At 43.0% G+C, this 1,117,572-nt stretch overlaps 6 protein-coding genes, 2 long non-coding RNA genes and 1 other non-coding gene across 23 annotated transcripts; 4 read left to right on the plus strand and 5 right to left on the minus strand.

Annotated features, from left to right (window-relative positions):
* Positions 1–105,772: 105,772 nt before the first annotated feature.
* On the minus strand, positions 105,773–111,074 carry Llph (LLP homolog, long-term synaptic facilitation factor). Of its 2 annotated transcripts, none has more exons than XM_006973347.4 (3): positions 110,937–111,074; positions 109,529–109,743; positions 105,773–106,125 (listed from the first exon to the last, which is right to left on the minus strand). In XM_006973347.4, the coding sequence occupies exons 2-3, from the start codon at positions 109,734–109,736 to the stop codon at positions 105,956–105,958; spliced, it is 378 nt and encodes a 125-aa protein (XP_006973409.1). In that variant the 5' UTR covers positions 109,737–109,743; positions 110,937–111,074; the 3' UTR covers positions 105,773–105,955. The 2 variants fall into 2 exon arrangements, with proteins under 2 accessions (XP_006973409.1, XP_015847724.1); XM_015992238.3 differs by lacking the exon at positions 110,937–111,074 and adding an exon at positions 110,398–110,552.
* Positions 111,075–114,479: 3,405 nt separating this feature from the next.
* Tmbim4 (transmembrane BAX inhibitor motif containing 4) lies at positions 114,480–132,713 on the minus strand. The gene is made up of 7 exons (XM_006973348.3): positions 132,519–132,713; positions 125,612–125,720; positions 123,024–123,129; positions 119,087–119,120; positions 117,266–117,383; positions 115,697–115,742; positions 114,480–114,764 (listed from the first exon to the last, which is right to left on the minus strand). The coding sequence occupies exons 1-7, from the start codon at positions 132,613–132,615 to the stop codon at positions 114,558–114,560; spliced, it is 717 nt and encodes a 238-aa protein (XP_006973410.1). The 5' UTR covers positions 132,616–132,713; the 3' UTR covers positions 114,480–114,557.
* A 7,461-nt stretch (positions 132,714–140,174) lies between these two features.
* On the plus strand, positions 140,175–204,232 carry Irak3 (interleukin 1 receptor associated kinase 3). Its single transcript, XM_006973349.4, has 12 exons — positions 140,175–140,461; positions 162,503–162,685; positions 167,655–167,758; positions 168,561–168,615; positions 170,030–170,181; positions 174,791–174,855; positions 180,295–180,409; positions 181,524–181,642; positions 199,510–199,708; positions 200,202–200,264; positions 200,350–200,514; positions 202,776–204,232. Exons 1-12 carry the CDS (start codon positions 140,329–140,331, stop codon positions 203,250–203,252), a joined length of 1,830 nt encoding a protein of 609 aa, XP_006973411.1. The 5' UTR covers positions 140,175–140,328; the 3' UTR covers positions 203,253–204,232.
* A 20,439-nt stretch (positions 204,233–224,671) lies between these two features.
* Positions 224,672–237,621, minus strand: LOC143269199 (uncharacterized). The gene is made up of 3 exons (XR_013045614.1): positions 237,517–237,621; positions 229,285–229,386; positions 224,672–226,089 (listed from the first exon to the last, which is right to left on the minus strand). It is a non-coding gene; the product is annotated as an uncharacterized LOC143269199 (long non-coding RNA).
* Positions 237,622–237,912: 291 nt separating this feature from the next.
* Positions 237,913–269,254, plus strand: Helb (DNA helicase B). The gene is made up of 13 exons (XM_015992249.3): positions 237,913–238,165; positions 239,473–239,862; positions 241,541–241,710; positions 243,554–244,432; positions 247,181–247,352; positions 248,929–249,070; positions 251,547–251,701; positions 255,557–255,638; positions 256,271–256,330; positions 257,391–257,604; positions 258,321–258,464; positions 263,332–263,832; positions 267,791–269,254. The coding sequence occupies exons 1-13, from the start codon at positions 237,988–237,990 to the stop codon at positions 267,959–267,961; spliced, it is 3,258 nt and encodes a 1,085-aa protein (XP_015847735.1). The 5' UTR covers positions 237,913–237,987; the 3' UTR covers positions 267,962–269,254.
* Grip1 (glutamate receptor interacting protein 1) lies at positions 265,380–933,328 on the minus strand. 13 transcript variants are annotated; one of them, XM_076554181.1, is made up of 26 exons: positions 517,900–517,943; positions 516,686–516,985; positions 471,060–471,140; positions 433,974–434,109; positions 432,269–432,414; positions 425,693–425,776; positions 420,881–420,956; positions 418,665–418,810; positions 385,002–385,149; positions 383,017–383,186; positions 376,758–376,913; positions 375,882–376,034; positions 366,680–366,866; positions 365,946–366,091; positions 354,827–354,907; positions 345,007–345,076; positions 342,552–342,697; positions 326,867–327,011; positions 324,121–324,260; positions 323,756–323,950; positions 306,070–306,226; positions 304,694–304,805; positions 299,888–300,121; positions 281,580–281,726; positions 277,989–278,175; positions 265,380–265,690 (listed from the first exon to the last, which is right to left on the minus strand). In XM_076554181.1, exons 2-26 carry the CDS (start codon positions 516,966–516,968, stop codon positions 265,650–265,652), a joined length of 3,567 nt encoding a protein of 1,188 aa, XP_076410296.1. In that variant the 5' UTR covers positions 516,969–516,985; positions 517,900–517,943; the 3' UTR covers positions 265,380–265,649. The 13 variants fall into 13 exon arrangements, with proteins under 13 accessions (XP_076410296.1, XP_042119345.1, XP_076410303.1 ...); XM_042263411.2 differs by having other exon boundaries at positions 277,986–278,175; XM_076554188.1 differs by lacking the exons at positions 516,686–516,985; positions 517,900–517,943 and adding an exon at positions 933,004–933,328 and having other exon boundaries at positions 277,986–278,175.
* Positions 568,580–568,685, minus strand: LOC121823849 (U6 spliceosomal RNA). Its single transcript, XR_006065491.1, has one exon. It is a non-coding gene; the product is annotated as a U6 spliceosomal RNA (small nuclear RNA).
* Positions 768,006–774,950, plus strand: LOC121823734 (uncharacterized). Of its 2 annotated transcripts, none has more exons than XR_006065285.2 (2): positions 768,006–768,489; positions 768,860–774,950. It is a non-coding gene; the product is annotated as an uncharacterized LOC121823734 (long non-coding RNA). The 2 variants fall into 2 exon arrangements; XR_013045615.1 differs by having other exon boundaries at positions 773,500–774,950.
* Positions 933,329–939,270: 5,942 nt separating the features above from the next.
* Positions 939,271–940,042, plus strand: LOC102917206 (large ribosomal subunit protein uL16-like). Its single transcript, XM_015992250.3, has one exon. It carries the CDS (start codon positions 939,318–939,320, stop codon positions 939,960–939,962), a length of 645 nt encoding a protein of 214 aa, XP_015847736.1. The 5' UTR covers positions 939,271–939,317; the 3' UTR covers positions 939,963–940,042.
* The last annotated feature ends 177,530 nt before the right edge of the window (positions 940,043–1,117,572 follow it).

Consider the following 1,117,572-nt stretch of genomic DNA (forward strand, 5'->3'; position numbering starts at 1 on the left):
GAAGACAAAGATGGTGTTTACACATGTCTTCGCTGTACACTGTCTTCCTCCAATTCTTCTCATTTGAGCAACTAGGCTTTCTAAAGTTCCACCCGCATTTGAAGAAGTCTCCCCTACCACCTCACTGTTCTACCTGCCAATCATCTATGAACAACACACATACACACACACACACACACACACACACACACACACACCCCACATACACGTGCATTTCACCAGTTCTGGCCAACCCTCAGTCCGATCAAGTTGACAACCTGGGCCAACCATCACAGAAAGAACTTGAATCACTGATAATATTGTTGAATCCACCAAACTGACTCTACAGAATGCCTCACTCTGGACTTTTTTCACGTTTTAAGTTGGAAAAAGGATGGCATCTTTACTTCTGTTCTACTGCTGTGAAGACGCCATGACCAAGGCAACTGTTATAAAAGGAAGCATTTAATAGCAGAGGAGCAGGTTGCTTATAGTCTCAGAAGGTTCGTACGTGGTCATCATGGCAGGAAGCAGGACAGGCATGGCGCTGGAGCCATACTTGAGACTTTGATCCACAGGCAGCAGACAGGGAGAAAGATGAGGCATGGCATGGCCCTTTGAAGCTTTCAAGCCCACTGGCAGGGACACACCTACTCCAGCAAGGTCACATCTAATCCTTTCCAAGCAGTTCTACCAACTAGAGATGGGGCATTCAAATATGCGAGCCTATAGGGCCCATTCTCATTCAAACCACAAATGATTTTTTTAACAGTTTTTAAGACAAATAGGTACAGTCCATTTTAAGAGGATACCTAAACTTGAAAGTGATACTTACAGAAGATGAAGCAGTTGTTATATGGGATGTGAAATCATGTTAATGAATTTGACGCTAGAAAAATGTACACTAACTTTTACAAATATTTAAATACCATGCTCTATAACATTTCAATAGTCAAAAGCCTTATATCACTACCCACTATCTATCTACTTTAGATGGATAGTCAGAATCAGTAAAGTACCAAGCTCAGAAATATTTTCAATAAGATCAGTGTTTTCTTGAAAAGCAACATTTTTTAGCATCAAATACTACCACTTTTTTCCATTGAAGCAACAATCTTAGTTTTTCTTTGAGATTGTATTTTAAATTAATTCCTCCTTATAAACCCTCTCATGTACACCCCTTGCTCTCCTTCAATTCATAGCCCTCTTTTTCATCAGTTGTTATTGCATTAATACATGTATAGGCATATACCTATATATAATGCATATATAGGTATATACATATATATTCCCAAATATAACCTGTTGAGTCTATACAATGTTAACAGTATGTATGTTTTCAATGCTCAGTGCTTGGTACCAGATGACCAATTAGTGTGATCCCTAGGAAGGATCATGGATTTTGTCTACCAGTAATGAATATTCTTCTTGTGATTTGGATAGTGACATGAAAGCTTTTGATTGTATAGTGTGATACTACAGAACATACTATTTAGATATATGTAGAAGTTAGTGTATACTTTCCAAGTCTCAAGTTCATTAATCTGACTTCATAGTCCATATAACAACTGCTTTATCTTTTGGGTACACTCCTAAAATGAAATGTACCTATTTATTTGTCAGTTGTCTGTAGTTCTTTGTACTTTTGAATGCCTCACACATTAAGTTCATTGACCATTAGAATTAATATGTGATGGGGTGATCTGTTATTTCCATGTTAAATACTTTGAATCAAATATAAATTCTTGAAGTCAAGAACAAGAAATACTAAGCTCAAAAAAGATGGACAAACATCACAAATTGGTGTAGACCTAGAATCCCAGCTATTCAGGAAGCGGAGACAGAGGGATAAAAAGTTTCAGACCCACCTGGACAAATTAGTCCCCGTGGAAACACAAGGAGCGTGCTGGATGCAAGGTGGTAAAACACTCACAAACCAGGAAGAAGGAGGGAGAGAGGAAGAACGAAAGATCTTAAACCATCGTCAATATGGACCTTACCAGACTTTCAAAGGACAGACAACGCCTATTGTATAGTATAAGTGTTTACAGTTCTGGAGGTTAGAAGAATAAAAAACTCCCTAACGATTTGTATGAAGCTGGTAAGACCATGATATTAAAGCTGACCAGTGGGCTGTGAGGTGGAGCAATGGCTCATTGGCTAAGAGCACTGGCTTCTCTGGCAGCGGACTCAAATTCAGTTCCCAGCACCCACTGGGTGGCTCACAAACATCTGTAACTCCAGTTCCAGGGGTTCTGACCCCCTCTTTTGACCTCTGCAGACACCAGGCATGTGGTATGCATACATCTATGTGGGCAAAACACTCAGGCGCACAAAACTAATAAATCTTTTTTTTAAAAATTTTTTTAAAGATCCTCACATTAAGCCGGGCGTTGGTGGCGCACGCCTTTAATCCCAGCACTCGGGAGGCAGAGCCAGGCGGATCTCTGTGAGTTCGAGGCCAGCCTGGGCTACCAAGTGAGCTCCAGGAAAAGGCGCAAAGCTACACAGAGAAACCCTATCTCGAAAAACCAAAAAAAAAAAAAAAAAAAAAAAAAAAAAAAAAAAAAAAAGATCCTCACATTAAATTATAAGAGATACCCAAACCAACAGATGTACAAATCATAACACAGAAATGCAAGCAATGTGAAAAGGCAAGGCAACGCAATTCCTTCAAGAGAGCATAGTTCCTCAGCTACTGAATTCAAAGGTACTGAAATAAATAAATACAACAGGAAGACATAAAAGTTTCACTTGTATAAATGATCGATTATCTGCAGGATGTTACAAATTAATCAGATGAAGCCAACCCATGATGTGGAGAGGGGCATCAGGGAAAACTTAGCAAGAGAAGGGAGATTTTTGAGAAGACAACAGTTAGAAATGTCAGAAGTTAAAAACTCCAAGGCTGGCCCCTGATGTTTCTTCCTGGCCTTATCACTTCAAGGCTCCCCAGCCCGCTAATCAACTCCAGCAGCAAATGTTCAACACACAGGTCTGTAGGGGACATTGCGAGGACATCAGGAGGACAACAGTTAATAATGTTGCCAAATCAATGAAAGATGCTTTCATGGCCTAAATTCTTTGGCCTCTCTAAAACTGTACATTGATACCCTAAAATCATACATTGAAACCCTCATCGGTACCTCAGACTATGACTTTATTTGGCTCGGAAGTCTGTTGAACACATGATGAGGTCGAAATGAGATATGCGAATGACCTTAATCAAACCAAACTGCTGTCTTCATTAAGAAAGAGAAATTTGACTGGAGGGGCATGCGCTTTTGATCTCTAAGATTCCTGGAAAATAGATTTGTGTTGTTTCAACTACATAGACGGTGATATTTTGTTATAATAGCCCATGTGATGGAAGGAGAGGAACAATGCTCAAAAGTTACACACACACACACACACACACACACACACACACACACACACACAAATAAATAAATATATAAATAAATAAAAATAAAAAATAAAACTTAGCAAACTAACCATAAATGGGATCATCTACCATTTGGTAAAAGGTGGCTGTGAAGAACTTGTAGCTGATACCATACTTATAAATGAGAAGCTGGCTGCCCGTGATGACGCACACCTTAAATCCCAGCACTCAAGAGACAGAGGCAGGCGGATCTGTGAGTTCGGGGACAGCCTGAGCTACACAGAGAATCCCTGTCTGGAAAACACAAAAAAGAGACATATGGGAGGAGGGGATTAGTTGTTTTCCCCCTAATACTGTGAAAAGGACAAGTGTGTGTGTGTGTGTGTGTGTGTGTGTGTGTATTATGCCATGTGGGTATACATGCATGTGTGAACGTGTATGCACATGTGCGTGGAGACCAGAAGTCAACATCAGGCATCCTCTTCAGTCACCTTAGTTTTTGACGCAGGATCTCTCGATAAACCTGAAATTGGATGAGTAGGCCAGATTAGCTGGTCAGCCAGGCCCAGGGACCCATCTGTCTTCGCCTCCCCTCTCCTTACAGGTCCATGCCACCACACCGGCTTTTGACATGAGTGTTAGGGACCAGGTTCAGGCCATTGTGTTTTCACAGCCGGCACTTTAGCAACAGAACCTCTCTCTATCCTCTCTCCAACATTTAGTACTCCTGTTAAACACCGTCCTGGAAGTTCTCGCCAATCCGACAGAGCATGAAAAACCAGCAAATCACTATCATTGGTAAGGAAGAACTGAACCATCAGGAACTATGTAAGGGGTCTGCCATTTCACGCTGCTGTAGTTGAAGGTTTTCTCCAGTCCTGCCCGGTCCTGTGGAATGTCTTTCTGTACGCTGTGAACATGTGTTGCTCTGATTGGATGATAAATAAAGCTGCACTGGCCTATGCCAGGGCAGGATGGAGCCAGGCGGGAAAATCCAAGAGAGGTCGTGAGAGGAGAAAGGAGAGTCAGGGGAGATGCCAGCTGCCACCTTGGAAGGAGCAGCAAGATGCCAGCAGACTGGTAAGCCACAGCCACGTGGCAACTTACAGATCAATAGAAATGGGTGAAGTTGTAAGAGCTAGCTAGCAAGAAGCCTGAGCCATTAGGCCATACAGTTTGTAAGTAATATAAGCCTCTGTGTGTTTACTTGTCCAAGCAGCTGCGGGATGGGCAGGACACAGGAAAACTTTCAGCTACACTCTGCTTGCAAAGTAATAAGGTGACTGCCTTCTTCCCATGGGTGATCGGCAGAGGAAGTAGAGTCCTTTGATTAGAGAAAGATATTTAATTTCTCAGAGCAATGCCAGTTCCCAGAGCACCTGCCTTCACTTTCAGCGTGCGGCATGAAAAGGATCCCAAGACAACTGTACAAGGTTAAAAGCACCCAAATAGATTATAGCCGTTATCCCTGACAGCCTGAAGCTGGAGATGAAGGGAGAATTTGACTACAAAGAGACAGCGTGATTTGAGGGGCGTGATAGGACTATTTTATATTTTGAGTGAGGTGGTAGTTACAGGAAGAATATGGGCTGGAGCGATAGCTCAGTAGTGAGGGTGATTGCCAGGTTGGCACTTGGAGCATAGATTTGACTCAACTCCTAAAATCTTTATACTTCAGAAGGTAAATTTCACCGCATCTAAATTAGGCCTTCATATTTTAACAAATGAATTATGGAGGATGCAGGAGACCAGCTGGGAGACTGGCTCCCACACTTTACCCCAGGGTACTCTTGAGGAGTGAGGGATAACAGACTTTAGATAGAAGGGGAGAGGGGAGAGAAACAGATAGAAACAGGACAGCCTCAGGAGGGCCTGGGTCCTTATCCACCAGCCCCTTCTGTCTCTTCTAAAGGGATATTTATAGGAATGCCAAGGGGCGGAGCAAAAGACCTCCCCCTAGCACAGCCACGTGCAGACGCTTCCAATCACCTGGTGACTATGCTCATGGTCCAGCCATCCTCTAATGCAGCCCTGCTTGGTAAAGCAAGCTCAGATCTCACTAGGAAACCTTTGTGGGCCTCCACAGGAGAAAAACAGACAAATGTACCATCTAGACAAAAACCAGGGTGACAGTTACCATATTTTACCTTTGCTTCGGTTCTACTTTGCAGCCTCATCTCTCTCTGTCTCTGTCTCCCCCCCCCCTTTGGTTTTTCAAGACAAGGTTTCTCTGTGTAGCCCTGACTATCCTGGAACGCACTTTGTAGACTAGGCTGGCCTTGAACTCAGGGATCTGTCTGCCTCTGCCTCCTGAGTGCTGGAATTAAGGATGAGTGCCACCATTGCCCGGCCACTTCTAGTTTTCCATTTGGTATTTATAATTATTTATTTTTATGTATGTGTGTACTATCTACTTATAGGTAGAAATTCACTGATTTTACTCTTATAGTCCCCTAAATTCATGAGCATTTCTCAGTTAATGTCTTTAAAAACAACGCTAAGCTATCCCATAACTCCATGACAAGGAGAGCCAAAGACAAGCACAAGGCACAGAGAATGGGCAACTATTGCATCATGTTAAAATGACCCCTTCAGGTCAGTGCAGCTGTGAGGCAGGAGTCTCAAGTCTTCTTATCCACTTCAGTATGGTGATTGGACTCACTGGGTCTGGCTACTGTTCGAGTTCAAAGATCCCCAACCTTCCAGGCTAATGGAGAAATCAAGGGGCTGGAGAGATGGCTCATCGGTTGAAAGCTCTGGCTACTCTTCCAGAGGACCCGGGTTCCATTCCCAGCACCCACATGGCAGCTCACAACTGTCTGTAACTCCAGTTCCAGGGGATCTCATTCTTCATACCAATGCACATAAAATAAAGTTAAATTATTTAAAAGATGAATTGGAGTATGATTACCAAGTCACACTTACAATCAATGAAGACTTGAGATAAAGAGTCGACAGGAAGGAGAGATGATGGCCAAGAGCTTAGCAAGTCTGGAGCAGGCTATCAAGTCCAGAGGGTGACAAGGGAAGTCCAGAGGAAATTCAACCCTCCAGGCTTTCTGCTGAGAAAGGATGGGGTCAGGGAGGCCAATTTGGAGAAGAGGGAGCCTGGAGCTGAGAATCTGCCTTAACATGGGGTACCTTATACTCTTTTTTTTGATCCAGGTGCACAGATAACTTGTTTGCATTCAGTTCATTCACCTTGCTTCCCTGCAATGCCCAAAACTGGTCAGCAAAATTACTTTGTAAAATAAAAATTAAAAAAATGTCAGCCATATATCAGACATTTTGGTGTTCTTTGGATCGGTCTTGTCTAGTGTTTCAAACCATTGTTTTATATTTGAAAGAAACACGTAGTGAGCGAGAATAAAGAAGTGGGCAAGTATGTGCCACAGTGTGCATGCGGTGGTCATGGAAGTCAGAGGACAACCGAGGAGTCACGTATCTTCTCCTTCAACATTTACGTGTGTCCTGGGAGCCCAACGCAGGCTCTCTGGGTTGTGTAGCCTGCTGAGCCATAGTGCGGGGCCCACAGACTTTGATTTTTAATTTAACCATCTTTATAAGAACACTATTACTCTTAATTGGTGTTTCTGGATGAAATACAGTGTGAGCTAATCTAAGATGCTGAAGTCTGACTTTCTATATGAAATTAAAGATTTGGTTTGTTTGGTTTTTTTTTTCCTTTCCAAACAAAATCCCTCCTTATGACTGACTGAGCCCTGGAGACATCTGTTTGCTAGCTCAGGAGAACTTCAGAAGCCTATGTTATCAGAAAGGAGGCATGTAAACAGTCTTGTACCCTTTGCCTTAGGACTTGCAAAATGTCGAATGCTAGAGCGTTCTTCTAATCCTACCTATTGATTGGCTTGTATGTTGTTGTTCATGGGAAACCACGCCGACAAGCAACTATTAATGTGGAGGTCAACCGATGGATGCCAAGGTCTGTGGAGGGGCGCTCGCACAGCTGGGATGCTGACGCTAGCATCTCGGGCCTCCTCTCCCTCACACTGTCAGAAGGAGACGCTTGTTTGCAGTCACAGATCCTGTAGTTGCCCTGGGCATGGCAGCAGCTAGAAACACATCTGTGAACTGTTTGCCAGCATGTCAAGAGTAGCAAGACTCTCTTGAAGCCATTTCAAATGTCATACCAATCCGTGCGCATCACATCTTTAAGGAGATTGCTGCTTTAGCGATCTCAATATTTAAAAAAAAGAAAGAAAGAAAAGAAAAGAAATGCAATACATCTAGCCACTTAAAAGTAGTATTCTTTTTCACTGGGCGAAGTTGAACTTTCTGAAGCTTCTTTTTTTTTTTCTTTTTTTTTAACCAAACAAGTCTCTTTTTGGTGGTGAGGAAATAAATTAGCATGGGGGTCCTAAGTGCTCTTTAAAAAATCATGTTGCTATAGACCTGTCCACTGTTTATAATTCTTAAATAAAGCTGAAAGTCAAAAAGCCTTTCTTGGAAGGTTTATGAGCATTTTTCCATGAAGCAGAAGTCAAACAGAAGATCAAAGAGATTCAACAAAATCCTCCAAACGTGGAGTGGGCTGGCCTGAAGGGCCATGTAAAGAAACCAACCTCTCCAGATAGTTTGGGAGATATGTCTTGCTATTTCAAAATAAAACAAAACCAAAGTACGATGGTCTGAATGTCTCAACCTGACATCTCCTCATGCCGTGGCTGGAAGTGCGGGTCTTTGATATTCTACCCAGAGCATCCTAGACGTTTTAAAAGGTTAGGTAACCACTTTACCAAGTGGGAAATATGAACAGGATGGGGTGGATTTCCCATCTCTCCCCTCTCCTCCTCCTCGCTGAGTCTTCCCAGGGAGGATTTTTTTCAGCCTCTGGGGGACTAAGATACACTTTTGAACTGACTCAAGAGGCAGAGTGCCTTCCAAAATTTTGAATACTGGTTAATTGGTGCCTTACCATTACTGACTTAAGTATCTACTCATCATCTAGTTTAAATAGAAAAATGGAAGATAAAATGATTATCTTTGCTAAAAAGGCATGAGTCTATCCAGCCATGATTAAACCCTTAATAAGTCTGTTTCTAATCACCCATTGGTATTTATGTATATAGTAAGTACTCTGGTAAATTTAATTCTTTCTCTTTAATGACAGTTATCCTGCATTTAATGACAGTGATTTTAAATATATACCCACAGATTATTAACAATATTTTAACAGGATTTTAAACTGTGCAATGTGAGGTATGAATCTATCAAATGTCAATAAATCAATTAGTAGTTTAATGCAGAATGCCTGAACTGCTAACATGTACCCAGGCGAGAACAAAATAACTTGAAAGCATTTCAGTAAAAATTAATTTGCCAGGGGAAGCAAATCCATCTGTCAACTGAGAGTATTATTTCTGAATAAAATTAAGGACTGATGTTAAAGTGTGCATGAGGGGGGAGCACACTAAAACTATTTTGCTTGGGAGTTTATTCTCTCTGGGATCCATAGCGACATCATAAGTCAAGTGGCTTTATTTTATCTTTTCTAATTAAATATGTGCTAAGATGGTCACATCCTATTTTATTGATAGAATTCACAAGCAGGTTTTTGCAGAATATTACTTTATATCCAATGTGAGAAAGCATCCCTCTTTCCAAGCTGTGGTACCCAGCAAGTTGTCATCCACTAATGGAAATAAAGTCCTTAATTCAAATACAATTCTGCTTCCAGCTATTGGCACATTTGCTTCCTACCTGATGAGCTCCTGTTGCCTAATTGGTGGGTTTGAATGGTCCACACCACCCCATGTGCCCTCTTCCATATCACTGAGTCATTTATTGGACCAGAAGTATAGAATAGAAAGTTCTGGTGATACACGAGCCCAACCCATAAAGTACATCAGTAGACACTTCGAAGCATGTGCCGTTTATTATGTTTCCCATTAAAAGTATTATGTTTCCATACTTTACAACCATAAAAGAGTAAATAATTTCAAAGGATTGCTTGATAGGAGACTTCTGTTTTAAATGGAACTTCGAACTATCTGGGAAAATCACTGGAATGAATGTAACTTAAGGGACCCGAGGTTGTGAAGTTCTTTTTTAACTGTTTTCTTAAGCACATAAAAAGAGACACCATTTCCTCCAACATTTTTGGAAACAGATTTGGGTTGGGGTTTTATTTTTCCTCTGTTGACATTTGGTTCAAATATTTCTTACAAGGCCTTCATTGTCCTTCCTGCCATCCCTCTTTGCCCATCCTCTTCTTTCTCTCCCCTTCCTCCCATTCTAGGGTGGACAGTTTTTAGCATCCATAGTCTCTGCTTTACTGCTCTACACACAGGCTACCTTAGGACCTGAGTATGGACAACAGCATGACCTGCCATTGAAGAAAGCCTGCTGCACCGCCAGATAAGTTGGAAGACATATGCGAAACACCCTACGGGGAGATTTTCTTCTTAAAGGGAAGCAAATTCCACCCATGGAACAAAGCAAATATCCCATCAATCTGTGCCGTCCAGGAAGGCTATATAGACAGCATTCTTTGCATGGAAAAGATTAGATCATGTCAGTTTCCAAAATGAAATTATTTCTTTAAAAAAATACAACTGACATCGACATTTGAAGAAAAGGTAAATGGCCCATAAAATATTCACATTTATAAACTGGTTGAAACTGTCGGCATTTGCTGTTTCTATGATCTTCATTGTCTGGGAAATAAAGGGAACTCCTCTTTGATCTTGTCTGTGTAGACATTCCGTTGGATGGTGTCCTCTTTTAGAGTTATATTTTAGGGCACCAGGCAAAGCCCATTGGCAACATCAGCCATCACACGCAAGCTGTTGCGTGGGTAACATCTGGGTTAAAATTGGGTTGACTGTCTCACAGCACAAATGAGAAGTCTTGAGAAGGTGAAGATTAGCTTTTCTAAACTAAAAAGAAAAACAAACAAACAAATAAACAAACAAAACCCAGAGCTTTCAGCAAAAACATCTGGAGGCAAGAAGACCAAGCTCAGAGCGGTAGCAGTCACAGACAGTTTCATTGGCTTGGTGAGGAAGGAAGGCAAGCAGAAACGACACCAGAAAATATCAGGCTATGCCGGGTGGTGGTGGTGCACACCTTTAGTCCCAGCACTCGGGAGGCAGAGCCAGGCAGATCTCTGTGAGTTCGAGGCCAGCCTGGGCTACAGAGTGAGTTCCAGGAAAGGCGCAAAGCTACACAGAGAAACCCTGTCTGGGAAAAAAAAAAAAAAAAAAAAAAAAAAAGACAAGGAAATGGAAGTTCAGGGAGAGGTGGTACAACTCATCCAGGTCATCGTGATCTTAACCCACAACTGTTTCATCCACATGGCAGTGGGGTTTGAAGCCACATCTGGCTGAGTCTAAAACACAGTCCCTCGCCTGCTATTCATGCTAGCTACCTGGCCTGCTTCAGAATTAGCCAAGGCCAGAGGGCAGAGTCCTGAGTCAAAGGCAGAAGGTCACCAAGAAGGAAGGAGGTTCTCAGGGCCAAGAGCCGCCCTCCCCCTCCCCCTCCCCCTCCCCCCACCCCCACCCCCACTCTGGCATAGGAGGTCTGGTTAGCTGTGAAGAAAAGCGGAAGGCACATTGGCGCCCTCTTGGATCTGGAAAAGGCATCTTTCCCAACAACACAAACTGAAGAGATGAGTAACAGCTAGCTACCTGTGTAGCCCTCACCTGCCAGGGCCTGTCATTTTAATGTGTATACATACATACATACATATATATGTACACACATACATATGTGTGCTCACATATATAAGTGAGCAGGATTTAAGCATCTGGGTTGTATGAACTGGCAGCTTCACCCAGCAGAAGGAGGTAGGTCAGAGGAACGAGGGCCGGGCATGACACTGAAGGGTGCGTTCTGAGAGTTATGGCCTTGGGGGCCATAGACATCACACAGCATCACCTCAGAAGGGTGATGGCTGGGACAGAGAATGGAGTGGGGATCCAGGGCAATCAATCACTTCACCTGCCTAGGAGGCTCAGTGCAGAAACCAAAGGAGAAGAGAGGGCTGGCTTCCACAGAACACTCCATCTCCTGGAAGGAACAGCGTAAAGAGAGTCGGATTTGCCAACGATGGTTCTTACATGTTTAAACGAGCCAGTAACACCACCACACAGGTGGGGGAAGTAATGCTAATAGGTACTAATGACCTGCGCCATGGCCACTCAAGGAGCCGGAGACAGAGCAGACAGAAGCCTCCAATCTCTGGATTCCCAGATGGACCTATAAACCAGACACACACACACACACACACACACATACATATATATGTACACACACACACACACATACACATATATATGTACACACACACACACACACACACACACACACACACCTTCTAGCCTGATCTCCACTTAGACCTTTGTCCACTGCGTGGTACCCTGCCAGCCTCCAACACCACACTACAGACAGCAATTTGTTTCTCCTCACACTGTCTGTGGGTCTCTCGGTTAGCCACAGGACCAGCTTCCGTGACTGTTCCTCCATCTGTTCACGTGACAGGGATTTCTTGAGTTTTCAATACTTGTTCGGTCTCGGTGTAGATGTCGGGAGCACAGAGTCTGTTCTTCAGGAGCGAGGCCTGTAGAAGGGCAGGCAGATGGAAAAGTCAAGAAGCCTACCAATGTTGTTATAGAGGAAATCAAAGAGGGTAAGAGCGCTGGAGGTCTGGGGTTGATCACATGACTAGAAAATGCAATGTCCTGGGCTCTGTTTCCAGCAAAATAATTTGTGTGTGTGTGTGTGTGTGTGTGTGTGTGTGTGTGTGTGTGTGTGTGTGTACATATATATGTATGTATGTATACACATTAAAGTGACAGGTAAGAAACAATATCATTAAACTGAGTCATAAGGATGGACTCAGAGATTTTTGGAGCCAAACACATGAAGACATAGGAAGGAGAGACTGCAGCCAGATCATAACCGCTGGGCTTCCCTATCAAGCTGTCTTTACCCCGGCCCTTATCCACCCCAGAGAATTTACGAGATTACAAGTGAGTAAGAGTGCCATCCCATGGAATGGACCCCAATCACATTTCTGAACTGAGAAGTCCGTTAGTGAGCTTTGATAGTTTGCCACTCGGGATAATAAGGCACAACTCCCTACTTGGTTCATAGTAAAAGACCTAACAGTCACATCAGGTCAGAGAGATTCGAATCGGAAGCATTGAGAACCCCACAGCAAAGCTCAGCGGCATGACTAGAGGATATCTGAACTCATTTGCATGGTAGATCTTGTCCACTCTGGCCTGCCACCATCCCCTCTCTCCTAGCTGGCTAGCAACCACGGCAGTCCTTTGAAAAAGGACTCAGGCCAGGCGGTGATAGCACACACCTTTCATCCCAGCACTCGGGAGGCAGAGGCAGGCGGATTCTGAATTTGAGGCCAGCCTAGTCTTCAGAGTGAGTAGACACCCCCACCCACCCACCCAGGACAGCCAGGGCTATGCAGAGAACCCCTGTCTCAAAACAAACAAACAAGTTGGAAAAAGACACTCAGGTATCCGGTCTCCGCTGCTCATCTCCCTGTGAATTATAACCGCTCCCAGTAGTAAATTGTTCCAGGCTGAACTGCACCACTCCAATGCCTACATTGACGTCCTAACCCCCAACATAACCATATTGCAGATTAAGTAGTCCTTTAAAGAGAAATGGGAAACTAAAGCTAGGCCCTAATTCAGCAAGACTGGTGTCAACATGTCAAAAAGAGACACCAAGGCAGAGTGTGCTTTGTCCTGAATGGGACAGACGTGAAGGCAGCCTCACCCAAAGCCCGCCCACAGAGACAGCCCAGTCCCTAGAACTCTGGGAAAAGGAAGCCGGTTTTGAAGCTCCGACGCCTGCAGGATTCTCCTAGCAGCCTGAGCAGGTGAGTCGGGAGCTGCTGATCCTCTGCCTACCTCACCTGTCTGGCCAACTCATCTCCTACTATGCTCACCTCTCCCTTTGTTCCAACCACACTGGTGTTCTTACAGTTCTTACACATTGCGCCTACCCCGAATGTACAACATGTACACGTGGTCTACCCCCCTCTCCTGTAGGGATTTGCTCAGACGCTCCTGCACACTGAGACCTTCTCTGACCTCTGCTTAAAATGACAGAGAAAAAAAAAGTCCACATCTCAACCCATTTCCCTGCTTTATTTCTGCTCAGAGTGGTTACGTGCTTACTAGCCAATATGGCGGGCAGACATTTTTTCCCCGGGGGGCAATGTCTAAAATCCTTGTACTATTAAGCAAACTCCTCCTCAAAGGCAGGGACCTTTGGCTCCTTTGTATCTCTGACATATCAGCCATCAACTGAGGGACCAGGCAGGTGTGGAATGGATGAGAAAGAAAGACAGGCAGAAAGAAAAAGAAAGGTCAAACTTGGTCAGGGTCAGCTCTATCAAGTCATCTGACCAAGTTACTTAGATATGTCAAATTATAAACTCTCATAAGATAAAATGTTTCTAAGAATTTAAAATGCACTGTGGAGGGCCAGCACAAGTTCAGCAATTACTGTGTGAGGCAAGCAATAAGTCACTGTGCCCATCACTGTTACCTACATAACCCAGTGCCCCCTAACGACTCTCATCTGGTTATCAATTTCTGGTCCTCGTTTGCCTGGCTCTGCCCTGAGTGTTCATAATTGGTTCACTCACCAAAGGCACCCTAATTTTGTCTGGGGATAAGCAAACTCAGAAACTCTTATGGAGTGGAATGGGAAAACGTTTCCCCAAAATTCAGTACTAGCCCTGTGTGTGCAGTAACACTGGCATTTCACGAGCCGTATAAAACTAGCCGAGGCCGTCTACTAAGACTTCGTTCTGAAACTTTAAGTTTTTATGTGAGCTATTTTTTTAACGCAATAGCGAAGCTTGAAGAGTTAAAAGGGGCCGAGAAGGAGTCTTGTGTAAAACAGAAATCCTATCTGCCAATGATCACCTCAGTTAATCAGAGTTGTTTGTGTTTATTGGCGTGCGTGTACACATGTGATTTTCTCAAAAGTAGAGAGTTTAGTTGGAATCAGCTGTGCCGTAGACACGGTGGTCGGTTTTTCAGGTAATTGCTTGTCTGCTGGCTGGCCCCAGAAGGGGCTTATACTTTCCATCACACCTACCTCCAAGGCACGCCACTGCCAGCCTCTGGTGTGTTCATCAAATGTCTCCACCGAAGAGCAGCATGTATCAGTGACCTAAGTCAAGGCAAGTAAAACTTCGATAGATGGGTGGTTAAAACCATTAACTGAGCATGCCACACTCTGAAATTTTCCTTTCGATTCCTATAAACTTGGGATTAGCCATTGAGCTGGACAGACGAACCACACCGTTACATGGCTCTCTGGAAATAGGAGAAGTGTTTCTTTGTAAATCAGTAACCTTTACATCACTATGTTAATACAGTAAGCATAACTCTTCTCACTTTGAGAGACTGAATGCTTTGATCTGAATGCTTTTCCTGCTTTTGCTTTATTGTTTTGTTGTTGTTGTTGTTGTTTCGAGACACAGTTTCTGTGTAGTCCTGGCTGTCCAGGACCTGCTTTGTAGGCCCAGCTGGCCTTGAACTCACAGAGATCCACCTGCCTCTGCCTCTGCCTCCCAAGTGCTGGGATGAAAGGTGTGCGTCTTGTCAACTTGATGATTATTTGAATAGCTATTAGTCCAAAACACATTTATGTAATGCTGTTAGTATTAATATAACTATTAGAATATGAGAAGAAATATCAGATAAGTGTATAGATGGGATTTTGGCATTCATTTTAAGTGATAGGAAAAGGTGACTTCTGTATGCAGAATGCAAGAAAATAAAGGGGGAAAGTAGTTAACTGTGTGTTGCAAATATATTAAGGCAGCCAAAGCCTTTACATCCCATCCCATGGAAGTTGCAGGAGTTAAAAAGTTGGTGTTTTTGAAGACTAACCAGCACGCCATGTGAATAGAGAGACATCTTTTGTATCTGCCCTAGAGTTAATGCAAGATTTTTTTTTTACAACCTTTGTATGGTAAGTTAGGAAGAGATCAAATTCGAAACCAAGTAAATAATGTGATCATTTATAAACAGAGGTTATACAACAATATAAAGAAATTACCCAAAATTGAAATCCAAAGAAAGAAAGGACGTTCTATATATGGTGGGATTGTATGACTTTCCTACCTCTATTTCTGCAAATAGCTCTCTAAATATTCATAAATCTAAGTAACTCCCCAGTCAGACACCTTCCAAACAAAGTGTAGCTGAACACAGCAACCTGAAATACATAAAACAGACTTTGTATCTACTTTGGCCCTCTGGAATTTATTAGAAAGCAGCAATGCCACCAAACTGGAAATTGCACACAGGAGGGAAAATATCCTAGCGTTCTTATATTCAGATGGGTTGGAAGTGATGTAATAAACACACCATACACTTATAAACAGAGCTGTGTAGACTGCTCAGCTAGGGAGTAACAAACGCAGATTCCAGTGGGGGCAGGGGAACAGCGTGTATCGAGGAAATCTGACCTGCTGCCAACACCCATTATCCTTTTCACGGTCTTGAAATATACAGATGCTCAATAAAGCTTGTCGTTTCGTTCTATTCTTCAAAACAATGCACTCTAGTTTACAAAGTTAGGGGAGAATATAAGACCATACCTTATCCAGCACACAGTACACACACACACACACACACACACACACACACACACACACACACACACACACACGGAGTACAACAACCTTGAGAACATTTCATTCTTAAAAACAGAGACATCGATAAATCAGCGGTCATGCACCTCAAGGATGATGGTTTAAGACTGACCATAGTCTTGAGACTTAATGTGATTGTGATCCCCATTCATCTTGCCCTGGTCAGCAACCCACATCACAGAAAACCACTGTATGTGATATGTCTCCAACAGCCAGCTCCCTAACAAGGACAGACTTCAAATAAGACAGTATTGAATTGTTTCAGATGTGGAGACATGAGAGAAACCTTCTGTAGAATGCTTTGGATGTCACACTAAAAGAAAACATTTCTGTAGTTGTCCAGAAAACCTTGAAGTCCTTAGCTGCGATCACCTCTGTGCTGGAGCGTATTGTGTGTGAACATTGACAAATGATAAGCCTTCCCCTGGTGTCACTCTCCCTGAATCTCACTTAGCACTCTTCAAATTCATAACCCGATAGTTTTCACACAAAGATATTTCCTCCTCAGGATTGCTATAGCCCCACATCTGACACACTTCTCAATAAAGCACAATATGTTCTGTATTACCACTTCTCAAATGAATAACCAACATTTCCTACCTTGAAACATTATTTCAATAAAGTCTAGATCAAAAGATTCCAGTTTATGTGGACATGAAGTGAATAAGTTTTACAAATAATAATTTTACATTTATTCAAGTAATGGTGTAATTCTATTATTTTCTTTCTCACTACAAGCTCAATAAATATTTTAAATGGGGCATGTGTTTGTGTGTGACATATTAGACAGGAAGTTATATCAGAATTTCTTATTTATAGGAAAATATAAACAGCCAAAATAATGCTGACTGGTATGAACAATCAGGGAAATGCAAAATAAAGTTGCAACAAAGTATCAACCTCATCCCTACAGAGTGGGTGTTATCAAAATGACAATACATACCAAATGCTGGTAAAGAGTGTGGAGAACAGATACCTTTTATAACTGCTAGCAGGAATGTAGATTAAATACAGGCATTATGGAAGACAGCATGGATTAAAAAAATGAAGACACTAAAAAAATCAAATTACTCTATGGTTCAGCGATTCCAGTTCTGAGTATTTACCCCAAGGAACTGAAGTGGGTATGATGAAGTGACTTCTGCCATCTCATGTGTGTGTCACAGTACTAGTCACAGTGAAGGCAGGACTGGCCTAAGTTTCCATCAGCAGATGAATGGATAAGGAAAATATGATATACATACACAAATATACAATGCCACACGATTCAGTCTTACAAAAAAATTTTTTTCTACGACTTGTGAAGTGGACGAACCGGTAGGGGCAATGTGCTAAGAGAAGTAGTTCAGGCAGAGAACAAGCAGCACACGGCCTCACTTACCTGTGGAATTTTTAAAAAAGCAATAGCAGAGTGGAATCCTGGTGACAGAGGCTGGAGGTAGAGATGGCAATGGAAAGTTGGTAGTCAAAAGGGCGTACAAAGTTCCGCTACACCGGCGGAGTGTGTTGTCCAGATCAGCTGCACAGCATGGTAACTACAGTCAATCTACGATACAAAGTTACTAAGAAGTAAATTTTAAGTGTTTCCACTAAAAAGAAAGAGATCTGTATAAAGCAAAGACTAAATGAGTGTCAGAATACAAAACCTGTCCTGACTCTTAGAGCAAATACTGGACCTGCAGAGAATTCAAGGAGGTCGAGGCCACACTCAGTCTCCCAGACTGACTCAATCCATAGATAGTATTCTCTTGTATGTCTGCGCTGTCCAGGAGGTAAAAACAAAGCCCCCGCAAACCAACCTGATGGTGCTGGTGAAGCGTCCATGGGTGAAAAGCACTATGTTTCCAATCGAGCAGCTAATCCCAGTAAGCCTGTGAAGAGATGGGAGACAGAGACAAAGTAACTTGGAAGCTTGCCAGCAAGTACAGTAGGAGAGATAAGAGAGATCCTGCCTCAAAATAAATAAATAAATAAAACCCATTGGGCAAAAGTTGACCTTTGACCTCCACTTGCACATACCGGTTTACCCAACAGAGAAAACGCACATCGTGAAGATGAAGATGATAATGATGATGATAAATTAATTAAAAACCACTGTCATGGACCAGATAACTCAGGACTAGCCCTTCTTCTCTTGATTAGCGGCTACTTCTGTATCTAACACTGAAGCATCCAGGACCACCACTGTGGGAGCAGTTCTTAGAAAGCAGCCACTGGGGGAAGAGGTAGACTGTATGGGAATGGGAGAGGAAATGGAAGAGAAAGACTCAGAGCAAGCCAAAAGATGGCGAATCGTGTCTTGGGGTCAACACCACATCCAATTAAGAGCCAGAGAATGATTGTCATCTGGCAGTCTCCTCTCACAGGCCACAGCTCCTCCCCACCCCCACCCCAAGATTTATATATGAATATTGACAGAGAGAGAGAGACACACACACACACACACACACACACACACACACACACACACGCACGCACGCACGGAGGGAGGGAAGGGAGGGAGGGAGGGAGGGGAGAGGTTGGAAGAAAAAGAAGGGAGGTCCAGGGAGGGAGGAAGGAAGAAAGAAAGAAAGAAGGAAGGAAGGAAGGAAGGAAGGAAGGAAGGAAGGAAGGAAGAAGGAAAGAAAGAAAGAAGGAAAGAAAGAAAGAAGGAGAGAAAGAAAGAAGGGAAGAAAGAAAGAAAGAAAGAAAGAAAGAAAGAAAGAAAGAAAGAAAGAAGGAAAGAAAGAAGGAAAGAAAGAAAGAAAGAAAGAAAGAAAGAAGGAAAGAAAGAAAGAAAGAAAGAAAGAAAGAAAGAAAGAAAGAAAGAAAGAAAGAAAGAAAGAAAGAAAGAAGGAAAGAAAGAAAGAAGGAAAGAAAGAAAGAAGGAAAGAAGGAAGGAAGGAAGGAAGGAAGGAAGGAAAGAAAGAAGGAAAGAAAGAAAGAAAGAAAGAAAGAAAGAAAGAAAGAAAGAAAGAAAGAAAGAAAGAAAGAAGGAAAGAAGGAAGGAAGGAAGGAAGGAAGGAAGGAAGGAAGGAAGGAAGGAAGGAAGGAAGGAGGGTTCCTGCCATCTGGAAACCCTAGAACAGTCCAATTAGGGAAGATAGTCATTTAAATTCAGCCACTTTTAAGTGACTTTGCTATCTTGAAGTCTCCAAAGTCACAGACCAAGCCTTTATGTACCCAGCCCCTGTATGCCACCTACAGAGGTCCCTATCCAAACCTGACACTCTGTCCCTGCCTCTAATCTAGACATCAGAGAGCCAGCTCCTTTCCTTAATTGCCTCAAAGCCAATTCATGTCCGTCCTCTGCCATGCTCGTTGTATTTTTAAAGCAACATATTCAAGCACACTACTGTCATGCTCACTCACCAGAATTTACTTACTCGGTTAATTTCTACAGATTCCAGGCTTCTGGACTTTTGAGTTCACGTGCTTTGATAGCTGAGTAATTCTTAAAATCTTATTACTAGAATGCCACATTTATCTCAAATCAAATCTAGCAGGGGCATGAGGGGGATGTGATGGTCATAAACGACCATTGAAACAGAATCGTAAAGTTGGATGTCAAACAATAGGGTATTGTAAATGATACCCTCCCCAGAAGGTTCCCTCTGATAGCCACAGCGAAGGGAAACATATGATAACAATAAATATGGCTTCCACGAGGCCACAGCCTTTCACCACTTGCTGGGGGGTGGGGAGGGTAAGCAGCAGCTTTGCTCAGTGCTTTTTGTTTAAAAAAAAAAAAAAAAAAAAAGAGGGGAGAAAGAAAGAAAAAAGAGAGAGAAAGAAAAAGAGAAAGAAGGAAGGAAGAAAAGAAAGAAGAGAAAGAAGGAGAGAAAGAAAGATGAGAGAGGAAAGACAGAGAGGGAGAGAAGGAGAAAGTTTTCCTGGCAAATAACAAATTAATAGTGAGGGAATTTCTTTGTGACTCAAGCTTCCATTTCGTTTTTTTTTTTTTTTTTTTTTTTTTGGTTTTTTCGAGACAGGGTTTCTCTGTGTAGCTTTGTGCCTTTCCTGGAGCTCACTTGGTAGCCCAGGCTGGCCTCGAACTCACAGAGATCCGCCTGGCTCTGCCTCCCGAGTGCTGGGATTAAAGGTGTGCGCCACCAACGCCCGGCTCAAGCTTCCATTTCTTTAAGCAACTTCTTTTTAGGGGTAGGAAGTCTATGGGGCTCCCTCCATGTGGCAAGTTTGTTAGGGGAGCTTGGAACCCATGGGCTGTGGTAAACGCCTTCCGGTTTAAGAGAAAAACAGGCAGTTCACATTAGAAACTTCCCAGCTCTCTGTGATATTCCTGGTTGAATATTCATGTATGCTACTTCCGTCAACACTGGATTTGGGCAATGGCCCACATTAATTCATTATATTTGGATAAAGATCAGTGGGAGGGGATAATGTGGCATGCATGCATATGTATATCATGTCAGTCATCTGTGTATGTTTCAGAACAGTGTATCTTTATTTACATTTTCGAGGTGGTTTTATTCTTAAAACTATCTCAGTGGTAAAATAAATGCAGTCTTCCAGTTTTTTAGTACAAACACAGGAACCATATAACAAAGACAGTCCTTGTATAGTGTTTATCTTATTTAAGCAAACTCTTAAGTGGTTTTTTGAAGAATCAACACAGGCCTGGTAATTGGATATTTGTTTGAAACAATAAGATCACATCGATGTATAAGGGAACCAAGAATTGACCTTGCTGTTGTCTATATTTCAACAGCAGATAGATAGACATATTGCTCAGCTGACCCACACCTGAGGTCCTAGCAGCTGAGGCTGAAACAGGAGGATCACAAGTTCAAGGCCAGTCTGGGCTATAAAGCAAGACCCCATCTCAAATAAACAAAAAAAGGTAGTGGCTCTGGACCGAAATGATCTAAACTATGCATTTTCCTGTCTGTCAGAGCCTTTCTCTTGAAAGAAAGCCACAAGGTAAAGTCAAGCACAAAGTGGGAGTCAGTTCCGAGAGACCTTTAACATCATTCAGCAAATGATTTATTTTTGTCTGTTAAAACAAATAGTAAACACCAGACAGACTTGGCATGATTTAAAGAAGATTTTTATGTTCTTGGGTCCTAAAAACATTTGTTGTTGTTGTTGTTGTTGTTGTTGTTGTTGTTATATTTTACAAAAACATGACTGACTTGGAAACTTTTTAAGTGTCCTTTGCCCACACAGTTTGAAAACCAGTCGCCTCTGCTCTGACCAGGACACTCAGACAACTGGGCTATGGAGGAAATACAGGCTTACACCGCGCACGCGCACGCACACGCACACGCACATGCGCACACACGCACACACACACACACACACACACACACACACACACACACACGCGCGCGCACACACACACACACACGTGCGCGCACACACATACACACACGCGTGCACACACGCATACACGCATACACCCATACACACGAGCGCAGGCTTGCACGCACACACATCACACTGCTTACCTATGTAACACAACAGCCAGCTCAACACAAACGAAGCCCAAAGCTCAGTGAACTCTTTCCTCAGTCTCTCCAGATGTGTGACAACCGAGGAGGTCGTTCAGAGATGAGTGGGTCTGACCGAGCGGCAGAAGTAAACGGACGTGTTGGAAAGACGCCTCTTCGCTTCCCTCCCATCCATCCTCCCTGCCTTCCTCCCTTGTTTCTACCTCTTCTACGTAAAGGCCACAGCCCCTGTTCCCCTCTCTCTGAAGAGTTAAACCAAGAGGCAGCACCACACTCATCAGTAAAATATAGCCGAGGTAGAGGACAGAGGACGAGATGTCAGAGACACATGGAGAAAGGAAACTGTCGAGCCCCACGACACACTCGGTCTGGAGACCAGTGCCCACAACAAACAAAAGAAATCTTCACTCATGAATTGCCTGCAGTTCATTCTTCCTGAAAGCTTTGACTAGTATATTTTAATCATCCAGAAAAGGGATTTCTTTTACATTGGAATTTTTTTTTGAAGACCTCTTCTTGGTTATTTACCCACGGAAATCCAAAGGCGTATCCTCTCAAAGCCCTTCATGACCGCTCCTGTAACCACTTTTGGCAAGAGGATTGGTGGGGCCATTTCCTTACAATCTCCACCCCCCCCACCCAGATGAACAAGGGTAGATTACAGGACTTCTGTGGGACCCCAGTCAGTTTCCCCTGGACTATGAAATATGGAAGGTTAAAAACAGGACCCCCCCAACTGACCATATTTCCTCCCCCCACACTGCTCCCCACATGCACTCTTGACAATGCGGGTTTGTTCCGCCTCACCTGTGTCTAATGTCAGACACATGGCCTGGGAATTCCTGACAACTTTGTGTTTCATTTCATAATGGAGGAAATGTACAGCCCCAGCTCACAAGAAAACGGAGAAGTGAATCTGGAGCCCTCAAGTCTTGTGGTTCATTTTTCTACTTTGCCTGGTGGTCTGAAAACCGAATTCCCTCCCCCACTGAAGTTTTATACTATGATCTTGCCTTCCATACTGTCCTCTGCTCCCCTCTACCATCTGCACCACTACGTGTCTCCCCCCACCCCCCTCCCTTATGGCTTTAGCTCTGAATCAAACACTACACCCACCCTCATGGCTTTAGCTCCGAATCAAAACAGCTTTTTCAAGGGACTAGAACCAAGTCCAAACCTCCTGTGCTTCCCAGAGATTTTCCTTCTTTTCCCAGATTTCTCCAGGCTTCCCCCCAGGTGGGGTTCTGACCACAGGAGCTGAGCCCTGCCCCTACCCCAACTGGAGAAGTTTATGTGAAGCATGTTGCCCTTCACCTGCTTCCCAAGGCGCCATAGTCTCACAAATGTCACCTCCCTCCCCTGACTGTAAATCAAGGGACAGCTGCCATTGGAATAAATTCCGAATGGTTGGTCTGGAAATGAACTTCGCAATGGGTCCCTCCTCCATTCTGGCTGATGTTTCTCCATTAATTTCTCTTCTGCTTTCATCCATTCATTGTTGGATGAGTCAATAAATACAGCTCATCTGCTTTTACTTTGCTTTTAAAGAATAAACTGATACCAAACACACTGCCTTAATTACATCTGCAGGCAAAGCATAACAAAATGTTGTCACAAGACAGTTTTTTTAACTTGACATTGTTAATTAGGCCAGCTGTGATAAAACTGGGGAACAAAAAATCTTAATTCGGATGTATACACGAGTAATTCACAGAGAAAGGACTTTTTTTTTTTAAACATTAATAGATGAGAATATCCAGAAACCCACTACTCAGAGGAAGGGGCTGTCCAGGAAGCTGGTAGGTGGCATTGCGGAGGAGCAAAGAAGCGTGCCCCCCCCATCCCTCCCAGCCATGACACCTCTGGAACCTCTGAGCAAGTTAGTTCCTCCAAATTCAAATCAGACTCAGAACGCTGTCCCTGCTCCGACCTTGAGTGTCCTCGTTATGAGGTGGCTGCTGACTCACAAGGGTCTGAATCATAGGAGTACAGAAGGAAGACTCTGACTCACTCCCAGAAAGCCTTATTCTGGGAAAGCTCTACCTTCGGGATGCAGATTAGGCATAAAGCAAAGGACAAGTTGTCAATCATATCTTGCTGCTACAAAATTACTTCCTCAAAAATCTTTGGTTGAGATAATAGGGTTCCTAGATTTCACCTAACAGAAGCCCAATGAAGTATGAACATTCTATAACTTTATAAGAAATTTTTATTTGCTTGAATTATCTTTGCACAAAACAGTCATTCACACCACACACACACACACACACACACACACACACACACACACACACGCTCGCACGCACACATGCACACACATATTAAGCAGCTGTTTGTATTCACAAAAGACTTCAAACAGTGCAAATTTAAATCATTATTACATATGTTAAATGACTAACCTTCACTCATACTGCAGTATACTCTGCAGCCATGGCAAAGAATGCAGCCGGTCTATGAATCACTAACGGAGGACCATGAGATGCATTGTTCCTAAAAAATAAAAAAATAAAAAAATTAAAGGTAATGGGACATGATGCCCTACACCTTTAATCCCAACATGGGTAAAGCAGGGGATGTCCGTGAGTTTCAGACCTGTCTGGTCTGCATAATAAGACCCTGCCTCACAAACAAAAACAAAATGAAATGAACACTGCAGAAGAAGAAGACACATTGCTAAAAATGCACTCTTGGGAAGAAAAAAAGAAAGAAACCTGGGAAAATGGACATCTATTTTTGAATAAGAAATAAAAGTCAGCAGAAAACTCCCAAGACAGGAAACTGTTAAAGTGTTCTAATTATCACATGCAAAGAGCCGCCAGAGAGCAGCAGTTAATACACTTTGAGTCGTGTGTGAAAACTGGTAGACACATCAGAAAGATTTTAAGGGAGCCAAAGAAGTAAGACTTACAGATGGTCCAACAACCTGACTCTGGAAGGGAAATCCAGGAGGAGCGACCACCAGATGTTTCACAACATCCCTGAGCACCATTGGACTGTAGAAAAGTTAATTTGGGCAAAAATACAAGAAATGGTAGCCACGCGTCGTGTTTACTGATGGCAGCCGAGGAGAGCTTGCTCTGTGAAGGGACCATTCCCTTTCCTTGACAGAAAAGAGGAAAGTCAACATGCATGCTGAGGGAGTTCAAATTCAGAGAACCCCTGGCCAGCACAAATGTGGGGGTGGGTGTTTCCATACATTTTTAGCCTTTGAAAGGGTCAGAAATGGATGAAACTCAGAGAACTACACAGAGTCCGCAGTTGTCAGGTGCACTCGACTTTCACAGATGTGTAGCTTACCTGGCAAACCACCGTTTTGTACATCAGCCGATGGGCAAACATTTTGAGGGATCACCGGGCGGCATCTCACCAGCGGACACTTTGGCAGGAATGCTGTTAGAGAGACAGTTCTATGAGTTTGCAAAACCATTTGGTTTCTCCTCTGGACACATGGGAAAATTACACCCAACAATCCTCTTGCTTCTAGACGGGCATCTTGTGACAACGGACAGCCAGTAGACACACTTAGATGCAAATACGTCCACCCCTTACCCTTAAAGTGACAATGACATCCTCCCTGTTCTTTTCTCTTTGCTCCAAAGCTATAAGTAGAACAGATCCGGCATAGTTCTGCAGAGAAGTCCCAGAGCAATGGTGGATCTCAACCATCAGGGTCCCATATCAGATATCCTGCATATCAGATATTTACATTACAGTTCACAACGGTAGCAAAATTACAGTTATGAAGTAGGAATGAAATAATTTTATGGCTGGTGGTTGTCACAACATGTGAGGAACTGTATTAAAGGGTCGCAGCGTTAGGAAGGTTGAGAACCACTGCCACAGAGGATTGATTGCAGAGCCATTGAGAGAGAGTGTCAGGCCCTCCGGAATCCATCCTAAAGAAGTAGTCCAGGGGACTGTGGAGATCGCTCAGCAGGTAAAGATGTCTGCCACCAAGGCTGACAGTCTGAGTTTGATGTCCAGTTCTCACATGGCAGAAAGAAACAACAGATTTCCTCTGGCTCCCATGTGTGCACTGTTGCAAGCACCTGCCCCAGATAAACAGACACAGACACACATGCACACAAAGTAAATAAGAAATGCACAATGAAAAAGAAATTTCAAACAGAATCATTCCCATTGGTCTCTAAATAAGCAAGACAGTTAAACCAAACCATTATTGGTGTTTAGATATTATTTATGACAATGCTAATAATTAACAATAAATAATCACCCCCAACAAACAGATTCTGTGAAATAGAAAATTAAATATTTTGACGTAAGTGGTAAAGTGTATCATGAACTTAATACATTTGAGAAAAGGACAAGAATTATGGATCAGGTTAAAAGTGATCAATTCTTTACCATCTCTCAGGCCCCCACTTAAATAGGCTGCCTCTTTGTTCACATGCAAAAGAAAATAATATTATATGTGAGAACTTAAATTTTGAATCATTCAAATAAAATGCCTATAAAACAAAATCTACATAACAACAGGCTCTCTGGTCCTTCCCTGCCTTGTATGTTAAACCTATCATTTCACTTGCTACCTAAGGATCAACTTGCCAGAACGCTTTTAGGATCAAAAGTGCCTGTTTACTTATGTTTAAATCAGTAGCAATTTCCCCCAAAGTCATGTCAATAAATGATAGAAGTCAGATCCAAGATCTGCCTTGCCTAAAGTCTCATTTTATCACACCTCATGGCCTCTTATCTCTGTAAAAATGTAGATCTCTGCCTAACGTCGAAGAAGGAAACATAGAAAATGATCCCACAGCGCCCCCCTTTGAGCACCGTGATGGCAAGATCCACAGCTTCGAATTTTGTGACGGCAGGAGTCCCTGAAAACTGGTCCTTGGATACCTAGCGTGGACAAGTGTGCAAGGATACAGCTTTGATCAGTGATGCCAGGGTGCCTCTACCGAACAGGGCTATTCCTATGAAGCGTCTCCCTTCGTTTAACATGGGAAATAAAGTTACAGCCACATTCAAGAGCACACTGCAGTTCCGTGCTCTACACTAGTGGCTGAGAACTTGGCCCCTGTCCCAGAATTCTGCCCCAACTGGTGTGTTTCGGGAGAAAATTCTCACCATCTCTGTACAGCAGCTCGTTTTGCTTAACCCAGGCCCCCACCGAAGGGTGGCAGGGAACACAAAAGGCTTCCAAAGAGAAGGGACAAACCGCCTGCAGATGCTCTTGAAAAGAAGAAAATACTGAAATTGTTTATTAACATCATAATGGCCTATAGACCAACATAAAGACACTGTGGACACTGGTGTATCAACGCCAACATGTATCAAACACTTCAGTCAGAAACATTGTTTTTCATCAGCTCTCCAACAACATCGACCTTAGGTGATGCTTTTGGCAGTTCACATTTACAATTCAGTCCCACAGTGCTTGGGCCTCAGTAACATCTTTCCCAAGTGGCTAGACTGTGCTTGTGGATGGTAGCAATGTAAAAATAAGCCTTAGGGGCTGGAGAGAGAGCTCAGCAGTTAAGAGCACTTGCTCCTCTTTCAAAGGACCTAAGTTTGGTTCCCAGCACCCATATTAGGCAGCTCACCTGTAACTCCATTTCCAAGGCATCCAGCGGCCTCCCCAGTCACCAGGCATGTGTATGGTATACATATATATGATGGAGAGGGATGTCTTTTGTACTTTTGTATGCTGTGAAAACATGTTGCTCTGATTGGTTGATAAATAAAGCTGTTTGGCCAATGGTGAGGCAGAGTAGGGTTAGGCGGGACATTCTAACTAGAGATGAGGAAGGAAAAAGGCAGAACAGAGAAGACACTGCTGCAGCTGCCTCCATGAGAAGCAAGATGTAAAGATATTGGTAAGCCACAAGCCACATGGCAAAGTATGGGTTTATAGAAATGGATTAATTTAAGGTGTGAGATCTAGCTAGCAAGAAGCCTGAGCCAGTAGGCCATACAGTTTCTAATTAATATAAGCCTCTGTGTGTTTATTTGGGTCTGAGTGGCTGTGGGAACACAAAGCTGTGGGAGCCGGGTGGGCACAGGAAAACTTTCAGTTACATACATGCAGGCAAGCAAATACCTATATCCATAAAATAAAAAATAAATATCTGTAAAAGCTTTAAGGAAGTTCTACCCATGTACCTCCGTACTCAGAATTATACCTATGGCTATAGATCAGCCAAGATCTGTGTATGATGAAGGTCTATGAGGAGCGCCCTGTTGCGTCACCCTTAACACTGCCTGATGGCCTGCCTGGACAGGGACAGGGGCAGGGACAACCGCTTGTTTGAGAAATGGCCAGGTGACTCCCCAGATGCATTTAAAGTTGGGACCATGTATCATTCCGGACAACAGTGTCACAAGGCAAGTCCTGTGGCTCACTCGTTTCTCTGCAAACATTCAACCTTTTCTGTTCGTGTCCTTAGGCTGTACTTAGAAGTGGGAAACTGGGGGAGGGGGAGAGAGACAGCCCAATGAGTTAGCGCTTGCTGTGCGGGCACCAAGACCCGAGTTCTGACCCCCAGCACCCCAGTAAAAAAGTTGTGTGTGGTTGTATGAGCCTCTAAGCCCACCACCAGGGAGGCAGAAATAAGGGGATTCCTAAGGTCTGCTTAAGCCAACCAGAGTAGCAGATGAAGGCATTTCGAGTCCAGTGTAAGACCCTGTCTTATGTATGGCCATACCGCCCTGAGGACACCCAATCCTGTCTGATCTCAGACTAAGCACTTGGATGGAAGTGACCCTGTCCCAAAAAATGAGATAGAACTCTTCCTTTCTGCACTCTCTCCTTCCGTTCTCTTCCCTCTGCATGGTCTCTCTGTCTCTCTGTTGTTTCTCTGTCTCTCTGTCTGTCTCTGTCTCTCTCTCTCCGTCTCTCCCAATAAAGCTCTAGAAAGGTTAAAAAAATGAGATACAGTGCCACTAAGGAAGACACTTGACCTCAGCCTCTGGCTTTCATAGGCACATGTATACACATGCTCATACATGAACATGCATACACGCACACGCACAAAGTAGAAAATGATGAGATGATGAACTCATGGTACGGAGCAGGAAAGGGATCTCAGGATAACTATGCACATCAACATTATGGAATGCTACAAGCAAAACCTAATTGCTTTGATCACTCCTAAGAGAAAGCTGGGCAGCCTGGGAAAATGGGTTGGGCATTCCAGAGGATAGAATATGGAAGTGTGCATCCAACAGGATTGTAATCAAGTGTTACAACTCTGTGGGGGTGGAGGGGAGGGGAAGATGTCCTGACTGCCTGGGAAGTCAGGCTATACCTTGAGCTTCTAGGACAGCTCTGGCATCTGGAGCTGCAACAGCACAGCTCAGCTCTGGAGGGAAAGGTATCCTGACTGTTTGGGAGTCAGGCTATACCTGGAGTTGGGGTGTGGTGGATATATATATGTAGCAATCCTGCTTCTCCTAGAGAGCTGCTACAGCTGAGCTTTGTTCAGCCTCCTCCTTAAGGGGGCTTCCCAGCAGAGCTCTGCTTCTTCTCCAACCCAAGATGCTGCTTCTTTTGCTTCACTCTGCTAAAGCAGAAACGGCTGCAGAAATGTAGCCATCTCCTCTGGCTCCGTGGAAAAGTCGTTACTTTTTCTGCTCTACCTTGCCCAGTCCTCCAAGGGACATCTCAGAAAGGTTCTTCTGTTCAGCCTCCCCCTTGCTCAGTCCCTGTAAAAGAACGTCTCTGCAAGGTTTTTTTCTGCTCAGTCCCCTAAGGGACGTCTTAGCAAGGTTCTTCTTCTTGGCACTAGCAAATGAAGATCTTCATACCCAAGACTCTTTTGAGAAAGATTTATTCAGAAAGGAGGAGTCCAGGAGGGTAGCTACCTCTACCAGGGTGGAGAGAACAACCAACAACTGACCAGGCAGGGTGGTTTATATAGGGTTTCTTAGGGGCGGAGTTTCTCCAGGGAAAAGGTTTTCTGTCCAGGGATTGGTTAGTTTTTCCTGCTCAGGAATTGGTTAGTTTCGTTGGTCCTGGTCCGGGAAGAGATGGCTGTGACTTCAGAACCAAACTGTTTCTTTCACTGGCCTTTCTTAGCTTTTTGGCTCTAATTCTAAGGCCAGGGCATATTTCTTTCACTGGTTCTGATTCCTGGCACAAAGTGTGTTTCTTTGGCACTGGTTTCTGAGTCAGGGCATGTTTCTTTGGTTCTGGGTTCAGGGATAAAGTATCTCTTTCACTGGCTCGGGTCCCGGATCTAGGCTATGCTTCTTTCACTGGTTCTGGGCTCCAGGGTCAGGGTAGGGTTCTTTAGCTGGCTCCTTTTCCCTACATGGATGATACAGTGTAGACGGGGCTTACCAAATCATATGTGCACAGGGACCAGGCTAGCGGGTGGGTTCTGCTTTAGCAGTCTAGGTTAAGGTGTGAGAGGCTGCCTGTCTAATAACACTTGAGGTGGTGAGATTTTGAAGACCACAGGTGGAACATGATGAGAACATGGGAGCTGTGAACACAGGCTTTCATGTTCTTATGCACGCAATAAAGACTGAATACTACCATGCTGGATTAGTGTGTGGATTCCTTGTCATCATGCCATTTACCTGGCACTTCATACGGACTCCATACAGTGACAACCATCACTAGTCTATGTTTATTGTTTTGATGATGCTTCTTGTCAACTCGGCTGTTTAATGTAAGATGAAGGTGTGAAGAAGGATGGAGTGGAACATGTCAGGGCAGAGACAGGTGGAGAAGAGAGCAGAGGAAAGCAGAGCTGGGAAGAATAAAAAGAGAGCTTCTGTCAACCCTTTCATCCAGACTCAGGGAGAAGCCTGCCCAGTGACAGACACCTCTCCGCGAAATTACATTAGGAGAGGTATTTCCTGGAGGGGATGAGGGACATACTTGGTGGTTTCCCTTTTAACTCTAAAAGAGAAGGCAATGGAGTCAGTCCGTGGCTACCAAAATGCCACACAGCTTTAAGCCCCAGACTTTGATTCCCACAGATCACCACCACTGGCAACTGAGTAAAAGCAAAGTAAAAATACTTTGACACTCAGAGTATTCTGCAAAACTTCACATTTCTTTCCTGAATGCTTGGAGCCGCAGAGAAAATGACTCTCACTTGACATATTAAAAATACCATCCAGTTTTAATCGGCATTTAGTGTTTTCAGGATGCCAGGCTGTATACCAGTCATTTGGAATACAAAAGGTCAAATAGAATTCCTGTCTGTCATCAGTATGAATATCAGAAAGAATACGTGGGTCAGGATAAAAATTGGAGGTTCAGAGAGATGGTTCAGTGGTTAAAGGTGCTTGCTACCAAATTTGACAAGGTAAGTTTGATACCCAGGATCTTCATGATGAAATGAGAATCCTGAAAGTTGTCCTCTGACCTACACACACACACACACAATATATATATATATAATTTAATTATTGGAATACATTTTAATGTACAATGGATAATCACAGAGCATGATGGAAGAGCAGGCGAAGAATGCTTTCAATACTACTTGCTTCCTGCGTCTCAAGGGCTCAATGTAGCCCACAGATGTGGCATGTGTTGTTATTGCTTGGTTTCTTTGAAGCAGCTGCCAACCTTAAAAGTTGTGTTCAGTCTCACCCAGAGGCAAACAACTGAAGTTGAGTGATAGATGCTCCTTTTAAATAAGACATACCTGGGTCCGGGGAGATGGCTCAATAGTTAAGGACACATGGCTGCTCCTGCAGGGGACCAGAGTTAGATTCCCAGCATCCATGTCAGGTGGCTCGCAACTGCCTGTAACTCCAGCTCAAGGGGGAGCTGATGTCCTCTACGGTCCCCAAGGGCACCTGCACACCCATGGCATTCATTTTCATACACACACACATGCACGCACATACACACACAAAAAAAATAGATAGATGATAGATAGATAGATAGATAGATAGATAGATAGATAGATAGATAGATAGATAGATAGATAGATGAGAGAGAGAGAGAGAGAGAGAGGATAATTGTAGCTAGAGTTTTCCTGCCTTGCCCACAGTCAGGACAAATCTCTGTCACCCGCCAGTCCCACAGCCGCTCAGACCCAACCAAGTAAACACAGAGACTTATATTGCTTACAAACTGTATGGCCGTGGCAGGCTTCTTGATAACTGTTCTTATAGCTTAAATTAATCCATTTCCATAAATCTATACCTTGCCACGTGGCTGGTGGCTTACCGGCGTCTTCACATGCGGCTGGTCATGGTGGCAGCTGGCAGTGTCTCTCCGCCTCAGCCTTCTGCTTCCCACAATTCTCCTCTCTCCTTGTCCCACCTACTTCCTGCCTGGCCACTGGCCAATCAGTGTTTTATTTATTGACCAATCAGAGCAATTTGACATACAGACCGTCCCACAGCACTTCCCCTTTCTTTTTTTTAAAAGGAAGGTTTTAACTTTTACACATCTCCAAAGTCAGCTTGGTATATTCGGGAATTTGGGCGTAGCTTCTCTTACTACTTCCTGCTGGAGGGGGGCGCTGTATCTTATGGTGGCACAAAGAAAATTTTAGGATCATGGAGTAGTCCATGACTTGAAACGATTCTGGATGTTGGATCATCTGGGCCATGGTGTCATCGGAGACCTTTCAGGTGGTCTTGGCTGGTCAAACCTGATGTATCTTAATCTGGAACAAATCCATACCCTCTGGCTTTCTGTGGAAACAAAAGCAGAGCCTCTTTTCCAAAGCAACATATCCTTACATCCACATTTTGAAGTCAAGGTACCTTTAAAATATACATTTTGGCATAACTCAACAGCTTTTGTAATCAAATGTTTTTCTTCAGTTACAAATATCAAAGAAAACATAATCCAGATTCTCTGTGTGGTAGCCATCTTTATGTGGCTTTTTTTTTTTTATATTACCTTGAGCCTATTGCTTTAAACTGCAGCCTTTTAAGCCTGAAACGGTGCTATGGCTGCTGACTCCACCCACTTCAGCTTCCCAACATGGCGGTGGTACGTTTTCCGCCAGCTCTGGGAGCCATCGTGGGTCTATGCTTTTTAACAAAGCAGCATGTAGCCCAGAAACCTCTTTTTGTTTTGTACTAGCAAAGGCTAAATCCACCACGCAGCTTAATGTGCCACTTGCAGAGGCCTCATTCCCGCCATACTGCAGATCGAGCTTGCATGCTAGAAACCCGCCAGTAGCTCAAACCGGCAGGCTGCCACTCATTTGAGAGAGACAATTAGGAAGCTGTTTTTAGCTCCATTTTAGAATCTTTTCTCAGGTTTTAGGTGGAAATTCTTGCCAACACGTTGTTGGATACATCTACATCTGGCGCCCACGTTGGGCGCCAGATGTAGATGTATCCAACCGTCTTATTAAATAAGAAACACAGAAACAATGTAAAAGAGAAAGTCGAGAAGTCAGAGCTCAGAGCTAAAATCTCACCCTTCCTCCTGCTGTCCCAGCTTCGCAAAAAGAGACCTACTTCCTGTCGGTTCGTTTTTTTAAAGTATGTTGTTCTGCCTTCTCATTGGTTGTAAACCCAAACACATGACTGCCTCGTCACTGTCTGAATGTACAGCCCCCTAGGTCTTAAAGGCATATGTCTCCAATGCTGGCTGTATCCCTGAACACACAGAGATCTTATGGGATTAAAGGCGTGTGCCACCACCGCCACACTCTTGCTATGGCTCTAATAGCTCTGACCCTGAACACACAGATATCTATGGGATTAAAGGCGTGTGCCACCACCGCCACACTCTTGCTATGGCTCTAATAGCTCTGACTCCCAGACAACTTTATTTATTAACATACAATCAAAATAATAATTCAGTACAATTAGATTATCACCACAGATAATTGATCAAAATAAGGTCCATCTTTCCCGTTTTACTGCCATTGCAGATTTTTCTATGTGCAAGCAAAGGCCCCCTTCATTTACCATACGGCCCTGAGTCTATTTAAGGAGCTGTGTGTTTTCCATCCCGGATTAAGAGGTAATGAAGAAACATAGAATTTCCTCTTATCAAATGGCTAAGTGGGGAAAAGACTGAAAAGCAAAGGTTACACAGAATGGTTCATGTTCATTCACATATGTAGCATTTGGGGAGCTCTTCATGTCTTTTCTGTAGATCCAAATTCCTATCTTTCCTTGAAGGTGCTTTTTGTAACATTTCTCACAAGGACATGCTCTTAATTCTTGTTGAACTGAAAGGCTGAATTGACCTTCGTATTTGAAGGATATTTTTACTGGGTATTCAAGTCTAGTTAGGAAGCTGGATTGGTTTAGGCGCTTTGGAGATGTCCTTCTACTGTCCCTGGAGCGGCACAGTTTGTGGTTAGACATCTGCAGTAATTCCTTTTCTTCTTCTATACATCAAATATCTTTTTTCTGTTGGTTGCTATTTACACTTTTCTTTTCGGCATTAGTTTCCAAAGTCCCATGCCAGTGCGTTTTTGAGTGGTTTTCTTCGTACTACTTCTGTCTGGAGTTTGCTGTGCTTCTTGGTCTGTGGGTGTACATTTCTCAGATATCACGTCTTCAAAAAGAGTGTCTGCTCTTCCATGCCACATGTTTTGGTTTCTAACTGCATGTACATTGCACAGCTTAAAATCACCTCGGTATCCATGAGATGGGGTGAATATGACAGGAGGAGGCGTTTTGATTTTTAACCTTTTTTTTTTTCTGGTTTTTTTTTTTTTTTTTTTTTGAGACAGAATTTCTCTGTGTAGTTTTGGTGCCTGTCCTGGATCTCACTCTGTAGACCAGACTGGCCTCAACTCACAGAGATCCACCTGCCTCTGCCTCCTGAGTGCTGGGATTAAAGGTGTGCGCCACTGCCACCTGGCCGATTTTTAGCCTTTTATAAAAAGTATGTGCATTGTCTTGGATACTTTGCGTGCTATGTCTTCTGTGTATGGTGATCTTGTACATCACAGAATGTGACGGCAAGCCTACCCGTCCTGTTCTTCATCTCACATTACCCCCTCTCTAAGTTCTACTTGTGCTTTTTAAAAAAAGTTTTATTCTTCATCAGGTTCATGTTCTCATCTACAACCCCAAGCACAATGATAAAACCTGGGAAAGTTGTCTTCTATCAATCCCATTATCTCACTGCTCAGCCTGTTTCTACTAATTTTTCTCATTATAATTCACATTTTTATATTTCTTAGCAGGCTAATACTTTCTAAATTGTATCTGTGGGCTTATTATTTTAGGTGATAGCTTTTGTTGTCTTCTTTCTAAAAACTTTGGGCCTCATCACAGCTCTGTCTGATCCATGACAGCCAGATGAGTCTGATCCGAGACAGGCTTGCTTTTCAGGGTAGTACAATGTTGACAGAACAGCTTTTACCCCAGCACCAATTTAACCACGGTACAGAGCCATGGCCCTATGGAAATTCCACCTACTGTCTTTCATAGTTTAAAGTTCTTCACTCAAGCTAGCAGAGTGTCTAGGAGCTCCAAGGGCCTTGTTCAGACTAATGATTTCTGGTGGCCTTCTTCCAAGTCTTGGTTGTTTCTTTTCATCTTGTACAAATCAATAACACTTCACCAAAAAACACGGGACAAGCCCTCTCCAGATCTCCAGAGTTCCGTTTCCATGGAGTTCCCCATTCTATTAACGTGCCCTGCAAATTCCAGCCTCTTCCATCTGCCTAGAATTCAATTCAGCCTGCTGGGCTCTCCTTGACTTGTCCCATGCTGGTGAGGATCCTACAAACCTTCCTTCGAGTGTAAGTGTGGCAATCACGGGCCCCGCTTCACTTTCTTTTCCGATTCGCATGGATGAAAACGTTATTTCCCAGTGTCTGGCACTTTGTGTTGATGCTCATCATCCACAGTGGGAGGGCAAATGCTGTCTCACACTTAATCATTCGTAGGCAGCAACGGCAGGGACAGAGCGGATGCTGGAAACATAGGGTAAATAGCACATTTTGGAGAGTGATCGCCTGACCATAGAAGCCAATGCCAGTAAGTGAGGGACAGCAAGAGAATCAAGAAATAACAATTTAGTGTCAGCGTATCATAAAATAAACCGTGGAAAGAGTCAGGGAACTGAAATCAGGTGCGAGGCAAGAGCTGATACCCTGGACCAGAAGGTGGCCATTCAGGGACTCTGTGCTTACCTTTCCCATTTGTACAACTAGAGCCCCTCCACCAGCTCTCATTTTATGTGAGTTCAGTAGATGTGGTGATGTTGTGTTCCCCAAAATATTGTGCACCCGAATAAACTTATCTGGGGTCAGAGAACAGAACAGCCACTAGATACAGAGGCCAGAAAATGGTGTGGCACACATGCCTTTAATCCTATCACTTGGGAGGCAGAGATCCATCCGGATCTCTGTGGGTTTAAAGCCACGCTGGAAATAGGCAGGTATGATGACTCACACCTTTAATCCCACAAAGTGAGCCTTTAATCCCAGGAAGTGATGGCAGAAAGCAGAAAGGTATATAAGGTGTGAAAACCAGGAACTAGGCTGTTGATGTAACCAACCGTCTAATTAAATAAGAAACACAGAGACAATGTAAAAGAGAAAGCCAAGAGGTCAGAGCTCAGAGCTAAAATCTCACCCTTCCTCCTGCTGTGTCCCAGCTTCCCAAAAGAGAGCTATTTCCTTGTGAGTCAGTCGGTTCAAAGTCATTCTGCCTTCTCATTGGTTGTAAACCCAAACAGGTGACTGCCTCGTCACTGTCTGTATGTACAGCCCCCCAAGTCTTAAAGGCATATGTCTCCAATGCTGGCTGTATCCCTGAACACACAGAGATCTATGGGATTAAAGGCATGTGCCACCACCGCCATGCTCTTTCTATGGCTCTAATAGCTCTGACCCCCGGGCAACTTTATTTATTAACATACAATCAAAATCACATTTCAGTACAATTAGAATACTACCACACTAGGCTGGTTAAGTTTTTAGGCTTTCAAGAAGCAGTTCAGCTGAGATCCATTTGGATGAGGACTCAAAGGCTTCCAGCCTGAGGAAACAGGATCAGCTGAGGAATTGGCAAGGTGAGGTGGTTGTGGCTAGTTCTGCTTCTCTGATCTTCCAGTATTCACCCCAATACCTGGCTCCAGGTTTGTTTTATTAACAAGACCTTCTAACAATTCGTGCTACAGTAGACGTACAGGATGTTTCCAATTAGACTCTTCAGAGAAAATGTTATTAATGTCAAGTATTTACCAGGTACCTACTCTCTCTGTAAAGACTTGTGCACAGAATGTGTGCGTACACCTGTGCACATGCACTTGCATGCATGCATATACACATATGATGTTTAGTCCTTGCAACAATTCATGTCTCAAAGATCAGAGAACAGGCAGGCAGGTGAGCAGCTTCTCCAAAGTCAAGTGGCTAAGAACGGTGGGACAGGATCTGAAGAGCCTGGGTCTGGTGACTCCTCACTCCAGGTATTGCTGTATCCATAGAGCCTCCTGGATGGCATAAAGTTGACCCTGTTGAAATTACTTAAATAATTAATTAATAAAAGATACCTGCGTGGTTTTAAAGGGCACCTAAGGTCAAGTCACTAATTAGAAAGGCAGGTCTGGGGCAACCTCCTTAGTAATGACAAACAGCAATTCTAATAATGCTTCCATGTTGCCTTGTCTGGAAGGGGATGTAAGCTGTAGATGACCTCTTTACCAACCATATCAGCTCAGTGGCTAGGTGGTTGCTTGCATGGTCTAACTTTTCACAACAGTACAGGTCTACTGGAACTATATTAATGATATATCAATTAATAAATTATCAATATTAATAATTATTAATGTCAGAGCAAATTGACCTCCCCCTCCCCTTCTGCATGCATTTTATACAGTTCAACTTGAAGAGCGCATTGATATCACAACAAGATTTTCCTGTAATCACTGCCAACAATCAAGACGGTAGTCAGGCCCAGAGACTGTGCCAACACTGGTATTATCTCAGTTAGTCCCCATGACAACCTCAGGAAGCAGGTACCCTTATTGTTTTGCAGATAGCCTTGACCTGACCTTATACTGCAAGAATTCAGAAGTGAGCTCAAAACTCTGCTCTCCAGCTACAAGCCCTCCACCCTTTACTGAACCCTTGAGGCTAGTGGAAGGAAGAATATGTTCTTTTTCTTCAGCAGGTGTAAATATTGAAACAGTGACAGCTCAAAGACTAAAGCATCGTCCTTTTAAAAAAGTAATCCAGAACATTCTCTTAATTTTCCAAGATGCAAACTCTTACATCTTTTTGGGGTTTTGCAGGTAAAACATCATTTCAGGTGCACAGGTCATTGCTCGAGAGCAATGTACACCTTTATCTTTTTTTATCTGTGTGTGGTCTTAGTAATGCTCATGTGTGATGGCATGTACCACAAGTCCGATCCTCCCTCTGCTGGTAACAGTTTTACTACACAGGCCAGACTGCATTAACAAGAAAAGCCTAGAGCAAAGAGAAATATTGGTCAGCAGCTAAATGAGCTACATGATGTGTCATTCATAGACAAGAAAAACAGTTTTGATGCATTTTCTTCTGTGTGGGACTCACTAACATCCAAATCGAAGAGGACTACTTAAAAGATCCAGGGAGGTGAGAAGCCCCTGATGGTATCCTGGATGCTTCCCTTCAGAGTCCCTTGACTTTCTTCCATCCAGCATTAACCAAATGGGCACACTTGTACATAAGTCTTTGATATAAGACAAAATATTTTATAGAAAACAATTTTACTTTAGACAGTTCCTGATTACCTGTCAGATTTTGGTGAATATCTCCAAGAGACAAATAGATGTTTTTCCATCAACTATGTATACTGAACTATCACATTTCTAAGAAGAAAAAAAAAAGTCAGGGACAATATGGCTTGCTCCACAGTAAACCTTTACAGTAGTCTTCAGTGACAGTTTTTCCCCCTTTAGATAGATTGCCAATGCCAACAACACACATAGGAAAAATGAATGGACTAGTCGTTTTATTTGGGTGAATATGTTGAACTTTGTTCAAACAAAAATATATCTAAGTTTACTACATACCCTGAAAATGAATATAAATATCATTGTATGCATGCCCACAGCTCCACAGTGAAGGAGCTATTGAAAACAGGAGGGGGAAAAGGAGGCAGATCCAACATAATAATAAATAGGGTATTATCCCAAAATTTACAGGGGATCGGACTTCCTTTTTTAGAGTTTTCCTTTTGAAAAGCTTTTAACCCTGTAAAACACTGTTTGTTCTACTGCCAGGTAACTGATCCAGTGCTGGCCAGGGCTTTGATCCCAATCTTACTGTGGAAGGAATTTCCCCACTGGGGAAGACTTGATTCTAGATGTGGAGTCCATGTTGAATGTGTGGATAGACAGATCCAATCCAAAGACAAAAGAGAGCCTGCACCCAACTGTGTGGCCAGTGAAACACTGTTGCTGAATGTTCTGAAGTTGAAACACTCTCACTCACCAGACTGTTGTAGCAAACATTCACTCTGTGGGGTGTGGGTGAGGAATGGGGTCTAAATCCTCTTGGATGCTGCACAGCGGTTTCTTGATGTTCTCTGTGGCCCGCCAGGAAGGCCAAGTTCTTGAACTCATCTGTATAATGTGGGCTCAATTGGCTGTGAGATTAATAAACGTTCTATATATTCAGCTAATCCGCTCTGTTGCAAAAAAGCACAAAGAACACAACACAAGTGATGTCTTGCTGTCCCTGAGTGGTTCACCTCTTAAACACATCCCTCTCCAATTAAATGAAGCTTTGCTCATCAACCCTCCACAGCCTGCAGGGTTTTGCATGTAATATACGGAGAATCTCAGAGTATCTTGCCGGCAACCCACAGGTGAAAAATGTCTAAGATGTCTAGTTTATAGAGTCAGAGGGGAAGGATGTCAACCAGCTGCAAAGCAACATGGTGCCTTGGCCCCAGAGAAGATGCCAAAGTGCCTGCCTGCATGCATAATTTTAATAGCTGGACTCCCATGGAGCTGTTTTGTTGTTGTGGTTATTGTTATTATTGTTGTTGTTGTTGTTGTTTTTCCATCCTACTGTAACATTGGAGAGGAGCTGATCTCAGTGAAGCTCGCCAACAGAACTGGACTGACTCAGTTTCCCACAATGAAACTCAAAACTCTCCAAACACCATGATGTAAACATTTTTTTTTGTCCTAAAGTTAAAAAAAAAAAAGAATCTTTATTAAACTAGGCTGGGAAACAGTTGCTTAGTAGGTAAACCACTTGTTTTGCAAACCTGAGTTCAAGAAACCATATTTAAAGAAAAAAAAAAAAAAAAAAAGCTTGGAATCCACTGGCAATCCAAGCACTGAAGAGGCATTCTGGGAACTCCCTGGCCAGCCAGCCTAGTCTAATGATCAAGTTCTAATGAGATACCTGCTGTGGAATAATCCTTCTGTACACTGTGAAGATGCTTTGCTTTCATTATTATTAAAAGCTGATTGGCCAATAGCTAGGCAGGATTTTCTGGGCAAGAGGACACTGGGAAGAAGAAGGGCAGAGTCTCGGGAGTTGCCAGCCAGATGCGTAAGAAACAACATGGGAAGGTCATAGATGAGGTAAATGGGCCTCGAGACAGCACATAGATCAATAGAAATAGGTTAATTTAAGTTATAAGAGCTAGCTAAAAACAAGCCTGGGCTACTGGTGGAGCATTTACAATTAATATTAAGTCTCTATGTGATTATTTGGGAGCAGCTGGTGGGACAGAACTGATCTCAGTTTTAGACTGAAAACTTCCCCTATAGACAACCTCTGTCTTAGTTAGGTTTTCTTTTGCCGTGATAAAAATATCATGACCAAAAGCAACTTGGAGAAGGGGGTATTTCATCTTAAAATACTCAGGTCACATTCTGTGATGAAGAGAAGTCTGGGCAGGAACTCAAGGCAGAAAGCTGGAGGCAGGAACAGGAGCAGAGACCACAGAGAAGGGCTCTCTCAGTTTGCTTTCTTATCTACTCCAGGACCACCTGCCCAGGGATGGCAAACTCACAGTGGACCCTTCCACATCCGTCTTCAGTTAAGGAAATGCCCCCACAGGCTTGCCTACAAGCCATGATGGGGGCATTTTCTCACCTGAGGTTCTCTCTTCTCAAGGGGAGTCTAGCTTGTGTCAAGTTGACAAACAGGACATATCTCAAAAATAAAAATGTTTTAAAGGGAGGATTATGCCTGAGAAATGACACCCAAGTTTTTCCTACATATATATGCACAGGCACTCCCATATATAAGTGTGTGCACACACACACACACACACAACGCAACCTAGTAACTTCCTAATGCAGGGCTGTGATTGGATCCGTCAGTCTGGCTCCAGACTCCGAGGCTCTTAACAACTACATTCTCTTCTACCTCTAGAGGCCCTGTTTTGTCCTTAGCCTCCTAGAATTATTGTGTTGGTTAAATGAGATAATTCGTGTGTACTTAACAGACGAAGGAGGGCCTGGGACACTGGCAATAAAAAAGCCGGCCATTGTTTTTGTTTTGGGGTGTGTGTGTGTGTGTTTGTTTGTTTTGGCTTGGTTTTTTGCTTTGCTTTTCAGCTTTATAATAACCCCAAAAGATGGAACCAGCGGGGAAGATTTGAAGAAATCATATTTGTGTTTTTTTTTCTTCCCCACCCAAGTCTTGTGTTCATCTGCTTCTTTATTACTACTGATCATAATGATGATAATAATGAGGTCATTGAGTGACAAGAATATGCTGGATACTATACAAAACCTGCCCTCTTATAAAGCCCGCGTGTTTCCCAAGCCTGCTCAGGTCACCAGCAATACATCCCCAGGGCATCGTCTCAGAGACGTCCTCTCCTAAAGAACACTGGGCTCTTCTACTCCAACTGCAAGGTGGTTGGAGTGTCAGGCTGAAACTGCACCATCAGGGGCTTGCGATCTTTACGTACCTGATACTCACAAGCGTCGGCACATAGCTTAATTGAATCCCATCCTTTACTTACGCAGCACAGAAGGAGGTTGAGTCGCGTTTCTTGGACTTCCTGCCCCCATTCCAGACTTACGATGGCGCTCTCGCCAGCCAGTAAGTTCAACAGGACAGTCTCATGGGGGGCTCTTTTCCTGGGCAACAAATAGGAACCACGCCTTCTTCTCTCCTGCCGCCCATTCAGCAGAAAATGGGATCCACGTTTAGGAGGAGGCCAAAGCTAACTCAGCGTGGGTGTATTGGTCCCTGTTCTCTTTGCTGTCATCTAACACCTGACATGAAGGAGGAAGTGTTCCCTTCCCACCGTGGTCTGAGGACCGTGGTGAGGAAGGCCTGGCTCTTTGGTAGCAGGAGCATGCAGCAGCTGCTCGCTCTCAGCATCCCTGTGGACCAGGACACAGACAGGGCTAAACTAGGACCCGGTTACAAACCTGGCCACCAGAGCCACCACCCCTGCCCTAAAGACCCACACCCTCGAGTTAGGCTACACCTCCCAAAGAGCGCCACCAGCTGGGGACCTAGTGTTCTTACCCATGATCCTGTGGGAGCCATTTCACGCTGAAACCATGAGCCCAAATGAAAGACTACTGGAGCCTGGCAGTGGTGGCGCACGCCTTTAATCCCAGCACTCGGGAGGCAGAGGCAGGCGGATCTCTGTGAGTTCGAGGCCAGCCTGGTCTCCAAAGTGAGTTCCAGGAAAGGTGCAAAGCTACACAGAGAAACCCTGTCTCGAACCGCCCCCCCCCCCCCCAAAAAAAGCCTACTGGAGCACCCTGAAGGGTAGATTCTATCTGCACCAGCCCTTATTTTCTTAGGAAGCCAGAGGCTGAAGTACCTGGTGAGAAAACAATGTGCTGAGGCTGAGCACCGTTCCTCAAGCTCACCTGTCACATGACTTAAGGCAAACCTGTTAGCTTTTCTGGGACTCGGTTGTCCACCCATAGATTGATATTTTCTGGCATCTTCACCACAAGAGTGTAAAGCATTTCCCCATATGTTCCCTCTTTACTCCTGAATCCTCTAAGAGTTGGGAATACAGGTTTAGGACCGTAGAGGAATCAGAGGAGAAAAAAAGAAGTTATGACCTCACAGTTGTCATGTAGGTATGATGAGAATGCATATCGTACCTCGTGTAAAATACTCTTGTTTTCTGGAAACATCAATGTTGAAAAATGGAGTTATTAATGTAGAGACAGAGAGTCTTGCTTGCAAGCCACTTGGTCTGGGCATTTAAATGAACTGAGGGGATTTGAAAGCCCAATGTAATCAAAAGTGTTCACACTCGGATAGGAAGAACCCTGATCCAGTGGAGGCTCACAGTGCGCAACCGTCCCGTGTTGGGGGCCTACCACCTTGGAGTGATGCCTACTTCAGTCTTTACGTTTGCCTTGTGAAACACATTATCAGCTGTTATTAGCTCCATTTCACAGCTGGGGGAACTAAGGAAGCTCATTCAAATGGCTTCTCGGGGGGCCTCAGAGGAAGTCAGTACACCACGCGGGAGAAATTCCTGTGTTTGGGCTCTTTCTTCCTCACACAAATAGAGAAAGCAGGCTTCTCTGGCAAACTTCTCACAGCTGAAGTCATTTCTGCAACCAAGAGCAAGGCTGACATGATGTTAGCTCTGGGGTAGCGGTCACAACCATAGCCTTTCTGAAAGCGTAAGAGCCGTGGATGTAAGAATCATAGCAGGGAAATACTCTCGAGGTCGTATAATTGTAGCCAATGGGCTGCCAGAAAATTCAGAAGACTCCAAATCTCTTCGATTACTGAGTCCCCATGCATGAATTTAACCATATTCCAATGGCATTCAATTAAAACCTGACATTTTGTCATGAGCACCTTGGCCAAAAATAGGTCATGACTCCCAGTGGCCCCTGAAGATGTGGAGTATGTGTGTGGTGACGGGTGTGATGTGTGGTATGTGGTATCGTTTAGTCACTTACTGCCTATTAGCTATATACTAATCATTGTGTCTCTTGTTGGGGAACAGAAGTAAAAAAACAGAAGTCTTTTCCCCTAAAAGACTTTAGGATTTAGATAAACAACACCCACATATTCACCAGCCCTAATAGAACCTAGAGTTAAATAGATACTATTTTTAATTTTCTTAACCACATGTTTCTTTAAATCTTTAAACTAATTTTTTTTACAAATCACTTTCTAATATCACTATAATATGTTTGTTCCTGGCCTGAAAAGATGTTAAAGGCATTTGCTGTCCTTTGGTTTTCAATAATGTTAGGTGGTTTATAACTGCCTGTAAGTCCAGCTCCAGGAAAGCAGATATCCACTTCAGGGCTCTTTAGGCATGCATGTGGCATACATTCAAACACACACCCCAAAATAATAATAATAATAATAATAATAATAATAATAATAAATAATAATAATATAGGTTCTTTCCATATGAAAATTATTTAGTCTTTCAGCCAATACTGAGATTTAGAACTTCCCAAATGGACATTGTGCTTGCTTTCTCACAAAATAACTGTTATCTGCAGGGCGCGGTGGCCCACACCTTTAAAGCCCGCACTTAGAAGGCAAAAGCTGACAGATCTGTGTGAGTCTGAGGTCAGCCTGGGTGTGTATACAGTGAGTTCCAAGCCAGGCAGCCACCACTACACAGTGAGACCCTGTTAGAGGAAGCCAACCAACAAAATCCCTGTAGCCAGGGCTTGGGGATCAAGGCAGAAGAGCAGACAGAAAGACTGTAAGAGCCAGAGGAAGATGAAGTTTTCTGTGGGACTGTGTCTCCTAGAAATGTCACCATGGCTGCCCAAACAAGGATGACAGCATTAGATGTGCTAACATGTGTGGCGATAGAGTGTGCACCCCAATATATTGTGTACCCCAATAAACTTAAACTGGAAGATCAGAGGACAGAGCCAGCCACTAGATTAGACATAGAGGTCAGGCAGTGGTGGCGTACACCCTTAATCCTATCACAAGGGAGACAGAGATCTGTCTGGATCTCTGTGAGTTCAAGGCCACATTGGGAACAGAGCCAGGCAGTGGTGGCACACACCTTTAATCCCAGCACTTGAGATCTCATGCCTTTGCTTGGGAAGCACACACACCTTTAATCCCAGCAAGTGACATGGCTGGATGGAGAACAGTATTTAAGGTGTGAGGAGACAGGAACTAAGAGCAGCTCAGCTAAGACCCTCTTGGGTGAGGACTCAGAGGCTTTCAGTCTGAGGAAAGAAGATCAGTTGAGAAGTCCGCAAGGTGAGGTGGCTGTGGCTTGTGCTGTTTCTCTGATCTTTCAGCTTTCACCCCGATATCTGGCCCTGTTTTTTTCTTTTTAGCAATTCATGTTACAAACACGGAAGGGGGAAGCTCCAACTTCAACCCTGGACAAAGAACTACAGACAACAGAGAATACCCGGAAAGGGAAAGATATCGTCCCCCCAGAGAAGAGCCCCCCAGTTAGCTATTCAATACCAGTTGGTCAACCCTGAGATCATATATGTACAGACAACATTGTATGGACTGAGCAGGTTGTATTTATGTATTTAAGAATATATATGTACATACAGTACATATTCAACAATATATCTAACGACAATTAAAGCAAAAGAGGCCATGAATTTGAGAGAGAGAAAACTGGGTACATGGGAGGGGTTGGAGACAGGAAAGGGAAGGGTGGTAATGTATATATTATAATCTCAACATTAAAAATTATTATTTAAAAAGCAAAACAAAAAATAAACAACAAACCAAAAAAATTTTTTTTAAATCTACATCATTTAAGGTGCCAGTAAAGACTGACTAAGGTACCCTACCCATCTTTTTGGTATGTGTTAAAATTTCTTTTCCATCTTTGAAGTTTTAAGCACATTAAAAAAAAATCAAACACAAACCCTGCCTCTGTCCCAGAAGAGAGATGTGTAAACCCAAACTTGCAATACAGGGAGGTAAATGCGGGTTGACAAATTCACAATATATGATCTTCTCTAGAGACCGCCCCATGGGGTGCACGGGGGTGCTGTGCGTGCAGGGGAGCTTTATGGAGGAAGTGAGATTTGAATGCTTCTGAAACAGCAGGTCCCCAAGGTGATAGGAGGATGAGGACTTTTCCAGGCAAACGAAGAAGCATGTGCGAAGGCTGAACGTATGATTTGGGAGTCTCCTGGGAGTCTATCCAACCAGAGGAAAACTCCTAAGAAGGATGAAAAGTGGGGTAGTGTCTATAAGAGTTGTCTTCCTGCAGGCCGAGTCAGACACCAGACAACCTCGGCTCGGACTGTCTGCCCCCGAGTGTTTTGCAGTGACCTGTGGTCATATATTGTGACCATGGAGACTTCTCTGTTTCTCCATCTTCCTCGTCATTAAATGACAGTGCCTGCTCCTGTCTGTCTCAAACACACAACAAAGACCTCACGCTCAAGTCACTGAGTAAGAGCAGACAGGCTGAAGTACCTCATCCACCATGGTGCTGTCTCTGAGAGTCTTAGAAGGAAACTCTGCATACAATAGATTATAGTTAGAATTCCAGGGCATAACTCTACCTCCAATGCCTCTTCTCCACTTCTAATCATTCAGCTATTGACTGTCAGCATGGACGCAAACAATGGATTCCTATAGACTCTTCTTTCAGCCACCGTGACTTCTTGTAAAAGCTGCAAGAGAGAGAGTACAGGAAGACTTTGGGACAATTTGTAGGCTTCCTTTTTATAGGCCAACCCATCTATTTCACAGATAATTGAGGTTAGTTTTAGTTTGTAGAAGTTAACAATACTTTCAAAAGATCCTTTTGTAATGTTTATTGATGAATAACTTTTCTACACATTCTCCCTCAATTGTTGGAGGGTTGCTGTCCTGGTAGGTTTCTTGATTATGAAGTAATCTGGTAAATAACGGCTCTGGGCCTCTCCCCCGTCGTCAGTGCTGGGAACTGAACCCAGGACCTCCGCAAGAGCACTCAGTGCTCTTAACCACTGAGCTATTTTTCCTCCCGCTCTTCTTGGTAGTCTTTTTTGCTCTTCTCTCTTCAGCCCAGATGTCTCCTATTGATTCTCTCCGCCTGCCAGACACACCCATCCTTTCTCTGCCTAGCTATTGGCTGTTCAGCTCTTAACCCATCAGGTGCTTAGGCAGGCAGAGCCAAACAGATGCAGCAATCCTTACGTAATTAAACACACATCCTCGCATCATTAAGCAAATGCAGTATCAACAAAGGTAACATGCTTTTACACAGTTAAAAGTAACATTCTACAGCATAAACAAATGGAAATACATCTTTGCCTAGTTAAAATAATATTCTACAACAGTCATTTTGTGATGTGATTTGCAAATATACATGCAGGGACACATAAAATATGATTGGAAACTATCTGCTAAAAGGAAAAGCTATAGAATGAACATGTTTGTCTCCATGTTGTAACATCAATTCACAGTCTAGATATGTTTACATATTTTATAACTCATGATCTCTGACAGTCCTTCAGGTAAGCGTTACCGATTTCTCCATGTTGGAGCTGAGTAAACAGAAATGTCATGAAACACAAGAATTTGCCTCTGTCAGCCGGGCGGTGGTGGCGCACGCCTTTAATCCCAGCACTCGGGAGGCAGAGCCAGGCGGATCTCTGTGAGTTCGAGGCCAGCCTGGGCTACCAAGTGAGTTCCAGGAAAGGCGCAAAGCTACACAGAGAAACCCTGTCTCGAAAAACCAAAAAAAAAAAAAAAAAAAAAAAAAAAAAAGAATTTGCCTCTGTCAACAAAACTGGGCTGAGTGAAGACTAGATGTCAGGTTCCCCAACTCCAAAATGTTGGCTATTTTGATTCCACCTCTTCCTATTCCAAAGAGGTGGAGAGAAAGGTTTGCCCTGAGCATGCATCGTGCACAGACCCACCACAGATAAAGAGGCATTTTTCTGTATCTCTTTGTGCCCATGAAATGATAATTCGAGTCAAGATAATTTAAATTTTTAAGTAAAAATGTATTTGCAATGAAAACTGTTAGCAAACCCAATAACTGATGAAGGCCAAAAGGATCCTCCTCTTCATACATTTTCAAAGAATATTGTGGTTTTATATGTTATATTTTTTTTCTTAGTTTGGCCATTTAATAGTTTTTCAAAAGCTCAAAACTTTTTAGAAATATGATGATTTTAAATCATTTTTACTACAGGGGGTGGAGTAGCAGCATCTTCTCAATTTAACTTAAAAAGGGGGAGAATGAATCTAGTTTTTAAATGATTAAAAATCCAAACCAGGTCCCCTTGTCTGGGTTCCTGTGACTCACTCCTCTGGGCAGATGTGATGAAGCCGAGGTATTGGGGTACAACATCTGGCAGGTACTCATGAATTACAATTCTCCTTTACAACTAGAAACTACATCCTGGTCAGATCTCAGTGGGGTTCAGTGCTCTGTCAGAACACACAGGCTTTGTTTTGATCTGTTCTGGAGTTACCCACATAGCTTTCATTCACACTAATAACATCCCTGTGTCTGGTCTACACCAATCCAGAGGCCACTAATTAAAGGCTGGAATTAACCAAACGCAGTTTCGCTACAAAACACATGAAAGCTGTTAAAAAATTTAAAAGTTAACTGCCGGTTCTCACTGCAGGCAAGACTGAGGAACATGAGCCCCTTATAACATTACTTTTACAGCAAAAACATTTTAAAGTATATTCGAGACACTTCACATCGGCTTGCTTAGTATGCAGTATTAGCATAGTAGAAAAAAAAAAACAAGCTAACCTTTTAAGACTACCACTCACCAAGGGATGAAAGGGGGTAACAGGGAAATATTCAGAGTCCCTCAGCATGGTGACTTCCACTCTGAGATTCTGACCTGCTCAACATTCGTATATGCACGTCTTAAAAAATCACCTGGCCATTTTCTGACCAGAGCTGCGTTGGTTTAAAAATGGAAGACAAGGGGTCTGGAGAGACCACTCAGCAGTTAAGAGCACTGACTGCTCTTCCAGAGGACCTGGGTTCAATTCCCAGCACCCACATGGCAGTTCACAGCTGTCTGTAACTCCTGTTCCAGAGGATCTGATGCCCTCATACAGGCGTGCATGAAGGCAAAACACCAATGTACATAAAATAAATAATTTTAAAAAATGAGTCAGGTGGTGGTGGCGCAGGCCTTTAATCCCAGCACTCGGGAGGCAGAGGCAGGCGGATCTCTGTGAGTTCGAGGCCAGCCTGGGCTACCAAGTGAGTCCCAGGAAAGGCGCAAAGCTACACAGAGAAACCCTGTCTCGAAAAACCAAAAAAAGAAAGAAAGGAAGGAAGGAAGGAAGGAAGGAGGGAGGGAGGGAGGGAGGGAAGAAAGAAGGAAAGAAAGAAAGAAGGAAGGAAGGAAGGAAGGAAGGAAGGAAGGAAGGAAGGAAAGAAAGAAAGAGAAAGAAAGAAAGAAAGAAAGAAAGAAAGAAAGAAAGAAAGGAAAGAAAGAAAGAAAGAAAGAAAGAAAGAAAGAAAGAAAGAAAGAAAGAAAGAAAGAAAGAAAGAAAGAGCGAGCTAGGGCTGGCCAAAGAAGGTGGCTGTGGGTTGAGTAGCTAAGTTGTACAATTCAGTCAAAGACTACAGCTCCTGTTTCATGCTTAATTTTGTTTATCTAACATCAGCATATTGTGTAAACAGTCTGAATTTATCCATGAATACCTGGACCAAGAAACTGAACACTGTCAGTGCACACATAATATCTTTTTTTTTTTTTTTCCGGTATCTGTTAACCCAATATAATCGAATTCAAGATGAAATGGTGAGCAACGGCTATGAGTCAAAGAACTGATGAACTTCATCCCTTCTCTCAGTGGTCCACAATCTAAGAACTTCAAAACACACCCTCTCACTTCCGTCCTACAGGATGTTTTCAAATGTGGATGTGTGTAAACACCTTCTGAATTTTGTGCCAGTGCCCTGTACCAAGCAATCATTCTCTTCATGGAGTTGGAGGAAGGCCCAGGATCCTGCATGTAATTAGCAGTGAGGTGATTTCTGCAGAGGTAATCTTCAGGCTATTCATTTCAAAGCACAGACCCTCCCCTCCGAGCCTCAGGACCCAGGAGACCAAAAGAGCGTCCACTGAAGCAAGGGGCCCACCACGAGTTCAATTCACTACACTAAGTGGATGGTTTCCACAGAAGACACTTTCCAAACAAGACATTTCTCATGGAAGAAAAAAAGCCTCCGAACAGTGGATCGCTGGCCTTCATTTCAGAGAGATCACCAGCATGTTACTCACCAGCCTCAGCATAATTGATATTCGAGTCAAATCAATGCGATGATAAGACTCATGAAAGCAAAGTACAATTGCTGCTGATGTAAAAACATAAAAATGTTAACATTGTGGTTTCCTATTTAGACCATATTTCTTACCATCTGATACTAGTTTTTACCATTTTCATTTCCTCTTTTTTATTTTTCTTAACAAATTAATTCCTCAGCACACTAGCCAGGGATATTTTTTATAAAAAATTTGTTTTCACATATATATGTAGTGACATGTGTAGTATACGTATACACACACATGCACACTCACACATCTGCACACATGAGCAAATATAGATAGATAGATAGATAGATAGATAGATAGATAGATAGATAGTAGATAGATAGATGATAGATAGATAGATAGATAGATAGATAGATGATAGATAGATAATAGGTAGATGATGATAGATAGATAGATAGATAGATAGATAGATAGATAGATAGATAGATGAATAGATAGATAGATATAGGTAGATGATAGGTAGACGATAGATGGATAGATAGATGGATAGATAGATAGATAGATAGATAGATAGATAGATAGATAGATAGATAGATAGATAGACGGACAGATAGATGATAGATAGCTGCATAATCGTTTACTGAATAAGTAGTTCCTGCCCTTCACATTTTCCTGCTCTCCCCCTTTCCATGGCCATCACCATCCTACCCTCATTCAGTGCACACCTAATCACACCCACATTTGTTTAAAAAATATGTTAGCCAAGTTTCATTATTTTTCATGAAACAATTGAATATTTTTCAATACAACTGCAGGCAAGAGTTTGCATTTAGAGGACCATGTTAGTCTCGTGGTGGTTTGGGCTTTTGCTGAGCCTGATGGACTACAGCGGTGTCCCCAACATTTGGGGCGTGGGGTGTGTGCAGGTTAGGAGGAAGATTGCTGGTGTCAAGCTAACCTGGGCTACGTGGCAAGATTGAAGCTAGCCTGGGCTACGTAGCAAGCAAGTCTCCACAGTAAATCAACTGAGCAGAACAGTTATTTATGTAAGATCCCCCGAGTCCATGATTCTATTAGGCTGAGCTAATTATTTATACAATGAACAAGGGAAGTAAAATGGCACTGTGTAAGACATGAACGCTGGCGTGAAGACAGGGCAGTGTCTCCGTCACTAAGAAACTGGGCACAGGTGACAGGAGATGCAGACACACAGACCACTGCCCCCACACCCTTGAGGTTGCCTTATGGAACAAATGTACCCTTCCTAGGAGACATTCCTGTAAATCCTTGCCCAGAGCGCACTGGAGATTCGGGGGGACTTCCCTCTTACTCAGAACTAGTCTGCCAAAGGCTGACACATGGCCTGGCATTGTCAAAACTTTTGTAGGACGGCCTATTCCATGCATTCTAAGAGGATGCCTCCAAAAATAAAGACTTGGGGGGCAGGGATGGTTGGAAACAGACCAATATCAGAGCTTGCTTGACAAATACAGTGATGGAACGCAATTTAAAAAAAAATTCTCTCTAAAGGTGCAATAATTAAAAATGTAACTTTTGTGATTGAAAAATGGGCAATGGTGTATCGTAAAATAGGCTGCCTTGTTACTGAAAAATGCAGTCTAGCTTCACTGTAATTGATGCTATTATCAAATATTCTTGCTCATGTTTAAACTCAAATGCATATTAATTTTAACTATGTCGACACTTTGAAAAAGGATCCTCGATAGAGAGTCCACAATCTCCTTTTTTACTGGCTGTTAAACTTTCAGGCATGAATTAAAGGTGGTTTTGCTTCCCACCCCCACCTCCCCGCCCCATTTCTAAAATAAACACAAATATGTTTTATAACAAGAAACATACATGTTATTATTTAGGAGGGAGAAGATTTTTAGATTCACTAAAACCCACAGATATTTTACCCTAATTCATGTCTAGTCTTGGAGAATTTATTAGCAGTTTTCACAATGTTGGAGAATTTCTTGAAACAACACTCATGGAATTCCATTGTTTGCGTGATTTTATAATTAAGAATCTGGCAACTATTCCTGATTTTTCAGTCTATTTTATGCTGGGTTAAGTGGAATCCAAGAAACAATACAAGTAACAAAATTCAGTCTCAGGTGGGTCTGGCTTCTGATTGAGCAAGCATAAGATTTACAATGTAGGACAAGCAAAAATGTCTCATTACCTAGGATTATCATAATCCTGGAAATGACAAATTTTAAAATTTGTAGATTCATTTTAAGACCACAGAGCAGGCTGTGAGAAGGCGAATGTATTTATTGTGACCAGGTGTTCCTGGACCACTGTCTTTAATAGGTGAGACCACATTGCTTTATCCCCAGAGCTCTGTTCAGGAAGGCATAAAAGGCATGGATGTTTAAGAGGGCCTGGTAAAATCTTCACCTTTACTTCTCAAAGAGTACCTCATTCTAGGGGCAGAATTTAGCAGCTTCCACGTTAGGGTGAGAAGTGCTGAGATTTCTAAAAACAGATGTTGAAGTCAGTAAATTCAGTCTGTGTCTCATACGTCATCCTTTTGGACCCAACAGGACTTTAAGACATTGAACTCATTAAAACAAACCCGAAAAGTAAAAAAAAAAAAAAAAAAAAAAAGACCCCAAAAAAGCAGACACATGACAAAACTGGATAATTCTCAACTCACCTATCATGAAGCAGTTGTAGAATTTTTTGTTTCCATTGAAAACACAGTGTACGACATAAAAGAATTCCAATACACTGTGAGACGGACATTAGCCTCTCTAAATTACAGGATCCATTTGGAGGGCTAAACGATGTGACATTTTATATACATTAAAGAACAATTGTCTTCTCCAAGAAGAAAGCTGTCTCTTTTTAAAGCACTTATTTATTATTTTGAGCACACATGTGTCTGTGTGCAATTATGTGCACTACATGGGTGCAGAAGCCCTGAGAGGCCAGAAGAATGCTTTGCATTCCCTGGAATTGGAGCTGCAGGCAGTTGTGAATCTCCTTGTAAGCACTGAGAACAATTTCCTAGGTCCTTTGTAAGAACAGTAAGGGTTCTTAACCACTGACCCATAGCCCCCAAAGAAAGCTTTCTTAATATTTTACCCTATCACAGAGAAACCCTGTCTCAAAAAAAAAAAAAAAAAAAAAAAAAAAAAAAAAAAAATTTTACCCTATCACAATTTTTTTCCCAAAAAGACTGAAGCAATCCTTAAAGAGATATTATTTTAATGCCACATGTGTTGGCTCACAACTTTCATCCTGATCCTCAGGAGGCCGAGGCAAGGAAACCGCCATGTGTTCAAGGCCAACCTGAACTAGACAGAGAGTTCCAGGCTACAGCCTGAGATCTCACTTCAAAGCAGTGACTAATGTAAGCAGCAAAAAGGTACACAGCAGAGACCCAGAAACACAGCAGCTCTGCCAGGCTCTCTAACAACCCACATTGGCTTTCCGAAGGAGCTCCAACCCTCCCCAGGCTCTAAAGCATCATGGGTAATCGATGACATTACTCGAGGGCCAGACCCACTACTTCCCAGCTTGTGGGCTTGGATGACTCATTTTGGTTCTTTTGTGTGTTGAGGAAGATGTTCATGATGAGGATGGATTGTAAGTTACTCCACCTTCAAGCAAAAGCTAACAGCTACCCAACTTTCTGTGCACTGTATTCATAAATACAATCAACATAAAGGATACAGACGAGAACAATCAAGTCAGAAGAAAGAACAATGGCCAAGTAGTACAGAGGAAACCGCCTCAGCTAAAAATAACAATGCTATGGGACTTGAAATTCTTTTCTCCTCCATCTAGGTGAAAAAAAAAATCTCAGAACGAACTGAGTGGACTCTCGTAGAGTAGCTTCCAAACTTTTCCAAGAACAAGGACAGTGACATGAGCCTACCTCCAGGCTGAGGTGGGATTGTTAAAGACACCGCAGACAGCCTACCCAGGTCCCAGCAGGAACGCTCATTTGGGCTTAGGGCCCTCTGGGCTAAGAAGTGAGCCTCTTGGAAATGAAACCTCCATTGCCTGCCTGTATCCAAGATCCTTTCGATTGCAGACCACCAGTGGGAAATGACAGAGAGGAATGAAGAAGCTATCTCACCAACGTGAAGTCCAATGGTAAGAGTCTAATCCCACAGATCTCCAGGGGCCTTTGCATCAGCCATCATAGCCGTCGGAAGACGGGAAGGTAACGGCGGATTATTGCCTTTCACCCGACGCTTCCCCTTCTGCCAAGAATTGTTCAAACGTCACAGGCATATAATTTACGGGCTCCACCGATTGTGAACAGTTTTTCTATAAACTTCCAGCCGTGTGTCCAGCAGCATTAAAGCTCAACACAATCTGAGGGCAAGAGCAAATGGCCCGGGAACCATCTACCCCACCACTCCAACACCCCGGGGTAGAAGAGGACTCCGTGGTTCCGGCCAGAAGAGGCAGAAAAGTGAATGGTGCCCAGGGTGGGGCGCTGTGGACGCACGGTGGCGCCATCAAAACATTGGAGCTCTAGCAAGCGCCCTGACAAATCCCCGGCGATGAGCATTTTATCAACTTGGCTGACGGTAGCCAGGAAAACACACTCTCAGCCACTGCGGCGCATGCCATTCACAAGCCCTAAATTCATCCTGGGCCAGGATTGTGCCGCCACCTCTTGAAAAATAGTATTTTGTTTTAATTACGTGCCTGCGCGTGCATGTTTGTGGGTATGTGTACATGAATGCCGGTGCCAGAGAAGGCCAGAAGATATTGGATTCCTTGAGGCTGGAGTTACCGGCAGTTAGTTGTGAGCCATCTGACTTGGGTGCTGGAAACCAAACGAGGGTCCTCTACAGGAGCAATGTGAATTGTTAATTGCTGAGCCAGGGTTCAACACAGACAAAACATGACACACAACGGTGGCTCACCTTACCAGCTCACCTCACCATGTGTCAGACACTATGTCCAAAGCTTTGCTGCAGGTGTTAGCTTATCTAATCCTCAGAACTCTATGCTACACTGAAGGAAACCGAGGCATTTGCAGAGGGTCGAGTGTTTTTTACCAATGTCAACGCTGGCATTTGTGACGTTACATAATCAGTATCAATGTTTTTATTTGAGTAAGCGAATGCCATTCAGGTTAGGAGTCTGGTTCCCCAACACACCAACTCAGCAGGCATTCATTTCTTAGAGGGATCAGATAAAAGGGCTAAGTATTTTTTTAAAATGACTAGGAGGGCCTAACATTATTCAGCTGCGATCACCACACATCTTCCTCTTCCTGTTACCTTTCTGTTGTTGAATATCCTATGACAGTGTTTAGGGCTTTCAAATGTCTCGGATCCCTATCCTCATGATTGCTGTTTTGTTTGGAGGTGGTACTTCGTTGGTTCCCAAAATAGAGTAGCAACTCTTTCCTAGAGCAACAGGCCTTTAGAATGGTCTGTGTGCGGAAGCTACCACTTCACACGTAGGTTCACGAGGCAACTAAATACAGGATGAGAGGCTGAAGTCCATCTTCCTCTTATGCCCACCTTTTTTATTGCTTTTTAAAAGGTGTGTAAGTGTGTGTGTGTGTGTGTGTGTGTGTGTGTGTGTGTGTGTGTGTAAGCACCCACAGAGGGCAAAGGGCTCATCCTATCTACCCTGTCTCCTGGATCTGGAGTTACAGGCTGCCTGGAGTACACTGCCCGACATGGATGCTGAGAGCCAAGCTGGTGCTCTCTTCAAGAGCGATGTGTACTCTTAACCACTGAGCCATCTCTCTCCTCCGATTGTTACGGGAATTCTGCCACTGGTCCGCTAACCAGCTGAGAGGAGCGTTTTTGTCCAAGAGTCGGGGCTTTCATTGGGGATGGACGTGACCGAGAGAAGAGGCGAGTGAGCAACAGAGGGTGTCAGCCATGGCCTGCGATGCGGCTCGAGGTTCCCCTCTGGTTCTTCAGTATTTGCTCACGGAGTCTGCTTGTTAGCAAATGATAAAGACGTCTTTTATCGTCTGATGTCTGCTCTGTGGTGAACCACCTGCTTATGTCTGCACAGAGGCCTGTTAGTCATGTTAGTAGTTTGAATGAGAAGTGTCCCGCAGAGGCTTGGGTACTGGGACACTTGTTCCCTATTTTGGAGCACTATTTGGGAGCACTATTTGGGAGCACTATTTGGGAGCACTATTTGGGAGACAGAGTCTGGCCAGGGGAAGCTACATCACTCAGTGTGGGCTATGAGTGCTAATACTCTTGCCACACATCCTATTCTCTCTCTCTCTCTCTCTCTCTCTCTCTCTCTCTCTCTCTCTCTCTCTCCCTCCCTCTCTCTCCCTCTCTCTCTGCTTCACGCTCCCATTTGAAAATGTGAATTCCTGCTGGTTGCTGCCATGCTTCCCCGCCATGATGAACTCTCATCCCTTGGGACAGAAGTACCAAATAGACTCTTTCTTCTGTAAGACTATTTATTGGATCACAGCAACAGAAAAGCAGCCGATCTAATCGCTCAAGGAGAGTTCAAGTCTAACATATCCCCCATCAAGGCTGAAGGTGTCAACATTAGACATTGCCTGAAACCTCTGGTCACCGTGGATTTCAGCAAAAGCAGAGCCCTGAAGGACCCCCCTTCCCCACCCCAACCCCCTTGGAAGGCAACTATTCATAACGGTGAGACTGCCCTGGAACAAAAAGACCATTGCCCCCTGAGAGCCCTCCAAACAACAGCAACAGCAAGGACTCTGCCATCTTGCAGAAGCAGACAAGGGACAATGATGAACCAGGCCACACCTTGACCAAGAACACTTCATTATGCACACCTCTTCCCACCCACACTCATTTTTCCCTCCTAAACATAAAGCTCATGTCAGTGGCCTGAATCCAGGCCAAGGGTTGCTGGATCCCTTTATTTCCTCCCCTTTTCAATGTGGCTGTAATGAATGTCTCCTCTCTCTACCTTTCTCTTTAATTGGTGTATTAGCAGCAGGTGCCTGAGAGTAGCATTGTGCAGCACCTAGAGCCCAGGCTTTTGCCAAAAGACAAAAACAAAAATAAAAACCTCGGGTTGGAGAGATGGCTCAGAGGGTAAGAGCACCAACTGCTCTTCCAGAGGTCCTGAGTTCAATTCCCAGCACCCACATGGTGGCTCACAACCACCTGTAATGAGATCTGGTGCCCTCTTCTGTATAGATAATAAATACATAAATAAATAAATCTTTAAAAAATAATAAACTTTTAAAAAAATAAAAAAATAAAATAAAAACCTCATGTTATAACTTCGATAGCTAAGCCAGGAGAGAAAACAGACCTTTTGGGTGTTGCCCACTCCAATCAACTAGATCCTAAATAGAGAAAGAGTGATTGGTTCCACACAGCCGCTGGAATTACTTTATTCTCATGACTTTTTATGTCTTCCCGCTTTGGCCATTGTATGTAGCCTTTGGCTACTGGTACTTAGGAACTCAGGAAGGTTCCTCTTTGAGTTATTAGCTCCATTCTTTAAAAAAGAAAAAAGAAAGAAAAGAAAATTAGAGAGATTAAGGATGGGGAGAATTCAGAGATGCATTTGAGAGGAAACTTAAGGACAATTTCTATTAGAGTTTGAAAGAAAAACAGCAGAATGGATAGCTCTAAACATTGGCAACTTTTAGGGAGGGGAGAGGAGGAGAGAGGGAGAGAGAAAGGGAAGGAGGGAGGGGGTGATAGGGAGGAAGAAGAGGAAGTGAGGAAACCATGCTTTTTGAGTCAGGGTCCCGGGAAACCGACGTGGTTCGGCAGTGGGGGTTGGCAGGCAGCTGCAGGGTAGAAGATGAGAACTCCAGCACCCGAGGAGCAATTGAGGATGCCCGGAGGGTCAAGGCAGCACGGCCAGGCCTCGGCCAGTAACGGAGAGAAAAAGAAATAGGAAGGTGGAAAAAGGAGTTATTTTTTCTGAGTTAGGACCCAGAACAGTGACCACACTTCACTTTGGTTCATGGCAGAAACTCTACAAGAGGCTGTTTGGGGCCGGGTTTCTGAGGAGGACAAGTATATTATCTCATTAAGGGAACTATTATTCCATCTGTCTCCTTAGCGTGGGTTTTGGTGAGTCAGCCTTCCTTGAAGAATGGACAGATGATTGACAGATGTAATTGAATTCACTCTTTTTTTTTTTAATCTCTAGAAAAAAACATTTATTCGGGGCTGGAGAGATAGCTCAGCGGTTAAGAGCACTGGCTGTTCTTCCAAAGGTCCTGAGTTCAATTCCCAGCAACCACAACCATCTCACAACCATCTCTAATGAGATCTGATGCCCTCTTCTGGCCTGCAGGCAAAACATGCAGGCAGAACACTATATACATAATTAATAAATAAATAAATCTTTAAAAAAAACATTTATTCAGTTTTATATCATGAGTGTCTTCCCTGCATGTATGACTGCGCACCACAGTGTGCCCGGTGTCCAGAATGGTTAAAAGAGTTAAAAGAGAGCATTGGAGCCCAGAAAAGGGCACTGGGCCCCCTCAGACTATAGTTACAGATAGTTATGAACTGCCACTGGGTGCTGGGAATCAAACCCAGGTCCTCTAGAAGGCTGCCCACCCTCTTAACCACCAGAGCTGTCTCTCCGGCCCCAGACAGGATTAGCTCTTAAGGGATGAAACGATACTATTCAGTATGTTAATCTTTGGCAGAGAACAGAATGTCAAGTCTCCATCCAGGGATGCCCAAGCAGTGGTAAAATGTTCCCAGTCTGGTGTTACCATGGAAACAGGAAGTGGGGCTCCTACAGCCTCAACAGCCTCTAAGACTATTATAACATTTCCTCCTTAAGAGCCGAGCTCTTAAGATCACTGAGAAAGTGGGCTGAAATTGGAGAACAGCTAATTACCCATTTCCACCATGAAAACCCAGAATCCAGCTCCAAAGCTGTCCACCAGAGGGATCAGTGTCTGGACTGGAGTTTCAGTCCTATTGTCCTGGATCACTTCCAGGCAGGGTGCTCATTGAAGGAAAGTGAGATAAGAAGCCAGAGCTCCCATCTGGCATCCCTGGCCTCTGGCCAGGACAGAACCAAGGACATCTTCAGCTCCTGGCCACAGACAAGAATGGAAGTGTCACTTTCTGGGGGGGGGGGGGCGGAGGACCAGGGGCAGGGCAGGGGGGGGAGGGAGGGCTCAGTGTCCCGGCTCTGAACCACCTGACCAGTTTCTACCTCCTGTCCTCCTCACTGCAAGTCAATGAGGTTTCTATCCTGTACCTGCTTATCTTGTACGTTCAATCGAAGAGTCAACGCTTTTAGCAAAAGCGACCCAAGTGACGGCTTTGCCAGTAGCGGCCAGCTAGCCAGAATCCGCTCTTCTGTCCATTCTTCTGCTTGACAAATATCCATGGAGACGCGGTAGTGGAAAAGTCAGCCTCGATTGCAGGCTCTCACTCCACAGCAAGAAAGGTTGGCAGTGAACTCACGATGCCCCTCACATCAGTACATTATAATCGATACACGGGCCGCCGTCGGGAAACATGGCGTCAGGATGTTGAATGTGAGCATGGCATCAGCCCAGCCTGGACCAGCCAAGGAAATCTTTACTAATGGGAGATTTCAACCAAGACAATGGACTTTAGCTGAGTGGAAAGTTTCAGGCGGAGGGGGAACTGCATGTGCAAAGACCCTGGGGGCAGGAAGGAGCTTGATAGAAGAAGGGTGTTAATTTTAATTATTAAACGCAGCCGTTCCTCCTTGTTTGACTACAATGCAGCATCTTCAAGACACTGCTAAGTACACTGAGCACTAGAAAACAAGAGGCCAGCCCATGCATGACGGCTCACCTGGTAACAGAGCTGGCCACCAAGCCTGACTACCTGAGTTCAGTCCCCAAGACCCGCATGGTAGAGAGAACTAACTTCTGCACCTTGTCCTCTGACTTCCACGTGCACACCGCGTGTGCCCACACAAACACATACACAGGGGCACGTGATGGCGTGTGAAGAGAGGCCCACAGAGGAATTTGGATCCCAAATGACCACGCGGTTGGTCGTGCTACAGGCAAGACAGAATTACTGGTTTCCAGAAGGATCTCTGAATGTCCTCTAGCACACTATGAGGATCCTGCAGCCTCTCTCAGGGGGGGCCCAACCTTCGCCATTGTTACCATATAGAACCTATCACAGGATGTTGGGCCCCAGCGGAAGGGCTGGTGAGGGAAAGAATCGTGCAGTCCCTGGCGTTAAAGAAAATCTCCTCCAGAACGATCATGTGATAACAACAGCCTGGACTAATTTTCCCCCAAACACTTCCCTCAATGCCTACATTCAACTTTTACTTCAACTTATATATTTCCCAAAGTAAACAGTGGGGGGGGGAGACAAAAAGAAAAATAGGAAGGAAAGGAGGGAAGGAGGGAGGGAAAGAGGAAAGAAAAGGACGGAGGAGGGAGAAAGAGGAAAATAAATCCCCCTCGAGACCTTCCTTCACTTTGCGATTCACAGGGGTTCTGAGTGCCAGCCCAACTCCTGTAGCTTTTCAAGGCTCAGAGAACAACATCACCCAGCTTAAGTAGCCCAACACCACCTCCACCCCTTACTGATTGCCTTCGAGGTGTGTGGTCCAGAAAACCAATCCATTTAGAGGACAAAGCCCGCACGTCTTCTCCCCCAAGTCCCCTCAGTGCCCGCTCTTACTGTTTTCTCCAGGTAAAAGCTGCAACCTAAGTAGGAAGCGGACCCGGCAAGGTCCAGGAGACCTAAGAGAAAGAGGGGAGGCAGAGAAGGGGCATCAGACGGTGTGGGGAAGCCACCGTTGCCTCGGGGTGTTAGGAAACCACTCATCCCACGGCTCCGATGGACTTACAGGGCGTGGATCACGTGGTGCAGGCACGCACAAGTAGCATTGCGCTTAGAAATTGTTGTAAGATGGAATCCCAGGTCACACGGTGTTTTCTTCATTCCAGATCCCTCGAGACAAGCCTGAGGCAACAGTCGTCAAAGCTAGACCTGGGAATCGGGCAAAGTCACACACACACACACACACACACACACACACACACACACACACACGGGCTTTCAACGTCCCAGGCATTTTCACAGGGCCAGGAGGAGACGTAATCTCACCTGTTGCTCCGCACAGAGTGGCTCTCCTTTCCCGGCTGGGTTTTGGAGGTGAACTCAGAAGAAACTGAACTGTTTGGGCTTATTCCTCCCTTGCAAGTTTTGAAGCAACCTCGTTGTTCTAACTGTACCCCCAAAAGTCTCCTTCAGCAAATCCTACCGGTGTGCGCCACCACAACCGCCTGAGTGTAGCTTGGGCCTGAGCTGGGGCTCACAAGGCCATAGGCAAACAGCTTTTTCATGAATTCGTAACACGAACGTTGGGCGCCAGATATAGAAGGAACCTTAAAAGTTCTTATTAATAAAGCACAACACACATACACACACACACACACACACACACACGCACGCACGCACGCACGCACGCACGCCACAGCTCAAAATCTCTAAACTTTCTGTCAACAGTCCATATAGCAGGAAGAGTCCCATCTCCAGGGGCGTGTTCTTATTTACATCTGGTCCTCTTGTTCTCTTTCAGCAAAACCACTGTGTTGCCCAACAGCCATCCCTACTTTTTATGGCAAGGTGGATCAAGATTAGCAGTTGTGGAATATTCTAGAATGTCACCTTCGGGTTCACTGGCTTCTATAGCTACACAGTCCTTCTCTCAGTTACCACCCCTTCAAAGTAATTCCTCCTGTCCCAAGTGCTTTGTGCCATCTAGGGCCATACCACCCTGAAGGCACCCAGTCTCCTCCAACGTGTGTCCAAAGGAGGACAAAGAAAGGAGGGACCAGGTGAGAAATTGATGAGAAAAACATTCAGCCACCCTCTGAACCACCACTGCCCCCGAGGAAAGCTAACTTCTTCCATCTTCCATGGAAGTGTATTTTCCGCTGTGTGTCATTTCCAGGCAGCCTCCCTGTGGACAGATTCACACAGCCTTCACAAGGAACTCCAAGAGTTCAGTGTACAATGGAGACCTGGAGCTTCTTGCCTCTCCTTAGCATGCTGTCAGGTCACGGGCACCAAGCTCTGCTTCCTCGGGAGGAGCACCTGCCGGCGGGCGCGGCTTTTGCTAGTGAAGTCTATCGACACAAGGCAATTTGAACAGACAAGGAATTCAAACTGGGCAGGATTAGGAGGTGCCTGGAAACGAATGGCCTCGATTTTGAATGTTCTCTTCTCAGGGTCTACACTGGGGAGTATCAGGCTTCCAGGACACTCAATATGCAGGACCAGGGTCACTACCGCACAAAGACTGTTCCCTAGATAGGGAATAAGGTGAAACCTAGTTTCCCTGGACATGAATGCAAACATATATTTCAAAATGGTATTTCATGGGGGATACAGGAAGAACTTTTTTATTATTATTATTCAAAGAAAACTTTCTTTGGCACCACAAAATTAAAAGATTTTGAAACCTAGTCTTTCCCCCCTCATCTTTCCCAAAGGAGGAAATTGTAAAGGCTGACCCTTGAAAAATAATATAGTAAAATCTAGCTTTATTCCCCTAATCTCTTACTGACACTACAGCTGGCCATGATCTATTTAGCATAACATAAAAATAACGCGTTCGCACCATACAGATTCGAAACGCACTACAATAGTGAAAGCTATTTACTTGATTGATTAAGTTAAAGTGTTTACATGAAAGTGTCATATTTTGACATCAGTCACACAACACCACATCTGGTACTTCTAATTAAATTGGGGGGGCGGGAGAAGGCCTACATTTTTTATTCAGTCACAACAAGACGGCTAATGGGAAGTACAAACGTATTCATCATGCCCAGAGCCTGGGATCTGCAGTTGTGATACATGGTTGCTAAAACCTCCAGATTTGGATTCTGCAGTTTTCATGGCCTGCAACACGTGTTTTGTCTGAACAAAGACTACTGGAGGGATGGAGGGGCGGGGTGGGGGGGGGGGGAGTGCACCTCTGTGAGTCAACCATTATTATTTTTCTTATTTTGATTTAAACCTCTCCAAGCACTGTGAGGAAGAGGCACAAAGTAATGAGGGTTAGAATAAACTTGTCTTAAGAAATTGGTGTTCGGGGCCCTGGTAAGGCGTTTTGTTTTGCTAGGCTTTGATTTTGCAGATTAGGAAATCAACTGCAGAAACTTTAATGGGGAGTGTGGGAGTGAGGTTCTATTATTCACTCAGAACAGGAACTCATTTGTATCTCCGTGGAAGCGAGGAGTTCATACCTAGCTTACAAACCGGCCTGGAGCTGGAGCACTTGATTTAAACCACTGACCCCCACCCCCCACCCCCACCCCCACCCCTTTTCAAAATTAAGATGAAATATTTTACTCACGGAGAAATAAAGGAGCAAATGACTTGGCCTGCTGAGGCAAACCTACTTCACTTTTAATATAGACAAATAATCCTTCAAAATTCTCTTTATTTTTTTTTAAGTTAAATTATGTCCACCCCATGTGCAGATTCAATTTACCCTCTAAGTACGCAGCTCGGCTCCCCTCTCGGGGAACCATCCATTTGCCTAAGAAGGTGAAAGAGACACTGTTGTATTTTCTTAAAGAGATTCCTAGCATTCTTCCCCTCCTCCCTTTCGCCTTAAAGACTACTCTGAGAAATGCTGCCCAGCAGTAAAAGGAAAATGGGTTCAAGCTTCAAAACCAGGAAATTTAGGTAGTAAAACATAAGTTATAAAGTCGATATTGAGGGCGAAATAAATGGGGCTCTTTTAACTGGATTAAGTGTCAGCCAGGAGAAGCAACGACTTCCTGTAGAGTCAGCCATACCCCCCCCACCCCCACCCCCACCTCCTCCCCTGGCAAATGCTGTCTGCAAAAGGTTCTCAAGCAGTTGAGGGCTACACTGGTCCACGATGGCTCCACGTCTGAGCATGCGTGTGGGTTGCACACTTACTTCCCATGTCCCATGTTCAATTTAAAGAAACTGAACGTGAAGGCAGCCACCATGAAGAAGAGAGAGAGCATGGTTTTCGGTAATTGCAAGGAGACTTAGGTAATGCTGTATGCAGTGTTTGATTTAAAATGTTAAAATATTAACAGAAGTTTTCTATAGCAGAGCGTTCCTATCACAGTGAAATGACTCATAAGAACGCTAAATTCAAACCAGATGGGCACAAACATTAACCGAAAAAAAAAATCATATATTTAGGGGTCAACGTGGGTCTTCATAAAAAATGAAGGCCTTGTCTGAGTTAGTGAAGGCTGAACTTGCAGAAGTAAAAAAGGAAAACGAGCGAAAATATGAGCGACTTTCTTTTAATTAGACAGGCCACCGTCAATCGGAAGAGCGAACCTTTACAAAACTTTAGATTTGCCTTTTTAATTCATAAAACATGGCTGTGACAATCCGGGGGCTTCAGATGCCCTGGCACCGGTGGCTGTAGAGACAGAGACAGACTACCCTAACAGTCAGGGAAAAAAAAAAATCTTCCTGCTTCCCACCAAGAAGTAACCCTCATTGAAGATTTGTGTGGTATAGAGACTTCCAGCCCACACTCCATGGCAGGATGCCAGCTTTGACTCCTCTTTCAAAAGACCACAGAGGAAAATTCCCATTGCTGGGTCAGACACCCTACGAAACTCTGCTCTCTTGTTTAAAAAAAAAAAAAAGTGTATATATATATATATATATATATATATATATATATATATATATATATATATTTCCTCCCATTTCTCCTTTTTTGTTTGCTCCTCTGAGCTTTTTACCATTAGCAGACTGTCTGCAGCATGTGCTGTGTTTAAATGTGTACATACCCTACAAGAAGAAAAATATGTGGTCTCAGAATTAATATTGTTTTTGACTTATGGAGAAATTCCAGTTGTGTTTAACTTGGACTGTGGGATCCAGGAGCTTTACGGAGAGGAGAAACGAATGTGTTTTGAACAGAAATGTGAATCGGGAGTTCCCTACTGTTTTGTTGCTGGAATCCCGGACAACACAAGGAAAAAATGGCAGGGTCATAATTTAGTCTGGCAACCATAGCACTCAGCCTGTGAGCCTGTCAGTTCTGACTAGGGATGAGAGACCTCCCAGGGACAAGAAGGTACTTCAGGAAATGGTATTTCTGATTCAGTAGGTGGCCTCTCCTCTCTGGATCCCTGTGAATAGATGCCCGCGTGGTGTTAGGGGCACCGCCCTGCCCTGTCCTGTTTACCTTTCCGAAGAAACCCAAAACCACAGACCTAACTATTTGTGGTCACCAGAGATCTTACGGCAGACTTTCTAAGGGCAGTTGTGTTAACTCCAGAATCCTGGCCCGAGTCCAACTAAAGTAATTACATTCTGCTCCCCTCAAACTCCCCCTGCAGTTTCCACTGAATCTGATAGTCTGGACCCTCCATCTAGCAGCCTGGCCGGCATGGTGGTGGTTAGCATTCCACAGAGAGGCAGCCTGTAAGCCCACGCTGGAAGAAATGAATGCTTCCATCCTCACCGAGCTGTGGCAAGTTGGCGGGCGCGGCGGGGGGAGGGGGGGGAGGGACCCTGCTTTTGGGTGTGCTCACAGTGAAAGCTATGGGGAAGGCTGCCGCTTCGTTTGCCCTAGGGAGCCACCTCTGCATATGGCGGATGCTTTAACTCAAACAAGTATAAATCCTGGGAGCAGCCCTCTGACTGGGAAGACCCTATCTGGGGGCAGGGACAGTCGGGGAGGTGAAGTGAAAAGAGGAAAGCTCAGAGACCAGAGGACGGGAAAGGATCTGGAAATGATGTCATCTGAGGGGTGGGTAAAGGAACTCGGGGGGGGGGGGGGATGTTTAATCTAAAAAGGAAGAAAGAGGAAGGGAAGGCAGGAGGGAAAGAAGGCCAAGTGGAGATTTAGAGCGCAGACATACAGGGCCAGGGGGTAAGAAACCGCGAAGAGGCCGAGGCGAGCCTCCCCTCCAGGCTTCGGCCTGCAGTGTCCTTTCCCACAACCTCAGTGTGTCAAGGCAACTCTCAGCCACGTGCCAGGACTCAGCTCAAGTCTGCCACCAGACGAAATCCATCCCGCCACGAGCTCACGCCCGACTTGCTGTCTACGGCGGTACTAATGATACCCGTGTCCCTGGCTGCCGATGGGTGATACCCTGTTGGTGCTGGGCGTCAGATCTCATCAGCGGGTCTCTAGTATTACCCAGAGCAGAAACCGTGATGCTTCTCCATGTGTTTGATCGCGCTGAGCAAAGCGGACTGAACTCTTGCCCCGGGTCCTTTTCAACAGCCCTTTATTAAGAGCCTCCGGTACAACCGGGCAGTGGCGGGGCCGCGCATCTTTAATCCCAGCACTTGGGAGGCAGAGGCAGGTGGAGCTCCGAGTTTGGGGCTAGCCTGGTCTACCAGGAGAAGCCCTATCTTGAAAACAAAAGGAAACAAACAAGCTGAGCCTCAGATCCACGTGCTGGGTATACATGATGAATGAAACAGCAGGAGGTGGTGGCGCACACCTTTAACCCCAGCACTTGGGAGGCAGAGGCGGTAGGATCTCTATGAGTTCGAAGCTAGCCTGGTCTATATCAAGTCCCAGGCCAGCCAAAAGGCTACATATTAAAACTCTGTCCCAAAATGGCCCCCCAAAAGAATGAGACCTCCAGGGGCTGGAGAAGTGGTTGCTCTTGCAGAAGTCTTGAGTTCAATTCCCAGCAACCACGTGTTGGCTCACAACCATCTGTAATGGGATCTGATTCCCTCTTCTGGTATGGATGAAAACAAAGTACTCATATATAATAAAAAAGATGACTTCTAAATACACTCCATAAAGTGTGTCTTAGGGTTTCTTATTGCTGTGAAGAGACACCATGACAATTTCAGAGGTTTAGTCCATTATCATCACGGTGGGAAGCATGGCAGCATGCAGGCAGACATGGTGCTGGAGAAGGAGCTGAGAGTTCTACCTCTTGATCCGCAGTGACACACTTCCTCCACCAAGGCCACACCTACACCAACAAGACCACATCGCCTAATAGTGCCACTCCCTATGGGCCAAGCATTCAAACACATGAGTCTATGGGGGCCATACCTATTCAAACCACCACAAAGTGTAAGTCAGTTTCTTTTGATGATTTATTTATTTATTTATTTTATTTTATGGGTACCAGTGTTTTGCCTGAATGTATCTATGTGGACCACGTGTATGTGGTACCCATGGAGACCAGTAGAGGGCATTGGCTCTCCCTGGAGCTGCAGTCACAGATAGCTGTGAGCTGCCTGCCATGTGGGCAGCGGGAATTGAAGACCCAGCCTCTGTAAGAGCAGCAAGTGTTCTTAACTTGTTGAACCATCCCTTCAGCCCAAAATACAGGTTTTTTTTTTTTATTCCAAATGTTTGGGACCAGAAGAGCATCAGTTTCATAACTTTCTTTTCAGACTTTGAAACATCGGTATGCATCTGAGATATGTTGGGGATGGGTCCCACGTCTAAATACAACATTCCTGTGTTTCATATGTACCCTGTATGCATAGCTTGAGGGTAATTATGTGTAATATTCTAGTATTTTTGTGCACAACAAAGTTTATGTACATTGAACCATCAGATGGAGGGTAATTCAGCGATCAAAAAGTTTCAGCTTGAAAGAAACCCATTTAAAATACAGATTAAGAAACAACACAAGACATCAATCTTTCGGTCTTCCTAATGAAAAGAAAACAGTTCCATGTGTGTGTTGTTTTGGGGGGAAGGGTAGCAGCAACGAGCAATTTGAAGAGACTAACGTCTTTCCCTATGAGGAGCATCCCGTTTACAATGACATGAGGTTTTGAGAAGGGTAAAAGAGGAATTATACATCCATGATTAGATTTCCTGGCTGTTGAATCAAGCTTTATTGGCACAGTGGAATTCAAAGCTTTCTAGAAGGAACAACAGCCAGTCGTGAGACACGAAGAAGAAGCCGTCGTCGTGGGTGGCTGGCTTACCAATTAGTAACTAAATGTAAGGACTCCAAAAAGAGGTGCGCAAAATCAAGATATTTTAGCTCATGGTTGATAGTCTTAGAGATATATGGCATCACCTGCAATATTCTGGACAACACAAAGAGGGTGTCCTAGAGATGGGTAAGAAGAAAATGGCTTTATCAACCCTACCAGAGCATGAAGACAGTTCACCCTAGCTCCTTGGCTGTACAGCTCTGTAAGATCTCAAAATTCTTCTTCATAATCATGTGCACATCTGAGCATCTATCTAGCTGTGTGGCCTGTTTGTCCTATCCCAAGCCCAAGTCAAAACACAAAATAATGGAAAGGACTTGATATCTGTCATATCACAGAAGCCAAATATTTCTTTTATCATAGACAGTGTTTTTAAAGCAGTTCATAAACATGAGCACTTTGTACAAGGGAAATTACACTTCACAAAAAAAAAATGGGTTTTCAAGTGGCTTTCTTTCGGGCTGCTTTTCATTAAGATGTACATCAGCTTGAATTTGTCTACTACTAATTAAAATGATTGTTGAGGTTTTGGTTTTTTTTTAAGTTTCAGCTTTTGGAGCATTTCAGATTTCAGATGTTCTGATTACGGATGTTCAACCTGTGCTTGAACAAAAGAAAGTAACCCACTACATCAGAAGGCTTGAGAGAGATTTTAATGAAGCTGGATGCAATTTGGGGATTCTATAGATAAAAGTGCTTGCCATCAAGCCTAAAGAATTCAGTTCCAGGGGTTAGGAGCACTGGCTGCTCTTCCAGAGGTCCTGAGTTCAATTCCCAGCAGCTGCACGGTGGCTCACAGCCATCTATATTGAGATCCGGTGCCCTCTTCTGGTGCGCAGGCATATATGTGGGCAGAACACTGTATACATAATAATAATAATAATAATAATAATAATAATAATAATAATAACAACAACAACAATTCAGTTCCATAGTCAGAAGCCACATGGTAAAAAAAGAGCCCTGACTTCCACGATTCCACGAGACGTCCTCTGACCTCCAAATGCATGCAGTGGTAAGAACGCCAGCCTCACCACCACACTAAACAGACAAAGAAATGAGTAAGCACACTTTTCATAGGTCACGGTGGCTGAGGGGGTGATTCTAAAAAAGAGGAACAAATCCCGAGAATAAAGACCTGAGACATAGGAAACCTGGAGGGCTTTCCCAGAAGTAAGGACGGATAGGTCTTCAGCTACAGGATATAGTTTGGAGGCAACCAGGAGGCAATAGGAAAGCCCCACTGGAGGGCTCTGAGAAGTCACTGCTGAATTCAGCCCGTCACGGTTGGCCGTTCAGTTTTATGGTTGAGCTTCAGCGTGCTGATCCAGCAGGGCTGTGCTGCACTGGATTGTGGCACTGAAGGCTGGAGTCTTCCAGGTCAGGACAACTGTGACTTGACACAATAGTATGCTGAGAGGCAAAGATAGGGGGACCTTATCTCGACATTGTAGCTGACGTCAGATGCCGCCATCCTGATTTTCTGTGAGTGCTGTGGCTCATTCTCACTAACAGTGTGGTACAGCTGTGAGGAGGGAGGTGTAAGGATAAGTCACAGAGAGGTAGAGGAAAGCGCTTCCTCCCAGCTTTGGCCCACAGTATCCTTTCTGTAGAATGCTGTGGTGTATCAATGCGACGCCTGCCCACTTACCAAGACTCAGCTCAAATCTATCACCGGGTGAAATTTATTCCATCATGAACCCCACCAAGCCTCGAAAACTGCAGCCCCTTTATCTCGCTGCCCCTAAAACCCTGAGCAGAAAACTCAGACTGATAGCTGAGGGGCTACAGCCAAGTTGAAGTGGGGTGTGTCCTGAGGGAAGGGGCTGGGTCTTAGTTCATTTGTTAGGGCAGCTACAAAGTGGTGGGAATGTTCGTATATTCTTTCTTCAACGGGAGACCCCAGGACCATTTCCCTAAGGGAATGTGATAAGAAAGGAATATAATTCACAGGCTCTTCGAGACTACCATAGCCTAAGAATAGAGTGATTACCACGTGGTGAGAAATGCCAGTATCTCTAGTTAATGCTTCTCTTGGGCCTTGAAACGTTCCCGTTGCAAAGAGTGTAGTTTATGTGTCCAGAAGGATGTGAATTCCTCTTTAGTGAAATGAGAGAAATACCGCCTTAGCTACGGACATTTTACAAGTCTTCTGGCTTTGACGCTTCACTGCCAATCCTGACGAAGAAAAAAATTTGAACAGAATATTTAAAAAAAAAAATCAATGAATGAAATGAAAAGGTTTTTCTACCTTTGAGGAGTAGAGGTCACAAACTACGATGTGATGCCACAGTTTGGCAAATTGCCATCTCTAAGTCCTAGGGATATAGGGATATCATCGGAAGCAACAACCTCTTTTGGTCAGACTGTAGACAGTCCAGAGACACACTCTCAACCTTCCTAATGCCGCAACCCTTCAATACAGTCCCTCATGCTGTGGTGACCGCCCCCGCAACCATAAAATCAGCTGCTTCCTACTTTGTAACTGTAATTCACTACTGCTATGAATCATAATGTAAATACCTGATATGCAAGATATCTGATTTGTGACCCCTGTGGAAGGGTCGCTTGACTCCCAAAGAGGTTGCGGTCCACAGATTGAGGACCATTCCCCTAGACATTTTATCAAGAGGGTGTGGTGGCTCAGAGATAGAACGTTTTCTGGACAGGATAGAACCAGGAATGAAAATAACCCAGAGTTAGGGTGTGTCTCTCAAATGTGCCCGAAATCAGCCCCCTTATTGAGAACTGGCAGGCACTTAGAAGGTTCTCTTATTCGAACACCTTTACTTGACAACAGAGAAAGAGGAAAGGTCATTTTTTCCTGAGCTTGGTTGTGTGAAACAAATCTGTAGGGCACGATGTTTTGAATATCAAGTGTCTCCCATGGGCCTATGCTTCAATGCCTGGTCCCCAGCTTTTGAAGTCTTTAAGAAGTAGCACCCGGCTGGTGTAAGTGGGTCACTGGGGGACCCAGTCTTTTAAAGGCTGTATCTGGTGATGGCCCTGTTCGAGCAGCATGCTACAGGGACATGGTTGATCCTCCAAGGATGGACTTCCCTCTGCCATAATGGACTGAGAAGATCTTCCTGAAGCCCTAACCCAAATAAAGCTTTCATCCCTTCAATTGTTTCTGTTAGGTGCCCTGGTCACCGTGAGACAAAAGTAACTGAGGCAGGAAATTGGTAGCAGAGACAAGGGATGGCTGCCTCAGGAAACCAGGACGTGTGGCTCTGAAGCCGTTAGCAGTGATCTGTGGGAGAAATGTGGGAGAGATTAAAAACGTGGGCTAGGAGAACCCTAAAATGCTGTAAGCTTGCTTCATGGTCAGTTTTTGCTAACAGTGAGGAAGAGCAGAATGCTGATTTTAAAACGCCCACAATGATGACTGTGCCCACGAGATTACAAATGGAACAACTCTATAGGAAACTGGGAGAGGTTCTTATGCTACATACTGCCAAAGACTATGCATACATGTTATCCTTGCCTTAAAAACTCAGGTGACGCTGAATTCTAAAGTAATGAACCAATTTCTTTGCCAGAGGACACATGCACTCAGGCTGTGGCATGGTTACTGGTAGCTGCTTTTAACCAGGTTTCCAGTGAGGACTGGGAGCAACTGGTTGAGTGTGGAGATCAGAGAAATCTGCAGGTTAGTGAGAAGATTACCACAAATGTGATTCAGGTTGCAGACCAAAAAAAAAAAAAAAAAAAAAAAAAAAGGTTCTGATAAAGTGAAGCTGGACATCCAGCCCTAGAGCAACAGGAAAATCCCTTTGAGTGTGAAACTCTTCCCATTGAAAGCACCAGTGTATAAATACCCAGTCACTTAAAGGACTTTCATAGAAAAAGAAATGCCCAAAAAGAAAGAGATAATAGGTGTGTTCTATTTGACAGGGCCACTTAAAGACATGCTCTCCTGTATTTACCTGGGCAGATACCCAGGGACCACTATAGTTTGGCAAAAAAGACTGGCTGCTTTTCAAGCTGACTCAATACCTTATTGTCCACACAGAGTTGGTTTTATGTACGGGTGTCAGAATACAAAAGGTATTGGGGGGGGGAGGCTTACACTAAGATTTATTTGTTTTTCAGAAAAGCTAGGTCAGACAGTGTGTAGCTGGGTCAAATCCCTCGTAATGAGCTCATGTTGGCTAGTTTTATGTCAAATTGACACAAGATCATGTCATTTTGGAAGCAGGAACCTCGCTTGAGAAAAGGCATGCCCCCACCAGGCTGAACTATAGGCAAGCCTGTGGTGCGTTTTTTTGATTGATGATTGATGATTGACGTCTGTGGGCAGTGCCACCCCTGGGCTGGTGGGCCTGGGTGCTGTTAAGAAAGCAGACTAAATGAGCCAGGGGAAGTACAAGCCAGTAAGCAGTACCCTTGAATAGCCTCTGCATCAGCTCCTTCCTCCAGGTCCCTGCCCTGCTTGAGTTCCTGTCCGGATTTCCCTCCGTGGTGGACGGTTACCAGGAAGAGTCAGCAGAAACAAACTTTTCCTTTCCATGTTGCTTTTGGTCATGGTGTTTTATCACCTCAGAAGAACATCTAAGATGGAACTGCTGAGTAGGCTGGCTACCCGTGAAGTTTTGAGGGTAAAGCCCACGGGATATTGGATGGGATGTTTGTGAAAGAAAGTTCCAGGCAGCTGGCTCAGGGGAGAGATGTATGCTGCAGGGGGATGACTATAGGGATGGGGCTGTCGAACTTACTGGGGTTCCCATGATGACACCACATGCCCCACATGCTGAGCATCGATGTTACTGGGCTCAATATTCGCTTTGGGATTTCAGACTTGCTTTGGTCTAATCTTTTGCTATCTCTTAACAGCTCCTGTGGGAATGGAATGTTTACTCTGCCTTGTGTGTTGGCAGTACATAACTTGTTTTTGTGTTTTATAGGGGCTCACAGTTGAGAAACTGCCTCGGAGTCTCAGCAGAGGCTTTGGTCCTTAGCACAATGTTGCTACTGTCTAGAACATGGGGAACTCCTGAAGTTGGCTTTCATGCATTTGGCATTATGAGATGGCCATGAGCTTTTAGCGGTCTGGGGCAGAGTTTTATGGTTTGAATCAGAGATGCTACCTCAGGCTTACTTCTGAATGCTTGGTTTCAGCTTGCAAGGCTGCTTTGAAGGTCTTGGAGCTTTTAGGAGGTAGTGCCCGAGTTAGAGACATGAGTCACTAGGAGCCAGTATTTAAAGACTGAACTCACCCCTGGTTCTGGTACTGCAGTGTGGCCATCACAGCCCAAGCGCCACATTCTCCCACCACCTTAGTGTTGTTTCCCCATACATCAAACCTTTGAAACCGTGAGCCAAAATAAACCATTCCCCTCACCTGTTTCTTTCATGGACTTAGGCCACGAATGCAACAGTTAACTAATTCATGGGGACACGTTAGTATCAAGTCCGTAGTCTTGAAGGCTGTTTCCCTGAGCACATGTTGTGCTCATTTGCTAACAATAAATTCTAATGCAAAAGGGATCACTGTACAAAAATTCATTCCTTTCTTGTGCCCCGAACCAACAAAAGGACTACATAAAGAGGCGAATGTTAGCCCCTAGGGACAGTTGTTTGCCTTATTCCAGCCTGTGGGCATCCTCACGAGCGGTCACCTTCGTAAACCGTGAAGGTGGCTTCTAACTTGTTTTATTCAGCCCCGGTGTTCATGGGTGTGTTGATTTTTTTTTCATGGATTTTTAATTTACCTGGGTAAGAGCTCACAGCCTGAACTATGGTCTCCGTCTTTACAGGGATTATCATCAGCTAGTCATTGCTGTGAAGCTCCTTCCTGTCTTCCTGTCTCAGCATTACTAACCCATTCTTCACCAGTCGTCCCCAGGGCTAAGGAGAGGGTAGACGGGAGGAAGCGATCCAAGCTCATGCTCTCCTGTGAGTGCCAAGCTTCTCCCTTCACTTCTTCGGCCACGCCCATAATCCATTCTCCAGCGCAAGGTGGAGGCACCACCATATCCCACCATGAAAACAGCTAGTGTACCCTGCAGTAGTTTTTAAAATGAAACTCTGTACAGAGAAGCTTTGTCGAGACTTGGGGGTCCTTTTTGAATTGCATACCCAGGAACAAGGGCAAGAAATGGGAGAGTCGTTCCTGGCATCTTCAAGGCAGTAGAAATGACGGCTAGTGAAAAGACACAGCCATTCACTGTGTATCAACACACCCTGTCTCCCCTGAGACATACTTAGGATGGATTAGACACTATCCAACTTGCAATTTAGCCACATAATTGACACCTGAAATAAACAAAGGTTTCGGAATGCTTACCACATTAACCGGAAATACAATCCTATCATTAAGGTAATTTCTATAAAAAGGCACAGGGTGTGGGAAGGGGAGGGTGGCTGTGGTAAATTTTATTATGAAGCTCCATGTATTGATGCCAGCTGCAAGTGAGAGTAATACGAAAGCTCGGGTGAGCCGGGTGGTGGTGGTGGTGGCGGCGGCGGCGGCGGCGGCACACGCCTTTGATCCCAGCACTCGGGAGGCAGAGGCAGGCAGAACTCTGTGAGTTCGAGGCCAGCCTGGTCTACAGAACCAGTTCCAGGACAGCCAGGACTGTTGTGCATAAAAACTCTGTCTCAAAAAAAACAAAACAACAACAAAAAGCTCACATGAAGTTGAAACAAAGCTAACGTTTTCCTTGCTTCCACACAAATAAATCTGTGAACACAAACATGATGTCTGCCTGCCTTCATAGACCTGGTATTCATGGCATAAAAGAAAAAAAAAGTTAGTTCAATCCCTTACTGCGCCCAGCTAATATACAGTAAATGGGACAGTTTCCAGCGTATTAAATTGAAAATTCAATCATTTATCCCTAAATGGTATACTTGGCCATTTTTGGTTTCAGTGAGAGACCCTGTCTCAAAGGAATAAGTTGGATAGTGACAGAGTCAGACCCCTGATGCCCTCCTCTGGTCTTTACATGTGTGCATGGGTGTGCATACCAGCACACACTCAAATGTACATAGACCACACATTTGCTCATAACGCATTTGCTCAAGCGCACACACACACACACACACACACACACACACACACACACACACACACACAGAGGCACGTCCCCAATAACATACTTTCTTTAAACTGCCTTCCAGTTCCCATCGGCTCTCAAAGATGCTATCCAATTATGACTACACTGGAGCCCTCAGGACTCAATTGCTTGATGCTGAGGAGGAACAGCGCCCTCTGAGCACAGACAGCGTTGCCATTTAAATCAGAGCAGCTGTGACGAGCTACACGCTCAGACTGTTGACATTCGCTTGTAGAAGACCTTGGTATGGGAGATGCTCAAACCTTCACTCAGCATCCCCGCCACTCCAAGGCAGCTAGCTGTATGTGATTCTCTCACAAGTGCATGGGAGGTGACAGAGTCCATACAGTGTGGAGGGTCAACTGAAGCAGGGACTCTGTTTATAGCTACAGAGACATTGTCATTTGTGCAGGGATGAGATTTTTAGCGGCGCAAATGCTTTGGGATCACCCCAGCTTCTAAAAGCAACCCATCACCCTGCTATACCCGCACGTGCCCGTAAATGCATGGGTTCACCAAACTAGACTGAGGTGGGAAATGTCACTTTGATCTGTCACTAGGGTCCTGTTTGGGAAGAGTCCACATTCATTGGTGCCTCCTCGGGAACAGTTCACTCAACACTGGCCACAGGCCCCTCCCCCCTCAGCTGGCAAGTTTTTGCACAGGAGCCTTCAGGGAACCTTTCAAGTTCAAACCATAACAACAATTCCCTATCTTCATGAGGGGAAAAGGAAATGAATCAAAAAGCCTTAAAAACTGTGGTCTTGGGAGCTGGAGGGATGGCTGAGCGAGCATGCATACAGCTCTTGCAGAGGACAGGAGCTCTGTTCCTAGTACCTAGGCCAGGACACTTACAGTCCCCTGTAATTCCAGTCCCTGGGGGACCAATGCTGCCGGCCTCCTTGGGACCCTTCAATCCCCCCCCGACACACACACACACACACACACACACACACACACACACACACACAGAAAGAGACAGACAGACAAGCACACATAGACATAATCAAAGTAAATTTAAAATTTTTTTAAATGTGCCTATGAAATAAGTTTGGGCAGTTATAGCAACAGGAAGGAGCGAATACCCTATACTCCAGCTGAGACAACTATCAATACATTTTAGGTTTAAACAGAAAGTCGTATACTGGGCTGGAAGTATAAATAGCTCAAGCAAGCATGTTGGCCTAGCCTGGGGTACGGTCCTATTACTGTGTGTCAAAACTTTGCCTGGGGAGATGTTATACACATGTCTTCTCACTCCATCAAGGGAGCCCGCGGCAGACCAAAGTATAGCTGCCACCAAAGTCCAAGTTGAAGAACTAATGAGTTTGATTGGGGATATTTATAAAAGTATGGTTGAGGGGGTCACTTACAGGAGCAGGATTGACACAAAGACTGCTTTACTGAAACCCACCCCAGCATGGGTGACAGCTCACAGAAGCTGGGAAACCTGGAGCACCCTGCACAGCCTGCAGGCAGCTCAAGAAGTTGGAAAGTATCCCTTCCAAGTGACTCTGGTCTGAGCCTCTCCCAGGCAGCTCCGCTGGTTTCTGGCAGGGAGGGGCCTAGTGAACCCGGTCAGTTTTAGGAACTTCCTGAAGCTGCTTTGGACGTGTTCACCTTTCAGCTTCCCCAGCTTCCAGCCGGATGGACTGTTTCAGTCTTGGAGGGAACTGTTACACAACACCTGGAACTGATTGAAGAATCAGTACCCCCAAACAAAATGGCTGAGTGCTTTAAACTTCTTCTGAAATATTTGAGCGGTTGCTGCTTTGCCGCCTGTACCGTTAACAGAATGACAATGACGTTATCTCTCTCAGCACCTCTCCCCTGACAGAATTCATAGGACAGATGGATAAAATAAACTGAAGTTTTACGTCTTCAGGGGAGGCTGTAACCGAATGCAGTACGGCCGATGAGAAAGAATTCTTCAATGTAAAGAGAGACCCGGGACGCCTGCCTAGGTGACTTCATGCGCGCTGTGAGTCCTCTTACATCTCTGCCTTTGTAATATGTGCGTCCCTGCTGTACTTGGATGAGCACGTGTTCAACAAGTCTGCTGCTCTTGGGCTGTCTGAACCAAGTCCCGTGGCCCCCGGGCATTTCAGGAGGATGAATCATATCAGTGGCTCTTGGCATAACCATTTCATTCACATGCAGTGCAGGTTTAAAATGAATCAGAACTTCTAACACTCTTGTAAAAGTAGGTTTCGAGGGACCTCCACGAAGGAATTCCAGAAGCCTTCTCTGTAAAACCATGTTAAGAAAGGTCTCGGGTCATTGACTTCCCGTTGATTGGTTGACACTGTCCTGAGTGGAAATCTGAGTCTCCCAGACACTTTGGCTCTTTCATCTTTGACGGCCTCCATGGCACACTGAGTCTCCCAGACACTTTGGCTCTTTCATCTTTGACTGCCTCCATGGCACACTGACCTCCAAACAACTTTTTATCAATTAAGCCAAACTTCGCCCATGCGTGTTTTAAAATCATATTCATCTTCACCGAAAGAACACTGTTTCCCCCAAACTCAGTAAGGTTGGCGATTGGAATTCAAGATTTTCCTAACCTAAGATACTTGAGAAGGATAAAGTGCCTCATTGATCATTGTGAAGCCTGTGACCGAGTTGTTCAGCCTGAGAAGCATCCTATCCCTTGGAGGTCAGTACTTTGAGAAAAGCATTGTTAAGTAAGTCTCTTAGGTCCCTTGCTTCACACAGGTAATAATCATCGATCTGAAATAAATAGCATTTCATTCTCTCCTTTGAGAGAATGAATCCAGCATGTCGGGGCTGAGAAGTTTCAACACTTAAATCAGTTGCCACATCAGCAAGAGAACTGGGGTTCGGATCCCCAGGACCCATGTCAATGTGGAATGGGCTGTCCCCCATCAATCCAGTCTTAGAAGAGAGCGACAGGGAATCCTCGGAACTTCTAAAGCTGAGTACATTTTAGTGTGTGTGTGTGTGTGTGTGTGTGTGTGTGTGTGTGTGTGTGTGTAGTGTTCCTGTATGTGTGCTTAGGTGCCCATACATGACAATGTCACGAGATGGCTCTTTCAGCCACTCTCCACCCTGTTTATTTTTTTTTAAGACCTAGTATCTTCCTGAACCTGGGGATCATGAGCTAGGCTGGCTGCTGGCCAGTAAACTCTAGGAGTCGGCCAATCTCTGCCTCCCCTCTAGCTCAGCACTAGACTTACAGGCATGTAACACTGTACCTAGCTTTTTATGTGGTCCTGGGATCCGAACTCAGGTCCTCACACTTACATGGTAAACACTTGGGTGACTGAACCATTTTCCCAGCCCATTATCTTTACTATTGATGACCGGACAAGAATTATGTGTATCTTGTGGGGCATGATGTGACACTTTTCTGATTTATGATTTTCTGATTAAAGTGAGCATAAGTAACACTCCCATCTTATCGTTTCTCTGTGTTTGAAGCCCTTCCTATAATTCTTCATAAAACACCATGTGGATAATTATGAGCCTTAACTACCCCTGTGTGGTGCAAAATGGCAGCATTTAATCTTTCTATTTTTATTTGGGGACCCATTATCCATCCTTCCTGCTACCACGCCTCCCAAGGTCATCCCAACCTCACTGTTTCACATTCTAATCAAGCAGGCAATATCTGATCCTGTTTTCTGATGCCAACTGCAGAGACACCTCCCTGGAACATGCCAGTCTTCCTAGCTAGAGACTCCCATCCCTGCTCATGTAGAGCCTTGACCATGGGTGCTGGTGAGCAGATCTCTCTGCAGTTCCAGGGTGTCACCCTCTCCCATTCCACTTCCAGAGACATTTTCCCAAACCAGCTTGCAATTCAAATGGTTAAAATCTCTCCATGCACTCAACACCAGCTCACCTACTCTGGATATTCCCAGGATTCTTCTTCCTCTCCTTGGGTATTGATTCGACTCAAAGAATGTTTATTTTATTCATTTTTCTGCTAGGTCAGTACCAACCATTAAATATACTGAGAATGAATGAGTCAATGCCAATACTTGTGATTAACAAGAGACTACTAGTTCTGTGGGATGCCTCATACCAAGAGAGTAGATAGGAGCCTCTCGGTGGGCAAAGAGGCATCTTTGAAGACTTGAAAGACAGGTCTTCCATCTTCAACAGAATTATCAACAAGCAGGGTTCTTGCTGGGAAACCGACCCTCGTCTCACTCCTGGGTGTTAGTGACCATCCGGGTGCAGCCTGACTCAAGTCTCGAAAGTTTCCCGTCTCCCTCCCTCCGTATCCCGCCGGAACACTGGTGTGACTCGTTAGCGTCTTCCTAACCACCAGGATGTCATTTTCTTCCTGTCTCAAATATGGTTTGGCCATTTGACCTGGGTCTCCGAGTCTCGTCTGTCCATCCATTTTTGATTGTCCTCTGCCATGTCCTGTATGTTTACCTGATTAAGAGAATGTCCACAAAGAGAGAAGGCTTGTGCTCAAACTTCCCACCCAGGCAGTGGCTTTGTAATTCAAGGGAAGCTTCCTCCAGAGACTGTATCTACCAAGCTAACAGTCATTTTCTAGTCTAAAACGTTTAGCATTGAGGTTGGAATGGAGTCTGAGACGGACTATATTCTTATGCTGAACACTATATATTTTCTAATCTTCAATAAATGCTGTACTTTTTGTTCATACTTCTGCTTAGAGATGAAGTTTTCAAATTCAAAACATGCCTGGTTTGGTGGCACATGCCTATAGTCCCAGCACTTCATAAGACCAGAGGCAGGCAGATCACTGCAGATTTGAGATGAGCCTGCTCTGCACAGCAAGCTGCTGACTAGCCAAGACTACGCATTCTCAAGAAAACAAAACAAAAAAAAAAAATTGCACTGTCTTTTTAAAAACGCACACACAGTATACCCCACAATGCTTACACTCCACACTGCATGCCTGTGCTTGCCTCAGAGCAATGTGGAGATTAGGGAAACTGCTCTCCTGGGTTTTACTTAACAACGATATGACTAAATCGTACATGAAGAAGAAAACGTTAGCTTCAATGAGAAATTGAAAATTCTGCCTGCACATAATCCTGTAAAAGTTTACAGTCCGTCCTAACCATCAAGGATATTTTCCATAACTTTAGGGTCTGATAGTAAAAATACGTCTACACACATCTGTGTGTTTCTAATCACAAAGCACTGAAGTAAAATAAACATGCTTGTCCAAATACGGTTGCGTTTCGGTCAATGTTTTGCTTAATATTTTGAGAGGAGCTTTGTGAAGAGAAAGTCTCACAGCCTTGGGTTTCATACAGATGATCATGGTGCCATCTATCGGTCATTTGTGAAATGACTCTTGACGGAGAGACCTGGCATAGAAAATGGTGTTTGGGGGCCGGTCCAGAAGCGGCCCAGTATGGAAAGAACTTCCTTGCAATGAGCCGATTTCTTTTCTACGAAGCTGCATCCAGACTACTGTCTCCGCTGACCAACCATCTTCGAGCAGATATGGTTCCCATGCCGCAACGGTGCACTGGGAACAACAGAAGCGCATTTACCTTCATTTGGACGACTTCTGCTGTCTGAATGAGGGGCCGGGGAAGCTGGGTGGGACCTGGCTAACCGCGACTTTGTGAACATCTCATCTAAAGATTAGCGTGTTCACGGCAGAGTGTCAGGTGCTGACGTCAAAATAGCACCTCTCTACAGAGACTGCAAAGAAGAGGATTCTCTCCCCTCCGTGAATCACAGGGTTACTGGGCGGCAGCAGGAGATGTGCATCATCACAGAGGCTAGCAAGCTCTTCCTTGAGGACCACTCCCAGACATCAGATCCAAAGTCTTCCTCCTTCATCTTCTTCCCACTCGGCGTATGCTCTTTTCACAACATCGTTTTAAACATGCGTTTGCTTTCTCACGGGCCAAACTTGCCCTTTCCGCGTGTTGTTTAACGTTTTCCGTGTCTCAGACGCAAAAGGCCCCGTGGATGTTTTCCCAGGCACCTCTAACAAACCCATTTGTCATCCTGCCCCGCCCCTGGTGGAGCGCCTCTGGGTTCAGCACTCCCGGGGGCCTGCACACTTTGCAGTGTAAGAATGTAAACCCTGTTGGCCGCAGAGGGCTAGTTTCCGAGATGCTCCAGCTGTTGTTTAAGCCAGGATGCAGCAACCGTGGTCTTTTCACATACGGGGGATGTCCACAAATCAGGAAGTGTACCGGAGGTCTCTGAGTGGAGACCACCTGATTGTGCTTCGGAAATCTCTTTATTATAGAACAAAGAGGAGGAGGAGGAGGAGGAGAAGGAGGAGGAGGAGGAGGAGGAGGAAGAGGAGGAGAAGGAGGAGAAAACTCTATGGAGAAACTATTTTCCCAGAATTATATTAAATTCCAAAGCTGGTGTGTATGTTGAAGTTAAAATCCAAAGTTCTGAAGGAGGAGAGGGTCTCTCTTGAACCAAATATTAGCTTAGTCCCTTGTAAATACTATGGTTATCTGAGGTCTCTAAAGTGAAGATTATTATGTCAAGACATTGGGAGCGATTGGGTATCAAAGTTGATTCATACACTGTTTACATCAAATCCAGAACTATTTGCATGTCCTTAAAATATTCCTAGGACTTGTGAGTGCAATAAGGTTTCAACAGTAAGTTTCTTTTTAGAAGTGAGGATGCCCACATGGGAAGGACTCAGGTGTTTTCAAGAGCACATGGTAGAAAGTCCTGGGCCATGACAGCAATCTTAAGCAACAGGTCCTAGGGCCTGCAAGACCTAGAGACCTCTTGCAAGTGCTAGAGGCACATGGTATGCAAATCCAATGACCCAGGTCTGACTCCCAGAACCCACACAAAAATGGAAGGAGAGAACTGACTCTGTGAGGTTGCCCTCTGACCTCTACACCCACCCTGTACCCCCTCATCCTACTCTTGTACGTATGTGGGGGGGGGGAGCTGGAGGGGAGGGTAATAAAACACCATGAACAAAAGCAGCTCAGGGAGGAAGGGGTTTATTTAGCTCATGCATCCACATCACTGTTCATTATCAAGGGAGGTCAGGGCAGGAACTCAAAACAGGGCAGGCACTTAAGTCCGGAGCGGATGCAGAAGCCGTGGAGGGGGGCTGCTTCCTGGCTTGCTCAGCCTGCTTTCCTAGAGAACCCAGGACCACCAGCCCAGGGATGGCCGCACCCACAAGGGGCTGGGCCCTCCCCGATCATTAACTAAGAAAGTGGCCATAGACGCCTCTTAGATGATGTTAGCTTGTGGCAAGTTGACATAAAACTATCCAGGACAGTGCATTATATGAAATTCTCAAAGAATTAATAAAATATGACATTCTTAAAAGGTGAAAACTTTAAAATAAAAGGAGTAGTAATTAATTCAAACCATAAAAATAATAAATGTTTTATAAGCATCGATTTATTTTAAAAGTAAAACACTTCCAATGGTCCAGAGGTGAGCTAAGAAAAAAAAAAATGGTTTTGTCCTGGGAGACAGTGCAATACTAAAGACTGTCCCAATCCGTCTCAAGCCCGTGTGAGTCAGCAGGAAGATGGAGAAACCACTACTCAGAGGAAAACAGTTTGTTTTTCTACCTAAGATACCTGAGCTATAAAGGTAGCCTGTCAGAAAAGGTTACGCCCTCAATGTCTAACCCCAGGCAAAGGGAAACGAGGCAGAATTTGTGAATCACTAGTCACGGAGAAGAGAATACAAGATAAAATGTCACCATCTACAGCTTTGCCCTGCCAGGACCCCAATCTAGCCGGTGTGCTTTGTGTCTTTCGAAGCTGATATGTCAACAGAACAGAGTGATGGCTGAGCTTGGCGTCTTTTGAAGACCCTCACCACGTTTCCCGTGTTCTCAATAAACCAAGCTACTGTTAAGTGCTGCTTTTACAGGATTATGGAGCCTAGATTACTCCACTAGAGCACTAGAAAGGAGTTGGCCCAAGAGGATGCTTCTCTTGAGCGGGGATCTCAATCGTGTTTGTGGTAGCAGGCCACCATCCCCCCACGCAGCCAAGAGAGATCAAGATAATGGACCACCAGGCACCATCTCTCTCTCCCCCGAGTGTTCATTGCTGGTGTTGAAGGAAATGCACGAGGTTCTCTCACTTTCCTTTGGCTACCCCTCCTGTTATATCCCAGGGCTCTGGATCTCGACAGGGAGACATTTTGAACTCACTGAAGAAGTAAAGAGGCAGGAAACACCAGAGAGCTAAGAATGTCCAGAGAAAGGAGATTTCAGAGAGAGAGAGAGAGAGGGAGGTAGAGAACATGAAGGAAAAGGACCAAAGGAGCAGAGAAAAAGAAATTAAAGGGAGGAGGGAGGGAAGGAGAGACGGGAACAGGAGGAAGGAAAAGAAAAAAAAAAGAAGCAAGAGAGAAAGCCTAGGAAATGGAACAGGGCAGACAGACAAGGGAAGGGAAATGGGAGGTGGGGTTATGGGAGAGAAGACTCCTGGAGAGGTTGAGGATTGGAAATAATAAAATCATTATCCAGCTATTGAGAAACTCCGTGCGTCCGAGCTGAAGGAAAAAGCATAGGACATCTCATCTAAGCTTCCGGAGGGCAGATTCGAGCACGGAGGGAAACCGCATCCCCGGGTGCAGATTCCAACCCAGGAAAAGTGAGGACTAAACAGAAGTCTCGTCGTAGCTCGATACTGCGGTGGGACGAAGGTGCATAGAAACAAGACGAGCGGACACGTAAGGGTGGCCTTTGGAGACAAAATGTTTGGCCAGCAAGCCTGTGCCTTAGACCTCGGTCCTGCATTGGTCTCTGTGCTTGGAGTGGACGCAGAGTGTGTCAGGAAGCGGTCTGTGTCTAGGAAGAATTCGGAAGCAATTGCTGTTCAGCATCCTCTGATGTCATGACTTGGCTCCAAGTGAATTCCCAGTGCAACTGACAGCTTCATAATCAAATACAAGTATCAAAAACAAAAGAGCAGAATAACAAAAACCTAATCCCTCTGGTATTTAGAGGAGAATAAGAGCTTGAACTCAGGGTCAGGCTGCCTGGGGTGGGGTTTGGTGGGGGGACCTCTGAACCTCTGCCTGTGTGACCCAGCAGAAGCATTTCTTCACTCCAGTTTCCTGGTCGGTCTGTCAGTTGAAGTGATGAGTATTTCACACCCAACTGTGTGAAATCATCTGGGTAGTGTGTTGAGTACAGCGCCCGGCACCTGAACATCGATAGTTTGCATGGTCCTTGCTGGAGTATGGGAACATTAATGCTACCCTAGCCTGTTTGAATGGTGAGGTGCTCTTGGCATGAGTGACTGAGAAGAGACAGTGGGAGGCCACCTGGCATCGGGCGACTTCAAGCTTCCCTCTGAGACAGTCACTTAGCGGAGTTTTCCCAGCATTGTTGACCCCTTTTTTTTTTGAAACCTAGATATTCGGTTACCAGTCTCAGGATAAACTTATGAGCAGCTGGACTCGCCTGCAGTCTCACTAAGTGCTGTTTCTTTCTAAATGAAAATAGAACATTTAGGGGCTGGAGAGACAGCTCAGCGGTTAAGAGCACTGGCTGCTCTTCCCGGGGACCGGGGTTCAATTCTCAGCGCCCACATGGCAGCTCATACTGCTGCCTGTGACTCCAGTTTCAGGGGATCTGATACCTTCACACAGACATGCAGGCAGGCAAAACACAAAATGCACATGAAGTAAAAATAAATTTTTAAAAAAGAGAGAGAGAGAGAGAGAAAGCAAATAGAACATATAAATGAAAGCGGGCTTCTTAACTTACTCATGGGAGGATTGAGTCGGTGCTTTTCCGATTAAAGCAGCCTTCTGTCCATCTGAGGGAGGTACTGCTCCCTCTGTGACCACTCTGGTGGCTTTCGCTTCACTTCAGAGTGCTCTTTTAGTACAGGAAGTGAAGTAAATCAGTGGGGGGGGGGGGACTGATTAGACTCTCTGCTAGAGCCAAGTGGATAGAAATCAGATTAGAGAATGTGAGTGCGTCTTTAGATCACTGCCCTTGACTGAACCAATTACACATAAGTATACTTCCTCTTCCAATTCACAGTGGAGAGCAGAGAGCCAGAAAAAGAGGCTCGCACAAGGAGAGTGGTGAGCAGTCAGAACTGGCTTTCTGCACACAGGCTCACAGACACACACACACACACACACACACACACACACACACACACACACACACAGGTTCTCTTTCTCTCTTACACACACACACACACACACACACACACGCTCAGGCACACATACAGGTTCTCCCTCCTTCCCTCCCTCCCCTTTCCCTGCCCGGCCCCACAAACACTGGCACACAATTGCATGCATGATTTCTCCCCTCCCCAGGAAATGTGGCATTTTGCATTCATAAGATTCTCCCAATGTTCTCAGGTTTGATTTGCAGTATGCTATTTGTGGTGAGTTTTCTGAATGCCAGGCACCTGGCTGGCAGCTTTGCGTAAGTGATTTCATTTAATTTTCACAAGTGTGTGATGTGGATACCGTTGCTTTTTTTTTTTTTTTTTTTTTTTTTTTTTTTTAAGATGATAAAACTGAGGGTCAGGGAATAATCACGTCAGTCATGATCCTTACATTTTGGATACTTCCACATGCTACGTGGTTTTACACAATGCTACTTCATTTGATCTTTGCAATAGTTTAGGGGCGGGGGCAGGGATGTTTGTCCTCATTTCAGAGGCAAGAAGAATATGACTCATAATTATGACTGGTTTGCAATAGCTACCACTTCTTGTCTACTAATCATGCGTCGGGCACCGTGCCATGGCTTCTTAATTTGGCACATTGTCTTTGGTAATTATTGCAACCTCATGGGTTAAATCTTATCCTCTACACTTTCCAAGTAAGAAAAGGAGGACAGAACAAGGCAGACAACCTGGCTAATGTCACTCAAATAGGAAAAGACAGCCAAGATTTTACCCAAGAATTCCATGATCACTCTAGCCTGAGCACCGTGTCGGCTTCAGACTCTGTACCTACCTTCATTCCTTTTTCTATTCTTGCTTTTTTAAAACAGTAGTATAAATGATATAATGACCCAAACCCCAAATCTACAAGACATTGATTAAAAACCAATTTGAAAGGGGCTCCCAGCTGTTCAAATATAGTCAGTGTGGCTACCCAAAGAAATAATAAGAGTTCCAGGTTATAACCCATTGGATAAATAGCAATTCATGAGTCCACGCAGATGTGGATGAATGAGAAGAAAAAAGCTGCTCCTAAAAGTGAAAAGCTGGTCAATAAATACAGAAAGAATAACACTATTAGAAAGCCACCATTTGGCAATCTCTAGAGCAATAATTAACTCCAAGAAGTAACCTCAGTGGAAGCCAAAACCAATGGGAGGAATTGGAGAAAGATTTTTATAGACTCAACGTACCTACAAAACATTTATTAATAACAAGAGGGGAAAGAATTTTATAGCGGAGACCAGGCAAGCACCCCAGTCTTAATTCAAGAGGTTAAAGCCAACCCTCTAACAGGACAGACAGACAGACACCACAGGCCTGCTAATAAGATGGGGTGTAAAGAATGCAGCATCCACGATACTTCATCCAAACAAGCGTGCTGGACTCTGAACACACACTAGAGAATGCAGTGGAAAAGTTAAAAACTGAGGGACATTCTACAAAATTGCACGTGGAAAAATGTTCACAATGCCAAGTCGATGAAAAGAGTGAGGACCTGATCCAAAAGAAAGAATCTGGAGACTGAGTTGAGTATGAGATGGGCCTGGAACTGGGTTTACTGCTGGGGAATTGGGTATGTGTGAATGGGTATCTGGATCGCCCCTTTGTACCATCTAACAAGCTCCTGTTAAGTTTGACATTTGTCAAAGAGGAGTGTATCTTTGAAAAACCCATTCACTTTCTTTGTGTCCTTGCTGGAAGAAATTGAATGTCCCTGTGTTTGTTGTGTTCGGTTCTTTGAAAGGGAACTATTTCAACGGTTTTGTTTGGAGGATAAATGAGATCGTGAAACACCTGGTGTCCATTAGGCAATCAATCAACAGGAATTTCCTTTTTCTTTTCAACCTGCTTATCTATGACTCGGCTTTTGTTTCTCAAGATGAAGAAGTAACAGTGTTAGAAAGATTCCAGAAGCTTCCATCATGGTGAGTTTTTTCTTGGGGTGGGGAGGGGAGTAGCTTTGTAAGATGCTCAGGAATGCTCACCATATTCTTCAAGGCAGGGCTCTCAGACGTCAGGATCTGAAGATGAGTTCCGTGGAATTCTATGTGGTGATTTTTGTGTATTTTCATTTAAACTGCAGTCTGTAGACATTCAGAGCATTTACCTTGCAATTGTACCGTGACCTCCCTCTGTGGGTGGAGATGCTTTTCACTGGGCATGGACATCTCACCTGCCTTAGCGGAGTTGAAAAGACCTGTACGGGGAGCTTTGGTTTCCGCATGCCTGGCATCTTCCCTGGAAAGTACATGTTCTCGCAGTCTCTGTTTTCAGAAGAATTAAAGGCTCGTGGACACATCTGAAGCCAGCCTGTAGCTCACCATATCTGCCTCATTGAAACACGGGCCCATCAGCCCAAGGACAGGAGACTGCTCATCGCTTGCTCTGCATCGTTGGTGTAGACGGAGTCTGGGCTTGCGGTTTGGTTCCTAAAAGTCAACGGACCTATCACACAACACAGTAACCACAGTAACAAAAATGTCCCCAGGATCATTCATAAGCTGTAGCTGAAAGGTTTCCTGTCCTTCCCCGTGGGCCCTGCAGTTTGGGATGAATTTCTCTCACCCTCAAGTCCCATGGCTGCTCAGACTCAAATGAGCACACAGAGGCTTAATTTATTTAAAACTGCTTGCCATTAGCTCAGGCCTACCGCTGACTAGCTCTTACACTTAAACCCAGCCCATTTCTGTTAATCTATATGTCACCACATGTTCCATGGCTTTACCTGTGTGCCATTACATGCTGCTCCCTGGACAGCGTGGGCTGACCTCCCCTGACTCAGCTTTCCTATTCCCAGAATTCTCCTTGTCTGCTTATCCCGCCTATACTTCCTGCCTGGCTACTGGCCAATCAGCATTTTATTTATCAACCAGTCAGAGCAACATACATTCACAGCCTACTACAGAGCGATATCCTCAGCAATCACCCCTAAGAGAAGGGCAGCTTCCCTACAATTTGGATAAATGATAACACATTTCTTGCACTGTTATCATGTGACAATTCATTCCAGTTTGTGTGTGTGTGTGTGTGTGTGTGTGTGTGTGTGTGTGTGTGTGTGTGTACAGTTTGCTGGATTAGAGCAGAATTTCCCTTTCTATCTATGGAAGTTATAGAATCCTTTTTCTGTTAATCTTTTCCTTTATCTTCTAAAATGTTTTCCTAGTCCCACTGAATTCTTGCTGGCCCTTCTCACTACTTGAAGTTGGACTGAGGTGTGGACAAGGCCACAGGCTGCTTCATTGTGCACTAGTAACTTCTGTTGAACATCCTCAGATCCTGGTATCTGTCATTGCTGACCTTTGGGTTTAGTGTGCGAGTGTGAGTGTGAGTGTGCGTGTGCGTGTGCGTGTGCGCGCGTGTGTGTGTGTGTGTGTGTGTGTGTGTGTGTGTGTGTGTAGATAAATACTGGAAGTGACAGTGGACAGTGACTATTTTTTTATTATTAAGATATTTTCCACTCATTTTACATACCAACCACAGATTCCCTTCTGTGACTTTTTTTTTAATGTGTCTGATAATTAAGTCTCTCTGGGAGGTCATATGTTGATCAAGGTGTGAAGCATTTGTTTATAAAGAAGTTTTTGAAAGCCGGTTACACTTAGAGATAATCTCTGTAAGGTTTCTCTCGCTCAGCTAAGTTGAAGTTAAACCATTTGATTTCAGTTAAATAAAATCATGGTGTGTTCCACAGAAAGTATTCCCAGCTCTGGAGCTATTGCAGCAGTTTGTTCGGTTCATGAACCATTATGAAAGGGCCAGAGAGATGGCTCAGGGGTTAAGTGCACTGGCTGCTCTTCCAGAGGACCCGGGTTCAATTCCCAACACCCATGTGGTGGCTCATAACCGTCTCTAATTCCAGATCTGGGGATTCTGACGCCCTCCTCTGGCTTCTGCAGGTACTGCATGCACATGGAGCACAAAGATGCAGGCAAAATACCCACACCCCTAAAATAAACAACTCTTAAAACAATAAAAAGAAATATGATCAGCCCACGTCCATACGAAAGAAAAGAATGTGTATGTACGTACATGTTTATAAAAGTACAAAATATTTCCGAAAGAACGCACTGGAGGCTGTAATTGATTACATGTGAGAAAGTGGCCAGGGTTCCAGTATGGAAGGAGAGAAACCTATTTGTGTATCTGAGTTTATTATGCATACCTCTTGCATACGAAGTAGGAAGAAAATGCCACAGTAGGGAAAGGGACAGGATCAGAAGCATGGGACCTGAGATCTGATAACCAGAACCCACATAGAAAACCTGTAGGGTGATGTCTGCCAGTAATCCCAGCACTGGGGTCAGGGGCTCCTTGAGGCTCACTGGTCAGCCAGCCTAGGCAAACTGAGATGTCGGGTTCAGATGACAGACCCCGCCTCAAAACCTAAAGGTGAGTTGGCTTCATGAGTGAAGGTGCTTGCTGCCAATCGTGACCATCTGGGCTTAATCCCTGGGATCCGTGGGGGTAAAAGTAGACAGCTCTGCGAGTTGTCTTTGAACTCTTCTGACCCCCACACATGCGCTGTGTGGCACATGCACACATAAAATAAATAGATATACATTTTTTTTTATTCATCTGGAGAGCAATACAGGAAAGCCATTACATGTCTACCTCTGGTCTCCATACACTAGTACACACATGTGCACACATAGCTACACCCACACATCTACACTAACAAGAACATATACCACACAAATGACACACATACGCTGGAAAAATTAAAGAAGAAAAGAAAGGTTGGGTGTCAGGGGGTGCGTGGGGGGGGGGAGAATGCTCCTCCAGTCCCATTTTTAGAAGTGATCATCCTTCACTGACATGAAGTTGATCCATTGGGCCATGTGGTGTAAGATTCCAACCCGTGAGCTGACTAGCCATTTCCTTCAGGTCAATGAACCCCCCTGACCAGTCATCTGCTCTGTAAGGTGGGGACCACTAGTCCAGTCAATGGTATTAATAAGGCTGACCTGGGCTGGGCGGTGGTGGTACACGCCTTTAATCCCAGCACTCGGGAGACAGAACCAGACGGATCTCTGTGAGTTCGAGCCCAGCCTGTTCTACAGAACGAGACCCAGGATAGGCACCAAAACTACACAGAGAAACCCTGTCTGGAAAAAAAAACCAAATAAATAAATAAGGCTGACCTGGCCTTAAGAACTATGAAAACGTGAACGGCCAACAACCTGTTCTTTGCCCTCTCCATCACACTCACAGGCTCTGGACAGCCTAGCATACATGATGTAGATGTCCTGGTCAAACAGGTCTTAGGAGCAGATCACAAAAAAAGCTCCCAGCTGGGGCATTGCCTGGGGACAGGGAACGGGAAAGGCGAGGAAGAGAAAGAAAGCCAACTCCGTCTTACTGCTTGAAAGTTTGGCTCCCAGTTTCACTCTTTCATGCCTTGTTTGGCTAGGAAATCCCTGGCAGTCTTCACGTGGGTGATATTCCAATCTCATCTGCTAACACTCTGTAGGGAATTAGTTTAAGCAATTAAAAATCTTCCCCTCCCCCCCCCGAAACACCACCCATAAAATAGAGAGGGCTGTGAAAAAGAGGAGGCCCAAACTAGTCTCTTCTGGTCGGAATGGTAACTTGATGCAATTTTTAGAAGTAATTGCTTCCTCGAGACTCTCGACTGCCACCTGTAGGGCATTGGCCGCCATTGCCACACAGACTCTGCCGACAGGAAGACAATAGAGAACAGAGCGGGGATCCCGTGGCCTTCAGGACTGTGAGTCAGGCCTCCGAACGAGTTTCTGAGTTCTTCCCAAGGGCTGGCGCTGCTCCTGCTATCTGCACATCACTGATAAAGCGCTGTGCCTTTCAGGTGTGGGTTTCCGCTGCCACAGCCTTCCTTGTTTTAACTCCTGCTGCATCCGAGGTCCATTTGCTGCCTTGTGCCCGCAATCTAGAGATCGGAAATATTCGGAGGTCCCTGCAGACTATGACAAAGATCCTTTCGGAAAGTGCACGACCTCCCTAGGGGGGAGAAGCGGTTTTTAGGGGGGTGTGAATTCATCTTTCCATCACTTCTGGAGGCAGGGCCATAAATTCCGACAGTCGTGGGGGAGGGCTGGTGGAATGCAGTATCTCAGACAAGCTCCAGCAATGGGAAACAGATCCGAGGAGGTGCCATCAAAACAAGGCAACTGGTCATGGGAGACTTGAGGGCTGAGGTGCTGGGGTTCAGGGAGAGGAGAGGGACAAGAAGGAATCCTGTGGGGCTCAGGCAGCTGGGCAGTCCCTCGTCACAGAGACAGAACTGAGGTTTGGCCTCACTGTCGGCAGCCCACTGATTGCTTTATTTCGAATTCTCCTAACTACTTAGCATGGTAAATTAAGTTGAAACCCCCAAAAGTTTGAGAAGGATGTCATCTAATCTGATTAAAAGGAATATTCCCCGTCACAGGCTAGGGAGGAAATGGAAATTACTCGGAGCGCTCTGCTATTAACTAATTTGCATAGACTTGCATATGCTACGCATCAGAAGAGCATATGCTCTTCAGATTTAATGAGATAATTTTCCCTCTCTAAAGACCGTTAGAGTCCCTGTCCTTTCCTATCTACATGTCTCCCTTCCCATCTGTCTCTTTTTGAATGTTAAAAATTATTTCATGGGGAGGGGGTACATAGAATATGCTAATAATCTCCCTGCTGGCAGGGCTGGGAGGTCCTGAAACTCCTTCGCCATGTCCCCCTTTTCAATCTCACATAATGAAAGGCTCCCTTTACAGCCCTTAAAAGGTTCGGCTTGATTCATTCGAGGCTTCCATTGATGGGGGCAGGCGGTTTAAAAACCAATCCTTTGGCTCGACTTGCCAAATAACGTCTTCCTGACCCCCAAGGAATAGCGTCTAAATCAAAATGAAAATGAAAGGGGGAGAAACAAAGATCTCCATCAGGTTCGCGTCACCCCCCCCTCACATCAGTGGAGTCTGTGACATTGCCATTGGGGTTACACACGGACCCTAACCATGTCTGAAAGTCTTTTGTGCCTCCTCTGCTCTTCAAGGTTCAAAACCTTGGACAAACATTGGCTGCCGGTGAAGGTCGCTCTCATTTTATCAATGGAGACATGAAAGCCCAGATAGGTGAAACCATGGGTTAGTGGCCAGAGTCTGGGGGGGGAATAGGAAGGTTGAAATCTATCTATGTTTTGTATTCTCTGTGGATATTCACTCACTTTTGGTAATATTTTAGCAGATCTCATGTTTAGTTGTAATGTAGCCAACAGAGGAATTCTAGTGAATTCCCCAACAAAATTACATTAGGATCAAATGTGATCGTTATAAACACTATCCAGATGTTGGGGATGGACTGGATATAACTCTTTAAGCCCCAAATTACAGTATAATAAATGCAAGCATGGGGATCTGCCAATACATCTGAACTTCGTGTCGGAAACCAGGCCTGACCTTAATTTAACTCTATGAGGAACTATGAGTTTCCTCACTTGAAGAGTTAGGCCACATCCAAAGATCCCCCAGTGCTATATTGTCACAGGCTCTATCACTTACTTGAAGAGAGATCATATCAGATTCTGGAGCCTGGCCAATTCTAACGCAAGCGTTTTATTAACACTTTTAGGAAGGAAACGGAAGTGCAACGAGAAATAACGTTATAAAACAAACCTGTGAGGTGAAGTCCAGCATTAAGATTATATTTGCGCTTTGTAAATCTCGGGGAATTAAGATCCCACAGTAAGCACATGTGAAACTATTTTGCGCTGTTTTAAACCAAGGATGCCAACTAGCCAAGGCACACAGAGAGAGAATATTTAGAGAGAATAAAACTTCCTACTCTGCCCCTGGAGAGCTTTTTTAAAAATCAACAGTTGATATAAATTGATACATATGTGTTATAGCTTATATCAGCAGTGAGTATGCATAATTACGATATCAGTGGTCATCAGGGAGATCCTATTTCAAATAGTCTAGGATCAAATGTATTTTTAAAATAGCAGGCAGGTTGCAAAGCTGGAATTGATAGACTAACCAATTTGTTAGGCACTAAACGAAAGCCTGGCTATGATCATATTCTGTTAGAAGATGCTGGAAGAAGCAGAAAGTAAAGGGAACTGTCTTAAGGACTGCCAAATATGCCTTGAGTTCTTTAAGACATGTGCATTCTTTATCTGATTTTAATGTAAGATATACGGAACCGTAGAGCGGCATCCTGCCAGAGGAAACTGAAACTCTGGTGCCAAAGAGATGAAAGAGGCCACCTTTCCAAACCCAGGAGTTAAATCATCACATCGCAAAAGGAGGTCAGCATGACAAGAAAGGGTACCGAGGACCTTCGTGCATCTGACACCACCAACCTTCCGAATGAGACACATGGACGCAGCAGCTGAAATCAGCTACCTAAATGCAAAGTCTATGGCGTTGCAATCATTTACCGAGAATATTTTTTTTAAAGCACCAAAAAAAAAAAAAAAAAGACCTGCCCTGCCCCCAGAGTGTCTGTGGAAGCCCCTTTGTTTCTCAACCCATGCCTGTCCAGTCCATCGTTTCTCATCACTGGGCAAAGGACTTTGAGGCAGACAAGGACTTGACATGAGAGAGTTTCCGGATGGAAAGGTTGTCTCAGAATGGGGACCTTAGATGAGCTGACACTGGGCTTCTCAGGAGATGCTTAGGGGAAGAATCCAAGCATCCGCCAACTGATGAAGGGACAAACAGAGTGTGGTATACCCGCACAGTGGAGTATATACCTGTGTGTAGGTGTATATGTGTGTGTATGTATCATGTACATCATGTGTATATATATATGTATGTATATATATATGTATGTATGTGTACCAGGCTTTTTCTTTTTGGCCACCAACCAGCTCCCAAATCATGACACAGAGACTTCTTATTAGTGTCAAATGCTCAGCCTAGCTTAGGCACGTTTCTGGCTAGCTCCTTCAACCTAAATTAACCTGTTTGTCTTTATCTGCCTTTTGCCGTGGGCTTTTTACCTTTTCTTACTTTCTTGCTGTCTCCATGTCTGGTTGGCTGATGGCTGCCCGGCTTCTGGCCCCTGGCATGTTTCTCCTTCTCTCCTCCTTCATCTCTCATTCCTCCCATTCCTCTAGCCCAGATTTCTCCTCCTATTTCTTCTCTCTGCCCGCCAGCCCTGCCCATCCTTTCTCTTGCCTAGCTATTGGCCATTCAGCTCTTTATTAGACCATCAGAGTGCTCTAGGCAGGCAAGGTGAAACAAATGCAACACATCTCTACATAGTTAAGCACACATGCTTACATTGTTAAACAAATGTAACACACCTTTGCCTAGTTAAAATAATATTCCACAACATATATGTATATGTATATATGTGTTTGTTTGTATGTATATATATGTGTATAGTATATATATATTATATGTGTGTGTATGTGTACATATGTGTGTACAATGTATGTGTATGTCTATATGTGTGTATATATGTGTATATGTATTTGTATGTATATGAGTGTGTGTGTGTTTTCAGGGAGAAAAGATGGAGTAGCCCCTGCTCTAAAGTGCTAGCTCTGGAGTATGAAGAAAAGGGAGTTGACGTAGCATGGATAGAGCACATTTACCTGTAACAGAAGACTATTCATGACAGGAAAAAAAGGGAGTGAATGAGGCAGGATAGAAACAGGCACTTAAGCCTCGGCCACGCCTTGTCAAAGGAACAGCCCAGTGACCCCGTGACCTCCCTTGGAAGGAAAATGTCTGTTCCTTCTCAGTAGGGCAAGACCCAGCCTTCCGTGGCTAACTTGTGGTGAGGAATACCCTGGTGATAAGCAAGGTGAGCTCTGGACACAGGCACAGTGAGGCGTAGTGTGTCCTTGACGTGACTTGTGGGGGAAGCTCCAATCTTCTCAAATGTACACAACCCGGAGTACACAGACATTTAACATCAAACGCTACAAAACTCTCGGAGTTCAGTAAGACCCAAGGCCCATGTCTCAGATGTAAATAAAGTCGACTTCATCCTGAGCCACCGCCACCCGCAGCCTTTCCCTTCTCCACAGGCGCAGGCCAGGCAAGAGGCTGAGGAGGAAGGCCCTGTTCCAGAAGGATTCTGCCCTGTAAGACATGTGCTATTTCCGCTCATATTACACTTGTCAAAGGCAGTTACAGGGCCACAGGCAAACGCACAGGGTGGGGATGTAAAATTCAAGCAAGGACATAAAAGGAGGAATCAGAAATATTCGGTGGACAGCCCTAATAATTACCACACACACTACCCTCAAGAGGAGCCTCCATCACGGTACCACCCCCCACGCGGTACTCGGAAGATTAAAAGCATTTCTTACATTTCTCCTGAGAGCCTCGTACATCAAGGACTGTTTTACTAGTTCCACTTTAAAGCTGGAGAAGCAGGCTCCAAGAAGTTGACTTATTCACCCAAGGTCACATCCTAGTAGTGTCAGGGCTGGGATTTGAACCCCTGTTTCCTGACACTTGATCCCATCAAGGGCTATTTCTTTGAAGCCTCCAGGCGGGCAGATGGGGGCAGATGCGGGCAGATGCCAGATTACAGCAGTTAGGATATCAATTGGAAATAGGGAAAAAAAGAAGAAGAAGAAGGAGGAGGAGGAGGAGGAGGAGGAGGAGGAGGAGGAGGAGGAGGAGGATAGGAAGCAAATAGGTTATGAAGCTTGGGTCTGCTTCTGCAGCCCTGGGAAGTTAACTATCAAGACTGCACGGTGAGGAAAGGAATGTCTTAAAAGCCTTGACTGACAGCACTTCAAGGACGCCCGCCCGCCCGGCTTGCCCGCCCCGCTTGCCCGCCCGGATAGCACTCACATTCCTGGAGGGATTTTGGCTTCAGCCTTTCAGGAAACCAGTTTGGCAAAACAGATGAGAAGTAAGTGCCCTTCCCGAGCTCTTCCAGGAGAACATAAATAAGGATTAGACCTCTACAGCGGGTTATCCCTGTTACAGAGAAGCATTTTAACAGAAAAAAAAAAAAAAAATCAAAGACGACGACGACTTTAGGAGAAAACTTTCGCGTTCAAAGGGAGACAAATAAAACGTACAGTCCCTGCTCAAGACAAAATATGATGCAATTTTTCAAAGAATTTGTGTGAGTGTGTGTGTGTGTGTGTGTGTGTGTGTGTGTGTGTGTGTGTGTGTTGGGGGTGCATGCATGTGTGTGTGCATGTGTGCTTGTGTGTGTGTGTGTTGGAGGTGCATGCATATGTGTGTGTGCATGTGTGCTTGTGTGTGTGTGTTGGGGGTGCTTGCATATATGTGTGTGCTTGTGTGTGTGTTGGGGTGAATGCATATGTGTGTGTGCATGTGTGCTTGTATGTGTGCATGTGTGCTTGTGTGTGTGTGTTGGGGGTGCATGCATGTGTGTGCAAATGTATGTGAAGGCCTGAGGAAAACCTCAAGTATTGTTCCACAAGCACCGCCACCTTTCTTTCTTTTCTTCCTCCTTTTCCTTCTTCTCTCTTCTTGAGACAGGGTTCCTCACTTGCCTGGAGCTATCAAATGGGCCAGTCTGGCTGGCTGCTTGAGTCTCACACCATCTCCCCACACACCCCAGCACTAAGTTTACAGACTTGTACGAAGATGCCCACGGGCTCTGGGGATCGAACCCGTGTCCTCATGTTCTCAAGGCAACACTTTACAGAATGGAGTTACCTCCTCAGCCCTCAGACAAGACTTCCAGAGAATTCCCTGTGGCATGGGGGGAGGGGGGGATCCCCAGGCTGCATGGTTAAGAAAGGAGGGTAGAAATGGATGCAGTCTTAAAACAGCTATGAAAAGACACAGCTACAACCCTGTGAGTGGCTGGATTACAAATGATTACATTTCCTTTTAGACTTCTCTGCATTTTTAAGTGTTCTACAACATACATGTGTTACATTTTATGAGAAAAATACCAAAAGTTATAAAAGAAACAGACAAGCAAGAAAGATAAATTATAAGTAAAGAAAAACATGTTTAGCCTTTTATCTGGAGGCGTAAGGAGAAAAGAGAGAGAGAGAGAGAGAGAGAGAGAGAGAGAGAGAGAGAGAGAGAGAGAGAGAGAGAGAGTTTCTTATTGTTGCTTAGCTTATTTTAATTTTGTTCAAATCAAAATGTATTGTGCTGTCTGTGAGGCAAAGAGGTCAAGTCACTTATGGGAAAAGGTTTCTCTGTTAATTGCAGGAGAGACAGGTCTGCAAAAAGGATCCCTTAGTTACACACGGCAGTTCCACTCACTGGCGGCTCTTGTCATGGAAAAGAACACAATTAATTTCGACACTAGTGAGAGTGTTCTTGTTGGCATGACTAGTGGTCACGGATTTATGGTTTAGAAAATGATTGGCCTGAAACTACAGAGACCAGGGTCCCTGGACTTTCCCATGAACGGCTAGTATCTTGGGAAAATCAGCTCCCATTTCCTCCTCCGTTGAAAAGCACAGGGTTAAAATAGGTGATCTCAGAAGCATTTCAAGTCCTTCGAGCTTGACTACTTTTGTCCATATTAATTTCATGTTAATGAAAGCAGCCTGCAAGTGAATTTGGGGAAACTATTTTCAGCAAGACCACCCACCGCATCAGCTGTGCTGGAATGCTGTTACCCGCAACAGCATTCTAGGTGCCGTATTGAATTAAAACAGAGCCCTTCATCTGGCATTGAACATTTTCAAAACTGGTTTGTAAACCGGCAGGAAAATTAGCTGTGGGATTTGCGAAAAGCTTAACTGCAAAACCCCTTGGTTGTTTGTTTGTTTAATTCAAAGGCCGAATGAAGTCTGCTCGGAGATGGTAGGTGGGAACACATCTAAACACAAACACACCACAAATGACAGCGTTCAGTGCCACCTCCCATTGGGTGAGCTTTGTTATCTTCTTCTCTTTAGGATGTAAACGCCTCGAAGTAGGGAAGCTGGGCATCTGGGAAGGGGCAGGAATACAAACGAGAAAAACGAAAGATTGGACACATAACACATTTCCCAATAAGGAATAAGATTTTCGTTTAATAAACACAGAAACTATTCTAAAGCAAGAGCCAGCAAACTTTTTTTTTTTTAAGGGACAGGTTATAAGGTAAGCTTCGGAGGCCATAGAAACATCTCTATTCCAGGCATTCAACTGTCTTCATAGCACCAAAATAGCCATAGCTACCACACGAACAAATGGGGAGTAGCTACATGCCAATAAAACTTTATTGACAAATGATAGACAGTCTATATGCCTACGTTTGTTGGAATGTACACTTTCTATTCCTATTGCACCTTGTTAATGTTAGGAGATGAGAGTGAACAGGAAAGGGAGGAAATAAATAGTAACTAGTGGAGATGGAGGTGGAAAGGGAAGAGGGGGTGGGGAGACAGGGGTGGTGGTGGTGTGACAAGGGCAGTGATTCGAACCCAGGGAGGAATGAAAGCATTACAGAGTCCAGTCCAGAAGGGAAGACAGCAAGGAGAGCCCAGGGGAACACAGAGAAAGACAGCAAGGAGGCGAGGCAACACAGGAACAGGAAACCTACTTCCATCATGGCCGCCAGGCCCCGGGAAACGCGCTTAGGGGGCAATTTATAAAGATGCTGATAACTAAGTCTGGTGGCTTAAAAAAGTGTTTGACTTGCAGCTTTACATCTATAGTCTTAAAGACAAGAAAAGCAACGTAAGGGAAACAGACTGAAGTGGGGGGGGGGGGGTTTAAAGAGATATTTAACACGAGGTGAAAACAGAGGAACAAATGAGGGTAGGAACGGGCTAACAACCCAGAGTCAAAAAACATAAACTAAACCGAAGTGATAAATGAAAAGTAGAGCCCAGCCTCGAGACCCTCAGTCTTGCTGGGGACTTTGACACCAGCTAAGATACAACCTTCAGGGATGCAGAAGGTGTTCCCATCCCCCAGCAGGCCGCTCACTCCAGGCAATCAACCAAGTCTAAGCGCTGTGGCACCGTTTGCGCTTTTCTGTTGAGTGACGGTGGTGGGCACCTAACCGCAGGGCAGTGTCTTTGCCTCTTGGTCGCACCTCCGTGCTTCCTTCCAACGAAGACTCAGAAAGGACCTCCAGACCTGCGGTTCTCAGGACAAAGGACAAAGCAAAGGCCTTGCTTCCTTCCGACTTCTTGAACCCTCATAACCTGAGATGTGGGTGTGAGGAAGGAGAATAAGACTCAGTCCTTGGGTAGAATTCTAGGTGAGCCATCCTCATTAAACGAGGGCCGCGTTCCCCCTACCCTCCCTCTATTTCTTACTCCCGTGTTCTAGCATTCCTTCAGAGGTAATCCAGCCGCCTCTTTTCAGTACATACCTGGCTTTTTCGTAACACTCACATCCAGAAAGTTCTTCTTTATATTTCACCCAAATCCTTTCTGCTACAGTCAGAAACCTGTCTCCTCAGTGGAGATCCGGAACAGCTGGTTCCCATTCTCTTCATGACAACTCTTCTTAAAGATTCATAGCCTTATAAAGAACATTCACACCAAACTCACCTAAGTCCCACAGCTCCCTTTTTAGGTTTTTCCCCCAATAACATTCTCTTTACAGATGTCAATAACCAACTGCCCAGTACATAGACATCTGACACACTTGGAGGACACGTCTACACTCCGGCAAGACAACTGGCCCTACATAATAACCCCCAGGGAAGAGGGCACGAGGGGGTGTGCTTTGTACTTGAATTATTGAGTATCTGCTTTGTCTGAAGACACTGCTCATTTGAAGTTTGAGGTGGAACAAAGGATGAGGCAGTGCGTGTGTCTGAATAGGAAGTTACGGGAATGGCCAATCTCTGGCCAACTGCCTACGGTTCTGCTCCCGATCAGCAGCTCTTTGCGAGAGCCAAGAGAGGCATCTTAGATTCCTAACAAATCGCACCCCGTGTCGGACTCTTGATGAAATTTGTAACTGTCTTCTCCCCATCACACATCTCAAACTCTTTCTTCTTGAAGGATTTTTTTTTTTTTATTTTTTTAAATCTGGAACAATACAAAAGCTCTTCAGCTGACTTTTAGGAGAAAACAACATGTGTTCATGAACATCTGTGCCTTTCCTGAGCTATTTTTTTTTCTCATTATTGTCAAGAGAAAAGAAGTTTAGTGGAATGTTTCTCCATAGGGGCACAAGGCTATAATACTCCCTGTTGATTACATATAAAAGACACAAAATATTAGTTTATTAAAAGCAGCTTCCACCGCTGCCTTACAAAGCAATCCTCCGATGGAACGGATTTATGAAGTAACGGCTGAAAGGTATGCAGATCACAGGATCCATGACAAATGTACTTTATTACACGGATCAGAGATTCCATATGGACTTGCAGTTACTGTACAATGATACACAACACCCGACTAAGACCACTTACAGGTTTTGCTGATATTGAAAACTATAAAGACACACCATGAGGGTGAGAAAGTGTTTCATAAGATAGCATGATGCCAAGTCAATCCATTGCTTTAGGAAAAGCTAATACGTGTGCGCAGAATATATTAGAAAGCTATGCCGTTCTTTAAATGAAAATTCGAAAGTCTTCACCCCACCCATTGTTTAAAGCAGATGTTTATAGTGCTTTTCCATACTTTAATTGGGAGCTTAGTTGAATGAGTACCAGATTTAACATTAACGAAATTATGGAGATTTCAGATTTTGTTGTTTTTCACTATAAAGATACTGAAGTCTATAATCGTGGAGGGCCAAAAGACTGAAGAGAGCAAAATAAGTATAAAATATGTTAAGCGCAACTTTCTACATGGTGTTTCTAGGCTTGAAGCTTTCAACCTGGAAGTCCAATGTTTTAATCCTTCAGCTACATTCCAACCAAGCAGCCACCCAGCCTCAGCTGGCCATTTTATCCCCTGGCATCCTAGATACAGGCTCCTCTGTAGATGGGATCAGCCTGTCTCCACAATTTTTCATTCTAGATATTCATTCTCTACTGAGGACAGCATTGCCCTTGAATCCGCGCTTGCATGACTTTGAACGTTTCCTCTCCAAACCACTCACTTGAATGAGGGACAGAAGTAGGAACTTCTCAGCATTGTTTTACAGATTCACTAATCAATGTGAGGTATTTAGTAGAATAAGCATTCTTTGAACATTTTGCTTTTACTATGACCCTATTAACTGAGTCTTTTTTGATATCACATTATATTTCCCCTCTGCTTTAAAGTAAATGAAAAATAAAACTTTTTGAGAATCGGCTGTGTACAGCGCAATGCACATGTGTGTGCGTCTGTGTGCTGTGCCCATTGGGGCACATGCCTGTGGGCATGAGCCGAGTCTAGTGGAGGACACTGGGAATCTTGTTCTGTCATCCTCTGCCTCTTTCCCTTGGGATGGGTCTGTCACTGAACATAGAGCTAGGCTGGCAGCAGCAAGCTCCAGCAGCCAACCCATCTCTGGACCTGCCTCCCATAGCACCGAGATTATTAGCAGGAAACCATGCGTGGCTTTTTATGCAGGTGCTAAGGATTTGAACTCAGGTCTTCAGGCTTCACAGCAAATGTTCTTACCTGACGAGCCATCCCGAGCAATGTAAATTTTATGGTTCCTTTTATCAACGGAACTGGACCTGAACTGACCTCTGTGAGCCCCTCCGGGTCCTGGGGATGCAGGGTGGCTTTTGACATGGTGTAAGTACTTGCAAGTCCCCTGCCATCTGCAAAGATATGCTTATAAAAGTGGTTTGTGTCTGCTGTGGTGAAGATTTTATATGCTAGAAAAACACGGGAAAAAATATGTGTGGCTAGCATGAGTTTGAATCACTCTGGCAATTTTCCTTCCCTAGAAAGATCAGTCAACAGCTTAGTATTTGCATTACAGCTGGGCACTGCCTCCGTCTGGCAATCCCTTGAGGTCTTTGGATGCCTGGCTGTTCTTTTCCAGTTTCTCTACCCTAAGCCTCTCATCCTCCTTTGCTTTCCCCTCCAGGACATTTCCAATAGTTGAATCTAATCATTTATAGCTCGTTAATTTCTCTTCTCCAACTCCTAACACTCATATCGTCCATACATGGATATAAATTCTGAAGACATTCAGTTTTTACTTCTTATTGTCTTTGTTTTGTTTTTCGAGACAGGGTTTCTCTGTGTAGTTTTGGTGCCTGTCCTGGATCTCACTCTGTAGACCAGGCTGGCCTTGAACTCACAGAAATCCTGAGTGCTGGGATTAAAGGTGTGCACCACCACTGCCCGGCTGACATTCAGTTTCTTTACAGTCACTGTGTACTTTAAGTAATCTGTGCACTAATGAGGAAAATGTGTATCTGCACTCATGTGACAGCAACCCAACAAAATGTGGCCAACCTTCCGCCATGGTGGTCTACACCTATAATCCCAGGACTCGGGAGACAGAGGCTTTATTGCAAGTTGAGGCCAGCTAGATCTATGAGTACCAGACTAGCCAGGGCTACATCACAAGACCTTGTCTCAAAAACAAACAAAAACCCTACTGGATGATCCACAAGAGCTTCCGCTGCCAGCCACACTGTTTCTACTTAGCTGTCTGGTCACTAATAAACTTTGCCTGCGCCTGCGTTTGGACCACTTGGCACATTTCTAATGAAGTGTTCCGTAAAGAAATCCAGTCTGGCTTCCACTCAGAGTTTGAGAAGGAAGGACTCTATAAATCATTCTGTTACTAAAGCGTGTTCTTTATCTAACCTGAGCCTGCTTCAACCTGATCCCATCATGGATTGAACCAAGTTACAAGTACTCTACCCACAGATCACCGTTTCTCTCTGAGAAGTTTTCTTGGGCTCTTGAAAGGCAGAATCACTGTTAGAATGCATTTTTTGGAACGGTTGTCCTCATGCCTCAGTTTCCTCGAGAATAGATAACATTAGCAGCATAATCATAGGTTTCTGAATTAGATGACTTAATAATTTTAAATGTTTGTTTTTATTAGCCCTGTGTATATTTAATCTCTTTAAGAGCGCAAACATAGTTCCATTGTGTTTCTAACAAAGTCTCAGTCTAATCCAAGAGGTCTGTTGCTTGGCTTGAGCGCCCCCTGGTGGTTTTACAGCAACTCTCCCGAACGCACCAAAGACAAATTTGTAAAGAAAAGTTATTTACATAAAAGATTTAAAGGGCTACACTGTGCTTCTCCAAGTATTTGCCTTTAGAAGTAAAGCGACAAAGAGCTGATCACACCCCTGAACTGATTTTGGAATTCTATTCTAGACTTCCTGCCAAAATCTGAGATAGACGCGTCCTGCGGCTACACGATCCAGAACTCAAGGTTGTGATCCACTCCCAAGGGTAGAAGGTACTAATTTCTCCGCAGCAGCTGCTTTTTCCAGAAGCCATGAGGCCATGACATACTAGAACATGACTCCCAAGCATTTTGGGTAGTGATTTTGGTAAACTGAGGCTGGTGGGAGAGGATGGTCTCAACTGGCATTTTCTTCAACTGCTCTTTCATATCACTTTTTTTTTGTTTTATTTTTTTTTTGTTTTTTGTTTTTTTTTTTTTTTGAGACAGCGTTTCTCTGTATAGCTTTGCGCCTTTCCTGGAACTCACTTGGTAGCCCAGGCTGGCCTCGAACTCACAGAGATCCGCCTGCCTCTGCCTCCCAAGTGCTGGGATCAAAGGCATGCGCCACAGCCTGGCCATATCACTTTTAAAGATGAGGTAACCTGAGCCTATTCATTTGCATAGACTGGTTGGCCCCAGGTGACATGCCTTCTGATGAGTGGCCTGGTCACTGACCTTGGCCTACATGTTGGAACCCTCTTATCTCTCCCTAGTTCCGGGGCACATGCTCTTGGGCCTGGCTTTCTATGTGGGTGCTGGGAATCAAAACTGGGGTTCTTAATGCTTTTAGTAAACCTTGGCCAACGGAGCCATCCCCCAGTCTCTAACTTGTAAGTTATAACTGGATTGACCAAGTGTCACAACCCACTGTAGGTGAACATCATGGAGAGGCCCTGGATGGGAGCTCTCCTCAAATGTGAGGTTGCGAGCTACAGGAAAAATATGTATAGGTTCCTGGAAGTGATGTCTTCAACTCCAGCAAGCCAAGGGCGCTGCTGAAACTAAATGAAAACCAAGGGAGTAACATGGACATGGACAATGCCCACGATGAAAGAGGGCAGATAACTCAGTGTCAGTGGCTTAACGTCTGCGGCATTTTATCTCATGCACTTATGTATCTATTCCCCCCCACACACACACACCCCCCACCACAACTACAGCAACAAGGGACGCCTGAGCGCTCTCCACCTTCCAACCCCTTCTTTCCACCTGTCAAAACCAGGATCACACCCTTTGCACACGCTGGAGATGAGTGTTCAATTACTGAGCCACATCCCCAGGCTTTTCGTGCCACCTTCAGAAAAGTGTATTTTATTTTGAAACGATTCACTAACTTTCTGATGAACTATTAAGTTGAGGAGGACCTATTATTACACTAATTTTAAACATTGGCGGGTGGTGGTGGCGCACACCTTTGATCCCAGCACTCGGGAGGCAGAGCCAGGCGGATCTCTGTGAGTTCGAGGCCAGCCTGGGCTACAAAGTGAGATCCAGGAAAGGCGCAAAGCTACACAGAGAAACCCTGTCTCGGAAAAAAAAAAAAAAAAAAAAAATTCTTTTTTATCATCCAGCATTATTTTGTAGCTTACTTCCTTAGCACTTGGTGAATTCTATGCCCAGTGGTATACTCGGCAGTTTCAGGGCCAAGTAATCTTATTCTAATACACTCTTCTTTTTTTCCCCACGTGAAGTTAATTTTTTTCTGAGCAGGTGCACAGCTCTCAGCATTCCTAATGTTTGCCAAGTTCCTGGTTTTATGCAACACACCGTGGTAAATCTGACTCGAATGAAATTTCAGATGGAATGCTAAATTTAAATGATTGAAATTAACAAAGTATGCTGAGACAGATTCAACTAAAACTCATCTTATTGGCACATAAGGAGTCAAGAGTAGTCATGCCAATGCCAGCTCTCTTCATAAAACAATACTAACACTAAGCTAGTTAATACCTGTGTTTATATACGGACCATTTCCCAAATGGATGGATGAATATATATCATACACCCAGAAATATTGAGTCTGAGTAACATACTCTGAGAAATGCTGCACTTCATTGTTTTAAGCTACATGATATAAAACTGAACTACACTGCCTGGTGGTAGTGTTACACGCCTTTAATCCCAGCACTTGGGAAGCAGAGGCAGGTAGATCCCTGAGTTCAAGGCCAGCCTGGTCTAGACATAGTTCTAGGCCAGCCCAGGCTACACAGAGAAACCCTGTCTCATAAAACCAAAACAAGAAAAAAACAAAACCTGAAGAACATTTGTTTTCAGAAAAAAAACCCACGACGTTTTAATTACCTAAAAAGCACAGTAATCTGTACATGTTATAGTCCACCTAAATTAAAAACGTCTGTGCTTCTCAGTAACTAGAAACCTTAAATATACATAAAGGAAAATGTCAAACTGTAAGTGCTACACACAAACTACCTTTTATTATGAATTACAAAAATAGAAACTCCAAGTAAGTACTACTTGTAAGATCCACTGACATCCTTTTCTTCAAGACTTCTTTTTTAGTTATTATTGTGTGGGGGAGCTTGTGGACATGAGTGCAGGTGCCAGTGGGGGCCAGGAGAGGGTGGACCCCCTGGAGCTGGTTGAGCCTCTCAACCGGAAGCAGGAGTCCTCTGCAAGGGCAGTATGTGGTCCTAACTGCTGAGCCATTTCTTCAGCCCGTTGATACCCTATTTTAAAACATGTCACTATACTAGCTTTCTGTCCACATTTTGTTTGTGGAAGCATGTTTAATGTGAGGCATTGATTATAATTGCCATTTTGCAAAACCAAGTAATTATAACCACAGTAATGCTCACAAGATTGTGGCGTCTGATAATACTCAAACATCAGGCAGCATCCAATTTTCTTCATCACGGAAGGTAGTTTATTCAAGTTCCCAAAACAAATCAATTATTCTGGATTTGAATTACAGATCTAAGACAAAACTAAAATATGAAAACAAATAGCTTCCATTCAGTGGGAGCTGAAATCAGTGAAGACATTCCTAACAACTGAACTTCTTTCCCATGAACACTTTCCAGTTTTTCTTTCTTTCTTTTTTTTTTTTTTTGGTTTTTCGAGACAGGGTTTCTCTGTGTAGCTTTGCGCCTTTCCTGGAGCTCACTTGGTAGCCCAGGCTGGCCTCGAACTCACAGCGATCCGCCTAGCTCTGCCTCCCGAGTGCTGGGATTAAAGGCGTGCGCCACCACCGCCCGGCACTTTCTTTTTTTTTTTTTTGGTGTGTGATTTTTCGAGACAAGGTTTCTCTGTGTAACAGTCCAGGCTGTCCTGGCACCTGCTTTGCAGACCAGGCTGTGCTCGAACTCACGGAGCTCTGCCTGTTTGCCTCCCGCGGGCTGGGATTAAAGGCACGTGCACCACCACTTTCCAGTTCTCGAGGGTCTACCAGGCCAGGCCCTTCGCTGCCTTGGCTCTGCTTTTCCCCCGTTTTTTCTCTCTCTTCGCCCTCAGTCTTTTCCTCTGCCTCTGGTTCATCCACACTGGGTACTGTCCATGCTGGTCTAGAAGGGTCTTCTTGTTTCTCTTCAGCTCAGTCTCCATTTTTGTGTCATCTAAATGAAAAACAATAATAAAATGAAAAGCTGTTAACATTCATACATGAAAATCAACCCCGTGAAAGCACATGAATGAAGCAGGAACATCAGAACTACAGGTAGTCTGATGTCAAAAAAGGGAAAACATTCTTTTATAGCATCCCTTGACTCCTCCCAGCAAAGTAAACACAATCACCCCCGATGCTGCACATTCCTGAGTCCACTTATGCGTGCATGTCTGTACAGTGGCCCATGGAGGAAAGCAGTGTGGGCGGTCAGGGCCCCTGGAGCTGAAGTCACAGTCAGTTGTGAACCTCTGACACAGGAGCTGGGGACTGAACTCCGCAAGAGCTCCAAGCACTGAGCTATCTCTTCAGCCCTGAAAGTTACATTTTAAGCAAGCAAGCGAGAGAACCTGACTTGCATTTTAAAGATCAAGATGTTGACAGAGAAGACAGGAGGAAGAGCAGAGGGGGAAGTCAAAAGCTAGTACCAAGGAATGGGCAGGAACTGCTGACCACGCAGTGTGGGCATAACGAGTAATGCTGTGGATAATCCTTTGGACCACTGTAAAGATTTGTCACTTGAATTGGTTTAATAAGCACTGATTGGCCAGTAGGAAGGCAGGAAGTATAGGCAGGTGATCAAACTAAGGATGATGGGAAGGAGAAGGGCGGAGTCAGGAGTTGCCAGCTAGACACAGATGGAACATGAAATGAAAGTGCCATGCTAATAAAGGTACTGCCATGTGCAGCGTGTAAATAAGGAATATGGGCTAACTTAAAATGCAAGAGCTAGTCTGTAATACGCCTGAGCTATCAGCTGATCATTTATAATTCATATCAGCCTCTGTGTGTTTATTTGGGACTGAGCAGTCGGGATAGGAAACATCTGATTACAAAGTGATGCCTTGGTTTAGACATGGGATAAAAGAATGAGAGAGGATGACTGCATTTCTTGGTCTAAGAAACTGGGTAGGCAGCTGCAAGAGGGACATGAAGAGAAGCATGGACTTGAGCGTAGATGAGTCAAGCTTTACTGACAGGTATATAATTAAATAGGAAGACTCCCCTCACCTCCACTGCTATTCCCACTTCTGAAATATTATAAAAATGAGTGCATCAACACATTTTTCAGGCAGAAAATGAGAGAATTCTTCTCTACAATCTCAATGGTTCCTTCACCACCTGGGCTTCTAACCATTTCAGTGCCTCACTTAAATATCAACAACTCACCAAGCATTTGCGAAAACTGTTAGAGGGGCATGGAAGGAAACATGGATGACAGCAAGGGGGTGAGAACTTAAAAAAAATAAACAATGCACAAACTGCTCTTCAAATTTCAGAAGCAAACAATACCCCCAATGAGATAAAAATAAAGCCCCAATAAGAACAGGAAGCTATAAGAAAAGAAATAGTCAAAGTTAAAAATAAAGCATTTTGGAAGCAGAAAAATATAATAGCATACTAAGATCCTCCACGAGGAAAATGAGGAAGTAGAGAGAACACACAAAAGAGAAGAGTAAAGGATCACTCAAGACTCAGGAGTGTATGGGCACCTGATGCCCAAATTCATAAAGACTGCTTAGACCCCATACAGACAAAATGTAAAAACACACAAGACTTAAATTGTGATGAAATATTTCATACATATGGTGACAATAATAAGATCCTGGAAAATAAGTCCATACATGGCTAGGAGGAATATAAAATGGTTTGGCTGGTGTAGAAAATAAGAATTACCATGACCCAGCATTCTGTTTGTAACTTCATACTCCAAAGCACTGAAAACAGGTATTTAAAAAAACTTGGACACTAAGGTTTACTAGATCATAGAAGCATAAAAATGACCCAGATGCCAACTAACAACAGAGACATAAAATGTGGTATATACAACAAACTAGTATTCAGTCTTTAAAAGGAAGTACTAATATATGCTAAAACATGAAATTTAAAAAATGTGATATTACGTTAGAAAAGATCACACATTTTATGACTCTATTTACATGCCACAGCTCAAAGAGGAAATCTATACAGACAGAAGATCCTTGTCAGTCTTAGGGCTGGAAGAAGAGAAAGAAACCACTAACTGGGTGCAGTGCCTCCTTTTAGAGGGATGAGAATGTTTTGGAACCAGAGGTGTGGTAGTCAAACATCACGAATGTACTCACATGCCACTACCACACACAGAATCGGTCACCGTCCTGTCAAGTTACAACAGTGAAAGGAGCTGATGGGCAGAGATGCCTGTGACCAAAGGACACTGATCGCCAGACCACGCGCTTCCATCTCCCAAGGGCAGCCGAAACAAAGGGACTGACAGAGACAGAGAGCAAAGAGGCTTTCCTGGGAGAGTGGGTGCTGATATCTAGGGTAAGAAGCATTAAGAACACTGTTCTCCTTGGCCTTGAGACATACACACAGTTCTGTCTTTAAGAGTGGCCATTGTGAGTGCTTCCTTTGGCCTTTTCTTTGCTGAAACCGGCATGATATGTAGCCTCCAAATTTAAACCATGACTAATACACAGAGGTCTCTAAAATATGTCGACAAAAAGTAGGATTCTGTGATTTTCCAGGGTACTAATACAAGTTCGTAGGATTCTCAGAATGAGAATGGGGTCTTTCGGGGAATCAAGTAAGAGCTTCTTCCTCACCTGAACAGATCCCGACTGACCTTCCATTCGCTAAGCTTGTTCCTGCAGTACTATCAGTTCCTGGGGCATTCAAGCTGCTACGTCATTGCTGAGGATCCATTAAATAACCCAGATGCTTATTCCCAAACACTGACTTTAAAACAGTTTAGCACAGGATCTCCAATAGAAATATAAGCTTTCAAAGAACAAAGATGTGAAGTGAACTTAACAGGTATGTTAGATGTATAAAGTGAGGGCATGACCACTCCAAGGTATAGTTGAAAAGAAATTTTTTATTGTAGATATGAGGCGGAGTACAGCCAGAGGCATCTGGAAAAATCCAGAGCAGAGAAAGACAGTAGGAGATTAAACATGGCCAGTAGACTGAACCAGGCCATGCAAGGAGAGGGGTGGGGGTGGGGGGTGTAGAGTGAGAGAGGAATAGAAGAGAGGGGGAACAGGTGGAGAAAGAGAGAGAGGGGGGGGGTGGGGAAGGCTGAAATGGCAGGGTTATACAGGAATGAGAAGCTGGGGATAGGGAAACCCTGGAGGTGAAGTTTAAGAGAGAGGGAGGGATGAGGAGAGCTGAGAGGAGCCAGGATGCCAGCAAACACTTTGTTACCTAATAGGCACCACAGTCAGCCATTTGTCCCCAGTTTCTTTTGGATCTGACAGATATTAGGGACAAGTAGAGATGGAAAGAAGACAGCTATTAAAAAAAAAACAAAAAAGGTCATAAGAGAAAGCGGATTCATCTTCTCATTATGTAAATAAAGCACGTGCGCTCACCCTTTTCGTCGTTGTCCACCTCACACTGCATTTTCTCCTGGCACTGTTTGGGGACCACCACAGTTGCTATGTCTTCGACATCTTTCATCAGAGCATCACCGTCAACTCTGAGAATACTTTTAAGTCTGCTGAGCTCCCGTGGGGCGTTCTTCTTTCTCTTCTCTGCCCGCATCTTCCGTTTCCACTTACTCCGTAAGCTTTTAGCCATGCTCTACCTGGCGGCCAATGAAAACAAACAAGAAAGCTTACTATTCACACCCTTGAATATCGTGGGAACGGCCGGGCAGGGCAGCGATCTCTTCGGTATCGGGACAAATGGAGGATAACCTACGATGTCTTCTATAAGTGAGGATCAACACAGAGCATACGGCGATTAAATAAATACATGACTGCCAAGCCCCGACAGGCCAGTGACAAATTATAAATCAATCCATTCTCAAAGCTGCTTAGTAGATACAAAAGTTAATAAACGGCCTTAAAACTACCTACTGCTCTTCTGCCTTGCTCCAGCTCCCGGTCTTATTAAATCCTTCACAACGTATTTTGTGCGAACTTTTTAAAGTTTGAGCATAGCTTTCTGCCTTTTAAAGGATTCTTCTTTGTTGTTTTTCGAGACAGGGTTTCTCTTGCTAGGTCCTCGAACTCACAGAGATCCGCCTGCCTCGGCCTCCCGAGTGCTGGGATTAAGGATATGGGCCGCCGCCGTCGCCGCCACCACCACCGCCCGGCTTTTTAAAAATCCTTTAATGACATGGAGTATTCAGGCATCAGAGTTCACCCCGCTACTCCCGAGCCTCCTTCCACTCTGACCTCACCCTCCCTCTCCAGAGAAGCCTTCATCCAGCCCCACACCACGCCCACGTTCGTACCCCGGCATTCACGGTGCTGCGCGTCTGGAAACCGCTCTCCTCCAGGCTCGCTCTTCTCAGCACCTCAGACTCTTGGGCCACCCCTCCCTCCCTCAATGCAGTTTCCACCCGAGGCCAGCAGCGTCACCTTGGGCGGACTGCAGGGTCGAGCGGCCCTTACTCGCCGCTGGATCCCCCCCCACCCCCGGGGGACCGCGGCGCTGCAGACAGCGCGGGCTGCGGGCGCCGGGGGATGGCTCGGTGAAGCAGCCTCCGATCGCCAGCAATCGCCGGCTGCCTAAGGAGCCCCGCACGTGGGGAGGGTGGCGGACAACCCACCGGGCGATCCCAAGCCGGGCAGCCACAACCCCGGGGTGGCGGGGTGGCGGGGTGGCGGGGTGTGGGGGGGGAGAGAGCTGGCGCCGCCGTGACCATCCCGAGGCTCGCCCTCCCGAGCCCCGCACCGCCGGGCCGAGGCCAGGGGCCGCAGCGGAGGCAGGGTCCGAGGCCAGTCCTCCGCCGCCGGCCGCGGAACTGCGCCCGAGGCCCACGAGACTCACCGGAGAAACACGACGAACCGGCACGCCGCGCGGAGGACGCCGACCGGAAGCCCCAGGCACTTCCGCCTTCCGGCCAGGGCCGGCGCACGCGCGCGCGGCCTGCCGGGAATCCTGGGAGGCGTGGTCTTGGGCAGCACGGCGTCGCCCGGGAAGCGATCGGTGATGATGGTCGGTCCTGCAAGAGGGGAGAGGCTGGGTTTGCAGGACGCGGAAGGGGTTTCCTGTCGGGAGAGAGGAGTTATACATCAAGCCATTCCCAAAGCCGCGGACGGGCCAAGCCCGGCGGATACGGGATACCCAAGGGAACTGCTCAGCGTCCACCATCCTAGACTGGCCCTTGATGAGGTTTTAAAAATAGTTGCAGCCCTAGAAAAGTTCCCATTCCGCCGAGGATCGCAGGATGTGCGCCTATGTGGGAGTATACCACCGTGTACGACTTAAATATGTCAGATTTACTGCGTGCCCATGTTATTTCAAAGGTGTCACCCGACGCAGAAAATAATCCTCCCCTATCCCGAAGAACTTAAAGGGTAAAACGATCTATCTCTTTGTCCAGTGTTGACCTGTCCAAACCATTACATTCCTGAGAGAAAGCTAAAATAGGATGACTGACAAATGTATGGTTTTTCATATGCTTCTAATTGCACGGGCTATGGGGATACACAGGTCTCCTAACATTTGTGGAAGATAGGGGTGGATAGTGTCCTAGGGCCTAGACAGTACCTCATTCATGGATCTTCAGTAGGTGATTAGGCAACACACGTCAACTACCCCGTACTATCTGTAACCAGCGTTTTATACGGATTACAGCACACAGCAAAACCACAGAACTGTCTTTAAGGATTATATTTTAAGGGGGGGGGTATGAGTGTTTTGTCTGATATAAATATGTGTCTTAGTTAGGGTTTCCTATTTGCTGTGAAGAGACACCATGACCGTGGCAACTCTTATAAAGAAAACATATCACTGTGGTGGATCACTTATAGTTTCAGAGGTTCTGTCTGTCACCACCATGGTAGGGAGCATGGCCGCATGCAGGCAGACATGGTGCTGGAGCTGAGAGTGCTATCATCTTGCAGGCAACAGGAAGTTGACTGTCACACTGAGGGAAGCTTGAGAAAAAGACCTCAGAGTCCACCCCCACAGTGACACACTTCCTCCAATAAGACCACATCTACAACAAGGCCACACCTCCTAATAGTGCCGTTCCCCTTGGGGGCCATTTTCTTTCAAACCACCACAGTGTGTATGTGCACCACATGTGTGCCAAGTGTCAGGGGAGGCCAGGACATCTCATCCCCTAGAACTGGAGTGACAGTTGGCGGTGAGTCACCGTGTGGGTGCTGGGAACCAAACCTAGGTCTTCTGGAAGAGTAGCAGGTGCTCTTAACCATGGAACCATGTCACTGGCCCCCCCAAAGTTACCTTGAATAATGGCCTATGAAATTCCTCTTTGGTTGCTAGTAGAGTTGTGTCTTCTTATAGAAACCATGTCCAGTATAGCAATTTTTTTTTTTTTTTACCACAGGCAAAACACATATGACATTAAAAACAGAAGGAAGTAAGTGCACACAGGATTTTAAAAAGCGTCCTTAAAGATATTCTAAATTGAGGGCTTCTTGATTCATGTACCAAAAGGCTGTGACTTTTGAACAGAAACGTGGCAAAAGAAAACAACCTATTGTGGTATTGATACATTCCACAGTTCAGCACTGCATTACAACGCTCTTTTAAACACTGAGTTGGGAACGAAATAATTGAAAGCAAGCAGTTCTAGGGGTTAAATGGCATGGAGTTTTGTTGTTGTTGTTGTTTTGTCTTGTTTTAATATTATTAATTCCCTCCTTTATTCAAACATTCAAGTGTGAACTCTAGAATGGGTTCTTTCTGAAAGGTAGAAGAATCGGGCTTGAGAGAGGTCAGTCGATCCTTAGAACCCACATTAAAAAAAAAAAAAAAAAAGGGCCAGCACTAGGCAGACAGGCACTGGGATCCCTTGGGCTCCACAGCTTCCTCTTTGACACCCGAGGAAGGACAGCTGCATGCGCAGGCACCTGTATACGAGCATGCACACAGACACACGAAAATCGAAAGAGCTGGGGCAGCCTTTTGGAACTACATGCATAGTTAGTGTTGCTGAATACTCGGCAGGAAAACAACTGATGTCTCACCTAAAAGGCTCATGATACAACTGGCCCTTGGCAGTGAGTGGGGCTCCCACAGCCAGGTCTTTGTGTGGGATTCCTGAGTCCCAGGAACAGAAAGCGTTCTGCACTTGAGAGGGTGACTTCCAGTTCCCACAAGTGTATTACAGGGATAAAGGTTAAAGGCCTGGATCTGACTGCCAACGCCACAGAAACTCAATCAAACAGATTAAAACCAGGTCTGAGTTCTGCAGAGAACTGGCGGCTGATAACACGGTCCACTGCATCTCTGTTTTTTGTTGTTTGTTATTCTGAGACGGGGTTTCTCTGTGTAACAGTTCTGGCTGTCCTGGATCTTGATCTGTAGACCAGGTTGGCCTCGAATTCAGAGATCTGACTGCCTCTGCCTCCCGAGTGCTGAGATTAAAGGCATGAGCCACTGCCGCCTCGGCTCCACCACACCTCTTTGTCCACGGGATATTCAGCAATCAAAAGCTTTCTGATGCTCCCGTTTTCTCCGCTCCCTCCTACTTCTGCCCTATGCACCGTGAGTTGCCTGTTTCTCTATGTCCTACTAATTCTATTTTCTTGGTTATTGAGCACACAGGTTCACCTGTATGTAATATAAAAGAAAATTAAATTTTCACGTTCCTATACTCATCAATTCTTTTGTGGGTATATTCTCTGTCTGGCAAACCGTTATTGCTGGGCATAGAAGGACACATACAGTGATGTGAATACTACTGCAACAGTAAAAAAAAAAAACAAAACAAAAATAAAAAGGACTAACCATATAAAATTTGTTGCTATTAAGTATAAACACCATTCACTTGTGGAGCAGATTTTACACCAGTGATTTTCCATTTATAAACTAGGCATTTTAAGAGCTGAGTATCGGAGCTGGAGAAATGGCTCCAGGATTATGAAGAGCATGTGCTACTCTTTTAGAGAACTCTAGTGCACTTTCCATGTCACGATCACCTGAAAGTCCAGCTCCACGTGATACAACACCTCCCTCTGGCCTCTGTTGACACCAGACATGCACAAAGTATACATATGTGCATGCAAAACACCTATTTCCAAAAAGGCTAAATCTACTCATTCTATTATTTTGAATTACAGGTGAACAACTAGTTATAACTAATTTAGGTCTAAAAAATGAATAAATAAGCCAGGGGTGGTGGTATATGCCTGTATTCCCAGAATGCAGAAAGCCGGCATAGCAAGACCATGAGTTAAAAGCCATATCGGACTATGCAGTGAGACCTTGCCTCAATTTACAAAACAATATAAAACAAGTTTAATATCTCTTGTCTGAGATTCTAAGTCAAGGATGTGGAAATGAAATAACACAGAGAATAGTAAGATTCTAAAGCGGAGAAGAATACAGAATGCCAAGAAAGATCACAAATGATTTTAATACTCAGGTGTAGTTCAAACGTTTTACATAATAAAACGGTCTCTGTAGACTGTTCAGCTACTTTTTATTAACTGCCTCCAGGAACCTCAGCAGGTGCAGGAACAGATTGATGATGTCCAAGTAGAGACTGATGGCAGCTAGTACATACTCTTCAGGAGACAGTCTGTGCATCAGCGAGTGGGTGTCATAGATGATGAATCCACAGAAAAGAAGGGCGCCCAGAGAAGACAAGAGCAGCTCCAAGGTTTCACTATAGAAAAAAACCTACAAGCAAGGAAGTAAAGAAGCATGTTCACACTTAGGGTCGCGGTGGACCTACTTCAGTTCCTTTTCATAGCATCTACCGCTACCTGCTTCTGTGACCATGGCACACACACTGAGGTATGGATGTTACAGGCAGAAAGACGGAAGACAGACCTCAGGTCACATTTGTTTCACAGACCTATGTTTGGATAAGCAGATAGCTTTCTTTCAATTAAGTTAACTACCTGACTTTGAATAGCAGCATTCTAAACATAAACTGTTATTTATTCATTCATTCATTTATTTATTTGTAGTTTTGATACCTGTCCTGTTATTTATTTATTTATTTATTTGTTTGTTTGCTTGTTTATGTGTAGTTTTGATGCCTGTCCTGGATTTCGCTCTGTAGACCAGGCTGGCCTCGAACTCACAGAGATCTGCCTGCCTCTGCCTCCTGAGTGCTGGGATTAAAGGTGTGTGCCATCACCCCCTGCTAAAATGTTACTTTTTACGAACTAAGATTTCTATGACATTTACTTATTTATTGAGACTGTGCTCACCACACCACAGCAAGCATACAAGAATGTGGAGGTCAGAGGGTAACTTGCCAGGGTCGGTCCCCCTTCCACGCTGTGGGTGTCGGGATTGAATTCAGGCCATCAGGCCTATCTGCCCTTTAATCTCATCAGGTCCCCCCTCTCAGAATTAAATGTGCTGCTGAGAGGGTGGCAGCTATAATTAGGGCCGTTTTGGGTGCAATTTCACTACTGTACAATCATCTTTTCCTCAATCCGTAATAATGATTAATAGAAGACCATGATTTTGACTGAAATTATCCTATAAATCCTATAATGTAGAAAGTGTCCTCTATAAACGACTCTCCAGGAATTTTAGTTGACTTATGTTGATGTAGGCAGAATTATATTCAAGTTAACTGTTCTAAAACTACTCACCTTCAAGAATCCTGCCAAGCACAAAATCCACAAAACAGCAAACAGCCTAGAAAAAAAAAAATCAAAATTTTAAGTTTACAATACTGTTCCCTACAAAAATACTTTTTTTTGTAAAGTTTTTTATTTTTTTTTATTTTATGTGTATGAGTGTTTTGCCTGTATGTATGTATGTGTACCAGCTGCCTGCTTGATACTTGAAGAGGTCAGAAGAGGGCATCAGGGCCTCTGGAACTGAAATTAGGGATTGTGGTAGTTAGAATTGATCCCCATAAACTCATAGGGAGTGGCACTGTTAGCAGGTGTGGCTTTGTTGGAGTGGGCATGACCTTGTTGAAGGAAGTATGTCACTGTAGGGGTGGGCTTTGAGGTCTCATATATGCCCAAGCCATGCCTAGTGCCTCAGACCACTTCCTGTTGCCTACAAGATGTAGAACTCTCAGTTACTTCTCCGGCATCTGCCTGCATGCCACATGTCCCACCACAATGAAAATGGACTACAACCCTGAACTGTAAGTGAGCCACCCCGATTAAATGTTTTCCTTTATAAGAGTTGCCGTGGTCATGGTGTCTCTTCACAGCAATAGAAACTAAGACAGAAGTTGGTTCCAGGGACTAGGGTATTACTGTGACAGGCCTGACCATGTTTTTGTTTGAAGGAATATGGGACCTTGGTTGGGACTACAGATTAGAAAAGCAGTTGAACGCTTTAATTCTACTCATGGGCCATCCTAGTAGAAGCATGGAAGACAGTGGTGCTGACTGTGATTTCATGAACTCTGAGTTTGAGGCCAGCCTGGTCTATAGAGCAAGTTCAAGGACAGCCACACTTAGGCAGTACTAGTAACAACCAAAAACAGAAAGCTGGTGAAGATGTAATTGAACAAGGGAGCCATGTTCCAACCCCAGCAAGCAGCAGAACTTGGCAGTTTTGGCCACGTGGTTCTGACTTTAGAGTTACGGATGGAAGAAAGGGTTATGGAATTTGCATCCACATCTAAGGAAAGCCTCTGAGGCCAGGCATGTGTCTCGGGTGTCCCTGAATGGAGGCCTAGAGAGGCCATTGTGTGAAGCTTTGAAGTTGAAACCTGGATTGCCTTGGAGACCCCACGATGTTAAAGATACCAGCCTTGTGGGATACCTGCTGAGGAGAGCTGCTAACAGGGAGTGGAACCAGCCCAACAGAAGGAAGTGTCCTGCAGTCAACAAAGCTGAATGGAGTTAGAGAGCTGAAGCATGTTTTGACATCAGACATGGAGCTGCAGAGGTTGGAGTTTGCCCAGCTGGTTTTCAGTCTTGCTTTGGTCCAGCATTTCCTCACTCTGCTCCCTTCCCTACATTTTGGAATGGTAATATATATCCTGTGCCATTATATGTTGGAAGTATGTGGTCTATTTGTTATTTTGATTTTACAGGCAATTATAGTTAAGAGATTGCATGAATCTCAGAAGAGACTGTGAACTTTAGACTTTTAAACATTGTCGAGACTGTGATAGACTTTGTGGTACCGTGTATCAGACAGTTGAGAAAATCAAACTTGAGGAAGCAGAGAAGACAAGACTTACTACTTACCCTGCTCCAAACTTGCTGAAATCTCTCTTTGACTGTAGAGTATAGGCAGTCAAGCCAAGGAAGACTGCAGTAGTCAGTATGAAAGCTTGCAGAACCAGGTACACATTATAGAAAGTAACTGCAGAAATAAAGCTGATTAAAACATGCACAGACAGCCAATACTAAACAGCCTTGCCTAGACTGACAAAAGTGTTCTTACACTTTAGTTTTTTAAAATGTTTTCATTGCATATATTGATTTTATATAAACATAATAATGGGTTTCATTGCAGCATTTTCATAGATGTTCACAATGGATTTAATCATATCCACTCCACTACTCTCTTGTCCCCACCTCCTCACACTTTCTTCTGTTTCATTCACTAATTAAATTAGTTCATTGATACAGGAAACTATACTCATAATAAAATGAAAATGTTCCAAAGTAGCTATTTATACAAATAAAGTGGGTCACATGATCGTATAATTAACCAAACTATAAAGATATTCTATAGATAACCAGGAGTGGCCACAGCTGTCCCTGTGGTTGTGAATGACGGTGACCTGGGTCTTCTGGCTAGCTATGCATTCCTGCCTAGTAGTAGCAATGCTAGCAAGCACCCGCACAGCTGAATCAATTGAGCAGCCCAATCCAAGGCTACTGTGCAAGAAAAAACACATCTGAGATGGCCTGCCATTCACCCACTCTGCAGAGCACAGAAACCAATCCCTGCCTGCACCATAGCTAAGTCTGTATGTCTCGGAGCACACTGCTGTGGAGTTTACCAAACTCCCTTCAGCAACAGAATAATGCTCCTGAGCGGTGACGGCGACTGTAGTATATAACTGTTACTGTTTTAGCAGAAAGGCAACTTAAGCTTCTTTCAAGGGGATTAAGGGTTTTGAACCCCAAGCACTTAAGGAAAATAATCTTCTCAGACTACTTCATCTATGTATTTTAATCATATTAATTCAATTTAATCATATCCATTTTCACGCTCCTTACATGAATGGTATGGTGGCACTGGGGAGGGCCACGTGGTCATGACAACAGGAAGAAATATTAGTAGCTAAGACTACAGATAAACTAACGACACTTCCTTTCTATGATGAAAAGCTTCCAATCCACTTAGTTTGCTATTTCTTAGTATTTATCTGTATTCTGAATCTTCTAAAAGGAGTGATAGATTACAAAAACACAGATTCAACAAAACTGGCACTGGATGGTTAAAAGTAGCAATGACAAAATGGGAAGAGATAATTGTATCTCAGAAAGATGAACGAATTACTGGGACTGAGACAGTCAATGCTGATCCTTGTGACCCACAGTAAACCACCTGCAAACACTCAGAATTTCTATTGTGATTCACTGAATCTTTTATTTGAGATATTATTAGGGCCCATCAAGTAATTATAACAGCACTTGGCCAGGGACCACACACAGGAAGTCAGGAATGGAAATGACTGTGTGTCCTGTGGTGCCATCGGGGGAATCCGAGGGTGAAGCAGTCACAGCTTGATGGGAACAGTTCTTAGGGAGTGAGCTGTGACAGAAGAGCCCTGGGAGTAGGGGAGATCAACTCTAGCATCTTGGTTTAGTCAACAGGGAAATCACAAATGAAAAACTATTCTCAATTCCTCCTGTTTCCCTTCGACTTTTCCATTTCCTCTCAGCTCGGCTGAACTATGTAAAGTATAAATATTTGTCTTTTGCTATCGTCAATCTTCACTCTGTGCCATGTTTTTAATATGACATCCCATGATGTTAAACTTTAACCCCAAATAACCTCGCTATCTAAAAGATTTTGGTTGCAGGAAAGTGGTAACATATAAAGGAACTTACCAGCAACTGCCACAGTCAGAGCTTCCAACAGTGTCTAAGAAAGGAAACTGTAATTAATGAATGCATGAGAAATGGACAGTATCCCACGCACACACTCTCACTTCTAGCAGTCCAGCACCGTTCCATGTGAACGGCCTCATGTTAGCCTCAGAGAAGCCTTGTGACATAAGGAGGGCAGGACCATACAATCCCACTGGGAGGGAAAGGAGGCCTCAGTGCACTGTGAAGCCTTTCATTCTCACTGTGGCTTTGTAAGCTTTAACCAGATTTTTTTTTTTAATCTGTAATAGGAAGATCATACAGAATTAACATAGAAAATTGTATTTTCTCGTGCTGGATAATATCAATAAAACCATACTGCAAAATCATGTGTATGTCTTGAAAAACTTCAACACCTCACACAAAGAAACATAAGAGACATAAAATATCTTGTTATGTACTTTGCTGAGGCAGCTTAAAACAGCCTTTAAATAAAAATCTCTTTCTTCCCCAGCCACAGAATTTGTACCTGAACATCTGGCTGTTCAGACAAAATGGTACATTTGCAGCCTCCCTTGCAGCTAGGTCTTACCACGTGACTATATTCTTTTTTATTATTTATTATGTATACAATGTTCTGTCTGCACACACCTCTGCAGGCCAGAAGACGGCACCAGATCTCACTACAGATGGTTGTGAGCCACCATGTGGTTGCTGGGAATTGAACTCAGGACCTTTGGAAGAACAAGCAGTGCTCTTAACCTCTGAACCATCTCTCCAGCCCACCACGTGACTGTATTCTAAGCCAAATTAGCTGAGTGGTGCACAGCCACTGGACTGAGCTCTAAGAGCACACGGCCTGGCCCCCACCTCACTTTGTTCTCCTTTATCTACTGGATGTTATTCAGATAGGGCAGCATGGCCATCATCTTACACTATGCAATACTTTAGGAGTGCCTGAACCACACGGGTGGCTGAGCTCAGGATAATTCTCCTATAGATCATTTTGTATTAAGTCGTGTCACAAGTAGCTGAACTCTTGCCAAAACAAAAGATTTATATTCTAGCCTCTCTTTCTCCTTGACTATATATATCATCTCTAACTAGAGTTTATCAACTGTTTGATACTCAAAGGCAAAGCCAGAAATAACAGCAATGGCTGTGTAATTACATTGTTAGGAAGCATTCGCTGTACTCCATCCTACCTAGAACCATAGTCCTCAGAACCAGAGGAAACACAGTACTGGAACTTGTACAGGGATGTGGAGGCAGTGAAACAAGTACCATGCCTCAGTGATTGGTAATCCCAGGGAACCAACAATGGATCATAGAAACGGACTCCACTGTTGATGTGTGTGTGGCATGACAAGAAACCTCACCCCGCATTGAAGCACCTGAAGGAAGCAGGAGACTGTAAACAGTCATGTAGATGAGAACACAATGTCACACTTAAACCATTGCACCACCCTGAAATAGTGCTTTTTGAAAAAAATAAGTACGCACATGTATGCACACACACACACACACCCTGACAGAGCTGGTAAAATTCCCTTCCTTTCTTACTCTGCTGCAGAAGGACAAAAGAAAAAACAAAAATCAACAACAGCAGCAGCAGCAACGCCAGCACCAGAGGTTCACTGAGCAGTGAGAAGGAAGTGTGTTTTACAGACTTCCTTATTTGCTAGACCACTTTAGCTAAGCACATGATGAACAGGTCACATAACAACAGTGCCATCTGGCTCATGAAACCTTCAGCTCATGTTTTTCTAGTCAGGGCTCTCTCTGCTGGGCAAAAGGAGGGTCTACCCTGTCCTACAAGGAAATCAGTCTTTCTGAAAGGAGGTGGCAACAGATTTGAAGATCAACATTTTTTTTTAAATATTTATTTTTATCTTATTGTGTAACTGCTTGCCTATATGTATTTATGTTTGCATGTGTCCCGTGTGCACTTGGAGACCAGAAGAGGATGCCGGATCCCCTAGACCTGAACTAGAGTTTAAAAAGTTGTAGTCACCATGTGGGTGCTGGGAGCTGGACGCTGATCCTCTACAAGAGCAGCCGGTGCTCTCAACCACTGCGGCATCACTCCAGAGTTGGTTGTTTCTAAGTCAATTCTTATTATGTGTGTACGTGATATGTGCATGGGACTGGTGTTCCTGCCACAGCAAACCAGTGGAGGCCAGAGGACAACTCTGTGGAGGTGGTTCAGTCCTCCTTTTACATGGGTTCTAGGGGCTGAGCTCAGACCATCAGATTTGGACAGTAAACATCTGTACTGACGGAGGCATCTTGCTGGCTTTGTTTGTTTGTTTGTTTGCCTCCTCCTCCCTGTCTCCTGTTGCACAGATGAGGCAGTATTAGAATCTGACTCAAGGACTGGACACGGTACGTCAGTCAGCATCTACCCTGTGATACCCACCGGTCAGGTACCTTCTAACGGGAATCCGAAGAGAATGAAGCCATGGCAGTGGGAGCTGAAGCAAAAGGAAAAGGAACTACGTGGGACCAATGACAGGCCACCAAATTAAACTGGGAAGAGGTGGAAAGAGTTCTCACTCCTACTCCGTCATCTGCAGCATCACCTCTAGAACCTTCCCCTTCTCTCTCCCAAGAGTTTTTCTAGGCTTCTCACCTCCCCCCCACCCCATTGTTAACTGGGAGATGTGAGCTGCTGAGCTCTAAGCTCTTGCACCATGAAAATAAACTCCCTGTTGGAGGCAGCTTGGGCTGGAGCTAATACACTCACAGGGATTGAGATTTAAATGAATAAACTCTCCAATTTTAAAGTCACGAGCATCATTTTAATATAAACGCATTTCCAGAAGTTTTATTTCACAAGCTGTCTTCATTTGAAGCATTTTACTCACATCAGGACCTCTTTACTCTTATTTAGCAACATACACTGTGTTTGGAATGTCTTGGAGGAAACTGTCAGGTCAGAATCCAAAGTCATGAGAAGAGACAAAATAATGTAAAAATGCACACAGCCTTGCCAATCTTATTCAAGTTAAGATGAAGTTTTTGTAGATGTCAACTGGGATTTTAACTTTTACAACTGTCTCAACAAGTAAATCAAACTTAATGTTAGGTTCTCCCATCTATAAATTTCAAACAAGTTAGAGAAGTGTATCATTTGAGCAAAATGGCCCTTTAAGAGATCTGAGTGAAGACATGAAAATAACACAGAAGAATGAATACAAGCTCACATTCTCTAAGTTCAAGGCACAATATGGCTACCACCCCCCCATTCCAGGAAATTAGAGGCAGAAAGTGCCACATGGATGACATATCTTATAATGTTCATTCTATGTGTGAGAAAAATTAGGTACCAAAAAGCTAACTGCTTTGCCAAAGTCACATAAGCAATGGGTTGTGAAGCCAGGTCATGTGACTCCAGTACTTGCCACTAAATTCTAATAACAGAAGACAATAGTTAAAAGTTCTAGAAGAGCATATATCTATAATTTCCTAATATATTCTAATTGAAAATTCAGGGCTGGGAAGATGGCTCTGTGGGTACTCGCTGTGCCAGCGTGAGGACCTGAGTTCTGATCCCCGGTGCCCAGATACGAAGTCTGGTATGTTTGTGACCTGAGTGCTAGAGGGCAGAGACTGGTGGACTCCTGCAGCTTACCACTCAGCAAGGTGAGCTGAAATGGCATATTCAAATTCGCTGAGACCCCGTCTCAAAACAAAGGTGGGGGATGGAAGAGGAAGATACCCAATGCCAACCTCTGACCCCCAACATGCCCATGCACAGGCAAACACCTGTGCACACAGCTTGATTTTCTCTCTCTCTCTCTCTCTCTCTCTCTCTCTCTCTCTCTCTCTCTCTCTCTCTCTCTCTCTCTCTCTCTCTCACACACACACACACACACACACACACACAATTAAACAAGCACTTTGGAGGCTCAGGCTAAATGCTAATGGCATAGAAAATATGAAAGTAAGTACTCACAAATGCAAATAGCAGGTAGAGGTTCAGTGGATGTGTGTGTCTGTGCAACGTTAACGCAAAAATCAAGCCCAGAGATCCGAGAGCAAACACCAAAATTAAAGCAGGGCTGAAAGACACAACATTAAAAAGCATTTCAAGCTTAAAAAAAGCAGGGATAATGGTATACAATTTAATAAAATTGATGTATTTTCTATGTCCATAAAAGTTCAAGAAAAAAAATCTGGATCCATACAAACAGAATAACTTATTTCTAAAAGTTGAAGGGTGTAAGATGGGAATGGAGTAAGAGAGTGGGCGGGGCTGTAAGGAGTGGGAGGGGCTTAAAGAGTGGGAGGAGCTGTAAGAGAATGGGAGGAGCTGTAAGGAGGGGAGGGGCTCTAAGAGAGTGGGCGGGGCTGTAAGAGAGTAGGCGGGGCTGTAAGAGAGTGGGCGGGGCTGTAAGAGTGGGAGGGGCTGTAAGAGTGGGAGGGGCTGTAAGAGTGGGAGGGGCTGTAAGAGAATGGGAGGAGCTGTAAGGAGTGGAGGGGCTGTAAGAGAGTGGGCGGGGCTGTAAGAGTGGGCGGGGCTGTAAGAGTGGGCGGGGCTGTAAGAGTGGGAGGGGCTGTCTATCCATCTCTTCTTTACTAATGTCCTTCACAACGGACTAATGTTTGTAATTAAAATATTATTTTGTCAACTAAAATACAACAAACCAGAGATATTAAATTAGAAATGAATTTTACACGTGACTACTCTTTTAGGGGATTTACCACAGGGCTATAATTTAAATAATTATATCCCAGAGTAGTCAATTAATAGTTTAAGACTCTCCTTTGGTGAGAGGAGGGGGGGGGGGACAAACTACTTCTTAGAAAATAGTCATGAAATTTGTAGGCAAATGGATGGAACTCAGACCCAGAAAGACAAACACGGTATGTACTCATTCTTAAATGGATACTAGACACAAAGCAAAGGATAACCAGGCTATAATCCACAATCCCAGAGAAGCTAGGTAAAAAGAAGGACCCTAAGAGGGGCACACATGGAGGGCCCCAGGAAGGGAAAATAGAGGAAGGGATGGAGAAGGGAGAGCAAGAAAGAGATATCTTGGTAGAGGGAACATTAGGGGGTTAGGGAGAAACCTGGTGCTAGGGAAATCCCCAGCAATCCACAAGGGTGACAGCTAAGACTCCTAGCAATAGTGGAGAGGATGCCTGAACTTTCCTTCCCCTATAATCAGATCGGTGACTACCCTAATTGTCATCATAGGACCCACATCCAGTAACTGATGGAAGCAGATGCAGTGATCCACAACCAAGCACTGGGCTGAGCTCCTAGGCTTCAGCTGAAGAGAGAGAGGAGGGATCACAGGAGCCAGTGAGGTCAAGATCATGATGGGGAAAACCACAGAGACAGCTGACCCAAGCTGGGAACTCATGGACTCTGGCCTGTCAGCTGGGGAACATGCATGGGACCGAACTAGGCCCTCTGAATGTGGGTGACAGTTATGTGGCTAGATTTGTTTGGGGAGCCCCTGGCAGGGGGACCAGAACTTATCCCTGGTGCATGAAATGGCTTTTTGGAACACATTCCCTGGGGTAGGGGAGGGGGAAAATACCTTGTTCAGCCTTGACGCTGGAAGGGGAGGGTTGGTCCTGCCTCAACTTAGTATGCCAGACTTCTTTGTTGACTCCCCAAGGGAGGCCTTACCCTCTCTGACGAGTAGGTAGGGGTGGGATGGGGGAAGGGGGGGCAGGAGAAGGGGAAGCAGAGGGAACTGGGATTAGAATGTAAAATTAAAAAAAAAAACAAAACTTTTTTTAAAATAAAAAAAGAAAAAGAAAATAGTCGTTCTTTATTTTTTTTCTTTCAAATAAAGAAACCATATTATTTTTAGCCACTTAAAGACTTAAGCCAAGAGGAAAATCTTTAGTAAGTGATCGATCAGGTACAGCTCCTCTAGCTAGGTCTAGAGACCTCTCAGTAAAATTATTCTAGCAACAAAACAAGATTAACACAGCCACACATTCTTCATGTAACTTTATTTTGCAAGTATAGACTTAGGCTTTGAGAACAAGACGGGTAATAAAATTAAATACAATAAACGAAATTTTCTTTTTTCAATTTTTATTTATTTTGTTTGTGTGTTGTAGGCAGGAGTATTTGAGTGCACAGTGTACAGGTGTGGAGGTTTGAGGGCAACTTACCGCGTCAATTTTCTCTTTTTACCTGTGGGTCCTGCAGCTCATGAGGCTTGGCATGGTTTTCCAGGCTGAGCCATCCCAGCAGCCCACAGTACTAACTCTTAACCCAGGAAACGATGGCTTAACCCCAGAAAACCATAAGCTAAAATGAGGGAAAACAGTGTACTGTGAACTATTGTCCATCAAAAATGAATCAGGCTCCTAGGAGTTAGATGATGGACTTTTTTCATTTTTCCCCCCCAGAGCTGAGGATCGAACCCAGGGCCTTGCTCTTGCTAGGCAAGCGCTCTACCACTGAGCTAAATCTCCAACCCCTGTCTTTTTTAATTTTTAAAGTTAACAGGAAAAAATACATTCATCAGATGAAATATCTGGAAACGGCTCAGAATTGTCTCCTCCTCTTACCTTTCATGGACAAATGTCCGCACAGACTCGAAATACAGGAACAGGGCGGAGGTCACTGTAGTTAGGAGAACTTGTAGAGAGAGGATGCTGTAGACTTTTCTGAGGAAGGCTAGGAGAGAGGGAAATAGAACACATGACCATTTTCCAAACTATCTGTCCCTCCATCAGGACCAAATTTCTCAGAAAAAAAAAAATAGAATTTTTTTGTTTTTGTTTTGTTTTCGTTTGGTAGGTGAGTGGGGCAGGCACCACGGCTGGCCTGTAGAGCTAAGAGGAGAACGTGCCAGGGCCAGGCCCCCTCCCACCACGTGAGTTCTAAGGATCTGCCTCTGACTGCGGGCTGGTAGCAGGTCCTTTTATCCCGTGAGCTATTCCACGGCCTGAAACACGTTTTCATGGCCATTTTTTTCTCTAACCTTAATCTAAATAATAAAGCCTGTCTCTAGACCTAGAGGGAGAGAGATAATTTACAGAATTAGGAGTATCCTAGTCCTCCAAAGGCCATAAGCTTAAAAAAAATCAAATTTGTGTTTCAGACAGTAAATATTTTCATCATAATAAAAAGAAAGTGCCTATCTGTACGCAGAGAATTCAACAAAGAAAGAGAAAAACACAGTATTTTTTACAAAATGGTTCTACTTTGGATATGGAAATAAAATACAGCTAGACATAATTTTTGAAAATCTTAATTTCCACACCTGTGAAAATGCTTCAATATGAAACTCCTTATTTCTTTTGTCCCATCTCTCTGTTTCGTTCCTCTATATATTTTAGCATACTTCTTTAGGGTCTGTATTGCCTGCTTTCCCATCCAAATGACAACTCTTGATTGCTGAGGATTGACATGCCATCTGTATACTGCTATGTACAAACATCGAGTATACAGCCAGCCTCTGAATGAAGGAATATGTTCACTCACACTGCTAAAGAAATGCAAATCAAAACAAGATCAGGTTCTCTCTCATTTCCTTTTTAGACAAAGTCTCATTATACTGCAGGCTGGCCGCTAACTCATGATCCTCCTGCCTCAGCTTCCAAAGCGCTGGGATTATAGGTGTGTAGGCCACATCCAGTATGCTTTGTGAGTAGGGCTTTGTTGGGACTCAGTCACACTCAACTGTTGTGGATATCGTTCTGTATAAATAAAACAATTATTGGCAGTGGCCAGGCAGGAAGAATAGGCAGGACAAGGAGAGAGGAGAATTCTGGGAAGTGGGAGGTGGAGGAAGGAGACACTGCCGGCCGCTGCCATGACAAACAACATGTAAAGATGCCGGTAAACCACGAGCCACGTGGCAAGGTATAGATTTATAAAAATGGGTTAATTTAAGAAAAAGAACAGTTAGCAAGAAGCCCGCCATGGCTATACAGTTTGTAAGTAATATGAACGGCTGTGTATTTATTTTATAAGTGGGCTGTCACACTGCCAGGGCTTGGCAGGACCCGGAAAGAAAACTCCAGCCACACTCACCCTTGGATGTAGCCTCTACAACTGCTTTTGACAGTGGGACAAACTGTATGTCTCAAGAAGCTGGCAATATTATTACTTGGCCACTCCCTGATTGACTACGTTGCCAGGTCAAAAAGCTTTGTATGTACATTGCAGTGGACTGATTGTATGGATTACTCAGTACTATAAAAGTACTTAAGGTAGACGCTTAACTTTCGGGTTCATTGCTTTCCAGCAGTGAGCCTTGATTAGAAGTACAGTATTCCAAAAGTATCTTTTAGAAAATGTATACACTATAAATAGCTACTTTGTTTATTTTTTTTATTTTTTTATTTTTTTATTTTTTTGGTTTTTCAAGACAGGGTTTCTCTGTGTAGCTTTGCGCCTTTCCTGGAACTCACTTGGTAGCCCGGGCTGGCCTCGAACTCACAGAGATCCGCCTGGCTCTGCCTCCCGAGTGCTGGGACTAAAGGCGTGCGCCACCACCGCCCGGCTAACTTTGTTTATTTTTAAGGGAGTGTTTTATTTAGCTTTTTAATTACTGAAGGAATAGCTGAAAAATCTAATAAACACAGATGTGATCAGTTATAAGCCCAGTTTCCAGCGCTCCTAAGATGTTCCTGCATATTTAGCTATTCACACACAAAATCAGTACTGTTATAGTCATGTGCACCACACAGAAATAAGTTAAGGATAAAACTATTTTAAAATACAAAACAGGTTACTTAAACAGAGATGGTATGGTTCTTCTAGGGATTGTGAAACCTGGTTTTTAGTCTCATGCCAAAATACCAGAATTAGTGCTTCTAGCCCAAATTAGAGACGTTTCAATGTTGAAATAATTGTCTGGCCCTTAAAATATCCTGTTATATTGCAGCAATTATGTTTAAAGATAAGAGATGTCACGAGGCTTGACTCTACATACTACCAACCAGACAGTATTTAATTTTCAACCCCTTCAGTCAAGGTTCTTTCTGTAACACTACACTATGCTCTAACACCACTTTAAACGGGCACATTTCCCACTGTGACATTTGGTGAGCATTGAGTAGCTCATTGAAAATTTCCTCTCTCCCCACGAGCTCCCCTCACATACAAAGCATAGGCACCAAGGGAATCCCACTTCCTCTTGAAACTTCCCTAGGTCATTTCCATTTTCAGACTGTTGATTCCTCTCAAAAGCCCCTCCAAGCTTGGCATCTGGCACTTTAGAATTTAGTTAAGCTGCCACAGAAAAGGTGCCGGCCAAGCCAATGTTTGAAGAACGGCGATGTCACCTGTAAAGCTTCTACTTATCTATCTAGCACAGAGTTGCTGAAGACAAATCAGATGCATTTATTAAACAGATCTGCTGTGGGATGGTCTGTATGTCAAACTGCTCTGATTGGTCAATAAATAAAACACTGGCTGGCCAGTGGCCAGGCAGGAAGTATAGGTGGGACTAACAGAGAGGAGAACAGAGAAAACAAGAAGGCGGGGAAGTCACTGCCAGCCGCCACCATGACAAGCAGCACGTGAAGATGCTGGCAAGTCACGAGCCATGTGGCAAGGTATAGACTTATGGAAATGGATTAATTTAAGCTGTAAGAACAGTTAGCAAGAAGCCTGCCACTGCCATACAGTTTGTAAGCAATATAAGTCTCTGTGTTTACTTGGTTGGGTCTGAGCGGCTGTGGGACTGGCGGGTGACAAAGATGTGTCCTGACTGTGGGCAAGGCAGGAAAACTCTAGCTACACAGATCTTAATGATTTAAATTATTCCTTAAGCTACTACTTTGCCCTGCCAAGGCCTCTCTAAAAGATCTGCCATTGACACCCCTCAGTACCACCTCCATAGAAATTTACTTTACTGCAATATCTGTCATCTTCTGTCCCTGTCTTTCCCTGAAGTGATCCACTGTCTCACGGCATCATTTCTGGGACCATCAGGAGACTTTCTGTCCTGGCTACTCCCAGTACTTGCTACACAGACCAGCTCTCTTCTTACTCCAAACACTTCTGTAAAGGCAGCATTGTCCTGAGCCAAGTTAATGCTACAACAAACTACGGAATTCCTGGTGAACATGAAACAATATCCCTGAACAACAACGAAGACTGGCAGAGGGAGATTCAATGCTATATGAAATGGTTCGCACGTGACTACGTGGGATTTACTCCTGGAATGGCAGGATGGTCCCATACATGAGCATCAACCAAATGTTATAAACCACATTCACAGAATGATAGACATGGGAGGGAATGCAGTCATTATCAACTGATGCAGAAGAACCATCTGACAAAATTCTACAAGGATTTGGGACTTTAAAAAAACTTAACTAGGCATCAAAAGGGGCTAACTCACCATGATAAAGGACATATATGAAAATGCTTGTCACCCTCCAAGTGCTGAGAACATGTGAATGTTGAGGGCAAGTATTCTCTCTCCTCTCCCCATCCCTCGCCCTTTCTCCCCTAAAAGGGATATCTATTTCAATTCCCCTACCCCCTGCCGAGGCTCAGGAACATGAAAGGAGAGATGGAAAGAGTGTAAGAGCTAGGAAGATGGGGGAGGAGCCCTATGAGACATCTTCTCCAAGGCACGGCAAACCGCGGCACTCATGAACTTGCAGTGTCTATGGTTCCCTGCACGAGACTTGCACAAGATCAAGCCAGTCGAAATGCAGTGTGGGAGGGGCTTGCGATGCCCACTCCTAGCTAAGGAGCAAAGAGCTGTTGATGGCTGCCGGCGGGGGGGGGGGGGTGGGGTGTCATTTTTCTTCCTTCTTGGCTGCTGGATGGCCCCGTTCTCATGCAAATCTGGTCAGCACTGGCTGGATTCAGTAGATTAAAAAACACACAGAAGCACATGAAGGTGAGAAAGGGGTGTTGAGGGTAGTGGGACTGGATAGGATATGTTATAGACATGTACGGAACTGTCAAAGAATAAATTGAAAATGTGGACTAAAAATGAAATACTACAATTCAAAAGCAATGACTGAAATGGTTTATCATAGAAGCTATTGACATTTGATGGCAACGGGGGGGGGGGGGTAGTTTGAATAAGAATGGCCCCGCTAGGTTCATATATTTGAATGCTTAGTAACCCAGGAATGGTACTATTTGAAGGGATTAGAAGGATCAGAAGGTGTGTCTGTGTTGAAGGAAGTGTGTCACTGGGGGTGGACTCTGAGGTTTCAAAGCCCATGCCAGGCCCAGGGTCTCTCTGACTGTGGATCAGGACGCAGCTCTCAGCTACCGCTCCAGCTCCTGCTTGCATGCCGCCATGCTCCCCGCTATGATGATGATGGACTGAGTCTCTGAAACTGTAAGCCAGCCCCAATTAAATGCTTTCTCTTGTAAGAGTCGCCTTAGTCATGGTGTCTCCTCACAGCAATAGAACACGGACTAAGACGGAGTGAGAGCCAGTTCTCTTCAGGGATGTGGCTACCCATGCCCCAGTTCAAATCCTACTCCCATACAAGCAGCACTACCTGGATTCAGTGAGTTTTTTGTTTGTTTGTTTGTTTGTTTGTTTGTTTTAAAGGAACATTTGAAGTTGAGAGGAAAAAGCAGGGCAAGGCTAAGCAGGAACTGGCAGGGTTGGAAACTGGGGGTAGATTTGATCAGAACACATTATATGCAGGTATGAAATGCACATACAATAAAAGTATTCTTAAAATGGGCAACATCAAGAGAATGAAAGGACAAGCTACAGACTGAGAGAAAATATTTGCAAAAGATATACCCAGCAAGCAAAACAAGCAATGAAAATCTATTAAAGTAGCCCAAATCCAAAATACTGACAAAACCAAATTCTGGCAAGGATGAGGAAGAACGTTCATTGTTTGTTGTTAGCAATGCAGGGTCACAGTTTGGCAGTTTCTCGCAGTACAGAACACGTTCTTGTGTATGACCCAGCTATCATGGGCCTTGGTATTTATCCAGATTAACTGAAACTATGTACACACAAAAACCCGCACATGGGTGTTTTCAAAACAGTTTTATCTATAACGGCCCAAATGTACAAGCAGCCAAGAGCGCAACGACCTTCAGCTGATATGATAAGAATGCACACTGGCACTTGCGGAGAGTGGAAGATTCTCCAGGAGCAAAAGCATATGAGCTATCAGGCCACAGAAGACAGGGGGCGGAGAATCTTAAATACACACTGCAGGACCAAATGAATGATGCAAATGAGAAGTGGCGGGGAGGGGGGGAGCCACCCAATGTATCATATGATCTTAACTGCGTGGCATTCTGGAGCAGGCAGGAGAGAAAGGAAGAATGAAAGTCAGACAGACATATGCTATGACACGGATGCGCCTTGAAGACATTATTCTAACAGAAACATGCCAGTTACAAAGACTAAACTGTGTGATTGCCCTTTAGTGAGGAATGTCTAATACTTTTATACAGACCGGAAATAGAATGGTGGTTGTCAAGGGCAGAGGAGGTAGGCAACGCCAAGCTATGTAATGGGTACAGTTTCGCTTTTGCTTTGAAAGCTGAGAAAGTTCCGGATAGGAAACACAACAGCGTGCCAAAACAATACTATATAGCACTGTACCTCAAAAGAGGCTAGCGTGGCAAATTTTCTCCCACGAGTACTTTGTCATAAGTAATACAGTTTAAAAGCTGAGCTCACTTGTCAAAATAATTTCAAAATCCATTCTAGGAATATCGTGCTGGGTAGGCACCAAGATTCTTGATGCGTCAGAACCAATGTCAAAATTCCTTTTTTTTTTTTTCCAGAACCGGTTTCAGCTTGCCCAAGCGGGTTGAATCCGGGGCAGGCTTTTGTAAACAGACGGCCTGTCGTGGACAGTGAATTCTGCTTCCTTACGGGACACGGAAGAGCTTCAGTTAAAAACAATCACTCTGCGCAGGATAGCACATTAACCACTCGGTGCTGCCAGGACCTTAGAGTTAGGCAGGCATCGATCTGGGGAAACTTCTAAGTCACTATGCAAACGCAGGCTGGGTTCTAAGACCGCAGGGAGAGGAAGGAATGGCCGAGATGGTCAAGTCGTCGGTTTGCCACCAGCTCTCAGCACAGGGGAAGAAGCTAAAGGAGGGCATAAGCCAGAGGTTCTCAACCTGTGGGGCTCGACCCCCTTGGGGGTGTCGAACGACCTTTTCACAGGGGTTGCATATCGGATATCCCTGCATATCAGATATTTACATTACGATTCATAACAACAGTAGCAGCAAAAATAATGTGGTGGTGGTGGTGGGGATCTGCACAGCATGAGGCACTGTATGTATTCAAGGGTCAAGGTCTCAGGGGGGCAGGTTCTCACCCCGTGTGGGTCGCGACCCCCGCACCCCCGCCCTTCCACCAGGGAAAGGTTGAGTGACAACCGCTGGCGCAGGCGATCGCTCGATCGGACCCTGACAGCCCGCACGCACCCCGGGGTCCCTCTGAGACTCCTTCTCGCCCGGTCCCCTGGCCCAGCCCCCTGGCCACCCGCCACCTACCCATGCGGATGTGCACGCTGGCCGACGCCACGCAGCTGCCGTAGTTGAAGTCATCCTCGATGGAGGAGCGGGGATAGCGCGGGTCCGAGTCGGCCATGGCGCCAGCAGCCCCCGCGCAGCCGGCCCCGGGCGAGGAGGGAGCGGGCAGGCACTGACCACAACCGCCTTCGCCCACTTCCGGGATGGCCGCCAGACAGAACTAGCCGAACCGCCTCGCTGCGCCGAGCGCCGAGCCAGTCGATCACCGCCCCTGGGAGGGGGAAAAAGAAAAAGAAAATCCCCAGGTAGGAGGAGATCGGCTGCTCCTTCCCGCCGCGCGCGCTCGGGAGGGAAACTTTTCTAGGCTTTTCCGCAAAATGTTTTCTCTAGGCCTTTCCCAGAACAAGTGCTCAACGTGATAGGATTCATGGGTGAATTCAGCAACCCCTCGCATTGATCCACTTCTTCAGTAATCACGCCAGGAATGCACTTCTGATGCAATTATGTTTAAGCAATAATTAGACCTACGCTTACTGAGCGCTTCTTTTAAAACAGATATATATATATTTTTTAATGTCTTGAAAGACAAGTAGGAATCCACCAGCGGGGTGTGGTGATGCAGGGCCTCAAGGAACCAACGTTTGCAAACTAAGGGGACAAAGTTCGCGCGGTGTAAGAATGAGCACAGATAATCAAAGGCCAGACCGCTGTATGCCAAATGTGGAATACATGGCCGGGAGAAGAATGATGAATTAACCTCCGACAGACAAAGCGCACGACAAACATGAGGTGTACACTCGCCAAAGCAATATTCCAGGACGCCTGTAATTTTGTTTATTTTATTTATTTATTTGTTTGTTTGTTTGTTTTCAAGAGTCTCAAGAGGTAGCCAGCTGACCTGAAACTCATTGCGTAGACCAGGCTGATCTTGAACTCAGAAAGCTCCACCTGCCTCTGCCTCCTGAGTGCTGGGATTAAAGGCGTGAGCCACCACAACTAATCCACTTATAATTTTTTGTATGGATTTACTTTGATTCACCCATATTCTCCAACTTTTGTTTTAACCAAAGCCCTCCCCCAGAGTAGGCAAGTGAGGTTCAAAATAGTTGAAGAATGGTCTAAGATTAAATACTTATTCTTTTCAGGAATCTTTCCTCAAAAATGTTCCATACTGACAAGAATGAGAAATGCTTACCTTTTATTATGTTTTAAACATTTTATAGACATGTTCTTCAGTTCAATAAAGCCATTAAGAATAGTATGTATTATAGAGAACAAGCTGGAGATGAGCTGGGAACCTACCTTTGTATTATTCAAAGTATCACCAGTATATCATTCGAAAAGAATTAATGCTAGCTAGATTGTGCCCCTAAACGTAAAAGACAAAACAATAAAACTTAAAGTCATGTAAAAAAATCTCTTTATAATTTGAAGAAAAACATTTCTGAAAACATAAAATATTATCTAATCTAAGAAGACTGGCAAATTATATAAACACTGAGAGCACCGAGTAATTAAAATGTATCATGAATGAGTGAAGAACAAACCACAGAATAGGAAATATTTTAATATAATATTATATAAAGCTCCCATTTCATACCATAAAAAACAATGATCACAAATCCAGACTCACCCCTAAAGCTAGCAGCCAATAGAAAAATGGGTCAGAGACTGGATCTGGTAACACATGCGCATAGAATGAAGCCAAACAGTAATCAACACATGGAAAGATGCTTACTCTCCTTAGTGGTCAGGAAAAGTGTAGCTAAATATCAAAAGGAAATAACACTAAGCACTCAGTAAGTGGTCAAAGCTCAGAGACTGACAGTGTCAAGTGTTGGCAAGACTGAGGAACAATTGTGAGCTGTAACCAGAATGAGCTGCAAACACATTGCCTAGGACACCTCAAGATGCTGCACGGGCTACTGCGGAGACCACGCACTCGGAAGGACCACGCACTCAGAAGGACCCCGCTGCACAGGCTACTGCGGAGACCACGCACTCGGAAGGACCCCGTGCTTCCTTTAATTCTCTGTTGCTGCCATTCTAGAATTCTTACCAGAGTTGCCTCGAGCTTCCATTTAAAAGTGAACCCTGAAAGGACAATGGAGTGTGAGGAGGACGGGAACTCACAACCATGGTGTCCACCTGTCAACACTTGTGTTCCAGCGTTCAGGATGCCCGACAAGCAGAGAATTCGGTTGTGCCTATAATATAGGGGAGTTAAGCTAGACTCAAACGGCATCTGTTACTGAGTCCAAGGAAAAGAAGGGAGGACAGTGGTAGCCCTGGAGGCCAAGTCTCCTTGCCAGACAGAACTTGTTCTGAATGTAGAAAGCAAGATACAGTGTTCTAAAATACGTGAACCACCAACAAATCCTATTGCATCTTTTTCCCGCCCCCCACTGGTGATCTTCTGGTGTTAGTACTCACACAGAAAGGGGGACAAGGAAGGGAAGGGAAAGATAGACAACTATGTCACCTCTTCCTTCCAGTCCACCGAATCAATCGAGAGTGGAGAGGATTTACTAATAGATCTGCTTAGGCAATAACCCTGATTTACAACCCTCTATCCAAGAGGGTGCCTTTAACAGGCACCACAAGAGGGCAGGGCAGAGCCACAGCCAAAGTTAAGTCCTGGCCTACCGCAAAGCCCTTAGTTCTCTTCTTGAGAAAAGCTTAATTCTGCCAAGTGAGAAAGATGACTCTGGGTAGCAGTATCTCAAAGAGAAGAGCACTGATGCACTTAAAATAATTGTACAATATGCAAAATCTTCACTCTGTGCATCCATCTGTCTTAGTGGCCAGACTTGTACTCTCCAGTTTCTGTTTAAATTGTCCAAGGCATAACCTAGGGCCACGACCTGAAAGAGATTTGAAAATGACAGCATATGTGGAATGCATAAACCTAAGGTGTGTATGCATCAGCAAAATTTTCTATTCTAGCCAGCTTCTGCTTGGGCTTTAGGCCGAGTTGGACATACGCTATATTAAAGAGCTTTTTCTTTTATCAATCTTTAATCGTACAGAGCAATTTCTCAGTGGAAAGGAAGATTAATTCTAGAACAACACAACTAGAAAACACATACAAGTGTGACATCTGCATTCAACACTACAAGCAGAAAAGATTTAAGATGCAACTATTTTTACATTTTTTATTTTTTACTTTTTCTTTCTCTTCCCTTTTTCCTCCTCCTCCTCCTATTCTCATTCTTATTCCTATTTTCTTATTCTTCTTTCATGGGATCTCACTGTGTATTTTTCTCTGCCGGCCTGGAACTCACTATGTAAACCATGCTGGCTTCAAGCTCATAGATTCCTGCCTGCCATTGCCCACCAAGTGCTGGGTTAAAGGCACCTGTTATCATATCCAGCTTATACCCTTATTTATTTATTTATTTATTTATTTATTTATTTATTTATTTATTTATTTTTTGTTTTTCGAGACAGGGTTTCTCTGTGTAGTTTTGCGCCTTTCCTGGAACTGACTTGGTAGCCCAGGCTGGCCTCGAACTCACAGATCTCCGCCTGGCTCTGCCTCCCAAGTGCTGGGACTAAAGGCGTGCACCACCACCACCTAGCTTTTAAATGTACAGAATTTTGTCAACAATTTGGCTTTAATGGGTACAATAGTGAAACTTTGTAAGACTAGTGGATTACTGTAAAATCATCCACTTTTACTTTTACAGTCTCAAAGTAAATTCTCTAGGCATGAATTTCCTTTAGTATTTAATAAACACTAGCATACTCACACGCTGGAGTTGCCAGAGTAGTCAATGTCACACCATGTGAAAACACACTGATGCTCAGCAAAGGTCACTTTCCCGCTTCACTGAATGTCACAGGAGAGGTAGGATTTGGTAGCTCTTGAGGAACTGGGGAGATTGTGGGGGGGGGGAAAAGGGGTGAAAGAGAGAAACGCATCAATACAACCATCATAAAGTAGACTCCTAAGGACTTTGAACAGCAGGACTCTCTGTTCAGTAATGCAGAGCTCCCGATGACCTTAACCTGGGTACATTTGGGGAGAAGAACAGGGAGAAAAGTGTGCTGGAAAAGCCCCATAGTTTTGTGGGAGCGTAGGCTTCAATTCTTGTCTATAAAAACCAGGTAGCGTTGATGCTTATGTCCAGGAGTCCTCCTGTGGCTGTGGGTGTATGGTATAATAAATAATGTATTTTCCCCCTTTCCTGGGATTTTTGGAATGATGGGATTGTCTTTTTCTGTTTATAATGAGCTTTTCTATTACATTCGAATCCGATGCCAGAGGTGATCTCTGGTGAGTCCTTAGGCAGTTTGAAGAAACATGACAGTCATGCCTGAATGATTAAGAACATGACCAACACACTGAAACTCTCAACCACACCCTCCTGATATTTTGTCACATGTTCAATAGCTGAATCTTAGAACTAATTTCGGGCAAAAAATATTGAGGCGTGAACCTCTCCTGAGTCTTGTGAATCATTCTAATGAATCAGAAGATTTGGAGGGTGCAATGGCTAACTGTCAAGTTGATATTATCTCCTGGGAATAGAATCCTGAACTGTACGAGTGGAGAAATCCAGAAGAGCACTGACTGATATGTACGCATTAATTCACTGCTCTCTGCTCTTTCTTTTTAAAAATAATTGTATGGTTATGAGTGTTTTGCCTACATATATGTCTATGTACCATGTACATGCCTGGTGCCTGGAGAGGCCAAAGAAGGTCTTCTTTGGAACTGGAGTCATGGATGGTTGTGAGCTGCCATGTGATTGCTAGGAATCAAGCCTGGGTCCCCTGGAAGAGCAGTCAGTGCTCTTAACTGCTGAGCCATTTCTGCGGCCCTGTTCTCTACAGTTCCTGCCCCCTATACTATCTCGAAATGATGGACTGTGGCCTGGAATGGTGGGCTAAAATAAACCCTTTCTACCCTAAATTGCTTTGAGGTGGGGGAGGGGTACATTATCCCAGAAACAGTTAACAAAATGAATACAGAGGGAGTCAGACATGCACCCAAGCATATAATTGATGTCTTAGTTTTCTTTGTGTTTCCAGCTGGACTAGTCTGTAACAACAGAGGCTTATCTAGCTCACAGTTTTGAAATCTGAAGATCTAACATCAGGTAGCCACACCTGGCCAGCCTCGGAAAGAGCTTGCTGGTTGTGTCATAACATGACTAATAGCATCCTGATGTGAGAAGTTACGTGGGAGCGTCAAGCAGCTTGCATGGAAGGGATCATAACGAAAGGCAAGGAGGTAAGGAACAGACGGAGGGAGCCCAGCTCTTTGTATTACACTCTGCTCTCTTTTGAAGAATTAAATTCTACCAGCTCATTGTGACATCCTTCTTCGGCCTTTGTTTTTTCGATTGACACCCAACAAGGAGGATAAGGGTGTAAACTGTCCGCAGGAGGGTAGTGCCGATGCTGTGGACGTGGGTGGCCTCGAAGAGGACTCTTTGTGTGGGAGAAAGTGGCTCTGTTGAGAGGGGGGGTGGGGGGGTGGGGGGTGGGGGGTGAGAGAAAGGCTGGAGGTGGTGAGAATTTTCAACTCCACCAGGAAGCAACACTGCAGAGTCAAAGCCATGCTGGGTTTGATAGGGTTCAGAGTGCCCGTAAGAGATGAGATTTAGGCACCAGTGTAGACGGTTCACCTCTAGAGATGGGAGAAGTGTGTACTGTGTCTTGGACAGGAAGCACTAAAACGTTCAAGTGGTGAACTCGTGGTTCCCAGCTGCGGCAGGGTTGAGAGATCGGTGGCTCATAAGGGCACTAACTTCCTGGGTGGATTATGTCATTGGGGGCGGGGCTTTGAAGGGTATATCTTGTCCCCATCTCTTTCTCCTTGACTCATGGTAAACTAAACGATCTGATGATGCAAGTATTTCTGAGCGCTCCTATTATTGTTATGGTGAAGATTTTGAATGTCTTCTGAGGGCCCGTATACTAAAAGCTTGATTGGCAGCCTAAGAAATCAAGTCCCTTGAAGAGAATTTCCCCCAGCCCCTTATACCTCACACCCCCCCCAAAAACAGAATCTTCTGTGCTTGTAGCACAGAATCTTAAAAGTTCTTATTAATAAAAACCAAGCCTGGGAGCCAGGTATTGGGATGAACACTGGAAGATCAGAGAGACAGAACAAGCCACAGCTTCCTCACCTTGCCATCAGCTGATCCTGTTTCCTCAGACTGGAAGCCTCTGCGTCCTCATCCAAATGAATCTCAGCTGAACTGTTTCTCGAAAGCCTGAATGCTTAACCAGCTCTATCTAGTTCCTGGTCCTCACGCCTTATATACCTTTCTGTTTTCTGCCATCACGTCCTGGGATTAAAGGCGTGAGTCACCATGCTTGGCTGTTTCCAGTGTGGCTTTGAACTCACAGAGATCCGGATGGATCTCTGCCTCCCAAGTGATAGGATTAAAGGCGTGTGTGCCACCATTTTCTGGCCTCTATATCTAGCGGCTGTTCTGTTCTCTGACCCCAGAGAAACGAATCAATATTGGTCTGTTGGGCCTGTTGTCAACAAGTACACATGTGGATTTCCTGTGCAGGGGTTTGTCTTAGCTTGCTTTCTCTGCCCTAGAAAGCAAAAGGAACCCAGTACAGTACTCCCTAATCTCTTCCCTCTGTCGCTCGACATAGTGGCACAGAGGCCCTTTTAAGTGCGTAGTCTGGTATAAAACAGAAACCCAAACCGTAGTCGTTAGAATGAAGAGACTTCAGAAATTTCGCGCCAGCGGTTTTAGCTTCGCCAGTTCTCACGTGTGTTTTTACAGAAGACTTCTTACTTTGGGAATTCACGCAGGGTGGGGTGATGCACGCCCCTGCACCACCTCGGCTGCACTCCAGGGGGCGCTGTGCCCAAAGAGTAAAAGCTGAGCGGTTTGGACCGTGAGCAGCTTGTTTGCCAGGGGACAGCCTTACTGGGTCCCATCACTGTCCCGCTTCCGAGTTGACATTTTCCCACCCTCCTTTTGAAGACCTCTTCTGTCAGTAGCATCCGTAATGGTCCAGCCTGCCGTGGGCCATTCCAGTCGAAACGGTAGACGCTTTCAAAACCGCAGCCACGGTTCCTTAAACACCATGTTGCAAGCTCGGTGAAGCACTTTTGAGGAAGGAAAAGGAGAATGTAGTAAAAAAAAAAAAAAAAAAAAAAAAAAAAAAAAAAAAAAAAAAAAAAAAAAAAAGGCGGCCCGGTGGCAGGGGCTGCCTTCTGCCGCGGGGATGAGCAGTTTTGCCCGGGTTTGGCCTGTTTGTTGCGGTTTCCTTCTACATCCCATCCGCGCCCCGCCCCATCCCCACCCGGTACCCCAGTCCTCCTCCAGCGTGCATACGTTTTCTTCCGTTTACATTTATTTGATTAAAACGGGAGAGGAAAACGTGCTTCTCAGCGAGTACGTATTTCTTCCCGGACGGGACAAAGAGAAACTTTAAAAGAAGTAAGAAAGACCCTCCGGGGCCCCGACATCCACCCTGGCCAGGACGCCCGCCCATCCCAGGGCAGCAGAGGGGTGGTGGCTTTCCCGGATTCCTGCCTCCGTCTCCCGCCCTCACTTTCTTGGCTGGTCTCCTCGGTCGGTCGGGTCACGTCCCAAGCCGAGGACGGACAGGGGGCGGGGCACAGGCCGGGGTGGCACGGGGGACAGGGGCGGCCCCGGGTCTTGCAAAGGGCATCCCCGGGGAGCGGCTCCCCGCGTCACGTGGGACCCGCCCTGCCAGGGCCGGGGCGCGGCGTGTTGCAAGCTCCCGGCAGGGCAGCCGTCGTGGAGCTGGATTTCCGCGCTTGTGTAAGGAGGTGGCAGCCGCGGCGACATCCCTGGCTCGCCGCGGGGGGGTCCGGGGCTCGGCGATGGCCGGCCTGTGCGGGACCCGGGGCTCGCTGTCGGCGCACACGCTGCTCTTCGACCTGCCGCCGGCGCTGCTGGGCGAGCTGTGCGCGATCCTGGACAGCTGTGACGGTCCGCTGGGCTGGCGGGGCCTCGGTGAGTGCGACCCAGACCTGCCCGTCCTCCCCACTAACCCAGAGACCCCGCCACTCGCTCCCTTTCCCTCTCTGACACTTTGGGCACTGCTGGATCAAGGTTGGGGCATTGGGAAAGTCAGATATGGAGAAGGCATCCTGTTACACTCGGTTTGCCATGGGCGAGTAAATATGCAAATGGTAATCATATGCGAGTGATGTCTACTGGCTCTCCAAAATCTCCCCAATTCTTTTAATAGTCAAACCTTTTTAGAGAGTTAGAGATGTGACTCAATTGCTAGAGTCTAGATCATCTATGCATCTATGAAGCTGTAGGTTTGATTCCCTAGACTGGTGATGCCAGCCATGGAGAGGTGAAGTAGGAGTCAGGTGTTCAAGGCCATCCTCACCTATGTGGAGAGTTCCTGTCTGGCTTAGGCCATATGAGAGTCTGTCTCAAAAACAAACAAAAAGCAAACTATTTGTACTTTTTTTTTTAAGTTTAAGATATCTGCTCTTTGGTGTTTTTCTTAAATTTATCTTTATTTTATGTTCATTGGTGTTTTGACTGTGTGTATGTCTGTGTGAGGATGTCAGAAGCCCTGGAACTGGAGTTACAGACAGGTGAGAGCTGCTGGGAATTGAACCTGGGTCCTCTGGAAGAGCAGCCAGTGCTCTTAACTGCTGAGCCATCTCTCCCAGCCCCCTTTGGTGTTTTCGTGTGTGTGTGTGTGTGTGTGTGTGTGTGTGTGTGTGTGTGTGTGTGTGTCTGTGTGTGTGTGTGTGTGTGTGTGTGTCTGTCTGTCTGTCTGTCTGTGTGACGGCACTCAGACTTGCATAGCCACTTGGGTGTTTTCAATGAATCTTCAATAATCTTCAAGGGAAACACCATTGTTTGCAGTGAATATGACTCCTAGTTTTCTTAATTAAATACATCTTGTTTATTCACCAAATCTAGTGTAATGAAATTGTAAAGAAAGCCTCTTTATATTAGTCTAGAAAGTTATCTTCCAAAATCCGTTTTCTGCAGATTTGGTGAACTGAGCAACTGTGTGTTGGAAGCGGTGATGTCGTGACAAAGGCCTCTGCGTACTTAAGGGCAAGCGTTCTCCTAGGGGTTAAATTTAATACCGCAGGCCGCCACAGTTAATTGGAAATAAACGTGAGTGTTTTTGAACAGCTCTATCTGAAATAGCGATTTTTCTCCCCAAGAATAGCAGCCCTCTGAACAAAACACTTCCCTGTGGTTGTAAACAATATGCTCATACTTTTGGAAACTCTAGCAGTTGTGTAAACCTGTTTTGGGAGTGGGCTGAGAAAGTTGTTCAGAAGTAGAATGTGTTCTTAGCATGAGGAAGGTCTTGGTTCTGTGCCCAGTATCTAAACAACTTATTCAGTGATTTTTAAACCATCATTTTTGTTTGTTTTGTTTTGTTTATTTGTTTGTTTGTTTTTCTTTTCAAGACAGGGTTTCTCTGTGTAGCTTTGCGCCTTTCCTGGAACTCACTCTGTAGCCCAGACTGGCCTCGAACTCACAGAGATCCGCCTGGCTCTGCCTCCCGAGGGCTGGGACTAAAGGCGTGCACCACCACCGCCCGGCTTAAACTATAATTTTAATAGATGACCCTTCAGCAAACATCTCAGAAGAGGATGCTTGGCTCCGACTTCTGGAAAACAAAGCCATTTCCAGCCTGCATGTGAGAGATAAGATCCGTCCCCTACCGGATTATTTCCCAGTGTGAGCTAGATCGTGACATCGGGTAGTATTTGTGTCTGTGGATTTCCTAGGATGACTCCATTTTTGGAAACAAGATATTTTTGGTCCAGTGCACAGGCGCACATGGAGCCAGACCCTGTCACAGATGAATGAAGCCAGATGGTGGAGGCTGTGAAAACGGAAGAACATGAGTCCTATGTAAAGGGAGCAGTCAGCACTCAGGCCCTGCTCCCCGCTGCTTTCCAGGAAGTCCAGCTCCATTAACGGGCTTCTTTTCTCTCTCCTTCTCCCCATCTTTCTCTGTAGCATTAAACTCCAACGAGTCATGCCTCATAACCCCCTCCTCTCCCTTGAGGGTCAGGTGCTGTAGTCATTGCGAGTGTTTCTACAGATAAGGATGCTAGGTTACAAGTTGTGAGGTAACTCGCCCATGTTCATACAGTCGGAAGTGGTAGAGTCAGGATTTGAACGAGGGCAGTTCATGCTCTTAGCCACAAGCCACACTGCATACCTCCCCCTACTGCTGTACTCTTTCCTCATGCATCTCACAGGCCCCTAAAAACATAGCACTTCTGACTTGAACAACAAACCAACAATTCAGTGTGCTGTTTATATACACGGCTCTCTTTTGCCCTTGTGGTAATAAATGAAGATGACTGACCCAAGAACGAGCCGGGGATGTCTAGACAGACGAAGGAGCACTCTGAAGCTATGTACATTTGGCCAAGACTTAAGCTGGGGAGATTTTAAATTGGAGGTTAAAAAGGAAGGCCTTTTAAAGATCTGATGGCCTGGGGAAGGTATCCGACAGAGTAACTAGATTTGAGGCATCCCATGTGATTGGTTAGAGGTACATCACTTGTCTTTCTCCAGTTGATGGAGCATATTTTAGGGGTATTGGCTAATCATCAAGTTTTGGCAGTATAGGGCCGATGACCAGAGACTTGATGGATTCACTACCATGGGTAGTTTTGGAATGCTTAATGGAGATACTAGGTTGGTTTATTGGGCTTGGACTGATTCGTGCCATGGATCAAAATCCTGTCTCTATATGGAGTATGGATGGTATGACTTTGCATATTGATGCTCATGGGGAAGGATCTAAAAATGTGGCTCCTTGATGTAGGTGTAGCTGGCCCTGTAGAGAGTGGTACTCTGGCCACTAACATGCCTTGTTTCCCCTACTGGTACAGGGAGGACAGAAAAGGGGTGGAGGGGAGTCCTAAGAGGGAAAACCAGATCTTTGAGACCAGGAGAGCGATAAGGGACAGAACCATGAAGCCGTGCTAAGCTCTGAAGGAGTAGCTGAGTAAATGCTTGGCATATGGGAGAGCCTGAGTTTGATCCCCTAGTTCATGTGCATGCACACACAGACACAGACACAGACACAGACAGACAGACAGACAGACAGACAGACATAACACACACACACACACACACACACACACACACATACACACACACACGTGTGCGCGTGCGCACACGCACACATGAGTGGGCTGTCCTCTTAAGCACAAAGCAAGTGAGAATCTGAAGATAGAGAAGGCCCCCAACTGCAAATGGAAAAGAATCGTAGTAGTGATAGGAGAACCTGTCCGAGGCCAATCATAATCCCTGAGGATGGTGACCATTGAGCTCCATTACCAAAGACAGTTCAGACACAGGCAGATCACATAGCCCTCTCTATGATGGGTAAATAAGTGCATGTGGGATCCGCTAGCCTGGTTGCTTGTGGGAGCCCGTTCTGGGGTTCCTCGTGGCTTTACCCAGCAGGTCCGAATAGAGGATGATCAGGACCACGGGCCTGAGTGCAGGTGTCTGAGATGGCCTGCACTTGGCTGTGCTGGGGGAGGAGGTCTTTTGCTCCACCCCTTGGCGTCTCTATAAAAACCCTGGACCAGAGACAGTCGGGGCCCGTTGGAATAGGTTCCAGGCCCTCTCGAGGCTATCCTTTATTTTCTATCTGTTTATCTCCACAAGACTCTCCGCTATAAATCCTTCTATCTAATATTTCCTGCTGCTCGCACTCAAGAAAACTCTGGGAAGCTGTGGGGGTGGTGGGTAAACGCCCCACAGAATGGCGCCGTGAACAGGGACTAAAGAAAAAAAGGGACTAAAGAAAGGGGAAAAAAGGGACTAAAGAAAAAAAGGGACAAAAAAAAGGGGGGACTAAAGACAAATGAACAGGGACTTAAGACAAAGTAATAGGGACTAAAGATAAAGGAAAATAATAGTTTTATTACAGAGTTTTTGGTGAAAGTGCTGAGTTAGCCCTGCCAGTGGAAAGGCATGCCGGTGTTATGGAATATATATATATTTTTATATATATTTTTTGGGAAGGCAGGCGTTTTATCCTCGAGAGAAAAGGAAAGCGGACTGGAAGGATGTCCGATGCTGCAGCGAAATTCTCTTCTGTCAAAATTTTCTATCTTCTATCCCTTTCTCAATTTCTATCTGTGATAAGTAAGATATAGGGTAGTAATATAGTTTAGGAAAAACTTAGAAATGTAAGATTGTGTAGGAAAAAATAAGTAAGGCAACTAGACAGAAAAACTCTTCAATTTTCTAACTTTGGGGGCTTTGAAAGCAAACTGGGGAAAAAATCTTTCTTTGGGCTTTACGGGTAGTAAAAAAGCTCTTCTCTGAGCTTATGGGGAAGAAAAAGTTTCCTATGGAAGCTTTTGACCTGGGGACAGCTGAAATGCTAAGTCCAAGTGGCAGGAGAAAGTAATTTCTCCCTGAGGCAAAAATGGGGGTGTAAGAAGTCAAAGTTTAAAGTTGGGAAGTTTTGGGAAAAGTTGGTCTCTCTCCTGGGGAAAAAAAACCTTTCTCTTAAGCTATAAAGCTTTTCTTGGAAAATTTGGGGGAAAAAAATCTCTCTAAAAAGCACTCTTAAACTTAAAAACTAAATTTGTCCTTCTGAGAGAGGACAAAAATTAGAATCACCTGAAGATATTAGTATGGGGACCACCTGTGATTAGCTCTAAGTGAAAACAACAACTTTAAGACAGCAAAACCTAAGTTCTTTCAAGCTTTCACAATCCTCCCTGCAATGCAGGAGGCAGGAACAAGTTTCTAAAAACCTCTTCTATGCTCTGTCTCCTCAAGCTAGTAAAAGACAGTGGCTCAGAGTACCCTGAGGGAAACGCTTGGGAGAGTGTGGGTGAAGAGCTACAGAGAGCCCAAAAGGGCAGGAAACTTGACCTGAGAAAGGCAAAAAGCCAAGCTTCACAGTTACAGCCGAGCTGAGGCATCAAGGGTTTTGTCTGAGTGTCTCAGAATGAAAAGGTGCTCCTCCTCATTGTCCTAATAATGCAAAGATCCCCTGAAGCAATGCGGGCTATTAGCATTGTATCCTCACTTCTGATCAAAAACCCAGAGGTGACTGGCCAGCATCTCTGAGTTGGAGTGCATTTCGGGGATACTAGGGTTCCTGCAGTTGTAAACTTCCTGGAGTACAGAGCTGAGGCAGGAAGGTGCAGCACCCAGGGGAAGATTGCTAATGAACAAAGCTAAAGCCGGTGGGAATGGCACAATTGCACACTTTCCTACAAGTCCCGGGTTGATAGGTCCACAGCTGCAAAAAGAAATCTGAGAAAGCTTTCCTATCAGAGAAAGGACTTTTCTGGGAAAAGAGTAAAGCTGAACTGTGTCTGAAGCAGTTGTGCTGCCGAGTCAGAACGCTGTCTGGGGAAAGAGCCCAGCCAGGGCAGAACAGAACTGTCCAGGAGTAAAGCTTGCTTTTCTGTCAGAGAAAGCACCTCTTTGAGAAAGCTTTGTTTCAACTGACTCCCTGAGATGAGGGAGTGTAGCCCTGAGGGGTGATTGCCTCTGACATAAGCTCTGTCCTGAGCACCCAGACAAGCAAACACAACCCATTGGGGGACTGGGACAGGTGAAGGCCTGAAGAGGCAAAACACCTGTCCAATGGGAGTTTCGAAATGGCAAAACCTCCCTTGTTAGATTTTCAGTCTGTACGCAAACAACACAGACCCCGAAAACAAACAAACTAAAGCCCCTACCTTCAGTAGCAGGGAAAGCCGCCACTGTAGTGTCGGAAACTGTTTCTGGGGTAGAGGGGATAAACTGAGACCAAACTGGGAACTGTCTTGGAGAAAGACTCTGAAGAAACAGAGAAGGGACATAATCCTCCCCAGAAAATATGTGACCTGAAAAAGCTGCTAGAATTTGAGGCAGATTTGGGGGGAGAAAAAGAAGCCCCTACCTCCAAAGGCAGCTAGCAGAGGTACAGAGCCGCAGACAGATAGCTGAAGCTCTGCATCTGGGGGGGGGGGGAGGAACAAGCAAAATGAGAATAAGATCAGTGGGAGAAAATCTCTCTGAAGGAGCTATGGAAAAGCTGTTGTAAATGTTACGATCTTGATTTTCACTGACTGGCTAAGGCAAGCACAAGCCCCGAGGAAAGTTGCTATCAGAAATGCCAGCCTCAATGCCGGCTAACGAGGCAGGTGTGGTTCTGATCCGGGGCCAGTGTCTGATGAAGTTGAAACACCTGTTAAAGCCAGGTGAGGAGAATAGAAACCTCCCAATGTGCCATAGCTGAAAATGTAAAATGCTTGTTCAAATCTCCCGTTGCAAAAGCAAAAAACTTTGTTCAAACCTCCCGGGCAAGAATTTGTAAGCAAGTCTGGTAAAAGAACCAGTTGACTCTCAAACCCGATAAGAAATATGGGAAATGATATAAGGGACTGATATGGGACTGATATTATTATGGACTGATATAAGGGAAATGCATTCTGGGAAAGGTAGTTTTTCTGCTAAAGATGGCGACATTGCCCTGAAACACTTTTGTCAGCTCAAAAATACGTTCATGGTAAACTTAAAATACAGCTTTTAAAAGAATAAGGAGGAAAATCGTCTAAGAGTTTAAGTGTCAGTTCCGAAGAAAAATTGAAAGGATACGGAACTAGGTGCTTCGTGGTTTGGGGCGCCGTTGGTAAAATGCCTTATTTACCCTAATAGCTGTGCAAAGTTTTTACGGCAGTTGGATGACAAAAAGCTACCTATAAGAGCAAACAAGTCACTTTAAAATCCTTAAAATACCACAAAATAGCTGTGCAGTTTTTGGTGAAGAGCTTTACAGCAGCTAAATATGGTAATTTCACCCTCTGTGTGAAGTGAAGTTTTTCAGTAGAGCAAACCAAAAGTACTGCTGTGATAGAAACGTTTGTTTGAATTGAAGCACTTAGGGTAGCTACTATGAATTTGGGTGAAGGGACAGCCTCTAGTTAAAAACTGTCTACCGCTGCATCTCTGCCGGTCGGGAACGGCTGAGAGAACTCGCAACTTTGGGGTGTGGCTTTGTCCTGAGAATGTTACAATCCCCTAGCAACAAGTATCACAACTCTATAATGACAACACTCACTAAATCCCAGTGCTTTATAACAAAGCTGACTATAAACTCTAAACTTGAGAAATGATGTACGTACTTCCTGTCTAGTTAAGAGAATTTTTCTGATAGAGATGGTGATAATAATTGATAATAATTAAGAGTAGGAAGTAGAGAGACGAATATAAGATATGTGAGTTTGTAAAATTCTGTCTTGTTAGATCTGTGTTAAGAAATCTCTAGGTGTTTGCTAAGTTAGATATATGCTAATGGTAGCCTATATAAGTTTGTAAAATAGATCAATAGAGTTCCTTTAAGAATATAAGCTTGCAAGAAGTATCTAAGGTAGTCTTAAGACATGTAGTAATAAGCTTGTAAGATGCTAGTTGTAAATGTAAGTTTAAATAAGAAATAAGATAAGTATATAAGAATTAATAGGAAATATATTTGCTAAAGTAGTTCTATAAAGTATAAATAAGTAGATGTTAATATGTTGTATGTGAGTTTGTAAAAACGTGTAAATGTTGAATATGAGTCTAAATGCTTTGCAAGGCAAAAAATGTTATATGTGAGTTTGTGAAAAAGTGTAAATGTTAAGTGTGAGTCTATTAATGTAAATGGTGAAAACACCTGAGACATAGGAGATAGTGTCCTAGTAGACTGCAAAGTAGGCGGTCTGAATGGTTTCAAAAGCTCCAGAAGCCGCTAAGAAGCTAAGAATGGCGGACGCCAGAACCAGCACAAGGCATCCGCAGCTGAGATCCGTGGAATATCAACGCAGCACAGAAAAACCTGAGCTAACAGCAAAAACGGTGCGGTTTAAAAATCTTACTATAACTAAAAAGGTCTGTCTGTTAGAACAAAAGTTGCAGAGACGCTTGTTTGGACAAAAATTATTAACTGCAAAAAGTTTTGGTTAAAAAAGTCTCTTCATATTTGGAAGTAAAAGCCTGATACCAGAATTTATTTCTTATTTAAACTTTTTGAACTTAAAATGAGATAAAATTACAAAAACATTTTGGTTATGGATTTCTTCAAATTTGGAAGACTAGTACCAATATTTATCATTTGAATTTTGGTACTTAAATGAAATGAACAATAGAGATTTCATTGCAATGGGACAATTTTGAGCTTACTTATAGTAATGACCTAGGAATGGTTTTCTGGAATTGGGTTAAAAATGGAACTGTTTAAATGAAGAAATGTATTTCTACTTAGAATCAAGATGCAATTTTGTGTATGCATATATGCTTTATTAACTGGAGATTTATGAATTGTTTTGTGGAACTGTTTATGTAAAAATGGAATTACGTACAGAACTGGTTTTGTGTTACTAATGGAACTATTTAAACAGAAAAGTTTGGGTTTTCTAAGTACGCTTGAGATTTTGCTTAAAAATTATAAAGAAAAGGAGGAGCTATGAGATTGAATTATGTTCGCAGAAACCTATTGATATTAATGCACCCTGGCTTTGTGGAGTTGAGGAAATGTTTAAGTTGATGTGAATACATCGAAGTTTTTCCTATGTTCTGTTAACAAGAAAATTCAAATGACTGAGTTAAAGTTGTAAGAGAAAATTGTTAACTATATATAGCACCATATATGCTAATTCTAATGGTTCTGTTAAGAGTTTGCTTTGAGTTGTAAGATTGAGAGAATTGTGACTATGTATAGCAATATTTGTTAACCTGTTAATGGTAATGATGAAGCTAAGGGATTCTTTAAGTTTGTAGTCGCCTTAAGAGTTTTGGTTTAGAAAGGGCTTGAGGCAGCTAAGACTGCTGTGGTCACCTTGGACCTAATTCAAAAGAGAAATGCCATCTATATCATCCTCTACTCCCATACTGGGAGGTGTAACAGCTATGGAGATTGCTGTAAGCCATTAATAGTTATTTTTTTATATATTAAGAAGGGGGGACCTGTGGGAGCCCGTTCTGGGGTTCCTCGTGGCTTTACCCAGCAGGTCCGAATAGAGGATGATCAGGACCACGGGCCTGAGTGCAGGTGTCTGAGATGGCCTGCACTTGGCTGTGCTGGGGGAGGAGGTCTTTTGCTCCACCCCTTGGCGTCTCTATAAAAACCCTGGACCAGAGACAGTCGGGGCCCGTTGGAATAGGTTCCAGGCCCTCTCGAGGCTATCCTTTATTTTCTATCTGTTTATCTCCACAAGACTCTCCGCTATAAATCCTTCTATCTAATATTTCCTGCTGCTCGCACTCAAGAAAACTCTGGGAAGCTGTGGGGGTGGTGGGTAAACGCCCCACAGTTGCTCACATGCTAGAATCACCCATGCAAGACTTTGAACATACAAATGCTTGGATCTCTCTCCTGGAGCGGCTGATGCCTTAAGTGTGGGTAGAAAGCTTAATACCATCTGGAAGTACCAGCTGCTTTCAGAACCACTACGTAGACCAAATTCTTCAAACCACTTTTGTTAAGCATTGCTAGTAACATTAGTATAATTTCGAGGTTCTGTCTGGTTGTTAGTGTTTGCTTTGCAGATATAATGACATCACAACAGACATACAGAACCTCTGAGGAACATTCATTTATCACATTCCCATAGATTGCTATTTAAAGTAACTGGTTTGGGACAATTCACACCAAGCACATCTCTCAATGTTGTGAGGTATACTGAGAAAACTCATGTTGTCATTTTATAAATTCTATGAGACAGATGCTATTCAACTTTCTTCCTCTTACAAAAGGAAATAAGGGACTGGAGAGATGTCTCAGTGGTTGAGAGTGTGTACTCTTCCTCCAGAAGTCCTGGGTTCTGTTCCTAGTACCCATGCCTGGCCGCTCACAACCATCTGTAATGATCTGAAGTCCCTTGCCTGTGTTCTCCCTGAACACCCACACTCACATGTACATACCCTCCTCAACATGCACACAAAATTAAAAAATTATAAAAGTGAAAATCTTTTAAAAGTAAATAAATTATGCCAATGAATAGTCATTTTTAAAACAAATAAATCTAGTAGCACAGTAATCTTGCATTTAAATATCTAATAAATGTATGCAATAAGAACAATGATACTAACAGCTGCCATTTTTGAAGTATCTCCTGTTGCCTGGCCCCACCTTAAGTACTTTACAAAGACTGTCTCCTGTACCCACTATAAAAGTGTAGACCCTGTTCCCATTTCCATTTTATTGACAGGAAAAGGGATTGCTAGAGAGTTCAAGTGACTTGCCTCAAGTCAATTTAACGAGTGACAGACTAAGACTCCAATGAGATAATCAGACTCCTGAGTGCATCTTTTTCTTTTATTAAAAAAAAAAATGGAATGGTTTTACCTTTTAAAACAGCTTTATGTGTGTGCAGGAGATGATAAAGAGTTCTCAGGTACACTCTGCATATAAGTTTTACCCATAAAGTCTGGACCCAGTATTTCCTATTATTAACACTTCACATCAGCGTGATCCATGGGTCACAAGACTGACATGTGATTATTTGCCTAAAGTTCATATTTTATTCACACCTTTCACTTTTTACCTAGCTTTCCTTATCTCTTCTAGGATCCCATCCAAGTTTTGTATTTAGTTCCGTGTGCTCCATCTCCTCTGGACGGTGACATCTCAGGCTTGTTTTTTGACGGCCTTGACAGTTTTGAGGGGGGGGGTTATTGCTCCTCACTTGGAATTTATCCAATGCCTTCCTCATTGTTAGACTGAGGTTGGTTCTGGGGAAGATCACAGTGGTAAAGAACCGTGTTCACCACAGCATAACAAGGGTCCACACTTGGGGTGTAAATTATCTCTGTCCGCCTTCATCACGGGCTATGGTAGTATCTGTTGGGTACCCAGATTACAACGTTTCTCTGTCTCTTCTTTCCTCGTTGTCCTCTTCGGAAGGAGGCACTCCATGGTTCCTCTACTTCAGGAGCAGCCATAGGCTTTCCCTCCTGTCTTCAGGATCACAAATGTCAAGAATGCATCTTGACTTTGGCCACTGGACCATCTCTCCCATCTTACAAGGCTTTCATTAGATCTTCCTTCGACTCTAAGCTACCAGTCCACTTATCCCTTCTCCCTCAAAAGGGCTATTTCTAGTGCATTGCTGGATCCCTTCTTGAACCTTCTTCATTGGGGCTTTCGCCCACCACTGGTCCTGTTGATATTCCTCCCATGGCTAAATGCACTGGTCGTTTCCCAGGGCTCCTCTTATTTGGCACAATGGATCGCCCTTTCTTCATGAAGCACTTCATATTTCTAGAACTGCATGCTGACCTTGTGTCTTCCTTTTGTGACAGATGGCTCTTTATTTCTTATGGTGCCTCTGGGCTTAATCCATGATCCACAGTACCCACTACCTAGGAAATTTTAGTCAGATGTCACCAATTCCCAACTTTCTAGCCTGGGTCTCTAATAAGCGTCAGCTTTACCCTTCTGTTTACCTCCTTGACAGATGTCTTCAATGTAACATCTCCCAAATGTCTCTCCTCCACTCCCTGAAGTTTCCCGATTTTTACTGATAGCAACCTTATCTTTCATTTATTTAGGCCAAAAGATTAATATTTTGTAACTTCTCAGCTCCCCCTCCTGACCCCCTCTTCACCTTCCCCCCAACCCCGTCACAAACCACATCCTGTCTCTAGGCAACTGATATTTTGGACTTTGCCTTTTGGGTCTATGCAATCATATATAACCACTTGCCCCAGCCTCCACAGCCATCTTCAATGGAACCAACATCCGAGTTTTGCCTGGATTGTGTAGCTGTCTTCTAAGTGAGATTCCCTCACCCCTCCCAAACCCCTTTCCAAAAGAGTGGAGTGGACCTTTTACACAGGTCAACATTGCTACTTCATTTGTGACCCTGCGGTAGCTTCCCATCTCACGTCGAGTCAGCGTGGAAGACCCCCATATCTGTTCTCCCTCCCCTCTCTTCTGTGTTGACTCTTTTTTTTCTTGGGCTTACAGGACAGTCGTCCTGCAGACAGACAGCCTTGAGACTTCCCTCTTCACCTGCTCTGTTTCAGCATACCTTGAATGCTCCTATAAAATCGACACCCCCAGCCAGGCAGTGGTGGCTCTGGCCTTATAATCCCAGCACTGAGGCAGAGGTGGGCGGGGGATGTCTGAGTTCAGGGCTAGCCTGGTCTACAGAGCGAGTTCCGGGACGGCCAGGGCTACACAGAGAAACCCCGTAAATTGACACCCCTCCTGATGCCCCCTGTTCTCTCCCGTTTGACGTTCCCCTGCGCCACTTCCCCTTTGCACCTTTCACGTTTGTCTATTGCCCATCTAGAAATACCCTTCCTCCTGACGGGGACTCTTGACTGTCAACTTGGTCAATTGGGAAGGTGCCTAGGAGATGGGTAGAGCATGCTCTGGGAGTGCCTGGGAGTGTGTTTCCGGAGAGGGTTAACCATGAGAGGGAGACTGCACCGAGAGCAGGCGGTGCCATCCGGTAGCCTGGACCAGGATGGGATAAAAAGGTGGGCAGCTCTGGTGCAGACTTTCCCTCTCACTCTGCTTGGCAGTCCTGAGCTGAGCTGCGGGGCTCCTCCACACCCTCCCACGGTGCTTCTCAACCCTCCTGCCGCCGCGACCCTGTAACAAAGTTCCTCATGCTGTGCTGACCCCCAACCGTAACATTGTTTTGTTGCTACTTCACGACTATAGTTTTGCTACTGTTGTGAATCATAATGTAAATATCTGGGTTTTGCGGTGGGTTTAGGCAACACCTGTGAAAAGTTCATTCACCCACAAAGGGGTTGCCACCCGTAGGGTGAGAACCACTGCCTTGCCATGATGGACTGAACCTCCTGAGCCTGTGAGCTGAAATGTTTTCTTTCCTTAGGTTGCTTCACTCAGTACTTTGTCATAACATTACAAATCCTAGCCATAAAGGCAATTGTTCTGGTTTTATATTTGTTTGTTCATGTTTTTAATTTGTCTATTTCACACTTACTCCCTTAACATCTAAAACTGTAGCTGGAACAGAGCAGGCATTTATGTTCTGAATCAAATAACAAGTAGTCAACAGAGTTGTTTAAAAAAAAAAAAAAAAAAAAAAAAAAAAAAAAAAAAAAAAAAAAAAAAAACACCCAGCATCTTACTAGGTAGAATGTCCAACAAAGACCACACTAGAAAGGATCACAGTAACTGTTTGTGAAGATTTTCCAATTTTGTATGGAGCAAACTTACATAAATACCATAAGAAGACTGGAGTGGGAGGGAGATGTGGGCATGGAGTATTGGTCATTATCAATAAAAAATGTTACATGGATTTAGTTGTTTTTGAGACAAGGTCTCGTTATGTAGTTCTGGCTTCACTGGGACTTGCTAAGAAGACCAGGCTAGCCTCAAACTCAAACGGATCCACCTGCTTCTGCCTGCCAAGAGCTAAGATTAAAGGCGTGTGCCACCTGGCCTGGCTGAAGCTGCAGGGACTCAAAATAGCGGGGTGAAGTGCTGGTGTTGAGTGACCTGTTCTCATGCTGGCACCTGAGAGCTGTTAGCCTCAACCTCTCATCTGGGTCTAGGAAAAGACATAGATGGGGGGACATTTGAGATGTCATGACAGTGTTCTCCACCTTTCCTCTCCTTATGGAACAGAAATCAAGTATGATGCCGGGCAGTGGTGGTGGTGCACGCCTTTAATCCCAGCACTCGGGAGGCAGAGGCAGGTGGATCTCTGTGAGTTTGAGGCCAGCCTGGTCTCCAGAGTGAGTTCCAGGAAAGGCGCAGAGCAACACAGAGAAACCTTGTCTCGAAAAACAAAAAACAAAACAACAAAACAAAACAAAACAAAAAAGAAATCAAGTATGAAATAAAAAGTACACAAGTGCATAAGTGTAGATAATTATAATTTCTTACAAAATCGATACACTTGTGCTGTTACCACTGTCTGGTATGAGGAATGTGTAGATGACTTACACATTTTAATTTTGTTTTCTTCTTTTGGAATTTTAAAACGTCCCTCATCGTGAAGGGCTTGTTACTGTTGCTGCTTGCTGAAACCAAACATCTCTCCTTGTGTGTTTTGTAGAAAACTAGAGACAAAGAAGCAGCATCCATACTTTCCCAGTATGTTACCCAAAAATAAACAGCAAGAATGCTGTCTTAACTTCCTAGGGTTTTGGCCTGTGGTCATATGCAAATACAGAGATTGCAGACTGGGGTGTGTTGCGTTATTCTAAAAATCCCCCTCCAGGGACGTATTTGCATATGGAGACAAGATTTCTGTAACTGAATTCCCCGGTGGTTAGCACTATCTAGACAATTCTACCAGCTTCACACAGTCTGCAGAGGCTTCTGGGCATCTAGTAATATTATCATAATAACTGTTGCCTTCAGGTAAAAAAAGAAGGTAAATTTCTCAACTTCTCAGGTCACCTTTTTTATTTCTATTTGTGACAAGGCATCTTTCAGTAAGATTTGCCTTCCAAAACAATGTTTTTCTACAACTACAGTTGATTTTTTTTTTACTTTATCTTTTTAATTTAGAATGCTCTTTAACAATGCAATTAATCATTGGGAATTTTCCTCCTTGATTTATGAAGAAATAAAGTCCTATATTCTGGAAGAGAGAAGTAAGGAAGGTATTGGAGGAAGCTAAGACTATGGACTGTAGCCAAGAATTTGCATTCACGTTGCACCAAATCCGAGTTATTGTTTTATAGAATTTGATTTAAATGAATTATACATTTTTATGGTGGCAGATAATTAGTCTTCCTTTAGTGGTGTTTCTGTTCAAAATGCATTATCCTCAGGGAAAAGCTATTAAGGCTGGACCATGAATCACCGGAAAGAGAAAGAGAAAACATATTCAATTTCTAGTCCTGGAAACCATCCATGCATACAGGCAGTACTGATTCTAAGTCCGTATTGGCCAGTCTCTTACGAAGAAGTTCTGCAGAAAAACCCTCTTGACTAATCTGGCTTTCCTTGTACTCTTTTGCGCAGGTCAGTGTTAGGTAGCTCACAGAGGCAGCTCACTGATGCCTGTCCACTCACGCCCCAGCTGAAACTCAGAAATGTTGTTGAGGGGGAACTTCTGGGCTGCAGCAGTCTCTCTCGGGCACATGGCAGGAGCAGAGAGCACAGGGTTATGGCCTGGTGCACTTTTAAAAGGGAAATCCAGCAGTTGGAAAAAAAAAAAAGAGGAATGAAAAAGAGGAATGGAATGTGGGAAAGCTGATGTCTCGGGGCTTTGGAAAGTTAACTGGTTTCCTTAGTCATTGTAAGTGGTTCCTTGGCTACTGTGAGGACTACGGGCAATAAAATAATGCTTGGTCTCCTTGTGTAAACTATTGCCCCCAGAGGGATCCTCAGTAAAGCTGAAGCTACTTTATGCTACTTTTAGAAGTCGGTCTCACTGCTGGTGGAATGAGCTCTCCAGTTACTGTTGCGGTCCTCAGGGCCTCTGTCTGCAGTCGACAAATGTGAACCCAGCATCAGGGCTAGGTGTGTGACGTACAAAGACAACAGGAACTTTCCTTGGCGGCTTCTTTTGAACATGAACCTACTTTTTGTTTGTTTGTTTTTGTTTTTCAAGATAGGGTTTCTCTGTGTAGCCCTGGCCGTCCTGGAACTCACTCTGTAGACCAGGCTGGTCTCGAACTCACAGAGATCCACCTGCCTCTGCCTCCTGAGTGCTGGGATTGAAGGCGTGCGCCGCCACTGTCTGGCTGAAACTATGTTTTAATGGTTCCCTTCTCTTTACTTCTGGATATGCTCCTTGTTTGTGAAATGAGTTTCAGTCCCACAGACCTTTCCTTCTCCCTTCATTCCAAGTAAACCTTGCTTCGGCTGCCCCTGTCTCTAGGCTGGCTAAAGTCTGGCCTGCCTCCCCCCCTTCCTTCCCTGACTTCAGTGGCTCAGGAGAGTGTCTTCCCTCTCTGCTCCCATGAATCATGTGTGTATGCCTTATCCCAAAGATCCAAAGTACGAGAAATCAGCCTTATTTATTTAACAAATGCCAAACCTGTCATGTGTTATAGAAATAATATTATCATTTTGTGTGGTGAATTACACCCAATGCTCTGAAAATAGTAATGATTAGAAGATTTACTTCTAATAGAAGGAAGCTAAGCTTCCCTCACTGAAGAAAAAAGCCCTGTGACACTTTGGAGTACTATTCTTGACAGTAGAAAGTTTCCTAAAGACTAGAGGTAGTTGGCTTTGGAGTTTTTGTCTTTTCTTTTTCAGTGTTAGGGATATCCCAGGGTCTTGGGTATGACACGCAAATGCTCTACCACTGACCTACAGCTTTAACTTAGAAAGACTAAGGGGATTTCGAAGTCAGTGTTCATTATAATTTTAAAAACAGACCAAGAAAGTACAATCAAATTTTGTAAACATTTTCGGTAGACAGCCTGAAAGGACATTTGACACACAAGCAGTTGGAAATTATTCATAAACTTCATGACTCACTTGAAGTTGCCCCAGAGGCTAATGGCAGAGTCACCCCTGAACACTCACGGTCCTGGGTGACCCAAGGGCACACAGCCATACTCCATTTTGCTTGGAGACTTTTCTCCCTGGAAGGAGGAACAGTCTGTAGAACTCACAGTTGACGGGTCGTGCTTTCAAACGGAAACTCCCCACGACAGGAAACCCTAGCCAATACCTATTTAAGAATTAGCCCCCATTTAGAAATATTAATTGCTTTAACCTTGACTTAGGGGTCCCGAAACTCCCTGTGTAGAGATCCATCCTTGGGGTCCCCATCTTTATTTAGGGACCTGTCTCTATGCTCTGCTCCTCCTTGGTACCCGCAGTTACTATAATAAGTTGCACAATGAAGACATCAACAAGTATTTGAATGACAGCAGTTTGCTCTTAAGAGCTGGTCGAAGTAGCCAAATAAAGTGTTTAGGAAAAATATGTGTTAACCAAGAAGACAGATAAGTTTGAGAAAGAGATAAGTCACCTATCGATTTTTTTATGTAAGATAATATTGTATTTGTGTGTAAAGTACACAAGTCCTCCCATATACTTTACACCCGTTTTTAGATTATTAGTAATGTATAAGTCAACATAAATAAGTAGATGGTCACATGGTATCATTTAGGGAAAGTAATAAGAACAATTGTGCATGTTTTAATATTGAATTCTTGGTGTAGGATTAGGGATCAAACCCAGGGTTTTTGCAAAGTAGGCAAATACTACCACTGGCTTATGTCCCCAACTCCTGATATAATTAATATTTTTATATGAGAATTTCATAATGCAAATTATGTGTTTTTACCAAATCGCTCACAATTTCCTCTTTTCTAATCTCACTGCTATTCTGCTACCCCAATTTCCTCCCAACTTCACATGATCTTATTATTTTTTAACCCAATGAGTTCACTTATTGCTGCCATTGTGTGAGTGGGTGAAGAGCCATCTACTGGTGGCTTCCCAGGGTCTGCATTTCTCCTGGTGCCCATCATCAGTTTCCCATAATTCCTCAACGGTTTGTGGGACTTTGTGTGCTCCTCCGCTATCCACGCTGGGATTTTGGCTGGCTTGATTACACAAGCCTTGTGCATGCAGTCACAGCGGCTCTGAATTCTTAAGTTCAACTGCCTTGCTGTGCCTGGAAAATTCTCTCTAGGGATTCACTGTGTCCGACTCTTACAGTCTTTCCACCCCCCTCTTCTGTGAAGATCCCTGAGCCTTGGGAAGAGGGGGCTCACGTGACATAAATGTCTCATTCAAGGCTGAACAATTGCATAGTCACTTATTCTCGGTATGTTGACTAGTTGTGGGTTTCTGTGTTGATCAGCATCTAGTGCAAGAAGAAGTTTCTCTGGTGGAGGCTGAGAGATGTCATCATGTCAGGCTATCCAGATAAGAACTTATGAGGAAGTTCATCATAGTGTTCATTTAGCAGAATAATAGCATTAGGTTTCCCCCTAGCATCTCTGGCCTGCCCAGCCACGGGGTTCTTGGTCTGGTTAATAGTACCAGGCATTGTTGGGGACAGCCCCAGCCTGTCGAAGGGTTCTTGAATGGAGGAGTGATGAATTGAGAAATAATAGTAAGAAATATAGATTTAGACAAAGAAAAAGACAGAGACGCAGTGTAGCTTCGTGAGGGCCCTGGGTCAATAATCAGTCACCGAGTTTATTCATGATGGGCTTTTTATACATCAGCAAGGGGAGGGGCAAAAGACCTGGCCCTTTTAAGGTCAAGGTATAAAGTATCAACAAATGTAGACCCTTCAAAACACCTGATAACCATGCCTTTGGCCAATTATCCCATTATGCAGCCCTGCTGGGTAAGGCAAGCTCTGACTTTCTGACCTTGAGTAAGGTCTTCCTAGGGAGCCTCTGTGGGCCCCCACAAGGCATGAATTTTGTCTTGTGGAGTGAATGTTAAATCCAATCAGAAACTGGTTATTTACTCCCCAGTCTTGTCAGTCCTGACCCAGTGGGTATATTCTGTCACACTTGCTACTGTAGGTCACAGAGTGCCCAGCTGGGTAAGACTGCTGGTGACTAGCCAGGTAGCATGCACAGCACCTTCCAGACCTGTGAAAGCTAGCTAGTAGCAACGAAGCCTCCAGATAAGCACCAGCTTTATTTCTTCAATGTTCTGTGATCCTAGTATTTAATGTATCAGCAATAGAGTCTTACCAATGAAGTTCTTGACATAATTTTTAAATTTTTTTTTTTTTATATTTACTTAGCTGAATTCCTGGGTATGGAGCTCACTGATAAGAAGAGCCAACTGTATCTTAAAAATAGTATCACTACCTCTTGCCAAGAGTTTTGCCTTAAAGGCTTCTTTGGTTTTTGTAAAGGTCATATATTCAAAACATGTATTTGGTATCTGTGTAGTTCCGTTCTTTTTGTAAGACACTATCCCTTAAAAGACATGAGGAATGCAAACATTTTTTTAAAATGAGACCTGAGAGAAGAAAGACGAAGACATGTCAACTCAGTGACATCACCTATCGGTTTGTGTGTGTGTGTGTGTGTGTGTGTGTGTGTGTGTGTGTGTGTGTATTCAAGTTGAACGTCTCAATTACCTGCTCACTTAATATGTGATCACAAAAGCTGCCACTGCCTTTTACTCCATTTTGAAACAAGATGTCACTTAAATGACAGACGATTCAAGGTACAAGTTTGTGTGTATTAGTCAGGATAGACTAAGTTATGCTGCAGTAATAAGCACTACACAAACTTCAATGGTTTAGTGCATCGTAACTGCTTTTTCTGACTGAGAAGAGCACTGAGGGCCCATGAGGGTGACCCAGCATGCCAAGCTGTGTCGATCCCGAGTCACCCCATGTTGACATGTGCTTGTACCGGACCATGACTGGGATAAAATCCTGGTGAATTGTACCCTGGATCTTCAGTCTTGGTAGAAATGACATTTGGACATCCATAATCTTACAAGGCAGTGGAATTTAACCTTCAACAATGGAGTAGAGAATTGGGAATGTTGATGAGTAACGTTGATACCTGTGAAGTCAGTTTTGGCTCAAAGAACAGGGAGGCACTGTGGTTTTGTATTATCTCTTTCAACTTTATGGTTTTGCTGAGAATAATAACAAGGCTATAAAGTTGAAGTCAACTATGTATTGTGGCCAAGTCTTACAGAACTGGAAATGTGGGGGCAGAGGATGCCATATTAAAGCAGAAACACCTGCCTTTTTAATATGATTTCAAACACTATAAATGAAAAAGCAACTCCCTAAGAATTTAACAGACCTGAGATTCTGAAACCAATTTTAAACAGAAGGAAGATCCATCAGGGTTACTGCTCTTATCAGAGCTGAGTCCCTGTTAGCCTTTTGAAGAATGCCATCAGCGGGCAGCAGAATCTTTCAGTGGTGTTACCGTGGTTACTGCTGGAGGGTTAATTCCCCATTTGAGTGTGGCAGAAGGAAAATGTGCTGAGTTCCAATAACCAGTCATGCTATTGTATCCGGAGTGCTAATTTGCTTTCATCCACAGACATATATATATATATATCCCTAACTTTCATAGTCTTTCTTGGAGGAAAAGGCATGGCGAGATGATACCATGACCATCCATGATCCCCACTGCTTATGTTAGAGCTCAATAGGACTGAGCTAACCTGGGGTATTACCACAGGACCAAGTAAAATTTCTGCTCTGTCATTTGCCTTCTCTTTTCTTTCTTTTGCATTACAGTGCATGTTAACATTTTGGAGTTGCTCAGTGAGACGGCACAAATTTTCATCTGATAAACCCTGCTAACTCAGGCACCGTACAATCTTATATGACTTTGGTACCACTTTTAGGGGATTTCTACAAGACCCTAAACAAGTCATATGTACTGCTTCGTGCAACGAAAGCCTAGCATCCCCCTGATACAGTGCCCTGGTCCTGTCCAAATTAGCTTTTAGTTACTCAAAAATGTTCAACACCCAAGACATTGCAGAACAAATATTTAAACAACCATTGCCTAAGAATAAGTATAATGCACTACAAATGAGGAATAGCCACAAAGAAGAGGCGAGGAGGAAAAGAATTAACCTAAGTGGTTGGTAAACAATGCCTTAACTGGATGCTCTTAGGCCCAGGGCAGCAAGAGCTATCGCACTTCAATTTAGTTCGTGTGTTTCTCGAAAAGGTGGCTCAGCAATTCTGCAAGTACTTGATGCTTACAAGAGGACTAAACAGATAGAAATATTGTCAGCAACCAGAGCATGGTTTCTCACTGTTTAAGAATACAAAAGAGGGGGGCTGGAGAGATGGCTCAGTGGTTAAGAGCATTGACAGTTCTTCTAGAGGTCCTGAGTTCAAGAGCCAGCAACCACATGGTGGCTCACACCACCTATAATGGGATCTGATGCCCTCTTCTGGCACTCAGGTGTACATGCAGATAGAGCACCATATACATAAAATAAATAAGTATTAATAAATTATTTTTTTAAAAAGAATACAAAAGAGGAACAGTATGTAACCTGCAACATTGGATTCAAACCAGGCGTACTGGAATAGACACTCTGTTTGTAATGTGCACCACACAGGTTGAGAAATACAGACATTGGATCAGTGCACACAAAAGCATTTGTCAGATATGCTTGCTTTGGGGGTCTGCCAGTGACGGAGCCCGAGTCCTATCTAGCAACTAAGTCTTAGCTTTGGAACACTGTTTCTGGTAGAGAAACTACAACTTTTTGAGTAAGTGATTACTGCAATCTTGCAGAAGAGGGAAAATACATATGAGCTGGGAGCACTGTGTAGAGCCAGAAAGAAATTTATATATATATATATATATATATATATATATATATATATATATATATATATCTTGCCAGAAGATAAAAGCCCACCTAGATGAACACAGCAAAACAACTTTAGCAACAAAATGATATCATTAGATTTTACCCTTTGGAATAAAATATCCTTAAGTCCATACTGATATACACTAAAAGCTGAGTGAATAAATACTCTTCACTACAGAAAAAAATACTGTTAATGAGTACAGAAGGAAAACATCGTTATTAAGCAAATATACTGTAGTAGTAACTGTGGCAAACAAGATCCACTGAGCGGTACAAAATGAATCCGAGCAGAAGCAGGGTGGTTCCAGAATCTCCTAGTGTCTTCTCCATCATAGTTAAAGGGCTGACCTGTAGAGAGCTCTCACGGACAACACTGTAACAAAGCCCTGCAGAGAAGCATAAATGGTGATCAGACATTCGTCCCAATACCCTGGACACTGGACACTGAGGACATGCTGTCGTCCGCTGACCGGAAAGATGAGGAGGGAGAGGGCAGAGCAGACTCAGAGGTGAACAAATGTAGTGCAGAAACTCTAGAATAGGAGAGGAGTCAGGTCCAGTGAGGCAGCTGGTGGAGCTGGAGTAAGGCCGAGGTTCTATTGTGACTCACTTGGACAAGTTTGTCCTGGTTAGCAATGTGAAGAAGGGCGGACGGGCAGGGGTAGGTGATGAATTAGCTCAAAAATAATTATGATGCAAATGACGTTCAATATACAAGGTGATAAGCCAGGTCCCAGGGACTTGAACAGAGATAGCTAGCTATTCTCGCCTTCTTTCTATCGTGCTTTCCACAGCGGAGCGGCTTTCCAACAGCTGGCTGGATGTTCGCCATATTGAGAAATACGTAGACCAAGGCAAGAGCGGAACGAGGGAGTTGCTGTGGTCCTGGGCACAGAAAAACAAGACCATCGGCGACCTTCTACAGACTCTCCAGGAGATGGGGCATCAACGAGCTATCCATTTAATCACCAACTATGGTGAGTGTGTCCTCATACTGAGGCTCTCGGTTCTTCCTATGGGACTTGCCGTTTCTGAATAGAGACACTGCGTTTTACCCAGACACTGGCCCACCTTGCTGTCAGTGACCTGTTGCTGGTGAAGGTGAGACTTTCTTCCCTCATTGCTTAACAATACCGTACACTCCTTTCTACTTTTTTTTTGGTTTTGTTTTTGAGACAGAGACTCACTATATAACCTTGACAGACCCAGATCTTGCTTTGTAGACCAGGCTGACATTGAACTCACAGGGATCAGCCTGTTTCTCCCTCCTGAAGGCTGGGATTAAAGGCATGTCCCATCCTCCTGGTGACTACAGGATTCTAGCATTTCATTTAGTGACTAATAGCATCAGCTTTTCCTCTAAAGCTCAGAATAAGAATCAAAATATCTAAATCAAAATATATAATGTTATTTTTCATGTCACTATGTTATTAAAAGTTAGCAAGTTAACATTGGGTATCCCAGTTACAGACAGTTGTATAATTAGGTCCTCTCTGAATGGAAATGATAGCTCCAGAATACAGTTGTGATTCTCCATCTCAGGCCACGGGCTCTAACGATGCCTTACTTGTGTCCTTCACTCGAGTTTGCCTTGTCTGTTTCTTCTTATTCAGGCCGTATTCTCACGGCAACCCCAGGGTGGCAATCAGAGGATGACTTTCAGGAGCTGGTTCCGTTGTTTCTGCTGCGGTCCATATTCCGGGCAGGCTAGGATGTGAGCTTACAGGAGGCTCATTCTCCTATCGTCACCTCCTAGCTCCCCGAGAAGTGCTGGGACTACAGTCACACTACAGCATCCAGCTTTTTCCAGTGTGGGCTCTGGGGAGTCAAATGTCCATGAGCAGGTGTGTCCTGTGGAAGCTAGCCACTGACTTAGGAGGCAGCGCTCTTACTGAAGTCTCTGCCCGCTGCTTATCATGGCCAGGCTGTGCAGTTAAACGGATAATCTCTCTTTGCTTACCTTTAAAAACGTCTGCTCTTTTTGGTGGGATACTGTTAACTTTAGAGGTATATTCTACCTTTCATGTTTGAACTCCAGGCATCACTTAGATTTGAATTGGCTTTAGAGTCTCACCGAGAAAGACCTGGTACTCCTTCCCAGGGACTATTCTGCAAGTCAGGATTCTGCCACTAGGTGGCTTCAATACCACCATAAAGCGATTCCCTCTGAGATTGCCACATAACCAGCCTGTCCAACGAACCTAGTGTTTATAATCCTATTTCCAGCATGCAGATATGTACACACCGTATTTTGCATTTATATTTTAACGACCAGTAGGGTTTTTTTTTCTAGTTTTGCTTTATGTATGTGTAGGTGTGGATGCATGCCTGCATGTGTGTGTGGAGATCAGCGGGCAACCTTGGGTGTCAATCATCAGGAATCATTCATTTTGTTTTTCAAGACCATGATCTCGTTGGTCTGGCGCTCACCTAACAGACAAGGCTGAATGGTGAGTGAGCTCCTAGAATCTGCCTGTCTACGTCCACCGTCCTGGGGTTTACAAGCGTGCCTGTGCCTGGCTGTTTGGTTTTCTTGTTTGTTTTGGTGTTATTTTCTTCACATGGGCTCCGGGGATTGAACTCAGATCCTCACACTTGTGAAGAAAGCACTTCTCCAGCTGAGATGTATCCCCAAATCAGTGTTTTCTTTCTGAAGTAGCTTTGACACACAATATACAGCTTTCTACTGGCTTCGTGGAGGAACTATTTCAAAGCTGACATTTCCTGACAATGCAATATTATCTTTGTTTTCTTTAATAACAAAAGGATGATGAATTTTAACATGTTTATAGCTCCCAGACTTGAAATGTTGTATGTGGCAATACCTGATTCAGGGTGTATGTTAGCTCTTTGCCTTGTCTGCCTCCTCTGGCTAGAACTATTGATGTAATAATGAGTAGAAGCAGCCAGACCAAGCAGTCCTGCCTTGTTCTTGACCTTAAGGGGAAAACAGACTGTCTTTTACCATTAGATATGATATTAACTGTGTTTTTTCATAGATATCTTATATCAGATTGAGGAAATTCCCGTCTGTTTCTAGGGTTTTTAAAAAAATATTTATTTATTTTATGTATATGAGTGACCTGTCTTCATGCACTCCAGAAGAGGGCACCAGATCTCATTACAGAGACAGTTGTGAACCACCATGTGGTTGCTGGGAATTGAACTCAGGACCTCTGGAAGAGCAGCCAGGGCTCTTAACTGCTGAGCCACCTCTCCAGACCCGTTTCTCGTTTTTTTTTTAAAGATTTATTTATTTATTTATTTATTTATTTATTTATTTATTTATTTATTTATTTATTTATTTTGTATATAGTGTTCTGTCTGCACTTATCCCTGAAGGCCAGAAGAGGGCACCAGATCTCATTACAGATGGTTGTGAGCCACCATGTGGTTGCTGGGAATGAACTCAGGATCTCTGGAAGAACAGCCAGTGTTCTTAACCTCTGAGCCACCTCTCCAGCCCCTGTTTCTCCGGTTTTAAATTTTGTTTTATTGTGGCAAGGTATCAGATTTTTGTCGATTTATTTGTCACAATCTTGAGGTGAACATACACTTTTGTAACCTTGGTTCTATTGTGTCATGTTATAGTAGTTGGCTTTCAATTGTAAGCAAATCTTGGATTTCTAGGGCAAATCCTGCTCAGTTGTAGCATGTGATACATTGTATATTTGTAGATTTGGTTTGCTGGTGTTTTGCTGAGGATTTTTGCATCTATATTCATAAGAGTTAGTGGTATGCACTTTGCTGTGTTGGTTTGGCATTGGTATCAAAATAACGCTGGCCCCATTGAATGACCTGGGAGGTGTTACGTCCTCGGGTTTGAAGAATCTGTACAGGGCTTATGCTAAACCATAGAACTCACCAGTGCCCAACGCTTTCTCTGTCGGAGGTTAGAAAACACTAATTCAATCACCTTTTACCTTATTGCAGGTCTATTTAGAATATCCTTTGAATTGATCTTAGTAGATAGAATGCTAGAAATCTGTTCATATCATCTAATCTCTTGTGTATTCTATTTTTTTGATATCATAACATCCCTTATAACACAGATGACTCAGTAACATCATTAAACAAGTAGTGATTGCTCTTCTTTTGTTCTTAGTTTTAGTAATTTGAGTTGCTTTTCTTCCCTCCCTCCCTCCCTCCCTTCCTCCCTCCCTCTCTCCCTCCCATTCCAGTTCTTTCTAAACTACTGTCAGTTTTGATGATCTTTTCAAAGAGCCATCCTTGCTTCCTAGGAATTTCTCTTTTTGAAAATTCTCTACTTCCACTCTGACCTAAATTCCTTCCATTTGCTTTTGTTTACTTTGCCATTTTTAAATAATTTCTTACAGTGAAAATATGCCACTGGTTTGAGATATTTCTTTTTTTTTTTTTTTTTTTTTTTTTTTTTTTTTTTTGGTTTTTCGAGACAGGGTTTCTCTGTGTAGCTTTGCGCCTTTCCTGGAGCTCACTTGGTAGACCAGGCTGGCCTCGAACTCATAGAGATCCGCCTGGCTCTGCCTCCCAAGTGCTGGGATTAAAGGCGTGCGCCACCACCGCCCGGCGATATTTCTCCTTTTTAAGATAGAAGTTTACAGTTACAGATTTTCCTCTAAACCCTCTTTGTGTTACCTACCTTAAGATTTGTTTATTTTTTTTAATTTTTGATTCATCTCAAAGTATTTTCCAATTTACTTTATGCCATTGCCTTTGACTCCTCAGTCACGACTTTTTAATGTTCCTGTTTCTGTGAGTTTTTCAAGTTTCTCTCAATAGCTGATTTCTACTTTCATTTCCCACGAGTCAGAAAATGTGCTTTGTATGATTCAAACCTCTAAACTTATGGAGGCTCGTTTTATTGCCCAACATTTTGGAGGATGTTCAGTGTCTTCTGGAGGAGGATGTGTGAGTTCTGTGTTTGAAAAGAAAGTTCTAGAGATATCGAATAGGTTCAGTTGGTTAGTAATATTGTTCAGTGGGGATTTTGAAAAATTAACTGATGGTGTTTTTTTTACTGGTTTTGTAAACAAAATAGTTGAATAAACACTATAAAATAAGAGTAACTAGGCCATACAAATAAAAAAATTCTAAAGGTTGAATCAAAATGTTAGAAAAGACAATAAAAGCGAAGGATGTTTTAATCTTTTATGGGAAACTTCATAGAACACCTCAGTCGTGGTAAAATTCTAAAAAGTAAAATTATAGCTTATATTTGGGAAGGGGTGTGAGTATTGGTGATAGATATATGTATATGTATATGCACACACATGATCTGAGACTTTATTGTAAAAAGAGCAAAAACAATAAACCAACCCAGGGAGTATAATCTCCCAACCTCAACATTTCACATATATCTGCAGAACCTAGAAACAGCATTACATTTGCCTTTAAGCTTTCTGTTTCTTACTTTACTGTTTTTAATGATAACTAAGAATACTTGAAAAAAAAAAATGCCGGGTGGTGGTGGTGGTGGTGCACGCCTTTGATCCCAGCACTCGGGAGGCAGAGGTAGGCGGATCTCTGTGAGTTCGAGGTCAGCCTGGGCTACCAAGTGAGTTCCAGGAAAAGGCACAAAGCTACACAGAGAAACCCTGTCTCGAAAAACCAAAAAAAAAAAAAAAAAAAAAAAAAAGAATACTTGGGCCTGGCAATGGTGGCGCACACCTTTAATCCCAGCACTTGGGAGGCAGAGCCAGGCAGATCTCTGTGAGTTCGAGGCCAGCCTGGTCTACAGAGTGAGATCCAGGACAGGCACTAAAACTACATGGAGAAACCCTGTCTTGAAATGCTTAACCATTAGAAAACATTTCACAGGCATGAATTTATAGCCATTTCAGTTGAAGGAAGTTAAACTTTAGAAATGGACGTCACTAGTGAAATATTTATTTTCATGATCTATGGGCAAATGAACATTCGAGACACAAACATTTCTACACCCAGCTCCCTTTACTTCTCTTTCAGGAGCAAGTTCAAATCCTCCAGTGCATCGTCATCAGGAGCTCCGATTTCCCAACCTAATGCCCAACATCAAGCATGTGCGCAGAGAAAATGACCCTGGACCTCTGGTGCAAATGTTTTCATAAAGATTGAAATTCTCTGGTGGGAAGATGCTGAATGCTCAGGCAGTGTTTGAAAACTAGAAATGCTTTGCCTCTCCCATTGTCTGTATTTAGTTGAGGTTTGTAAATATGTGAAGAGTAAGCATTATCTCCTCCCAGGATCTACCTGAGCTGAGACTTAGGACTACTAAGATGCGGTGAATCACTCACTCATCTTAACTCAGCTTAAAAAAAGAAAAACAAAATTACTTATTTTAGGTCTATGAGTTCTCTTACCTACATGTACACCTTTATACCAGAAGAGGGCATCAGATCCTACCAGAGATGGTTGTGAGCCACCATGTGGATGCTGGGAATTGAATTCAGGACCTCTGGAAGAGCGGCCAGTGCTCTTAACCTCTGAACCATCTCTCCAGCCTTTTAACTCAGCTTTTAATTTCCCTTTTCTGGTTGATGTTTTATGGAATTGCTAGTTGGTTTTTTTTTTTGTTGTTGTTGTTTGTTTGTTTTTTAATCACAACAAATCATTAGTGGTTTTTTAAAAACCATAACAAGCCATTTAAAACTGGCTCTAACTGACTCTGGCACTGGTACTTCGCTGTCCCCAGTGGAGATGGAAGCCATGTCTGTAAGGAAATGAACACTATTGAGTAAGGTGAGCTGACTTCGCTTTACCCCAGGTTTCTTCTGAATCAGACTCCACTCTGTGGCAGTGTATAGTCTCACAGGGAGCTATTGATTTCTATCGGGGCTCTGCTTTTCCTAGACTTATAAAATGGAATGACTTAATATATATTTCTTCTTTCAGGAACCAACCAATGTCATACCAGATAATGTTCTTGTTCCTGAACATAATGAAAAAGGTAAAAAAAAAAAAAAAAAGACAGGAAACAACTACATCACAATTTAATTAAATCACACTCTCATATAAGAGAGTTCACAGGGGGAAATAATAAATAACCACACTGTTTATATTCCAATTTAATATGACATTTTCATAGATATTAATTATTTTAAAATTTTGATAGACACTTATAGTCATAGTGGGTGACATATTGCTAGATAAGGATCCATTGGCTGAGGTTGTCTTTATAAAACACAACACTAGTGTATCAATTAAAGGAAAATAAGAAAAGAGTTTGCCACAGGGATCCTCTGAAACAGAAAAAAATGAAGAGGGAGAGCATCATCACCACCATAATCATCATCATTTTCTTCTTCACTATCATCATCATCTGTTGGCCAATGAAGAACATAGAGGGACTTTGTTAGCAGAATTGACTGGCTTTGTACACCATAAGAAGACATTTAGAAACCTATGTTGCGTTTTACATAGCTTCAGACGTTTTCGTAGATGCACAGACCTTTTGAGATGATTATTGGGTAATGCTGAAGGTCACTATGGAAATCCATTGGTATTTCATATTAGCATCCATACTTTATTTGTAGAGAAAATGATTTAGTTCCCCCCTAGAGGCATTCTGATAAAATTTAAAGATTACTTAAGGCCAATTGGCTAATCATTTCTATCAAGTTTAAAGACTCTCTGGTTAAGTGAGAGTTAGGAAAGGCAGACCAGGTTTGGAGTCTTTAGCACTGAAATCTAAATTAAACTGTTAATGTCCTTTGGAGGGTGTTTGTAGAAACACAGTTAAAATTAAGCTCTGCTTTAGCAATGCTTTTTATTTTTTGTTTTTATCCTTTGTTGTTCTGGGGAATTGAACTTGTGGAGTGCTCAGGCACCTCTCTGCAGCCGAGTCACATCTCTAGGCCCTCTCGTCTTTTCAAATCTGCATTTGGTTATCTTTAGAGCTGGGTGCTCTTTTCAAAGGTAACCATGAAGTGTCTTCATTGACTCCGAGGAAATCAGCTCTGGCTGTTAGAGGCTGCTGCTCCTGAAAAGCTCCTGTATTAGCAAAGCTTGGGGGACTGTTCAGTCATCCCAAGAGTCCGCTAGGTCAAAGGCGAGGTGTTGACCTGGGGACAAACTGATTTCTAGAATCATAGCCTCAGCTACGCTTCCTTGGTTAACCTCTTTGAAGATAAAAATCTTGCTGCCGTTCAGACATCTAAACAGCCCTATGCTGTGTTGAGGCATGAGAGCCAGACCCCAGCAGACACACAGAGAACACACGTGGGCTTCACTGAGGGCTCCTGGGGTTGCTCTCAGGCCTTCTGCTCCAATGATGTGCTTTCAGAATGTCTGCCATGCTTGTAACAGTGACGTTGATTTCTAGAAGAGATGGCTTATTGTCTCCCCTCTTTTTCCCTCCTAAGGAACACTGCATAAACCCTCTATCAGCTTCCAAAATATCATAGAAGGGACCAAACATTTCCACAAAGACTTCCTAATTGGAGAAGGGGAAATATTTGAAGTATACAAAGTGGAGATTCAAAACCAAACATACGCGGTTAAATTATTTAAACAGGTATGGAACAAATTACTGTCATGGACATCAATTCCACTTATTGGCTCCTATTTATTTGTATTAAATTGTATTATTTGTATTAGAATGTGTCATTTTTTTTTCATTAACACTGAAAGGACGTATACTTGAAGATAAAATTTCACCAATGGAAATGAGATATATGATGCTGGGGTGGGGGTGGGGCTGAGAAATGACTAAGATGTGAATGCCTGTCTTAAAGGGATGTGGTGTGGAAGCAAAATCTCTCCCACCCCTAGAGGTGGTTCCCCCCCCCCCCCCCCCCCCCCGAGACAGGGTTTCTCTGTGTAGCTTTGGAGCCTGTTCTGGAACTCACTCTGTAGACCAGGCTGGCCTCAAACTCACAGAGATCCACCTGCCTCTGCCTCCCAAGTGCTGGGATTAAAGGCATGCACCACCACTGCCCATGGAGAAACACTTTAAGAAAAGCCATTCATGGCCCCAGGAACTTTAATGAAGATCAGATTGGCTCGGCATTATGCCCTTAAGCTCCACACTAGGGAGGCAGAGGCAGGCAGATCCCTGTGAGTTCAAAGCCAGCCTGGTCTACAAAGAAATATGTCTAGGCAAGCTAAGGTTACACAGTGTGACCTTTACTAAAAAAGAGGAGGAGGAGGCGGGAGAGGGGAAGGAGGGGGGAGGAAGAAACAGGGGGGAGGAGGGGGAGGAGGAGGAAGGGGAGGAGGAGAGGGAGGAGGAGGAAGAGGAGGAAGAAGAGGAGGAGGAGGAGATCATTGTTCACACCTGCTTAGTCCCAGTAGTGTCCTCTCCTCACAGCCTCAGAGCTATGCTGCAGGTGAGCATTTTTATAGATGAGCTTTTATTGGAGCTCAGGACGGTGAGGAAGAAGATGCTTCAGTAGGATAAGTCAGTTTGCAATCACCGTGACAGACAGACACCTGCGAGAGTTCTCTTGAAGCAGGAAATGCTTTTTTTTGGCTACTGTTGGAGGGGTTTCAGTCCTTGTTCAGTTGGTGCCATGGTGTTCTGGCCGGTGGTGAGACAGAACGCCGTAGGAGAACTTGGAAGAGGACAGCTGCTCGGCTCATGATGGCCAAGAAAGGGCGTGGGGAGGGCAAGGCCAGGGCATAGCCTAGAACACAGCCCCAGTGATTTAGCAAGGCCCCATAGCCTACTCTATCTATCTGTCTGTCCATCCATCCATCCATCCATCCATCTATCTGTACATATATAGTACCTATCTATCTATCTATCTATCTATCTATCTATCTATCTATCTATCTATCTATCTATCTATCTATACATATATAGTATATAAGGATATAGTATATACATGTACACATACTATGTATACACTATATACATATGTACACATGTATATATATGCACATGTGTGTGTGTGTATGTGCGCATGCGCGCGCGTGTGAACATCTGCCTGAGGAGACCAGAGGCATTGGATCCTCCTGAGCTGGAGCCTTATGCAGTTGTAAGGCGCCCAACACTGGGAACTGAATTCTGGTCCTCTGCAAGAGCAGGTATGTGCTCCTAACTGCTCAATGTTTCCTGAGCCTCGAGTACAGTAATAGTTTTGTAGATGTATCCATTGGAACTGGGCTTTGCATTTTGACTGATTGTGTTTTTCTGTAATGGTCTCCATCTGTTTGGGAAGAGAAGTTTCCTTAATGAGGGGTAAGAGCTATACTTAACTGTGGCTATAAGGACAAATATTTAGAATGTAGCCACGGGTTATACTGATTTGGTAAAGAGGTGGTTTAGGTTCTTCTCCAAAATCCATGACTTTGCTAGCTCTGGGTAGTTGGCTAGGTTTCCAGTACCAACCATAGTTTTCTTCTTGTTGAGTAGGTCTTAAGTCCAATTAGAGCGCTGTTGGTTATCACCAAAGTATGCATCTGCACCCTTAGGGTTTGCGTGACATGGTAGTTATTGTTGAGACACAAAATATTTTTGTAAAAGTTTCCAACTATTACTTGAGCTAAGGCAAAAATCACTGGGGAAGGTAAAAAGCAATAAAATGAAACAGACCAAACCTGTTTACTGCTGGACAGGACTGGGAAGTACTGAAAGTGATTCCTGCTTGTAGCTTGTGCTTCAGACGCTTTTATGTCATTATTAAGTGAGTTCTCCCATGTCCTTCAGTTGCATTTTTATCAGTAATCTCATACAGACACATTGAGATTCCTGAGATCGACTATCTACTAAAGAAAATTGAATTGTAAAACTATTCAAGACCTTAGAATATTGGCCCTTGGGACCCAGTTGAAGCCAGTTTTTTTTTTTTTTTTAACTGTCAAGGAGTCACTGGCCTTATTGGCATACTCTGTCATGGTTGAAACCTAAGGCCACCTCCCCCAAGGGTCTCTCCAGTCTTCTCTCTACAGCTGCTACCAGATGTGCACTCCTTTTTTTTGGAATTTTCACTCGGTTGACTTTGGGATGGCATGCCCTTGCCTCTAGGTCTCCGTTTTCTCCTTTCTTGACTGCATCTTACGTCCAGCATGGCTTCGGTGACCTGACTCGGTTACAGCATCGTTGCCTTTCTCCCTTGTAATAAAGTGGTCCACTGCATTTCCAACTGCAGTCACAGACTTTCTCCTGAGAATTCTCCTCTCTTTGTTCAGCCCAGAGCCTTACTACAGGGCTATCTTTAGTACTTGCTCCATGGGTGTTTGTTGAATGGTTTAAAGGAAGGCCATACAGGCCATTTTCAAGAATTTAGCTGTACCTGCTTGTCCTACAGTATAACTCCCTCTTAGGACGGTAAGTGGAAGTACAGGGCTTCTCCCCATTTTTTCCCCACCCCTTATTTTACCCAACACACACAAGGAAATGGAAGACATAATCATGCCAAGGCCCCTTATTGAATTAACTACATACTTTTCTAAAAGAATGCACTTTGAAAAGTTGGGACGATGCCTTTAAGGACTTTTCTCAACGGACCAGAAGTGGAGAATTTCATCAGATTGTCAGATCTGTGCCTCTCGACTCTGTCGTCCTGCCAGTCACCTGGACATCATCTTCAGTGGCTGATTTGGATTTGGCAGGTCTGGGCAGCAGCTCAGCAGGAGGGCTAGTGTTCCTCAGTGGGGCCCAGCCCATATGAAGACTTGTGTTCATAAACCACATTCAAGCGTTAGGTTTGCAGAGACACAACTGTGAGTCTCTTTGTCTGCCAGATTAAAAAACAACAAACAAACAAACAAACAAAAAAACCTGTGACTGAGAAACAGCAAGTGCAAGGGAGAGACCTCATCTTCCTGGATAGATACTTAGAAAATGCAGGCTGCCATGAAGTAGTCCTTGGAAATAATTAGTGAGCCAGGTTTTTTTTTTTCCTTTTCTTTTTTGAGATTTATTTGTTTATTATGTATACAGTGTTCTGCCTGTGTGTATGCTTGCACACCAGAAGAGGGTACCAGATCTCATTACAGATGGTTGTGAGCCACCATGTGGTTGCTGGGAATTGAACTCAGGACGTCTGGAAAAGCAGACAATGCTCTTAGCCTCTGAGCCATCTCTCTAGCCCCAGGTTTATTGTTTTTAATTCAACCTGGACACTGGTAACCAGAATTCCCTGGTGGATTTTGATGACAATAGAGCTCAAAACACTTCATTTTCTAGCAAGTTGCAAATGAGGACCTTATAGCTAGGACCTAGGAGCATCTTAATGTAATGTTTTAATGGTAGAAGAAAGGAACTTGAGATCCAGGGATGTACAGTGATACAGCATTGAAGACACCAAGGGTGTGCCATCTACTACCCAAGTGTTCAGGACAACATCGTTGAAGTCATTAATTTATTCAATACCTGTATGCCTGGATCTTGGCTAGATGGTGATGATGATGATGATAATGATGATGATGGTGGTGGTGATGATCATGGTGGTGATGATGATAATTATGGGGATGATGCTGATGGGGGTGATGCTGATGGGGATGCTGATGGGGGTGATGATGGGGATGATGATGGTGATGATGGTGATTGGGCAGGGTCTTACTGGGTAGACCCAGGCTGGCCTCAGTCTCACAGAGATGCACCTGCCTTCTGAACGGTGAGAATAAGGCCCCCGCACCACTTGTCTTAGATTTGAAACTTCGTAGTGAGAAGTTACAATTTCCTTTGCACAGTAGGCACATCTTTTCAAAATTAATGCAAAAATGAATTTGAATGGACATATGCAAATCAGCCAACTCATAAAATGCTAAAACAGTGGAAGTTTGCAAAGAACACAGCTATCATACATTTGTGTGTGTGTGTGTGTGTGATATCAGTGAGGAGTTTCTATCACTGTGGAATTTTCCATGAATACATAATATTTTAGAATTTATGTAAATGTCTGAAACTGGTGAGTTTCAATATGAGATCTGCAACATGGCAGATTGCAGGAAAACTTTCAATTCAAGAGTAATGGTTGTAAGTCTTGCTTGGGAGTTAAAACGTTTTTGGAAATCTGATGAATGCTAAGGATTCTCTCCCTGGGGGAGGTTTGCGGGGTGTGGGGGGGGTGGGGCTCCACTCTATCAAAAAGGGAAAGTCTCCCTAGACAAAGACTCTCAGAAGTAGAGAGCTAGCTCTTAAATCTTTTTCTTTTTCTTTCTTGTATGACATTCAGGAGAAAAAAATGCAGTTTAAGAAGCATTGGAAGAGATTTTTATCAGAACTGGAAGTTTTACTCCTGTGAGTGTATTTCGTTCATCTCAGATCTTACAGCGTTTGGCGTGGCTGGCATTTAATTAGTGTGGGTTGGATGTTCGAACACTGGGTACACTTTTGACATCTGCTTTTGGTGTGTTCCTTAAAATAAATTTTAAGAGAGAGCACTTCCATGATTCATTTGGACGCATTGAAACCAGACACTGTCACAAGGAAGTGGGCTAAATTGCGTGTGACTAACACGGCTGAATGGTAATTCTTAGCGTCACACACACACATACACACACACACACACACACACACACACACACACACACACACACACACACACACACACGTCCCTTTCCCTTCCTTGGAGATGTTGCAGTTGAGAGACTATCTCGTCAGAGTGGCTCTCTTCAGAAAGAGAGTTTTAGACAAAGGAATCAAGGACTTTTGATGGACATGTGATTTCCCAGGGAATTCGTTCACGGATCTGGGAGTCCCGGGATGACAAATGTAATGCCTTGATTTTTTATATAACTTCATAAATACAGCTGTGCAGTCATTCTCACTGGAGGCAGAGCTCTAACACTGGGGGACTCATCACCCCTCACAAATAAAAGATGCTTTTCCCTGGTGGTTTGGGAGCGGACATGTGCTATGGGGTGGAGGGGAAAGTGGAGAGAGAAGTATTATGCTGCATCCTGTCCCCCCCTTTTTTTCCTGTTTTTTTTTTTTTTTTTTTTTTTTTTTTTTGAGACAGGGTTTCTCTGTGTTGTTTTTGGTGCCTGTCCTGGATCTCGCTCAATAGACCAGGCTGGCCTCGAACTCACAGAGATCTGCCTGGCTCTATCTCCTGAGTGCTGGGATGAAAGGCATCTGCCACAGCCACCCGGCTGCTTCCTGTCCCTTTTATAGCCAGGGTCAGAGATAGAATATTAATGGCCAATAAAGTACATTCAGTCCAGATGTTGTAATAGTAGATTTTTACAGTTTCACTTGTTTGTTTACAGAGGTAAGGGTCAGACATTTTGAAATCTGAGAAACACAAAAGGGTAAATTTAGAAAGTGTCCTCTCCCACTACCCGGCTGAGTTTTCAAAGGCAACCTCATTACTAGCTTTTTGTAGATATTCCTGGAGGTCTGTTACACATGCACAAACACATTTTGGTTTCTTATTTTCATCCTTCCACACAAAAGGTAATGTAGCACATGGCTTGCTCTGTTCCTCGTTGTCACGTTCTGTTCTAGCCACGCCATACCTTCCTTCTGTTGAGAGAGTCAAATGTCTAATCTTTTTAAACTCAAGAATGCACACAATCTCAAAAACAAAAAATAGAAAATAACATTGCCAATGCCAGTGTTAAAGGAATTTTGTTTTAGGGCCTGTATGTTGTCAGATCTCTTGTTTAAGTTTCTTATATTTTTGGTTGTGAGCCTAGCCTTTAACGGCTGAGCCATCTCTCCAGCCCTTGTTTAAGTTTCTGATGCATCGACCAAATCAGTTTTTACATGTCGCTCTTTTTCATTTTCCATGCCTCTTTTTCTGGTACCATTCATTGAAGGAGTGTTGCTTCGCCCTTTGTGTATTTTTCACCTCCTAGTCAGGGTTTTAGTCAATGGTGGACATATGGATTGGGGTTTTTTGGGGGAGCCTCTGTTCTGTGCCACTGATCGGTGGGACGCTAGTTCTCTGCCGCTGCAGACTGGTTTGATTACTAACGCATTGGGAGGCTCCTTAAAATCGGAGCTCCGCTTCCTCACATTACTTTGACTGTTTGGAGTCTTTCATGGTCTCATATGAGTTTTAGGATTTCTCTTGTCGGGGGAAAAAATGTTGTTGCAATTTTGGTCGGCCTAACGTCGAATCTGTGGCCTGCTTTGGGCAGCTTGGACGGTTTGGCAGGGTTAATTCTTGCAGTGCATGATGCCAGCCAGCTGTGTGTTCCCATTTCCATGCATCTCTAGTTCTTTTATCAATGGAGTTTTATAAATGCAGATCATTTATCTCTGTGGTTAAGTTCATTCCTTGGCATTTTATTCTTCCTGATATCTTAGTAACAGATAGTTTTCCTCATTCTTTATTCAGGTAGCTCATTGTGAATGTAAAGGAATAACATTGATTTTTATATGTTGATTTTGTATTGGAAGAAGTTAGTGAATTCGTCAGTTCTTGCCATTTTTTTCTGGTAGAGTCTTCCAGGTTTTCTACATATAAGATCATGTAATAAGCAAACTGGGACAATTTACCTGTCTCCTTTCTAGCTCAGAGTCCTTTTTTCTTTTTCTTGCCTACTTGCCCTAGCTAGGATTTGCTGTGCTGTGCTGCATAGATGTGAGTATGGACCCCCATACCTCATTCCCACTCCTTAAGGAAAATACACTTGTCGTGATGGGTTCTGTCATTAGTTAGGAGTTTATCATATATAGCATTTATTGTATTGAGGTGCATTCTCTGCATAATTCATTGAGAGTTCCATCTTGAAGGGCTTTGAGTTTTGATAAATGCTTTTCCTGCATCTGTTGTGATAGTCACATGATTTTTTTTTTTTTACCTTCAGTAGGATGATGTTGTATATTACTGGTCATTTTGTGCATGTTGTGCCATTCTTGAATCCCAAGGATATAATTCTACTATATCAGAGGATATGGTCTTATAAAAATAATAATTTAAGTCTTTGAGAGTTTATGCACTGTCTTTTGATCATGTTAATTGCTGTTTCTCTCCTCACAGGTCCATCCTCTCTACCTTTACCTCCCTTTGAGCTTATTTTAAAAAATCAGTTAGAACTCTTTTGTTTGGTTGGTTGGTTGATTTTGGTTTTGGAGATAGGGTTTCTCTATATAGCCTTGGCTATCCTGGAACTTCCTCTCTAGACCAGGGGATGGAACTCAGAGGTCTGCCTGCCTCTGCCTTCTGAGTGCTGGGATTAAAGGCGTGGGCCACCAGGCCTGGCCAGAGACAGGTGTCTTCATTCCTGAATATAGCTCTAGACACCTCCTCAGCGAGTTGAAACCACTTGACTACATTTGCACAGCTGTTATAAAGACAGGGATGCAAGCCCGAGTTTGTGTGTCCTTCACATCTGTCCCCTGTCTCTCACCATGGAGACCTGTCTTGTTTTGCCCACAGTGGCCAGTTAGAAATACTTTCTGAATTGATTTCAGTTGGTATTGGATTTGCTGATCTTGATCTGTGTAACTTTAAATTCTATGGCCTTAAAAATTGCTAGGGAAATTTAAATGGCATGAGTTTATAGGCTCAAAAGGAGCAATCCCACCCCGACTGTCTTTCCATGATCATTCTTCACTAACATCTGAACCACCCAGTGTTTTTTTTTTTTCCCCTGCTAGATCAGTAATGTTTAAAAATAGGCAAATTATGGAGCTGGAGAGATGGCTCAGCTGTTAAGAGCACTGGGTGCTCTTGCAGAGGACCCGGGTTTGATTCTCAGCACCCACATGTCGGCTCACAACCATCTCTGATGACTCCAGTTCAAAGGGCTCCGATTCCCTCTTCTGGTCTCTACAGGCATCAAACACATAAGTGGGGGACAGACAGACTTGCAGGCAAAGCACACCTGCATAAAAGAAAATAAAAATAAGCAAAGTGTCCTTTCTGCTGTGCCCACAGGAGAACTGAGAATGGGGGACTGCCATGTCTCTATAATACCTCCTCTCTACCGCTTTCCAAAAGACACTTCTCTCTGAATTAGCCTAGGTTGCAGGAGAACCAGCCTGCTAGTGGTACGGACGATCTGTTTAAGCAGCTCCCCATACCTCCTCAATGTATTACTAGTCCACTGTTTTCCACTGTACAATCTGAATCATAATAAAGTGTAGGGATCTTGTTTTTGACGTATTTTAAAAGAAAGCCTTTCTGTGTATTTGTGTATGTGTTTATGAATACAGATGCACACACACAGACACTGGCATATTTGAGGCAAGAGAGATAAAGTGATCAGCATGCCCCATATACCAGATAAATATATATAAATTGTAAATCTATACATGTGTATATAAGAGAGTATATTTGTGTTTGTAGGAAATTCGCTACAAACTAGGAGCAAATTAGAGACCTTTATAAGTAGAGCATTTTTTAAACAGCTTCATTTATTTTAATGACCCCAAACATGCCCCAAACATAGTAGGTATTCAGTATAATAAACTGAGCTCACAGCCTTGGCATATTTCACAGTTTGCAGTTACCTGGTGCGTTAGTACTTTAGCTGCTGCTATGGCAAGGCACGTGACCAAAAAGACAAAGAAGGGAAAGTTTGTTCAGGCTCAGGGTCTTAGAGGAGAATCCATCACGGCAGGAAGTCACAGTGGTAGGATTCCGAGGGAACTGGCCTCTTGACCAGCTAACTGTGACCTTGAATCTATAGTCTGGAAGCATAGAGAGATGAGTCACTGTGTTCTGCCTGCCTGGCTCTTTTCATACATTCCTGGACCCCTAGTCCACGAGAAGCTGCTGCCCACATGCAGTGCTCTCCCCTGGCGATTCTAATCTACTCAAGTTGACAGTGAAGGTCAGCTCCCATACCTGGAGTGCATTGATCTTCATAAAGCAACGGCATCCAAGGATTAGAGTTTAGTTTACTTAACTGGTTAATAAATGCTTAGGATAGGAGCCTCAGAAATATACTAATATACAAATGTAGAATATAATATAATAATATTATAATATAATATACTAATGTAGAAATCTGTAATTTAAAATCAATGTCATTTTTTTATACTTCAAGCTACTCTTGTGAGGATTTTAGATAACAACGCAAGCTTCGTGAAGACATGACTATCCCTTTCCTGCTTGTAACTGGGGTTTAACCCAGCACCTCATGAAGCAATGCTCTGTTAATGGATGAGTGAAGACAGTCTTCTCTAATCCTGTGTTTTTGTGATTTACTTGCTTTGGACACTTCATCAGATAGGTCTCAGTTGCTTCATTATTTGCTTAACAAAATTAAAGATGCGACACTTTTTTTAAAAAAGATTTATTTTTTTATTACACATACAATGTTCTGTCTACATGCCAGAAGAGGGCACCAGATCTGATTATAGATGGTTGTGAGCCACCATGTGGTTGCTGAGGATTGAACTCGGGACCTTGGAAGAACAGCCAGTGCTCTTAACCTCTGAGTCACCTCTCCAGCCCAAGATGCGACACTTTTTATCAGTGAAAATAAGTGAATATGGAATCATGTTTTCCTTTTGTATGACGTTCTCAGTATCCCAAACCTTAAGAAATCAGTACTTCTTTAAATTTCCTGCCTTCTGTTTTAATATATTATTTTTATTTACATCTCAACAGTCCATTAAAAGGGGTAGGGCTAGCACTTGTTGGAACTCCCAATGAAACTACTTGCCTCTTGGCCTGACTTAGTCCCATGTTAGAACTGTTTGCCAACGTTCCTAATCAGTCTCGTCCACCTTCTATGTGAGTGACGGACTCGACAGTTTCAAACTTTCTGGTTCAAGGTTCCGTCATCCTCACATACTAGAGTTGACTGCATATTTCACCGAGATGGAGAAGCTTTGCCTGGTTCATCCATATATGAGCAACGGGACGCTTTTCGACAGACTACAGTGTGCAGTAAGTTGCAGACTATCATTCTCTCAGGTCCTTTGGCCCGCTAAAGCTGGGGGAGGGGGGGCGTAGAAGGGAGCCGTTGACACTGGAGGGAGCTGAGAGGTGAGGTAGGAGCACACACATCAGGGGGGTATTCGGGAATGGTTCCCCAGGGGAGCAGAGGACCTCTCAGGTAAACACATGTGTTACCAGGTTCTGTGTAACATTGGCAAATATATATATACACACGTGTGTGTGTGTGTGTGTGTGTGTGTGTGTGTGTGTGTGTGTGTGTGTGTTTATAACAAGTCTCAACTTCTCTTAGCATGTGGTATTTAGGTGGGCACAGGGCTGGACCAGCCAAACCCAGGGTCTTATGCATGCTAAGCAAGGATTCTCAGCCCACTGACTACAGTTTGACTAAATTAATGTTAAAAATTGTTGGGTATCTCCCAAGACTAGTGGTTCTCCACCTTTCTAATGCTGTGACCCTTTAATACAGTTCCTCATGCTGTGCTGACCCCCAACCATAAAATTATTTTGTTGCAACTTCATAACTGTAATTTTGTTACTGTTATGAATCATAATATCTGTAAATATCTGATAGGCAGGATATCTGATATGTGAACCCTGTGGGGGTCACAACCCACAGGTTGAGAACTACTGCCCTAGAACCATAGAGGAAAGCTCATTTGGAATTTAAATAGGTTGTAGCAAACTGAAATACTGATTCACCTCTCACTCCACCTTGCCATTGCTGCTGTGGGAGCATGTACCCACATAGTGGATATGCAGGTAATTTGCACTAAGAAAATACAACTAAACCTCTCCCTCTCCCTCTCCCCCTCCCCTCCCCCTCCCCCTCCCCCCCCTCTCTCTGTGTCTGTCTCTCTGTCTGTCTGCTGTCTCTCTGTGTGTCTCTGTCTCTGTCTCTCTCTCTTTCCCCTCTCCCTCTCTCTCTCTTCCCCCTCTGTGTGTGTGTGTCTGTCTGTCTCTGTCTCTCTGTCTGCTGTCTCTCTTTGTGTCTCTGTCTCTCCCCCCCCCTCTCTGTGTCTGTCTGTCTGTCTGTATCTGTCACTCTGTCTCTCTGTGTGTCTCTGTCTCTGTCTCTCTCTCCTCTCCCTCTCCCTCTCTCTAGGATAACACAGCCCCACTTCCCTGGCACGTTCGAATCAGTGTATTAATAGGAATAGCCAAAGCCATCCGATACTTGCACAACACTCAGCCATGCTCAGTCATCTGTGGCAATATTTCCAGGTAAGTGATCTGGGGACCTCAGGTTCCGCCTGTGCCCCTTCCGGCACCTCAGGTGAGTGACTCAAACATCCTGTCCTCTTCGGTCAGCACTCTTCCTGGACCGTACACGAGTGCAATGAGAACTCAAATCTAAGTATTACAATTCTGACTTTTTTTTTCTCATTGAAAATGTGTTTGCCAGATTTCTAAAAACCGCATTGGTATCGCCAAGGGGAGATGTTATATTTATTACCTTTGTGAAATACTGTTGAATGACTTTGTGTGTTTTACGGATTGTGCTGGATAGCCAGATGTGAAGTTGAACCTCTATTATTCTCCCCACCCCCACCCCTTAACTGAAGTTTAACGAAAGGATACACGGCTTACACAGGGATTCCCAGGAGGACAGCGGGAGTGAAGCAAACTGAGTTTGGGGTTCTGGAGTCACGAGTGTCTTATTCATTACAGTGAGCCTCTCCTCACAACCCAGGCCTCTCCTTGTCATTCTGTGATGAGCCAACATGATTGTTGCCTTTGAGACACAAGAGAACTAGAAGCAGTGTTTATTTTCTATCTTCTGTCTCTAGTTACACACACACACACACACACACACACACACACACACACAAATATACCACCCCCTCACACAAACTTATACACAGACACACATACATATTCACACACAGACACATACACACACCCATACATTCACAAACACATCCATAAACACACACAAACACACACCCATACACATATATACACACACACACACAAATAAAAATAAACCAAAACAAAAAAAAAACATTCAGAATGGTCACCAGCAGCAAAATCCCCAGATGATTTTCTCCTGGTGCCCCATGTTGAACTCATCCTGAAGGTGCTGGCCACACCTTTGCTGAACGCCAGGGTCAGCTGTATTTGAAGGCTGCGGCTGCCTCCTCCGGACCATTTTCTAGTATCTTGAAGGGTCTTAGTGCACTTTTAACGCAAGCAGAATAGGAGTGGGCAGCTCATTGTTCTGGAGAAATGAACATGAAACAGCTCTAAATTTCTCCTTGGTCCTGGGAGTCTGGGAGAACTGCCAAGAGATGCCTGCTCCTTCCATGACGTGGAACTACTTTAGCTGCCCGCAGCTTCTCAGAGTCTGAGCAAAACCAACGGACCCTTGCAGGCCCCGGATACGGGGGACAGTGATAGTCCAGGGGTCAGTGGAATCACTGGTGTGGTCCATTCCACATGGCTGAGAAGTCATCCCAACCTAAAATCATCTCTCGCCCACCCAGATTATAACCACTAATTAATACAGGGGATGCTCAAATAGTGTATTACTGAGTGAGAACAGTGTTTAGACTCCTGCTGTATACCTTCTTCCTCTGGTTTAAAGTAAACACTAGCTTATTTTAAACCTCACATGGTAAAACATCAATGATTGGTGGTGTTGGTTGTTTTTGCTCTTTACTCTTTTGGGGGGCCCTTTTGGGGGACCCACCACCCAGTTCCCAAATAAATCACACATGGAGGCTTATTTTTACTTATAAATGCCTGGCCTTAGCTTGGCTTGTTTCTTGCCAGCTTTTCTTAACTTTAAATTATCCCAGCTACCTTTTGCCTCTGGGCTTTTTCCTTTTCTTACTTCTTTATATCTTACTTTCACTCTTACTCTGTGGCTGGCTGCGTGGCTGGTTCCTAGCATCTTCCTCTCCTTGTTCTCTTGCTCTTCTTTTCCTCCCAGATTTCTCCTCCTATTTATTCTCTCTGTCTGCCAGCCCCACCTATCCTTTCTCCTGCCTTGCTATTGGACGTTCAGCTCTTTATTAGACCAATCAGGTGTCTTAGGCAGGCAAAGTCACACAGCTTCACAGAGTTAAACAAATGCAGCATAAAAGAATGCAACTCATCTTTGCATCATTAAACAAATGTCCCACAGCATAAACAAGTGCAACACATCTTAAAAATAATATCCTATAACAATTGGTTCCCTTTGCGTGGTTCAACTCATCAGTCCCTGCCCTGAAAGCAGGGTTTGAAGAACAGACAGGAAAGTTCTTGACAGGAGACAGGAACACGGGCAGCCATAAACTGGGGCGAAGGTGGCATCAGTGTGGGGAGGGCAACAGATGCAGGCTCCCCCACTTTCCGAGGCTTCTTTCACGTAACGCTAGGTGAGGTGACTAGGGTGTGCCTCTCCAGTGCCTCCCTACACTGTGGGACAGTCTGCACAATTTCATAAGACTCTGTGTCTGGATAATAGAGCTATAGCTTAGGCATAGAGTACCTGCCCGGCATGTGAGGGGCTGTGGGCTCAATCTCTAGGACTCCAAAAAAAAAGAAAAGAAGAAAAGGAACCAAATCTATGGGTAGAGAAAAGGAGAGGGGCAGAATTTAGCAGGTGGAGAGGTCGTCAGAGTATCGTTGCTGTTGCAACCCCAACCGACGTCATGGAAAAGCTGCCGACGCTGTGATGGTTTTTCAAAGCTGCCAGAACATCAGGCGGGGCATGCTGGTGCCTGCACTGTGGCCTGTCCTGGAGCAGGGCTATCACGCAAGTGCAGCATCTCCCTTCTACCGTGCCCAGTTCCAGGGGGGGACTCGGTTGTGCTGTTGCGAGCCAGCATCAGCTAGCCCTCCACACCAGGGAGCAAGAGCATGCCTGGGAGCTGGACAGTAATGATGGGCGCACAGAGCACAGCTACAGAGGAACAGTCGGCCTGAGAGAGCTCTAAAAAAGAGAACCAGGATTTTTTTTTTTTTTTTTTTTTTTACCATGCTCCTCTGTCCTCTCACCTCCTAGCTCAGGCTTCCCGATGTTTAAATCAGGAAGACCATAGCAACCAGAACTTCCTCTTAAACTGTGACTTCCAGGGGGAACTGCCTACCTTCTCTAAGGTAGCCTCAGTTTTTCTCTCTGAAAAAGGCTAATAATAGATGAATAGCTTTGCCTCTTAGGGCTAAATGATGTCAGGTATCTGGGTGCTGAGGAGAGCACACGCTCATCAAATGCTGACTCCCTTGGTACCTGGTCCAGCAGTGGCAGAGGCTGGGTGATGTGATGGACAGTCAATATTCTTGCTCATCACTCTCCTACACACTTCCATGGTCAATTCATTGTTTGAAAAGCAGACCTGCAAACAAGTTCTGCTTCTGGAAGAATCACTCATGTCTTACTACGTGTTGGTTGAACACCTTGGGAGTCAATTTTGTTTTTGTTTTTTTTGGGGGGGGGTCCATGTCTGTTGTGTGTAAAGCATAATGGAGACCACAGTGGGAAGCCATCTTTTCCTATAAAGTTCAGCTGATTAGAGAGATAGCTGAAACACACACACACACACACACACACACACACACACACACACACACACACACGTCACATTAATAGATACCCAGTGTGTGGCTGGCTGAATTAGAGTTGGAGTTAAAGAATGCCAAGCCAAGTCCTAGAGGGAGTGTTTTTTTTTTTTTTTTTTTTTTAACAGACTGATTGAAAGCATTGAGGGAAAATACTCCTGGTGGAGGCAGTAAATTTGTTCAAGGGATAAAAGCAAAGAACTGCCACCACATGTATAACAAAAGAAAAGGAAGGGAAGAAAGGAAGGAAGAGGGGAGGGAGGGAGGCAGAAAGGAAGGGAGGGAAGGAGGAAAGGAATGGAGGGAGGGAGGGAGGAGGGAGGAGACTGGAGAAGGACAGATGAAGTTTGAAAATAAAATAAAATGAGATGACAAGAAAAGAGAATGTGATGGCCAAGGGATTGACGGGGCTTGAGGGTAGGTAACTAGATTGGAGACCTAGGTTTGATAAGGTAAACTCAATGGAGAGACGGAGGCTTGTCTTGAGGACACAAGGGAGTAGAAAGATCCTGGAGTCTCTTCCATGGTCTCAGAACATAACAGGAAGCTGGTGCTTCCAAGGCAATAGCCCAGGTACTTGCCTAGCTGTGCAGAACTATAAAGTCACTTAATAGCCCAGCTAGACAGAATCCTTGGGAGGTAATAGACAGACGGTGATAAGAGAGCAAAGTGTCGAGGATGAGGTGATACTTGAGCTGGAAATACAGCCAATCACATATTTACTTTTTAGTTGGGGAAGGGGCTGATGGCTGTTCCCTCTCTGGCTATTATGGTTTGGATTTTAAGTGTAGGTGAAAGAGCCTATCAGCGTGGTGACTCATCCTAGCACTCGGGAAGTCAAGTCAGGAAGATCGCTGTGGGTTTGGAGCTAACATGAGCTGCAGAGTGAGATCCTCCTCAACACCTACCCCAGCCAGGCATTGATGGTGCACGCCTTTAATCCCAGCATTCTGGAGGCAGAGGCAGGCAGGCGGATCTCTGTGAGTCTGAGGACAGCCTGGTCTACAAACCGAGGACAGCCAGGACTGTTACACAGAGAAACCCTGTCTCACAAAAGCAAACAAAACAAAACTGCTTCCCTCAAAAGAAACATCTCTCAAAGGTGTGGTCCCTACAGTGGCCCGATGAGTAGATGTTGGGACATTTAGGAAGTGGACTCTGGTACAGGAAGTTAGGTCCTTGTGAGCATCTCCTGGAAGGGGATATTAGGTCCCTGGTCCTTTCTTTCAGTCTTTGCTTCTCAGCCACCATGGGGAGAGCAGATCATTTCCACTGCACTTTCATACAATGATGTATTTTCCTGCCACGGGCCCAAAGTCATGGGACCGACCAACCGTGGACTGAAACCGTGAGTCAGAGTAAATCTTTCACTCTTTTCAAATGGTTTCTCTCGGGTATTTTGTGAGCGAGACAAAACTGACTGCCGTGACTGGTTTTTCGGAGTCTGAGGATTCAAATGTAGCCCATCCATAGACGGCACCTGCAAGGGTTTCTGCCACCACCACGGCCAGCACAGTGATGACCCATTGGAGGTAGTTTGGTTCAACATGACTAAGTAGTTGGTATTGGTTCAAGCTGCAGGAGTCTGACCCGGAGTAGTTTATTTTAGGCATATTTAAGTACAGAGCAATTTGGTAAAAACTGTCCTGGTGATAATTAACTCGATCCTGGGTGCACAATAAAGCATACATAAATCTCCCCGAGGAACTCGAGGAACAAAGAAAGCTGAATCAAGATCAGACGTAACTACCTTGAAACACTTTGTAAAGTATACGTCATGTCTTCCATTAAGATGGGTTTTATAGATGGACTAAGAGAGCAAGCTCATGGCCGGGCGGTGGTGGCGCACGCCTTTAATCCCAGCACTCGGGAGGCAGAGCCAGGCGGATCTCTGTGAGTTCGAGGCCAGCCTGGGCTACCAAGTGAGCTCCAGGAAAGGTGCAAAGCTACACAGAGAAACCCTGTCTCGAAAAAACCAAAAAAAAAAAAAAAAAAAAAAAAAGAGAGCAAGCTCATGATAAAGGTCTGGGCAAGGATCTGGTACAGTCTCCTGCCACACAGACAGTGCAAAAGTCACCAGGTTATTAACCACATCTGCTCCAAAGCCTTCTGGGAGGATAACAGGTTATGTATCCCTTCCTTTGAAGGAATGACCACGTGTGTTTAACATTCCAGGTTCCCCTAGTGCTGATCTGTGTGCACAAGGCCCTCCAGGTCTCCTATGTGCGCGCACACACACAAGCATGTGTCCAAAAGTAAAATTCCAAGGCTGTGGACATGCATTTGGGGAATCATGCTTTCACATGGTTTCATCACTGTCCCTGCCTGTTCCAGCACAAACCAAGCCCCTACAATAGCCACCGACTCACAGCCTTTCTGCTGAGCTGCCAGCATAGATATCAGTTAGTGCCAACATCAGTCATAGGCATCTCCCTCTTACTTAGTGGTGTGCACACCCGCTATCTAGGAATTGGAACAAGGCCAGTTCGGTCCATTGAGGCCACCCAACGCCTGTCAGATGGTAACAGCATCTGTGGAAGGAGTCTCAGCCAAATGTGAGTTGGCTGACCTCGGTCACCTTCCTGCACCTCTGAAGGGGACCCTTCCCTTCACTCGGGATGTAGACCTTCCTGATTCTTAGCCCATTGCTCTTTGGAGGGTCCAAAGTCACTATGTCTCCTGTCCTTGCCATTCAGTTTGAGCAGTCATAATTAGGAAAGACAGCTTCGAGCAGGGGAGCCCTGTGTGTTCCTGACAGTTGGCTCAAAGATCTGTGTCGAGCGGTATCATTTTCCACAAGGAAATCAAGACTGCATTTTTGCCAGAGGAGTGAAAAATGGGCAGTCTCCGTTTTGTGTATTGAACTTCAGACTGGTGGGTCACAGACTTTACTGGAGACTCTCAACATTAATTAACATTAGTAGCATGAAGCAACCTGGCAGGTTGTGTATGAAGTGAGATTGGATAGAAAAAACCAAACCAAATTATTATGGAGCACACAGTTATAGCACTGTAGAAATGTAAATTATTATTTTTTTAAATATTGGAAGTAGAACACACCAAAATATCAACTAAGATTTATCACTATGGCTTATTTTTGTAATGGCTATGATTTTCTTCCATTTTATCTTTAAAAAAAAACATACTTAAGCTAAGACTAAGAAAGACATTTGGTTTTTGCCCAAGCTTTATATGACTATTAAGATAGACATTAGAAAGTACCTGTCTGGCATAAAGTGACCTTCTGGGTGTTCCATAACCATTCTTGAAGGCCTGTAATGTGGATAGAAGGAATAAAAGGGAAAAATATTTTGCCCTTTAAGGTCACTTAAGTCTCAAGGGTCTGTGGATCATCTCTCAAAATGTCCTGTATCCTTGCTGAATCACTTGTCCTCTTATTCAGGTAGGCCATGGAGACCCCGCTTATAGACTTTCACTGGTGTCCGTGTTACAGAGAGGAGGGTCAACACAGAGGACATTTCCTTAAGGCTTCCCAACAAGCCACTGCAAGCAAAGCCTTTGACTGGCTCCCACCTAGATGTAACAACTGGTATCCAGATCACCAGAAGAGCCAGAGGTTGTTCACAAGCCTCACTAATTCCTGTGGACCAATTCTTAACTCACCTTGACAGAAAAAAAGGATAATTCTGGCCGTCTGAATGGTCTTAAACACCCAATTAGGAGAGTATAGTCAAAGATAAAATGATTGATTTTTTTTCTTTAACTGTCTAGGAAATTACAGTCCCCAGACATTAGGCTTAAGGCTGTAGGGCATGTTCCTTAGACAGCTATTCCTCATTGATGATATCTTTCTTGATAAGAAAAATGCTGCTCAGATGGATGATATCACAACCATGGCTCAACTCAACACTCAGCATCTGCCTGAAGGGAAGATAGACAGATCCACTGTTGTTTTAACTTAAAACTCAAACGATGCTTAAATTTCTTCTCTCTGTCTCCCTCTCTAGAGGCCATCTGCAAGGGACCTCATGCTATGATTTTTAAAATTCTTGAGAATGAAGATTTTGAGGGTCAGGGTCATGGTTCAGCACTAGAACTTTCATCTAGGATTCCCAACACCCAACACCCCAAAAAATGAAGATCATGAAGTCATTGTTCAGCAGCCGTGTGTCCACTCCTTTGGTTTAAATAAAATAGAGTGATGTCTACTTGGTCCTTCAGAAGAAAGCAAGGATGGTGGTATAGGCAGGACCCAGGACATCCTTGTTCAAACTCAGGGTCTGCCTCAGACTACCTGGTCATTTTCCCCACTTCCACATCTAGTCCCAGCCAAGCTGACTTTTTACTTTCTATTTCTTTCCATTTTAAAACTGTCCACCTTTGTTCTATGCTCTGCTCACAAACCTAGAGATTATGAAAGAAGAACAGCGTGACTCCATCTTCTTCTAAATCCTGGCTTGGTTTTGTCCTCCGTTTCTGCACCATGGGGACTTCAGACAGGTTGAGAGTGGCACCTCTATCCTTCTGCCTACCCTGGAGCCACCCTCAAGAACAGCTCTGAAATGCCCTTGTTCTACAAACTCTCTCCCCATGCTTTTCTATGTTCATCCCCTTTTCGCAGCCACTCAGTGATCTCATTGTTCCTGCCTCTTGTCCCTGGTCCAGAGTGTGGCTGTTCAGACCACCTATCTCTTCCCCCTCTTTCTAGTAGTGTGACTTTGGGATAGTTTCTTAGTTCACTGATGCTTTGTCTCCTTGCTCTCTGGAACTGGGCAAGATACCAGTCCACTGCCTTGAAGGGTTCTGAGGATGAGATGAGTTACTAAGTGGAAAGGGCATCCCAGAGCCTGGCAGAAGCTGGCATTATATTCTACCCATGGGAGACTCATGTCTTCAATGTCCTAAGTGCTCCCATCTGACTCACCTTGGACTCTGGCTTTCCAGGAGGATCCTGAACTCCCTGAGAGGGGCTCAGTTATCAGAAACTCTTGTACATTGACTTAAAACCTTGTGACTGAGCCTTTAGGTTCACACGCATGTGCACACGCATGCACACACACACACACACACACACACACACACACACACACACACACAGAGAGAGAGAGAGAGAGAGAGAGAGAGAGAAGGAACAGTTAATTTTTTTCTCTTTATCATCAACAGATTTTAATTTTATGTTCATATAGCTGAATGAAAGATTTTTTTTTTCACTTAAGTGTTGTAAACCAAAGCAGCATCCAGCATGGAAATGAGAGGTCTAAGTTTTAGTCCTGGTTCTACTATTTAGCTGTTTTGCAAATAATAAGTCAAAGAAATAGTGTGCTACAGCAACCATGACAAATAAGTTTTATTTCATATTCTATCTTTGATTGATTAGCAATGGTTAACCAAGTACAGGGTAAAAAGAGCACTCTTAGCTGAGTGTTTTTGGAACTCATTAATGGTGTCTGTCAGTAATATGAGAGGATGTGGGACAGTATTTGGGTCATACATTTGCCTTTCCCATGCTCAGTAATCTAAAACTATTTGAGGTTTTCAAACTCCATTGAGGAAATTATTATATAAATAAATGCTTGGTGTCTTCTATAAGCTCAGAATTATGATTATGCAAACAACACCAGGTGGGCTCCATTAAGTACCAAATGCTATATTATAGGCATCCAGTAGGAACTTAGAAGCAGGAGGCACACTGGGCTTCAGAGATATACAGTAAGAACATCATGGCAGAGATGATTTCAGTGGCCCACAGAGGATCTGGATGAAAATAGGAGCAGGCCTTCTGAGGGGAGAGGCACAAAGGTCACCCTGAGACAGTTATATGCAGTTTGTTTGTTTTTGACTCTTTGTTCTTTTCTCTTCAGGGACCCACTACCCAGCTCCCAAATAAATACACAGAGGTTTATTCTTACTTCTGAATGCCCGGCCCTAGCTTGGCTTGTTTCTAGCCAGCTTTTCTTAACTAAATTATCCCATCTTCCTTTTACCTCTGGGCTTTTACCTTTTTCTATTCTATATGACCGTTCTTTCCTTCTTGCTCTGTGACTGGCTGTGTGGCTGGCCCCTGGCATCCTCCTCTCCTCCTTTTCTCACTCCTTCCTTTTCTTGTTCTCATCTCCATTTATTCTCCCTGACTGGCAGTCATGCCTATATCTTCTCCTCTCTAGCTATTGGCTGTTCAGCTCTTCATTAGACCAACCAGGTGTTTTAGGCAGGCAAAGCAACACAGCTTCACAGAGTTAAACAAACACAACATGAAAGAATGCAACACATCTTTGCATCATTAAACAAATGTTCCACAGCATAGAAGAATGTAACACATCTTCAACTGATATTCCACAACAAGCTTCTCCAATGGCGTTGGTAAATACTTACCCATGAAGGGTAGTGGATAGGATGCAGGAGGATTATGGAGTTCAGTCAAAGCCAAGGACTAGGTCTCATATACACTCCCATGGAAACACTTGTTAACCCTCCAGGATCCTAAGGGTGGGGTGTGATCATTGTCATGTCTGGCTGACAAGAGAAAAACAGAGACTCAGAAAGGTCTGTCACTTGCCTGTCACATGGCTACAGATGAAAGGGGAGGTGCCCTTCCATGTCTGTGTATTCCCAATAACCATGCTCTTATTAGGGAATTCAAAGGCCTGGGATTGCCAGGGGCCAGTTGGCTTCATCAGCAGATACAGGCATTGAGAAACGTTGACGTCAGAGTCTTGAGGAGATAGCAGTAGGCAGCTTGCTTTGGGGGAGAGATTAGGTCTGGACAGCTACCCTGTCAATCTGGCTTGCTCCAGCAGAGAGAGTAAGTGTCTTTCTAAGAAGGACGCTGTCTAGCGCACAGCTGAGCAACACCCACAGAAGGAAGCAAAGCCCACATTTCAAAGGTATTTTCAGCTAGTCTGGTGGTTCATTTAGCCCAAAAATATCTTAGTAATTTGAACTCTTTAAGAGAATGTTATAAAAACAAAACTCACTACCAGATGGTGGGAGTTGAGAAGGAAAGGTTCTAAAGAAAGAATCCGGAGTGTGGTCTGCAGCCTTGGCAGAAGACTCTCGTTCTCCTTTGGGAGATGAGGATGTTTTTTAATTACAGCATCTCATAAAAAACATTTGAAAGTGACAACCTTGATATTTCCATCCATCCCTTAGCAGCCTTCATAGTTTTTCACGTATATAGACAAGTTTAAGTTCAAATGCATTTCACCGGCAGCATTTTTTCATCCCAGACAGATATTCAAACCTGCTATTGGCTCCAAATCAAGGACATAAACTTAGTGAGTGTTTCTAAGGAGTCCTAGGCTGGTATTGCATCTGAAAAACAGGCTTCTGTCTTGGAGGAAGGAAGAAGTTTAGACACCAATGTTTGAAAAAAATGGAAACTGGTCAGAGACACACGATTGAGTGAGTGAGTGAATGAGCGAGGGAGTGAGAGCGTACATGGCATTTCTCATGGGAAGGTCTGTAGTGTGGACGGGGTCTGGCTGGGTGGATAGACAGCCATACATTGGTCTGTCAGCCATCAGGATACCCTTGCTTGAGGATTCAGTCTCTTTGCCTCTATCTCAATCTTCCTGGCCAAGTCAGCTGATGGCTGCAGACTTGTCCAGGCTGGAATTCGGCTTAGTGTTTAGTAGGACATCTAGGTCTGTGGGAAATGGAGGATCTGCTTGATGGATTGATTCTTCAGCCCTCTTACTCCTCCCCTTCATCCTTTCCAAATAACTACCTTAATCTTTCAGAAACATCTTAGATAAAAGTGATTTTCCTCAGACTTTCGTCATGTCTTCCTTTCCTCCTTCATGATCTCCAGATATGTTCATTATTTTCCTAAAGGGTGCCAGAAATAGATATTGCATACATCAGAATTTCTCTTAACAATTCTTGTTGCCAATATTGTCTTTAGGTACCGTGGTGGTTTGAAGGAGAAATGTTCCCATAGTCTTGGGTGTGGATCACTGGGTTCCCAGTTAGTGATGCAGATATTTTTGCTGGAGGAAGTGTGTCACTGGGGGTGGGTTTTGAGACTATATCGCTTCACCCTACTTCCGGTTTTGTCTCTCTGCTTTGTGTTTGTGATGGAGATGCGGACTCTCAACTTCCTGCTTCTGCCTCTAAGCCTGCTCCTTGCTGCCTCTCCAATGACAGCCTCTTATCACTCTGGAATCTTAGGCCAAAACCAACTCTTCCTTTCATAAGTAGCTTATTACGGTCAAGGTGTTTTGTCAAAGCAACATGAAAGTAACCAATACAGGCACCAGCACTCATTAATTTATTTGTATACATGTGTACATTCAGGTACAAGAAATAACAGGAAAAATTTCCTCCCTCATTGTCTTCAATCACCTAGAAATATTATTTTAGTTAAATGTGTCAAGGACTTCTCTGAAAGTAATCTAGAACTCAACTGATTCCTGGGAAATTAATTAACCTCTGTGGGTGTTAGGTTTCCAGCACCACTCTGCAATCCTCTGTTTCACTGTTACTCAAGGAGGGTCCTTGACTACTTCCTGAGACACTCCCGCTGCACATCTTGGGATGTGAGGTATGGTAATGGATAGAATGGACAATGGCCAGCCTATATCATTCAAGGTGCATTTTGAGGTCTTCTCTATCTCTAAGTCAGCTGGCATCTTCTTACCCAGCAAACACCATCAGATCTATGTGGAAACTGAGGCCCCCGGGGTAGTTCAGTTCAAGCCCTCAAGTTGTGCATTTAAAGGCGCAGCACTGGGCCTTGGTGCAGGAGGCCGAGACTCACACACCCGTAAAGCACAAGCAAACTTTCATTTATTTTTCTAAGACCTCCACAATGCAATGTCTGATGCAGCCATGTCTGATGGGAAGGGCAAAGGTCCTAAAGCCAGCACAGCTGCTTGACAAAGATCCAGCCAAACTGAGCTGCATGATGGCCTCCATGCCACTTTTGGTTTTCATCTCCACCTGTTGCATACTTGGGGGGGCTTTTAATATTTGTACAATTTGGGGATATTGGATTGGTGGAAATTTTCTTATGAATCATTTATGACTTCTCTGAGGAGTACTGCTTCTAAGCTTCCCCGGGGAAGTCCTGAACATACTACCCCTCTCGCTTTTAGGGAGATGTCCTTGTCTACTTGAAGCTCTACCTTACACCTTGGAGGTTGTGACACACATATAGAAGAAGCCAGAGGTCTCTTTCTGAGGCTGTGAGACATTCTTGAAACATCTGTCCCTGTACTTACTCAGGAACGAGATAATTAAAACAAAGTAAACTTTAAAGGTCTCCAAGATTCGGTGGCCAAGAGGAGTTGGGCACAGATCAGATTACAAGCCTCTTCCTACTGTACACTCAAGTCGATTACATGACCTATACAGCAATAAAGTTAGATTAGCTGAAGTTGCCTCTGCCCTACACAGAGACTTATATTGATGAGCACAGAGTGGTGTGGAAAGATGATAAAAGGATGAGGTGTCAGGACCTCCCTTCTTAGAAAAGTTGGCTTGTGCAGAACCACGGTTCTGTCATGTGACCAAGGAGCAAAAGAAGGCCAGGATTAGACATAAACAAATTCTATAAAGATATAAATTATAAACATTGAATTGTGCCAGAAACTGAATAATAATTGCAGTGGCTTTGGCTTAAAGATTTTTCTTGGGCACTCTGACCATTAAGAGTTAATAATACACTGCTCTGCACATGGCAGTCTGCCCAGGTTGGCTTGGAGGTTTTCTTTCTGTCTAGCATCCTCGAAGCCACAAAAAGCTGGCAGCCTGAGAATGAGCTATCAAATGCCTCTAGATTCTTAAAAGTTGGGGTTACAGGGTTGATGAGTAAAAATGATTATAAAAGATAACTGTTTATCAATGATGACTAAACTTGAGGGAAAATGTTTGTAAAAGATAACTCTGTTCTGTCATGGTTTATCAATGATGATTAAACTTAGGACCCCAGATGGAAAAGAGAAAGAGTTAAACAGATGTCTGGAAACAAAAATGGCATGATCTGTGTTTTGGAACACCATGCTTCCTGAATTCTGTCTAAACAATGAAGTATTCTAGCTGCTGGTCAGTCAGGATATAAGACTGATGCCACCATCTTGGCCTGGCTCACTGCTTCCCTCGCCTACTTATTGCCTCTGATAGGGAACCTGTCAATCAAGGGGGCCCACCCCGAGCAGGGAAACACAGTTTGGGACTTGTACCATCCTTAGGTTGGAACCCATAGGTGCTCTTGTGCCAAGTCTTGTGAGAGTCTACAACTCTCCCAGAAACCGGTGAGTCTGGGAAAACTGGATTTTGCCACATCTGAGGGCAGGCAGGCCATCTGGGGAGGGGGGTCTTGGGGTCATAATTACCATGACATGGACAGTACATGTCATTTGTGAAAGGGTTTTGTGGTGAAAAAGTTATCTTTGCAAGTGGGGTCAAGGAATGCCACAAAAATTATACTACAAAACAGACCTCACACAGAGATTTATTGAGGAGGTGGGGGTGTGTGGAAAATGGTTGCCTTTGAGTGGAGATAAAAAAAAAAAGAGAGAGAGAGAACGACTAGGCCACGGTGAAGGACTTTATAGGGGTACGGAGCATGCACAATGGTGAAGACGTTGAGGGACTATAGGCACTGAGTCATTGAAGGCAGGGAGGAACCTGTTTCTAGAATGTGGGCGGTTCTTAGTTGACTAAAACTGTGGCCTTAGGATGCCTTCCAGAAGCTCTTGGATCTTCATGTCTGGGTGGAATCCCCACCTTTCCTAAGGGTGGCCAGGCATTCGACTGAGGCTAAAATAAGCCCCTTTAAATATATGCAACGTCTTTAAAGATCTGTGTTCATTCACTGTTGGAATTCTTGGCCCACTCGCCCAGCTACATGACTGCGCCTGCATTGTTCAGATGCTTAGCCATTCCAGGGTTTTATGTCCTACATAATGGGTGTGCTGCATGGCCGCGCAATCTATGTGCATGCAGGGCCATGGCGCAGCTCCGTAAGTCCATGTGCGCGTGTGCAGGGGAATGCATTAAAAAGCAGATTGCAGACTCCTCCCCCCCCTCCCCCTCCCTCTCCCTGCACATGTCTTCCACAGGCCTGGTCACGTTCTCTTCTGTCCCTCCCTTCTCCTAATAAAACTCCGAGAGTGGGTTTTGCCGTGCCTCGTGGCTCTCCTCGCAAGGTAACAGCGCCGCTTAATGAGGAACGTTGCGCTGCCACATAAAACCAACACACACAACCCCCGTGCTTAAATTCAAACCCAGTATTTTAATCTGTAGACATCATCTTTGTGTTTAAGGCCTAACACTTTCAACTAAACTAGGAAACTTACTGATGAGCCAGGAAGGCTGGTTCTTGCTATAAAATATTCTTTGGGGGATCCGGTCCCTCAAAAAAAAAAAAAAAAAAAAGAAAGCATCATGGAAACTTTTCTTAGTACAGATATGAAATCAGTACCCCTGAGTTGTTACCAATTCATGGTACAGAATTGCCCCATGCCCTCAGTCAGAGATCCTTCTATTTTAAGAATGATTTGAGGGCTGGAGAGATGGCTGAGAAGTTAAGAGCACTGGCTGCTCTTCCAGAGGCCTTGAGTTCAATTCCCAGCAACCACATGGTGGCTCACAACCATCCACAATGAGATCTGGTGCCCTCTTCTGGCCTGCAAACATGCATGTAGGCAGAACACTGTATACATAATAAATAAGTAAATCAGAAGAAGAAGAAGAAGAAGAAGAAGAAGAAGAAGAAGAAGAAGAAGAAGAAGAAGAAGAAGAAGAAGGATTTGAAGTCACCCTGGCCTCTCGGTTATAGCAAATACCCTTAGGGTAAAGAGAAGGCAAAAGGTGGCAGAAACGAGATAGGGCGCGTGGACCAGACCTGCTTCCCTGTCTGCCTCTTTTGCGGCCATCATTACCAGCAAGCTGCCCTTTTGCATTGTATTGCTATGATTTTTCGTGTAGTTTTCATTTTGTCCGTCCGCTCTCACCCCGCAGAATAAACTTACTCTGTTGACCCATGTGGGTGGCTGAAGGCACTTTGTGTTTGAAGGTTCCATTTAAGGCTGGAGCAGGGGGAAGGAATTAGAGGAGAAAATGATTGTCGAAGGGCCTTTTGCAATTCCCACTCTCTCCCAAAACTGAGCCTTCCGCTCCCTCAGCTCCCGTTAACCTTTATTTAGAACCAAATAAATCACTCGTTTCAAAATTTATGCTCCGCGCCGAGGTCTGCTGGTGAGAACTTGCCTTTCCACTAGATGCCATTATTCAATGTGTGAGTGCAGGGTCCTCAGATCATCCTGTCTGACTGGTGACCTCTCGCTGACCCCATGTCCTCAGTGGGTTTATTGGGTAACAGGGTTTGTGGTCGCCCAGCTCACCTCTGCCTACCTCTCGAAGTCACGTGACTCACCAGTCGCTGTCAGCTTCTACTTGTTTTACAGCAGATTGAGTAAATGGCTGAGATTATGGGTTTCTTTATTATTCTCCCTGTTGTCACCCCTCCCCTGTCCCCTACCACTTTTTCTATGTGTAAAACAAACAAACAAACAAAAACTGTAGGGATTCGTTCCTATGTGCTGTTTAGATTCAGCTTAAGCTTGGGCATTCGAGAGGCCCTAACATAGCAATCAGGATATCATGCTTTCTGGAGAACTGGGTTGGAGGAAGACATTGAAGATGGGGCGTTCAGGGTTTTTCAGACTCCCTCTGTGCAAGCAGGGTAGTAGAAACGGGAAGGGCAGTGACTCATAATGACAGTGGATATTAGAGTTTGCTGCGCACTTCTGGAAGGGCTCCACTGCCTTATGTTTTAGAACATGGAAGTGGACAGGGACACGTGGATAGCCTCGTAGACAGTGTATGAGAAAAAGACATACTTCCAAGAGAAGAGGCAAGCTGGGGCAGGAAAAAAGGTCAGTAGCTCCAACGATTTGCCATGCAGAGTTGGGGCTTTTATGTCACGGGGATTGGGCTCTTTAGCTTTTTTGCATACAGTGGGCTTTCTTGGGCATGGTCTGCTACATGGAATTCTACACACAGCTTCATGCATCACATGTCCCCTCAGCATCTTACATCTTCACCTAGGAGTGTGCATTTTAGTATTATAATGAGCCGTAGGACACCTTCAGACACATGGGAGTGTCTCTGTGTCTGGGACTGTGCCAGGGACTTACTTGGCATTGGGTAGGGGATTTCTACCCTTCCTCTTCTTGGTTGGTTTCTTTCATATTCGAATTTTGCCCAAGGCCTTCCAGATCTCACTCTCTGCCCTTTCTGCCTTATGTGAATGCTATGGGGAGAGTTTGAGACTGGTTTTGCCCCCTTTCATCTCCTGCCCAGCTGGCAAACTCCTGCTTTCCTATTCCCCCAAATTGTAAAAGCATCAGGGCAGGCCCAGAAACCTCAGATTTGAGCAAGTGATGTGCCTCTACAGGGGATTTCACCATGTTTTCCTGCCTAGTGCCTAAGAGAAGGTAGGACCTGACTTGTCTGTTATGCATCCTCAGAGGATGCTCAATGCTGTTCTGGGTGAGAAAATGAAAGAGTGGGTGAGGAATGGCATAGAGTTGGGCCATGTGAAACACAGGAAAGCTCTGGCAGCCGCTGGATACTTGAGGAAAGACAGGCGGGGAGACTGTGGTCATTGACACAAATCTTGGGGACACAGCCCCTGGCTTGTTCCCCCATGGATGAAAAGATCACACCAAACAGACGGGGCATAAGGTTGGCTCTTTGCTCTTTACAAACTGTGGAGGGTAAAGTCAAAGTTTAAAACATGTTTTTATCCTTAAAGGAACCTGGGATGTCAACTTGTTCCTAGACGAAGTCTGGATTGAGATCTTAGTTACGAAGATGGAACCAATGCGCTCAAATACTTGACATAGAAATGAATCTCCACATAGCCTCTGAACTGTCTCTTTTGCTGGAGGATCTCCATTCAGAACTGGCCCTGCCTGTTTGTGTACTCATTCTGGGACAGCAGAAACCTTAGGGACATTTGTACGATGCAGTGTTTGTTCAGGCTTAAGAACGCAGTGGCTGCTACCACATTTAATAACAGTGCGCACAATCTCTATCCCTTGACATTTCTACTTAGCTGCTTAAAACCAAGCCCATGGTCTCACTAAGAAGAGCAGAGGCAAGCTGCTGTACTTAACTTTACTTCATCCTGTTGACACAGCATCCATGTGTGTCTCAAATTCTGAAATAGCCACTATGCATGCGTCAGATTTTTATTTTAGGCTTCATAAAATTTGTTTATACGTTAATATTTTTTATTTTATTTTACGTGCACTAGTGTTTTGCCTGCATGTATATCTGTGTGAGGGTGTTAGGTCACCTAGAACTGGAGTTACAGACAGTTATGAGCTGCCATGTGGGTGCTGGAAATTGAACCTGGGTCCTCTGAAAGAGCAGTCAGTGCTCTTAACTGCTGAGCCATGTCTCCAGCCCATGTGTGTACTTTAAGAAAAACTTTAGAATGCCCACTCACTTGTTCATGGATGTTTACGCTTGGCTTCATCTTATCAGTGTTCTGGATTAATCAGCCACGTTGTATTTCACCAAATGCCTTTGTGATATCTTGTCCTGTCTGTCTTTGATCACACTTTTAGTGCAAACATACTTCTGGATGATCAGTTCCAACCAAGACTAACTGATTTTGCCATGGCACACTTCCGACCCCACCTAGACCATCAGAATTCTACCATGAATATGACAGGCAGCGGCAGGAAACATCTGTGGTACATGCCAGAAGAGTACATCAGACAGGGAAGACTTTCCGTCAAAACTGATGTCTACAGCTTTGGAATTGTGAGTGCCATCTATTGGTTAGCTAAGGAAGAGAATTCACTGCCAAGATGGCGCCCAATCCTTGGGGGTTCCCAACCTGTGGGTCGTGACCCCTCTGGAGTCAAAGGACCCTTTCATAGGGGTCGCATATCAGATATCCTCCATATGAGATATTTACATAATGATCCATAACAGTGAGAAAATTACAGTTATGAAGTAGCAACAAAATAATATGGTTGGGGGTCAGCACAGCATGAGGAACTGTATTAAAGGGTCACAGCATTAGGCAGGTTGAGACCCACTGGCTCAGAGGAAACATCTTAAGAGTTTTAACTTTTATACCTATTGATTTTCTGTTACTCATTATCCGATACATTAATTTTTCATAAATCTATGAAGTAATAAAATACAAGGGCATTAGTTAGAATTAAATCCATTACCATGATAAGCAGTTTAAACTAATGTTGTACGTGTTTTCAACCTCTGTAGCTGACTTTGTGTATGTTCCTTGCAGGTGATCATGGAGGCTTTGACAGGCTGTAAAGTGGTGCTGGATGATCCTAAACATGTTCAGCTGGTGAGAACTGCCCACATGCCGGCACTCGCTTGCCAATTAGTTGTCTGGTGGTGTTCCAAGAAATAAGTTTATCTTCTCTTCCTAGCGGGATCTCCTCATGGAACTGATGGAGAAGAGAGGTCTTGACGCGTGCCTCTCGTTTCTAGACAGGAAAATACACCCCTGTCCTCGGAACTTCTCTGCCAGGCTCTTCTCTCTGGCTGGCCAGTGTGTGGCAACTCGGGCCAAGTTAAGACCAACAATGGATGAAGTAAGATATACCTGGTTTTATTTATAAATTTAATTATAATAATTTATGAGTCGTGGAAAATCCAAGTCGGATCAACTGTGCATCTAAGTGAATTTTTAATTAGACAAATTCAGCCCCCCACGGAGAATTCTAGCCTAATAGATAAACTTTCTGGCTTAAAATGAACACCTTACACTACTGCTACTACCCCTGTGGAAGGCATTACTAGGTAGAACCAGATTATTCTAAAAAAAAAAATATTGATGCCTTTAATCCCAGCACTCAGGAGGCAGAGGCAGGTGGATCTCAGTGAGTTCGAGGCCAGCATCATCTACAAAGCAGATTCCAGGACAGCCAGAAATGTTACACAGAGAAACTCTGTCTCAAAAAACCAATATATATATATACACACACACACACATATGAAAAATGTGGCCAGCAAAGTAGCTTAGTAGGTAAAAAATGTGTCTGCCCTGCAAGCCTGGCAACCTGAGTTTGATCCCTGGAACTCACAGAAAGAACAAGGTGTCTCCTACCTTCACATGCTCTCCTCAGTACACGCCCACCACCATCACCAATAATACATTTAAAAAAATTAAATCTAGGCTGGAGAGATGGCTCAGAGGTTAAGAGCACTGACTGCTCTTCCAGAGGTCCTGAGTTCAATTCCCAGCAACCACATGGTGGCTCACAACCACCTGTAATGAGATCTGGTGCCCTCTTCTGGCCTGCAGTCATATATGCTGTATACATAATAAATAAATAAATCTTTAAAAAAAAAAAATTAAATCTAATGAAACGTAGTTTGAAGGGGAAATTTTATTCAACACTCTTTATGCTGTCCGACCCATTAAAAAGCACACACTGGTTTCCATTGTTTTAAAATGCACTCATTTGTCACAGCTATAATCCATTCATTTGTAAGCCAGTACTAACTCAATGGCCATTTCGGATGTGTATTTTGGGGGATGCACAGCAGTCAAGACTTGGTGGCTGTCCTCAAGCTGGATGTGCTCAGAAGTCCGATCAATAGACACGGTACTTCGACCCTGTAGACAGATGTGGTGAGAGTCAGAATCCTGGGATGACCGGGAAGGGCAGAGTCAGATTAGAGTGAGGTCGCCAGCCTATGCCAACCAGGAGGTCCTTGCTGAAGGTCACCGCTTAGCTGTGATCTGGAGAACGGGTTAGGTGTAGGCATCAGTACGGATGGAGGGACATCCTCAGAAGAGGCCATCTGCATGCCTGACTCAGAGGACATCACCCTTAGCTGTAAGACTTTGGGCAGTCCCGCATCATGGAGATGAGGGGAGGTGAAGGAGAGCTGGTGTGGTTAATACTACAGAAGCTTCCCTATCCTTGGAGGTGGGTTTTATGCCGAGTCTACTGGAGAGCTGTGGGAGATCTGAACGAGGACTTGGTCTGATCATAGTGTGAGAACCCTGGCCTGGGATCCAGGGAAACATAGAGGAGGCCTTATGTGACTCTCAGCATAGAATCCTGTCCCAGCAAGGATCCATCAGTGGTGTTGTAGGACAAAGTTAAGATCCAGGAGGTTGAGGGAACAGCACCAAAGCTTCGTCTTTTTAGATAGTTGTATGGGTTTTCTCTTGATCCTCAGCTTTACCTATAAAAACCAGGATAATGCCATTTATGAAGATGAAATACATTAAAAAAAACACTTCATAAATGCTCGAGCTATCTGTATTTTTAGAGAGGGAGAATGAGAATGGATGTATTAAGTCAGTGGTTTTCAAATCTGGCTGCATATCCAAATCTTGTGTGAAGCTGTTTAAATACCTTGGGTCTCCATTAATGACATGCTCTTGGTTGGGGACAAGAAAGCTATATTTTTAGAAAGCTCCCCTTTTTGATCCTGGCATTTGAGAACTAGAGGTCCCAGTGCCCTTGATATATACTCCATGAGAATCCTCTACTTTCTGTGGTTGAAAACGCACGAAGACTCATCTGACAGCTCAGAGTGAGATGGTGGCCAGTTCATGCCTTAGGTCAGGTTTCTTAATAGTCTATAGTTTCTTTTATACCTTCCTTCAAGTTGCTTGATGTCGCCCTTGAAATAATGGGCCTTCTCTGATATCTAATATCTTTTCTAATTCAAAATTAGAAAATTTGGGTTGGCACTTACTTTATTTTTTTTTTTGTTTTACTTATTTAATTTCCTAGTTATGGAAATGAGAGGCTATTCATTACTAGGTAGAGAGGCAAATGTAAAAAGGAATGTCACTCAAGCTTCTCTCCATGTTTTTTTACTTGCTAATCAGGTCCTGAACGCTCTAGAGAGCACGCAGCCTAGCTTGTATTTTGCAGAAGACCCTCCCACGTCCCTGAAGTCCTTCAGATGCCCCTCTCCTCTGTTCATGGATAATGTTCCGAGTATTCCAGTAGAAGATGATGAAAACCAGAACAACCACCCAGCGCCTCCAGACAAAGCTTTGAGGATGGATAGAGTGACTCAGAAAATCCCTTTTGAGTGCAGCCAGTCTGAGGTCACCTTTCTGGGCTTGGACAGACACCCAGGAGGCAAGAGAAGTGAAGCTGCTTGCAGTGTGCCCAGTTCTTCTTGTGAAGAATGTTGTCCATCAGAACTTGCAGCAGCATCCCAGGACTTAAGGCCTACTGAGATCACTTTGGGCTCCTCTTGGGAAGTGCCAGGCCAGTCTTGTGGGAGCAAGACAATGGAGAAGAGGTGCCCCTCTGGACTCTTCTGCAGTGAGTATGAACAGTCCAAAAAGCAGTGAATTCACCAGAAGATAAAGAAAAAAGAAAAGCAAATGTCACTGAAGGCACCTGAGTGAAGAATGTCACCATGAAAGGATCTGAGCTCCCAGAGTAAGGCCAAGGGAATCACTGATGGCGAATTTGAGTTGTGCATATAAGCAGCCAGGCAGTTCTGTCCCTTCCTTTCCAATCCTCCAAACAGAATGACTTAAAGAAATGTGTTATCAGGGTGATGTAGGTGGACTTTTCTGTCATAGTAGCCACTCCCAAATAATCACACAGAGACTTAATATTAATTATAAATGCTTGGTCGATAGCTCAGGCTTGTTACTAGCTAACTCTTACATTTTAAATTAACCTATAATATGTGCTCTCTGTCACATGACTATACCTTCTTTCAACACAGCACATTCATCTTGCTTCTCTCTGCATCTGCTCAAGACTCCTGAGACTCAACCCTTTTTCTTCCCAGCATCCTTTGTCCTGCTTATACCAACTGCCTAGCTACCGGCCAGTCAGCTTTTTTTTTTAATTAAACCAATCAGAAGGAGCCTTGGCAAACACACATCTTCACAGCATACAAAAAGATGATTCCATAACAGGAGGACTGCTTCTCAGTCAAACCCAAGCTAAATTAGAGCCATTTGGAGTTATTCAGGATCCTGGGTTCCGACAATCAAATGCTAGCAAAGAGTGGCAGGATCCCAGTGAGTCCTCCGTGTTGGTAAACCGGGAACCATCCACATTCCAGAACCAAGTGCATCCCTCACACCACCTTCAGCAACTCAGTGCTCCCAGCCATGTCATTACCAGCCCCAAATACAACAACACATTTCCACTGTCACCTAGGGTCCCATGTTCTCTCTGTGCACATGAGCCATATCCTTCATAAAGCCCTAACCTTCATGACCTACCTCCTTCTTTTCCACCCTCACTCAGAGGAGGCCTTTTATATTGTCCCCACTACCCTGCCCCTGCCTCCAATAAATCTCTTCCATGAGGTCTGTTGCATGGTGTGACTTTGTGGCATCCCTTGGTCCTCTGATCACTGCAGAAAACAACAACAACAAAACTTATACACTCAGTGTCCATCTTTCTACCAGGGTCAGTCCATTGGATTCCATTGGCTTCCCTTGGTCATAGGAATTGCTGGACATGTTGTAGGCAATGTCCAATTTGTAAATATTAATGGATGCCTTTTCAAAGAATTGTGTTTTTACCGTGATTGGCAGTTACCACTCTTTTGTTCATCGCTGGTTAACCCATCTATCTGGAAGGGAGTCGAGGTCACTCTTGCTCGGGCATGTTCTGTGTAGGGAACGGATTCTGGTCATAAGCCTGCATCTCCGTATTTAAATTCATAGAAGAGTTTCCCACATTAATCCAATTGTTATAAAAATTGCATTTAAAAGTTATAGTATTTTGTTGTTGTTTTACTAACCCCGAGACCTACTACATCCTCAGCAGAATGTGTAAAATTTTAATCAAGTTATTTTGGGTCCTGGGAAAAGAACTGATCACAAGAGTCTGGATCGCCTCTTCTTTGGCCCTGTTCTGTGCCTTCCAGGGTAACCTTTCTTCCTGTTGCTCCCGGAAGCCTCCTTTGATCCTGGCTCAGGTGTGGGCTCCACAAAGCAGCCCCCCTCCCCCTCCTCCTGTCCCCCTCGCAGGAAGCTTCTCTAACCTCCCAGCCAGAAGGACTGGCTACATAAATATCCCCTCAGCAGTTGCTCCTCTCTCTGAATGACGGTAGAGTGGCTGTGTCACCCTGTCTTACTGGATTGTGGGATCCTCACTACTGGTGGAATTTATTAAGGCAACTCCATGTAGTTAAAAAGGAGGTTTATTTTGGGAGGTAATTTACAGCTAGTTAAGGGGTTGGTTACAGGATCCGGGAGAGGTGAGGTGCAGTCCATCTGGGTTCTCTGGAGAACTCTGCTCGGTCTGCCATCCAACATCCAGGATCAACCAGGAACCAAGAGAGCCGGCACATCCAGATCTCCGGTCTTAAGGGCTCCCCTCTCGGCCCTGCCTCAGGGGTGGGCCATAGGTAGGTGTGACAGTTACCGGAAACCTCACTGGGGGTAGTACTTCCAGGTCTAAGCTGGAACAGCTACCCACTACACCTCACATTTATTCCCAGTTGTTGCTGTTACAAAGGAGCCCTAAGCTAGCGCCTGAGCACATTATTTCAGGACTCCTGAGGTTAGAAGGCTTATGTGTTCCTCAGGGAGGCTCCAGGGAAGAATCTTCGCCTTGTCTCTTCCCATTGGAAGCCACCTACACCCATGCACTGCTCAGTCTGTGGTCCCTTCCTCCACCATCAGTCACCAGGGTACATCTTCAGGCCGCAGACTCTCCTCTCTCCTCCTCTTCCCTCTCTATCTCCTCCCTACCTCTTTCCCAAGGGCTTTCGCTTACCCAGGACCCCCTGCTTCTCCCTATAAAGAGCCTAGTGATTGCATTGGGCCCATTTAAATGCTGATGAAAATTTCTTTTTCACAGGATCCTTAAATTATCACCCCCTCGAACCCCCAATTCTCATGAGATGTTAGATCGTCTCAGGCTTCTGGCCTTTGGGACATAGACTTCTTTGGAAGCTGTTACTCCATCACACTACCTGTTCAGGATTGAGCATGATAGCCTCCAGAAAGCTGCTGTGTCCTTCCAAATTAAGTTTAATTCAGCTGTATCTACAGATCCACATCATAAAAAAATCCAACCGTAGTAAATATTGCCTAGTAAATTAGCAAAGTGTGCATAATGACTGTTTCATGGCAATGGACAGAAACACTGAAGAAACTATTTCCGGAGGATGTACAGAGTCTGTCCATCAGAGGATTAGACCATGCTTTTTTTTCCACCTTGGGATGGTCACTACGGTTGGGTTCATCAGAGTCACTTTGGAGTCGAGGTTCAAGAAGGAAGTCATCAGAAATCAGAAGCAGGGCAGGTGAACAGAGAAGGTAAAACACTCGGAGCTCCCATCCTCTGAAAAGGCGGGGGGTGGGGGGGTGTGGTTAAGACATACAAGAAACTTCAGTCTAATTGACAAGCCTCGGGAAAGAAGCTGGAGGAGGTGTCCTCGCTCCCAGGCTGGTGCGAACACACCTGGCTGCCCAGAGGACCCACAGCTGTCTTCCCAATGGGCTTCCAAGCTGCATGTGCATGAGGACTAGGAACTTTAACCCTTATGCCTTGTCCTGGTTTAGCATTCCACCTGCTGAAGTAGCGAAGATTGAACCCTGAGCCTGCACATGCTAGGCAAGCTCTCTGACCACTGAGCTACATCCTCAGTTCAAGCATATATATACATGCATATATGTGCATATATACACACATATATAATTACATATATACACATACATATATAATTACATATATATATAATACACACACACACACACACACACACACACACACACATACACACACACACATGTAAAAGCACCACTGGACCTGGTGTCACAAGTCAGAGCCGTTCAGGAGACTGAGCAGCAGGACCACAACGTTCAAGGACAGCCCAGGCTACAGAGGAAAAAGAAAGCTGGGGATATAGCTCAGTGGCAGAGCATTTGCCCAGCATGTGTAGGTCCCTGTGTTCAATCCCCGTTACTACCCACTTGCCCACTAAAAGCGTCAGAAGTCTTCAGCATGTGGCTTGTCTATTACAAACCAGTCTGAGATTGATGCAGCTTCCCTCAGAGAAGTAATGTGAAGGCAGACTAGCTGAACAGACACAAGAATCATGCAACTGTGTGAACCTGACACAACCCACAATAGACCATTAAGAAGTGACTCTGTTGCTAAAATGACTCCAGAGGACTTGCCCACAGATTAGTGCATCTCTCAACCCTACCCAGAGAAAGAAGCTTCATCTGGCAGTAGGCAGCAGGCAACACAGAGATCTACAACTGGTCAACCCGCAGAGAGCAGGAGGTTGCAGCGTGCTCAGTCCTAGATGGGACATTTGTATCAGAACCTTACCCCCTTCTCCACCCCGGGGCTCAGGGATCATTGTAGAAGAGGTGATGGAGAGGCAGGGAATAACGGGGTACAAGGAAACCGTGGTTTCTGCACACGACAAGGCAGTTACACACAGCAGTTGTGACTGCGTGCACAAGACGTGTGAGTGCAAGCTCAAGCCAGACAACAATCCTAGCATGGAGCGGGTGGTGGCAGCGGCATGAAGTCCCATCCCTAACTGAAGAAATATTGCTAATAGACAGTTTCCAGGAGAAGAAGAATCCGTTTTCTTTAAGGATATGTGGCCTCTTATAGGTCAGCCAAGCCCCAGGGCAGTCCTCACACTCACGAGGATCTGGGCATCACAAATTGGACTCTGCAGATTGAGAAAGGGGTGCTGGAGGGGGAGGAAGTTGGGTGGAAAATGAGGGTGGATCTAAGAGGAGTTGGAGCAAGGGGTCAATATGATCAAAACACATTGTGTGAAATTTTCAAAAATGAATAAAACTATTCTTTTTTTTTTTTTTTGGTTTTCAAGACAGGGTTTCTCTGTGTAGCTTTGCGCCTTTCCTGGATCTTGCTCTGTAGACCAGGCTGGCCTTGAACTCACAGAGATCTGCCTGCCTCTGCTTCCCGAGTGCTGGGATTAAAAGCATACGCCACCACTGCCCAGCCTGATTTGTATTTATATGTTTGTATTTCTTGAGGGTAAAAAGAGAAAAAACTACACAGAGAAACCCTGTCTCGAAAAACCAAAAAGAAAAAAAAAAAAAAAGATTTGACTATATCAAGCTGCTTTTGACTCCCCTAGCAATAGAGCTACTGAAAGATTCATCAGTTGTCTCCTGAATGAGTTCAGAAAGGATGTGTGAAAGCCATCCAAGAGGCAAAACCCAGCAACTTGAAATTTGGGAGAGTGGGCAGCAGATAACAGGGCACACTGGGGATTTTTGTGCCTACGCGGTAGTTGACTTTAACAGAAACCATTTAGAGACATCATTAAGAGTTATGCTTGCAGACCCACACTCCAAAGGGTTTCTCACAGCCAAGTGAAAAGATCTTTGGGGAGGTAACATTTTCCAACATAGAGTATTCATTCCTCAGACTTGTTCTCCACTATCCATTCTCAGCTGACATAAAATTTTTAACTCGCTGGATTTGGTAGACTCTGGGGCTGAAGTTAGCAATCGGAAATAAAGCTTACAACAGTGTGGAAAAGCTGTGAGGTCGTACCGTGCTTCTGGGCTGCAGGCAGTGATGGGTTGTGAACAGTGCCAATGGTGGAGCCACGGTGGGACATTAATTATGAAGGGAAAAGGCAAGCTCAGCTCCAGAGGAAAACAACCAGTGCTAAGGAGTCCTGTCTGGAGGGACCATTGTGTGGACATACGTTACACAGTGTGTGGATATGATCAGAACACTTCCTAGCTAACAGATAAGTGGCTTCTAGTTTTAAAGAGTATATAACACAGCTGCAAATTACACTTTTTTTTTAATTAAATTTTTTCATTTGTTTTAAAATTATGCTGTTTCAATACCAAATTAACGGTACCAGTGCTGCTTTGTAACACTGTAACTTTGTAAGAGCATAATTTGGAAGGGAAATACCCATGATACCAACTGCACCATCAAGGTAAAGATGTCCTCTACAGAGGAATTAGGGGAACGCAATTCATAAATGCCATCTAAGTGGAACCAGTTCCAAATAGCATGCTGAAGCAGGGAATCAATAGTCTCTGGTTATCCCGCTACTGATGATAATTTCATGTCATTCTGAAAGTGGACAGCTAATTATAGTGGGACTGCCAGGCTATCGGACACCGAATCATGTCATATTTCTCTTTTATGAGTTTGACTTAAGACTTTTAAAAAAGAGCGGCGGCACTAACTTCAGCCTAGAGTAAATATTAATCTCTGACCTTTTACGGTTTCTATTTTACATACCCTTCAGAAAAATGTAAGATCGCAACGGGGAATGAGTATGAAGCCAATGTGCCTGTTTATATTAATTTCCTCAGCTGACGGTGCCAAGGCTGAGACAGGAGGCAGAGTAATCGCTGACATTTCCATTATGTGTTTGTCTAGCACTTTGAAGACAGGAGAATAATTTATGTGTTTACTCATAGTCTATATTGGCTATTAAAATGCATTTCCCTAATAAAAAGTAATCACTGTATTTTAGGAGACCTCGCTGGCACTACCCCATCTTTCTCCTTGCCTCACATCCTAGCGTGATCATTCGGGTATCCACAATCATTTGAATGAACTAAATATCATCATCCATTGTTCATGGTTAAAAGGTCTCATTGAGGACCCACCATACCTTCCCTCTCCCTCCTCTTCTAAATTTTCCTTTGCCCGAGTTGAGGTTTGCATTTGTCTGTATTAGTGGCTGGCCTTTGAAGGAAATAGAATACCTACTTGGTATTTCCAACAGGAAATCTGAATTTGCCTGGGGATTAAGGACTCCAGGAGCCATTTTCACCTTTAGGCATGAAAGGAAAAATGTAGAACTCAGAGCTGGGGACTGCTGTGTTGCTGCGAACCTGCTGCTTCTGCGGCTGCGGATGCCTCCAAATATTTCTTCTGAGGAGGAAGCACGAGTTGACCCGTTTATTTCATTTTATAATTTAATTTAATTTAACATATCCGCCACGGATTCCTCCACACTAGACTACTGGCAATGGTCGAGAGACAGCCCGAATTGACCCATTTTTTATGCTGATACTGTCACCGTTAGGGCTCATTTGAAGCAGAAAAAGAGGAAGCATCTCCTTCCCCTCCACTTTCTTTAAGTGAAGTTGGCTGAGAGGTCCATGGAGGAAATAGAATTCTTTCCTAAACTAGAAAAGAAAATAGTGCCGGGCGGTGGTGGCGCACGCCTTTAATCCCAGCACTCGGGAGGCAGAGCTAGGCGGATCTCTGTGAGTTCGAGGCCAGCCTGGGCTACCAAGTGAGCTCCAGGAAAGGCGCAAAGCTACGCAGAGAAACCCTGTCTCTAAAAACCAAAAAAAAAAAAAAAAAAAAAAAAAAAAAAAAAAAAAAAAGAAAATAGTAACACAGGAAGGATTGGAGTGGTGGTGTCATGCCCTGACCCCGGGACAAGGCCATAGACTGATTCAATTATAATTAAAGGATGTATTGATTGATGTCATGCTAGCAGGATGACAGCCTTAAAGCCGTTTCTCAGGCATGTTGTAAAGGAGGGGTATGGGGAAGGGGTTTTTAAGGGCAAAAACCACAAGAAGACCTTCAACATCTATGCAAGCAAGCAAAAACTGTTCTGTCCTGCCAAAAGTGGTCAAGGTGACCCAAAATAATACTTGGGTATCTGCATTAAAAGAGCAATTAGTCATATCATAACAAGTAGATGGTCACAGCTGTACATGTCTGGGTGGAGGTCACTGAGTCAGGTTACTGGGAACTTGTCTTCCAGGCCTGGAGTCAGAGACAAATGGCTGGCGGGTACCAAGATGGACGCCTAGCATAAAATGGAGTTTTTTAGCCACCACACTCCCCACGGGTTCTAGATCATAGGAATCAAGCCACGGATTCACGGATATGCGTATAGGCTGGAATCTGGAAGTAGACGCTAATGTGGCGAGTGATGGATGAACTGGCCAGTAAGAGTGAGGGCAAGTGAGCAAGGGTGAAGTGCTTCCTTTCTTCCACGTCCTTTGTATGGGACTAGATTTAAGGGGAGGGGGACTTCCCACCTTAAGCTATCCAGATTTAGGGTGGGTGGGTCTTCCCACCTGGAATGACCTGGTCAAGAAAATCCCTTACACGTACACCCAAAAGCTTGGGGTTTGGTAAATTCCAGCTGTAGCGAAGTTGACAAAGAACACGGGTCAACAGACAAACCCACTCTTCAACTATTAAGCGTTCATTCTTGCTCATCTGCCATCTATTCAAAATTCCAGGAACGGTAACAGTATGAAGCCAACACACACCTTGAATGAGGAAGAGGCCGCCATTCTCTTATAAAAAGTGACCTGGGGCCAGTGACGGTTCAGGAGGTAGACCCTTTGCTAGCCTGAAGACTGGAGTTCTGATCCCAGAATGCATAAAAATGCCCCAAACACCAGGCTGGCATGCTGGCTTCCCTGTCATCCTACTGGGAGGCAAAGACAGGAGAATCCTGGGCAAGCTGGCGAGCTGCATTAGCAAATCAAATCAGGGACATCTGGGCTCAGCGACAGAACTGCGTTAGCTCATTAAGGGAGACATTTAGAACATCAAGGGAGATACTCCATGTATCTCCATGTGTATGTGCAATCATGTATGTACACCCATGTGTGGGGACACACATACATGCACACATACCACACACATACATACAACAAATAAAAGAGACATAAATTAGGTCATAACTTCCATCTCTAGATGGCATTCATTTTTCTTTCATTTTTAGTTACATCATCTTTAAATTTCCCAAGAATAAAGATCATCGCCTGCTACGTTTCTTATATATGGAAGAGGAAGAGGAAAAAGAAGTTCCCGATTAATTGATGCAAATGAGTACAAGGAAAATCAAAAGGAAGTATGTGCGCCTGGCTGCTGTAGAACATCTGTATGTTGTCACAGGCTGAAACTGATGTTTCCAGGTTGTTCCTTTCATCATCCGTCCCTGCTGCTTTCTGTCCTCAGCCGGCAAATCAATATCGTCTTAGTCTGCATTCCCCGGAGGAGCAGAACCGATGGACAATCTGTAGATAAATAAGAGGAGACTTTCAGGGATAGGCTTCCGTGAATAGGAAAGCCAAGAAGCCCCATCATTTGCCATCTGTAAAGTGAGAAGCAGGAAAGCCAGTGGAGTAATTCAGTCTGGGATCTGGGAAAGGGGTCTGAAGTTTCAGGAAGTAGAAATGCTCTGTCTGAAGGAAGGAGAGATGGCTGGTTGTCCCCTGAGGAGAGACAACGACTTGCTCCTCTTCTTTACTTCTGTTCTATCCTCTGTTCTATCCAGTGCTCAACTTGATGGTCATCTGTATTGGCGTGGGGTGGGGGCTGGGGGTGTCTCAGTGTCCTCATTCAGCTCTAGAAACTTCCTCACAGGCCCGGCTGGAGGTGCTTGCCAGGCATCACTGTCCAGCCCACACAAGAGGAACCTTCAGAGTTGTTTCATCTTATACCCCTGCTGAGCTCTCCTTCTAGAAGGTCTACACCTTAGCTACAAGTTTTTTAAAATTAATTTTTGTCTTAGTCAGGGTTTCTATTACTGTCACAAAACACCATGACCAAAAGCAAGCTGGGGAGGAAAGGGTTTATTTGGCTTACATTGCACATTTCTCTTTGTCACCGAAGGAAGTCAAGGACAGGAACTCAAGCAGGACAGGAACCTGGAGGAGGGAGCTGATGCAGAGGCCATGGAGTGGAGCTGCTTACTGACTTGCTTCCCTTGACTTGCTCAGCCTGCTTGCTTATAGAACCCAGGACCACCAGCCCAGGGATGGCATCACCCACCATAGGCTAGGCCTTCTCCTGTTGACTACTAATTGAGAAAATGCCTTACGGCTGGCTCATGGAGGCATTCCCTCAGCTGAGGCTCCTTCTTCTGATGACTCCAGCTTGTGTCAAGTTGACACACAAAACCGGCCAGTACAGATTATGTCTTAGTTACTTTTCTGTTGCTGTGATTAAACACCATGATGAAGGCAATTTATAAGAATTTAACTGGGCTTACAGTTTTGGAGGCATAGAGTCCATGATGGTAGATTGAAGACATGGTAGCAGGAAGAGCTGAGAGCTCACATCTCAGACAACAACTAGGAGGCAGAGAGCACACCAGGAGCGGTTCACGGGTTTTGAAACCTCTAGCCCCACCCCCTCACCCCCACCCCCTCACCCCCACCCCATGACATACTTTCTCCAAGAAGCCACGCCTCCTAATCCTTCCCAAAGAGTTTCAACCAACTGGAGACCAAGTATGCAAATCTATGAGCCCATGGGGGCCATTCTGATTCAAACCACCGCAATGCGCATGACTGTATATGGAGCTATAGTTGGTACTCCAAATGCCCTACGGATTCCAAACTCCAGCTTCCTCGGGCTTCATCGTGTTCACCGATCTGACATCTGGGCTTGGTAACTGGTTTCAATACACAGACCTGTGCAGTAACCTCTTTTCATCTCAGCTCAGTCCACAACAACAGTTTGTGAAAGTATCAATTTGTGTAGAGTCATCTCTCACTTGAGACCTTAAATTAGCAGACGTCACAGTTGAGGAAGAAATGGAAAAAAAAAAAAATCCTATCAAGTAAGTGTACTTAAAAGTAAGGAGAACACCGTTCCCAATTCACCCTTCGATGGTCACAACTGTGTATTTTGACCATGAGAGAAACAGCTCGGTGCAGTGGTCTTTGATTTAAAGCCTCTTCTCTCTAATGCCTGTGTTGACTCTTAGCTGTAGCATAACCGAGCTCTCCGCAGGCCATTTCAAAGATGCACGGAGATGGCCAATTGGGTTAATGGAAAACCAGCACCGGTAGACGCATGGAGTTCTCTGGGTAATTCCCCCAGTTGCCTCAGCTTTATTGTAAAATGAGTTCTCTGTCAGATCTTTGTTTTATGTGATACTATAAACCCACCATCCAGGGTCTTGGACATTGATTTTGGTGAGGACAAATCATTGTTCCCACCCTACTTTGGATGGTCCAAAGTAATCAATCTCTCACCAGTAGCCAGCTGAAGGACTCTCCTTACAATAATGCCAAGTAATGAGCTCAGAACTGAGTTGTACTCTGGACAGTTTAGGCGCTTGGCCACAGGGGGATCCTCATCAGCTTCGATGCGGAGAAGCCCACGCATTGCCTCTAGCCTATTGCCATGGCTACCGTGTACCATGCAGGCCAGAACTGCTCAGTCTGGCACCGAATCATGAGTTGTTTCAAGGCAATGCTTTGTATGCCTTTGTATACCCTGGTGTTGTGAACATGGGGCCTTAACGAAACATCCCATGCTGACCTAATGATTTAAGGAAAGGCAAGGTCAGTTCCAAGTGGGCTTTGCAGAGCTGGGCAATGCAGAAACCAAGGAGGTCTTGACTTGATGGTTGAGATTTCTCAGTGAAGGATGCTTGAGACTTTTTGTGTATGGGAGAAACAGCTTGCCCAGGGAGAAGGTGATGTTTGAGGTTGCCTAGTCAAGACTGCCTTTGCCAGGATGGGATGTAGGATCACCTTCAGCCTGGCTGTTGTGATTCCTTTCCTATACGGTTGTGGTCAACCAATGTCCCGTTAGCCAAAACTAATCCAAGGAAAGGTCACTAAACACTTTGTGACTGCATTATATTTATATTTAAGCCCTATTGTTCTCATTTATCTGTTCATGGATGTCCTATGGCTATCTCTTGTTCACAATTATTATACATAGATTTCACAACTTCAACTCCAAAGTCCAGTATGGTTCCACTTTATTGTTCAAACTTCTTTAATGACAAGAGATGGAAAGGGGCTGAGTGGCTAGTCAATCTCTCCCTCCTGCTCCTCTTCCTCTTCTTCCTTTTTGTGTAAGTGTGTGCACATGTATGTGCACAAGGTATACTTCCCTGTGCCAAAGTGTGTAAGAGGCCAGAGGTTGTCCTCAAGAGGCCTTCCTTGCTTTTGAAATAGGGTCTCTCATGAGCCCAGAGCTTGCCATTTGGGCGAGGCTTCTTGGGCAGTGAGCTCTTCAGATCCACCTGTCCCCATCCCCAGCACTGGAGTGACAGATGCTTGCTTTCGTGCCCGGCGTTTGTGTGGGGGTGGAGAGCTCAGGTCCTCATACCCCTGCCATGCTCTTCATCCATGGCACCATTTCCCCAGCCAACATCTCCTAACTTCATGCTTGCCAAGTTGGAAATACCCAATAATCATTCAAGCAGACTGGTTTTCAGCCCATTTTTATCTACCAATGAGTGTTTTCCCCCAAAGGATTAAAAGCATGCACACATCTGAACATACTACTGACATTTCTGTGAATTGATTCCATGGAAATCATTAGGAAAGTATAATAATGGCTTGAAAGATAATCATGGCTGCATTGTTTATAATAGTAAATAGTTTAAAAGAACTTACATCTTTTGGCAACAAAAAATTTGTTAAATATGTTAGAGTTAAATATAGCCATTAATATACTTACTGTACGAGATTGCTTACCCCTCATTGTTAAATGCTAAAATGGAGACTACTTTGTGTAAAGTTGGCATCTACTTTTGCAAAAAAGAAAATACATGGATACATAACATTAGAAAAAGACTAGATGAAAATATAAGTGTCTAAAAGAAAGCGGGTTTAGTGATGTTCTCTTTTTGCTTATCTGTACTTTCGACATTCTATATCATTCACATGCATCACTTCCACTTTAAATGAATGTCAGTGTAAATTTAATTTACACTGTAGAACAGTGTAAAATTAATTCTGATGGTATTATTTGAAGGGATCTGATGAGGCACTCAGAACCATATTCGAAAGCATCTGAGCATATTTCACTATGTAGCTTTCCATATAAGAAAGCCGGTTTTGTCTCTCTATTTAGCATATTATTAATTTCCATAGTGATGGTCCACGGCTGTAGCTCCTTACATTTATTAATTGCTGGTATTTCTAGCCATAGAACTGCAGACAAGGCTTTTTTGTTGTTGTTCTCTGGGGGAGATTATTATAAGATGTGGAAGATAATGACCCCCAAGCAAGTATTCAAGAAATTAGGCCTAATTTGCTACAGCATTTTCTCGTGACATGATAACCATTACGCCTGGTTCAGTGTGGGGGATCAGGTTGTGCTTTCGTGGTACTGGATATACCTTGCCTAGTCAACCGGCCACAACCACAGCGAACCCACCACAAGCACACTCTGCCAGCCATACACAGTGCATTGATTAGAAGAGGGGCCGGGAGAGAATGGAGAAGTATCCGCGTGGATGGAAGGAACACAGTGAGCCCACCACAAACACACTCTGTTTACATATTTGCTCCTCTGTTCCGTGCATTCCTTCTCTTCTCTCCGGCTTTATAATTCATTGGTGACCTGGACATTTCCATTCTCCTAGTAGAATGTTCATGCAAAGACAGTCTTTATTATGAGCTTGCACCCTGGCCACGATAATAGCAAAATGGGGCCCTCACCTAGGGACATTTACTTAGCTTCTCTTTAAAGTCCGTCCAGGGTAAAGTTACACTCTCCCATATACTGACCATTAGAGGTTTGGGGAGAGGCTACCAACCCCTCCGCTCCCGTATCATTGATCTCCCACCCAGCTAGGGTACAGCTCCATGCCACCACACCCGGCTCCTATATGGGTGCTGGAGATCTGAACTTGGGTCCCCACGCTTTCAAAACTAACACTGGTCCCACTGAGCCATCTCCCCAACCCCAGCTTTTTCTTAAATGGATTCTGGGGGATCCACTCAGTCTCCTTCCTGAACAGGCTGCCCTCCCAGCCCCGCCCTCTGCTTCCTCACTTCTCCCTCTGCCCTCCGGTCCCGCAGAGACTCACACTCTCCAGGCGTTCGCCTCCGGCTCAGTCCTCTCCCTGAGCACTCCTCTCTGTCTTCCTTTGCGGATTTCCTTCTCTCCTGTGACTCTAACCACCCCGTTTTCAGATGACTCCTCCAGTACAGCGCTTCTGCCCCATGGAGTCAGGGAGCGATGTGGCTTCAGCCACTCAGATAGCGCCCATTAAATGGACGTGGGCAATTCAGCCTCTGGCGATTTACTCGTACTGAAAATACATACGGGCTGGCTTAGGTTTAGCTAGCTTCCCTGACCAGGGTTCTGTCATCAATAGCCTTCCTAATAGCTAAAAAAAGTCTGTTTTTGTTGTTGTTGTTTTTAAGAATTATTCTATTCGGGGCTGGAGAGATGGCTCAGTGGTTAAGAGCACGGACCCCTCTTCCAGAGGTCCCGAGTTCAATTCCCAGCAACTATATGGTGGCTCCCAACCACTTGTAATGAGATCTGGTGCCCTCTTCTGGCCTGCAGGGACACATACAGGCAGAATACTGTATGTTTTTAAAAAGAATTATTTTATTCATTTTTTGAGACTTTCATCGAAGTATTGTATTTACATCATTTCCCCCGGCCCTTTCCTCCTTCCAATTCTCCTGTGCCCCATGACTTCTCAAACGTATGACCTCTTATTATTTAATTATCAATGCTACTTATATGTGCCTATTCACTTATGCTAACAATCTGCAGAGTTCAAAAAGCCTGTTCTGTAAGGTGCCGGTATGTAAGGAAGTCACGCTCACGGGCAATCTAGATGAGATGTTGTGCAGTACCTGTGCGTGCGAACTCACTAATATCCAAGTTCACATTTTGAAGGGCCTTGTTCTATGGGCTAAAAGCCAAACCAAAGGGCCCACAGGCCGGGGCCAGCCCGTTCCTGTCTGCTTCCTGAGCCTTCTCCACGGCTGTGGGTCCCTCACCGAATGAAACTGCGGGCCATGTCAGACACTTGCCTTTAGGCTCTGCTGTCCAGCCACTCCCTCTTCCTTAGCCCCTCGTCAAATCATTTCCTTCCATCCTGCCCATCTCCGCCGCCGCACCTCTGGCGAACTTCCTACCAATGCTTTGCAAACACCGGGAGCCTCTCTCTCTATTCCATGGTATCTTTGTCCCCAGAGCCCAGGGCAAGCGCGGGGCAAGCTGCGGATGGATTGACTTGGAGAAACGCTTCGTCAGAATTCCACTAGGGGGCGCCTTGTCTACGGTTTCGGAAGAGGGCGCTGGCTCTTGGTGGATCCACCGCATGAAACATTCAGCCACGCGTTTAAAATTTAAAGTCATTTGTTGTTTATTTAATGGAAACTGAAGTTCTGCCATGTCGTACAAGCCTGGAAGCGCTTGTCTGATCGTCAGCGCTGTCTGATTTTATGGATAACGCCAATCCTCAGGCTTGTGGAGAAGACAAGATGAAACCCAATGTGGCATTTTAGTTTTGAGCATTTTAAGAATTCAGATCACTGCCCACATTGGAAATGTTCCTCCTTATTTTTAGATGACTTTCCTTAGATAAGTTAATATGTGATTAGTTTATCTCAGACATGTTTGTAGATGATCTCAGAGACCTGTTATTTCAAACTGTTATCTTCAGCACGGCCTCTTACCCCCAGCGGCAAAAGTCACGCTGTGTTGGGACCACTCATATAGCTCCGTTTAATACCTCGGAGATCCTAATAAGAGGAGCGGAACAGTGAGGAATTGATTTTAATAGCAATTAATAGCCACTTTACGGCAGCACAGGCATAATCCTTAAATATTTTGGTTATCGCTTCAGATGCAATATTCTTGCCTGGTTTCCAAAGTAGCCATGGCACCAAGATTCTGCTTTTTAAGAGAAACTACAGTTCTTTGTGACATCATTCTTGGAAAGGCACAACCCTGAGGTTCTCATAGCCAGCTTTTTAGGAACAGAAACCCCAGCCAGCGATTAAATATGTAAGATGAGAACAAGAGGAGCAACTACTTAAGGGATGCATGACAGAATGAATGAGGACGAGTGTTTCCCAGGGCTTGAGGATGATGAGGACAAGTGTCACCCCTTCTCAGGAGCTTCCCTCGCAATGGACTATCTGATGTTTATCCAGTTTCTCCAGAGTGTGTCATGGAAATGATGCTATTAAATAAAGGTTGTCTTGTGTGAGAGCGCTTTGCACAGGGATTTTTATTTAGGGATGTTCTCATCACTTTCAGAAAACCTCTTAGATTTTAGTGCCTGCGTCTGAGTCATCAGTTGGGGGAAGAATTGTTGGAGCAATGGCGGACTATATACATTCCACTAAGACATGGATTTTCTCACCATTTGTGTGCCCTCTGCCTGGACTACCCAGCTGCTGGGCACGATGGAGCCAACTTCCTCTTCCTTTGGACATAAAGAGAAAGGGAAGTGCATGTTTGGGGTCTATTTTTCCTCGAGGAGCGCCTTCCCATGCCTCTTGGATTAGGGTGAACTTATTGCAAGTGTTCCTTCAGATCTGAACACTTTTAACTTTTATTCTTCTCTCATACATTACATCCTGACCTCAGTTTCCCCTCCCTCCACTCCTCCAAGTCCCTTACCCCACCTCTCCTCTCCCTCAGATCAACATACTCCTCCTCTATTTCCCTTAAAAAAATAAATAAAAAGCAGGCCTCCTAGGGATATCCGTTGAACATAACAAGGTATAATAAGACTGGGCCCAAATACAGTAAGTTGGGCACAAACCCTCTTATCAAGGCTGGACGTGGCAACTCAGTAGGAGGAAAAGGGTCCCGAGTACAGGCAAAGAAGTCAGAGACCCCCCATTCCCTTTGTTGGGAGTCCCACGAGGACACCAAGAGTGACAACCATTAGGCATAAGCAGAGGACCTCACTCAGACCCATACAGGGTCCGTGATTGTCAGTTCAGTCTCTGTGAGCCCCAACAAGTCCTGCTTCCTTGGTTCTATGGGGCCGTGTTCTCCTGGTGTCCTCGACCTCTCTGGTTCCTACAATCCTTCCTCCCTCTCTTCTGTGGGGCAGATCTGAACACTTCCATCTCTCCTCATTCAGTTAGCTTTCCTGGTAACTACTGGGCTGACGACGGGTCTTCAGACCCAAGGAAAACCCCCCAGAGAGTTCAGGGTGTCTTGAATCCTCCAGGAGTGCCCTGGGCACCACTGCTCACCTTTGGCCAGTGGAGCACCTGGCATGAGACAGGCATTTAGTGAATATTGCTGAATGACATAAATGTATGTAGGAATGCCCCAAAGAATGAATAAAAAAATGTTTACGTTTCAACACCACTGAGCTGTTATGCAAAAGGAGATAATAAATGTGCATTGGCCTTTCACAGCAGGCCACTGAGAGATGTGGGCAGAGGTCTCTGACTTAGAACTCCGCTTAGGGAAAAGCTGACTTCTCAAGATTCCTGACCATTCTTTCGGAGCGGCGCTTCCTGCTCTAGAAGACAGGTTTTGTTTCTGCTCTCCTCTTCCTTCTAGACCTCTTTCTGAGGCAGGGTCTCACACAGGCTAGGTTGGTCCAAACCTACTATGTCTCTGAAATTGATTGTGAGCCTCTGATCTTCCCACCTCCACCTCCCGAGTGCTAGGATTGTAGGTGTGCACCACCAGGATCGAAGCAAGGATGTGTGCGCGTTAGGCAAGCGTGCTAGCAACTGAATCACCTCCAGCATGAGCTCAAGGTTCTTTTTGTTTTGTTTTGTTTTTTTGTTTTTTCGAGACAGGGTTTCTCTGTGTAGCTTTGCGCCTTTCCTGGAGCTCACTTGGTAGCCCAGGCTGGCCTCAAACTCACAGAGATCTGCCTGGCTCTGCCTCCTGAGTGCTGGGATTAAAGGTGTGCGCCGCCGCCACCCAGCTCAAGGTTCTTCTTCTTCTTCTTTTTTTTTTTTAAAGATTTATTTATTTATTATGTATACAGCATGTATGACTGCAGGCCAGAAGAGGGCACCAGATCTCGTTTGGATGGTTGTGAGCCACCATGTGGTTGCTGGGAATTGAACTCAGGACCTCTGGAAGTGCAGTCAGTGCTCTTAACCTCTGAGCCATCTCTCCATCCCCCAAGGTTCTTTTTTTAAATATAGATTCTCTTTCTCTCTCTCTCTCTCTCTCTCTCTCTCTCTCTCTCTCTCTCTCTCTCTCTCTCTCTCTCTCTCTCTCCCTCCCTCTCCCTCCCCCCCTCTCTCTGTGTCTCTCTGTCTCTCTCTCTCTGTAGCCCAATGACTGAGGTCAGGATGCCCCCTCCTTCCCCCGGGGACCTCCCCTTTTCTGGGATAGGGTCACTCACTGAACCTGGAGCTTGGCACTTCAGCTGGGCAGCCAGCCTTCAGGATCAGCCCACCTCCACTCCAGCGCCGAGGTTACAGGGTTGTGTTGCCATGTCTGTCCTTGACAAGGGTGCTGAGGATCCAAACTCAGGTCCTCTTGCTGATACAGCACATGCTTTACCCATGAGCTGTTTCCCCGGCTCCAGAGACACCTTCAAAGTGTTTCTGTTGCAAAACAAAACCCATAGAAAGCTCCATAAATCATTCCAATGAAACCCCATCCATGGAACTATCTATTATACCTACGAGTGCCACATGGTTAACAACCTGATCGGTCCCAAAGTCCTTCTCCATCCTGACCCCAAAGGAAAGGTCTACGACTGTAGAGTTACTGTAACTGATTGCTAATTTTAGCAGCTTTATTGAGATACAATTTAGACACCAGACATTCATCTGCTGACAGTTCATAGTTGAGGTTTTCGAATATAGATTTGTGCAACCATCACCAGGGGTCACTGTAGAATAATTCTTCTCTTAGTCAGTGTCCTATTGCTGTGAACAGACACCACGACCCCAGCAACTCTTATAAAGGAAAACATTTAATTGGGGGCTGGCTCACAGTTCAGAGGCTTAGTCCATTATCATCATGGTGGGAAGCATGGGGCACACAGGCAGGCAGGTATGGTGCTGGAGATGTAGCTGAGAGTTCTACATCTGGACTGGCCGGCAGCAGGAAGATAGAGTGCCATGGGGCCTGGCTTGAGCATTTGCAACCTTAAAGTCCATCCCCAGTGACACACTTCCTCCAACAAGGCCACACCTACTCCAAAAGGCCACACCTCCTAGTAGTGCCACTCCCTAATAACCAAGCATTCAAAAATATATGAGCCTATGTAGGCCATTCCTGTTCAAGCCACTACACTTCTAACAGAAGAAGCTTTGTATATACTAACAATCACTCTCCATTGCCTCTAAACCACACCCAAGCCTAGGGAGTGAATTCCCGACTTTATTCCCACATAAGTGTGTTCATTCTGAGTATTTCACTCCGTGGAATCATGTGATCCTCTGCAGTGTGTTCTTTCACTTCTCATATCTCTTGGTCCGTCTACGCTGTAGCATGAATGGGCACTGTATTTCTTCTTATTGCCAAGTAATGCTTCCTTTCACAGATGTACCACGATCTAGTCATCAGTTGATGAACGCTTGGGTTGTTTCAGCCTTTTGAGTATTATGGGCAATGTTATGATGAACAATTTGTGTACAGGTTTTTGTGTGGATGTGTTTTCCATTCTCTTGGGTGTATACTTAGGGATACAATTGCTGAGTTAGCGTCCCTCTGTGTTTATCATTTTGAGGAACTGTCAAGCTGTCTCCACACCGATGGATTGTATCATTTTCAAGCCCACCACCCATGTTGGAGGGCTCCAGCTTTTTTTGGTAGTTATGTTGTGTCTTTTCAAACTGGAGGCTTTATTAGGCATGAAATGGCATTTTGTTGTTGTTTTGAGACAGAGTTTCTCTGTGTAGCTTTGCGCCTTTCCTGGAACTCACTTTGTAGACTAGGCTGACCTCGAACTCACAGAGATCCACCTGGCTCTGCCTCCCGAGTGTTGGGATTAAAGGCATGTACCACCACTGCCCAGCATGAAATGGCATTTGATTGTAGTTTTGACTGATACTTTCCTGACAAATGATGTGGACATTTGAAGTGCTTACTGGCTGCTTGTATGTCTTTAGAGAAAGTCTACTTGAATCATCTGTCCGTTCTTAAATTAGGTTATGATTTTTCTATTTTTGAGTTACAAATCTTTTAGATTATTTGGAATACTAGTTCCTTATTGATGGCATGTGAAAGTTCATTTCCCATCTGTGTTTTTTTTTTCTGTTTTCTTGATGATACCTATTGACACCCAAAAGGAAATGTTAACGAAGTTCCATTTTTGTCTTCCTTTGTTGCGTGTGCGTGTGCGTGCGCACGTGTGTGTGTGTGTGTGTGTGTGTGTGTGTGTGTGCGCGTGTGTGTGTCTCGTATCCAAGAAACAAATGTATCGTCCAAAGTCATCAAGCTTTACTTCTGTCTTCCTTCTATGAGTTTTTATAATCTCTCATTTTCTGGGTCCGGCCTTTGCATAGTCAAGGGGTTTCCAGAAGGGATGGCTCATTAAGATTTCAAACAGCATTTTCCTTCCTGCTATCAATGCCCTAGTCTGATGAGAAAACAGGAAGCCCTCTGAACCTAGTGACCACACAGCTGCATAGCTTGTTGGTGACAGATTTTAGAAGAACAATTTCCTCCTACGATGTCCAGTCCAATATACTTTAGGCCCCTGTCCTCAGCACTGTTGAAATGACGCTCCACAGATGTTTGCAAAACGAGCATGCTTCACCAGCATCTTTCAGAATTATTACAGGGCCAAGAAATCAGGCCTTTTCCCTGGAGCGCCAGTGACCAACTATGACCAGGAGAGGGCAGCAAAGCACAAAAGCACTCGGCTGGGTCTAGTTTAAGTAGCCAGGCCAAGTCAAAGCCCAAACCCCTGTAGAATAAAAAGTGCTGGGCTTTCAGAGACAGCAAATGAAAAATCAGGTAAACCTAGGACAGAGTTTGCTGGAAAAAAAATCATTGTTGTGATGGGCAGTGGTGGTGCACACCTTTAATCCCAGCACTTGGGAGGCAGAAGCAGGAGGATCTCTGTGAGTTCGAGGCCAGCCTGGGCTAGAGTGAGTTCCAGGAAAGGCACAAAGCTACACAGAGAAACCCTGTCTTGGGGTGGGGTGGGGGTTGGAGGAGAAGGAGGTGGGGAGATGGCTCAGCAGTTAAGAGCAGTGAGTCCTCTTCCAGAGGCCCCGGGGTTCAATTCCCAGCACCCAAATGGTGGTTCACACCTGTCTGGAACTCCAGTTCTAGAGGATTCAACACCCTCACAGAGACATATATTCAGACAAAACACCAATGCTCGTAAAATAAAAATAAATATTTTTTTTTAAAAAAGAGGAAAACGAACAAAAAAATCATTGTTGTGTTAAATTCAAAGCACCCACATCTGAATTTGAACCCATGTCTTTGCACGGGAACCCCATGCACAGTCAGTGACAGAGACCCACCAGGATAACCCAAGAAGGACTTTGAAGTGGGTGAGCTGGATTTTGTTGTTGTTTGTTTGTTTTTAAATAAGCTTCCAGAAAGCAAATCTGAATGCCTCCTACACAAGAGGTTGGCTAACTCAAAGTCAGCTGATTCCAAAGCATGCTTCCAAGAAAAGACCACACCAGAAGCCTGAGTTATCAGGGCGACATCTTCCTGTGACCTTCTATGTGAGGCTCACTCCCCATTCACGTGACACAACAAACAGTGACCTGTGGAAGAACACGCGTTTGCGATGATGACTGGGACACCGTTCATCCACACGCCGGCAGCCATAATGCCATCGGCTCTTCTTCCTTGATCTTGGTGGGCCTACAACTTGTGTAACAAACAGTTCATGTCCTTTATTCCAGAATCCTTCGCCAGGCGGTGGTGGTGGTGGCGGCGGCGGCGGCGGCGGCGGCGGCGGCGGCGGCGGCGGCGCACACCTTTAATCCCAGCACTCAGGAGGCAGAGCCAGGAGGATCTCTGTGAGTTCAAGGCCAGTCTGGGCTACAGAGTGAGTCCAGGAAAGGCACAAAGCTACACAGATAAACCCTGTCTCCAAAATAAATAAATAAATGAATAAATAAATAAATAAAATAGGATCTTTCATTTTTCACATAATTTTTTTCTACACTATTTCCCTCGCTTTCTCAGAGACATCCTGCAATTACAGTTTTTAAAATACACCCTCCTCATCTCATTATGTGGACACATGCATTCTTATTCCAGTTGATAAGCACAAACAGGAAATGGTTTGACACATACATTCATTTTGGTGCACAATTCCTGAATATTTACGGTATAGAAGAAAGCTTTTACCATAAGAGACAGCTACTGCTGTTAATAAAACGAGGCGTTAGAAACCAGATCAAGGGCTGGGTGCGAGGGTGCACGCCTTTAATCCCAGCACAGGAGAGGCAGATGGTAGTGGATCTCTCTGAGGTCAGGGCCAGCCTGGTCTACACAGAGAGTTCCAGGCCAGTCAAAGCTGCACAATGAGACCCTGCCTTTGAAACAAAAAGAAAGAAAGATGAACAAAAGAAAGCAGAGTAGGGATCTCTGGTCTAAGAAAAACACATTGTGGTGATCTGAAAGAAAATGGCCCCTGAAGGGAGTGGCACTATTAAGGAGGTGTGGCCTTGCTGGAAGAAGTGTGTCACTGTGGGGGTGGGCTTTGAGATTTTTTTCTCAAGCTTCATTTAGTATGACAGTGAGTCGACTTCCTGTTGCCTGCAAGACGTAGGGCACTGGGCTTTCTCCAGCACCATGTCTGCCTGCATGACGCCATGCTTCCCACCAAGATGGTCTGAACCTCTGAACTGTAACCGAGCAATCGCAATTAATTAAGAGTCGCCATGATCATGGTGTCTCTTCACAGCAATTACAGTAAATCCTAACTAAGACACACAAGAACCCAAGTGGCCAGTTCCTTCAGGGATTATTGTTCTCATACATAGCCCTAAGACTTTCTCTTTGGAAACAACCTCATCAACAATGTCATGAGTGTGTAACAATCCACATTTGAGACAGGAAAGTTTAGCAAGGGGTAGCCATATTTACCTTCAATTCTAGTGCCCGAGAGGCAGAGGCAGGTGAATCTCTGTGAGTTTGAAGATAGCCTGACCTACATAGGGAGTTGCAGGCTAGCTAGAGCTACACAATGAGACCCTATCTGGAAAAAAAAAAAAAAGGAAGAAAGAAAAAGGAAGTAGGAAAAGTCATCATCACCAGGGCCTTTTGAGGAATCCTTTCCCTCCTAGAGTAAGTTGTATGATTCCTATGGAAAGGAAGACAGACCTGGCGATTGCCTGGCTTTGATACCATTCAGTATGAAGATGCTACAGAGGCAACACACACACACACACACACACACACACACACACACCTTTGTGTAGCTATAATAAGGCAGGGGATGACAAAATGTCACCATTTAGGGCTTTGTGGATCTTTGATGCGGCTCCTTCAATTGTGAGTTTGGCACCTGGAGACTGGCATTGCATCCAGATCCTCGATGAGCTCGTGCTCGGACTGGGAGGAGAACACGGGATGAGACAGGATTAAGATTAGTTCCTGATGGGCTAAACACGAGCCTGGATGTGCTGTGCTGGTCATCACTTTCTCACGTGGAAGCAGTTTGCCTCTTGGTGTGTGTTTCCTCTGTGAGTTCTCTTCCTCCCTCTCTCTTCCTCTCCTCCTTCCCAGTCACCTGGTTCATTTCTTCCGCTGTCCTTAAGGAGGAGTGTTCCTTAGCACTCGCTCTCATCTTCGGCCTCTGTGGGCTAGCCTACAACCACGTTGCCACCTGCCTCCCGAATCGTTATCTTTAATTCTTCATCGGCTTTCCGTAGGATCCGCAGGCTCACCTGTTATCTGTGTGTTTCTTTCCAGATGGTCCATAGACCCACCCAGCTGTCCGCAACTAAGTTGGTATGTTTCTCACAAACTCTTTTCTCTTCCTGTATGCCCTGTAACATAGTTCTTCCTCATTTGAGCAGTCAACAATCCACCTCGAGTGTTTCTCCCTAACCTTCCCTGAAGCCATCACCTCCCCTCTACACACTCTATCTTGGTGAAGGCCAGGACTCAGATCCGAATGCCTACAGGAGGTAAACAAGCGAGAGAGGACAGAATGGTAAGGTTGGGGCCCACTAGAGCGGGCAGACTGCATTTAATGGAGGCACAGGGTACTTAGAATAACCAAACTCTTGCCATAAGGGAGTACTAGCCCCACATTGCCAGGTGTTCTAGATGAAAGAGAAGCCTAGATGTCAAGTGTAAAATCTTCTGATTTTTAAGCATGACATGTAAGTCGACTTAACAACAGTGGTGAGTGTTGAATGGGAGACAAGCAGGCCTTGCTTCCAGCCCTACCCCCACCAGGGAGCAAGCATCATGCCCAGGATCTATCTATTCATGTGCTTCCAGTTTACAATGTCTGCACAGACTCTGCTAATTTCTCGCTGGGAATATTGCAGATGGCTCTTCATCATGTCACCTCCACTGTCAGAGGGATCATGAGCATGTCTAGTGACACAGCGATGTCTGTGGTCATTATGACTTGGAGCACTCACTACATGCCAGCTACCATGACGCCCCGAGCCTCACCTAAACCATTCCAATGGCCCCATGTGGCGCCATCATGGTCACTGTGTGGAATGTTGGGAAAACAGGCGACATGTCCCCGAGGTTCCAGCTCTCAGGCTGGTGCTTTGTGACCGTCCCTACTGTCTTCTTTCCCTTTGCCCTGCCATGTCCCAATCCAGTGCTTTTAACTTTTTTTGTGGCACGTTACCCCTTCCTCACACAGAGAAACCCAGGAAGTTCTATGTATGACTGGTTCTTATCACGTAACTCTTGGAAGGACTTTCCTCAAGTCTCCCAAGTCCCCCTCTGAGATATGGGGCCATCTGAAACTGGCGGTGCCATCTGGATGGAGTGACTCAAACAAGGACTTGTGTGGGCCCCTGTTTCCATCCTCTGATGTGTCCTCTGACCCTCTGTTCCCCGCGTGGGCTGACCAGATGCTTGGAGAAGTTCCAGGAGTCACACCCATCTGGATTCCTCTCTGTCTGCGCAGCAGGTTCCGGATCTGAGAGGAGGAAACTTTCAAACTAGTCTCCCACGGGCAAACACAGTATGTTTTAAATTTAGAGTCCTACCAGTTGGGTTTTACTGGGTGGCATTTACATATGGCCTCGGAAAGCTTTCCATCATTAAATACAGAGGTCCCATAACAACCGAGTTTACACGGAGGCCTTACACACCTGTGAAAGACTAGGACAGTGACGTCATAACTGTGATGGCTGTGTTTGGTTGTCGACTTGACAAGATCTTCAATTAACTAAAACCCAAGTGGCTGGGTACACCTGTGAGAGATTTTTTTTTTTCTTAACTATTATTTGAAGTGGGAAGATGCACTTTAAATCCACATCTTTTGAGATGGGAATATCCACCTCAAATCTGGGTCACACCTTCTGGGGGCAGCCTATATAAAGGACATGAAAGAAGGAAGCTTTTGTTCTTCGCCTGCTTGCCCTCACACTCACTGGCTAGTCCATTCCTTCACTGGCATTAGAGCCTACTTCTTTGGGATTCCAGCACACACTGAAGACCAGCTGAGACATCCAGCCTGATGGACAGAATAACTCCTGGATTCTAGGACTAGAAAGCCACTGTTGGACTGACTGGACCACAGCCTGTATAACATTCTAATAAATCCCACATACATTCATTCCATTATGTCTGTTCCTCTAGAGCAGTAGTTTTCAACTTTCCTAATGCTACTATCATTGAATGCAGTTCCTCCAGTCGTGATGACCCCCAACTGTAAAATTATTTTCATTCCTACTTCATAACTAATTTTGGTACTGTCATGAACTGTAATGCCAATATTTTTGGAGATAGAGGTTTGCCAGTTTGAGACAGCACCTGGCAGCAGCCCGAATGTCAGCGAGAAAGCAGTGCAGAGCCAGCCCCAAGCCGCGGTGAGGCGGGGTACCCTAGGTAAGTGTGGAAGCAGAGCTGGGGGCCCAACCTTTGGCATGGGACTCCAGCTCTACACTTCCGGTTTGCCACTGTGCCATTCGCTGGTGTGGTTGGGAGTGCTGCCTCCTCCCAGCTCGCTCCCAAGCCCTGCAGGCTGCCCTAGAGCCAGCCAATCAGAAAAGGGCAGATCCTGCAACACCCCTCCCCCCGCCCCCCTCTGATACATCCTTGGGCATGCCAACACATCCAAAGACGCCACAGCCAAGCGAGTTTAAACTGATGTAACTGTTGCTTGCTTAGCCAATCATGTGTGCTGGAGATGACCTAACTGTCCCTGAAATTCCCCCAGCTGGGCTTAAAAGCAGCTTCAGAGCTTCTCTTGGGGAGTCGTCACCGTTTTGTTGTGTGGCTGACCCCTGCATGCAGGCATTTTCTCTCCAGAAATAAACGCTCTTGCTTTGGCTTACATGAGTGGTGGTCTTTTTTTGTGGGGGTGATTCACCGACCCTAACACCAAGGGGTCACAACCCACAGGTTGAGAACCACTGCTCTAGGAAAATTGTGACTAATACAACAGCAAAAAGTCCGTTGAAAGGGAAATCTCAGGGGAAGAAGAGTAGCTGTGACTGAAGGTTGAGTTAGATGTGTTAACTCCTGCACGTCATCTTCTTAGATGAATTCCTTGGCTACAGAAGCAATCCCTAACACGGCAGCCCAGCTGACAAGGTTACCACTTACCGAGGAGAAGAGCAGTGGAGACGCCGAAAGGAATTATTCTTGCTTGAAGTAGGAAGTCCTGGTCAAGCATCACAGGAAAGGGGTCAGTCAACAATAATATGTCTTAAACAGAGCCAAAATGGAAAAGGGGAGAAAAAAAAAAAAAACCTAATCATTTCTTCTACATGCATTGATCTGCAAAGCCCGAGTGGAGACTACTTACAACTTGATCCAATAATTGTAAGAAAGTAAGCAGCTGCATCACAATGGGAACTATCACTTATTGATAGCATGATATTGTGGCGTCTTCATAATTGATTTAAGTCTACCCAAAGGTCCCAGGGAAACACACATGTTTGGTGAATCTCAAACGAGCAACAATGAAGCGATGTATTAGGAATAATTTATATTGTACTGCAGTACGGACCTCCTTGCAACCCCAAGTGTGCCTGGGGGGCATGTACAAGCAGGTAAATATAGAGCAGAAAGCCAGTGCTCAGCAGCCAGCCTGCTGGATTTGATTCCTGGCTCTGCTGCTTCCAACTCTACACTCATTACTTATTTACTTATTAGCTGATTCCTCATAAATACGGTGGACTCTTTGATTTATTTATTTATTTATTTATTTATTTATTTATTTCCGTTTTGGTTTTTCGACGTGGTTTCTCTGTGTAGCTTTGCGCCTTTCCTGGAACTCACTTGGTAACCCAGACTGGCCTCAAACTCACAGAGATCCACCTGCCTCTGCCTCCCAAGTGCTGAGATTAAAGGCGTGCGCCACCACCGCCTGGCTCAATGGACACTTTTTTTTTGTTTGTTTGTTTGTTTTTCGAGACAGGGTTTCTCTGTGTAGCTTTGTGCCTTTCCTAGAACTCACTTGGTAGCCCAGGCTGGCCTTGAACTCACAGAGATCCGCCTGCCTCTGCCTCCCGAGTGCTGGGATTAAAGGCGTGCGCCACCACCGCCCGGCCTCAATGGACACTTTTTAATGAGTATGTTTATGATGTATGCATGCATGTGCAGGCATGGGTATGGGGGATTGCACCTGTCAGCATGGGCTCACGTGGAGACCATAGGCTCCATCTTTGCTAATTCTTTCCAGAGTCTGCTGCTTTTTATGAGGTATATGAGATGAGAGAAATAATTTCCACCCAGCTCCTACAAAACCCAACATGTCCATCTAAAGACTGATGCCTAGCACTATCTCTATATGGAAGCTGGGCCAACTATACCAATAATAGCATATTCGGTTATAAAGGAGATTCTAGACAGGATGTTTAAGGAAGAAGTGATTTGCAGTCACCACACTGTCTTATATGTTATAAACTTTCAATGAAACAGAAATGTAACGATATGGACCAAGCCCATCAAAGACTTTAGCATGAAGAAACATGTGATTAAAGTAAGCTGAATGGGATTGTAACTGAGGTGAATGAGGCCATTGCTTCGGTTGTAACATTTAGAGACAAAGGTTTAATATAGCATGAACCCTAATTGGTCTTAACAAAAACCCAGAGCCAGATATCAGGGTCAATGCTGAAAGATCAGAGAGACAAAGGAGCAAAGGAGGCACCTCTCACCTCACCAACTCCTCAGCCAAAAGGGGGCTGAGCGCCTGTCTCCTCCCGCCTTATATTCCTCTCTCTGCCCAGCCATATCACTTCCTGTTTCCACCTCCCTAGTGCTGGGATTAAAGGTGTGAGATCCCACTGCCTGGCTCTGTTTCTCTTTCAGACTGGATCAATCTTGTGTAGCCCAGGCTGGCCTTGAACTCACAGAGATCTGCTTCTGCCTCCCGAGTGCTGGGATTAAAGGCATGTGCCGCCACCGCCTGGCCTCCGTGGCTAACTAGTGGCTGAGCTCTGCACTCCGATCTTCAGGCAAGCTTTATTTGTTAAATCACAAACAAAATATCACCACAGCTTAACACTAGTATCAGTTAATGAGTTGCTTTTGATTTTGTGTTATTTTCCCCTTTTCTAGTGTATCTCCAGTTATAGGCAAGTCTTGATCCTAAGGAACAAATTAGAGACATAGATATTAGCTCTTTGGGTGTGTGTGTGTGTGTGTGTGTGTGTGTGTGTGTGTGTGTGTGTGTTTGTGTGTATATATATATGTGTGTGTGTGTGTGTGTGTGTATATGTGTGTGTGTGTGTGTCTCATCTGCTTGTGCTCCTTTGGTAATGTCTTGGTAGTTTGGCATCCCCAGCTCCTCAGGCCAGGGCACTAACACAGTTTTCCACACCTACTTTGTTCTACTAATTGCCAGTATACACATCTTAATTAAGTCACAGGAAATTTTTGGCAAGATCTTTCTCTCTCTCTCTCTCCCCCTCTCTCGCTGTATTCACCAAAAATTAATCTTTACGCTAAGGCCCACTATTACATCAGGAAAGACAGGCTAGGTTCAGATGGAATGAGAAACGGCTCCACTATCTGAGTACGTTAATGTTTCAAGGTTACCCTCGCACGGCCTATCATACGATGCCACAGTATCTCGCCTCATAGTGTCGCAATCACCAGGCAAAGGACCATCAGGGGTGGAGAGTGCAGCCTCCGCAGTTTGATGCTTCTATTCTGAAAGGACTTCTCCCACAGGCCAAAGTAAGTCAACTGGACATAAGATGAAGTACAGTTCTCCAGGTACCCAGAAATGGCGAGGGAGCCCAATAGCCGCCCGGTAGCAGTGGTCAGTAAAACTACAAGACAGGAGTACATATTTGTTGACTGAGATCTACGATGTTTCTATTTTGACTTCTACTCTGCATAACTGTCCATCTGTATGGCGATGCTATGGTTGACTTATTTCCTGCCTTAACGCTACCATTCCCCTTTGGACCCCAGTTTCACAATCAAAACAGACGGAACACTATTTTAAACATTTGTCAAGATAAATGAATTCGAATTGCTTTCAGCATAGCCACGAAGCCACCATTATCCTGGCTACATCTTAATTGCATCCTTACCTCATCGCGTTCATTAAACAGGTCACTCAACTTTATTCCTTCCTCACTCAACACAGTAAAATGTTTAAGGTTCTAGCCATACCTTGACCGTGTTATCTAAGTTGATGCCATTCAGATATACTGCAGCAAACTTAACATGTCACCACAAAAGACATTATCTAACACACACACACATACACACACACAAAATCTAAGTAAGAAAAAAAAGAAAAAAAATCTAAGTAAGAATTGGTGTGTATTAAATGATTAGAGATTTTGTTTCCTGATTCAGAAGAATTGGTTGATTTAATTAGCATTTCCTGGGATAGATTTTAAGGGGACAATGACATCAGGGCATGATTTATAGATTAGTCACCACATTTTCCGAAGAGAATGGTTAAGATTTAAAAAAGAACAAATGTTTATTTAGTAGCTACTTACTGATCTCACAGCCTCCAACCAGCAAATTCTGGATCCAGCCCACTTCTCTTGACTCTCATCTCCGTGGACTGCCCACGGGTGATCTGGGAATCACTCTTTTTTTAATTTTATGTATACATAATGTATGAGTCCCCGAAGGCCAGAAGAGGGCGCCAGATCTCATTACAGATGGTTGTGAGCCACCATGTGGTTGCTGGGAATTGAACTCAGGACCTCTGGAAGAGCAGTCAGTGCTCTTAACTGCTGAGCCATCTCTCCAGCCCCTGGGAATCACTCTTGTTCTCTCACTACCTGCTTCTGCATGATGCTGACTTCCCAGAAAATCTGAGTCATTTTTTAAAAAAGAGATTGTTCCATTTTCTAGATTAGGGATTGGCAAAATATAGCTTGATTTTATACAGCCTCTGGGTGAAGAATAGTTTTTATATTTTCAGGAGGGTATTCAAAAATGAAGTGGAAGAAGAAATGAAGGGCAGAGGAAGATGATAAGAACGGGAATTGGCAAATGCAGTCCAGATGTGGCCTGCAATACCCAACGTATTTATTCTCTGGACCTCTGCGAAGCACATTTTCAAAGCTCTGTTCTAGACTCCTGTATCCTTTAGGTATCTTTTGGTTAGTATCTCTGCACGTTGGATCTGGGGCAAACTGGAAATTATGTTTATGATGTACTGCCCAACGCAGCATTTCCAAGACACTTGACATGAAAGTGGCTCAAATCGAGGTGTGTCGTGAGAGTATTGCACAGAATGATTTCCAAGTCCGAGGACGAAGGGAAGGCCATTGCCACTTTTTTTTTTTTTTTCAAGACAGTTTCTCTGTATAGCTTTGGTGTCTGTCCTGGATCTCACTCTGCAGACCAGGCTGGCCTCAAACTCACAGAGATCTGCTGGGCTCTGCCTCCCGAGTGCTGGGATTAAAAGTGTGTGCCACCATCGCCTGGCACCACTTTTTTTTTTCCAATTAAAATAATTTAAGTTTATCTCATGTGCATTAGTGTGAAAGTGTCAGATCCCCTGGAATTTGAGTTACAGACAGTTATGAGGTGCCATGTGGTTGCTGGGAACTGAACTTGGGTCCTCTGGAAGAGCAGCCAGTGCTTCTAACCTCTGAGCCATCTCTTCAGCCTGAGATCATCGATTCTTTAAAAGACTTTTCAAGTAACAGTGTTGCATCCCTTGGTAAGCCTTGCTTGAATCAGTTGTTACATCAGGAATTGCAAAGGTATGTTTCCTACCTTCAGAACCTTCTCTTTCTCAACCTTCCTTTCTGCTACCATGAAGCTTAGGATGTGGTGGTTACCGGGGCATCCCCAGCCAAGACAGCAATGCCCTAGCAAAGGTCAGTAAAGCTCGTGGAGGTGACCCACTCCAGAGACGGTTTCGGGGAACAGCATCTGCTCTGTTGCTCGTAAGCAACCACTTCTTTTTTTTTTTTTCTGGAGCTGAGGACGGAACCCAGGGCCTTGTGCTTGCTAGGCAAGCACTCTACCACTGAGCTAAATCCCCAACCGGAGCAACCACGTCTATAGTGGAAGCCAATCAATTATGATTGGTTAGCACATTACCTTGGATTGGATAGTTGAGCACTCATACCACCAGGGTCTCCATGTGGAAAAAAGGGAGGTGGAGACATTAAAGAAGACGTAGAGAGTGTCAACTTTTTCCACAGGCCAGTGACTGGCTACTCAGGCTGCTTCAGAATTCAGTGCTCGGACTTCTGGAGCACGGTACACCAAGCTTCTTATCAAGATGCACAGTATGCCAAGTATTTTTCCTACATTAGGGCATTTTCTCCTCCAGTAGGGAACATCTCTGAAGAGCCGGGAGAAAGAATGTAAGAGCCAGGTGAGGGTGAGGAGGAGTCCTACAAAATGCAAACTTCTGGACTTGACTGTTGTGTGACAAGATTTGCTTGGGGAGACACAACACACAATTTTCCTCACCCCAGACAGCAGTCCAAAGTACAGATACCACCAAAGTCCAACTTAGTGAACCAATGAGGTGTTGTTTTATTTTTGTGGGGGTGGGGTGGGGTGGGAGTGGGTGGGAGGGGGATGGGGGAGAGGTTATTTACAGGAGTATGGGTGAAGGGTTAATTAGGAGCAGAAATGACTCAAAGCCAGCTGCATCACCAGCATGGGTGACAGCTCACAAAATCTGGGAACCTGGAGCACGCTGCATACCAGGCTTGTAGGCAGCTCACCAGGCTGGAGAGTGCCCCTTCCAAGTGACTCAGTTGGTCTAAACCTCTTCCAGGCAGCTTAGTTCTTTCAGGCAGCTGTCTGGTCTGGTCTGGTCTCAGAGTCGTCTTTACAGCCTGGTTTGCCAGAGAGTGACTCTAGCCTGCTCAGAGTATTTACTCTTGTGAAGAAAGGGCCTAATGAATATTTCAGTTCCAGGGACTTCCTGAAGCTATTTTGAACTGTTTACCTGTTGCATGAATCCTCTTTGGTCTTAATAAAAACCTGGAGCCAGGTATCGGGGTGAAAGCTGAGAGAACAGAGGAGCAGAGCAAGCCACAGCCACCTCACCTCTTCCCTCACCGACTCCTCAGCCTGAAAGAGCATGAGTTCCTGTCTCCTCCCACCTTATATTCTTTTCTCTACCCAGCAATATCACTTCCTGTCTCCATCTTCCTAGTGCTGGGAGTAAAGGTGTGTGATCCCAAGTGCTGGAATTTAAGGCGTGTGCCACCACTGCCTGGCGGTTTCTCTTTTAGACTGGATTAATCTTGTGTAGCCCTGCGTGGCCTTGAACTCACAGAGACCCAGTCTCTGCCTCTGGACTGCTGGGACTAAAGGTGTGTGCCACCACTGGCTGGCCTCTATGTTTAATCTAGCGGCTTGTTCTGTCCTCTGATCTTCAGGCAAATTTTATTTGTTCAGAATATCACCACATTTACCTTATGTCTTAAGGCTCACCCGTGCGAGGTGGACTATTACAGTCTCGGAAGAAACCGCTACAAAATATAGACACGGTTGCGGAACTGGTGAACTCACAACCTTTGTGTTTGCTTGCACAAGATGAATCCGGCCACATGTGGGCACAGATGGGGAGGGGCTCCCCAAGCCCCATCTCTTGCTGAGGCGTTAACAGAACAGAGGTCACAAGCATGTAGGTGATGGGTATCTGAGGAGTGAATTTCAGAGTGAAAATGTGGGGCGTCCACCAATAAAGAGGAGGCCAGCAGAGAAGACTAAGGATGAGAATGTAAATGGCCAGGCAGGCGGGAGGGAACCTTGAGAAGGTGGGTGGCCGAGCTCAGGCACCCAAACAAGACAGGACAGTCATCAGTGCTGAGGGTTCAGGTAAAACACAGGCTAAAAGGTATCCCGTGGACTTCCTCTGCTGAAGCCCGGTTCTACAAAGGGTGGAAACAGTAACCACCTGTGAAGGATGGGGATGAAAAAAAAAAAAATGAAATAAAAGGAGGCGAGCGGGACTACTCCTAAAGTATAGAGAAGATTTTTTGTGTAGATAAAGGGAAGAAAGCAGAGTCCAGGCTGAACAGGGACAGCCGATTAAACCAGACCATGAGAGGAGAGAGAGGAAGGGAGAGGAAAAAGAGGAGCTGCCGAATAAGGCGGCCAGGCCAAATGGCAAAGAGAGCAAGTGGTAGACGAAAAGGCCGGATTATGTAGGGAAGGGCAGCCCAGCCCTGGGCTGGAGAAGTTCAGGGTAGCAGTCTGGGTACACCCGCTATACCCTGTAACAGGTAGGGACTGAGGGATGCTGGGAGAACCCGGCCGCGCGGCTTTGATACACTAAATAGGCACCTTAGTTAGCCTTTTGTTCCGGTTTGAGACCTAACAGGAAGGAATTCAAGCTGCAGCGGAACCCTAGAAACTCTGGGCTTCTGTTCCTCCTCGAGGAAGTTTTCCTGCTGGGAACATTTACCAATTTATACCCCAGAGGGAGATCAAGTTTAGTTGTTCTCCAATGGCTCTTGGTTCCCTAGTCACAGAGTCCCTCTGCATCTATGGGGCATTGGCTCTTGGCCCCCTCTAGGGCACGCACAAGTCTCTCTATAAGCAGAACTCTCTGCCTACAGTTTACTGTATCCCCCCATTAAAACATCTTTATAGGATTTATACTTAATACAAGGTAAATGCTGTATAAATAGTTTTCTGCATTGCTTAGAGAATGGCAAGGAAAATGTCTGGGGGCTGGAGAGATGGCTCAGCAGTTAAGAACACTGGCTGCTCTTCCAGAGGACCCAGGTTTGATTCCCAGCACCCACAGGGCAGCTAACTACTGTCTGTAACTCCAATTCCAGGGCACTTTTGCACTGGGCATGCAAATGGTGCACAGACATACATGTAAGCAAAAAAGCAGTCACACACATTAAAAATAATAAAGAAATGAAACGTAAAAGGAAGGAAGATGCCTGTACATATTCACCACAGATGGAATTTTTCTTTCTTTCTTTTTTTTTTTTTTTTTTTTTTTTTGGTTTTTCGAGACAGGGTTTCTCTGTGTAGTTTTGGTGCCTGTCCTGAATCTCGCTCGGCGGCCTCGAACTCACAGAGATCCGCCTGGCTCTGCCTCCCAAGTGCGTAGTCTATGTTTTTAAATCTCTCTTCTCTTTCTTTACTTCCTGTCTCAAGTCTGCATATGCTCCGGGCTGCCAGTCTCCACCCATTGCTTTACTGAAAACAGGAACTAGCTAAGCTTTAAAAAGTCGGGGGAAACAGCATTTACACCGTAAAGGTTGAAAGGGCTTCTCTAAAAGCCACCAAAGCCAACGGTTTCCAAGTCCCGCCGGGTATAAAAATGGACAACCCAGACCATGCCTTAAAATAAGAATCTGCATCACCGCCTTAACTCCCAAAGAAGAAACAGTGGAAAGGGACCTAGATGCCTACCTGCATAAGTGCCCTAGGTGATGTAAATCAACTTCCCTGCGGCCCTTATGGGTAAGGAGACGAAGCACCATGCCGTCACCACCAGGCTGTCTGCCCCAAAGGCCTCTGCTATGCTATTTTTAGGAGGGGGAGTGGCAGACGCCCTGCTTTCCCGGGGTTCCCTGCTTTCCCGGGGTTCATCGCGGTTCCCTCTCCGCCAGAAACGCCCTGCCCTTCTGGAAAGCGCCCTTCTGCAAAAGTCAGCAGCCGATCCCTAGTTGCACCTCCAGGAGCGCACACCCACCCAGGGGGCGGGTCTCTCCTCTCCCGGGGGCGGAGCATTTCCAGGCCACGCCCCCACGCCGCCCGCTGCCCAGGCGTTCCCGGAAGCTGATGAGCTCGCCCTGGTGGAGCTGATTGGCTGGCTGCAGCGGGCTGCATCGCGCGGGGTTTTGCGGAGTTGGGTTTGGGCTGAGTTTGCATCCTGAGAGCATGGCTGGGCCGTGCGTGCACCTGCGGGAGCTGCGGGGCCCCCTGCACCCCGACAAGGACGACACCGAGGAGGAGTGCGTGCAGGAGGAGGACGGGGACCGGGACTCGGAGTTCGTGGACGCCGAGGAGCTCTGCAGCGGCGGCATCCAGGCGGGCAGCCTGCCGGGGCGCGCCCGAGGTGAGCGAGCGCCGCCGGGCGGGTATGCCGGGTGCACGGACTGACTTTCGGTTCTGACAGGCGGCGGGGGCAGGGACAGACGTGGGACAGACTAGAGGACAGGTGTGGGGGGGAACGACAGGTGGAGGAACAGGTGGGCAGGCGGACCTGTGTCCTGGCGCAGCGGCCTCACGGTATTTACCATGAAGTAGTGAGAGCGGTAGCCGCAGGGACTCCCATACCTGTGAGTCAGGCTTCCTCTTTACAATGTTTACAGTTGATGGAGGTAGTTTGACAGACGGGAAGTAGATGTGGTGCCTGGATTCCCACCCAGAAACTTTTATTACGCTGCCCTGCCTGAATCAAAGAAGGGGTTGTTCTTTAGTAACTTTGAGAACACGCACACACACACACACACACACACACACACACACACACCTACACCCACTCTCATGCATACACACACATACACACACATTTACAAATACATATACATACACAATACACACACACCCACATACATACATGCATGCCCATATATTCACTCATACACATACATACACACATGCACACACATTCACACGTACACATGCATACACACGCATACTCACACACATTACGCTTGCATGGTCTGGTACAATAACAGCCGCTGACCACGTGTGGCCACAGACATTGCCAATGAAACACAGCCAGTGCCAGCGAGGAGCTGCTGCATTTTAAGTATGACTGAATTTGAACTCCAAACGCACAGGATGAAGTGTTGGCGGAAGTGCAGCTGGCTCTCCTGGCCGAGCATTTGGCCCTGGGACACCCCAGGGAGAGAAGGTGATGACGTCACCATCCCGGTGGAAATACCCCTCATGACTTAGGCCGCTGTTCTCTGATCACAGGAGCAGGCACATATGGAGGAGATTCATGTATGTGGTTCATGCTGGAGAAGAGATCTGAGCTCTGTGTAAACGTAGGGACCGGCCAGGAGAGGCGAGCGCGGCCGAGAGAGCCGAACACCTTCATGCCAAGGGAGACACTCGGGCAACTTTAAAGCCCCACACAGAGGCCAGTGTTGGCCAAGGCGATGGTAGCAGGCAGACTGGATTTCAATGAGCAAATCCACGCGTGCACCGTGCCTGCCTCCAGAACGTGCAGATGGAGCTGTGTCCTGTTGTAGACGGCATGGCGGAGAAACAGGCAGGCAGAGCAAAGTATTGGAGGTAGCAGGTAGAGATGGCTGTGTGGATGGGTGAGGGGAGAAGAGAGAGGTAAATATTGGCGGAGACGTTTGAAAATTTCCTCTTCTCTTTATCTCCATCTTCCTCCCTCTTCTCCAGTTTCTATTCCCGACGAACTCACTAAAGAGCAGTGCCCCGTGAGAGGACGGTTCCCCCTCCTGGGCCCTTGGTGGCGCGTGAAGGTTAGGGTTGTGAAGCCTGTGCGGTCCAAGATCTACCAAGCTCAAGGGTTTCCATCCTACTTTTTACAGTCCGACATGTCGCCACCCCATCAAAAAAATATCTGTTCGCTTTTCCTTAAAGAGTGTGGGTACGAGCGCAGAGATGAGTTTTTAAAATGGGTAGAGAGAGTGTCAAGCTATGAAAAGCTAAACTTTGAAAATCTGCCGGACACATTAAGACGTTTCGACCGAGAGCCTGGGGAGAAAAATAAAGGAACACCTACTGAGAACGAGCAGGATGTGAGGAGATTGCCTGTGGAGGAATCATGTAAGTATGATTTTTTATTGGTGAGTTTTTGTGTCGTTGAGACGCTGAGTGACTGGAAGTGTTATAACTGTTAATTCCTGCCGTGTCTTGCATAGGACAAACTGAGCCTCTCTGATCAGAAAATCTGAAGTGCTCCATAATGTAAAACTTTCTGAGCATGGGCATGATACTATGGGTGACATTTTCTCATTCATACGCATCATCCACAAAAGTATTAAAATATTTTTACAGTGTTATTTTCAGCCTGTGTGTTTTAAGGTGCATATGAAAAATGAACAGGTTGTATATTTAGGCTTGGATCCCATCACCGAGCCTTCTTATAGGCAAATCGTCTAGATTATGAAAGAAAAAAAAGTCTCTGAATATTTCTCCTGAGCATTTCAGATCAAGGACACACACAAAAAAAATCTGCCCATAGCTTGCAGGTCACATGTGGCCAGGGATAGTTATGAATGTGGCCCAAGGTGAAGTCACCATACTAAAGACGTGAGATTTATTTATTTATTCGTGGCTCAGTTTGGTTTTCAGTGGTGAACTTCTTAGGTGACAGTGTGTTGCAGTGTCAACAGTTTGAGCATGCCTGGGTCCTCTTTGAAGTCAGTTTGATGAAAATGTTACATTGCATTTGGTGTTCCTCCCCTGCAGCATGCAAGGATTCTAGTCAGTGATCTACTTGATCCTGGAGGGTCCACCTTGAAACTGTGATTCTGTCCCTTGACTTTTGAGTTCATGGAGGTTACCCTGAGTCATTAAGAGAAAACTCAGTTGTTTTTTTTTTTTTTTTTTTTTTAAGAAGACTGAAGCTGGGCGGTGGTGGCACATGCCTTTAATCCCAGCACTCTGGAGGCAGAGCCAGGCGGATCTCTGTGAGTTCGAGGCCAGCCTTGTCTACAGAGTGAGATCGAGGACAGGCACCAAAGCTACACAGAGAAACCCTGTCTCAAAAAACAAAAACAAAAACAAAAAACAAAAACAAAAAACAAAAAAACTGAAGAGAAAGGAAAGCTGTGGAATAATCTACTTTAGAAATATTTCAATTCTGAATGAGTTAAAATAGCATTAAAATGTGGTTTTCTATCTGGACATCCATATGCAGAAGACATTTTCTTTCTTAGTGAAATCAAATGAATTTTGTATCACACCAAAATGACCTCGAAGGCAAAAGAATCAGAGTTACAATTGGGAAAATAATTGTAAAGGTTAATGCATAAATTATTTATTTTTGTGCTTAGGTTTTTTTTTTCCCCCCAGAACTGAGGACCGAACCCAGGGCCTTGTGCTTGCTAGGCAAGTGCTCTACCACTGAGCTAAATCCCCAACCCCTTGTGCTTAGTTTTAAATTTACCCTTATAGGATGCATTAGAGGTTTTTTTTTTTATGATTATATTGCAAGCAAAACAAAAGACTATGAAGCATTAAGTATATAATAAAGGACAGAAAGTTTGGTGATCGTAACAAAGAAACCATCTTGGTAGAAATAATTCTATTAACTTTCATTTCTACCAAGGTGGTTTCTACCAAGTTAATAATTCTATTAACGTTCTTAGCGCTTCAGGTAAATGGCGTAATCTTTCTGACTTAGGTGTCTTCAGCTGGTTGTGTTAAGAGAAAGGTCTCCCAGTCCGTCTGTCTGGGCTCACTGGTGTGTCTTGCTTTGTTCTTTCTTGACCTCCCGCAGTCCCATTTGTGTGTGTGATGACAGCTTTGAAGTTCCCCAAAGTCATGGAATTCCTTCCAACTCTTTTTCCTCGGCACTTTCGAAGGCTCATCGGCTCAAGTTCTGAAGAGGTGTTGCAACGGATAGAAGAAGCCTTGGGGACACATCCGTGGAAGCTGGGGTTCCGTAGGGTAAGTCAGACATTTATTGTTCAGCATTCAGTAATCTTGGATAAGGCAGACTTCTTCAAATGTGGCCACGTTTGAATTTCTTTCTGCTGAGAATATATGTGGATTTAGGGTTGGATTTTTTTCCCTGAGGGTCATAGGTCAACATAAATGTCTTAGGTCTATAATTCTGACACGACTGTAAAATCAATACATAATGAAGTCAACTGATTAATAAACAGAAACCAGCACAGCAAGATGTATGCTGTTCAGATTATCACTATTAATTTTATCATGTAATGCATTATGATGTGACATGCTTTTCTGTCACTCACTTGTCATTGCGTCAGTCTCGTGGAAGACAAAAGTTCTTTGGGATTTATTGAGTCTGTTTGCTCCGCAGTACAGTCTCTCATATCCCTGTATAACTACTGAAGACTTAAATATCCCCAGGGCACATCAAGCTGCTATCTGCTTGTTACCTGGCACAATGACACCATTTATGAGTAAGGCCGTACTTGTCCTTATTGCCAGAGATGAAGAGTTGAAAATGGCACTTGTAGACCTGAGTGGCGTTAGAGTCAAATGTGGTCCTTAAATCTTGGTAGCTGTAATGTGGCTTTCCAAATGAAAACACAACTGATTAAGTTTAACCATCTCCAGTATGAGAAGTAAGTGATTACTGACTTCCAGCCCAGCATGGAAGTAGAGATGTTTCTTAATGGAACATCTTCTCCAGAAAGGACCTGACTTAGGGGCAGCAGAGGAAGGTAAGGGAGGAGTTACCTGTGATATGATTCATCATTCATCAGAGCTCAGGTCTTTCCTCACCTCCATAAGTCTTATTTGTATCCGGTCTCTCCTGGGGAATGTAAGCGTAGCTTACTTATTTCTGAGTGCTAAGTTTTCCTTCATCGAAGGGCACCCATCTTAGGAGTTTAAAGCCCATTCTAATGGTATCATTAGTGTGGTCTTGTTTGACATTTGTGACATCTTTGAAGGGTACTGCTTGCAAAGGTCATCCCATTCCGAGCCGATGGGGACTTCAGTGTTTGACTTTTGAGGGGACTCGAGGCAGTGGGCCTCAGGAAGGGCATCTCCATGAGAATGATGGAGCTGAAAGGTAATGTAGTGAAGGGCCTCCTTTGTAGTATTTAGGAAGAATTACTGATAGACACATGGACATCCCAGCAAGCCAAAAAAGGGAGGCAGCTGCTTACTTCCCAGTGCCTGCAAAGACCCCTCCCTATAAAAGTGTCGTCCATACAGGAAGGCTCTCTGCTGTGAGTCTTACTTACACATTACATGATTCACACTGACTTAATTGGACTGGTTGATTGAATGTCTCTTTCCTCAGACAAGAACCCCGAGTCGAGATGATGGCACACGCTCTTATAAAGCCTTTCCGTAGTAGAGACTTAATAATTGTTGTCTTAAGGGGTTTTTAGAAAGTCAAGGAAAAGGGTCAGTGATACCTGCCTTCCAAAGTCAATTCTGGAAGAAGAAACTGTTAGTGATGTTGTCTTTAGGAGACCTGGGGAAGAATAAATAAATCAGGGAATTCCTGTGTGTGTGTGTGTGTGTGTGTGTGTGTGTGTGTGTGTGTGTGTGTGTGTGTGTGAAGCCAAGTAGCATTGTTTGACAATGTTTGAAAATGGTGATTTGGAATTTACGTAAGTGCCTAATATAAATATAAGGCAGTTAAAAACATTAATGATATACCACACGACCTTTTCTCCAAATTTTGTGCAAATACCTATTTTCCAGAGCTTGAGAATGCTTAAGCTGACACAATTTCAACTGTAGTCATCCTATCGGTCACGATGTATACTTTGTATGTGGCCTTCTGATCGCTCTTCTCCTAAAGGTAACCTACCGACAGATGAAGCTCCTGAGCTGTGAGGCCAGCTGGACAGCCTTCAGTCAGTGCCCCTCCCTCCTCCAGCTGATGACTCCCCTGCAGAAGAACGCGTTGGTCGTCTATGCTAAGCTGAGGCAGACGTGTCGAGAAGACGGGCACACGTGTGTCGAAGTAGAAGCCTTAACTTCGGCGGTGGCACAGAACATGTCTTTCCAGGAAGCATGCGAATCTCTGGAGTTTATGAAGGACCTTGACGTGGTAACCTACGAGAAGGACTGCGTCTTCCTCTCTGAACTGTACCAGGCCGAGCAAGGCATTGCCTCCTCCATATGTGACCTGATCAACAGACCCCCCTGGCATTTGCAAGTGGACGTGAAGAAAGTTCTGGCGTCCATTAGCAGCGGGAAGCCCGAAGATTCACGAAGGGCCGAGGCAGCGGAAGGAAGTGAGCCGGATGGAATGGGGTTAGCACAGGGCGAGAGTGTTGCAGACCCACAGGACGGCGGGGACCACGTTCGGATTGATGGGGATCACGAAATGAGTGCAGACATCTGTGATGTCCCACTGGATCAAGATCAGGTGGTCGCGCTGGAAATGATTTGCGCCAAGGCTGTGACCGTCCTCAGCGGGAAGGGTGGCTGTGGGAAGACTACCATCGTTAGCCATCTTTTTAAGCATGTGGAGCAGCTGGAAGAGAAAGAAGTACAGCAGGCTTGCAAAGATTTTGAGCTAGACGGGGATGCCTCCGAAGAATGGCTTGCCTTTCCTAAGCAGAGCCCGGCAGCGGTGGACAAGGCTATAGACGTTTTGCTCACAGCGCCTACCGGGAAAGCGGCTAGTCTACTGAGGCAGAAGACTGATCTTCCGGCTTACACGCTGTATCAGGTAAAAACCTTTGACGTTTCTGCGTGTAGACAGATAAAACACTCCCCTAAAGACATCTTTGCCTCTTATTCGGAAGTAACCAGCTTGTAAGTTTTTCCTTCTTTTTATTTTCACGCTGGAGATGAAACCCAAGGTCTTGTGCAATGCCAGGCAGGCGCTTGCCTGCTGACTTACGTTCCCAGACTCCACAGTTTATAAGCCCCTCTCCCAATGGGGGTTTTACATTTTTATTGGTTGGTACAGTATCTGCCTGCCTCATGCTACGCCCTCACATCCCTTCCCTGCACCATGGGAGGCCTTTGCTGCCTGGGTCCTCTGGACTTGTGCTATAACTGAGCAAAAAGGTTTCCCTCCACGGCTTGGGACTGTTGCTCAAGCTGAGATTCATATCGGTTTTTCAAGACAGGGTTTCTCTGTGTAGCTTTGTGCCTTTCCTGGGACTCACTTGGTAGCCCAGGCTGGCCTCAAACTCACAGAGATCCACCTGGCTCTGCCTCCCGAGTGCTGGGATTAAAGGTGTGCGCCACCACCACCCGGCGAGATTCATATCACTTAATTGCAGCTGGGATAGAGTCCAACCTCTTTCCCACTGTCCCCTGAGCTTCCCCCAGCTCAGGTTTGATGAGCACAGGGCCCAGATGTTTAAACACCGTGTTGGATACATCCGGCCAGGCCAGTTCCTCCTTCACGATATCTTCTCTAAGCTGTGTCTCGAGGATGTGGACCGACTCAGCCCTTCTGTGGGTGATGCTGGCACACTCCGCTTCTCTCTGCAGCCTTGCTTGGATGAGCTCTGCCGTGATCGGGGTGAAATCCAACTGGGAAGGAGGTGCCTGGTGGCTTCAAGCTCTGGAAGGCACAAAAGTCATCCTTTCTGGCTGTTCTGCCCTCTGTTAACACCTAGACATCAGTTCAGTTAAACCACACACTATTGTGAACGGTGTTAACTCAATCTCACCATATTTCATCCAGTTGCGCTGGGGATGTTCACTTTTTTTTTTACAAGATACCGATGCTTCCCCGTCTGTCACTTGATGGCCGTCTCTGTCATCAGATCAGCTTTTGAAGTATCCCAGTACTCACCGACAGGGTTCGATACTTGCCACCGCCGAGCTTATCTCCCGTGGCTAACAGAGCTTACTGTTCTTGTTAAATGTCTCTTGGGTCCTTATTCTGTAGTAGCTGATCATTTAGATCAGTCCTACCCAGGACAGCCAGTCTGTAACTTCCCCAGTTTGTGATGAGAATGGACCACTCTAAAAGTAAACTGGGAGACTCTGTCCTTCATTGGGATATTGCTGTCATGAAGAAATGTCAGTGGCATTGAAGTATATGCCTAATGATGTAGTTTAATTCCTGTACCATATTTCTTTGTCTTCTTTTTCTTTCTTTCTTTTTTTTTTTTTTGGTGTCAGGGGAACTTTTTTTCTAGACAGGGTTTCCTTGTGTAGCTTTGGTGCCTTTCCTGGAACTCACTCTGTAGCCCAGGCTGGCCTTGAACTCACATAGATCCGCCTGGCTCTGCATCCAGAGTGCTGGTATTAAAGGCATGTGCCATCACCGCCCGGCTCATATTTATTTTTTATGAGGACTGGTTTCAAGCATGTCCCCATTCCCTGGAGTGCTGAGATGGGGGAAAAAATTCTCTCTTGTAGAATGAAAGCTTTGTTCTCTGCTGTTTCTTTATCTCTTCCGTCTGGCCAGTCGTCACCTATCAACGATTGGAAATGATTTAATATGGTTGCAAGAATGAATACTTTACTTGATGATAGTGTAAAGAGTTGGAGGGCAGAGTCCCGAAAATGCGTGTTATGCATGTTATAAAGGATTCTAAAGCACTTTGGAGGCTCAGGGGAGGAAAAGAACATTTTCTTTAGGGGAAAAGCTTTCCAGATGCACCGGGGAGAATGTCCATAGTGTGTAGAGGGCTCGGGATGACTTTGATTGGAATGAAGTCTGTGCATTGTAGACGAATAGAAAGGAACCTAAAGGATGGGAGTTAGAGCTTTAACGGTGGATTTTGCCATTACCTCACTAAATCATCTATATTTTAAAAATAATCATTATAAATACTGTTGGTAGCTGAATTGTTCTTTTTTTTAAAGATTTATTTATTTATTACATATACAGTGTTCTGTCTGCACATATCCCCGCAGGCCAGAAGAGGGCACTAGATCTCATTACAGATGGTTGTGAGCCACCATGTGGTTGCTGGGAATTGAACTCAGGACCTTTGGAAGAGCAAGCAGTGATCTTAACCTCTGAGCCATCTCTCCAGCCCCTGAATTGTTCTTAGCAGTGGTTTTGTTGTGGTTTTCCAGTGTGGCGGTCAGAGGTTTGGAATACTTGAAACTTAGTAAGCAGAAAAAGCACTGGAGTATCTTAGAAAGCCAAGAGGTTTATTGAGTGAAAAGAAACACAGAAATTTCTCCATCGAGAACAATGGGAGAAGTGTTTTGTTTTTTTGTTTTTGCAAAGGAAACTGTGGTATTGTAACTTATTTATTAAGTTAAACCCAAAGCTCACTGGGAAACCATTTTTCTTTTTAACTATTTGAGCCTTTTACAGATTTTTTTAAACTCATCTCTTTTGTTCATTCATCCCTCTGTATGGTATGTTCTTTCTGTTTTTCGCCTGTTCCTTATGTTTTCATACTCCCCTCACCTGTCACAAAGCTTTACTTTTAAAACCATGTGCTTGTTAATTCCTAACATGATTTTTTTTTTTTTATGTATACTTTACTTATAGGTCAGTTATAGCTTCTATTTTTGGAAGAAACATGTAGTAGACAAGCCCTGGAAATTCTCTACAGTTCGAGTTCTGGTCGTGGACGAAGGGAGTTTGGTATCTGTCGGAATCTTCAATTCGGTTTTAAAGTTGCTGTGTGACCATGCCAAGCTTTCGAAGCTTATAATCCTTGGTAAGTTAAAAATACCGAGAGAATCTGCACGTGCTGCAGATTCAAAGCACGGCGGGTGCTGTGTTGGGGATGCTCCTCCAGGCTCCGGCTTGTTGGAGGCAGGAAGCGATTCTCACGGCCCATTCCAAAGCCTGCCTGTTACCCTCGCCAGCCTGGGTGGGTCTTCTGGTCGGTGTGTCAGCCGGCTAGGATGATCGGGAAAGGGGGCCATAAGTTACGGCTTATTGCTTAAGTAATGGCTATTAAAATAGTAAGAATGTCAGAGTCAGAATAAATCAGGATATAGATCATTTGGAAATAATAAAAAGTCTGAATTATAGACCACTTTACAGTAATTTTATGATTCTAAGCTAATAATTCAAATTAGGCCTCGCCAGCCTCCTAATCTGATGAGGTTTGGTCAGATTCTGTAGGGTTTTAGTGATCAGTCGGTTCTGGGTTTTAATTGTAATGGGATCGTATATAAATAGCATTTATTTTAGGTGTTTGGGGATATTTGATTAGCAGATGATTCTGTTAAAGTCTTAGCAGTCTCCCAATTCTCACCCTGTATATAGTTTTTTTTTTTTCCTCTGGAGTTTGATTTTTGCGTTGTACTAAGATTATCGGTTGTCTAAGGAGCTGTCATTTGGCATCTAGACCTGGTCTGTTTTCACCTCGATTCAGCTCATCCGTTTTATGTGCCCTAGGCTTGTTTTATGCAGTTGAACCATGGCTTCCCCACGTCCCGTATCACAATGAAGCAGAGTGGATGAGTGAGCGCTTGCAACATGTCTGAGTTCTGATTTTTTTTTTTTTTTTTTTTTGGTTTTTCGAGACAGGGTTTCTCTGTGTAGCTTTGCGCCTTTCCTGGAGCTCACTTGGTAGCCCAGGCTGGCCTCGAACTCACAGAGATCCGCCTGGCTCTGCCTCCCAAGTGCTGGGATTAAAGGCGTGCGCCACCAACGCCCGGCCATGAGTTCTGATTTTTAAACATAGTCTGATGTATATGTTCCTAGCTGTTTTCCAGGGTCACAGTTATGAAGGAGATCAGTTAAAAATTTGCCTCTTGTATTTTCACATACATTTTTATGTCATATGCAACTTAATTTGGCTTAAAAAACATTTAGTATTTATGTGCATGTAATGTTTGTATTGAGAATTTGTTTTTATTGAGAATTTTATACATTGTATTTTGATCACATCCACCCTCCATTCCTTCTCCTAACTCCTCCCAAGATATTTAATATTCTTAAATAATTTTAGATAATGACGTCAGAGGCTTTTTTTCTTTTTCTTTCTTTCTTTTTTTTTGGGGGGGGGGTTTCGAGACAGGATTTCTCTGTGTAGTTTTGGTTCCTATCCTGGTTCTCGCTCTGTAGACCAGGCTGACCTCAGACTCACAGATATTCGTCTGGCTCCTCCTCCCAAGTGATGAGATTAAGGGCATGCGCCACCGCCACCTGGCCGAGAGGCTTTTTTTCTTAGTCACAAGAAGTCTATAATTATTCTCTCTCTAAATTGGCAGGACAAAAATAATCCCCAAGTTTTAGAATCCTCGGTAAATAAAATCTTCTTCATGCCCTCATTCCCTTAGGTGATATTAGACAGTTACCCAGTATTGAACCTGGCAACATGCTGCAGGATGTTTTTGAGACTCTTAAGGCAAGAGGGTGTGCCATTGAACTGAAGACAAACCACAGGTCAGAGTCCCAGCTGATTGTGGACAATGCCACAAGGTATGCTATAATGAAGTCCCTGCATTTTGTCTCTGTTGTATTAGGAATAAAAGGTTTGTTTGTATGACTCAGAGTGATTTAGTACAATGCATTTACTGTGTCCTTTTAGTAAACCTATTCTGTCCCCTTAGAGAACCAAAGTTAATATCTTTCACGACTGGTCCAGCATAGACTATTGTTCACATTTAGGCATGGAGGTATTTCTTGACTTTAAAAGTATGTCCGTCTGGTTCTTTGTAACTGTGGGTTCCATATCTATGTGTACAGCTAACCAGAGGTTAAAATATTTGAAAAAATTGCATGTGCACTGAATGTGTACAGATTCTTTGCTGTGTTATCTTCTAAGTGCTGCCCTGGAATGATCTTTTACGTGGCATTAGGTATACATCATCTAGAGATGATCTGGAATAAACCAGAAGTTGCATGTAGGCTGTATGAAACTACCGCACCATTTTAAACAGGGGCTTGGGCATCCACTAATCATAGGAAGATTTTGAAAGGTAATACACAGGGATAGCTGTGTGGAAATTAAAGTTATGCTAAGCTTAGAGTCTGGACTATGCCCAAGGCAACAGAGACTTGGAAATGAGTCTTATATTCAAAGGAGAATTGGAAAAGAAATTTCTGATAATTTCTGTGGGAGGAAAAGCCCTAAGCAAAAAAAGTAAATGTAGGATTTGACTCTTGAGATGAGTCCTGGTGGCCCCAAGGCTTCTGCTCCTCAGCGGAAGAGAGTTCTCTTCCCCAGTGTTTTTATGTAAGCCTTTGGGGTTCCTCTCAGGGCTCAGGTGTTTGGTTTTTCCATATTCAGTGTGTTGGAGAGTCAGGATTATTACTGTTCTGTGACTTTTAAGAAGATATTAAAATCTGCAGGTGTAATGGGATCATAGAATACCGAGAGATGGTTTCGTCCACTGGATCATATTTTATCTTTACTTTTTACTCTTTTATGAATTCTGTTTTTGCTATTTGTACATTTGCTTGGTTGTATGTCACCAGAACCTTGAACATATCAAAGCTGTATGCCCCGTCCACCCCAGATAGAATGGTGGGAACAGGAGGAATTGGGAAGGATGGGCTAGTTGATGTGGATTTCTGTCAAAACCCCAAGAATAATTGATTTGGATAATAGTATTCTTTTCCTATAACTTTTTTGCTTCTACCCCAAGGCTATCTCAGTTTTGATAGATCCTTTCAAAGTCTGTCAAACCTGGAGGAAACTAAATTCAATTAGAATTTGACTTTATCTAAAACTCGGGTGCTCTCCTTAGCAACACGTTCAGTGATATTTTATTCAAGCTATTGCTCCGTCATCATCTGTAGTTCATCACTGTCCTCCAGCATTACTGGCTGAAGGATCTCCATGACATACCAGGGGACGTGTGTTCCATGTCCCGCAGCACAAGCCAAACAGAAAATCCACGCTGACTGCTGGACACTTCCCAAATCAACCTGAGATGTGGCCAGCAAGAGCAGCCCATTCCTTCTCCATCATTTCCTCTCTGTGCTTACTGGGGCATGGCTGAAGGTGGCCCAGAAGGGTGCTCTCACCTCGACACCTCTGTTAAGCCTCTTAGACTCAGTCAGGGAACCCATGAGAGGCTCTGTTATCACGAGGCACCCGAACTTTGCCATATTTTCTCATATGGCTGGAAAATCCATGATAGAAAGATCAAGAGACAGAACAGGCAGGCAGAGCTGGGTGCCTCGCTCTGCTGGGAAAATGGGAGCACACACACACAGAGTACACAGAACACCAAACAGAGGACAAGCATGTGGTTTAACATGGAAAGGACTTCGTTTAGTGCAGAGTCACTTGCGTAGGAGGAGATCTGGGAGCGACTGGGTGCAGACGTGCCTCTCAGGCCCCTGAGTCCTGCATCTGTGGCCCTGGGAACCCAGTAAATGTGACTCCATCTCCAGTTACTCACCTGGGAAGTGAGGCTGAGACCTGCTTCTTTTTTTTTTTTGGTTTTTCGAGACAGGGTTTCTCTGTGTAGCTTTGCGCCTTTCCTGGAACTCACTTGGTAGACCAGGCTGGCCTCGAACTCACAGAGATCCGCCTGGCTCTGCCCTCCGAGTGCTGGGATTAAAGGCGTGCGCCACCACCGCCCGGCGAGACCTGCTTCTTATGCAGTGTGGTGGTCTGGTTCTCAGCATGGTGCATGGTCCGTTGTATGGTCATTTCTTTTCTGATTCTTTTAGTTGGCTTGTAGTGGGGGCAATGATTGCTAAATTTAATGCTGAAATCTCAACAGTGTTTGTAGTCTATTGTAAAATGAATTGGCTGCTGGATATACCTGCAAGGCCCTCTCTTGCTCATCCACTAACAGGTATGAATTATTATAAAGGCAATAGGCTGCTTCATACACAAAGACACATTTGTGGGTGGTAATGCTCATATATATATATATATATATATATATATATATATATATTACATGGCATATATATAACATATATATCTTTATTTAAGAATCTCTAGGCGCCAGTTTCCAGAATTTGATGCAGAACTAAATATCTCTGCTAGTCCCACGCTACCCATCTCCATTCAAGATAAGACATTTATTTTTGTCAGACTTCCTGAAGAGAATGGCAGTTCTCAGTCACCTAAAGATGAACACCGAGCTAGTAAGTGTTGATGTGGGCTTGCATTATAAGTATTTCAGTTTTGTAATGTTGTTATTAAATGACCAGCCATATATTATTGGACACTAAAAGTAGGTATTGCGAAAAATGGAGTACTAGAAATAAAGTGACTTAAGAATTGTCAAAAGCGCCGGGCGGTGGCAGTGTACGCCTTTAATCCCAGCACTCGGGAGGCAGAGCCAGGCGGATCTCAGTGAGTTCGAGGCCAGCCTGGTCTACAGAGTGAGATCCAGGACAGGCACCAAAACTACACAGAGAAACCCTGTCTTGAAAAAAAAAAGAATTGTCAAAGCAGGTGACTTTAGGGCAGGGGTTTTCAGCCTTCCTAACGCTGCGACCTTTTGATGCAGTTCCTCATGCTGTGGTGACCCCCAACCATAACATTATTTTCATTGCTACTTCATAACTGTAATTTTGCTACTGTTATGAATCGTCATGTAAACATCTGTGTTCCCCGATGGTCTTAAGTGAAAGACCTCATTGAGACCCCAAGGGGGTTGTGACCCACGGGTTGGAAACCACTGCTCTGGAAGTTTGTGAGGGGAGTTCTTGACACAGGGTAAGGATTCTCGTTAAATACTTGAAGAGTACTAAGTGGCTGGAGATGATTTTGTTTCCAGAGTCTTGGCAGTCCAGGTCTCTTCAGGAGAAAGTAAATTTTATTTAGTGAAAATTTCCTTTTATTTTCATTGAGTGCCTTTGTGAAACTACGGTTACCGTTAAAGAGATAAACACCACATGTAATTTTGGGTATTAAAGTGTCAGCTTGTCAAGGTGGAGAAGGAGCATGGGTTTTGGAGTCTTCTCTCTCAAGCCCATGACCCAAGTCACTTAACAAGTATGAAATGACAATCAGGATTTCGGTGCCTGTGGAGCGACAGGGGTGCCTGTACTAAGAATCACTACATAAGTGCTAATAAATATTAAATTGGTTATGGCAAACTGTTTTGAGTATAGTTGTCTTGGTTGGTTTTGTTAACTTGACAATTCTAAATCTTAGGATCTCTGAGAAGGGAATTTTGACTGAGAGATTGCTCAGATCACTTGGCCTGTGGGCCTGTCTGTGGGGGTTTGTCTTGATGTGGGAGGGCCCAGTCCACTGTGTCCACTGTGGGTGGCACAATCCCTATGTTGGTAGCCCTGGGCTATATAAGAAAACGAGCTAAGCAAGAGCCAAGTGAGCCAGCAAGCAGGATTCCTCCGTGGTGTCTGCTTCAAGATCCTGCTTGGCTTCCTGCTCTGAATCCCTTCAGTGATGGAACATGCCCTATAAGCCATTCATTCCTTCTTCCTCTAAATTGCTTCTGGTGTCTTCTCACAGCAGCAGAGATGAAAACAGAACAGTGCTGAGGTTCTTTGGGTCTTGATTTAGGTTAAAAACAGACCGAGCCAACTAAGACTAGCGTAAGGGTTTACTCAGGGCTGGATGAGAAACGATGTCCGTGATTCTTCTGAGAACCTAACTGTAGCTGGCACAGTTCTCACAGACACCCTCTGCACTCCGCCACCTCCTCGGGCGTGGGAACTGGAGTTGACGGGCGGCTTCAAAAACGTCCAGGTCTGTCCTCCGTTGTGTGCATATCCAACCTCATCATTCATGTTAGTTTTATATTAATTGGATCATGATGTGCATATTTTGTGAGCTGGTTTTAATTAAATGTGATAGCTAATGTCTGGTCTCCAACAGCTTAGTTAATGTGGGTCCTACTGCAATTGAGAAAAGCAGGTGCGGGATCTTCATAGCTTGCTTTCTTTGTGACTCTGCATAGTATATCTCAAGCATCTATCTATCTATCTATCTATCTATCTATCTATCTATCTATCTATCTATCTATCTATCATCTATCTATCTATCTATCTATCTATCTATCTATCTATCTATCTAATCACTGTTTTTCGAGACAGGGTTTCTCTGTGTAGTTTTGGTGCCTGTCCTAGGTCTCGCTCTGTAGACCAGGCTGGCCTCGAACTCACAGAGATCCGCCTGGCTCTGTCTCCCGAGTGCTGGGATTAAAGGTGTGTGACATCACCGCCCGGCCTCAAGCATTTTTTAAAATCTTGGTACCTGTTCTGTGCATTAACGGGAATGCACTTTTGTTTGAGTGCCCCGGGGTCTTCTGTAGTCCAGTGTGATTTTGAACTCCAAATCCTCCTGTCTCCACCCACACAGTCCTGGGATTGCAGGCCTGTGCTGTCATGCCCAGCTCGGAAGAATGTTGTTTTAAAAGAAAAAGAAGTTGTCCATTTCAGAGTGTTAGCAGAGCTTAGCCGATTGGCCGTTTTAATTAAAAACTTTGTCTGGAAAATTAGTCTCTTCCTTCAGAAAATTGGGTAAATATTCCTTGGAGAGGCAAATGGCGCTTTCTCATTAATAAGTTATTGAGTAAATTGTACCCATTGTTACAAAGTGCAGAGACCCAAGACGGGATCCATAACTGGGCTAGAATTTCAGAGAGGCTAAAATCTGTATTTTAAAATCAGTAAAATGCACAGTGCATATGGATCCGAGAGACAGAGGAAAACAAGGTGTGGAATAGGAGGCCTTTGGAAGTTTCTGATCTAGCAAGCCCAGGATGACTGGGGGCAATGTGAGGTCGGCTGTTTTCTGGAGAGTATCATTTCTTCATTGAAGAAATGAAGGACTCTGTGAGCAGCTGACTTTTTCTTTCTAGAGCAGAGCACCACGCGTCATCTGCTACTAGATGATACACAAAATCTTGCAGTGTTCCTTTCTGCCTGCCCCCTGTCTTTTTTTTCCCCTTGAGGCAGGGTCTCATTGTAGCCTAGGCAGCGTTGAATGTGCTGAGGAGCTGAGGCTGACTTTGAACTCCTTATCTCCGCGCCTCCCTCCCAACGTTAGCATAACAGGCGTGTGCCACAGTGCCCAGCTCGCTGCCCCAGGTTTGGTTTCGTTTTTCAGTTGTTGTTGTTCTATAGATAGGGTCTCATACGGACCAGGCTAGTCCCAAACTCAATATGTATCCTTGAACTTCCGGCCTTTTGCTGGGGATCAGGTGTGGACCAGCCACCGTGCCCAGTTCCCGTGGTAAGAAGGCTTGACGCCAGTGCCGGAGCATGCTGGGCAGACACTCCTGCACTACTCCAATTTGTACTGCCGTGTGAGACATGTTAGTGCTTTTTGTACAGTTGCCGAGGGGCTGGAGGAGACCTGCTCCTCAGTGGGACAGTGGGAAAGAGTCGTAAGCGGATGACGTCATAGTCCGTCCTCCGAGCGATGAAGGAGCTGGCCAGCCACCTGCCGCATTTGGGGAATGACTCCCACGAGCCTCATTTTCACACTCATAGATGAGTGTAGTCAGTGACCACACTGCTTCATTCACAGCTGGCGAGGCCCGAGCACTGGGATGATCCTCCTGCTGCGGGGCTGAGGTTTGAGTGGCTGGATTGTGGGAGGGCCGGGCCGGGCAGGGGAGGAAAGAGAAAGTGGAGGTAAACGTGGGGCAGATGTCGTGTTAAGCCAGTGGCCACTCTTGAACCAGTGAAGGAAGATCTGAGTATATAAGGTGGTAGACACCAGCGAAGACTCAGCTCTGAGTGCGGCAATACGTTATGATTATATGAGGTACCATTTAAGCTTATAGATATCACATGCCAACCGACTACCACCAGTACCCCGGGGCTTACGCCTCCCTCACGTTCTTTCCACTGCCATGGCCCATCTCGAGGAGGACGTAGATGTTCCCATGGTGACCTTGTATTTCACGTGGTGAGATGTTTTATGTGGACTGATTAGTAGGAGCCGTCAGCTAATTTTCCCATAGACGTAGCATTACAGTTTGGCAATTTTTCCATGTTAACCTTTTTTCTCTTTGCCAGATTTATATTCTGCAGTTAAAACGTTGCTTCAAGGAAAGGACTTTCAAAGTGCAAAAACCTCACAATTTATTGCATTTAGAAGGTAAAACATTTATACTGTGTTAATATACTTTATCCAACTTCTAAACTTCACAACTTTTTAATGCACATTGTATTTAGAGGGAGAAACTTGTAATTTCTCATTATTAATTCCCATTGTGAAGTATCTTTTCATTAGACACGTCAGAAGGCATTCTAAACAGGGTGGTTTTCTATCCTGCGCATTTATACTCTCACAGGAAGTGTGAGTGGAACAAAACTTTATGTGAAGCCAAAAATTATAAAACACCTTTTTCCAGCTGGGTGTGGTGGTACGGGCCTTTAATCTCAGCACTGGGGAGGCTGAGGCAGGTGGATCTCTGAGTTCAAGGCCAGCCTGGTCTACAGAACGAGTTTCAGGATGGCCAGGACTATACAGAGAAACCTTTTCTCAATAAAACAAAAAAGAAGCTAATAAAAACAAAATACCTTTTCCTAGAGAAAGTCCTAGAAACATCTTACGGGATCTACTGTAGCAGCAGGGGGTGTGAGTGCTAGCTAGCACAGAACCCTCAGTTCAATTCCCAAACAATAATTTAAAAAATCCAGTGGCCCTGTATATAATTGTTGATAAACATAAGGCAGTGAGTATGTACCTCGAGCTCCTGAAGTGACTCTGACTCTTGTGTGTTTCAGGCAAGACTGTGACCTCATCAATGACTGCTGCTCTAAGCACTACGTAGGCCATCTCATCAAGTGAGTACCCTCCTGACTGACGCTTAGGGGACAGCCCTGCCTTGATGTGCTGTTCTTGCGTTTGTATGGATATATTTGTCACGTAGGGCCTCATACTCAGAAGTCATACACTTTCCTCCCATTAGACAGATTCTATGTCATGAGGAACTGACTTGGACTGTGAGTAGAATAAGATGAAAAATAAGGAACGATCGTTTCTCTGTGGTGTCCAGGTGGGCAGCCTCCAACGTCTTCAAGATCACCTGGAGAATTTCTAATGCGATGTGGTAGTTCCGGGAGCCTGATCCACAGGCGGTGTGCAGAGAACACTTTTGTGAAGGACCAGAGGAACAGGAGTGTAGCTGAGCCACCGTGCTTGCCCATAAGAAAAGTTAATTCACACTTCTTGTGTTTGCCAGCACAGGCACGTCACTGGGGGTGTGTAAAATATAGGAACTCCTGTTACAAAAACAAAAGCTGTGTTGGGTAGCCCAACAGAGGATTCAAAACGCACTTGGTTGGACCCGTTCATTGTGGTCCTAGTAACTATGCTCTTGTCAGGTAATTTTGTCTATCCGTTCCAAACGAAACAATGGCTTACGCAGAAGTCCCTAAAGGGCTGAGTCAGAGCAGAATGAAAAAGTGCTTTTGCAGTGACTGGCCCAAGCCACCGTTCACTGCTAGTGGTTTCACCAGGACAGTGTCGTGATTATTAAAAATGGAAGTATGAGAACGCTCTCCCAAGACCTGAAATTGCAGATTGTGGAGAGAGGGTGAATTTGCCTGAAAAGAATAAGGAAGGTTTTCGGTTTAGAAAATGGATGGGCCAGAGCGGTCACACCAGCATTTGTAACTCGAGAGAGTTGAACTGGGCCATGTCACAAGGGTTCGAGGTGGCAAGAGGGTGAGCATATTGTAAACAGGTGACAGGACAGCGTGACGTCTTGACCTTTGGAGCATGAGAGTGATGCAGAGACGTATGTGCATTATTTCCCGTCAGCTCCGAGTGATGCGCATCGCTAAATAAAACAAAGCGGGCAGTTTCCAGGTTTTGATGACATGTGATCATTTCCCAATACAGAGACCATGACAAGAAACTCATCTTTGCAGTTAATGATAAGATCTGTTGTACCCGGAATGCATACCTCGCGGATTTACTCCCTAATGATGACCGGGAAGCCAACGGGAAAGGCTTTGATATTGTCTCTGATGCTGCCCCTTCTGATTTCAAAACCAAGCAGGATTTTGAAAGTAGCATTCGACTGTGCAATGGGGAAATATTTTTCATAACAGGGGTAAGTTTCATAATAGGAAATAATGTTTGCCAGTTAGAGATTTTTTTTTTAAGCCCTAGAGTTCATCACATTAGAGATGATATTCTTGTTCAGTGTTTCTTCATTAGAAATTTTTATATATCCTTTGCGATGAATATTGGTTTGTAGGTTGTTGGTTTTTTTTTTTTTTTTTTAGCAATGTCTTGTCTGGATTAATATCAGAATGCAGTGGAATAATTGGGAATAGTTGAGCATTACTTTTTCTTCTTTATGAAAGATACAGAAAGGAAACTTCTTGGTAGTAAGTTGGAAGTTTAAATAACAAAAGACAAGGCAAGACACAGCCATCCTTAGTTTTAGCTTCAGCGTCGAAACTTCATTAATTGTTCCTGTTCTTGTCTAGACCTCCTCCCAGCCTGAAAATATTCTGAAAGGGCTGTGAGGGAAAGTGTATTAAGTTCCAAGGACTGGAACTTTCTATTTCTGTTCATTGGAATACTGAAATGTGAAGGCAGTGGATGAAGTATGGATTTTTAAACCTTTTCAAGTTCTTTGCTGTTATTGTTGCTTCATTCTGGAAATGGAACCCAGAGCCTCACACATACTGTCCACATGCTCTGCAACTACAATTTCAGCCCCCAAGCAAAATTCTTAAATTTGATATATAATGCTTGTGTCTTACGTTGCACCCCAAGACAGACCATCGTTCTCACATGCATGCTTTGTCTTGGTCCCAGGATGTGACTGATGTCACTTTCAAAAGAAAAAGACTTCTGACCATCAATAACGAGGCTGGCTTGGAAGTGACCGTGGACTTCAGCAAACTAATGACGCACTGTCAGATAAAACATGCCTGGGCGAGGACCATTCATACTTTCCAGGTAGGAGCGGGTGTTTACAAAGTCATTTGGATACCTGGCTGTATTCGTAAGTTTATCGTCGGGGTGGCAGAATGCTTGGCCAACAAAGGTTGCAGGGAGAGTTTCTTGGGGCTTACGGTTTGTGGGTATGGGCCCTCATGGCGGGGTGGACGGGTACGGAGGCAGGAGCATGAGGCAGTTGGTCACATTGCATCCATAGTCAGGAAGCAGAGAAAGATGAATCCTGGCTACTCGGCTCTCTTGCCTCCTTTTTTATTCAATCTGGGACTCCAGTGCAACGAATGAATGCCGCCATATTCAGATAGGGTCTTCTCACTTCAATGAAGGCAGTCTAGAAACGCCCTCACAGAAACGTCCAGATACGTCCTCTCGGTGACTCCTGATCTCATCAGGTTAACAGGTCAGGGTTGACTCCAGCACTGGCCACAGCATGATGCACCTCACATTGTTTTCTTTTTAATCTCTTTTGCTGTTATTAATTTTAGTTTTTTCCAGTTGTCAGTATTCTATACAACAATAGCATATTTGCCAAGATCAGAACATTCCCATTACTGTATCATTGCTAGAACATTACTGATGTTGTACTGTACTCAGAGTTCATGATCGATCTTCCATTTTTATTTTTTTCCTCTCCTGTTCTGGGACCTAACCATGTCACCACGTCCCCTTGGTATGACTTACCTTTTTGCTTTAATTTTCTCTAATCTCCTAAGCTGTCAGCCTTGTTATTTCCTCCACTGTTTTGAGTTACCTTCTCTGTATCTAAGAAGAAAAAGCTTCAGCCACTGGATCACCTCTTAAGTATGATTGGAACAGCTTGAGAGTGTGACTCTTCTGTTCCGTCTGCGAAACTTAACACATCTCAAATGACAGTTAATGCTTCTGACGAGGATTTACTATTCAGATTGATTTGTGCTTAGAGAGACGATAATCAAAGGATCTCAAAGGCTTAGATTAAAAGGAGAATGTCGGGGCTGGAGCCGTGACTTCATAGTTGAGGTTAAGAACGCACTGCTCTTGCAGAAGTTGGGGTTGATTCCCAGCACCCACACCTAGCAACTCACAACTGTCCCCATCTCCAAACCCAGGGAAACCGCACGCCTGTGTCCTCCGTGGGTGCCTGCACTCATGTGACACATCCCCCACCCCACCCCCGGCACACACACATGAAAAAGAAATCTTTTAAAAGAGAACACGTTTTTTTTAAAAAAAAGAGTAGATTTCATAGAACGTTTTTTGTTGACTACATGTAAACATGATTAACATTTTGAGTATGTTATATAAAACCTAATAGGCTATTGAAAGTTTCCTTTTTTAACGTGACTGTCAGGACAATTTCAATTGCACACGTGACTTGTTTTGTCTGTCTTTTGGACAGCGTATTATAGACCACCGTAAGGACTTTGGTTCTTGTTCTTTGGGAAATGGGGAACCAAAGGCTTTTGGCCACTCACATAAGTAGTCAACCTGTGGAATAATCAAGAGAATGGAAGTCTACAGCATTAAGTAGATAGTGCTTAAGAATTGTGACGGTTCAAATGACTCAGAAATACTTCAGGAAGCAGGTGACTGGGTTGAGATAGACAGTTGTGCCTTGCTCCCTGAGGTAGGTAGGTGCCATCTCAGGGTACAGAACCGCGGCCAGCCGGTGCTCGGCTGACCAGCATGAGACACGTTTGTCATCGTCAGTCATGTAGTAAAGCACCCGAGATGAAAGAAGTGGGGCCTGCTGGGTGGGATCCGCCTTCCCGGAGTGGACCAGCCCGTGGTAGGACACAGAAGGGAGAGCAGCGAGGTGGAGACCACAGAGCCAGTGCTTGTGGGGACAATAAAGGAAAAGACAGATGGGGAGGGAGAGGGCTCAGGGCGTGGCTGGCCCTTGAAGGACCTCGGGGGCCCTTGGAGGCTCAGGAGCCATGGGAGGGGTTGCAAGTGGAGTCCGGTGTGATTCAGCCCGCACCACTTTGGATACCCGCACCGCACGGATACCACTTTGGCTGCTGTGCGGAGGATGCTCGGGGTCAGGTGGGCACGGGACACCGATAGGACTTTCTTTTTCCCTCGATGTGATTGGTGTTGGAGAATCAGGTAAGAGGAGGGAGGCGCTTACATGTGTAGGGATGCCTGACGGACGCAAGGTCGAAGGGGAAGAGGTGGAGTCCATCGAAGATGCAGGTAGTGTTTCCATAACCGAGGACCGTTGAAGTTCGTTTCTCTCAGAGGCCGAGGAGACGGGTGAGCTGCTGTGAAGACTTTGCACTGGGCTCTCTTCTTTACGGCCCCGTTTGTCAGCTGTCTCCTCATAGCTCACCTTGGGGCAGGACAGGTGTGGAGAGCGGTTCACACGCTCCGTCATCTGTCGGTTAGTGTGTGCGCCCATCAAAACGGCCGGACTGAACGTGGCCCCACACCTGAAATTGCTTTCTGGTGCTTACACAGAGACACTGGGAGTTTTCCTTCCCGTGTCCTTCGTGGTTTGCTAAACTTTTTTTTTTTTTTTTCAATTTGTTGCTTATCTCTTTTTTTTTTTTTTGTGATATATATTTTTTATTTTACAATACCATTCAGTTCTACATATCAGCCATGGGTTCCCCTATTCTCCCAGCTCCCATACCCTCCCCTTACCCCCAGCCCACCCTCCATTCCCACCTCCTCCAGGACAAGTCCTCCCCCGAGGACTGTGATCAACTTGGTAGACTCAGTCCAGGGAGGTCCAGTCCCTTCCTCCCAGACTAAGCCAAGTGTCCCTGCATAAGTTCCTGGTTTCAAACAGCCAACTCATGGAATGAGCACAGGACTTGGTCACACTGCCTAGATGCCTCCCAAACTGATCAAGCCAATCAACTGTCTCACCTATTCAGATATATTATTATATATTCTATATATAATATATAGAATAATATATATATTATATATTATTCTAGATATAAAATGATCAATCAGACCACAACCCATAGAACCGTAGAGGCTATATATATAGCATGGAGGTCCCTAGGACGACTGTGGCATATAATAAATTTCAGTTTTACTCAATTATTGAAAAAAAAATAGCCAAATGAATGGAAACACATGAACTATGAACCAAAGGCTGAGGGACTCCCAGCTCGATCAGGCCCTCTGAATAGGTGGTTTGCTAAACTTAAAAACCCAGGGTCGTTGCTCTCTTTTCCTTATGTTGATGAAATAAGTGATGTAACACTGACACAATACAGGAGTAAAAGAAAATCTGCAGGGCAGCCTTTTAGAGACAGGCTAAATAACATTTCAATACTTTCCAGAAGTATGTGTGTGTATGTTTATGTATGTGTGTGTTTGTACAAGTGCACATGTGCATGTGTGCACGTGGAGGTCAGAGGACAACCTCATGCGTGGTTCCTCAAGGGCTTTTTTCAGCTTTTGTTGAAACAGGGTCTCTCATTGGTCTGGTTTTGCCATAAAGTTAGGATGGCTTCACCAGGCTTCAGAGACCTGCCTGTGTCCGCCTCCCATCTCACCATGACTGGAATTACCAGGACACACCACTGAGTCTTCCTTTTTAATCACGGTTTCTGGAAATGGAACTCACGTCTCCGTGTGTGAGAAAGGCACTCTACCTGGGAGCTGTCTCCCAAGCCTTTATGCTATGTAGTCCGTTACATACTTAGGTTGTCTTTATGTGGGGCGATCAGGGTTCTTGTTTTAATATAATTCAGATCATATATAATTATATATGGTATCCATTTAGAAATGCTTATATTATTTGTGCATGCACGTACCTATGTGTGAGTATGTGTCTGTGTGCTCGTGTGTATGTCAGATGCACTCATGCATGTGTGAGCACATGTGTGTGGAAGCCCAAGGTTAGTGTCATGTACCCTCACTAGCTCCTCACCTGTTCTTTGAGACTCCAATTAAACCTGGAGCTTGCCAATCTGGACAGCAAGCCCTGGAGAACCTCTTGTCTCCGCCTCACGAGCACTGGGGTTCCAGCTGTGGACTACTTGGATTTATTTATTTATTTATTTATTTATTTATTTGCTTATTGTGTGTTTATCTATTTACTTATTATTTTTCCATATGGGTTCTAGGGATCCAGACCAGATTCTTAAGCTTGTGACCAGCACTCTACTGAGAGAGCCATTTTTCCAGCCAATCTCTCTCTCTCCTCTCTTCTCTCTCTCTCTCTCTCTCTCTCTCTCTCTCTCTCTCTCTCTCTCTCTCTCTCTCTGTTTAATGTACCCTTGATGCCAGCATATGTGGTGTCTGTACATATTTACATATCCTCCTGTTATTGGCTATTTTGTGTATCCTTTTTTCTTTGCCGTTATTAGTGACTTTAGTGTGACACATACCTAACCCACGTTGGTTTGTACAGTCATTTCAAAGTCTGTGGTTAGGGAACTTGTAGCACTCTGTGTAGTCGTTAGAGTTTGTTTTAGAGTTTGTCACACCGGAAGCCAGCTGTGACCCCGTGGAACCTAATGTTGGTAACGTATCTCGTAAAGGTGAGTTCTGAGGTAATGAATAGTATGGATTCTGTGGGACGGGTGGATGGATGCAGACCTGTCGGCCAGGTGGGAAGGACATGAGAGTACCACGCGGACTTCTCTCCTCTCTTAGTCTTGTGTGTGTGTCTGCTGGTGTGTGTGTGCCTATTTGTGTGCATGAGTGCAGATGTGCCTGTGTGGAGGTCAGAGCAGCCTTGAGCCCTTGTTCTCCATTGGGTTGAGATGAGGTCTCCTTGTCTTTCCTCTTGTGTCTGCCAGGCTTAGCTAGTGAGGCTTGAGCCGTACTCCAGGCTTTCATGAGGGGGGGGGTCTGGTTATTCAAGCACTTTCCCCCAGGGAGCCATCTTGTACTGAGTCCCCCCACTGTTTTCACCTCGCAGGGGTCCGAGGAGAACACAGTGGCCTATGTGGTGGGGAAGGCGGGCCGCCAGCACTGGCAGCACGTCTACACTGCAGTGACCCGGGGTCGCTCCAGAGTGTACGTCATCGCGCAAGAGTCCGAGCTCAGGAGCGCCATCAGGAAGCGCAGCTTCCCCAGGAAGACGCGCCTGAAGCACTTCCTGCAGAAGCAGCTCTCCAGTGCCCGTGCGTCCCCAGCAGACTTTCCCTCCCAGCCCTCAAGCCCTGGACTTGGAGGAACGCCCAGCACACAGCCTCCAGCATCACCGCTCTATAGGACCCCAGACAGCAGAGCTGCCGCGGACAGCTCCGGGGGTGAGGCGTCTCCAGCCCCCAAGGAGAGGTTCACCTTTGATGACGGATGGCTGTCGGCTTCTTCGAATGATATGGATACTGATGAGGAGTCAGCGAAGCCTAGAGGGTCCAAAAGAATGGGCGCTGGCTTCCCGTGGGATGACGAAAGCCCCAGTAAATTCCGAATGGTAGGAGCGAAGTTCCCCTGTGTTCATGGGTCCTTTAGATCTTGCCATCTGCAGTGGGCCTGGACAGGACTGTCTATTTCCGCCGGGGTATCCCTGTGCCGTCAGGACCTCAAGACAGCTGGTGTCTCGCCTCTTCCCAAGTTGCACTTGGTGCTTGCTCTTTCCTCATCCATCACTGGGGGATGAACTGGTTGGTTATTCCCATTGCCTGCTCACCGTCCTTCTCATATACTCTGCTCTCTGGGGTGCTCACTCGTTCCTTTGGGTAAAGGCCCACTGTGCCGTAAGTGGGCTCTTGAGGCTTCTCGGTCTAGACTAGCTCTCCCAGCACCATGGGATTTCTCACTGTCAACTTTTGGCTTGAGTCAATCTACTTATTCACCAATCTAGTTATTCACCAATTCACTAAGGGAATCAATTTTTTTTTTCTTTTCTCATCTCTTCCTTTTGACTTTTGTATTTTGGAGATGTAGCCGTCAACAGGGTGACTAGGTGGGAGAAGGCAGAAGGGGATAATCCCGAATGATTCCCTGCCTTCTGGCTGAAACAGTTTGGGCAAGAGCAGAGCCATTTCCTGAGAGGGAAGAGACACAAGATGACCTTGTTTGAGGAAATCACACGTCTTCCCCCAGCAGGCAGTAATAGTTGCTCCGCTTAGAGATGAGGGATTTTAACTTACTTCTACATACGGTTTCAGGAGTAGCTTACCGGTTGATGGATTAATGTACCGGCTACAGGTTTGCTAGGTGGGGTTCAGTTGAGACGAGTTCAGAGGAGCAAGTGCTGATGAACCTGCCCAGGTTCTAAAGGGTGTTACTCATGACCACTGCCTGAAGAAGGTACGGGGCATGTAACAGGGTCTCTAAGAGTCTGCCTGTCAAAGTGTTCAACTGTGAGGCCATGGCCGATGATTGGGAGAGCTCGGTATTCAGTGGACAGGTAGAGCTGCAGACACAGGGCAGTCAGGACGGGTGGACCGAGAGTCTTCTGAAGAGACTGTCCATTCTGATTGGAGTGGAGCTCCCGAGGAACATTTTGAGTGCTTGTGAATTGAAATTCAAGGAGGTGCCCTTGACCTTGATGTAATGGATGGTGATTAGGGGAGAAACTCTAAGTTCCTAGCATAAAGAAACCCTGGGTACAGTGATTGGTCTAGAAGTCAGGTGCTTACAACAGGGAAGGAGGAGAGAGGCCAAGGGCCGAGCTGATGGGTCCTGAAGATGAGCGAGGTATGGCTGGGGTTGAGTCAGGAATGGCGCACACGTGTTTGGCCTGGGCATAGCGTGGAGCCAGGTGTCATTAATCAGAATTAGTACTAGCGACATGTCTGGTGGGGAAGCAGACTGTCCTTTTTCTTCCATGGCAATAGAAGCACCCGTGGTGATTCTAAGCCTCATTCTACACCCCGGTGGGTGCAGATATGACATTTGATATGGCATTTCCATCTTAGTGTATGACACCTTTCCCCCCGTGAAAGTAACCTTGCAGAGGCCCCGAAGCAAGGCTTTTGACCAGAGCAGTAAAGGGACAAATCTAAAGAAAGAGCCTTCAAAGAAAAATTTCTTGAGTTATATTTTTCTTCTCACCAACATTGGGTGAGGGCTATGATTTCGTGTGTTGGTACAGAAGAGAAAATGGCAGTGTTACCCAGCCCCCAGTCCCAAGTCTGCTGGAGCCTTCCTACTTTGACCAAGGCCAGTATTGCAGATCTGTGAACGTAAGAGTGAAATTGGGGACTGCCGTGTGCTGCTGGCTCACGTCCTCGCCTGATGACATCAGCCCAAAGTTTGTTCGTGGAAGGGGGATGATGTTTTTTCTCACAGGCTTTGCCAAAAGTATATAGCATCTACGGGAATCCCTGTAACCAAGGAAACAGAATTCAGAACGTTAGGGCTGGTAAATGAGAGACTTCTATATTCCCATAACTCTAGATGAATATATCATTTTTGAGAGAAAAATCCAATGACAAGGGCTGTCCATATGACCTTCCTTCAAATTCACATTTCTACCTAAAAGCCATACCAGCATTTAAATTCTACCCACGAAGACATACATGGCAGAACTACAAGGATAAGTTTTGAGAAATGCCTCCTTAGGCATGTTCCATTGTTGTGTCAATGTCCTCCGTGTATGCTCACACTAGCGTAGATGGCTGTGGTTCGCGTGGCCTCTTAGTGCACAGCAGTAAGCCTGAGTTGTGTGAGGGCGCCTCACATGCTCTTTGATGGGGTGAAAAAAAATGTAAGTGGATCATACTCTACATCAGTGGTTCTCAGTCTTCCTAACACTTTTGTCGTGACCCCCCCCACCACCACCACAAAATTATATTCATTGCTACTTCATTAACTGTGTTTTTGCTATTATGAATCGTAATGTAAATATCTGTACTTTCTGATGGTCTTAGGCGACCTCTGTGAAAGTCAGTCAACCCACAAAGGGGTCATAACCCACAGGTTGAGAACCATCGCTCTAAATTAAAAAAAATAATAAAGGCACCACCTAGAAGTTTAGTCATTGTCTAGTGTTATATACTTTCCATATCAGCAGGCTTACATCACCAGCTCCACAAATCTGTGGCTACCGCATTGCACTAGTCAGTAGGAAAATTTTAGCTCTATTTTGATCTTAGGGGACTACTATTATATTATATACGGTTCCTGATTGACCCAGATGTCATTATGGTCTGAGTGACACTACGAATGTCTGAACCCCTCCTTGCTTTCATGCTTCCTAGTACATCAACAGCTTTGGGGTTTAAAAAAAAAATTCCTGAAGGGACATGTTGACCTGATGTCTTGCCTGCTTCGAAAGTAGAAAATGGAAAGCACAGTTGTATTTTTTGATACAGATATCTGAGCGAACACTGCTAAATTTATCAGATAAAACAACTATTTCCAGAAAATAGGTCTCTATAAAATGTACATTGTAATATAAAAAGCAAGGTAGCTAAGACAGTCATAATAATGGCCGAGGGAAGGTCAGCCCCTGTGTTAGTCCAGGTTCCCAGGGAGACAGTCATAGGCATGATCTGTCTGTCGATCTGAGTGGCTGTCCAAGTGGACATCATTGGAAGGAACCTGCTCAAGTGACTGCGGAGACCCGCAAGTGGGAGATTTGTAGACTTAAATGTAGATGATGCTGTAGTATGAGTCTTGAAAGTGGGCAGGTACTGACCTTCCTGGGGAACAAGGGTCTTTTTCCTGGTAAGGCTTTCAGATGACTGGATGATGAGGCCCACCCACCTCGCAGAGCTTAATCCACATATCAGAGTTCACCGGCTTAACTATCGCACTAAATCATGCCTTTGTAGGGATGCCTAGAATAAATCCAGGTTTCAGAAGTTCAGGCAAGTTCGTAGAAGTGATTGATGAGCCACGCCCAATCTCTAAAAATGTACAGATAACAGCATCGAGGAATGAGTTCTATTTCTTTTCCCTTTTCCTACGATGGTAAAAACTGAGGGCCACACTGGTCTTGTGGCTGCTGCTTGGGCATCACGAGAAGCAGGAAGAGTGTGATCCTGGCACTGCCGTGCTTCATGTACCACACCAGCGCTGTCTTCATGGATGTGCCGTTGTACGGGACTGTGTACTTAGGGCCTCCTTTCCGTCTTGAAGTTCTTAATGTTTGCACAGGGATCCTTCGTTGTAACTCTGTGCCTTGCTCCCAAATTACATAGTAAGCCCTACCCCTTGCTTTTAGAAGTTAGATGCCTTTATTTAGGCAACACACATGTACTTCTCCATGTCAGGCCCTTAGGTACATGGGATGCTACAGGGGGCAGTAGCAGATATGATCTTCCAAGGAGCAGATAGCCCATTGGTGGGTTGCTCAAGCCTTCAAGGATTGTGAGGCATGCATTATTTCTTCTCCAGCAGCAGTCAGGGGGGAATGGGATTGCCCATGGTAGGCAAGGTCTATTTTTATAAAATTAACTTTAATTTTTCTTTTCAAACAGGTTGAACAACCATCTCCACAAGTATCTTCTATATTTCAGAATTTGAGGTTGAATAAACTAGCTCCTAGACAACTTTTCGAACCCACTGACAATCAACAAAGGATTAACTTGGGTGTGGCGGGTCACACCAGTAATCCCAGCAGTCAGGAAGCTGACAAAGGAGACTCTTGAGTCCCAGGCCAGCCTGGGTAACATCACGTGACCGACCGAGACCGATGGTGTTTGGGCCACATCTCGAGACCAAGGGGGTTCAGGCAACGTCACCAATGAATACCGCTAAATAGAAAGAATTTTACTTCATATCGTTCAAAATAATTATTTTTCCTTTCCAGACAAAGTGAATATTTTAGCTTCAATGTTATAAGCTATGAGATGATGACTAAACTGGGATTTTAATTTTGGGCATTTGCCCCCAAAATAAATTTTTTTATTTTTATTTTTAAAGCTAAATTTAAAAGAAGGTATTTTAAATTCACCTGATCAAAGCAAACCATGATGCTCTCATCCCCTGTCGTCATGAGAACAGTTGACACTGGACGGAGATCATGGGCAAAGACTCTCCCGTTTTAGGGATGTTGTACGTTTTGTGGTAATGCCGTGGGATGACGGTGGATCACGTTGGCCGGCACACCAAAGCTGTAGCAAACGAGGACTGATTGTACCTGCTGGTATCCACACATTCAAGGGTGCTGTGTTTACCTCAGATGGGTCGTTTACAAGGCCCTCACTCACTCCATCCCTGCTCCTGGGACTTGGCATACTTGGGACTTTCCTTGATTATGCCTTTTCTAGTTGGGAGTAAGTTTTAAAATATATCCCATCGTAGGGAACCTTTCTCTTAAAGCAGATTGGTTTTTTAAAAATATTTATTGCCAAGTGGTACTGTGGATTGAATGTGTCTCCCCAAACACATCTGTGGTAGTAGATGCCTAATGGAAGTCACTTTTTGCTGTGTTGACCTCTCTTGTTTATTTTATTTTATTTTGCCACGGGATGACAGGTCCTCACCAGATGTGTACACCCGGCTCCGGGCTCACCTTGTCTTGCTTTTTGCTATATTGCAGTTCTCGGAGCATATGTTATTCATATATTGTTCTTCTTCAACAGTTCAGGCTATAGAAACTTCAGTCAACAAAGTCTTGTAGTTCATGTGTGTACCTCACTTTACTTTTACACACACTGCAGTTTTCCTGTGAGCTTGCCACCAGTATAGTACAGAGACATTTTTCTTTCTTTTCCTCTTTTGGTAGGGGGGCTGGGGCTTCATCTCAGGACTCATGCCTTCGAAGCAAGAATTACATCTCTCGCCCTAAACATAACTCGTAAAGGTACTGGGAGACAAACAATAATAATCATGTAACTCTTCTGATGGTCATGTTCATTTATTGCTATGCTGAGGGTCTAATCTTCAGTGTCTCCAAGAGACGCCTTTGTGAACAATAAAGTCACTATTCTATTTACTAAGTTGCCCAGTCTGTGGTTTTTGTTTATAATAACACAAGGAACTAAGACCAATGGTAAAATAAAAAGTTAAGTACTCATGGGGAAGAATTCTCTGCCATTTACCCACGTAACGAATACAATTCAGTAGCTTTTAGGATAGTGGAAGAATTGTGAAACTCACTACAATCAATGTCAGGGCATTTTCATAACCCTCCAAGCCTGCACCCCACTAGGCATCGTCTACTCACTTACTCAAGCTGATTGTTTTGTCTCTGTAGATTTGCCTATAATGCATAGTTCTTTAAGTGAAGTTATACAATATGAGGTCCTATTGAACTTATTTCCTGAACAGTGCTATTTAGATTTCACCCACAGTGTATCAGTCATACATTGGTAATTCAGCTCACTCGTTACTAATACTCTCTTGTGTGGCTGTATTGCATGTTGAATTTATCCGTTCATTAGTGGATTGACGGTGGTTTCTACTCTGGCTGTTACAACTAATCCCACTCCGAACGCTTGTGGTAAACATTTTTGTGTGTAGATACATATTTTCATTTCTTTGGGTTACATCACTCGGTAGAATTGCTGGGTTATATAATAAGTCCATCTTTAGATTCTTTTGTTTGTTTTTTGTTTTTTTCGAGACAGGGTTTCTCTGTGTAGCTTTGCTCCTTTCCTGGGACTCACTTGGTAGTCCAGGCTGGCCTCGAACTCACAGAGATCCGCCTGGCTCTGCCTCCCGAGTGCTGGGATTAAAGGCGTGCGCCACCACCGCCCGGCTTCATCTTTAGATTCTTAAGCATTTAGTTAGCATTTGACATTGTTACCAGTAGTTATGAGAATTCTGGTTTCCCCAATATTTGTGTGAGTGTGTGTGTGTGCGCACACAGTCACACGTACATGAGTGTATGGTGTATGTATACAGTATATGTGTACCTGTTTGTGTTTGGGGGAGGGTGCATGTATCTCTGAACAGGAAGGAGGATGTTGAGTGTTCTGCTCCGTCACGGCTTTAATCCCTTTAGGCAGGATCTGTCAGCTGACCAGGAACTAGGTTAGCAGCCGGAACTTTGGCGATCCTTCCGTCTCCTCAGCATCAGGGTTACAGGTATGCATGACCACATCTGGCTTTTTACATGGGTCCTGGGATTTGAACTCAGGTCTTGAGGCTTGTGCAGCAAGTGATCTTACTCTACGCCATCTCCCCAGCCCCCTGACATTTTTGTTTTCTGTATGGTCATCATAGGAGAAGGACATGGTATTTCATTCTGATTTTGATTGGTGTTTTTCTTACAGCTAAAGACGAGGAACAACTTTCATGTATTCACTGGTCTTTTATATGTCTTTGGAGAAAGATCTATTCCTGTCTTTTGACTTTTACATTAGGTTAGTATCAAAATCTGAGAGTTCTTATGTAGTCTACATATAAGTCCTTTATATATATATACATATATATATGTATATATGTATATCTGCATTTTTTCTCTGATTCTGGACATATTTTTAATTCCAGTCATGTCCACTGTAGGATATGGCTTGTGGCTCTTTGGTGTTACAGCCAGCAAACCATGGCCTGTCCAAAGCCATGAAGTTGTATTTCTAGGTTTTTCTTCTAAGCATCTAATAGTTTTTGGCCTCATGTTTAGATGTTAGGTTCGCTTTCAGTTGGCCTCTGCATGCGGCGTGAGAAAGCGGTCCTGGTTCATTCTTTTGCATGTGGCTATCCAATTGTTTGCGCTCCATTTCTTGGAGAGGTCTTTCCCCCCATTGAATTGTCTCTGTAGCCGTGGTGAAACTCAGTAGTTGCCTGTGTGAGAGTGTGTTTATGACTTCTCAGTCGTATCCCACAAACCTTTGTGTTGGCTTGTGTGCCAGGACCGACCATGCTGACTTCATTACTGCAGACTGGAGTACTGTGAGATCTGAAATCCAGCACAAGCCCTCTAACTTGGCTGTACTTTTTCAAGATTGTGTTAGTTGTTCTGGGTCCCTTTGGGTTTTTTTTTTTTTGTTTGTTTGTTTTTTTAAGACACGGCCTCACAAGTGGCCCTGGTTGGCCTGGAACTTGTGCTGTAGACCAGGCTGGCCTCTTAAGTCAGAGAGATCCTCCTGCCTCTGCCTGTAGAGTGCTGGGATTAAAGGTGTTAGCCATCGTGACCTGGATCCCCTGCATTTCCATATGAATTTTAATGTTCAGTTTTTGTGAAGAAGCCAGCTGGAAATCCGGGGATTGGGCTTTAGAAACATTTTTAGGGCTGTGGATTGACCTCATTTTAACATCGACTCTTAGGATCTTCAAGGATATTTTTCCATTTCTGTCGAGCTCTCTTTGTAGGTTTAGAGCATTACATTTCTAAATTTGTGTAGTTAGGTTTACTTTTAAAATTACACTCTTTTTTGTCATTATTAAATTGAAATTGTTTCCTTGTGTTTGTGTACAGGTGCTGGTGCGCATATGCACGTGGGGAGGCCAGAGGTCAGCCTCAGGTGTGCCTCAGGTGGTCCTCAGGTGTCCCTCAGGTGTGCCTCAGGTGTCCCTCAGGTGTGCCTCAGGTGGTCCTCAGGTGTCCCTCAGGTGTACCTCAGGTGGTCCTCAGGTGTCCCTCAGGTGTACCTCAGGTGTACCTCAGGTGTCCCTCAGGTGTCCTCAGGTGTACCTCAGGTGTCCCTCAGGTGTACCTCAGGTGGTCCTCAGGTGTACCTCAGGTGGTCCTCAGGTGTACCTCAGGTGTGCCTCAGGTGTCCCTCAGGTGTGCCTCAGGTGTCCCTCAGGTGTCCCTCAGGTGTACCTCAGGTGGTCCTCAGGTGTCCCTCAGGTGTACCTCAGGTGTACCTCAGGTGTCCCTCAGGTGTCCTCAGGTGTACCTCAGGTGTACCTCAGGTGGTCCTCAGGTGTACCTCAGGTGGTCCTCAGGTGTACCTCAGGTGTGCCTCAGGTGTCCCTCAGGTGTGCCTCAGGTGTCCCTCAGGTGTGCCTCAGGTGTCCCTCAGGTGGTCCTCAGGTGTCCCTCAGGTGTGCCTCAGGTGTACCTCAGGTGCCATCCACCTTATTTTTGTTTGTTTGTTTTTGAGAAAGGATTTTTGTTACCTGAGACATCACTGTCCAGTGAGCCCCAAGATTGGCTTGTTTCCATCTCCCCAGCAGTGGGATCACAAGCACATGTTTCTCCCTGGGCTTTAAAACAAAACCTCAGAGGTGTCGTGCTTGCCTGACAAACATTTCACTGTTTTCTCCTCAGCCCTTGCCTTAATTTTCAGTTGGTGTCTTATTATTCTGCAGAAGCAAATGGTTTTTGCCTACTGGTCTTGCTGAACTAGTTAGTGTTGGTAGGTTTTTGGTGGATTCCTCTGGGTTTTCTGTATAAGACCATCTCATCTACAAGTGGATGTGGTTTTAATTCTTTCTTTCCAATCTGGATGCATTTCATGTTTTTCTCTTGTCTTAACATCCTGGCTAGACGCTCTGAGCAGACTGTCGTAGAGAAGCGGCAAGAATGTGCGTCCTTGCCCTGTTCCTGACATGGAGGCATATTCCTTGGCCGTCACTGTAATAAGTCACAAGTAATTACTTTATGAAGACAAAGTTCGTTTGGATTCCCAGTTCTGAAGTCTCTAACTCCAGTGATGGCGACTGGAGTCCATCGTGGTAGGAGTGTGTAGAAATACAAACTCCTCACCTTGTGAACCAGGAACCAAGGTGAGCAGCTAGGCAGGACTGAGCCCCACATCCTCTTCAAGAGCAACGTTGGTCACTGAAAGACATCTCCCAAGGCCTGCCATCCTAAAAGTCCACAGCACTTACCCTGGAGACCAAGCCTTAAACACACAGCCTTGGGCGAGGGAGAGAGTGTTCAGTGTCCAAATAGCATTGGAGGAAGAATTATGTCTTTTACCATTGTTCTTAGCAATGGGCTCGTGTGTGTGTGTGTGTGTGTGTGTGTGTGTGTGTGTGTGTGTGTGTACGTGTTCTTTAAGGCCAGGATTTCTCTTCATTGCTAGTTTATTGTATGTTTTTTTTTTTTTTTTTAACCACGAAGGGTATTTTGTCAATTGTTTTTTCTGTTTCTTTTGTGGTGTCGATATAATTTTAGCCTTTGTTATATGGCTGTGGTATAATGTGCTGATTTTGCTATTTTTGGATGTTAAAACAAAGAGATTATCTCCAGGATGCAAGAAAAGAGAAAACCTACTGTTAGTTCAATTTGCACTGATTCAGAATGCAGTATCTATATCATACTTTTTATATCTATAATCAGGATATAATCATAGGATTTTGTATCTGTAATCAGAGGAGGTGTGAGTCTGTAGTTTCCTTTTTCTGGTTTTGACATCGGGGTATACGGCCATGCAGACCAAGGTGAGAAGCATTCCACACTCTTCTAGTTTGTGCAGAATTGGTGTGTACTCTTCCTGAAATGTTTGGGGGGAATTCATAAGTGAAGCCATCTGGATTTGGGTTTTCCTTGGTGGACGGCTTCACAACTCCTGATTCCACCTCCTTGTAACTGTAGGCCTAGACTCTCTGTTCTAGACGTTCTGTGTCATAGCCAGGTCTCTGTGTGTTTCAGGGGCTCAGTTTTGAGAGTCCGCATCTTGGGGAGTCCGTCTAAGACATTTGCTGCTTAACCGGAGGCGATCAAGATAGCCCTCTACAGCCTGCTGTTCCTGTAAGGCGTGGGTCAGGGCTCACCTTTCACTCCTGACTTCAGTGACCCAAGGGCCCCTTCTCCCTATAGTCAGTCCTAATAGTTTAGGAAATTTGTCGAGATTTTAAAGATTTATTTATTTATTTATTTATTTATTTATTTATTTATTTATTTATTTATTTATTTATTTATATATATGGTCAGTCCTAATAGTTTAGGAAATTTGTTGAGATTTTAAAGATTTATTTATTTATTTATTTATTATTTATTTTTTAGTTTTTCAAGACAGGGTTTCCCTGTGTAGCTTTGTGCCTTTCTTGGAACTCACTCTGTAGACCAGGCTGGCCTTGAACTCACAGAGATCCACCTGCCTCTGCCTCCCGAGTGCTGGGATTAAAGGTGTGTGCCACCACCACCCGGCCAAGATTTATTTTTATTATATTTAATTGTGTGCGTGCATGCGTGTCTATGTGTGGGAATATGCATGTGAGTGCAGATGCCTGAGGAGACCCAGAGACAGTGAATCCTTTATGATACTTGTCAGCTGCCTGAGCTGGAAGCTGGGAACCTTTGCAAGGGCTGAACAGTCTCTCCAGCTCTCTTATCGATATTTTGAACGGTTCATGGACCGCTCTCTGCGGCTCTTATCATGGAGAATTTATTAACTTTCCAGTCTTATTCTTCTTTATCCTAGGAAGGGCCATTAAGGAGGGCTGTAGTCTAGCTGACATGAGGGTTAGTCCGAGTTCAGAGTTCTTGGGAAAGAGAGTTTGATAGTCTCTCAGATTGCCTGGTGGGTGACTGTTCAGCTCATCACATAGGAACAATTTAGGACTAAATACTTGGCATGGGGGGTGTGAGTGGCGGAGCCTGTGCCTTACTATCAAGTTATGTGGAAAGGATGGTTCCCCACGATGGACATTTCCTGTAGCATGGAGGCTGGTGGCCACAGAAGAGGGAATGGTAACTAGTAGATATAAAGCTTCTTCAACTCTGTCTTCTGGCAATAGGACTCAGCTTTTATGTCATCAAGACGATACTTACATTAGTCTGTTTTGCTTAGGACATACTGACACAAATTATATGTAACTGGGTCTCAACCTAGCCCCTGGCTGACCTAGAAGTCACTCTGTGGATCACAGAGGTCTGCCTGTCTTGTGCTGGGCTGCACCTGGCCAGGAAGTAGCTTTTTGTACCATGATTGTACTTTGGGGTCACAATACAAATAATTAACCTAATGCAATAGTCTGCAAGCTGTCGTTGGAAGAGAGCATGTCCAGAAACCCAAGGTGGGGATGTGAAGCGAATGCTGTTTCCTCGCAGTGTGTGCTCAGACTGAAGGGGGTCTCTTAACGTGGCTGAGCACCTGCCTGGATGCCACCAGTGGCCAGGGCTGCACACGCTTCCCACGCTGTCCTCCCTGGTTGGCTGTAATCATATACGACACCGAAACCGGTCACTCTGTTTGAACACTACTACCCCGAGATTTCTGGAGCCCATTTTCTTTCTGTTTCTAATAGCCATTTTCTATTGATGTATTTGAATTTGGGATCTACCTACTCTCGGTCTTTCCTATGAGATCATGTCTCATGTGTTTTAATTGACAGGACTGGCTCTGACCACACTTCCTTTCCTTGATTTTCACCTCAGCTGCCGTACAGACCTTACGCTGTGCTGTCAACAGTACGATCAAAAATATGAACAGTTGTTTGGGTTCTTAAAAAAAAAAAATGGAGCTTCAGTGGGGGTCATCTGACTGCCACGTGTTTATAATGTGACCCTGTGCTCACTGGATGTAACTCTATAAATATGAATATGAATTTACAGAGCCTTGTTGAGAGTACTGATGTGGTTTTTTTTTTTTTTTTGGTTTTGTTGAGATGGTTTCTCTGTGTAGCTTTGCACCTTTCCTGGGACTCACTTGGTAGCCCAGGCTGGCCTCGAACTCACAGATATCCGCCTGGCTCTGCCTCCCGAGTGCTGGGATTAAAAGCGTGCACCACCACCGCCCAGCCTGATGTGGTTTTTTAAGAGATAGTTGTTATAGTTAAAGGTTACATTTTAGTTATTAATGTAAATCTGCCTCGGAGAATGCATGCGGTGTTTCCTAAGGGCGGATGTTGCGCTCATGAGTTAGGAACTGTCATGGTCCCTGAAGTGAAGGAGGCATTGGTTTTGAAGGTGTCGCGGTGTGCAGGCAGGTGTTCTTGGCCCTTTCTGGTGTGTTTAAAAGCGTATTCTGTAGGTCGTGACCTTCGGTCTCACAGGTGGGAGAGCCAGCTGCCGGGAGGTAAGTTGCACACCACTTTATGAGTACTCACTTGGCATCCAAACCCAGATCTGACTTCACACTCCTTCATCCATAGTGACTTTCAAGTGGATGGGGACACGTCCCTCCCTTGGGAAACTGCAGAAATGAACACTGTGGAGGCCTCAGGCTGGGACTCTGAATCACAGTCAATGCACCAGACATGCAGCTCAGTTTCTTTTCTTTTCTTTCTTTTTTTTTTTTATTTTGGCTTTTTAAAATCACTTGTTTATTCCATTTGGTAGAGGGTTTTTTTTTCCATACAAATATTTGCAACAATTTTGAATTCCCCAAAACCATACATAGACGATAAATACCATGCTATTAAAGTATTAAATTTGTACAAAAATACTTTACAGTTTAATACTTGTTTGTTACAAACAAAAATACATATTTAAGTGACTCATGATCATTTTATTATTATTTTTTTTCCTTAATAGGATTCTGTTCTATACTTTCTTGCCCTGGCAGTTCTGAAATGTGTTTGAAATCATATATTTCTTTGCACAGAAAAAGATGAATCATTTATTTCCCTTAAACAAAGGACACAGTGTTTGAATGGTTTGCCTGTGCAGGTGTACTAGTGACCAAAATGAACAGGTTTGGAAAATAATAGTTTTGACATTCTACCATCAATATACAGCTCTATATTTTTGTTTTTTTTTTTTAGTATTTACCAAATAACAGTTATTAGTGTAGCTATTCAAAATATCTGAACAAATGAAAACAGTTGCCCACAAACTTTAAAGCAACCGTCTGTCACAGGTGTCTTATTGCTTTGGGGGGTGGTGACTGGCAATGAGTTTTGTGAAAAATGTATTTACAAGTTCACAACCGAAGGGAGCCGTGTGTCATTCCGTACATGTGCCGTGTGCCCCTCCGGGGACCTATCTGCAGACAGCTGAGCGAGAGGAGTTTCTATTTGCCTACCCATAAAGTGAATCTCATGTCATTAAACTCTTCATTCTTAAATTCTTTAGTCTTGGATTTTAAAAAATAGGATCATATCACTAATTCTCAGTGTTACTACACACTCTAATTCATTATCAGAGATGTTCAGCTATTTAAAAAAAAAAAATGTGTCCTTAAGGGGGAAAGAAAAAAAAAAAAACAGGTCACAAGACATATCCTGTTTGATCATCTGTTGCATAGGGAATAGCATACATCTTAGTTAAAATCATTCCTATATTTGGGCAAAACGTTTACCCCCACCTATTATGATCTCCTACGTGCATTGTTGCTGAAACCGTTTAAGAACATCTAATGCTATACCTGTGCCCCTCCCCCTCCAGCAGGCCTGGCAGTTCACCCATCCCAGCTTCCCGAGCAGGGCCGGCTTTATGGAAATCCAGGTTGCTTCTGTTCTTACGTTAATGACTTCATAGTGAGGAACTTATTTCATTAAGGAAATTATCATAGAGAATATTGTCCAGCGGATGTTTCTCTTTGTAAAAAGTAAGGTGAATGGTAAAGAGTTTCCTCTGATCTTAGTTGTGGGAAGGGGTGGGCTGCTTTCTACCATTGGGCCTGGCAGAGAATGACCTGCCACTTAAGGGTAGCGGTCATTGTCAAAGAAACCTCTTCAGGTTGGGAAGGGGTGTGAACATGAGCCGTGAGGGAGGAGATTTAAAAGACCTCTGTGCTTGCGGTTAATGCCACGTGATTCTCTGTGCTTTGGCCGTCACAGAAATCTTAAAGGGATTTTTTTTAGCACCATGTAGATATTGTCTTTTTGTCCCGCTTTATAAAAAGTGCTGCTATAATGTGTTAGTGGGTTCTCGTGTCTCTAGATTACCACCGTGGCTGGGCTGTTGGAAGAAAGCGCTGTTCTGTTCGCTCCAGTCTCCTGGAAGAGCCTGCTGCTCCATTGACTTCTGGGAGGCCAGTGGGTTTCTGCTAATGACCAGGTCCAGCTTGTTGCCAGATTCGGCTATGAGCGGCACTACCAGACAGCAGTCAAAATCCCTGGTCCGGACGTGGTTAACCTGCCAGGCCAAGAAGAGTCACTTTCAATGACTGTCTCAGCCACCGCTCCCAAACCCAGAGGCCAACTGCTTAATCCCAAAGGCGGACCGTGCGGTTTGGCTACACGGTGACACCGGGTGTTCGGGTCACTATCCATCCTCTGCATCTGCCTGTTGGGAGCTGAAGAGTAAGACACCATCCCCCTGTCCCCACACTAAGATCACCCCCCCCCAAAGTCTCCTGTGGCTGAAGGTTACCCCAGTTTACAGCTGAAGAAAACAAAGCTTAGAGCAGCGAATTGCTTTTGCTTTAGACTAGCAGTGGGAAAGGGATATAGTTCCAGGCAGTCTGGCTGCCATGATGTTTAGCTCCCCTGATTAAGAATGAACCCCGGCCTGGAGACATGGCTCAGCGGTTAAAAGCACTGACTGCTCTTCCAGAGGTCCTGAGTTCAATTCCCAGTAACCGCATGGTGTCTTACAACCACCTGTAACAAGATCTAGTGCCCTCTTCTGGTCTGCAAGGACACATGCAGGCAGAATACTATATACATAATAAATGAATATAAAAAAAAAAAGAAAAAGAACGAACCCACCCCCACCTCAACTTACACATGCTCTATGCATTCCTTTGTAATTCTCTTTCAATACCTTTTTTTGGGGGAGTGGGGTGGGTCTGGGGATTGAACTCTGGGTGTCACATGTGCCAGACAAACACTACAATGGAGTTATGTTCCCCATCCAACAACAGTACTTGTTAAGATCACCTGCATTCAATTCCCAGTCCTGGCTTCCCACTTTTTGAGGACAAGTACTGGGCACTTAAATGAACCCCATCTTAAACTCTGGGAACTGCAGTCCTCAGCCTCCGTGGCCGTTATCAGTTTACTCCTCTGGACACCTGCCTGTCCCTTAGCTCTCCTCTGAGGAGACGCGTGATGGTGAAGGTTGCTGCCTGGGTCTGAGACCACCACGCCCATGCCTCAAGCTGCTGGCTAGAGATAAACACGGAGGGGCATCTTTGCCTCTCCTCTGGCTGCTTCCGGCCCGCACTGCTCCTTCAGTGGACCACTCAGACGCTGGGCCTCAACCTGCTAGTTACCACTTCCTCTCTCCACTCTCCGTTCTTGTCTGTGTGATCTGGGGACGGAGGACTGCCCTGCTCGCTTAGGGTGCTTTCCCTGTCCAGGATCCAGCATGGAGCAACACTGAGCTGTTCCAGAAGTGCATTGTATTTGTACTCTCTGAAGACCCAGGCACTGCCCCCGGGCCTGGCTTCCTCCCAAGGATGTAAGGGAACGGAGGCGTGGACTCTGAGAGCCGGGACCATAGCGTAAACTGGATGTAGGTTGGACAAGAGCCACCAAGGCCTCTTCTGTAAATATGTGTTCCACATAAGGGCCCCCAGTTATTGAGACAACTCGGATAATTTGCCTGTGGTGATATATTGTGTATCCTAATAAACTTGCCTGAGGATCAGAGGACAAAGCCAGCCACTAGATGAGAGACAGAGGTCAGGCAGTGGGGGCACACACCCTTAATCCTATCACTTGGGAGGCAGAGATCCACCTGGATCTCTGTGAGTTCAAGACCACACTGGAAACAGCCAGGCAGTGGTGGCACACACCTTTAATCCTAGTACTGCGAAGCACACAAGTCTTTAATCCCAGGAAGCGATGTCTGGGCAGAGAAAGGTATATAAGGCATGAGGAGACAGGAACTCATTCTTTTTAGGCTGGGGATTTTGTAGAAGTAAGAACTGGTGGCAGGCTGCTCAGCTTCTCTGATCTTTCAGCTCTCACCCTGATTTCTTTCTTTCTTTCTTTCTTTCTTTCTTTCTTTCTTTCTCTTTCTTTCTTTCTTTCTTTCTTTCTTTCTTTCTTTCTTTCTTTCTTTCTTTCTTTCTTTCTTTCTTTCTTTCTTTTTCTTTCTCTCTTTCTCTTTCTCTTTCTCCTTCTCCTTCTCCTTCTCCTTCTCCTTCTCTTTCTCTCTTTCTCTCTTTCTTTCTCTTTCTTCTTTTTCTTTCTTTCTTTCTTTCTTTCTTTCTTTCTTTCTTTCTTTCTTTCTTTCTTTCTTTCTTTCTTTTTTTCTTTCTTTTATAGGGTTTCTCTGTGTAGCTTTGCGCCTTTTCCTGGGACTCACTCTGTAGCCCAGGCTGCCCTTGAACTCACAGAGATCCACCTGCCTCTGCCTCCCGAGTGCTGGGATTAAAGACGTGCGCCACCACCGCCCGGCTCACCCTGATTTCTGGCTCTGGGCTTTTTATTAAAAGATCATCTAAGACTCGAACAACATTTGTCTTTGAACCATTCCCCATGTCAAAGACCCAAATCCCTGTCACTGCCCCCGAAGCCAGGCTTGCTGGCTACTCTAGTACTCAAAGCCCAAGTCAAGTGGGGCCATTGTTTCTCATGACATGCCCTGCTTCACTCTGCTTTGAGCCTCTAATATTTTCCTGTTTCCTGATGCTGCCAGAATTCCTCCACGGTTCTCTTCCCCTTCTGGCCAGATGCTCACCACGGGTAACTTGATCTAACCCCGTCCTTCCAGATACCTTTGGCCCTGGCTGGAACATCATTTCTAAGCAACAGATCAAAGTTACGAACTTAGGTCCCATAGGGATGTGCTGAACTTATGAAAGACTGGATAGGTCTCCCTGGTCCCCTTGTGAACACCTGCTTCCCCACCATGTCCCATTCATCTATAATAATATTATATCACTTTTCTCTGTGTTGTAGGCACATGTTTATGTGTGTGTGTGTGCATGTGTCTTGTAGGCACATGTTCATGTGAATGTGTGTTTTTTTTGCAGGCAGGTACATGTGCATGCATGTGAGCATGGGTGTGGAGGTCAGTGACAAGATATCAGGTGTCCTCCTCCATCGCTCTCCACCTTTTTATTGAGACAGGGTCTCTTATTGACCCTGGGGCTCAGTGGTTTGGTTTGGCCGGCTGGTCAATGAGCTCGAGGCCATATCTAGGCTGAGGTTTGAAGAATGAACATTTAGACGGGAAAGGACAGCCCAGGTCAGAAACTGCAGGAAGCTGAAGTAGAATTCTCTTTCTTTTTCTTTTTTTCTCTTCTTTTCTTTTCTTTTCTTTTTTTTTTTTTGGTTTTTCCGAGACAGGGTTTCTTTGTCCAGTTTTGGTGCCTGTCCTGAATCTTGCTCTGTAGACCAGGCTGGCCTCGAACTCACAGAGATCTGCCTACCTCTGCCTCCCAAGTGCTGGGATTAAAGGCATGAGCCACCACCACCCAGCTGAAGTTGAATTTTTTATCCAACCATTCACTGCTGCGAGTGTCACAGTTGAATTACAAGAACAGAAGGGGAAACAAAGGGTCCAGGGATGAAGGAGAATGTGGAAGATGCTGCTGCTGCCTGTAGGTCAGGGGCAAGGGTTCAGGACTCCCTCTGAGGCCTTACCTGTAAGAGCCTGTCATAGGGCTTCAAGCCGCCGAGATCCCCTGGCCCGGCTGGGCGGATATTTTTGACATACACTCCTTTCTCCAGCAGGCCGTCTGCCACACTGAACCCGAAGTCCTCCATGCCGGAGTCCTTGTATAAGGTCACCTGGAAAGTGTGGACACGTGAGAGCTGTCAGAGGAGGAGAAATGAGTCGTATCTTTCTTTTTTATTGTTATTGTACCTCATCCTTTGGGGGGGAAAAAGTGTGTGCGTGTATATTTGTGTGTGTATATATGTGTGTGCATGTGTATTGCGTGTCTCTCTGTGCATGTGTGGTTTGCACGCATGTGTGCAGGCCAGACGACAAGGTCAGGTACCTGGATACTCTGATCCGTCATCCCCTGCTGCATCCTCCCGAGACAGGCTCTCTCACTGGACCCGGGGCTTGCTGTGTTTCAGCAAGGCTGACTAACCATGCAGGCCTGTCACTTCCCCTGTCTCCAAGTCAGCCCCTTATCCCTTCCTGTCCCCCAACCGGTACTGGGGTTACCAACATGCACTGCCACACCTGGCTTTTACTTGGGTGCTGGGGATCCGAACTCCGGCCCTCATGCTTCCATGGCAAACACTGCTGTAACCCATCCACCCACGGATCCAACTCCTCAGACTCAGCACCGCCTCCTCCTTTCAAGTTGCAGTCATCAGGTCCAGGACCCAGAGGGCAGGCTGACGTCTAATGTCTCCCTGGCGTAGCCCCCAGGTTGGGGAGAAGCCGGGGATGAGTGATGTTGAAAAATAAACCTTTTCTGCTTCCCACCAGCCTGGCGCTCTGCTAAGTGCTGTATTCCACACCCCCTTTGAACCAGGGCTAAAACTTGCACTATTTTATTTGCGGAGATACCCCACAGAGCCTCATCAACAAAGAGCTTTCTAAAACACCTCCAGGCATTCCTATAACAAGCGTTCCTTGGGGACACAGCTTGACCATTTCTCTTAACTTGCCCAGGGTTTTTTTGAGCAGCTCAGGGTGTCTACCCTCCATGCTATAAATGATACCCAGGTACCACACCCGAGGGCAGCTCCTGACAGCTTCCCCCCAGCCTCACTTCTCCCTCTGGTCACCTGCAAGAGGCAGTCTGAGGTGGAAAGAGCAAACCATGTGTACATCAACCAAAGGAGTGAACGACAGAAGCGGGATCCAAACGCACACGCAGTCTCTTCAGTCAGCACTCTATGTCCATGCGGGCTAGGAGGTGGCCACTGCTGTTTTTATTAAGGTTTATTGGGTGTCATCCAAAATCTGACCACATTTCAACAAGGATTTGGGCTTACTTCACAAACTAATCGTCACACACACACACACACACACACACACACACACACACACACACACACACACGCACGGATTCCTGTCAAATAGTAGAAACAAACAAACCCCTCAGAGCTATACAAGGCAAACATGACAGCTAGACCTTGTATAACAGGTTTAGATTTTTATATCCAATTATTCGACTGAGGAGAGTTATGGACTACTGAAAGGAAATACAAAAGTGGTCAGTTTGGGGATTTTATTTCACTCGATAGAAAGCTTAAAAAAAAAAAATCAAGCTTTCTGGGTCAATACTATTTACCAGCCAGCTCTGTGGTTATGGTCATTTTACAGGTGATGGAATTCGATTTTATAGAGGGTAAGTAATCTTCCCAAGACCACGAAGGCAATGAATGGTGGGGTCAGGTCTGTCAGAATCCAGACACCCAGAGCTTAACCAGCATACGCCACCAGCGGCCAGAATGCTTACTCTGCTGCTTCAGTGAAGGCATTCGTACTTGTTTACATTTTTAAATGTCTCAAATTGGACAGTGTTTTGTAATTGATGGCATCTGGGTCCTGGAATTATGGTAAGTATATAAATATCCCATCCTTCCTGGTCTCTTTCCCCCAGGCATATCCTAAAGGAAGGCTTGGAACTGAATAAGGTGTGTGTGTGTGTGTGTGTGTGTGTGTGTGTGTGTGTGTGTGTGTGTGTGTGTGTAGCAGGACATTTAGACAGGAACTCAGAGAGGGATGGAAACTTATCCAAGATCAAAGAGAAAGCAAACAACAGAAAACTACTTCAAAATAAGGGTTCTGACTGCAAAGCTCTGTTCTTTTGACCACATACTGCCTTATTAATGCATTTCTTTTAAATGCTTTTTTTCTACGATGACAGTTACTGATGGAAGCAGAGGCCGAGATCCAGAGCCAACCACCAGGCAGAGCTCCGGGGGTCCAGTCGCAGAGAGGGAAGAGGGATTGTATCAGCAAGGGGTGTCAAGATCATGATGGGGAAATCTACAGAGACAACTGAACCAAGCTCGTAGGAACTCAGGGACTTTAGACTGACAGCTGTGGAACCTGACTAGGACCGGACTAGGCCCTCTGCATATGGGAGACAGTTGTGTAGCTGGGTCTGTTGGAGGGGCCCCTGGCAGGGGGATCAGGATCTATCCCTTGTGCATGGGCTGGCATTCTGGAACCCATTGGCTATGGTGGGATGCCTTGCTCAGCCTTGATGCAGTGAGGAGGGGCTTGGTCCTGCCTCAACTGAATGTACCAGGCTTAGCTGTCCCCCCATGGGAGGCCTTACCCTTTTGTAGGAGGAGATGGGGAGTGGATTAGAGGGGGAGAGGTCAGGAGGGAGCAGGAGGAGGGATGAGAGGGGGATCTGTGGTTGGTACATAAAATGAATTTAAAAAATTTTAAATAAAAAATAGAAAATAATAAGGGGATGATAATAAATTTCTTGAACATCAAGAAAAAAATGCTTTATTCATTGGGTGGTATAGCTCAATGTGAGACTACTTAGGATGTCTAAGGCCCAAGGGTCCATCCCAACACTGCCAACCCTAACAACCTTTCCCTCAAATCCAAACAAACAAAGACAACACAAAAAATAGTTAAGACCTTCTGTAATTATGTTTTTGTCTCAGGCCATAAGATGGGCGATATCTGCATTTTTTACTGGAGGAAGTTAAACTTTTAAAGTTTCATTTTATTTTATGTATAGGAGTATTTTGCATGCATGCATGCATGCATGCATGTGTCCCATATAGGAGCATTTTGCATGCATGCATGTGTCCCGTATAGGAGCATTTTGCATGCATGCATGCATGTATGTGTCCCATGTGGGGGCCTGGTGCCCGCAGAAGCATAAAAAGGGTGTCAGATTCCCAGAAACTGGAGTTACAGGTGGTCATGTGGGTGCTGGGGATCAAATCTGGGTCTTCTGCAAGAGCTGCAAGTCTTCCTAATTCCTGAGCCACCTCTTAAGCCCCGGGAAAACACTTTTTTTTTTTTTAATAATAAAGTATCAGCTCCTGTGTAGGCAGTCACATTGGTGAGACTTTACATACATGACAAAGTGGGCTTGGAAAAGCCCATGAGGACTCAGTTCTACACAAAGAACCACAAGCAACTGAGAAAAGCTGGAGAGGGTGGGGTGGCCTTCCCCAGGGAAGAGTGTGACAACTGGTAATCTGTGCCAAACGGTCAGCGCTGAAAACATACATACAGGTAACAGTATATGGACTGCGTAGGTTACATTGAAGAATATGTACGTATACATATATGCATATATACATGAAGTAATAATTAATGAGAGAAGAGGCCTTGGATTTGAAGGAGAGTGGGGAGGGGTGTATGGGAGGGTTTGGAGGGAGGAAAGAGAAGGGAGAAATGTTCTTATAATAAAAAATAAGAAAAAATCAACTTCAAGTATCTTTTAAAATAAAGATGCCAGAGCGCCAGGACTCCCTCCGCCCATCACCCAGTGGCAGCAACTGTCATGAAGTGCATTGACTTCAGTCACGTTCATCTTTATTTCCTTGGGAGAGTATTTTTGGAGGAATGTCAGACTGTAGTATGTGTCTCCCAGGAGCTGCTCACTTTCTTCTGAATTGACAGCTCTCAAATAAAGAAACGGCTAATGAGCATCAGGAAGAATGCACAACATGACCCATTACCAGAGATGCAAATTAAAACCAGGATGAGAAGTACCCTCAGTTAGAAGGGTCATTCTAAAAAGACATAGAAAAGAGATGCTGTCAAGATTTGAGGGAAGAGGAGCCTATCATACACACTGCTGGGGGTAATGTAAATCAGTTCAGCCGTTGTATAGATCATTAGGGAAGTTTCTCAAAAACTGAAAGTAGAATTCCATGAGACTCGACGATCCCAATGCTGGAATTTCCAAAGTACATGGATTTATTATATCACAAATATGCATAGTCCCTTGTTTATTCTAGTACTGGACACAACAGCTGAGATGTGAGACCAACCAATCAGCTGCCAACCCATGAGTGAATAAAGAGAGTGTGGAAGATTATTCAGCTGTCGGAACTACATCCTATCCCTTTTGGTTATATTGATGGAACTGGAAAACATCACCTTGAATATGTAAATCAGGCACAAACCAGACCAGTGTCTCATGGGAGCACTCACTGGTGCGAGCTGAAATGCTGATCTGAGTGAAGAAGAGTGGCCACAAGAACAGGGAAGGGGCCTGGGAAGGGTCAGGTAGTAGGTGTCCAGCCATGACGAGACAGGACCAGTGACTTCCAGTGTTCTGTGGAGTAAGGAAAGAGTCTACAACAACGTATCGTGTACTTCAAAATAATCGGAAACGTCTGAAGGTTCTTATCACATAGAAATAATGTGTGAGGAGAGAGTGATGCTAATTATCTTGATTTGATCATCACACACTGAATACATGTATCAAACTATTGTAACAGTATCTTCCCCCCAAAACATGTAAATAGCATGTGTCAGTTACTAAGTATATCATAAAAACTACGCCTGTTATAGAAAATTAGACAAAGCACACACAGGGTGTAGCTATATAGAACATAAACATATGATAGATTTTATATAGATCCCAGATGTTATTAATTCACTGACACAAATTGGACTTAATTATTGGCTATTCTCCAGTACCTAGGCCATCATTTCCCAAATCATCTCAAAAAGTATGTGTGGATGTGTGCACATGTACCTGTACATGTTTCTACGTGTGAATATGGATGTGATTGTGCCACTGTGCCTGGGTACAGGTCAGAGAACCACACTGGTTGTTGAGTCTCATCTTCTACTTTGTTTCTGAGATGGAGTTGCTCTGTTTTCTCCTGTGTTTACCAGGATGTCTGACCCACCGTTTCCAAGGATTCTCCTTCTGCTACCCCCCCCCCCCACCGTAGGAGCAGTGGGCTCACCACACCTGGCTTTATGCGGGTCTGTGGATTTGAACTCAGGTCCTCACAATTGCATGGCAAGTACTTTACCCACTGAACCATCTTCCCCAGAGCCCCACACAAGTTTATTAAATCATCAGGATCCCAACAAGGGCCACTCATTGCCTTTGTGCTAGGCTCCATATTTCCTCTTGTGCAAGGCACATTCCTGTCCACTTTCCCTAGTGCTACTGACTTACAGTAGACCCTAATCCAAGAGGGATTCCATTCCAAGACTGTGGATGTCTGAAACCATAGAGAGAGCACCGAATACTATCTACAAGAACATGGATACCTTCACAGTTAACCCGATAAGATGGTATTCGGGGTTTCTTTTCTGTTGCTGTGACTAAAAGTAACTTGGAGGAGTCTATTTGGATTACAAGTTATAGACCATCATGGAGGGAAGCCAAGACAGGAACTCAAAGCAGGAGCCTGGGGCGTGGCACCAAGGCAGAGACCATGGCGGAGCACTGCTACTGTCTTACTCCTAGGCTCCTGTTCAGCTACCTTTCTTATATAGCTCAGGCCCACCTTCCAGGCACGGCACCATCCACAGTGGGTGCCATCCACATCAATTATCATGAGAAAATGTACTGTAGACGTGTCCCCAGGCCAATCTGATGGAGGTAATTCCTCAACTAAGGTTCCCTTTTCCTGGGTGTATCAAGTTAATGACCAAGATTAGCCACCAGAGACAACGACTTAGTCACTAACGGGCAAGATGCATTTGGGGTATGACTATGCTGGGAAAAGGGAGGAGTCACATCTTCAGTGGGAGGGTGTGAGATTTCATCATGCTACTGAGTATGGTGTAAACTTCACAATCTGACGAATGTTTTATTTCTGGAGTTTTCCACTTGATAGCTTCAGATCACAGTTGGCCACAGACAATTGAAACCACGAAACGTGAGAACATGGGATGGGGGAAGCAGCTAACTGCATCACTGCAGCCATGTCCTCTACCTGTAGAATGTTCTTCGACTCCACACATCACATTAAACAGAAATTAGCTCTGGTGATTGACGCAGCCAGGATATGTGGGGAGCACAAACAGATCATAGGGGTACAGTGGCTTCCCATGATATCACACCGCCTTATTGATCCATGTCCAGTCTCATAGTTCACCAACAGACACCTGTGTCTGAATCAACAATTTCATTGGGGTTGCAAGGAATTACTTTTCTAGTACTGCCAGTTTTCTATGCTGTCTTAGGGTTTCTATTGCTGTGAAGAGGCACCATGACCACAGCAACTCTTATAAAGGAAACATTTCATTGGGGCTGGCCTACAGTTCAGAGCTTCAGTCCATTGTCATCGTGGTGGGAGATGGCAGCAGGCAGACCTGGTGCTGGAGAAGGAGCTACCTCTTGCAGGCAACAGGAAGTGGTCTGGCTCACTGGGCGTGGCTTGAGCACATAAGAGACCTCAAAGGCCGCCTCCACAGTGACACACTTCCTCCAACAAGACCACAACCACTCCAACAAGGCCACACCTCCTAGTAGTGCCACTCCCTTTGGGGGCCGTTTTCTTTCAAGCCATCACATATATGTAGTAGCTAGAATTACTCTGTAAAAACAGAATTCTCCCTTCAGTTAGTCTTGTCTGATTACTTGGATATACAGTCAGTACATGAAAAGCAGAATAAATGTGAATTCAATTTTAGAACATAAAAGTAATGTGCTAAGTACTTCCAGTAATGTCTCAATGAGACTATTTGAGGGCGGGTACTTTTGTTGTAAAGGATCAGTTGAACCTATGCAGCTTTTCATATTTGTTGCGTTCAACTGTATCAGTGTTCATTTGGATGCTCAAATGCATTTGCGTTTGGAAAAAATAGAGTGTCCTTCATGTTGACTGTCCTTCATGCTGACCCATGATCCTTTTCCCAGGACCCGTTGTTCTGACAGGATCTGTGTTTTCTAGCACAAGTTGTCACAGACGCATCTTGAATACTTCCTGTCCCTCGTCTGGAATCAGCTACCACACCCAATCCTTGGTTAGAAGGGGGGCTTCTACGTCTTATTCCCAAGGGGAGAAAAAGCAGGCGGTGGGAAAGGGGAGAGGGCAAAGAGCCAATAGAATGTTGATGGACCGACCCGTTTACTGGTAGGTGAAATCTCTATTCTCGAGGCCCCTGCCGATGCGCTGTTCCTTGGCTCAGTGGGCATTTTATTTCTTAGTCATTTTCTTCTTTATTCTAGCCATGTTCTCCATGTGCTAAGCAGCATTCCTGTGGAGGGACTATTCCTCCCACTCCTAAGCACCAGTGTGTTCTGTTGAGCGCCATGTTACTTGAAACTTGCTACATTGTGCATCCCCGTGGCTTCCCTATGATTGGCCGAGGAAGAAGTAAGAAAATCAGCATCCATCTGCCCTGAGGTACCCTGAAAGAGACAAGCTGAAGCTCATGATGGAAATTAGAAAGCCCACTTTAGTCTTCCAGCTGAGGCATGTTTTCCAACACCATCATCCAGAACCCTTGCATTTGGAGAATGGACCTGGAGTTGCAATAGTCTTCATTGCTCAACTGGCTTTTGGTTCTTAGGTATCTACAGGCCAGAACCTGGGAGGGGCTTGTGGTGGTTTGAATGAGAATGGCCCCCATAGGCTCGTAGATTAGAATACTTGTTCACCAGGGAGTAACACTATTTGAAAGGATCAGGAGGTGTGGCCTGTTGGAGGAAGTGCATCATTGGGCATGGGCTTTGAGGTTTCAAAAAGCCTATCCGAGCACTTAGGAGGCAGAGGTAGGTAGATTTCTGAGTTCAGGCCAGCCTGGTCTACAGAGTTCCAGGACACCCAAGGCTACACAGAGACACCCTGTCTTTTGAGCAAACAAAATAACAATAAACAACAACAACAAAACAAACAAACAAAAAAACAAAATACAAAAAGCTCATTCCTAGGTGAGAGTCTCTCTCTTCCTACTGCCTGTGGATCCAGATGTAGGACTCTCAGCTACTTCTCCAGCACCATGCCTGCCTGTGTACTGCCACGTTCTCCACCATGATGGCCATGGACTAAACCTCTGAACTGTAAGTCAGGCACATCAAATGCTGTATAAGAGTTGCCACGGCCATGGCATCTCTTCACAGCCACCGGACACTAAGACAGTGCTCAACAGAGAGTGACATCCAAACTGCCAACATCAACATGTTAACTGGAACACTGAGGGGGAATGTCAGCATGGTGGGCTGGTAGGTGAGCTTGTGAGGTTCTGAGACCCGGTTGCTGGCTAAGACCCTTTACTTTCCTGACCCTCACACAGGGTGCATCTCGATGGCCAACTGTTGAGGATGAGGGGCTACTAACTGTTCTAAAACAGAAACCAAGGTTTCTGTGGGAAGATGTCTCGTGGCTAGAAGATACTGAATTTTAATGGCCAGCTCTATCCTTCCCTTGGAGATTGCTCAGGAATAGTAAATTAACACAAATTAAGTTAATTATTTTAGAATCACATAAAAGACCCCAGAAATTAATAATATGCTGGTGGGAAACACAGGCTGGCTGCTCTCAAAATAGCCACAATAACTCATACCATGCAGCTCTGCTTGCCTGGAGATCGCTAGTGGTGACTTGATTTATTTCTGGGCACCCCTACATTTCTAAGGATTCTGAGGTTTTATCCATATCTCCTCTACCCACAGTCGAAGCCTTATCCAGGCACTTTCTTGCTATGATTCCTTTTGAACTTCTGATAACTCTGTGCAAGAAAATCATCCTTTCTTCTAATGAGGTCACTGAGCCTTGGAGACGATGGAGTGACTCCTTTGATCTAATGCAAACAGGCTAGGATCCAATACTGGAATATCTGACCTCATTTGCTGGGTGTCTTCTACCCAATCAGGATTTCTGTTTGGATATAGAATCTTCTCGCTGGCTAGGCAGCCTTTATTCATTTTCAACTGCCCAACAAACAAAAGACAATCATGCATCACGTTCCCCATAGTTCTTCTCACGTGTGCCCTCTTGTGGCTTCCCAGGAACATCACACATAATTCTGATCTCCAAAGATGGCCACCTAGAAGCCGGCAGGTTTTGCCTTCTATTCTAGCCCACTCCAGCACAGTTTATCTTGTAGAATCCCTATTCAGGGGAGGCCTCTGGGGAAACTGAGGCATTAACACAGTCAAAATGTTTTTCTGTTCTAAAAGAGCCAACCTACCACTTAAACAAAACTGAGTAAGGGAACTTGTGTTCAATGGACTTGGGTCCAATTCTGTGACTTCATTCTTGATGCGGTTGCTTCAGAGTCTAATGCCTGAGCAGGAGCTATCCCAGGGGCGGGGGGACTACCGAGATTCAAGTTGGGCCTCATCTTACGTTTTTAAGCAAGTCAACCTGCTTGTCTGAACCATGTCCTCAGGTAGAGATCGGAAAGCCCATGCCTGATGCTTTACCCGCAGCCAATTCATCCCCGTTCAAGGGCAAACTGAGTGTAGCCTCTCGAGCAAGTCACAGTAAGTGACAGCCACCCTGGAATCAGTTCCTCGGGCCCGACAGCCTTCTTCTAGCTCAGTCTTTTGCGACAATCAAAGCAACACCTAGTTCTTGAAGATGGCGCTGATTTCCTTGGAAGCCAGGAGGCACTTGGGATTACTCCCGGCAGCCAGTACTGGGCATCCATGTGTCCTTTAAGCAAGACATGTTTCAAGCAATGCCAGGTCTGAGGATGGGCCTACCTTACCTGCAGATCTTGGAGAAAAATAAAATAAAACGTAAGACTCCATCGTCGTAAACTACTCCCCAGTCCAAGAGGAAGCGGATCTTGTTTAGGTCACTAGAAAGTGCCTGGTTTCCAAACAAATTGGGTCAGAAAGGCACCTGCTGCTTCCATCAGGGGAGCACCCTTGGCAGAGGACAGAAAAGGCCAGCTGCTTCTGATATCACTCCTGCTTCTGACATTACCTCCTGCTGTTCTTTGGCATCCTGTGGCATCGAGGGCTGGGCTGTGAGATCAGGATCCAGGATTCCGGCTCTATGTGTTGGCAATGGGGCTGACTTGGTTCTGGAGAATTTAGTCCCAACTGAGAGAGGGTGACCCTTTAGAAGGACTGTGGTTTATTAACAATTGCCTTTCTGGTTCACCACAGAGCACCTTCATAAGGCATTCAGTACACACACACACACACACACACACACACACACACACACACACACACACACACACAAAACAAAAAACAAAAAAAACCAACCAAATCAAAACAAAAATCAGAGCATTCAACCCAGCCACAGGAGCTGATGATCTCCTAGCAATGGCCTGCTACGCCTCTGGGTTGACTACTCGGCCAGCTGCTTCTGAGTTGGCTGGCTGTGTGCATGGGCACCAGTTCCCTGTGTCTCTTCTCAGAACCGTCTGATGCTTGCTCATGGCATCAACACTCTGCATTCAACCTCTGCTCCCTAGACCTGTGGTCACTCTAGCCTGGCTTCTCCAGCTCTTAGGCCTTCCTAATTCCCCACCCCCCCACGTTACAGATGTGTAATTCCCTATAGAACTACATGGGGCCTCCGTGATTCAGGAACCAATTGTCAGCTCTTGTCAGAGTCATACCATCCACTGATACTGAGCCTGAGGGAATCAGAGCCCAAGGTTACTGTCATTGGGGTTGGGGGGCAGGGTGTGACAAGTTGGAACTGACCAGGCTCCCACTGAGCAGACTACCAATTGTCTTGATTTTATTTCCTCATTGTAGATGGATTCCTGCAGACGGACACCACAAAGGCCTTCAGACAAGGGAGGTTTACTAAATCCCATCTCAAAGAGAGAAAAACTCAAGCCCTTAGCTACATTGTTACGCCTTCAAGGACTGTAATACTGCTGGACAAGTGATATGGTAAAGCAATATGGTAGGCACGGAGGGAGGGCTCTTCCTCCAGAACATGGACACCAGTGTAGCAGAATGACCTTCAGGGAACCCACTGTTTTAAACGAGCATGCCATAGATGATATAAAATCCTACAACCTATAAATCCATGGTAACAGAGACACACAGGGACATCAGGGAGACGGATCCATGACAGAAGCCATAAGGAGCATCGGAAATAGCAACAAGCTACACTGTCTAGCAAGCCTGTCTCCAAGGACCGCTGAAGGTCATCTGAGATGCGGGGACATCAGCTCCATTTTGCTCACCTTCCTTGGACAGTGGAGGTGGACAACTCACAAAACACGATACCATACCAAGGGAGCCCTGCCTGGCAGAGTGCAGATGACTTCCGCATCACGCTTTGGAAAGGACAGTGTGCCAAGGACAGTCCCCGAGCAGAGCGATGCTGCCAGAGAACTCTTGCTCCACGGACTGATAAAGACATCTCTTGATCGCCTTGGAAACAAGCTTTGTCATCTGCTGTCATTGTTACTGAAGTAAATACACAAGCACTTTGTTTTAAGGTTTAAAAGAACAGCCTCACAACCATGGGAAAACAGTGGAAAGCATACATTTTGAAGATTGCCACGGACACTATTTAATGGAAACATGCAACCCAAACTCTGGTCCTGGTTGTCCTAGTCAGGTTTCTTCAAGTGTGTTTCCACTATTGTCTACCCTTGTCACAACAGGGGAGTATCGTGTCCTAGGTGGATACAGGGACAGACAAGGAGCCACTGGACTCCATTCTCTGAGTAAACAGTCTCCTGGCTTTGTTGTCTGTCCTTGGTGGTTCCAGGTCTTATGGCACTTGCTCAAGTTTGGGCAGCAGACTACACCAGGGAGAATGGACTTTGTAAGGTCTCTGTCCCCTGTAACAAGTGGCCCTGCTAACAAGTGGCCCAGCTCCCTGTTTGCGGAAGTGAGGAAACCCAGATCCACACACTCTCTACTTCTGCAGAAAGAGGAGCCCAGCAAAGCAGTTACAGATAACAAGTCCATCCATCCACTGCGTTGCTTTTAGCTTCCATGGACGTCTACAGCAGGTGGTCCTACACCAGCAGTTTGGAGGTCTGTGCCTGGCATGAAGACTCCTGTGATCTGCTGTGAGGGCTTCAAATATTTAGCAAAGAAAGAGGTATGTGCAAGAAAGAGTTATGTATTTCATGTGCAAGAATTATATATATATATATATATATATATTTCATGTGCAAGAATGAGATATGTATTTCCCTTCTATTTTTCCTGCTAGTGCTGAGCCTGGAGCCTGTTTCTAACTTGGGGAGAAGGCTACAAAATAAACCAGTGTTAACCACAGCACTCTGTCCAAGGAGGAAGACAGCGTCACCCCACCAGCCCCTCTAAGCAGACTCAGACTGCAAATGCACGATGAACCTGGCTGAGGGGAAATCTGAGGGTACACAGCTTCCTAGGACTGACTCAAATGTTCTAGTGCTGCGCCATCCGCAGCCTTAAATAGAAGACTCTGGTACATTATTTTAGAGCCCTTCTACAAAAAGGCAAATACAAATAGCTGCATACAATTCAGTGGTATACCTCTATTGAAGATCATGCATGGTGGCGGCAGAGGCAGGGACAAGTGAGTGTCAATATGAATTATTTTTAAAAGTTCAGCGGGGCTGGATGTGGGGAACCCTGCCATCCTGCAAAAGAGCAGGTTTTTGCCTCCAGGTGCGCAAGGAGGTGTAGCTGTGAATCATCTCAGAAACAGATCAAGTGGCCACCAAAGGATGCTTAAGATTCCAAAGGGAAAGGAGGAGGGTTATCAAGGAGCTGTAGCTAAGATCACACGTTCCTTATCTGCAAAGAGAAAGAGTGTGATAAGCTGCAGCGCCAAGCAGAATTCATTTGAAAGATAAAACGCAGAACCTCTGGGGCCTGAAGCAGAACAGCCCTTTCCTCTTCGTCTGCCACCCTGTTGTCTGGGATTTCATTAAAACAGACTAACCACCTATCTAGAGCTAGCAAAACTTTCCTGCATGATTCTTAATCTTTAGTCCTCAAGAGAATCCACTGACAGTGTTGCTAAAATGTAAGTGTCCCTGAAAACACAGACTCTGTGTTTTAACAAGCACCCCATAGGGACGGTCATCTCCCCTCTAAATCAACTGTCCTTTACTTTTCAAACTGTTGCCGGGGATCTATTAGCACCTCTTGGAATGAGTTCAATAGCTGAAGGACAGGGGGAGAAAAAGAATGTAGGGAAGGAAGGCATGGGTAGAAAATGAGGAGGAAAGGATGGAGTGAGAGCAAGCTGAGACACTCCATTTTCCTGTGACAGAGCCTATGGATGTAGTCTTTGGGGCTGCGTTGATTCTGAATCTGCACTGAGGCAGGACACACCAGGGTTGTCAGAGCCCAGGTATGGAGCATCCATGGTGGGACAAAAGGCTAGAGATGGAACATGCATGAAGCCCTCAGCCCCATCCCTAGCATCACATAAAACCAGGAATGGTGACACATACCTGTGATCCCGACATCTGTAGGGTAGAAGCAGGAGGACCAGATATTTAAGGTTACACAATGAGTTTGAGGCCATCTGGGCTATATGAGAACACGTCTTGACAGAAAAAGAAATGTTATGGCCAGACGTGTCCTTCAAAGACTCATCTGATTTCTCTAACTAGGCTTCCCCTTCCACGGTTGTACCACCTCCCCATAACTTATTCAAATTTTGAATCTTGAATGGATTATGCCATCAGTTAATTCAGAGCCCTCATTATCTGATTGTTTATGGAAATGCCTTAGGACACCCAAAGGTGTGTTTATGAAGATCCTAGGTGTCTCCCTGTTCCATCCAGTTGTAAACTGTAGTTGGTTGTTTTACTCTTTACTCTTTTGGCTCTTTGGGGGGGGCCACCACCCAGCTCCCAAATAAATCACACGAAAACTTACTCTTTCTTATAAATGCCTGGCCTTAGCTTGGCTTGTTGCTAGCCAGCTTTTCTTAAGTTATCCTGTCTACCTTTTGCCTCTGGACTTTTATTTTTCTCTATTCTATATACCTTTCTTTACTTCTTACTTTGTGGCTGGCTGTGTAGCTGGGTGGCTGGCTCCCTGCATTCTTCTTTTGTTGCCCCTTGATCCCCTCTTCCAAGATTTCTCCTTGTATTTATTCTCTCTGCCTGCCAGGCCCACCTAGCCTTTCTCTCTACCCAGCTGCTGGTCGTTCAGCTCTTTATTAGACCCATCGGGTGTTCTAGGCAGGCATAGTAACACAGCTTCACAGAGTTCAACAAATGCAACATGAAAGAATGCAACACACCTTTGCATCACTAAACAAATATCCAACCGCATACAAGAATGTAACACGTCTTTCACTAATATTCCACAACTGTAAACCACCACAGTCAAGAAACTAGCCAACAAGCTAACACTTCTGTATGAAGGCCATGTTAGTGACCCACCCCCTACATGATGGGCTTGAGCTTTTCACTTCCCTTGCCTTTCTTACAGTGGTATGGATGTGTCTATTCACTCATCCTGTCTTGATCCAACTTGGACACAAATGGATCCAAACTTCAGGCAAGTGACAATTACCAGAAACACTGAAACAGTAGTGACACTAAGCCTGCTTAGGTCCATTGGTGTCACCTACCCTGGTAACTCCGATTGTGTAGCCTCTGGGAAATTCCTCTATGATAACCTTTCAGGGACTGAAAACCAGTGTTTGTTCAGACTCTAGGTAACTTCTAGCTAGCTAGTTATCTTCAGCCTAGGGAGGCAGGGGAGTTTCCTAGTTCTGTGGCTCCTTCTCCATGCTGCCCCTAAGTTCTGACAAAGGTTTGTGACAAGCAGGCAGGATCAGAGGGAAGATAACTCTCTCAATGTTATGGTTTGAATGTATAATGGTCCCCATGACATCACTATCCGAATGATTGATCCCAGATGCTAGCAATGTTTTGGGAGGCTGTGGAAACTTTAGGACATGGTGCCTCAGTGGAGGGAGTAGGTTGCTGGTGGTGGGTCTGTAGGAACATTTTATCACGGACTGTTTCCTGCATTGTTCTCTCATTTCTGGTCCATGATGTAAAGACAGCATCTCAAGACATGCCACACCTCTTGGGATGGACCACATCCTCTGAAACCACGAACCAAACTGAATCTTTCCTTCCACAATCAGTTTCCATTAGATCCTCCATCACTGCCATAAACATTGACTAAAACAATTCACGTGTTAGTGTGCTTTCCCACGACATCAGGTACTCAAAGATGCTCACATGTAAGACACAGACACAATCAAGAAGAGTCTTTACTCTGAGGTCAGTCTCTTTGGTTCATGACCATTTCCTTCCCAACCACTGGAGGTGTGCTAAGCAGCAAGTGCATTAGATGGTTTTTCAAGGTAACCAAATTCACTTGAAGATACCCGAGATGTTCTCAGAAGCTACCCCAAGAACTCCACAGCACCAGCCCACAGGCCCCATCTTAAATGGACACTTTGGGGGGGCTCTAATCACAGAGCACCGCTTAGTCTCTGAGAGCCTCATTTTGTTGGGGATAAGTCTGGAAGAAAGTCAAGCTCCAGGAGAAGTGCACATAACCATTTTTTAGGAGAAATGACAAACTGAGGGGACAAAGCAGTGTGACATTCATCAGGGCCACATTTGTACCCATGATTTCACGCTCACCCACACGCCCACCCCACCCCATTCACACACCGGTGCACAAATTTGCCAACTGATCCACCGCCAACTGTTAGATGAATAAGCGAGCGATACAGTTTTTCTTTTTAATAAGATTTGTATTTCGAGTCGAGTCCCCACTAAAAACTCTCAGTTACAACAATTTCCACATCCAGTTTACTGTCACGATTTCTGCTGAATGCTGTCAGTGGAGGGATGATAGGGAGACAAGATGCTTATGTTCCCGGGCCATAAAGTAGCTGTCTTTGAGGAGATAGCTGAGAGAGAGAGAGAGAGAGAGAGAGAGAGAGAGAGAGAGAGAGAGAGAGAGAGAGAAAGAGAGAGGAGAGAGAGAGAGAGAGAGAGAGAGAGAGAGAGAGAGAGAGAGAGAGAGAGAGAAGGAGAGAGAAAGAGAGAGGAGAGAAAGGGAGAAGAGAGAGAGAGAGAGAGAGAGAGAGAGAGAGAGAGAGAGAGAGAAGGAGAGAGAGAAAGAGAGAGAGAGGAGAGAGGGAGAGAGAAGGAGAGAGAAAGAGAGAGGAGAGAAAGGGAGAGAAGAGAGAGAGAGAGAGAGAGAGAGAGAAAGAGAGAGAGAAGGAGAGGGAGAAAGAGAGAGAGAGAGAGAGAGAAGAGAAAGAGAGAGAGAGAGAGGAGAGAGAGAGAAAGAGAGAGAAGGAGAGAGGGAGAGAGAAAGAGAGAGAGAAGGAAAGAGAGAGAAAGAGAGAGAGAAGGAGAGAGAGAGAGAGAGAGAGAGAGAGAGAGAGAGAGAGAGAATTTCATGCTGCAACTTTCCTTATCGTGTAAATGAGACTAATACATGCCAACTCAAAATGTCTATTGGGAGAGCTAAAAATATGCAGCGGATAGACAGAATTCAATAGGTACTCGGTGCGTGTTGGTATCATTTCTTTGAGGCTAAAGAAGAAGAGGTAAACAGGCATGATTTTCTCAACCTGGGTGGAAGCTGAGAGAAGAGGGGAAAGGCAGTGTTCACCCCTCCACTCCCCAAGGGAACTAGGAGGGTTGAGTTTTCTCTTGGCAGAGCAGAATTAACAATGAACATGGAGCCTTTGCAATTTCGTGGCCATGGGATTTCCTATGGCATGATGGTCTACGTCGATCTGCGAGTGAGTTACCAAGCAGATGTATTTAGGACAACCAGACAGATAAGATAAACTGTGCAAGGGGGCTCAATCTGGACCCTAATTGGAAAACGCCAGAGGTATCTTTGCTTTTCTGAAATTCTCCTAATGCAAAGAACCCTGGTTCTATGAGACCATTTTCACGCCTGAAATACACTATGCTCTTTGCTATTCTTTTGCATATGCTAATTTCTGTGCTTGGAATGTCTTCCCACCCTCCACCTCCACTGCACAGTCAATACCTATGTCTAGGAAGTCTTTTCTGTTTCCTTCACAGTAGGGGGAGTGCCACCTCCTGCACTCCGAGGCTTGCTACTGTCCTTGTGCTGACTCTCCCCCCCCAACTTCCCACTGTTTCCTAGATGGTTGCACTCCCCAAGGATGACAGTACATCCTTTGAGGGCATGTGTATATACAGGCTACACAGTCTATATGTCAAATGAATGGACAAAGTGTGCTAAAAAGATCCAGAACCAGAGCATAACTCATTACATTAACTCATTACATTATTTCCCCGTCCCCCCCCCCCCGCCCCCATCATACTCTGTCAGCTACAGAACAAATAGCTATGTTTTGTAGGGTACTTAGGGAAATTGAAGTCTTTATAGGAAAAGGGAGTGGTGGCCTGTTCATTCCTTTGGACCTGACACTTATGTGTTCTGTTGAGTAAAATGAATTATGTTAGGAGATTATTAACAACAGGGAGCATCTTGGCTCTCATCAAAAGTGGGGTTGAGGTTGTTACTTTTTGTACGTCATCACATATTAAAAAGGAATAAAGTACCATTGCTAGCTACAGAAGCCAGAGACACCTCCCTGCCACTCACTGCTCTTGTTGGCCTGGGACCCACCAGTGCCGTCACACCTGCGCCACTTAAACTCTGAAGGCAGCTCTTGGGTGTGGCTAAGTGTGACAGGGAGTTTTCTCCGGGAAGTGAAAAACATTATAGTCCAACATGCCCTGGCCCAGGACATCTAAAGTTGTGTTGAGAGTTTCGTGTCTACTGTAGGCATGTAACTGAGGGGTAAGCCTGCTTACAGTGAACTTTAGGTTTCTTATCAGTGAGGTGACGGACAAAAGATGTGTAAATTTCCATCCACTTTCCAAGGAGCACAGACTAATTCATCAGAGCTCCACATAGGGATCTCACATTTTTGCAAGATTGTGACCAACGTTTGATAAACACGTCACCTGAAACATCAGTCTTCCCCACTTTCCAGGCTAATCCTCCCAGGGGACATGTGTTAAGAGGCAAGTCTCTGGGGCTATGTCCTTCAACTCCGAATTCTCTCTTGGCCTGAGCCCACAGGAGAAGTCATGGCCAAGCTGGCACCAAAGCAACAGCGTCACGCAGAATGGCCGGTACATTCGACATCAGGGAAGGAGGAGGAAGTCTACTGACCTTGTGAAGCTCCACGGGAGTTGGGGACATGATCTCCTTTATTTCTTGCTTCATTTTCCTCAGGGTTACCGACTTCCTGCCCACGTCTGAGGGCAGGGTGTTACTGCGAGTTGTTTGGCTGTAGTGTGGCCGTGAACTGCTCCGCTCCTGGAAGCTGGCCTGCCGCCCCAGCTGACTGCGGGCCGTTGGAGCCTCATGATTCAAACTCATGGTGCTCCCCGACATGATTGTGGCCTGTGGCATTGACAATTTTCAGAGACAATTAAACCATTGCGAAGGGTAGGGCTTGCTTGCTCAACATTAAGCACAATTCTCCTTCTGCCCAGTCAAAATATGGTGTCTTCAGGGCATAACCAAAGGCTGGAGAATGGACGCACTAGCTGAACTACGAAAGTCTGGAACTTGCTTTGCAATTACATTTATAATGCACATCTCAAATCGAATGGAAGTACTTAAGCCCTTGAGTTTATTTAATCAAATACCACCCCTAGCAATGTTGAGGCAAATTGAAAAGCTCCAACATTAGTTTACTGCAAACTGCATTTTAAGCACCAACTTCCCACCAAGTTGGCTCTGAGAGCTGGAATTCATGGAGGCACCTTCAGTGTGTCTTAGAGAAGAGCTTCATGGTGGAGGCCAGGCTGCCACTGACTGTAATGTTGCCTCTGGCCTCAACAGAAGCAGTCTTTCTTTAGACTGGAATGGGGTGACTGATACAGAGGCAAAGGGGTCTCCTAACACTTCCAGCCTGGAACTGTCAAGACCATCTTCTTTCTGGTCCCATGATCTGCCCCGGAAGCTTGTAGATGCATCTTTTAATATTCATTGGCATTTGGCTTCTGTATCTCATGGCCCAGAGTATTGCTTAGAAGTGGTCTTTGTGTGATATTCTCAGGGAGGTTTAAAAAAATTACCCTTTTATATTGGATTCAACCATTTGCTCAATTTAATCATCGCTCAACTGCGAGGCTTGGATTGGGTTTTTACCAATGAAAGGGAAGTTTGCTCAGCTTCAAATATATTCCCTGAATAATACATAAGCAATGGCAAGACTACATCCCTGGATCGCAGAACTGGAACAAAAAAAGGATTTGAAAGCAGTATCATGATGGGAATGGACATTTCTCTTGTTAGAGGGTGCCAGGATTCTTGAAACAGGACTGTGGCCCTCTCTGTATTCCTTATATGATGCTTATATACAAAAGTGTGCACTGGTAAATGTGCCTGAAACTACAGAAACAGAAATTATGTCCACACCCAGGAGAATAAACAAAATGTGGCTTGATTACATTAATGAAAAAAGCTATAAGCAACAAAGCTTGATTTGTTGAACTCTTTTGAACGTATTCATTAACTTAAGCCGTGTAAGTCTGGAAGGTAGGCACTTCACTCATCCCAGTTTATAGGAGACCGAAGTGCAAGGCATTTTTCTTGCCCAGGATCATACAGGCAGTAACAGAACCAAGGGCACTCCCGGTACCCATTGAAGGGAACACTGCCAAGTGAACAGCATCTTTATTTGTTGTCTGATGTAAGATTTTGCATCTCTCCATTGATGCTCAGTGTATACGTGTGCCACTAAGAAAGCACAACAGCCAAGTATTGGCCCAGATATACATAGATCTGACAACTGCATGAGAAAGAGACAAGACCGACAAACCGGTTCTGACTAGACCACGTACGTCACTGATGCTTTTGAGAATGGAAATTCTAGCTGCAGACAAATCCCCGCCCATGACCCAGCACTGCACATAGTGTGTGTCACTTAATATTCAGTAACAGCATAGGTAGACTTTAGAGATTATGCGTCTTATTCCTTCACAATGGGAGGAAGACGAGGGACACCTGGGTAGGTTCTGTAACTGGTCATGAGTCTGGTATGGGAGCCCAGCAGTCCGGGTGCAGTCTTGTTCCTTGACCAACAGGCTCTCAGGCTTCTCCAGCCACATCAACTTCCCTTTTGCAGGTAAAAAGTCTCCAATATTTCTAATATTTAACCAAATGTAGGCATCTATAGTATCATGTAGTTCCGATAAATAACCTTTTTCTTTTGAGGCTTATTAACAGCTCTCTGTGGCCAGCTGTGTTGGTGACATGGGCATCTTTCATTTGATGGCACTTACATCCATGGCGTCTGTGTTTAATCTGTGGCAACTGAAGGCACCCTGTGATCATTTTTTTTCCTGCAGTGGTGACGGTCCATCCATTGTTCTTACCTACTTAGACTATTTATCTGCTTTATTTATATGTATTTTCTCTTTCTCTCTCTTTTTTTGTGAGATCCACAGGAAGCATGTGGGAAATAACACACTCCGTCACTGAGTCTGAGGGCTGACAGTCTGGCTTTGACAAGTCTGAGCTGCCAGAGGAGACAGTGTCAGTGGGTTTTACGAGAGCCCAGTGGCCAAGAGGAAAGGTAAGAAGAGCTCCTCCTTCAAGTTTTCAAACCCTGACTGGATTGCTCACTTACACTAAACGTCAAGGGAATGAACAGTGTCTAAAAAGGATTATAAAAGCTTTAAAGTAGAAATATCATTTAGGTTCAGGTATCTGGTTAAAGTTAAAAAAGTTAAAGTAGCATTAGTTAGGAAACAGCAGACTCAGTACTTGATTATTCTTGTATTCATTGAACATCAGGTTCTCTATCTTTCTGGTAAATATTAGATCACTATAATGTCTGGTTTTTAAAGCATTTTATTTTGATTTTTTAAGACAGGGTTTCTTTGTGTAGCCCTGGCTGTCCTGGAACTCACTCTGTAGACCAGGCTTGTCCTGAACTCATAGAGATCCGCCTGCCTCTGCCTCCTCCCAAGTGCCCGGATTAAAGGTGTGTGCCACCACTTGGCAATTCCTATGTTTTATACACACAAAAGCTGGTGAGGGAGGTTAAAAATTGCTCGAAGTCTTAGTTTGAATTTTTAGCCTCAGGGAAGGCTTTATATTTTCTTCAGTGCTAAAGCTGAACCTAAATTATTGCTGGCAATAATGGAAATGAGTAGTAAATTCTCATTTTAATCACAATTAATTAATTAATCATTTCAGCTAATCTGTGTTTATAAACCCCACAATTTGCTTTAACTTCTGATGTTGAAGGTAAATTTCATCCACAGAATTCCAAGCTTCGATACAAATGTAGCAGCTTTCCCAATCAAGAGAACACCTTCACTTAAACAATGTTTCAAGGTTTTGTGATAATAGTGTAAGTATGACTGGTGAGCATTCCTCCTCACTGAAGATTTAACTTCTCTCTGGCTTAGAGCTCAGTCCCTTTCCTTCCTTCCTTGGTAATTTCCTGGACCACACTACACAGAGCTGCTATGGAGGTACCTGTGGGCTGCTGGAACATACTTCCATGGTGGTGGTTTTCATGAGCTAACTCAACTTCCAGGTAATGGCCCAGGCTCATCCAGTTACTTTTTATAGGACCATCAATATACACAATGTAAACGAAGCTCTAAGAAGAAGGAGTGCCACAAGAGAAATGTATCAAAACAGGGAGGCATGGGAGCCAAAGTCAGTTAGGCAGGTGCATTTGCTCAAGAATTATGAATCCATGTTCCTGATTCAGCCTGCACTACTCATGACTCTACATACAGGGGGTGGTAAAAGTTTAAATAAACCAGCCGGCACTTAAGAAGTGTGCTCTTTTTGGAAACTGTATAAAACAGAAATCAATAGCTCATATCTTAATTTAAATTTTATAAGTCTATCCATACCCAGGTCCTTTAACTGTGCTCTGAAGCCAAGATTCATGCCACGTAATACTATGGTGTCTATAAATTCAAACTGCTGTTTTCCTTTAGAATTCTCTTTGCAGGTTCACAAACATTAGAATCACGTAAAGTCTCCACACATGCAATTGAGAAGCAAAATAATGTAAGGATGAGTAACCCGTTTAGAGGCTCGCGAGTTCCGCCCGGTAGTGCCATTCACATTCCTTAGAGTGACTTGGGGACCTCATATGGCATCAAAACAAAAATGAGGATTTCACCACTTTTCTTTTTACAGCTTAGGAACTTTAAAAGAACATAAAAGGAAACATTCCAGGCCTTCCCAGACTAAGTCTGAATACTGTCAGCAGATTCACGTGAGGCTTTGTTTAAGCAACCGATGCCCAGAGTCCAGCTGTTACAATCTAGCTTAATTCCTCCTCCGATTCGGGTGGCGTTAATACAGAATTAAGATTTCCAATGAACAGCAAAGCAGGAAGGAGTGGTATTCTGCCTGCTTATCAAACAGACTGGCCTTCTTAAAAACGGCCACGTGATTGTCAACTTAAGGGCAAAACCAAAACACAATCGTGTTTCCTCTTATGTTCCTCTTTAACGATCAAATTAATTTCTATACCAGGTACAAATGAAAACATGCCAAAGAAACCTTTCTAAAGCAGCTAAGAGAAATGAAATGCACCACGGTTGGGAGACTGGGCTGGCTCCTTAGCGATTTGGTGGGAAACAGGTACAGTCAGGATTAGCAGGGGAGCGATGGCGGAAGCCACAAGTCAGTCAGAACTGCATTGTGTAAAATCAAACTGCTGTCTGGAAGGCAAGGGCGGGGCGGGGGGAAGGCAGCTGCACAAGCAAAAGTATAAACGGAAAGGGTAGCTACCAAGAGAGTCATGTTTCTCAATGACACACGCCTGTCAGCTTTCTCCTGTGGAAAGGGGTTAAAGCTTTTAAATGAACGGCTGTGATTAATGCGAATGTAAAAAGGACCAAAAAAATAAATAAATAAATAAATAAACAAATACTTAAGTGAAAATAAAAATGAATGTAGAAACAAGATAAGCATCATGACTGAGGCTACCTCAAGCTCTCTCAGGATCCCCGACTGGCCGCAGGTCTCCAGGTCCTCCAGTGCTTGAGACCAGAAGTTTTCCTCTTGTTCAGCCTCTGCACTGTCAGAGGCCCCTGCGAAGCTGCCCGCAAGAAACACATTCTGGGTTAAGGAAGATGCGTGCGTGCATGCACGTGTGTGCACACACACATAGTGCACACATGCGCACAAACTTGTACACACGTGTGCATACGCTTCTGTACACTGAATATTTCTCCTCAATTTACACACACACACACACACACACACACACACACACACACACACACGGGGAAAAGAGATCCACTTTCACCAAGGTTTCTTTGGACTGTGGCCTCCAAGTAAAGGCATCTCTGATATGTTAGGAATGCTAAGTGGCCTGCAGAATTAAACGGCCTTTGTCACTACTACCTGGCTTTCAGAATATTCATGGCTATTGCTGGCTGGCTGCATTGATGTGGCTGTGCTGTGGCAGGCGGCACCATGGGAATATATTTTCTCTGCTACATCTATGGGGGAGGACACATCGCCTCTAAGAATTTATAACATCGTTATAAACAAATTAATACTTCCACTTTTCAATTTTCTTAAAAATGTTTTGATAAGGAACCAACTCTAAGATATCTTTCTTCACTAAAGAAGTATGGAACGTGGGCTGAGCGAATGGCTCATTCAGTAAAATGCTCGCCCTGTAAGCATGAGCACCTAAGTCCGATATCCAGAACCTATGTGGGAAAGCAGGGTGTGAGAATACACACTAGCCATCCCAGTACTGGGAATGTAGAGACAGATGGATCCTGGGGCCTGTGGGCCAGCCAATCCAGCCTCATTAGCGAGCTCCGAGTAGATGGTTTCCTGTGGTTGCACACACACACACACACACACACACACACACACACACACACACACGCCCCTCTATGGTTCTCTTGTCTGGGACTGGTGGCAGCCACCTGTAATCCCAACACCTAGGAGTCTGTGGCAAAGGGGACTTTCAGGTAAGCCTGGGGCTCCATACGGGAGACTCTGCCTCCAAGCAAAGGAACTCTGGATGTAGCCTACATGGGACTTAGTGTGAAACTGCTTGTAAAAGAAGGGAAAGGAGCCGATTGCCACAGAAAGGACATGCTTCCTAGAAGCTGACTTCCCCGCAATGCTGCTCTGAGAAACAGCACCATTGCTTGGCGCTATCTGGCCCTCACTGGGCAGTCACATGATTTGGGAACCTTCGATGTGGCTGATGTGGGTGGTTAACATGATGACTTCACAAGGTCAATGTTAACAGAAGCTGCCACTGGGTATGGAGAGGTGCAATGCGTCCCTCTGAGACCCGGAAGTCACCAGCATCGGGGGAGGGGCAAACACCCTACCCGCTGGCTGTGGACCGATCCCAGTCTTCATTACTCAGCCCCACGTCTGGATAAGTCTGGCTTCGAGGCTTGGGGACCGGGGACAGGCTGCCTCTTTGTTTCGGACTCCTCCAGTCATAGGTGTTGAAATTGTATCCTGAAGTCTGAAAAGTGGAGCCTGAAACAGAAGCAAGGCATGAGGATTATCTCATCTACCGAGATACGACGTCGTTGGCCAGATGAGGGGCAGATGGCAAAGTAGGAGCGGGAACAAGAGCGAGCACATAGTGGTACTCATCCTGACTCCCTGCTCTGAGGGCTTTCTTCACAGCCAGCTGTGTTACTATAATTAATTGCAATTAAAAGACAACATTAAGCCGGGCGGTGGTGGCGCACGCCTTTAATCCCAGCACTCAGGAGGCAGAGGCAGGCGGATCTCTGTGAGTTCGAGGCCAGCCTGGGCTACCAAGTGAGTTCCAGGAAAGGCGCAAAGCTACACAAGAGAAACCCTGTCTTGGAAAACCAAAAAAAAGACAACATTAAAGGCTTTGAATTTGATTTCTAGCACCTAAGCCTTCGGGGGTCCCAGAAGTCACAGTTTCAGGAGGGCCAGTTTTCAGGTCCACATGCACACCTCCATCTTCCCCATACTGCCTTGGCTGACACAGTTCAGGGCTCTGGACCAGACAAGGGTCTCACCCTTACCTTCTCTTTCACAACTGTTCCCACCATGTTTCAAAGACAAGACTCATTTCTCATTCATGTTAAACCCTTGAGGGTGCTCGGCCTGGAGTACAAGGAGTATAAGTAAGAGCTACCAAATTCAGGGATTGGTTGGAAAAGCCTTGCTCCTGAAAGAAGGGCACCCCGAGGCTGGGTCATGGTTCGACCAGGCAAACTCGGGGTACGGCATTTGAAACTATGAAACACTGTCTCTGAAAGTCAGAAGTAAGGAAGATGTCAAGGTGAGGAAGCTTGAGCATTACGATGTTTATCTGACTTGCAAAACAAAGAATGTGTTTTTTGATGGGTTTGGGGGGGCGGTATGTTAAGTCTGATTAGCCTGATAGGAAAGACATTGGGGGATTAGGGAACAATTAGGCTATGTACTATGTATCACCTTTGAATTTCAGCTAAGCCTCTAACACCAGGATTTTGACAGTAATAGATTTAAAGGATATGTATAACAAGGTAGGCATCAAATCCTTTGTAGGTATTTTGAAGAAAGCATTTAGAAGGCAACTTCAAATATATGGTGGAGTATGTATTTTTTCAGTATACCTTTTGGGAGTTCAATTGAGAAATCAAGGGCGTATGCATAGGGCTGACTCCATAGCCTATATCATAATCTATCATAATCATCACACATTTCTTTCTTTCTTTCTCTCCTTTCTCTTCTCTTTCTTTTTCTTTCTTTCTTTCTTTCTTTCTTTCTTTCTTTCTTTCTTTCTTTCTTTCTTTCTTTCTTTCTTTCTTTCTTTCTTTCTTTCTTTCTTTCTTTCTTTCCTTCCTTCCTTCCTTCCTTCCTTCCTTCTTTCTTTCTTTCTTTCTCTCTCTCTCTTTCTTTTTTTTAAAGATTTATTTATTATGTATACAGTATTCTGCCTACATACCAGAAGAGGGCGCCAGATCTCATTACAGATGGTTGTGAGCCACCATGTGGTTGCTGGGAATTGAACTCAGGTCCTCGGGAGGAACAGCCAGTGCTCTTAACCTCTGAGCCATCTTAATCATTTCCTCAGGTTGTATAAACATACACATATGGCTTAATAGCAGATGTGTGTCTTACTGTATTTAAGGAATTCAACATAACAAACACTAACAAAAATTTTCACTATTTGGGGGCTAGAACCTGGGTCCTTGGCCAATGAAAGCTTGAGGTTAGCATGCCAGTATTTCCTAGGTCTAAGGGCTGGGAAGACAGGGTTGACCACGCTGGAAAGAGTAATGGCCAAGACATAGTCATAATAAATAAAGGCTACTCTCTACCCACAAGTCCATGAGCATTCTCTTCACTCCCAAGAAGATACTCTGGTCTCTCCTACTACCTACATGTGTTCCTCCCTGCAGGAGGAAGGTAGTCACCTGATTAGCTAGGTTGGATCTATTGCTGTCTCTGCCCATCCTCTCCCACTGCTGCGGGGCTATGTGGTAAGTTAGGAATAATCTGTGAGACATCCTGTGAGACATCCTGTCCATTCCCATGGCCAGGAAACTTCTCGGAAGAATCCTTATAACTCTTGTTCCAGATGTTGGAAATGCCAGCCAACCAGCGGGAGCACTGGTAACTGTTTGGATCGAGAAATGACCCCCAAGGATAAAAGTGCTAAATTTTTAGGAGCATAGATTCCCAAAACATTGCAGAGTTCTGTATCAGTGTTGATATGCCTACATCTTGAAAATTGAAATCATGCCACTGTTAGGGCTTAGAGGAAAAGTTCCCTGATTCTGGCTACAGGATAGACCTTCTTCAGTGTGTGCACTTATCTGTACAGGAGCATGCCTGTGTGCACACACACACACCCATACACTGTCCCCCTACACACACTTTATACCTGGAGCATGCCTGTGTGCACACACACACCCATACACTATCCCCCTATACATACTTTATAGCTAACTCCAACTTTTACTTCTCAACATATTTTGGATTGATAAAGAACAGGGTGGATTAACATATGCAAACACTATTTGTTTTCAGGGTATTTATTATACTAGGGACTGAAATTTGCTTAGAGAGTAATGAAGAATCTGGGATAGAATGGAATAAAGCGCACCCTAGAGAGGCCCAGTTACAAAGTGTTCTGTGCTGGAAACTCAAGGCCTTTGGCTTTAACTTGTAATATCAGAGAAGCAGCAAGAGAGTCTTTGAGTTTTTTATATTTATTTTTCAAGAGAGTCTATGACTATGGCTCTATTTGTTTGTTTGTTTTTTTTTTTTTCTAAGTAACATTGACAGGACTGTGTAACTAGATAACTCAAAGAAAGAGTTAAGTGAGAGTGTAGGCGTGATGCTCCAGACTTGATGGAGGCTGTGTAACAAGGGCAGCAGTGATGGAGAGACATCGGAGATGCTAAGGGGTAGAAGCAGTAAGACGCGTGGGCCCTGATGCCACCAAGGCACTGCCTGCCTCCACCAGGCCCTGGATGACGGTGTGAGACAATACATCTGCACTGTGGTTAAATGCAATCATGTTGGTTTTCCTTTATAAGTAGCCGAATGCAATCCCTAACTGATGCAGGTGGATGTCAATACTATGACTTAAAGGGGAGGAAATTAGGCGGGTGTAAAAGCAAGCTGTTTTTTCAGAGGTGGGAAGATAACAAATGCTGAGGAATAATCCTTTACCCTGGGATCAAACTGAAATTGTTGCAAACAAAAAATAAACTGCAAAACTCTAATTTGGTTTTTATTGGATGGCAGTGCAAGTACTTGAAATTAAAATGTGTTTATGATATTTGAAACTACATTCATATGAGTGTGTGTGTGTGTGTGTGTGTGTGTGTGTGTGTGTGTGTGTGTGAATGCACATGTATGTTCATGTCTGTGTATGCCAGAAATTTATATTTGGTATCTTCCTCAAATGCTCTCCACCTATTTTTTGAGGCAGGATCTCTCACCAAATCTGGAGCTTGTTGACTGGCATCTGGTTGGACTGGAAGCCCTAGGAATCCTCCCTTCTCTTTCTCTTCAGGGCTGGGAAGCCCTTGACTGTTTTGTTTGTTGTAATGTAGATGGAGAGCCCAACTCAGCTCCATATGCTTGTGTGGAAGACACTTTACCAACGGAGGCATCGCCCCGGCTTCTGTAAACTGCATTTTAAGTGAAACTTTGATCAAAGAAATTGTAAAAATATATGTTGTAAGTAATCACTGCCTTGATTCAGAAGTGGAAACTTTTATCCCTCTCTCTTCTTTATTTCTTCTGCATCTTGGTTTTAATATCGAGGTTTATATTTTGCGTCGTAATGAGGGTTTAAAATTCAGTCTTGGTTCTTTCTGCTGAGCACCATGTTTCATTTTATTTATTTGCAGAATGGAAGATAAAGCTTCACAAATGTAGGTGCTTCCAAATAGCCTTGGCACGGTGGTTTTCATGTTTTGGGATAATAAATCGGAGACATTCGTCAAGTCCCGACACCCCCCAACTCAGTCACATTTGCTTTTTTGTGTGTATTTTCCATTCATACCCTTTAACTCCCAACCAGTCTTCCTGCGGAAAAGGAAGCCAAACAGTATTGGCTCCTACATAGAAAGTTTGAAAATGCTTTTGGGGAATTTACTCCTTGAGCCTAGAATTTGGGGGCTGTAAGTCTTGTTGTTCCTTGTAGTTTTGAAAACCAATTTTAGCATAAGAAGGCAAGCCAGACAATCTTGGCCAGATTTCTCTTTACAAAGACCCAGTTTTGTTAAGAACAAGAAAATCGGTGCCTGGGTCCAGCCAGGACCCCATCCCTGGCCACCAGCCACTCCTGAGAAGCCTGCCCAACTTGGCACCAGGTTCTGGCCACCGGGCAGCTCCCCTTCTAGCCCCACCGGGAGGGATCCCCATTTCCAAGCCCCAGGCAGCCCCTGCAGTCTCCGCGCCCTGCCCCCACGCCCATCTGCCCAAGACCCCACCCACTTCCTGAGACTTAGAGACCGGCTCCCAGCTCCCAGCCTGCCCCCGACAACTTCCCTTCTGGACCAGAGGTGAGTGCCTGGGTCCAGCCCGGACCTCATCCCTGGCCACCAGCCACCCCGGGAGGACCTGCCCAGCTTGGCGCCGGGTTCTGGCCACCGGGCAGCTCCCCTTCTAGCCCCACCGGGAGGGATCCCCATTTCCAAGCCCCCGGCAGCCCCTGCTGTCTCCGCGCCCTGCCCCCACGCCCATCTGCCCAAGACCCCACCCACTTCCTGAGACTTAGAGACCGGCCCCCAGCTCCCAGCCTGCCCCCGACGACTTCCCTTCTGGACCAGAGGTGAGTGCCTGGGTCCAGCCAGGACCCCATCCCTGGCCACCAGCCACTCCTGAGAGGCCTGCCCAACTTGGCACCAGGTTCTGGCCACCGGGCAGCTCCCCTTCTAGCCCCACCGGGAGGGATCCCCATTTCCAAGCCCCCGGCAGCCCCTGCTGTCTCCGCGCCCTGCCCCCACGCCCATCTGCCCAAGACCCCACCCACTTCCTGAGACTTAGAGACCGGCCCCCAGCTCCCAGCCTGCCCCCGACGACTTCCCTTCTGGACCAGAGGTGAGTGCCCGGGTCCAACCTGGACCCCATCCCTGGCCACCAGCCACCCCGGGAGGACCTGCCCAGCTTGGCGCCGGGTTCTGGCCACCGGGCAGCTCCCCTCCTAGCCCCACCGGGAGGGATCCCCATTTCCAAGCCCCCGGCAGCCCCTGCAGTCTCCGCGCCCTGCCCCCACGCCCATCTGCCCAAGACCCCACCCACTTCCTGAGACTTAGAGACCCGCCCCCAGCTCCCAGCCTGCCACCGACAACTTCCCTTCTGGACCAGAGGTGAGTGCCTGGGTCCAGCCCGGACCCCATCCCTGGCCACCAGCCACCCCGGGAGGACCTGCCCAGCTTGGCGCCGGGTTCTGGCCACCAGGCAGCTCCCCTTCTAGCCCCACCGGGAGGGATACCCATTTCCAAGCCCCCGGCAAGCCCCTGCAGTCTCCGCGCCCTGCCCCCACGCTCATCTGCCCAAGACCCCACCCACTTCCTGAGACTTAGAGACCGGCCCCCAGCTCCCAGCCTGTCCCCGACTGCCATTCTGGACCAGAGCTTGCCCCTGACTTCCCTTCTGGACCAAAGAGTTGGAAAAGAGAACTCCCTTTTGGACAAGAGAGAGAGTCCTCCTGAGTCTGTCAGATCTTTGTGAAACAAGTCCACTGATAAGACCAAGAAGGAATCACAAGGAGATGGGCAGACGTCAAAGCAGAAGTACATACAGCAAAATGAAGAGCAATACAGCATCACCAGAACCTAGCTCGCCTCCAACATCTAGACCTGAACACCAAAAATTGGAAGAAGCAGAAGAAAGTAGCCTTATGAGTAACTTCATGAAGAAGGTAGAGGCGTGTGTAGAGGAAAAGACAAGAAAATTGGAAGAACGCTGTAAACAACTAGAGGAAAGGGCAAACAAATTAGAAGAAAACAATAAAGCCCTCCAAGAAAACAATAAAGTCCTGGAAGAAAACATTAAAATCCTGGAAGAAAACAATAAAGCACTGAAAGAAAATCATGAAAAAGCAATGAAACAAACAAAGGAAACAGTCCAAGATCTGAAAAGGGAAATTGAAAAAATGAAAAAGACACAAACAGAGGGAATGCTGGAAATAGAAAACCTGAGTAAAAGATCAGGAACTTCGGATGCAAGTATAACCAACAGAATGCAAGAGATGGAAGAGAGGATTTCTGGCATTGAAGATACAGTAGAAGAAATAGTTCCATCAGTCGAAGGAAACACTAAAGCCAACAAAGTCATGAACCAAAATGTCCAAGAAATCTGGGACACCATAAAAAGACCAAACTTACGAATTATAGGGATAGAAGAAGGTGAAGAATACCAACTCAAAGGCACAGAAAATATATTCAACAAAATTATAGAAGAAAACTTTCCCAACTTAAAGAAGGAAATGCCTATGAAGATACAAGAAGCCTATAGAACACCAAACAGACTAGACCCCCAAAAAAAGTCCCCTCGACACATAATAATTAAACAACTAAATGTACAGAATAAAGAAAGAATATTAAGAGCAGCCAAGGAAAAAGGCCAAGTGACCTATAAAGGTAAACCCATCAGAATAACACCCGATTTCTCAATGGAGACTTTGAAAGCCAGAAGGACCTGGACAGATGTAATCCAGACACTAAGAGACCATGGATGTCAGCCCAGACTAATATACCCAGCAAAACTTTCAATCATCATAGACGGAAGGAACAAGACATTCGAAGACAAAACCAGATTTAAACAATACCTATCCACAAACCCAGCCCTACAGAAAGCACTAGAAGGAAAATTCCAACCGAGGGAAGTCAGATACACACTTGAAAACACAGGCAATAGATAAAGCCACAACAGTAAACCCCAAAGAAGAGAAGTACACACACACTACCACCAAAAATAACAGAGATGAAGAATCACTGGTCATTAATATCCCTTAATATCAACGGACTTAATTCACCTATAAAAAGACATAGACTTACAGAATGGATACGAAAGCAGGACCCATCCTTCTGCTGCATACAAGAAACACATCTCAAATTCAAAGATAGACACTACCTAAGAATAAAAGGCTGGGAAAAGACTTTTCAATCAAATGGTCTTAAGAAACAAGCAGGGGTAGCCATCCTGATATCCAACAAAATAGACTTCAAACTAAAATCAATCAAAAGAGATCAAGAAGGACATTACATCCTCGTCACAGGAAAGATCGACCAAGATGAAGTTTCAATTCTGAACATATATGCCCCAAACATAAGAGCACCCACATATGTAAAAGAAACATTACTAAAGCTTAAACCACATATAAAACCCCACACATTAATAGTGGGAGATCTCAACACCCCACTTTCACCACTGGACAGATCTCCCAAATCGAAACTTAACAGAGAAATAAAGGACTTAACTGATGTCATGACCCAATTGGACCTAATAGATATCTACAGAACATTCCATCCTAACAAGAAAGAATATACTTTCTTCTCAGCACCCCATGGAACTTTCTCTAAAATCGACCACATACTTGGCCACAAAGCAAATCTCAACAGATACAAAACAATCATAATAACCTCCTGTGTTCTATCAGATCACCATGGTTTAAAGCTAGATTTCAACAACAACAAAAACTACAGAAAACCTACAACCTCATGGAAACTGAATAATGCTCAACTGAATCACCAATGGGTTAAGGAAGAAATAAAGAAAGAAATTAAAGACTTCCTAGAGATCAATGAAAATGAAGACACCACATACCCAAACTTATGGGACACTATGAAAGCAGTGCTAAGAGGGAAATTCATAGCACTAAATGCCCACATAAAGAAGTTGGAGAAATCGCACACTAGTGAATTAACAGCACATCTGAAAGCTCTAGAACAAGAAGAAGCAAAGTCTCCCAGGAAGAATAGACGCCAGGAAATTATCAAAGTGAGAGGTGAAATTAATAAATTAGAAACTAAGAGAATAATACAAAAAATTAATGAAACAAAGAGTTGGTTCTTTGAGAAAATCAACAAGATAGACAAGCCCTTATCCAAACTAACCAAAAGACAGAGAGAGAGAATCCAAATCAACAAAATCAGAAATGAAAAGGGGGACATAACAACAGACATTGAGGAAATCCAGAGAATTATAAGGTCATATTTCAAAAACCTCTACTCCACAAAACTGGAAAACCTAAAAGAAATGGACATTTTTCTGGATAGATACCACATACCTAAGTTTAATCAAGACCAGATAAACTATTTAAATAGTCCAATAACCCCTAAGGAAATAGAAACAGTCATTAAAGGTCTCCCAACCAAAAAAAGCCCAGGACCAGATGGTTTCAGCGCAGAATTCTACCAGATCTTCAAAGAAGAGTTAATACCAATACTCTCTAAATTGTTCCACATAATAGAAACAGAAGGAACATTACCAAACTCCTTCTATGAGGCTACAATTACCCTGATTCCTAAACCAAACAAGGATGCAACAAAGAAAGAGAACTACAGACCGATCTCCCTCATGAACATTGATGCAAAAATACTCAATAAAATACTGGCAAACAGACTCCAAGAACACATCAGAACAATTATCCACCATGATCAAGTAGGCTTCATCCCAGGGATGCAAGGGTGGTTCAACATACGAAAGTCCATTAATGTAATACACCATATAAACAAACTCAAAGAAAAAAACCACATGATCATCTCACTAGATGCAGAAAAGGCATTTGACAAAATCCAACACCCCTTCATGATAAAAGTCTTGGAGCGATCAGGAATACAGGGAACATACCTAAACATAATAAAGGCAATATATAGCAAACCAACAGCCAACATCAAATTAAATGGAGAGAAACTCAAAGCAATTCCACTAAAATCAGGAACGAGACAAGGCTGTCCACTCTCCCCATACTTATTCAATATAGTACTTGAAGTTCTAGCCAGAGCAATAAGACAACATAAGGAGATTAAGGGGATTCAAATTGGAAAGGAAGAAGTCAAGCTTTCCCTATTTGCAGACGACATGATAGTATACTTGAGTGACCCCAAAGATTCCACCCAGGAATTGATAAAGCTTATAAACACCTTCAGCAACATAGCAGGATACAAAATCAACTCAAAAAAATCAGTAGCCCTCCTATATACAATGGACAAAGAAGCTGAGAAGGCAATTAGAGATACATCACCCTTCACAATAGCCAAAAATGACATAAAATACCTTGGGGTAACACTAACCAAGCAAGTGAAGGACCTATATGACAAGAACTTTAAGTCCCTGAAAAAAGAAATTGAAGAAGATCTCAGAAAATGGAAAGATCTTCCATGCTCATGGATAGGCAGGGTTAACATAGTAAAAATGGCAATCTTACCAAAAGCAATTTACAGATTCAATGCAATCCCCATCAAAATACCAACACAATTCTTCACAGATCTGGAAAGAACAATACTCAACTTCATATGGAAAAACAAAAAACCCAGGATAGCTAAAAGAAACCTGTACAATAAAACAACTTCTGGAGGCATCACAATCCCCGACTTCAAGCTCTACTATAGAGCTACAGTAATAAAAACAGCCTGGTATTGGCATAAAAACCGACATGTGGACCAATGGAATCGAATTGAAGACCCTGACATTAACCCACACACCTATGGACATATAATTTTTGACAAAGAAGCCAAAAGTGTACAATGGAAAAAAGAAAGCATCTTCAACAAATGGTGCTGGCATAACTGGATATCAGCGTGTAGAAGGCTGCAAATAGATCCATATCTGTCACCGTGCACAAAACTTAAGTCCAAGTGGATCAAAGACCTCAACATAAATCCAGCTACTCTGAACCTGCTAGAAGAAAAAGTAGGAAATAGTCTTGAACGCCTTGGCATAGGAGATCACTTCCTAAATATAACACCAGTAGCGCAGACACTGAGACAAACAATCAATCAATGGGACCTCTTGAAACTGAGAAGCTTTTGTAGAGCAAAGGATACGGTCAACAAGGCAAAGCGACAGCCTACAGAATGGGAAAAGATCTTCACCAACCCCACATCTGACAGAGGACTGATATCCAGAATATATAAGGAACTCAAGAAATTAGACATCAAAAGGACCAACAGTCCAATTGAGAAATGGGCTTTAGAACTAAACAGAGAATTCTCAACAGAGGAATCCCAAATGGCTGAAAGACATTTAAGGAATTGCTCAACTTCCCTAATCATCAGGGAAATGCAAATCAAGACAACTCTGAGATACCACCTTACGCCTGTCAGAGTGGCTAAGATCAAAAACACTGAAGACACTTTATGCTGGAGAGGATGTGGAACTAGGGGAACTCTCCTCCACTGCTGGTGGGAATGCAAGCTTGTACAACCACTTTGGAAATCAATATGGCGCTTTCTTAGAAAATTGGGAATCAATCTCCCCCAAGATCCAGCTATACCACTCCTGGGCATATACCCAAGAAATGCTCAATCATACCACAAGAGCACTTGCTCAGCTATGTTCATATCAGCATTGTTTGTAATAGCCAAAACCTGGAAACAACCTAGATGCCCTTCAACTGAAGAATGGATAAATAAATTGTGGCACATATACACAATGGAATACTACTCAGCAGAGAAAAACAATGACATCACACGGTTTGCAGGCAAATGGATGGATCTAGAAAAAATCATCCTGAGTGAGGTAACCCAGACTCAGAAAGACAAATATGGTATGTACTCACTCATAGGAAGATGCTAGATGTGGAACAAGGATGACTAGACTGCTACTCACATCACCAGTGAGGCTACCTGGAAAACGGGACCCCAAAAAAGACACGGAGAAATGGACAAGATCTACATGAATAGCCTGGTCATGAGTGGGAACAATGAAGGGCGACAGTCGAGGGAAAGAGTGGGAGATCCTAGCTGGATCAAGAAAAGAGAGGGAGAACAAGGAATAGGAGACCATGGTAAATGAAGACCACATGGGAAGGTGAGAAGGGGAGGAAGCAGAGAGCTAGGGAGGCCCACGGAGATCCACAAAGATACCCCCTCAAAAGACTGCTGGCAATGGTCGCGAGACGGCAGGAACTGACCTACTCTGGTGATGGAATGGCCAGACACCCAAATAGTGATGCCATAAACCCCATCCAAGGACTGAGGAATCTGAAGGCAGACATCCACGGCTGGGCCCCTGGTGGAGCACTGGGAGTCTAATTAGTGAGTATGAAGAGGATTTATATGAGCGAGAATTGTTGAAGCCAAGGTTGGATAAAGCTCCGGGATAAATAACCAAATGAATGGAAGCACAGGATCTATGAACCAAAGGTTGAGGGACCCCCAACTGGATCAGGCCCCCTGAATGGGTGAGACAGTCATTTGGCTTGATCTGTTTGGGAGGCAGCTGTGCATTGGTGCCAGGTCCTGGGCTCGTTGCATGAGTTGGCTGTTTGAATCCTGGGACTTATGCAGGGACACTTGGCTCGGTCTGGGAGGGGGGAATGGACCTGCCTGGACTGAGTCTACCAGGTCAACCCCGGTCCTCGGGGGAGACCTTGATCTGGAGGAGGTGGGAATGGGGGGTGGGCTGGGGGGAGGGGTGGGCGAGTGGGGGAGAACAGGGGATTCTGTGGCTATTATGTTGAACTGAATGGTGTTGTAAAATAATAATAATAATAATAATAAAAAAACCAAAAAAAAAAAAAAAAAAAAAAAAAAAAAAAAAAAAAAAAAAAAAAAAAAAAGAACAAGAAAATCAAATTATATGCTCTAGCGGCTATTTGTAATTGTTCCTGCCAATAAAGGTTTCACGGGTCTGGATGAACACTGCTTGAAAAATGGCAGAGGGAGGAAAAAGTTCTTCCCGCTTTCAGATGTCACCCCTGGAAGTGGACGACACACAGCAGAATCCCACCCTGTCTTCACTGCACCTGTAATTGGTCCATAACTCCAAAGAACATGAGGAAAATTGGCAAATTGAGTGAAGGTAACGTGAGAAGCTGGTGTTGTTGTTGTTGTTGTTGGTGGTGGTGGTGGTGGTGGTGGGATGGGACTGAGAGAAGAGACTTGCAGAGACTCGCAGAGCCCCATTTAGCCAAAACTGAGGCCATGGCAGAGACAGAGCAGCAATAGTTTGCTTAGAACGTGAGGACGCACTGAACCAGCTGGTGGCAGCAAATACCGGGGACCCTGTCTATCACCAGGGGAACGACAGGTGGACAGGCATAAACAGAGGGGTGCTGTTTTTCCGGTGAGCATGGCAGCCTCTGCTCCCTGCCAGCTGGGGAAGGCCTTATCTTTGTCACCGCTGTGAAGTGGCTAGGGGGTGGCTAGCCTAGAGCTCAATGGGAACTTGCAGCTTGCTCAGAGTCTGGAGCAAACTTCCAGTTCAGGGTAGATTCCCTCAATGGGGTGGTGAGTGCTAATTTTTAAAGGGTGGGTGCAAGCTGTATGCAAAGTTTATTTTAAAATAATAGGGGGGCAGGCGGTGGTGGCGCACGCCTTTAATCCCAGCATTTGGGAGGCAGAGGCAGGTGGATCACAGTGAGTTCCAGGACAGCCAGGACTGCTAACACAGAAAAAACATGTCTCAAAACAACAACAACAACAATAACAACAACAACAACAACAAAAAAAAAACGGGAAGGAAGAAGTAGGAAGGGAGGGAGGAAGAGAGGGAGGGAGAGAGAAAGGGGGAGGAGGGAAGGAGGAGGGAGGGAGGAAGGGAAACACAGTATAACAGGAAAAGCCTGTCATGGAGCAAAGGCTGAAGGTGACCAAATAGAATATCAATTTATTTTATAAAAATATACATCAAAGCCATCTTCTATAAAACTAGAGACCACAGTAGAAACACCAGAACTCAGTGGAAACTGGGTGAGCTGATGGAAATGATACATGAGCATGTAGAGACCTGAGGCTAAGTAGGAGGAAGTCGGGAATGCCACCATAGGGGATGGGTGAGGTGTGCCCTCAGTGTAGCAGGAAGTCGGGAATGCCACCATAGGGGATGGGTGAGGTGTGCCCTCAGTGTAGCAGGAAGTCAGGAATGCCACCATGGGGGGTGGGGTTGGGTGAGGTGTGCCCTCAGTGTAGGAAGTCGGGAATGCCACCACGGGGGGATGGGTGAGGTGTGCCTTCAGTGTGGCAGGAAGTCGGGAATGCCACCACGGGGGGATGGGTGAGGTGTACCTTCAGTGTGGCAGGAAGTCGGGAATGCCACCACGGGGGGATGGGTGAGGTGTGCCTTCAGTGTGGCAGGAAGTCGGGAATGCCACCACAGGGGGATAGGTGAGCCTATGCGCTCAGTGTAGGAAATCAGGAATGCCACCACAGGGGGATGGGTGAGGTGTGCGCTCAGTGTGGCAGTTTGCATTCCTTAACTACCTCTTCAGAAAGCTGGGCTATGACTGGGCACAGGGGCCTCTGGTACCAACTTTTGCCACCCTTACAAACACTACAAGGAAACGTGGAAATACATGGATGATGCCATCTAATTCAAACCAGGAAAGGAACAAAATCCAAGAGATTGAAGGAAAGAGTTAAACCGAAGGCAAAATGTGATGTCAAAGACCCAGAGTGGAAATAATAAGTAAACACAACTGACAATTTCTGAGGGAAAAAAATAAGAGCAAACCACTAATAATCTAATCATGGAAACATTAGTAACACAAATATATCAAGGAATGTGTATTAGGGATGTGTTTAGAAACTGAGAAAATAGAAGAATTAATCAAGAGATTACTTAATTATATGCAAATGTATTTAAACTTGGATTAAAAAGATTTTTTTTTCTAGGGAATATACAAATGGTAAAAGTGAATTCAAATAATCAGACAGAAACATAGCTGAGTTGAGAGTTGAGGGTTACAGAGACCACACAAGAGCATCAATCTCCCTGAGGATGAGAATTCAAGAGATGATGATCTCCTCCTCTTATATCGACTTTTGCGATATCCCAGAAACCATCAGGGTTTCCTCAGTTAGAAGAAGCAATAATTAAGACCCAAGGGCCCAATGATCCAGATCTGGATAAAGGAGACTGGCTTGGGGCACTGGGGAACGGGAGAGGGAGAAGTCACCCCAGAGACAACTAGGCGAAGCTCGTACCCTCACTCAAATCAAGGTTGCCCGCCGTAGCCCCTTATTATACAACCCTGCTTCTCCCGCATCGTTCTTGGTCATTCCAGCCTATTTCCTTTTCCATTAAGAAATGTTCATCATTGTTGGCAGTTGTTTGCTGACTTGGGAACTGTTGGGCCCTTCTATGAGAACGGAGAGCTCATCCTGTTGAATGATGCTAGCTAGACCTTAAACATCTGTTGAATGAGTAAGTGGGGCATTTGGGTGAAGTAGTGGCGGACAGTAAAGAACATTTTGCATTGTGAGGGTTCAGCAAATCTGGGGCAGCTACAGGCTTAAAGGAGAGAGAGTGTACGAGGTCTGTCTGGGTCAGAGAGGCTGGGGCAGTGGTTTTCAACCTTCCTCCCTCCCTCCCTCCCTCCCTCCCTCCCTCCCTCCCTCCCTCCCTCCCTCCCTCCCTCCCTCCCTCCCTCCCTCCCTCCCTTTCTCTCTCTCTCTCTTTTTTAAAGATTTATTTATTTATTATGTATACAGTGTTCTGCCTGCATGTGTCCCTACAGGCCAGAAGAGGGCGCCAGATCTCATTACAGATGGTTGTGAGCCACCGTGTGGTTGCTGGGAATTGAACTCAGGACCTCTGGAAGAGCCACCGCTGCTCTTAACCACTGAGCCATCTCTCCAGCCTGGTTTTCAATCGTCCTAACCCTACAAAATCAGTGGCTCTCAACTTTCCTGATGCTGCGACCCTTTAATACAGTTCCAGATGTCATGGTGACCCCCAACCATAAAATTATTGTATTGCTACCTTATTAGTGTAATTTCGTGACTGTTATGAATCATAACATAAATGACATGCAAGATATCTGATATGAGACCCCCCCACAAAGGGGTCATGACCCACAGGTTGAGAACTGCTGGGCTAGAGGGACAAATTGGAAAGACTAGCTATATGCCAAGACTTGATAATTAATAAGAGGAAAATAAGTATATTTTATACTTTGCTTATGAAAAGTCAATATAAATAGTTACAAGCTAGCCGGGGTTGGGGATAGATAGGAGTGGTGTGGGGGTGGGTGGGGGTGGGTAGGGGTGCGGTAGGGGTGGGTAGGGGTGGGGTGGGGGGTGTTGAGGGTAGTGGCACATGCTTTCAATCCCAGCACTTGGGAGGCAGAGACAGGTGGATCTCTGTGAGTTCACAGCCAGCCTGGTCTACAAAAGCAAGTTCTAGGACAGCCAGGGCCATTACACAGAGAAACCCTGTCTTGAAAAATTAAAAACAAACAAAAAACCAAACCAAACCAAAACAAAAAACCAGTCAAAAGCTAACTCCACCTGGTTTTCACGCAATGCCTTAAGAAACCCAGACTCAGAGATCTTGATGAACAGCAAGCTCAAAATGAGTGATGATTATTATGTGCAGTCCAAACCCACACGCTGCAGTGGGTGACCCTGGCGGGATCTGTTGTCTTCATGAGAACAGGGCAGGCTTGCTGAGCTGAGTACTGGTTTCTGAGTGCTATACTTGAATAAGCACAGAGTTAAACTTGGGCATATTGAGAAGAGAGAGCCACAGGCCAATAAAGAGGCTCAAAAATAGGTTAGGTGGGGGTGCAGTTAAAGGAACTGGGCTATTTTGCTTGAAGAAGGAAAACTTAAAAGAGAAGCGATAACATCATCCAGCCGCCAAAAGGGCTGCCATGTGGAAGCAGGGCTGGAGCCGCTTCTGAATCACCTTGAGGGTGTAACTAAGAATAATTGACAGAAACCAAGGGCTGGGCTGATTTCAGCTCTACACAGTGAGGACTTCTGAGCTGTCAGAACTGCTGGAGAGAGAGGGAAGGCAGAGAGAGCCTGTCAGCTCAGGGATCAAGGACACACAATACGCTCACACTCAGCAGCGCTGGACACAGCCCCAAGGACCACACCAGATGTCAGACTAACTGGCTTCTGCATCTTCCCCTCACACGGGAACCCATGACCAACAGTGACCTTCGACTTGTCATTTCCTTCATGAGACTCGTCATGTGAACATGTTTAGTCAACTCAAGCATTCGACCGATGTAAGGCATTGTTACATTTTTAAATTATCTCAACTCTGCTCCATTATCATAATCTCTTAGTTTCTTCAGCCTTATAAAGATTTTAATGTGTCAGTGTTAAATTTATATTATTATGACTATTATTCAATTTTTGAAATGCTTCATAAAGTAGTTTTTCATCTTTTACTAAGGAAAAGATATATTTCATATGCCAATCATGGTCCTGGCCTTAGGGTGCAAAAGGCTGGAATAGTTGAGTTTACATGTATCACCTCATAGGGCAGAACTCACTGATATCAATAGTTTCCTTTTGAGAAAATGTGTGTAAAAATGTTTCTGCATTAGTAAAGAATAAATCAACACATCCACTAATAAAGAAACTCCACTTACTGTGATAAAACTTGACTAGGGTCCTTTAACTGGCATCTTCTTACGTCCCAATCATTTTCAGGCAATGAAAATGTGACATTGGGTAGCATGTCACAAGATATCATGACTCGGAAGAATTGCCGGATAAATGAAGGGTTGAGTTTTATTTGTGGTGGGGGCTGGAGAAGATGGCTCAGCAGAGGCCTTGAGTTTGGTTGCCAGTGCTCACATCCGGTGGCTCACGACTCCTTGTCACTCTAGCTCTAGGGAGATGGGACATCTCTGGTCTCCTGCACTTCTGTGCTTGTACTCAGCACACCATTACACACACACACACACACACACACACCCCATAATCGATCTTGAACTTTTCCTGAGATGTCCGACATATCTTCTCCACCAAATTCCAATATCATATCTATGTAATGGCTCGGGGAAATTGATATAACATGTCCTTTCAATTTTCCCCCACCTATCTAGGACTTGGCAGAGAGGGACACAACCAAGGTGGCTGATGAAAAAGAAATAGGAACCGAGATGAGAGGTAGCTGGATATACACTCAAACCTGTTCTCCAGGCTGTTTGTGTTATGGATGGCAGCAGGATGTCTGTAGAGACATGTCTACGACACACCTTCACATATCACAACTACATCACCCTAACAATGAGTACCAAGGAAAACTGTGGTTTTCATTCAAGCCAGGCATGCCCAGGAATCAATGGGGTCACTGGTCATTGGCAACTCCCTTGTTTACAGGCTCAGATCCCCCTTCCCATCTTTGTGGAATGCTTGCTAAAACCATAACACAATGGAACCTGTCTCCATTAACCCTGCCGAACGGTCTGCTTCATATCCACCTAAGCTTTCTATATGGAACACTTGGCCATCAGGGGCCTATCAATGTATGATAAATGCCCATGACTTACAAGAAGGATAGAATTCTAGGCCAACAGGCGAAAGTGCTCAGGTTGTCCAAGGTGGACATAAGATATAGGTTACCAAAAGACATTCTGCACATGGAACAGAGGTAAATCTTCCATACCTTGACTCCCATAGCTGGCATCAATTCCAGACCCATCCCAGGAGTCCACAGCACTGTCCACACTGGGCACCGTGGAGGGGTACACATCGGAGAGCTTGCCAGGCTTCTGTATTGGGGAGGAGTCCTCTTCACCATCTCCCAGGTCACTCGAGTGGCTGGGGATGGGGAACTTCTTGGGACTTGATGCTGATTGGGCTTTACAGACAGGGAAAGAGGGTATGCATCAGTGTAAATTCAAATAAAAAGATTCTTGAATATTCTAGCTGGAGAGCCATTTCCCTAGAAACACACACAGATACTAAGCGCATTCTTTTAGGGAAGGAAACACACTGGAAATTCTTAATTGGGACTCTTGTCCCACTCACCATCTGTCTGTTTCTTAATTTTCAGGGTTACAGTCTCTCCTGCCATCTGTAGCAAGTGGATGGCTTCACTCAGAGGCTTTCCCTTCAAGCTGCTGCTATTGATGGCTAGAATTCGATCTCCGATGTGGATCGCTCCAGTCCTGGAACACCAGACAGGGGTAGAGAAGGGAGATAAATTCCCAATATGCCTGCACATTAATTATAATAAAGACTTGGTGAGGTCTCTAAAATTCACTTCTAGCTTGCTCTTGGGAAATGCCGCAAATGCATCTGTTGTGAATTGCTTTTTAGTAGTTTCCAATAAAATTAGAAAGAGTGTCTTAATTAGTTGTGAGAATGGTCTTGGGTATTTTTTAAACTCCAAGAAAGCTGAGTCATTTGGTAAGCTCCTTACAGGTCCCCAGGAAATGAACTCAGAGGGACAACAGTTGTAGCAGTGTGTAGCAGGCAACATTCTTGATTCCCACAATTTAAAATGTTTAATGCAAAGCGGTGCTCACTTTAAGACAAGTTCAAGAGATTGGGGCAGACAATCAGACCAGACAAGAGTTGCAGCAGCCTTTGCCTCATTCTGAGGGTTGAAAAGGATTATTTAGGGCTAAGTTTAAGTCTGTCTCTGTCACCCACCAGGTCAGCTGTGTGATGACATGGGTCACCTTATTTTAACCTCTCTGGGTATTAATTTCTCACCACTAGAATGGGGGTGATCATCTCAAAGGGAAGCCCCGAGGATGAGATGGAAAATGTGTATAAGAGCTTGGTTTGAAATGTGGATAAAGAAAACATTCAACCCCTCAACTGATTAATCATTTTTTTGGGTGTGTAGTATATGTATATGTTTGTGTGCATATACATGTGTATGTGTGGGCATGTCAATGTCAGAAGTCAACACTGGGTCTCAATCACCCTCTACCTCATTTATCTCTCTCTCTCTCTCTCTCTCTCTCTATATATATATATATATATATATATATATAATCTATCATCTATCTATCTATCTATCTATCTATCTATCTATCTATCTATCTATCTATCTATCTATCTATCGTCCATCTATCCATCCATCCATCCATCTATCTATCTCTATTGATTTATTGATTTATTATTGTTTAAGTCATAGCCTTTCACTGAATCTGGAGCTCATCAATTTGCCTAGGGTGGTTGACCCTGAGCTCTAATGGTCCTTCTCTCGTAGTGCTCCGGTGCTGTGGGGATAGGTGCACACTTCTGCCCCCGACTTTCACATGGTACCTGGGATACAAACTCTGTCTGCATGCCTGTGCAGCACATGCTTTGCTAAGGCATCCATCTCCCAGCCCCAGAAGAGACATCGATTTGCTGATTAATACACTGAATAGCTGTATCTTTTAACCTTTCTCGTTATACCCTCATCCAATCTGAAAGAGTACAATGGAATGTACAATTCTGATGTTTATGTGTCATTGTGAGGAAGCAGAGAAAGGGATAGGAGAAGACCATAGATGACTGAATCTTTACCCTGAGATAAAGAGTCAAGCCTAAGTACAAATGTCAGACCTTGGCTGCACTGGGTCTCTTTATAAGTTCAGATAACGAAGGAATTAACCCTGTTTACAGGGTTGCTGGGGACTGGGTGCCTTGAACACAGCTTGTTGTAGGACTATAACTTGGAGGACAGATATGGTACAGCGTGGACTGGTCAGGAGGGGCTGCTTAACCATTGTAGTTTGAGTTATGGAATTTTTCTCTGAAAGAAAAAAAAAACAACTCTTTTCTCATAGAGAGTATTGGTTCAAGAAAGATGTAGGTTGTGAGATCTAGGTGCAAAGAAACATTTTTGCTGAATCTCTCATTGTCCAACAGTAATTAACTAGGAAGGGGGGGGGGAATACCTGAAGAGCATACACCCTCTCCCAGGTGTCTCCGCTAAAATCAGAATATTAAATCCCAGTCGAGTAGCCCTGGCTCGCCACCTCAGCCCCCTCATCCGACAGACAGAGCTGTCAAGTGAGCTGACTTCTAAATACGGGCCCTTGTAGTTCTGAAATTCTGCAGCGCTACATTCGTATCTTGCAAACGACTGCCATCAAATGTCAGCCTGAATGATGTGCCTGAGCATTCTCGAGCTAAGTCACTGGAAAATAGATAACTTAGGGAGTCTGTTGTGTGCCCAGCAACATGCCTCAGGGGGAAAAAAAAGCGCAGTTCAGTGGAGGGAGGGCAGAGAGCAGGTGGGCCCGGTGTATCCCTGTCAAAGAACAAATGGACGGTGCTCAACAAGCCACTGTTGAGAGGGTGACTACACTCTGTCAGCTGTAGGCTTTGAGGACCAAGTCTTCATTATCGTCCCCGCAATACAGAGAAGCTTAGTACAATACCTGCCAAGCAACAGAAAGCTCAGCAAATGTTTGCAGAATTGATTTGGACAAGCCTTTTAACCTCCCTCAACTTTAGTCTCCTCTTCTCAAAATGGACATAGTATCAATGTACCGGCAGCCGACTGTGGTCTCCCAACACATTTTTTTTTTTTTTTAAAGAGAGTAATACCCATGCTAAGCCTATGGCATCCTTCACCGCCTGTTAAGATGCCCTTCAACGTCAAGTCAAAGCTCTGCCGGAGAGTTCCCAAGCTTGAAAATCAATCCTCTGTGCAGATTTAAAAGTCAACAGATAAACAGCCAGGAGAAGCGAGCATGTTTTCACACAGCTGTGAGGGAGCAAGCTCCTCTCGGCCACAGGTAATTATAACAGTTCCTTCAAATTTTACCTTTCAGCTAATCCCCCTTTAGTGAGGCTTGAGATGATTATAGGATCAAACGGCTCTTCAGTTCCTGAAATTGTGATGCCAAGGGGCCCCCCATAGCGCTTCAGCTCCACCGTATAAATAATCGCTCCGGAACTTTCTTGCTCATCTGCAGTAAATGCCAAGGAATCGTAATTGGTTTCGTTGGAAAAAGAAAAATAATGCATATATTCCTCCGTAGAGCAGGAAATCTGAGACTTCACTGCTGAAACACTATGGCTCAGAAAACAATTATTTCAGGAAGTAGCATTTCTATAATAGGATTTCACATTCTAATTCAGGGATGAAGTTGTCGTGAGCACTAGGGATGGGGAATTGCTTGTATTTAACCAGTGGGTGGCCCACCTAATGATGGCCACAGAACCTCCATGCTATGTCTCTGCCAGGCACAGTGCTTGGCCAGCCTTCCACTAAGTATGTGATCAATGCCCATGGAATAAACACACAGCTGAGTAGACAATACAGAATGAGAATGCCGCTCAGTAACTCAGAAAAATGTCCATTTCCAGGATTTACAAACATACCATTTCTCAACCTAAGAAAATCAGTTTTGCACAGGGTTGGGTCAAATGATAATACTTGTTTGCACTGGACTCAGAGAGGTTATCTTAAAGACAATACCAGGATTTTAGAAATTTTTTTTCCATATAATTCCATTGACAGTGTCTTAGTCCCATTGATCATCCCAGGGGCACTGGAACATAGGTTTGAATAATGCTGTCTCTGCTACAGAGTAAGAGCTGATGCTAACTGTTCATACATTGCAGGAACCTCTACCAGGCCGCCATATAGTCATGTGTTCTGTAGGCCAGTTAATAGTGGTAAGAAAGGAGACATTTCTGTTCTTCCCCAAACATTGGTCAGAAAGATGTCCTAAGACACTTTCAACACACGGTGGGTGCCATGACTTCGTTCGGGTTCCACGATAAAGTCTCAGGATCAAAGGATTTTTATTTGCTTATGTTTAGAATTCCTGCCATTTGTTTTATCCATTGGTCTGAGAGCTGTGAATGGTTAAGGAGCCGTTTCATTTCTGTACCTCGGGATGCAATGAAATGGTCCAGTAACTACTTGAAGAAAACAGTCAGTTTTTACAGTCAGAGTGTACAGAGTAAGGTATTCACGGAGCCACATTTTTTTGCAGTAAGCAGCTATTCATTTACGATATGAAATGCTCAAATAAAGAGGCAAAGAAAAGCTTGAGTTAACAATTCAATTATCTGTGTGTGCAGTGAAGAACTAGGGGGAACATAAAAGGCAAGGTCAGGGGAGTAATGTGGGCAGGGACATGCCCTCTCTTATCAGCATTTACTTTATTCTTGGCCACAGCCCGGGAGTTCTGGAATGCAGCCACTGCCACTGCCACTTCCCATGGGCTCTGCTCCTCACCAGCTCCTCATGCTGGGAATCAAAGGCCACCCACCATAAGATGCAGTGCTAGGATCAACGCCTTAGGTTATAAAAGTACTCAGTATCTGGCTCACGCGGGATCAGCAGCTTCGGCTCCTCCACATCACGCTGAAGAGCTCTGGGAGATGGCCCCCAAGTTTCTTCCAGGCTGCAGCTTACGTTGTGGTGAACAGGCTGGTCAACATGAACTACTCAGGGCTCCAGAGAGAAGCATCAGGAGATGGTTTAGTGAATTCAAGCTCAGAAGCCCACATTTTCTGATAGTATAATGTTGTGTTACCTGCCAGAGCTGTCTTTGATCTAAACAAATTAGGGATCTAGTGAGTAGATTATATTTCTGTTGCAAGCTGCGTCAATAATTATATTCTGGGTAGAATCAGGAATGATTCATTTGATTAGCGACCCTGACATTATTAAATAATAGCTAATATCATTTCTTTCTGCTGGTTTTCCACTGGCTGCTCTGTTAGGAGGGTGTGCTCTTCGGCAAACCATGACCTTTCGGTGTGCTCCATGTAATCTGCATGTGAGAACAAGCACCAGGCATCATCCAGATTGAGGCATTAGCTTTCTATGAGAATTGGGAAAATGCAGTTAAAAGCCACAGGAGACCCAGGGATTTTTGGAAAAGTTTTAGGTGAGGCTTCAGCCTAGATTAAAATACTGGCCGAGAGGAAGGTGAACTCGGAGGCAGACCCACTTGCTGAGAGGAGTAGAGAGACCTTGTCCAGTTAGTTTGTCCTTACATCACAAAAGGACAAATAACACAGAGGATGACAGAGTAGGTGGATTTAGGATAGCCATTTCAGGCCAGCTTACATGGGGACGTTTTATATTAGCACCTGGGTAGTTGGTAAAGAAGACAACTGCTGAGCACTCAGTGTGTGACACAGATACAAAACAAGAAAACGGCAACATTATACTAAAAACACATTCTTCAAATGGTAATGGCGAGGCAAAAAGTAGATCTATGAGGATTCTAATATAAACAAACCAATTGTTTAAAAAATAGATTTCAGGGCCGGGCGTTGGTGGCGCACGCCTTTAATCCCAGCACTCGGGAGGCAGAGCCAGGCGGATCTCTGTGAGTTCGAGGCCAGCCTGGGCTACCAAGTGAGCTCCAGGAAAGGCGCAAAGCTACACAGAGAAACCCTGTCTCAAAAAACCAAAAAAAAAAAAAAAAAAAATAGATTTCAAAGCTGGGCGGTGGTGGCGCACGCCTTTAATCCCAGCACTCGGGAGGCAGAGCCAGGTGAATCTCTATGAGTTCAAGGCCAGCCTGGTCTACAGAGAGGCACCAAAACTACACAGAGAAACCCTGTCTCAGAAAAAATAAAAAAGACATCTCAATTATCTCTGTCTCTCTTATTCTTTGTTCACTTTCTTGTTCTCTCTCTCTCTCTCTCTCTCTCTCTCTCTATATATATATATATATATATATATATATATATATATATATATGAAAATGAGTACCATGCTGCTGGAAATCAGGAACACTGCTGAGATACATGATGATATTAAGATCGCCGCTAATACTTTTAACTGGGTTACATTTCCAGGGACCTTCCTTTAGGGATATTGTTAATGTTTACAGGACGGGACGCCTGGGACTACTTCCAGATAATTCAGAGGGAGGAGAAACTAGACAGAGAATTAGCAAACCATGGCTGCTGCTGGGAGACGCAAAGATGGTCCACGGCACTGTTTCTGTTTTCTGTACGGACTTGAAATTTCATAATTTAAAAACTGTCTCTGTGCACAATTTTACTAACAAGGTAAAAACAAACAAACAAACAAAAAACCCATGACACTCCTAGAAATGTCTACACAGATGCCTCAAGTTACTAGGTGTTTGATTAGCCCGCTCAAGTAAATAGGTGTTTGATTATCCTGATCAAGTAAATAGGTGTTGGATTAGCCTGCCCCTTCTTCCCATTGGTGGCAGGGGCTGCCCTTACATGGTCCTATCTAAACCACATGGCCCATCTGGCTATGAGGCAAGGTGCCCAGGTCTCCCTCTGTGACTTGCCCTTGAGGAGGCCCCAGCCTGGCTCTGCCTAGCTTTTTTTTTACAAGTAAGGTTTTCTTCTGAATGGTTTTCCTGTTTGGGACCCGGCCTTCATCCTCCTTCCGCATCCAATTTCACTAGTGCCGCCCACTCACGAGGCTTGGTCTTTCTTCCTGGAGCCTCTTCAAACCACCAATCTGAATAGAGTGCGATTTTAGGTGAAGCCTCCTCATGAGTTCCCCAACTCCTTAATAGATTACAACCAAGCCTTTGCAAGAGCGGAGTTCCAGAGGGCCTCGCTGCCCTCTTCTGTCTCAACCCAAACCCCAGAGTCTCCTGATAGACTCACAAGTCCTTGCCTGGCCCTTTGAGGATGAGTGAAGTCTTCAGACTTTACCCCCTATGTACCCATCTCTTCCTTCCCCCTTGTGCTCCTGGGGAATTTCTCCTTCTACCTCAAGACTTGACCTGCGTGTGCCTTATTTTCCGAGGAAGTTTCTAGTTTCTGTGTGGGCCTTATTTTCCGAGGAAGTTGGGTTTGGGTGTGCTTGCCTGGGGGACATCTCATAGCTTCTGTCTATCATGTTAGTGTTTCTCACCTTTAGCTCCCCCTTTAACTAAGAAGAAAAAAAATAGTTTACGTTTTCTTGAATGAAAGTGATTAAAGGCTAAAATAAGATTCAGCCAGGTAGAGCTGACCTTTGAAGTCCACATGGTACTGCCACACAGTGCCTCAGTCTTTCATCCCAAGGACCAATTTTTGACAAGATCCATCTTCTGGTGTATACTTTCAATCACACACACACACACACACACACACACTTGATGTATATGGGTGTTTTGCCTTCACATATACATGTCTATGTACCCCCTGCATGCCTGGTACCCAAGAAGGCTGGAAGAGGATTGTAGAAGCCCCTGGCACTGGAGTTGCAGATGGCTGTGAGCCGCCAGGTAGGTGCTGGGAACTAAACATTGGTCCCTCTGGAAGAGGAGCCAGTGCTTTAACCACGGAACCATCTCTCCAGGCCCTATCCTCTGTTTTAAATGATTTCTCTCATTAGACTAAAATCACCTAAACGCATGGCTTTATCTTCGTATCCTCACATCCTAGAACCCTGTCTGGGGTCGGGGAGAATTCAGGAAATGCTGAAAAAGAGCAACAGGACGGATGATTGTTAGCATGCCGCCGGATTCCCAGGAAGAGCGCTCTGACTCATGTGTTAGCCAGCCACGTTAGGCCAAGTCTATGTTCCGTCTTCAAGACAGGTGACACAAAGACAGCGCACCTCCATCCAGAGTGTGAAGCTAAGACCTTGGTGGTCACTACGGGGGATCAGCCGACCCTGAACTTCCTCCCTACAAGGTTCCTAGAGTGTCAGTCAGTTCAACTTCAGGCTGAACTCCGGAATCCATCTGCCTTTTTGAGTTTTAGCCCAGCTGGCATCTGAAAGCCCGCATCGCCCAGGAGGAGGGCACTAACCGCTATGTGGAAAGCTATGTCCAGACCATTTTGGAGGTGGAAGCTCGCCAAGCCGCTCTGTCCTTGAGGCTGCTCTAACTCTCGAAGCTTAGGTAGGAGCAGCTAGAATCTTCAACCACGGGAGAGACTGACTGTGAAGGCAGGGTGTAGCGTCACCAGCACGTTTCAGCGCGAGCCTAAACAGATGTTAATGATATTATAAGCAGCGTTTGTATTACAACAGCAGGTTTACAGCTAATAGTGAAAGGCAGGAAAGGGGCCAGCCTGCTCCTATGTTCAGTCTAGCTCTAGTTAAGGAAATTAATGGGACCGCAGAACAGATGCAGAATTGCTGCATTACTTATCTGTGATGTTATTTTCAGCTTACTTGACTGCTGCCTGTTTAACAAAATGAACACTATCTGGCTTGCATCCATAATGGCAAGCTGCTGCCGTGGCCAAATAGGAGGTTCGGATTCAGGAGCGAGGCTTTGGAAGGGATACATGTGCAGGTCAATCAAAGTTCACGCCCACAAAAAAAATAAAATAAAATAAAAAAAAATAAAAAGATGGGATTAGTTTTGGAGTATGGTTGAGTTTCTTGTAGTTGGACTAGCCCGGGGGGAACGAACCACTCAGACGCCCCTCCATTTTGCCTGGTTGCATCGAGGCAGCGCCACTGAGGGGTTCGCAGGAGCTACGGAAGGTTTATGAGCGGAATTAAACGTCTTTATGAAAGTGATCCTTTCTGAGTCTCAACACGTCATTCGGGGGACCAGCAAGACTTCAGCATCATCTGGGACCTGGTTAGAAATGTAAATTTTCTGTGCCTTCCCAGACCTGGAGCAACCACAGACTCCAGAGGAGGGGTTCCAGTTGGCCGTGTGAAGAGCCCTGGTGATTATCAGGTTTGGGTGCCTCAAGTTTGGGTGCCTTTACTACGAGAGATCAAACATGCGACCGCTAGATTCTCCCAGGGCTCAACGCACAGCCAAGACTCATGGGACCGCATCTCCTCTCCAATCTAGGTTTTAGGGGAATAGCTACTTCAAATAACTTAGCTTGACCTCACACTGATAAACTGAAAACAGAACACAAAAGGAAGCCCAGATAGAATAAATAAATGCAACTAGAAGTAAACACTAAATTTGTGTAATACTGTTTTATACAGTAAACAAAGACAATTTCTTATGGATAGGACAAGCCTGGACATATTTTTTTTTTCCCCATACCTATGAGAACCTATGAAGAAGGCCAAGAATTGACAATTCTACAAACAAGTTCTACAGCTGAAGGAAGATGATTGAAATCAAGAGCCAACACAGCAGCTGCCTCTTTCAGGGGCAAAAATACAGGGTCACGGATACACTTGTATCAATTTGCGCAGTCTCTGCCCACCTGCCTCCTCCTTAGGACCTAGCGGTATCTATAATGTCTCTTGATGGCATGGCTCTGTACAAGACACGGTCAAGGTAAAATGATAGACTTCATTTCAAGAGAGTTCTGTACATCTTTATGGACCTGGACAAGAGCCTTCTCCTTTGCCCTGCTCAGCTACATTCCTACGATAACACACAAGAGCCTCTGAAGGCAAAATGTCATTGAATCTAGAGGGAGAAAAATACTCAAAACTCCAAGTGTTCCTCAAGCCTTTAAGCCATCACAAAATAAAGCTAAAATTAATTTCCTCTAATTGTGGCTGTTAATAGCACTCACTGGGTTCTACTAGGTATAAACCTTTTGCTAAGATATAGTAATGACTTCCTTTGATCCTTAAGACAGCCATAGACTGTAGATATTAAACGATACGGATCTTTGTAGATGAGGGAACTGATGTTCGGGGAAGCTATCTGTAAAGTAATTTCCCAGCTGTGAAGCCAGTCTGCTTGGTGTTCCCAGTCTTTTCATCCAACAGGAGTAAAACCAGTGGTGTCTAACCAATGACTTTGGACTCATTCCCCATGTAAGATCCCATAGCAGCTCTTCCCATGGGCTTTGGGGTCAACCTTAAACTTCCCACAGTTTACAAGGCCCACGGTGATGTCCTAGCATGCCTTTCCATCTCATCTCCTACCACATCCTTCACATATTTTACACTTCTGCATATTAGCCTGCTTGGCTGTGTGACATTCTCTCTTCCTGTCCCTTCCTCATAAACTCTTTCCAGTTCAAGGCAATTGAGTCTCCTGGGTGAAAACTCAATGCTTCTGTATTCTCTTGCCATCTTGCAGTGTATTAGTCACGGTGAGAAAATGCCTGTGAGAACAACGTAAAGGAAGTACTTATTTTGGCTCATCGTTTCCGAGGGTCCAGCCCCAGGTACTCAGGCAGAGAATAGCATGGTAATAGTGGTACATGGTGGAGGAGGGTGTTTGCCTCCTAGTATAATCTTCAAAGGCATTCACCTAGTGACCTACTTCCTCCGACTAGGAGGAAGTGCCCTACTTCTGAAAGTTCCAAGAACATTTAAAAATAGTGCTGCCATGTACAAGTACATCCACATAGCCACTTATCACACTTGTAGGTGTAGATGTGTGTCTGTGTTCATGTATGTTCATGTATGTGGAAGCCAAAGATGGATGCCCAGTGTCTTCCTCAATCACCCTCCACCTTCTCTTTTGAGATAGGATTTCTCAAGGAACCTAGGGCTGGACAATCTGGCTTGCTAGCCAGCAAGACCTAGGAATCCTCCTGCCTCTGCCTCCCCAGTTGGTATTACTGGTACACACTGCTTTTTACACAGGCATTGAGAATTGAACTCGGTCCTAATACTTGCATGTCGAGCATTTTACCCACTGAACTATCTCCTTAGCTCCCTCATCATATTTTTTTAATTACTATTTTTTAAATTGTTTCTCTCATTTGGTGTTGGCTGACCCAAGTATAGAGATTGTAACCTCATTATTTAAGAACTGGCAGTCCTGCAAACAGACCCCTGGTACCTCTCGGACCCTAAAATGCTGATAGCATGATTGAAAACCACAGGTGACAACATTTGAGAATGACTCTACAGGGCTGGCAGGCAGAGAGACTATATAGAAAGAGAAATCTAGAAACAAGAAAGTTGCCAGAGAAGGAGGAGGACCTAGGGGGCCAGCCACCCAGCTACATGGCAAGCCACTGAGTAAGAAGAAAGAAAAGCATATAGGAATAGAAAAGGAAAAGCCCAGAGGCAAAAGGTAGACAAGCTAACTGACATTAAGGAAAGCTGGCTAGAAACAAGCCAAGCTAAGGCCGGGCATTTAAAATTAAGAATAAGCCTCTGTGTGTGATTTATTTGGGAGCTGGGGGTGGGCCCCCAAAAGAGCAACAACAACAACAACAACAACAACAACAACAACAACAACAACAACACAGGAACAGGTAGTTTAAGGAAGAAATGGAAAACATCCAGAGAATGGGAAGCCCAGGATTGGTCTGAGTAAGATTTCAGGGCTATGTAGAAAGTAATCCTGAATATTATGATTCAAAAACATTGAGATGAACGGTCACTATTCAGTGACAGTTCAATTCCTCTGTATGGCTTCAGATTAAACACAACATCAAACTTCAAAAATCAGTGACTGATCTAATGATCAACGCTCCCTTTCTGCTAAGTCATTCATGTCTTGATTGAGGAACAGAATGGAGGGAAAAGGATTTTAGGAGGTAATTAATAAATTAATAATAAATTAATAAATTAGTAATAAAATAGACCCTGGTTCATCACACATTGACTCTGCCAGCTAATAAACCACCAAGTAACACAGTCTTTGTAAGGTAGGTACAAAACCCTACATGCACATGCAAATGAAGTCAAATCTCACACAGTTTTTAATAACTTGTCAAAACTTATACAGTTGAAAGGTGGTAGACTTGCACTTTAAACTCAAGTATGATTTTAAATGTGTGTGTCATGGCTCTAAATGGAATGTCTCCATCAAATCTCTCCCCTCAGAGCTCAGGTAACCCCATGGAAGAGGAGGCAGAAAGAGCTATATTAAGAGTCAGAGGGGCCAAGACTTCAGCAACTGTTCCCTGAGACAGAGCCTGCCAGCACTTGACTGGACTAAGAGTTTATCAATCTTGTTGGTATTTCAAATAAAACAGCTTTTCATTAAAAAAAACAAAAAACAAATAAAATTATAATTCTAACTAAAAAAAAAAAAAAAAAAAAAAAAAACAGTCAGAGGGGATGGAGGACACCAGAACAGGTCCTCTGAATGAACTGAGCAAAGTTCATATGAACTCACAGATGCTGGAGCAACAAGCACAGGGCCTACAATGGTCTGGACGAAGTCCTTTGTATATATATTACAGCTTTCAGCTTAGTATTTTTTATCCCCCCCCCCCCCCCGTATGTGAATGAGTGTGTCTGGTTCTTGTGCCTTCTTTGGGGGCTCTTTTCCTTCTGTTGGATTGCTTTGTCCAACTTCAGGTTTTTGTTTTGTCTTATTATATATTTTGTTGTTTTATTGTTAGAAGACTGTTTCTTTTCTTTTTTTTTTTTTTTTTTTTTTTTTTTTTTTTTTTTTTTTTTTTGGTTTTTCGAGACAGGGTTTCTCTGTGTAGCTTTGCGCCTTTCCTGGAGCTCACTTGGTAGCCCAGGCTGGCCTCGAACTCACAGAGATCCGCCTGCCTCCGCCTCCCGAGTGCTGGGATTAAAGGCGTGCGCCACCAACGCCCGGCGACTGTTTCTTTTCTAATGAGAGACAGAAAGGGAGTAGATCTGGACGCAAGGGGAGGAACTGGGAGGAATAGAAGGAGGGGAAACTGTAATCAAGATATATTGTATGAGGAAACAATCTATTTTTAAATAAAAGGGGTATTACAATAAGATATGTGCTCTTTATGATCACACAGGCTCTTAAGAACCAATTTTTAACCAAGTGTTACACTTGAAATGAGAAAGGTTTCCCTATCTGGCTTTGCTCTTCATACAAAAGAATTCACTTATTCGCTCTTCATACAAAAGAATTCACTTATTCGAGCTGTATTTTCTTTTCCTGTTTTTCATGAGTTTGTGTGTATAGTATGCATATGTGAATACATGCATGTTCTCTATATGTGTGTGGGCATACATGTGGATGCCTGTCACATGGATGTGGAGGGCCAAGGCGGATGCCAGGAAACACCTTCAATTGGTCTTCCATGTTATTCAATGAGGCAGAGTCGCTCAGTCAAACCCAGGGCCCCTGATATGGTTAGTCTTGAACACCAGCTTGGCCTGGGGCTGCTCTGTCTCCATCTTCTGAGGTTGGGATTACCAGTGGGCCACTTACACCCACTTGACACTTACGTGGGTTTCCAGAGAGCCTGAGCCATCTCCCTAGGCCTTAGGCCACACTTTCAATGTTAGGAGGGAAGAGAGGAGTAGGACAATGTCAGTTCTTCCAAGGTGATGACCAGATGATAATTTATGGGTACCTGTGGGTTCAATCATATCTGCACGAGTGTATGTTTTGATATGCCAATTTGAGATACCATGGTTTGAGTAAGTGGACCCCTCACGGTAACATTTATAGTCATATTTTGGGTATCTATGTGATGTTTTCCAGGGAAACGATTTAGGATTTAAAGGAATTAAAAATGTGCTTAATAAGCAGGATGATTACCATTAAAATTAGGCATAGGGATTATTGGAGAAAGATAGAAAGGAGTTGGGGGTAAGCCAAAGGAAATTAGCTGAGAACGTGATGGAGCTCTCCAAGTTCTGAGCCGCTGGAAGCCCTGCCAACATGTCTGCACAGCTGGCTTTGAAACTGGACACGTTGCCAGCTGTGCATACCACGCATATTCATCCCTGGGTTGACTTTCTCCCTCTGCAAGGAAGGTAGCTGAGATCTGCTGAGCTGGGCAAATCAGGCTAAGTCAGTTTTTCCACAGGGCTTTGCCTCTTCGTTAGGACGGAACCCAGTCGATGCTGGAGGCTTTAGCCTTTTCGTGAAATAAATTCCCCAAAGCCAGTGCAGGGGAAGCACACTTAAAAAGTGGGGGATGCAAACTAGGCACAGAAAATCAGCGCTTGAGGAAAAAAATGAGCACAAGCTTGTACACATTTTAAAATGATGATTGCAAAATATCTTTGGCTATAATCATCATTCCCAACTCTACCAATGGATGTAACTACTGGTTTTTTTCTTTCACTGTGAATAGAAGAAACCTTAAATAAATGGCTTGACATGCCTGTGACATCTAGACCTATTATGATTTAGTTATGAGAAGATTCTAGAACATGGACTTTTTTTTTTGTTGGTTCGTGTTATGATTTTAATCTTGTGTTCCTGAAGTCACCCATGTTACAGGCTACTAGTCATAACTGGTTACTAGTCTGTGTCACCACTAGGAAAAGGTGGGACCCTTAGGAGGTGGGGCCAAAGGGAGGAAGTTAGGTCATTAGAGGTATTGTCCTTGAAGGGGATCCTGGGACTGGAACTGCTGGCCTCCTCTTTACTTCCGAGTACCAGGCAAAACTGTCCAATGCAGTTGGGATGAAATTATATATTCATATAAATGTCAATGAATTAACACATGACACACACACACATACTGTGTTTAAAATCTGTCTTTACTTCACCAATTTACTGGATTACTTTGTCGCTCTGTCTTCTCTTGTAGAACATACAAATCAATGTCGTGGAATGATCTCAAATAATAGATCTCTCTCTCTCTCTTTTTAATTCCCCTATTTCCTATTCTGGTTTCAGTCATAAAACAAAAAAAAATTAGAAAAAATAGTTTATTTCTGTTGAGGTCTGAAAATAAAATATCCTCCACTGGCTCATGTGGCTTGGTGCTGATGTTTTGTGAGGTTCTGGGAAGTTGAGGAGACAGGACCTGGCTGGAGGAGGTAGTTCAATGGGGCGTGTTGTGGGAAGCTGTATCCTCCACGGCCCTTTCTATCATTCTTGCTCCCTCCTGCCCTCTCCCACCCCCACCCTGTCCACGAGGTTAGTAGCTTGGACCACATACTCCCACCTTCATGATGTAAGTTCCTTTTCTTCACTACGTCCCCCTGACAGGATGGACAAAAACTTCCCACACCATGAATCAAAACGAATGATTCCTCCCATTCAGTTTTTTATTCAAGGAGTTTTGTCACAGTGGTGAGAGAAGTGATTCTGATATTAAAACAATTCTCAAGCCTGTTTATGTCAGTTACACGTGTTACTGTAACTGTAATTTAATTAAGATTACTTATAAAGTGTCTCTGTAGTTTTTATATGAAAACAGAATTAGATGTATTTGATAAAAAAAAATCTGATGAATTTAATTACAGGGAGGAAAAATTCTAAATCATTGTTGGAAATCAAAAGTTAGGTAAAGTGGGGGGAGGGAGAGAGAGGGAGAGGGAGAGGGAGAGGAAGAGGGAGAGGGAGAGGGAGAGGGAGAGAGACAGAGAGAGCACTCTGCTATTCAGAGCACACATTGCTCTTCCTGAGGACCTGGGTTTGGTTCCAAGCACCCATGTCAGGCAGTTCACAACTCCTTGTAAGTTTAGCACCAGGGGATCTGACATCTTCTTCTCCCATTTGGGTACTTGCACGTGTATACACACACACACACACACACACACACACACACACACACACACACACCCATACCACACACACCTGAAAATTAAAATACACCATTAAAAGTTTTTTATAATAAAGAAATGATTCATGTTTGAGGAAGTAGATACCTTTAACTTGATTAAATAACTTATAATCATTTTTTTATTGTAAAAACTTGCAAAAATCCTTTCTTCTACCTCTGAAAATGCTGCTGTCATTTAAGGGGTGACATTACATTGCAATGGGGATTTATTTTTACTGGTGTAAAAATCTAAAGAATTTACAACAATCTTATTGTTTACTGGAATGAATTCATCAGAGCATTAATCCATCGATGATGTTGCTGCCCTCAGGATCCAATCATCTCTCAGTAGTATACCAGGTTGGTGGGCAGAGCCTTCAGTGTCTAAGACTGTCAAGGGAGATGCTTAATATCCAAACTATAACACTTCCCAGTTGTGTTTGATTTTGTTTCCTCTTTAACATAAACATATGTAACTGATGCAGAACATGAATTGTCCGTGTTAATGATGGTACTGAATCAGCATTTAGGCAGTCGAGTCTGGTTGGGAAAACCATTTCGCTAGGAGAATGCCTTTGAGGGGAATAGCTTTGTCTTTCTATTTTTGTCTGTCTGTCTCCTTTTTGCCGTCAGGTGAGCGGTGTGGTTCCATCATGGCTCTTGGCTGTGATTATCTCACCATGGCCCAGAGCAGCAGAACCAGCTGACCATTGACTGAAAGCATGAGTGAGAGATCAATGCTTCCTCCTTCATGTAGGTCTTAGCGGATATTCCGTCATAGCGGCACAAGATGAACTAACATGAGATGTGGATGCTTAGAAGTAAAGTAGTGGCTGTGACTCCCTCACTGTGCAATGTCTAAGTCTTTGGAAATGATTTGTGGGAGGAACTTGGGAAAAAAAATGGAGAAAAGACTCCAAAAGTACTTAAAATTCTGTGAGGAGAGAACACTAGTAGGGTGATTCCATGGAGAACTCTAAAGACCAGACTGCTGACAGGATCATTAACGATTGCTCATGAGGTTCAGATGGACATGAGGACACTCTTGGAGGAGAGAATGATTATCACATTCTGAGAAAGAACATGTCTATACTTCCCCCCGTGTCCTGAATCTTTGTGAGATGCCAAATTTAAAGGTCATGGACCAATCTGATGGAAGAAGTTTTAGTGTTTAGACTGGCATGGATACTGTTCATTGTTTCCATACAGATTTACAGTGAGAATCAGGAGGAAAAGGCAGAGCAGAAGGGTTTGACCAACTTGGAGTTTAGGTTTAAAAAAAAGAGGAGCTCTTTAAGGCTGAAAATAAAATGAGTTTGCTGAGTAGACTAGTGCCATAAAAACTAGCCAAGTACTTTGCATTGGGACAACAAGAAAGATGCTTTGGTAGCATCTCAGCAACTAGCCAGTTCCCATCCATCAGTGGCTCAAGGGTATAAAGATAGCAAGCCTTTGAAAGACTTTGATTGGAGAAGATCACCCCAGGGAACCTTTCATGCACAGGTTGCCAAGGAAAGTGTTTCTCTGAGCTCAGCTAACAAAAACTTAGAAACTGCTCTAGCTGTGGTCTATGCGGGTCTAGTCACTGCTCAAGTTGGCCACAGACCTTGATGCTGATTTTGCTGCCTTGAGTCTCAGAAGAGAATGAACTTGGACTTTTATGCAATGCTAGCTAGAGGCTCTGGGAATTCCTGGAGATAGACTGAATACGTTTTGCATCTTGAGTTGGGTATGAGTCCTCTGGAAGTCAGAAGTGGAATGTTTAGTTGAAATATGAAATGCACCTTTGCCCTGCTACCTCCAGGTTTGTGTGTTGAAGGCTTGGACCTCAGCTAGGGATTATTGAGAGGTAATCAAGTCATGACAATGGGTTAATCCTTTGTTAGTTTACAATGCATGAACCAGTAGGAAGTAGAGCTGAGTGTAAGAAACAGAACACTGGGCATTACTGTGGAGGGTATAACTTGTCCCCAGCTCCTACTTGTTTTCATTCCTGTTTCTTGGCTGCCATAAGGTGGGCAACTTAATTTCTCTACACCCCTTTGCCATGATGCTCCATGATACACGCTGGAGTCAGCTGACCATGGATCGAGACCTCTGGAACCACCAGCTCAAATATATCCTCCCTTGAATTGTTTTCATTAGGTCTGTTGTCTCAGAAATGGAAAACTAATGCAGAAGTAGCAAACTGCATATTATAGGTATAGTTTAGAGAAACAAAGACTTGAAACTCTAATCCATAGAACCACACTCATATGACGGCCTTAAGTTTATTGGTAAGATTGTCAACCTTTCAGATTAAGTCTTTATGATACAGATTTGAATCAATTTCTAGGATTTCCATATTAGTGAGTTATTTTAATAAATGGACTTTTCAATTAGTTCCAGCTTATTATCATAAGCAGATAAAGGGCTTTTACTGTAGAGCTGTTAAAGCCATGTTCTTTGTATTACTGCTAGCACTGCCTTGAAATTTGTTAAAAAAGAATCCTGGACTCCACCTGGAGATAATGTCTGGGATGTGTTTCCAAAACTCTCCAGGAGACTGTGAGACATAATGGGGTCTGAGAAACATTGCTCACATATTACTGTTCACACATTACTGATGCTCCTAGAATAGATATGACTCACCCCCCCAAAAAACCATGGGTCAGAATGTGCAAGGGATCCCAGTGTTTTCTTTTCATTCTCATTCTGTAATCCTGGTTTTAGAGAGGTTTTCTAAGGAAATAATTCAAAGTAAGATGGAAATCTGAATAAAACTTTCTCTGCATGAAACATGGTACCACTCTCTTTGATACCGAAATCACTGAAACCACAAAGAAAAACATAAGAGTTTGTAAACTAGTTAAATATTTACAAAGTTAAAAATGCAACATTCACCATGGTTATATGCTACAAATATTAACAAACTCTCAGAACGACCAGTTCCATTACCTTAGAGCAGTATTTGATGGTAATGTAGTTTTCATACTTAAAACTATCTTACTATAGCTGTAATTTTTATAAAAAAAATACTTAGTTATACAAATTGAAAGCATCATTTAAAACCCACTCAACACTCAATGTACAACCCAAAGACTCTTACAACCATGCAAAGCACTCCTATAACACCACTAGCCAGCTGCTGCATGAAAAGCACCCAGATGTACTGTCCTTTCCACAGATGGGCAGCTGGAAAAGTCAGTCTTAGGTAAGGATGCTGTCAGTACCTGAGTTATCTTCATCCTTGCGGATTTTGAGCTTCACCAGGTCTTCACACTGCTGGAGGATCTGGACTGCGTCTTCCATGGAACAGTTGTCCAGCCGGATGTTATCTATCGCGAGCAACTTATCCCCAAGTTCCAGCGTTCCAGTTCTGTGAACAAGGGCACAGTACTGCGTGAGTTATGATGAGTACTCACGCAGGCCATTTTAAGAGGCGTTGAGCACAATGCAGTGTTCGGGTGACCCTTAGAGTGAAAGGTTTTCAACTGTTTTGAAATTGTACTTCATTGACAAGCATCCATTTTTCCCAGTCTTATTTGGGGGTGGTAGCTATGGTGTTAAATTGCATATTATTAAAACATCTTCCTTATGCTTTCTTCAACTTAACCTAGTCATCCACTCAGGAAGTCTAGAGCTCCTTAGGGGGGTATCAGGTACAAGAGACCCCAAATGTCCTTGTGTTCCTCTCAACCTTGATGCACACTCTTGATGCATGGTCGTCAGCTCCTAGGAGAGAGATAAGGGAGTCAGGGAAGTCCAGGTGGGTCAGAGCCAGTGAGAACTGGGTCTCGGACCTTGGCTGTTTCTTCATGTACCTGGAAAGTCACTGAGGCTGGAGAAAGGGACAAACATATAGATGAATCTGACGGAGCTATTTGGAAAATGGCCTCAGAGAGTCCAATACTGGTTCTGGATTACTTGCTGGTCTGTCGGAAGTCTTAAAAGTTCATAAATCAATGACAAGAGGAACGAGAACGTCATATATATGTGTTCTTTAAGGAGCTCTCCTTCACATTTTATGTCTGTGTTAGAGTCTACTAATTATTTCCCAATATTCATTTTCTTTTCTTCTGCAGCAACCCCAGTCCCTTCCCACTTATGGACAGGAAATAGGAATAGCAAGTAGGTGTCATGGCTTCCCAGCTCTGGACTCCCTGCCCACTTTCCACCTGTTACATGAGAAACAATTATTTTTATCCTTCTTTGATATACAGGATACTAATAATTTACTTTTCAACACAGCTGTGCCTATACTATATATCTCAACTCTAACGATGTCCTCCATGGTCCTTGTTTGATACACGATACTAATAATTTACTTTTCAATATGGCTGTGCTGATACCATATTTCTGAACAATGTCCCCCATACTTTTTTTTTTTTTTTTTTGAGACAGGGTTTCTCTGTGTAGCTTTGCGCCTTTCCTGGAACTCATTTGGTAGCCCAGGCTGGCCTCGAACTCACAAAGATCCACCTAGCTCTGCCTCCCGAGTGCTGGGATTAAAGGCATGTGCCACCACTGCCTGGCTGTCCCCCACACTTTTTGGTGATAACCCTATTTCTTTAACAATACAATTATGATGAAAGGTTGGGTTGTTAAATGTCTTCATTTAAAAAAAAAATAAGAGGAAAGTTAATATTACATTGGTATGCTCGATTACTTAAAATGTACTTTTACCTGTGAAATGGAAAGCACGAGACCATCATATTTAGATGTATAGAGACCAGGGAGGAGACCGTTCTAGTTTAGCTTTAATTGACATTTTGATACAGCCTAGAGTCATCTGAGAAAGGAGTGACAATCAAGAGACTGCCCAGATCACCCTGGCCTGCGGATATGTCTGTGATGGATTCTCTTGGTGGTTAAGTGGATTAGGCGGATCCAGCCGACTAGGAGGAACACCATCCCCTAGGCAGGTGGTTTTGGACTGAATAAAAACCTAGCTAATCATGAGCCCATGAGTAAGCCAGCAAGCAGTACTCCTCCACAGTTTCTGCTGTGCCTCCTTAACTGTGAATTCTCTGGTCAGAAGTAAAGCTGCATGTAAGGTAGGAGGTACACTTTCAAGTTCTCACTTGAGACCCGACTCCTCTCCATAAGGTACTGTGATCTCGAACTATAACCAATCAAATCCTTTCCTCTCCGAAGTCGCTCTTAGTCAGCTGTTTTTTTTTAAAGATTTATTTATTTATTATATATACATTTTTCTGTTTGTACATATCCCCACATGCCAGAAGAGGGCACCAGATCTCATTACAGATGGTTGTGAGCCACCATGTGGTTGCTGGGAATTGAACTCAGGACCTTTGGAAGAGCGAGCAGTGCTCTTAACCTCTGAGCCATCTCTCCAGCCTGTTTTTTTTTTTTTTTAAATGACATCAACAGAAGGGGAATTAGAACAATTATAAACATTAATGGAGAATCAAAAGTCTTACTTGCCCCAAGGGGACATGACAGCACCTAGCAAAGCCATCCCTTAAGCTATAATTTCTAGGTGAGGTACTTCCCAGAACTGAAATAACTTTGGGGGCTTCACTAGAAAATGAAACATGGAAGATGAACCTGAAGAAAATGCTCATGCTAAACTCATAAAAGACCCTAAAAATCACTTTCAGCTCTAGAGTACAGAAATACACTCACAGGAGGAAACAGGCAAGTGAGAAAACGCACGCTCCTTACCTGTGTGCCACACTGCCCTTCTTGATATCTGAAATGACAAGAGGGTCCCCAGGTTTTCTACTGGATGGTGCTGTAACAATGAAGACAGAACGAGATATCACATCTTTATAACCAGGACTCATCCAAGACTGTATGTTCCCTCCAGCCTGATAGTAACTTTCAACAGAGTTTATATGTAAATAAAAGGCAACCAACAAATGATTGGAAAGCATGCATATTACATCTACAAAAACATTCATGTAAAAGTATTTATCTGCTGACAAGCAAGATGGTCATTTCAATTTGTAATGGGAGAAAGCAGTTGAAGAGCTGATCATCAGGGTTAGGTCAGTGACCTGAAAGGCTGGCTCCTCAACAGGAGAAGAATGGAATCAATTTAGAATAGCTCACTTTGGTGATACTGAGTGCGAGCCTGTCTCCTACCCCTTCCTCCACCCCTCTCTAGAGAGGAGGCGCCGCTCTGTCGACGGGTGCTCACCATGTTACTCAAGGGCACTGGGAGGAACATAGAGCAGTAATCACTGCTTTAATAGTCATGTCGTCTAGAAGGAAATTTTCTGGTGGGTCGACTACACAAATCTTTATGTTCTGCCCACACATTCTTACCTAGAAAGCTCTAGAGTGCTTTGGGATGTGACTGCTTATTTTGTTACAATAGCAAATATTTTATTAGTCAACTAAATACATACATGTGTATATATATTCTAAGCATACATATAGCCCTTATTAAACTGCACATAAAATTATTATCAATCTGAGTGGTCAAATATTTGGAGCCTTTAAACTTAGTTGGGGTAGGACTTCCATTTGATAAGAATAAAAAAAAAAAAAACATTTGGAAAGGGACTTCCTTGGAATTAACTCTGGATATGAGTTATAGCCCAGAGAAGCACAAAGAAACCATCTTTTTAAAGTTTAGATTTCATTTAGGATATCAACATTTGGGAAAACAAAAACAACAACAACAACAACAACAACAACAAAAAACCAAGTGGCCTCTGAGAGAACATGCTTTGCCAACCTGAAGCCTGTGATGGTTTCCTTTTAGAGAATATTAAGAGGCCCCCAAAGTAAGATTTCATTATAAACAGGCTGATCATCCCATAATAATCACAGAACCATATCATATCCCATAATCCCTTCTGAATCCCAGAAAAATGTTTGTGCATAAGAACAGATGGTTTAACAGCTCAACATCATATTTAAAGGAAAACCAACATTCCCAAAACCTCACCCTCTATTGCAATTAGTCCTGAGTAAATGTTAATGAGATTTCACTAATCACTAACCTTAGCTGCCAGCAAAGTGTGCAGAACGGTATACTCACTACAATTGACTCATTATTTAAATCTTCACTCAATGATTTGGTATGGCTTGCCCATAGACACAAACACCTCCCAATTTTACTCATGTCATATTCTAAAATAGAAACAATTCTGGGCATTGGGCATGCACACAAATGCACAAATACATAAACCTTTATTACACGCAAGCATTATTTTTTTGTCTGTCAATGAATTTGCATAGTATCTCACCAACCTATAATAACCATCATATAACATGCGAGTGTTTCTTTTAAATTAAAAAAGGCCCACATTCTACTGAAATGGAAAACCAGGAATAGTAAGAACAAGAAGATATGTCAAACTCACCCTTCTTTGAAAGAGAGGAAAATAGTATTATGATGTAGAGGACAATCCTATACAATTTTATGCTCTACACACCTACATGCACATGGTGGCCATCCTCATCTTTCTAGATTCTCCCTTTTCTCTTTTAACTACTTCCATATTTGAGACATCAAACATTCTTGGTGGATGTCTACTAGGGTGAAGATATTGAACACAGAAGTGTGTGCAGACCTATATGTGCTCTATCTCTGTCACTACCAGGCACACAGATGTTGCAATGAATCCTTGAACGATTAGTAGCTGTTGTTAACACCCTACCACAATGCTAAATTCTTCTCTGCCTAGAAAATAACAAATTAAGCATATGTTGCTAGGTGCATAGTGCTCTAAACTTACCAAGCAGGTCACTATTATTAAATGTGAATAGATTTTATATAGATATGTAGCTTTGGTCATGGAAAAGCAGGCCAGTGTAGTGTAGTGATTAATAAATGGCATTTGGTGGTCATAATGGTTGGGGCTGAAGTCCTAGCTCTGTTACTTCTGGTCTGATTACTTGAGGACAAAGTCCATAGATGACTCAGGTCCTCATCTGTGCAGCATATGATGAATATTCACTGTCTTTACCCGAGAGTTTCTGTTGAGAGGATGATGTGAGTCATGAAAGGCAGAGTGATTAGACAAGTGCACACAAGATGCGCTCCGTCTGCATTGTTTACTGTTTACTATTATTACTATCCAGCCCCATTGAACTCATTTCCCCACTCCAATCTATAAGTGGATCCCTCAGTCTTTCATTTATCACTGTTTTTAATCCATCTGCTCTTGCTCAGACTTGTGATCCTTCAAGGAGTAACACACACCCACTCAACGCTTTGGATTTGGTTGGAATTTTCCATAAAACCAGGCACTAGTAAGTTACATAGTAAGTTAGCACATATTTCCAGAGCACCAAGCATGAGGTAGGCATCTCTGCACAGGGCTCTGGCTGTGAAATCCCAGAGAAATTGGTTTAAAAAGGAGAGGCGGTCCATGTTAGATCTCATGAAGTCACGAGAAATGAAATCGTTTTCTCTATTATGAGATGTTACTTCCACTGGAGAAGCCATACCCGTGTTCCGGAGGACGGGCGGAGGTGGTGGTCTACCATAAATGGGTCAAGAGAGTGACTCACAAAGGAAGAACAAGCAAAGATTATGGTGTGAAAGCCAAAGACAAACAACTGGGATTCCTTGAAGTCTCAGCGTCATTGGCCAATTAAACAGAACTGAACGGGGGACAAGGGGCCAACACTGTGAACTTGTGGGCGTCCACAGTGAAGGTTAAACGTAGTAGGGCCTTTTTCCAACTTACACTTAATGAAATGACTTTAATTCCAACTCCACTTGTCTCTAATGTCACTGTTAATGCACCCAAGCAGTGACACATGAGTCATCCACAAGCTTGCTCAGAACTCATCATCAGAATCATCTATTTATGTTGCATTACAAAGTTGATATTTTTCACATTGCTCATAGGTCCGTGTTCTTAAACCTCAAAGAGAAACTTCTTATAATGCTTTTCAGAATGTACGTATACAGTTTTTCAGTGTGTGTGTGTGTGTGTTGTACTTGTATGTGCCTGTGTCTATGTGAAGGCCAGAGAACAAACTCAGGTATCACCATGAGTTATGCCATGCACCTGCTTTGAAACAGGGTTTCATTCTGACATGGTGCTAACCAATTAAAATAGACTTGTAGTGGATAGCGGTTCTGTCTATGACCTTGAAGCACCAACCCTAGAGATGTAGCAGGTAACCCTCCTATCTACCTATGACCTTGATGTATCTGCCCCTGGGGCATGGCTCAGGGCTACCCTTAAGACCTAAGATGCATGTACGCCACTCTCTTCTCTCCTTCATGGGCTTCGATGCTGAGACGGACCAGGCAGAAGAACAGCGTGGGACTGTATTTCAGCCTTCCAGGACCCTACGATAAATCTCCTGTGCTGTAATGACTTTTCCTTCTTAATAAATTCCTTCACCCTTTAAGCAGACTTATGGATTTCTCATAATATAGACTGGCTAGCCAACAAACTCCAGGGACCTCTCCATCTCCATCTCTCCAGTGCTGGGATATAAGTGCATGCTACCACACCTAGCATCTCTACACAGATTCAGAGTATGCAGCTCAGGTCCTCATGCTTGAAATAAACTAAACTGTTAAAGCATTTACCAACTAAGCCATCTTGACAGCTCCTACTTTTTATTTGTGTCAAAAATACAAGCCCACACGATTTAGTTGGAAATCGTGCAAAGCAAGTTTTCAACTTCCAGTTTCCCTAGATGCAAATGCAGATGATTCCTGCCTTTAAGGTGATTCATTTATGATTTTGAGATTTGATGGGATGAGAGCAATTTCTTTCAGGAGACGCCATATCCTTGAATTTTGATGTGAGAGGCCAGCAACACGAGGCATAGAGGTCTCTTTTGATACTGTTCAAGGGCAGCAAGCCATTGCTTCCCATTGGCCATGAGTTCACAAATAAACAACCCAATTACTGTGTACTGTATTGCTATGTTACATGTAATGGTTTATAACCCATTTATTGGGGACATATCTCCACATTAGTTTGAGAAGACATACTTTCAGCTTCTTTGGTTGATTCCACTTGTGACATGGCATATAATGTTACTAGTTTAATTTTCAATCTTTAAAAAAATTATTTATTAATTTTTTTCATTTTACATACCAACCAGTTTCCCCTTCCATTCCTCTTCCTTCTCCCTGCTTTTCCCTCTCATCCACTCCTCCAAAAGGGTAAGGCCTCCCATGGGGAGTCAACAAAGCCTGGTACAATCAGTTGAGGCAGGACCAAGCCCCTTCCCCCTGCATCAAGGGTGAGCAAGGTGTCCCACCATAGGGAATGGGCTCCCAAAAAGCTGGCTGATGCACCAGGGATAGATCCTGGTTTCCACTGCCAGGGGCCCCACAAACAGACCCAGCTACACAACTGTCTTCCATATGCAGAGGGTCTAGTCCGGTCCCATGCAGGTTCCAAAGCTGTCAGTGTAGAGTTCGTGAGTTCCTATGAGCTTGGAAATCTCTGTAGATTTCCCCATTATGATGTCGACCACCCTTGCTCAGAGAATCCCTCTTCCCTCTCTTCAACTGGACTCCCGGAGCTCGGTCTGGCGGTTGGCTGTGGATCTCTGTGTCTGTTTCCATCAGTTACTGGATAAAGGCTCTATGATGACAGGGTAGTCACCAATCTGAATCCAGGGGAAGGCCAGTTCAGGCACCCTCTCCACTGTTGCTATAGTCTTCTTAGTCATTCTCTGTGTTATGAAGCACACGGGTTTGCTCCCTTCTTTCTCAGATCATCACCACGTTCATGGCTCTTTCTTGCCCCTTCATTCTTCCAACATGGTTTATTACAAATCATCTTTGCATGGTCAGGATTTACTACTCACTTTAGCATGGACCGTGTCAACAGCGTCCAGAATCAAGTCACAGAGCATCCCGTTTCTTTCCTCTTCTGCAGAATTTAGTTGCATTCCTCTATTCTATGGAGGTCTCTAGTTCATGCTTTTGAAGATATAAATCCCAAAGCTTCTGGGAGAGACACTTGGTTACACCTAGTGGGAGAAGCTATCCCAGAGACTAACGTATTGATTCTTAGCGTTCAACTAATCCTACTGGCTGGGCTATACCATTATTCCTACACACCCCAAGTTCTGAATGCCACCAATTCTTGGTCCTTTTGGGAATATAAAATGCACCGAGGTTCCCTGTCTGAGTCCATTGCTATCATTCATTTTCCTTTTCTTGATCTTCATAGATGATTTTGCCACTGGAAAAATCTCCCATTTTTCTCATGTCAAGGTAGCATGTGCTCGCCCACCATTGTTTAATCTTAGAAGTGTTACAATCATTGATCACCCTCGCTGGGAGACACTTATTTTTATAGAAAAGATGAAAATTTGTTGTACCTGTCATACAGCCCCCGCTTTGTGATTTTTATAAAAAGGAAAAAGAAAACTAAGCCTTTGTTTCTGTAATGAATCCAGTCACGTACAGAAAGAAGGCCAAGAAATTAACCACACGCATAGAATGCTGCCTTTTGCTTTTCCGATTTAGGCTCTAGGAAGGCTCATCAATCAGACGGTGACGGGCTGAGCGGTACGGGGACAGGAAAGCCAGCACTCAGGCTGACGGAATATGCTGGGAATCCTTGTTTTGCCTTTTATTAACTTTGGGTCTTTGGACAGCTTTGCAGTTGAACTATATCATTCCTCTCTGTAGAATGGGGCCATCCCCGGGCTGCTATGAGGAATAAGTAAGAAAACACTCACAATGTCTAGCCCAGTGGGGGACAAATCCCTATTGCAAAAGCTCAAAAGAAAATACCAATGTCAAGAAGGCTTCAAGGACAAAGGCTCACAGGACAGAGACAGCCAAAGTTCTCCTACTTGACAGGTAGGTGGTGGCTTTGTTGGAAGGTAGGAGCCAGGATTCTGGACTGGCTGGGTGAGAGGGCACTCGGGTATGGCTGTGTTCCAAAACACTGTCCTTTTTGTTAGTTTACCCCACTTCATCTACTATAATCAATCATTCCATCGTATCGCAACATTAATGAAAGTAATGCCTGGTCTAATGTACCGTCAATGTTTCATCAAGAACTTAAGAGAATGGGCCTAAAACTGTTCACCACATCCAATCAGAGGAGGCCATTTCTCAATGAGGTCTGGAGTGAGGCTGCCCAAGTGAAGGCATGCAAGCCTCCTACAATGGAGCAGTGGTTCTCAACCGATGCTGTGACTCTTTAACACAGTTCCTCATGGTGTGGTGACCCCCCAACCACAAGATTATTTTCGTTGCTACTTCATAACTGTAATTTTGCTCTGGTTATGGATGTAACATAGATATTTGATATTTCTGATAGTCGTAAAGGGGTCATGAACCACAGGTTGAGAACCATGGTGATGGAGGCTAACTGGACACATGGAAAACATGTATGCTTCTCATGATGGATGTCTACTTCTGAACACAGAGATTTCATGAGGTGAAAAAGGCAGAAAGGGGATTTTGTACAAAGATGGTGGAGAAAAAAAATCAAAAGCCATGGCAAGCCCTCAGCTTCACTCAGAAGAGCTTGCGTGTGTTTGAGGAGAAGGTGCCTGGATTTCCTGCCTATATAACACCATTGTAGTGAATACTGGATTTTTAAAAAATATACTTTTAGCATTTATTATTTGTTACTTTGGTGTGAACATTAGATTTTTGTTATCTAGAGATTTGCTTAAAATATTTCACAAGGCTTTGTGTAAAGTAGTGAATTATCACCATCTTGCTAACGTGCTGAGGTTCACAACGTGTTTTGGTTATATATGTATATATGTATTTGTGTGTGTGTGTGTGTACACGCATTTAATACGTGCATCCTTCTACAGAGAGTGGCAGTTTGGCCTTTCAATTCTTGCTCTTGACCATTCTACACATCTTTAATCCATGCAATGGTCTGCTCAGCACTTTGTATTCACTGTCTTCTTCAAAGGCTCCTTTCCTGGAGGGCATAGTGCTTAGTAGAACATTGCTGATAAAGACGTCTTATCCATCCATGCAACAGATACAGGCATTGAATGAAGACCTCGCGTGTGCTGGGAATGTAGAGAGGCCTTGGGGAGTTTCCTCTCTCACTGCAATGAATACAAATCCTGGTTGTCCTTTTTGTCTTTGTTTTTCTTTCATAGTAAATTATGTTTCCTTGGCTTGTCAATTACTCATATTTTCTAGGAAGAAACACACTCAGTATAGTGATGACTACTTGTGCAAGTGCAATCAGAGCTCCGAGGAGCTGACAAGTGAGTGTGCGAGAAACTTGTGCATCCCTCCTCCATCTGGAACAGCGAAACACTCACAGCTTCACAAACAACAGTTGCACATGATGGGAGGAGATTCAGGACATTCCTGAAGCAGTTTGCGGGTGTTTACACTGTACATTTCTTAAGTTTTGATGTACCCTGCTCATGAGTGGATATCTTCTAGACACCCCCTCAGGAGTTTCCATTGCCATGACCAACACTGCTTTAATCTCAAATTTTACTTAAGAAAATGTTTCCCCCCCCTTTGGTTATTTGATGAAAATAGATATTCTTAAAATTTATTAAATAAAAAATTTGATTTATTCAGTATCCGTAAAAATTGAGGGCTGAGGAAATATTCAGTAAAGTGCTTGCCACAAAAGTATGAGGACATGGATTTGATCCCAGAACCCACATAGAAAATGCAGGTATGGCATCAGGCATTTGTAATGCCTGCCCTGTGCAAGTGGAGACAGGCAGCACTGGGGTTCATTGGCCAGCGCGTACAGCCTGATGAGCAAATTCCAGGCCACTGTGAGACCCTGTTTTAAAAACAAAGGTGGGGAGCTACAGAGGAATGACACCCCAGTTGGCTTCTGCTTTTCATACTCACCACACACACACACACACACACACACACACACACACACACACACACACACACCTTGAGATGTCATTCATTCACTATAACATATTTGTTTTATTCACATGTCGAATCATTTTAAGTTATACTGCAGGACGGTGTTTTACATGCTCTAAGTGTTACTTCATTGTGTCTTTTAACTTCCCTCGCAGAAGGCTCCTCGGGGTGGGTGGGTAAGTGGACAGTGTTAGACACCTGGCATCTTATTCCTGTACAGGCTGTGCAATGCAGTGGTTCTTATTTTAGTAGCACGGCGGATGTGTGTGGTTCGCCATTATAAATAAAAGTGCAGTTTTAGTGTTAAATTTATACCATTAAAGTTGAACTGGACAGCCTTATTTCATACTACTCAATTGAGAACTCTTTTTATTTATTTTTGCCATAAGCACTGACATAAACTCTGTCCAGCAGTGTGTTGAGGCATTTTTATTTCATCTCATTATTCTTTCTTGAAGGGGACAACCTTGTGGTCATAGTCCCTGCCTCTGTGTCTCCTTGGTCCTTAAGCACTGACCATTGGTTTCACATGCTTGGGGGCATTTATTGATAAACTCAGTCTGTGGATAGTAAGAGTACAAAACAATCTCAATTTCTATCCTGTTCTATAAAGGTCCACTGGGACTGAAATTTTCAAAGTGGATTTATCAAAGCAGTTATAAAACTAGATCCCTAGGGAGGAAGAGAATTAAGCACATTTGTATATTATGCTTTTCATTTTGATTTGGTTATCCATACCAGGTACCATGAGTGATTCAGGAATTCATGAAAAGGCATTGATTGAGTCTCATGGAATGGATTACAGAGACAGGGCAGACTCATAGAAAGTCTTGAGAATACATAAAAGTACTTTTTGAGTTAGATTACCCTTTCTTGTATTCATTAGAGAACAGCACAGAACATAAATGTGTAGAGAACCCATATGTATATTTCTGCTCATCTAATTATTCATCTAATCATTTATATATTGGCATGTGAGAAATACTGAGTACTATGACTTGCTGGACAGCATACAAAGTATACAGATGTTATAAAGACTTAGCCCTATACTTCATGGAAGTCTTGCTTTTATTTATATTCTGTTCTCTCTCTCTCTCTCTCTCTCTCTCTCTCTCTCTCTCTCTCTCTCTCTTTCTCTCTCTCTCTCTGTGTGTGTGTGTGTGTGTGTGTGTGTGTGTGTGTGCACAAGTTTGTATACATGCATGTGAAATCCAGAGGTTGGGCTCTGATGTCCTCCTCAATCATTTTCCACTTTCTTTTTTGAGACAGGATCTCTCACTGACGTTGGAGCTCACCGATTTGGCGAGACTTTCTGGCCAGCGAGTCTAAGTGAGCCTGCTACCTCCAGCTCTTCAGTTCTGGGACTACAGATGTGTGCTGCTGTGCCCGACTATTTACATGGATGCTTGGGCTCTTTTAGATCTTAATGCTTACATGGCACACTCTTCACCAACTGAGCTCTCTTCTGAGCCTTCATGTCCATCTTATAGAGAAAGAAATGCAACTGCAGAGAGAACTTGAAGTTGCTGATCGCCCTCCCATGGCCATCAGGTGCTGGCTTGTGCCGTTGGCTCCAGAGTTTCATAGGGCGACACTGAAACTGGGGGCGAAAACTGAAAATACTCGCCATACCTGTAAACCCTTTGGCAATGGAGTTCTACAGCATCTTTACGTCCTAATATTCTACGAGAAGCCCATTCTACTTACAACTGATGGTTATCCCGAGCTCCACGCTGTGCTTCTTAGGCAGTTTTACGTGAAATGTTCCACTACTTGGGATGACAGACTCTGTAATTTCAAAACAGGAAAACAGTGTTTACAGGACACGGAGGACACTGGGTATTGGGTAGGAACAGCCTTCCAAATTCAAACGTTTCCATCCTGGAGAGCTGCTCATTAAGACTCTGGAAGTTCTAACATGAAACATTCCATGAGAGGAGGAGGGCTCCTTTAGATTTGGTGGTAAACAACTCACAAGTCTCAGGAAGTCCCTGAAGCTTATAAGAAGGTCAAGGTCACTTGATTACTAAAGTTATATAAACAGTAAGAACTTTTGGGGAGAGAGGGGACTAGTCAGACCCATTGCTTTGTGTGACTGTTGTATAGTGAGGACTAAAGTTACAACTTTCGTGAGCTGTTACCATGCTGGGGTATGCTTTTCCAGCGCTCAGCTGTTTAGGAGCTGTCTATGCTCCAACTATGATATAACTAACCACTCACCCCTACTCCTGCAGGCAATCCCAATAAATTCGTCAGTTTTCCAACTTGGACTTGGGTAGATCTGTCATTGACGCTCTGTCTGGGATCTGTAACTGTTACTGAGATCATCAGGATCTCTACTTTATCTCTCTGGTGATTGCGATGTAGGTATCCCCCGCCTCACCTCTGCAGCAGTTCCTTTCTTCCCAATACCCTCAGCATCTCTTCTACTTTACTCCCAGGCAGCTGCAGCTTTCACATCCCCACCTCAGATCTCTAGCTGGCAGTCAGTCAGTAGCTCCTCTCTCCATCTGTCATCTCACTATTCTGTCCCAGTAGGTGTTCTCTGCGGGACACACAATTCTTTATCAATTCCCCTGGAATGAATTCAGTGATACCCCTAGACAAGCACCCCTCATCCAAAACCTTTGTAACAGTGTTGCTAGCAAAGGAAAGTGCAGAAGAGGAGGATCATGGGATGACCAGACTAGCCTACTCTTATTGCTTCATCCCTTCACTAAAGCTTGGCTCACCCTCCACTAGGCAAAGATCTAACTACAAAGGCTGGGATGCAGGTAGAACTATTGGGCCTCCAGATACCTAGCCCAGTTTGTTCACTGCATGTGTAACATATTTTTGCACAGCATAGGCAAAAGTTAGGACTGGGCTCATGGAAAAAAGTTAAGAGTCCTCCTTTTTTCATTCTGTCTTAAATTGTTCTTGGCCTTTTGTCCTTTCCCTTGAGAAGTTTAGCAGTAAACTTTTTACAAGCCCAGAATCTGATCTTCCAATTTGGAAGGTTCACCACAGAGCATTAAAGGAGAGAACACAATAAAAATTTGATTTCCCTCAGCCCCTCCGGGCTGCTAGGAAGTCACCTGTAAAAAAGACCCCCAAATTGCCCATCCGTTGCAGTGGTGAGGCATGGTCTTTTGTCCCAGCGTCCCTTTTCTGCTCTGTTCTTACTTCAGAGGGGTGAGTGAATCTGCTGACACACATAGTTCCTCTCAGGCTCTTAAAATCTCTCTGGGACCAGGTCAGTGTCACAGACTGACTCGGCACCTTCGCCTTCTGTACTCAAGGAACACGCTGATGTTCCAGGAAGTGGACCTGCATCCATTTAGTCATTTATTCATTAAGAATTTGCACATTTCCCACTTCCTAATGTTATAGTAAAGAACGGAACCCATCTCTAGTTAGAGACAAGCCTTAGGCACCACCTGCTTATGAGTTAATTCAGTCTGGCAGTTCAAGGACCTGGCTGGCTATGGGGGTCACCCCTTAGGAAGGTGAGTTCACTTTAAGATAATGTGCTTTCCCTTCCCAGAATTCTTGCCCCTTAGCGCAGTCTTTGTGAGGCATCCTGGAGTTCAGATGGGTCTGCCTATATTCCCGTGCTAATAGAAAGGCCTAACTATTCCTTTCTCTCCTCTTCTTAGATGTGAGCCAGAGCCTAAGTATGCTTTCTTACCCCCTAATGCTCTAGGCTTCCTTACCACTCTTCTAAAAGTCTCTCTTACCATGTGACTACCTGTCACCATGCAGCTAGTGTCCACGTCAACTTACCTCCTCCATTCTCCTCCCAGTATAGGAACTGCAGGGTTTATAGCTTGTGTGCTCTGGGGTTCTTATTTCAGACTCTAATAAACCGTATCCACCTTCTACTTTACTCCTGTGTTTTTCATTATTGAGATGGAGAACCCTAAGAGGGGACCCTTATTTTCCCAGGATCATATGCTAGCTCTCACAAGACTCCCTGAGATTGCCGGTAACATTTCCTTCCTACCTTTGAATTCTTCAATCAGCCAAGAATATGAACCATTCCTGCCCTCCTAGACAGCACCATGAAGGAGGCTTGAGGCAGGCATAATTATTCAGTCAAGCAATAGACTTAAAAAAGACCAGCTAATTTTGATACACTGGGGCAGAAGGAGAAATGAAATTAATAATTACGTTTTACTTTCTGATATCAGATCTGTCTGGGCATATCATAATTATGTTTCAAGTATTTCTCCTTTTCTTGCCTTTCCTTCCTTCCTTCCTTCCTTCCTTCCTTCCTTCCTTCCTTCCTTCCTTCCTTCCTTCCTTCCTTCCTCCCTCCCTCCCTCCCTCCCTCCCTCCCTCCCTCCCTCCCTTCCTTCCTAAGTCTTGATCATTTAATATTGTAACAACAGAAGAAACTGTCTTTCCATTTCCCAAGAGAGCATTGAAGAACTTGGAGTTAACAGGAAAAACGGAAGTGTTGGGTTTTGAAGGGGCTGCATTTTACCCACTTGCACCAAAGGCTGGTCTGCAGAAAAAAGCAAGAAATAAACGTGTGTGCACAAGGAGCAAACAGGATCTTGGAGAGTGCTACGCTTAGGCACATCTGATCGGAGCCCCTCAGGACCGTGAAAGCGTATGCTTCCAGAAAACCTCCCCTTTTGCCTAAACCAGCTGGATGCATTTCTGATGCAGCAACAGAAAGATGAAAACCCTGATGCAAGAGAGACGACGGCATGGGAGCAAGCCGAAGTCTGCCATCCAACTGCTCACAGGCACAGCCAGAATACTCGATTTAATTGCTTAGAGAAAGCCAGCCAGCAGTCCTTAAGAGTGCATGGAGTTACATTATTTAGGATCCATCTCAGATATGGGAGGCTGTTTTCATTTCTCTATTTTAAGACAAGAAAAAAAAGGTTCTCAGAAAATGGAGAGGTACACATATGTTTTTATTTCTGCCTCTGTGTATGTGTCTAACTCCCACAAGTGGAGACTTGGAGTCACAGAGTCCAGGGAACACTGACCAAGAATAGTTGCTACTGCAACTCTTGGTTTCATAACATTTAAAACTTTTTTTGTATGGTGTTCCTCTCTCCTCCCTCTCTCCCTCTCTTCTTCCTCCTCTTCTCTCCCTCTCCCTCTCCCTCCCCCCCCCCATCTCTGTGGTACATATGTAGAAGTCAGAGGGTAACCTTTGGGAGTTGGTTCTCTCCTATCATGTAGGCTCTGGATCTTGAACTCAGGCTTGGTAGCAAGCACCTCTATCCACTAAATCATCTGGCTTGTTTGCTTTTATAAAATTTTAGTGCAGGGAATGATGACCATGAGTAACACCATTCATGACATGAGAGGACGTATTGTGACTTCCTGGAACACAGTAATGGATCACTTTTGACTATATGTGATTTGAAAAATTCACCATGGCAAATGAGCATCAACTAATGGATCTCTTTGATCAAGCTGTGGCTTCATTTTAATCTTTCCATGCCAGTGTGATTTATTTTATAGTTGGTATTTTCCCCATATAATTATTTGGTTGTTAAAGCAAAGGCATATTTAATTTGCGGTTCATAAACAAATGCTGTTAATGAGAAGGTTCCATTGTTTGGACAAACAACAACAGGTTTAGTGTTGGTGGATATAATTTTGAAAACAAATGATGTTTATTTTGTAAGACCCTTGTGATTATTTTGCACTTCCCTGGTTTTGCTTCATCTTTGTTAAAACCATAATTAAAAACACATTTGGGGAAAAAGGGTTCCTTCTTTCCCATTGGTCTGATTTTCTGCCTGAAGCATTCATTCTCGGCACAGTAAGATAACTGCCAGGACCTAATTTATCAGCCTGGGCACCCTGTGAAGAGTGTAAATGTTGAACGCTCCCCTACTTCGATGAACACACCGGGGCTCTGGTTGGTGGCCAACAGCACTTCGTAGGCTCTGCACCGAGACGTCTCAGAACAAATGCCTTCAGAGCTGAAGTGGGAACTTGGAGACCTTGTGGTATTGGCCATATAGATTGTCATTTAAAAGAATGGAAATCAGCAAACTGGAAGAAGATGAGGTTCTAGCTTCATAAAATTTTACGTATGGTAAAGGATTCCAGTAGAAGAACTGGAATGGTGATGGTGTCATCTTCAACTTCAGATACCTCACTATTCACCTCGCTAAGGTGTTTGCACAGCATCGTGTGTTGAGAGAGGAAGACTTAGGCAAGAGTGTGTTCACTTTTAACCACCTCTCTGTCATTTAAAATATTTATTAAGTAAAGATAGCCGAGCACTGAAAGTTCAGGGCTGGAACATTCATCTTGATGTGTAAAATATTTGGAGGCAGAACACTGGAAATGCATGGCTTGCATCCAGGCAATTAGGCATGACTCCAGAAGGACAGGGCAGTCTGGACAGGGCCTGCATCTGCACGCTCCCTATCCGGGCCCAAGTTCTTAGATGACTAAAAAGGATTTGCCTGTTTCTAAAAGTTCCCAGTGATGATTCCAGTAGATCAGGGATGATTACCTGTAGTGCCTTCCTGAGGGTTTTAAGGCTGCATCTGCATCCATCAAAAGAACAGTGTTATCAATTAGTGATGTCTGCCATGAGCAAAGACAGAGGGGTAACACATCGCCCCCCCCCCTCAGCCTGTAGATGACCTGGAATATCTATTTTGTGACCTTTATTAAACAAGCTGGGTACTGAAAAAAAAAAAGTAGGCTTAATCGATAGAGTTCCTATTTTTCCGGAGCTTAAAGTTATTAAAGTATTAAATCAACAAACATTAAAAATATATATATGCACATACATTAAGGATGCATGAGACACCAAACAAAATTCCAGGATATACAAAATAAAATACACTCATAACACAAGCAAATAGATACTGTGATAATCTTTACAAAGACGGCCAAATTGTGCTGGCCATCACACTGCTGACGTTTAGCGTGAAGTTGCTGCCAAGGGCTCTGTGGTGGTCAGTACAGCCTTCTCCCTGCATTCCAGGTTTGGGAAGTCTGCCCTAATGGTTTCATGGTGGCAACCGCTAACATCTCCTGTCCTAATTTTATTTAGCAAATTTTTTAACCAAAGAGGCAGTAAAGCAATTGAGGGGAAGTAGGCTGCTAACCAATGGTGAGTCCACTGTTCTCTTTAAGACCCGGCGTTTCCCCCACCAGAAACTCAATTTCCCTCTCCATGCCTAAAATGAAGATGGTATAGGATTATAATAACTCTTTTATCACTAATTTTCTGTCACTGTTGAGTAGACTCTGGGCCATTGGACAGCCTTCTTGCTTGATAACCAAACCTTCTCCGCCACCTGACAGGTTCTTACAAGGTCTTTCTGCCCAAGTCCTGCTGGGTCACAGGAATTAGAAGGCACACGCTTTAGCAAGGATGGACCAGCATATTACATGAGAAAGGAAGAGTGTGGAAAAAAGCAGTCCCCAGAGGCCAGGAGCCCCAGACAAAGTGGACTCAAACCCAGCTCTGACACAAGCAGAAGCTCATAACGGAAGTCTCCTCACAGAACCGAATGTATTTCATAATTCCCTCCTGACCGAGACCTATCTGAATTCTAAGCTCCATTTAGGTACTAGAAGTGCGTTTGTAAACTGAAACCACAAAATCCCTGATGTGACAGATTTTTCTACTGGAAAAAGAGGGAAAAGAGAATAAACAAGCAAGAATGTCAGAGTTCCGGACTAGGAAGAGCCATAAATGCAGGTGCGAGGAGCGTGAAGGCTTTTATGGCCAAAGACCTATGTGAGTTAAGCAAAAACCCAGGCTTATAAGGGTAGCAGGGATGGCCGCTATACAGATACGCTGTGGGATTGTGATTGGCATTCAGGGTACCACATCGCTCGCATCCTAAAAACTCAGTGAACTGAGCTGATGGTGATTTCTTGTATGGCTTTCCCGTTCCCAGATCGCCCCATCTGAATTTCGTCCCCCACTCCAAATAACTTCAGCAACTTCCTCACCTGGAGTTTGCTTGCCTAGTTCTGAAACTCTAAATTCCAACACATCACTCGGACGTGGCCTCACCAGTGCTTTTTCTGACTCTACCCACTTTTCTTCGCCAGGACTCCTACTTCCTGTAAATCCTTTCCCTCTCATTTCATCCGGCCAATCCTGTGCTGATTCCCACCGTACATCAACTTAGAGGTTTATGAACACAGGCTGCCGTAGTTAAGAGCACGGCCTGGAGAATCAGCCCGCCCTAGCCCTAAGGCTGTGCCTCAATATCCTCTTGACATAACACTGATGAAATGATCGAAGGCACACGGCACTTGGCCGTGTCACAAGCCAGAGGGCAGGCACTCTGACATCACGATCCTCATGTGCTACCATGACAGCTCACCTAGTCTCCTAGCAACAACCTGAGACCCTCCTGCACAGAAGGGTCTGCTCAGCTTTCTCTGGAAGTTTCAAACCGTGGCTCAGCAGGACAGTCCCTTTCTCTGCTCTTAATTCTCTGGTAGCTGAGAAGACTTCCTCAAAACAAAGGAAACCAGGGCTAGGGATTTGGCTCAGTGGTGAGGGCACTTGTTATTCTTGCAAAGGACCCAGGCTCAACTCCTGGCACCCATAATAAGGAGGTTTACCATCTCCTCAGGCACCAGGCACGCATGTGATACACAGACATACACCCAGCCAAAACACTCACACACTCAAAGTAATAAAATATATTTAAAAAAATATTTTTAAAAAAACCCACACCAAACAAAATCAAAACCCACCCACCAACCAGGCAACAGAACCCCGATTTCTCCACAAGGGTTGAGCGCTGCTCACACAGATACTGTGGTCTGTTTGGTGACTCTGCCGACCTTGGAAGTTCTGTGCCACGTGTCTGGCTGGCTGGTTTTTACTGATGTTCCCCACCTGTCCTTCTAAACCATCTTTGTTCTTTTCAGAGCCCCGAGCTGTTGGCTTTTCCATGTTTACCAGCAGCTCTCAGATGAAGCACTGGGGCCAAGTGGGAGCGTCTGTTCTCACACCGTCATTGGAATCCACAGGGAGGGACTTTCAACCTCCGGCCCCAGACAAGTGACTTATGACATTCTGGATTCTTCCCCTGCTCTTTCTTCGAGGACCTGATTTGAAGGATTACGTTTCTCTCTCTCATAACTGTCAGGCCTCACCCTGCTCAGGTCTCTGCTGCATCAACAAGACACAGAATAACATCCCACCTGGACCGTAAGTCTCCTCCACTAGCTTCCCAGTGTCCGTCTCCAGAGCTAAACCCGGCCCTTCCAAACATTCCAAGTCAAATAACCTTCTGGAGAAACTATTGAATAAGGTCATGTGAACGGTGGAGTAGGATTTACCTAACTAAACGCAGCCAAAGTTTAGTGTCTGGGCCCAACGGCAGTTTCCTGTGCCGTCTATATATTCGTGGAGTGTTTCCTGCCAGGTCCTGGGCAGTCAGTGAGCACACACTCCTCACCCTTCGTACAGTTTTCTCACAGAGATCGAATTTTGGTTCCTCAGGTCCCACCCCATCCAGTCATCAAACTCGGACACTTCCTGCTGACGGGACTTGAATTTCCTGCAGCATCTTTATGCCGTCGAGACTCTGGACTTGGGACTGTTTGTCTTCCTAAGTCACACCTTGGTGGGTTCTGTTTCTGTTGCTGTACTTTCTTATATATTTAGTGTGTGTGTGTAGGTATGTGTCTGTTTGTATGTGTGTATATGTGTCTATGTATGTATGTTTGTGCGTGCGTGCGTGCATGTGTGTGTGTGTGTGTGTGTGTGTGTGTGTGTGTAGAGCAGAAGACAGTTTATAGGCGGTTCTCTCCTATCTTGTGGCTCTTGGAGACTGAGCTGAGGTCATCAGGCCTGTCATTATCAATCACCTCTGCCTGCTGAGTCAACTCTCGGCCCCTGAACTATCCCTATCCCTGTTGCTGACATCAATTCACTCTTTGTCTCAGGATCCCCTAGGCTCCCAATACCCTCCCACTCACCAAGTGCTTTTCTTGTGCCTGCTTTTCCCCTCGGGGTCACTCTTCATCACAATGGTTTTGGCAACATGGACACCCTGGCCATTTCTTGGTCCTGCTCTATTCTCAGATACACGCCCCGACGCCCCCCATCCTGGGCTCCAAGAGGCACCGCGGACACCTTCCCAGATACTTTCCCACATCCTAAACTGTACAATCCCACAAGTCCTCCCTCTTCCAGACACTGTTTCTCTTCTCTGATTGGCTGTGAGGTCCTCCAGAAAACACGCTGGTCCTTCCTATTTCCTCTTCCAATAACATGAACACAGCAGCATCCAGTTCAATAATTGCGCCCGGTGATGAATTATTTAGGCTTCATACATTCCGTGTGCCCCTTCTGGATGAAGACATGAGTAGGCTGGTATTGACTCTGATGCTCTTGGTGGACATGTCACCACACATCTAAAACAGAACTCACGTTACTGTCCCCAGACGACCCTGTTCTTGTGTTCTTCTCCTAATTGTCTTTCCTGGCCTCTCACATATTCATCCTCACACCCCAGGAGTCATTACCTGACACCGCCTTTGCAAGTCACTGTGTCACATCTCCGGAAAGCCACCACCGTTTCCCAATTGCCCAGCTGCCAATGTCTCCCATTGTTTCAGTGTCTGCCCTGCACATTTCAGAAAGCTTTCCCAAACACAGCTCAGATTCTCTCACTCTGCTGCCGAAATTCTCCCTGGGTTGGGGACACTTGGGGGCACAACTGTAATTCTCTACCAGGATCCTGCACATCTGCTGGACTCTGATCTCCCCGAGCCCTGCTCTAGAGCCAAACTCAATCTTTGCTCGGATTCCGTCTCTACCACTCCAGCCACCATCTGCACCGCAGGCCGATTCCTCTGGCTCCAGCTTTCATGTCACTGTCTCCTCTGCCTGCAGGGCTGTCCTCCCAGCCCCTTGGCTGGCTTCTACCTTCTGCCCACATTAATCTCTGCTTGAATGTCACTTCCTGAGAGACGCATCCTACAAAAACAGCTCCCCTCCAGCCACCCTGTGAGTTTCTACTCTGCTCTATTTTCCTCAGAGAATGTACAGTCAAAACCTCATACTGATAGCTTTTTAAATTACATTTCTGTTTCTCTTAAAAGTTGTATGAAGATAGGGACCTTTTACTATCCTGTCTGCTATTGCAGGAGAGTCACTGGCCCATGACAAATATTTGTCGGCATGTGATCCTTGTGTCTAAAGGTATGCCTTTACCTTTTGGTAAAAGTTACTGGGATATGTGGGGTCCATGCTTTGCTATATGAAGACAACCAGACTACCAACCTATCTTCCCTCCCTCCCTCCCTCCCTTCCTCCCTCCCTCCCTCCCTCCCTCCCTCCCTTTCTCCCTCCCTCCCTCCCTTCTTCCCCCCATCCTTCCTTCTGTCCTTCCTCAGTAGTGCTGGGTATCAAATCCCGGGCCATTGTGCACCCTGGGCCAGCTTTGTACTACTGAGCCCCCTTCCCAGCTGACAACGATCTTAAATGGGAACTTGCATCAAATTCTCAAGTCTGTTAGCTACTCTCCAAGAATCTCTCCAAGACCAAAATTCCACTAGGCTTCTCCTTTGAGACTAAGGCATGTCCTTAGCTTAGGATCCCAGTTTTACTAAGAATCTTCCTGGAAGGTGGGGTACAAGAGAGAGTTAATGGTGGAGGTGGGGAGAAAGAAAAATAAATACCCCATGTTCTTTGTCATATATATATAACCTAGATTAATTATTTCTGTCTATCTATCTATCTATCTATCTATCTATCTATCTATCTATCTATCTATCATCTATCTATCTATCTATCTATCTATCTATCTATCTATCTATCTACCTACCTATCTATCATCTATCTATCTATCTATCTATCTATCTATCTATCTATCTATCTATCTATCTATCTATCTATCATCTATCTACCATCTATGAATGATGTGGAAACAGTAGGGGATTATTTGAGAGGGGAGTGAGAGGGAGATGACATGAAATAGGAAAGACAGTAGGGGATGAATATGAGCAAAGTACATGTAGGAAAATGAAAACACAATTATTTTGTATATCAACTAAAAAAAAAGAGCAAAGATAAAAAAGAGAATATCAAGAATACCTCAGAGTCAGTTTAGCAAACCTCTGTACGCCCTTCCCTGCCTCTGACATCTAAGGTTTCTCTTAGTATTTCTTTTACCCACTGGTTCTCCTCACACTCACCCTGCCCATTGGCCATCTGTCCATGTCTACCCTCCCTGTCTGTATTTAGAGATGGTTTCTATCATCTGTTAGAATCCTCTTGACCCTGGTGAAACACTCTTGAATGGAGTCTTCCTCGTCGTTCCTCACGAGTGTCAAGTGCAATTGCTCTTTACTAGTAAAGGTCAAGTATTTGCCTACTGGACTTGTATCCATTCACCCCATGGGTTTTCCCTGCTCCCTACCTAACTGCCGTGTGTTCTCAGACAAGGTGTTCTTGTTTCTGGGTCTAAGGAATCTGCTTTCTCCAGCACAAAGGTGCAAAGTTAGAAAGAGTCAAGGTGACACAACTTTTCAAAAGCACATCCACATCCATGGTGGACATCACTTGTGTGATTTGTCATATTGATTTTCAGTTCTTGGGTGGACATTTTAATGAATAAAACAAACAGTTCAAAATGACACAATAAGCCTCTTAAACAAAAACATGTTGGATACATGTGTATATATGTGTGTGTGTGTGTGTGTGTGTGTACATATATACATATATATGTATATATATGTATATATGTGTGTGTATGTGGATACACACACACACACACACACACACACGTCCCCTTTCTCCCACATAGCTGATGTAAGTCACACACAGCCCTCTCCTGACTCTATCACTGATCTGAAGTTCAGATTTTACCTGCAACATCAAACTCAATTTCCAGTGTGACTTTGCTTGTGATGGAAGAGTCTCGCAGGAGCTGATTGGCTTCCTCGAAGGTACTGTCTTCCGTCGGAATTCCGTTAATGGCCATGACTCTGTCTCCAATCTGCAGCACCCCACATCTAGTTCAGAACCACACGAGAGAGGCTGTAGTTAAACAATCATGGAGTTGAGCTGGCCACTCCACCTCATCAAATCTTTACAAAATAGCCTAACCGTTTGATCTTGTTAAGCCAAGGCTACTGGCAAGCATGTCTGGCCAATCGCAATGCCCTGCACTCTCAAGTCCCATGGTAACAAGTGTGGGCAAGGAGGTTCTTAAGGATCCAGCATATTAATAATTCATCACTATGATAGCACTATCACCTGACCAGAAGGAACAGACAGTGAAGATGAACAGACATTCCTGCAATGCAGAGTAATAACTTCAGTTGAACTTTACCATTTTTTTTGTATAGATTTTTCTCCCTTATAATTAATACAGCCTCTAGTTTTCCAATGGACAAAATCTGCTAAATAATATCACTGGTGCTCATAATGCTTCTCAAACCGATCAGGAACATAAAATTTTATCATCAGAACGGAGAGTTAACTACATTTTGCTTTTCCCGCACTGCGCACTGTTACATTATTTATTAGTTATTTACAGATTGCTGGGGTTAGACATGCAGGACACAGAGGCTTCTGGGAAGGTGGGGGGAACAACCCACCTCTCTGCTGGGCTGTCAGCTTCAATATAGGAAATCAGAGGCGGCGAGGAGAGCGTCTCTGTGGCAAACACGCTGCCCTGCAGTTGGATTCCAAAGCCCGTGACAGGATCGGCCGTCAGCACAACCTCTGTGGTTTCCGTGTGAACCACCTGTCCAGCCAATCCCACAGTGCTAGAGGCTAAAGACACTAAAGGGACAAACAGGAAGAAGGTGACAGGAGGTTCATACAAGAACAGCATTTCCAAAATAGAGTATGCCAGCACAGAAGCTCATGGGCAGGGCAACAGAGGGAGTTTAAATATGGGTCTTAGAGCAGAACGTTGGGTTCCAGATGAACAGTTAAATACATCTCCCAATTTGTCACATTGGAGTCATGACCAGTGTAGCCACTCTGCCCCAGTCCCAGGAACTGGAAAGAGACTGAGAACAGGACAACCTTGAGTTTAGAGCATGTCATCTAGTCCTGGGCTGAACAAACAAGCATCAGCTGAAGAAGACCTTGGGGCAGGTCATTCCATCCCCGCATGCCTGCATCCTTTTCTCTGGAAAGGAGAGCTGAGAGGGTGTGTCAAAGTTTTCCCATTTCAGCCGTACGTGATTATGAACACGCCAACCTTTTGTTTTGAGGCCACCATTTCTATGTCGTCCCAGGAATGGTGCGGCTGTGCTGGTCCCCAGTCTATCTCCAGGACTGGGCGGGCACAGTGGTAAATCAATGAAGCTTCATACATTCCGCTCGCCCCAAATTCGGGCCCTCTGTGTTTTGTTCTTTTTTTTTTTTTTTTTGCTTAGCCTCAAAGTCACGCATTGTCTCGAATTCTCTGGTACCCCTGTGAGCCTCCAGCCAGCCAGACATCTGTCTTACTTTTATCCCCAGCTTTGACCATGAAAGGAGTACTTTACGTCTAGATACCTTTCTCTACAAGCTCTGGCCTCCTGTGCTTGAGCATGGCTTGCGCAATGGTCCTCGGCTGAAATGTCACTTTCTCCAAAGGGGGTCTTCTAGCCCCCTACTTTAAAGACACTTCCAGCCCTGCTCCAACTGAAACCCATACCCCCTCTTTTACATGGGACAAAGAGAAGAGTTTTTTTGGATACTCTGCTCATTCAGGATGCTTTCCCTTCTCAAACTGCTGTCTAAAATTCCATACTCCACACATATTTCCGCTGCCTAACCTTTTAGGTTAGTTTTTGACTTTTTCTAATTTCCCCATTTTCTTGCTGCCGACTCTCCCATGTGCTAACTTAAACCTTTTGCTTTCTCTGTCCTTATTGTGGTGACAACCTTCTAACACACTCGCTTTGTGGCACTTCAGCTCCCTCAATGCCCCTTTTTGAGGAAAGTCATCCTTCTTCAGCTCTCGTCAACACAGCCCATGGCTGCACCCCGCCTCCCTTTAAGAGATCCCCAAGACCTTAACACTTGAATCCGCCTTTTAAACCACATCCTGTGTTAGCGACTTTCCCGGCTCCTACAATCTAAGTTTCTTCTCTAATTTGTAGTAATATTTCCTGTTCCTTGTCTCCAGGCCTATGGCGGTTCAAATGGTGTTACGTGCAACAGAGTGTTCCTCTTTAAATGAAAGCATTCACACACACACACACACACACACACACACACACACACACACACACACACACACACACCTTTACATTTTAAATATAAACAGAACACTAGCTGCAGCAGGGATGGAAGACTCCCAAGTTCTTCCCACAGAGTCACATGAGACCCTGGGGCCTGTAGTTGTGAAGCCCTCATCTGTCTCTCTGTTGCCTTTCATTTCTATCCTTTCTCTCCACACTGTACTTGGAAGCCTGGGGACCACTCCAGAGAAGCATCTGTAATGATCAGAGATTCTTAAACACTGCATGATTTGCTAATATGCTTTGTGTTCTTTGGTTATGTCTAGTCAACTCCCCGTCTGGTACTGAACTGTTGAAACCTGTCAGGAAAAAAAACCCAAAAAACTCTAAATTCTTATTACGGTCTACTGGGCCCTAGAATCCTTTGTTGGCATATATGCTCCCCTAATTTAATTCCTTAAGGATCTACTTCAAATGCCTACATCCTTATAATGGGTCACATGTCACTTCCTAAGAGAAGGACAAGGTTCACCCATTTAACAAGTGTTTCATAGATAACCATTCACGCCCACCTCTTGGGTCTCTGCTCTCCCAACTGCTCTCTTCCATCTCCTCTTTCAAGGGTAACTCTTGCCTATACAGCTTCTTTTCTGCTCTTGAACCACCATCTCAGGGAGTCCAGGTTGGTCACAGGCTTGCTGCCCATGAAGCTGAAGAGAATCTTGAACTTTGGACCTTCCCAAGAGTTCCCACCACTCATGGGATAGGATTCCAGGCATGGACTACCACAACCCTTCTTGGTGACTTCTCTTTTTTTTTTTTTTTTTTCTCCACATTCTAGCCCTCCTGGGAGTCTATATCATGGACAATGTCACTTTTCTAAACTGTCCCACTCACCCACTCACTCTCCTAGCTTTTCTGACCTTGCTCTGCCGATTTGTGCTGACTCCGACTCTGCTGCAAATTTGTCTCCTTTTACTCTCTGCCAAAGCTGCTCTCACTGATGACTCTGATTGCGAAGAAAAAAATCAATGGCCCCATTCACTCTAACTGCTACTCAATGATGGGCTCCAGGAATATTCCCTTCCCTGTAAATTGCTCTTTAGGTGCCGGTGAAGATTTGATATCAGTTTCTCACTGTATCAGCCCCTGGCTGTACCTTCTCCATCCTCTGGTCCATGAAACAGATTCTCAACCTTGGTTCTGTGCTCAGCTCGCTCATTCCGGTCCTCACCAGCCTATGATCTTTGCAGCATCTTCTCTCCTCTCTCCCCCTCTGGTATCAGTGATGAATTTTTTTTTTTCACTGCAGAGAATTTCATCATCTACAGACACATCTCCAAGGACTTCAAATTGTTTTCTAAATTAGGGAAGTAATCCTGATTTTCTCATTTCCTCTCTGAGGTCTACGACAAGATGATCATGTTCTGGTCTTCTGGTCTGGAAATCTCAAAGTAGCCTTTGACTCCACGACTCCCCATCATCTCAAATTGCCCACCTCTCAGAGTTGTATAACCTTCTCCACTTTCATTTTCAATGCCCTATTTGGGGCTTTTATTTCAGCCATTCTAATATACATATATCTGGGTTCTGTAGTGCTCAGGGATTTCTCCATTCTATTATCAAATGATCCTTTCTTTAATGAACTATTTTATAATGTCATCCATATTTCCTTTTGGAAATTATATTTCACTTGCTGCTGAGTCACTGTGAAGAACCAGCAGTTACTCCTCACCCCATTTTTTCTATCATGAAGATCCCTGGAACGGCTGGTATAAGGGAGGGAGAGGTGGGTCAGTTGATTAAGAGAGGTAATAAATACTTAGAAACAAAACAAAACAAAAACAAAGCCTTTTCCCTGACAGGCCTACCATCATTCTTTCCCATCTGTGTTATGGGTAACATAACTTTCACTGTATGTGGGAGGGTAGCAGTCCTCACATCTATACATTGCACAGGTGGTGGATGGCTTAAAATTGCAACGTGTGACTTGGGGCTGATATGTTTTCTAGTCTGACTTTTTTCATGTGTGCATTTTGTTTTCTAGACCACTCTTTTTGCTATCAATGACACAAAGCCACTAGAAGATACCCTTTCCTATTGGTAAGTGAAAGGTCTCGGACATTGGATTCAGGGGGACATTGAGAGATTGTTGGGGGAGGGTAAGAAGCTTGCAAGAAGAGTTATTTTATTAATACCACAGACAGACAGACAACAGCATGACAAGGACTCTGAGGAGAGTTCTGATGCTAGGTGGGGCACTGAAGACTGGGTTCCCTTTTTACAGCTCCCTGAGGAAGAGGGAAGACTTCATAGTGGGATCCTACAGCCAGGTTCTCCGATTTCCCAGCCGTGGGCAGGGAAGAGGGTGGGGACCAGGACGTGTGGACACTTGTACTAAAATCCTTAGAAAGCATTACATTTGAAAAAAGATCAATTGTAGACTTCAAGATCGAGAGCCAGAAGAACACAAGAAGCAACTGTATAAGTTGGCAGAGACTAGCCTGCTTCATCAGCGTGCTTGGCCACCAAGAGAAGAAAGGTGTTTTCTGGAGTTGGATGTCTGTGTGGCACATTCCCTAGCGTGCATTCCAGAGTCTGTCTACTCTTCCCCATTTCCATCCACACAGCTAGATCCGCTCACAGCTCTCTAGGTTTGCGGGGAACAAATTCTTCAGCTCTATTAGTCTTTCCAAATACCAGGGAAGGTCAGGAAACCAAAGGTAGTGAGTGGTTTGTAAACTTTTGGCGTTTGAACGTTTATTTTTAATGGGTTAATTATAGAGGCTATGAACTTTATTTCTCAGATTAGAAAAAAAAACATTTAAAAAGTTTAGGGAGAAAAAAGAGCCCCAGGGTTTTGATAGGATAATGTATTTTTGTTGTTTGATCCCGCTATTTGAGACTTCTGCCTCACTAAAGCTCCGGAGTTGAGGGTGGCCTGCTGTGGACCCAACACACTGTGAATCACATGATCCAGTCTGGGGGTGGGGTGAGAGGGTTGGACAGTTCCTTCTCTACATAGAGCTGACAGGGTGTCGGGCAACATCTAAGCTGTCTGCTTTCCGACTCCAGGCATGGTCACTCATGCAAGCTTACCGGTCACTCTTGCAAGCTTACCGTGAGCTGCCTTTATCTTCTGTCCTTTCCTTAGGGGTCGACGGAAAGGATGGTGGAGACTGTAAGGTTTCTTCATCTCCTGCCTTTCAGTGCTTCCCAGTCTCACCCTCTCTAGTAGCCAGTAATAATGACCAAAGAAAGAAAGGACATTCTGGGAATGTCTTCCCGCCTTCCGCTGTGTGCTGTAATCCAGGTCAACTGGGAAGAGGCGGGGTCACCCCACGGGCTCTGTCGGCAGGAGCAGGAAGGGCTAAGCACTGGGCAGTCATGTCGCTAGGACAGTGGGTGACGGGGTCTGGGAGCAGCCTTCGCCTTGCTGGCTGAAAAGGGAGTAGCCCTGGTAGTGGGGAGGGGCACAGAAGATTCCAGACGTGGGACTGAGTTTCCTCTGTGACATAGCTTGGAGCTGTTCCTGGGCTCTGTGACTCCACTCAAAGCCTGGCGCTCACAGAACTCATCTCTCCGCCTCGGAAACAAGCACTAACTACACCTTCTCGCTGTAGATAACCTATTGTTATAGACTTCTCTGTACCTTCTTCTTTGGATGATGAGGGTTTCGATATTTATGTGAGAACTTGTCATTGTTTCCTGGCAATGTCCTTACTTTATCCTGCGGATATATGTAAGAATTTCTTGTTCTGTTTTGTAAACTATGGCCTCATCAACAATATAGCAAAGAGACTTTTTATTATCTTTGTGGCTTTCACTGTGACTCATCATCCATGAATGGCCTGGTTGCTATAGAAACATAACTATTAGAAACTAGGCTGCAAATGGCAGCCCAGAATGAAGACATAAATAAAACAGGGGAAGAAACCAAGGCATATAGTGAGGATGGTAATACAGTTTTTATTTTCAGTTACTTGGGGTCTTTACATCTAAAATGGCCATATTAAGCAATAAAACAAAGAAAAGGAATTCTCAACTTTCCCCCCCAAAATTGGAAGACTCTCATTTTTCATGTATTTTAAGTAGAAATAAAAGTTCATACCATTTGGGCTTGACTGAGTCATTAAGATATAAAGTGTATGCTCTCTTGAGATACTTTTATAAACATCCTGTAATATACATTGTCATTGGGGCCCCAGTGGCTCCCACCTGCAGCAAACATGACCTGGATATTATCAACCCAGGTTTCTGTCTATCTTCTTGCTATAGTTGAATGACTGTGTACTGATTCAAGAGAGAATTTATGAGTCGGTGAGGGGAAAGTCAGGCCTCAGCTTTCTTTCTTGTTGCGAATTTCAAGATGTGCAAATATCAGTGTGAGACGGACAGATGTATTAACAGTCATTCATATTCACTAATGACCTTAATCAACACAGCAGGCTCTACCTAACACACACAAGTGGCTAGGCTTCAAAGCAGAAATACAAACATTAATGACTTGATTCTGATGGCTCTGTCCTGCTGAGGGATATAGCCTCTTTCTGTTAGTAATGAGCACTGCACATGAAGATACCATAAAAAAATATGGCTATATAGACATACCCACTTCAAATCCTGGAGACATTGTATGCAAAACTCAAGATCTGTGGATTTTGGCAAAGTGTAATTGTTAAATCATGAGCCTGCCCCTTTAAAGATGGTGCTCACTACAGGTGGCAAAAATTTCACGGCCCTAACAAATAAAGCCTTTCAGTAGCTCTCTCTCCAATTGGTTGTCCACTGCCAAAAGGTCAGTACTATAATTATCCCCGTTTTCAGCAAGAGCATAAAAAGCTTAAGACACTTGCTCAGGGCCCTACAGTTAGAATATAATGTTGGGGTGACGGGCCCCCAGTATGTAGAGTCAGGCTCATAATTGGTTTGCCGAGTAGCGGCAACTAGTCTCTGCCAAGGCCAAATAATTTTCCCTAGCCTTAGTTAGGAAACAAACAGAAATCTAGATGTGTTTTGTTCACTTTGACTAAGGTCATTCTTTCATTTTCTTAACTTAAAATGTCATTGTTAATTCCAGTTACTAAAGGTGACAAACCTTATATTTGAACACACAATTTATTTTTAATGTGCGTGTGTCCATTTTTCTATCCATGTCTGCCCATTTCCTATCTATATAGGTGAATGCAGGTGCCCATAGAGGCCAGACGATGGCATAAGGTCCCCTGGAACTGGAGTTACCAATGGCTTTGAGACACCTGATGTGGGTACTGGGGATAGAACCTGGGTCCTTTTGCAAAAGCAGAACACCATCCTTAGCCACTGACCTATCTCTACATCCCCCACGATTTCCACTAGAAAGGATCCACAAGTCAAAAACGATGATGTGTACACCACCAGGAAATGAAAGATGCTGGCCACGTCTTCATAATGGAGGCTTCAGGTTCCTACCACTCGAAGAAACCACTTCCTAGAGTGGGTGGTAGCTGCTGTCCCCAGTATTAGTGGTACTGACGAGCTCACGAGAGATCTCCTAGGGCTAAGAACTCTCTGGCACACACACTAAAGAGCCGACAGACCCTTCTGTCAGCACCACCCTTGAGATTGCTGGGTTCGACATTATTGAAGTAACTGAGAAATGTGCCTCCGCTTCATTCCCATGGTAAACATAGAAGTAGACCCCATCATCTTTAGGTTTCTTTATAGGAATCACAATCACAGCCACCAAAAAAGATACAGGGCATGACATACACTAAACTATGATTTTAGATCTGGCTGGAAATATGGGCATTTTCTCCCCTTAGATATGATTGAGATTAAAGATACCCAGATTCTTTAACAGAAAAGAAAAAATTAGGGGTAACCCGTGTTCATTCCCTATAGAAGGATCCAGCCATTTGTTCTTTCTATATAAATCACGCTATCTCAGAGCAAATGGCCAGCCATATTTCCCTAGCCTTTATTCGTCTCTATAAGCTTGGCTATATATCCCAGAAAATATTTTCAAGAATGAGAATTGAAGTTCTTAGACTTTAGAATACTTTTGTGAATTTTAGCATCCTTGTAGCTTTCTTAATTCTATAGTTCTTAAATGGACACAGTACCAAACTGCCTTCTAAATGCACATCACTACAGCATAGTCTAGTGTGGCCCTCATCAGAGAAGCATCGTTGTGTGGTAGGTGGCAGCTAATATAGAGACTCATAACTGCTTAACACGCAGAGGATAACTGTCCATTCATCTATATCCCCCACTCCCCGACACACACACATGCACACTCACACATCAAGGTTCAGGGAACATCAAGGAAGGTGGTTAAGATTAATTCTAGGAGCTAGAGGTAGTGAGCACCTGCCTTGAAACAGTATTTTCCCAACATGGCAGATTAGCACTCACATGAACTCACAGCAGCTGTGACTTCAGGCACTAGATCTATACAAGATCAAGCCACATTCCAGGGATGCTGTGGATATTGCTCTGTATAAATAAAACACTGATTGGCTAGTAGCCAGGCAGGAAGTATAGGCGGGACTAGCAGAGAGGAGAATTGAGAGGACAGGAAGGCAGAGAGGAGGAGACGCCAGCCTGCCGTCCAGGGAGCATCATGTAGAGGCAACAGGTAAAGCCACGGAACACGTGGCAACATATAGATTAACAGAAATGGGCTGAGTATAAGAGTAAGAGCTAGACAATGGTAGGCCTGAGCTAATGGCTGAACAGTTTAAATAATATAAGCGTCTGTCTGTATGTTTATTTTATAAGTGGACTATGGCACTGCCAGGACTTGGTGTGCCTCAGAGAGAAAAAGTCTAGCTACACAGGGAGGGACACATGCACCTCCACTCCAAGCTGAGGAGCTATTGACAGTTGATGGCTGTTTGAAGGGAGGACAGTCACTGTTCTTCAAGGTTGCAGGCCCTGGTAGGCCAACCATTTTCCAGTGGATACCCTGTGCCTATATGGGCAGCATTACATGAAGCTGGGAGAAGAATGTGGAAGAATCCCAAAGTAGATGGAGAGGGGGTGAGGGCATTTATATGGCTGAAATGCATTGTATGAATGTATAAAGAATAAATAAAAATACTATATTAAACCCAAGAAATACATGCCACAGAGGTGAGTCTCCGTGTCCAGTCATTAGACAAAGGTAAAGAAAACTGGGGAATGAGAATTTGAAAAGGAGTGCTCAAACTTACTGTTTTTGAAAGAAGGTTAAGAAACAGAATATGAAACCGATTGTGTTAAACAAATGTACACGTCTCCTACTTAACAAATGAGGGGCAAAGTCTGGACATGACAGCTTTAGAAGGGATACGACATGAACAACAGATGTTTATGCCTGAAGCTACCCAGAGTAGAAAGGCATCTCAAATGGCATTAAAAGAGAGAGGAAACAAAATTGTTATAGGCAAAGTCATTGTAGGAAAAGGTAGGACAAGCTAAATCAGTCTGAAGTTATATTCAGTGTATGCATTACCCTACAGATGACAGGTTTCTGTCATGGTCCTTAGCCCAGAGTTACCGGCTACACAGCATCTCCCTAATGACCTTACCTTGTAGAGGATGCGCACATTTTTCTGGGGGCCAAAATGGATCCCCTAGTTAGCATTTCACTTACGTGAGCTTTTGAAGTCTTTCTTTTTCAGCCTCCTCCTCATCATGGTTCCTCTTGGGCTGGTGGAGTAGAGGCTTCGAGGTAAGGTCCCCATGTTCAGGGAACTCAGGCTGTATGCGCTCATGGAGGTAGGAGAAGACGAGGACACCATCGCCGCTGGAAGAGAGTGGAGACTTGGCATGGAGCATTCAGAGGTGGGGCCTGAGCCTGCCACCCTTGCCAACCAGCAACAACCCAAAGGGACATATGACACACAGCCACAGTTAGTCAGTATCCCACATCCGGACAGAGACCAGGCCCTGGAGCCAGCGCTGGAGAATCTTAGAGCCACACGAGTTTGTAAGTTTTGAGGAACAGGGTCCTCCATAGCACGTGGGTACGCACACACAGACTATGAACTTTACTTTAGACAAAAACAAAGATTAAAATGAATTTCTCCATTTATAACTTAAGACATCAGTGTATACAATGTCATTTTGGAGGTATTTTCTGACATGGATGTCTTAAGTGATTCACATACATGGAGATCTGAGACCACCACACTCCAACGTTCTGAGTTGTCTCCTGAGCTGCTTATAAAGCCTTCTGAACATTTATACATTTTCTCTCCGTATTGTTTTTGTGGTGCCGGGGATTGAACTCGGGGCCTCACACATGCAAGGCAAGCCACCTCGCCATCCCCTGGCGTCCTTTCATAATGACAGTAGAAAAGAAGAAGCCGGAGGCCAGAAAGGACACGTTGTTAGTACAGAGAAAGAAACAGCGACAATGGGAAGCAGGCAACACCCACACAGCCGGAGATGTCGTCAGTTAGGGGAAGGAGGCATGAGGAGAAGATAACCAAATGAAGGACCGGGAGGAGAAAGCGTGGAACATTACGAGGACTGTTTGGAGGAGGCGCTTTCGGGAAAGTCAGGGCCGGCACTCTGCAATGGTCTGGGTGGTACGGATTATGGTGATGGTTGGTGTGCAGGCTGCTCTGGTTGCTGGCCCAGGAATCCCAGGGAAGTTGTCTGCTGCTCCTTTGAATTTTCACTGCCCATATGAGGTGATGATGAGGAACGAGGAAAACAAAGAACCAAAAACGAAATAAAAAAAAAAAAAGGAAAAAAAAAAGAGGAAAAAGTAACTGAATTGCACAAATTAAAAAAAAGAAAAGGAAAAATTGTTAACAGAAACGAAAGCTGCTTGCAAAGGAAAAAAAAAAAAAAGAAATCTACTTGGTTTTACCCTTTTCTAAATGGTCAGCAAAAGAGATGATTAACACCAGCCATGGAGACTTTTCATCTTCCGGAGAATAATGCGTGCCTTTTCCCCAGCCCATCTTTTCTCCCTTTAAAATGACTACTGAATCAATTTCTAATCTCCCCCTGTGCTTCACTGCAGAGATTAAAAAACTTTTTTTTTAACTTAAAAGTCATCCCCATGAAGATCTATGGCACATGATTAGTAATTAAAGCTTTGCAAATCCTGGTCAGTTAGGAGCATTTCTTTGAAGAAAAGGAGGAGAAGGAACAGTTAATCATACTGGCTTGTGATGCCCGAGCTGGACAAGTCACAGGGCCCAATTTACGACCCTGACGTTTTAATTACACCGTTATCCATCCCGGGCGACTTGATTTTCCTCAACAATGAACCATCACAATCATCTGCGCCTATGAGAATCTTTCCTCTTTCCTAATAAGGAGAAAAGTCTCAATATAGTTTATGATTTTTTTAAAAGGTTTATTTGTATGATAAACATTTGGTTTAATGTTATTATATTTCATTCACACAGCATCAAAATTGTTATGAGGTTAACTTCAAAGTTTGGGTGTCCCTTTCATTTTTGTAAAAAAAAAAAAGTTTAGCATGTTTCCATTCTTAATTTGCTGTTATTAAGACTTGAATTTTGTGGGTGCGGATTGGTGGGATTGGTAGAGTGCTCCTTTTGCTTACAAGAACCCTGGTTTGGTACTCGGCGTGCATAAACCAGGCATGGTGGCACATGTTTATCACCCCAGCATTCAAGAGGCAGAGGCAGGAGAATCAAAAGTTTAAGGCCATCACAAGCTACACAGCAAATATGAGGTCAGCCTGAGCTATATTTTGTAATTCTTAATTTTAAACTTTATTATTTAAATGTTGCAGAAAATATGTTCACACCCTGAAATTAACCAGATCAAAGACTTTGCCTTCAAAACAAGGAAACATTAAATTTCTATCTGGCATTCTGGAAAATGAATAGTATTAGAACTGTGTCCCTGTGTCTGATAGAGACTTTTTCACTGGACGATCTCGAAGAGTTGAAAACAGCCGTGAACTTTGATGTGCTTTTATGATTCTATGGCTAAGAATCTGAATGAGTTGCAGTAGTGACTTCACACAAAGCAGCTGAACGCTTGGCATGCATGCAAATGTCTGTTCCTGAGGTAAGAGCCTAGGAGGGCATCCCTCGCCCTTCTCACCCTCTCTGGTGGGAGTCACAGCAAAAGCTCCCGCATGGACAGGTCTCCTGGAGTGAGGCTGCCCTGGGCTTCACGGACTTACCTTTATCCCTCACCTTCTCTTTGACCTTGCCAGCTACTCGGCCTCAGTGTTCTCATAGTCACTGGCTCATGGAAGCTTCTCTTCCTGCTGTGGGAATTATGCACCTACGGTGTGTCCAGCCTGGTGCTGACCCACAGAACACAAGCAAGTGAGCTGTGGGTAACAGCACCGATGCCCCCCCACTGTTCCAGCTACTTGCCAATGACGACAGAATGTCCTTAAAGGCAATATGCGGTCTTTGTCAACAAGTTCCACTCCCTTGACACTTCGATTTTAGAAGATTTGTCCCAAGTCTTTAAAGGCAACCCTTTTCACAGACACTGGAATTGTGTGGTCTGGAACTGGACCTTTCCTTCTGCAGGAATAGCTGGTTTGGGGTCCCTGTGTCTATGGATTCTCTCAGTCTCAGTCACTGTCTCCTTCTAGACCACCACAGTACCATCACACTTGGCCCTCTGATCCACATCCTGCATCTGCTTTCCTGAATCCATAACACATGTAGGGGAACTTTAGAATGTATGCGTTCAATCACATCACTCCTGTGTCCATGGCTTATGCTGCAAGGAGAACCAGACAGTCTACTTTCTCATTTTTTTTTTTCTGGATCATTTACTATCCATATCTTTCAGCCACACTTGTCTTGTCCTTCTGTGAACAAGCTGGCTGGCCACCTTCCTTGTTTCATTGTGGCTTTTGTGCCTCCTTGGCTCCCTCCCGTTGTCTGGACAGCTAGCTCCTTCTCATCATCCAGGCCTTAGCTCTGGGGCTATCTTTACCGAAGAACTAACGCTGACCTGCCTGGCGGAGGCAGCTGCCATCTCCATGTTAGCTCACTAACTGTTTTGTATCCTGCGCATCCCTTATTACCTCCTGAAATGGCCTTGGGATACAATACGCATTAACAGTCTCTTTATACCAGAATGCACATCCTGTAAGAAGAGAGCTCTACTTGTCTTGCTTCCTAGAGACTAGAATGGTACCCAGGACATAAGGATTGACATCTGCATGGCAACAGCTTTTCCCTTGAGATAAAGGAGTATTTTAGGCAAGACATTAGTGTTTGCTTGTTTGTTCCCCCACCCATCTTTGTTTTACTTTGTGGCACACAAGACACCTTGTCGGCAAGGTGCTGTTAGTGCTGGGTCTGGCTAATCAGCCATCACAGCCACTCTATTGTCCTCTTCACAAGGTGTTGTCTGTATTTTTAATGAAGCCCGGCTAGAGTGAAGAGACTTCAGCATTTTACCCCCACCTCAGCTCTTTACTGAGTACTCTGAAAACTACTGAACATTTATTAGAATCGTCAAGCCAAAGCAGTGGATCCACAAGGAAGGTATTGCTGATCACCTACTGTGTGCCTATCCCAGTGCTAGTTGTTGTAGGCAGAAGAGAACGAGGCCATAAACTTCACCGTGACCCTTAACTATTACCAGGGACTAAGTCTTTATATATGCACAATGATGATGAGGTAACATGATATAAATGATGCAAGAAGTTGGACTCATGATATATGAAGGGCGCTTGCAAAAGGTATTTTAAGACTAACATGGATAGAGAGTACATTTAATGCCCATTTGGAATATATAGCCCAAATCATTTATATTTTAAAGTCATATGTCTGATGCTCATATATTAAATAAGTATCTTAGGAGATTAATGGTAAGTTAATGTTACATTTTGGGCATGTTCTTGCATTTTGCAGAGGGAACTCACAAGGACTCTTTTGCTTAACTGTGCCATAATAGTTCATCAAACTCTTCCTGCATCCCTGATGTTGCATTACCCACCTTTTCACGGAGTCTTGGGCGATGCTGCTTATGGTATTCTGATGAGGTGAGCATGACTATCACCCACACTTTCTAGATGAAGAACTCGAGGTACAGAAAAAGTTGGGTAGCTTTCTTAAGGTCCCCAGAGGTGTCTCTAGAGCCCGGTCCACAGCCGCCATGCCGCACTGCCTTTTAGAGTCTTCTAAAGCCCTTGCTCCAGCTGAGACAACAAACTGAAACCACGATGCTTCCCATGCCAGCGTATGTCCTCAGATACTTAGGACATACAAAGCACCGTCTTTTGTTTTCCTAATTGTGTTCTCTTGCCCTGTCACCCTAGAATGGGTGACAGCTAGTCTGGTGGTTGGCCCTGGAGATCACAGGATGAAGTATTTTTCTGCTTTGAACAAATGAAGCCTAGTGGCCACACTGACTTTTCTAGAGCCCCCTTTCCTTCGGTCAAGTTTATGTCTCCCAAAAACGTGCAGTGGGAAAACTTCAACTTCAATGAAAACTAATGTTTTCCCTTTTAACTGTGTTGCTGGGGAGGGAACTCAAGGTCGCGGGGAACACGCTTAGGCAAGCATGCTCCCCCTGAGCGGTAGAGCTAGCCCTGAAAAGGCCACCATTGCCAGTGTTGTGACTGGTGCTGTTTACCAGGGACAGTTGGCTCGTCCTTTTCCACAGTGCTCTAGAATCCCTGTGATGAATGCTTTGTTGCTAATCAAATTTGGAAAAATGTTGGATCTTCACATTTTCATGAGATGAGGGAAACGGTGCCCAGGCACCGCAGACTGGAGAAAGCAATTGGAACAGATATTTTTGGAAGAATGATGAAAATATGTCAGACCTTACTAATACAAAAATTAGAAGCTGGAGAATTGCAAAGCCACCCCACATTCTCTTTCAACCATTTTCTCTCAGGACTAAGAAATGATGGTGTTTAAAATGCCACTACTTATTTTAGAGAGTCTGCTTTTGATGTAAAACATAGGGGTGACACTAATACGCCTAATAAGGAGGACAGCCAGCTCTAGACTGTTAGCCTCCTGCCGGACAAATACCAATGACGTCAGCACTTCCAGGAAAAGAAAAACAGTGTGTTCTTGCTGCATACAGTTAGTTCGGCATATAAATTCTTCATCTTTTCAAATTATCTTGGCAGGTAAAAATATTTAATATTTCATGAGTTGGGAACTATTTGAACTATTTAAAATTTGTATCAGGGCAGAAAAAAGTAAAATAATGAGGTTGCTAAAAAAACAAAAAACAAACAAACAAAAAAACTAACATTTTGAAAGGGTTTGCTTACATTTCTGACTTACTGATTCCAGACATGAAGGCACATCTTCCCCAAAAAGCACAGCATGTAGTCTTAAACCGTCTGTGCTCAAAGTCCGATGTTGACTTCATATATACTGAGAAGACACACAGTTTTAGCCATCCCACACCTCAAGGGCTTGGGGTGAAACCTTGGGCGTGTTCCCACATCCATAGCCTCAGCATCCTCTCACTCCTTGGAGCCTCAATTCAACCGTGCTGATTTCCAATCCTAACCTGCCTATGCTGCATCATTTCCCCACTCCAATGTGTCAAATTAAAATCTGATAAGGGCAACACGCTGTACTAGAGATTATCATTAGCTTCAGGGCTGTCTAAGCTCCGTTTAATTAAAAAAGGTTGCATCCAGCTGACTCATTCAGTATGAAAATTATTTCGTCCCTTTCTTTTTTTTTTTTTTTTAAGTCCCCCTGTAGAGAAGTGCAGTGCCTTTTTAGAAGGTGAGAAACACAATGCAAATGACCTTCCCACAAGCAAAAATTCCAACGCTAGAAAACCCGGCTGCTGCTAATTGCCGAAAAGCACATACTCCTCTTTCAGTCAAAATGGCCAACAGTAGGGAGGCCTCCTGCTTCCAGGACTGAGAAAGGGGTGGTGGAGTGTGCTTTAATAGCTGGGCAAAGGAACTGGAACCAAGACTCCACCAGACACACTGACTTCCTGGATTCATGGCTCATGGTCTTGTGTTTGTTCCATATTTTGTTTAAGATGCCCAAGAGGATGGTTTTATACATCAAGAAAACTTATCTGGACACCGCATGACAGTGAGAACACAGATTCCCTCAGCTGACTCTGTTTACTGACAAGGAATCTATCATTCTCACTCTCCTTGGCAGAAAGTGTGTTTGTTCTCTATCCTAGGGTATTAATATTCCAGCAAACAGACAAAAACACAGAAATCAACCCTTCATCCCACAGTCTCTCCCTGATGAGTATTGAATGGATCTGCTATTAATATGAATTTGTTATATGTTATTTTAGAATAGTAAAAACATCTCATTCAGAGACTTGATGATGTGGGAAAGGGCTATAAAGGTTAATGCTATGTGATGTCCTTGGCAAGGCAGCTCTTCCTGGCCGCCTTGCTGCTCAGTGTGATTTTGGTTTGTTGGTTGGTTGGTTTGTTTTGTGACTTGCTTTCATTGTCTTTTACAGATAGTCAAAATTCACTGTGGACCATCAGGAAGCCAAATCATTTTCCTCCTCATAGTACTCAATTTACAGCAATGTTTAAGCAAACACACACACAAACACACACAAAAATCAGCAAACACACAAACAGTTCTAGCCTGAAATTTCAATTTCAGTATTTCTCTCTTCTGTTTTGGGGTTTCCGGTAACTATACATGCTTGTAAAAAGGGGACTCTGAAGATGCAGAAGGGTGAATGAAGATAAGCCGGTAATAGAATCAAGGGAGACATACTGGTCCTCCTAACTCTCTGTAAGAAGAAAACTGGGAGAGTGAGATAAAGAAAAGGGTCTGGAAGTCTCCCCTCACCGTGGTCAGGTCCCTTCAGGGCCAGGCGGGTCTGATGGTGCGGGAGGATCTCCAGCTTGACCTGGTCGGTGGTGTTGGCCAGGAACTGGGTCGCTTCTGCGAGCGTACAGTACTCCATGCTCGTGCCATCAATGGAGAGGATATGGTCGCCCACATGTAGCGCCCCACATCTACAGGGAGGAGAAAGGATAGCATGAAAAAAAAAATCTTCCTCTTCAGAAGGACACTTCCATGTTCTCCATAGCTAGAGTCTTATGCAATTATCATTTATTTTTAAAAATTCAATGTTAGTAGAAAATATTACCTATTATATTTTAGGCATGTTGGGTCTGACTTGGAATGTGAAAATCATGTGGAAAATGCAGAAAAAAATGATTTTCTTATTCTCCTGCCTTTGAAAATATTTTGTCCTTGAACATTTTGGGGTGGGGATGGAGATGCTATACACTAAGGGGAAGAGGGGTGTGGAGAAGGGAATTTATTTTTCTCCCCTGATTTTGTTCCTCTGACATTTCTTTCTCTTAGGTTCTTCTGTTCACAATTATGGGCTGTCGGTCACTCAGCATCTTCAGATGTGGTGTGCTGAACTGGCCTAGGGTCTCACATATGAGGATGATGGAGAGATTCAGGGACTGTTTCCTTGGAATCTCTTTTCACAGAGGCTTCCCATTGACCAGTTCTTTATTATGGCCCTCTGTTTTGTTAATCTGGAGTCCAGCGTTCTTTAGCACAGAATAGCCATTACGCAGGACTTAAGAGCAGTGAAACCAGACTCACATGGGGAGTTGAGGGGAGAGGTAGGGGTAGGGGCCTAGCAGCTACACTTTGCTGAACAAGACACTGACTGGCTACTGGGTGAACTGAGGACAGTAACACAGCAGTTAGCACCCAATAGACCAGTCAAGCGGACACACTTAAGCTGGTTACACACTGTGGACTGGGAAAAAAAAAAAAAAAACCCAAAACAGAGGCAGACAGCTAAAGCACCAGGGAGCTGGAGAGCATCCTGGCACCAGTGGCTGCCACTGTGAATGCCTGCATGGGGTGCAGTGAACAATGGAGCTGTAGGCCACCCTCACCCCGGGTTGCTGTGGGTCCCAGTGCCTCAGGAGAGAGGCAGCCCAGGGTACAAAGGGAGAAGGAGGCTGGAGACGCACATAGTGGAAGAGCAGAGGTCTCTCTAAGGATTTCCCATGGTGGGAATCTGCTTATCAGGGCAAGGCCATTTCAAGGCACCCCTTCCGTCTGGAAATAGTATTCTGTTCTACGGTGATTTACTTAGGGTGCTTTGGGTATGGAAAGTGGGGTTTCCAACCAGGAGGTGTAAAGACAATTTTATTATGTGGAAAAGCAATCTTTTTGCCTCTTCCGCCTTTACTTTACAAATGTAAAATAGGAATTGGGAAAATGAATTTTGTTCTTATCATAACACTGTAACGGCATTTAAGAGACCCCTGACTGAAGGTTGTGAAGCCATTAAGATTAACAAACTATGACAGTATCAGGCTTGTCTTTAAAAAAATCACATCGTTTTGAGAATATTGTATTACCTACTTTTCCAAAAAGGAGTAATATTTTCTGATAGCAGGATTTAATTATGCAGAAAAACCCATGACCTCTCTGAACGGGGCTTAATAAAGATCAGTTCTCTTATCCTATATCAAAAACAGGAATTCGTTTTTCCATGGGACACAGTAAGTAAATGTGTGTGCTTGTTTTTTCCTATTGATAAAGGGCACAGCAGGTGTCTGGATGAAGTGACCTTTCGTAATGAAGTGGCTGATCAGGTAGTTATGATTTTTAAGGCTCACAACAATAAATTGTCTTCTTGTGTGAAATTTGTAGAAATTGGCAACAGGACTCCTTTTTTTTTTTTAAACTGTATGTGTGTAAAGTATGTAAGTGTGCATGTTATATAAGCGTGGGTATGACATTTTAAAGTACTTCCACAGTGCTGATTAGCAGACATCTGCTGAGACACTCACCTGTCTGCAATACTTGCAGATTTGATTTTGTCTATGACGATGACCTGTTTGTTACAGCACACTGAGGTAGTCAGGGCAACCCCAAGGCTGGCGCCAGGAGTTTTGGCAACTTCAACTAGTAGTGGCCCGGATGCTGTTGCCACAGAATCTGTCAAAGAATACATTTCGGGAAACAAAACAAGATAAACCAAGTCAACAAACAAAGAAGATAAAGAATGTTTAATCTGGCGCAGGTTGATAATTTTATCACTAAATTCAGGCAACTTCCTGTTGTATCCACAGAACATGAGGACACCCTCTCCATCCAGCTGCCAGTCCCTGGAATTGGATCTCAGTCTTTATTTCAGTTAGGATAACATCTCATGAATCATTTTGCTCTCAACACTGCTCTGAACAGTGCCTGGAACATCCTAGATTTTCTTTAAAGTCAATGCATTCAGTACATAACCAGCACTTACCATGCATGGACATATGCATGTGTATTGATTCATGGAGGACAGATGGTGTAGATGGAGAAAGGATAGATGAAAAAAAGTAAAGAAGGAAAGAATGGGAGAGAGAGGAGAGCGAGAGACAGAGAGTGAGAAAGAGAGAGACAGAGACAGAGAGACAGAGAGTAGATAGATGATATCTCTAAGTTGCCAAATAGCAAGCAATAGCTTAACCCTATGGGCCCCCAGCTACTGCAAGATGATGTGGGGGAAACTGTTTGCTGGGCAGCTAGTTTTGCAGAGCTGGGAGCCCCTTTTCCTTAGGCTTTCTTCTTTGAAATGAATTTGGACTTTTCATACGATGGAGCCATCGATGGGCCAGCATGTGCCTTCAGGATCAGCTTTCATATTGTCTCAGGGGAGCAAAGGAGATTGACCTTCAGTGGTATTGAACACTTTCAACAGTTAAAGCTGCTTTCTCAGCACCAACCTGAATGCTTTCCTGTCTTGAGACTTCCTCCTCCATCAGACAAATTAGTCCATTATCTTTCAGTGCAACCTGGCACAGGTTCTCAATGCATGGGCAAAGTGAAGCCAGGTTTGTGGCCAAAATATTAGACCAAATGGACCCTAGTCCAGTTCCTGATAGATTCCTGTTCCTTCGTGAAACCACACAAACTGGGCCTCTATTGTATGCGTGTCTCCCAGCATCCTTGCCTCCCACACTCCCAGGAGAGTGTTCTATTAAGCTCTGCTTACCACACTCAAGGGCTTTCTAACCCCAAGCTCCAAACTCCTTATATTCTTTCTGAAAACCTGTTCCAAATGCCTAAGAACTACATGATGAAATTTATTTCAGCAATTGCCCCCTATTTCTCAGACTTAACTATCGAGAAAGAAGCATGAGGTAGCGTGTTCTTCTCATGGGGGTGATCTGGGAAGTGGCTAGTTTTGAGTGGGGCCTAGACTAGGAAACAATTCTTCAATAGGTCCTGGCCACTGTGCAGGCTGCTTTGCCTCTTAGGCTGTGTGATCCAGCAGAGCCATGGGACTCACAGTGACAGTGGAAGATGGGGATACTGTCTGAAGCCCTTGTCAGGCCTCCATAGGTGGACCACAGCAGAGGCCATTGGGATTTAAGAGCAAGGCCTGAATGCCACATGCAGACAGGCCATTATGCTCCCTTTCAGAGACATCTTCCGGCCTGCTATCGGTCATTAATGGAACTGAACAACATTTGACAATGAGCTACAAAGTTGTTATGAGTTCTGAGTTGTTTATCTTGAGCTAGTATTTTCTCTGACTCATCAAGCTATAAAGTTTGGTGTATGTAACAGCAACCCTTCATCGACTGGAATGATTTGATGATGGTATACATGATCTGGTCAGAGCAAGTCTTGAAGGCACAAGCAAGTCACATGAAGAAGTAGCCCAAATGGCCATGGTTTCTCTACCTGTTGCAATGTCATCTGTCCCCATGTATGCACATGTAGCCTTATAAATTGTGCCCTATGATTGTTGTACTGAAGAAGAGAAGACCAGGGCCTGGTTTACAGATGGTTCTGCATGCTATCTCTACAAGAATCACCCAGACATGGACAGCTACAGCATTAAAGCCCCCTTTTGGGGACTACCCCAAAGGACACCGGTAAAGGGAAGTCTTCACAATAGGCAGAACTTCATGTAGTACACAAAGTTGTACATTGTGCTTGGTAGGAGAAATGGTCAGGTGTGTGATTATACTGACCCATGAGCTGCATCCAATGGTTTGGGACCTGAAAGGAAAATGAGTGGGAAGCAGATGAGGAAGAAGTATGTGGATAGATTTCTCTAAATGAGAAAATGATAACCCCGTTAGGTTGCTGAGGTGCTTGCAAATGTAGAGGAAATATAGACTAGGTAGTAGAGGAAGGTTGTTATAAATATTATCTAAAGCTACATGACAAGTTATAGAAATGATGGTTGCAATCACCACAAGAAGTCCTGTCCTATTTTGTTACGAATATGTTTGTGCATACATACACATGTCTTAAGCAAATATTTGGTTTCCCTCCTCTATTTTTCTACTATCTAATGTAACTTTTATTGAAACAACATCAAGGGCTAGCTGCCAGAAATCTATATTATCATATTTAAGCTATGGGACACTAAGAGAAGAAGCATTACTCGAAGGTTTGTGCCACCTCTTCCGGGGGAGAGAAAGCAATGTTTGTGTTTCTATGTCCGTGGTTATACCACGTGTCCTGGTTATTTGTTTTCTAACTTGATGTAAGCTAGTACTATCTGGAAAGAAGAGGCCTCCGTCAGATTGCCTGTAGGCAACTCTACAGAGCATTTTCTTGATTGATGACTGGTGGGGGAGGGTCTAGCTCACTGGTGGCAATGCCACCCATGGGCAGGCCCTAGAAAGCAAGTTGAGGCATCCCATGGGGAGCAAGCCAGTACACAGCATTCTTTCAAGGCCCCTTCCTTAGTTCCTGCCTGAGTGGCTGCTTTGAGCTCCTGTCCTGATTTCCCTTCATGATGAACTCTACCCTGTCAGCTGAAATAAACCCTTTCCCGGCCCAAGCTGGTTTTGGCCATGGTGTTTGTTCATAGTAACATAAACCTAACTAAACTATCATGAGAGGTGGAATTATATTGTTATTACTTTCATTTGAAAATTAAGCATAATATAAGAAAATGTGACTGAGTGGCAAGTTATAAGGCGTGGGCTCCTGGTGGTTACTCTTCATTGTCAACGTGACTCATCTGGAGTCAACGAAGGAATAAACTGCTGGGGCCACCTGTGAGAGAGTCTCTGGATCAGATTATTTGAAAGAGGAAAGCCCATGCGAAAAGTGGACAGGTTTGTTGTTGGGTTTTTGTAGCTAAAATTTTCCTGCCTGGCCCACAGTCAGGACAAATCTCTGTCACCCACCAGTCCCACAGCCACTCAGACCCAACCAAGTAAACACAGAGACTTACTGTATGGCCATGGCAGGCTTCTTGGTAACTGTTCGTATAGCTTAAATTAATCCATTTCCATAAATCTATACCTTACCATGTGGCTTGTGGCTTACCGGCTTCTTCACATGCTACTTGTCATGGTGGCATCTGGCAGTCTCTCCTTCCTCCTTCCTGTTCTCTCAATTCTCCTCTCTGTTAGTCCCGCCTATACTTCCTGCCTGGCCACTGGCCAATCAGTGTTTTATTTATTGACCAATCAGAGCACATACAGACCATCCCACAGCAGGTTTTTTTTTTTTTTTTTTTTTGGTTTTTTCGAGACAGGGTTTCTCGGTGTAGCTTTGCGCCTTTCCTGGGACTCACTTGGTAGCCCAGGCTGGCCTCGAACTCACAAAGATCCGCCTGCCTCTGCCTCCCGAGTGCTGGGATTAAAGGCGTGCGCCACCACCGCCCGGCTTTAGGTTTTTTTTTTATTATTATTACTATTATTATTTGTTTTTTCAAGACCGGGTTTCTCTGTGTAATAGTCCTGACTGTCCTAGAACTTTCCTGTAGACCAGGCTGGCCTCGAACTCACAGAGACCTGCTCTTCTCAGTCTCCCAAGTGCTGGGAAGGGTGGCGGCAGCCCAGATGAAAGCAAGTCCGAAGGGAAAGCCACACTTTCTGCTTCTGCACTTCCGGCCGGTGAGTTCACCTACCCTGTGTGTGAGGTCACCTACCTTGTGGATGCTGCCGCTGTATTCTATTTTTCTTTCCACTGTTATCAGATTCCAGCTTTGTCAGACTTGCAAACTGGACCAAGGGAAAACCAGTGACTCTCCAGGAATTCTTACAGTGCCTAGCTGGTCCTGCTGAGCCACCCAGCCTTGGGAACAGAGCAGCTTTCGGGTTCTCAGCCTCTCCGGTGTGGGGACAGTCATTGTCGGACTACCCAGACTGTATCATGTAAGCGAATCTACTAAATTCCTTTTAGATTATATATTCATGCCATTGGCTCTGTCCCTTTAGAGAACCCTGAATAATACATAAGAATTCTTGTATGTATGACTTTCCTAAATGCCTAGCAACAACTCAGTACCGAGAAGATGGAGATTTCTCTTCTTTGGGGTTTATTTCTATTCCTACCATTTCAGAATTTGATCTCATTAGTAACAGCCGAGAGAGCCAGTGGCCTTACTCTATCAAAACAGCTTTTGGTTCTGAGGTGTCATGACTACCTACCCAGAGCCTACTGCTACTTTGCTCCTGAGCCCCACTCTATGGTGGCTGATACCTCGGGCTAATTTCTCTGGTCTCCTGACATCATGTCGAGCCAGGCTTTTTTTTTTTTTTCTCCCAAATCATTATCTTTATAACAATTTTGAATGATCAGTAATTTTTTTACCAAACCACTTCCTTAACTCTGAGTGGGTTTGAAAAGAAAATGGGTCTGTGGGACGGTGATCACTCACGCTCTTCCTCACAGCCTTGCTATACCTGATTATAAATTTATTTTGCTTTAAAAAAAATGAAAGCAATGAGGCTTTCATGTTATTTATTACTTAATCTGTTAATTTTTCTGCTTGGTGCTACCGTGGAAAAATTTAACAACATGAAATGTTTTATGAACAAATTTATTAAAAATATTGCAGAAAATTGCTTTAAACTGTGTGCATAACATATAGATGAAGCATAAGTGAATTTTATGCTTATGCTTGTGTCCGATCTCTCATCAACTTTACTACATATATGCAAATGCTTTAAAAATCAGAAAAATATTCAGACTGAACACATTCTTCATCTTGCTCCAACTATTTTAGATAATGGACATTCTCAGATACAGCCTCTATCAAGATTAAGTATCAGTTTTAAAAGAGCCTACCAGTAGATAAAAATTCTTTATAATCACTTTAATTAGAATTTTTTCCTAGCCTACAGATATGTCAAAGTATTGGCATTCACATCCTTGCATGGTTCTAATGTTTTAATTATAATAAAGACTAAGTATTAGATTTTTTTTTTTTTTTTTGGTTTTTCAAGACAGGGTTTCTCTGTGCAGCTTTGCGCTTTTCCTGGAACTCGCTCTGTAGCCCAGGCTGACCTCGAACTCACAAAGATCCGCCTGCCTCTGCCTCTGCCTCCCGAGTGCTGGGATTAAAGGGGTGAGCCACCACCACCCGGCAAGTATTAGTTTTTTTATATAGAAAGAAATGGTAGGAACAGGGATATCACATAGTTGAGGCAGAAGATACTAGGACCTTTGCTACCATTAATTTAAAGGGGAAGAAAGCCACATCACAGCTACTCTGGCATACTTAGGCAACTAGAAACTGGAATAAATGTCACCCTTCAAGGAGTATTGTTGTTAAGGATTTAGGAGAATAGCATATGCAGTATTTGCACTTGAGGGACATAAATGTGAAAGTGATGGGTCTCTTTAAAAGTGGAATGCTTCCAAATTCTGAGCCAAGAAATGGAAAGTTATGGTAGAGGGAAGAGGCATTGTGGTTCAGGGCTGGTGGCCAAGAGAGTTGTCCTTGCTGAACTCACCATGTGGCTGCAGTTATTGCCTGCAGAAGACCCTATCTTCTTCATTCCTAATTTTAGAAGCTATCTATAAAAGCAACAAATTTACAGAGCAATAATGATGCCACATAAGGCAGAGACTACTGGTCAGCCAGAGAAAGAAAATCAAGGAAGGCTTGGAACTTACATTATAAAACACATAATATCTAGAATCAAAACAGTAAACTTCTACTAATGAGAAGAGATGAACTGCTGAATGTAAACGGGATTCTAGACAACTGATGTTTTCAAAGATGGAAATAAACAGCTCACGATTAATGTTTTCTTATGAACACAGAAACATTAACTAACAATTTGAGGGATGGTGCCCAATCTTCAGACATACATCACACAACATTTTAATTGGAAGTTTCTGTCCCACCAACAACTCCCAAATACCCAGCAGCTGTTTCCCAAATTACCACACAGAGGCTTATATTAATTATAAATGCTTGGTTGGTAGCTCAGGCTTATTACCAACTAGCTCTTATACTTAAATTAATGCAAAGTTCTGATCTATGTTTAGCCACATGGCTTGGTACCTTTTCTCAGTATGGCATTCTCATCTTGTTTCCTCTGTGTCTGACTGGTGACTCCCAACTCTGCCCTTTCTCTTCCCATCATTTTTAGTTTGGTTGCCCCACCTATACTTTCTGTCTGGCTACTGGCCAATCAGTGTTTTATTAAACCAATTCAAGTGACAAATCTTTACAGTGTACAAGAGGATTATTCCACAGCACAACATAAAGTTTTCACACTAAGTATTTTTTGGATCAGAACAGTAACTAAGAGATCTTATCAGGATGAAATTTTTACCTGTGTAGAAAAAGAACAGCAAGGAAAAGAAGATTGAGATCCTACAAAAAGATGACTGGGAACTAGTGACCATAGCTTGCTGAGTAAAAGTCCATTCTCCATGGTGGCCTATACTTTCACATGCTGTGGTCACGACCAGATTGAACTGTCCAACACACATCTCCACCAAGTTCTTCTGCCATGTAGAGTGATTCTTTCCCATGTCATAAGCAGGCCATACACATGTCCCAACCGAAAGGGAGAGTTCATCTGCTCCACCACGTTTCCTGACTTGCTTTTCCCCATAATGTCTCACACTCTTCTACATCGTACAAACTTGAACCCAGGAGTCACTTCCCAACTCTAGATTCTCTGTGGTCCTCACTAATTCATCCTGAGTCTACTTTTGAAATAACGCTCAACTCTGTTTTTTTCTTGCTATAACCACAGTCACCTTTTTAGTTCAAGGTGCCACCATCTCATATCCCAGCATCCTCTCATGAGTTATACCTTCCCAACTTTGAGTGATCCCTCAAAGATGAAATCTTATCTTAGCCCCAGTGCTTAAAGCCTTCCCACATGGAACAAGATCTCGGTGCACACGAGGACCTGCGATCTGGATGCTCCTTGTTGCCTCAGTTTTATTTCCCACCAGCCCGTTCTTGTTCTCTGTCCTCTGGGTCCTGTCTGCTCTTTTAGTTCTCCAAAGCGATCATGCTCCCTTCTGCCTCATAATCTGTCATATACATTGTTCACTGTACCTAGGATATCCGAACTCTCACCTGATCCATCTTCCCCCACTTCTTTTCCTGGCTCTCCTCTAATGCCACATCTACAGGGATTCCTGCCTGAACCTCCAAACCACGCCAATGGGCCTGCTACACACTTACATAGAGTCATATGTTTTCTTTCACAATGTTTTTAGTGTATGCTCTTCAACAATTGTCCTCCAGGTAGAACGCCATAAAGTCTATGCCTCTGGCAATTCCTAATTTTGGTTCATGAGAGTGACTAGTTGGTGCCTCCAAGGCAAGCTTAGACATGATAGGTATCCACTACTATTTATCAATGAAATGAGCTAAAGGATGATTGTCTATTCCTTACTTTAGGTGGGAGGCCAATGATGCTGTTGATACAGAAGTTGTATTTGGGATCATGATGGCTGTTCTTGTGATGGAATGAGTACCCCTGCATGAAGGACACCATAAGGAAGTGTTTTGTGTTTTTAATTTAACTTCAAAACCTGCGTTCCAAGAATTCCAAGCAACACCTCACAATATAAAACTGCGAAATACCCAAATTAATCCAATAGCTGCAGAATTAATGTATGATCCCTTGGAGGAAAGGTAGTTCCATTTTCTTCTGGATGAGACTTGAATGTATTTGGATACTCAAGCAGCTGGGAAAAGTTACACTGAAATGCCACCTGCAGGGTCACAAACCTTTAACAGATACAAGCATCACACAGAGGTCCGGAAAAGAATGCAGAGACCTGAAGGCACAGAGAGGGGCATCGAACCTCGGAGAATTCCCCAAACCAGCCTGTCTCCAAATACCTGAACAAGAATGGGTATGGTTGGCTTGAGGCAAACAAATGAACTAGAATCCAATCTCAATGTTTCTCAGTTGGTTTGATTGGAATAGGCACTAGGAAAACAACGGAACTATTTCAACAGGTACCACTTCCCAGAATTACCCATGTGGAAAGTTGCTTCCTATGTCACAGAAGGGGACTGGCAACTGTTAACGTTGAAGTCAGTCACTAGCCTTTTCTGGAGATCAGTTTCCACAATAAACGTTTCCCCACCACATCATTAAGATGTTCACACAACCTAGTGGCAGTAGGCTTATTTCCCTCCCTGCCACCCTATTCCATTCTCACAGGCCCTTCTGAAAAGTAGGGGCTCCAGAGCGCTGGCTGCATGCCAAGATCTCTAACAAGATGCATGGGGGAAGTCAGAACAAGTGGACAAGGTGGAAGAATGTGGTACTATTATGTAAAAAAAAATACAAGAGGAAAAATGGAGTGTGTTCACACGAGAAAAAGAAACAGAAGAAAACCTGGGAAGAAAAACATCGAGAACCCAGCCACAGACAAATGATTAGTTTATCTTGCTGTAGAGAAGCACAGTTGGGGGAAAAAAATGGATCATGTAGATATGAATTATTCATGGTTAAAGACGTCTCAGTCATTAAGATATTTGCATCAGGATTGAAGCTTTTGCACGCTGTGTTGATTTATGGGCTACATAATTACATGAGCTATGCTGAGGACTGTTTATATGGGAAACACTCTGGATTTTTTTTTTTTATTTTGTTAATCAGTTTTCCCACTTCTGAGCTCTGCATTTCAATGAGTGCAGGTCCTGACTACAACTTCCCAACCAGGATAGAAAGTCTGTACATGCCAAATTAGCTTTGCCTGCCCTATGTTCTTCTAGGCAGAAATACCTTCAGTTTACCTATTGATGATATGCCATGAAAGTAATACCTCTAATAATTCCATAGTGGAAATCCAATAAAATATTAAGTTGTCAGTCTCTGTGTATGTAAGTCTGAGTGTGTGCTTGCTTATGTGTGAGTGCTGGTGTGGCACCATAGATCAGTGTTAGATAGATGTCCTCTATTGCTCTCCGCCATATTTTTTGAGACCATCTCTTATTGACCGTGGAGTTTGCTAATTTGGCTACACTGGCCAGCCAACAAGCCCCAGGTGCTACCTGACTCATTCATCCCTCCTCTCCTGCCCTGTGTCCAGGTTACAGATTTGTGTTATTGCCACACACAAAATCGAGTGGCTTCTGGGAAAGACTGAAGACTGCAACCACATGAAGCAACTAGAATTCTCACTGCCTGTGTGGAAGGAGAATTCATACAGCTCTCTTTGGAGGCTGTCTTAACGACTTCTCTATTGCGGCATTAAGACACCGTGGCCAAGGCAACTTATCAAAGAGAGTATTTAATTTAGGCTTACGGCTTCAGAGGGTTAGAGTCTGTGAAGACAGAACAAAGGCATGGTAGCAGGAACAGCTGAGAACTCGCATTTTGATCCACAGGTAGAAGAGAGGGAGAGAAAGGATGGAGAGGGGGGAGTGAGAGAGGGAGAAAGGGGGAGAGAGAAGGAGGAGGAGGACGGAGAGGAGGAGGAGAGGAGAGGGGGAATGGCGTGCCTTCTCAAACCCCAAAGCCCACCCCCAGTAACACATCTGCTCCAATGAGGCCACACCTCCTAATTCTTCCCAAACAATTTCAACAACTAGAGACCAAGCATTCAGAGAGATGAGCCCAAGGGGGGGGGGTCATTCTCACTTAAACCCTCACAGAAGCCCTTTGGCATCATCTGTGGAAAGTAAGTACAGGTCTATCCCATGGCAACTCTATTTCAGGTCCCCATAGAAACTTATATAAAAGCAAGAAAAATGGAAAATACCTGAGCGGCAAAATAAACTGTGGGCATTTGCCTTGGGAAATACTACGCAACAAAAAGAATAAGTAATCAAACCAAACCCCAGCCACATGAATCTCACATATGCAATATTGAGCATAAGAAGTTAAGCTTCAGTTTATTTTTAAGTACAAAACTAAGCAAAGCTAGCTTTTTCTGTTAGAAGGCAGACTAATAGCTACCCTTGACATGGGGGAGTGACTTAAGTGGATAGTAGTGTATTTTTGATGCTGATAATGTTCCAAATCTGGGTGTGATTACTTAGATGTGTTTATGAAAATTTATCAAGTAGAAACCCAGGGTTTGCATATTCCGTATGCTGCTGCACTTCAGTTAAAAGATTTAAAAATACCGTAAGCCATATATTAAAAAATTCAGCCGTATTAAAATAGGAAGTCTGGTTATTGCACATTCGATGAGATTATCATGATAAGCCTGTCATGGGGGCTAAGATCAGTCACCAAGCATGCTTTATCCAAACAAACGTTAGCCTCAGGTATGTTATAAATTTTACTCTATTTGGATTCTTCTTCCAGTTCAATAAATGTTGTGAGTGTATACTTTAACTTTCCAGAAAAACTAGGATTTACGGTGAAGTGTACCTGAACATGGAAAGCACATTCTGATGTAGTTTTCAAGCACTATATTTCTAATAGACAACATGCAAGAAATTAGCAATAAATAAAGCTTTAAGATGGGAGCTGGGAAACTGGTTCAGTGAGTCAAGTGTTTTCTGTGCAGGCATGAGGACCTGAGTTTGGATCCTCAGCTCCAACATAAAAGCCACAAAGTTAGCACATGGTGGTATTATGTTGTATACCGATATGCGTATGCTTGATGACTAAAGTCATTGACTAACTTTCCATACACATATTGGCCATTTGATTCTTAACGCCCCCTGTTCAAGTGCTCTCTGCTTCCTTTTATTTTCTTTTACATTATCTGACTTCCTATAAAACACCTACGGCAGGACAAGGGAGTTGGGTCAGTGGTTAAGAGCACTGCTCCTTTTCCAGAGGACCCAGGTTCAGTTCCGAGCACCCACATGGCAGTTTATAACCATCCTTAAGTCCAGCTCCAGGAGCTCCAACACCCACGTCATGGACACCAGGCACACACGTGGTGCACAGACATACGCACACAAGTAAGCAAAACACTCGTACATATAAAATAAATCCAAAAAATTTTAAACTTATTATAGTATAAATCACTGATAGATACATGACTTGTGAATGAACTTAGTCATCCTGTGGCTCATTATTTCTTACAGTTACTGGTATGTTTCATCTATATATCATCTATCTTCTATCTATCTATCTATCTATCTATCTATCTATCTATCTATCTATCTATCTATCTATCTATCTATCATCTATCTAGCTATCAATCTGTCAATCAATCACCTATTTATCTATCTTCATCATCATCTGCCTGTCCATCTACATATTTATCTTTAATTTATTATCTATCATCTATCTATAATCTGTTAATCATCTACCTATCTATCATCTATCAATCATCTATCTTTAACCTATCTATCTTCTATTATCTATCTACTATCTATTAATCATCTATCTATTATCTATCAATCATCTATCTATAATCATCTATCTCCTATCTTCTATCTATCATCTATCTATCTATCTATCTATCTATCTATCTATCTATCTATCTATCTATCTATCTATCCTCCCTCCCTCCCTCCCTCCCTCCCTCCCTCCCTCCCTCCCTCCCTCCCTCCCTCCCTCCCTCCCTCTCTCTCTCTCTCTCTCTCTCTCTCTCTCTCTCTCTCTCTCTCTCTCTCTCTCTCTGTGTTTGTGTGTGTACTAAGGCATGTAGAGTCAGAGGACAGCTTGTAAGGGTTGGTTTTCCTTCCACCTTGCAGAGGCAGGGTCCTGCTATGCCAAGTACTTCAGACAAGTTGGTTTGGGAGCATTCTCCAGTCTACACCTCCCATCTTGCCATAGGACTGCTGGGATCACAGATACACTGCATGTGGCTCTTTAACTATTTGGGTACCAAATTCAAGTGATTGGGTTAACATAGCAAATGCTTCTACCTATTGATCCAGCTCCCTGGACTGCTGCTGTCATTAGGAGACACAGTTCTCAGACAGCCCAAGTTGGCTTTGAACTTATGTAGCCAGGGATGACCCTGAAACTCTCATCTACCTGCCTCTGCCTCCTAAATGTTAAATGCTGGGATTGTAAGTATGGGTTTAGGAGATTTTAGCTACTCAATTTTTATGTTACATGACTTTGTTTTTAAAAAGAAGTCTTTGTTTCTATAACATCATGATGATGTTCTCCCATATTTTTTCCTACAGTTTTTGATTTAATTTCACATTTACGTAGCCCATCTGGAGCTCATTTCAATTTAATAGAGAAGTACTTTTTTCTCTTGTTGCATTATAATACCACCCAAGTCACATGTCTGATTACTAGTGACTACATATGGGTATTTGCATATTAGTGGTTCTGGGTACTAGCTCCTCTGTTTACTAGTCCTTTCCTATGTCAGGATGACATTGTAGGGACTGAGTGCTGTCTTAAGTGGATGTGGATTATTCGACTTGTGTGCAGCCGTGTCAAGGGTGTTAAATGCCTCACACCCATGGGGATGGCCAAGCTTTTCCAGGTGAGGCTCACAGAGATGGTTGAGCCTCTCTCCGGTCCAAGTGTGAGTGTCGACAATATGTTCAGTAACCGCCCCCCAAGGTCTTCTGCCCATGCTCCATGTGTTGTGGCCTGAAGACTGTGCTCCTACAAATATTTCTACTGAGATTATTTACACCAGCTGTATACCATGATATCAACCTCCTTGTTCAGCTGGTCGGATAATCCCACCTCCCTGCTCCACTGTATAGGAAGATGCTGAGAGCCCAGACCACTAGATCCCGACTTGTGTCCGTCCGTCCATCCGTCCGTCCGTCCGTCCGTCTGTCTGTCTGTCGTGTTTTCGCTCCACCACTGCCCTACTTAGATAGATCCCTAAAGCTGTGTAAGAACACAGCACCACGGTACCTTAATTGATTTAGCTTTTTCATCGATCTTGATAGCTGACATTATGAATTCTGTAGTTTTGTTGCTGCGAAGGCCCCCGCTTTTCTTGACCCTCTGTAGAGTCACGAGCGTTACTGCAAATTTAGTTCAGGGGAAATTAGAGCTCAGAAACTGACAGCGAGCTGAAGCCCCTGCCGAGGAATAGGACACAGGAAGTAGAAGTAACCATATTGGGGTTTATATGACAGGTTTCAGAATGAATTTGACAGGCTGGCACAGTTTTTATAGACATCTACACATGCCTTTTGGGAAAGTAACAACAGGGCTCCTCACGTGAGTTTGGAGGGCATCCATACACCTACCTGAACGACAAAGAAAACTTTACCTTTACAATAAAAGAAAGATAAGAAAAAGCAGCCCACAACATTTTCTAAAGAGTCCTCTGAGCTCAGGCCTGGGGACCTGCCACACTGCCAGGTACCACTGTGTCCTTCTTGCAGGAGTTCTAGAAGGTTCATTCCCACCATTGCTGCTAGTGTCAAGACTTCAGGAGAAACTCTCCAGTGAAGTCAAGGTTAGCCTCCACTTGCTTCAGAGAGTGGGAACAGTCAAACTGTTATTTAAAGGGCCAAGCATAGAGAAAATGGAAACATTTCCTCCAAGGTTAAAGAAAAAAGTCCTTGCCCCAACTGCTAGAAGGATTTGGCATATTACTCATGGCCACTGCCCAATCATCACATTCTACCACCATCCTATAGACATTTTGATTCTTTCTCAGGTTTAAAAGAGACACTGCCGGGGTTTCCAGCGTTGGATGAGTGATCCATACAGAAAACGGATCAGACTCCACCAGGTTCTGCTGAGGCAGAGAAACCGCTTATGTAAGACAGTCTGCCGGCCTAAAAATAGTTCTTCTGACTTAGGAAGCTCAGCACCCTAGGACCGTCAAGGAAGGTCAGGTCCTCCAGGAAGAATTAATGGCTCCATAGCACATTGAGGACTCTCTCTAGCACGCTAAGCTACACTCGGCTGTATGTTTACAGCCAGAAATCAGCACCTAGTCATTCTCAAGAGTCAGATCTAAAATAAAACAAATGAGTAATAACCACTTAACTAGCCCCAAAGACAATTTCCTTGGGAACTGTCAGATGTGTGTGTTGTATGTTGTGTTGTGTGTATGTGTGTGTTTCGTGTTGTGTGTGTTTTTTGTGTGTGGTATGTGTATGTTGTGTGTGGGTTTGTGTGTGTGTGTTGTGTGTGTGTGTGGTTTGTGTATGTTATGTGTGTGCTTTGTGTGTATGTGGTGTGTGTGTGACAGCATATGTGTACAGGTCAGAGGACAACTTGTGGGAGTTGGTTCTTTCCTTCTATCACGTGGGTTCCAGTGGTTGAACTCAGTTCCCCAGCTCTCATCTGCTGGGCCATTTTGCTGGCCCCACATTATCTCTTGAGAGAGGGTCTCTCACTGGGACCTTGGGCTAGCTAACTAAGCTAGACTGGCTTGCCAGTGAATTCCAGGGATCGGCCAGTCTCTGTTCCTTCAGACTTGGATTAAAAGCATGTGCACACTAGGATGTGAGTTCTGGGCCCTGGTCGTAGGTCCTAATGTTTGCCTGGCAAAGGTTGCCAACTGAGCAATTTTCCAACTCCCTGAAATACATTTTAAAATATTTACCACATATTTACTTAAAAAAAATCACCTCTTTGGGTATATCTAAGAGGGAGACATAAAATCAAACAGCAAACATACTTTGGACAAATGTAAATGTTATGGATGACTAATTGATAAATAAAACACTGACTGGCCAGTAGCCAGGCAGGAAGTATAGGCAGGACTAACAGAGAGGAGAAATGAGAGAACAGGAAGGCAGAGGGAGACACTGCCAGCCGCCGCTGGGACAAGAAAGATGTAAGGTACCGGTAAGCCACGGGCCACGTGGCAAAATATAGATGAACAGAAATGGGTTAATTTAAGACAGAAGTAGTAGATAACAAGAAGCCTGCCACGGCCATACAGTTTGTAAGCAATACAAGTCTCTGTGTGTTTACTTGGTTGGGTCTGAGCTGCTGCGGGACTGGCCGGGTGAGAGAGATTTGTCCTAACTGTGGGCTAGGCAGGACCAGAAAAACTCTAACTACATGTAGAGGTTTAAATGAATGGCTAGATCTAATAAGAGAGCAACATGGTTATTTGTAGTAAGGCAACCAGTGCTCTATCAGTGAGAAAACAAAGAAGGCCTTGAGCAAAGGCACACGAGGAGTCCTTAGCTGGACAGAAGCAGAAAGCCCACACTCCGGTGTCCTGAGTCCTCACTTACTGGAGCCTCTGTACATACTTATTTGCTAATTATAAAGTAAGTAGAACTTCCAATTACATGAAAATTGCCCTACACTTGGCAAGGATAGAAAAAAGGTTGGATGTCAAAATCAAGTAAATTAAGATAGGGTGGGATGAAGAATGAATATTAAAAACCATTATTTACTCTTCCTTATATTTTAATGGTCAGCTATAATTTGTAAAACACCTTCACATGTCTAATTTCATTCTCTTGCTCAACAAACCCCTCTGAGATAGCGCTGTTATCTGTGTCAAGGTCAACTTACACAGGTCTGCCCCAGGACCCACCTCCTGGATGATTCTGGATTGCATCAAGTTGGCAACTAGCACTAACCATTACACTTCCCTACCATACTTCCTATCCATCTACTTGCTTTTACTTCTTTTGTATGGTACTAGGGGACAAACCCTGAGCTTCACAGGTGTGAGGCAAGTATTCTACCACAGAGCCACCTCCCTCCTCTTCATGGTCATGCTTAAAGAACTCATCTGTAGATGGATCTATTGTGTGGTGAGGGGTAGGAAGGACATGTCACCTTAAGCTATGGGCTTGGTTTGAAGGGAGTTGTTTGTTACCAGATATGTTTGAAAAGAGTTGGCGAAGGAGGACCGCTGACATTGGATGTGATATGGCCATGTGGTCTCTAAGAATTTTCATATCGCCATCGCCATAGAGCCTTCAATGCCTTGGAAGTTGGTTATGAACGTGTTTCCATCTGTCTGGTGAGACAGATCTTCTCTAGGCATCTGGTCCCCAACCAGGTTTAGGTATGAAGGGTATTCCAAAGGTATAAAATATCTTATTGCATATAAAATATACGACATTATGAGGCATACTACCACAATCTGAAGTTGAGGCAATTATGAAATAATTCTCAAAACTAGAGAGGGAAATTTCCCAAAGTTGGTATTCATAGAAAAATGAAAAGCCCACTACTTTGGGAAGTTACATCTGCTATGGTTTGGATGTTTATCTTCCCAATGGTTCGTACAGTGAAAGCTTGGGAGTCAATAAGATGACGTCAAAGGGGATGAGATCTTGATAAAGTGGAGCCTAGTGGGAGGTCACTAAGCCACTGAAACTGCCACCCTCAGAAAGGGACGCTAGTCATCAGTGTGTTCTCATAAGAGTGAGTATTATGGGTTGGAGAAGTGGCTCCGTGGTAGAGCTCTCGTCTAATATATATGTATGAAGCTCTGCGTTTGCTCCCTGACAACACAGAAAAGTCCAACCAGAAAGCGTGATCATTAGTGTTAATGATCAACTTGAGAGAATGGAGAATCACTGGGTGACGGGCCCCGGGGTATGTCTGAGGTAGGAAGACTGGCCTACTGTGGATGGCACCATTCCCTGCCTGGGGTTCTGGTCTGTAGCATACAGAAAGGGAGCTGAGCATCAGCCGGCACTCATTGCTCTCTGCTCCTGGTTGTGGGTGCAATGTGACCAGATGCTTCCAGCTCCAGCAGCTTTCACCTTCTGATGAACCGTACCCTTGAGCTGTGAGTGCAAATATCAGAGTAACTGGGAAAAACGAAGACAGAAAGACAAACAGACAAAGTGAGTGAGCCCGGCACTCGGGCGGCTTTGGGTGTCCTGTCTACCTATGTGATCAGCTGATCCCAGCTATATTCCTGCCATGATGTGATCATTCAGTAGGCCCTCACCACAAGCCATGCTAACATGGCTGGCTGGACTTAAATGATTCTTTTTAAAGCATCCCACCCCAGGTATTTCATAATAGTAACAAATGGTCAAATATAACTACACTGTATATTTTGTCCATGCCCGTAGACATAGGGAGGACCACAGTCTTCACCAAAATGCAAGAGCTAACCTACTGTTTCATTTCAAAATCTTTACCCAAACTGTGGGTTCATGACATCCTGAGAACTCTTACATAAACACAGACTCCTTTCCTGTCCTGCTTGCTCCCTTCCGAAGCAAGTTGAAGTCTATATTTCTGGGCTCTGATAGTGATCTGGGATGCAGGGCACTGCCTGGAAATCTGTAAAGATGTCTCTAGGTCTCCTGAAGACACTGTGAGAGTAGAGAAAAGAGGCAGGAGGATTCCAGGAAAGTCATTCTCCACTCCTTTGGACTGAGTGGATTTACCATAATTTAAATCAATAAAAATGCCACAATGATTAAGCACCAGCAGACAATAATGAATTTATTGTCTCACTCTCTTCCCTCTAACTCAGAACTTTCTGAGGCATTCAACGTGAAATATTTGGTGTTTTTTTTAATAGCAAGAGAGTATGGGCATTCAAAAAAAATGCACTTAGTCCTAAAACTATATTTTAAATGGTTAAAAAATCCACTTTTATTTGTAAATATCTCTGTAAAATTTTTAATTTTGAAAGAACAATAAGTGAATGTCAGTAAAAATTGAAAATTTAAGTTTAGAAAATATAGAGACACATCTTTTTTCTTTCCTTTTTCTTTTTTTTAATTTTATAATTAATTTAATCTTACATATCAGCCACGGATTCCCTGTCCTCCCTCCTCCCGCTAGAGACACATCTTAATACTTGTTTGCTTGGGGGATATCTTTCTGTACACTGTGAATATGTGTTGTATGATTGGTAAATAAAGAAGCTGCTCAGGCCTTTGGCGAGTCAGGTCACAGCCAGGCAGGAAATTCAAAGAGTAAGTAAGACAGGAAGAAGAAAGGCAGAGGGAGAGAGATGCCAGCTACCACCCAAAGAGCAGCAAGATGCCAGCGAACCAGTAATGCCACGGCCATGGCAAAACACAGATTAATAAAAATGGGTTGATTTAAGATGAAAGAGCTAGCTAGTAAGAAGCCTGCCATAGGCCATACAGTTTGTAAATAATATTAAGCCTCTGAATGATTATTTTATAAGCGGCTGCAGGACCGCGGGGCCAAGCGGAACAGAGAAACTTACCACTACACTTGTTCTGTCGCCTTCAAGACTTTCATCTGAAGTCATTTATTAGGTGTATGCACCTGCTATCATTTCTACTGATCTGCTGTGGCTACAATACTGTGAAGTCTACCTGGGTTGAATCCGCAGTTCGACACTGTATGATTTGTGCAGCCTTGGAAGAGCAGCTGCATCCGTAGAAAGGAAAGGCGTGTGTGTCGCAGGCGACTGCAGCTATCACAGTTGCTGACACAACACATCCCTTGCACAAATTCACACCCATTCTCTCCTCTTCTTCTTCTGGGAACACTCACCAGCAGCTACGGTACTTACTGGGTAATGTGAAGACTCAGCACTGTCTCTGCTTGGCCAAGAGAAAGAAAGGACAGAAGCTACTAAGCCAGGGCCGCAAAAGACGGATTTACGTCCTTCAGAACTTCCGATTAGTTTGCATCTATGTAAGGTGGGGTGAGGTTGTCCCCCAGCAACATTGTAGCAAAGAGCAGAGAAGGGGAAGGTGGCCTTCCCTGATCTTGCTGGTTACATTTCCACATGTAGTTCCACTTACTTAGTTTGGGAATGATTTCAATATTACCTTTCCTGTGATTCTAGATTATCTACAGTGCTCTGGATCTGGGCTTATAATCTATAAGTAAAAAGCCTATATGCATCTATTCGTGGAATATCTGAACCATGCAAATTATGAAAATTCAACTAATTTTTAGTTTTTTTTTCCACAGATAGAATATTTAACATTTCCAAAAAATTTCCTCACCTTGCCTGGCCAGCCTCAAGCATTTCTTAGGCCCCCGTGTTCCTTCCTCAGTGTGGGAATTCTGTTGGAAGGGCTGCCTATATTTCCTGAGATTTTAATTGGACAGTATGACCTTTGGACTAATTCCACGATGCACAAAATGGCCTTTTTCTGGGTGTGACAGCACACACCTTTAACCCCAGCACTGAGATGCAGAGGCAGGAGGATCTCTGTGAGTTCAAGGCTCTATAATGGTTGCCAGGGCTACATCATGAGACTGTGTCTTTCAAAACATAATTAATCCCCCCTCCCCCCCCCCCCAAAAAAAAAACCCAAAGCAAAAACAAAACAAAACCCAAACCAAACTGAACCGACTTTTAAGGAATGCATCAGAAGGGTCATGTTAGGGAATCACCTCTGAGAAACAAGAGGTCTGAGAACGAGCCAAACAGGTGCCCACAGTGGGTGACATGTCTCAAGTGCTCCGCAGGGAAGTTTCAGCATCTGAAGCAGGTACGCAGCAGCAAAGAACACACACAGGACAAAGCCCACGGGGCTTTACAGGAGGCCAAGCCACACTACTGCTTTCGAGCGAAGACTCACTTTTGTGAATGAAAGAGTAAGTACTTCTCCTTCCCACGGTCTGACTCCGTGAGCGGTTGGTTTAGTCACTTTCCTTTATACTCTCTCTCGAGTCACAACATTCAGTGCTACGAGGAGTGTTTCCAGTGAGCTAAAAATGTAGTCACACACTCTGCTTGTTCAAAGGTCTGGCGCCTCCCTGAAGTCATGGCTGCATGTGTCTAAGGGAGCGTTGACCGGCGCACACAGGGTTGAGGCTCTGGGGAAGGGAAGCTGTGTATTATGGCAGAGGGTAAAAATTGAGTAGGAATGAGATAGGAGATCTCTATTCCCCAATGCAGCCAGCGCTGTATAAAGGGAGCCAGGATCCCTCAAAGATCTTGTGGTTCACTTAGTTAGCTTCAATGGGTCAACACAGCACAGCAGGTGTCCTCTTGAAGCTCCATCGCTAGGGGCTTCTATCTCAAGGGCTCCTCTTTGCTGCCTTGCTGAACAAAGCTCTTCTAAACAAGGATGCTGGTCTTGGCCTAAGGCTCTCCGCTATAGCTGAGGAAATGTTTCTTTAAGAGGAAAAGGGAGATGGAAAGGGAAAGGAGAGAAATGGGGAGTGGGGGAGGATAGGACAGGGCCGAGGGGGTGGGGAATAGAAGACAGAAGACAGAAGAAGGAGTAACAGCCAATAGGAACACAAACTGCTTGCTTAAGCCTCTCCCGAGTTTCTTCCTACTACCTCTGGAGGGCTCTAGGGAAGAATAAATGTCTACTCTCCATTTAGATGAAACACAGGGGACACACTGCTTTTAAGCTGTCTGCATTTAATTCATTTGTCAAATTTAACACAGGCGGTCTTTGTGTGTGGCAGGCACATGTTCTACATGCCATTGTGTATGTGTGTGGTTATACAATATATAAATATAATATATGTAATTCTCACCGTCTCTGACTTCCTGGGGTTTTTAGTTGAGTGAAGGAGAGCAGTGGATTCTCTCGCCAACACATGAGCATTATAATTGTGATAATGACCTTGAAGGGAAGGGCTGGGCTCCCCGAGGGAGGAAGAGGGGACACCCAGTTTAGATGCTCATGGAGGAAAGAAGTTTCTCAAGTGATGTATAGGCGGAGCACTTAGAGGGTATGGGGGAGGGAAGAATATGTATTCCTACGTACATAGGAGTTAGAGAATAATTTCACAGGAGGAGAATATTTGGTGTTATGAAGACTTAAAGAAAGTTCTGACAGTCAAAGGAATAGAGTAATTTGAAGACTGGAGGGGGGGAGATGGGATGTCAGTTCCAGGGACAGTCTCTTCTTGGACTTGTAGGCAAGGCATGGGGTTAGGGACGGCCCTGGAGGGGGAGACAGGGTTTATGCTCCGTAGAGTTATTCAGGAACGAGCATTTGAGTGGACGTGGCTTGAGGGATGGAGTAGACACAAGGTAGAGAGGATGGCACTTCTGATGGAGACGGAGTCTGGGAGTGAGCGGGTGTGGATGAAGCAAAAACCGTGACCAGACAGGAGTGAGGACCCGTGGAAAGCTCCGAGTGAGTGAGAAAAAGGAAGCTTAGTGTGCCCGGGCTTTTCATCTGGAGACTGCTCCATGGAGGCACTTCTGAGGACCGGGGAAAGATGAAAGGAGAATAGATTCCAGGGAAGAGCGCTGTTCTAAACACCGAGATCTTCAGAATCATCTCACAAACGTGGCAGGCACTGAAATGGCTCCGGCTGATTAAACTGCTTTGTGAGAGAAAGTTCTGGACACAGGTGCAGGAACGTTTGGATTCTGAATTTCTTGCCTTCTTCTTGGCCAAGTGTCTCAAATGGGGACACTCGGGCTCATCTCTTTAAGTAAAAATGCAATGAGATAGTTTTTATAAAGTAACCCGAGCATTAGAGATCGTCTGTAAATGGAAGCTATAGTCTTGCAATCTGCTAACAGCAACATTGTACCAGAGAAAGAGCCGGGTTCTGACTTTAGCACCTGTAAACCGTGTCACCTGGGCCAAGAGTTCCTAGCATCTCTCTTTTTAAAACTAGCTTAACCACTCCTTTCTCATTTCACTCAGTTCATAAGAACAGCAACTCTAGCCTCAACATCCTTGTTTATCTCAGCTAACAACCCCGACGGATGTGGATGAGAAGTTGGGGATGACAGGGAAGAGATGACTCAGAGGGTTTCCAGTCTACGCCCACAAGAGCTCCGTGAAAAACAGGTGTGTAAACATGTATAATTCTACACACATGTTTATTTTAAAATGGTGGCCTTAAGGGGCTGTGGAGCATGTACTGCTCTTGGAGATGGAGTTCGGTTCCCAACACCTGTGTCAGGTAGCTTACAACTGCTTATGACTCCAGCTCCAGGGGATCCGAAGCCCACTTCTGGCCTCCGAGGGCATCTTCTGCACTCAAGTGCCCATACCCACACATGGATGCACTGGCACACACATAATTAACAATAAAATCTTAAAAATATTGGCATTAAAAAAAAGAAAATACAGCATTAGGGAATGTTTAAGGGGAATATTCATGAGATGTTCACTGAGAAAGAGCAAAACGTTCCCAAAGATTGTTTAAGGTTCTTACACCGTCTTCTAGATCTGCACGTTTTAGCATTGGACATCAAATGTCTGGTGACCCTGAAGCCTATAAAGTCTTTTATGCTTGTGTAGAAATAAGTGTTCGTTCATTTTTGCAAATGGACTCACTAGCCTTGTGTGAACCCCCCTGTTCCTGTAGAAAGCACATGGACTCCCCCATTAATCAGAATGTGCCAGACTCTGGTGGTCAATAAGGTGCTCTTAGCCATTCACAATAAAGAAGGAGTATCTGATACCTTACCAGGCTATTACAAGGGTAAAGCAGAATAAAACTTGTAAAAGTGCAGGGGATACTAGGACTATATGGGAAACTATTTTGAAAATTATTGAGTGTGAGGAAAAATATAGGCTCAATATGAATCATTCTCATTTATTGATTTAACCAACCAAAAACCAGAATATCTGTGTATGGGAGGGCCCCCCAGAGGACAGTATGGGCATGGATCCACCCCTGTCCTAGGGGTTCATAATCCCGTAGGAGGAGAGCACTGTACACAATTGTAAGACTACTATGCCCCAAAGGGTGAAGAGTATAGAATGTATATATTTAAAACACATTAGAGGAGTTATAGGGATAGATGGACTACTTCCAATTAGGTTTACAAAGTCTACCTCCAAGAAATAAGAATACACTGGAAATACAATGGTAGCAAAGTGAGGAAGCTTACCTAACACTGGCACTCACAAAAACATTAAAAAATGGGTTTCTTTTTTTTGTTTTGTTTTGATGTCTCCCCTTTATTGTTTAAGTGGCTGAGTTATATAAATCCAGCTTGTTAACTCCATGAATGTCAACACGCATCATCTGCAGTAACATGGTGACGGCTCCATACTGTGGGTGAAGCAATACTTAGAACAAACTAATCATATTTGGTCTTTATGTAAATAATGCTTTAAATTGCCTAAATATACCATTCTGAGCCAAAAATGGGTTTCTTCTATGTCTATGAGTGCTGGGTATTTTTAGTGTATTAAACAAATTTAGTAACCACAGCAACCATGACAAAGTTCCTTGCAAGGTTGAGAGAAAATGAGACTTAGGGAGGTCACACATGAGTATGCTGCAGAGTTAAGAGTCAAGTGTGACTCCATTGGATGACTATATTATAGTGACCCCAGGTCAGAGGAGAGCCCTAAGACAGCACACAAGCTAAAACCTGGGCCAGGAATCAGGAAGTGTCTCAGGCAACAGAAGCCTGACAGAGAGAAGCCTGGAGAGGAGCCAGGTTGGGCCAGTGTCTGCATTTGGTTTTTATTTTACAGCAAATGGACAGATGTTTAGGGCAAGAGGATTGTGGGAATTATGGGGATTGCTATCAAGGTGGTGAGGTAGACGGACGATTTTGAAGTGTTCTTTTTGGTATCACCCTTGTTTTCAAATAAAGCAGTTCTGTAGGAGAGGTGGTCTACAAGCAGCCAGTCCTATTCAATGCTCCTTGGAGATGACTTTCCTGATGTCACAGTGGTCAAGCAGGGACTTCTCGAGACATAGATCTCCATAGAGATCAGACAAAAGTCTTCTTCTACCTTTTCCCTTCTCCTACTTTACACTCACCAACATCTTTAGGTAATAAGAATAGATGCTGAAAGAGGCAGAAAGAGGATGATAAATATTGGTGTTTCTCCCATGTTTATACTAAAAGCATGACTTCCACCTGCTTCTGAGAATTCACAGCTGAGAACAGTCCTCATGTCGCTGGAAAGTATCTGAGGAAGTCCTCACCAAAAGTATTCTGACCATCTCCCAACCTCAAACAAGTTTCAGAGCCTGTTGTGGGGAGTGGGTGAAGTCCTGAGAGATGTGCGCTGTTGACATCAGTATGGTCATGCCACGAACCAATGCCTCGGACCCACAGGAGAGGCAAAGCCTCCCCTGGGTGAGGCTCCGAGGGATGACAGAGCTTTCCCTCCTAGCCCAAGTGTGAATGTTGACAGTGTGTGTGGACAGTGAAAATGGCCACTGTAGCTTTCTGCCCCTGGCTCTTTATGGCCTCTGATGACTGTTCCCACACGGAGACTGCTTCTAGCAAGATTAGCTAAGCCTGTCTCCTTGATTCAGCTGTATACCATAAACCCCACCTCCTTCTTTATGTGTGTGTAATAACCCTGCCGCCTTGTTCAGCTGGAGGCAATAACCCCACCTGCCTGTATATAATTAACATGCTGATTTTTTGGGATGCCGTGGTTTCTCCAGTCACAGCCCAGAAAACCTGATCCCACTTTTCTGTGACCATGTGTCTAGTATTTCTCCATGCCCTCACTGCCCCTAGTCAAGGTGGCAGGACCCAAGACACACAAGCATGCAGATTCACGTGTTTCTGCTTCTGTCCATTATCCCTGTGGTGACAAAGCCTGGTTACATGTAAGACCAGGATGCAGTAGAATACTTCTGTGGGCAGCCCGGGAGTTTATTTCCTTGGTGGTAAGGTTGACAGTGTTAACGGGATATTTGAACAGCCACTAGCATGGAAGAATGAATAAGAATAGAATCCTTTTTACTTGTGGTAGACACTGAGGTAAATATTTGTTTGCCAAAGAGAGACAGTGTATTTGGAAAAGACATGGAAGAGGTTCATGCCTGACAGGACTCTTGGCTCCTTGAAGGTGACAGCTCATCATTGTGGGAAATAGTGTTTGAAGAAAGCATAGAGACCAATATTTTTGCCCCAGTGAAAGATGTTTTGGAGTTGGTTTTACAAAAAAAGATAATACAATTAGTTTATCACCACGAAGGGAATAATCTTGATTGATACTTTGAAGGCAGACTGCAAAATACAGGCCCAGACTGACCTTATGATTAATAACCAAGCTTGTCTGAATCTCATTTTTGAAAAGGAAAAGCCAGTCTGGACTAGCTAATACATACACATGGCCTCAGAGAAACTTATCACTCAAAGGGAGATTGCCCCTGACAGAGCTGGCGGCTTTTCATCTTTCTAAACTATGCTAAAATTAAAGGGCTAATTTGGCCCCGAGAGGGCATATTTAATGTTAGAAGCATCGTGTACAATCTGGAAATGAAAGAATTTTGACCAAGTTTTGATTAATTTATTAAATGACTCAGAATGCCAAGATCAAAATTCTTTCAGGCAGTGACAGTATGCTGACTCCGGGGACAAGGGATGCCAAGAGGCATTCTGGGAAATCTGTAACTGTCGGTGGCACTGCTGGGTTTGAGCTAAGGAACAATCAGTGGCCAGTTTTCTTATAGATAGTGAGGTTATTGGTGACCACTTTACATCAGATTAAGCTAATAGGAAAAGGTATTTTCAAATATTTTCCATGTAGCCATTTTAGTTGGGGTTTGCGGTTTCTTTCAATAAAGGAAGGAGTGGTAACAGGTTTTTGGATATCTAAATTCCAAAATGTTGTTCAGTCCAGCTGGAAGGACCTCTGAAAAGGCACGGTGTAGTCTCCTCCAATGTAACTGTGGAGCAGTGTTTAAAATATGTAGAGATCTTTGTGATCCTATCACAAAGAACATCGCCTAGAAGATAAGCCCCTGTGCCTTAAGGGAAAATTCAGATGCTGAATTATTAATCTTCGGTACATTTATTCCGATACTCCTGTTTATCCCTTTAATACTTATTATAGTCAGCTTCTAGAAGAAACTAGTGAATGACTCTCTAGTGTTTCATCACCTTCTGTTAGCATTACCCAGATATTTAATACTATTTATGTATACCTTTTACAATAGAGTTGGACGAACCAAATTACTTTAGAGTTCCAGAAGCCAACAACTCATGCATTATGGATGAGGCTTTGAGAAACACATTTCTCTGCAAGCCCAAGGAAATGTGACCCGCATGAGGCAGCAGTGGTACCTGGCTGGGAACAGGATGGGGAGCCAATAGGGGGCTCACCTACAGGACTGGGAGAATGTACCACACTAGTGCTTGGGAGCTCTGCTGAGCATCCCGGTTCTCATTTCTGCCACTCTGCCCCAAATGCTCACATTCCCATGAAGCCCTCACCTACCTGCTTTTGGAAACATAAGGAGAATGTCCACTCTTTGGAAAAGCTACTTGCAGTGGTGGCCTTCTTTTCTGAAAGACTCCACAGACTGACTGGGAGCTGGGAATCCCAATCGTGGTGGCTGAGGGAACAGGTATGATGGGACTCACCGCAAGGTTCAGATATGAGGGGATTGAAGATGCCATGGAAAACACCTTCCATGCAAAAAGGAAGTGTGCGATTCAATTCAAGCTGGTGTTTGTGCAGAGGAAGGCTAGCCCAGCAACTAAATATTAAGACCAGCCAGATATTCAGGTTGACTTCAAAGCAAAAGCCTTTGTTTCCCAGTGCCATCAAATGATCCCAACTTTTCAAGAGCACCGTGAAGACCACAGAATGCATCCAGGCTGCATACCTATGCTTTAGAATAGTGTATTGTCTCATTAAGAGGAGTAAAAAAAAAAAATATGTGGATCATCCTGTTGCATGCAGTGCAGAAAGAACAGTGAAACACCCAGTGGTTCGCAACCCATGGGTCGTGACCCCTTTGGAAAACCTCCATCTCCAAAAATATTTACTATATAATTCATAACAGTAGCAAAATTACAGTTATGAAGTAGCAATGAAAATAAATTTAAGGTTGGGGGTCACCACAATGCGAGGAACTGTATTAAACGGTCACAGCATTAGGAAGGTTGAGATCCACTGAGACACAGCAACAAGATGATAAAGTGTTTCAATTTTCAGAATTTATCCCGCAGGGGGGCTCTAAAGTGAGTCACCTATGGCCCAGGGACCAGTCTTTTGTCTACTAGCAGGAGCATTGCTTGAATCTCTAAACGACTATGATGGACAGAATGTTGGTTGTCGACTGGATTGGATTAAGAAATGTCTGGAGCATTAATGAAGCATCCCAACAGGAATGCTTGTGATGAGAATCTAGAGAAGACTGACTGAGGGGTTAGGACTAACCCTAAATGTAGGTGGCACCGTTCCTTGGGCTGGGATCTAGGACAAATCAAGGAGACAAGCATTCCCTTTCCTCTGCTTCCGGATCCACAGAACTGTGATCAGTTGTTTCCAGCTGTTTCAGGAAGGAGCGAGTCCTGCCCCCTTGCTTTCCTAGCCATGATGGACTTCTACACCCAGCCCCCTGTTAGCCAAAATAAACACTTCCTTTCTATAGTTGCTTTTTGCTGGGTGTTTTGTCACAGAAACAAGACAAGTAGCCAATACAGTGGATGCGGGATGGTAACCGACATCGTGGTTATCCCTGTACCTAGAACACTCACATAGACAACTGAAGAGCTCACCGTGCTCTTGTCCAGTGTTCTTGGTTCAAACCTCAAAGTCAGCCTCCACACAGTGCTTCAGAGGATCACCTTCCATCAATCAGATATGACATAGAAATAAAAGAATATTGATGGTCCCTATTCTAGACAAATCTCATACATTATGTATGTAGTTTCAAGGTACTATATTGGTTTGCTTAAAATTATGTACAGAAACGTGATATAATATGCAATAACAGCAAGCTATGAAGGTGAAAGGAAACTTCCAGAGTCACAGACTCATTTATTTGTTCAATAAATGTGGCAGAGAGCTTACTTCATGCCAGGTGCTTTGCTGGGCACTGGAGTTAGTCTGGCCTCTCGCTGCTCACCTCTCTTTGGTTGTTTTATTGTTGGTATTTCTTCTCTAGTTTGTTCTTAATCATCTTAACTGTGGCGGGCAGTCTTTGCAGCCAAAGTCTATGAACTCATATACCAAGTATTTCCACAACCAGTTCTGAGATCTAGTGAATGTGCTATGTCTCTCCCATGATTTCATTATGCCACATGTCACAGATGACCTTGGGGGGGGGCAGGATTATCTTGGAGGTCTAATGGAATAAAGTGAGTCCTTAGAAGTGGAAAAGCTCTATGTAGTTGTAGAAGAAGGAGGCAGTGGAAGAAATCAGTGCAGAGGGCTGCACATAGGATTCCTGTCTTGTTTGAACACATCATAGGGGATGAGGTAGTGAGAATAATAGAATTTTATAAAAGTTTATTTTAAGATGGGCATAGTGGCATATGCCTTTAATCCTAGCATTGGGGAGGCAGAGGCAGGTGAATCTCTGTGAGTTTGAGGCCAGACTAGTCTACAAAGTGAGTTCTGGGACAGCAGGGCAGTTACATGGAGAAACCCTGTACTCCGTCGCCAAAGAACTCAAGTCTAGATGAAAATTGTATAAGACCATGTAACTATCATTTCATAGTAATAACATTCTAAAGAAAAGACTGTTGGCATTTAAAAATTATGTGTGATTGTTATGAAGGATTGTTACTCTTGGCTCCTGTTTATGGTATTTTCTAAGAAAATAGAAAAGCATGTCAGGGACAGGCTCACCAAGGGGCATGCTGCAACTACTGAAGGAAGCCTTGCAGTTCTCAGTTTTCAGTTAACTGAGGACACACCAGGGAGGCATCAGCGGAGATACATGAAGAGTGCTTGGTAATTCACACTTAGGACTTGCAGCTGAGGATTCATAGGTGCAGGTTTTATATCCCGATTCTGATATTTCAAAAAAGGAAATACAATGCCAATAAACCTATGTTTTGTGAAGACAAATCCACCATTTTTTTAAAAAAAGATTTATATCATCTAAATTCATCTCTATTTAAACAGTTGCTCATAAATTGCTCTTTTCACTTGTTCAGGATTGAATGCATGTAGGTAAGGACTATCCACATAACTGCACAAAGATGTAATGTCCTGGGGTATTTGGAATGAAACCCTAATTTATTTCCTCATTATCCTTAGTTTTGCATGCTACCATCGTCTAATGGAACACAAGACAAGTTTGAAGATGAGCATATAAAATGTTATCTAATGGGAGAATTAAAGATTGACAGGATTCAGAAAAACACCATGAGTAATTTAAGAAGTACTGAGGTTGAAAGTTTGAGGATGTTACACCTCAGTGTAAGACAAAATCATAAATCACAAAATTACTTCATTTTGAACATGTAGCATAAATATTGATGTTTTGGTACATTCTACAAACACCCACTTAATAATGATTGGTCATAAGGACAGCTAATCTATAAGCAAATGTATTGTGCAATCTACAGTTATCATCAAGAGCCTTCTATGTATACCTGATGACTCCCGGGGAGGTGTGATGGGAGTAAACAAAGTTATCCTTAGTGCTTCCTCTGGTCTGTGGAACCCAGTGTCACAACAGACACACAAATAGATAGCGGAGGCAAATGTCAATGTGAACACTCCTGTGACGTATCCAGAAGGAGACAGAGTGTCTTCCCTTCTCATTCAAAGGGGGAGGGGGGATAAAATGAGAAAGAGATTGAGTCATCTAAATGCATCGGACCAATGAGAAGGTGGGCTTGACCTGAGTCTTGGTGGTAAACACTGGGCACAGCCATGGGAAGGGTCCAAACAACTGGGAAGAACACTGTGGTTAACTCTTTCCGTCTTTATTATCAACTACAATAATTTGTTGGTTGTATGTGAAATCAACCAGATCGCTGCAGACATTAACTACAGTGTAGGAAGAAAGCATTTAAATCATACACATACGTTTTTTTTTTTTGTTTTGTTTTGTTTTTTTTGCCAGCTAAATAGAGTTCCATGTTTACTGATGACCATCTACGGTCCCTCCTAAGTTGTAAAGTAAGGAACTATTAGAGAATCATGAAGTGTTTAAAAATAGCTTAGGCAAGTTCCAAATCAGAATAGATTTGGTGACTTTTTTTTGTAGTTTAAGTGGATGTTTATCTAGCAAAGCAAATATACTCCAGGAAAAACTGGAGCGGGTTGACAAGGAGGTGAAAAGCAGTTCACTGGGTTCTGGGTTTTGATTTTTTTTTTTTTTTTTGATTTGGTGACATCTTGATGCCCTTTGACTGTAAAACTAACCTAATGATTGATGTTTAGAACAATATTCTTGTTTTAAAAATATTTCTTTTTATTTTTTGTGTATGACTGTCTTGTCTGCCATGCATGTAAGTATACTGTTGGAACTCACTAGGTTTCCTAGTGGCTGTACCCAGCCGGAGTGCATGAGAGGTTGATTGGACCATGGGCCTGGGTATCAGGTGACTGTAACTAGCAAGGGGGAGGTCTTTTGCTCCACCCCTTGGCATTGTTATAAATAGCCCTTTGGAATAAAGTTCTGGGCTGGTGGATAAGGACCCAGGCCCACCTGAGTTCATCCTGGGTTTTCTCTCCTCTCTATTTCTAACTAAGTCTCTTATCCCTCAATCCTCAAGAGTTCCTGGGGTAAGTAAGTGTGGGGGCTGGTCCACCACAGTATACTATATGTGTACAGTGCCCCCAGAGGTCAGAATAGGGTACTGTATCTCTGGAACTGGAGCCACAGATGACGGGGGGATACAACATGGGAACAGAACTGAGGTTCTCATATTTGAGAACCTTCATGTTTCTCTCAATGTTTGAGTCACCTCTCCAGTCCCAGCACCATATCTAGAAGATGACTGTGTGTTACTCTACCAAAGATTCTAATGTCAAAGTTAATTTGTATTCTCAGAAATATATTTTGAAAACATTGTGAGCAAAATCATATGAAAATAAGCACTTGTATGAACTTTTAAAAAATAAAACAATCCAGACTGTATAATTTTCCACATACTCCCTTGAGAAAGGATGACATATTTTCCACAAACTAAAGTAAAAGCTGTATTTTAATTCAGGGCAACAGGAGACCTGGGATTCATTTTTGAGACGTGGAGCATGGAAATAATCAACTTTCATTTCCTCATAGTTAATAAGCTTGGTTATGGTGAGCACTTTGGTTATAATAACTTTGGATATTACATTCACCAGCATGTGGGAGAACTATTGTTCTCTTGCTGTCCCTTTTTCAGACATGACTTTCTAGACCAGCTAGCCTGGAGAGGTGAAATCATTTGTCCAAAGTCAACAGAGGCCAGAATTAAAACCAAGTTCATGCAAAGGCTCTGTGTTCTGTTAGTGTTAGGGCCCTTTTTAAAGAAAAATTTCTCCTTCTCCTTCAGTCTCATGCTTTCCTTGTTATGATATTACTTTTCTAAGAGTAGGACCCCTAGGCTTCTCCTAATCTTTTGAAAATGCATTTCAACAACATCAAAATGGAGGGATTTTTTTCCTTGTAAATATTTAAAATAATACGCATTTGCATTTATTAATAAGTACATTGATATGTTAAGCACCACATAGCATGGACTCTTTTGTCCATTTTAGCAGCTTGCAAGTGCATTAGTGTGAGTCTTTTCATTTTATATAGGCTGTGGTGGTTTGAAAGAAAATGGCCTCCAAAGGCCCATAGGAAGTGGCACTATTAGAAGGTGTGGCCTTGTTGGAGGAAGTGTGTCACTAGGGGGTGGGCTTTGAGGTCTCAGATGCTCAAGCCAGGCCTAGTGTGGCTCACTCCCCCCCGCCCCCACCTGCTGCCTGCTGATTTAGATGCAGAACTCTCAGCTCCTTCTCCAGCACCATGTCTGCCTGCATGCTGCCATGTCCCACCATGATGATGATGGACTGAACCTCTGAAACTGTAAGCCACCCCAACTAGATGTTTTCCTTTATAAGAGTTTCCATGGTCATGGCGTCTCTTCAAGGCAATAGAAACCCTAACTAAGACACAGAAGTGTTACCTCCACGACTCTAAGCTGCCTTGGTTCGCTGTGTCCATCACTGATGGCCTCTCTCAACTTCCTGTAGTCTCTTTACTCTGCTGATGGTCAGCTACTGGCTGACCTGAGAACTGCCTTCGGAACTCCTGTAATTTTGTCCAAGATCATTTTTCTCACATTTCCCTCAGCCTCCTGGGTTTAAGGAAGATGCTGGAGTTTCATCTCTTACTCTGACCTATGTGTTCAGCTTTGGGGTAAAAGTGGTTCACTCATAGCTCTTCTCGGATAATAATAAATATCTCTGATTTAACGTTCAAAACAGAATCCTTACTTTTCCTGAGAGTCATTCCTTCAACCCTGCTGATTTCATTAAAATGTCAACACGGTCTGAATAAACCCCAGCTAAGAAAAATGTATATCTTCAAAGCTTTTATTTTTAAAAGCAGGTCACTGAAACTGCCAAAACTTTTCATCTAAGTCATTAGCAATGTATCGATTCTAAGATGAGATATCGGTACCAAAATTGTACATGAGCATACATACTTCCTAAGAAATGGGTACGGGAAAAGTAGTTAACAGTCATCTTCCAGTGGCCAGGGAAAAGGTGCTTCATAATTATCCATCCGGGAAGTGTGTATTAAATGTACAGTGAGACCCCAGGGTGCAAACTCTGGAATGAATGGGATGAGCTAGACAGGTATACTGGGTGCTGGGTGAAGAAGGAATTCTCATATGCTTTAGGAAAGAAAATGTCTTACATCTAATTCTATCACAGATGAGCGCCTTTTGTTTTCTTTGTCTGCTAAATATAATCTACTTGGAGAAATAGAAAACTTATTGGTTTATATTCACCATGCATCTAGTGATGGGTTTATAAAGACACTGCCATTCAAGTATCTGTCATGAGCTTTGACTATAATCAGCCCATAGTCCCTCACAGGCCTCCCCTGGCCCATCTCTTCCTTTCCCTAGGTAGAACTGCTTCCACTTAAATACACACACACACACACACACACACACACACACACACACACACGCGCGCGCGCGCGCGCAGAGACAGAGACTGAGAGAGAGATAGAGAGAGAGAGGGAGACAGAGTTTTATCCAGCCATAAAGAAGATTAAAATTGTGTTGTTTGTAAGAAAATGGGTGTGTGTGTACATCAGGATAAGAAGAGCTGTACAGGAGACATGTTCTCTCTTTGTCTCATTCAGGCATTTTTGTCTCCTCTACAAGCGTAGAGAGTGGACCTTATTCCTACACACAGAGATTCATGGAGTTACCAGCATTTGCTCTGAGTTAAAATCATTAGGAATTTTTGAGGAGAAACTCGTCTGGCTTCTTTTTGCCATTTTACTCTCCAGACTTCTGGCTGCTAGGGCTATCTTGCAGTGACATGAAAAAATCAGAAAGCCAGAACTTCCAAGTTATGTGATTCTGGGAGGTAAAAATAGTTTACTTCTATTTTTTTTAAAAAAAATATATATATACAGAAGAGTATAATTTGTGTGGAAGAGCTGATTGCTAGGTCAAACACTGAGAGACTGAGACGTTAAACGGTGGACAAGAACTCTGCACAGCTGAAAAGCAGAAGTCACCTCTTCCTGAACGCGGAGTAAACGTGGACCCATGAAATCCTAGCTACTAGGAGAGGGCAGACCGTCACAGCTGACCCTAGGTGGCTTTTTAGGAATGGACAGCTGGCACGAAGTAGAGCTCAAGAGGTCACACCCTTGGGGCTTCACACATACCCATCACGGAGACATCGTATTCTATCAGGAGCGTCGCCTCTTGTCCACACTGCTTAAGAATGCTCATGGCCTCAGCATGGGTGGTTCCAAGAAGCCGAATTCCGTCCACACTGAGCAACCTGTCTCCAGGTTTGATGGTGCCCTCTCTAGGGAGAGAGTAAAGGAACAGTCTTGATTAATTGAGCATAATGGGGCTCCGTTTTAATAGCCACTTAGCCAGATTCATGCTTTCACGTGCATTCTGCCATCCAGCCCATTTGCATTCTTTTCAGGCATCGAGAATGACAGGGAGAGCGAAAAGAGGTAAGCCCGGACAGAAAATTGCTGTAATACGAAAAACCAGTAATGAGAAAATAACCACCTATTAGCAAATAACCTGGTCACCCACAGTTAACTCTCGGAGAACGAAAGTAAGAAAGGCACGTTTTCCCTCTTGCAGGCTTTCACTTGAAGTCGAAAATTGATTTACGGGAGCCCAGGAAATAGCATTCACCCATTTTCCCCCAAAGTCAAGTTGAACAGAGAAGCCTTCTAATTTCATCCCATTTATTAGCCGTGAACCCAAGTGGGACAGGGCGTGCTGGTGGGAATTCTCCTAGTCGGTAAATGTCCCTATTGAGTTAGGAAGCCATTTGGCAATCATTATGCCAATCCAGCCTCACCTGCCTGGGACGAGGCAGGCAAAGAACACTCTCCCTGCTGTGAACTCAGAGTTTTAAGGCACCTGGAGAGGATGAGAGGACATTAGTGGCACCATGGGTACAGAGTCAAAGTAGCCCCCTGATGGCTGTCTCTTCTTGGGGGAAGGGCGCGAGACGAGAAAGACAAAAAAGCAGCCTGACGAATGTGGGAGGCTATAAGTGATCTCTAACACAAACATCTTTCAGTTAGATGATTCTAAGCATATGACTAAAGTTTAGTACTTAGTGCCATGTTTCTTTGCATTCTAACTTTACTTGACGATAATTTGTAATTTGCTCCTGACATTCCTGTTAACCCTAACTGTTAAGATGGATGAGAAATGTGTATACATCTATTTTCTTTGGAAAGAGCAGTCCCCAAAGGAAGCATGGGAAAGGGAAAAGGTGAAATTCCCTGAGGCTTGTAGTTAGTGTGGTCCCCTGCAAAGGCAAACAGATGCTAGATGCTGGCACAGTGGAGAATCCAGTATCTCCACATTTCCTTATTTTATAGGAAATAGCATCTTCCTTAGAAGTGAGCTCACAGCATGAGTTCCGGAGGAAAACACACCTGAACATGTACCCTAGTCCGTTTTAATGTCTGTCTTAACTATCCTAAGTCTTTGTTTGGTCAGCTGTGAGAAAATGAAAAAAAAAATGCCTCATTTACAGGGTGATTGTAAGACTAAAATAATACAATATTCACCAAACAGGCAGCATACTTTCTGGAATATAGAAAGTGCTTCATAAATAGTATTTATGATAATGACTTCCTCCCCAAAAGGTTTAACAATCCATGTTGATTCTAAATGGAGAGACAGAAGCAATTAGTGTATCTGTTTCCCATCCTTTAACAGTATCTGTGGAAGGAGTTGTGTTCATCTGTTATTCTAGAGTTTGCTTTTGCCATCAGAAAACAACACAGACAGAGGCATCCCCAGAGACACCTAGATTGTGAGTTTACCTGGGACCCAGCGAGGCTTATGAGCAAACATCTAAGAACACTTTCTCTTCACATACTCAAATTCTCAAGGAAGGGAAATCGTTAGATTGACAAAATTTCTTCCGTCTGACTAAATGTCGTTCCCCTGTGATGTACAGGGTCATCACCACGAGGTGACGCTATGGTACGGGGATGCTGTTGATCCTAAGAGTCACGGCACTGATCCATCTTCCCAGATGGGAACACGGCAGTGCAGAAGGATGCAGGCCAACTCTGTGCCTTGGAGTGCTTCTAGTGAGTCAGGCCACCCAAAACACCTTTTGCTAAGCAAACAAACCTGAAAGGCTGCCAGTGTTGTCTACGTCTATGAGGGAGGGAGCTGAGCTCAGAACCAAGTACTGGCCAGAGAGAATGCACAGGAAAGGAAGAGTCTGGAGGCAAAACCTTACTTCCTCATAGCTCCAACTCTTGGCGCTTTCACATTCCCACACACATACTCGACATCGAGCTGTTGCAATTAATCATGTTCCCCTTCAGAGTCCCCGGCTGTCTTCAATCTAGTTTGGATAATGATAGAGAAAGATGGAGTTTACCTGTCAGCAGGCCCTCCGGGACGGACACAGGTTATCACAACCGGACGAGACTTATTTCTGTCATCGTGTGCTCCCCCTGGGAGAAAATATAAAAAATAATAAAAAAGAGGAAGACAACTTTAAAACGCTCTCATTATTGCCTTAAAAAAGAAAAAGGAAAAGGAAAAGAAAAATTCCTTACAAAGTGCCAGTGGAGATGTAGCAGTATATTTGTGGATATACGGAGGAGAAGGTGCAACTTGCCTTCCGGCATGTAAAACCTTTAAAGCGCTTATTCATTTTAGGCAGAATGTTTTGAAGTCGCTACCTCTCCACCTTTTAATAAATACAAGCAGTAATCAGAATGATAGAAGATACCTGACGACTGGAATGGCCTGGGGATTATTAATTAAAACTCCTGGTCCGATGAGAGCATCTCCCAGTCATAAGCAATGCACAGGTGTGCACACCTCATGCTGAGCAACATGGTCTATAGCACAGATGAGGAAGAAGGCCTTCAACCATATACTGAAGAAAAAACTCAAGAAAAGGGCCAAGTGGTTAAAGAAAGAAGGAAAAGTGTGGTGGCACACACTTATGATTCTAGCACTTGGGAAGCTGAGGCACGAGGAATCCTCATGAGTATGAAGTCAGCCTGGTCAATGGGCTGTGTAGTATGTTCTGGGATTGCCTGGGTTATAGACTATGATCCTGCCTAGAATACAACAAAGTGGCTTAAATGGCCCCTATCAAAAGTATAGTGTTTAAACTACCGGGGAAGACTTGCAATGGGAATTCAAATTTTGCACAAGAGAAATTTCTCTAGAGGCGTTTGTAGTTTACTAGAATGTAAAGCTTCAGATGGAAGATAATCCCTGGGAAGTTTTCTTTTTGACCCAGAACTAATTTGTACAATTTCCTTCATCTGTGCTCCCCAGCATGTGCTTGGGGCCACCAGTGATGGACCACTCACTAGGTCTGAGGCAGCTCACCCCACATCTGGACAGGAGAGAGTATACAACATTTTTTCCTAATGGTCAGCTGACATCTTTCATTTAATAGTCAGCTGACATCTTTCCAGTCATACATTGGCTGGAGTATTCTCTCTCTCTTTCTCTCTCTCTCTCTCTCTCTCTCTCTCTCTCTCTCTCTCTCTCTCTCTCTCTCTCTCTCTCTCTCTCTCCTGCAAACAAGTTTTCCCAAAGCTGAAAATGGTAGTTCTCCCCCTACTAGACTCCTCTATTTAATGCTTAGCATTTCCTACTTTTTATTCTTTCTGCGACCTGAGTTCCTTTCCTGTTGTCATCCTGGGAAATCACAGGAGCAGTCTCCAGTTTGCCAGTATCTGATAAATATGAAGGCCATCACCGGCTCTTCTGCAATGAGTGTGTCATGTAACAGACTGTTGTTTCCCAAGCTTTGCACAAGGGGAGGCAAATGAAAGGAATCCAGCTCAAGAGAAAGGTTAAGAAGCATCTGCTTTTGTAAGGTATTCCTAAGAGGTACATTTGCTCTTCTATGAGGGAACTGATTTGGAAAAGGGTGCATGCTGAAGCCAGCAAGAAACCTTCCCATAATTTTCTCAGATCCAAATTTAAATCCAAAACACGGAAGGCATGCTAATTGAGTTCTAAAATTCTCGATAGTTGACATTTTATCATTAATGAAATAATGCACTAAATAAGGCATTATTTAGGTTCTAGGAAGTTTGGACTTGTAACGCAAAACAGGCACCTCAGATGAGTGATGTTCACTGGTTATAATGAACACACATCAGCATCATCAGAGATGCTTTTAAAAAATGTTAGTGCCTGGGCTGGAATTGGAGCTCACGGCAGAGGAGCTGAGCATGCATGAGACCCCAGGTTCAATATTTAGCTCCAGAAAACAAAGCCAATGCCAGTACCACCATAGAGACCAAATGTGAATATCGTGCATGTGTATTAGACTGAGCAGGACTCTGTCCAGCTTTAACCATGGGAATGGCTAAATGTCCTTGGCCAGTGTACTGTGCCAGCTTGGCAACCCGGTGCTCTTTAAAAATAAATTTTGTTCTTTCAGTTGTTTCTAACATTTTAAATTATTTTAGTTTGTAGATGTATGTGGAGGTCAGAGGATAACTTGCAGGAGTCATTTCTTTCTTTCTACATGTGGGCTCCCAGGATCCAACTGAGGTCAGCAGGCTGGTTGGCAAGCATCTTTACCAGGTGAGCCATCTTGCTGACTCAGAGAATGTCCTTTGGTCCCAAGGATGAATTCTCTAAAGTTCACATGGAGGCATCACCCTTTGTTCTACAGGAAGACTATTCTCAGGAACCAAGGTTTTTTTTTTTCTTGTTAGAAACGAATTTCATCCCTCTGCTAACAAAGTTCACATTTTCATCAGAAGAGGTGAAGAATAAATTCTCTAGCATTGAATGGCAATGTTCTGTCTGCAGTGCCCACCTCCATCCTGACTTATCTACTTTATCTATTTATCTGACCCAAATTTAGCTAAAATTGCAGCTGTCAAAAATATTAGATGTGCTAATATTGTACCCATCACACTGTCTCATTCTGATTAGCCAATGACCCTTAGTGGGTGGGTTGTGGCTACCTATTGATCAGATAAGCTCTCTAGAGATGGGCTTCAAGATGATTTTTAAAATGTAAAATTATGTAAAACTGCAAATTTTTTTTTTAAAGATTTATTTATTTATTAATGTATACAGTGTTCTGCCTGCCTGCTGTAAGTCTGCAGGCCAGAAGAGGGTACCAGATCTCATTACGGATGGTTGTGAGCCATCATGTGGTTGCTGGGAATTGAACTCAGGACCTCTGGAAGAGCAGTCAGTGCTCTTAACCTCTGAGCCATCTCTCCAGCCCCCAAAAGGAAGGGTTTTTTTTTTTTGTTTTGTTTTTGTTGGGTTTTTTTTTTGTTTTGTTTTGTTTGTTTTTCGAGACAGGGTTTCTCTGTGTAGCTTTGCGCCTTTCCTGGAACTCACTTTGGAGACCAGGCTGGCCTCGAACTCACAGAGATCCACCTGGCTCTGCCTCCGGAGTGCTGGGATTAAAGGCGTGTGCCACCACCGCCCGGCGAACTGCAAATTTTTATGTTTAACCAGTGTATCAAGAAAAATTCTAAAGTCTGTACAAATGTGGCAGTCATCGGCTAAACCCGGTTCATTACTACAAAGACTTTAAAATCAGAAGAGCCCCTATAATCACACAAATTCAAGAAAAGAACACTGACTTCATGGGCCACTCATCCTTTCCTGTATGAAGTGCTACCCATATATCAGCTAGCATTTTAGCCTCTGGTCTATCTCCTGTGCAAGTACACACATAAACTTTTGAAATTCCCGAAAACTGTTTGAAGGATATTTTGGTAATATTACATGTGGAATTCAGTTGCATCTATCCATTTTATTTTGTAATGATAAATTGTTGTTGGCGCAGGTCTTTCATTAGCTATTTGACTTGTTATTTGTTAATCTTACAGTAACTAGGGATGAATGTGTATAGCAAAAGGAATCTTTGTTGCACTTATTCAATAATTAGGAATTTTTGCCCGTGTTTCAAAAGCATTTCCCTTATGGCTTTAAGGGAAGAAGATTTGCATACACCATCCTTCAGCCTAAATACCTTATTGGGAGAGTTTCTACTATATCTTGTCTATTTTTATAAAAAATTTAAGAATGGTTCTGATTAGTAACCAGGCCTTGGAACCTATCATAACTCTTAAGAAGAGGGTTTGGCCAGAAAAGTTTTATAACCAGAAAACCATCATAACCAGCAAGATAAGCCATATAATAAACTCCTAGTTTATCTTCTGTTTTACTCACTTAGTGGAAGTTGTCAGCTTGTGTCTTCAATTCATTGACATTAATGCCTTGAGGTAGGGTCATTGTCTTACGATGCCACAGCACTTATTGCTATGCTGACATGAAGGTATGTACTTAGTAAATGTTTCATTGAGGGATTGGTTTGCTCAATGGCTGGCCCAGAGTAGAATTAAACATCCAGAGCTCCACTTAAAGAAAAGCTTGTCCAAGTCAACATCACTGTTTTAGTGTTTAATGCATATAGATATGCTAAGATGCTTGTTAATATTAATTAATACTTTATCAATCATTTGGACAGAAGTCTTAGAAAGTACATTGTTATAGGAAACAACAGCAGGGAAAATCCCCCCACCCCCCAAATTGGTAGTGTTAAAATTTCCTGATGCATACGTAATTATTGAATCTCATTATCACACTATGGATTAAGAGCTGCTAATGTTGCAATAGTCTTTCAGGGGTGAAACCACTAATAAGAAAAACAAAGTCATAAAAACACGAGTCATAGTTCAGAATTAATGGAGTCACTTGAACTCTTCAGTATCAATGCCATCCCATAATGAGATAGGTTGAATTGATACACATGGGTACCCCAAGGATTAGATTATCTTTGGTCCATTTTTAGAAAGCTGCAATAATAAAATGTATTCCAAAAGAAAGTAATTTAAACCAAGTTGCCTTATCCTTAGGTATTAAATTAAGCCACACCTATCAATATTTTTGATTCAGTAATACAGACCAGATACAAGAACAAAGGAACACTGGAAAGCGCTACGTCAGTAGGATCAGAGGGAACTGGCCAGGTCTACGAAAAGTAGCTACTTGTTCTGTATTACTGGGCTAAAACCAAAGTTGATCATTTGGAATCTGTTGATTCTTTGTCACAGTCTTATTTGCTTAGTGGTATATTTTTAACTCATGGAAAGGTCAGCTTTTCAAGGTGCCTTCTAGTATCTCACCAAGAAGTTCTCTAGGAGTCTCGGAAGGCCCGTCGTTGGTAACCACCACCTACCTCGTATGACAAAACCGAAGGTGTTGCCTTCCTTGTGCAAAGTGACCTCCACTGTTCGGAACATAACACTCGGCCCTTGTACAGCTGCGTATGGGAACGAGATGGTAAAGCGTAAGTTTAAGGTTGTAATAACATTTCTATGATAACCTTTTCAATGTGACGTAATAGGCTTGCAAGTTCTGTGGCAAATAATTTATTTTGAATAAAAAAGTCATAGTACCAACAAAGTCTGAGAAAAAAGAATTGTAATGCCATACAGAGACTGTGAGTAGTTATCCATATAAATGACCCATGTTGTTCCATATAGAAACAAGGTCAGAGTTAGTTCCTTCCTTCTGTAGAGACAAATCCTAGACAGGGGGTGAGATTTATGTTGCTTAAACTCTCCATAGCAAGCAAGGCAATCTTCAATAAATAGAAACGTTTCCCTTTGTGAAAAACAAAAGCAATATGACTATTGCAAAGCTTAGGAAATAATTTCTGCAATCATTTTTCGTCTTGAAGCTGGAATATGAAGAAAACTCATTCCTCTTGGATTACAATCAATAGATTGTTGATGCAAATAGATGTTCTAACACGTGGACAGCTGTTTGAAGAAGATGCCAGCGGCCCAAATGAAACATGGAGAGCTAAAAAAAAAAATCCTAAGGACATTCAAACTGTGACGACAGAGATGTGCTTAAATTTGCCTGTTCTCACTGTGTTCTGTTCTTTGCCTCTTATTGCTTTCATTTCACCAAATGAAATTGCACCGCCAAGTTGCGGTCTCTAATTACATTATATCACACATGCGAGCATCCGTCATGTAAAGGCATAAGTCACTAAAATATTCTGTGAAACTGCCTTAGGAAAATAGTGGGTGATTCTGATTGTATAATATACTATTGCTACATGAAAAAAAAATTCCACAAATTAGTATTTTAACATGACGAGGGCAGGGATGATTTTGTTGGCGAACCAAGAAGAATTTGTGTACTGTGCAGAAGTAGTTGGCTTCTGATCCTTTATAACGTTGTACATGGGAAGCTGGGAATGGTGGAGCATGCTTGTAATCACAGCACTGGGGAGGTTGAGGCAGGAGAATTGCAAGTTCAAGGCTAGCCTGGGCTACAGAGTGATTTAAAGGACAGTCTGGGCTACATAGTGAGAACCTATGTCAAAAAACATATAATGACGTCTATAGCCATAGTTATTACCAATAACACATTTTATACTGTTACTAGATCTTAGTATGTTTCTTACATAAAGCTACTAATACTAAACCTATGACTTATGATGCTTGAGTTACAACATGTTGGCTTTACTGTGGTGTGAAATGCACTCACAGTATAACTTTATTCTCACTCTCTGTGCAGTATTCAACAAACAACATGAGCTATTTGGCACTTAATTATAAAATCAGCCTGCGCTAATGCTTTTACTGAAAACTAGGCACATTTAAGTGGCATGAGCACATTTCATGTGGGTCAGGCTGAGATGTTCGGTCAGTTAGGCTTGCTAAAAGTATTGTTACTTCACAATGGTTTCAACTCTAGATGGGTTTCTCAAGACATAACTCCATCCAAAGTCAAGGAGCATCTGCACATAGTTTTAAAGAACCACTAAAAATCAACCTCATCTCACCATTTGTACAACTAGCTAGTGGTTTCAATTAAGCATTAATTGTAGTTATTTTTAACAATCGGAAGCACTAAACCCTCAAAGGGATCCTGTAGGAACAGTAATAAAAAGGTATGCATTTAAACTCATAGAATCAGGCTGGTACAGCTGATCTGCCAACTACCAGGCTGGGCATAAAGTAGGGGGGAAACCTGGATATGCTGACAAGCAGCACAAATGCAAAGCTAAACAAAGGTTTTGCTATATGGCTGATTTAAGTGAATGCCATCTCCTTGCTATCAGGAGAATTTCAGTTTATTCTAATCAACTAGCAACAGTACATACAAACAGATGAAAAAATTGAGGAGTAGTTTTAATTAAATGAGGAACAAAATTGGACTTGAACTAAAGGACTTCTTATCTCTATGACCCAACAAGCCACTTGAAGATACTAGTTTTGAACACGATATTTTCATTTTATGGGTGTGAGGAAGGCAAAGACGTGGTGAGAAATACCTGATGAGCATCTACTGTGTGCCCAGAACTCAGCAAAAAATGGTTTTGCAAATATTATTTCATTTAATCATTAAATCATCTCTCAATTATGCACAACCAAATCCCAGCTCTGGGCCACCTGTGCTTGCTGGCTGGATGTCTGTTCTGGGAATGTGAAGTACTGGAATTTTCATTTTGTTTTTGCTTTCTGTAGCTGACCACAAAATCCTTATAGTCGAATTCAGTCTGTATGAAGACTTTGGGATCACTCACAGCTTCAGATCATTCACACCCCACTTTACACCATTTACAATGATGGAAATGATGTTATCGTTGGCAACGTTTTAATATAATTAACAAAACATATTGGAGCTTTATAGTTTTTATTCACACTGCTGGCCCTTGTCGATTTAATTTTCACACCCAGTATCAGTTTCCTTGTGTTGACCATGTAACTGTTACTCATTATTCTGCAGAGATGGTAATGAAGAGGCTTAGCCAAAGGGTTAAAGGGCTAGGTAAAAGGTCTCCTCAGTATTTTAGTTGTACTGTGGCTCCATGTTTCTATTTGTGAATATGCATGAGTTTCCGGAAAGCTGTTTAACTAAGGTTGATGAGATTTCTCCAAGTGAAACACCCCATTCCTCCTCCATCCTCACCACCTTGACAGAAGAACATTGTGTTGCCTTGTGCATGTGTCTTGCTTTGCCCCTGTGAGGCTATGGGATACTAGCAGAGGCTAGAAATGTGCCCAAATGGGCTGGCCTGTCTTCTTTTCCTGGGCCACAGGGAGAGCTCTATAGAGCAGTGCTCCTATAGACTCAACTCCAGAGTGAACTACGTGGAGGGAATCTTTCAATATCCTTCCGTCTTCGCTACTCCCACCGTGATGAGCACAGGGTCAGAACAGAGATGGCCACACAGTGATATCATTCACATATCTATTGGAGTGGAGAAAGGATTCCTTCTGTTAGACAGCTGGTCTCACTCAGCTGGTGATTTAACAGGAGCTAAAAAGACCTGGCAGATTTCTCTTTTTAATTATTAAGCAGGGAAACTCTGTCGCTCCAAGGTTTAAATGGAAACACTATTTAAGTAAATAGAATGTCCCCAAATCACATTCTTTCTCATTATTTAAGCTGATGATAAAATGTTAAGTGTCAACTGAAAATGGCTGAGAATTACTTAGCATTTCAAAATTCCATTGGGGTTATGTGAACCGAGAGCGGGGAAGGCACTTTTTGGATCAATGTTTCATGCATAAATACCTAGGATACACTTTGCTCATATTCTCCCCAAGTAGTTCTGAAAGCAGTACATAATTTTCAAGTTAAAATGAAGTATGGAACACAGAGAGGCCAAGTACTTCCTTTCCATAGAGAAACTGAATCTTGGGAAAGATAAATGGATTGCCCAAGGTCAGACTTTATTATTACCTTTTTTAATCTCTCAGATCACAGACAGACATACCCAGCTTTCTCTGAGCCCTTGAGTTGGTGGAGGCTCAGAGCACTGTGAACTGGGTGTGTGGTTCTCGGTGTGGGGGGACAGAGAGACCCTAGCTTGGGTGGGCTTCGGGTAGATGCAATGGCCTGTTTAGTTTTAGTGTTCCGAGCTAAGGACAGGAGAGGCTTGTTAATGCCTTCAACCTTGCTGAACTCCTAGGCATTATTAATTTCCCAAACATAAGAAAAATAGATAGAGATTATCCTTGGAGGATAGGCCTCTTCCATCTGAATTCTATCAAGAAAAAGACTTTGGCATTTAAAAGTATATTTTTCTCTCTTCCTGTCAGCTTTATTGCATGGGGAAGACAAACCTATTTAAGTACCAAGCCTCAGCAGATTTAACTCCTAAACATGTTGGATACCAATTTTCTCCTCTTTAACTCTGTAGATGCTGTATAGCTCAAGGGTATCTTCTCTCTTGGAAAACAGTAAGAGCACCCAGCGAATAGGTCTGAGGATCTATTTGGATCTATTTTCCGTTTAGTTTCTCAAATGCTACTGGAAACACACCAGTCTGACAATATAGTTTTAAAAGCCCTTGAGGATCTGTTGACACCCACATCTTCCGTGGAACCTCATCATTTGATTCCCGTTGCCTCACTGGCTGCCTTCCTATCCTGGAATCTTTGCCTTTCCTTTGTGATCTGACAGTCCCATCCTGTCCAGCCTGAGCAGCCCACTGTATCTTCTTATTCCCTTGCTGGACCCTCTGCTCAGAGTGGTCCTCTTCCCATTCAGTCTGTACCATCCCTTCCCATTCTCCCCAAGTCCATAGCTCTGAATCATCCATGATACTAGACAAATCCCCGCTCTGGGTCTGACCCTCTAAACTATACGGAATTCCTTTAGGAATAGAATGTGTTGTACTGATACACACACCCAGTGGAAGGCAAGTGTATAAATGAGAGCCACGTCTCTATAGAGCTGGTTTTCTTAACTCCTGGAAATGCTTTGAGATAATGATTTAAAGGTAAATTGACTTTCAGAAAGTTAAAGAAACCATGGTGCCCTTATAATGGTCACAGTCATAATGGCTAATATTTGCCAAGAATGTAACAATGGCCTAAGTATGTGATCACACTGCTGAATCCCTACAGAGCACACCCAGCAGTGACTGTAGCCATTGACAAGTGGCCATCCCATGGCTCAGAGAACTTAACATAGCCTGAGAGCTTTAATCGGGTCCCTGAATCCCAAATACCCTCTGTATCACCCTCAATCTCAATTTACATTGAAATCGCTTGCCCACATTGCTGGCTTTTTCCTTGGTATTTCTGCGTGTACATGACAAACGCACACCTCAAATGTAGCATTCAGCCTCCCTGCAATCATGTCCAGCCCCATTAATGGTGACTGTATCATTCCAGTTGCTCAGGCTCAAAACCTTGGCGTGACCCCGACTCTATTTTTTCATAGCCTGCCTCACATCCATTAGGAAACCCCATTGGCTCCTCATTCAAACCATACAGAATCTGACTGTTCCCCACCTTCACTGATCCCACTTCTCATGTCGATCACTGCAGTATTCTCCCAATGTGTCTCCCTACCTTTATCTCCTGCCATGGCTTCTGACTACAGCCCAGCCACCAGAAAGCCTCTGGAACTGTGAGATCGTGTTTTGCCTCTGTCTGAGGCCAGGCTTCCCGAATCATTCAGAGCATAGTGAAAGATCATCCCAAGGGCCCACGAGATCACACCACCTCACATTTCTGATCTTATCTCTCAATTCTCTTCCTGTTCATTCCACTCTTGCCACACTGGCCTCAATGCTTCTAGAACAATACACAGGTATTGTCTTGTCTTCTGCTCTTATCGCTGACTGTCTCTTTCCCCTTGGAGCTTTTTCTTTAGAAATTCATACAGCTGTTTCCCTCACTGCCTTCAAGTTCTGGACCTGTGTCACCTCGACTTCTGTTCCCAACACCCCTTATTTAACTCTGTGGTCCAGTCCCCATCCTACCAGTTACTTCTGATTTATTTCCCTCATATTTGCCCTGGCCCTTAGAATGGAACATGGTGATCATGGCTTTTGCTAAATACTGCCTTACCCTCGTAGAATGCAATCTCCATGGCTGTCCCCCACATTCCCAGAATATGTAGTCGCGGCTGGAGCACAGTAAAGACTCATCCGCTCATGGCTGAATATGGATTATCATCAACTATTCATAATAATCTAAGTCCTCACGGGTAAGAAAGAGCAAAGAGCTGTCCAGGGTCACATCCCTGGTGACAGCTCCTCAGAGGAGATGAGACACCAGAAGAACATAGCTTCAGCACAGGCAGCCATAACACACAGCAGAAGCCATGCCTCATGAACATGAGCAAGAGGCCTCTGGAGGCAGACAGTCTGGGTTCAAATACTCACTTGAGTATTTGACACCTTATCTGACACCTTCAAAGGATGGAAAGAAGGATGACACATGCCTGTCTTTTAGTTTCAACTGGTTGATCCATTATTTATTAAAAACTTGTAGAGTGCCAGGCAATGTTCTAAGTGCTTTACAAATGCTAACTCAAGTCACTTGATCTCCATTTTGCAGATGGGGAAACTGAGGCATAAAGCTTAAGCAACCTTCTCAAAGACATGTAGCAAGTAAAAGTGAAGCCAGATTTCATAAGCTCTCGAAATCTGTCTGCTGCACTTATTACCATTATCACTACTTAAAAATAATTAGATATGATATCATCTTTTATGGGTTTTTTTTTTTTGTGTGTGTGTGTGAGCTTATCCACTGAAGAGTCAATATAAAGCATGTAAACATGCTTTTCCTAAATCTAAGCATAGTATTTGGATGGATTTTAAAAATATTACGTTAACTGTTTATTAAAATAGCTTAAGTGGTATCCACGTCCATAGATCACTTTAATGGATGGCCAAGAGAAAAAGAGGAGGCAGCCGGGGTGGGAAGCCATGGCAGGCAGCCGTCCGGGGGCGGGGTAGGGTGGGGTGGGGTGGGGTGTTGTTTTTACTTACAGACTGGTGGGAGCTCATACTCCACCTCCAGGACCACTCTTTCCCCGACATTTTTCAGCAAGCTGATGATCTCGTCGTGGCGGAATTTGGCCAGGTTGATTCCGTTCACGGCTTTGATGTAGTCGCCCACATCCAGCTGGTCACTTCTGCAAAAGCAATGTCACTGTGGTGGGCACATCCTTCCCACAGGCCACTCTCTAACTTTTTTGACTTTCCCTCATCTAACTTAACAGGTCAACATAATAAACACCCCGCTCCCTAGGCCGTGACTGGACCCTAAAAGAAGGAGCTTGGCTGAGAATGGGTGGGATGTGGGGGGGCTACCCTACTCGCCCCATTGGGACTTCCGCCTTGGGTGTGTCTCTGATCGTTCCTCAAACCTTTTACCTCTTTTATTTCTAAAACATCAGAAAACAAAACCTTAAAAACATTAGTTGCCCAAACAGTTCGAACCAGGGACCCTGATTTGGGGGATGTGGGGCTATGGGGTGGCTTGGGAGGGAGGGCTAGGAGATGGGAGGAGGGAGGAGGGAGGATCTGTGGGTGGTATGTAGAGTGAGCAGAAAATTTCTTAATAAAGAAAAAAACATCAGTGACTTGTCCCCTAGCACTGCTTCTCTAGGGATGGACCCTGACTCTAGATACTGCAAATCTTTCCTTCTTCTTCCCTCTTAATATTGTTGCCTGCCTTTTGGACATTTCAGGGCTTTTAATGTCTTATTGGGAGTGGGACCAGAGTCAGAGCCAAGGAAATAGTCAGCATATTTTGTTTCTTATTGCTTGCTTTAAAAAACAAAACAAAACAAAACAAAACAAAAAAACCTGTTGTCTATTCCTAATCAGCACTGGTTAAAAAAATATTGAGCCGGGCGTTGGTGGCGCACGCCTTTAATCCCAGCACTCGGGAGCCAGGCAGATCTCTGTGAGTTCGAGGCCAGCCTGGGCTACCAAGTGAGCTCCAGGAAAGGCACAAAGCTAAACAGAGAAACCCTGTCTCAGAAAAACCAAAAAAAAAAAAAAAAAAAAAAATATTGAGGAAGAAGAAATGACAGAGAAAGACTTGAATTGCAGCATCAATCCCACCTTCCCTCACGGCCACAGAACCCCTGCTGCTCTGGGCTTTATCTACCAGACAGATTTTGAAACTAAGAACAGGCAGCGAGACCAATGGCGGGAGCCAATGTGTATGTCACTGGACACACGGACAAAGCAAGCTTCCTGTTCTGTTTCCTCTAGGAAACCTCTTATGTCCTGGTGAGAAAGAAAAGCCTCCTTGGTGGAAAAGTAAACACTTTCCCCGGAGACCTGGAGTTCGGCCTGAGTCTCTTCCTCTCTAGACATTTCACATCTTACGGGTCATCGGCTCCACATTTAGTAGATCCGAGTGTCACTTTCCTGCTGCAAACCATTTGCCATCCAGAGGCACAGTCAGACCTTAAGCAGTCCTGTCAAAATAAACCTGCAGGAGCTGGGCTGCTCCTAAGGAGTCACCAAAGTCCCCAGTGGCTTCAGCGCAGCCCAGCCAAGCCGCTGGCAGAGCCGGGGAGTGGATTCTGAAGCATGCCCGCTGTGCTTCTGCGGGGAGGCGCTGCCTGGCAGACAGCAGCTGTCATTTATCTATCAGTGACCTTTTCTGATAAACTCTAATTTTTTGAATTAATTATACCCTTGTTCCTTTTTCCCCGTGACGCCGTGAGGCAGTTACCTGGCAGCAATTCCTCCCTGCCGCAGGTTGGACACTCTTGGCCTGCCATCCTTGTCGATTCCTCCTGATACCGTCAACCCGAGCGTGGTGCCCTCCTTCTTCATCAGCTCCACCACAGTGGAGCCCTTGAACTCTTCTGTAAAAGACAAGCGTTCAGCCTGTTAAAGGAGAAGAGAACCAGGGATGCCATGCCGGCTGCACGGTTCAGTGGCCCGACCCCTGCATTTCCCCTTTTTCATGGTAACTGCAGTGTCACAAGATGTTGGGGGCACAGATGGCACTGAGAAAGGCATTTCAGGAGAAGTGGTTGACCCGGCACCAGTGGGCTGGTCCACTCTGGTTCCACAATAAGTAATATCAATCCTCTTAGGTACCAATGAAAGTGTTCTCCCCACACTTTCTCCATTCACTAGAGACTTTGTTTTCTATTGTTATAATTCAAACTACAACACAAGTTTATCAGGCTAGAATTTTAAATCATCATACAAATGCATTAAACATGGCGGCCAACTCGCTGCTTATCAGACATCTCAGATTAGAAAGCCAACTACCTGAAGAGTGTTCTCTACAGGTTGGAGAAATATTATCAACACTATTTCGTCTTTAAAAATCAAGGTACCATGGTTCAAGTGGCAGTGTCTATCATTTCATGAAGATTATGTTAATGTTGCTCCTCAGGATTTGGGGATAACTGCCATAAAACTTCCACTATTGAGGGAATGCAATTTCTAAAGCTCACAGATTTTGTGGGAATAACATCTACACGCTGATCAGGAAATCAAATCTTTTGATTTTAGCCAAGGTAGAAGGTAAGATAACTTTAAGAATATACTTCTTTTCAGTTGAGATGTAATGCATGAGTGAAGAATCTATTTTCAAACAGAGAGAGAGAGAGAGAGAGAGAGAGAGAGAGAGAGAGAGAGAGAGAGAGAGAGAGAGAGAGGTCAACATTTACTATATGGAGGCTAACTATGATAAACTCTGAGTCAGAGGTTCCCACCATGTTATTTTCTTCTGTTACACGGGTACTTTCTGGATGTGGATGGGGAACTATATGGTTTCCTAATTTGTGTTCAATCAGGTTAGAAATTTTAGGGGTCACGCACATCTAGAACACCAAACATACATTAAAATGTAAGAACAGCCTTTTTTAAAAAAGATTATTTGTATTCTTTCCCCCTTAATTATGCATAATAATTATAATTTCAAAAATCTCTGACTGTTTATCATACAAGTATCTAAACTCTTGCTGGTATATTATTCCACCAATATATGAAAAAAAATGTTAAGGGAAGAAATAGTATCTCATGAGGTCTAGTGTACAGACAGACTCCTGATGAAAGAATACAAGAGGTACAAGGGTGCTGATTTCCTCTGTGACATAGAGAATTTCATCCCAGTCATTGCTTGGCCCTATGACTGTAATGCCCCAGCATGTCACTCGGGAAGTCATCTTTTCTATGGCAGCCTCAGGAGGCTGTGTTGTACATTGTTCTTTAAAGCAGAGTCCAGGGGAGAAGCTGTGAGTCTATACTGATGTTGACGTCATCCATAACATTCCATGTGAAAGATCAGCTAAAGACCAAAATGTGGGCTCCGTGGGCCCTGGCGGCCCCCCCCCCCCCCCCCCCCCCCCGACTGTGAGTGACTGCTGCCTTGCTTGCTGACCTTGACCAGATGTCCTCCCTATTCAGATTCCCTGCTGGTCTCCTTATCACCTAAGGATCACCGGAGAGCTTACCGGAGGTCCTTTGTTCCTGTATCCTGTATTTTGGTGTAAACAACTTAGATGCAAGAATGTAGAACATTGGGTCTTGAATGTAGACCATTGGTAGCCAACTTCTGCCCTCCGGGGATCCTCCATTTGTGTTGTAAGCCTGTATTTAAGGTTTCTTCCCTCTTTCAATAAATGGCATTCGGCATTTGGCATTCGACATTTCTTTTCTCAAATAACCCACCAAGTTCACTTTGTGCTGCCCAGATACTCAAGGGTCGGGTCATCCCCTGGACCATAGTTAACCAGCCATGGGACACACCCTTAAGGAAAACTGACTCATCTTCTCAAGCCGCCATCAACTGTCCATAGCACCTCGGTTTGGGGTAGGGAGATCGTGGCCCTTTCCCTTTCTCATGCTAGAATGTTGACTGGCTTGGTCTTGTGTAGGTCTTACACAGGCACCTGAAGCTGTTGGGAGTTCATGAGTAGCAGTCTTGTGCAGCATGAATCTTAAAAGGTCTTATTCATAAAAACAAACCTGGAGCCAGGTATTGGGGTGAATACTGGAAGATCAGAGAAGCAGAACAAGCCACAGCTTCCTCACCTCGCCAGTTCCTCAGCTGATCCTGTTTCCTCAGGCTGGAAGCCTCAGAGTCCTCATCCAAATGGATCTCAGCTGAACTGCTGCTCAAAAGCCTAAAAGCTTAACCAGCTCTAGTTCCTGGGCCTCATGCTTTATATACCTTTCTGCTTCCTGCCATCACTTCCTGGGATTAAAGGCTCTTGTTACCACGCCTGGCTGTTTCCAGTGTGGCTTTGAACTCACAGAGATCCAAACGGATCTCTGCCTTTGGAATGCTAAGATTAAAGGTGTGTGTGCCACCATTTTCTGGCCTCTGTATCTAGTGGCTGCTCTGTTCTCTGATCCCAGATAAGTTTACTAGGGTGCACAATATTTTGGGGAACACAATATCACTACAGTCTTGTGATGTCTAGAAGACACTGTTTCACTCTAGTCCTCCATAATTTGTGGCTCTTTCACTTTTTTCTGCTCTTTCTGCTGCAATAGTCTCTGAGGTGTGTGTGTGTGTGTGTGTGTGTGTGTGTGTGTGTGTGTGTGTGAGATATCAATGTCCAATTTGTGGCCAATTATTTCACAGTCACTTTGACTGGTTGTCAGTTTCTGCTGCATAAAGAGACTTCTCTGATCAGGTCTGGGAGCTGCGTGGATCTATGGGTATAGAGGTATAAATTTAGAGAGTGGTTGGGTACTATGTCCACCTGACAGAATAACAGTAGTAGGTTGACCCCTTGGGCCTGTGAGCCCCCCAGCTGTGGGTTCTTGGCCAGATCTTCAGGATTAAGCATGTATTTCCTCCTGGGGAGCAGGCCTTCACCCCAATCAGAAAGTGCTTGGTTATCCCATACAATTCCTGACATGACTACACCCAGGGGCATATATTGCTGTAGACGAATTTCTAAAGGGTCTTATTAAATAAAAAAACACGGCCAGTTATAGGGGTGAAAGCCTTAGAGATCAGGGAAATCGTGAGAGCCACCACCTCCATAGTCCTATTGTCACTGTTTGAAAATTGGCCCCAGCCACAGCTTCTCCTCAGCAAGCCTCCTAGGCTGGCCTCAAACTCGGGATCCTCCTGCCTCTGCCTCCTTTAGTAAATCCTACCAGAGTGCACCACTACAACTAGGTAGTGAGGGTAGCTCCGGTGACTATCCAGGCAGCTGGCTGTTTCTGTCAACTCACATTTTTTTGGAAGCCACATCACTTCTTCGTCACTGCCTGTTTACACAGACCTCCAGCTCTCTATGGTTGGTACTGGGGTTAAAGTTGTGTGTCACCACACTTGGCTGCATCCTTGACCACACAGAGACTCTGCCTGCCATGTGTGATCGGATTAAGGGCATGGGCTACCATTGCCTTACTTCTGTTTATGGCTCGCTTTGTGACTTCGTTATGTGACCTCTGATCACCAGGCAAACTTTGTTTATTAACATACAAATAAAATCACATTTCAGCACAAATAAAATATCACTCCATATTGCCATGCTGGTCATTATTGTAGTTCACAGGGTTCACAAATGGGTAAAACATTTGGTGGATCCTTTCTCCCAACAGCCCTGCATAGCACCTACCAGGACTAGGAAAGCTAGTCAGAGAGACGAGGCTTCCTGGTCAACAGGAACTTAATTTGTATGTTCTGCGACAAAAGGACACATGGAGTTTTTAAGTGGTCATGTCTGCCTGTCATGTGAGAAGTTTCAATTCACTGAAGTTTATTCCTGCTTGGGTCTCCAAGGATGCACACACCGTACGAGAAGGATTCCGATGACGTGGTGGTCATGGGTGCAGACATGTAGGTTTGTCTCTACAAGGAAACTAGGTGCCAGGTCCTTCCCAGGTTTCGTGGCAGATCTCACAAATCATGAAAAACTCAATCATTATCACTGATTTTTTTTTCTTCAGAATTTAAATCCATTTATCTGGGAACTTTAAAAGCTGGTAATAGTCAATTAGCCCCTCATTTAAAAATATTTTGCTTTTTCCTAAGAGCTAGTTTTAATACCAAGAAAGAAAGCATTTATGTCCCAGTTAATTAAGTAATTTGTACAGTCATTAATTCAGTAAGTCATTGAATGCTCACAACGAGCCAAACAACACAATTGGAAAGATGGAAAATGTTGAGGCCATTATCCTCAAGAGGCCCAGACTAGGCACAGAGGCAGAGCAGCAGTGTGGGGTGTGGCCAGGCAGACAGAGGAAATCATTCCGGAAACAAGGTAAAGGAAAGGTGTGTGAATTTCCAAATGCAAGGACTGTTTCCGAGCTTTGCCTCCCGAACCAATCTGCTCGATTTATTGATTAGGATTAGCTGAGCAGCAGCCCAGACTAAAGAAGGAATATAAATTAGGCAACCAGAAGCAAAGGTAGGATATTCTTGGAAGAAAACGTGCTGAATCACAAGGATATTAACTGCCAATAAGTACCTTTAGTATCAAAGGAACTGATTCCGTCTGTGATGGGTGTTTCCAAAGGGAGTGGGAGAGAAGGGGAGGTCTGGGAGAGGGCGGGACCTGCTTCTGGAATTTGCTTCCTGCTAACCTACAAGCTCTACTCAGACCATCTATCACTTCACGTCCTTTTTGGTGTTTAATGTTTGCATAATGATGCAATGGCAGAGAGGAATGCAGACAGATGCCTTCATTTGCATGAGTTCCCTTATATATCAAAGCTTACCGAACACACACTGCTGTAAAACAGGGGGACTTGGGCAAGTCAATATGTACCAGCAATTTCTTTCCTTTGTGATTTAAATTGCAAATACCCTTCCACAAAAGGAAGAAGACCTCGCAGCAAATACATTGCGTTCAAATTATCAGCAGCCCAGGAAACAGATGACGCCTAGCTGGCAAGGAAGAGAAGGTTCCAGATTTGAGGTTTTCCTAATCACCATATTTAATTATCATTCCAAAAGAGAAAGGAAAAAAAAAAAAGAAAAGAAATGACAGGTTTACATCTGTGCCCCTGCTTCTTCAACACACCCAACATGAGTCTCACTGGCGCCCTGTCATCTAGCTGTTCGCTATTTTTCTTTGGGTTTATAATTCAATCTTTAAGATATAAAAGATTTGGAGAAAAGGAACAGCCATGATGGAGGCGAGCAGAATGATGCTGAAAAAATTCTCATGAACAATATGAAAATCTAGTAACATATATTTTTACAAAAGTAACACGTGTGACAATGCACATATAGCTTGTGTGTGTGTGTGTGTGCGCGCGCGCGTGAGTGTGCACATGTGTGTTTATGCATGTGATGGCCAGAGGCTGACATTGACTGTTTTCTTCAATTGCTCTCTCCCTTATGTCTTATTCAGCACTGAAAACAAAACAAACCTACACAAAGCAGGTAAAAGCCCTACTGTGCACCTGCTAACAATCCAACAGAGAGCACACACTGCCACAAACATGTTTCACTTTTCCTAAAACTAGGAAGTTGACAGCATCCATAAAAGCTCCACTGTGATGTTTGGGGAACGAGACGGAGTTTGTATGGGTACAGAAACAGAACATGTGACCTTGTGGAGGTTCCTAGGGAACTTCCCTAAGGATCTACCATGTTCTTCAGTGTTTCTGAGGAAAAGGAGGAAAAGCCCACCCATCATGCCTCCCCGACAGAGGTCATGGAACTGTGGCTGGATGTCATATGACCAAAGACCGCTCTCAGAAAGAGGGACCTGGGGTCAGGGCCTGACTCCCCAAATTGGCCCATATTTAGATGTGCTTTGATATATGAAACAAATAAAAAAATGAATGGTAACAGAACAACACAACACAACACAAATGAATAATGGACATAGTGCTTCTGAACCCATAGCTGACCATCTACTGCCTTATGGTGTCTTCATACTGCTTTGCATAAAGATGTGCCTTGACAATGTTTTGTTCTGTGCAAGCCTAGATTTCTAGGCACTCTGACCTCATGGTTTATTCAAAATTAATTATTAGGCTTAGACTAGTAAAAGTGAGTTAGTCTTGGTTTTCTAGAAGGTTACTGAATTCTGAGCTAAATAAAAAAGATTTACCAATGTATTTTGTTTGTTTGTTTGTTTGTTTGTTTGTTTTTGTTTTTTGTTTTAATTTTGGTGCCTGTCCTGGATCTCGCTCTGTAGACCAGGCTGGCCTTGAACTCACAGAGACCGTCCTGGCTCTGCCTCCCGAGTGTTGGGATTAAAGGCGGGTGGTGATGGCAAGATTGACCAATGTTATGAGCATTGCTGGAACTGGGGAGGTGGTGCACGTGATGATGACTCTAGGGTGGCACCTGCCATGGCTAGTAAACAGAGCCCACAGTGCTGAAGCCTGTGAGGGTCCTGCTCAGTGTGGGAAAGTGGGTGCTCTAGATGGTCCCTGAGAACCTAAGTCTTGAAGGCAGCCTGCTGTGGAATATCTTTCTGTATGCTGTGAATACATGTTGTTCCCATTGGTTAGTAAATAAGCTGTTTTGGCCTATGGAAGGCAGCTTAGAGGCAGACAGGAAACCCAAGGAGAGAGATAGGAAAGAGGAAGGCGGAGTCTAGAGAGATGCAAGCCAGCTGTTGAAGGAGCAACATGTAATGGGACGCAGGTAAAGCCACAAAACCCGTGGCCATACATAGACTAATAGTTATGGGTTGAGTTAAGATATAAGAGCTAGCTAGCTAGAAGCCTGCCATAGGCCATGCAGTTTGTAAATAATTTTAAGCCTCTGAATGACTATTTTATAAGCGGCTTGTGGGACTGTGGGGCTGGGTGGGACACAGGAAAACTTTGGGCTACAGCAGCCCAGGTAGAGGGCTGGAGGTAGGGGAGGGGTTACAGCCCAAGGCTTCTGGCACGTGCTAGTCCTTGTAGTTTCTCAGTCCAACTATCATCTACGGTATCTGGGAAACGTTGGAGTTACTAATCCCTGGGCTTCACCACGAAGAACTGAACCAGGACTCCTGCTGACAGGATTGCTGCATATTATATTTGTTTTCATAGTTAATAAAAACATTAATCAAAAAAATTACACAGAAAAACCAGAGGTCCACATCATGACTTGATAATTCTTCAGGGATTTACGGTGTGTCTGTATCACGCTTTCAATTATACTTTGAGATAGTTGTAGATTCACATGTATAAGGAGTAGTTAGGAAGGCACTGTACCCTTTATCTACTCCTAACATCTTGTGATGCTGTATGACATCGGACCCAGGAGAGTAGCATCAGTGAAATCAAGGCACACAAAATTTCTGTTAGCATAAGGAATAAGCACACTGCTCTTCTATAGACACACCCATTTCGCTCCTACACACTCCCTTCCTTAACCTCCGGCCACCTATAATTTCTGTTTTTGTAACTGTGGTGTTTCAAGAATATTAAATAAGTGGAATCATGCACTGTGAAATAAACCTTTCAGGTTTGACCTCCTCCTCCTCTTCCTCCTTCTCCTCCTCCCTCTTCTTCTGACGTTTAGCATCATTCTCTACTGTTCCATCCATGCTCTTTTTTATTTTTTACTGTTTTTCCAGCAGTAGTCTGTGAGAACTATTCACAGTACAAGTTATACTACGGCTGGTGTAACTGTTACCTGTTGAAAGACATCTTGGTTGTTTCAGATTTCGGTTATTATTTATGAGGTCACTCTAAACACCCATGTACAGGTTTTTACATGAGCATACATATTCATTTCTCCCCAATAAATACCCAGGAGTATAATCTGTAAGTCACAGAGTAGCTAATATTTAGTTTTCATACCAACTGTTTATCCACTTTCCAGAGTTCTTACTCCATGTTAGGTCTCTACTTGTAGCATAGGAATCATTCAATTTCTCTGTGTCCCACCACATAAAGGAGACTGTCACCACTCCTTACTTTAGCCCTTGGAGAAGCGTGTGTGTATTTCTGACTATACTTAGAGACTGACTGTTTTCTTCTCCCTGTTGAGCTATGGAAGCCACTTATGTGCTATAGACAGGAGTTGTCTGCTGAATAGGCTGCCTGCAGATACTTTCTCACAGGACACAGACTTTCTTTACAGCTTCTTGACAAGATTTTCTGTGGAGCTAAACATTCTTCATAATATGTATTTATATAAAATATATAAAATGTGTATATATAAATATATATATAATATAATATAATATAAATAGAGTCTGGCTGGTCCACATTTAATGGCATCTGCATTTGTCAACAGTTTCGCTCCTGTTTGACCCTCCAGTTTCTAGAAGTCTGCTACATTGCTTAGGTTATGATTTACAATTAAATCTTTGACCTAATTGGAGTTAATTTTCATACAGGATTTTTCATTGTTTTTTTTCCGCAAGATGTCTAATGACTCCAGCGACATTTTCTAGACAGGCATATTTATTAAGCTGCCTTTGCATCCTGTCAAAAACAAGTCAGGCACAGTAACATGGTCCATTCTTTGGCCTCCCGTTTGTTCCTGTGGCTGTGTGTGTCCATTTCTCAATTTCTGTCCCCTGGTATTATTGCAACTTTATACTCTATTGAAATTGAGTCAACAGAATGATTCCTCTCAATTTGTTCATAGTTTTTAAAACGGACCTTTTGCTTTTCTATATCGATTTGAAAATAACATTGTCTACAGTTATAAAAATGTTCCTGAGATTTCAGTGGGATCTGTGGCAATCTTATTCAAAGATCTGGAAGAACTTAAACTCTTTGTTGCCCAGAGTTTTCCATTTGGAAAAAGATAACAAATCTGTCCAGTTTTTACTTTGATTTATTTCTTTGCTTTTATTCATAAACATTTTCCCAGTTTTGAACATGTAAGTTCTATATTGTGTTTTGCTAGCTTTACATCTAAGCACTTTCGCCAGTTACCATAAATAGTATTCTATTACTGAGTTTAATATACATTGTTCCTTTCTAGGTGATGTATATGTATATGTATATGTATATGTATATGTATATGTATATGTATATGTATATGTATATGTATAATATCCTCTGATTTGCAGGAGTCATTTGTTTTGGGTGAGTTTCCTTTAAAAATAAAATTTACCTAGGGCATTATGATGTCTGCCTCATACAGGAAATGATTTTATACACAAACAGGGCCCTATGTTATCTTTTTTCCATGACCCTATTTTCCTTTCTTGCCTTAAGTTTTTGAGGACTTCCAACTAAATATCTCGGGGGAAAGGCATTTGGAGTTTCATTAGCTACAAGCTTTTTCTATATATGCTTAAATTAAATTGACCAAGTTAATCATTGTTTCTAACTCTCAAAGAGAGTTTTAAAGCTGTATGTTATATTTCTTCAATTGTTTTGCACTATCAATATGATCTTGTAATCTTTAGTCTGATAATATATTGAACTACGGTAAGAGATTTTTCCAGTATTGAGTAAACCTTGCATTTCTAAAATGAACACTACTTAATCTATTTTATAGTTTTAAAAACAAGCTGTTGAAATCTATTGCTAATATTTATATATAATATAATATTATTATAATATAATATAACATTTTTATATAATATAATAATAATATTAATAATTCCTCTATTCACATTCAGTAGTAATATATATGACCTATTCATTTTTTGTGTGTGTTGTCTTATATTTCAACATCAAAATGATATTAGCTTCCTTCTCTTCTCCTCTCCTCTCCTCTCCTCTCCTCTCCTCTCCTCTCCTCTCCTCTCCTCTCCTCTCCTCTCCTCTCCTCTCCTCTCCTCTCCTCTCCTCTCCTCTCCTCCCCTCCCCTCCCCTCCCCTCCCCTCCTCTCCCCTCCCCTCCCCTCCCCTACTCCCCTCCCCTCCTCTCCCTTCTCTGTCTCTCTGTCTCTCTCTGTCTCTGTCTGTCTCTGTCTCTCTTTCTCCATCTCTGTCTCTCTCTCTCTCTTCCAAGATATGGTTTCTCTGTGTAACAGCTCTCTGGCTGTCCTGAAACTCACTCTGCAGACCAGGCTGGCCTCGAAGATATGCCTGCCTCTGCCTCCTGAATGCTGGGATCAAAGGTGAACATCAACACCACCCAGAGGTATTAACTTTCTAAAATGAATCATGAAATACATTTCTAGTGTTATCTAGAAGATATTGGGTCGGATTAATTATTTTGTAATATTTGGTAGCATTTTCCAGTGAAGCCATCTAGACTGGCAGATTTCTTTTTTGAAAGTTTAAAACCCACAAGTTCAATTTCCTTAATAGTGTTAAGATTACTCAAGTTAAGATTACTCTTGTGTCTTTCAAGAATGGATCCATATCAAGTCATATGAGAACTGGGCATTTTTTGAAAGCTGAGATACTCTGACGGCTAATCAAACCTGTACTGTATTATTACAGGGCTTGGTTCATAAGGAAAGACTGCAGGGGAAGAGACTGGGAAGCAAACCCATTATGGACTATGAGATACCATGAGGAAAAGCATTTTTCCCTCTGGGTCACAAAACAACTATTAAGGAAGTTGGTGACGAGGTATAATGCATTAGCTATGCCGGCCTCTGTTGTACCAACAATAACCATTACGAGGCCAGTAGCTCAAATACAATAAGGCTCATTCTTCTCTCCGTTCTAAGGTGGGTACTCCTCAGCAGCAGCCAGCATTTTTTCCCTAGAATTGCAGGGCTGTGCTCTGTCTTCTGTCCACTTTACCAAGGCCCTAAGGCTCTGGTTGACAAACTGTGTATGGAGGCCCCCCAAGTTTCATGGTGGGTCACGGCGCCATCACGAGAGATTTGACTTTTTGAGGGAAACACAGCCATACTTAGTATCTGTTAGAAGCAGCAGCATCTACTATTTAAACAACTGATCATACTACATTGCTTTTGTTGATAGTTTATTATTCTGAAGTAGAGGGCCTGTGTGTGTGTGTGTGTGTGTGTGTGTGTGTGTGTGTGTGTGTGTGTGCTATGATCGGTGTGAAAATCAGGAAATGGACCAGGAAATAAGTTTGCAGGTATTGATTTGGTTTGAGGGTCTGGGAAGACATACAATGTATAGGAAGCACACAAACTTTTACTAAGTAGTAGAGCTACTTGAATGTGAAATAAACTTGGCTGTTTCATGTTTTTCAAATAGTTACTAAGTGGTTGGGAGAAAATATTCGCTATATTTTATCTGGGCCTAACTATAGAATAACTTTTGGAACTTCCTTTGGACCATGTGAAATCACCAAGGATTTTATAAACAGAGAAAGTTTGGAAACTTCTGGCATTACTTATCCTGACCGCATCCAGCAAAATGGAATAAGAAAAAGAGATTTCCTGAAAGCCATCCTATTTCAAGGACAGCAGCTCATTTTCCATTCATCCCTATCTTCAAAGGAGGCCGAGGATTAGAGTGTAGACAAATACCCAGGCAGCACAGTCAGATGAGTCTGGTTCCAGGCGGCTGACTATGCCCCACATAGGCAATGTGAGAAACAGAGATGTTGCAATGTTTGTGCAGAAGGCACAGACTCCAGATATATCAATGAAGACGAATTCCCGGGTCAGAGATGGGTTGTTCAGATGTGTGAGGAAGAGGAGGCCAAAGAAGACTTCAGCATTTTTGATTTGTTTACCTGGTAGATATTGGTGTCTGGACCTAAGAAATGGAATCTAGAGAATGGGAAGTTTGAGCTGCCGAGTCACCGAAGTATACACAAGTATACAGAGTCACATACAAGAGGAACTTAGGAGGTTGATGTTATGAGGAAGTTTTATCTTTTTTTCTTTAAAGGTTTATTTATTTATTATGTATACAGTGTTCTGCCTGAATGCCAGATCTCATTACAGATGGTTGTGGGCCACCATGTGGTTGCTGGGAATTGAACTCAAGACCTCTGGAAGAGCAGCCAGTGCTCTTAACTGCTGAGCCATCTCTCCGGCCCAGGAAGTTTTATCTTACGTAGTCTTAATTTTTAAAAATTTTATGTGCATGGGTGATTTGTCTGCATGCATATCTGTGCACCACCTGCATGTGGATGCCTGAGGGGAAAGTTTGAAGATGGCATCCATTCCCCTGGGACTGGAGTTATAGACAGTGTGAGCTGCCAGGTGGGTTCTGGGAATTAAACCTGGATCCTCTGGACAACCAGCCAGTGTTCTTAACCACTGAGCCATCTGGTCATCTCTCTAACACTGGCTTGGGTTGTTCTGTTACATCCCAAAGTGGTCTCTAAGACCCCCATTCTAGCATTAAAAGAGAAGGCATATTAATAAAAACTACAGGAAGCATGCTCAGCCACAGAGGTGCTGGTGAAGTGCTTTGCTTTGTCAAGTTTCACCAACTGCATAGCTTAAAAACAACACAACACGACAACACAACAAAATCTTGAACAGAGAAAGGAAACTCCCATTGATGAAAACTCCCGATAGTAAGTCACACATTTGGAAATGCCGGGGTCAGAGATTGTCTTCGGTTCCTTCGGTGTCCTTAGTGTGGGTAATGGTGGCTGGTACAATAGCAGATATGGCCTGGTCCCTACTAAGTGAATGAACGAGTCAATAGTAAGCCCTGGCTCGTGGCGTACAGCTGACTAGTACAGGAGCAACATGATGAAGGAACAGCAGGCAGTTATTTCCTTAAGCTGATCGGCCTGATTATTATTATTATCAACAAATGCCTTGGTAATGGGAATTGGGGTTCACATCAGAGCACCACAGGTATAGCTGTGTATGACTTTAGCAAAGACTATTAATGCGCATGCTACGGTTTTTTCTGTATATCACTCTTAGCGAAGTCACTAGGAAGTTTCTCCCTCTCTGGAAATAAGCAGGTGCCTTTTCCAATACTCATTTCAGGCTCTCCCTAACATCGTTAGGTTCAGCAAAACTGCAGGAATCAAAGCTGAGCTGCTGTGACACACAGCAGTATTTCCAGTCTTAGATCTTACCCCAGCCTCGCAGTAGAAAGCCTGTTGGCACTTCCCACGCTGGGTAGTGACATGAAGAATTATACCAGAAACTCTGCCATCCTCTGGGAGTCAGAGTATAAATTAGATTCGTGGATGTGCAGCATACAAATAGCCGGTGTGAGCATCCGGGTGAACTTAAATTATGCTCAGGATTGATCTCAGCAGTGATGGGGACAGCCAGATTATACCTGTGTGTTTTTATTTTTAGAGTATTTCAAAAAATAGTGTGTGTGTGTGTGTGTGTGTGTGTGTGTGTGTGTGTGTGTGTGTTGATAAGTGTGGGTGTGTAAGTACTTTCCTCATTTCAAAAACAGGGCTAACAACAATATGTGTCTTATAGGGTGTTTTGAATATTCAGTGGTGGAGTTCTTATGACTATTTACAGCAGTACCTGTCTTATAGTGTTTACTAAATGTTAGCCATGCATTATTAAAATTATCATTATTCGGAAGATTGTAAGAAGGCACACTGCCAGATGTTTGTGCATTTTGATTGTTATAAGCAGAAGGCAGTATACTATCCGTGATGTTTAATCTTATGTGGAGTCACAGACTACTTGGAGAAGATAATGAAAACTGTGGACATTCAATCCAAAAGTATTTTGAAGTCATTTCGGAGGAATTCATTCTTAAGTAGGGACTCTTCTGTAGTCTATCCCAAACCCACTTAAAAAATTAGGATCTCAAGAGCAGCAGTTCTCAACCTGTGGGTCGCCACCCTTTGGGGGAGGGGTCATATATCAGATATCCTGCATATCAGATCTTTACATTACCATTCCTAACAGTAGCAAAATTACAGTTATGAAGTAGCAACGAAATAATTTTATGGTTGGGGGTCACTACAACATAAGAGACTGAATTAATGGGTCACACCATTAGGAAGGTTGAGAACCACTGCTCTAGGGGTTTGAGCAATGTGTCAACCGAAGAGTGTACCAGTCGATAACATGTATGCATGTGAGCTACAAGTTATAGGTCAGTATCAAGTGCCCAAACCTGTCAATGATATATTCCTACTCAGCTACATGAAAATTTAAATGAAAATACATCAGAAGGTATCAGGGACAGGATGAGACCCACCGACCTCAAACCTGTTCTCTTACAGAGCTCTATGGCCGCTGGCTGGACATGTAGACGTAAGAGTTCATAAGGAACAATGGAAATAAAAAAGCATCAAGAAGGAGGCCCAGTAATTGTACTGGCTGCAAGAGCTCCAAGCAATTTCCCTTTGAGAAAACTCAGCATCCATTTCTTTCACTTGGAAGTGGTTAATACTCTCGGTGAAAGTTGCTGACATGATCGAAGAGCGGGTATTTCCAGTTAAACTCCAGCAATCGGCCAGGCTAGCTTGGAAATTACTCTTGCTCTTCAATGTTCCCCTAAGGAAGTTAACTACATTCTTACAGCTACTTGTGGGCTGTTTCAGACCAGAAAATATTATTTCTTGGGCATCTGTAACTGCCAGCCTCTGTGCCAGCAGCCAACCCAGTGGAAACTGAGAGTCGCCACCTTTACCTTTCTGCAGTTCACATTCTAAGTGTCTGAGACAATTGTCCCTACCAAGGACCTCAGTGATGTGCGCTCAGTGAACAGCATGGCCTGGGAGCCTGAAAGGGAGTAACAGTCCAACCCTTGGTGCTGGGGAAGTGCCTTGTAAGTTACAGAAGTGTTATTAGAACTTAAGGCTCCACCCAGTGCTTAAAGCTGTGGATATCTGCATCTGCTTCCACCAGTTACTGGATGAAGGCTCTCTGATGACAATTAGGGTAGTCATCGATCTGATTACAGGAGAAGGCCAGTTCAAGCACCCTCTCCACTATGGCTAGGAGTCTCTAGCCTGGGGTCATCCTCGTGGGTTCCTGGGAATTTCCCTAGCACCAGGTTTCTCCCAAACTCCATAATGGCTCCCTCTATCAAGATATCTCTTTCCTTACTCCCCTTCTGCCCCTCCCCCAACCCGACCATCCCGTTCCCTCATGTTCTCTTATCACCTCGCCTGGGTGCTCCTGAAGTCCAGTCGAAGAGAGGGCGGAGGGATGATATGACCAAAGGGGTGGAGATCATGATGGGGAAACTCAGAGACAGCCGACCCAAGCTATTGGGAGCTCACAGACTCGGGACTGACAGCTGGGGAGCCTGCAATGAACTAGGCCCCCTGAATGTGGGTGACAGTTGTGTGGCTTGGGCAGTTTGTGGGGCCCCGGAAGTGGGACCAGGATTTATCCCTAGTGCATGAACTGGCTTTTTGGAGCCCATTCCCTATGGTGGGATACCTTGCTCAGCCTTGATACCGTGGGGTGGGGCTTGGTACTGCCTCAACTTGATATGCCAGACTTTGTTGACTCCCCATGGGAGAACTTACCCTCTCTGAGGAGTGGATGGTGGGTGGGATGGAGAGAAGGTGGGAGTGAGTGGGAGGAGGGGAGGGAGGGGGAAACTGTGGTTGGTATGTAAAATGGAAGAAAAAAAACTTTTGAATAAAAATAAAAGAGCTTGAGGCTCCTTAGATGGAAACAAGAAATCTACCTGTATTCTTACTCTCATTTCTATTTAACAGGAAAATGAAGTGACCAGAACTTGTTGAGCTAATTCATGAAGTGTCATTAGAGGAAATCATTTGTTCTACCCGTAAGTTTGGATAGCCACTCGTGATCAATATCTTGTGTCCAATGAACAGATTCTCTGCTCTGAAAGTCCAGCCGAACAATAAGAGACTGAAGATTTGTCTCATCTAGAAGGATAGGTGAGAAGAAAGGAACACTCAGGAGGGTGAACCCAAGATACAGACATGATCAGATCTGCAGCACACTCCTGAAAGCCATCCTCAGGGATCCAGGCAGATAAACCATCGCTACCTGAAGAGGTGGCTGGATACAGATATGATCAGATCTGCAGCATACTCCTGAAAGCCATCCTCAGGGATACAGGCAGATGAACCATCGCTACCTGAAGAGGTGGCTAGATACAGACATGATCAGATCTGCAGCATACTCCTGAAAGCCATCCTCAGGGATCCAGGTAGATGAACCCCTACCTGAAGAGGTGGCTGACTATGCACTGGGGTCATTGCTTTGGGTTCCCTGTGACGACAGAGTGGAAGACTCCCCCTTCAACAATCTGGCAAAAGAACTTAATGACAGATACATTGGTTTGGCCTTCTCCTACAGGCACCTAAGAACTCATATGTTTGGATCCCTTGATTGAAACGGTAAATTTAAAAATAACCTGCATACTTTGGAAGACTATCTAGTATTTTCAAGTATTTTATGCTCTTCGGGATGTTTCCATGCCTACTACCTAACTTAATTTTCAGAACAATCCCAGGAGAAGATCACAGTCCATTTCTGAGTCCCAAAAGGAAACTTAAATATCAGGTTCTGTCGTTTAGCAGAATTTGTATCCATTACACACACACACACACACACACACACACAGAGAGAGAGAGAGAGAGAGAGAGAGAGAGAGAGAGAGAGAGAGAGAGAGAGAGTTGAATCTTGACAAAATGGAATGCCAGACATTTTCAGAGCCATGACACAGCAGACACTAGAATGTACAACTACTGGAAAAGGACTGAAAACCAAGGCATGCTCTGGCTGACTTCGACCCACCAGGCTAACAGTAAATCAGTCACTCTAATCTTGCTACAGATGCCATATGCCAGGGTCGTGTATTTGACATTCCTTTGTTTTATGAGACTTGATCCATTTCAAATAAAGGGACAGATGGAAACTAATAGAGCAGTCACTGCAGATAACCAAGAGGCGAGGCACCAAGGGGGCTCTGGGAGCTCTCCATGGAGAAGCCTGGAGGCCACTGCAGTCAGTCTGCATTTTATTACAACCCTGCCTAAGACCCACTGGGATTCTGGACTGGAGAAGTTGGAGCTGGTCAAAGCAAGGACAACTCTCATGTCCTACTTTGGGCTTCTCCTTTACTAACAAGGAGGACAGCATTGTCTCCTGACCCCCAGCATGGTCCAGCTCTTTTCTTCTGATCCACATGTTAAAGCACAAAACAAAGATAGAGTCTACATTGTTGCTCATCATTAGGGTCAGCAGGCTAGGAATTAACAGCTAAAGATATCATCGACACAGCTACCTCTTTGGAGTCATTCTTTGCTTAGCATCTCAACTGTGTATTACTTCACCCAACTCTAATGATCTCCTAGCCTCACTGTACATGTGAAATGTTTCAGCTATCTCAATCCATCCATCTTATACCGTTCCATCTATCCATCCATTCATCCATCTTCTCTTTGAGTATCTATTGGTCATTTTCTACATGCTAAATACTTTACTATCAAGCCAAAAAAGGCAAAATCCTGGCTCTTAAGAAATGTTTGTTCAAGTTAGAAATATCTTAGGGCATTAAAAATCGTAATAATACAATCAATGGTGATTAGCAAATCAAAGGCGTAGTCTGGGGCAAACCCAGAGAGAGAAACTTGAAAAGGGTTCACCAATGGTTTATTGTGTCCCAGGTAAACCATCCACATTGCCTTGGGAATGTCACTAAAAGTTCTTACTGTGCCTTAACCTCTGACTAAAAAAAAAAATTAGAAACTTCAATGCATGGTTTAAATTCTCATCTTAGCTCACTCACTTCAAAATGCCACCATGTCTAAAGCACATGCTTTATTTAGCAGCAAGAAAGACGATGCTGTCAATTAAATTATAATATAATGCCTTCTTATTGCTAAAGATTTTGTACTTACTGAAGAACTCAAAGTGCCTACATGGGCAGGGGAAGCACGTGAAATCAATGAGCCATGGCATTTCCTGCAAGCTCTTCTGTAGTTAACCTCCAAACCAGTGTCAGTCATCATGTTTTCTTCACAGTACTGTTCTCTGGGCATCAGAACCTGGTGAGGGAGCATTGCCCAGGCATCAGAACCTGGTGAGGGAGCATTGCCCAGGCCATGGGGCATCAGGAACCTGGTGAGGGAGCATTGCCCAGGCTATGGGGCAACAAGAACCTGGATGTAGCATTGCCCAGGCTATAGGGCACCGAGAACATGGATGCAGCATTGCCCAGGCTATGGGGCATCAGAACCTCGATGTAGCATTGCCCAGGTTATACCCAGTTTTTGTTTCTTGAATTTTCTTTCAAGTTGATGATACTCACTCACAGGCTTTGATTCTTATTGTTATGGTGAAATGCCCTCAGAAGTTTACATTTTGAGTGTTTTGTCTCCAGTTTGGTGTGCTTTATTTTAAAATAAAAATGGACTTTTTTTTTTTTTTTTTTTTTTTTTTGAGACAGGATCTTACTATGCAGGTAGGGCTGGCCTGGAAGCTTTGTAGACCAGGCTAGCCTTGAGCTCACTGAGACCTGCCTGCCTCTGCCTCCCCAGTGCTGAGATTGGCTGATTTTGATAATGTTATACATGAATATACTGTATTTACATCATTTCCACCCCTCTCTTTTCTTCCCTTCAAATCTTCCCTTCCCCTATTCCTTTCTTGCTTCTTGGATTCATCTCCTCTTCTTTTATTATTATTATTATATACCTCTCTCTCTCTCTTACACAAACACACACATACAACATGCATGCACACAGGCATACATGCACAAGTACATGCACAGGAACAATGTCGGTGCTTCAGGCTGAGCATTTGGGATTGGATGTCCCATCATGGGCTTCGTTTCTTGCAGTAGCCACTGCCTGTCTGTTGTTCTTCAACCAGAGATGGGATCTTGTGAAATTTATACCATCCTCCTTCGCATGTTCACTGGCCTAATTATCACCAAGTTGTTAACTTGTTAGGCAACCACATTATTGAGATTTCACGGATATAACATATCTTGTCATTTCAAGAAAACACAATCTTAGCAGCAGGCATCCTGATCCTCTCAAACTTCCTGGCTCCCCTTCCTCAATATTCCTAGAGCTGTAGGTTGTGGTGTAGATCTATTTGCTGGAATTGGGCTCCCTATGGTCACTTAGCCTCTAGGTCAGTGGTTCTTGAACTGTGGGCTACAACTCCTTTGGGCATCGAATGACCCTTTCACAGGGGTCGCATATCAGATATCCTGCATATCAGATATTTACACTATGATTCCTAAGAGTAGTAAAATTACAGTTGTGAAGTAGCAATGAAAATAATGTTATGGTTGGGGGTCAGCACACCATGAGGAACTGTGTTAAAGGGTCGCAGCGTTAGGAGGGTTGAGACGCACTGTTCTAGGAGCTGCTGAGATGGTTCAATGGGTAATAGGTAGTTCCTGAAAGCCTATGACCCAAGTGTAATTACGTCATCAAGAATTTCATCACCATGAGTCTGAACCAAGCCATCCATGGACAACACCGATGGAATTCCAAATGCTGCAGGCTTAAGAACAACTATAAAAAATGCCTCTTGTTTTCACAGATGCTGAAAGTATAGGACAGCAACTAGGTGGTCCATAGGATAGCTGGAATACAGTATGCTTTCTCAAATCCCATTTTAAAGTGAAATTTTCAGAGCACCCAGGAAGAAGGAGACCAAATAGGTGTCACCCCAATTCTCCGGTCCCAACTTCCTCTGTCCTCGCCTGTGTTCTCCGCTGTTAGATGCTGTTGGATGTTTCTAAAGCTATAACCTATGTGTGTATCCTTGTCCACTGGCAGGCACGGTCATCCCCAGCTCTGGCATTCTATAGTCTGTGGTAACAATGCGCAGGGGAAGCCATTGCCACACTTCTGAGAGTCTCTCTGGCACAGGCATCTTCCAAAGTCCTGGGAAGGATCCCAGTGATGTGTTCCTGTCTTTGTAAGGTTTTGTGGAATTGGAGAAGTCTATTTTCGTGTTCTCGATTTGTGTGGATTTCAGATGCCACAAAGCCTACATCTTCCTTTAGTACTGGTTCTCAACCTTCCCAATGCTGCGACCCTTTAATATAGTTCCTCCTGGTGTACTGACCCCCAACTATAAAATCATTGCTACCTCATCACTGTAATTTTGCTACTGCTCTGAATTGTAATGTAAATATCTGATATGCAGGATATCAGATATACAAGCCCTGTGAAAGGGTCATTGGCCCCAAGGGGTCATGACCCACAGGTTGAGAACCACTGTTCCAATTATTTCGCATCTGTATAGCACTTAGCCTGGCCTGTGCAGACACACATTTGATTCCTATCAAAACACCAAAGATGAAACGCACGAAGATTTCCAAGGACAGATGACTTGCCTACAGGCCCCCATCAGGAAAACCTGTTAGAACTTACAAACATTGGCTGCGATTTAAAATTCAACCCTCTTTCCACGGTGACATTGTTTAACAAGGACTGGCCCAGCTGCTGATGTTATGTCTTATCAAAAGAAAGCTCAGGACTCTAGCTAAAAATGTTCTAAGACTATTTTTCTTTTGCTTCTTGAATGTAGACACGAAACATTAAAACAAATTGCCTTTCCAGTGCGGAGGGTGAAAGTGACTTTCACACAACGGAATAAAGAATATTTTGTGATTTGAATTGAGTTAGCAACTTGTCAAACTCTTGCTCGGAAGTCCACACCAGTTCCAGAGAATAACATTTTATTTTAAAATTCTGGAAAAATACCTCTAAAGAAAGGGGTTACCTCTTTTCTGTTTTAATCTCAGTGACCTATGTATATACTGAAGAATATTTTCTCTTATCTGAAATCTGGGTATATATTTCCTGAAAATACACTACTTCTGTTTTCATCTTTTTTTTCATTTGTACATTCCCCTCTAACAGTTTCATTGTGTGGTTTGAATCTGCTGTCCACTCCTGTTTTCAAATGTGAACAGAACAGAGGACAGTTCCCCTTTAAAAGCACAATGCCTTTAAAATCCATTAAAGGGTATCTCAGCAAGCCCACAAGAGCATTACAATAATTGCTTCTCTTACCTAGGAGGAAAAGGACATATCTGTCAACCAAAGAAGTGCAAAAGCAATTAACACCTCTGTACTCTGCTGGGAAATTGCCTAAATTAAAGAAATAACAGGGTGATATCACAGTTATTACATGTTTAATATTTAGTAATTAGCATAGATGTAGAGGTCCCCAGACACCCCCATGTGGCCTTCCCAGGCTACCAGAGCCTGGGTAAATATAAACAAGAGAAAGAGCACAATTGTTTATATATATGTCACATGTGAGTCTTGGGTGACATTTTTTCAAAGTCTTAATACAGACACAGAAATAGACTATGCACTAATAAACTTAATATGCAGGCCATGTAAGTTTCCAATAAACAACTTCTCATGAATAGGAAACACATATCTGGATTCTGTGCTACCCTCCACAGATGAGCTTTATCAGCCTTCTTCCAGGGCTGGGGTGCTGTGCAGAAAGTTTACATGTACCAGGTCTTATACACACAGAGTGGAGGTCCACGAATGAGTTGGGGAGAGAATCAGATGGGTGTGAACGCAGCTGATCTAGATAGCACAGAGGTCAATCTTTCACTGTTCCTTTTCCAGAAGATAGCACGTCATCCCTTAATGTGCAACATCACACACAAATCTAGCTAGGGATTTTGAGAGACAGAAATAAACAGAGCATAGGCAGGCCTTTTTCCTGAGGAGATAAACCTGTATGTCACAGGAGAGAAAAAAAGGACTTCTATTTCTTGAGGTGTGAAGGTAACCCTTGGCATTCTCAGAGGAAACCACACATAATGCTCCAGTTTCCTCTTTGGCAGAGGCTGGCCACGGAAGGACGAAACTGCAGAGCATACGACAGGAAAAGTGCCAGTGCATGCGGGAAGATGCTTCAAGAGGCTGGAGGGAGGAGGCTGCTCATTCCCTTTGCTCAGCAGCAGAACAAAAGTCTCAGGTGACCTTCAGGGCCTGCTGATTCACAGCCACCTACCCTTGTTTTCCTTCCTGTGTGCCTATAATCACCACCCATATCCTGTCTGAACAGCTCGCACACTCCCATGTGAGACGCTAATTCAGACGTCAGCTCCAGTGACTAACTGCCAGGTATGAAGCACTTTATCTGACTGATTTTGTAAGCAGCAGCAGACACACTCTTCTGATCCTCCAGGGTCCCCAAATCCTTAGGTCCAACTCCCTGATGCTGTCCCCACATTTGTGGTTTAAATCTGGAATGTCTCCCAATGGGTCTGATTTAGGATGCTCAGTTCCCAGTCAGTGGTGCTATTTGAAAGGAAGCGGGGCTTAGTTAGCACTGGTAGGGTACCAGGAATGGGCTTTAGAAAGGACCACATTAACACTGAAATCCCTTTTAAACTATAAGCCCATACAAGTCTTTTCTTCCCTTGACATGGGCCTGGTGAGTACTTTGGTTACAGCGACGCTAAAGCCCCATCTTGTGGAGATGGGTGTGGCCTGTGACTTGTACCTAACCAGGAGGATTTGCAAAGGTTCCAAATGTGTGTGATCACATTTATATGTGGAATTCAGTGCCCAGCCTGCCGGTGACTTCCCCCCTTTGTGGCCTATGAAATAGTAGACAGTAGTGGGGGGCTGAAGGTGACCTCTGGAAGACAAGGAACTGAAGCTCTCTGGACTTAAGTCTGCCAACAGACCGAATGAGCTTGGGAACAGATCCCTCCTTCATCCAACCTCGGATAACACGCTTGCTTTGTAAGACCCTGGGGAGGGCAGATAAGCCACGTTCAGTATCCTAATATACAGAAACGGCGAGATAATACGTGTGTATGGTTTTAAGCCGCTGGATTTGTGGTGATGTTGCTAAGCAGGAGGAGATAATTAATATAGATGCTTCATGTGTATTAACTTTGATAATCCTCATTGTAGTCTCATTTTGCACAATGGGAATGCCGAAGCATGGGACTTAAACAACCCGCTTATTTCCACAGAGCAGCAGGTAGCCAGGCTGCTGACACTGGAATAAGGCAGAGTCGCTCCAGGGCCTGCTTCTAACCAAGAAAGCGCATGGCCCTAAGTTGCTTCCATATCAAATTTCCCATAATGTATCCCAATAGCATGAGTCAAACATCCAAATAACATGATAGCCACATAAGCTGAACAAAGGAGCTGTGTGTAGCCTGATCAGTCAGCTGGGAACATGAAATGCAGGGAAGAGCAACAAGTCTTGCCTCAAAATATTTTCTGACAAAACAAAACACATCTATGGCTGTCCTGTACCAGGGGGAGTAACAGGGATCGCTAACTGCTTGCATGTGAGTTCTATTTCTGCCTTTAAGAATATACCACCCCTATGTTCTTATGACATGAAGTATTTAAAAAGATCGATGACTTTTGGTTCAAATGGTGTGTGTGTGTGTGTGTGTGTGTGTGTGTGTGTGTGTGTGTGTGTGTGTGTGTGTTCATTGGTTCAGTGTGGCATCAACTACAGAAATACCTCTCCACCTCTTCTTGTTTCTCCTCTGGGAGACTGCGTGTGATATGCCCTTCAGGACAAGGTATTGTCAAGGCAGTGCCAATTCACTGACATTACTTCTTGTCATGGTGGCTGCAGCGATTCATCCTTTGTAAAGATCTCTCCCTTAACAACCTGTAAGCTGCAAGTTTTAAGTTCTGAGGCTCACTGAGACTGAAATTCGAAGCCTTCAAATCAGTGTTCTTGGGAAAGAATCGAGGACTTGGGGAGGGATGAGATGCTCTGCTATCAGCAGAGTGACGCTTGCCATTCTTAACATCTGTTAAATGCTCATCAAATTTGTAACGAATTCTCTGCTAAGCAGAGCAGTATATGTACACCATAATCATCTACTTCCCAGCTAGAGCCTGACTGAAATAATTTCTGAGTCTGTTCTCAGCTAAAAGATGAGAGAAGGCAATTGAAACCACACACACACACACACACACACACACACACACACACACACACACACACACACACAGTTATTGAATATAATTTGGGCAAGGTACTTCAGCCTCTGTGAGCCTTCATTTTATTCATCCATGAAACAGAGTTAATTCTTATCTTTTTGAAAAAAAAATGAGACTAGATGATTTTTTGGCATCTGATGGATTCCTAGGAAGTGTCGGAGCTCTTTTTTCCTCTTTTCAAACCTAGATAAATATCATGGACATAAATATTTGGGACAATTGGACAAAAGATGTAGATGGCCTAGTATTATAAGGAGTATTACTGAAGTATGAAAAACTAGCCTCAAGAAGCCATGAGATCAAGATCTGTAAGTTTTAGCTGACAGAAAGTTCAATACAAATATTACTTCACTTAAAAGTACTGTCTTAGCCGGGCGGTGGTGGCGCACGCCTTTAATCCCAGCACTCGGGAGGCAGAGTCAGGAGGATCTCTGTGAGTTCAAGGCCAGCCTGGGCTACCAAGTGAGTCCCAGGAAAGGCGCAAAGCTACACAGAGAAACCCTGTCTCGAAAAACCAAAAAAAAAAAAAAAAAAAAAGTACTGTCTTAACCTACATCACCCAGACAAGGGAAAGCAGTAAGTTTCTTGTACCTTGTTCTCTTCACACCATGATCAAGGGAAGGTACTCAGTTGGGTCAACTTGGATGCTTAAGAGCATCGGCAAACTGAGAAAGACTAGCTGAGAATGGAAATCATGTCACACATAACAAAGGACTTAGGAAGGAATGTGTTTTGCTTGGTTTGAAAGCAACAACAGCAGGAAGAAATGATAAATGCTTTCACGCATGCTCATGGCTGGTTTGAAGGGAGGGTAGGATAATTAGAACCACCAAGGAGTAAAGGCTTGAGGTGGGAAAATCCAGTCCATTGGCACAATAAATACTCAACAGGCAGAGATAGGAAAAAATGGGGCTACTTTGCAATACAGACAGTTCTATGTATTTAAACATATTGAAGTCAGACAAATTGAATATAGGAATTTTTATATTGGAAGTAGAATGCCTAGAAAGGGAGTGTGTGTGTGTGTGTGTGTGTGTGTGTGTGTGTGTGTGTGTGTGACATAGGTATTAAAATAGTCTGTTGTGGAATATTCCTTTACATTGTGTGAAGATATGTCACTGTGATTGGTTAATGGAAAGCTAAGTAGCCAATGGCTAGGCAGGATGTTTGCAGCAGAGAGAATGCTAGGAAGAAGAAGGGTGGAGAAGCCAGCCAGACACGAAACAAGTTGGACACACAAAATGAGATAGAGTTAAAAGCCACATGAGGGAACACAGATTAATAAAAAATATGAGTTAATTTAAGTTATAAGAGCTAGTTAGAAACAAGCCTAAGCTATCAGCTGAGCTTTCATAATTAAAAAGAGGTCTCCATGTGGTTATTTGGGAGCTGGCTGGTGAGACAGATAAAGACTTGTTGCAAATCCACCTAGAGTAGTCTGAATCCTATTTCTACCTCACCCCTTTCTAAGAGGTGATTCATAAAACAATGAGATCCTAATGCAGATAAAATAAACCTAGACCACACCCATTTGAGAATCCTGCTGGGAAAAACCTCAAAGTATTTGAATGATTGGTTTTGGAGGAGCTTTTAATAGAGGAACATTTCTTTGAGTTGAAAGAACAATAACCTTGAACTAGAGATGACTCACCAGCAGAAACAGTTGCAGAACAACTCGAAACAGAGTATACTAAACTACTATGGTGGTTTAAACGAGAATGGCTCCCATAGACTCATATATAAATGCTTGGCCCTCACTTGGCAGCACTGTTTGAAAAGGATTAGGAGGTGTGGCCATGTTGGAGGAGGTGTGTCACTGGGGGTGGGCTTTGAGGCTTTAAAAGTCTACACCATTCCCAGTGAACTCTCTGCCTTCTGCTTGTGGATCGGACGTAAGCTCTCAATAACTACTCCAGCAACATGCTGGCCTGCCTGTGGCCATGCTCTCCACCATGATGGCCATGGACTCCACCCCCTCTGAAACTGTAAGCCCTGAAAAATTCTCCTATAAGTTGCCTTGGTCATGGTATCTTAGCACAGCAAAAGAAAAGTGACTAATACAACTACCAGAAGGTCTCAAAAGTTTCTTATAAAACATCCTGGAAGCTCATATGCAGAAATGATTGTGGCAAAGACAAACGGGGAGGAAGGATAGTGGAACCAGCGAATAATAGGTGGGGACGGCGTGGAAGCCAACATCAAAAGAGCAAGCCTACTTCATCCCCCTTTGGACTGGAGGAGCCAGGTTTTATGAAAGAGAAGGGTTATGCACTCTATACTCTGTAGTGATTCCCTAACATGGCCCAGGAAATCCACTCACTCAGTCTTGGAAATGACATCTCTTCTTTTTGAAAGCTTTAGCATGCCCTCCCCCTCACAATCCACAAAGGGCTTTGCCTCTCCTTTTTCACATATCACTTCTCGTCAGGAGCTCTGTTATCCACCAGCCTCCTCATGGTCTTTTTTCTCAGGGCACTCTGACTGGGTTGGGTACTCAACCTCTTCATAGACTGTGGTTTGCTTTGATCTCTACTGGCAACAACCTCACACTGAACAGGTGAACCTGGTGGGCACACAAGCTTTCTATCCCCTTTCATGTTTACATCTCTATAGATCTGCGCTGCTATGGGCTCAGTATTTTACACTCTTCACAGTAGAATATGGCTTTTCCTGGGCACACAGGGCACCACACATTCTTGACCTTCTACATACTTCGCTGCCTCTCTTTTTTAACATGCCTTCTGTTGTGTTGTCTCTTATTGCTGACCTCTGAGAACTGCCACGTCCCAGGCTCAGACTCTGGACCTTGTCTCAATCTACCTGAACTACCTAGATGATTTCTGTTACTCCCAAAGCACAGACTCCACCTCCACACTGACAGACCCAGAATGTGAACGTATAACCTTGATCTCCTTCTCTGAGTTTTCAGGGTTCATCTTACCCCATGCTTCCTACATGGGTCTCCATTTCTGTAAATGGCATCAGTATTCTACCCAAAGGGGGAAGAGTAAAAGCTAAGGAATCACTCCAGAGTTCTTCCATCTGTCATCCCATGTCTAATTTGTGAGCAGTGTTTTGGGGGGTGCTTTATCAATTGAATCATTTTTTAGTACTGCTACCTCAACCCCCATCTCTATTCCTCTCTCCTTCCATCTTAAAAATCTGATCATCTTTCGCTCCTTCTCCACTGGTCTAGGATGTCACCATTGCATGCCTCAAAATACTACAATGGCCTTCTAATAAGCCTTCCTGCTTCCACTCCTGTCTCCCATGAGCAGCTAGAGAGGTTAAAATGAAGAGCAAGTCCCATCCATGTTTCAGCTTCTCCCAGCCTGCAATAGCTTCCTTCATATTCAGAATTACATACATGGTCCGATCATGACCTGTAAACTCTACTGGACCTGTGTCCTTTCTTTTCCAACCTCATCCCTTGCCACTCTAGCTTTCTGGACACGGCAGACTTTATTCCATTGCCCCAGCAGGCCAAGTCTGTTCTGAACTCAGGGTACTTGCTGTTTGCTTTACTAAGTACTCCCTCCTTCAGATCACTAGGTAATGCCTCCTTCATTTGCAGGCACTAAATGCTACTGCCTATTAGAGGGCATCTTTGTGTTTCTTTTTAAATCTATGGCCGCCGTCTTTCCTTCCTTCCCTATCACTTTCTAGTTCTATCAATTCTCTTCACTGTGCTCACACCGTAGCCTGACATCACGTTAGACATCTGTTGTGTGTCTGAATCTATTGCCCCCAGTGGCCAACCATAGAAGCACAGAAGTATCTAGTCCTATATCCATATAGTGTGATATAGTATCCTTCACACCTATATCCATAGCATATGTCCATAGCATCAGGAACGTGCGAGGTGCCGGGTAGTTACATGTCAAATGACAATGAGGACCTCTCAGAATCAAAACTGAGAGGCGATCATCTTAGTGATTATGGACTTATGGAACAAGTAAAGGGTTGGCTGGGGAAGAGAGCAATCAGTGAGGTATGCATTGGTGGAGGAAATGGGATCAAGATGCAGTGGTTTATATTCCAAGCAGAGAGGGGGTAGCACCAGGGGCCATCCAGTTCCCGAAGGGAATAAAGAGACTGGCTGATGGCTGCAAAGTATTTGCACATAAATATAGAACAGGAAATCTTCGTTATAGATGTTTAAATCTTTATCAGCAATAGGTTTAGAAAGGCTTTTAAAGAATTTAAATATCTAAGTTATAGATAATATATTAGTGAATGAATTTGATCTTTATTCACTGACTCTGATCATGGGAAATAAATATGAACTGATTCTATACATCTTTTTACAAGGCTAATATCTCTTCATGGGACACGGTGATTAATTTCATAAACTCAGTGGAATCTAAAGGCTTTTCATTACTGCACAGTTTTAAAAAGATTAAAAAGTGCATAGTTACAGTGTCACCAGGTTTAGAAGGCATATTTAAAAGTCCATTGTGGCCTGTCGTATACCCACACTCAGTGCCTCTCTCAGTCCTCATCAGAGAAGTTGCTTCTTGCAGAGCGAATGGGAACTAAACAGAGACCCATAACTGGGCAGTGAGCAGAGAGTGAGAGACTCCGGAGCACTCAGTCCTAAATGGGACGTCTTCATCAGAGCCCTCCCCTCAAGGCTCAGGGGTCTACATGGAAGAGGAGACAGAAAGACTGCAAGACACAGAGGTGGTGGATGATTCCAGAGAAACAGTGTCTTCCAGAGACTGTGGCAACATGCACAGATAAAGTCCCAACATTAAGAATGGGAGTGAACATGGAATCCCGCCCCTAACCAAAAGGCCATTTGCCATGGAAACCTGCTGGTAAAGGGAAAACAAGTTTTCTCCAACAGAGTGTCACTGAACATATCAACACTCAGAGCAGCTGGCCAACAGAAAATGAACTCCATTTTTGTGCATGGGGTCGGGGGAAGGTCTTTTGTTTTCTTTTGTTTCATTTTTTTTGTCCTATTGTTTTTTTTGTTTTGTTTTATTGAGTGAAATGGGGAGGGGCGAAATCAGGAAGTTGGGTGGGCAGGGATGTGGGGAGGATCTGGGAGGAGTTGGTAGAGGAGACACATGATCAAAATATACTGCATGAGAAAAAATTCTATAGAAAAATGTCTATGTAGCCAATTTTAATTATTTTCCTTGATCTGGAAGCTCTGAAAATCACAAATACATGGAAGAATACTATTTAATAGTACAGTACTATATAACACAAAGTATACTATATTTAGTATATAATGTATATATGCTATAAAGCCTATAATTTATATAGTATATATGTAGTATATATTCATATATAGCATATAATTTATATACAATATATAATCTATATAGCATATATACTATATATCCCTAAATGTACAGGGATGCGTAGCTATATATATATCCAATATATTATATATATTTATCCCTATATATTATTTATTTATATATAAATTTTATATATAATATATGTATTATGTATAGTATATCCCTATATGTTATATTTGCTTCTTTAGTTCTTTTAGGCACTCAGTCACTCAGAGAAAGAATTACATGAGCCCCAGGATCCCAAGCTACTGCATATTATCCTATCTCTAGTAACAGCACCGATCACTGAGGACTGAGATGGACATGTGGCCTGGACAGACAGGACAAACCTTCATAGCCTCTCAGCACTTCAGAGAAGAGGTTTGGTTGGTCTCCAGAAGACAAAGTTTTTACATCTCATTATCAGCAAGGATTCTCTCCACCTTTATCAACCGCTCACCACGACTCTGGACAAAACTTACATTAATCTAGAGTTTATTCAAGCTTCCTACTTTCTAGACTTGTGAACATTGACAAGCAACTTTAGCTCCTAGAACATCAGTTTGGCCATCTCTGTAGAGGGCACTAAAAGTTACTCTGAGATATTGCATGGAAGAAGTGAAGTGAAGTGGGAAGAAATGAAGTGAGGTGGGAACACAGCATGTGATGAGTAGCAAGTACTTCTCTACTATGTATCTACCGCTTCCTGCCACCTATGTTCTCTGTCTCTGGATCAGGTTGGACTGTGGTCATTTCATCCCTTTATTCTCTATGCTTGGGGTTCACATTGTGCGGTGTCCTCTTTCTCGTTCAGAGTTTCTTTTCATCTTTAAGTGGAAGCCCCACAGGCATTCCATGTCCACGCAAATGACCTTTTCTGCACCATAAATCAGCTACCCACTTAGATACCCATAAAGTGCCGAGTATTAGGATACTCAAGGTCACTCTCAAGACTTGCATTCCAAGTCAGCGTCTCCCAAAATATGTGGTATAAAAACATTGGTGGATGCCACATGCTTTAGGGGGATGCATAAACCTTCATTTTAAACTGTTGGGTGGAAACTTATTTATAGTATAAAAATAAAATTGGCATCTCAAACTCAGATATTGAAGTGCAAGAGAAGATGAAGAAAAGAGTCAGTTCAAATGTCCTTGAAAAATTAGAGTAATTATAATAGAAGCAGAACCTGGCTACATAGCAAAGCTTGCCAATTGAGTACCTGAGATCCAGGAAGCTGGTCTGCCATATAAGGCTGATAGATAAATGTGGAGTAACTATGAGCCTCAGGGCTCAAATCTATAGTAAATTACGTAAACTGACTCTTCGCTCTCGTCACATGCTGGTCAAAAAAGACAGCTTTCACCTCTCCCGATTTTCTAAAGTCACTTCATTTTCAAGCCTGAACTGGAGGTCCCTCTAACTTGATGAAGGGGGATATTGATTTTCCTTCGCTCCAAGAGCTTTGGAGGGGAAAGAATTCCCTGTAGTTCTTAGACACACATCCCCGAGCTTTCTTGGACAGTGTTTCTCCGACACGGCGGGCTGTACTAGTGGTGGTCAGTGCCAATCCTTCTGACCCCTGAACATACCTAGAGCATGGCATTGCCAAACGCCATCACCCCTACAGCACAGGAGTCTCAGGACACGTTGTGGCAAAACAGGAAGTCACTACAAATAATCTTCCCTTGAATTGCATGCAGGGGGAAGAATCACTGGGAAATCACTTGCTGCATATGTACCACTTTGCTGTAGTTTAGCCCTGTTTATTTACTAGTAGGCATGAGAGACGTTCAAACACAAGAGGCTGGCATTTCTGAATTGCTAATGAAGGCTGCCAGCATTGGGCCCACAAATCAAACTGCTCATTTCACTCAGCAATACTTGAGATCTCAGTTTGTATCCCAGTCACACACAGCAAACTGGATCAGCTCTCCGGGAGAAATCTTGCCATTTGCCGGCCATAATAAGTCATGATTCTAGCCCGCAAGATTCTATTTATAAACTCGCGAATGTTTTTCCACACATTAGCCGTTTCTATACAGTAACAATGAAATGACTCATCTCCACCTTGTCAATTTTACACTGTTTCTCCAGGTGAGGGAGGGCTGCACAGATCTCTTCTGCTCAACAGAAACCAATGAGTCCAGGGAGAAAGCTCTGACCTTTAGAAATCTTTGGTTACAAAAAAAAAAAAAAAAAAGCCGGGCGGTGGTGGCGCACGCCTTTAATCCCAGCACTCGGGAGGCAGAGCCAGGCGGATCTCTGTGAGTTCGAGGCCAGCCTGGGCTACCAAGTGAGTTCCAGGAAAGGCGCAAAGCTACACAGAGAAACCCTGTCTCGAAAAACCAAAAAAAAAAAAAAAAAAAAAAAAAAAAAAAAAAAAAAAAAAAAAAAGAAATCTTTGGTTACTAGTTGATCTATATTTCATTCATTAAATCTGGGAGGTGATCTCCTTAGAAATGTCATATTTGGTGCACACTCAAGAGCAGTGTGGATATTTGCTGCAGACTAAAGGAATCAGCAGGCTAGGACAATAGAGGCTGTTGTACACTTTGGTAGGTGGTCAACTGTCATAGGACTCAGCCTTTGCAGAGTCAGCTGCCTAAGAGTCTTTGCTCATTTAATCATGTTATAAACACCAACTGAATACCCACTGCCTATACAGCCCTGTCCTGTTCACTAGAGATACCAAACAAAACAAATACACTACCTATCTTAGGTCACTTACATTTCCTTGAGGGACGGAGAGAGAAAATAGTAATAATACCTTTATCAATTAATTTCAGACAGTGCTAAGTACAATGGGGAAAGAAAATGAAAATCTGCAAGGGTAGAGTTGAGGATGGCTTTGCTGTCCACACTCTTGACCATCATCTTGATGCTTATTTAAGAATAAAGGAGCCATTTTTTAGCTAGCTTTGTAAACAGTCAGGGATGAAAGGCAGCACCTGCAGGACCAGCCCCTGTACGACATTTCCTACTTGGAGGGTTCAGCAGACTTCCATCTTCTATCTGGCAAGACTCCCTCTTCTCTTGGAGAGTTTCATCGATAGAACTAAAGAGCTGGAGTAGACCCAGGCTCTAAAATCCGAGCAAATAGCCTCTGCATGCCTGAGCACTGATACAGCTATAAAATCCTAGTGCCAATGTCACACTGGATATCTGCTGCAATAATGAAAATGTGGATCGATGAAGCATCAGAGGGTGTGAACAACAATGGCAGGAAAATGATAATAGAGACATAAAGACCTTCAACATTTTAAATTGTCCTCTCTCCATAACTCAACGTTGCCAGTTCTCCATGATGTTGAGGGCATGGCAATCTTTTCCCCTCAGATCTGTGACTTTTGAGTACACGTGGAGCCTTCCTGGGTGTATTCTAACAGCTCTCCTCGGTGCCTCTTGGGCAATGGGACACATTTTAGACTCTCAGCCTCATATTTAAATGTCCAGCTCAAATATCTGCATGTGACAACTAAGACAGACTGAAACTTGGTCACCGATGAACAAATCAATATCTTTTGTAATACTCTACAAAGGGAAAAAACACCTGCCACAACTTTTTGTGACCGAAATCTGGATGCAGATTTAAGACAATTTTTCTGGGTGCCCTGAAGTTTTCGGAAAGATAACAGAGGTGATATCTCATAGCTTGCCACATCTGTCCGTAGTACAGGGTTCCTTATAAAGACTATTACGACCAAGGAAAGATACCCTCTGTGAAAAGGGAGACAAGCCAAATCAACAGGACACCAACTCTAGGACTTGGAGTCTAGTACACTGTCCTATCTCTTCCCTTTACACACAATAGACAGATACGATTAAAAATATTTTCTTCAAGTAGGGAATACCACAAGCTATTTCCAAAGCTGTCAAAGCTAAAGTATGGACAGATTGTCACTGATGTGTATGACCCTTTAATCAGCCTAATTCCCCTTCACCAGTAATGTTCCAATTAAAGAGGTCTCAGATCTAAAGCCTTTTCATAAAGCTAGACATGTTGTATCTGATAGCTCAGAATACCTTTGAACTTGGAACTAATTTTATCTTTGAAATAAGATTAAAACCTTACTTCATCATCATCATCATCATCATCATCATTATTATTATTATTATTATTATTATTATTTTGCTTTTTCAAGACAGGCCTTCTCTTTGTAGCTCTGGCTGTCCTGGAACTCACTCTGTAGACCAGTCTGGTGTAGCTTGAGTTTTCCTGCCTGGCCCACAGTCAGGACAAATCCCTGTCACCACAAATCTCTGTCACCCGCCAGTCCCACAGCCACTCAGACCCAACCAAGTAAACACAGAGACTTATATTGGTTACAAACTATATGGGTGTTGCAGGCTTCTTGTTAACTGTTCTTATAGCTTAAATTAATCCATTTCCATAAATCTATACCTTGCCATGTGGCTCATGGCTTACCAGCATCTTCACATGCTGCTTGTCATGGCAGCGGCTGGCAGTGTCTCTCCTTCCTACGCCTTCCACTTCCCAGAATTCTCCTCTCTCCTTGTCTCACCTATACTTCCTGCTTGGCCACTGGCTAATCAGTGTTTTATTTATACAGAATGATATCCACAGCATCGGGCCTCGAACTCAGAGTTCAGACTGCCTCTGTTTCCCTGAGTGCTGGGATTAAAGATGTGCACCACACCCAGCTTATTATTTTTTTTAATAGAAGGTTATCCTTAAATTTATCCTCTAATGTCACAGGGCCAGTCATCATTTACTACCATCGCTAAAAATTAACAAAAGCTTGTGAAAATCAAAAAAAACTTTTTTGTTTTTAAATTTTATGCCACAATAGACATGATTAAAATGAGGAGTACCCAAATAATATTAATAATGCATTTTCTTTTATCCAAAGCAAATGCACTTTATTCCTAAGAGATTTTTAATACATTGCCTTTTTTTTTTTTGTGGGAGGGGAAGGAGGGGGATGAAAGGATTCAACGAAAGATACATATTTGACTTGTGATTATAAAGTAATTGCTATACTAATTTTGAGTTTATGTGGAGATACTGGGTTTTGAAGTAAATGAAAAGCAAATTACATTTCTGTTCAAACATTCAAAGTTACCCCTTTGGTACAGAGCTGCTAAGAGGTACTATCTGCTAGGTCATGAAAACAGTGCAGCCCCATTACAGAAACTTATATGGACTAGATCTGTATTTGTATAAAAACTTTCAAAGGCTTCAATTGTCATAAAACTTTTACAGACAATCTTAAGATGTCCTCCCCTACCTCATTCTCTCCTTCTGCCCATCAAAGAAAAGGCCAATAGGAATAGTTATCTTCAATCATCATTATGGAAGGCCGAGTGTACACCTTTGCAGGCAGACATGGAGCATTCTTGCTCTCTGAAGGGTTCTGCCTCCTTATGTTGTCTCACTCCACAGGAGCTGGTGAGGTTAGATAGCTCCGGGACAGCACCTGCCTGGGAGGTCTCTCTGCACCCAAAGATCAGAAGCTGTTTGATGAGCCAAGACTGTATTCTCATTGAGACACTGTTCTCTAAATATAGTTGCTCTGCTCTGAGGGTGGTAATCATACCTCCGGGGAAGTGAGATTGGAAGGTGAGCACAGGAGAGAGAGAGAGAGATAGAAAAGCTGCAAAATTGAATCCAGCTTAGTCCATAGACCACTCTGGGGTTTTCAGCAAATCGTGAACATGTGTTTGCCAGGCATCTTGCCATGTCTATTTTCCGCCCTGGACTGTGCAAAAGAAAAGACGGAGATGCATCATCAGGGGAACTGTCAAGATTTCTTGATGCTGGTTTTTACCTCTGAGGGACTTCTGGCTAAGGTTCTGGGGGCTGTACCCTTCATTTTTCCAAACAAGGGTTTACAGGTACTGGAAAGCGAGAGAGTAGAGCAGTCCCAGAATTCCAAGAGTGCTTAGTTAGTGGGGGAGGATTTTGGGAGAAGCTTGTTTTTTGTGGAAGCTAGCAGTAAGGAACCATCCACCATTTAGAGTCTCAGCCCTCTGGCTGCTGTATCTTTTTCTCTTGGATTGGTTTAAAGATAGAGAAGATTTTGAAGGCCCAATCCCTCTGGGCTCTGCTCTATGAAGGATGAGCAAAGAGAAGTTTCTTTGTGGCCAAATTCCATGAGAATAACACATGAAGCCTACCAAAAAAAACTTAATTCCAGTGACCTTGAATCACCCACAGTGGGAAGAACAAAAATTCTGCAATGAAGAATCACTTGTGGGTGTAAAAAAATAGTTATGATTTACCAATCTAACCCAATGGGTAATGTGACTCTAAGAAAATGTCTGTCCCCTCAAGTGAGTTACAATTTAGTATGAAAAATTAGAAAAATTCTTGGAAGGAAGTCATGGATCCTAGCCTATGGCACGTCGTCACTGTGACCACATGCCTAAGATAATGCCATGAGAGAGAGGAGGGCTATATTTTGACTTATAGCTTCCTTCAGAGGCCTTGGTCTGTGGTCATTTGGTTCCATTTGTAAGGTTGGTTCCCAAGGCACGGAAAATCAAGTATCTTACATTCTTATCAAATATGGAGCTATAGTGTCCTTCCCAGTGGGCAAGGGCAGTGGGATGTCTCTTACCTCTTTCTGGCCAAGAAATGCCAGGTACCAGCAAAGGTAAAGAAGTCAAGGAGGGGAATGATATAGAGCTGGCATTATTGACCTTCAAACACTGGCTGGGCACTTACTTATAGCCGTGAACACAGTTTAGAGATGGCTCCAATAGTTCTTCTAAATGTGACCAGCACTAAGAATGATGCTTTACAGAATGGAACAGAAATGTTCCAATGGCACTGGGTGTTGCCGACCAATTCTGTAATTTAAACTACTTCAGAATTTTCAAAGCAGCAGCATAAGGAGGTACAGCAGATGCATGTCTCTTTGTAAGCTATGGATTTTTCCTGATAACTCTAAAGCTTTAAATGAGGCTTAAATACAACCAAAGGCAACTCTGAAAACACCAAACAGAAACCATGAGCCAAGTTTCCCACAACTAGACGCATCTTGTTCTTATTCAAACGCAGCATTCCCCCATTCATCAAGCAATTGGCCAATCTATTCAACTTAATGTAGGAAACGCTGCTCCGTAACTCCATAACTGCCCAAATTACTCTCGTCTAAAGTCCTATAGTTTAGCTTTAGCTGTGCTTAATGAAATATATAAACACTTTAAATGGATCTTTAAATCCTATTAATGCTTCTAACCCAGCTCTTATGCACAGGTGCTCTCACAAATGGTTTTTTTAATTATCAAGTGGAGACAGTGTTTTGCATTTCCTTCCTTTTTTAATTTGACAATGTACATGCTTTTATGCCATCCTCAAAACCAAAGCTTCAAAGTACTGGTTTTGAGGCAGAACATTTTAATATATTTCTCACAAATGTTTTGTGTGAAAAATGTCACTCATTGTATTGCAAGAAACCGAACCATCTTCCTAAGGACTCAAAGCCCCTGAGTTTTACAAGAGTCCATACAACTGAAGCAAAACTAAATAGAAAGAGATGAGAAGAAAGGAGTTGTTTTGGGTCCACACACACCATCGACATATAGTTCTGCTCTGCCAGGCACTTCAGGGAAGAAACGGATGCTGTCATGAAATCTATTTTGCTGAAACCAGAGAGAAGACTAGCAAAGGACAGAGTTGTTATCAGTTCAAGACATTTTACAAAGGGTTTTGTGGTGTCAGGCTACAAGATGAATCCTCGGAGGTCAGCAAGGTTTCCTGACCCAGTTTCTGTCATTGTTTGTATGAGTTGTGTGGAATGCCATCCACGCTCTATGAGCAACATGGGTACCAGGTTGGAATTATTTAGGACCACCAAATAACAGGGTTCAATAATAAGTAAAACAGCTGAAATATCCATCAGTCTGGTCTAACCTGGGATGCTCTGTCTCCTCACAGCCAATGCTCCGTCAGGCGGCTTTGTCTGGCTGGCAGATTTAGTGTAGGGACTCTCATCTGCAACGGCATAATGAAGGGTTTGGTTAATTCCCATCCAGTTCCCAGCACAGTGAAGATCTGTCACGGATTGCAATCCTTCTTCCAGAGAGAGGTAGTGAGGGGTAGGAAGGAAGTGATGGTGACCTGAGCCCTACATTCGGGTGAGTTTTAGGATGAGTGGATGTTCTAAACGTCAGTTTCTTGAGAAAGAGAAACACAATTCTCAGGTAAAGATCGAAAGCTAAAATGTACATGGAGACATTTTTAAAATGATAAGAAGTGCGCTAATAGGCATGTCAATCCTTTGCCCATTGTCTACACCCACCAATAAGCAATGAGTAGGTGGAGCAGGAAGATAAAGATGAACCAAATGGCTCAGTGGACACAGAATAATCAGGTAGAAGAATGCAGGACAGGAGTGGAAATGCAGAATTGCAGATAAGCGGATGAAAGAACGTTAGTACCGCCAGAGAATAAGGACAGCAGTTAGTAGGCTCTTCTTGGGAACATGAACCAGCATTCAGGGTAAAGCAGAGGAGGGGGGTCATTCCAGAGGTCAGATTGGAGAGGCTGAGAAATGGAGACAGCTTGGCAAAAGAAGACAAGGATCGCAAAGAGCTGTTAAGTTCTTTCGAAGAATGAGTTAAAAAACAACCTGCCGTGCACTACAAAGAGCCACCGAGAAGACAGGGGGTCCGAAGCGCTGTACATTAGTGAGCATTAGGGAAGAGGCTGAGCAGTGGAAACAGGAGGTGCCAAGATCACGGAGGAGATGGAGCCACCAAATTATAAGTGAAGAGATTGGCTTAGGACGTCTTCTGAGTCGGAAACATGAGTGAGTGGTGACATGGGGAGGCTCACGTTAGTGTTAGCGTAGGAAGGAACGATGCTTCCAAGTTTGCACCAAAGCATCGGTGTGGTTAGTAAAGGAGATGGAAGGAGGAAGAAAACCTTAAGCATCTCAGGAACATGATTGATATGGCTTGAGAAAAAAAAAATCCTGTAAAATAATGACCCAGCACACTCAGTCAAGCTGCATGACACAGTGACACCTCATCCCACACTGGAACGTGTTTGTTAGAGCAGTCATTGTTGTAACTGGAAATCATTAAAGGATTAAAAGGCATCATATTGCACATGGCAAACTATTAAATGTAACAAGCATTTAATTCAGCAGCAAGGTTTATCATCTGAGGGCTGGGCCCATTAATTCTCGCAACTCGGTGGTGTGTGTTTCCACAGCAAAATGCTCATTTCTTCCCTAGGATGTATGTTTCCTGGAAACGATTCACGAATTCTCCATAAAACGAGCCGTGTCTTTATAAGCAACGACAAAAGGAAAGATTAACACTGCTGTAATGGCAATTAACTTGAAAAACGGCAGGCATGTCGTTTCATGTTCATATACCATTTATCACACAATTCTGTTCATTTTTCCCCCCAACCATAACAAAGCCATTGGCTTTAGGTACCGAAACAATCGACATCATTCACGTTTGTTCTGAGGTAGCATCTTACTTAGGTCTTAGATTCATCTCATTGCAAACACCGTGTTGAGGACAATTAAATATCATAAAACAAATCAAAGCATTCCATCATGAGAGGGACCATTTGTCCCACTACCCATTTTCACCCAGAGAGGCCAGCGAGGTGCCCACCTTGTTAGTTTAATAACCAGCCTTCGCTTCATGCAACCGTCATCCAAACCTGAAGAGGCGAGTCAGTTTCCCACATTGTTAATTTAATAACCAGACAGTCGCTTCCTACAACCTGGTTGTAGCTGGTTCTGTGCAAAAGTCTGAGCCTCACAAGACTGTTTCGATATTGTATTTCCTTTCCTTGGGCCACAACTTGGCAACTGCTCATTTATAAAGATGGAGCCCTGAGCCAAGTGATGTCCATTACACACCCAGGTTCAGGAACGGCAACCTAACTAAGGCTTCTTCAGTTATCAACTGGACAGCAATGGCCCTGGGCTGAATGCAGTGTCCGGGTTTTGTGAAGAGCACCAGAGCTTTTCCCAGGGGGACTCTTGGGTGACTTTCCTTTCATGCTCTGTTTGAAGGAGGAGACCATTTTTGACAAAAGAAATTCACTTAGTTTGTACTGTAGTCAACCTTGTTGACCTGTTTTCTCATTTATATTTGAAAGCTACTTCCTCGATTGAGGGCTAAGATCCTCCAGCAAAAAGGTTGAGACTGAACTATAGATGGCCACCTGACCAGCATCTACATTACCATTTGCTACCTACACCCATCCTCCCTCCCTCCCTCCCTCCCTCCCTCCCTCCCTCCCTCCCTCCCTCCCTCCCTCCCTCCCTCCCTCCCTCCTTCCCTCCCTCCATCAAGCATGTCCTTTCCAGGCATACCGGAAAGGAAATGAGTATCCGGAAGCCAAAAGCTGTGTTGGCCAAATAATCGTATGGGAAAAGTTCACTATCAGCGAAGAATAGCTTGCTAAAGACATCAGGGTGATGGCTGCAATGTCTGATGGGAATGAGGCTGGCAACACTTTGTCACGAGCCCTCTGGAGGGCTGAGCGGCAGAGAGGCCTGGTACAACTCAATGCCATTACTAAGAGACTTCACGAGAAGCTGGCTCTTCATGTTCGGTGCACCAGAGGTACCACAGGTCCTCAGCTACCCAACCCAGAATGGACCCCGGCTCTCTTGAGGGGATTTAGTACAACTCAGCTCTTGACTCAAACTTTGTCTGCAAATGGAAATTGACAAAAGGCACAGGACCATCAGTAGTCAATACTCCACCGTAAGACACCAAAGAGCAAGAAAGACAGGGTATATTTTGTCTTAATCTATTTTACTTTTTAATAAAAAGAGTAAAATATTTAATATATTATTTTTATGTGTCTAGTTGTTTTTCTTGCATGTATAGTTGCACATCATGTGTGTGCCTGTCTAGTGCCTGAGGAGGCCTGAGGAGGGCATCGGAGCCCCTGGGATTGGAGTCGCAGATAGTTGTGAACTGCCATGTGAGTGCTGGGAACTGAACCTGGGTTTTCTGGAAGAGCAACAAGCATTCTTAACTGCTGATCCAACTCTCCAGCCCCTTATTTTAATTTTAACTATGCGTGTGTGTGTGTGTGTGTGTGTGTGTGTGTGTGTGTGTGTGTGTGTGTGTGTGTGGTGTCTGTGTGTATTTGTGCACAAGTGCAGTTCCCCACACAAACCAAAAGAGGTTTGAATCTCCTGGAACTGGAATTACAGACAGACATGAGTCACCTGATGTGGGTGCTGGAAACTGAGCCCCAGCTTCTCTACAAAAGCTTTGTGTTCTTGCCAAGTGGTGGTGGTAGCGGTGGTGGCAGCGGCGCCACGCCTTTAATCCCAGTACTCGGGAGGCAGAGGCAGGCAGATCTTTGTGAGTTTGAGGCCAGCCTGGGCTACAGAGTGAGTTCCAGGAAAGGCACCAAAGCTACACAGAGAAACCCTGTCTTGGGGGAAAAAAAAAAAAAAAGCTGCTCTCCTAACTGCTGAGCTATCTCTCCAGCTTGTAAATTTTAAATCCTTTACGCGAAAGCATGGGAACCAACAGAGGTTTCTGTTACACTTTCTCCCTTGTGTCTTTTAAGCTGATTTGTATATTTAGCCATAGAACTTCATACTTATATAGCAATGTAGACTGCTTTTTAAATGTTATGGTTAATACTGAAGCCCAGAGGGATTTGTAAACGGAAACACCCTGAAAGTGAGCCTAGACTGAACTTCTTAATTTTCTTATTTCCAGACTTGAAAGATCTTAGTTCCTCTTGGATAGACAAAATTTTACAGGCCCATAACGAGCCTGCATGCTGTTGTGGCAGGCAAGGATGTGATGTGTCTTGGCACACAAAGCCAACAGATACTGTGTGGTGTGGGTACCTCCCATGGGAAAGCCTGGGAAGTGTGTCATCCTTTCCTCCTGTGAAAACATGAACACGTTATTCTCTCTTCTCATCTGATTGTATAAAGTGATGAAGAATAAAATGATATGATAGAACTAAATCATAGGCTCAGCTTTACATTTAAAATGTGTGTATATGTGTATGTGTGTGTATGCACACACACGTACCATGTACGTGTGGGTGCCCATAGAGGCCACAAGAGGGCACCAGATCTCCTAGAGGTAGAATTACAAGTGGTGTGAGCTCCCTGACATGGGAGCTGGGAACCAAACTCTGTTCCATTGCAGGAGGAATAGGTTCTCTTTGCTGCTGACCCATTTCTTGAGCCCCCCAGCTTTACCTTTGGATCATAAAAATCTAAAAGGGATGCCAATATAATTCCTTGCTCCCCAGTATGGTCCTAAAAGAGCCTTTGGATTTCTTTTAAGAAAAACATTAATATTTTCACTTTGTTTCATTATGGAGTCAACTTTCATATGTAGAAAAGAATTAAACATAGATCAAATAATAAAATATCTGAGTGCATAACATTTCTAGAACAGTACAGCATATGCAATAGGCATTCAGTAATATTTTGCTGATAGACTACAGTATTATGAACAAGTATATAAGCATATTCCCACCCACCTTTTTTTTTCTTTCTCCTAGTTTTTATTTTGGTGGGAGGCTCTAGGTTTATAGACTATCCCTGTTAAAGTTACATTATAACCTAACAACTATTAACTGACAACCTAATGACAGTCTAAACTATTGTTTCATTTTGTGGTTGGTACCATGGCATGTTAGAAATATGTAACTATTTATAAAACTGGTATTAAATATATATTTTCTTTCACATTTATTCATATTTTGGGGGACAATTTGTCAAACAATATTTATTTGTTAACTGATGTACTTATTGAAACAAGGTCTCTTGTAGCCCACATTGCTTTTGCATTTGCTAGGTAATTAAGATGGCTTTGAACTCTTGGTCTTTCTGCTCTACCATCTGAGTCCTGGGGTTACAGATATGTGTGGTGATATTTTAATTGTGCTGAAATGTGATTTTATTTGTATGTTAATAAGTAAAAGTTTGCCTGGAGATCAGAGGTCACATAGTGAGGTCATATAGTGAGCCATAAGCAGAGTTAGGCGGTGGTAGCCCACACCTTTAATCCAATCCCATGGCATACAGTTTATACGCAATATAAGTCTCTGTGTGTTTATTTGGGTCTGAGCAGCTGCGGGCCCAAGAGGGACTGGAGAAAACTCCAACTACAGATGTGCTGCACCACACCCAGATAACAATCTTTAAAATCACTCCTTTGAATAAGAGTTCTGACTTTCAAGTCACACTCAACTTTGTCATCGATAGTAGATCTCATTAACAAGGGACCCACTCAAAAGTCACCTCGGAGGCCAGACATGCCACTGCTGGTGAGCCACTCTCTGCTCATTGTAACAGAAGCTAAAAGTGACAATAAATATGATCTAGGGTGTCAGAACAGCCAGCCTTCTCTAATGGCATCTCTGTAGCTAATCCCTGTTACGCACAATGGTCTCTCACACTGTCATAGGGATTTGAATATTGGTGATAACCAAGAACAACAAGGTCATTTGAGAGTCAGGGAGGCTGGGGATATGCCCTCTGTTGACACAGAGGATAAACATGTTGACAGCAGTTCAGAAGGGGCTTAGTTAAGTATACACTTACGAGGACACAAAGCAGGGTCGGGAAACCATCTGTGCCCCATGTAGTAGCCACAGTTACTATTGCTGTGATCAAACACCACGACAAAAACAATTTGGGGAGGAAAAGGTTTATCTAGCTTATGCTTCCATATCGCTGTTCATCATCGAAAGAAGTCAGGACAGGAACTCAAAACAGAGCAGGAACCTGGAGGCAGGAGCTGATGCAGAGGCCATGGAGGGAGGTTGCTGACTGGCTTGCTCCCCGTGGCATGTTCAGCCTGCTTTCTTATAGAACCCAGGACCACCAGTCCAGGGGTGGCACCGCCCACAATGGACTGGGCCCTCCCACACTGGTCACTAAATAAGACAATGCCTGCTTACCATCTGATCATATGGAGGTATTTTCTTAAGTAATGTCCCCCTCTCTGAGATGTCCTCACCTGTGTCAAGTTGACAGGACACTAGCCAGCACACCTCACCTGCCCCTATTTGGCCAGAGTATTCACATACAAAGCACAGGAAGCAGGAACCAGTTCATCTGGTTGAATCGCTTCTTCCAAGTGAAGCTGTGGTCCATCAACTTGAAAAGTAAGTAGGAGTCCTCTAAGGAGGAAGGCCCCACTGTGCATCACAAAGCCTACACTGGAGCTGGGAGGAGCCCACGGTGGGGAGGAAACTCAGATCCCTCACATTGTCATATCCTTCAAGGATTGCCTGGCATCCAACGAAAACCATTCCTAGGATCCGGGCTCCTCAGAACTGGATATGACCATGGTTCAGGACGGCTCTGGCTGTCTTCAGGGTTTTGCTGAAGAAAATAAAATTTAATTGCCTTTGGCTGCGTCTAATCAGCCCATGCTAAACAATTCCTCGCAACTAATTATGCACAATCGAGGCACCTGCTAAGCCAGCAGATCCCCGAACTTCTTGATTAGGGGGGAAAAAAAAGATATTTGGTGCACTTAAACATTATGACCATTTCCCAGCAGTGGGAGACAGGCATCTCATGAGACAAGGCTCATGCATGCCATTACTGACGCAGAAGAAAACATTGCTTTCCACAGAGGCACACAATGAAACCCACTGCGAAGGAAGTAATCTGTCCCCTGAATCCAATTAACGCCAGTGAATTTTAGTGCCTACTACGTGCAAACTAAGAATGGAAGAGAATAAAAGATAATGGAAGTATAGGAAGAGTGGCATTTGCAGAGTTCTTTTCACTTCGTAGGTTCCACTCCCCAAGTGGAACACGGTGCTTGATTCTCCTTAGGGGGAAGCTAAGCCTGTGCTTAGGGGAACTGGTAGAGATGGGACATGGGAAGAAAGGGAGATCCACCATAATGGCCTGAAAAAGAACCTTGCCATTGGGGGTGGGGGTTAAGCTTTTGCCTACATGTAATGTTTTCAGAGCTCTGGTTCTGCAGATCTCACCCTTGCTCCGCAAGACCATATTCATGGTTGTTTCTTTCTTGCCTCCATCTTTCAATTCAGTGGACTGCAATGGTGGTTTGATGAGATCCTCGGACTTTTAAGCGAGATTTCCTGGAAAATAACTTTGAAAAGGTCTTGGTGGCAGAATTATCTTATGCCTTTCTCTTCTCGTTAAGGCAATGTGTATGGTGAACCCATAGAAGTTCAAGCTCAAAGAGGCAACCACATACTTCTCTTCAATTCTCAGTCATTCAGCATTCCCAGTTAAAGGAATCCTGTTTTGAGTAGGAGAGCAAGGAAAGAGATAAATGAGACACCATGGAAATAGGGAGAAGCAGAGTGCTAGGGAGGTTCCCAGGAATCCACAAGGATGACCCCACCATAGACTACTAGCAATTGTTGAGAGGGTGCCTGAGCTGACCTACTCTGGTGATCGGATGACTGAACACCCTAACTATCACCATAGGACTCTCATCCAGTGACTGAAGGAAGCAGATGCAGAAATCCACAGCAGGGTCCCAGGCAGAGCTCCAGGAGTCCAATCAATGAAAGAGAGGAGGGATTCTATGAGCAAGAGATATTGAGACCATGATTGGAAAAAGTACAGAGACAACTAGCCAAACTAGTGGAAACATGAACTGTGGACCAATAGCTGAGGAGCCCCCATGGTACTGGACTAGACCCTCTGGATAAGTGAGACAGTTGTTTAGCTTGAACTGTTTAGGGGGCCCCCAGGCAGTGGCATGGGGACCTGTCCCTAGTGCATGAGCCAACTTTTTGGAGCCTAGTGCCTATAGTAGGACACTTTGCACAGCCTTGGTGCAGGGAAGAGGGGCTTGGATCTGCCTCAACTGAATGTACCAGACTCTGTTGACTCCCCATGGGAGACCTTGCCTTGGAGGAGGTGGGTTGGGGTGGGGGAGGCTTGGGGGGTGAGAGGAGGGAGGACAGGGGAATCTATGGTTGGTATGTAAAATGAATAGAAAAATCTCTTAATTAAAAAGAAAAGAATTCTGTTTTGCTTGGGATAAGTCAAAGCTACACCATACATCTTCCCATGGGTAGAACACTCTGCAGCTTCCTTAGTTTACACAGGTTTCAGCAATCTTGCTTAGGCATGTGGAGACTACAGCCAAGGATACCTACTGGCAATATACCACTAAAAAATGAGTTAATTGCATCTCCTTCACTAACTTGATTAAGCCGACCACACAGCTAGTTTGAAAGCAGAAGGGAACAGTGATGAGATGAATTTGGTGGTATGAGGTGAGGTAGAATTCTGCTCCATCATGGTCTCTCTCCTATTAAAAAAAGATTTTCTTGCTCCATCCACCGCCTCTCTCATTATTTATTTCACATCTGCATGACATTAACGTCCATCCTGATCCTGCAGGTTTCATTAGAGTTTTGTAATTCAGAGACAGATGTGCTTTATGGTCTTATGGGACTAAGGTTGATACTTTTAGACATAAAAGTCTCCAAACAGCACAGCTTCATCTTAAAAACAAAGGTACCACAGGACAGGGAAAAGCCAATGAGGCCTCAATACTACACAAAGAATTACAGGCAAATGAATAAACCTAGAAGCAGGAGAGGACGATCCTTCCCAGGGAAGAGCACACCAATTGGGTGTCCTGTGCCAAATGCTACCTGAAAATATACAGATAGCATTATATGGACTCAACAGGTTATGTTTAGGATCATATGCAGATACATCACACACACACACACACACACAAGCATGCATGATATAACATTCAGTGAAAAAAGAGGCCATGAATTTGAAGGAGAACAGAAAAGAGTATGAGTGAGGGCTTAGAGGGAGAAAGGAAAGGGAGAAATGGTATAATTTAATAATAATCTCAAGATTAAAAAATATTCAAAACAAAAAAGTGGTGTGATAAATTCTTCACAATGATAGGATGTCATACAGGTTATGTTACTCTTAACCACATAGCCACTTGTATGGTTTAATGTGACATATGTCCCACCTGCTCACACACTGGGGAATTGATTGTTAGTTTCCTGGCTATTGGGAAATGACTGGATCCTGAGAACTCTGACCTAATCATTAGAGTAATCCTTTGCTAAGTTCTTATGATGGCAGCATGATTGTAAAGAGATGAAAAACAGAAAGTGTGGCCTAATTAGAAGAAGGTGGTTACTGGGAGCATGGTATCTTTTCCTGTTCCATCTCTTGCTTCCTGACAGCCATAAAGTGAGCTGCTTTGCTCCACCTTTGTGCTCCACCACAAAGCTATTGTGGTGTTCTGCCCAAGCACATAGGACCACATACAATATACTAAAATCATGAACCCAAATCAGCATTTCCTCCATTGAAATGGTTTCTCCCAAGTATTTGTTACGCCAAAGCTAACACTACTTCAGCAATTAAGTTTTGCAACTAAAAACAATGTCAACTACGCATGTCCTATTGCTATAGGTCTACCTTTCAAGACCAATATTCTCCTTTCCTGTTCTGTTTTCTAACTCTTTACATCTTAAAATGAGGCTCATAGGCAACCTTCATGAGCAAACTACTAGAAGACTGTCCAAAGGGGAGAACTCCAGACTCCATCAACCTATGAAATCAGAGTGTGTAACCAGAGCTCCAGGTGATAGGTTTGCTAACGTCTGGAAAGCTCTGCTCTACTGGTATGCCCAACATCAACTAACTGTACAGGTAGCAAGGAGTCACCTAATGATGTCCATAAAAACCTACAAAGGAGTTAGTAAACTGGTATTGGTAACCTGCAGAAGCCTTTCTAGGCCTCAAGGATGGTGACTATCAGATTGGTTATAGAACTAAGTCTACAAATGAAGGCGAGACCTCCTAACATTCTAGATTTGAGTGGATTCTGCTATCACTTGATCTACTTTAAACCTTTCCAAAGTCCTAGAGTGGTTGAATTATAGGAGTGGGAATTGCCAGGGGGATTATAATAATAATGAATAATAATAAATATTTCTGTGGTGAGAGTAGTAGCATTGAGTTACTATTCCCTATCTAATAAAGGAACAATGAACATGGAAATTCAGTCCTGTTTATGATAGGGACACATGGCAAAAAGCTTCCACCACACTGACTCCTTCATCTCTTGTCCTTTCCTGCATAGTCACATCACTATTATCTTAGATATGGGAAGGTCTCCAACATACATCCTAATCTCAGAATGGCATACATGGACAGAGAAGACCCTTGTGGTTCTGGACATCTGGTAGACCTCGTGGACCTGGTCTGTGGTAATTCTGCTCCTTGATGTTTGCAGGCCTTTTGGTAGAGGAGCCTCTCTAGCCAGGTTAATTTGTAAATCCTCTCTAAAATTAATGAGCATGAAATTGCATATTTTCTGCCTCTGGCATTCTCACTACTAATGTGTTTGAGCCACAACCGAGAACTCCCTGCTTCTTAACTCTCCAGTAAGGAGAGAAGAACCGCAGTTGTCCCTTTGCAGACCTGTCTCTTCAAAGAATCAACATTTCTAGAGGGCTGGACTCTTTCCCATGAGACCCATTTTCTTTAATATATCAGTTCTTTCTTTAATATCTTAAATTCAGTACATAGTCCCTGTCCTTTGCATGTAGGAAGGACTATATACTTTAAACCTTGGACTTATGTGTTAGATGATTCCAGATGACATGCTCATGATTTCCCACAGTTAAATGAATACTCATGGAGTCAATAGACTTACATTAGAATGGTAAGTGGATGGAAAATATGAATTGCCTCAGGGTAGCTAGTGTGGGCTAGTTAAAACTGCATTTTAAATCTATGTTTAAGAAGTACACCCCTCTTTAGGAAAAGATTCATTTATATTAGGATTCATTTATATTGATACAAACAGGCTTGGCCCAGCTGGTGAATGACTCAGTAGGTAAAGGTCTTACTGCCAAGCCTGACAACCTAAGTTTGATGTCTGGAACCCCACATGCACATATGGCAGGTGCCCTTCCCCAAAAAATAAGTAAATAAATTTAATTAAAAAAAATATAAAAACACCAAGCACTCACTGTATGCCAGCACAAATCTAAGACCTTTGTGTGAAATTGGATTTTTTTTTTTTTTGGTCTCGAGAACTCAATTCAGTTTCAAATTGCAAAATACATAAATTCCTTTTTTACCAAAGAAACGCTAGGCATAAGGGATAACTTGCCATCATTTATCCTAAACTGTGTATTCCTTAGTGACTTTGACAGGAAGCTACTCTTACAGCAATCCTGGGGAAGTGTGGGTATATTCAATGCCCGATCCTGCCAGCACTCAGTATTTTTATCAATGCTCACAACAATGGGTTACTACTGGCACAGCTGCAGTGCTGGACGTGTGATGACATGGACGGAGGTTACACAGATGACATGTTCTGCCCAAATTCACAGTGAGGCAAAGAGCGGAAACAAGGCTTTTTACATTCATGGCTTGTGGATCCCGCTTTTAAACATGATGATATGCTGTTTCACATACGTTCACATACTTTTTTGGGGGCGGGGAGTTCTTCCCGTGTGAATGAAGAGATGCACACCTTCACATGGCAGCAACCGCTGTGAGTACTGTGTGACACTAAGTGTCACAGGCATGGGCACCCGGAACAGTGTTTGATGATCTCCTGAAATCTCGATTTTAGGGGGAAAAAAAAGTCACCTCGCTAAATTTTTGGATCTCACATCTTTGTCATAAAGTCCTGATTTAATTTAAAAAGAGTCAAGGATCTTTCCAGGACCATAAAGAAATCTCTTGAAAGAATACCTTTCAGCCGAGAGGATAAAGGAGTTGTAGGAGAGGAAACCTGTCTGGATTTATACCCCCTGCCCTGCGTCAGCTGTTATCTACTGACTGAGCATTTATGAACTCTTCCCCACAAATGGTTTATCATCTTGAAGTGAATAAACATGGGGGCACCCTCTTTCCTCCTCTATTATTCTAGATGTTGCCTGTAGCCTATTGACTACAGTATTTCAAACCTCTCACAAGGGCTCCTGAAGCCAGAGGTGTGAATGAATCTCAGGCCAGGTGACATCTACCAATGGCATGAATAGTGCGGTCACAGGGAGATTTGGTCTGCCCACTCTCTCCTTTGGCTCTCCAAGCTAATCTCAAGAGCTGGGACCAGAGCAGGAGGACTGTAGCTGAGCCTAAGATTCAGGAGCTGTGCATGCAGCTGAGCCACTGAGCAGACTACCCTGCTCGTCACTGGACAACAATGTCACAGAGATCTTTAACACTGAAGGTGGTTCACACCATGGTCATTTTACCCCAAATTGTCATCTCTCTCAGGTTTGGAAAATTTCAGGACCCATTTCTGAATTTACTTTTATTTTTAAAGATTTTTTTAAAAAATAATTTTATGATATGGAGCTAGAGAGATGAATCTGCTACTCTTACAGAGGACCAGAGTTCATTGTCAGCATCCACATGGTGGATTACAACTGTCCATAACTCCAGTTCCAGGGGATCTGACACCCTCTTCGGGTTCCTTGGGCACCAGGCACACACATGATGCCTTTACAGACATGTAGGCAAAATACTCATGCACATAAAATAAGTCAATCTTAAAAAAAATCCAAAAATGTGATCCTAGTTTCTCAGTGACGGTCTGAGTCACTGTATAGTACTTCAGAACAAGCATCTGCTTGCCCAGAACCAGGGACTAGGGCAGAAATCACAGTAAATGCCCTGAGCATGATGCGGCTCACACACTGAATGGAGTTGTCACATATTTTCTTTGCTAATTCATCTCCAGGTCAAGCCAGAGCAGATGACTGCTTATCAAACAGATGACATGTGCTTTTAATGCATGATTAAGGCAGGATTTACTCATCTGTCAGAATCAAGGCAGCCTGGTTTCTGTTATTTAAAGCCATACTTTGGATACCCTTTAGTTTTATAGCAAGAGACAGTGATTATACAGATAAAACCTGACAAGGGTGTGAAATACATTTTTTTTTAAATGGGAGAGTCGAAAGTCATTTTTAACTTACTAGCATTTCACGGTAGCGCGATAGTGTGTGTTGCTCCATGTGTGGTCTTGCCTGAGTTTCTAATTCCTCCTCATCAGGCGCCTGCCTCACTGAGTAAACGCTGACCTCACAGGCTTCCTATGAGAACTGATTGTATTAGTATTAATAGTGTGCCCGGATTGAACCACCCACTGCTGAAAGGGTAAAAGCTCCTCTCTCTAGTGGGAAAAGAACTGGAGTGACTGGCGGGGCCAGTGGCATTCTCTTACAGCAACAGATATCTTTTCTGAATGCTACCCTGCAATATGAACCCTGAGCGTGGATTTAATTTTATAGTCATAACTATTATTTTACAGTCATAACTATTGTAGCGAGCTCCAGTTATTGAACATGAGAAAATTTAACCTAAGGATAAATTAAAAATCTACCTGAGGCCAAACAGCTAAGAATCAGAGACCGGATTTGAATTCAGTTCTGCCTAACTAACTACAAAGACTCTTCTTTTCTCGGTGCTGCTACGGTGGCTCATTGCGAAGAATTCACAAAACAAACAAGGACTGCAGAAGAGAAGAGAACAGTGGAACCTTACAATGGAAGACTAATCTTCATGCTGCCCAATCCGGTACCCCCACTTTCCATCATGAAAATGAAGATATATGACATATATTTTTAATGCTATGAGCAAACTGCTTGCTGAGTTTTTAGCTGGAAAATTCATTTGATATTAAACGGTCTATTGTAACTCAATTTGTCAGTAGCAAAGTAAAAAAATTAAAATCCAGGTACCTGGATTTAATAGTCCAAAAAATTTCACATTATCTTCATTTGCTTCCGAGACAAATTATGCAGATACACAATTTCCCCCACGCGTTACTTGCTTGTCTGACTCTCCTTGGGTTAAGCCCTGCCTCATCAGCTTCACTATTTCTTTCCATAAATCTCACCCGAACAAAGATTTAGCTTTTCCACTTAATTAGGATGAACAGGGAAAGTACATTTCAATGCCACAGAGTGGGGAATGTTTAATTCAGAACCCGATTCTGTGGCATTATATTCCGTAGTACGTACCCTTCCGGTTTTCCAATTAACAAACTAGCAATAATTACCAGCACGCCAAATAAAGGAGCCTTTGCATCCATCATTCCTTGTCAGTTCCGTTATTGGGCTCGGAATCTGCTTTGGGACACTTCAATTATGAAAGTAATCATGTACGACTGTATCGAATTCTATTAGCAGGAATACCTTAGAGGAGGTCCATTTATGAGAACTGAAACTTCCTTGACTCAATCTCGTACGCCCTGTCACCTGCCTTTAGGCACTTCAAAATTACAAAGTCAAAGCTTCACGAGAGTGCTCCTATGCATGTAATTTTCAATCACATTATATATGGATTCAAGAAGGTTTTCTTTTTTAAAAAAAATAGCAGACAATATAGACAGGCAAATCAGCCAGTGCCTTTGGCATAAACATTGTTTACATTTCTCAATAAGTCGTGTATTAGTGTCACATGAGAACTGCAGGAAGGAAGGAATATATTATATATGTGTGCATATTGCACATGAAACAGGTATAAATCACACCTAAATAGACCTATGTATAGGTGGTGACATATTGTGTACCCTAATAAACTTTGGCTGAAGATCAGAGAACAGGACAAGCCACTAGATTAAACACAGATGACAGGCAGTGGTGGCACACACCTTTAATCCTAGCACTTGGGAGGCAGAGATCTGCTTGGATCTCTGTGAGTTCAAAGCTACCTTGGATTACATGAGATTGACTCAGTCTAGGAGAGAAACAGTCAGACAATGGTGGCACATGCCTTTAATCCCAGCACTGGAGATCTCATGTCTTTGCTTGGGAAGCACACACGCCTTTAATCCCAGGAAATGATGGCTGGGCGGAGAAAGGTATGTAAGGCATGAGGAGACAGGAACTAGAGGCTTTTCAGGCTGAGGTATCCCAGAGGTAAGAGATGGCTTGTTCCTTTGTCTCTCTGATCTTTCAGCATTTACACCAATATCTGGTATCGGGTTTTTTATTAAAAGACCATTTTAAGATTTGAGTTAGACATATACACACATATCTATCTATTTGTAAGCAGTACTAAGAAAAGTAGAGAGGAGCAGAGGATCAAGAAGACCTTTGAACTTCAGTATATTCCCATTATCCCATTCTACAGGACCAGACAAAATGGGCGGAAGTTGCAAACCACGAGCCTCATCCTGATGGCGTCTGTGGGAGCCCTGCAGATGGAGTTTAAAGCAAACAGCAAGGGCGAAGACAGTGGCGACCTTCCATGGTATTCTAGGAACGATAAACTTACACTTCAACTTACGTAAAGCAAAGCCACTGGCATCCTACGTTTAATATTTCCACGTGATATCCAGAGATGCCTCAAGAAAAAAAGAAATTCCACTTAAGGTTTGGGAGAGAGCCCTCAGAGATGAAAAACAGGCACCTGTAGTTCTGTAGCATGGACCAGTTACATGAGGAATCAGTTTGAGTAATTGAAGCTCAGCACAGCAGGTGTTGTAGAGAGGTGGGCATGAATACCATTTCACATGTATGGACCACACATCCACTACACAGGAGCTGCTAGAAAGGGTTTGCATTTGTGTGTAGCCCTATTGAGCAATTTGGGTACTGAGTTTAAGCATCACCCTGCCTTCATTTCTCTCCAAAGTAAAGCTGCAGCCTTTATTGGCTCCTATTTTGCTTACGACAAGCTTAGGAAAACGTTCAGTATTTATTGCTGTAGAAAGAGTAAACACCATATAATGGCTAATGTGGGCACAGTCACGCTCAGATATTGGCTTCTTTGACAATTAGAGATGTATTGCTCGAAATAAGCAAAGTGTTTGTGCATTATCTGAAAACTGTCACATTTATGTAAATAGAGGTCATAAAGCTGACGTATGTAAGGACCACTGATGCTGCCCTACCAATGCCTTCCCTGGAGGATGTGGTTTCTAGGCATATCTTTTCTTTTAATTTAATTTAATTTTGTTTTTACTGTGACTAGCAGAAATTTTAGCTAAAAACAGTTAGGTTAAAAAAAAGTTATTTAAAAAACTGAGTAGGAAGCTTTGCCATCTTGGTTAAATATTTGCAAACAGAATAGAAATAAAGGATGTTAAACATGACAGAGAAATATGAGAAAGCCTGCAGCAACTTGCAAAATTAAACCATCTTTTCCCATTCCTTTAGTTTTAAATTTTGACCCTAGAACTTCCTTCTTGACTCACATGCATCCCTAGCTGAGATGGGGGTCAGGTGAAAGCTGAATGCCCATTCTAGAGGGGTCCACGGCATCACTAGCTGTCCTGTGAATAACTCGGGGATCGGATGCACATTTGCAATGGGCTCTCTCTACATGTAGACTGGAAGTCATGTGCAGCTATCACAGATGTCAAACAAAGAGGCTGCATGATCACCCCATGTACCTTTTTCTGTCACCAGTGAAGGTAAGCTAATCGAAGATACGCCAGGGAAGTAGTTCTTTATTCCACACATATGGGATCTGATGGCGTTGCACCAACCGAGTACAAGTGTGTGTTGTATAGCATGAGTATGCAATGCTTAATGAACCTCAGCTATCTCAGTCTAGACCCACTGAAGTTTGAAATAAGAATACAATCTCTTTCAGAGAGAGCCGGACCCCAAATAGGGGAAGGTGCCTGGGCCTCAAGTTCATAACTTTTCCGAAACTACTGTCTCTCCTATCACTTTGCTACCAACGTTGCTAAACCTCAATTTTTCCAACTTTCCAATGGGATAATAATACCTATTTTTAAACTTGTGGGAATTAACCAGGACAATATGTGCAAAGTCCGTGGCATACACTATTGACTACTAAATGCTAATGTGTCCATGACACCTTTGCCATTTAACAGCTGAAATGACTATATTCAGTAGAAACCCAACCTATGCAGATGGAGTTTTTTTTTCAGCCTAGAATTTTCTTTTGCTTAAGTTTTTATCGTTTTTATAATGGAAGTATAGAACCCTCATGACAGAAGGAAATAATTTGTCACACATAATAACTAGAATGAATTAGTATTGAGAGACTAGAAATTTGAAATGCTCCTTCTAAGGACAGTTAAATAACCCCACCCAATACACAAGAAAACTATTAAGCATAAAACATATCTTTAGCACAGGATGTGATCAATCCACCCACAGGAGTAACTTAATCCCCGAAACCAGGCACATCAGGTGGGCAAATGCCAATTCTTTCGTGGTACTAGGGGATCATTTATTAAATTACCAAATTACTCTGGTGGTCCTAGAACTAATGTCCCTTGCAGAAGTTTAAGTTAGAATGAGGGAAAATTTTGTCCACCTGATCTTTGATGCAGAATTATCACTAATTTTTACACAAATTCAATTCATCTCTGTTTCATTAAACACTTCCAAAGATGTTGTTCTGTGTAAAGCCCGCCTCTGACATGCACAATGGCCTCACAGATTCTCTGTGTGCTCCAAGGTAGCTCAGCATTCGAATTAGGCAGAACCAGGAGCAGCTGAATCACAGGAACTTACAATCTTCACGCAATGACAGTACATCACTTTCCTTGCTTTCCAGGATGAGTGAGGACAAAGGACAGGCTGCTGTCATTACCCAGTTTGGAAACGACTGCTTCTTTTTAAAAGCAGTTCCTAATTCGTTTCTATAAATTTTTATTTTAAAAAATGAAATACGGCTAAAGGCAAGTTCTCCTGGGTGCTATCAATCATCTCCCAGCTAGCTTGAGAATCTCCTGGAAGGCTGCCCACGGCACACCAATTTGTTCTCTTCCCCCCCACTCCCCGAAACACTGTTAAGGTGCAATTACTTTTTTATTGAAGTATGTTTATTTTATACAAGTATAAAATAAAATGCCACTGCACCCTGGAGTTGGAAAGCGTAAAAGCAGAAGGTGCCTGAGACACCTTCTGAGGCAGCGCCCACATCGAGCCACAAGGTTCTCTAGAAAACGCGTCCAGGTACACACCATCTTTAAAGTCATTTGAAAATTTACACTGATCTTCACTTTCAACGTTTCAGCACTGGGGGAAAGCTCAGTTGGTGAAGGGCCTGCTTTGCAAGATTAAAGTGACAAAGGCCTGTAACCACAAGGCTGGGGGGGGGGCAGAGAGTGATGTATCCCTTGGATTCACCTGGACAGCCAGCCTAGCCCACTTGATGAGTTCAAGACAATGAGAGACACTGTCTCAAAATAAGAGGATGATGATGATGATGGCAGTGGAGCCTGAGGCCAGAGGAACAATAACCCAAATTGTTTTCTGGCCTCTACACACATGCTCACACACTTGCATGTACCTCCCTACCCCATCCCTCGACACAAACCTACACATATATGCTTGTGTGCATGCACACCGCCCCCGCCCCCATTCTTGACTTGACAAGAGATCTCAATGTCAACTTCATTGCACTAGTTTCGAAGGCATGTAAAATGCCGGGATTATAGACACATGAACCTGGGCAATTTATGACAGAGTAGGAGGAGTCCCTTCAGGGAGTCCCCGAGAAAGCAATTCTATAAGTATAAGGGTGATGATGCCTAAGCTACCATGGAGACCACAGGAAGGTGAAATTAGTAACATGGAAAGAGCTACAGCCAGTGCAGGAGAGAGACTGGGACTGAAATGAGAAAATGGGTAGAGTGTGGCTCAAACTCTTTCCAGCTCGTTTGAAGTCACCAAACGACAGGCAGGAAAAGTTTGAAATGCCGGATTGTTTATAAAGATGTCTCCTCCTGACCTGACCCAGTGGCTCTTTTTGTGTCACCCACAGACCTGGGCATTTGGCTTCCTTTGCTTCCTCCCTCCTTCCTTCTTCAAGAAAGTGGGGTGGGGACAGGATGATGAGGCGGCGGAGCTCTTGGGTACTGAAAGCCAACTGAAGCCAACTGAAGCCAAATATGCCAACATTGAGTTTAGGGCTTTAAAACCAACCAACCAGCCAACCAAAACAACAGCAAACCTCGAAAAACCAACAACGTGATTATCTTCCCTCTTGGTTCATCCCCCACCCCCTTCACCTCTCTCGAGTAGTGCTTGAGGGTCACAGCATCCTAAAACGGTACAAGGGCAACCCGGGCTGGTCAAATCATCACACATGCACATGTCAGGCACGGGCAGAAGCCAAATGAAATCATGTGTGTGCTAGAGCAAATCTGACCGCTTCCCAAAGTTCTCAGGTGTGTGTTCCAAAAGATCTGTCTTTCCCTAGGAGTCAGAAGGAGAAAAAGCAGAACAAAAGGAAAATATCTCTTTCCCTCAAATGTTAGGTAGCAGCTGGATGAGGAGTGTGTGTGTGTGTGTGTGTGTGTGTGTGTGTGTGTGTGTGCGTGCGCGCGCAGGGGTGGCGGTGGAGAAGAGGTGGATAGATTATGGCTCCTTTCAACTTTAGTAAATCATCTCCAGAGCTGGACTATGAAATAACAGCTTTAATTATCCAAAGAGAGCCCATTTCAGGTCTGGCTGCTTCCACCACACCGCCAAAGAGACAAAGGGCTGCCTGCTAATTGCGGCAACTGTGGCCATGGTCATCTTTCTCAGACGCTACCTATCTAATAAGCTTTAGTTCTTAATTATCTTTACAAGAATGATGTTTAATCAAAGCTAATGATATCAAGGCACTTGAAGCTCTACAAGAATTAATTCAGCAATAGAAATGCTTCGTCACATTCTCTCTTCACTTTTTCCAATATTAAATAGAATCATTTCCCCAAGAAATTAGAATTCCCAGGGCTGAGCAGGACGGTCCATGCTTCTTCCTACAGCACACAAGCTCCACAGTCTAGTCAACCACAGAGACACTGGCTTTGCTTAAAGATTAGTTATTAGGGATTCCTTTAAATTAGGGACATTTGTAAGCCCAATAAATAGGCTTATGGTATGAATATAAAAATCACAGAATGGGATATAAGATGCTTTTTCTAAGACAAAGTCTCATTACGTAGTCCAAGCTGACCTTGAAGTTCAAAGTCTTCTTTCAAGTGCTAGGATTATAGGTGTTCAGCCTCAGGGCCAGCTACAGATGATCCTTAAAACTAAGGAAAACTGTTTACCCCCATATAAAAGGAGTTCAAACTAAGGATTCAAGAAGTCTTTCCCCGCCCCCCCCCAAATTAACAAAAGCAAGTTGGCTGACACATGTTTTTGAAGCTGTGGTGAACCATCCTCTCAGACAAAGCAGAGCCAGAATCACCTTTAAAGGGGGCAATTTGTCAACAGTTATCAATGTCACCAATGTACATGCCCCTTGGACCAGAGTTGCACTACCCTATCTCCTAAATATGCTTATGAATGTTGTGATGGTAAATACTGATTATCAACACGATGTGGATTATTAGATCAGGTTAATTGAAGTAAGTCGACCCACCCTAACTGTGGGCAGCATCACTCGATGGGCTGGATAAAGATTGAATGAAAAGGAGAAGACAGTCTGAGGAAGGGCATTCATTTCTGTTTCCTGCCGTCACAGGACCAACTGTCCCCTGCTATGATGACGCCCCTGTCATAAATGATTATACTCTGAACTGTGACCCAAAGTAAATCCTCCCTTCTTTAAGTAGCTTTTCATAGATATTTCTTTCATAGAAAAAAAAAACCCTAATCCACACATATATGACAATGCATGTAATTTCCTAATAGCAAAATATTGGAAATAATTCTAGTTTATTAATGATGATTGGTGATGACTCAAATATTCACAAAATGAGAGATTGTTTAATAAGTATGAGTGTACCAAAACAAATCACATAGTGTAGATATAAATAATGTTGGATCATTTGTTTGGTCAATCTGGAAATCTCTCTAAGGCATTTTCCAGGGGAAAAAAAGCAATGAGTAGAACAGTTGCATAATGGTGTACTTCATTAGAAAAACTTATGAATATGAATTTTTACTTCTTTACGCTTACTTAACAGCTGGAAGAATTCTCAGAAACTAGTGGAATTGGTATTCATCTCACATATGAAGTGGAGAGAGGATGGGTAGAGGCTGGTTAGAGGCTGGGGAAGGAAGGGAATCTTAGAATGTGCTTCTCCTGAAGCTGTCAATATATATATACATATATACATATATATGTATATATACACACACATATATTTAGTATAATATATATATATATATATTCCTGAACTTACTGTCTACATATTACTGAATACACTTACATTTTTTTTCTGCAGTAACTTTTTTGGCCAGAGAAGTCTCACATTTGTGGAAGACAAATACTGAGAAGCAGTTCACGAAAGCACACGCACACTGGGACCCTGACAGAGATCTACTACCACACACAGAGAATTAGGTTTCCTGAAAATTAACATTGATTAACTGTCATACTTGCAAAACAACTAGGAACTAGAGCTCATTGGATGGAGTCAGCTGGCTGAGAAGAGACGATCTCCTTTACCATCTCTAGTGACAGACAAAATCTGGGGTGTTCAAGACCTGGCGCAGAATATCTCAGGAGGAAAATAAAGTTTGATAGTCTATAATACCCAGAAATTCAAATCATCGTGCATCCATTGCCAGCAAAAATGATATTCAGACAGAAGAGAGCCAGGGTATCTAAAATACTCTGCTATAAATAGAAGATCTGAGCTAGGAGATAGCCCAGTCAGTACAGTTCCATACACAAGCATGGACACCTGCGTTAGCAACTGTAGAACTAATTAAAAAAATGCGGGTGCAAGCCTGCAATCCTAGTTCCGGGAAGACAGACACAGGAGGATCCTTTGTCCTCACTGTCCAGGAAGTCTTGCAATATAGGTGAGCTTCAGGTCCAGTGTGAGACCCTCATGTTCCAAACATAAACAAACAAACAGATGCATAGCACAGTGGGGGGGGGCAGTTGAGAAAGACACATTACTCTGTTACATACAGTATAAGATTTGCTATGGATATTTTGTTATTACTGTTGCAGAACCCATTATTCAGGCTCTTCCTTAGGTAATAACAATGCAAAATGAAAAAAAAATGCCCAAGGAGTTAAGATCAAAAGACAAAACAAAAGAAAATGGACGTGTACCCATTTATTGCAAATAGGGAAACGCTTGAGAAGCCACATGTAGACAAGCAGTACTTGAACTAAGAGGTGGATTGCTCTTTCAAAGGGGGAGTAGAGCCTGTACAATGCATTGTGAGATAGCACCATGTTCACGGTTCAAAGGTTAGAAACTATACACTGAAAACTAGATACTCCATTGTAAGGCTTGGGCTATCTTAGAATCAAAATGGGAAGAGAGAGAGAGAGAGAGAGAGAGAGAGAGAGAGAGAGAGAGAGAGAGAGAGAGAGAGAGAGAGAGAGAGAGAGAGAGAGAGAGAGCGCTCAGAATTCAACTGGGGATTCTTGATTTCATTTTGGTGACATCTTTGCAAAATTATCAGCACAATATGTATGGTCTCAGTCCACTTCAAAGAGATTGTGGTTGCAGGCTTCCTGTGTTCCTTATGAGTCAGGAGAAAAGAGGTGCTGTGTCATGAATGACCACTGAAGGGGTCAACAGAAACCACAGAATGACTGATTTACTAGCCACTTTCAGTTTATTATTCAGGTAAGAAAACCAAAGCAGGGAAAGGAAAGAAGGACAAGGGCCAGTATGGAGTGATGCCATCTAAAAATGGTTGCCAAAGAAGGTGACTATATCCTGTTCATCCAGTGTGATCCCCCAGTGACCCAGCAACTTCCAAAGAGAACCGCGTATGTATAGAGAACTCTGTGTGTGTGTGTGTGTGTGTGTGTGTGTGTGTGTGTGTGTGTGTGTGTGTGTGTTGAAGAATGAGATTTTAGAAAATGGCCTTCCTGTTAGATGACCTTGACTGCTGGAGGAGGGACAAGGTCATTGATTGGAGGTTGAACATCTGTCTTTTACACATCTCTAAGAGAAACTCTGATATAGAAGCACTTTAGAGGGTTGGGAGAAACACACATCTATAATTTCATTTGCAGAGCTGAGATCACCCCCAAACTACCCTTTCATGACTTTCATTTGCAGTCCCCTAATAACTCCTGACTGCCATTTCCTATGCATCTGCCATTTTTGTATTCCACCAAAGAAACACCTATGCAAATCCCCATTTTTTTTAAAGTGGGTTGTAATTGTGCGGATGGAAGAGTTCCTTATACACTGGAAGTTGGTTTTGGGGCGGGGGCAGGTACATGATTTAATTACAGATATTTTCTTTAAGCCTTTGGTGGCCTTTTCATTCACAGCAGTGTTCTTTCATGTTTTTCCTTAGTTTTAGAAAGCAAAGTCTCATTGTATAGGCCAGGATAGACCTGAACTCAAAAACCCTCTTGCCTCAGCCACCAAAGTGTTATGATTGCCAGTATCCCAGCACTCTGACTGACTCCCTGTAAGTTTTTCATCAAGGCTAGGGGTGTAGCTCAGTGGTAGAGTGCTCGCCTGAGGTCCAGCATGCACGAGGTCTAGAGTTAGCATGGAAAATAATGAAATTTCCAGAAAGGTTTTAAATTGATGATATCCAGTTCCATTTCTTACTTACAATGCCTCTGGTTTGAGTGTCATGGTTAGGAAACCATTGTAATAATTTCCTTCTGACTAAACTTGGATACCCCCTTCTACACAGAATTCTTGAGTTACTCTACAAACCACGCTGACTCCAAAGAAACTCCAAACAAACACAACGTGCGTCCCTGTAGTGCCAGCCTGAACTGGTATCATAATGCTGGCGCCCTTCAGAGAAAACCCACAGGACGGGGTTTCCTTTACCATGGGGACCTCCTGACTTTCTTGGCCTCCTCCCTTGTCCGCTATCTCCTTGAGTCTAGTTCTCTGAAGTATCCTACACAGGCCCATTTCTCTGCCTCTCTCAGGTGTATCCTTCCAATCTCGCATCAGTATTCCCCTCTCGCAGGAAATCTCCCACGATTTGTCCTCTTCATACCCAACATCCAGCCAGAGAAGGCTGAGGTGCTAGCTCTGGGCTCCAAGGCACCCAAGCATTGTATTGCACCGTGATATGCTACACAGAATTGTTCTATAGTCTAATTTAGTTGGCTCTCCCTCTAGATCTTAAATTCTATGAGGACAACATCTATGTCTATATTTTAATCACTGTATCCTAGGTGTCTGGGACTATTCCTGAGGAAATAGTAGCTGCTAAGTAAATACCACTCAGGGAATGGATGAATGGGATTGAAAACATTCCAGTACAGCCTTCTGAGTATTGTACCTTGTAGCAGTTACAGGTAATGTTTTCTGGGAGGAGGCATTACATTTAGCAATCTGACCTAGACTTCCCCTGTTTCCTCAATACTTGGCCTGTGAAGTTTCCATAACAAGTCTTTAATTAAAGAGGTATCCTAAGCACTTCACAAGTCATGGACTGATGGAACATGTTAATCTCAGCAGCAAGAAAATAAGATGGAAGCAGCGACTCGCAGTGACCATGGAAACCCCGCACTGCTATCGCATGAGCTGGGCCTGGACCCGTCTTTGCTTGGAGTGCCCCAACTAAATGTGAACCGTGTACCTGATTGTTATTGAATTATAAGCATGGTAAAGTTCATGGGACTTGTGACTTCTGTGGTGGCATTAGGGACTGGACCCAAGTCCTTGTGATTGTTTGGCAAGCTCTCTACCACTGAGCTATGTGCCCTGTGCCAAATTTATTTTCTAAACTTGGCACACACACCCTCAGATTTATCGTCTCCTTCCCCACTAGGGGCCCAGGTTTACTAACTGCTGCTCACATACCCTTTATCTCCTCTCATAAGTTCCTCAGAACCTTATCTCAGCTCCCCATTCCTTTTGAAAGCTCCACTCTAAGGAGCCCTGTGTATTCCTGTGAACACAGACCATTTCCTTCTCTCTCTCTCCGATGACTGTCTGCCTTCAGGTTTGTATTAAAAAGATCACCTACCTTCAGGTTTGTATTCAAAAGATCACCTAAAGTGACCCTTCGGTCTTTTCTCAATCTTAACTGGCAGCAGCTCAGCTTATCACTCTGAGGCAGATTTGAACTTTTCCTTTAAAATTTTATTATTTTTGGGGAATCAGAATGAATCTTTGCCACATTAGTACGATTGCAGAAGCAAGCATTTGTTTCGACAAAGCTTCGTTTTCCCTGCGCCCTGCTCAGAGTGCTTCCTTCCTTCCTTGCTTCTTCCTAATTAATCAATTAATGCAAACATGTATTCAGTAATGTCAAGGTGCAAACGACGACGAGATGATCAGTAACAATGCAGTTTTACCCCACAGCACTCAATGTTTTACCCCACAGCACTCAATGTTTTACCCCACAGCACTCAATGCCATTCCGTCTAAACCCTCCTGTCATGGAAACACAACACTACTTTGATTTTGGATAGAAGAAATATTTTTATAAGAGAAAAGTATCTCACTAGTTCCTCTTCCCCCATACTTATATTTACCCTCTCAAAGATCTAGATTACATTGCACAGGGGGTCAGTGGCATCACTTTGACTTGAATAATGAAACAAAAACGCCTTATTTCAGAAAGTACAAAGACATGTAGTACGGCGATTTACAATTTTCAGTCAAAACTGCGTAATAGGTTGCTATAGTTACGTGCTAATCCCCAAAGACAGGGCAAAATTGCAGCCAAGTAATATTCTAGAGCAAAATGGATATATGAGAAATTTACCATTGCATAGATTATAAAATGTTTCTTGCCTCTGCATAATAAATATAATTTATTGATTCTCTCTGAATATATTAGAGAAATAATGCATGTAAAATAATCATTTATGCTAAGGATATACAGCAAAGAATCAAAATCACTCTCTTTAGCAAGCGCCGGGCTGACAGCTAATAGCACACACATTCATTTCCATACTCTTGCTCTTTTTCATATATCCCCGAGGAAAGACATCATTTGGTTTTGTTCCCCCACGCAAAATTTCTCATACAATAGAGCAAACGTTTAAAAGTTACGTGGAAAGTACATTTTTCTTCGGAGATTCTCATTTGTAGTGAAGCACGCTCGTGGGCATATTTCATTTAGTACAGACAACATTCGCAAGTTGACTCGTTCCAGAGAACCTAACATTTACAGCTAATTTCTGACATAACATTTAGAGATAGCTCAGAGTGAAAACCTATTATTGGTTTTTGCTGTCTTTATGAGCCAAATTCAAATGGGAGTCAAGGCAAAGCTGCATTTTACTTGTAGAGCATGTACTTTAGTCCCTTTGCAGAGATGGAAGTTTGGTGTAGGTGGTGGGTCTGTAGTGCCATTATTGGTTTGAAACAAAATGCACAAAAGGCTCAAGAAGGCAGGTCCAGGTGTTAATATCTGCCATGATCCTACACTCACTGGTATTTTGGAGACAGGTTTTCAAATGACCGGGTGGGTTGCGCTCTCTCTCTCTCTCTCTCTCTCTCTATACATATATATATATATATATATATATATATATATATATATATATTAGATATATATAGATATATATCTATTATAGTAGCTTCATTTTCTATTGTCTAGTTAGGTATGATTTGTATGGAAAATGTCCCCTACAGGTTTATGGGTGTGAACACCTGGTACCCAAATGTTCGCACTGTTCTTGGAGTTGTGGGACCTTCAGGATGTGGGGTACAGTGGGAGGAAGAGGGTCATTTGGGGAAAGGCCTTGAAGCTTATTGCTGGGCTCTGGTTCCTGCCTAGTCTCTCTGTTTACCTGACCCACTGAGATGTGAGGAGTTCCAGCCACACACACCTGCCATATGCCTTCAGTGCTATGATGGACTGTGGCCTCTCAAAGTACAAGCCAAAGTCCTATCTCCCATAGGTTGTTCCTTGTCATGACTAGCCACAAAGATGAGAATGATATGTCAGTAAAGCTTCAATCATGTCTTTGACATGTGTTATGTTTTCACTATGCTCTCCCTAAACTGTGCTCATCCCTGATTTGGGTCTGTACTTTAGTAATGGGCAGAGTCAGTCTCTCTCTCTCTCTCTCTCTCTCTCTCTCTCTCTCTCTCTCTCTCTCTCTCTCTCTCTCTCTCCCCTCCCCCTCCCCCTCTCTCTCATATTTGTTTAATGATGCAAAGATGTGTTGAATTCTTTTATGTTGCATTTGTTTTACTCTGTGAAGCTGTGTTACTGTGCCTGTCTAAAACACCTGATTGATTTAATAAAGATGTGAATGGCCAATAGTGAGGCAGGAGAAAGAATAGATGGGGCTGGCAGGTAGAGAGAATAAATAGAAGGAGAAAAAGAGAGAAAAGTGGGACCAAGGAGGAAGAAAAGAAGGGGCCAGCCACCCAGCCAAACAGCCAACCATGGAGTAAGAGTGAAAGTAAGATTACAGAGGTAAGAAAAACAAAAAGCCCACAGGCAAAAGGTAGATGGGATCATTTAAGTTAAGGAAACCTGGCTAGAAACAAGCCAAGCTAAGGCTGGGCATTTATACGTAATAATAAGATTCCATGTGTGATTTATTTGGGAGCTGGGTGGTGGCCCCCCAAAGAGTAAAAGAGCTAAGAGTAAAAACAACCAACAACAGTAATGTGACTATTATTAATATACCTGTCTGTGTGTTCTGAATATGAAAACTAAGCAGGGGGTACATGGATAAACAGAATTTCTTTAGAGAAACCTGCAGTTTCTTTCTTTTTTTTTTTTTTTTTTTTTTTTTTTTTTTTTTTTTGGTTTTTCGAGACAGGGTTTCTCTGTGTAGTTTTGCGCCTTTCCTGGAACTCACTTGGTAGCCCAGGCTGGCCTCGAACTCACAGAGATCCGCCTGCCTCTGCCTCCCGAGTGCTGGGATTAAAGGCGTGCGCCACCACCGCCCGGCTAAGAGAAACCTGCAGTTTCTTAAGTTTTGAATATAAACCAGTAAGAGTCAAGAATATCTGTACAACCGAGACCCTAAAGAAACCTTATAACTCCTCCTGATACATCTGCCATGTCCTTCCTTTTCCTGGGCCTTCCCTCCTGCCTGTGTGTTATATTTTATTTCTTCCCTGAGGGAGCTGGAGGAGGCAAGAAGAGCTTTACTGTTTTGGTTCCTAAGAGGTGCAGAGCATGTTACAACCCCACATTCCACATTCTGGAAGTGAGCCCAGGCTGCCCTCTCCTCTACAGAGGTGACTCCGCAGATGTCAGGAAGAAAGGGCATTGAGTTGGCAAATGGAGGAACATGGCATTGAGGTGATTCTGCCAGGATCCAAGCCCCGGCTCTCTGCCTGGCTGGGCTGGCTCGTTTGCATGGTCATTAAGCGACAAATGGTACCACACTCCATGCTTTTCCCTCTCCTGACCACAGGTGCTTATGGATCAGGCTCTCTCTGAACCCACCCCTGGCAGCTGCCCCACGGAGCATCAGAAGGAAGAGCCCAGAGTTCACTCTCATCACTCACGACAGCTCGCCCCATCTTAGAAAGACTACTGTTTCTTTGGGAGGGGATTTCCTGCGGCAGACTGGGCTGTTGGGCTTCATTGATATCATGCTTCTGTAGCACAAGGGAGAGTGTTCATCCTGAACTTGAATACCACAGCCAAATTTACCAGACCTTTGGCTGGTACCAAAAGACTCCTGGCTGGCTTTCCTAACCCTCCTTCATTTCACCAGAGCTCAGTCTCTAAAACAAAGTGAGGCCAACTGTACATTTGTTCCTTCATTCATGATTTTAGCAGCTGCCCATGGTATTTACTGAATGTCTTCTGTGTGTCAAGCATGTATCTGACAATGGTGAGAGCCTCACACTGTAGTTGGGGACGGTTAAATAAAGTCAGTGCTGGTGGGAGACAGCCATGGCCTTGCCTAACTAGCAGTTGTTTTTTCTTTTTTTCTTTTCTTTTCCTTTCCTTTCTCCTTTCCTTTCCTTTCCTTTCCTTTCCTTTCCTTTCCTTTCCTTTCCTTTCCTTTCCTTTCCTTTCCTTTCCTTTCCTTTCCTTTCCTTTCCTTTCCTTTCTTTTCTTCTCTTTCTATTAACAGTGTCTGGATTACCTGGGGAACATTTCTGCTACATCCTGAACCTATGCCATCTGAGTGGGTTAATTCTATCTATGTGTTTGGAGAGGGCCTTGCTGAGACCTAATTCTGGCCCATCAGATTCCTATGTCCTTGTAGGCACAGTGATTGGTTCTGGGATCTCAGACACAGTGCCAGCCCACAAAGGGTCTTTTGTTGGGAATGGAAGGAAGGACGAAAATTCATTTCCTGCATCTGCAAGAAGGCTTAATTGGTAAAAGGAATCTGTTGCTCAAATCTGGTGACCTGAGGTCAATCCTCAGAATGTATTTAAGAAGTGAACTGGCTCTACAATCTCCTGATCCCTACATGTGCACCTTGGCACATGTGTTCATGTATGCACATCTTAAACACCACACACACACACACACACACACACACACACACACACACACACACACGCAAATGCTCTTCCTGCTAGATGTGATGCTAAAGGGGTGTAAGGATTCTACGAGAAGTGTGCCTGCTTAAGAGTAAAGCTGGGAGGAAGACAATGCCAGACAGGGGACAATGAGGGACAGGGGACAATGAGGGACATGGGACAATGAGGGACAGAAGACAGACTGTAGGAAGAGGGCCAGCAGGGAGAGGAAGAGAGAAACATGGTGTCAATTCCAGTACTGAGATGGTCAGTGCCGACTGTGGACCAAGCTCGACGCTGACGCCAGAAGCCCAGAGAAGTCACAGAACGAGTGATAATGGGGAACGTGATGGACTCTGCCTGGAGATGCTGGGGAAAGTGATCTCCCCAACTGACACCAGCCTTCCTGAGGCTGCCTCCCCACCCCCAGGAGAATGCCCCATTAGATTTATCCTCTTTAAAAACACTGAACCCAGAGATGCGGAGAATATGAACACAATAACAAAGAACCATGCCTGTATGCCTGAATATGCATTATGACGTCAACAAAATAGCCTGAGTGCCTCCGTGTATCCATCTGCACAGGAGACATGAGATTTTCCACAGGGTGGCAGGGATGCTCTGCCCTTGAGGGGATCCCACACGTAATACAGAGAGCCCACAGAAAGAAACCTAAGACAGCTCATTCCTTTCCTCAATCCCCTTCTCTCCCTGTTCCCAGTCTATCATCAGACCTTAACACAGGTGTCACCATGCTTCCTATGAAATCGCTTTGTCAACTTAGGCTTGACTTCCTTGTCCTGTGCTCTAAGAATGCCTGTGGCTTTGTTTTTTTTTTGGGGGGGGGCACCTGCCAATAGCTGGATATTTTTGATTATCACAATTGGGTGGGAGGTTGCTGTCTGCATCTTGTGGGTAGAGGCCAGACATGCCGATTAATAGCGTACAATGTACAGAAAGCTCCATACATTGAAGACTCATCTGGTTTCAGTGTCAATGGGGGCTAATCCAAAAGATAAATGAACTCTAATAATTTAGAACTAGACGTCTGGTTTGGTCATTTGAAAATATTTTTAATACCTTTATTCATTTAGTGTGTGCATGTGTGTATGCATGTGCATATATGTGTTGGCTTTCTCCTTCTCCTATGTGTATTCTAGAAATCCAAGTCAGAGCCACAGTTTGGCAGCAGATACCTTGACCTGCTGAGCCATCTCATCAGGCCCCATTCTCTTATATCCCATAAGTCCTCAATGACCAGGGACTGAGCCAGCTTTATACTGTTAGCTTCCCAGAAACACCCAGCAGGGACTTTGTGCTCATTTGCTGAATGTCATCATTGAGAAAACGTTATAGCAAATACAGAAGATGGTATTTGAGTCCCTGCTCCTCCTTTATTCTATGCATACTCATCAGCAGACAAAATTTAACTCTATAGACATTCATCCTATTCGACAAGCAAATGTTCTGGGTTACATGGTAGTATTTTGGCCTGTATACACGAGGCAGCCCATTCCATATGGAAATATTGGCCTTAGGATTTCGTGAGAAGGGGACACACATTCTTAAGAAGTCCCATTGAAGTCCTTCATTTACACTCGGAGCACGCAGTACTGATGAGCCTGACTGACGCAAACGGTGTGACACTGAGGCCATGTGTGCTCGTGGAGTGACTCAGAGTGGCACCACTCAGATCCGCCTGGAGCCACACATGACAGAGGCTCCTACCCAGCAGGCTGGCTTCCCTGCTCACAAAGAGTTTGGATTCCGCTAAGCTGTATCTTTAGTGACTGGAACTTCTTAATTACAATCTTCAGTCATAATATTTGTTCTAAAGCTTTTTAATTCAAGTGAACCTTCAACTAGAATTCTTTTACATGGGAGGCAATTTCTGGAAAAGAGCTACAATGTTAAAAAAAAAAAAGCACTGGGTAAAGGCCCCAGTTAATTATTAATCCAAATCTAAAACAATGTACTAAAACATATTTCTTATAAACAATAAAAAGTCACTTGACCTATAGGCTGAAAGCACATCCTTAAAAGCTAGTTACTAACCCACGCTGGACCCATTTTCATCTAGAGATGCTGACCCTCTTGCATGAGGCAGTGGATGCTTTAAAATATACATGGAGCTTTCACTTGAAAGCTTGCAAAATTCATTCATCTTTTATATTCCTGCATTGAAATTCCGTGTGGACAATGCCTTAAGATTATGGCTGCATACAGTACAGTTTGGTTTTAATTTAGAATTTCCTCCAAAGTCCTTCGGTCTCTGACTGTCACTCTATCAAAACATAGGCAGGGCCTGTAGAGCTTTAGACTTCTTTTCTTTTTTAATTTGGTAACTATGCCTATTGTCTAGGTACTGAAGGGGATATAAACACTTCAGCATCCAGCCTCCCCAACCCAGCCTTTCTGGGATTTTCCTTCTAGTCTCTTGCTTCAAAGACCCGAAACCCTTGTGATATAGGAAAATGCAGACTTCGGATCTTAAACCAAATAAAATATGTGTGAGCTAGTGAACGAATTCCATGTGATGTATGAAGGGTGAGTCTCCAGGAAGCCAGTTGGAAGCATTATGACAGACGTCTTCCTGAATTCCCTGGGAGTATGCACCCTAAATATAGCTGGGTACAAGTCTGGCACAGCATAAGCCATGAGAGTATGCAGGAGAGAGGCATGGAATGGTCTGGTGACTTTAAAAGCATACACCAAAACTGCTTCAGCTCTCATTGCTCTCTTAGTGTGGTTAATGGATGTTCTCAGAGAGGAGAAAGAAATGTCTACTCCTGAGAGTTTACAGGGATTATTCTAGAGAAGAAAGTGCCTAAAACGCATCTCCGAAGTAACACCCCCGCCCCCCGTACATGTGGGAGATGTTTGTCGGGCTAATTCTAGGAACCATCGTGAGGGTAAAAGCAAAAGCTTCTACTACTGGAAGGAAGTAGCTGAAATTTCCTTGGGCATTGAATTAATTGAGAAATCACTCGATCCGGGGTTACTTCTTGTTCATCTCTCTCCCATCAAGCATCTTGCATGACAGAGGTGCTTAACTAGTATTTTCTCATTGATTCTGCCCACCGTCCCGATAAAAGAGATATTAGAGGCGGTCTTCAGGTAGGACCTGAAAACTCATTGACAAAGGGGAGAAAATATCACTTCTCTATCTAGCTTTTGTAGTGACTCTAATAGTCAGATCAAAGGCATCGATGGAGTATAATTGCTTTTGTTGTTACAATTGCTTCCTCCATTAAGTAAGTCCTAGAAGAGAAGACATTTCTCTCTATTGTTAATACGATGCTCAGCTACAAAGGGCATTTGATTTTTCAATGTCACAAAGGGAAAGGGGCATGTAATAATATCATTACTATGGAAGAATGGCCCCACCGTGTGAACCAGCTGACTCTGAGCTTTCTATCTATGCAGAGGATTGCCAAAAGGCGAGTGCTTGATGAAATAACACCAAAGCCAAGCATATTAACCCTGATGATATGCAAATGTCTGCAAAGTATGTTCCATGTCTTGTTTTATTTCATCTTATGCAACCTTATGTTGTAGGTTTGAAAAGAAAATAGATGGGCAGTTCTGTGAGAGCCTCTCAGGAGTCTGTCTCCTGCCAGGACTTCCAAAATGGCTTTTGGTACCCTGGTGATGTTTAAGCACGGCTCTCATTCTGGTCCCCTGCTTGGCAGGGGTAGGAACTTGTGTTGTCAGCACATCGGGAGCGTTCCCATTAAGAAGAGGCGAGAAATGACATCAGGGAACCGAGAAAACCAGTGTCCAAGGACGCTGATGCAGGAACAGCCTTGTTGTTACAGGTCCAAGAATAATTGCTGTAAGTACAACTGCATGCGAGACAAGACACACTCAGCAAGTTCATGGGTAAACAGCAAATGAATGCAGTGAGGACTTTAGGGACGGTAATGCCACTGGAGTTGGACACTTGGAGCCCATATAGACGAGTCTTTGGTGGCTCTGTGTCATGGATAGGCTCACTCTTGCCTTTGTAGCTCTTCAAGATTTCTAGCTAAGATGCCCGCTTCCTCCTTGGGAGGGGTCTACATCTTTATCTGTGCCCCTGCTTCCTTGACTCCTTCTGGGGAGAACCAACCCCATTCTGATAAACACTATCCACATTAAAACATTTGGTCAGCTGTTAGTCAAGTTACAAACTGCTTACAGAAAGTCCTAGAAGATAAGACTCCACAGAGACAAGCATGTACTCAAACACAGACATGTTTCAAACACAGATATGTGGAGTTTGAAGGGATTTTAAGATTCCAGGAAATGCACACTCAAATCCAAGGTCTCAAACTTGGGCGGAACTGCATATCCCTGCTCTCATCTGCTAACATATGGATAAAGTTTAATGCACATATGAGAGGACCTATGTTCCTTATGAACTGACACCAATTCATTTTATACTTACACTAAAAGACAACGCATGGAATCTATAAGTCTCTATAGCCGAAACAAAGCTATCTTAATTTTTAAGATCACTTTTAAGAATGAAAATTATAGCTTAATACATAATAAAGTTAATACTATGTGGATGAAATTACTATTACCCTCATTTTATGAAAGAGTAAAAATTCTTTAAAAATGTACTTATTTATTTATTATTTGGGAATTTCGTATGCATGTTCCAAGCATTTTGATTATACTACCCCCAATTCTCTATCCTTCAGTTCACACCCCCAGATCCCTCAATCAACCTCGTGTCCTAGAGAACTTGCTGACATTTCTAAAGCTGCCATGGTGGAATTAGGAAACTAAGTCACTGGCTACATCCTTACCTGCTCTTTAGTGTGGCCTCTGACCACAGTTTACACAATCTCTGGCTTCATCCATCTCGGTTAGCAAAATTATCCCCAAATGACGCTCTAAGCACTTTATTTGAAGTGCTTGAACTTACGCTCAAGAATGTCAAAGTCCAGGGCCACCCTTGGAGGGATGAAAGGTGCAAGATTCATATGCTTTCATTCAGAATTTCAGGAAGATGTGAAGTGGTTTATGTTTGACTTAAAAAATGGACCTTCTTTGCATTTCCCCTCCGAGTCCTGCTACATCCCATTAAGTAGGAAAGGCTTCTTCCTTTCCTCTTCTGGTAATAGGGAGTGATTAATCACAATCACCTGCCACACTTAATTTAGGATTCATCCCATGAAAAGATTTTTCCACATGCTCCAAGGCAGAAATTTACATTTTAATATCCATAGATAAAGGGCTATAGCAGTATGTATTACATTTTTCCCCACTACGAAAACCGTTTTCAGGAATTTAGACTGTTAAATAATCATTCCTTTTATGAGACTAGTGTTAAAGATACATATAAATTCTGAAATCTATAGTATTACTTAGCAATTTTAGTGCTTTGCTTTTTGTCGCCAGCCATGGAAGACTTGCTTTTACAGCCTTCTCTGCCGAGCCGTCTTAATTATAGGGAAATCCCTTTACAAATGGCTTTCCATTTACAAGGGCTGCAGCTGGAATCTGAAGTTGGTTTTATTTGAAATGATGAAAGATGACTCTTTCCGGGACATAGACTTAAGAATCAGGATTGGAAGTGAATTATGCTCCTTTATCTTTGGGAAAATTTAAGTGTATCATATTCTTTTATTTTGAGCAGTTTTTCTCGAGAGATTTAATATAGTAAAAACCTTTCAGATGCTCAGAATCATGGGATATTTTCAAGATGAAGGGTGCATACAGGCTACCTTATTTATCCCACATACTCAACTGACAGGTACAATGATCCTCACTCAATTTTCAGAACTTCTGGTAGATTTAGGATGGGAACTCCTGTCTGTGGGTCTTTGTGCTTCCTTCTCACACTTTGCTGACAATGGTGTATCATCTTTTACTTCTGACATAACCCCTGTAGGGGCAAGACTTCTCAATCCCCAACAACAGCACTTTTTCTTTCTCCCCCACACTAACTCATTGTCTATAGTCAAGCAAACACCATAATATTTATTCTTTTGGTTATTTGACTTTCTCCTCCATAGACTGTATGCTCCAGGAAGACAAGAAGTATGAGGCATCTAACAGTATTAGGCACATAGTATAACCCCAAAAATCCGTGTTAAATAAAGTTCCAAACTAAACATTAAACACTCTCATGGTCTTTGAATCTTATTTACTAGTGCCCATGTTTGCTTTAACTGGAGATGAAAAACATATCTTAGGGGCAGGAGAGATGGCTCAGTGGTGAAGAACACTGACTGTTATTCCAGAGGACAACAGTTAAGGAAGATAACAGAAGTTAACCACAAACATATAGGTCCCATACAATTTAAAGCAGGATTTTAATGAGATTTCAATAGTGTTCATATGATAATTATTTATAGCAGCCAAATCCTATGGAAAATCTCATGTCTATAATCTCATCTAGAGAGGAAGATATTGACAATTCCCTGGAGTTCACTAATTAGCCAGCCTAGCCAAGTTGAGCTCCAAGTTCAGTGAGAGACTGTCTCAAGAAATAAGATAGAGATTGAGAAAGAGACCAGACACCAACCTCTGACCTCGACACATCTCTGCTCATATGTGTGCACGCACACTCACATGCAGAGGTGACTGAACCCATATACACGCGTGCACATGTATAAATAAAGAGCAAAGGGATGGCAATCACACACTGTTGATTAGAGCACACAGAAGCAATCTGCCATGGTATATATAAGCAAGGCCACAGAAATCACATCCACACAGCAAGGCCACTGTGTGGTATGTACCCCGGAGAAACAGAAGAGTAAAGATCTAAGGCACAGGAGATAAATGATGAATTTTAGAACATAGTGAAAAAAGTTGGGGACTTAAAAGTGGATGAAATCCTTGAGAAGTATAGCATGGCTTCACCTGCTCATCAATAGTATAGATTTAGAGCTGGGTGTAGGCTCACTAATATCCTATGATTCTTTAAAGTACATATAACCATCTGTATCTAATGTTTATATGTTAACAATCAAAAATTAACAGTAATATCTGAAGCATATAATTCAATTGTCTTATTCATCACAGTCCAGCACTTTTCGCCAACAATTTCAAATCTTCTTGTGTTCTTATGCTCTTTTTTTTTTTTTTTTTTTTTTTTTTTTTTTTTTTTTTTTTTTTTTTTGGTTTTTTTTTGAGACAGGGTTTCTCTGAGTAGCTTTGCGCCTTTCCTGGGACTCACTTGGTAGCCCAGGCTGGCCTCGAACTCACAGAGATCCACCTGGCTCTGCCTCCCCAGTGCTGGGATTAAAGGCGTGCGCCACCACCGCCCGGCTTATGCTCTTTTTTTTTAATTTACAAAAGGTGGGAGAGTTAAGTGAAGCATTTTTTAGTTTAATGATACTTGGCTTTTATTTTTTCTATTAAAAGCTGAGTCCCCAGGGATCCAGTTTTCTAGCAGGACCTCAGAATCCTCTCTGGATCTCCTGAGCTACCCCCACCCCGCGCCCATGGTCCTATTAGGTGCTTCATACAATCTCCCAATGTAAATAAACATCTACGAAATGCTAATGCAAGAGAGAGGAATTTAAAGCAGTAAATAAATAGAGTTTGAAATTTCAAGTTTCAGACATAACTGGGATAGATAATTAAGCCAAATTCAGACATAATTACTTAAACTGACTAAAAGATTAGATACATAAATCATAACTTCACCAGAAGTGTGACAAGTTCCATGCCAGTATAAATGCACTGTAAACAGTGAAAGAGCAACTAATACTCTTCATCACATAGGTTAGGTCTCAGGGCCACGTAGACACATGTTGCAAGCTGATATGGAAAGTTGCAAGAACGGTATCTGCATCCCCAGCACTTGGGATGAGAAATTGTCCTCATGAAAACATAGTCACATTTGTTATAGACTTGAGGGAGAGCAAAGAGTTAAAGTCAAAGTCACTAAGAAGTGCCATATTTTACATTTTATTCCACCAAGGTGAACAGATAATTCTGGGAACTGTGATGATGTCACATGTAACTGTTTTGGGTACGTTCACATAGATCATTTAATTTTCTTTGTAACGTATCATCCTTGGCAATTATTACTTTCCCTGTTCCATAGGAGAAGAGAGAGACTAAGCCAGCTGGCTGGAGTTACAAGGCAGCTAGAGTTGAGAATGAACTCAGGTTAATTCTCACTCAAAGTCCAGTGCCCTGGGAACTGCCCTGTACCTGCCGTTCCTCCTTAACTACCTTCAAAGGGATTTCAGTGATCATGGTCCCAAAACTTGCCAGGGCCAGAGCCAGGCTCCTTGCTGTTCCCCTCAGTTTAATGGCTTGTCGTACCTTTTTGGCTCAGTTCCTGCTCTTTAATTATGTTTTATTAAGATTCAACCAAGGGTTAAAACGTGGATTTGAATCTGTCCATTTGTGACCATCTTTGAAACTCCTGTAACCACGTCCATAACGAGTCTCAGGGCATTTTCCCTTTGTCTAGTGTCGGCCAGAGTAGGCACAGAGTGGCCGGAGTCAAATTTAGGGGATGATCATGCAGCCGAGTGCTCCTCAGCATCTTACATCTTGCCTCTCTGCAGAGTTTCTTTGTAAACTTAGGGGGTACCACCTCAGTTTGGTTATGAGAACACAATGGCAAAGCATGGACATAATACACAGTAGTTCCTGGCACACGATGGAAGCGAGGCATAGTGATTAGTGTCATGTGTACAGACGTGAGTATCTGTGATACTTTATAATATGCAGAGAATTGGCATTAGGCAGCTGTACTGGCCAGATTTATTTCAATTTGACATAAGCTATAGAGGAGGAAACCTCAACTGAGAAAATGCCTCCGGAAGACGGGGCTAGAAGCAGACGAGACTGTTGGCTGATGTTTTCCTAATTAATACAAATTACATTTTCTTAACTAGTGATTGATAGGGAAGGGTCCAGCCCATTGCGGGTAGGGACACCCCTGGGATGGTAATTTGGGGTTCTATAAGAAAGCAGGCTCAGCAGGCAGTATGCAGCACCCCTCCATGGTCTCTGCATCGGCTTCCTGCCTTGCTTGAGTTCAGGTCCTGACCTCCTTCATTGATGAACCAAAATACCCTTTTCCTCCCTGAGTTGTTTTTGGTCATAGTGTTTCATTACAGCAATAGCAACCTTACTAAGGCAGGACTGAGGTCATCACGGCTATTAGAGGGCACTACCACAAGGATACTTGGGTAGCATGGTGCGGTGGTAAGCATGGAAGCAGGAAAGAAACAGGAAGTTATCTCAAGAGGCTGAGCTTGGCATTTGTGAAGGTCATGTGTAATCTGGGTAGGCGGGTGTACATACTACAGGGAAGAATTCCAGAAAGTGGGCACAGAGTTTGTGAGGGCACAGCATGTGAGAGCAGGGGCCTGCAGCACAGATGGTGTGGCTGGAGGATGGTGACACGGGCCTCTGGGAGCTCCTTCAGAGCGGTGGAGACCCAGATGACGAGGACCAGGCAGGCCTGGGTGGAAAGGTGAAAGTGACTTCTCCCATTAGCTAGGCCATGGACAGCTTCAGTGAGGACTCTGGGAGTCAGAAGGAGCCATAGTAAAAGAGAGGTAAATAATCCAGCTCAAACTGCCCACTTGAACTATCCTCAAATTCTTATTTTTTTTAACACTTACTTTTTCTAATATGAGAGCCCAAGGTCTCAGAGATCAATAAGAAACATCTGCTGACAATGCCTTCTGACTATTTTTTTTTTCGACTAAAAACACATGAAGACAAGCAAAACCATGCAAGAAGTTGGATGAATATAGAGTAAATAGAGTAATATAGGCAGAATTAAAATAGAAGTTGAAACTACCTCTCAGGAGGCAGGAATAAGCACCCTCTGCTTTCTGTCCATCTTCTGGCATCAGTATTCTGGTGTGTGTGTGTGTGTGTGTGTGTGTGTGTGTGTGTGTGTGTGTGTGTGTGCTGGCTTCTCCCTGTCATGTATCTCCTCAGGAATGCTCACCTCCACTATCTTTTAGCCTGCTGTCTTCTACTTGGCCTTCAAATTTTAGCAGGAGTCTCATATCCATAGGGAGCTTCCCACCCTCCACCCTGGTGTTCGTCTCTTGCTCCAGGAACCTCTCCTATATGTTTCCCTGACGGCATTTGCTACACCGGGGTATGACGGTTGCTGCCATGCTTACTTGAATTCCGTTAAACCATGAGGTTTCCAAAGACAGGGATTATGGCTACTCATAACAAAGACCACGCTTGACCCTTAAGTCCAAGCCCGTTACTTAGTATTCCTTAGGTGCTACCTACAGGCTGCTTGCCACTTCAACCTCAAGAGAGCATAGATTGGAAGGTAAATGTACCATCTTTAGAATAAAGAGACTTTTGAACAGACTCTATTTCTAAACCTCCAAACTTCAGATAGGTTATAACAGATGGCCCCAGAGCTAAGAAAAGTAGCATGAAAGGCTCAAACAGCCTCACAGCTGGTTTTAAGAATGTAAAAACGTTTTTTTCCATACGTCCTTTGACACTCCACTTTGGCCTGCATACCAGTATACATTCAAATCAATAGTTATTATTATTTTTTTTATCATTGTGGAACAAGAACAACCCTCTCATCCACAAAATAGGCTGCTCCAGGACTGCAGATCGTTTTCTCCATGCAAGAACATAAAGGCTGAAGGCGGAGTATTCAAAGGATTAATGTTTCAAGCAAAAGCTCTTCACAGTTTTACCATAATCTTCCAAGAGACTCTTCCCTCTAGAGCTCTCAAAGCACAGTTTCCCAGCAAAGGAAAAATCATTTCACTTTTAAGGAAAACAGACAAAAATATTGCCCAGAAAAAGTTTGCAAACCCCTTGATGGTGTAGGGAGAAAGTTCCTCAGATAAGAACAGAACATGACAATGCATTACAACGATAAAACTTCAAGGTAAGTGTGCCTGATTTCTTGCTCGCAGAACCTCCAAATTTCTGTGCAATGCCTGTGCTATGCCACGAAAAGCTGGTCACTAGGTGCTCACAGTAGACACAGTAATAAATGTCCATGTTTTAGACAAATGCAGCTTTATCGGACACATCAAGGGACTAATCCTTCAGAGTCATCTGCCAGTTTAGTTCTGCTTACTTAGTTCCACCAGCTTAGTGGAAGTATTAATAACTGAGACACTGGTGGTGACTCATGGAAAGACAAAGTAAAAAAGACATAGCGATTAAATGTGGGAAGCAGGAAGATCTGTGATCACGGAGCACCGGTAGGTAAGCCAGAACTAGTGGGGGGATCTTTAGAGATGGGCTGAAAGAGTTGTCACAGTTACTTTTCCATTGCCACCATAAGACACCTCAGCAAGACACCATGACCAGGGCAACTTGTAAAAGAAAACATGCATCCCGGTGGTGGTGGCGGTGCATGCCTTTAATCCCAGCACTTGGGAGGCAGAGGCAGAGGCAGAGGCAGAGGCAGAGGCAGAGGCAGAGGCAGAGGCAGAGGCAGAGGCAGAGGCAGAGGCAGAGGCAGAGGCAGAGGCAGAGGCAGAGGCAGAGGCAGGTGGATCTCTGTAAGTTGGAGGCCAGCCTGGTCTGCAGAGTAAGTTCCAGGATAGCCAGGGCTATATAACACAGTAACCCCCCCCCCCAAAAAAAAAGAAAGAAAACAAAACATTTATTGGGAATCACAGTTCCAGGGGATTACAGTCCATGATCATGGAAGGGAGCATGGCAGCAGGCAGGCAGGCAAGGCATTGGAGCAGTAGCAGAGAGTTTACAGCCTGCTCCATAGGCACAAGCCAGAGAAAGATAACTGGAAATTATCTTTCTGATTTATCTTTCTGATTTTCTTCATGCAAGAGCATAAAGGCTGAAGGTGGAGTATTCAAAGAATTAATGTTTCAAGCAAAAGCTCTTCACAGTTTTGAAACCTGGCCCTTTGAAACCTCAACGCCATCAGTGAATGGACACACCTCCTAATCCTTCCCAAACATTTCCACCATCTGGGGACCAAGTATTCAAACACAGCAGCCTATGGGAGCCAGTCTCATTCACCCTACCACAGACGTCAGATCAAGGGAAGAAGAGTTGGGCATGGACTTATGAGAAGCTGATTCAAGGAAATCCTAAGTGAAGAATTTCAGGAGGAACTGAGGGTGTTCCCATTCTCCCTCATCAGTCTCACTTAGGGCATGCCTGAGAATGTCCTCAGCGTCAGCACTCGACACTGAGCAGACCATGTTCACCCAGAGGAGAAGTATGTAAGTAAGTTCAGAATAAGTAAATCAAAATATACCAACAATTTAAACAGTGTAGAGGAAAGCCATAGTTCTTTTTAAAAAAATAATGTTTTTATTTAGTCTTTGAAATTGTCATACATGAATACAATGATCCTATGTACCTCCACTATCTCCTTCCTGTTCCCCACTGGGTCCCATCAAACCATCTCCGTCATGACTGTGTATCCCCTTTTATGACTATTATTATTGTTTATAGGCCCCCAGTGGAGTGCAATAGTTCTTACAGTAGTAAAACTTTGGTAGAATGGGAGTCCTAATTGAGGGGAAGGGGAAACAAATAAATTTGTGAGGTTGTAGACATAGCAACATGGCCATGGGAACATCGCTTCATTCTCCACCTGGAACTGACTGTGCTACCCCAGTCCTGAGAAGCCGTTCCAAGTAAACAAGACCCAGAAGCTTAGATGGCCTCATCACTCCACTGAGGGAGAAGGGAGACAAGCCAGTGACCAGGCCCTTATAATTCAGTGTTAAATGCCATTCTAGGAGGTGTTATAGGCACTGAGGGAAGGCGTGGGCATAACAGGAGCAATAAACTAGACATTGCAGGGAGGAGCGAGGCGTCGGGAAAGGTGACATTTAAGTTGAGGTGAGAGAGGACCGCCAGAAAACAGGGAGGATGCGGAAGGGCACTCCAGTCAAGACGAACAACATCGGACGGACAGACAGACAGACGGACAGACAGACAGACAGACAGACAGACAGATGGGCACTTGGTGTTTGGCATATCCCATTGGATAGATGCAGCTTAGGATGGAATGGAGTTTCTTGGTGTGTGTGTGTGTGTGTGTGTGTGTGTGTGTGTGTGTGTGTGTGTTTGTTTCTGTAACCAAGACAAAACGAAGTGGACTGTTAAGTAGGAGCTAAACCAGAGTCTCACAGGGAGGATGACGGGGTTATCACATATAGAAAGGCTGCAGATTTAGGTTTTAGGGAGTTCCCTCCAGCTGAAGGGGAAAGGATGGGGTTGGAGGAGATCAAGACAAGGGCCCATGGGATCTAACAGAAGGAACTCAAAAACCAGTATTTGAAAGTTGTGAAGAATGACTGTGAAGTCCATTTGCAAGAATTAGTGAATACGTAAGACTCCTAAACCTTCCAGTCCAGTAACCAACCCAGATATCTAATAGTTACTGTAATCAAAACAATGAAAATAGTGCAGAAATGATACATATAGATCATGGGATAAAAATCCAAGCTCTGGGGCTGAGGGTCGCAGTGGAGCTTTAGATTTTGATAACAGTGATCACCGCAATGATTTTGCAAAGCAGTTAAGTAGCCTCCATATCTACTGACAGCACAAATTCTGGATGAAGTAAGGGTTTAAGGGCACAAACGTCAAGTAAGACTAACACTACACAAGGACAAAAGAGAAAAAACCAGATGCTAAATAAACATAGTGACAAAATGTACTCAGTGAGCTGTCAGGAATTAAAGGGGCTCCTGATGTCCATGGAGGTGGGTCTGGGGAATTAAAGTCTCTTTTATTCCTGGTCAGAACAAATAAAATAGGTTTGCTTGTCCTTTCTGGGAGACAATTTGACAATACAAATCTAATCTTTGAAATGTGCAGTCTTTTTGCTTTGGAAACTTCTTAGAAGTTTACCTTAAGAAAATGCCTTGACAGCTTCATGGGCACGAAAGACAACAGCAATGTGTTGAAACGACCAAAGTCTCTGTGACAAGAGGAGACAGCTCAGCAGTTAAGAACACCAGCTGCTCTTCCCGAAGACCACGGTTCAATTCCTAGCACCTACGTGGCTACAACTGTTTAATAACTTGAGTCCCAGGGGAGGCAACACCGTCTCTGGCCTCCACAGGTATTGCATACACATGGTGCACAGATAGACAGTCAGGCAAAACACTCATACACGTAAAAATTGAAATAAATCAAATCTCCTGTCAGAGATAATGTAATACAATACAACTACCTTAATGATCTGAATCATAATCACAAAAATGGATTTGTAGGGAAATGCAATAGTAAGGTGATTCTATTACATATTTGAATGCCAAAGGGAGAAAATTGCAGAGAACTATTTGACGGTAGTTCTCTCTAGTGATGGAATTATATTCATTTCTGTTTGGAGAAATTTTCTTGTAATGAATATACTTTCCGCTTTCTCAGAAAAGACAGGAAGCAGGGATTGCATTTTTCTTCATAATGAAGTGTAAAAGCAATGAAGCCCGTGGAGCTAATAGCCCAGGAGCACCCAGAGAAGACACACCTGCCTGGAAGAAGCCCCAAGCAGGCGCCAGCTCCCCAACCTCTTCTCGCCATTCAAGGAGAAAAACTGACGCAGAACGCTCTCTCTACCAGAAACTTCGAGGGAAAAAAAAAAGGAAATCCTTGGCAAGAAAAGCAGCAGTACTGCTGAATAAATTACAATATATTTTGCACTTCAGTTGCATTGATAATATAGACACTTAACCGCACTTTCACACCCGATCCCCATGTCATTTCTCTCCATCTATCAGACCATGTCAAATACTATAATCAGACAGTTAGCACAAAGAAATGCAGTTTTCTGTCCTGTAGGACCATGTCTCACTTGTATGCATCCTTACTCAGCTCTGTGCTGTTTTCACCTGAAAAAAAAAAAACCATAAAAAAACTGCTTCATCTATTCTAACTCTGCATACCAAAGCTCAGGGTGCAGTAAATGGCAAATCTTTTCTTCATGGTCTAAAAGAGGTGACAATAAATGCCACCTCATATTGGTAAGGCATAATGTTCTGTCATTCTTTTGTGTACAGTGCCACACAGTCTTCAAAATACTGAGTCGAAAAAACACGTTTTTTTCTTATTAGTAGCATTATTATTATTTCTATTCATAAAGATAAGAGAAGTGAAAACCTAAGACTTTTATGTCCCTAGTTCCTTCAAAGTCAATCCCACAATTAGATTCACACTTGGTTTTGGTGTCATGATGGTATCTTTGTCACCTTCCAATGACTCTCTTAAATGAGAAATGTTGCTATCCTGGGGTGGGCCAATGTTATTTTTCTGCCATCTACATGATAGAGCTTCAAAATTATGGCGCTCATAAAGTTCAATGTACTCATCTTCCTGACAAGAAAGCTAGCAGGAGGGAGTGAAAGCTGGGCTTCTTGTAGCTAGTTGTCATCAGCAGAGTGGAAACCAAACCTTGAGGTCACCTGACCTCTACAATACTTTCCACTTTTCAGCCTCTCCCAGAAAAAATTATCAAGGTCCTTCTACTTTCAATAATTTATAGTGTTTGACCATTCCTTTAGTTCCCACTATAATCAGGGGAAGTATTAATTATACTTAGAATTAGTCACATGTTACAAAGGAGACAATTTACACAACTAACATTTTAGTTATAGGGCCCAAGGATTCAGGCTCCAGGGGAAGAGCTTTCCCTGCCTGCAATTAACACTGCTGTGGAGCATTGTCCTTCGAGCATGATATAGACCATCAGCAGCTACGATTACCTCAAGGAGTCTGTACAATATTGGGTCCATTAACTTTCTCATAGTCATAGAGGAGTGGAGGACTTATAAGGCCACACTCCCCACCTCAAGAGTCACAAGAAATTAACCCTGCTAGTGGGGGAGGAGTCCATTAGGTCACACCCCTTTCTAAGGATCTATGGGCAAGTCACAGTTGCTGAATGGGGGGGGAGAGAGCTTTTCCTGTTCAGTGGTATAGCTGCTCTAAGATGCTTGTGCTCCAACTAATCCTGGACCAGGCTCCTGCAAGTTGCCCCCATGGAACTCAATGTTCGCCAAGCCAGACTGGAGTGGCATCATTTCTTTGGTCTGTCATCGGGTCACTCTCTTGCAGTGAGGTGTGTGTTCACTTCCCCAGGAGAAGTTCGTCTAGGAAAAGCATTGATTTGTTTTCTGTAGTAACTCTCGAATCAAAAGAACCCAAAGCTAGAGAAGCTTTGACATCGTAAGATTTTTCTGACAACTTTACAAAAAGACTGACAAATTGCAAGCAGGGGAGAGAGGACCTTTCAGAGACTATATCCACATGAAGCATCGGTTTTCTATAAGAATGTAAAACTGAACTCTGAGAATAAAGAACGCTTACCACTGTTGGGCTTAGCCTGTAATTCAAGAGGGCTCTGATCCACATTAACCTCTGTGGCATTAAGGTCAGGAGGCTCACAGCTTAAGTAAAAATCATCAATGTAAGCATCTAGAGCTTCAGAGGCAGAGAAATATGGCTTTTCTTTATACTGGATGGAACCGTCAGCATTAAAGGAGATGCTGTTCATGATCAAAGGTGCCGGAGAACAAGGCGCAGGAGGGGTAAACAGATGCTTCTCAACAGACTTTGCCACGGCTTCCCTAAAATGAGCAGCAATGTCCATTCATCTTTCAAAAAGCTCTAAAGACAAAGACAGGCACACAAGATTTCAGTTAAATGGGAGTAGGTGGCAATACTCAGGGATCCTTGCTCATTTCTCATTATGCATAGTTAGTTTTTATAAGTGAAATCACTCTTTGTCCCTCTTTAGATGGTCTATATCCTGAGCTTTCAAGCAGTGTTGGTCAACTGAACAGTTTCTATGGCATAGCTATGGATTAAGCTGTATTTAGAAAACCATTATGGGCTTCTAAATATGAGCCTTGCTGAGTAAGTCATAGAGATGCTGCCTGCCTTTGTTTTTCGTCCTGAGACGTTTTTACTTGCTATATTAAAACAAAGAAAGTCTCCTGAATCTTATCTTTTACCCCCAATACCTGCTCTCACTCCATTGGTGGGATAGGGAGAATATTATATAAGACAAGAAATTAATAATAAGAGCAAGGTCCCTGAGATAGCAGTGATGGCAGAAATCAGGGAGCAGGAAGTGAACAGTGGAAAAGTTCAGGGGAAGTACACGGGCCCTCTAACAGGTCTAAGAGCTGAGTACCTGTGGGACTTCTCCACCACCTTTAAGTTACTCTTCACATATCCCTGTCCCCAGATGAGAACATTGTGGGGCATGGAGATGGGACCTATCCAATGCAACAGGATAAGTAAGCAATGGCCAAGGTTGAACCTTGGACATAGGTCATGGACTTGACCTTAACCACTACACTAGGCACGGGCATCTGGGTGCTTACCCATGATCTGTGGCTTCTAAAGGTTCGTTTGCCACAGCCAACAAACCAACCACATTATCTAAAGCTGGCTGTCTAACTTCCATGGGTCTCTAGTTTGCTTTAAATGCTTAGAGTGTTCACTGCTACAGGGAAAGAAGCATGCCACTCATTGGATAATGATACATATCTAAGTGTTAAACAGCAAATACTCACTATTTAAGTCTTGTGAGATTCAGGTGGGTAAGCTATGTTTTCAGAATGTTGCATTTTATGACATCATAATATACCTGAAATTTGCCTCTCTAGAATATCTTTAGTTTCCTTTAATAAAATGGAACTATACAGAAGTTTTGGAAAATTAGGAAAAAGCTTTGATTTCCTTTCCTACACACATGCACCTGGGCAGATACATGGTGGATTCTATGATTCCTGAAATACAGTTGTCCCTGGGCATCTAAATCCTAGACCAAGAACTTCTATCTTGAACAAATATATTTTTGAAGGTGTGTAAAAAAGGTAGGGACAATAAGCTAAGTAGGAAAAAGCAGTAAGGTCTTTATTAGGCATTAAACTAACTTCACGTATTCATGCAATCATAAAAGAGCTTTTGACGTGTGTGTGTGTATGTGTGTGTGTGTGTGTGTGTGTGTGTGTGTGTGTGTGTGTGGTGTAGTGAAACCTGGGTCCCTACAAATACTAGGCAAACCACATACCCAAGTCATTTTATGTTAAAGAACCAACTCCTCATCCACTTTCCCTCGATTGATTAGTAAGAATTAGTCATTGTCACTCAAGAGACAATGGGTTTAGATGGAGGGAGACTTAGGTTAAACTGGGTTCAAGGTTTTGTAGCTCAGTACCTCAGTCTCCCCTAGTATGTGACATCTTCATTTTAAATGCTGCTCGAAGATGCACAGCTCAAGAGATGCTATGCTCGATCCCTGGCTGCTTTGTAGAAGGAAGACTCTACCAGGGGAGCAATACTAAAAAGTACTTTTCAAGCTGCTGCAAAAAGCTATTGCCCTTCACCTGCTCTCCACTCCTCCACCAATGCCATGTTGCTGCCCAAAAGGTTTGCCTCTCCCAAAAGAGCCCTCAGAACTGTTCATGATCCAGCCACTGTCTGGCTCTTCAGAAGCCCTCCCAGGCTATAGCCAAGGTCAGTTTCCTCCAGTGTCAGGCCCTTCCGCTTAGTAAATATCTTGACTATCATCCCTGATAACACATGGTCTGCAGTAAGTAATGAGTCCTCCCTTTCTTTGGCTTTCCATATTCTGCACCATTCTGAGTATCTGTCACAAGTTAACCTAACATGGTCCTTGACTACATGTCTTTTTCCCTCTCTAAGCTTAAAACAAAAAACAAAAAAACATACACACAAATAAACACACAAAAACAAAAACAAAACAAGGAATAGATGAATGAATATCTTCACTGTCCATCCTGTGGCAATTGCTGTATAAATGTTTGCCAAGCTGGATTCTGCTAAAATGTTCCATTTTCATTACAAAGCATCCCAGTGTGATTACTGCAGCCATGGAAGCATTCTAAAAGACTGAATTCTTTGGGTTTCTTAGTGGCTCTTGAGAAGGAACAGAAGAACTGAATTCAGTAACACATTCAAGTCAAGGGCTCAATCAGAGAATGAATATGCCTAACAAAAAGTGGGTGAAAGTCAGAGAGACCTTCACCCACACTCGTAATATTTTGAGGGTTCATTTACAGCCAACCTTTGGCACCAGACCATACAATGTGTAGCCACATTTCATAGATTTGAATATGCTTTGGCAACTACCTAGTGACACTTAAAAAAAAAACGCAATATAAAGGAGACTTGATAATTAAAGATTTATAAAACAATCTAGGGAATCAACATGAAAAGCATATCAGTGGTTCTGAAAATATTGAACACTATATATAAAGGTAAGTGAATTTTGTGATTTTTATTGTATCATACTCACAGTAAAATGCAAATGGTTTTTCACGATGGAGGCTCACAGAGGGCTAAGCAAAGAGAACAAACTCTCCTCTGGTTTACAAAGCAAGAAGATCATATTTAATAACTATGAAAAAAAAAGAATCAATACGTGTCTTAAGTGTAAATCAAACTGTGGGCTATTTGGATATTTCCCCTTGCAATTTCATGTTTGAAGTTGGTATGGCTTGATTCTCTTTGATAGTGTTTTTAAAAATGTATTAAATCTATAAATTCCTCAGGGTATACCATCCATTAGGCGGCAACTTGATTCATGAAAAATACAGAATTCACCAATAGGGGGGCCAGAGAAATCCATCAGCTCTCTGTCTCTCTTATCATATTAGGCTATGCCAGACTCAGCCACTAGAGTCCCCCAAGGTGGATAGAGAGAAAATTCCAGAGATTTATACAAAGTCCAGTCTCTCTCTCTGACTCAGTTCAACTAACCACAGAACTGGTAGTTCCCATTGTGTGAGAAACCACAATAAGTACCATACTGGGAAACCAGGTAGTCATCTTTTGGCTCACCAGGAGCCTGGAGCACAGTAGGAAAGATCGAAGGAACACAGGAAGGACACAACCCAGGGAGGACATGGTCCATGGTCTTGACAGCTTCCCAGAGTGTTCAGAACATGAAGAGAAGTTACCGTGGTGGTTGGACCCAGAAAAGTTTCATCTTAGGCATTTGGACTAGATCCTGACAGAAGGGATTTGGGCATGCAGAAATGGAGGAAATAGTTGTGCCAGGAAGAAGGGACATAAGGCATTAAAGAACAACACTGCACACATAACTCTGTGGAGACATATCAGATTTCCTTGAGTCAACATCTGAGAGATGATGCAGGAAGCACTTCGCTGTACAACAGAATGGCGATTTTTTAGAACTATGTGCTTGTTCTGTCTTACAAAAAGGAGAAGAGGGCTGCGGAAAGGTACTGATGAGATCTAGAAGGAGAAGGTATCCAGTGAGTGACAGAGCGGACTTGTTCTTCCCACCACACCTCTGCATCTCCCCTCTGCCCATCATTCTCCGATGAAGCAAGTTATCCTGGCTTCCTCCTTCCTGGTAGGAAACTCCAGACCAAAGTCAGGGTATCTACTCCACCTGTGCAGCCCTCCAAGATCTGCAAGTCATCTGAAACCACTACCAGAATGATTCTCTTGAAGATCCACTAGAGACATCTGGCCAATGGGATTCCTTACTGGTCCAAATCCATCCTTACCAGTATGAGCCAGATTTCAGATACTACTTACTAACATCTGAGATAATCAATCAGAGAAGGAAAGATTCACTTTATTTCACAGGTTGAGATGTTTCAATCCACCGTTTTCAGGCTCTCCATTGAAGTAGAAAGTCATGGTGGGGAACAGCTGACTGAGCCAAATAGTTCAGCTCATTGACACCAGGAATTAAGAGAGAAGAAGGGCCAATGTCTTAATATCTCCTTTAAGAAGACATTCTAATGGCCTAACATCCTCCCCTTAGGCTATATCTCTAAAGAAAGGTCTCCTCAACTCTCAACAGCACCAGGAGCTAGGTCCCAGTCCTCAATATAATCTTTGGAAGATATTCACTACCCATACTGTCGCAACCAGCTCTGTTGTAGCATGCTTCAGGGAAAGAAGCAAGGCCAGAGTACACATGTTATCTCCTAGGATTGTCCAAGGAACTTATTCATCAAATAAAGCTTATCACTAAAGAGATATTATCTCGACTCTGTCAAACTATGGGAAAGTGATGAGCTCTCAGAAACTAAACTACAAACAAACATGGTGAGCTATGGAGTTTGGATTTTAGTACAATATTATCAGTGAGAGGCAACTTAAATATTCCCAGTAGAAAGAGCCTAATGGACATACTTCAGGCATTATCTCTATTACTAGATACTGTGACAAGAAACACCTTCATTGACAAATTGCTTACAGAGACTGATCACAATTATTATTAGCATCCAAGTTAAGCTCACAGGCTAATTATAATAAAAAAAGAATACAGAGAAGTGCTTGGCATGGTGGTACACACTTGCACTGCAGAGGCAGAGTAATCTGTACAGCAAGTTGGAGAGTGTGAGGCCAGCTTCGGGTACAAAAGGCCCTCTAAAATAAGCACACAAAAAAATCCTTACAAATGGGAAGAGGACCAGCAAGAAGTTTCAGCAGGTACGGGTGCTTGCTGTACATGTTTGGCAATTTGAGTTTGAGCCCTTGAAACTCACACTGGATGGAACGTCGTCCTCCATCACACATGCCTACACTCATACATGCATGTACAGCAATAATAATTTTGAAAGAATAAAGGGATGGAAGACAATGTTTGAACCTATAGAACATTATAGGTCCAGAGTGCTCTCGAGATTTTTAGGAACGGTATGGTATGGAACAAATAGGGGTGAGCCCGTAGGTCGTAGTTTGGGTGTGTTGAGTTTCAGATTAACTATTGCAGTTTGGACAACACTCTGTTTTAGACTGAACTGGCCACATGTACACCTGAGAATTAAATTCTCCCTTTTGAATACTCATCTATTCAATGAATCCTTTCTGCAATACTCATCTCAGGTTAGGAGCCTGGCTCTACTGACCAGGTTTAAATCTAACGGGAAAGCCATTGACCTCTCTATCCCTAAATTTCCCCATCTCTACAGTGGTCTTGCTAATAACACCCAACTCATGGGAGTATTTTAAGGATTAAAGAGGCTAATATGTGTAAAATGCTTTGAACAATGCCTAATATGTAAGAAAAGAACCCAGCAGTTAGTAGTTATATGTTAATGTCCCTTCTTTCCCAACACCCTGCTAGAACATTTGTATTTCATCAGTTCTAGGGGATTTTATCCTGCCAAGTTAAAAAATGGTATTTCCTCTTGGGAATATTAAGCATCCCCCCCCAAAAAAAATCTAGAATTTTATTCATTGTCTCCACTAATCTCCTTACATTCACATTCCAGAGATGAAAGGATTATTCTAAAGCAGGATCAATACTTGGTTCATTTCACATCCCAGAAGTTTCTTTAGAGCCCAGGAAAGCCTGAGGCTGCAGAAGGAGCATCAGCAAAATGAAAATTATTGTGTAAGCCTTAAGCTTCAAGAGTTATTGTGTTCTCCTGTAGGGATTGCGTTTCTTCCTGTGTCATTCAGCATTTTCCTCGACATTCTCAATTTCTCTTTATTTCCAAGTCAGAAAGCTCACAATCGCTGTTCTTCTAATGTGGAAACAAGCATTTCAGCAAAAATAGCTGCCGCAAGATGTTAAACGATTTCACTCACTTTAATACACTGTGACTAATTGGGGAAAACAGCAAACAGCACGTTAGGATTATGTGTGTGTGACTGTAACCACTCACTGGCATTGTGGCAGCACACGTTAAAGAGAATTTTAAAATACTGGGTAATGAGGGGAGAAAGTTCCTTTGCTTGGTGGAAATCTCTATGGACACAGTTTATGGAAGAAGCAGAGGCGGTTTCATTTATTATTTCTAAATGACATGATATCAGCCATTTCTGAATCTACTTTTTCATTAAGGAAAACTATTAGCGTTAGTAAGGAACACATAGATTTCCCAAACCCATTTCCTTCTGCTTATAAGACATGCGATATTTTAAGAGCTTTCTTTACAAAGGTGGTAGCATCTGGAAATTATTGTGATAAAAGTTTAAATACAAGGACATGACAAACGTCCTGTATTGTATGTCTACATTCTTTACGGTGCTGAAAATTGAACCTAAAATTCTGTGCATATTGAGAAAGTACTCTTACATTCCCATTCATTGGTTCTCAGTGACAGATCACTATGTAGTTTGGGTTGGCCTTGAACTTGTGATCCTTCCTGCTTCTCATTCTAGAGTGCTGGGATTACAGGCATTCAACACCAGGCCCGGCTTAATATGTTTCATTTCACCGATGGAAAGTGTCCATCTCTGGGAAAGGTGGATGGGCTTTAAGAAATATCAGATGCCATGAAATTGGTCCCTTCTTTATGCCAAGTCCCACAATGAAAACTTCAGGGGCAAACACAGAGGTTTACTGTGAACATATTGCTTCTAGGGAGATTGTAATACGTGGAGGGACAGAAAACCATGCCTGGAAGGCTAACTGTGAGCAGTGGGTAGGTAACGCTGGGCTGTTAGCAAACAGAGCCAGCAGCAAGTCGACAAGGGGCAGTTAGTGTGCGGAGGCTTTGCGTGGCCTGTGTATCTGCCCCCTCACTTCAGGACCCCCACTTCTAGATGATCAAAGCTGATTCGAAAGCCAAGAAGTCTAGTGTTTTCTTCTTAAAATCTGACAGCATGGTTCCCCAGCCCCACAGACTCCTGTCTGAGGCTTTCATCAGGGCTGCTGCATACCATGAATGGGATGGAAAGGCCTAGAGGAGAAGTATAATGGGACAGGGGGTAGGCCTCCATCTCTAGACTGTCTGAGCCCGCTAGGAGGAATGTCAACGGCCTTACTTGAAAGACAACAGAAGTACAGAAGACAACAGTTATTCTGGGATGAACTCTTCTACTTATGACCAGGTTGAACTAAAACAAAACAAAACTGATGAAAAGTCTGTGCTGGCTTTGCCATTCTCAGTAAATGCTAAACCTGTGGAATCCTTACTGCCATCTTTGGGACCTCAGACTCTTCTTTCTACATATAATCTCTGTGGATATCGCTCTGTATGCTGTGAATGTGTTGCTCTGATTGGTTAATAAATAAAATGTTGATTGACCAGTAGCCAGGCAGGGAGCCAAGCAGGACCAGGAAAACTTCAGCTACATATAATTTTCACCAAAATCTAAACTTAAGAGGAAAATTTAAAACTATTTCCCACAATTGTTAATATACAAGCAACACATTAACTACTTAATTAGAACTCTCTATATATTTGTATTTGGGGAAAGCAACAAGTGAAACTAAAACTAGACTCTTTATAAACTCCAGGTACCCTTCAAAGCCCAGTTGCTCACATATTAGCAGAATATCAGGAGGGGTTGTATTACAACCCCCCTCAGTGAAAGCATCGCATGGATTGAGTACTAATTTGGGAAATGTAAACAATATATCTAAAATCACTTGACTAGAAAATCCTTTATTGGCCTGATTTAGTAGATTTCATCCTAAAATTGCCCTTCCTTCAGGTTCTCACAATACCAATATGTGGCAAGACAGGATTTCTGTCTCTGTGAGAAGATATAGAAGCCGGTGATGTCCACGAGCTCAGGAAATACTCACTGTAGGTAGGTGTAGGTTCTGCCATGGGCCCATCCAGAGAGAATGCCTTGCTTGAGCAATGGAATCCAGCAGTCCCACTTTTGAAGGTTGTGGCTTGAGTATACACTGTATACATTGCACCCAGGCTGGTCATGTTAAGCACAGAACAGCAAAAACTTGTAGGGCCATCATGGAAACAAAGAGACACTTAAGTACAGGACAAACATCTTTGGGGACAAAGTTCAGAGGTCAAGTCCGTGGCATTGGACAGAGACAGGGCAGATGAAACCACTGTGCTCACCACTGGAGAGATCCTGAGGCTACTGAGCACGTACAGCCCTAGAAAGAGCCAACTGTAAAAGCCCTTCATATGCAGACACCTCTGGGTAAAGGGCAGTGTCGGGACTAGTCTGTAGGAATAATGAAGATAATCTACTGCAGTCATCTTTTTGAACTCTAATTTGTGCTATTTTTTTTATTCTTCTCTCATACATTACCTCTGGACTACAGCCTTCCTTCCCCTCCTTCTGCTCCTCCCAGTGCTCCTATGACCTCTCACCTCCCCCAGACCCACCCCTCCTCCATTTGCCTTCAGAAGAAAAGAGCAGGTCTCTTAGGAATATCAACAGAACGTGGCATAACAAGTTACAATTAAGGCTAGACACAAACCCTCATATCAAAGCTGAATAAGGCAGCCCAGTAGGAGGAAAAGGGTCTCAAGAGCAGACAAAAGAGTCACAGACGCCGGGCGGTGGTGGCGCACGCCTTTAATCCCAGCACTCGGGAGGCAGAGGCAGGCGGATCTTTGTGAGTTCGAGGCCAGCCTGGGCTACCAAGTGAGTTCCAGGAAAGGCGCAAATCTACACAGAGAAACCCTGTCTCGAAAAACCAAAAAAAAAAAAAAAAAAAAAAGAGTCACAGACATCCCCACTCGCACTGTTAGGAGTCCCCCCAAAACACTAAGCTACACAACCATAAAGTATATGCAGAAGACCTAGCTCAGACCCATGCAGGGTCCGTGATTGTCAGTTCTGTCCCTATGAGCCTTTATGAGCCCTGCTTAGTTGATTCTGTGGGCTTAGTTGATTCTGATGTTCTTGTGGTGTCCTTGACCCCTCTCGCTCCTATACTCCTTCCTTCCCCACTCTGCCGTGTTCCATTGGCTATGCCTAGTGTTTGGTGTTCACTATTTTAAACCCTGTGAATAGGAACATGGAGAAAGCATGAGAAATCTAAGCGTTCATTACCGAGACATCAAAAATACATGTTGTCAAGACTATATCAGAGTCTTTTTCAAGAAAAAATGTTGCAGATATGCATCTAGATTAACTTTCATCTCATACTCATCCCTCTTCTATCTGGGGTCAAGCAGGACTTAAAACTACTTATGTTAACTTTAAGTAGTATAAGTTTTTGTTATTTTCCCCACTTTGGGCTCTAGTCACAGCATATGGTACTGTTTTGTGTGCTCTGAAATCATGTAACTCATTTTGCATATTTGTTTAATTTTTTTAAAAAATTTGACTTTATTATATATATTATAAAGTCAATAATATATATATATATATATATATATATATATATATATATATATATATATATACATTTGATCTGCATGTACATCTATGGACCATGTGTGTGCCTGATACCCAAGGAGACCAGCAGAAGGTGTTGAATCCCCTAAGAACAGACCTACAAATGGTTGTGAGCTGCCATGTGGATGCTGGGGCCAAATCCCAGTCCTCTGGAAGAGCAGTCAGTGCCCTTAACCACTGAGCCGTCTCTCCTTCATTATAAACTTTTATTTACAACAGTTTTAAGTTCACAATAAAATGAAGAGCAAAGAAGAGGGATTCCCTTTCTACCCCTTTCCCCTAACCTTGCAAAGCCTCCTCCATGATGAACATCCTTCTCTAGAGAGGTGCATTTCTTATAAACTGATGACCTGCAGTGACATATGCCCATACCCGAGAGACAGATAGGTGACAGTCTGGAATTGTGGGTACTGGTTTCAAGCCTTTAAACAAAGGGAGAAATTGGCTGAATTAAAACCTCATTCCTTCTGTAGACACACCACCCAGAGTGGAAAACTAACTTGAAGAAGCAACAGGAAATGTCTGAACTCTAAGCACATTTTGTTAAGCAAGGGAGGTGTATTCTCTTATTTTTATTTTAAAATTCAGACAATTCTTATTCAACATAGGATTCCTGGGTCTTATTAGAGGGAAATCCGAGTCCCTGACCACACCTGGCTTGTCTTCCAGCCTGGGAAGGGCTGAGGGAGGCATCTGTAGCCTCCTCCAGAGAGGGCACACGTTAGCAGCCTGTCACCCCTCTTCCCACTGCAGCAGTGGCACCAGGAGCCACTGTCACTGTGAACTCTTGTCACCCAGTTGTTACACAGTAGGCTGGACATCCAAGTCTCTAAGACGGAGGGGAGAAAATATAAAGGCTGACTTGGAAGGACCAGTGAGTGTTTCCACACAAAACTGCAGAGAATATATTGATTTGGAAACTGGATGGCTGTCTGCTTAAGGGTTTAAGATGCAGTTTTCATGTTTAGGACTCTCTAGATGCAGAGACAGCACCTATCTATCTATTAAATAAGCAAGGGAAGTCTAATTCTGTGAACAGTTCTGTTTGCAAGCAAACCCCTTCTAAAATACTTTCACAATTGCAGTATTCACCAACTTTCAAGATGGGAACTCTATTCAGCTTTTTGGCATTCGCCCATCCCTGTGGAAAAACCCTCTCTAGACACCTGGGGACCTTCCTAGTCTCCATTTTGTCAGACAACTCAAAAGGACCAGTGCCAACTCTGGCAGAACTTATTATCCACACACATAATGTTCCTAGAAGTTGACGTTAGTTTGCCTTTGATTTAAATAAGAGAGAATAGGTAGGGTTCATTTTAACTCTAATGCTAGCACTTCTATAGAGAATTAAAGATCAGATCTGCTTCACTAAACAGTTCCTAGTAAGGATACGAGTCAGCTTTCTGCATGATTATTTCCCAGTCAAAGATTCCTAATCAGCAGGGGTCCTACAAGGAGGACAATTCTAAGGTGCACCTGTCCTTCTAGGCTGTGGTCCTCAGGCCCAGGCACTCCTAGGCTTTAGGAAGACACCCAAGTGTGGTTGAACAGCTTCCATCTTTGGGAAGGAAGGTTGATGCTTTAGTTTTCAGTCAGATGCAATGTTCTGGACTCTCACAGTCAGATGCAATGTTCTCTACCCTCACAGTCAAATGCAATGTTCTCCACCCTCACAGTCAGATGCAATGTTCTGGACTCCCACAGTCAGATGCAATGTTCTGGACTCTCACAGTCAGATGCAATGTTCTCCACCTTCACAGTCAGATGCAATGTTCTTGATGCTCACAGTCAGATGCAATGTTCTCCACCCTCACAGTCAGATGCAATGTTCTTGATGCTCACAGTCAGATGCAATGTTCTCCACCCCCACAGTCAGATGCAATGTTCTCCACCCTCACAGTCAGATGCAATGTTCTCCACCCTCACACTCAGATGCAATGTTCTCCATCCTCACGGTCAGATGCAATAACAATTAAGAAAATTTGGCAGGCGTGTCCTTGTCTACAAAACATGACTTATAGTCAAGCTTGGCTCCACTATTCTGCTCAGATACCACAGACCCTCTTTGATCTTTTATGTTAGTAAGTTACCTTCATTGAGGAAAATGGTGAATAGAACATGTCAATTAGACTTAAAAAAGTGAAGAAATTACTGCTACTGGGAATAGAATCCTATGTCCTATGTTTATGTGAGTTTGGGTAGCAGATTTTAACCTACAAAAGGCTCTGTCTCACCAGACTTTCCTCTATATCCAGCATGTGTCAGACTCACATGAAAACAAGAATATGAAAAAGCGTTGCCCTCATGGCAACAATAGGAAAACTGCAAAAACTACTCTGAAATTTCTAGAGATTTCATGTAAATGTTGCCTCTTCCAGAAACATGAGAGACACAATAAACAGTTTCCATTCTCTAACTCTGAGGAGGTATCTCCTTCCTGATAAACCTCCTGAGAGGAAAGTTACCCAAGCTTAAGAGGATTAGACACCGTTGTTTCAGTGGTTAGTAAACAATATATGTAATGAAGAATGGTTACGCAGTTACACGTTAATGTAGAGAAAAGTACAAAGAGATCGATGAGATCAACACAAACCATGTACGAGATGCTCAACAGCATTGCCCCTACCAACTGTGGCCTAGGATGAGGGCTCTCTGCAGGTAGGAAAGTTCTGTGTACATGTGAGGTGTGTGAATGTCTCATAAGGAAGGAAAAGTATCAGGTGAATTTGTAGCCTTAGGTTCCCCACCTTTGAGGAATGTTGCCGGAATGATTACACCTGTGCATAGAAACAACCAACTTCAAATCTCCCTGGGAGAAACAGCCCCTGGATGCCTAGCATCTCATGCCACTCTAGCAACACCAACCCTGGACAGTCTTTCCAGGCCATGCTTGTTTGCATGCTTTTGCGCATGCTCTCTGTACAGAACACCCTTCCCTTAAGACACTTGGGTGTCTTTCAAATAGGATCACATCAGAGGTTGCCCCTAACTACTCCATCTCAACCCCACCATTCCTTTCATGTCCCTGCCTAACACCAAGAGAATGGGTTTTCTTTAATATTGTTTGCCTTGCTTGTCTATTGGAAATGAACTTACACAGATGTAGGTAGAGTGCCTGGTCTGTCTGCCTCTGTATAATTCTCTGCAGTCCAGAGCGTTACTTCTTTTTCTTTTCTTTTTTCTGTGTAGCCCTGGCTGTCCTGGAACTCACAGAGATCCACCTGCCTCTGCCTCCCAACAGAGCTTTATTTCACTCACAGTATCAGGAGCTCAATAAATAGGTGTAAATGAATAAATGAAGCTGTCATTATGTATTCTTTTTTTTAAAATGACTTGGTACTACTTCCTACAAACTAGAGTATTTAACAGCTACATCTCCACCTGAATATGGCACACGGAGACATATCTTAAGGGTGTATCATATTCACTTTATCTTAGAAGCTATGTAAAGAGAACACACGTACCAGTCTCCACACAGAGTTTAATTTAACATCAAGTACGAATACACTGCAATATTAGAGAACAGCATTTCCCTTTCAACTAGTTTTTCCATCCTGACAGCACATCCTGTGCATTTTTGCAACATGGATATTGAAAAGATATATTCTTTGAAACACCAGCATTATACCACATGTTACAAGAGGCTCAATAACTGTTAACTCCTGGTGAATTGTCTTGCAATTCTCCTGTAAACCTTTCTAGTGGAAAAGAAAAAGAAGTCCCACCTTGCTTTTAAACCAGAAAAAAAAATGATCTTTTACATTGTAAATTCCACAGATAGATCTCAGGCTAACATACAGGTTGTACATACAAAATAAGCAAAGGATTGTTTTTCTATTAAAATGGTTCTGTTTGCTCTACCAAGGCAGCAATCAAAACAAATCAATGCTGGAACGTCTCTGGAGAGAAAAATGGAACCATTTGTCCTTCTCTGTGATTCTCATGGTGATGTCTAAACTGCATGAGATGCAACTATCTCAACATAAATATTCTCTAGGAAACTGTTACCCACGTGTGAAGCTAGAGAATCAATCCAGCATTAGTGTTAGAATTTTCATGATCTATATTTAAATCTTTATTTGGCTGTTCAGATAACAAATCTATACCACCACAATAGCTAAATATTAAATATGATAATCAATAACACAATATAACATACTTCTTATAATAATGATGGGTCTTTATATTCAAATGAATGACAGTATCCCAATACTTAAAAAAAAATCTATCAACTTGTTCACATTGTGTTACATCCGCTCATTCAATGCTGCCTAATATAAGGAAAATTATTTTGGCCTATAATTAATACATTAAACTAAGAATGTATCCCTCAGCTAGTGAGTTCCTATCATTAGCTTTATTAATCTAGGGTCTAGTATTAAAACAATAGATTGTTTTATGATTATAGTACTCTAAAAACAATAGATTGTTTATGATTATAGTATTTCAACTGCCATGTTTGTTTACAAAGCAATCTCATATCAACATTACCCATAAACCATCACTGCATCACTGCCTCACATGGTGACAACCTGCTGACATGCTTCTGGTTTCTGAAGTGACATGCAAGCATACAACTAAGTGGCTAGTTTGATTATCCATTCAGTCCCTTTAGGTAGCTATATATTTAGTGATGGTCCGCTACATAACAGGTGTTGAAAATATGAGCCACAAGCATCAGAGTAGTGGCTACTTGAGTATGGACAAATTTAATATTTCTGTAGAGCATCTAATAAACTTCTGAGCATATGTGTACATGTTCATACACGTACACATAGGGAACATCCAACATATAAATTCTCATTCTCTCTCTCTCTCTCTCTCTCTCTCTCTCTCTCTCTCTCTCTCTCTCTCTCTCTCACACACACACACACACACACACACCTTGTATAAATACAACTGAATATGGTACATTGCTATAAACATGTGAGCTCACTAACATACAAGTCACATGTTATATGCTAAGCATTTGTAAATATTCAAGTTGGCATAGGCAGTTTTATCATCAATTTTTAGGAAAATGAATACTTAATGTAGCGATAGGCAGTGGCATTCCTAGAGACATTAAAAATACATCCAACTCTACAGCTAATATATGTAGAAATTGAATAATGTTTCAGCAAATTACGCCTACGTGGTAATGTGGAAGCAACAACCTTCCTAAATAAACTGAGAAATTTCAGGATCAGGTCCTTCTGCTGACTACCAGATGTTTAGCTGTCCTGTCCCAGAGGTCTGAGATGTGATGAAGAGGTTTTTCTCAAGTCAAATTCCTAATGAAAAGGCCAAGTCTTTGGAGAAGTAAAATTACTAAAGTTTGTTATTCAAAGAAGAGGCACTTCCATTTTAAAAGAGGAAGGAACGTAAGAAGGAAGGGAGGGAGGGAGGGAAGGAGGGAGGGAGGGAAAGACTGGGATCTGAAAACAAGGTTCTGTGGCAATGAGACTGGATCCAATTCTGTGGTAACCAGAAAGCAACCAGAAGTAAAAGAGACCATGCTTTTATACTGATATTTCCAGTTTCACCAGAGGAAGTCTTACTGGGAAAATTCAGTAGACTCTCTCTCTAACTCTCAGAGGACCTTCATTTGAACATGTATTTTGTACTGGGGATTTCTCTAGAATGACAAGACAACCAGATGATTTATATATTTTCTTTTTCTCCCAAACTACCATGTTTCGGAATCTCCCATGAGCTTCCCACAGGGCATGGCTGAAGGACCATCTCAGACTTTCACAATGCCCTCTGCTCTTTTCACAGCTACCCCTTCCTTCTAAGCATGTAGAAGCATGCCAACCATTCTTGGAAGAATTAAGAAAATAATAAGTTGAAACACTTTTTGCACCCCATAGTTCAAAGGTGCTTAGGTTGATAAGGGGCGGGGCTTATTCCATTCAGTCTGTCAGTTTAGAGAGGTTGTTCCCTCTAGCCAGGGCTGGCGAGTGTCTGCCTTCTTGTTGCTTTGAGCTTATGGTCTGTAGCTGTGAAGCATCCTGCCCAACACCTGTACAGTATGGAACATGTCACTTATGACCATTCAGCTTCAAGGCATTCCACAGGATCACATGCCTTTGTGGGGAGCAAGAATTCTACTAAATTTATGCAAGTAACTTTTAGCTCATGTATGAAGAGGTAACCCACTGCTAGACCTTCTCTGGGAGGAAGTAAAGAAACATGCATTTTCCCAGATGATTTGGTCAATGATCTCATGTTATGTTTCCTATACTTGGTGAATTTTCAGGCTTGCTCTCCCTGGAATCTGTAAGATAAAAACCTTAAAAAATTCTCTTACTGTGTGTGTGTACATGTGTTGAATCTGCTTTCTTTGTTATTATTTATCTAGTTTATTTGCTTTTTTTTGTATGCCTGTTTGTTTTATATGGAGAAGAGGGGGAAAGAAGGCGTGGAGTTGGGTGGATGAGGAGGAGAGTCAGGGAGGAGCTGGGGGAGAGGATACCATGATCAGAATATAGTGAACCAAAAAAAAAAAAAAAAAAAAAAAAACAACTTATTTGCAATAGCGACGGCAACAACAAAAATCCTCTTACTGGGTCCAGAGGCTTGGTTTGAAAGGAAAAGTATTAGCCACACAAGTCAGGCTACCTGAGTTTGACTCTCCAGAACTTCTCAAAGGTAGGAGAGAACTAAGGGGACACAAAGTTGTCCCTGACTGCCACATACATGCTGTGGCAGGTAGACCCCTGCACATATATCTAACACACACACACACACACACACACACACACACCATATACCCTCACAGACACACACACACACACACACACACACACCACATACCCTCACAGACACACACACACACACACACACACACACACACACACACACACACACACACACACACCACATACCCTCACAGACACACACACACACACACACACGCACAAACACATAAATATTTTTAAAACTCTCTTTAGTACTGAAGAAAGAGCTTCTAAAAATTCCTTTTTGTGCCAGAGTAATGGCGATGCTAAGCCCCCTTTCTTCATCAAAACAGAATGGTCAGCCTGCGTCACTCAATCTAATAACTTGCATTAACGAACCTCTGTTGATTACTGTTCTCCCATTCATCACAAATGGGAAGGTTAGACATATTGTTGTGTTCATTGATTATGTCTTGCCTTTGATTCTACAAACAGAAACTCTCTGTGAGTCAAACTGTATGATCTCGGACTGAAGTCTGGGCTATTAATGCTTCTTCAAAGGGTGTGTCTTAATTCTGCCGTCAGAGGCAGGAAGGAGAAGAATGTTTGTCTGACAGACCAGGTTCTGATTCTGAAGGGTGGGGTCCCCTCTTGCTCACCTTCATGAAGACAATAGGCCAGTCCTTTGAAATCATTTAGAATAAGGCCCCCAGGCTGCACCAAACTGAAAGACGACTGTCACCAATGCCACAGTTTCACTCTCAGAATGTATTAATCAATGTTCCTAAAGAACTCAGCAGAAGACCAACTATACAAATATTTATGTTGGACGAATGTTCTGTGATATATAAATGAAACACCGAGCTTTCCCTGGGAGTCTCCTCACTCAGCTGGGTGTGGGAACCATGCAAAGAACTTCATTAGCCAGGCTCTTCAGGGAGCAGTTGATTTCAGAGGTAGATGCCAGCCAAGGGTCATCTCCATCTTTCATAATTTCAGTGGTTAGGTGTGATAGCCGCCCTTTAAATGCTACAAAGTCAAATCACCTCTATGGTGATTTATGGGAAAGAACTGAATGGGAACAAGTTTGAAATGACTGGATGGGTTCAAAATGCAGAGCGCCTGCACTTGGGAGGCATATGTTGTGGGCAGGGAGTGTAATTCATGTGTAGGTACAGCTGCAGTTCGTTCTCTTGTGGATGTTTGTGAGGAGACTCTGTCTAAGGAACAAATTTGTCAGACTTCTACACTTTTTTGTAACAGTACACACTCTGCCTTTTACACATCTTGATTCTAAAGCACATGAGCCCAAATGTATAAACAATACCAGAGAAGGTGGGCACGAGAGGTGATTCACAAAACTGAATTGTGAATTTTCCATCATCCAGGTCTTGTGTATATTTGAAAAGTTTGGTGTATAGAATTTACTGGGGCAGGATCTGATCATGACTGGTACATTTATTTTTCCAGAAGTTCTGACATGTATGGAGGTAAACTAATGATGCTTAAAACCTGGCTTCTGTTCATGGTATTGAGGGTTATTTGGAAAATAGTCCAGCGACCAAATAAAATAGAAACATACTGGGTCAAATAAAATTAATTAGCTTTATTTCCTATTTAACTTCTATGAATCTTTAATATAAAACCTTGCATTGGTACAACCCAGTGTATAATTTGTTATATATCCCAAGATCAGTTGACAAGTTTATTTTCTGATGGAGGAACGAGCAACATTTAGCAGAATTAGGTTTAGAAAGAGCAGTGAATAGATGCTGAGGCAGATCTCTGGAAATCAATACACCCAGGCTCTGCCATCTGCATTTCCTGCAGAGATCACTTCCTTGCATCATATCCTCGTGCCTTTAGCTTTGACAGTGGGACAAGAGGAAGCACTTGTACATTAGCTTTATCATGGTCTGGGGATGTCATAATTACAGCACCTTGCACACACTGCGGCAGTATTAACAGTCAGCACCCCTTTTAGAATTGATTGCTGGGCAATGCTGATGCTCTCTCCCAGTTTCTAAATGGGGAATGAGACCAAAAACATAATGAGGAGGCCAGAGTGTCATCTCCACAGGTAAAGGTGCTGGCCACCCAGCTTGACAGCCCGAATGTTATCCCTGGGTAGAAGGAGAGAACCAGCCCTGGCAAGCTGTTCTCTGACCTCCACTCACGTTTAGTGCACACACACACACACACACACACACACACACACACACACACGCACAGAAACACACACACACAATTAATAAAGTGCAATAAGCTTATTAAACAAACGTCATGAGAACACCCCTTCCTGATGTACCCTGGCTGCTGGTGAACTCAAATGCAAACTTTGCTTAAGACCATGAGAAACACCTTCTGGCTCACTGAAAACTTTTTCCTGAATAATGTTTTATCCTCTTTATTATAATTGGGAGTCGTGATGCTTAACTCCCTTATCATTAGGACTGGGTTAATAAGCACCTTCTTAATAGACGTGGAGGATAATATGAGGTGTGAAGATTTAATTGAGATAAGTAAGACAGAATATTCAATTTGGCACCTCAACGGCGGCAGGCATGGAAGAAGCAGTGACTATTGTTAGTGGCAGAAATAGAGCTTCTTACCACATCTGTCTTTTTCTTTTGAATGGTAATGGCACAGAGGGGTAAGAGATGAACGTTCCCTCTTATTTCTTCCTCCATCATTTCTATCCCTCAATGCGAAAATTCTTTACTGTGTCAGTTTCAAACTTTTGAGAGGTTTTAAAACGAATCTTATCATTTATTTATCCACTTTAAATTGTGTTTGTCCAGTGTCTCTGACGGAGGAAAATGTTTCATTTACATTAAACTCTCCATTCTGGTAGGTATAAGATCTGTTAGCTGTGTTTATAAAATTGAAATAATAACCCAAAGTCTTATTTAATAATTCTGTTTTGTTCTTGCTCAGGCTGACAGTAAAAATCCCTCTGTAGCTTCGGCTGGTCTTGAACCCATTCCCTCTGCCTCCATTCCCAAATGCTACAATTACAGGTGAGCACCGGCCATGTCATGTGTGGCTTCCCAAGGAAGCCATCTTTATTTAACCTTTGACTTAAAAAATGCCCTTTGCTTTAAACATAGTACACATATGCAAAAGCACCCAGACCAAGAGTGAGCCAGTGAAGGAGCTTTCAGAAAGTGAATCCATTCTGTGTGGGGCTCACAGATCAGATGCAGACTAGGATCCACATCCCTCAAATCTCCCTCTTCTCTCCTCTCTAGAGTCAGTAACTATCCCGACTTGCATCCTTACAAATTAGGATGGATGTCTTTGAACATTTAAAGAAAGTAAATCATAAGCACTTCTGTGTCTAGCTTCCTTGACTCAATATTATATTTCAGAGTCCATCCCTTTGACTGCATGTAGCAGTTAGGGTGTCTTTGTAATTCTATATAGCATGCCATTAAATATCATGATGCACTTGTTCACTCTTACAAACAAGAGGAGAAAACCGATAAATTCACACATAAAAACAACAGCAAGACAAAAGAATCAGTTCATATCATGAAAGTTGTGAGCAGAGGTTACACTGCCTGGGTTTCTTACTTTACCTTTCTTAGAAAAGACAACCAGAGTCAGGTTTTACTGGAAGGTCTCGGGCAGCCCACAGGTAGCAATGTAAGCAGGTTGCACAGTTTCCTGCCAGAACAAATGTTTGCCAGAAGGTTTTGCTGTGGGGGTCATCATCACTGAAGATCCATGGATTTTGTAGATTGTTCTTCCAGGTTTGATTATGGAATATAATGGAAGGTGATGAAGGGAGGCATTTCACTTCCCAATCTGCTCTTCCTTAAAAACAAACCCAGCCCTCTGTCTTCTTCCTCTGTCTTTGTTCCTCTATCTCTCTTCACAGCTTGCCTATGGCTCCTCTGCTAATTCATACTCCCCAGGTCATTTTTCTTATGCTCACTTTGGGTTGTAATTTTGGCTTTGGTTTACCAGTTTTCTACCTTCTAGAACCTTCTGAAAGTCTCCGTATCCTCTTTTCCTTGCAGTTTTAGAACCAACCTTTTCCATTCCCCATTGTCTGGGAGGTAATCCAAGCAAATGTTTGTGGTCAGTGTACCTTTGGCTGTTAACTCATGTGCAGATTTTAAAACTGGGGAGGTGGGTATTTAAATCACACAAGCAGCGCCCTATAAAATACACATCAGGATATCAGGAATTAATCACTCTTGGAAACTGCCTTGATTCTGATAACTTTTAATGGAATCTTCGCAGTTAATGAGCTAAATTCACCCACCAACCATTTAGAAAGCAAAGGCATTTGATGGGGTTGACTTTTGATCTGTACAAGTCACCTTGCTTGGTAGAAGAGAGACGACTCAATTCAATCTGAAACTCAGTGGGGTCCTAAATATTCCTCAGATTGAATTCAATTGGGAATTTTGTCATGCAGAATTTAACAATAGTTTGTCCTTCAGCCTCCAGCTCCCTGGTGTTGCTGGCCTCCTGCCAGAACCTTCCTCCAGACAGCTTGAGCAGACTTTGAGAGGAGGAGGGGAGAAGGAGGGTAAGAAACGCCCTGCTAGTTAAGAGACAAATTAGCAGGTGTAGGGAGATGCGGGTGATCATGTGATCCTGGGGAGTTTACTTTCTCCAGTGGTAAGAAAACCCGAAAGGTTAAAAAAAAAAATCATAAAGTTCAGGGGTATAGCACCAACCTAGAATGCTAGTTAGTTGGGAGGCAAATTTTGGGGACGTTGATTTCTTTTCTATAAGTAGAAACATATCAGAGTTGGGAGAAGAAATGTAATAGGAGGGAGGATGGAAGGGTGAGAAAAATAAGGGTTCTCCACACAAGCAAACAGAGGTGTTTGCAGCCTTGTCTTTCAGCTAGTTATTCTCATTCTCTCTAACCCTGTTTCTCTCTCCCTCCCTCCTTCTCTCCCTCCCTCCCTCCCTCCTCCCTCTCCTTCTCCTCCCCTTTTCACCCCCCCCCCATTTTGTAAAAAGACCTCCTGTAGCCCAGTCTTGCCTTAAACTAGTGAGTTGACAAGGTGGGCTTTGAACTCCTCAACTTCCTGTCTCTACCTGAAGAGTGCTTGGGTTATAGTTAGGCACCAATACACCTGCCTTTAGCTACCATTTCTCTTTCAAGAAACTTCCTGGGTAAGGAAACAGGAAGCATCAGTTTACCCTAAATAGTAAAAGCAGAAACATCACATGACAGTCAGACATTCCTTTCCCCAGCCTTTTAGACAGCTGTTCTGGTTTATGCGGATATTGACTGCCAGGTGTTGAAGACTTCGCCAGCGGACCACGAAACTAGGGAAGTCTAGGAACCACTAAGGCAGCCATGCCCTTACTACACAGAACCTGTGGATCCTTCTGTTGATGTTAAGCTATGGTTCACGATGTGTTCCCAGACATATGATTCAGGAGTGGACATCGGTGTGTGTCAATTACTATTTTAAAACTAGATCTTACAAACTCATACTGCAATGCCTATATGTAAATGTGTGATGACACATAGCACACTTCTCCACAATGTGTACATGCAAACGTGTCATAACACACTGCAGCTGCATACTTCTCTGCAAGGTCTACATGCAAAAGTGTAATATATTGTATACTTTTTTGTGTGCATGTATATTATAAATGTGTATCAGTGAAAGATTCCCCCATTCCCTCCCCTCCAGTTTTCCCACCCAATTTCACGGGCTCATTCTGAAAAAACAGAAACAAAAACTCACTGTGCTGTCAGTATGTGTATGAGTGTAGGACCATCTCCAGAAACACTGTGACCTCTCAGAGGCTGTATCCTGGAAGAAAAAGGACTCTCTCTCCCTCAGCAGCCATCAATTACAATAGTGTCTCTGCTAGAGATGGGATCTCACAAGCCCCTCAGCTGTCCATGCTGGGATTTTGTCTGACTTGATCTTGTGCAGCTCATGTTAAAAAGGCCCTGGTGTGTCTGGGAATATCCCTCTTCAGAGATGATCCTTGAGCCTTGGGTGGGGGGAGGGTATGATATAGCTGTCCTATTTAAAGTTGATCTTCCATAGTCTCTTATTCTCCGTCTAAATCCAGTGCAAATGGAAGCTTCTCTGATGAGGGTTGGGAGATGTACTAATCTGTGGTTATGATGATATGTACTTAGGGGTGGAGTTTTATATTATGCCAATTCAACAGAATAATAGTAGTAGGTTCTCCCCTAGTGCCTGTGACCTATTTGGCCATGAGTACTTGGTCCAGTTAAAGGTGGCAGACAAGAGTTCCATCCTACAGAGTAGGTCTTAAATCAAATTGGTTGGTTACTCGCATAACATTTGTGCCAGGGCAGTCATCTGAAGATTTCAGAGTTCACACCTGGGAAAGATTATCACTTTTCTGCTCTGTTAGTGTGCAGAGTATCTTCCAGCTCTGTGGAAGTTAGCCAGTGGGAATGAAGCTTCTAGGTTGGTACCAGCTTGATTTCTCCATCTGCTGTGACTCAAGTATGTAGTGTGCCCAGCAATAGGTTCTTCCTATCAAATACATCAAGAGCAGTACCAATAGCATGAAATGTGTGGTGGAGGGATTTAAGGGGACTGTCTAATTAACAGATCAAAAAGAGGTAATCTATACCTGGCACTGGGATTTTTATTCGATAGCCTTTGGTATCGGGTAGAAGCATCGTCCTCACCTTCTACCCACCATTATAGGATAACTCCATTTAAACCCATTTTAGCTGGGCAGACTGGTACGTGCTTTTAATCCCAACACCTGGGCGAGAGAAGCAGGAGGATCTCTGAGTTTGAGGTCAGCCTGGTCTATATAGTGAGTTCCAAGACAGACAGAAGCTCATAGTTAAATCCTGTCTCAAAGAAGCAACACATATACATACCACTTTGTATACCTGTATGTATGTATGTATATATATATATATATATATATATATATGTATGTATTTTAGGAAACCTCTACAGTAGTGGGTTTCCATATGGCTCTTTCAAAGGTCTTCCATGTTAGATGTCCCTCCCACACTTCCTCCTCTCTCTTGCTCTCCCACCCTCCACCTCACTTAACCGTTACTGCTTCACGCTGAGGCCTTAGTGACGTCACTCATAGGTGGTACTGCTGTATTTTGGCTCCATTTAAATTTGGGCTCCTCCCTCAAAAATCCCAGGCAGCTCCAGTGGCTGTGTGTGTCCTGCTTCTTCCTCCTAGCAGTAAAGTTTCCGAGCTTCTGCCTGAAGTAAACACAATGCCAAAGAGTAAGTCTGCACGAAGCTGCCTAAACAGTTAGGTCTTCAAGGCTCCCAAACTCCACACAATAACATCACCGAAGGGATTCTGTTAACATTCTAAAGTATAGTCTACCACCCAGCCTATCAAATCATAATCTCCAGGCATCCCTTTTTTTTTTTTTAAGATCTTGGGGGATTTCAATACAGAGGAATATTTAGAAACCCTTGTATTAAGGGTTTATAAAAATACAAAATTTGGGACTCTCAGAATTTACTAATAAAGTCCAGTTAGTTAATATCCTTCATGTGTACATGAAGTAGTCCCATGCTTCCTGCACTGTGTCAGGAAGGCACATCCCTGGCCTTTCTTGCCTCTGCCTGCATCCTGGTCCTGCCCTTCACCCTCACCTGGCTTACCTTGTCTTAGGACTCATCACTCCTCAGTCGGCACCTTTTAATTTGCCCTTATTCTACCCCTTTCCCCCAAACAAAACAACAAACAAACAGAGCACGGCCCAATCCTTCCTACCCCAGAACAACGTTCACTGTTCTCTGTGACTTCATCATCTGCCTGCTCACCGCCGCCGGTCCAGGTGTTGACTCTCAGCCTTGCTACGATGACGCAATGGCCTCCCATGCTTAGAGTGCACCTAAGATTCTCACCATTTGTCCTGGGCAGGGTTTGCCTGCTGAAGCTGCTCTCTCACAGGTCAGTGGTGACCTACTTATAAACACCACCTCTCCTTTAGTCTCTTCCTTTGTCTTTGGACATTCCAGCTTCCAAACACCATTCCTATCACGAAGCTTTATTTACAACCTTTGTTACTTAAAAAAAGCGGTGGACAAATGTGTCGGTGGGTGACATTTCCTATCATTCCTTAGAAAATAGGTATCAGGAAACATGAAATCGAGAACACATAAATGTACCTCTGTGTAACACAAAGGGATGGTTTAGGGATACTGTACACCATATCCCCTATTAGTGTGAAAAGGTGGAAATGACCAGAGATGTGCATCATAGTGTAACGTATCATAATATAACAGTGCACACCAAAGTAATCAAAGTGCATGTCATGTATCATAATGGAACAGTGCACTGCAGAGTTAATCAAAGTGCATGTTGACATGCACCAGATGAAGTAAGAGTATGGAAATACTGAGGTAAAAATATACTCAAGTGTTTAGCATAATTTTAACTCTTCCTAAAAATCATATGGATTTTTTTCACATTCCTACACACGAGGCACAGGGAATCAATTGTAAATCTCTTTGCTTCACTCCATTCATTACCATTTTAACATTTTAACCCCAACTTCACTGGCATCAGACATCTCCCTTTTCTTTTTCTTTTTCTTTCTTTTCTTTTTTTTTTGTTTTGTTTTTTCTGAGACACGGTTTTTCTGTGTAGCTTTGCGCCTTTCCTGGATCTCACTCTGTAGCCCAGGCTGGCCTTGAACTCACAAAGATCCACTTGCCTCTGCCTCCCGAGTGCTGGGATTAAAGGGATGTGCCACCACCACCCGGCCTGATATCTCCCTTTTCTTCCAAGTCATATTTTGAAAATGAGATCAAAGTTTACAAAAACATATTAATTGCATTCTTAATACATTCAGTTATTAATCTGGTTTGAGTTATTAATCAGAATTCTCCCATTTTCTAATAGCCCAAGAAACTTTGCTGAAAGTCCTATTGATTCAGGGATCTTGGACCAGGTTATTGTTGCTTATTATAAAGCTAACATCCAAGTTTCTCTCTGCATTAGAGAACTGAACTAGCATTCTCTAAGATGCTACGTGGAACTAATATCTGAGGGGATGTTTTCTTTGGGTTAAATATGATACCAAAACTATAGTAGCACAGCACAAAAATATCTTGACAAACTGGTTTCTTCTGTCTATAGGATAAAGTACAGAATATTAATTTTACATTTAACATCTAATCTCCTGTATATGGAGAAATATTGTTTACAGATTAAAGGAGAAGATGGAATCCAAATATGGACACTCTCCTTTTAATACTAAAAAAATTCAGAATTCAAGTTTTTTTTTCTTAGAAAAAAAGCATGCATTTTTCCCTCAAAAATTCAAATAGTATGAAATTACCAAACATGTATTTCTCCCAGAAAGAAGTGAGTTTTACTAAGATAAATGTTTAAAATGAATGAACTATAATATGGATACAGTTAATATGAACCTGAGGTCATACAGAACAGTTTTCTTGTGTGTGTGTGTGTGTGTGTGTGTGTGTGTGTGTGTGTGTGTGTGTGTTTGTGTGTGTACACATGTGTGCATGTATGTGAGTTTGCTTGTTTTGGAACAAAGTCTTACTACACAGTTCCAGGCTGGCCTGCAACCCTTCCCCTCCATGCAAAAGACAATAGCAGAATAGAATGTGGGTTCTTAACTCCACATCTCCTACATGCCTTGCAGTCTTAGAGACATCCTTCATCCCCTCTGACTGCTGCTTTTCCTGGTGCCTGATGGAGAAATAACAGCATGGCTGTGAGTGATAGCTGTGCTGGTTTGCAGGAGGCGTCTAGAGCAGTAGCTGGCAGACAGTAGGTATGCAGCGGAATGAGCTCAGACGACTTTTATTCTTCCTCTTAATCGTTTCTCTACAGGACATCAGGAAGTAGAAATACCCATGTTAAGGGAGCCTTCCCTGTTTCAGCAATGACCATGTTTGCCATCCCCATCAGCTACAATCCTCCTAGAAGGAACCGAAATCCTTTGTTCATTTGCAGATAATTTCATAGCCCACATAGCTGAACACTCCACCTGATAGATGGGTGCTGCGTCTACGGAAGGAGGAAAGCATTTCCAGTGTGCAATTCCTATCCAGAAGACGGAGGCAAAACCGGCCACACTGCTACGCTAAGCCTTCACCTGCTTTATAAGAGAAAAATCTCCGAGCACTGGGGAATGAAGTCCTCTAAGCCCTTGTTCAATCTAAACATCTCAGAGACTAGTCGGAAAGCTCAGCAAGAAACCTATCTCACCCAGACAACTCCATCTCAACACATATGTGAGGACAGCAACCCTCTGACCAGATTCCTATTTCAGATTTCTCCTGTTCAAGTGAGGTCTCTCTATTTGTGTGCCCCGTGCCCTGGCAAGAGATCGAACATTAACTGAATAACAAATCTTATTTTGTGAAGTATTTGAAAGTGAGTACATTTTCTTTTTAAAGTTTGCAAGACAGAATGAAAAACAAGTTAAATAAATTCCCTTTAAAGATGGTGTGTTCAGGTACGTGTGTTCAGTGTTCCTGCTTGGGGCTGAGAATGCACATGTGTGTGCATGCCTCAAGGTCTGGGGTGTGTGGTGATATTTCATTTGTGCTGAAATGTGAGGATACTTTATTTGTATGTTAATAAATAAAGTTTTCCTGGAGATCAGAGGAAATAACAAGCCATTTTACGTAAACATAGAAGCCAGGCAGTGGTAGCACACGCCCTCAATCTGATCACTTAGCAGGCAGGGTCTCTGTGTGTTTGAGGCCACACTAGAGAACAGAGCCAAGTGTGGTGACACACACCTTTAATCCCAGTACCAACCATAGAGACCTGGAGGTCTGTCCAGACAGGCAGTGACAAGGAAGTGAGGTAGATGGGCTAAGAGCCAATGAGAGGGCAGAAAAGCAAGGCATATAAAGGCGTGGGTAGACAGGAAGTAGCACGCATTTGGAAGCTGCAGAGTTGGTGAGGTAAGGTTAGCTGTGGCCTTCCCTATTTCCCTGATCTCTCTCAGGCTTTAACCTATATTTGGCTCTATGTTTTTTATTTAATAAGACAATTTAGAAATTTGTCTACATGGGCAGATGGCAGATGTCTTCCTTGATTACCCTCCATGTTATCCAAAAAAGGATCTCTCCTTGAATCTGGAGCTCACTAGATTAGACTAGGTGAGAGTAGGTTAGACTAGATTAGACTAGACTAGATTAGACTAGCTGGCCAGTAAGCTCTAGGCATCCTCCCACCTCTCCTTAAAACCGGAGTTTTAAAAACAGACTCGGCTCTCAATGTGGATGCTGGGGATCTGAACTCAGGTCCTCACGCTTATGTGTCAAGCACTTTACCAAGGGAACCGTCTCCCATCCTGTAAACCACTTTTGATAGCCAAGGGCAGAGGTAAAGGAGAAAGGGCATGCTATCAGGTGAGATTTGAAAAGGGCTGGGGAAGTTAATGAGGTGGAGAGAGCCAGTCAAGCGGCTCCCAATGGCAGGGTCTGACAGACAGGCCAGGAAGGGTGAGGAGAAGGGACAGGCCTGGGCAGACAGGAGAAATGAGATCCAGCAGAGAGCGAGCATTCTCCACCCAGATGATAATCAATTCGGAATCTTATCACAGAGCAGAAGAGAGACCATTACAGGAGAATGCTGAAGGAGTCAGGAGACCAGACGCAGACAGATGGAGAAGTGCACAGGGACCAGCACGGAAAATGTGAGCCTATCACGAAAGAAGCAATCCCACTGAGAACAATGACATTGCTCTCAGTGACTGATTCAGCCTTGTTTGGAATAAGAGGCTCCACAGTGAAGAAGCGATAAAAAATGTTTTCTTTCATTAAGACAAAAAGTTAAAATGAATTATTATCTTTGATTGAGGCTAGACACAGAAAATTAATTTCTCAGTAAGAATTTTTTAAACACTGGATCAGGGTCACAGAATCTCAGTCTCTAAAGAGACTCGGAGGTCGCTTGAATAATACTTGAAAAGATAACCAGGCACGCCTCTGTGAGACTGTCCTTGCAGGAGAGAATTAAGAACAAGATTGCTGGCTATCTGAGACAGTGGAGTTTCAGGTCTCCCTGGAGACAGGGCCTAGATTAATGTCTGACCTTACATTTTGAGCACAACCATCCCACGCCTAGGGCAGCTGTAGGGAGCAAAAGTGAGAAAGAAGAGAACCCAAGTGTGGCCATGACACTCCATCTCTATATATTGTTCAGGGCCAGTGGTCCAGGCAATAGGAAGGAAGAGAACCTGAGTGTGGCCACGACACTCCGTCTCTACATACATCAGAGCTAGTGGTCCAGGCAATGGGAAAGAAGGATTTTGAGAAGAAAGACAGTGAGGGAGAAAGGAAGCAGGATACATAGTAGGGGCATCAGTTGGGCATCAGCCACAAACATCTCACTCGGATGCCCTATTGGTTAACAGAGCTTCCTGGGGTCAGTTAATGGGACAGAGTCTGAGACTGCTCATTCTATTCCAGATCATATGTGTATATGGGAAGTGAGAGGAAGTAAATTCAAACTGAAAATGAAGTACCACTTAGGCCAGATGAAATAAAAAAAAAAAAAAAAAAAACCACATTGGAACCTGGGTGTGAAGGCAGGTTTTGGACATGACTTTGGGGCTACAAAGAATGTAAAGATACACAATGGATGGCCACAATAACAAAGAGGTAACTCAAAGGTGACCACAGCCATGCTTCCTGTGGCATGCCAATAAGTATTCAATAGCGGATGCTCAACTTGGTTGAGTGAAACTTGGGACTGGGAAATGCCATGGTCGGCAGGGCATGAAAGTTCAGGACTTAGCGTCCTACTAGTCACACAGCAGAACTGCCTGCACACAGGGCCAGAGTCTGTCACGGGAGAATGAAAACATAACCACAATAAGAAGACAGGAACTCATCCGATTTGGAGGCACTGCACCCCTTAACTTCAAAAGCAGCGCTCCCCCATAAGCCGCTGAGCAGGTAGATGCCCCCACCCACCCTGTCGTCTCCATCCTTGGTCATAGGATGCTGGGGAGCTGAGAAAAAATGTTATTTTGGGGATTTGGCTCCAAGGCTAGGGATTCAGCAGGCGTGGCTCACTGCAAAAGGGGGAGATGGAGAAGATAGCACGCCTCTTCTGGATTTCAATGTTAGGTGCCCAAGGACACAGTGGCTGGTCCTGGAGTGAGCCGGTGTTCCTACCACCATGCACCGGCAGGCTTTGGGGCCAGAGGTTATTTTATTTGCTGATGTGGGCAGGAAAAGGCAACTACACCCATTTATAGCAGTTGTTTGAAGACTTAATTTTTTAAAAAAGATTCAATTTACAAATCCGAGACATGCTAAGGTCACTTGAAATATGTACCCCACTAAGATTGTGGGGTCCTGTGCCTATGCAGGTGACTCAAAGATCTAAAAGATACATATGAATAAGTATATATTATAACACCAACGAAGGGAAATTAGTTGTTACTCAATAATATGTTGACTAGAAGTACTTGATACACCTATAAAATGCCACAGTCCAGCTTCTACCCACAAAAACACCAGTTCTAGAAAAGTTACGGTTTCTGAATTTCTGAGATTTGCTAATTGTCCAACAGACAGAAAAAGAATATACAGGTGAAGCCAAGCACTAAGAATGTGGTATCTATATGGAAACTTTTCATTTAATTACATCCCTTCTCCTTAAGAGAATTAAGAAAACATATAGGTGCCATACTGCTTTTTGTCTGAGTGGGTTAGCCACACATAGGAAGGTAGTTTTAGAGACACAGAAAGCAAGTCTCCCTGCCCCAAGAATCTAGGCAAGGCTGGAGACACATGAGCGCTAATAAAGTTCTTGAAGCAATACCTAAGAACATCCAGAAAATTCAATGCTCTGCTTCTTTTAACCAGCTACATCTAATTCTTTTTAACAGACAGTTTCTAAATGTCTCCCATAGACAGGGCACTGGGCTAAGCATCTGGAAAGAGAGGATTGGGTACAGTCCTCAATGGGAGCAAAGACATGCACGTGTTTGGGTATTGAGTGTGAGCTATGTGGATAGAGAGAATGGGCAGGAAAGCAGCCTCATTCAAATATATGTCTACCTGTACCCCACAATATCCAAAAAGGAGAATTTAAGGTTATAGTTCTATGTGTTTCTTTGTTTTATTATTATAGCCCAAGAAAACAGCACATGGCTAGAGGTGGGTTGTGGAACTCACTGAATCATTTTGGAGCAACAGGTAGCATTGTTAGACTTGAACTTTGACAAGGCCACACATGATTGGGAAGGTAAGGAGTCATAGTACTCAGGAGTTGTCTTCTTCTTCTTCTTCTTCTTCTTCTTCTTCTTCTTCTTCTTCTTCTTCTTCTTCTTCTTCTTCTTCTTCTTCTTCTCAAATATTTGAATAACCAGCCAAACACAGACAATAGCCTCATGATAGCAAGGTGATACTTGCCATATGATGCCAATTCATGATGAACTGGAAGTTGTACATTAAATCCCAAGTAGAGTGTATACAAAGATTTTTGAGGAAATGTGAGGTAGTACCTAGGAAAAAGGAGGATCCATATACCCCCTAATTGTCTTGGTATTTAGCCAACTATCTTAGAAAACAAGTTAAATCTCTTTTCAATGCAACAGATGAATGCTTCCATAGACTCAGAAAAAAAATGGGAAAAATTTTTTAAATGTAAGAACTAAAAATTATCTGGATTCACTGCCTTCCTTGAATGTAGAACCTATAAGAGAATTTCTTATTCGCATGACTAGAAATACTGCTTCAGTATTTTAAGAGCATTTATCCTCTCAACACCAAGATAAGTAAGTGCCCACATAGGCAGAGAACTTTTAAGAATGAGAGACCTGTCTTTAAGACTCTTAGCCAAGCTTCTCACATAAAGGATAGCCTTCTAACTCTGACTTATAAACAAGAATTGTACCCATTGGAAAGAATAAAATCAAACATAATGTACAAACTTATACTCACAGCCTAATTTGAAAGCAATGGCCTGCCTGCTCCTAAGGAGCATTCTGCTATCCACACAATTTTCAACTGCGCCCAGGAAGTTAGCAGACGGTATTTATTCTCTTTCCTGTTACTGATGTCTGCTCTATTTGTCAGTATTTGCTCTGTGCTCATTCTTCTGCCAAATAAAATATTAATTGCATTTTTAGCTGCCCTGCTGGTGATCAAAGAACTCTGATATGTCAGGCTAAACTGATAGAAATAGCATCCATTAACATATTTATAGGTTCAGGGCTTCTAGAACATAATTACACCCATTAATTACTTGGCGGTACTCGATTACAGGCTGAAAATGAAAGGCATCTCCAGCCGCCTCTTTCTACACAGACCAAAGTTTCTTCTTCAGTAATATGCTTTCTCTAAAGATTTATCCAAGGGAAGCAAGGCAAGAGAAACTTGTCCTTCTCCATGTTTAGAAGGCCAGATCACTAAAAGGAACCATTCACGAACTTTGAGATAGAATGTCTACAAGATAAACCAGATCAAGGCCGATTTCAAAGAAAAGCGCACTTGAAGTGTTACACAGATTTCATTCATATTTGAGAGTTCTAAGAGAGACAATTTCAAGCTGATAAATCTCGATGTTAAGGTATGAAGCCATGACTGTATTTTTACTTTCAAATAAACTTCAAATATCACATAGGACCAAATAATTTTGAATCTTCTACAAATTTGCACATGTACTTCTAACACATATACACACATACATGCAGAGGATGGGGGAGGAAGAGGAGAGGGAGAGAGGAAGGGGAGAGGAGAGAGAGAGAGAGAGAGAGAGAGAGAGAGAGAGAGAGAGAGAGAGAGAGAGAGAAAGAGAGAGAGAATGAATGAGAATTAAAACTGTCCTGGGAAAAAGCTCATGAGATTTGAGAAATTAATAAACAATTATTGTGTGGACTGAGCAGCTGTGCAGGTCCCAAAGCTGCCAGGTGCATTTTGTGTGTGTGTGCCACAGAAAGGACAGTCATTCAGGCTTGACTCCTCTTGACCAGTTAATCAGCATGCAAAATGACGGTTTCCCGTAATAACTTCAGCCCCAGCCCCAGACACATTGGCTTTTCAGCCAGGAATGAAGTCATTTAAAAAAAAAAAAAAATCACACTAGCTTCTCCCCGCCACACACACACAATTTCAGCAGGAACCCAGGCAGGAAAGACCCGCAGGAAGCCCAGACCTGGGAGTCTACCTGTACAGAGAGATCTGCACAGATTTCTCTGAGTTCTTTGTTGCCCGGCAATAAACTGTAAAAGGCAGTCATATTTGAAAGTAGCAAAACCGTTTCAGCTGTGGTTCTGGGATGCGCAAGCAGACCCACGGAGTGAATAGGAAGGAGAGCAGCCTACCTTTGGTAAGTCGCCTTAGAATCTGACAGCGGCATTTAAAGGAGACAGCTATCATTCTTGCGCCCTGCTTCTCAGGCAAAGTGTACTCGGGGCTCTGCTCTGGTGGCTGCAGCGGCGAGCAGCAGCATATGAATTCCTTGCGCACATACCAGGAGAAAGGTAGTCCCAGTGGGGAGAGACAAAGCTTAATTCCTCTTGGCTGATGCAGAGGTCCGCCACATGTCATCTGGCAAAGCTGTGTCATTCACTACTACTACCACCACCACCACCACCGCTGCCCGTCACAGCCTCCTCCCCCTTGCTCCATCACAATGGCTTAGAAAGTAAAGCTGTTTCGATAGCAACAAAGCACCAGATAGGAGAAGAGCGGGGACCAGGCTGGGAGAGGAGCCATTCCATAAATCTAACACTAAGCACTGTGCAATGCATTCTGTTTCGGGGCGAAGGCTGTGCATTCCAGAGAGTGCAGGTGCCCCCAACCCCTTGCATCTCAGCAGCCAGTCAGTATCCCTTAGCCATCTCATGTGATGGGAAAGGCGAGGGATGCTTGCACTCTTACTTTACGAAGAAGTGTGTGTGTGTGTGTGTGTGTGTGTGTGTGTGTGTGTGTGTGTGTGTGTGTGTGATATACTATATTCTTCCAGCCGTGGTGCATAAGGGAGGCAAAGGAACAGGGCAGCTTATGCGAGAGATTCAGGAGAGCATCATAGTTTTGCCTATAGCTGAGAGGCAGACCTTTGATGTGCCTGGAAAGGTCTATGTGGCACTTTTCAAAGCTCTGAGGGTCAAGGCAGTACTGGTTTATGGATATGGAATGCAAGAAAGGCTGAGGGAAGGAGTTGTTCAAGGCGATGGTGTCCCAAGCCCTTTCATGCCTCTTTCCAAAAAATGCCTTGGCTGGAGAGCAACAGAGTGAAGGCTGTTTGTAAAGATACCAGGAATAAAAGCAAACAGGGCCAACCATTCCCATTGTTCATGTACCTTATTATCTTATTTCCCAAACAGCCGCCCCCCCCCCCCCCCCCCCGTTGCCGCCAGCCACTGTTTTCAATATGCAAATCAGACAGTCTTGCAATGCAGCAGGTATGGGTGAGGATCTGCTCCAGTGGGGGGGAATGAACAAGCCCTTCACAGCCCATTCACAAAGTGACAAGAGGTGGAGCCCATTTCTTCATCCGCCAGCACCAGCCCACTCACGACTCTGTCGCCACAAACCGACATCTGCTGTGGGATTTCCATTGAAACCCAGACATCTCTCCCAGGAGTTAACACGGACATGGGGGAAAAATCAGACTGCCGGTCAGAAACTTCGACAACAGAAGTCCGTCAGCCACTCCGAAGAAAAGACATCGGTGTTTAAACTGTTTCATTACTATTACCTGGATATGAACTGTCCATCTAATTTTATTCTCCATGCTTTCAGTGCTATCCCCGCACCCCCAAATAAATCTTTTAAGGGCCAGTGAGATGGTGAGTAAAGGTGCTTCCTGCATGGGCCTGGCAACCTGGGCTGCATCCAGAGGGTCTACATGGTGAAAAGAAAAAAAAAAAAACCTACCCCTGAGGGCTGTTTTCTGACCCCCACACTCACGTGCATGCACACACACATTTTAAAAATGTGAAAGTCTTTAGAGCTAGATTCTAAAATAACTTCTACTATTTCAAACCCAGTGATTGCGTCTTCTCTTCATTCATCAATTCCACGTCATCCTAAGCAATTTCCCTTCATCAATAGGGAATGCCAAGACTTGCCCTTTGGAGCCCAACGGAAAAATAACCTATGTATGAGAAACAGCTGACCCTTATGAGCGTCTACATGAAAGGATTTGAAAGGGACAGAATTCCCTTATCAAAGATGGTCTACCTAAAGCCATCAGCCACCATTAGCCAACAGGAACGGCAATATTAAATGGATTGTGGGTCTCCTGCATTTTAAATAGCTCAAATACCATAATTTTTTAAAAGAATGATACCCTCGATCATTTTTGTTCCTTTTAGGCCATCTCCAGAAATATTTTAGTCGCCTGGTATTTTTTTTTTTTTTGTTCTGAATAGGAATAAACCTAGCTGCCAGAGGCTCGGATTATTAGTTAATGTGAGGTGAATATTTATAGCTCTCTCCTTTCAAGATCCTTCCCCGAATCTAACACCTTTCCTGAAATCCAGGCCCTCGGAATATGCACCTGTCAAACAGCATTAACATAATCTTACTTGGGAAATGTTACTACTCTGCTTCCTTTTATTAATGTCTCTTCAGATAAATCTCAGAATCTTTCAGGAACCTCTTGCCCCTCTGCTACCACACAGCTTCAAACCAAATTTGCTTCTTCTTTAAGGCTAAGATGGTCCAATATTTCCCACTTTTACTAGGACATTCAGCCCCCCCCCCCACTTCTTTAGTCCCAAGAAAGATCTTCAGGTCAATTAAAACATCCCATTTTTTTTTTTCTGGCAGGAGAAACAGTTCATCCTGGAGCACTCTGGAAGGCTCCTGAGGGTCTGCCCTAAGGGCTCCCTTTGCTCTTTGGATTTTGTGAAGCTAATCCTAGAAGCCAGCTCAGGTTCTACACCAGACATGAGCCCTGGAGAAAGCCCTTTCCTGGACAAGAGGGCATCTCCTGTGTGGTCCTATCTCTTTCTTATTCCGGGCCCTCCAGTAGCCAGAAGTTTCCCTGGCAATAGTTCCTAGGTCAGTCCATCTACCTCAGTTAGACACTCTCTGTCCTTTCTGCCTGATGCAAACTGAGCCTTGGATATGGAACTCCAACATCAGCAGAACCTCCCAGAGATGCACTTTTTCTGTCTTACAACTTACTGACCTGCGGGCCAAAGGTCTCAAGTGCCCAAGGAATTCTGGGGGCACTCATCCACAGCCTCCTCTCAGGAACCCTCTGGACAGAATGGCACACATTTCTTGCATACAAGTTTAATATAACCATGAATCTTTGGGCCACATAAGCACTCCCTGTCACCTAGAAGTGGCTCAACCTTACAGGGAGCTTGGATTTCACACCATGCTCCCCAAAGGGCACCAAGTAGTGGCTAAAAAAATGATAAAGCATCAAAATGTTATCAAATGCTATGTCTGATGAAGCTGTAGAATAATCTGGAGGGGAGTTTAAGTGTCAGTTCAGGAGTATTGGCTTCTTTTAAGACAATAGCAAACCAAGCAATGAACAAATAAAACCCTTTAGCCTCAATATATAAAAACACGGGCTTGCTGGATTTGGAGCAGATCAATCCCTGAGAATGATAACTTGTTTCAGGGCTTCTATAAATGTTGGTTTCCTGAAGGCATAATGCAAGGATATTACATCTACACAGAATTTAACGTATCAATGGGATGGCTCCGTTCAGATTTTTGTTTCAGGTACAGACTGGTTCTCAGGCAGATGACTCAGCTGGTGCACATTTAAGAGCAAGAAGAAACAAAACTCCTCACCCCTGCCTGCGTACATAGCTCCGCACAGATGGAACCTGGAGTTGGCATAGGATAGGCAAGCAGTCTTTTCTCAGGCTCCATCCCCAGCCCTGGGTAGTCTTTCTATTTATAGCTTTCTTACAATTTCCTCTCCTCTGAGAGAAATGTGATGACCCTTTAAGTACTGGCATACATTACAGCCGGCAGGGGGTGCCAAGAGACTGTCTTTCTCAGCCCTTCTGGTGCCCAACCCTGCCCACACCCAAGTCATCTGCAGCAAGGCTAATTAATGTGTGTGTGGAAACACTGTGACTGCAGCCACAACCAGGTGGTTGCTAAGGTAGACACACTTTGGTAGGAGATCATTGTGAGCAAAGGGTTTACAACTTCTGTCCCTTCAGATTGGCTGATATCTTTGGTCATGATTTTGGGGGGGGAGGGGGTTGAGACAGGGTTTTTCTGTGTAGTTTTGGAGCCTGTCCTGGATCTTGCTCTGTAGACCAGGCTGGCCTTGAACTCATAGAGCTCTGGGTCTGCCTCCTGAGTGCTAGGATTAAAGGCATGTGCCATGGCCGCCCTGCTAGTCATGATATTTTAATAGCATTGATTTCATAAGATGAGGTTGGGAGGGATAGGTAAAAATCAAAACAAAGCAATACCTTCAAGCTTGCTCAAGGGCTCTCATGTTATTAAAGTGACCATAACACATCAGGATGTGGACACAGAGACTGTATTTGTCTTGTTCGATTAATTTTTCACATGTTTGTTTTTCTATATCAAAATAATTGTGTTCATGGAGTGTTTTGGTAATCAACAAGAAAAGGTCTTTGCAAACCTCAAGTTCCTTTCCATATACATATACCTGGGAAATTAATAATTAAATGAAAAATGGGATCAGCTATAAATACCTCATTTTTTGATATCGTTAGAATCAAGGTAGTTGAAAAACTACAATTTGATTGCAATATTCTCTCCTTCGAGTGATTTCATAAATCTGTTAGGAAACACAATCGGTAGATCTCACTTGTTAACTTATTATTTTAACAATTGTCTTTTGTATTCCTTGAAGGCAATTGCCTCAAAATGCTCAAAACATTTAGGTTATTTTTTTAAACAACATAGGACATTCTCAACTGGCTCATATTGAGTACACCGATTTTTTCCCCCCTCACAGCTAATAATGGTTGGCCCACAATGATGCCCTTTAGGAAGTGTTATTCAGACAGGTTATGTTTTAAAATAAAAGCCCCAATAGCCAGTTTTTCTGGTATTTGCTTACCTATCCAAACACATATGCCCTTCACTGTACCAAAGGAAGAACGCTGACCACGCTTAACATGGGGAGGTCCAGAAGCCCAGAGTTAGAACTAGAAAATCTTGTCTGCTAAGAGCCTGTGGTGGGACATGTTCAGCAATGGGACATGTGACAATTAGAGAAGCCAATAGACGAGGAGATATGTTGGAAGTCAACCACGCCTTTGATGGTCCAGGTTCAGTGTCACCATTTATGGAGGCACCGTGTAAAGAAGAGATGGGGTACCAGTTGGCCATATGCCCTCCGGGAGTTACTTCTTCCTGCTGTGTGTTTGGAAGGGGTCATGTGAAGGGCTATTCCAATGACCGACTTCACTTGTGTCCTTAGGTCCAGAGAACAGTCTCAGGCTTTATAACCACCACACACTCTGTAGAAACAGAATGACACAGCCCAGCATTTGGTCACAGAACATTCATTCTTCCCAGTGGCCCTGTGTGATGAGGTGGATTATTTCGTCAGAAGACCACAGGGAAGTGGGAGCGAGAGCTAACAAGGCTGACCCCTTCCTTCTCTTCTGCCTCCGGCCCTTTAATGGTAGAATTCTCTCAGGCTGTGTCCTAACGTTGTAGGGAATTAACATTGTTTTAGTTCTTCAACAATTCATCTGTTCCCAGGTTCTGGGAATGACTCTTCTATTTTTACTTTCAAATATTGCTTATCAGCTCAAATTTGCTTTCCTATTGTGAAACTATCTTCCTGGATTCTTGACTCCAGCATCTGTAGACACCCATCAGACATCTCAACTTAGATTGAGTCACAGCTAGCTTCCTATTTGTTCCTTAACAGGAAGTCTGCTTTCCTATATGACACCATCACCAACTTCCTCAATAGGCTGACTCATGGTTATGAAAACCCCTCTGTCCCATTCAGGGTGACTATTGATGGGTGATGTCACTCTGTATGCTGTGAATGTGTTGCTCTGATTGGTTGATAAATAAAATACTAGTTGGCCAATAGCCAGGCAGGAAGTATAGGTGGGATAAGCAGACAAGGAGAATTCTAGGAACAGGAAGGCTGAGTCAGGAGTCACCATCCAGATACAGAGCAAACAAGATGTGAAGGCAGAACTGAGAAAAGGTACTAAGCCACGTGGCTAAACATAAATAAGAATTATGGGTTAATTTAAGTGTAAGAGCTAGTCAGTAATAAGCTTGAGGTAATGGCCATACAGTTCATAAATAATATAAGTCTCTGTGTGTTTACTTGGGTCCGAGCAGCTGTGGGACTGGCTGGTGAAAGAGACTTGTCCTGACTGAGGACCAACCTGGAGATAGGAAAACTTCAGCTACAGACTATTGTGATGAAACACCATGTCCAAGAAGCAAGTTGGGGAGGAAAGGATTTATTTTGCTTACATTTCCAGGTATCAGTCCATCACTGAGGGAAGTCAGGGCAGGAACTCAAACAGGGCAGGAATCTGGAGGCAGGAGGTGATGCAAAGGCCATGGAGGGGAGCTGCTTATTGTGTTGCTCTTCATGGCTTGTTCAGTCTGCTTTCTCATAGAACCCAGGACCACCAGCCCAGGGATAGCACCATCCACCATGGGGTGGGCCCTCCCCCATCAACCACTAATTTAGAAAATACCCTACAGGCCTGCTACAGCCCCATCTTATGGAGGCATTTTCTCAGCTGAGGCTTCTTCCTCTCCAGTGACTCCACTTGTGATAAGTTGACAGAAAACTAGCCTGCAAATCCTCTGAGCACATTCCATTTTGACCACCAAAATCCTAGGCCAGACCTATACATGTACGGTATAGCCAGGGTTTATTTTTCTTAAAAAGAAAGAAAGAATTGCTTGCTTTATTCAGCAATTGCATTATTCTAGCCCCCAGTGTACCTGGCCTGAGTGGGGGATAGCCCTCCTATCTCAGGGTATAATCTGGGGCCCACACTCATTGCCATTTGTATGAGTGTCTAAGCTGCTATTTGAGTGAAGCATAACTCTTTGAGTCTTGTACTAATACTAAAAATTCATTCTCTTTGTTCCTTATGGGCTACATTAGAAGATGCTTCCATAAGTAATCTCACTTAGTTTTGGACAACACCCCAGCCTGAGCTGTGTTCCATACTGAGACCAACAATGTGCAGCTCACTTGGCAAAGAAGTACATTATTGAGGAATAAAGAAAAGTGGATGATCCGATAGGAAAAACGATCTATAGTTCTTAAAATCCTCATAGGCAAAATAAAACAATTGTAAACGCATAGACAAAAGCTGGTTCATGCATTTTATGCAAACCCAGAGTGTGATGGTGGCCTTGTGTCCTAGGAAGAGGGCAGGAAACACGTCTGTTTACACCACCTAGCCAAAGGAGAGACACTGTGTGCCGGGAAACCAGGCCAGGTCAGGTGGGACCTCTGCAGAAGAATTCGGTGTGGTGCTGCCTTGGAGTTCTGTTTTTGCACTTGGCCGACAGACCGTCGTTCCCTGCTTATTCTCTCCACATCACTAAACACCATCCACCACACTACTTAAATAATTGATCTGCTTACAGCTCCTCCCCACTCCCAATAGGGTTTTATGTTTTAATGAGGGAAAGACTTTTTTTTTTCTTTTCTTTTTTGGTCTGTTTTGTTCATTGCACAGCTTAGCTCCTAGCATATAGCTCATTCTCAATGAATTTACATTCAATAAAGTTAGTGGGGAGCTTCCCTTAGAATGGCCTGTCTTTATAGGCACTGTGTCTAAAGCTTGCATATAAAAGATAAAGTTAAAAAATTGCTTTAAATGCCAAAGCAGAACCCTTCCACTTTGAGAGGGAAGTCCCCCCACATAACAACAGGCGTCTTGCCCGTTGCCTGTCTGTGGAGGGAAAGGGGAGAGGGATGCACCTTGAGTGCCCCTAAGATTTACATCTGGTGCTTCCGATGAGATGATTCATAATGACGCTGCTGTTTCCCACTAGGAGGAAACACGCAAGCCAGCTGGTTTTCCACTCCTCTGAGGCAGCAAGAGCAACCAAGAGACAGGCCTCGTATGGAACAGATGTTAAAATCCAAAGAATTCTCTTTGGCTTGGCTCTGAGTGAAGGAAGACATAAATACATTTGTCCCCAGTGCAGGCTCTGGCCTAGCATGTGTACTTATGGCCTGCGGAGGGGATTAGGCAACGGCACAGTAATGGACTGCTTAAAAACTTTCTATGGTTGGTAGCACATGCATACACACCACTTAGTGTCCCATCCGCAATAAAGCATCTAACCCAACCATCTCCAAACTGGCCTTCTTGCGGTTTTTGTAGCTACTGTGATGATTCGGGTCCTGCCCGCTAGGAGTTAAGCCACCTATAGTCAGAACGCGTGCGCTGAGAATAAATGGTAAGAGAGCCCGCCCATTTCACTCAGGATACATTAATATTGCCTATCGATATGCCAGAATCTAAAACTTTAAATAAAGGAGGGAACGGTAAGTCTTGGTAGAGTTAGTGTTTCTGAGCCAGTGAAGTGCACACACTCCACCATTCCTTAGAGCAGGGTAAATCATGGGTCATTACGACACATGCAATTAGGAGGCAAATGCTTAATCACAAGCGATGGCAATGACGGGAGAGATCAAACACCGGGAAAGTCAAATGTGGGAAGAAGAGGCCAAAGTGAAAAGGTATCACCGAGACTCAGCAGTCTCGGTCAAGTTCCTAATGCCTCCTTTGCGTTGGCCATCAGAATGTGCCCCAAGGTACAGTCACAAAGCACACGGATGAGGGTGAAATTTTAACTCAGAACATGAAATATGGACTCCTGAATTCTAACTAATAAACTATAGACCCACTCTGGCCAAACTGTCATTTAATGCACATGAACTGTGTAAGCTGTGTATCACTGAGCTCCCATCTCCTCTTCAAAGAGAAACAGTGCCTTGGTTTACTTTGGGGACCTACTCTGTCCTCATGGTAGAGAGACGGGCTCCCTCCCACCTCTCCACCACCAGGCCTGACCAAGGAGCATATCAGCCTCCTAGGCACAGGAATAAGCAGTCCTACAAGCCAGGCTGATGAGCTGCAACCTCAGAACTTCTGTTAGAAGTCCCCAAAAGAAGACACGCTCATGTCACTGGGGTTAGGTTTTCATTGCTGTGAAGAGACACCATGACCATGGCAACTCTTATAAAGGAAAACATTTCATTGTGTCTGGCTTACAGGTTTAGTTCATTATTGTCATTGTGGGAAGCATGGCAGCATGCAGGCAGGCATGGTGCTGGAGGTGGCTGAACATTCTACATCTTGATCTACAGGCAGCAAAAGAGACTGCCATATGAGGCCTAGCTTGAGCATGTAAGACCTCAAAGCCCACCTCCGCAGTGACACACTTCCTCCAACAAGGCCACACCTCCTAATAATGCCACTCTCTATGGGCATATGAGGGCCATTTTTATTCAAACCACCACACTGGAAATGTTAGGCTATGAGCTTGGAGCTGCCATATTTTCTCCATTTGGAACATGGATTCTTACCAGGACGGAGGAAAACAGAATCACAAACAGAAGGCATGTCCTCAGCTGGCCAGTGGGCATTGCTGCTGAGGGATGATTGAATAATGAAGGTCCCGAACACCCAATGAATGAATCTATCTGTTGACAGGTTCATACTTTGATGGCATAATTGGGAGATGGTAGACACTGGGAAGTGGAGCCTCATGGAAGATGTAGGTCTGAGGGAGTGCCCTTGAAGAGTAGGCCCTCTCTCCTCAATCTCTCCCTGCTTGCTAGCCATTGTGTGGTGAGCAGCAATGCTCTACTACACCCTCCAATAGGTCATGTTTCCCATGATGCTCTGCCTAATCACAGGCCCTGAGCAATGGAGGCAAGCATGGGCTAAAATGACTGAAAGTGTGATCCAAAATAAATCCTCATTCCCTTGTGTTTTTTTTTTAATTTCTATTTTTAGTTGTTTTTTTCATAGCAAGGAGCCAATGACTAACACAGTATTGTATTAGCGTGCATGTGTGTATTGGTGTATATGTGCTAAAAGGCTCCAGCGTTGGCTGTGTAAGATGCACAGATCCATAAACAAGGAGAGGGAATGGCTTACTTCTGCGTCTCTCTCAGGAGAAATCTACATTTTTATCAAGTTGCAAAGGATTCTGTGAACCATTTCTTGTGTTTCTGAGTTCATTATCACTACTTGAAGGTCGCCTCTCCCTCACTTCAAACACCAGTGCCCATATATTTCACTTTGCTTTCCATAAAAATAACATGAACTGCTCCTCGGAGACGTTCTGCAAACACTTTCAATCACCGATCACTGCCTGAGAAAACAAAAAAAGTAGATGGATTGCAGGCCTCTTCTAACAAAGCCTTTAGAAAAGAGGAAAAAAACTGAGACGTTCATAAAAATGAAAGAGTTGAGGAAATTAGAGAAAAGAGAAAAGCAGTCAAATGATGAAGACGACCTAAATTGAGATTGCCCCTGTCCTCAGACATCTTAGCAACTAACTGTGTGAGCCCCCAAAGCCAGCCGGCACAGGCCATCTTGTGTATTGGGTCCTCGTCAGGCTGGGCAGCTGCTTGAGGGCAGCTGAGGATCAGGAGTCCAGGACTCAGGCATCCTGGCTGGGATCTCACTTAATGACCAAATGCAGCCAGACACCTGGCGATGGTCTAATCAAGCTTCTCATCATAGAGGATTAACCTTCAGGAGTTATATACACCACCAGAGTGTTTATATAGCTATGACAAAGCCTATGTCCACAAGAATTCAATAGAGAATCCAAGCAATAGGACCAGAGACAGGAAATAGTCAAATCCACAGGTGAAGGAGGAGGTGAAGAGCGGTCAATGTTAAAAAGATTAAGATAAAGAAGCTGGTGAGATGGGAGGAGCTTGGATTCTGGTAAGAATTCAGGGAACCTGCTAGGCCATGGTGCTTGTTGTTACCCTTACCCTGTGTTTATTGCTGACACTGCCATTACCTCGTGGCTTGCACTCATATGAGGTCCTGAGTGTTGAGCATGGGCTAAGGAAATTCACATTTTCTCCTTGAATTCTCACAAAAGGGCCCTCCTTCTAGGTTTGCTCAGGTGAAAATGGTAAGCAAGATAAATGTACACATTTGAAATGAACAGCACAATGAGTTGTTCACACGTGTGTTGTGAAATGATTGGCAGGATGAATGAACACACCTTCTGTTGCCCCTGGTTACCGTGTGTGCTGACGACACTTAGAATCCGCCCTCCCCACAATACAGTGTTTTCCGCAGTCATCACATTAGCTGGTACACATCCCTGGATCTTAGTCCTCCTGGGTTTTACTCTTGAACCAACATCCCATTTATCTCCCCAACCCTGGAACCCATGGGTCCGCTTTCTTCTTCCATGAGCTTGACTTTTTAGACTCCACAGAAGAGCAGGGACATGGAGTACTTATCTTTCTAAATTTTCCTTGTCATACTTCCTGTAAAAGTTTAACATTGGATGGACCACAAAAGTCCAAGTGTTCAAGGCCTGGTCCCCAGGACAGCAATACTAAAGATGGAACTTCCATAAGGTAGGGCCTTGTGGGAGATGCTCAGGGTGTATGTATGCCCCCATGTGGAACTGGATGACACCAGCCTCTTCTCTCTTTTCCATGCCTCATGGTTAAAGTGCTTTCCCCCAACCATACACTTGCAATCCTCCCTCCCTCTCTCTCTCTTTTCCCCTCTTACTTGTTTGGATTATTTGCGAACAAATCAAGGGTCTTCTATATGCTAGGCAAGTGCTCAACCACTAAGCTGCATCTCTTTCACACATCCCTCCACGGTGGGCTACATAATGGCAGTCCAGGACAGTGGGAACAAGTGATCATGTGCGAGCATATCCAGAGCTACTACAGCGAACCTTTTCTTCTTGTAAGTTGATTCTACCAGGTATGTCATTACAGTCGCAGAAAGTCTGGCATAATGTCCTTCAGGGTCATCCATGCTGCAGTAAGCGGCAGGACTCTCTGTTCTGTAGAGGATATGATTCCTGTGTACACAGTGCATCTCCCTCATCAGTTCACCTATCAATGGACACTTAGGCCGATGCTATCTCCTGCCTCTTGTCAACAACACTTCAGTGAACAGGACAATGAAGAGTTTATCATGGTGCTGTCCTTTGCCTATGGAGTTAGATGTGGGGTGCCCGGATTGTATGGTAGTTTAGGAATGTCGACACTATTTTGAATGATCATATCATTTTCCATTCCCACCCACGTTGTCAAGGGTTCTCTTTTCCTCCACATCCTTCTCTTCCTCTGAACTAGTTTTTCAAAGGACATTCAGGAGCTTGCTTGATCCAAAGGGAGTCCCAGAAGGATGAAGCATTGGGCCCAAGCACAGGCTAATGAAACAAAACAAAAACAAAAACACAGCCTCTAAGACACTGTTACAGGAAGAAACACAAAATTGTTGAGTTGTGAACAGTGCAAACCTGCAAAGTAATGGCCCAATTTACCTTTGAAGTACAATAAAATATCTTCTAAGTAGGATATTAGAGACCTTCTTGACATAATTCACAGCCCAGGACAGCGTTGGAGGAAATTTACACCCTGTCCTTCCCCACACTCTCTCCTCTGGTGTTCTATTATCAATCTCTCAGCAGGGTTTGGATTTCAGCATTGGCACTCACAGACAGAATTGGAAATAACTGGCATTCTGCAAATCCCTGCATGTTTCTCTGTCACCGGCTCCTTCTCCCACACCAGACACAGATTTCTCAGTACTGCTGCAGATTAAAGTTAATCCTCTGTCATTACTGGTGTAATTTATCACCTTCTCCATGTGTTTCTCCGGAGCAAACCTTTAGGAAGCCTTGAGGAAGTTCAGACCCTGAGTGGAGAATTGAGCGGTGGCCTTTTTTTCCCAGCAATACTTCTAGGAGCTTCCTAGGAAACAGCCCCTTTGACTGCTGTGATAACAGCCAGGGTCAAGCTTGTCAGGAGACAAAAGACAAGGCCATCTATCACCATTATTTGAAAATCTCATTTAGTGAAGGATTTATGATCTGCTGGGTTCGGAGGAGATTAAAAAAAATAAAACAGAGATTGAATAAAGCGTGCCGGCTGGTGCATAAAGATGAGACGGGGGTTTTATAGAGGACCCCAGGCAGATGGCATCCAGTCAGAAGTGCCACACAACCACGTCAGTGTGGATGGGGCATGTTGGGTTCTGCTAAGTGCCACCACTGGGAGTCAGGGGTGAAGCACAGCCCACCTCCTGAACATCTGATTTAGACAAGAGGGAAGGGCAGGCATCTAGAGCTGCAGAACTAGATTCTTATGGTCAACAATCTAGGTTATAAGCTAGACACAATGGCAGCCTTGTGCCTCAGTTTCCTAAGTGTTTCCTAGGGCAACTGTTAGGATCTTAAATCAAGATGTAAACCCAGAGTCCCCTGCTTAGAAGGTAGAGAACATTCAGTAAATGCCAGGTTAGTGCCCAAAATGTCACAAATGACCTACCCTCATTGAACTGGTAAGGAGACTAAAGAAGTTACCAAGAATATTTACAATGGTCCTCAATACAGAGGATGCTAGAGTGTGACACATCACCACATGTGTCGCCATGGCAACAATAACATCTCTTTAGTAGTAGTAGCTATTACAGAGAGCCAGGTCTTGAACATGACAGGTGAAGCCTGGTGTCTTAACTGGTTATCAGACTGGTGGCTTAAGGGACACTCGTGACCTACAAATGCACTGATTTCGCCTGAGTGGATTTTATAAATGACTTGACTTAGCTGCACAGTTCAAAAGTACCCTGCACTTCTTTCAACCCACCCACTTGTGACTTCTCATACAGAATTCCAAGCTGACCTCACCTAGGGCCTACAGTTTTGTAATGGTAATTCTCACGGGGACTGAGCAGGACTTGCTCTTCCCCCGCCCCGCCATTTCCAAATGTGGCTCATATATGCCCCAGATCGTCCCAGTCCTTAGCAAGCTTCTCACACATACTGTAACTTGTCTGGATCTTAAAGGGACTCAAGCTGCTTGTCTTCTTCACACGAATTTCTTATCGGCTCCCTCGGTTGATGCATTGACTGATACCCCCCGCCCCCCGTGACACACACACAATGTAATTTGTTGATATCCACTCTCCCATCTCCTCCCAGAACTACCCCCATCCAACGTTGCCCCTTTTTTTAAAAAAAAAAAATCCATCAAATACAATATGTGCTGCCCACATACTCATAGATAAGTGGCCTCCACTGGGGGGTACACCCTTAAAGAAAACTGATGTGCTCTCTTTCAGTAGTTATCAATTGCCAATAGCTCCTTAGACAGGGTGGGAGTTCATGCCCTCTTCTCTCCATTCTGAAATTTTGTCTGGCTTGAGCTTGGGCAGATCTTGTGCATGGATGTCTCAACTGCTGTGAATCCACACTGCCCCCACTGTGTCCAGAAAGTGGTGTTCTTGTAGCCACCCCCATCCTCTGGCCCCCTCTTCCAATCTTCTGGTCCGCTTTTAGTGCATCTGTCAACCCTCACCAGCGATGCTTCCTTTTGTGGTGGAGAGTGACCAATGCAGAGACCCACAACTGGCCAAGGTTCAGAGAAGAAGGCACTGGAGAGTGCTTGGCCCTGAAGGAAACATCTGTATTACAAACCCTCCCCCCAGGGCTCAGAGGTCATCACGGAAGAAGAGCTGGAAAGAATGCAGGAGTCAAATGCACTTTTTAAAAGCTCCAAACTAATCCAAGGATTTGGCAAATGACAGAGGTGTTCTTTCTGGTATCATGCACACACGTTCATTGCTGTGTGCAAAAATCCCAGGGGAACCAGAGATTCACTAAAAATCTTACACAAAAAACTTCTCACTTATGGGTTTAATCAGGGAGGGGAAGTCCCTCCTCACTATTCCTCAGAATGCATCTCTCATTGTCAGGGAAGTTCCATGATTTATAAATAGGTTGCTCGGGTGCAGAAAATGAAGGACTATGATTAGGAGAATGATTTGAACTGGTGACAAGTGTGGGTGATTCGGCTGTCACCAAATTCCCTTCTTTAAAAACATTATAAGCACCTGCTATCTAATATCACTTCCTAAACCATCATCTTTCCTCCACATTTCTTGCTGATATGAAGGCCTCTTTTAGTTCTGGTGGCACCACTGTGAGCCTTAGAGAAGAACAGCCCTTGTGAAGACATTTTACTGCCATCTGCTGGGAGAAACGTGCCATGCTCACTATGTACCTTCATCCTAGGCTCTATTCTCTCTGAGCAATGCTTGGCCGCTCCCAACACCCTGCGAGCTCTGAGCTCTGCCAGGGGAAGCAACAGGAAGCAGTTTTGATGAGCTTTGTTGTTTTGAAGAAAGAAAGGAAAAATAATTTAAGAATTACTTTTAGACTCAAAGTAGAACAGAGTTTCTGAAAATTAATTATCTCTTCCCCAAGGCGCTTTCGCTCTGTGGTTGTGAGAAGCAAGGTTTGAACTCTATTCTGACATGATTGCGCTAGGTGGGCTATAGGGCTGCTCTGTAGCAAATGTTCGACATGGCTATGATTTTTACTGTTATGAGTATCTGCAAGAACCTGCTTCTTCCCCTGAAAATGAAGATAATAGGCAATACCTAGTGGCCATGTCTTGTACTAATTACCGGGTGAGTGTTTGGTACCACCGAATCAACAGCAATATTAGCTGCTGTTGACTCCGGAGGTGATATTAATTATGGATGCTGTTTCTGTGATCTCCTGTTCTTCCCAATCCACAGAAAGATTCTTATTCTAGCTTTCTATGTATAAGTCTTATAATCACCAGTTTTGAGATGTTTCTATGTCACAGAGGTACACCAGCTTCCAGATCACATAGGCACCCCAGTGAACAGGTATCCTGTGGCTGAGGGCAGAGCCAGTTCCAGGCTGAGGCATGGCTTAAACTGGTCAGGAGGTTCTCACTTTCTTATCAGAACTCAGCCTGACGTGACTCTGGAAGTCTTGGGGATGGCCGTTGGTGCTACTGTAGGAATGTCATAAAGAAAACGGAAATCTTAGACTAAGGATGAATAGAATGGCTTCTTACTCCTCCGTCCAGATCACTGTCCTATTGACGTCCTGCATGATTTCAACAGGAGCATTGAGCAGCTAAGAGAATCAGCTCCTGGAATGGGCTGGGTTGTCTGAATGGAGAAGGGCACGGGGCATGCGCACAGGAGAGCCTTGCACCCTGGAGAAGACTCTGCTCAAAGCGCTTCGCACAGTGCTGACACAGCACGCCACTTACGCTTTTTCTGTCCAGCATCTGCTTACACAAATTCTGTCCAGGTGGCAAACCCTTCCCCTCTGCTCTCCAGCAACAGGGATACAGGACAGAGAACACCTGTTCCAAAAACGCACTGATTAGCTGGAAGTTGGCAGGTGTAACATGGGCTCAGGGCCACACGTGAGGAGATCCTGCTGCCTTGTCAGCCACTGGCTGTACTTCTGGTCTTGGCTCCAGTCCATGTCCATGGCTAATGGGATTGGTCCATGGGCATAAATCTGAACGCTCTGCTCGGCAAGTGAGAGGTTATCGTACTCAAGGCCACTTCCGTGTGTTGCTGCTTACCTAAAAGCAAATGCTTCCAAATGGAGGAGGGTACGGGAGGCGTAGGCATGGGTGTGATGCTCTTCACCCTCAAGCAGCTTCCAGGAAAGTGGGGGCCACTAAGAGGAGTGTGCAAGTACCAGTCAGTGAATGCATTTTGCGCAATGCAGTTTGTATATGCAGGGTTGCTTGGGGGAAGGTAACAATAACCAAATTGGCATGTGCTGCTTGGATGAACAGAAGCAAAAATCCAGGAGAAACTTAGGGGAGCCAATGGATATGAGTGGGCCATGAGCGAAGTGTGGGAGACCATCCTGGATGAGGGAAAACCGCAGGTGGATCTTGGTGGTTGAACAGGAGTCTGTCTAGGATAGAGGAGGCAGAATCCTATGATCATAGACAGCATGCAGTGTGGGGCACGGGAGATCAAGTCTGAAGGAAAAGGACAGAACACAGTAAAGAAGGGAAGGAAGAATCAAGTCATCATGTGTAGCTAATCAATGTGGGAAGACCTGATGAGATGCTGATTTATCAATGAAAAGCCCCAGCGAGACAACACATCATGGCTCTCATGGTCTGGAGACTCTTTGGAGTGTCTCAGCCATGGTCCCTCAACTCGACAGATGTTGGCACACATGCTGGCCAGCACACTTAGCTTTCTCACTATAGAAAACTCTCACCCAGAACGCTGTCATATTAATTAATATGTTTTCTCAGTAAGCTGCTAGCCTAAACTAAAACACCAATCTAAACATCATTCAGAACAGTTACAAAAAAGAGATTCTGTATGCTTTTTGTTTCTTATAGTTATAAAAGTTAGAGGCCAGCATGAACATAAGTTAGAAGTGGAGAGAATATAGTCAACATGGTGAAAAAAATTTAGAAAATAAGTATAGAATGTTAGAGCCCAGGAATGGATGCTGGGAAACTTGGAACTCATAGAATTCTGTGTGTGCTCAACAACTGCTTGTAGATGTAACCAACCATCTTATTAAATAAGAAACACAGAACCAATGCAAAGAAGAAAGCCAAGAGGTCAGAGCTAAGAGCCTTACCGCCTGCAGCAGCTAGCCTCTTAAGCCAAGAGACCTCTCCGAAAGAGACCTACTTCCTGTGTGTTTGTTTTTATATAGTCTTTCTGTTCTGCCTTCTCATTGGTTGTAAACCCAAACACATGACTGCCTCATCACTGCCTGTTTGTACAGCCCTCCAGGTCTTCTATGGTATTGAGATTAAAGGTGTGTGTCTCCAATGTTGGCTGTATCCTTGACCACACAGAGATCTACCTAGCTCTTCTACCAAGTGCTGGGATTAAAGGTGTGCACCACCAATGCCCAGCTCTGCTATGGCTAGTTATTAGCTCTGACCCCCGGGGAACTTTATTTATTAACATACAATTAAAATCACATTTCAGTACAAATAAAATACCACCATAACTGCTCACTGAATGAAGGTATCGATGAATGTTCTAATTTCAATGGCTCATGAACTACACTTCCTGGAGGTTGCTCTGGGTTTTGTACAGTAACTTCTGCTCTGAAGTGGAGTCAACCTGCTGTGAATGTGAGTGCAAATGCAATAGGGGATGAACGCAGGAAGGGGTAATGTATCAATGAGAAGAATAATGTAATGACTTGAACTTTCATAATCATGAGCCGAAGACCTGCAGCATAAAGACATATTTATGTTTGTTTTATGTGCACAGACATTTAGTCTGCAGGTGTGTATGTGCAGCATGTGTATCCAGTGCCTACAGAGACCAGAAAAAGAAAGCAGATCCCTTGGAACTGGAGTGATAGAGAGTTACGAGCTGTCATGTGGGTTCTGGGAACCAAATTTGATCCTCTACAAGAGTAGCAAGTATTCTTAACTGTTAGGCCATCTCTCCAGGATCCAGAACTGAATTTTCAAGGGAAAAAAAGACAAAAAGCTAACTTTCTTCTGACCTCTCTATATCTTATTTTCCTTACACCAAGAGAAGCATAAAAATGTCAGTGACCTTTTGCTGAGTTCCAAGGGTTGTAAAAAAGGATAAACATGTCCAGGTGTGTTGAGCTTCTGGATTTCCTTGGGGAGAAATATGGGCTTTAATTTCATGATTATAAGCTACCTGTAAAGCTATTTCACCTCTAAACAAAGTATCTTCAAACAGAAGAAGGGGCAGGTCATGTGCCTATCAGCAAACTTCTGTCAATTCCCCTGGCCCTTAGCCTGGTGCCCACTGGGGCTCAGTGTTGACAAATACTGAATCTGAGTTTGTCTGGGCTGTGTGGTAGGAGCTGGAGGTATGTCTTCCTGCAGAGAATTGAACAGGGGCACAGATGTCACCGACATCATCTTTCTCTGTCCACTCAAAGCCCTCTGACTCTGTACTAGACACCAAGAGAGATGGCGGAAGGTACAGGGAAAACAGTGGATGTGAAGCCTCTTCAAGTTTGTTACGCTTTTTGTAGGAAGTTCTGATGTTTTTAACACCAAACTCCTCATGTTGTCATGGCAAACATAATTAGAAAACTCAAGTCAAGACCCCTACCTCAATAAAGGAAAGTGGAATAAGAATAGGAACTATTGACTGACTCTCTTAATATTGACGCAGACAATCTAGATTTGCCTGGATTCTAGACATATAAAAAGTCATCTGTATATACAGTTAAATACGGAAAATGATATCCAAGCCATGTTTACTGCAATATGTCAAATGACTAGGCACTGAAAAAAAAAACCATGATACTAAATGGGATGATGCAGACTCATGATATCTGTCACGATTTTTTTAAATCATTACACAGCCAATGTACACCTAGATTTGAGTATACAGTGGGAAGAACACATCAGAAATATGACAGCTATGAGCAAAGAAACTAAAACCATAATGTCACATAAATTTAGAAGCCAGATCGTACCTACGAACAATAGCATTTTTATTATATGACGATACCATGCACTTTTAAAATACTACTTATTGAATAAGAGAAGCTGCATTTGTACTGAATCACAGTCTTGTGCAGGGGCCATGCCAATCTTCTCTGTATCATTCTAATTTTAGCACAAGCCATATTCTTATTTGCATGCAGGACACCAACACTTGGAAGTCCCATTATCTCTGATTCTGCATGGCTTAATTACTTATTCTCAGGATGGTTCTTTCTTCGATTGTCTTCACGTTGTCAACTTTAGCCACCCAACTGCTAGTCTCCTAGGCTAAAATCTAGGAAACGATCCTTCCTTCTCTTGTTCTCATCTTCTGGACCAGACCACGTCCTCACTAGAACTGGGGAAAGAAAATGTATTAGTTGCTTCTCTCTCTGCTGTGACAAAAAGCAACATAAAGGCAGTGAGGTCACCTTGGCTCGAGGTTGGAAGGGATACAGTCCGTCATGATAAAGAAGGCATGGAAGCAGGTGGCTGCATGGTGGCAGGAGTGGACCTGGAAACAGACAGCCTGGAGGGATGGCTCTTGGCTGACTTTCTCCTTTTCCCCTTTTGACAGCCTGGGACCCCAGCCCATGGGATGGGTGCACTCAGATTCAGGGCTGATCTTTCTATCTCACTTAATCCTCTTTGGAAAAGCACCCCTACACACACACACACACACACACACACACACACACACACACACACACACAAAGGTGTGCCCCATTACTACCTTAGGTATCCAAGTTGACAATCAAACTTCATCATCACAGGAAACACTGTAAGACTGCCTGGGGTAAAACCCCAGAACGAGTATTTCTGCTGTGTGACCACAGACACATGCAGGTTTTCAGAAGCGGGTAAAATTGTAACACCCAACTTTGAGTTGTTGAGGGCAGCTCTGAGATTGTTCTGCAAATGGTGGCTGTTACATAATGATTATCCCTTCGGCCTCTGTGCTCATCGTAGTGAGATGAATATGATCAAAATGCATTGTATGAGATTCCCAAAGAATTAACAATGCTATTTTTGAAAAAGAAACTCTTTTTGCTCTTAAGAACATAAGTCCAGTGTCTATGATCAACGTATAGATAATTACAATGTAAAAGTGGAATAAAGTAGTACTGGTGAGCACTGGGTGGTCTGATGGCATTTCTTTCTCCTTGTCTAAGACTAGGGACAACAGAAAGGGGTGATAGAAAGGCAGGTAGGAGCATAATGCTTACTGTCTATTATGACATGCTGGTGACAGCCGTGGGTCAGACAGACGTACACTGTCAGTGTTACACACTTTCCTCAACAACTGCAGCCCTCTGTGGGAAGCTGGTGCCTCCATACAGGGTATGGAGTCAAAAGAGGAGGGGAGAGAGCTGAATGAGCCTTGTGAGATAACCAAGAAGACCTATCAGTCCACCTCCTGAGAAAGGGCAAGTCAGCAAGGAGGGTGGGGAAGTAGCTCCCTTCTTGCCCAAAGACGTTAGCACAGAGTGCTGATGAGCAAGGGAAGTGGATACACAGTCCAGGCTATGGGCAGAGTGTGAAGCCAGAGAAGGACTCCCCGAGGAGCTTCACAGGACAGACAAGAGAAAGATGGAGAGAAAAATGAAGGATGCTGTAAGCAGAGAGAAGAGCACTGGTCAAGACCAATGTAACCTGGGACCAAAGGTGCTTTGATGTGACCAGAGTTTTAAGTTTGATGAATTCGATGTGGAAGTTGCAACGCTCCAATTCTGGGAGGTCGGCAGGAAAGGAGTGGGCACCCTGTATCCACTGTAGCTTTGACAATTTGAAACATTAACAGCTTTTAATCAGTGTTTTCAATTGAGAAAGAGAGGCCAAGGGAGATAATTGAGGCAGATATGCTGATACTTCAGCTATAGACAGCAGGAGCTCGAGTCAGGATTCTCTCATGTCAAAGGCTAACAGAAGCGGATGGACCTGAGATGTATTTTGGAAGTCTGACAGCCGAACTCAGGAAATGCTTTGCTGCTAACTGGGGCTTCCTGCCTCTGTGTGAGCCACACTGAACCGCCCTGTTCTGCCTAAGGTCTCACCGTGTGCTAGGTACCATGCCCTGTGCTTGATCTACACGCTCATTCCAAGAGCCTGCCCATGAGGCAGGCAGCTAAACTGAGGTTCCAAGAGTGAGCCTAAGAAGGTCCGGTGAGAAGATGAAAACAGCTAGAATTCATGTCTAGAGACCCTGACTCCAGAATCCTTGCAGCTAAGATGGCCTCACCTCTCTGCAGGTCCCCCAGTGGTCCTGTGCTATGACTCCCCAGTACCAACCCATGGTTAACACTGATGCTCTAAAAGCATCCATCTGTCTGTATCCTTCCTTCTTTCTCCATCACTTTCTCTCCACAGCTGCTCACTCCGGGGCTTTTCTTTCACATAGATCCCAAGTAGCACACCTTAATAACACATTTTTATTTTCTTTTACTTTTTGTCAAGACATGGACAAGAAATCCAAACAATCTAAATGGAAAGACAGTACAAGGTAGACTTTTCTGGGATCATTTCTCCATGGGCAACTACTGTTATATTATGAGACCTTGGGCAAATGAGATACAAGACCAAGGAGCTACATACTATTTAGGTGGCCAACAGAAAGAATTCTAACCTTCACTCCTCTCCAGTTCTCCTTTTACCCATAATGCAGGGGTCCACAATTGATCACATAATTAATTCAATTTTTTTCACAAGTGTTGGCTTGTATCCCTGGGTGCAATGGGTTTCCCGAGTTCATCAAAGTACTAGACACATAGTAGGTGTTCAATAAGTACTTGCTGACTAATTAAACTTTGAATTAATTCATATTAGCTTAACTGGCATGGTCCATGCAAACCTTGAATAGCGCCCTTAAGCATCTACTTAATTGGTTATCAGTCTCCTTCTAGAACTTTGTAAAAGCAGCTGAAAAAGATACTGAAATAGATGCTGACATTCTAGTAACAGTTACTAAAAAATCTCATGCTCAAGATATTCAAGTCTCATTGCGCTGGTCATGCAGTGCAAATTTGAGGAGTCTGGGCATAAATGACGGGAACAGACAGTGCAGATTTCTTCTGCATGGCCCTAACAAGACTGTTATTTCTGCCATTTCCACCTATTTATGTAAAACTATATACTTGTTTGAGCTAAATCTTAAATATTGGCTTTATTCTATTCATAATATTTCATCAAAATGTAACCACCTGACACTTCTAACTTGCTCTTCAAGTGAATGAATCCTAAGCCATCTCTCAGGGAAGAACCAAAATGCATTTTCACACCACACCACAATGATGTTTCCATTTAATAATGCCGTAGAGTTACATTTTCTTCTGATTTGGCATCTCTTACGCTGAATGTATTTCTTTTGTTCTCCTGCAAGTTTCCAGCCATGATTTCAATGCCTAGAGTTCTGGTTTCAGGACAGGGATTTTTGATCTTTATTTTTAATGGCAGCAAAAGATCTGTGAAAGAGTTCATGTATGCTTCGTGCATTTTACAAGCTCAGGAAAACTGGCATTTCAGAGACAGTACCTCTCCAATTACTAGGAAATGGGTTACAATAAAGTGGCCTGTGTAGAGATAGTACAGTAAAGACAAGCTCAATTAACAGTCACCACAACAACGTAGCAAAAAGGAGACAGTGTGAGGCACACTAACAGCCTATTCAAAAGTAAAGGACAGAGCAGGTGGCAGCAAAGAGCATCTCTTCCCTACACAAGCCACTGAATCGCTCTGTTTTAACAAGTGGACTAGGAGAGGTGATGGGTCTCAGCTGAGTTCAATAAAAAAGTAGGTTCGAAATGAAGGAAGAGGGTTCACAGTAACACTGTGAACATTTATTTTAGAAAATTCTTGTTCCCTTCCATCCTTTTTAAGGAAACACCAGGAGACAACGGAAGTGTCCTTGAGCATATCTGCTGAACGGCGTCCTGTGCGGGCTGTGAGAGACATCGTCTCGTCACAGACATTTTAGAGAGTAGATTGTTTAATTATGTGGCAGCACCATGGCTTCCAAGGGCAGTAGTTGACAGTGTAGGAAGGGAGCAGGGTGCCCCTCACCTGAGGCAGCAGGGAAGAGAGAGAGGGAAGTGGGTCAGGAGACATTTCTAGGCACACGCAAAGATGGAGCACCTTGACCAGGATTGACGACAACCGTCAATGGGAATGTAAGCAAGTGTCATGGAACATCAGCTTGCTGGCTGTGTGTCCATGTGCGTATCTGCACAAACCTGTGTCAATGTGTATGTGTGTGTGCAGAGGGGAGAGACCGACTGATGTAAAAGAAGAGCTGGGGGCCTGGAAGGCCTGCTCCAGAATCTGGACTTTATCCCAAAGGTCACAAGCTTCAGGAAGCCTTTAAGGCAGAGAAGTGGCATGGGAAAACTTCTGAGGCCAGAATGAAGGATGAACGGGAATAGAACAGGGAAGCGAGCAACCAGGCAATGATTTCTGTGACCAGTGAACAGGGCGGAGGCAGAGGTAAGTAGGAGAGTAGAGACTACAGGACTCAGAGCAGCAGAGGACAGCAGGACAAGGGACGGACAGACATGAGAGAGGAAGGTTGGAGAATCTGGGATGATAGTGTGACGGCTAACTTGATTGGATGTAGATCCGCCTAGGGAGAGATGTCTCTGGGCATGTCTGTGAGCACAGTGACAGATTGGTCTGAGTGCTGAAGGAAAACACACCCAGGAAGTAGACAGAATGACTCCTTGGACTGTTATCTTTGATCGATGATAAAGGAGGAAAGCCCCAGTGAACCAGCCAGATTCATCGCTCTCTATCTCTTGACTAGGGTTGCCTTATGAGTCTAAAACCACAGCCAAGATCTCTCCACCTCATGTTCCTTCCACAATGGATGGTAGCCTCAAATTCTGAACCCAAACAAAATAGACCCCACCTTCCTTAAGTTGCTTTGGTGAGATATACTTCAATGAGAAAAGAAGTAATACTAAGGCCATGCTTGGGTGAATGGTGAGTGATAGAGCCATGCCACCCAGCATATCAGATAATGCAGAAGAAGTATTTAAAACAATGCCACAGTTACTCAATACAAAGAAATATCTGAGGTGATGGACATGCCAATCAATGCCACAGTTTCTCAATACAAAGAAATATCTGAGGTGATGGGCATGCCAATTACTCTGGTTCAATCATTGCTCATTTTGGACATGTATTAAATGTATCATGTTGGGCCCCATAAAGATGCATACTTAGTATGTGCCAATTAAAAAGTAAAAACCACATCGAAACTAAAATAAAAGAATACTACACATACTTACAACTACAGGTATAAACTTTACAGGAAAGATGGCAATTGGGTGGTAGTGTTTGCATCAGACATTAAAGTGTAACACCAGGGCACTGTGATTTAAATCCCTTTGAGACTTGGGGTGATTTCTTGATAGATACAGGGTTTCAGTTTGGAATGATATCAAGTTTGGGCATGCATAGTATTGATGGTTCTACAATGCTGTAAACATACATGGTGTTACTGAATTGTACATTTAGAAAGAAAGAAAAAGATACAAACCACTTGCCAAAGGTATAAGGAGGTAAAGATGTATGAGCAAAACGGGACAGAGTGAAAGAAGGCACCGGTAAATAGAAGAATATAGTATGTGACAAAGGAAATATATACCAGAGAGGAAGATCAGCTAAACTCTCCCCAATAAGGCAATCTAGATATGTCACACGGACATCCAAATACACTCAATTTGGATAGTATTATATGTAAAGACGTAGAACACAAAACTTAAAAGATCTAGGAAACCATCTGGGTGAATATATCATTTTCCAATGGAACATCTTCGAAGCATAAAAACAATGGCAGGGAAATAAAGGGATTCTTTCTTTCTTTCTCTCTTTCTTTCTCTCTTTCTTTCTTTCTTTCTTTCTTTCTTTCTTTCTTTCTTTCTTTCTTTCTTTCTTTCTTTCTTTCTTTCTTTCTTTCTTTCTTTCTTTCTTTCTTTCTTTCTTTCTTTCTTTCTTTCTTTCTTTCTTTCTTTCAAGATTTTTTATGTATGAGTGCTTTATCTGCATGTACAACTTTATGCCAGAAGAGGGCGCCAGATCTCATTACAGATGGTTGTGAGCCACCATGTGGTTTCTGAGAGTTGAACTCAGGACCTCCAGAAGAGCAGGCAGTGCTCTTAACCACTGAGCCATCTCTCCAGCCCAAGGGATTTCTATACTTAAAAAAAAAATCTTAATGCTAAAAGAGAAAAAAAATATAATCAGGATTATAAAAAATTGAAACAAATATGGAAAAGACCCGTATTATTCTATAGAGAATATAACAAAGTCAATAAGATGTAAAGATAGAAATGGATAAACGGTGGGAAAGACACAAGCGTTAGGAATCAGCACGAGGCTCGGGAGATGGCTTAGTTGGTGAAGAGCTTGCCTTATAAGCATGAGGACCTGAGTTCAAGTCCCAGCACCGGAGTCAAAGGCCAGGTGTGGTGGCATATGCCTGTTTCCCAGAACTGGGCGGGGAGGGGGGTGGCGGTGGGAAAGGGCATAGACAGGAAGATCCCAGGCACTTTCTAACCAGTCAGCCTAGCAGAATTAATGAGAGACCCTGTCTCCAAAAATACAGTGATGGAGCATGTTTGAGGAAGACAGCGAAAATCAATCTCTGGCTTGCACACACACACACACACACACACACACACACACACACACACACCTCACCTATGCAAACACACAAACATGTATACACATATATCAAGAACCAATACAAATAATAAATAAATGCATGAAATATTCAGCATCAAACCCACCACAGAACTGTAAACCATGAAGAATGAGAAGAGGTTGCATCTACTTACTGGCCCATGTTCCCACCCCAGCACTCTGGACAATGCAGTTGCCTGTACACAACTGAGTTCCATTCCTCACAGGACTCCCTGATGATTTGCATCATGAGCCTTGCACACAATTCTGTCCCGAAATACAGTAATTGTCAGGGAGAAATCAATCCCGAAGAAATTTTCAGAAAGGCACCCAAAAGTTTTGCGCGTCATCAGAGCCTACTTCAAGATGCGCTGACTGCAGGACCAGCTAACTCTCTCCCATTACTACTCCATATAACCCCCCTTTTCCTTCAGGCCTCAGCCTGTCTCTGGGCTCCAGCCACGTGGCCATTCCCTGTGACACACTGCCACCTCATCTTACCTTCTCTCAGAGAAGGTTCATGATGCTGACGTCATCTGCGTTGTCCAGATACCTTGTCTAACTAGTCATCATCACTAGGAAGAAGGTCTTTGTGTTAAGGTCTCTAAGTGATGGTCTATGACAAAGTACTTATTGAATAAATGCACAGATGAGTGAATAAATGAATGACTGCCGAGAAAAATATTGCCACTTTTTGTCTCTTTTTTCTCCTTTGTATCCTAAGATTCCAGAATGATTTTATTGGACATTTTCATACAGGATGACTATAACAAAAATGCAATTAAAAAGTAGTTTCATTTTATGCAGTTCATCTACCGAGTTAAAAAAATCAATGCTTCAAACTGTGAAATGCTTACGCTGTAGGATTTAAAACTAATAAACCACAACCTTTTAAGGTTTGTTTTAAAGTTTTTATTATGGTAAAATAAGCTGAAGCAACTGGTAGATCATGAGCTGGCTCTTTGTGTATCCGTTGCCCAAATATGTTCCACTCTGCCCTCAAAGTCCGTATGTTCTTGGAGTCTTCCAAAAGCAAGGCTTTTGAACCCCCAGTCATGATTTCTAATGGCAGCTGTTGCTATCAGAGTTGTCTAATTCTCCCTTAAATGGTGACTATGTAGTAATAAGTAATAACTACATAATTATTATATAGTATAAACAAACAGCATATAATAATTAATACTATTATATTACTGTTGATTTGCATACTTATTTTGATAGGTAAAAAAAATGCCATGGAAAGCGTGGGAGCTAGGCATGGTGCTCATGCCTGTAAGCCCAGAACTTGGGACACTGAGGGAAGTGGATCATTGCCAGTTTAAGGCTAGTGTAGGCTATATAATGAGTTACAGACCATTCTGGGTTATAGCATGAGATCCTGTTTCAAAATCAAAAGAAAAAGAAAACATAGGAAAACTAAAGTCTAACAGATAAAGGCAGGCTGTGATGTCCCCCAACACTAGGCCAGAGGATGTGAAAAGTTCAGGGACCCTCACATCTGCTACCACCGGACAAACTTTCAGCTCACTACTGGCTCCATCCAGTGGTTTTCTTGCTGAAAGAGTGATCCTTTTTACGACTGCAGTCTAAGCTACCAGAGCCGTGGGGTCTTCTGCCGCAACATTTTCCTCTGCCAAGAACATTTTCCCTGTCTCCTTCCCTGTCTTCCTTTCCGAAGACGCCCTTATGTGTGTTCTTCCAGGGAACAAACGGGTCCCATATTTCCAAGCCAGCTTTGCTACCTGCCTGTTCCTGTCTAAATTCCTGAAAACAGGGGGTGTAATCACACCTTGCGGGTTGGCTTTAAATTCTGTGCCCTCGGAGCACCCATCTCAGCCTGTGTGAAATGTGTCACCCCAGTTTCAACTCGGATCATTCAAATTCATCTCTTCCGTTGTACCTGCCTTCATCTCGAGAGGGAAATCTTGCTTGTTCCCAGTCTCACTTAAGAACAGAAACATGAAGACATGCAATTTCTCTGCCTGAGCCAGTCACTGCCTGAAAAGTGAAAGGTTTGAAAAACTGACTCTAGCCTTTTTAGAGGCTGATGATGCTGTGAACCATTCTGATACTTCAGGAAGTCTCTGAGTTGGGCAAATGGAGGAAGAAATGTAGACAGCCTACTCCCTCTGCCCACTTCCTGCCTTGTTCTCACTTAAAAAATTGAAACTTGGCAAATGGCCCTATAATTCAATCATTCCTAAAATTCTTTTCCATGCCCTCTAATACTGTGCATTGAAAATCTAAATGTTTTTTTCTAAGATCAAGCATCTATTAATATTATGATGTTACACTTTACTGTTAGACTTCAGAATAAAAAATGAATTACTACTGCTATCACAAGTCCATCAGAAATCGTGTACTACTTCAGATGACAACAGATAAAGAAGGCTGGCCTGTTGTAATTACTTGAAATCCTGAATGTTAGGTGAGGGGCTAGCTTGTGTGGGAGAGGTTACTGGCAGGTAATGTTTAAAACGAAATAGAAGAGAGGAGCACACAACACATACTCTAACAATTGAGCTCGCTGTCGAAAGGGTATCTTCAGAGGACCCTCTGCTTGCCCTAGGAGTATTAAAGGTAAGCTGTATTAGACAAGCTCTGTGGTTCCCAGCGGAAACGGCGTGTCTGGGACACAGGGCACACACAGTGTTTGCACAGTAGGGCACCGAGCCAAGGCAACTCAATGCTTTTTCACATCAATGTTTGATAAACAGAATAGTGTGCAGCACCCCAAAGACCACCTAGGTGGCCAGTTAAAAGTAATAAAACAGTTTAAAAGAAAGAAAAAATCTGGGTCCTACTTAAAAAGTCACTGTTTATATTTTTGGCGTCTAAGGGAAGGAGTGTAATTTCCCAGCTATTAATTCACGGTAGAGCTAAGGGTTTATAGTGCGTGGGTGTTATTGGGTTATTTGTAAGGGAAAGTTTAGTCTGCAATGCTTACTCTTCTATGTCAGGCCTCACTAAATCAAGGCTAATACAGTACATCTCACTGCTGGTCAAATACACTATTTAGAAAATAAAACCAACTCCTCAATTATGCAAACGTCTGTTTCTCTTCATCCTCGCAAACCTCACCAGACGGTAGCATCCACCATCACTACAGCTCATCAGCCTATGGTTGGGGTAGGTACTATTACACAAAAGGACAGAGGTGAAGAGGGTGGGTATACGGCTGTAGAAATTAAAACAGTATGTCAAGCAGGTGGCACAGGAGTAGGATTTTACCGTGCATCTGCCTGTTGGGGTGGGTGAACTTTTGACCTGGAACCAAGGATGTGTCTCTGGACCTCCTGGATCACCGGGTTTGCTAATGAAACTGCTCGTCTGTATCAGTGCTGAAAAATCAAATAGACTAACCTTAAGGAGGACCAGAGGCAGGGAGAGAATGCCAGCGAAGTTCCTGGCTGATCCCTAAGTGGTCAGGCTCCCCTCCAGCAGGCGGACCAGGCCTCTTAAGATTTACCAAGATTTTTCATCTTAAGATTTCATAATAGTTTAAATATTTCTTGGACGATGACGTTATAGGTTTAAAAATTAAAATTTAATATAATTATAGTTTAGGGTTCCAATATTTTTACTTCTGTAGAAAATTAAAGGACATTTGTTTTACTTATGCCTTTTAAACATGTTTCTGTTCGATTGATGTCCCTGGGAGGAGGTCTGTTCTTTTATGTATTTATAATTTTTGAAGGCAAATGGGGAAGAGGGGAGGTGTGAGGGGTGGAGACCAGAAGAGGTGGAGTGAGGGGAAACTGTGGTCGGGATGTAACATATGTAAAGAATAAAATAAAATAAAATAAAATAATAAGCATGTTTCAAGTTCATTTATGTTTATATCCTGTCACATTTCATATGAAAAGGAAATTAAAACAGCTTATTGGTAGGTGAATACAGGAGTACAGATTATTATTATATGTCTATGCAACTAAAAAAAAAGGTGTGGTCTCTCCACAGAAAGCATGTGTGGTTAGGTCATACTGAGGTTTACATTATGTACATGTATTTAAAAATTGTATGTGTATGCATTTTGAATCCACAAAATAAAATCTATATTCACTTTTGCTTTAAATATCTGTCCTAACTACATTTAGTTGTAGTTGACTCCCTCTACTGGATAAAAATGATATTTAAAAAAAATGAAAAAAAATCTACATTTTTTTCCTTCAAGATTTTGACACATGAAGCAAAGATAATTTTTAAAATTTCTGACACAATATTACCAACAACAGAGGGGGAAAGTTAGAAGAAAAGATAATATGCCATTATGAATCAGAATGGGTGGAAATAGGTAAAACACTTCCTGAGTATCATCCAACACTAAAAAAGGTAATATTCAAAACAAGGCATTTTGAAATTAATTTTAATATTTATACAAGTGTTCAGTAATTGTCAACTTCCAGAATAAACACAACTTTTAAATGAAGGAAAAACAAAACATTACAGAATGTGGTTCAAGGCCTAGGAGCCAGTGACTTGAAGATTTCTGAAGTATATTTATAAGGATAAAATGCCGATAGTAAATGGCTTATGATTCCAAATGGCCTTAATATGATGGTATGATGGCAATGGACTGGCTAATGTACATCTCTTACCAATAGTTCCTTACAACTATTTTGATGGCCAAACCTGACCAGAGCTGAAGATGAGACCTCTAAATACATATCTTACAGGGTATGGATATTCATAAACTCTACAGCATTGATTAATTAATTGTGTGATTATAGGCACAATGATTAATCATGAGCGTCTACGGAGCTGTTTCTGGATGCTTCTGGGCGTAGGGGTTGCATCTTTAAATTGCAGGATTACGAAGAGGGGTGTTATTTTGTAAAGGCCGAGAGCCCAGGATTCTGTTTTGCATTAGGGACTTCTAGTAAGCGGTGGTGAACAACACCATTTTAAAAGGAAGCAAATGTCAGTGTGCAGCTGCGTCCAAAGATTGGATAGCTCAATCTAGTAAGAGACTGGGCTTAGTGAAATATTTACATTAGTCTATAATGATCTGTATTAGTTTTAGAAAACCTGTTTTTCCCAGTCCTTATCTGGTCATTTAATACAAGTTGTATTGGATCTTTACAGTAATGTGTAAAACAAAAAGACTACTGTCATTTTATACACGAGAAAACCGAGACTCAGTGTGACTTATGACTATTGTGAGGCACAACCAGGACTTGGGCTTGAGTCTTGATCTTCCAGAAGGAACTTCACTGCTGTCCCAAACGGTGGGACAGAAACTGAGTCACCTTAGCAGTTATCAGAACGACAGGAAGGTGTTGGTAGACAACAGGTTTTGCTGAGATGAGGGTCAGCTTGTGACTTGATGTGTAACAGCTGACTGATAATAGTGACATCTGGATGAATTCAGATTTAGTTCCTTCCATGTAAGGAGGCCAGCCTTGCTTAATTTTCAGAGACTGTAAGCTTCACATAGATGGGGTCACTGGTTTGCACTGTTCACTAGTACAATCCACGTGGTAGACTACACCCAATGATACTGTGAAGTCATTACTAAAATGGATGTTGAATTAATGAATGGGCCGAGGAGGAGAGAAGGGTGGTGAGCCCCATTACCTTGGCTACTTCTTAGATGCTCTGCGAAGCCCTGTGTTTTCTCCTCTACAGCTAGTGGAGCTCTCTCAACCAGAGCTGCCTCATCATTTTATCCCAGCACCCGCTTCCATCAATAGCACAGAACAGATGTTTGCAAATGGCTGCAGATGACTAGCAAATAAATCTTAAGGGTTCTTCAACCTCACTGTGGATTTTACGTCTGGTCTAGAGACATAAATCGAGAGATCCAGGGCGGCTCAGACAAAACAACCTCAGACCGAACACTACCCAAGAATGGTGGCGAGGGTGTTATGCAGTGTACTAATTCCGAACAGCTAGAATGAGGTATGTGTCTAACGTTGAGGGAAAGCCCAATAAATCTAACCCAAATAGGATTCTTCTAAGCACATAGTGGTTATAAATGTGTTTCATGTGCACAATTTAAAAACTGTATAAAATGTTTATTTTAGAATAGTTTTTAATAAAACATGATGAATAATACCAGTAGTTCCAATACACTCCACATCTAGTCTTCCCTTTTACTACTACCTAATAACCAAATGGCAGATTTATCAGAAGAATGAATGGATTTTGGTGCATTATTAACTAAACTCCACGCTCCTTAGCTTTCACATATAGTTTTTTGTCCAAGGGTTTCTTCCAGGAGACACACTGCACACCATCACCATGTCTCCAGGTCCTCCCTATGGCAATTTATCAACCATGCCTTGATCTCACAATCTTGAGAGTATTGGACTGTACACCTCAAGCAGAATTTATGTGATGTTCAGCCATGAATAAATGGGGATTATAAGTTGTAGCTAAAGTTTTCCTGGTCCTGCCTGACCCACAGTCAGGACAAATCTCTCTCACCTGCTAGTCCCGCAGCCACTCGGACCCAATCAAACACACATTTCTATTAACCTATACCTTGCCACGTGGCTCATGGCTTACCGGTATCTTACATCATGTTTCTCATGGCAGTGGCTGGCAGCATCTCCTCACTCAGCCTTCCTGTTCCTCCTCTCTCTTTGTTCCACCTATACTTCCTGCCTGGCTAATGGCCAATCAGCACTTTATTTATTAACCAATCAGAGCAGCACATTCACAGCACAGAGAACACTGCACAGCAATAAGTTGCCAGAAGGAAGAGCAGAGAGAAGGGTCATTCCCATCCTACTCTATCCAGCATGCAGATGCAACCTCAGCTAATGAACATCTGGATGCGGAGGTGTCCGCCAGATTTCTCTGTTGCTGTTTCCTCCCAACTTTTGCTTTTTGCTCTGTGCCTTTTGGAAGGAGGTCAGGGTCTGTAATTCTCTCTGAAGGACTAGAGGTTTATATCTCTCTATAATGTTCTTTAAAACACCAGAGAACCCAATTATGTCATAAGTGAGAAAATAAACAGTGTGATGAGAAAATGCACCCTTTCCTTAATACTAGCTCTGGGAACTGTGAAAAAGGAGGAGGAGGAGGAGGAGGAGGAGGAGGAGGAGGAGAAGGAGATGTTGAGCATCATTGTCCAAGACATTTTCATCAGCTACATATCCTGGAGTTTTGCTTTTCACTAAAGACAAGTGGGTCAGTCTTCTTCTCTTTCCCTCACAAATATGTCTTGTTCTTGAGGTAAGTTAATATTTATTTGTTTTGAGTGTGCCATTTATAAGTCCAATGGATTTATTTCCTATCTATATATTAACCTTATATCTAATATATTGACCTCATATCTATAGGCAATGTGCAGAAAACCCTATGTGCCTTCCCTGGGAATTTACTGCTGCCTTGGTCCCTGAGTTAATGACATTAAATACAAAGGAGAAATTCAGCCCACCCCTCTGTCATGCACTCTGCAAGGCCTTTATGATTAAGGACAATCTTAGCATAAATAATGCACGATCAATAATGTAGCATACCAAATTGCATTTAAAATATTCATGTGGGTTCTTCTTTAAAAATAAAACTACAAGTTGCAATTCAGACTCAGGCTTCTGAAGGTAAAGGGGTACAATATATGAATGAGCCTGACTATTTCGCTCCCCTTCCTGAGATGAATTTATACAGGCATCTTCCACAGGCTTCCCTGGCCTTTCTGGATTACCACAGCACCGTTTACTATAGTAGTACAAAACATGATGCTTCTGAAAACACTAGCTAATATACTGCGCTTGGCTCTTGTAGGGCAGATTTGTATTTGTGTGATCTGTTGTGATTTTATAGAAGATAACTTCTCTTTCATTCTTCAGCTATAGTGAGATAATTTACGAATGGAGTAAAGTGGCTTCTAATATTGATCTAGAACTCGGATAACTTGATATAGAACTCGCTTGCACAGATCCCCGCTTTAAGGAAAAGAATGATCAAAAACATTTGGTTAAAAATAAAATGAACAAAGCAATGAGGCCAAAGGATTTTAATGAAGGGTATTTTCAAGAGTTTCCTAAGAGGGAGAAGTCAAACCTGTTAAAACGGATTCAGAATTGATGCATCTCAGCTGCCATTAGCTCGTAAATATAATTTCACATGTCCATGCACAAATTAGAAATACCAAAGAATTTATGAACATAATTAAATCATCAAGAAAGTTTTCTGAGCATAGAAACCTTAGCTCACCATAGATCAACAGAAGGTTTTATATCAAGAAAATTAAATTTTCTTAGGTCTTGTCATATATCAATAAAACAAAATTCACTCTGGTCCTACACATTAAAAATCCTAAAATGCAGTAGATATAATATTAATGTTCAACATTTTTTCTTAGTAAAAGCTTTGAGTGTACAATGATCCAAACACTGGGAAATTTATATACCTTATAAATTAAACAACTATAATCCAAGGGCTCAATGTATAAATCATAGGTCAACTAAGAATCTACCTACCAATGATGCTCCTTTGGAGTTCAAAGTAGGCCTGTTTAGTTCTTCTGTACTAAACTCTGTATGACAAAGCATGGCTAGAATACCTCAACAGTTGTTTTCCAAGTTGCATGAACACTCTGACTCACAGATCCTGAACAGATAACACAAATCTGGATCGATATTTGACCAGGACGAATCTCAGATGGTTAGGAATTGTGTCATTTTTTTTTTTCCTCAAGTAAACAGGAAAACTACCATATTGGTGAAAATCAACTGAGTTTATTTATCCATGAACTGAACTTTGCTTATTTGTGCAAGTGACAAAGATATCAAAAAGTCACAGGCCATATTTGTTTTGTATTTGGGTACTTTCAATCTTAACATACTACATATTTTTTGCTCAATATTCAGGGACATAAAATGGACCAAGAAATCTGATTCTGGCTCCTACTTTACATGTCCATGTTTTACATTAATACTTGGTACTACAGAAGTAGAAAGGTATTTTATCTTAGAAATCATTAAACATAACTAGATTTCAGTCAAAGGAAATGTAGTATGGCAAGAAATCCAGCCTTTGAAACAGTAATTCTATATTCTGGCAGTCAAATTTCAGTATCATACTTCGGACTATGTAACCCGGATAAATCAGGTTCATCATAAACCAGTTTCATCCATGAAATCTTCACCTTTTAAAGCTGTTTGATGGGACAGCAGGGAAAAGCTTGGGTTGGTGCTCATTCCTGCTCTGAAGTCCTCATGTGATCCCCACATGGAGCAACAAGCTTTGCTTGGTCAACGTTAATGCTAGTGTGAGCTCACAGAGGACAGGGGAGGGCCCTTGAAATCTATGGATCCACAGGACAGTATCAGCAGACTGAGTTCAGAACAAATGATATCTAAAGATTGATGCATGAATACTAGATTTACACAAAGGTCAAAATATTTTCATAGACCACTTCTTAGCTATATCATAAGCCTTTGAACCAGAAAAGGAGAAAATAGTCCAACAGACTTCTTTTCCATCTTCTAAAATAAACATCCATCCATCAATTTTTTCTTCACTAACTTCTCTTTCAACAGTCATTTTTTTTTTCTATTTTTTCAAATTAGGTGCGGGGCATTTACCCACCAACCCCACAGTTTCCCAGAGTTTTCTTGAGTGCGAGCAGCAGGAAATATTAAATAGAAGGATTTAGATTGTGGAGATAAACAGATAGAAAATAAAGGATAGCCTCGAGAGGGCCTGGAACCTATTCCAACAGGCCCTGACTCTCTCTGCCCTAAGACATTTATAGAAATGCCAAGGGGTGGAGCAAAAGACTCCCCCCGCCCCAGCACAGCCAAGTGCAGACCATCTCAGATACCTGCACTCAGGTCCATGGTCCAATCATCCTCTCTATGTGGACCTGCTGGATAAAGCAATGAGGAACCTGAAAACGGGCTCCCACAATTAGGACAGGGTAGCAATGAATATATCTATGCAAATCCAAATCAGAACCTGCCTAAGAAATGGGATAGTGATGACCTACACATGGTTACCAGTGACTTTGCTCCTCAATGTGCATTTATTGGTTGTTTACTTTGAGTTCATGCAGTATGCATGTTACGGAAGACAGAGATAATGAAATCAGTCTCTAGTCACAGGGTTTAAAATTGGGGAGCCACTGCTGTACACTGAGGTCTGTCTGAGCCCTCTGGGGATCTTGGCTTTCCCAACAGAGAATCCCCAGAAAAGGGACAGAAGTTGACAAGTTGGTCTCCTGAAAGTCATAATTTTAGTAGTGTTGCCTACCCTGGGCTGCTATGTCCATGGCCCATGTTACCACAAGGGGTCATAGGAAGCAGGCATGTTGAAGACCTAGAGCCTTGCTGAGCTGGTCCCACCCTTCACTGGCCTGGGATAGCTGGCCCTGCTCCTGGCTGGATACTGCAGCAGGAGAGCTGGCCATGCCCCTCAGGGAAGAGCTGCCACCCACCCCACCCTGCACACACTATCACGCATAGGCTATCACATTCCTTGCTCATCCTTCACAATCCTTCGGGGCTTCCTCTTCTGGTAACTTCCCAGGCCTTTTCTTTCCTCTCCAAGAATTAATTCTTTCCTTCTATTATTCTATTTACCATGGGCATATCTCTTATCATTGTCAAATGTACCATATTATGTAATTTACATGTCTGCTTTCCTTATTAGACTTCATCTCACTGACATAAATGATGTATATGGGGTGGGGATAAAGATTTATTTTAATTCAGAAGTTGTGGTCTCTAGTCCTTGGGTCTATGGATTCTGGACTTGTGTGAGGCAGAACCTCACTGTGGCATACACATGTGATATAGAGCAAGAGAATGTGGAAGGGACTAGGGAGAGGAACAGTTCACATGACATGTTTCTAGTGATCTACTTCCTCGAAGAAGGTACCATACCTCCTAATGTTCCTAGAAACACTAACACATTATACATCTATTAAGGGATATTAAATAGACCATAGCCTTCCGAATCCAATCACTTTCCCCAAAGCCGCTGTTTGACAACTACGATCCCAGGACATGTGCCTCTGGTGCCAGGACATATGCCTCTGTGGTACATTTCATTTTCACACCACAATTCTAATAGAAGGGCTCTGTCAACAGTTCCGTACACTTCTGCATTCTTCTGCCTGTATGGTCAGGCATCATTCATTAAAGTTAAAAGTTAAAATATAATAGCATACTGTCAGAAATGGCTGGGAATCGCCTTAGACAAAGATGATCAATTAAAACGATCATTTCACTCTACTGCTCTCATGCCCTCAGGGCTGGCTCACCCGCGCTCCCTCCAACAGGGTCAGCTCTAGTGTGCTGCCCAGGTGAGGTACACATCGGTGGTGAGGGGTGGGGCCATCTTTCCTGATTGCGGGAGTGGGAGGGAGCAGCTGCCCCCTTAGGGGCGGGGCCAGCTCTTCTGCTGCAGTATCCAGGCAGGGGTCAATGAAGGGAGGAGCCAGCTCCACACAGCCCTTGCACTTCAACACGAATGGCTCCTATGACCCCTTGTGGTAACATGGGTCATGGACATCCACACAGACCTCAGCTGCAGCAGGACCAAGGACCTAGACATGGCCCACGGCAGCATTCCAGTCCCTGAGGTCACCATGGCCCCAGTGGTAGCACAGGCCATACTCAGGTCAGTATGGCCCCAGCAGTGGCTTGGCTCTTGGACACCAACATGGTCTCAGCTGTCTGACTAGATCCCAGGCACCCACATGGCCTTTGTTGGTAACAGGAGCCACGGACATCAATTCAGACCCTGGCTACTGTAGGGCCATGAACTCCGACATGGCCCTTGGCAGCAGCCTGGATGACACCATGGCCCCCAGGGAACAGTGTGGGCCACTCAGATCAGCATGACCCTGGTGGTGGCACAGCCATGGGACACTCACATGACCACAGGTTGCAGCCTAGACCCTGGGCATCCCTGTGGCCTTTGGTGACAACATGGTCCACTGACATCATGACAGACCCTGGCTATAGCAGGGACCACAAACCCAGACATAGTTCCAGGCAGCAGCCAGACCCCTGACATTGGCATGGCCTCCCATGGTATCTGGAGAGACAGACATCAACATAGACCTTGGCTGTTGTAAGGGCATGGACTCAGACATGACCCTTGGCATCAGTCCTGGCCTGGATGACACCCTGGCCCCAGGTGACAGTGCCAGCCACTTAAATCGGCATGGCCCCAGAAGCGGTACATCCCTTGGACAACCAGCATGGGGTCTCAGGTTGCAGCCTACATCCTGGGCATCTGTGTGGTCTTTGGTGGCAGCATGGGCCACTGGAAATCAACACAGACCCCAGCTGTGATAGGATGGTGGACCAAGACATGGTCCTTGGCAGCAGCCTGGGCCCAGATGTTACCACAGTCCCAGATGGCAGTGCAGGCTGTTCAGAACAGCGTGGCCCTCATGGCGCTCGCACACCTACTTGGCCCCAGGTGGTGGCCCAGACTACAGGCCTCTGCATAGCCCTCAGTGGTGACAGGAGCCACAGACATCAACACAGGCCCCCTTGGCTGCTTTGGGGCCTTGGACCAAGACTTGCTCCTTGGCAATAGCCCAGGCCGGCACATCACCTTGGACTCAGATGACAAGCGGGCCATTCACATTGGCCTGTTCCTCACCACCCTCACCTCTTTAGATCCACCTCTCTCCCCAGCCCATAAACCGCTCTACCTCTCTCTTCCATTTCCCCACCCTGTACTGGCTCACCATAAGGGTGCCCAACCACCCGGCACCCGAGGGTGTGAGAGCAGCAGAGCTGACCACACCCACCCCTGTCTGCCATGTGATGGCATGGGTGAGGGGAAGATGCCCCTTCCCACCTCCTGCCCCTTGGTACCTGTGGCAGGTGAGAGAGCTGGACCCAGAATCACCAGAGATGGAGAACTAGCCCTGTCCCTCACCAGCTGCAGTACACAGGAGAGCAGGTCCTGCACCCTGCCTGGGCAACACACTAGACTTGACACGGTTGTGGGGGATGCAGGTGAGCCAGCCCTGAGGGCAGGAGAGCTGACCCCACCCCTCCCTTGGAGGCCCCCTACAGCAACTGGGAGAGAGGGACCAGCTCCTTGCCTGGGCAAAACAGTAGAGATGGCCCTGGTGTTTTGAGTGTGAGGGAGCCAGACCCAATGGCCTGAGAACAGGAGAACTGGCCCCTGCTCCTTATGGCAGGCTGCACTGGCTGAGCTAGCCTAGGCAGTACTGGAGAGCTCTCCCTGGTAGTGACTAAGAGGGAAAGCTGGCAGGCTGACCAACCTAGCTACCATCCAGGCCCAGAACCAGGGCTGTGAGCTGGCCCACCCCAACACCCACCTCATCTATGAACGGTTGGATATGTAAAGGGGACGAATCTATAGATACAAAACTGCAGGATCTCCATGACACGGGACAACAACAGATTATCCCAGAGAAGCCCCGGTGAGAGTCCTTTATTGATAATATAACAGAAGCCAGAGGCCTAGAACCAGACCAGTGACTCAAAGCAACGAACACTTGCACGTAAAGATGAATGGACTAAAGAGAAAACGGTGTGACTCAGTGGGCCACACTGTAGCTTCCAAAATGAGATTCCCCACCACCCCCTTTCCTTGCTTATTTAGTTTGAGTTTTTCTTTTAAATTTTCTTTGGTTTTGTGGGGGGGTTGCAAGAGCAGAGGGTAGAAGCTGGGGGATGGGGAGATGAGTGGGATTGGGATGCACAATGCTAAATCCTCAAAGAATGAATAAAAGTTAAGTAAGTAAGCAAGCAAGCAAACAAAAAATATCATCTAAATTCACTCTATCAATCCATTGACCCATGACAGTTCAATCCTACACACTATAGGGCTGTTTTCAGAAGACATAGAATTTTACTATATTAAAATTTATCTGCTGTCTTCAGCTGTAATTTTTAAGTCCAATAGTTGGTATTCTAACCCCATTTGAAAAACTACATTTGCTTTACTTTTTAAATCTAATTATTACTTCAGTTTGGTCTGATTTGAGTCTAATGAACACTTTAAAAAATCAAATAAAAATTAGGATCCAATTTACAATTTAAGAGTTTGATGTACTCCGAGTGTAAAATACTCGAAGGAAAAAAAATCTTCTATTCACAGTGTATTTTACTAAAATTGGTAATTTAACTCTGAAATTCTTAGCAGTATTCAAGAGATCAGAACTAGGGCCTATACAGAGCACGATAGATCAGTAAATAGATCACAAAATCTTAACCTCTCTGTAATTGTCAAATTATCTCTTCAAATAAGACTGGCAGCCGGGCGGTGGTGGCGCACGCCTTTAATCCCAGCACTCGGGAGGCAGAGCCAGGTGGATCTCTGTGAGTTCGAGGCCAGCCTGGGCTACCAAGTGAGCTCCAGGAAAGGCGCAAAGCTACACAGAGAAACCCTGTCTCGAAAAACCAAAAAAAAAAAAAAAATAAGACTGGCAGAAAAAGCTGGGCGGTGGTGGTGCATGCCTTTAATCCCAGCACTCGCGAGGCAGAGCCAGATGTATCTCTGTGAGTTTGAGGCCAGCCTGGGCTACCAAGCAAGTTCCAGGAAAGGTGCAGAGCTACACAGAGAAACCCTGTCTCAAAAAACCAAAAAAAAAAAAAAAAAAAAAAAAAGACTGGCAGAAAAAGAAGTTTACTTCTTTGCAGCTTTTGAAATATTAAAAAATGATTATTAAATAAACACTGCCAGAAAATCTATGCCATCAAGTGTACTTGCTAAGCACTGTTAGGCAAACTTCTATTAAAAATGTTATACATCGTGAACACTGTAAACAGTGTTCCCTATCTTTCAGGTGGTCAGTCCCTGATAAAGGTAACTTACCTTTGATTGTTCCCTCACCATCTACCTATTCACCCATTGGTCAAATCAAGGTCCAACAGATCATAGCCACTAAAAGTCTCTGGACACTCCCTCCTCTTTCCTGTTCCAACTCACTGCTCTGACACAAGCCTTTAGTTTGCCTCTCTGATCCCTCCCTCAAATGAAGCCAGAGAGTGGTATAAAGTCCCATATAATATGCTCTTAGTTACAGTTTTATTGCTGTGAAGAGACACCATGACCACAGCAACTCTTATAAGGAAAATGTAATTGGGGTGGCTGGCTTACAGTTTCAGAGGTTCAGTCCATTGTCATCATGGAGGGGAGCATGGCAGCATGCAGGCAGATATGGTGGTGGAGGAGTAGCTGAGAGTCCTATATCTTGCAGGCAACAGGAAGTCAACTGAGACACCGGGAGTATCCTGAGCATAGGAAATCTTAAAGCCTGCCCCGACAGTGACACACTTCCTCCAAGGCCACCCCCACTCCAAAAAAGCCACACCTCCTAGTAGTGCCACTCCCTTTGAGATTATGAGGGCCAAATACATTCAGATTGCCACGGTTCTCTACTATTTTCTATTGCTAAGGTTATAAAAATACAGTCTTCACCAACTATCAAAATACAGTACATGGGGTTTTTCACGATCATCTTCACAGGCAGACTTCATATTTGGCTCTGACCCATCAAATAGTACTTGCTATATTTCTTGTGCTTTCTAGAACTCATTGTGTGGGATTGCTTTTCCTCAGACAGCCTTCTCCCTGCCCTGGTCCCCAGGACCGGCTCCTCACACAGGGGTGCTACATTCCTATTTCATCCATCAGACCTTACCCTCAGTATATTTCAACAGCTCTAGAATGGCTGTTTGATTTTTATAAGTGTATTTCTGTCAGTCCATCTGTCTCCCTTCTAGATAAAACACTGTGGGTAGGAATGGTTCTTTTCATCTTTGTTACCCTGTGTCAAAAGTTTTACCTGGAGTAAGGCCGACAGCCACACCTTATAAGTGGAACAAATGAACGCTTGCTCGACTGGATTTTAGGACAGTGACAGGACACTGGGCAGACATGTAACAAGTGGGCACACAGCCGCAGTGACAAAGAACTAGATCAGTGGTTGTCAACCTGGGAGTTGCGACCCCATTGGGGGAATGAACACAGGGGTCCCCCAAGACCATCGGAAGACACACATGTTTACATTATGATTCAAAACAGTAGCAAACTTACAGTTATTAAGTAGTAACAAAAATAATTTTATAGCTGGAGGTCACCACAGCATGAGGAACTGCATTCAAGGGTCACAGCGTTGGGAAGGCTGAGAGCCACTGGTCTAGATTAAGACATGGGATTGTTGCAGCCTCCCTCAGCCTCTTCTCTCTTTTACACTGTCTTTACCAACTCTGCAGTGGGAACTTTGATGAAGATACTTCGGCTCTAGAAGTTTAGGAGGTTGCATCTACTTGGAATAATTGAAGAGTGTGTTCCTCAGGAGGTACATTCACTCAGGCTAGCCAGTCTCTGGGTAGTCCTTGGGCCGAAAGGAACAGTGTTTACCCAGTATAAATATTTCACCTGGCCATCTATATGTCATCTCATAGATGGTGTTTTCTAGAGTTATTTATACCCACTTCTGTGAAGTAAGATTTTCTCTGGTTGATATATGTAGGCTCACAGTAATTTCCTTTGAGAAATGAAATACCCTTATTTTTCTGGTGTCAGTTCCTTTATCTAACACAATTATAACCCCCCTCACCTTTCTGCGTTAAACAGATCAGTGAAAAACTACTTTGAAGTGTAAAAACAAAAGCATAAAAAGCCAAGAACTTTTCTTATATTTATCCCAGGCCTACGTGAATACATTTAATTTGCATTTTTCCTTTGTCAAGTGTAAGCAGTTTGAAGACACAGGTTTTAATCAGGAGAGAAGATGCTCTGATGTTTGGGTGATTGATTTCCCTATCTGATTACTTTTTAGAGTCTCCTGGGAACTGACAGACATCCAGGCCCACTGGATGTTGGGAGATGGAGGTCCCAGGAGGCAACTCTGGGAATCTGTATGGGAAACATTCAAGAAGGAAGCTGGATATAAAGCAAACTGAACACCACCATTTTAGGTCTAGCAGCCTCTCAAAAATAGTCTTCCAAGTAAGCATGTGGGTTAGAAGCACATGCACTCAGGTCTTAGAAGGACCGAGTTAAAGGCCTCTGTCCCTCCACGATTCTGAAAACAAGACCCTGTCCAGGAGCACTGCCACAGGAGGAAGACATTTAGAATGAAAGTTCTGGATTTCACCTCTTGACACACTTTTGATAGCATCATGCATCCCCCGCCACAAACTCTAAAGACAGGAAGGAATCCCAACTTGGGTTCCTTACTGGTCTCCCTTCTGCTTCCTTCCCACAAGCTAACACACACACTCTGGCAGGAATTTGATCAGACTATGAAGAAGTGATATGATCAGATTATAAAACTGTGATTAATATTGATATAATTCTGTTTTTATGACAGAATAAGGTCTAAATTCTCAAAACCCTAGTCCCAAGTGATCTTTCGATGTGTTAACTTATTTTGGGATTGAAAATGGTCTCTATTACCCCTAGAAAGAAAAATCCAGTAAGTTACAGATCATAAATGCCCACAACAACCTCGTCTCATTCCTAGACAATTCATGGAAGAAAATGATATGTCTTGAATTTTGTAGACAGAGGGCAGTATGTACAAGCCAACAGGAGAAGCAAAAGCGTGTGTGCTAATTTTACAGGAAAGACTTCATGTGAGACATCTGTGTGTAATGTGACTTTTAAGCATCAAAGCTTCATGTAGACATTTATAGAGGCCTGGTATTTTCGGTCATTGTAAAAGAAAATCACTATGTGGCTTAGGGAAGTGTTTATTGCTTGATTTCAGAAAATGTATGCATGTGATGTCAGCATGGCTTTGGAAAGGGTGAACACACAGATGTGAGGGCAAGCAGAGTGCCAGAAATCTCAGTAGTTAAAAATGATAACCCATCTTGTCATGCTCTGTCATTATGCAAATGCAAGAAACTTGTTGCCAAAGTGATTTCTATTAGTGTGTTGAGAGAGAATTGAAAAATATAATCTTCAGCAGATCATCCTAAAAACCACCCATGCCTGAAAAATGGTGATGTGCTTTCAAAAGTAGCTATGTTAGTCTTTTCTTTAAATGTTCATGGTACTGCACTGAAATCCAACATGCAAACATGGACAAATAAAACTAGTTTAGTGGAGCTTAAGAGATACACTGACTTTAAATATCTTCGGGTGTTTAGGAAGAAGCACGTTACCCATTTTTGTGTCTTGGTTTAGAAAATAATTCATTAGTAGTTTCTGTGTAGGGGATAATAGTTGAATGGTACACCCTGTTTCCTGCAACCATGTTTACAGGCATAGCAACACTGATCAAATCAGTGGTACCCAGGGTCATCATAGTACAGTTTCAATGGAGATGTCTCTCTGACACCAGAATTCAGCAGCTGCCCTGCAATCTCCTTTAAACCCATAACTAGTTTCCAGTTGTAGATTCTTCCCAGTGTTCAGAAAGGGGCTAGTGTTCCGCCTGGACTAGAGCCATATAATCAATCAACGCTGAAGGATTCTCACCACCTCAGACAGCCACTGATTCTGAGTCAGCAGGAGCTACCCTCACAGGAGAAATAAGACATGAGACGAGGAAGCATCTAGTAAGAAAATTAAAGAGATTTTATTTTTATTTTTTTCAATTTGTTTAGCTTAAGAATCTACTCTAAGTCTACCATTTATAGGCAGAGAACGCCAAAGTAGTCAATGTTCATGCTTTTCTTTCTAACGAAAGGATGGTAATAATTAAGACTCAAGGCTCCCAAGCTATTTTTCTAAAATTGAATTCCTTACTGTGCGCCTCAATAATTGGTGTCTCGATGAGCTCGGGAAGGAGGTAGATAAACACAGTGAGGCATGATCCCCCCTGTGCAAATTCTCACTACATTCTTTATATCTACACAGGAAGGAAGATGTGTGTATAAATTTTTGATTTTTTTCTTATAGAGCACTCTGAAGATCTATAAATCTTCAGGAAAAAACTTTCTACACCCTATAATAGTGACAAAGGATGGCTATATAATTTATTGTCCAATTAGGAAAATTTTCAGAACGAAAGGAGTTGCCACTAATACCAATTACTAGAAAAGAGGCATGCTGGGACTCTCTGGGATGATATTATTGTTTCAGTATCGAGGCATAAAACAAAACAAAACACTTTGAGAGCTAAAGATAATAGAAAGATAGTCATAACACTGATTTCCACACTTGAAGATTATAACACATAAAGACGATGGATATTATCTTGTGCTTCTCTAGAAGGTTATAATGATAACAAGAGGGAATTGCATTAAAGAGACTTTTTTCCACTATGAAAACAAACCTTACGGCAATCAAATACATTCAAAATCTCTATTGTTTCATTTGTAAGACTTGGGCTTTTCCCTCCATCCCCATAGGCAGATGCTAACCTGTGGCAAATGCCACATGAAGTAGAAGCAAGTGACTTCTTGGGACCAGCTAGCACTCTGGTTCCACGATGTAACTAACAGGAACTTAAAAGCACAGAGTCCCTGATGCAGTTGAGGCCAAGAAGCATAACTCTTCCAAGCAGACATCAAACGCCTGCTCATTTAACTGTTTCTATTTACTACTTATCGCGTGTTCTACCACCACACAAGACCAAACTTGACTGAGTTTCACATATATTAAACCCCACTGAATAACACAATTCCATAGGGCCTTTGTCTCTGAAGATGCTCTGACACCTGTGAAAAATGTAGTGTTCAGAAGCAGTGATGTGAGAACAGAACAGAAGACCGAGGTAGACTGAGAGACAATGAAAGGGTAAAGCATGGACAGGATCTTGTAGGTCATTCACACTCAGTCTGCTTGCTCATTTCAGAAAGGCCATGGGCCTCTGAATTTAAAATCTCTTCTGTAATAGCACTCTATAAGTTAGGCACAAAGTTGAAATCACAGCCTCAGTATGAGTCTGAGTAAGAAATGCATAGAAAACAAGATTATTTCACTAATTCTCACATATGAAAAACAATTTAAATTGATTGGAAATGCTGGGTTATTTAATTTTAGATAGATAGATGATAGATAGATAGATAGATAGATAGATAGATAGATAGATAGATAGATAGATAGATAGATAGATATACAGAGCTCTCACTCTCTCTTTCTCTCCCTGTCTCTGTCTCCTTCTCTCTCTCCCTCTCTCCCTCCCCCCCCCCACATGTAGGCCTTGGAATAAATTCCAACTCTTCCATTATTTGACAAGGCAATTTACTATCACGATGTGATAATATTGATGATAATCACTAAGAGTGAATTTTTTTTTCTTTTACAAGGATGTTACATAGTGATTCAGCATCCAAGTATGTCACTGCTCAGGTGAGGTGAGATCGGAGATGACCCGATCAAGACCAAATAGAGACAGTCAGGAGAACAGCAATTCCAACCCCCACCATGAGGCTTGCAAACAAGGACAATAGCACCTCCATTGTGCCTGCCCGTCTCCTATAAAGGGTTTTCTTTGGCCAAAGGTATTTCAGAACATTGAAACACTTTCTTAGAAGAAAACAAGAATGACAACGCAGTGGGAAAAAAGTCCTCCAGAAAATCCTGCTTGTCCTTTACTCACTCTTCACTAAACTACTGGATCAACACACACACACACACACACACACACACACACACACACACACACACACCACACACCACACACACCACACACACCACACAAGCACATACACAGCTTCCCCGTGGAGTTTTCTGAGATACTATACAACAACAACACAATAACAAATTTTCTGTGTTTAAACCATCTCAGATACAAGGACAAGTAAAAGAAACACAAGATCAAAAACCGAGAAATTTTTAGTACCAAGAACGTACGGGGATGATTTCATACAATCAGCAGCCACTGATTTTGAGAGTCCTTTCACAAGCACACAGGGGATGAACAAAACCCATGACTGGATGAGGTGGACATCTCTGTCATCAGGCTGGTCAATAACAGGTCAAGTTGCAAAACGGCAGGATATGGGTTAGGAAATAAAAACACAATAAACCGCACAAAGGGTGTTTTGCCAAAATGACGGGGAGGCACCGTGCCGCTCTGCCGAAACACCTTAACATTCCTCCAGTCCACAGTAACGGTTTGGGAGTTCAACTGATCAATCATTCTAATCAAGAAACTCTGGCGATTCACAAGTGGGACAGAGTGAGTGGGTTTCACTGTGGTTCAGCTAAGTTGGAAATCATTTCTGGAAAGTCGGTTCTTCCCCACCCCCAGAGAAGATTCTGACAACTCAGAAAGATGCTGAAAGCCATTTCATGACACATACCAACACAGGTTTTAGCAGAGACTATCTGTCACGTTTTCATGGAAGGGTAACAAATGGGCATGCTACCAATCCCTTGCAGGAACCCAGTGGGAGACGGTGTGACCTTTTAAGGTTACATTCAAGGCAGGCCCCAGAGGTGAAGGCACCCAGCCAGTGAATTTAGAGGTGTTTCCCCATAGCTGTCTTTTCCTCCTACTGTCCTGATCTGGAAGCCACACATGGTAGAGACAACTGGTTATATTGCAAGGTGGAAGCCATCTGGGTCATGGTGAGCCTCAAGTATCCTTCCACTTGGGATTTATAAACAGCCTTCACTGGCAAAAGAAAGAATGAGGCTGACCTGGGATTATGTCCACATTCTTTCCAGTGTGTCCAGCAGATAATGGAAGCACTGAATGCCATAAAGTCACGCCATCTATCCACTCCACGCAGTGATAATTTCACATAATGACAGTGCTGAGCCTTCGAGGTATCCTAACTAGTGGCTGCAGTGATTTGACCTTTATTTGCTTAAAGAAACTGATGGAAACTCTGCTGAAGAAAACTGTAAAACTGAGGGAATAGAGACAGATCATAGGCAAGCTATTGTATTATTTTCTGCCATAGGAAATGCTCAGCATTTTCTCTAGATCCAGTAATTGTCGATCTTTAGCAGGGAAAGTGCATGGAGCTGATAGGCAGACCACATCAGTACATGTCTCTCCCACAGAGAAGGATGCCAGGATTATTAGAAACTGTCTAACTTTGCTGACTGGTATAAAACTGTACCATGACTTGGGTTTCTGCTCTACAAAATGGGTCTGAAGGTATAACCAATAATATTATGAGAAGCTTATCATCTATTTATAATTGATCCCACCTCTAATGGCCACCAACGTGAACTGTCATCAGGCTATATATAGTATTTTATGTTCACAGAAGCCCTACAGTATATTGCAATCACATAGAGAAACTACACTCAGTTGCACAGGTTATTTTTAGCTCAGATCTCAAAGCATCACTGAGCTGGAAGAATCCAAGGCGGTAAAGCAAACTACTCTCTTCTCTTTGTCCATTAAGTTGGGTCAGCTGGAGCCTAAGAGGGACCCCAGTTAGGAGGAGCAGCTGCAGCTCTCCTGCCCTGCCCTACTTGGCCCTTCGGGGTATCGATCAATAACTAGCACTCAGGCATTTAAAACTAGTTAATCACGTACGGCACATAGGTTAGTGAAGTAACCAAACCCTTTATACAATGGCAGTATAAAACAGAAAAATCTCTTTTTCTACACCATAAACACCAAGGATTTCTTCTAACACAGACCTCTTAATGTACGTATACTCCTGCATTTGAAAGTCAAGGTTAAACAACTCTGCATCGTGTGTCTGCCAGACTGCAAGCACATGGGTGCGATGGACATCAATAGGAAACACGTCAACTGCTAAGGAAGGCAGAAGGACTCCCAGGGCCTGGCGTAGGATGTCCGTGATCTTGCACTGTCTCTGGGTGGAACCGGTCGAGTAGACACCCTGTATTGCTAGTCAGGGTTCTCTAGAGTCACAGAACTTATGGAATGAATCTCTCTCTCTCTCTCTCTCTCTCTCTCTCTCTCTCTCTCTCTCTCTCTCTCTCTCTCACACACACACACACACACACACACACACATTGGAATGACGTACAGGCTGCAGTCCAACAATGGTGAGTTGTGAATGGAAAGTTCAAGAATCTAGTAGCTGCTCAGCCCCATGAGGCCGAGTGTCTCAGCTGGTCTGCTGGGATCCCGAAGAAGGAATGGACATACTGATGAGGCAGGGGCAAGCAGGTCAAAACTAAACCCTTCCTTCTTCCATTGCCCTTACATAGGATTCCAGCAGAATGTGTGGCCCAGATTAAAGGTGTACCTTCCAGCCTCAAGGTCTGGATTAAAAGCCTGTGTCATCCAGCTTCAAGATCCAGATCAAAGGCATGTTGTCTTCCAGCCTCAAGATCTGGCTCACAAGTGTGCCTTCCATATCTGGATTATAGTTCATCCCAGGTATAGTCAAGTTGACAACCAAGAAGAACCATCACACACCCCATCTCTCTGACATTCTTTGGGGGACCCTGACCCCCTCACAGGAGGACAGAGAATGAGAACCTAAGCAGCAGCACATACTTCTGCTCAACCTTCTTCTGCCATGTGCTAATGAAGGAACATGGACTGAACAGCTGCCGCTGAAGAATGAGAGAGAGTAGACCCAGAGCCAACCGGCACCTGAAACTAAGCTGGTCCAGAACACCTGCAGGCCCTGGGTATGCAGAATAAGTGGAACTGAACTGAGATGCTGGGGTTATCGGTTATGTTGTGTTAATGGAGCAAAATGGGCAAAGAAGAAACAGGATGCTCGCATTTTATTTCCCCAACCACTGCCAACTCTCCATGTTTTAAATACATGGCATCCAGACAAAAAGATGGAAAAGGAACAGAAATACTATCAAAATGGGGGTGGGGTGGGAGACAAGTATCTACAGATAAGATGAAATAGATGAAATAAATTCGTCAATTGTCAGTTCGCCATGGCTACCCACTACAGTCAATCTGTACATAAATTCTGGGGAGCTCGTGATATTCCCAAAGAAGTCTGGAAAATTCTATAAAGAGAAGAGGTAAGCTTCCCTAGCAACACAGAGAAGAAGAAAGGTTTGTTTTTGTTTTTGTTTTTTTCTGTGCTGTCCTTGATGATGCTAAATCTGAGCTGCAGAAAATTCCTGAATTCAGGAAGGTTAATTGATGTTTGTAGGTGTTAATATGATTTTGTAGATGAGATCTCAGACTCTGGGGGGGGGGGCGGGGGAACACTACAACACACATACTGCAAAGACAAAAGACCCATGTTGAAGGCTCTTGTGTTACTAAAGAAAAAATAGTTTAGATTTTTGATATATGAGACACCCAGCATTAACCCTGTATCTCCAAGTGTATGTGCACATACACACAAGTGGACCCACACACAAGTGAACATGCACATACACACATGCACACCATACAAACATGAGCAAAGGAAAATACAGATTTTTAAAAGTTCTCAAGCTACTTTTATTTAACTTTTAGGACTAGGTGCTTTCTACACCATGTGAGTTCTCTCTGACTAAGGAGTTGAGAAGCGATAAACGCATAGCTAGGATGGTTTCTCACAACACAGATGAGGGCCTTCCTGTCTAGTTGGCCCACAATTCGAAGCACATGGTTCTTTGCCCTCCTTATATTCTAGAGTGCTTGTCTGATACCAACCTATGAATTTCATGTTATAGAAGCAGTAGAGAGAAAAAGACAAGGGAAACAACTTGCAAGGGCACTTTCTAGACAGTCTATGTGATGTTGTAGTCTGTATCATTACAGTCAGAACGTGGATGCATGTGTAACTTTGAGGTTATGCATCCATGTTAAAAAAAAAAAAAAAAAGAGAGCCGGGTTGAGATACTAAAGATAGAAAAGACAGGTGGGAAAACAAATTGATACTTGCTACTTGTCTGGCACCATGCTATGGATTTGACATCAGTAGCTTTAGCTTCTTATTAAAAAAAATAAAATAAAATCTAGTACAGTGATTCTCAACATGTGGGTTGTGACCCCTGGGGTTGAATGGCCCTTTCACAGGGATTACCTAATATGACCACTGGAAAACACAGATATTTACATTACGATTCATAACAGTAGCAAAAATTACAGTTTTGAAGTAGCAATGAAAATTTTATGGTTGGGGGTCACCACAACACGAGGAACTGTATTAAAGGGTCATACATTAGGAAGGTTGAAAATTGCTGGTCTAGAAGAAAGACAAGGGTATTTTCTAATTTACGGAATGGAGATGTGAAGTAGGTAATTAATTTGAGTACAGGATGGTCACAGAGACCAGAAACTCAAGTTTCTGATGTTATGACTCAAGATTGACCATAGCTGGCTTTGTTTGCAGCACATATCTTTTTTTTTGTTTGTTTGTTTGTTTGTCTTGTTTTTTGTTTTTCGAGACAGGGTTTCTCTGTTTAGTTTTGCGCCTTTCCTGGAACTCACTTGGTAGCCCAGGCTGGCCTCGAACTCACAGAGATCCACCTGCCTCTGCCTCCCAAGTGCTGGGATTAAAGGCGTGCGCCACCACCGGGAAAAGAGAGAGACATTTTCTTTATGCTCATACATATCCATGTTGTGATTTTCTATCTAAATAAATAAAACTAACTAAATAAAGAAAACTCTGCCTCTAATCATAATAACAGTAGTATGGCACACAGATATATATATATATATATATATATATATATATATATATATATATAATGTGTATAATATATATAATGACTGTAGGATAAATGAAGTATGAATTTAGTACAGTTATTAGTAATTCTATTTTAATCCATTTCTTAACACACTTGTAGCACAATAATGATTTTTCTTTTGCTAGTACACATACAGTATTTCTCAGCACCCTATACAATTTCATCACTCTGAATTCTTATTACAAGATCTCATCTATCACTAATGGCTAGGAGTGGTTTGTAAAATACTTAAAATTATTTCATAAATAGCTATGATTGTAAATAAGAGAACTGTGTAATGCAACTTACTGGAACATTCCAAGAGCAGAGACAACGATTGGGAAATACATTATTTATTGTTTAAGATCAAATTTACAATTTGTTCTTAACCTAAAGGTCAATAGTAATCTCCTAGTTTACAAAAGTTAGAATTATCTGTCCCCAAAGGCTCAAATTTCAAAATTATATAACGATCATGCATCCTTTGAAAAGTATGCCAGTCAAATGAGATACAAGTAGTTTATTCTTAACCTAGAGTCTGATTGAACACTAGTCTAAGAATAGGACATGAAGAGAGTCATCTACAAAGAAGACAATGATCTCAGATGTGGTATTTTCTATGTCGTTTTGTATGGATCAAGGAGCCAGAGCATAGCACTGAGGTGGAATGCAGGAAATGGACTACTTATTTCAAATTTTCCTATATATGCATGTGATAGCTCAGCTTGGTAGTCAACCTGACCTACATAGGAAAAGGGGACCTCAGTTGAGGAAATACTGCCATCAGATTGGTATGTGGGCGTGTCTGTGGGTCATCTGTTGACTGCTCATTGATGCAGGAGGGACAAACCCACAGTAGACAGTGCCATTCAGGAAGAAGAGGTCTGGGTTATAGGAGAAAAACAGCCGAGCAAGCAAGGGAAACAAGCAAGTAGGTGGTGTTCCTCCTTGGTCTCTGCTTCAGTGCCTATCTTAGTTTCTCTCAATTGGCTGTAACCTAGAAACCAAATAAACCCCTTTTTCCTGAATTACTTTTGGTCATGGTGCTTCCCATAGTGACAGAAAGCAAGTCCGATCACTGCATATGTTAATAATCTCCTTACCCTCCTGCCTTTGCTCCCACTCTCTGTCGCTGAAAATTTAACTGGATCGTGTCTGCATGGGATATGTAGTCCTATTGGAAAGAAAAGCCAATATCGAGAGCATGCTTATGAACACTAAAGTTAAAGGAATTTTGACCCTTGTTGGCGGTGGTGGGCTTTTGAGTTCTCATATGCTCAAGCTACGCCCAGTATAGCACACAGTCTCCTTCTGCTGCTTTTGGGTCAAGGTGTAGAGTTCTCAGCTCCTTTTCCAGCACCACATCTGCCTGCACGCTGCCATGTCCCTCCATGACAATAATGGACTAAACCTTTGAAACAGTCAGCCAGCCCCAATTACATGTTTTCCTTTATAAGAGTTGCCATGGTCATGGTGTCTCTTGACAGCAATAGAGACCCTAACTAAAACATTGACTAAGTGACAAAGTGGGCGCTGAGCCTCTTGTTCTAGCCAAATCAGTGACGAGTCCAGCAGGGCTCCTAGACTCATGTTTATTCTCAGAGAGACATCAACAGATGATTTTCTCTGCTGATGGAATTCCTTATTTTAGGGAAAACCACTGAATTGCCAAATTAGGAATGAGTAGGTCTCATGAAATAAGATGGAAAGAAACAGAGTATAAAAACATAAAAGATATAACTACCTTGAAAAGATTAAAAATGAGAAACACGGTAGAAATATCATTATTAAGGAATATTGGACCCCAAAGGGCTAGTTCATATCATAAAAATTATGTTCACCCTTTGGCATTTTATATGTAGTAAATTTAGTGTTAAGGACCATGTGATGGAAATACTCTATGTAAGCTCACTCATACACTGTGTGTAGTGGAGTAAAAAATTCATATAGGAAATTGTCCGGAACTCCATTGATAAAATATTTGCCTCAAATTTAATCATTTGAATCACATTTAAAATGTTGAGAAAACAACTGCGTGATACCTGAAAATCCTTTGACATGAGCAAGTACATGACTGACCAATACAGTGACAGTTTGAATGTGAATGGCCCCCATCAGCCCACATATTTGAATGCACAATCACCAGTTGGTGGATCTGATTAGGAAGGACTGGGATTTGTGGTATTGTTGGAAGAGGCGTGTCACTGGGGGTGTGTTTTGAGATGTCAAAAGCCCACACCAGGCCCAATGACTCTCTCTGTCTTTGGATGAAGATGCAATGCTCTCAGTGACTGCGCTGGCACACACCTGCTTCCTTCCATGATGATCATGGTCTAATCCTCTGAAACGGTTAAGCAAGCCCCCTGTTAAATGTATTCCTTTATAAGGGTGCCTTGGTTGTAGTGTCTCTTCACAGCACAGCGACTAAGTGACTAACAGCGACTAAGACAGAAGGTCAAGAAACTAGTAGGAGACTCTAGGGAGGAGCATTTCAAGAAGGGGAGATAGAGGACAGGTGATATGAAGGGCAGAAGGGAAATAAGAGAGCTGTAAAGATGCAGCGGAGTAGGGGACAAAGGAGAGGCCCTTGAAGATGCTTTATTGGTACCTACTACTGTAGGAGCCTCCTGAAACACACATGTACATATATATGTATATGCATATACATATACAAGAAGATTTTAAACGGAGTTAATAAGAGAGGGCAATGCCTGCCTGCTGCCACACTCCCTTTCATAATGTTTATGGACTAACTCTTTAAAACTATAAGCAAGCTCCCAATTAAATGGTTTATTTTATAGCCTTGGTCATGATGTCTCCTCACAGTACTAGAATGGTAACAGAGACAAATACTTAGGGTCAAAATCTGTGGTAGACAAGAGAAAATTGGGTCATAATAGTGAAATTTAAAGGTGGTGGAAAGGTAGTGAAACTCTGAGGTTACTTAGGTAACTTATAAAGGCATATTAAAAATTGTTAACATGGTAAATTTCACAATGCATATGTTCTACCACAACATATGTAAAAAATCTTGAAAGAATTTTTATGCAAAATAGACCCACTAGGTGAGTCAACTTGTATTAGCACATGCAATATATTGAGGACCTAAAAATAATGTAAAAATCATGCCTGCATCATATTTAAGATTTATAAGATATTTGCTTATATTTAAGAAATTGACAAATGCAGTATCTGATGAGAAATTATCCTTTTGTAGCTGATATCCAAATAGTCTATCCAAATGTGTCTATATCAAATAATTTAAAGCATTAAAGTCACATGAAAATAATACTTAAAAAATAGATTATTTGGTGAGCCATAAAATAGGTACTGGGCCTATCTTTTCTCATGATTTGGGGCAATTTTGCTATCAGTAAGAAAAAATTGGAACCTTCTGATGATTATATGCTGGTTGGTTGAGAAGTCCTTTCTCTGAATCCCTTGAAGAAACTAAACTTTTTGGATGCCTCACGTCCCCTGTGTAGAATGGCACAATGGTTGCATATAACCTACGTATATCCCTCCACATATTTTAAGACACCTCTAGCTCACAACTTTTTATACCATGGGTCACACACCCATATGCAATTGCATAACTGAACGTGCTCCAGGGCAGGATAGCACAAAATTTTATAACAAAAGGTTTTCTGGTCCTGGCCTACCAAAAATGAATAAAAATTCAAATGCATAATGAATCTGGGAGTTTCTAGCAGTGCCCATCCATGTTGTACTGCATGACTTCACCAAGGCCTTGGATTCTGAACACAGCCTTGCTTTGTCCTGAGCTATGTGTCACACCACAGAACACTAACCAACCAGCTCACATTCCGGACTATTAAGAATTGTAGTGTTTCTACCACACATAGAAAGTTGTGTGCTCTTAGAGAAAGCTAATAGTTTAATTACAGAATATGAAGACTTTTAGTATTTTCCTACCATCACTGCTTCGCATGAATGCATCAAATTACTATATATTTGGGCTGTATTGTACTAGAATGCTTGATTTTTGAAATTGAAGTTTGAGTTGCTGACTTGAGCCTCATAAAAACCGTTATGCTAATTGGTTTGGAATTAAAACAGGATCTCCAACAATCTCTAAAATGACCCTAAATACACTTCTGACATTTTGCTCCACATACGTATGTAAAGTGACAACCTCAACATCGATATTTATAAAAATCAAAATATCAATTAACTCTCAAAATATTGACAATGCTTTACATCCTTCCATATATTATTCAGCCAATTTTTAATACTTTGTGTAAAAATAAACAAGGACATCTCCCTCATTAATTTGGGCATCTTCTTCTTCTTTCATTAAGTGGTAAAACTATACAAAAGAATTGTTTTAAAATAAAATTCTTTAGAATTTATTGTCAGTGTTTGATTTGTATTCCTATTTCTATACCTACATACCCCGGGTCACGTATACTTCTCAGACAAGAGAGAGTCACACATGGAAAAGTGTAAGAGGCTCTGCATTGCCTTGGCTGCTGTAAATAATTAAGGATAAACATAGTGCAAACACTTGTTACATTTTATTGTTTGAAGAATAACCACAAGGCAACTCAGTCTGTATACATCAGTACGGACGCAGGGAGTTTTGATCCTGAATATTTTTAGTTCATGTTCGGTTGACTTCAATGGCAAGGGACTCAACCAATAAGAAGGGACAGCTTCATTTATGGTGGAAAAATAGTATAATTCCAAGAAAGTCTAAACTTGTTCCTACATCTCACAATAGGATATGCCATCAGATACAGCAAAGACAGCTAATTGTTTAAGCCGACATCTCTCGTCCCCTTCCTTGAGATAGATGTTTCAGACAATGAGAGTACACTGGGTTTATCAAGCATCATTTTACACACATCGAAGTTGAGGCCAAGGACTTGTGCATGCATGCTTTGTGGTTGGAAATCTACAGACAGATTCTTCAAACAGAGGGATGATGATGGGATGGGAGTCTTCCTCTCTGGGACTTGGATGTCTGCTGGTTAGTCAACTCTATCAGGGCCCCAGGCAACAACTATGTGTTAAAGATGTCTGGTAGCAAAAGCCTGAGGCTGATGGGCCCCATTGGAGACCAGCAACTCCATATGTGGGCCACAAACTCAAGTCTCATCATAGGAGAGAAAGAAAGCATCATGTAATCTGTCAAAGCCACCATCTCTGGTCTTTTTAATCCCAGTTGCATTCAGTGTCTAACCTATCCATCAGGTAAAGGAGGGTGGGGGTGAGTATGACATCCCCTGAAATGAGAGAGTCCTCTTCAAACTTTAATCAGTGAGCCTGGTCGGATTTTAACCTCATTGTGCAACACATGAAAGTTTTATTCTGAGGGAAATCAAAGGAGAAAGAGGAGCTCCTTCCTGACATTTCTGAAGTAAGACTGCAGAAAGCCAAAGCATCATCGCTGCGGGGCATCGTTCGAAACCCAGATGCTTATTGCTTTATGCCAGGAGAGAGGTGTTTTTGTACATAAGCTACCACTAGGAGAGGCACAAAGGAAGTGTACAGCCCACACAGCAAAAGCAGCAGGCATCAAAGTTGCTTGCTTTGTAAATCCTGGGATGTGAATGGTGCACGGGCTGGCCTCTCAGAGGTCTAGCATAATAAAATCCCTATTTTAATTACAGCAGCATACTTAAAATGCTATCATTAAGGTTGTGTCAGCAATTACTTTTTTACAACCTTATTTTCCAGAGAATAATAAAAATGTGTTTGGGACTGATACCTTGGGCTGAAAGTTGGCACTTGGCTCCCAATCCACAGGCTTTTCTTTGCTTCTGGCAAACTGGGAGAGTCAGGACCGTGCTTCCTCAAAATCACGGAAGGAGAAAATTCTAGACGAACAGGCCTCCAAATTGCTTTGCCTCTGATTGTCTGAGATTCAGGTCTGTGAACTGTCAGGAGCCATCACGGCTGCCACAATTCAGATGAGAAATTCGGTTTCTATAGTAACAACAGCTACCATGATTAGTGTTTAAAAATTAAAATCACCTCCCTGAACTGTACTTTAAAAGTACGAGTCGGAAGCCAGATGTTAAAGTATGTGTGTGTGAGGAACGAAGCGAGGAAGAGATCTAAAGACAGGATGGACTGCGTTCAGAGTTCGAAGAAGGTGGTTCTAGAAGCAGGATTCTCTATTGAGGAATGGGAATAAACACCAAAGTTTTATAAATGGTAGACATCAGGGGCTAAGAGGACAACTTAGCTCGCAAAAACATCTGCTGCACAATCACCTGGACCTGGGTTCCATTCTCTGCATCCATGTATAAATCCAGCATGGTGGGACACACTTGTGACTCTGGTGCTATGAAGGTAGACACAGAAGGACCCTGGGATTGGTGGGCCTGGGAGCCTTGCTGATCCATGAGCTACAGATTCAGTGAGAGACCCTGTCTCAAAAACACAGTATAATGTGATAGAGGAAGACATTTTGTACTGACCTCCGGCCCCCTATGCACACACACACACACTCATCAATGGACAACTCACACTGACCTCCAGCCCCCCATGCACACACACTCATCAATGGACAACTCACACTGACCTCCAGCCCCCCATGCACACACATACTCATCAATGGACAACTCATACTGACCTCCAGCCCCGCCATGCACACACACACTCATCAATAGACAACTCACACTGACCTCCAGCCCCCCCATGCACACACATACTCATCAATGGACAACTCATACTGACCTCCAGCCCCCCATGCATACACACATCAGTAGACAACTCAAATTAATTTCCAGCCCCCCCAAAGCACACACACACACATCAATAGACAACTCATACTAGCTTCCAGGCCCTCCCCACACTAAATAGCGTTAAAAAGAAGCAATGAACAGACATAATCAGGAAGAAGTACCAGAAAAATCAAAGCTTAAAAATGAGCTGTTGTATGTCAGAGACTGATCACATGTTGAAGGCTATTAATTATATTATTTCAATAATAATAATAATAATAATAAAATAATAACTGAGCTTCAGCTGTGGACAGCCATTTTATTTTTACATGGACCAACTCACTTGACGCTAGTGTCAATCTGATGAGGTAGGCAGTTTGCATTTCATTTCTCAGGAGTGAGGACTAGGGTAGAGAGTGTCCAGATGTCTCCAGGACGGTGCTGGGTAGCAATGAAACCTCCTTTCTTCATACATGTACTAACTACTTAAAGGAGCAAGATGAGCGAGCGAGTATGTGCAAACCCACTGAACAGTGATGCCCACTCTGACAGGCTTGAGTTTACAGAAAGACAACCAACAGGTTTTAAGACACACAAACAGAAAGTAAAAATAATATTTACTATGTAGAAGCAAAGGATAGAAAGGATTTTCTGAGGCATGGGGGAAAAAACTAAGGAGAAAGGCATTTTGGAGAAAAGCAGTGATAGGTATGAAGTCCCTAAACAGGAGTGTGATGTCAATAATAAGCAGTCTCAGAAGCCCGGTGGTAGTGATGGCAGGAGGTTCTGGAAGGATAACAAGCCCGCACTCCAGACATAAAATTTCACCTTGTTCCTTATTGCCCAGAGTCATCCTAAGACTCTCCTATGACAAAAGAGAAAACCTGATCAAACTTGGTAGGAAAATGAAAAGTTTAAGTGGCAGCAGGAGAGGAAAAGAAGAAGGGAAGAGAAGAAAGCAGAGAACTTGAGAGTAAGGGCACCAGGAAGTGGGGAGGCGGGGAGGTGTCAGGAGGAAGAAGCCATCAAAGAGCTGTCTTGAAAAAAAAAAAAAACAGGGCAAATAAGGAGGGCAATGGATCATAGGTGGCAGGCTTCCAGATACCAAAGCTGCCATTACCATGACAGATCTCCCCATAATCCTGCCTGCTGGTCCTTTCTAGCAAGACACTGTCCCACAGGGAAGATGGCATTGCCATCAGACCAGGGGTTCTCTCCTCATCGGTGAGCAGAAATGGTGCTGGGAATCTCTCATAGTGTAGGAGGGGAAGGATGCAAGGGTGAAGGTGTGAGAGGCTAGAGCTTCCCAGAAAGAGAATTTAGAAGACAAACATCTACACTGAGCAGCAGAACTGGTACTGCTGTGATGCTAAAAGTCCTTGAAAACATTGTCGTGGACATTTCAGAGACAGTGGGAAAGGGGTCTGCTAAGTAGACAAATTGGTGTCATAAAGATACGTTGGCATCTGACAAGATCCATTATGGCACTTCCTGGAAAAGGAGGTAGGTCTTCAAACTGAACACACATCAGCGCTTGATTTGGCATGCAGCTATTTTATAGCATGGTTTTTGAGACAGGGTTCTCTCTGTAGTTTTGGTGCCTTTCCTGGATCTTGCTCTGTAGACCAGGCTGGCCTCGAACTCACAAAGATCCTCCTGCCTCTGCCTCCCGAGTGCTGGGATCAAAGGTTCCCTTCCCTTTGGTAGAGGAATGTTACTGTGTCTGAGCCCAATACTGCACAAGGTGCTGTTTGCTTGGTTTGCGGTTCATGGTGGCTTTTTTTCTTTCTTTCTAGCTTCTACAAAGTGACCGTGGTTTCACCTTCAGTGAGTCCCAAGGTACTTTCTCTCTCCTTTATACCCTCACCTCATAAAATCATTTCATTACTCCTTATCTCTCTAGCTTCCCAGCACCACCCTTTATCTGCTTCCTCTCCCTCAATCCAATATTTGAGGTTTTGTTTTGTTTTTTAAATAAAGTGAGCAATTTTGTTGCATGTTTTTGCTCTGTCTTGAACTTATCCCCTTCTTCTTTTCTTATGCCCATTTTTTTCCACACAGATGTATTTAAGGAAAAGAGAGTGGAGAGAGAGAGAGAGAGAGAGAGAGAGAGAGAGAGAGAGAGAGAGAGAGAGAGAGAGAGAGAGAATATGAATGAGAATGTGTGATGTGAGTGTTCCTGTGTATGCATGCATGTGTGGCAGGCAGAGAGCAACATTAGTTATCTTCTTCTATTACTCTCCATCCACATCACCTTTTTGAGACAGGATCTCTCACTGAACCTAGAACTTGCTGTTTTAGGTGAACTCTGAGATTCAGGGACCTGCATGTCTCCTCTCTTTGCCACTCACTCACCTCTCTCACACACACACCCCAGCTCTAGAGCTCCAGGTTTGCACCTCCACACCAGGCTATTAAAAAAAAAAAAAAAAAAAAAAAAAAAAAAAAAAAAAAAAACCTTGGGTGGTGGCGATCTTAACTCAGATCCTAATGGTTATTATATATGAAGCTATCTCCCCAGCCTCTCTTTCCATAAATGCTTAATCATGGCACACCACATAACAGTTGCCATGATATGCCTTCTGGATCCCACAAGAACCAAAGTGCACTGATTTTATGGTCTTGGTGATGAGAAGCCAATTACTAGACTGGTGACCTGGTGACTAACTCAGAGAGGGGGCATTAGAGAAGACTAGCAAAGAGATGGCCGATATCAATCGGTACTAACCAGATAAAACAAGTCAAGTAGGACTTTGAGTACCATGAAAGCAGGGGAAGGGGTTGCAGAGAATTCATTGTTGATGTCTAATGCATCTTGCTGGAAGGCCTCAAGGTTGAGCACGCATAAGGGATTGAGGATTGAAAAGAAGCAGAGAGAGTGGCCATAAGGGAACAGCGCAGAGAGCTGGTTAGGATCTGCAGGGTCACAATGGGGACGGCTGGGAAGTGAGCTGAACATTTCAGCCTTTGACCCCAAGAGCAGAGTGAAAGCACTGAATGACGGACGGAGCGGGAGAGGGAGCTGAAGTGCATTGTGTGTGGCAACAAAGCACATTTCTATGACCAGATAAGGACGAACCTGCAGGCGCAAGCAAGAGACTAGCTAGGGAGCCACCATGGAATAGAAGTAGATGGTGGCAGGTTCCCTCCACGTGCCAGCAGTAAGAATGGAAAGACACCGATGGGAATAGGGGGCAGCAGGTGTGACGAGGAAAGGGGACTCATACACACACACACACACACCCTTGCTGTTTTCTCCTCGTGCAAAATCCTAAAGGTGCAAATATGCCACCCACATGGATGGTTGCTTTGTCACTCTGCCTCTGCTAGTGTGCTAGGAACTCTCCTGCCTACCCACCCCTCTGCTCCCCTCCCAAGCTTTTACAGTACTATGAGATGCATCCTGTGCTTCACTAATAGCTTCCTTAGGAATTCTGCTTCTTGCTAATAGATTGTCATGATTTGAAAATTTGTCCCTTTTCTCAATAATGTCTGTAAACACTGGGTCTCCAATTTTCTTTGGTCATAATAAAGTTTTGAGCCAAAAGGATTATACTACTAAGTCAGCAGACAAGTACAAGGTCCACTAAGAGAGTGGACAGTGGTCCTTCCTCAAGTTCACTGAGCATGTACAGGTGGGCCAGCTTGTGTAGACTGATGATCTCCTTTCCATTTCATAGCACGCCCAAGAGGTAGGTCCCTGTCATTTATACCCGTCTTCCATTTGTAGGAACCGAAGCTTAGGCCTGCAGAGTGAGTTACACAAGGGTACACAGTGGCATGCTCCAGGCTGCCGTATGCCTCCGCAGTTGACTTGTTTATAGGCTAAGGTAAGACACACCTCACAGGAAGATCCTTTATCTCCCACAGAGGAACCACCAGCTTTGAGCCCTAGGCATCTGTGATGGTACTGTTTGTTGGCCGCTTTCTCACAGTCTCTCAGGGTAGCTGTACATGCTAAACTGAGCATTGGTACTACCACAACTTGACTGCTTCTGTCCTCTTCTTCCTCTAGCAAGGGAGAGAAACATGGACTGGTCTCTATTCAAGTTGCAAATCTAGCCTCCCTTTATGTGTTCAACGCAGGCAGGAGAAGGTGAAGGAACAGCGATGTGCCAACACAATTCTGTAAGGGGAAGCAGAAAACTAATTTTGCTGAATGCATACCAGGGCTCAGTTATCAAAACAAGCCTGGATCCATTGCTGGCCCTGTCTCTTACCCATAAATTCCATAAACCAACCAGGAAGCTGAGACTCTCCCCACGACAGCCACCCAAGTTTTCCTCAGATGTGAGCCGGCTTCTGCCAGCTCCAGGTGCAGTTTCGTGTCCTGTCACTTCCATCCAAGCTCTGCTGATGCACGCACCTGATAGGGACCCAGGCTGAAAAGCCCAGAAGCCAGGAGTATTCTGGCATTCAGATATCCTTGTCATTATGACGTATAGGTTAGATCTCTGATGATGAATGTATGTCACCACAGTGCCAAAATCCAAATCTATGTTCCATCTCGAGTCCCCAGCCCCACCTGGATTCCATCATGACCCAATGTGGCTCATCTGCTGACTCAGCCACGTGAGATGAATGGGGCTCCTCGGCCTGTCTGTGACCGTGAAGCATGGTTGACACATCTGTCGGTTTTAGCACTGACGTGAGGCTGGGCACTTCAGTGAGGGGATGCTATGACGGCTCACTCGCGTTTCTTTCCAAGAAGCCAGTGGTACTAGCTGGCTCCTCGCCCATGGCCTAGATTACTTGATATTTGAGCTCCAATGCCAAGAGTGCTTTTAATCCATTAAAAATGTTAGAAAAATCACTCGGCCTGCTGCCGGTTCATCCCATTAGAACAATAAAGGCTTGAACTATGGGAAGGTGAGTGAAAGCTGTTTTCGGAATCAAAGGTACATCTGTAAAACCAGTTAATGTTTACTGAAATTAATGTGCCAGGAAGCGTGCTGAGCGCCTCAGACAAGTACCTCATTTTATCTTCACAGGAATCCCCTGAGTATTCGTTTCAGTCCCTAAATGTTACATTTGAAAAAATTAGACTGGGGGACCTTACCAAGGTCCAAGAGTTAGGGCCAGCCCAAACTCTCTCTGCCTTGGATAGATGGGTTCTCATCTTCTCTCAGAATAGAATAGTCAGATATATACATGGTATGGGCACATATGTGTTGAAGGTAAGTGAAGTTAGAAAGGTAACAACAACAACAAAATAAACAACAACAAAACCCAACTCAATTCAATCAGGCCTTCTTAGGTGAAAAGGGTGTTCAAAGTTTTAAGAATTATTCAAAGCTCTCTTTTTCCAAGAAGATACGACATCAATTCTACCAATAGGAGCAAGAGTGTTACTCAGAGTCAATAAATTCTAGGTACTTCTTTATGGAGTATGTTTATCAATACGGGAACATTGATGGTTCTCTCTTTAAAATTACTAAGGGGTTGACGAGACAGCTCAGTAGTCCCAGACCCTTGCTGCTCCTCCATAGGACCTGAGTTCTCAGCACCCAAGTTGGAAAGCTCACCACTGCCTGTAACTGCAACTTCAGGAGATACAGCAAGCACCCTCTTCTGGCCTCCATGGGCAACAAACCCATGAACACACATGACGATGGACTGTTCTCATCCCCCACTCTCACTAAAGGATGAGTGGCACCATTTGGGCAGGCTAATGGCATGTGGTGAGTAGAGGTCAGAATGTTACTAAAGCCCACATGCACAGGATCACTACCACAACAAATTTGTCTGACTCAAGATGTCAGTGGGTACTACAAACGGGAAGGGGAGGGGGAAGGGAGGAAGGGGGGAGGGAGGGAGGGAGGGAGAAATAATAGATAATAAATAAATAATGTGAAAAATCCTTTATTCCCAATGAATGTCTCTTGGGCCTGTCCTTAAAAAAATAATACCCTAATTATGCTGTGCATTTGGTTTATTTACTTAAAAATACAAATTTCAAAATAGATAAAGGGAGTATTTAACTAAAATTACTCATGAAAAATGTGGGGACAAAATAAACTCAGCATACAAATGAGCTAACTTGTGTGAGGATGAAAGGATCGGCCAGCACTGCCTAGCTAAAGCAGAATGGGAGCTTGATATGTAGTCAGAATTTGTCTGGGGTCTAAGAGATGGCTCATGGGTTATAAATGCTCCTGTTCTTTCAGAATTCTTAGCACCTATTTGGGGCAGTTCACAACCACCTTTAACTCCAGATCCAGGGAATCTGATACTGTCTCCTGAGTTTCCTGGACACTAGTTGACACTGGCATGTACACACATGCATGTGCACATGCACACACACACACACACACATGCGCACACACACAAACACACAGACAAAAACAATAATAAAAAATTTTAAAACATAAATATTTCTGTAGTCACATTTTAGACATTAAAAAAATTAAGTCAAATGAATCAAATTCCATAACATAATTAATTCAACCGAATACACCAAAGCTTCCTTTTGACCATGAAATTAACCTAGAAGCTAGTAAAATGTTCTGTTTCTGGACATGCCACGACTTGGACTCTGGTATGTATCTGCACTTAACACATCTCAGTTTGACCCACCCACCTTTCAACTATTCCACAGCCACATGCTGAGTTGCTACTTCTTAGAGGTATGTAAAAAGTCTTCACATTTCTAGAACATCTTGGCTTCATATATTCAGAAAATAGCTAGCTCTTCTCTCGTCCTTGTCTTTGCCTGGGTCATTTCTGTTCTGGGAAACCATCTTCTCTACTTGTCTCTACTTGACTCATATTAGAGAAAATGGGTTTTTTATTGATAAGTTGGAAAGCTGAAGTGTAAAATGATACATCATGATACTTTCTCTCCCCTGCTTTGTACTGTATGGATTATGTTTCTGCTCCTGCATTGTTTTCATGTCACACTGCAGTCTTGATTTATAAGGGCTGCCAGGGTTCCCAAGCTTTACTACTAAAACCTCATAAAGAGTTTCTTCCTTGAAAAGCCTGATCCCTGTGAAGTTAACCGTCCAGCTCTATTTGCATTTTTACTGGAAGCTTCTTCATTTCAGCTTTCCATGCATAGAAGTTGGTTTTTTTGTTTCTTTTACCTTTTAGCGGTGGTACAGATTGAACTTCTGGTCTCAAATATAATAGACAATTGCTCTATTTCTGAGCCATATTTCCAGACTAATATGGGCTATTTGGTGTGATAGTTGGGATCCGAAATGTCTCCCACAGGCTCATGTTAGAACACTTGGTTCTCAGGTGGGGTGTGGCAAGCTGGGTTGGGTGATGGGGGCAGGCGACAAGCCTATACTTGCTTCTGGTTCTAGGCTTACATTTCTTCATCCTTGTCTGTGCCACGTAAGAAACTCCACCTTGTTCTCCTGCCAGGGTTGCTCTGCCTCCCCACAAAGCTACATCATACAGATGAATTAGTCTCCTTATGGGAGGAAGGAAGGAAAAGGGGAGGGGGAGAGCCAAAGACAGAGAGAAACACAAGACAGAAGGTAAAAGACAGTGAAGGAAAACCGAGGACCAAGTGCTCCTAAGAAACTGACCTTGGACCTGTGATTATGGAGGAATTGGTGTGCAGTTGCCAGAAGCAGCTACACTGCCCAGTGTATATACCAGAATCTCATCAACACCTCTAAAAGCAGAATATATAATCATAGGAAGGTGCTTAGAAAGCCATAGAGGAGCAACGATAGCATATCTAAGTTCATCTTGAAGAAAGGTTAATTGGAAATTAGCTGATGTATCGATTTTCGTTATTTGGATGAGACGGGTCTGTAACCACATCTGGTGTGTCACGCTGCACTCATTTTCTTCGGGAAACCACCACGATCGCCTCGTAAAGTTGTTACAAGTGAGGCTGAATGGGAGACAGAGAACAATAACATTTGAAGAAAGGGCTGTTATGTCCCCAGATGGTAATATGAAATTGTAAGACGAGAGAAGAAAAGGGCAAATGAAACACGATGAGGCAATAAAAAAAAAATAAAGAGAAAATGTCAGTCAAGTTTATTATCTATATTTTAACAAGTAAAAATAGAAGTTAACTCAAGGCAGTTAATGGCTAGCAAAAGAGGCAAAAACATGGGAGAGTGGAATTCATACTGAAAAAAAGAGCGGTGCATCACTCTCTTAACAGAATAGTTGATAATTTTGTAATGCCTTTATGATAAAGAACTTTTCAATCCACCACAAGGCCACAGTCTTTCCTAATTGGGTTTTGTGGATGCACAGCCCAATAATGATGCTTCTGGAAGCCAAATAAGGACGCCCCTCCAAAGCCTGCTGTAAGGACAGCATGCTGTATGGATGAGAGCTGTTCTAACGATCATGTCCTGACTTTGCTCATGTAATATCCATTGTAAGTCTTGGGAGAGTATCTGGCATATAGAAAGGACTGAAATATTTGCTAGAAAATCTTTTAGGGATGGAGTTACAGCTTCAGGCTATAGGGGCGTATAATTCTATCCTGAAATGCTGGGGCAGAAAAAGACTACTGAGACCCACTTGGCTAATAACAACTTCCTCCATAACAGAAGGCTTACAATGGGCAGCAGCAGGAACATCTGCTCTTGTCTGGATTGGTGGAGTGACCAAGGCTTCTTCTTTATGAATCCTAGTCAGAGTCAGAATAATGAAAAGAAAGGCATTTGAAAGTGTTTTGTTTTGTTTTTAAGTGATCATATTTTCTATGGGCAGGTTGAGTAATACACATACAAGTTACATAGACTTTTTGGGTCTGTAACTTGACCCTTTTCCAGAATCCTTTCCCCAGAGTATCTATGATGTGGTGTGGGTTCAAAAGTAGGGAATAAGAAACAGAATGAAATTTAGCCGTATGCAGCACACAGAGACAAAGCTAATGAAGGCAAAATTAGTGTACCAATAAACGAATCACTCTTCTGTTGAACTCTTTTGCCTTAGTGGGCTACCACAGGGCCATGCACGCTGAAATCTGAAAATGACTCTTTTCTAGTCTACGTTGAGGTGGAAAGTGGCAAATTCTCATTGACAGTATTTCCCTACATGCAACTGATAGTGGCAAAGGCTGTGCCCATACGGCTATGCAGAGCCTATGATAAAAGGCATTTCTTTACTGGGTTCTTTCTTTGCCTATCCATAACTTCCTGTGACACAATTAAACTATAATCTTCATTTCATATGTCTGCCATCTCAGATGTACCTACTGCCCATTCTCCCAGGTGTTGGCAATGGAAACTTAACAGGGAAAATAGTATTATGAAAAAAAATATGTAAAATAAAACAGTACTGTCCAAATCTACCATCATTTATGCCCATCTCTCCCCTTATTCCTCATAAATACCCTTATCAAGATAATCCTTTATACCAAAAAGCTAAATGCATTTGGTGGAATTTCTCTAAACATCATCAAATATTTGTTTATTTTTTGGTCTGTAGCATGTTGGGACAGATGCCTATAAAATTGGAAAACAAACAAACAAGCAAAGGTTCTGAACACCCTGGGCTGGGTTACTGCCGTCCAATGTGTCTGAGTCTAGATCCTACTATACATTCTGAACTTCAAGATTCTTAAAGAGCTCCCCCAGTTGTAAAGCACTCAAACTCCTTGTTAAGCAGGGCCCCTGGAGGCCTGGACCACCGCCATCCACGCCTCCAGTTTTACACTTCAGTCAGCCCCTACTTATTTCAGTCTCGGTACCTATGAATGAAATCCAGCACTTTGTGGTCTCTGACACTATATTCAGTCACTCTCTTTTGCTGCTGGAACATAAGTCAGTTTCAGACATAGCGAACTTATCCAATTATATTATAAACAGTTTCGTTAGCACTGCCAAATGCAGAGTATTATGTGACTGTTAGTACATAACCAGCAGGAGATTACTGAGCTGGGTGAAGCATCTGAGTAGCCACACTGGTCCTATAAAAGGCAAAAGGGACAAAGGGGAGCATTACATTGCAGGAGCCACTTGAAAGTCAGGGACAAAACATTTCACGCATCACCCCACAGGTATCACAGAAAAGATCCCTCCATCACACGAGGTCTAAATACAGCAAGCAATGGACATAGCTTCTATGGTTCCCAGATGGCAAATCTGTCAAATTATTTCTACATCCTGACTGCAACATTTATAGAGTGGTCAGTAACAAGACTTCTGTCCTACAGAGTCAGCATTCAGGAGCAATGAGAAAACCTGCATAAAATAATACAAGTGGATTACAGATCATTCAAACAGACATACCACCAAAGAGCTCATTGGTTTTGTCAAGACTATTGACAAGTCAAAGCAGAAGAAAGAGAAGTTACAAGGGATACATCTGAATTAGAAATCACAGAGTGTTGTACCAGGGAGCAAATCCCTTGGAGGTAACCAACTGCTCTGTGATTGGATCAGAGGACCACTCCACAGGAATTACTATACATGTGTTAACTACTATATGGTTGAGTAGGTCATGGGCTGAATAGGGAAGCATCCTGCTCTACCCTAAATGGACATGTTGTCAAATTTCCCTCTAAATATCTATGTTTATACTTATAGACTGGTGCTGCTCTGAGCCTGGGACAGAGATGCTCCTTTCTAAAGGGTGACAATAATGCAGACACTTAGATCTGGTCTCAGTGCTGGGGATAAGTGACTCTGAGTTCATCATCCTAAACAGGATATCTACGTCACCTTCCAAGCCCTCGTGAACACTGTGGAAGAAGAGGAAGAAAGAATATAAAAGCTAGAGGCAGGAGTGGCATAGAATGTTGTGACCCAAATATGACAGGGCTGTGGCCATCACAAACACAGCAGAAATGGATACCTGTACAAGACCAGGGACCTTCGGCACTACATCATCAATAAAGAAGGTGTCTATGGGGCTCCAACCTTCCCGATGAGCTGTTGGCTTAATGGTAGCTACAAAAGGGAGTGTTATTTCCTTGAATGGCATACCCACAGAAGACTAGTTGGGGAAGAAGGGATCCACAGGAAAGGAATGACAGATAGGAACAGGGAATGAATATAATCACAACACGTTGTACATTTATATATGTATGTAAAATTGTCGAAAGCAGAAATAAAACAAATCACAGAGAAAAAATAAGGAAACCCAAGATGATCAATAAATGTCGTCATTCATTCAACATTTATTTTTATGAAATACACTCCAAATATTAAACTAGTAGTTCTAGACATAAAAATTTACAAGGAAATGTTTTTGTCCTTTGGCAGCTTATAATCCAGTGGATAAGAAAAAAAATACATAAATAAAAGATGTCATTACATGGTTGGGTGCCAAGTTAAATGATCTAAAGCCCTTGACAGAGGAGGGACAGGACCATCGTGAGCAAGTGGAAGGCGCTTTTCCATAATGCAAAAAGGAATCAGACTGTAATGCAGAGGAAAGGAAAGGGGGGAAAAGGGGGGAGGGGGTGATGGATGGAATGAGAGAGAAAGGGGAGACATAGATAATCAAGTACCATACACTGGAAAGGGCCACTGAGGAACAGGATATGGGCATCCCAGCAATGAAGAGATGCTCGATGAACAGGGTGCTCCACATACTGGCAGGATGAGGGGGAGAAGGACATTATCTTCAACTTAGGTCTTAAATAAATGAGTTTATAATATTTCTCAAAATAGACATCCCACGAAGGACCAGCTCAGCCACAAGAAAAAAATCTGCCTTGGCAACATTTGCCAGCAATGGCATCAAACAAAAACAGGATAGAGAGAGAGAGAGAGAGAGAGAGAGAGAGAGAGAGAGAGAGAGAGAGAGAGAGAGAGAGAGAGAGAGAGAAACAGTTGAGAAGAGAAAGTAAATTCAGTGGAGATACAACTTCTGCAAGAAGACAGGAAAGGAGTGGGTGTCTGCGGATGCCTTTGCTGGATCAGTGAAAGAAAGGAGCCTCGTAGCTGTAAATAAGCAGTCCTCTGATGAGAGATTTCACCCGTTAAGGCACCAAAAGGGTTGCTAAGTGTATCAAGGTGAAGAAGGAGAGGATGCTGGGATTAATATGTTGCTGGCATCTTATGCACCTTTTACCTTCTTCCTTTCTCGCAAGGAACTCAATCTACAAGAGGTGACAAAAATACCACAGAAGAGGGACAGGGGACAGGGTGTAGCACAGGCTCCTGAGCAGGACTTTGCTCCAACTTCCCTCTGTGAGGAGCTCCACCATTGCTGAGTCCTTCCATTTGTGGAGAAGGAAGAAAGGACAGAGGGAGGGAAAGAGGTGGGGCTGTTAAAATAGAAACTGGGCCTGGAGCAGCATCCAGCAGATCAGTCTCAGGCCACACTGCTATTTTCTACCTTGATACTCAATGTGGGATTCTCGGGACAGCAGAAATGGCATCCCCTGGAAACTTTTCAGAAACCTTGGGCTGGACCCCAGATCTGCTAAGTCTAATTCTTCAATTCATTATGGTCCCTATGGAAATCATGACCGTGGTGATTTGAGAAGCACTGCTTAGCAGAACAGAGGAAATATTGCTACAGAGAAAGGCAGGCAGTCCTCACTGAGGCACCAAGAAATCCTGCTGGTATACCAGATGTCCCCTGGATATCTCAGCTTACCTACGTTATATATGCGCCTGCCTTACAGACTGAGTTCAATGTGGTACTAGGAGCAAAAGGATTATAATTATTTCACGAATGTAATATTTCATGCATTAAAGTATGAAAGGCTTATTGAACTCACCCAACCCCACATGAATTGACATTTTAAAGGAAATTGTTGATTCAAATGGACTTGTGATTGGTATTTTATAGGAAAGAGTCCCTTTCAACTGAGAAAGCTTCCAAGTATATTTAGTCCCTGACCACTGCTAGCAGTTGCTAGCAGAACAATGGAAGATTCTAATGCATTCATGGACCAATAGTGTTGTTATTTGGTGTTAAATAATAGTTATCTGAATTTAGATAACAATGATGATGAAATGTTAAGTTGACTACCTGTCATTATATTATGCTTAAAATCCACATGGATGAAGTAGAATCCGATTTAGGATCAGGAAAGCTAAAGGAGCAAACTGAGAAACAAATGAATAAATCATACACTTTATACTAAAAGTAAACCTCAAGATGGTATCCGCCAAGAATACCAGCGGTGAAATTAGTAAAGAAAGTGGTGCCCCGGGGGTTTGACCGTATCTATGTGTAGAAATGGAAAGCCAGTGCTGAGAGATGGCTGGACATTTCAGAGGACTTGTTGCTCTAGCAGAGGGCCTCACCTCAGATTCTAGCACCCATGTCCAGTGGCTCACATCTGTCTGGAACTCCAGCCCCAGGGATCCAGCACTCTCTTCCGGCCTCAGTGGGCACCAGCACTCATACGCAATTATCCCTCTCCCTCTCACACATAATTAAAAACAAATTTTTTTAAATTACAGATTTCTAAGTTGAATACTAACTGTAGTATCTATAGCATTTCTGCCCATGTAATCTCAGGGGACAGTTGTGTATGAGAAAGAATATGCTCTAAGACCAAAGAAGCTTTTCTTCTTCATGTTCTAAAACCAAAGGAGTTTTTTTCTTCTTCATGGGCTCTCAATGGTAAATTATCCCCAATGAACATGAAGTAAAAGAAGCATTGTTGTCTAGGCACTGTTGGTGGGCCGATGAACATACAGAGGTGAGTTTTAAGGGAAAAAAAATGAAACAGTTTCAAAGAAAGAATTTTTTCTTCCCAAAGTCTCTATTTTGGGTTGAACTTTTCATATGATCTCCCCCCACCCCATATAAATGTTCCTGGATTTTTTTTCACAGTATGCATTAACTTGTTTGCTATTTTTAAATACTAAGACTATATATATTCTATAAAAATATTTGCTCTAAAAAGAAAAATGTCCATCCCCACACATTCCTAAAGACCTGTGGTAGTATTGGGTGAAGGCGTGAAGACCAGGAACTAGAAGCGTTTGGCTGGTTAAGTTTTTAGGTTTTGAGCAGCACAGTTCAGCTGAGAGCCATTCAGATATGAGGACACAGAGGCTTCCAGTCAGAGGATACAAGATCAGCTGAGAAGTTAGCCAGGTGAGGTTAGCTGTGGCTTTTTCTGCTTCTCTGATCTTCCAGCGTTCACCCCAATACCTGGCTTGGGTTTGTTTTTATTAATAAGACTAAGATTCATGCTTCAAAGATCTCATGTATGAGCCCCCAGTTTTTCACTACACAGATATATCGAAGATACATAGATTGACAGGTGATAGATGATAGATAGATAGATAGATAGATTGATTGATAGACAGATGATGGATGATAGATTCTACACCCTAAACAGAGATACACCTGTCAGTCATTTTGTGAACACTGAGTAAATTATTTAATATATCAATTCTATTAGAGACTATAAACACTCCTTCAGTACATCTGACCTTCAAATTCTACCCCTTTTATAGAACTCTTCATATTATCTGTGTTTCTTATGTTTTTGAATTGAATATTTTCTCCCTTATTAAAATACAAGTTTCTAAAAAAAAGTCTTATTCAATACCATTTGCATTATTTTTGACATAATATCTGTCATTGAGAAGGCAAAGGGGAGTAAATGTTAAAAAGATGTGACCATTTATTGATCTACCTGTTTTCCATGTTGTTTACACAGTGCAATTTATGAAAAAAAAAAAAAAAAACGTCAGGTCTCAGTAGCTCACACCTTCCTATTCACCCTGGACTACTTTCCTTCCTTCAGTGGTGTCTAAGGCAAAGACACATCAAGAGCAAACTGATAAAGTTATTTCTGTTCTGTAAATAAGGCTCTTGCAGGTACTCTATATATATTTTTTTCTGCTGCGCATTGCTGATTCTTGCTAAATGCTGATTTAGTAAAACCGTAATCCTTTTTAGTAACCAGTATCTAGCTGCCAGACTTCCTGTGGAGGTAATTTGGCAGTTTTACTGCCTGGGGATAAAGTGGAGATGACTTCATTTCCCAGCCACCCCTGCAATAACTGGATGTGAACAGAATGATGCGAACAAATTCGGAAGCGTCTGTTCTCCCTCTGCCTTCCTGCTGGCTGAAGTGCAGCTATCCTGGTGATGAGGCATTTTGGATAAAGAAAATACCTTGGAGATGGCAAAGCAACAGGACTAAAAGAGCCTGGGACCCTGTCATGACAGACTACTCATGCGCATATTGGTACATGAGAAATACATTTGTACCTTATTCCATGAATTAATGAATTTGGAGGCAGGTCATTTTACCTTGTCACCCTTCTCATGCTTCTCTTCATTTCTGGCCTGAAAGCCAACTACCTGCAGAAGCATTCCAGTACCACCATAATGTCAACCCCCTCAACTAGAGACAACACAGAATCATCAAAATACCACCATAACGTCAACCCCCTCAACTAGACACAACACAGAATCATCAAAATACTGCCATAATGTCAACCCCCTCAACTAGACAAAACACAGAAGCATCCCAATACTATCATAACGTCAACTCCCTCAACTAGAGTCAATACAGAAGCATCCAAATACCACCATAATGTCAACCCCTTCAATTAGAGACAATACAGAAACATCCCAATACTGTCATAACATCAACCCCCTCAACTAGAGACAATGCATGCCTATAGAAACAAATCTGGCATTTGCCATAGCCTGCCTGCCCACCTTTTATAATCTCCTAACAGGCAGTGATTACACTGAATTCCTTCCTTGCCCAATACTGCTTACTTAGTGTATTCCTCTAACCAAACACCTTGGCTTGGGGAGCATTCTACAACATCCCTTGACAGCTTGAGAATTGGCCTTATTAGGAAAAATTACATAAGCCAATACTACCCCCTGAATCTTCCCATCACTTTCCAGAGAAGCTCTAGAGAGCTCTGGGGCAGGTGCAGCTGCTGTCACAGTCCAGGGAGGTAGACAGAAGATCCCACACTCCTGTGAGGCTCTCTACTACTGGCAATATGGGAAGCAGCTTTGAGCGTCCATTTCCAGGCTTCTTCAATGAATGGCTGCTGTTTATGCCAACTCCTAGAGACAGCCAGAACTGAACAGCGTTGTCTACATGAAGGAAGCTACTGTCCTGAAGAAAACTGAACTAGAGTGTAACCTCTACAAGAGGAGGTAACCCAGTCCATTCCATGGCTGCATAGTCCAATCAACCTCACGCCAGCCGAGCCAACCTGATACTCGGAACCATTGAAAGGACATACAGTGCTCTTACTTAACAACTTTAAATGCACACATTAAATCAGAGATGAATGCCCAAATACTTAAGGACCACAAAGAAAATCCACAACGAAATTCAGTCTAAGCGGTAAGTTCTAACAGCATTGAGTTTCTCACGTGAGCTTCCTGGTGAGCTAGGGGTTAAGTACCCAAAACTAAGGGTATCAAAGAGAATTTAAAATCAATCCTTGACACAGGATTAAGACAGAATAGGTAATGAGCCGTAATTCATCTCCTAAAGTAACAGGAGGAAAGATTTAAACCAATAAAGACGGAAATATTCTAAGATTGTTATTCTCTTTCATCTTCATATATTTATTATGGCCATCTGCTTCTGGGAAGACAGCGTTGATTTTAAAAAAAATGTTTTAAGTTAAAGTAAAAATATAGTCCAAAGGAGAAAATTATATAGTTTACGGAACCCTTTAGAATTCTAATTAATCAGTCCTAAGTCAAGGATATTGGAGAAGGGGCTCCCATTCTTGGGTCCCGATTACTGAACAAGTCTATCCTAACAGCTCAGAATGTAATGGGGAAGAAAGAGAGAGCAGAATAAAGAAAATGAGGAAAACTGAGACGAACAGAGGAGGGAGACATGCATGGAAACGAAGAGGGTGTGAGTGCCAGCACGACAGAAGACTGGTGTGAAGGAAGCAGCCAGTGGAATGAGAAAACCTTCTTCCTCTTTTCAAGCTTCTAGCCCAGGGCCCACCCTCCAGGCAGGAAAGATAAAAGAGTGTTCAGAGTTACTCTTTTAGGAAAACAAAGTGGAGTCTAGGGAGTTTTTCAGAATATCTGGTTCACTGTGTTTCAGTGCTGACCTGACTCCAAACCAGGGACTCCTCCCTGGAGGCCTTCTTTCCCCACTATTGGGAGCACCTTAGGGGTGGTGGAATTAGGTCATCTTCTTAGTATTCATGACCAGGTACTGGCAGATACTCCATGTGTGAACACTGAATTAAATATTCTTATAGATTTACAGCGGTGTCTTCATTGACCCTAATGAGAAGCATTCCATGGTTTGCTTAACTAAAATAAAGAGATTCACGTTTTGTATCAATTCACTTCATGTATAAACTTGACAGAGTTGCTTTTTCAGTTTTCACACATAATGTGAAAAGGCAGACAGGATGTGTCACGGGCTTCATGTGACATTATAATCCAGTGATAGGCACTGAGATCTGAAATGGCTCCTGTAAGCCTGCTTGTAATTTCAAACTAAGGCAAAGGCAGAGCCACACTAAGTAATTATCATCAGGGGAAGCAAGGCACAAACCCAGCAGACCCCGCGACAGACAAAGGGAGGGGGCACTAGACTGCCATCTTTACCTACAGATCCTCAGTTTAGCCTCTAACAAATCACCAATGAAAATGAAAACAGAGATGATATGTTTGCCCATACTAAACCACAACAAACAGTTTGTTACATTTACAAGTGACCATTTAAGCTACAATTGAGGCTAAGGACCAGAGAGCAGAATAAATGAAATGTATTGGCTGGGTATCAAGCATTCTCATTAAAGACCTACAAACTGTCCAATCTGAGAATTCAACTAGTTTAGCTTTCGGGGAGACTTAATGTCCATGCATATTTAAAACATTCTTAGCTTGAAGCATAAAATGGCATTTAGTTTTCTAACGAATTAAAGCAAATATATTCTGATACAGACATGAACAGAATGTGCCCTGAAATGTCACATTTTTTCTAGGACAGCCATCTATTTTGTTTATTTGAGAATTGAAATACAAGAAAACATGTTATAGGGACTGCAGAAATGGCTTAGCAATGAAGAACACTTACTGTTCTTCCAGAAGACCCAGGTTTGGTTCCCAGGATCTATGTTGGGCAGCTCACAATAGCCAGTAACTCCAGCTCAGAGGAACCGATACCCAATAGCCAGTAACTCCAGCTCAGAGGAACTGATACCCAACTCTGGTCCCTATGGGCACCCACACACACATGGTATAACCACATACACCTTGCCCCCATATAAATAAGAATAAATTAAAATAACTCTCATCCTCACTCTAGTGTACAACTCAAAATCTTGTGCATATGCATATATATATATATATATATATATATATATATATATATATACTATGTATGCATATATATATATATAATTTATTATGAAACACAATACTGTAACACAGACTGTAGTGGGTAGCTGTTCCAGCTTTGACCTGGAAGTATTACCTCCATTGAGATTTCAGTAACTGTCACGCCTAAAGACTCAAGATCTGGATGGGCCAGCTTTCTTAGTTCCTGGATCCTGGATGCTGAAGGTAGACTGAGTAGAATTCTCCAGAGAACACCACTGGACTATCTTCACCTTTTCCAGACCCTGTAACCTATCCCTTCACTTGTAAGTTACGCCACAAAATAAACCTCCCTTTTAACTACATGGAGTTGCCTAAACATTTAAACCAATAACAGATTATTCGCCAGTTAGTATGAACTGAATTATTGAGAAATGGCACCTTAGGTTAGGGGCATTGCTCTCTTCTCCCTATTTAAAAGCCATTTCTGTGCTGATTTGCTATTAGCCATTAATTAAATGCCCCGTACATTTGTACTTCAATGTTTAAAGAAAATATAAGGAAGTATATAATGTGTAAAACTGATTTAATCTTCAAGGAAAACTATAATCTTACTGAAAAAACAAAAATCTCAATTAAATAAAAAATCCCTATATCTCAAAACCCCACACTTCAGATCTGAATAAAATGTCTACCTCAAAAACAAATTTCAGCCATGGAAATCAACTAGTATTTACTTATGATATTAAGAAAATGGAAAACTAGAGCACTGATGCCAGTGGAAACTTTTCAGTGTTGCATTTAAGATGTTTAATAATCTATCCCATGAACAAGGTTTCTAGTGATTGTTCTCATTGACCCCCCTCGCCTGGTGGGTCACGGGTGCCAAAATGTAACCATCCATTCTTCACCAAACTCTCCCCTGGTTTTCCCTTCAGTCCATCTGTCAGCTGACCCAACTTTTCCACGTGAACTAATGTCACCAGAGCAAGGTAACTATAAAGAACTAACCTCTGTTCTTCTCATCTACCTTACCACTTGACTTAAAACACGTTTTCCTATCTCACAGTTAGATGCAGCCATGTGCTTGGGGCCCAGGGCACAGAGCATAAGTTACAGTGATGGGAGCTGTACTTCATGGTCTTGCCTATACAACTTCTGTCCTCATATTGCTTATTCCAAGAATCTAGAAAAAGCAAACTAGCATAAACGGGGGGGGGGGGGGGCGTATTAGTTACTTTTCTGTTGCTGGGATAGAATACTGTGACAAAAGTGTCTGAACAGAAAAGGTTTATTTTGGCTTATAGTTCTAGAGGGATAGTGTCCATCATGGCAGAAAGGCATGTCAACAGGAAGGGGCAATGAGAAACAGGCAGCAAGACAAGGAAGCAGGAGTAGGAAGCTGCCTAACCACACTTTCAGCTACGTACGGGAAGCAGAGAGGAAGGACAGGAAGTGGGGTCAAGCCATAAACTGCCAAAGCCCGTCCCCATCAACTTCCTTCCTTCAGCAATCTCCACCTCCTCAATGGTCCACAGACTCCTCCAACACTGCCAACAGGCAGGGATCGAGCGTACAAGCATGTAAGTCTATCGTGTCGGGTGAATTGCTAAACGGTCTTACTAATAAAAATATTCAGAGCCAGATATTGGGGTGAAAACTGAAAGATCAGAGAAGCAGAAAGAAGCCAGCCACACTCTTACTGCTAGGAAATCCTCCGCTAAAAAGAGAGCTACTTCCCGTTAACCCACGCCTATATGCCTTTCTGTGCCCTTCCATCTTACTTCCTCTCCCCGCCCAGCTACATCACTTCCTCTTTCTGCCCAGCTCTATCACTTCCTGCCTATCTGTACAGACCTCCGGACCTCTGTGGTTAACTAGTGTTGGGATTAAAGCCATGTGCCACCACACCTGGCTCTGTTCCCAGTGTGGCCTTGAACTCAGAGATCCAGATGAATCTCTGCCTCCCAAATGCTAGAATTAAAGGCATGTGCTACTGCTGCCTGATCTCTATGTTTAATATAGTGGCTGGCTTTTTCCTCTGATCCCCAGATAAGATTTATTGGGGTGCATAAATAAAGTATCACCACACTATCAAACATTTCTCATTCAAACGACCACAGCAAAGAAGTCAGGGTCCCCAACTCACTCTGTCACAGTTACCTTCCACCATTGCTAACCTGGTTGGGTTATTGGCTTGTGACATGACTGCAAAATAAATCAGTCATGTTCTTCTGAGATTTTGGAGTTTGTTGAAGTGGTGGTTTGAAAGAAAATGGCCCCTAAAGGGAGTAGCACTATTAGGAGGTGTTGGCTTGTTGGAGTAGGTGTGGTCTTGTCGGAGGAAGTGTGTCACTATGGGGGCGGGTTGTGAGGTCTTTCTCTCAAACTTCAGTGTGACAGCTGGTCGACTTCCTGCTGCCTTCTGGTCAAGACACAGCCAGCACCACACTGTCTGCCCTCATGCTGCCATGCTCTCTGCCTTGATGATAACGGGCTGAACCTCTGAAACTGTAAGCCACCACCCACCATTAAATGTTTTCTTTGCAAGAATTGCCATGGTCATGGTGTCTCTTCACAGCAATAAAAACCCAAACTGTGACAGTTGGTTACAGCAGCTAACATTACTTACCACAACTAATAAGTCCACTTATCCCTTCTTCATAGATCAAAGTTTCCTTCTCTGTAAATTATTTTCTACCCCTTCAGGCAGAATTAATCACCCTTTTCATTGTGTTGCCAGAGCAATTATTACGTATATTTGTTATTTATGGCTGTTAGAATCATTTGTGAGCTCTCTGAGATTACACGTTTTTCATCTATGATCTTAAGTATTCGGCTCCACAGTAGGGACCCAATGAATGTACACTGAAAATCTTTGAATGACTGGCAGGATTTGAGAAAATTGTATTGATGGCACAGAAAGAGCTTATGCATGAATTTTTCTTTTTAATGGTTAGTACTGCATAAAATAACACACTCAACCTTCACTTGAATGCAATAATTAAGCAGTATTTCCTTGGATAAACAGTTTGTTTTAAATCCCCCTTTCTGGTGTTTAGCAACGTGCATCATCAACGTAACAACCATGAACATTTCTCCTCGTAGACTCTTAACAGCCCCTTTGTACTTAAGTAACAAAACTCCTGGTAAATAATTGTGATCCACAGTGACTTTTCAAAATAGTTTTTATTTTTTCCTTGGGACAAAAGAAAATGAACGGATGGAAGTGTGCATCTGGTATCTTTTCAGTAATAATGTATCCATAAATAATTTAAAAACAAACAAACAAACAAAAACGAGGTTGCCCTAGTTAGCTTTAACTGTCAACCTGGCACAGCCAAGAGTCATCTGGAAAGCGAGTTCTAATGGAGGGGTTGCTCAGATTGGAATGCGGGCATGCCTATAAAGGGATTCCCTTGATTGTTGACTGATGTAGGAGGATCCTCTCCCCCCACTGTGTGAGGTACTATTCCCGCAGCATGTGGCTCTATGCTTTGTGAAAAAGCTCTCTAACAGAGCACAAGCCTGAGCAAGTCAGCAACAGTGATCCCCATTATTTTCCATTGTATGTTCACAAGATCCTGCTTGAGTTCCTGCCCTGACTTTCCACAATGGTGAACTTAACCTCTAAGATGAACTAAACCATTTCCTTCCTAAGTGGCGTTGGGCCAGAGTGTTCTCTCACAGCCACAGAAAGCAAGCTACAACATGGGAATCTGCAAGAGAGATGTGTGCATAAAACTGAAAATGTACCAGCATCCAAATGTCTATCATGTCAAAAAGTGGAAACAAAACCATGTTCTCCCATAGAGTTAATAAGCATTATATGCCTACTTGTCTCTCAAGCAGCATTGGCACACTGCTGGGTTCCCTGGACTTACAACTGGAAGGGAGCAGCCTCACGTGCACACGCTCACACATGCATACACAGAGTAAGCGGGAATGGGACTAAGCCCCCGTTCAGAAAGCACAGGGTGTTGTATCTCTGTGAAGTGTCTATACAGGTGAGCAAGGTGAGACAGGTGTTCCTACACCGTCTATTCAAGGTTGGGGCTTGTATTATCTGACCACGATTTTTACCTAAATTATTATTCCAGAGGAAGTAGAACTAACTAACATGGGAGTCTCTTGGCTCTCAAAAACCAGGCTCAAACATGCCTCCTTTTCCGATGGAGAAATGGGAAGCACAGCAGAGGAGGTAGCAGTCGGCAGGAAGCTCAGATCTCCAGGAGTAACTCTACATTCCTGGGTTTGCCGGTGCCCACTTCTCCTGCAGCAGCCTACCTCATTCTGATGACCTTTCATGTAAGAGGCTGTCATCTGCATTTGGTCAGAAGGCGCAATCAAAACTTCATTTCTCTACATGTAAAATTAGACAGCTATGTTTGAAGAGGCAAACAAGTCTAAATTTTACACTTTCTAAAATACTGTTCTATCCCACCCCCAGGAATCATTGATCTGATTTCCCAAACAGATTAACAATTCTATTCAAAGAAATAAAACAGTTGGACAAAAGACTAAGTGAATCTATAATCTTTCCTACAACTTCAGAGAGGGAGGGGGTGGAGGGAGAGGGAGAGGAAGGAAGGGGGGAGGGAGGATGGGGGGAGGGAGGGAGAGAATAATAATAATAATAATAATAAGAAGAAGAATAATAAGAAATCTACATTGTTACAGTGATCCTTGCTAATATTTGGAAATGTGAAAAGTCCATGAAAAATGAGCCTTTAGTATTTTGCTAAAAATATGAAATCTCAGGCCAGTGAGATGGCTCAGCAAACAAAAGGCACCTGCTGTCTAGACTGATAACCTAAGCTCCATCTCAGGGACCCTTACAATGGAAGGAGAAAACCAACTCCTGCAAGTTGTCCTCTGACACACACACACACACACACACACACGCATAAAAATATTTAAAAATGAAATCTTTTAACACTTGGTCACTCACTGATCGCATTGGGAATAAATAGCTTAAACTCACCATTTTCTCCTTCCAAGGCAAAGAATAAGGTGAAAAACCTTAAATCATGGTCTGTTCCTACCCTATCAATTACGCAGTACTTGTGGGATACTCTCTAACAAGGCGCTCCTTATGTTGTTATAAAGGAAAGGCTGAGTATGATAGCAGGGATGGCTTCACTAGCACCAGGAGGAACAGTGGCATTTAACGAATATTAACTTTATATGCAATCTTATTCCGGGGGCCATGCTAATTCCAGGGGCACTAAGTTCCCAGCAGGAAAGGCACCTTCTCTGGGAGTGCCTGCTGACTCTTCCCACGCATCTGCTGCTGGTCAGGGGGACCTATCGGTTACCCTGGGGTTCCTGGATCCGCGCCTTCCACTCATAGATGTGTGATCTGGCATCCTATGTAACAGCTGGAGACGCCCGGTGCAACTTGGAGAGGAATTTGATCCAGATGGGCAAATTCTGATCTGAGAAACTGGGGTGGAGTTAAGTTCCAGCTCATGCTCTAGAAACTGTTCTGAAGCACGGTATTTCCTCCAACTGGCCTGGAGAAGCTCCACGTGTCCAGTGGATGCCAGCTGCCCAGCAGCTGGCTGTGCCCTTTGGTGATGTGGCTGAAACTGCCTCGTCCAGAGCCATCCCTTTGCACCGTGTTTCCTCGTCCCCATGTTTTCTAACTGTGGTAAAATACACACAGAACATGTCTTACCATCTCAACCGTAATTAAATTCAGAGCCCAATGGTGTGATGTGGATTTCTATTGCCATGCATCGGATCTCTAGAGCATTTTCATCTTGCAAAATTGAAACCGCATGCCCATCAAACACAACTCCCCATTCCCTCCACTCAAATCCTTGGCAACCATTGATCCTTGCTGTTTGCAAGATCTTGACTCTGTAGGTAGATCACAGGTACCCTAAGTGGAGTAATGCATTTCCTATCTTTCTGTGGCTGCTTGTTTTCCTAACCTCATGAACCTGGGTTTGTAGATCCCAAATAAATGATTGGCACTTCAATTCTTCCTTCCACTAGTCTCTAGAACACTCTGGCTGGCACCTGGTATTTTGGAGAACTTGGATATTATGGCTGCTTAATTGTGTCATAGCATTAAGACTTCCCTTTCCACTTATGCATCATTTCTATCTCGCAGTTCTTGCAGACAGTCAACCGGCCATAAGAGCCTCCATAATGTCATTCAGTAATGGTGCTGGCGGTGACACTGATGTGAGCTGTAGCCATGTGACAGTAGCATCGGTAGTGAACTAACTCTCCTTGGCCTTTCTGAGCCAGACACTAAACATTCTTTCCCTTAGCACTGATTGCCATTAGTTAAGTCTCTGTTGCTATCCATCTATCTATTCACATACACATCAGTATACCCCTACATACAAATATATATCCACATCACCAGGCAACCAGCCATATTTTCAAGGCTAATGAAGGACTTGACGGAATCTGCTTAGGCTCAGACCTGTGCCTTTGCCCTCAGCCTGCCTGCTAGCTAGTTGTGCTATAAATCACCTCCACCACAGACAAATAAGCGTGAGTCTTCCTGTGGGCCAGGAACTTTTCTAATTGCTTTACGCGCATCCTCAAGTTATTGCTAAACCCATAAAACAATGCTATAAAATGGAAAAGACTGACTCATGCATTAAAAATATCTATGATTTTCCCCTAAATATAGCAAGAACACAAAAATTGCTCATATAGTTTATTAAATGAATAGCCCCCAAAATTTATGAAATCTATGAAAGTATAATCCATATTTACAAAATGAATTTAGTTTGGGAATATAAAGTAAGAAATACTCTTAATATCTGAGGGGCATTGTGGCATTTATTTGGGGTTAAAATAATATACAGTATCAGTTCTTCAGAGCACTTCTCCAAGGTGCCAGGTGCCAGAATTATTGCCCTCCTGCACGAAATGTGCCATCTGCTTTTCTTTGCTTCTCTTCCTGTTAGAACTGGGCATCTTCTTTGATACCAGATGAGGTCTCCCTCCCATGTCAAATGCTGCCTGAGGGCAGGTGTATTACAGTACCTTCTACAGTCTGAATTACCCATATATCTGAGTTTGACCTGTAACTGGTTTGCGTGTGTGTTAAGCCCTCTCAGGGAGCATCTCTGTTTGCACCTTAAGTAGCCTGTGTGTCTTTTGGACTTACACAGGCTCAAAAGACTGTAACTTAACGGAAGCACTGAACTCCCAAGAACTGAATCAGCCTTCAGTAGAGAATGCCACAGCATGCCTCTTCAGTTTCTTCAGACTCATTGATGCATGCCCCTCAACTGACATGTTGAGATGTCTTAGTTTGATTGTGTTTGTGCTTCATGAGCCCAATCAGCCCCTTATGCTCAGCAGCTGCTGTCTCCACCTCATGCCCTTCCACTTGACGACTCTGTAACAGAGCCACACTTACACTATGTCTATCCTCAGCCTAAGTAAGATGACAGACAATGGTTGCCTAAGCAGAAGTCATTTGCCTACTCAAAGATTTGCATGGATTCTCTGTCTTCTCAATAAGCATTATGCATCCTCACCTTCCCTCTAAATCCATGTCTGCCAGGGGCTCCTTCATAGGCTCTTTGCTCTGTCTTCTTTCCCCATCTGTGTTGATCTTTTCTTGTGGCTAAAATGAAGCTCCCACTGACTCACCCCTGAGGCTTACCAATTTTTCAGAACTCTTTCCCAAAGCTCCAGGTTCCACTGTGACCTTTACTTTCTTTGATTCCTTCCCTACTGGGATTGGGCTTCTTCTCCATATTGAACTAGACCTGCACACACTCACTACCTTATACATTAGCAAAGGCTCTCTCAAAAAGTGTGACATAGTTACCTCTTCCTTTTATCTGGAGTATTACAAATAGCAGGTTTCATTAATTGTGCTTTTAAATGTATATAGAGGCTGCAAGAGAGCCATCTCAAGGTCTTGTGATATGTACAAGCTGCATTTTGAAGGAATCCTACAGCTACAAATCTAGCCTCATCTAGAAGGACCTGCTTGGATCATAGATCAAATCCTGGCTCTTGAGTAGCCGGGTTATAAAATATCCTTCTATGCAACTTGCTTACTTTATATCTCTCAGATGCAGGTCTTCATTTATAAAATGGAGATGACACTGTCTCCCCTGCAGGGTTGTTAGGGAACATGAAGGGTATATACATGTCTAGCCCCTAATTCATTTCCTGGCACACGATGAACAAAAATAGTAAAAGTATGTCTCCTCCATGTTCTGGTTCTGGTTCTTTCGGGGTCACTGCAGATGCAGGTTGCTTTCCTGCTGACATGTAATAGTTAAGTATGTGCATTATTTAAATGTTACAGCCTAATGATCAACAAGGAGATTCTCGGATGTAGGCATCGGCAAGGACTGGAAGCAGCTTCCTGTTTTGGCTGCATTAGTGTTTTAATTTCCCTCTGATCAGAGGAGGCTCAGAACAGGAGCCTCAGGTCTCAATCTGAAGAGCTGACTGTGAAAACCAGTGGGGCTGGAGTCCACTACATTCTTCAGTTTCCTAATACCTACTTCTGGATCTCCTCTCCTTTTCCCGTACTGTTAATTTCACAATGCATGCTGTACAACTTGTGACTAAACGTCCATTTAAATCCTTTAAAAAATAGATGTGACCTTTGGTTGAATTGGATTCTCCAAACACCAGTAGCATCATGCTCACCATCCTGGGATAGGGAAGAGAAAGGAGCTGGTCTCCCCTTCTCCTCCCTCCAGAAACAAATTTATTTGGAGGAGTCAGGCATGAAGACACACAGCTGCACAGCCATGTGTCAGATGCCTCAACAGGAACATAGATACAGTGGTTACATTGATTGATTCTGCCCTGGGGACTGGATTTATTAAAACATCTCACAAATTAATAAACAATACCGGTCGATTTCAGTTTATCATTTCCCGTCTTTAATGTGTTTTGTACATGAGGCTGTTACCAGAGCCTGCGGAATTGAGCCTAGGAGACACCGATCATCATACCCTTGATCTGTTTGTTAAAGCCCGGACCACACACAGTTTGTTCTGCTATAACAAAATGCAAACAAATGGGATGCGGGATTCTTTTTTTCTCTTCTGTTGTAGTTTTCAAATGGCTCGATTCGATCCCCCCGAGTCAATTCCTGCTGTCCTCAGAGCAGACCCTGGGAATCCTGTTTCCGTTTGTCCCTCCTCCCATCGGGCTCAAAACATGACCTTTAAACTAGGAATGCCTCTGACTACAACTTCATATACTGGCACTCCTCCAGCTTAGCCCAGCAATTCACTTCTCTTTTTTTTTTTTTTCAGGCTTCCTTCCAAATCAGCTAGTCATTTGCAAGCTTGAATTGATGCTCCATCTAGCCTACCTCTGTGCAAGCTATCTGGTCTTTAGAAACAAGCTCCATCTCAGCAATGTTTTCTGTTGTCAAATGACAAGCAGCCATCACTCTTGACCACAGTCGATAATTCCCCAGGACTCAGCTTGACAAGCAGAGAGAATGAAGTGAAAGAAAAGGAGATGCTTGCCAGCATGACTGTTAAATGCCAGCTATTTGGGAGTTTATCCCCACATGAGATATTTCTTTTATACTGGAGGACGACCACTGAGAGGCAAAATACACACACACACACACACACACACACACACACACACACACACACACACACACACGACAGCATAATAAAGCCACAGAAGACAGCCCTATCATTACTGCTGCAGGAACTAAATCACCGATTAATGTCACCAAAGCACACGTCAGGAGGGATAATGATGATGTATACAAATGAATTTTCGCATCCTGGACAAAGAACTTAAGTACCACCTAAAACTGAGTAATAATTATATACAAATCACCAATGACAATGCTGCCTGCTAAGCTTGTATTATGCGCTCACATTTTCAAAGGGTTTGTTTTATATTTTTCTCTGAAATTTTCCTTCGAGCCGTCCCACTTGGATTCCGGTGACACAAATCACAAAGAAGGGCGGCAGGCGCCCGCATTGCCTAACGAGGCAAGCTAGGCCTGCCAAGGACAGATACGGGATACCAGACTCCCCCAACTATTACCCGGTGTGCCAAGAGAACTGTGCAGCTGCAAGAAGAAACACAACATGGTGTGGTCCATGCAGAGGGGCCACGCGGCTGTCTCAATCCACACTGACTACAGACAACATCCGAGAAAACAGGCTCCATTTGTGGCTTTGGCCACAAGGAAACTGGGCAGAGTGAGAAATAAACAAGTAAGACCTCAGAGGCCAGTCACTGGCCAATAAAGCAGATAAACTCTGTTTGCGACACAGAAGATAGAGGAATCTGGAATGCCATTATGTTGGCTCTAGGCTGCAGCCATCATATGATTAATTAGCGCTCTCAATGCCGCTTGACTGTAACCCTGTCACATGTGAATTGGCTGACTGTGATCTCAAGGTAACCCTAGGAAAACGTAATAAATGGCAGACACACATTCCTAATGGTTATTGCTTCCTTTGTGATAACTCATTGACCAAAATTTAGCTGCCATTTTTCAGTAACGCTCTTTAGTCTATAGCCAAAAATTCACCTAGAGTTCAGAGTACATTGACAGGTGACAATTATGAATGCCCTACCTATAATATTCTAGTCATGGATAAATTCTAGGAAACTATGATGAAAGCCTAGTAAATTTAAGAGCTATTGAATGAAGAGTGAAAAAAAAAAGGGGGTTAAATTTTCTTTCTTTTCTTGATCTCTTTTTCTGATGCAATGAAGTGGAACCAGACACAAATGCTATCATCAGACTGCTCAATGCCTGCACTCTCCTGCCTCATCTACAAAAAGCACTGGAAGCCAAGAGAATAAAAACTAGCTTATGTAGTATAAAAACTATACCAATAGCAATATTCCTGATAGCAACAAAGGCTTATTCTATGTCTCCTGTGCGCCAGACATGTTTGAAGGGGTTTATGTGACCTGATGTCCATAACCCTTATAACACCTTATGAAGTAGTCTTTATTACACTTATTTGGTAGATAAAGAAATGAAAGGAAATTGAACCCTTTCTCATAAATGTTACTGTCTTGAAATTTCAGTCACTGAAGTCCTAGAAAGGAAACTACTCCTTCATCTCACTAATACGTCATCTTCAGTGAAAGTGCCTTTATTTGACCCTTCCTTACTGATCAGACAGGCCCTTGGTAAAAGACTCTTCATCTCTTTGGTAGTGATATTTCATAGACTCAAAAACATGTAAAGTTAAAAAGAGATTTCAGAGTCATTTAGGACAATGTTCATTTCTTGGGTCAATTTGTTTCTAGGTCAGTGGTTCTCAACCTGTGGGTCAAGACCATCAGAAAACATGTATTTCTCAAGGTTCTTAGGAACTGAGACACCTCTCAGTTGCAAAAGTACAGTTTTGAAGTTGCCACAAAAATAAATTTACAGTTGGGGGTTCCTAAGATGGTGAGAAATGTGTGTTTTCTGCTGGTTGCAAGACACAGGTTGAGGACCACTGTTCTAGTTCAGTATCTGCAGCTTTTTATGGCTGGAGATTTCTTGATGCCAATCAACTAAAAACGGTTCCTCCTTTATCATCCAAGATCTTCTTTATCGATGCTATTCAAGTGACAATGTCAAGAGCAGCGGCATGGTGTCTTGCTTTGGTATCACAGACTTCCCTGTAAAGCAATGAAGGAGGCCGGCCTCACTGTAAATGGAGTCATCTAATCTTCCTTCCTGGTAGCCAATCTCTCTGGGCTTCAGCCTGCCCACTCCCTCCAGCTGGCTTCTCTACTATTGTACTGTCCAAGTGAGAACACACAAACACCGCATGTGAAGCGTACGCTGAGTGGGATGTGCTTGGAGTTCCTTCTGGACGTGGTGTAAAATCTCACTATCCTCATTCTATTTCAGTGACAGAAACTGGCTTGGAAGCGGTGGGAGGAGAAAAAGAAGGCAGTGGGAGGGGCCACTGAGGAAGAGAAAATGAGCACAAAACTCGGATGAACAGTTCAGAGAAGACTTGATCTTCAGCATTCATAGACCACTCAAGACTGTTCTGCTACAGGCTAAGAATTTCTTATCTAAAAACTGTGTAACCAGGAGCATTTAAAGCCTGGAGTTCTTGGAATATGGAATAGTTACATATATAATAATGGGGTGTCTTGGAGATAAGACCCAAATGTAAGCATGAAGTTTATTTATATTTTTATATTTATACGCATGCACTGTCTTAGTTAGGGTTTCTATTGCTGTGAAGAAACATCATGACCATGGCAACTCTTATAAAGGAAAAACATTTAATTGGGGTGACTTACATTTTCTGTGGTTTAGTTCATTATCATCATGGTGCAACATGGTGGCATGCAGGCAGACATGGTGCTTGAGGGATAACTGAGCGTCCTACATCTTGACTTGTAGGCAATAGGAAGTGGTCTGAGACATTGGGTGTGGCTTGAGTATATTGAGACCTCAAAACTCACCTCCACAGTGACACACTTTTTCTACCAAGACTATGCCCACTCCAACAAAGCCACACATCCTAATAGTGCCACTCCTTTTGGGGGCCATTTTATTTCAAACTACCACATAGACTATCGCTAATATTTAAAATAATTTTAGTGTGTCTATGTTTTTATGTATATCTATCTATCTATCTATCATCTATCTATCTATCTATCTATCTATCTATCTATCTATCTATCTATCTATCTATCTATCTATCTATCTATCTATGTCCGGTATGGAATTTTCTATTTGTGGCACCAAGTTAGTACTCAAGAGTATGAGAACTTGAAACATTTATATAATGGATGCTCAATTTGAACTGTCATCCATCTTTTTTTTTTTTTGTTCTATTCCCATCATCCTCTGTAATACCTTCCATTTGGCTCTAGCTTTTTGCCTTATACTACAGGAACATATCTAGAGGAAACACATACGGCTTGTCCACAGTCAGAGATCAAGTGCGTTCATTGAAGTATGGCTAGACTCACTTCACACTCAGGTGAATGGTGACAACTTGGGGAAAAAATATCATCAAATGTCCATAGACAGCAAAATGATGCTCTCAGTCTTAAATTTCATGCACAAAGAAGAAAGTAGCTGAGATATTTGGGGTGGGGATGTCAAACGTCTTTGCCAGGTGAAGACATGCCCAGTCTCTATGTCTAGGTTCATCTGGATTTGAACCTAGCATATCAAGGTTTTATTAATCTATGCACACTGCCTCCACAGAAGATGGCTGGTATTCCAGGAATGATCAGTTATTACACCACACTTCCTTGGCCTTTTATTAGCACATGGCACACATAGCTTCCCTAGAGCATTTATGACAGTGTACTTTTCTTTGACTCACATGATTATGTTTCTCATCAACTGTGAGCTTCTTGGAAGCAGACACCAAGTCATGTTCAGTCTTAGGACTTTTTGGTTTGTTGATTAATTTTTTTTTCTTTAAGTCATGCTATGCAACCCAATCTGGCCTCCAACTAGTGATTCTCCTGCCTCAGCCTCCCAATGGCTGGGTTTACAGCTATGTATTCACATACCTGGACTCAGGACTATTATTATGTGAATATAGCTTACTGAGCCCTTGGATATGGAATCAACAATCCCAGGAGTGGCTCTGCTTCAGAAGTTTTATTCTTAGGGAAATGCAGTTAGAGTACAGGGCTTCTCTGGGTATTAGCAAGCCCCAGACTTACAGATCATCAGTGTGGGGCCAAGAATGGGTAGAGTTTTCATTACATCATGAATCTGTTAAATGTTTATTTATGACTTCCATTTAATGTTGGCCCAACTTGTTCTTTAAGCTTCTATCCAGTCACATTGTCAGTTAACAAGGACTGCAGATTACCTACTGAAGGCCCTACAACTACTAAGCAAACATGTACTACCTGTGGTACTTAGAACAAAAATGGCCTCCATAGGCGCATAGATTTGAATGCTTAGGGAGTGGCACTATTTGAAAAGATTAGGAGGTTGTAGCATTATAGGGATAGGTGTGGCCTTGTAGGAGTGGGTGTTGCCTTGTAGGGGTAGGTGTGGCCTTGTTGGAGAAAGTGTGTCACTGGGGGTAGGCTTTGGGATTTCAAAAGCCCAGGCCAGTCCCAGTGTCTCTTTCTTCCTGATTCCTTTGGATCCAGATGTAGAACTCCCAAATAACCCATGTCCACATACTGTTATGATGCCCGCCATGATGTCCACCATGATGAAAACAGATCAAACCTCTGAAACTGTGAGCAAGGGCCAAGTAAATGCTTTCTTTTATGAGTGGCCATGGTCACAGTGTCCCTTCAAGCCACAGAACATTGACTGAGACACCGTGGATGACAAAAGGACGAAATGAGTAGATGTAGGATTCACTCAAATTTCCCCTTTTCCACTAAAAAGTTTTACCCATTAAAGTAGATTTGTTTGTTTTTGGTTTACTGGAGACTAAAAAAAAATCTATTTCTCAAACCATTAATACATAACTAAAATGTCTTCTATGTGAATCAGACAAGATTAACTAAATGAAAGGTAAGTCCCATGGTCAGGCAGTAGATCCACTGACCTGATTTCTGTGGTGATTAGCAAAGATAAATAAATAAATAAAATTGTAACATAGTTGTAAATTGTAGTACTGAAGTCAACTGGACAGTTCTATCCTTGGGTAACAGGCAATGAGACAATAAAATAAGGTCTTTTAATATATGCAAAGATAAAATTACTATTTTAAGGTAAACAATACCCTAAATGTATTTATTTAATAATGAGTAGGGGTTAAAAATACGTTCTTATGATTAGTTAGTAAACACAATCATGATAGCAAACATACTCCCAAGACAAAAAGAACATTGATTTTTAAATCAAATAGCATTAAGAAAAGTTGTGTACGTCAAAACTATGCCATGAGTCTGAAAACTTCTGGGCAGAAAGATTGTAGATGTCAGAGGGGATGCAGGACATCAGAAGAACATGGTCCACTGAAATAACTAAGCAGGGCTCACTCACATGGGCTCACAGAGACTGGAGCAGCAAGCCCAGGGCCTGCATGGGTCTGTACCAGGTCCTCTGCATATGTTATGGTTGTTAGTTGGGTGTTTTGTAGGACTCCTAACAGTGGGAGAAGGTATGTTTCTGACTCTTTTGCCTGCTCTTGAGACCCTTTTCTCCCTGTTGGCTCACTTGTCCAGCCTTGATATGAGAGTCTTTGCCTTGTCCTATTGTGTCTTGTTTTAACCTGATTGGCTGTTGTCTCTTAGAGGCCTCTCTTTTCTGAAGAAGAAATAGAGGGGAGGGAATGACCTGGGGGAGGGTGAAGCTCGGAGGACTAGAAATTGTGCTTGATATGTATTGTATAAGAAAGAATCTATTTTCAATAAAAAACAAAAACAATTTTTTTTTCTTAAGGAACAAAATAAGCCCAAACAAAATCACTTGGCAATATTAAGCCAGGAACAGGTCCATGTACATATGTGAGTCAGGTTTTCTGTGAACCAGGCAACCCTTGAATCAATTATGGGGTAATTCATGATCTAGAAAACGACTATATGTACATCCTTCACTAAAACTTTGTGTTACCTGGTAAACAAAAGCAACATAGAGGTTTGAAGGTTAATCCAGATTACTTTTTGGATTAATTATTTTCCTCCAGCTATCTCTACCTAATCAGTGTCACTTCTTCAAAATTTAGGGAACAGCTCTTGAATACAAATGGTCTAATTTGGTTTACTCTGAAAATCCAAAATGTGTGTAGGCATTCCTGAGTGTGCACATGTGAGGAGGATGTGTACACAAGTATGTATGCATGTGGAGGCCAGAGTGCAGCCTTGACCTTAGGAATAGAGAGAGGATCTCTCACTGGTCGAGAGCTCAACAATAGGCTAGATTGATTGTTGGCCAATGAGCCCCAAGGATCCTCCCATCCCTACTCCCCAGTGCTTGGACTGCAGACACATGGTACCCTGCCCAGCCTTTCTACCTGGGTACTGACTGAGTCACCTCCATGGCCCTTTAAATACTTCTTGTCCATCAAAATTAACTTTAAATTTCACTTTTTTTTCCTATAAAAGTACTTCACATAAAAATGAAGTGTATAGAGACACACTTCAAGTTACAAGATGCCAATCACCTCATAGAGATAAGGAGAAAAGTGTGTGGGGGGAGCTTTTATAAGTATCTAAGAGTCGGTGACTAAAAGGAGGGAAAGAGACAAAATGTTTTCATTATTTACACCCTCTATGCTGAGATGTTTCAAGAGTTATTTCAATAGGAAGGTCTGGGGCCGTATTGAAGACACTGGAGTGTTCTGATACATCTAATTAGACAGCAGAAGCCGGAGACTGCCTTCCATCACCATTTCTGTCTTCCCAGCAAGAAGCCAGCTCCATGTGTTAAAACAGCTTTAATCATTATAACTGACCTTTGACAGAATTAATAGCCTACCAGGCGCGATTTCTCACTGTAGGCTGGGGAAAAAAAAAAAAAACTGCAACCAACTCCAGAAAGAATTACATAATCATGGAAGCAAAAGACAGGCAGATAAGTTAGACATGAGCCAATTGAGATGGAGTGGCCCTGCCTGTCGGCTTACCTCCCCTTAGCTTTGGCCACTGAACACATAACATACATGTTCAGGTGCAAGAGTGAGGTAATGCTTTATACAGAGATAACAGCCCCGGTTTTCTCCTTTCTGAGCACTGTTGAGATGCCTTGTTAAACAACCACAGCCTGCATCAGAGGAAGAGGGGAGGGTTCAGAATCAAAGGCACCCTGTCATCCCGATACCCTGCAGGTCTATAAAAGGTAGGATCAATTCTCTTCAGCAATGAGTAATAACCTCTATGTCCTTGAAGAAGCACTTTGAGAAACGCCAGCGTCAGAGAACTATACAAGCAATGACACTGATTAAATGCTCCATTTGCTATATATTTTATTGAAGTTGGAGGTGGGGCAGCAGGTTAATATTGCTGTGACCAGAGGAACAGCATGGAGAAACCAGGTAGGGCGTCTTCCCTCAGGAAATACTATTTGCAAACTTCGCACTTTCTGACGAACTTCACTGAGGTCGGTATTTTATGTAATCCTAGTTTAGCAGATGCCCTCTGCCCCAGATTACCTTTTTTTTTTTTTTTTAAAAAAAAAAATTACTGTCAACCACTGGCGTTTTTACCTACTAATGCCTGCTCCGATGTAGCCAGCTACATGCAGCTGGTGATACTACAGATCTTATGGGCTGGAACTCATGACCTTGCCAGTGGCTTCCGCGGCAATAAGGACTAGAAAATGCCCACCCAGAGGATGCTGCACGTAAGGGAACTGGGAGAGCTAATGATGGAAGAATTATGTGATCCAGAGGACTGGCCAATAGGCCTAGAGAGGGAAGGTAATAAGAGTGTACTTTCTTTTCAGCCTCCTCTGAAATTCCCAGTTAAGGAAGTTTTTTTATTCTCATGTTAGTATATAAAAGCACACTATAGAAAATAAGCCTGTAGGCTAGAATGTTTATATTATATTTAACATTTCATCCTTGCTTGCTGATACAAGGCCATTTCACTGTTGTAGCATGGGGAAGGATGCTCACATCAAAGTCGGGGCTCTGGCTGCCATGTTCATGCACACTTGCATGCATGCACATCTGCACACATATGTACATGCGTGCGTGCGCATGCACATGCACGCGCTTGCACACATGAGCGCACGTGCACGCACACACACACACACACACACACACACACACACACCACCACCACCACCACCACCACCACACCAATTTTTTATTTTAAAAATTGGCAACCTGACCTATAGGGAAAACAGTGGTTCCCAAATTTTGCTGCACATTTGAGATACTTGGAAACCTTTTAAAATTTACTGTATTGAGCCCATATCCATATGAGCCCATCTACCAATTCAGAATCACTAAGTAGGTGACCTAGATTTTCAAACCTCCCCAGGTAACCGCAGTATGCTGTCACTTTTGAAAAGCCAATGGCGTGAGATTCTACAACTGCATGGAGGCCTGAGGCTCACCCAGAGCCCTCCTTTTGAAGGGCAATTTGCTGGGCCACAGCGCCAGTTTCTGACTCAGTGGGTTTGGACCGCCATTCCTAACAAGCTCCTGGGTGATGCTGAGAAGGTAGCGGAGCCAATAGGAAGCACACAGGATCACGGCTCGCATCAGATGCGTTCAGTGAAGGGCATGACTCTAACCAGAGAGGCTCTTTTACTTTTGCTGTTGTGAAGACATCTTCCTTAGATCGCTGTCATCAAGGTCCCCCAGCTGTGCTCGCAGTGAAGATTCTTAGTCTTGCCTTCAGATGTACCGGGTCAGAGTCACGACAGAGGAGGGCATCCTGTTGCTAACCCCAGGATTCTGCTCTCAGAAGTAGGAGAACCTCAGCTTCCTTTATGTTTTCCATAGCTCTCCACTCTACTAACCAAAATGCTCCAGGCATTTAAAAAATGAAAGATAAACGACCACTCTGCCTCTACCTGAGAAGTGAGGACTAAATTCCCCACAGAGGTGGCTCTTCGGTACTTTATTCTGGGGGCCAGAGGCCAAGGTCACAGGTGGCATTTTCAGATAACAGAGTTGATAAGTTAATTCAGTTGTGAAAAGTCTCCAGTGTACTGATCACAACACCCCTGATTATCTGCAGTACTGTGCAAATATATCTCTCTTTCTAGAACGTTCTCTGGAGCACACAGTAGGTGGTTTTTATAGAATATGATTTTATGCATTTGGGGCTGTCCTAACTCCCATTTCTGGGTTCACCAAAAGAAGTAAAAGAGATTGCTTCCTTTCGAGTTTTTGCTTGCACTGGGTTTAACAAATGGAAAGTTAATGCTAAAATATTTAATTTGCTTATCATTTTTAAATGATTTTGGTAATTGCTTTGGAGGATGGCTTGGAGCTATTCAAATAGGAAATTGTACCCCAATTATGCCACTCACCAGCTGGTAGCTTTAGGAGAAATGATGTAGTTGCCCATGCCTCTACTTCCTCACTCGTCAAGTGTGGATAATGATGGTTCCTGGCTCCTGGGAATAAACTCACACAGATAAACACTCAGCTCGGTGCCTACAACATAACAAGTCTTCTATAAATGTCAGCTTCTGTCTCACCGTTAGCAGACAGTCAGCCAACGCTAAAGAATCTAATAAATGAATAAACAAGTAACCAAGGAGTCATTTTAAAAGGAAGCCCTGGGTTCCATCTTTCTTCGAAGTCTTGGATTGTTGTCCAGTGTCTAAAATTTAAGTCTGTGGCTACAGAGTATTGTTCAGTGTGAGTGTGAGCAAGAAATATCGGGCTACTACTACTTTAAATCTGTTAAATTGTCCTGGGTTTTTCTTTCTTCCTTTCCTTCTTTCCTCCTTTCCTTCTTTCCTCCCTTCCTTCCTTCCTTCCTTCCTTCCTTCCTTCCTTCCTTCCTTCCTTCCTTCCTTCCTTCCTTCCTTCCTTCCTTCCCTTCCTTCCCTTTCCTTCCTTCCTTCCCTTCCTTCCTTCCTTTCCTTCCTTCCTTCCTTCCCTTCCTTCCCTTTCCTTCCTTCCCTTTCCTTCCTTCCTTCCCTTTCCTTCCTTCCTTCCCTTTCCTTCCTTCCTTCCTTCCTTCCTTCCTTCCTTCCTTCCTTCCTTCCTTCCTTCCTTCCTTCCCTTCCTTCCCTTCCTTCCTCCCTCCCTCCCTTCCTTCCTCTTCTTTACAAGTATGTACCACCATTCTCAGCTTAAAGAAGTCAGAGTTTAAATTAACTTGTGTGCCTGTGTGTGTTACTGTGTACGTCCTTGTACCACGGGCGTGCAGTGCTGGCGAAGGCCAGAAGGGGAGAACGAACACCTTAGAAGCTGAGAGAGAGACAGTTGTGAGCCAGGATGTGGATGCTGGGGATTGAAGCCAGGTCCTCTGCAAGGACATCCAGTGCTCTTATCCACTGAGCCATCTCTCCAGCCCAACCCCCTTTCGTATTGATGAATAAAGCAAGGCGTGCTCACCACGTCACAGCACTAGCAGGGGCTGCGATGGACAGTAAATGCCTTGATGTCAGGTTCCTTTACTCTGAGTCAAATCCAAAGTAAAAACCTCGCAGTTAGCCAAATTGTCAGTGCTTAGTTTTCAGAGACATACCAAAGACACAGATCTGTAGCCCATGTCATCCTCTGGAGTCCTAAAGTCCCAGGTAAAATATAAATAATGCTTATATAAAGAAAACCCACTCTTAATGATGCTCCTTTTCTTCCCATTATTGGGCTTTTCCTACCTAATACTCAAATTTAATATTATAATAAAACGCATGGTTAAGTTTTAGCTATACTTAAATGTATATCCTGAGCATAAGCATCCGAGATCTTGCAGTACACACAGAGACAGCACCTGTTAGATAAAAAAAACACATACTAGCTAATATCAAGGCCTTCCCTATATCGTAAGACCCATTCATTGCTTATTGCTACAGATCTGTGGAACAGATGTGAAGGTTAAGCTAAATTTGGGGTTCATTTTAGTCCAAGGAGATTGAAAAGCACTTTATTGTGGGCAAATCCCAGTGAAAAGGAGTGTCAAAAAAAAAATCAATGATTTCCTAGGCTCATTCAGATATACTGGGTTATATAACTGGCCTAGAATTTAAATAGTTAAATGGTTTAAAGGGTTAATTCAGAGACTAAATCCACAGAGACTTGTTACACATGCCATAATTTATGGAAGCGCCTTCAACTCACTAGGACCTGCTTATATAAGGCACTCATAAAAGGGTGGAAAACATTCATAAAATTGGTTAAGAACAACAAAGGATATGGTAATAACAGTGGTGATAACCAGCTACCTGAGGCTTGTTGAGAAATTGTCTTTCAGAGACAGTGCTGATATTGTACCTGGTTGTCACACCTCTCCTCCTACAGCCCCGTTAGAGACTTGCCTCCCCCCACTTTATAGCTAAGAGGGCAGAAGCTTGGTGAGGTTTGTGGGGGGCAGAGCCAAAATATCAATCTAACTCGGTGATGACCGGAGCTGGAGCCTGGCATCCTAACCTAGTCTGACTTTCCAAAAGGCACTACTAGGCAGAGAACACCTCGGTGGGTGGGTTTAGATTTTAAATCAAAATTTATGAAAACAGAAACAAAAAAAATTCACACACAGTTAAGAAAGAATACTAAGCTATAGCCCTAATGGAGCAAGGAGGGCTAAAACCTCAAATAGGTCAGATCCTTTGGAATATTGCTGAAAACATCATCAAGGGTATCAGGCTGAATGATGGAGTCTAAGACACACGGTGTCAGTCTTGGAGGCATCAAGTTTCAGCCTCAGCTGGGCTAACAGCAGCACCAACAGAAGGATGAGAAACCACCAAGGACTCACGTGTGCCGAGTCCAAAGCCTTCTCCCCCCATGAAGGCTTGGTCTGAAAGGATCGAGGCATCATGTCAGAGGGATGGATGCCTGATGTCGAGTTCACTAGTGTTTATCACCCTCTGGTTATTACAGAGCACTGGGGAATGGAGACAGAAATACACTCCCTTCCTTCAGCCCCCTCCTGGGAAAGCACAGAGCAGCCCAGCTGTAAGGCCCCTGTGACAAAGTACAGGGCATGTGGGAGAGAAAGAGCTGTTTCCATTCTTGACTTGAAGCCGCTGGGGACTGGAGTTGAGTCTGTGCACAAGTGAGTTGTCATAGCTCAGCCCATTCGAGTCAGGGGAGACACAGGAAGACAGGAGACCCTCCTGGAACATGGCGCAGGATTTCCTAGACCAGGGAGGCAGGGGACTTCCAAAGAAAGTCAGGTGCTGGTGTGCTAAGAGGAACTAAGAGGGGAAGGAAAGGGTGATAAGAGGAAGCACTGGGGGATGACACTTGCTTTACCTCCGATCAGGGGGATGTCTCAAGCTGAGGTCATTTGTACTAGGCCTAGTCTAGCAAGAACCAACAAAAGAGATCAAATTACTGATTTCATTTTGGGGATTTCAAATGCTCTAATGTGAGGTGAGTCTATATCCGAAGCAAATGCAAAAAAACCTGAAATACTTTTTTGTATTCATTTTTGCTACTGGGAACACGTAAGAGGAGACAGATACACATGAAACCTGGTAGGGCTTTTGGTTTATATATAGGTATTCTGCCACAACTGGCCCACATGAGAAAATATAAAACATAGAAATGGTATCTAAGAAGTACTGTACTTCATCTCTGCACAGTCATGGAAAAGTGAATGGTTCTGAGATGGGAGCAAATGAACGGTTATAACAGCTTAAGAAGTAGGGAAGAGTGAACGTGAGAATACAGTGAGATATTGTCATAGAACAGACGAAGGACAGAAGCACACGATTAGTAAGTGGCAGTGAGTCACCATTTACCGACTTGTGAAACCAGGAAGTGGTCTCCCTGATTCTCTCTTAGCAGCCACATAAATGGAAGCCACACTCACCCACCCAGTCCATCGCCAAGGTTGAAGGGAGGCACCACTGGTTTAAAAAAAAATGTACTTGTGAACTTGCTGGGAACACTGAATCTCTTAAGACGGCCACCTCTTCTTCTATGCACAGAAAGACACAGCAATAAAACCACCTCCATGTGAGGGTGATACAATGGGGTTAAGAGGAACAGCTTGAATCATCAGTAAACAAAGATGCACGAAGCAGAGCACTGGCATGGGCAATGAACACAACCCAAAAGAGTGACACAGAACGGGGATGCTCTATCATGGAGGTAAAACCTTTTTTTATTGCACAAGAGTGTGGATCAGTGTGGCCCACACCTCGGAATATTGGAGGTAGGAAAGTCCCTGGGGATTTCCACTGCCCTACAAACTAAGCCAACAACAGGATGAAGATGACAACAGGGAATCCTCCCAGCAGATGCAGCAAAGGAATCCACCCGCCAGGAGAGCTGGGAGCACAGTGCGTCTGGGAAGCCTCCATGCATTAACGGTGGCATGCTTAACTACACCCGGGGATATGCACAGGGCTTGAAGGGCTGCTTGGAAACGTCGTGGCCAGAAGCAACGATTTCAGCAGAAGCAAAGAAAAGTGATCAAAGTTCCAAACAGTTAATTTACAGAGACACTTTAAAACACGGGTCATTAACACAGGAAGGGCAGGACATGGTAATCTTGGTATCTGGGCCCCATGTCTCTGGTAGTCTCCCCACCTCCAGCCTGTGTGTCCTATTTCACAGGAGTTGCTTGCTCTCTCAAAGATGACTTGGAAAGATGGAGGGGAAATTAGCATATTGATTTCCCAGCACTCTCAAGGCCAAAAGCAGCACACAACACGGTCATGTTTCAAATGACGGAATGTGAAATTAAATTAAGGGATGCATCTGTGCTCAGCCCCTAATTGCCAGCCTGGTGAGTGGTTTGAAGGAGCAGAGAGAGGGGAGAGAGAATGAGAAAAGGAGTAAGGTGGGTGCATGAGCTAGCCAGACAAACTAGAGTCGCTGAAGAAACTCATGTGTCCACTAAGCAAATGTCTGTGCTTTAGAATACACTCAAGTACAGTCAGCAGCTGGCACCTTGAGCAACACAGACAGTTTTACAGGCATTACTCTGCAAACAATTCACATATCTAAAGTATTTTAACTTGGGAGAATTAATAGCTGGATTTATTTCTTTTTTAAATCATTACTTTTGTCAAATACCAGCCCTGGGCTTAAACAGTTTTTTTTTTATTTATTTTAATTCGCACAATATGCTTTCTGGTGGGTCCTAGGATGTAGTTTGTTTTTAAAATGATAGATCACTAAATAAAAACATTCATTTGTGCCATATGTCTTCATCCAGCCATCAACAATCAAGTCTGGAGCTGCAGATTACCCTCTCTCTTGAGGACTACATGATAGAAATTTAAAATGTATATATGTATGATAACTATTATAAACTTATATAATTTACCCCTTCTGGTACAAAATGGAAAACAAAACAACACAATGTGTTTTTCTCCAGTTCTGCTCTGTACAAAAACTGATAATAAATATTGATAGGTGTTTCCAGAAAAAAAAAATAGTTCTCTGTGGTTGAATCAATTTGAGAAACACTGGAGTCAGGAGTTTCCTTTGCTTTGGGGTTTTTCAAAAGCCTCCATATACTTATGCATGCAGAAGAGAGGTACAGGATAGTGTTTCCAAAATGGACTGTTTGTCATCCTCTCCAGGGACCCCGATGGGCTGGGAGATGCTGCATATCCTCCTGACCCAGCGCACACTCATCTGTCCAAATTCATTCTCAAATCACATTTTCAATGTTCTCGAATCTAAGTGATGGTGTAATGTTGGCCTAATGACCTCAGAAGCCAGATGCCCAAGGCTACAGTCTACAAACTGCTGTTCTGTTGCAAGATAATAACCCAGATAGAAACAGCAGATAGAGGTAGATTAACATACAGGAGCTGAATTTAACCGTATGTACTGTCACCTGCAGAGGATTCCAATTCAGTACTATGAGGGTTTTGTAAATACAATATTTGTATATTGAAGAAAATTCCTTGGGGGATTAGAAGTAAGTTGAACAATGGTCTCTTTCCATCCTTTATGTCTCAGATGGAATTGCCTAATTGTTCCCAGCTAGCAGTCAAAATGGGTAATCACCTAAATCATAGTTTCCATGATGGTTATGGCTGTTGCTTTAATTATTAAACTAATACCACAAGTGTAAGATTACATAGATAATTCAAACAAAGTTGAATCATTTACTTGTTAGCTGGCAGACGGTATCATAATTTCTTGTCGTGTGCTGAAGGGCGTTCCAGTTACCAGGGAAGGATGCTTCAGGAGGAACTGAGCCAGGCTCTTGAGAACCTTGCGATCCTGAGAGACACCAGGGCATGTACAACGGATGTAAAGTCACTCACAGGAAAACTAGGTCGAGTCCACATTGCTACATGATTGAGAGCAGAGAGGGGGTCGCTTAAACCAAGGTGCCAATGGAGAACCCTTTCGCTTACAGGAACAACAATAATAAAAATAGTGTTCACAGACAGACGGTTACAGAGAAAGCATTACTCACACATTCAGGATGAAGGGTGAATTTGCACCACTTCTCTATAAGATAATTATGCAAAATCTAGAAAACTATAAACACTCCTAGGGTTGGTGAGCTGGTCAGTGGGTAAACAACTTGGGCACAAGCATGGGGGTCTGAGTTTCACCCCACCCCACCCCCATATACACACAGGCACATGAAGCTGGACTCTGTAATATATGTCTGTGATCCCAGCACACCTACAGTAAGAGGGAAGGTGAAAGCAGGAGAATCCCAGAAAGGTTACAGGCCAGCGTCCTGATGTTATCCTCTGACCTTCACACGTGCTCTTTCATGTGCACACACCTGCACTCACACTAACACAAAACACTCAAGCACACACACAAATTACAAACAAGCAGGCATTCCTTCCTTCAGGACTCCGTAACTAAGACCGTGTTTTATACATAAATGAACACACATGTGCAAAACCGCATGTAGATTCAAAAATACATTATGCCACAGTGTTCATCATGAGAGCAGTCCCCAGAGAACTCCTTACAAAATGTACAGCAAATTTTGAAGAATAGCATTAAAGAGAAACAAGTCTTCATTACTGTACATTGGTTGCAAGTTGAAATTGTAATATTTGTAATATGCTTTTTTCAGTTATTAATTTAATGTATACTGTGTGTGATTGAATGTATATACATCTACCATGTGTGTGCAGTAGTCTGCAGAGGTTAGAAGAGGCATCAAATCCCATGGGTCTGGAGTTACAAATGGCTGGAAGCTATAACATATGTTCAGGAAATTGAATCTGGGTCCTCTACAAGAGGTAAGTGCTCTTAACCACTAAGCCATCTCTCCAGCCCCTGTGATACACCATTTTAATGAAATCAATTATTAAAATTATGTGTATGTGTTACTTCTAATTTTTCAAAATGTGGCCACAACCAAATATAAAGTCATACATGTGACTTTAATTCACTGTTCATATTATATTTCTGTTGCTATCCATCCAAGAAGAATGTTATTCACACACATTTCTTCACAATGCAACACACACACACACACAAATTCACAAGCACACACACACACACACACACACACAAGCACGCGCACACACACACACATGAATAGCAAACAGTTTGAGATTAGACAGAGATCTAACCTAAAAACCACTTTTCATTTATTAAACTCATCTGAGGTTTGTTTTCTTTTGCTGATAAGATGGGCTTATGATCATCTGCACTGCAGGAGTGCGGTGGGAATCCAGTGAGGACATTATACAGAGCTACCTGCACACAACAGTGCGACAGACATTCTCCAACACAGGTGTGGGGTTTTCTTTCAAGGAAACCATCCCCCATGCGAGGATGAAGGCAACAGCTGCTGCCCAGCAACAGGCAGGGCAGTATTCATTGTGTTTGTACAGCTTGTGCTCCCTGTGTGGAAGGAAAAGATACACATGTTGGCAGAAAGGCATAACCTGGAGATAAGTGAACAAATGAAGGGTTGTTTTTCAAGTCAGAGCTGGGGGCACCCAAATCTGTGGTATCACATTCTACATGTCAATAGATTGGTTAAAAGATTTATTTTATTTTATGCGTCTGGGTTGTCTGTGTACCAAATGAATGCCTAGTGCTGGCAGAGGACATTGGGCCCGCCGGAACTGAAGTTACAGTGGGCTGTGCACTGCCATCTGGGTGCTGTGCTGGGAACCAAACCCGGGTCCCCTGGAAGAGCAGCAAGCACCATCTCTCTAGATCCATAGAGAGTAGTTTATAAAGTATGGGTGAAGTTACTCAGCGGTGAAGACTTTCATAGGAACAGGGGGGGAAATAATTTCACTCGGGACAATAAGGAGCTTGTCCCAATACTGTCTAGACTGGACAGTACTGAAGACAGCGGGACAGAGCCTGAGCTAATGACTTCCAACCAGAGAGATGGTCAGGAAGCGAGGACGAGCACCAGCCTAGGGGAGATGAAAAAGAGAGGAGATCAGCTGCTCACTCAGCTTAGGAAGCATCCTTGCCAAACAGATGACTCCTCAGAGGGGCAGGAGAGGAAGACAGAAAAGCTGTTCCATCCATCCAGATGCTTGCTCCCCCTGAAGAAATGCCTCTGTTAACATATAACTTCAAGATAACACAGTGAAAGCCAGATTTAAGCCACCAAGGGCAGTCTGTCTTTCCTATTCCAGGTCAATGTGCAACTTTTCACATTAAACTGGACTCTGCTATGTGCCAAACCGTCCAGGCATCAGGGGGGATACTGAGAATGTAGTGCAGATAAAAACCTCGTGTAATGTAGTGTAGCATTTATTTTAGTGGCTGGATTTATTTCAATGGCTTTAGAAATGATTTTAGTTCGGTATTCAAGGCAACATTAAGAAGTCACTTAAATTTTTCCACTATACTTTACTGCTCTTTATGGAGGAATCTCTACGTTGTAGCATTTGTGACTCTGTGCCTATAAGAAGTCCCCCAGGCATATTCCTCATGCGCGTACAGATTTACCACTGCAGAGAATGTTAGTGGAAGCATGGCTTTTAGTAAACTGAGGTCCATAAGACAAAGAGGCTTAGAGATCATCATGACAGACCGTCAAGGAACCTGCACTGATCCTTGGCTCTCCACTCACTTATCCCTTCATTCAACATCTCCTGAGTGCATGACATTAAGATTCCTTAAGTGACACTGTCTTTGTCGGGGGCAGGTCCTAATAAACAAACAAATAGTATCCTGTAATGATAAGGACGGTGGTGAAGATAAAACAGAATTGCGTAATTGTGAGCGACCGAGAATACATTCTAGGCAGAGAAGTCCTCTATTTGAGAACATGACATTTACAATACCTGCTTAAGAAGCGGAAGGCCTGACCTGTTCAGGGCTGTCAAGCAAGCTAGTAAGAAACAGAAAGGTTACTGTGGGAGGGCTCATTGGGACTGGGAGTGGGTAGGGAAACAGACAGAGAGAGCCATGGAGTCCTGAAGTGCAGGAGGCTCAAAGCACAGAAGACAATGGGTTTTGCTCTGATTCCAACAGCAGGGCTTTACATTTGCGAAGAGGAGTTTCTAGGTGATGGCAGCCTGGCTTCATATCTTCCCCACTCCCTACCTAGAAACGGACAACCAAAGATGGCCAAAGTCTATGAATTATATTTGACCAGTCTAAGAGACACCGTCTCAGAGACTTCACACTACAAGCAGATAAGCACAAAGCACTAAAAAAAATAAAAAGATAATTTAGTAGAAAATAAAGAGAAGTAGAGATGTGTCTGATGGGTCTGAGGAGCGTGAAAGCTGGTGAGAATCAGCAGCATTTCACGGGAGACCATTGTAGGGAGGTTAGAGGAAGACAACCAAACCCACACGGTTCCCAGTCCTGAACAGGACCCAATGACACTCTAACCCCCAGGAACTCTTGAATCTTGACCAGCCAGGGGTCCCTTTCAAGACAAGATCTCACACCAAGGAGAAACTTTTGGGTGTGGAGTCAGATTGAGCAGGAGGAAAGAAGAGTGATGAAGGACAACAGGGATCCGGGTCATACAGGAGTCTCATTATGCAAGGCTGTGTGTCACATCATGTCCCATCCTCGGTCCCCTGCAGTCCTGCCACTGAGTGATAAGGTTTGGTGTCCTCATCCCAGGATCTTCCAGAACTTTGTGATTTGACGACCAGAATGGGTTAAAAGTGACTCTTGGTTTCCAGGTCAGATCAAAGTGTCACATGTTTCTGCCTGGCCTTCTTGGACTTCTCGCTCTTGGACCACACCTACTATTTTTTGAGGAATCCCAAAGAGGGGGAAGAAGGCATGTGTAGAGATGCAATATGATAGTTTAGTGATGTCAAAGACAGTAACCTGTTGTGGAATATTATGTTAATTTGTGTTACTTTTGTTTATGTTGCATTTGTTTAACTCTGTGAAGCTGTGTTGCATTGCCTGTCTAAAACACCTGTTGGTCTAATAGAGAACTGGCCAATATAAAGGCAGGAGAAAGGATAGGTGGGGATGGCAGGTAGAGAGAATATACAGTGGGAGAAATTCGGAAAGGGAGATGGAGAAGGAGCCAGAGAAGAGGAGGAGATCAGAGGCCAGCCACCCAGCTACACAGCAAACCATAGAGTAAGAACTAATGAAAGGTATGCAGAAAGAAAAAGGTAAAAGCCAGAAGGCAAAATCTAGACAGGATAATTTAAAGTTAAGAAAAGCTGGCTAGAAACAAGCCGGGCATTTATAATTAGGCATAAGTCTCTGTGTGTGATTTATTTGGGAGCTGGGTTGCAAGCTCTCCAAAAGAGTAAAAAACAACCAACAATACAATACCAGTGGGAAGAGTCCCCTTTCAAAAGGGTAGTTTAACTACTTGTGTGGCACAATCAATTACCCTTTACTTTGGATGGCATCTCTTGCTATCAAAGCCTTTAAATGCTGTATCAGGGGACATGGGCTCCTCTACCACACGACACACAGGGGAAGCTGTCAGATTTGTTTATCTCTCCTCTCTTATTCTTTCTATCTAAAAATTTATTTGCAAATGGTAGGAATGGAAAAAAAGAAGGAAAAGCATACAATTTATCATCCAAAATAGGATACGTCTTTAAAAACAGCTTCATCGAGAAATAGTTTACATACCATGAAGTTTGCCTGTGCAGCGTATGTTTCCCAATCCTAAGGGTACAGAAAACAACAACACAATCTAATGTTGGAACATTTTAATCCCACCTCACCCAGAACAATTTGAAAATTAAAGGGCACCAGTGACAGCCACCGAGGACAAGTCTGGCCAACCCTGAGCAAATCAGAGTGAACCATCACTTGAAGTACAAGTAGTGGGGGGAATACCATAATACAGCATAGGATTCTGCTTGAAGAACTGGTTTGAAACAGGTCATCAGAAGTAGACCGCTCATTGATGCCTTTGGGCGTTAAAGAAGGGATGTGTAAACTGGCATGGTGAGTTTTTGAAGACTGTTTGGCCTTCTCCATTAATGTTAAACATAGACATTCACCGTGGACAGTGATGCCATCCCCAAGTTCATATCCAACAGAAACACCTATTCACTGGATGATTTCAGTTATATAGATTTCAAAAACATGCAAAAGTAATCTCATGTCACATCAGAGAGACCAGGATGGTGGTTTACCTCCAGTGGGAGTTAGGGACTGAAATGAGCATTTGGGGAATTTTGAGGTGTTGTTGAGATCCTGATCCTTGGTGTGGATGCTGACTGTATAGGTGGGTCTGTGTCTAATAGACGGATCAAGTGGTACATGTAGAAGTCATGTGTGTTTCTGTCTGAACATTGGATAATGTTTACACTTGATAGCAGGACCTTGAGAGTCTGAACTGAGGCAGGGTTTGCAAACCCATGAACAGAGAGCTCCCTTCAAGGAAGCAATTAGGAGCAGTTAGTGTTCACAAGATAACAAGTAGGTGTTAATTTTCTCCTTAACACCTTTCTCTGGAACCAGCTGCAAAGAAATTCCTAGAGAAACAGGGGTGGGGAAGAGGAAAGGTCTCTCTCCCATGAAGAGGAATGTTTTAGTAAAGACTGAAATAATTACCTGCCAGTTACAACTGGCAAAGGCTTTTGTTGTAGTATGTATGGGTAAATGCTTCCTGTGACCCAGAGCCCACTTTAGAGATCATCCAGGACCATTTGATGAATTTCTTTCATTCCAGTCAAGGAAGTAAGGCATGGAAAGCTGATAGTATTAGCCATAAAGTACATAGCTAATGAGTATTTAAGCTGGGACCGGAAGTCAGGCATCTTGACTTCCAGGCTATTTTTCTGTTCATAACAGCAGTTACTCTTCCTGCTTACCAAGAAGCACTCTCCTCAATGAGGGCATCCTCATCGATCTCATCCGATGTTCACAAGGGACCGCAAGTCTCAGAGTCATGCGCATTGTATAAAGGTGGAAACTAGAGATGCTCAGAAAAGTTAACATACTTTGACAAGGTTAAAAATCAATTAAGTAGAGGTGCCAGCATTCCAATTAGTGCTTACTCTAGAGCCTAAGATTTTTAACCAAGTGGCAATACTCCTCCTTTGACTCAATACTGTGTTGCTGTTTCAAAGCTAGCAAGCTAACACATACATATTATTCCTTGGTTACTATAATACCATGAAAAGAAAAAGAATGAGTCATATATTTCTAGGTTATAATCTGGTTGGTCTCACTATTTATAGCAGGAAGAGTCATACACTAGGCCAAGGCTATCTTGTGTAGGTGGCAGCCGCCTCCTCTTGGTAGCAACCTGCCAGTGAGGGGCTGTGCATAGAAGTCCAAAAGTGACCCAGCACTCAGAGAGATGTCCTTGCAGACAGAACCCCTTTTAGTGATGGACTTCTATCTCCTTGGCAACCTACAATAACAGGGTTAAGGATTCATGGCCAACACATCAATTTCACAATTTTCTTCCTAAGTATGCATGAATATTTAAGAGCAGGTCTTGCAAATGGAGTCTACATAACCACTTATGCCTTGAAGTACTGAAAAAAGAGCTTATTTTTTCTCTTCAATACAAACATAATAATATACTCAGATAAGGAATAATCTATTTGGCAAAGTGTAGCCCATTTTAGGGCTTGACTCTACTCATAGTCTCTCTGAATATCTAATCCTAAGAGCTGAGACATTCAGGATGTTTATGCTCATTTGTAGGGCATCACAGAGTAGGAGTCCTTTCAGTTTATTCATAATATATGAATATCAAAGTCAATAGAAGAGTGGGAGAACAGTGATATTTGTTTCCTATATAGTTCTTATAATTCTGAACTTATATATGAACAGGAATAGTGTGATAGAAGGACAATGGTAAGAAGTCCCCAATTTAAGCCAATATTTCCTCTAGCTTATTTTTATTTTGTGGGGCGGGGGGCAGTGGTAAACTTTGGGAATCACTTTTCTTTTCTTTCTTTTTTTTCAAGACAGAGTTTCTCTGTGTAGCTTTGGCACCCTTCCTGGAACTCACTCTGTAGCCCAGGCTGGCTTGAACTCACAGAGATCCGCCTGCCTCTGCCTCCCAAGTGCTGGGATTAAAGGCGTGCACCAGCACCACCTGGCTGGGAATCATGTTTCAAGAGCTATCCACCTTGTCTTTTGAGAAAGGGTCTCTCACAGGGAGTTGGGTCTCAAAGATTAGGCTAGGCTAGCCAGGCAATCCTACCTCCACTTCCTCAGTCCCCAATGATGTGATTTCAAATGCAGACCACCTAGCTTTGTATGTTAATGCTAGAGATAAAACTCGGGTCCTTATTCTTGAGTGGCAAGTGCTTTACTAACCAAACTATCTCCCCAGCCTTGTCTACTTAAGTTTTTAACAGACAATATTTAATATGAAAAGTGAGTTGAGTATAAATAACCATTGTGTGCAGTTGTACTCCAAAGAAGATAACTATATATTATATATGGCTTACTTCTATTCTTATTGCAACCTACACAACCACCTCAAATGTATAAAACCCTGCTAATCTACAAAAGATAGACGCCCATGAGTTCATACTCTGGTGAAATAACACTGATCATATAGTGTGTGAGGAGCATTAGAAATGCATCCTCTCATGTTCTAGCTTCTCCATGTCCTGGGATGGATCCTATCATGCTTCTCCTTTCAGAGATGATGCTTCCATGAGTCAGAGATGAAGTCACACAACCAGAAGGGACTGCAATAACATCCAAAGTCAAGTTCATTCTCCTCAGGGGTCCATACTCACAATGACCACACACTACATCAAGATCTGACCCCTTCACTACAATCAGCACATAATAAACATCTGAGCTACTCAGCACTGCGGGTCACTGTTTTATATTCCTTCTCTAGCCTCAGTAACAGTGGTCATAGGAAAGGTGCATTACTGCTTTCAGGAAGAAAAGAAAAGATATTTCCTACTTGGGTCTCAACCTTGCTTTTAAAACCCACACAAAACTAATTTAGGTTGCATAAAGTGGCACCATCCTCAAGCTCACTGTAAGGACTCTTTGTTCCTTCATTCAGGTTATAGGTACCTCTCCCATGCATGGCAGTGCTAGCTTGCCCACATCACCATGAAGCAAAGGGCACAGTAGAAAAGAGTACCCAGGGCACAATAAGACTGTCCCTACCTTTCAAATTCTGGCTCTCTTTGCTATCACGCCCAAGGCCTAGCTTTTCTTTGCATTATTATTATTATTATTATTATTATTATTATTATTATTATTATTGATCATGTACTAGGAATTGAAACAAGAGTTCTGCATAAAACAAGGCAAATGTTCTGAGACTATGAGACTAAGCTACATCTGGAGACTGACTTTCATACGAGTTTTATAACTCCAGTAACGTACACTGGCCACTTAATACCCTAAGTAAGCAGAGGTGTCAAGCTCCAAATAATGAGCTAGACTGGGCGTAAGGAAGAGAAAGCAGACGAAGGTAGAGATGTAGTTTAAGAAAGAAGGTTAATGGGGTGGGGAGGGTATGTCTCCCCAGCTCACGTTGCCATACACTGTTGGTGGAGTTGTGGGTGAGCCAGCCCTGAAGATGTGAGCATGGGAGAGCTGTCTCTATTACTCATCTGGCACGGGCAGGGGAGAGATGACCCCTGCCCCGACACACACACACACACACACACACACACACACACACACGCCCATCAACACCTGAGGTGGGTGGGAGTGGGAGAGCTGGCCCTGAGGTCATAAGTGTGGGAGAGCTGTCGCTGACTCTCATCAGCTGCAGCCCTCGGGAGAGTGACCCCTACACCGTGCCTGGGTAACACAGTAGATCTTGTCCTGAAGGTGTAGAAGTGGGAGAATCAACCCTGAAGACACAAAAGCAGAACTCATTGCTGCAAGGGGTGAACATAGCCAGGGTAATGCAGGAGAGCTCATCCTGGTGTTGAGGACAAGGGAGAGCTGGCAGGCTGACCAACCCTGCAGCTGCCCAGGCCTAGAACCAGGATTATGAGTTGTGTGCCCCCCCACACACACACAACATCCACCCCATCTATGATCTGCTGGAGCAGGTGAAGGGACCAGTCCTGCAGACACAAAGCTACAGGATCTCCATGACACCAGGCAATAACAGGATAACCAAGCAGAGTCCCAGTCGGGGCCCAGCATCAATAGTGCAGCAGAAGCCAGAGGTCTCAAACCAGACCAGTGACTCTCTGCAATGAACACTTGCAAGTAGAGACATATGGATAAAAGGGTTTACTGCATGATTCATTGTGTCACACCACAGCTTGCGTGATGAGACTGATTTTTTCCTTGTCATTTTTATTGCTTTTATTCTCTTAAAATTTGCTTTACTTTATTTTGGGGAGTGGGAGATTGTATGAGCAAAGAGCAGATATGAAGGGACGGAGCAATGAATGGGATGGAGATGAATGATGTGAAAGACACAGAAGAATAAATAAAAAGAAAGTTTAAAAAAAAAAGAAAGGTTGAAGTGACAGGAATACTTCGACCAAGCAAGGCTGCATATAACCCAGGATAAAGTAGTTTCATATTTACAAAATTAACAAAGTTAGGTAAGGCTGAACCAGTCCAAAGTTCTCATTGTTTAGAGATTCACTAGAGTTAGTAAGCAACACCAGATATGCCACTGAACCTCAGTAATGCAGGTTACTGGATAATCATATATCACGTGAGTGTTTAAAAAACATTTCTTGAAAAAGATTCGTTTGTTCACGCATCCATTATTTCATGTGTATGTGTGTTCCTGTGTGAGCTTGTACGCACCACTGCATTCACATGTCTCAGAAGGCCAGAAGAGGACCAGAGGGCCATGTTAGATCTCCTAGAACTGAAAGTACAGGCAGTTGTGGGCCGACGAATAGGAGTTCTGGAAACCCTGATCCGCTGCATGAGAGAGTATGGGCCCTCATCCTCTGAGTCATCTATCCAGCTCCATCTTCAGTGTGTCGCAAGAAGAAACCTATTTGGTTGAGTGAACGGTCCCGACACCCGTTTACACTGAACCATGGAGTAGAAAACTGCACTGACGTCTGACAAACGATGTGTGGTTTTGGAATGGACCACACGCAATTTAATTACATTACAAAGCAATCCAACAATTCTATTTTCTCTCTGAGAAAGCTAGAGCTGACGGATCCCCAGGTCTAATCTTTTAGATACTTAAAATGAGGGGGACATAATAAGCCATCAACAAGCAGGCTGCCATCAAGCTGTGGCTACAGCTTATTAGGTTTAATTTTACGCATGAGCGACCTTGGACACCTAGTATTTGACCCCTAAATGGCCCCAGCTGATCCCAATTACTATCTGTGCACACACACACACAAACACACACACACACACACACACACACACACACACACACACACACACACACCTGTATTTTCTATAAGCCAACACATTAATAAGGCTTTGTTTTCATGCTGAAACTCTACAAATAGATCATTGACTGTAGTCAGAAGGGTGTGTTCTGCTAATACTGGATGAGACTAAAATGCTTGGGAGGCACTGTTTTGTTTGTAAGACACACATGAATTGCAGAATTATAGTTTACCCTTTGTTATTGGTTCTAAACAATCATTTGATGGGACATCTTTTGTTGAGGAGTACGGCTGTCTTCCCATTCTCACAACAAAATGATACACACCATCATGCTCATCTTTAGGTCCATCACTAGGTCTAAGTACATATGCCACTGCCCAAACTCATAGTAAAAATCTAGGTCTTAAGACAATAGTATTAAAAAGTGAGGCTTTGGGGTTGATGAAAGGTGATTACATCATGAGAGTGCAACCTTCACGATCTGTCTTAGTGTCTTTCTAAAAGGGGCCCCCAGAGAGCTGCCTGGACCTTTCTTCCAGCAAGCTGTCCAAAGGAGCACATAGATGTTACATTCCAAGCCGGCTGGGACCTTGGTCTTTGGCTTTTAGCCTCCACAGCAGTGAAATAAATTTCTGCTCTTTACAAGACGCACAGTCGATGGGGTTTTGTTATTACAACTTACATGGATTCAAAAGACCAAAACCATGGACTCTAAGAAGAAGCCTTGGTTGGGCTAGAAAGCAGACAGGCGGTGCACGTAGTTCATATGATTTTCTTATCTGCTATGATAACTTTCTCCCAGACTCAAGGATAAGTGACCTGGAAGTCATTAGCTGGGTCAATGCTACTTCCCACCCTCCTAGCCACAGGGATCACCATGAGCTCAGTGGATAAAACACATTCTAAGCTACACAATAATGAGAGTTAGGTGCCAGAGGGAGACAGAACAGAATTATGTGGAACCCAATGCCAGGATTATATTGTGACTTCTTTCTTAAAGAAATACATACATAAGTGTGCTTGCACAGGTACCTCCACCTGGTCCAGCCTCTAGCTAGCAACAGCTATCACCCTATGCATTGATTACTGGCTGCAGAAAGAGCAGGAGCCCAAGGACCAAACTAAACTACACCTAAATTCTTGGTGCACAGAAACTATGAGAAAAGAAATGTTTGTTGTTTGAAGCTGCTAAGTATGGGTAATTTATTTTCTTTTTCATTTTTTTTTGTTTCAAAATTTCTTTTCCTATACTACATTTTAGTCATATTCTTTCCCCTTCCTCAAGTCTTCCCAGATCCTCCATACAACCCAACCTACCCAAGCTCCAGGAGTCCAATGGGGGGGGGGGAGAGAGAGAGGGAGAGAGAGAGAGAGAGAGAGAGAGAGAGAGAGAGAGAGAGAGAGAGAGAGAGAGAGGATTATATGAGCAAGAGATATCGAGACCATGATTGGAAAAAGCACAGGGACAAATAGCCAAACTAGTGGAAACACATGCACTATGAAACAATAGCTGAGGAGCCCCCATGGAACTGGATCAGGCCCTCTGGATAAGTGAGATAGTCAAGTCAGATTAGCTTGAACTATTTAGGAGGCCCCCAGGCAGTGGGACCGGGACCTTTCCTTGGTGCATGAACTGGCTTTCTGGAACCTAGGGCCTATGCTGGGATACTTTGCTCAGCCTAGGTGAAGGGAGGAGGGAATTGGACCTGCCTCAACTGAATCTACCTGGCTGAGCTGAATCCCCAGGGGAGTCCTTGCCTTGGAGGAGGTGGGAATGGGGGGTAGATTGGGGGGGAGGATGGAGGGGGTTTAGGGGGGGTGGGAGGAGGGGGGACAGGGGAATCTGTGGCTGATATGTAAAATCAAATTAATTATAAAATTAAAAAAAGATGAAAATCAAAGCAAAAAAGAAAGACAACACACAAGCAAACAAAACACAATTAAAAGCTCACAAAACAAAACAAAACAAAAGCCATAGAGTCCCTTTTGTGTTGGCAGGCATGAGTATAGTGACACTCCATTGGAGAACACTAATCCTCCCTTTCCCAGCGGGTATCCATTGCAAACAGCTTCTTGGCTAGTGCTGGCACTTTGTGTCCAGGGCCCCTTCTCAGTGCTGGGATTTTGTCTAGTTGCAGCCTGTGCAGACCTTGGACTCACTGCTGCAGTCTTGGTGAGCTCATGTGTGGATCAGTCCTGCTGGGTGTGGAAGATGCAGTTTCTGTGGAGCCTTGGACCACCTGGGGTTCTTCCAGTCTTTCTTCCTCCTCTTCCACTTTCTTTGAGCCTTGAGGGGGAGGAGTTTGACACAAGACAACCAATAGGATGCAACTAACCTCCCTTAGGTTAACAATAACATACTCAGCCTTTTGATTCTTTGGTATGTTTCCTAGTATGACTTCCTGTTTATTTGTAAAACTTTCTGATGCAGTTCTAACATATTGAAATTCACATTTCTATTAGGTTCAGCGCATACATTGTTGAAGGTGTGGGAGTAAGATTCTTTGGGAACCCTATTCCTCATGGTTGCCCATAAAAAAAGGCTTTATTACAAAGGGAGGTGCTTAGTCTTACTGAAACCCAATATGCCCTGTTTTGTTGATCATCATGGGAGACCTGCCATTTTCTGAATAGAAATGGAGGAGGAGTGGATTGGGGTCAGATCGGTAGTTGGGGGCAAGGAGGAGGAACTGGGGTCAAGGTGTAAAAATAAATAAACAAATTATATATTAAAAAAGGTTATTAAAGAGAAAGGTTGAGGGTTGAAATTCCACTCCCCTTCGACCAGCCTATTTTGCAAACATACATATACTGAGCCCTCACTATGTTTCAGGCACAAGTAACAAGAGAGAATGATCAACTTGTTTCAGGTGGCTTGAAATCCATTTGGGAGACAAGAAAACTCATAAGCATTTGGAAGCCGGTGAATGAGAATGGGTGCATCTTTCTCATTAGCTGTATGGCACAAGTTATGCCATTTGACTTTCCCGTGCTTTGGCATTCCCATCTATAAAAATACCAATGAGAGCAGCTGGTTGATTTCCAGGAGGGAGACTAAAAGGAAAATGTATATTAAAGCAGTGTCACATTCTAAAGTCAAAACCATGATTACTGTGATGCTCATTACCAAACCATGTAGGCTTTGCTGCGGAAAGAGGTAAGAAGAAGGTGATGGTCCATTTGCTGTCGACTGGCTGGTGGGAAAAGATTTCCTCTATTTAAACATGCCCTGAAATTTGATATCTGTAACCTAAGGTAACTCTTTCCATTACACCTTTTAAAACCTGCAACCAGAATGGGTTCTCTAAATGGAAATGGACCTTTCACACTTCCATCTGAATTTACTTTTTGTATGAGAGTTGGGGCATTTATAGAAAAACTGAGTTAAGATTGCAAGGACATGACAATTCCAAGTGTTTTGGTCAATTAATAACTTTGGTAACAGCAAAGACCATGCTCTGTGAAAAGAGGATTTTCCTTGGCTATTAAGTTTAAACAGTGTTTAAAGCCACCATTTAGAATCAATTAAATGTTCTTATTACATCTACTGCCTCCTTTACTGCCTCCTCTGATATTCTTGGTGAATCATTAGATTAACATTTTGTGATCACAGAAAACACTGTATTTTTCACATTTTCAATATGTCACTGTACTTCAACTCAGTATTCCAGTCCAAATAGCAGATCTCTTCATAAAAATGCACAAGTAAGAATAATTAACTTCCCTTTAGGGCATAGATATCAACAATAAGCTGCGGTGGGCTAAACGATCGATGATTATTGAGTCCCAGGCACCAGGCTCATATCTGCAGCTATGGAGGTCCTTGAGACTCAGGTTGCCCGTTTTGCTTTTAACGAACAAGGTCAAAATCATGAATCGAAATGCCGTGACTCTAACAGCATACTTTACACCTCAGGAAAAAAAAAAATTTCGCCTCGAGGCACAGAAAACTGCTAAGTATCTTTCCAGTAGGCCTATATTAATAGACACATCAAAGTTGAAGATAGATATGTCCCTTGAAATTAAGTTCTATTCTAGTTGTCTACATTTTGGTGTGACATAAAATATAATTAAAGCATTTATTAAGCTCTAACTCTGGGCTATCCTGGGTGCAGAGGGAATACAAAGTATAAAGTAGACTAAAGTAGACAAAATAAAATAGAAAAATTTAGAGGATGTAGGGGTAAGGGATGAGCTTCCAAGTCCCAGTTTGTCCAAATTTTAATCAGGCAATGCCTTCCACTCCAAAAGATGTGGAGAGAACATGTTTAGATTGTAGACACAGTTGTTAGTTTAGTTTGGGACAAATTGAAATCCAAGATGAAGGGAATATCCAGATGACAGTCAGAAACACAGAATTTGAGCTCATTTGTGGTATCCAGTCTAAAGTGAAGAAAATTAGATTGGGCTGGAAGTGTTTCTCAAGCAGGAATCCAAATAGAACCTGAATTTCAGAACAGTTAAAAAGTCCATGTGGGAGGAGAGCCGGACAGGGAAAACCATCAGAGAAGAGAAGAACCAAGAAGCAGGTGAGCCATAGATGCAAGATGGGAAAGAATAAAGATCAAAATGTCCTGTCATCTTCAATTGCTAGAGCAATGTGAAAGAAGTCAAGAGGTCTGAAACATCAATAAACTTAGAATCAGGGCCCACTGGTGTCTTTGCTAGAAGACTGTCTATGAAATGGTAGGTATGATATATGGAGAGTCATAAGCCAACATCTAATCATTTGACTATTAACTGAGAACCCTACTTGAGGGTTGGAGAGTAGACAGTAATAGCCATGCATTTGAAATATTAAGAAAATGTGATGGGAGAAAGTAGGAAATGTGAATAAAGAGATCCCAGAAATATATCTTCAGTTGAGAATGTGTAGAGCAATAGGAGAGCTCCATATTGGGAAAGGAAAAGACTGTGAGTAGACATAAAGACAAAATATTGATCACTAGGGTTGTGAGTCTAGCTAAGCCTGGAACTCATAAGTCTGTAACATAGCCAACCACCATAGTTAAACAGTTTTCTCTTTCCAACCATGTCAATAGCACGGATGTAGGTGTGAAAACCACAGCTGGTCAGCTGGAGTTGAGAGTGAATATTGGCAATCTGTGAGACTAAAGTTTCAGAAGAGACAGATAATTGGAGGACCTGGTCATAGCAAGGAAACAGATGCCCAAAGAAAGAAGTCAAAGACATTATGGCATGCAGAGAGGATGGCTGAGGTTGGAAGGATTTGGTCAGTTTCACATTCAAGGTCAATGGTTAGGAAATAAGTGGAAAAATAGGATATGTGAAGGAAAGAACCAAACAAAACTAAGAGCCATTTAGTATCTTAATAAACTGAGTCTCTAAAGAGACAAGAAGAGACACACAATGTTAAATATTCCAAGTCATACCAAATTCTAAAGTTAGCTGTGATATCTGGAAGAAGAGATCACTACCATGTTATTAAGTATGGCCAGTTTTGATAACTTGGGAAACATTCAACCTTAAGAAGGAGAAGGAAAAGCATAGAAACCAGAAGCTCTCCAAATGTAGAAAATTATATATCCAACTGACTGAGACAACGGCAACATGCCAAGTTGGGCATTTGGGCAAAGTCCAGATCAGCCTGCATAGTGCAAATGATGGACACTAACACAGACAGTTCCTTGATCACTGTTGTTGAGATTCAGAATCATATTCACTCAAAATGCTATGCCTCCTGTTAATAATTTCATTCCATTTGAGAAACATGTCCCATCAGTAAATTTGATATGTGGGTGTTTATTCTGCTTGAGGGTGGGAAGAACAGGATTCATGTAACTTAATAATGGGGAATATGAATGAAGAAAACTAGCTTCTATGTAATTTTCCCATTCTCGTGAATTCTAGGATCTGTGACTCCTAAGAGAACTCTTCCCAAGACAGACTTATGTCACAGTCTCATTTTTCCTCATTCAGATGTTCATACAGGTCTTACAGTATTTAACTTTTAATAATTGAGTGTTGAGGTATCACTGATACAAAATGCAATCGTGGTTAGATGCTCAGGTGACTACTCAGTTCTTGGCTCTGTGTTGCTGGAATATTGTAAAAAAAAAAAAAAAAAAAAAAAAAAAAGCTTACTCAAGGTTTTCACCCTAGGACTGATCAATTGATCGTATTGATGATAAGTCCCAATCTCCACCAAATATATTGTGGATGAGAGACTCAGGGTTAAATAACGACAGAAGTCATATAAAAATGGGACGCATATGGCCTATATGAGGCATAACTTAGCTTGAAATAACTGAAGGAGCAAGACTGAGTAGAAAGGATGATCTTGTCACAAAGCGATTAGGATGAACAGCAGTTGCATGGGCTGCCTTTCCTGCTTTCAGACACATGGAGTTATTTCCAAGCGGACTTGGAGCCCCATATCTGGTGGTTTGAAATTGCAAGCATGAAGGAGCCCTTGAACAGTGCCATGAGGCAGAAAGGCAATGGGAACTGTGGTTAGGAGCTGGGATGAAATAGTGGAAGGAGACACTGTTATCAGAATAATGCAGGTGACAGATCGCCCTCTTCCAGTCAAGGCACTCTTTTCTAAACCTTTCGAATCAGTGTGGCTATGTCAACAGTGACTGTATGGAGTAGTAACACAGTTACTGTATGGGGCAGAGCACATATGCCTCCAACTCTACAGCTCTATGGGCAAGAGAAACAACTATCGATGGCCAAGGCACTGTCCTTGGTGCTTAAGTATGAAAAGGACAGTGTCAAGAGAAAGGTTTGTGTGTGTGTGTGTGTGCGCGCGCACGTGCGCGCGCATACATTTCCAAAACAATGCAGTAGGTGTAACACACTTATACAAACACACACAGAAGTCCCAAAACTACCCCTTGGAAGAGGGAGCAGTATGTAGAGAGCTTTACCTACAGGCAATCTCTGAAGCCATGAGGTGGGCATGAAGGATGATGAGGTTACAAATCCTCCATGTTTATAGACTTAACTGCTTACTTCAAGACTATTCCTAGATCACTATGCAATCCTGAGATGTGCTTTCCCTTGAAGTCTTAAAAACATAATCCCTGAGCAATCACTGTGTCATTGGGGTTAACGGTAAAACCAGAGGGCTGGACTGGAAGGTCCAATACTTCTTCTAAGATTTCTTTCATGCCCGTTACCTGCAAAATGGTCTTAAGAATGCCACTACCTCCAAAGCTTTAGGACTTTTCATTATTAGGGTGGTATTTAGTTCTATAAGCCATAAAAGTTGGGTATAGGTAGGTAACACCAACCATAAACAATAGTTCTCTGGTGCTATGGAGTCCCCCATTCTATATTATAGTTGAGGGCCATGCAAATCCAAACAGAGGAAATTACCACCAACTGTTAAGCACCCAGACATGTCACCCCAACTTTTGGCAGCTCTTCCCTTAAGAGGATCACAATTATAAGCAGGGTGAAATAATGAGCTAACTATTTTCAAAGCCTCGTGTTCATAGCCATTTTTAAAAAGACATTTGCTGAGTTAACTTATTTGCAGGCAGATCAGTTTATCCAAAAGTAGAATCATTTATAAAAAATTTCACCAAAGCTACTTGTCCACCTGCATCCATTTGTAAGGGTCCCCAACTTTTCACTGTTGGCCTCACATTCTCTACTGGCAGCCTTGTGACATGAGCCAATCTTGATGCTATACAGGCCTCATCTGACATGGGTCTGGTTTTATCTCCAAAGTGAGGCTTCACATACCAAGTGCTGCTTTCTACACTTGAAAATTTATGAGCCACATCCCACAGCCAACAGGAACACACCATGAAAGCCAAGTGATCACCAGCAGCACCTGTTTGCACAAAACACTGGCCATGGTGCTGAAGCTGGGCATAAATTTCAAGTGTGTTGCTTAGACAGACATCTCATGAAAAACAGTTGAGATGATTAACAGAAAACAAAAAAGAATATGTTTTCATCTTATGTTGGATATGTTTTAAAATAGTAAAGATGAATCATATTTAACAAACATGTAGCAACTGATTGGGAAAATAATTAATATTCCAGTAAACAACAGATTTCTCTACTTATACCTATTACCAGAGATAACATCAACAAGAGTCATGTATCAGGTCCAATTTCCCACTAGGCACAGAGGATGGTGATGGGGTGGGCTGTAAACATATATCTTATACAACCTGGCTTTGTTTCTAGAAACAAGCATGCCCATTTTACACATAAGCCTTAAAATTTTTTTGTAGTATAATGAATTTCAGATACTATGGAGGAGTTTGATATAAAAAAAAACCAATAAAACAATCACACACAGTATTATCTAATTCTGTGGCAAGGACAGTTTGTGCCTAAGCATTGTGCTTAATGACATAGAGAATTCAAGTCTAAATTTTAAGGCATCATTCTCCAGACACAATCAGCCATTTCATTGTTCCTGCAAAGCACACTCTTGCTCTGTGACTTCTGACTTTGCAGTACTGGACAAACAGAAGGTTTCTGCATGTGAGCGGCAACTAAAGAAATCCTTTTCTGCAAAACCAAAGCTTTGTCCTGTAACTTTTGTCCCTTTTGGCCACTTCATTATTCCTGTTAGTGAACTAGCTTAGAGGCTTGTATGATCAGGCCTGAGTTTTCATTTATCCGCCCCCCCACCTTCCTACTCTACTATGCCTAGGAAGAAATGCATCCTGAATTTCAAACCACTAGCTTTACAAATAAACATTAAAAAAAAAAAAACAACCAACTTTTCAGAAGGTGAGGAAGGAGAGAAGAAAAAGAAATAATCACTTCTTACTTATATTATTTAAAATATGACTTAAGAATATATTCGTCCTTAATTTCATAATACTATAGAATCACTTCAAAGAGTTTCTATGGCATACATCTGCATAGGTTTAGCATTTGAAATGAATCTACATTTTATTTTTATACATCTGTAGACCCAATATCTGATATTCAGTTTTAATCAACAAATTCAAATAGCTGGGTTCTATGGATGAATGCTTCAGGGAGTCTTTTGACTTTGAGATTATGTAATAGCTGGGATAACAGAGTAGAATTCTATCACTTCTGTTACAGATTCAAAAGCTCCAGTGCGATTGAGTCCCCACCCACACACCAACTTCAGAGAGAGTTATCTGGTGAAGGCTGTGTGAAGGGTTTGTACGATTCCTTCTAAGCAGGATTCAACTCTTAGAGGAAAGTGGGGACAGGGAATGGTAAACAGATAATAGGCTAGAGGAAAATATCATCTGCCTAAATATGCCTCCTCAGTATCCTCTGTGTAGTTGTGTGGGCTGTGCACAGTTTTATGAGGCATGGGCACTGGCTAGACTCATCACTGATTCTACTGTCCTGGGTCTTCAGTGCTCTGCACCAGGAGCTTGCATCCCATTGGACAAATGATACATCGAAAAGCATAAAGACCCTGTTGATTCATCTGAAGTCCCAGTTGCTCAGCCCCATTAAGATTTCCATCTTTAGAAGAAAAGGGACTTTCATGGAAACTGTATAGTTTTCATCTCCGGCACTTATTGCTAGTCAATGGAAATAAACAACCATATTTTCAAATTAAAAAAACTTCCTAGACTACCAGATCAGAACTAACCAATATAAGCTTTGTCCTAGGTCTAATCCTTTCTCACTCTGGGAACATGGGGCAGTTTGGGTGGCCCTAAAGACCTTATGGTGTAGAAGTCCCCATAAGTTTCCCCTCCACCATGTATGTTTGCTGCTTCCTACCGGTGGCTTCTTGATTCATCGTGACCTCCAGATGAGTTTACAGATTCCCAAGTGGTGAACTATTATGTGGGACCCAGCCTGCTTGATGCGTCTAATCCTAAACCAATCCCCATAGGACAAACAGTGCACACTGTGATCACGACAGGTTTCATCCATCAGTAATGCCAGAATGAGAGCAGAAACAGAGGTGTCTGAAATGTGAAGACGGCTCTTTTCCCAAGCAGAAAAACAGTTTCAAGGGAAACAATAAGATGCCCACCACACCATCCAAACCAAGAGCACTAAAGTGTACTTTACATTAAACAAATGAAAAGCTTGGTCTTTTCAGTAATAAACATAAAGGGGAAAAAAGACATGGATGAAAAGTTAAAAAAAAAATGAAAACCATGCCACATGGGATGTGGGCCCAATATGGGCAATCTTTTGAGGGTGTATAGTTAAGACAAAAATTGCACTGAAGGAGTTACTCACCTCCATACGCCATATGTTCCATCAGTGATAGGAGAATGCAAGAAGAGAGGAGACATGCAATCTGAGCGCACTACACTCACTACAGCCTATGGTTATTGGGGTCAGGATAAAGACTCTGAACTTGTAAGGCTTTCTCAGACTATGCCAGCGACCTACCATGCTATTTAGCCCCTGTTTAGAAGAGACATTGGTTCCAGTCATGTTCCTTCCTGGCCTGGAAGCGAGGATGTTCATGTTGGAAAGTTTTAACAGCAGCTGCCCGTCCTCCTTACGGTAGGATGCTGAGGAAGTGCTCAGACAACAGACCTTACTAACTCAAGTCCAAACTTGGTCCTAATTCTATTATTCTCAGGGGAACTGTGCTATCATTGGTGCCCCAGAGAAGTATTCAGTCACAAAACAGGAGTATTTGCAAACCACAGGACAGAGGGGAAGGGATGCAGGATGTAGGTTTTTGAGTCACTGATAATCAGTCATCAATATCACCTATTAAACAAATAATTTTACATACTGATTCGACTTGAAATTCTAAATTAGCAGCTAAGATGACTCAGAATGAACAATAAATAATTTATCATGGAAAATATCTAATTCCTATATATATAAAGCTTGGATCTTAAGTCTTACCAGAAAGCCAAACTGTACATTCAGGGTAATGGACAGGAGAATGAGACCCAGGAACTATCTTCGCATCCCAGTTTGGGGATGATCATATGCACGAATCATTTTATTTGCTGGGCATTTTAGTTATTTATCATCTAAGAAATACACAGGTCAGACAATATAGATTCTAAAGTACCTTCACATTTAATATTCCTCTAAATTATTTCATGTAGAAAAAAATACAGCTTGGGGATAATAAAGCTGGTAATACAAAATACCCAACAAATGGAATATGCCAGCCAATCAATTTTCAGCAAAACAAATGCACTGCGGACAGAAAGCAATTCTTTCCAGAGAAAAGTAAAGAGGACAGTAATAAAGCAAAGAAAATGCCTCTTCATAACCAAGCCGGTTCCTTCATAATCGTTGTTTCTTTGAATCCTCCGGGGGCTTCTTGAGTCAAACTAAGTACAGTCAAGGCTTGAATCATCCGGGATCTCACATCCAAGACCTGTCAGTTTGATCACCACTGCTTCCACTACAGAAACAAATGGCTTCTGTGGGCCAGCACTGGGGAAGTCAGAGAGCTAAGCTGCCCTTGCCCCTTCCCTCCCCTCCCCCCCACTTCTCTTCATTCCTCTGCCAAAGGCCAAGGAAACCAAACACACTACTTATTCAGCTTTTGCATGTATTACAGTAGGGGTTAACCATCTTTTCAAAGTAGATGTCAAAATTCCCACTCTATCCTCCTGGCACATTTCTCAAGAGAGAGAATCCTAACTAGGTGACAGTCCTCCAGTGGAGAGAGGAAACTGTCTCATGGATTTACAAAACAACAAATAAATAAATAAATGAAAATTAATCATCTACATCACTGCCTTAAAATGCCCTCACTGTAAACACCTACCACCAAACTTGATTTATGCCCTAAGAAGAACAATATGCAATGTTTTTTTCAATTAAGGAAATACATTAAATATTCTTAAGATGAGGTCTGAGTCAAATCGCAGCCTAAGTTGCCTGAGCAGGACTTTCAAATGCATATAGTGCTTGATAAAATAACTTAGCTATAATGTTTTTACACACACACACACACACACACACACACGCACACGCACACGCACACGCACACGCACACGCACACGCACACGCACACCATCTGAGAACCACAGCTCAGCATAAGCAAACAGCGACAACAAATAAAGATAATTTGCTAATACGAATGATCTTTCTTTCAAAGATCTACCCAGTAGCTGTGTTCTGCTCCTTTCCCAGGTTCACTTTAAGTGACCACAGGAGGATAGGGGAATGGGCGCTAACACGCCGCCAGGTACAGTTTTCACACACAGCTTTGCTCCAGTAGAGGTGAGGTAAGTGAAAGCCCAGGAGAGTTGTTACCATGGAGGAACCCCGTGCCTAATTCAATACCATGATGCATCTGTAAAAGGTGCCAGGGCTGCAGTTGGTAAGAGACAAACAGGTCTCTCCCTTCCAATAATTCAGCAAATAGATCATGGCTAGTCAGGACTTCTATCAGGGCTAAGAACAGTCCAAAGAGAATGACTAGATGATACACCCTATCTGCTTTATACCTTGAATGTTATACAGTGTGAAATTAAAAAACAAAGTATAACAATAGGATCAGACATTTAAATTTGTATGGCAGATAAAATAAGCATGGCCAGCCAGAGCCTTAAAAAAAAAAAAAAAACTTACAATAATCAAAATTTTAGTCAGGGGAAAAAGGCACATAATAAAACTGCATTGTAGGGTCCAGCTCTGGCGGGCTGTTACATTTAGACTTATGACAGTTTTGTAACCAACTCAGGTTTCTGCTAAGGGGAAACACTCAATGAATCATCTCTAAGAATTTCAAGAGAAAATGATGCTCCTTGGTAGGTACAATTAAATAGAAGGTCTCTAAGATTTAGCAACATATTGAGAACTCTGCTGGATTATCAAAACTCTCCCAAGTTCCTTAATAGTCAGTGATAAATCATGATCTTCAATAAAAAGGAATACCCTTTGTGACAGTTCCTAATGAAAATGAATTAATAAAATAATAAATAAATAAAAATAAAATACATAAATAAATAAAGCCAATGAGATAATTCCTTCATGATAGTCAAGTGGATTATTTGGTTTAAGTAGCAGATGAAATGCTTTGTCTAATTCTTTATCTAAAGTCGCTATGGTGGTAGCATTACCTTTAGTATCAGGTCCTCCAGAGGCTGGAGCAGAGGGCCCGGGAGCTGGAGACAGGACTGGGCAATACAGAAAGATGCTGGAGCTGCCGGCCCCCTTTCCTGACTACACTGTTTATTGTTTGCTTGTTTGTTTTTAACCTGAATTGATTTAAAAATTAAAATAAGATTAATATTTTTGTACTTAAAAATATCCTTACAAATAGACCTCTGTGTCACATTTTATGAACTAAAACACGGAAGTGTTTGGTGATTTGCCTAAGGCTTCTGTCTTGTTTGCTTCAACTCCAGCTCTAGAATTATGAAAGAATTGAGAAGTGGCAAAGGCAGCTTTTAATAAAACATTTCATTCTGCCTCTTGTACACAGTTGTGTATGTTGGTACAAAATAATACGCAAAGATTTTCCTTAAAACAACAAAAACAAAAACAAAATCAGTCCATCACTGTTTAAACCCAGTTCTGACAGGGTAGCAGGGAAATCATTCTTTTCTAGAACAATCTCCATTCTGCCACATCTGGCCCTGTTAACATCTTAATTCAGTCTTAGGCATTTATTACAATAACTGAGGGGTATCTAATGCTCACTTCAAACCCAGAAGGGAAGAAACATGACTTAGAATAAAATCAAGTACTAGAAAGCCCTTGAAACTATCCAAGAGAAGGAAGGATGTGGGGGCATTTTCTAGGCAGCCCCTCTTAGCTCAATCTTTCACTGTCAAATGATCAATTTCTTATAATATGAACTGATAGAAAATTTACATGACGGAGTTAAGTTTCACGAAAGGCAAGAAAAACACTAGACACCAATAAAGGGGAATGACTAAAAAAAAAAAATCAATGCCATCATTGAATAAGACGTGAATATCATCAATAAATTCTACCACACTCTCAGCCTTAATATAAATGGAGTTTCTTCCCATGTGAAGAGATACATGGGGTGTAAACTTCCAAATTATACCAAAGACTAATTAAAGTGGATACGCAGCAGATGTGATTAAATTCGGCCCTATTACCCATTTGAGAAGATTAGCTTTAAGAGTCACGCTTGCTGTGTACACTTTTCTATAGCAGTTAAATACAAGTGGAATTTCCTCTGCCAATTCTGGGAGGCTCTGAAACTGGAGCCAAAGATGCACCACGAGGTCACTGGGCTATGTGACATGCCTTCTGCAAAAGCTTGAGCTATTTAATATTTGATGAAATGCCAAACCCCAGATGTTAGTTCACTGTGGCATATTCTGTCTATGATGTAGCGTTCTGAAGTGGGGGGACCCAACAGCCAGCTAAGTCTACAAGTTTTCAACTGCATCTTATAAAGAAAGGGAGCTTCCGGAAAAAAACAAACAACAAACAAAAAGCCACTGGATGTTATTTTCACATGGAAAGGCAAACACTTGAGCTGGTTAGTGCCTTATTCCTAGAGCAAACTTGAAGAATCTGATAAAACGTGATTTTCTTCAAGTCTTCCTCTGAACTTGATGGTAACGATTACCACCCTTGATTATACCTTTTAGTCTAATCTTGGGAAGCACTTTGCCCTGCTGACATGTGTTTTTTTTCAGCAAATGTATTTTAAAAATAGAAAACCTCAGCCAAACAAGTAGAATGCCGGCATTTGAGAGATTTTGTTTGAGTCAATTTGTACACACATTCATCACGACAGAAATCACAGAGGGTGTGAATTAGCCTCGGTACGTATTGATTGCAAGAACTGTGTTCAAGGAATAGCAGTCCAAGCAATGTTCTTAGGCTCCCCAACCCCACTTTCTGCATTTCAGAATTATTCCTCATGCAAGCTGGCAGTATTTTTTTTTAATGTGTGGCACAAATCTTAGTTAAATTTGAGAATATATCAAGGAAGCTAAATTTAGGAAACATAGACTGTCGCTACATTAGAATAGATTATTCATGAAAAAAGCACTACAGCATAGAAATATCCCTGAAACTCAGAGAACACTCTGTGAAAACATTATAGCAATACTGTTCAGGCAAGTATCAAAGAATTACAATTGGCATTATTGTGTTATTGCTACCACGTGAGTTTTCAGCCCTCAGCCTGCATTAATCACAGCAGGGACTTTTTGTCATGTAGAAATAATTCCTATGGCTTTCGGTGCCATAGAAATTGGGATCTAAATTATTTATTAGTCAATGCTCAAAAGGTATAAATGGGATACATTCATGGTTAGACTTCAAAAGGCCAGAAGGAAAAAAGAAATAGGCTTCAGGTACACGTTCATAAAGATCTTTCCGCCAGAAGATAAGGAATAATTTTTAATTTTTAAAATATAGATCACACATAGCTGTCATCTCCCTCCCCTTCATTTGGGCACACAAACTCAGTGATCTTGGCAAGGAGATGCTTTCTCTCTCCTCACCCTGAGGCATTTCTGGATTTTAAATCTATTGGGACCTGCTACGCCTCACCAGGAACCCGGAGAACTGACAGGTACAAGAAAAATTTTAGTTCTCTGCCATTTTAAAGTCAGTTTACAAATGTCTCCATGTGGGTATTTTTTTTTTTACAGGTATTGCTGCTGCTAGCTGACAGCAAATGAGTTCCTCTAACTTAATAACAAAATTATGAACATGCATCAGAGGAAAGCATTTCAACTTCCTTGTACAAACAGCACCTTTCATCACAGGTAATTGTCCAGAAGTCAGGACTGTGAGCATTAATCACGAACATCAACTCCAACATAAACAACTACTTTCAAACAAGCCAACCTCTCTCTTGAAAGGAGAAAAGCACACACACATACAATTATTGAAAAAAAAAAATAACAGCTACAACAGAAGATAGTCTAGCTGCCTACAGGATTGTTTTTTGAACAGCTCCTTAAAAATAACAGAATCAATTACATCTACAATACTAACCTCTCTGTAGACCCAGACTGGTAATAGTGTCCAGATCTGATGTGGCTATACTCAAAACAAATCAAGCACAATGGAGCTAACACTTCACACAACACCATCTGGTAAATCTTTTGCATCCAAGAGTAAAGAAGCATGCAAGGTTTATTGTCAGCCTAGGCATGTGAGAAGGACCAGGAGAGGAGGGTGGAGGGAAGCGCTTACTTCGGAAATGCTCAGAAGCGTAGTAATAGACATCCTCATAGCCCTCCTGGTAATCCTCTTCCGGACGGTACTTTTTCCCCTTTCTTCTCCTAGATCTCCGAATCTGCTTGACGAATCCCAGGAAGCGGTCCATGACTGACTCCCGGGGCCGCGCCGCGCAGCCAGCAGCAGCAGAGCGCACAGCCCAGCTGCTCTGCAAGTCGGTGGAGCATGAATGACCCTCAGGAAGCCCAGGGACCGGGACACGTTAGCCTCCAGCCTTTCTCCCTGTGCCCATCGCGGCCATGAGTTCAGCCTCAGCAGGAGAAAACATAACAGCAATATGGGGGTACCTTGATGAGACTTCTCATTTAGCCCCAGAAACTGTCAGATTTGCTGGTTTTTTTTAAGGATGGGTGGGGCAGAGGCAGAAAGTAAGACGATAAATAAAAGTAAGATATTCAAGAGAAAGCAAACAGCGAAGCTTGTGGGCTTCAACTTGTTTCCAAACCAAACCAAAGTTCAAGCTGTTCGGCTGAAGCAAGGGGTGTCCCAGCACTGAAATGTCACTACCCAACACCTCCATCACCAGGGTGGTGGGGAAGTGTGCTTGCTAGTCACTGGACTGAACCAAAGCTAGGGACGACCTGGCTTTCCCCACCAGCCAAACTTACCTACACCTATCAGCATTCCTTTGCTCAAAGCACAGCGGGCACGTGGAAAACTTCCTAGAAAGCTACAGTTTGGGAAAAGAGAAGGCTGGTTAACTCTTTGGGCTCTTGGCAAGGCGCCTCAGTGATCTGCAAAGTGGTTTCATCCATATGCACAGCCCTCTTGCTGGCTGAGTGTGCTGTATGTGTTAATTGGAGCAGCAGGGAGAAGGATCAGCAGCTGCTTTCAAAGGACACGTTTACCCCACTGGGCATTAATGTATTCCAATCGCTGTTTGATCTCCATATTAAAATGCGCTTCTCAGAGAAGCTTCTCCCAGGCTTAGGAACAGCGCCCCACAATCAGCAAATAAAGGAAGCTGCATGGTTTTCAGAGAAGGGAAACACAAATCATGTAACTTGGAGTGCATGGAACTCAAGTGTGACTCAGGCTGAGCTGTCACGCTGCTGCTTAACAGTAAAACGAGCGAGTTAAAGGGCAGGTGAAACTGAATTCTTAAAGGGGGAAATGGTTTTTTAAATGTGTCCTTGCCTTGTTTATGCTTATCTTAAAAAAATCACAAGCAACTTAAAAGCAACAACAACAACAAAAAAAAAAAAAAAAACAACCTCTTTCAAAAATACTTGAGGCCAAAGGGCAAAAGCCCCCTACAAACTACATGGGGAAGCATGAATCCTATGTAAGCTTCTCCTCTCTAGGCTTTCTTCAAAAAAGCTCTACATGGATGGGGCTGTCTAACACCAGGAACAGGCCCCAATTCATCATGCATGTCAGCATATTACCTAGCAAACTAATGATATTCCACAGCCCCTTGTTCCCAGAAATGTAATTTAAAGAAATGTGTCTGACTTAATAATGGTTGTTCAATAACAATATCATAACAACTTTGCACTGCCATCCCAGGAGTACTGTCCGTCCTCACAGTACATGTTGTTAGTTAGGTTCAGGAGCAATCCGTCTCCTACACAGAGGCAGGACTCTGTTTTCAGATATAGATTGCTCATGATGACATCGGGGACACTTTTATTTAGGATGTCAAATATTTACCAAGCAAGAACATTTCAGCTCTGAAGTGTGTGGAGTTACATTCAATAGTCCCATGAAATTCCCCTGTGCTTAGAGGTTCCTCATTTTGTATGCTGGAGGAGAGGGTTTGTGCCAAGAAATACAAACTTAATGATGCTGACAGAAAGATACTATAAAATGTTTCATGAACATCTTTAAACAACAACAACAACAACAAAAATCACTGTCCTTAGGTTCTGAATCCTTTCCTTATTATTCTGGCTTCCTCAACCAAAACAAACCAGAACAATTAAAAATAATTAAGTAGAATCTTGAGGCTCTGGAGTCTAGACTTTGAATAACAGGTCGGTAAATGAGTGGTAATAACAGTGCATAGCCTCTTTAATCAGCCAAAGAGCATGTATACAAGGGCGCATAGCCCTCCATGGAAAAGAAAAAGAGGTTCAAAACTGTTTCCATGTCTGGGATTATCAACTGAACACTGTTGGGACAGTGAATAGAGCACATTTTTGCCAACTTAGAGATTATTTCATCTACCTACGAGCTACTGCAAGTCTTTTCTATGTGGTTGTTCTTGACATAGAGAGTGCTGGACAGTTTGATGTCAACTTGACACAAAATAAAGTCTTCTGAGGGAACCTCAATTGAGAAAAAAGCCTCCACTAGATCAGGCTGTACGCAAGCCTGGGAGGCATTTTCTTAATTAGTGATTGATGGGGGAGGGCCCAGCCTATGGTGGATGGTGCTGTCCATGGGCTGGTGGTCCTGGGTTCTATAAGAAAGTAGGCTGAATAAGCCATGAGGAACAAGCCAGTAAGTATCATCCTTCCTTGGCCTCTGCATCAGCTCCTGCCTCCAGGCTCCTGTCCTGTTTGAGTTCCGGTACTGACTTCCTTCAATGATGAACAGCAATGTGGAAGTAAAAGCCAAATAAACCCTTTCCTCCCCAACTTGTTTTGGGTCATGGTGTTGTATCACAGCAATAGAAACCTTAAGACACAGAGTTTTGGATTTGGATACTGATTTGATTTTTCTTTATTGAAACAAGCAAATACCCTCATTGACTAATTTGGTAAGTGCACATGTTCCCCGGAAAGAATGCAGGTGCACCTTTTATCTATGGGAACTGCAACCACTCAGCAATGGGAGTGCATGCTATGGACTTGTAGTTAATAGTTCCCTTTCCATCCAGAAGGACCATCAGTTGAGGCAGACATCTTAACACTGAAGATAACTTCACAAAGAGCAACTTCGAACTTTCCACTCAAGTTCACTGATTTTCACCTTCAGTATTTGCAAAGGCTAATTTTCTCAGAGTAAACAACCATCTTTACAGAAGAGCCAACACAGACAAGTGAAACTGTCCACAACCTGTATCTATACGTCTGTTGTTTTCAGAAGTAGAAATCGCACCTACTCGTGATTTTATTTCCTGTTTTTTTCCAAAATATTTTCTTCATGTAATTATGTGTCGATGTCTGTTTGACTCTGTCTCTCTGTCTCTGTCTCTCTCTTCTCTCTTTCTTTGTGTGTGTGTTTGTGTGTGTGTGTGTGTGTGTGTGTGTGTGTGTGTGTGTGTACATGCACATCCTTGAAGAGGCAAGAGAAGTTTGATTCCCTAAAGATGGAGTTACGGGCAGGTCTGAGCTACCCAACATGGGTTCAGGGAACAGAACTCAGATCCTTTCCTAAACAGTATGTACCATCAACTAGTGCCCCATTTCTCTGGCCACCTATTTACTCAACCATTTGGTATCGGATAACCATTTGGCACACTCTTTTCTGAGCCAGACTATTTCTCACACTCTCGGCATTCCTTAGTGGCCTCTAATTCTTGTGTAGGGTTTCTCTCATCCCCTTTGGCACGATGATTGCTGTCCTTCTTCCGCACATGTTTAGGCAGTCATGCCGTTGAGACTTTATGGTCGGACTCCCCTGCCCCTCTCTCTTCTGGAGGATTTTAGTTGGGAGATAAAGATCTCAGGGCTTGACTATAATGATACATTTTTTTTTTTTTTTTTTTTTTTTTTTTGGTTTTTCGAAACAGGGTTTCTCTGTTTAGCTTTGCGCCTTTCCTGGAACTCACTTTGTAAACCAGGCTGGCCTCGAACTCACAGAGATCCGCCTGCCTCTGCCTCCCCAGTGCTGGGATTAAAGGCGTGCGCCACCACCGCCTGGCTCTCGTGATACATTTTTTTAAAAATGCAACATGCAACTGTGATGCTAGGGAGGAGTTTGGACTTGCTATTTGGTGGAGAACGTATCAGTCTTATTACAGCAGGGACAATAGGAAACAGGAATCTGATATGCAGAGGAAATCTTCTTAAGTCACACATAATGAATGACTGTGGCTGTACACCAGCGGACACAACATGAAGGATCAGAAACTCACAAGTAAGTGTCTAGATTCAAAAGACACGACAAGGGTGTTCGGTCACAGCTGGTGGAGGAAAGCAGAATCCTGTCAGAGCTTTAATGGGCTTAGCGTTCTGGATGCTTTTTCAGGCTCTACCTCGAAGTTTCCTTGTTTAGCACTCGAAGACCAAGCCTGACACTGATAGAGCCTCTCTGCCCTACAGCTGCTGCTGAGTAGCCCTGGACAACTGTCAAGTTAGTGAAGCATGGCTGTGCTTTCCTCAGCAAGGCACGCTCCATCCCTGCAGAGACAGCCCCACCCTGCAGCACCAGGAAGGCTGCACCGTTCTTGGCACTCTAGCCAGGGATCTTCCCTGGTGGTTGCATTGGGCTGCCTCAACCAGTAGAGTTCAGAGGCCGCAAACAGCAGCTGTTGGGACAATTATCTCCCACAGTCATGTTTTTATTTGGCTTATCCGAGTGTTTGGCATTTGTTTTATATAAAACTGGGTCAACATATAAAAAAAAAGTCAGGTGATTACACAAATAAACCTAAAAATATCAGAAGATCTGGTAACCCTGGACCCAGTTCCAAATAGCAAGTATAGGGAAGAGCTGAGAAGACTGTCATCCACCAATGTCTCTGCTTTCCACTTAGCTATAGTCCCCTCCCCTGGGCCCAATTCTCTCACTCAGTCACCTCTGGACCCTGCAGGCATCTGTGCTTGTGGACCACGGTAGAGATCTATTTAAGTAGCTGGTCCCCAAACACTAATTACTTGTAAAGCAATGGCAGCACCCTTCTCTCCTGCAGAGAAAGCTAACTATTGTAACAAGTGGACTCTCTGGGGCTAAAGGGTCACTAAAGTATAGTATTAAATTCCGAAGACAAAAAAAAAAAAAAATGTGTTCACATGAGAAAACAAAATCGAATGAATTATTCAACAAAAGGTACTTCTACCAAGAATCGCTAATACATATTAACACACACACACACACACACACACACACACACACACACACACACAGAAGCACTCATTATTTTCCTCCTGGGAAGTAGGCAATTGCCTATAAAGCACTTGTATGGTTTCTGTATTCTTTTGAATTAGGTTCCCCATCCACTTTTATTAAAAGAGTAGGCCAACTATTAAGAGTAAGTCTTTAACCTACAAAATCTCCTAGATTGCTAATTAAAGGACACCCTTCTTTGCATATTTACATTAAATGACGGTTGTAGTATCATCTGAGAGGCAGTATAGAGCATGCAGTCTATCTGATAAATATTTAACACACTAAATAATCTAGCCCTTGTAGATGCTGTGGTGTGTGAGGTCAAGAACTATGGCAGTCTTCCTGAGACCCCAGGAAAGACACTGTGCCACACTAAGGATGGCGGAGTGGGAGAGAGGCAGTCCTCCAGTCTTCGGAGCGATGGATTTCTCACTACTGTAACAAGCTTTATAGTAGGAATGATTTATCTCAGGCTCTCTGTTAAATGAAATCCATAGATTATGTGTCTCATGCATACATAATTTTAACATAAAACATCTTAATAATGTTCTATTTAAATATCCTTAGCAATATTGAATAAGTGCATCTAAGGGTCTGACTACAACAGAAGACAGAATTATATCTTTGCAACCACTTATAGTATGATTTTTAACTTAAGATGCGATAAAAAACCGCTCCATACATCAAACAGGAAATAACTTGGTAATAAAATGGACACATGTTTGCACGGTCTCTGTATATTAAAGCTGCAAAACATGTAATGCTGTGCCTCTATAACCATGTTAGACTCATGAACTGAAATAATTATAAACAGATTTTCTCTTACGAGCATATTTATCATATGGAGAGTTGAGAGCTGTGCTGAATACAGATCAAATTTCCGGTTTGTAAGCATTTTTACCTAATTTCAAGACTGTTTGCACCCTGGGCTACTGTTTCGAACATGCTGGCAAACCCTATTCATACTATTCAGCATGGGGACAAACCAACACAGTGGGGGAAATCCAAAACAAACAAGGAAAAAAAAAAACACTTATTTTTCAAAAGGCTTTAATGTGTAACTCCTAATTGAATATCTTATCTGATCCCATCCAATCACTGACTGTTTGGGTTGTCTATTAAATCATGCAGAGTCAATCCCTAAACAGTAATATGAAGCAAATTTTCTGGTCTGTAAATTGAGGTAGGTGAACTAAGCTAATTCATCCATCTGTGAAGTATTTAAAGGTCGACCCTCCACCGCCAACAAGATTTTGAGTTGAAAAGGCAGTGCAGGACAGTGCTTAGCTCCTGACAATGTTTGCTTACAGAGCGTGAAATGAAATTTAACTGTGGTATGTCTGCATTTGTGACTGGATCGTGGTTGTTCAGACTTCTTGTAAAATGAAATGTCAGGCGCTCATCCTGCTGTTCCGGATATTTTAGGCTTCAAAGGTCTCAGATAACTTTGAGGCTATTCTTTTAGGTTTAACCATCATTTTTTCCTTTGTCAACCCCACTCTGTAGAGTTAACTAATATTTTTATTTACTACCTAGGTGTGGAATAAGCATAGGAGAGTGAAAATGAATGATTACAAATAATTTCCAAATTTGTCATGCTTAATGTACCATCTTAACATGGTTAGTGATCTAAAAACATTCTATGCATGAAAATTCACGTCTTTTTTTTTCCCCCTTAAAAGTATAATGTGTTTTAGGAGAAAGACTTAGACTAGAAAGTCTCCTGCAGCTACAAGGTGCTACTGTTTTCATGGAACAAGACGTTTCCAAATGATGAAGAACACATTGTCCACTGTGGAGTTTTTCAAGGTATTTGTGAAACTTCACAGGATGCATTGAAGCCCCACACAATGATTCTGGAGAATGTATTGTCTAATGTTTTCTGTTTCCTGGGAATTTGTACATGTCCTCTCTCCCCTTCCCTCTCTTCTGCTTCTCATCTTCTTCCTCTTTCTCCCTCCTCCCCTCCCCTCTTCAACTTGTCTTTCTAAATCACTTAGAGAGCAGGAAAAAAAATCTACCTTGAAATAGCACAATTTACTTATCTATTTGTTTTGGGGGTGTGTGGCTGTTTTACCAAAGTATTACATTTCAAAGAAAAAAATTAATTGATTCATTTGGCTACAGAAACATTTTCATGGTAACTTAAAATATTTTCCTGTACTCTGATGCATTTTAGGGGTTGTAAAGGCTAGCCTAATTTGTATGTTTAATTTCCTCTAGGTATTTCCCCATCTTTTTGGTCTTTTTTCTCTGGAAACCAGTTCTCAAGCCCCTAAGTGAGTTCCTGTTCACAGTGGCACTTGCTCTGTTTGGCACCAAGTTTCTAATGTGACTTCTTCTATGTCTTTGGCTTTGTTAGACGTTCTTGACTAAAATTGATTGGGGTTCCTGCTTCTCCTCTCGTTTTGGAATTGAACTTCAGTTGCCTCATCTATTTGGTTGCTTCCCCATTTATCCACTTAATTGTCCCTCACATGTATTGCAAATCAATATTTATTACGAAGTGGATGTGCAAGAGAAGACGGTGTGAAATGCTGCACCATCCTTTTTTTCCTTGACGGTTGCTGTATTTACAAGTTAAGAGTTTAAACCCATTAACCAAAATGGAGCTTTTGGAATGCCTATGGCTTTAAGGACTCACTTATTCGCTCTATAAAGTATATTGAGTGCCTGTGACATGCTAGATCCTTAATCCATGTGAGCTCTCACCAACCTTTACCGCACGTCCTATTTTACATCCCTGCTAACTCATTTCGGTGTTTGACACACTTTGAGGAAAGCCCTTGCAGAAATTAAATAGTATGCTTTCGTGAGCCATGAATAACGTGTGTTCAGCTCATGCTCACCAGGATTCATTCATTCGACAAGTGCTTCCTATTTGTCGGGGTTACCAGTCACTGTCCTGACTCTGAAGACAGAGCTGTGTGCGGAGGGCAGAGCTCCCTGCCCTCAGGGGTCACAGCCCTGACCAAGGGGACAGATACCATACTGGGAGGCACATCCTATGGTTCTGGAAGTGGTACCCAAGGAGATGATGACAGAACCTGGCAGTGGGACATCTGGGAAGGCTTTCCAAGAGAACAGGGAATTTCAGCAGAAGGTAAACATGACAAAGCCATGCAGCCACACAACAGGCTGAGCAGGGAACATGCAGGAATGACTAAGAGATCAGCACTGGACCAGGGACAGGAAGAAAGCTATTGCAGAGTAATGAGAGAAGATAAGGAGATGGGCAGGAGTGCCTCCACTTGAACTCTACAGACCTGGGAAAAAAACTGTAGACCTGTGTTCTTCATCAGCGAGATGCACACAGAACATGCTGCGGTATTTTAAGGAGGGAAGTGATATGAACTGCTTTGCATTTAATACTAAGTCATTCTGAACAATGGCAGGAAAATGGGCAAGTTGAGAAAAAGGGCTCTGAGTCAGAAAGGAAGAAAGGGGGACTTACTGGTTCTGGGCTTGAATAACTGGAAGAATAACTGTGTTTACTGTAGCACTATTCATAACAGCTACATTATGGAACTGAGGTGTCCAACGACAGAGGAATGATAAAAAAAATCTTGTTTTATAGTTGCCTATATATACACAAATACATCCATTACAAATATCTATATCTATGTATATTTCTCTATCATATATAGTATTTATAATTATTTGTACTATAATATATATAGAGAGAAATATGTCCAACACAAACCCAATAGACTGTGGATTGACTATTTGAAAGAAATCTTATATTACTCTTCAAATACTTTTTCTTACAACAAATCATAGTTTAAATACTAAAACTTGAGACTGTATCATTTTATCACTTTAAAGATGTTAGATTTTGTAGATAACTAATAGCCTTGTTTTTAATCTTATACCAATAAAGGTTTCTGAAAGATAGTACACAAGAACTTTGATAATAAAAACGTGAATGTCTCATAGGATCCTAGAAATATTTAGGATTAAAAAAATGACCTTGGCAACCACTTTGGCTTATGAAACATTATTGTTACCATTTATCTCACAATTAGGGTGTCAGACTTTCTATTTTATAGTAGAGAACTAGAAGGTTTCTAACACTCTAACCAGTGATAGCTGGGAGATCTTCAAAACCATATATGTTTAAAACAACAGTAGCAAAGACTGTTCTTTTCTTAGAAAAAAAATTTACCCTAGAGTTGGAGAAACAAGTTAGGCAAAACCCTGAGTTCGAATCTCCAGAATCTATGTAAAAAGTTGAGTGTGATTGTATGGCAGTCTGTAACCCAGTGTCGTGGAGGCTGGAGACAGGAGGATATCTATAGCTAACTGGCTCAAGGTTCCAGGAGACACCCTGTTATCAAGGAAATAAGTAGGTGAGTGATAAATCAGGACACCCATATCTTCCTCAGGGTGCATGTGCAATTGTTCATACCTCCACATACATGTGAGCATACAACACAAGCATGTACACATGATACACGCAGACAACACAAATCATACACACCCCTAAAAAAGAAATCTAAAACTAGATGTAGACTTTATTCCTTTGACCGTCAATGACTTGAAATAGGTCATACACATAAATGTAAAATGCAAAGCTGTAAGACAAAGATAGCATAAGAAAATCTAGATGTCTTCATGATAATGACCTTTATATACAACATGTGGGGATCAACTCATGAAAACAAAATTGATCATCTGAACTTCATTGAATATATGTGATCTACTGTGAAAAGATAAACCACACACAGGGTAAAGACATAGGCAAACACATAATCACGGGTTATTATCTAAAATATGCAAAAAAAAAAACTTGAAAAAGCCAAGAGTCAGAAAATGTGCAGTTTGATATTTAAGGTGGACATAAAACCTGAATAGATAAGTCAGTAAAGAAGAATAACAGACAGCAAACACATGCACACAAAGATGCTCTGAATCACAGAAAACCTGAGCAATGGAAACAAAGTAACAAGACAACACACACGCCTTCCACATAAGCAACAATACCAAGCACCAATGAGAATGTGCAGCAATCAGCCCTCGCTCACCCCTGGTTAAATATAAAAGGGTCCCGCTACTTAGGAAGATGCTTCAAATTTCTTACAGGACTCAATGTATCCTTACCATTGGGTCTCACCATCACACTCCTTGGAACTGCTCAAAGAAGTTGAAAACTCACATCTACCATGAAAACCTGCACAGCTGGCTGCTGATATCAGCTTCATGCATGATTGGACAAACTTGGAAGTAATCGAGATGCCTTTTAGTAGAGAGAAGGATAAACTGTGGCACATCTAGATGAATGGAGCTGTAGTCCACACTTGAAGAAATCAATCATTGTGAGAAATAAACAAAAATGCCTGTGGGGGCTGGAGAGATGGCTCAGAGGTTAAGAGCATTGACTGCTCTTCTAGAGGTCCTGAGTTCAATTCCCAGCAACCACATGGTGGCTCACAACCATCTATGATGAGATCTGGTGCCCTCTTCTGGCATGCAGGCAGAACACTGTGTACATAATAAATAAAATAAGTCTTAAAAAAAAAAATACCTGTGCCGAGTCATGGAAAGCACTCTGAAAGGCTACACACTGCATGATTCAAATGCCTAGCCTTTATTCCAGAGATGGTAAGAGGAGTAGGCTCTGCCAGAGGCTGGCAAAAGGAGAGATGGAAGGGTGGTGCACAGGTCATTTTTTTAGGGAGGTGATAGGATGCTGAATGATGCCTTAATAATAGGCAGTTGCTGTAACATATTTACCAAACTTTAGAAAACACAGCAAGAGCAGGAATGAACTCTCAGGTAAACTGTGAGCTCTGGGTGATATGGTATGTCCCTGTAGCCCCATCAGTTCTAACAGATGCCTTCATTCTCTGACAGGGGCTGACAGTGAAGGAGGTTGTGCATTTGTGGATATAAAAGAATATGTGAACTGTGTGAATAAGTTTACTATTATTCTACAGCTTCTCTAAAATATGAACTGCACTAAAGAAAATCAGATTCAACCTAATTTCCCTCTAGCATGTATAGAAAAATTGTATACTTTATAAAAGCAAACAAAATTGACTGAGAATTTTTGTTCTGGGAGCCAGACGTGGTGGCGCATGTCTTTAATCTCAGCATCCAGGAGGCAGAAGTACACGGATCTCTGTGAGTTCAAGGCCAGCCTGGTCTACAAAGCAAGTTCCAGGAGAGCTAGGGCTATTACATGGGGGAAACCCTGTCTCGAAAAACAAACAAATGAAATAAAAAAAAAATGTGTTCAACTTTAATATCATGAAGATAAGGAAATGAGAGAAGAGACTACATCTCCGCAGATGCACAGAAAGCTTTAGCTGATTGAATCCACAGTAACAGCTATAGCTTTATAGATGCCGTGAACACTGAGTGCAGAACCACCAGGGCTTACACATGTGTGACATTGGCAGTTCTCCCTAACACATGGTATTCTGACCGAAAATTTTAAGGGAATCTCTTTACATTCTATTTGGAACTTTGTAGGTTAGATTAGGTAAAAGTTAAACTATTCTCAGCCTGCAAAGACAATGGAAAAATCAACACAATTTGGTCAAAATTACGCTTTAATTTTCTATGGTGCTAAACTAGTTTCCCTAGAGAAATCGAGGCAACGGTAATTAGAACACACTCTCCAGCACACATATTCTCCTTCTTCTGGGTTTGGAAAACAAGCAGACCACTGTGGCCGGCAGTCACACTCTTGCTCCCTTGTCCGGCAGAAGGAAATAGTTTAATGGGAAGGTGTAGGGCTGACTGGGAGATTTAGAACTCCATCAGAATGAGAGAGCTCTGGGTTGCTTTACTCCGGCAACTGAACAGTGGAGCTGCTGATGTAATCAGGTCATGATTTAGGAGCTTTGAGGCCCCAGACCCTGGGCCAATCACTTCATTCCATGAAAAAAAAACCACCTGATGATAATCATCTCTTACCTTGAAGCAAAATGGAAGAGAGCGAGAGAGGTAAGTGACAGATCACTACGAGTGTGTGTCAGAATATAGTAAGCCAATTTATGGGCCTCCCTTTGTTTTATTTTACTGAGATTCAGAAAGCCCCATGCCATTGGAATGGCCAGATAGATTAGGGAGGCACATAAGATCTCTGTGTGGTCTACAAAAGCCATGCTGTGACTTGCACAAGAGTGGACTGGCTAACAGAAGGTCCCTGTGTTCTTGTGAGTTCTTATTTCCACCTACAGTGTTCCAAGGCCAAGGAAGCGGTACACTTCCTCAGCACATCTGGGAAAGGGTGCAAACATCAACATGCCATTCCTTCTGGAAAGCCAAAGCCAGCCATGCAGAACCAGGCCTCTCGTGGAGAAAAGGTCTGGAACCAGTGCCGGCAGAGCCTGGGAGCTGCATCACCTTGCTTACCTCATCCAACCTTTTAAGACTTACCCACTTATCCATAAAATGAAGGGATTGAATGGTACATTGTCGTATGCATTTGGAAGAGCTACAGTTCTACATTTATCTTATTATATGTCCTTGTAGCTACAAAAACCGTATCAAAATTTCCTAGGGTGTTAAGAGTATTGGAAAGGGTTTTTATTTTTTATAGTTATGTGTTCATTGGTACAAGCTGATAATGGTTCCCCAGTTGCTGCCTTTGAATTTGTTTTGGGAAATTAAAATTCCTTGAATTTAGGATCTCTTGATGTCTACTTGGCTAACTACCTCCCTATTGATTCCCCAGGGCCCAGGGGGGCTTTGCTATGTCCGGCATGGGTTATCAGGCAAAAAAAAAAAAAATCCATATACACTATGTTCTTATGTCTGTTAACTTTATTCCTCTAAGACAAACTTACATCAATTCAGCTATGTCTCCACCATGCATTCAAGGCAGGAACAACTCTAGACATACCAAGCTCTATATCCGTCTACTTTATTTCTCTGGGATGAAATCCTGTCTCCATAACCGCAGTTCCGTCCAGCTCCCTAGCTCATAGTCCTGCTAACGACTAAACTCCTATGCTTCCAGCCTCATCTTCGTCCTCTGTATCCTTTCTCCATCTCTGCTGCTCTCTACTCCTGGTACTCAGAAAACTCTACCCGAGATCTGCTTACCCTCTATGGAACCTCTGTTGTCCTCTCTTCTCTCTGTTCTGTCTTCTCTGCTGTTCTGTCCTTTAACAGAAAATGCCTGCCGTTTCTTTCCCTGTGCAGGTGGTTCCCTACCTCCTCTGGAATGTTATTCTACCTCTCACCTTGATATACAAAAACTTCTTTTGTTTTCAGTCAAAATGCTCTGGAGAACCACTAGGCCTCCTCAAGGCGAGGGATGGTCTGAGCTTCATTAGCACAGGAAACACAGCTGTGCATCTCCCACCAGCTTGTCCCCTAAGCTCTGAAGTGCAGTTAGTAACTTAGTAGGTTCAGCAGGTCTGGGGAGCTGAACTGTTTACCAATAGGTCTGGGCACACAAGGATTTCATAGCAGAAGACAGCTGAAATATTAAAGGCTGGGTAACACCAAACATTCATAATAAATGGCTTTGCTTTTTGACAGACCCTTGGCCAGTCAAAGTTCAACTTTAATATACAACTGAGTCTCTATGATATACTCTTGCAGCCTGCAAGACCACCAAAAAAACCAGCCAGGTCCTTTGCACATTAACGTTTTCACCACAAAATGGATTGATCAATGGATCATTTAAATCTTCTTTTGCCAAAGTATTGGTTTATAAGAAAATTACACCTCCATGAACGTTCGCCGCCTCCTCCTCATCAGTTTTTAGTGTATACTCCAGTGCCTAAGATGCCCCATTTATGCACAATAGAAATGATTTGGTGCCTTCATTAATTTTTTAAATTAGAGAAATTTCATAAAAGCAATACTGGAGATGTAGTATTTACTCAAACATCACCTGCAATATTTACAACCCTACCTCCCTTCCTCACCCCAGACACCCACACAATGCATGCTCTTTCTGCCATGCTTGAACTAAAATTCTTATCAACTAGATCATAGGAAAGACAGAGAGAGCATCTAATGCCATCTTTACACTGTCACTCAGGGAGTCTGGTGATCCCCCAAGCCACCAGTGTTCATTCTGCTAATGGCTCTATCCTTCCCAGGACTATACACAGACACATGCTCCAACTGTCATCAGGACATAATGTTCAACTCTTTAGCAAGCCTGTCAAGTATCAAATGTTAACAGAATTAGCTATGATAAGATGTAACCATAACAAAGGTGCCTTGAGTAGGCTGGCATTTGAAGAAAAAAGAAGTGGGTAAAGAAAGGCCCCTAAACCCAAGAGATTTGGAAAAAGGCATTTTAATTCCAACCAAGAAATTGAGGCACGATAGCAATGATCCACCACCACGACGTACCCCAACATGAATAGGGCACAGTGTTTGAGGGGAAGTTTCCAGATGTTTGGAGGTCAGGGTAAGCCTGGCCGATGGGGTGAGGGAAACGTGCAGACAGACAGTACAGATGTGGCTGCAGCTCAGATCCAGATGAGGCTGCTCCACTAGACCTGCCGCACACGATCAGCCGTTGCTCGGACGATGCTTCACGGTTACTGCGGGCCACAGGGCTTCTCGGGACCTTTTGTGATTAGACACAGGTCAGAGGACTTCATGGGACTTCCGCACTGCAAGTGGCCGCACAGGACACGAGGTCCGCATAGCCCCCTCTCTACCAAGTTGCAGACTCTCTGCCTAAGAGGCCTAGGTGTTTGCCACCTTCCCCCTTCAGTGCTGCCAATGGTGAGCATCACATGGTTTAGGCCTCAATCACTATGCTTCGTCTCTATGGGGAGCCCAGAAAAATCTGCTGAGAGCAGAATCTGCTGGTCATAAAATAGTGTAGTACAGATAAGTCTGAATATATATATAGAGAGAATATATTATATATATAGAGAGAGAACAACAAAAAGAAAGAAGCATTGATTTTTATCTTTATAAGAAAGAATTTTTTAATTATTGGAGATGCACATCAAAAGTACACATTTTACCTCCTCTGTTCATGTTTGACTTGAGTTGCCCCGTCTAAAACAAGTTATTTTTGTGACTGTTTCCAAGAGCTTTTTTGATTTCCCCAAGGCCTGCTTTAATCACTCGATGCTGAAATCTTATTCTTTTGATGTGTCTGTATCCTCACCATCCTGGTCTGATTTCCATCCGCGGTGTCTAACTAGCCTGCATCTGTCTTTAGTTGAGTGGTGCGTTCACATCTCTGCAATCTCATGAAACTCTGCAAGTTTTGCAAGATTTTCATTTCAAACTGTCTTTCCTCACCAAGGAGTGATGTGAGAATATTTACACATTCACTTTTCCATACAGGAGACCGACTGAACAAGGCTGGCAGACATGGGTAGAGGTAAACATCAGGCAGCATGTTTACGGGATTCCTTTTTAAAATAGCCAGTTCATGCTAGCAAGATGGCTCAGTGTGGCTGGGTGGTGGTGGCGCACGCCTTTAATCCCAGCACTCGGGAGGCAGAGCCAGGCGGATTTCTGTGAGTTCGAGGCCAGCCTGGTCTACAGAGCGAGATCCAGGACAGGCACTAAACCTACACGGAGAAACCCTGACTCAGAAAACCAAAAAAAGAGAAAAAAAAAAGATGGCTCAGTGTGAAAAGGTGCTTACCCGGTAAGCCTCGTGGCCCAAGTAGAAGCAGAAGGAGAGAACTGACAAAGTTGTTCTCGGACACACACATCAACACACAATTAACAAATAAAATAAGGCTTAAAATTCAAAAGAATACCTATTTCCTTAGGGAACTGCTCTCATAGTATAAGAATTTTTTTGTTGGTAACTAAATTTATTGGAGAATTTTTGTAACATGACCATTACTTTACTCTTTTCAAAATATTCATGAGGTATATTTTGGGTTTGCTTTTAAATTTTACTTTATCATTGAGTGTCCATGTGAATGTATGTGCATGTATGTGTGACCGCATGTGTGTGGTATGTATACATGAGGAATGCACATGCCATTACAAGTGTGCAGAGGTCAGAGGGAAACTTCATGGAGTGGGTCCTCTCCTTCCACCGTTACATGGGTTCCTGAGATTGAAGGTGGGAAAATTCTTTTACCCTGCTGAGTCAGCTCAATAACCCTGTGTTTGTAAAAATGCATCAAAGAGAGTGTAATGGAAATTAATATATAAATAATATCCATCCTAAATATATATAGATTGTTTTCACAAAATGATTAGCAGTTGGTTGAATTCCTACGGCCAAGGGGTTTATTATTTCTCCCTCAAGACAGGCCATGATAAAGGGGGAGGAAAACTAAAAGTCCTTGTGTTAGCATCTGTTGTTATTTAACAATATTATCCAAACTTAGGAACCTAAGAACATGCTGTTCTTCTCTTCCAGTCCCTGGGGGTCAGGAGTCCTGACGACACTTGTGGGGTTTTCTGCTCAGACGCTCACGAGGATGCAGTTAAGAGGCTGAGTTCTCATCAGCAACTATTGAGCTGAAGAAGGGGCCACTTCTAGGCCCACTAAGGATGCAAGCAGAAGACAGTGTGTGGAAGCAGGACCAGAGCTTCAGTTCTGTGTTGGTTATGGGCTGCAGGCTGCCTTGGTTTGTACTGGGACTCGTACCTCAATGCCAGCAAAGCAAAAAGTGATGGAGACCAGGGCTCATGAATACAGGGACTACAACTTCATGCAACACAACCACACAGTGCCATGAATGTAATTGCATGGATCCTGTCCTGTTGGTTGGAAGGACAGCACAGGTCCTGTCCACACAGAGGGAAGAGGGCCACACCAAGGCACCATTACGAGAAGGCAGGGTGCACACAGACCACCTCACTAACTGCCTGCAACACTTACCAATTTTAACTTCCAGCAGGTCTATTATTAGTGAAAAGAATGATCCTATTTATTTGAAAAGCCTGAAGAAGAAGAAAAAAAAACCTACACTCTACATTTTCCTTGTTTCAACCTCAGTAATGAGCATGGGTTCTTTTGATGTATTCTTTTAAAATTATCGTGAAAACAAGGCATGCATTTGCCCAAGAATAACTTCCTTTTCATAAAGAATGTCCTCATTATTCAGTCAATACAGAATCTGGGTGTCAAGGTCAAGTATCCTCAAGGCTTGGTGAGTGGGTTGGGAGCTGCTGAGTAAAAACCATGGCATTGTCTCACCCCAGGCTTTTCACTGAGGGACACTCCAGCCTCCACCATAAGGCATCGCTGCCACATCTTGTACTTGACTCAAATCTGGGACCTCTATTCCTGATGGTCTCCAAGATAACATACTCCACCGGCTTTGTGGTGAGGCAATGAACTCATTTAAAATGCACAAACCTCACTCTCTTCTCTGTGCTTTAGTACATTATATAACCAGTCGTGTGGATTGAAGATGATAAGCCAGGATAGCAGATATAATGCTGATGTGCCAGTACAAGGCTTACAGGGACTGCCCAAGGCTGTGCTTAGAAAACCCATCAGGTAGGTGTGAAGCTTTCATTCTTAACATGGACGTCCCCTTGCAAAATTTAAGAGCAAACCACTTACTTATTTTCTAACCGACCAATAAGCATAAGTTAAATTATATGGTTAATACAAACACCTCAGGTCACTGTGGTTTTTACATTTTCACAACATATTCATAGTTATTATCTCATTTTACATAAGTGGAAATAAAAGAGTCAACCTATACCAGGCTTTTTATTTTAGGCCTCCAACCAGCTCCCACATCATGACATAGAGACTTATTATCAGTGTTGAATGCTTGACCTAGCTTAGGCACGTTTCTGGCTAGCTCTTTTAACTTAAATTAACCGATTTCTCTTTATATACCTTTTGGCCTTGGGGCTTCTTACCTTTTCTTACGTGCTTTCTGTCTCTGTGTCTGGCTGGCTGACAGCTAGCTACTTGGCTTCTGGTTCCAGGCATCTCCCTCCTTCTCTCCTGCCCCTTCTTCTGTTCCTCTCTTCTCTTCTTTTTCTCCCTCTAGACCCTAGATTGCTCCTCCTATTTATGCTCTCTTCCTGCCAGCCCCACCCATCCTTTCTCCTGCCTAGCTATTGGTCCTTCAGCTTTTCACTAGACCAATCAGGTGCCTTAGGCAGGCAAGGTGAAACAGATGCAACACATCTTTACATCATCAAACACACATCCTTACATTGTTAAACAAAATGCAGCCTAAACAAAAGTAACACACCTTTACACAGGTAAAGTCATATTCTGCAGCATAAACAAATGTAACACATCTTTGCCTCGTAAAAATAATATTCCACAACATCAACCTGAGCCTAGTGGCTCAAGCCTGTACTTTCAACTTCTCAGGGCATAAAGCGGAAGGAACATGGGGGCAGCCTGGGCTACAGAGTCAGTTCAAGGCCACGCTGGGAACTCGGTGAGACCCTGTCACAAAATCAAAAAATACAAAAGTGGTTCAGGTGTTTCTCAATGGTAGAAGGCTTGCCTAGCATGTTCAAAACCCTGATGTGGATTTCTAGTACATACACACACACACACACACACACACACACACACACACACACACACAGAGCAAGCATGCTTTCTTCCTCCACTTTTAGCCTGCCTTTTATTACAGGCGTTAAGTTTTACGTCTTTTTTTTTTTAATGGAAATTAACAGCGTGTCATCAATCATTCGTGCCCAGCTGTGTGCCCGGCTGAGGTAGCCCTGAGAGGCATTCTGCTATTGCCATTGCTCGGCCTTGGCACCCCTCTGAAGACCTCCCTGTTATTTTTGTCTTTTACTTAGGAGTCTCAATTGTTCTCAAAGGTTTTCTACTTCATTTGCTAGATGGAAACCTGTATTAGTCAGCTTTCAGTCACAATGACAAAAACACTTGAGATCGTCGACTTAACTGGAGGGGAAGGATTTATTTTAGCTCCAGGCTTCAATCTGTCAACACTTGGCCCCTTGCTTTGGGCCTGTGAGGGGGAGAACAACATGGAAGCAAATGAATGGTAGGAGCAAGCTGCCTCTCTCAGGCAGCTGGGAGGCAAAGAGAGAGGAAGGCGCTGGGTCTCTAGACCTTCTCCGAGGGCACACCCCCAAGGACCTGACTTCCTTCCAATGAGGTCACACCCCATCAAGGTGGTACCCCATCCCAGAAGCACACCAGATTGGCAGCGAAAGCCTTCAGGACATGGGTCTTTGTGGGATATTGAAGATCCCTCATGAGGGGAAAGGATGTCATTGTTATTTTTGTTTGGGGCCACTCCAAAAATGCCTCATTAATACTTGTGTTCAGAGAAGCAACCAAAGAACACCAAAGATACTCTGATATTCAACTGTTAATAGAAGAATCTTGGTTGTCTCTAAAAGGCATTACCCCATATTCCTGACAAGCTAAAGATGGGCTCTTCTCCTCCCCACACCACCACTTAAAGGCAATTCTCTTTTTAATCATCAGAACAAGGGGATGTTACTTTATATGGCAAAAGGATGAATATTACCTTCTACAGTTTATGACTGATGAAGCTAAGGATCTTGAGAGGAGGCACACACCCTGGGTTATGCAGCTGGGTCCTAAATGCTACTCATGAGAGAGTCAGGGTTCTGAGACAGAAGAAAAAGAGGGAATGTATCTGGAGGCAGACTAGCCACAAGTCAAGGGATGCCAATCACTACCAAAGGCTCCGAGGGAGGCCTGGGACCAGATTCTCCCTAATGATCCCTAAGAAGACACAGCACAGCTGACCCTTTGATTTCAACTCCAAGAAACTGATTTGTATTTTTATTTTTGTATTACTTGGGAACAAAAAGAGGGGACAAAATATTGTCTTAAGTTACCCCGTTTGTAGTGATTTGTTACTGTCACAGGAAACTAATACATAAAACTCTGGTCCTCATCTTTCTAGTGATAGTCCCAAATTATTAGTATGAAAGATTTCATCAAGCATCATTATTTCCAGACCATGTGACCCTAAATCCATAAAAGGAAGCAAACAGATAACACTACAATTGATGTTCAGGTTAGAGTCTGTCCTCCGCAGCAGAGCTTGTGAGGAAAAGAAGTCAGATTCCCAGAGGAAGCCACCTGTTACACCTCCCGAATCTCCATTGCCACACCATGGGGTACAGTGTATTTACCTGAATGATGCAGAAAATGGACCTAAGAGAGGCTGTTCCTTGTCCGGAGGTGATTGGCTCATTTCCCATGTGTCTGAGCTATTCTGTACATGTGGCACAGGCTGGAATAAAGATAATCTCATTGCTGGAGTCAAACTCAACTAGAGTTATAATTACATATAGTCACATTTAGCACGTATTGTGTCAGATTTCATTTTAATTATGTTATATTCATTCATATTTTAGCCTCTTCCACAACCTACAAAGATGCCCTGATGTGATGCCTGTGAATATATATATATATATATACATATATATATATATATATGATGCCTGTGAATATATATATGATGCCTGTGAATACATATGATGCCTGTGAATATATATGATGCCTGTGAATACATATGATGCCTGCGAATATATATATGATGCCTGTGAATATATATATGTATATATATATACATACACACACACACACACACACACACACACACACACATATATATATATATATATATATATATATATGATGCCTATGAATATATGCCGCTTTACAGAGCAGAAAGGACTGTGCATGAGCCAAGACCCTGAAATCAGGGAGATTTCCATGGATTTTCCCAAAAGCCAAAGGTCTATGATCTGAAGAGGGCAGGAAGGTCAAAGTCAGAAGATGTCATTAAGATAGCCGACTGCCAGAGTCAAAAAAGACTTGAGAATGTTCCACATGGACCAGTGATGGAGGAGGTGCCTCACAAGGAATGCAGATGGGAGCTAGGAAGGGCAAGGTCTCTCCAGGAGTGCTGGGGAATACTATTTTAAGGTGTGTTACTCTTGTTTATGTTGCATTTGTTTAACTCTGTGAAGTTGTGTTACTTTGCCTGTCTAAAACACCTGATGGTCTAATACAGAACTGAATGGCCAATAGTGAGGCAGGAGAAAGAATAGGTGGGGCTGGTAGGAGAGAGTATATAGAAGGAGAAATCTTGGAGGAAAAGGAAGAGGAACAAGGAGAGGAGGACTTCAGGGGCCAGCCACCCAGCCAGAGAGTAAGAGTAAAATAAGATCACAGAACTAAGAAAAGGAAAAAGCCCAGAGGCGAAAGGTAGATGGGATAATTTTAAGAAAAGCTGGCAAGAAACAAGCCAAGCTAAGGCCGGACATTTATAATTAGGAATAGGTCTCTGTATGTGATTTATTTGGGAGCCGAGTGGTGGGCCCCCCAAAAGAGTAAAAACAACCAACAACACAGGAGCTCTAGGGGGAACAGGGTCATGCCTTTGGTTTGGCATGATAAACTCTATTTCATACTTCTGACCCCTAGAACTGAAGGACTGTTCATGTTTATTCCTCCACTAAGCTTCTAGTCATGTGCTGCAGCAGCACTATGAAAGTGAAATTATCACATTTGTTTTATGAAAGAAGCACACACGGAGAGCTAAAATAGCGTTCTAAAACATCACACAGTCACTAAATGACAGCTCTAAGATTCAAAGCCAGGTGCCCTACTCCAGAATCCAGAGCCAGCCCCCTCTTCACCTATTCCATCAGAGCGTCCTTCTCCTTCTCATCTTATATTTCAGTCGCCAGTTACTGGTACTCATTTTACAGGACTATTTAAATTACATTATTCATGGTCTGTATAAATAAACCAAAACACATTTTATGAAATGTGATTTCTAAACTCGATTTCAAAACTGAATTCCCTTTTTCGGACTCTCATATAAGAAATCAAAGTGGTTTTGTTTGTATGAAGAGGGTGGTGTGGGAAAGAACTGTGAGAGCCAAAGTTATGTTTTAAGTTTTAATTACTGTGCCTAAGAGAGCCATAAAACAAAAATGCCTTTAACCCGTAAGTCTCTTGTCGAAGGACAGATACTTCCTGAAATGATGGAGGCTGTTCGTCATAGAATAAGCCCCATGTTTCCACTTCCCTACAGTGGTTGGTTGACCCAACTGTACTCGATGTGCTTGAGGAATGGACCTGGCCAGAGTCTCTTATCCCAGCCAATATTTAATTAAACCTTGCTTCAGATTTGGCTCAAACTTGTGGTAGTAGTCTTATTCTCACCTAGTGTGATTAAGAGAACACTCTAGCCTGCTTCTCTACCTGTCCTCCACTCCCAGCCTAAGGACCCTAGTCAGAGGTCTCAGAAACATGTAAAATTCTCCCTCCAAGAGAAGTACTTCTGAGTCTCTTTGCCACCAAAACCTGGGAGCCAGCCACCTAGACAGGTCCAGACAAGCACAGAAAGCTGCTGTTTTACCTCCACAAGGTCAAATTTCTCTGCTTTTCCGACAATGTTGATCAGGTCCTGCTGATTTCTTCACATTAGCATTATGTTAATGATATCGATGTTTTCAAGGACCTTGACATACCTTACACTAGCACTTTCTTTCAAGAATGACAAGGGGAAGAATGAGCTGACACTGTCACTCCAAGTCTCAAAATGCCATGAGATGACCCTATCAAGTTTCCTGGATGTTTCAAAATTAGGACAGCTAATGAGGATCTGCTTTTGTGTGACTCCAGCTACATTTCAAAGCAAGTATTTTGCCATACCTTTGCGGTTTTAAAACCAGAGAAAGAAAGAAAGACAGACAAACAGAGACAGAGAGACAGAGAGGACATGACTTTGACATGGTCACATAGCTGTGATCTGACCAATCCAATGTCTCTGAAACGCACATGTGCTTTTAAGACTGATCACAAGGAGGTACAGCAAGGCCATTAGGAAGAGCACGGTTTAAAATCTAAACCTTCCTCCTCATTTGCCAAGTCAGTTAAACACTGGAAGCTTTGGCTCCTCATGTACCAAAAACAAGATACCAGTCCTTATCGGGCTGCGGTGATCAGCGAGTGAGTTGTTGATACCAGGCTGCCGGAAAAGAGATGCCCCATGCATGCTTTCAGCTGTGATTGTTTTTAGAAATTAGAACTGTAATTGAGACTTCCCTCAGTCTTCAGGAATCCTTGGTCTAGGCAGACTCATCTTCAGAGAAAGTTTAGAATGGAAGAGGGAGCTAGGTTGGGAACGGAGACCAGGTACGTCTGAGACTCACTGTGGGACCTCTCGAGCCCTGTTTACGGCCACCAAATTATCTGCAGGCCTAGAACATATCAGGTCATCGTCATCGCCAAGCTGTGTCCAGGTCCATCCTGAAATTATCTTCCTCAGACTCAGGCGCTCCAGAGGAAGAGACCTCATGGTTTCCTGTGGTAATTGATTATAAATGAGTCTTGGACAGACCCACAGTCATGAGCACTGCTTTGTCGAACAGGAGTTAAAAGCCTAATAGAAGATCAAATGTGACACGATTATTTCACTGTCCTGGTACGTCTCGAGCCCTATGTGAAGTCTCAGATGCAACAATAATGCATCCCTGCAGTTAGCAATTGCCATCTATCACTCACCATTTCTGAGTGCTTAGTGGGAAGCCAGGTGGAGAAAACCCAAGACCTTCTCCCACCACAGAAGGTACTTATCTCCACAGGCCTTCTCTGGCTCCCACGCTTCCTGCGCCTTTATCTACAGCCCTTTTGTATGAGTCTGCTACCAGTTAATGGGACCTTTCAGGCAGTGACATAGTGGCAATTACATTAGCATGCACTTCTATACATCTTTTCAAATAGGCCACAGCTCTTGGAGTAGAAATGCCATTAGAAGAACCCCCTAGCCGCCCCCACGCACAGACACAACCACCGCTTTCCCTCCGATCGATTTCACTAAATTTAGAAAGAAAACACAAGGGCATTTTTCTTCCTGCTCGGGAATCTCTGTTTTAAACACACATACCTTTTAACCTGTAAACAATGGAATAGGGAGAGGCCGTGCATTAGGAAGATGAGGGCCTAGTGTTGACATGACCGCCTCCATTAATAAGGGGGATTCACGGCTGGCACAGTGTGCTCTGTTCCTCCTTCCCTGATGCTCACATCCCCAGGCTGGAAATGAGTAATGTCATTAATAGGCCTCATTTGCAAGCTGGCAGCAGGCTGTCCCACCAAAAGCAAGGGTGATGATTAGTTTATTTGAAGGGGAGAAAATGTAGTGCTCATAGTTTGGTTTGCTAGGCTGTCAGAGAAGCAGGCTGATCTTCCAAAGAAAACAGGGTGCATCCACTCTGCTTATTTCTCCTCAAAGTTCTATCAAATGGAAAGAGAAGAGGGAAGGAATGCTTCTTCTGTCTGAATGATGACTGCTGTCAGAGGCTGAGTCGGGAATCATCTCCACCGTGCACCAAAATCACCAGAACCTGTCACTTCTAAGCATGTGGCTTATGCTGAGAAAAATAAAAGAGGCTGAAGACTCAGCAAGAACCAGGGGATATGAGGAAGTTCACAATTTATTTTAAAGGCAATGGAAGGCCATGGAAAAGAACACATCTGTGCATGGGCTTCGGGACGGGTGAGCAGACGAAAGGGGGGGGGGTATAGGGAGGGAGACGTCATCGGCCATGTCCTGCTCTCCCCGATGTGAACAATATCAGCTGTAGAGCAGCAAAGGAAAAAGACCAAATGCTTAAAAACTTTCTAACGGCAGAGGAGGCATCAGGGGTGGTGGCTCCTGTTTTCAGACTGGGCTATTTGATAACATGGATAGACTCCAGCAGGGGAGCCACATGGGCCAAGAAAGGCCATGAGCTCATCCCTTCCAGAGCGGCAGCAGTGAGGTACCTGGCCAGCAAGACGGTTTGGCTGGTAAAGGCATTCATCATTAAGACCAACAGCTGAGATTGGTTCCCCACATGCTGGAAGGACAGAACAGACTCCAGAAAGAAAGTTGTGTTCGGCTTCTCTTTTCTCTTCCTCCTCCTTAAATATAGCAAAAAAATGTAAGTGTATGGCTATGCTTCTATGTTTATTAATCCATCAAGAGTACTATTGATGCTCCTGAGGCAGGCAAGCAGAGAAGTATTGGCTTTGGGGACGTGTGCATACCATACACACACAGCCACACACAGACACACAGACACACAGACAGACACACACACACACACACACACACACACACACACACACACACACACACACACCCTCGGTAGCCTAATCCCTTCGCTTGCATGTCCTAGGCACACATTCCCCTCTCTAAACAATGCACACTGCAGCAGCTACAGACTCTTCCAACTTATAACAAAGGTACTAGCTCCCGAGCCCCAGGAATGATAAAATGTAGAGTTTCAGTTCAGGTGCATTCTCAGCACATTCAGATATATAGAGAACAGAAGGGCATACTTGGCCTGAACTAGTTTGGGGCCCATGTATAGTAAGGCAAAACTATTTCTTCTAGTTGCCTTTTAGGGTGAATCCCTTATTCACTATTTTACCTCTATGTATACTTGGGTGTGCCTATGATTAAAATCTGATGCATTATGAAAATGCATGGTCGGGAAAATGAATGAATGACCTAACCTAGCAATCAAAGTAGAGAAACACCCAAACTATGCCCCTTAGAAACCAGATCCTCCTTTTCTCAAACTCTGAAAGAAGAAGCCCCACCCCAAGATCAGGGCTCTTGAGAATCTTCACTCACACTACCCACAGTCAGTATTGGCAATGTACCCCTCTAGAATCTGTACTATTGCCTAAATCCACATAAAATTGTCTTGCTTCTTTTGAAATACATGTGAGAGGCCTTATTTTTGTTTCATTGGCTAACAGGCCCAGAACCTGAAAACATCCGGCCCCAGACCTGGAAGACAAGTTACATTCCTATACTGGTTAGAGCATGCCTCTTCCCTTTTTCACACAGGGTTCATATATCCCACCCTCAAACTCCTGGGATAACCTTGAGCTTCTGTCCCTCTCAGGAGTGCATGCTGGGATACAGCACGTGCTACCATGCCTGGTTTTATGCAGTACTAGAGCTCAAAGCCAGAGCTTCATGCTTGCTAGGCGGTCGTACAGCACCCATTCTAAGAACTTTCGAAATGCTTCAACTGTTTCTGAGTGCAAAGGCTCAGGGCTAACGGGGGAAAGAGTTAGTAGACGGACGAGGTTGAGACATCAACATCGAACTAATGAGACAGGACTCTGCCTGCCTTGAGTGGACACAGGAGACACGCAAGTCTGATTAGACAAGCACCCTGCCTCGGGCAGAGACCTGGCACATTCACTCAAGCATGGGAACAAATCAACTCAGACATAATAGAGCCAAGGAATTTGATTGGGAATGTTTGGGGTCAAGGAGTGGGGTGAAGTGACATTGAAGGACAGGGCAAGGGCGGCGCTTCACCTGATGAAGGGTGGAGCGTGCTTTGCTGTGGATGGATAAAAAAAACAGGTGAGCAGGACAGGTGAGTCTGGTGTGGTAAGAGCGATGCGCGGGCAAGCGAGAAAATGCAAGAGGTTAACCGCAGAGAAGCTGCAGGGAAAGACAGGATGACCAAATGAAGCTTAAGGATCGATCACAGCACTGTCAGAGTCAAAGACTGGGTTCAGAGAGGAGGGCCATCCCATATGGATCAGGCCAATTTTAAACTTAGCAGAGGAGCCGCGTTTTAAAGGGCCTGCCAGTGGAGGCAGAAACCATCAGCGGCCCTCCATCAAAAACACTGCGAGAGCTTGACTGCCGATCTGAACGGTTTCTAGTGCACAGCGAAGACACTAAGTGCCTGTTGCCACAGTGAGAATTACCGTAATATGACTATTGCCGTGAAAGGAAATTATACTAATTTAGATTTAATCCCCAACTGACTCATATCTGGGGTAACATTACAAAAAGAAACTTAGAAAAAAGTCAAACTTCTGTTTGCTGAAATACAAGCATCAGCCCATTGGCTGTTGGTAAGTAATGGACATTTGGGATTGTTTATCAGGCAAAACTGTCAAATCACAGGCCCTCGTAGACCTATCAAGGGCAAGGCTGCAAGTTGCACATAGACCCTGTGTCTTCTGGATACGAGGTCAACGTGTCACAGACTCAATTCTGTGAGATGAGGGTTTTTCGAAGGACTTAATTCCGCAACTTAATTGCATGTACTATTCATCTGTGAATATATTTTAAATATACAACTGCATCTACACAATAATGCCTCGGTTCATGAATGTATGTATGAAGTGAAGACGAACACACAAGAAACACCTGAAGAACTCAACTCAATTAGCTACTCGACTCAGCAGCTATCTGGCAGGAGGAGGCGAGGAGGAGGCCAGCCCCAGGATGAACAAACAGGCTTGAGAGGAAAAAGGAATTCACAGCACAAAGGGATCTCAAGAGAACAAAGACAATGGTCTGCAGAGGTGGCTCATGTAGGAACACATATCTCATCTGGTTAAGATGGCGAGGAGCGGGGGGCCAGGTTCACTTCCCGACCTGCGTTCATTCACTAGAAGGAGCACCGTAGTATGCCAAGTGCTTCGAATGAACAGAGAGCCACGTGGATTCCCATTCACCGTACTTCCATCCCAATCTTCTCTCTTCTTTCTATGTTACAAACCATTTCTGTGTGGCCAAGAATGTCTGTCCCACAGTCACACAACTTCATCTATGACTGAAATGGCAAATTACTCTAATTTAGACATTTTTTTACCTCCAGGTTTTGATCTTGCAGGCCTCGTCCCATTCAAGCCCGTAAGCAGCTCAGGTTGCAGCTACCCAGGCATAGAGGATAAAGGCCCCTCAATCTAATTAAATGAAAATCTCTACTACCTGGACATTTAAAAATAATAACAGCAGCAATGATAATAATAACAAGCTCTTGATATTGATTGCCCACTGAAGCAGACATGAAGGACTCTTAATCTCCAAAGTCATTATTTCAACTAGGAAGGAATGAAGGTTATTCTTATTAAGAAGCAATAATTAGCTTCAAATTCGGGGCGGTGGCATTTAGTTACTAATGAGACTGTGAGAATGTAGCGTCTCTCTAAGGTTAATCTGTGGAGGTATGACAAAGAACTAATGTGAGAGGCGGGTCTTAAAGAAAGAGCATTTGTCCTAGACGAGAGCAGGGAAGGAACAGCATCCTCAGCAATGGTGGGAAGGACTGCACTGTTAACGAGCCACATGTAAAAATTTTCCTAGCTGATTGGTTGACATTTTTCTTGCCAGTCATGTTATTATTCACCTTGTAAAATGAATTCATCTCACACCAGGGCATAGCATTAATTCGGGAAAGCCTAAGATTTCTCAGGCTGCTGAAAAGCCAGTTTAGAATGAAACCTATTGAGCCCGTACCAAGCAGCATCCTGGCTGGAAGAAGATCCCTGAGCATTGAGGTAGACCCAGGGGAGGGGAGGGGGGAGGCAGGAAAGGATCAGACTCCTTGTACCTTCTTGTCCTTCACTCCTGAGAATATGAGGATCTGCAATCACACACCCCTACCCATGCATTTTAAAAAAAAAAACTGCTCAGTTTTCTTTAAACAAAAGAAAAGGCATGGATAAAATATAGAAGACATATTTCAAAATTAAAAAAGAAAAAGCTTCCGAGTAAAGTCCAAGACACTAATTACAATTAGAGTTTCATACAAGAGTTATTCGTTTAATATCAGCAGCTCCCAAACACTGCCTGGGATTGACTTCCATTAAAAATGGCTGGCTTTCTGGAAACTCAAAATTTTACTGTGCATCTGTATTTATAATTGTAAAATGTGGGAGAGCGGAGTCCTCGGGTATATAAAAGAAATCCTCCAGGAGGGATGGGAAGCCAAAAGGAATGGAAAGTGACTATTAAACAGCTGGCTCACCATGGCTGCTTCCTGTGTGATGGTAAACAACTCAGGGAGGGGGGTGCTACAGCCTTAAGACTCACTGGTGTTTCTTCCCCTCTCTCTCCCCCCCTTCCTTGGCCATGCTGGGAGTGGATGTCTCTCTGCTTGGCCATGCTGGGCGTGGATGATGTTCCAGTGTCAGCGAGCACACTGCTGATATATAAAAATAAAAACAGTTCTGTAACAAAACATGTCATGCCAGTTCAAAAGATGAATGCCGAGTGAGGCCATGAACACCAGAGCTTCAGAGCAAGCAAACTCATAAAAAGACAGACATTGGAGGAACTGGGGAGGGAGGCAGGGATGGGGGGATGTTTAAGGGAGGGGCTGAGCTTCTATTATACAAATTGAAAAGAGATGAACAGATTAGGTACAGAATGGCAGATCATTAGAAGATGGTTAAGATGGTGAGAGTTTTTTTTTTTTTTTTGTTTTTGTTTTTTTTAACAATTAAAAGGAAGAAAGACATAACACAACCAAAAATGTCAAAGGTCAAACCACCATACATACCTCCTGGCATTAATGTTTGGATTCTTCATTTGACATATTAAACCATTCTATAAGTTTAGTCATTCCAACGGAATTCTAATCACCATGGGACAAGGAACTACTAGGTCCTGTGATTTGAGCACATGATATACTTACGTTAAATCTTCTGGAAGCTGGCTGAACTAAAATTAACATAATAATATTTGGTTAATCTTCTTTGGGGGCCTCAAACATTAAAATCCTCTGTTCTCACTGAGTATATATAATCAGTAGGCAGGGGAGACTCTTTGTCCTGCAGGAGAATCTGCTCTAAATGACAGAAAAATCTGAACAAGAGGGACTCTATTACACTCTGTTAATGAAGTACCCGGAGGACTACTGATACTTGATAGGGCCCTAGCAGACCTGCTAGAGCGAGTGGCTTGGTAAGCAGGCTCCGTGACTGAAGCCTGCTCCTGCTCTGGCTCCCACCCTTTACCTTGTTAGCCTGTGAGCTTCTCTTAAACTGGGCTCCTCAAGAAAATATGCAGCACCCACTGCCAGTGGATGCTGTCTTGGGGTTTCTATTGCTGTGAAGAGACACCGTGACCACGGCAACTCTCATAAAGGAAAACATTTTATGGAGGCTGACAGTTCAGAGGTTTAGTCCACTATTGTCATGATGAGTAGTATGGTGGCATGCAGGCAGATATGGTGCGGGAGAAGTAGCTGAGAGTTCTACATCTTGATCCACAAAAGAGACTGCCACATGAGGCCTAGCTTGAGCATATAAGACCTCAAAGCCCACCTCCACAGTGACACACTTCCTCCAACAAGGCCACACCCACTCCAACAAAGCCACACCCCCTAATAGTGCCACTCCCTATGGGGGCCATTTTCTTTCAAACCACCACAGATGCCAAGCCTTTGTCCATTACCTCTGTCACCTGAAGTGAAAGCTTCGCCTGTCCCTCTGTGAGGCATGTTCCCCATGAAGGGCCTTAAGAAACAACCTCTCTCTGGTGACTAAATTATTTAGATATGACATAAACTATAGATCAGCAGGTGACTACCACTGAAAAAAACCAATTTGTCTTACTGGCAATGAGTGTGCTTACTACCGTAGCCATGGTGCTGAGATCACAAGTATATGTACACATCCACATTCACTCACTTGTATACATTAAACAAGCACTTTTCACATATCAGTTATCTACCTCAATAAAGCTGTTCTTTAAAAAAAAAATCGGGGTTTACTCTACTCATGGTAACCAAGAGAGGGACTCTGTTTCACAAGAGGGGAGCAGATGGGGAATCATTAGAACCCTTGACAAGGCAGTAGAGAGAAGAACCTAGCAGGCAAGAATAGGAGTCATGACTGTGCTTTCCACAGGAAGGAATGAAGGACTTTGGATTGGCTACTTTAAATATCCCTCATGAATTTGGGGCCTTTTGTGGTATGTTCCCATCATAACTGACCAGGTAGATAATGGTCCACAGTAGAAGACCAATAGGGAGAAGGATGGCAAGTGTGGCTAACATCAGCCTCTCCCAAAGGGGACTAGGAAGCCTTTGGACACAGACTTAGGTCAAGATAGGATTTTAAAAACTATTTTCCATACTCCAATTTGGCTGTTGATGTCACAGTTGCCTCCCAAAGGCCCACCAGCAGCCACTCTCTTCTGCCTCTCCCTCAGTGATTCTCAACCTTCCCAAAGCTGCAATCCTTTAATACAGTTCCTCATGCCTTGCGGTGGTGACCTCTAACTATAAAATTGTTTCCTTGCTACTTCATAACTGTAATTTTGCTACTGTTATGAATCTTAATGTAAATATCTGATCTGCAGGATATCTGATATACAAACCCCAAAAGGGGGCGCAACCCATAGGTTGAGAACAGCTAATATTTAACCATTTAACCAACAACTGAAACCCTTTAAGGAGTTCCTGTTTCCTTATCCAAAAGATAAAAAAGGTCTCCAAACCTGCTCTAGAAAACCCTGAATAATCTAGCCCATTTCTACTCACCTCGCACAGTTCTTTGCTTCCTGTCTCCACATACCTTAGGTCTTTACATGCACATACACATACATACATGCATTCACACGCAGGTGCACACACACACACACACACACACACACATGCACACACTTTTGTGCATACACATTAACAACATAGATATAGACAGATAGACAGAAAGACAGATAGATGATAGATATATATTTTTTCTTTTTGAGATAGAGTCTCACAGCAATCCACATGCCTCTGCCTCTTGAGTGCTGGGATTAAAGGTGTACACCACCATACTTGGTACATCTTTTTCTGTTTGTTTGTTTTCCTTTCAGGAAGAGTTGCTTCCTAAGGAGAAAGCAGCAGTTGCAAGACTCCTCTCAAACATCTTGAAGCAGTTTCAGTTTCATGATTTAATTTATTTGGCCAAGTATAGGCTATCACTTGCTTTACTTAATGCTGCTATCCATTGTAATACTTATCGGCATCATTGTGAAGGCTGACATTAAGTAGTGGAATTTATTTCTATTTATTGACAACTTAGATTTGATTATTGAGCCTTGTAATGAAAATGTTTTATTAATAAGCCGTGTTCCTAGAACTGGAGTCACACAGCTTGGCTTTGCTTTATAGGATGCTGACACATGTGTCAGACCCATGGGCCCCTCCAGACTCTCAACGGTGGCATGCTAAAAACTGGCAACAAGATGAGATTTTTCCAATGACGTTTAAATTTCAGAATAGAATATTAATACATATTTTCATTTCTTTTTTGATAAATTATCATTGTTTTAGAAACAACATTTATTTAATCGGTAGCAACAGGGAGTTACTTGAACCTTGGATTTACCACAACTTTTATTCATTAACCTGGAAATTTTGATTTATGTTACTAGGAGGAAAAACAGTCACAAGTGATATAAATTGCACAAAATATGACTTTCAAAAGCCAGTAAGCCAGCATCATATTAAATTAATATTGATGGGGCCTTGTGCAAAGATACGTGAAGCCAGTTGAAAACAAAGTTCTTTTTATAAGGCACGAATCCACCATTTCAGCCAGACAGTCTGTCTTTCAACAAGAAGTTACTGGGTACTGATGCACTCTGCACCTGGCCATAGGGAGTACCCCGTGGACAGCAAGGGCAGGAAGTAGTGCTGCCTGTGGGCATTCACGGAACAAGGAGATAATAAGCAAGATTCCAACCGTTTTCCCGCAGCTTGGAAGCATCTATCAGAGGAGAAATGTAAGGAGGCACCGTGATGACACAGAAGGGAAAATAACCAGGACCTACGGGTCACAGACGTCTGTCTGGATGAAATGTCATCTGCTCGGATCAAGGAATTCACCAGCTAAACATCTTCATTCCACTCCAGTGGAACTAACCAAACCTTTAGATTTTGAAATAAACAATCAAACCATTGCCCTTTTTTATGAACAACTTTTCATTGGCAGTTTGAATACATTTAAATGGTACTTTGTCTTCACTATTAACAGGCTTTGACATTTTTAAAGTAAACATAGAACACTTGGGTAGAGTCGAATTATCAGTATTCCAGTCCCATTACCGACTCCATTAACTTCCACCATGCTGAGGACGTTGCATTAAGCCCTCTCAGTTCGAAGTCTGCACTAGGGGATTTCACCTGATGAGCTGTTTCCACGTGCAGATTTTTAGCTTCTGGGTCTTCCTAGTCCATCCTATCTATGGCTTTCACAGGCCTCATTTCTCTCAAATTCCATCTGTTCTGTGAAGTATGCACCAATTCTTCTTGTCTTAGTTATTATTTGATTGCTTTGACAAAACACCATGAGCAAGGCAACTTACACAAGAAAGGATTTAACATGGGGGCTCACAGTGGTAGAGAGTTGTAGAGGGTTAAAGTCCATGACCATCATGGTAGGGAGCATACAACAGGCAAGCGTATCATTGGAGCAGTAACTAAGAGCTCACATCTGATCCACAAGCACAAGGCAGAGAGAGCTCACAGGAAATGTCAAAGCCCACCCCCAGTGACACACCTCCTTCAACAACCCCACACCTCCTAACCCTTCCCAAATAGTTCTACAGCTGAGGTCCAAGCATTGTGGGGCCTATAGGGGCCATTCACATGCAAACCACTGCACCAACACAGGGATCTATGTAACTTCTCTACCCCCAGCACATTTAGTGGCTCTTAAGACACCATCCCATCCACTCTTAGGTAACAGTCCTACCTGTCCTACCTCATCTCTCAGGGATGAATTTGCTCTTCCTTGGATGGGGCTACAATGATCATTTCCATGCCAAGATCATCCCTGATACCTGCCACTTCAAACTCAGGGTGGCCTCTTCTGCATCCAGCCATCCCTTCCCCATCCCAGGAAGCTTATCTCCCATCCTAACTTCCTCCATGATGCTTTTACAGCCCACTCCATCTGCACGGAATCTCTCCTCTACATATCCGCTGTGCCGCTCATTTTGGAACCTTCTCTTTATTGTCTAAGATGAGAACCTCGGTCATTTTATTTCTCTGATGATTTTGCAAATTCTGTAGGATCTTAGAATTCCTTGTGGTTGGCCTCTCGCCTGCTCCCTCCCGCACCTTCCCCTTTGCTCTGTGGAAATCATTATGACTTCCTGAATCCATGACAACAGGACGCAATGGGTAGCTAGTGACTACAAGGCCCATGAGTGAGGTTGTTCTAGAATGAATGTACTGGTGAGAGGGGAACATGTCCCTGCAACCTCAGTCCGCTTTATGTTTAGAGACAAAGCACTTCCTGCTGCAGAGTGTTGTGTAGTGGAGAAAGCCCTTGGCAGAGACCTTGGCATTCCAGAGTCTAGTTTCTGGTGGTTGGCCTCCACTGCACAATGACACTGACCTAGTTCCTTAGTCTTTCTGTTCTACAGCTTCCCCCAAACATTCTTCGACAAAAGTCCAAAGACCAGTCCAGAAAAACTGTATGTTCTCTGCCTCATGAAAGCCCTTACACTTTGTAACCAGGATCAGGCAACCGGAACGGGTAGCTGGTGAAAATGGAGAAAGAAACTGATCGATGTACAGCAGAAAGAGACAAATGGAGAGATGAATCCGTCTCACTGCAAATCCATTAGTAAAGCATGAACTTGCTCAGCCGTCGTAACAGTCACCCACTGAACTTTTCAACCTTTTAGAGAGATAACCAACAGCCCCGATTCATCATCAGATGAACACTTCAACTCTTGCATAGAGCGTTTCTCATGAGGCCAGGTCTAGGGTCTGGCAGTGCACACATCATTGTCAAGGTGTTAGACTGCTTCAGGCATGGTGGTGCAGGCCTGCCTTTAATCCCAGCACTGAGGCGGCAGACGCAAGCAGATCTCTGTGAGTTCCACACCACACTGATCAACAACGTAAGTTTTAGCCCAGCCAGGACTACAAGGAGAGATTCAATCTCAAAAACAAACAAACACGCTTCTGGATTTCCAGTAATAACAGCCCTCCATTGATTGAATGACTTATTGAGTAAACTATCACATTTATATATTTATTGGTTATAAAGATTTTGTCTTATTTCATGGTTTTGCTTTAACACTCAGGAGAATATATTTCAAACACACTGCCTTGGAATCAAAGATCTTGCTGCAATATTGGCTTGCTTTGGGGACGAGGAGTAAGACAACCAGGTGAAACATGTTCAGCAAAAACAAAGGCCATTCCTTGGAACACTGAAGGTGCCCCTCAGACGAACACTAGACCAGAAACGTCCCCTCAAGAGTAAGTGAGTGGGAACAGAGTGTTAGTTGGTTCTTTTACTTAAATCAGCCATCTGAGGGTATCAAAATAAAGGAAGACATATTTTGGCTTATGCTCTCGGGGCTGTATGTTTTCTCAGGCTTCCAGACGGCTCCCTGTGAGGAGGTAGGGAGTACCTTGGAGAGGAAAACTGCTTACTTCATGGTGCTCAGGAAGCAAAGTGAGCACTCCCCTTTCTAACAAAGTCCTTCCTATAAAGCTCTAAGCTATGAATCTGTGGGTAGATTAACTCATTCATTAATTAAGCTATGAATCTTTGGGTAGAGTAACTCATTCATGAGGTCAGAGCCATCAAGAATCTGACACTCAACAATGCTGCATCCAGAACCAAACACTAAAGACCCAGATTACATTCAAAATAGAAATTCAAAATACACCTTGAAAGTGCATTCATTTCCAAATAAGTATCTGACAGCATGTGTGTGTGTGTATTGTACTTGCCTAATATATATATACATATATATATAATGTACTTGCCTAACATAAAAATATATTCCTATCATACATATATAATATACTCTTATTAATCACAAATGAATGTGACCTCTCTTCTGATGGTATATTTTCCTTTGAGCTTATTTAATTTGCAACTCTTCTCCCTTTCTTATTTAACAGTTTTGAGTCTAGATTTACTTAGCAATCACTACCATAGGGCAGATAACCAGCGTGATCCCTGAGACTTTTGCTGATTTACTAACTTACACTGGCCTCACTGCATTCTGAGGAGAGTCCCTTCAGACAGTAAGCTCTGCACGAATGTTCATTCCTCTCTTCATTTCAATGGCTTCTCATTTTCTTAAGAATGAAAGAAAAGCTGAAATCCAGGGAGATTTGGGAAGAGAGTCCGTGGAGATAAATTAGTCACAAGCATTAGCTTTTCCCTTGAAAGGGCTTCAATATTGGGAGAACAACTCTCTCACAAGTTCATCAGTGCCTACACAGACATCTGGAAGCAGAAACAGGAGGCTGTCCTCTAAAGTAGGAACATCACCAAGTGCCTCGGAATGCCGAGAGAGAGGACAGTGTAGGGTAGAGAGTGTTTTCATGAGAGAGTAGCTGTCCATCCAGGTCTCAGCAGCCCCAGGCCAAATCTACGATGGTTAAACTTACACTTGATATTTTTATAGAGTTTGTACACAACTAACAGAGTCATCATTGTGCAAGTCTCGTGCCTGACTGGTGACACTTGAACAGTGGAGGCTTTTGGAAAAGAGAAGACAGTGTCGTGGAAACGACAAGACGATGTGTGAGCCGGGTCACGAGCTATTCATTGGCCTGGGATTGGCCAGCTTCACCCCTCTCGACTCAGTTTCTTCCTGTGTAAAATGGACTGATGGAAGGAGTGTCCCGTCCATTCCAGAGTCCGTATTTCTCCATCCAGAACCTTCATCACTCATCCCTATTGCTGACAGTTCATGGCTCACAGGATCTTGGGTTCTCACTTCTTCGTCTTTGAAATTTTGTTTCTCTCTGTGAATTTTCTTCCTTACTATAAACTCTCTGTCATTCACCGTAGTGGCAATATATAAACAGGTGGAACAACTTTTTCAAATAAAAATTTCAACTGTATTTTGTTTATTTGCAGCTTCAATTAACCCAGCCAGTAACTACTAAGGAAGATTTGGTCATGGGAACCATATCTTACATTAGCTGAGCCAAAGGGAAATTCATCATCTTTTTTTTGTTTTGTTTTGTTTTTTCAAGACAAGGCATCTCTGTGTAGTTTTGGTGCCTGTCCTGGATCTCGCTCTGTAGACCAGGCTGGCCTCAAACTCATAGAGACCCACCTGGCTCTGCTTCCTGAGTACTGGGATTAAAGGCGTGTGCCACCGCTGCCCAGGTGAAATTCATCATCTTTACCAAAGTATATATGATTGGCTTAAATCAGAAAAGAGGCCAAGGTTTGCCTGGGGTACCTAGTTACCCCTCTCAAAAAGTTAAACCTGGATTAGTGAGACCCTTCCATGATAAAGGCACTTGGGTAAGTCCAGCGACCTCAGTTCAATTACTAATCCCAAAATGGAAGGGGAGAGAGAGTCAACTCTGTGAAGTTGTCTTCTGACCTCTGTGGGGCACTGTAGCATGCACAACAACTCATACACATCACACATCACACACACACACACACACACACACACACACACACACACGCACACCCACACGCACACGCACACGCACACGCACACGTGCAATAATAATAATTTAAATTTTTTAAGTTAAATCTGAACGTCAATGAAATGAAATGTCATATACAATGAAGTACATCAGAGAATAATCTCTTAGGATGCTAACGTTTAAGTGACCTTGTAAATTACTCCAAACAAAAATGAAAATGATGTTACATGCAATATATGAACGACATATATGATATTATATCCGCTAAAGATGTCTTATTATTTCAAGTCAGTATAAATTAACATAAGTTTGATAGATGTATATTTTGATAAATAGAACCTATTTTTCAAATGCCAATTAAATAGAGATATCAACTCTAATTATTTTGAAACATTTACTTGTTGCATTATTAATGAGAAATCTGGGCCAATTCCCATGAATTTCTCCTAATGCCCAAAGTTATAAAATGATTCCATTTATAATTCAAAGCCTGGAGTCATTGCGAGTAAAACAGTTTTACTGTTAAATATTGCAAATCATTAGTGCTATCAGTGTATTTGCCTTTGGAGAATAGACTCACAACCTAACGCAGGCGGATCTCCATTTAAAGCCGGCATGAAAAGCGAGAAAAACATGCCACGCTAGCAGAGCACACCTTAACCCTCTCGGGCAGCTTCTCTGGTCATAGTTCCCTTAACAGCAGGGAATGTAAAAGACAGCCAAGCTGCCCTCAGCTTAGAGTTCACGTCTCCTGCATTAAATGTGTGTGTACAGGGACGCGGGGTGGGAGGCGCCGTGACTTGGAGAATTCCCAAGCCAGCACAAGAGTCACTATAGGAGTGACAGGGCAAGGAGCTTCTGGAGTCTTTCCGTTGCTATGGAGCTTGAGAATCTTGAGGATGCGCAGAATTCTGTAAACATCTTTGAGTCTTTCTCACATTGGGCACGATTTTTTTTTCCCTTTTGTCATGACCTGTCAGCTGCAAGTGACATGTCTAATATTTGGCTTTGTTCCCAGGACACATGTAAAAGTCACGAGTGAGAGAGTCATGTAAGAGTCATGAGTGAGAGAGCACCTGTGGCTGTGCAAACTGTTTGACGGAACTTCATTTTTGAAATTTATCAGCTTTTTTTCCCCCTCCTTACATAATCAGAAGCTCAAGTAGCTGACGGGACGGATTTAATAACGCTGCTTTTAAGTAATAATTAAAGCTGCTGCTACACCCGAGTTTTATGTCTTTGCAAATGTCAACTCAATTTCAAAGAACCCGTGCTTCCTCTCAATAGCTCCAGCAACGCATCCATGAAAACGATAAAATATTTAAATGTCTTTTTCTCACTTCTGCAAACCACAGGCCCAAGTAAAACCCCCAAGTGAACTACACACCTTCCATTAACTCTTAAACCAGCAACCACTAACATGTCTTATCATAACGGAAATCAAGAAATGAATGTGTAAAGACCTTGTTATCAGGAGGGGGCTGTAGCCAATTTAACTGTCTACAGTTCAATTGCATAGGATATAATTTGACAACCATGAATGGAATTGCTTCTTGTCAATGAATATGTTTAAACTTACACACAGTGATCTTAAAAAAAAAAAGATACTAAATTGTAGGTTATTTTCTCAGTCAAAGAATTATTTAAAAGCCTCTCTCTGTTAGGGTACGTAAACAATGATGGATCATTTTACTCTCTTTGTGTTGACAGACAAAGGGGGGGGTGGGGATCCATGTATGGATTATTTATTGAGCATTTGCTCTATGTCAGATGCTGCACAGAGGAAATATAAATAAAATGCAGCTTGTGCCCTTGATGTACAGCCTTCTAGGGGGCAGGCAGATAATCAGGGTACATTACAATGAAAAGATACCATCAGAGAAAGCACAGAAGGGGACTGGACTGTCCATGCCAAACTGTGGTGGGAAGATCCTCAGAGAGAAGAAAGTGCAGGAATAAAAATACAGGGGGAGAGGTGTCAGAGTCAACGCTGAGACCTTTGAATGACATGTTACAAAGTCTGTAGACAGAATGGTACAGCTGGAACCTGAAATATACTGCCCCATGGATAAACCTAACAAGGCGTTTTGAGTTGATCGGGCCAGCTCTAAGAACCATTGGAATGTTTCCAGAAGAATTTACTAATGACACCAGAGGTCATCAAGGGCTTTCACTAAATGAGAAGTAGCAAGCATATATACATATATATGTATATGTGTGTGTGTGTGTGTGTGTGTGTGTGTGTGTGTGTGTGTTATCTCACTGAATCCATAGGGCAGCCCTAGATGTTTTTACATGTCTAATATTAATGGTTAAGGAATAGCCATTAGGAAAAATTGAGTGATTAAAAATATATAGGTAGTCAGTGATAAGTCTCAAATCAAAAGACCTCCTACACAAATCCCAGTCTTTCCATCTTTCTCAACAACTGCAAAGAAAAAGCAAGTGAAATTATATGTGCACTGGGAACATACAAGCCAGTTTTTATGACCAATATGGGGACGCTCTTGTAATTTACAAGTAGAGCCATGTTGTTGAAACAAGAAGGATGTCTGTGATGGGAACATGGTTATCTACTCTACACACTAAGCAGGAACCATGGAGATGCTGCCGAAGACTTCACTGTGGATCACTAGCCCATGGCTCTTCCTTAACCAAAAACAGCTTACTCTTCAATCACAGTATCCATTTTTGTCAACATCACACCAGCATCACCATTTGAAGTGATGTTTTCAGGCTAGTCCTCTTTTTTTGTGTGTTAGCAGCTAAGGAGGAGGGTGGTGGTCTGTCCAGGGGAGAAACGGCACAAATATTAATATGATGTTCAAAATTGTTAATGAGTCAATGGTTAACAAGTCTGTGTTGAGAGTGCCAAGCTTTCTCTGGTGCCACTATCCTCAGCAGGCCATTGACGGCCTCCAAGGACATCTCTAAGTCCTGAAAAAAAGTTGGTTCAAAATTAACCTTAAGAGTGTTACATCCACAGTGTCTACGTGGGTCTGCATCATGTCCTCTGTGTGTATATTATAGCTTTTAGCTTAGTATTTTTATGGGACTGCTGACTATGAGGAGTGGGTTTCTGATTCTTGTGCCTGCTCTTGGGACTCTTTTCCTCCTGTTGGGTTTCCAAGTCCAACTTCTACGTGATAGTTTTTGCTTCATCTTATATTTTATTTTGTCATGTTTGACTGTTATCTCTTAGAAGCCTGTTCTTTTCTAATGAGAGACAGAAGTAGGGGAAGGGAAAGGTATAATCAGGATACATGGTATGAAAAAAGAATATTTTCAATAAAGGAAAACAAAAGAGCGTTGCACCCAGTATCAAGCAGGATACAAATGCACCTCCCTGTATTAGTTCTGTGCCTGCAACCCTGCTGCAGGGGTGCACACAGTATTGCCACTCCATAGGTGAGAAAAACCACAGATCAGGAAGAGGATGTTTCCCGGAGTTTGTGAATGTCAGACTTGAGGTTCATAAATCCCAGTCAGTTGATTCTTGTCTCTTCTGCTTCAGAAATGTAAAACATAATTAATACTACATATACATTCATAGGTCAAAGCATGTACAAGGAATTAGAGAAAGCTGTCATTTCCACATGCTTCTAGAAGAAAGATGTAGTGTAGATTATCTCATCATTCTAAGAGGGCAGAAAGAAAAGGCCATTTCCTCATTGTTCTCCGGTGTTAATAACCAACTATAATATATGAAGGACAGTGTGCTGGAGGCATGAACGGAATGACCTGGAACTTACTTGCTATAGCCACATTCCTCAGAGTGGTTTCTGGGGCAAACTAGTTTCATGAGCTATAGATCGTTCCAGCAAGTGAGTGAATCACTAAATATTAAATTCCCCTCCTGTAGGCTCCTAATAGCCTCAAGCATACAAGAGATTTGTCTTCTTGTAAAGTAAGTTCTTTAAATTCACTTCATTTTTTTTTTCAAAATAATAAAAAGCACAAAAGCAAATGAGATAGAAATTCAGTGATAAAGTGGTAGGAAACTGCACAGTTTTTAAAATCAGTTCCAATAGAATAAATCAAAAAGTTAAACTAAAATAGGGGTTCTTATGTGATTTTTTCACTCAGTGTTATAAATGAAAATCATTTTCAGCTTAAAAAAATCATGATGATCACAGGTGTTTTGCCTGGTCAGTGGCAGCCAGGATTTGCAAGGAATGTTTACATCTTGATGTACTTATCTAAAGTTGCCTGAAATATAGTGTTCAAAAGCACTATGGGGGTGACAGCTAGTTCTGGTCAGAAATAGTGCCAGGACTATTAAATGATAAAAATAATCAAACACAGATACAGAAATGAATAGTGAAGCCCTATGTGCCCTGTACTTTCCATCCAAGAACTAAACAATGTAAGTTTATAAGTGAACACAATATGGCTCCTGACTTACAGGAGCTCATTTAGCACTGAGCATGGAGTGGAACATAATGTCACATAAATTCAACATAGAGAAATTCAAGAACAGCCCGTCACAGAAAGCAAAAGGACAGCCCGCTGTGGACCGAAGAGCAGAGACTTGAGCTGGTCCTGATAGTTAAGTTTAAGTCCCTGGCGTGTGCAGAGCATGTGAGGACCAGTGGTTCCCTACAGGGAGAGGAGATACCAGGGTGGAAATACCCAGAGAGGAGATACCCAGGAGTAGCAAACTGCACGGTGCTGTCATTCATGAGGTTCTCGGAACCTCAGTCTTGCTGGAGCATCAGGTCCGTGTGGAGACACTCTCAGCCCCGCCCCTCTATCTTTGTGGTGTGTGTGGTGTTTTCTTTGAGGGGGTAGGTCATACGTCGTTTCCCTCTTAGCATTATGAAGTAATTCAGTATGATAAAGGGGTGGATGTTCTGTGTGGTTAAATGGTGTGGTTAATGGGAGTTGGCTGGAGAGAAGTGAGTATTGTCACTCAATTTTCAAAATGGTCTGTGTGCTCTTATCTAAACAAAGCCGAATATATTTTATGATGTCCAGCACTTTCACTGCTTCTTTATGATTATTTGCTTTCATCCTTATTGTGTTTCCTAACTCTAAGGCATGCACGTCTAAGACATTAAAATGAAAATACATCTACTGCATGAAGTACTCCAGAACTATTCCTAAAATTACCAGTCACTCAGATTGATTTGGGGTTTCCTGGCTTTTCTTTCTGTTTTGGGGGAGGGATAGGTAGGGATTTCATGAAGACCATAGCTGCTAAAGCTTCTCACGAATGGAAATACTGGCTATCTGTGTCTACTGTTCTTCTGGCAAACATTTCACTCTCCAATGGAGAAATGTAAGTTTAAAATAAAATGGTCACAAGCCCGTTCTTGAAAGTGCTTCAGGACTAAACACAAGTCATGGAAGCTCCATTCACACCTCTGTTTCTTTTTATAAGAAAGAAAATCCTGTACTCCACGAAGCCAGAGGGTTAGGAATAGAAGATGCATTTGTGGTCTTAGGGGTTGCGTAGGAGGGATGTTCTTACTGGAATGAAGGAAACTGTAGAAAAAGAGATAGAGTGGCATGTGATGTCTCCTTTGTTGTTGATTATAGGGAAATTTTGTTGTTAGGTGTAGATGTAACCAATCGTATTATTAAAATAAGAAACACAGAGCCAAGGTAAAAGAGAAAAGCCGAGAGGTCAGAGCTCAGAGATAAAATCTTACCTCCTGCAGTGCTCCTAGCTTCCCCGAGAGAGGGAGGTACTTCCTGTGTCCCTGTTTAAATAATCTTTCTGTTCTGCCTTCTCATTGGTTGTAAACCCAACCACATGACTGCCTCATCACTGCCTGTAAGTACCGCCCTCCAGGTCTTAAAGGCGTATGTCTCCAATACTGGCTGTATCCCTGAACACACAGAAATCTACCTAGCTCTTCTAACCACCACGCTCTTACTATGGCTCTAATAGCTCTGACCCCAGGGCAACTTTATTTATTAACATAAAATTAAAATAACATTTCAGTACAAATAAAATATCACCACAGTTAGGGTTCAAGTTTTTGAAAATGAGATGACCCTATGTTGATGAGTTGTTGGTACAGGCATCATGCCCATGTCCTTATGAGCATGGGTGTGGGGCCATCCACTAGAGCACGGGTATGCTAAAGCAGGCCACTTCCCTGAGGAAAACTAACTCTCTGCAGCCAGCAGCCTTCGACAGCCAACGCTCCTTGCCAGAAGTGGGGTTTTGTGAGCCCCCCTCTCCCATCTATGCTGCAATTTTGATTAGAAAGAAAGCCATTTTTAAAAAAATTCTAGAATACTAAATACATCAAACTGCCTGGAAATAGCAAAACTAAGCATAAGAGACTAAATATTTCTGGCAATATTGTGAAGAAAATACCAACGTATGCCATGACTGACATGCATATCATCTAGTTATTGGACCACTGGTGCGGGTCTCTTCGTCCCCACAAGAAACATGTTCATTTCTGACAACTATTCATGCCTCTGTTTCTGAGTCACTTATTCAAACTTGTAATGTCCAGATCTGCTTCCAGAGACACTATAAGTAACAATACAACAGGAAAAACACTCAGAATATGCTTTTCTTGGAGGAATAAAGGGCCTACATCAGCAGTTCCAAGGACAGGTCACAGAGGAGGAGGCCCAAGCTTCTTGGATGCCACAAATGAGAAAGCTTAGGCTTTGAAAGCAAACACAGGTGTGAAGTATTACGTCATCCTTTGTGGTGATGTAAATGGCTTTATCTTCTGGGGTGGCCACACCTCGTAGACGAGTTATGAAACGTGAGCTTTTGCACAATGCATCCAAGTACACATATGCCCTTGACTATGACCCCTCTATGTACACCTACCTCACCGAATGTTTACCTCTTAATATGCTACCCAGTTCCCTGACTATGAGCTCCCCGACAGATGGTATTCTCGTTTTTTACACCTTTGTAACCCAAGCCATAGGCGGGCATACTGCTTGACACACCCTAGGCTCTGAAAATCCGCTTGAAATGAAAGGAAAAACAGTGGATTTGTGACCACTAATTGCTCAAGTCGATTTGTGCATCAATCCCATGAGAATCTTATTACAGCACACATTCTGATAAGTAGAGTCTGGGGTGAGCCTCAAGGCATGGATGGACCTTTTGCAAAGCATCAAGGAGACCCATGCTACTAGACCCACACTCTGAGTAACCAAGTGTCATAAAGCGGCATCGATAAGATGGGTTTTGGGGGGTTACTTTATGCAGTGCCCATCCATGCCCTCTCCTCAACACAAACATGCAGGGCAAGGGTACTCATGATAAAATTCATGTGGAGATGTTTTGCTAATATGTTTTTCTGTTATTAGGATGATCTATTAAGTGAGTTCCACCACTAATAGGCACAAAAATAAAAAGGTCCTTAAGGAGCCATCATCATGTTGATACACTTCTAGGATGGTAATGATACATAATGACATTCTGGCATATCATACGGATGTATAAGCCACCGAGAGGAAATGCTCTGTATCTCCAAAAGAAACACTGGTTTCTCCTTTGTAATGTTAGTAGTTCATAAACACGATAGGATTAGCGAATTAGAACAAAGTAATCACACAGAGATACGAAAATGCCATAATGAAACCCATTCATTTGTATGCTAACTTAAAAAATTAATTTGAAGAATGTGCATGCTAGAAACGCACCCAGCCATGGTTCCAAAAGGAGTCTGCCATCTGGTGACCGTCCAGCGCCATCTGCTGGCCAGAGGCTGGTGTGCAGGAGAAAAACCACAAAATGCCCTCTGGGAAACATGAATATGAAAATTTCTGCAGCTTTTCAGATTTTCCACAAACTAAGACCAGAGACTTGTATAATGGGTTGTTTGGAAAAAGGAAAATTTTTATGGCCTGCATTCCCCTTTGCCTAAGAAAGAACAGTTTTACACAGATAAGCACTTTGGCACAGGAGTCAATGCTGAGGTCCCGCAAGACAAGAAATAACAAAGAGCTGTTTCTGCTTCAAAAAAAAAAAATTATTCTGGGGATGACATGAGTTTTCAGTGTCTTCATAAATAAAATATCAGTGCACACTATTTTACATCAAACCTACACAAAAATATTGAATAAACCAAACAGAATGTGTAAATACCTCACCTTGTTCACTTGCAAATATAAATTCCTTTTGAATCACAAAAACTGGTCAGAATTCTTTGTCCCAAGTAGCAAGAACAATAAATGTGGGAAATATAGGTGTATGTAAGTCCTCCTCATTGCTATCTTTCAAGGAGAAAGCAACTTAGGGTATCCTGGTGTAATGGCGCAATTTTGAAATGATTCATTGGTTCCTTGAATCAGCACTCCACCTAGTTCCAAGGGTGATTCATTTAAGTCTTAAGCAGCCTTCAATTTTAACAGAAGTTAAGCAGATGTGTGACTTAGCAATGATTGGGACCAGGAAATATCTGTTCTGGGATATGAGGGAAAAGATAAGTAACCAAGTCCTTTCTAGAAACTTTCTATGGAAGATCTCCAGGAGCCGCACTAACAATCCCCTCAATGACCCCAGAGCGGTTGTATTGAGAATTCCTGAGGTCCAGGAGTGGAGAATATGAATAAAATATGGATCAATAATGTATCTTACAGGTACTTTAGAGGGACATTAAGTGAATTGGAATAGGCTGCAGCATCCTAATGGTGAGGGGGGTGGGAGAACCCAGGACTGTCAGAGTGTAGTGGAAAACACCTTAAGCACTCGCTTGCAGTGATTCCATCGTGGGGGCCGATTTCATAATTAATTTAAACAGCTTTCTGGGGCATATTAATTATGTAAGCTATAGTGGCTTACTCCTGAAGGAGCAAACGGCTCCCATACTTTCATGAGTGGGAGTGAGTGTGGGTCGACAAAGGGGCAGGAAAGCCACTCAGAAGGAAATGGCAGCTGAGCCAGGGGGAGGGGGAGAGGGCAGGGGAGGACACTGGGCTTGTAGGATCACTGGGCATTCTGGGAAAATTGACCTTTCTCTCCAACTGTCTAGTCCCCCTCCCACTAGGCCTTGCCCTCCCCACTCCCCAGAAGTGGGGTGGGGGAGCTCCCTTTTTAAAAAGGCCATAAGCTAAGGGAGTCTGGAGGCTTGGCTGCAGGAGAAGAGCTACTACATTCCAGACTCCATTTCTAGGAGCAGACAGGGCAATGCGGCCTTGCTGACATTCGGCATCCCTAAGACAGTGGTCCTCAACGTTCCTAATATGCCTTTACTACGGCTGCCCGTGTTGTGGTGACCCCCAACCACAGAATTATTTTCATTGCTACTTCATGACTGTGATTTTGCACTGCTATGAACTGTCATGTGCGTTCTCCAAAGGCCTTAGGTGTCCCCTGTGAAAGGGTCTTCCCAGCCCCGGGGGGTCGCGACCCACAGGTGGAGAAGCGCTGCTCTAAAAGTCCCAGGGCACTGCAGTTTCCTCGCAAGAGCTGCAGCCAACTCTCATGAGCTGATTTTGGCAATGCATTGATGCTGAACATTAAAATACAGAATTAAAAGGATAGAAATGCCATGTGGAAACAGCACAGGTGGGTATGGCCAGGAAAAGGCACTGGGTGCGATGTTATATCTGAGCAGGCCAGGAAAAGGAGAATGTTTTGATTATGTTTGCTAAAATCCCAAACTAAACGATGGTCCTACCCACTTGAGCCAACTAGACTCCAGCTCACTTTATTTCTCTCATCCTGTGTCCTAACAAAATCAAGTCAGTGTTGTTGAAATTCCTTCTTATTTTTGAGTCTTCATGCCCGTCACTCATTCCCACATGCACTCACTAAACAAATTATTTATGAAGATTGATTATAAATCACGTACCATTCTAGGTGCTAAGAATATAGCCGATTAGAAGATAATCAAGCCCCTGTTCTGGTGAGATGATTTCGAGAAAGGTGAGACAACCAATCAGTAAATACCACAATTAATAATTCATAAGAAGGATAAAAGATTAGGACATGGTGGGAGGAGCAGGTGTGCATTGAAGTCACCAGGGCAACCACTGCTGATAAGATGACAGCCTCAAGGAGAGAGCAGTGACCCCGAGGACCACATTCCGGGCAGGGAAGCAGACGGAAAGGCAACTGTACATGAGAAGATAGGTGCATGGATGTTTGAGGCCAGGTGACGCAGCAGCAGGAGAAGGGTACGAGTGGTAAGTACAGAAGTCTGAAGATGGACGGGGTGTGGGGCAAAAGGCAGGGTTCTCTGCCCGCCTCTGTGCAGACATGACCTATGCCTTTGGATCCCTCCCCTCTGACACGGGATAAAACCTCACCCAGTTACCAGAAGCACACCACAGTTGGTAGAGACAGTAGGCACCTCTGCAATACCAACCGGGTTCCCTTGTATCCCCAAGTCAACCAAAGCATAGGCATATGCTATAATATGTGGGAGAGTGTGTTTGTGTGTGCATGTGCATGTATGTGTGCATACATGTGAATGTTAGTCATGTTTTTAGTGCATAAACCATCTCTGTAGACTATAAACTCCTAGATACTGTTTTCTAAATCTTTATACTTATTATGTTCACCTGGTCATAATTGCTCTTGAACGCCATCCACAACAATCAGTGGTCAGTCACATGAACTCACTTCGCAGAATGATTTCTCGAGGCCTATTTTCAGTATTTTGGAAAGTGTTGGACTTTATCAAGTTCCTTGTTACTCTACATCAAATTCATAAAACCATTTCTGCTTCAAAAACTTTGGTAGTTTTGATCTCTGATCAGTGGTAGATTCCTTCAAATGTACAGTCCGTTGGCTGGAGCTGTTACGTCTTATAGCCATAGAGAGCTCCTTCCTAACAAAATTAGCTGCAATGCAATTTGACCTAGAGTGCAGAAGAATTTAACCGCTCTCTTAAAAAGTTAGTGGCCAAGAAACCATATTGTGTGTAGCTATCCCAGACCTGCAGTTAATTTTCCAATTAAAAGTAATGATCTGCTATGTTCAATGAGTAAGAGAATAATTAAACATCTGGATTAGGAAACTAAAAGTTACAGACCCAACAGCAAGTCGCAAATTTGGCTTTTACTGTTTGAGCTCGAAGAAGCATGTTGGAAGTCCGGTGCTCCTAGTCTGGTATGAAAAGTTCATGTCGCTCCGAACCGTGTTCTCACCGACAGACAGCATCGAGGATATATTCTGGAAGGTTTATAGCTTCATATTGAATTGAGATTTATTTAAACAAAATTTTGGATGATAAAAAAATAGTTTCTAAAAATAAAATGCTATGCTTTTCCTCAAAATTTTAACTTTCTCCTTTATAAGGAAAAACAAAGTATCAGTAAAGTAGGAGGCTAGTAAAATCAGCTTTGCAGAGCAGCTGAGTCTTGCTCCAATTTTTTTATAGATAGACATAAATATTTTCTGTCTGCAAAAGGACATCCTTAATATCTCTCTCTCTCTCTCTCTCTCTCTCTCTCTCTCTCTCTCTCTCTCTCTCACACACACACACACACACACACACACACACACACACACACGCACACACACACAGAGAGAGACAGACAGACAGACAGACAGACAGACAGTTTTAAAAGGTCAGAAACACACTCTGTTCATGACTCCATCCATCCATCCATCCACCCATCCATGTATCAAATGGCTCCCCTTCTCCTAGCTGTAATCTGAAAGTGAGACCATAATCTTTTTCTCTAACAGGGCAAGTTTTTTAAAGTGATTTGTTTTGAATGATGTGTACTGTGTGAGTCTGTGTCTGGGCATGTGAACATGAATGCAGAAGTCCATAGAGACCAAAAGGGCTGGAATCCCTGGAGTTGGAGTTAAAAGTGTTTGTAAGCTGCCCAAACATGGGTACCTGGGAGTCAACTTCAAGTCCTTTGCAAGAGCAGTTCATTCTTGACTGCTGTATGTACCTCTCTCAACTGCAGAGCCATCTGATCAGGTCCTGAAGTCTTAAAGCAAAGTATGACACATTTCCATGCTCATCTTCCCGAGTTCCTGGATGCTCATCTTCCTCCAGCAATTTGCCTACTTGCTTTTTTTTCCCCTCAAACTTATCATTCCCATCTCTCTGAACTTAATCTTTTTTTTTAAAATACTAAGGTCTCCTTTTTAATCAAGGAAGGACACTTGAATAAACTGCATGACTTGTTCTGAGAGGTCTGTGTAAAGCAACAGGAGAACCAGGAAGTAAAGATCCCTTTGCCAAGTCTGCCTGGGCCACTCCTGGGCCTGGGACTTTCGCGACTCTTTCCAGCCTGGTTGCTTTTGTACCAGCACTTGGACAAGAATGAAAAGGGCAGAATGGACTGTGAGCAGTTGATTTGAAATCTATAAGAAATAAGAGAAATCGTCACCCCCCAAATGATTTTGAAATAAAATGGCAATCATTTCATACTGTAAAAAAAAATAGATGGCTAAAATCTATTCTCTCTTGACCCAGACTGGCAACTCTTGACTGAAACGATTCAGTATCAGGGAACCTTGAATTCTGACTCAGCATCATTGCTTTCACTGTAAACATTTTAAACAGAAGGACTTTGACCTGTGAGCTGTCATTTCTAAGGAAGGAAGAATTATGCAAAGGGAAGGGACACATGAAGGCTTTCAAACATAGTTCTGAGGTCTGTTTCCTAGACTAGCTGCTGCATACCCAGTATTACTTTATCATTTATATTCTATGCATATATATCTGCATTTTATACATACTAACTATATTACTCAATCAAGTCCTTAGAAAAACTGTGGTTGATAATGCTACCTATTTAAAAAAGGTATGGTCCTTTTCAGTAGGCCATTTTACTTAAAATGAAACTGACCAGAAATCCACATACTGCTTCAAAGAACTTAAAGCTTGATAATTACATAACTTCTTGGAGCATTATAAGTTAGTGACTACCCAAACACTTCATATATGACTTCATATGTAATAGGTTCTCAATAAATGCCCATGAATCAAGTCAGGGCTGATCAGAAAACATTCTTCTGTGGGCACACATGCAAAAAATTTTTTAGCATCAAGCCATGCTGAATTTCCAGTTTCATGGGTAAGGAAGAATCTGATACTTTTTCTTATATGTAAATATGAGCACAGCAGTGGAGAAGTAGACGGATGACAATGGACTTTGCATCATCTCCATGTAATAGACTGTAAGCAAGACTAAAGTCCAACCTGTGGTTCACTTTAAACAAAGATAAATGATAAACTGCAGGGCTAGTTAAATGTTTACATAAAGCATAGCTTAACAGAAGATGAGCAGGAATGTATGCTATTACAGTTCAGAAAAACCAGGAAAGGAAGGCAGGAAGAGGAGTTCCCTGGTAAAGGTGAAGTCGCCTGCCGAGATAAAGGAGCGAGGCTGGTTTCCTCATGGAATTGCCACCTGAGCAATGGAGATAAATTAGGACTGAGAAGAATCACTGGGACCACCTGGGCTGGCTAGTTTTTATGTCCGCTTGACACAAGCTACACTCATCTGAGGGGAGTGAACCTTGATAGAGAAATTGCCTCTGTAAGACCAGGATGTATGCAAGCCTGTCGGCCATAATGCAAGAGGGCTCAGCTCATTGCTGGAGGGGCTACTTTTGGGCTGGTGGTCCTGGGTGCCGTGTTTTAAAAAAGCAGGTTGAACAAGAAGTCATGGGAAAACAAGCCAGTTACCAGCACCCCCCTCCCCCATCAACTCCTGGCTGCAGGTTCCTCTCCTGCTTGAGTTCCTGCCCCTCAGTGATAGACTGTTTATTACCCAGAAATGGAAACAAAATAAACTCGTCCCCCCCCCCGTCTCAGCAGGGTTTCTGTTGTAGAGTGTTATTTTAAGGTGTGTTACTTCTGTTTATGTTGCATGTGTTTAACTCGGTGAAGCTGTGTTGCTGTGCCTGTCTAAAACACCTGATGGTCTAATAAAGAACTGGCCAATAGCAAGGCAGAAAAAAGGATAGGCAGGGCTGGCAGCCAGAGAGAATAAATAGGAGAAGAAATCTGGGAGAAGGGAGAAGGGAAAAGAAGTAGCCAGAGGAGGACTCCAGGGGCCAGCCACCCAGGTACACAGCAAGCCATGGAGGAACAGTAAGATTTACAGAAGTAAGAGAAAGGAAAAAGCCCAGAGGCAAAAGGTAGACAGGATAATTTAAAGTTAAGAAAGCAGGCAAGAAACAAGCCAAGATAAGGCCAGGCATTTATAATTAAGTATGAGCCTCTGTGTGTTATTTATTTGGGAGCTGGGTGGTGCCCCCCCCCCAAAAGACTAAAAATCTCCAACAACAGGTTTCTATTGTTGTGAAGAGACAACATGACCATGGCAACTCTTACAAAGGAAAACCACTTAATTGGGGCTGGCTCACTTACAGTTTCAGAGGTTTAGTCATCATGGTGGGACATGGTGGGGTGAAGGCAGACATGGTGTTAGAGAAGGAGCTGAGAATCCTACATCGTGACCCACTGGTAACAGGAAGTGGTCTGAGACACTGGGTGTGGCTTGAGTATATATGATACCTCAAAGCCCACCCCCACAGTGACACACTTCCTCCAACAAGGCCATGCGTACTCCAACAAAGCCACACCTCCTAACAATGCCGCTTCCTATGAGATTATGGGGGCCAATTACATTCAGACCACCACACTCCCCAATCTGCTTTTGGTCACACTGTTTTATCACAACAACAGGAACCCTAACTGAGACACCACCTCAGCTTCCCAAATGCAGATGTTACAATGCTGTCTATACTAATAAGAACATAAAAGTTCTGCAAAGTTAGAAAGGTTATACAAGCAGAAAAATGGTTATAGCTTGGATTCAAATTCATGTATGCTTGACTCTAAAGCCTAGAATATTTCTACCCTGTAACCCCACCAATAGGAAAGTGACAGAATCACTTGGGGTGGAGGGAAGAAGAGGTGCCATCTAACTCTAAGACGTGGTAAAATGCAAACAACAGAGAAACTAAACACAAGTTTTATTTGCATCCTTATGAGAGCACTTAATGGGGAAAACTGAAATCTAAGATGACATTTAAAGTAGAGAGAAGGACTCACCAGCAAACACAAGTAATGTCTTGTGTCCCCACTGAAATCATACACACAAGAACTTCAGAGTCTCAAGGGACTTCAGTAAGGATTATGGAATTTTCCCAAGTTCCTGCCCTGAGAAAATTCCTTCTGGAATCCTGGGAAAGACACTACATATGGCATATGGCATCTGAGGGAAAGGAATCTACATACACTATGCTCTTTTGTCCGTTTACTTTATTCCTTTATGACAAAATTCTATCTACACAGCTTCAGTTCCGTCCTGAGTCTCAGTTCCTCTTTGTATCTACCTTTTCTTCATGAGAAAGTGAAACAGGGGCCAAGCAGATACAACTTGTCTACCAAGTTCTCCATAGTCACAGCACCTGGAAGATGACCAGCTTGTCTAACAATGAACATGGGCCCCAGAGGTCTAGTTTAGTAACGTGAGCTTCCATACACAGCTGGAGTGTGGGCTCCGCCAATGTGATGCTCCAGCCATACCATCAAAACCCTGGGGCTTGTGGGTGCCTCTTCTAAGAGCATACTGTGGTTCCTTATGTGCATATCATACTACCTCTAAGTAGATCCTGGTAGCTTAGCAAGGGCTCTTTGTTTTCCACCTTATGTTCCCTGACAGCCAGGCATAATGACCCAAACTTAGTAGTGATGCAGTTGTACTTGAATTTCGTCAACCCCTGAGCATACGAGCAAATGCCACTGCTGGGCAGAAAGATAACTGTAGCTTCCATTGGGGAAAACACTACTTCAGTGTCCTATTCCACTTCTCCAAGAAGCTAGAATCAGGCCGTGGCCAAGGGAACTTGTGAAAACACCTTTCAGGACTGATGACATGGTGACTGGAAAAATATTTTCACAAGGGAAGAAACAGATTCAAAGTTATCAACAAAGAGAGAAGGTGAGTGTATCGTTCCTCCAAACAAAGCAGGTAACAACAAGGTCTCCATTGACCTCAATTTACGTGTTTTGAAAACGTGAACCATATGGCTGAACATGAACTATTCCGGGTTGTGGCTGAGAAAGTATCAATGGAGACTATAAATGACAAAGAAAATGAGGGAAAGTGGAATCCAATGATAGGTGTGCTCCATTGAGGACATTTGCACACTGATAAAGGACAAAAAAAGCCGTCCAGAACCAGGGGCTCTGAGTGTTGGTTTGTTTTCTGAGACAGGGTTTCTCTGTGTAGCCTGGCTGTCCTAAAACTCACTCTGTAGACCAGGCTAGCTTCGAACTCAGAGATCTGTCTGCCTCTGCCTCCCTAGTGCTGGGATTAAAGGCATGCACCACCACTGCCCAGTGGCTCTGAGTACTTGTAAAGAAGGTGGTTAAGCACAGTGTTTTCTGTAGCTACAGGCTTAAAATTTGCGCACTTTGGCAGACGGAGCTTGAAAGAGCAAAAGGCATTACTGTCCAGCTGTACCAAATTCAGATTCTGCAAATGTGTCTGATAACAGACGTCCAGCACAAGAAAGCATCCAGAGACACACAGGAAGTGAAGTGCTCAACCTGTCCGGATGTGGCAGCTGAGGTTCTTTTGTGGGTGTAGACGGCCTGGTGCACTGGCACCTTTCATGACTTCCACCCACTAGGTGCCAGCAGAACGCTTCCGATGATCTCTCCAGACAGTACCAACTGTCCCCCTTGGGGCAAGATCATCTGATCCAAGACCCACTGTTGTTAAGGAATCATAAATCTCTGCAGCTGGAGATCAAAGCTGAAAAGCCTGAAACTGAAACAAACATTCCATGAGAGAATTAGAACAAATATGCATAGATATGCCAAATTCCAAAATTAAGGGTGTAGACGAACATTTTTTAAAGAAAGCATAGAGGGATTGCTAGATAGAGGCAAACGTTTTCATTTGATTCCATCTCCGGCTGTGAATAAGAGTAGAAAAAAATAAGAAGAAATATTTGATAAAGTCATGTACAAACCGACCTCTCTGTAAAGAAGACTTTAATCTCTTTGAAAGCTAGATGCCCTCACCACAGAGTATTTAGTTTGATATAGTGTAGGAGTTTTAAAATGTTGGGATGAGATAAGTTGTCAAATTCAGTTCTAGGTTTTTGTTTTTGTTTTTTGTTTTTTGTTTTGTTTTGTTTTGTTTTTCCGAGACAGGGTTTCTCTGTGTAGCTTTGTGCCTTTCCTGAAACTCGCTTTGGAGACCAGGCTGGCCTCGAACTCATGGAGATCCACCTGCCTCTGCCTCCCAAGTGCTGGGATTAAAGGCATGCGCCACCACCGCCCAGCTCAGTTCTAGGTTTTTAAGTGCCTTTACTTCCCCCTTCAGTCCGCAGTTTCTTTTTTTAATTAATTAATTGGTTTTTTTTTTAATTTTATGTGCATTGGTGTTTGGACTGCATGTATGTCTCTGTGAGGGCGCCGGTTTCCTCTGGAACTGGAGTCACAGACAGTTGTGAGCTGCCATGTGGGTTTTACCAAGTGCACCTAGTTTCTGTGTAGATAATACGGCTCCCATGAAGTTGGCTAAATCTAACCATGGGTGTGAAAATTCAATCCATGGAGACTGGAGTTGATAGACTACGGGCAACATGTGCTCGTAAAACAGACTCTTGGGTGCATAACCAGACACGTGCTGGCTGGGACCCAGGCCACGCTGCAGAGGGAACCAGCCCTTTTCCAAAGGCTGCCTGGTATTCACACCTCCAGCCTCTGCTGCTTTGGAGTCCTGTCCCTCTAGGCTCGCCTGCTTGGGTTTTGCTGGAAATCATAGCTGGGGTTTGCACTCAAAGTGAAGCTTTTACTGTTTATGGTCTGTGTGACCTTGACTATAAAACACAACCCTTCGGAGGCTATTTTTATGTGTAAAATGGAGGTATTAATGGCCATTGTCTCAGCACTGAGAGAAGATTAAACAAGACAACAGGTTGGGAAGCTGCTACTAAGACAGATGGGGGTGCCCTTTGCATCAGCACCGGACCACGCGCATGCCCTTCTGAAGGATCGGGCATTGTTGCAGAGTTCTTGCTTGTTTCTGCTTATTTTTCCAAACAGGGTGACCTAATGAATGCTGTAAGGGTTTTCCCCACGTTTATCCTTCCTTTATCTTGGTTAACACTCGAGAGCCATGCATGTCTGACACCGTGAGAGATGGAAGGAAGGCTCAAACACCAAGAAATGTGGGGAATTCTCTATCAATAACCAAGGGGACCCAGGGTCAGAGGACCTTCCTGTGACTTCCAGTGTTGCCACTTGTTAGTTGTGTGGACAGCTGGGGCTTCAGTTTGTTTCATCAACAAAGTAAGGTAAATAACATTATTCACCTCACAGCATTATTAAAAAAAATATCTTAAAAATGAAAATGTACAACATATGCCAGCACATAATAAGCCTTTAGTTAATGCTGGTACCATCATTGCCAAGACTCCCACCACCATTATCACTTTGGGTCAAGATTGTACTATGCCAAGAGATTGGCTTTCTCTTAATGAGTCTCACCTCGTGGATACCTGTCATGTTTTTAAGCCACTCGGCACCTTTCGAGTAGTCTAATCATGTCTGGAAAAGCTTCAGCCTTAGAGAGCACGCTCATCAGGACAGAATCCAGAAAATTCCACTTTCCAGAGTCCTTGGCAATTGGAATATGGACACCTGGGCTAGGTTTTCCCAGCCAGCCACAGGTTACTGACACTCGGGTTTGGAAACCAGCATCCTGACAAGGCAAGCTTTGGGAGGAGTCCATCTTGCTGGCACTGGTGACAGGAGGGGTGTCCAAGAAGCAGAAGCAGGTAGCCCAGGGGTTTCCATTCAGGGGCAGCGTCCTTATCAGGCCAGTTCCGATGCCTGATTGCGACTACAGGCTTAGACTCAACAGTCCTGAAGGCACACTCTCCAGGGCTCCTCTGTGATCAGCCCAGAATCCTTTCTTAATGAAATCTTTTTCTGATCAACCAGCCAATGCTGCTTTGTATTTCTTCCACCTAAGTTTAAACTGGTACATTCTAGGAACCCACAGCAGTGCATCTAATAACATAAGGGAATCCAGGCATCAGCCAGTTACATATATGTGAGGTGTGTGTGTGTGTCTCCGTGGGGGGGGGGGTGCGCGCGCACGTGAGCGAGAGAGAGAGAGAGAGAGAGAGAGAGAGAGAGAGAGAGAGAGAGAGAGAGAGAGAGAGAGAGGAGGGGGGATGCAGGGGGGAGGGTAGGGATGCATAGTTATGGCAGTTGCTACCATTATGTCTATTCTAAATTTGCAAATTTTTTTCTTCAATAAATATTGCTCCCACAGAGAATGGCTTTGCTCTGGCATTATGGTGTGGTCAATAATAATGCCTCATCATTATAATATCATTTGCCCTATCAATGATTTTTGCCAGCTTAAGTCTCTGGGTTCTATGATTTCTCTGCAAAATAGTTTGCAATCTCTTTAAAAAGCTTGTGTTTGCCTTCAGAACACTGTCATGACTATAAAACCCCTTTGAGAGCAGGATTTTTATGATGCTCGCATATTTCCTCTAGTTTTATGGATGGAAGATGATGTTGATAATGGCACGGTAATTTATACCACCCTCACTGAGCACATCACTGCCGCTGACTTTTCCTGTGAAAAATCTGACGACGACATTACTTCATAGTATAACACCTCTCCTGAAAGATGCTCTGAAATCTTCCCTGACTCCTCTTGAAGCAAACACAAGTTATACGATTCTTGAAGGACATTTTTCTTCCTCAATGTGTGATCTAGTGGTAATTAACCCATTTTGAGATCGGGGTTAATCAACTATTCTTTTGGTGAATTTAAACATTTGGCTATCTGATTTAACACCTGACATCTGTTACTCTCAAAGTACCAGTACTTGCAGAAGATAATAAATCTGATCTACCTTTCTTAATAGAATGTGCATTTTTTTCCTTCAGGCCAGAGGTGGCTCTTATCCATCAATCCCTAGCTCAGATTGTTTATATAAAAGCTATTCAACAAATGTCCAGTTTTGAGAATCTATGGCTGTACATTGTGCTCATGGATGTCCATCCAGTTCATGTATGACGCAGACCCTTTGATGTTGGCTAACGTTTTGGAGTTTTAAGTGCCTGGTGGCTTATGTTCTGACAGAATGTCATGACCGTCATGTTGCATCTCCGGCAGTCATACCTTGTCTGGATGTCACAAAAGTTAACCTCAGCAAGGGCAGTAAGAAGATGCATGTGATGGTACTCAGTGTGCATTTGTAAAGGATCCCAAAGACCAACTAAATGAGTGGTAGGATGACAAAGTACAATCCTTAGATCTTTCTATCTTCCCAATTCATTACCTCAAGGACTTGGCCAGTCTTCTCCTATAAATAAAATTGGGTAGTATCTGAATAGCATCTTTAGAAATAATTGATTCTCATGCTACATGGCCATCATTTAAAAAAAAAAAAAACACTTCTGACTACCAAAATATATCAGTCTGTGTTAAGTTTTCAGGAATGACTGTTGCAGCAAGCAGCCGGGTGTCCTGCAATGGTGCCTGTTTTGAGTGACTCAGATGTGGTTTTTGGAACTATAAAATTTCATCTTGGTGCCGGCGCCTGTGTGGTGGCTAGGGCTTAACTGTTACACAGGCTACTTCACAAACACTGCACACGCACTATCAAAATGAAGCCTTGGCATCATGCTACTCAGTCAGTAATTAAATTCCACACACATGCAGAATTTTGCTTGTATGTACGTTTTAATAACGAGGCTGTCTTTGAAGCTTTTGAAAGGCACTGAAAGACTTGACTGCTTAACCAAAGCCTGCCAATTATCTCTTCCCCTTGCAGTTTTACTAGGATCAATCATCCGTCATATTGTGATGCTGGAGCTTCAACCGGTTACAAATTAAACAGGAAAAGCAATAAGCAAGGAAAACTAATTTTCCTAGACTACCCTAATCCTGCCAAGCATAAAAATGCACTTAACTCAGAAAACTGCTGAGAGATTAATATAGAATTTGTGTGCTACTAAAGAAATCATTGCAGCAGCTAAGTGCTGGGAATACAAGCCTCTGCAAAAGCGAGAGGAAGTATTTCATTCAAAAATAGGAACGCAATAAAATTTAGATATTTATTCTCTAGCAATGGAAGATGACTTTATTAGTATAACTTCATTTAAAGTCACATAGACAAATTTGCAGGGACTCAAGGGGGGAAAGATTTTAAGGGTGGGAAAGTTTAAATGTTACCATTAACTGACTTGGGAAGATGAGCAAGGAAACCTACAGGAACAAGAATGAGGATCAAACTGGGGATGGGGTGGGGCGGGGGCGGGGCGGGGGCGGGGTTAGGCAAATGAGCAGCTTGAAGAAACATTTCTGGTTGCAGCGTATTACAAAGAAGTTTTTAAAGCCCGTCTAATTCTCTAATGCTGCCAGGGCTATTGTCATCACCGTCATCATCACCATTGCTAGCATGCTTTCAGAGCCTTAATTTATTTAATGAATGCTTTAATCTCTGATCCAAAGGTATGAGTTAGGTTTCATTATGACCTACAGTTTACTGGTGAAGAAACTGAGGCTGAAAAAGGCTAGCTAGCACAAATTATTTGCCAACACCTAGGAAGTGGCACGTTTAGCCCCAGGTAGTCCAATTATACACTGCCTCAGGATCATCATATGTAGTTGTTTTTGACAGTGGGTCTGATGGTCAGGGTGGCCCCAGACAGAAAAGCTGCCAAGCACTCACGAGTCTTAGGAACATGAACCAGTCCCAGGTAACTGCAACTTTTCTGATCTTCAAATTCCTCAAGGCGGTACAACTTAAACAGAGGTTCACACCCGGGCCTCCAAGCACTAGGAAGCAATGTGGACCTTTATGAGGTGTGGGGTCACAATGACGGCAGGCCAATATGGTGGGCATTCTGTGGCCAAGTCTGCACATAGGTAGAAATGACAGGAGCAATTCAGCAAAAGGACCCAAGTTCAGTGTGAGTTCCCAAGGATTCCCTCAGCATGCTCAGTGCGAGTTCCCAAGGATTCCCTCAGCATGCTCAGTGTGAGTTCCCAAGGATTCCCTCAGCATGCTCAGTGTGAGTTCCCAAGGATTCTGTCAGCATTCTGGTATTCAAGGATTCCGTCAGCATTCTGGTATTCAATGAACCCTTGACACAGTCATCAAAGCCTAGACTTTAACTACTTTTTAGCATGTAAAAACAAAACAAAAAAAAAAATTGTTCCATGCTATATTAATTTTCAGTCTTGCCTAGGAATGCAAGTTCAATTCATGTGTATTTATGGGAGAACATGTGTACATACATGAGTTGGAAAAATATTACATTTGTTTCCACCATCATTCATGGTTGTCCCATCCATGGTGATTCCATGTACAGAGGCAAGTACCTTATCTCTTCCCTCGTGTCTTCAGGAAGAATCATGCTAAGACGTCTATATACTGATAACTTCTACATACTGATGGATATGTGTTATATAGAGAGATGGATAGAGATATGTGTGTGTCTATATATATATATATATATATATATATATATATATATATATATATATATACCCATCTTCGTGTATCATTACATATATAATGTACATGTAATTTTGTGTACTGTATAATTATATATAAAGGCTTAGTTATGGGTTACTTTTTTTTTTTTTTTTTTTTTTTTTTTTTTTTTTTTTTTTTTTTTTTTGGTTTTTCGAGACAGGGTTTCTCTGTGTAGCTTTGCGCCTTTCCTGGAACTCACTTGGTAGCCCAGGCTGGCCTCGAACTCACAGAGATCCGCCTGGCTCTGCCTCCCGAGTGCTGGGATTAAAGGCGTGCGCCACCACCGCCCGGCTATGGGTTACTTTTATTGTTATTTTGTTTTGTATTTTTGTCAAGGTGCTATATTGATTTTTAAAATCTATATATGTTTAGTACATTGTTAGTTATTATAAACCATTAAAGATAGTATTGCTAAATACTTGTCTGAAAAGGGTGCTGCAATTTTGTTACTAATTTGTGAACAACACAACACAGCTATCCCCCCATGCCAAATAGGCTCCACACCTAGGCAGCAAGGCTCAAAATACTGTGCCCAAAACCATCTTTCACACTACCAACTCATCTCTAGAAAGCAGGAAGAACCTGAGTGACGAGAACTGTGAAGAACAGAAAACAGCAGCAACAACCTCAAGACCAGGGCGTGGGAGAACGGAGTGAAGGGTAACCAGTTCTAAGATGTGTTCATTTACACATTCATTTTATGTTCTGACTCTAAGTCTACATTGTCTGAAGCTTATTACCAGGCACTACTTGACTGTCAATATAAGAGCACAGAAGTGGGTTTGCAGGACTGAAGAACAGGAACTGACTAATGCTGCTCTGAATGGATGCACAGAGGCTACACGAGCCATATGTAAGACCCAGACTTCAGAACCAACTTTAGGGTAAAGGAGAAGAAAACCAGCTAAGCAGAGACTGAAAGCTTTCAGGACAGGGATTGCTCATGATGTTTATACCAAGACCCATGGGGAGAAGTGCGAGTTTTGAAGATAGGGAGGAGAAAAGAAGAAATAAGAGCAGCTAGACGGTGGAGCAGAAAGAACACAGTTTAAAATAATGCAAGGTTTATAAAATTCAGGAAGGACGGCGGTAGAATGGCCTGGTTTGTACAGGAAGTGAGGATTTAAGGACGGGTATAACTAGGAGAGACTCGACTGTGTGGAAGAGAGTACAGAAGTCTGAGAACTCAGGCTGTTGAGGAGGTCTGTGCATGGGAGGACCTGCTGAGGGAAGGGAGACGACACTGAGTGGAAGCTATAGGATACAGACAGTGAGAAACAACCCTGGTTAATGCGGTGGCCGTGAGATTAATAGGGAATTAGGAAAAAATAGATCTTGACAAAACTGATGGTGTGAGGGAGGGTAAGTGCCTTGAGTGCACTGGTCAACGCTCTCATGGGGCAGCATCACAGCTGGGTACCCCCCATCCAGTCTCCACTTGAGAATGTGGTCAGAGACACTGAAAAGACAGACAGGGGATGAAGGGGACCATGGTGGATATGATGGACTCTTTTCAAAATGAAATGTAAGGATGTCAATACCTGGTGTTACATAACACAGACTATGTTGCTTTCAACTCAGAGACTTTATGCTACAACTGGAACACAGTAAAAAACAAAGGAAGGAAACACTGGCTATGGAAAATGAATAGTGGGCACGTGACCATATGCACAGAGAATTAGTAGGAGCCACAGACCAGCCAAATGAATCCACAAAGACTGTTCACTGATGAGGTGGCCCGTACTGTTTGCACAGGCAGACCTTGATTAACTAGACCCTGGCAAATATTTCTCATATTAATTCACCCAGCGTTCTCTATAAAAGCCCCTTCTGAGCAAGTACTGAAGTAAAGAAGGGAACGCTAGTTTCCCCCCCAATGAGTTCTCATTGGGGACAGAACTCCTGTTGTTTTCCTTTAGAGAGTGGGCATCTCACTCAGGTAAGGGAGGATAAGAGAAGTAAGGGGGGGGATGCTTCCCCTCCTTTTTTGTGTGTCTACTCCTGCAGAAGTGGCTTTGGGCAGACTATTTAACAAATGAGAAGGTTCATTTAAAGAAAAGGCCCCAGTGGGGAGACAATATGGCAGGGGAGAGAAAGAAGAAAACACACAAGGCGGTGGGTGGCAGGGGGAGGGGCAGGGGAGCAGCACTTCCTCTTGTCACATTCCAGAGGTCATCTTTCTGCGGAGTCTGGGAAGATTTGACAAGGGAAGCAAAGGGGAAAGGGGGCTGTGAGCATAACTGCAGGAGCTGGAGCTGCTAATTGGCTCTAATGATCGGAATGCAAATTAATAAATCTCGGCGCTAAAAATTACATGCATATGTAATTGTGCCTTTCATAACGGAAGAGCTCTGCTTAACCGGCTCCACTGTGCCCTTCCTGGGAGCTGGTGGGAACAACGGAGCACTTTCTGCTTTTCTCAACTCCCTTCCTGTCTCGTCCATCATATGCACCATTGGGCTTCACAGCCTGCAGAGGTCTCGGTAAAAGAATCCAGGGACGGCAGAAATGAGAGGCGCCAAGCCTCATCGCTTGGGGGTGGGGTGCCGGGCGGTAAGTCACAGGGCTGTGGATGGCCAAGCAGCTTGAAAATTCTCAGCAACGTTAGCCACCTAGGAGCCCTTGGATCCAGTGAGCAGAAGAACCTGAAACCTCCATGGGTGGGCTGACAGGTACAAAAGGCACATGGGAACACAGCTCTAAGAACATGACCAGGCAGTATTTTTTTAATGAGTGCAGCCGTGAAGATTAACTGAGACATTTGATCATGAGAGACCCCAGAAGATGCCTGGTTCCCAGCCAGCAGGTACATTATACCCAATCCCTCATTCTTCCACTGAGTAAGTCAGACAGGTGCCAGTTTCATTCCCAAGATGGGTGCTACGGGGAGAGGCCATGGACCTTTTAAGATGTGGCATTGAGGCTGTACCCTCTGAAGTGGAGAGCAGCACCCCAATTCTTTCATTTTATTTCCCTGCCCTGAGATAAGTAGCCTTGCCTGTCTCAAGCTCTTGCCTGGGTATTCTGCCTAGAAACAATGGGCCCAGCTAACCATGGATTAGAACTTTCCAGCTGGCATTGAAAGCCAGCCTTTTTTCCTGTTATGTTAGCTTTCTCAGGTCTTGGTTGTAGTGAGGACAGCCATGACACACCTTCTCCCTTAATTGTCCCTGTTATCACAGACATAGGTGGTCACTTCACACACACGCCCGGGGGCAGAAAGAACCGTGTCCACACTTGGCACTACGCCTCCAACAGAGTCCCAAACCCCATTCTTGTCCTTTCGTCTGTCCCCCTCTGCAAACGACAGCCTGCCATCATTCAGAAGACTTCTATCGGCGTGGGCATTAGAACATCTGAACCGACGCAGTGGGAGTCATAAATTAAAAGGAAGTGTTTGCCTGGCAGACAGAACTGCATTTGCAGGCAAGAAGCTTACAAGACAACCCTAGAAAAACATGCCCACAGACTAGAGGCTACATTGTACATGGAGTCTGACAAGAGTGTCATAGAATGGAAAAAAGGAGGTCGGGGAACCAAGAGGCCTGCACAAAAGCCCATTCTACTTCATTGCATAGCTGTGACCTTGGATCACTGCCTAACTACTTCTGTCTGTCTCAATCTCCTTAGGGACAAGATGAGATTACTATGAGAATTAAATCAGCCAATAAATCTGACGCGTTGAAAGCTGTCAGGATCACATAATGCTACAAACAAAGTCTGCTGTAATACCACCACCATCGTGCTTTTATTCGAAGATAATCTAGACTGAATCTTATAATTGATAGTATTAACAATGCCATCATCCCACTTGTTTCATATTTTGCTTTTCCATTCCAAAAGCCCCTTTCCCAAGCCCAGTGAGTCAGGGAGGGGTTGCTCCATCTTCACAGGCAAAGCCTCCAGGGCAGCTTTAAATCCGTGGTCTAGAGTTCTCTGTGAGGCTTGTACCTGAAGAGACAGACACCTTGACCACAGTGTAGCATCAGAAATGAGGAAGAAAATCAAGAGAGAGAAACAGAAACTGGGAGACAAGGCTGTTCCCTCTGGTCCCTTACATCCCGTCACCCACGAGGCATACCCACTCTCCTCTCACTGTGTCATCCTTATCCGTCCATTGCCCCCCTCTCTCAGCACCACCACCCTCATCATTTCTCCCTTGGACACTGGTGATTGCTAGTCAATGTTTACCCCGTCCTCTTGCTGTCTGCCCTTCATGGCAATTCTCCTCACAAACACCCATCACGGTGTTGGCCCCAGGAGACCCCTCCAGCCACAGTCCCACCACATCTATGCACTCCAGTCTCTTTCCAGCTCTGTCAACCCTCTTCTTTAACAGCTGCCTTTCATCCTCACACTATATTAGAAATTCCTCTGAGGGCACGCACCATGGCTTTTTTTTTTTTTTAATCTTCATGTCCCAGTGGCCACCAAAACATTCAACTTAAGACAAGCTCAGTAAGTACATAAACAAATCAACTGAAACTACAGCTTTCATAGAGGGGACTCGGAGTACAGATGGGTCAAGTACAGAGTCTGGCATCAATATATATGTTTGGGACTGCCTCTTATGAATACTGACACTGGTTTAGAGATAAGGGCTTCCTAGCCTTTGGGCAAAGGGTCTTGGGAAGGACTTTCACATTCTTCATTGGTGTCTCTGTGATTGAAGGTTCCCACTGAGAGGGTTTATAATGAGGGTGAACACACAGTATCACTTTCACAGAAAAAGCCTGGCTTAACAGCTGTGATCCAGTAGAAAGGGCAGCAACATCTCATTTGCTCTCAGGGACATCCTAGTTTAGATAGGATATCCATGGAGGAGAAAAGGGTAAACTACTATTTGGCACGCTTCTCTTCTAGCTTCATGACATTGATTAATTTGCTCAACTTTTATAAACTCCTATTTTTCCATCTGCAAAATGGGTGTATACTTCACAAGATGGCGACAGCTAAATAACACAGTCTCTACAAGCTGGTGGGCACCATCGCTGGCATGCTGTTCAGGGACATTTTCTATTACTGTTGGTGACAGACAGATGTTGGACCACTTACGAGCACACGCATGTATGAACAGAAAATGTACAACCACCGAGCATTAGTTCTCTGACACAGTCCAGTAACAAATTGATCAAGTTTTCAAATCAAAACAAGTGTGAGTGAATGCTTTTGTGTAAGATTATAACAGCTTTTGTAAGAGGAAGGAAATGGGGAGAAAATAGGACAAGAGTCTTCATGCTTGACCTGTGTATCCCATTAATAATTTAAGTGACAGCATTTAGAACTTTCCACTAACAGAGCCTCACACCTCACTGCTGCATCAAGACTCCTGCCAGCCACAGGGACAGGGAGCTTTGGAGAAGCTGCCTTTCTCTGGTTGCTAATAGTTACAGGAAGTCTAGCATGGGTGATCTATAGCTGGTACAAAAGACTAAGGCTAGAAAATGAGAATACTGCTCCATAGAATCTTCATAGGATAAATAACATATTTCTGTTAGAGGAATAAGACTGGAAACACAGGAAGGAATGAAAGCTAGAAAGTAACAAGACTTCCTGGCATGAATATGCTGCCTAGAATACTATTACGTGCCAGGAGTTGCCAGTTTTGTGTAGCTAAAGCCTGGTCTTGAACATCAGATCTTCCTTCTGAATAACCCAGGAGCTATTTGGACAGAAAGACAAACACGCAAAGAAATGTAGAAGGTAAAATAACAAAAACATCTTAAATATTTATGCAGGCATAAAGGTACTTGGAAATGTTATCTAAATGTGTGTCATTTCTGGCAAGCCTTTTTTTTTAATAAATTTCTATTAATTTCGTTCTTTTGCTATTGCACACATGTGTGCAGTGCATTCTGAATGTTTTTACTGTCTTCATCCTACCCTGGTTGTCTCTCAAAGTCCTCCACTATTTGAAACTGAGATCTCATTGACTGGAGGGGTCCAAGCAAAGAAAAGACAGACAGTGTTTACTTGGGCCCAGTGATTATCAACCTTCCTAACGCTGCAACACTTTAATGCAGTTCCTTATACTGTGCTGAGCCCCAACTATACATTACTTTGTTGCTACTTCATAACTCTAATCTTACTACTGTTATGAATTGTAATGTAAATATTTTTGGAGCTAGAGTTTGCCAAAGAGGTCTCGACCCATGGGTTGAGAACCACAGGACTCTTCGTAAGAGGTGAGCACTCCAAAAATACATTTCAAGTATCAAAATTAGCATAAACAGTGACTATAAAAGTCCACCCTTAGCCTGGCCACTGAGATCAAAACTCCACGGAGGGTCACAGGGGCCCTTCAAGGGACAAGCCTCCCAAAGCCGGCCTTATGTTCCTTTTTCAAGAGAACTGAGCAGTGCTACATGCTACCCCTTCAGGAAGGCGGAGGAAGAGTGGAACCGACAGATGCAGATTTTGACCCCATAGGACATGCTCCTCCCCCTTCTCTGCACACCCACAGTGTTCCCTCGCATATAATCAGAGCAGAAGGGAGGGCAGCGCCTTTCTGTGGCCTTTCTGGGAGACAATGTGGGTGGGAGATACCATTCAATGTGCTGTCTGAGATGAAGTGTCTATAACCAGTGCTCTGAATGGAACTGTGTCAGGAACCGCTCTGGGGTGTGTCTGATTCTTAAGAGAGAATCAGACTCTTAAGTCTGCCCCTGAGAAAGGAGGGGCTTTTCAAGGCTGCCCCCATACAAAAAGGGATGATTGAACAAGGAACTGGCTTTTTTTTTTTTTACCTTGAATGGGCAAAATGATGAGGAAGAGAGAGACCTAGATTCAAGAACTATATAATGTCCAGATAACAAAACCAAAGTTATTATACGTGACTCAGAATAAAAAAAAAAAAAAAATCTGCAGTGTAGCTGTGGTGGTTTGGAAGAAAATGTGCCCCCCCCCCAGGGAGTGCCACCATTAGGAGGTGTGGCTTTGTTGGAGGACGTGTGTCACTGTGGGGGCGGGCTTTCAGGGCTCTGTGCTTAAGCTACACTCAGTTTGTGGCACACAGCATCATTCTGCTGCCCGTAGATCAAGATGTAGAACTCTCGGCTTCTTCTCCAGCACCATGTCTGCCTGCATGCCGCCATGCTTCCTGCCATGACGATGATAATGGGCTGAACCTCTGAAAGTGTAAGCTGCCAGCCCAATGAAATGTTCCCTTTATAAGAGTTGCGGCCATCATGCCGTCTCTTCACAGCAACAGAAACTCTAAGACAGTAGTTTACGTCCAATCTACAGATAAAACTGACCCTATCTTTATTATCGTGATCAAGGTTAGGGATATTTAAGACTTGATGCAGACAAAAAATGTAGTTATTCCTCCATCCTTAAAGAACAGTCCATCTTTTTCTCTAAGAAGTTATAGGGAAAAGATACAGACAGGACACTGGGGCAGGTTGGAGGAAGGAACACAAAATGTACAGGGAATTATTTATACCCCTGACATCACACTACACTCTATTCAGTCCGCACAACAAATTCCTGACACTGCATGAATACCGCACTCTCTGTCGTGTGAAGGAGGCCAAGGTTCACTGGAATAAAGGCACTTATAGGAGGCCACACAGCTCATAGGGAACAAACCCCAAATCCAAATCGCTCCTGACATGACTCCCCAGGTCTCACTGACATCTGAAAATTAGATGCTGAAGATGTAGGGCAGAAGCAAAATACACGTCTTCCCATGTGTGCCGGAGCACATGGCCATCAACTTATCATTCACAACTCCTGAAGACTGAGGGTTGTGAAACATAATGAGGCCCATATTGGAAATACAGATATTTTTGCCTATGAGGTTTAGAATTTGCTGCCTCATGTAGGCAAATATTTAGCTTGTATAGGCATCAGGCTATGTTATTACGTTTTAGCACAAATTTTTTCAAATGGAAGTGAAGACACAGAGGTAAAACAAGCTTGGGGTTTTCATGAGTGAATATGAACTTTGATAGGGAAATGATGTTGGAAAGACTACCATCAAATCTTAGATAATAGAGGCCTTTAAGGAAAAAATGGTCACAGCCAATAAATAGATGGAATCTTTTGTGTTCTTGTGTGTATTGTACCTTTGTGTACATGTTTGTGTGTGTGTGTGTGTGTGTGTGCAGGTGTGTATATGTGTGTGTGTGTGTGTGTGCAGGTGTGTATATGTGTGTGTGTGTGTGTGTGTGTGCAGGTGTGTATATATGTGTGTGTGTGTATGTGTGTGTGTGTGTGTGTATGCAGGTGTGTATGTGTGTGTGTGTGTGTGTGTGTGCAGGTGTGTATATATGTGTGTGTGTGTGTGTGTGTGTGTGTGTGTGTGTGTGTGTGCGTGCGTGTGTGTAAGCCAGAGGTTAGGATTGGGGGACTTCTTCTTCAGTTGCTTTCCACATTATTTTTTGACATAGGGTCTCTCATTGAACCTGGAGCTCCCTCGTGATCGATCCTGGCTAAGCAGCAAGTCCCCGGAATTTGCTCTGTCCCTCCTGGTGCTGCGATTGCGGAAGCGCTCCCTCACACCAGGCTTTCTCCTTTTCCTTCTATAACATGTGTTCTGGGGATCAAGCTTAGATCCATGTGCTTCTGTGCAAAATAATTTACTCACTGAGCCATCTCCCTGTTCCCCAATTTTTTTTTTATTTTATAAAGAAAACTGTATGTGTTTGAACTGGTCGATGAAAAAAAGCTCTAAATTCTGGGATGGTTTCAGGTTTTCATTGCGTGTTCCTTCCTCAAATTAATAATGAAAATAATAAAATGATATTGCCCTTCCTCATATTTTTTTTCTCCTTTTGCATCAAACTTCCTTTCTTGAAAACAAATCTAACTAAGAGGTTTCCCTGGAGAAAATACGTCCACGTTCTCACATGTCAATCTCTTCATTTTAAAAATCCCAGGATAGGTTTCTGCGTTTGGCTGCTATTGACATCCTCCATTCATCTAGTCTCCATCTGCTCTCCACACATGAAATCACTTTCACTTATGGGCGACAATAAGAAAGAAGAAAATAATAATAGCGACAGTGACAATAAAGTAAGAATAAGAACCAGAGCAGCCACCGGCACATCATCTTTGAGCAGAAAGCACACTGACAGATGCCTTATTTGTTCATGACAATGATACTGTGGAGAGGCTGGAGCAAGATGCCGTTTTTGTTATAATTATACAACATAATTACTGTTATCAGCACTACAACCATCCATGCCTTGTTTATAAGCATGTTCAGTCTCAAAAGGTCTGAGGATTTTTGCAAGATATCCCACCCAAGCAAGAGCTAAACTTGAAGTATCTCTGTGTTCTTTGCACAGGGCGTCACTATCTCCCAGGATCGCTCTCTAGATATTAAATGAATTTCAAACCTTGAAACCTGGGAAATTGAGAAAGCAAAGCAATTAAAACTGTGGTGCATGAAAGACTTGATCTTATCCTGTGCTTTTTCTGGCTTTATTAACTAAGTCGGGATAGTAGATTCAATTGTTTGAAGAGCCGCCTTCTGGCTTTGCCTTAGGAGTGAGACACAGTCTAATGAAAGTCTATGTTTCAAATTCTAGCACTGTATAGAAATAGCTCCGTCTGCTGAAGCATCCAATTGTTGAGGAAAAAAGGCTCATGGTTAAAATGATTATGACTAATTCTAATACCTATAAAGTATTTGTAAAGTAAAATTTCTCACTATTCTTTAATGCACTAATGGGTAAAATGAAGATACAGGCCACTGTCAAGACTGAGGGAGCCACTGCCCCACAGCATTTAGAACCCTCCAATGGGACAAGAGCATTGGCTCAAGGGTTTGATTCTCAGAATCCACTTTCCATGGCTCAAAATTGCCTGTAACTCCAGCAGAAGGAGCTTGGATGCCCTCTTCTCCCCCCCCCCCCCCACACACACCCAGGACAACCCCTTAAACATGAGTAAACACAATGGAGTTTATTCATGCCAAGTGATAGCATCAGTTTTAATGACAGGATGGAAAACCATAAATATTTTTCAACCATACCTTTTCTACAGGATACCTTCATCAAATATTTATTCTAAGTGTTTATTTTTAATTATGTATTATATGGAGGAGGAGGCGTAAGCACATGTGTGCACGTGCCCACAGAGGCCAGAAGAGGGCAATGGATCCCCTAAAGCTGGAGTTACAGTTGGTTGTGAGCTGCCCGATATGGACAAGAGGAACCAAGCTCAGGTCTTTCTCCACTGGCAAAGTGCACTGGACCCTGCCGAGCCATCTCTCCAGATCCCAATTATTTGTTTTCTAAGTAATCTGAAAGCTATGAATATGCTTTGTCAATGTGACTGCATTGTTTTATTTCCTGAATTACAACAGGAAGATTAAAAATTCTTCAGAAACAAAAGACATTATGTTTCCAGTTTTCTTTGTAAACTTTAGACTCATGTGAGTGAAGGATTCAAAGGTGGTCACATGTCAAAGTGATTTTGCTTCACCAAAGAGAGGTATTTATTCCCAGATGTCCCCCTCCACTAGAGAAGAAAAAAATGCTACTGTAATTAAAAGTTAATTTAATTTAGATAAGCAAAGTTAACAGTCCATAGTCTGCTGTGTACATAAAAATCATCGAGGGTCCAAGAGCTTTTCAGCAAACACAGAGGCCAACTTCTCACCCTGGTGATTAACTCAGCTGGGCAAGGTGGGAGCTGGGAACTCATGATTTGAAAACCCTGTTTCTGATAAGAACTGAGGACTCAGGCTAAGGAATATCAGGTTCTTTTGCTAAGAGCCAACATTTTGCTAAGAGCTTGTGATGTGTTGCCCACCAAGACCCAGTGGCTGTCATCAAATTTCACAAGCCATATTTAAACAAACCCGAGATCGCAATCAAATAAACCAAAGTAAATACATTATGATCTGAGGACGAGTACACTAGCAATACTCAAACTTCACATTTGAATTAATGAAGCCCAGAGTCTTCTGTAATCATGAGAGGACATCAAAGAAGCAACACTAGAAATTACTGACAGTCGGAAAAAGGGCCGAAGCTGTAGGAAGTTATATGTGTCTAAGGCGGTGGTTCTCAACCTATGGGTCGTGACCCCTTTGGGGGTGATAGGGTCAAATGACTCTCACACAGGGGTCACCAAAGACCATCAGAAAGCACAGATATTTACATTATGATTCCTAGCAGTAATAAAATTACAGTTATGAAGTAGTAATGAAAATAACTTTATGGTTGAGGTCAGCACACCATGAGGAACTGTATTAAAGGGTCGCAGCATTAGGAAGATTGAGAAACACTGGTCTAAGGTATCATGGCAGTGACGGTCCAGTTTTAGACTCTGCCCCCCTTACCACACTTTCTTGTCAGTCTAGCTGCTTGTGTGTGGCTGCAATGCACAAATGTTCTTTTATCATGGATTTATTGACTTAGAAAACTTGGTCTGACACTGCATACCTCTATATACTGTATATATTAATAGATATATATGTGTGTGTGTATGTGTTATATATAATCCTATAGGATGTCTATAAGGTCTAAACAACCATAATCAACAGTAACTAACCAATATAACCTAAAATACACTGTTTGCTTCTGATCAAAGCAAGCACAGTTAGTTGACGTTCTAATCTTAATGAAAGCTATTTTTTTCTCAATTCTACTGAATTTATTTGCCTAATTTTTAAGGCTTAAATGTATAATTCAAAACTCATCCTGTGTTATAACCCTGCATATTTCATGTCATTGAATTTGGAACTTCATTTATATCAATCAAATAATTGTTACTGGCTGAACATCAATTATACACCACATACTACAGTTTTACATCTATAAACTACAGTTTTACTAAGTAAATTTCACAAATAAATAAACTCGATCTCAGAGATCTTATAATGCTTGTGTATGAAGTAATAAAATGAAGATTTCAATTCAGGTAACTGTTCTTTGTTAGTTTTGTTTGTAAGGCAGTTTCTCACCATGTAACCCAGGCTGTTTTGAAACTCATGATCCACCTGTCTCAACCTCCCAAGTGCTGGAATTCTAGGTATGTGCCATCAAATCGGGCCTTCCAAAGTACAGCTATATTCTATCTTATATTGATGAATTTGAGACCTAACTCTGATTTTGTTCAACCTAAGATTAAAAACTTTAAATAACTTGAATTTTTATAGAACTTAGGCAACTGTCTATGTAAACAATGATGCTATGAATATGGGTAATGATGAACTCCAGAAAAAGTGAATGTAGAGGCGTGAGAGATGGCTCAGCAGTTAAGAGCACTTAATGCTCCTGCAGAGGTCCTGGGTTCTGTTTCCAGCACCCACATGATGGCTCACAACCATCATTAACCCCAGTGTCCGGGATCTCCATGGGCACTAGGCACACACTAGTGCACTTGCATACCATAAACACAGGATAAAGTAAATAACTGTTTTGTTTTGTTTTGTTTACAGCGAATGTAACTCTGGACTAGAACTTCTTGTTAGCTGGAGTGAGAAATACAGAAGACACACCCTTTGGAAGCAATGCACCTGTAACCAAATGTGTGCTCTGTCAGTGAGCATGAGCACTAGGGAATATAAAAATTAGAAGAAAAAAGACAGAGAAGCTTTTAATAAATGCAAAATGTCCAGATGACTGCAACTAGAATACAAATGTGTTTGCTACACATGTTAATGGACGGACCACCTTTCGATCTGAAAAGAAAATTAGATCAAGGCTACCAGGAGGGGAGAGACTGGGACAGGGAAACGGAAACACCCGAATTCTTTCAAGATGGATGCCAATGCTGGCCCCTCCTTGATCAGGATCTCCAGTGGACACTCAGTGAGTTTATGATGTGTTTCTCAGACTTGGAGACGACCACAGAGAAGCATGAATTTTCAAGGAAAAGGAGAAGCAAAGTGTGGCTCTATTCTAATGTTGCTCTAAAATTCTATGATTGGTTTGCTAATAGCAATTTTTTCTGATTGCTCTAAAGTGCTTAGAATGCATCCACATGCTGATAAAGGATTTATTTTGTTAAAATGAAAAATGAAAACTAAACTCTCCAAGTGAAAGCCTTTCTTCTTTTTTTCATGAAGGTCTTAGTCTATCTTTGGAAAGCGACAGTCCACAGTCCCTCCCCTTTTCCTGAGATAATGCCAATGGTGATTCAGAATTCATACAAGGCTTTGCATAACCTTGCTAAGAAATAGGCTGCAGTTGTGACTCAGTGGTCCAGAACCGCTCAAGAGCTTAATGTAAATTTTTGTATCAGGGACCCAGCAGAGCTGGAAAAGTGTTCACATCTGAATAGCCATGGAGTCATCAACAAATGCTTCCAGGAGGAAGGGGCAGTAGAGAGCCTGTCTGCAGCCAAAAGTCCCCAGAAGGGATCTGCCTGGGACCAGAAGGATGCAGTGGATGGGCAGGAGTGCTGATGTTAGGAAGGCGACCGAAGAGATGCCTGCCAAAGCTCGGTGTGGAGCGGAGAGATGCTTCCACTAGGGGTGGAAAATGGAAGGGTGAGCCCCTGCCTGGTTTTCTGTGGCACAAAATCGATTAGGCATATTCCTAGAAGAGGGGGAGCATGAACACCATAGACGGAACCCCGAGGGGAAAGTGCTTTGACGCTGAGGTTTCCCTATTTCTCAACACACAAAAATGGGACGAATCAAGCCAATCAACTCGGAGTGCTCTTGCAAACTTTCTGTGTGATAACTCTCCCTTCATGACCATCGTGAAGGACGTAGAAGCTTCCTGAGGGGAGTCGATCATGTTTCCCGAGAAGCAGCCACGAGTAGAAAGAGAGGATACAGAATGCCTTCACTAGGAAACCATGAGAAATTCTAGTTCACACTACAGCGGGTGAGTGGCCATCTCCTTCCTCACAAAGAGCAGAGGACAGAGAAAGCCCAGAGAGCAGAGTCACAGACCCTAAACCACAGAGAACAGAATGTTCACCTTGGCCTCACCAGTGAATGGTGCCAACTTGCTGTGAGGGAGCCACCATGGGTGGTTGAAAGTGGTATCAAGGTCAACACCTGGTACACGGCTGGACCCAGAGAGGGTGACACACGGTGGTGGTAATCAATAGTCTGGCCATTCCTGCCTCCACTGACAGCCTTCAGCAGCAACCGCCTCACTCGGCGGTTCTCAACCTGTGGGTCGCGACCCCTTTGGGTGATGGTGAATGACTTTTTCACAGGGGTCTCCTAAGTCCATCCGAAAATACAGATACTTACATAACAGATAAATTCATAACAGTAGCAAAATTACAGTTATGAAGTAGCAATGAAAATAATTTTATGGTTGGGGGTCACCACAGCATGAGGAGCTGTACTAAAGGGTCGCAGCGTTAGGAAGGTGGAGAACCACTGGTCTAACTGATTCCCCTCTGGCTCCTTTACTCTGAACACCATATACCTGCTAAAGAGATGGGTTTTTTCCCCCTTAAAGAAAAGTATCATTGAAGATAAATTTTATACTCATAAAAAAGTTATACAAATAGTGCAAGGGAATTCTCTGTCTCCCTCACACAACTCCCAACAATGAAGCATTTTTTGTAACTCTATCTCATGAACAAACAAGGAAGCTGACCTCGGGACTGTGCTATCAACTGTAATATAAGATTGTTATTGGAATTAGGATGTTTTTATTCAGCACCCACTTAGGAGATCATTTTAATGTATATTAAATTATATACATCATGCAAGCAGATAGGGGCAGCCAACATCACAATCAGGATACAACCGTTTCACAAATAACAAAACTCCCTGTGTCTTCTTTCATAGTCCCAGCAACCCCCAAGCATCAACCCCTGATGGCCATTGCCCTATTCGTCATCATTTTATGGTTTCCTTTTGCAACATGGCACATAATTGTACACAGGCAGTAGAAACACATTTGAGACTGGCCATTTTCAGTTAGCATAATGCCCCTGAGATCCATCCAAGTGTTACATATATTCAATAATCCCTTTTATTCTTCAGCAACATCATCCACCAGGGTTACCACATCCAAGACTGTCCTCCCATTCACCCACTGAGCACTGAGGGAGATCTGAATGGTTCCCAGTGTTCGGGTATCCCAAATACAGCTGGAGTAAGTAATAATGTATAAACCAATCTATCCATGAATTCAAGAAAGTCCACGGGTTTGTAATGGGAGCCACTTTTTATTTTCACATTGCAAGGATGGGCACAGGACTCTTTCCAGCTGTCTCCACACTGGGAGGAAACGTCACTCTTCCGTAACTCACAGGACTTACGGGAGGGTGTCATGTGATCACTGATCCTGAGCTACCTTCCCATCTTTGCCTTTCCAGTGCCTCCTGGCCCAAAGCCTGATACGGTTCTGAGATAATCCTAACAACAAGAGTTAGCTCAGATGACTCAGGCTGCCTCTCAGGCACAGACCTGGGAACTTAGTTATATATTCGATTAGAGTCTATAAGAGCCAGGCAGTAGGCATCCTCAAGGGATTAGAACAGCATTTTTTCCCAGTCACTATGTTGAAATAAATTTTTATTGCCTTCTTAGATTTAGTAGCTAGGACCCTTCTGAGACTGAAACCTTAGTCATGGGCTTTAGCTTTCATTGTGTGTGTTCTGCATTCTGCTGTGATGGAATGGGGTCCTCTGATGTGGCTCTGATGTCCCGGACTTTCCCTTCTGTGTTTTCCCAAAAGATCCAAGTACCATTCATTTTCTAGAATTCAACTGTTCCAACACACCAAATACCATCTTCCGCATCTCCCCACTGAGCATTGAGGAGCAGTGTTTGGTTGTTACAGGTACAGCTGCTATAAGTAATAATGTATATGGTTTTGTGCACACATGAAGCTCGTGTCTGTATGTAAAACACCCAGGAGTGTGGCTGCAGGATCAAATGGTAGGTGTACGGTGAACGTCACTGAAAATGGTTCACACAGTCTGATGGCGGGACTGTGCTTGTACATCCTTGCTGTAGTCAGCCATTACAGCCTGATGTGGCCTCATCCTTCCCTCTCCTTGTCTCGACCTAAGCCCTGGGTGACTCAAGCTCATTGTGAGCTGGAGTAGTAGGTAAAAATGAGGTCTGATTACCAATCATTGCCTCATTCAAGATATGTCCCCAAAGGTAAGGGAAAGCCTCAAATCTGTAGTTAATGTAAGTGTGAGGCTGACTGCTTTCTTTCCATCAGTGTTCATCAATCAGGAAGCAGGCAAGTCACACCCACTTTACAGTCCTCGGAGCTTCTTCTATGTATGTTAATTATAATATTAACATACCCGTGTTGCTAGTTCAGTCTAACAAATAAATGTACTTAAAACTCAGACTGAGTGTGGCCACTTCTAAATGGATGAGTCAAATGTTTCATCGTTGAGAATGAATATGTTTCCTGCTTCCTTCCCCGCCCCCCAATTTCAGAATTTGAACAAAGGTGAAGAAGAGGGGAGACAGGAATCGAGAGAGGGTTGAGACCCCAGTGTCACTGACAATTCTGCTGATATATTAAAGCATAAAGGAACATTTTATTCAAAAAGATTTTACTGAATCCTTTGACAAAATCAAACGTGAGAGTAAATATGGTGAATTGTCATCTAGACAAGTCTGGATAGAAGATAAGAACGCCTGAATTTAATGTATAACAAGAACTGGAGCATCCCGCAGTGAGTGGCCTGAGACCACACCCTTGTGGATGAATGTCTGGGGGAAACATAGGAACAGAAATCATCATTCAGTTGAAGGTCATGTTGTAGTGTTTGCTAACTGCCTCCCATTGTTCAAACACGCAATAAATCCGCTTAATCATTTAAAATCACCTTGTATCATTAACTAACTATATTTAAAAACTCCTTGACAGGCGACCTGCTGGGAAGTTGGGATGGGGACAGGTAAGGGACAATATGGGGCCACAAGAAGACAAAGGCAAGAGAGGTCATCACCACTTCAGTAAGAACTCAAGTCCGTGTGGGAATCATCTCTGAGAAAACTGAGAAGGAATAAGCAGCGTCTTTGGTGGCACTGTATTCCCTGGTACGGAGATGCAGACCAGAGGGCATATGTCAGTGCTTTGTGACTCTCCAAGCTGTCACTCCTGGGTGGTGTCCCAGGTGAACGGAAACCCCCTCTCAAAGGGAGAAAGAGGTGCAAGTTAACACTAACAGTGACATGACGAAGAGGTTACAACATGACTGGGAAAGAAAAAGAAAGAAAGAAAGAAAAAAAAAAAAAGCTCCAGCTGACAAAAGAATAAGCCAAGAAGCTGTTTTGCAACTCAAGAGAGTTCCAAGATAACCACCGTAATAAATTCTCTATTTGAAGCTAAGTGTCGCCCAGTAAGGATTAAGAAAATAGTGTGACAGTTTTCTGGTTCCCGGATTTCAAAATCATCCCCACAACAAAAGGACAAGTAATTAGAATCTGTCACGGCATATTCCAGATGCTCTTCCTGCAGTCTTGCGTCCATGCAACAGGAAGCATTGCTGTGCATTGTATCAGTAGCCGCCGCTGACTTACCTGGTCCAAGAGCGAGCTCAGGCACCTGCCTACTGTGTGGTCCCGGCGGTGTGGCCTGTATCTCCAGGACCCTGATTATCTGAAAAGTGTGACTACAGAGTGACAAACTCCCAGGCTGAGTGGGAAGATGACATGGATCACTACATAGGAGACACTGGGATGGGCCCTGGCACCCAAGAAGTGTTGTTATGTGTCCACGCTCTTTTCGTAGCACAGCTCTAAGAGAGCTCAGAACAAATTCAGAAGCCCCATCGTGATGGCCAAGAGCCAGCTCAGGGAACAACCCAGTTTAAGACTCTTGGAGTCTTGCCACAGAGATGAGGGTCATGGCAAAACAGTTCTTAAGGTTTCTGCCCCTTCCTTATTGGCTTCTGGCAGTACAGAAAACAGACACTAATTTAATAACTGGTCATGCTTGTCCACCATGCAGGTAAGGAAAGTGCACCAGAAATTAAGACACAGAGGTTCTAGACAGGGTTGGTACACAGGTATTTCATAATCTGTATTTTAACACATGGATGCAGGGGTGAGGCTGGAGATGGACAGCAGATGAAGCCAATCAGACAAGGGTTTGTACCACCTAAAGGTTTTCAGCAATGGCTGATAGTAGCACAAGAAGCCTGGTAATGTGACTAGTCATGGCTAACCAGGAAAAAAAAAATCTATGCTCCAGGCACACAGCGCTTGGACTGGTGGTTCCTTTTTTTGTAAATGAAAATATTTAATTTTTCTTGATCCTAATTTCAAAATACCTTTTATATTTTACTTTGTAAGAATAAGCATACACACCCTGTTTAGCTCTGTAAAACAAAGGAATAATAATTACCTGCCACAAAATAGTAGGTTCCATTTTACTGTAAAAGCCAAACTGGGAGGAATAGACTACCTAGGCTGTGTACTGTATAAGACCGCGAACAAACACCAGCTCAGCAGTTGAGGTGAAAAGTAGTATTTATCAGCTGAATCGTTTCACTCCTTATCCAAACACTCTCAAGCCTCCAGGCGTCTTCGTGTGCTGGGGAATGTTTGGAGACCTTTTGTTCACGTTAGAGGCAACAACAGAGTCAGTACCATTTCCCTGTAAGTTCAGAGCCTGTTATGTGCGGTCCACTAAGAGCGTGAGACCCGGACTTTCCAACACTCCCCTGGACCTGGGCAAGGCTGGTGACATTTCTCCTTTAACACGATTCATTTTCAAGAGATGCTTTGCAATGTGGCGTGTAAGTCCCTCTGGCTTCCAACTTAAACAATTCCTTTATGTCCACTCTGTGGGTAAAGAATGCTTATCAGTGTCTCCTTGATATAGCTTTTTAACAGTTATTAAATCACTCCCACTCCAGGCTAAATCCATCTAACAGCTTTAACCTTTGTTGAAGGCCTGGTTTTCTAAACTATTGAAAACTGCCTTTGCTCTTCTCTGGACTGCTTCCAAACTCTAGATGTTACTCTCAGAATGTCACAGACAACCTTCTTACTGTAAAAAAAAAAAAACCTATGTCAAGTAAAGCTGAAATAACCCTCTCCAGGTTCATATGTATATATATACATACACACACACACACACACACACACACACACACACACACACCACAACACACACAATAAAGGCAGGGGTTCTAAAAATCTGATAAATAGCTTTATCTTGTTAGAACATTCATTATCAACTTACAACCCATTATCGTTACAAATTTCTCTTTTTATGATACTCTTTGCTAGCCAGCTTGTGCCCAATGTACTGTGTTTAATAGCAACAATTCTACCTCCCCTTGAAATTACTCTCCATAAGCATATCCGCTGTACAGATGCCTGGAGGGGTGACAGGCTGTGCTCAGGGGGGCTTGGTTGCTGGGCAGGAAAGTTTATGCAAAGTTTCAATGCCAAGGATCCTCATAGCCATGTGTGGGGCCGGGGGGAGACAGAACAACGTGATGTAGCATGCATGTGACAATCTCACAAGGTGAGTGGAAAAAGACAAAGGAGGTGTGGATGTAGGCATGATTATGAACTAAATGTTCACGACCTCCCAACTTTCAAAATGTTACTAAGACGTGGGGTCTATTGAAAGGGGACAGGGTCATGGGGTGTGGTCCTTATGTATGGGATTCTAAAAGAGCCCCCAAAAGCTCACTGGCTTTTTCTGTTATGGGAGGAGACGGGAAGAAACCCATCATTATGAAACAGACACCAAATATGCTTCCCTCTTGATCTTTGACTTCCCAATCTCTAGAACTGTGGGAAAGCTCTGTTATTTATGCTACTCAACAAAGAACCAGCCTGCCTCCATCTTAGGCTTGAAAGCCTTCTTATAGTAAAGACAAACTAGGCTCACTCCTGCTTATGATTAAACCTCTGTTTCTCAAGGACTGGGTTATGCCCCACCTGTAACCTTAACTACAAATGGTTCTCTACTGCCTGTTCCAAGAATGGCAGTGATGTCTTTGTTTCAAATAGTTGTTATAACCATCTTGCAACCCTACCTTTCTTTCAAAGGGCTATATGACCATCTATGACTACCTTGTTATGACTACCTGTTACTATGACTGCCTTGCAATCATGTCTTTGTTTCAGGAGGGACTAACTTATCATGCTTATGCTCTGTTCCAGTAACCCCACCTATTTGGCCTGCCAAATGCCCCATTTGGAAACCCCCTATCCCTAAACTATAAAAGCCTTGTCTTCTTCACATCTGATGATGACCTCTTGAACCGCATCTTAGGGGGTGGCAGCCTGTGAACATGAACTAAAAAGCTTGCTTTAACTTAATCACTTTCTTTAATTAATTTGTCCATGATGATTTGGGGTGGGTGGCCTTTCTCCTCCCATATTTGGGATTAACACCTAGTCATCACTGAAAGGAAGACAAAATTACACCCTTCAATAGCAGACCCCGAGCCTCCAGGCCTCTCAGACATTATCTCTCTACATGGCTTCCATCCTTAAGGCCCAGGGTGTAGCTGTGTGGCTGTGAAACACTGAGTACTTTATTTTCAGCAAAATTAAGGGGAGAGGGGGAGGGGCCAGAAAGCCTGCCTTGCTGCTGAGTCAGCTCCCTTTACATAGCCTACTTGATACCCACCCAAGGACTTCAGCTTAATCTCATTGACTACCCCAGAGAAGCCAGGAAATACAAGTGTTTATCCAGGCATGCAGCCAGTTGGCCAAAACTCAAGTTACTGTGAGTAGAGAAGAATGAATATTGGGTAGGTAAGTAGGAGTCTCCATGCTAAATCTAAAAGAGAATATTCTTGAGCTTAGCTGGAACATGCTTGAAAGCAAGAATGGAACACCCCACTAATCCCTAATCCCCCACTTCTTCCAGTAGGGACAAGGATGAAATGGGCCAGGATATTTAAATCAGCTGCACAAATCTTCTAGATTATTTCTAAGTTGAAGATGAAGGGAAATCTTGATTATAGGAGTGAAATAACTTTCTCGTATCAGAGGAAGCCATTCAGGCTGAAAGGAAGTACATTTTCTTGAAAACAAAAACCATCCATTAGAGGGCTGGTCAGTTCCACAAAAGAGAGAATGAGTCTAGCAAATGTCTGCAATTTCCAATGGTTAGGGGGTGGGGCAGTCCTCTTCTGAAACAAAGAAAAAGGGAAAGCGGAATCTGGCCCCAGACTCGTCACTCACCAACAGAAGGGACAGCTTCATACAACTACATGTGTAACACATGTGGTCAGAAGTGAAGCCCTAAATACCGTGAGCAATTGTGTCACGCAAGCTTGCTGGGACCCCTGGGACAACAGGAGACATAATCTAAATGGGTTTCTTTTTGCCAAGCTACACTAGCAGGCATTTAAGATATGGCTTTGATAGATGATAGATAGATAGATAGATAGATAGATAGATAGATAGATAGATAGATAGATAGGTGATAGATAGGTAGATAGATAGATAGATAGATAGATAGATAGATAGATAGATAGATGATAGATAGATAGATAAAGAGAGAGATATCATGATAATCATATCATTTTCTCCTCCCTTAAAACTCCCCCATATATCTTTCCTTGTTCTCTTTGAAATTCATGGACTTGTTTTGCATTTATTATTGTCAAACGTGTGTGTGTGTGTGTGTGTGTGTGTGTGTGTGTGTGTGTGTGTGTGTATTCCTAAATACGTGAATAACAACCTACTCAGTCTGTATAACATTACTTGTATGTTTTCAGCGCTGTCCTTTGGTATCAGATACCCAATTGGTGTGCTTTTCCCTGTGGAGATTATGTCTCCTGCTCTCAAGACTCTTTAGTTGCCTGCAGTTCTTTGTGTGGGGTTGAGGTCTTACAGGCAAGTGTGTTGGTTGTTGTTGTCTTTGTTCAGCTCATGTTTATGCAGACAGGGCTGGGTGTGGCTTCTGACATGAGCAGGACACACAGTCTCACAGCAAACTCCCTGATCCTCCAGCTTTTACAGTCTTCCCACCCCTTCTTCTGCAATGTTCCCCAAGCCTCCTAAGAGATGTCTTTTAAGGCTAAGATCAAAAGCACTTGAACTCAAGGATAGACATGGGATCTAATCTTCACGAACCTGAGCTGACCCTCACAGTCAGGAACTGAAACACTGCCATGGTTGGATGTGGTGTGTACCACTGAATCCTCACTGAGGCTTGAGCGCTGAAGTCAAGCCAATGAGAAGTAGTGAGACTTTGAGTACATCATATCAAGTCCATGCTCATGGGTTTGCATAGTTGCCCTGCATTACAGTTTAGAACATAAATGTCCCCAGAAATTGTGATAGAGAAGGTTTGTTTACCAGACTGTGGCACTACTGAGATATGGTGACAGTTTTAGAGAGTGGATCATAATGGGAGGTAACTGGGTCATTAGGGGCATGAAGGAGCTACACATGCAGTCTCTTCTTTTCCAAGATAACATGAGCAGCCTCCTTCAACTATCTTATCAGCCATGAGGTTTTGCTTCCCTATTGGCTGCAAACAACAGAGTCAACCAACCATAGACTGTGGCCTCTGAACCCTCCTGCCAAATACCCCCTACTCCTTTGAAGATATGTATGGCAGGTATACTATCACAGTGACAGGAAGCTGACTAACACTATGAAAGTGGGCTGGCTACCACAGAAGATGGCAATTACTAACTGAATGTGGCTTCACTGGCTCCCCTTCTCCCCTTGCCATGCCATCCCTTTGCTTACACCTGCTTGCCCTTCAATTGTCCAGTATGGATGGGGCAGCATAGCAGTCCTCTCCAAAAGCCAAGCAGATGCCACTGTTCTGCTTCCAGAACTGGAAGTTAAATACATCTTCTTTACAAATTCCTGATCTGTGGGTATTTTTGCTATAATATCATAAAATAGACTTAGACTCTACCTGGGAACTTTCCTGCAAATGGTACTTGTCTTAGGGTTTCTATTGCTGTGAAGAGACACCATGACCATGGCAACTCCTTTTTTTTTTTTTTTTTTTAATTGGTTTTTCAAGACAGGGTTTCTCTGTGTAGTTTTGGTGCCTGTCCTGGATCTCACTCTGCAGACCAGGCTGGCCTTGAACTCACAGAGATCTGCCATGGCAACTCTTACACAGTAAAATATTTAATTGTGGTGGCTCACAGTTTCAGAGGTTCGGTTCATCATCATCAAGGTGTGACATGGTGGTGTGCAAGTAGACATGGTGCTGGAAAAGGAGCTAAGAGTCCTATATCTTGATTTGCAGGCAATAGGAAGTATCTCTCAACTGGACATGGTTTGAGCATATGAGACCTCAAAGCCCACCTCCACAATGACACACTTCCTCCATCAAGGATACACCTCCTAATGGTGCCATTCCCTTTGAGGGCCATTTTCTTTCAAACCACCACAATGCTCCTGTCACAAGCCCGTTTTGTTCTGGTCTAAAGAAAACCTGGTATCAAGCAAGAGATAGAGCAGTAGGATGAAGAAAGACCTGGTCTTCTTCCCTCTCTGACCCATCACTTAGAACAAGAACTGATGGTCTGTCAAAGGTCAAACACACGGTAATTTTTAGGGACCATTATCTTTCCAGAGCTGTAATGTAATCAACAGCAACAAAAAGATGACCCTGTGTGTGTGTGTGTGTGTGTGTGTGTGTGTGTGTGTGTGTGTGTGTGTGTCTACCCAAAAAGGATGAACTTTGAGGCAAAAAAAAAATTGTAGTAGGGAATCTAGGATCTAAAATTCACCAAGCAAGGATACCACGGGGAAAGGAACTAACACTTTATACCTACAAACCCTGGAAAGTGCTTCCTAAGAGTAATGTTGCCATGATTCAGTGACGTAACATACGGACCTCCTGGCACTTTGTAGGCACAAATGGCAGCATCTCTCCCTCTCTCCTACTACTTCTATTTCAAGAATTCATGCTTTTAAAGTTAAGTTCTGATCTTTCACATAGATTGGTCAAAATCCCCGAGCCATGTAAAACGCCAGGCCACTGGGGAGGGAGGAGGTAGTGGAAACCTGTGGATCACTGGCACTCAGTCAGCAAGCTAGCCTAGCCAAACTGATCAACTCCAGGTCTGTAAGAGACCCTGTCCTGAAAAAAAGAAAGATAAAAAGTAGGCAAATAAGACATACAATGTCAGTTTACCTGGACTATACCCCTCACAGGCATACATGCATGAACACACATTTTCAAACACATACGTTCAAGCACACGCACTCACACACATGTGCATGAATAACACACACATGTGCATATATATGAATACTATGCACATACACACATGCACACGCACATGCACGCACAGTTGGAAGCACCAAATTAAGACCCTTTAGGAACACTGTAAGGGAGATCGAGGGAGAAACAGTGGAAACCTGAATCTTCTGCACTGATGCAGACAGTCTTCCGGCAAACTAATTTAGATACAGACATAGAAATAATTATGTGTGTGTTCTACTCAAAATAGAATATGAATCCCCTGAAATGTACATTCTTGCTAATACTGTTGAATTTAGCAATAAGCACACAGGTTCTCTTTGAAATACTTATTCCTTCAATGGCTCAGGATCGAGGAAGGTTCACATTTATGTAGAAAAATTAGCAGGACATTTTAATTTTTCTTTTTAATGGATATTAACTCGTTCATTTGTAAAAGGAGCATGGGGCACTGACCACCTGCAAATGGTGTGTAGGTGTGTTATACCAGTCCATTGCTTGTCCCCTTGGCAGAGAGAAGCCTTTATGAGGCCTTCACAGGGCCTGGGCACCATGGGGAGCCGGAGCTGGAGCTGTGGCCTCAGGCTTGGTTTGAATCTGGCTTTGGTTGGCAGAGCTTGTAACCATTGGCCATGCATCCTCAAATCTGCTTCCCAAGCTTGGGGTGAACGATGAAAGCCAGGGCTGAGTGTGCGGCTTGGGCCCTTTGGCATCTTGGGCTTAACCACCATGGGTTTCACAGGGTCTTGATGGCCTCTGCGCCATCACTCATCACCTTCGGATTTGCCTGTGGCTTCTTTAGACCTTCCTGTAATTCTTGGCAAAATGCATGTTCCTTGGGAACTTGGGGTCAACCCCCTTAGGACACCGGTTATCTTTGGGATCGAGGTTTCTTGATGTCGAGGTTTCAGCGGCATTTTCAGGATTGGTTGGGTGTGTTATGGTTCTTGGACCTGGCCATATGTGCATGGTAACCCGCAGCTCCTCAAGCACCCGGGACCAGGCTCAACAGCTAAATTTTATTTGTCAGGCTATGAAGTTCTTAACTGTGTGTCTTCAAACACTTACAAAAAAAAATCTTTCTTAGAGTGGAAATAAGAGGAGGATATACAATTAAATAATTGTGAAAGTTCTAAAGTAAGCACAAGATATTCTTTTAAACACTAACCTTTAATTTGCATTTAATGGCTGGGGGAATTCTTTGCTGATTACTATGCTATACAAATCAACAAGCAAGAAACCATGAAAGAATTGAGAGTGCAGCGCCACAATCCAGAGCTATCATTTATTTTGACGCCCCAGTTCTGTTTTAATTATTCATTGTAGTACTTTACGGCAGAGTGTAAATGTGTTACAGTGCATTCTTTTGAGTAAGCTATGCGCCTCAGCATCCCCGGGAGCTTTTTTTTCACATTAAATGCTTTCAGTATTCAAGAAGAACTGTCTTGGTGACCAAGTCTGAGGTTATTTAGTGACATAACAGGGTACATTCTGCTTTAGTATTTACCTGCTTCTACAATGTGACGATCTTAAAGTCAAGAACCTTTGTTAAACACACACACACACACACACACTATAAACATTCTGGGGATGACTAGACAGACCAGGGGATAAAAGAACTTGCTGCCAAGCCTGGTGACCTAAATTCCATCCCCAGCACCCAGATGATGAAGAAGAGAACCAACTCCTCCCCCAAGGTGTCATCCGACCTCCACACATGCGTGCTTTGGCATGTATGCCCACCCACCCCCACCAAATAAGCAAGTAAATTATTTTTAACTCTGATGGAATACAACATAGGTCATATTTATTAAAATTCCTGGTGCTAAAGTTTTAGTTGTTAAAGATTTCTCTATAAAAGAGATGAAGGAAATCACTGATACCAAGCAACAAAAGGAGGAATCCAGGAATTATTGATTTTCTTTTTAAAATATCTTTGTTTAATTTAACACGGGCAAAAGGCTAATATCGACAGATATTTTCTTTCTTTCTTTCTCAAAATGCTATGAAGTTAAGGCTGGCAAATTAGAGCAGGGGATAAAGGTAACTGCAGTGCAAATCCGACCCTAGAACCCACTTAAAGGAAGAGGGAAAGAACTGACTCCCAGAAGGTTTCCTCCACACTCACTCTGTGGTACATGTACTCCTGCACTCAAATACACACACACACACACACACACACACACACACACACACACACACACACACACTACATACACACATACATGGGGGGAGAAAGAGAGAGATATGAGATGATGATGATGAAGATGATGGTGATGATGGTGGTGGTGATGATGATGGTGATGGTGGTGATGATGGTGGTGGTGGTGGTGATGATGGTAATGAGGATGATGGTGGTGGTGGTGATGATGGTGATGGTGGTGGTGATGATGATGGTGGTGATGATGATAGGAGTAATAGACAATAAGGAGTCAGGGACTGATGACAGTTACCTAACAATAAGAGTCCCTTTTTACCACAATCCAGGACTGCTTTATGACCTTCAGCTTTTAAATGGACTATGGGGGAAAAGACAGAAAACTGAGCTCCTGTCTGCCATTGCGCAGTCAAGCTCAGGGCTTCAACCAAAAGGCCTCGAACCTCGCAGGGCAGTGTTTCCACATCTGTTGACACACAGGGAGAGTGGATGTTTTTTCTTCTGCCAAACCACACTGACTGTCTAAAAGCAATGTGTCTATCATATGAAAAGGGTGCAGAAGAAATACTCAATGGATATTAACACCGTTTTATGGGTCACATAACAAATAATATATAACTAACAATGAGCAGCAGGGAGGGGAAATTTTTCTTTCTGCTATATAGGCTAGAGGGCACTGTAACATAATCTTCGTAGAAACATCTGCAACCTGTAATAACCCAGGCTTTTGCACATTAATTACCGAATGGATATTTCACAAGGCTACCGGGTACAGATGTCTCGCGTTCATGACCAACATTTAAATTTAGAGAGTGACACTGTGTTGAAGTAAGAAGCCCTGCTTACTTGATAATTTCCATCCATCTCATTTTTCTTGCTGTTTCAACAAATTTCATGACAAGATGGAAGTGATGAAGTATTGATGGGTCATGATAAGGCGCAAGGATCACCAATAGAAAGTCCTTGGTCCGTCAGCTGGGTGATGGCTGGGTCAATTATGAATTACAATAATAAAATGAACCTATATGGAGTTCTGAGGATTTATAGTCTAAGATTATGTTTAAAGACTAATTATTAGGAATTTTGACATATGGAATTTTCTTTGTGTGTTTCCGTCTCCCTTCAAATGTAGAGAGTTTGCAAAATGTTCACTTGCTTTTTGTCCATTATTTAAAAACTAAAGCAAAAGACAGCTTAGAATATAGACCAGTTCTGAGGTGTGCTCAAGAAAGGAGTCCAAGGCTGGGCATGGTACATGCCTTTAATCCTAGGACTCAGAAGACAAAGACAGAACTCTAAGAGTTCAAGACTAGCCTGCTCTATATATTAAGTTCTAGGCTAATGAGAGAGAGAGAGAGAGAGAGAGAGAGAGAGAGAGAGAGAGAGAGAGAGAGAGAGAGAGATTAGATGCAGCCAGTCTTTCCAGGTACTCAGTAGACATTTCCAATATAAAACCTGGGGGGGGGGGGTCTTGGTTTTTGTTTTTTTTCTTCCTCAAGTGCAGTTGAAATTATTCCATCCAGTCATCTGGATTTTTATGCTAAAGAGTCAAAGCCTAACAAGATGTTCCCTTCCTCTTCTTACCCTGTAAAAACCAGGCACTGATATCTCTATTGCAAGGTCTGCATTTTCCATGTGTGCGTGTTTGTGTTCCGGAGGTGTGAGTATCTAGACACAACGTGAGCAGATGCTACAGACTGCACAGCAAGGAAGCTGTGTACAACCAAAGACTTGAGGGAAGTAGCCAGAGAACCGGGCAAAGCAGGCAAGAGGGACTTTGATTCGCTAAGACTCCCTTTCCTCTGCTGTACCACTAGACCAGTGGTTCTCAACCTGGGGGTCACAACCCCCCTTGGGGGCCGAATATCAGATATCCTGCATACAGATATTTACAACTCATAGCAGTAGCAACATTATAGTCATAAACTGCCGATGGAATAACTGTATGGTTGGGGGTCAGCACAGCCTGAGGAACTGAAGGAAAGGATCACAGCATTGGGAAGGTGAGGACCACCACACTAGACCAAATGATAGTCCAGCTGTAGCTGAGAGGAAATGGAAACTACCTGTTTTCAACAGGGAGGACTAGCAATGATTTCATGAGCAACAGAAAAATCGCTACACAGACCCTCAACTTCTCTGAATGGTTCAACTTCAGAAAGCCTACCTTAAATGTCCATACATCATTACACAGTTACTTAAAAATGATAGATGAAGTTGAAAATGGTCTTCCTCATCATGATCTTGACCCCCCCCCCTTGTTCATATAGTCCCTCTTCCCTGACTTCGACTGGACTCCCTGAGCTCGACCTAGTACTTGATTGTGGATCTCTGTATCTGCTTCCATCAGTTACTGGATGAAGGCTCTGTGATGAGAGTTAAGGTATTTACCAATCTGATAACCAGGGTAGGCCAGTTCAGGCACCCTCACCACTATTGCTAGTAGTCTTAACTGGGGTCATCCTTGTAGATTCCTGGGAATTTCCCTAGCACCAGGTTTCTCCCTAACCCCATAATGTCACCCTCTATCAAGATATCTCTTTCACTGCTCTTCTACTCCATCCCTCCCCTAGCTCAATCATTCTGTTCCCTCATGTTCTCATCCCCTCCCCCCTCCCCTCTATGCTCCCCCATCCCCAGTTCACTCATGAAGATCTCATCTGCTTCCCCTTCCCAAGAAATCTACAGAGACAACTGAATGGAGCTCATAGGAACTCACAAATTTTAGACCTACAGCTGTGGAACCTGCATGGGACCAGACTATACCCTCTGCATATGGGAGACAATTGTGTAGCTGGGTCTGTTTGAGGGGCCCCTGGCAGTGTGATCAGGATCTACCCCTGGTGCACGAGCTGGCTTTCTGGATCCCATTACCTAAGGTCACACACATTGTTCACCCTTGATCCAGCAGAGAGGGGCTCAGTCCTGCCTCAACTGAATGTACTTGGCTTAGCTGTCCCACCATGGGAGAACTTACCCTTCTGGAGGAGCGGAGGAGGGGTGGGTTGGGGGAGGGGGATGGAGGAGAGAGGGAGGAGGGATGAGAGGAGGAATCTGTGGTTGGTATGTAAAAATGAATAAAAATAAATAAATAAATAAATAAATAAATAAATAAGTAATAAGTGGTCTTGGAAATGCTTGTGGACATTTACAAAGGTTTTTCCAATTTAATTTTTTATTTTTTACATGTTTCCTTAATAAAAAGTCATGGTGTTTTAGATTTCTATCACTGTGTACTAGGACAATGATATCCTTTTATATTTAAAATATTTTAGAGGGACATTTTCTACATACAAAGATTGAGATAAGATGTTAATGAGAATGTGGTCAGCGTTCCATGTGTAAGAATGAGGCTGTACTCATGTATATAAAAAAAAATTGACAAAGATGCTCGATTGGAAATGTAACTAGAATATCTTGGGAGTTACCCATTGATAAAAAGTTTAAAATCAAACTCAAAATCTATACCACACACAATCAAGGCAGGCAGATGAGTGACATCTCCATTTTAGATGACTTTTCTCTACCATGTCTTTTTTTTTTTTTTTTTTTTTTTTTTTTTTTTTTTTTTTGTAAACTTTGCTCTCAATCCAGAAGAAGGCAAATCCCCAGCACACAGCAGATGTGCGGCACCCTGTCTCCACTGCCTGCAGTGAAGTGCTGGCCTTCACAGCACACCCACTCTGGGAGCAGGTTTCCCCTGGAGGAGCAAGGCTGTTGCCAGGCGCAGCAGGAAGGGAAATGGGACAACACAGACTGCTGAGTCAAAGTGGGAGCCTGCAAGGGCAAAATAATCTGGTGTTTATTTTATTTTTATATTTATATTATATGTTATATTTATATTATTTTATTGAACACCTACTAGGCTGACATTATTAGGGGCTAAGAATCTAAACCTTCAGACACATTCTCTTTACGTAGAAGCTCCTAATCGACTTTTCCTTTTGTTCTTTTATTTTGAAATATCGTCCAACACTGAGAAGAGTTTCAGAAAAAAAAAATTGTACAAACTGGCTCCACTAAGCATTCCCATCAGCTTGCCCTAATGTCAATATCTCACACAACCTTCACAACAATGATCAAAACCACAAAGTTGACCTTGACACAAGGCTATTAGTGAAACTCACATGCTTACTTATTCTATCTGTTCCACTAATGCCCTTCTGGTCTGGATTGACTCAGATTCTGCACCATGTTTAGTTATCTCTCTTTTTATTCTCATCCATCCTTGTCTATCATGACCTTGTCATTGCTGTTATTCAAACATCAAGCAATCAACATAGAAGTATGTTCTAAGGATACAGTATATTTTTGATGGATGGGGGTGCTTAGCAGAAAGATGACAACTGAATTTGACTGGGGTGGGGAGTAGGGTTCTCCTATTTATAGCTCACTAATTCAACATCCTTTCATCATGGTTTGAAGAATGTTAGGCATCAGGAATATAGTCTTAAATCAATGCAGAAATGGCCTCTGCTCCTATGTGTGTTATGAGATATTAGATAAGCCATGGTGTGGAGTATTGAGAACTACAAAGAGGAGGTAGGACTGGGTAGCAAGCAATAGACACAGTTCACCTATTAGCAGAGGCCTCAGAAGGCTCCTGGAGAAAACAGAATTAAGCTAAGAGCTCAGTGGTAATCTGCCTTCTTCAGGGAAGTGAGAAACAGGGGTGTTCCAGGAAGGGGGACAGTGTCCACAAAGGTTCTGAGCCAGGAGCATGTGCTATGTTTCACTAGTTACAAGGACAACATCGAGGACATTGGACAGAAAAGATGTGAATACAAGAGACCAGATGACATTGGGAAGAAAGAAACCACCAGTTAGTTGCATTGAAGTTGAGAAACTTCACACAAGAAGAAAGAAAGAAGGGAAAATATAAACGAGACAAAACAGTAAAATCCTACATCAAATGCATCGCATTTGGTACCATTCATGTTCCCAGTATCTTAGGGATAAGATGGGTGGATGGGGAAGAAGTCACACTGACATCAACTAAGATCCATAAAGGACTGGAGATGCGCAGTGAGAGCAACAGTGTGGGGTGACCTTCAAGATGATGGAGGCTAGGCCATCAGCAAAAATGGGGAGCCAAAAGGAAGAATAATGGCAATCTGAAAAAATAGATTTATTCTTTCCCTTAACAGCTTTGGCATCGTGGAGTTTATACAAATTGTTCAACTTACACTTATTTTCATGGGTCAGTGTTGGTGTTACTGTTGTTTTCAGTGAGAGGCTTGAACTTAGGGTTTTGTACGTGTTGGGCAAGCATTCTGCCACTGAGCTACATCTGTTCAGTGTTTTGAGACAGGATCTTGTCATGTGTACACTCCTGGAACTCATGATCTTCCTGTCTCAGCCTCCTGAGTAGAAGGATGTAGATAGGCGTGTACCACCACATGTTTTCAGAATTTTTGTTGATGATGTCACATAGAAAATACATTCTAAGAATTTAAGGCTTCTACATGTTCTTGTTTTACCTGAAAATGTAGGTGCTGGTGGTATACCAGCTTACCCCAACCCTATTTCAAGAACAGGAGTGGAGAAGAAAATGCAGGGCCAAGTTCAACGGCAGAAAATGACAATGGATGTACAGGGCTTGGAGGCAGGCCAAGGCAGACATCCAGGAAGATCTGAACCCTGTGGGGCCAGAGGATGGCGGGAGCTCTGAGGAGGGAAGAGCACGTCATGGAGACCATAAAAAAGAGACTTGCAAGGAGGCATTCCTTCCCTCATCGAAGGGAAATGGGGACCTATGAAAGAGATTCATGGACTCCAGCTTTGTGCTGTCATGAGTGACCGTTGCAAATGTAATTTCAGAACAGAAATCTACCAGCACAAACCGAGGAGCGAATGGGACCTGAGGAGATAGTGCGATGATTGGAAAACCCTCCTTCAAATGTTGTTCATGAGGCTGAAGAATCAGATCACCTTCAGGGTATGGGAGCTATTTACAGGGAGGATATTGTGTTCCTAGGCCAAGGGGAGGAGCAAGGTGGGACCCTGCTCTGAAAATGGTAGGCATTTCTGCAGGGATCCTAGAGTGGAGGAAACTGAAGGAATTTTCTTTAAGAAACTTTTTTATTCCTTTTACATACCAACCACAGATCCCCCACTCATCCCTCCTCCCGCTCCCTCCAACAACCTCCCCCACCCACTTACCATCCCCTCCTCCAAAAGGGTAAGGCCTCCCACGGGGAGTCACCAAAGCCTGGCATGTTCAGTTGAGGCAGGACCAATCCCCTCCCCTCTGCATCAAGATTGAACAACTGAAGTCATTTTCAACTGTGAAAATGTCTTCGCTGCAGGTCAGAAAGAAGAAGATCAAAACATCTGCCTGGTGAGTGATGACCCCAAACCTCTGCGCCAAGATAACTGTGAGGCTTACCAGGTCCCACGGTAAGCCCACAGTGCCGAGGAGACTATCTTACCCCACGCACATGCGCAGACCTCACAGCACGCTTGTCTTCTTTTTTAGCGGGTCTTTCCTGCCTTTGCTTATCCTTTTCATTTTGTTTGCGTTGACCACTGTATTGATTATTTAATTTTGGTCTTGCTAACTGACCTTGTGTTTTCATCTTTTACCTCTTGACTCTTCTTCTCCTTTCTATCATTCACTTTCTTTGCTAACACGTGATAGGCCTTAGCCTCTAATGATAGAAGCTCCTGCTTCATCCACAGCACTCACCAGTCACCATAACCTTCACTACTCTCTGTAAAGAAGGAGCAAAAAGTTTATGTGCTGAGAGACAGGTGGACACCCTGGACCACATCCTAAACCGAGGATGCTTCAGACAAATTATTTACCTGTTCCAGACTGATAAGAATTTTGATTCTGAAAAAAAAATCCTTCCGTTTGCAAAACTGTCCCAACATAAATCCTGTCTCCACTGGGATGTTTTAATAGCTTACAAGGTCAGTATGTAGCTGCTTTCCTTTCCTAACCTTGTTGCTAGGGTCAAAGTCAGGTTCACACTTTTTGAGTTCTTGGCTGCCTATATCCAGTTAAGACTGGGCATGGGTAATAAATGCCTTCATTCAGTCACCCAAGTGACTACGTGAACGCTGCTCTGTAGGAGTAGATGGTGTGTGGGGACGTATGACAATAGAAACATCCCTTTTTCTACAACTTTGTTCTCTCTCCCGGATCTTTTCTCTGTCTCTCTCCATCCCTCTCTCTCCCTCTCCATCTCTCCTCCTCTCCTCCCTCTCTCCCCAGACTATTCTCTTCTAATGTATCTAAAACACCATTTCATCAACCAAACAATTTCTCTTCTAACATATCTAAAATGTTATCACAAGCTACTGACTGAGGACAATAAAACACTGCCACGTTATTTCTACAAAATATAAAGTCCCCAGGAAACATAATTTAAAAATCTTTCATAAACTAATAGTATCCAAAAATATCCCAACCCACAGTCTCAATGCTTTATCCCATCAGAGAAAAAACATAGTCACAATAGTCTCTGATATCTGATCAATGCATTTAATGAAAGTCTTTTAACAGATGAGGTTGGCGATTGCTATCAACTTAACTAGGAATGCACAGGTGTAGCACCCACAATTCCAGACATAGCATGAAGCTTCAATCCCCCAAGTCTCTCCTTTCCTTGTCCATTTATGATCCCTCAGTCTTTCTGACCCGTTGGTTGACACTCTCATTTGCATCAGCCCCCAATCATCATGCTCTCCCTGCCTAACGGCAGAGGATGCATAGCATTGAGGGTCACTTGTACATTAATTTACATCTTCATGGTTGAGTTTCTTCTTTGCTTATGCTCCTGGGTTCTAGGAAATGTGTTTTCATAGTTAAGAATCAGGAAATAAGTCACAGGCCGACAAAGGTCTCTGTTTATCCACAGTAGGGGAGAGATACCCGAGCTCTGAAATCATAACATTGCCACTGTGCCAACACTGTTGAATTAAGACCAAAAGTAGTATGTGCCCTCATGTTTTCCAGCTATAGGAGCCTGGGAAATCGAGTCTGAGGGTCATACAACTTCAAGTGTCTATCGTGTACCCTCTGGCTTTGAGCCTCAGAAAAGATTTTGAGGGAGAGAGGAGAAAAAGGAAGGGGGAGAGGAAGAACAACAGAAAACTAGATATAAATGGGTGACCAAAAACTAGAAATCACAAAGTGAGAGTTGTATGTGATTGTACACACTTTTGAATCCCAACACTAAGGATGTTCAGATAAGGAAATTTTGATTTCAACCCAGCCACCCCAGTGACATAGCAAGACTCTATCTCAAAAAACAACACAATAGAAAAAAAAAAAAAAAGGCAAACTAAAGAGGTCCTCAAAGCTCAGCTTTGGGACCCAACGATACTGCAAATGGCTTTCGAAGTCCCTAGAGATGTGTGAAGGATAGGTGCAGGTCCCAGGCCTTAGAACACCAGGTAACCAGAGTATTTCTTTCATTATTTCGTCCTCATTTGGACATATCCATGGAAAACTTCAGAGTCTAAAGCCATATTTAAACTGCCATTATTGGTGGATTCACCGTCTCACAAACATTTAATAAACATCACACAGTATGACAGGAGAGAGGCCTAAGACTCTGGAGTTCTTCCTGAGATGGAAAGACAGACAACCAGAAGCCTTGATGCCAGTGGCTGCATCAGGGAGGAGAGTCTTACACATTTTCACATACAGAAATCACAGTTCTGTTTAGTAAGGAACTCTTCATCTAGCATCCAGCAAGGGTGTCCAGCCTTTTCATATTGTGACATGATCTTGTTTGCAGATATGTTGGGCTGCATTCATAGATATCCTAGGGTGATGTGCCCTGTGGGCCCATTGTTGGACATGCATTGTAGGGAGGGATTGAAATCCTGAATGTAGTTTCAAGTGACTGTGTATTGTTTGGCATGGGCACTGCCAGGCGGACCTATGGGAAACTGGGAAAGCTTTTCCCTCTGGTCAGGTTTGGGAAACCAAAGCCTTCCTCTGTCTAAGCACAGGAAGTTCAAGAATGGCTGAGCAGTATGCATTTAAAAAAAAAAAAAAAACAGCAATGGGAGCTTCCTCCTCCCCGATAGTTACAGTCTGAGACTGCTTGCCTAAGAGACTAGCTAGGCCCTCCCCTTGTGACGTATGTAATAAGCACACTGAGGTTCTGGTTGGGGTGACTCCATAAGAGTGTGTACAGCTCACCGGACTCCAGCTTTTCTGTGTACATATCTGACATTTCTACACTGTCACTTTTCATTCCCTCCCAGCTCCAGTCAGGATTCCAGACCCAAGGCTCACAGGTCAGGACAGTCTACTGCTGTGGGATGGTCTGTATGTCAAATGTGTTGCTCTGATTGGTCAATAAATAAAACACTGGTTGGCCAGTGGCCAGGCAGGAAGTATAGACGGGACTAACAGAGAGGAGAACTGAGAGAACAGGAAGGCAGAGACAGACCCTGCCAGCCACGGCCATGACAAGCAGCATGTGAAGATGCTGGTAAGCCACGAGCCATGTGACAAGGTATAGATTTATAGAAATGGATTAATTGAAGAGGTAAGAACTAGATAGCTAGAAGCCTGAACCATTAGGCCAAACAGTTTAAATAATATAAGCGTCTGTGTGTTTATTTTATAAGTGGGCTGTCAGACAGTGGGGTTTGGCGGGACCCAGAGAGAAAACTCTCCATCTACAGTCTACAAGGGTGCTGGCTCTTTATGTAGCCCTCGCTGGCCTAGAACTGACTATATATGTAGCTCCTGAGGACAATTTTAAGAGTGATCCCACTGGCCAGGACAAGTAGCTGGCTTCAAATTCAGATATCCACCTGACTGTGCCTCCCAAGTGCAGGAATTAAATGTGGCTTCTACTTTTAACTTATGTAATTATCAAATGTTTTAGGGCTAACATCCATGTTGTTGTGCTTTCTGTTTTATTGCTGAGAATGCGGAGACAGTGGATCCATTAGCCTTTTCTACAACGTTGTGTAAGCCGTTAATTCAGTCATTTTCTTCTTTCAGTATTCTACTCCCCACAAACACTGCCTCCCTTTATATCAGTTACATCATAGTGCCATAGTTTTGCCAAAATGAAAGAGAATTTATGAAGAAAGGGGGCTTGAAGGAATGGGACTTCTACGTGAAAATGTTATTAGTTATCATTGTCATAGCAGTCCTAGGAATCAAGAAAAATATCTAAATGAAGAGAGACACAAGAAAAGGTGACCAAAGACCATTAAAGCTTATTTTTCTTTATTAGTGGTGTTGAAAATTGTTAGAAATCAGGAGGACAGGTGAAAACATACATGGCCATCCAAAAATTGGTTTATTGATGTTGAATGACAATACATGGCATGCTCTCTGTGTTCTCCCTCACTAACAACATACAGATTCAGGGCACTGAGCAAGATGGGGGTGAACACTACACTCTACCAGTTCCCACCCACCCACCTAAAAGGTCAGGAGCAAGCATCAGGGAAATATGCCTTGGGTTCTTATTGAATGGCTCTGCTTTTCTTTCTGTACTTTGGAAGGAAATCAATCTATTTGTTAAAAACTAACACTGCCTGCATTTCTACACTGCATAGCTACTTACCTACTTCATTTTCAACTACTGAAATTTTTAGAAAACTATATTCCTTCAGTAACATCCCAGAATTCTTTGCAAATCAAAATTTCATAAAATACTTGAGTATTTTTATTGTGATTTTTATACAAGAGAATTCAGCTATGGAATGGTATGAAAAAGCTGTAAAGCCCAGTATAAAATTTAATATGCATGTAATTTTATTTCAAGGAAAATAGTATCAGTTAAAATGCTTAAAGATGAATATTCTGAACACAGGCTTTGCATAAGGAATGTGCTTCAGTTTTAACATAAAATTTAAGTACCACCTGCTTTAAAGAGATTTGAAGCAATACATAAGCCTGTTTCTTTAAACATTTGCATAGGTATTACTATAACGTATATTAAATTTGACTTTGGTCTTACAGGCAGACAACCTAGGAAGAAAAAAATGGAGGAATACTTCATTTTATTTTATTCATATGATCAGATAAACTACCTGTGTTCTTTTAGGAAAAAAACATTTTGCTACTAAATTCTGAACAGAATTTATCACAAAGTATTAATCAAAGAAATTTAAACAGTGGGGCATTTAACAGCATCATGTCTTCAATAAAGCATGCAGTAGGAAACTGAACAACAATCCTAATAAGGTCAGGTATTACTGAGACATTCAATAAAATACAAGAAAATGCCACAAATGCCTTTCAGTATGAGCGCTTCAGTGGAGAATGTCCTAAAGATGACAAAGAATATAGCTGTTTCATGAGCCACTCATTTATGAGCAGAGTTTAAAAGAATAGGAAAGACAAGACGTGTCTACTATCCTCTTTTTTTCTCTCCTCAATTGTCTCTGTAGGAAGTTCTTCTCAAATTTATTAGCAAACTGGCTAATACAGGGACCTTCTGTGCATATCTGAAGAAAGAAATGCTCACATCAAACACGGTAATACAGGATTAGCACTCCATTGTACGTGCTGAAAAAATTAGGTAAGAGATGATGACCACATGGTCAACTACAGCAGCATCTGGGCTCCAAATTGGCTTCAACAACCAGCTTTTGATCTACTCCACAGATGAAAGAGCTACTCATTTAAAACTCCAAAACACTTTTCTGAGGCAATTGATTCTCCATGTATTCCTTTACTCTAAAGCTTCTCAGAGCTTTAGGTTAGTTAACATACAAGGCCAACCTCCATATTGGGTAGAGAGTGTGCAATAAACTTGCCTAACCATAATGCTCCCAATTCTTGGAGCATCCTATGCAGCAGAGTTTGGAAATATTGCTAAAACTGACAGAAACCTCAATGTTTTAGAAACAGGAATCACCTCCTCAGGCAACAGACAAGTCTAAATGACATTTCAGCACACCATCTGACTTTCAGCAATGTTCACTGCTCAAAGATCTTCCAGAGAAAATTAATTTTAAAACATGTCCCAAGCATCTGCATAAAGCAGAAGGATATTGCTCATCACTGTTGAGCAATGTGTGTATTATTAACAAAATAACAACGTCTCCATGTCTCTGGCATAGTTTACATTTAAGCAGCTCATCCAGATAAAATGATAAGAGTAACAACATCATGAAAATTCATTCTCTTCAGCCTAAAGAGGAATGTTTTCTATTCAGTTATATCAGGAGGTCATTCAAGCTATAAATACAAGAGTTATAATAGTAAGCTAAAGTCAAATGAAAGGGCATATAAATGTTTATGTTTATTTATAGCATTTGATATTGAAAACTAGTCTCCTAGTAGACAATTCCTCTTCGTTCCTGGAATCAGAGGAGCTCAATAATGACAAGAGCCAAAGCTTATCACACTATATGTCATGGCATACTCATGTAACATCATTAAATCCTAATAATCATCCTATGAAATAGTTATAATTGTTGTTCTTGTTTCGCCAAGGAGGAATGCTCTACTTGGAAGGATTTTGTTTTCCTCTAGATTTGGCCACTTTTCTAACTGCAGAAATAGTGAATTCTGAAAGGTCCATTGCTTTTAATTCAATCTAAGAGATTTATGTCAGAAAAGCAATCACCAACACTGGCCTCAGGAATAAGACAGACTCTTGCAGATGTTTTTGTTTGTTTTTTGTTAACAGCTAGGGTAAGGCCCTCAAAGGCTCATCACTCAAGCATTTGCCTCACTCATTGATTCAAATTGTCCATAACCATGATGTATTTTCTACATAACATATTCCACAGATGAAACTCATAGAGTTCCAAAAATCCAACCAATTGTTTTTTATAAAACTCAAAGGTGACAAAATTAATAGAATGCCACAGAAGTTTTCTTATGGGTATTTAAGAAAGTACTTTGTAAATATATGGGTTATAAATTTATAAATAAAAAGACTTTAAATTTTGTAATTTACTTGGTGTGTGTGTGTGTGTGTGTGTGTGTGTGTGTGTGTGTGTGTGTGTATGTGTGTGTGTGCTTGGTTACTATAATTCCAAATAGCTTTTATAATGTTAGTCTCTTTTCTAGATACTATTCCATGGATGAAGTTAATTAACTAAAGCCATACACTACTGAAGAATGTAAGAATATAATATTGTATTATTTCAAGTTGTAGTTCATAGAATTTAGAGGCTTGCAAACCAAATTAGCGGTTAAACGTATTATTGCAAATTTTACATGCATCAACTTTTCTGCTTGTTGTGCTAATCATGACTTCAATACAAATATTAACAGGCTTGTCAATCATTAAATCTTTTATTTGTGTATCAGTAACAACCATAATGGTCTGGCCATTCTTGGGGTCTTAGAGTCAATACTCCCTCAGGATACGTACTACCATAAAATGGGTATAGGCTTCAGTCTAGTCTGAATTAAAAGAAAAAATAAAATTACTAATAATTCCTGGGATTTGTTAGGATATCAGGCATACCACAGAACCTATGACTGGTATAACAGGTAGCAGGAGATGAGAAAACTGTCCTGAATTAGAGGAGTTCTTGGTATAAGACTTCCAGGTTAACCTTCCTTTGGTGAGAAGCTGACAATTCTAAGAGAATGGGAGGTTTTAAGCTCATGAACCCGGAGGGAAGAGTCTGTGCACACCTTTGCAACAGAGAAACAAGAATGGAAACACAGTGGGAACCTAACAGGAAAGCTGAACAAAAATCAGGCTAAGGCTGCTACTTAATGACTACATTAACTAAATCATAAATCATCCATTGGACAGCCCATTTTGTCTTCCAACTTACCTGATTTTAAAGGGACCTTAACGGACGCTTGAAAGTAAATAAAATCCATATTAGATGAAGAGCCTAATAGGACCCCTAGCAGCCCAGAATCTGGTTGGATATGCCCAATTGAAAAGCTTGTATTACCAAAATCAGAAAGCTCACCAAGTGAAGGAAATGCCATCATGTTCTTTTTGGCAAATGTCTACTGATCTGGCAAATGCCTATGAGCAAGAAATTCCCTGCGAGTGAGACAGCCTGATGGCCATACACCCTGGAGTGCTGGTTGGAAAGTCTATGGGCCTCCCAGACTAAGTCATCTGGAGATGGAAGCTGGAATTGTCTACACAAGCAGCCAGCTAGTGGAAGAAGAGAAGAGCGGACTGTGACAAAGGGCAGGGGGACAGAGAGTGTGGGGAGGGTGCGCAGAGTCTGTGTTCTCAGCAGTCACACGGTGTGGGTGGGAACCAGACAGCTGGGCGGAATGGATACTGCCATCCATCATTAGTCACAGAGAACGTCTGCCAGGCTGAAGCGGGTACGGAGCTCCAACCGGGGGGCATCTGCATGCAGTGGATTCAGAGGGGAAGGTGTTAAGTAGGATGAATTGGGGTGGAGCCCATGCCATCAATGCTGAAAAATGAGTTGGCAAGAACTCAACCGTGGTTCTTCAGGAATGCTTGCCGCTACTCACTGAACAAGTCTGATGAGCTCTGAGTATGGGCCGGGCATTCAGGGAGCCACTGAAGGTGAGACCCAGAACAAAAAAAAAAACAAAAAAAAGACATTTTACCAGTCCTAGAGAAAGGCTGGGGCAGGCTTCTGTGGAAACCAGCACACACGGGTGATAGTCCTCTAATGCCGCTGTTGGCCACTATGACACCTTACCCACATAGAGGGACATGTTGTGCAGCCTGTGAGTCCTGGGTGTGCCCACACCTGCCTTAGACATGAGTTTATATGGAAGCACAGTGAAAGTAAGAACCATGAATGTGTTTAATTCAAAACTAAGCTATGTCGTGTCCCCTTTGATACTATAGGTTTCAGTAGCAAGAGATCCCTGTATATCCTCCCTCCCAGGCTAGACTGTTTCTGGGAACCCTGAGAGAGAACACAGGGAAAGACCCTGTATTCTCTCTCCGCCCACACACAGTTTACTCTGAATCAGGTTTCAGCGTGTTGAACTGAGCCACCCTGGGAAGTGGTGATTCTGTGCAGACAACAGTCTCTTTATTTGCTTTCTCCCATCCCTCTCTGACTCTGCTATCACTGTTGTTGGACAGTGTGTTGACGCAGACTATGGTTAGGAATATCTATGCATGTATGCATACATATATGCAGGTAACAGCAATTCCTGAAGAAGAGGCAAGAAGGGGTATGCGGGAGGGCTTGGAGGGAGGAAAGGGAAGGGGAAACTGATATATTCTCAAGAATAAATGAAATAATAATGATAAGTTTTTAAAAATTGAAAACATACAGCTTCAAATGTAGGTGTTATTGATGTGGCTTCTAAACAGTAAAATGTACTTGTCATTAGCTCATAAATTCTTCTATTCCAACAGGATGCTCAAAGAATTCAGAAAGAGTATTGACTTTTGTTTCCTGTTAAGGGAAATATAGGAAAAACAGAAAAATCCAGGCACTAAAGCCCCTAGTAGGAAAAAAGAAAAAACAGTTCCTTAATATCACAGTGCCTAAGAATAAAAGGCACCCTCCTAGAAGGCCTGTCCTGTTATTTTCTTTTAATCTAAATTTTTTAATACAGCACATGTCAAGAATTTAATTCCTTGTGGTGTAACAAGTTCGGAGAGCTGGGCTCACTGGGTGGTGTGCTTCTAAGAGGTGGCAGAAATATTAGGAGGTGCAGCCTAGCTGAAGAAAGCTGGTCAATTGGGGATGCACTTTAAAGGTAACAACTGGTCCCCTGGTTCCTTCCTGACTGGAGACATGCACCGCTGTCCTCTGACATTCTGTGCCCCACCACGAGGGACTGAAATCTCTGAAACCCTAAAAACAAATACCTCTGTCCGCTATGGAGTTGCTTTGTTCAAAGACTTTCTCACAGGGACCAAAGGTCCCACTAATACTCTACTGTGGTCTGAAAACTCCAGGCCGTGTATTTAAAGTATGTGAAAAGTCCTGGATCTCCTATTTTACCTGTGCTTGGTTTTCCCTTCTCTGCTTAGACCAACATAACCATAATTCAGGCTGTGTTTACATCCTGTCAATAACCAAAACAACAGAACCCATCCTCCGTACTCTCTGGGCCTTCCTAACACATTGACTTCCAATGCAGCCCATCCAAAAGGCAGGAGAAAGGAGTTGGATGTAAACCCTGCCAGGGCATTGTCCTTCACCCGGTAAGACGTGCTGGTGCAGCAAAGAACAACCACAGAGGATCTAGCCTGAACTGCCACAGTGCACAGCCATAGTGAGTTAGTGTTTTAGTGTATTTCCATACTAAGATTACTATGGCACTAAATGATAAGAAGGTAAAAATGATTGTGTTTTGTTGTGCACGCTGTGTACCGCTTCACTTTCATTGTTGCTTATCTAACATCTCAAAATGTGCCAGAGGAGGAAATTACTGCGTGCATTTTAATCACAAGACATTGTAAAGGATGCTCTGAAACACTTGAAAAATATTATCTGTCTCCTCTGGTGTGTCGGAACCATTCTCCCTAAATCAGCTATTCTAAAAAGCATTAAACCTGACAAATGAAGTCATTTGTACGTTCCCTCTTGTGTTTGTAACTTTCGAAATAATTACATTCCATCATCTTTCTGTTCTCTCTCTATCTCTAAACCAAAACTACTTAATCCAACTATATTAATTGGGGGTTCTCCAGAGAAATAATAGGATTTGAGTGTACCCCGACACATACCACAGGATGGGAGTGACTTACGGGAAATTGGTTTACATTATGTGGTAGCTAACAGTTCCAGAGACCTTCCCGGAGGGTTGGCACCTGGAGCCCCAGGAGAACAGACAGCTGAGTACTACGGAAATCCACGGGTCTGAGAACCACGAGAGCGGGCTATGCCACCACGGTCCCAAACCAGCAGGCAAGCCGGGCAGGAAAAGAGGGACTTTCTGATCGCACCTGCAAGGACATTCCTTCCTGGAGCCTGCGATGGGAAAGAGTTTACTGGAAGCAACAGCCGGCAGCTGGCATGGTGAGCGCAGAATAGAACCAAGATCATTGCCCTCCTTTGGGGAACCCAAATGCTACAGCCTGAGAACTGCCCTTCTCTCCCTTGGGGATATTTCTGTGTACAGAGAACGGTGACTTATTACTAATCAGAACATCTGCCCTCTGGGCAGTGCTGGAGAAAAACTTTAAATTCTTTCATGTAATGCGCCCCCCCCCCCATCCCGCCTTTGGCCCTAGACTACACAGGGGCTTGTTTACACCTCTCATGACATCATTCCCCCTCCCTTTAGCTTAGCTAAGACCGCTGTCTGCTTCCTAATGATGTAAGGGGTGGCATCTCAATGACACCAGTGAGATGAAGCAAGAATGTGGCTTGGTACTGATTTCTACCTCCAGATAGTCACCTTGTTTACCCATTCAACAAGACAAATGGGACCGTGAAGGAGGCCATTGTTGCTCTGCTGCTGTAATAAATACCATGACCAAGCATAACCTAGGGGGGGAAAGGTTTACTTTCTCAGTCTTTGGGGGACGTCGGGACAGGAACTCAAAACAGGAACCTGGAATCAGGAACTGAAGCCGGGACCATGGAGGGATGCTGCCTACTAGCTTGATACCAGGCTCAGGGTCACCTGCCTTTCTTATACAGCTCAGGCCTAGCTACCAAGGGGGTGACACTGCCCACTGTGGGATGGGCCCTCCTACATCATTAGCAATTAGGAAAATGTCGCACACACCTGCCCAAAGGCCAAAGTGATGGAAGAAATTCTTTAGCTGAGTTTTCCCTCTGGCCAGTATGTCAAAAAATTCATCACACTCTATACTGATCTTAGACACTTACATAGGGTAAGAATATACACCTGAATAAATGAACTGTCAATATGAAAAAATATTAAAGTTTTTGAACCCATATATAAATTCTTAAATAATATATATAATATATATAAACCCATATATATAATAATCCTTCTTAAGTTTACAGAATTTCTAGAGAGGAATCCTAATTTATAAATTGAATATAATGTATGTTCATATAATAAATTCAAATTAATGAGAACTACTAGAAAAAATAATTACCCATAATATAAATCTAATGGAGATGAAATTTTGCAAGTACATCAAGAACATTGATGTAAAGAATAGATTGTTAATACATTCATTTTGTGCAATTATAACTCAAGTGAATCATAAAATATCAAGATCATGAAGAATTACAATTTGGCAATATGCAGCAGCTACAAAAGATGTTCTCACAGTCATGGAAGAGGAAGGGAAAATAAGAACAGGTTGGTTAATGCAGGAAGTTACAGTTAGACAGGACAAGAAAGACCTGGGCTTCTATAACACAGAGTGATTACAGATAGCAGTTCATTGTATATTTCAAACTAGATAGGAGAAAAAATTGAATGACCCTAATTCAGAAACAGATTTTGAGGTGAAAGATATAACATTTACCCTAATTTTTTCATTATATATTGTGTGTATATATTGAAATAACACATATCCCATACATATGTATGATTATTATGTATCCATTGAAAAAGCTTCAGCTTTGAATGAGGCAAAATGGTAAAAATATAAAAACGGCCACATCTTGATTAATTTGTCCAACATTGCTGAGCCATGTTCTCTTCCATCCGAGTTGATGCAGTGTGTCAGGGGTTCACACTTACATGCCCTATGTCTCTACTTGACTTCTTCCCTGGGGAGGCATTATACAATGTATAATGATGAAATCGGATGAATGTCATATTTCTCACCTCAAAATGTATCCTTTTTGTGGTAAGATCATTTGAAATTCTCTCTTCAGCTCCCCTGAAACAAGCACTAAGTTATTAGATCATTCTCCTTTGCCCTTCTCACTGATCCTGCCCATCACCTTGACTAAAGTAACAATCATTTGATTACACACACACACCTGCTTTTCTTGGGGTCAGGGGACACACACACAAAAACAGGACACATGCCAACTTCCAGAGGTCACTCCCACTGCAGAGGGGGGTTTCAGATAAGCTGCCCTGTATGACAAACACCATTAGGGAAGTGATAGCAGGAACCCAAGGACCTAAGAAAAAAATGGAGCTTTGGGGTCTGTTTGAAATGCCTCTCCCATTTATCCCTTCTCCCCCAAACCTCCCCAGCTCCCCCATTCCTCATCTACCTAACCTTGTGGCCTTGGCAGAAAACTTTCAAAAAGAAATTGCTTCCAAATATTTTGGAGGTCACTGCCCAATATTTTTATGAATCTAGGCTCAAAATGTATAGGATGTCTACATATTATAAGTACTAGTAGACATAAATGGCCCTCACCTCCAAAAGCTTTGCTAAAATGTATTAGACTCTTGAGGCAGGAGATCTCTCTAGCCAGCATCTTCTCCATGTTTTACTTACCTGAGCTTTAAACATTGGGGCTTCTGACATCACGAATGCCTCTACTTATCAGTATCAGTGAGGACCATTACTGTCCTGAGAGGACCTCCCCCCCACGCACGCGCGCGCGCACACACACACACACACACACACACACACACACAGTTATTTGGAGAACAATAACTCTCTACCTCCTTACCGTGTCCTATCCTGCACCACATGAAAGGAATGCCAAACATGTGATCCGGTCATAGGATGAAGGACATGAAAGGGTCCACCTGACTCCTTTCTCACAACACTGCAGCATGAGGCCAGGACACCCTGTCACTCCTCACTTGGGATGGGGCTGGGAACCTGGCCATCCTGATGACAAGAAGCTAAAGTCACACTAATGGAAAAAGCAAGGAGCTCTGATGTTACCATTAAAAGCAGGTGATCTGGCAATCTTTGTTAGCTGCCATGACACATTATTTCCTACCTAGAGGAAATAGCAGATGACGTCAAACCCTTTCAGCTCGGAGAACTATTGATAAAAGTAAAGAAAACCCTGGGATAATCCCCAACCTGCTGGGTCATCCTGGGAGACAGGAAAAAAAAAAAAACAGAAAAAAAATGCACTTTCATAAATCCTACCTGCATCCACATAAAATGCTACAGCAGAAGAATCTCTCTAGCCTCCTGTTTCCTGGCTCCTCTGTATTATCAAATCAAAACAGAGGAATGAAACCCCACTGGCTCATCTGAGGATGCCTTGTTACTTGAGGCAAAGCTGATAGGGTTTTGGTCTTCACTTCCAGTTCCCAGGTGAGCCAACCTTCTTACTTTGGGGCCCTATGCATGGATTCTCCCCAGTGCCAGCTCTATTACCTTGAAAACCAGTCCAGGACAAGGACTCAGCATGGGGTGCCACTACTCATGGCGTCAACTTAACCACTTTTACCTTGGGGATAGGATGTCAACATCGATAAGCAAACAGCCAGGACTGGTCACAACCAGGAAGTTTCTCTCCATCTGTCCCTACTCAAAGCCACTGGAGAAGTTAAAATGCCCATCAGGAAGCATAGAAGCAGATGGAGAGTCATGTCTATAGGTTGATGGGTGGGGTCTTTTATTCCAAATGCCCCTCTTCTGCATGACCTTGTGGGCCAAGGCATCTTTAGCTTCTTCTTCGTCATGACAGGTACCTTAAGTGGCCTTAATCTCTTCACTGTCCTTCTGTTCTTCAGGAAAAATGATTGGAAGACAGGGCCACTGCTTCCATGAGAAGTATTACCATGTGTCGTACTTTATCTTTGATGGTTTATATTTCATTAAGAAAGCAAGGACGTACAAGAGGAACCAACAACTGTGAAGTTCTCATTGGGGAAGAATGAAGACAACCAATTAATAAAGACACCGAGCAATCAGCAGTGTACACTCTGGCTGATATTCCTGGCTTTCCTGCTTGTAGACCAGATCCATGACACTGAACCATTTTATATAAGGTAAAACTTTCCCTGGGAAATGTGGTGATATTTTATTTGTACTGAAATGTTATTTTAATTTTATGTTAATAAATAAAGTTGCCCTGGGGTCAGAGCTATTAGAGCCATAGCAAGAGCATGGTGGTTAGAAGAGCTAGGTAGATTTCTGTGTGTTCAGGGATACAGCCAGTATTGGAGACATACGCCTTTAAGACCTGGAAGGCGGTACTTACAGGCAGTGATGAGGCAGTCATGTGGTTGGGTTTACAACCAATGAGAAGGCAGAACAGAAAGATTATTTAAACAGGGACACAGGAAGTACCTCCCTCTCTCGGGGAAGCTAGGAGCACTGCAGGAGGTAAGATTTTATCTCTGAGCTCTGACCTCTCGGCTTTTCTCTTTTACCTTGGCTCTGTGTTTCTTATTTTAATAATACGATTGGTTACATCTACATCTGGCGCCCAACGTGACAAGAATCCATTAAAAACTGCTTGGGGCCGGCTCCCTAGCCGGAGCAGCCGGCTCCCTAGCCCCAGCCCAGGTCTGCTTGGGCTCAGGCCGGACTGTGAGCTGCTTGCTTAAAGCCAGTGCTACAAACAGCTCAGGCCTGCCCTGCTAAACAGGGCCCCTGGCTGTAAAGCCAAGCCTTGACTCGGCTCAGAGGGAACAAGTGGCTGGCTTTAAGCTTTAGCCGGCTACCCCTTCGCTTTCACTTTCACTTTCACTTTCACTTTCACTTTCGCTTTTGCTTTCTCTCTTGCTTTCTCTCTGTCTCTCTGTTTCTCTCTCTCTCTCTCTCTCTCTCTCTCTCTCTCTCTCTCTCTCTCTCTCTCTCTGGATTTACACCTAGGACTCTAGGTGGCTGTTTTGAAATTCGCTCGGATTTCTACTGTTCTACGCAGATTTGGTAAGTCATAAAGGAAACTATTTAAAAGACAAATTTTTTCCACATTTAAAAAAAATGGGTTTCCTGTGTACATTGGAAGAAAATTGGGTTTTGTTTGAAATTTTAGGCAGTCTGACAATGGAACAACTATATGAAAAGATTAGTATTATGGGAATTATGCAGTTAATCACCATGCTTATTCTCATTTTACTATTTAAAAAGATAGTCGATTTAAGTGCCAGGATAACAGCTTTAGAAAAACCTGTTAATTTTAACAGTGAAGTTGGTTCAAGTTTGGATCATAAGGTTACAGAAAGAAAGCCTGTTTTCACACAATCATCCTTAATTTATCCTGTAACCGTACAGCAGATGCCTGATCAAATGGCTACACAAAATATCTGGGCTCCAATTGAACTGATGGATTTTAAAAGGTTTAAGGAGGCAATAGTATCTTATGGCATGCATTCCCCATATGTAAAGCAAATGTTAAACTCTTGGTCAACATATAATAGGATTATACCACAGGACTGGCGGGACCTTGCACAAGCTGTTCTGGAACCCAGCCAGAGAATTCAATTTCTGACTTGGTTTAAGGAGGAAGCTAGAAACGTAGAAACACAATGGAGGGATAAAGGAATACAAGTTTGTCAGGATCAGCTTATTGGAGAAGGCCAATATGCTTCAATACAAACACAATGTTTATATGATGTTCAAACCGTAATTTTATGTCGAATGGCAGCCTTGAATGCATGGGACAGAGTTGATGAACCAGGAAAAAAACATGAGTCATTCACAAAGGTTATGCAAGGCCCTAAAGAATCTTTCACAGATTTTTTAGAAAGACTGGCTTCAGCAGTAAACAGAATGGTCTCAGGATCAGAAGCTAGTAAGGCAATAATTGAAGCTTTGGCATTTGAGAATGCGAATGCAGCATGCAAAAGAATAATCAGGCCGTTAAGGGCAAGATCTGCACCTTTGGAAGATTGGATTAGAGAAACAATTAATGTTGAGGTTGATGAGCATGATACGTGGGTAGGAGAAGTAATTTCAAAAGGTTTGAGGAGTGTTAGATGTTTTGGGTGTGGAAAGCAAGGACATTTTAAAAGGGACTGTAAACAGGTCAATCCTAGAAGCAATGTTTCTTCAAGGAACAATGGCAACAGAATGCCCCTTCCTTCTGGAGTATGCAGAAGGTGTGGTAAGGGAAAACACTGGACCAACGAATGTAGATCAACAAAGGACAGACAGGGTAATCCTTTGCCTCAGTTTTCGGGAAACTCCCGGAGGGGCCTCATGCAGGCCCCCATAGCAAAACCAGTTCAAACCTTTCCTGCAGCTGTAGAGGAAATCCCTGCTCTGAGCGATTAAATAACCAAATGACTATTGGAATAAATCAGGCTGGTCAGGATGATGAAAAAGAGAGAATAGAAAATTCAGGAGAAAACATAAAGAAAATTTTTTGGCAAACTTCTATTAATGAACAGAGACCAAAATTAACGATAAAAATAAATGGTGTTTTGTTGTCTGGTCTGGTAGACACAGGTGCGGACATTACCATAATTGCACCAGAATTTTGGCATCCAGCTTGGCCTCTTCAGGAGGTAAACGTTCAACTGTTAGGAATTGGGACATTATCTGGAGTGAAACAGAGTGCAAGATGGCTGGAATGTATAGGTCCAGAAGGACAGAGAGGAAAATTAAAACCATATGTCGCTAACATAGCTATGAACCTGTGGGGTCGAGACTTGTTGCAACAATGGAATACTCAGATTAAAATCCCTCCAATCTCAGAAACAAATCATAAACTAGCACATGTTTCTGAGAGAAATATTAGAAGGCATTATTTTGAGTGGTCACCAGCCATCCATATTATACAGGAACAGGGCACAACAACTGATAATCTTCCAAAAATACCAACAGCTCTACCTTTAAAATGGTTAACAGACAAGCCTGTATGGGTTCAGCAATGGCCTTTAACAACAGAGAAACTCCAGGCTTTAGAAGAGCTGGTAGAAGAACAGCTAAATGCTCAGCATATTGAACAGTCAACCAGCCCTTGGAATTCTCCTGTATTTGTTATTAAAAAGAAATCTGGTAAATGGAGAATGGTAACAGACCTTAGAGCAATTAACAAAGTAATTCAGCCGATGGGCTCTCTACAATCTGGAATTCCTTTGCCTACTCTGTTACCAAAAGGATGGCCTCTCATAGTTATTGATTTAAAAGACTGTTTCTTTTCAATACCCTTACAAGAAAAGGACAAAGAAAGATTTGCTTTCACAGTGCCTACTTATAATAATTCTCAACCGGTTAAAAGATTTCAATGGAGGGTCCTCCCACAGGGAATGTTAAATAGCCCAACTCTGTGCCAATATTTTGTACAACAGCCATTGGAAGTGATACGTAAAAAATTTCCTAAATCTATAATTTATCATTATATGGATGATATTTTACTAGCTGACTCAAATGCAGATACTTTAGAAAGAATGTTTGAAGAAGTAAAGAAAATTTTGCCTTGCTGGGGATTACAAATTGCTCCTGAAAAAATACAAAGAGGAGATTCTATTAATTATTTAGGATATAAAATAGAGCTACAAAAAATTAGACCCCAAAAGGTGCAAATTAGGAGAGATAGACTACAGACTCTTAATGACTTTCAAAGATTATTTGGAGATATTTCTCATCTACGAACTATTGTTGGGGTAAAAAATGATGAACTGACTAATTTGTTCAAAACCTTAGAAGGTGACAAGGACTTAAATAGTCCAAGAGAATTATCACCTGAAGCTGAGAAAGAATTGGCCTTGGTAGAAAAGAAAGTACATGAAGGGCACGTGGATCGTATTGATCCAAAGCTGGATTGCATTTTGGTTATTTTACCTTCTAGGCATTCCCCTACTGGAATATTAATGCAGAGGGAAGATATTATATTGGAATGGATATTTTTACCAAATAAACCAAATAAAAAATTAAAAACTTATGGGGAAAAAATCTCTGACTTGATTTGGAAAGGAAAATTGAGACTTCGTCAGTTAGCAGGAATAGACCCAGCAGAAATTGTCGTACCTTTAACTAAGGAGGACATTGAAAAATTATGGACAGAAAGTGAACCTTGGCAAAGAGCTTGCAGTAATTTTTTGGGAGAAATTAACAGCAAATATCCCAAAAGCAACAGAATTGATTTTATAAAGAGAGCTGATTGGATCTTGCCTCGAATTGTACGGCAAAAACCCATATCTGGAGTTCGTACATTTTATACAGATGCCAACAAACAAGGAAAGGCAGGTTACAAATCAGAAAATTTAAGTAAAGTGGTACAAAGTCCTTATAATTCAGTGCAAAAATCAGAATTGTATGCTATTCTGTTGGTATTAATGGATTTTTCAGAACCTCTCAACATAGTAACTGACTCTCAGTATGCTGAAAGAGTGGTGTTACATATTGAGACTGCAGAATTTATCCCTGATGCTTCAGAATTAACTTTACTATTTATTCAATTACAAGATACAATCAGGAAAAGGAGTCATCCTTTATATATAACTCACATCCGATCTCATACTGGTTTGCCAGGCCCTTTAGCACAAGGCAATGATGAGATTGATAAATTATTGGTAGGAAATGTGCTGGAGGCCTCAGAATTTCATAAAAAACATCATGTCAATAGTAAAGGTTTAAAAAAGGATTTTTCCATAACCTGGCAACAAGCCAAAGAAATAGTAAAGAAATGTCCTACTTGTTCCTTCTATAATCAAACACCATTACCAGCAGGATGTAACCCAAAGGGTACTCAGAGGAATGAAATCTGGCAGATGGACGTGTTTCACTTTGCAGAATTTGGAAAACTGAAATATGTACATCACACTATCGATACTTATTCAGGATTTCAATGGGCAACTGCTTTGAGTTCTGAAAAAGCTGATTCTGTAATCACTCATTTGCTAGAAGTTATGGCCATTATGGGTATACCTGCACAAATCAAAACTGACAATGCTCCATCATATGTCTCTGTTAAAATGAAACAGTTTTTTGCTTATTACAATATAAAGCATATTACAGGTATACCACATAATCCTACAGGTCAAGCAGTTATAGAAAGGTCAAACAGAACTCTAAAGGATATGCTAAATAAACAGAAAGGAGTAACAAAAACCCCCAGAAATAGACTGCATAATGCTCTATTAACTTTGAATTTTCTGAATGCCAATGAGAAAGGAACAACAGCTGCAGAGAGACATTGGGTAATAGAAAAAACTACAGAATTAAATCAGCCTATATACTTTAAGGATGTGCTGACCTCAGAATGGAAGCCAGGGTATGTATTACGTTGGGGACGAGGTTTTGCTTTTGTTTCTATAGGAGAAGATAAGCTGTGGGTACCATCAAAATTGATAAAGGTTCGATTTGAACAAGAGAAACCTCTTAATTAGAGGAGGTGATAGTTCATCAACCAGCATGAACATCCAATTTAAACTAACTTGTACCTGTAACACATGTCTTTTCATTTAATCAGATAATAACTTGCCCAAAAAGGAACATCCCCAAAATTAGTCTTGGGGGAAGGTTTTTGTTTTTGTCTTTTAGGAGAATGAAGGTTAAGGAATCTGAAGGACACAAGACAAATGAGACAACTGAAGAAAAGGGACAAATCATCTATCCCAGGAAACAGAGTATATTGGAGTATATGGCATATGGGTATATATTATCTAAAAAATTTTATGTCTTCTTAAATGTTTGTTTCTGCTTTTCTCTAAAGATTTAACACTATTGGTTTTCTAATAGTCCCAGTTCAATTAAAATTTAAAGCTGACTTTGGAGTTGGAGAATGGCTCTCTCCTTCTTTAAACTCAAGCATGTTGTTAAAATGAAAATACAAACTCCCTGTATCATGACAGAATAAAAGAGCCATTTTCTGCTATGGGACAGGACAAAAGCCAAATTAATTAAGGGACTATTCTATTACTAATCTCAACTCTTTGATTCTATTCTGATTCTTTAAACTTTTCTTAAAGTATAAATTTTATATCAAAATTTACAAGATTAATATATATATACATTTTAAACTTTGTTAAGATATGAATGGTCATATAGAGTACTAACTAATTCTAGAAAAAAGGCTTCAGTTAGCTGCATATATATGTCTTTGTGTTCGAGTCTCTTATCAGTTTTCTGCAGGAAATCACGGCCAGGCCTAACATCAACTGAAGTCTCCGGAAAGAAGATGGGGCCCCACAACAACAACAACAACAACAATTCCACGTGGACAATAATAATATCACTAAGCTGACAAACATCATCTACAGATCAGCTTTGAACTACAAGGTGCTCAGAACAATTTTGAGATGACTAGCTGAGATGATCCAGTCTCAAAGACTACTTGAATAAGGACTTGAGATAAACCCTGAACTTTGGCTTTATACACAGACTGGATAATAATGAAGGATATAGTTACCTTTCCTAGAATTTGACAATTAACCTAAATTTTTCTTTCAGGATAAAGATAACTTCACCCATACCCAGCAGGAAGCAATTTTAAGAATATGACACCCACATTGCCAAAGAAGTGGTGTGGGACGGGTGGTTTTTTGGTTCTTTTAATGGGTTTTGGGTCTGGGATAATTTTCAATTGTTTAGGGGGGTTGGTTACAAGTTGTTGTCAAGGGTTAGGAAAAAGGCTAAGCAAAGGAGATTAGATTTAAGGTTCTTGTTTAAAAAAAAAAAAAAAGAAAGAAAAGAAAAAGACAATTACTAGTTTTAAATACTTTACATTATTACCAACTATTAGGATATAAAGAAATGAAAGTTAGTAGTTAGACATTACAATAGAAATTGTAGTCATATTAGATATGTTTTAAAAATTGAGCAGATATATTTTAGACAGGTCATCTTCAAACCCTTCAGAGATCTAACGAATATGGCATTTAAAATATTTTAATAACTTAGAAATTTTTCTTTTTTGAGACATGTCAGCTCCTGGCAGTACCAATCTACTTCAGAGAAAATATGGGCATTGAAGAAACTGCATATGGAGTTAATTTTCATTGTGGCAAAAGTTAGCCACTGGACAACAAAGTATCCTCAAATCAACAGGACAAAATGGACAGACAGAACACGAAACAAAGGACTACCGATTTCTGCCAAAACAAGTATGGTTATGGCTTTATCAGAAGGCATCTTCTGAGGCCAGGACAATATGGCACCATCCCTGAAGTGGCCTTCACAATCTGGAAAAGGTACAGTGCCCTTTTCTTTGAAGGCAGCTGAACAGGCAGTGGGCCGATGGCTTCTGTTGTGCAATGGAACAGCAACTGAAAGCTCACGCCTCTCAATAGTAGACTGGCATTTAATAGAGGGATGTGGAGAAGGGCATGCTTAGATGAAGCCATATATACACAGCCAAGAAGAATGGACAGCTGAATTCAAAAACCATCAACAATTTTCAGAATTTAAAATCCTGAATCATGACATGACACTAGTGGAATTCAGGTGTTTCTGGTACATGGACTGCTCTCACCCAGTGTGAGGTTGAACTGTTGACCTTGTGTACAACCTACTTCACAAATGAGTCTGTCAGATACGCTAAGCCTATAGGCTGAAGATGATGCCCCAACACTGTGGAGAAACCTCAGGTGACTGTCCAGGCAGCTGGCTGTTTCTGTCAACTCACAAAATTTTTGGAAGTTGCTTTTGTGCACTTCCTGTTTTTATTTTTGTTAGCTAATATTATTTCCTTCTTGGGTCTCTGAGGGAGTTGAAGATTAGTTAGTTATAGTTGAAGATTAATTAGGATAGAAAGTGAATTAGATACATTTTGGACTTACTAAAATAGGATAGATAAGGGAATTATTTTCTCTGATTTGTCAAATACAAATGGACTAGACATCGTTTAGGTATTTGTTACTTGTATATATTGTATATAGTTATTGTACTTTTGTATATAGTTTTTCTTTTGTTAGTTATAACCTTTTGCCTTTTTTCTTTTTATTAAAATAGAAAAGGGGAAATGTGGTGATATTTTATTTGTACTGAAATGTTATTTTAATTTTATGTTAATAAATAAAGTTGCCCTGGGGTCAGAGCTATTAGAGCCATAGCAAGAGCATGGTGGTTAGAAGAGCTAGGTAGATTTCTGTGTGTTCAGGGATACAGCCAGTATTGGAGACATACGCCTTTAAGACCTGGAAGGCGGTACTTACAGGCAGTGATGAGGCAGTCATGTGGTTGGGTTTACAACCAATGAGAAGGCAGAACAGAAAGATTATTTAAACAGGGACACAGGAAGTACCTCCCTCTCTCGGGGAAGCTAGGAGCACTGCAGGAGGTAAGATTTTATCTCTGAGCTCTGACCTCTCGGCTTTTCTCTTTTACCTTGGCTCTGTGTTTCTTATTTTAATAATACGATTGGTTACATCTACAGGGAAAGACAAAAATCCAAATCATGTGCCTTTCCCCTAAAATCACATCCCAAGCTCTCAGGTCATCTCTGAGGGGGAAACAGCAGCCGCTCTTTACATTGTGAACTGGGGTGGGGGTGGGGGATAAAGACAGGGAACAAATTTGTTGTTGTTGGATTTTCACCAGTTTCCATAAGTTGGATGCTCAACAGAAGGTGTGTGAAGAAAAACATTCCACATAAAAAAGTAAGTACCTGGCATTACAACTGCTTACTCCCTATCTCCCTATCTTGATCCAGGTTTGGTTTTTTGTTTTTTGGGTTTTTTTTTTTTTGTTTGTTTGTTTGTTTTTTGCAGTTGGCCTCTTGTATGCTATGTGGCAATATGACTAAGTTATAAAAAGATATGTCAATTAATCAATGTCCATGATTCCCAAATTCCCCTGTATTGAGCAGTATCCGAAAAGACTGAAGCATTCATGGGAAGAGCTTCAAAGTGAGCTGCTATGGATAGCCTTTTCTCCCTCTCTCTCTTCAGCTTTGTGGACGGCAGGCATACTGGCCCCGTATTACAGTGGTTACCTTTTGATTTTAAGGTAGCCTTAAGGATGGAAAGTGTGGCCTAAAAAGAGTTGACTAAGAAAGCAGAACCAGATTGGGTCAATGATGACTGTAGAGATTGCATGCAAACCCTTCCCATTTACCTCCTGATTCCTTTTGCTTAAGACAAAAAGGAAGCTCTACTTTGAGCTACTACTATCAGGTCCCTGTTATGAGCAGATGGCCCTAATTAGACATTACACAAATAGTTATTTTATATATATATATGTTCTTTGAAAACTTTTTTCCTCCTGCAATGTTGTCTATTCTTCAACAATTTGATATCGACTACATCACGGTCCACACGTCAGCTGATTTGCTGCAAATGCCTGGCAGGTCCTCTCGGCCTCCATGTTAGGTACCCTCATCAAGAGTTCCGTCAAAGCTCTGGACTCTTCACCAACCTCTGTTGACCCAACTCTCAGCAGAAGATTGCTTCAAAACATAATTACATCATTCCTGCCTTCCCTTTCTCTCTCTAGCCCCACCTACCTATCCTCTACCTTGTTCTCTCATATTCAATGCCTCTTTTCCTTTGTTACACACACACACACACACACACACACACACACACACACACACACACACACACCCTGCTCACTCTATTTAGTGTTACTTGTTTCTATATATCTTCAAGACTGACCATTCTTCCCATCCCATCCGTCCTTAGTTTGTGTATAGTTTCCTAACTACAGGCTTCATGGAACTCTGAAAGGATTAAGATAACTTTTTTTGACATATTTTAGCAGAATGCTTGAAACATAGAAGGACTAAAACAATGCTAACCATATTTTAATGAAGACTGCAATGTATCTGTCACAAATGTCACAGTTAAAAGTACCTGTCACACAGCAGACACATAGCAGGAATTTGCTGATGAACTAAGTCTAACCAATCCTACTTCAAATCTAGACCATCACTAGGGAAATACATGTGACTGAGCCTATGAATAGGTAAGGAGGACGGATGCTCTCGCAGAACTTCTCAAGAGTCACACTCTCAGCTCAAAGAGACTGTCACATCCCTGAACTCATTTTGTCTTATCCAGGAGCGTCAACAGAGAATATCAGAATTCCTGAACATGTAGCATTCAAGACACATGATGGATTTTAGCAGTATCTTGTATTGGACTGGCTAGGTAAGACATCACATCAGGGGCTCACAGAACAGACGACATTTAGGTCATAAGAGAAGCCAGATAAAAAAATGAACACTGGAAAATAAGACCTCTCTCTCTCAAAATAACTATATTTTGAAACTATATTCAGCTTCATTTTTGAAATCATATGGCAACACTTTCAAATCACATATATGGTAATTAAAATGTTTCAGAAAGCTTGTGAACAATATGAACAGTGTGAAATTGAAAATATGAAAATTAATAAATAGGCTTAGTCCCAGGATTAAGTCATAGATGCTTAAGAGGTGAGTTGATGGACATTATTCAGCACAGGAAGGTAGAGTTAGGCAGCATTCCTAGTGTTGGCTAAGTTATTATCCATCAGAGGACTGCAGAAGTTGATTCGGGGTGCTGTTTAAAAATTATGTTCAACCGGGTGGTGTGGCACACGCCTTTAATCTCAGCACTCGGGAGGCAGAGCCAGGTGGATCTCTGTGAGTTCGAGGCCAGTCTGGTTTACAGAGTGAGTTCCAGGACAGGCACCAAAGATACACAGAGAAACACGTCTCGAAAAACAAAAACAAACAAACAAAAATGCTCAGTGTTTTGCAGATAGTGCTATCAGTTCCTGTGACAATAGCTTCAGTTATCTTTTTAAATTTATTTACTTATTTTATGTCTGAGGGGTTTGCCTGAATGTTTCCATGTATACCATATGCATCTATGGTACTTGTGGAGGTTAGAAGAAGGTGTCAGATCCTCTGGAACTTCAGTTACATGTGGTTGTGAGCTGCCATGTGGGTGCTGGAAACTGAACCTAGGTCCTCTGCAAGATCATTAAGTGCTCTTAACCACTGAGCTAATACTACCACCCATGGCTTTAGTTTTTTTATATATATAATAATGTTCTTACAGCCTAAGAAGATGGTTACCTTCTTTTTTTTGTTCTTCTAAATTGTCCATTAATGACATAAGGATCTCTTCCAGATTTATGTGGCCCCCAAAGCCGGAAACCAGCTGTTTCCTGAAATTCAACTTTTAAAGTCAGTCTGTTGCTTTCAACTACTCCTGATTCCTTCACATGGTTAAGAGACTGAAAAATGAAGTCAAGGTGAGGAACCAGGTTTCCAGTTCTGCCTCTACCAATTCCCAGCACAGGAACCCCGGAGTATGGCCCTGCTTCTCTAGGAATGTGTTCTCCCATCTACAAAAGAAGACTGTCAGGTCAGACGTCTTTCGAGTCCTTCACCAGTCCACTGGGTAATTCTGTGTGACTTTAACTGTTAATTTGTGTATTTGGTGAGTTAGCCTTGAAGCTTTTTTCTTTTAGATACCGGGAGCAACTGCGCTAAACACAAGTCCGACGCCTGTGTCCTCCAAAGATACTGCCTTTTGTTTGGCATGCAATACTGAATCAAAGCACATTTCACTGGGGTACATTTCCCCATAAGAAATATAGCTCTCCATTAAAATAACAAAGCACTAATATTATCACAAATCACATCACTAAAAGCAAAGGAAAAAAAAGTAATGAACGTAGGCACAGTGGGACATAAACTATTTAATCTAATCATAATATTCTCCAAATCTAATTAGGGAGCTCACTATTCATTCATCCATTCATCAATTATTTATTGAACGTGTACTACATGTTAGGTGCTGTGAGAAAATATTCTCATAGAATAAAAAAAGGCTGCTAGAACGTATACGCCACTCCAACCTGTCATATCCAATCAAAATCTCCTACAGTTCTTCTGACATCAGCTTTTTATTAGCCGCTTGCAGCTCTTAGGTGAGAAGATCTTCATTTACTTGCTCAGACTTCTTACCTGATAAAGCTGTCCAAGTATTCCAAACTACAAACTACTCTTATGTATGGCTCTATTATTCCATTAAAAGTCACTAATGACTTTATCTCACAGAGACATTATTTTGATAAATATGTTGCTGTATGTGCCAGGCAATGGATTAGACTGTGATGGGGTATCTGAGGTATACAGTGAACAAGGAGTTGGGGTGTCCTCAGTCTTATAGAGATCTCCTACTACCCCCCAGTAAGACTGCATGTTGGGGAACAGCTTCAACCCTTGGACCTAGAGGGGATATAAGAACCAAGGAGTGGCAAATGAGTAATATTTGATCAGGCAAATATGGAAGAGAAAAGGTAGGAGGAGCCCGGGGAAAGACCGAGGGAGGAGTATAAGGTACTCATTTACTACTTGAAAAATAATATATCTAAGTACTTTCCATGCATGAATTCCCAACGTTGGTGTGAGCAATGAGCAAAACACCAAGTCTGTTCCTTTGTGGTTCTTATGTATAGGAAGAAAGGAACTTTCTAGAAGGAAGAGGAATATGAGGCACATGGCACTACACCTGGGACCATTCAGTAAATGATCATACTTTCAGATATTTGATTACAGTTCTATGAATTTCCACCCTTAACAGTTCTGGTTCCCACACAGGGAGGAGAAGCAGCATTCAGAGGGAGTACTAACCTTTGGGATTAGAATATACTTGGTCTGTTCTCAGCTCTCCCAATACTGTCTTCAGAACATTAAATGACTTATTTACCCCACTGGACTTCAGTTCGCTGATCTGTGACATGAGGCTAATGGTTTATGCTGTATGCTTACACTTGGGTAAACATACCATCTGTCCCTAGGGATACTCAGTAGTGTGCCAGAGAGGTCAACCCAGAGCCACAGGATAGACACAGAGCTTATGAAAAGAGTTGGAAAAATTTATATGTAAATATTTTTCCATAGAATGTAAAATTACTTTGCATTTTTTAAGATTAAAAAGTCAGCAGGGCGGTGGTGGCGCACACCTTTAATCCCAGCACTCGGGAGGCAGAGACAGGCAGATCTTTGTGAGTTCAAGGCCAGCCTGGTCTACAGAGTGAGATCCAGCAGAGGCTCAAAGCTACTCAGAGAAACCCCATCTCAAAAAACAAAAACAAACAAACAAAAAGTCAAATGCCAAAATATTTCATGCTTTTGACAAACTACTTCAGGTAGTATATCTGTACTTAAAAAAGTACTTCCCACATGAATTTCCATGGAAAAGTCTTAAAAGAACTAACTAGACAGTCCAGAGCTTCCCCCAACATAGCCCCCAGCCATGTGTCTGTGACCCATGATTCTTCTAATGGCTCTTTACTCTTGCCTCATTTAGTGCTTAATTTTTCCTCTCTATATAAATGAATTATCCAAAGTAGACTGTCCCATGTGGCTTTCAACTCAACATAACTCTTCCAATTCAAAGAAATGGCTTTAAAACAAAGTACTGATAAAATTTCTGGTAAGGACTAAACAGCAGTTGAGGGAGGGAGAGTGGGAGGAGACAGAGAGAGAACGTGAGAGAAAGATGCTTAGCACCCTCAAACATGCAGATACCAGGCAGAACTGATGTCCAGAGGCCCTGCAGGGTTCCTCTCATCTCCTTATTGCCTCACTATTTTCCTCAAGGCAGATTCTTCTCTTTCTCTGTTACAGGAAAACTGCTACCAATGGCAGCTGAGGTCCTTGTCTTAAAGAAAGGGCTGAGGAGGTATCTTGGTTTAGTGCTTCCCATTCTAGAACAATCACCAGAGTTTGATGGGAAAATGGAGACAGGTGGATCCCTGGGGCTGTCTGGCTAACCATCCTAGACTACTTGGCAAGTTATGGGCTACTAAGAGACCCTGTCTCAAAGAAATTAGCAGAAAGAAGCCAAGGAATACGCCGGAGTTTTTCCTTTTACCTCGACACACAGACACACATTCACAAAGATAGATAGAGAGATAGAGAGTGAGATGATAGATAGGTAGATAAATAGATAAACAGATAAATAGATACATACATACATAGATACATACATACATGGATGATGGATAATAGATACATAAATACATACATACGTGGATGATGGATGATAGATAGATAGGTACATACATACATACATACATACATACATGGATGATGGATGATAGATAGATAGATAGATAGATACATACATACATACATACATACATACATGGATGATGGATGATAGATAGATAGATAGATAGATAGATAGATAGATAGATAGATAGATGATAGATAGATAGATAGATAGATAGATAGATAGATAGATAGATAGACAGACAGACATCTGCATATATGTGTATATGTGTTCAGGGACATAAAAAAAAGTAGAACTTGATAGGAAGAAAAGTCTGGGAAGCTGCCTAGCCCCCTCCCTCTCTCTCACTTCCTGGACACTATGAGGTGAGTGACCTCCACTCCAACATATTTTATGCAACAGAGGCAAGCAACTAGTGACTGAGATCTTGGTCAATTTAAGACAAGTTGACTCTTTCCTCCTCTTAAATCCACTGTCTAACCTATCTATCCCTGTGCCTGAAAACCAAGACAGCATTCTAAGCTTGCAGTGGAATAGCATGTGAGGATGCTCAGAACTACAAACTTGACTTGTCAGTGCTTACATTCCAAGACCGTGACACAGGTGGATCATGAATCCAAATCCTCTGCTTCTGCAACCTGCTTCCCTGCCTTTCTCATCCCAGGGTCCTTTTTCTCTGGTGTCTCAGAAGATACTGAAAAAAAAATCCCACTCATGACTTTTCTATTGTGTCAATCCCATTCCAGTGCAAGCTTGCCTGTCATTTCACCGTCCCCTGAGTTGTCCCTTGCCATCTATTGCTCGTCACGTGGGCTCTCGCTCTACCCTCATGAATTCTTACCTTTAGTCTTTCTCTCATTCGTTGGGAGTTCGCTTCCTTTCATGCCCATTCAGAATGCATGAAAGTGATTTGAAACCACACTCTACAAGGAAAGATATTGTGAAACACCTTCCTCTCCCCAACTGGTTTTTAAGCTTCATGCTTCCTTCTCTGAACTTTTGATGAACCCTGGATTTAGAGGTTTTTTTTCTTCAATCCCAAAGGGCATAGAAGCCCTGCCCGATCTCATGTGTTGAGTGAAAAGGGGATTCAGAGAGCTACTAGGACAACTTTGCCAGAAAATTCAGTTGAATTCTAAACTGAAAGCAAGGGCAGGTTGGCATACCAGACTTGCCTTAAGCCCTTGAGTCTAGCCTAATTTAGGGTGGTGTGATCTTCTCCCCAACTTTTTCACATGCTCAGAGTCATTCTCATACTTTTAAACCTCTCCACAAATGAAATGTTTCCTAGTGTGCAATGCATCTAGACCCGGAATGTAGTACAGGGTACAACATTTCCTCCCCAGTTCCCTCACTGTGCTCTGCGCTGTACCTGTCTGGATTTGTTGACTTCATGTGGACGTGGAAAGTCAATGGAACAGAAGCAAAGCATCTTCATAGGAAGCAAAAGAAATGGAAAAAGCAAGAGGCCAAGAGTCACACATTAAAAGTTGGCAACCATGTGAACTAGAGGAACATGTAGAACATAGGAGCTATAAGAATATCCTCTCATAAGGCGACCTGAGGCAGAAGGAAATCTGCAAAGTGGGTGTGAGTGTATATGTCATTCAATGTTGATGATTTCACCAGGAAAAAAAAAAAGAATGAAATCTGCATGATGAGGAGGCCCCTGAGGTCCTCAGAATGTCAAAAAGAAGAACAACCAAGAGTATCCTTCTGGCAGGTGACTAAGTAATGGGTACCACAACGACAAAAGGCCCTAGATTGACAGTGAAATGCAGCGAGAAACTGATAGGAGGCATCCATTAAATATGAGCACTATGAAGATCTACAGGTACTATTCAAATCCCTCAGCAATACTGCAAGCATAGGTATCCCTTTTGAGTCTGGGGGCACTAGCCCAGGTTTAGAAAAGTTGCACGAATGACCACTGTATAAATCCTCTTTTAAGTAGAGGGGTGAGGCTCCATGAGTTCAAACCTCAGTATATGAATTCTGGAAATAGAAAATACCGAAGAAGAAATATACTGCATTGGCCTTTTCCAACACTGTAGCCAGATATTTCTTCCTTAACTCAATTCAATGACTACCATGAAAGTTCTGGATCTCTCAAACATTTTATTAAATAGTTACATGACCCTATATTGTCTACGTCATATTCAAAAGGCGTCTTCTCTTCAAATAAAAAGAGTCTACTTGTATGGTTTGGTGGCTGCAAATTACCATTCTTGTTATTTAAAAATGTAAGTGTCCCTTAGAGGATTATATATAAAGTGTTAGTAGCCACTGTAAGAAGGGGATGGGGCCTCAGTAGAAGCAGTTACGTCACTGGGGACTTGCCAACATCCAAAACCCCTGAAAACCATGAACTAAAAAAAACCATTCTTCCGACTAAATTGTTTATTATTGATATTTTGCCAAAGATAGAAATCTGACTAGCCTAATACTCATTGAACATGAAGGATTCAGAAGAGAAGTATACTATAAGCTGACAGTATAAACGGCCTACTGTTACCAACCACAATGCAACAACTATAGAGATAAAGAAGGCAACTGGCCAAAATTTGCTAAAGGCAGCAGGACCCAAGAACATACGTCTCACCAACACCCCACCCATGCAGACATAACCAACAGACATTCCCCTCTGCCCCACCATCCATTAGTCCCTAATTGTTTTTTTATTTTCTAATTGTCTGGGAAAGGCGACAAACAGGACACTTTACTACTCCAACAACAAATTCCTGTATGGAAAAGAAATGGGCAAGACCTTTAGACAATTCTTAAAAGGGAAGAGATCAAGCACAGCTCTGAGACGAGCAAGCAAGTCTATCAGTTGGGCGTTCACACTCAGCTTATGCTCCAGGCCACTAACTAGAGCAGTGGGATAAATATTTTACACACACATAGGAAACATTAGTGTCTTTGCTGCTGATTATCTGTGAGGCTTCCTGATAATGAACCTGGGATGGGTCATCCCAACAGGCATCCACTTCCACTTTTCCTAACCATCTTTCCTAGATGTAAATAGCATCATCTTTCAGCCTAGGGTCAGTTTTTCTCCTGGACACTGAACTTAGTGGGTGAGCATAAAATTCGAAAGCAAACTAACTTCTGATAAAGTGATCTAACCCTTCTCTGGAATACAGCTGGCAGCAGAAGGCAAGGCTGATACCACTTTTCCATGTCTTCTGGCAATCCAGACACATAGCTCAGTATTGTCCCTCTTCCCAGAGGAGCTACACAGGAGTTCAGGATCATCAACACATCGATTCTCCCGAGAAATCAAAATAAACGATGAGGTCACCTCTGCATAATTAAACTAAAAATAAATTCCATCTTGTCTGGAAACCACTGTGGACATTTTTTTTTTCAAACATAACTCTGGTCTCAGGGAAGTAAAAGGAGCTGAGAATTTTGTTGATTTTGAAATGTGTCTTCCCTACTGAATGCATCTTGTCTGACATTGAACCTCATCCTCTAAATGCTTTAACAAGAAAATGTGTCTTAGCTGTTTCACTCAGCAAAAATTAATTGAGAAAGAACTCAATACTAGTCATGGTTCTTGGCTCCTGGGGCAAAATAATGAAATACAATGGAGAAAGTGGCACCTCTGTCCCTGGGAAGCATGCTTTCTGATGATGTACATATACCTGTGCATCTGTGCCCATATATTTATCACACACACATACACAGGCAATATGGTTTATTCTTTTCAAAGTGATCCCCACGTTCCTTCTAAATTGAAAATATTCTAATAGCATCTCCCATCCACAGTCACTAGCCCCTAACTTGCATGATGTGACATCATAACACAGAACTGAATTGCATAAGAATCTGGAGGTCAATGGTGGTTTTACCTGAAACAGGTTGGTCTTTGGATGACACATTGCTACCTTGCATGTAGATTTTTCTTCCATTCCTATGCCCCACCATCTCCTGGAGTGCCATTACTCCCTCTCCCAACCCGAACAGAAAAATATCCTCTCAGAATTCACATTGTCATGCACCTTGCTTTGAATGGCCCCCTTTTTCTTGCCCTTGACCTGTTCTAAGATACTTGGAAGGTCTACTAATATGGCATTCCATAGGAGGCTCACTCCTTACTTTTTGCGGTCATATGTTACAGATCACAATTGCACAGAATTGCTTTTGCTACTCAGCCACAGCATGCTGCGAGGCCCCCGCCCCTCCCTCCAGTTCCTGCTCCTGTTTCACACATCTCCTGGAACTGTGGTTGTCCGTATTCTTCTCCAGACACATGCCGCCTTCAACAGTAATGTCGGGTGTTGTTGCCTCCCTAGAACTTCCCCTGACCCTTGTATCTGTACGCCTAAAGAGTCATTTACCCTTCCCTCCTTCTGTGTTCCCACAACGCCTAACAAAGGACCACACTGATTAAATGTCCCAGATCTATTTTTAGATCTAAAAGGAGAGATGAAATCCTAACCATTTTTGTTAGAATGGTCTTACACAGTTCCTTCAATGTAGCAAACACTCAAAAATATCTGTAGAACAAACAGTTGAAAGAATTTTAAAGCACACTTCAATACATCATAACAAAAACAAAATAGCAACTGGCAGAAACTTAAGAAATTACCAAGCTCTTTTAACCATAAAACTGTTGCTTCACACTGTATGTTACTTCATTTTTTTTCCAACAGTTTTCATGATGTTTATTTAGCTCTTTGTTTTAACAAGATATCAAACACAAGTAAGTGCTTGTTTAAACTTGAAAAATCCTACAGGGATCATGGAAGTAGATGGAGGAAACACAGTAAGCAACTGAGCAAATACGTGTTGTGAGATTTACCCTCTGCCCAGGAGACACCAGCAAGAACTTCATTAGCTAAGATCTTCCTTCATCTATGAGGTAATGAAAAGGGAATTGCCAAAGCCCTCAAGCAAGGGAGTGGGTGACATCAACTTTGTCCTGAGCCACTGAAATCTACCTACAATGCCATGCCCTCCCAAAGAGCCTTCAGTGAGAAGATGAGTTAAATATGTGTTTTATTTATCACTCATTTATATCCTGAACAGCTGCCCCTTTAATAAAGATGTGAACTTGAACTCTGAATGTGGGAATTCGCTAAATAGTCTGGAGGTTTTGCCTCAATTAGTTGCTACTTCCCTATTCTGAACCAGCTGTCTTATAATAAAAATCATAAGGCAGATAGTTTTAAAATTTCTCTGTTGTATAAATAATGGGTCTTGTCTTTGTCCCAGGTCCCAAGGACAGAACCACTATATCTTTGGAGTTTCCCAAGGGATAAAAGTATCTTTGTTATTCATGTTGAGTTCTCAGACCACACATAAATTTCTGCTTATGGAAGAATTCCCAGTGGGTACCACTTTGTTTTCATATCTAACTGAGCTAAAAAGACCAACTATGTAATTAGAGGGGACTTGGAGCCAAGTGATAGCTACTGATTCCCGGGGATGGAAGAGGGGATAAAGACTGAGGCCAAGGACATAGTTGATGATTCAAATATGTTTAAGTACTAGAACCCCCTGGCTCTTCTAAACTTTGGACACTGAGGTCCTGTGAGGTCCTTGCCAGAGAATTGAACACGCTGATATGCCCAGAGGGGAACATGCAATGATTCCAAGAGAACACTTGGAAGCTCTGTACACTCAAGCTCTTCTTCACTTGCCTCTACAGAGCTCTTCATTTTGTTGGCTCTTACCTGCAGCCTTGTTGTAAGAATGTAATAGGCGTAGGGCTTTCCTGAGATCTGTGGGACATTCTGATGACCATCATACCTGTGAGGTCTGAGGACTTTCAAACTTATAACCAATTGGGAACACCAGTGGCTTGAGGACCCTCAAAGTTTCAAGTGGCATGTGACATGAGATAGGTCTTGTTTGGGACTCCTCACTTAGCCCCTGGAACCTGTGGTAACTCTGAGAGGAGAAGTGGTTCTCTGTAAAACTGTACTGGAGTATTATTACATTACCCTGATGCCAGACGCACGCATGTCTGCTCAGCATGAATAAAACATAGCCAGTCTAGAATGATGGAGTTGGTTGAGCGTTATCTCAGTGACTTTCTCGTTGCTATGATAAACTGTCCTGTCAAAAGCAACTTCATGAAGAAAGTGTTTATTGTGGCTTACATGTCCAAAGGGACACAGTCCATCATGACAAGGAAGACAGGGCATCAGTCAGAGAGGACATGGTGCCTGAAACAGAAGCTGAGCTGGTCACATTGCATCAGTACGCAGAAAGCAAAGAGCAAACGGGAATCGTGGCTGAATTCTATGCCTCAAGGCCTGTTCCTAGTGACCCACTTCCTTTATCAAGGCTCCACCTCATGTAGGTTCCCTCCGCTGGGGACCAAGTATTCAAACCTGTGAGCCCATGAAGGACACTTCACCTTCAAATCATAACTGGAGCCAAACCTGGCATTTCATACATATGATTTTAAACAGGCAATATGAGTGAGTGTCCATTTTCTCATCCTTGCTCTGGGGCGCCTGCCATTTCCTGTCTTTCTTCAGCTACCATTAGTTCTCAGTGTGGAGAAGAAAAGATGGTCAAGTGCCTCTAGATCAGTGGTTCTCAACCTGTGGGTCCTGACCCCTCTGTGGGGGGGGTCAAATGACCCTTTCACAGGGTTGCATATCAGATGTTTACATTATGATTCACAAGAGTAGCAAAATTGGAGTTGTGAAGTAGCAAGAAAATAATTTCATGGTTGGGGGTCACCCCAACACGAGGAACTGTGTTAAGGGGTCACGGCGTTAGGAAGGTGGAGAGCCACTGCTCTAGATAAAAGCTTTTCTGGCTTCTTTTATTAGCAATGGCAAGAAGCCAAGTGGAAAGACTTGACACTGCTGTTCTCTCTACCCAAGACACCCTTCCCCCAGTGAGCCTCACTGACTAATTTTCTCCAAGTTTAGTAAATGAAAAAAAAAACAAAAAACAAAAAAAAAAAACACTTATTTTTGTTGATCTTCACTGGTCTAGACCTGCTGCTGTCATATCAACCCCCGTCCCAACATGTGGCCATCTCCTTTGATTTCCCCAATAGAATGCTAACTTCCTGAAGGCAGGAAGCGATGGCTTTTAGCCAATGACCTACCTTCAGCAATTAGGAAAGGACATGATAAATAAGTAATGGGTATTTACTAAACTAGGTAGATGGATCGATGATTCATTTTCCTGAAATCTGGTAGGCTCGGGCACTTAGTTAAGACATCTGCCTGCCTTTTCCTGTAATGACTATAAAAATGATTATCCCAAAATCCACAAGAGAAGCAGAAGAAAGATTAAAGAAACAAGTAACAGAATACCAGGGACTGTACTCAGATAAAGGGTCTACTAAGAGACGAAAGAATAAAGATGTGAAGTGAGACTGTGAAGAGACACAAGAGAAAGTAAGGCCATCGATGTTAGAATTCTCAATGACAGAAAAGAGATTGGAAAGAATAATAGCAAGTGTTACACTAATCCAGAAAACGGGAAAGTTACCTTGTTGATGACACAGCAAAAATAACAGGAAATACATCTTACAAAAGCAAATCTCAGAAACATGGAGCAATTGCAGAGAAACAATGGTTTGAAGCAACTGACCCTGACCCACATGGAAACCACCAGACCATAAAGAAAATCAAGCACCTGAAATTTGAGATCAGATGTGTTATGAATGTCTAGGAAGCATCCTGGATATCAAAGACAGAGTGCAAATAGAATTTTCACAGCTCATTAATAATTTTATATTAATTACACTTTAAAGTGACCATTTAATTTTTGGATATGTTTGGCTAAACAGATCGTATAATTAGATTTTATTTAATGTGTTTCTATTTACTTGTATAATGTGGTCAGCCGACTATTAAAATGACACATACAGGATGTCATAAAATTTATGTGAGTTACATGCCTACAGAAGTATTGTGAATGGATAGAAAGTTCTGCCCATTTGATACCAGTCCTTAGGAGACAGAGAATGAAGAAAGGTGTGCTCCCCTTAGAGAAGTTTGCTGAGTAAGAAATATCTAAGGAAAACAAAGGTGTGAGAGACAAGTTGACAGATTCATTGGCAGGAAAAGTGTCTTCTACAGTTCATCTATCTGCTCCATGCTGGTTTAAAAGCTAAGAGCCATTAAGTTAGTTAAAACTAGCTGCATTTTGGTAGGAGGTGAGTATGAATGAACCACCCGATTACAATATAGTTAATCAACAAGCATCTATCAGAGACTTCATGTTTCCTAGGCTCTAGGGATCTACAAATGAGTAATTTGCTGCCCTTATCGATCTTAGTAAGAGAGGTAATTTTATAAAAGTGGATCATTTCAATGCATCTCTTCAAAAACACTGTAAGTTTTGAGGTCAAAGCTAAGAGTGAAGCACACATACTTGACATCCTATATGTTACATCCCAGCTGGGGCATAATGCTAAGAAAATAGTTCACACAGTACAACTCTGATTCTTGTTACAAAAAGTGTCATTCCCTTACTGTTGGTTAGTTTTTAGTTTTATGTCAGCTTGACAGAAGCTAGAGTCATATGGGAAGAGGAACTCTCAACTCTTAAGGTCTCTATAACACTTGGCTTACCTGTAGGTAAGTGCTTGCACTCTCTGTCTCTCTCTGTCTGTCTCTATCTCTCTTTCTCTGTCTCTGTTTCTCTCTCTCTCTCCTCTCTCTCTCTCTCTCTGTCTCCCTCCCTCCCTCTTCCCCTATCTCTCTCTCTCTTTGTTTTTTATTTTTTGAGACAAGTTTTCTCCACATATCTTTGGCTGTCATAAAACTCACACTGTAGACAAACAAGGCTGGCCTTGAACTCATAAAGATCTGCCTGCCTCTGCCTCTGAAGTGTTGGGATTAAAGGTGTGCACTACCATGCCAGGCTTTGTAGTGCATTTTCTTGATTAATGGTTTGCATGGGAAGGCCCAGCACACCACAGGTATGTCACCCATGGGCAGGTGGCCTTGGATGGTATAAGAAAGCCAGCTGAATCAGCCACAGGGAGCAAGCCAAAAGGCACATTCCTATATGGCTTCTGTTCAGTTCCTGCCCTGAGTTGCTTTGAGGGTGGACCATGATTGGAACTATAAACCAAATAAACTCTTTCCTCCCTAAGTTGATTTTGGACATGGTGTTTTATCACATCAATAGAAATGTTTTCAAGGGAAAACATTTGTAAGAATCAAGGAAAATAAGTTTGCAAATCTGCTGTGGGACGGTCTGTATGTCAAATCTGTTGCTCTGATTGGTCAATAAATAAAACACTGATTGGCCAGTGGCCAGGCAGGAAGTAGGTGGGAAGGAGAGAGGAGAATTCTGGGAAGCAGAAGGCTGAGGGGGAGACACCGCCAGCCGCTGCCATGACCAGCAGCATGTGAAGACGCCGGTAAGCCACCAGCCACGTGGCAGGTATAGATTTATGGAAATGGATTAATTTAAGCTATAAGAACAGTTAGCAAGAAGCCTGCCACGGCCATACAGTTTGTATGCAATATAAGTCTCTGTGTTTACTTGGTTGGGTCTGAGCGGCTGTGGGACTGGCGGGTGACAAAGATTTGTCCTGACTGTGGGCAAAGCAGGAAAACTCTAGCTACACAAATCTATCTATCTAGCTATGCCCGCCCCCCCATTTCAACTACAACTACAAGCATTCAAAATGTTTTAAAAAATCAGCTTATGGGGATGCAGGTGAATGGTACAGTGCCACATAAGTGTGTGCAAAGTTCTGGGGGTTGATCCCTAGAACTTAAGAAAAATAATAGGGCTGGAGAGATGGCTCAGAGGTTAAGAGCACTGACTGCTCTTCCAGAGGTCCTGAGTTCAATTCCCAGCAACCACATGGTGGCTCACAACCATCTGTAATGAGATCTGGCGCTCTCTTCTGTATACGTAATAAATAAATAAATCTTTAAAAATAAATAAATAAACAGTGCATAGTCTCTCATTAGTTTAGATATATCTATATGAAACAAGTGGTACACAGTACCTGTACACTGTTTTCCCTATGCTTAAGATTCCCGATGATACCAAAGGAAACTATGATGTCATTCATTTTCTTGATTTTTTTTTTAATGACTTTTTGGGAAGGCAAAATATTAGGAGACTAATATTTCATTTCTTTTCTGGAGTATTAGTTTGGCTTCTATTCATTTTAGATTGTTTTATTTTTAATTATGTATGCTTAATTTATATTTAAAAGAAAAAGCTTAGCATATGACTAACTTTTAGATTCTTCCTACTTTTCGAGGCACCAAGCAAAGGTGAAGACAATGATGATGATTTGCATTTGTGTAAGTGCACACACACACACACACACACATACACACACACACACACACACACACACATAAAGGTTTGAGTCAAGAACTAATAATCTTGGGTTCCTCCTGGTTAGAACAGGCCCTGGACAGAAAGAAACATAAGGCACTGGAAGTAGAGGCACCTAAATCCAAATCTCACTTTCATTGCTAATTAAATTTGGCATTGTGAATCAAATTAGAACTTCAAATTTAATCACCAAGAAAATGGAGGCAACAGGCTATATGTGCATCTGCCTAGGATCATCAAAATTGAGTGAGCATTCCAGGACTAAGTAAACATTGCTTGGTAAGAGCTGCCCTCAGACCCCTCTCCATTACCCTAAACCACAGTGCTGCTTCCAGGTAGCTTTGGCTGCCTGCCTCCTCCATTGTCCAACAGTGACTACATTACATAAGGCAGCCTAATAGACCCTACCTCCATGGTACCATTCTCCTATTTGATCAGTTCTATAGAGTTAAGAAGCAAATTACAGAAAGTTTCAATGAGGCTCTTGTGATTATCAGCATGAGAAAAGGTGCATAAATGTCACCAACTAAACCCTAATAAGCTCAATTACACTACAACAGTGTGTTCTAAACCTAACATGATATTTGTCTCTACACGACCATGCTAGCCCTGGAACCAACTGGCTTACTCACAATGCATCGCCTTCACCAATAAGAATGTCATCCAAAGTCCAATGATGGCAGGTGCTAGTGGGGGTGTGAAGAAGGGAGAGCCCTGCATGTTGGTGGTGAGACTATAAATAGAGCTACTACAAAAAGCAGGATGGAGGCTGCTACAACGTTATAGTAAAACTACCATATGATCCAACAATCCTGCTATCACACATATAGCCAAAGTAAATGAACACAATATGCTTGAAGAGACACATGCATTCCCACAGTCATTTCAGCACTGTTCACGATAGCCATGAAATGGAAACAAGCTGGAGAACTCCGAGATGATTCAAGTGATGAAGGAATAAAGAGAATTGATATGTACACACACACACACACACAGAGAGAGAGAGAGAGAGAGAGAGAGAGAGAGAGAGAGAGAGAGAGAGAGAAATCCTGTCATTTGTAACAAGGATAAAACTGGAAATCATTATGTTAACTGAAATAAACCAAGCATAGCAAGAGTGGGTGGGGAGAGGAGGAGGAGGAGGACAGGAGCAAGGGAAGGTTGACCAGTTGACCAATGATACTGGGTGGCAGTTATACAGGAATGGGAAGGTCTACATACTTCTATGCGCAGGGGAACAGTAGAATAATACACTGTACATTTCAAAAAGCTAGAAAGATAGGCACTGAAAATTCTTATCATAAAGAAACTATGTGTGAAGATCTTGGTATACTTCAGCTGTACATGACAGAACACCTGTGAACATCACATGTCACTCCATCAACTTGTGCCTTTCTTATGTGTTGTATGCTGGTCAAAAACTAATTTAAAATATGTAAAAGAAAGCATGAGCTCCTGTTGTTGGAGCACTTCAGACAGTTGTTTGGTGCTGGTCTGGAGGCGACACTGGAGTCCCATCAGTAACATCTGTGATGTGTGGTTAAGTAGTCTCTACTTAACGGGCCAATGATTCATCCCTTTTATAAGGTCAGTGTTGCCGTTTCTAAAATGTCTTCTTTACAGTGAATCTAAATCTTCCCTCCAGTTACTTTTATGTAGATCAGTCTAGAACCATGAAAACATAAACCCAGTCCCCTACTATGGAAAAAGCTGGTCCCTTCAAACATTCTCAACTTCGAAGCCAAACACCCCCTGCCCCGCCCAATGCGGTTTTACCAGGAAGAACTGTTAGAGATAACAGCAGAGGAGTATGTCTGAAGATCCTTCCCCAGTTCTTCCTTCTCATTACCTAGTCTTATATTTTGATTTCCATTTCAGACCATCCCTGTGGTACCCGAAACAAAATCATGAATACATAGGTAATTTAGGAGACATACCATGAAATGGCAGCCAGTCACAAACCCATGAGCTTTCTGAATTATTAATCATTCTGAGATATCTAGAACCATCAGGAGAGGATTGCTTGCAATCTATGGATGTAAGGGCCAATGAAGTTATCAGATATCTTCACCTTTTATATTCAAAAGCAGTATTCACCCAATCACACATCACACCCTTACTGACCACCAATGCACTACATCCTCTGGAGGACCCGTGACAGGCTCCACCCTCAGAAGACTGAGCAGAGAACTTGCTCTTTCCTGGGAAGTTGCTTCAATCCAGAACAAAAACAAAGGAAGGCAGGAAGCAGCTCGGCTAAAAACTCTTAAGTGGAAGTAACATCACAGTAAATGCATGTGCAGATCACTCTTTGGGGAGTGCAAGGCAGCAGATTGTTCTTTATTTTTAACCTTACAGAACATTTAAAAGCTCTTTGGCTGCTTTGATGGTTTTTTATTAAATAATAAGAAAAAAGGTCTGTGGTCCTACAAATGTGATATCACTGAAAATCTACTGAAAAACACTGGGAGTTTGATTCAATATCTCTGACACACTAAATCTTTAATGTTTTCTTTGTATCCAATGGAAGAAAGCAGCAAAGCCCATCTTAATAGTCTCTTAAGTCCAGTACATTCAAAAGCCACTTTTGACCCAAGTTAAGAAAGATTATAATCTCTGATCTCCTTTAATACTCAAATAGTCAACAACTGCAGCTTTCAGGGTTTGCTGGGTGGACAGAATGGGCTGCACTGCCGTGGAGTCTTCTGGGGAAAGCTGACAGGTGAAGAGGTCGGATACCTTCCTTGGTATTTTTGACAGTAAGTAAAGCAGGAGGCTCTGGGCGTCGCAGAAAGGCACTCATTCCAGTTGCATCAACACATTTCCCCGCCAGGCTCTTGATCTGTTAGACATGGGACTCTGTAAACCCCCAGGTCCTCTCTGCTCTTCCATTCCTCAAGTCTGTGAATTGTGACGACTCGGTTTTTCTCCATCTTTACAGCATGACCGATAGCCTAACCCCGAGGCAACTATAAAAAATCTATCTTCGGTGTGATTTCCTGTTAGGTAAATGTGGCACGCAGCTTGAACTTCAAGTTGACGGAGGGGGTCCTGATGGGTTTGAATTGGAGTGCCTCTGGTTTTGACAGGTGCTTTGATGAACAGAGTGCCCATACAGTCACTCCCAGACACAGAGGAAGTGGGGACTCCCAGGGCACGAACAGAGAAGAACTCTGCTGCATGAGAGCCAGTCTCTTGGTCAGATGAGCTCACAGGATAGAGAGAAAGTGGGAGTGGGTAATGGGAAGGGACTCGGGAACCTGTAAGAGAAAGGTCACCCCTAGCTCCACAGTACTACTGGGCCCAGGAATCTCACAGGAGCTTCATCCCGGACCCTTCTACCCTCTGTCAATGTTTGAAAGTCTATGCATGTGGGCTTCTAATATTAAATGAGTTGGTTTTCCCAAGACAACTTTCACTACAAACGCAACTTTCACTCAAACACTGGGATCATTAAAATGGAAGACAAATGTCAGTGCCAACCACTTGACACCCACAGGTGAGACTCAAACCTCAGCACAAACCCCCAAGGGAAGCTCCCTTCACCCCTCACCATGTACAATTCTTCCTACCACACAAGTATTCACAGCTTTACCCTTGGTGGGCCTTTCAAAGAAGGCTTCGGTCAGATTACTACACAGTCAACAGCTTAAGCTTTCCTTAAAAGATCTGTTTCTTTCCTCCTCAAATACCAGGCCTTTCTTCCTGGCCTTCTCATTGTTTGCTTGCTCCTCTCCACTCACTCTCCACCTTCCACAATACCCAAGTATATTTAAAGTAATGACTCTTGCTTAGAGAGCTGGGTTTTCTACATGCTTATCTGATAAAATAGTTTCTGGCCAACCTTTGCGTAACTCAATCCCTAGAGAGAGCATGAGGTGATAGGCTTTCCTGAAAAAACATGGACAAAGCCTGGGACGACAGCTCGGCCAGTAAAGGGCTCATTCCATCGCCAGAACACAAGCAAGAACAGCAGGTGTGGCAGTGATGCGTGTTTGTGATCCCGGCACTTGGGCGGCAGAAACAGGACACTCCTGGAGCTCGATGGCCAGCCAGTCTAGGCTAGTTGGTGAGCTCCAGACCAATGAGAGACTTTGCCTCAGCTTTTCTTATACTCAAGGTTGTCCCAAGGAATCATAAGGAAAGTTAACTGAGGTTGTCCTCTGACTTCCACATGTGTACACACACACACACACACACACACACACACACACACACACACCACAGAGAGAGAGAGAGAGAGAGACAGAGACAGAGACAGAGACAGAGAGACAGAGAGAGAAATACTCAGGAAGTGATTGTGGTTCTTAATACTATTTTCCCACTACAGCTACATACTCTAAATTGATGGACATCCACTCTAAGTAACAGTTCACCTAACTGTATCATCATGACTTCCAAAACTGGACATTATGCGTGTATTACTCCTTATACGCTTTGAGGTAATTGTTCTCACATGTTGGCATCTGAACCAGCTGAGAAGCTAAGATAGGCCCAGGTCCTTGAACAATACATCCAAGACTTCTGTTAACAGTAGGTTTAAAAATCTGTACTTCAAGCATGTGCCCAGGATGCCTAGTGTCCCTAGGTCCTGTGCCCCTTTAAGGTTCAATGCGTTAAGAGAAGTGTGCATCCCCTTCACCCAAAGAGGGCAGGAAGCGCATCTTAGCCCTGTTGCTAACACACTGGCTGGAGCTTCTTGCTGATGGTGTAGGTAGCAAATATTCTCACCTGTCCCCTTCAGCCCACACACGGTGATGAATCATCCTCTTCCCACAGCTTCGACACTTCTCCTTCCTGTGAGATCTTCTGAGTGAGGGCTGCTGCAGTCTGCATATTAATCACTCCTCCCAGACCCCTGTCATTACAGTAGCCGTAAGGACAGAAATGAGGAACTATTTAAAAGACAGTGCTCATTTCAGAGCCCCTCGGTCTCCCCTTAATCATCGCGATTGTTGCTGATTGCTCCTGAACGCTGGTGGGAGAGAATATGCAAAGAGGGAGAAGTTTGAAGGAGGTGAAAACAGCTGAGATGGTACGCATGGCTTCATGCATTTAGCTTTGAGATGTGACAATAATTTTTGTGCTCTCCTGAGCAGGTGACAGATGGGTGGCTCCTGGCATAAAAATGACTGATGTTCTGATTACGTGGCTGCTTCCACCCCACCACTGTCAAAGTACTACGAATGGGAATTGTAACCAGAATCGTAGCCCCTGGTTCGCATCTTCTCATGGGCGAGATTTCTCTGCGATGTCTACAAGGTTCTGTAAACTTAACAACCTCATCAATAATTGAGTCTAAGGCACAAGCCACACACACAGAGATGGGCTCTGTAAATTGAAATCAAGAATCTGATTTTATCTTTCAGTGTAGAAAGGAGAGATGCTCTGCACCCCCTCCCCCTTTCTCAAGGGTTTAGTCCTTGCAGGGCCATCCCTGGACATGTAGAACTCTCTATTGGTCAGACAACTTTATGAGCTCACCTGCTAAGTGTGGCAGGACACACTGGCATACACCAACAGCTCCCACTTTATCAGAAATGTTTAAATCAAAAGTCAGATGATGTGTCTATTCCCAAATCCAGGGTATAATTCATGGTTATGTCAAAAGAATTATTATTGTTGTTGTTATTAATTTGTGGGGGGGGGGGTTCAAGACAGGGTTTCTCTGTGTATCCCTGGCTGTCCTGGAAGTCTCTGTAGACCAGGCTGGCCTCCAACTCAAGAGTTTCACTTGCCTCTGCCTCCTGAGTGCTGAGATTAAAGGTATGCACCATCACCACCTGGCATCAAAAGAATTATTAAAATATCCATGTTTCTTATGTATTAGAAATGTTTCAACACTTGGTTATTCAATATCCTTCTTGAGAAGGGACTTTTAGATGCAGCCATAATTTTTTTCTATTCTGCTTCTCACACATGAAGATGTTGGATAACTATTTGTTCTCTGTATTTAACTAAATGAGCTGTGACATGACCATGCTTAGATCTCTTGGCATGGAAATTTACGGTTCAATTGTTGGATTTTACGGTACAGACCGAAGTTCAAAGGACAGTGATGTAAAAGAGAGGCTCTGAAATGAATTAGTGATGATGCATATGTGTCCCAAAGTAGCACAGAATCATAAAGGACGGGGACAGGCATGAGACCCGTGGGAATACTATCAGGCAGGGTGCAGAGGGCAACGGGCAATTACAGTGGCCTGGGGACATGAGGCACTTGATGAGGAACTGGGCAACCTTGGCCTGGAGAAATGAGCTCCAAAGGAAGCTTTAAGCTTGATTCCCAAGAGTTCACGGGTAAATGAAATGAGAGGGAAGGGGGTCAGGCAGGCCTTCTATAGATCTATCTTTTCTTCACTTTGCATCCAGGACGAACACCAAACTTCCAACCACAGACAGCTGGAACTGTAGAATTTTGTTCCCTACCTACTTTCACTTCGATCTTAAACTTCTAGGAGAGAATTTCAGTTATAGACTACTGAAGATATTTGCACCGAAAAGCACATAGTTGACCCACAGGGAGAGGAGCAGAGGACCCATGACACCAATGCTGTGTTATTTCCAATTTTACCCACAAAATTAATCTAATGTAACTACTTTAATTAAAAAGCAATCACTTAAGTCTGCTTGAAAATGTTTGTGAAAGGGGTCTTTGGCTCTTTATGAAAATAATGTAAAGACAGAATTATGGGTGCCTATTCTCGAATTTAAATATTGTATTACCAAAGGGAAGATGTTAGAAAATAAAATGTGCAATAATTTATGTGTATCTGGTACCTGGGGAAACATTCTTAAGAGTTTTCTATAAAGGGGGAAAATGAAAGAAGGAAGATAAGTACCCTTCTGATGGGGAGAATGAATAAAGTCATTATTCTACAATTTTTCCCTGAGGGGTTAAGTTGAGCAGCCAAATGAGGTGTATGGACACTTAGCAACACTAGCTGTCCTCCCTGATGTGACAGGGCATCTCAGCCCGAAAACTAATAGACACAAGAAGCTAAAAAGGACAAAGTTAAAGACAATGGTAAAATGGGCGTTGTTTTTTTTTTTAAAAAACTTTTAAAACATTTTCAAAAATAATGATTTGTCTTACTTATTTATCCTGGTGACAAATTATCTCTCATTTCAAAGAGTAGGCATAAAAAACGCATTCATGCTGATCAGCCCATTTCTCTGACCATGACATGCCCCTGACCTAGTGTTTCAAACACCCTCAGAAAGTCAGCTCTGGGGCAGGGAGTGGCCCTGTGGTGACCACACTTGATTCTCCAGTATCCTTGGTCACGGGGGCCTGTCATCCCACTCTTGGGTTAGCAAGGGCACAGGAGCTCATTTGCCAGATAGCCTAGCCGAAACAGTGAACTTCCGGTTCAGCGAGGGACCTTGTTTCTAGGGAACAGGCAGACAACAGTGGAACAGGACCCCTGACACCCTCCCCTGGCACACACATGGGCACACACATGCGTGCACTCAGGCATACTGATAATATTTGCTTGTGAAGGTGTTTCTACAAAGTTAAGACTGTACACTGATCACAGTCACACACCTGTTCCTTCTTGAGTGTTCATACTTCCTGTCTGTCTTTCTCAATAGAAAACTTCAAGTTCTTATTGTACCTTGTTTTAGACAGACAGACAGACAGACAGACAGACAGACAGACACACACACACACACACACACACACACACACACAATGAAACAAAGGGCCATAAGAGTCAACGTAAAAACACCCAGCACAGCTACCCTAGTGATTTCTGTGTATCTAGACCTACTTTACACAGCTGCCATGTCAGACAGTGACGTCATGATCCTTGCCATCATAGAGCTTACTGTCTAGAAAACACTAACAAAAATAAGTACTTGTGTGAGACATAACAACAGCTGTGTTAGAAGCAACAAATTTGATTAGGTTGGGGAAGTGGGGGTATTTGCATAAAATTCTTTGAGAGCAGGACGTAAATCTTACTTTGCAAAAATCATTTCTGTCTCAGGTAAGTATATGCATGTATAATGAGAAAACAATTTTAAGCCATATTTTAAATGTTTCTTCATGAAACAAAGGGTTTCGAATTATAAGATATTTGATAGAGTCAGACTGGCATATTTGTGGATTCTGCATCTGTGGATTCAACTGATGTGGACTATATATATAATACCCTAATATATATATATATATATATATATATATATATATATATATATATATGTATTAGACCTGTGTGTGTGTGTGTGTGTGTGTGTATTAGACCTATGTGCAGTATTTTGTTCATCATAACAATATATCATTAGCATTAAGTTCCTGGAGGACTTGACATTTAAACGGAAATCTTTGGGATGAGACATAGTAGCTAAACAGTGTGATGAGAAGAAAAATTCCAGGCAAGAGGAGTCATGGCACAAACGTCCTGAGAGAACCATCAATAGGGCACATTGTCAGGAACTGAGTGACAGAGTGACTGATGCCAGAGATCATGATGGAAGGAGGCGGGGAGCAACCCTGACCCTGAGGAACTAGCAAGTGGTGCCAGCAAATATGAGGACTCTCTGGGAAGAGGGGGAGAGAGGGTAATGGGGGGAGGAGGATGAAGGGGATGAAGGGAGGTGAATGCTGTCAAAGTGCAGGACACTCTTGAAGGGAAACATCTTGAAGAAACCAACCACTCACTATGTACAGTGTATGCTAGGAAGCGTAAAATGTCAAGAGACTTGTTACATCATCAAAGGGCTGACTCAAGTTGTCTAGTGTGCTAACTTTCAAAACTCAAGAATGTGAATAGAAATCACAACGGAACATTATCTATAAACGACCTCTTAAGGGAATCAGTAAGAGGGTGAACAGCAAAGTTTCAAAACTCAAGAATATGAATAGAAATTACAATGGAGCATTATCTATAAACGACCCCTTAAAGGAATCCACTTTCACACGGAAGGAATGAACAGCAGCACCAGAATTTGTTCATGTCTTTCCATGATTGATCACATGATCTGCTCTTAGCTATGGCAAAACAGGACTGAAAATAAAAATATGAATAGCAGCTAAACATTTACCTTTCTTTTTAATAAAATGCATAATGCCTCATCTCAATAGAGTTGAAATTTCTACGACTCAATGTATTCAACATCTTTCAGGACCACAATTCCATCTGATTTGACATCTTATTAAAAACATTCTCCATTTGTGGCTGGATGAATGATTTCATAAATTGTATACATGATCCGGGCCTCAGCAAACTGAAAGGAACATGATTCTGATGAGCAAACACATGCCACTTTTAGTTCATTTTTGTTGTGCACACTTGCAAAGTTATTCAAGTTTATGATTACAGTGGCATGAGGACTTTTATAAATATTCTGTATAGCTCGACTATGCCACACAGAGAAATTCAAATGCCAGAGCTGCCCTAGCAGAGCCGCCACACAAATCAGGAGAGGACACATCACAAGAGCTGACTTTCAAAGCACAGAAATTATGCCACCTCTCCAAAGAAACCACTCTGCCAGCAACAAATGAAGAACGCCCTTTGATGCTTTTAATAATGCCTTTTCATCTAATAATAAAAATAAAAATCCGGAATACTCAAGCATTCAAATGATTTGTTTTGTCATTATTATTATGTGTTTTCTGTTGGGTAGAAGCCACAGGTGTGACCAGGATGTGTAATCCATGTGAGAGGAAGACTATAATCAAGGAGGCCTATGATGGAATGGACCATGGAGTAAGATGGGTATGGATAGTCTGTGGAGGCAGGAGGATGAAGATGGTGACAGGGACTCTAGCCACTGCCATTAATGCAGCACTAGGTCCTGTACCACGCTCAGAGGACACACCCATTAGGACTCTGACGCCTGCCCCTTGCAGTGACCTTCTGACCGGCTGGCAATGCCCTTATCTTGTTTTTAAGATAATAATACAGGGATATTTCAGTGTTCCTGGATTCCAGCATGGATCACAATGTTCACACAGTGTTTCTCCTGAGACATCAAGGAGTTTTTGAAATTTTAATGCTGCTCAGTAAAATAATAAAGAGGCTAGGCCTTAAGAAATGCGACCATGGGCTGGAGAGATGGCTCAGCAGTTAAGAGCACTGGATGCTCTTCCAGAGGTCCTGGGTTCAATTCCCAGCAACCACACTGTGGCTCACAACCATCTATACTGGGATCTGATGCCCTTTTTCTGGCGTAAAGTTGACAGAGCACACATATACATAAAATTTCAAACAAATGTGACCAAACTGTGAGCACCTTATCTGAACCCCAGAAATAACTCTCAACTGCCAGTGGCTTCTTAGGAAGATATTCCAGCCTCACTGAAGAAGACAGCAATATAATTAAGGGAAAAAGAAATAGGCAAGAATGAGATTAGACAAAGCCGAGCAGCACTGGATAACCCTGAGCAGACGCTCAAAGACACACCAAAGAAACACCACACACACACACACACACACACACACACACACACACACCCATGTCGGCACCACAGGCAGCCTGGGTAATGAGGGTCTGGCCTGACTATCCTACACTCTACACTCCGGCAGTAAAAGTCCACATTCAGGGTCTGGTCCCCAGCTCAGCAGATAACAAGAGCTCTTCACATTCCCCTAAAACTGCTGAAAAGCATGGCCCAAACTTCTGCGCAACCATCCTTGTGGAGTCCTTGTGGAGTTGCCCAGCCTAAGTTCTCATTTATCTTGCTGAGTTTCAGACTTTGAAACTCCCGCGGGCCTGGCCCGGACCTTCCCTCTACTCAGTTAGCCACTGCCTGTGAACCCGCTTGGTTCCAGCTCGGTCTCTTCTGCCTCATCTCTTCCCTCTTATTTTTTTTTCCTTTATGACAGCTCCTCAGGTGTCCTTCTGCTAAGAACAATTTTGTAGCCTGTAACTGCTGCTCTCAGCACTGGAAGGTGACGGCGGAGTTCAGCAATATTTGAGGAAACAAACTCCATGTAGCACAATGGCAGGGGAAAAAAAATACACTTCAAGTTCTTTGAAGACACAAAGACCTTCTGTGAATGAAATTTCCCCCAGAATCCCGCCCCCCACTTAGAACTAAGCACCGAGGAAAATGCTGAGTATCGGAGGCAGCTAGGATGTGGCCGGTTCTTGCCGCAGGCAAGGCAGTACTGGTGGTGGCTGTGGACATAATTAGGCCGTGCAGCCTAATTATGGAAGCTCCTAAGTCAAATCAGATATGCCCAGCTCCTAAACTGCCTAAAGCACAGAACTTGTAGCCCACTCTTATAAGACAGTACTATCAATGGTTCTTCGTTGAAATAAACATGTTTCATGTGGCTGTCTGTGTCAGGCACTGACTTTAGAATTTGGACTCCAGCAATAAATACAAAAATCCCTTGCCCTTGAGAAATTGCAATTCAGCAGGGAAAACTGGCATCTAAAAATGCACACAATAAATATATAAAGCAGAGCCTATTAGAAGGAGATGGATGAATTTGGGGGAGGACAGAGAAATGGAGTTCCAGGTGGCAAGGCGTTTGAACTTCTTAAGAGGCAGTACAAGAAGGTCTAATTGATAAAGTATCACTCAAACAAAGTGAGGGGGTTGGTTTTGAAGGTATCTCAGGCAGCTGGTGGGAATATCTGGTCTTGACTGGGACTATTTACTGACACATTTAGAATGTGCTTGGTAATTGCTAAATCAGCTTGCATTGCTGACATATAATACTATCTGAGGGTCATAATTGCTATTCTTTGCATTTTAAAAATATGAACACTATGCTTTATGGGCTGGAGAGAGGACTCGGTTGCCAACGTGCCTTGCATGCAAGCATAAAGACCTGAGTTTGAATCTCCAGCACCCACATAAAAACTGGGGCAATGGTACCCATCTGTAACTCCCGTGCTAGCCAGGGAGAGTATGGAAACAGGCGACTATCTGGAGCTCATTGGCCAGCCAACTTAATCCAGTTGATGAGCTCAAAGTCCACACATGGACACACCCACAGCCAACTATTCACAGATGGGCACAAACACACACACACACACACACACACACACACACACACACACACACACACAGAGGAAGACCATGATTTGGAGGAAGGGAGTCAGCTGGAGAGCTTTGTGAAACATGGCTAAGCTCTGTTACCAATGTTTCCAATTGATAAAACTGAAGTTCAGCTTTAGGAATTAGTATCTCTAACAAGACCCCAGGCCATGCAGCGGCTGTTCTGCCCATGGAGGTACTTAGAGAGCTAGTGATTTAGGGAGCTGTCTCCAAAGCCCCTGTGTAACAGTCTAAATCAAGTACTTCCTCTTTCAAGTGCTAGCAACTTCATCCAAATAATTTCACTTATCAATTAAACTTTCAAAACATGACACTCTATAAAGGTGACTTATTGACTTTGGCACACTTTTGAAGAAATTAGCCTCGTGTTTTCATAGGGTATTCCTCAGTTTGTTCTGGAGTTCATTTTCATCAGTGGATAGGGTTATGGATTTAGGAGAAGAAGAATTAATGAGGAGAAGCAATCTTCTCACATTATTACATGAGGGACATGGTGTCAGTTGCTGGTGACGTCAAGCCTGAGCAGAGGGAAAAGTGGTATCTACTAGGTCTCTCTGCTGGAGAGTTCCCTTTTTTTGTCTTTCTTTCCAAGCACACATTGAAGAGAAAGAGAACTGAGTTCCATCTCTTGGCATACAAGCAGGATTCTTGGGCACGTTAGAGTCACCGCACCAATTACGGAATATATCAGAAGTAGGGAGCCGGTTTCTAGTTATGTCCCTGTCCTGCTTCTCTACACTCTCTCCCTGGCTGATCCTACCTTTCTGCCACCGCAGTCTTAAAACCACTATTTCTCCTTCTATTAAAGAATGGTATTCAGAAACTATCTTGACACTAGGCAGAGTTTCATAACTACAGATGTCACTGTGTCTACGCTTTCTCAGTGAGCAGACCCATGCAACTTTTCCATACATATTGATATGCATATGTATGCCTATATTTATGTCTTTGCCTCTCTTTGCACTTAATAAAGTAAATCTGAGTTCACTGGGTGTCATTCTAGTTTCTTTCTGTTGCTTGTTTGTAGTTTCTTTCTCTGATAATGAAACCTGATAGTCTGGGCTGAATTATGACTTGGAAAATTCCCATGTTGAAGTGAATCCCTAGTAGATCCGATTTGTTAGCATATTTAATATAGGATCATTACAAAAGTTCAAATGAGGTCATTAGAGTGTTACTTGATCCAATATTACCACTATGTTTTATGAAAATAGTTAATTTGGCCACAGACACATTGAAGGGGAAATGACATCAAGGTAAAGGCCCAAGAAGAAGGTCTAGAATGGATGCTGTCTTCATGGACCCCAAGAAGAAGCAAAACCGCAATACCTTAATCTAAGACTTATAACAACCAAAATAAGATGACTTAGTTGTGCATTATCAATCAAAGTCTATATTTTATTCCAATTTCCTTAGTTTTAATCCAGTGTTCTCTTCCCATATCCACCACAGTTTAACCCATTATATTCCATCACCACACCTTCTGAGGCTACCCTGAGCTCTGGTTGGTTTTGACCACCTTGATGTTTTGAAGAATGGTAGGGCAGGTATTACGTAAAATGACACACAACTGGGATTTACATTGTATTTGTTATTCATCTTTTCATCACTCCCCCACTGTGTGTGTGTGTGGGGGGGGGGGGGGATCTGGAATTGGAACTCAAGTCATGAGGACTGGGCACAAGGCACCCTCCCCCTGCTAAGCTAACCTGCTGGCCCTCAACTTGGATTTGTCTGTCTTTCTCATGATGATGTTGGGTTTATAGAGTCGGAGGGAGGAAGACCGTGAGGCTCCAGTGACATTTTCTTCACACCATACGATCAACAGGACATATCACTGGTCACCATGGACCTTGATCGCATGGCTGAGACAGGGCTCGTCAGAGTTCTCCACTGTAAACCCACCTGCCCTTCCATAGCCCACACTTTCAAAAGACACCTTGATGAGTGGCCTGGAAGAGTGGAGAGTAAACTCCATTCCCCTGAGGTAGAGCTACTGTATAAATTATTTGGAGGTTGGTGGGACAGCTCAGCATGTAGGTGCACTTGCTGCCGAGCCTGTTGACCTGAGTTGAATCCTTGGAACCGACACAGGGGAGAACAAATTCCAACAAGATAGGTAGTCTCCAGCCTCCACATGTCCCCTCCACATGCATGTACACAAACATACACTCAGAAAAATCAATCAATCATGTCAGTCTTTGAAAAATCAAAAGACAAAAGAAAATTATTTGGAATTTTTCTGCATAGAAAAATCAACTCTTTTGTTCAATCATTTGGTACTTTTTAATATTAGCATATAGTCGGGGGTGTGTGTTTGGTGGACTGTATTACAATCTAATGTTATTTTATTCTGATACTCAGGTTCTCCCAGCTTTGGTGGACAGTATTACAATCTAATGTTATTTTATTCTGATACTCAGGTTCTCCCAGCTTTGGTGGACAGTAATACAATCTAATGTTATTTTATTCTGATACTCAGGTTCTCCCAGCTTTGGTGGACAGTATTACAATCTAATGTTATTTTATTCTGATACTCAGATTGCCCCAGATTTAGCCATTGGGACCTAGGTCTCTTAGAATAAAAGGTGACATTGTGAGTTTAGATGTGGGGTGTTTTTCAATACTTGTTACTCTGAGGCATCTTGTATCTTTGGGGACTAGCCTGAGAACCAGTTGTTCCTCCCAGCTTGCTCCCTTTGCTGAAGGGCAGTATGAGGACCCAGAATCTGGAACCTAGGTCTGTCCTACGCATTTGACTCGATAACCCACCATAACTATTTTCTCTGTGTCCGTAAGTAGCCTGTAAAACTGCCCACTTCACTGTGCATATCCACTGCCTGGACCACAGAAACAGCATCTGCTGGCAGGCACCCGCCCTGTCTCTAAGCTTTGATAGTATATGGAACACTGGGATAAACTTTCTGGTATGGAATCACCACACTCAAGGTGATCACCCTGAGGTTAATCCTTAAAATGGGAATCATGAGTTTAAGACTTTTGATACATGTTATGAAATAAGTTTCCAGAACCTGCTCACAGGATGCATGCCCATTGGCCCACAAGCTCCCTATCATCAGGTCTGTACTGTTACTCCCATTTGTAAGCATATTTTCCCATGTAATGGATAAAATGGTCTTTGTAGTTGTTACTGGTTCATAGTGTTTTAAATATGTATCCACCACATGAATTCCCATTTTAAAATATTTCACCTATCAAGTGAACTCTATAGTACACTTATTAAAAATGGTGTCCAGGAGAGTATATATATGAAAGAAATGAATTCTTAGTGTAGAATATATTTCATTGTTTTCTCTAATTTTACTTATTTGTGGTCTTTTTCTTTTTAAATAATAAATTTCCGAATTCCATACTCTACAGCTTAATTTATTTATTTTTGCCTAAGCCATATTTATATTTTCCAACTCTGTTCATGTGCTAAAATACGTTTATTTTCACATTTTTTACATTGTGTGAGCCAATCTAAAAGGAACTGATGATGTATTATTGATTCTGACATAGTCTTGAAAGCACATATTATGCTTCTATTAAAAGTTATATTTTATGACAGATTTGTCAGATTTAATTTATGACTCACACACATCTCTAGCTTAGTAGCCACAAATTATCTCCCTTTGAATCTTTATCATGCAGTATATTTTCTTACCAGAGCAGTTTTTCAAGTATATTGATATATTGTAAAAAAAAAAAAAATTCAAAGATTGATAAATAGAAAATATTTTTCAAAGCAATTTCATATATACATATGTATAAATGCATAGCTAATTCAGTCTCTAACTTATTTCTTGTTCCACTTTCATATTTCTAGAAGCAGATTCCTCAGGAAAAAGATGTGTATAGATATTCATGTTGTCGTGTTAAATTTCCTGAATCCAAGAAGCAGGAACATCCATCCATCCTCATAGCAGGGAACAGCTAGGTGGGTAGGGTGGAGGAGCAGCTAACCTCTGTTCATGTCGAAGATACCTGGAGGTCAGAGGATATGTGGTATGTTCTGGAAACCCGGGTTTATAGTGGGGGAACAATCAATCAGAGCTGACTCACACAGGCCAGTAGTCTTCTCGCTGATTGAGTCCTTAGCCTGAAAGCAGCTAACGGTGCATGTTAGTGACTTTTCACATGTATCGCTTTACAAGACCCTCTGAGTAAGGCAGAGAATGGATGGAAGGGAAGTGAAACATCCTGTTGTCCGGTGTGCGGGCTCGCTGGTGATGCGGGCCGTGAGGGCAGCACCTGCAAATACGAAGAGAAGGGAGTGCGCCTGGGTTAGGGCTGGAATACAAAATCATTAGCACTCCAAAATGCACCGGAAACAGAGTGAAGGAGATGAGAGAGCGGCTGGGCCTCACCATGTGGCATGAGACGCTGGAGCAGCTGCATGGTAAGAGCACTAGCATTTGTTGCCCTTTTGGTTTCAAGACTCTTGGAAACATCCAAAAGACATCCCACTAGAGCCCGAAAACAAGGACTGACCAGAGGCACTGCAATGTGCATGATGTGCTAGCAAGTAGGTCACAGCTGGATTCTTGAGTGAGGATGGCATTGCTTAGGGACAGCGTAGAGCACAGTGATTCTCAGTTGAGAGCTGAGGGAGTTATGTGGCCCCATGGGGGTGTATCTGACAATGTCTGAAGACATTTTTTGGTTGCCACAAATAAGGTCATGTAGCAAAGGGAGGTAAGAGATGCGCCCAACTAGCCCACAATGCACAACTCAGGCCCCCACACCAAAAGGTAGTTACATCCCAAACATCAATAGTGCAATGTAGAGAAGCTAGGTACAGAAGGTGATAAAATGAGACAACTGAAAACCACAGGTGGGTCAGGAAGCGATGGTGAGAAATACCAGTCACAGAACTGCAGACCATCTCAACACCAAAGGCAGAGCTTAGGCCAGCAGCTCTCCAGTGCTCACACTGCTCATGAATACGCATTGCATTCCACGTGCCCAGGAGCTCATTCCAACCAACAAAAATCAACTTTTCAAAATACCCCCTAAGACGTTTGCTAACCTCTGCTGGTTTTTAACAGGACACAAAATGTGCAACCATGCACAGACACAAGGAGGAAACTGCACCAACTCTTGACTAACTCCTGCCTTCGTCGCCTTCCTAATTTCTCAGAGGCTGACCTCTGAGGAGAGGGAGCTGAATACTGATGGGAAAGTAGGGGGTTCCTCGAACAGGGAATATGTGTAGGGCAAAGGATAAATGAGTTTCTTGTGAAAAGAGCAAGCCCTGTTTGTGAATTTGAAGCACGCCAAATGATCATTTAGAGTCTATTTGGAACACTGTGAGAAATTCCAGAGACGATGCCACAGGAGGTAGTTTAGAGAAAACTACAAAAGCTTGAGTGACTTGGAAATCCTTTAATAGTGGAGTTAATAATGAAAAAAAGTTCAGCTCAAACTGCAGACGTCCTTCAGTTCAGGAGACTCGGGAATTCGAGAAGCGGAGATGACATCTTCCTTTCTTCTTTGGTGTGGCTTGGTTTGGGACAAGGTCTCGCTATGTAGCCCAGGCTGGCCTTGAACTTGTAATCCTGCTGCCTGAGCCTCCCAGGTGCTAAGATTACAGGTTTATTCACAACACTGGCTTATATGCCTTCCTTTTTCTTAGGAGCCGCTTCAAGTCCCAGTTTGGCAAACCTCATTTGGTCCCCCAGTATTGATGAGTATTTACATGGGCATTTGTTGCATGTCTGTTCCCTCAATAAATACCAGGCTACAAGGAAGCAGACATCAGATTCCACTCTGTTCACTGCAAAATGCTAAGAAACCACCATTACTGCCTGGCATCTGAAAAATAGGAATTGATTAATAATTCATGAGTAAAGAAGAAATGAATGACTGTAGCTCCATTTTTCAAATGACTCTTGTTTACCCTAATGTATGTCAGAAGATGCATTTTTATGCAGGGTTACCCTATATATATATTTATTTATTTATAGTAAAACAGCCTGGTAGTATGGAGAATCAAATTTTGAATCATAAAGGTCACCCATAAATAGGACAGTCCTGCCTGAGAGCCTACCCTGGGGCTAGACTCACCCACGTGGTATGTGTGTGTGTGTGTGTGTATATTCATATACACATATATAATTATATATATTCATACACACATATATGTTCCAGTTATATATTCATAATTACATGGTATTTCCTGCCCCCGTTAGAATACTATATTTTTGCATGGCTATAACAGCGGTGGGCGGAAACATAGCCCCAGCTGGCAGTTTTAAAATTAGAAAGGCAACAGTCTATTTCCTTCCACTATAACAGGAAACCTTCAGGAGAGGCAAGTTTTTGAAATGTACAGAAACCTAGTAACGGGATTAATGTATTATCGTAAACAATTTTATGCAAAGGAACTTCCACCCTAGACTTCAAAGGGGGATGGAATTAAGAGGAAAAGTGGGTCACACGGAGAGGACTCCTCAGATGGGGAAAGATGGTCTCTGGGGAGCGCTTTCCAGAGCGCTCAAGCATGAGGCCTTTGTAGCAAGCCTGGCTTATGGTTAAACACGGCCATTTATGCTGAGGAGTCTATTAAAGACAGAGAGAAGCCACTTTGCAGAGAACAGACAGAGAGCTCCCCTAGACAGCTGTGCCATCAAGATATGGACTCAACAGCGGTTCTCACCCTGTGGGAAGCAACCCCTTTGCGGGTCGAATATCAGATCTCCTGCATATCAGATATTTACATTACAATTCATAACAGTAGCAATATTACAGTGATGAAGTAGCAACGAAATAATTTTACATTTGGGGGTCACCACAAATGAGGAACCGTATTAAATGGTCACAGCGTTAGGAAGGTTGACAACCACTGGATTAAAGAAAGCAACAGATAAAACTGCAAACACACATTTAAGTGTCTATGAGTCCAAGTCTTCTAGGTACTCAAGCACTGACAGACCTCCACCTTAAAACAAAAAGGAGAAAGCAAGGAAATATTAACTCGACCTAATGAAGATTCAGCCTATAGCACATGGTTTTACCCTGTGGTTTCTATTTTATTAAATGGTCGCACTGAAGTTTCCTATCATTTGGTTTACAACTTACAATCAGTGGGTAGGTTGATAATTTAACATTAATTAAATTTTTATCATCCTCTACAATTATCACAAACATACCATAAAGGAGTGGTGCTCTGTCTCACTGAACAAGCCACACCCACAGAAACCCTGCGGTGGATCCTGGGAACCATGGTCACTAATGTGCTCAGCTGGAAACTTCACAAGTTTGTAATTAGGCTTAACTACCCAAGGTTAAAGACAATAACTGAACATTCTAAAAGGGACTAGAGAGATGGCTCAGCGATTAAGAGTACATACTTCTCTTGCAGAAGACCCGAGTTCAGTGTCTAGCACCCACGTCAGGCAGTTCACAACCTACTCCAGCTCTGGGGGGCATCTAATGCCTCTGGCCTCCATGAGCACCTGCACACGGAGACATACACACACACACACCTATACATAATTAAAACAAATTAATCAGAGGTGGGGGAGGAACTGGAAGGAGAGTCGGGAGGGGAAACTGAGGTCAGGATGTAAAATAAGTTCAAAGACAAATTTACTTAAAACATGATAGTAGTTTTTCAATTACAGTAAAAATTATCTACTACGGGTTTCACATTCATTTCATCTAATCTGCAGCACAGATTGATAATGAAGGAGTATAATACAACGGGGCCCACTTTACAGGTAGAGAAAAATGTGGGCCGTCAAACAGCAAGACTATGGCTCCAGAGCGATCACAGAGCTGTGCATTCTGCAGGTTCTAGAAGGTAAAAAACCGATATAGAATAGGAGATTCAGAGTGCTGTGGGAGAGGTTCCGAACTTCTCGTTGATGACTTCAATTTCCTGCGGCATTTTATTCACTGTACAACTCACCCTCATCTTCTGCCTGTAAAAGAACTGCAAGCAGTACCGTGGCTTGCTTCTTCTTGGGTCAAGATTGGAAAGTCCTAACTCTCGGTCCAGCGTGGTTCTCCCCTGAATCTCTGCTGAGGACCACTGAGCTCACAATCTCACAGGTCCTCATACCCACTTTCCCCCACATTTCTTGCCTCGCAATTGACCTAATCTTTCAGTGCAAGGACTTGGAGGCAATCCTCCCCAAAGCCCTACACCGAGTCCTATTTTTTATCACATCTCTGCCCTCAATGGAACAGGACTAGTCCACAGCCTTGTAAGTGTTGTTTCTGCTGGAGGCCACAGTGCCGTCATCATGATTCTCCCCACCCCCACACCCCCACCCCGAGAACAAATCACAAAATTTACTCATTCACCTATAGCAATTTTTGGTGTAATTTTTGGACACCTTTGTGCCTGATAGTGAAAGATACAACAGTACACAAAGGAGACAAAAAAAGAAAAGGATCACACAACTTACCTTCCAGGAGGACAGATTAAATAAGTAATTGAGCAAAGATACAGATGTGTGTGCTAAGCGGTGTGTTAATGCCCTGTACCTGACGGGGAGAATATCGCATTATGCTAATGAGCGCTCTCAGCACTCCCTCAGTCACACTCTATCCTTCATCCTTGGCGAACCACTTCTCATTTCCTAAACGTATCACTGTTCCACATCTCTACCTGGGATCCCCCTGCTACTTAACATTCTGTTCCCACAGTTTTTTCTCAGCCTAGCTCCACCACACCTCCAGCAAGACTTCCAGGATCACCACCGTTCTGGTGCCGCGATCCATCATCAGGCTCCCAAAGCAAGATAAACATCCCGCTTTACGGCATTGGCCACGATACACTGTCACAGCACAATGATCCATCTGTTCCTCTCTAAGTTACATGTGCCCACAAAGGAAAAAAGAAAACCACTATGTGCTCTGATTTTGAGATAGCCCAGCATTAGTACAGTAGAGCTGCTATAACAACATACCATAGCTTTGTGGGGGTTTGGTTTTGTTTTGTTTTGGTTTTGTTTTTATAACAGAAATGTTTTCCCACTGTTCCAAAGGCTACAAAACCTAAGACCAAAGTAACAGCAGATCTGTTTCCCTCCTTAGCTTGGAAAGGCTCCTTGTCCTGCCTCAATATCTACTCTGCATGTGCATCCCTGGTGGTTCTCTGCACATAGACACACAGCTCCTCCTCAAATAAGGGTATCAATCAAATTCAATTAAGGAATGGCCCAAATAGCATCATTTTAGCATCAGCATCTTTCCAAAGGCTCCCCTTTTGCAAATATAGATACATTGTTATATTTTTAATGTTATATATATATACTAGTATATTTAATAAATGATATATTTATAATAAATAACACATGCTTAAATATATATATATAAATATTTTATTTTGGTTTGGGATTGTAGAAGGATTTTTTTTTCAACATCACAGATTCACTCAGGAAAGTACATGTGAGGAACACATAAATATTTATACACCCAGCCAGCAAGCCCACGTAAAAACTCTGGGTAAGAAAAGGATTCCTCATTCAGGGTACTGACAGTTGTATGTCTCTATGTTAAGTATGTGTACATAAATATATGTATGTATGTAAATAACCATACTCGCACATGCACACATAGGTATATGTGCTATAGACTATATTTTTAATAATTTAATATACAATAATTTTAAAGGGACAGTTAGAGTATAACATTTTTATAAGTGACTGATGGCCAGTCTTTGCTTTTAGCCTACTTCTACACTACATTTTTTATGAGTTTCTCATATTGCTTTGCTTTGAAAACCGCAATTTTTTAAAAAAAAATTTATTGTTAGTTATTCATATATATAGTGTTTTGATCAAATGCATGTCTTAGCCCCTCTTTTCTAACTCCTCAATACCCCCCCCACACACACACACACCACATTGCCCTCTCAACCTCACGCATTCTTTCTGAAACCCACTCAGTGCGTTTAGTGCTGTCAATCTGTGCTTTAGATGGAGGGCCAGCCTCTGGAGAAGGGGCAGCCAATCGGAGACTGATGGGAGAAAGAGTCAATAAATATCATCCAGTAATAATTCTCCTTGCATATACATAGACAAAAATAACAGGGTCTGGGGGTGGGTTGGGGGTAGGAGCACTGCAGTACAAGCCTGAGGGCCTGAGTTTGGACCCTCAGAACCCAGGTGAAAGCCTGGCGTGCCCAAACATGCACCTGTAGCCAACCCCAGTGCTACAGGGAGGTGTTTCCAACAGATGGATCCCTGGAGCTTCCGGCCCTGCCAGCCTAGCCAAGTCAGCAGATTCCACCTACTGAGAGAGAGAGAGACCCAGTCTCGGGGGGTGGGGGGGGGGATATGGTAAAGAATGACAAAGATCCCTTTGGCTTGAAAACCCTTTCCCCTCGTTATAATTTCTCATAAATTTTGTAAATCTTCAAAATGATAAATCTTTGATCTGCAATCCAAAGAGAAAATATTCATAGGCCTTTTAGTTGATGTTTAATTTTTTTTCTATGTTGCTTAGCATGTTGCAAGATGAACTCTCTATTTCTGTCTGTCTGTCTGTCTCTGTCTCTCTCTGTCTCTCTGTCTCTCTCTCTCTCTGTCTCTCTCTCTCTCTCTCTCTCTCTCTCTCTCTCTCTCTCTCGTGTGTGTGTGTGTGTGTGTGTGTGTGTGTGTGTGTGTGTGTGTGTGAACTTTGTACCACTACAATGAGATTCTTGATACAGTCTACATGAAAAAACAAAACAAAGCAAACTTTACTTAGCTAATGTGTTTGAAGGTTCAGTCCTATTGGCTTGGCCTCAAGCAACAGTAAGTAGCCTTTGGCAGTGTATCTGCTGAGAACAGGGGATAGAGCAAGCAGGAGATTGCAGCTCATCAGAAGCAGAGAAAGGAGAAGGCCAGGCCACTGTTGGTCACAACTACTATCTTAAAAAAAACAAAACTACCAAAAGGGTCACAGTAAATATTTCACACCCCAAAGACCTACAGTCTCTCCACCTCTCGGATGTCCTGCATTCCTACATCCCCACCCCCTCCAATAATGCCACAGTACAGATCGAGACGTCAGTCACAATGGAGCTTTCGGTGACACAAACCATACTCAAATCATGGTAATGTATAAATTGCGATGTACGACATGAGGCCGATTTTCAAGGTTCATTTTGAGAATCCACGCCCTGTTCCACGCACTATCAGGGAGCCCTAAGCACCCTTTTCCTTTTGTGTGGCCCTTGAATAGTGTCTTCACATCCCCTAACAGCTGTCATGGCAACATGCTCTTCTGTCAGGTGGAGAAATCTGCAAAGCTCGCTCTTAATGCATGAGTGAACCAGGAAGACTCCTGAACAACAGATCGCCCCAGCGTTTGGATGGCGCCATTGTGCAATACGGCTCCGCAGATTCTGCCGGTCTCATTTCAAGATGACTCCTTCTCCAGACTGGTTGTATACACATGATGATAAAATGAAGAGAGAGTGGAAGGCACAGTCCTGCTTTATTTCCCATTTATGGCTCTATATACTTAATCTTTAAAGAGCACTATAAAATGATAATGGATAATATAGGCAACTGGAAATATACGGAAGACATAGAATTTTGATATTTTGTTGTGACAAATGTTTCTATGGAAAAAAATAAAAAGAAATGTCATGTTCCAGAAACAAACTGAATATCACACATACCAAAAGCTTTATTCTTCGGCAGAAAATTAGAAACTGGAAAAGTTGACATGGAAATACTTCTACAAATGAAAAAAACATAGGAGTATACCTGCATTAATTTTTTTTTTTTTCAGTTTTTTGAGACAGGGTTTCTCTGTGTAGTTTTGGTGCCTGTCCTGGATCTTGCTCTATAGGCCAGGCTGGCCTCGAACTCACAGAGATCTGCCTGGCTCTGCCTCCTGAGTGCTTGGAATAAAGGTGTGCACCACTGCCACCAGCACATTAATTTTTTTAAATAAAATATATTTTAAAAGAGTTACAGATGTGATGAAAAATTACAGATAATACAGTGAGTTCCAAGTATCCATGGTTTTCCAATTTCTCTCGTTATATCCCAGATCAGCAGACTAATGTTGGTATGTTTTTATTAACCAACATCAGTATCTTTCAGACTTCTCTGTTGTTGTTTTGTTTGTTTGTTCTGTTCTGTTTGGGGGCAGGGTCTCATGTAGCCAGCATCAGCCTCAAACTCATTAACAGCTGATGCTGGCCTTGAACTCCTGATTCTCCTGCCTTTATCACCAAGTGTTAGGAGTCCAAGAATATAAAACTACAACCAGTTTTCTGCAGTACTGGGGATCAAGTCCAGGGCTAAGGCATACTACGCAAACACTCTACCAAATGACCTATACCCACAGCCTAAACTTTATCGAGACTTTCCACATTTTCAGTTATTCTTTCCTGCTCTGGTTCCCAGCCACATTGTCATTGTCCTGCTTCTCATGCTCCTTTTACCTGTAACTGTTTCTTCAAAGTCCCCGATTCGATCATCCTGAGAATTCTGGAGGGAACTCGGATTTGCAGAACGCCCATCACTTGAGCTCTGTTTGACATTGCTTTGAGTTTTATGTATGTTTGGTGAGCTGGTGGGCTTTGTTTTCAATTTTAAAAATTGTTTTTTATTCTTTAAGAATTTCCTGCATTGTATGTTGACCATACTCACTGCTACCTTCTCTTAGATCCACCTCCCTATTGTATTCACACAACACTGTATCTTCATTTTTTTTTTCCCCTAAACCCGTTGAGTCCAACCATGCTGTCTATACACTCTGAGGTATGGAGCCATCCACTGCAATGTGGCCAACTTATGAGAGGTCACGACCTTAAAGAAAAGTAACTCCCCCCTCACAGTAGCTAGCAATGACCAATAATAGTTCTCGGTGAGGAATGGTAGTTCCTGGACACCTCGCTTCTCATGCAGGAATTTTTTGTGTGTGTGCATTTCTTTTTTTAAAATAATTTTTATTAAGAGATTTTCTATTCATTTTACATACCAACCAGAGATTCCCGTCTTCCTTCCTCCCGCCTTCCAATCTTCCCCTACAAGCCACCCCCCATTCCCACCTGGGTAGTCAGCAGAGCCTGATACATTCAGTTGAGGCAGGTCCAAGCCCCTCCTTCCTGCACCAAGACTGTGCAAAATGTCCCACTATAGGCACTAAGTTCCAAAAAGCTGGCTTATGCACTAGGGACAGGTCCCGATGCCACCATGCAGGAATTTTTTCAGGCTTGAGATTGCACATGGTGTGATAGTGGCACCAATGTCCTGGGAGTAACCACCACTCCACACTCAGCTTGGATTTAAGGTCTGACCCACAAGATGACACTCATGCCTGAAACCAGCATCTGGGCAAGAACCTCTTACCAGACAGGTCACCAGCCCTAGGGGAGAACCTACTAATGTCACTCTGCTAAGTGGACTTAGTAATAAACTAACTCCCAATGACATCTCTTTATCACAGATTATTACATCCCAAACTCATCATCACAGAAGCTTCATTTTGTAGTAGAGAGCAAACCACACAGAGACTCACAACTGGTCAAGGTGCAAAAAATAAAAGACTTTGGGGTTCTCAGCTCTAAATGGGATATTTACATCACACCACCTCTTGGCAAGGCTCAGGGATCATCATGGAAGAGGGGGAGGAAAGATTGACGTTGTATTGTATGATTAAACAGGGACTGTATGTCTGAGGCAGCAAGACCCCGGACACAATGAGTCATGTTGATCACATTAAGCATGATATCACACTGTGTGTCACCAATGTCAGCCTTCACCCTCTGAGGTATGTCTGTAGCTACTATGACTCCTTTGAGTGACGATAGTAAAGTTACTTCCTTCTCCTTTCTTAGACTATACTGTTTAGAAAAAAGACATTATATGCAATCTACGTTAGGGAACGGAATCATAATCCTCGTGCCTGAGAGTGAAGAAGATACATCAGTTATTTAGATGCAAGGGATGGTGCCTCTTCTCCAAGTTTCTATGCTTGCATGGATGTTCCACAGTGCACCAATCCAGCTGCATATTGAAATACATCTCTTTGCTTCAGATCCATACACTGAATAGTGTAAGTTGTTCTCTCATTACTGCTATACCTATATCCTGCAATTTTGTGTTGATTTTACATTTCATTTTATTCAAATATTTTTATTGGTCTTGTGATTTCTTTAATCTTTTTTTTTACTTAAAAAAGTGCTGTTAATACCCACATATTTGAGAGTTTTCCAAATCTCTTTCTAGTGTAACTTCTAACTTTAAGCCCATTATCACCTGATCATATATTTATGTGACATCACTCTTAAATTTGATAGAGGACATTTGACGGATCAGTTTGTTCACTCTTGGCTCATGTCCACACAAAGCTTGGGGAGGATAGATTTCGTTGTTGGTGAGTAGAAGGTTCTACAGTTGTTGATTAGATGGAGCTAACTAATAGTGCTATCTAGCTCAGCTGTGTGCTTCGGATTTTCTGCTCAATTGAAATCTGAAGCCACTCTAGTGGATCTATTTTTCCTTGCCTTCAATTTTCACCTCTTAGGTTCTAGTGCTCTGTTTTGGGGTATTCATATTGCTATTCCTTCTTGGAGAACTAACTCCTTTATCATTATTGAATGTTCTTCTTTGTCCCTGATCATTCTTCTGGGGGTGAAATCTACTTTGGCTGAAATTAGGTGAATTCTGCTTTTGAAAACCATGGATGTTCATATAGTATGCCCCCTTCCACATTCTTTTACTTTAAGGCATGAGGATTTATAGAGTCAGATAATTTTTTAATCAGCCCAATTCTATGTTTTAGTTAGTTGATTGGTGTATTTAAATCAATTATGTTTAAAGTAATCATTTACATAGTTGGAGTAGTATCTACCATGCTGGCAAATTTTCTTTGCATTGTATTATTTGTGTGCCCCCTGTCATTTTGTCTCATTTTACTTGGAGCATTTTGCCTTGCATAGCCATTTCACAGACTCTTCGCACATATCAATTATACTCAAAAATTTTAGTAGTTCTACAAGGATTCGCAATATGCATTTTAAACTAATTCAAGTTCAGCTTCAAAGAACACAATTCCAGTTCACGTGCAGTTCGAGAATTATATAGCAAAGTACTGCTCATTTCTCCTCTCTGCCTATGACATTGCTGTCATTTATTTGATTACTCATATGTTGTAATTGTCTGATATAGTCTTACAATTATTTCTTAAGCCAGTTTATTTAAACAAGTAATGAGAAAAACAAAGGATTTTAATTCACTTATATTTCTTTTTTTTTCTCCCCCCACAGTTGATTTGTTCATACAGACCTAAGTTTCCGAGTTTACTAAATCATTTTCCTTTTCTATGAAAAACTTAGTTCAGCGTTTTGTGAAGGGCAAATGTGCTGGCAATGAAACATTCGCTTTTATTTGTCTGAGGAAGTGTTTTGTTTCCCCTTCATTTCTGAATGATAGTTTCCCTGGATAGAGACAGGAAGGTCGGTCTGTGTTTTTCTTTTCACACTTTAAATATTGCAGACCACCTGCATGGTTTCTCACAAGTTACCCATTGTAACTCGATTCTTTTTCTTGTATAGGTTAGCTCCATTCATAACTTCTTTCAGAACTTCCTCTCTGCGTCCTAGAACATGGATATTACTTATCTATGGGGAACAGCTTGGCATTTTTACCTCTCTCAGTGTTCTCTGAATTTCCTGGACCTGACATTTAGGGAAAATAAATCATCATTACTTCAAATGTTTCTTGTAAATCATTCATTTTTTCATCATTTTTTTCCTTCTGACATTTAATTATATGTACGCTTTGCCTTCTGATACTGCATCCTGATCCTTGTGTGTTTGCTTTGAGTTTTCCCACTATACCCTTGGATATTTGCATTTCAGGTCAGGGTTCCCAGTTTCCAACAGTACAGCTCAGTGCGCCCTTGCTCAGCCAGTCCAGTCCCCGAGGAGACCCTCAGCAGCGTTTTACGCTTCTGGCTGTATACACATGACTTCGAGCCATTTCATTTTATTTTTTTTTTTCTTGATGTTTCCCTCTTTTCTTCCTTTGCCCATCTGTTCATGCATATTGTCTAACTTTGCTGTTTGAACCCTTCATGATGAATTGCGGTTACTTGAAAATATCTTTTGGAGGATTCCAAGCTCTCTATCAGACCTGAGTCTGGTTCTGATGCTTCATGTTGGCCTTTTCTAGACTGTGTTTTCTCTTGCCTTCTAGCATTACTTGCTACTTAAAAAAAAAAAAAATAAGAGTTATAGATGATGTCTTGGATAATGGGAAGCAAGGCAAATGTTCTTCAGTGTGAGGGTTTGTAATAATCTGGCTAGCATCAAGCTGTTAAACGGCTGCTGTAAATGGAGATGTCAGAGCTTCCAAGCTCCTCTAGTAGTCTCTCCTTCTCTCCCCCGCTGTCTCTGTGTCTGCCTGAGGACCCCTCCTGGTACAGTGTCTGCACCCTACCACTTCTACAGCTGTAACCCTCATAATTGCCCAGGAGCCATGCCATGGTGGCTAGAAAGATGGGGTGTCTCCCCTGTGGGTCGTAAGGAAAATCTAGAGGGCTCAAGCAGAGAAGTGTGTCCCCTTCAAGAAGCACGGGACTCTGGGAGAGCTTTTTCCCTTGGAGGCCCTTGTCCAGAGGCTTACTGGGGAGGATTCCATGGTGGCTATTCTCCCTCTCCCCCTTCTGAGCCAGCAGGATCTTTCCTGGGTTTTCTCTGCGAACATTTCATGCTCCTGGGGGTTGGCTCAGGTCAGTATGAGGCACCGCCCCCCTTTCTAGTCTTCCGTGCCCAACAAATTCTCACTCTAACGCCCGTCAGCACACACAGCTCCTCCAGGTTCTTGATCTGGCTATTTCTGCTGCACAGAAATAAATCGTAACTCTCTATGTCTGAATTCACCTTTTTCCTAAGATTTACACTCGGAAGTACTGCTCCGAGTTTGCTCAAGAGTCTAAGAAAGTCACCTGTTTTAGCTTCTTCAACTTTTCCTACTCCAAGGGTAGAAAGTGGTGACTTCTATGTTCTTTATATGGTGGGGAACCTTACATGGTTATTATATGCTAATAATTTATTGCATTTATTGATTTGCACAGTCATTCATTTTGTGTGGATGGGTTCATGCCATGCATGTGAGAGTCAGAGGATAACTTACAGGAATCAGCTCTCTTCTTCCAGCTTGAGAGACCAAGGGATCCAATTCAGGTTTCAAGCTTGGTAGCAATCAAGCATCCTTGCCCACTAAGCCATTATTGTTTCTTCCTATTCGTGTTTTTATGCTTCTTTTTATAGAAATGTAAATGCTTGCCTGAAGCAATATTAAGAAGTCTTTAGCAGCTCAGCATAATACCGGACACTTCGAAGGAAAAAAAAAATTCATTCCCTTATTCAGTAAGTACTTTACTGAGTACCTATTATGGAGGGAGAACATATTCCTCACAGTAGGGATATGGTGATAGAGAGGGTAGCTGTGCTCTCTACCTCACAGAACTTATGTTCTAAGGAGGAAGACAGAAAAGGGATAGATACAGAAAAACAGGAATCTGGGCCTTTAAGAAGCTCATGAGAGGCAAGGCAAATGAACTAATGTTAAAGGGCATATAATATCTGAATACTCCATGGGAAGGGACTTCAGCGGCCAGAAGGAACGGTGTAGGTCTGAATGGCCTGGGAGTTGGGCAGAAGTTAGAAAGAAGGTTGTAAAGAAAGGTCATGTTGATAGCGTGCAGAAACAGTAAAGACTTAGAGACAAGAATGGGAACAGAGAGCTCCACCCTGACAGCCACCTGAGCTACAGCTTAGCTTTCACTTCACTGCAGAACAGAGGGAGGGGAGAGTGGGAATGTGGGGGTGGGGGTTTGAGTGACAATGCCCCCCCCCAATAAGCTCATACATTTGAATGCTTAGTCACCAGGGAGTGGCACTATTTGAAAGGATTAAAAGGACTAGGAGGTGTGGCCTTGTTGGAGGAAGTGTGTCACTAGGGGTGGGCTTGGAGGTTTCAAAAGCCTGTGCCAGGCCCAGACACACTCTCTCTCTCTCTCTCTCTCTCTCTCTCTCTCTCTCTCTCTCTCTCTCTCTCTCTCTCTCCTCCCTCCCCCTCTCCCTCCCCCTCTCCCTCCCCCTCCCCCTCCCCCTCCCCCTCCCCCTCCCCCTCTCCCTCTCCCTCTCCCTCTCCCTCTCTCTCTCTCTCTGCCTGTAGTTCTCAGCTCCTGGTTCAGTGCCTGTCTGCATGCCGCCATGCTTCCCATCGTGATGATAATGGACTAAACCTCTGAAAGTGTAAACAAGCCCCCAGTTAAATGCTTCCTTTCATAAGAATTGTCTTAGCCATAGTGTCTCTTCAGACAATGAGTTAATGTATAATCAGAAATGTTGTTCAACAAGAACCCCGAGAAACTCGTGAAAACGTGAAGAGGCCAGATCACTGAAGTGGAATTTGTAAGGTCATCTAGCCTTTTCCACTCACCACTTGTGGGTACTAGGATGAAGGTGTGTAGCCTAGAGTCTGTGTCCTCATTGTTAGTAAAAGAAATATTGAATTGCAGAGTCATCCTCCCACATAAATGCCCTACAGCTCTCTGCAGAATCTTCTACATCATTTGGAATAGGTAGGAATCATCTCTGCATGAGTCCTCCAGATGACAGAAAGCGCTCTATGCTGTGAGGCAGCCAGTTCAACAGCACAGGCACTGGGTGGTTAAACGTGATACAGTGCTTCTGGCCATAGTGAGATAAAATCTGCCTTTCCATAATTCACTCCATTTAAAGTCCCCAATTTTAGAGTAACTCTGCTCAAAAAAAAAAAAAAATCCTGTCTAACAAGGATGACTTGTATGACACAGTCTATATTTTTACTGTCTGATTCAGAAGCCACTAGCACACAGTGTCACTCAGTGCTTGAAAAACCCCTTCTGTGAACAGAGAACTGAATTCTTCAACTAGGTTACAGCATGTGGCCAGTGGCTATGGCGCAGGACTATCCACCTCTGGAACAACCCAAAGCGAACTTATTCTTTCCATACAGGAGCCCCTCCTGCCTGTCCTCCAAGCTTTATTTTTTTTTTTAAGCTGGCGATCACATACTCCGACTCTAGTTATTGTTCCCATGGCATTTTTTGGAGCCACGGATGGCTACCGACACCTCCTTGCTCACTCACACTCAGTTGAGGTCCCCGGATGGATTCCTGGAACCAGAAGACCCCTGAACTTTTGTGTACATTTTCTGTACATGCACGCATAGTTTTGAAGGGAGTGCTTTCAGAGCTTCATTCAGATTCTCAAAAGAATTCCCGCACCCCCTAAATGGAGGCTGGGGTGAGAAGGGAAGAGATAAAAGGAAACAGGGCACAATGGCGGTATTAAAGTGAGCTCTGAAATATCACACAACAAATAGAAGGCTGAGATCAAAGCAGTCCTGACAACCCCCGAAGCCTTCTCTGGTTCCTTCAACACTGCCTATCCATTTCCATAAAAAAAAAAAAAAAAAAAAAAAAAAAAGTAACCTCAGTTTCTTCCCAAAACATAGCCATTCCTTTTCTGCGAACATATCGACCTAAGTTTGCATATCCTGTGTATCACGTAGTTATGTTCTTTCCAGTATAACCATGCTTGAAAGTTCTTTCTATATATGTGTATGTTTGTTTGCCTGCACAAAAGGCCTCCCACCAAAAGTAAACAAATAAAAAATATACTGTGTAGGTTATTTAGGGGCTCAAGGTAGACATTTTTGTTCCCCTTAAATTGTTTTCTCCTTTGATATGACAGCTCAAAAGAAAAGAAAAAGGAGGAGGAGGAAGAGGAGGAGGAGGAAAATGCATTTCAAACCATTGCCTTCCATTCATGCCATTTCTAATTCCCCTGCTTCAGATCCTGCTGCCTGCATAGAGAAGGATATATTTTTAAAGAACACTGGACGAATTCATCTTACTAACTCAGAGGATGTATGTGCTGTCAAGTAATCTGACCTCCACTGGCCTAAATCAAAACATCTCAGCATGGCCAGTGCCATTTTATCCCATCTTTAAAGAACTCCAGAAGGATAATTCTGTTACCTGAAATGGCAATTCATTCCAATGCCATTCAACGGAGGACCGGGTATAACCCTACAAGAAAGTGAATTTGCAGGTACTATATTGCCTTTTCCAAAAGTACAACACATCAGGTAAAAGCTGTTTGATAGTTGTGGCTTCTCCTAATACATCTTAATGTGATTCAAGCATTAAAATTCCAAGAGAAGACCCTTAGGCATATTGAATATGCAATGCTTGAGTTTTCTAAATTCCAGGGTTTTATAACACTCTAATCTATTCCTATCCCATCCATTTCTCTCTCTTTTTCAACATTAAACATTCACAGCAATGTCTAACACTCTCTCTCTCTCTCTCTCTCTCTCTCTCTCTCTCTCAAGAAAGAAAGAATATTTCATCTTGACATAGTTACCCAAACCTACAAAGTTACTTTATATAACAATTAACAAGAAAACAAAGGATCAAAGGGTGCAACTTTTCAACCTACCCCCATGCAATTCAGCCTTTCTGGATAAACTTCAAAACATTTATTTTGACTTTCCAAGTTCTAAAAGAAAAGCCATCGTGAAACATGAACAAAAATCCCTCTGAGTCAATATCCCTACTGTGAGTAGCAGAATCTGAAGACAGTCTGGTGAAAACTGGCTTCTGAGAACTATGCTAGATGGCTTTGATATGCCCCAGCCAGATTTCTATCTATGCAGCTATTAACGACAAACACAGAGCCTGCACCTTCTCAGTACCTACAATCCTGCTTCCTTGACCCACGTCCCTCCCTACCATCCAGAACCAACAGCTAGAATATGTGCTAGCCCATCTGCCTATTCCAATTCAGCTTCTTCTGTTCTCAACCCAATAGCCAGAGGGGCACTTTTAAAACAGAAGTCAGGTCATGTTAACATAACTCTCAACATTCGGAACATAGCTCAAGCGGTTCGAAACTCACGGAAAGGAAAGCTCAGGGCTCTTCACTGCCACAGTGCTGTGGAATTCCTTCAGGTCAATGCCACTTTCTCCTTGAGAGACCCGTCTCAAGGCTCAATCCCCGCTGCCAAGTTCAAACTCTCTCACTTTCTACCCACTGTTTTCCTGAACGTTTGTATCTAAAATGCCGTAGACTTTACTTCTATATTTTATTTTTTGACTGGTTTAGTATGTCCTACACCAAGAATGTAAAAGTCCATGAAGAGATGGATTTGAACATTTAGAATCCTATGCAGAATTCAGTAAGTAAAGTTGGTGCATAAATTTAATGAACATATTCAAAATAAAGAGAGAACCGAAAAGGTAAGACAAAAATGACCATGGTTTTGACTCATCTAAATTGTAATTCCTATTTAAATACGGATATTATTGATGAGTACTTTGTGTTGTTTGTTTTTTTAAGACAGGGTCTTACATTGTAGCCCAGGGTAGCCTAAAGGTCACAGTGAATCCTTCTAGTCATCACCAAGAGCTGGGTGGGGTTATAGGACTATATCCAGGCGACTTTCTGCAGTACTTTAAAAAGTAGAAAGATGAACATTTATTATAAAAGCAACCAATACGCTCACTAAAAACATCAAGATGGAGTCTTAGCAGGGATGGATGGGCAGACAGTGAGCACATGGGTGTTTCCATCACCACCATTGCTACACACTTATCATTAGATAAACTCTTGGGAGCTCAGTTGCTGGCCACAGACATGGATTATGGGCCTAATAACAATTCAGCTTCAGAGTCCACAATTCGCTCAAAGTCTCTTCCAAGATGTGACCCAGATCCTCAAAATGTTTTCAGTGACCATATGTTTCCGTGAAATTTGTGAAAGTAAGATCCTGAACTGTCTCCACTGTGGCCATTGTCACACTGTCCTCCCCAATTCTCCTTGAGCTCAGTTGCCCTGACAAAGAGCGGCAATAGAGCAGGTAGGTATAGGCATCCATGAAATCTGGTACACACTGATGCGAGGGTGACGTTTCATTTTAGTCTAGGGCCTTTTATCTATTGGCTTCGAGATCATTTCCAACAATAATTACTGATACCCGTGCCAGAGCAGAAATATTCAGGGATGTTTCCACTGCCCGTGATTCCCACTCACCCTGCTGGGTCAAGGGTTACTTCATAGTACAAATGCCTCTTGCTGAACGGGCACCAGAAATGTGTGGGTAATGGAGGAGAACAAATATTTGAAACATACAGACTAACAAGAATTAGTCGGGGGGCGGGGGATCCTTCCAATCAACAGGTGTCTAAATTTATATGCAGAGATTCAGTTCCCACCAGTGGTTAAACTGAAAGAAAGCTCTCCCCTGGAGAGCACATATTTGATATTATCAATACATGTAATGAGGAATGTAAGCAATCTGCAGCAGAGCCGCAAGAAGCACAGAGAACTGCTTGTGAATTTTCAAGTCTTATATATCTGAACCATTAACATTCAAAAGAGGAAGGGGTGTAATTCAACCAGAGTGTTTCCCTAGCACGCTGGAAGCCTTGGGCTCAACCCAACTGTGCATAAACTGCATGTGGGGGCACATAAGACCCAAAATACAGTGGGAAATGGGGGCGAAGAGATGGCTCAGAGGTTAAGAACATTTGTTGTCCATGCAGAGGACCACAGTTTGGTTCCCAGCACCCACATGAAGTCTCCGTACCATCTGTAACTCCAGTTCCTGAGGATTTTGATGCTCTCTCTCTCTGGCTTTCATGGGCAATAGCCATGCGCATGGTACACAGACACACCTGCAGGCAAAGTACTCATACATACGAAACAAAATAAAAAAGATCAGAGAGGGAGGGAAGAAGGGATGGACAAAGATCCATCCATCAACCCTGCCAGAGGCCTTGGTTGTCTTGTCTCTATCTTTGTAGTAAACAAGATAACATCACTGGGATACGTAAAGGCAATCCCATGGTAATGAAAGTAACGTAAGAAATAAATTACCTCGCGGAAACACCACAAAACTGGCGACTAAAGCCTGTCATCGACATAATGTCCATCAACAAGAGCAAGGCAGGGACTACCCCAGTCACCCAAGAGCGATGCCATCGAGGTCCAGATCAGGGCATTTATAGCAGAGCGCAAGAAGCGGCAAACAGGCTTTGGTCTTTTGTACTCAAAAGACATATATGAGTAATCTGAGGCCAGCACAGCACAGCTGTTCACAGCCTTGCCCTGGAGTCAAGCTGACTTCATCTTGCCACTTAATGATGAATTTGTGATGTCTGTTCTATTTATCAACTTGAAAAGAAATGTGATGTTTTCTCAAACTCTTTACTTCCATACTTCATTCTGCATTCATAACTTTGCCATCCCCTCCTTTTTTTTTTTTTTTTGAAGAACTTAGGGATAACTGGTGCTATAGCTGCCTCTGGCCATGGAGTAGGATGCTTTAAATCACAATCCAGCTGCTTAGATAACCACTGGGAGGATTATACCCATCGGCCGGTTCCCATAAAGCTTCGGCAACAGTGGTTATCAGCATTTATTCTTGATTGGGTCAGTGTGACAGAGAAAACTGTAACCAGCAATCTGTGATTACTAGTGGTACCACACATATTTTACGTATGTATGGGGCAAGTTAATAATTGTTTTTTCTTTTTCCTTTTTTTTCTTTTTCTTTTCAAGAGAGAGTTTTTCTATGTAACTACTCTGGCTGTCCTGGAACTCACAGAGATCCACCTGCCTCTGCCTCCCCAGTGATGGGATTAAAGGCATGCGCCACCACCACCCTGCTAATAACTTCCTTTGTGGATGGTCTATCCCAGTTCCTTCACTGTGTCCTACCTGAAAGGTGGTGCTTCATGAATGGCAAAGAGATGCACAAGTCAGTCAAGAATGGCTGAGGAACATCAGTGAAGACTAAAGCATTAACACACACACACACACACACACACACACACACACACACACACACACACACACACACTATTTAAAAGCCTAACAGAGACCAGTTAGAGGCTATTCCTGTGACCCATGAGAGACGCCAGCAAGGTTTGGGCTACGACACTGTCCCTCAGCTAGAGTGACTGTTGCAAACATCCCCAATGATCTCACACATAGATTTTTCGTTTAAATATTTTACCTATAAATGACATGGTTATTCAACCAGAGAGTAAGTTCTTGCTGGGAGAAAATGTAATATACTAAATCTATCTCATACTTTACATTCCTCATAAAGCACTCAGCTGAAGCCATTTAAATAGGTAAAATTTTAAACAAGATCAAAATTCTTTATATCCTCTAACAACTAATCCATCTAATTTAGACAACAGTCTAAATCCATCCTGTCAACAGGAGTTCAACACAGATGGCCAATGGGGAGTGTGAGGTGTGTGGCCCAAAGAGCATTCATTCCTTCATCCTGCTTTTGTTTCATATGTAGACTCCTGTCCTCTGATGGATCACCACCATTGCCATACCCACCCTCCCAAGACTCTTCACACCACCCCCAACCTTTCTTAGCCCTTCTCTTTTGTCCAGTTCTCAGAGTCCTCAAACTAATAAACATAAAACTTCATTAACTGCCAAGGAATGAGGAGACTCTGATCATCAAGTTCTGTATTCTAAACGAATATAAATTACAGCTAATCCTGCCCCCCAAGAGGGCTTTTGAATACATTTACATAGCTGAAAAAATATATAATTTTAGAAACAAAAGTAGTTGTTAGTTATGAGGAACGTCAATGCATGGTCCCAGAGAAGCACTCAGCAATTTTGGCGCAAATATTTTTCTTAATTTTTTGTGTGTGGATATATTCCCGAATCTGCCATAAATAACATTAAGACAAATTTTAATAACATACATCAATGACTGTACAAAATCTAAATTTCTTCAGGATAAAATTATCTTAAGAAAATGTGTCAGTCCCCATTAGACTCTATAACATAGTGGTTTTTTCAATATAAAAGTTGCAGAAAAGTATACAGAATAGAGCTTGATAAAGTTTCATAAGATGAACATATTGAAATCATCAGTTCCCAGATCAAATCGTGAACTAAACATTATCAGAGTGTCCCAGCATGCCTTCTCCCAAATCATGATCTTGGCACATAGTATAGCAAATCTAACTTTTAACACTGTAGGTTATCTTTGCTCTGTGTGTGTGTGTGTGTGTGTGTGTGTGTGTGTGTGTGTGTGTGTGTGTGGTGTATGTGTATATGTGTGTGTGTATGTGTGCACGCACGTGCGCGTGCGTTCACACGTGCATGCGTTTATGACAAAGCTAACAGTGTTAAAATTTAGATATACATTACACACACACACACACACACACACACACACACACACACACACACAAAACCACATGTACCTTTCTATTCTGTAGGAAGATAAAGACCTGATCCATGGAAATGTGCACTAAAAACCTCCTCCTAGCCCATGAAGGCATAATGTGCATGGGTGTTTGGGTCTCTGGTGCCTGAGGAGACCAGAAGAAAGCATCAGATCCCCTGGAACTGGAATTCTGGACAGTTTTAAGTTACCATATTGGTTCTGGGAATTGAACCCAGGTTCTCTGGAAGAGTAGCCAGTGATCCTAACTGCTAAACCATCTCCCCGGCCCCTGAGCTTTGCCCACTTTTAACTTTACATGAAGAGGAATTACAGTATATATTCTCATTGTATCTGGCTTGTCCTATATTTTAGTTGCTGTATATGAGAACAATAGTTAGCACCCCTAAGCTTCACAATAGGTCAGTAAAGCAGACCTTCCCTCCATCGCTCTGATGAGTTCCAGAATCAGGCTCTTCTTTCTGTAAAGCCCTATGTTTAAATCAATGTAAGTTAATACACTCATTCAGATTTCATGACTTGTAGAATGACTTTTTGATGAAGATGTAACTTCCATTCATTACACTAATAAAATACTAATAATGATGAACTCCATGTTGTAACTTTTCAACATTTAATTTAAAAATACCATTTAAGCTGGGAACAACTAGAATCATAAATTGCAATATATAATTGTATTATAAAGTATATAAATTATAATGCATATCTATCAAAATCAAAGTGTAAAGTTGCTTTATCTAGGTTTTTCCTTTGCATGTGTGTCTGCATGCATGTTCCATAAACGGAGGCACACGTGTGTGAGCACACACACACATGAAGGTCCCAGGTTGACAGATGACCCCTTCGACCACACTCCAGCTTATATATTGAGACAGGACCTCTTACACGATACCAGAGCATAGCAGCTCAGCTTGTCTAACGTGCCAGCTAATCCCGAAGATGCCCTCTCTCTGCTCCCAGACAGTGCGAGCGCAGGTAGGTCACCACCGCGCATGTCTACGATCAACGTGACGGCTGGGGATCCAAACTCGGGAGCTTACACGTGTAGAGCGAGTCCTTCACCCACTGAACCACCTCCCTAAGCCACTTCATCTGGTTTTCACTGAATCATTGGATGTGACCTCTAGGCCCTGCCCCCCACTCTCTATCCCCTAACTCTTAGGGGTGCCTCAAATGGCCCGCGTTTCCCCGAGAAGGAACGGCATCATATAGATGATCATGTTCATGCGACAGCTTTGGCATTCCTTCCGGACTTAGACAAGTTGGTTTGTACTTCTCATTCCCTCTCAAACACTAGCCAAAGAGAGAGAAGCGTTTGCTTCAAAAGCTAAGACAAAAAAGCAGACTAAAATAAGCGGGGGTTGGGGGTGGATACAAAACATTATTTCAAAAATACTGCATTCCCACCAGTGTGTTTGTTTTTTGTTGTTTTTTTTTTTTAACTTGTGCAATGACATTTTCATTTTCTTTGCTTGATCTGACTTCTAACCAAGTTCATTCTTAGATGACAGGCAGCTAAGCCTTTGAAAATTTTATCTTCTGCTTTCAGGATCTGCAGAGACAAGCGGCCGAGTTGTGGACTGTGGCACAGTCTCAGCTCCAGTCTCCGGAAGCTTGTGAAAACCAGGCTGGCTTGCCCTCAGCAGCGTCCTGGCTCGCCCAGCGAGGTCAGCGGCTTTCCGTCGTCTGATGTGATTTACTAAGCCCACCGAGTCCTCCCAAGGAATCAAACAGACAATACATGGCTCTCCCCCAAGACAATAATAAACTCCAAACTGCCTTTGGCCTGGAATTCACTCATGGACCCAGGAATAAAAATGACTCAGCAGCCAGATCAGCCACACTAGGCACCACTTACAAGTTACTCAAAGCCCTTCTGCCCATGTCCCCAAATACTCATCAAAGCATCTATTGGTCCTTTCCTGGAGTCTTAAGCCTCCTCAGTGTTGAGACAGCATTTATTGGTGAGTTATTTCTCTTTTTTTAAAAAATGTGTAACTATACCTATAATGTGAATATGACCTTATCAGAAAATAGGGTCTTTACAGTAATCAAATTAAGATGAAGGGCATCATTACAGTAATCAAACTAGATGGTGGCATCAGGGCATGCCCTCATCCAATATGGCTGCTGTCCTCGTGAGATGAAGATGCTATGGGAAATTCTAGTTGGAAAAGAAGAATGACATCAGATAACTGAAGACGACGTGGGAATGCTGCCAGCCAAGGATACATAGAGTGCGAGCCACACAGGAAGCTGGGAAAGCAGGGGATGATGCTAACCAGAATCTCCGAGGGAGGAGGGGCTGCTACCACCTTGACTTGGGACGTCTGCCTCTGGCACTGTCAATCAAGAACTTCCCATTGTCTTACCCCACCCAGTTTTTTTCCCCATTTGCTGTGGCAGCCCAGGGGAACAGGTGCACACTGTGATAACTGCATAGAGAGTAGAATACTAGCAGGGCTTCCCTGATGCCCTTTCTTTCAGAAGACTCCACACTCCAGGATCAGAAGAGCCTAGTCTAGTACAGTTCACTGAATTTGTTAAGTTCTCCATTATCTAGGAAAAGACAAAGCACCGTAAGCAATTCATCAATCTGCCTTTGAAAAAGCTTTTTGTACTCCACTCCTATCTAAATGTAAGAGACTGGCATCTTGGGAATTCATCCCACTTCAAACAACTGTAAGAGCTAGAACACACGGAGTGTTTACCCTGCACCAGGCTCCTCTCTGAGGAGCCCTACGTGTTACCTCATTTCTTTCTTACAGCTGTGAAATTAGCATCCTTGTAAAGACAGCAACAAAACAAGAGGAGGCCTGCTCGCCCGAAGATAACAGCAGACAGTCTCAGGCCAGAGTCAGTTTCCTCGCAACCACTCAGTAACTGTGGCGGAGTCACTCTCGAGAGTGTGGCTCTGCAGCTTGTCCTGTTCCTACTCAGTGCCTTCTGCCTTCACCCGATCTTCCATTTCAGACACTGCTCAGATTATCACGTGTGGCTATGAAGGGCCCACACCCAGCAGGGCTGAGCCCTATCTGCCGATGTGGTGTTTTCTCTTTTCCTAGGGCAGGAGGATTAAGCGTTCTCATTTCAAAGGCCTTCTGTTGAATGGCAGCATACAACACTGTCAACCAAGCACTTGAGCAGAGCAGGTGACAATGTCAGCCAACGTTCCTGCAACATGCTTAATTGCCTAATCTGTATGCAAGGGCTGGCCATGCTCTAGAGTGACTTTTTTCCTGATTTACAAGCTTGAAGTGGTCCCTTCCTCTCTAATCCCCCTTAGCGTTCAGTGTTCCCGATGATACTTATGGGACACTGACCCCTATTTGAATGACTGCTATTGATATGATTCCTTCTTTGACATCCACTCTACTACATCTCCCCATAGCAATGTCCGCGGTGCCTTGTCCAAGCAGGTGTGCAAACCAAATGTGTTGAATGGAGACAGGATAGATATATAACTATCATAATATTGAGCTATTCATTCTACTTTAACAATAAGTTGAACTCTAGAGACAGAACACTCAAATCTACTCAAAGGTATGTAAAGGAATTTGATCTTTAAAAAAAAACTTCAGTTCTTGTCTATTACAAAAACTGTAATTTAGACTTACAGGGAAAAAATTTAAATTGTTGCTTTGTAGCAAGGTCCTGACATATCTTTACGTAACCCAAACCAGATCTAAATTATAAAGCCTCCACTTACAAAGCAACAGTTTTTCAAAGCCAAAGGCATCATACGGTATTGTGGTCATTGGCCTAGGTGTACTACCCGCATAGTTGCAGATCACTATCCTGTGCACGGCTCCTTGACATTTGCCTAGACGGTTGTAGAAATGGCCCTTTCAAGATGGTGGTAATTTATAAAGAAAGTCAATTATCTATATGTTAGGCTTCTACATGTGTGTCTGAATTTGTACATCAGGGCCATATCATGCTGTGTTAAGGAAAATCTGCCATTTTGTTGGGGAACTGGAGTCTAGTGTCAGCTCCACTATATAGTAACAGAAGACCTGCAGGCGACAGGGAGCTCACAACACATGCTTTCATGCTTCGTTTTCTCGCATAATTTAGAGCAGAACTTTATGACTTTGTTGAGAGGACAGAGGGTCAAAGACCTTAGTTAATTCATTGAGTAGGTGGTGCATTCAGCATTCGACTTCAGTTCCTATCATCTTCATTCACACTTTGTGCTTTTCTTCACTCTGTAATAGCAGTGGCTAACTGCACACACATCATCCATCGTCCTCTCTTCCAAGACTTCGTGCGCCAGTAACATATGCGCTAAAAGCATTTATCTTCCTTGACTGATGCGGTAGAACACTTGTAAGATGGCTCTTAGAGATCCTACCTTCTGCGTGCCCATAGCTTATACAGTCACTCCCACTGAGCCTGGGCTAGACCTACTGCCATGCATACAAGCAGAATCATGGAACAGCGTGCTGGTGTCACGTTCAAGAAAAAAATTAAACAAAACCGTGAAGCGTTACATGGTGGCTCACGCCTAAAACATCAGTACTTGGGAGGCTGAGGCAGGAGAACCACTGTAAGTCTGAGGCCAGTCTAGGGCAGAGAGTGAGCCCCTGTCTCACACAACCCCTTTATCACACAAGCAACAACAAAAATAAAAGATTGCATCCATTGTGTTTCCTTGCCTTCTCTCACTCTTGCTTATTCCCAGACAAGCTGAGTAGGATGTTGTGATATGCTCTATGTGACATGCTTCGGGAGAAGGAACAGAAGAACTCTAATCAGTAGCCTGGGGCTTAACTAAAGCCAACACCCCCACCCCAACTGGTACTGAGTCCAGCAATCATGTGAGCAAGGGTGTATTCCTCTTGGGGGTTTTAGGTGAAACTGCAGTCCTGTGCCTATCTTCACTTTGGTCACCCTTTATGAGACACCTGGGGACAGAGGTGCCAGCAAAGCTGTCACTGGGTTACTGTCACACAGGTATGTTGGGATTTAGGTTTAGTGGTAGGGCAATTTGTTACACAGCAGCCGATAACTAAGAGAAGGCTTTGACGTTAGTAGACGTCATATGAGCAGAAGTCCGGTGAACAAGTAACTAGAAGACACTCTGTTTTCTTGATTTTAAAGGGATAACTTGCACCTTTTATGAGCTATTGGTCCTTTTCCTTCTCTCCTGAAATGTAGAAGTCATGCTGGAAGGTTCAGCTGGCCCAAATCTGAGCCCCCATGTGGCCATGGAGCTACCACCAGGACACCAATCATCCTCTTGATGCCTCAATGCTTTTTTTTTTTTTTTTTTTTTTTGGACAAAAGCAACATTGATCCTGTGACTATAGCCAATGCAACTTCAGTTGGTCCCTTTCCAAGCTTTGTCTAGAGCTTCGGGTTTCTCTATAAAGTGAAAGGTATGTGTCAGCTTCCTCCTCGAACGAAAATGTGAAGTTTATATTCTTCTAAAATCAGTACCCCAAAAGTGCAACACAAACACAAAGCTTTATGCTTTATGTTACTTTTTTCTTAAGAACTCAAAGCAATGACTTGCAATGACAAGATCGAGTGTACTACCGCTGACTATGAACGCACCTTCACCAATATTACATATAAAAGAACGTAGAGAGTCATGAAACTAGAAAAGAGAAAGAAGTTATTGAGAAGAGGAAGAGAATGAAAGAGGGGAGAAATGAGGGTAAAGGGAGTACACATGGCCTGGAAGCAGAAGGAGGCTCTCTGGGAGGAGGAGGGAGCCAGCGAGGGAATGGGATAGGACTCTGAAGAACAAATGGGAGACAAAGCCCAAAGGCACATCTGAATGGAGATGGTATAAAGAAACCCATTACTCTGTATACTCAACTAAAAACTCAACTTCAAAGAGTAAGGCTTGTGCGGATCAGAGATGTACAACAGTTGAGAAAGTGCTTGCCACCACACAATCATGAGGACTTGAGTTTAACCCGGGCACCTATAAAAAGGCTGGGCATGGTGGTCCACACTTGAAAGCCCATTGCCAGAGAGGCAAAGACATGCAGGTCCCTGGTGCTTACTGGCCAGCTAGCCTAGACTAATTGGCAGGCTTCCGGCCAGGACAAGACTGTGTCTCAAAAAACAAGGGAGACAACACTTGAGAAATGAGGTTGTGTTCTGGCCTCCACATGCATGTGTGTGTGTGTGTGTGTGTGTGTGTGTGTGTGTGTGTGTGCACTTGTGTACAAATGAACAGGCATACACATGTAGGAAGACAAAAAAAAAGGAACATCTTCTGTAAGGATTAATTCATGACCCAGCAATAAAAGAAACGTAAATATTTTCCTATGTTGTAGGTTAATTTGAAGGCGTTATATATGTTTCCAAGACAATTCAGGAAGTCTAAATACAAACCCACTAAATAGCAAGATGAATGCAGTGCCCACCCTTCAACAGCTGGCAGCATCTCTGTAAACTGCCGGGGTACTGCACAGGCCCGTGGATGCTGCCATTGAGCATGCACTTAATGCTTTGCCCAGGAAGTATCAGCGTATCTGTTTTGCAAAATAGCGTATCTACTTTCCAATCAGACTCCAGGCAGGAAGCACCTCTCCCCACCCAGGAGATTTAAAGCCTGCCTTCTTCTATCTTCACAAGACACAGAAGACAGCAATTACAGCAAAGACAACACAGAGGAAGATGTGCCGGTTGGAGATACATTACGTGACCACAGAAAGCAATTTGCAAACAACAACAACAAAAAAAAAAAAATTAAGAAAGAAAGCCATACTTAGAAATGCGCCGATAAATTAAGCCTCTGCTCTCTACTTAAAAACTGAAATCCAGAAGCAAAGAGGAAGCCGTGTTTATAAAGAGCCTACACCAAAACGCAGACATCCTCACAGCTGGGGAAAAAACAACAAAAAACAAAACAAAACAAAACAAAACAAAACAAAAAAAAAAAAAAAACGCCAGGAGGATCGAGTCTGGAGCAAAATTATCCCCGTGTCCCTGCAGGTTGATGACTGTCACCAGAGCCCAGCACTGAGGTGAAACCCGAGACCATGATTGAAACACACTGCATGGTTGGCCACTACGTGGATCATCATTGGCAAGAATGTGCAGAAAGCTATGAGATAACCATTATTGGGTGGGAGTCCGTTGACTCATGGCAAATCCTTGAATTGCATTCCTAAGGCACCAGGGTTCTGTTGCTACTACTAACAGTATCCATCATCCATCCATTCCCTGCTTGCTTTGTACCAAGTATTGTTCTAAGATTTTTGCATGTACCAAATTATTTGACCTTCAAACTCTAGGTCAAGGGTATTAGTACTATCCCCATTGTATGGATGATGGGGATAAGTAATGTGTCCACCAACTAATGTATGACAGAGCTGTGTAGACAATCTCACTATGAACCACACCACTAAATGCTCATCTAGAAGCTAATACCCAACAAGTGGGACTCATAGTTTTTACTTAGCTGTGAGCGTCAAGATCTCATCCTTTAGTGTGGATAAACTGAATATGTAGCTCCTCTTTCAAACATGATTTCCTAAGGCAGAATTTTGTAATATGTATGCTAGCAGCTTACTCTCACTGTCTTCTGCTGTAAAATGAATGATCCCGAACTCAAAGACATAAAAGGATAACTCTTTAATTTAGTAATGAGTCCTCAACCTGGACAGAGCAGCTCTCTGGTGTACGGGTTATCAGCTGGGGTGGCCCAGGAGCTGGGGATGGGTTAACTGTGCCTGCAGGCTCTCAGCATCTCGTGAGTTGATGCTAACGGTCAGGTGGGGCCTGTTTGGGCAACAGGCCAGGATACCCCCATGTTTACTCCACAGCTAGCTGGATGGTTACCGAGAGCAAACATTCCAAAAGAAGAAGGTGGAGGAGGCGCATGACAATTTTGTGACTCCCCTTCAGAACTCATCTCTTCCAACTCTGTCAGACAACCCAGGTTCAAAGAGAAAAGACATCAAGCATACCCTTGAGGAAAAGGAAGCTGGTGTTATGTTATAAAAAGATCGTGTTGTGATGTGAAATCTACTGAAGCAGCCTACTCTGGAAAAATGACATCACATCAAGACAATGAGAGTATTACAACACCTAAGAATAATAGGTCTAACACAACAAATAATACAATTAAACAATGTCAACCATATCCTACTATAATTAACTATCTTCACAGCAAGACAATGAGAGCATTACAACACCTAAGAATAATGGATCTAACACAACAAATAAAAAAATTAAACAGTGTCAACCATATCCTATTATGATTAACTATCTTGTGAGTTATTTTAAGAATAAAATATGCATTGTATAAATTTCTTCTATTATAGGATTCAAAGACATTTTGATTTATAATGTCATTGTATCAGATTCATTTTCAACCTCCAAGGAATCAAATGTGAGGCCAAATCACCTTCCTAATGGGAATAGTTAGGGAAATAAGGGCTGATATTGTTCAAGATTAGATTTTTTCCATCATCATGTTAATGGAGAAAAGTAAGGACTGCCACTCAGGCTTTCAAAGATAAAATGTCATCTCCAGTAACACCTTCTACCTTTGAGACATTTCATCTTGCTCTAAAAAAGCGCCGTAAATCAAAATCTTGTTTCACTTCACCAAGATGGCATGTCATTTGTAGATCCTTTGCGGAGGGCCTGAGAAAACAACTCCATCACAGTATCCCCTGTCCCTCTGGTCATTAGTCAGCAACAGCCATTGATTTCCTTCTGATGACAAGCACTTAGTATCTCCTGTGTCTAAAATCCAGGGTCATCTTTGTAAATGGGCTGCATACTTTTCTTTGTCATTGGAATTCTCATCTAGAGACTTTGCTCCTGGTTGAAATGTCCTTTCCCTAACTGACCTAAATCTTAAACATTACTTAAACCCAACCCAAATCTAGTCTTCTATACTCCTGCTGGATTTATCCCCAAAGTCCCAGCAACTGATATAGTGGTATTGGGGGGGAAAAAAAACCTTGGGTGAAAACTGTCTGAAGGCATTCAAAATAATAAATGAGAATTGCATAAAATTCAGGGAAGTCAGATAAATGCAAGAAGACTGCATAGGAGTTTCAGCCAGTTAGGATCTACTGGGCAAATAAAGAACTCAATGGGATTATAGGAGCCATCTTGGCTTATAGAAAAACTGAACATAGGTCAGAGAAGGTGAAACACATAATAATGGAATTGACTTCCTGGATATTTCTAGATGAGTGGGAAGTAAGAATGAGCAAATCAGTATTATCAAAGGAGCAGGTGAGAAAAAGAGCTATAATTTAATTCCTCCCCCACGAGAATGAAGGCATTGTGCAGACAAAAGTTATTATCCCCTCCAACAGCTCTAACCCTTAGAACAGTTTGTGTCTGCCAGTAGATACTCAACTAGTAATCGCTGAATGAAGAATGAATGATGCTGGTAAACGTGAACAATCTCCAAGACAAGATGAAATGAAACATTAGGGTCCAGCTTCCCTGTTCTGAGAGGCACTTCTCTAGACCTCTGTCTTCCTGTCAATGGATCCATTGTCCTACACTCAAGTCTTAGCTAGAGTAGAACATTGACCACCCACCCCACATGGAGAACTCAAGTGCAGAGCTGGATCTCCATCCCAGATGTGGAGCAACATAGATACAGCTGCCCGAAAGAAAAATCCACCCAGAGCAACCTGATCACTCACCTGTCCAGTCCTCCCCCCCCCCCCCAACACTTCTGGAAACAGACATCACCTACAGCCTGGGGTGTTGAACAGCTTGTTGAACTGATGCCTCACAAACAGGATCCAATGTCTCAAAGTCATCACCAAAGAACAGGGCTGTTTCACTCTCAGTCAGCTTCATGGGCCCAGTGAAAATTAACATAGACAATATCTGTCCTTCCTGTGAAATCGTTTTGTTTTTTTTCCTACGAAAAAACATTTCTTGCAAACACCCCTTCTCCCTGCCAGACCTGGCCACCACCTAGTTTTGAATGTCTACTCCATAGCACTGATGGGTATAGCCTGGGAGAGCCATGGGGTGAACTCCTTGATGCCCTCCCTCAGTCTAGACTAATTTCTTACCTCATTCATTAACCTGGTTTCTATGGTCCAGTCACTTAACTCCTCATTCATAAAATTAGAGGTCGGGAGTAGAAAAATCTACTAGCCTCTTCCAATCACAAATTCTTCAAATCAATGAGTAGTTAATGAAAAAGTCCAAACAACAATCTTTCTCAACGGTGCAAAATAATGTAGAAAGTCAGTTCTTTCTTATAATCTAATGGTGCTGGTTACTTCTTTGACTAGCAAGTAAATGTTTACAAGCACTCTCTACATCCAAAGTGCTGGGTCACTTCGCTGATGTTTCCAAATTTGTGTTTTTGAATAATATCTGTTTGAGTTTCGATCAGTGTTTTGGGAATGATGTTTAGATTATTGTTCTGGACACTGATAGAATGTGGTTTCTTTACTCACCACAATTATCCCAGAGCTGGTCAGGTGAGAAGCTAGGTGCCTCTTTATGGAGTCTCAGGAAGGGAAACCTGCCTTGCCTGCCTTGCCTGCCTTGCAGTGGAAGGTTCAGCATTCATGAGACTGGCTAACATGATGAACTTAAATGATGGAGAGAGAAGGGGCGATCATAGCTAACATGTATACACACCTCTCTAGAAACTAAATGTCATCTTCACCACCACATGCATGGGCTTGCTATGGACCAATTCAAACTCCCATCTTGACAACCAATCCCTAAGAAAGACATCATTTGTCCCATGTATAGATTACAAGAGAGATATGCCGCTGTAGGAGATAAGTGTAAATCACCAACTTTTGGTCTCAAGGCTGTCATTTCCAGAGGGCATAAGCAATTTTTAAGCAGTACTCTAACATGTCTGTCTCTGAGTGAATTCGCATGTAAGATCTATGGCTTCAGTGTAACTATGTTCATTCATTCAAAACCCTTTTTGGTTCTTCCTCAAGGTAAAAAAAGAGCTGCAGTCCAGTCCAGAAAGAGTCTTCTGAACAGAGACAAGGAGGCTCCTGTCTCATTGAGAAGCATCAAACCTGAAAGTTGTCACAGTGACAATCGGAGTGCCCTTTGGAGGGTGACATGCCTGTGCACATCTTCTTCCCCAAGCAATTAAAGGGGCATCTGGTCTGTTTGCCTCCAGGGTTTGGAGCAAGACCCATCTGTTTGTGCACTTACAGAAGGGGCCTGATGACAAAATTATCTTCAGTTCCTCAGATGAATACATCCAAATAGGCTATTAATCATCATTAAACAGAAAACCTTTATCTCGTTTCTTAGACGCCATGTTTCAAGCCAAATATGGTCAGATTAATTTACAACATTCCAAAGTTAAGCTCCAAATTGGCTTTGGAAGCCCAGTAAACACTGTCACTGTATAAAGAAGAAACTAATGGATGATATTAGTTGTTCGTGGGAAATGGAATCCCTGGCTCAAACATGATAAGGCTGGCAGCACCAAGACCTCTAATGGGATTTGAGTTGTAACTGAAGGAATGAATCTGATCGGCTCTATTGACTGCATCAGAGATGAAGGCAGGGAAGAAAAGTGTGAGTGATTTCAAAGCAAACGTAAAGTCCTGGGGAAAACAAAGGACAGCTGCACAGAAGTATTTATCTTTAAGATTTCACAGAATTCAGATAAATAACAATGCTAGTTTTCGGATCCCCCATAGGATTTCTATTCTTGACTAGCAACATATCAAATGTAACTCTTTAATAGGCAATGTCATAACAAGGATAAAATTAGTAACTGCCTAAAGTGTTTAAAAGTTATAAACTTAAGGAAGCAGGAAATTTTTGTTGTTATACTTGGGAAAATAAATCAACGTTTGGAAAAAGCAAAAAGTTCCAACTACATTTGAGGCTTAAGTCAGGTTGGGAGAACACAGATGTAATTCATACAAAACTAATATTTAAAAAGATCGTCTCAAGGGTCAACATGGAGCTGGTCAGAATGTTTGATCACTGGGCCTGATAAAGGAAAAGACTGGGAAAGAAAGGAAGGAAAAGGGAAGCGAATGCTACTGGGAACTGGGAAGTGTAAATCTAATTAATCTTATTAATAAAAACCAGGAGTCAGATACCAGGGTAAAGCCTGAAAGATCAGGGAAGTAAGGGAATGCCACAGTCACCCTCTCCCTTTCACTTCCGTTCCTCTCTGTGCAGACCTCCAGACCTCTATGGTTAACTAGTGGCTAGCTCCACCCTCTGACTCCAAGCAAGCTTTATTTGTCAGAACACAAACAAAATATCACACAACAGAACTGGTCTGTGGACCAGGCACCTACTAGGCGCTTTTCAGCCATGAGGATCTTTAACACTCAGGACCACCTACAGAAGGCTGCACTGTTCCCACTTTGCATAATGCCTGCCAGAGCAAAGGGAAACTGCTTGCTCAATCAAGATCACCCACTAATGTAATTAAACGGAGAGAGAAAAATCATTAGATCTATCCTTCCTACTACACAAGTATGCCTAAATATAACATAAAACAGTCCTTGAGACAGGGTTCCTTAAAGACAAACTATCCTAATGAGTAATCAGATTTTTAACTCAAGTTATGCAGCTTCTACAAACAGTCTATAATGGAAATGATCAATTAGTGATGATTGGAGACGTGACTTCTTTTGCAAATTAGGAAATATAATGCATTGTCACACAGAGTGGGGAGGAAAGAAATATTTCTCCCATGTAGCTGAGTGCTTATAAAAATCAAGTGGTTATTGCGAAGGCTCACACAATCAACTAACCTGGGCCCATAAGGGGTTGCAGAGACTGAACCAACTACCAGGGAGCCTGCATGGGACTGACCTAAGTTCGTTCGTGTTCTCTCTCTCTCTCTCTCTCTCTCTCTCTCTCTCTCTCTCTCTCTCTCTCTCTCTCTCTTTCTATATATATTGTGTAGCTTGGTCTTCTTATGGGACTCCTCCTAACAGTGGGAACAGGGTCCATTTCCAACTCTTTTGCTGGCTTTTTGGACCCTACTTCTCATACTGGCTCGCCTTGCCCAGCCTTAACACATGGGGAGATGCTTAGTCTTACTGCAACTTGATATGCCATGTTGTTGATACTCATTGGAGAACTGCCCTTTCCTGGATGGAGACAGGAGAGGAGGAGATTGAGGGGTGGGAGAAGGAAATGGGGCAGAGGGACTGGGAGGGGAGGATGTGGGGGGAGGCCTCGGCTGGGATGTAAAATAAATAGATGAATAAAAAAAAATCAAGTGGTGATTATGGGAACCCATTTTCAGGTTCCTCGTGGCTTTACCTAGCAGGTCCACATAGAGAGGATGATTAGGATCACAGGCCTGAGTGCAGGTGTCTGAGATGGTCTGCACTTGGCTGTGCTGGGAGGAGGTCTCTTGCTCCACCCATTGGCATTTTTATAAATACCTTAGGGCAGAGACAGTCAGAGCTCGTTGGAATAGGTTCCAGGCCCTCTCGAGGCTATCCTTTATTTTCTATCTGTTTATCTGTACACTCTAAATCCTTCTATCTAATATTCCCTGCTGCTCTCACTCAAGAAAACTCTGGGGTTGGTGGGTAAACAGCCTGCAGGTGATATATACTAATTTAAGAATAAAAGTAAAATACAGAATTACTGACAACAAAGTTATTTCATGTCACCAGATAATCATCATTTCTAAGTGAAAGAGCACAGGAAAATGTGTTGGACAAAACAACTTTTCCAGCAATGGGAAACAGCATTCACAAGTTCATATTGTGAAAGCTAAGTGATTTCTAATATTGGTGTTGGAATAAAGCCAGCTAGAGATTTAATGGTTATCTAATGCAGCAGAGAAAAAAATTCAACCCACCCCAAAATATACTTAGTGACATAAGCATATTTTAATCGATAGAAACTATGTCGATGAGAACCCTGTTATTTGTCAAACAGAACAATTCTTGAGTTCTCTGGGGTGTTTTCAGCCAGAGACCATCTCAATTTGGATCCCAGTCTAAAACACTAGTGGGAAATGTTGGCCTCAATTCCAGCAGTTTCATGAAAGAGAACATGCTTTCACAAAACAGGATACATCCAAACCCCAAAGTGAATTTAAAGGACAGACATTTCAGGGAATGGTTGACATACTTCTGTCTTCAAATTTAAAAGTGTGAAGATATAGCCATAGTCTGCACCTACTGGATCTTGAATTTTGTCCTCTTGAATGGGCATTCCACAGCTAACGTGGACAACCAGGGATGCAGGAATATAAAGGATGATTCAGAGTTAGGAATCTGTGAATCTCTTTGAATCTGTGAACTTGTTCTCTGTACTCTCTATGAGTGTCTGGGGACCAGTAGTTCTATTGAGTTTAAGACAAGTCAGTATAAGAACATGAGTAATCGGACTGTGTTTGACACCCACACCTTGCACAAAAGGATGCTCAACATCATCTATTGTCAAGGAAATGGATGTCAAAGCTGCAATCAGGTACCAACTGCCCTCTACAAAAGCGGTAGATGACAAAGACAGGTATTTGTGGGCCAGATATACCAGAGACGTACATATCACAAGGAGGTGTAGAAAATAGTAGTGCTGGCTTTGTGAAACATTTTGGCACTTGTTCAAATTATCAACTACAGGGTTACTATATAATCCAGAGATTTCATTCCAAAATTACATCCAAGAGAAATGAAAGCATGTCCAAGCAAAAACCCATAAATGCCCATCCTGGCACTATTCATAATAGCAAAGAGTAGAAGCAAACCCAAGTGTCCACCAACTGAATAATGGATAAACCCAAGCCAAGTCCACATCATGGAATAACTTTTGCCAATAAAAATGAAGGGATGATCCAATTAACAGTGTGGGTCAACCTCAAAAACATGCTAAGCAAAAGAAGCCAGATCATGAATGACCATATATTGGTCAAGTACATGTACATAAAATGGCTCTAGCAGACAAATTGATAAATACAGTTGGTTAGCAGTTTCCAAGGGTCACATATGTTTGGGGTTTTATTGATATGTTTTCTGTTGGTGTAGAAATAAAAATGTCCCTCAAAAATGAGTTGGGATTGATCAGTACGGAAAGCATGGGACATTTTTAAACGAGTACATTTAACTAATATGTTTCAAAATAAGCAAAGTGTGGGATATGAGAATTATATTTCAATGAAGTTGTTGGAAAGGTGGCTCAAAGATCTGAAACACACATTTTGAGAAGAAATGAAATGAATGCCAGCATATGAGGCCTTGGAATCTGAAGGGCAGCTCTCCTAAGTCACCCCCACATCCCCAGCCTTCACCTCATCAGTACTTCACCGTCACAGGAAAAAATAGAACCACCAAGCCCAAACAGACACCCCCTTCTCCCTGAACCAGGAAAGCAGTGGATAGAGAAAACAGGAACTTGTACCCAGCAGATAGAGACTGACTCATTCTAAAAGACAGCAAAGGGATGGTAGGGCTTCACCAAAAAAACATCCCCCAGCACGCGCGCACACACACACACACACACACACACACACACACACACACACACACACACACACACAGCTTCCATCTTCCTGACAGCCTTTAAGAACAGAAGTAAAACCTCACCAACAACCTTGCTTACCAACCCCCACACCTCGTTTCAACCTGAGGTAGAGGTTTTCAAGATCCACTGAAGTCTCATGTAGAAGGAAGCATGTAGAGACAGTTACTAACCTGTCACATCTCAGGAACTATGGCGATGGTTCACCAAACAGCTTCCCACTGAAGACCTAAGATGAGACACTTAGCAATCCCCGGGCAGAATAATGTCACAGAAAACGGCGATCCCCTTAATATTCAACACTGGACCTAGTGAGCTATCTACAGTGAAGAATTTCAAAGACGAATTCTCACGTAAAGCCGGAGCACAGAGGGTCATTTCCCTAGAGTCCAAAACCAATCCTCTCCTTGACTGGCCTGACAACAGGGCACGAGCTATGTATGCAGCCTATGGATCTTCGCTGAACCTGCCAAGATTCCAGAACATATTGTCTCTCCCAAATGAGAAGAGGCAAAAGAAAAAGAAATGGGCAGAAATAAAAGGCCAGGGTGAAAAATGAACTCTGTGCCCAAGCAGCACAAAACACTTTCACACCACAGAAACGGAGTAAGGATGGAGAACCAACGTGAAAAGATGCTCAGAAACAGAAATAAAGACTGGAAAGGGCTAAGACTGAGGGCAAGCACTGTGAGGCTCTGACCAATGGTCCTGCCTACGAGTAACGGACATCTGCTGAGAAAAAGAGATAAATGAGTCAAGTACTGAAGGGAAAGACTGGGTCCTCTAGTCACAGCTCATTGCAACCTCAGAATAAATAATTCTGCAAGGCGGGAGGATATTTTCCAAAGGCCACACCATTGACAGATGGAGCTCCAAACCCATGGCATGGCCTCTAAGCGTTTGTTTTTGTCTGGCACAGGACTTCCAAAAGACAGCTCTACCAGTAGAAGCCTCCCGAACCCCTAGTGACTGCCAAGTGTTCAACAAGTCCGTTCTGAAAACAAATCCCCTAGTCATTCCCACAATTTGTGAAATTTCAGATCTCTAACAACAGAGCAGCCAGGTTTGGATTCTTCTCTACAGTAACAAATGTCATAAGGCCACAGGGCAGTGAATACAACTGTGTTATCCAAAACAAGAGCTAGCAGCCATATGGGGCACTTTCAACAAAGAAAAAGCAAAGCAAATCAAACTCTCCGCTTCACAGAGGCACCGGCTGTGTTTCAAGAGTTCAAAATCCATAAAGGGCCACTGGCTACTGTGCGGAACAAAAGACAGAGAACCTTCTAATTCTTCCAGAAAGTTCTGCAGAAAAAGCTCAAGCATGAAGTCTTCACTAGGAGTACTTTGCTTTGGGGATTGGAGGGGTGGTCAGTGTTATTCCATGGGGAGGATGGTTTTCCCTGCCTCAGCATCCCAGGAGCTCACAAGAATTTGCAGGTATACACCAGCACAGACAGCTTAATAAGAATTCCTAGCTAAGTATATAAGTTCGAATGGATCTCAGTTATGTAAGTATCTCAGGAAATATACTACCAATGTACCTTTCTGGGGAAAGTGCTATTTTAGGCATGCAACTCTGTTGACTAGTCTCATTTGAAATTCATGACCACAAACCCCAAATAGGCACTACGAATTGCCTGGAATCCCACTGCTGATCCCTGACAAGTTCATTTCACACAACCATTTCTCTATGCAAACTTTCAAGGCAGCATCCAGGCCCCTAACCATGCTGCGCCCCCCCGAATCCTGACAGACATTATTATTATAATAAGACATTCCCTTATTCTTCAAAGGGAAAATAAAACAACAGGCTAGAGCCCACTCCCCTCAGCCTCGGGTCATCGTCTCCCTTTACAAATGAAAGGTGCCACGTTCTGACAGAGACCAGCTCCTTCACGTGGAAGGGGACCCTCAGTTCATGTCAAAGTGTCCGCTGCTGCCATTAGCTCTTCTGTCCAAGTCACATCAGCACTCCCTCTTTTCTGGGTCAAGTCCACAAATACCAAAGCATGCTGCATTTTTACAGAAAGGTGAGGATATTTCATTTCCTTAAGCTCTGACCCCAATTCCACGTCTCTCATTCAGGCTTCTGATCTTCAGCCCTCTTTGGTGACAGTCACTCAATGGTGCCCACAGTTCACATCATCACCGTGTTGCTCACACTGGGGCTTTTCTTCATAACACTGAGAACAGTAGGAGAAAGGAGTTCCAAGGCAGTACAGATGTTGTCTGTGTATACCACACACCCTGAATGCTACAAACAACAGTCGTGATGAATAATAGTTTACAATAATCCAAATTCTGGATTGTCTTGCTCAATTTTCACAGGAATTCACTTCTAATATGTTATTATAAAGTCCAGAAAATAAGGCAAAAGAAAGCTATATGTCTTCCCCAAGGCCATTCAACCAAGGACTGGTATAGCCAGGAAGGACCCAAGCAAGCTCCCAGCCACTACTTGATACAGCTTCTCTGTATACCTGACACTCAGATACACTTGTTTCTTTATTCAACGAAGATTCCGACCAGGCTACCAAGAAGCAAAACAAAGATATAACTTGAAATGTTCAGCCCTTAATGGGGCATCTACATCATACTCCCTCTCCCCTAAACTGAGGGATCATTGCGGAAGAGAAGGAAGAAAGACAAGAGCCCGAGGTTGGTAGAACTGCTGTAAAACAGTATTTTCTGAAAATGAAGGGCCCATTGCATGCACATGAGCTCATAAAGGCTATGGGTGAATGCACAGACCTGCAGAAGATCCAGCCAGTTACAATTCCAACTTGTGTTGGGGAAGGGTTCAAGAAACCCCACCCCATGCTGAGGAGCTATTAGCAGTTGATGGTCCTTGGGGGTAAGAGCATTTTCTTTGTGGATGCAGCCCTAGGTATCCTAGCCATCAAGTGGATGGCTCTAGACCCATGCTTATAACAACTTGCAGCAACAATTCAGTGGTTTGAAATAGTCAAGTACATAAAACTGTGAGGGAGATATAGTTGGGGAGGGGGTTGAAAGGAATTGGAGGGTAGGGGCCAGGAGTTGGATTTGATCAAAACAGACTGTACAGTTATATAAAATTCTTTTTTAAGAAACCCACTTTAAGACTAAGAAAGTGAATACTGAAACCAACTAAAAATCATAAAGGTAATGACAAAGAACAGTGAAACTGTAGTGTGGGGAAACAGCCTAGAACTCCCTAATCAACACAGATATGAAGGCAAAAAGAGAAAGCAAAGAGGTAAAATGTAAAAGCACCCTCATATAATAGTAAACAGTATAGAAGGATAGAAAATGACAGAATGACATGTCATGGGTATGCACTCACAGTATCTGTTGCTCTTTGGTCATCATGTGACACATCGGAAAATCACAGATGCTCACACTTGCTACACTGAGGACCCACCCCCCTGTACATGTGACTTCCAGCTTCTTCCACTCACATTTTTCCCCCCTCGGTCTGTTCTCATTATAAAGCCCCCAAGGTTTTTTCCCCCTCTTTCCCATATAGTTCTTATAGATTCAGAAGCTCAAAGATGTCTTTCTTTTGTTCATTTCAAAATCTATGTTCCAACAAACAAAGAAGTAAGCCACCAGACAGCACTTGATTACAGTTTTATTTCCCTTTATCTTTCCCATGTTTGTTGTCATATTGAACTAGTCTGGAACCTTCTGGGGAAGGTAATTCTATCCTATGACGCTCCTTTTTGTCTTCAGATCATAGCTCTGTATGTTATAAATAAATTAGGTAACTACAAAGTCCACAAATAAAATCGAAAATAATGAAGTACCAAACACCCAAGGCAATGCCATATGAAATTGAAATGTCACAATTCTATGAGAGATACACTATTAGGAGTTAGTCATGCTTTTCCACATCTTCATTTCATCCCTAGACAAATAGTAAGAATACTGGTAGCCACCACTCGCATAATCATTTTTTACTATTGCATGGCTGCTAAAATATCTACTCAAACATTTCTGTCTGCCACAAAAGCATCCTTTTTAAATATACCATCTGGCCCTTGAGTCCTCAACTTCAAGGCTTCAGCCAATTGCACACATTTAAACTGCATTTCCCTGCGGTGGTCCACATTAGCTCCACACACTATCACGCCTAGACCACTTCCCCACCTGTAGTCAAGTTCATGACAAACATGGGTAAATTAAGATAGGTCATGAGACTATGTCAACATTTGACAATCCAACTGCAATTGGAAGAGTTCACTACATCTCTTTTCTCTTCTCTGACTTGCAGTCTGTGGATATTCTGGGATGGAATGAATTTTGCCCAGGCTCATGGTCTATGGTTGTCAGATTTCGCAAACTCAAACAAAGGATGTTAGCTTTTCTTTGAATTTTATATAAATAGTGAATAATGTTTTAGTATAAGGTTGCCCCATTCAGTATTTTATTCTTGCTTATGTCCAAAAAAAATTATATACCTGAAATTCACATTTACTTTATTTTGATAGGGTATTACATAGCCCAGGCTAGCCAAAAACTCCTTATGTAGGGAAGGATGATCTATTCATTAAGATTTATTTTTATTGGTGTGTGTGTGCACAAGTTTGTGCAGTTATGTGAATGTCACATGTGTGGGGATACCTACAGGGCCCAGAAGGTGGCAATGAAGCATTCTTGGAAGTATTTTTACAGACAACTGTGAGGCACTGAACACAAGTGCCAGGATCTTAACTCAGGTCCTCTGGGGAAACAGGAAACACTCTGAACTCTCTAGCCCTGGAGGGTGATAGTGGACTTCTAATCCTCTTGTTTCCAGCTTCCAGACACTAGGATTGAAGGTGTATTTCACACACTCGGTCTATGTGGTGTTGAGGATCCAACTCAGGGCTCCCTCCATGCTGGGCACTCACTCTATCCACTGAACTACATCCACAGCTCTATTCCATCTGGCATCTGACACGGAAATCAGACCTGGACCATAGTCACTCCATGCTGACTCCAGGTGGGCTCAGCCTGTGCGTGTGTCAAATCTTCCTGGCTGATCTCACTCCCTGCTCTCTCCACTTCCTTATCCCAGCTCTCTTCCTCCTGGACTCTTTGAAATGACTTCTGATTAGCTCTAGATTCTGCTCAGCTCAGCTCTTTGCCTTCAAAGAACCAACTCTGCGCTAGCGTTTCCCACATGAATTATTCTGGGAGTTTGTGAGCATTCTAGATTCTCTTCCACGGGCTCCAGGGGTGAATGGGATGGGGACATCAATATACATGAACAGTCACCCAAAAGAAGGCGGCAACAAATGGCAAGGCAATGTCTCCTGTGAGACTCACCAGCCTGCACTATTTGACCCACACTCTGTCATCTTTTGTGGCCTCTTAATTTGTGTTTTGATGAACTACTCACACTGAATAATCAGAGTGTTTATTACCTGAAATGGTTCTCTGTTCTGTCTCCGGAGCATCTATACACTACCATATCCTTGCTTTCTTGTGTGGGAACTAGAACCCGAGGCTGACCAGCAGATGCTGCTACCAAGACTCAGCAGGTGTGTGTGTGCTGTTGAGATCCCCAACCACTGCATTGGCTGACGTCTCATCTGCGCCTGCTGTAGACACAGGAACCTTGGAGCTTGCAATCCTAACATACCAACCTTTTATTTTGCACACATCCACACTAGAGCCACTCTGGTTCCCTGTTCCTACTTTTAGATGTGTGGGGAGACAATCAGGCACATCACACCGAACAGGCCCAACCTTCCCTTATCAGTGCTTGCCGCTGTACACTGTCAACCATGGACAGACGAATATGTTCTCCCAGCTGTAAAATAAAGCTGACTCCAATACAGCACAGTATTCATATATACAAGATAAAGGAAAAAAATATCCTGAGGAAAGCACATACCAAGTTATAAATCAAGAGAATCATGTGGGGCTGAGAATACTGGAAGTGTTGCACAGCAAATGAACAGCATTAGATTCAAACTCAATGGGAACACATGCAGCACTTTGGCTATTATTAGAACCATGATAGATGCGGTCAATTCTCCTCATTCAAAAGAACTGTAACACAACTACTTTTCTCCTGCTCAAAACATAGCGTTTGTGAATTGTACAATCTGTCAAAAATGGAGTCTACCCGAAGCAAAGTCACTTAAATCAACAAATCTTCAAGTTGAAATTCACTGACCTAAATATTAAAGAATACAGATGAGACGGTGCTGCAAATTACCGATGGGAGAAAAATGGTAAGCGCCGCGCCTCCACATCGGAACTGACGGGAATGGAGAGCACCGCTGTGCCTCACGTCTACTTGCCTCAACCCCTCCTGTTATTCTGGGTACTGGATGGAGGGAGACACTGGTCTCTTTCACAAAGCAATTCATACCACAAGGTAAATCAAAATTCTCTAGCTTGTTCAGAGAAACAAAACTAATGATGCTCTTTTATTACAAAAGCCGCATGTGATTAATGGGCTCATGATTCAGAAATGGGGATGGGGATGGATTCTCTGTTCTCGTCTCTAGGTGGTCATGAGTTGGAGCTTAAGGCAACCAACCCCACCCCAATGAGCTTCCCGGGAACTCTGATTCTCTCCTCTCTTTTCTTCGTTTTCCTTTATGTCTTTTCCTTCTCTCTTAATATTCAATTTTAGGGATTTTTCTAAGTGAAAAGCCCCTTACTATCAGGAGGATTAATTTAGGTCACAGCTGGCTTTTTGCCGTCAAAGAAGAGAATGCAAGGAAGAGATGAGTGAATCATCACATTGCCTTTCTGTGCCCATCAGTGCTGGAGTCTCGGCACTGAGGAGCAGCAGGTATCAGGTTCCTCTGCATAACACACATACGAAGAAACAGCAGGATTGATCTGCAAGCACCCACAGGCAACTTAAAGTGTGAGAGTGTAAATGTAAACACCGCTTTCCGGGCATTTCTATACCATCTCATCCTTGTTTGTTCTACTACAAACTGTGCTCCTCCGTCCCACCCCCTCCCCCATGTGCTTAATCGGTTTCCCATTTCAAGTCTCAAAATCGGACAAACAAAAGGTATGCTGTGCTTCGATTGCTGCCTTTTATTGTTTACAATGGTTCTTATGCAATTAACTCCTCAAGTGTGCAAGGCAATGTTGTTAATTCTACAACCAGTGACATCAACCATCATTTTAGCTTTCCCTCATTTCTCTCTCCCCTCTCCTCTCTCTCTCTCTCTCTCTCTCTCTCTCTCTCTCTCTCTCTCTCTCTCTCTCTCTCTCCCCCCATCTCTTACTCTGTGTCTCCCTGTCTCTTACTCTGTGTGTTTGTTTGTGTGTATATGTGTGTGTACTTACTAGGTGCACACACTCCTGCTTGTGCACTCATGTGAAGGCTGAAGTTCAAAGTGTACTTGTTAGGTGCATACGCACACTCACGTGTGCGCACACACGTGGAGGTAGGAGGCAAAGTTAGCTTTCTTTCCTCAAGAAGCTCTCCATATGATATTTAAAATTTTTATGTGTATGGGTGTTTTGTCTGCATGTATGTCTATACATCCTATACATGTCTGGAGACCCACAGATGGCAGAAAAGGGTGTCAGATCTCCTGGGACTGCAGTGACAGACAGTTATGAGCTTCCTCATAGGTGCTAGGAATTGAAACAAAGTCCTCCGGAAGAGCAGCTATTTCTCTAAACTGCTGGTCCATCCCTCCAGCCCCCACCTTTCTTTTTTTTAAAGCTCATCAGTTCATTATCCAATAGCCTCAAAGATTCGCCTTTCTCTTCTCCCAGCCCCCTCCTGCCGTTCAGCCTGGAATTACAACTCATCCAGTTTTTAAAGTGGGTTCAGGTGACCCAACTCAAATCCTCAGGCTTTAGCAGTAGCCATATTACCTACTAAGCTATCCCAGCCTTCCTTGATTATTTTTAAGTGCCAATACAGACAGAGAGGCAAAGAGTTTTCCTGATAACAAAATCACCATAAATGTGGGAGTTTTACAAACAGAAATATACCCTCTCAGAGACTTAGGGTTTAGAATTCAGAAGTCACCCAGGCCCACAGTCCCCAGGCGGACCCTAGCTAGGAGCTCTTCCTTGCTGATTCTTGCTGCCCTGGCATTCCTGGCTCAAGGGTGCATGCCTCTGATCTCCACATTGACTTCTGGTGTGTAGTCTCTCTCTGAGGCTCTCTTATCAGAACACTTGGAATGGCACATTGGGCTCACGGAATAATCGTGCGTAGTTGTCCCGTCTCCTTAGCCTTAATTTAAGCCGACACTGTAGCTCAGTGGTACTTCACTTACCCAGCAAAAGCAAAGTCCTGGGACTAATTCCAGTACTTAAAAAATAGTAGCAGTGATTGCTTCATTTATTTACACATGTATACGAAATCTCTTTGCCCAAATACTGTAACATTTTGAAATTACAGTACTTAACACATGGTCACATTGGGTGTCCCTCCTTCAACCAACTACAAGAGTGCTGTACTAAGTGAAAAATACTTTAATCGACTAAAGAGCACCAACCAGTTACTTGCTGTGTCTTAATTGCATAATATATTTAGGATGCTACAGTCGTGCTGAACAGACCCCATTTTAACAGATTTTCTTAACACATTGTAGCTGAAAGAGTCAAAAGCCTTAATCTGGAAAATCACCTGGACAGCACAGTTAATTCAATTAAATTAAGAAATTATTCGGTGAGTCAAACCATCCCTCCCGGAACTTAAAGGGATCCAGCTCAGAAGGTGCCAACTGAACGAGATAGTTTTATCATCACAAAACCAAACACGTGACCAGGGTGGAAAGGAGAACACAGGATGCTGGATTAAAAACCCACTCCTTAGATTGGTTCAAAGAAGAGCGAGAACAAACATTCCCTGGGACAGCAAGGGGATAACACGAGCTGAACACTGAACATCACAGAGAGAAAAACAAACTACAAACAGCTGCTTTTATTGATTAATTGGGTTGCATTATACTTGGTTACTGAGGCCATTGTCATAGAAGCATGCTTGAGAATGTCCTCCTCCCATAAGGGACTGTTCTCTCCTTTCTCACTCCTCAACCCGCTGTTAGTCCCTTCTCCCCTAGACAGGTCCCTCCTGCTTTGGCATCATCTGGACATATAGGATTTTATGCGTCTATACAAAACCTGAGACCCATGAAAGAGAAGAAGCATGTGACATGCGTTCTTCTGACAGTGGCTTAATTCACATGATATGATTATCTCCATCACATCCATCTTCCTGCAAATTACTCTTGCAAGATTAAAGAGCAAAAATAAAGGAAGGACAGATTTGGGTAATGAGATTTGGTTTTGAGAAGACTGAATGAATATGGAGTACATGGCTAATCTGGTAAAGCTTTTACCTAATGTCCAGGGGCTGGTGAGTTGGCTCAGAAGTTAAGAACATTGGTTGTTCTTACAGAGGACCCAGGTTTGGGTCCCAGGACCTCATGGTGATTCACAACCATCTGTAGCTCCAGTTTCAAAGGATACAACACCCTCTTCTGGCCTCTACAGGCACCAGGTATATGTATGGTGCACACACATGCATGGAGGCAAAACACTCATACACATTAAATAAATCTTCTTTTTAATTGCCTAAAATCAAGCTCAAATGATAGGGGAACAATGACAAAGATCTGAAAGGTATGTATAACAGAAAGGCATTCAATACATTATCAAAGACCCAAAAGCATTGGAGAAAAACTACCTTCCCACTACACCTGAAGATCTGTATTAAAGGCTGCTTGCTGACGCTGCTCCATTAAACATGAATAAACAAAATATGAGCTTGTGTCCTTGCTGTGGACAGGGGATATGAAAACATGAGTTACTCTAAGTAAGAGATGGGAGTATTCTTCACAATATAAAGTTTCCATAGCAACTTGGCCTCTCCCTTTCAAAATGTGTATATAAGAAAAACAAGGTAAAACATTTCAGAAACTAATTTTCTGTGCCTTCAGCTGCATCTATATCTAATCTAAATTTGGATCATACAAAAAGAATAATCAGGTGGTAACACCTTTAGACATAGACAGCATGTTGATTCAAGACAGGCACCATTAAAGACGTTCGGAAATACAAAGACCAGGAGGCTACAAAGACGATCTTCCCTAACGTTTCCTGAGTGTTCTTTCTTGGCCATGTGCCATGTTAAGAACTTGCATATAAGTTCTTTAATGTTCACAAATGTCTAATGAGAAAAGTACTATTTTTGTGAAAAATTGTCAATGTTAGAAATGAAGTCAAGATTCCCAGATGAGCAGTAACAAAGGAAGAAGGTGTTTGCAATCTGTGGAATCCCATTCATGGCCCCTGCTGGGTGACAGCACCTACCATGTAGGGGATGCACACTTCATGCTGGGCACTGCTGAGAGCATCTCATGCAGATGAAGATCCCCCCACAGTCTGCCTGGGAGGGAGATATTATGACTAAACCTAGCTCAGGATAGTGTCACAGGAAAAGATCAGGTTGCCTGTGGTCACACATTATTAGTAAAGTGTAGTTCAGCATTTTCCCGCAGCAAGGAATACTCAAAACAACCACACCAAACACAAAGACAATAGATGTAGAGCACACCGAACATAACTCTCTCTGAACAGATACCAAAATGGAGGCATCTAATGTGCTCCTTGGAAGATGGCTGCTGTAGACGTCCATCTCCTGTGACTCTCGTGCATAATCACACCTACTCCTCGGCTTACAAATGGCAAGGAGTAGGTAGTTGCTCTAACTGGAATACAAAGTGTCCCTCCAAAAGTTCTGGGGATCAACTTTGAGGACGTTTTTGAAACTTTGGGAGGTACTCTCTAACTAGGGCAGGGAGGTTATGGGGATCATTCCTCCAAAGGTTACACCTGGTCCCGAGTCACTTCCTCATTCTTTCCTTCTACCCACAAAAGAAGCTTCTAGATGCATGCAGCCAGCATGACCTTGCGCCAAAGCATATATGCCAAGTGACCATGGACTGAAACTCCTGAAACCATGAGACAAAATAAATCTCTCCCTCTTAGTTTTTTTTATTTCAGGAATGGTCACAGTGACCAAAAAAAAAAAAAATGAACAAAAACATCACCATCATTTTAAACTTATTTGAACAGAGGAAAAAAGTCAATTGTCTAAGGGCCTGGCACACTACAGGTAAAGACACATGGGGAAATTACTAGAAAGGGGCATTTTCAAAATACACCTAAAGCTTGGGGATCAGTGAAGAAGAGGGGGTGGAAAGACTGTAAGCGTCAGAGGATCAGAGAGTTTCCTATGAAGACTCTGTCGTCTAGGAATGTCAGAAGCCACACCCATAAACACTCACCAACATAATTGCGGAAACATGAGCTAAACAAAGACCACCACGGCAGACACACCAACATGGACAGGGAGACTCCTACGAGGACTCAACCCTACACAAAGCAACTAACAAAAGCTGGGATCGGGAGAGGTGGTTTCCCAAGGAAGAGCATACCAACTGGTACCCAATACCAAATGACCAGCCCTGCAAACATACATGCATGTAACACTACACAGACTGAGCAGGTTCTACTTAGGAATACATATGTATATGCATGTAACAACAATCAATGGAAAAAAGAGACCATGAATGCCAAAGAGAGCAAGGAGGGGCAGCCAGGAGAGTTTGGAGGGGAGGGGGGAAGGGAGAAATGATAGAATTGCAATCTCAAAAATAAAATAAGAAATATAAAATAATAAAAGAAATAATAAAAAGAAAAGTAAAAATATGAGTGCCTAAAGCTAAGCCCAACTCAGTTCCCCACAGTTCAGTCAAATTGGCACTGACATAGAAAATCACGATGGCAGCCTTCATCCATGAGAACTTTGTGTGTTTTTAAAAGCTGCTAACAGAATAAACACAAAGAGAATTTAGAACAGTCCACAGAGGAATAAACACAAGACATAACTTGGCCCAACTCAGAGACAAGCCACAAAGAGAAAGTTTGTGTGTGTGTGTGTGTGTGTGTGTGAGCGTGGGTGTATCTTCTTCTCGTTTGCACATGGAACTTCTTAAAGATGATCAGTTTCCTTGACTGACAGAAGAGGTGTGCACAGACACAGCTTCTTATGAATTCATAGCTGAAGTCAAGGTCAACCAGGCGCTGTTCACCGCCAGCTTCCGTCGATGTCAACAATGGGAAACCCAAGGTGATGTGGGAAGAGTAAGTGGTGAGTGAGTGAGCAGGGGATGCAAGACACCTTAGTCAGCCCCAGGTGGTGGTGCATGCCTTTAATACCAACAGAAGCAGGGATTAAAGAGGAGGCAGAAGCAGGTGGATCTTTGTGAGTTCGAGGCCAGCCTGGTCTACAGAGTGAGATGCAGGAAAGGCGCAAAGCTACACAGAGAAATCCTACCTCAAAAAACAAAAATAAATAAATAAATAAATAAATAAATAAATAAATAAATAAATAAATAAATAAAATGCCTTAGTCAAATGATTAGGATAATCTTCCTTACACACACACACACACACACACACACACTCATACACAAACACTTATATACATACTTACACACATACACACTTATATACACACTTTTATACACATACACATACTTATACACACATACACACACTTATACACACATATACACACACAAACACATATACACACTTATATACACATATATACACACACACATATACACACACTTATATACACATACACACTTATATACACACACACAAACACTTATACACATATACACAATCTTATACACACACATACACACCACACACACACACACACACACACACACACACACACACACAACCATAGTCATTCTACACCAATGTTCAACACAATTTCTGCCAGTGTTCAGGACAAGATTAAAACAGGGGAACTGAAAGAATCCATTCAGGATTTATTCACACGAGTCATATCTCAAATGTGCTACCAGTGTCATAGCATAATTCTCAATAATCCACAACTGCAAATCTTTACATTTTTAAACTTGGAATCTCTTCCGTATATTTTAGTGTTCCACTGCCTTTACCATCTGACAGAAAGCAATGCGAACAGGCTCCACCTCCTGCCAAAAGCAAAGCAAAAAATAAATAAATAAATAAGAATAATGATGGACTAAAGAGGGGTTGGTATTCATAATGCAATATGTAATTACTTTAATAACAGTAGACTGCTTAGAAGTTTATTACAAAGATGCATTCACTCCCAGGCCCTTGTTCCTCATCACCATTGCCAGCCATGTGCCATTTCTTTCCGATGTCTTTTACACACACACACACACACACACACACACACACACACACACACACACACACCAGCCCTGCCAGAACAGGAAAATTAGGAACATGACGGCATCTCAGTTCTACCATGCATGCCAAAGATAGCATTTTCTTGCACAGTCAATGGATGCTTTTGATATCTTTGCTACCAACTCACGGGAATTTAACTGCCGCCAACAATCATTATATTTTACAAACAGCTGTGTTCTGGGCCTACAGCATGTATCAACGTCTCAGAAATAATATTGTCTATATAAGGACAAATTTAACAAAAAAAAATGAAATCATATCATATTTGGCCGAGGAGAATGAAATAGGAACCCACAGAGTTTTTGCAGAAATAACTCATGAATAAAACATCTGCATAGTATGCTGCTCAGAAAGAATCAATCATAATAAAGGTTTCCATGACATAGGATAATATGCATGTATTTAAGCTTTTCTTTCTGACGAATGAGTCAACACCATCAAAGCCTTCCATATTCATTGAAAAGTTAGTGCCAGTCTCAATGCTGACAGCTCTCTCTGCCTCTGCCTATGTGTGGTAAAGGAGAGAGAATAAAGGGGATTGTCCTCTGCACACTCAATGTACAGCATTACACACCGAAAAGAAAAGAAAAAGAACTGAAATCTGCACAAACAGCCATCACTTTTGGCAAAAAAAAAAGAAAAAAAATGTGTTTGCCCACAAACATCTGAAGTCCATTGGCCATACTGCTCACAGAGACTCATCTTGAAGACTATCAAGTCTACAGATTCATTTTCACAGAAGGCTACTCAATACATCATTATTTACTTTCTGCTTAGGAAATTGACTTTGACTTAATGTGCAATAAAAATACATCAAATTAGAGATGATAAGACAGAAATTGGGCAGAGCAGTTCCAAGCCCAGACTTCCATCTGAAATAACCCAAGAAAAGCCACACGGTTACTTTCATCATAATTTCTGCTTTAAAAGATTCCACACTCTTGTGTTCCCAGGTTGAATTAGCTATGAATTGTTTCCTTTAAGAATCAAGAAAAAAAAAGTGTAATTTATTTGATATTGTTTATCTAGTTGCTGAAGATTTTGACAGAGGGGATTATTTCGCTTTCTTTTTGAGAGTAATTAGCTGCTGGCTTCACTTGATTTGCTAACTACCTGGAGGAAGATGTTTATCTTTCAATTAACTTTGACAGAGGGCACATAATTCAGCTCACCTAAAATCTGTGCTTCCTAATTTAGTGATATGAGAGGCAAAGACACTAGGAGCCGGTCCTTCTGTTCCTGTGGATAGGATCTATTCCACGAAGAGCATAGTCTCCCCACGACCACTCAGAAAGTCTTATGTGAAGAAGTGACCCAGGCTGGGTTTTAGTTGGTCCAAAAAATCTGTCCTGTTAATATATTCAAAGACTGACATGGGAGATTAATCAGTGCCGAAAACGTCCTTCGTGGATCCTGAAGGTCAATGTCACAAAACACACAATCTGTTGATCCTCAGGGGGAGAGATTAGAATTTCCAGTGAGTGCTACTCGATGAAGACCAGACATTTCAAAAGAGTACCTAGTAAAAAGGTATCTACATAACTGGGAGATCCTAAAAACTACCCTCTACACTTTCACCCATGCTAAGGAACTCTCACTCAGGTAGATCTCACAGGTGATGTTACTTTTCCTACTGTTGCAAGAAAAAGGCCCTGACGATAGGGAGCAAGCATTCATTTTGGCTTACGTTGGTACAGTTCTTTATGGTGGGGAAGTCATAGTGGAAAGAGCTTCTTACATTGCATCCTTAGTCAGGAAGCAGAGGATCTTAAATGCCTTGGCTCAGTTAACTTTCTTCTTTTTATTCACTCTGGGACCCTAGCCCATGGAAAGGTGCCATCCACAGTGAAGGTGGGTCTTCCAACTTCAACTATGGTCAGCTAGATAATCCCTCATAGGTGTGCCTGGGGGCTCGTCTTCTAGGCAATTCCACAAACATTTATTTGATATTGTTTATCTAATTGCTGAAGACTCTGACAGAGGGAGATTATTAAGTTAACCACCACAGAGATCATCATATGGACAACATTTCAGCACTTCCTAGGATGCCCGATGCATTCTTTTTTACTATCAGATAATATCTCTACATCGAACTTTTACTAAAAAGAGAGGTATGAATGCAAATACTGCAGTTCTGGGAGTTACTACTGAAGAGGATTTTTGAATTTGGTTTCAATCTAAACAGGGTTCCGATGGCCATGGCACTGACTCTCCTCAAGCTCTCCTTCTCAATCTGTTTTTTTTTAATAGTGATACAGATGAAGATATAGTTATGATAACCGGCAATGATAGGAAGCCAAAATGCTCAACAACAACAAAAATTAAAGACCACAAGAGTTGAGGTGAATGAGTCAAAATGTATCAGATTCCATTTAATTCATTCCATGTTCAAAAAATTGAACACACAAGTGTAAGATTTGACCTAACAGCTATTGTGTTTAAAAAAAAAAAAGACATTGGTGTTTTAGCTGCCTTCAAGCTAAATATGAGTCAACAGTATTCCAGTTTTCCCCTAAAACTAAAGCAATCTGAAGTTGCATTTACAAAGAATGATGCCCAAAGCAAAAACATAAAACACAAGAGAACATAATAGCGCTTTTCTATTCTCTACAGCTAGAACTATTCCAAGAATTGATGTGTTCAGTTCTGGGTACCACATTTAAGAAGGTCATTGGCAAACTGGAATACACAGAAGGAAGCTGACAAGAATGTCAAGCAGTTTTAAAATCAGATATGGAAAAGGACAGCCAGGAGATCAGCAGGGAGAAAAACCTTTGCAAGACTGGGCCAGAGGCCTTGCGTTTACCTCACGGTGGCTAACCTAAGAGCCAGGTGCAGACCTGAGGAACAATAGAGCCAGCCTCCCACTCCAGTTCCGATGCCTGTCATCTCGACAAGAGCGGAGTCATCTTATCTCCTAGCACCCACTCCCCTCTGGGAGAAGGCCAAGATCAAATCCCCCAGTGTGGCTCATATCTGCCACTTCTAGTGACCTAACGAAGGCCTCTCCGCTACTTTAGCTACCTCTTGTTGCTCACAGACTATCCCGCCTCTGACCACAGCCCCACGGCTCAATCATTCTCCTTCTCTCCCACCTCCCCATCTCCACATAGTCTCTCAAAGGTGGCCCCTCTCCTTTTGAGGTTTCCTATGGTGTGACTCCATGCAATCTCTCCAGCAGGGTGACAATGGCATCAGTCACAGAGTGGAGGATGTGCCTTGACTAATCTTGAGATGTCTTATTGTTTAAAGCAAGACACAGACAAAGAGCAAATTCAGTCACAGATTTTTTTAATATATATATATATATATATATATATTTTATTTTACAATACCATCAGTCACAGATTTACCTTGCTTTTCGCTCCACAGAGAACACAGAACCTCCCATTCCCCTGCTGGACATTCCTTCAACATCCTCCTGACAGCTTATGAGCAAGCCTACCTGCAGCAATGTTCCTCTTGACAATTCACCTGTATATGGCATCTGCTGTATAGAAACCGGTACTTCCACATGGCTCCCAACCCCTCCCCTCCCCTCTAGGGTTCTGAGAGGCTCTGTCTATTACCCTTCAGCTCTTGTCTCCCAAACGGCGTCTAAACATCTGAAAGCAGCTTCCTCCATGTTCTCTCCTCTCTATGTGGTACTTTCTCTCTCCCATCCTTCATAGTCTTAAGGGGGAAAAAAATATCTACTTCTAATCATGGTCCTCCCATGCTATATTAATCTAGTATCTGCCCCCACCACTTGGTGAACACATTTTTGCTCATGTTACTACGGTACTTGGAGTTTCTATCCTAATGGGCACTTCCATGCTTCAGAGCAGCAGCAGCAGCAGCAGCAGCAGCAGCAGCATGGACCACATGAAATCAACCCTCGTTGCAACATTCTCCCCCAATCATAGAAATTTAGATTCTCTCTGCTCCTTCTCAGACTCCTGTAGAAGCCCCTGTTCCTCTTCTATAGAGTACCAACTTCAGAGCCCACGGACTCCAACGTAACACTTTCCTGAGAACCACAAACTATCTTCAAAGAGCTATAAGTGCCGATGACTTCAAATGAGCCCTTCCGTCTATTGGTACAGCCAAATTGCCTCTCGCTGTTTCTACTTAGACATCTTATTTGTGTCTCAAGATCAACATCCCAAATCTTGCATCATCGATACCCATTAAGCTGCCTCTCCCTGAGATGTTCCACTTGGCTCAACGAACAGCTAAAGCAATGTCTTCTCTCCACTTCTACGTGGTCATGTCAGTCAAGTCATCTGAGTGCCTTTCACGGTGTTGTGAGTAGGCTAGCTGGCCCGGCCTCTACTTAATTCTCTAGGAGTCTGAAACTACCCACCTTCCTCTTGACTTGGCTCTTCCTGCACTGGATTCGGCTTCTGGAGGACTGGATGCACACTGACCCTTTGCCTGCTCCCTTCTCTCATCCTCGGAGATGTCTTCTAGCTCCTTCTTTGTTGAAGGGCCACATTGTATGTTACTGACTTGCTGCCCCATCTAACTTATGTAGTCTGTGCTATTCTTTTTCATGGAGCTATAATAAACAAATTGAAATGAATTTTTTATTGATGTATTCAAGAATTTAACACTGACCTCATCCACAAGACCTCGGATCAGAAAAGGTTTTCTGTAAAGGGCCTGTCTTAGTTGGGGTTTCTATTGTTGTGAAAAAAAATCCATGACCAAAAAGCAAGTCAGGGAGGAAAGGGTTTATTTGGCTGACACTTACAGATCATAGTCCATCACTGGAGGAAGTCAGGACAGGAGGAACTCAAGCAGGGCAGGAACCTGGAGGCAGGAACTGATGCAGAGGCCATGGAAGGGTGCTACTAATTGGCTTGCTTCACATGGCTTGCTCAGCCTGCTTTCTTATAGAACCCTGGACCACCAGCCCAGGGATGGCACCACCCACCATGAGCTATGCCCTCCCCCATCAATCACTAATTGAGAAAATGCCTTACAGTTGGATCTCATGGAGACATTTCTTCAACTGAGGCTCTTTCCTCTCTGATGATTCTAGCTTGTGTCATGTTGACACACAAAACCAGCCAGTACCAGACCAGATAAAAAATATGCTATGCTTTGTAGAACACCCAATTTCTGTTGCAACTGCTCAATTTAGCTGCTTCAGCAAATAGCAAGTAAGTTTGGCTGTACCCAAATAAAACTTTATGTACAAAAGCAGGCAGTGGGCGGGGTTTGAGCTAAGAGATGTTCTTTGTAGATTTCCACACTAGACAATAATTTCCAGACAGGCAAAGACAAGATTTATTTACCCTTAGTCTCCTACCTTTGCTTTGACATGCTTGGTATTAGTAGTTCTAAAAAAGCAGCTGTTGGGGTGATGTAGTCTGAAGGAAGCCCATCAGAAGAAAACGTCTTGCCTGTAGTTCTACATGTAGTAAGTACAAATTTTAGGAGAGAAGATTTGTGTTCGTGATAAAAGCGACCTTCCTCAAAGGTTTTACCTGCCCTATCTATATGAGCTAAATTAATAGATATGAATTCATTTTGTAAATTCTAAATAAAACTGTATGCTATATAAGACTTACAACTGGCCAGGAATATGCACGGACTACCTTCTGCTGCAGCGATCTCAACTGGACTATTTCCTGACATTAGGAAGGGCCGTCTGACTGGAGGACTACATGGGGCTTTTTGACTGAGATGGGGCTGCACCAGGAGACTGCCACATTTAACTGAGTGAGTCCACTGAGTGCCTACCCACTCGGGACAGTGGTGTATTCACCAGTCCTCCTCTTGGAGGAGAGTTTGATATGGCGGCACGATTCATTTAATTTTGGAAAGCCCCTCCAGCTTAAATGGCATGATGTTCATTTTGCAGATAAAGAGGCTGAGGTTGAGAGATTAGGACCCACACAGGACTTCAAGTGTCCTCTTATCACAAAGTCACAGCTTCCCCCGAACCATACCCTCCCCATGAAGGGCGGCATCCAAGCTCTAAATAAAATGCCTAAAGGGCTCCTGCAAAAGACTTCTGGAAATGACACCACAAAATATGGCACTTGGAGGTCAAAGAAGGGCACATGGCCACCAGCAGAATGCAAAGAGGGTCTCTGTCTCTCTCTGTCTCTGTCTCTCTGTCTCTGTCTCTGTCTCTCTCTGTCTCTCTGTCTCTCTCTCTGTCTCTCTGTCTCTCTCTCTGTCTCTCTCTCTGTCTCTCTCTCTCTGTCTCTCTCTCTCTCTCTCTCTCTCTCTCTCTCTCTCTCTCTCTCTCTCTCTCTCTCTCTCTGCATTCCCTGATCTGTGTAGAAACAGTCTCTAAAAGGAACTCAGTTGTCCAGAGTGCCCTGCAGTCTGGAGAACTGCACCACAGACAGACTGACTTCAAGACAGACAAGCCTCCATTCTGGGGCTCCTTCATCCATCGCCCAAAGTCATTTGTTCGCCTCCGAATTGGCCACATTCCCCTCCCCTTGTCAAGGTATACACACTTGTCGGTCTGTACTGGGATTCGGGGCACTTACTTTTCTTTCATGCGATGTCTCCATGCTCATAATAAATCTATAAATTGTTCTCCTATTAATCCGCCTACTGCCAGTTTATTTCATACACACAACTACTGAACCTCAGAAGGTGAGGAAGTTTTTCCTCCCCTTTACCCATGTGGTTAGGATTAAAAGATACACCCTTCAAAAACTAATTTGCATGAAATTCTTTATAAGAGTCTAATGGAGTGATAAGGAAATATGTATCTTTAAACAGACGATGTGGGGGAAGTTTCGGGGAAGAATCTTGTTTCATTTGGGTGTTTGGGATCTTTGCAGGAGGAGTGTTTTGATTTTGGCTTGTTTTGAGACAGTCTTATGTAGTCCAGGCTGTCCTGAAGTTTCCTATGTCACAAAGAATGACATTGAACTTCTGATCCTTCAGCCTCTACCTTTGGAATGCTGGGAATACAGCTGCATACCACTATGCCCGATTTATTCAGTACTAGGAACTGAACTTGTGGCTCTGTGCTTGCTGAGGAAGTACTGAGCTGTGTACCTTGCAAAATAATCATTTTCAAAAACAATTTTCATCTCACTTATGCTAAATATAACAACTATGTAAATAGAAATAATTTATGCCTAAGAGAAATATTTTTACCTTTGTTGGGGGAAAAAATCTATTGTTTTTTCAATCTGTATTGCAAAGAAGGAAAACGGGCAGATGAAGTGTTAACCTGGTAATATTATAAAGTATTAAATCATGTCATTGGGGCCTCATTTGTTGAGGGAAAGAAAGAAGGTACAGCACAAAAGACATACGGCTCTATCTGGCTGGTAAGATGGCTCAATTGTTAAGAGCACTGGCTGCTCTTCCAGAGGTCCTGAGTTCAATTCCCAGCAGCCAGCAGCCGCATGGTGGCTCACAACCATCCATAATGAGATCTGATGCCCTCTTCTGTCATGCAGATATATATGCAAACAGAGCACTCATATACATAAATAAATAAATCTTTTCTAAAAGAATCCTGCTCTGTCTGGTTTTAAAAGACAGAGTTCCTACAGAGAAACCCTGTCTTGAAAAACCAAAAAAAAAAAAAGACAAGAGTTTCTTTTCCACACATAAATGCTTCTACAAAAAAACAGGCCAGTTTGTTTTTTTTTTTTTTTTTTCAAAAGAAGGTCAAAACTAATCTGGTTATATAGTCAGAGCTACAGATTGTAATTGCTCATTATTACCTTCAAGCTGCTTATCCATCTTTTCTAAATTTTAATAATGAACATACTTTACTTGTTTAACAAAATAGTCAAAACCAATAAGATTAGGGATAACTTCTTAATTTTCTCAGCAACTTTATTGCAGCTTCATTTCTGTTACTATGATAAAATGCTGTGAGCAAGGGGCAGGAGGAAGGGGCACCATGGTTAAAAACACGTACTGCTCTTGAGTTCAGTTCCCAGCACCTACATTGAGCAGATCACCAACCACCTGTAACTCCAACTCCAGTGGGACCCAAATATGCCCTCTTCTGGCTTTTGTGGGTACCTGTGTTTATATGCACATACACAGAGTCATGCTCATGTACACCAAAAAACAAAGAAACAAACAAACAAAAACAGTATCTAGACCAAAGGCAACTTTGGGGAGACTAAGTTTAGTCACACCACATCTACAGTCAAGAGCAAAAAGAGAACAAACATGTCCTTCCTTTCTTGCTCTCAGTTACCTTTCTCCACTCCTTTACAGTTCAGGACCTACCCCATGAAATGGCACTACTCACCATGGGCTCCATTTTCCTACATCAATTAACAATCAAGACGATCCCCTACAGACAAGCCCACAGGCCAACTTGAAGACAAGCTCTCATTAAGACTCTCTTCCCTGAAGACTCTAAGTCTTGTCAAGTTGACAGCTAAAGCCAACCAGGACAAACTTATTGGCCAAATCCTTCTTCATTACTCCATTCTTGTACTGCTGGGTTGTTTGTCTTCCTTGGTCAAAAACACAACCGAAAATTAGGGAAAAAAAAGCAAAACTACTCCGAAGCATATCTTCTAGCAGATATGACAAACCACGTATTCCCGAACGCTTGTTAAAAGAGGTCCTTCTGAGCATTGACTGTTTTCCAGAGAATTCTAATGACGCTGGATCCCTGCCTGCCAAGTCAGGGCTTAGAAACAAAGGAGATGGGCTGTTAGCAGTAAGACTGATGGGCACATCTTTCTATCCAGGAGATGGGCTGTTAGACAGTAAGATTCATGGGCACATCTTTCTATCCAGTTCTCTAAATGCAACCACCCTTCTGTCTGTGTGGAACTGCAACTGACTTACAAGGATAGTCTTGGGCAGCCATGGTTAATTACATAATAATCCAGCCTTCCTTCCACATTATTTACGCAACATGCCCAAGTCAGTAAGCACTCGGAAGTCAAGCCAGTTAGGCCTTGGAGATTGGCTCAGAAACTGCCCAATCGTCTCTTCTTGGGATTTCTTAACGAAGACAATTTTTTTTTCTGATTACAAACTATGCAACGAAGGTAGTGGGATGCAGTATGAAAATGCTACCAGTGCTTAGCATCATCACCGAGCACTGCAGACAGGTAAACAAACCCAGGGAGCCCTAAAAACAAAGCCAGAGCCTTGACAAAGCCTCATCAGAAGCCACTGACTTCTTGGCACTTTCCAGTTACCATATAATAAAACACTCACATAGATTAAGACACCGTGTGTTGTAGATTTATGCTAACCATGCAACCCATGTTTGCCTTGGAGAGTCACAGTTCACACACACACACACACACACACACACACACACACACACACACACATATGTGCACAGTTTACATATATACACACAGGTGCACAGTACACACAAACACATACATACACACATACTCATACAGGTCCAACTACTAACCAAACTACTTTTCCCTTCTAAAGGTGTTCCAGTTTGAAAAATAAGATGGTCTGAGTTGCATAGATAACTGATGTGAGTTATACTGAGGGTTCTAGGCACTTAGCAGTTGTGAAAACACTCAAACTGACAAGTGAAACCTTTTAACATGTACTAATATTTAATATATGCAAGGTATGAACAGAAACGGGGGTCATATTTATGTCTTTATGTGGACAAAGGATGCCACTGCATGTGTGGGAGTCAAAGAGTAACTTTGGTTCTCTCCCTCCGGCTGTGGATTCCAGGATCAAACTCAAGTCAACAAGAATGACAGCAAGAGCCTTTCCCCACTGAGCCATCTCAACAGCCTCTAGGTTTCCCCAGCAGTCAGAGATCATTTCCAGCACGAGGTACCATCAACAATGCCCTACGCGGCGATGGGGCGCAAGGATTCCGCCTGGAAGCATCACTGAAAGGAAGTTCTGAAGAGTCTCTCAAGCAGCAGAGTTCTCAACCTGTGGGTCGCGGCCCCCTTGGCCAACCTGTCTCCAAAAACATTTGCATCACGATTCCTAACAGTAGCAAAATTACAGTTAGGAAGTAGCAACGAAAACAATTTTACGGTGGGGGGGGGGGGTCAGTACCACATGAGGAACCGTAGAAAGGGGTTGCAGCATTAGGAAGGGAGAGAGCCATTGACTTAAGGACTCACAACCAGTGAAACAAATACACATGGTCTTCTCTGGTCAATTGTATTTGAGAAAAAATAAACAAGCTCTATAATTCCTTGTTGAATTAAACCTTGACATGATACGGTAGTCCTGGGAAGCAAAACATAAAGAAGGTTGCTTCACTTTGTTTACTCATTGTAGTAAGTACTTTTCCTGTTGCTGAGACCAACTAACCCCCCAAAACCCATTTAAGGCGGAACGGGCTTCGTTTGGCTTACAGTGTAAAGGTTCATTCCATCATGGCAGGTTTGTAGGGGTGACAGGAGCTTGAGGCAGCTGGTCACACGGTGTCCTCGATCAGGAAGAAGAGAGTGATGAGCGCTCTCCTGGTGGCCATCTAACTTCCTCCTTTGTCTACAGCCTAGGGAATGGTGCATCCTGAGTCACCTATCAAACAAGGCCTCCTAGGCATGCCCAGAGGTTAACCTATTCTAAATAATCTCTCATAGATGTCACTAGGTTTGTGACAGCCTGTGTGACCATAGACCTTGTCAAGGTCACAGTATCAACTGTCACACCCAGACTTTAGCCAATAACATTGTTTGGTAACAGATGCCTGATAGTATGACGTCAGTAACCAATCACTCTACTACCGCCAGCTTGGGAAAAGCTGCTGAGGATAATAAGAACTCAGTCAACAGAACAGTAGGAAGTTTAGTGTCTTACACTTAAATGTGTTAAAGTAATGAGTTCATTCTAAAAAAAGAAAAAGAAAAAGAAAATTTTCTAAACTATTTAAATCTTTCAATGTTAAATAATCAAGTAAGTGAAAAAAAAAATTTAACCAAACAAAAAAATCAGGATCTCAGAAGATGACCTGGTCATAAAGTGCCTGCCACACAAGGGTGAGGACTGGAGTTTGCATCCCAAGGACCTACACAAAAAGGCTGGGTATGATTGCACATGTCTGTAACCCTAACATGGGGCGCAGGGATGAAGGAGTGGAAACAGGCAGATCCATAAATCTTGCTGACCAGCCCAGCCTAGTTGACTGGTAAGCTCCAGATTCAGCGAGCAACCCTTCCGTATCAACAGCAGATGTGGTGGAGAGGAATTGAGGGAGACATCAGACAGCAGACTCTGCCCTCCATATGCACATGCGTACACACAGGAGCATGCATACACTACACAAAAAGATTCATTTTTAAATTTAAATTAAAAACGAAAACAAAAGCTCACACCACTTCTAATGACTGAAGTCACAGATAACAGAAAACATCTCTAGTGTGAGAGGAAAATGGCATTTTTGAAGGCTGGAAATCTGATTCTACAGGACAGCAACAAAAAGCTAGAAAAACATGCACACACACGCACAGGAGCAATTAGACCTACCTAGAGCTCTGCACTGATCAAGAATCGTACAGGCTCATATCCTGCAGCCCTTCAAGATGTACATTATCCCAGAGGTCACATCAACCATAATGACTTTACAAGGGACTTGAGAAATTGCAACCTTTGCTATATAAATCCTTAGCAAGCTAAGGGGGCTCTTTCAAGCTGAAATATAAACATGTGCTCAGGAGAAATGTGCCAGGGCATATTTCACTGTCCCCAAGGGGTGTTCTCTTGACTCTGAGTAGAATAAAACAAAAAGCTTTAGAGCTGCCCTAAAATAAATCTTGTTTACCGAAAAGAGACTGGCATCTTCACTCCAACTTGGGCTGGTGAGTTGTATAACTCAGGGAGTCCTCAGAGCTTTGCAGCAGCACTCTAAAAACAATTTTGACAGGAATTCCATGTTGGCCATGTGAAATGGAGAGACAGAAGATGAAGGGAGAATGTGGAGATTGTCAACGGCATCGGAGGCCCAAAGTTACACTAGAAGGAAGCAGCCTCTGGAAGAATCCTGATTGCGTACAATCATGTATCGAGGCTCCTGGGCTCCTAGAGGGAGGAAGCAATTTCCCTTCAATTTCTCCAGGACAGAAGTACAGAGCACATCTCACAGCTGCTGGCAGGACACTGCTGGGCAAAGAGAAAATTCTGCTAACACTCTGAAACAGTACTATCCTGTTGCATTATAAAGAGCATAAGGTAGAAATGACCCTGAAGGTGAGCTACCATTGTCCCATCCAAAGGCACTCTATCCCTTGCTTCTACTGACCATTCAGATGTCTAGAACAAGGATTTCAGGACATAAAAGCATTTTGTTGACATAGAACAAGGGTTACATGTCTTCTAAGGTCCTTCCTGCCCTTTATACTCCAATAGATTTGGTTGTCTGGATGATGCTTACCTCAGGGACTAGGAGGACATCATCATCTTGCTTCATAACTTGTGTAAACATAAGAAATTAAGTTGAAATGGTTCCTTTTTATGAAGATAGGAAAAAACCCAAACATTTCAGAATTTTAAGCACTGATATATATTTTTAAAAAAGTTGGAATACCTGTTACAATAATTCCAAACAAATAATAGTACTTATATAATAGCACAAGAATATGTAACCATATATATTTAAAAGGATGAAGGGATGAATAATATGGGTAATAAAATACCAATCATGAGGTCACAGAACAAAAAAGTATTCTGAAGTAATCTCTAGCTTCATGACCCTCTTTACTTATTTCAGAAGGGCTTTTTTAAATTTCTTATTTTTTATAATTTATTTATTTGTATTTCATGTACATTGGTGTTTGGCCTACATGTATGTCTGTGTGAGGGTATTGGATCTCCTGGAACAGGAGCTACAGACAGTTGTGAACTGCCATGTGGGTTCTGGGAATTGAACCCGGGTCCCCTGGAAGACCAGGCAGTGCTCTTAACCACTGAGCTATCGCTCCAGCCCCAGAAGGGTTTTTCATATGCATTTAACTAGAGTGGGACAGATTACAAGCATGGCCTCACTTAGGAGGTGAGGAAACGAACTGAGACACTAAGTAACTTGCATGCATAGTATATATACGTCCTGGTTACTCTTCAGTCCTCCCCTGTCCACTTTAACTTAAGCCCAATTAAGAATGGCAGGGAAAGAGAATTAAAATCTCAACTCCAAACTTAACAGCTGAAGAAGTCCCCTGAACACACAGTTGCTGTCTTTTTTTAGAAACAAATACATTGAAATGATACTATTGACTTATAACAGAGGCACTGGCACATATAATATGTCAAAGTATCTCTGTACACACCATTTCCTTTGGCCTTACAGCATCCCTACAAAGTACACAACACAAGTAGAATGTTCTCCATCAGTACGTGCATGTCAGGTCATGGCATGCGGGGGGGGGGGGGGGGGGAGGGGGTAGGTAAGTAGTGTTTTTAATGTGTATGTCCCCCATAGTCTCAGGCATTTAAATGCTCAGTCTTTAGTTGGTGGCGCTGTTTGGGTGGTTTAGCAAGTGTCACCTTCCTGAAGTATGTCACTGGGGGAGGGCTTTGTAAGTTTAAAGATTCATGTCTGCTGTCTCAGCCTTGCCCTCTATTATGAACTCTAACCCTCTGGAACCACTATGCCAAATAAAATTCTTTCTTTTTTAAGTTATCTTGATCAGGGTGTTTTACTCAAGAAACAGAAAGGCAGCAAATGCAAGGAGTACATGTACACATGTGTACTAGTATCTGTGCAAGTGCATGGGGTCCTTGTACATGTGTGTGCAAGTATCTGTGGAGACCAGATACCAACAGCTGGTGTTTTCCCCAATTAGTCTCACCTTGTTTTTTGAGAGTCTCTCAGTTAACCTAGAACTTGCAAATTAGCTAGATTATCAGGACTGCACGTCCCTGGGATCCTTCTGTTAGAGGCACACACAGCCACGCCTGGCTTTTCTATGTGGGCTCTGGAAAGCACACCCGACTCATGTGTGTATAGCAAGTGCTTTGCCCACTGAGCCAGCTGCCAGGCTCAAGTTTCCTTGTGTTTGAAAGGAAGAGACTGAGATGCCTAGAAGCTAAGTCTCGTGCCCAGGACAATCTGGAAGTTTACTACAAAAGAGAGACAAGGATGTGCATTTAGATGGGGTGGCAGCCGTCAATTCTATAGGATATTTACAGTGATGTGTCAGTGTTGGTATCCTCTGTCTGTCTGTCTTCTCTTTCCCACTCCCATCAGTGTTTACTACATGCACAGGGCTGTGTCAAATGCTCGGGGAAAATACAAACAGGAGAGCGAGCGTGTTTGCTTTCTAGGAATTCAGAGTTGAAGAGAACATTGACGTTGGCAATTTATTTGCACTCCAAATACCAGGAACGAGGAGATGTGCAGAGATCCGAACAAATTCAGCAGAAGGGAAAGATCACTGGCGAAGAGGAACAGCAGAGGGCGAGTCAGAAATAGCTGTCAGATGCCCTCATTGGCCGGGAACAATCCCAGTTTGCGGCTGTGTTCCTTTCAGTGGCCCCCTTTGCGCACCAAGTGTCCCAGTTTGTGTGATGGATCACATGATCAGCCTCCTCGTGACGGTGGTAGGTAGCACAGGAGTGGGTGGCTGGGGTGCATTTTGATGGGTGGGGATTTAAGCAGTGACTCTTAATAGAGGGGAATCGAACAGCCAAAGCGGCGCCGGCCCAGCAAGTTGAACATGGTAGATAATCGACACAGCAGGCTGTGTGCGACTGATTTCTCCTTCCGGTAAGTCAGTGGTTCTCAACCTTCCTAACGCTGGGACCCCCCAATGCAGCTCCTCATGCTGTGGGGACCCCCGACCATAACGTGATTTTCATTGCTGCTTCATAGCTGTAATTTTGCTACTGTTATGAATCATCATGTAAGTATCTGATATGGGAACACACACACACACACACACACACACACACACACGCACGCACGCACGCACGCACGCACGCACGCACGCACGCACGCGCGCACGCCCAGGGGTCGCGACCCACAGGTTGAAAACTGTTGCTATAAGTGACTGCTGCTACATCCAGGTCAGATATCTATAGTTCAGAGGAAACCAAGAGCGTGTAGCTGTTTTTTTTTTTTTTTTTGAAACAGGGTTTCTCTGCGTAGCTTTGGCACCTTTCCTGGATCTTGCTCTGTAGCCCAGGCTGGCCTCAAACTCACAGAGATCCACCCGCCTCTGCCTCCCGAGTGCTGGGATTAAAGGCGTGCACCACCACTGCCCGGTGTGTAGTTGGTTTTAAACTGTGGACCAAAGAACCCTAAAAGGTCCACAGGGGACCCGCAGGGGCAGACTAACTCACTGGCCCCACATAATGGTCTCAGGAGCACCAAGTGTGCATCCTTTTTCTGAAAGAAAGCTCTTTCCGGAACCTGAAACCCATAGAAAAGAGAGAAAAACTTCTCACCCTGTGAAGAGACCGAGGTTAAAATGCACACACTCATGGGCAAGTTAACTTAGCTTCATAGTTATTGGGGCTTGTAAAAAAAATTTTTTTTCTCTCAGAGCAGGCAAGATAAAGAGAAGAGAATAAAAAAAATTGAGAGGCGCGAATGGGGCCGGCTGGGGGTGGGGCTTAGTGTCCTTCAGTGGTAAAGTGCCCCAGCATTGAGCGAGAACCTGGGTTCCATCAGAGAAGATGGCCGGGGTGGGGGTGGGGGGCCACACTTAGGGACAGAGGGATGGCTTCACAAATGGTGGCTTAGGTATAGAAAGCAATTCATAATCTGTACCAGAGCTGGTACAGCACGTGCATGTAACACACACACACATACACACAGACATACACACAGACACACATACACACAAACACGCGGGCGCACACACACGCACACACATACACACACAGACACACACATACACACAGACACGCACGCACGCACGCACGCACGCACGCACGCACACACACACAAAGCAGGCAGTCCAAGAATTGGCTCAGCAGCCACACCATGCCACCAAAGAGGCCTGAGTGAAGACAAGCCATAAATGCAGACACATCCTTCTCCACCAGGCAGCCAGTGGGGAGCCACAGGCACAGCTGCCCTTTAGCTGGCTCTGGTTCCACAGGGCTGGCAAGAGGATAAACAGTGAAGAGAAGGGAGCATGTTAAAGATAGACACCCCGTAAAACAGTCACCGAGAGATGCCAGGAACAAGAGCAGTGTGAAGGAAGCGCTTTCCAGAGGGAACCGTTGGTTCCTAAACTCCTCCTGCATCGTGTAAGAGGGAAACTCTTCACACAGAGAGAAATAACTTGTGGAAGAAAATGCAAATGCTCCTATCGCCAGAGGTGGTACTGTAATTTCAAGCGAGGGTGACTAGGCCAGAAGCGACATTTACCAGCTTTCAAATCTGGTCTCATCAGGCCAACAAGGCTCAAGAGAAGGATGAATGTCGAAGTGAATTCTCCCATAATCCTTTGCATGTAATTATTAAAGCAATGTTCACGATGATGTTGCATGTACATGAAAATTATTGGGGGGGGGGGAGCTGAAATGAGAAAATGCCATTATTTCTGTGGAAGGGACTTGTTACCTCTCTGTGAAAACCTGAAAAGTTGTGTATTAAAAGAAACAAATGTCAACTATTCTGTTTTGGATGCTGGTTCAAGCCTGTCTCTCGTGGTTCCTCACTTCATCGCGGCACATAAATCTCATCTGTGCAACCAAATAGGAACTCCTATAGAATGCCATTCTTTGTTACTTTGGGCACCTCAAATATTAAACCCAAAGCAGGCATTGAAGACATACTTGAAAATGAATGAACATGAGAAATAGTTTTCTGTGTCCACATGAAGCATGGCCGGACTCTGCCCTGGGGATGTTTGCACAGAGCCAAGTCCCAAATCAACTGTCAGTCTCGCGGTGTTTCATAGCACAGCCCACAAAACTGGGGGCTTCCGAGTTTTGATCCTTCGCATCACTGACGCTCTGGAAATCGTCAACTTACACCGACAGAAAACGTTAACCGAACAGGAAACATTCATAAGAAAACAGCATTTTAAACCAGGGAGAGTCATCCCATACCCGTGAACTAAACCTTTTTATTTATTTATTTATTTATTTTTTATTTGATGAAGCAATATTAAAGCTTAAAACATAGACCCGATGGGGTCGGAGAGACGGCGCAGCAGGGTCAGTGACTGACCCACATGTCACCCACAGGTTAATTTCCTGCTGCATTTATTCTAGCTTATGTTTCAAGAGGAACGGAGACCATCGAGACAGGGATGGTAATGAAAATGGTAGGGAAGGCAAGGACCAAGGACGCAAGAGCTGGATGATCCCATTTTCATCCACACACAGGAAGATAGGAGAAAGAACAGGAAGTGGGGGAAAGCTACAAACCCTCAAAGCCCAGTCCTGTGGCATACTTCCTCTAACAAGACTCCATCTCCTAAAGGTTCCAGAACCTTCCCAAACAGATCTACTAACTGGGGACTGAGTATTAAACACCTGAGCCTATGGGAGACGCTTCTCATTTAACCACCAGTGATTTTTCTTCCACTTGTCTCCACAAGTTTCAGGGCCAGTTCCTGGTCACTCTTCTTGGGTTTCTTCTTCTCGTTTTTCTTTTCCTCCATGAGGATTATAGATTCCCCTCTCCTGTTTCCCTTGCCGCTATCAAAGCCATCACCTTCCAGCCAGAGTTCCAGGTTTCACAGCTATCTCTCTGCTCAGGTCCCTGAAGCAAGTCCTCACTTGGGGGCATTTTTTTTTTTTGACAAATAGTTATAATTCATCAAAACTAAAAAGGCTTCCCTCCTCCCCTTATTCATTTCCCATTACTCCTGAGAAGGGAAACACAGAGGAATCATAACCACGATGGCACCAAGGACTGGGGACTCATCAGTATTGATGGGGAGGAAATTGTGCTGAAGGAATTTAGTGACAGAAAAGGACTGACACACGTGCACTTCAAGCAAAAGATCTTTACAATAAGAGATTTTTCACAATTACTCCCAATAGTTGGTAGCTCTCCCGCTGAAAGTGTTCAAAAATATTATCACAATTTAAAGAAATCATGGAGCTGGGGAAATAAACTGCTTATCAAAAGAAGCATGAAGACTTGAGTTCCATCCCCAGCACTATCAAAAAAATAAGTGTGTGTGTGTGTGTGTGTGTGTGTACACATGTATATGTGTATATAGAGAGTAATTAAAATTCAGATACCCAACATCAGCCTATGCAATAGAGAACCCATGCCAATGTCTTTAAGCCCATGTCCATTATCTCTAATAAACCATAACATACCCTCTTCTAACATCTCACATACTGAGGGGGGATAATATGGTAATTAACAAAAGAGGAACTGTCATTATAAAGAAAATAAAAATTTTGACATTGTCCACGTTTACGATTCCATTTTCTAGTTCCATAGAAACAAGACACAAAATGAATGGTGGTATGTTCAAAGTCAGTGAGGGTTAGGGTCTCTCAAGTACCCTTTGCCATCAGTTTCTCCTGCAGCTTCTGCACCTGCCACCAGGTGGTACCCTGGGTCATGATGTGGGTTTACCCCGGATGTAGAGAAATAAACATAGAAATGATCCGAGCCATTACACACACTCAATGGGAAGGATACCAGTTGTTGACGTTACATGCGTAAATTAGCAACCAGCTCTTTCGTTTGGTTGGTTTTGGTTTTTCGAGATAGGGATTCTCTGTGTAGCCCTGGCTGTCCTGGATCTCGCTCTGTAGACTTGCTGGCCTTGAACTCATAGAGCTCCACCTGCCTCTGCCTCTTGAGTGCTGGGATTAAAGGCATGTGCCACCACCTCCCGGCTTATTAACCAGCTCTTAATGACCGTATACAATAGGGCACTTTCATCTGAATTTCCAAATCATCTGTTTCTAGATTTTTTTATTTATGGGTATGTGTGTTTCCTCAGAGGCCAAGGGTCATCAGATCGCCTGGAACTACAGACGGTTGTGGGTCACTGCGTGGATGCTAGAATGTGAAATCCAAACCTCTGCAAGAGCAGCAAACGCTCTTAACCACGGATCCATTTCTCCAGACCAGTTTCCAAAATATTCTTAATCAGTGAGTGTTCTTCCTTGTATGCTTTGTTCCTTTGTTTTAGTTTTAGTCTTACATGGTTTTTTTTTTTTGGCGGGGGGGTGTTGCTTGGCTCTGTTTTGTCTTCGGGGATTTTGTGGCTTGACTGTTTGAATTTGGTTTGCTTTGGCCTGAGTTACTTAGTGTTGCCTTGTGTTCTCCACCTGAAGAGCCAGAAGTCCACTCACTCACGGGGCTTCTCCACTGAGCGGTGTCCCACTGTCCTAATGACCAGGGTTGCTTCCTGCCTAGGAGGCCTTAATCCTGAGGACTCCCTAGACACTGTTCCTAATGCAACTCAATTCTCACCAGCTGATGATTACTCATTGAGAACTTAAGGTGTCAACTGTGCTCGTTATTAAAAGAACAATGGTTTTTAAATGTCCTATTTTAAAATATTGAAAAGTATGAAGAAGAAACAAAATCCACATCTAGTCCACCACTCACAGATAACAACACTAATAAAGACCACTGTAATTTCCTGCCATTCACCTGTTCTACATTTTCACCCATATTCTTTTGTTTGGAGTTTTTTTTTTCTCATTTGTTTTCTCCTTTGCTATTTTGATATGCCACAGTATTTCATTTTCTATTCACTTCCCTACAAAGGTTTTCAAAAGGAGGTTAAAATATTTCCTTCAGAGGGCTGTCATTGGGACTCACTGATTGAAAACTTGCTAGAACAATGTTAGATAGATATCTAACCTATGTTCAGTTGATGCCAGCTCGTATTCCCACCGAAGCTGCCTCGTGAGCTTTCTGACACTCTACAGTCTTTCCTCGGCCACCCTGGCCACAGCAGCACACGTGCAAGATCCCCTCTGGTGTTGCTGATGCAGAAGGATGTATTTTATAAGACCATCTTGCAGATAACAATTCCAGAGGGGGGAAAAACTGTTCAGAAGCCTTGGGAAAGGGTGGTCTCCTTCCCTTCAACTACAGAATTCTCTTGATATCTTATTTTCTGATAAAAATGATTGCTGATAGGTACTGAGATGCTCTCTGGCAGAATTTCTGGTAGCTTTCCATCCAAAGCACTCTCAGAGACACAGCCTAGCAGTCTGTGCGAAGAAAACAGCCTGGTGAGAGACAGGCAGAGAGAGGCAAGGGCTGTTCATAAACACATCCAGTGGCCTATGAGACAGACAGACAAGGAGCCAAGAGCACCTCTGAGGTGGCAGACACACCAAGAGCAGCCTGCAAAGCTGGACCACCATGGTAACTGCCCTCAGCTTGCAGCAACTGTCTGAGTAAGCATTACCCACCAGGGGCTTCCCATCCAGCTGTGGAAATCCGAGGGCTGCCATCCATCAATCCATCTGTCCCGTCAATAAATATTTACCAAAGATTTCACTATGCTCTAGATAGCAGGACTACAATGCTGTACGACACCAGATACCACACTGGCCTTTGTGCAGCCCATAATCTCATGGAGGAGGTGGACAAGGAGTAAGAAAATAATCACGAAAATGTGGATACAATTCAAAATGACTGCTGGAGACTCACCAAGAGGAAGCAGAGGACTCGGGGTGTGTGGGTCAGACGACCAGCAGCCTCCCCTGACTCTGCCCTGGCCTCCAAATGCTGCGTCTCTCGGGCCACCGCTTCTTCTCTGAACTCACTAAAATCTCTGAGGGGAAGACACCTCAGGAAGTCCTTGGGTTGTGATTCACAGGAGAAGCTTTCACGTCCTACCACAGGGGTGGTGTGCTTCCTCTGGCCATGCTGCTTTTCCATGTTCCTAGCCACTCTGCTAGGAACTTACGGAGAACCACAACCAAAGGGTTCAAATAGTAACTTCTTAAAACTGAACACGAGGGCCTTGGTGGCAGAGCTCTACCAGGTACAGGGTGGGCACACACACACACACACACACACACACACACACACACACACACACACCCCAAAGCAACAAAACCCCACCTGAACATTAAAATTAAAAATTAAAGTACTATGTATGAATAGAACCATATTTAAATAAACTAAATAGGCAATGTGTTGTGTAGTCCCTTCATGGGTGTATTTTGGGTTGCATGTTTACTTGGCATTTTAGAGACTTTTTTTTTATGTCTGTGTGGATCTATGGCACATGTATAAAAGTGCCTGTGGGGGTCAGAAGAGGGCACCAGATTCTCCCGTAGCTGGAGTTACTGGCAGTTGTGAGCTACCCGCTGCGATCCAAACTGGGTTCCTCTGGAAGAGCAGGAAGGACCCTTCCCCACTGAGCCCTGGCTCCAGCCCAGAATGTTCATTTGCAATTATATCAGTTTTCAATATTCCCATCAGTAGAACTTTCAAGAAGATTTCTGGCCACAGAAACACCATCTGCAAGCCTGTTACTGCACAGGAAGGTACAGCAAGTGCAGGCTGTAGACACATAGGAGGAACTTTTCAAGAACTCTCTTAATTCCGTTTTTTCCCACTTCATTAATATATTTTACTAATACGTTCCAAGGCGCTGAGCCCCTCCCCCATCTTGCCCACATGGTGTTTTTAATGCCAATGGTTTAAGAAGCCATAGCTCCCAGGAGAAGCCCTGGCAAGAAGCACTGAGGAGAAATCCCTGAGCTATGTTTCCACAGTCCTAAAAGACTGTAATTTTACATTCTCCCATGCCAGCGCTTTAAAATCAGTTTTTAAATTAATTAGTTAGCAGCATTGGTGGAGAACATTTGTCACAGGATTTTAATAATTGTTACTTATTGCCACTACGAGGGTAATGCTGGGGACCTAATCACCGCGAAGCTGGCAAGGAGACTCGGCAGTACCCTTGTTTTATAAACATGGAATCTTAGCCCTAAATATTAAATAGGTTTACATAAAATTTAATCAAGGCCAAGCAATGAATCTCAAGTTAGAGCAATGCATTTCCTATCACCAGACGAACACCCTAACGCCCACGTGACATTGCCTTGACTCTTTCCATCTACTTTAAAACACAAGATCCTCAGGAGCGGTCACTGGTGTGCGCCGGCAACACGGACCGAAGCCTTAACTATCACAGCTGCTTTCAACAACTCCAGGGCTCTTACATCTGCATCTCCTGTAATTTGTATCGTAAAGTATTCCAAGTTCTTCAAGGATGAATTACTTCCCTCCTTTAATCTCTTATTCTCAATTAAATAATAGAAAAAAAATAAAACTCTTCCCATGACTCTTATCATAAGTTCCCCTAGATCATCAGAAACATGGTTCCTGTAGGGAAATAAAAGTTGTCATCAATTACAAGAAAGACTATCACCATAAGGAACTAAGGTCTCGCCAGTCACACTACGCAGAAAAGCCAGCCTCAGGGTAAGATGGAAATACTTCTTGATCCAGCCCAGACTGGGAAGCACACATTGGTACCTAACAGGGAGCCTGGAGCATGTGTAGGAAAGGCCAGAAATTATAGTCAGCACGTCTTTTGATAATCAAACAGCAAAGAGTTTCCAACTGGGAAATATATTTTAAAACTATTATTCTCTCATTCTGGTTCATAAAACTGTATTCATCTATGTCCCAGTTCCCTTCCATCATAAATATTAAAATGAGGCGGTGACTTCAGGATTCACCAAACTTTCTGAAAACGGCAGATAAAATGTAAGGATTAAGCTACCTTTTTCGTAACTATAAAAAATGCCATCAAGGATGGAGCAGATCTATTTATTTAGTTTTAACCTCCCCTCATTTCTACGTCATGTTATCTTACCAGGCTCACTCTCCTCGCCCTAAGCTGCCTAATGGAAAGTACACTAGACTTGCTCCTTTATCAAAGATGGCAGTCCTCAAGGTGGTCAGGGCTTTGAAGGAAATAGGTGAACAACAAGATCTAACTTAGGAGCACAGTGATCAAAAAAAATGTCTTCCTGCCATTCTTCCGAGCCATGGCTTCGTGAACTCCACGTATGATGAAGAATCTAATTCTAGCAGTTCTCAACCTTCCTATTGCTGTGACCCTTTAATACAGTTCCTCATGTTGTGCTGACACCCCCCATCTCAACCATAAAATTATTTTTGTTGCTACTTTATAATTGTAATTTGCTACTGTTATGAATCTTAATGTAAGTATCTGTGTTTTCCCTTTGTCTTAGGTGACCCATCATCATTCAACACTCAAAAAGGTTGTTACCCACAGGTTGAGAATGGATGCTTTATAATCTCACACTTCTTTGTAAGCAGTAAGCAGCCACAGTATGGCAGATAAAATAATGGATTTCTGGTTAATGAATATCTGGTGAAGGAATTAAAGACCCAAGAGAAGGCCTGAACATTAATGGCTGTTCTGCCGAGAGAGGTTTGTGGGTCAGTCCAGGTCCACAGGAAACAGCAACTTAGCCATACCCTCAACTGCGGTCCACCCTAGTTACTGGACGCTACTCACATGACTCCAACTGTGAAATCAAAATACTGAACACATCCCGGCTCTACCATCCACGGGCCGTTCCCAGTGGACACATCCCTGAACCCCAAAATCCCATTCCTGTGTCTTTGGCCACATTTCCACATTTTTAATCCCTTCCCTGACTTTTGCCTCCTTCTATTATCTCAAGTCATACTTAAGGTTGTTTCCTGACCCTTTCATTGGCAATATCTCACTGGAGCAGCATCAAAAATCACTTTACATGACTCCAAAATTTTCCCTCTCTTGCCCTAAAGATCTGATTCTGGGCACAGCCTCACACTTTCCACCACCTGGATGGATAAGTTACTATTACCTCAAATGCAGGAAGCCAGTACCATACCCATCATCTTTTCCATGACTGATGAACAAATCCATCCTCCTGGCCTCTCTGTTCCCAGGCACACAAGCTAAAAACCCAGGGCCCTCTTTAGATCTCTCATAGACTGACCTGTATGGCATCCAATGCCCAGAGCACACATTGGTACTTGCTTTGATTCTACCTTGCCTATCTTTTGTAAATGATCTCCATAATTTGGTTTTGTTTGCTTTTCTTTTGTTTAGTGTTTTTATTTTTTTAGTCTTGTTCTAACTTTTTGTCACTGAAATTTTAATTATTTTCCAGCTTCATGTGAAGTACTCGCACACATCTTGCTTCCTGTTTTGGACCATGCTGTTCCCTCTGCCATGTAAGGCCTTTCCACTCTCTCCGTGGATTATCCTCTGGCCCACCATTAGAAATATATTTTCAGATAGGACTTTCTACAGGAAACATCTCCTGGTTTCCCCCAAAGAAACATGGTGCATGGTTCTTTGAAATCCACAGGATCTGATCTGTTGTTTCTCCCATAGCTACTTTCCCAGCATTACATGAAGATACATTATATTCTTGCCATGGCACCTCATGCAGGCCTGATGGCTTCACCTGTGAAGGTGAGCAGCATACTTCCTGTTTGTTTTCTTTGCAGAAGCTTTGTATACAGTCACAATGCAATATTTGTACATTTTTACATATATGCACTTATTCTCCCACATTTATTTCCAAGGTGATTTGCAGTCTTTCACTGAATATTTGTTAAAGAGATTGAGGAGACCTGTTGCTTTTGTGTTTCCATGGTAACCACCTACCGTCTCCCAGTACTGACTGTAGTAACCCTTCAATAATGCTGCTAGTTACATATTCATTTAAATACAACCTAAACTAAGCTTTAGTTTCTCATCTTTCTATTCCTCCTGTCTACAGCACCTATATTGGGAAGCTGGGGAGACGATGCCTTACGCATTTCAGGATTTGTAACATCACCTCCAGTTGCTACCCACCAGGCACACTGATTGCTCTCAATCGTAATACAGGTTGCCGATGCAAAGCATCATATATACGCTTACATTCATTAAAAAATGAAAAGTCAGGCATGAGAGGTATAGACCTCTAGTCCCAGTTTCTCATGTAGCTAAACTCAAGAGCTTGAAACCTGCCTAGGCAAGATCACAAGATCGTTTCACAACAAAAAATAGCATAAAAATTAAAATATTCATCTATTTTAACAACATATTTTATTTAACTCCACATATTGAAAATACCTAATCTTAACAAGTAATCAATATGAAAAATTATTAGTGCACTAATTTGCATTCTTTTTTCTTATTAGTCTTTGAAACCTCGTGTGTATTTTAGGAAGAGCGCCAGCTGCATTTCAATATCTCTGCCACAGGTGCTAGTAGCCCCTTGTTTAAACCGTTCAGATCCAGACAATTTTCCCTAGACTGAGAGCTCATTTTTAGAGGCAAAAAAGAAAAAAAATCCTTTCTTCTTGCTCCATAATTATTCATACCTATAATCAAATATAGCAAAGTTCAGCATCAGACGAACTCAGAAAACTTCAAAGCAGATAGATGATAAGAGAACTGGGATAAGAGAGAGACCTTAGGACAGAAGAAAATTCAAGTCAGGGTTAGCAGAGAATTCTAGCACACTAGCTCCATGAGTCCTCCTGTCATATAGAGAGATGCTCTGAATACATTCCCACATCACCACCACCCCAGGAAACATGTGCATGTATACATCCTATAAAAGGAGCTTGTGTCGTGTGCAGAGATGCAAAGCCTTCTTCATTAAATATTGATTTCATTCACATTTCCCTTGGGCCATGCTTTACAGAGGAGGAGAGAGAGAGAGATGTTCTCCAAATCATCTCATTCCCCACTTGGACTTTATAAATGAAGAGGCTGGAATCTAGGCAGAGTTAGAAATGACCCTGAGAGTCTGTGCTCATTGCAGACGAAGCCAGGAGCCAAGGCCTGTGAGTCCTGATCCTTTACCCACCCCAAGGTCAGCTGTACAATGCTCACTTTGCAACCATGGCTTTCTCATATCTAATATGATAGCTACATTTTGTGAGGATTACTTTAAATGAACTTATCTACGCAAAAGTACTGCTCACTGCACTTTCTCAGTCTGAAAGGGGTGGCACCCATGAAGAAATTACAGAGCAACTGGAGGATTTATTTAGTCCATTCTTACACCTGAGGGGTGTGATGTTGATGAAAATTTAGATAGCAACTGAAGGTCTTTAAAGAGAAGATTGTACAGGCATGTTTGTGCATGTGTGTGCACATGCATGTGTGCGTGCGTGCGTGCAACTGCATGTGGTCTCTCGACCTATTTCAATAAGAGATGATTCCCATAATTAACAAGTTTTTCTACAAGTCTACATTTTTTCATTTTGATGTGAATCAAAGAGATTATTAGCTCCAGTATACCTGAAGCCAAGTAGAGTTTTCCATAGGGTCCAAGCCCCAAGAATTTCCTACACGCTAACTATTTCCATTCCTTAACTGCTTGGTTGACAATACAGCTTGCTTCCTGAACTGGAGCTGACCGTGGGAAGGAGGACATTATCTCTTAAATAACGCATCAGTCCTGCTGTGGATAACATGACAGGAAGAGGCTGACTTAGCCAGCAGGACACACCAACTTTCAAAAACATCTCTTCTCTCTCAAGAAAATGCTTCATAGAAACACTCCGACAAATAGAATGAGCCACCATCTTCCATGGGACAACAGTGGAAAGCTGACAGTGTTCTTTATCTTTGGAAATTTTGTGTTATCAATTTTCTGAATGCAGTAGAAAAGCTGGCGTTTTAATGATACCTTGTAGCAATAGCCCAGTGTATTTTGTTACAATGTGAATTGAGTTAGTTTACCTCTGGGTGGGAAAGAAAGAAACACACACACACACACACACACACACACACACACGTTTTTTTTCCCTCCATGCAGTCCCCTAAACCTTGAGTTTTGTAGAGTCTCATTTATTCAAAACCTTTGAATTAGACACTTCCTGCCCGCGCCTCCCCTCAGTGGGATACTCATGGAGGCGGTTTTGCAGTTTGGAATTCAGGCCCTCCAGTTGGAGAACAAAGTCTCAAACTGCCTGTCCTTCAGGACACAATGAAACAGCCAGCTGTTTGCTTAGACATTTGTCTGAGCAATGCTTTATCAGGCTATTATTAGTTTTAATGCTGTAATTAGATGCGCAAATGTACCCTGAGGTATGTTTGGATGGGAACATCATACAAATCAGAATTGACAATAATGAACACAGCTGCATTTCTGCCAATGATTAGGCATTTAAATAAGTGCTCATGGTGTGTTCGCTGGAATATGAGATCCCACAGAGAGGAGAGGTTAGCAGTGATGTGTGGTTGCCAATCGGGCATCAGAAATATCAGAGAAACAAAAGCGACAGAAAGTAACCATATTCTACTTGGGAACTGGATACTAACCTCCCCTGCAGCGCTGTCTAAACAGCGCCTCCTCCGTGGTTATCACCGCACCTCATTTTCAGCTTCTGTGAATTACCTACACATCGGTATTGGAAATGCATGCCTGGTGCACTCCTTCCCAGCAGACCATACATACTGCTCTGAGACCACAGGGAGAGTCCTGGTCCGCCGCATCAAAACGCCGTCCGGTTCTCCTACACAGTGTGTTCTCAAAATGATGATAAATAGAAACAGATGAAGTGTGATACGCACTGGAGACGGTTTGTGCAAATATGACCGTAGTCCATCTGAAATTTTCATGAGTCCTTTAGAGCCGTGCAACACAAAGGTCAACACCTGCCACTGCAGCAGTGGGACCAGCAGCTGGAGTAAGCTAAGTGGCTTGTCACCTCCTTAGGATTTATTAGCCTGGACTCAAACATGCAATAAACTTAGTAGCCAGCTTTGCATTCCACCCGACTGCTGACTTCATGAGAACAGGCATCCGGAGCTGGTTAGTATACTTTCCTACCCGGCCTACTATACAGAGGCGATCACAATAATGGACAATACAGATTCAACTCTTTTGTAATTTCACAACACTCCCCCCATGGGGCATCACCTCTAAATCTCTTTCATCTACTTCTGCCCTCTAAAGCCCCGCTTCCTGTAGCTCCCTGAATCCTACAGATCACTCGCTCTGCTCATCTGGGATTCACTACACTTCCTGTTCCCAAGACTGGGATTCTCCCCAAAGGTCCCAAGCTGCCCTCAATGACCTCTGGCTCCAGTACTTCTTCCAACTCATAAAAATATAAATCCAAGGACATTAACACCTTGAGTTGTCATTGCATCTGTTTCTGGAGGCTGGGAAGACCCCGCAGAAGCTCTGACAAGTGTGTAAACCCGTGTGGTCTGAGAACTCTCCCCCAATGTTGAAAGGCCTATTGAAGGTCTAGGAGCGAGATAGCAAAATTCTGAATTTAGACCAACCAACGATGCCTTCCTCTTGGGTCAGAAGCGAGTCCTTTCAGTGTCTGGGGGACATTATTTTAAACATGCATTCTCCATACACACTGCTATAGGATGAAAATTTGATTGTGTATGTTTATTGGATGTATATCATTTTGACAAAAAGAAGTTACGATGTTCATCACACCGAAGCCAAAACAGATGTGAAGAAAATGAGCTGTATTTCCAGCACACAGAGTTAAATGACAATTTATTATCTATTTAAATGTAAGAGAAAATAATTCTAGGTTGTAAAGCATTAAAAGTATGACCAGAGTTTGTAATCCGGAAAGGTCCTGAACCAAATGCTCAGGTTCAGCTTTACTTCGTGTTGTGTTTCAGTAAATCTATGGAGCACCAGCTTTGACTGCAGCCAATTGGTCCACGTTGCTAACCATTGCGTCACCTACAACCTAAAACAGGTTTCTACTTAACCGTTGTACTGAGGGGGATTTATCACCAGGAGAACTATGTTAACTATATACTACCCTGAATGCAGTGAAACTGTCCAAAGCTACTCAACTGCCAGCACTTAAGTTGACAGCAAACAGAGACTCATGAACAGTCTACACTGGCCTTCTCATCCGCACTTGTCTGCTATCCAGTCCTGAGCTCTGCCCATGAAGAACTATCTAGTGAATGATGCAGCTTTCACCCCTGTCCTTGAAGGGTTTCAACAAGCCATTAAAAGACAGGCAACAAGAAAAAGGAAAAAAACAGAGGAGAAGAAACAGGGGTGCAGAGAAAGGACCCTGGTTTCCATATCATTCTTGCCACCCAGATCCAGTCTCTCCTTTATAGTTCATGAGATGTCCTAGAATCCTTATAATGAATTCTCATTCTCATTCTCATTCATTCATATTCTCTCTCTCTCTCTCTCTCTCTCTCTCTCTCTCTCTCTCTCTCTCTCTCAATTAATTTCGGTTGTCTATAGTTTAGAATAAAGATCTTTAAGCAGGAAATGCTTGCTTGCCTGCTAGTTAGAATTGTGTGGTATTTATTAATGTCATCAGAGCCCAGAGCAGTTAAAAACATAGCACACCAGAAGGAAGGACTTCTCTGTGTATAAAATCTAAAAGCCTGTGGGTTTGTGATCCAGAGAGTCTGTCTCAGAAAACAAACATCAAAAAAACACGATGTACACCTAACTCTAAGCTTATTCAACATGTTTTCTCAACCAGAGCATTTGCCCTCGGTATATGATTGAGAAGGGAAGGCTAGAGGATAAAATCCCAGGAATTTGCCTCAGGCTTCTGCTCGCTCCACCTGGCCAAGGCAGATTCCACACAGTCACAAGGGCATCTTCCTCCTTGGAATTAGCTCAATTGCCACAAATGCACATTTTATCTTAGATGATCCGGTATTGACCTTTAAAAATATGATCAATCAATACTCTAATGTAGCATGACTCTGTAGTCCCCGCCAATCAATCCCGATGCCCTGAAGTGCCCAGCAGAACTTTACTATGCACCGCAACATGACTGGCCTCATCCTCAAATCCCTACAAATATGTCACAAGAAATAGCCACAAATGACACACACACACACACACACACACACACACACACACACACACACACAGAGCACTTATTCATAAAAGTTTTAAAATGAAAAAACAGATCCTAAACATTTAGCATTATAAATAATCTTACTGAAAACCAAGAATCACACGAGCATTGTATTTTAGGTCAGACAGAGTATACATGTGTGTATGTATGTATATGTATATATATATACTACTATATATATATATATTACTCTTTGAAGCAATCCCAAGCACAACTGGAACATACCATGCCACAATCTCTTCTCATATTTCTCTTTAGCAGAAGGTCAAGGTGATTACTGCAAACCTGGTAATTTTATTTTATTTCAACTCAGAGGACATAAATGTCCTTATTACTCTGCCAGGCATGCTATCCTGAAGTATATATGTTCTAAATGTTCTGTCTCTTACCTGCCATTTGGCTTTCAATACCTTTACTTCTTCAACCACCAGAAAGATGGTTCCACATGAGGCTAGGAGACCAGAGCTGGGAACGACTTGTTAAGAACAGCAGAGACCAAGGGGACAGGTCTGAGGGGGAAGGGTGTGTTGTGACCATGACTCAGGAAGAGAGATGTGGCACCTGTGCCATAGGAATAGGGAGAGAATGTAGTAGGAGAGTTTAGACTCTATGCAGGAGCCAGAAGGAACAGGCCGGGTCCAGAGGAAAAATGGGGACAGGCGCTGAAAGCATCTCTCCTCAAAGTTACATGGAAGGAGGCAGAGAAGGTTCTCACAGGGGACAAACAGACTTGTTCACATGACAGCACAATTTGGAATGACAGAGGATCCCAGGGCAGTGCCATCTGCCTGCTGTCCAACCTCTAAATGGCCTGGGCCATGTGGGTAAATGCCTGCTGGCAGGTGTGTGCTATTTCCTGGCAGCGGCCAAGGCTGGCTCTGCAGGTGTGAGTGACTCGAGCCACGAGTACAGGTCCTGGTGCAGGTCCACCACCATCCCTGCAATGATACTGCATGCATCTGCGCTTGGCTTTGCATCCATCTTAAGCGCCACAAATTAAGTGTTCATCTTTATTGTGCAGAAGTCTGCTCTGGAGTCTACTGCTAAGAGGAATGGCTGAACAGGAAAAGCCTTACGCTCTCCTGGGAGGACATGGGGAAAACCGGACAACCCTCCCAGCTTCCCTAACGCTATGACTGTCCAGCTTGGGAATAAACTCTCAGAAAACAAGAATGGGATCCCACGCCCTGAAAAGCAGCGTGCATCAGCCACTTCCAGCGGCACACCTGGGTGTTTGTGAAGCAAGGATTTCCCCCGATTACTCCAAGACCCTGAAAGTAAGCCTAGGCCCAGAGCACACTGGGCTGCCAGTCACCCAGCTCACCCTTCACAGACCCCATCCTCACCAGTGAGTCACTACCTTCCTGCAGCCTCAGTCCTTCTTCTTATCAATAGTTTTAAAGCCCCGCCCATCAAAAAAAAAAAAAAAAGCCTTATAATATGCCAGGCCTGGTGGCACACGCCTTTAATCCCAGCACTTGGGAGGCAGAGGCAGGCGGATCTCTGTGAGTTCGAGGCCAGCCTGGACTACAGAGCAAGTTCCAGGACAGCCAGGACTGCTACACAGAGAAACCCTGTCTCAAAAAAAAAAACCAAACCAAACCAAAACCTCAGAATGCTCAGAGTGGCTTCTAAACTCCCCGGCACATTACTGTTAAGTCCTTCCACATCGTCACATGCTACTAAACAGGATACTGCCAGGGATAGTTTGGCTTTGTATAGAATATGAGAGAGACAAAATTTATTTTAAAAAAGTAAAATAAAAAAGACTCTCTAATGTGAGATTTCAATGAGTAGATAATGAAACATTGGGAAAGGAATTCAAAGGCATTTCTCAGCCTCTGAACTGAAGTAACTCATTTAGGGCCCGCTCCACCCACAGGCAAGGCTGACCCTGATGGAACCCCTCATCACAGCACAGTGAGTTTTAATCCTGAGAGGAGATCTGCCTGTTAATTCCGAGTGTTCAACTCAGAAAGAACTAGGAAAAACGCACCAGTGTGTGGGGGTGGGGGTGGGGTTGAGAGCTAATGATGCTTCCTGTTCCTCCCAGGAGCACTGCCCATCATTTCCCTCCTGGGGGGCAGTGGCCTGTGTGTTGAGGACATTTCTTCCACCAGCTTGAAAGTCTTTTCAAGGGAAGGCATGCTATAACCACCTAAGGGACTAATCCAAAGAACTTTTCCCCTAAATTTCACATGCAAATTGCTCCCGCCGTGAGAGAACTGGGATTTGTACGTACAAAGCAGCAAATCAGGAATTAAGCTGCTTGGATTTACCACTTATTGATCTTGTATTATTCCCCAGGGAAGCATTATTCAACTATTTTCTTGCTCAATTTTACATTTTATAGAATATAAGATTGATTTCTTTAAAAAAAAATCTTCTTACGGATTTTTCTAAGTGGCTATACATTCATCTTATAAATCTTGGGAGTAAAAAAAAAAGGCTGCTTGGAAAAAATCTCACAACTGTTGCCATAATCATAATTACTGTAAAATTCCTGTTGAGTCCCAGGGTGTTTTCCGTATCACAATTGCTCTTTATCTCTCTCCGCTGTGCTGAAGCTGACACCAGCTTCTTGTAATTCTCTGGTTGTGACTGTCACAATGTTTCCGGTTTAGAAACCAAAACAGATTTTAATCAGAGTCAAGTGATGTACTCGTCTACATCAAGGTAGTAGAAAAAGAGCAACCCGAAGAGTCACAGATCAAAATGGATGCATGGTAGGTACATGCTTCCCATGCGTTTCCAATGAATTCATCAATCCAGAAGGGGAGACTGAGCTGGACCACAGCACAGTTGTTCCTACAGAGCACATAAGTATGCCCAAGAGCTTTGCACATGCTCGCCCATTGAACACTCCAATGATGCAGTGAGGCAAGCATGGTCATTATCACCATCTCCAACATTAGTGACCAGAGGAACAGGAGCATCCAAAGACGTCCCTTCAATCAGTCACACAGCTAAGAAGTGACAAAGCCATGATCTCAATGACAGGAGCCATCTGAAGATGTCTGTCCTCCCAACCCTGCCTTAATGACACCAAGAAAATAAAACACACAGCTCAGCACCGAGGAGGCTTAGTTGTGTTGCTTAGAAGAAGATACCATTACCTCATAAACACATCCGGAAGGCTCGGCATGATGCGTCCTCCGTTTTTTGGTTCTTTAAATTAACTACCAAACAGAATGCTGTTGGTTCCATCCCAAAGAAGCGAGATGGGAACAGAGGCAGAGCAGACAGATGGAGGACAAAATCCTGTATGGAAACTAGCTCAAGACTAAAGAAGCAAGAAAACCCTCCTTTGCTCCCCAGAGCCCAAAGAAGCTAGCGGAAAACACAGTGTTATTTGAGAAAGATGGTTTCTGCTGTGTTGGTCTTCCATTTCAACAGGCTGTGTCACAGGATGCAATTCCCATGAGAGCATGAGGCAAGAGGAAGATTTTGCACACCTCGCAGGGAAAGATGCATAACATGGGCAGGCAAGATCAGTATCAGGCAGGGTGGGACCTGCTGGAATTCTGAAGTCAGAAGAGTCTCAAGGATCAACCCACACTCGCCCCATTCAGAAGAAGGTTGAGCACAAAGCTGTTTGCTCACTCTGGCGGCAGCAGAGCAGGACAGATGGCCCTGGGTTTTGTCTATGGTCACCAGCCTAGCACCGGCTGTCAGCAGTTCCATGCATGGCATGACAGTGATCAGGCTGACAGCAACAGAGAAGGGGTGTGTGCATTACACTGGCTGGTTTGGAAGTGGGGGAACCCCACCAAAGGTAACGTGAACCTGAGATGCAGACCGAAAACGAGATTTGCGGGTACATTCCTGACATCAATACAGAGCAGAGGTGAAACTGTCTCTCCCAAAACCTCTTTAGATCACTTAGGTGAGCACGCAAACATTTTCCTTTGTTTCTGGAGAAAACAACAAATGAAGCAACCTGAGTCCTCTTCATGAGACCCCATACATGCACACTGCCCAGGAAAGCAAGCCAAGAGCTCTTCACTAGTCTCTGTGGGAGGGACAGAGGGAAACCGGTGGATTCTCCTGCAAACAACTGAGCTGGGATGGTCCAGGCTCAGCATTTCCCTCTGTCTGTAACCTGACTCTGGAGAGCTCACAGGGAGGAGCATCTCTCCTCACACCCAATTCATAGAGAGCCTGCTGCTTGTGATCCTGGCATCCCCACAACTCTCTAACTCAGCTTGGACTTGACTGTCACACTGAGTCACGTTGTGACAATTTCATGCTAACTGTGATAATTTTTAACTTGGATTTTAAGTACATTTACATAGTCGGTGACCACTCCTGATACAACCAAAACAGAATTTCTGACCTATGCTGAACATTCCAAAGTGTTAAAGAACCTTTTATGATATTATGCTGTCTACTAAAGAAAAATCTCCATTTTGATTCAATTTTCAAACACAACATGTAGAAACAACTTCTAAAGTTGAAAGCCCTATCCGCACACATCAAAACAGGACTCAATTACACAAAATAAATTTACACGTAAGTATGGAACATAATTAAAGCTTACTTGGAATCGCAGTAGTGGGATCCTTCACTGTAGGATATAATGCTTCTGTAGAAATTTAAATTCCCTCATCTTACTTTAAAAGAGAAAGGAGGGAACCACCATTATCTTAAATAGCCATTTTCGCAATTTTAATTATATTACTGCACTCTTCATGGCATGTAAAAAAAGAAGTCTAAAGAATTACTAGGCTATTAATTGTGCATTTGCCTAATCAAACTGGCATTGTGTTGGACTTTTTGATCTGTTGAATGTAAGTTTTTATCGGTTCAATATACAATTACCATTTACTACAGGAGTTTTAATGAAAGCAACATCTTAAAAGCCTTAAAGAGTAAAACCAAAAACATTTTAGGAGCGCGATCAAATCCCAAATCCTTGTATTTTAAATTAGATCTACTAAACTTTCTGCATCGCTTGGACATAAGATATTTTCCTATATAAAGAGAACACTGTAAACATTCGATAAGTAATGGAAATTACATTTTATGTTTATTTTCTCTAACCTAAAAAGTCACACATTTTTTGATAACAAAAATTGGGAAACATAACAAAATTTTTTTAGGATAATCCACGATGTAATTGCAACAGGATATATCCAGGCACTTCCGGTCAGGCTTTTGTTTATTTACTCACTGTCCCTATATCTGTGTGACGTAAGTGTGAGTACCTCTGTACATGCAGGTATGTGTGCACACATGCATGTGGAGACCGAGTGTCTCCTTCAGCTGCTCTCTCTTTCTAAAGAGAATCTCTCCCTAAGGGTGGGCTCACCAATGACTGGACTGACTGGCTAGTGCATGCTGGGGATCCGCCCGTCTCCACGCCCCAAGCGCTAGGGCTGCAAACCTATGCCACTACGGCTACACCTTCCAATGGCCACCATGAATCCAACATCAGGTCTTTGGGGACTGTTACTGCCTTAGCCACCTCCCCAACCCCTCGATCCATTTTTCCAACTGTTGAGATCAATATATATAAAATGTAATACTCTGTTTTTGAAAATGTTGTATTCTGCAGTCATTCTTTTCAAAGATCACACTTGAGGGAGAGATTTGCTTCCTCTGTTCCTCGCTGCCTCCACAGCACCCAGAGCTCGCTCTGCTTGCGCGGGCACTGTGTATTTGTTGGCTAATCCATCAACAGGCAATTTATTGCATCATTGATTACCACATGACAGGAACACTGGATGCTTAGGTGACGTTCAACTCTCCACAATTATAGGCAATCCTATATATCTTGGAGGGTAAACCTTTTTCGGGATATAGAATTATTTATAGAGGAGCAAATTCTAGAAGGCGAGTTGCTGAAGTTTATATAAAATGACTCTGAGACTCTTCCCCCTCCCCACACACACTTTGGTTTTTTTAGACAGCGTTTCTCTGTGTAGTTTTGGTGCCTGTCCTGGATCTTGCTCTGTAGATCAAGCTGGCCTTGACTCTTAACATCTATCATCTAACTACTTCCACCAAAGCAGGGCCTAGGGCATGCCTGTTTCATCAAACCTTCCAAAAACACTGGGAAGCTTTAAAAAAAAAAAAAAAATTAGATGAGGGGCTGGAGAGATGGCTCAGCGGTTAAGAGCATTGGCTTCTCTTCCAGAGGACCCAGGTTCAATTCCCAGCAACCACATGGGAGCTCACAACTGTCTGTAACTCCTCTTCCAGAGGATCCGACACCCTCACAGAGACATACATGCCGGTGAAACACCAATGCACATAAAAGAGAAACCACATTCATAAATAAAAAGCTCTCTAGTCACACATAAACAAGAAATAGTTATCTGAATCTTTAACTACTAATGTTGAGCATAATTCTGAATATGTGTTAAGTGTTTAGATGTCCTGTTTTCTGGCCTTGTCACTTCCTTATTTACTCAATGACTCTGTACTTCTTATTCCCTCAACACCTGTTACTCCGTTATCTGGTCACGCTTCTCTATAAACATTGATAACACTGCTAATGTTTTTCTTCTGTGTGTGGTATGTATGTTTGGTGTGTGTGTCTGTCTGTGTGTCTGTGTGTCTGTGTGTGTGTGCCTGTGTGTCTCTATGTATGTCTGTATGTGTGTCTATGTGTATGTGTGTCTCTGTGTGTGTGCCTGTCTGTGTGTACATCTGTCTGTATCTGTCTGTGTGTACGTCTGTGTGTGTCTGTGTGTATGGGGGGGGTGTCTGTGTGTCTTTGGTTGTGTGTGTCTGTGTGTGTCTGTGTGTATCTGTGTGTGTGTCTGTGTGTATCTGTGTGTGTGTGTGGCTGTGTGTATGTCTGTGTATGTGTGTCTATGTTTGAGTATATGTATGGATGTCTGTATGAGTGTATGTGTGTGTGTCTGTGTGTGAGTTTGTGTCTATATATGGGTGTATGTATGTGTGTGTGTGAGTGTATGTGTGTATCTGTGTCTGTGTGCATGTCTCTATGTGTGTGTGTCTGTGTGTTTGTATGTGGTCATGTGTATTCATGGGTAAATGCAGTTGCACATGTTTGCAGGTCTCTGTGGAATCCAGAGACCAACATCAATTGTCCTCAACTGCTCTCCACTTCATGATTCAAGGTCTCTCACCAATTTTAGAATGGACAGCCACCAAGCTCTGGAGATTCCTGTCTCTGCTCCCACCCCAGCACATGTCACCATGCCCAGATTTTACCAGTCTCTGGAGATCCAAACTTAGGTCCTCAGCAAGTACCTTACTCACTGAGCCATTTCCTCAGCTAAAGTTTGATAATATTTTAAATGTTACTAATACTACTATATCATACATCCATTTATGTGTATACATGTATATTCATGTACATGTGTATGTATCTACACACATACACAATGAAGAAAAGCGAGAAAGTACAGGTTAAGGAGAGAGGAAGAGAACAGCTCAGTGGTAGGGGACCTGCTTTGCATATAGCACCAAGAAGGGGGGACACAGATAAGGAAAAAGGAAAAGAGCCAGCCAAATTCTCAAACTTTATGCCTAAGCACTGCCTGCCCACAGCACACATCTTTGCTCTGTGTAAATACTATGCTTGAAATACCACATGTGGAATGATATGTATGAACATACTATTGTATTTTTCAACGGCACTCCATCTTATCAAATACCCTTCCTGAAACTTTCAATACAGAGGAAGACCGTCATGGGTGACGGAATGGACGGTGGAGCCAGACAAGTGTGAGCTCAGATCTAGCCTCCAGCATCCTTTACGATTCAGCTTCTTGAAGACCTGTGCTTACTGATAAAAATGAAGGCGACATCAATTGCAGATGAAGGATGGTTTAAATCAAATGAAATAATATAAGCTATTAATAAAGTGGTGATAACAGAGTCTTCAAAAGTATTTGCCAGGTTGGTGAGGTGAAAAGGTACTGTGCTTACTATTTATATGTATATATGGTGTGTGTGTGTGTGTGTGTGTGTGTGTGTGTGTGTGTGTATACCTGGGTGTGATATGCCCTGTGTCATGTGTTCACATCTTTTCCTTTATTCTACTGGTGAGGTTGTTTCCCATATTGCTTCTAATTCATTTATTCACTTGTTGACTCAATGATTTATTAAGTGCCACTGTGTGCTTGTTTTATATAGGATATTGAATTTTTGTCCTTTCCATTCCTTCTAGCTTACTATTTGCCTTTTTAATTCTGTTTGTGGCAAGTGTCAACATACAAGACTATTAAATTTTCATGTAACTTATGATATTTTCTCTCATACACATGCCTTTTTAAAAACATACTCACGTCTTCCTTCTTTACCCTTAGGGGTTCCTTTACTATTTGGAGTGGAAAGAGAATAAATCCCTGTTAAATATGTTTTAGGCCTAAGATGGAGAAAAATAATAATAATTGGCTTCATACAGTACCAACCTTATAAAACGTTCACTGTAAGGTATAATAGGCTTCTCAAGGTCAGATCTGGCTGGTGTATTTTGTTTCTGGCAAATACCACAGCAGAGGACATAGAGTTAGACCTCACTAAATGCTGAATTTGCTCAATGAGAGAAAACGGCACTTTCAGGAAGGGTCGGGCTTCAGAGCCGGGAATCAAGACTCTCATTGGATTGACACTGCAGGAACACTGAGGGAACATCCAGAAGGCCCAGAAGTCAACATTCTGCATGACTGAGGCTCTTCTGTGTGAAGAGAACCAACACATGCTCTTAATATTTATATTCAAGTCCCCAAAACCATGGCTGCTGCACTGGGCAGTATGTCTCCAAGTGTCTTCTGAGCTGCGTCCTGTAGCCAGGATGCCTCAGCTGCGAAGGAGTTTTATGATCAAATTAGCTCCTGAACATGACTTTATCTTTCCCCCAAGACCTGCTTACCAAAGGTCGGTGGCATCAGTTTTCACAGACAATAGAATGGTCGCTAGGGTCAGCGCTTGGCTGGGGTGTTCAGACAGATAGTGCAGAACTAGAAAACAGGCCAATCATAGAAAAGAAAAATAAATAGAAATCAGCATTCTGGTTTCCAGGGGACATACTGGCTGGAGAAGGTTTGCATTTAAGGTACAGAAGAAATTCCATTGTCTGGAGGAGACAAGAAACAGGTAGGAAATACTCATGGATATAGAGAGAGCTTGGGCTGTAGCCTGGTATGGGCAAAAAGTAAATGATACTGGAAAATGATGGGCCAGGAACAGGATATGGAAGACACAGAACCGGATGATAGAATACCATGACTTGGCAACAATCCCAAACACCAAACGTTAAGCTAGATCACAGCACCTGGGACCCTGTGAATGCTGATCACCTTCTGCCTCAAAGGCTTGCTTATTCAACACTAGTTTATTATCAGGGGCTTGGCCAAACCACTCCGCAGAAAGATGTTTTAACGTTCTACTAAAGATCTGTGTGCTGTGGTAGAAGATCTAAGTGTAAAGACTTTAACTCACACCATAATTCCAGTGATTTCAGTGATGTGTAGAAATCTCGTAGACAGGCAGCAGGCTCCTTAATCTGCCTGTGATTGTGACTGAATGCCATCTGGGCAAGGTGGTTAGCTCTGATCTCAGGAGCAAATCCAGGGTTCCCAGGCAAGCGTCCCTACTTCTTCACGCTCAGAGACTCAGCTCAAATGAGCTGGCCATGGATCGCAGTGAGGTCGGAGACAGACTTCACTGTCAGTGGTTCAGGGAGCAATGAAGTTGCTAATGATCATAAATAATAAATGATATCAACAGCACAGGGAATCTCAGCAGGCAAAAGGGCTCTCCCCGACCTCAGCTCAGACAGCGGCGGTACTAGACTTCCTGTTTCCTAGATTGTTTTTTTTGCCTGGTGGTGTTTTTAATCTGGAAACATGAATTGAAAAGTTGAAATAAGATCCAAATCTTTGCATCTTTGCAAATTCTCTAATGCTGAAAGATAACAGCTCATTTGGTACCTTTATTGTCCTGCTTCACCATCAAAGGGAAGCTGCCTGCTGCTCCTTCCAATGACGGTACTAACAGAGAACTGAAAAACTGAGTGGAGAGCTTGATCACAGTCTGAGTCACTTAGCAGCAGCAGAGCAAACAGAGCCATGAGACAGTAAAAATAGTCCTTTATTCATGTATGCATTATTCAATCGTCTTGAGGGCCCTCAAGTCTCACACAAAATAATTTAGATAAGTTTCTGAGATCCATTCATAACTAGTTTTCAGTTGTTCTTAACAAATGGTTCCTGCATTGTCAAATGTCTACTTTAGCAAGAGAGATTGGGGAAGATCTTCCTTCTTCCTGATGAGATACTAGTGTGTCCAAACAGTCTGGAAGCTACCTGTATGCTGTCTTCAAGTCATTGCATCATCAACAATAACTGGGATACCTGGTCCAAACTGTACAGATTCTTACACTAATGTGCTTAAATCTACTTCCTCTCTTCCATAGCTACCTACCTTGGCTGAGGACCAACCTCTGACCAGTGTTTTTACAGTAAAGATGGAGATGTGCATTCCTACAGTTCGTTTATGAAAGAACTTGAAAGATCAAAGAGTTGCCCAAGGCCACGGAGTCAGTAAGTGCCAGAGTCACTATTCAAACCCAAGTCCGTGACAAAAGCTGGAATCTCTTTCCAGAAGTAGAGGCAAGTTTTCAAGATTGTTTCCCCATAATGGAAAGTAAAAATTTGCTCAGGGAATGCATCCTCATCCACTGCATGCCATCTAAACCTAACTGATGGGTTGCATGAGGAAGAATCCATGAAAAGCATGTGATTCCCTCAGGAGACTGCCTTGGTTGGTATCTACAGGGAAGGGATGGAGGGGGTAGATTAATAAACCAATGAGAGTAGAAAAAACACCTGGAACCTGCCAGGCTTGGGATCAGTAAAAAATATAGTCACCTCAAACCAATTGCTATTCAGATATTCCAGTGCTGGGGGCTGAAGGAACAAAGTAAGCTGGTACCATGGAACTTGGAAAGAAACAGTGAGAAACTGAGAGAAAATAGGATGGAGGACTTCAGACAGCCAAGGAACATGAAAATACATCCAAAAACAAAAATGAATTTCTGGGCAGTGGTGGCGCACACCTTTAATCCCAGCACTTGGGAGGCAGAGACAAGTGAATCTCTGCGATTTAAAGGTCAGCCTGAAGTACAGAGTGAGTTCTAGAACAGTTAGGGCTGTTACACAGAGGAAGCCTGTCTCAAAAAAAAAAAAGAAAGAAAGAAAGTGTACATGCGCTGGGAGTCTGGGAAAATTTGTTAGCAGTATGCTCTGATGGGGGGGAAAAACAACTATCCAATTAAGCCAACCACCTTAATCTAAGTAAGATTTATGATTACACTAAAATTTGAGACTATCCACCATGTAATCAACTGCATCTAAAGAGGAAAATGGTGCAGCTAAGAATGAATAAACATATGACATATGGCCTTAAAATGAAGGCACAATGCTATATAACATTCTAAATTATATATCTATAGTGTATGCATGTATTACATATATAATTTTACAGATACTCTAATAGGTTTCTCTATAACTATGCTCTAAGCAAAGAAATTGACTAAATACTTATTTCTTGTGTTTGATGTTCAAAAAAAAAAACAAATGGCACAATAAATTATTCAATTAAAGGCTATTTCTATTTCATTCCAGAGTGAATAGAGCATGTTGAATGGGCTTAGGAAAAAAAATAGTACAATCTACACTAATCTTCATTTTACTGGCATGTTATTATACACCAGGAAAACCAATCTCAGAGCCAGGAGCAGGCTGTTGGATAGATAATGTCTGCAGCTTTCCTCTAAGATACAAGAACGAAACAGAGACGGTATAGTTGAAGAAGTATGCAAACTATTTAGCTTTGTTTTTTTTTTTTTAAACCATCTTGCTTTGGGCCTGGTTTTGAAGTCTTATGAGTGATATCAACAAAAAGATTTTCTCCTAAGTCATTTAGATAATACAGGTTATCAGTAATGCGCCCTACGTACGCTGCACCCTTGACTTTCCATGGTTCTGTCTCTACACAGGGGGAGGAGATGAAGTCCATTCCTTCCCTGCCACTGTTTTGCATCATGACCTCTTATTTTTATCTCGTTTTCTGTTCGCCTAGCAAAGGCCGAGCATCCATACTGTGCCTCGCACTGGGGTAGGGCAGCACAGATGTCAATCAGGAGACTGGGACACAATGGCTGACAAAATAGTCCTGTCTCAGAGGGAACGTCCAGAGAAAGCTGTCCTCTCTCCAGCATCCCTCTGTTGTCCCCCTGCTTTAGAGCATCAACCGTACCATTAACAGAGGTATGCTGCATAAGTGACCCCAAAAACTCTACCAGGGAACTTCTACAGCTGATAAACTCCTTCAGTAAAGTGGCAGGATACAAGATCAACTCAAAAAAATCAGTAGCCCTCCTATACACAAATGATAAAAGGGCTGAGAAAGAAGTCAGAGAAACATCACCCTTTACAATAGCCACAAATAATATAAAATACCTTGGGATAACACTAACTAAACAAGTGAAAGACCTTTTTGATAAGAATTTTAAATCTCTAAAGAAAGAAATTGAAGAAGATATCAGAAAATGGAAGGATCTCCCATGCTCATGGATAGGTAGGATTAACATAGTAAAAATGGCAATCTTACCAAAAGCAATCTACAGATTCAATGCAATCCCCATCAAAATCCCAACACAATTCTTCACAGACTTGGAAAGAAAAATACTCAACTTTATATGGAAAAACAAAAGACCCAGGATAGCTAAAAGAATCCTATACGATAAAGCAACCCTTGGAGGCATCACCATCCCGGACCTCAAACTCTACTATAGAGCTATAGTAATAAAAACAGCTTGGTACTGGTATAAAAACCGACATACGGACCAATGGAATCGAATTGAAGACCCTGACATTAATCCATGCACATATGAACACCTGGTTTTTGACAAAGGAGCCAAAACTATACAATGGAACAAAGAAAGTATCTTCAACAAATGGTGCTGGCATAACTGGATGTCAATATGTAAAAGATTACAAATAGATCCATATCTGTCACCATGCACAAAACTCAAGTCCAAGTGGATCAAAGACCTAAACATAAATCCAGTTACACTAAACTTAATAGAAAAGAAGATAGGAAGCACTCTTGAACGCATTGGCACTGGAGACCATTTCCTAAATAAAACACCGACAGCACAGACCCTGAGCACAACCATTAATAAATGGGACCTCTCAAAACTGAGAAGCTTTTGCAGGGCAAAAGACACAGTCAATAAGACAAAAAGACAGCCAACAGATTGGGAAAAGATCTTCACCAACCCCACATCTGACAGAGGATTGATCTCCACAATATATAAAGAACTCAAGAAACTAGACATCAAAGCACTGAACAGTCCAATTAAAAAATGGGCTAAAGAGCTAAACAGAGAATTCACAAAACAAGAACTACAAATGGCTGAAAGACATTTAAAGAAATGCTCAACATCCTTAATCATCAGAGAAATGCAAATCAAAACGACTCTGAGATACCACCTTACACCTGTTAGAATGGCTAAGATCAAAAACACCAATGACAACCAATGTTGGAGAGGATGTGGAGCAAAGGGAACACTCCTCCACTGTTGGTGGGAATGTAAACTTGTACAACCACTATGGAAATCAGTATGGCGGTTTCTCAGAAAATTAGGAATCGAACTACCTCAAGACCCAGCCATCCCACTCTTGGGCATATACCCAAAGAATGCTGATACATACCATAAAGATACATGCTCAGCTATGTTCATAGCAGCACTATTTGTAATAGCCAGAACCTGGAAACAACCTAGATGCCCATCAACGGAAGAATGGATGAAAAAAATGTGGTACATATACACAATGGAGTACTACTCAGCAGAGAAAAACAATGAAAGCATGAAATTTGCAGGCAAATGGATGGAACTAGAAAATATCATCCTGAGTGAGGTAACCCAAACCCAGAAAGACAGTTATGGTATGTACTCACTCATTGGTGGATTCTAGATATAAAATGAACAATCAGACCACAACCCATAGAACCATAGAGGCTATATATATATAGCATGGAGGTCCGTAGGACGACTGTGGCATATAATAAATTTCAGTTTTACTCAATTATTGAAAAAAAAATAGCCAAATGAATGGAAACACATGAACTATGAACCAAAGACTGAGGGGCTCCCAGCTGGATCAGGCCCTCTGAATAGGTGAGACAGTTGATTGGCTTGATCAGTTTGGGAGGCATTTAGGCAGTGGGACCAAGTCCTGTGCTCATTCCATGAGTTGGCTGTTTGAAACCAGGAACTTATGCAGGGACACTTGGCTCAGTCTGGGAGGAAGGGACTGGACCTCCCTGGACTGAGTCTACCAAGTCGATCACAGTCCTCGGGGGAGGACTTGTCCTGGAGGAGATGGGAATGGAGGGTGGGCTGGGGGTAAGGGGAGGGCGTGGGAGGGGGGAGAATAGGGGAACCCATGGCTGATATGTAGAACTGAATGGTATTGTAAAATAAAAAATATATATCACAAAAAAAAAAAAAAAAAAAAACAGAGGTATGCTGCAGCCAGAAGCTGCTTTCATCATCAAGGGGTATTTTCGGAAGACCCGTGTGTGATTCGACAGTGGTGGATTAGAAGCCCACTGCTCATCTGCCCCTCCCCGTTGGGTAAAGGAGATGCGGGTGTAAGGTTTCTTTAGCTCCCCAATTCTTCCTCAAATGTGATGGTTGTGGGGCGGGGGTGGGGGTGGGGTGGGGATGGCGTGTGGTCATTTCGTTCTATGGCTGTGATAAAATATCATGACAGAAAGTGACTTAGGGAAAAAAGGGTTCATTGGGCTGACAATTCCAGGTGACGGTCCACTGCTGAGAAGAAGGCAAAGCCTGAACTCAAGTGATGAGTCACATCCCATCCCCAGTCAAAGGCAGAAAGAAACGCATGGTGGCTTATTTATGTCACTAGTGTTCTTCACTCTTACGTGGTTCCCAGCCATAAAGCGATGTCACGCGCCTTTAGCCTAGGTCTTTACAATAATTAACAATCAAGACAGTCTCCCCACAGGCGTCGCCACAGGCCAACTTGATCTAGATAACGCCTCATCAGGATTCTCTTCCTTGATGATTCCATGTCGTGTCACATGGACACCTGGAACTAACTAGTAGAGAGAGTAAGAATGATAGAGTACCAAATTCGGTCCTGGTTATCTTCCACCGGACCTGAGATGCTTAGAGTTCAGATACAAGCCATGACGATCACAGAGGCAAACCTGTGCGCATGCTCACCCTGGCATCTGCAGGTCCATTCTAATCCCTTCACGACACCACCTGACACTTCTACTCCAGCCCGGATGGCCTTAGAAACGCCCAACGTGCTTCTGCCTCTTTTCTTTATGTGCATAATTTGACCTCTCACCTCTCCAAATATCCCCATAAATGTCACTGTCTTAGTCAGACTTTCTTCACTTCCCTTGTTTACAAGAGGACCCGGAACTCTGCTTCTTATCTCCGTGGCTTTAATGTTGCACTCCCTGGACGGATGTTTGCTGAGCGCCTACTATGGACATACTAAGGACGATTCTGTATGATGAGGATTCCACAGTAACAAACCATTAAAAAAAAATTCCTGCCCTGGGCTTCCATTAGCAATAAACATGAGTGTGTCCACCAGCACAGGGATGCATGGGTAATCTCAGCGGGGTATCGCATGGTCCTGCTTCCGTGGAGATAGAAGAAACGGTCCATGGGGCACGGGGCAGCGGGTGGGGTGAAGCAGGGGGCCGGGGCGGCAGTGGGTTTGGACTTGAGGTTCTACGGGATTGGAGGATGATGGGAGTCAAGAAAAGAAAGACTGGTGCTCACTGAAGAGCAGGACAGCTGAAAACAAGACCAAAGAGTAGAGTTTTGGCCAATGACAACTTCTTAGAACATCAGCTTTCAAACTCTAATCTGAAGACTTTAAAGTACTGAGGACCCCCTGCCCCAACCACACATATTTTTGGTTCTGTCAATTGTGGATATTTGGCATAATGGAAACTAAAACAGAAACGTTTGAAATGCAAGCATCTACGTGTACAATTCCTGTTGCTGCTAGACTAAAAGTGTCCCCATAGGCCATGTCTTCTGTGAAACATCCATAGTACACACTCATGACACGACACCCATCCAAAGGCAAATAGTGTCTTGATACTGTTGTGGAAAATGCTTTCACCTCACACCTTCCAAAAAGCATCGAAGAGACATTCTGAGACTCCAGGGCTGCCTTTGAAAGCTGCGCAGATATAAGTAACTTCCCTACAGTGGTGGGTGTAAAAAAACGTGAAGGCCAATGAGAAACAACCAAGAAACCATCATAGAGAAAGACGAAATCTGAGTGAGAGAGAGCCATGTTTCACTTACAGCCAGAATGGGAAGGGAAGCTAACAGAGGAGATCCAGAGGATCCTTGGGATCCAGAGGACTTTGTCAGGACAGACAGCGGGTGAGAGCAACAGTAGCTGCGTGTAGACACAGACAGACACCTCTCTCCAACATTCACTTGCTGGAACATAAACCCGGTGTGGCAATACTAAGAAATGAACCTCTGGCAGATGATTACGTCATGAGGTCTCTGCCTTCATGAGTGGGTTAGTCCTCCTATAGAGGGGCTTGAAGTGATCACCCCAGTGCCTTCTGCCTCCCGACCTCCCATCATACACCACAGCAACAAGTTGTCACCTCAGAAGCAGGCAACAATCCTCAGCAAATCTGCTCCGACTTTGATCCTAAACTCCCCAGCCTGCAAGGACATTTAACAGTAAAGGATACATTTCTACCTACATATTACTCAGCCTAAGCAACATTTAAATCATATTTGCATGAACTAACTGCTAGAAATAACAGTCTCCAGATAGGGGCTCTACAATGTCTGCTCTAGCATTCCTGCTACACAACAAATATCACCAACTGGAGCTGCCATTTCTCAGAGCTCACAGATTCTTTAGCTCAGGAATGAAGAGAGGTCACTAACAAAAAAAAAAAAAAAAAAAAAAAAAAAAAAAAAAAAAAAAAAAAAAAAAAACGGTTGATGAGTAGCCCATGATGTCCAGAACCTCAGTATGAAGGCCAATACCCAAGATGACTCAACAACCAGGGATCCCAATCCCTCTCAAGGCTCACTGACTCCCTTGCCTAGTACCTGGCCTCAGAAGACCAGACATCCAGAGCTGCTACCTAGAGAAAATGCAGCCCGCCCATGCAAAGGAGATTCCTCCCAGCATGGTAGCTCCATGAGGCACAGTCACAGGTATTCCATATAACAAGGGGAAGCCCCACCAACTTGTGTATCCCAGCCCCAGGGGTCACAAGGCATCAGTCCTTGAACACTGTTGGTTAAAGCAAACACAGGCCCGACTGTGTCTAAATGGAGGGGCATAGGTAATCAATGAGAAGAGTCATGAATAAAAAAATAATGAGAGGCCAGGGCTGGGAGGTGACTTAGGGGTTAAAATACTTGCAACAAAAAAAAAAAAAAAAAAAAGCAAGTGTGAAAACCAGAGTTCTGATCCTGGGTAAGCAGGCAGAGAGGGGATCCCCAAAACAACCTAGCTAGCTAGATTAACCACGTTAGTGAGCTCCGAGTTCAGCTGAGAAACCTTGCCTCAGTAAAGACAGTGGAGAGAGATTGAGGAAGACTCACATCATGAGCCTTGGCCTCCAGACACACATGCACACACATGCATGTGCACCCACATACACCAGTGCATCTACACACATATGAACACACACACATACACACCTTCACCTCACCCCAATCTGCCCCACACACATCACATAAGCATGAAAAAAAATGAAGATCACGTTTTTAAAACTGGCTACCTTCTGTTCAAAAGTAGTAGCTTCTAGACACCGAGAGATCAAATTTATAGAAACATAGTAAAAACCAGTGAATAATCTTCTATTCCTGTTCACTGTAGTCCGAATATCTGCATTCACTCGAAATCCATACATATGCTTAATCCTCCAGCGTGGCTTTATTCGGAGATGTGGTCTCTGGGAAGGTAATTAAGGCTAATTGGAGTTTTAAGAGTGGGACGCAGATCTAATAGGATCAATGTCCTCCTAAGAAGACACACAAGAGAGTAAGTCTTCAATCAGAGTCAGCTCCCTCCCTCCCTCCCTCTCCCCCCCCACCCCCGCTCCCTCCCCTCTTCCATGCATAATAAACTCTTAGCCTCCAGATCTGTCAAGAAATTCATGTCTACTGCTTAACTTACCCAGTCCACCAGTCATGGCCTTTAGTTAGAGCACCCTGGTCAGACTAATACACTGCCCCCTCTTTTTTATTTATTTATTTATTTATTTTTATCAGTATGATTATTATTAGGGTAGGGGTCTGAGTCAGTACGATCTCTGAATGTAGAGCTCAAATTCATTCAATAACTTCACAGGACTGTGGGTGGGAGGAAACAGGGTTACACTCTTTAGGGCAGGGCTTGTCTCTGTGTAGCCACACACAAGCTCGCTGCACAGCCGGATGAGAGTCTTTCCGGGGAGCCACAGCCCTACAGGTGTTTGATTCGAGCCTGGTACATTTTCATTCTCATAACTCAAATTCCAGGGAGGAGGGGGTGAAACAGCCACAAAGAAGCTAAATTTGTATCGCTCCCATCCTGGAAAATTATACATTGAAAAGGAAACATTTAGATTCTTCTGAAAAAAAAAAACAATTTTGAATGCCACTCTTTTAGTTAATAATCCCAAAGCTTCTGAAAAGGGCAAGGTAGAAATTCCTGTGACTAATTTTGGCTTCTTGGGGAGATCCGTGCATTCCTCTCCATCTTCCCGGGTGGAACTTGTGAACATCAGTAAGATATAAACATTGGGCATCATGAGATAGCAGGAAGGGAAAGTATTCACAGGTTAAACACAGAGTGAACAAGCGGCACCTACCACATCACTGTGCAAAATGCTTCTCTGCGTTATTTTCTTCTGCTTTGTTGCATGTCTAAGTGAACCAATACGTTAAAAAAAAAAAAAAAAAACCACATTCTTCATCTTTTGTTTAAATGATGAACTGAACCAAAAAAGACATAAATTCTAATAATTCATTCTGTCAAACTGTATACAAGATTTTCACATGGCCCACGATATCCTGTATTCAAAAGCTAGGAAAATCAAAGACAATAACCCCTGAATAGTCGGAGGAGGAGAGGAAGAAAGAAAGGAGGGAAGGAAGGAAGGAAGGAAGGAAGGAAGGAAGGAAGGAAGGAAGGAAGGAAGGAAGGAAGGAAGGAAGAGCAAAAGATTGGTTCTGTAAATCCATATAAGAAATCTTGAATATATCTGGTGATGTATTCTGTGAATCTTCACTTGAAATTTAAGGCAAGCCTTTTAAAAACTGCATTGATATCAAACCAAGTATGGTGGTTTACATGTGTAAGATCAGCACTTGGGGGGCTAAGGCAGGAGGATTACTGTAAGTTCCTGGAGAGTCCAGACTGCAGAGGGAGACTCTTATCTCAGAACAAAATGTCAGTATTTATCAGGAATCACACGGTGCTAACTCTGAGAAGAAACATGTCAGTTCTGCTATGCCTGTGTCGGCCGAGGAAATAGAGAAGGCAGATTTCTAGCTCGAGAAAGTCAAGGGTGCAAGGTTGGCCAGTAAAAGGGGCTGAGGGGGAACTAACTGTCTGCCCGCTTCAAGCTGTGGATGCCATCTCTGGGACGCTAGACCATTGGTCTCTGCTTCCTTTAGCTCTTTGGAGAAGTGGCCACTTCACACAGAAACAGGAATTTCCTTCCTTTTCACCATCCCGTTCAGCCTTCAGGTCCCTGTCACCTCCAGTTTAAGTTTTCAAGTCACTTAAGATACTCCAGACCAGGAAAGAAAGAAAAAGGTAGGAGACGGCAGATCTGATGATCCTGAAAGCTTCCAATTTTCTTGATAGGTGGGAAAGGAAAGAAAAACCAACGCCTGTATAAATGTGAGCACGTCAGAGAATGCAGTGGGCAAAGACAGCACTGTCTAGCATGCAGGTCCCCAATTTGACGCATGCTGTATTCAACACGGCAATGGGCAGATACAGTGGCGACATTTATAGAAAGCGGCTCAGGCAGATGGGCTGGGGACACCTCAAAACAGTGGTGCCCCGGCTCCCAGGAGGGAGACAGAAGTGTTGATAGAAAAGGCATGTGGGAAGGCCCGTGGAAGGTCACAGACTCACAGATCTCCCAGGCAGACACAATGATAAGGCCCAGGAAGAGCAAATCAGCTGCCAGGGTGACATTCAAAAGAATAAGAGGGAGCAGACTCATTTCAGTGGATACCAGGGCACACTGCCCAGGTCCCAAGCACGCCAAAACCAGAGGATCGGATACAATGAGGGTCACACGGTGAAAGGATGAAATGCCCTTCTCCCAGCAGCACAGGACACTGAAGTATCCTCTTCACATGGGCACCATCTAGGGACAGGAGGGGAAGCCCTCAGTAGTCAGGGAAACTATAGAAGAGTGTTTAGAGTGGGACTAATGTGCTCTTGATTGACAGGTTCAGACTCCATCTTCAAGAGCAACAGAGCTTCCAGATGAGGTAAAGGCCGTCACAGAAACTATGTTTCATTTTTCTACCTTCAATGTCCTGGGTACATTTTATACGGGCTCCTCCCAATGTCACTGATCTCAGACTCTTCACTGTGCACATGCGCTCTAACGGAGTACTAGTTAAAGTGTGGTCTGTGAGCCAGGGAACATGTTACCTACTCACGGTTAAATAAGTAGGTGGAAGTGAAGACGTTCCTGCTGCCCTTTGACAGGATGGCATGCTGATCTGTGATTGGTGGACTCGTCTCACCAAATGGGGGAGAGACAAGGGCAGGCAGGCCCAGTGGGTGACTTGTAGCACAAGACATTGTACAGTTTGACTACAGTTCAACCTGCGACTGACTAAAAATAGTCCTTCACCACAAACAGTTTAAGAAGGACAAATGTAGATCAAAAAGGACAAGGGTAGTGTGCAGTCTAAATGTGACACCAATTTTGAAGCTAAAATTGGGTCTTATATTTAGGATCACCACAGAGGACATTCCATGTAAATGATGTGTTTATGACCAGAAAAAAAAAAAAAGAAAAAAAATCAGGTGATATTACAAATTCAGGTAGAAAAAAAATAAATAAAAGGTAGCAACATTACTTTCTGCAATGACAAGGATAATAATGGGGAATTTAGTTTCAGCCAAATTGCATGTAGTGAATGTTGTTCATTTCGATGTGACTGATTTTGAAGGGTAGCATTTGTGTTTCATCTGCTTGACTTTGTGGTCACAGTGCCATAAGCCCCAGGAGCCTGTGCCTAGTTTTCTACTAGTAGCTGTTTAAACAGCATTGTAAAAATGAAGTAGCAGCAGAAATCAGCAAAAAACTTTTTCCTTACTCCAAAAAGTTACAAACGTGATTTCAATTTGCTGGTGGTGGTCTTTTGGATAAGGGGCTGAGGTTAGGGAACTCACTAAGGAGAATCAGAATCAACAGTAGGAAGAAGAGTCCTCTCAGCATTTGAGCTGGACTCCCCCCTCGTAGCCAAGGACGCCATGGGCAGGAGAGTTGAACAACACCATTGGCATTGTATCTTGGATGCACCATGTGCCTTATTTTGTCACACATATTCTCTGACACTGCTACAAAGGTTATAAGGTTCAAAAGGGAAATTTTTGTTTGCTTGTTTGTTTTGTTTTTTGAGACATGGTTTCTCTGTGTAGCTCTGGCTATCTGGAACTTACTTTGTAGACCATGCTGGCTTTGAACTCACAGAGGTCCACCTGCTTCTGCCTCCTGAGTGCTGGGATTAAAGGTGTGCGCCACCGCCACCAGTCAAGAGGGAAATCTTATGGTTCCTTTGGACTTCACTTTGGAAGACCAATAGTTAAATTTTTTAATGAAGTTTTTTTCATTATGTTTTATGAGACAAAGGTAACCCAACACCCTCATTTCAAGCTGGCCCACTAATGTGCAAATGTCCTTCAAGAGTCTCAATCTTTGCCAACTTCCCACCATGTAATACAGCCGTTCGCCTATGAACACCACCCGAGCCGTAAGCATGTCAAGAAGTACTCTTACTTTACTGATGAGAAAAATCAAAGGTGCTAGAGGCTGTCCATCCATGGCAAAAGCCAGGAAAATCCTGAAAATAACCACTTGAATTTAGTTGACTCCTGAGTCCAGAGTAAGAAGTATATTAAGACTATCCATAGAACATTCAGATACTTTCAGAGTGCAAAAATTAAAAAAAAAAACAAAAACCTAATTCGACCAGAAAGGAAGGTGCTTTTGTAAAATAAGCTGCTATCATGCTTTTCTTTTGGTGGCCAAAAGTCACTTAAATCTCAAATTAGTTTTAAAAGACACACATATAGGATAATAGTTATTTTTCATTTATGATCAGACAGCATGTGAATTTTATATAACAAAAAGAGTAAAAATGTGGATCCCCAGTAAACTACATATACCCAGACTGGTGAACAGCCACTCTGGTGGTCCTTCATTGTGACATTCTTGTAACAGACATCGTTAAGTCTACCTGGAAAGAATATCAGGTCCTCTATAGAGACAGAGTTGTCTATATAGGTAGCAAGTTCCAAGGCAGCTAGAGCTAAATAGTAAGACCTTGTCTGAGAGAGAGAGAGAGAGAGAGAGAGAGAGAGAGAGAGAGAGAGAGAGAGAGAGAGAGAGAAGAGAAGAGAAGAGAAGAGAAGAGAAGAGAAGAGAAGAGAAGAGAAGAGAAGAGAAGAGAAGAGAAGAGAGGAGAGAGAGAGAACATCAAATAAATCAAGGCAACAGCCTGTTCATTCCCTGACTCTTCCTTTCACAGCTTCCCTCTATGGTACCCAGGTAACCTTTCTAAGAGACAAATAGAATCCAATCACTCATCCTTGGACAACTCCACATCCCCTGCTGGGTAGTCTGAACTTTATCCCAGCACAGGGAATGCTCCATCTTGCCTTCTCCAGTCTCATGTTCCTCTCCTCCGCTGCGGGGGAAGTGAACCCTCCTACTCTATACTCCATAATCACCCACCGTCTACACTTCAGTCCTCGTACTCAATGCTCCATGCACACGGCCACTACCTACACTTCAGTCCCTGGAGAAATCACAGCAGTCCCTGGGATAGCCTGTTCAGTGATGCTCAGAAACACACCGTTCCTTCCGCCCTCTCCCAGTCTTCCGGAAGCCTCTCCCCCTTTGAAGATGCCCTACCCTTCCTCCCCGCCACCTCCACTGGCTTCTGTCCTCACAGCATCTTCCTGCCCTGACCCAGCACGATCATCCTCCCTTACTCATCCTGGCTTACTCTTCCTTGGTAGAGTCCACACAAGGGCAAAGAGACAGCTGCTGGCCAAAGGTCATGCCCAGGCTCCACAACCATACTTGACCATCTCTTTAAAAAACAAAAACAACAAAAAACAGCAACATGGTTTTCTCATCCACACACCCATCCCAGCACTTAGTGCCCAAGGAACTTCTGCAAGAGAATGAATTGGTCTTGAGCTTGTCTATGGCCTTGCTGAGTTCTTCGTCTTTGTGAAAAGAATCAGGTTAGACAACATGGAAGAACCTGGCCTCAGAAAGCCAGGTTATGATGTTTGTAAAGAATTAAAAAAAAAAATCTTATCATCTCATCATCTAGATAAATCTTATCATCTCATCATCTAGATAACCTAAGGTTTAGGTTTAGGGATCTTCTACATCAAGACATCATGAAAATAATGAGAGTTGCCATTAGTGAGCCTGGGTAGGGGCAGGATGCTCCCTAGAACTCTTTTAAGTTTATTAGTATCATTTCATTGTTACATAAAGAGACATTACTTGTCAGAGTGGGCTTACACTTCAATACCATTTATTGTCAAATTAATTGCTGTCTACCACCTGTGCTGAAGCCAGGGACTCGATCAAGGACATTAGTCACGCCATCTCCACATCCCTCATTGGGTGCCTGCAGGTTAAACACTGTTGAAATGAAGGACGGAAGGACATTAAATCTGATGCATTTTAATTGCTAGATATATTTAGACCGTGTTGACTTTCCTGTAGAGCTGACAGCCCCTCCACTACTCGGGGCATCTTCACAGAGGAACCCTGTATCAACAGATTTCTCCTAGTCACACTTAAGAAACTTCCGAAGTTCAGAAAGTGAAAGTTACGCGAGACTCAGGCCAGAGTCGGCTTTGCCTTTCAGAGTGGATGGCAGCCTGACAGGTGGACTGCTACTGTTGCCCCTGTGTTTGGTATTACTAACTACTCTTGCAAGTTAATGGAAAACACATAATTCTCAAATGCCTTAAACTGTCTGCCACGGTAGAGCACTTAGCACAACAATATCAAATCTCATGGCATTCAGGTCTCAATGTCCTTCACTGGTGTGAGCTGATATTTCTTTTGCTTCTGTATAAGGAGCCCATCAGGTTGCTGCAGGAGAAAGCATGACCCAAGGAGGTCCCTTTGTTTGGCCACTGGTAGCCAGGCTGAGAGTTCAGATATACGGCTTTAATTACATAATATGATTGGCGACAAAGCAAGAGCACAATGGCCACGACAATGCAGTCATTTACCAGCTCACAACAGAAAAACAACACCTTGTTCTCCTTAATCCTTGCCTTCATAGCTACTACGCTCCAAAGACAAGGAAAACTATAATAATGCCAAAACCTTGCTGGAAAAAGCTGTTCACCTAAATGAGTTACTTTAAGCTTGTCAAATAATTCTACTGAGAAACGTGTTGAGCCAAGTGTGGCGGTGCACACCTGTAAATCCTAGCATTTGGGGGCTGAAGGATAGGGAGATCCAGGGCAGCCTGGATCACATGGAGAAACTGTATCAAAAATTAAATAAACAGGGCCTGTGAAGTGTCTCAGCAGGTAATGAGACCTGCCTGCGCCGAGCCTGGTCATCTGAGTTGGGTCCTTGATGCTCACATGCTAGGAGAGAACTGATTCCCACCAGCTGGCCTCTAATCTGCATACTCAGGCTGTGGCATGGCCCCCCATTCACAAAATAAATAAAGGTAACATGAATGAATAAATGAGTTCATTCATGTTGTCATCTTTAGTACTGAAGTTTGTATGTCTATCTTCCAAAGTCAGAGTACAGAAAGTACTATATATATATATGTATATGTACACATATATGTATATGTGTACATATATATGTGTGTATATATATACCTTGACAAGTGCTTTCCCATATCTGTAACTTAAAAAACAAAACAAAACACTGTCTCATGAATTCACAATGAAAGATTTGCCAGTGGTGTCTTTTGAATGGAATAGTGCAAGATGTTATATTGTGCTAATAAAATGCTATAAAGTTTCTCTAAGGAATTGTAACTTAACTTCTTTTTTAATTATCTCTTTTAGAAATTAGTACTCAGGGTATTGACTTTGTAACTGGAAGCCAACGTGTTGACTCTGGGCCACAATATCTTCATATGACAATAATAACTACCTTACAAGTATATTGGAACCACAAAATTGCACCAAGTCACACATGCAGCATTTGGCGGTGTCCAACACAACATGGGCTCTAGATCTCTTTAGTTTCCTCCATTCTCCCACACAAAGCTCACCGGTCAAAATTCAAATGTCAAGCTGGCATTTTATTACACAGGGCATGATGTGATGTCACCGGGTGTCCATATGACATAGAAATAAAACAGACCGAGGGTGTATGTAATAAGGGCATACTTGTTAACCGCCCCCCACCCACACACACACCTTTCTCGTCAATGCTTTATAAAAGCTAATAACATGTAAGGACATCTACATCTCTCATTTGTCAAAATTCATGAAGAAACCCTACAGTAACTTCTGTAACAGAAATGCTCAGGGACATTCTCAAGTTCATGTATAGATCTCCAAAACATACAAGGAAAAAAAAAATAAGAAACACAAAGGTATGAAGGAATATAAAAACTGGATGCCTTTCTCCCTAGCAAGCATAGATGACCATATAAGCATGTTTAGAAGTGGATAATATTTGAATATCCCATTACACCTAAATTTCAAATTTAAAGAAAATGCCAATTAACCATTAATTATTGCCACAAAGTAAAGTAGGAAGAGGTACGTTTACAACAGAAAGATGTTAGTCTTCCTAAGCAGCACCTCTGATCTTGAATGCTCACTACACATTGTTCAACTATAATAAACATTCACTAACCAAAGCCTCACAAGTCAGAAGGAAAAGCCACAGGCGGAACAACAGTGTTAATTACAGAGGTACCTATGCCTTTGTGCTGAGATTCTCCTCAGCAACTACATTCCTGTTACAGAGGAACAGATAGGAAGCAGATGTGAAACAACCAATCAACTGCTTAATTTAATTTGATTGGAAGGGATATTAAAGAGAGCATCATTCTCTTCCTTCCGCTCCTAAAACATTTACCCAAACGTGTATTTGGTGGCTTCTCAATGGATTGGGTTTAGCGGCTCAAGCAGAAAATGGGGGAAGGGGGGAGGACAGAGAAACGTGTTCTGAATTTTGATCGTATGTCACCTCATTCGGGTGAGTCTTCATGTGTCACCTCGGAAGTGGCTGCACTTCCCGAAACAACCCATATGTTGCAGCTTCTAGGCTCAACCCTGCATGCAACTGCAGTAGCTCATTCAATATTGTCTTGACGGAGGCCTTCAGGGCAAACCCAAGCTATGAATGGCATGTAGGTAGAATGCAAAATTACATAGATTAACCAAAACATTTTTGCATGTGGTAATGCCAAGAAAGTATCCCCCCTAAATTTTTGTGTGTGCTGATGCACTGTCATTCCTCAATTGTCTTTCTCCCCCCCTCCCCTCACCTTTGGTTTTTCGAGACAGGGTTTCTCTGTGTAGCTTTGCTCCTTCCCTGGATCTCGCTCTGTAGACCGGGCTGGCCTTGAACTCACAAAGATGCGCCTGGCTCTGCTTCTCAAGTGCTGGGATTAAAGACCTGAGCCACCACCGCCCGGCCTCCTCTGCCTTGTTTTTGAGACAGGGTCTCTCACTGAACCCAGAGCTCACCCTCTCAGCTGACGAAGCTACCTAGCAAGCCCTAGTAACCCACCTGTCTCCACCTCCCTCGCATGGCAGGCATGCACTGGTACACCTGGCCTTAAAAAAAAAAAAAAAAACATGAGTTCTGGAGATTGGAACTTGGATCCTCGTGCTTGCAAGGATGCTGACTGAGCCATCTCCCCAGTTCCTCCCATCCATCTGTGAACTGAAATAGCATCTTGAACAAATAATGCTGAGTTACATACTCATTCAGATATGTGGACCTGAAGGAAGCTAGCATCTCATCTAAAATTTGGGCTACAGTCAACACAAAAGATTTAACTAAATGAAATGCACGCAGACTGAAGTTGTGTGAGAGCAGTCTCCACAACGGGTTTTGGAAAGGTAAATGTGAAAATGGGGGTGGAGGACGCGTGGAAGGAGCAGCGAGCTCAGCCCGCCTTAGGATTGGACACAAGACACTAGAAACTGGCCTTTTGGTTGACTGCATCCTCAAACAATATTAAAAACGTATGCATGCCATGTTCGTTATTTTTCTGTCTGGCCTGACAGTTTAATCCTTCTGTTTATATTTCAAAAGTAACAAATTCAATACTATTTGAATCACTCACAAGTCTGGGGGCGGGGGCTGGCTCTATACAATGTTGCTTCAGGTACAAACAGAAAACACCAATTACTCAATACTTTATAATAAAATTTTGCCCAAGGTGCAAGCCAAGCTCGAGTGATGTCCTCTGACAGATTTACTGAAAGTCATGTAAGCATCTCGACTCATTTACACACACACACAATACATTCACATACACAAATTCTAGGTTTGAACGCGGTATCTAAAGAACAAAATCATTTGTACATTCTCAATAAGGCGAAAAAGACCTCAAAAAATACAACCAGATATATATAAACATATATGTACTTCTATACACACTTGTTTAGAAAAACATCTTATAAGCAAGGACTCATTAAAAGAAAAAAAAAGGCACCAAAGTCACACACATTCCCTGTTTCCTCCTGTTGGAGGAGCTAAGGCAGTCGAAATTTCAGATTCAGATTTTATGTACTGGAGGAATTCCGGTCTTATCTCAGCCAAGCAGATTAGGTGGTCAGCTTTCAAAGTTACCATATATTTCTAAAAGACATACAAGCACATTTTGTTACAATGCAAAAAAAAAAAATCTACCCACTTACTTCAGCATATTCTGATAAAACCTGGGGGCAGCGCTGTGATTTTTTTTTTTTTAATCAAACTGATGCACTTAACATCAGGTGCGTTGCGGCATGTAGCTGATAGGACAGACAGGGTGTGCTCGGCACAACGCTTCCTTTCAGTGCTTTTACCTGGCGATAAATTATTGGCACCTGGATCTGCACGTTTTAAAGCACGGTTAAGCGAAGCCAGATGCAGTTCTGAAGCAGGGGGTACCAGTGGAGGGGGTAAATCCATGGTCCCATGCCAGAAAGTGTACTGGAAATGAATGAACAAATCCAATAAGGAAGTGGGTTTTTAAAGGGATAAATTCCCTGAGTCATTAAACAGGCTATCAACCAAAGACACGCTGTGCCACCTAGAGAGAAACTGGAAATCGTACATTGGTTCTTCGGCGGTAAGCATTTATTTCAGGAGCCTGAAACTTTTGGCATGACCAGGAACCCAGCCACAGTCCATACCAGCTCCCCACGCTGCAGAATCAAGTTCTCTTGGGGGGGGGGGGGGCTGGATGTCTTTTCTGCACACCAGATTGGCTTCCTGCTTTCCTCACCGCCCACCCATGCAGCACTGTTTAACCTCCAGCACCAACTGTTAGTCACCCTCATGAAGACCCTGCATCCTGAAAAGCCATTCAGTGCTAACGCATTTTCCTTGAGCAAACCAGGGCAGGCTGGAGTAAAGGAGACTCTAAACCCTGGTGGACCTTGACAGCGCCAGGCATCCCTCTGGATACTGCGCACCCCACGGCCCCATGGGGCCTGGTAGGAAATTTTGGTGCACTCGGTACATCATATCCAGGTTACGGAGCTGAACTCCCCGGCCAACCACCACTGCACAACCCAAACACCGTAAAATGACAACAGAAACCAAGCATTGAAGGTGCAGAAGGCCTTCAACTTCACTCTCTCCGCAAGTCACCTCAAAGCAAACGTGCCCGGTACACTAGTCAGGCTGAAGCATTAAAAGGTCTGCAAGCCACCTGGCACCGACAGCCGTCTCTTACGAAGAAAACAGTCGGTAATTATGAAAAGCCCGCAGTCCTGCGGTATTAACTAGAAAGCCGGGACTGCGCTGGAGCATAACTCATTTCCTCGGCTGTCACTACCAGCCCCAGACCCCACAGCCTGGGCACAGCCCTCTCCGTCTCCCCCCCCCCCTCCTCCAGCGACCCATGGCAGCGCCCCCTTCCCGCCCCCACAACTCTTCCCCCTTCTCCCTGCTTTTCCTCCTGCTGTATGAATCTCCAGCAACTTCGGGCTTGGCAGCACCACCGTAGCCCAGCCAGAGGCGGGGACATCGCGAAGGCGGCCGCGGCAGGAGTAGGAAAGTTTGAAAAGTCACTTAAAACACTGCAAGATTCTCCCCCACCCCCAGCACCCGAAGCTTCCACCGCACAGACGGGAGCCGGGGCTCCACGTGCGAGCGGGCCCGGGAGCAGCCGGAGTTCCCTCTAGGTCCTCGCCAGAACCTAAAAAATCTTTCCCCAGGCGAAAAGTTGCTGGCTGCAGCACCGTTCCCCGGCCCCCTCGGCTCCCCGCAAGACCCCCAAATCCCCTCTCGGAATTCGCAAGGTGCCACCTGACCTGGAGCGCGCCCCCCCCCCCAACACCACCACCGAGGGCGCGGCGCCCCTCCCTTGCCGGCCCGAGGACAGGTCTCCCGGAGCTGGGGGGGACAGGGAGGCACCGGGGGCGCCCGGCTCGGCCCCCAGGCTCAGCCGCCAGGCTCACCTCTCTCCTGCTCCTCCGCCTGCAAGCAGATGGGGATGTTCTTCTTCCAGCCCGGCATGGTGGTGTCTGCTCCCTGAGCTTGCTCCGGGGCTGGCTCGCTCGCACACTCGCTCGCTGGTCGCCGGCCGGCTCCGGGGCTCGCCGCGCCTCCCTGGCTCACGCCCTCCCGGCCGGTCGCAGCACGCCCGGGGCTGCTCAGCGGGGTTGGGGCGCCGAGGCGACTCCCCGACACATTGAGGCGACGCCGAGCGCCCAGCTGCTCGCCTCCAAGTCGCCGGAGCTCCCCGGGGTGGCAGTGGCGGTGGCGGCCGGGCCCGGGCCGCGCGCGCTACGCGGGCAAGAGCGGGAGGGGAGGGAAAGGGGAGGGGGGTGTCTGCAGCCGCGGTGGCGCGGTGTGGCCGCGAGGCCGGGGGTGGGGGGGACCGGAGCAGGCCGGTGCAGGACCGCCGAGCCCCCGGAGGTGGGCGCCGGCGGGAGCTCAGGGCTGGCGCCGCCTCGCTCCGCTCCTCCTCCTCCACCACCTCCTCCTCCTCCTCGCCTCCTTCTTCCCCTTCCTCGTCCCTCCGCCGCCAGCAGGTGGGACTCGGAGCCGCCGCGGCCGCACAAAGCTCCTCAGGGCGGGCGGGACCGAGCTGCGGGCTCCCGGGGCGCCTGTCGCCGGAGCCTCTCCCCCGAGACGCGCGCGAGGCTGGGCGAGCACGGAGGGGCGCGCGCGCTCACACCCTCCGCGCCCCGGCCGCCGGCCTGCGGGGCGCGCCCGGCCCGCCAGGTACGGGAGGCTGGCACCCCGCCGCGGCTGCGGAGCCCTCGGCCGCCCCTCCCGGGCCTCCCGCCCCAAGCCCGACCGGCCGCTCCGGCGGCTTCGCTGATGACCTCGATGAAGCAGGGGGCAGTGTCCTTCCCTCAAGTCCCTCCTTCTCGCCGCTCCCCACCCCACCCCGCCCTGCCCGTCGCCCCCCTCCCCCAAGTTGAGACTCGCAGCTCCGGATTCGCTAACTTCGTCGCTAACATAGGGCCCTGGCAACTTTCGGGATGGTCAGCGCGGGTCCCCAGGGGTGGGGACGGTGGGAGTGGGGAGTCCCTTTTGTTTTAAACGGCCGCCAGCAGACCTTAGCGGAGTGAATATTTAATAGCTGTCGTCAAGTATAGGAAGGATTTTATGATCAGGTTTTATGATTAGTTTCTTCCTCTTGTCGTAGGCTCACAGCAAAATCAGTGGATATGAATAAAGGGGAGAGGGAGATGGCTTTGTACTGGAGCCTGGAAGATTCTGCCTGAGCATGTGGGCTCTTCCTTGGGGTTTCAGTGGTGTCCAGAGGGACATTTGGCAGCGGTCCATCCATCTCCTCAAGCCTGGGCCTCTGGCTGGGAAACGACCATGCCCCCTCCCCTTCTATCTGATGTGTCCTGATGAATTTGGAGCCTCAGTGTCTGTACCTACTGGCATTGGGTTGGGGGGGGGGGGTTTCTCATCTGAGGTTCATGTTGGCCTCTGAAGGAACTGTGGTTCCTCTCCCTAAATGAGGGCATTGGCTCGTGCCAACCTCCCCTCTCTCCCCTTTTGGAAGCATAGTAGCACTGATAGAGAAATAGCAAAATCGCACCACACTGAGCTATGATAAGGTCTCTCCTCCTGCCACCTCATAAGCAGTCTTATCAGGCAGGGGACGCCTTGTACCTGCAATGGACCCTTGGCTGAATGGTTGGCTGTCACTGCAGAGCTGTCCAGCTGCCAAAAACCAGAGGCTATCTCTCCAAAGAAAGGAAAAGACTCTGGGGGCCAGGGCTTCAGCACAGAGGATCTGAAGGGGTAATGGAGAAACAGAGGCACCGCATCCCAGGGGCTCCTATTGAGAAAGCCTGCTGATGCTCAAACCTTTCCCGACTCTTGGTCAAGTCCAGAAAACAGAACGGCCCGTTGTCAGAAGTCTTAGGATAACTTTGGGCTTGCCCTAAGTTTGTCTCTAAGTTTAGTTCTCCAACTGAATGTAAAGAAAAGAATGTGTCGTTGGTTTCCGAGGAAGAACAAACGCCATCCAGCGATGGGCAGGCTGGCTATGAGTATAGGCAAGCACTCAGCTTCCAACCACACAAAATCTGTTGCAGCATTTTATGCAATATTTAAGGCATGGGTGATTATATCAGCAAATGTGATTCTGGGGGACCTACCCAATAAACATCTAATATGAATCGACCCTCACACTGGTTTCATTGCAACCAGTGGTATGAATGTCCCATCATGGTAAATGACAGCTTGAGGTCGACAGAGTTCTAACTCTGTACACCTGTTGGTTGTATTTTAACACTGACAAAATCCCTACCATGTGTTGGACTCTTGGGTAAAAGCTAGGGATAAAAGAAGAAATTTTTATTTTAGTAGTGGTTCATATTAGCTTATCTTTAGTATGAAGGTCAGTTATTATCTTGTGAATTATATACTGTTGCAAGAAACAAACACATCGAGTCACAGCTCCCCCACCTCTGGCTATTTTTACTCTACTATTTGTTCACTAGTATCAAATATCTTCCATCATATTTGCATATATGTCCATCATCAACTAAGGTCTCAGCTGTGTCGGGGTTACGAACAGCTTTCCTCTTTGTACCTCCAGCAGCAAAGGAAATAAGTTCAATGATGGTTGATGGTGATGCTATTTGCCCTCTCTTGGGCTACCCCTGGCATTTCTGGTAGGGAGACGATCTCTTCATGAATCCTTCTCATTATATTATTCAGAGCAATTGACAAAAAAAAAAAGCATTAGAAAATGGTACTAGATCATTTAAATTGGGTCTGCTGGATTCAGTTCCATTTCCATTGTAGGAAGTGGCCTTATAGTCAATCTATCTAAAGGTCTATTCAAGAAAATTGTAACATTGCTTTGATCTTTATTTTAAAAAAAAAACTAGACATCAAATAGCTAGATGGGTGTGAGGCACATTCTTTTTCTCCTTTAGTAAATTTAAAATGTCAGTGCCCTTTAAAGAATGGACAATACCAATTGTCATCGGAGAGGCTTCACCCAGAAACTGATGAAAACAGATGCAGAAACCCACAGCCAAACATTAGGTGGAGCTCAGGGAATCCTGCAGAAGAGGGGGAGGAAGGACTGTAGGAGCCAGAGGGGTCAAGGACACCACAAGAAAAACCACAGAATCAACTAACTTGTAGCAGGCTTTTTCTTCTGGGTCACCAACAAACTCCCAAATCATGACGCAGAGACTTACTATTAGTCCTGAATGCTCGGCCTTATCTTAGCTCTTATTTTAAGCTGTTTCTCTTTATCTACATTTTGCCTCAGGGCTTTTTACCTTTCTTTCTTTCTATATGTCCTACTTTCCTGCTTCTTGTGTCTGGCTGGCTGGCAAATGCCTGGCTTCTGGTCTTAGGTGTGTCCCTCTCTTTCACCCTCTCTTCTTTCTTAAGTCTAGATTTCTCTCCTATTTATTCTCTCTGCCTGCCAGCCACACCTATCCCCCTACTGTCTAGCTATTGGCCATTCAGCTTTTTAGTAGACCAATCAGGTGCCTTAGGCAGGCAAGGTGAAACAAATGTAACACATCTTTACATAATTAAATATTCCACAGCGTAACCTGAGCTCATGGGGACCACAGAGCCTGCATGGGAATGACCTAGGCCCTCTGCACATATGTGTAGCTTTGTCTTCTTCTGGGACTCCTAACACTAACAGGAGCCCCTAACTCCTAACAGGGGCTGTCAATGACTCTGTTACCTGCGGCTAGAGTTTTCCTGCCTGGCCCACAGTCAGGACAAATCTCTCTCACCTGCCAGTCCCACAGCGGCCCAGACCCAACCAAGTAAACACAGAGACTTATATTGCTTACAAACTGTATGGCCATGGCAGGCTTCTTGCTAACTCTTCTTATAGCTTAAATTAATCAATTTCCATAAATCTATACCTTGCCATGTGGCTCGTGGCTTACCGGCATCTTCACATGCTGCTTGTCACGGCAGCAGCTGACAGTGACTCCCTCCTTAGCCTTCCGCTTCCCAGAATTCTCTTCTCTGCTTGTCCCACCTATACTTCCTGCCTGGCCACTGGCCAATCAGCATTTTATTTATACAGAACGATATCCACAGCAGTTACCTGCTTTTGGGACCCTTTCCTCCTACTTAGTTACCTAGTCTTAATAAGAGAGGATAGTCTTATTGTAACCATGGCTAGCTGATATACTGAGGAGGCCTACCCTTTTCCGAAGAGAAAGGAGGTGGATTGGATGGGGTTGGGAGGTTGGGGGAGGGACTCGGAGGAGAAGGGGAGGGAGGGGAACTGTGACCAGGGTGGAAAAAAGTAATTAATTAATTAATTAATTAATTAATTAATTAAAATGGATAATAACAATTAGTAAAAAAAGGTCATAAATTTGAAAAAGAGTGGGGAGGAAAGGATATATAGGAGAGTTTGGACAGGGGAAAGAGAAAAGAAGAGAAGGGAGAAAGGTTTTAATTTAATTATAATCTCAAAAATAAAAAAATAAAAAATGTGCCTATAGCTGCAGCCATTGCTTCTAGACGATCTCAAATTTGTAGAATTTCTATGAATATAAATTCTTCCAAGTAGCTGGTGTAGTTTGAATGGTGATACAGCCTGAGTTTACAGAATTTTGAAATTGAATTTGATTTACCTTAACCAAATTACACAGACCACAGGACATAGTCCTAAAGGTGGCTTTGCTTGCTCTCCATTTTACAGTCTCCTAAATAAAAAGAAAAGAAGGCAGTTCTCTTATTTCTAGGGACTCCTTCACCTGGTAAGAAAAAAAAAAAAATCTGTGCTGGGCAATAGTGGCCCATCCCAGCACACGGGAGGCAGAGGCAGGCAGATTTCTGAGTTTGAGGCCAACCTGTTATACAGAGTGAGTTCTGGGACAGCCAGGGCTACACAGAGAAACATTGTCTCAAAAGAAAAAAAAAGAAAGGAAAGAAAGAAAGAAAAGAAAAGAAAAAGAAAAATTCTGCAAACTGAAAGCTTTGATTGTATTGTTCAATCATAGTCTTCAAGCATGTGGGGAGAGATAACCAGTTGTCAGTTGTTCAAGGAACTGAGGACATTTGTGTCCCTTTCATGTTTTCGGATTCTGACACCAGGGCCTCCAATCTCCCGCTCACAGGGCCTTCCCTCTAATGATGGTATGAGTTTGGGGTACTTGGTTTCAGGGGTTCAAGGGTCCCCCAAGAGAGGTAAAATCCCAGCTGTTATTTTGGATTTGCTCCAAGGCCCAGAAACATCCACTATGTATTTTTTTTTAAACTGTGCATTGACCCTTCTCACGGATGCCTACAGCATATTAAGCAATCCTGCAGGTCTCCTCTGTGCTATGGAAAGCCAGCACTTACTTGCTCCCACATGCACTGAATCCGAAAATTCCTTTAATGCCCCATCTATCCTCCTAGTGGGTACCATGCATTCTTTTAGATGTTGCTACCTCACTTTTACCTGCAAAGTCCTCTTTGAACATTTGAAATGAAAGAAGACTGTTGGGTAGTTTATCTTCTTGTGGGAAAAAAGGAATAGACAAGACAGCAGAAAACACACAGAATAAGCCTGTGTCGATTTTTATTTAAAAATCTTGAGTTAGGAGACTGTAACAGGAGAAAGAAAAACTTCCAAAAGCCAAAAGAATATTCACTTTTAAAAAGTCACAGTGTGCTATAAAGTGACCGAAGAGAGCACAAAAGTTCCAGACAAAGTTGAGTAATCTTGTGTCAACTTGGCTGAACCACGAGGAACCCAGATCTTTGGGAAAATGTTAATCCAGACCAATTCACATGCCCACAATCACCATATAAGTGCCCTTTCCCCCTAAGATCCTCATGATCATTTATGGTCTTGTTTGGTGTCTTGATGGTGCCTGATCAACTAGGGCGAAATGGAGTCTGAATTTGCACTTCCCAGATACCTAGAGATGTCTAGGACTAATTCATCTCCTTATTCGCTATTTGCACTTCTTTTTGGAAGTGTTTGTTCGTTTATGTACCCCCTTTTTTTTAACATTAGCCCAACCAGTATCAAATGAGCATGGAGTCTTACCTAAACACGAACATAGAACTAACTTATGATCCAACTATACCCTGACTGGGTCTAAACTAAAAAGAATCAACCCAGCACACTGCAAGAGACGAGATGTGGGACTATCCTAGGTGTCTGCCAACAGACAAACGAATTAAAAATGATAGATTGATAGATGATAGGTAGATAGATAGATAATAGATATATAGAGATAGATGATAGATAATAGATATGTAGAGAGCTCTCTTTTCCCTCCGGCGTGCCACCAACGATCCTATTGTCATCATGGGTCGCCGCCCTGCCTGGTGTTACCGGTATTGTAAGAACAAGCCGTACCCAAAGTCTCGCTTCTGCCAAGGTGTCCCTGATGCTAAAATCCGCATCTTTGACTTGGGACGGAAGAAAGCAAAGGTTGATGAATTCCCACTTTGTGGCCACATGGTGTCAGATGAATATGGGCAGCTCTCTTCTGAAGCTCTGGAGGCTGCCCGTATTTGTGCCAACAAATACATGGTAAAGAGTTGTGGCAAGGATGGCTTTCATATTCGAGTGAGGCTCCACCCTTTCCGTGTTATCCGAATCAACAAGATGTTGTCCTGTGCTGGGGCTGACAGGCTCCAAACAGGTATGCGTGCTGCCTTTGGGAAGCCCCAGGGCACAGTGGCCAGGGTTCACATTGGCCAGGTCATCATGTCCATCCGCACCAAGCTGCAGAATAAGGAACGTGTGATTGAGGCTCTTTGTAGAGCCAAGTTCAAGTTCCCTGGCCGCCAGAAGATCCACATCTCAAAGAAATGGGGCTTCACCAAGTTTAATGCGGATGAATATGAAGACATGGTTGCTGAGAAGCGCCTTATTCCTGATGGCTGTGGGGTCAAGTATATCCCCAGTCGTGGTCCCTTGGACAAATGGCGAGCCCTGCACTCCTGAGGGGTTCCACAGTGTTCTCCTGTACCCTACCAAATCATGTTCAGTAATAAATCTCACATCCAGTCTGCTTAAAAAAAAAATAGATATGTAGAGAGATAAATCGATAAGTTATTAGTTAGAGTTTAAAGGGTGTAAAGAGACACCATGACCATGGCAACTCTTATAAAGGAAAACATTTAATTGGGGCTGGCTTACAGTTCCAGAGGTTTAGTCCATTATCATCATGGTGAGAAACATGGCATCATGTGGGCAGACATGGTGCTGGAGAAGGAGCTGAGAGTTCTACATCTTGATCTGTAGGCAACATAAGAATGCTCAGAGTTGCTGGGCGGTGGTGGCACACGCCTTTAATCCCAGCACTCGGGAGGCAGAGCCAGGCGGATCTCTGTGAGTTCGAGGCCAGCCTGGGCTACCAAGTGAGTTCCAGGAAAGGCGCAAAGCTACACAGAGAAACCCTGTCTCGAAAAACCAAAAAAAAAAAAAAAAAAAAAAAAAAAAAAAAAAAGAATGCTCAGAGCCACACTGGGCATGGCTTGAGCATATGAGACCTCAAAGCCTGACCCCACAGTGACACACTTCCTCCAACAAGGCCATACCTACTAATTGGTGTCACCCTCTATGGGCCAAGCATTCAAACACACGAGTTTATGGAGGCCATTCCTTTTCAAACCACCACATCCCACTTCCTGGTTCCCATAGTCTTGTAGCCATAACATAATGCAGAAATCCAGTCTATCATAGTCTCAACCCTGTTTAGAAGTCCAAAACTCAAAGTCTCTTCTGAGATTCATATCATCTCTTAACTGTAATCTCCTGTAAAATCAAAAGGCAGATCACATACTTCCAATATAATAATGTCACAAGATATACATTACCATTCCAAAAAGTGCTAGTGCTGTGGGATGTTCTGTATGGCAAATGTGTCGCTCTGATTGGTCAATAAATAAAACACTGATTGGCCTGTGGCTAGGCAGGAAGTATAGGTGGGACCAAAGAGAGGAGAAAAGAAAGACCAGGAAGGCAGAAGGAGTCACTACCAGCCGCCGCCAGGACAAGCAGCATGTGAAGATGCCGGTAAGCCACGAGCCACGTGGCAAGGTATAGATTTATAGAAATGGATTAATTTAAGCTATAAGAAGAGTTAGCAAGAAGCCTGCCATGGCCATACAGTTTGTAAGCAATGTAAGTCTCTGTGTTTACTTGGTTGGGTCTGAGCGGCTGTGGGACTGGAGGGTGACAAAGATTTGTCCTGTGGGCAAGGCAGGAAAACTCTAGCTACAAAAAAGGAAGGAAGGAAGCATAGTGAGGAAATATTGGACCAAAGCAAGACTGAAAACCAGCAGGGCAAAGTCCAGACACTGCAGCTCCATGTCTAATGTCAAAGCGCTCTTCAGATCTCCAACTCCATTCATATCTGTTGACTGCAACACACTTCTTTCTCTTGGGCTGGTTCCACTCCGTCAGAGCTTTCCTTGGCAGGTATCTGATGACTCTGGCATCTCCAACATCTCGGGGTCTCCAGCATAATCCTGGCTTCACCTTCATAGCTTCACTCTATGGCCTCTTTAGGCCTCCATGCAGGGACACTCCTGACATATGCCAGACCTCAGCAGCTTTCCTTACTCATGGAGAGAGATTCCATAACCCCTTTATTCTATCCTTGACTCTAAAGCCAGACCCATGTGGCTGAAGCTGCCAAGTTCTCCTGCTTGCTGGGGCTGGAACATGGCCCTCTTATTCAATTACATCTTCATCAGCCTTCTGTTTTCGATGGCTTCCTTTGCTGCCTGTGCCTGGCTATCCTGGAACTCACTCTGTAGCCCAGGCTGACCTCAAACTCAGAGATCTGCCTGCCTCTGCCTTCTGAGTGCTGGGATTAAAGTCATGCACCACCAAACCTGGACCTAAGCTTTTTAAAATTTGTTTTCACAAGTTGGAAACTTAGCTGGATGGGGTCTTGCCCTGAGGTCACCCATCCCCTTGTCCTTTTTAATATCAGGCTTTACATTAATCTGTTCATCTCTTTGAACACAGGACTTAGCTCCATCCCACTTACTGTTGCCCACCTTTCCTCAATCTGTACATTTTGTATTTTTCTCTGCTGATCTTTGTCCTTTTTGTTATAGATCTTCACAGGAGTGAACACTAATAACCACAGGACAGAGTCAATACTAGGCTGTTTGGAGAGTTCCTCTGCCAATGGTATTAATCCAAAATTCTTCCCTTTAGCCTGAGGTAGAGTTTTCCGACAAGGGCAAAAAAGCAGCCACATTTTTTGCCAAAATATCACAAGAACAGTCTCTAGGCCACATACAAATATTCTTCTCCTCTGAAACCTCCTGACCCGGGCCCCCACAGTTCGAATTACCCTTAGCACCACTGTCTTCCATGTTTCTACTAGGACGGCCCATTAAAAGCCCCACTTAAAGCATTCAAGTGTTTTTCTAATTCACAGTCCCAAAGTCCACATCCCTTTAAACAAAAGTATGGCCCAGGCCTATTACAGCAATAACCCAGTCCCTGGTACCAACTTCTGTCTTAGGGTTTTGCTGTTGTTTCTTGTTTGGGGGGGGGTTGCTTTGTTTTGTTTTGCTATGAAGAGATACCATGGCCATGGAAACTCTTATTTTAAAAAATTTAACTGGGGCTAGCTTACAGATTACAGTTTCAGAGATTTAATCCATCATTGTCATGGTGGGACATGGTGGCATGCAGGCAGACATGATACTGGAGAAGGAGCTGAGAATTCTACATCTTGATCCACAGGCAGCAGAAGGAGACTGTGTGCTACACTTGGCATAGCTTGAACATATGAGACCTCAGACCCTGGCTCCACAGTGATATACTTCTTCCAACACGCCCCACCACACCTAATCCAACAAGGCAACACCTCCTAATAGTGCCACTCCCCATGGGCCAAGCATCCAAACAAATGAGTTTATGAAGGCCATTCCTATTCAAATGACCACAGATAGATGGATAGATAAGATAGATGATGATGATGATGATGATGATGATGATGATAGACAGATAGATAGATGATAAATAATAGGTGATAGATAGATAGATAGATAGATAGATGGATGATAGGTAATAGATAGATAGATAGATAGATAGATAGATAGATAGATAGATAGATAGATAGATAGATAGAAAGATAGAAAGATAGATAGATGATAGGTAATAGATAGATAGGTGATAGATAGATAATAGGTAGGTAGATAGATAGATAGATAGATAGATAGATAGATAGATAGATAGATAGATAGATAGATAGATAGATAGATAGAAAGACAGATAGAATAAAACCCCATCATTTATGGGATAGAATTAAATATCATCATGTTAAGTGAAATAAGCCAGATCAGAAAGGTAAGTGTCCTGTGTGCTCTCTCGTATGTGGCATCTAGAGGAAAAATCAACTGTCAGAAAAGCAGAGGAATGACTAAGAAGGAGGAAGCAGAGCAAAGGTAGGGGAGCAGGAGGGAGTAATCGGGGATTACGATCATGGTATATGCATGTATAAGGCCGGAACAATGCAATCCACTATTCTGCACAATTCATCCACATCAAGTAAAAATATAAACATTACTTTGGGTGTTTCTGAGAGGATGTCTTCGGGAGAAACACACTTTTCAGTTAATGAAGAGGATAAAGCAGACTGCTTTCCCCAGCGTGAGTAGACCCTATCCAGGCAGTTGAAGGTCTGGCTGGAACAAAAGGCTGACCGCTCTGTGAAAACAGCTTGCTCCACACTGACTACCATGAACTGGGAGCCATTGCTTCTTCCCTTTGCCTGGGTCCCAAACCTGTTGCCCAGAGTGGAGCTACACTTGACTCTCTGGTTCTCAGAACTTCGGACTCAGACTGAAAATGCGTCATGTCTCCTGGGTCTCCAGCTCCCAGGCACCACCTGTACTGCCTGAAGCTCATCAGCCTCTATGTGGTGGCATGAGCCAAATCCTCTAAATAAATCTCTTTGTCTGCATCTCTGGAGCATCCTAACATAGAGACCTATGTTCACTTTCTGGTTCTACCACATTCTAGCTCTCTGAACCTTCTCACGTCGAACACTGTCTTCTTCTGTGTCCGAGGTGGAAAGTCAAAGTGCCCGTGTCGTGGGAAAATGAAACGTACTAACATAGATCAGATGCTTAGTTCAGTCCCTGACAGCTATTTAATTGTGGGTGGGGAATATTAATATTTGGCTAATAAAAGTAGCCATACAGAGTACATTCGAGGGCTCCTGAAAATACACAAAGTCCCTACAAACGAATGCAAAATCGTGTGTTCACGATCATAGCCGTACCAAATAATGATAACAATAAAAGTCCACAGCTTTCATCAAGCTCTCAAGAGACACGTAGTTCAGAGAGAGCACAAAGATCCCTGATAAGCCTGGAAAGACGACTCCATTGTGTGGAACTCTGGGGTTGACTTGAAAGAGGAGATAAGGGACAAAGAACCTCAGCTTCCCAGTGGAGCCTTTGGAGTCCTGGTACCCAAACACTCCACTCTCTCTCTTTCCCTTTCCACTCAGAATTTTCACCAAGTCAGCTGTCCTGCTGACAACCAAGTCTTCCATTCTGACCCACCATCTCCGCTGCAGGCCCCAGAGGAACATTTTAACTCGGTCCCAGATCCCCGGGTGGTTGACAAGTTCTCTCGAACTTACCTTGGGAGGGATTCTTGAGTCTCTTCTCCTTTCTTATGGCATCGCCCTGATTCATGCCTTTTGTTATCTGTTACCTGGATAACCCCAACAGCCCGCTCCAGACTCCAGTCCTCATTGTGGGCACCACTGCCAACTTTGTTTCCCCTGAGGTCAAACACCTGGCTGTCTCCCCGCTCACCTTTACTCTTCCTCAGAGCCGAGTCCTGATCGTTCCGTGTGCCTCTTTGCCACAGTTGTTCATATGTCTGTGTCCGCACTTTCTTCTCTCCCTCCCTCCCTCCCTTCAGCTGCCCCCGAAGCCCCTTTGAGCCATCCTGCATGGCTTCCATCCCTTAAACATCAGTGTTTCCACACACAACTGCTCGTTAGAACTAAAGCAGTTTGAGTGCCTGAGGCTCAGAGAAACTGTTTTACCATAAATATGTGCTAGATCCAGAGTTTGAATCCTGGAGTGCTGGGCTCTTACCTTTCAGCCCCACCTTGAAGCATTCTCTTTCATTTCGATCCAACTTATTCCACCTTTTCTTTTGATCCTGACTTTTCCTCATTTCCCTAAGACCTACACCACCATATCTGCTGGTTTATCTTGCTGATCTGCCCCACTCTACAGACGTATGTGTCTATCCAGCTGCATTCTGAAGTCAAATGGTCTAGATTTAAACCTCAGTTCTTCACTGGGAGATCCTGTGTTTCCCTCTACTTCTGTTTCTTTGTCTGTAAAGTGGGAGTGATGATAAGGCTAATGTCCTGTTATCCTTGAGCCAATTAAATAAACGATTACACATAAGCATTTAGAGATGGATCTGATACATAGAGAGAGGGCGATACATTGTAGTTATTATAATTAACATTGTGTCGGAAATGTGCTTTGGGCTGATGGGATTGTCCCTGATAATAGTCATTGTGCCTTGTGAGTTGTATGTGCCCAGTGTGTGATTGCTGAAAGGGTGACTATTAAGAATAGTCTCTTTCCTACATACACCTGCAGTGTGATCAGGAAGACACAGCCTATAGATAGACCAATGATCAAAATCTCATTTGTTCCTAACATTAGAAGCCTAACAATTCTTGTTTTCTCAAGACAGGGTTTCTCTGTGTAGCCCTGGTTGTCGTTGGAACTCCCTCAATAGACCAGGCTGGCCTCGATCTCAAAGATCTGCCTGCCGATGCCTCCTGAGTGCTGGGATTAAAGGCATGCACCACCACCACCACCTGGTGTCTAACAATATTCATAAGAGAATGCTTTCAGTCCAAATGGAGAGCAGTAACTGTGTTACCAGGGTGGTGGTTACTGCAGGGATGGGCAAGAGCACACGCTGCTAACTGACTGGAAGACGAGACATAAATACGCATTTCATCAGAAAATTAAATAGGTGATCCTTACCTTCCTGACGTGGGGCAGGGGACTGCTAATAATGGATTTAGGTTTAGTCCCTTGAGTGTCTGAATAAGTAGAACAAAGGAGTGGCTGTGGATCCCGGCTTCAGAGAGACACACGGTAGCTGTTGCAGCTGCTGCAGACAGACTGAGAAAGGATTGGTGGGAACCCAGGGAGGGAGATAAGGAGGACAAGTGGGAGGAGAAGGGATAACTATCATGATTGCAGGTGATAAATGAGAATAAAGGGAGAAACAAAGGGGAACTATCTGAGGGAGAGGGAAGATCTAACCTGGAGACACTTGTAAGGTAGAAACCCTTAGGCTCCTGTTTGTATACACACGGACATGACCATTCGGAGTAGCAACCTAGCAACAAATACAGTCTGCCAACTGCATGTTTTACCTGATTTGGCTATAGATAAAAGCACCTCCCAAGAAAATAGCCGAAGGTATGGCCAAGAGTTTATGTACCAAGATGTTTATCGTATCTTTATTTTATGGCAAGAAGCTGCAATTGCTTCAGAATGTCCAGTAACATGGAATTGTTTACATAAATTACACTGAATCTTGTAAAGAAAAAAACCTTAAATATCATCAATTTAAAAAACATGTGGGGTTGTGGATTTAGCTCAGTGGTAGAGCGCTTGCCTAGCAAGCGTAAAGCCCTGGGTTCGGTCCTCAGTGCCAGAAAAACAAAAAACAAAAAAAATACCACCACCACCAACAACAACAACAAAAAAAACATGCATAAGTTTTCATGATATATAATTGAGCAAAGTGGTTACATACACCCTATAGGTTTCCTAGGTCCCAGAATGCCTGGTGTTTGCCATGTTTACATGTCTGGAGTCAGGGAGAATCATGAGTCTTACATTTTCATCGTAGGTGTTTCGGTAGGAGGACTCGTGGGTAGGAGGCATCAGCCTGAGGACAAGTTCTCGAGAGAAGAGCAAGACGCGGTTTCAAGAAGTACTGTTACCCAAGCTGGGAGAAGATATTTAATGCAAAGCCACAACCTTCAAGAAGTCTGAATCATTTGGTGAATCATAAATGTGAATGCGGAAAAAGTTTTAGTAATGCTTAGCCAGCTTATCTCATTTATATTAGACTTATGTAAGTGCAAGGGACTGAGTAGAATCTATGTTTAAAGGACAAGGGACAAGTTTGTTGTCTTTCTTTTGAATTTTTAAAGGTGTGCGTGTGTGTGTGTGTGTGTGTGTGTGTGTGTGTGTGTGTGTGTGTGTGCACATGACGTCTGTGCATGGCAGACGACAACTTGCAAGAGTCAGTTCTTCCACCTTTACGTAGGTTCAGGGGAATAAATTGTGGCTGCCAGCCTTGTGTGGCCATGCCTTTGACTGGCTGAGCCATCTTGCCAAGCACTGGTTCTTGAGACAAGGCTGCACTAGGTAACAAGGACTGGGAGACTAGCCTGGAACTCTTTATGTAGTCTGGGCTGGCTTCCCATGCACAACCCTCCTGTTTCAGCCTCCCGGTTTTCAGATTACAGCTGTGCATCACCAAACATATCTTTCTTAATAAACATAAAACAATGGTGCCTATCAATATAGGTGATTTCTTATGTTAATAAGAAGCAAAATGCAGAAAGGAAATGCTTCTAGAAGAGACGCAAAACACCACAATATGTTCTTTCTTGCTATTGACATTATCGGTCTGTTTTATTATTCTCTTTTCAAACATTTTTATGACTTTTTTTGTTTTTTTTTAAAGTAATTGCTTAATGATGGAGATCTGTTCTGAGAAAAGAATCATCAGCTGAGTTATTGTGCAAGTATCAGAGGGTATGTGCATGAACCTAGGTGGAGATACTCTGGTAAATAACTAGTATGCATGTATTTGAGCATGTGTGCTTATGGACATGTATGTATAATGTCCTATTGCTCCAAGAGCTAGGAAGAACAACACATAAGTTTAAATCTAGCAGTTTAAATCAGAGAGAATGACGCACTCAAGAAACTTGGAAAATCAGAGATGTCTGAGGCTAGGGCCTGCATAACACAGCGAACTGTTTTCTGTATTCGAGCAAATGGAGAGAACTCTAAAGTAACAGTAAGGAATGGGGTGTAGCTCAGTGGCAGAGCACTTTCCTAGCATACAAGAGGTGCTAGGTTCAATCCCCAGGGCTGAAAGAAAACAATATAAAACACAGAGGAGTAAGGACACAAGACACTAAAAGCCCTAACTGTCTTTACCAAGAGTAATGCAATATACCTAATGATGTGCAATATGATTTTGTGTGGCTGGCAACACAGTAGATGTGTACTTGTACCGCCATCTTTTGATGGCTACAGTGTGACAAGGTGATACATCTGATATAACCCTCCAGGGCTACCACTGTCCTCTATGCAGACTCTAGCTGGCTGAGACATTTGTTATATAACTCACAACTCTATCATGTTTTAAAGGAATATTTTAGTAATTTTTTTAAAGCAGCGAGAACAAATGACTTGAGAGGTTTTAAAGCCGCTCTGGAATCGGTGCGTCTACCAGCAACTTTGCAGTAAAAAGGCTAAGAGTTGAAGGGGAGATACCTCGGCTGAACTTTTGCTTCTGCCAACATGGCCATTTGCAAAGCTGGGATCTTCTAGAATTTTCCTAGCCAGTTGTGTCAAAATACCCAATAACGTTCAACTGCCAACTTCAAAGTAACAGTGACTGGGGGGGGGGTGGCTGGAGAGATAGCTCAAAGGTTAAGAGCACTAGCTGCTCTTCTATAGGTCCTGAGTTCAGTTCCCAGCAACCACACGGTGGTTCACAACCATCTGTAGTGAGATCTGATGCCTGTTTTTAAAAAAAGGAACAGTGAGTGAACATCTGGAATGAAACAAACAGATTATATCATGAGTGTAGGACATCTCAGCAAAGAGTGTGAGCAAAGCATTTTGTGAAAACAAATATACTCCCCCTTTAACTTACCACTCAGCTTCAACCATTTCCACACTAGCTGTGGGGTCCTGACCAGCCAATCTACTGAAATCCCCAGAAACAGAAAACTCAGATCAGTTTCTGTCTAGTGTAGCCAAAGATGTTTCTTTAATTCCCTAGGAATTTATAAGCTTATTTATTTTTACGGCCCACAAAATTCAGGCTCAGCAACGAATGCAAAGTGCCTGACACATATGTATTATGCATGTGTGAGCATTTGTTTATATTCTCGTTGACGTCTTCAAATCTGTTCAATGAGGCTTTTTATTCCGTACTTATTATATACGATGTTTCATTAAGATCCATGGCGAGAGTCACTCCTGGTCTCTATTTACATTATTTCAGTGTTGCAAGGGATGTCTGCCGCTAGTTATGTAAATGGGAAACAACTTAGAAGATTTATGATATGATTAGCTTCCTTGCACTTGGTGACTCAGTTGCCTCTTGATTTTTATTTATGTCCTGAATGATGAGCAGCCTTCCCATTCGCCCACCCACACAGTCACCTGACCTGTAGATATGGCTGGGAATAAAGGTAGCATAACATCACCGCATGCCCTGCGGAATGGCAATAGCAAGTCTAGACACCACGAGGTAGGTCAGCTTCCGGAAGGAACTGGAAACCTGCTCTCAGGGAGGGAAGCTGCCCTGGGCGGGAAGCAGAAGCCAGTGGAGAGCTGGCCTATGCAGACAGCCCAGTGGGGGACAAGAAGAGACCCAGACCACAGAAACAAAGGCCTAGAGATGATTAGCAGGCAGACAATGCAGTGATTCCTACTATAGGAAACAGTAGACTAGGCACTTAAAAAATGTGATTATCAACAGCTGCCTTGAAACAGCACAGAAAAGCAGGGCAAATGGTGAGTTTGCAATGAGAGAAAGTTCTGTTGCTGTGGACGATAGCAGCTCCAGTCCTGTGGAAAGAGACCATAAACAGAGTGAAGACTTTTCAAGATAACTTCCTCCCGTTCGCAATTATTCATCGGTCGGTACATTATCCCCTACATGAAAAGCCAAAGCAGAAAATCTAAAAACCGAGCCAGAGAAACAAAACCCTTCAGCGGGTCCTGAATGAGGGACCCTGCGCGTGGGCTTTTCACGACGCCGATTTTATCAAGCCAGAGCCATGACTCCACTTTCACTTCTGCAAAGTACAGTCCGCATTCTACTTGAGGAAACTTACAGTATCCTACTTATCTACCTGTAATTTAGTTCTATTTTTACCTCAGTTCACAATCCCAATTATCCAGTGTTTGGGCCTTAGTCATATTCAGAACAGCCTGAAATAAAATTCTCTTTGAAGCTGTCTGGAGCCTTTTCAAATTCAAAGGCTCCTCAGCCTCTTTTCCACTCACCGCCCCACCCCCAGGCTACCACGGGGTCATTACAAGATGCAGACCTTTCCACCTCCTCCCCACCTTCCCTGAACTCTACTTGCAGCCCCCCCCCCCCCCGCCCCCCGATAATCTCCGCTTTCTGAGGAAAATCAATTAGCACAACACGAGGCATGTGAAGGTCTGTAGGTCCCTATTAAAGGGATGTTGGTTTTTCTATCTTCTGTTCTCTTCTGGGGATTTTCACTTTGAACAAACATCTCAAAGAGATGGAATTGGCAGTGAGAATTTTAGGTAAAGATGTTAAATCTCTCTCTCTCTCTCTCTCTCTCTCTCTTCCTCCCTCCTTCCCTCTGTGTGTGTGGCAGGTGTAGGGTGTGTGTGTGTGTGTGTGTGTGTGTGTGTGTGTGTGTGTGTGTGTGTTATGTGTATGTGAGGAGTATAGGGTGTGTGGGGGGTTTGGTGTGTATGTGGGGGTGTGGGGTGTGGTGTATGTATTGTGTATATGTGGGTGGGGTGGTGTAGATTGTGTGTGATATGTGTGTGTATGTGAGTGTGGGAGAGTGTAGAATGGGTGTACGTGGTGTGTGTATGTGGGTGTGTGTGTAGGGTGTGTGTGTGTGTGATGTGTGTATGTGGGGGTGTGGGGTATAGGGTGTGTGGTGGGGGGAAGGTATGTGTGTGTTGAGGTGAGGGGATAGAAAGGCTTTATTCTTGTTCCTCACATCTCGGCTTGTGGGTTAGTATTGGGGAAGGTAATAGCAGACAGTTCCGAGCTCTGTGAAGATTTGAACAGTTATGTTGAGAGCTGCTTGGACTCAGCATTAGGGTGAATCCTAGGGGAAAAAAAAAAATGTCCTTTCAAGTGGCTTGCAATTTAGTGTCTATAGTAAAGGTTAAAACACTTGAACTCTCTTTTTAATTGGTCTATATTTTAACTTTGCATGTAGTGGTAAAAGACAGACTTTTTTTGGCATTGAACTGCTAGTGTGTGGAAGCGAAGTGTCTGAAATTTTATTAAAATAGTCTGATTTTGACAGAGTTGAACTACTGTGAAAATTAATTGATTGTTTCTCCCTTGGGCTTTGGAAAAGTCATTAAGGTTTTTATGGTTTATGGAAAATTGAGAATTGGAGTGTGCTAGAATCAATGGGTTGTCTGATGTACGGAGAAGAAAATGGCACTTGAGAGGGAAGACAGCATCAACAATTGCTCAGAGTCTCCCCTCTCTTCTGCTTTGACGGGCGGATTTACATAGAGCTTCTATATTTGCTCGTATTCAGAAGTCCTTAGTCAGTTGTTTCTTTGTGATGCTCTCTGTGAGAACAAATAATGAGGTCTGAGAGATGAGCCGCTGCATATTAGCATCTATTCTTTACTGAGAATTAAAAAAAAAAAAATACTGAGGACATAATCTAGAATACCGGAAATAATCCAGTGGGCCTGTATAGTTTGAAACAAGAAGGTTGAAACTGGGCTAACCTGGCAGTCCCTCCCCCTACACACTGAAAGAAAACCTTACCTATTCTATATTGGGCTTATAAATTTTGGAGACAATCATGGAGCCTTGTACAAATAATAGGTAATGAGTTGGGTCTAGCCGAGGCTACCAGCAGAACTTCCCAGCTTCAAATGAATCTTAGACTAGATAAACACTAAGTGGTAATAGAGGATACCATTCTGTAACTTTGTGTTCATTTTCTCCTGTCCATATGTCCTGATGGGGTCTTTTCCTCATTATAATCCTCACGAGTAATCCTACAAGAACTTGTTCTTGTCCAGTTTTTTGTTGTTATTGTTGTTGTTTTTTTTTTGTTTTTTTTTTTTTTTTTTTTTGAGACAGGGTTTCTCTGTGTAGCTTTGCGCCTTTTCCTGGAACTCACTCTGTAGCCCAGGATGGCCTCAAACTCACAAAGATCCACCTGCCTCTGCCTCCCGAGTGCTGGGATTAAAGGCATGGGCCACCACTGCCCGGCCCTTGTCTGGTTTTTATAAATACTAAATGGGTTGGGAGTTTTAAGGGTAGCCACTTCTGCCGTTATTTATTTCTGTCCCATCTCTTCCAAAAAGAAAGTTGTATTTCCGTTTTTCCAGACTCCTCCGGCTGTAGACTGACCCTTTCCTCCATTGGGTAGGCAAGATCATATCCAGGTCACTACCCTCTTCACCGCTCCGGCCCTTACACCAGTCTGTGCTGTCCCGGGAGTGAAGGTGAGCTAGCCATGAGAAGTTGGCTAGGATGAGCCTTGACTCAGGAGCATAGAGCACATGAACTGGCCCGGTAGGTAGCAGATTGCTTATCTCAGTTATCACTGCCATCTACAAATGAGATGGTTGTCTAGAAAAAAAAATCGACTGTAGAGGGGGTATTTTTACAATCACTGGGGAACAAGAAAGGGCCATCAAGTTATCACTGGACATTTGCCATGTGGAGTCCTCAGTTGTACATACGTTATCATATTTTCTCTAATTAAGCTGATCATTATTTCCTCTGCTGTGAAATTAAGAATGTCAGAGGACTATTCTATGAACATACAAGCTTTAAATCTCCCTCATAACTTGTATCTTACTTAAAAATTAATTTTTCTTTGTTTCTGTAGCTTTATTATCCAAGCCAGTAGAAAATTCATGACTCCATTCTGAAGTAAGTGGACACGTGGACCGAGGCAGGATGCCAGTTTATCTTATGGTTTTCAGCCTGGTATGGAGGGAGGCCTAACCCTTGGCTTTACACCACCAACTTCTGAATGACTAATTCCCGCCTTCCTCTCCCACAGTCAATTTATCCTATTATGTGTTCCCATGATAGACATCTCTGAACATGTTCTAACAGCTTGTTCACAGGGAAGCTTTCAGTTGAAATGGAAGACTAGCAATTTTTACCGCTCCAGTGCTTGCTCATAAGAATATAATGTATTAATCCATATCTACTAAACCAAGAGTATTGCAGCTATAGATTTATTAAGACATCAAAGGGAAGGGATTAGAAGGACCTTTTCAAAAGATGTGCTAAAGCATATATCCTTTAAAGGAGTAAAACTTAACTAAAGTATAGGTCTGAATCAGGAGATTTACCATTATTGTGGGTTTTTTTTCCCTCTCTTATCTGATCGTTGATCCACAATCATTTTACATCAATACCTAACAGTCATCTTTCCGAGCAACATTTTTCTTTTTCTTTATTATTATTATTATTTATTTATTTGATCCTCCAGGATGTCAGACCAACGAAGTATTACTCTGTCTTCTGTTTCAGAGATTACATTTCTTCATCCAAGGGAGGGGTGGGGAGACAGAGACAGACAGACAGACATGTGTGCAAGCATGTATGTGGCAAGGTGTGTGTGCGGAGGATTTACTATGTGAGTTCTGGGGCTTGAACTCAAGTCATTAGGCTTCATAGCAAGTGCCGCGGAGCATCCTCTCTGGCCTTCCGCTGGATTTTTAGACAAATATTCGTAGTCTGCCGTGAAAAGGAGAAAATATTAGCCGTACTACGTTTTGTTGTCCTTTGCAATGTGCAGCTTTGGAGCTTGATTTGATCTGACAGGTAACAGCAGCAGGCTCTCTAACTATGCAGTTTCATAGGCATGAGTGGTGTTTACTAACACCCGGGCCCCTCTGAAACCAGCAACTGATCTTTCTGGCTATCATCACCCAAAAGACAGTTTATGTTCCCTTGAAAGTGACGACAGTGACGCAGGCAGAGGATCCTTCGGCCCTCGGGGGCCGACAGGCCTAAGGGATCAGGGACAGCTGACAGACACGTCACCGCCACTCTGCACTAGATCCCTGCCACAGCACCGCCACCCCCAACATGCAAGGTTAGAGAACGCTTGAGGGTTGGGGAATAGGAACGTAGGTGTCGAAGGCTCCCATTAACGATGGGGAAGCAAATGAAGCACGGAACCGAGTGGAACTGGATTTGAGGTCACACTGTGTCTGTCTCTGCAAACTCAAGTTACCACCTGTGTTCCTGTCTGGAAGATGGCGGGGGATCGTAACTGTTCAGAGCGATAACGCATAATAAGTACTCCCTAAGTCAGTTGGGATCAGTTTGTCACAGTAAAATATTCTTCTATTAGAGTATGCTTCTGTGATGTAAAAGATTTATTATATCACAATTATACAGATAGCTGCCATTCAAAATTCTAAACAAACTCTGATTATATATATATGTGTGTGTGTGTGTGTGTGTGTGTGTGTGTGTGTGTGTGTGTGTAGAGAGAGAGAGGGAGAAACAGAGAGAGAGAGAGGGTATTTAGTACTGGCATGTGTACTTTGTGAACACTATTTCTCACGGTCAGAGCGGCAAGGCTAACATGCATATGTAATCCTCAATATTAGAAATGGAACAATGCAGTGTCTACCTGAGAGCACAAGCCTTGCAGCAGATTATTAGGAAGTCACCTGTGGAGCAGTCATGCAGCAGGGTCTTCAGTCTTCCAAAACATCAAAATAAGGACAGGGTGACAAACACACTCACAACGACACCGCGTCAAAAACAGCTGAAGTAGAAGGCGGCTGTGTGTGTTTTCTCATTTTATTCCCCTCACTCATTGCATTGCCTGCTAGTGAGCCCTTTTCTTTTCTTGTTCTCTTCTCTCTCTCTCTCTCTCTCTCTCTCTCTCTCTCTCTCTCTCTCTCAAATGTGTATATATGTATGGGTGTAGAGGACAGAGGTCAACTTTGTGTGTAATCCTCAGGCTCTCTCCACCTTGTTTTGTGAAGGCTCTCTCACTGGCCTAGGGTTTGCTGGTGTTAGGTTAGACCACCTGGCTAGGGAGCCCCAGAGAGCCATCTGTCTCCAGCACTTCCACAGCACAGGGACCACAAATTCACACCCCATACTTGACTTTATCCACATGGGGTTTTGAGAACGGAACTCAGATCCCCAGTCTCGCAAGACAAGCGCTTCACTGACTGAACCCTCACCTCGGCTTTTCAGAGCTGTTTTCTTCTTCCCGGTGGGTCACCTGAAGAACTGTGCTGACATGCAGCAGGCCAGCCTTCGAGGCGTGAATACAGGTGCGTGTTCGGTGCATTAGTAAACATTCATTGCTGGCCAGGAACCAGCAAGCTCAGCCAGATTGGAGAAAGCGATTGCACCACTCCAGTGTCCCACCCCTGTAAGACCGGCAATGGAAACCTTTTCTCCACCTCTCTTCCTTAGGCAACCCTTGAACCATACATTGCTACATCAAAAATCCCCAACCACATAGGGGATGGAGTCCACTCAGAGTCACCGCCATCTGGGAATTGTCTTGAATAGCCTAACCCCAAAGTGACAGGACACAAGGTAACGACAGAAATGCTGCCGACTTAGTCTCGCTTCCATGGGAACAATTTCTTTTCTTTCAACCCAAATGCTAGAATTGGCTGCCTCCAGGATGGACCACCTGGGAGCTATTTGTTTCATGGTTCAAAAGTTTGTATATTGAGCTTTTGTTCTGATAATGATCTAAATGCCAGTTTTACTTTTGCCTTGAATGGCAAGTCTAACTATTTTATTTTTTTGGAACTTTGCTGCAAGAGGACAAAAATGACCAAAGCACTGAGCCATGAAGAAGCGGTTTCTCTCTTTGGAATAATTAACCTTATCTTTGGTAAAAAGCAGCCTTACAGGAAACACACATGCACAGAGAGACATATACCATCACCATTAGCACCTTTTTCTACCCTTCTGTGTATTTGTCTTCCCACCACAAAAGTAGGAGAGATGGCCATTCAAACAATTAGGAACTCTTAAATTTTTGTTTGTTTGTTTGTTTGTTTGAGACAGGGTTTCTCCATGTAGCCTTGGAGCCTATCCTGGAACTCGCTCTGTAGACCAGGCTGGCCTCAAACTCACAGAGACCCACCTGCCTCTGCCTCCTGAGTGCTGGGATCAAAGGTGTGTGTCACCACCACCACCACCACCACCACCACCACCACCACCACCACCACCACCACCACCACCACCACCCATAATTAGCAACTTTTGGCACAAAAAACAAATAACAATTTTTCCCAAGAGAGACTAGTTTCAAAAGGGAGGGGGCTGTGTGGTTACAGAGTAACCCAAGACTCCTCAGACATGGTAACAGTTGTGAAACGTTTGCAAGCTTGACTGACAGTATCCCTTGACTGCTTTTGCACTCATAACACTGATGAATATACATCTGGGGGTGTGGTTCCGTCCCTAGAGTGGTGCCTAGGATGCACAAGGCCAGGAGGCTGAGTCAAAAGGCTGTAGAAACCTGAGAGTGTCTGTCTGTGCTTGTGGAAAGTAGAGGCAGCGGGGTCAGAAATAGAAGTCCATCATCCTAGGCTACATAACGGCCAGCCTGGGCTACATGAGCTTCTGTCTCAGAATAACTCCGCAGGTTTGAAAATGATTTCAGAATTACTAGCTATCGAGGCACATCATTCCCATGAACCATTTTAAAATATTGTTTATATTAAAATAAGAACAATGAAACATTCAGATTTCGAATCTTGGCACTGGCTGAATAGAACATTCAATGTTTACGACTTAAATTTTCAACACACAATGCAAGAGTATATCATCTGGTCCATGTAAGCCCTGCATTGTCTGTACAAGATTTTATAATTATATCATCAACCTACTGTAAGGGCAAAGGCCCTCTTAAGAATAAATACGGTAGAGAAATGGCCCGGTCTTTAAAGAATTTGCCTTCTAATATTGAAGACTTGAGTTTAGTCTCCCTAAATCCACATTAAAAAGCTAATCATGGTGCTGTGTTCTTGTAATCACAGTGCTGGATCTTGGGCTAATGCACACACACACACACACACACACACACACTCACGGAACAAATTTTGGGCAGGAAGTGATTATAGAATTCTGTACTCATGTTCTAAAGGAAAGATGGTAAACAATCTCCAGTTTCCCAAGACATGGAGAAGGCCTTTTTTTTTTTTTTTTTTTTTGGTTTTTTTGAGACAGGGTTTCTCTGTGTAGCTTTGTGCCTTTCCTGGAACTCGCTTTGGAGACCAGGCTGGCCTCGAACTCACAGAGATCTGCCTGCCTCTGCCTCCCGAGTGCTGGGATTAAAGGCGTGCGCCACCACCGCCCGGCGAGAAGGCCTCTTACACGGAAAGTTTGTCATGGTTGTAAGTTAAATTTGTTTGTCTTGTTGCATTTTATTACTAAAACCCATTCGTTATTTTGTATGTGCCCAGCAGGCAGAAGGGCTTCAGGGCCTCTGTTGAATTTGTTCATCTTAATCTCAACTTTTCTTTTTAGTAGAATGAGAATTTTGACTTTATATTTTCATTTAAAATTATAACTATATGACCTTTAAGATCTTTTCCACTCTATAACCTCTACTTTTATTAAACTTTCCCTTAAAACGAATGATTGGAAATGCCTTTATAATAATAGCTAAGCAATACTTCCTGTGGCAGCTGCTTAAGCCTATAGGAATATTTACAGGAGTGATGGCCATCTGCAGAGATAATGCAGACCTGGGGAACCTCCAGAGACTCTTTTCCTTGTGTCCGTGAATTGCTGCCTGAGATAGCTTTGTTCTCTAAAAATTATATTCTTCTGCTCAGGCCTTCCACTGTCATCCCCCCCCCCCCAACACACTTTACCCCTCTCTTGTTCTGGGAACACCTGTGAGGGGCATCCATGGCTGGGAGACCTGTAAGGCAACAAGAATGGGTGTATCTTACCTACCACACACGCTGTGAAGACCCCGGAGAGATGCCCAGGTATTTTCACTTATATTAGTTCATCGTGGTGGAACTCCTCACTCCAAAGCTGTCTCCCCGGTCTCCCTGCTGAGCTTCCTGCCTCATAGTCTTCTTCTCATCCTGGGTTCAGTCACTCCTTCCTCTTCCACTCCAAAGGTGGCCTCTATTTCCAGTTCCTGTGGGTGCCTCGTGCCTGCCCCCTGCGGCCTGCCCTTCACTCACTAGACCTCCTCCTCTCCTTGAGAGGCAGCTCTGTGTGGACAGCTCTCAACTGTGCTTTTTAGTTTTTCGGGGTTTGTTGTTGTTGACTACTGTGTTTGAGGCTGAGGATGGACCCCAAGGCTTCCCCCAGCTCAGCACATGCCAAACCGCCACATCCAAACCCCTGTGGACCATTTTTGTTTCTTAATTACATTTCTACCAACTGTCCTTTTTTTTTCTTTATTTTAAGATTTTCTTGATTTAAGTTAGCATGCCGAGTTTGCCTTTCTGCTGTCTGTGTTTACATATCGACACTTAAAGTCTGAAGGATTTGATATCTATAGAGAAGCATTAGCATTCACCATGAAGAAATGAATTAAATATGTTAAAATATATGAGCTTATAATGATATTTAAAAATACTTGAGGCAGACATGATGGCACATGCTTGGAATCCAAGTACTCAGAAGGACAAGGCAGGAAGATTTCCATGAGTTTGAAGCAACATTCTGCCTCAAAGACACCAACAAACAAAATAACAAATAATCAAAAAACCCACACCAACAACAAACAACAACACACATACCCATACACACTCGCACACTCTTACACACCCCATTAGTCATTTTAGGAATTTTGCTGGTAGCAAAAAAGAGACAGACCATGCTTTTTCCCATAGTAATATATCACAGAATCACTGAGGAATTTGCAAGGGAAAGGTTTATTTACTTTTTACTGGAGTGCGTCCGTGTGTGTGTGTGTGTGTGTGTGTGTGTGTGTGTGTGTGTGTGTGTGTATGTATGTATGTATACACGCACACGTGTGTTGAAATGACTTGTATTTTAAATTGCAGAAAGGTTAATAGAATTCAAGTATCACTGATGAAACTGAAAAAAGGCCTGAGTAATATCTGTTAATAAACCATTAAGGATAAAAATTAATGGGAAACTTTATAAGGCGTAGATGGAGCAGACTACCTAGAACTCACAGATGAAATTAGACACTAGAGAACAGTAAATGACCGTAAGTTCTGTTTTCTCATAATATGCAAAGGATATAAAATACACTACTATGAAATATTCTTCGAAAAATGGAATGATCTTTGTCAAGACCTCTTGATCTATGAACTTTACAGAAACTACAAGAGACAAAGAATATCACAGAAAGACAATCAGAAAAACACAGAGGGGGGAAATCCTAAAGAGTGAACTTCCTGCCTCATTCACTGGAAGAAAAACAAAGGAAAAACGAGGAATGGGCAGGAGGTAGAGAGATGGCTCAGTGGGAGGTGGAGAGATTGCTTCTCTTCTGGACGACCCAAGTTTGGCTCCTAGCACCCTTGTCAAGTGGCCCACAATCACCTATAACTCTGGTCCCAGGAGATCTTACACCTTCTTCTGGCCTCTGAAGGCACCAGAAACACATACAAACATACACATAGCACATAAACAGAAGTAAAATAAAAGTTTTTAGAGAGAAAAGAAGAAAATAGGACCCACATATGAGGATCGACTTTAGAAGCATATTATGCATGTTTTGGCTCCTTATTTGAACAAAGCAATTACATGCAAATATTATCTTGGGAAGCAATCAGAAAAAGCTGAAGGCTGAGTACTTGATAATATTGACCTGTATAACAATTTTATTACTGTTATTTTAAAGTAATCTTTATCTTAAACACATGCTGTAAAATATGCATGAAGAGAAGGGATAAGAAACCTAGGATTGATGTGAAAAGCACGTAGACCAACAAGAGATACAGATTGGATCAAGGAAAAGAAGAAGGTGTGAGTGAAACCATGAGCTCCATGGCAGTTCATTTTGTGTGTATGTAGTGTTTGTATTTTTAGGGTGTGCTCACACATGTGTGGAGTGCGTATGCCCACGTGTGTCTCCATGGAGGCCAGAGGAGGATGTCAGATATCCTGTTTTCTTGGTCTCCATCTTATTTGCTTGAGAAGGGGACACCGAACCTATAGTTTGCCATTTTGGTTAGGCTGGCTGGCCAATGAACTTCCAGGACCTTCCTGTCTATACCTCCAACACTGGTATAGCCATGTCCAGCATTTACATGGTTTCTGGGGATTCAATCTTTTCCTTACCCACTGAGCCATAACCCCAGCCATGAATGGTAATTCACTGTGTTATTCTTTATACTTTTTATATGTCTAAATTTTTTCACCATAAAATGTTTCTGAGGATGCAGTGACTAATACATTTCTTACCAGATGTAATAGAAACCCTAATATCAAAAGAAGAGTTGGTTCTGAAACTGTATTCAATCCAACAGAATCAGATTTTATCTTATAAGACTAAATGATACGGTCAACATATCCCTCTCGTACTCCCCCCCCAAAAAAAGTCCCCCTCACACTCCCCCAAGACAAGCCCCTCTTCATACTCCCCCTATTACTGTAATTAACAAGGCAATTCCATATAATTTATCTGGTAATCAAGAGAGGTTTATTTCTGGGATAACTTACAGCCAATAGGGGTTGGTTACAAGATCTGGGAGAGATGAGGTACCATCCAGCGGAGAACTCTGGCTTGGTGTCCCATCCAGCTTCCAGGACCACGAGGTACCCAGAAGGGCCAAACATGTATGCACCTTGAGTCTTAAGGGGCTCCCTCTCAGCCACGCCCCAGGGGGCAGGTCATAGGCAGGTTGGCAGTTACCTGCCGTCACTCTAGGGGCAGTGTTTCAAGGTCAAAGCTGGAACAGCTACGCACTACACTCCCCCAAAACAAGGCCCCCCTCATACTTCCCCAAAACAAGCCTTCAGAAAACATGATACTGTCTGTTAGAATACAGAGACTGCATGAAAAAAATGATATGAAGGAAAGTGTCTACTACGATTAATTTTAGGTCATACCACTGCATCATGTGAGGAATATGGTGATCCAGGCTGGAGGCCCTGCTGTGTAAATGTAGGTGAACTAAGGGATTTGAACTGACACCCAGCAGGAGTCCAGCAAGACTGCTAAAATGATCTGGGGAGCCACAGCCAAGCCACCTGCTGACGGCTCCTTGCTGGGACTGCAGGCAGGCAGGGAGCAATCAGCTGCTGTAGGTGTGGAGCTAGAGGCCCGAGAACAGGGAAGCAGATCCCTAAGGAGCAATGTGCAGTCCATGTTGGCAGATCAGGACAAAGCCAGTCCAGCTCGAGTCCTGACCAAAAGTCACAGGATGGGAAGGCTAGCTTGCAAAGAGAGAAGCTACTGCGAAGACTTCCTGAGTTCGGCAGGACTGGTAGAGAGGTAGCAAAGTATGCTGTAAAATGTGTCTTTCTCTGTCCTGCCGGCCAGCTCCCAAATAAGGACATGGAGACTTTTAATTTAATTATGAAAGCCTTCAGCTTAGGCTTGTTTTTAACTAGCTCTTATAACGTAAATTAACTCATATTTTTATTAATCTACATTCTACCCCGTGGCTTTTACCTCTATCCCAGTCTGTGTGTCTGACTTGTTCGGCATCTGGCCACATCTCTAGCATGACTAAATTCATTCTACTCAGAAGTCCCACCTATCTTTCCTGCTTAGCTATTGGCCATTTAGCTCTTTATTAAGCCAATCAGAAGGCGCCGTAGGCAGAGCCACATCTTTACAGTGTATACGAACATTCCAGCAACAGCACACTGATATCCAGTGTAGTTCGAAGTACAGGGCTCACACTTAGGAGGAGAAAGCATCAGTGGATTTAGTGAAAGGCCTGGGACCTGCTGACGATGTGGCTTGACTAGAGTCACATCCCGTGTATAACCACACGGATGCAGGCAGAGGACATCAATGGAGATGGAATTTGGACCCCGGTTTGAGTTCTCACTCTGCTTTCCGACTGCGCACTCTGTCCCTGGTTGACAGGCATTCAGGAAACACTTTACCAAACATTTCTATCAGCTTGGAGCTCTTGTCACCACAGCTTTCCTCCCAAGCCTGCCTCAGATGCTAATCCCTTGCTCAGGCAGCTGTAGAGAAGAGCCAGCAGCATGCAAGTGAGGAAAGCCTGGACTGGGGGGTGGGGGTGGGGGCCGCGAACTCACCTGCATTTGTTTCTTCCCAGTTTGCTAGCTCTGGGCAGGTTTCCCATTCTTTTGGAGTGTTTGCCTTGTCATTTGCAAAACAAGAATTATCTATCTGCACTTACTGTTATGAAAATGGAATTGAAAAGGGAACGTGACGACATAATATTAAAAGCGCTAGAAGCACTCCCTCCCTCACGAAAACAAAAACTGATTTGGGCCTCTGGGGTTCTGGAATACATTGAAGGCAGGTAGTTGCCGGAGAGCAACATTTTAGATTTTTTTTGCCGAATGGCATGTCACAAATGAAAGTTGTGTCATGAGCCTGTCTGAACTTGATTATGGAAGAGCTGTTTTTCACAAAATTTTATGAGTCAGAACATTTCAGTACCAATCCAGGCTCTTCCTTGATGCAAACCCTCCCTGTCATGGCTGAAATTGAGGAGGCTGCTCTGAGTTTCCTGATAATAACATACGGTTCAAAAGACATTTGTTTCTCTACTCTCTACCAGTAGACTGGGTGTCCTACTTCCCAGTTGTTAGTAGCTTAGACCACACATATCAAAAGAAGTTCATTCCTTTGGGCTGGAGCAAGGACATCATTCTAAACCAATTATCTGGAGAATTGTGTCAGGAATGGCTCATGGAGCTTTTCCAATGAAATCGAAAATTACAGAGGATTATAGACTAGTGTAATGTGTCAGGGGTTTGTTTTGTTCAACAATACCATCTATGAATGAGCAGTTCAGTCTGAGGACTGGCTCAGGCTAAGTGAGATTCAGTTGTGCAGATAGCTGTACATTACGGGAGACTGGAACAGACTGCAAAACATCTTAGTGTTCTATTGCTGTGATGAGACTTCGTGACCAATGAAAGCATTTAACCGGGAGCGTGTTTATAGTTTTCGAGGGTTAGTCCATGATCATCATTGTGGGAAGCAAAGAGGCATAGTGGTGAGGCAGTAACTGGGAACTTTGCATCTTAATCTGAAGGGAGAGAGACAGAGAAAGAGGCAGAAGAGAGAGAGAGAGAGAGAGAGAGAGAGAGAGAGAGAGAGAGAGAGAGAGAGAGAGAGAGACAGAGAAGAGACAGAGAGAGACAGAGAAGAGACAGAGAGAGACAGAGAGAGACAGAGAGACAGAGAGAGGAAGGGAGACAGAGACAGAGATTGGGCCTGGTATAAGCTTTTTAGCCTCACAGCTCACCCCTAGTGACACACCTCCTCCAACAAGACCACACCTCCTAGTCCTTCCCAAAGGGTTCCACTCCTTGGTGACTAAACATTCAAATATTCAAACAACCATACAAAGTATGCCTGCTTATCTATGATAAAGGCTCCTCTGCCTTTCAATATTATTTCCAACATTAATATTGTGAATATTATTTTAAAACATTGCTCACGAAATGTGACTGCCTTTCATCCTTACATTCCATTTCATAACAGTATATTTGAGATGGCCAGAATTTACTTCCAATCATTTTAAAGGAAATTAAATTTGAAAATGAAGTATATGATTTGCCATTATACAAATAGCTTTACTTTTTTCTTCTGAAAGAGTCTCTAGGCCTGTTGTTGATTTTAAACCATGAGCTGTTATTTATTCATTTCTAATATTATGTGTATACAACTGTATTTGAGTGTGGGTCCGTCCATGTGTGGGCAGTGTCCTCAGAAGCTAGAAGAGGGTGTCAGAGCCCCTGGATCCTGAGTCACAGATGGTTATGACAAGCCTGATGTGGTGCTTGGGAACTGAACTCTTGTCTTCTGAAGAGCATCAAGGGTTCCTAACCACTGAGCCATCCCACATCTGCGCTTGGCCTTAAAAAGCTTCACTTCACTAATGTTTATCAGTCTACATATCCAGCATTAAATTTAGTTTCAAACTTATTTGGCTAATTTCAACTAACTTAAAAAAATACCATTAATAATGATGTGGAATTTAAGCAATTATGGAAAATAAATATTCAGCTCAGAAACCCCTTGAATACCTTTTCCGTGACAATGCTTGATCAACAGCCAATGCTGCAATTTGTTCATTTCAAATTAAGTTGCTGAAGGTATTTCTGCTGCCTTTGGAAATCAATTTACAAATACATTGGGTTACCAAGAGACTATTATAGATCCTTTTCTAACACTAATCTTTTGAAGCCGTTCTCTGGTAAAAAAATAATTAACTTTTTTTCTGGGCTCATCAAAATTATTTTAGATTTAATAAACAACTCTTATTATTATTAGACAGGGTTTGTTCTAGCATTATTTAAATAGTGATAAAAATCTATGCACCATATTTTTCTGTTTACATCGCCCTAAAACATTCATATGAATAAAGAATATTATCTGTTATCTGGACAAAACACCTGATAAAAATATCATCTGGAATATTAAGTTTCCCACCTCTCACCTAGTAGTTGATGCCTGTCAACAAAATGAAAAGCCAGGCTGAAAGCATCGTGCTAGTTTTCCTGAGTTCTGGGCAATGTCCCAAGATTGAAATGAATTGTTCTTGGAGCTGTGGGGAGTGGATATCTGAAATCGCTCTTTTAAAAGCCGTAGGAGGCTTAGGGACTATGAAACAGTAAAATGTCAACTTGCAGGAAATTAAAGGCTTTAAGTCCTGAGTGTGACCTTGGAACAAGGTTGATTTCTAAGCAACTGCAGTCGGGGGAAACCACAGGCACAGAGGAGCAGGCAGAGAAGTTCTGCCTGGAGCCTACGGCCCTAGAGCTCCCCCGAACAGCAGGAATCTGAAACAAGAAAGAGTGGAGAAATAGTCCTAGTTCTAACACTGCTGCTTCTCGGTCACTTGGATTCATTCCCTAAAAGCCATTGAGCTAATATAATGGCTGGTTTAGCATCCACGCTCTGGAGGCAGATGGTCTAGGACCAGAGAGATGGTTTCTATCACTTGCCACTGGATCAGCTTGAGCAATGCAACTCTTCTAAGGCCCATTTGTAAAATGGGCTTGAAGTAGAACTCAGCTCTTTGAGCTTCTGTGAAGAATCAAGGGATGAGCAAAGGCCCACATGGTACTACAGTCAAGGTTCAACAGGAGAGCTCCCATAAGCATCATGCCCATGGGCTGTTGGAGATCACCCTAGATAAAGACACAAACAAGCTGTGATGGTGAAAAATACTCCAGGGGGAATCGGATTGTTTGGCTTTTGATAAGCCCTATCAATACATCAGACATCTGGATGAACTCACAAACCCCACTGGGAAAGAAGGACGTTTTAAGTCCCGGTAAGAACCCAAACAGGATGGTTGATTTTGATTGTCATCCTGATGGTATGAAGGGTTGCCCAGGAGATAAGTGAAACACACTTCTGGGAGTGCTGTGAGACTTTTCCAGAGACGATCAGCATGCAACTGAGGGATGTCAACAAAGGGGAAAGACCTGGCCCAGATCCAACAGGCTGAAGACCTGGGTGGAACAAATGTAGACGAAGAGGATGGAGTATGAACATCTGAACGCTTTCTGAACAGCTGGGTGGCTATTATTGCTGCCATTGCTCATGGGCTCCAGCTTCTTCAGCCTTCCACAGTTGGTTCCCGGCAGCAAACACAGAGAGATGGTCCTCAGTCTAGGACTAGGGGCTACGTCACCGGTCTCCACTGTTCTAAAGCTCCTAGATTCTTGAACTGAGCAATTGGTCTTCCTGGCTCTATGGCCCAATAGATAGCCATTGTGGGGGACTGCTCAGCTTTGGGTCATGTAAGCCAGTCTACAAAGTTAGTCTCTGATTGTGAATGCCACTTGGTAAGTCTGATATACATACATACATGCCTGGATACACACATACACACACACACACACACACACACACACACACACACACACACACACACACACACACACAGAGCGAGAGAGAGAGAGAGAGAGAGAGAGAGAGAGAGAGAGAGAGAGAGAGAGAGAGAGACAGAGAGACAGAGAGAGAGAGACAGAGACACACACACACACTTGGTTCTAGAGACCCAAGATTCTCCTCCAGAGAACAATGCAACTTGTTTTCAGGATTTATTTGTTTTTCCATGTATGTGGCATGTTGGGTTTGTTGGTGTTCTGGACTAATGACAATTCCTTCTTTTAATGAAGCACAGGTCCATCTCTTGCCCTTGGAAGTGGGAGGTGCCGAGAAGGTACAAATGAAGGGTCCTTGTTTCCCCTTTTCTTTTTTTATCCTGCTAGATTCTTCAAGCTTCCTGAGCTTCTGACCAATAGATCCACCACTCCCTGAGCAATTACGTGGGGTCCCGGGTCCCCTGCTCGCACCCAAGTACCCCAGTCGGAAGTCACAAGAACCAACCTTTTCATTGGCACAGATTGACCTTGGCAAAAGGGGAAGTGGACCATTAACTGGGGTGGTTTAGGTGAAAATGAAATGGATTCTGCTGTTTGTGGGAGATTCTTGGGAGGGGGAAAAAAACTGTGTCCTGAACATTGCTGTGGGAGTGGAGGACAGAATGAAAGAAGAGGCTTATCATCTGAAAAGATGCTCCGAGTCCTTTTATGAAAGATGCTATCAGAATCCCGGGACTTTTGGTACGCGATAGAAATCCTATCAGAAGGCAAACTTTGCTCCTGTGTCCTGATGGTCTCACCATCACAGAGCTCAGACAAAAATACCACTTTAGAAATAAGTTTTCTGGAGGAAATGACACTCGGAGTTATATACAGTTAGCAAAATACATGTTTTGAAAAAAATGCCTTTGAAGCTCAGCTCCAGTTTCAGAGGAAAGGAAAGTAACAATCAATATTGTTCAGTGGTGGGGATTCTGTAAACCTGAGGACAAACTTCCCTTTCTCTAACAGTGAATAATCTTGCAAAAATATCAACACTAACAACAGCAAGTATTTTCCAAGTGGTTATTCAACCAACCATCAATTTACACCGTCTACATCTCTGAAAAAACCCTTTTTGAAGTCTTCTGGGAAATCTCTACAGAGGGCCTTTTTTGTTTCTGTTTGAATTTTGATTTGTTTTGTTTTGTTTTTCTGTAGCTCTGGCTGTCCTGGAACTTACTCTGTAGACCAGGCTGACCTTGAACTCACAGAGATCCACCTGCCTGGGCATGCACCACTGTGCCTGGCAACAAAAGGGCATTTGGGGTAACACAATCTTCAAAGAAAGCTGAAAACTGTCTCCCTGGCCTTTCTTGCTACTGTGTGAATCTGCTGGGAACAGAGGGTCAGTTTATGTTTAGACAACATGGGACTGGATTGAATATTTGGCATGAGCAAACGTCACTGATGCTGGGCCTCAGGGATGGGGGACAAGACTCTGAGTCAGCACAAAATGGCTAACGCTGGATATCCAGAAAACGCAAATGTAAACAGTGATGTAATCTGTTATATAGCTATTTCTGGTAGAGTCACTTTTGTGTTGTGTACTTCTGTATAAATATGACCTTGAAATCACAGGCCTTTACCTTTGCCAGTCAGCCTGTGTGTACATGTATCTGTGTTTGTCTGTAAGCATGTGCACCTACCTGTACGTGACCTGTGTGCTAGGGAGCGTGTCTCTGTGCCTACTTGGGTGCAGTCCTTATAACTGGCATGTACCTGGGTGCCTGAAGGCATCTGCCTGCCCAGTGGCCTGAGTGCTGGTGAATAAGATGTTTGTCGGACCTACCTGGATTTCTCAGAATCCTCTGCAACCTCCTGGAACTCTCCTCCTTTCCTGGCATTGAAGCTTGGATCTCACTACATCCCCCAAGCAAAACTAGCAGAGATTCTGAACCACACCTTTTCCTATAATCCTCTAAAGGAGAAAAGGGGATGAGGAAATGCCTGGCTGTGTTTTAGGGAGGGCTCTGTAGCGTACCTTTTCATCCACTCCCATCCCCCAATATCACATTACAGGTGAAGATGGTAGATGGAGAAAACTCGTGGACAGGAATACATTTGTACCTGTTTGCAAAGCAGTGGGGGGAAAGTGCATTTGATTATGAATTGCAATAATTAAAACGAGCGTGATAGTCCTTAACGCCTCCATTCCAGGAAGAGATGAGCATTGCTCCATGAATGAGTGAATCGGCCTTACAAAATTGCGAGGTCTCTCCTCTGCAATTACATTTAGCCTTTTCTGAAATCATCCAAACAAAGTGCTCAGCAGGAAAGGAAGGTTGGGGAGCAATTTGGCAGTACATCATAGTGATTACTAGTTTTTCATCTTTGAGGGAGAGATGACTAATTGTTGACCAAATCCACTCTCCTCTTCCTCGGGGTTGTACGACATCAGTGAGATGGAAAATCCCTAACTCCTGAGATTAGGCACGATCATGAGGCCAAACTTCAAAGGCAGGTTGTGCATGCAGGAGATGACCTCAACTCCTCAGTCAGTTCTGAACACGAAATAGATGCGCCGGATCTGCTCTGTCTCTGTCTCTGTCTCTGTCTCTGTCCCTATCTCTGTCTCTCTCTGTCTCTCTCTGTCTCTCTGTCTCTGTCTCTCTCTCTGTCTCTGTCTCTCTCTCTCTCTCTCTCTCTCTCTCTCTCTCTCTGTCTCTCTGTCTCTCTCTCGTGAGTTCAGGTAAGATGAAAAGAGATCCTTTCAGGGATGGCCTTGATAACAAAATGGGTAAAAAGTGATCACCTGATTGTTGGAGTAAATTAGGAAATTAAACTCACCTGGAACCTCTGAGCCTGCCCTGCTTACCTCAGGACTGTAACGACAGAGGGAAATGCACTCCCTGTGCCTTGGATAATTCTCTAATTTTGCATTTTTCAGGCTAACCAAAGGAAGTGTATATGTAGTCTAATATGCGATCTATCATTCCGCATAACATGGTATTTAAAATTATTTTTATTTTCTATACCTGGACATCAAATCACAACATACAGAGTGGTAAAATGTAAGTTTGTTATCTTGCAAGTTTGCAGACCCAGCTCAGATCGGATCTCCTCTCAGATTTCTCCACAGGAGCACCGAGGGGGTCAGCTGGGGCTGCTTGCTCCTGTGAGGCCAAGGTCTCCCGAACTCACGTGTGTGAGAGACACAGTGTTTTCAGTGCTGCTGAAGATCAGGGTGGGGTCTCTGCTTTCTTGTGAGCTGTGGGCTAGTGACTATTCAGTTTTCAGTAGCTATCGTTCGTTCTGGTTCACGTGTCTCTGGAGGGTACCTCACACCGTGCATGCTACTTCTTAATTCATCTCTGGTTTTCTTCCCCGCAGACCATGCTCTGCTCTGAAAGGGCTCATCCGGCTCTAGAAGGCCTACCAGGGGTGATTTCCCTTTGGGGTACGAGTTAGTATAAACTGTAGGAAAGATACACTATCATATTTACAAGTTTACACACTTCGGGGGTGAGGGTCAGGGAATCGCCAAGACCTATATAACAAGGTAAAGAGACTTTTGAGAGTCATTTAAGAAACATGCCTAAGTTAGGCTGGACAGCTAGAGAGAACACCTACACAGCTTATTGAACCCAGAGAGGTCGAGCTGGTGCCCATCTAGAGCCTTCACCCCTACAGACGAGTGTTCGTGGTACTAGAAGGTACTCTGCGTGCTACCCAAGAAGGAAGCTAAACATCAACCCAGCTACAAATTCTTCCATCTACAATGGTGACCTGCCTGGAAGATGTGCCTGTGCAACAGAGGAGAGGCACAGAGCTCGTGGGAGTCACCAACCAATATCTGATTGGATTTAAGGCCTGCGCCATGGAATGGAACCTATCACTGACACTTCTCGAGGGGCCGAGAACCTGAGACCAGATAGTCCAGAGACCTAGGGGAAAACCAAAACTACTGCCGAAGGAACACGGCCATAACATGACTCCTAATGACATTCTGCAATACTCGCAGATCAGTGCCCTGCCCAGCCAGCCATCATCAGGGTAGCGTCGCCCTGCAGAAGATGGGAACAAATATAGAGGGCAATAGCCAGACAATGTTCAGAGAGAGAGAGAGAGAGAGAGAGAGAGAGAGAGAGAGAGAGAGAGAGAGCGCTTAGAAAACTTGGTTCTAATGGGATGTCTCCATCAAGTCCACCCCCTCAGGGCTCAGAGAGCTTTGTGAAGAGTAGGCAGAAAGATTATAAGAGCCATGGGAGATGGAGCACACCAAGGAAACAAGGCCTTTGAAACACAGCACGGTTGATGCACACATAAACTCACAGAGACTGTGGCAGCGTGCACAGGGTGTGCACAGGTCTACAACAGATGGTGTCCCGGAACTGGGTGGAAGTGGACACAAGTCCACATCTCTCACCCAGAAGCTAGCTCTGATACATCACCACTCACAACTTAAAAAAATTAGTGAGATGGTGGCACTTATGCCTTGGGAGTGGCCGGTAGTTGTCTGATTTGATTTAAGGTCTACTTACTAGGCAAGAACTCCTGTGTAGTACTATAATTCCAGCCAACCACCTGTGGCTTGTGAGGTCATGAACCCTAGAGGGGAACCCATTACCTGCACTTTCCTGAACCATTCCAATCTCTAACTGTATTCTAAATACTTACCATTATATTCATAGGTAGATGCAGCTCTCCCTCCTCATTGAAGAGGCTCCTTTTGACAGCAGAGGGAAATTATTACAGAAATCCACAACTGGTTGGAATGTAGAGAACGAACAACCGCGGGTTGCCTAACCCTAGTTGATACATCTACCATGCAACCAACCCCTATGCCTAGGGCACCAAGCACATCATGGGTACAGAAGGACAGTAAGAACCAGAGGACCAGGATGTCTGCTGTGTGGTAGTGTCTTCTACACACGGCAAGCCAGCTGCATGCCTGAAATCTCCAAAATGTGGTCACCTAAATAAGACCTGCACAATGACAACACCAGTTGACATGCCAGTGTGGATGGAGGACACCCCACAGGCCCTACCCCCAGATGAAGAGATACAGGCAATTCCTGGTTGTGTACAGAAGAAGAATCAGGCTTCTCTAGGGGTGAGTCTCTTGATAGGTTATTCCATCCCGAGGTCATCCATAGGCACATATACACAGGAGCGACACCAAGTGAACTCATTATATATTCATAAGTAAGAATGGTTAAAGAGGAGGTTATGAGAGGAGGTTTGAGAGGAGGAGCATGGGAGGAGTGGGGGGAGGAAGGAAGGAAAGGGAATGTTGTAAATACACTACACATGTGTGAAATTTTCAAGGTACGTAAATCAATTTCCATTTTAAAATACCCATATGTGATATATAGCATATTTACACATGACTAAGGATCACCACTAAACATTTGTTATAACCATGAATTTGGAAACACGTTAACATGCATTTCATCAAAGAAACCTTGCGGAAAACTTTTCTATGAAAGACAACATTATATTCCCTATGTAACAGATTAGGGAGGTAAGGTTTAGAAAGGTTCAGTTACTTGCCCAAAGGTATACAATTTGGAAGTGGCTGAGTGTGGATTAGACCCACATCTGTCTGCGGATGGCATGAACTTTGGCGTGGGATATGCATATTACACCTGCTCTTCATGTCCTGTACTTCAATATCACTTGTCACGGTCCCAACTAAATGAGCATTGTGAGAGAAACTGGCTGTGTCTGTTTCCTTAGATATCATCATCATCATCATCATCATCATCACCACCACCACCATTATTACCACTGCCACCATCACCATCATCATCATCATTACCACCACCATCATCATCATATGGAGAGAGCCGTATCCATATGTGTAATTTACCTACAAGTGCCAGAGAAGCTGACTCTCCGTGATTATGCCAGTACAGAATCACTGTCATCTCTAAACGGCTGATTGCTGGAAAGGCCTTAGGAGCTCATTCATGTCACTCGGTCTTTAACTGATGGCTTTAAGATAGATGTGACATCTCTAGCTACTGCATCAAAGTCACGGCTGGAAGAAAGAGAAAGGGATCGAAGTTGTCATTTCTGTCTAAATTTAATAGGAAAACGTATATTCTTGGCTGTGAGTGTGTTGCTTACCATTCTAATCTGTATGAGTTACCAAGAGGGTGAAATTCTCCGCAGTCCAAATTGGGGAACTGTGGAATGACTGGTAAACAACAGATATCTACAATAAGGAGGACTTGGATCCACCATGTCCATTCTATCTTAGTGCCCAACTTGGTGGCCTATGCACAGTAGGCTGATGTGGAATAAATGCCTGTTAAATAATGCACATAAGGCTGCCAAGGCCAGTCGGTGGATGAAGCGCTTACCGCACAAGCCTGAAGACCCGATTTCAAGTCTCAGTTCCCACGTTGGAAGGAGAGAACCAACTCTCAAGAGTTGTCTTCTGATCTTCATACACAGTGCTCAGTCTCTCTCTCTCTCTCTCTCTCTCTCTCTCTCTCTCTCTCTCTCTCTCTCTCTCTCTCTCTCTCTCTCACACACACACACACACACACACACACACACACACACACACACGCACGCACACGCACCACAAGCACTAATAATGTTTAGATGTATGTGCACAAAATGCTTAGCATTGTGCCTCGTCAACTGCTGGTGACTACTGGTAACTACATCTCCTAGCAAGCCCAAATTGTGCGTGCCCGTGGCAGATGGGTGCTACCCGCTGCCACTTTGGTTGATTCAAGGATAAGCACTGACAGGTGGTGGCTCTGCGGGCCTCATTAGCCAGAAAAGGGCCTGGCTAGGGTTTGCGATAGGGTGGGGACGTGGAAATGATGAATTCTCCTTCCACCCCAGCTGGTGCTTTGCAGGCTAAGGGTGGCCAGAGGGGCCAACGGTAGCGATCGCTTAACTGCCACCAGTTCCACGCGGCTCAGCAGGAAGGATGGATGCTTAAAGATTTCTTCCTTGAGGTAAAGAGAAGGAGATTATTTTCCGGTGATGGGAAGACTCCCGGTGCTGTGCGGGGGAGGGGAAAAGACTCACACACCTCTTGGTCGGCCCTCACCCCCTTCTCAGCAGCATTCCAGCAAGTTCGCAGATCGTCCTTTCCCTCCCTCTCCCCTCACCCCTACCCATCCCCTTCCTTCTCCTCCATCTCCCTCCTCCTGCACATCTTGTTTCTCCACTTCTGTGAAATGAACGTTTTAAACTCTGAGACCCTGGCAAGACCCAGCACCTGTGAACATGATGACTGGACAGAGAACACCAGGATGTGCTTACACCACCTACTCCGCCCTGAGCACCCCGCCCTCATCCCCCATGGTGCATGAGTGCCCTGGTATGCTACAGCTGCATAAGGAAGCAGAACTAGGGGCTTAAGCCGCAGAAAGGCTCAAAGGCCCAGATCAAGGGGCCAGAGGTTTGTTCCCTTCTCAAGCTGGGGTCAAGCTCCATTCCACCTCCTTGGACATTCCTTGGCAAATAGAAATAAAACTCCTACCCCTGCTTCCATCCTCACATGGCGTATGCATAAGTGTGTCTGTGTTCAAATTGCTCCCTCTTCATAAGGACCCAGTGATACTGAAGTGCAGCCTACCCCGTCGGCTGCATCCTAACTTGATTCTCTGCAAAGACTCTGGTTCTTAATAAAGTCACATTCACAAGTCCTGGGGGTTGGGGCTTAACATTTTCTGAGGGCTACAATTCAACCAACAGCAGCTAGGAACTATTACACACATCACTTAGCTTAACGAAGATCAAGGATGATCTTTAAGTCTCCTGAAATGTCAGACAAAGCTCAGACCGGTGTAACAAAGATTTAGTGACCTGGATATTATTAGGATGATGCCGTTTCTACATGATGTTTTCCAATAAAAGTACTGGATCAAACACAATTACAAGAGATTTGAGCTTTGTGTTTCTCTGAAAATTCCAAATGAAATGAATTTGACACATCGGGGAAAGTAGCATCCTGATTCAGTTAAGGCTTATAGTGAAGTGTCCATCAACACCTACAGGCGGAGGGGAGTAGGATTCATTGCTTGCACATGTGAGCCGCTGTCTCAGGCTGCATCAGTAGTGATGGCTGCGCCCTGGGTACCAACAGCCTCGTTTTGTGAGTGAAGAGCCGATGTCTCAGAATAGCTGTAAAACATGCTTAACATAAGTTCAGGCAAGGAGAGGTGGGTCGAGGATCCCAACTAACATGTGTCTGATTCCCAGAACTATTAGGAAACCTGCTTAGTTTCTGTATTGGAAAATACAATCCCCATCCTTTTATGTTTCAAGTCAGCTGTTACAAATCACAATGAGTCATCGTGAACAAAATAAGACAAACTAAATGTCCTGGCTAGTTTTATGTCAACTTGACACAAGCTAAACTCACTTAAGAGAAAAAAACCTCCTCAGTTAAAAAGAAGCCTCTATAAGATTAGGAAAGCAAACCTGAGAAACACTCTCCTAATTAGCAATCGATAGGGAAGTGTCCAGTCCGTTATGGGGTGGCCTCACCCCTGGGTTGGTGGTCCTCAGTTCTATAAGAAATCTGGTTGAGCAAACCATGAGGACCAAGCCAGTAAGCAGCACCTCTCTATGGTCTCTGCATCAGCTCCTGCCTCTGGGGTCCTGTCCTGTTTGAGTTCCTGTCCTGACTGCCTTTGATGATGAATAGCAATGCTGAAGTGTAAGTCAAATAAACCCTTTCCTCCCCAAGTTGTTTTTGGTCATGGTGTTTTATCACAGCAATAGAAACTTTCAGGAAGACATCAGAATTTTAATAAAAAGAAAGAAAAAACCATGCCTCACAGCACTGAAGAGGAGCTTCTTTGATTCAGTAATATTCACTGTTATCAAATTCATTGTTTTTATCTCTGAGGGGGGCAGGTACCTGTAAGCTTCAAATGTTGTTAGGAAAAGCTAGTGTTCTAAATCACATTCTGAGTGTATTGAAGTGTGTGAGTTCTGCCCATTGAAGGCACATGAATATAAAAGTGGAAAACTTCAGGCCTTGTCTCCATCACAGCCGAAGACACTTTAAGAAGAGAAAGACACAATTGGGAGGTTGATAAGAAAGACTTTATGAAATGTGCCATTTGTTTAAAAACAACTCTTCTTGTTGCTCTTGTTTGGTTTCGAGACAGGGTTTCTCTGTGTAGCTCTGACTGCCTGGACCTCCCTCTGTAGACAGGCTGGTCTGGAATTCACAAGAGATCCACCTGCCTCTGCCTCCCGAGCGCTGAGATTAAAGGTGTGCGCCACCACCACACAACTAAAATGACTCTTATGATCAAAAAAAAAAAAAAAAAGGAAAAAAATGCAGATTCCTTATCAAAATATTTAATTGAAATCTTCTTGACATACAGGTTAAGTCACATTAAAGAGAGGACATGAGAATCTGTTTAAATCACTTTGCTGTAATAGGATTTTGTAGATAAGAGCCTAATTTAAAATAAATGGGCCACTGGCTAGATTTAGACATTTCCATCATACAAATTTTTGCTCTGAATCTATTTGCAGTAATGGGTTTTGGACCACTGTCAAATGGTCAGCTGTTTTAGACATTGTACCTCTCTTTGCGTAGGTCTAAAAACTGATTCTAGCAAATTCTAGAAGTTTCATTAATGGCAATAAAGGCAGGTGTTAGCATAGATATGAGGCTTGCTTAAGTATCAAGCCCTCAAGTAATTTCTGCTCAGGGGATTCAGTGCAGAAAGCTTGAGTATTCATTCAACAAATGTGCGCTCAACACTTAGGTAGCCAAGGCATGCTTCTCATGTTCTCAGACACATCTCTAGATACAGCAGACAGAAATAGGAAGCAAATAATACACAGGCTAAATACTCAGACCTGTGTGAATAAAAGGATCACGTAAATGAAAAAGTGACAAAGTGACTATGCCAGGAGAAAAGGAGAAAGGGAGAGCCGGGTAAAAGCCAGAGGCAACGTTCACAGGTGACGCGACCATTTTAAATCCCAGGGTCGTAGCAAAGCTCACATCAGAGCTTTGAAACCAGGTTCTGCTTAGATGAAACTGAGCAGAAACATGCAGGGTATACTGCGCGAACACTGTGCACACAGGCCCAGGTTCTCAGAAGGTATACAGCCAAGGCCCAGCTAAGAGGAGTTCTGGAAAAACAAACATATTCTCTATTTTCTCCTGTCCTCCAACTTAAGGTCATATTTTAAACCAAGAAGTGTACAGGGAAAGGAGATGAGAAACCACACATGTTTTTTGTTTTGCTGTTGCCAGGAATGAAGGCACTTAGCACGGAAGTAAATGGTGAAGGCACCTTGTACATCCGGGTAGCAAATTCTCAGAGATGGGCTTAGATGTTCTTTGCTCTCGCAAAGAGCTTGCCAGGAACGACCTAAGCGGGGAAGGATTCGTGTTGGCATGGGGTCTCAGAGGACTCTGACCATGGTTGTTTGGCTGCCTGTGTGGCAGAAACTGTTCATATCATGGTGGACAGGAAGCAGAGAGAATAGGCAGGAAGGGGCAAGGATAAGTTACCTGTAGGGGATTGTCCCAGCTAGACCCATCTCTTAAATTTTCTATAATCTCCAACTAGAACACTGCCAGCTAGCAACCAAGGTTTCAAAACATGAACCCATCAGGGGAGCATTTCATATTTAAGTCACAACAAGGTTGGTACCCTAAAGTCAGCTTGAGAAAAAAAAAAAAAAAGATGGAGTTTCAAAATTGAAAATTCCTCTAGAAGGTGTGAGTGAAGACCAGACAATCTGGTCTTTGAAGATTCATTCAGACAAGTTTACATTTGAAACAGATCTGGTGTTCTTCGGATGAGCAGGAGAAAAATTAGTTGACTTCATGTTAGGGGAGAACTTGGAGGTTTAAATACAACGAAATTCTCACAGAGAAACTGAGGTAGACTTAGGTCGGGACAGATTCCTGTCTCTTGCCCCACACCTTGGAAGGCGGTCACTGAGAGCGGTAGCAGCAAGCACTATTTTAACATCTGTCTCTTCCCCGAGCAAATGCTGCTGAGTTTTCAAATGATTTTAACAATTATTTGGTGAAAGGCTACTCTAGCGAGAAGCAGTAGATCACCTGTGTGCCTGGTCAGTGTGCCTGGTCAGTGTGCCTCCAACTTGCTGAGTCTGCCTCTATCGGTCAGTGATAATCTGACTTTTGGATAGCTGTGTCCTAATGCCAGACAAAGCTTTTGAGCTTCAAAGTGATGAACAATTGTCCTTTCTCTCTATTGAGCATGGCTAGATTCACTAAGCAAGAAGAAGTTGACCGGATGCTTTCCTTTAGGTCTATTTCCAATAAAAATTAAACTCAAGAAAAAAGCTGGTGCAAGATATCTCCTTTTTACACACTTATTTCAAGATCCCAAATTAAGAGACTAAAGAACCACAGGAAACAGCAAATGAGTGTAAGGCAAGTTCACGCTATCATGAAGAATGGTGACCCCTGGTTTAGTTATTAGCCAGGATTTTTCTGATTATGCATGCACAGCCTTTTCCTTGGGGATAAGAAATAAGAAGATTATGCTTTCTTTGTCTAAGCAACATATTACAAGCTTACCCAAGATTAGCCACATTATAACAATGAAGATTATGCATTCAAGAGTCCAGCTATTTGAGCTAAATATTTCACAGATTGAAGTAGACTCCTTAAAATGCCCAAATTAAAAAACCAAGTAAACATTAAGGAAATACAATTCTAAATGTGCCTTCCTCTCTTTCTTTGGAGGAATGTAAAGGATATAGCAAATAACAACTGAAGTTTACGTTGACCTGCTTGAAGTGCTGTTCCTAATGGGACTGGCAAACAAATTCAAAAGTATTTATGTCACCTCAAATTTTCATTATGACCACAATGAGAATAACTCCAGTCCCTTCAGGTAGACCTTGGGGAAATCCTCAGCTTAGAATCTGCAATAGAGTTTGTTCCAATGTTGAAGAGAGTCTTGAAATATATTGTTCCATCGTGGCTGGCAGCCATGTTTGTCTACAATTCTCCAGGCATTTTTTTTCATAAATAGAACGAAATGGTACTTAGTTTAAACTAGGTAATCCTGTCCAATAGCTTTAATAGCAAGGGTTAGTTACTTGAATAATTTAAAGACTATTTTCGTTAGCAATTAAAATTAAATTGCCCATTCTAGCCGTATATAAGTTCATTAAATTGTGTGTACTTTGGGTCTAGTTAATTTCGCTGGGTGATTTTTTTTAAATTCATTTGGAGAGTTTTTATATAATAAAATTTATAAAAATAAATGTTTTAAAAAATAAATATCGTAAAATAAAGAACAATCAGACCACAACCCATAGAACCATAGAGGCTATATATATAGCATGGAGGTCCCTAGGACGACTGTGGCATATAATAAATTTCAGTTTTACTCAAAAAAAAAAATAAATAAATAAATAAATAAATATCGAGGCATGAAATAGCCGTCCAAAAGCAATTCTGTCATAAAACCTGAGACCTGCGAAACTGCCTGTGACAAGGATGTGGACAGTGAGAGGACAGTGTGACTGCTGAGCAAACTGCAGGTGTGCTCAGACGTGCCTTAAAACTCAGTGTCTCCCAGGAGGTCACCATATTGATGCCGAACTTAGTGCGGACACCCGATCGGCATAGCGCACTACAGCCCAGAACTCCTGGACTCAAGCGATCCTCCTTTCTCAGCCTCCCAAGTAGCTGGGACTACAGGCGTGTGTAGGAATGGGGGGTGGGCTGGGGGGAAGGGGAGGGGGCAGGAAGGGAGAGAACAAGGGAATCTGTGGCTATTATGTAGAACTGAATAGTATTGTAAAATAAAATTAAAAAAACAAAAACAAAAACAAAAACTCGGTGTCTCAATGACTGATGGGGGCTGGGGCGCAGCAGGGTTCTAGGGTGACAGCTAGCATCTGGGAGGCCTCTGCAGGTCCCGATGGTTCGCACCATGTCAGAGGACCCGCGGTTCAGTCCTGGGGGCTGGCAATTATTTGCTAGAATACTACATCTGCTGCGGCTTGGTCCTGGGAGCCTGACTCAGATGAAGGTGGAAAAAAGGAAAGGACAGGCATACAAACACAAGTGCATACAGCCGGCATCGGGGGAGCCCTGAGCAGCCTGATGAAGGTGCACCCGCTAAGAAACAACCTGGGGTCTCAGGGCGATTTTTTTATGGGCAGCATAGGGAGGGAGAGCAAGCAAGTCTTGGTGGGATATCTCTGTAGGCAAGCAGTCTCAGTTCTGTAAACACCCAGGAGGAGGAAGCTGTGGTTGCTAGCTTTTATATACACTGGTCAATCATTTGTAAACACCTGTACTTCGACCAGAGGAAGGTGTTGCCGGTCAGGGTGAGTCTAAAGCAATGGGGTCCTTGACATGGCTCTGCCCATGTCACCAATACACATTCACTCAGAAGTTCTAAATGAATTCTAAATCCATACACAAGAGGAACCGTGGGGCTTTATGGGAAGGGATTTAGCCAAAGAAGGTGGAGGTGTGCAGACTCAGTTCAAGATTAGTGAGTCACTTCCAGACAAGGAGGGGCAATCCTGAGGTTAAGAAAGTTTGTATTACACATACTTCCCTCTGGCTTTGGCTGCATCCAGAGCCCAGGGCCAGATCCCCAGAGAAAGCAACTGAGAAAAAAGCTGAACCCACGCACTGTAAGACACAGACAAGACAGCATGGCTCTGTGGCCTGAAACAGAGGTGAGATGTTGGATAAACTCCTCAGCTCAGCCTGAAGGCAGTTGGCGCTGCAGTACTTACACAAAACAATAGCCACCAAGACCAGACACTTGGGGTCCCCATATCTGCTACTGTATGATTCCCTGGGGAGGACCATGGGCCACCTGGTTCTATGGTGTCACAAGAGTGTGATGCCTTAGCAAGTATCCCCAGAAAGGGGGAGGGCAGAGGCTCCCCTGCAGCTAGAAATATAGGTCGAGTAGTGATTCCCTTCTGAGGATTCCCTTCACTGCTCCAAGAGCCTGGGTTGCCGGGGTGGGGCTGGAACTTCCCATAGTTCATGGGGCCAAAGTGGAGAGACATTCTTTGGTTGAATCTTTTGAGTCTGCTGCTTTCCAGCTTTCCAAGTCTCCTGAGGCTGGAGTGGCCTGGGAAACAGGTTCTGTATGAAAGTACCTTTAACTCAGAAAGCCTAGCTCTCCTCTGTTCTTTCATTCCCATCACATTCCAGAAGTGATGGTGCTTAATGAGTCCCTGCAGGAGTCAGGGCAAATGCCAGCAACACTGAACGATGCTTTTACTTCAATTGCTCAAGTCAGTTAGGGGCAGACAGCATCCATCAAGAAGTACAATGTAAGATCAAGAGCTCCTTGCAACCTCACTGTTATAATGAGCAACCTACTCACGTCATCCTGGACAGGCACCTTGCAAGACATGATACAATAAAAGCACTGGAGATGAATATATTTCTGTTTCTACCTGTGTCCAAATAAAACCCCACCCCCTCTGCCACAGACCTTCAGACTGCAGGCCAGATATAGCTCTATGTGTACAAAGACATAGCCCTCCTCAACACACACAACATAAAAAAAGGGAATTATCTGAAGTGGGCAAGGTCATCGAGTGGTACTTCCAGCAATTCCCTGGAGTCCAATCCACATCCCATAGCTTCCCCTGGAGATGACAAAGTAAGTAGTAGCTATAAAAACTTTAAGTGCCCATGTTGGTGTCTCCTGGGCACCATGAGGAGGGAAACGGGGCCCGGATTGCTTCAAAATCTATTTTTTATACAAGCAGAGCTCCAACGAGGTAGAGAGCTTGAAGCAGCCTCACGGAGTGAGTCAGACACCAAGCACGAAACACGAGTTTTCTTCCTGGTATCCTGCAGAAAGCACACGTCTTGTCTCTGAATTAGAGTTCCTCCACTATAAAACAGGAATCACCACCCTCACTGGAAAGAACTGGAAAGAGGATGGGCTAAAGCAGAGTCCAGCAAGGGATCAGGCATGTGGACGCGCTCACAATGTTAGTTACGCCTACATTTCTGCATACTGAGCAGGTGTCTCCTTTACTACAGTGTAACAGGAAAGACAGTGGTCTGTGGCTCTAGGAAACACAAGAACTCGGGGAGGTCAGCAGTTCCTGACCGTGCCCAGAGCAGTCATTCTGAACCCTGTCACCCTCCTGTGCTCCAAGTCAAGACCCTTCAGTTTCCTTCTGAATCCAGGGACAAGTCGTTGGCTCTTCCTGGAGCGGCCAGCGCTGATGTCAAAGGCCTGTTTGCTGAGGGAAATTCTCAGGAGTCTGGAAGCTGTGGCTACTGCTCGACCTTTGGAATCCTCCTTCTGGGGTTTCATCAGCGACGCCGATTCTCTAAAGCTGGGGCCTGATGTCCCTGCTTCTTTCTTTCTCTGTCTCTCTGTCTCTCTCTGTCTCTCTGTCTCTCTCTCTGTCTCTCTCTCTCTGTCTCTCTCTCTTTCTCTCTCTCTCTCTCTCTCTCTTTCTCTCTCTCTCTCCCTCTCCCTCTCCCTCTCTCTTCTCTGTGAAGGTCACTTTCAGGCATTTGCAGCTATTTCTGCCAGCTCTGGACCTGGGCCTGGAGCCGGGCAGGGATGTGCTTCTGCCTTGTGCTGGCCTGGCCTCTCTTGGAACTCAACAGGGGTTACCTACCGCATTGGCGCCCCTTCACTTGCCAGTGGCACTTCTTGGTTGCGTTAGCCTTTCCATTTCCTGCAAGGAACAGTGTGTATTTCTAATGAAAATAGAGAAAATTGTAGAAAATTTGCATTACCCGACCCTCTGTCCCAGAAACGTTCAATGGTGCTTTGAGGTCACTTGACAATACCACCCGACCCATGAGCAGCATTGGAAGGGGGACGTTATTCAATGTCCCTAAGTTTCCATTACTCTGTAATTACACAGAGAACTCTTCATGGACACCAGCAAGTGAACACTAGTCAATGCTTCTCTAATCTAAAATTATAGAAAGAACTTTTGATGGACAAAGACCCATTAGAATGCATTTTTGTCTTCTCAATGTCTTAAAAGTGGTTAATATGCAGGAAGTACTTGGTTATGGTTTACTAAACATGCCAGTGCATGAATAAATATTTTGTGCAAGCAGCAGGCAATAATGAATCCACACAGGGAGAAGGGGCTACCTTCATTTGAACAAACACAGATCACATCCATAATGTCAAAAGCCTGTTGCCCAGGCGTGAGGGAGGTCCCAGATAATTTTTCGGAAGGCATTGGGCAGATGAATCCTGGGCATAATGACAATCCCAGCCTAGGAGACAATATGAATCAAAGGCCAGTGTTAACACAGGAATGGATTTGTGCATGTAGGCCTGCACATGAACCCATGACGAGAACACAGGAGGATTGCAGCAGGCGGGTCTGGAGCGGTGCTTGGCGGTTACCTGTGCATTGTGGGTAAGCGGCGCAAGAGCGCTCAGACAGAAACCCAGCAAAGATGCTACGCATTAAAGAACATAGAAAGGTCAAGTAAGCAGAGAAAAAAAAAGCTTATTGCCTGTGTAAGGCGAAGGAAGTTAACAGGTGGTGATAAGATCAGGAAATGAAAGGAAGTTCTCATCAACAGGATCCCATCCCTTAATGAACAACACAAAGGCAAGTTAGCCGCCCCCGGAGCGTGATCAAGCCTCCTTTCTCTCCACACCTTAACAACAGCTTTAGAAAACCCAAGTATTCCTCCAGCAACAGGCATCTGCTGGGAGGGTTGAATTACAGGCACAAAAGGGGGCCTGGGAAAGACCTGGAAATCTAAGCAGGTGCACAACAAAGAAAGCAGCGTGCTATCTCTGGTTACTGACAGCTGTGTGTCCTGCAGCTTCCCACCCTTGTGTAATGTTACAACTCTTTTCTAAATCCACCCCATCACCTGGGCTTGCCAAATCCCACCCCCATAACCCTGCCTGACTTCACAGACCCGTGTCCAATGGGGGACAGGGTGGAATGTGACCACCTCTGTGCTTTATAACAGATAAGACACACACACACACACACACACACACACACACACACACACACATCCAGGGAAATAAGATAAACTGAATTAACTAGCACAACTAGTGATATACTAGTATATAACTAGACACTGCATTTACTAGCTACCTGACAGAATTCTATAATCCAACCCCCAAGTATTTTTGAGGGATATATTCATTCATAAAACCTCTTCATGTGACAACAGGTAGGTTGGTTAAATTTTTACTTTAATTACTACCAATTTAGAAAAATACATTCTACTAACAAAGAGTCAGCTCTCTGCTAGCGGTGTTGTGCAAAATTTTAGGAGTACAGTACACAACAAATCTGGAAAATAGCTACCAATCGCCTTGTATGTTTGAGCAGTAAGATTTTACTGTAGCTCAAGTTTTTTTTAAAGCAGAGGATAACCTTCAATTCTCTCTGAATTAATTATATCATTAGCCTGCTGTCATTAATGTTTTCATTACAGTGGCATATCATAAATTTTATTTTATCATTCTTAATGTCAGTCATTTTGTCAAATCAGCAAGAAATCTATTTTTTCCCTCGCTAAACTCACATGCTTCACTCTTCTCGGTTAATTGTATCATTAAACAATACTCAAATGCTTTCTATTAATTGTATTCAACACTCATGCTCTCTTATGAATTAAATTTTGCTTTTTACTGCCAGAACGTGTGTCTGTGTGCATGGTACATGCATGCCATGGTGTAGGTACAGCAGTCAAAGGACAACCGAGGGGAGTGGGGTCTATCCTTCTCTGCAGGTTCTGGGGAGCAAACCCAGGTTGTCAGGCTTGGCAGCAAGATGTTGACCCACCTAGCCGTCTCGCCAGCATGTTTCATTTGATCTGAATAGCTTATCCTTCCTTAATAAACATATGGAAATACAATAAAAGGAGATGTCTTTTTATATATTCCAATCAGAAATCTATCTTTCTCACTTGCTCTACTGGCATGATCGTATGTGAATGTGTGATTTTTGGACTCCTTGTGCGGAAAAAACCTCCACATCTCCTTTGTACCTACCTACCTATGTTGCAAAGCCTCCATGGCTGTGTAAGTAGACAGAGAAGATCGCAACATCAAGGCAAAACCAAATCCAAGTTGCTGAGTGTATTTAACTATTCTACATAGGAGAGAAAAACATGACTTAGGAAACATCAAAGCAAGCAGCAACCTCAAGCACAGTGGGGCCCACTTTCCCTCCAGCAGCATCATAGAATAGCTTGTATTGTAAGAGCGAATTAGTAATCTTGATAACAAGATCTTTGCCTCCGCCCTTTAAAAAAGCTGATTGTCCCAACCTTGGGTGGGCAATGTTCAGTGACAAGTTGCAACAAAAATGATTTGTTTCAGGTGGGCAAGGACAGCCACTCGAGTGCCTTCCTTTTTGCAAAATAAAGTTAGGTGTCTTATCTATGTCCCACTCTGTCTAAACCAAATATAACTCCAACTCAACTTCTTAGCGATATTCCTAAATGGTTATGGTCACTGCATGGCCACTCAGCACACGATAGCTAGTGACAGAAAGGAGCTGGAGTGAAGAGACAGTGTCCTTCAATGATGTCATGGCTGCAATCATCTTATCTTCATAAGTTTATGGGAATGCAAACACTCTTACTTTATAAAACTGAAAAGTACCTCCTTTCATGCCTTCCTTCCTCTCTCCAGATTTCCCATATAAATTAGTCCCAAACCAAGTAGTTAGGACAAGCAAGGATAGTGTCTAGGCGGGTAATAGCATCCTATCATGGGGGAGACAGAGCACAGAAGAGAGACCAAGGAGAAATGACTATGTGTCAATTGTCCAAACTAAGAAACATGGCAAGATTAGCCAGGAAGTGAGAGAACAGACTAGGGGGGGAAAAAAGCAGTTGGAGTATAAGGTAAGACGGGACATGTTGTTAATGGTTGCCCAGAATATGGTACTAAAGAGCCAGGAAGGCAAGAAGAAAAAGTCAATATATGTGTGGTTCAGTACACATAGATGTGGGGCAAGCCTATGCAATGGCGATAGAAGGTGGTGACAGAGAGGATGAAGACTGGTTACATGAAGGGAAAAACCAATCCAGTGAGTAGATAAACTGAAATTTCGGTAGTCAGGGTCCCAACTGTCTCAGCACAGAATTATGATACGGTATGGAGACAACTAAAATGAACTATACAGTGCTGAACTGGTTAGAAGTGTTGTGAACTCACATGTAGGAGACAAAATACAGAAATGTGTATGTGTACACTTCACTCTGTCCCAGGACCAGCAATACCCCAGAAGTTGTGAGTACATATGTTGCTTGGTTCCTTGGTACCATCTCAGGTTTGATGGAAGTCAGTGTAACTAGTAAGACCAAGGAAAGCCACGCATAGACGTAATGAGCACGTCAGTACTTCTAGAAGCCTGCTCAAAATTGATTTGCTGAGTTGAACCCTGAGGAAACACCAGATGGACTCAAACTGAAGGGCATTTTATAAAATACTTGGTTTGTGGTTTTTCCCAAGACAAGTCATGAACATCCAGGAAAGACTGGGAGACAGTTCCAGTGTGGAGGGATCAAAACAAACAAACAAACACCACACAGACTTGAAAGTATCACTTGCAGAAGGTTCATAACCAGGAAACTCAGCGGTGTTCAACTAGAGCTCTGGATTGCCTGCCACTAAGACGCCTCCTTTTCCAGTTTTTTTGCTGCTTTTAAATTCTTTTCAGTTACAGCCGCAGCCGTGGCGTGTGAACCTGAGGAAGGGCCTGCATGGATAGGACCCATCAGCTGGAGGAGCTGTGTGATGAAGCTGCGTCCAGCCAGCTGTGGTGCACACCTGTAATCCCAGCACGTGGGAGGGCCAGGCACGAGGGTCAGCTTCACGTGACTCTGACTCCTTAAAACGTAAGAAAGCAAATAAATAAATGAGCCTGTTTCTGCCTGAAGCACACAGACATAGTATACATTCCTAGTAGTGAAGATACTAACTACACCTGTATGCTTTTGCAGCATAAACTGGGCGAATATACTTACAACAACCTATTCTGGCTGCTTTTTTTTTTTTCAACTCCAGGAGCCATGCTGTGGGCACAACTCATACATCTTCCAACTTAAATGATGGTGCCTGAGTCAGCTTCTCTGCAGTAATATTTTTGGTGCATCTCATCTACCAAAAGACTTTTCCCCGATCCCTAGTTACTAAATGGTCTCTACTATTTGGTTTTTCCATGATCACCTTGAAGATACCTTGAGCTTGCTGTGTACCTGTATGTTTAAGTCCATGAGTTATTTCTCCTTCCTTCTTTAAGATCTGACCGGTCATATAACTCACCTCTCTTTAGGTAGCTATCACAAGTTCAAACTGTTTGTCAGACCATACACATAAATGACAGAAAGAAAATCATAGTGGAATAAGCCATGTGTATCTCAGAATAGACACAATTTAGAAAAGTACAATGAAATATCGTTGGCTGAAGGCATCGGGCAGCTTTTGGAACACAGAGAAATGATGTTAACAGCGTCTGGCAATATATTATCAAAGCAGAAATCACAAAATTCAGAGTTGCACGGGCCAGTCGAAAAGGATTTGGTCTGAGTGCTGAGTGCGTACAGAGTAGTGAGAGGCGGTCGGAGGTCAGCGTATCCAGCATTTTGATTGGCGTGCCAGCAGGTTAATTGTATTCTGCAGTTGTTGTTGTCTCTATAGATCAAAGTCGTGTTGGAGAAAGAGAGTAAAGGTTACGGGAAGACAGGACTGAAGTGTGATGTGTGTGGAGATAAGGAGAATGGAAAGAAAGCCAGCACAGGCAGAATTAGATCTGGTCAACAGCGGAGGCAGCTGGCAGGTTCACTAAGTGTTTCTCAGACTAACTAATCAGGGTTCCACGTCCTATTGAATATGCCAGTTGATATGAGGAAACAGCTTTAGACCACTGGTTTCTGGCTTGGGGTGTGTGGGGGGATGGTAATAGTGACAGTGAAGACCCTAATAGCTAACTCTACGGACACAATGTGACATAAGGCATTTGTTTGTTGCCTCCCAATAGAGTTTCTCCCCCAGGTAACAAAGCCCCCCAAAAGCTGGAAATGACACTGACCAGCCTCTTTTGTAACATGAGCAGAAATCTTGCCTGAGACATTAAGAAAGTATTAAAATGGAGGCTGGTAAAGATGTGGGAAGGAACCCCTCCCTATTCACTGCTGGTGGGGTGTAGACTGGTGTGGCCACTGTGGAAATCAGTGTGATGATTTCTCACAGAATGCCTTCATTAGGGTTACTATTGCTGTGATGAAACACCATGACCAAAAACAAGTTGAGGAGGAAAGGGCTTATTTGGCTTACACTTCCACATTATAGTTCATCATTGAAGGATGTCAGGACAGGAACATAAACAGGGCAGGAACCTGGGGGCAGGAGCTGATGCAGAGGCCATGGAGGGGAGCTGCTTACTGGCTTGTTTCCATGGCTTTCTCTGCCTGTTTTCTTATATAACCCAGGACCACTAGCCTAGGGATGACACTATCCACCATGGAGTAGGCCTTCTCCTGTCAATCACTAATTAAGAAAATGTCCTACAGGCTTGCCTACAGCCTGATCTCATGGAGGCGTTTCCTCAAATGAGGTTCCCTCCTTTTAGATGACTTCAGCGTGTGTCAAATTGACATAAGACCAGCCAGCACACAGAACTAAAAGGGGGACTACCATATGGTCCAGCGATGTCCCTTCTGGTTACAGACCCAAGCAACATTAAGCCAACATACCGCAGAGATAGATGCACATCATGTTTATTGCTTCACCATCCACAATAGAAAAGAAATAGAAATATCCTAGACAATCATCAACAGACAGAAAAAAAAATGGCGGTTCACGTGCACCATGAAATTTTATTCAGCCATAAAGGGGAATGAAATCATGACATTTGCCGGAAGATGGAAAGAACCAGAGATCATTGCGCTAAGTGAAACAAGCCAAAGGTTTTCTCTTCTGTGCAGACCCCATATCATGGTGATGCTGTCAGTGTGAATGTAGCTAATAAAGTTAGCAAGGGGCCATGCGAGGAGAAATGATGTATTGGGGTAGGGATAAACAATTGTAGAATATACTTGACATGAAAGCAGAAAGTGGGGATACTTGAGAGAATAAGGGGACCAGCAAGAGGTAGGCAGGGGGACAGGGCAAGGGACTTGGGGGAAGAAATCAACAACAAAAAGTATATACAAAAATGCCATACTGAATCATGTTTCTTTGCATGCCAATGAACAAACTAATGAAATTTAAAACAATAAAGGTTTTTAAAGACATAAAGAGAGGCAGGGTTTGCATCTTCTGTCTTGCTATCTGATCCTGCGGCCCAGAAGGCAGCTGTAATGTGGTATGTGGGACTGTGGTATGGAAGGCTTGTACAGAGGGACAGAAAGCTTGGAATGGACATGGATTCCTCTCTTCTTGGGGCTAGTACCAGCTACCCTGGCTTGTCTGCCTCTGGATTTCTTTACACATTTAAATATTGATTTGGAGCTTTATTCATACTAATCAAATCTAATTATCATCAAATCAGCTGGTCTCCTTTTTTTATCAGAACACCAACTGTACTCAGACACATACCTTTTTCAAGGCAACTGCATGTTGCCAGGTGGTCACACCTGTCGCAGTGGTCCTTCCATTTCCATTTTCTCATGCATGACTTTGGAAAGCACATGTGACACAATTCTGGTCAATGGGCTGAGAGGAGATACCTCAGTGGGAAGTTTTACTTTGTGGGTGAGAAGAGACCCAGGGAAAGAAATAGCACCTCCCTTCTTCTAGGGGTGTGGTGATATTTTATTTGTGTTGAAATGTGGTGATATTTTATTTGTGCTTTAATCAATAAAGCTTGCCTGGAGATCAAGGGGGAAAGGCCAGCCATTTTAAGTAAACAAGAAGTCAGGCAGCACACGCCCTTAACCCCTTAGCAGGCAGGATCTCTGTGTGTTCAAGGCCACACTAGGGAACAGAGCCAAGTGTGGTGACACATGCCTTTAATCCCAGTACCAACCATAGAGACCTGGAGGTCTGTACAGACAGACAGAAAGTGACAGAGCTGCGTAGGAAGAGGAAGTGAGGTAGCTGGTTTAAGAGAGCCAATGAGAGGGCAGAAAAGCAAAGCATATAAAGCCTGGATAGACAGGAAGTCGACGCATTTGGAAGCTGCAGAGTTGGTGAGGTAAGGTTGGCTGGCGGCTTCCTCTGATCTCTCTAAGGCTTTAACCCAAATTTCTAGCTCCATGCTTTTTATTTTAATAAGACCATTTAGAAATTCATCTACATAGGGGGATACTGTGGTCCCAGGAACTTGCAAAGCTGCATAGCAGCATGGGGATTAAGTCAGGGACTGAAAATAACAAGAAGCAAAAGTAGAGACAAAAATGCTGATATCTTGCCTGATATCCTTTGTCTTCTGAGCTGACTCATCAAGGGCGGGACGGTTTCCCAAATGCTCTTTCTGTAAAATAATACATTATGCTTACTGTTCAAACCAACTGAGTTTCATGTTAGAATTGAAAACATCTCGCTGATAGTCTGTCAGCCTCAAACATGAAGAAACAGTTTAGGGGTGGAGGACACTGTGAGGAGAGTTTCATTTTTAAAATGTTGATGTAGATGATGGCTGTGAGTAGCAGGAAACTTGAAACGGAGTTGAGTTGAAACAGTTGAGCTGTAGCCAGAGGGATAAAGGTGGGCCATGGTTTAGAACTGTTGGGGAGCACGTGGAAAGAGGTGAGGAATCATGCCTGAAAAACTATTTCATATAATATATGAACAAATGAAAGACCAGAGAAAGGGACAGTGAGGAGGGGGAGACTTGAAGGAGGAGGAATTGCAACCGAGGAGAGGCTGTGGACTTGGACAGGTGTGGACTTCCTTCATGCTCTTTAGTGCTGGAGTTTTAGTAAAGCACATGAGTGGAAACTTTGTTACAGGGACTGGGGAGAGTGGGTGCATTAGCTAGCTTTGTGGTTCTCAATCCTTAAAGCAACGAGCTTTGGTTTAAAAAAGAAAAACAAAGGGTTAGAGAGGTGACTATGTGGTTAGGAGCACCAGCTGCTCTTCCAGAGGATCCAGGTTCAGTTCCCAGAACCCACATGGCCGCTCACAACCATCTATGAAACCAGTTCCAGAGGACCTGACACCCTCTTCTGGCTTCTTCAGGTAGAGTACAGATACCTGCAGACAAAATATCCACACAGATAAAATAAAAATAAATAAAGTTTCCAGAAAAAGAAAAAAAATAGGAAATAATACTTCAGAAGTCTCCATTTCAAACAAAGACCCAGGTACTGGTGTGCGCTGGGCACCTGAAGGAACTAGGATTCCTTTCCATTATTTACGAAAGGAAGGAAAAGGAGATGTTAACCAGGAGCCAGTCAGAGATGATAAAGATCGACATTGTGGTGGTCATCCCTTAGCATGACTGATAGGAATGAGCAATTATAGATAATAAGTGCTAATGTCTATAGTACAGGGCTTGGAAGAGGGCATTGGTAGCAAAAGTAGAAATATTCTCCAAGAAAGAAAAGAGACAATCAAGTTACCTTCGTCCACTTGAGTTACTATAACAGAACCCCACAGACCAGGTAGATTACAAACAGTAGCAATCTGTTTTTTAGATTTCTGGAGGCTGGTATGAGAGGAAGGTGCCAGCAGATGTGGTGTCTGTCGAAGGCACATTTCGTGATTCATAGGTGGCTCCCTTTTGTTGAGTCCTCTCATGGTAGATGGGATTTAGAAAGACTCCTCAGGACCTCTTTTAGGAGGTCATCAATCCTAACTCTGAGGTCAAGGCCTCAGGATCTACTCACTTTCCCCCTTAGCCCACCTCCCAGGACCATCACTCTATAGGTAAAGGTTTGTAAGAGATGAGCATTCAGACCACAGCAGACGGGTAAAGTTAGCTGCCCAATAACCTCTAGCTCGGCTTTCATGCTTCTCCAAACATTTTTCCTCCTTTCCTTGGAAACCCATATTACCATGGTCCCTTAATTAAGCTTTCTAATTTCTCGTCCTCAACAAATGAGCGAACAAAAGTGGAAATGAACAGTTAGCAGGTTCTCATTAAATAGATAACTTGAATCAACGCGATCAAAAGATGAAGGAAATTGGTTATTTCCAAAGGTTGTGAATTTCTGACTTTTGGAGATTTCAAGCAGAGACGGGAAGACAGCCCTGACAAACGTCGCCGTCAGACCAAAGCACCATTTACAACCCGCTCAGTTCACCATCCTTTCCAGCTCTGCCATTCTCAGGTGCTGAGTATAACAGGGATAGATGAGCCTTCACGGGGACACAGAAAGAACAAGCAGAACACAGAGCTGTGAAAAAAATGGGGACCCATGACAGCCTGAGGCTCCTGAGGAAACACAAAAAGAGAAAGCAAGGGAGAGTATTCGAAGTGGACTTGACAGTCTGTCGAGTTTTGCTGTGTGTTTGCTCATACTTTTCTAACTTTGAGTTAAAGTGATGATGATACAGTTTGGCGTACATTCCAAGTCAAACTTTGAAACCACCTTGGGTGGTGTGTGTATGTGAGCCTTGTACCGAATAGAATTTTCAGTCCATCCCAGAGATGGATCCTGTGTGAATAAATTATTGCATGTGGCATGAAAGTGATGATCGCAGGCTCACTTTAGACTTTTGGCTTTCCATCAACAGAAATGGGTAAGAACAATTCTCAACAACCATTGTACTCAAATGTGGCAGAGACTAGAACTGGGAGGGGAGGTGCCTCCCCCCCATGGTATCCTTAAAAGTAAAGGAATCTATTTGTGACTAATAATAATTAATGCACTGTTTTTTCTCCCATGAGTGAAGTATGTATGTTGATTGTTGCCAATAAGAAAAAAAAAGAGCAGACAAAAGAGGTGTTCTGCTCATTGTGAAAAAAATTATCGGAATCTACTAATTATATTAATTAACTGAAATGAATAATGCATCAGGAAAAGAGGCTGATTGATATCAGTAGTAATGAATTTCAATCACATCACAAGCTTTTCAAGACGTGTGTCAGATTTCACAGGCACCCTTTTAGCCACATCTTTCCCTGGAGCTATCAATTTCTAGTTCATAAATGGGAAAGTGAGTGTGGGTGGACAAGTGACTTGTGACAGGTCACGCAACAAATGGCTAGCAAACTGTAAGCTCAAAAAAAAAAAAAGGTTCAGCTACTGTCCTATGTAATCCTTCAAGTGTCAATTTGTATCTCAAGCTATTTTCAGAAAGGATTATACCATACCGTCGGAAGACTATCAAGTAATAGCTAAAATAGAAGTGATGGAAATGCTAGACATGACTTCACGGTGGCTGACTGACTGACTGACTGATGGAGACAGTTTCCTGGTGGAAGGACTTTTTGAAGTAGGGCTGAAGACATTGGTTCAATTTGTCACTCATCATTAATAGTATGTAGCAGAAGTATATGATGGGTGGGTACAGGTGGCCCCCATCTGTTTCACGCACCCATGCTTCACTTTACAACAAAGGACCTGCGTAGTACTCCTGGGATATGTTTTAAAACGTATACCATCCATTTCTATCTCAATAGATTTCAAATAACACCAGAATCCTTGAAGGGACCATGGACGGATTTCCATGGAGCAAATGATTGAACAAGCAGATGAGTCACTTTGGAGAATGCTGTGGTTTAAATGAGAACGTCTCCTATGGGCTCACATGTTTGCATACTTGGCCCCTGGTTGGTAGAACTGATTGGGAAGGATTAGAAGGTATGCCCTATTGGAGGAGGTGTGTCACTGGGGGCGGGCTTTGAGGTTTTAAAAGACTTCCGCCATTCCTAGCTTCTCTCTCTCCCTCCTGGTTGTGGATCAAGATGTGAACCGTCAGCTGTTCCTCCGCTCCACCGTCATAGACTCCAACCCCCTGAAACCATAAGCCAAATGAAATGCTTTCTTTTACAAGTCACCTTAGTCATGGTGTTTTACCACAGCCATATGAGAGAGACCAAGACAAGTGCAAAGGTGCCTGGACCATGGAGGTCAGACGAGTTTAGAGGAAACAAACCAGAGTGAGAATTAGGATGAACACAGCCCCCAAACTTTGTGGATAGACCAGAATACAAAACTTTCCTGACTCTGAAATTAGTTGAAGTAAACATGACCCAGCAATAGGAAGGAGAATGGGGTGAGGGGTGGGGAGTAGGGTGGGGGGGGTCCTAGATATCTTTTTTTGTTTGGAGAAGAGAGTTATTTTGTTGCATCAAAGCATGAATTCAAGACAGAAGTGAAAACACACTCTTTGAAGAGTAATTTGAAGGTGACAAGTAGAAAGCACAGAGCAAACCCAAAAAAACGAATAACACACCATAGGTGGAGTAAGAATTTGGAAGGTATGAAAGAAAGACGCCCTTTCTTCTCTAAGGCTTCTCGGGTCTTCTGAGAAACACCCTTAGGTCAACACTCTACACCAGCCCTTACTCAACACATATACTCTATACGGTCACTGCTTCTTACATTGGATGATTTCCCCGTTACTTTCAACTTTTCTGAGAGCGGGTCAGTCATGTTCACCTTCCTCACCAAACCACCCCTAAAAGCTCTGATGTTGGAGCTGGAGAGGTGGTTCAGTGGTTAAGAGCATGTCCTACTCTTGCAAAGGACGTGAGTTCTAACCATTGCTTGCAACTCTGTCTCCAGGGACTCCAACACCTTCTTCTAGTCTCCTAGGCACCTGCACACATGTGGCATACACTCATACAGACACACACATGCTTCACTTTACAACAAAGGACCCACGTAGTACACACACACACACAAATAAAATAAAATAAAAATAATTAATAAGAAATGCTGGGGCTACTGTGAGCAGTCAACATATTTGTTGGATAAATGAGTGAATCAATGGACACTGGGAGACTATTGGTGGTCTCTGATTTTAGAAGATGTGTGATTTAGAAGTGTCAAGTGTCAGGAAGCATTAGAACACCTTAACAATAGGATCCAAACATGTCTTTTCCCCTAACTTTACCAGGTGCTTACCTGGATCTGAGCACTCGTACTTGTGCTTAGCTTTTAAGTGACTGTGAAATTTAAAGGGGCAAGAGAAGGCCACCAGGTATACTCCTCCCTGCATGAGGCGCTTGATTATCTTAAAATCAACAGTCAGGAAATGGAGTACCAGAGGAGTGTTGAGTTTTCATGAGGTTATGTAGTCTGTATAAAGCAAACTAAGAATACACCCACAGGTCTATCCAAGGGCTGTACTTAATATATCTTTGTGTGATTCTTTAAGAAGATTCTTTTTGTTGGGTTATTTTTAAGAGTGTGCAGGAAGGAGACATGTTGAGCTTGGACAGTATTATCTCCCAGCGGGGTGTGTTGAGGGTCCCTGTAAAGGCAGTTACCATGTAAACAAAAAGAACGAGGCGATGGCTTTGAGAGATTTCATAAGGAGTAAGCTTATTGTTTTGACACTGCACTCAGAAGACAGGCTTGAGAGAATAAAATGGGTGAAGCTTCTTATTCCTGGATGTTCTTATACGTCTTAGTCAAGATGAGTGCTGTTTTTGGTCCAATACTCTTACGCAACAATGATAACCATGGAGAATTCTATTGAACCAAGGCTGTAAAATGACACTGTACTGGAACAGAAAGCAGAGAGTGGGTAGAACAGGAGATGGTAGAGTGAGGTAAAGTGCCAGTGAGGGGGACAGAGAGTGTTTTTGTTAGTTTCATCCAGATAGTATCTCTCTGTTCTCACTGAGTAGCAGAATTCCTAGTTCTAGCAAAGCACGTTATTATGTAACTAAAAATGGATTCTCCAATGTTTTGCATACAGGGCTATTCCTCCAGAGTCATGAACAACTGTGTGCTCAGCCCAGATAGGGAGCCAATGAGAGAGACCAACATAAGTTCACCACCAACGTTTCCCCAACGTGGTGGGGAAAAAGTGATTGAAGAACAACTTAAGTTCCGTGTGGTGATTTTGCGTCTCTCTCGGTTCTGTTCTATTGGGTATTTGTTGATCATCTGCTTTGCTCTTGGCATTACATTCCACCATTTGACCATCATTATCATTGAATATTGTTCTTTACGTGATGAGAGCAGTGAATACTTAGACACGCAATGAATGTCAAATTATAATTTCTAATAGAAGACAAATGTCTCCTGAATATTAATAAATCAATTTAAGTTGTTACAGCTTTAACCTTCAGTCAATTCAGGGCTGCAAAACTAATCAAACACTGTGTGGGACCAGCTCTGAATCAACTATACCCCAAAAGTGCATCCTCCGCAAGCTCTCTGGGTAGTTCTGTCTGCGAAGAGGCAAGGAAATGGGGGAAGGGAAAATGATCCTTCGAGAAGCTATGGGAAAGAATGTGTTGAAAATGTGAGATAAGCCACAACTTTAGCAGAATTAAATGCTATATGATGCTTTAATTATTTCAAGAATGAGCATAGTAGATGTTCAAGGAAGAGAAAGCAGAGCACATTTTTTGGCCATGATTACATTTTTATATATGATATTTTTAAAGAAATTTCAAAAAAGGTGTTCATTTCAGGAGAGTACAGAAATAATCTAGAGCTAACACTAATCACATGTTGGTGTACATCGTCCTGGTTTTTATATATGTGTGTTATAATTCTCTTCTTTATTTGTATCATAAAATTTACATAAAATTTTATACCCTTCCCTCTTCCATTGACAATACATTGTAAGCACGTATTTGTTTTATTACATGAACTGTCAAGACATGATTTAATGTTTACATGATACTCCATTAAAAGAAAATACTGATAGTTAATTTTCATCAGCATTGTCTGCCAGATGTTGCATATTCAGTACATCATTGTAGCTCCATGTTTAATGCTCAAGACAATCTTATTATGTTCTCTTAAGATGTAGGTTCTCAACCTTCCTAATGCTGTGACCCTTTAATACAGTTCCTCATGTTGTGGTGACCGCCAAGCATAAAATTATTTCATCGCTACTTTATAACTGTGATTTTGCTACTATTATGAATTGTAATGTAAATGTGTATGCTTTCTGATGGTCTTGGATCCCTGTGAAAAGGTCGTTTGACCCACATAGGTTGAGAACCACCGCTTAGGATTTGCTTGAGCCTGGAAGGGTAAGACATGGAAGATTCAGATTTGAATGTGTAACTAGAGTCTGTGTTCCTGTCCACTATGTCAGCCACAGAGGTTCTCTTACTGCAAGAATTTATCAAAATGTATTCTGTCACTCTCCCCTTGCTATTTCCAGGTGGCTTTGTCGATTAGGATTGCTTGCAGAGGACATAGTTATTCCTGGTATGTTTTCATGGTGCCCTCTTTCAGTTCCCACGAACCATTTTTAATAATCAATGTATTTAGTATTATGGCAAACCTCTAGCCACCTACTCCATTGCAGTGCTATGCAGCTCTGGAGCCCGAATTCCTGATCGCCTGCTTCATTTCCAGTCTAACCTTCTAAAACAATAATGTCATGACTTTATTGTTCTCCATCAACCTGGAAATGATTTGTTGAAACTCGCAGGTGGTAGAGGCCTTGATTTCCAGATTCAGCTCCTTTGAGGGAATCTGCAGAGGCCACTTCTCATCAGAGCCTTGCCTGTTGTCATGGATGCCAATAAGTGGACCAGTACTGGTATCTGTGTGGACTTGGAGAACCATAACACTATGAGGGAGTTCAAACTTTTTAAAATTTCCATTTTTAAGCACATCTGAGTAATACGTAGTTTTAAATGAGTCTCTGACTTTGTCTTAATGTTCTTTAAAAGCAACAAGTTATTTATCCAATTCTTTAAAATGCTACCTTTCCATATGCTAATTTTTGTGCTTATGTATGTATCCACGTTTGAATACATCACACACACACACACACACACACACACACACACACACACATACACACAAACACTCACACACTCATATATATGTAGAACCTATTTCGGAGCATTCTACCATCAATCATTTCCACTGATCAGTCTTGTGCCACTCTCTAGCTATTTTTAATATTAGAGTTTTAAAATATTTTAATATCAGGTCATAATGTTTCAAATCACCATCTGTGAAAGCAATCAAGTTATTATCTCCAAACTCACTCTTTGTCAAGTGCTTAGGGAAAAGGGAGTTGGGTCTTCTGTTTGTTGTTGTTGTTGTTGTTGTCTTTTTTTTCTCAGAGAGCTTCTCTGTACAGCCCTGGCTGTCCTGAAACTCACTCTGTAGACCAGGCTGGCCTTGAACTCACATAGATCCTCTTGCCTCTGCCTCCCGAGCGCTGGGATTAAAGGCATGCGCCACCACCGCCTAGCTCCCTTACCATTTTGTGGGTAGAGAATGCTACAGAGACATTGTAAGAGAGTCTCCAATGCTTTTCTTCTGCTATGCACGGCAGTCAGCAGCTCTCAGGAGACCAGGGTTCCCCTCCAGCAGTGCAGAATTCTGATTTCAAGCATGTTATGTTCCATCATGATGCTCCATCACAGTGATCGCTCCAGAGTGGATCATAGTTATGTTTCAAAGAGCTCTATGATCTGTCCCGGGAGAAAGTAAGAGAAAGCTCTTTCTGTTAGGAGACACAGATCTGTGGCTTATTGTGTGTGATTTTTTTTTTCATATTCTCCTTATCTTTACTTCTTACTGGGTAGTCCTTTCTCCTCTAACCTCTGTTTATGGTTAATAATTCTTAACATTAAAACCTTCCCATTGATGTTATTATTTGGTTTCTGTCTCCTGACTGAACCCTGGATGATACAATTGTTTTTTCAAAAATTTCATAAAATCTTCTATTTAAATAAACTTCAGAATTAATATGTAAATGCCAACAGAAAATATTTTTCAGTTTTTCCTTAGAATCACACCAATCCTACACATTTATTTACAACCTCCTTTGTGTACTCTAGGAGAAAAAAATAATCATTTTTTTTATTTAGGCACTATAGATTTCTTGTTAATGCTTAGAAATTTTGCTGATGGTTGCTATGACTGATATCTCTTCCCATAGCATTTTCTGTCTGATTTGAAAGTAAAGGATATTTTGTTCACTCCTGTACAGAGAATCAGGCTTTTTTTTTTTTTTTTTTTAAGAACTTCATGGAACCCGGATAAACCTAAGAGTTAAAGAAGCCATTTCTGGCCTAACATTGAGATGGAGGATCCAGCCATTCAGTCTATATAAGCTATAAATGCAAGACTTAAACTCTTGTCTGTTCAGGTTACTATGACTGCATAGCAAATTACACCAACACTGGGGTCATAAAAGCACCATTCTTTACATTTGTGGGTCAGAACTTTGGGGAAGATGCAATGTCTCTCCCTCCCTTGGAGTTGGGGCTCAATTGAAAGACTCACAGGTTGCAGAATGGGGTCATCAGAAGCTCATAACTCATGTTCAGAAGTCTGTATTTGGCACTGGCTGGGGTCCTCCTTTTTTTTCATAATTGACTCTACATCTAGTCTCTCTGTGTAGGTTGGTTTAGGCTTCCTCAAGGGTTGGTGGTTTGCTAATGGGACACCCCTCAAGAAAAAGCCAGGTGGAAGCTGTGCTCCATTAATGAATAGCTTTGAAAACCACACAAGATCACCTCTTCTGTATTTTAGTGACTGAAGAGTCCTATAGTATATCCTTCTTGAAGAGTAAGTGTGCAGACTAAATATACTGTATATTTATTGGAGTATGTCAAGGTAAAGAACATACAGGATTTTTTAAAAATGTTGTGACAATTTTTAGAAAAGAAATTTCTGGAACACCAAATAATATCACAGGGAAAGCAAGTCTACAGAGGTATGATAAAGACTGAGACGGTGGTAGAATGAGAAATATTAAGTTTTTATTATAATCACAATTATAAACTCAGGGAGGGAAGGACTACTGTTTCCAATTAAGTGATTCAATGATTGCTAAGATTCAAATTCTTCAGGTCAGGGTAACTATCCATGTGCTGAAAAAAATGACCATGCTAGATTGCATGTGCTATTCTAGAATGTGATGGGCATTATTACCTCTGTGTTACCATTTCAGTTTCTATAAGACTCCTTAATAAAGACTGTCATATAGTTGAACATAGAATTCCCCAAAGAACAAATAAAAATGGCCAATAAGTAGATTAATAATTATTTGACATCATTAGCCACTAGAGATATGCCAATTGGAACTGCTTTGAGATTCTATCTTACTGCAGTAAGATTGGCTATTCTCAAGAATTAAGTGTGTGGGACATGATGGAGCATGTCCTTAACCCTAATATTCAGGAAGCAACATCAGGTAGATCTTGTAAGTTTGAGGCCAGCATAGTTTATATAGCAAGTTCCAGGACAGCCAGAACCATGCAATGTGAGACCATGTCCAAAAATAATTTTTTTTAAGCAGGAAAAAAGAAATTGAATGACACCAAATGCTGGTGAGGATGTGGGGAAAGAGGAACCTGTATTCCCTGTTTTTGGAGTGCAAAATGGTTCAGGTACTCAGGAAATTATTGTGAAAGTCAATCAAAATCTCAACTATTCTTCTCCTGGACATGTATGTAATCAAAGAGTAGACAGATAATCATATAGATCCTGCTATATCCGAAAGATGCTCGTTCATCTATGCTCATTACTGCTCTCTAGTTACAAAAGCTGGGAAATGGAATAAGTGAAGATCTCCAAGAACTCATGGATGGAAATGAAAATACGGTACATATCTACAACAGAATTTTATCCACCTATAACAAAAAATGAAATTTGTATTTAAATAGAAGAATATTAAGTGTGGGGGGGTCACAAAACAAACACCACATGTTCTTCTTTACATATGAATCCTACCCTCACTTCTCTAAGTCATTGTTCAACTTGCAGAGCACCTGTAGAGAAATATAAAGAGGCCATTGGGAGGGTGTGGTGGTTTGAGAGAAAATGGTCCCTATAGGGAGTGGCACTATTAGAAGGTGTGGCCTTGTTGGAGTAGGTGTGGCCTTGTTGGAGGAAGTGTGTCACCGTAGGGGTGGGCTTTGAGGTCTCCTATGTTCAAGCTATGCTCGGTCACACAGTTCACTTCCTGCTGCCTACAGATCAAGATGTAGAATGCTCAGCTCCTTCTCCAGCACTATGTCTGGCTGCACACCACCATATCCTGCCATAATGATAATGGACTAAACCTCTGAAACTGTAAACCACCCCAATTAATTTTTTTCCTTTATAAGAGTCACTGAGGCCATGGTATCTCTTCACAGCAATAGAAACCCTAACTAAGACAAGAGGGAGATGCTTCAAGAGAAGGGAATAGTAGAACATAGGTAATATGAAAGTAGAGAGGCAGGGAATAATGGGGGATCAAAAGGTTTAATTAGGGAGGAGTAGAGTATAGAGGAAATAAACACTATTTAGCTGAATAGACATAGCGTCAAACTGCCTTCTAAATATTTATGTTTATACCCATAGGCAAATGCTACTCTCAGCCTCAATCAGAGAAGTGCCTCTTTCCGGTGAGTGGTGATCCACACAGAGACTCATGGGTGTACACAGTGCTGAGAAAAAGTGACACATGAGTGTTCAGCCTTAAATAAGACATTTATACCAGCACCACTAGTGTTCAGGGAACACTGCTGAAGAAGGGATGAGGAATGTAAGAACTAAGTGATAGGGAGAAAGGCTGCACAATGTCATATTCGGGGCAAGACACAGCCATTGAACTCAGGATTTCACACCAGCTGAGGGTGGCTGCTTTGGGACTTGCACTAGAATGGGCCTATCAACAGTCAGGCATGGGTGGACCAGTGACTCAGTGACCCCCCCAATTCCTGAACTATTGCTATGGATGGATTCAGGGACAGGAAAATCATTGCCTTCAACTGTGTATCCACTGATGACATCATCAGGCTCCAATGGACAGTTCCAATACACAGGTAGCCCTACTTCAGCTAAATGTCTCAAGAAACAAACCCAAAACCTCAGCATCTGGGAAAGAGACTAGTGGGGACTAAGGGGAACTGATAATGGGTAGGGACAAGAGGGAGATAAGAGCATAGATTAAAGAATACTCAGAATACATTATATATCTATATGAAATTGTCAAATAACAAAATTAATCAATAAAAATTAGGATGGCAAGTAACTGAAGATGATACCAGATATCAATCTCTAGACCTCACATACACACACACACACACACACACACACACACACACACACACACACACACATACACACACACACATGTATGTCACACACATATACCAAAAGCAGCTGGAGAATAGTAGTTAATAGGAGTAATGATGAAGAATGTCTTAGGGTTTTTATGGCTGTGATAAAACACTATGACCAAAAGCAACATGGGGAGGAAAGTGTTTATTTCGCTTACATGTCTGATCGTAGTCCATCATGAAGGGAAGTCAGGGCAGGAACTAAAGGCAGGAACTGAAGCAGAGGCCATGGAGGAGCACTACATACTGGCTTATTCCCCATGGCCTCCTCAGCCTGCATTCATATACAGCTCAGGACCACTTGTCCAGGAGTGGTCTTGCCCAGCTGTGACCTGTGCCCATCCTCACTGTCCTTAGCTAAGACCCTTTAATAAAAAAAATGGCCCACAGTCTTGCCCACAGGTCAATATGGTGGGGGCATTTTCTCAAACGAGTTTCCCTCTTTCCCTCTTCTTGACTGTAGCTGATGTTGACTTGACATTACAACTAGCCAGCACAAAGGCCTTTGTCTTTTCACCACTTTAAAGGAGAGGGCTGTGTTCAGCTGTTACTGAAATTGGTCCTTGGTTCACGCTGTAATTTTGAGCAAGCACCTTCCTGGTCACATTTGTTAAGATGTTATTTTTGTCTTAAATCAGATCAAAATTCCTTTTAGTATTTGTGAAAATTATTTTCATTCTTTCGCCCTTCGATGTGGATTATTTTGTGCTAGTAGATTTCTTCACATTAAATTACATTTGCAATAAGCTTGATTTGGTCTTGATGCGTTTTCTACTATTGAATTTAATCAGATAGTAATAACCCTTTGCATACAGATCTTGCAGTATCCCATGTATTTTAACATAGCGTGTTCTCATTATTTCCTATAATAACATTATTTTCTTTTCCCAAAAATTATGTTGGAGTGGTTCTAAAGTTATTAGTCATTCTCAAGTAGCAAAGAGGCTTTTAAATTCTACGACTACAATTTAGGTGTCAAGAGAATATACTTTTTAAAAAGGAGAGAAAGAAAAGCTGTACTTGGCTCAGAGTGTATTAGTCATGGGAGACAGGGCTAACTGCATCAACCAGATAGCTCCAGGATCTTGATGATTTTATATAACACATATTGGTTCTTGCTCTCACTAAGTACTGAATGCAGTTTGGTAAAGTCTTCCCAGGATTCAGGTTAATAGAATGTCCACACTTGCTTGATACTGTTACCTCAGCTTGCTTTGGGACTTCTCTGAAACATCAAGAAAATGAATAGAGAATCCACTGTTCCTTTTCAAGTTCTGACTCCAGAGTAAAACATGCTGGTTCCATTCATAACCCACCCATTGGAAGCAGTCACACAGCCCTGGATAACTACAAGGCTATGTGGCCCAGCAAAGGAAATCTGTAGGATAGTAAAGATCTGAAAAAATACTGGGAACCTGATTATAACTAGTTTTAGAATATAGCTCAGATACTATAATGAGCTTGCATTAAATCCCAGCATGAATATTTGCAGAAAAGTTTTGTGAAAGGTAAGGTGAACAAACAGAAGTCCTCGTAAAAAGATAAATGTGAATATGGAGAAGTTCATTTGTTTAACTGAAAGTCAAAAATAAAAAAAATTAAACTATGAAGCTGAAAGACTGGAAAGAAAGATCCAGAACTATTCTTTTCTGTAAAACAACCCAACAAACGAACAAAACACATGAAAAAAAAAAGCATTTTTAAAATTGGACAGCAGTCAGTTAAGGATGGAGATCCATGAGAAACAGATGGCGACTGCTACAGTTACAGTTACCCACTGGCTACTGCCTAGAGAGATTTTCCAAATTATTAACAGTTCCAGGTAAGCCATATCAGACACGGGATGGGCAAACATAGGTGAGGACTGGGGAGAATTAAAATATACAGTGTTCCTAAAAACCAAGTTCCTGCGAGGAAAGATCAGCCCAGAGATTGAATTGGTCATGTCGGCAGTGATTTCTCCTCCAAATAGTCCCCAGAGTGCAGACCAGCACACGCTTATGCAGAGTTTATAGGAGGCTGAAGAAAGAACCATTCAGAAGGACCGGAGATAGAGGTGCGCTTGGCTGGGATGGTGGCATCTCACCAACCTGAATGAGAAGCCTTCTGGAAGTTAAGGGCAGAGCATTCAGAAGGACTTGTTTCCAGGAAGAACAGCTGGGCCCAGACTAACTATGGCTTTGATACTGCCTACTACATTTAAAACACAAGACCCAAATAGCCAAACTTTTCCCAAGCACCTTATCTGCACCCTAATGAGGCTCAGAAAATTGCTACAAGTATACAAAATCATCTAGCTTCCAATAAGGTGAAATTCACAATGTCTAGCTTGCAGGGGGGAAAAAAAGCAGTAATCAGACAAGAGAATGGAGTAAGAGGAGGAGGGAGGGGGAGGAGGAGGAGTCCTCCACCAAAACAGCCATGATTGACTTCAGCATGGGATTGAAAAAACAATAGATCTCTGAGTTACACTGGGATCTGCCTTTAAAAAGAGGGAGAGAAAGGCAGATGCCCGTGAAGTAGGCAAACCGCATTGTGGGCTGCCTTGGCTATGACTGATACACATCTCAAGTGTTTAGTCCACGATGATGCATGCATAGATAACTAAACTATTAATGTGTATATTAGTAAAGCTGGATCACAGTAGAAAAACATGGTTAAAATACATGTTTTATTATGTTCTGAATGTTTCCTCCGTCATCTCTATACTATTTTAAAACTTGATAGATTTATAGCAGTCTATTAAATAGATATGCCATGGGAATTTAATCTAATTTATAATCTGTGATATTATATAATTGCTCTAATTTTAATTATTAACAGTTCTATAGCATATATACTTTACATAGAGCTTTCCATATGCCATTGGTTATTTTCTTAAGATCAATTGTGTGACAGGGCAGAGACATATAAAAGGTACAGATCAAGTATTTCTTTTAGCAAAAATTATTTTCTATCACAAGATCTTTGTGTCTTCATGCTCACCTAGAGCGGCTATTTGAACTCCAATTTTAAAGGCAAATGTTCATTGTTCTTATGGAACTAATAGTTAGCTTGAAAGCCATTGAAATGAGCCAGGTATTCTCATATGTGGTACAACCTTGTATTTTTAATCATAAATTACCTAGTGAATGCCTTCTGCCTAATTAAATTAAAAAACAAATAATATAAATAAGCAAATGTGAAAAGTGGAACACTTTAAAAAGTTACTTGGATCAAAGCACGTGATTAGAAAAGTAAATGGCCAGGAGTAATTGGATCTTATAAAATGAATAAAGGATGTTATTAGATCTAACTTAAAGAATACCATGTATTGATTTTACTGCACATTCTTTGTGATAGAGATCGATGGCCAGAATGTAAATGCAGATTAGACATTGATAAGGAAGAATTGAAGTTCTACAGAGATCAAGACTTACCAGAGAACTTCCTCTCATGTGAATTTACCACTCTGGGATTTATGAAACTGTCAAAGTATTGATGATTTTAAAGAGTTTTGTAGAAGAGGAGATTATGAATATAGATACCTTGTAAACATTGCTTGGGGATTTAAAGAAAGAAAGTGGACATGCTTATCTGTGGTGTAGGGACAAATGCTTATAGATTGTTGTTAGGGACCATGCTGGTTTAATAAATTACTGGTTGTAGATTCTCTTCTAATAACCATGACTTCACTAGCTCTGAGTAATTAGCTAGGTTCCCAGTACCAGGCATGGTTTCCAAGGAAACTTCACTTTGCAATGTAGAAGACCACTACAGGAAACCACAACCAACCCAACTGCAGAGTTGTAGATCCCAGTCCAAATGGATACATCTCTAAAGGAACCCCACACATAGGGCTCCGCGAGCACTACAGAAGAGGAGTGGGAAGGTTGTAGGAGCCAGAGGATCAGGGAGCTTGCTGGGAGACTGTGTCTCCTAGGAATATCAGAAGCCACACCCATAAACTCTCACCAGCATTACTAAACAAACAAGAGCTGAACGGATATGACACCAATGGACATACCAAAATGGAAGGGGAAAAGCTCACGAGGCCTCAATACTACACCAAGAACCAGAGGCATCCAAGGAAAGCTGGGAATGGGAGAGGTGGTTTTCTGCAAGGAATATAACACCAATTGTTCAGTGCCAAATGGACAGTCCTGGAAACATACATTCAAGTAACATCATAGAGGTGGAACAGGTAATATTTAGGGATATACATGTATATGCATATGCACGTATGCATGCCATAACAATCAGTGGGAAATGAAGCAGTGGACTTGAAGAATAGAGAAAGGGCATGTGGGAAAGTTTAATGGGAAGAAACAGGAGGGGGAAATGTTGTAATTATGTTGCAATTTAAAAAAAAGAGAAAGAAAGGAAAGGAAGTGTGGAACCTCCATGAGTCCTGCTACATCAGTGATAAAAAAGACATGCATGTGTTCCCACTTAATTAATGGGTCACTCCAAATGTTGGTGTCTAGTGGATCCAGTCCTCCCTTTATCGTGTGCAAATCAGGGGCTGCAAATCAACAATAAAGTTTAATGGGAACATGAGCAAATGGAAAGAGATCGTGGAAAAAAATAAGACTTACTCATGTACAGGACCAGAGTTAATATGCAACTGGTATGCTTTATAACAATATGGCAGAGATTGCTTAAAATAGCAAGAAAAATATTTTAAAAATCAATTTTAGAGCTACAGATAAACAATTTCTCTTTAGAGCAGGCAAGGGACTGGTAAGATTACCTTGTCTAAGCCTTCATTTTACAGTTGTCAAAACAGATATCAGGGCGGGTAAAGTGCTTTCCCCAGCCTCCCAAGTCGGCTGCATGATTTAATTCTCCATCATCTGTCACACCAGCGTTCCTTCTCTCCCTCTTGATTACTGTCTCTCACGACCCATTCTTCCAGGAAAAGTGAGACTCCCTCTGCAGAATGTAATTGCTTTTTCCAAAGTGGATGTCTTGGATTGAAACATGGATTTCCAAGTGGATTTGAGATTACTGGGGGAAGAGGCTCATGTCAATAGTTGGTATCACTTGACTGCACACATGTGGCACACTTGGTCCACTACCACAGAGGAAGGCTGTTGTCTTGGCAGCCCATTTCTAGCTCACATCCTAATGCAATCCTGTAGATGTAACCAACCGTCTTATTAAATAAGAAACACAGAACCAATGCAAAGAAGAAAGCCAAGAGGTCAGAGCTAAGAGCTAAAACCTTATCCTTCCTCCTGTGGTGGTCCTACCTCTCCGAACCAGAGCTACTTCCTGTGTTAAAGTCTTTATATAAAGTTTCTGTTCTGCCTTCGGTGGTCCTACCTCTCCGAACCAGAGCTACTTCCTGTGTTAAAGTCTTTATATAAAGTTTCTATTCTGCCTTCTCATTGGTTGTAAACCCAACCACATGACCGCCTCGTCACGGCCTGTCTGTATAGACCTTCAGGTTTTCTATGATTGGTATTGAGATTAAAGGCATGTGTATCCAATACTGGCTGTATCCCTGAACACACAGAGACTTACCTAGCTCTGCCTACCAAGTGTTGGGATTACAAGCGTACGCCACCACTGCCCTACTTTCCTATGGCTTGCTAATAGCTCTGACCACCAGGCAACTTTATTTGTTAACATACAAATATCATTTTAATACAAATAAAATATCACCATACAATCCTCACGGACTGGCTCAATTGGACTTCGTGTGTAATGGCACCATGCGCTGACTTGTGCTGACCCTGACCCTCATTTTCTCAAACAAATGGAGACACCTTGGAAAGCCTTTCTTCAGGCATGCTTCTCCTTTGCCTGATGCTCTGCCATCAGGGCTTTGGACCTCTGTCCAGATATCCCGATGTAGCCAACATTTCTCCAGGGAGAGTTCCTATTCCTGCATATAATTTTTATCTTTTGTATCCAGGCCAGACTTATGAAACTATAGCTAAATGTGAATATAAGGCATGACTATGTAGAGATGTGATAGATGTGTGTAATCTCTGTAAGAACCCTATGACTAATGTTATTGCCTACCTATCTCATGATGGCAACAGCCTCATTGCTTGCATTTTTCATCTCTCTCTCTCTCTCTCTCTCTCTCTCTCTCTCTCTCTCTCTCTTTCTCTCTCTCATTTAGTTATTCATGAATAAGAGTGCTCTATCATGTACATCAGAAGAGGGATTCAGATCCCATTACAGATAGTTTTACAAGCCACCACGTGGTTGCTGGGAATTGAACTCAGGACCTCTGGAAGAGCAGTCAGTGCTCTTAACCACTGAGTCATCTCTCCAGCCTCCTATAGTGCTAAGTTCACAAACAACTAAACACAGAATCGTCTGATGAGATTCTGTGAAAGTGCAGCCTTCCTACATTTGCATTGATGCTATATTTCCCTTAGCTTCAGAGTGTCCCGGCTGTGTTCAAAATGATGGATTGTCCAGTGTTATTTGCTTACCATATTATTTTAGACTCAGTGGTGAGGTTCTATTATCCAATGATAGCTCAGCTCAGTTCTCACACATCACATGTGCTGTTGTGGGACAAGCCGAGAGTTGAATCCCACTACCCTGGACTACCTGTCCGGAGAGCAGAGCCCAGCTGTGCCCAAAGGCCGGTGCCCTGACTAAAAAGGGAGAATGGACACAGCATGAGCTTTGGGATTCTTGGCGTTCTTAGAGATCATGAAATGCTCACTTAGCTTCAAGGTTTTAGTTTCCTCCTCCTCCACACGTGGATAATGACAGCCCCTGGCTCTACCGGGAGGTTGTTCCGAGTATCAAAAGAGATAATGGCGGTGGAAGCACTCCATAAACCACTTTATAAGTAGATGTGTGCATGGCAGGCAGACCTGGCTGTCTGCAAGGCTCGGGGTTAAGGATGCACAGAACTTGAGAGAGGCAATGAAGCAGTATAAGTGCTGGGGGGCTATGTGTTTAATGACACCTGGTTAATCTCCCTGCTGGATATGTGTTTGTACGTGCGTGTGCGTGTGCGTGCATGCGTGTGTGCGTGTGTGTGTGTGCATGTATATTCTATGTCTCTTTGCATTCCTCTACCAAAGGACCATATGATGGCAACTCATGCATAATGGAAATTCATTTTCCACAGTTCTGGAGGTTGGGAAGTCTAAGAACATGTCACTAGCAGATGATTGGTAAGGTTTGGGATTATTCCAAATAATTTGACTAGCAGCATATTGAATATTTTTTATGGTATAGTCATTCATTTACCTTATTTATTTGTATTTATTAAGATTTATTACATATGTCTGTGTGGAGGTCTGTGCATGTGAGTGCAGATGTCTGCAGAGACCAGAAAAGGCTGTCTGCTTCCCTGGAAGCAGGGTTAAGGTGGTTGTGAACCATCTAACATGGGTGCTAGTAATCAAAATCAGGTCCTCTGCAAGAGACTAAGGCACCTCTCTGAACCCTAACTTTTATCTATGTGTCTTGCAGGAGTGTCTGCCATGTGTGTGTCTGTGTGAGTGTCTGTGTGTCTCTGTGTGTGTCTGTGGGAGTATCTGCCATGTGTGTGTGTGTGTTTATCTGTGTGGATGTCTGTGAGTCTGTGTGTGTGTGTATGTGTTTCTGTGTGAATGTCTGCATGTGTGTCTGTATGATTGTTTGCTGTGTGTGTGTGTGTGTGCTATGATGTGGGGGTGACTGTTGAGACCAGAGGATATTGGTTTTACTCCAGCTAGAGTTCAATATAAGTCTCCTAGTATCAGTGTTGGGAACTGAACTTGGGTCTTCTGGAGGAGCAGCAAGTACTCTCAATGACTGAGCCATCTCTTCAACTCTTACTCATTTTAGTCATAATTTTGCAATGAACTTTTTGAATCACAAAAGATATAGATTCAAATTTTGGTGTTGTTGCCAAATGGTTTTCTGAGATAACTGAATTTCCAATTTCCAAACTAGCAGTGCATGGAAATCACAATTGCTCCACACCCTTGAGAACACTTGGTTTTTTTGTGTGTGTTTTATTTTTGCCCTTTCTAAGGGTGTCTTAATTTTCTATAGCTATATGATAAGTTGTCACAAACTTACAAGTGTAAAACAATGCACATTTATTATTTTCCTAGTTGATGTGTCTTAGAGTACAATTTCAATGGGTTTTCTTCTGAGTCTTAGCAGACATGGTGAAGATAATAGGCGCCAAGTCCCCTCCTGGTGTCTTTCCTGGACTAGAACCTGTCCCTAGGGTCATCCGGGATGTTGACCGAACTCATTTTTATCATTGCTGGATGACAGATGGCCCCGGGGTTGTTTCTGACTGTTGATAGATGCTGCAGGAAAGTCCTTGACGCTGCCCATATCCTGGGATTCTGCCTTTCTCTCCTTGCTGCAAGATCATCTCACAAGGGCTGCAACCTTCATGAGGACCGCAGGAATCTTCTTCACCTCCAGTAGTAAAGGCAGAGTCTAAGAAACGTCATGTCAAATGGGAACAGCATCCATTACCCCCTGCCAAGTTCTATCAGCGAGGAACAAGTGAAAATTCTTGCTGTGCCCAAAAGGAGGAGGGTCTGCAGAGGTGAAGACACCAGGAGACTGAGGTCACTGTGGGTGGCTTTCAGGATTTGTCTCTCCCAGTAACTGGATCGTCCTGGAATTTCAGTTGACACTGCATGACTATTTCCTCTTTCGGAGCTAACGGGGAGGAAAGAGGATTTAGCTAGTAAATTTGGCCTGAAATATCCAGATTATTTTTTTTTCTCCATCTTGTGAATGAAATTCCCTCTATTTCGCTTTGCCCGTCTAACTGTGGACTCTAAATACACATTTCGGCTTTCGTGTCCCGGGGAAATCAGACAGTTTATGTCAGTTTGATAGTCTGCCATCTGAAGTATGTGTCATTTTAATTGACCAATAAAGGCACAAGCCTGAATCATAGTCTGAGGTAGCCTGGAAATTCTGGATCCAATGCCCAAATACATGGATTTCCTACTCATCTGCCTGGAGGCGTGACTCGAGCTTTTTCCTTATTCTTGCTTCCTTCCTCTGAACAGCAGGAAGCATCACTTTGGGTTGTTAAGCGGTGGCAATTTCGCCCCAGGACGCACAGCATTTCGGGAGCCAATGCTGTGATCTCAGGCTTGTTTATCACAGCTCCTAACTTCATAGAGGGTTTGGAACCTTCCCTAGGAAGAGAGTCACTATTAAACATCACCTGGCTGATGTGTTGGTGGAATCAGGGATTATAATGGAATCTTCCACACTGATCACAAGAAAAGATGACGAGCATCACTTCTTCAGTCTGGGATTGAAAAAGTCACTCGGCTAGACAAACCCTTCATTTTTAAATGTGTCATTCACCACAGTAAATACTGTCACAGTTGATACAACACCACTAACTGCAGCCACACAGTAGAGAGTTTGTGAACTAATGTACACCAGGAGATTTGAAAAAAAAAATTGTTTGGGTGAGCTTCTGGATCCATTATTTCCCTCAATCCAGAAAGTACAAAAGCTTTTCTTTTTTTTTTTTTTTTTTTTTTTGGTTTTTTCGAGACAGGGTTTCTCTGCGTAGCTTTGCGCCTTTCCTGGAACTCTCTTTGGAGACCAGGCTGGCCTCGAACTCACAGAGATCCACCTGCCTCTGCCTCCCGAGTGCTGGGATTAAAGGCGTGCGCCACCACCGCCCGGCCAACAAAAGCTTTTCTTACAGAGTAATTTTTTTTTTTTTACTTCAAATGATATTTTAATCTTTTGATAACCCTATTAACAGAGATATATGAAAAGAAATTTGCATGATGGGAAATAAATTTCCAAATATAGCAACATATTCATAGGAGAGTGATTGCATCTAACACAGAAAATGTCACAGGGATAATTCCACCTGGTGCGACTTTGAGCTGTGTTTATAATAAGACTAAAGAGGAATTCATTCAGGTCTGACTTCCCTTCGAAGGAAGTGGGAAATGTATGCCAAAATATTCAGAACTCTGAAAGAAACACCTGAAAATTATTTATAGCGAATGAAATCCAACGATCATGAGCAGGGAATTTTAATTTCTGCTGAACAGGAAAAAAATGATTATTTCTTAAATGTGGTTTTGTAAGTAAAAGTCACAGGTAATTGAATATTTATGCAACACACTGAAGGAGTACTGAGTGATGATCAAGGTATCTTACATTTATTAAAACCCAAGGACTTTATCTATTTTCTTTTTCTTTCTTTCTTTCTTCCAGCTTTTTGTTGTTGTTGTTGTCGTTGTTTGGGTTTTGTTTTTTTGGATTTTTTGTTTTGTTTTGCTTGTTTGTTTTGATTCTCCTATATATCCCTGGCTATCCTGGTACTCTCAGGCCGGCCTTGAACTCACAGAGATCCACCTGTCTCTGCCTCTGCATGCTAGGATTAAAAACATAGGCCCCCATGTCCAGTGAGTTTACCTGTTTTTAATTGCATGCTTTTAGTCTTTTACTTTCTTTTTAATTTTTCAAGAAAAAATCCTTGGAAATATTTTTAAGAAGCATCCCTTCTATTATATATGCCCAATCTTAAAAGTTTCCTTTGAAACAACGTTCTTAAACAAGACTGTAGTGAAGGCTAACAGTTTTAAATTACTTAAATAAAAATTACTTACCTCTGGAGAGTAAGGTGAGCCACAAATAGCCAACTGTAATTCCCTCCTCTGAAAACAATGACGACTTTTACTAACTCTGGCATAAGACACTAAAGCTTCCCACCTTAGGGATGTACCAATAGGAAATGAGGACTGGGAATTAAATCCTCTCAGTTTTTTTAGTCCAAGGCAAACAAGTGCTGTAAACCATCCAATGTGCCAGGGTTATATATATTTCCACATGCTATATGTAGACACAAGTAATATATACTACGTATTTTCTTATCCTCCCAAGGATCTTACAAGATAATGGTATTGTTAATATCATAGCTGTCATTGTCTCCACTTGCTGGAGGAACAAGATTTGGAAAGCTCCAGAGGCAACATGACCAGGGACTGATGGAGCTGGAAGTCAGTCCTTGGTGAGCCTGGTTCTGTGGCCAAAGAAGTCCCTCATTTTGGTGGTGTGTATCAGATAACATCTCTATGACTTGTATTCTCCTACTCTGTTACCAGAAGCCCCTGTGACTGGTTCAAAGCCACAAATACAAACTCCAATAGTGTTCATAAAGTGGATTAGGATACTCATATGCCTACTGGGTTCTGGAGGCTGCAAACTCTGGCTGGCAAGAGACATCCCAACAACCCTACACTGGCACTTGGGACTGCATTGACATTCAGCTCCAGTGTGTCTCCCGGATTTCAACAGTCTGCCATCAGCCACCAGCGGAATACCAACGCTATGTCCAGCCTCTCTCAATGCTTTGTCTTCTCCCTCCATTACTCCTAAAACAATGCCCCCAATCTATCCAAGGGACAAAAGAACATGTGAAGACACAATCCAACATGCTCTTTTAATGATTTTTAGCCTTTGTTTTTAGTAGTTTGATTATGAATGGGCCAATATGTAGCCTTATACATCTTGATGGAGATATAAAGTCTATGTATATTATATGCTTTCCAGTCTCTAGGCTTCTTCCATTAATGGGTTAATATTTCTTATCCACCTCAGAGGTTCCCAGCATTATGTCTCTTAGAGCCGATATACCACAGTCCTCCTCTTTTTTCTGTGTAGGACCAAAATTGCACATATCATAAGTATGGTTTGTTCTTGCATTTTTAAAGACAGTCTCGTTATATTGTCCAGGACAGCTTGGAATTCTCTGTGTAGCCCTAGGTGGCCTCAAACTTATAATTCTCTTGCCTCAACCTCCCAGTTGTTGGGGCTATAGGCATATACCACCTTGCTCAGCTTCCCATATCTTTCAGACTCCCTTATATTTTATATATATTATATATTATTATATTTATTATATTATATGGTCTCTTTTTGCTTCAGTTTGGATATCAGTGTGTTTTTGTTTGTTTGTTTGTTTTTTTGTTTTGGAGACAGGGTTTCTCTGTGTAGTTTTGCACCTTTTCTGGAACTCGCTTTGGAGACCAGGATGGCCTCGAACTCACAGAGATCCGCCTGCCTCTGCCTCCCAAGTGCTGGGATTAAAGGCGTGCGCCGCCGCCGCCCAGCTCAATGTGGTTCTTTTGAAAGTTTACTAGTCTTATCTTTTGCTGTCTATGCTACCCTTAAAAAAAAAACAAATCAATTCAGCTTTACTGTACAATCTACATACCTTAATTTCCCCATTTTAAGTCAGTACAGCTGGGAAGAGAAAGCAATGGAGCAGAGTGGAAGGACCTTGCGAGCTATGTTCTGAAGCATAGGTGGCTAGCATGGACAATGGCTGGCATGGCTGGTCCAGCAAAGGAATCCTGTCCTGGGCCCCAGCCTGCTCTTATGTGATAAACTGACTGACCCACCAAAGCTTCTTTTTTCCAGGCAAAGCACACGTGACCCTCTCAACATGTCTCCACCTTTGCCTCTCATTTCAACAAAAGGCATCCCCCCAAATCTCTCCCTTCCAAAGACCTCAGATTACTAGCGAAACTGCTAGTTGATTCACACTCCTGTATCAGTTGCTAGTCTGCTCCAGGGTGTGTGGAACATTTAGGTAGAATGTTCCTGAAGCTGCAATGCCATCTCAAAGAAAGATTAACGGGCTTTTCTCCTATACACAAAATGCTCAGTCCTGGGCTTCCCTCCAGGGCTACTGAATAAAAACCTAAGAAAATGAGGCTCGGAATCTCCAGCATTCCAGATGCTTCTTACAGCCCTAGAGTTACAAAATCAAAGCCTTAACTCATAAATCTCAAATATCTGTTGGTAGGACTTCAAGTGCAAGTCAGATTGACACCGGGTAATTACAGAGGTCTCCAAGGGACTCAGTCATGCCTTTATTACTGCACCTCAGTACCCCCAACAATTTCAATTTCAAGGAAAAGTAACCCAGTTTTAAGGACATGAATATTTATACAGTATAGGCACAAAGTCCAACTTTATATAGGCTCCTTGGGGAGAGGAGATAGAAAAGTAAATGATGATGGTCATTTTCATTTGAGAGGTAGGAAAAAAAAATCCACAAGACCAGACTTTCACTCTAAGCCAAAGCAGATATGGAGGGTACTCTGGAAATACTAATTTAAAACGACACAATCCGTTTTGAGCTTCAGCCGGGTGCATTGATGCAGTGACTGGAAACCCTCATCAGCCTGACTCTGAGTCAGGCTGGACCAAGGCAGTTGGCATCTTTGAGCTCCCAAAGATTTTCTCATGCTGCTCCTTAATCTTAATAAGTATGGCCTCCCCAGTCACTACCCCTTGCTTGGACTGCTGTGTTCAAGATGTATGTGGGGTATGTTTATATGTGATTGGAAAGGCTTTACAAAGGCAAGATAATATATCTTCCAGATATGTTGGTCAGAGCCCCCGAGCCAGACTTAACAGCTGCATTATCAGTCTTTTCCAATGTCCTGCCTCTCGCTCCCTGTGTCTCAGCAAATTGGCTCTTCAGTTTCGGAACAGATAAACCCTTTGCACACATTGTTAATAAGATAGTAGTTGGGAAATAATAGAAAGTGACTGCTGCTGTAAATGCTTTCATAATTTACTCATAAAACTCATGGCTCAGACAGTATAATATAAACAGTGCAATCTGAAAAGGAATATGTTAAGCCTCTTAAGGGGAAAAAATAGGATAATATATTTATGATTGCAGGAAGAGTTGAGAATTTCAGCAGGACACAGAATGCCTAACTGATGAAGGTACAGTCGAAAAAATTGGATCACATCACCATCTGAACCTTCAATGTGATAAAACCAGGCCTTAAATAAAGTTAAAGGCAAATGACAGAGTGGGAGAAAGTATTTTCAACACGTAAAGCAAAGGTGGGTTGAGCATTAAGAGTACATAAAGACAGCATACCATTGGACAAGGAAAAGAAATGAAACCCAATGGAAAATGTACAAAGGCTATTTATTACCAAGAGTTCAGAGAACACAAAACGTGAACCACAGGAGAGAGTGCTCAGATGCAATTGTATCAAGGAATTTGCAGCAAAAACCACAAGACGCATTCCACCTTCATCTGATTAGGAAGAGTGAAAACGCCCAAATGATTGGAAACGGTTCTGTAGTTGGGGGTCTACAGGAGCCAATCGTCATTAAATCAGGAGAAAGAATGCACTGAATCATCAGAGCTAATGTTTACTGCTTGCTGACTGTGTTAGGCACAGTTCCAAATGTACCATAGGTATTTGCTCCATTAATCATCACAAGGCTATAAGGTAGGTGCAGCTATTTTTTGCATGTGATAGAGGAAGAAGAGGCTCTGAGCGGTTAATTTGCCCAAGGCTGCACTGCTAGTTTGTCAAAAGACAATGATTTAAACCATGACCAGGCAGCCTATTTGCAAAGTGCACCTTCTTAAAGCCACACTCAGCCATCAGAAACCTTACATTCTAGAGAAGGACTAGAAACCTCACCCAGAGTCACACCATTTCCACAACCACCAGAAATCTGACCTGGTTTGGGAACCTCTTGTCTCTGAGGTCTTTGAGAAATGGGAAATAGTTACTTCCAACAAGAATGGGTTCCAAGAAGCACCTGCTTCTATGAGGACACTGCTTTTTATTCATGACCGGGTTGGCAGAGCCTAAGGCAAAGAGAAAATATGGCTTCTGAAGGGAGAGATAAAGACTCAAAATTGGAAAATTTTTCCAATAGGCAGGAACATGATAAATAGCCAAAAAAAATGGCAAGTGGTCACGACAGTGGCGACACCACATACTAAAAAGTGCAGAGAGACAGGAGCTCTTGCAGCTGGCACAACTGACATGGAGAGAATTTTAATAGCCAATACACAATATGAAGCCAGCTCATCATGTATGTTTTCTGCACAAGATGAACAGAAAGGACAGTAACTGTGGAAGCATTAAAAATGCCATATCATCATCATCATCATCATGCCATAGGAAATGACCTACTTTTCCATCACTAACCCATTAAATTATGTCATTAAACAAAACAATACATACCAATGAAAGAGAATAGCGTAGATATACATTTGTCAACAGGTTTATCCTCAACAATAGAATGATGAAGAAAAAGTTTACTTCAGAAAATGCCATAGGTACCATTTGAAGAGTCTTCAGAGAATCATCACAGCAAATACGTAGAACTACAGGAGAGGACATTTATTGGGGAAGTGACTGACTAAATTATCAATGGTTGAGAAACCCAACAACCGGTCACCTGCAGGATGGGAGCCCTGGACTGTGAGTAGTATCCAAGTTCAAGGCCTTCAGAAGTAGAGAAGCTGATGGCGTAACTATTGGTCCAAGGACAGAAGCTTGAGAACTCAGAGAAGGGTTCCCCCGTGTGTCTTAAGAACCCCAGAATGAGGGCTAATGAGGCAGCTCACAGGGTGAAGGTGCCTGCTGCCAAGCCTGACAGCCTGAGCTGGACCCTTGGGACCCACATGGAAGAAGGAAAGAACTGGTTTCCACAAATTGCCCTCTGACCTCCACAGCCGCACCCTGGCATGTAACCCCCACAATTAAATAAAAATGTAATAAAAGCAATTACCAAAAAAATGGTAGGCTGGGAGGTGGTGGCGCACGCCTTTAATCCCAGCACTCGGGAGGCAGAGGCAGGCGGATCTCTGAGAGTTCAAGGCCAGCCTGGTTTACAAAGTGAGTTCTAGGACAGCCAGGGCTACACAGAGACACCCTGACTCGAAAAAAAAAAAAAATGGTAAAGTGTGGATGACAGACATGCAAGGAAAGAGAATGATATCCCAGTTTCTGAGGATGGGGGATGGGAAGAGAACAAACCAACCGGATGCCGTCTTTGTCCTCTACAGGGATCCAAGTAGTTGAATGGTGCTTGCCTACACTCAGGGTGTGTCTTCCTCCGCTAGTCTATTCAGACTCCCATGCTAACTGCCTATGAAAAAGCCCTTATAGACATACCCGAAATGATGCTTTTTCAGGTCTGTAGATGTTCCTTCACCCAGTTGACATCTGAAACTAACCATCATGGGTAATAGTTATGTAAACTAAAACAAACAAAAAAAATCACATAATAATATTGAATATAAAAACACAAATGACCCGGGCAGGGGTGGCACACACCTTTATTCCCAGCACTCGGGAGGCAGAGGCAGGAGGAGCTCGGTGAGTTTGAGGTCAGCCTGGGCTACAAAGTGAGATCCAGGACAGGCTCCAAAGTTACACAGAGAAACCCTGCCTCGAAAAACCAAAGCACACACACACACACACACACACACACACACAAATGAATGGTTCCACATTGTATGTCCAAATCACCAGTGTATGAGATGTCTCTGGGAAGAAAGAGAAAATTAGAAATTACAACAAAAATATCAAAGTGTGAACAGCATTTGCTGATTTTCATGACACTTGGTTAAATATTTTCCACATTTTAAATGTTTCATAAGATCTGGAAAAATAATGATGACTCAACTACTACTTTATTTGAGTTTTTGAGGTCTGGATAATTTAATTAATTTTTTCCAGGAATGTTTTATGATGTTTCATAGGTTTCTCCTTTCAACAAATAAAGGGCACAATTTTATTACTAGAACTGAAGCTATATAATTCACTTGATTAGTATTCCATTTTGCGGTCTATAGAGATTTGTACGTTTTCCAGGATATTTGACACTAAAAGTTCAGATATAATCTTTCTGAAGGGTATAATTTATATCTATCTCCTTTCATTTTTGTATAGCTTGCCAAAAGTGATTTATCATTGCCTTCCATCTAATGAAGAGAGACCCCATTTAGGCGGGGGGAAGACTAAAATTATTTTTCTCTAATCTATGGGGGGAAATCTTTTAGAATCAGTTTCATTTCTGCTGCAACAATACAGAAAGCAAACATCGTTTCATTGATGGGTCTATTTTAAGCATCAGAAAACTGAGAACATTTGCTTCGAAAGTGTACTCCCAGAATTCCCTTGCAGCCAGTGTTGATCTCCAACAATGTTGAGATGCGTGTGACCTTCCTGTGTATTTATTTCATTGATGAAGTTGTTTGAAAAATCTGATCTTTCAGTAGAATCAACAATCCACAATTTGGGGAAAGCTTGATTCTTTCCTTCTAGCTTTGACACAGACATTGTGTTGCATGCGCAGTCACTTTGGGAATGTTCACATTTATATCTGCCAGATCCAGCTCAGAGATTAACCTATTAATAGACTTCCAGGATCACAGAGATAAGGGGAAGTTTAATCTTCTTGAGGGAAGCTCTGAATACCAAGGGAATAGCGCCTGAGGTATTGGTAAGCGATTACTGGTCTCCAGGCTCAAAAGTTCTGAAAGGAAGACACAACGTGATCTTATTTTCACTACCTGCCTAATACATTTTCATTATCTCCAGAGACTTTAAGCACAGCTTCAGATTTGTGTGAAGGGATCACATAAGAATATGGAAGTCAGTTAATCTCCACTTTGCAGGGGTCAGATCTCAAGTGTCTTCAAAGGTAATACTAAGAATATAGTTAAACATGAAATACAGTGAAGGAGAGCTGGTAAACAACAATTCAGAAGTATTTCTTAGACCAAATCTCCTCATAAAGGTTTATAGGAACAAGATAGACAGTTGCCACCTCGAGAAAGCATGGGCAGCATAAAGGTTAATTAAGACTCATCTTCGATGACATAAAATACATTAGAATGTCAAACAGTCATTATCATTCCATGCATGAGAACAGTGACATCCATCAGAGGTTGCTTCTTGGGGAGACGAGGGGATGACTAAGCAAGGGTTAGGCAGACAATGCAGATGGCTATAAGAACTTTCTTGTGTTGTTTCAACCTAGTGATGTTTGTCCTGGAATCATTTGCCTAGAATGATTCATATCCATCTTTAAAAGAACAGTGCATTTTGAAGTCCATGAAGATTTGTGTCCTGTTCTGAACATCATACTTCCATAGGGAAAGATTTAGATGAAACCAAAGAGCACGTAGGAAAGAGTGACCTAACTACTCGTGGATCTGAGAGAGGTGAAAGTTGAAAGGTCAGGAGAGGTTTAGGGAAGACATGCGGGAGGAGGTGGGAATTTGTGCAGAGCAAGAGGTACAACAAAAGCCAGATATATTTGAATTTCAATGCTATACTAAAAACAACATGTGACCATAGGGGTTAATATGCACACAGCTTAGTAGAATCAGGGGAAGGCAGAGCTATCCTGAGATGGAATGGTGGATGTTTCCATAGTGTTCTTGTGGTAGCTTGGCTGGGAGGACTCTTTGGCATGATAGTCGGAGCAGGAATCCAAGCAGAATTGAATGCCTACAGTGTTCTAATGGAACCAGCTCTTTGTAAATGGTAAACTTTATATATTGTCCATCAGATCAGCACCTTCCTTTTTGAGGAGGCTGTTGAAGGTTGTCTAATACCATCATTGACACAGAGTTTAGGTCCTGGGAATGTATGTAATTCTGATGTCATAGACATGACGAATGAGTGGGAAGAAATACCAAAGTCTAAGGGGCTGTCAGGTCCTACGGAGTCAAATAAAATCTAGAAAAATAGAATGAATTGTTGATTAGAATGGATAAAATTAATACTAAAAGTTTATAATTTCAAGCATATAAGACAACAGATTTCTGTTAATTTCTAACAAACTTCTGGGTAATCCAGCAGGTCTGGGGACTGTACTTTTGAAAACCATTGGATGAGACAAATGAAAGGTGATTGACCATAAAATCTGAGAAACAACATACAATCAGAACATGTCTAGAGTAATTTGGAGCTCTTGATTTTGTGACATACTCCCCTAGTGAAATCGTAAGCCTTTGCTGTCTTGTTTGAGCAAACCTGAGGATCTTTATTTCCCTGACACAGACCTCCTCAACTCACGCTTCTCATATTTGGCCAGGAGGTGGCACTATGGCAAATAGCCTTATCAGCTAAATTCATTGGAGGTCATATGTAGAAGATAACCTTTCCATTTAGAAAGTCATGGGATAGTCCATTTACGACTCATTAAAATATAACAGAGATATTGGACCAGATAAACATCGGTAAGTACCCACACTGAATGAAGCGTTTCTATAAGGCCATCATCACTTTTTACCCATTGTGCCTCATCCAAGTTATAGATTCTCTGTTAAGTCTTACTTTGTTAAAAAAACAAAAACAAAAAACAAAAAAAAAAAAACACAGTGTGTTGCAGAACTAGTTCACAGCATGGATTGATAACACCCCCTGATCATTTTAAATGGCTGTGAGGTTAGAATATAGTAGTCCTGAGGGATTCCAAGGTACTTCTGAGAGTCGGTGGAGGGCTTGAGTGAATGTCACAACTAATGCCTTTGAACTTGCAGATGACCTTGGTTTTGCCCAAAGAGAGAGAATGCCCACCTTACTGGTACTCAGCTGCTAAGTCAGGTGAGTTTAGCTGGTCACTGGGTTGCAAGCTTATAGAGATTTTGATGAATGAAGACTGGGTGAAACAGAGACTTCAAGAGGGTCTACAAAGAGCTTATGGCAGAGTTTTGCAATAAGGAGGATGATGTGGGGCACCTAGGTCATCACTGACTTCCTCAACAGTCACTGGTGTTCATGTGCAAGTCCTTCTTTCTCTAGAAGCTGAGAACAAACAAACCAAAGCCCCTGCCTGGCAGGTAACAGAGTCAAGTGAAAAAACCCTGAAGATAATGGCTAACAGGCCCTATTAGTCTCCTGATGTCTTGATGGGGTGCCCAGTGTGCATCTTAATGGAAGATAGCTATTCACGTGTGCCGTAGTGGCACTGGGTTTAGCCTGCATTCCCAATTCCCTGAAAAGTGACAGGATTCACTTTTGCATAATGTCCCTGAATATCACATTTTCCCCCCTGATGGTAGGAAGAGCTGGGATTGATTCAACTGAAATACAAAAGTCCTCTTTCCCCGAGGGACTCAAGGTGGATTTAGGGAGGGAGACGCTGGTGTTGGTCAGAGTCAGAGAGGAAGGACACAATGACAGAAGGCAAAGGCTGTGGCCTTCAAGACATGCAATGTGTATCCGGCGTGGAAAGTTGGAGGAGACAGTGACAGTCAGGAATGGGTCTGGGGAGGGCCCAAGGGAAGCCGCAAGGGAGAGATGACAAGAAAGATTGGTGCATGAGAAGGAGAAGACCAGGCTGGCTTCTGGATGGATTCCAAAGGCAAAACAGCCGCAACCAATTTCATAAGCTTTTAGTGCATGCTTGCTTGAGGAGCTAGGATCCCTGTAAAGAGGACAGAATGAAGAAAAATTCCCTAAACATGTGCTAGGCATAAGAGCAAACAGAAGTAAAGTCACAGGAAAGAAAGTGATGTTTAGCTGTCACCTTGAGAAACAGAATGGCAGGACATTCATTGACAATTATGTGCCTAGATTGAATGATGTGTTAATTCCTTCAGCCCTCTCAGCCACATAGAAGCTTAGGGCGACTATATATATTTTTGTGACTATTTTTTTTTTGCATTAGTTAGGCTAACATTAGATAAGGTAAAAAATAAACTTTCAAAATGGAAACTGAATGTGGGGTGCTTACCTCAACTGCTGTTCTCAGGAGTCTAAGCCTGGAGGACTGTCAATTCAAGGTCAGCCAAGGTTATATAGTGTCAGGCCAGCCTGAGCTACAGGCGAAACCTTGTCTCACCTCACGCCTCCTCACATGCTAAAATGAAAAGCAATTTAAGTACAATAGAAGTTGATCTTTTTTCTCACTCATGTATAAATCCAAAGCGTGGTTCCTGAACAGCAGACCATACTTCCTACCCTTTGGTCCCAGCATTCTCTACGCCTTTATAGTCATCATCTACATCACTGTTTCTCAACCTGTGGGTCACGTACCTTGGAAAAACACAGATTTCTGGTGGTCTTAGGAACCTTCAAACACAGAATGGTTTTTATTGTTACTTCATAGCTGTAATTTTGCTACTGAGTGGTGGCTCAGTTCCAAAGATCATGAGGAAATACATGTTTTCTGATGGTTGCGACCCACAGGTTGAGAAGAAATGATCTGTACCTAGGCAACAGCCTGGAAAAGAAGACACATCTACTTCTTAAAGCCTCAGCCTGGATGTGACAAATGTAATTGTCACAGCCTTCCTTTGGCCACAAGGAGTCACTTAGATATAAAGGGGATGGGGGAGTACCAGCGTCTGTCTGCAGTCTGTTGGTCTGGCGCTAAATATGTTTTACCTCTTCTTCCCACACATTATACACTTAGTTTCTTCTAGGGCAGTGGTTCTCAACCTTCCTAATGCTGCGACCCTTTAATACAGTTCCTCACACTGCGGTGACCCCCCCCACCTCCAACCATACAATTATTTTCGCTGCTACTTCATAACTGTAATTTCGCTATTGCTATGAATCATAATGTAAATAAATATCTGATCTTTCTAATGGTCTTAAGTGACCCCTGTAAAAATATCATTTGACCCTCCCCAAAGGGGTCGCAAACCACAGATGGAGAACTGTGGCTCGAGAGGATCAAGTGTAAGTGTTATTCGCTTTCTGCAACAAGCTCAAACATCGCCATATCTGGGGGCTGTATCGTCCTGTGGACCAAGTCTCTGGGTTCTTCTTTTGGTCTGGCAACACCACACTGGAAAAAAGAAAAAAGTGGAATACTGAACAAAGCCAGGATACACACAATGAGACCCTTATTGAGATGATGAAAAAAAAAAAAAACCAGGAAGCACATTGCAGACACAGGACCACAATAGTGTGAAATTCTACTATGGTGGCGGTGGCATTGACAAAGCTGGTACTTGGGGGATTGTGGGAGTTCCTTACTTAAACCCTGCGTCTGCTTTCAGGAGGACCTCTTTTGTTCACACTGGGTTCTTTCTTCCAGAAAGCCTTTGGGGGTCTTCTTTGGGCACTGAAATCTTTGGGCTCTGTCCAATTCCCACAACCCTCTTCTGACTCATATAAGACCAGGCATTAAAAAAAAAAAAGATATTCCATCATGGGCTTGGGATCAGAGATACAATTTCTTTACATGTTAGTCAGCTATTGCTAAATTTGCTACAGAATAAGCAACCCCTCAGTCTCGGTGGTTGACAACCAGAAAGGTTTATTTCTTGTTCACATTAAATATTAGTTGGAGGTTAACAGTAGTTTCTTTTTTGTGACTTCTCTGTTCTGGGGTCAGGATGGAAAGATTAACTCCTGCTCCTGGGCTGACTTAGCAGAGCCGTGCAGGGGCTGCTGAAGTGTACGGAAGAACGGATGTCACTTATCCTCTTCAAACTTCACTGTGCAAAGTCACCCATCACTCGGCATAGTGACAGAGCCATGGCCAGACCTGTATGATCTTTTTGCAGGGGTGAGATAACAGCTCATCTTGGCAATACAGAGCTTTCAGAAACTTAGTGGGATTTCCTCCGTTTGCTTGCAGTCTGGTCCGGATGAAAACAAACCCAAGTTCTTCCCTAGACACAGCTCTCCAGTCCAGCGATTCTGTCACTTTCTTTCCCAGAGGGTGGGCTTCCTCAGTTTGAGATCCACTGAGGCTACCAGCCTAGGTGAAAGAGCAGTGTCCTCCTGTGTTCCTCTGCTGGAGGGCTGAGTCACTTCCTGGACACTCAAGGACTGCTTCAGTCTTTGGGTTTCTTTTGCTTAGGGTCCAGATGCATTCTTCAGTACTGCCAAGCCCTGCCTCTCTGGACTTTTTCCAATGTCTTCTCTCTTTTTTTTTGGCCTAAGCAGGCAGGCTTTGCCTGAACTCATCACTTTCTTGCAATGTCTTTCTAAATGAAGCCACCAAGCAATTGGAAGCGATTGGGATTCTGGCTTTTTCCAGTCTCCCTCCTCCCTGTCCTTCCACAGTAAGAGCTACAGGCTCCCTTAGCACTTCGCCTTTCTGAGCTCTTGCAAATTGTGAATTTGCTATATTGTGTCTTCATTACCACAGCCTTAGATTTCTCCTCAGTGCTTACCCATCCATCCACCTGCCCCCGAGCTAATATAGTAGGCGTTAGTTCTGTTCTGTTGCTGATGTAGTATTACATTCCCATTCACCGTGTGTGTGTGTGTGTGTGTGTGTGTGTGTGTGTGTGTGTGGTGTGGTGTGTGTTTGGATAGAGCAATACTGTATACTACAACAAATAATGCTTTTTTTAAATTAAGTATTAACTTGGTGAAATAGGAATTCATTTCTCATATGAGTTCCCGGCTAAAGTAGGCTTACTATTTCTTGGAGGAATACAGAGCCTTGGAGTCCTTCAATCAATGACTCCATCATCCTCCAGGATAAAGTTTGGCTGACATACTCCGTGGACTACATTTGGCCTGATGACTAGTCCTGCAAATAAAATCTTACTGAAACACAGTCACATCCATTTACTTCTGTGTGGTCTGTGCTTGCAATAAAATGGCAGCGCTGTGGAAATTATCCTCAGCGCTTGCTACCTCAGAGACATACATAGTCAGAAAGCATGGGGAGAGTTGCAGCACACAAGCGCATCTTCATTAAAAGCAAAAGCAAGTTCACTCCCACAGGCATGGGCAGACCATCCCCGAAGAGATTAGCAGATACCAAACACACTTTCCTCACCCCATATCTTGGCTCAGGGTTGGATTGAACTAGAAGTCATCTGTTCCTTCTGAAGAACGGTCAAGGTGGTATCATTGGTCCCATTATTGCCTGCTAGCTAAATCATCTTGCTGTCTCAAGGTAAGGAGGGAGTTATTAAGAGAGCCAACACCAGAGTCTCCTATTAGGCTGTGCAGACAAGTCAACTGTGAGCTGCACAAACAACAGGGAGAACCGTCTCATGGGGATCCCTTCCCCCTGCTCCATAGAGCATCTGAAAATTCTGCCCAATAGTAGGAGCTTTAAAAAATGGTTAGGCTTGGTTGTCAACTTGACTGGATTTAAACTAACCTGTGAAACACACTTATGGACGTTGTGTGTGATGTCATTGTGTGTGTGTGTGTGTGTGTGTGTGTGTGTGTGATGCATGTATATGGGTGCACTAATCCTATGGTAATAACTAATACAACAGGAGTAGTGTAACAGACCTATCATGATCAACAAAGCCTAAATTATTTGTCTGGATTTATATAGAAAAAAGTTTACAGTCACCCACTTCACCCACTTCGGATCCTCACTATCAAAATTTAAGTCTACATGGGAGAATGGAGAAAAAGATGGTGGAGGAAGCCCAGAGCCCTGGGTTCGAAGTACCCGACTGACGAATGGTCTCATTCTACTCCTATGACTTCAGATGCAATGTGGATTAAGAAGTATAGTTCCAGGCTGTGGTGGCGCACGCCTTTAATCCCAGCACTCAGGACGCAGAGCCAGGCGGACATCTGTGAGTTGGAGGCCAGCCTGGTCTACAGAGCGAGATCCAGGACAGGCACCAAAACTACACAGAGAAACCCTGTCTCAAAAAAACAAAAACAAAAACAAAAACAAAAGGTGTAGTTCATGGCCAAGCAGCCATGCTGCTACTTTCCAAGACACCTTCTACTGCTAAGGGATTAAGAATTTTACAGGGCAGCTGGCCATCTCCAGTGCGGTGCCTCTTGTGTGGATTTATTTCCTAAAAAGGCTATTTGATTTGTAATTTGACTGAGTTAAATAACCTATCAAGCCAGTTCACGATTTCGTCTCTAGAGTCAGAAAGACCTAAATTTGACAGTAAAGCTCAGTAAAGGGATGAATACGTTCTTGTCTTTGTGGCAGTGGAAATTCTTACCAGAGATATAAATATTTACCTCCTAATCTGTAGTCTAAAAGTTGCAAAATTCTGGCCTGTGGGCTTTTTAAAGTCCTTTCCAACTCAGCAATACTTTTATGGCATTCATTTTTTTTTTTCATCTCTGCTGTGTGCCTTCAACTGTTTAAGGTGGTAGAGACAGAGTGAGTGAGGCTACCCCCCAGCGGATGATGTGCTTTGAGTCTGAAGAGAAAGCAGATGTGGCTTGAGGGCTTTGCCTAACACTACCTGTGTGCCCTTGGAGGCCAGAGGAGGGTGCTGGATCCTCTGGAACTGGAGTAACAGACATGGCCCACTACATGGGTGCTAGAAGTCAACCCAGGTCCTCTGAAAGAGCAGCCATTGCTCTGAACTATCAAGCCATCTCTCCAGACCCGATTTTTATGGTTGTTTCTGGTTTTCGTTTGTTGGTTTAATTTAAAAAATTATTGGACATTGGTGCTTTAGCCTGCAAAATTTTTGAGTACCCCAAATCTTTCTAAAACTGCATTCATCTCCTTTTCTTCAGTAGGCCTTCAATCAAATTTTTGAAAATGAATCAGCAGAGCTTTAGACAGACCTGGTTATGCTCTACAGAGCATGCAACATTCTGGCTTATCAGACTTGTGACTTGCTAATAGATTCATTAATGCATTGTAATCCTAACATCTAAGGATGTGTTTCTACCTATGACCTTGTTTGTACCAAAGGGCATTGTGGTAGTTTCAGGGTCTCGAGAGAAATGTAGTGGAGGAACTGGTCACATGGACTCTCAGGACACTTGAAGCAGAATTCAAAGTGTGGAAAGATTGTTACTTGTATATATTGTATATAGTTATTGTACTTTTGTATATAGTTTTTCTTTTGTTAGTTATAACCTTTTGCCTTTTTTTTATTAAAATAGAAAAGGGGGAAAAAGTGTGGAAAAAGGCCTACTATGCCATTTATGATGTTTGTTCTCCAAGTTGCTGTGTTGTGTAGACTCTAAGCAAGAGTAACTGATTAGTGGTCCATATAAAGTAGTCGTTGCTTTAATAGTTGGATTAACTAACCCTATTCAAACCTTTTAAATGGGGGTAATGTGAAACTTAAAACAATTTGCCTAGTTGGAGCTTCATGGAATTATTCTAGGATCATTATTCACTCAGTCTTGGTTTTATTGGAAAACTGTTTCTTGAATTAGGAGAAGAATCTGCTGAAACGAACGCACGATTTTTCTTCTTGTTTTGTCCTGTCAAAGTCAAGCCACACAAATGGGGGATGTGCAGACCCTGACCTGAGGCTGCATCCTTATGTATGAAGCCCTACATCAGCAACAGAGTCCCTGTAAAACAATATCAGGTATTAAATTAAATTAATGCTCTTAATTTGAATTTTAATGGTTTTGCCTTTCTGTTGGTGTTTAATTTGTAAATTGCTTTGGCTTTGTAGTTTGATAAGAACTGTGAACACATATTTCTCCTTAATTCGTATGAAAAATGTGCATATTTGCTTTATATTATAATAGGACAGTGTAATAGAACACACAGAAAGGGGGGCCACTATGAGACCGTCCTTCTCTCTAAAGGAAGAATATACGTTATTCAAGTTAAAAACAGTTCTTTAAGCAAGCACCACTCTCAAGAGTTCAACAGTTCCCACCTTTGAGAGAAGAAAGACTTTGAGTGAAAGCTTGATGTGCAAAATGAGAAGAACAAGGAGAACACCTTTGTGGGTACTGAATAACAATACCACATAATGCCGCATTTAAAGAAATCACCATTAACTGGTCTTCGCAGTTTTCTCAATGACTTAAGATGATCCTATAAAATCTGTGATGGTATAAGGCTTTACTTGACACGAAAATTTATTGAGAACTTTTTCTGGGGTTAGGGGAATGCCTCAGTAGTTCAGTGTTTGCCACATAAGTAAAAAAACAGAAGTTCAAATCTCCAGAACACATATAAACGCCTGGTGGATGTGATGGTTCATCTGTAATTTCAGCATTGGATGCCAGACATGGAACATCCCTGGAGCAAGCAGACTTCTGTAACTAGTGGTATCTGCCAGCTCTGTGTTGAAGAGACCCTGCCTCCAAAGAATAAGGTGGAGGAGCTATTGAGCTATTGAGAAAGATCCCTGACATCAACATTCTGTTCCCACATATACACTGCACATATGCACACACACACACACACACACACACACACACACACACACACACACACACACACTTACTTGCACATCACCCACACAAACACACGGAAAGGAAAAGGGGAAACAAAGAAACCTTTTTTTAACTCAAGATGTTACAAAGCTGTACACCTCCATCCCAAGCTCTATGGTCCTTTTCTTAGTCACTGTTCTATTGATATGAAGAGATACCATGACCAAGGCAACTTCTAAAAGAAGTTAATTAGGAGCTTGTTGCTGGAAATTTCTCTGGTCCCACCTGGCCCTGCAGTCCTGCAGCTGCTTATAAAATAATCACTCAGAGGCTTAATATTAATTACAAACTGTATGGCCTATGGCTTAAGCTTCTTGCTAGCTAGCTCTTATAACTTAACTCAACCCATTTTTATTAATCTATGTATCACCACGTGTTCTGTGGCTTTACCTGTGTCCCATTGCATGCTGCTCCTTGGATGGCATGCTGGTGTCTCCTCTGACTTCACCCTTCTTCATTTCGTCTTCAGTTTGAATGTACAGCCTAACCTTATCCTGCCCTGCCATAGGCCAACGCAGCATTATTTATTATCCAATGGAAGCCACACATATTCACAGCATACAGAATGACATCCCACAGCAGGAGCTTGCTTACACTTTTAGAGGGTGAGTCCATGATCATCATGACAGGGAGCATGGCAGCAGGCAGGTACTTAAGCAGCAGCTGGGTGCTTACATCTGATTCACAAGATGGAGGCAGAGAGTGAGACTGGGCGTAAGATGAACTCACCCCTAATGACACACCTCCTCCAACAAAGACATGTTTCCTGCTTCCTAAACAGTCTGCCAAGTGGGAATCGGACATTCAAATATAGGAGCCAATGGGGGTGTTTCTCATTCAAACTACCACGGTCCACTACAGCACACTGACATTCTGACCGTCGGTCTCCAGTCTCTGGGCTCTGGGATCATTCGCTTGTTTCAGAACACTCAGGGGCTTGTAAATTAGTAATCACGCACTAGACTTTCTTTTTATAATTGGGACTGGATGTTCGGTAATAGAAATAAAATAAACTAGAACTGGGAGACAAAGCATGATACATAAATACTATAATTAAATTTCCCTATTTAACACAAACAAATGTACTTTCATTTACCTACAATTTCATGTAGAGTTACTAACATATGAGCCCTCCACTTGAGTATAAATCACACTCAGTTTCAAGTTGCTTCAAGTGGGGCAGGTTCTCCTGGCATTTGCCATTGAGCTACGGGCAAACTCCTGTCTACGCTCTAGTTTCTATGCTCAATCTTTCTCCTTTTCCTTCTTTTTCCCTTTGCTACAGTTCACCTCTCCTTAGTTCAGCAGTTTTTAGGAGCTTGGTTTTATGAGTAATTTCTAAACCATTCCATCTTTTTCATAAAGCGGCTCATTTCGCATCTGTGTTTTATTAGTTTCTATAATGTTTGGAGTGTGTAATTGTGGTAACAAGGTTGCTTGTATCAGAGTCTGAGAGACAGGCTAAGCAAGGAGTTCCACTGGTGTGAGGTGTCTGAGAGCATATGGAAGAGCTTACAATCCTTAGGCAGTAAGCACCATGAACAACAATTAGCATAGAAGGAACAGCAAGTTTGTTCTCTGGCAACATGGTTCAATGAACTGTGGTTAAAAGATAAATAAATAGTCAGGCAGTGGTGGTGCATGCCTTTGATCCCAACACTCAGGAGGCAGAGGCAGCCTGGTCTACAGAGTGAGTACCAGGACAGGCAGGGCTACACCAAGAAACCCTGTCTCAAAAAAAACAAACAAAGAAACAAACAAACAAAAAGAAATAAATAAATGAATTTCTACTACGCAACATAGTGAGTGCAAAGTCAAAGAGAAATGCCATGAAAGCCTTACAATAGGAGTGGCTGACTGCGGGGGCTGGAGAGATGGCTCAGTGGTTAAGAAAGCACAACGCTCTTACAAGAGTCAGATTCGCAACACCCACACTGGGGGGGGCGCCGCAACCACCGCTTCTCGCTTCAGCACTAGCTGCGGTCCCCTTTCCAGAACGCCCAGAGGATGGGGATGTTTAAGAACATCCTAACTGGTGCCACTCACCATCCCGAGCCTGTGAGATGTCTCAGAACAGACCACAAGTCTCTTCAAAGCAAACTGTGTTGTCTGTGTCTTCTCCTTTCTGTTCACGATGTCCCTATCCACAAGCGAGAATAATTGCTCCTTGAATTGAACTAAGGCGATCAGCAGGTTGGCGGCTTCCCCAAAGGTACCGGTATATCTAACTCACTGCCTAGACTTTTCTGAGCAATAGTGAAGTTTTATTCTCTAGAAGGTGCCCTCCAAGATAGGCACGATGGTATAGCCCTTTACCCTATTCCAGCCAACCCACCAGTTCTATCTGAAGGCTCCCTATTAGTTACTTTGCTCATCATTGGATCAAAACAGCCAACAGAAGCATCCTGTGGGGAGAAGGATGCATTGTAATTGTAACTAACAGTTTGTCAGTGAGGAGTCCTGAGAGCTGGACTTCAGCAATGTGGCAGGAGTGTGTGTGTGTGTGTGTGTGTGTGTGTGTGTGTGTGTGTGTGTGTGTAGTTATATGTACATACACACATACTGAGTGAGTGAGAATAGACCATGAACTAAAAAGAGAACTCTTAGGGGGAGGAGATTTTATGGAGACGGAATACACGCGGCACGAAAGGAGAAGAAAGATTTAAAGGGGATGACAGAGACAAGTAGGGAGGGGACAAAGCGGTGGGGGAGGGGAGGGGAGAAGTGGACGTTCCTACAAAGGGCGTGTGGAAATGTCGTATAAAATACTACCTGACCTATTCATTCAAAACATTAAAAACTAAGAACCAAGAACAGACAGAGCCCTCGGCCTGGCTTTAACCCGTCATAAGCCACACCTTCCTGCCACTCACTTCCTCCAGCTAAGCTTCACCTCCCAATGGCTCTACAACCCCCCCAAACAGCGACACCAGCTGGAGACCAAAGTGTTCACGCATGGGCCTGTGGGGACATTTCACATGCAAACCCCGTCAGAATCCCAGGGAAGTCAGGGCCACTTAAGATGAAGAAATACAAACAAGCAAACAAAGGCAGCCCAGATGTGTCCCCTATCTCTCCATCCTAAGTTAGGCACTGAGGAGGCCTTGGCAAGAGCCCTACCGCATAAGCAAATGTAAGGAAGGCCACATTCCCTTATCCAGTTAGAAAAACCATACACACACACACACACACACACACACACACACACACACACACACACACACACACACATCTTACCATAAAAGTGATTTGCTATTTGCTGTCATTGTCGACACCACAGACATACATGAGGACTTCCAGGCCCGAGCTGATTTATTCATTTTCAACCAACTTCAAGAACAGTCACGTGTGGATTTAGGATTCCCAGGAACAAAGAATCTAAATAAAAATTTCACATTGAGGAAACTCTCGTTCTAAATCCTTTCCCCCATCTGTTTCAGGTACTTGATGAAATGAGAAGGATTTCCCTCTGAATTTTCCCATCACTTCCTGTTCTTCCTTTCCGCTACCATTTCCCTCTTCTGGGAACACTGTGACATAGTCTGGTGCCTGTGTACCTGTGTGAGGCAAACACAGGATGGAATGGGACTTTCTGTGAGCAAAGTCCCTTTTTTTTTCTCTCTCTCTCTCTCTTCCTCTCTGTTGCTCAGTGATGTCATCTCTATTCATGGAACCATTTCTGTGAACGGTCAGTTTGTCATTACTTATGTGTTCTGACTCTAAGTGCCCAGGTGAGTCAATACAGGAGGAACAAACACATTTATTTCTATTTTTCTAATTTGGGGTTTCATAAAAACAGCATACGAATTTTATTTCCTACGACAGGACAAAGCTATGTAAGTTTTAGTGTCTCAGCTGGAATATCTCTGGAGAGAGCATTATAGTTAGCCTTTGGAACATTGGAGGCACTAATCCTGTGGGAAAGAGGTGAGGTTGTTTTTTTGTTTTTTGTTTGTTTGTTTGTTTTTTGTTTTGTTTTGTTTTGTTTTGGTTTGGTTTGGTTTTTGTTTTTTTGAGACAGGGTTTCTCTGTGTGTAACTTTGGCGCCTTTCCTGGATCTCGCTCTGTAGACCAGGCTGGCCTCAAACTCAAAGAGATCTGCCCGGCTCTACCTCCTGAGTGCTGGGATTAAAGGCGTGTGCCACCACCGCCCGGCAAGAGGAGACATTTTTAAGGAAGAAACGGATGTAGTAGAACACAGAGGGAACTGTGTCTGCCAAGCTGCTCTCAGCACTGATGGGGAGGGAGGGGCCTTTCCTGATTGGGCAGACTTACAGACTCAGCATGCTGAAAGCTATCACACACTGACAGAGCACAGGGGCAGGAAGTGTTGATGGAGGGGAGCCTCTTTCAGCTTCCATGGGGAGACCTAGCTGGCAAGGCTCCTGCGCACACAGAGAAGAGAAGCCTGTTCAGAGACATGGTGAATGCTTTACAGGCTTATGGGCTTTCTGTTGTTGATTACAGGGCTGTTCAAAATCTCCCGATGGTGACCTCTATTCTCTACCTGATTTCTGATTTTGAGTCTTTATGATGCCCCTCTTCCAAGATTCTCTAAGGTTATTGTATTCTGTAGTGTAGGGTTTCAGGGGGAAAAAAAGTAGCTCCAGTAGTGTGGGGTATCTCTCTGTGTGTATTTGATGTACTTTTAAAAATATGAGGAATAATTTCCCGTGGTAGTAGGGGTTTGTATGTTTGGTTTCGGGTTCTGCAGGGTGAGTTAGCAAGCTGGAGACCCTGGAGAGTCAGTTGCTTAGGTACAGTCTGAAGACTCAAAAGTCAGAGGATCTCACCATGTAGCACCTGCTCAGGGACCACTGGGTTTGAGACCTGAGAAGAAATATTTCCAGTTCAAAGTCAGGAAGAAAGCCAACGTCCCAATTCACACTCAGGCTGGCAGGCAATCGCACACTTCCGTTGGGGAGGATCAACATCATTTTGTTTCTACCTAGGCCTGTGGCTGGTTGCATGACCGCTCCCCCGTCCCCTCCACATGCTATAGAGAACACAATCTACTTTACTCAGTATAACAATTTAAATATGAATCTCATCTAGAAACGCCCTCAACCCCAACCAGCACAGCCAGAGATGGTTCAGTCATGATGATGCATAGTCTTAACCAGCACATTACCTTGGACACACACACACGGGAAAAACGTATTTTCTTTAACCATCATTAGGAGCTGGAGTTTCGAAAGGTCAACATCATGCCCCCTGTTGTCATAGCTCAGGTTCTGAAACTGAATTGCTGTGCTGAACATCTATCAGGACAGCCTCTTGGATCCATACATGTGGAAAAGAAGGAAGAGAGTAGATCTGAACAAGAAAAAGATGAGCTCTGAGCTGGAATACAACCTGACCACAGCCTCTGCTTGCCCAACTGTGAACTCAAGAATGAAGTGACCCATTGCCACACCTGCTTTTGTCAGTCACTTGATGTGGGTCCAACATGGAGGGTGACCTTAGATGAGGCATCCATGTGCAGCTTAGTGATCCCTGAGGAGGCACACACTGGTGACTCTGTGGACAGTGCTCCCATCTGTCCTTGGAGGGCTCTGTGGTGTTCTCCTGCATCTGTATCAGAGTGCTGGTTTGAATCCCATGTCTTGCTCTTTCCAGCCACATCTTTGATTCTCAATTTTGTTCTTATTTCTAAAGGTGAAGTCATTTTAATTACTTGAAATTTTCATAAAAGTTTCTTACTGATTTTTTTAATGCGGAGCAACCACATTTTGCCATTGTTCTTCATGCCATAAAGATACTGTTCTCTTCAAAAGAAATATTTATACAGATGCATTACTTTCCAGTAAAAGATTACACAAACCCCAGCAAAGAAACCACACCACTTTTTATGGTTTCAGTGAGGTTGCATCTGAACTGATTCCTAAAACATACTATCCTGCCACTCTGCACCTGCCGATTAAGGTAAAGATTGTTGTCATCAGAACAAATTCCTTTTTCCTCAAATATTAGATAGTATGCAGAAACACTAGTTTATCACCTCATGTCCTGTTAATTTATTAGCTTTTTCTTCAGGTTCATGAGCATGTTATAAAGACTGTTCCTTTATTTGGGAACTGACTTCAAGACCTTCCAGGAGAGGAAACAAATCACCACCACCACCACCACCACCAATCCCCCCATCCCCATCCCTATCATCACTAACATCATCACCATTATCACCAACAACAACATCACTATCATCACCACCACCACCATCACCATCTCTCCATCATTATCACCATCATCATCATCTCTATCATCCCTACCACCATCATCATCACCATCATCCCCCCCATCATCATCATTATCACCATCATCTCCTTCACCACCACCACCACCACCACCACCACCACCACCACCACCACCACCACCACCACCATTATCATCATCATCTACCCTAAACCCCAAATCTTTGTCAACAGTTCCAATGGAACCAATCTTCAGTCCTCCTCTGCAGACCACAAGTAACCAGTTCCTTTAAGTTGTTTTCTGTAAACTTGGGCATATGCCCCTCAAAATAAGTACAATCTAATTGGGAAATGGGTCTGGTGACAGAGCTCTGCAGTCAGAATAATTAGAAGGTGGATATGTTTGGAAAGTAGGAGGGTCCATATGATTATAATCAGCAATATACAGCCCGACACCATATGGTCTCTGGCCATACTGTTGTACTGGGATCTGGGTCTTATTTCTAATTAGAGATACAAGAAGAGACACAGGAAGTGGTCTGTTAAAGAAAAATGTGGAATCCAAACACTTTTGGCTTCTAGCTGAACCTTGTTGAAGGGCAAATTTGGCTCCATGAATCTCACCCAGAGGGCCCCAAACAGTGACATCATTGCCACAGGAGTTGTGAAGGAGAGGTCTGATTTGGACCTAGCTGGGAGCCTTCTGCAAAGCTGTAAGTCAATGAGTTTAAACTAAGTTTAAAAGTATACCTTAAAACAAAACGTTTACACACGTTAGGGGGTGCCAAGGGCATTTTGAAGGTCTCTGTCTGAAGGGTGGAAAGGAAAAAAATGAAACATTTCCAATTTCTCTTTAAAGTCTTGCTATAGCCAGATTCTTGCCAAAGTATGGTGAACATTCCGGTTTAAAACTGTTTTCTCTTATTACATATTGACAACTTAGAGTTATACACATTTGTGAAGCACAAAGGGATATTGTGATTTTTTTAAATATGAAATGAACTAATAAGATCAACTTTCAGTAGCTGCTGCCTCAAATACTCATCTAATTTCTGTGGTGGGAACATTTGAAAATTAACCTATTACTAATTCTGAAATGCCCTGTTATTGGCTGTATGTGCCACACTATGCAATTGTTCCCAAAAGAAAGCCCTTTTCTTGCTGTCAGGCTGACACTCAGAAGCTCTGGTTCCCTTTGGCCAGCATCTGCTTGCTCATTGACTGCAGGAGAAGGGAAGGATGTACTTATAAAGACGAAAGCTGACCAAGAGCCAGTTGCATGGAAAATTATTTTCTTTTAAAGTATGGAGATGACTTAGCTTAAACCTGATTCATTCCTTTTATGTTGTTTACTCTTGGAGTTGCTATTCACAAATCTCTGAGTTGGCTTGATTTTCATCCAAAACTACAAAAGAATTTAAGTTATTGGGTTTACTTTACAGCCTATGGCAGGGCTGAGAGTCGTGGTAAAAAATTTCTCCATCCTAGATAGAAATCTAATCTCTCCAAATAAGATCATCAAACCTTCTGAAAGACTAGCCTAACCCTAATGCCAGCACAAGCTTGAGTCATGAGCAGACTTGATATAGGTTTCAATTTCAGATATCTTGCTTAGGAGCAAAGAAAAAAAAATAAGGGGAGTGTGAGAGAGACCAGCCAGTTGAATTACATTTTAATATTTCCTATCCATATTGAATACATTGAGTCTAAAAGCAGAACATAAAAATCCAGCTCAGCTGAAATATGAAGCACCATTTGTTATTATCAATGCTGTGTGTCATCATTACCAGCCTCATATTTCAAGAGGACAGCTGGCACTTCCAAGGTCAATGACAGTTTTATATAAAAAAGCCCCAAATAAAAGGATGACAGAGATCAAAGATCTGGGACAATCATAAAGAGAAAGACCACCATATGTTAGCTCATCCATTCCAAAAACCAGACTTTTATTCTTGGTGCCTAAGATGAAAGGATGGGGAGAGATTGAAAATGAGGATTTAATAACAGCCATAGAGATGGCATCCCACTCAAAAATAAGTTAAATATCCTACAGGAAATGTCACTGAAGAGATGTGAACACAGCTAATTGTTATTACTGTGTGTCTACTCCCTGATGGTGGATTCATTTTCAGAAGGCTTGGTGCTAATATGAACTGGTTCAATTATACAGCAGGACAGTAATGATCGCACGAAGGGCACGAAAACAAACCAGACTCCGCTGGGCAGTCGCAAGGCAACGACGTGGACCCACGGTGCCAGGCTTCTGATAACCTTCGTGTATTTACAATAGCAGAGCCGGTGGGACAACACGTTTTAATGCTTTTGAATTTTTAGAACAAAGCAGGCATCAAATTGTGGCTGGTCTGTGTCAAGGGGTTCCTATAAAAAAATTGTAATTACCTAAATCGATGGTGTTCAGCCAGTTGATGCCACACCCACTCTAGTGATAATGACCTCGGCTGTGATTGAGGCAGGATGGCCTAGGTTTTTAGGCAGCGCTGGGAAGAAGCACACTCCCCTAATTGTTTCTCATACCTTCAGCTTTCCACCACCACATATGGGCCTTCATTTCAGAGCCATGAGGTGGACCTGTTTGGAGAATGCTGTGGAAGGGAAAGAATGGCCAAGCAAGAAAAGGGGAGAACTTTGCCAGGACCAAAGACACGCACCGAGTAAGCAAAGTTTAGTGTCATGGATTTCTCTTTGGAACATACTCTGGTCTCTAATACCTGCTCCCTTCTCAGCTGCATCAGTCTTTGTTCTGTGAACATTCTTCGCATTGTTCAAGGCCAGCCTGGTCTACAGAGCGAGATCCAGGAAAGGCACAAAGCTACACAGAGAAACCCTGTCTTGAAACAACAACAACAACAACAACAACAACAACAACAACAACAACAACAAAAAAGGAATGAGGAATAAGTGTCAGGCAGTGGTGGTTTTTCGAAACCCTGTCTCGAAAAACCAAATGATATGTTCTGGTTTGCTAGGGAATGTGAGGGACCTGTATACACAGAAATCTGTTTTATTCTGAAAGAACAGGAAACTCACGGTTCCCCTGCCCATCTGAGTTCACTCTGAATTGGAGATACACACAGTGATAGTCCCAGGTATTCACGATGGACTCTGAATCCACAACAGAAGTTAAGAGTAGCCTTCTGTTGTAGACTGACTGGTTGTGTCTGCTCATAACTTATATGCTAAAATTCTAATTCTCAAGATAATGGTATGAAGACCTGGCTTTGGGGAGGTGGTTAGGTCATGAAGTTAGAATGACCTCCTCATGTGGGAGATTCCTGCCTTTCAAAGTGAGACATTCAAGAACTCAGTGAGCAACATGCTTCTGTGAAAGTGAGGATGTGAGTATGGATTTGCAGAACTCTTCCCCCCCCCCCAAAAAAAAATAAGATTTCATTTATTAATTCAGTAGCCTGCATCTACAGTCCCAGCACTCCTATACAGAGATGGGAGGTGGAGAGACTTCCCTGAAGATCATGGATTAGCTAGCTTATCATAGATTGTGGGAGACAACCAGAGAAACTGTGTCAAAGTAGAATTCAAGGACTGATCCTTGAGGTTGTCCATTGACTCCCACACATACATCTACACTCACACAAGTGAACATAAGCACACCACACACACACACACACGTGTCATGACTGTGCACACACATAAACAAATATACAAATAAAGATAATTTTAAAAATAATTTCATAATTTTAATAGTTACATTGAAATTATTTGCCTTTATGGCTATTGATATTTATACACAGTTAAATAAATCCTTGTCTTTCCAAACACCCATGAAGATCCTCTCTTATTCTTTAAAATGTCATCACACTTTCAACTATAAGTCCTCAACTTTGTGTGTGATGTGGAGACTCGACTCTTTGTCGCTCATGTGGCTAACCATACTATTTACTGAATATCCTGCCTCTGCCCACCAACTTACAGCACAACTTACTATACATTAAGCATCTATGTTCTCTTGCAGCTGCCTGGAGTCTATTTCGTTCCGCTGGTCTGTGTCTCTTCCTACCTTCCCATGACTTTTTCATGTTTTGTTCTCCAATAGCACATCTTCCTTTGTTTCCCTCTGTGGGTGTGGGATGACTTTTACCCTCTGTGTGTCATACGCATCTTATGTCAGCTCATAAACTTTCCCATATACACTCATATACAAATTCCTGTTGGGGTTTTATTGGAATCACATGGACTCCACACATCAATGTAAAGATGACTGAAGATTTGATGATACCAAGTTCTCTCCGGGTATGATTATGAGTAGTTACGCTACTCAAGGCTTCTTTAATGCCCATTTTTAAAATGTTATGATTTTTTCCCCTTAGGTGTATTTATAACTCTTAGTTGTGTTTTTTCTAGATGTTTGAAAACTAAAGTTTTATTCCTTATTTTTTTTTTTTGGTTTGTTTTTATTTTTAAGACAGCATTTCTCTGTGTAGCTCTGGCTGTCCTGGAACTTACTCTGTAGACTAGGCTAGCCTCAAACTCACAGAGATCTGCCTGCCTCTGTCTTCTGAGTGCTGGGATTAAAGGCGTGCGCCTATCCATCACTTGCCTATTCCTCATTCTTAATGCTGGCTCTCATTATGACTTACATGTAAACTATAATTCAGTTTTCCTGTTCTACATAGAACAACTTTATTGGTCAATATCATTGATCCTAATAATTCATTGATAGATTGTTTATTACTGTTTATGTATCCTGAAATATTATTTTTGAAAATTACCACTTTGTAATTCTTTTAAAATTGTTATAATAGGCGAGGCAGTGGTGGTGCAATTAATAGCATATTCTTCACTATTTTTGGTGGCTTTATAATCAAATAATGTTGACTTTGTTGTACCTCTCTGCCGTGTGCTTACTCATAATCTCATACACTTCTATTTTAAAAATAATATGCATGCATGTCTGTCTGTCTGTGGTTATGTGCACACATGAGTGCAGTGCCCACAGAGGCCAGAGGGGGGCATTGGAACCTCTGGAACTGGAGTTACACCTGGTTATAAACCGCCCTGCATGGGTAATGGGAACTGAACTCAGGTGCTTTGCAGAATTAGTGCAAGCTCCTAACCACTGAGCCACCTCTTCAACCCCATTCTGTTGCTTAACCTATTCCTGCTTTCTCCCTTAGAGGGTACTTTAATTGGTTTTTAAAATAAAACTTCTTCAGAGGCTTTGCCCATTTTAAATCTTCCTAATATATCAACATAAGATACAAATCTCTGTTCTGGTGCTACTTTTGCTATTTTTCAGTTGTTGATATAAAATAATTTTATTATTACCTAGGTCAGGATATTTTCTAATTTCCATTATGATTTCCCCATTAATCACTATAGCTGCTCAGAAATGTTTTAAAACATACGGGTAGTTTCTGATTTTTGGTGTTTATTTCCATCTGGCTTGCAATGTGGTCAGAAAAATGTATACTGTGCTATTTGAATTCTTTTAAAACTTGGAAATTCAATAATCCATTTTATAAACTTGCCTAGCATATATTTAGCAGCTGTTGATGCTGAGTTCTAAATATGGCCATCTCCAAGGTCAAGTAGGATCCTCGTATTGTTCAGATTTATCTCTGTGCTCAACTCTTGTTTCTTTGCTGAATAAAAAAATAGAAGAATGATACAAAGTTTCTACCATGAGTTTTATCTATTTTTCTGTTCAGATACTTCAGGTTTGACTCATGAATTTTAACACACCATTATCATTTTATGCACATTTGAAATAGCTGTGTTTCTGCTATATTATCATCTTAATCCTAAGTAGTAATTCTTTGTTTGAATTCCATTCTGTCCCATATTACCTGATGATATCAGCTTTGAGGCAGGATATCTTTATCAACTCACTTTTAACCATTCAACAATCTTGTTTTGGTTATATTCCTAGCAAACTGCATGTAGCTTCAGAGTATTCTAGGCCATCTTTGTCCATTTTTATATTTATTGATTTTTTAAAAAATATATATTTAAATCTTACTCTTTCTATTGTTGTTGAGACATGGTTGCACTCTTTAGCCCAGGCTGGCCTTGAACTCATAGCAATCCTCCTGCCTCACTCTCCCAAGTTGTAGGATTAAAGGCATGTACTACCATATTTGGCTGACCTTAATATTTCTTACAGTATCCTGCCTGCTTTTTCTCTCTGCCTTGTTTCATTTTACTTCATTTCTCTTCTATGATATCACAAACCTATTTACTATTTCTATTAATTTAGTTATTAACACAACGTTGGAACAGCATAAGTACTTTCAAGTTTTAAAATAGAGACTTAATACTTTCTCCTTTTCTGTTAACACAAAGGCATCAATTCTCTTGACCCCCAGATGATTCTCATTTTGTCTTATTTCACACATTGTAATGCTATAGTTTTCTTGAACCCCCTTAAACATTATGCTGTTGTTTACAGCATTCAATAAGTAAATGGATCCCACATTTAATAGTTTCTTGCTCTTCACTTATCTCTGTATGTCAGACCTTCCCTCTGAAGTTATTCTTCAGTCTAATACCTTTATGGAGGTTTCTTTGAGGATCTTCAGTACACACACTCTCTGATTGTTGTTTTGTTTTTGACAAAAAAATGTCTCTATTCTGCCTTTGTTCCCAAAGACCATTTTATTATGTGTACAGTGTTATCCTTTTCAGTGCTTACAACCCATTCTCCTGTCATCTGACCTGATATTATTCTTCAGTTATTTGTAAATGTAACTGATGGTATATGATGGTAATCTCACCTTCTTCTTCTCCTCCTCCTCCTCCTCCTCCTCCTCCTCCTCCTCCTTCTTCTTCTTCGAGATAGGGTTTCTCTGTGTAACCACCATGGCTGTCATGAAACTGACTCAAAGGCTGGCCTCAAACTCACAGAGATCTGCCTGCCTCTGCCTCCCAAGTGCTGAGATTAAAGGCGTGCACCACTACCACCAGGCTAGATGGAATTTTTAAATATTTCACTCTTAGGAATCACAGGTGCTCTGGGGTATGTTGGTTGCTGTTTTCTACCTCTACAAAACATGTAGATACTTTCTACCCACATGTACCTTCCACAGAGCCCTCTTACCCTATAGGATATGTATTCCTGTATAGGATGTACATATGGAGTTTGATCCTGAGCTAGAACTGGAGGATAGGATACAGGGGTCCACCTTTATAGATATCTCTAGTGGTTGGAGTGGTTATTTTGGGGTCCTGTCACTGGGCTTCATGACAGAGAAAGCCACCACCTTTGTTCACTCACGTGGTAGAAAAAGGACCCAAACAGATTATTCCTAACATGTAGGCAACTTTTATCCTTTCCTTTGCATCTCCTGGGCAGCAGTAGGGGACAAAGAGGTACTGGCACGGGATGCTGCCAGGGTAATTACCAGCAAGCTTGCAAGATGAAGCCTGCTCAGGTGTTGGAGTAGAAAATGTAAAGGATTTTGCACCCTTTTCCTCAACTAAATCCTAGAAGACCAGAAGGATCTAACTCACCCTGTGAACAATATACACAATTTAGTGGATATAACCCCAAGATGTCAATAATTGCTCTTCTCTTTAAGATGGTAGGCTTGCATGATTTTTTAACTTTTTTCTTTTCCTTTCTTCATGTATAATTTCTACATTTTTTCCTATAACAAATATACATCCATTGTATAATAATAAAAATGTTACTTTGGGCATTATACATTTATTAACAATCAATTGTTATTTAACCTAAAATATTCATCTAATTTTAACAATAACATTTTAATTTATTAGCAACTTCCCTTACTATTCAAAGATATAAATACATTCTCTATTTAATTTTGTCTTTGTACATTCAAATTTCAAACCTCATCACTACATTTTATTGTGACTTTCAACCCACATGTTTTGCTACTATAAGTCTGGTGGTTGGACCTGGTACACTGCACATGCTTAGGCAAGAATTTTATCCCTAAGCTACACATATAACCTCAACTCACATTTTAATGTAATGTTCTGCTTTGAAGAATGAAAAGAAATAGAATACCCAAGATTAAATTAAATGTTGCACTTAATCTCTGAGTTAACATAAAATACCCCTTTTTAGACAAATGATGGGTTGAAATGATCATTGTCTACCAGACATTCTAAGAAAAAAATTGAAATATGCACATGTAAGCTTCTGTGATGGTGGGCCCAGCCTCTGCTTTTCATAGATAGAAAGAAACTCACTGGCATCCAACCAAAGAGCTTCTTAGATGAAATTGAACAGATTCTTTGGTCAGTGAAGGAGACAAAGAACTTAGAAATGGTTCTTGTCCAGCCTTGTGTTTTTCCATTGTGTTCCTGGCTAGCTATGTGTTCTTTCCAGTTGGTTTTTTTTTCTTTTTGTCCCAGTACATTAGGTTCATTGGGCAGGGACTTTGAGTGAGATGAGAACTCTTGATTAAATATCTGTTGGACTTTCTAGTCCAGTGTCCTGACTTAACCAAAGCAAAATAGTTTTCAATGTCACACACACAAAAAAAAAAGAAATGAATTTATTAGGCTTTATCTCTGTGTCCTGTTCTGTGTCATACACTATGGAATTAGAGACAGGAGATGGAACTCGTAGCTATGCTGAATCTGAGCATGTTCTTATTGGTCTTTCTGGTGCTTTGAATGTAACTGGCCCTCATAAACTCATAGGGAGTGGCGCTATTAGGAGGCGTGGCTTTGTTGGAGGAAGTGTGTTACTGTGGAGGTGGGCTTTGAGGTCTCATATATACTTAAGCCACACCCAGTGTTTCAGTTCACTTCCTGTTGCCTGTGGAGCAAGATGTAGGTCTCTCAGCTCTTTCTCTGGCATCATGTCTGCCAGCACACCACCATGTCCTGTCATGATGATAACAGACTAAACCTCTGAACTCTAATACACCCCAATTAAATGTTTTCCTTCATAAGAGTTGTTGTGGTCATGATGTCTCTGTCTCTCTGTCTCTGTCTCTGTCTCTGTCTCTGTCTCTCTCTCTCTCTCTCTCCATTGATGCTTTGCCTGCATGTATGTCTATGTGAGGGTGTCAGACAGATCTTGGAGTTATGGACAGTTGTTAGCTGCCATGTGGGTGCTGTAAATTGAACCCGGGTCCTCTGGAAGAGCAGTCAGTGCTCTTAACCTCTGAGCCATCTCTCCAGCCCACGATGTCTCTTCACAGCAATAGAAACCCTAACTCAGACAGTGTTGTAAACTATGATCCCACTTGGACCTTCCTTATTTATGTTCCAAGTATCCCAAGGAAGGAATGACTAAGTACAAATGATAACATTTTTACATATCGAACAACAGAATGTAAGATATGAAGGAAATTATTCAGTTCCAAATAGGGAAGTGGATAATTGAGTTAGTAAGAATAGCGAATCACCAAGATGGGAGAAGTTACCACAGGCTGAAGAAATCTGATGAACTGTGGAAACTGAATGGATGTGGGTAGACAAACCGAGGACTTCCTATGTATGAAATCCCTAGGAGTTAGCATAGATCAGGAAGTCCACACACAGGACAACCAGGTCTGACATCTGTGGAGACCCAATGCAGTAAGCCAGGTTCAAACAACTCAAATATTCATATATAGAATATGGTGATATAAAAATACTTGTCAGCTCTACGTGGGAACAAACAATTGAACTAAAGTGAGTGTTTTCATAAGAACTGGTGTTTATTTACTCCATGACTAAATCTTACAAATAGTATAAAGGATCATAATACATACATATAAATATTTAATGTGCATGCTGACTTTTGTAAGTAGCAATTATATTGGTTGCTGATATAAGAAACAGAAAATGTGGATTAAGCAGCAGAAATTTTCTTCTTATATTAAAAGTAGTTGAAAGAGAGTCAGCCAGTCCCAGCCAGTTGGTGATGGCACACACCTTTAGTCCCAGCACTTGGCAGGGAGGCACAGGCAGGTGAATCTCTGAGTTCAAGGCCAGCCTGGTCTACAGAATGAGTTCCAGGACAATCGGGGCTTCACAGAGAAACCCTGTCTCAAATAAACCAAGACCAAACAAATCCATGGCACCAGATGTCCAAACTTCTTACATCTCTCTGTTCATTGGCTTCCTGATCATCTTATGGTTGTGGACTGACCAGTATAGCTCCAGCCATCACATTTATGTGAGAGGAGGAAGAAGCAGCTGAAATGTATAGGGCACATCTATCTGTGATTTCTAAACTACGCTCTCACTCTCTCAAAGGAAGGATGGGAGACTTATTTTTAGACGAGCATTTTCTGGCCCTGACAATACAAGGATTCTATTATTACAGAAATGGGTGAGAGTAGATGTGGGCTAGTGGACTAGCAGTGTCTAATCTGAATGCTATCTTATATTTGAGGGAACTGGCCCTCTGAAGAACTCAGTAAAGTACCTCAAGCTACAGGACTATGTCCTAAGCACTGTTTTTTCCCACCACTCTGTATAGGGCTTGAGCCTCAAATTCTGTTTCTCTGACATCAATTTTGCTAACTGACTACCCAAATATGTTCTCAACCATCTCTGTAATAACAGAATCCTTGTATTGTCAGGGCTAGAAAATGCTCTGCTAAAAATAAATTTCTCATCCTTCCTTGGAAGTGGTAGTGAGACCATGGTTTAGAAATCACAGTTAGAGTTTCCTCTTTTCAAAGTCCAACTACAATTCTCTTCTCAGGGAGATGCTTCCCTAAGACCCTTCAGTGAAGAGTACTAGGAATCGGGACTGAACACAGTCCTACGAGCATGTACTGGGATGAGGCTTTCTGAGGTGGAGGTTTCCAAGGGTAGAGCTTATGCAGGTTTGACAGTTAAAGCTTCTATACCAGCGGTTCTCAACCTGTGGATGATGAGTCCTTTGGGGGTTGAATGACCTTTTCACAGGGGTCGCCTAAGACCATTTACATATCAGGTATTTACATTATGATTCGTAACAATAGCAAATTTCAGTTGTGAAGTAGCAATGAAATAACTTTATGGTTGGGGGTCACCGCAACATGAGGAGCTGTATCAAAGGGTTGCACCATTAGGAAGGATGAGAACCACCATTCATGACCACTATCATATGTATCTCATTGCAGGATCTAGTAGCCTTTATCTTCTCCAGTCTACCACTCATCCACTTACATTTCTTTCCAAGCTTCCATATTTCTACCTCTTCTAGGTCTGACACACCGGTTACTAACTGCATTCTCAAGAGAAATAATCAGCAAACATAGCAGTGTGCTGCCTAGCCTGTGCCTTTAAGATATACAGTAGTTTTTTAACATTCGACCAGGCAGGTATTCATTCTTGTGCTGTTTTGAAACACAGGTGTAGACATGTTTTATCTTAAGCAGTAGTATTCCAGTTGGAGAAAATGAGATGCTCGAGTGTCAGCTAGAGTGAAGGCAGGATACAAGTGTTCCTCAAATGAAGGACAATCCATGGATGCCCAAAGTGCTGAGAGAAGGGAAAGACAGCTTTTGGCAAGGAGCTCATGAAACACATGAGAATTTACTCATTTACAGCCGAGTTAGAAATGTTGATCCACTTCCTGGGGTCTTAGTAAAGTTGGGAGGAGATGGAAAGTTTCCTCGGGAGTAGAAGAGGCAAGATGAAAGACCATTGACCATGCTGAAGAGTTGATGGTGCAAGGGCCGCCTGACAGTTGATTAGTGCAAGAAAAGGAGGAAGAGGGATGTTACTAGAAGGCCTGGCACCAGATGGTAGAAAGACTTAAATGCCAGACTGAAGAACACAGACCTGTTTGACACCTGGATTTGCATATAGGATACAGAGTAACATTGATGAAAGTACTGCTTTAATGGAACTAGATTTGAGTGTGTCTAACCTATGTCCAATGCAATCTATTTTCCATAACCTTGGCTCTTCCTCTGATGTGTATTGAGATGGCTCAGGCCCTGGGTCTTCCCTTCCTTCTATAGCCTTTGAGAGAGAGAGAGAGAGAGAGAGAGAGAGAGAGAGAGAGAGAGAGAGAGAGAGAGAGAGAGAGAGAAGGAAGAAGAAGAAGAAGAAGAGGAGGAGGAGGAGGAGGAGGAGGGAGGAGGAGAGAGAGAGAGAGAGAGAGAGAGAGAGAGAGAGAGAGAGAGAGAGAGAGAGAGAGAGATCCTTCATCAATGCCATTTACAAAAAAAAAGGGTCTGACATTATTCTACTTACGAGCTGACTTTTACTAATTCTGCCTAAGAGTGCAGTGGGAAAAAAACACGTATGAAACCTCTATGTTGTGGCTTTTGATTGTTGAATGACTATCTAGAAAGACAAGCCGGAGATGACCAGACATGTTAGAGGTGTGAGTCACATACACACTGGGGATCAAGGGAGTTGCGTGGCCATTTTCAGTTGTATGATTTCCTTGCAGGTGAAGCAGCTTGTAATGTCAGCCGTGGTCTTGATTCTGTGGAGCCCCCATGAAGAGAATTCGGTGAGGAAATGAACAGTAGATTGTCCTCTCAATAGTCAAGCCTTTCAAGCATAGACTTGGTGTCTTGTTCAGAGTCACTCAGATAGGTGAGGGTTTCCAGGGATATAGCCTAACCCAAACTGGCTCAAAACAAGCAGGAGCTAAACAGCTAATACACAGAAAACAGAACTTATTAGCTCACAAAAAAAAAAAATCCCAAGAAAACAAACTCAGAGGATCATATTGGTTTCAACATGGATCAGAGGGATGCCTTCAGGATACCGCCTCTCTCCATCTCTCAAATCTGTTCATACCATATTGTGTTATCTCTTTTTTTTCTTTCTTTCTTTTTTTTTCTTCAAGACAGGGTTTCTCTGTGTAGCTTTGCGCCTTTCCTGGAACTCACTCTTTAGCCCAGGCTGGCCTCAAACTCACAGAGATCCGCCTGCCTCTGCCTCCCAAGTGCTGGAATTAAAGGCGTGCGCCGGCAAGTGTTATCTCTTACACTCTCATATCTGGGAAGATGGCTGGTGGCAGCTTCATGTTTTGATGCGTAAGCCCAGAGTGAACACATGGCTCACCTCAAGGTCGCAACCAAACCTCCTCTACTGGAGAGCAGGTCTGAAGGGGTGCTTGACTCCAAATCTGCGTATAATACTTCTCCATGGAGCTATAGGTTAAACTAGAGCCACTCAAAGCCATGGCATCTCACCAGAGGAATGGATACCAGGTGGGGATGAGAGTGGCATACACCTAACTATTACCCTCCAAGATGGTCATCTCTTAGTGATGCATTGTACCATTGTTCCCATCTTTTTCAGCTTCCCGGCACCACTATCATGATATTTGTAGGAAGAAAATATACATAGCTCCTAATATCCTCTAGCAGATCTTGGACTACTCTTTCACTGTTGGCTGATTTGGGGAGGATTATGAATAGTTAGCCTTTATGGAGTATCTGTTCCATGCTGAGGAGTTTAATATCAATTCTAATAATTCATTTTCACAACAGCCCTTTGAAATAGACATATTCTCGTTGTGGATAAAGAAACTTTAAGTAAGTTAAGTGTCTCCCGCAGGACGATGACGTGAACTTCCAGCTCTTTAGCTTGCTCCTTGGTGAAATAAGGGCTATTAGGAAAGTGCACTATTTCATAGTGAAGTCTAAGCATGGCTAAAATCGAAAGCAAATCACAGTGCATGTGTTTGCTTTCTTAGAAATAGTAAAATAATGACGTATTCCATAATTTCTGTTTTATGAAAGAAGCTGGCAGAACCAACTGTCAGGTTGGCATGGAGATGTCATGAAATGATGCAAGACTATCATTGTGACTGAAGTCCAGCAAATGATAATTGCAGAAAAGCCATTAGTTGTTGTGGTGGGGAGGGTAGGTACACTGTATTACAGACAATTGCAGAATAGCCATTATTTGTCATGGTGGGGAGGGTGGGTACAATCTACAGACATGTATATCTGACAGCTTCTCCTTTGGGGATTTTGTTTGTTTGTTTAGCAGATGAAGATGCACCTGAGTTTCACTGCCTTTCAGAGTGTTGTTTCAGGCTTGTGACAGCACAGTGACTTTCTTTCCTCCTGTTCCCAAATTTTATATTTGCTTCCCTAGCACCACGGATCTTCAAACCTACGTGACCAGAATCATCGACACTGGCTTTTCCTTTCCTTTAAGCACATGGTGAAGTTGTAAATGACCACTTTGGTGTTATGTAGATGCAGTACACAGCACATACTGGCTTTTCTCATTCTTCACAGTCAATTGATAGAAATGGTTTTTACAAATAGATCCACTCCAAACCCTCAGCATCATCTCTTTATAACAAAAATGCATCGCAGTGGATAATTTCACATCTTAAGGGTTTGGGGGGGGTTGAAATTTATCTTTGCTTAGAATAGCTGCTATGGTTTCTTCTATGAAGAAACCAGGTCTGATTGAATTCAGATATAAGCTTAAATTGGCACACTATCAAACTAGGCCAGGTTTTATTGATTTCTGAGACAAATTTCTATATGTTTTTTTCCTCTCTATTTCAAAGCATAACTTTGAAAGGCATCATGTTCTAGAGAAAATAAGGTATTCATGAAAAGACATTGTTTTTATTTCCAAGACATTCCAAAATATCTGTCTATAGATCTGAAATCAAAATAGGCAATATCTTGACTGATTTTTTTTTTTACTAAAAATTCACAGCTCTACATATTATTCTTCTATTCATCATCTTTCATCTTTCAGGACGTCTATAAATGATGGGTTATTATTTCCGCTACTTCAGTTGTTAGTGTTTATGCCAGCAGGGGGGAAATTATTTTATTATTTTTAGAGAATAGGAGCTATTTCTTGAACCAGGAAATTGAACCTGCTATTAAAAAAAATAAAGCAAAGACCTGGTTCTCATCAATGGCTTCTTGATTTCCTCTGGGATGCCTTCCCCCTTCCTAAAACTACCCCTGCTACACACACACACACACACACACACACACACACACACACACACACACAGATGGGGGGGGCTTTTCATCACACACCATTGATCTCATGTGCATCCCATGCTACTTTGATGCCCTGCCTCCATCTTCCTTTTGGACCAGATGCTCGCTGGGGATGGGGACTGTGGCCATTTCACTGCTACACGACCATCATCTAGAGCACCAAATCTGAAAGTATCTTAGACATCAAAAACCAGCCTAACTTGGATGCACTCCTGGGGCTCTGGGGGATAACTGTGCATTCAGTTTCATAACCACCTTCACCCACTGGATAGGAAGGTGCATTCCCCAAAGTAGCTTTTAGTTCCTCGGCGCTGCACCTGCAAAGTTGGCACATGCCACTTTGGGCAATAATCTGCCCAAGACACTTACAGGCACATATTTACTTAATACTAAGCTGGGCTAGAGAAGAAAAAAAACAATCTGAAATTGCTTCCTCAGCGGAAAGCTCTGTGCTAACAATACGGTTTAATTTCTGCAGCTGTGGTTCTCAACTCAATAGGCTGCAGAGTGGGTGGCAGAATTTCAGTTTGGGGTTTTGAATACTAAGCAGGTCAGAAGGTGCATTATTTAAGATTGGATTTACTGCATTTTTAAAAAAAATGCTTTTGGAAAATCAGCCCCATGCTTTATAATATTTTAATAATAATGCAAATCTCCAGAATTAAAAGAAAAATAATGTCTGATCATGGATCATCATATTTTTTTTCCATGAATAGCAGAGGTTTTGAGAATTTACCACTTCAAAAGAAGTGTTATAAAGCCATATGTGGCACTTTGGGTCTGTAATCCCAGCACTAGGGAGGTGGAGGCAGGACCATCAAAAGTTCAAAGCTAGCCTCAGCTACTGGGCTTGGGAGAGCATGAATTGGAGAAGGAAGGAAGGAGAAAGAAGGGAAAGATAAATAAGAAAAACAGATTTTGTCTGAAGAGTAAATGTTATCATGAAACCTCTTTTTTTAGCTAAAAATCAATTAAATTAATTAATTAATCATCTTTGAGTTAGCCTCATTACTTAGTTGAGTTCAAGGTCAGCATGGGCTATATGAATTTCTATCTCAAATAAATAAATAAAATGTATAAATGAAATAAACATATGAAATTTACAAATGAATAAGCATATAAAATTTATAGATGACAGATATTCATTTCCCTTGGATAACTGGGTAAATGTAACAGGATATTGTTCTTACATTTCCTCTGTGCTTTATTTTGAAAATGAAGTATTGTAGCAAGCCCTTTGGGTAGTCAGTAAATTGTGCTAATGTTCAATGAGTTTGCCTTTTTTCAGGATTTATTATGGATTCAGAGCATATACGTGATAAGTACTGGCCCTGCTTTTGCTATAAAAGCCTTTTACATAGATGTTGTTTCCACACACATGATGTCTTGCCTCACCTTATAGCTAATCATGCTGAAAGTTTGTGGTTCAACAGTAATAAATCATAAACGTTTTTTATAACTAAGAAGCTGAACTTGACAAATAAATTCAGGACGGGGGTAAATTACTATATCCTTAGGAGAAAAGAGAATTATCTTAAATTTCTCCAAGGTTCTCAATACATCACATACTCTTAAATCAAATGGTGGGTTCGAGGCTCCCAGCTATCCTGGATGGTGACAGATTCAAAGAAGGAGAAAACTGTACCTACGAAGATTTCCGATAGCTTGGTTGTCTATGTGAAGGTCTTCAGGTGTTCTGAAACAGCAGGTAAGTTATCAGTATTTCTGGAGGACGCTAAAAGGAAGATGGTTGGTATTTAGAAGGGAACTATGAGGAAGGTAACCGAGGGTGAAGATGTGGAGCAAAGGAGATCAGGACCACGGACAGTTCCAGTGCCCTGCCTCTCCCTGTGTGTTAACTACTGACTTAGTGTGGAACCATCCCATTCCCAAGCTTTTCTTCTTATTGAGCTGTGGTTTAAGTGGAACAGGTTAGATGACTGATGCTCTTTCCTTAATTGAAGAGCATGCAATATGGAAATAATTTCATATTTAAGATTCATAGTAAAAGTTATGGATTTGGTCCGACTGCAGCTTCTATACTATGAAGAAAATATTGTGTCTGCTCTAGTAGGTGGAGACTGTAGACCAGTGGTTCTCAACCATCCTAATGCTCTGACCCTTTAATACAGTTCCTCATGTTGTGATGAACCCCAACCATAAAATAAATTATTGCTACCTCATAACTGTAATTTTACTACTGTTATGAATCATAATGTAAATATCTGATATTCTGGATGGTCTTGGGCAACCCCTGTGAAAGGGTCATTTGATTCCCCCCAAAGGATTAGTGACCCCATAGGTTGAGAAGCACTTCTGTAGACCATCCTCACACTTGTATTTCCCTGTCATGTATTTTCTACACACAAAGGATGAGAGTAGTCCTGGAACAGTCTAAGACTATGGAGAAAAGGCTGTGTCTCATCCATTTTGTGGAAGATCCTGAAGCTATCCAGCCAAGCACTTACTTTTCATTCACTGACAGAAAGTAAAACCACAAGTTTTCTCTTTGTAATAATTTCATGTAATTAAGCTCTGGGTTTTCAGATGTGATGAATACTAATAAATTCATGGGATCTTCTAGGAATAAACCACAGCTGTTCAAGTCATGAGTTTATTTTCCAGTGTTTTAATACAATATTCCTTTCAAAAGCAATTTTATTCTGTAGATGGTCCAAATGACCTTCTGGATTTTTATCTTCTCTCATCTCTTATTTTTTCTTGGTGTGTGATCAAAAATACTTGTGAGCCTTCGCCAATGACACTCCTTGTCACACATCATTTATTCTCATGCCTGTATTTCAGACTCACCATATAATTTGATCTCCATATTCTGAGCTAAATTCAGTGATGCTAATTGATGTTTTAGTCAATTATATAAGCTCCTGTTCTTTTCCTGAGTTTATTAATTAAGCTATAATCTTGGTTCATGAAATAGTCAATAAATTAATTTCTAATTTAAAAGAAGGCTGAAAACTGGGAAAGGGTCAGGTATTATATTTGACATGAACCCCTAAACACATACCTCCTGCCCCCATTCAATGAAACAGGCCATATTTACACTAAGGTGATTAACTCAAAATGATTATATACCTCTGTCCTCTAAAATGTACCAAATGGCAATGGATTAAGTTAAAATTTATGAATTTTGACATTTCATTTAATTTAAATTTCCTTAAACCATTTATCTCTTTGCTCATCAAAGGTTAATACTAATTAATACAATACTAATCTAAAAGATACCAGCCTGAAAAAAATAAAGAATGAATCAAGGGGAAAGGAGACAGGAAGTGAAGAAGTGGTTGCCAGGATGCTTCAAATCAAGGCTACTGTGTGGCCTTTGTCACAGTTAACGTAACCTATGTGAGTTTGCCTTGCAAATCATATTTAGGACCATCACTTACCCTGTGCTTTGACAAGTTCATAACATCAAAAAGGCCCCTGATAACGTAACATCTTGCTTCATCACCCTCATTAAACCTCTCCCTTCTGGTGTGAACTCATTGGTACCTTGGTTCCGCTGACCTCAGCAGACAGATACAGCTCCAATGGTGTGTCAGAAATCTAAGGTTTGTTCTCCCACCAAGGTGTCACTAGGCTTTCAAGAATGTAGAAACACAGCCTGGCAGTGGTGGCACATGCCTTTAATCCCAGCACTCGGGACACAGCCAGGCAGATCTCTGTGAGTTCGAGGCCAGCCTGGTCTACAGAATGAGATCCAGGCGAGGCACCAAAACTACACAGAGAAACCCTGTCTTGGAAAAAAAAGAATGCAGAAACACTGTTTTAATACATTCTACTCAAAAACTCATTTATTGCCATCTTCAGGTGACTTTCATTCAGGGACATTCCAGATGAGAAAAAAAAAATTGAACTGATCACCAGGAAAAAGAATGTCAAAACAATAAACAGAATGGTTCACTATTCAGAAAGTAATACACAAAATATCAACATCCAAGATCCTGGGAACAGAAGATGCTTTCAATAGATGAAGTCCATCCATACCTTGTCAGCTCAAAGATTAAAATAATTTTTAAAATTCTATGTCTCCTACTCAGAAGGAATCTGGGTCACAACAACACTTGTTTAAACCATCTGGGATCTTCTGTAGCCTCTTTCTTCTTCCTCTTCTCTTGGTATTTTGTAGCCTGCACTCTTATTCCAAGGAGATTTAAACGACAGCATTATATCTCAACCCTTGAGAGGCAACCAAGGGGCAAACACTCCTAACTTTCACAAACCACATCAGATGATATTTGTTATTTGTTTAGAAGGTTATGTACCACTTGCGTTCTGCTATAGTAAGCAAGGTAGCCAGTTCTTGGCCTCGGGCATTTATAATTTAAAACCATTAATAAAGATAAACATGATGAACCATGTGTCAACAAGTGAGGAACTGCATAATAAACCAGAGATGGAAGCTAGAGATGGGCTTCTAAAGAAAGCCATATCTATCATTTCAGAATTAAAGAAAATGCTACCCTTTCTTTTTACAAGGGTGGGAAGATGAATTGTGAGTACAGGGAGCCTTCTAAGGGATGCTTTTAAGCAAAGGCATGAAACTGCACATTATGGTTACCTGTGCTTCTCATCCTCCCCTTTTTCTGGGGCCCTTCATCTGCTAATACTTCAGACATAAATTGACTTCATTTCTCTATTATTTTCTATCCTGATTGAATCAACACGGCAATTTATATCTTGGGGGTTCATTTTATTCATCAAAATGTTCTCTTTAAAAAGGTATGTATCCTTTAAGTTTCAGAGGTCTTTTGGGCATGGAAGACCTTACTTCTGCTCATCGAAATTTTAATGTCCATAAATATACATGAAATGGGGGAATGTTTGAGGAATAAACATCTGCCTTCCTGGACCATGAAGATTGTGGCACATAGACATATCTTTGCTTGTAAGATCATTTTTTAAAAGTTGTGTGGTGAGGGCTTTTCTCGATGTTTTATGGGCATCTGAGTAAACCTGACAGTGTGATATTACCAGTGATCATGGTGGTGGCGATGATAATAATCATCCTCATTGCTTAGAGCATCCACAGATAAAGAACTCTGAAGTTCACTTTCTTCCAGAAATGCATGGCATGCAAAGACTTCATCTAAGCACATAGAACCGCGCCTGAATGAAGAAATATCAGAAACCTCTTAAGGAGGCTGGATGAGACCCTTGACAACACTTCAGCAATGTTTTTTTAAGTATGAATAATAACAAAGGGAAGAGACATCCTAGTAACCTGGTTAGAAAAAGTTGGGTTTCATTGAGCCTCTACTTCTCTATCTGCAGAATGAGAACAGGAAAGCCCAGTACACAGGGTTTGGTGGGACTAAGAAGCTGAACTCTGAGCAATGGAGCAGTGGTTCTCAACCTTCCTAATGCTGTGACCCTTTAATACAGTCCCTCATGCTGTGCTGACCCCCAAACCACAACATTACTTTCATTGCTACTTTATAACTGTAATTTTGCTATTACTGTGCATCATTATGTAAGTATCTGTGTTTTCTCATGGCCTTAGGTGACCCCTGTGAAAGGGTCATTCCACCTCCCCGCAAGAGTCATAACCCACAGGTTGAGAAACTTTGTTGTAGCGTTTCTTGCCCTGTTCTTACATGAAAACAAGCAATCAAACCCCTTTAATCCTGATGCAATGTACACAATGAAACCAATGGTGATCATCGGGAGACAACCCATACATACTATGTGCCAAGGGATTTGAACTATCACAGTCATAATGGACTGCTACTGTAAAACAACCACCATTTTGAAACTTACACTAAACCCAAGAAATCTGAGAAGAGAATTCACAGAAACTCCTCAAAATATTATGGAAGTAGCACCTGCTTCCTATCTTTTCTGTGGGTACATCTTCTACCAAGTTGGATTTGCCTAGTTTCCAATAAAATCCTTCAAAATTTTAAGAGTTTCCACAACAATTATACAGAATGGGACACAGAGCACTTTAATTCTTACATATACACACGTTTACAGCATAATTTACCTGCTCATATGCCCTATTATGCCTCTCCATGAATTCATCATTCCTAGTTCTCTGCTGATCTTGATTGTCAATTTGATTTGATCTGGAGTCCACTAAGAAACTTATTTCTGTGCTGGTTGATGAGAATAGTTCCAGGAAAGGTTAACTAAGAGGGAAGACCTTGCCCAGTGTAGATAGCCCTTTTCAGTGGTAGATATAGAGAGATTCTAGAAAAAGAAGCGATGTTAGCTTGCTTGCCTGCCTTTGCTTCTTGTTGGTGAGTGCATCTGCCCATTGTGGTGGTGTTGTTGTTGTTGCTGCTGCTGCTGCTGCTGCCAACAGAACCCAGCTTCTCTAGCCTCCCAACATAGACTGAACATCCATGGCTCTGCAGAAACTGTCTAAGCCTTCAGTGTCAGATTGAGAATGTGGGGGCATCCAGCCTTCTAGACCTAGCCACTACCATGTCCCCACCTTCTCTCTCCATCATGTGGACAGCTGTTAGTGGACTTCTCATCCCATGTAAACCAATTTAAGAAACTCTTTTTGTTAATATATATTCTCTCTCATGTACAAATTCTAACTTTTTTGTTTTTTGTTTAAGACAGGGTTTCTCTGTGTAGTTTTGGCACCCATCCTAGATCTTGCTCTGTAGCCCAGGCGGGCCTCAAACTCACAGAGATCTGCCTGTCTCTGCCTCCCAAGTGCTGGAATTAAAGGCGTGCGCCGCCGCCGCCGCCGCCGCCGCCGCCGCCGCCGCCGCCGCCACCACCACCACCACCACCACCCAGTGCAAATGCTAACTTTTAATTTTTGACATACTTAAATAATGGTTTGTGAGACTGGATATTGGTAGGAGTCCACGAGGAAGGAATAGGAAGTATTGAGAAGTAGGGAGGCAATAGGTCACATGTGAGCTACCGTAGACAGGAGGCTAGTGGGGTGAGAGAGTGCAAAGTGAGAGAACAGGGAAGAAGTGGAGGAAAGAAACATGACAAACATATTTGTTTGAAAATGATACCATGGGGCAATTCTTTATGAACTAATAAGGAATTAAAAATAAGCCGGGCAGTGGTGGCACATGCCTTTAATCCCAGCACTAGGAGGCAGAGCCAGGAGGATCTCTGTGAGTTCAAGGCCAGCCTGGGCTACAGAGCAAGATCCAGGACAGGCACCAAAACTACACAGAGAAACCTTGTCTCAAAAAAAAAATTAAAAATAACTAAAGTAAATTCCTCTCAAGAAAAACTCTCCGTGTCTAGACATATGTCATGAAATTCAGCATTTTTTAAATGTAATCTTGAGAATATTTTTAAACATAACTCTTTGTTGATTCTTTGGGAATTTCACATCATGTACCCCAACCCTGCTCACTTTCCAGTCCCTCCATATCCCTCCCTCACCTCTGTGACATGCCTCCCCCGAAAATTAAAAACAAAACAAAACAAGCAAACAGAAAACCACTCCTGCCTCACTCCTCCATCTTCCCAACACCTCTTCATTCATCCTAGTGGCATCGGGAGCTATGGTGTGTCATATACCCTTTTCTCCAATCAGCCTCACCAGCAAACACATTCATTGCAGTGAGTCATTGGTCTGATTCAAGGCCTCTGGTGCTGTGGATATCACTCTATATAAATAAAACACTGATGGCCAGTGACCAGACAGGAAGTATAGGTGGGACAAGGAGAGAGGAGAATTGGGGAAACAGGAAGAACGAGGAGAGACACTGCAGCCACCGCCAGGACAAGCAGCATGTAAAGACGCCGGTAAGCCACCAGCCATGTGGCAAGGTATAGATTTATAAAAATGGGTTAATTTAAGATAAAAGAACAGTCAGCAAGAAGCTTGCCACAGCCATACAGTTTGTAAGTATTATAAGTGTCTGCGTGATTATTTTATATGTGGATTGTGGGACTGCGGGGCTTGGTGGAAGCTGGAGAGAAGCCATCCAGCAACACTCTGGTTTCTGATACACCATCATCCCTGGACCTTCATTGAGACTCCTCTAAGATACCCTGCTGTTGCCCCAAGTCATGGGGATCCTATGGTTATCGTTCCACACAACCAGTCCCTTCACATACCCCAGCAGGTCATAGATGGGGTAGAAATTTGTGTGGACCAACCCAAGGCCCAGAATGTGGGTCTGGATGGTAGCTAAACTGCTTGGTCCAGGCCACTGGGACTGCCCTCTCAGGTGAGGGGCAGAGACAGCTCTCCTAGACTCATGCCATGGGGCCAGCTTTCCCATGCCAGTGGTGAGGTGTGGGGACATCTCTCTGGAGTGCAGAGGAGCTGCTCTCCCATGGGGGTGGGGCCAGCTCTCCTGCTGCACTGTTCAGTGAGGGGCAGGACCAGGCATCCCAAGGCCAGGGAGGGACCAGGCTGTCTCAACATGGTCTTCAGATTTCAACATGTATAGCTCCTATCATCCCATGTGGTAATAACATGGGCCGTGGACAGCATCTTCTAACAGAAGAGGTGTAGGCAATCGTTTCATGTAACAAATTGCCTAACAGGATACAGTCCTCGAGTCAGGGTTTCCCACACATGAGAAAAGTGGAAGGTTTTCTACTCAGACTCTGCCTATGATGTCTCTCTTTGGTCTTCCCATTTGATCTCCAGGACCTTTAACAAATGAATACCACTCATTGCCTCCATGAAACCTACAGTCATCCTGGGAAGTCTAAGTAAGATATTCCCCTGACTTCCACCAGAATTGCACTCGGTGTTAACCTGAAGGCATTTGGTCATGAAGCAATTGCCCATCTGTAATCTGTGGTTGGATTTTCATGGGCTGGTCCTTCCGTTACTAGCCTTTGCTCATAAATTATTGCTCATTTTCTCCGTGAATACTTAATACTACAAATTCTTGGGAGAGACCCTGAGAGAGACATAACACTTCATCAAAACTAAATGTGGCATACAAGTGACCAAGAACACTAGCCAGTGCTGTGGGATGTGCTGTATGTTAAGTGTGTTGCTCTGATTGGTTAATAAATAAAACACTGATTGGCCAATAGCCAGGCAGGAAGTATAGGCAGGACAAAGAGAGAGGAGAATTCTGGGAAGTGGAAGGCTGAGGTAGAGAGACGCTGCCAGCCGCCGCCATGAAAAACAAGGTGTAAGGTACCGGTAAGCCACAAGCCACGTGGCAACTTATAGAATAATAGAAATGGGTTAATTTAAGATGAAAGAACAGTTAGCAAGAAGCCTGCCATGGCCACACAGTTTATAAGTAATATAAGTCTCTGTGTTTGCTTGGTTGGGTCTGAGCAGCTGCGGGACTGGTGGGTGAGAGAGATTTGTCCTGACCGTGGGCCAGGCAGGACCAGGAAAACTCCAGCTACAAGCCAGGAACAGTTATTATGTGAATACCGGCTTCTTGGAACTATAGGTGTTGATTTAGATAGCATATGACTGCTATAAGGAAGAACTGGATCTTTCCGCTTTGGCCATGGCCACCATGACTCTAGAGACTCAGCTGGCATTTGCAGCACTGTGCCTTTGGGACACACTAAGCTTTTAGTCTGCAAACTCCCGTACCTCCCACCCCATACACAGCAGTTAAATCAACTCTCCCACAGCCACTAACCCTATACTTTAATGCTATAGATTTTTCTCACATTCATTTTGTCATAATAGTTTTGAGCACTTTTCTCGGCTCCCTTGTGCTTGATAATGGCTTCATGAGGCAGAAGAATTGCCACTCATTGATTGAGTCCTCTTCAGAATATTTTACCTCGGGACATTGACATCTGGCTAAATTAGGACATTTCTGAACCTCCTGCGACACGAATATGCTTTAGCCGCCTTGCAATCAGTTCCTAGGAATGGAGCTGGGAGAGGAAGGGAGATGGGGGATAAGAGCTAAGAATACAGCTCCAGCCGAGGAGTGATTTCTTCACACTGGAATCAAGAAATGTATCATAAATATGAAAAACCCAGCTGTGGCTGGCATCGGGAGTGACTCAGCCCTTCATCCTGGCAGGCTTTTCACGTTGTCAGCGTGAATTGGACCTGAAAGCTTTGGGTTCTGATTTCCATTTAGCCCCACCAGCAAGAAAATTCAGCCTGGAGCAAGCAGCATGCTGATTTTGTTAATTCCCTCAAATGTGGCCCTTCTTTAAATCACCGCTGATTAAACATTCTTGACGTCTCTCCTTTCTTGCTGTGCCCTGACTCATCAGGTGACCATGGTGGAAGCCAGAACAAAATCTGTCTCTTTAACATGTTTACTAAAAAGAACAACAGGAAAACACCAGCAGCTAAGACAATGGCTGTTTCTCGTGTAAGGTGAGGTTATTTTTAAAAAACCTCTTGATACTCCTTAAGCAATGAAATCTTGGCCAAAAGAGAACATCAGCAGGGGTCCATCGGACCACAGGCTTGACCTACTGCAAGCCTGGGCTTCTGATGCCAAATATGCATCAACCATATGGGGTGGGTTGTGTTGCTACTATGAAAGGTCATGTGGTAATTTTGGCTGTTAGCATGGATTTTTCACCTAACCTCATCAGAAGTAATATTTAGATTCACTCCCATACTCTATTCTCTCTTCCACTAACTGTAATGATCATGAAATCACTGTCCAAAAAGCAGCTAGGCATGCACAACTGTGGAATTAACTAAAGTTCACTTTTTTTTGTTTTTGTTTTGTTTTGTTTTTTTTGAGACAGGGTTTCTCTGTGTAGCTTTGGGGCCTTTCCTGGAACTCACTTGGTAGCCCAGACTGGCCTCCAACTCACAGAGATCCGTCTGGCTCTGCCTCCCAAGTGCTGGGATTAAAGGGGTGCACCAACACCACCTGGCTAAAGTTCACTTTTGTATAGTGTGTGCATGTGTTTACATGTGTGTGAACATGTATGTGGTACCCATGAATATCTGTGAGTATACTTGTGGGTGTCAGAGGTTGATTCAGGGTCAGGGTGTCTTCTTCAATCATTCTCCACTTTGAGATTTTTTGTGTGGTTGGTTGTTTTTGAGACAAAGTCTCACTGAAACTGGGGCTCCCTAATTCTGCTGAAATGGCTGGTTACAGGCCTAGGGATCCCCCATCTCTGGCCCCCATCCAGTGGAATGGCAAGTGTGTCTGGTTTTTTACATGGGCTTTAGAGATTAAACCCAAATCCTTATGTTTCCGCAGCTAACCCTTTGCCTACGTCACCTCCCTCTCCTCTAAAGTTACTTGTTACCATGCTACTTTCAACACAATGAAACTTTGACTTTCTGTTCTACATGAGACCGTAACAGGAAGAAAATGACAGCCATAGCAAATTATTTGCCCCCCACCCTCCTGACAACCCACCAAGCTCTCCCCTTGTACTAGGACAGGAAAGATCATCTTCTCTAGGGTACTTTGGAAGGTGCCTTGTCCTGGAAGCTAAGAAAAGCTTGCCATGGATTGTGTGACCTTGGGAAGGTCGTAGAAGAGGATCCTGGGTTTTATGCTCCATTACATGGCTTTCCTCATTCTACCAAGGATTATCTTTCTAGGACACATGGCTAGGACTCTGAATGGGTTACTCAATGCAGTTTAAGATAGCGATGGAGTCCAGCTATCACTTGAAAACTAACCAGAATAAGAATTAAGTAGTAAGTCATCTTTTTCATCTGCTAAGAATGATCCTATTTTTAGGGGTTTGATTTTATTGACTACAGGGTCATCCATTTAACTTGGGCTGGAAGTATAACTCAGTAGTAGAGAACTTGGCTAACATGTGTAAGCATAGCTTTGGGCTCAGATTCAGCACTGTTTTAAAAATTAACTAAAGTAGCCGGGCGGTGGTGGCGCACGCCTTTAATCCCAGCACTTGGGAGGCAGAGGCAGGCGGACTCTCTGTGAGTTCGAGGCCAGCCTGGGCTACCAAGTGAGTTCCAGGAAAGGCGCAAAGCTACACAGAGAAACCCTGTCTCGAAAAAACAAAACAAAAAAAAAAAAAAAAAAAAAAAACCTAAAGTAACACATCAGTCTAAATCAGCAGTTCTCAACCTGTGGGTTGATTCATAACAGTAGCAAAATTACAGTTATGAAGTAGCAACAAAAATAATTTTATGGTTGGGGAGAGGGGTCACCAGTACACGAGGGACTATGTTAAAGGGCTGCAGCATTAGGAAAGTTGAGAACCACTGCATGAAAGGCTTCTTTTTATTTATGTGCGTGTGGCTGTCTGTGGGTGTGTATGTCTGCCACTTGTGTGGGTGCCTGCAGAGGCTAGAGAAAAGATGTCTAATCCTCTGGGACTGTCGGTTGACATGAGTTCTGGGCCCTGAGCAGCCAGCGCTCTTAACCTCTGAGCCATCTCTCCATCTTCACTCACCACGCCCACACCATTACTCAGTTTGGGATCTTAGATAGAGAAGGGCTAAGTGTTACAAGCTTCATCTGGGGTTTGCCACTGACTTCCTTCAGATGTCAAGTCAAAGGAACTTACAGCTTCCTTTGGATGGAGGGAGGGAGGGAGGGAGGGAGGGAGGGAGGGAGGGAGGGAGGGAAGGAGGGAGAAAGGGAGGGAGGGAGGAAGAGAGGGAGAAAGAGAGGGAGGAAAAGTGATAGAGAGCCTGAGAATATCAGCACCCGGCATGCACTTTCTTCTTGCCCCTCCTCTTTCCCTCTCCCATTCATTGCCCTTCTTCCCAGAAGTCTCTCCATTTTGCTTTCATGTCACATGTATCCTATTTGAAATTTGTGATCCCTCCAACCTTTCCGTAAGATCTTTTCCTCCTTTCAAAGATAAATTTTTTTTAAACTTCTCTCTATCGGATCTTTTATTTTTTTAAACAAGTGCGTATCTTGGAATTCATCAGCTATTTAAGATTATCTCAGTAAATCAACGCAAATGCAAATAAAAATCATTTGGGGAAGAATGCTCAAGGAAGGATATCAGAAAATGTGAAAATTTTCAAAATAATTAATACTGAAAGTTTGTTCCTTTGAGCTTTGTTATTGACAATGTAAATACCTCATGATTTGGAAAACTCTAACATCAGCTTATAGGTTTCCATAGCAACAGCTATCGCTCTTGCCAGTCTACCTAAAAGGATCCAAAAGGAAGGTAATAATTTGAAGTCTTTCACCTGGACATAGCTTCTGAAATGGCAAACGTTTATTTTTCAGGCTTTCTAATGTCTCTTTCCTCTCCTCATTCTCTTCATTGAAGGCCACCATTTACTCTGCATTGCCCATCTTTAGAGCTACATGGTTCTATTGATCAACGATACAGGCTATTGCACTTTTTCTACCTTATCACATTTTAGAATATGAAATCCAGGGGAGATGGGGTTGAACCATGGGAAATATTTTTGTTTGAAAGAGTTAGAAGGGGTTCTCTTGTCCTTCAGCTGAAAGCAAAGGAAGCCTCCGATACATCTGAGGTAACCGATGGACTCACAAGAAAAATTTGGTTTTCTTGTTTTAAGGTAAAAAAGAAAAAATAAGAACTCATAAAGCATATTATGCCAGTTTAGCACATGGTACATTTATGTTTCTAATTACAGTTTCTGTTTTTTTCTTTTGTCTCTTTAATAAGTGCTGGTGACTTCCAAGTCAAGACAGTGAGCTGAGCCACAGCTAAGCTCCTGCTTTCTAATTCAATATGTACATAAAATATAGACAAGGTTTATTTTAAAAACTAAAAATCAATTGGCACACTAAAAAAATATGATGGGAAATACATTCCAAGAAACAAGGTATTACCCCAAAACTGGCAAAACAAAGCAAAATCAGATAGACACACTTGGATGTAAAACTATGAAGTCATGGGTAGAGAGACAACCAACAGGAACTTCCCAAAGAGAACAGGAAATGAAAGCGAAGCAACTCCCAAGAGCCAACGCTTGTTTCTCAGCTTTGATTCCGAGTGCTCTTCTAACTATGGAGAAGTTGGTTGAGTTGTATACACTTTGGGGTCTGGTTAACTTTGGTGTGTGATGTTTTAAGTACCTGCAAGTGTGTCTAATAATAAAGTTTATAAAAAATTTTTAAAAAATCAGATGAAATCATGAAAGCATACCAAAGAAAGAAGTTCTCAGACTAAATTATTGTTACTCATAAATATGCATTATAAATCCATGTCACTCATTACTTTGTAGTAAAATGGCAAAGGATCATAATAAAGAGAAACACCTCCAAACAACAACTAAAATCAGATTATAAACTTGTATCATCACTAAATAGATGCCTAAGGAAAATATATTCATATCTACAAGGTTCTGAAGAGAAGACACACATGCTCTTGCCCTAGAGGCAGTGGTGACGTGATTGTGAGGCCATTGTGGGTCACACATACACATCTAGAGAAAGCTCAGAGGCCAGGAATGTAGGTCAGTGGTAGAGCCTTCAGCTCAATCAATCAATCAATCAATCAATGAATAAATAAATGAATGAATAAATGAATAAATAAATGAATAAATAAATAAACAGAACTAAAGAATGGTAGAACAACTTTGGAAGTCTACTTTTAGCCAAAGAAGTAAATTTATGGTACAAAGTAGTAAGGAGTCATGTTTAACAATGAGCAAGGAACCAGAAAACTGTTACAAAAAATGAAAATGAATGTTGTTTGCAAACAAAAACAAAATTATATGTTAATGTTTGATTAAATGATTATCAAAATTCTAGGCCAAAAAAAAACACATGAAAGTTGGGGGAATTTTTGAAGAAAAGGTCTACAAAGATAACTTTCTTATCAGAAGAAAACATAGAGATAGTGGCTAATTTTAGACTATTGAGGAAAATATAAAAAAAAAAAGTGGACTCAGTGGTTTATGAAAAAGAAGAAAAGGACACAAAATGGGGAGGCAGTTGAGGGTTTGACAGTGGACCCAGCTGGAGTTAGGAGTGGGGGAATGAATCAAAATACATCATATGCATGTATAAAATTCTCAAAGAATTAATAAAATATTAGGTATTAGATTTTTTAAAAGAAAATATAGAGTTGGTGTGAAGCGTTAATTTAATGAATCTTATCAATAAAAACCAGGAGTCAGATATCAGGGTAAAAACCTGAAAGACCAGAGAAGCAGGGGAGCAGCCACCAGTGACTTCCTATCTCTTCTGTTCCTCTGACCAAAAGGGCTGAGGTCCTGTCTCAGCCCTGCCTTACCACTTCCTGTCCCTCTCTCTACAGTCCTCCAAACCTCTATGGTCAGCGAGTGGCTTGCTCCCCCCGCCCCCGACTCCAAGCAAGCTTTATTGGTCAGAACACAATCAGAATGCCGCACAACATTGGTGGGATGGCTGAGTGGGCAACGCACTTCCTGCCAAGCCCGATGGCCTGAGTTCAATTCCCACAACCCACATAGTGGAAGCAGAAGCCTGATTCCTACAAATTGTCTTCCGACTGAACCCACAAACATACACACATATACACAAACTAAATGAATAAATGTAATAAAAATGTAAAATACCTGAGTACACATAATAAAAAGAAAATATAAATAAATATATGTACCAATGTTAAAAAAAATCTAAAGGTCAATCTAGGCCTAGAGATCTAAAAATCTAATGGTCAATAAAACTAGAAAGAAATACATAATGTCCATAATTTTTAAATTGAATTTTGTTTCCTTACTATGTGTGATGTGTGTATGTATGTGGGCACAAGTGCATCATGGAATATGTGTGACAATCAGAGGACAATTGGCAGGAACTGATTTTCTTCTTCCTCCCCATGGTTCCTGGGGACCAAACTCAGGTCACTGGGGTTAGTGGCAAGTGCCTTAACCAGCTGAGCCACCTTGCTGGCCCCAGAAAGAAAATATATAACTTCTACTGAATGAATACAGAACAAAGGTGCCACAAAGATCTTGATCAACTAAAAAGATGAGAAAGCAAAACACACACACACACACACACACACACACACACACACACACACACACCAAATACAAATAAAATAGATTTAAAATACAAAATAATATAGAAAAGACAAGGGAAAATGTGTCAGTAATCAATAAGTATAAGCCATTGACATTATTTCCTTTTAAAGGTCAGTGGTTCTTAGTTGATTTAAAAAAAAATCCATGTGTTATTCCCTAAGTTACCCAGAAGTCAGTAACATGAATAAAAATGGATAAGAACGTATCTTTTGGTAAATACCAACATGAAAAAATGAATAGGACAATGGGTAAACCACAAAATATAATCACTTTCTGAAGTGTTCAAAAAATACATTGGAAGTTTCAAAAAAATACTTAGTGCTAGTAAACACAATTTACAAAATAAGATCAAAAAGGTATGTTCTTGAATGTGTTTTCCATCTATTCATATTGTGATTCCAAACTCAGTTATCTATAATGTGTTACATCCTTGCTATTCAATTTTAAGCAGTATTTTAAGACTAATATTTGATTTTTAAAGGCAATAATAGGAATATATAAGTTCACTTCTTCTCGAAATGCTTATGCTTCTTGGGGAAATTACAGAGAGTCCTATCTGAACCCTCCTGTTTTGCTACATTCTACTCACAGCACACACTCCTGATACACTATCATCTGTTTAGTTATATATATTATAACAGAATTGTAGAAGAGTTCTTACCTATTCACTTCTGAAACACAAACATTCAAACTATTTTCATGAATTTGTATTATGTAGCTATCAGCTGCTATGGAGTCTTTTCTGTCTTTGTCCCAGGGGAAAGATATTGAATTCAACTTTAAGCAATTTCACTGACATACTAAACTTTATGTGTGTATGTATGTGTGTGTGTATATATATATATATATATATATATATATATATATATATATATATATATAATGCATGTATTATATATTACATATACATTATATAATTAGCTCTTAGTTCTTCTGTTTAAAAACAAAGTATTTGTGGTGGATTTTGGTGTTTGTCCCTTTCCTTATAATTCTAATATATTAAAAAATTAGTTAAAAATTGAGAAATCAGGACACAGCAAAGTGTTTATATCATTGGAATAATGTTAAAGTACTTGTGGGCATAAGCATTTACTGCCAAGCTTGATGACCTATGCTTGACTCCCAAGACCTACGTGGTGGCATGGGAAGACCAACTCTGTGTAAGTTGTCCTCTGCTTTCCACATTCAGGCACACACAAACATACAGACACCCACAGACAAATAAATAGATGCAATAAAAATTAAGACCCAAAAATAAAAGTCCATGTGATATACAAGAGGAATTACTGAGTGATGAGTCTTATTAATTTATTTCTATGTTATCTGTGTCCTGTGATTGAGACTGTATGTGTTCCTTAGTAGGGAATGGAAATAAAAACTGTTTTCCCTGTAGGGGTTAGCTGTGGAAAGAAGTTAGTGTGTTATTTAAAGTCTAAGGTTTCAGATCAAATGTGTGTTTTATGTGTAGTGAGTAACTGGACCAGAAGGCTAGTTTTCCTCTTGATTGTATGTCCTTCTCTATTAATCAAAGCATCCTACCTCTTGAGAATAATGTTGAGCAAAAATTTCCTCTACAGCTTAACACAAACCAAGGGAATGTTAATTTAATGTCATTCCCATAACACCTCAGGAAGAGAAAACACAAGACCTTTTAACATCAAATGTGCTTCCCGGGTGCCCATTTCTTGTTGACAGACACAGTTTAATCTTTGAGAGGCAGATGCAAATATCTTTTGGCTAGAAGCAGAGACAGCAATTTTATAGCAAGCACATCAAGAGAGAAATTGGGAAGAGTCGCTACACTCTGTTGCTCAGTTTTGAAATGCTTTTACAATACTGGACAAAAATCTGGCCTCTTGCCAGCTCCCCAAATTCCTCCTACAGGCTAGTTATCTCTTGAGAGAATTTTCATTATTGTCTTTAGTGCTTAGATCAACACCAGTAGGCTGAGTGAAAATAGCCCTTCAAATCCATTTTTAATCTTTCAAACAGGCAAATTAGTTGTGAATTATTTATCAAGAACATCCAGGTGGGATGCTAACAGTTGAATCAGCTTTCTGCTCTCTTTTTCTGTTTCTGCCTCTTGAAAATACTGTCCTCACTCCTATTTCTTTGGTCAATTTTCAATTTGTTTTCCAAAAATAATTTGCTGTGCTATCGGAGAGCTGAAATATGTTTGCTTTTTATCCAGTCATAATATAATTAAGAGGAATCAAATCGTACCTGAACCAACAAATGTTTATGTTTTACAAGGAATGCAAAAAAAGGGCTGGGAAAGGAAATTTTGAGGAAGAAAAGAAGAAATAAAACTCAGGTCACTCCTTTTGTAGCAGGGCTGTGCAGGACACAAACATCCAGTTCTATTACACCCAACAGTAGATTGGTTCAGAGGAAATGACTTTGTAGTGGGAAGTCTCTCTGGTTCTGCCCGGCCCCATGGTTGGGACTAATCTCTCCCATCCATGTCCCACAGCCACTTGGTCCCAAGTAACCACACAGAGGCTTATATTATTTGCAAACTGTATGGTCTATGAGTCAGGCTTCTTGTTAGCCAGTTCTGATAACTTAACTCAACCCATTTCTATCAATCTATATATTGCAACATGGCCGTGGCATTACCAGTCTGATGGCATCTTGTTGCTTCTTGGGCGGTGGGCTGGTGTCTCCTATCACTCTTTCTTCTCCCATCTCTTCCATTCAAATGTCCCACCTAACCTCATTCTGTCTCACCATTGGCCAAACAGCTTTATTTATCAACCAATCAGAGCAACACATATTCACAGAGCACAGAAAGACATGCCACAGCATAACTTGTCAGTTAAAATACCTTTACTGGCCACTTGGTGAAACTGAGGTGAATCCCCCCGCTTTCCATTGCTGACCTAAATCTGTGCCAACCAAATTGCTATCCCGTTGCTCTTCAGAGCACAGACACCTACACACCATGTGAGGCCTGGCTTCAATTTGTTTTAGTGTAGAGTTGTTGTCCTCAACCTTCCTAATGCTGTGACCCTTTAATACAGTTCCTCATATTGTGGTGACTTCCTACCATAAAATTATTTTTGTTGCTACTTTGTAACTGTAATTTTGCTGTTGTTATGAATTGTAAGGTAAGTACCTGAAATGCAGGGTATCTGATATGCAGCCCCAAAAGGGAGGAGGTCACCACAACATGAAAAACTGTATCAAAGGATCACGGTGTAAGGAAGGTTGAGAACCACTGCTCTACAGCATGAGTTTGTACATTCCTGGACACAACTGCAGAAGAGGCAGGTTTGAAAAAGCAAATAGGGAACATTCTAGTAGCTGTGAGAGTGAAAATATGTGTCCCATTATCAATAGTATGATCCTGCCAAGCAATAGGTTTGTTGATACTTTATAATTATATAGATAAAGGGGAACAAGTTGATGCTTCAACTTTATTTATTTATTTATTTATTTTATTTGGTTTTTCGAGACAGGATTCCTTTGTGTAGCTTTGGTGCCTGTCCTGGGACTCACTCTGGAGCCCAAGCTGGCCTCGAACTCACAGAGATCCGCCTGCCTCTGCCTCTTGAGTGCTGGGATTAAAGGCATGCGCCACCACTGCCCGGCTATGCTTCAACTCTTATACACTTTCTCAAATCAAAGTAGTTACTATGCCTATTACATCATGAATTCAAAAATTCTTCATGGCAAAATTCCCTGGAACCTCTTTTACAGCTATTTTGAAATATAAACTACATTATTGCTAACTGAAATCATGATTTGCAAGAGAACAGCAGAACAAGGTTTTTTTTTTTTTCAGCTGTTGTTTGGTGTTAGGATGTAGCCCAGGCTGGTCTCAGACTCCCTGTAGAGCCAAGGATGACCTTGAACTTCTGATTCTTCTGCCTCCACCTCTGGATTGCTGGGACTACACATGTGCCTGGTTTAATGCCACTCAAGACATTAATCCCTGGACTTCCTGCATGCCAGACAAGTATACCAGCTTTGCCTTTATCTCAGCCCACCAGAACATGCCTGCAAACTAACTCTCACTATACACCCACATACTACAATTAATTTTCCTTACAACCCAAAGGGTTAAGAGCCAATAAAGTCTTATTAATGAAGAAACTAAAATGAGAGAGAGTGAACATCTCCAACGTTCCACAGTTAACAAGGGGAACGGGAAAAGATTTGTACAAAGATGCCCTGTTTCCAGAACACACCATCTTCAGTGCATGACCTTTGGTGTCTCTTTTATTCACTCTATCTAGCATTAGTAAAAATAGTCTCATTAAGTGTTTTGGTGACCCTTTGTCCCAACGATGAAATTGCTTTGAAAGTGTCTTGTGCAGAATTCCAACAGAACACTCGCATTGCTTGCAACTCTGAGGGACATAACAAACGTGCTGACCGGGCTGTCCTGCTGTTCCTTTCTGCGGCGTGTGCTTTCTGCTCAGATTGGTGTTAAGTAATATTATTTCAGGTGGGGAAGATGCCAAAGAGTTGAAGACAGAGGCAAACAGGCAAGAGAGATAAGAGAATTGGAAGGATATGATTAAGAAGTAGTGTGCATTTTTAATCTACTGGAGAAAAACTTCATCTCAAAATAGACAAAATAGAGTGTGTGAGAGAGGAGAGATGGAGGAGGGGTGGGGATGCTTAGGACTTCTGCATGCTGCATACTTTCTGGTGTGAAACACGTTCCCCTTTCTAACAGTGCTGTGATAGAAATATGTGGGGGAGCTTACACACCCTGAGCAGAGGCAGAGTTCAGCCCCAATTCCACTCTTGCAGAAGTTTCGTTCCTACCATCCACATCAGGCTACTCACAGCTACCCTTAACACTACCTCTAGGGAAATCTCACGTCCTCTTCTGGCAGTCAAGTCAACACACACACACACACACACACACACACACACACACACACACACCCCTTTTAAAGAACTGATGAATTGGATCTCATAAAAATGTAAAATTTCTGATATTAGAAGAGAAGGAATTCAGTGAAAAAGAGGAACAAAATGGGTAATGCAAAGAAATTATATAAACGGCTTTTGAATTCATGACGTGGTCCATATCAGCAGTCATCAAAGAACTACAAATAAACGGCATTGAGATGAGCTACGGAGTAAAATGGTGATGCAGTGGCCATGAGGAAAAAGCCTGGGGACAGGCAAGGACATAGAACTCGAACTCCAGCATGGTCGCTGTGGAAAGTGGAGCAGCTGGAGAAATACTCTGCAATTGTTTATGTAATTAAGCAGACATTTAGTCACATAATCCAGAAAGTCCATCCTCCTATATTTTTCTAAGAGAAGTGTTTATTTTACCCACAAAATTTATTCTTGAATATTCATGGCAAGTGTTGGCAACCATGCCATACTGGAGACAAAGGAACATTAAAAACTTGGTGACCAGATGAAGATTCATCCTTGGTCCCATAGAATACTCTGTATTTCCTACAGTACAGTATACTTCAAGAGTGAAAATAATCAATTACTGTATTGATAATCATCTAGAAGAATTTCTTGGATGAAGTTAGGCACAGAACTATGTGCAATATATTTATTCTATTTATATGGAACTCTAAAGATGATAAAAACTAGTTTTTTAATGAAAATAGATTTTTTGCATACAATTAATTTGTAACTAAAAAAAATCGGTAGTTGCCTAGGATATATGCATGGGACTGCCTGAGATGGGGCACAACAGAGAATTTAGGATGAGAGATGTTTATCTTGGTTGAGGTTATTAAATGGTTGCATTTGGTTACCTAAATTTATGCATTTGTTAATTTTTGTTTGTTTTTGAGACAGGGTTTCTCTGTGTGGCCCTGACTGTCCTGGAACACACTGTGTAGACCAGGTTGGCCTTGAACTCATTATAAATTTTAAAAGGGTACATTATATTGTATGAAAATTATACCATAGTAAAATTTATTAAAAAATAAAATACATATTCTTAACACTTTTTGATTCTTTCATCATTATCCTGGCTGTTTTTAATATTAACTTACAAGCATATTATGAACTTATTATAAAATAGGCAACATCAATTAGTAGGAAAGGAAAAGATGATTCAACAGAAATATAATGTATAATTAGTTGACAATTGAAAAGAATATTAATATAATGTGTAATTGGGTGACAATTTAAAAGAATGTTTAGCCTGGACAACACCACGTCCTAGAATAAATTTCCAGAATAGCAAAATGAAATGTACATGTATAATTATTTTTTAAAAAGCTTTAATGGGGTGTGGGGTGGTGATGCTTATATGTCAGGGTGCGTGTACCATGGCTCACTGCGAGGACAAAGAAGTCAGTTCTCTCTTTCCACAGTGACTTTCGGGAACTGAACTCAGGCCATCCAATCGCACAACAAGTACCTTTTACCCAGTGAGCCTCTCCACCAGTCCCACAACACAACCTGAGCTTCTGACTATGGCATCACTTCTTATTCAGTGTATATGTTCTCAATATGTTGTTAAATGCAATAGAGTTACATCACCCCCCCACACACACACACACACATGCTTTCCTCCCTCCAATTCCCTCCCCGCCCCCAGCTCCCCTTATGAAGGAGCTGTCTAACAAAACTTTTTAAAAGAATAGAAAGTGTCAATAAATATTTTTCTAATCCTTTCTTCTGAATGCAGAGGATTTTTAAGCTCAAAATCGATGGAAGAAGTCATAAACAAGAAGGTCACAGCATTTTCATCTTAAAACTTGAAACCCGTATTTCAAAAATACTATAAATCAAACTCATGTAAAATAATTAACTTGAAAAAGTATATACAATATCTGATTTATATGGTTATTAATAACACAGAGAATTTAAACTGTCAACTACTCTTTGAAATAGATGAAACACAAAGATTCCTTTGCATAAGTGAACAAACAATATTAGCATGCAGTGCAAATAAATGTATTTTAAAAGGGTTGATTTCCTTAGCAAAATCAAACATGAACCAAAGCAAAGCATTTTGTCTATTAAATTAGAACAAACACTTTAACTAGCATAATAACAAGATTAGCAAAGTTGTACTAAAAATATAAGATTTGCTAAGTATTGTGGCACAAGCTTTTTTTTTAAAAACAAGTTCTCCTACTTAGCCTTGCCCATCCTAGACTCTGATATGAAGATCAGACTGGCCTCAAACTCACAGAGATCCTCCTGCTTCCACTTCCCGAGTGCTTGGACTAAAGGCATGTACCACTTGTGTAGACAGAAGTTTCTCTGGACCAATCTTTCCCACCTATGATTCCGCAGCTGCCACTTATAAGATAATCACTCAGAGGCTTAATATTAATCACAAACTGTATGGCCTATGGCTTAGGCTCATTACTAGCTAGCTCTTACATCTTAACTCAGTCCATTCCTATTAATCTATGTTTTGCTACCTGGCTTTATGGCATTACTTGTTCTCTCACATCTTGCTTCTCCTGGTGGCAGCTCACAGCGTCTCCCTGACTCCACCTTTCTTCTCTCCCTCTCTCTCTCTTGGATTTCCCACCTGGCTCTATTCTGCCCAGTCATAGGCCAATGCAGCTTCATTTATTAACCATTGGGAGCAACACATATTCACAGCATACAGAAAGACATCCCACAGCAACCTTGTCCTTTAATAGCAAGATCTTCTCTCAAAAGTGTAGGGAAACCCTACCCAAAGAACTACAGGCAACTAAAGAATGCTGAGAGAAGGAGAAATAGTCTTCACCAGGAAACAGCACAGCAACTCATCATTCAATAGCAAATAATCAGCCCTGAGAACATGCATACAAGTAACATTATAGAGACTGGGCAGGTCATATATATATATATATATGTATATGTATATGCATATATGCATGTAGCAACAATGAATGAAAAATAAATTTGGAAGAGAGTAAGAAGGAATATATAAGAGGGTATGAAATAATGAAAGGAAAGGAGAAAATGATGTAATTGTATTGAAATCTCAAAAATAAAAAAATAATAAAAATGATTATATTGCTCCTATTTGTGTGTGTATGATCAGTTTACAGAGGTTGTTGTGAGGTATTCACCAGGGAAGACCACTCGGGCATGGGTTTCAGCCAATAGAAAGTCTTTATTTGCCTGTCAGCAACTACACTGGTTATTCAGGACCCAAGTACAGTCCCAAACCTTTCTCAGGGTGAGTGTTTAAGCACAAAAACCACATCTTGGGGTGCCACGCCTCAGTTCGCAAGAACAGCTAGCCAGAAGAGGAGCTATAGAAGCCAAAAAGCCAGGTTAATAAGTACACTTAGGGATTTCCTCACAACTATGGACTCTGATGGGTTAGATTTTTATTCTCGTTTGGCAGGTGGTGCTGCCTGTGTGCTGGGTTCCGAGGCCTGAATGATATTTGCACCATGGCGTCGGTTGTGCTAAGGCCTCGGGGCCTGTTGCACGTGATGAGTGTTTTAAGAGCACAGGGAGAAATTGCCTGTCTTGGAAGGCTGAAGCAGTAGGATTTCTGTAAGTTCAAAGTGAGCCTTCTCTTCAGATCGAGTTCCCAGCTAGCCAGGGATAGACAATGAGAGCTTGTCTCTGGTAAACACACACACAAACAAATAAATAATCTAAATTTTTATAAACCACAGGTGGTATAATAAATTAATACAAACTAAAGAGTTGACATACCTGAACTTCTGCTATTAAGATGCTCTATGGATCATGGCTTATTCACATTCGGAAACATTATCTAGGCTTTAAAATGATTTACAAACATTTTCTATTAAAGCAGAATATTTTAGAACAAAATCATATAACAATAAATGCAGAAATTCTAAGGGAAGGGGGAAATGTAGAGCAAAACAGGTTGGAAGAAATATGCCAATATATTAATATATATTGATTTATATATTAAAATCAGATAGGCTTATGGATTTTCTTTTATTTTAGAATTTTTTTACCTTTCTATTGTGGGCATATAATCGGGAAGATAAATTTAAACTTAATCCAAACCCCTATTACTGAGATCGAGTTAAGTCAGTGAAGACATTTTTGTAAGTAGCCACTCTGAGGGGTGACATGTCACGCCACCTAGTGTTTAGAGGCCATGATTGCTGCTGTGTGCCTCTTGAAGGCACATGGCCGAATATCCCAAAGGACTGTAGGCTTGCAAATAGCAGCAGGAGGGGTGGGGAATCCCTGAGACAGGCAGTTTCTCCAGGTGCTCCCCAAACACCCTCCACACACCTCTGGAAACTAACTGCCCTGCAGCTACCTTTTGAGATAAAATCATGCTGTGTGACCCAGCTGTCTGTGAATCTCTCGTCGTCCTGCATCCGCCGAGCTGGGATTATAGATGGGGTCAATCACAACAGCTATAGTTTCCATTTGGTGACAATGACAGCAGCTTTATTTTCTATTTCTAGGACTATCCAAGCGGCAGGACTTTGAGCAAACTGAGAATAGTTAGCTGGGTGATGATTGGCTCCCAGGAACAGCTTGTTCTGCTTACACTCTGTCACCAGGGTCATGTTTACTAAGACCCTTCCACAGACTGACTGCCAGGCTCTAGTTCTCTAGGACAAGATTTCTTTTTAATTCCCCCATCCCATAAAATGTCATTGTTGCCAAGAAGGCTGACCCGAAATGGAAATAAAGTGGGCGAGAATAAGAGTAACTGGGGAGGCCACTTTACTTTCAATGCCATGGGAGATATTTAGAAGCGAGTAAAGGATGAGTGTTGTGGAATAATCCTCTGTACAATGTGAATATGTAGTACACTCATTGGTTAATAAAAAGCTAACAGGCCCATAACCAGACATGAAGTATAGGCCGGACAACCAGACACAGAGGACTCTGGGAGGAGGAAGGCAGAGTCAGGAGAGATGCCAGCCAGCTGCCAAAGAAGCAGGACATATAGAAAAGGAGGTAACAAGCCATGAGCCACATGGCGAAGCATAGGTAAGAAATATGGGTTAATTTAAGTGTAAGAGTTAGCTAGAAACAAGCCTGGGCTATCGGCTGAGCATTTATAAGTAATATAAACCTGAGTGTGGTAGTTTGGAAGCAGCTACTGGGATGGGAAAGCTCCACCTATAAATGGTGCCCCCTGTCCAGTGTAAATCCACAGGAGACATAAAAAAGCTTTTTTAAAAAAAGGTTCTAAACACACACATACAAAAAAAACAGAGCTAAACTTGGTTTGTAGTCTCATGTGTCTCATGCTGGCTAGAGTACAGAGACATATCTGGCAGCTGCCAAAATGCTATGAGCTAAGCTGAGAAAGCAGGATATATAGAAAATAAGGTAACAAGCCATGAGCCACATGGCGAAGCATAGACAAGAAATATGGGTTAATTTAAGTGTATGAGTTAGCTAGTAACAAGCCTGAGCTATTGGCCAAGCATTTGTAAGTAATAGTAAGCCTCTGTGTCAGTTATTTGGGAGCAGGGAGTTAGGACAGGAAAACTCCACCTACAGATGAGAATGAATTAGCTCTAGGAAGATATTGAAGATGAGTTTTTTAGATCTAAGAACAACTTTGCCTTATAGGTGAATGGATTTACACTATCATTGATTAGCAATATTTCAGCAAGCATTTTGTAATCTGCAAAACAATTTTTTGACATTTCCCATTCAGACTTTAATTTCATTCACCAAGCATGTGAGATTATAAAATTCTCAGCACATTTTCCTCTTTTAAGTAATTATGTATCTGTCATTGGTGCATATAAATTCATGACCAGATGAGCATTGTTTGGCAGATCTACCAAATTGTATACACATGAGTTATGAATGAGTTTGCTTACTAGGTCCAAGAATTACCGTTGTTGCATGTGAAATTCCCAAAATGAGGAGAAGGAATTGGTTTATCATCACTGTGCTTTTTCTCTACTATACAGTGGTAAGCACTTGCTGAAGTGGCTTCAAACTCTAGAGAAGAAATGGATAAAATAACATTCTCATTCCTCAGATGTTTGCTTTTCTCTGATACCTAGGAAAACATTCATACTGAAATGTTGAGGTTATGCTGAGAAATTGAAAAAAAAAATAACTGGAGAACTTGAAAGGGAGTTAGAAACTAGGCAATACCTCTGTGACTCTCTGTGATCAGTTACATGGAAATGAAATGATTTAACATGGCTATCTGGTCTACTAAGTCTGCACACTGAGACATACCAGCTTCCTAGGATGGATTCCAAGTGCTCCTCAATGTAACATGGAATTATGTCTGATAGACCCAGCATAAGTTGACGACATCATGTGAAATGCATTTCATACATCTGACCCACCAAGTGTCATGGCTCAGCAACACGGTTAGATGTAGAATTTCTGTTGTTTAATGCCATGATCATGTGGGTAATTGGGAGATGCACCTGGCCAGTTCTCAGTGTCCTGGGAGACTATGTTCCTACACAGTGCTAACCAGGAAAAAGTTCTAGTTTCAAACCTGAAAAGTAGTTATTAGATGAGCTCTGCTTTTTCAAATAGAAATACTGTGAGGAACCGTCTGTGGAGGGAATGGGTTAAAAATAAAAAACTTGGTTGTGATCTGTGCCAAAATTACATATGAAGATTTTTAGAGACAAGCTTAATGGAAAATCAGAAGTAAGTAATGAAATTTCCCTAGACATTACTTTCTGGTCCTGAATTCAAGATGAAGACAGGTTGATGAGCCATCTATTTGCATATTGCCTGTCAAAATCACACATTTAAAAGGTACTCAATTAACAGAAGCCAGCCTCTATACAGTCGGAATTTCAAGAGGACCTTAAACAATTATTACAATATTAATAGTCTCTCTGCTTGCTGAAAACCATTATTTAATTTAGTTCCTTTAGATGACAGTCCTAATCCTTGTTAACATGAAAATAACTCTCATTCATGAGTTTGAGTCCTTTCTGGAAAGAAGCTTTTGATAGCTGCTTTCCAGAACGTGTGAAAACTCAGAGTGTCTGAGACACTCGGCTAGGAAAAGACATCCAATGGCAAAGTCTTAATCACCACAAGCAATTTTCTCTACCTCAAAAAATATTTTTGGGGTTGGGGATTTAGCTCAGTGGTAGAGCGCTTGCCTAGCAAGCGCAAGACCCTGGGTTCGATCCTCAGGAGGAAAAAAAAATATTTTCAGTATGTTTTTAATTGAAATAGAATTAAATCACTTTTGCTCCTCTCATTCCTCCTTCCAGCCCCACCCATTTATCTTCCTTCATTTTTCCCCATGCTTCCCACCCCTCTAAAGTCAATAGCCTTTCTCTTTGATTATACTTGTTACATACATACATATGTACATACATATATACATACATACATAAGTGGGTGTGAGTGTGTGAGTATGAGTGTGTATACAAGTACACACTCTGAGTCCTTTTTTGTTGTTTTTACTCTTTTCTGAGTCCATTTTTGTTGTTTGTGAGTATATATGCTTTCAGGGCTGATTACTCTGCCTTGGACAACCAATAAGGGGGCTCACCTCTGGAAGAGGCGAATTCTTCTTTTCCCAGCAGTCACTGAGGGCCTGTAGTTCTTTGTGTAGGGGTAAGATCCCCAAGAAGTTTTCCCCATTCCATGTTAACACAACCATTGACATCGCCATTGTTCCCACCTTGTTTATGAAGCCATTTATTGCGGGGGGGGGGGGGGGGTTGTTTCACAGCAGGCTTCCTGGATTCTCTTTCTTAGGATCATCCCATCCCTTTTCTATGATGTTTCCTGAGCCATCAGGAACAATGTAGGAGCTGTGCTGTGGATGTATTCTTCAAGACTGGCCTCTCCATGATCTATTGACCTCTGCATTGTATCTAATGGTGGTTTTCTGTGACAAAGGTTGCTTTCCATTTATGACCACTTGACAAATAACTTCTTTGAGATAGAATTATTTTGAGCATATACTGAGAGCTCCCAAGAGTCAGTGGCTTATATAAAAGGAACAAATAAACTCCTTTTTTACAACTTTTTTTTTTTAGATTTATTTATTTATTATATATACAGTGTAATTGTCTCCATGTATCCTTGCAGGCCAGAAGAGGGCACCAGATCTCATTACAGATGGTTGTGAGCCACCATGTGGTTGCTGGGGATTGAACTCAGGACCTCTGGAAGAACAGCCAGTGTTCTTAACTGCTGAGCCATCTCTCCAGCCCATGAACTCCTTTTTATACACAAAATTATTTCAGACTCAGATACTTTTGTAAAACTAATTTTAAAAAATCAGGTTTCAGGGCTGGCAGGATAACCCAGTTGTTAAGACCCTGTATTGCTCTTACAGAGGACCTAAGTTTGGTTCCTAGCAGCCAAGTCAGGCAGCCTATAATTTTCTCTAACTCCAGGACATTTGATGCTCCATTAATGCACAGGCACCTGCCCTCAAACAGGCACACACACACACACACACACACACACACACACACACACCAAAGCATATACACACACAATTAAAAATAAGAATCAGATCATCTCCAGTCTTCTAGTTGGTCACTCAAAGATTTGTATGCTTTCTTTATGGGCTAAGATGACTATCCGTATACTCATCGTTCAATTTGTATTCATGGAGTAACTGAGTGGAGGAAAGAAACTGAATAAAAATTTTAAATATGGTTAAGTCAAATAAAAACCTTTATGGGGATCTCAGCAGTAGATTTTTGGGCCAGGGAGAGGCCAAAGTAGGTGAGCTTGAAGACAAGATGGAAGGGAATGACAATCTAACCAGGACAGAGATAAAATAAGAAAACAGTAGTGAGAATTGCAAGATATATAGAAGACTCTGGGGGACTAAACTGGAGGATTATGTGCATAGAAAAACGTGAAGAATCTTGTTCTAATGTCACAAAAATATTATTTTAAAGAATCATATCAGAAATGTTCCCAGAATTAGGGAAAGAGATGCCAGTATAGATACAGGAGGCATTCAGGACACCAAGCAGAGAAGATTAGGGAAGAAATTTCCCTCATCATATTATAATTAAAATACTAAATATACAGAATACAGAAAGCATATTGAAAAACAGCAAGAAAGAACACCAAACCACACATAAAGGCAAGCCTATCAGAATAATACAAATTTAACTGAACTGAAACTTTAAAGGTCAGTGGGTTTAGAATGATGTACTTTGAATTCTAAAAGATATGCCAACCCCTAATACTATCCCAGAAAAGTTGTCACAACTGAAGGAAAAATAAAAGCTTTCCATGACAACAATAGACTAAAGAATGTATGAATGCTAAACCACCTCTACCCTTAAGAAAGCCCAATACTTGTAAGCCTATTAAAAATATAATTAACAAAAAAGAAGGAGTTTGAACACAGGCACACCACGTGGGTGGACAAAGCATATCCCAGAAGACCTGGGTTATTGAATGAAAATCACAGTGTAAGGTGTGGGATTCCTTCCTATAAGGTAATGGTCGGTGTCTTAGGATATCTATTGCTGTGGCCAAACACCGTGCACCAAAAAGCAAGTCGAGGAGGGAAGGTTTATTTGACTTACACTTCTGTATTGCTATTCACACTGAAGGAAGTCAAGACAGAAACTCAAACAGGGCAGGAACCTGGAGGCGGGAGCTGATGCAGAGGCCATGGAGGGGTGCTGCTTGCTGGCTTGCTTCCCCTGGCTTGTTCAGCCTGCTTTCTTATAGAACCCAGGGCCACCAGTCCAGGGGAGGCCCCACCCACCATGGGCTGGGCCCTCCCCCATTAATCACGAATTGAGAAAATGTCCTGCAGCTGGATCTCATGGAGATATTTCCTCAGCTGAGGCTCCTTCCTCTCTGATGACTCTAGCTTGTGTCAAGCTGACACACAAAACCAGCCGGTACAACTGACCTCCTGTCAATTTGACACACAAACGCACCATTATTAAGTAACATCCCTTCCTTTCTTTTTCCTCCTCAAGATCTCACATTAAAATCATAAGTAATTTTAAAAGCACCGCCCCCCCCCTCCGTCTTTACAAATTCAAACACATTAACATTTCAGTCTCCTTAAAAAGAGATTGAATATTTTAAAAGTTCAAGGCTTTCATCTGCGGGCTCCTTTAAAAATCAAAATTAAATACCTTCTTCAAGAGGGAGGAACCAGGGCACCATCCACAATCTGAACCAACCAAAACCAAACTCCAATAGTCAATGACTTAATGTCCACTTATCTGGGATTCACTCACCATCTTTTGGACTCCTCCAAAGGCTGTGGGTCACTTCTCTGCAACACACACAGCTTGTCTTCTAGGCTCAGGCCAGCTCCACTCCACCGCTGCTGCTGTTCTTGGTGGTCTTCCATGGTACTGGCATCTCCAAACTGCTGGGGTCTTCTGCTGCAACTCGTCTGTACTTTCATCAATAGCCTCTCATAGGCTCTGTTCATGGTGCCACGCCTCAACTTCTTTTCATGACCTCTTCAGGCCTGGGCCTTAAACTGCCACTGAGGCTGAATCTTCACCAATGGCCTCTCCTGGCCTCTCACAGTGTCAAGCCTCAGCTGCTCTCCATGGCCCCTTCATGCCTTCAAAACCAATACCACCTAGGTTATGTTTACACATTACTGAGTCCTGCTGCCAGCATGAGGCAAAAACATGGCTGCCTCTGGAACACGGCTTCCCTCTCAGGAAACACTTCCCAGAAGATTTCACCTCAATGATGCTGATCTCTTCTTAATCACCATCAATTTATTAGCTCGAGCTAACCAGCATCAATTGTCCCAGTAAGTTAAAGGTTTCACTTTAGTAGTTCTCGTATCTTCTTAATCACAGCTGATTCTTCAGCCCCAGCTAACCAGAACTACAGAATCTTAAATCAAAATAGCAAATGGCCTTGACAGATTCTGTAATCTTCCCTGTGAAATTTCACAAGCCATGCCTCCATCTTCTGCACTACTCTCAACAATCTTATCTTCCAAGGTTTCCACAGAACATCCCACAGAGCTCTTAACACTCGATGTTCTTCTATCCCAAAGTTCCAAAATCCTTCCCAAAACATGGTCGAGTCTGTCACAGCAACACCCCACTACACTGCTACCAATTTGTCTTAGTTAGGGTTTCTATCGCTGCAACCAAACACCATGACCAAAAAGCAAGTTGAGGAGGAAAGGGTTTATTGGGCTTACACTTCCATATTGCAGTTCATATTAAAGGAAGTCAGGACAGGAACTCGAATAGGGAAGGATCCTGGAGGCAGGAGCTGATGTAAAGGTTATGGAGGGGTGCTGCTTACTGGCTTGCTTCCCCGGGCTTTCTCAGCCTGCTTTCTTAGAGAACCCAATACCACCAGTCCAGGGATGGCTCCACCCACCATGGGTTGGGCCCTCCCCCACTGATCACTAATTGAAAAAATGCCTTACAGCTGAATCTCATGGAGGCATTTCCTCAAATGAGACTCCTTCCTCTCTGATGACTTTAGCTTGTGTCAAGTCAGCTACTACAGTCAGGCTGTCCCTCAAATCCCCCATAACATAGCTATTGCCATTGTTTTTGGTTGCCCACCAATACTATCTAGTAAGACTGTGGCTGAAAACAACCCACTTTCATTGTAGAACATAGAAAAAACTCGTTGGGACCGACCAGAAAACTTTCTCTGGACTGGGTAGTTTTCATAGTTACAGAAGTTGCTATGCAGGCCACTGGGGGAGAAAGTCCATCAGTGATATCTAGCAACAAACCCCAGATCCAGGAATTAGTTACTTTATCTCATAGTTTCTTATTTTTCTGCCCACAGCTCTTGTGTTTATTGATTCTGGTCCCCTGAAGAGGTAGAGCATCATGGGGCAGTGAATGTATGGCAAAGGAAGTTCTCCATTTCTTGGCAGGCAAGAAGCACAGAGTGAGGAAGGGACTAGAGACCTGTCCTTCAAAGTTACACTTCAATGACGTATTTCTTCCAAATAAACCTCACCTCCTGAATTTCCTAAACCTCCCCCAAATACCGCCTGCTGCAGAACAAGAGCTCAACATGCTATAACAATTGCACAACCTATATAAGAGATGAAACTAATCAGTCTGAAAGACTGAGCAAACCTTCGACTCATGGTATGTATTAGTTACTTCTCTGCTGCTGTGACGAAACACTATGACCAAAGCATCTTAGAGAGGGAAGGGTTTATTTTGGCTATGGTTCCAGAGGCAGAAGAGTCTGTCATGGTAGGGAGGCGGGGTGGCGAGCAGGCAAGGCAACAGGATCCAGAAGCTGAGAGCTCACGTCCTTCCCTGCTTGAGGTAAGGAAGAGGACTGGGAATAGTGTGAAGCTACCTACTTTCAAAACCTTCCCCCAGTGAAATCACTCCTTCAGCAAGGACACACCTCTTAACCCTCCCCAAACAGCACCACCAGCTGAGGACCAAGTGTTCAAATGCCCGAGCCTATGGAGGACCTTTTTCATTCACATCACCATATAAACACACATAAATTGCTCTGAAAAAAATGTTATAGATAACATACTGAATGCTTGATCTTCTTGGATGAGTGGGTTTCCAGTTGCTTCACGAATAAATATCCAAATACATTATCAATTGTCAGAGAAACATTAAATTAAAACCACCTGAGATACTTCTCAGCTCCAATCAGTTTTCTTTAAAAAAAAAAAAAAAAGATTATTTGTGGATTAAAATAAAATTAATTTTTACCTGCTATATAAAACATAAATTTCCAAATATCCATTGGGTAAATATATTTGATACATACATGCATTGCATAATGCTTAAGTCAGATTAAAAATGTCTCCCTCCTTAAATATTAATCATTAAATTCATGATGAAAACATTCAAAATCCTTTCTTCTAGGTTTTTTAAATACATTATTGTTGACTATATTCCCCCAGCTGTGCACATGAAAACCTCTCTCTCCCTTCTGTGACTTAGTTCTCCTTGAAGAAAAATTTGCTCATCCTTGCCTCCCAACTTCCATGAGAACAACACTTTCATGGTATACACAGGAGTGAGAGCCTAGGATGCCTGCCTTTCTGTACTTCATGGGCTTCATTTAACAGTGATGCTCAGTTCCATCTGTGTCACTGCAAATGCCAGGATTTCATTATCTTTATAGCCTAATAGTGTCCCGTTGTGTGTACATATCACATTTTAAAGCCCATTCATCAGTTAATAGATCCTTAGGTTGTCCCCATTTCTTGGCTGTTGTGAACAGCATTGCAGTGAACATGGGAGTGTAGATGTCTCCAGCATACTAATTTGACATCCTTGGATAGACATTCACTAGCGGAACTGCCAGATCTTTTGATTATAATTTTTTGAGGAACCACCATTTTTTTGCTTCCCATAATGGTTGTAATATTTATGTTTTCATCAGAAAGTGTTCCCTATTGTCCACATTCACACCAACACTTATTTCTCTCATATTTCAAAATGATGATGATGATGACGACTACGACGATGATGCTAATAAATAGCCCTTAACTGGAGGAAAGTAATGCCACCATTGCTGTGAATTGTACTTTTCCAGTGATTTGGTTCTGAGCATTTCCCCCTGATAATCATTTATGTGTCTTCTTTCAAGAAAAGCCTGCTTATGCCTCTTTACAGACCATTTAGGTTTGACTATTGACCTGCAGTTTTTTATACATTTTCTATATCAATCTCTTGTCAGAGGTATAGTGTGTAAGTACTTCATCCTGTGCTATAGCTTTCTCCTTTTGTTGTTGGTTGTTCTTTTGCTGTGTCCTTTTTAGTTGAAGAAAATACTACTTGTCTACTTTTGGTTTTGTCTCTTCTGACTTGGAGCCTTGCCCACCCTAAGGTCTTGACACAGTTCTAACCTATTTTCTTCCAGTTCAGTCATAGCTTGAGTCTTACATGTAAGCCTTTTATTCATTTTGAAGTGATTTTTTTAATTGCTGAAAGACTGAGTTATAGTTTCATTTTACACACACACACACACACACACACACACACACACACACACACATACACACAATGTCACTAGCACTGAGCATCATTTACTAAAAGGATGATTTTCTTTAAGGTGACTTCTTGGCATCTTCATCAAAAAATCAGTCGAATGTTGGTCTGTGTATATCACCAAGTTTTTCCGACATCGCCTTTATGTTTCAAGAGCAAGAATTAAACTGTGAGAGAGTGGAGATCATCATCTCTGCATCATTTAGGTCTCTTGTAATGACACTAGGCACTGCTTGTGTCTTTCTCTGGAGTTGTATTACTTCTCATTTCCTATCTTGGCAAAAGGTAGTTTCACTTGGCAGTCATTAGCATTTATGTCCTTCCTTACAAGTCTAATGTTAAATTTAAAAAAAGATGCCTTGTATCAATAATATTTATTCTAATTATATAGTCAGGGTAATGGAAAATAACTACAAAATGGATCGAAGGATTCGTTGAGTTCTCCATAAGATGGTCTAGAGCCAAGACCTCATTTATCAAGAAACCTGCGGAGATGGTTTCGTTAGATCCAACTGTCAGTAAGTTAACCTCTCCATCTCAGTGGAGAGTTGTCCTGGGGGAAGAAGTCAAGAGCCTCTGTCAGGAAAAGATTGGAGGAATATATTGTTGTGTTGACATTGTAGGTGCTTCCTTGAGTCTGCGTGTCATTTCAATTAGTTGGATTTTAATGAGTGAACAAGTTGAGTTCTGGAAAGTAAGTGAGAAAAAAAATGCATTTCCTTATTATCCTGACTCATTACAGATCTTCACCCCTGGTGGTTATTTTTAAGAAAATATTGTTATTGTTATACAAACATATAAGCCGGGCGGTGGTGGCGCATGCCTTTAATCCCAGCACTCAGGAGGCAGAGGCAGGCAGAGCTCTGTGAGTTCAAGGCCAGCCTGGTCTACAGAGTGAGTTTCAGGACAGGCTCAAAGCTACACAGAGAAACTCTGTCTCAAAAATAAAAAAATAAAAAAAATAAGAGAGAGAGAGAGAGAGAGAGAGAGAGAGAGAGAGAGAGAGAGAGAGAGAAGAAAAAGAAAAAGAAAAAGAAAAAGAAAATATTGTTACTGTTACACAAATCATATAACATCTTAGCTCACTGGTCTTCTACCTTAACCCTAGAAATATTGGAATCCAATAGCCACCCTCGACACCACCACTAGATCCCTATGGATCAAGCCAATGTGACTGATACTCCACTGTTGATATGTTACAAAAATAAGCAAAGACTTTTGGCCAAAGCCAGAGAATTTTCTACCTTAACCCTAGAAATATTGGGATCCAATAGCCACCCTCGACACCACCACTAGATCCCTATGGATCAAGCCAATGTGACTGATACTCCACTGTTGATATGTTACAAAAATAAGCAAAGACTTTTGGCCAAAGCCAGAGAATTTTTGAGAGCCACAGAATACAGGCCAGAGGATCCATTACTTCCTCTCCTCTAGACTCTCAGTCTCCACCTAGTGTGAGAAGTCCAAAAAGGAACCTGGCTTGTGAGCATCATAAAGCAAAGCCCAGTAAAGTGGGGTTGGATCAAAGAATGAGCAGCTGGATAACCAGCATGGCGCTCCTCTGACTATCACAGTACCACTGGCTCTTTGTAGGTTAACTTGAATTCTTGTTACTTTATCCTAGTTAACACCAAATAAAAACTATTTGTATACTAGTACAGGGAAAGGAGATTACCACTCCTGACCAACAGCAACAGGATGCCTATTGGCATCAAATTGGAGAGAAAACAACTCCAAACTCATATATGGAGGCTTCTACAATCAAGAGCTCCCTACTTTTTAAGTCTGAGTGGATAGCCTGAGTCATACACATGTCTATGTTGCTGCATTACCCAAGAGTGTAGGAAAGCAGGAATAAAGGAAAATGGGAAAGGGGTAGAGAAAAGAGAGCATCAACACAAGGTATCTTACTAAGCAGGGGTCAAGCTTGTACCACATATGGTACTTCATCTACCAGGATCCTAAGAACGTGTGACTACTGTGTTCTGAGATATGCTGGGAATGGAGGATAGAAGGAAAAGAGAGTCGTTTCTTGCGGCTCCCACCTCTTTGTTCTAAGGTAGAACTTGGTGACTCACTAACGTTCACTTTCTACCATGCTGATTTGCATGGTTGGGCCCTCAAAGTGTCTGAAGGTATCTCAGGCTTCAGTAGCAATTGGGATGCTTTAAGGCAAGGAAGTAGGAGTCTCAGAATTTGGGCAAAGTACAAGGCACTGTCTGATTAGCATGATTCTAATCCCTCTTTGGTGGTCAATCACAGTAATGCTCAGAAGAAAACTTGAAAAGAGGCCCTGGTGAGCCTGAAGGGTACAACATGCACCTGTTTTTTAAAAAAAAAAAAAACATCATTTACACCAATCAAAAATGGAAAACAACCTAGAAGGCTATAAAAAATTAACTGAATAAAATACATATTGCTGTGGGATAATGCTCTTGTACACTGTAATGATTTGTCACTTGCATTTGGTTTACTAAAACACTGATTGGCCAGTAGCCAGGCAGAAAGTATAGGTGGGATGACCAGACTAGAATTCTGGGAAGAAGAAGGGCAGAGTTGGGAATCACCAGCCAGCTGCAGAAGAAGCAAGATGAGAATGCCACACTGAGAAAAGGTACCAAGCCACGTGGCTAAACATAGATAAGAATTATGGATTAATTTAAGTGTAAGAGCTAGTTAGTAATAAGCCTGAGCTACCAGCCAAGCATCAATAAGTAATATTAAGCCTCCGAGTCAATTATTTGGTAACAGACAGGTGGGAGAGAAACTTCCACCTACAACATTTATTATATGTAACTGCAGAAAAACACTTATAAATTATTTTCTATGCTTGTGCTAGCTGGTTTTATGTCAACTTGACACAAGGTAGAGTCATCTGAGAGGAAGGAGCCTCAACTGAGAAAATGTCTTCAAAAGATCAGGCTGTAGGCAATCCTGATGGGCAGTTGCTTAATTAATGATTGATGGGGGAGGGCCCAGCCCATTGTGGGCATTGTCACCCCTGGGCTGGTGGTCCTGGGTTCTATAATAAAGCAGGCTGAGCAAGCCTTGGGGAGCAAGCCAGTAACAGCACTCCCCCATGCTCTCTGCATCTTCTTCAGCCTCCAGGTTCCTGCCCTGCTTGAATTCCTGTCCTGGCTTCCAGAATGGACAATGCTGTAAGGTGAAGGTGTAAGGTGAAATAAACCCTTTCTTACCCACATTGCTTTTGGTCATTGTGTTTTATCACACCAATAAAAATTCTAAGACAGCGCTGTTATGAGAAGTCTATAAATATGTTATCAGGTCAAAAAGAAGGATGTAGGTGAACTTGTATAATATGCAAACTTTCAACAAAATCTCAGAAAATGAGTCAGGCATAGTGGTATGTGTCTTTTTTACCCCCGAGACAGGGTTTCTCTGTGTAGTTTTGGTTCCTGTCCTGGATCTCAATCTATAGACCAAGCTGGCTTCGAACTCACAGAGATCGGCCTGGCTCTGCCTCCTGAGTGCTGAGATTAAAGGCATGTGCCACCATTGCCAGGCAGTGTTATGTGAATACTAGTACTCGGGAGACAGAGGCAGGGGAATCTCTGTGAGTTTGAGGCCAATATAGCAAGTTCCAGGCCAGAGCTACATAATATGATCTTGTCCCCAAAAAGTAAAGTAAGAAATGCATGCATGTGTGTAGGAATAACAAACAAATGCTAATGAATGGTAACCTTTGGGGTAGGGGTGTGAAGAATGTGAACAATACATAACAGTGGTTTTCTTTTTCTATTGAGTTATATAAGTGTGCTTGTTACATTGTTACCTTTTTTTAAGAATATGAGCAGTATGAATATATTACTCACCAAAAGTATAAACAGCTGGGGGGGGGGGTGGCTCACGCCTTTAATCCCACCCAGCCCTTGGGAGGCAAAGGCAGGCACATCTCTGTTAGACATACCCAGGGATCTGCTTTCCTAATCTCTTAGGCACTTCTTAGTCCAGTCACTAAGGAACAGGGTTAACCATTCTGAAAATGCTACTGGACACAAATGATCTTTGGCCAAAATTAAAAAAAAAAATCCCATGGGTAATTTTGAGTCTGAAGAGAAGTAAACATTAGAAAATAGAAATGTCAGCGCTTTCGTGAGCTTATTATCAAAAGCATTCATGGTTTTCTTAGCACAGTTGCCGCTCAGATTTATAACAGGGTTCTTCCCGGCACAATGACCAGTGAAGTATCTTCATGGCTCTCCTTTCCAGTAATGGACTTGCCCCAGAGTGAATGGCATCTGTTGTTACAACAGCAAATAGAGCAGCTCCCAAGTCTGCAATGGGAAACTCTGGAGCTGAGGCTGTATGCAGAATGAGTGACGGCTGAATTACTTACTGAAGATAATCAGCATCTACACTGTGATGGCTATTCTTGGTTGTCAACCTGACTACATCTGAAATTCACTAAAATCCAAAAATGGAGGGCATGCCTGTGAGAGATTTTTTTGCTTAATGTGAAGTAGGAAGATCTACTTCTAATCCAGGTCTGTGAGGTAGGGAGATACAACTTTAATCCAGATGACCCTTTCACAGGGGTCACCTAAGACCATTTGCATACCAGATACTTACATCATGATTCATAGCAGTAGCAAAATTACAGTGATGAAGTAGCAACAAAAACAATTCTATGGTTGAGGGTTTTGAGCTGAGGCCCTCTGAAAGACACCAGTGTGGGGAAATCTTCACAGTGGGCAGAACTTCAGGCAGCACACATGGTCATACATTTTGTTTGGAAGGAGAAATGACCAGATGTGTGATTGTTCACTGATTAATGGGCTGTAGCCAATGGATTAGCTGGGTGGTCAGGGACTTGGAAAGAGCATGATAGGAAAATTGGTGAGAAAGACATCTGGGGAAGAAGTATGTAGATAGATCTCTCCAAATGGACAAAGGATGTGAAGGTACTTGTGTCCCATGTAAATGCTCATCGAAACGTGACTTCAGCTGAGAAGTTCAGTAATCAAGTAGATAGGATGACCCATTCTGGGACAGTCAGCCTCTTTCCCTAGCCATCCCTGTCATTGCCCAATGGGCCCATGAACAGAGTGGGCCGTGGTGGCAAAGACAGGGTTATGCATGGGCTCAACAACATGGACTTCCACTCACCAAAGCTGACTTGGCTACAGCTCCTGCTGAGTGCCAGATCAGCCAGCAGCAGAGACCAACACTGAGCCCCAGATATGGCACCATTCCCTGGGGTGATTAACAGTGACATGGTGGCAGGTTGACTACATTGGACCACTTCCTCCATGGAAAGGACAACTATTCATTCTTATTGGAGTAGATACTTATTCTGGTTATGGATTTATTCTTCCTGCATATAATGCTTCTGTGAAAACCACCATCCGTGGACTTAGAGAATGCCTGATCCGTTGACATAATACTCCACACAGTATTGCTACTAACCAGGGAACTCACTTCACAGCCAGGGAAGTGCCACAATGGGTCCATGATCATGGAATCTCCACTGGCCATACCATGTTCCCCTCCATCCTGAAATAGCTGGCCTGACAGAAGGATGGAATGTCTTTTGAAGACACAGTTACAACATCAATTAGGTGGCAGCAGCTTGGAGGGCTGTGACAGTGTATTCTAGAAGGTGGTGTATACTTGAATCAGTGTCTAATGTATGGACATTTCTCCCATACTCAGGATCCATGGGTCCAAGGATCGCGAGTATAAAAGGAAATAGTTCCACTCACTATCACTCCTAGTGACCTACTAGGAAACTTTTTGTTTCCCGTTCCCACAACCTTAGGTTTTGATAGCCTAGAAGTCTGTGGGGGAGGGGAGTAGGGGGGCACTCCTACCAGGAGCCACAACAAACATTCCATTGAACCAGAAGCTCAGACTTTCCCCTGGCCACTTTGGGCTTCTGATGCTTTTAAGCCAAGAGGCTAAGAAAGGAATAACAGTGTTGGGAGGGGTGATTGATCCGGACTATCATGGGGAAATTGGATTGCTTCTTCACAATGGAGGTAAGCAAGATTATGTCTGGAGTGCAGGAGATCCTTTAGGGCATCTCTTGGTGCTGCCATGTCCTGTGATTAAAGCTAATGGGAAGCTACAACAGCCTGATCCAGACAGGATGACAAAGGGCACAGACTCCTCAGGAATGAAGGTATGGGTCATCCCTGCAGGAAAAGAGCCAAGACCTGCTGAGGCACTTGATGAGGGTAGAGAAACCAGAATGGGTAGTAGAGGGAGGTAATTCTAAACACCAGCTAAAGCCTCATAACCAGTTACAGAAATGAGGATTTTAAGTGGCATGAGTGTTTCTGTTGTATTTTGTTAAGAATGCATTTGTACAGATATTTGTGTTTCCTTTCCTCAATTTCTTTATCATGGGATATAACATCAATTAAGAGAATATTAATGGTTATCATATTTAATTTTGAGATACTAAAGAAATGTCCCTTTAGGGACATTGCTACCTTTTCTAAATTTATAATGCATTTGTGGTTGTACAAGGAATACTTACATGATGTTAGGCATAATTATGACCTGGTTAAATGTATAACGTATTTGCGATTATACATGGGATAGTTATATTATGTTTAGGTGTTATTATGACTTGCTTATTGTTTTCATTTGGAAACTAACCACAACATAAGGAGATATGATTGTGTGTCAAGCTGACAAGGAGTAGACTTGTGATGGCTGTTCTTGCTTGTCAGTTTGACTACTTGTGGATTAACTAAAACCCAAAACTGGAAGGCACACCTGTAAAGGATTTTTGCTTAATGCAAAGTAGGAAGATCTACCTCTAATCCAGACCTATGAGGTAGGAAAAGACACCTTTAATCCAGATCTTTTGAGCTGGCAAAACCAGTCTCTAATCTGAGCCACGCCATGTGCTGGAAGCCTCTATAAGGCCATGGCAGAAGGAATCTTCTTGCCTTGCTCGCAAATCCATTTCTTCACTGGTATTAGGGCCTCCTTCTTCAGGACTCCAGTGTGTACTGAAGACCAGCTGAGACATCCAGTCTGGTGGACTGAGCCACTACTGGATTCTTGAACTTTAACCCACCATTCATAGCCAGCCATTGTTGGATTAGCTAGACCACAGTCATTTTAATAAATCTCCTTTATGTAGAGATATAGATTATATATATATATATATATATGTATGTATGTGTGTGTGTAGATATAGATAGATGATAGATAATAGATAGATGATAAATAGATAAATGATAGATAATATATATAGATGATTGATAGATGGTATAGATGATAGAGAGATAGGTAGATAGACAGACAGACAGACTGACAGATAGATGATAGATAGATAGATAGATAGATAGATAGATAGATAGATAGATAGATAGATAGATAGATAGACAGACAGACAGACACTCATCCTGTACGTTCTGTTACTCTGACCAATACTTCCTTTGGGAAGTTGATCTAAGACCCAAGGAGGCCTAAGAGGAATACAACTCCCAGAGACAGTAAATTTCTAGAAAAGCAGCTGAAAGAGGCTCTCCAGCCAGACTGCTTCAGACAGGATCCTGGTGATGTATCTTACTGCCTGGAGGACCTTGGGAAAATCTGTGAACCTCTGTAAACCTTTCTTCATGTATAAACACGCATGATAACGATGCTGGTCTTTTGTTGATATCATTATTTGGTAAGTCAGTGTCTAAAAGAAAGTCAGTGTTATTGGACCCTTTAAATAACAAATCTACCAACCAATGTCATGTCACTGCTGGTTGACAGATTAATTCATGGCCACTGATAATTAAGACAGAAAGCAGTTTTGAAAACTTCTCTTTAGAAGCATTAGAGGCTAGTCAGGCAGTGGTGAATTATTGGGCCAGTAACTGGAGAGCAGATGGAGATGTGTGTAATACAGGTACATAATTCTATTGTTACTCTTTCTGAACAAAGCGTATCAGATTTAGGACTGATTTTGCCCTGGCATTACTGTGACAGAAGAGGCTCAGAGAAATCTTTGAAAGCCAAAAACAGAATCAGAGTCCAAGTCACAAAGGCCATGGGGAACATTGCTACTTCCCCTCTTTATGTTGGATTTCCCCTTTGCATAGGAATAAGATGGGAACAAGCCAGTCCTCACATGGTTTTACTCTTTCAGACCAGCTCAAAAGACCTTAAGACTTGGGGCGGTGGGGAGAAAGGTGTTAATGAAAGCTACTTCTCTCATGCACCTGACAGAAAGGTAAGAGAGAGAGAGAGAGAGAGAGAGAGAGAGAGAGAGAGAGAGAGAGAGAGAGAGAGAGAGAGAGGAAAATAGCATTATTTGTCTTCAGAGCATTTCTATAAACAAATTTCAAATAGAAGGACTGGAGAACCACTAACGGTAATAAGCTGCATGAGGTATAAGTGATATAGAAGAAAGAAAACAAGAGGGAATCTAAAATATATACATAATTATTAATGTGGTGGTTCCCATGTCTGGGATGGTGGTCCTGAGATGGATGGAAAAGCAGGCTGAGTGACCCATGGAGAGCCAGCCAGTACACGGCAATCCTTCATGGTCCCTGCTTCAGTTCCTGCCTTGATGTTTCCACTGCTTGAATTCTTCTCTTGGCTTCCCTCAGTGATGGACGGTAAAACGGAAGAATAAATAATCCCTTTCCTCCCCAGGTAGCTTTTCGTTACAGCATTTATCAAAGCAATAAAAAGCAAACTAAGACAAATATAAAATGTAAAGAAAAATAGTAAATGGAATGATTAATCAGAGGCAGATAACTAGAATAAAGCATGGATACATAGCAAAAAATTGTGGATGGAAAACACAAGATATGGGAGAAAAGACAAGGAACTGAGTCAAAATACCTAACATACATGGAATTGATACCCTAGAAGAAATGAAGATAAAAGTAACACAAAAATATTATCTGGAAAAATGAGCTGTGTTTTTTCCAACCTTGAAAAATACATCAGGCTAAATATTTACAAAGCCCAATGAATCAACAAAAAGTAAAAAATTCATATGTGATACATCACAGTGAAACTCATGTGCAGGAAAAATCCTAGAAGCAGCAATAGAGAAAAAATACAGATTATCATCCAAAGTCTTTCTTTTTATTGACAACTGGTTTCTCAGCAGACATGATAGAAGTCGGAAGACAGCAAGACAGCATCATCAAAGGGATGAAAGAAGATGACTGATGATCTAAAATACCCCACCAGGAAAGAGTAGCCTTCACCAGTGTAGATTAAATCAAATTGCTTGATGACAAGCCAAAAGCGGAGTGATCAGTCACCAACAGATCCACAGGAATGGAAATACAATGGATATTTTCCAGGCTAGTGTTATAGTCAAGCAACCAAGTAAGAGAACAGAACCCTGGAAGCTCAGAAGTATAGAAAACTTAGAGTTGGGCAAGCAAAAATTTATAAGCAAATATAAATAACTCTCAGCTATATAAAATAGTAACAAAGGAGACTTGGTATAGGCAATTAAAACGCTTAGCAGTCTCATTAGAGAAAATTAAGTCCTGTGTCTTCCAGGGAAAGGGAAAAAGCATCAAGTTACATAAATCATGGACACACTTATAGTAATATGTGTCACTATAAGATTAGTAAGAGTACGCACCCCTATTAAACTAGTAAATAGAGAAATGAAGCAAGAAATCTTGATGTGGCAAGAGTCAGATTGAAAGCAGAGAGTGAAATGGAGGATTCTGTTCTCTATGTATTCAGAAGGAGCAATCCACATACTATTTGGAAGGTTTAATACAAGGAATATTTAAGTAGGGGGCTGGAGGGATGGCTCAATGGTTAAGAGCACATACTGCTCTTTCAGAAGACCTATTTTCAAATCCCAGCATCCCGATAGCTGCTCACAACCATATGTAACTACAGTTCCAAGGGATCTGACGCCCTCCTTGGCCTCCATGGGCTCTGCAGGCACATGCTTCCAGATACGCAGTCAAGCATTCATACACATACAACTAAATAAGTTAATTATTTTCAAATGAATACTTAAATAAATATAAATTAATACCTTGTAAAGTTAAGGAAGACTCTTTACACTGTACGTGTCCTCTGTCTCTTGGAGTGAGATTAGTCACCTGAAGCAGAATGAATCTGAAAGCTCTTGTTTTACCCTAGAGATGAAATTCAGATCTTGTTTGGGTACAGGTGATTATGGTTCATGGGATAACAGAGAAGTTTGCTCATAGTTCAATGGCCAAACTCACTGATGCTTGCCTCTCAAGGCTAGGAAGGCTGTCCATGGGAAAATGCTTTATGCTTTTTTACCTCTCCATCTATTTTCTTTGTCCTTCCAGTAGTTCCTACAGTTTCACATTATTCTGGCTATCAAGATTGGAATGTTATAGTATCATAGACATTGCTGACCAAGTCAAAAAAGTAGTCTACTTAAAAGGATGGTCACCATTGAAGAGAGCTGTGGGAGCCCGTTCTCTGGTTCCTCGTGGCTTTACCCAGCAGGTCCGCATAGAGGATGATCAGTACCACGGGCCTGAGTGCAGGTGTCTGAGATGGTCTGCACTTGGCTGTGCTGGGGGAGGAGGTCTTTTGCTCCACCCTTTGGTGTCTCTATAAATACCCTGAGGCAGAGACAGTCAGGGCCCGTTGGAATAGGTTCCAGGCTCTCTCGAGGCTATCCTTTATTTTCTGTTTATCTTTGCAAGATTCTCCACTATAAATGCTTCTATCTAATATTTCCTGCTGCTTGCACTCAAGAAAACTCTGGGGAGCTGTGGGGTTGGTGGGTAAATGTCCCACAGAGAGCTAGCAGAAATTTCTGGGTAAAGAAGTTATCTATAGGGGCTGGAGAGATGGCTCAGAGGTTAAGAGCACTGCTTGCTCTTCCAAAGGTCCTGAGTTCAATTCCCAGCAACCACCTGGTGGCTCACAACCATCTGTAATGAGATCTAGCGCCCTCTTCTGGCCTTCAGGGATAAGTGCAGACAGAACACTATATACATAATAAATAAATCTTAAAAAAAAAAAAAAGAAGTTGGCCGGGTGGTGGTGGCACACGCCTTTAATCCCAGCACTCAGGAGGCAGAGCCAGGCAGATCTCTGTGAATTTGAGGCCAGCCTGGGCTACCAAGTGAGCTCCAGGAAAGGCACAAAGCTACGCAGAGAAACCCTGTCTTGAAAAACCAAAAAAAAAAAAAAAAAAGTTATCTACCAAGTATTTCTCTGCCTGACTGTCTATTACCTATCTATCTACCAGCTATCTATCTCACCCCCTGTCTGCTTAAGTCTTACATATGTTTACTTTTTAAATTCATTAGCTGAACACATGTCTTCCCATTTCTGCAAGTGTACAATATTTCATAATAAAACAGCTTTGAATCAAAAAAATTACAATATAGCAAATAATTCTAACATGGGTGAAATTGTGCGCTATTTACTCTCTTTTAATCCAGAGAAGAAATGATATGAGAAGCACATCTTACTATCCTACCATCTCCATTTTAGGGATACATTGTGAGATTCCATCCTTAGGGCACAACGTTTTGAAATCAGAGCTGCTGGGATGACCTTCATAAGGCCCTCACAAGACTAGCTTCACTACCTTTCCTTATAGAAGCGAAGTGACTCTTCATTGGTGGTGTAGCTATTTGTAAGTTGCCCGTGCTCCTATAGACTGCCCCTCACCCATGCTCTTGTAAGTAAACCCAATTAAACTTGGTTTACCAAGCCACACCTGGATGGACTCAGCTCTTAGATCAGTCATTGTTACTCTCTCTGGGGATGAATAGCTATTTTCTCATATCTTCCCTGGGAGAGGAACATAGCCAGAGGGGTGGTAACCTTTCATTTATATTTGTATTTTATTTGTACAGATATAGTTGTATTTTATTTAAGCATATATATATATATACATATATAATGTGTATTCTAAATTTGGAACTAAGTCTAGCATTTAATAGTTATCCAATACTTTAGATATTCAGCTGGGAGTTTGGAAAGTTAAATGCTTTTTTGCTAAGGTATTTTGCTAAAGTAGGACTTGGAAACCCAATTTTTCTTAGTCCACACTCCACCGAGCATGCCACATCTGCCTCTCCACATTTCTTCTGGGACAGACAGAAGTTCTCCATAATTTTGGTCACCAACTGTACATACAGCTAAATAAGAACCCTATTTCCAGCCAGCTGGAAATAGATTCCAACTTTAAAATACAGCTCTAAAGCTGTTTTTAAAATGTCTTGACTACAGAGTCTGTGGACAGTAGAACTAGGTGGGGCTTGCTTGCCTTTCACAGCTGTGTTATGGCGTCTTCAATCAGGAGCTCAGTTAGATACATTCAGGAAGCTTAAAGACGAAAATGCATTTCTATCTTTAAGTACTTTGACTTTCTCCTTTTCTCCCTCATCCCACAGTATATTTAACTAGTCTGTCAGAATGTAGTAAGGAAGTAATGAGGTAAATATTATTTGAAGATAGTTACGTGGATCTCAAGCCTACACTCTGGACATATTTGTCTCCATGGAGTAGAATAGGTTGGGTCTGGAAAATGCTCTAAAGGCCCATGTGTTAGACTACAATTTTGTTGTTGTTGTTTAGTATTCCGTAAGACTCACATTAACGACCTGTGTTTGGGTGCTCTCTTTTGTGATAATCCGAGTTGAAAGCAGATAAATACTGGCCTGACTGGAGTGACAGGTGGCCCCCCGCCCCCGCCACCCCTGCCTATGTGGCTTAGTTCATCTGGATCAGGAACTTGATAGGGGGCCAGCAGCCAAAGGGGAGGCAGCTGATGAGCAGGTGCTAGCACCCCGTGATGTCATTAGGTGAAGAGTCAAATAACAAATGCTCTACAATGCGCTTTTGATCTGCTCCAAAGGCCACAAAATCTGAAACCCCATCGCGCCTCCTCATACCAGCTCTTAGTCACCGCCGCCCCTGATGCTCTGGTGTTTCATGTTCCTATAGCTCAAATAAGACAGAGGTGAGTTTCGTTTCATGTATAAAAGACACTGGAAAGGTGCATCAGCGCCGAGGATTGCTCTTTAGGTTATATTGACCTTTATAGACAGTGAACTCTTGAGTGTATGGGAAAGAACTCTTTCATAGTCTTAAAACAAATAAGCCAACAGCCCCTGCCCGGGACTATCCAGCAGCAATTCTGCCCTAACAGATTATATACAAACATCATTTGGCAAACTGACTCTTCTACACCACAGTCACATGAGGATGAAGCTCTGGAAGTGCCAAGACGGAGGCAGACAGGGATAGAGTCTGTTGTGAACATAAAATGGCTAGGTATCTTTCTCATTTCATGGAGTCATGTCAGAACAAACCACTGCCTAGTCGAGTTCCGGACAGAGGCAGATTGACAGAAAGGCAGCGGGAACTGAATTTGCCTGATTCTAAGGTTGTCGGTGACCTGTGAGCAAATGACCTCTCTTCCTTGGAAGGGAAATCAATGAACCCTTAGCCCATTTCTTAACCGAAGGCTGAGTGTTGGTACTGAGAGTAAACCTTTAGAGGCTTCATTCGTCAGCATATCAGCAGTGCTTCTAATTCCACAGTCTCTCTCTCTCTCTGGCTCTTGAAGAAGAGTGAGCCGCCCTATTTTGAAGATTGGTTGTGATTCAGCACAGCTTCCCTGGTAACAGCTCCCTCCAACAGAGCACTTAGCAATGTACCTGGTGCTGAGCAAGTCTTATCCATGAAGGTTTCTGACTGTCTTTGCATACAACTTATCCACACCCTCCCCCAGGCTAGCTTCATAAGCGTAGTCCTCATCCTTCATCAAGGGAACATCTCTTTGCAACAGATGGAGACCACTACAGAGAACCACAATCCATCAAACAATGGAGTTAGAGCCCAGTCCCAATGGGTACATTTACAATCCCACACCTAGGGATAAGGAAACATTGCAGAGGAGGTAGGTGGGGGGTTATAAGAGCCAGAGGATCAGGGAGTTTGCTGTGGGATTGTATCTCTCAGTCATGTTTATGTATCTCCCATGAAGTATTACTAATAAGACTGCCCAAATGTGAACTGAACAAAGGTGACATCAGCAGAAATGCCAAAGTGGAAGGGGAAAGCCCAGGAGCCTTCACCCTACACAAAGCACCTGAGGAAATCTGGGAGTGGGGGAGATGGTCTTTCCTCGGGAAGAGCACACCAAATGACCGTCTAGTGCCTAACCGTCAGCCCTGAAAAAACACGTGTACAAGTAACATTATATGGATTGAACAGGTTATACTTAGAAATATATAAGTATATACAAACACATATGCGTGCAATAACAATTAGTGAAAAAAGAGGCCATTAATTTGAAGGAGGATTTGGAAGGCTATATAGGAGGTTTTGTAGGGAGAGATGCTGTGATTAAACTATAGTCTCAAAAATAACAATAAAATAAAGTAACTTAGGCTGGCTGGCCAGTGGTGGTGCACACCTTTAATCCCAACACTTGGGAGGCAGAGGCAGGCAGATCCCTGTGAGTTTGAGGCCAGACTGTTCTATAAAGTGAGTTCCAGGACAGCCAGGACTGTAACAGAAACCCTGTCTTTAAAAAACAATAATAATAATAATAACTTAAAGCAGGACAATATTTATATCTCAAAACCATGAAACTCTTACATGTGGTTATGTCCATCTGATACACATAGCTATTTTTACAATCTGTGCAAATTACACACAATATTTTGTGGCTCAAAATCTTTATGAAGCACCTTGTATTCTTGTATCATCATGCTTGTGCCCATTCTTGGAAAAAAAATACTACTAAGTAATCTGTTCAGGCTGTGTTTTGGAGTGTTCTTCAAAAAATAATTTTAGGAAGGATAAGGTGATGGCTCAGCGTATATAGCACTTGGCATGCAAGTGTGAAGACCAGAATTTGCATCCCCAGAACCCACACATAAAGCCAGGGACAGTAGCATGCAGGTAGTCTCAATGTGCCTATGGAGAGATGGGAGGCGTAGACAGGAGAATCCCCAGAAGCCGAGGGAATGCCAACTTGTCATGTGCCATAGTGGACAACAGAAGACCCTGCTTCCAAGAGTCTGAAAGATGAAGACCAACAACCAAGATTGTCCTCTGACCTTCACACATTCACTAAGGCACATGTAACCAACACTCATGCATGAACACTCACACATAGAACACACACATCTACACAGCCTCACATCATATTAAAACAAATAATTTTGGGAATGAGTCATCCCAGCCAACTCTCAACCATGCCATAACTATTGAAATTACAGCCCCAGAGTCTACCTTCTAAAGCCCAAACACTTTTTTTTGAAAAAAAAAAAATTATCAGCCAGTGTCATGGAAACTACTACCACAAACCAACATCAACAGGTACCGTGTGAGTATTGTGTGGGTGGGCTGAGTAATAAGGCCTTTCATCATCTTTGAGATTATGTGTACTTGAGCCATAGGCTCACCATAGAAAGCAGACATGTGTTTATAGAAATTGGAAATCAGGAAGAAAATGAGTTTCCTTTATACCTTGGATTTCCAAACACTTATCGCTGTAGGCTCAAATTTCTACATTATGGAAGCCCTACCCTTTCTGGTAAAAAGAATCTGAGAAGCAGTCTTGGAGTCCACTTCCAAAGAAAACATCAGAGAACAGGATTGGAAAAAGCATTAGATGTTTCATTAGGCTAGATGGCTGGCTCTCCTGGGATTTATTTTTCAAAGTGTTGGTCACTCAGAAAAGTACTTAAAGTAAATTCAAAACTAATAGGTCCCCGTTGTGCAGTCGACTAGAACCCTCCGTTTAATCAAGGCAATCTGACGGTGCCCTGCTTTCAGAGAAAGGAAGATCATAGGGATATGAAACCAAGGGCTGGAGAGATGGTTCAGTGATTAAGAGCACCGGTTGCTCTTTCAGAGGTCTCGAGTTCAATTCCTGCAAGCACTTGGTGGCTCAGAACCATCTGTAATGGAATCTGTTGCCCTCTTCTGTCCTACATATGCGCAGGAGGACAGCACTCTCACATATATAAATAAATAAATCTTTTTTCAAAGAATATATATTCAGCCATGCAGTGGTGGCACATGCCTATAAGCCCAGCACTCGGGAGGCAGAGGCAGGTGGATCTCTGTGAGTTCAAGGCCAGCCTGGTCTAGTCTACAGAGCTAGTCCAGGACAGGCTCCAAAGCTACAGAGAAACCCTGTCTCAAAAAAACAAATATATATATATATATATATATATATATATATATATATATATATATATATATTATGGTTAAATATTTTATGGAACTAATTTCTACCTCTACTTTCTGGAAGACGGTACAGATGTTCAGTCACCTACTACTATACTCCTAGTTGTTGGAAGTTGGTGTAGTGAACTGAAAGGTACTATCGTGACTGTGCAACCACTTGCTTGTCCTTTATTGCCACAAAGTTCATGTGCAAGAAGCTTGGCCCCCAGTGTGGTGCTGCAGAGATCAGGGCAACCCAGAAGGTGGGACTGAGTGGGAGGCGATGAAGTCATGAAGGCACCATTCTTCTGAAGAATCAGTTGCAATTACCCATGACTGAAGAGTAGGCTAGGATGCCCACGAGTGAATCAGTTCTCTGACCAGATTGCTACGAAGCACCCACGTGCATGACCCCTGCCTGGGGCCATTTTCTTTCCCGCTTCCCCAGTCTCCGGAGCCCTTTCCACATGCGTGCCCTGTGCCAGGTGAACTTCACAGCCAGCTACATAGTGAATGAACTTCATTTCTTACCGATTTCTAGTACTTTTATTCTCTCTCTCTCTCTCTCTCTCTCTCTGTGTGTGTGTGTGTGTGTGTGTGTGTGTGTGTGTGTGTGTGTGTATCCAGGTGTGTGCACAGGTAAATGTGCATGGAGCACATTTGTGCAGGGGTGTACCTAAACACGTGTGTAAGTGCACATGGAGGTCAAAGGTCCCACCTTGTGTTTTGATATAGTGTCTCTCCCTGGGACCTGGAACTTGTCAATTAGGCTAGGATTGCTGTCTCTACCTCTTAAGCCCTGGGATTACAAGAGTGTGCAACTGTGCCCATCTTCGTTACATGAGTGCTGAGGATTGAACTTAGGTCCTCATGCTCATGTGGTCCCCACTGTACCGTCTTGAGTTCTCACCCCAGTTTTAAGTTTGTTTTTAGTAGCACACAGAAGTGACTAATGAGTAACCCTGGGTCTATGCAAAAATCCCTTATCAGGAAAAAATAAGACAGTTTGGGGAAGCGTGTTGTAATGTAGTCCATGGCAACATCAAAAGTCCTTTGCTAATACTGGGAAATGCCGGCTCAAATGGTTTTGAGATTAATTAAAATTTGCTCAGAAAACAAAAATACAAACAAACAAAAGAACCCCAACCAACCAAAATTTCCCCTTTGTGAGATGGTCTCCTATTTACAGCCCCCCTCCCCCATTTTCCTTTTCTGGAGCACCAGCAGGCAAAACAAATATTGTCATTCTTACCCATTATTTTTTCTATGAGATCCCAAATTATTTCATACTTGACAGCAGGAGGTCTACTTTCATTAGGAGGCTGCTATTAATTACTCACCATTGATAACCTCAAGCTGCTGAATGAAAAAAACAGCTCAATGATGCCTTGTAGAACCAGGGCTGAGGGACATGAGCCATTTAAAAAATAAAAATAAAGACAATGATGAAGCGAGCGTCATACTCCACATCTGCTTCATAACTGCGCCTGTCCGGAACTACGTCAAACGGCACTGCGGGCTAGCCTCACTCCTGCTTTGTAACTGCCCCGGGTGTGGTGCGCAGGGTGCAGGACCCCGTGGGGTACTGGCATTCCTCGTGCAGAATTTCAGGGCCACATCAGGTTTCTGATAAATGTGTCTGCCCTGGTACTTGTGACCCACAGAATGCGAAAAGCCAGGCTCTGTACCTGAAAAGGCAGGAAGAGGGAAGAAGTGGGAGGCCCCTCCTGATGTCACTTCAGACCAGTGGCTTCAAATATTATGAATTACTCATACACCCATAATAGTTCAAATCATTGAACACATCTGCTCATATATAGTAATCTATTTAAACAAAACTGCGAGTGTATTATACTAAGAAAGTAAGTACATATACACAACAGAATTTTCAAAATGAGAAAACGAAACTTCTTGCATTACTGCAAGAACATTGCTGAACATTAATGGATTTTCTTGAGCAGTCCTTGAAGTGACCCACCCCACAATTTATTTCACCATTGGTCTAGGTTTGACAGGTACAGGCTGCCCTGACTTTCCTTTTGAGTCACAGGTCCCATGATGGACAGACAGCTGTTTTAGCTTTCCGTTAGTCTAATGATAATCACATAATAAAGGCTGTTTATGAACTATGGAGATATCTGTTTAGCAAATGGCTCTTGGAAGTTCCATCCAAGATAAAATGCCCTGGGATTCTGAGGAGGGCAGAATATCATGGCAGGAATGCATACTAGAATTAGGGGACATGCTTCATGTCAGAAAGAAGAAAAAGACTAAGGAAAGAGAGGGAGAAAATGAAGATAAAGAAACAAGAAGGGAGGAAAGGACAGAGGGATGGAGATTGGAGGTCCTCCAGTGTCCTTCAAAAACACATTCCCCAAACACTCACTAAGGATTGCTGGGGGTGTCTTTCTATATGCTGTGAATATGTGTGGTTCCCATTGGTTAATGCCTAAAGTTGCATTGGCCTATGGCAGGGCAGGATAAGGTTAGGTGGTACATTCAAACTGAAGATGAGTTAGGTGGTAGTGGTGCACGCCTTTAATCCCAGCACTGTGGAGGCAGAGCCAGGCGAATCTCTGTGAGTTCGTGGCCAGCCTGGTCTACAGAGAGAGTTCCAGGGCAGGCACCAAAACAACAGAGAAACCCTTTCTCAAAAAAACAAAAACAAAAAAAACTGAAGATGAGATGAAGTAGGTTGGAGTCAGGGAGACTTGAGCCCACACCGAAGGAACAATAAGATGTTCGAAGACCTATAAAGTCACAGCCACAGCCACGTAGTGTAGATGTAACCAACCGTCTTATTAAATAAGAAACACAGAAACAATGTAAAAGAGAAAGCCCAGAGGTCAGAGCTCAGAGCTAAAATCTCACCCTTCTGCCTGCGGTGTCCCAGCTTCCCGAAATTCCCAGAGCTATTTCCTGTGTGTAAATTGATTTTTCAGTCATTCTGCCTTCTCATTGGTTGTAAACCCAAACACGTGACTGCCTCGTCTCTGTCTGAATGTACAGCCCCCTAGGTCTTAAAGGCATATGTCTCCAACGCTGGCTGTATCCCTGAACACACAGAGATCTATGGGATTAAAGGTGTGTGCCACCACCGCCACACTCTGTCTATGGCTCTAATAGCTCTGACCCCCGGGCAACTTTATTTATTAACATACAATCAAAATCACATTTCAGTACAATTAGAATACCACCACAACGTAGCAACATGTAGATTAATAGAAATGAGTTTAATTATAAGAGCTAGCTACCAAGAGGCCTGATCCATAGGCCACACAGTGTGTAATATAAGCCTCTGTGTGTTTACTTGGGACTGAGCGGCTGCAGGACTGGGCAGGACATAAGAAAACATCAGACTACAAAGAGTGTGCTTCTAAAAGGTCGCAGCCTGTCCCAGCACTGCCATTTAGAGGACCAAGGCTTTTCATAGATTCCAGTAGAGAACACTCATCCAAAGCAGGCAGCAATCTCAATGTACTTAGTTTTAAGAAAGGAGATCAAGGAACATTTGAGAAATGACTGGTACTATTGTTCCACATCTGGAGACATTGTATTCAGTTGTGAACAAGAATTTACAAGGTATCTAAGCTATTTGTCAAACTGTGAAACAAAATTAAACCCAGTTTGAGAGAAAGTAATGAAATAGTTGTAGGTTCTGCAATATAAATTAGAATATATATTTAGCAAAAAAAAAAAAAAGTTAAAATTGCATTGGATAAAAATGAGTCTAAACGTGTTGAATTTCTTGATAATTTTAAAAGTTGCTCTTGTCGCCGGGCGGTGGTGGCGCACGCCTTTAATCCCAGCACTCGGGAGGCAGAGGCAGGCGGATCTCTGCGAGTTCGAGGCCAGCCTGGGCTACCAAGTGAGTTCCAGGAAAGGCGCAAAGCTACGCAGAGAAACCCTGTCTCGAAAAAACAAAAAAACAAAAAAAAAAAAAAAAAAGTTGCTCTTGTTAACTACAAAGATCAATGCATGGAGCCTGCATACACTCTAGACTGTACCTCATCATTACATTTCATATTACGTTCACTTTGGTGTTTCATCAGATGGAAGAAACAAAGGTACATTTTATTAAACCATAAAAATAGCAGCTGTGGTAACTGAATGCTTAAGGCAAATGATAAATGGCAGATGCTTTTAAAGTCTACATGTTTTATTTCTAAATCACGTAGTAATAGTTTTTTAAGATTAATCAAAATGTATCCAGAAACACGTTTTCAGCCAATGCATCATTCATGTCCCTTGGTGAGGGGACAGTCTCTCCTCAAGAGGTATTTTTTCTTTTCTTATTGGGGTGCCTGGAGAGGACTGAGTTTCTTTCCGTTCCTTTTTCTCTAGTCCCTCCCTAAGCTCCACTTTCTACATCTCCACACATCTTTTAAAGCTCGCTTTCAACTCCATTTCTTTGTGGAGTATTTAAGTGCATCCTAAGAACCACTCACTTCCCCTCGCATTGTAGCATTTTATTATCATCCCAAATAATGATAATAATACACAGGTATACAACATTGAAGTCCACACCCCTCTTCCATCTTAGGAATTATACTAAATAAAGTAGGGTCCCCCCAAAACTGATACAGTCTCACAGGAATTATCATGACATCAATGAGAAATGGATAATCCCAAGTGTTCAATAATGTGAATTTACAGATGCAAAATGGTTAGTCTGATTATGTGTGTGTTACTGTATACTGTAATAGGCTGTTCGTATCGGCTCTTAAAACTCATCGTGGTCTTTAAATACAGTTTGGGGATTTTGTTTTGTTTTGTTTTGTTTTTCCTCACAGGGTTTCTCTGGGTAGCCCTGGCTGCCCTGGATCTCTCTCTGTAGACCAGGCTGGCCTTGAACTCAGAGATCTGCCTGCCTCTGCTTGCAAGTGTTGGCATATACCACCACTGGGTTTCAGTTTTGAGTTTTTCAAGGAAATGAATTTAGAAAGGATTATGAGAAGAAAATGAGTGAACTACAATAGCCTTATGTAAAATATTAAAAGGCAAGAGAATAATATTTAAGTGGAAAGTATTCACTGAAAACAAGTTAATTATAAGAGGAATGTGCTCATCTTACAATCTCCATCTAAATTTTATCACCATTTGATTTTTTCCCCAATTCATAATAGACAGTCAGTCCATGATGATGTACATTAAAAATAGAGGATAATCTCTTGAGTTCCTTATATATTCTGGATATCAGTCCTCTGTCAGATGTGGGGTTGTTGAAGACCTTTTCCCATTCTGTAGGCTGTCATTTTGTCTTGTTGATTGTATCCTTTGCTCTACAAAAGCTTCTCAATTTCAAGAGGTCCCATTGATTGATTGTTTCTCTCAGTGTCTGTGCTATTGGTGTTATATTTAGGAAGTGATCTCCTATGCCAATGCGTTTAAGACTACTTCCTACTTTCTCTTCTAGCAGGTTCAGAGTAGCTGGATTTATGTTGAGGTCCTTGATCCACTTGGACTTAAGTTTTGTGCACGGTGACAGATATGGATCTATTTGCAGCCTTCTACATATTGGTATCCAGTTATGCCAGCACCATTTGTTGAAGATGCTTTCCTTTTCCCATTGTACACTTTTGGCTTCTTTGTCAAAAAGTATATGTTCATAGGTGTACAGATTAATGTCAGGGTCTTCTTCGATTCCATTGGTCCACATGTCAGTTTTTATGCCAATACCAAGCTGTTTTTATTACTGTAGCTCTATAGTAGAGCTTGAAGTCAGGGATCGTGATTCCTCCAGAGGTTGTTTTATTGTACAGGATTCTTTTGGCTATCCTGGGTTTTTTGTTTTTCCATATGAAGTTGAGTATTATTTTTTTTCAGGTCTGTGAAGAATTGTGTTGGTATTTTGATGGGGATTGCATTGAATCTGAATGGAAACACATGAACTATGAACCAATGGCTGAGGGGCCCCCAACAGGATCAGGCCCTTTGAATTGTTGAGACAGTTGATTGGCTTGATCTGTTTGGGAGGCATCCAGGCAGTGGGACCAGGTGCTGTGCTCATTGCATGAGTTGGCTGTTTGAAACCTAGGGCTTATGCAGGGTCGCTTGGCTCGGCCTGGGAGGAGGGGCCTGGACCTGCCTGGACTGAGTCTACCAGGTTGATCTCAGTCAGGGGAGGCTTTGCCCTGGAGGAGGTGGGAATGGGGGGTGGGCTGGGGGGAAGGGGAGAGGGGAGGGAGGGGGGAGAACAAGGGAATCCATGGCTGATATGTAGAACTGAATTGTATTGTAAAATAAAATAAAATTAAAAAAATAGAGGATAATCCCATAGAGGAAACTTAAGACTTCTCAAGAACTCTAAGATGTCAGAACTGGCCACCAAAAAGCCTGCTTAATTGACATCTCCCAGGAAAAGATCTCTAAATTCTATCATCCACAGGACCGGGAAAGTCTCCATGAGCCTACATGAGCCCTGCTCAGCTGATTCTGTGGCCCATGTTCTCCTGGTGTCCTTAACACCTCAGCCTCCTCAACTAACTTCTTAAACAAGTAACTTCCATCTTTCATGGTCACCCAGAAAGAGGAAAATATCATGAAGAAGAAATGGGAGATTAGAGGTATAAAATGGTAATGAACGTCCACCTTCAACTTACCCCAAGGTCTGGACAGACAGTCTCTCAAATACCAAAAGGTGCCACCAATTTGATCTATCCAAGGCTATTGACTATGACTAAATGGCTATTGATAATCTTTGAGAATTTAGAGACAATCAAAATGGTGCTTAAAATCTAGAGCTAGAAAAATAAACTTTCCAATTCAAACCGAAATGCTACACACTATGAGACTGAGAGCTTGACATAACTACACTAAAGACTCTAGGATGAGCTGTTGAGCCTTTAATAAGCACTGAAGCAGAGAAATGTGATCAGGAGGAAACAGAATAAGTTTACTAAAAAATATCCTTCCAGATAAGCCTCATAACTTTAGATAAGCATATAATATATCTTGATTTTAGAAAGTGCTCTGACATGTTCTTTTTCTTTGTAGAAGATTTATGAGGGATGATGTTGTAGACGAAGAAGTATCATCAAGTGCAATTATGGGGATTTGTAATTAGAGTGCTTGATTAATGACATTTCCCAACGTGTTGATTAATGAATTAACGATATGATATAGTGAATTCTCCAGGATGTCACTGTCTTATTCTGTTTCTTTAATAAATAATTTAGTTAAGGGTGTTGCTGACATTATGCCTAAATATGCACAAACCCAGTAGCCGCAAGAAGCTAGCACACTTTGAGTTAAACTGGATATTTGGAAAGATCGTCAGAAACAAAATCCTGTGATTAGATGCAGGAAAAAAGGTGAGGTAAAACAAGAGCCCAAAGCCAGCAAACTAATAAACAAAAGCAAGATTGCAGTTCTCAATATCATTGTTTTGCTCATTATAAACACAGAGATTTGGTCCCAGCCTCAACCCATGTATTAGAAATCAAACCCAGGACTTCATGCATTCCAGGCAAACCCTCTATTAACTGTGCTATAGGTCCAACTCCAAGGTCTTCGTGGCACCCTGAGCATGCCTATTTCATTGGTCTTGGTGGCAACCCAAGCATACATATTTCTTTAAATAAACATTCTGGATTGTCCTGGCTTAAATCTGAACTGAATTCTGAAGGTGTGTTTCTCAGGCTTTGTTGATACATCAACAGGATTTGAGGAAGTGCTTAGGTTAGTAGATCTCTGGCTTTTTCAGTGGGTTACTCCATTCAGAGATCCATAGTTGAATAGATTGTTTGGAGGTGGTACACATTGTATTTATTGTGCCTGGTTGGAAGAAGTAGATCCCATATAAGAGATGTCTTTGAAGGGCATCTCTTATATCTGCTGCATTCCCCTCTGCTTCCCACCAACCATGAGGTGAACAGCCTCCTCTGCCCCATGCTTCTGTCTTACCACAGGTCCATTGCCATGGGGCTGGTGGACCATGACTGAACTCCTGGAAGCTGTGAGCTAAAATACACCCTAGCTCCTTTTAGCTGCTTTTTCCAGGTGTCTAGTCAGTGGCAAACAGTATCGAACATACAAATGAGCCGTGGACTTCCAAGGTCATCCAAAAACACTTGTAGTATACGGACTGACTCAGAAAGTAGAGAAGAGATTGTAAACTAGAATAAGCAAAGCAGAGCCCATGCGTGGAAAAGTTTAGCCTAACTTTAAATGTTAGAGGAATCTGTAGACGGGAAGATCAATGAACCAGTGATCTTGTGGCATGTGGCAATGAAAAATTCAAAATCATCTCAATTTGTGGCCAACAGATAGAGAATTAGGAACTGAAAAAAAGTTAACCCTGTGTGTCTGGTGTTCATTCTTATCAGCCAGAGGAAAAGGGATGTTGAGTATATTGGACTGTTGAATCCTTAGGTTCATTCTGTGAGAGAGATATTATTACTATAACCAATTGTAGCACGATATATATGCCTGTTGAGGTTAATTTAAGTAACTTGCCTAACTCACCCAGCTTGGTGAGGCTTATTGTCTATCAGAAATAGTGCAAAGAACAGCCAAACCCAGAATTTACTTGGACAAAAATTTTAAATAATAATTTAAAAAAAAATCAGTGTCAAAATAATGTAGCTGGGGCTGGAGAGATGGCTCAGCAGTAAAGAACTTGTTCAGCTCATCCAGAGGACCAAGGTTTGATTCCCAGTAACTACATCGGGCAGCTCACTACCGCCATAGTTCACAACTACCCAGAATTCCAGTTCCAGGCATTCTGATACCCTCTTCTGACCTCTGCAAGCATGTGCACTCATGCACACAAACCCATTCACAAGATACATAAACAAATATGCATAATCAAGAATAAAAGCAAACCTTAAAAAATAATGTCGCTAGTCAAGAAAATATAAATCTTTCTCAATATTTCCTATATTAAGATATTGGAGTTTTTGTAGATCTATCGGGGGAAAAACGTGCTACTAGAGAGGTAATTGTTTTTTTGGAGAAAAATTGAGTTTTTAATAACAAAATAAAGTACTTACTTTGTGCCAAGTGTTTTAAAATTGCTTCCTTTAAACCTCAAATAATTCAATGAAGTAAATGCAACTAGTGTTATTCTCATTTACAGAAGTTGCCCATGAATCCACGTAAGTGGTCTTGTCAGGATTTGAATGCAGATCTAACATCATTTAGAGGAGACACTTGGCATCACCCTGCACTCTTGAATGACATGCCAAGCTTAAGGTGGCTACAAGATTCAAGCAGAAAAACACTGGAGCAGCTAAGAATATGGTTCGAGCATAAACAAAACAATTAAGTGTATGTTCAAGTTCTTGATACTATAAATATATCTATTAAGTAAATTTAGCTGGACAGCAATGGCTCATTTACTTTAAGGGCTTTTTGTCTATACTGGGCATCAAACTCATGCCCTGTGCATGCTAAGCAAGCACTCTGCCTCTTAGCTCCATCCACAGACCTAGCAACGGCTTACTCTTATGTCGTAAATCAAATACGCTCTTCTGGGAGAAGTCCATAAAAGAAAATCAAAGCCACTCTGACACTTAAAGTCTAAACAGTTATATTTTTCAGTAACATGTTTTTATTTTTATTATTTTGACTGTGTTATTGAAACACTATTAACGTCCAATAAGCAACACACTTTTTACAGTATACATGTTGATGAGTTTTGACATCTGTATGCACACGTGCAATCAGTACCAAATTGAAGTGTAAACACTTCTGTCATCCCCAACTATCCTGGAGCTCTTTAATGATTAGTCCCTCTCCCCACTCCTAGAGAACCACTGAGGGGCTTTGTGTTCTTGTAGATTAGGGTGCGTTGTCTACAATTATCTACAGTCAGTGAGTAGATTCATAGATGATGTTTCCCTCCCTTTCACCTGACTTCCTTCACTAAGAATTATTTTGAGCTTCATCTACTGTGGTGTGTTTTACCATGGTTCATCCCACTTTATTGCGGGAAAGCATTCACCACATCAACATGATATAATTTATTTATGTGTTACTCTGTTGGTGGGCATTTGGATCATTTCCATTTTAGGACTATTATTAATAGATTTTTATGAATGTCGGGTTCCATTTCTTGGGATGAGCATTTGCTTCCATTTCTCTTAGGTAAGTATCCATGAAGGAAATGGGTAGGTTATATGGTGGATGCATCTTTAACTTTTGAAGAAATTATGAAACTTTTCTACAATCCATAAGAGTTCCAGTCGTCCTATTGTCTTGATCAACACGAGGCACACTCAACTTGTAGATTTAGCTATTCTAAGAAGTATATATTAGCATTCCATAGGAATTTATTGCCTCCTGTAGCTTCTTTGTTGATCCATCCAATCAAATATATTTCATACCCTAAAAATCAGGATTTGCATCTTATTATTTAGTTGTATACACTGGTTGCACGCTGTGAATTCTAGACCTTTTCAAATATGCTTTGCATGTATTTCCCCTTGTTTTGGAGCTGGGTTAAAGTGATAAAAGCAATAGCTCAATCAGTCGATATTTTCCTCTGCACTGATCCTAGATAGTGACATGGCCGGATGTGGAAAATAGATTACAGCGAACCAATGATGGGTTTTTTGGAAACTGACACATGCTTATAGCTTTTCTCATGATATACATTGAGAGGTTACTTACAATGTTTTTTGTAGGCCAGATGCGAAAGGAAAGTGCCTGTTCTCCAAACTGACATATACAGAGAGTTGCTGGCTACTATTATGTCAGCTTGACCCAACTGAATCCTTTGAGAAGAGGGGATATCAAGATTGCCCCACCAGATAGGCCTGTGGGCAAGTTTGTGGGGCATTTTTCTTTCTTTCTTTCTTTCTTTCTTTCTTTCTTTCTTTCTTTCTTTCTTTCTTTCTTTCTTTCTTTCTTTCTTTCTTTCTTTCTTGTGTGTGTGTGTGTGTGTGTGTTTTGAGACAGGGTTTCTCTGTGTAGTTTTGGTGTCTGTCCTGGATCTCCCTCTGTAGACCAGGTTGGCCTCCAACTCACAGAGATCCATCTGGCCTGCCTCCTGAGTGCTGGGATTAAAGGCGTGCGCCACCACCGCCCCGAGGGACATTTTCTTAGTTAGTGATAGCTGCGGGAGGACCTAGCCCACTGTGGGGACTGACACCCCTGGGTAGGTGGTCCTGTGAGTGTATAGGAAAGTAAACTGAGAAAGTCATACAGAACAAGCCAGTAAGCAGCACTCCTCCTTGGCCTCAGTCTCAGCCCCTGCCTCCAGTTTCCTGTCCTGCATGGGCTCCTCTCCTGCTCCATTTCCTGCCCTGAGTTCCCTCCATGATGGAATTTTCAGAGAGATTTTGAATATTTTAAAGAGACTTTGGATTTTCAAGTGTTTGGAATTTTAAAGACTGTAGGACTTTTAAACGTTGGAATGTTTTATATTGTAATACTGATATTCTTGTGAGATCTTTGGGGATGAACAAGAAAGGAAAGATTATGGTTTAGCAGTGATGTGTTTGTGCGTCAAACTGACAAGAGGTCAGTTGTATTGGATTTTGGTCATGTTTTATCACAGCAACAGAAACTCTTAACTAGGACAGATAGTAAACGCACAGATGTGATCAGCAGTTTTTCATAGAATGTGTGTGTGTGTGTGTATGTGTGTGTGTGTGTGTGTGTGTGTGTTTTAATTTAACCTACTAAGTAGTAATTACGTACTGATATTTTTTCATAATGCCCAAAACTATTTCTTTTCCCTCCCTCCCTCCCTCCCTCCCTCCCTCCTTTCTCCTCCTCCTCCTCCTCTTTCTTCTTCTTTTAGAAATAAGGTTTCATTTTAGCTCACATTCAAAAATACAGTGTATCATGGTGGGGGAAGCCGTAGAAACAGGAGCTTGAGGCAGCTGGTTACATTGTGTATGTGGTCAGAAAGGAGAGAGATGGACACTCAATTTCTTTACATTTACTTTGATTGAACTACTATTTTTCCAGCCTCACTTGCTTTAATTTTTAAAAATTTGTGATCTTCAGGTTCATGTCTTCTCTTTAAGTACTCCTTAACACTTTTTATCAAAAGCCAAAACTTATACTTGGAAGTAAGAACATAGTTTTAAACAAAACGATGGGGTAGCATCAACACAATATCTGTATTTAAAGAAAACCCTAGAGTTTGCTGGATTCTAGCACTTTCATTTGCTTCCTTATGCCCAAAACCACCACAAGTCTGACGTGAATACAATCATAATTGCATTTGTCCCAAAAGTCCTGAAAAAACTCTCTTAGCAACTCATATCAGAAATATATGGTGTTTCCTTTATTGCCAATACTGATATGAAAGTCAGACACAAAACTGGAGTGATAGGCATTCCAATGGAGCACCTCAATGACATAAATAATCTCTGTAATTTTCACTAATATGCTGCACATGTATTTCTAACTCTAAGAGAATAATTCCTTCATGGAAGAGCAATTACTTTTGATTTAGAGGACCACTAAAAATTAACCAAGTGCTTCTAGCAGTTGTTTAGTAGAGAATAGATCATAGGAAAAACTAGCTGTTGGGTTGTTTCTCATCGGTTTGAAATAAATCTTGAGATTAGTCTTACATGCATTTTCTTCCTTTGGCATCTAAGTTGAAGTCAGTATTGATAAATGATCCATAACAGGAAGCATTTGTGTCTATTTGAGTGTGAAGCTGTCTGCTCCCAAACACAAATCAGAACTGCCCTTTTCCCACTCTATTAAAATACCCGCCTTGACAATCAAAGAGACGTCCTCATATCTTGGAAATGAATAATTAGTTTAATAAATAGAGCTCTCTTTTCTTTAACTCAACTCACAACAAATGTAGGAATTAATCATAGCCAAATTTACTTGGTAGAAGATTAATTTTAAAATGTATTTTGAATTCATTTTCTCCCAAAGATCTCTTATCCATCATAATCCAGCATTCAATTTAGAGAAAAATTATCAAGAGAACAGTGGTTTCCAAACTGAGTTTCCTGGTGTTTTCATTCCTTGAGATGGTAAATAGTTACAACTTTAAACTCGGTGCCCTAGTGTATCCAGCACTTGGCACACATAGAAGTTCCTTATTCTTCTTTGGGACTTGGGATACATGTTTGCATATTAAATGTTCTGAAACACTCCATAGATAAGAAAATGATTTCCTAAGCTTTTTCTTTTAAAAAATGTATATGGGTGGGGGGGGGCGCCCATGAGTGTCATGTATGCATATAAAGGTCAAAGAACAACTTGCCGGAGTCTGCTGTTACCTCCCAACACCCCGGTCACAGGGATGAACTCATAGCCCGACTCCTTTGCCCACTGAGCGAGCCATCTTGTCAGCCCAACTCTTTCACTTTTAACCACTGCTCTGCTCCCACCAACAACATATATTCCAAGACACCAGTGCTAGCTGGGCGTGGTGGCGCACGCCTTTAATCCCAGCAGTTGGGAGGCAGAGGCAGGCAGATCTCTATGAGTTTGAGGCCAGCTTGGTCCAGAGAGTGAGTTCCCGAACAGCCTGGGCTGTACAGAGAAACCCTGTCTCAAAAACAGAAACAAAAGTCTCAGGGTTGAAAATATTACATGTAATTTGTCCCAATGCTGTGGGATGGTCTGTATGTCAAATTGCTCTGATTGGTCAATAAATAAAACACTGATTGGCCAGTGGCCAGGCAGGAAATAGGTGGGACAGGGAGAGAGAAGAATTCTGGGAAGCAGAAGGCTGAGGTAGAGAGACATTGCCAGCCGCCGCCATGACAAGCCGCATGTGAAGACACCGGTAAGCCACAAGCCATGTGGCAAGGTATAGATTTATGGAAATGGATTAATTTAAGATATAAGAACAGTTAGCAAGAAGCCTGCCACGGTCATACAGTTTGTAAGCAATATAAGTCTCTCTGTTTACTTGGTTGGGTCTGAGCGTCTGTGGGACTGGCGGGTGACAAAGATTTGTCCTGACTGTGGGCAAGGCAGGAAAACTCTAGCTACACCCCAATCCCATCTCCTCCAGGGCAAAGACTCCCCCCACCCTGAACGCACCCAATTTCGTCTGTCTTCATATTTTTAAAGCCATTCTAGTCAGACAGTCTGCCTCCCATCAATGTCCTCTCAGCTTTCTGTAGGGAGAGTGGATGCTAAAAGAAACGGGGAAACTCTTGATGGGTGGAAAGCGTTGGGTCTTTCTCCCCCGACTCACTACATAAACAATAATAATGACAACAACAGACAGTGAAGGAAATGAAAGACTCTTCCATAAAGGAAGATTCAAGAGAGATTTCTGGTCAGTCCAGAAGTCATTAAGAGTGATAAAAAAAAAAATGGCCATTTTGTGGTTGTAAATGGTGATCAGAGAAAACCAGATAATAAAGAAAGCGTTCTTGTTGGTAGGCATTGCTGCTTCCTTATTCTTTGGTTGACCACATCAGTGGATATTTAAGGAAAGCAGAAGAGGAATACAGAGACATGGTGGGGTGGAGAGGGGCTGACTATGGAATGCTCTGCATTCCTTCGGTTATATGTAGCAAAGACCCATGGGTTTTTCAGTGGGAGACATGGACACATCCTCTAAAGTAAGTTGGGCTTCAGTGCTCTGAAGTTTCCCATTTAAGAGTGCTGTTGCCACCTGGAGGCCTAGAGATGTTCTCAGACCTATTCCATCGTGGGAACTGTGCAGTGGGGTGATCTCCGAGACAATGTAAGCAACACACAACCTCGGGCTTCACGCGAGAAGTGTTTGCGTATTTAAAGACAGTGTTAACAGCAAGGAGAGACTTAGAACACGTGAACGAAGAAAATTTTCCTCCTTTGTCTTATCTCCCTTTGTAATCTACCCTCAGCCCTACAGGATCTAGAAGCAGAAGGAAATGACTGTATGACCAGTGGAGTAAATCTGTATCCTGGTTGGTTTTCTGCTGCTCTAATGCAATAATACTGACTGGGCAAATTGTAAGCCACAGAAGTCTGGTTGGCTTGTGGTTCCGGAAGGTAGGACTTCCTAAACTGTGGCCTCAGCATATGGTGAGGGTTTTATATCATAACATGGTGGAAAGGCCAGTGAGATTATGTGAGACAGAGAGGAGATCTGTGTGAACTTATCTCTTTAATCAGGATCTCACTCCCAGAATAATGGCACTAACCCATTTATGAGGATGGAGGACAAGTGATATAATCATCTCTTAACGATCTCATCTGTGGGCTGGGGATGTAGCTCAGAGGTAGCATGCTGGAGTGCTTACTAAGGATGTCCAAGGCCATGCCAGCACACATTCACGTGTACACACACACACACACACACACACACACACACACACACACACACACATTCTCACACACACACATTCTCACACATGGGGTTGGGGCAGATGAGACACAAGCAGTTCTACCTTTTAAATTCATCATAGTGATAATAAATTCCAACAGAGTTTTTGAACATGATATTTAAGCCACTTCATTTAGATTGGATTTTTGTTATTTTTTCTTTTTTTTTCTTTTTTTCTTTTCTTTTTTTCAGAGCTGAGGACCGAACCCAGGGCCTTGTGCTTGCTAGGCAAGTGCTCTACCATTGAACTAAATCCCCAACCCCTAGATTGGATTTTTAACACCTCCAAAAGTCTGGAAATCTTTGATCTGCCCAGGAGGTCATTAAATGTCATTGAAAATATTTTACACACGTTTGTAATAATGTAACAGGTCATGCTGATACATCAACTACTCAGTTAATGAATTATATGATATTTCCATTGTTGTCCCCCAGTCATTCATCTTTTAAAGCCCCACCCAGTCCTATCATATTTAAACATGTTAAAGGCAATTTTAAGTTCTACTCTTCGTTTCAAATATATACTAGAAAGCTATTTTGATTCTATTCTCATGCAGAGACCCTTTTTTAAATTTTGTCTAATATGTCAGAAATGTGTGTGTGTGTGTGTGTGTGTGTGTGTGTGTGTGTGGTTAGTCACATGTATGCACCGAGTGGTTGGCATCTGGTTTCCTTCCTTAATTGTTTCTGTCTTAATTCTTAATTATTTTTTAGGAAAAAAAAAAAAAATATATATATATATATATATATATATATATATATATATATATATATATATATATATATATATAGAGAGAGAGAGAGAGAGAGATGTTTTGTTTATGTGTACATCTGCACACCAGAAGAGGGCATCAGAATTCATGAGACTATATAGTTATAGACAGCTGTGGACTATCATGTGGGTACTAGGAGTTGAACTCAGAACCTCTGGAATAGCAGCTGCTGCTCTTAATGGTTGAGCCATATCTCCAGCCCATTAATTCTTAATTCTTAAGACAGAGTCTCTCACTAACCTTGTGCTGTGTGACAAAATTTTCTTAGGAGGAATACACACACACACACACACACACACACACACACACACACACACACACACACACACATCTATTCACCCCAGATAGGAATCCCATGATAGACCAAAGTATGGATACCACCAAAATCCAACTTGGTGAACCAGTGAGTGTTATTGGGATTACTTACAGGAGCAGAAATTACTCAAAGACAGATGCATCATCAAGGCCCACTCCAGCATGAGTGACAGCTCACAGGAGCTGGGAACCTGGAGCACCCTGCACAGCCTGCAGGTGGCTTGACAGGTTGGAGGGTGTCCCTTCCAACCTCTTCTAGGAGTCTCTGCTGGTTTCTTCTTCCAGGCAGCTAGTCTGGTCTCAGAGAGTCTTTTTGCAGCCATTCTCTTTCTCAGTTTCTTCTTTGCAGCTCATCTGCCTTCCTTCTGAGGAGGACTCTCGGCTTTTATTGCCTACTCTAGCCAGGGTGGGGGAGTGAGAGGAGAATGTGCTAATGAATCTGTTCAGTTTCAGGGACTTCCTAAAGCTATTTTGAGTTGTTTGCCTTCCCATTTAAGAAGCTTCCTACAGGATTGAATGTTTTAATCTCAGAGGAAGCTGTTGCACAATTTGGAGCTCACAGATTCAGCTAGATTGTCTGCTAGTGAGCTCTAGGAATCCCTGTCTCTGTTTTCCCAGGGCTGGATTACAGAACCATGTTACCGAGACCAGCCTAGGATATAAGGACTTTCTATAAAATTTATGTTTGGATCAAGATGAGTGTTCAAGTTTAATGAACAGGTCTTGTTCATTGTTGTTCGAATCTTAGATGTTCTTTCAATAAAAATCCCATAGCCAGATTATCAGGGTGAGAGCTGAAAGATCAGAGAAACATAACAGCCAGCCACTAGTTCTTACCTCTATGAAATCTTCAGCCTAAAGAGAGTAAGTTCCTGTTTCCTCACGCCTTATGTACCTTTCTCTGTCCAGACATCACTTCCTGGGATTAAGGGCATCTGTGCTTCCCACACAAAGGCATGAGATCTCAAGTGCTGGGATTAAAGGTGTGTGCCACCACTGCCTGGCCCCTGTGTCCAATCTAGTGGCTGGCTCTGTCCTCCAATCCTCAGGCAAGTTTATTAAGGAACACAATATATCACCACATTTCATCATTCTATTGCCACTGTCTGCTACAGTGCTTGTCACAGTGTAGGTGCTCCAGATGTTTGTGAACTCTGTTAAACTATTTGTTGATGCTGGAGAAATGTCCCAACAGCTTAGACTGCGTTTTCCTCACTCTCTCAAATTTCCAATTCGAACCTTCCATTCTGATCACTGTCTAGTAGTAAAATTCTGAGTTTAGCTTAATCTAGACTTACTTCCTGTTACAGCTAAGGTTAATTTGACACGGGGATTTTTG

This window comes from Peromyscus maniculatus, chromosome 18, assembly GCF_049852395.1.
Source record: "Peromyscus maniculatus bairdii isolate BWxNUB_F1_BW_parent chromosome 18, HU_Pman_BW_mat_3.1, whole genome shotgun sequence".
Taxonomy (NCBI): Eukaryota; Metazoa; Chordata; class Mammalia; order Rodentia; family Cricetidae; genus Peromyscus; species Peromyscus maniculatus.

Coding starts and splice junctions, on each gene's coding strand:
- LOC102917206 (XM_015992250.3), top strand. CDS start 939,318: ATGGGTCGCCGCCCTGCCTGGTGTTACCGGTATTGTAAGAACAAGCCG.
- Helb (XM_015992249.3), top strand. CDS start 237,988: ATGGCTGGGCCGTGCGTGCACCTGCGGGAGCTGCGGGGCCCCCTGCAC. Junction 241,711..243,553: donor GGAAGCTGGGGTTCCGTAGG/GTAAGTCAGACA, acceptor CTTCTCCTAAAG/GTAACCTACCGACAGATGAA. Junction 255,639..256,270: donor CAATTTATTGCATTTAGAAG/GTAAAACATTTA, acceptor TGTGTGTTTCAG/GCAAGACTGTGACCTCATCA.
- Irak3 (XM_006973349.4), top strand. CDS start 140,329: ATGGCCGGCCTGTGCGGGACCCGGGGCTCGCTGTCGGCGCACACGCTG. Junction 174,856..180,294: donor GAACTGGAAGTTTTACTCCT/GTGAGTGTATTT, acceptor TTCTGGTTCAAG/GTTCCGTCATCCTCACATAC. Junction 181,643..199,509: donor ATCTGTGGCAATATTTCCAG/GTAAGTGATCTG, acceptor TCACACTTTTAG/TGCAAACATACTTCTGGATG.
- Llph (XM_006973347.4), bottom strand. CDS start 109,736: ATGGCTAAAAGCTTACGGAGTAAGTGGAAACGGAAGATGCGGGCAGAG. Junction 106,126..109,528: donor GGTGGACAACGACGAAAAGG/GTGAGCGCACGT, acceptor TTTTTCATTTAG/ATGACACAAAAATGGAGACT.
- Tmbim4 (XM_006973348.3), bottom strand. CDS start 132,615: ATGGCCGACTCGGACCCGCGCTATCCCCGCTCCTCCATCGAGGATGAC. Junction 117,384..119,086: donor TCTGACTGTGGCAGTTGCTG/GTAAGTTCCTTT, acceptor TTATTTCTGCAG/TTACTTTCTATAATGTGTAC. Junction 114,765..115,696: donor GCTTGGCAGGATTCTTGAAG/GTGAGTAGTTTT, acceptor CCTTGCTTGTAG/GTTTTTTTCTATAGTGAAAC.
- Grip1 (XM_042263411.2), bottom strand. CDS start 516,968: ATGGACATTGCTGCTCATTTTAGGGAAGCCGTGGCAAAGTCTGTTGAG. Junction 366,867..375,881: donor GAAAGACTTCAAAAGCTCAC/GTAAGTGAAATG, acceptor TTGTCCCTTTAG/TGTCTTTAGCCTCTAGCACT. Junction 278,176..281,579: donor CCTATGACAGGCTCTTACAG/GTAAGGCCTCAG, acceptor TTGGCCTGGCAG/GTTAACCACGTCCGGACCAG.